Here is a 1153433-nt window from a genome sequence, read left to right as displayed (position 1 = left end):
CCACGCAGTGCTCATCAGCACAGGTAACCATGATGGAGTCCCAGGATCGCAATAGAGCTCCAGCGTGGACCGAACGGGAGGTACGGGATCTGCTCACCATATGGGGAGACAAATCAGTGCTAGCTGAACTCCGTAGCAGTAAACGAAATGGCAAAATATTAGAAAAAGTCTCAAAGGCCATGAAGGACAGAGGCCATAACAGGGACGCACAGCAGTGCCGCGTGAAAATTAAGGAGCTAAGGCAAGCCTACCACAAAGCCAGAGAGGCAAACGGAAGGTCTGGGGCAGAGTCACAAACCTTCCGCTTCTACCCGGAGCTGCATGCCATGCTAGGGGGTGCAGCCACCGCTACCCCAACCGTATGCTTTGACTCCATCAATGGAGAATCACGCAACAGGGAAGCGGGTTCGGGGTACGAGGAAGATGATGATGAAGACAATGAAGATAGCTCACAGCAAGGAAGCGGAGAAACCGGTTTCCCCAACAGCCAGGATATGTTTATCACCCTGGACCTGGAACCAGTAACCCCCGAACTCACCCAAGGCATGCTCCCAGACCCTGAGGTCACACAAGGGACCTCTGGTGAGTGTACCTTTGTAAATATTACACATGGTTTAAAAGCAAGCTTGTTTAATGATTAATGATTAATTTTTCCTGGCAATCGCGGCCAGTACAGCTACTGGAAAAGTCTGTTAATGTGTATGGGGATGGAGTGGAAATCCTCCAGGGACATCTCCAGAAAGCTCTCCTTCATGTACTTCCAAAGCCTTTGCAAAAGGTTTCTGGGGAGGGCTGCCTTATCCCGTCCGCCATGGTAGGACACTTTACCACGCCAGGCCAGTAGCACGTAGTCTGGAATCACTGCAAAACAAAGCATGGCAGCGTATGGTCCTGGTGTTTGCTGGCATACAGACAACATCCATTCCTTATCTCTCTTTGTTATCCTCAGGAGAGTGATATCATTCACGGTCACCTGGTTGAAATGGGGTGATTTTATTAAGGGGACATTCAGAGGTGCCCGTTCCTGCTCGGCTGAACAGAAATGTTCCCCGCTGTTAGCCACGCGGTGGGGGGGGAGGGGTGAAGTGATCATCCCAGAGAATTGGGTGTGTGTGGGGGGGGGGGGGAGTAGTTGGGTTTGTGCTGCATGTTAACCCGGAAACCCCAGCCCCTCCTTTTACATTGCAAACCCATTTTAAATGGCCAACCCAATGGGTGCTTGGTATGGGAAATGAGGGCGCTGCTGTTTGAAACCATTCCCACATGTTATGAAGGTTAAAAAAGCCAAAAGACTGTGGCTTACCATGGCTGCCTGCAAGCCGAATTCTGTTGCCTGGCACTGCGTGAGTGATCTCTCACACCAAACTGGCAGGCCCTCAATATAAGAGGAAAAATGCGACCTTGTAACGAAAGCACATGTGCTGTGTAATGTGAACAGCAAAATTTAACGTGAAAGAGTGTACCCATTGTTCTCTAAAATGTCTTTTTTAACCACCTCTCCCTTCTCCTCCACCAGCTGCAAATGTTTCTCCTTCGCAGAGGCTAGTGAAGATTAGAAGGAGAAAACGGCGGACTCGGGATGATATGTTCTCGGAGCTCCAGATGTCCTCCCACGCTGACAGAGCACAGCAGAATGCATGGAGGCAGTCAATGTCAGAGTGCAAAAAAGCACAATATGAACGAGAGGAGAGGTGGCGGGCTGCATCGCGGGCTGAAGAAAGTAAGTGGCGGGCTGAAGAGGATAGGTGGCGTCAGCCTGCTGACAGAAGGCAAGAGTCGATGCTCCGGCTGCTGGAGCATCAAACTGATATGCTCCAGCGTATGGTTGAGCTGCAGGAAAGGCAGCAGGAGCGGAGACCGCCGCTACAGCCCCTGTGTAACCAACAGCCCTCCTCCCCAAGTTTCATAGCCTCCTCACCCAGACGCCCAAGAACGCGGTGGGGGGGCCTCCGGCCAACCAGCCACTCCACCCCAGATGATTGCCCAAGCATCAGAAGGCTGGCCTTCAATAAGTTTTAAAGTTTTAAACTGCAGTGTGTCCTTTTCCTTCCCTCCTCCCCCACCCCTCCCGGGCTACCTTGGCAGTTATCCCCCTAGTTGTGTGATGAATTAATAAAGAATGCATGAATGTGAAGTAACAATGACTTTATTGCCTCTGCAAGCGGTGCTCGAAGGGGGGAGGGGAGGGTGGTTAGTTTACAGGGAAGTAGAGTGAACCTGCTGTACTCTTCTAACCGCCCTGGTGTCTGGCTGCACGTAATCAGCGGCCAGGCGATTTGCCTCAACCTCCCACCCCTCCACAAATGTCTCCCCCTTACGCTCTCAGATATTGTGGAGCGCACAGCAAGCAGCAATAACAATTGGAATATTGGCTTCACTGAGGTCTATCCGAGTCAGTAAACTGCGCCAGCACACTTTTAAACGTCCAAATGCACATTCTACCACCATTCGGCACTTGCTCAGCCTATAGTTGAACAGGTCCTGACTACTGTCCAGGCTGCCTGTGTATGGCTTCATGAGCCATGGCATTAAGGCGTAGGCTGGGTCCCCAAGGATAACGATAGGCATTTCAACATCCCCAGCGGTTATTTTCTGGTCCGGGAAGAAAGTCCCTTCCTCCAGCTTTTGAAACAGACCAGAGTTCCTGAAGACGCGAGCATCATATACCTTTACCAGCCATCCCACGTTGATGTTGGTGAAACGTCCCTTGTGATCCACCAGGGCTTGCAGCAGCATTGAAAAGTACCCCTTGCGGTTTATGTACTCGGTGGCTTGGTGCTCCGGTGCCAAGATAGGGATATGGGTTCCGTCTATGGCCCCACCACAGTTTGGGAATCCCATTGCAGCAAAGCCATCCACTATGACCTGCACGTTTCCCAGAGTCACTACCCTTGATATCAGCAGGTCTTTGATTGCGTGGCTACTTGGATCACAGCAGCCCCCACAGTAGATTTGCCCACTCCAAATTGATTCCTGACTGACTGGTAGCTGTCTGGCGTTGCAAGCTTCCACAGGGCTTTCGCCACTCGCTTCTCAACTGTGAGGGCTGCTCTCATCCTGGTAGTCTGGCGCTTCAGGGCAGGGGAAAGCAAGTCACAAAGTTCCATGAAAGTGCCCTTACGCATGCGAAAGTTTCGCAGCCACTGGGAATCGTCCCACACCTGCAACACGATGCGGTCCCACCAGTCTGTGCTTGTTTCCTGGGCCCAGAATTGGCGTTCCACGCCATGAACCTCCCCCAGTAACACCATGATTTGCACATTGCTGGGGCCTGTACTTTGTGAGAGGTCTATGTCCATGTCAATTTCCTCATCACTCTCGTCACCGCGCTGCAATCGCCTCCTTGCCTGGTTTTGCTTTGGTATGTTCTGGCTCTGCATATACTCCAGGACAATGCACGTGGTGTTCATAGTGCTCATAATTGCCGCGGTGATCTGAGCGGGCTCCGTGATCCCAGTGCTATGGCGTCTGGGCTGAAAAAAGGCGCGAAACTATTGTCTGACGGAGGGAGGGAGGGGTGAGTGACGACATGGCTTACAGGGAATTAAAATCAACAAAGGTGGCTGTGCATCAGGGAGAAACACAAACAACTGTCACACAGAATGGCCCCCCCAAAGATTGAACTCAAAACCCTGGGTTTAGCAGGCCGTTGATTTCACGGAGGGAGGGGGAAGCAAATGAATACAGAACAAAACTGGTCCATCTATCTTTTACATCTTAGGCTGGCAGCAGACGGTGCAGCATGAATGATAGCCATCATCATCTTCTGGGTGATTGGCAGAAGATGCTGTATTACGATTGCTAGCCATCATCGTCAAGACGGTTCAATAGGACTGCCGGCAGGACTGAGTCTCCAGGAGACAAAACATGTCTGCCCAGGTGCCTCTGACCAAACTCACTGAGGAATACGACGATGATGGATACCAAACGTAATACACCATCTACTGCCAAAAGGCAAGGAGCTGCTGCTGTATAGCAATGCAGCCCCACGTCTGCCAGCACCCAGATAGCCGATGATGGCTACCAGTCATACTGCACCATCTACTGCCAAAAGGCAATTAGCTGCTGCTGTGTAGCAATGCAGTACCATGTCTGCCGGCACCCAGATGACATATGGTGACGGTGAGCTGAGCTGAGCGGGCTCCATGCTTGCCGTGGTATGTCGTCTGCACAGGTAACCCAGGTAAAAAGTCGCAAATCGATTGTCTGCCGTTGCTCTGATGGAGGGGGAGGGGCCTGACGACATGTACTCAGAACCCCCCGCGACACTCTTTTTGCATCATCAGGCATTGGGATCTCAACCCAGAATTCCAATGGGCGGCGGAGACTGCGGGAACTGTGGGATAGCTACCCACAGTGCAACACTCCGGAAGTCGACGCTAGCCTCGGTACTGTGGACGCGGTCCGCCGACTTAATGCACTTAGATCATTTTATGTGGGGACACACACAATCGACTGTATAAAACCGATTTCTATAAAACCGGCTTCTATAAATTCAACCTCATTTCGTAGTGTAGACATATCCTTAGGGCCTGAAGTCTGAGGGTATGTCTACACAGCAAAGAAAAACTCACAGGTGGCCTGTGCCAGCTGGCTCGGTCTGCAGGGCTGTTTCATTGCTGCATAGACTTCCAGGCTTCAGGACCTTACACAGCAATGAAACAGCCCTGCAGCCTGAGTCCTGCAAGCCAGAGTCAGCTAGCATGGGATAGCTGCTGTTTTTTTCTTTGCTGTGTAGACATACCCTCAGACTTCAGGCCCTGGGGCTTACATGTAGTCAGTCCCACATTATCAGTGATAAAGGCACATTCTCACAATATCACAGAACTAGTTTATATTATTCAAGTGAGGCTGGCTATAAATTCCCATCCTAGCTAGGAGCAGAGAGAGAGGTAAGGAGAAGTGCTGCTGCCTCTTCCCCTTTGGCAGTGGGAGTGGCTGGAGCATGGCTGGCAAGGGCAGAGGGGACAGGATTTAGTCACTGTAAACTTATGTTCACAGTTTCGATCAATTAAAATAGCAATATATGTTGAACACATTCATCTCTATGGAATCTTGGGGTTTGGTTCTGCAGTTATGCAGTGGGTCCAAATACCACGTTTGAAGCTGGGGAAGGAAGTTTCCCCACTTGGTATATTACCTAGGCTAGGGTCTTCTGTCCCCCTTTCCCTCTGTCTGTTTTTGTTGGAGGTGAAGGCTGATGAAGGGATATAGCGGTAACCTCTTGGATTGGCTGAGGAGCTTTGTCCCAGACCTTGCTGGAAGAAAGACAAGATACCAGGAATTTGGCTTCTCACCAATTGGTAAAGTTTCTTGAAATTGTCTCAGCTTTGTTGGCATGGTCTTCAGCAGTGTTCAGAGTCTTAATTTGACGTAATGCTCCTGATTGACACCCAGATGAGATAGTGGGGGCAGAAGCCATAATTCCAGGAATTGCATCACAGTAGTGGGTAATAAGTGTTGGCCATTGCTACCGATCATTCCTGGAACTACTGCTTCTGGGAGCACAAGCAGAGTACCTGTGGCTCCCCTAAACTGATGGTGTCTAGTTTTTATGATGTCTGTTTAGAGTAGCCACAGGTACTCAGCTAGGTTCTGCCAATGTGCCTTCAGATCTGTTAGAGGGAGAGTAGAGAGGCCCAGCAGCCAGATTCCCGAAGAGTAATTCTGGATCACTCAGCCACAGTTCCTCTTGAGGGCACCTGGGAACACATGCTCCTGTGCTTGCTACACCACAACAGCATGTTCCTGCACCTTATTCATCTTGCCAGTGCTGGAATTGGGGTGGACTCATGGCCCTACCGCTCCCGTCCCCCTCAGACAGCTTGAGCTCAAGGGGATGCAAAGAGAGGCTATTCTCCCCATCCAGATTCTAGGCAGCATCCAAGTGGGGGCACAAGAGGAAATGATGCTCTTTGTACCCAGCTTGTGCCCACTGTAATGGGATACTTTAACAAATAACCACAGTTATCATAATGCTGCATCCATTGTTCACCTTTCATATAATCTTTGGAATTATTCAAATCTAGCCTTGTTTTGAATGTAGGCTTGTGGCTTTTATCCCTTTGTTTCAGTGGAAATCATAGCTCAAACTATAGTCATATTTAGTGTAATGTTTTATTAGTGTCATAAATTTTACAAACAGGAAAAAATGCTTCAAAGAGCAACTGCTAACAGCACAGAAATATAAAAAAAAAGAATATTGTGCATGCTCGCTGTGTGGCTTTGTTTGAACTGTACAATGGCAGAAGAGAACCCTCTGTGCGGAATCTGAAAAGGAACGAGCCCCCAAGAGAAATTGTATTTTTTTTTGTTCATCCACAGACAAAATGTTCAAAAAGTGACTTGTGAATGCACACAAAAATGTAAAACTTAGGCTTTTCAAAACAAACAAATATTCAGTGTGATGAAAGCATAAAGTGTATTTAAAAAGAGATCAGAAGAATAAATGTTCTCATACTTCATGAAAAATGAACTAGAGACACATCCTTTCACAAACGGTATATTCTGATCTAGCCTCAAGTTCTGTGCAATATGAAGGGTCTACCATTTTGTGCAGTCACACCTCAGGATGTTAACAACTGAAAGTCCTGGAATTAAGACACTAACTTCAAGGGCAATTCCAGATTATTTGTTCAGATAGCACTGGGTCTGGGGATCATATACGAACCTTGATAAGGAAAGGTAAAGAGAGAAAAGAATAAGAAATCCAGAATTAAAATTATGTGGCTGAGTGAAATGCAGGTTTAATTTTGAGCTTGTGTTTACAGAAGTTCTGCAGACTAGATCATGTTCTCAAGAGATCCCATATGAAAGATTTATAACACATAAATGGTTAGACCACCTTAGGCCATGTGAGCCTGATGCTTCATGTCACCAAGAAAGAGAATCATAATATAGGATTATAGCTCCTCTCTGTTAACACAAATGGAGATGTTTAACAGACTAATATGGGATGGGGCAGCATAGAAGAATTCAGCCTCTACCCACCCACCTTCCCTAAACCCATAGGTTCTCTATGGAGTTAAAGTTCTGCAGGGAGAGGGTGATCAAAGGTGGGCACAGGAAATGGCTGCTGTCCATGGCATCCATACCCCTTCACATTCCTGTGGGTCCTTTGTCAGTACATAATACCCACTTTCCCCTTCACACTGTAAAATGTGCTCCCCTTCCTCTCTCTGCCCTCACTGCAAGAGGGTTCCATAGAAGTGGCCATGTAGTGTACACGAGGGTTTATTTTGACACTTTCCATTATTTTTACCACAGAAACATACAAAATGGTTAAGGACTTCTCAAGCACTATATACTCTGTCTGGTAATGACAAAAATAGTAGTAAAGGGCTGTAGGACCTTCTCATTCAAAATACAGGTTCCCAATATCTGTAAAGCACCTAACTAGTTTAAATAAGGTAAGATTTATGATTGTGGGGTGGGGGGAAGAAAAAAAAGTATTCAAAATAAAACAGTCAAATTTCTGGTGACTAATTTGAAGACTCTGGAAAGCTTAGCTAGCCAGGCTGAATTTTATAGTTACAAACTATTGATTTAAGCAAAATTAAAAGTTCTATAGTCACAGCAACCGTCTTCAATGCTTTTGCCAACAATGTGTGGGGTTGGATCAGTTACACCATCCTTTTTTTCCAGTTCATTGTGTCCCCTTTGGCTTGTGTGAGTTTATGGATCAAAGTTCTTTTGTCTTGAGGTGTCAATAATCCTCATTAACAGTCCTCAGGCTTCTAACCAAACAGCCTTGTACAATTACCTCTGAGATAGGACTTCATCCCCATAATTACATTTCTCAGAGTACACAATCCCCCTTATATATTTACCAAATATATAATGTTGATCAGTATCCCTTGATACCTAGTCTTTCCAGTACCTTCTGTCTACTCGGTCATTTCAAGGGCTCTATAATTTGTGTATTAACAGCTGGGAGATCTTGAGCATTATCTTGGCAAGTCTCCTCAAGATTCTATTTTTGCATGTTAATTATTTTCTCACCCCACCTGGTCTCCTTGTTTCCTTGATTGCATTGTTGACCAGCCTGGGATCTTATGCTCATAGAATTAAAAAAATCCTTATCACAGTTATGGTAAATACAGTTCCAAATCAAAGGGCAATGAAGTCCTGGTGTAATTAAAGCCGAGCCTCTCCCACTAGGCTTCAGCCCAACCAAGTGCTAGTATATGTTACAGACCATGTGCCTTGTCTACATTAGACTTTTCAAACACTTTAGCTACCAGTGTTAGCTAATGCATGCTATGTCACACATTTTAAACCCCAGTCTAGACAAGGGCCTGGGAGCCAAAGCCCTGCCACTTGAGCAGAGGTAGGAAAGAAAATCCTGATCCCCCCACCCCCCTCCCCACCCTTTCCTGCCAAGGAAAAGATGCCTTAAAAACTCTGCAAGGACAAGTTTGATTTTTCTGCCCCCTACTTGGGAATAGCCCATGTAAGGGACCATATAGCCTATAGTTCACTTAAAAAAAAAATTGAGGCTGTGTTGCCTGCTGTTAACCTGATGCTAGTGGTAGTCAGGAGTTCTAAGTCTAATGAACACACTTATTTTGAATTCATGCAGATTGTACCAGGAATCAACGTTTCCTAATGCTAAAGCATTAAGTGAGGTAACAAGGGCAGTAACTGATTGGAATGTGTAGGAGAAGAAAAGTGCCGGAATGAACACATGGGAATCTGTAGGATCCCTGAGCTTGTTGGCTTTCTCAATTGCATTTGGGTTGTTTGGCAAACGTTTATTTTATTTTTTTTAAATCATGCAAAAAATATATTTTAACTAGCAGCTGACGGCTATTATTCACCTTTGGCAAGGAGAAGCTACTTTCTAACTTACCATTCAGTTAAACTATCAACCTTGAGATATGTAAAATAGTCATGCCAAAGACTTGACAGAATTGCTTTGGAAACACGTAAAACTTTTTTTTTTTAATTAAAAAGATAGTTTTAGTTCATGAGGTTTCAATTGTAGGGTTTCTTTTATTGTTTATCCAAGCAACTTGATATTTATGTGCTGAATAAACATATTTTGTGAGTATGTCTGAGCCAAAATCTTAACACATAATGACCTAAATCAGCCAAATCTTGTTCGTTTGTTTTTTTCACTTCAGATATTTCCAGTCCCCTGAAACTTGCCATATGTTCATTTGATTCAGCTTAATGACTGTGGCATCATGCCACAAATTATCCAAAAAAAAAAAAAAGTCCCAATTGATTGTCTCAATCAAAGTACCTGAAAAATGTGTGGCTTTTTGACAGGACTCAAACACTCCTAAAATTTCACTCACTGCATTGAATGCTGGTTTGCAATCAAGGAAGTACTTCATACCAGCTTGCAAGTTGTTTATTACTGAGATTTTAAACACGGGGGGGTGGGGGGGGGGAGAACCCTCAGCTCTACATTCCCTTTCTTACCAGCTGGATTGCCAGGCCTATGGAAAACAGGACTTATGGTAGCTTGATCTTTCTTATTGAAGTTTCTGTCTTAACTTGGTTCAAAGCACCTACTAGGTTTTTAATTTTCAATGTTTATCTTGTGCTATCGGGTACCTGAGTTATGAATTACATTTTGCAAAGGAAGGGGAGATGGAAATATTAAAATAAAACGGGTTTATTTTGACAGTTTTCAATTATTCTACCATAGAAATGTTTACAAAACTGGTTAATGACTTCTTAAGCATTATATATTCTGTCTGGTAATGATTAAAAAATAGTAAAGGACTGTAGTACCTTTTCATTCAAATACCACATTGCAAACCTCTAAAACATCTGATTTTTTTCAAAAAAGTACATGTGAGCTATACCTTGGAATGAATGTAAAATACAGGTGGCCACAGAACAATCCTTACACCATTACCCATATTTTTCACACAAAGAAGAAACCTTAAATTCTTTTCCAAACCCTGATGTGATCTTTTCACTCCTTCTCTATCACTCTTAAATTCCCCTTCTATACAGCTTTTGCTCCAAGAGTATAGTAGCATATCTAAAAGCATTAATTCCCCAAAGCTACTTTCTTAACCCATGTTTGTCCATTCACTGGAACGTCAATCTGAGGTCCTTGTGGATTTTGTCATAAAGGTTATCTTTGACAAACTGTTTTATTTAGACTTGGAATTTAAGGTCAGGGCACTATATTCCATTATTTCAATATATGCGAAGAACTGAAGCTGGCAAGTACAAGCAACTGTTCCTACAGTAGGATGAAATCACTGTTCCATGTAACATTTGAGCGTGCATGTTGTACAAAAACAACCCTTTGTGTGTGTAAAATCAGTGTTTAATGGATATTCTGGATATGACTATAGCATATTTTAGCAATTTCATAGAAGCATAATAACATCCAAAATATTGGTAATAGAAGTAAGATTTATATATATATATATTTTAAAATATTGATCTACTACTTAAACATTTCTAAGCACTGTATGTTCCACATAGTGGTGATATATAGAAACTGCCAACAAGTTCATAAAATCAGGGAGAATAACCCTATATTTTTGCAATAAATCTTGTTACATTTTTTCAAGCTGAAAAGGTAAAGTTGTGGATTCTTTTTCAGCACTGAAGTAGTCATATGATACAGTTGCTACAAAAGCAAGAACAAGGGCAGAAATAAGATGTTGCATTATTTTCTTATTTACTAAGGGTTGATGGACATCCTTTCTTAAAAAGAATACTACCCTTTTTCTCTTACTGCTTTGGAGTTGTGAAAACAACACCATCAATTATGTTTTTAAATGTTAATAGTAAGGTTAATATACACAATAGGAATATAGGCATCATGGATGATGCAGCAAACAGCATTGTTTTTGATGTACTAAAAATGAGTTTTCAGATTGGGAAACAACTAGCTTGATAACTACAAACTCATGGTGCTGTGTGAAAAAGGAGATATACTTATTGTCCTGGCTTATACTGAAATATGGAATAAATGTTTCATGTTAAATTTTTCACCGTCCTTCTGAAGAAATGCAGAAACTCTGTGGTCCCTTTATTCTTCTCTATTATTCTTCTGCAATATAAAGATCACTTAAGTTACCTGTTCAGTCTCTTTGTTCAAGACCAACATGATGAAAACGTTGTATCTTTAACCTCCACTTCAGCACCTATTTGTCCATTCCTCAGCTATGAGGTAGAACTTCCAGGTAACTTTTCTATTGCAATATAGTAAACTGAATACATTTATAATATCAACAAAGGATGTGAAGATACTACAGAACAGAACTTCAAAATGATCTTTGCACAGAAGATAGACAGTAGTATCAGGAGGAGACCAAAGTGTGCAAACTTAACCAAGCAGAAAGCCCTAAGGAAGTGACACAAAAACCAGAGTTTTGAATGGCAAATAGAATAACACAGAAAAGGATTACCTAGACTTGAACCAAACATTTTTTTTCTACTTAGTTGTGAGGTGCTGATTGCCTCCTAAAATGTGCTGAGTGTCCTCAGCTCCCACTGAAGTTAATGGGTGCTGAGGAAACTTAAAAATACCTTCTAATGGTAGGCCCATTGTGAGAAGCATGAGGGTAGAGGTGTCAGAGCTGCTTCCCCCTGTAAGGTTTTTTTTATTTTATTTTTATTCATGTCCCATCTTTTTTCATGTTCTCATGGATCTCTTATTTGTCATTGGTCCTCTCACTTTATATATAAACATGAAATCAAATTACTTGTCTCAGTCCTAAAAGCTGTTTTGTTCTAGCTTTGAAAAACAATGCTGTTCATCTTCTCTTTTCTGTTTCACTACTGAATGTTCAGGTAAGCTCGCACACCCAGGAAACCCGCTCTTGCATTTTGCTCACACACAGAGAGAGAGAGAGAGAGAGAGAGAGAAATGGAAACCATCAAAGATTTCCTATGGAATTCACAGTCCAATCTAACCAATACTTCAGAAAGCTGAGTCACTTCCAGAGAAACTCTATAAACTTTAGTGAAGAAAAATACAGAACAGTTGCCAAGCTCAGAAGTTAAGTTTTCCAATTGTTTTTATTGTAATAGTATTAAAGTGTAGCCAAGTTGCACTAATTAGTAAAGCATTCTGCAAGGTCTATTTTCTAATTTTTTTTAAGTTTCTTGCAAAGAACTCCAAGCACATGGAGCCAAATTCTCTGTTGCTGTGAATGAACAGAGGTCTATTGAAGTAAATGAAGTTGTGCCAGTTTGCACCAGCAGAGAAGTAAGCCTATTTTTTCATCTGACTGAACAATGTATTGTACATACAACAGTCAGTATGAAATAGTACCTCATGGTGGTGAAAGACTGCAGTCATTTCCTATTGTAAGGAAACGGAAAATTTGTAGTATATAGTGAGAGATGCTGGGCTTGATACACTGATGTAGAAGTAGTATGAATTGAGTAACTCCATAACTTCAAGAAAGGTACTCAAGACATACAAGGGTGACTTTCAGTAGTGACTGCTGTATGCATCTATGTTATTCTCACTTCAGTGGAGATATGAAGCATAGATATTTAAGGTGAGTACTTATGAAGTCAGATAATCCATGTGTCTAATTCAATTATTTTTTCCTACAATTTATTTCCAGTGCCTTTTCTATTCTTACTTTACTTGTCTCATAAGATAGTGCTTCTCCAATTTCCTTTGAAAGATAATTCCCATCTATCATTGTCAGGTTTCAAACATTCATGTGAACTGACAAATACCCGTTTTGCATTAAAAAAATCAAGCATGCAGGATTTAAAACTCTGATTCTATTTTGTGTGGACTTAAGGGTCACATTTCTACCTTCTCTAGGAATGACTGTTTCAGGGAGAGGGAATTAAGGTGTGTTTTTTTTTTCAACAAAATTTGGTTTGGGGGATTATGAGTATGGGGGGAATCATGGCCCCTGGGTTTTACCATTGTTGTGACTATTGCTTCTCACTCCTGACTCTGATCAGTTCTACTAGTAGGTGTGAGGTGAGAGGAAATAAGACTATGATATCTTATTTCAGTGAGCGGTGACTTTTTAACAGTGACTTAGATCCCTACCCCATCCTCTAATGTAAAGCAGAACTTTGAGCCACATTTCCATCCATCCAAAAAAATAATAATTTTGAACAGTTGTGAAAGTTAATTACAGCTACCAAACTCTTCCTTGAGGTTTTACATACCAGCTACTCCGTGTGATTTGACCCACTGTACTGGGGAGGAGGGCAGAGATGGGGAAGAGAACCTCCAACCTTGTCTCTCATTTCAGGGGAAGAATCTGGCTAAACTAGTTAGTGATGTTGACAACAAAGAAACTTGACCTGTGCTTAGATTTTGTTATTTGTCTGCTATCCCCTGCTTCATCTTGGTGTAATATATTATTATTCCTCTTTGCCTGAAAATCAATATAATGTTAAAACATAGAAACAAACCCTCTTACACCACTTTGTCCACTCAGTTCAACTATATAACTTTTATTGCTTGAACACCCTCCACCCCTCTCCCTGCCCCTCCCCAAGCAGCACTTGGAGCACTGCACAAGCAACTAAATTACAAGGCACTGTAAAATGCTTCCATATATAGACTGTAGTTTTGTGGACAGATTTGTGGGTAGGAATAAATGGTTAGTTTTCAAAATAGGAGGAGCCCACTATCTACCTCTCTCAAGGATCTGAACTGGGGACCAGTTCTGTTCAACATTCATAAATGATCTGAAAAAAGGGGCGAACAGTGAGGTGTCAAAGTTTGCAGCTGGTACAAAATTACTCAAGATAGTTAAGTTCAAAAGACTCTGAAATTACAAAGGGATCTCACAACTGGGTGACCGGGCACCAAAATGGCAGATGAAAGTCAATGTTAATAAATGCAAAGTAATGTACACTGGAAAACATAATCCCAACTATGCATACAAAATGCTGGGGTCTAAATTAGCTGTTACCACTCAAGAAAGAGACCATGGAGTCATTGTGGATCGTTCTCTGAAAACATCCACTCAATGTGCAGCGGTGGTAAAAAAAAGCTGACAATGTTAGGAGCCATTAGGAAAGGAATAGATAATAAGACAGTAAAGATCATAATGCTACTATCATAATCCATGGTACACCCACACCTTGAATACTACATGCAGTTCTGGACACAACATCTCAAAAGATATTAGAATTGGAAAAAGTAAGAGAAGGGCAACAAAAATGATTAGAACAATATGGAACAATTTCCATCTGAGGAGAGATTAAAAAGATTGGGGTTGGTCAGCTTGGAAAAGAGACAACTAATGGGGAGCATATGACAGAAGGCTATAAAATCTTAAATGGAGTGGAGAAAGTGAATAAGGAAGTGTTATTCACCCCTTCACATAACACAATAAGCAGAGGTCACCATATTGTTACTGAAATATCAGGTTCACCTAGCTGAGAGCCAATAACAGCCAGACAGGGATAAGGAAGAGTTGCTTTATTCTGCAGAAGAAAGGAGAGCTTTGCACCTTGGTACAAAAACTCTGTCTTACACACATTTTACACATTTTTTATACACATTCAGACAAAGGCCCTTGCCGTGTTAACACTTGATTGGTGGTTGCCAGACCTGTGCTTCTGCTATCTGGTCAGTGAAAACCGGCTTGGGACTAGTTCCCTCTGCCTCAAGGCAGAGGAGAGAAGACAGTTCAAAAGTTCAGGCTACTGTGTAGCTGAGGTGTCTGCTTCCCCCTAATGGCCACTGGTTGACATAAAGGCTGCTAGCTATTAAGGGGTGGGGGTTGCTGCTGACTATCACAGTCCCCCCTTCGGGCCTGACAAACCCAAATTATCAGGCCCGTTGCGCAATTTGCGATTAAGCTGGAGGGAAAGATATTTAGAGCCAAGCGGTTCTGGAGAACCATTTGCCTTAGTTTTTTCTGTGCGGTTGCCAAGTCCACCAGGGCATCGGCGGTAGTTTAATTTTTTAGATGTTTTGGTGAATTACCCAATTTTACATGCATTTTTTTATGGACCTGGCGGGATTCGGTATGTGAGAGCCCATACCCCCCTAATTGGTCCATATGCTTGGAAGGAGCATTGAGAACGTTTGCATTTTTACCCAGAAAGTTTTTAAGTATGTTTTTATGGCCACAGATTAGATAGTACTTTTGATGTGTCTGTAAGGGCAGTGGGCCAAGCCTGAACATGCTAGATTTTACTGCAATGCCTTTTTAGCCTTAGTGATATTTAATATTATTTTTGTTAGCAACTTTTGGGTTATAGAACTAAGGGCGGAGATAACATGTAACTTACCAATTTTAGCCTGTACCTGGGTTAGCTGTGCCCCAGAGATAAGGCTAGTGGCCTTTTTTAATTGCCTTAATTTTTTATTATGTTTTTGGTTTTTAAAAATATTTTAAACTGCTGCTGCACTATTGGCCCCATCCCAAAGGGATCTGGTCAAGTCTCTCTTCTTTCTAGAGGAAATAACCCAAGCCCTTTGTTGTGCTAATTTAATGGCAGCTCCCTGTGAGCAATTTGGGTATGTAGAGGTGATCTGGAAACTGGATAAGGGTAATGAAAATTTAACAGTCCCTAGTGTAGTGTTAATCACAGTCCATTGATATTCTAATACTTTTTTTTTTTTGGTGTAGTACTATACCACATTCCCAAGCATGGGTTCCACAAGTTTCTTCCTGCCAGTGTATATTTTTTTGTTTTTTTACTAGGGTCAGTTTTTAATGTTTTTTGTAGGCAGGAATTCCTGGACTTTGGTGGTTTTAATGAAGCAAGTGTTTCTTTCTTTTTTTTTTTTTTTTTTTGAAACAGTTATGGTTCAGCATTATATAGGGGAGAGGTTACTTGCACATTACCCTGTAATGGTTTTGCGTCTTTTAAAAAAAAAAGTAAAGGCACAGTAGGTCTGTCAGTGGACAAGGGAGAGGTTACTAGCACTTCACCTTGTCTTTTTTTTTTTTTTTTTTTTTTTTGCTGTCCAGAAGGCACAGCACAGCTAGAAGGAGAAATAGGCTTATTAGTCGGAGAGTCCTCCCGAGGTGGAGGGGTCTTTTTACAGTGAGAAGCATGGGTCCAGGTAGGCAGTCCTTGGCACTTCACAGTGGTGTTGGTGGTTAACAGATGGTTAACAGGTTAAAGGGCCTTTCCAGCATGAGGCCAAAGCAGTCTTTTGTTGGTGGATTTTTACATAGACTTAGTCTTTTTGTTTTAATGAACGGCAGGTCTGCTAGGGTCTTTGGGTAGCACTTTTTTTAATCTGTGAGAAAAGAAACCTAACACATTTTATTAATGCCTGGCAGTGTTCTGCAGATCTCATAGTTGCTTGGGCACATTTAGGCCCCCCTTTTCTTGGCTGTCAGCCAAGTCTTAGCTGTGGGCAGTGTCCTTGGATGGGGCCAGCATTTTATTTTTGGACTGAGCTTGCTAGCTATTTTTTTTTTTAGTTAATTTGTTCTGTTCTTTTGGGGGGGGGGTTAACCTACAAAGGAAACTTTTATTTTTTACTTATATACTTTTTTTTAACAATGAACACATATACATTGCCATTATACAGTACATTAGTCTTATTACTTAATGTATGCCATGTACACCCTTCCAGTAAAATAACTTTATTACAGAGCTTTGGAGCAACAAACCAGGACAAGCACACACACTTTTGAGGAGTCCACTTGGTACAACCTCTGGTGTCCAATAGCTTTCCTCCCTTCCCAGCCCTCTGGCTAGAAATCTGAGGTAGCCAGAAGGATCCCATGGGCAATATGGGGAATGGGTTAACCTTCCATGTCCTTGCTTCCAAAGACTGTTGGTATGCAAATTTTAACAACAATTTTGGCCATAGAACACAAAAATAATTCCTATTGTGCCAGTAAATGCATGGTACGTTGAATGCTATTCAGCTGGTATCCATTTTTTCTGATGATCTGAAAGACAAAAGAACAGAGGTCTACCCCTTCTGGGCAGTCAGTCATTGCTTAAAATATTTTCTTTATATACACATACTTTTGTTGATTTTAGGCAAAACAGAGGAATTACCCCATATTTTTTTGTATTTGTTTTATAGGCAGCCCAGGTTTCAGTGGCTTCTGCCTTATTAGTTAGAAAATTGCATTAATACAGATGCTTTCTGGCTTGCTTCCAGATCCAAAGCTATCCACAGCTTAAAGATTTTTACTTAAAAAGGGACACAATTAACTTTTTCAGACTTTTGATTGCCTTTTACTTTTAACTTCTGCTTTTAAACACACAGTGATCTGAAAAAGACAACACAACCTATATTGGTAGGTTTGCATTTTTTTTAACCTTTACTAAAATATACACTGCATATGTTCTGGGGAAAATGCACATTCTTTCCACAATTTAATTTCCACAACACTAGCCACATTAATTTTTACACAAGGTGTAACTATTTTTTTTTTTTGAACACTGGGTAAAGGCCATTTACTTAACATATAATTCAAAGGGCTATCCTTAGAGGGTTTTACCAGAGACCCACCCATCTGCCTGCTGACACTCTAACAGAGAATTACACAGAGAACAGAGGGAATTATGGCCTAATAGGATTCTATTACAGGAATTTTTACTAATACTGACCGCTACAGGGGACGGGACAGAAGGATCCCAATTCGACCTCAGAACTTCATCACACGCGATGGCTTCCACTCTGAGGAATTACGAATGAGAGGCTCAGTTCCGTCCACACACCTAACACCCAAATGTATAAGACAGAAATTCATTAACAGGTTAACCAGAACAGAACCAGACCAGAACCAGAACCAGATAGTGTCTCCTTATCCTATTAGGACTCACCTTATCGGAACACGAACCCCAGGGGCCGCGGTGAAGCAGAGAAAAGGGGCGAAACACCCCATTGGCACCATTCCCTGTTCGCCGCAGCCATCCGGAGTCCAATGTCCGAGCTAGGAGAGTCCCATCTGGGTCGCCAGAAACTGTCACCGAAATATCGGGTCCACCTAGCTGAGAGCTAATAACAGCCAGACAGGGATAAGGAAGAGTTGCTTTATTCTGCAGAAGAAAGGAGAGCTTTGCACCTTGGTACAAAAACTCTGTCTTACACACATTTTACACATTTTTAATACACATTCAGACAAAGGCCCTTGCCGTGTTAACACTTGATTGGTGGTTGCCAGACCCGTGCTTCTGCTATCTGGTCAGTAAAAACCGGCTTGGGGCTAGTTCCCTCTGCCTCAAGGCAGAGGAGAGAAGACAGTTCAGAAGTTCAGGCTACTGTGTAGTTGAGGTGTCTGCTTCCCCCTAATAGCCACTGGTTAACATAAAGGCTGCTAGCTGTTAAGGGGTGGGGGTTGCTGCTGACTATCACAATATGAAATTGACAGGCAAAAGGTTTCAAACAAACAACACACAGTCAACCTGTGGAACTTGTTGCCAGAGGATGTTGTGAAAGCCAATATATAACTGGGTTTAAAAAAAAGAATAGGTTCACCAATGGCTTTTAGCCAAGATGGTCAAGGATGCAACCCCATGCTCTGTGTGTCCCTAAGCCTCTGACTGCCAGATGGCGGGACCTGCTGACAGGGAATGGATCACTCAATAATTGCCCTGTTCTGTTCATTCCCTCTGAAGCATCTGACCACTATCACCATTGGCCACTGTCAGAAGACAGGGTACTGGGCTAGATGGACTACTGGTCTGACCCGGTATGGCCAGTCTTATGTTTATGTTCCTTAATGGTGTTAAATTTGGGGCTTTATTTTCAGAGGATGCTTAGTGTTACTTGCAGAGGCACTTGTTTTTCTATCCAGACATCAAATATCTTGTGTTTGTATGTTTTTCCCATGGCAGCTGAGCTGTAAAGGGGTTCACCCAAGCATGTGTGCACTGACACTCTTTTTGGGAGACCTGCCAGTGAAGGGCAGCTTTGGTGCAGACACATCAGCTGTGGGAACCTTGCACAGCTACTGCCATCACCCTTCTCCAACCAACTCTTCCCAATCTGGCGGTAGCATTGGCTGGCTGCAAGGCCCCCAGCAGAGCATGTGCTGCAGGAGCCTTGCACTGCCAAAACCTACTTCAAGGCTAACTTGATACTGTCAGGGTTCCTGCATTACCTCAATGGAAATTGGTATAGCCTAGAGTAAATATAGCCCTTTGAATATCTTTGTATGGAGAGAGGGGATGTTAATACTGTACAATTTAAATATTTTAATCCTACCTTCAGTCTTAGCTAACACACAAACAAATTTGCATTGGGAATGCAGTAGATGTTTTAGTGTTATCCTGAAATAATACCGAACTGTGAATTTGGCCTAGAGGATTTATCCTCATGAATACAGCATGTTTATTTACTAATAAATGTTTCATCAAAGCCAGGCGTGAGACTAACAGAAGTACAGTGGCTAGATTTCCACTGGAACACTGATGAGCTGGAAGGGGAGCCTGGAGCCGCATTGTTAACAGAGCCTGCTTTTCAGTCCAGGAAAGCTTTCAGTATAATAATATGGGTCCAGTTCATCAGTGCCCATGGCTACCTTTGACAAGACATAAAGCTGTCAGACAGCTCCCTTGTGGAATTTCCCTGATGTAGGTAGAGCATCTGGCAGCCATGGTATAGTAGATGTTACCACACACTGACCATGATCACCTCAGCACAGAGGGCATGTGGATACGTTCCTGAAGGGAAGGGGACACGGCCATGGTGTTTTGAAACCCTGGCTATTTCCAGACCTGTCGTTGTCTCATATAGCTAACTGGCTCAGCTCAAGTGCAGGCATGAATTAACTTTTCACTTACTCCTTTGCAAAGTCAGCCTGGAAAACATATATCCATGCTAACCATTTGCTAAAACTGAAAGGTATATGCAGTGGGTTCCTCTTCTCCAGCTAGGGGGTTTTACAGGTTTCCCAACATATATCTGTTGTGGAAATGAGTCAGTTAAGTACATGGGGTGAATATTTCTCCAGATCCTTGGGCTGGCCTTGTGTGGAAATTATGGACAGACATTAATGGTATATGGTGGAGAGGAGGTGTTGGTGGCAAAAAATTGTTTCATGACTGTCCCAAACTGCTTGCTAAACTGATCTGCTTGCTAAAGCATGCTGCGCTATCTGAGTGAGTGTCAGTTTCTGTATCAGTGGCAAGAGGAACTCCTCTTGGGACATGCACCACATGATCCCCACAACCTGTACCCTAAAACTGACCCCTTCCAGCAGCACACAAGAAGGAAGAAAGGAGAGAAGAAGCTACTATGCTGAGTTGAAGTCCTGTAGCCTGCCTGTCTTAGTGCCAGTGCCTGTTTGCTCAGCCCAGTGTCCAAAGACCTGTTCCCTCTCTCCCTTCCCACACTCTCTTACCCATCCCAGCTAGGGGAGACCTCCAACATTTGGAAGAGACATACCCCCTCAAGAGGTGAAGGAGACCCATTTCCCAGCTGAGAATACAAGGTGATCCACAATCTAGCTGATCAACCATCCCAAAGCCAGAATCCATAGGACAAGTCTGCTGCTGACATCACTGTTGTCATTATGAACTGATTGCAGGGTGGGGAGCCACGTAGAAAATCCTCAGTGAAGTACTGAGGACTGGGACATATGGTAAATTAAGAACTACATGACTAGGGGAAAGATTAATGGATTTGGTATGGGAAAGTATGGAATTGTTGGATGTTGGGTAGGGCTACCATAAGTCCGGATTTCCCCGGACATGTCCGGCTTTTCGGTCTATAAATAGCCGTCCGGGGGGGATTTTAAAAAATGTCCGGGATTTCCCCCCGGTCGGCTATTTATAGATAGAAAAGCGGCGGCCAAGCGCCGCTGGGCACCCAAAGCCCCTTCCCGGCTCCCCCCATCCCCTGCAGCCTTACCATGCTGTCCGGCCCGCAGCTGTCTTCCCCCTCCTCCCCTCCCCTGAACGCTCCGCCCCCCTGCTCCTCCCCCTCCCCTGCTTCCCGCGAATCAGAACTTCGCGGGAAGTGTGAAAAGAAGCAGGGGCAAGCGGGAGGCAGCAGCAGGTAAGCTGGGGTGGAGGAGCGCAAGGAGGCGAGCTCCGGGGAGGCGTGGCCCTGGCCGAGAGGCTCCCTCCGGCCCGAGCGGCGCCCGGCTGCCCCAGCGGCTCCGGCCCAGCTCGGGCCCCAGCACCCCCAGCCCGGACCCGGCCCGGCTCGGGCCCCAGCAGCGCCGGTCCGGCTCGGGCCCCAGCACCCCCAGCCCGGACCCGGCCCGGCTCGGGCCCCAGCAGCGCCGGCCCGGCTCGGGCCCCAGCACCCCCGGCCCGGACCCAGCCCGGCTCGGGCCCCAGCACCCCCAGCCCGGACCCGGCCCAGCTCGGGTCCCAGCACCCCCGGCCCGGACCCGGCCCGGCTCGGGCCCCAGCACCCCCGGCCCGGACCCGGCCCGGCTCGGGCCCCAGCAGCGCCGGCCGAGCACCTCCGGCCCGGCCCCAAGCCCCGCAACCCCGGCCGGAGCGCAGCCCGATTCCTGGGCTCTTTAAAGCCGGCCCTGGTCAGGGGACAGGGAGGGGGGGTTGGATGGGTCGGGAGTTTGGGGGGGGCTGTCAGGGGGGCAAGGGTGTGGAGAGGGGTTGGGACAGTCAGGGACAGGGAGCGGGGGGGTTAGATGGGTCTGGGGTTCTGGGGGGGCTGTCAGGGGGCAGGGGTGTGGAGAGGGGTCGAGGCAGGCAGGTAGCAGAGGGGGTTGGATGGGTCAGGAGTTCTGGGGGTCCTGTCGGGGGCGGGGAGCAGTTGGATAGGGCATGGGAGTCCCCGGGGGTCTGTCTGGGGGCGGGGGTGTGAATATGGGGTGGGGGTGTGGATAAGGGTCGGGGCAGTCAGGGGACAGGTAGGGTCGTAGGGCGTTCTCAGGAGGGGGCAGTCAGGGGACAAGAAGCAGGGCGGCTTAGATAAGCGGTGGGGTCCTAGGGGGCAGTTAGTGGCAGGGGTCCCAGGAGGGGGCAGTCAGGGGACAAGGAGCGGGGGGGGTTGGGAGTTCTGAGGGGGGCAATCGGGGTGGGAAGTGGGAGGAAGTGGATGGGGGTGGGTCAGGGGCAGGGCTAGAGCGGGGCTCCTCCCCCCCCCCCAGTGTCCTCTTTTTTGCTTGTGGAAATATGGTAACCCTAATGTTGGGAGACAGAAAAAGTTGAGAGTTGAATGATTTTTTTTTTTTTTTTTTTGGTGTGTGTGTAAGTGAAGAATGGTTTATTAGATGGAGATGTTAGAATTGTCAATAATAATGACAAAAAGGCAGAAGTGTTCAATAAACATTTCTGATCTGTATTTGGGGAAAAACAGATGTGGTCATATCTGATGAGGATAACCCTTTTGCTTTCCAATAGTAATGTGGGCAGCTATCAAACAGCAGCTACTGAAGTTAGATATTTTTAAATCAGTGGGTCTGGATAACTTAAGTCCCAGAGTTTTAGAAGAGCTCACTGAGGATACCATTGGATCATTAATGTTCTGTTTTGTTTTGTTTTCTTGTTTTCCCCCTAAAGTTTTGGAATGCTACATCTTCCAGAAGAGTGGTAAAAAGCTAACATCATGCCACTATTTAAAAAGGTTAAATGGGATGACCCGGGTATTCATAGGCCTGTCGGTCTGACATCGATCCTGAGCAACATAAAGGAGCAGCTGATACAGGAATAGATTGGGGCTGTCAAGCGATTAAAAAATTTATCACGATTAATCGCACTGTTAAACAATAATAGAATACCATTTAGTTAAGTATTTTTGGATGTTTTATACATTTTCAAATATATTGATTTCAATTACAACCCAGAATACAATGGGTACAGTGCTCACTTTATATTTATTTTTTATTACAAATATCTGCACTGTAAAAAAAAAAAAGAAATAGTATTTTTCAATTCACCTAATACAAGTACTGTAGTTCAATTTCTTTATCATGAAAGTTGAACTTACAAACATAGAATTATATAAAAAAACTGCATTCAAAAACAAAACAATGTAAAACTTAGAGCCTACAGGTCCAATCAGGCCTACTTCTTGTTCAGCCAATCACTGAAACAAGTTTGTTTACATTTGCAGCAGATAATGCTTCCCTCTTCCTGTTTACAATGTCACCTGCAAGTGAGAACAGGTGTTCGCATGGCACTGTTGTAGCCAGTGTCACAAGATATTTACATGCCAGACGCGCTAAATATTCATATGTCCGTTCATGCTTCTATTACCATTCCAGAGGACATATATCCATGCTGATGACAGGTTCTGCTTGATAATGATCCAAAACAGTGCGGACTGACGCATGTTCATTTTCATCATTTGAGTCAGATGCCATCTGCAGAAGGCTGATTTTCTTTTTTTATGGTTCAGGTTCTGTAGTTTCCGCATGAGCGTGTTACTCTTTTAAGACTTTTGAAAGCATGCTCCACTCCTCGTCCCTCTAAAATTTTGGAAGGCACTTGAGATTCTTACACCTTGGTTCGAGTGCTGTAGTTATCTTTAGAAATCTCACATTGATACCTTCTTTGTGTTTTGTCAAATCTGCAATGAAAGTATTCTTAAAACGAACAACGTGTGCTGGGTCATCATCTGAGACTGCTATAACATGAAATATATGGTAGAATGCGGGTAAAACAGAGCAGGAGACATACAATTCTCCCTCAAGGAGTTCAGTCACTAAGTAATTAGTGCATAATTTTTTAACGAGGATCGTCAGCATGGAAGCATGTCCTCTGGAATGGTGGCCAAAGCATGAAGGGGCATATGAATGTTTAGCATATCTGGAACGTAAGTACTTTGCAATATTGGCTACAAAAGTGCCATATGAATGCCTGTTCTCACTTTCAGGTGACATTGTAAATAAGAAGCAGGCAGCTTATCTCCTGTAAATGTAAACAAATTTGTTTCTCTTAGTGATTGGCTGAACAAGAAGTAGGGCTGAGTGGACTTGTAGGCTCTAAAGTTTTACATTGTTTTGTTTTTGAGTTCAGTTATGTAACAAAAAAAATCTACATTTGTAAGATGCACTTTCACGATAAAGAGATTGCACTACAGTACTTGTATAAGGTGAATTGAAAAATATCATTTCTTTTAACATTTTTACAGTGCAAATATTTGTAATAAAAATAATAATGTACAGTGAGCACTGTACACTTTGTATTCTGTGTTGTAATTGAAATGTAGAAAAACATCCAAAATATTTAATAGATTTCAATTGGTATTCTACTGTTTAACAGTGCGATTAAAACTGTGATTGATCGTGATTAATTTTTTGAGTTAATCGTGTGAGTTAACTGCAATTAATTGACAACCCTAGAATAGATTAATAAAGAATTAGAGGGTAATACAACTGATGCCAGTCAACGTGGATTTATGGGAAATAGATCCTGTCAAACTAGCCTGATATTTGTTGGTGAGATTACAAGTTTGATAAAGATATTAGTGTTGATGTAACATAATTTAGACTTATGTAAGGCTTTTGACTTGGTACCACATGCTATTTTTATTAAAAAACTAGAATACAAAATTACTATGGCACACATTAAATAGATAAAAACTGGATAACTGATATGTCTATTTAACATGTTTTATCAAAGACTTGCAAGAGAATATGAAATCAGTGATAAAGTTTGTGGATGTCACATACATTGGGGGAGTGATAAATAATGAAGAGGACAGGTCATTGATACAGAGCAAACAGGATCACTGGGTAAGATGGGGTGCAAGCAAACAATGTTTTAATGCAACTAAATATATACATCCTAGGAACAAAGAATGTAGACCACACTTTAAAAATGGAGGACTACTCTGCAAAGCAGTGATTCTGAAAATGATTTGGGGGGTCATGGTGGATAATCAGCTGAACATGAGCTCCCAGTGTGACACTGTGGCCAAAAGGGCTAATGTGAACCTGGGATGCACAAACAAGGCAATCTCAAATAGGAGCTTTTACCTCTACATTCGACATTGGAATTCTGTGTCCAGTTCTGGTGTCTACAATTCAAGAAGGATGTTGATAAATTGGAGAGGATTCAGAGAAGAGTGATTAAAGGATAGACTCAAGAGTCCATCTATTTTGCTTAACAAAGAGAAGGGTAAGGGGTGACTTGATCATAGTCCTTAAGTATCTACCTCGGGAACAAATATTTGATAATGGGCTCTTCAGGCTAGTAGAGAAAGGTCTAACATGATCCAATGGCTGGAAGCTGATGATCGACAAATTCAGGCTGGGAATAAAGCGTACCTTTTTAACAGTAAGAGTAATTAACCATTGAAACAACTTACCAAGAGTTTGGAGGGCTTCGGCAACACCAGCAATTTCTAAATCAAGACTGGATTTTTTTTAAAGATGTGCTCTGTTTGAGAAGGAATTAGTTTGGAGAAGTTATGTGGCCTGTGTTATACTGGAGGTCAAACTAGATGATCACAGTGGTCCCTTCTGCCCTTGGAATCTATGAATTTATTATTCTTTAGTTATGTAAACCCAAGCCACATTGTCTGACAGGTGGAATGTTTTTAGGTAGATTCTTATTTCAATGTTGCCTGCATCAGGAAGGCTGTATTATCTTTCTCTGGGGGTTTTGTTTTTACATGTGCCTGTTCTCAACTTTACCAGATGAGTCATTGTTTACATCCATGTGTCTGTCAGTATTCAAAACTACAATACATTTACACTGGGACAGCCTATGCAAATCAGGGGGGAGGGAGTGGAAACAGTGGTAAGGAAAAAAGACAAAACGTGACTTCACTTGCAGAAGATAAAAAACAACACAAAATTGGGCAGCATATTTTGGAATCTGGCAGACAATTTTTCTTCAGATACTCATCATCTGAGACCATATGCTAATTGCCCAATTAAGCAAAATCATTTTGAAAGAGGCCAGCATCAGCCAATAGACATCCCTGACACTAAAGGGCAATAAAGCAACTAATCATAGTTTGAGAAATTACTGTAATTACTAATTCATGTAAAAATTAATTCAGGTCAAATAATATGACACTCTAAAGAATAAGGATGAGTGAGGTGTTGTGGTGACAGCTTGATTTTACTGCATAAAACATAAAATCCAGATTGTGGGCTTTGTGTGTGTGTATGTGTGTGTGGATTATTTCTTTTTTTGTTTTTTAAATTTGAGCATGCCGTTCTGCATGTTAGTGGGGTTTCCATCGAGGTACTTCTGCCAACTATGATCAGTCATTCAGCAATGTTAAACTAAGGGCCTAGTTTTCAGTGGTGTAAGCAAAACACCAATTAAAGCCAATGGGAGCAGTTTGTGGTCAGCTCCTTTGAAAACATGCCCTAAAGCTCTTTTGAATCTACCATGTGTCTTTGTGCCCACTGCTCAGTTTCCAGTCTCGAGAGGCTGTCATGTCTTTCTCTCCTGGACATAGCGTACATTGTCATAACTGTAACAAGCATTTCATGATAAATAAATAAAGGTTGACTGGATTGTTAAGGTTGAATCCACTTATCCGACAGATATGTCACCAAAAGCAGAATATAATAGTTTCCCCATCCTGACTGTGAATTTTACATTCACAAAATACATCGCAGCCCCCAGAAGACAATTGCTTTTGAGATTGCGGAAGTCTATTAAGGCTTTGTTCTTCAAATTCTTATGTGGTGTGCAGTACAGACTCAATCGGTGTGGAAGGGCATGGGTAGGTGAGTACTAATGCTAGGTGTAGTAGTCTTACCATAAAGAAGTGGCCACACAAGGAACTTGGGACTCACTAATGTTCACTGCAATAAACCACAGCTAGTGTTCCTACACCTAGTGAGTCTTTCATTCCTATATTGTTAATCAGCTTGGTGCTTTTCTCTTTAAAACGGGTTAGATGCGTAGGCTATCATCCATGGAAACTAAACACCTCTGAATGAGACAAAGCAAAGTACAAGAAGAAAGGTATGAAAAACTGGGAGGGAGGGGAGGAGCAGCGGGGGAGGGATATACCGTAGGTTTCTACTCAGTCTTTTCCACCTTATGCCTGATTAGAGGTGGGCATGAGTATGAATCCAGGACAGGAATACCACCAAAACTTAGAGGGGAAGGGGATATTTCAAAATCCAAATTCAGAGCTAGATTCAAAATTGGCAAATGGCCCATAACGTTATAATTAGGCTTGGAAGGATTAGATTTTTATTGGTAAATGGTGGTAAATGTTGATTTCACTGTACACATACAAACCAACAAAAATATTTCCATCTATAATTGAAATTTACAGATAGGCAAAGTAAGAAAAATGCTGCATGAGAGCTTTTGATTTAAAGTAGTGCTGTCGATTAATCACAGTTAACTCATGCAATTAACTCAAAAAATTAATCATGATAAAAAAATTAATCACGATTAATCACACTGTTATACACTAGAATACCAATAGAAATACATTCAATATTTCTTGGATGTTTTTTCTACATTTTTAAATATATCAATTTCAATTACAACACAGAATACAAAGTGTACAGTGATCACTTTATATTATATTTGAATAAAAATATCTGCACTGTAAAAATGATAAAAACAAGAAATAGTATTTTTCAGTTCACCTCATACAAATACACTAGTGCAGTCTCTATATCCTGAAAGTGCAACTTACATATGTAGTTTTTTTTTGTTACATAACCACACTCAAAAACAAAACAATGTAAAACTTTAGAGCCTACAAGTCCACTCAGTCCTACTTCTTGTTCAGCCAGTCACTAAGAAAAACAAGTTTGTTTACATTTATGGGAGATAATGCTGCCCACTTCTTAATTACAATCTCACCTGAAAGTGATAACAGGCGTTCACATGTCACTGCTGTAGCTGGTGTCATAAGATATTTACGTGCCAGATGCGCTAAAGATTCATATACCTTTTTATGCTTCAGCCATTATTCCAGAGGACATACTTCCATGCTGATGACGCTTCTTAAAAAATTAATGTGTTAATTAAATTTGTGACTGAATTCCATGGGGGGAGAATTGTATGTCTCCAGCCCTGTTTTACCCACATTTTGCCATATATTTCATGTTATAGCAGTCTCGGATGATAATCTAGCACATGCTGTTCATTTTAAGAACACTTTCACTGCAGATTTGACAAAACGCAAAGAAGATACCAATGTGAGATTTCTAAAGATAGCTACATCACTCAACCCATGTCAAGGCTGTATCCCCACTTTGAACTTTAGGGTACAAGTGTGGGGGCCTGCATGAGGACTTCTAAGCTTAATTACCAGCTTAGTTCTGGTCCGCTGCCACCATTCCCTTCCCTGGGAAGCTTTGAATCATAGAATCATAGAATCATAGAATCATAGAATATCAGGGTTGGAAGGGACCTCAAGAGGTCATCTAGTCCAACCCCCTGCTCAAAGCAGGACCAATTCCCAACTAAATCATCCCAGCCAGGGCTTTGTCAAGCCGGGCCTTAAAAACCTCCAAGGAAGGAGACTCCACCACCTCCCTAGGTAACGCATTCCAGTGCTTCACCACCCTCCTAGTGAAATAGTGTTTCCTAATATCCAACCTGGACCTCCCCCACTGCAACTTGAGACCATTGCTCCTTGTTCTGTCATCTGCCACCACTGAGAACAGCCGAACTCCATCCTCTTTGGAACCTCCCTTCAGGTAGTTGAAGGCTGCTATCAAATCCCCCCTCATTCTTCTCTTCTGGAGACTAAACAATCCCAGTTCCCTCAGCCTCTCCTCATAAGTCATGTGCTCCAGACCCCTAATCATTTTTGTTGCCCTCCGCTGGACTCTTTCCAATTTTTCCACATCCTTCTTGTAGTGTGGGGCCCAAAATTGGACACAGTATTCCAGATGAGGCCTCACCAATGTCGAATAAAGGGGAACGATCACGTTCCTCGATCTGCTGGCAATGCCCCTACTTATACAGCCCAAAATGCCGTTAGCCTTCTTGGCAACAAGAGCACACTGTTGACTCATATCCAGCTTCTCGTCCACTGTGACCCCTAGGTCCTTTTCTGCAGAACTGCTACCTAGCCATTCGGTCCCTAGTCTGTAGCAGTGCATGGGATTCTTCCGTCCTAAGTGCAGGACTCTGCACTTATCCTTGTTGAACCTCATCAGGTTTTTTTTGGCCCAATCCTCTAATTTGTCTAGGTCCCTCTGTGTCCGATCCCTACCCTCTAGTGTATCTACCACGCCTCCTAGTTTAGTGTCATCTGCAAACTTGCTGAGAGTGCACTCCACACCATCCTCCAGATCATTAATAAAGATATTAAACAAAACCGGCCCCAGGACCGACCCTTGGGGCACTCCGCTTGAAACCGGCTGCCAACTAGACATGGAGCCATTGATCACTACCCGTTGAGCCCGACGATCTAGCCAGCTTTCTATCCACCTTACAGTCCATTCATCCAGCCCATATTTCTTTAACTTGGTGGCAAGAATACTGTGGGAGACTGTGTCAAAAGCTTTGCTAAAGTCAAGGAATAACACATCCACTGCTTTCCCCTCATCCACAGAGCCAGTTATCTCATCATAGAAGGCAATTAGGTTAGTCAGGCACGACTTCCCTTTGGTGAATCCATGCTGACTGTTCCTGATCACTTTCCTCTCCTCTAAGTGTTTCATAATTGATTCCTTGAGGACCTGTTCCATGATTTTTCCAGGGACTGAGGTGAGGCTGACTGGCCTGTAGTTCCCCGGATCCTCCTTCTTCCCTTTTTTAAAGATGGGCACTACATTAGCCTTTTTCCAGTCATCCGGGACCTCCCCCGATCGCCATGAGTTTTCAAAAATAATGGCTAATGGCTCTGCAATCTCATCCGCCAACTCCTTTAGCACCCTCGGATGCAGCGCATCCGGCCCCATGGACTTGTGCACATCCAGTTTTTCTAAATAGTCCCGAACCACTTCTTTCTCCACATAGGGCTGGTCACCTTCTCCCCATATTGTGCTGCCCAGTGCAGCAGTCTGGGAGCTGACCTTGTTTGTGAAGACAGAGGCAAAAAAATCATTGAGTACATTAGCTTTTTCCACATCCTCGGTCACTAGGTTGCCTCCCACATTCAGTAAGGGGCCCACACTTTCCTTGACTTTCTTCTTGTTGCTAACATACCTGAAGAAACCTTTCTTGTTACTCTTAACATCTCTTGCTAGCTGCAACTCCAAGTGTGATTTGGCCTTCCTGATTTCATTCCTGCATGCCTGAGCAATAGTTTTATACTCCTCCCTGGTCATTTGTCCAATCTTCCACTTCTTGTAAGCTTCTTTTTTGCGTTTAAGTTCAGCAAGGATTTCACTGTTTAGCCAAGCTGGTCGCCTGCCATATTTACTATTCTTTCTACACATCGGGATGTTTTTTTCCTGCAACCGCAATAAGGATTCTTTAAAATACAGCCAGCTCTCCTGGACCCCTTTGCCCTTCATGTTATTCTCCCAGGGGATCCTGCCCATCTGTTCCCTGAGGGAGTCAAAGTCTGCTTTTCTGAAGTCCAGGGTCCGTATTCTGCTGCTCTCCTTTCTTCCTTGTGTCAGGATCCTGAACTCGACCATCTCATGGTCACTGCCTCCCAGGTTCCCATCCACTTTTGCTTCCCCTACTAATTCTTCCCTGTTTGTGAGCAGCAGGTCAAGAAAAGCTCTGCCCCTAGTTGGTTCCTCCAGGACTTGCACCAGGAAATTGTCCCCTACACTTTCCAAAAACTTCCTGGATTGTCTGTGCACCGCTGTATTGCTCTCCCAGCAGATATCAGGGTGATTAAAGTCTCCCATGAGAACCAGGGCCTGCGATCTAGCAACTTCTGCTAGTTGCCAGAAGAAAGCCTCATCCACCTCATCCCCCTGGTCTGGTGGTCTATAGCAGACTCCAACCACGACATCACCCTTGTTGCTCACACTTCTCAACTTTATCCAGAGACTCTCAGGTTTTTCTGCAGTTTCATATCGGAGCTCTGAGCAGTCATACTCCTCTCTTACATACAACGCAACTCCCCCACCTTTTCTGCCCTGCCTGTCCTTCCTGAACAGTTTATATCCATCCATGACAGTACTCCAGTCATGTGAGTTATCCCACCAAGTCTCTGTTATTCCAATCGCATCATAGTTCCCTGATTGTGCCAGGACTTCCAGTTCTCCCTGCTTGTTTCCCAGGCTTCTTGCATTTGTGTATAGGCACTTAAGATAACTCATCGATCGTCCCTCTTTCTCAGCATGAGACAGGAGTCCTCCCCTCTTGCGCTCTCCTGCTTGTGCTTCCTCCCAGGATCCCATTTCCCCACTTACCTCAGGGCTTTGGTCTCCTTCCCCCGGTGAACCTAGTTTAAAGCCCTCCTCACTAGGTTAGCCAGCCTGCTGGCGAAGATGCTCTTCCCTCTCTTCGTTAGGTGGAGCCCGTCTCTGCCCAGCACTCCTCCTTCTTGGAACACCATCCCATGGTCGAAGAATCCAAAGCCTTCTCTCCGACACCACCTGCGTAGCCATTCATTGACTTCCACGATTCGACGGTCTCTACCCAGGCCTTTTCCTTGCACAGGGAGGATGGACGAGAACACCACTTGCGCCTCAAACTCCTTTATCCTTCTTCCCAGAGCCACGTAGTCTGCAGTGATCCGCTCAAGGTCATTCTTGGCAGTATCATTGGTGCCCACATGGAGAAGCAGGAAGGGGTAGCGATCCGAGGGCTTGATGAGTCTCGGCAGTCTCTCTGTCACATCGTGTATCCTAGCTCCTGGCAAGCAGCAGACCTCTCGGTTTTCCCGGTCGGGGCGGCAGATAGATGACTCAGTCCCCCTGAGGAGGGAGTCCCCGACCACCACCACCCTCCTCCTCCTCTTGGGAGTGGTGGTCGTGGAACCCCCATCCCTAGGACAGTGCATCTTTTGCCTTCCAATCGGTGGAGTCTCCTTCTGCTCCCTTCCCTCAGATGGGTCATCTAGTCCACTCTCCGCATTAGTACCTGTGGAGAGAACATGGAAACGATTGCTCACCTGTATCTCCATTGCTGGTGCATGGACGCTCCTCTTTCTCCTTCTGGAAGTCACATGCTGCCAAACCTCTTCACAATCCTTCTGTCCCTGCTGTGCCTGCTCTGAATCTTCAGAACATTGTGGCCGTAGAAGCATCTCCTGACGTCTGTCCAGGAAATCTTCATTTTCCCTTATGCAACGCAGTGTTGATACTCGTTTCTCCAGCCCTCGAACCTTCTCTTCCAATATGGAGACCAGCTTGCACTTTGTACAGACAAAGTCGCTTCTGTCCTGTGGAAGAAAGACAAACATGGCACAACCTGTGCAGGTTACAACAGCTGATCGCTCACCTTCCATATCCCTGTCCGCTTAAGAGCTTCCTCAGCTGTTGCAGGAACTACTCAGAGAAACCTGCAGATGAAAGCCTCAGTGAGCTCTCTCCAGGCGAACTCCCAGGCAAACTCCCTCTGTTAGCCTCTGCTGTTCGCCGCTCAGCTGGTTCGCTGCTGACTGCCCTTATATACCAGTCAGGCCCACTCAAGGCCCACCTGGAACAAAGCACTCCCAATTCACACTTTTCAAACAAACAAGCAAGCAATCAAGCACACGGTCAAACTGACCAACTGTCCCAGCAGCAGACACTCAGATACTCACCAACACAGCCCCCCTAATGCAGCACTTAGCGTACCTCCTCTCGGACAGCTCCCAGGCAAACTCCCTCTGTTAGCCTCTGCTGTTCGCCGCTCGCTTGAGAAACTTTTCACCAATTCCCTGGTGAATACAGATCCAAACTCCTTGGATCTTAAAACAAGGAGAAATTGACCCTTCCCCCCTCCTTCCTTTCACCAACTCCTGGTGAATACAGATCCAAACTCCTTGGATCTAAAAACAAGGAAAAATCAATCAGGTTCTTAAAAAGAAGGCTTTTAATTAAAGAAAAAGGTAAAAATCATCTCTGTAAAATCAGTATGGAAAATAACTTTACAAGATAATCAAACTTAAAGAGCTCAGAGGACCCCCCTCTGTCTTAGGTTCAAAGTACAGCAAACAAAGATAAACACTCTAGTAAAAGGTACATTTACAAGTTGAGAAAACAAAGTAAAACTAAGACGCCTTGCCTGGCTGTTTACTTACAAGTTTGAAATATGAGAGACTTGTTTAGAAAGATGGGGAGAACCTGGATTGATGTCCGGTCCCTCTCAGTCCCAAGAGCGAACAACCCCTTAAACAAAGAGCACAAAACAAAAGCCTTTCCCCCCCCCAAGATTTGAAAGTATCTTTTCCCCTTATTGGTCCTTTGGGTCAGGTGTCAGCCAGGTTACCCGAGCTTCTTAACCCTTTACAGGTAAAAGGATTTTGGAGTCTCTGGCCAGGAGGGATTTTATAGTACTGTACACAGGAGAGCTGTTACCCTTCCCTTTATAATTATGACAGTGAGATTTCTAAAGATAGCTACATCACTCAACCCAAGATTTAAGAATCTGAAGTGCCTTCCAAAATCTGAGAGGGATGAAGAGTGGAGCATGCTTTCAGAAGTCTTAAAAGAGCAGCACTCTGATGCGGAAACTACAGAACCCAAAACACCAAAAAAGAAAATCAACCTTCTGCTGGTGGCATCTGACTCAGATGATGAAAATGAACATGCATCAGTCTGCACTGCTTTGGATTGTTATTGAGCAGAACCCATCATCAGCATGGACGCATGTTCTCTGGAATGGTGGTTGAAGCATCAAGGCACATATGAATCTTTAGCACATCTGGTATGTAAATATCTTGCGATGCTGGCTACAACAGTGCAATGCAAATGCCTGTTCTCACTTTCAAATGACATTGTAAACAAGAAGCAGGCAGCATTATCTTCTGCAAATGTAAACAAACTTGTTTATCTGAGCGATTGGCTGAACAAGAAGTAGGACTAATTGGACTTGTAGGCGCTAAAGTTTTACATTGTTTTATTTTTGAATGCAGGTGGGTATTTTTACATCATTTTACATTTGTAAGTTCATCTTTCATGATAGAGACTGCACTACAGCACTTGTATTAGGTGAATTGAAAAATACTATTTCTTTTGTTTTTTACAGTGCAAATATTTGTAACCAAAAATAAATATAAAGTGAGTGCTGTATGCTTTGTATTCTGTGTTGTAATTGAAATCAATATATTTGAAAATGTAGAAAACATCAAAAAATATTTAAATAAATGGTATTCTATTATTGTTTAACATCACGATTAATCACAATTAAATTTTTAATTGTGCGATTAATCATAATTAACTTTTTTAATCGTGTGACAGCCCTAATTTAAAGATTCATGTTTTTTGACTTGTGGTGATGACAATTTTTGTTTTAATTGTTATAAAACTAACTTTTTAAATCTGATTGTCTATTGTCATTAAATAACTATTGATTCCCTTCCCCCACTGTTTAATCCCCCACCACCACCACTTTCCTGCAAGTGTGAAAATTTAAATGCAGAAAAATTGAAAAAGTGCTTAACAGTTACTATCCATTGAAGTTATAAAAATACAAATCAGAGTCTGCCAAGCCTATTTATAATGGATGTAACCAAACCTAAATCTAAATGCTCCGAAATGTAAAGATGTTTTAAATCCAGATCCAAATCTGATGGCTTAATAATTAGGTGTAGCTGGGATCAAATAGGAGCTATTGATCAGTGCTACATTGTCAACCACGCTGCATGAAAAAGGCCAGATAATAAATATCTCTATGCTATTTTATTTTCAATCCATAAAAACAAATGAGCTTTATAACATAAATATTTCACTAGGAGGGTGGTTATATTTCCTAAATATAGCATAATATTTCACTGGGAGTGTGGTGAAGCACTGGAATGGGTTCCCTAGAGAGGTGTTGGAATATCCATCCTTAGCGGTTTTTAAGGCCCAGCTCGACAAAGCCCTGGCTGGGATGATTTAGTTGGGGTTGGTCCTGCTTTGAGCAGGGGGTTGGACTAGATGACCTCCTGAGGTCTCTTCGAACCCTAATCTTCTATGATTCTATGATAAATGAAAATTAATTACACAAATTACCTTTCTCTCAGGTTGGTCACAGAAACCCCTAATACTCTGCTCATGCATTCACTAGAGCTCATCTGTTTCAAAGCCAAGTATGATCAACAAAAAAGAGATATAGAGAAAACTCTTGTCTTCCCTTTAAAGTTCTAGTCCTCTTAAAATATCTCACCAGATTCCCTCATTGCTAGGCTGTCTCAGTCATCCTAAATATTCTGCAACAAGGATAGAGGTAAATTGTGCCAGATGACACAGACAATACCTGACCTAGACGTGTTGTCTAGTTATCTCAGCACAGAACTGGGATCCAGGAGCTCCTAAAGTCTAATCCTGGCTATGATCACTTCTTTGATCTTGGGAAGGTCACTTAATCTCTCAGTCTAAGTTTCCCTATCTGTAAAACAGAATTAATAATATTTACTTACCTACTACATCACCGGGTTGTTGTGAGGAATAAGTCATGCCCTGAGCCAGCAAATCATACTTGTAAATATATGACTTCAGGGGACCTGAAAGTCATGCATATGCTGTAGTGTTTTGCCAAACTGAAACTTCAGTGTTTGTAAAATAATAATATAAATGACAAGTATTAGTAGTAGTACCTTGGGGGAGGGGAAGGCAAAGGCCCTTCCCTTACTCCAGAGAGGGATTTTACACTACTGACCATTATGTGGCCTTCATCAGACCTACATGATGCTGTAAATGTTTGTCAGGTGCATGAGGTACAGAAGCATTTCTTTTGCTGATTGGGAAAAAAATCAGTGTCATACAACTTTTCAAGGATGTTTGTTTATTTATGATGCTGTAGCTCTGAAGCACCCCTCTCCCGCCCAATCACCAATCTCTAACTATTAGAGATCAGGCTAAAATACTCTGGGGGTGGGGGTGGGGGAACAATTCCACATCTGCCTACTGTGCGGTCCTTACACCTTCCTCTGAAGCATCTTGCTGTTGGCCTCACTGGACTAGATGAATGCTGGGTCAGATCCAGTATGGAATTTCCAATGTTCTATCACTATGTCCAATTCCTTCTGTTTATAGAAACACTCAAATCGTTTTAGGGTTTGGTTGCAACTAGTATAACTCACCTCTTCTCCGTAGAAGAGCTATTTTTGCTGACTCACTACATCTCTATGGGGTGCCAGCATGGTAAGACTACAAAAGAGCCCTATGTTCTTATGTAAGGTCCTGGAAGTTGACACCCTGTTACAAATGTCCTCAACCCCAATAACTTAACCAGTATCTTGTGAATGCAGCTAATAATCAGACTTAAGGTGACATTCAGCATATAAGGCCTGATCCAAAGCCCATTGAAGTCAATAGCTAAAATCCCATTAATTTCAATGAGAGCAAACCCAGGTCTGTAGTAATTACTTAAAGAGACTTAATATTATAGTATCAGAGGGGAAGCCATGTTAGTCTGTATCCACAAAAACAACAAGGAGTCCAGTGGCACCTTAAAGACTAACAGATTTATTTGGGCATAAGCTTTCATGGGTAAAATGCATGCATCTGAAGAAATGGTTTTTTTTATCCACAAAAGCTTATGCCCAAATAAATCTGTTAGTCTTTAAGGTGCCACCAGACTCCTCATTGTTTTAATATTATAGAATTCAGGTTCTATAATGCCATCTGTGTTGCAGCTGGCCACTTGCTTCAATGTGCTATATAGCTTGAATCATTTTGTAGCTACTGGGGAGCAGCAAAAAGAGCTGAAAGGGGTTAAATAGATCACTTTGTATGCCCTATTATGTTGCTCTTAAAGTACCCCTTTATCCTGATATACTGTAAATTCCAAGAACAAAATGCCCTAGCATTTGGATCAGATTGGTGTCCAAAGATATTTTTTGGTTTAATGCCCTGGGATCTGGATCAAAGTGGTTCCTTTAAGACCTTGTAGTCCAATGCCTTAGGATATATTTTACTCTTATTTCCTCCTGGCTCCTAGGAAGTGTTAATTCCCTTGGGCCTGGACCAGATTGATGCCCTGATAGCCTTATGTAATTTACACACATGAATTTTTAATTCACATGCTCTTGGGAGAGGGGTCGGGGTTTCTAAAAAGAGAGAGGCTTTTAGATACTATTTGACTGTGGAACTCATTACCATTGTGGTACCTGAGGTAACAAAGACTTCTTTTCATACACTGAAGTCATTTTAATGGAGAAAGTTCTTTGGATACACTGTGTAGTATCTTCTATGGTTCCTTGGAGAACCATTTGAGTTTTATTTACCTGAAGGCAGACTCCAACTTCTGCAACTTTTCCTTCTTCACTTAACAGTGTTTCCCTGTTTCCAAGTTGCAGTAATGAAAAGCATGTGGATAGCATAAACAATAGACCCCGTGCCCAGACTGAGCACTGACCTGAAGTGAACAAATTTTTATCAAAGGTCACTGATAGACTATTTAAGAACTAGCGAGACACTTTTCAGTTGATCTTAATTTACCTTTCACAACACAGACACTATTTCTGATAACACTGTTTACATCCCCTATGAAAAACAGAATTCTGCAGGAACAATACAAAACACTGTAACTCATAGTAGCAACACTGCAGGAATTTGGCTAATTACTGCAGAATATTACATTTAAAAAAAAAAAGGAATTAACAATGTTTAGAAGAAAGTGATAGCAAATAAATTTAGACAGTAAAATGTCAGTAAATTGTTGGTGAATGCATTCAATTTCGATTGTTTTACAGTCCATAAATATGCATCTATCAATTTCTGATGCATGAATAAAAGCAAAAAAAGGAATCACAGAGATTAACTGTGATTTTCAAAGCTGCCTATGAAATTTGGATGCCTACTTTCCATTAAAATTATGGGGATTTGGGCAGCCAAATTCATTAGACAGCTTTACAATCTCAGCCAATATGAATAGGCACATTGTCATCTGATAATAATGAACATGATTACTGTGCTCATTATTGCAACAGAAAACACTCAAATCCTACCACCTAAGAACAATCCCTCACAAAATTCCGGAGTAAACACACAACTTGCTATGAAAGTCAATTAATTCAGGCTCGTTCAGACCAAAGCAAATTCCAAAATTGAGGGCCCCCCACTGAGCGCATATTGCCTGATCCACAGTCATACCTATAAAGGGACTATTAACTTAAGAATCTCAACTGACCTGAATTACCACGTGACATCACAAAAAAGAAATGGGTCCTGATTCTGATCTTATGACCATTTATCTCAACTGATTTCAATGGAGTTACTCTTGCTGCAGTTTGGTGTAAATTCAGAATCAGGCTTTATTATGTCTGAGACCTAAACTTGCCATTCCTACTTAGGCAGAGTAACATCTTGCAATACTCTTAATAAGGTTCTACTCAGTGTGAACAAGGACTTGTCTACACGGTGTGGCAATGAGCACCAGAGGGACGCAAATTGTAGAGTGTACCAAAATGTTGTGCTCTAACTGCTCTGTGTAGACCCTGCTGACACTTACTAGAAGGTTCCTAGGATGTGTTAACTTAGTACTGTTTGAAACGGGGCTACAGCATCGTATACTAGGTACCTTTTGGAGCACACCAGCAGGGTCTACATGGGACAGTTAGGGCACAATGCTTTGGAGTACTCTACAACTTACACCCCTGTGGTGCACATTGCCACACCATGTAAACAAGCTCTAAGACTGACAGAGCTTAGAGTCCTTATAGGACTTAACACATTTAAAAAAAAAAACACCTTGTACTGCACCCAGAAGCCAGATATTAGCCAGTACAGTATACAAGCTTTGAGGATAGAAGTACTCTGAGATCCTTGGATAAGACTTGTTATAGAAGTGCAAATTATTAACAAACTTTTATTTATATTTTGCAGCCTTCCAGGAGATACAATGTCAAATCATTGCTACATTTCAGATTACAGTATAGTACTGACAATTTTTTGAGTAAGAGTTGATACAATCTCAGAGTTTAATCTGTCGGTTTTATAAATTTCATATATTACTGGTAGAGAGGTTAAAGACTGTAAATGCTTGACACTAAAACAAATTTTCTATATTTATCACATCTATTTGCTTTTTGTTTTATTTTTTCACGTTCTATAAGTGGTATCCTGATCTTTAAGAGGCAGTATCCTATCCCCTATGTCTCATGTCATCCAGGAGTTTATCCTTTACTTTACTAAACCATGACCTATTTGCAAGAGGCACTCCAAAATCCTGCAAGAGCACATGTTGATGATAACAGGAAGTGTAAGAGTAATTTTTTATTAGAGACTGATTAGCTTTTTATACTGAGGACACATACAAGCATGGCCAATTAATCCACTGGTAATTTCACTTTTGTTATATCAGTTATGAAGTTTACAGCCATTAACCTATATTACCATGCTATGGGACTTTCCCTCTACATATGGATACCTTTAGTTCCACACACTATTCAGCAATGATCCAACACATCTTTGTGGATTTTATTGAAATAAAAGGATGCTAAGTACCTCTGTAGCAGGAAACTGAATTGATCTGTGTATTCTTTGGTCTCTGACATACCAACATGCTCAGATACTTGGCTATGTGATTAAACAATAGCCACTCTGCACCAAACAATAGCACAAGGACATTTATTGTGGAAGTGCTTTTGAGGAGAGGACAGCATTTTTTTCTGTGAAACCAACATTTAGATACTTAGAAAAAGTCATAACTCCAGCACTTGGTCATTAAAAAGTTATCACCAAAATGATACCTGAGATACTGCAGCTATTTCATGACTTCTCAATGATGACGGTTGTAACTTACAATAAGACAACTGTTGTTCAAAAGGGCCCCCATGCAACCAGATCTGTAAGCAAATGTCTAATGTTAAGCACTTGAATAGTCCCCTTGGAGTCACTAGGGCTACTCACATGCTTAACGTTAGGCACATGCTTGCTGAATCAATATCAAGGAAAAGATTTCCCTCATATACAAAAGGAAAATATGGACTTTATTGTATTAAAGTCAAGAATAATAAAATATCATTTCTGTCCCATTTTTAAAACTTGAAATACAAAGAGTAGCTCAACTTTGTGTCTGCATGCATTGCAGCATGTGTTCTGCATAGTATGGAATAAGGATCAGCACCTTTTTGTACTCCTCTCACAGAGATGCCTTTCATTCTTAAACCAGCTGGCCATTCTATCTAAAGTCAGAGCACTACATGTTCTGTTACACTGAAAGCACAAAACAAGCATCCAATCCACAGTGAATTCTGCAATCTAACTTTAAAAATGCTCCATTTACATTATATAAAGCTGGTTTTCAGGATCCAGACAGTGATTTAATATCAGCCAATAATACACTGTTAAGTCAGGATTTTAATGGTTGTAAGAAGGAACAAGTTATAGACTTAATTATGGATCCCCAAACCCTGAATCACAGTAGAAAGAGGCATAGAGCCTGATTCTCAGATGTGCTGAACACACACATCTCCAGCTGAAGTCCATGAGAGCTGCAGGTGCTCAGGAACTCTGAAAGTCAGGGCATAATGCCTCTTGGGGGATGTAGGGAGAAGTACTATATCTTAGAGAACGTGTCACCAGCACTCCACCCAGCACAGTCAGCCCATAAAAGGCTGGGTTGGCGGTTTTGTTTTGCACTGCCATGTGGGAGATTGAAATTGATTCCTCTTTCAGGTCTCTCACTCCCCAGGCTACAAGGAGTTGTTCTATGAATCCCTTGAAAAAAGTCCTGAAACATGACCAAGAAAACCCAGTGGAAAGAAAGGGAAAAAGAAAGAATGTATTATTTTGGGTCTCCAAGAGATGAAAGAAAATAAGCTGAATAGTCCTGATTTCTTTTAAACAAAAGAAAAACAAATATTTGTTTGTTTACTGTGGTACAGAACTCTAAATGAAACATCATAACCTCAAAACTCCATAGATAATGTATGTGTGTGTACATGCACATACATAAATAGGTAATATGTTTACTTTTTTTCTCTTCTTGCATCAAGTTAGTTAAGAGCTAAGCAACTCAGTTGTTAAGATTCCCCATGAAATAGACTTTAGTGATACCAAAATCTTTATCACAGAAAGAGAACATTTGCTCCTGAGGGAGGCACCTTCATACTACAGAACAAATTGACTGCTTGGTTACTTGTATTCCTGGAAATTATAAAGTCAGACTAGAAATTGACACAGATGCAGATATAACAGCTGATCCAGAAACAATATATTAGAAAACTAAGGTTAACTCTCTGAAGAATTCAAGCAGGATAATTTGAAGGTTTTTGCAGAATGCATTTGAGATGTGTGTGCTGTTCATAGATGCTTTTAAAATGGAGATTTTTAATAAAATAGGAAACGTATGCTGTATAAAAACCATGCCAAGCTTTATCGGTGCATTCTGGCATTGAATAAGGAGCCTGTGTCTCAAGGGTGAAAGTGACTGGCTCACAAGATCAATTATTTTTTTCCAAAAATTCTTCAAGAATTTATGGATAAGAGATGGGGGAATACAATGTTTAAACAGATACCAGATGCCAACCCATATGCCAGATTCACTCCTTGAAAGATTCCAAAGCACTTCTCCACAAAATGAGTAAAGTAGAATTTCTCTAGAAGATGTAAAACTGATTTTCTTAAGGAAAAATAAATGAAAGGATGGTCTTAAGTGATGTTTCTAATATCAATTAACAGTGAGAAATAACAGCATCCATCCATGATGTCTCATTCATACCATTTCTTTTCCAAATGGGATCCTACTTAAGTGTGCTGTCTACAGAATCCATTTATTGATGACTTTCACTGCTCATTATGTCACCTTCCAATTTAAATACCATACCTGTTTAGGAGACCATGAACCAGAAATCAGTGACAAAGTTCAGCATCACAACTGTATTAGGAAGCCTCAAGAACAAAGTACAATCCATCTAGAGACTTGTTCTGTTCCCACTGACTGTGAAAGTTTGAATGGTAACAGAATCCATTCCTGATTTTTAGCATATCAGAATGTCTTAGGGCCAAATATGATATACCAAGGTTGTTTTTACTTTCTAGCAGTAAATATTTGAACAGTATCATGTTATTGACTTGTACATTTGTAACCATATACTGCACCAGCTGAATCCTTACTTAGACAGAATTCACATTGACTTCAAATGTTTTGTTTGTGGCGATGAGCCACGGATGTCAGTGGGAGTTTTATTTGAAAAGGACTAAGGGATTAATTCCTGTATTAATAGCATATAGAGAGAGGCTTGTATAAACATTTATAATCTGCCCAGGTATTCTGGTTGCAAACCGAATATTTTCATGCCAATTGGAGTATAGCACACTGAATGACATTTGGGGCATGCAAAATTCCACAGAACGTTTAGAATGGGTTTTTCAAAACTGCCTAAGTGACTTAGGAGCACAAATCTATAGAAAGTCAATGAGACTTGTGCTTCTATACAATTTAATAGCTTTTGAAAATTCCACCCTTAATGTTAACTCAGGGTGTACTGTAAGATCTCATCTGCACTGTATACGAGGACCTTCAAGCCAAGGTTTCAAAAGTGACTAGTGATTTTAGATGCCTCCATTTTTGGGTGCCCAACCTGAGACACTTTAAAGGGGCCTGATTTTCAGCACATGCTAAGACCCAAACATCTGAAAATCAGGGCCCTTTAAGGTATGTCTAGTTGGACTACCAAAATCACTTTCAAAAACATTGGCTTCTTTTTTAGTTCTTTCACTAGCAATACAGAAGATGCCTGTGCACTGCTCATGAGAGGTTAAATTTGTAACATTTTCTGAATATACAGAGATATTACTAAAGCTATTTGCTTTGCATTGGCAAGGGCAGAACTGATACTCTGAAATACTACACTCCCCAATGTGTCCTCATTTACATGCCACCTACTGTGGCTTTGACTGCTGCTTTTCCTATCTGCTATGACAACCCTTAACTTGCTTTACCTAGCACATTTATTTTTATTGCAAGTCTTCAACAGACTATGAAGTACTGGGGGATAGTGTCTGTGAGCATAGGCAAAGAAAAATTTAACAGTGCGAAATTTTTGCCATTTTCACAATACTGGCTTTTTGGTGTTGTGCCTAATATAATAATAGCTGATGAGGAAGACTGATTGTGATAAATGAAGGGGGGGCGTAGCTCTCTTTTATGGACACCCAGCCAGCCAGTAGCTATAAAATCCCTCTTAGTAGCTGTTCTCTAATTGCTCTACCTGTAAAGGGTTAAAAAGTCTCACTGCTATGAATAGGTAAAAGGAAGTGAGTGGGCACCTGGCCAAAAGAGCCAATGGGAAGGCTACAACTTTTTAAAATTGAAACAAAACTCCCCTTTTGTCTGTCTGTGGTTGTTCTCCCGGAGAGGAGACACAGAGCAGCAATGCTGTAAGAAGCTTGGGCCAGGTATGAAAACCCATCAGTATCATACCTAAAAACTACTCATTTGAAATCCCAGATATGTAAGTAGATCAGGAAATGTCTAGAAAGACGCAATTAGGTTTATCTCTTTTTATTTCTTTATGACTTGTGGACTCCTCTGTGGTAACCCCAGGTGCTTTTTGTTTTGGGACCTCAAGAAAGCTATACTTGATGCTTAATCCTTGTAGTTGTTGTTGTTTTTAATCTAGCCAATGCCTAATGTCCCAGATGTATTTTCTTCTTTTTTATTAATAAAATTTACCTTTTTAAGAACAGAATTGGATTTTTGTGTCTTAAGAGGTTTGTGCGCATGTTGTTTAATTAGCTGGTGGCAACAGCTGATTTCTTTTTTCTTCTTCTTCAGCTCTTCCCCAGAGGCGGGGCGGGCTGAAAGGGCTTGAGGGTACCCCTCAGGAAGGAATTATCAAGTGTGCCTTCCTGGGTTCTCAAAGGGGTTCTGCACTTGGGTGGTGGCAGCATCTACCCATCCAAGGTCAGAGAGAAGCTGTAACCTTGGGAGTTTAATACAAGCCTGGAGTGGCAAGTTTTAATTTTTAGAATCCTTGGGGGCCCCCACCTTCTGCACTCCAACTGCCAGAGTGAGGAATCAGCCTTGACACTGATATTAATAGAAATTATTTTTGATTAAAATTTCTGCATTCTTTGGATGGAGTATGTACTAAAGGTATGTTACTTCCTTTCTCTCCTATTTGGGCTTCTTCACATGCTTTGAGACAGATTATGATCTCAGTTCTATTACTGTAGTTACTCCAAATTTACACTGATGGAAATGAAAACACAATTCAGCCCCTTACCCAGTGCCTTCCATGCTTCACATGACTCTGAGGTACCTCTAGAATCAGATCTCTGTCACTGTTACTTTCCTTAGGTACGTCTACACCTCACACTCCTTTTGGCAGCATGTAGAGTACATACACTGCAAGCCCCCCAGTACAGTAGTAAATAGCAGTGTAAACAGTGAGGCACTGCTAAGGCAAATAGAGCAAAGACACGCCTGAACGCTGGCGGTATGTACCCAGGTATATACCCTATGTAGCTCTCTGTTTGCCCAAGCAGTGCCTCCCCATCTACATGGCTGTTTTTAGCAGTGTAGTGTCCCACTTCCTCTCACTGCTGGAGTTTTTCCACACCACATAGGCTCCAGCAGCTCCCTGCAGCAGGGAATCACTCCTGCCAGAATCTTTCCCTGCTGCAGGGAAAGACTCCCAAAGGCTCTAGCAGGGGGCAAAGGCTCTGGCTGCTGAGCCTTTCCCCGCCGCTTCCCTCTGCCAGAGCTGTCTACTGACATGTGCAGCTGCCCATCACAGTATGGACGCAGCCTGCTTTGCTCTGTGGCTGGTAGCCATACATACCCTACGTACTGCTGCAAGTGGTGTGCAGTGCAGACATACCCATTGTTTCCCTTTGTCTGGCTATACCGAAAGAAGGACAGGAGACATTTGATATGGGTTTAATCAGGACTTTATTATTAGATGTCTGGGACTACCCAGCAGATAAGTGTACATGTAGGAAACCCCACGTTTATTCTATAATTGCTCGGGGGACTTCCACCAGCTCCCCCTTTCTTTCCATCCAGATCCCTCAGCCAATCCATTGCTGGGACCTTACCATCCATCCCCACCTCCCCGTAGGAGGGTTAAGGTGGGCTATCAGAAATGGGGGTTGGCTCCCTGCCGTACCAATGATAGGAGTCCTCAACCCTCCCCCTCCTGCCCATTCATTCCTTTAACGAACACTTTCTTTTTAAGTCCTTTTCCAAGCCATTTAAACGGTCACTGTATACCTTCCCAATGGAGTCCCTGCACTGGACATCTGCCCTACACTTACATAATGAGTTGTGACATACAGCCTACTGCCCTTCATGACACAAATGAACAAAGCCCTACCTGAACCTGCTGTGAGAAAGGCAAAAAAAACCCAACTGCACCCAAGCCAATATGGTGGTAAGGAAAATATTCCTTCCCAGCCCCCCTAAAAAGGGGGCAGCCAGCGCAATGCCCACAGCAGGTCTTGACCAAACCTGGTATTTTACCACCTACAGGGGAGGGATGGTGGGTGCTGCTTCAGCCTGCTCCATGTAAAAGGGGGCTTCAGGCACAGGGCTGCCACTTTTAAGACCTTCATTCCCAAGGGATGGGTCAGCAAGCACATTCCTTTTGCAGCAGTTTTTCTTCTCCCCTTCCACCCAGCCATCAAGCACTGTTCCCTTCATTCGGCCAGTCAGCCAAATTCACCCTGCTTAAAGGTGCGGTGTAGTCATTTTCAGAGTTTATGCTACACAAACATATGGTGTAGAAACAATTTAGAGCTTAGTCCAAAACTCAGATATTCTGAGGGGTCTGGTTACTTGTTCCACTAAAATATCTTTGGAAATACACATGTGAATGAACAAACAGAACTATACGCAAATGTTCACTTTATAATCTACTTGAACATGCAAACACATTTTTGTCCAGTCTGAATTAGAGCAAAATTCACATTAATTTTCCTCCTGTTACTGTGAAGTTTTCATTGATTAAATAAAATTTCAAAGTTTTCCCCAAATAAAGTTCTGTTGCAAACATTTTCCCGAATGACAGCAGGTTTCTGCTCTGCCAAAATTGAAAACACAGTATTCCCTAAGGCAAAAGACAGTTTTCTCCTGCACTCTGGTTTAGTCAAGTACATAGGTAACACTGTCACTATGCTGTTCTTCAAGATGAGTTCTTTTGATAGATGGTACCCCAATGAGACTGGACAGATTACACAGTAGTTGCACAGGCATGTCTAACTCAGGTTTGGTTGATGAACCAGAGGAATCTGCAGAGACTACAAAAAAGGGGTGGATGAAGGATAATGGCTGTGGCCAACTTTATTTTGTGATTTACTATTTTTCATTATATTTCATATTTCTGAAAGACTAAACATATTGTAAACTTGCATTTTATGGCTTTGAGAACTGGAGATGAGATTTTGCTTGGCTTTAGAATTCATGCAAACAGCCACTCACACAGACAAAAAATTGAAAGGGCACAGTAAAAAGGCAGGATTAGCTTAGTTTTAGAGACACGTATTGTAGCTTGTGATTTAGTAAAATATATGCAAAGCCAGAAGTATATATTAGATCTAAATATATAACTTTCTGCGCTTGTGGTATTACACTGAAATGAAATCTATGCCCAGTAGTACTAGAGGGGGAAGAGCTATGTTGTTAATATAAATGCCCTTTTGAAATCTGGAAAGGGAAATATGTACACACAGTCGGTGAAATCCTAGCTTCATTGAAGGCAGTAGCAAAACTCCCATTGTCTTCAATGGAACTGGGATTTCACTCTGTGTGTGTGTGTATATGTGCACACATAGAAATTGCTATATTGCATCGGAGCAGTGGTCCAGCTAGTACAGTATCCTTCCCTAATTGTGCCAGAACCAAATGCTTCATAGTCAACCATTATGAAATAACCCACCCATAAGAGAAGTTTCTTTCTAGCACCTTTCAGTCAGGGCTCTGAAATTTGAGGGATTATAATCCCTCACTTTAAAATGTATATCCTGTGTAATGTAGCTATGGATGTTGTCACTGTCCATGTCAGTATGTAATCCTGTTTCAATCTTACTCAGCTTTCTGCCTCAGTGAGGCTTTGGTTATGAACGCCAGACTTAATTATGTGTTGTACAAGAAAAGTTTCTTTGCACCAGCTTTAAATGTGTTGACTTTTGATTTCATTGACTGTCCCCTTGTTCCTATATTATGAGCAGGAGTTAGTAGAAGCACCTTTCCTATACTACTCATATTTTATGTAACTAGATCAAGTCCCTTCTTATTCATCTTTCTAAACTAAAATGTCACAGCCTTTTCAGCTACTCTTCATATGGAAGACTTTCCACATCTTTAAGTCATTTTGTCCCCTGTCTCCAACTGAATTGTGTGGGAGTCTCCCTTTCAGCTGTAGTGGAAGTGGACTGATGTGGACATAGCAGCAAAATGAGGACAGACACATGCATGAAATTAAGTGGCAGACCACAAGTTTTATTAACCTTTAATACAAAGGAGGGGCTCTACCTACCCATCACCCACACCCTCCTATATCAGGCATTTAATTGGTTCCAGTGTGGGGGTTACCGGGCTCCTTACCACATCACCTATAACTAGTGCCAGAGTTGCAGGACTCCTTACCATATAATCCATAATGTGGGGTAAACTTTCTTCAACCTACACGCCAGGACTCATCTCTCTCCGTGTCCAAGCACCCTCCCCCCACAAAGGGAATGGGGGTGCAGCAGGGTGGGGACCTCAGCCACCAAGGGCTGCAAGGTCTCTCCTATCTCTTGAACCCAAGGCCCATCACCAAAATCCCAGGTCTTTTACCTCCGGGAGCCATTCTTTTTATTCTCTTAACTGTATTGGAAACCAAGTTGCAACAAATAAACAACTCAATCCTAATTCTTCACTTTGGTACTAAGTGTGTTTGTACTCAACCCACTGTGGCTTGAAGTTGCTGTGAGGAAGGCAAAAAACTCCCTGGTCCTCTGCCAATTGTCCCATGGGAGAAAAGATTCCTTCCTGACCCCTTAAACAGGTGATCAGCAAGATCTGCAACATCTCTCTTTCCAGGTTCCTATTCCTAGTTCAGATGGGTTGGCTGGGGCTGCTGGAACAGAACCAAAAGAGGGTCCACGTGGCCTCTATGCTGGGCTAAATCCTGGGAGTTGGGGAATGCTGGCCAATCAGCACTCCTCTCCACAAGATGGCCAATGGCTGCCAGACGCTCCTAGGGGGAGGAGTGACCTGTTGTCCCTTGTTGAGTTTCCCCCTCCTTTGCCACTGGGACTGTCCCCCTTTCACTGCCGGACACATCAATTGCCCCAACCGATTTATATGGATAGGTGGCATTCTGAGTGGGAGTTGGATCAGGTCCTGAATTTCTTCTTAACCATCCCAATTCTCAATTATTTTACCTGCTTCTTCCCATTGGCTTCACTGAGGTTGGATTTTTATTTTCTTAAGGATACCTTCAAATTAACTCGTGAACTTTGCTATTTATCATGGTTGGCGTTTCTTGATTTCCAGACTCACTTTATCTGTAGGGTTGTGTATGTTTTCAGTGACTGCATTATGGCAATTAGCTTCCATTTTTATTTCCTCACTTTTTTTTTTATTTTAGGATATTTTTGACCAGTTTCCTCAGGGTTTTTTTTAAACTCTACCCCTTTCTAAAACCTTCATCCATTATTGTTGGCCAAAGTTCCCAAACAGCAAATATATTTGTCTCCAAAATATGCATGTAATCTTTGTTTCCATTTTGGATTAAAGGATCAATACACCACAAACTGTAAGTCACTCAGATACTATGGTAATGGGGGCCGTGTATGATAATGGGGGCCATATATCTACTTTTGAGCTGGGAAGAAGGATTCCCAGTTCTCATAGACATACCTGACCTTGATCTGCTTATGCTAGTGCCTAAAAATAGCAGTGTGTCCACCGCAGCATGGGTGGAGGGTCAGGTTAGCCACCCAAGTCCATACCCAGCGCTTTCGGCAAGATTGTAGTTGGGTGGCTAGCCTGAGCGGCTGCCCATGCTGACATAGACACACTGCTATTTTTAGGTGCTAGCACAGCTACATGCATGTTGAGCTGGGAATCACACCTCCCAGTTCAATTGTAGCTATACCCTTAGATCGATATCTGTCCTGATCGATATCTGCCTACTATGCAATTATAGCAAGTATACCAGGTGCCATGGAAATGCCATTCAAGCCTTGAAACTTCTTCCTGGAGGCCCTTTTTCCCCAGCAATTCCCACTGCCTCCCATCCAAAGGCGGCACTCTGGCAGCCTGTTGCAAGAAACTTCCTGCTTCTTGCAACTCCCTGGCTCAGACTCATCAGGTCTCATTCCCCTTTAGGCCCAGGTGCCCTCTTTTAAACTTAATTGGAGTCAGCTGACCAGTCATAGGTGCATTGGCTCTGCTCCCTCTTAAATGAGCCAATCACCTAGAGACACATCTTTTTAAAGAAAAGATAGATAGATATAGTTAGATTAGATATACAAAATAAGAAGAAAGAAATTCTACTTTTGGTTGATTTGAAATACAGTTTGGCAGGCCCAAAATACAGGATTGTTTTATGCAGCCCTTACCAATGTGATTATTTCCAAATGTTTAATGTTTGAAATATGTTAAAAAGCTGAAGGGGAAAAGCCACAGGGATTCCTGCAACAGCCATTCACTGCCGAAGGATTTACTCAGGTCACCTCTAACAAATAGAGGTATGCTGACATAAATGCTGATTTTGGGGAGACCGATCTAGAAGTACCATCTTCCATATATTTACCCCTTGGCTATAATGTGTTGTTAAGTAATTGTGATGGTTGGGGTAATCTATGTATAACTTCTGAATTATGATTCATTTTATTAATTCTGTGTATAACTCTAACCCTCAATGTGTATTGAATCAGCCATTTGTTGACAGGGACCACATCATGTATCACACATACTTTCTGGAAACAAGCTGCTGGACAAATGAAAAAGTCATTAACATAGAATGACTCTGTGCTGGTCGAACAATTAATCTGCTAAATAAATTGGCCAAACTAAAGGTGACTGGTTTCTCCGCCAGGTTGTCTGCAGGGAGTGGGGTTGGAACAATGGAAATTCCCAGCAGAAAAAGGAGTAAAGAAAGAGGGATTCCAGGTGCTGTTAAAAAGACACATGCTTTCTGAGCTATCAGGAACCTGTTGGCTGCTGGACTTGAAAAAGATAACAAGAGATTGTTCCAGAGAGAGAGAACCGGAAGGCTGAGCAGGATGAGAGAAGGGTCTTGAGACCCGGAAACAACTTGCAAAAACCCAAAGGGCTCTCAGAGTGGTGAAGACACAGGAGGGAGGGATTTTGTTGCAGGTTTTGTTGCTTTTGCTTGAATCTGAAAGTTTCTAGGCTTTCTTTAAGGAGAAAGTGTGTGTGTGTTTAAGAAGTAACTTTGCAGAGCCTTGAGTACTTTGCTGTAACTGTCATATTCCCCTAGGAGCTAAACTGTTAACTAGAGTAGTCATGAGGATGGAGCTCTGGGAAAGGGTATGCTTAAGCTACTGTACTCAGGAGACTTGGGGCCCAGGGCAGCTGGACTACAGAGTCACACTTCTGAGAAGGAGTCTGAACCTGGAATGCAAGTGACAGAGACAGCAACTGGACACTGCTCAAACTCAGTGGGCGTAGATGCATGAGGGATCCAGTGTTTGGATCCAAACGGAGGACACTGATGAGTGACTAGTTCTGTGACCGTAATAATAGGTATTTTGATTCTAGTTTCAATTAGGAACATAAATAGAGCTTTTCTGAGAGGAAATAAAGTACTCTATTCTTATCATCGAAGGTTTGACCTGTTGCAGTCTCAAATTTAGGAAAAACCTAGTTAACTTGCCAAAAACTGCTTGATCTCTTGACCTCGAAGAAGGTTGGAGCCTTCTTTAGTTATTTAAATAAGTCAGAAAAATATTATGTTACTAATATTTAAATGTATTACAGGGCTCAACCAGAGAACATGCCTAAATGGGACAACTGAGACCCTTATTATTATTAATTTCCTATCTGGGTCCTAGAGCCATGATTAAAGACGCATTTTGGACTCCTACCTCAGACAGACTTCTCTTTGAAGTCAGTGGGAGTTTTGCCTGAGAACACTGCGTAAAACAAGCAGGGCTGTTTATAATGCTGCATTCTTGGCCTGGCTGTGATAAATGTAACAGAAGCAATGACTTTTGGGATTGAAAGTTATGATTTTGTTATCTGCACTTTAAGCTAGCTGCCCTGGGAGTGATCTAGATAGATGGACTAGGAATGGGCTAGAGGAATGAGCCTGTGCTTTTAAGAAGCAAATCTTTCTACCCAGAAGAAACTTAGCTGGGATTCATTCCTCCTCTGTCCATAGGAATTCCTGTGTGTGTCTATAGTGGTAACTTTTATGGTCTGTCTGGCACAGTGGGCGTGCGGGACTCAAAATAAAGAGTACAGTGCTCAGTTGTCTGTGTGAGAAGATCATTATATGGAAATGTAGAGCTGTTTTTCTTTACCCACCAGGCCAAACTTCCTCTGGAATAATTTGGCCTGCTGTGCAGTCAAAATACATGGCTTTGTGGAGCATGTACACCCCAGAAGGCCACTTGCCTTTTCTGCTAGAATTGGCTCTAAAGTGGAAAAGAAGCAATTTTCCTTCAGCATGTATTTGTCATGGTAATAGAAAATAGACTGCACTAGGTCAGGGAAGATCTGCCTATAGATGGTATTTCTGAGAGTAACATAAAAACATGAAACATGATAGTCCCCTGATATCCAAAGTACCATAGATAGTTCATCTGCTTAAAGGGCCACTGACAGTCTTAGGTTTTCAGTGTATATCCCTCTCTAATGGTGAGCTGCCATTTCTTTTAATAATGCATGTTTTAGTCTAATTTCTACAAGGCATATTCATGGGGAAAGAAACTGAATGGACCATTCTATAAAAGAGGTGGAACACATAGACATAAAGCAAAAATGTTAAACCTAGATAAAAAAAAGATGAAAAACTCCTATATCTATATTCTAAAAAAAGTTAGTATCATAAGGTTTTCTTCCTGTAGCACTGTTATTGCCACCAGATTAGAATATTTCTTAAGATCTTATTAATCAAAACACAAGGAGACTGTGGATGGCTTTAACCCTAATCCATCTTTCTGACAGCATTTAACACATCTGCCAATCAAATATATTCTCCAAAAGTCAGAACACAATGTTGTAGAAGAAAAAGATATAGCAACATAGCAATTATCATGATACAGGGGGCATTTGCCTCAGCTAACCAGTTTTCATTCATAGTGTATTTTTTATAATAAGGAATTTCTATTACTTTTTTTTAATCTTTGTGGTAATTCATTTCATATTTCTTTGTATCAGAATTTTTTTTGAAAACAGTCTTACCTATCTCTTTGCATGTTTTGCCTGAGCTCCCATTGTTATTCATAGTCACCATGTATTATATCACTACAGTACAAAGTGGTATAGTACAAAGGATAAGGGTGTAAATGCTTATGGCTCTCTAAATTCAAATAGAAGTCCTAGCTAGCAAATGCCTAGAAAGTTATCAAATGCCTACAATTTATTTAACTAACAGATCTAAATCAGTATAATCTAACTCAATGAAAGACACCTTATCTTCCATGCACATGAGAGAGGTGGAATTAATAGAGTCTTCTCATCAGCTCAAAGTCTGTACTGAGATCATCTACACAGTGTAAGAGTCAGGGACTGATTATTGCTCATAGAATAAAGACATCTATAATCACAATCCTGGAAAAGGAAAGAGATATGCTGGTTGCCTTTTTGATACAACCTTGGTATATTACTATAGACCTTGTATTGTGTACAGGTATTTGTAAAGTAAGATACTTTGTTGCACCTTGTGACAAAAATAAAAATTGCTATTTTAGTACTGTTTTGAGTGAACAGATGGGAAAGGATTATTGGTTCTGTAGTAACATAGCATCTATTTGAGTCCTTAGATACTGTTTATCTTCACTCTCTCTTTTGTTATGCTATCACCATATAAAGAGTTAATATAAAATCCAGTAAGTGTTCCAACATACATTCTATTTATTTGTTTTAATATAAATTTCAAACACCGTCACCATGAATTTTCTTGTGAAAGCTTTATCTTCAATATGCTGATGATGCCCACACCAATTATTTCTGTCTGATCTGATCTAAGTGATATAGTTGAAAATCTCACCCAGTGGCTAGGTGAATTGGAAGCTTGGTTGAGGTTTAGTCAGCTGAATCTTAATCTTGATCATTCAGAAATGATGCTGGTGGTTGGGAGAAGGCACTGGAAGATGTGTTCCTTTGATAGTAGGTGTATGCCTGACTCCTGTTGTTTCGGTTCACAGTCTGAGGGTCTGTTAGACATTCAGTTAGCATCAATAGCCAGGATGACATTTTTTCCATATACAGCCGTCTCCAAGGTTGTGACTGTTTCTTCTCAGATGCACATCTTGCAACAGTCATCCATACCTTTTTAACATCCACATTAGACTTTACAACGTGCTATATATGGGGCTACCCCACAGATCCACTGAGAATGAAGTTAGTGCAGAAGGTGGTAGTCCGCTCATTTAAGCAGCGTTTGCCACTATGAGCAGATTACACCATTGTGCTGGGTTCTGCATTTGTTGCTTGGTTTTCAAATGGGGAGTGTAAGGTGTCCTACATGGCATGGCACACGACTATTTAAGAGACCACTTTTGCTCCCCCTATGATATTGCTGCATGTGCAATCAATGGTGGCTTTCCAGCCAGAGGCCCTCAGTTTAAAAACGAGGGGGTTGCCAGAAATGTAGTCTCCATGAAGGTTCCTTGACTTTGAAATTCACTCCCCCTCACCTTTGGGTCCAAACAGTTGACTTTCAGGGCATTGGGGAAAACCCATCTATTTCACCACATCTTGGGGAGGGGGTTGCTGAAGGACAGTACAATATTGCTGATAAGGGTGGCCCACTTTTATCCTTAAATGTTTGTTACCTGATTGGTAATTTCCAGTTTTGGGGGCAAGGATGTGCAATTGGTTTTGCTATTTTTATGATTGTGCTCCATCTATTTATCCAAGGCAGGGGTTCTCAAACTTCATTGTACCGCGACCCCCTTCTGACAACAAAAATTACTACATGACCCCAGGCCAGAGGGACAAAGCCAAAGTCTGAGCCCCTCTGTCCCAGGCAGGGGGGACAAAGCCGAAGCCCCAGGGCTTCAGCCCCAGGCAGGGGCCTATAACCTGAGCCCCGCCACCCAGGGCTGAAGCCCTGGGGCTTTGGATTTGGCCCTGGGTGGTGGGGCTCGGGCTTCGGCCCCGGACCCCATCAAGTCTAATGCCAGCTCTGGTGACCCCACTAAAAAACGGCTCATGACCCACTTTGGGGTCCCGACCCACAGTTTGAGAACCGCTGGACTCTAAGGTTCCTAGAGATATTTTTAAATTGTGGTTAGGTGTTTACCTGAATCAAAAGAAATATCTTAATTCCATTTATATTGTTTTTCCTTATTTGAGGGAAGAATCTTGTCAATGCAGAATGTAACGAGAGCCCACCACCACCACCACTTCCTCCTCCTGCTCCTTGCTTTTTCCTAAGAAAGGGATGACCTGGCTTAGGCACCTAACTCCAGGAGAGAGTTCACAGCCATGAATCCCAGTATAACTCCTTTTGAAGGGCAAGTCTTAGATCACACTCTTCTTAGCATTTCCTACTGGCCAGCTTGGCTAGCTTAGTGTGCTGGCTTCTGTGAACATATTTTAAGGCACCTATCTCTCCCCCTGCATTCTATAGGGAGCCTGGTTGCCTTATTCATGGTTCCACAAATTCTATTAGACAGCAGGACACCTAAAAGTTAGGCATTAGAATCAGAGCCTAAGTCCCCCTTGTGAATCTAGTCCTTTTTGGTCTCACTTCTGAGTGGGGGGGGCGGGGGGGAGAGGATGTTTAGATTGGAGTTCTGGTGGGATATATACAAAAAAAGGTGGTCTTGAATCTAACAGAATTATTTTTGCACTCAGACTTGAAATACATGCTGGTATTGTGACTATAATATCATTAAGATTCATTATAAAATTACCATGACAATTAAAGTTAGCAGTGAAACACCAGTTCAGGAGTACCTCTTCTTATTTCCAAATAATATCATTAGTACTTGTCATGCAGAGAAATGTAATTAATGTAAATTTCATTTGCATATTCTATGCTTCACTTCTTTTCCTTTCTTTAATTCTGTAATCACTGCAAGTTATTTTTCAAAAAAGGTGACCTTGTTAAATGATTAACATTTTTGTTAAACACAAGATAACAAGTGTCAGTTTATTTGTATTGTTCTCATTGTAAACAAACAAAGGTTGTGCACTAATAAGAGATATTTTGGGAAGTAGAAAACCTGAAGATAATAGTAAAATGTGTATTCTACCCATTGGCAAATCAGGAGATAAAGACCAAGACATGTATAAATATATTATATAAAATATTCATCTAACTAAAACCATCCACATTAGTGACATTAAATACTCATCGTTTGCCAACGCTTACCACTCCATGGTATCTGAGACACTACAGTTTCTCTATCCTTAGAACAGGGATTAACTAGTACTGAATGAATAATTTTCAACAAATAATTACATTGTTTATTTCACCTCCATTCTTCTTTGTCTGCAAACAGACTTTGATTTTCTCCTAATATATTCATTATTCCCAGAATAATTTCTGTAAATAATTCTTGGTGTCACTTGTTTACAAGAGGTTCATTGTATCAAGTATTTGATATTCAACATTTAAATAACCTAAGTCTGTCATTATTTACATGGGTGCAGAGCAATCCCTTAGAAGTTAATGGAAGTTGTACCCATGTCAACCAGGGCAAAATTGGGCCAAAGCTGTTTTGATTAGACACACAGGAAACATAGTACGTTTCTGTTCCCTGACTGAATGAGCATAGAATCAGATTTATGGTGTGAATTTTTGAGTTTCTGAATTCAATATTCATTTTCCATTAATATTCTGATAGCCTCTTAAGATTGGCAAGTTTGGCAAATATTCCAATCAATTTGGTCATTTGCTAGAATGGTCACCAAAAATGAACACAGAAGTGATGTGAATACAGGCTAAGATAATCCATTTAAAAGAAACGATTCATAGAAAATTGTTTGTCCAGCTCTAGAAGTAACAGTTGTAACTGTGCTGTATCCAGTAGGAAACATTGCACATGGGAGATTTGACATGAGGCCTTCATATTCTTTCAGCTCCATGTGATACACATTTTTGATTGCCAAGCTAAAAGGGAAATCCAGCACTTTAGATTCAGTTCTGCTCTCAGATACACAATGGTGAAACTATAAGTGAAGTAAAATATGAGAATAATTGAGCCCTTGTGAGTAAATTTTGAGTTTACTCCTCCTTGGGTCATATGACATCCAGCCCCACTCCAGTCACCAACTCCTACTCTGTGTGATGTTCCAGTTGTATCCTATCACTGTGTTGAGTAATGGCTTGCTATCATCAAGTTAGCTCAAACTTAATAATTGTTCATCACAATGATTCACAAGCCTGGTAGAGGCCTGGAGTTATATACAAATCGTCAACGTGTATCCCTAATTCACATGGATTATAAAGTACTCACCAAAGTTTTATAGATGTAGTGATGTTATGTCAAACTTCTTCCAGCTCAGTCAAATTGGATTCATTAAGAATGATCTGTCCTGCAACAATAATAGTCTCGTTTTTAACATAATCAACTTATTCAGAGACAAGACCGACCCAATAGCAATAATATCTGTAAATGCAGGGAAAGCCTTTGAGTGGATTGGTTGAAAATATTTTATGCTAGAATCATGTGTAATTGCCTCTGCATCATGGAGAAGTTCAAATGTAAATGTATTTGTAGCTCAAGCCAACAGATTTCAATAAGTTATATCAGTTCCAGTAATATAATGTATATTAGGAAGCAACTGAGTGCGTGCTTTTAGCTTTCACACATGAAAACCTGATTTCATAATCATGTCATGTTATCTTATTATGGCACTGTCTCCAGTACATGTTGGTCCACTTGAAACTGTGAAATAGTTTAGTAAAGCCAGTACAATCAGTGGACTCTTCTCAGGAGAAGACAAGTACTGGAATAATGGGACTGAGGTGCACAGTGGCCTTGTCCACACTAATGGTGGCATGCAGGGTACGTGTAACTACACATCACAGTGAAAGGCAGCCATGTACACACTTGTAACTGGAGTGTAGCTACCAAAAAAGCAGTGAAAGCCTCTGGGGGGGTGGGGGGTTGCGGGGGATGTGTCAGGGAAAGGCTCTGGCAATGGGGAAGCAGTGGGAGGCACTACTTAGGTGTGTAGAGAGACATAAAGGGATATGTCCTAGTGTTCAGGCAAGTAGAGCACTCCTCTCTTTTCACCCAAGATGTGCCTCACCTTCTACAGTGCTATTTATACCCCTCTGTACCCTCCATGCTGCTGTAAGTGTAGACGTACCTTGAGTTACACCAGAATTTTATATGATTGCTGACCCAATATGCCCATGCGGTCCAGTGTGGAGTGTTATCAGTGTTTCACTTTCATTCATAAGAAATTTTACCAAATTAATCCTAAAACTAAAAAGGGGTAAAAGTTCAATTGCTGGTACCCAATGTGAAATGTGTGACTTCCCACTGGGACAAATTTAGCAGAGTTCTTAGGACTCGTGTCCTGCAGGCATGAGCATCTCCATCACTTGAAGTCTTTAAATCAAAACTCAATGTCTTTGTAAAAGATATGCTATCGCTCAAATAGAAATTACGTGCTTGATGTAGAAATTATTGATTGAGGTTCTATGGTCTGCATTATTCATAGATTCATAGATTCATAGATTCTAGGACTGGAAGGGACCTCGAGAGGTCATTGAGTCCAGTCCCCTGCCCGCATGGCAGGACCAAATACTGTCTAGACCATCCCTGATAGACATTTATCCAAGGCCGGCTCTAGGTTTTTTGCCGCCGCAAGCAAAAAATTTTTTGGCTGCCCTCCCCCCCCCGTCCCAGCCCTGGGCTCCTCGCCGCACCCCCCTGCTGCCCCAGCCCTGGGCTCTCCCCCCCCACCCACACCCCCTGCTGCCCCAGCTCTGGGCTCCCTCATTCCTCCCCACCATTGCCCACACACACACACCTCCTGCCTCCCCAGCCCTGGGCTCTCTCCCCCCCCCCCACCTACACCCTCCTTCCGCCCCAGCCCTGGGTCACTGGTAACTCGCTCCCAGGGCGGGTCATTCAGCAGGAATTTTAGATGTGCACAGAACACAGACAGGATTGGTTCCCATATGGTTACAGAACTGCAGTAAAGTGGAACAATTTTCAGCTTGTGTGATTGGAGGATATCTGGATGCATATTATAAGACTGTCCTACATAAATGAGGAAAAGTTGAGGTGTCTTTATTATTCTTTTGTTCCACTCTTTCTTTCCATGGGGAATTTGCCAATGCAATATCACTGTCTTCCTTTTAAACAAACAAACAAACAAAAAAAAGGCAATGGCTGTTGAAAATAGCAATTCCAGTCCTAATAACCACTGGGAAGCATTTCTTGCTCAATTTTATCCTACTTTTTCTACAGCAAGTTACAGTGGATCAGTATATTTGATTTGGGAGAAATGAGGTAACAGCTGCCCAAACTGAGCTTGAGCACTCCTGAATTTTGAGGTGTTCAAATCTGGAAGGCAGGTGCTGGGGGGGGAAGGGGGCTGTGGCTCTGCGGGCGAGCACGGCAGCATGTACGCAGCAGTGTGTCTGGCACTGCGCGGAGCCAGACACGCTGGTCTGAGTGGCACGGTAAGGGGGCTGGGGGGTTGGATGGGGCGGAAGTTCGGGGGGGGCAGTCAGGGGCAGGGAGAAGGGGGGGTTAGATGGGTCAGGGGTTTGGGGGGGCAGTCAGGGGACAGGCAGCAGTTGGATAGGCATGGGAGTCCCGGGGGTTTGTCAGGGGACAGGTAGGGGGTGGGGTCCTAGGGCGGAAGTTGGGGGGGTCTCAGGAGGGGGCAGTTGGGGACAAGGAGAAGGGAGGCTTAGATGGGGTCCCAAGGGGCAGTTAGGGGCAGGGGTCCCAGGAGGGGGCAATCAGGGGACAAGGAGCAGCGGCGCTTAGGGGGTGGGGTCCTGGGGGGCAGTTAGGGGCAGGGGTCCCGGGAGGGGGTGATCAGGGGACAGGGAGCAGGGGGGTTGGATGGGTTGGGGTTTCTGTGGGGGGCAGTCGGAGGGAGTGGATGGTGGCAGGGTGGGGCTACCCTCCCTCCCTGTGGAGTGTCCTATTTTTTTAATGTTAAAATATGGTATTCCTACTCACAGTGCAGCTCCCCATTCACAGCAGGCTGCAGCATGAGGTCTCAGCTACCTCACTCCCTCCCCCTCTTTCCTGTTGGTAGTGGCCAAGGGAATGCTGGGAAATGTAGTTCTTTCCCTGCTCCAGGGCTGGCTCTATAGGCAGGGAGCTAACCAAGAAACTACAGCTCCCAGGGCCCCCTGTTGGTTCTCAGCTCCCATGCTGGATCCCTGCCGCCCCTGCAAATGGGCTGCCCCAAACACGTGCTTGCTTTGCTGGTGCCTAGAACCGCCCCTGCATTTATCTAACCTACTCTTAAATATCTCCAGAGATGGAGATTCCACAACCTCCCTAGGCAATTTATTCCAGTGTTTAACTACCCTGACAGTTAGGAACTTTTTCCTAATGTCCAACCTAAACCTCCCTTGCTGCAGTTTAAGCCCATTGCTTCTTGTTCTATCCTTAGAGGCTAAGGTGAACAAGTTTTCTCCCTCCTCCTTATGCACGAGGTTAATCTTTGGATGATAATAATGGTCCTTTCTGTCCTTCAAATCTATTAATCTGAACTTCTTTTATGATGCTGAAATGTCCTGGGTTTCCAGTTAAGCAATTATTTTTTTTACAATTCCAAATTATTTGTTCAAGATTCATTGCTATCCTAGTTTCTAGTGTTCTGTGCACCCCTGTTCAATTCTCTACATGTAGTGAACATGTTTTCTGTCAACCATTTTCTAAGGCCAAAGTTTGCCATAAATAGTCAGACGACAACATTTGTAATAGGAATTGATACCACAACATAGTCAGTGCCTGACCCTGGTGTGGGGGGTTGGAGGAGGAAAAGGCTGGGTGCCCAGTCATCCATCTTTTCTTGCTTTCCTGCTATCTCTGGTCATTCAGAACAATAGAGAGGAGGGAAGTGAGGGTAAAAAGAGTGCAGGGGCAAGAGGCAGAACTAAACCTTTCTTCAATCTGTGCTTTTGCTTCAAGAAGAGCTTTTCTGACCCAGATGCAAAAGATAAAAGAAAACTCTGGAAGCCATGAGCATTTCACAACCATAAAAGACATTGCCAAAACAGTGTTTTTTATTTTTGCAAATATGGCTACCTTCATATAAGGAGCAAGCTCAGCCATCACATAGGGAGGAGACATAGCTAAATTGGATGTCAGTTCTGAGTTATTAGAAATAAAATTTCTGGTAACAATATTGTCAGACAGTGTAGATCACCAAAAGAGAGGTGAGTCATACTAACCAAAGTGAGTGTTAGAGAGCTATTACATTAATGCAGGCTCATTATTTAACACTTTGGGTGCAGCAATGCTAGTGTTGTTGACTACTATGGAAATGAAATTTCCCTTAAAATTGGAATAGCTGCAACATGCTGTTCTCTCAAATGAATTAAGTGTAAGAAACTGTCAGTGGTTTCTCCTGGGGAGGAGGGCGAGAAAGCACACACAATTTCTAGCTAAGAATCCTGTGAAATTTGCAATTTCTTAGTGTGATGCCATGCTGCGGACTCAGGCTTTAAAGTTCTGCTGTCATATTATTCTCTTTTATTATTCCTCCCGTGTTACATGATTTCACCGGCTAGCACATATCCTGAAGATAGAGCCAGTTAGAAATCGTTCAGTCATAGCTTGGGAAGTAAGCAAGGTCAATACAAAACTGTTCCTAGCTTAGATAAATGATGACTACCACTTTACACACACTACTGTTGCCTTCTCTGAACTGCTGCATGAATATAAATTAAACTGTCAGTTTTTAGCTAACAGTAAAAGCAGCCCCTTGGATTTTTTTTTCTATTACATGATAGTTGCAGTAAAATCATCTTGAACAATTAACTAACAATTATTAAATAACCTCACTACTTGGCTTTTGCCTTCAAAAAATAGTTGTCTTTTGAAGTCCATAATCCTGTCTACTGAAATATATCCAAAAGAAATACCTCTAATTAGACTAACAGGCAAAAACTACTTTCTTTTGATTTATATTAGTATGTAACAGGTTAAAGGTTAACTCTTAATTACAATGTAAGCATTAAAACACGTATATTGTGACCATTTCAGATCGTGATTATTTACTTTTGTTTTTAGTAACATTATGTTCCTAAAAGGTCATGCTTCAGCTGTCTACCAGCAAGAGTCAGGAAGGCATCCTTTCCCTCTCTCCCTCCCTCCTACCCCCATCCCCCAGCATGTATTCTGTGATTTGTTTGCTTGTTCAGGGTTGTGTTTATGGTTTGTTTTTCTTCTTGTCTCCATCCTCTGAAACATCAGGGATGTCCATGACAGGAGATCGGACATTGGGCAGGAAGCACCAGGGCTCTGTGGTGACACCAAGCATTTGTTATCTCAGGTGCTTGGCTGGCTGGCTCTTGCTTACATGCTCAGGGTCTAACTGCTCACCATAGGCGAGGTCAGGAAGGAATTTTCCCCTAGGTCAGATTGGCAGAGACCTTAGGGTTTTCGTTGTTTTTTTTTTTTTTTTTTTTTTGGCTTCTTCTGCAGCATGTGGGAGAGGGTCACTTGCCTGGATTATCTGGGTATTTTTAATCATTGCTGTGCCATTTTAGGGGCCTCGGGCAATGGTGTGCCTCAGTCCCTCCTATTCTTTGCCTATAGCACACAATAGTCTAATTTCCTGTGGGCTGTAATACTTTGGTCTCATTTTGGTTGCTGGATTTAGTGTGTTGGTGCTGGGTGGTAATGGTGGCCTATAATGTAGAAGAGGTCAGACTAGATGCTCTGGTGGTGTCTTATGGCCTTGGACTCAATGTTCTTAATATTTTCCAATTACCTATAGTACAGGCAAGTTTTTGTACATTTTGTATTATAATTAGTTTCATAGGGTCATAGTTCCTTTAATTAGTAGTGAGCACATATTTTATGTATTGATCCTGACATATCCTCACTGATGCACCAGTTATCTGACCACAATTTGGCATAATTCCCAGAAGTCCTGCTACTGAAAAACTGGAGGACTTGGTGGTGAGAGGGACAAGTGAGGATGTTAAATTATCAATGAATCCCTGATTACATTCCTGTGCTTGCAGTACTGTTTTGATGCGCATATTCATTTTCTTTTCTTTTTTACTTAAAACACTCTAGGAGCCTGTAACACAGACACACATACACACTACCATAAAATAAGTGGCTCCCAACAAACAATATCAAATCAAGCTGTAATCCAAATCCGAACACAAGTCCTTGAACCAGGGTTCTCAAGGTTTGGATAATTTTCTTTTTTCAATCTTATCTGTCACTGCACTTCTCGGTTCTGTCTGGCAGCAGAAGAAAAAGTGTCAAAATACAGTGACAAAGGAAGTTCCTATGATATTGATAGCTCAGTTTTGCAGCTCCAAGAAGTCTGAATAGGTGTTTGAACTTTTGGATTCTCATCTGATCCTTTTGATTCTCATCCATCACTAACAGTGAGGGGAATAGCTGGTAACTGTCTTTGTCCCTTTCTTTTCCGTACAACAATAGCTTTCTATTGTCATATTGCAGATGTAGGCATAAGTGTTTGCCTGCTGGATACGGCATATGCAGTAGTGTGTCACTTTTGTGCTGATCCATTCTCTGTGAGCAGGATCATGACTCTGTGTGGGGAAGATTTTTCCAAGGGGCTCAGATACCTTGCTGATGAACACCATATAGGAACCTAGATAAAATGATAAATCTACAAATTCCATATCAGGAAATCTTTTATCATCTTCCTGCTCTTATATGGTATCTTCTTCTTGCATATCTGTTTCTCTGTGATCATGTTGCTGAATTCTAATGGCACAACAATATTTGTTTGCATTTCAGGCAGTTATTTTCAGGTGATTAATTTGGGTGCCAAACACTCTACCTGCAGTTTTTCAGATAATGTGTGGATCAAGTTAACTGCATCATTATCCCCAGGTAGCGGGTATTTTGAATGCAGCCCATTGCTCAGTCTAGGTAATTAAGTTGTCATTCCTTTAAGCAATTTATTATACTATAATACACAATTTTTTATCATACATGGATGCCTGTAATAGGCAAGTTCCCATCAGTAGCTTGCAACCTTATTACATAGAAGACTGTCAGAAGGGTAGAATAAATACCTGTTACTGGGGAAAACAAGAAAAAGAAAAAGTTTGAATATAGAAATGATTTGTAGCATTTCAAGCTAATTTCAGGGATTTCTCAGAATTTCAGCATCTTCAGCCAATCCATCTTCCAGCATGCCCATGACTGTATAATTGTGGCTGATAATTAAACACTAAAAAATGAACTACAACCATCTGTGCTGAGGCCATGAGAACTCCTGCCTTCCAGCTGCAGACTTATGAGAAGGGAAAGAACTGCTTCTACTACAGCCCCCACTGAAAGAAGACTTTAGATTTAAAGAATGAGATATTGCTTGCTGAGGGTAAAAGGCCTCAGATCAGCTCTGCCCCGGGGAGGTGAGGACCTGAGGTCAGGAGCAAAGTATCTCAGTTACTGCCAGAGGGTCCTGTAAATGTCCCACCCCTCCAGAGGTGACATTAAAAGGAAGTGGATCTGAGTCTTATTGTGCTCAACTGCAACTGGTATTTTTAGAGCCTATGGGAGATTGTTTTATCCATTCCTGGGGGCAGGTTATCTCATAGCTGCCTGCTGCAGGGTTTCTTCCTCTGAAGCAGCTGCTACTGGACACTATTGGGTCAGAAGACTTAATGAAATGACTGACTAGTCTGATCCAGTACAGCCATTCCAGTGTTCTGAGTAGAGCTCTGACAATAACTGGTTTTATTTATTTATTTATTTATTTTGGTTTACTGGCTGTTCTAAAAATTGTTTTTACTTTTGAATCGATCTGAAATTTTTTTTTTTTTTTGAAAATTTTGACAAACCAAAAAGTTCCAAAATTACCCATTGTTTTGGGTTGGCAAAACATTTCTTTCAACCGAAAATGGAAATTTTCTCTGCATTTTCAACCTTCCTTCAACATTTTTTTAAATAAAATTGAAATGAATTTTAAACCAAAAAGACCGTTAGACTTTAAATTTGGTGGGAAATTAATAGGATTATTCTCTCACTGAGTGTTATAGCGAAGTTATGGATTCATGACCTGTGTGACTCTCCAAATCGGTGCCACTTCACATGTTTTATAGTGTTTCTTTCCTGGGATGTGATCAAATAGCAAGGAACAAAGCAGTTAAACTACAGAAATGACTTGCAAACCACTTCATTTGAAGCAGCAGCATATATACAATATAACTAAGAATTAGAGCTATTTGGAAAACTGATTTTCCATCCCGCATGAAATTCTGAAATTTGATGTCATCCTAAAACAGCAAAAAAAAGTCAAAATATCCACCCCCCACCCCCCCCAAAAAAAAGTATGAAACAAAAATTCTGAAATATTTTGATTTGGAAAGGCCTAAACAAAAAATGTCAATTTCATTTTAAAATGTTGACATTTTTAAATGTCAATTTGAAACATTTCCTTTCTAATTTCCCAATAAAATCAGAAAAAATACCAAAATTCTAATTTTTCATCGCAATTTTTTTATGAAACCCCATATTTCACAGGGAATATATTCTGTTACAATATTTCAACCAGCTCTGCTAAGCATGACCTAATAAGCAGAGTCATTCTAAAGGACCATCTAAACAAGAAAATAAGTAGTATGTAAAGGATGGACTCCAGACAGATGAATTTGGAAAATGTTGTTTGCAGCATTCCTGTAGCTGTGTTGGTGCCAGAATATTATAGAGACAAGGTGGGTGAGGTAATATCTTTTATTGGACCAATTTCTGTTGGTGAAAGAGATGAGATTTCAAGCTAGACAGAGCTCAGCAGACCTGAAGAAGAGCTCCCTGTAGCGCAAAAACTTGTATCTTTCAGCTTGTCTCTCTAATTTGGAAAAATGGCACCCAGTGAACATGTATAGTCTTAATTATTTAACAGGATATATGATACCCTTCCAGGTGGAACACATGCCTCTCTTTCCTTTTCTGTGTTTTCATGATCTCTTAATATTGAAAGTAGCTTTTCCAGAAGTAGCCAATAGAGATGAGGCCAAAAGCTAACTCCATAGTCCATGATAGGAATGGATTTTGAACAGTCTATTGATCATAAGTTGCAGTAATTGCACCCCTCTTCTGTTTCTTTAAAACTGCCTCTGATTCTAGAGCAGAGGTAATAGTTTAAGCAAAGAAAAATCTTCTGTCTCCTATCCACAGTTTGCCCCAGAGATAATTTTTTTACTAGATATTTATTAACATAATCCAGATTCTGGAAATAGCATTAGCAGTGTTCAGGCAGGTTTAAGGGAGATAAATGGTTATCTGTTTTTCCCTTTAAGACAAAGATCTGCCATGATGTTGTCCACCTGAGAGTCTTTCAGCATGTACTGTATGGATCTTATTGTTCTCTTTGAGTACACCCAGAAGATTTGGGCATATTGGAAATTGTGATTTCTTCCTAGTTAGAGTCCCCCTGGTTATTAGTCATGGAGTGAACCTCATGAGTAGTCCCCATTTTTTATCCTTCATCAGGATTAGGCTGTAGTAAAGGCCTTGGGGGAGGCTAAGCTTTCAAGCATCATGAGATTTCTGCAGCCAAAACAAAGGCAGTGAAAGAAAACCCCAAAAGGTAAATGTTTGAAGGCGTTATTACTCCTGTATTTTAATTTCAGAGATAATACAATATTGCTGACCAGTTTGCTCATATTTCCACAAAAAAAAGGAAGAGAAGTAACATTCCTAAAATAAAAAGTTTTGAACCACCTGGAAGCATGAATACAATTTGCACACTCCTTAAAAGATTAAATTTAGGTTTTGTATAAACAAGTAATCAGTAAACTTTAGAGACCTTTCAAGTCCCTTAGGGTGAGTTTCACACTGTTTCTCATTGGTCTATAGTGTTGCTGGTATCTCAGTTTTTTATTTTCACAGAGCCTGTGTAAGAGACACCATAAGGAGAACAGGCTGGGATTAGACTATATTATATCTCGTTTTAATTCTTTTTTATTAGCCTATAATTTTATACTGTTCTTTGTACAAATAATCTCCTAATGAACATACTATTTCAAAAATACTTAAAATTTTTCATGGCCAAGTACATCATGTTCATTAGACTTTCAGTAACACATGCATATTTGCAAGGATATTAACTATATTAAAACTCATTTACTTAAGAGAATCTGTAATAAGAATTATTACTGTTAAACTCTGAGTAGTATTTGTATAACTATTTTTGTATTTTGTATAACTCTTTCATTCCTATATTATTTAATTTATAGATTTAAGAGTTTATTTTGATTAACAAAAGACATTCCTGCACATTGAGAAAGCAGTTCATTAAAACAATCCTTCGCAGTTTCCTCTCTCACTGTCTTCTTTTCGGGAGGGTCAATTGGTAACCATGTCTATCTACTATCCATACACCCACCGGAGCAGATTGTGATCTCATTTATACTGAGCAAAGCCTCAGTCATTTACCTGAAATCAACAGAGTCAACTCCAGTTTTACACCACTGTAACTGAGATCAGAATCTGGCCACTTAACATGGTTTGCCATCGAAAGACTCAAATATCAAGCTGTGTAATATAGCTTTCCAAAAAGTGACATCTGGCCTCTTGGCAGTCTCCACAGGCAGCTGTGCTGGTGGCTCAGAAATTGCTGATGGGTCTACCATATGCAATGCCTGCAGTTTGGCGGCTTCAGGCTTGTTCAGATTCTTTGCCCTGCTGAATACAATTTGCTTTGAATTATCTTCTATCTGAAGGCACTGGCATATTATCATCTGTCCACATTTTTCATCAGTGTTCTGGTAAGAAAAAAAGGATGGTTCTAAGTTATATTACATTACTCCTGAGGGAATTCTGCACCCAAAAATTGTGCACCAACAAAATAAAAATTCTGTGCATAATATTTTAAAATTCTGTAAAATTCTGCATATTTTATTTGTCAATACATAAATTTGGAGGCTCCAGCATGGTAGTAGGGAGTACAGGCCACTGGCTACATGGAGATGGGGGAATCACCCGGCAGTTCCGCCCTCCTCCCCGGGGACACAGACTTGGTGTTGAGGCTGTACCTGACCCTGACACAATGCAAGGGATGGCCCTGCCCCAGAAACACCCTGTGGTCCTGCCCCTCAGTGCCAGGTGCACCAAGATAGCAAGTGAGAGGTTCAGTGTCTTGCATGTACGCCCAGCCCTGGCTCCCGATCCAGGTGTGGGGCAGGCAGGCTCAGCCAGGCAGGATCCAAGTGTGTGTGTGTGTGGGGGGGGGGGGTTAGTGTGTGTGGGGATCCACATGTGGAGTGAGAGAGTTCCATGTAGAGCAATCTGGGTGTGAATGTCTTGGTGAGGGGTCTGGGTGTGGGGGGATATGGATGCACAGGGGCTCATTGGAGAGGGGGAATGGGAATGGGATGGGGGGAATAGGGGGAATGGGAATGTGCAGATGGTCAGGTGAAGGTGGTTGGGGAACAACAGGGGGGACTGGGTGTGGGAGGATGGGGCTTGGTGGGGGGTCTGGGTGCAGGGGGCTCTGACAATGGTTCTGAAACTAGGGGTGCTTGTTCAAGCCCCCTGGCTTGAAGTAGTAATAAAAAACACCAAATACATGGTTTCCAGCATCAGCACCGCATATAAAAATTGTTCCAGCACCGCTGCTTAGCAGTGGGGTTTGGATACAGGGAAGTGTGGCTTGGTGAGGTGGCAGTCCAGATGCAGCTGGTTGGGGCTCAGTGGGTTGGGGATCCAAGTGCAGGGGGCTCATCAGCTGGTCCAAGTATGGGGGGAGGGGCTCATTGGGTGGGGTTGAGTGTGGTGCACTTAGAGGGGAGTGGTCTGCATGCAGGGGCGAGGCTCGGTGGGGATCCGGATGCAGGGGGTGAGGATTGGCAGAGTGGGGGTTTAGGTGCAGGGGGTTTGGTAGGGGAGAATCTGGGGGTGAGAGGGTGAGGCTTGACAGGGGAGTCTGGGTATGGGGGGTCCAGATAAATGGAGGTTGTGCAGATAGGGGAGCAGATCTCAGCAGAATGACCCCTCTCCCCATGTCTCAGGAGCGATAGGGACAGAAATCAGGTGTGTGTGTGTGTGTGTGTGTGTGGTTTCTGAGGGTAGGTCTGACCCAGCCCTGGCTACTTCTTGCAGGGCAAAAGCAAGTCCTGTCCTCACCCCCGCAGCCCAGCCCAGCCGACCATCACTAGCAGCGGAGCCCAGCCCAGGGTCGGAGCCACAAGCCAGGGCATCTCCAGCCCCACCCCCACCCCGGCCCCACTCCTCGCCATCATTTACCACTTTGCCAGCTACTCCAAGCGCCTGAAACAACGCACCCACACTGCCAGGGAGGGGTGTGAGACTAGTCTTGCAGCTTCCCTTTGCTTCCCCATCAGAAGTCATTTTTCTGTGGGGAAACAAATCTGTGGGGGACATTAGTTCTGAATGCACACAGTGGCATAGAATTCCCCCAAGAGTACTACATATGCTAAGCTAAAAAAGACAATTTTATAGTCCAAGACTGCTGAGTTCTTCTTGCTACATCAGCAGGTCTGTATAACTCATAGCTCACCTGCCAGTTGTTGATGATCCATGGTAATTTTTATCTCTGTACTTGTGACAGAGAAGGGTTTATACAGAATAGTTTTGTCGTATGACAACATCCATCCTACATCTCATGTGCAGAAGTCTATGCAGCATAACATGATGGACTGAGTTTATTTTCCTAAATCAGCTGTTCCATCATTTGTTGAAACCTTGAAAATGATGAAATGTTAATATTCCTGCAAGAATTTACAAGCATGCGTAACACTCATTGTAGCTCAAATCAATGTTCTAATGTACTGTTTTATGAATTAATCTTGCCTACAGAGAAATCTCCCACTGGTTGGTATGTTACTCAGATGAAAAATAGGACAAAAGTTTCAAAGGCTAGGTCTACACTACAGCGGGGGTCCGACCTAAGATACGCAACTTCAGCTACGTGAATACCGTAGCTGAAGTTGCGTATTTTAGGTCGGCTTACCTAGCGGTGAGGACGCGGGAAAGTCGACCGCTGCCGCGCTGCCGCCGACTCCGCTGCCGCCTCCTGCCGAGGTGGATTTCCGGAGTCGACGGCAGAGCGATCAGGGATCGATTTTACCGCGTCTTCACTAGACGCGGTAAGCCGATCCCCGATAAACCGATTGCTACCCGCCGGATCGGCGGGTAGTGAAGACAAAGCCAAAGACTTCTAGACACGAGTCCTCAGGCAGAAGAGTTTTGTGTTCTGTGTCAGGATAACACACCCAACCATCTTTTCTTCTTTTTTCTAGACAATTAGAAACAAGAACATTATTTATTATTTAACATTAGTATTGTGATATTACCTTGAGGTCACAGTCAGTGATAAGGGACCCATTGTGCTGTACCCATCTAATTGAATAATACCAGCAAACCCAAAAATTTGACTGGTGTTGAGTTCTCTCTTTTCTCAGTAAGGAAATTTTGTCCTATAACTAGATTGGCACAACAAACTTGTAGAAATTAATTTAAACCTGATTTTTAAATATTTTTGAATATTCCAACATACGCTTTGAAGAAAAGGTTTTGAAAAGCATTTTTATTCACATATAATTGCTACAAAGTTCTTTACTTTACAAATATTTAATTGCTGTGGCATATCTGATACTAAATATTTTATACACATAAAAAGCATGTGAGTGAGACTTTTAAAAATCCTTTAAAACCCATGTATGTAAAGATATACACTTTCTATAAATATTCCAACAGAAAATGGAGTAAGAGATTGTTAATATGGAGCAGTTAAGCACACAGAAGTTAGGAAATAACAAAATTAAGATGGCATTTAAAACATTAGCTCTTTCCCCTTTGTGTATGGATTTATTGGGGTCCAATCAATTATTTAGGCCCTACTAATTAAGTACCAAAATGCAACAAGTAAAATTACTGACAATTATAATGATTAATGATTCACAAGGCTGACGGCATGATGCTAAGCTTTGAGAAAAAGTTCCCTGAAAACCCATGTTTGAAAAAAGTAAAAACATTAAGGATGCAGAAATGACCATTGACCCTGCCAGCAGGTAGGGGATCTTGGGGGACAACTACTGCACTGGTGGGGTGCAAAATAAACTTTATTAAGAAAATGCAAAAAAAGGGAAAATTCAATAGTGAGGGGTATGGGGTTTGTTAGGGTAGACAATTGGGGAGGGGTTTCTTTTAGTAAATAGGATAGGGGGTTTCAATGGTGGGGTACAATACAGTGGGGTACAATACAGTTGGTAACCAATTAACACTGAAGTATAAATGTAACAGGTAGCTAACAATTTCTATGTAAAGAGTGTGTCACAGCAGCATATAACCAACTAACAGTATGGGTAAAATGTGTTAACTAACCAACAACTTTAGGTAAAAAAATGTGTCACAGTGGTGTAAATGTAAAATGTGAGGTGTGTTAGAGAAAAAAAGGGGTAACCAATGGGGTTTTATGCTAGACTTCAGTAATACAATTGAGGTTTGGCAGCAATAGGAGCGGGGTGAGCACGTGGGGGAAGGGATTAAAAGAGAGAGAGAGAGAGAGAGAGAGAGAGAGGAAGAAAATGGTAGAAGAATGAGGTTGGGGGATGGGGAAGAGGAGCACGTGGTGGAGCAGAGAGCAGACAGGCTGCAAGTTTAAACAGCAGAGAGACAATTATACAGAACACAGAAAAATCTTATCTATGATTTAACTTAACCAAGACTACACAAATTAGCAAGTAACAAAACACAATGCAACAATTCTTTAAGCCTAATTTACAGAGTACAATGCAAGCAATTTTCTAAACCTAACTTAACCACAGCTATGCAAAATGTAATTACAATTTATCTAGACTAAAGGCTAAACCTAACCTAATGGGTGCACCTTATACTAGGGGTAGTTCCAGAGGGCAGAGTGGTGTGTGCCCAGGATACAGCTCCAAGGGGGGGGTGGTTAACTAGTGGTGGCTGCAAGCAGGCTTATTTCTAGCAGCAAAGGCGCTGCGGAGCTAGAAGCAGATTACAGATACAGACCAAGGAGTTAGCTTGGGTCTGCCTGCTGGGGAAAGAAAGCCAGCAGCTAGAACAAGGGGAGTGTGCAAGAGGTTTTTCCTTACCAATCCCCAAAGCAGCAACAGGAACAGCAGTTTCAGCATCAGAGGGCGCAGAGAGGACTCGATTCGCTTACAATAATCAGGAGATCTCCAGGCACAAATTCGTTGTTCATGGGAGGGGAGTTTAAAAACGGGGGTACGCTCAAAGACAAACGAGAGCGGGGAGAGGGCTCCCCAAAGACCCCTAGCTGATCAGACCAGGTGGCAAAGCAAGGACCTTCTCCGGGAGTCTGATCAGAAAATGTCTGGTTTTAAAGGCAAACTCAGGCAGTTTCCTGCCAGTAACTCTGATTGGTTCCCCTTAATCCAGGGGAGGAGAGAAGGCAGAGAAAACTGCAGGTAGGCACAGGACATGTCTGGGCAAGTTCTGAGTCACAGGTATGACTCATATGCTCAGCTATGTGGCCACTTTAGGTCTTGCATACCTGGGCAGAGCACCCTAAACCGAGCCGGGTCCGAAGAAAGAAGCTAGACAAAGGAGCGAAAAGCCCCCCTCTCCCTGAGCAGAGCAATGGCTCCAGTCAGTCTGCACAAGCCATTTCCATGAGCAGGTCCAGGCTGTGACTTTGGTCAGTTCCATGGCCTGGGGGCGGCCACTCAGCACAAACAGAAAGGATGGGGGGGGGGGGAAGGAATCCAGCAGGGGGACAGCTGTAACAGACAACCATAACTTTTTTATTTATATAAAACATAAAGGTTATATTAAGGATGAATCTGGGATTATTTATGTATACACATATACTAAAATATGGGGGAAATTGCTGAATGGTAGAAAATAAGAACTGTGTGTTAGTTTAATGTTGATGTTATGTTAATGATTTCTAAGAACTTAGAATGGAGAGTGAAAAACAAATTATGAAAGTTTGGTATATGGATAATTGGGTTCATGTAATGTTAAATAACATTGATTGGAGGAAAATTAATCAATATTATTATCAATAATAATATTCAAAGGTATAAAATCTAGTAAATAAAGGGGCCCAAGTCAGAGAAATACCATATAAGAAACTGAAGGTCTGATACTGAAGGACCAGACCAGAGACCAAGATGACCATCATAAAGTGGAGAAAAGCTTCCTATTACCCTAGAATTCAGTAACTTGGGCCCCTACCTGTTCCATCTTTTCTGTTTATTGTCTGACATACTTATATGTTCAGAAAAAATGTGACAGTTATTCTGTCTGAAAATGTATAAATAATGATGAAAATTGATACACCTAAATTGATTGGGCTTGTGACTCTTTTTCATCTTACACTCCTGACAGATTGTACAGTCTATAATCACAAGATCACTTTCTATTTCTAAAATAATATAACTTACAACTATTTCTCTACATCCTTACACACATACAGCATCTTGTAATATTTTTCATTCTTGTAGACTTACACTATTTTTGTTGTCATAATTATCCAGTATATTTGTCTTACTTGTCACATATTGTCTAAATCCCTCTAAGTTACATATTTTAACGTTTTTGTAAGTACCTATGTATTATGCATTTTCTTTTCAACTGGTAATACAGCCTTCCTTAGGTACAGGAGATGAAGAGACTGACTACAAAGTGACCTGATGCGTGCAGTGCACATATTTGTGCAACACATCCTTTCTTAGATGCAATCTAGAAGACGAAGCAGTTACTTGTGAGGCTTGTTGCTCTGCACACACATCCAGTAGTGCAGTATTCCTTAGGTACACCATCACAGGACGAGGCAACTACAAATGTAACTTATCTGAAAAGTTATGTGATACCTCAATTTTGTTCTATGTATGTATATTTAATACACAGCAATGTGTAACTATGGTTACTGTGTACCTTTCATATAACAGATTTCCCTGTATTGTGTTTGGTGTCATAAAGTAGTACATAATATTTGAAGATGCCACACATGTATCTAAGACTGTAGAAAGAAATGAATAATACAATATTGCATTATTTAGAAATAATAATGATCATGTAATTCAACACCATATCTTAATGTGTATACACACAAAGGTAGAATTTTATGTCTAACATATTTTTCTTTTGTGTTTAATTGACACCTTCCCTGACTAGGAAATTAAATTTGGGTTTTTGTAGGTGCACTAGTGTCTGTATTTTGTGCCTGGTTTTTTTAATGGAGATCCTAGAACTGGAAGGGACCTTGAAAGGTCATTGAGTCCAGCCCCCCGCCTTCACTAGCAGAATCAAGTACTGATTTTGCCCTAGATCCCTAAGTGGCCCCCTCAAGGATTGAACTCACAACCCTGGGTTTAACAGGCTAGTGCTCAAACCACTGAGCTATCCCTTGTGAGCAACATCTTAGCAACAAAAATGTTAGACATTGGAAAGTCAAGTAGCCACTCTGAACCTGGTGTCTCATTATTTTGAAACCACGCTAGCAGTATCATACAGAGAAGTTTCCATTAAAGCAACCTCTTAGAACAGGAATGAAAAAACAAAATTTCAAGATGGATAAACTTGTTCTTCCTAGGAAAAAATAAAAACATGAGAAGAATGAAAAATACACCATGTTGCCCAATCGTTCAGCTAAATGTAATCTTCAAAGATTAGCGAATACCTTTGTCTGCTTAACTTAGTTTCATTGCATTTGTGACAGAATGGGCCAGATCCTCGGCTGGTATAAACTGGAAGCCAATGAAGCTATGTTTATTTACACCAGCTGAGGATCTGGCCCAATGTTTTTAAGTGCCGGATGCCTCTATGGCACATCTCTATTGGCTTTGCTCCCTCCACCCCAGCACCCTACATCATTTGTTTAGCTTTCGATAACTGGTTGAAAAACATTCCAGCACTTCATAAAGCTCCTCACATGAGATGTCTGAAGTGGTGATGAAGTTAATCCTTTTCTCTTGTTCTGGTCTAAGCAGTCTGTGTTCACATACCTGCTATTTATCTGAATGGGGAGTTATTTATAGGTATAGGTATGTGAGGTACCTGAATCCCATTGTAATCCAATGGGAGTTGGACATCTGAACCCCATAGTCTCCTTTTACTATCCAAGCTGTATTGCTTGCCATTCCTGTCCATGATCAGTACCTCCCCACTTAGTGGAATTTATTACCATTGCTTTTATATTTCCTTCCCAGACCTTAAATTATTCACTATTTTTCATTTTTTTCTTCTAAAGAGGATAATATATATATAACTTACAACTATTTCACTACATATAAATAACATCCTTAACTCGGCACTCATGAAAAGCATGGAGTTATCAAACCAGGTGATGCTTATCTAATGATAATACTGGGCTAGGTCCTTACCTGGTGTGAATCTGCATAGTTGTATTAAACTCAATGGAGCTACACAACTGAGAGCCTGTCTCTTTGTTTTCTCAAAACATGCCACATAAAGATTAACATAAATGTATGAATTACAATGTATTTAACTTGAAATGTAAAACTATCCCATCAGAAGTCACTGGATATGTTAATGTTTCAGACTATAACTTGTTTCTCCACTTGTGGAGGCAAAAAAAATTTAAAATGGAAAAAGAGAGCATTTTCTATTATGTTTGTGGCTTAGAAAGATTGTATACATTGGGGAAATATTCAAAACATTTCCTAAAAATGTGTGTGGGGATTACTTAGTAAATGCTTCCTACTTTATTCTACTTTGAATTGCAGTAAAGCTAGAATGTAAATATTTTACATAGAAACATTGTAACGTAACTAACTTGATGTCTGTCTTTGAAGAAAGTTGTCATTTGTTGTAATTTTAAAATAAAATTGAAGTGTAATGATTTTTTTATACATGAGACCCAGTATTTGGGAACCCTTTCAACAACTAAATATATAGAAATCATCAAACTTTTTACAAAGCAGACAAGAAGACTGCATATTATATCCCATGACCTGCTCCTACTGAAAATAAGAGTTCAGGGTCAATCATAGTTTTGAACAGACAGACTAGTATTTATTATTATAACACATAGGAATGACAACAAGGATCAGGGACTGTGCTAGATACTGTAACAAAACAAAACAAAAACAAAAAAAGAAGAAGAAGAAGAAGAAGACAGTCCCTGCCCCAGAGAGTTTATAATTTAGGTACCAGACAGGACACAATAGATGGATGGAAAATGTTGACATAACAGAAAAATAAGGGTGAAGCTGGGCTTATCAGAATGAGATCACAATAAAACTAATATGAAAGCAGAAGCCCCGGGTGTCTTTTACTGTTCCTTGAAGACACTTAAATGTAATTCTGGCACTCCCAACAATTTCAACAGGTTTAAGAAGTATGCCCTGTTCACAGAGAATATCTACTCGGGGTCCTGCAGCGTTCTGCTCCTAGAATGGATGGCAAGTATTACCCAGGAGCTTGGAGAGCTGAGCCCCATGCCATTCTGGTATTATACTGTACATCATAACCAATAGTTTGTGTTTTTATGTGCAAAGGTGATTGTAAGTAAACTACACAGTATAGCGCTGAGGTTTGAAAGGCCTGGAATGCTCTGGTTTAGTGCAAAAAAGACATTACATGATACCACTGAAACCTGAGAATTCAGGTGCAGCAATGGATTTAGCATGACCCTGAGACTGTAAGCTGTGTAAAGTAGCTGAGAGAGTATAAATACATGTACCTTCAGTGAAAAGTACAATTATAGCCCAACCCGTTCCTCTAGATATTTTCCCATGCTTATCAATATCACATCACTTATTCAGAGTAAGTGTAAGTCAGTTTGTGCCTGACTATCTAGACACCTATATGTCTCTTGTCAATGTCCTAGTGTCTGAGTGCCCTATCTCTGCCAGATTCTGAGAAAAGAATGAGATACAATATCTAGATTTGGTAAAAAGGAGATGTGAATCTGTGTCATCAGAAAACTGCTGACACGGCTGGTCAAAATACCTTGACATCTCTTACAGCCAATGTACATAAACATTGGCGGTGAAGGGATAAAGAGACTAATTTCTTCATATAACTACAAAGAAGAGCAATTTACTAAAACCATTTACATTTCTTAAATACAGTTTGAACAAATTAACATAAAATAAGCATTCATACTGATTATACAAAGTAGTGTTAGGCAAAGCAAAGATACGACTTCTGCATGCCAGAGAAAGCGAAGGCTTTCAAAAATATTATGTGGTCCCTTTATTTAAAAAAATGAAATAAGAGCACTTTACGTAGGTGGAAAATTTTGTCCTTAAAAGAAAATTTGTAATTAAAGTTGTAGGATGTTTTCTACTTCAATAGCTTTGAAGATAGTAAAACAGTGACAGATAATATTAAAAATTGTTTTGAAAAATTAATTATAGAGATGAAGTAGGAATTTCTTAGGTTGTTTTTCATAATTCAATATTAACTCATTAATATTAGCTCAATTTGCACTCCCCCACAACTTTTCCAAAAAGGCACCACTCCACCAAAACTTTCTCCTATAAGTTCCCTATACATGCAAGAATTTTGAGGGAAATGTGTGGTTAATAAGAAAAGGTTGTTTTGGTTTTTTTACTACATAGAACAGGAGGTATTTTTCAAAACCAGTGTGGTCTCACAAACTTAAAGCAAGAGCTAGAACACAGGGTTTTCTAACAAATAAATTTCAGCTGCTCAATCTGGAGTAATTTACTACAGGCATCTGAAATTCCGATGAGCAGCACAGGAGTAGGCACTAGTCTGCTTAAAAGGCAATTGGAAAAGCTCTAGTGTCAGCCAATCTGTTGAATGAAATACAATGAATGAAAAATAAAATGACTACAATCAATTATTACTATTTATTATTTAGATTGCAGTAATATCCAAAATATGCAAGGACTTTCCAAACACAATTATTAGATACAATACTTTTCGCTAGCGAGTGACCAGTAGAAGACACAAATGGGGTTTCTTCACAGGGCTGTATAATGATTGACAATGGTATGTTAATATTTCAAAAGCACTTTAAAATTCTGGGTTTATACTGGGTCTCTTCTGTATTATCTTAGTCTTTGAGTCCATGGATTTCTGGCAGGTGAAAGACAGGTACAGAATATAATTCCAGCTGATGAAAAAAATATTTGCTTCATTTTAGTGATTTTTCTAAGGTTTTTAACATTCAGTATAAGTGCTAAGGTGAGCAAATGACCTATCCAAAAATAAATTGGTGGAAGTGCATACAAACTGGATTTCAGATCCATAAATATAGTACTTTACTGACAGACAGTCAAGGCCTAGGTACTGTTTAGATAACTCAGCCAGTTAGACAAGAATATTATCCTTGTTGAACTTAATTAAGGCATAGCATGACTCATTCTGAGTTCGGTTCACACTACAGCAAGAAATGTGTCTTCTGCGAAAACCCCCTGAGTGACTGGAATAGCTTTTCTGACCTCATCTGCATGTCTCATAAAAAACAATGTTGCATGTTAAACAAGACAAAATCAGTTAAGTATAAAAGATTCTAAAGAACCATACAGCTGAGATGAGATGGCAGAATGACCCACCACCAAGTTTCAGACACAACATCAATAGCCTGAGGAAACAGTTAAATAATAGATACTATTGCACAACACCTGCCTAGCTGGTTGTGTTCACTACCTGTGCTCTTCTTGGCATCTGTAAAGAAAGATTTATTTTATATATATGCTCATACCTTTAAAACAAAAAGTACAGACTGAAATGGAGTGTTATAAATTTGTTACAGAAACTGTGGTTCCCTGACCATTTTGACAAGATACACATTTGTTAAAGGATGTCCAGATCCTACTCTTGCCAAAAGTAAACAAGAAAGATTACCCGCAGGCTTGGTTGACATTGAAAATGACCAAATAGAGTGACTAAGTGCTTGTCTATATAGTCAGTTAGTGTGCAGCAAGCTGGAGTTAAAATTTACATACCAACTGGCCCTATGAACCCTGCTACTCTGCACCAACAGTTCCATAGTGTGCTTTAATCTACTCCACTTTGAAACCAGTCAGGCAGGTCTTGTGCTCTGAAATGGGAGTAGATCAAAGTGCACTATGCAGCTTTTAGTAGGATCCATATGGCCAGTTAGTGCACAGCAGGCTAGGGAGCTATAGATTTACACCCAGTTTACTGTGCACTAACTGACCATGGAGACAAGCATTAAAATGGGGGAATATTCTCTAAAAGTTCTGGAAGAAGCTACCCTATTTTAAAGCCACTAGATTTTTCCCAGGGCATCCCCATTCTGTTCTATTAGAATAGAATAGAATAGAATAGAATAGAATAGAATAGAATAGAATAGGAAGTGATATAACAATTGATGCACATGATATAAGAATTTGAATGCAATAGGATGCAATAAGAATTAGACTGTATATAAAAAGAGAAATTATCAAAGAAATATAATATCTAAATAAAACATATTGTACCAAATCCTGAAGGCTTTACTCCAGCAAATTCCCACCGAAGAAAAACTAAATCTCACTGAAGTCAATGAGAGTTTTATCTGAGTAGGACTGAATAAGTGTCTTAGGATTCAGCCCGTTGAGACAAACTTTTTGAAACAGTAAGTAGTATTAAAAACTTTTCATAATAGTTTTCTCTAAGGGATAGATCTGGTCTGTAAAAACTGAACCCCCTTTAAATTCAAGCTTTCTTTAGTAAGTAGTTCTTGGGGGTGGGGGAGGGAGATAGCTTTATAGTTCACAACCACATCAGTGCTTTTCTAGCATACTAATGGCTATGAGTTTACGAAGTATCATTCTGCTACTGTTACATTGTAAATACAGACTGTGTAGTTACATATTTTTGCATGAAGATCTTTGTCTTGTTATTTGACCCTGATATGTCACATTTTGTTGAAAATGTGAACCTTCTCTTGAAAAGAGTGAGTGGGATCTCGTAGCACGTCAGTCAGACCTATACAGTTAAGAAAGTTCAGCAAATGGCAAGGTTCTAATGAGATCTTTGAAAATCTTGGTCAAGTGAAATACAAGGTCTCTACTTCTCATTTGAGTAAAACAAGCAAACCAAACAGCACAGATCTGCCACGTTAGCTAGCTTGCGGAATAAAGCTTAAGGAAAATAAAATAAATTTGCTCATGTTGCACATGGAGATGGGGTATGGGGCTAGGACATCTCAATGCCAATTTGAGCACCTCAATGCAGGATTGAGCCGCCCCATTTTAGGAACCCGAATCTGAGTATTAGTCCTACAGTGTGTTAATAATTCTGCTGAAAGAACAACAAATTCTCTTTTGTGCTTATAGTACCGCAGACCCATTAAAACATTCTCTGGGATTACTGAGAGCAGAACTATACTTTATCATCATGTGGTTCTTAGACCAGTCACTAAGTTAGAAAAATGAATTTGCTTAAGGATTCAGTTTTGTGTATATTATCATAACAACAATACCTCTACTTCCAGGATATTGCCATTTTGGCTGGATGGTTGAATGGCTCAGCTGGTTCTGAATACTTAACTGAATGAATATTTTATACAATTCCCTATAATACAATAATTTCCCCTGATAGCTACCAAATCTCAAAAAGCAAGTGTTCTTGATTTTTATAGACTTGCAGATCAGACATGAAATACCGTTGACATGTTTTTAAAAGTATTTACCTAATGGATCTAATGGATTTTCTTAATTGTTTTTCATATAAAATGCTTTTAAATAATCTAGTTAGATTTTTAATTTTCTTTATTGGCCTGCTGATTAATTTTCTATTAAAACACCTTTTTCCATGTAGGAACTTTGCTTTAGAATAATTAAAACTTGAAAAATATTGGAATAGTTTACAACATCAATCCATTAAATTACTCATACTTATTATATTAATGGCTTTTTTTAATGGAAGTGTATATTAGAGCACAATTTGGCCCATATATAGGTTACATTGGTAAAGTGTGTTCAGATAAGCTTCACGTCTATCAAAAGTTGAAGAATGATGCATATTCTTTCACATAACTCAAACCCTTTGTTGGACTATCATTGTTTATAACCAGCAACTATTAAACATTGTGGGCATGTGTGCTCAGCATTCTTCCTTTATTCCACATTGTATTTCTAAATCTTATTTAATGTTGTCTGCACAACTTCCTATCTGTCCATCTATCTGTATACATGTGCATTTGTCTACCTCTCTGTGTGTGTGGTGAGTAGGGGATGGGGATGTATTGAAACCTACCAGTTTATGAAGAAAAACTTTACTAGGTTAAAAACAAATAAAATCTCATCAATGTACCAAGCAGCACCATTTCAAACTAATCACTCTGTTAAGTCATACACCACAATTCAGCTTTGTGATTTCAGTTATTTTGGCACCAGTAGGTGGTGCAATCATTACCATTCATGGCTATCACTGGTATGTTCACATTTACATTAACATGGAGCCAAAATGATTCAGATTCATTTACGGCACACACAGCTTTCAATGTTCAATGTATTCAAAAATGTTTTTCAATTGGTTATAATGTTCCCAAAAGCTCAAAAGATGGGTTATGAAGCTATATCAAAGGGTATGTACTGTAATTAAGATACAATATATGTACTGTTTTCATTCTTTCTTCTCAATACAGTAATTGACAGGCGCTATGCAGAATTTGTATAGGAAAATTCTAGCTCTTGAGGCTGACATAGAAATCAAATGATTTGAACATGAAACACTCCTCTAGCATATATAGTGAAGCAAAAGAAAACAGTTGATTGATATAGGGAATTCGTTCTTGAAAGACAAAGAGGAAGCAGCACTTTCACTTCCTTTGCTTTTCCTTTTTTTTCCCTTTGAATCTTTTGCATGCTGAGTGACAACTACATTTTTCATCAACATTTTCTTCATGAGGTCCTCTGTCCACCAGAAAAGAAATCATGTGTTTGGGATTTAAACAAATCTGTGCTCCAAAATTACAAAAGAGACGCGCTAGCACAATTCCTCTTTCCATGTGTTTTGCATGTTGATGAACCCTTAACAACAAAATAAAGCAAACAGGTACACACAGAGGTTAGCATCGGTGCTGTAGCTGTTTCCCCCCCCCCCCCCCCCATCCTATGTTGTTAGAAAGCACGGGAGAGAGGGAGGAGCTAGGCAGAGTGTGTATATCTATCTATGCATGCAAATCAGAGAGGCAAGGAACATTCATATCAGTGTTTGAATTCATTTGAACTTAGCCTGAGTTCAAAGGGCATTATCTGTTTGAGCACTTTTCTGCCATTTGAGTGTCCTTACATGCTTTTAGGACATTCTTCAGATGCATCTGAAGAAGTGAGGTTTTTTTACCCACAAAAGCTTATGCCCAAATATATCTGTTAGTCTTTAAGGTGCCACCGGGCTCCTTGTTGTTTTTCTTAGTATATATGAGTCATCCAATTGGGAGAAATGAAAGTCATTGGAGGTCACCATTTCTATATATCAGATTTTAGCTTAAATTGTCGAAGGAAAGTGAGTAGGCTGCAGTGGCTAATGTTAAAAGCAGTATCTACTCAAAGGATGGACTGCTCTCAGTTAGTGTCTGCCTGTGAAATTGCTTGGTAAGAAACAGAACATAAGTGAGGTACAAGCAGATGAACTTAGGGGAAGAACTTGTTCCACTCAAGATGATAAATGGAGCAAAAGCAGGAATGGAGATAGGTAAATCAAGGGCCACAAAGCTCTATACAGAAAGAAGAAACAGCTTGTTATGAATAGCAGCACATCAGTAGCTGATGTGTAATTAGAAGTTCCCCAGAGTACCAGCTTCCTACCACTGTAAAGTCAGCATTTTGCATATTGCTCAATTATTATATCATTCCTGAAACAGGGTGACTTGCTGCATGGGCTGGAGATGCTGGGGCTAAGACAATCCTGACTACAGGATGAACTTTACCTGAGAGGTATCAGGCTATTCCAGTATAAAAGGATCAGGAAATTTCTCTTGCAGTGAAAGGGGGGAAGTTCAGGAAACTGGTGTTATCGTTGTAAGCGCTGTAGGGATTGGACTCAATAAACTGAGCTCCAGGAGGAAATAGTTTGAACTACCTTTGAACTCTAAGGGCCCTGAAGATGGGGAAACAGAGGCAAACTGCCTATAGTGTGACCCTAAACCAGGCAGGAGTGCATGGGAGGTGGCCGATCCTGTTACAATTCCATGTTTATGTTTTCAGTCTTGCCATATTTTACATCCATGGCTGGTGATGTAGAGAGTACAGTGAGATAGACACATTCGAAATACCAAATGGGTGGTTAAATGATGAGTTGAGACTGCCCATGCTGTCATCACCATAAGGGATTAGTGAGGAACAGATTGGATTGAACTTGGAATCTGCTTCCTCTCTAATTAGCCAATTCCCTCACTAGTCCATATATTGGAACATTCCACCCCTACAAAAGATGTAGTATAGTCAAGGTCAAATCCCTGTGAGAGTAGGCTTCCTTCCTTCCTCACTTTGTATGTTCTCAGGACATTATCAGCCCATGACCCTTGGTGTATCAAATTTTGATTCTGTACAATCTATAGTAACAAATACACATGGTGAATCAAAATTCATCAACCTTCCACTAACCACTACATATGAAGTTCTACATTGATTTAATTCAAAAGCAACCTACTTATAGATTAATGCAGAAATCCTTCTTCAGGCCCTCTGGAGGTACACTGTATAAAGAATCCATTTGAAAGGTTTCTCCTCTGTGGAGATGATCCAGCCCTTGCATGATGGTACAAAGGCGTGAGTCTTGTTCCTTCACTATTATATTCATTTTGATGGAATCTATGGGCCCAAAGAGTCAAAGGTGTTAACATGACCTGTCACTGTCAAACGTTAAATCGTGTTACACAAGGTTCAGGGTTTGGTATACAGAGACCTTTGCCTGCTTAGTATCATGGCAAACACACCATTAATAAAAAATGAGAAAATGCAACTTCTCTCTCTGGTGCTGACTTTCACTTGCAACTTCACTGCTGGAAAAACACAGGCATGGCATAAGGTATTATTAGCCGCTATAAGACTTGGAAAGTTTGTACCAGCATTGGACTGTTTAGGGATTTGCTTTTAACTGCCACTTTGATATCAGACTTATAGAAGTGTTGCAAAATATACAGTCTTGGTCATCCCAGCCAGACTATTATCAGACAGAAGGCAAAAGGAGTAGAATAGAAAAGAGGAGAAATAAGGTGAGGAAGGAAAAGGATACATGGTGGGAGGTGACAAAATCTCATCCCAGATGGGGTTTGAGATGTAGCTGAAGCTGGTGGAAGTGGCACTGTAATCTGTGTCCCTCCCTCTGGCCCAGTCTGCTCAGGACATCTTTCACAATCAGAATGATGATGGTTCAACAGTGTTACAGTAGATCTTGGATTTTAAGGAGACAGTGGCGGTGGCAACCATGATAGTGAAGCTTGCAACAGACAAACAACTTCTTCTAATTTTCCCCTAAAGGTATTTTGTTTTTAAGAACCCCCTGTAACAGGGTTCAAAAAAGAACTAGATAAGTTCATGGAGGATAGGTCCATCAATGGCTGTTAGCCAGGATGGACAGGGATGGTGTCCCTAGGCTCTGTTTGCCAGAAGCTGGGAATGGGCGACAGGGGATGGATCACTTGATGATTACCTGTTCTGTTAAGTCCCTCTGGGGCACCTGGCACTGGCCACTATCAGAAGACAGGATACTGGGCTTGATGGACCTTTGGTCTGACCTACTATGGCTGTTTTTATGTTCTTATGTTCAAAGGGAGCAATGGCCAGAATAGCCCATATCCTTGTTATTTTGTCTACCAGTTAGGTCTAATTTCCAGCCCCCAACTTTTCTTGGTAACCTGGCATGATCTTAGTACAGTCCTTGAGTTATATCAGTAGGCCTTTTAGTTGTGCACTAATTAAGGCCTGGTCTACACTACGAGTTTAGGTCGACGTTAGCAGCGTTAAGTCGAATTAAGCCTGGATACGTTCACACGACGAAGCCCTTTCTTTCGACTTAAAGGGCCCTTTAAACCGGTTTCTTTACTCCACCTCCGACGAGGGGATTAGCGATAAAATCGGCCTTAGCGGGTCGGAATTGGGGTAGTGAGGACGGAATTCGATGTTATTGGCCTCCGGGAGCTATCCCACAGTGCTTCATTGTGACCGCTCTGGACAGCACACTCAACTCAGATGCACTGGCCAGGTAGACAGGAAAAGGCCCGTGAACGTTTGAATTTCATTTCCTGTTTGCTCAGCTTGGAGAGCACAGGTGACCACGCAAAGCTCATCAGCACAGGTAACCGTGATGGAGTCCCAGGATTGCAAAAGAGCTCCAGCATGGACAGAACGGGAGGTACGGGATCTGCTTGCTATATGGGGAGATGAATCAGTGCTAGCTGAACTCCGAAGCAGTAAACGAAATGGCAAAATATTAGAAAAGGTCTCCTAGGCCATGAAGGATAGAGGCCATAACAGGGAAGCACAGCAGTGCCGCGTGAAAATTAAGGAGCTACGGCAAGCCTACCACAAAGCCAGAGAAGCAAACGGAAGGTCCGGGGCAGAGCCGCAAACATGCCGCTTCTACGCGGAGCTGCATGCCATTCTAGGGGGTGCAGCCACCACTACCCCAACCGTGTGCTATGACTCCCTCATTGGAGAAACACACAGGGAAGCGGGTTCGGGGTATGAGGAAGATGAGGATGGAGATAATGTAGATAGCTCACAGCAGCAAGGTAGCGGAGAAACCGGTTTCCCCAACAGCCAGGATATGTTTATCACCCTGGACCTGGAACCAGCAACCCCCGAACTCACCCAAGGCGTGCTCCCAGACCCTGAGGGCACACAGGGGACCTCTGGTGAGTGTACCTTTGTAAATATTATACATGGTTTAAAAGCAAGCATGTTTAATGATTAATGATTAATTTGCCCTGGCAATCGCGGCCAGTACAGCTACTGGAAAAGTCTGTTAATGTGTATGGGGATGGAGCGGAAATCCTCCAGGGACATCTCCAGAAAGCTCTCCTTCATGTACTCCCAAAGCCTTTGCAAAAGGTTTCTGGGGAGGGCTGCCTTATCCCATCCGCCATGGTAGGACACTTTACCATGCCAGGCCAGTAGCACGTAGTCTGGAATCATTGCATAACAAAGCATGGCAGCGTATGGTCCCGGTGTTTGCTGGCATGCAGACAACATCCATTCCTTATCACTCTTTGTTATCCTCAGGAGAGTGATATCATTCACGGTCACCTGGTTGAAATGGGACGATTTTATTAAGGGGACATTCAGAGGTGCCCGTTCCTGCTCTGCTGAACAGAAATGTTCCCCGCTGTTAGCCACGCGGTGGGGGGAGGGGTGAAGTGATCATACCAGAGAATTGGGTGTGTGGGGGAAGGGGGGGTTAGTTGGGTTTGTGCTGCATGTTAACCCGGAAACCGCAGCCCCTCCTTTTACATTGCAAACCCATTTTAAATGGCCAACCCAATGGGTGCTTGATATGGGAAATGAGGGCGCTGCTGTTTGAAACCATTCCCACATGTTAAGAAGGTTAAAAAAGCCAAAAGACTGTGGCTTACCATGGCTGCCTGCAAGCCAAAATCTATTGCCTGGCACTGCGTGAGTGATCTCTCACACCAAACCGGCAGGCCCTCAATATAAGAGGAAAAATGTGACCTTGTAACGAAAGCACATGTGCTGTGTAATGTGAACAGCAAAATTTAACGTGAAAGAGTGTACCCATTGTTCTCTAAAATGTGTCTTTTTTAACCACCTCTCCCTTCTCCTCCACCAGCTGCAAATGTTTCTCCTTCACAGAGGCTAGTGAAGATTAGAAAGAGAAAACAGAGGATGCGGGACGATATGTTCATGGAGCTCCAGATGTCCTCCCACGCTGACAGAGCACAGCAGAATGCGTGGAGGCAGTCAATGTCAGACTACAGAAAAGCACAATATGAACGAGAGGAGAGGTGGCGGGCTGAATCGCAGGATGAACAGAGCAAGTTGTGGGCTGAAGATGATAGGTGGCGTCAGCTTGCAGACAGAAGGCAAGAGTCGATGCTCCGGCTGCTGGAGCATCAAACTGATATGCTCCAGCGTATGGTTGAGCTGCAGGAAAGGCAGCAGGAGCAGAGACCGCCGCTACAGCCCCTGTGTAACCAACAGCCCTCCTCCCCAAGTTCCATAGCCTCCTCACCCAGACGCCCAAGAACACGGTGGGGGGACCTCCGGCCACCCAGTCACTCCACCCCAGATGATTGCCCGAGCATCAGAAGGCTGGCCTTCAATAAGAGTTAAAGTTTTAAACTGCAGTGTGTCCTTTTCCTTCCCTCCTCCCCCACCCATCCCGGGCTACCTTGGCAATTAAACCCCTAGTTGTGTGATGAATTAATAAAGAATGCATGAATGTGAAGTAACAATGACTTTATTGCCTCTGCAAGCCGTGCTCGAAGGGGGGAGGGGAGGGTGGGGTGGTTGATTTACAGGGAAGTAGAGTGAACCGGGTGTGGGGGGGAGGGTTCATCAAGGAGAAACAAACAGAAGTTTCACACCATAGCCTGGCCAGTCACAAAACTCGTTTTCAAAGCTTCTCTGATGCGCACCACGCCCTGCTGTGCTCCTCTAACCGCCCTGGTGTCTGGCTGCGCGTAATCAGCGGCCAGGCGATTTGCCTCAACCTCCCACCCCGCCATAAATGTCTCCCCCTTACTCTCACAGATATTGTGGAGCGCACAGCAAGCAGCAATAACAATGGGGATATTCTTTTCGCTGAGGTCTGAGCGAGTCAGTAAGCTGCGCCAGCGTGCTTTTAAACGTCCAAATGCACATTCCACCACCATTCGGCACTTGCTCAGCCTGTAGTTGAACAGGTCCTGACTCCTGTCCAGGCTGCCTGTGTACGGCTTCATGAGCCATGGCATTAAGGGGTAGGCTGGGTCCCCAAGGATCACGATAGGCATTTCAACATCCCCAACGGTTACTTTCTGGTCCGGGAAGAAAGTCCCTTCCTCCAGCTTTCGAAACAGAGCACAGTGCCTGAAGACGTGAGCATCATGTACCTTTCCCAGCCATCCCACGTTGATGTTGGTGAAACGTCCCTTGTGATCCACCAGGGCTTGCAGCAGCATTGAAAAGTACCCCTTGCGGTTTATGTACTCGGTGGCTTGGTGCTCCGGTGCCAAGATAGGGATATGGGTTCCGTCTATGGCCCCACCACAGTTTGGGAATCCCATTGCAGCAAAGCCATCCACTATGGCCTGCACGTTTCCCAGAGTCACTACCCTTGATATCACCAGGTCTTTCATTGCCCTGGCAACTTGGATCACAGCAGCCCCCACAGTAGATTTGCCCACTCCAAATTGATTCCCGACTGACCGGTAGCTGTCTGGCGTTGCAAGCTTCTACAGGGCTATCGCCACTCGCTTCTCAACTGTGAGGGCTGCTCTCATCGTGGTATTCTGGCGCTTCAGGGCAGGGGAAAGCAAGTCACAAAGTTCCATGAAAGTGCCCTTACGCACGCGAAAGTTTCGCAGCCACTGGGAATCGTCCCACATCTGCAGCACGATGCGGTCCCACCAGTCTGTGCTTGTTTCCCGGGCCCAGAATCGGCGTTCCACGGCATGAACCTGCCCCAGTAACACCATGATTTCCACATTGCTGGGGCCTGTGCCTTGTGAGAAGTCTATGTCCATGTCAATTTCCTCATCACTCTCGTCGCCGTGCTGCAATCGCCTCCTCGGCTGGTCCTGGTTTTGCTTTGGCATGTCCTGGCTCTGCATATACTCCAGGACAATGCGCGTGGTGTTCATAGTGCTCATAATTGCCGCGGTGATCTGAGCGGGCTCCATGATCCCAGTGCTAGCTATGGCGCCTGGTCTGAAAAAAGGCGCGAAACTAGTATCTGACGGACCAGGGGAAGGAGGGAGGGAGGGAGGGGCGAGTGACAACATGGCGTACAGGTACAGGGAATTAAAATCAACAAAGGTGGCTGTGCATCAGGGAGAAACACAAACAACTGTCACACAGAATGGCCCCCCCCCTCAAAGATTGAACTCAAAACCCTGGGTTTAGCAGGCCGTTGATTTCACGGGGGAAGCTAATGAATACAGAACAAATCTATTTTTTACATCTTAAGCTGTCAGCCGACGGTGCAGCATGACTGATAGCCACTGCAGTACGCTGACGATGGATACCAGTCTTAATATACCATCTTCTACCAAAAGGCAAGGGGCTGCTGCTGTGTAGCAATGCAGCCCCACGTCTGCCAGCCCCACGTCTGCCAGCACCCAGATCACCCTCGGCCTCTTCTGGGTGCTTAGCAGAAAATACTGGGCGCTTGGCAGAAAATAGCATACTATGACTGATAGCCATCATCGTCAAGACAGTTCAATAGGACTGAGCATGTCTGCCCAGGTGCCTCTGATCGAACCGCAATATGACGACGATGGATACCAGTCGTAATATACCATCTACTGCCAAAAGGCAAAAGGCAAGGGGCTGGTGCAATGCAGCCCTATGGCTGCCAGCCCCACGGCTACCAGTCATGCTGCACCGTCTACCGCCAAAAGGCAGTTAGCTGCTGCTGCTGTGTAGCAATGCAGTACCACGTCTGCCGGCACCCAGATGACATATGGTGACGGTGAGCTGAGCTGAGCGGGCTCCATGCTTGCCGTGGTATGTTGTCTGCACAGGTAACCCAGGTAAAAAGTCGCAAATCTATTGTCTGCCGTTGCTCTGACGGAGGGGGAGGGGCCTGATGACATGTACCCAGAACCCCCCGCGACACTGTTTTGCATCATTCAGGCATTGGGATCTCAACCCATAATTCCAATGGGCGGCGGAGACTGCAGGAACTGTGGGATAGCTACCCATAGTGCAATGCTCCGGAAGTCGACGCTAGCCTCGGTACTGTGGACGCGGTCCGCCGACTAGAATACTTAGAGCATTTTATGTGGGGACACACACAATCGGCTGTATACAACCGATATCTATAAAACCGGCTTCTATAAATTCGACCTAATTTCGTAGTGTAGACATACCCTAAGTCTTTCTGTCTGCCTTTTGCACCTTTTCCTTTCAACATTTATTGTTATGAGTTATGATGACATTTTATGAACTTTCACCCCCTTCCTACAGCTGATATTACAATTAGGATAAGTGTATAGGCCCAGTTATTACAACAGCACAGAAGCCAGCAATCTCAGTATGTACACTCACCTCAGTGTAGGTACTGTACCGAGTTAGCACCCTATTGGGGCACTAGCCATTCCAAAGGGACTTAAGGTGACACCATATAGCATTGTGGATAAAAACCACAGTAGAGCCCTCTGTAGAAGGTTTCTAGTACAGAAATGTGTTATACTCACAAATCTAAATCTCGCTACGTGTTCTCAAAAATTGACCCTAATATATGATCACTTCTCAGGATATGCCAATGTTTTAATGCAATGTATTTTTATAGCCTTATGGCATAAGCCGGGAACAGAGAAGAGTTTCTCTAATAGAGATTTATCTGGTTTCTCTAATACCTTAATCTTTGCTTCCATGATTTCCCCTCTATCTCATCCTCTCGTTACACACCTGCCAACCTATTTCATTCATTTTATACTCACATTCCTTATCATTTGCTATGATCCTATGTAGCTTTAATAAACTAGATGTATGGGAGTAAGATCCCTCTTTAACTAGGGTGGAAGAGAGCTTTCATCATGCAGAAGGTTATTTCTGTCTGTCCTTTTTTCTGTATACACTGGTTACAAATTTATCCCCACCATTTTCTGCTAATATGTCCAAGTAATGTATCTGCTTTGAACTAAATGATGCAGTAAATTTGATCAATCTGTGTACATGATTCAAATATTCTAGGAAACTTTCCAATTCCACCTGATTCCCTTTCCATCATAAATACTGATGTATCAAATTCAAGGTCTTGTGAGCCACAGACATATAGTGAGCCAAAAAAATCTCAGGCTATATTACAACCTATTCTGTCCCCTATATGTGATGATCTCTGTAATAAAATGTATAATTATTTTTGTTCAGTACTGGTTCTGCCCATAATGGAATACAGTGGTGTGTGTGTGTGTGTGTGTGAAAATCTGTCTTATTCAGAATTATTTGAGAAGTGTCTGCTTGCTCACAGACCTATATGGGCATTTGTCAGTTAATGTTGGAGAGAATGAGTGGGTGTGAGGAGTTGGCATTTTGAATACTGAATTTACACCAGCCAAACTGATAATTTGGTCCTGGACACCTGGGGCTCATTCAGAGTATCATTAATCTGATTGAGCAAAAATTGCACCCATCTTTACTGAAAAACAGTGTCGAGTATAGAGGCAAATGTGATCAGAGCAATGTGGAAACCTAGGGAGGTGCACTGGGAAATATCAGCTTTGGAAAAGGAATGATGGGGTTAACTCTTTGGGGCAATGACCATTTGTTTATGTGTTTATACAGTGCCTAACGCCATGGGGGCCTGATTCAGGAATAGGACTTTACGTGCTACTCCAATACTAATACTAATAATTACTACTGTTGTTGTTGCTAGGAGAAAGACATTTGATTCCTCTCACTCCAGCTGCACCCTCAGCAAGGCCAGCCATAGAAATATAATGTAAAGCTACCCAAGACTGCTCTCAAGTAAGCTTTCAACTGTGCACTCAAATATTTGCAGGCTCAGAAGATAAAGCCACAACTACACTGAGCTAAAGTTAGAACAAATGAATAGTAATGAAAATAGCTGCTATTTAGCAATGCCTGTGAGCATCACAGAAGAACCAGTATGCTGTGGTCACGTCATACGACACTTTAACTTAATTACCAGGGGTACCACTTAAGCATTTCCATAATGCATTTTCCTAATGGCTTAATTTTTGCTACCAATGAATGCCACCTATAGTTGGTCCAGGAATGACCGATGTGGCACATTTGACCTATGTAGTGCATAGAGGGTGGACACTGAGGTGACCTGGCTGCCTTCACCCTTACATTGTATGGATCATTCTTGCCCGAATGCACATTCTTATTTTGGGTGCCTCGATTCTCACAATCCTCCCCTGATGGAGAGTCTCTCCATTAACACACTTTTACATGACATCTGCGTTTTCTTGCCTTTCAGTGCTCCTACCTTTTCCTTAATTGAAATCCCAAATCCCCAAATTTTATGGATGTCAGATATGAATTTTCCAACTGTCAACCTCAAAACTGTAGAGGAAAAGATGGATCTCAAAAAACTCAATCTTTTATTTCCCCCTTGCAATGCTGTCCTCCCTTGTACACTGTTTGGGTACACAGTGCACTTTTGACCATGGCACTCTGTGACTGCAAATAATACTGCTGGTATTTTTGCAAAGGTAGTAATATAGCTTCAGGATTTTTAAATATAAATCTCCATTGCAAGCTGAGATAACTATACCTGATAAGCTCTGTTTTTTTTATAAGCTCTCGATTACCTAAGAATAAAAATGCTAGTGCCAGCTATCACACAAGATTATAAATTACAACTCTTCTGTGCATCCCTTGTTCCAAGATAATGACTCTGCTTTTACTGTGTCTTTCAGTTGTTCAAATAGTTTCTATCTTTCCTTTTTGTCAGATGTATCCGTTGTTGTTTTCATGACAAATATGTGACTCTGCAATAGGTATCTCCCTTGTTGCCCGCACATTCAACCAACCCCCCAAAACAACAGAAAATAACTGGTTGCAAAAAGATGTGTTTCTTGGCTATTTTTTTCTCATTCTAATATTCAGATACAGTGGAATCACATGAATCTATGAATTGTCTTCCCTCATTTCAGTATTTTTCAGCTATAATTCTTCTTCAGCTAAATCCTTTTCTATGCATTAAGTACATACACATCTCTAATTTTTAACAAAGGAACTCAATAAAGACCTGGATTTCAATAAAATAAATAAATTAACGATAAGGTGGGTACTTGCTAACTCAGCAGAGCAAAATTCAATCATAGATAAGACGCCACACTTTATCCTAACTGTAGCAGTGGCATGCTACATAACTGTTTGTTATAAGGATTATTTATTTATTTAACAAATAGGTAAAGAAATAGGCTTGCTGAACTGTGTTGCTGAAGTCATTACAAGGTAATATATGCCGCAGAAAGATAGTGCCGTTATCTCACTGTCTTCTAAACTCCAGCTTTTTTTAGTAAATCCAGTATTGTAAATGCAGACTTTGCTTCAAACCAGCAACTCATAGCTTTTGTATGGCAATGCAAACCACTAACATCGAAAATAAGCTGATGAAAACAATTTAATAATTACATTTACTCTGAATATTGTAAGTGCGTTGTTAGAACAGTACTGGAGTTTAAATCCAGCTGTCTGTCATGAGCAAAACCTAGCACATTAAAGGAGTCTCTTTTTTATTTTTGTTGCATATTTACAGACATTGTTCTAAACTGCAGAGCATTCAAGTCACTGCTTTAGTTGTACCTATGTCTTACAAGTTTCATAGTAGATTAGTTAGAAACAACACTTCCTACTACAAGAATGGTATCACAGGTGTGAATACTTGCTTTCTCCAATCCGTTTTAAATAGCTGCAATTCAGGAGAATCTGAAACATCAAATTCTTTTACCTATACTTCCTTTTCAGTTTGAATACTTTTCTATCCACAATTTTTCTGAAATCCACAAGATGAAATTCAGTAAAGACAAGTACAAAGTACTACACTTAGAAAGGAAAAATCAAATGCACAAATACAAAATGAGGAATAACTGGCTAGACAGCAGTACTGCTGAAAAGGATCAGGGGATTATAGTGGTTCATAAACTGAATATTGAGTAAACAATGTGATGCAGTTGTGAAAAAGGTAAATATCATTCTGAGGTATATTAACAGAAGTCTTATATGTAAGACATGGGAGGAAATTGTTCCACTCTACTCAGCACTGGTGTGGCCTCAGCTGCATTATTGTCTCTTAAGAACATAAGAACGACCATACTGGGTCAGACCAATGGTCCATCTAGCCTAGTATCCTGTCTTCCAACAATAGCTAATGCCAGGTGTCCCGGAGGGAATGAACAGAACAGATAATCACCAAGTGATCCAACCCCTGTTACCCATTCCCAGCTTCTGGCAAACAGAACTTATATCCAATTTTAGGCTCCATGATTTAAGAAGTATGTGGAAAAATTGGAGAGAATCCAGAGGAGAGAAACAAAAATGATAAAAGTTTTAGAAAACCTGACCTATGAGGACAGACTAAAAAAACTGGGCATGTTTAGTGATGAGAAAAGAAGACTACCTGATAACAGTTTTCAAATATTTTAAAGGCTATAGAGGATAGTGATTAACTGTTCTCCCCATCCACTGAAGGTCAGACAAGAAGTAGTCCATTACTTAGGATAGTTAGGTACTGGAATAGATTACCGAGGGAGTTTGGAATCTCTTTCATTAGATATTTTATAGAACAGGTTAGACAAACATCTGTCTAGGTATACTTTGTCCCTTCCAGCCCTACATGTCTGTGGTCTTATGATTAACATTATCACAAAATAATTCAAAATAGACCCTGAAGTTGAGAGCTTTGGTCAGATTATGCTGGTAGCATCTTACACTTCTGAATTTGTGGAGAAAGGGTTTATTCAACATGAGTAACTGGGCCTTAATTAGTTAGGCCCTGATTGGGCCACCCGTGCTCCCAGAGTAAACTGCTACACAGCATGAGTGACTGTGGCAGAATCAGGTCCGTAAGCCTTGTAAAGCTCTTTGAAGATAAACAACTAAAGCTTTTTCCTTTTGTCAGACCTGTGTAATCCCACTGATGACAATAGGTGTGCTAAAATGCAGCCAAAACCAATGATATCTCTGTGATATTTATTATTTTGTCACTCTGTAGAGTTGTGTTTTCTAAACAAATACTATAGATTATATTTTCATAAAACATTTCTTTGTATTGAAGGATCTTTTAAGTTTGAACTTCTCTCTGTTGATCTGTGACTTTCTCCCTATCACCCTTCCCGAAGTCTCAGATACTTTAATGTACTTTAATTTGGCTATTCGTTGCCTGCCCTGTTTGACTCATCTCTTTAAATAGAGGCACATCTGTGACTTCTTTGACTGATGGCTAGGTCAAGATAGCCACACCCTTTCTTTCTTTCTTTCTGAAGATGTTTATAAACAGTTTTACAGGCATGCAACATATGCACTGGGTGCCTGCCCACACACTGAACTACACAATACAAAATACAGCCTAAAACATGACTATCCCAACTTGCCAAATAAATAAATAAACGTCCCTTTGTAGGCATATACAGACATGCTATACTGAGGTATTTATTAAAGAGAGACCTCTTTTCACTAAGAGTATGTCTACACCGCAGCTGGTAGTGTGCTTCCCTAGCTCAGATAGATAAACAACACTCAAGCTAGCATACTGAAAATAGCAGCATAGCCAGAGGGAAGCTTGGACTCAGCCCCTGGGTGTATCCTCTGGCAGCTACCCTGAGCCTCTGGTTATGCTATCCCTGGCTAAACTGCTATTTTTAACCCGCTGACTCAAGCAGAGTTAGCAGTATTCTCCCCGCTGCAATGTAGACATACCCTTATATAAACACTTCTGCCTTTCACCCTTACCACAGGCCTATCTCAGTGGCTAGAACAAAGATTTAGATTTCTCTTTTAATCTATATGGTGTTTATAATTTTTGCCATTTAAGGCCTGACTCCAAACCTATTAAAGTGAGTGGAAAGGCTCCCATTGACGTCAATGGGCTTTGGCTCAGGCACATAATAAATAACACAAGATTGAAGAAAAATTGGATGTCCATATAATGAGGAGCCATGAAACCTTTTAACTATACAAGACCTATGTTTAAGGCACATCTATTAATCCATAAATCCAATCTTAAGTGGAAATGAACTTTATTTTCCTTTGCTCGCTTTTAGTTGGTTTTGGAGACTGTAAAAGAGTAATGTCCTTAGACCCCAAATACCTTAATCTGCATGTCCATTCCACTATTTCTTGTTTATTAACCATATGGCAGCGATGACTAAAGTAACTGCTCCATTCTTGTTCTATTGCATTAAGAGTAGACATATCTCACTACCGCATATCACTTAATATTAAACCAAAGCCCTCAAACAATATGTAACCACAAATCTCATCCAGATGAGATTGTGAGTGTTGTTAACTGAGCCCTGAGCTTGGGGTAATCATGACAGAAGCAAATGCCCAGCATTTGTGGATGATTAAAATTTGAAATAAAGCTGAAACATTTGATAAGTGCAAAAGCTATTTATATATTTTAGCCCTATAAACATCAATCCTTTTTATTATACAATATAAAAAATAAAAGCACAACATAAAATGCAAAAATAATGCTTTTTATGGCCTCACACGTGTTTAAAAGTTCTCTGTGTGCTTTCTTGGGCTTCTATTTCTATCACTTTAAGGTGAGATAAGATAATTATTCTGGAGAAGGTGAATAATTGTTTCAGGGCAGTGATAAAAGGTGACTAATAAGCTATTATTTTTTAGTGGTTAGTGAGGCGGGACTAAAAGTCTGGCTTCCTGACTTCTGTTCCTGGCCCTGTCACTGATTTTCTATGAGATCTTGTTCTCTTTGCCTCAGCTTATCTAACTGAAAAGCTGTATAATAATACTTTGCCAGAGCATAGGACCTTGAAGAAGTGTTGTGAGGATTAATGAATTGACATGTGTATAATAGTTTACAATCCTTGGATGAAGGCAGGACTACTGCAATATTCTCGATCTAGGACTGATCGTGAAAGACATTCAGAAACTACAATATGATCCAACAGACCAGTGAGAATGCATCACAGTGGTTTTCTGCACACTTAAATGGCTCCCCATTCAGCATTGGATCCAAGTCCAGGGCCTAGTCCCTACTTCAAAGCTCTCACTGGAAAAGAAATCAATTACCTGAAGGACCATTTCTCTGTTGTGATCATTGGACTTGTAAAGGTACACTAGTTGTGAGCTCAACTGTACAATATGATTGAAAGTTTATAAAAGGTCACAATAACCTATTATAACAAATGTTGCTAGGAAAATGTGTGAAAGGAAAACAGAGACTGAATTAGTGCAAACAAAAAGGCCTACTGATATATTTTAACATCATGCCTGGTAAACAAGAACAGCGTGAGACCAAAAATCAGTGAACCAAAATTGGGATATTGGAAATTAGGCCTAACTGGCAGGCAAAATAATGAGAGGCTATTCCACCCATCACTCCCCTTTGTAGTCCTTAAAGAATGAGACTTTGGGGGGAAATTGTTACTGGAGTGAGCTTCATCATCATAGCTGCAACCCCCACCATCTCCTGGGATCCTGGGCCTTTGTCAGCCTGATCCTGAGAGATCTCCTGACCTGACCAGACCAGGCCAGAGAAAGAGACCTGGATGACATGAGCACCTCCATCAGCTCTGGTTGAAACACATAGACCACCAGGAATGTGAGACATTATCTTTTTCCTCTCTCTCTCATGTGTTCTTTTCCTTCCTCATCTTATTTCTTCGCTTCCTATTTCTCTCCTTTTTTCCTTCTGTCTAATAAGAATCCAGCTTAGCCAACCAAGCCTATATAATTTGTAACCCTGCTGTAAGCCTGTGACCCTGAAGAGGCAACTAATAGCAATGCCCTAAGCAGCCCAAGGCTGGTACAAATTTGTCAGGTCTCTGAGTGGCTGATAAGCCTGTATGCCGTGCTTGTATTTCTCCAGCAATGAGGTTGCAAGTGCAAGTCAACACCAGAGACAGAAGCGGCATTTTCTATCTTTGCTGTTCTTTTCTCTCCCCTTTTGTGTGTGTTTGTTTTAGAAACTGGACTGGACTTTAAAAACAACAGCAATACCAACTCCAGCCAATATCTACCAACTTCTTCCCCAACAGGACAGTTATTAACATTTTAAATACCATCTAAGAGACTGTGAAATAAGGGTTGTTTTTTTTCCTTTTAAAAATGCTCTCCAGCTAAAGGGAAAGGGAACAGGAAAAAGGATGCTGTTAAAATAAAAGCCTTATTTAATACTTTACATTCCAAATGCGTTAACGGTTTTTCTTTTGTTTCTGCATCTTTAATAAAAGGTTTAAAGTGTTAATAGTGTGTTTACCATCATACTAAGCAGGCTGATGTCTCCATGTACCAAACCTTGAATCTTGTTTAACACAGTTTAATGCTGGACAATGACTGTGTTATGTTAACACCTTTGGCCCATATATTCCACCTAAATTAATACAACACTCCCTTGGAACTACTTCAAGAATATTACAATAATCGTGGATAAGGCTAAGATTTTGTCATGGTTATTTTTAGTAAAAGTCATGGACAGGTCACGGGCAATAAACAAAAATTCATGGAAGCCGTGACCTGTCTGCATGGGGGGGCCCCCTCCGTCCATGGCGGCTGGGAGCTGCAGGGTGACCATATTTCCCAAAGAGAAAACACACCCCCAGTCGCTCGCCCAAGGCATCCCCTCCCCCCCCCCCCCCCCAAGGCTGTCGCCCATTGCTGGAACCCTTAGAAGGGCCCTTTCAGGAGTCTGTCACCTGTGGCTTGAACCTTGCAGAGGGCCCCCTGTCTCCTGTTGCTGCTGTCGACTGTCGCTGGAACCCTGCCAGGGCCCTGCTGGCTGCCAGCTCCAGAGTCCGGCAGCCTCTGGGCTGAAGCAGAGAATGTCACTGAGGTCTCTGGAAGTCACATATTCCATGACCTCCATGACCTCTGTGACATAAATGTAGCCTTAATCATGGACAATGCAATGAGTAGAACAACAGTCAAAGCCCATGGGAGCAGCAGACAAATTGTTCTTGGAGAGAGTGCTCAGCTATGGAACTCCCTCATCCATGTTTTGCCCCCTTTTCAAGATACATTTGTGAGTGGAGACTTTTAACCTATAAATACTCCTTTCAAGAACTAAAAAAGAAATACAGCACACTTAAGGCAAAGCAGAGAATATTGCCCTTCCAAGATAAAGTTGATATTTCAATTCTTGCATTTTGTGTCTAGTTATCATGTGCTTTGCACAGTAGGAATATGTAGATAGATCAGTGAAATTACGTAAATTATTATGCAAACTCACACTCATTGCAATTTTGTGCACGTACCTATGTCCGCTACCTTTTGAAAATGTAGCCAATACTATGATATAATGCCTATTAGTAACATACTACATAACTCAGCTTATGCTCCAATACATCTGTTAGTCTTAAAGGTGCCACAGGACTCTCTGTTGCATACTACATAACACTACTCAGTATGCACAGGCCTTTGAGTGCTAATTTTGCATTGTTATGCTAATTATTGACCTTTATTCTTATATCTAGCCAATTCAGTTTTCTATACTGGTGTTTTTTATTCATTAATCTCTTGTTTTACTTAAAATAGATGAATCAAAAGGAATCCTAAACTCCATTATTCATTTTTCTATATAATTAGAACTTTCCATATGCTAGTCAGGATTAGTATGTCCTGGGATTCTTGTCTTGGATTAATGGAATCCAATCACTTTCTTTTTCGAAAGTCTTGGTCTGTGGCCAAGGCAGTTATAGCATTTTTCAGAGGACCACAAAATCGCTGTTCAATGTTTTGCCTCCTCTTGTCCATGACAATCACACCAATAGGCACTGGGCTAGCCTAAGGATTTTGGGGAAGGTTAGAGAGATGATTCTTTAGTATGAACCTGACACATAACTGACTAATTTTAGGGCTTGTCTACACTTGCCACACAGCAGCAGTGAAGATGCATATATGCAGCTGTGCTACTGTAGTGCTTAGTGCAGATTCTACCTATGTGGATGAGAAAGTTTCTCCCGTTGGTGTAATCAGGGCCGGCTCCAGGCACCAGGCACCCAAGCACATGCTTGGGGCGGCACCTGGTAAGGGGCGGCAGGGGGAGCGCGGCGCGGCATTCCGCGGGGGGGGGCGCTCTGGCGGCGCGGCACTCGGCGGGGGGGGCGGCGCGGGCGCGGCGCTGGGGGCGGGGGGTTCCGTCGGCGCTCGGCGGGGGGGCGGGGGTGGGCTCCGGTGGCGCGGCGCTCGGCGGGGGGGCGGCGTGGGGCGGGGCGCGGTGCTCGGGGGTGGGTGTTCCGGCGGCGCTCGGCGGGGGGGGTGGCGCGGGGCGGGGCGCGGCGCTCGGGGGGGTGGCGCGGGGCGCGGGGCGTGGCGCTCGGCAGGGGGCGGCGCTTTTTTTTTGCTGCTTGGGGCAGCAAAAAAGTTAGAGCCGGCCCTGGGTGTAATTAATCTACCTCCCAGAGAGGTGGTAGCTATGCTGGCAGGAGAAGCCCTCCCATTGAGATAGTGCTGTCTACACCAACGATTAGGTCAGTATAACTTCGGCACTCAGGGGTGTGGATTTTCCACATCCCTGAACAACATAGATATACTGACAAAAGTTTGTAGTGTAGACCAAGCCTTATATTAAAGTAAGTGCACAGAAGTGGAAAAGTAAAGAAGTCACTTGTTCTTTTCAGCCAGGAAGCAGTTAATATTGGTTTATATTTTCTAGGCTACTGTATCTTTGGGGGAAATGGCTAGAAACTTTCTTTTCTTTGTAAAGGAAACTTAAGTTTCCCCTTTATATTTCTAGTTTCTCCAGATCAGTGGGGCAGGCCTGTGAGAAGTGGAGTTACATACAGGCTGCAGCTCTTTTACATACAGAATTCCTAATAACTGTAAGGGGGCTTAGTATGCAGGGAACGTTTGTAGGAGCAGAGCCTGGCAGCTTTCCACTGGTAAATGCACAAACTAGCATCAGGATTTGTTCTGGAAGAAATCATTCGTCCATGTTCTCTGACATAACAATGTTTCAGGAAGGTTGGGTTTAAAAAGTTAAAGTAAAAAAGAAAAGAAAAAGATCTGGCTTCAGGGCCTGATTGAATGTCTATAAGAATCAATAGAAAGCTTCTCATTGACTTCACTGACCTTTGGATCAGGCCCCATAAAAGAATAAAGGAAGATTAACGAGAAACAGGTCTCAATAACAATGTACAAGTTAGTAAACTAAAAATCCTGTGCTTTTCTCTATAACAAGACTACTGCCTCTTATATTCAGATTTTATCAGTAAAATTGGTATGAAACATAATTAAAACAGGGCTTTGATATGTAAAGGAAAACATAATAATTAGCTTACCACTTATTTAACTGCTTACTAAAAATATCAAAGAGAAGGGTTTTAGACAATTCATCATTAGAAAATTGGCTGTCAGTGAATACAATAATCTCTTTCAGCAGAACAATGTACTTATTAAAGAGTATAAATTGCTGCTACATCACACAATTTTATCCATGTTGATTTGGAAATGCTAATCTTTCGTGGGTGCTTTTCTAACCATTACAAAATTAACTGTACATTATATACTCAGGACTGCAAACACCTTTTCTATTAAAGGGTAACACGATGCAATTGTTTTTAGTTGAAAAACAAAGACTTTACTTTTAGAGAACAGTATTTCAGGAAAGTAGCAACACTTCACAAAGTCCGGTAAGATTTCCTTTTTTTTTATGATATCTAACTTCTAAACTCCAAGAAATGTATAACCTTATTTAACCATTATTATTTTATGATCTTAACTTCTAGATTAAAATACAAAACTTTATCCTACATAATGTAGAAATCCCTTCTCCAGTAAAATGGCTCTCAACAGAAAAACAAGGTTTAATTTTAAAAGGTAGTAGTATACAAAGAAATAAAAACTCCCCAGCACCCTTTACACCAGCCATATGTGGTGGGAGAAACAAAGCAGGGTCTCATGGGGTGAAGCCAGTCCTAAGAAGCAAGAGGAAATGCCTAGCAATAGCTGTGACTAGCAACAGCCATATGGAAAAAACAGAGGCCCAGACAGGGTTCTCTGCTCCACAATGTCAAGAGAAAACAGCAGACTGCCTTTTGCAATTGGAACTTTGTATGTTATTTGCTTTCTGCTGATTGCTTGTTTGCTCCACTCCTATCCCAACCCTTTTTCTCACAATCCCTTTTCTGCCAGCCCTCCTCTCCCTTGAGATGGGTACTTGGTATTATCTTCTATAAAATGAAATAGATACATAATTATTGATCTATGCGTCATTCAAAATATATTGTGTTACTTATCTAAGGGCACATCTAGTCAAACAGTTATTGTGCAGCTCACTGGGGTGTGCAGTTACAGCACTCCACCATGGACTACCTGTCCCTGTGGTCCCTGATGCTGCACTCTAAAAGATCCCTAATAGTAGGTCAGAGAGCACCAGGGAACTTTTAGTGCACAGTAACAGGGTCCACATGGACAGTTAGTGGGCAGCACACTAGAGCACTGTAGATTTACACCCCAGCTTCCCATGCACAAACTGTTTGTTTAGACAAGCCCTTAGAGATCACAAGACTATTTCTGAGTTGAGTATAAGATTCTTCACTACTAATGATTTAAGCTCCCTGGCCCCACTTTTGTCTTTAATGTACAGGCCAAGTCTGTGCTTGGGCTGTGTAGAGCCACATGGCTCCATGGACAGGCAAAATCCTAGGGGAGGTATGGCATCTCACTGAGTCGCCTGCTGTATAGGGAGAAAATAAGCTGTACCATCATCCATGGTTCACTATGTTGTATTACTGTTTCTTTAAGTTGTTTAGTATCCCAGACGGGAAGTCTGGGGGGAGGGGTGCTGCAGAAGCCCATGTTCCGTTGGGCTTCTGCAGAGGCAGTTAGAGAACTACACTGAATACAGATGATCGCTTTTAAGAACCTTGTGACTATAGTGATCACTGAACACCACGTGGGACCAGGAGTAAATAGAAATTTAAAGAAAATAACCTGAGCGGAAGAATGGAGCAGCTAAAAGCTCCACCAGAGCTGAACGTCTCCAGAAATATGGAAGATAACTGAAGAGTTTTAAACAGCATTTCACTCACTCTCTGTAAGCAATGGGTGCCAGGAAAAAGGAAGATAGCCTTATTTCTGACAATAGCAGGTTTTGATGCACCTGACATGTTTAACAGCTTTCAGTTAACTCAGGCACCGGAAGATAACTATAAAACTATATGATAGAAATTTGAGTATTGCATCCCATGTAAAAATGAAACACATTCGAAAAATTATTTTAACCTGAAGCTCCAAAAAGAAAGTGAAACCGTAGAAAAGTTTGTGATTAATCTAAGGACATAGAGCCAGTTTCTCAATTATGGGAGCTTAAGAGTCCCTGATAAAAGATCAGGATGTGACTGCAGTCTAGAACAAAAAATTCTGAGAGACTACTGGAAGATCCAGAATTAACCCTTGATAAAGCAAATAGAATTTGCCAAGCAACGGAAATCACCCAGTCCAGTAGGAAGCTTATGGAGGGTGGACATTGTAGACACAATTGAGAATCTATCCATAATACCACAAGAAATGAAATCTGAGGCAGAAAGGGACACAGGACTCAAGCTGTACAAGTGCAGCACAAGCCTGGTGAATTCCTAGAATATGGGAAAAGAGGCAAGAAATGGAATGGATTACATCATTTTGCAAGAGTTTGCAGGCACCAGCAGTGTGCACAGCATGGTCAAAGAGAACAATAACAGAACCAATAGCTCAGAAGAATTCTTTGTAAAAGCAATGGATATGATTGGAGCAGAAGATAAATGGACTGTCAACCTGAAAGCGAATGGGACATTTATTAATTTTAAGCTGTGCATAGGGACACAAACCAAAGTGTTGCCAGAAATACTGTTGTTAACACTAAAAGAAAAACCCTAGGCAGTGAAAGGTAAACAGGTAAAACACAGGGCTTACAGGGGTGAGTTTATCCCCACTAAAGGAGGAACAAATTAAATGTATGAGTAAATAACACATTTTGTAGTTGTACCAGAGAAAAGAGCACTCATTATTGGATTAAAAGTGTGTCATGTCCTTGGTCTCCTCAAGAAGGTGCGCTGGAGGGGCAAGGGACCAAAACAATTGAGAGGTTTGAGGACATCTTCCAAGGGAGAGGTTTACTCTCAACAGAGTGCAGAACAAAGATGACAGAGCCCAATTGCCCCATGATTCACACACCCTAGAAAAGTTCCCCGAAGAGTTGGGTTGGCTTATTGCTCTGGGAATCATAGAGTAAGTAAAAGAACCAACAGAATAGGTACCCTCATTGGTCACGGTAGAAAAAAATGACAGAACCCTTCACTTATCTATAGACCACCTCTTCTCCAAAAATTAAATAAATATGTAAAAAGGGAACACTTCCCACTTCTAACAAGGGAGAAATTTTGGGGGAGATGACAGATTCCAAACATTTTTCTACACTGGATGCACCAGCAGGGTTGTGGCAGGTGCCATTAGAAAAATGGTGTGCACTTCTGTTCCAAGACATAAATCCAGAAAAAAATGGATTTACCACCTGATCATGGTAATATTGATATTTCAAGGGAAACCCACAAGTCCAAGCAACAGTGCAAGGTACCTCAGGGAGTAATTTAACATTGTTAGTAAATGTAGTGAGTAGTCTAGTTATACGCACTTACAATAAATGTTTGTTACATGTTGTTATTAAATTTTGGCAGGGAAAGGAAGATGTGGTATTGGGACCCATGCGTTTAATTTGTTTAGCTTCCCAGACAGGAAGTCCAGGGAAGGGCAGTGCAAAATCCCACATTCTGATATGCAGACACAGTTGGGGAACTACATCACTGAATACAATCGATCTCTTTCAAGCATTTTGGGCCTACAGTGATGACTGAACACCATGCACTGGGCCTGCTCTATTGGTCAGTGTGCTAGATGTTTCCAGGGAGAGTGCAGTCCCTATGGGTGGTGACTGTTACAGGCCCTTGCATGTGTTTCTGAAAGAAGGAAGGCTCCTGGCACCCTCCCAAATGCCGTCACACCAGTCAGAATCTGCTTGTCACTGTTCTCTCATGCTTCCCCCGGCTGTTTCTATATCCACCTGTTAGCTTCTTTCATAGTTAGAACAGAAGTATTTTGGGGGTAAGGACAGTCTTTCTGGTGTGTGTGTGTGTGCGCGCGCGCACAGTGCCTAGCTTAATAGGGTGTGGCTTCTACCACAACACAAATACTGAATAATAATAACAGGACTATTCTGCATTCCTACACAGCAAACTTTACGTTATTTATGTTTAGATTTCAATGTGAGTTGGGTGTCCAACTCCCTTAGGCTCCTTTGAATATCCTAGCCTTAAAGTATTTCTGTGCTTAGGAATTAAAGGAACATTTCTTGCAAGCAGCTAGGTGCATAGTCCGAGCAGGCCTTTGATAAGAAGCTGGTAATTAAACAGTACAGGTAAACAAAATGATTATGTGAAGCAGTTAGTGGTTCACTAGACATTCAATGGTTTTAGCTTTAAGTTCCCAGCTCATTTCACCCTAGAAATCTGCCCTCTTTTCTGTTAAGTTAATGAAAAAATGTGTCAAAAAAGGAAGGAGTTTGACATGGCTTTACAGGCTAGTTTTGCAGAGGGACTGAGCAGAGAGCAGGTTATATTGCTACTTCTTTAGAATTACTAAGTAACTTTTCCATTTTGCAAAGTATTTTTGCATGATGTCTGAGTTAATGCAATAATTTTAATGAAAAGGAAACTTAAACCTTTCAGCACTTGTGTTGGCAGCTTCCCAGCAGTTCTTATCAAACACTGTTATAAGAATTCCTTGATTACATTGAAAGCTGTATCCTCCAGTGACTTGGCAGTCTTAGCCTTAGTTATTGTCCTGCTATAAATAAGAGAGCGAATCTATTTCACTGTTTGGGCTATAAAAAGGAAAGAATACTGCCCACTAGTGATGAACTATATGGGGCTCATGTCAGCCCCTGTGAACACGGTCAGCCTCTGGGTCCTATGATGAACACACCTTCTCTTTCATTTTCTTTTAGAGAAAGTAAGTCTGCAGTCCCTTCCCTTGTGAATATAGTCTTGAAAATGAAAACTTATGTAAATCATCCTCTAGGATTAAGTGGAATGAGCAGACAGGCTCTATTTCTGCAGCAAGAGTATGAAGAGAGTGACCAAAAGGTCCCCTCACACACACTTTTGATGTAAATGAGCCAGTTGAGTTTGGAGTGGAACCCAAAGGATCATTTTGCTAATTCTTCCCAAATCCCTGTCCAAAGCTGTGTGAACATGGAAGGTGAGATTTGATAATGCTTTAGAGACTGGGAGTGGGCAACAAAACAAATTGGTGGATAGAAAGCTGGCTAGATTGTCGAACTCAACAGGTAGTGATCAACGGCTCGATGTCTAGTTGGCAGCCAGTATCAAGCCGAGTGCCCCAGGGGACAGTCCTGGGGCCGATTTTGTTCAACATATTTATTAATGATCTGGATGATGGGATTAATTGCACCCTCAGCAAGTTCACAGATGAGACTAAGCTGGGGAGAGAGGTAGATACACTGGAGGGTAGGGATAGGGTCCAGAGTGACCTAGACAAATTGGAGGATTGGGCCAAAAGAAATCTGATGAGGTTCAACGAGGACAAGTGCAGAGTCCTGCACTTAGGAAGGAAGAATCCCATGTACCGCTACAGGCTGGGGACCGACTGGCTAACTGGCAGTTCTGCGGAAAAGGACCTGGGGATTACAGTGGACGAGAAGCTGGATATGAGTCAGCAGTGTGCCCTCGTTGCCAAGAAGGCCAACGGCATATTGGGCTGTATTAGTAGGAACATTGCCAGCAGATCGAGGGAAGTGATTATTCCCCTCTATTCAGTGAGGCCACACCTGGAGTATTACATCCAGTTTTGGTCCCCCCACTACAGAGGGATGTGGACAAATTGGAGAGAGTCCAGCAGAGGGCAACAAAAATGATTAGGGGGCTGGGGCACGTGACTTATGAGGAGAGGCTGAGGGAACTGGTTTGTTTAGTCTGCAAAAGAGAAGGGGGGGGGTGTTGATAGGAGCCTTCAACTACCTGAAGGGGGGTGGGGATTCCAAAAAGGATGGAGCTAGGCTGTTCTCAGTGGTGGCAGATGATAGAACAAGAAGCAATGGTCTCAAGTTGCAGTGGGGGAGGTCTAGGTTGGATATTAAGAAACACTATTGTACTAGGAGGGTGGTGAAGCACTGGAATGGGTTACCTAGGGAGGTGGTGGAATCTCCATCCTTAGAGGTTTTTAAGGCCTGGCTTGACAAAGCCCTGGCTGGGATGATTTAGTTGGGGTTGGTCCTGCTTTGAGCAGGGGATTGGACTAGATGACCTCCTGAGGTCTCTTCCAACCCCAATATTCTATGATTCTATTAAATTCTCAAGGCTCTCCCCAAAATGCAAAAATATGTGGCTCTTGTTACAAAGGTCAGTTGTCTAGGAGGATGGGACTGAGCCAGCTCCTACTCACTCAGGCTGCAGTGCTGTGGATGCATCCACTATTGCAGGGGCTCCACCACCAAAGGAGACCCATTCCCCACTCAGCCACCCATCATATAACCAGAGGCCACTGGATGACTTACCTGCTGTCATTCCAGGACACCAATCTGTCCCATCACTGCTTCTGGGAGGAACAGGTGTCCTGCTAAGTAGTGGGAGACACATAGAAGAGCTTTTGTGCTGTATTCTGAAGGAGAAGGCATGCTGGCCAAGATACACTGGGTCATGGGCTAATGGTAGAAGCATTGTTGGAGAGTAGATCAGGCAGAGTATGGAACTGATGGAATTTTTGAAAGGAGAAGAGCATTTAATGCTGGTTATATATCACATGGATCACCAAATGAAGAACATTTTTGAGGGATATTCTTGTTAAATATTGGCAGCACAAAGTTGTCAGTACATAAGCAATAGCCATTACTTATCAGAGACAGCAGCAGCTCAGCTGACTAATCATTTTGCAGTAGACAAGGAAAAGCAAAAACCCTTCCAAAGTGACTTTTATGAAAGCATTTAATGTTGTTTTAAATAAAATGAGGAAAAAATGGAGTTCTGCTAGCAAATCAGCCAAGAATTTCAAATTGGAAGCCTGTGCAAACAAGAAAGTCTCTTCTGAGTTCTAAAAATCACTGGACAAGCAAATATTCCTATCAGATAACAAGGAAGAGTTTTAGCTTTTCACTGGATAAATAGACAGAGGAGAGATCCAGATTCCCCACAGAACTAAAGAAGGGTGAGGCAGGTCATAAAGTGTATGGCCCTCAGCAGGGTAACAGAGGTCCAGACTGTGGAGAGCTCTATAGGTCCATATTAACTGCTTAGAAATAAGTCATGTGGCTCCTATTTATGGGGTATTGGGACAAAAACACACAAGCACAGATTTTCTGCAAGATCAGAGTGAAAACAAAATGGGACAGATTTTGCTGTGCTCCACAATGTTGAATCTGGAATAACTTCATTGTCTTCAATAGATGCACACCTTTAGGATTTACACCTGCGCGGGCTTTTCTATGGTGGAAAGTTACATCATGTCAGAACATGTGGTAATTAGCATGATGTTAAACATGACTTAGTTCCCAGTATAGAAATCGATTGCTGAATGTAACATTGTGTCAATTGGTCCTATTTGATATGAAGGTCCACCATAGGGTTAACCGCAACCAACCTTTGACATGATGTTAAAGACAACAGTCCCTGTATACTCTGAGTTGCAGATCTTCAGCTGTAAATTAGTTTAACGCTATTGACTTCAGTGGAAATATGCCAATTAACACCAGGTGAGGAGCTAGCCCAAGTGTTTAAGTCATGTTAGTTAAACACTATATGTAATATACTCAATGTAATTTTCCAGTGTAGACAAGTTCTTTAACTGAGAGCAGAATATAGCCTTGTATGTTTATACAAAATATAATTTTATCTACCCAAGTACTGCAGCAAGCTGCATGTGAGTATTCTTGAGAGATCAACAGCCTTGAAAACTGCTCTCATCTGAATGTTCAAGGAATTTCTTAGATTAATTGTTGGGGATAATTGAACTGCTTAAAAAAAGACTATGCTGAACCAGATTGATCCCCCATTTCCTGGATGTTCAAAAGTATTTAGTTTAGTTTTTTATGGGTATTTTTTAGATTTCCAGACTTGTTTTGCATAGGCACAAGGTAGTAGCCTCTAAGAAGTCAACATATGCCTATGTGTGTGTCTACTTCTGTGTCTTGTAGGCCCCTTAGAGTTTTCCATTTTACAATGAAGATTCTTTGTTGTAGCACATCCTTGTGGACATCACTGGATGTGATTCTTATTTATAGTAAGGCCCCTTGACACAGTTTCAGCAAGTACTAAGTTAATGCACACTAGGGAACTGATCTTGCTGCCATTGAAGTGGTAAAATTATTGTTTTCAATGATGTAAATCAGATCCTTTCATTTTTATGGTGTTTCAGTCTGAAATTCAAACAAACTCAGAGGGTGCAAACTCTCAAACTAAAACAGATATAAATATTTTCAGAGATCAGCAGGGTAACAGAGGCCTGGACTGAGGAGTTCCACATAGTAAACAGATACCAGCAAGGTTTGCAGCTTTAGTCATTGCCCTAAGCCCAAGCCTGATGATTTTCTCATTTTGTTTGGTAGACATAGACATTGGGATAATCTGCCAATCAAAACTAAAAGGCATCTGACTTCCCTAAGACTCAGGTTGTGAGAGAAACACATTTACAGAATGCACCAAAGAATGAGAAGGCTATGGGCTCAAAACACCTTTAATCTTCAACCTTCAGGGGCTCTTTACCCTACGATATGCATCTATTGAAACTTTGAAACAAATCTTTGATTTTTTATTTTTTAAAAGTAAGTTCTTGCAGAATTTTTATTTCTGAACAGAAAAGGGATGAGTAAAGTAGTTTAAAATGCATATTAAATATCATATGTAAGGCTTTTTAGAATAAGAGTGGGGAAGAGGGAATTAAAGGGCAATCCCTGACATACACTGCAATGAAAACAAAACGTACAGCCTTTTTCAAGCTTCAATTTCTCTAACAAGGCACCATAATTAAGTCCTTCAAGACTTCCAGGACTGCAGTCTATTGGGTGTTGCCATCTGCCACTTGCTGAAATATTTCAATAGAAATACTATGAGAAAGCCCTTTCTCTCAGTGTTTCATTAATTTGCAACATGATGGTACCAGGAGATATTCCTCTGGGCAGAACTTTTTAATTTATAAAGATTTAAAATCAGTTGCATACATAACAATTTTCTGTGATGCCTTTAATTTGAGACCGCATCATTGTGGGTTTTCATGCTTGTAAAATCCCTCACTAAGTCTGGGCCAGAGTAAGATTTATTTCCCCCCAAAAACCCAACTATTGAAACATGAACTGTGATTTTCAACATCTCACAGGAACTTTAGACCCAATGACCAGGTCCCACTCTGGCTTTTATCTCCCACCATACAAAGTTCCCTGCTGTTTCTTAGCTCTGCCTTTCCTTTGGGCACTGTTCCCATCTCCCCTTATAGCACTGTCCCCCCTGCTTTAGTGAGCTCGGCCCCAGATCTCCTTCCTGACTGCCCGTAGGCCCTAATGGTCCTTGTCCCTGTGGACAGTGGCATTCCTTCCCCTTGGGCTCTGGACTGCCTCCCCTCCTGTCTTTATGTACACTGGGCTCTCTGCTCTACCCCTGCAGTGTAGAGGTGGGGTGGGTGTGACATAGACCTCTGGGAAGATTTCTCTTATCCACTCCTAATCCCATTATGGATTATTCATGCAGTTTGTTCACCAGGGTGGGGATGGGGGTGGATTGAAGCTATCTCTGCTGCCCCTAGTCCAGCTCCTATTCATCTTTTTACCCAGGCCAGCAACTGTTCCCCCCCACTCCCCCCTGTGGCTCTGCATACTCAAGGCAGAGAACACAGAGATGCTGAAGGAGGACACTAGTTTCGGAAGCGAAAGTAAAGCCCAGCAGCAACGCTTTAGGCTACCACAGCAGTCTCTGGTGGCTATGGTAGGCCAGAATTTGAGTTGAGAGCAGCTTTCTTCATACGTCAAGAAGAGGAGAGAAAGAGAATTGGGCTCTAGGAGTGCAAAGTGGAAAGAAGCTCTGTGGAGACATCAAACTCATTCCTCACAGGGGCCCGCACCATATTAAGACTGGATGCAGCAAACTAATATTGTATTATATTTCTCCTTCCATTCAGAATTGCATAACATCCCCAGTGCAACTACAGCATTTGCTTATATGGGAAAGCAATATTAGGACAGTCCTTATGTATTTTTATGTACTACCCTGCACATATAGTTTTGCTACCTTGTCCCTTTTTCCTTCTCATTCCTTGAACATACTTTTGTCATTTAGTTCCTTTCTCTCCTGCTCCCTTTGACATGCTGCCCAACTGTCTCATTCTTTCTTCCCATAGATATTCCTCTATAGGCTTCTCCTGGTGGCTTGGAGGTTCAGTCCCACAGGTGGCTCCAGACACTGAGAATAGCTCCATTCCCTTCCTTTGTCTATCTAGCAGTCACACATAACATAAGTACTGCAATACTGGGTAAGACCAATGGTCCATCTAGCCCAGTATCCAACAGTGGCCAGTCCCAGGTGCTTCAGAGGGAATGAAGAGAATAGGGTAATTGTTAAGTGATCCATTCCTTGTCATTCACTCCCAGCATCTAGCCGGCAGAGGTGACCAAATTTACTGGCCCTCTGAGCCATATATGACAATCTTCAGAAGTTCAAGAGCTGGGACACACCTGCCTGGAGCTGGGGGTTGGGCCCCGAGCTCTGGCAGGTGCGCCCTACAGGGCTGAAGCCCCAAGACCCCCCACCCCACTTGGCAGAAACCCCTACTGCACCACCCAACTGCAAGGCAGAAGTCCTGAGCTTCCCCCCCGACCCCAGTCTGGGTAGGTGGAGAATAGGGATGTGTAGGTGGCTCCACGAGCTGCACTTCAATGGTAAAAGAGCTGCATGTGGCTCACGAGCCACAGTTTGGCCACCCCTGGGGTAGTCCTTCTTGTTCTGGCTGCTTTTACAAGGCTCTTGTTTTCTGTGAATAGCTTAGAGTCCTGTAGAAAGAGCAGAAACAAGGAGGAGCCAGCATCATATGACCAGTCAACCCTACACAGACCATCATTAGTCCATGGACCAGTGTATGCTAATCTCTGTTCAAAACCCAGAACACTTACACATAGAATAAGTTACCATAATTTTCTTATCAAGTCAACCCCTACTCCAAAGAAAAGCCCCACTACAATGCAGTAGACTATCTTCCAGAAACAAATGGATTATTCAAAATCAAACCAGTCAAAAATAAATTAATTAACATGTATTATATACAGATGGATGCAGCAAGCTAATGTCATATTATATTGCTTCGGCTGTCAGAGGCAATCCAAAAGCCAACATCTAGTATTAAAATAAATCCTCCTTTGCAAACTTGGTTGTGCCTTTATGCTGTGAACATTTAAGCAGGCTTCTAATTCTGCCAATTAAGTGGAAAAAGAGAAATGAAAGCAGTAATTCATTGATTTAAGAGTTGCTTTTTATGTAAACATACTTCTGTGTGCCTTCACAAAAACATGCACACATATAGATATAATAATATAGCATCCAGGTAAGCTACACAAAGAAAGCTGATACCGTTATTATCTATCTGCATCTGAAAAGCATTTCCATTAATTTCTGGAAACCCACCTGATGCTGACAACTACAGTACAGCCCTGCTAACAATCTTCTAATTGTTTCTAAACATTGTGCTCAATAAGACCCATTTACTGTACTTGATTCACAGACATTCTCATCTCTGTAAATGTCATCAATATACAGCCCCTGTGAAACTTAAAAGAGGTGAAGCTGTGTATTGGTTAAAGTAATATTACTTATGCTTCTGTATAAACTTCATCTGTGACCATTGCCTTGCATGTGTCCGGTAGATTTTGAGAGTTTTGTTTTATTGTTGTTTTTTAATCTTCAGTGGCGTTAGGAGGCTTAATGAAGACTTTAGGAACATATTTTTAAAATTCTAATGAATGTCATAGAAGCTTCTTGATATTCATCACTTTGTACATTTCAGACAAACAAGTGTAGCTGGACAAAAAAGAAATTGTAAGCTGAAGTTAGAAGAATCATTTTAAAGATAATGTTATAACACATCAAAGCAATTTGCAACGGTGAGGCAGAATGGAAGACGGGAAGCATCTCAGAATTTGGAACAGAGCTAGACAAGTAGTGCACAAATATTATCTGTGAATATTAATTTAATTTTAAAAGTCAGTTAAATTTTGAAGCAAAGTCACATGTTTTCATATCTTTGTCATATGCACTTCCCAAGCAAGGAAGTTCACTTCACAGTCTCTTCATATGAATATGACTCCAATTCAAGGTCTGAATAATAAACACTACTGGGAGGTTACTAGCCTGTTTACCTCAAATTTATTAGCATATACGTCAATTATTTACCATGTCTCTCTTGTGGTCAGACATCTGCTGATGTTCCTAACTTAAAATATCCCAAACTGGTATAAACTAGCATCTTGTGGTTATCTGTCACCAGTTCAGTCATTACAGCGTTCTATCTTGTGATGTCTTATGATCTAGGGTTATTCCTGGTTAGCTGCTAAAGCTAAGGCTTTTTGGCACCTTGTGCCTTGATTAGTTTAGCTAAGCTATTCTTTTATGGGCTTTTCATTCAATTTCATTGCATTACTCCCTTGTCTTATATCTATGCCCTACCTAGCAAATATCTATACCTATAGGCTACAGGAGGAATGTTCACTGAATGAGTGACATTGAAGTTTGTATGGTACTTGTAGCCATTTTGGTCCCATGACATTAGAAAGACAAGGAGGATGAGATAGTATCTTTTATTGGACCAACTTCTGCTGGTGAAAGAGGCAAGCTTTCAAGCTTCTGAAGAGTTCTGTGTAAGCTTGAAAACTTGTCTCATTCACCAACAGAAAGTGGTGCAAAAAAAAATTACATCTCCACCTTGTCTCTCTGAATTTTAAGTGGCTATTACAGAATTTGAATTCTGAATTTGTAATTGCGAGTATTCACAGTGGAAATCCGAATCGAAGAGTTATTGTCATCTAATTAAAGTACCATATGACCTATATGGCCAATCAAACAGTAGCCAATTGTCAATATTGAATAGCTAAAGCATGCGTCTGACGAAGTGGGTATTCACCCACGAAAGCTTATACTCCAATACGTCTGTTAGTCTATAAGGTGCCACAGGACTCTTTGTCGCTTTTTACAGATCCAGACTAACACGGCTACCCCTCTGATACCCAAAGCAGTATTGTTCAGTAAACAATTCAGGAAATGATTAATCTACAAGCTGAAATTTTTTTTAGCTATGGGCCCAATCCCACAGTCCTTACACAAACAAACCACTAAATGAACTGCAGAGAACTATTTCGGGAGTGATCAAAGCAGGTGAGAAAAATGTGTGAGGAGATCTTCACACTCCGCTGTGAGAGATGCCTTTTTTGGTGTCACAAGCAGGTGGCATGTAGGAGATCATCACCTTTTCTCTAGTCAAGAAACAGCCAAGTCAAAGAAACCTAGCAGGGCCCAGTAGAGCATCTCAGTGGCATTAAGGCGCAGCCATGCCAAAGAGACATGCAAGGCACCTGACCCCTACAGAAAGGGAGCCAAGCCTAGGTTGTGCAGTGGACCCTAGAACACATGATCATATTATGAAGATATGCATAATCTACTATATATGGTATAGCATTATATGCTTTGAGAGTAAGGATGATCTAGTGGTTAGGGTGTCATCCTAGAACTCAGGAGATCTAAGTTCAGTTCCCTATTCTGCCACAGACCTGGGGGATGTCACTTAATGCCAGATTTTTAAAGGATTTCAGGTTTTGCTCAGTTAATAATGCATAACCCATAGGCAATCTGTTATATAGTAGAATTTTCAGTCCAGAGTTAGTTGTCTCCATGCCACAGTGGCTCCCTGTACAGTGCCTGGGGATAGTTAATCACCTAAGAAATGGATTTTCAGATGCTTATCAGCTGAGCGGAGAGCCAACTAAGCTAGCCAAGAGTGAAATGCCAAGGACAGCGGTGAGGAGAGAGGAGAGGTCTAAATGGCTGACCTGAGGTGCCAGGCTTACAGGTCAGAGATAGGTTCCTCCCTCCATTCAGGATGCTCTTCTGGAGTTAGGCACCTAAGCAGCTAGTCTGTAGGTAATCCATGCAGCTGAAACTCTCTGTCTCTCCGTTTCCTGCTCAGACTCGATACCTGTCTCACACTGACCCCAGCTGTCTTTTGTGTAAATGCAGTGCTGCCCTCCTGCCCTCCCACATAGTGGTGGCCTGCATCCAGTCCTCCCTTGTGAGGTCTGGCAGGTATTCTTGAGCACACCTACAGGATCAGCCCCTGCCAGTGAGGTAGGCATTCCCCTGCCTAATTTGAAAATTCTGCTTTGAGGGCTCTGAGCAGCTTGTTGACTGGGGGCTGTTTCAGGGCTTAGGTGGGTTTGAAATGACAACTGATGGAAATGTATGCACCTAAGGGACTTAGGCACCATGGGCAGCGGGACGGGCTTAGGCAGCACCTGAACTGCTGCTTTGAAAATGTCAATGGCACCTACATAGTGGACTTAGGCACCTGTTTCTCTGTGTAGGTGCCTAAATCCCTTTAAAAATCTGGTCCTTTATCTCTCTGTGCCTCAGTGCCCCATCTGTAAGATGAGATAATAGCACTTCCGTACTTCATGTGATTGTTATGAGGATAAATACATTAAAGATTGTGAGGTGCTCAGATACCATAGTAACAGGGGCCATATAAGTATATAAGCTACAAAGGCAGAGGTTTGATTGTGGAAGGAAGGAAGCATCAGGCAATATGCTGATATGTCTGTCTGTTTCTGAAAATAAAGTGAAAGACCCTTTCAGTCCTCAGCATACCTTGTATGTGCTCCTAAAGGAGGACACAAGTAAATCTTCTAATACAGTATTTTTTTATTTTCCTAAAAGTTCAACTTGTTAAAAGCACTCAGTTACTTTTTAGTAATGCTATTTGGTAAAGTAATTGCATTATTGGTAATGCATTATTGATATAAATGACACATTTATAATATATAACAAGTAAATGTGTCAGTCTTTTTTAGAGCTTCCTATTCTCTCATATGTGACAAGATTCAATAATAACTTTGCATTTAAACTACACAAGTAATTTATTTATACCAATTCTGAATATTCCCTACTTTATCTTCAAAGTTCTTCTACAATAATGCACACAACACTACTGTGAAGCAGGTAATGAAGTGGTGTTAATCCCATTTGTAAAATGGGGAAATAGAGACAGAAAGACTAAGGCCCAGATTTTGAAAGGTATTTAGGTGCCTAATTCCCATTGAAATCAATGGGAGTTAGATATCTAAATACCTTTCAAAATCTGACCCTGGGTGAGTTGCCCAAAGTTGCAAAGTGACCACTCTGCCTTATGAATTGCGAAGCCCTCAGCCAGATCTTTTCAGTGACAGTACCTGTTGCACTTCTTGAAATGTACCATTGATCGTATACTCTGCTTTACATTTTGGTAACATTTTGCTATTAAGTAGAGTGACATGAACTCATTGTGCTTGATTTCCTACGCACTAGGCAAGCTGGGAAAAAAGTGAGACTAGATTTCCATCTGTGGAGCCCAACCCTGCAGGTAGGGTTGGTAGGGATGGGGAGGTAGGAAGAGAAAAGACTCCCAATACAAGGCAGACAGAACAGGATCCACGACTGGAGCCCAATCCCCTGTCCAGAGGCTTGGGGAGAAAGAAGAGAACCCTAGGAACAGGAAAAGAAGAGACTTCCACCAAAGGAAGTCAGCTCCCAGGCAGATGGGAGAACAAGGGGTGATGAGATCCATGTTCATATAGGAGTCCAATCCCCAGGCAAAAAGAAATAGTACATCCAATCCCAAAGACTCTGGCTTCTTCTCACCCTCAAAATCCCAGCAGCCATTTTAGGCATCTGGTTATTCTCCAAAAAAGGGCCATATTTTTTGGAGTTTAATATACCTAACCTACACACACCCACATCATATATAATTTGAAAGCTTATTTTATGTACGTTTAAGTGTGGTACGGTGTGGAGCAGTCAAGTGGTGCTGTGAGCTGGTAGATGAAGTGAAACAATGGTACCCAAAATGGCACCCCAAAATCAGAAAGTGTCATTTTTGAATGGTTCCAGAAACACTGCAACATGACTATGACTACGGTTTTTACTGTTTAAGTTCATTTCCACACTTAATGTGGTGTTTATTGATCAGAGCTAGAAAATGACAATGTCTTAAAAGATTTGTATTGGTTTTGCATACGGGAGGTTTTTTTCAGAAATGATTAAGCTTTTAGCATGTGGCAAAAATGGTGATAAACTAACATGGCAATATGCTAGCATGAAATATTTTCACTCTGCACATTCTTAATTGTCAAAGTGTCTCGCAGTGATATAATAGTTTTCTATATTTTCAATTGAAATTTGTTGACCAGCTCAGTCTCACACTGAAGGTTGTACAAATAGCTGCAGACTGTGTGCACATACTGCACAGTGGGTTGATATAAATGTATGTAAATTCCTAATGTAATGCTTTTCTATTTGTAAGCTTTTATACGTAGAGTGTAGCATCTAGACTGCCTGATAGAAGGTTTTAATTTGTAATTGCCTGTGCATGTAGTATTTGTTTGAAATATTCTGGAAGATAGCTTTTTAATTCAGTGACACTTATGCACAGGTCAGTATTAGTGTTAGAGATAACAATACACAGCTTCTTATTATGAATATGCAAAAGCCATGGGACAGAGAAGTAGTCTAACAATATGTAAATAGCTGTTACAGCTCTTACAAAACATGTCATCAACAACACGACAAGTCCATTTTGACCCTTAATCATATCGAGAGGTGCTTATAAACATATCAGTTGGATTGCATGTAGCATCAGCTGTACGAGAGTCTCTACTGAAAATAGCAGATGTTGATGAAGAACAAATAGAGAAATTTATGACTGGTGAATTTGATTCTGATGGGACATTTAGCTTCTTCAGCCCAGTCAAGAAATCTGGCATCTAAACATTTGCTGACATGGCCAAGAAGTCCAAATTTAAGTCTGGCAAGGAAGGGACAATCACAGCAGATATATTTAGTTGGGGATTGGTCCTGCTTTGAGCAGGGGGTTGGAATAGATGACCTCCTGAGGTCCCTTCCAATCCTGATATTCTATGATTCTATGATATCAGTCCAGAAACTGTCTTGCACAGAGCCCTATTCTTAGCAAGATGCAGAGATGATGTTTCAGTGGCAATTGTTCTTAGTCACCCACATAGGGCCTATGCCTATGTCTGTGTCTGTCTTCCATGCTGATGGAACAATTAAAGGAATTAGGGCATAATCTGAAAAGTCAAGCTGAAAGAATCCATGAGCTAAGAGCATGCAACAAGGAAACCACCGTATGCATCAGAGATGCCATGGCTGTCATACAAACGATGGCTGGAAACAAATGCCACACATTCAATAAATTGGCTGCTGAGTACTTGAGGCAGGTCCTTTGACAAAGCTAATTCTATAATCAAAGTCTTTTTGGCAGATATGACAACAGTAATTCTGTGAAACTGCAGGAAAATACAACACTGGACAGAATCTAAGTTTAGATGCAAGGCATACCAGGTGATTGGTAGATGCCCTGTGCCTCCATGGAAAAAATAAAGGTGGCATCCAACAAGCAATCACTTGCAAAATTCCTCTGTGACTATATGGTTCAAAATGCACCTGAGTGTAGGAGCACACCCAGTGCAAACACTCCTTGCTACAGGCTTTTCCAATGGTGAAATAGCAAAATCCATTGCCAGTAGAAGTGATGAAGAAGCCCAAAACTTGTACAGTACTCAAGAGGAAGCAGACATAAGGATGCTTCTGCATGCTGTAAGTGTCAGTGTGGCTTTTAGGTCTCAATATCAACGTAACCATAGTAATTAGGTCACCTGAAACAGATGTTTTGGTCCTTGCTGTTCACTACTTTCTTAAAATGGAACACACAGATAACATGTGGATTGACGCAGGCACCATTACCAGTGCAATTGACAATTGTCGCTTCATACCTGTGCATGCAATTGGTGATGCATGTAGTCCTGACTTCTGCAACTTACTTAATGCTGTACAGGCATTAACAGGATGTTATTCTGTGTCATCCCTATTTGGTATTGGGAAAAATCTGTATTTAATGTTGTCCAAACAAAGGGAGCTTACCTTTTCAGAGATCTTGTCAAATTGCGAGAGAGCGATGGACAAGAAAATTGCATGCATCAAGAATATTGGTCGTAGTGCTGTATGACTAGAGCAAGAAAGAAAAGGAGGTGCACAGAGACCTGAATTGCTTAATCTAGCCATCAAAAAGGACAAGTTACTGGCCAAACTCCTACTGTGTGAGGACTGTTTTGAAGAACATGTCAAAAAAGCATCTTGGCAAACAAAGATTAGGATGTCTTCTCACGTAGGTAAAACAGATATTGGATCACCATTGTAACACGAATGGAAAAATGTGGACAATGAACTACCACCTGTATTCTTCAACAGCCCAATAGCATCTGAGCTTCTACAAGACCTTATTTGTGCCTGTACCACTGCACAATCAGCTGTATTAGTAGTCAGAACAATCTTCCGTGGACAGAACTGTGTATATGTCAAGGCAATGAAATCTGTGGTAACCCCACACACTCTCAACAGAGATCATAATGATGAACAAGATGATGATAATGCAGCTGACTAGAAATATCACTAGTGCTATTATATTTCAATGATACCATACAAATGTATTGTTAGATTTTGTTTTACCTATTAGATTGTTGTTGTGAAGCTTTGAGGTCACAAAGCAATCCAGTTTTATGCCATGAAATACTACATAGTCATTAAACCAACAGAAACTAATGCAAATGTTTCAAAAGGGTAATTTTAATGTGTTGATGTTGTCATTGTTTATCTCTGTTTCTATGGTAATAGCACCACTTGAAAACTCCATATCATATCTCATCTTAAAGTAGACAAAATATGCTTTCAAATTATGTATGATGTACATGTGTGCAGAGAGAGTGTACATTAAGTTGACCATATAAACGGTGTATGATGCTCACCAACTTGCAACCAAAACCTCCAAAGGCCCTGGCTTCCTGAAACATAATACCCCCTCTCCCAAGGTCCCAGCTCATCCCTATAGGTCTTAATATAACACCTTTTGGTTGTGTGTTATTCTGCACCAAATGTTACAGCTATTTGTGTAAATATACTACATTACAGACATCAAACACATTGGCCTTTCTGTGTTTTGAAGTATTTTCCTCTTCTGTGGTGCTTGGAGAATCAAGTGTATAAATATTTTTCATGTGTTTCCAAGAGGTTTCCTGGTCCTGACAGGGATAATGGAATGGCCTTACAGGTCAACCTCATTCTCACCCATAGTTTAGAATCCCTGAAGGCCCAAGATAATAAGAAAAAGAAAAATAGAACTCTTTAATCCTCCAGTATCATAAAGAAATCACAGTCTCATGTTCAGACATAACTAGGTCATTTTCTTCCAAAAGAAAGATAGGTTGACATACTGTACCTTCCAAAATAAGACCACAGCTTTATTCACTAGTAACTGCCCTTTGCCTTGTTATTTCCAAGCACTAGGCCAAACGGTGACAAAAACAGCAGAGCAATTATGTGTTCAGGGGAGTTAAGGAATCAACCAAAAAGGCCCGATAGCCATTTTATCTATTTCAAATGCAAATAGTCTATTTTGAGGTAATGTTAAAGTTGTAACATAACTTCCCCAATTCAAGAAAATTAAAATTAGGTCTGCAAATTCTGTCTTTAATGTACCAATACCATATACCAAGACAACAGGGCAAATTCTGCCCTAAATCATACCCATGCAATCTCCCTGAAGTCAGGACCAAGGCCAGCCATAGGGATGGCTTGGTTATGCTAAGAAGCCGAAGGCCCTTTGAAAATTTTGTAGAATCCATGCTGAGATCTAGCAGGTCTTTAATCTGATGTGGGAAAAGCAGGCGTATCAACCATTGGCAGAGACTACTTCCCTGCATCTTCTATACAGAGCTATATAAGTGTGTATCTAACTTAAATCTGTCAAGGCAAGGGCATTCCAGGAAAAATAGCTCTGTCTTTGGTAAATTCCATTGTGTATGCTATACATTTTTGTATACTACAGTGAACATTGTGAAGATGCAAGATTATTTACATACCTATATGAAACAGAAAATTGTTATAAGTATATACAAATAGAGGGAGGGAAAATATTGTAACACTATCTAAAAATACACTTGTGTTTCTCCTATGTCACATGCCAAGCCAATCAAACTATTAGTAATTAAGAAACACTGGGTCCAAACCTCAGTTAGTGTTAACTAGTGCCATTGCCAACAGCTGAAGTTCTGGTCCACTGAATAATAAATATTGCTAATAAATCCCCATACACTAATCTGAAAATATGGTGTAATGCAAAGGGGCCATTAAAAGCTTACTGAAACTAAAGAGTCATATCAAAAGGAGTGAAATAGATAGCGAGCAATGGTATGAACAGTGTGAATTGAAGCTTATTGTCACAGAAGAGGCAGCACGGTATGAGCTACTTCTATGTCTACAGCAAACAAAATTCAATTACTGTTTGGATATGATCAATTATTGCCAAACCGCCTGCCAAGTCTGTTTGCTCTGCTGGCACAAATATTGCAGTTTCTTCAGAAAGGATCGCATGTGTTTCTGGGGCGAAGAGAGAAGAAAAAAAGCAAACAAACCATTGAGAAATGCTATTGAAACATGATACGTTCATTTTGATCCAGAGAAGCCCATAATTTTGCAATGTAAAGCCTCTAAGTGTGGCAAGGGAAGTACTGTCACAAAGAATCCCAGATGGAACTGAAAAGCTGATCAGCTGTGCTTCACAGACACTTAACATCACCAGCTGAAAAAATGACTTGCAGCTGGTCAGTGGAAAAATCTCACCAATATTGCCATCGCTATTGCTGCAATTTACATAGACAACAAACTTCATCTGAGTCTTTTCAACTAAACCAAAGGATATATGCCAACTGCCTGTAGAAAAAAGGCAATGATGTGTACTGATGCTTGTAGAGTCTGAATAGAGAAGCAGGACAGGGCTGCAAACCTACTTGCTTATGCAAATATCTTTAATCATTTACTGTTAATTGACATAAAGTAACAGCTATCTGGTAGGGAAACAGTATAAAAGAATCATTTAGAAATATTTCAGTGACTGATTGTCAACTAACTATTGGATAGTGGAAGATTAATTATCGCTGCATAATGATGACCTTGTTAAGGGAAAAATAGACTAAGGAAATATAAGCCATTATAAAGCCAAAATAAGGATGGTCAAATAAAGGTTCTCAGTCAATGTATGTTACTGATATAATGCAAAGTAACTTTATTAATACAGCATATGGTTACAGGAACTTCAGCTGTCACTGTAGAAAAATGAGCTTGATTTCCAAGATGTTATTTTTAAAATGATAGTTATTATTAGTTATTGTTAGTCATAGTAGCAGTACTACAAAATATCTACAGTAGTACCCAAAATGTGCTGGGCACTGCATTACCACAAAAGAAGGCATGATCTTGGTCCCAAAGAGCTCACATTCTGAAAACCAAACCAGATAAGAAGTATGGCAAGAGACCACCCTAGCTTAAACAAGAGGTCTTAAATTAGCTAAAGCTCAAAAAAGAGTCCTACAAAACGTGGAAACTAGGTCAAATTACAAAGGATGAATATAAACAAATAAAACAAGTATGTAAGGAAAAAATAGAAAGGCAAAGGCACAAAACAAAATTAAACTAGCTAGAGACATAAAGGGTAACAAGAAAACATTCTATGAATACATTAGAAGCAAAAGGAAGACTAAGGATGGGGTAGGCCTGTTACTCAGTGGGGGGGAGACCAATAACATAAAATGTGGAAAAGGCAGAAGTGTTAAATAACTTTTTTTATTTCAGTTTTCACCTAAAAGGTAAGTAGTGATTGGACATCTAACATAGTGAATGCCAGTGAAAATGAGGTAGGATCAGAGGCTAAAATAGGGAAAAAACAAGTTAAAAATTGCTTAGACAAGTTAGATGTCTTCAATTCACCAGGGTCTGATGAAATACTTCCCAGAGTACTCAAGGAGTTGACTGAAGAGATATCTGAGCCATTAGCGATTATCATTGAAAAGTCATGGAAGATGAGTGAGAGTCCAGAGGACTGGAAAAGGGCAAATATAGTGCCAACCCATAAAAAAGGGAATGAGGACAACCCAGGGAATTACAGACCAGTCAGCTTAACTTCAGTACCCGGAAACATAATGGAGCAAATACTTAAGCAATCAATTTGCAAACACCTAGAAAATAATAAGGTGGTAAGTACCCATCAGCATGGATTTGTCAAGAACAAATCATGTCAAACCAGCCTAATAGCTTTTTCTTTCGTGGATTGGGGGGAAGCAGTAGATGCGGTATATCTTGACTTTAGTAAGGCTTTTGATACTGTCTCGCATGACTCATAAACAAACTACGGAAATACAACCTAGCTACTATAAGATGGATGCATAACTGGTTGGAAAACCATTCTCAGAGAGTAGTTTTAAGTGATTCAAAGTCAAGCTGGAAGGGCATATCAAGTGGGGTCCTGCAGGGATCAGTTGTGGATCCGGTTCTGTTCAATATCTTCATCAATGATTTAGATAATGGCATAGAGAGTACACTTATAAAGTTTGCAGCTGATACTAACCTGGGAGATATTGCAAGTGCTTTGGAGGATGAGATTAAAATTCAAAATGATCTAGACAAACTGGAGAAATGGTCTGAAGTAAATAGGATGAAATTTAATAAGGACAAATGCAAACTACTGCACTTTGCAAGGAACAATCAGTTTCATGCATACAAAATGGAAAATGACTGCCTAATAAGGAGTACCGCAGAAAGGTTTCTGGGGGTCATAGTGGATCACAAGCTAAATATGAGTCAACAATGGAACACTGTTGCAAAAAAAGCAAACATCATTCTGTGATGTATTAGCAGGAATGTTGTAAGCAAAACACAATAAGTAATTCTTCCACTCTACTCTGCACTGATTAGGCCTCAACTAGAATATTGTGTCTAGTTTGCACTACATTTCAGGAAAGATGTGGACAGACTGGAGAAATTCCAGAGAAGAGCAACAAAAATGATTGAAAGTCTAGAAAACATGACCTATGAGGGAAGATTGAAAAAATTGGGTTTGTTTAGTCTGGGGAAGAGAAGACTGAGAGGGGACATGATAACAGTTTTAAAGTACATAAAAGTTTGTTAGAAGGAGGAGAGAGAAAAATTGTTCTTCTTAACCTCAGAGGATAGGACAAGAAACAATGGACTTAAATTGAAGCATGGGCAGTTTAGGTTGGACATTAGGAAAATCTTCCTAACTCTCAGGGTGGTTAAGCACTGGAATAAATTGTCTAGGGAGGTTGTACAATCTGCATCATTGGAGATTTTTAAGAGCATGTTAGACAAACGCCTGTCAGGGATGGTCTAAATCAGTGGTGGGCAACTTGTGCCCCGTGGGCCGCACACGGCCCATCAGGGTAATCTGCTGGAAGGCCGCCAGGCAGTTTGTTTACATTGGCCGTCTGCAGGCATGGCCGCTCGCAGCTCCCAGTGGCTGCGGTTTGCCATTCCCAGCCAATGGGAGCTGTGGGAAGGAGCAGCCAGCATGTCCCTGAGGCCCGCGCCACTTCCCGCAGCTCTCATTGTCTGGGAAAGACAAACTGCGGCCACTGGGAGCTGCAGGCAGCCATGCCTGCAGATGGTTAATGTAAACAAACTGCCTGGCGGCGGATTACCCCGACGGGTTGCGTGCGACCTGCGGGCCGCAGGTTGTTCACCACTGGTCTAGATAATACTTAGTTCTACCATGAGTGCAGGGGAATGGAGTAGATGACCTCTAAAAGTCCCTTCCAGTCCTATGATTTTATTAAATAAACAGAGACATGAAGGGAATAGGAAAGAGATACAACAAGTGAGTAAGGTGGCCAGATGATGACTGGACATATCATGAAAATACAAAGTTCTTGTATTTTGACATAGTTCAATATATATATTTGTCCTTTTGGGAGAAAAGAGAAACAGTTAGTTGAGATGGGCTGGAGCTTCTGTTGTTAAAATATGATTCTGCTTCCTCGAAGGCAAAACAAGACGAACACCAGAGGGGAGAGAAAAGAACAGCAAAGATACAAAATGAAGCTTTTGCCTCTGGTGCTGACTCTCATTTTCAACCTCGCTGCTGGAGAGACACGGGCACAGCAACATGGTCTTACCAGCCACTCCAACACCTGGCAAACTTGAGCCACCCCTCAGGATCTTTAAGGCATTGTTTTTAGCTGCCTCTCTAGTTACAGGCTTCCAGCCGTGCCACAAAAGGTGGAATTGACCTGGCCAGCTAAGCCAGATTGTTATTAAACAGAAGGCAAAAGGAGAAATATAGGAAAGAAAAGAAATAAAGTGAAGATGGAAAAGGACACTTGAGAGGATGGGGAGCAACAGGAATGCTACATGTGTGTCAAGAACTCCAGAAAAGGAGGCTGAAGTAATCAGGACAGGAGATGATGAGGGCCAAAATAAAAGTTTTAACAGTAAGGGTGTTGTGAAAAACATACACATGAAAAATGATTTTGAGGAAGAAGCAGCAAGGTTTGGCTATGGCTTATCTGTGCGGGACAAAGGAGTGAAGTAATCAAAGTTTACTCATAAGTAAGGCTACGTTTTAGTCACGGGTATTTTTAGTAAAAGTCATGGACAGGTCACAGGCCATAAACAAAAATTCACGGCCCCCTGACCTGTCCATGACTTTTACTAAAAATACCCGCCGTGAATAAAACTTGGGGGGGGGGGCGTGGGTGCTCGGGGGGGCAGTCTGGGGGTGCCACGGGTCTGGGGGGCAAAAGGGGGGGTGGGAGGCCGGGCCTCAGCGCACGGCCTGGACCTCCGCTGGCGCTGGGGGGAGGGTTGGCGGGGCTGGCAGGGACTTCCTACCCTCCAACCCCCTGCCCCTAGCCCTGAGCCCCCTCCCACACACCCCAAACTGCTGCTGCTGGCTGGCTCGGGCAGCCCCTGAGCCAGCACCAGCTGCTGCAGAAGTCATGGAGGTTACGGAAAGTCATGGAATCTGTGACTTCCATGACCTCGGTGACAAACTTGCAGCCTTATTCATTAGATGTGGACCTGAGTGGTAGAAAAGATTTTGGTGATGTCAGTAGTGGCACAATGATGGGAGTGGAAAGTACAAAAGTTAATAGCATTAACCTGTGGCCTAATCCTGATTAAAGTTAGACTGCTAAATCCATAAGTGATCACCTAAATAACAGTGGTCTTGATAAGTTTCAGAGTAGCAGCCGTGTTAGTCTGTATCCGCAAAGTGGTCTTGATGAGCATCTGCCATTCCCATTGCTTTCAGTGGAATGTACAGATTTTCAGGACTTCTGAAAAATCAGGCCATTGGATTTAGGACACCTGGGTTTGAACATTTTGACCACTGAGTCTGATATTCAGCCACATTAGCTTACAGATAATTATCTGAGGTCTGATATGAAATCACATTACCTAGGAGTCAGCAGTTAGAATGGTCTTTGTTTACCACTGCCAATTTATTTTCAGGTAGCCCTATGTGTACAGTATCTTTATTTATGATGCCCATAACAGTGGTAATAACAGGTTCATCAACTATGTTGCCAGATGGGGAGTTAATGGTTCCAGCTGCAGCCTAGTTTGCACCACCAGGAGACGTACTTTAGAAATCCCTTGCACAGGCTAATGTAAAACATGTAACCAGCAGCACAAGAGGAGCTTATAAACCTACCATTTGTCATTAAAATGGTCTGTGTTATTGGGAGTGTATTCATAGGCAATCCTTGGTGGCTCAAGTTGTAGATAATCTGGGGGCTTTCTCCTTTAATATCAGTTTTTGAATCTGCTTGCTGTTAATTTTTATTTTGATTGAACAAATAAATGTATTACTTCCATCCCACCCATCAGCTCCAAAAGCCATCAAATGTGATTGGTTACAGTGGATGAATAAGTGTTTTTTCTGGGAAGGCTTTAGGACAGAAAGAGACAGAAGGGCATTGCATCTCATATGACAGCATTTTGCACAGCCATTTAATATACTCCTGATTTAACTTTAAAAAAAAATAGGTCAAATTAGGTGGCAGCCCAAGTCCAACACATTATGTAGGTTGCGTGACCATTCACATTTTTTCAAGGTAACTTTACCAGTGTGTGCTCTGCACATTACCAGTGGTTCTACTTTGCAACAAAGCTCAGAAATTGTGAGCCTTATATAACATGAAGACCTCTTCTTTTCTGACCCTTATTAAAGCTTGTGCTCTTGCTGTCGCTGGGTGAGAATAATTCATGTTGTACAAGGCCAACACAAGGGTCTTCACACCACTTAGGGTCTGCATTGGTTCTGCATGTGTGTGGGGGAACAGTAGGTGATGTGACTGCAGGGATTTTCCTGGGCACCCCGCCATGCCACAGAAATTGAACCTATACATACCCTGCAAAGGCTGATGCAAAGAGCAGCAGTGGGATGGATATGGGGACGGACTTCAGTATCCACATTTACAAGGATCCACTGGCCCATCATTGTGTGGAAATAGCATGGCAAATATAAACAGGAGAAGTGATCATAAGGGTTAGGTGGGTTTGCACTTGTTAAAAGGAAAGGATTCCAGTGGTCCATGGCCTTAAATAGCAGATTGATGTCATCTTCCCAACCGAGCCAAACTTCTCTCTCAAGGACCCCCATTATTCAGGTTTGATACAGGTGATATAGGTCTGGCTGTGGCAGAAGAGGCTAATAATTGTGTGGGCAGGGTAAAGAAAATGCAATTTAGTTTTGCGACACTGGTCTCTCCTTCATTATTGTGCTCTTATTTTATTTGTTGGCCATTTCATCGTTTGATAAATCTTCAGGCCAAATTTTCACTGAGACCTCAACCCAATCTCTATAATTATCCCTACAATCTTGTGCTGCCAATTTTTACACCTGCAAATCACTTTTGAATGCAAATAATAGAATCCAGGCATCTAATTACCTGATATTTAGGAGGAACAAGACCAAATCCTATTATTGGCACTCACAGTTGATTACACCTCAAAAACTACAAGTGTCAAATAATTGTAGGTGCAGTTTAGAGGCTGTTTGGAAAACATGTCCCACAGAGTTTACTTAGTGGGTATTGTGTGAATTTGCATTTTGAGAGTTGTAAGATGCACAGGAGGAATCTGTATTGTTCTCCCCATATGTGTGCCCATTCAGTGTAGACACTATTGCAATAGACACTGCAGACATACAGACAGGTTCTTTATTTCACTTAGACTCAATATCTCAACAAGGATTTTAGGGCTAGATTCACAAAGGGTCTCAGGCTTCCTATGCAATGAATGGAAGGAGAGAGGTGCCCAAGAATGGGATTCACAAAAGCCAGAAAAGTAGGCAGTTCCCTTAAGCTAACCAATGGGAGATGCTGAGGAGAGGAGTGTGTCCTAAGCCCCATGCCGCTGAGGGAGTTCAGCACCTAAGGCATTTCTTGCAAGAGGCCTTGGGGGCGGGAGCTCCCTTATAACCTATAACCAGTGGTTAGGGTATGCACCCAGGATGTGGGAAACCACCAGTTCAATTTCCCCCTCTGCCTGAGAGGGAAAAACGGGCTTTGAACAGGGATTTACTATATCTCTGGTAAGTGTCCTTGCCATTGGGCTATAGGATAGGCTGATGCAGGTGTACTTCAGTCTCTCCTGGTGACACTGTTCCACTCTGAATAAAGAATTAAAGAGCACTGGAGTCTTGGTGAATGCTCTGACCACAAGGCTATAGAGTCATTATCATGCTTATGTGTGTGCTGTCTCTCTCTCTCTTTCTCTCTGGCCCTATGGAACACTAAAATAGCTTCAACAGGCGGGGTTGAGGTACACCTGCAACAGAATATCCCATAGCTCAGTGGCTATAGCATGCACCTGAGAGATAGCAGAGCCCTGTTCAGCTCCCTTCTCCTCATCAGGCAGACAGGGACATAAATTGGTGGTTTCCCACATCTTGGGAGGATGTCCTGACTACTGGGGTAAAGGTGATAAGGGAGGTGGTCCTCCTCCTCACTTCCTTGCTCTTAGGTGTGCTCTGAACATGATCAAACCCCACAGACTAGTACAGTGGAGAAGCGCCAATCTTCCCCTGGGGTGTGGATTGCACTGGGGCTTAGGCAAGAAATAGGCATCTGGGCGCCTACAGTGGGGCAGGAATGGGTATGCTCAGAGGCAGGAACATAGACACCTAGGGATCTTTCACTGCAAAAACTTAGGTGCGAATGAGTTTAGGCATCTGGAGAGTTTGACAGGAGTTTTGCGAATACCACTACTGCCTAAATCTGGGACGTAGGTGCCTAAGTCCCTTTGTGAATCTCACCCCTACTGGGCCATTTGCTGTCTTTGTTAAGTATTTGTCTTTTTAAAAAATGCATCAGAACTTCATTGATTTGTAATGTTCTTATATAATAATTAAAAAGTATTCTGAGTATCACATAAAATTATGGGCAATTATATTATTATTATTATAGGCTGAGCTAGGAACCGGCCTATTATTAAAGTTGTCCAACAAATCCCATGATAAGATCTTGTTTTAAGTTGCATATAATTATGCCAAACTTTAACCATGTGGGCTGATATTTTACATGCCACGTGTTTGCCTCAGACTAAATGTTTCTGGAAAATTTCATCCAAAGTGGTTCAGCCATTTCCAAGAACAAGCTAGGGAAAATATGTTGTTTTGCAATGTTAAAAAAATTCTGGCAGCCTTTTCTTTGAAAAGCTCTCGGAGTGGTAGCCATGTTAGTCTGTATCAGTAAAAACAATGAGGAGTCCTTGTGGCACCTTAGAGACTAACAATTTTATTTGGACATAAGCTTTCGTGGGCTAGAACCCACTTCACGAAAGCTTATGCGCAAATAAATTTGTTAGTCTCTAAGGTGCCATAAGGACTCCTCCTTTTTTTTGAAAAGCTCTAGCACCCCCATGCTTTGGAACATGATTTGAAAATTTGGCAGGAGAGTGGCTTTTGCGTCAAGGGTGTGCTTTTTACCATCCCTGCAAGCATTGCCTCAAATTATGCCAAGTTATAAGCATTCGCAAAATCTCCATTCACATATTCTCAGGAGAGACTTAGAGTTTAGCAGCTAAAATCTCCCAAAATTCCATCCTGAGTATGCTCAAGCTTGTAAAGTGCCATCTCTTCACAGCTCCTACCAGTGAGAGGACTGCATATGTGTCATTCCCACAGAGTGACTGAGTCTGTGTCCTCCAGCCCAGGGCTAAAGGGGCAAAACCAGTTTTTCCCTGCAATAGCTGCTTTGGGCCAAGGTAGGACTAGGCACTAGAACTGAGAGATCCTATCCCTAAGATGCTCTCAATTTTTTACATGCTAGCACACTGGCCGCATGAAGGAGGAAGTTATCTGATTCAAATGCAGAGAGTTCAAGAGGTGGACATGGAGGGTACAGTGGAGAGGGCAGGGAGCTGGAAATTAGGCCTGGAAGAGAAATGGGGTGGGGGTGAGGAGATTGGAAGTCAGTATGTGTGGAGTGGGCATTAAGATAAGATGAGGAACCAGGTCGGAGACTGGAACTGACTGGACAAGGAGACTAGGATGGGGAAACAGTATGGCCAGGGAAATGTGGAAAAAATAGTATATGATTATATAAATAAAGACTGTATCATAATTCATATGCACAAGTGAGCCAAATTAAGGTTGCACAGGCAACTTTAATTCTGGCACTTCCTAGTTTGTTTGTTTTTTAAAAAGCAAACTGAAAAAAACCAAATGCCATCATGTTGAGACCCACAGGATGGGAACCTTTAGATCCAGAGACCTCTGCCACTTGAACTAACTGAGTAACTGATAGTAACAGTAGGTTGTCATCCCAGGTGGACCAGCACTAGGGGGGACGGGACATATGCTTTGCCAGTGGGTTTCACTGATGTTTGCTGACAGCAAAGGAATGGTGAGACTCAGGAATCTTGGGTTTCATTCCAGGCTCTGTGGGGTGTGCGCTCCAGTGGGCAAAGACTCTTCTGATCATTTCCCGCCCGCCCCCAATTTTGCCACTTCTTCCCTGTCGTCCCCCCCCAACCCTGAACAACCTGTCTCTATCTCCCCACTCCTGTCTATTCCCCATCCCTGGCACCTTGTCCCAGTCCCAATCTCTTTGCCTATCTAGTCCCAGTCTCTAGTCCTCGGGCTCCTCCTCCCAGTCTCAGTCTCCATCTCCTTGCCCAGCTAGTTCTAGTCTCCCTCTCTGGGCTCACTATACAAATCCCATTCTCTTTCCTCAGACCCCATCTCCTGACCAACCTAAGTCCTTCTTCCCAGTTTTCTTGCCCAGCCATTCTCAGCCTCCCCACCCACCCACAGCTCCTCATTCTGTCTGTCTCTCTCCTTCCCTCAACTAGCTCCCAGTCCTAGTCTCCCTCCCCAAACCCATGACCCCCTCTCAGTTGCCCTTGTTCTTAGTCCCAGTCTCTTTGTTCAGAAAGCTCCTTGTCTGATATGTCTCTCCTTTTCCTTCTATCCTTCTTCCTCCAACTGGTTATGAGTCCCAGTCTCCCCACCTCCAACTCCCAGTCACAGTTTCTCTCCTCCATTCCAGTCCTGTTCCAATCTATTTCTCCTTGTTCCAATCTATTTCTTTCCCTCTCCCTTTGTCCAGATTTTGCCCCCTATTCATTCAGATCAGATGGCTTTTCCCTCCACAGTGCTTAGGTGCTAGCAGTGGTGGAGGGTGGTGGCTGAGAGCACAGGAGAGACAGCTTCCCTATTTTCAGTTCCAGTGCCATGACCCACCCTTGCCTGGAGCAGCTGAGAGCAGCCATTCTAGGAAAAGTCCCTCTGAGCATTCACAGCCCTGGGCTGAAGCATGCTCAATCATTTTGAGGGGAAGTCATGTGAAGCCCAATCACATGTAGGAGCTGTGAGGCACATAGAACCATAGAAATGTAGGACTGGAGGGATCTTGAGAAGTCATCATGTCCAGCCCCCTGTGTTGCGGCAGGGCACATCTTAGTCTTTCTGTGGGGATGGCACATGCATAGTCTGGTCATATGTTCAAGATGTGAGGGGATGAAGCATGGTCAGTCAGTATGTGGATACAGTGCATGTCCCCTCTGATCAGTAAGGGTAGAATCTTCAGAGATTTTACTGGCTAAAATAGAAGAACTCTCTACTGAACATGTGCAAACTGTGATTTTTCAAATGTTTATAAATTGATCAAATTTGAGCAAATTTCATGTGGATGGCAAAAAGCACATCCTTGACACAAAGGCAAAAACACTGACAAATTTTAAATCCCTGCTCCAGAGCATCAGAGCACTAGAGCTTTTCAAAGAAAATGTCTCAAGAATTTTTTAATATCGTCAAAACAATATACTTTGCCCTTGTCCTGTTCTTGGAAACAGCTCAACCGTTTTGCCTGAGATTTTCAAAAACAGAGGCAGAGAAGGATATGTGAAAATATTGCCTCAATGGGTAAAGTTATAAGCAACTGAAAACAGAGTTTTATAATAGGAAGTGTTGTTATATTGTTATGGCAGGCGTCACCTGGTGGCACTGTTATATATAGTTTTCAAAGTTTTCTTAGCGTGTGAGCAAATACAGTAACATCTCACTTAACGTCCTCCCGCTTAACGTTGTTTTGAAGTTACGTCGCTGCTCCATTAGGGAACACAATCGTTTAAAGTTGTGCAATGCTCCCTTATAACGTCGTTTGGCTGACTTTACAAGGGAGCATTGCACAAGTTCCTCTTCTCCGCCTCCTCCCCCTCCCTTCCTCCCTCCCTCCCAGCGCTTCCCCGCCTTAGGACTTTCTGGGAGGGAAGAAGGGAGGGAGCGAGTGAGTGGGGAAACTGCCCCCTCCCCGCCTCCCAGCAGGCAGGGCCACCCGGAACGCAGGGGCTTTAGGGGCTGCAGGGCCCTGGGCTAAGGGGGCCCTGGGGCCCTGACCTGCAGCTCTAAAGCCCCTTTCGGAATGTGGCCCTGCGAGCACAGGCCAGAGGACTCAAAAGGAGCAGGGGCAGCCACGCAGCCGGAGAGAAGTGGCGCTTTCCCTTCAAAGCCATCCGGAGAGAAGCGGCGCTTTGAAGGGGAAAGCACTGCTTCCCTCCAGCTGCTGGCTGCGCGGCTGCCCCTGCTCCTCCTGAGTCCTCCGGCCCGTGCTCACAGGGCCGCATTCCGAAAGGGGCTTTAGAGCTGCAGCCCAGGGCCCCGGGGCCCCCTTAGCCCAGGGCCCTGCAGCCCCTAAAGCCCCTGCATTCCGGGTGGCCCTGCCTGCCGGGGAGGGGGCAGCTCCCAGAATCGCGGCTCCCAGAATCGCGGCCATGGGGGTGGTGCCGCGCCGTGCAGAGCCACCTGCACACCCCCTGCACCAAACAGGAGCTGCCCCAGGTAAGTGCTCTGCACCTCCTGCCTGCCCCAGCCCTGAGCCTCCTCCCGCACCCCCACCCTGAGCACCCTCCCGCACTTTAACTCCCTCCCAGTCCCTGTACCCCACCCTGAGCGCCCTCCCACACCCTAACTCCCTCCCAGACCCTGCACCCCCAGCCCTGAGCCCCAGGAGGAGAATGGAGAAAAAAAGAATGAAAAACAGTGGGGGGGGGGGATAAGAGAGAATGCTCCCCCCATGGGGAGCCCCAAAAATGAAGCTGAACACAGGGCCCCACTAACTCCAAATCCGCCACTGGTGGGAGGAGGAGGACAGGGGAAGCGCTGCGTCTCCGCTCCTCCCCCTCCCTCCTAGAAAGTCCTACGTGCTGCCAAACAGCTGTTTGGTGGCAGGGAAGCGCTGGGAGGAAGGGGGAGGAGCGGGGACGCGGTGTGCTCCGGGGAGGGGGTGGAGTGGGGGTCAGAAGAGGCGGGCCTGGAGTGGAGCGGGGACGGGAAGAGGCAGGCCTGGAGCATCCCCCGGCAAAGTCAGCACCTGTACTTCTGGGGGGAAACTGCTGCTGCGCAAAGTGCTTCCTAGCATCCTTGCCTGCCTCATTGTCTGCAGCGGGCTGTGCCTGTGTGGGGTAAGCCAGGGCACCTCCCCACCACAGTACAGTACAGTACTGTACAGTATATAATGTGTTTTATCTGCCCCGAAAAAATTTCCTTGAAACCTAACCCCCCGCATTTACATTAAATCTTATGGGAAAATTGGGTTCATTTGACATTGTTCCACTTAAAGTTGCATTTTTCAGGAACATAACTACGACGTTAAGTGAGGAGTTACTGTAATGACTTTTGGGAAGGCATGTTGTGGTGTAATTAGTTTCAGGTTATATAAGATTTTAGTGTGGAGGCACTTTCAAGAGAGAGGAGGCTGTGAGAGGAACAGGGGAGTTTGTTCTCTGTCTTGGGTTCTGATTAGTGTCAATTCTTGAGGCAGAGTTGGTTCCTGGGAACCAGGCACTGGTGACAGGCTGACATTCCTGGAAGACAGTTTTACCCTGCCCTGCCATGTTTGACCATCTCATTTCAGGACTGGTATGTATGAATAAAGTATATTATGCTCAAAGTATGCCCACACTCTAGATCACTGATTTCTTCTTCATTGGGAAATCAACCTCAAGGCCCCAGACACCTGCTACCCCTGGTCAAAGGGATGACAATGGTGTCAAAATGGTACACTGATGTCAGAGGAAGGGGCAACATTATTAATGATGATGATGATGATGATTGTGGTAGCACCTAGGTGTTCCAATCATAGACCAGAGCCCCACTATCGTAGGTGATGTACAGTCACTTTTAAAAAGAGCCTGTGCCAAGGAGTTTATAATCTAAGTGTAATACAAGAGCAAACAAATGAATACAACAGAGGGAACCACACAGTAACAATGAGACAAAGCTGTTCAGCAGAAAAAGCAGTGGCCACAGCACACCAGCTGCCTAGCCATTGTGAAGTTTTTTGTAGGCATAAATATTTATGTTTAGTTGGAAACACAGAATTTCCATTCTGTGGGTAATTCTGACGTTTTGAAATTTGTTTTCATTCTGAATTGGAACAGAAAGTTGAAATGTTGAAAATTTCCGTGAAATGCAAAGTCCAAAAAATGTTGATTTGGGAACATTGAAATGCTTTGGGTCAATAATACCAAATTCTTTTGTTTTGATAAAGTCAAAACATTATAAGATAATATATACATAAGTTGATATATAAATACATGTACATTTAATATATCAATATTAAATAATAACATTAATATTTAATATTACATGAAAACCTCAATAAAACTGCATTTTTCAATGGAAAACTATTCCATCTAAATGTTTTCTACCAGCTGTAATACATATGAAGTAATAAGAGTGTCCACATGGGTAGTTATACTGGTAGAACTATACCTGTATAAATATATTGGATAACTGATAAAACTTTCCTGAGAAGACAATGCCTTAGACATAGAGACTAACTGTGACTTCTTATTATAGAATCATAGGACTGGAAGGGACCTCGAGAGGTCATTTAGTCCAGTTATTATTATTCTTTCTAAGAAAATTAGATACTCTGATGTTAGGAAATTTATAAAGCAGATAAATATATATTGCATCAAAAAAGGTCCTTGCAATTTGCCTTAGCAGCTCCCCATGTCACATGCAAAACAGTTTTAGATATCAGTTCAATAACACTAGAACTTACATGGAGGTTGAATTGAGACAAAAAAATAATTAGTTTTATTATAAGTGCAGTTAAACTCTAGTGGGTAAATTTTCAAAGCAGTGTGTGTGGGGATTTAGCTAAACAACTCCCATAACTGCACTGAAAATTTATCCCTTGGTGTATAATCTAGTAGCTTTCAATAAATAACAACCTTGAGGTTTATAGGGTAGTGTATGCTATTTGTTGTCAACTCTGTATCCAGCTTTTTTCAGCTGATGGGAATTAATTTATAATGAAAACATTTCTTGCGCCCTGTAGAGTGCTTAGATGTTGAAAGAGTCTTTTTCTGTGGATTTCATTGCTTTTGTTTCTTTTTGTTTTTTAACATTTATTAAGTGTATTTTTGTTGGCAGAATAATAAGACTATGAAATACTGTAATCCGTGTGAGACACAGAAGGCAAGATCCTCACCATACTACAAGCCTGAGCAGAGGACTCTGTCCGTTGTATCCCCTGCAGCCATCACATCAGCAGAGCTATGATGGGGTGGAGTGGTGATGAGCCTCACAACAGAGTCCTCTGTTGGGTTGGCACTAAAAGAGGCACTAGGAGCAGAGCAGTAGGAGCAGAGTCTGTTCTGTTGTTAAGTGTTGGGTAGACAACTTCCTCCCTAGCTCCACAGGCTGCAGCTCCTCCCTCTGTGGTTGTCTGCCCATACCCTATAGGCACATCTATGACAGCTGGAGCTAAATTCTGTAGCAAGGTCCCTGAATTTTGTTCCCTGGAAGAAGCCCTTCTTCAGAGAAATTTAAATTAAATTTGAGGGTTTGAATTTAGTTATATATGAAAATAAAATCATGCATGAAAAAATATGAATAAAATCATCCACACAGCAGTCTCCATGGTATTTGTTTTGATAACAGATTCCATTCATTTTATGCTATTTCCCCACATTTTCAGCTTTCAACACACTACAGATTGTCATTTTTAATTTTCCAGATTAACAACCCACTGAGAAGCCTAAGGCTGTCTGCAGACTCAGGCAGACTGTACTTCATCAGTTTGCCTCAGTTCACATAATCAAGGTTTTCTTCACAGCGTAATTTTGTTTTTAAATGACAACTGAGATTGTGTTGTCATCGCATCACTCCAGGAACTAGGCCCTAAGCATGTTCTTATCATGCCAGTGCCATATATGGGCCCTGATTGCTTGCTCCCTGTCCCTACCTGCATTCTATAATCCCTCCTTAGGGCTCTAAAGATCTATTACTGTACCAAGCAGCATTAATTACTTAGATTGCAAGTTCTTTGGGGCAGGGACCATCTCTTTGTTCTGTGTTTGTACAGCACCTAGCACAATGGGGCCCTTATCTATAACTGGGGTTTCTAGATGCTACTACAATAAAAAATAAATAAACAATCCACTTTTGACAGGAGACAGTGTGTTTTTCCTGACTTCTGCCTCGTGGCCAACCCTCTCCACGTGGCCTGCCTGCTGCACAGAGTTTATGAGCAGGGCCAAGAGAAGAGGGGGGACTGTTTTGTGTAGCTGCCTTCCCCCTATGCTCACCCATTCCTTATTTCCACATGATTACATTGTTTTCTTCTCCACTCCGCACTAGGCACTGAAGGAGAACATACGGACTGCATCTTTAGTTATCTAACCAGCCATATGACTTAACTGCCAATTTCTTTGAGACTTGTGGCATTTTCTTTCCCCTGTCTCTGCTGTGACCTTTTGTCCACCTTTATGTACTGGAACAGTGAAAGTCTCATTTACATGCATGTTTCTCAGAAGCTCAATATAATGGTCATGTTTTCCCTAGCTTCAGGAACCCTAATATACACTTCCTTCAACACGAAAGGAATACAATCTACTTACATCTATCATACTTCAGGTAACTATATTTCTCATTTTATCCAAGTACATAATACTGTCTTTATTTCTCTAACTCATGCAAATAAATACTTAATTTGATGCCATTATATGATATTAGTTGTAATACATTTTCTTCAGTTATATTTAAGAAATACATTTTCCTTGTTTTAGTCAGTTATTTTACAATTTTTTACTTCTTTGTCTCAAAGTCAAGGCTCACCTAAGAGTTGAAACTTTAGTCTGTGTTATTATTTCTGACCATTTCATAATAAATGAAAAGCATATTACCGAATTCATCTTTCAGGACAGCTTCTCAGTTTTCCTTAAATCCTCTTCTATTCAGTCAAGTTAAAAAAAAATCAGAGTTTATGAAACGGCACACTATACCACAACACTTCATAATACCAATATTAATTTGACAATTATACTACTAAATATATCCGTATCCTAAGTAATTACACAGGAATGCTTAAAGTATTATTTTTCCAGACAACATAATTATTTTCAGGATTATTACATAGCAAAGTGGATTTGTCTTTGTCAAATACATTTTTGTTTGGCAGCCTTAAGCAGTCTCAGTAGATCCTCTTGCTACCATGCAGAAAGAAAAAAAAAGATAACTGAGTGAATTATTGTTTGACCCTAAGCTTGAAAATTCTGCAGGCAAAGCTATTCAAAGCACAGATAAAAATTAAAATGTAATTTTCTTCTTCCACATCAGAAATTAATGTCTCTGTTCTTTGTTTAAACCCTATTATTCCCACAATGGCAAGTTCTAGGTCACTGCATAGAGGCAGCTGATTTTTAGACACTGATCCTAGTGGTCTTAATTGGTTGTCTAGAGAAAAATGTCTGCTTCGTGACTACAGACAACCATACATTTCTGCTAATAAAACCTTGGTTTTCACCAGGACAGTTATTAAACACATTTCTCACAAAAATGGCGCTGATCACTTCAATTATTTCTCATTTTAATTTCACTTGGGGCTTAATCCACTTCTCATTAACGTCAATGGAAATGATGCCATGGACTTCAGTGGGAGCTGGATCAGTCCTTTGTTGCTTTTACTTCTAAAACTAACCTACCTTACTTGTTACAAAAAAAGTGCGCCAGACCTTCTGTGCAATTTGACCATTTTCAGATTCTGGCCATAAAGCTTCCCCCCAGAAGCATCTTCCCAGCTTAGGGGCATTCGCCAGTGGCATAAAGCCAGCATAGAAACTCCTAAGTTTTCACCTTTCCTGATACCAGTGTATGGAACATAGCTAGAAGAAAGAGTGCATGGCAAGGGTGTGCTTATACTGTGCTGATCCCCAGCTGTGATTTTGGCCCCTTGGATTCTTTAGGAGCTATCATAAGCTAAAGTAGCCTGATGTCTTCTCTAATTTACTTTGGGGACTGGCCCTGCTCATAGCAATTCTAGCATTGGATGATTGCAAAAATGAGCTTTACGCCACCCAGGCTCACTTCTCTGACCCCAGTTTGCAATATATGCTCCTCCACCAGAGCCAAAGTTCTGGCCCAATGTCTCAATGGAAATATTTACAAGCTGACAAGAGTCAAACTATGGGTTTTATGCTAGTTTGTCATTTTACTTTTTACCATTTACACTGAAGCTAGTACAACTATGGACATTGTACAGGGACTCTCTCATGAATCACCTTGCTCTTTGTACAGTAATGCCATAGTATGCAGTCTCCTGTGCAACAGTGGATGATGAACTGCATAAATGTGTATTATAGAACATACCAGATCAAACAATAAATAGGATACACCAGCTGATCATTAAACTGCAAGGAACAAACAAAAGCAACTCTTTTAGGGTGTTGATGGTGTTCTTTCATATGACTCTAAAGTAATTTAAAATGTGCGAATTGTTATCTAAAAATGTGCAGGTGTTATAATGAAGCACTTCTTTGCAAAGTATTATTACATTTACTTATTTTGTAGCCCAAACGCATCTGACTGAATAAAATAATAACAGAAAAAAATCACTGTTTTCCAGGCTGCCATCTTAGGGATCGTCAAGCATAAGACAGAAACAGGTTATTTAAAAATGGGCAATTGAACTGGCTTAGACGGATTTCAGACACATTATATGTATTATATGTATGTATTTCATGCACAGTACATGCTTAAGCATACAGACACAATAAACTCCTTTTTCAAAGCTTGATTTTAATGAGATCTACAATTCAGATGACTCTCTAGATTGCCTATGCAATACACTTCAGTTCCTTCTTTGTCTACAAATCTAACAATGGGAGGGGTTCAAAGATCCACACTGTATGTTCAGTGTCCCACCATTACTTCTTCTTAGCATATCCGCAATGTGCCTCAGGTGCCATGTGACCAGGATTCATCACTGATGAATTGGATTGGTCATTGGTCTGCAGGTTGGATCATTAGCTTCCCCAGGCCGGGTACTGAGGAGGAGTGGGAAGTGAATGCTGATCCACGTCCCCCCACCATTACTTAGTCCAAAGTTTGCCAGAAGCAAATCCTCTATAATAACCTGATATTTACCAGTTTAAAAGGGAATGAGCTAGCCTACTCCAAAATGTCCCGGTCAAATTCAAGACTACAGTATAACTGAAAAATTGCAAAAGACCCCAAGTTAAAACTAATATAATATAAGCTCCTGGACCAGTTTGAAAGCGTTGGTTTAGGAAATCTGTGTGTCATGTACCATCTAATCAGAAGTATATGTTTCAATATTGTTCATAGATAACATTATTTGGGGAACACTTATTTAGCAGAAATAGTCACATTATATTGTGTCTACCTTCCTGTCATAACAGACATTCCTTACAGTATAATGTCCTACATAATGCCCTTAGACTTCAGTTTTTCAGATGGCAAAAAATACGCCCCTGAGACACTGAAAAGTGAATGCAAAGCCAAGTGTGAAGGAATTTATTACATTTTTAAAGCTGAAATTGCCTCAGTGAAAATGGCAAGGATAAACTTCTGATCATTAGAAACAATTTCTTCCATATCTCAACAATGAACAGACATAGCTGGCCAGACCCTTGGGTACTGCCAAGAAGCAATCAGCACAAACCACATAGGCGGAGGTGCAAATGTAGTGCAATGCTTACCTTTACACTTCCTCCATTCTGAGGCAGCTCTGTGTCTGAGAGGTGTGCTAACTTATGTTGGCTGCTAACAGCCCCAAGGATCCAAACCCAAAGCCAGGGATGGGGTGGTATCCCTGCCTCCTTTCCTCCAACCATGCCCCCCTTTCACCAGCAGCAGAGGTGTGGGGATGGCATAAGAAGCTTTCCACTTGCCCAGCACTTGTTGAGGTTCCCCTTTATTTGGAGTGACCTTCTAAGGGCCAGATATACTTTGCAACTAGATTTCATCAGCAGTGCAGTGCAAAGCAGACACATCACGCCACAGGATCTGGCCCAGTAACTTCCTCCATCCTCACACTTTCCCTCCTGTTGGCTCCTTTAATTTATTTTTCATTCTTAGGAATAGTAAGGTGACTCATTCATATTCTCTACTAAAAACCTTAATCTTAGGCAAGCACATTTAGGCCTATAAAGTATATTGTTTGCATAGGTATGTTTTAATGCTTTTCTACCTGCTGTTGTAAGGCCAGATCAATCCCCTCTGTGGGTTACTCACTCCTACATAGAGCAGGGGCATGGAAACTGAGTATGGACTCTTAGTGTTTCTCTGGACTTCTTCCATGGGTGGGCGGGGAGGTGGGGTTGCCTCCTCAGCCCTATGGAGCTAGAGCTGAACGTGATCTGAATAGTAAAGATACCACAATTCACACCTCTCTCTTCACTAACCTCCTAAAGGTCCCATCGTCCCGTTGAACAGCAGGGGGAATGGACAAAAACTCTACAGGAGAAAGCCTTTGGAACAGAAAAGCAATTGCACAGTAGTACACTCTGGGATCTCTCCAAAATGAGGAATGGGAGCAATCAAGAGGAACTGGGGCAAATGTTGTTCTACAGTATGTGCATATTAGGTCATGCTGCTAGAGAAATAAAATAGAATAAGAGACGAAACAGCAAGAGGCAAGTACCTCTAGAAATAGCTAATGGATAGTGACTGTGGATGTGTGATTGTCTGAGCAGAAGTGAAAATTAAAACCTAGCTAAGTATTCCCCACTAGAGCAAATTTGCAGGTTTTTCCCTCCTATCATAAAACCCTAAGTCAAGCAACTTGTCATAGCATTTCTTTACTGAAGTTTTTCATTCCCCACAGGATAACCAGATTCAAACAAAGTAAAGTTTAGTGGCATGCTGAACTGGGTAACCGTGGAATAACTTCATTAATCACTAAGGAAACATTGTTTGATTAGGTGATTTTCCAAAGCATTCATTTAAGAGCATGTACTGAACCTGTAGATTGAAAGGTTGCCAAAAAGCAAGTGAGCTTCCCTGGAAGGTGACCTCCAATTTTTTTTTTTTAAATTGGTCTCGTGTCCTTTTTGGATTCTTTGGAATGTACAAAGGAGGCTTGAATTAAAAAAAAAACATTTTTATTTGATTTATTACCTTAGCTGTATCAGAATGTGAACTCTAGTCTTGCCTGGTTTTGATGGAGCACTAGTTGGGAGTCTGAATTGATGTATATTAGTTCCCACAATCACAGCTTAAGGTTTCTGATTGAAATTTTCCAGATTTTGTCTGAATCATTTGGCACTTCCATATATTTTCCTTAACCATATTGGTCCATGATTTGGCAGTGAGCAGGGATCTTTGCCATTAGTTTTCAATGGAAGGAGGCAGATGAACTATGGAAATGAATTCTGCAATCATTTGTTTAATCGGCTTAATTATTGCTACCATCTAGCTTTATCAGCTCATAGTTTGGGCTTTTATTTCACTACTTCCCCTTTGAATTCTCTGGTGCATTTAAATGTGCTTTGTAGTCCAGTGCATCAATATTTTAATTTCTTAAAGACTAAAATGAAGCTCAATTTCTATCCTGGAAGTCCTCAGAGCATGTAACCTCTTGATGAAATTATGGTAAAAGTAAAAGCAATAGCAATCTCTCTTGTGGGGAGCTGCCTCAAGAATGACATTTTGCTTATGCTCAGAGGAGACCAATATTATGAGTAGTTTTCTGAATTTAACAGCAAGGTTATATGAATAATCTTCACTAAAGGAAATATTTCGACCTTTTATGTTTAAAATTCTTTTCTATTTTCTGTCCCTCTGTTCACTATACGTAAACATCCAGCAACACAAAACACACATAGCATCACCTACTGTAAACCAAGACTGGCACCAGCAAATAAATACCAAACATAGATAATTATAGTCATGCTCTCCTACACACACATTTCACCCACATTTTCAAAAAAGCTCTACACCCACAATCGGGGCCAGATTTTTAAGAGAGCTCCGCTCCCATTTAGGCACCTAAATGATGTAACCTAATTTCAGCTTCCATTAAGAACAATTGGGTACTGAACAATTTTGACAATATAGTCCCTTACCAACTGACAAGCAATTGTGTGCTACTGCAATATCAGAAAGATTGCTATAAAAAACAAACATACACAGCTATTCAGCTTTACAAATGAACATATGTTTATAGTGCCACTGTTCATTTGAGTCTGCCCCTTTAAAAGTGACCAAAAATGATCTATTTTTAATAGTTTTGGACCCTTTTTTTGTTTCTTTATTTGCTTCTATGTAGGTTCTTGTACCATGCCTTTCACTATTGTATCCAATGTATAAAAGAGTCCTGAGGTCTTTTCCTTTTACAGTTTCCTTTTTCTGCTTGTTTTCACCTTAGAAATTTCAGGAATGTCAAGTCTGGTCTTCACTGATTTTGCAGGAATGACTGAGAATTTACTATGAGTTCTCATGCCTTAGCTTAAAATACAGTATTGTTGAAACTTTAACAAAGACATCAGTTCAACCAAGTGTGTATAGGCACTGGAGTTAAATAGATGTTAATCAAAATCAGAGCATTTGAATCATCTGACTAAATATATTTTCCTTTCTCAGAACTCTTGTCTCTTGTGATGTCATAAGTTTGCTAGTTCTCCAGTGGATATGACGTCTCCCAAGGTACAGAACACCTGGATTTCTAATATGAAAACAGGCAAGAAAATACACTGTACTTCAGCTAAAAAGTTTTAAAAGCCTTAAAAAAAATAAGAGCAAAGTCCAAATGCTGCTTCTTTTCAGGTCATGTATATTAAAGCTGAACCACAGAAAAACTAGATAATATTAAATGTGGGTGGAAGGATTCACTCCTAAATGAATTCTATTCAGTAGTTATAGAAATTACCACAACGGAACAGACAAATACAGCTAATCAGGCTACACTGTGACTCATCTTACCTCTATGGATCCTCTCCAGGTTTACTCAGAGAATACTCCTATTAGGCATAAGACTTAAGACTCTAGGAGGGCCTCTCAGCCTGCCAGGTGTAGCCTCTCTTATGTTTGAGAAATAGAAGGGCTTGTTTTCCAAGGAGAAAAAAATGACTATGGTAAACGTGAAAGACTTGATTTTGATCTCACTGAAAACCTGCTTTTCACAGTTCTACTGAGTTACACCTGATTTACACAGGTCTACATGGAATCAGAATCAGATACACACTGGGCTTCTCCATGAGTGTGCCTCATCTGTGCAAGGGGACCAGGTCTGGTTTTAAGGAGGGATTTAACTAAAGATAGGGCAGTTAATTAACCCAAAGAAGAGAAAAAATTTCCAGACATAAGCAGGTAGATGGAAGGAAGCACAAAGATAAAAGCCTGTGTTCACTTTTAAACTAATTTAATATATTAAAATGTGGAGATACCATCTATAATAAGGGCCATGGTGGATGTCAGTAAAAGAAGCAAAAGAAGTAAATTTTCAGACGGATTCTGAAGTTGCATGGTACTAAGACTCAGGGAAATTAAATCATGTTGAGAATGGGCTTAGAAAAATCTCTAAAAGGGAGCCCTACAGGAAGCAAAGATCTCTATCAACAATTCAAGCTTTACAGATTGCTATACAGAAATATTGCATCATGTCACCAATGCATAACAGTCCAAAGCTGATCAAGCCAACTACAAGAGGATCACCCCACTGTGGAGGGATCCCTAAGGAGTGCTTCTGTAACCCATGCCTGCTAGATATGGTGCTCTCTCCGCCTCTAGTGGCACCTAGACCACCTGATGATTAATGAGTCTTCTACAGCCTTAGCTAAGTGCCAATATGGCTTTTAGCTCATGTAGTAGAGCAGGGGCGGGCAAACTTTTTGGCCTGAGGGCCGCATCGGGTTTCGTAAATTGTATGGAGCGCTGGTTAGGGGAGGGGGTCGTGGCCCGGTCCCCACCTCCTCTCTGCCCCCCCCCCCCGGGACTCCTGCCCCATCCAACCCCCCTCCTTCCTGACGGCCCCTCTGGGACCCCTGCTCCATCCACACACCCCTACTCCCATGGGCCGGATGTGGCCCGCAGGCCGTAGTTTGCCCACCTCTGTAGTAGAGGCTCATACACTGAGGTCCCATGTTTGATCCTGCCCGCTGACGACTGGAGTCTGTTGACATTACACAGGCACAGTTTAATGCCCCTCACATCACCCCACCTTGCTGCAGCTGCTTGAGAAGGCATGGCTGGAGGAAAGAAGGCATGCCGAGGGCTTCCCTATACCTCAGTGATACCCAGCAGTCAACATACTTTAGAGCAGTCTGATGTCTGTTTTAGCGTATGTTAGTGGACTGACATGCCACGCAACTTGACCCAACTTTGCACCCTGCTCCCTCTTGAGTTTCACAGTCAGCTCCTTGGCTGCAGATGAGAAATTTTGTCCATGGGTTCTATCGATCTTCAAAGAGACAGATGAGATCTTTGGGACTGATTAATTTTTTAACGAGAAAAAATATATTGAATTCTGTTTGGCCAGTCCCCTATAAAGGAAAATCCTCCTAAAGTTCGGTGGGGCAAATTGCATATATTTCTATTGTTTCCAATGGTATTCTACAGGAAAGTTTTGTGAAGTAAAGAAGTTTATTGCCAAAGCCACGAGTAAAGATAAATATATGTTTAGCTTTTCTGCAAGTTACAATTCAGAAATTATTTCCCAGCAGGACGAAAATATCATTTACAAAGCAGAAAAAGGAGAAATAAGATAATTTCCAATCCACAAAATAATAAGGTTATAAAAATGCATAAAAGCATTTATGTTTGGGATGACATTTCAATATATAAAATTAACCCATTTTGGAAAATCTATAGACATGGACTTATATGAAACAGGAAAAAATTACACTGTCTTGAACATCAAATTTAACTTCCCATTAGCTTATGTTGATGATTAAATTATGCTGATCTGAGGGTTATTATGCCCTTGAGCCAAAGTTTAACAGTCCACTTACGGTCTTGGGATAGAGAGTTTTAAGAAAAGATATTCTGTCATATTGCAAGTGCTGTAATAGATATACTTGGTTGACTGATCACATACAAATATATTTAAATGAAATCTGTATCTCATCAATCAACACATTTAAGTTATTTTGGCTCTTTATATAGTTGATGTATGTCTAAATTATAAATATTGTAAAGATCAGCATTTAAATCAATATTAGCATAACAACATTTGAGATGGCTGAAGCATTTTCTGTTATCTCACAGTAACCTGGAACAGATCGGTCCATGTCATCTGAATTTCTGTACTCTACTTTAGGATTTTCACCGTGTTATGCTTTCTGAAACACTCTTAAAATACTATAAGCTCTAGAACACAAGGCTGTCTTTAGAAAGATGTGACATTACAGCAATGGTACGCCACTGTCTCCCAGCTCTCACACAACCCTTTCGTCTCCATGTATTTACAGGATGCAGTCTCTGGAAGGCCTTGAAGTAAATCACCATACATATTATAATGGTTTTTTTAAATAAATTAATGGAGATATCCTATCTCCTAGAACTGGAAGGGAGCTTGAAAGGTCATTGAGTCCAGCCCCCTGCTTTCACTAGCAGGACCAAGTACTGATTTTTCCCCAAATCCCTAAGTGGCCCCCTCAAGGATTGAACTCACAACCCTAGGTTTAGCAGGCCAATGCTCAAACCACTGAGCTATCCCTCTCCCCACACAATAGTAGTTATAAATTAATTAACCTTTTAGCACACTGACCTATGTCCCTGCAGTCCCTTCATTTAGGCCCCTATATCCCATCCATGCAGACACATAGTACTCCCAATGGCTTATTTCCCCAAAAGCCCATTATCTGGAAGAACTGAATGTGACCTGCCCTTCAAAGGGTATTCTCTAGCAAGGCTGTCCCCAGCAGTAAACAGTAATGTAGAAAATGCTTAGAATTGGCCCATTAATTTACAACAGCAGTAAACAGTCATGTAGTATAGGCCTAGAATAGGTCCATTAATTTACAGTTATGAGTAAAACAAACCTAACCCAGTTTCCAGGCCTCTGGGCAACGTCTAATACCACACAGCGATAGATGCCCCTGCATGAGAAAAAACATGAAATTCACAGAAGGCGGCAAGATGTCCCAGTGAGGGAATTCCTTTCTGACACTAAGGGTATCTCTACACTATGAAATTAGGTCAATTTTATACAAGTTGATCTTTAGAAATCAATTTTATACAGTTGACTGTGTATGTCCCCACTAAGCGCATTAAGTCAACAGAGTGCGTCCTCAGTCCCGTAGCTAGCATCGACTCACGGAGCGGTGCACTGTGGGCAGCTATCCCACAGTTCCCGCAATCTCCCCTGCCCATTGGAATTCTGGGTTAAGCTCCCAATACATGATGGGGCAAAAACATTGTCGCGGGTGGTTTTGGGTACATGTTGTCAGTCTCCCCTCCATTCCTCCCTCTCTCTCCCTCCGTCTGTGAAAGCAACTGCAGACAATCATTTCGCACCTTTTTTCCTGGGTTACCCATGCAGATGCCATAGCACAGCAAGCATGGAGCCCGCTCAGCTCACCGCTGCTGTTGTGAGCATTGTAAACACCTCACGCATTATACTGCAGTATGTGCAGAACCTGGCTAAGAGACAGCACGAGGACGATTGTGAGGAGGACATGGACACAGACGTTCCTGAAAGCATGGGATGTGGTAATTGGGATATCATGGCTGCAGTGGAACGCTGATTCTGGACCCGGCAAACAAGCACAGACTGGTGGGACCGCCTAGTGTTGCAGGTATCGGATGATTCCCAGTGGCTGCGAAACTTTCGCATGTGTAAGGCCACTTTCTTGGAACTCTGTGAGTTGCTTTCCCCTGCCCTGAAGCACAGGAATACCAAGATGAGAACTGCCCTGACAGTTGAGAAGCGAGTGGCGTTAGCCCTGTGAAGCTTGCAATGCCTGACTGCTACCGATCAGTCGGGAATCAATTTGGAGTGGGCAAATCTACTGTGAGGACTGCTGTGATTCAAGTAGCCAATGCAATCACTGACGTTCGGCTATCAAGGGTAGTGACTCTGGGAAATGTGCAGGTCATAGTGGATGGTTTTGCTGCAATGGGTTTCCCTAACTGTGGTGGGGCAATAGACGGAATGCATATCCCCATCTTGGCACCGGACCACCTTGCCAACCAGTACATAAACCGCAAGGGGTATTTCTCAATGGTGCTGCAAGCACTGCTGGATTACAAGGAACGTTTCATGGACATCAACGTGGGATGGCCGGGAAAGGTGCATGACGCTCACATCTTTAGGAACTCCGGGCTGTTTGAACAGCTGCAAGAAGGGACTTACTTCCCAGACCAGAAAATTACTGTAGACTCATAGACTCATAGACTTTAAGGTCAGAAGGGACCAATATGGTCATCTAGTCTGACCTCCCGCATGATGCAGGCCACAAAAGCTGACCCACCCACAACAGAATCTTCCAGCCTGCGACCCCTGCCCTATGCTGCGGAGGAAGGCGAAAAACCTCCAGGGCCTCTGCCAATCCACCCTGGAGGAAAATTCCTTCCCGACCCCAAATATGGCGATCAGCAGAACCCCGAGCATACAGGCAAGATTCTACAGCCGGACCCTCATTTTACCCGCGATGGCACGTTAATGCCTAATTGACTAAAATCACGTTATCCCATCAAACCATTCCCTCCATAAACTTATCAAGCCTAATCTTGAATCCAGAGAGGTCCTTCGCCCCCACCGTTTCCCTCGGAAGGCTGTTCCAAAATTTCACCCCTCTGACGGTTAGAAACCTTCGTCTAATTTCAAGCCTAAACTTCCCCACGGCCAGTTTATATCCATTCGTTCTCGTGTCCACATTACTACTAAGCTGAAATAATTCCTCTCCCTCCTTGGTATTAATCCCTTTGATATATTTAAAGAGAGCAATCATATCGCCCCTCAGCCTTCTTTTGGTTAGGCTAAACAAACCGAGCTCCTCGAGTCTCCTTTCATAGGAAAGGTTTTCCATTCCTCGGATCATCCTAGTGGCCCTTCTCTGTACCCGTTCCAGTTTGAGTTCATCCTTTTTAAACATAGGAGACCAGAACTGCACACAGTACTCCAAATGAGGTCTCACCAGCGCCTTGTATAACGGAAGCAGCACCTCCCTGTCCCTACTAGAAATCCCTCGCCTAACGCATCCCAAGATCGCATTAGCTTTTTTCACAGTCACGTCACATTGCCGACTCATAGTCATCCTGCGATCAACCAGGACTCCGAGGTCCTTCTCCTCCTCCGTCACTTCCAACCTATGCGTCCCTAACTTATAACTAAAACTCTTGTTAGTCATCCCTAAATGCATCACCTTACACTTCTCACTATTAAATCTCATCCTATTATTGTTACTCCAATTTACAAGGTCATCCAAGTCTCCCTGCAGAATATCCCGATCCTTCTCCGAATTGGCAATACCTCCCAACTTTGTGTCATCCGCAAACTTTATCAGCCCACTCCTACATTCGGTTCCGAGGTCAGTAACGAATAGATTAAATAAAATCGGACCCAAAACCGAACCTTGAGGAACCCCACTGGTGACCTCCCTCCAACCCGACAGTTCACCTTTCAGTACTACCCGCTGCAGTCTCCCCTTTAACCAGTTCTTTATCCACCTCTGGATTTTCATATCGATCCCCATCTTTTCTAATTTAACCAATAATTCCTCGTGCGGCACAGTATCAAACGCTTTACTAAAATCTAGGTAAATTAGATCCACCGCAATTCCTTTATCTAGAAGGTCTGTTACTTTCTCAAAGAAGGAGATCAAGTTGGTTTGGCACGATCTTCCTTTCGTAAACCCATGTTGTAATTTGTCCCAATTGCCATTCACCTCAAGGTCCTTAACTACTTTTTCCTTCAAAATTTTTTCGAAGACCTTGCATACTACAGAAGTTAAACTAACAGGCCTGTAGTTACCCGGGTCACTTTTTATCCCCTTCTTGAAAATAGGAACCACATTAGCTATTTTCCAGTGGGGGATGTTGAAATGCCAATAGTTATCCTTGGAGACCCAGCCTACCCCTTGCTCCCATGGCTCAAGAAGCCATACACAGGCAGCCTGGACAGTAGTAAGGAGCAGTTCAACTATAGGCTGAGCAAGTGCAGAATGGTGCTAGAATGTGCCTTTGGACTTTAAAAGCTCACTGGCGCTGTTTGCTGACTAGGTTAGACCTCAGCGCAACCAATATATTATTGCTGCTTGCTGTGTGCTCCATAATATCTGTGAGTGTAAGGGGGAGACATTTTGGCAGGGTGGGAGGTTGAGGCAAATCACCTGGCAGCCGATTTTGAGCAGCCAGATACCAGGGCGATTAGAAGAGCACAGCTAGACGCTCTGCCCATCAGAGAGGCTTTGAAAACCAGTTTCATGACTGGCCAGGCTACCATGTGAGAGTTGTGTGTGTTTCTCCTTGATGCAAACCCACCCCTTTTGTTGATTTTAATTCCCTGCAAGCCAACCACCCTCCCCCGTTCAATCACAGCTGGCAAAGGAAATAAAGTCACTATTATTTTGAAGCCATGCGTTCTTTCTTTATTAATTAAAAAAAGTGATATAACTGACAAGGTAGCCCAGGTGGGATGGGGTGGGGGAGGAGGGTAGGACAAGGCCATATTGCATATTGTAGCCACACTACAAATCAAAACTGTTTGAATGACAGCCTTCTGTTGTTTGGACCATCCTCTGGAGTGGAGTGGCTGGGTGCCTGGAGCCTCCCTCCCTGCTTTCTTGGGCATCTGGGTGAAGAGGATATGGAACTTGGGGAGGAGGGCAGGAAGTTATACAGTGGATGCAGCAGCGGTCTGTGCTCTTGTTGGTTTTCCTGCAGCTCCACCAGATGCTTGAGCATGTCTGTTTGCTCCCCCATTAGCCTCAGCATCGCATCCTGCCTCTTCTCATCGTGCTCATTTAATGCTTTCCTGGCCTCTGCCACTGAATGCCTCCATGCATTCAGCTGTGCCCTATCAGTGCGGGAGGACTGCATGAGCTCGGAAAACATGTCATCGCGAGTGCGGTTTTTTCGCCTTCTAATCTGCAATAACCTCAGGGACGGAGATGATAGGGGGAGCATAGAAACATTTGCACCTGTGAGGGGATAAAAAGAGTAAAATTTAAGATGATACATTTCTGAGAACAAAAGGGAGACTTTCACAGTGAATCAAGCAATTCACAGCAGACAGCACATGTGCTTTAGGTACAAGGTCGCATTTTACCTTTTATATTGAGCACCTGCCAGTATAATGACACATCACACACAGCTGGGCAACAGAATTCGGTTTCCAGGCAGCCATGGTAAGCCAAAGGGTACATGGGGTTGGCTTCTAACGCCTTCATAACATGTGGGAATGGTTTCAAACTGCAGCACCCTCCTTTCCCATAGCAAGCAATGCCAGTTGGGTTTGCCATTTAAAAGGAGGGGCTGCGGTTTTCGGATGGATGTGCAGTACACACCTTCCCACACTCCGCCGCGTGGCTATTCTCTGGGATGATCCCTTCATCCCTCCCCCCACCGCATGGCTATTCTCAGGGATGATCCCTTTTAGTCAAGTGCAAACAGCCCAGCATGACCAGGGTCCTTTTACTGTTCCCTTACAAAAATTCCCCTATTTCAACCAGGTGACTATGAATGATATCACTCTCCTAAGGCTAACACAGAAAGATATAGATCAAATGTTGCTTGAATCCAACCAAAATCCAGAACTATTCACTGCCATGCTTTGTGCTGCAATGATTCCAGACTACTTGCTACTGGCTTGGCATGGTAAAGTGTCCTACCGTGGAGGACGAAATAAGGCAGCCCTCCCCAGAAACCTTCTGCAAAGGCTTTCAGAGTACCTCCAGGAGAGCTTCATGGAGATGTCCCTGGAGGATTCCCGCTCCATCCCCAGACACGTTGTTATAGGTTTCACCCCCACTCTGAACTTTAGAGTACAGATGTGGGGACCTGCATGTGAACCCCTAAGATGAATTACAAGCTTAGATTTGGTCTGGCTGCCACCACCCAAATATTTGAGTCATTTGGGAAACTCTGTCTTCCCTCCCAAAACCTTTCCCTCCCTGGGTACCCTTGAGAGACTCCTCCACCTATTCCCTGGAGAACACGGATCCAAACCCCTTGGATCTTAAAACAAGGAAAAATCAATCAGGTTTTTAAAAAGAAAGCTTTTAATTAAAGCAAAGAAAGGTAAAAGAAAAACCTCTGGGAGATAGCATACAAGCTGATCTCACAGACAACAGATTTAAAACACAGGATGTTCCCCTGGGCAAAAACCTTAGTACACAAAAAATACCCAATTTGATTATCCCCCTAATGCCAAGACAAGTTACAAAAGAAAATAAACATAAACCTATCTATTCCCTTTTTAATAGTCACTACTCTGATAAGAGGCTGATTCCTTGATCTTTTCCACTCTGGCCAAAACTGAAACTGACCTAAGACAAAGGGAACTTCCCTCCTTCCTTTTGAAACATTTTGTTCCCCCATTGGTTCCTCTGGTCAGGTGTCAGCTAGGCTAGGTGAACTTCTTAACCCTTTACAGGTAAAGAGGCATTAACCCTTAACTATCTGTTTATGACACAGATAGTTAACAGTGAACAGACTTTTGCAGTAGCTGTACTGGCCGCGAATGCATCCCAAGTCTTCAGGGCAAATCAAACATTAAACGCTATTGCTTTTAAACCCTGTACTGTAGTTACAAATGTGCACTCATCAGAGGTGCCTTCTCCGCTTTCTGGGTCAGGGATCCCACCTTGGGAGGGTATTGGCTCCAGGATGATGAAAAAGTCCTGGCTGCTGGGAAGAACGGATTCACTGCTTGCCTGCTGCGCATCCTCCTCCTCCCTGTTGCGTGAGACTCCCCCCTTGCAGGTGTCCATGGACAGTGGTGGGGTAGTGGTAGGGTCCCCCCCTAGAATGCCATGCCGCTGATCATAGAAGTGGCATGTATGGGGCTTTGACCCGGAACGACCGTCTGCCTCCTTTGTCTTTTGGTAGGCTTGCCTGAGTTCCTTAACTTTCACGCGGCACTGCTGTGTGTCCCTGTTGTAGCCTCTGTCCATCATGCCCTGTGCAATTTTGGCATATATATTAGCATTTCTTCTTTTTGATCAGAGTTCTGCCTGCACAGATTCTTCTCCCCATATAGCAATCAGATCCAGTGTCTCCCGTTCGGTCCATGCTGGAGCTCATTTGCGATTCTGGGGGGACTGCATGGTCACCTGTGCTTTTGAGCTCGCCACGCTGACCAAACAGGAAATGAAATTCAAAATTTCCCCAGGCTTTTCCTGTGTACCTGGCTAGTGCATCAGAGTTGAAAGTGCTGTCCAGAGCGGTCACATTGGAGAACTCTGGGATAGCTCCCAGAGGCCAATAATGTCGAATTGCGTCTGCACTACCCCAAATTCGACCCAGCAAGGTCCATTTTAGCGCTACTCCCCTCGCCTGGGAGGAGTACAAAAGTCGATTTTAAGAGCCCTTTTGGTCGATGGAACTGGGTTGGTTGTGTAGACGCATTCATTATAAAATCAACCTAAAGAGGCTAAATTCGACCTAACCCCGTAGTGTAGACCTGGGCTAAGTATAGCATTCACTACTACCCTGTATAACATGGCAGTGAACAGAATCCAGGGTCAGACCTTGGGGCCTGGTCAAACTGCACACAGCACAGGTCAAAGTAGTGTAAATCTCACCTTCATGCTCCCCTAGTCCCATGGCCAATATGGTCATGGCCATTGTGTGCAGGGTCAGCACCCCTACACCAAGTTAAAACAGCCTTCTCTCTGTTTGAACTTACACCAATTGTATACAGTTCCAAAGGGCCAAAACAACCACACCCCCATGCTTGTAGCAGGTAAGGGGTGCACTGCACTTGTACGTAGCGGCCCTCTCTTGGATGGATATGCCAGCTCTGTGGCCAGAATCTGCCAGTTGTGTGACACTAAGCAGTTGCACTGTACTAGAGGACCTATCAGGTCAAGTGAATTCCGTTGACATACCAACTGTTAACGGAAGAAACCTTTCCATGGGCAACCAATGCATTGGCAAGGCAGGAAGATCCTCCTGATCAGTGAAGGCAGGTGGTGTCAAATCCTTCAATAAATGCCTGTCATTTATCTTTACTTAAGTACAAATCGGCAGAACAGGCCAATTAGATAGACTGCCTTACTGAGCCAAATTCAGTGCATGTTCCCAAGTATCACCAAGAGGAGGCCTATGTTCCTGGGCACATCAGGAGCCTACATTCCCTTTAGATAGCACAAACCTTCAGCTTTATTATAAAAGCTATTGTTGCTCAGTGTGGTTTAAATAGTTACAGGGACTTTCAAGCTACTAATCATTCCATACAGTTCTTCCATCCTGGTTTGGGATAATAGTTATTTCATTGCTCATCTGTTTGTCGCCAGCCTAAAGTAAAGTTTTGCCAATGTGTGAATGTGGGTGGGTGGGAGGTGAGAAGAGAGGATAAGAATAGCTCCTGTGTTATGGGCATGGATCATTCATGGACTCTGAGCCTCATTCAGTCTTTTTATTGGGAAAGCAAGACAGACATTAACAAATTCCTGTCAGAACTATATATTTACACTAAAATAATCCTTATTGGAAATGAGAACACGTTAGCCATGAAATAGGGCCTTTAAATATTGTTCTTTTCAGATCATGTAGGTTTTTATTTTACAAACATCTATATTTACAGGAGGAAGGTGGGAGGCTATTCTTTTTAACCACAGGTCTTGCTGCCCTGCACAGCTCTCTCTCTCTCTCTTCCAGCTTCCAAAGGTGCTTGGTTTCTTAGAGTAATGACTGCTGAAATGAGCACATTTCCTTTTTAAGATATATATTGTCTAGATTGCAATGCTAGAATGTACCCACACAGCCCTAAGTCCTCTGTTGGGGACCAAAAACCCAGCTGAGTTAAACTAAGAATAATACAGATTTTCCCCAGTGTCTGATAGAAGTAAAGCTTAGCATCTTTCATGAAATGTTGATGACATTTCTTACAAAATTAATTCAAACAATAATCCTTCCACTGATTGCTAGCCATCAATAGTAGTATAAAGAGGAGGAGATTTTGGAATTAGTATAAAGGATCAGTTGTATATCAACATCTTGCCAGGTAGATGGAGTGAAGTAAAATGGCATGGAAAATTGGCAAAAAACCATCCGCATTAACTGTGAAATTTAAAGCTTTATAGAATAGTCCTTAAAAGAGAAGTTATTTTTCTTCTTATGAAAATATTAATGACTATTTAAGCATTAGAATAATTGTGAATATAATGAATTAGCGTACAAAGTAAGCCCTCAGATTAAAAACATCTTAGCAGACAGCAGAGAGACATATAAACAGAGGCAATATAATTTACTGATATACTGAAGGATGGACATGCATTTTCCAATATTAAGAAAAATATATAATGATAAACGAACTTGATATATGTAGAACCACAAAGTCTACATACATCCTTCAAAATGGAGCGGACATTTGAGGATGTTCATATCCTGCTACTCTACTCATCCAAATTCAGCTGATTTCTGTCTAATTCATTACTAAAGGGAAAGGTAACAAACTTTACTTAAATCCACTGGACTAATCATTTGAAAAGGTGAAAATTCTGAAAATTAATTAGCTTATTATGCTTTCATTTCATATTTTATACTTTAATAATTAGTGAACCTATATTATTATTTATTCTTATTTAAAATAACTACAAATAGAGCAAATAACGCATCCAGGCCAGGGCCCCATTGTGCGGGGTGCTGTATAAAGATATGGCCAGTGAGAGTTACCTGAAGAGTGCAGTCTATAAAACAAGACAGAACAGGTGGCTGGCACAGCAAGTGGACAGAAAGAAGGTGGACAAGGAGGGCAGGGGCAGGAGGATGGAGGTAAGAAAAGTAATAAGAGGCTCTGAGGCATAGGTGGGTCATTTCTAAAGCACTACAAATAATGGGCATGCTTGTGTCTTGGAGGGAAACTCCCACATCCCCCATACAATCTACCCAACTCTTGGGTCAAGTTGCACAGGGCTGAGCAGGTGCTGCATTCCTGTTACTATGCTCCTATCCCCAAATGAGTGAGCAGTGCCTTGGCTCTATCCCCACACTCTGCCAGCCAGCACAGCTAAGCTGGTGCAAGGGAGGATAGAAGTGCATTCATGGTATGAGCCAGTAGCAAATTACCACTTCTCTGGTTCAAGGAAGGAAGCATGGAAAGAATGGAATCTGCCTAGGACACATTTCCATTCCTGCACTGCTCCTGGCCTGGGGTGGTACAGCTATGCCAGGCCTTTCACTCAGGGGAGAGAGCAACAATACTGAGTAGCTCAAAGCTAGGAATCTGCTTCCCTATCTAGCCTCATGTAACAGATATTTCATTCTCCTCCTCTCTGCAGCATTAAATGGTACAGAAGAAAATCCTGTACCTACTAGTTTAGAAATTGACGTCAGATTCATTTCATCCAAGTTCTGTGCACTTCCCAGCTTTGCAGCCCCAGTTTTGTCCCAGCACTCGGTCAGTGGTCACTCATATCCAGACCCTCTCTGCCCTTCCAGGTTGTACAGACATGGAGAACACTGCTAGAAAGGGAACAAGAACAAAGGGAGAAAATGAGATTTATACTAAATGTTCGGAGGAACTGATATTTGCCTGCAGCTGGTAGGAGGGTAAGATAGATGGTTTGATGTTATAAAGAAGTGAGTGACATTTTAATATTTTAATTAAATGAGGGTAGCAACAAGGAGAGCGTAGGTAGGCAAGAGCAGGGAGGACACGGGTAGAGAGGAAATAAAACAACAGCTGGCATGAAAATATGAATGAAAAGGTGACTTTTTAGATTCTTTATTGTTAAGTAGGGAATTATATCAAGATGAGATGGGAATTTGCAGCTAACAGGAAACAGGCAGGGATCTAGCATTATCTATAATAATGTTTAAAAGAATTTATGTCTTTTACCAGAGAGTCCAACACCACAGAGGAAAGTAATCTATCTATCAACACAACTATTTATAGAAGCCCATTCTAGGTGCTAATGCTACTTAATGTGCCTTACTAATGTACTGTATTTTATCATAAGTAATAACACTTTGGGCCAGATTCCATTCCATTCCACTTACACATGCTGAGTAGAACCTTACACATCACATAGTCCCATTGAGTTAAGTGAGACTACTTGCTGACTAAGGTGCTACTTCATATGACTAAGGGCCTGATCCAAACCCCTTAGTCCTTTCTTTGACTTCAATAGGCTTTGGATCAAGTGCTAAGGGTTGCAGAGTGTAGTCCTTAATAACTTATGCTTCACGACACTCCTAGGGGTATGTAAAGAGCATTTTATAGACAGGGAAACTGAAGCATAGAGAGGTTAAATGACTTGCCTAAGGTCACAGATACAGGCTGTGAGAGGGCCAAAAAGAGATTTCAGAAATGAAATCCTAGCCCCATTGCTGTCAATGGCAAAATTTCCCCTTGATTTCAATGGGATCAGGATTTCACACCAGATTTCCTGGTTCCCAGAATTATGCCTCACCACACAATTACCACGCCTTCTTTTATAAATAATTTATAATAGTATTGTTGGGGAAATTATGCAGAAAACACTTATCCATTCACGCTCCATCAGTATGAAACTAAAATATTTTCTCAATGGTAGTTAGTATCCCTCAGTGTTGTAGGACCATCTACAATAAATTGAAGACAGGGTGAGTTACAGGACATCAGATTTGTTTGTTTTGTAGATTTGAACGCCAATGCTATTTGAATTGCTTTTTACTTCCTTACACCACTGAATTACCACCTATGGGAGGCGGGATAGCTCAGTGGTTTGAGTGTTAGCCTACTAAACCCAGAGTTGTGAGTTCAATCCTTGAGGGGACCACTTAGGGATCTGGGGCAAAAATCAGTACTTGGCGCTGCCTAGTGAAGGCAGGGGGCTGTATGTGACCTTTCATGGTCCCTTCCAGTTCTATGAGATAGGTAGATCTCCATATTTTAATGGACTTTTTATAAAAGTAACACATTTTAAATATATTTTAAAGTTCCATATGCATAAAAGAATGGTATTTCAATAGACAAGCTTTCAGACCTGAAGATGAACTTTGTGTGGCTCGAAAGCTTGTCTCTTTCATCAACAGAAGTTGGTCCAATAAAAGACATTACCTCACCCACCCTGTCTCTCTAATATCCTGGGACCAACACGGCTACAACAACACTGCATATTACAACATTGTCTTTTTCACTTGTATTGACCTCATTTTGCTGCTCAGCAGATTGTAAAGTCATCCCCATGGTTTCACATTTGCATCACTTTGCTTGGCTTCCCTTCACAACAATCCCTTCTTCACAATGAGGTTTCCCCTGATCTGCCTCAGATGGAATGAAGCTCTAATAGCTTTCCCACCTACTGAGCTGCTTTGCAACGCACTTTGGAAATAAAAGCTGCAAAGTCATTCTCTCTTTGTAAAGGTACTTGTTCTAGTACCTTCTGCTGTGTCTTAAATGTGTACTTAAAACAAATGTAAATTAGATTGTACGCTTCTTGTGGCAGAGACTGTGTCTCCTATGTTCTGTATACTTGATAACAAGTAAATAACCATAATTCTTTGTAGGCTGTTTTTTTTAATTTTCTCCTTACAAAATGAATGCAGTTCAGATCAGTACTTGGGACATGGTATAACATACTAATTAGATCAGCAGCATAAACGAAGGTGTTACAAGAATTCTTCAATCTGTTCAAATGGGGGAATGTGTACTGTTTTACATCTCTATAGGGAGTATACCAAATGCTTTTAACGTAAGACTGCAGCAAGCTGTGTAGCAGCAATCTGAACTTTGGAAAACAATTAAGCTCCTGTAAACTCACCCGAATAAATTCATAACCTAAAGGGAGATCGAGAAAGTGAGAAGCAATTTTGAATCTTTTCTCCAGTTACACCTTCTAAATGCTCACCAACGCTATCTGTGATTAGCAAAATGGTGCACCTTACCCATGCTGTCTAATATTCTTCTTAACTTTTTCCCCTTTAGAGCTGGGAGATTAGAGAGGAAAATTATTTGTGAACATGTTTGCAAAATTTGAATTGCAATTTGATCTCACCATGTTTATACCCTTTGGTTGAAGATGATGACGGAAAAGTCCTATTACATAATCTAGTTTAACTGCTGGGATGCTCAAAAACGCCACAAAAGAACAATATGAGCTGTTCTTATTTACACAGGTTTTGCTCCAAATGCACACTGGGGAACTTGAGGGAAGATTCAACCCCAATGAGTCTTTCTTCTGTGATAAAGTTGGCTTCATATGTACCAATATATGGAAATGAAAGTTTCTGCATTATCAGAATAGCCAGAATGAAAATGACTTGAACCACTCAACTAACTTTTCTGTGCTTTCCAAAATGGTAGAATGATTCTGGTGCAACTATAATAGCAAAATCCTTAACTTTGTATTGATTTTACTTAGATTATCATCTATTATTAGATTTATTTATTCATATGCTACTAATATGATATTGCCAATTTTGTCATTAAAAGGAAACAATTAGTTTATTGTATGTGAAATATTTAAGATATCTAATTGCATGTTTTATAATTACTACAAATAATATTTTCAATTAGCCTTTATGAAGCTGATTAGCAATATGCCAAATAAGATTAATGGGTTTCAGTGTCATGCAGAGAGAATCAGATGTGACATTACTATATTCAGTAAATTTAGTTTAATACTTGAGACCATTTATACTAAGTTTATTGGGTTGTTGAACTTATCTGAGAAAAGGAATTACTTTAGTTTCTCAATGAATCAAACAGAATAAGTGTGTCTTTTAGCTGAATGCTTAATAAACGGTATGCTTACATTCTCCATCATTGCAAATTTTGGTAATAATGTGGCCAACAGGATCAAAACTAAGAGCTGCCACTATATTACCATAAAAAGAGGGATATTTTATAAATAATATTCTTGCTGAGGTCTCAGAATGGATGTAATGGTGAGTCTGGGAACCTGCCCATAATTCATATTTCTTGGCAAAAGAAAATACTGCCTAGGAGGTTTTAACAAGATGCCTGACTGAACCTATGTACAACCAGCCAATATGGTCTGTGAAAGGCAGTGAGCTAGGTGGGTAAGTCTTTTAAAAAATGGCTATTGATCATTATTAAAGGGTCTTTGTAAACTCAAGAGTCCATCTCATAGAGAGCAATAACTACAACCCTATTGAGCAGTGGTGGGCAACCTGCGGGCTGCACACGGCCCAACAGGGTAATCCGCTGGCAGGCAGTGAGACAGTTTGTTTACATTGACCGTCCGCAGGCACACCCGCCCGCAGCTCCCAGTGGCCGCGGTTCGCCATTCCCGGCCAATGGGAGCTGCAGGAAGCGGCAGCCAGCACGTCACCAGATGAGAATCTGGCACATTCAATCAACATTTTTTGCTACCAAGTTTATTTTACAATAGGTGGAAATTTCAGCATCTCAGATACTGTAGTGGAGCAATAAATGCTAAACTTTCAGTGGCGACTGCAATGCTTTGACATCAGGTAATGATTTTGTTTGCTTTGCAGGTGTATAATTTATATTGCAACAGCAGCTGTAACAAAGAAATGATCACTATCAATAAGATTTAGGCAGTAAACCACTTTTCTGGTGTCCACAGTTTCTAAAAAGAATTGTACCAAAACTAACCTGCAGCATTTCTCCACCTTCAAACGGTATGTCCACACTGCAAAGAAACAACCGCAGCACTGAGTCTCAGAGCCTGGGTCAAATGACTCAGGCTCATGGGGTTGGGCTGCAGGGCTAAAAATAGCAGTGAAAACATTCATGCTCAGGCCAGGTTTCAGAGCCTGGGCACCAGCCTGAGCCCACTGGTATTTTTAGAAATGCAGCCCAAGTCCTATGAGCCTGAGTCAGTTGACCCAGGCTCTGAGACTCAGTGCCACAGGTTATTCTATGCATTGTAGACATACCCTAAATGCCTACCGAGTCAACTACACAGAACTTAGACTCATAGACTTTAAGGTCAGAAGGGACCATTACGATCATCTAGTCTGACCTCCTGCACAACGCAGGCCACAGAATCTCACCCACCCACTCCTGTAACAAACCCCTAACCTATGTCTGAGTTATTGAAGTCCTCAAATCGTAGTTTAAAGACCTCAAGGTGCAGAGAATCCTCCAGCAAGTGACCCATGCCCCATGCTGCAGAGGAAGGCGAAAAACCTCCAGGGCCTCTGCCAATCTGCCCTGGAGGAAAATTCCTTCCCGACCCCAAATATGGCGATCAGTTAAACCCTGAGCATGTGGGCAAGACTCACCAGCCAGACACCCAGGAAAGAATTCTCTGTAGTAATTCAGATCCCACCCCATCTAACATCCCATCACAGGCCATTGGGCATATTTACCTGCTAATAATCAAAGATCAATTAATTGCCAAAATTAGGCTATCCCATCATACCATCCCCTCCATAAACTTATCAAGCTTAGTCTTGAAGCCAGATATGTCTTTCGCCCCCACTACTCCCCTTGGAAGGCTGTTCCAGAACTTCACTCCTCTAATGGTTAGAAACCTTCATCTAATTTCAAGTCTAAACTTCCTAATGTCCAGTTTATATCCATTTGTTCTTGTGTCCACATTGGTACTAAGCTTAAATAATTCCTCTCCCTCCCTGATATTTATCCCTCTGATATATTTATAAAGAGCAATCATATCTCCCCTCAGCCTTGTTTTGGTTAGGCTAAACAAGCCGAGCTCTTTGAGTCTCCTTTCATAAGACAGGTTTTCCATTCCTCGGATCATCCTAGTAGCCCTTCTCTGTACCTGTTCCAGTTTGAATTCATCCTTCTTAAACATGGGAGACCAGAACTGCACACAATAATCCAGATGAGGTCTCACCAGTGCCTTGTATAACAGTACTAACACCTCCGTATCTTTACTGGAAATACCTTGCCTGATGCATCCCAAGACCACATTAGCTTTTTTAACGGCCATATCACATTGGCAGCTCATAGTCATCATGTGATCAACCAATACTCCGAGGTCCTTCTCCTCCTCTGTTACTTCCAACTGATGTGTCCCCAATTTATAACCAAAATTCTTGTTATTAATCCCTAAATGCATGACCTTGCACTTTTCACTATTAAATTTCATCCTATTACTATTACTCCAGTTTACAAGGTCATTCAGATCTTCCTGTATGATATCCCGGTCCTTCTCTGTATTAGCAATACCTCCCAGCTTTGTGTCATCCGCAAACTTTATTAGCACAGTCCCACTTTTTGTGCCAAGGTCAGTAATAAAAAGATTAAATAAGATTGGTCCCAAAACCGATCCCTGAGGAACTCCACTAGTAACCTCCTTCCAGCTTGACAGTTCACCTTTCAATATGACCCGTTGTAGTCTCCCCTTTAACCAGTTCCTTATCCACCTTTCAATTTTCATATTGATCCCCATCTTTTCCAATTTAGCTAATAATTCCCCATGTGGAACCATATCAAATGCCTTACTGAAATCGAGGTAAATTAAATCCACTGTGTTTCCTTTGTCTAAAAAAAACTGTTACCTTCTCAAAGGAGGAGATCAGGTTGGTTTGGCACGATCTACCTTTTGTAAAACCATGTTGTATTTTGTCCCAATTACCATTGACCTCAATGTCCTTAACTACTTTCTCCTCCAAAATTTTTTCCAAGACCTTGCATACTACAGATGTCAAACTAACAGGCCTATAGTTACTTGGATCCCTTTTTCCCCCTTTCTTAAAAATAGGAACTATATTAGCAGTTCTCCAGTTGTACAGTACAACCCCTGAGTTTACTGATTCATTAAAAATTCTTGCTAATGGGCTTGCAATTTCATGTGCCAGTTCCTTTAATATTTTTGGATGAAGATTATCTGGGCCCCCCAATTTAGTCCCATTAAGCTGTTCGAGTTTGGCTTCTACCTCGGATGTGGTAATATCTACCTCCATATCCTCACTCCCATTTGTCATCCTACCATTATCCCTAAGCTCATCATTAGCCTCATTAAAGACTGAGGCAAAGTATTTGTTTAGATATTGGGCCATGCCTAGATTATCTTTAACCTCCACTTATCCTCAGAGTTTAGAGGTCCCACTTCTTCTTTCTTTGTTTTCTTCTTATTTATATGGCTATAGAACCTTTTACTATTGGTTTTAATTCCCTTTGCAAGGGCCAACTCTACATGGCTTTTGGCCTGTCTCACTTTATCTCTACATGTTCTGACCTCAATAAGGTAGCTTTCCTTGCTAATCCCTCCCATCTTCCACTCCTTGTAGGCTCTGCTTTTTCTTAATCACCTCTCTGAGATGCTTGCTCATCCAGCTTGGTCTACAACTCCTGCCTATCTGTAATAGCTCTATCTGACTTTCAATAACGTTACAGAATCAAAATTATTTTCATGCATCCCTTCTAGTAAAGCCTCAAGTATCTCAGTCTCAATTATCTGCAACTCCTGAAATGTATGCAAAATAGGGTCACTTCCTTCTACATTTAGATAATCAAGATTACATTGTATTATTTCCCATGTAATTCATTGTCTTAGTGTACAAATGTATCCAGATATCCTAATTCCCCGATTACTGCTGTAGTTCAAAACATCTTTTTGCACTGTAAGGATAATAGGGTTTTATTTTAAATAATTAAAATATAGGATTGGCTCAGGAATGATTTTTTAATAATTTCACCGTTTTCCTCTATATCAATTACTTTGGTTGAAGTTCTGAGAGAGAAATAAGTTCAGTGTATCTTTTTATAAATTTATTAAAAGATTAAACAAGCAGTTATAAAACAAATACGAGTTTAAGCAAAATACATCACTAGTTAATTTATAGTTTTCCTAATCTAATTTACAATGATACAATGCAATAGTTAAATCAAGCTTATAACTGAAATATAATCAATAAGTGAATGGTTCAATCTATCTGGTTACTACAATAAGTAATTAAATCAAGTTATAATGAAGAAGTTAAGGAAAACAATTCTCATGAGCTCTTACAGGAAGGTTAAAAGGAGAAGCTGTTCCCTTTGATTTAAGCTATTTAGCTATATTTCTAGTAAAGACAGAGGCTAGTCCTTGCCTTGTTTTTAAGGAAATACATCTCTTAAAATGATTTGCTGGTATCTTCCTCCTTTGGCTGCTCTCTTCCATTAAGCTTCACTCTTCACAGAAATCAAATCAAGCTTTTGTTTATCTAGTCTGTTCCCCTGCCCTCTTTATCACAATGCCTGCATCTTTCTGGTAGTCTTGTGCAGATACAAAATGATTTGTAGAATCCTGCACTTATAGCAGCTTTAAGCCAAAAGATCTTTTTCGTTTAGATAAGAGACTTAGGGGTTTAGTGTCTACTTTGGGGAGCAGTTAGTGACACATACACACAAACTAACAGACATTGGAACGATTCAGGTATCCTCAAAGTGCTCTACAGCAGGATTTTCCCACCTTCTTAAAGTTTTCTCTAGCTCATGTGATTGGTCTTAGGAACTAAGTTAATATTCACTGTTATGTCGACGGATGATGGGATGGATTTGAAGATTTTTGCATGCAGTGGGGGGAGTCTGGTCACTTCTTCCTCAGTTGTAAACTTTAGGCTTGACTTAGTGGATGGGTCAGAGTCTTTCATCTCTCCTTATTTGCATGACCAATTCTGGGAAGAGATCAGGATACAACAGGTGTTGTCATTGATGCAGGAGAGACTTCCTCCCTCTTTCTTCTGCATGACTAGGGTCTTTTGTAGGTATCAGTGTCTCCTTACTCTGCCTCAGGGGAAACCCAATAGCTTCAAAGGCCAGTTAGGTGTTACAGCCTGGAAGCTGTAACTTGATATGAGCCAATAGCCTGGCATCTTGATCTTGGAGTCAAATTGAAGATTCCTGGTTAGTGTGCATGTCGCTTGCAACAATTCATTAATAACCGTAAAGAGATGTATCTCGAAAACGGGATGCAACAAGGTGCCATGTAACAAGAAGCTGGTTGGCAAACTTCTGCATAAGCCCAATACATAAATGTCTTAGTTGTTTAAATATAAATTAATGACTCACCAGCATTCACACGTACACTCATTCCCACTCATCCTCATGCCAATGAGTTAATTATGGCACTGGGAAAGTCACTGTAAGGCTACATCTACACTACAAGTTAGGGGTGTGATTCTCCAGCTCGTGCACATACTCGTGCTAGCTCTCATTGAGCTAATAGGAGTCTAAATAGCAGTGCAGATGTGGCAGCAGAGCCTTGTCATGTACAAACCTTCCTGAAAGCAGCTCAGCCATGCCTCTGTTGCTGCGATAGTGCTATTTAGACTTGTGCGGGCTCAGTGAGAGCTAACATGGATACAGGTACTCGAGCAGGGGAATAGCACCCTAGCTTGTAATGTAGACCTAGCCTAAGAGATGGGGCAGAGCCTAGGGCATTACCTTTTGTCTACAGGGCGGAAAGCTGCTTTGATCCTCTTCTAGTAATGTTAACATTTGGCCAATCGAATTTTGCCTAAATCCAAACATGGCCCGTGTTTCCTACAGCTTAAGTCTCTTATCAAAATAATATTTATTTTTTGCTTCTGCTTTTGACATTCTCTGAAACATTGATTTTGGTGACAGGTCACAGTAACCCCAAAATGCTGAATACGTTTAAAGTATATGTCAAAGTTATATAGATTTTCTCTCAATAGGCTGAGTAATTATTAAACTGCCCCCCCATTATGTTTGCAACCATATAGAAGTCCATACCCCTAATTACTTCTCATTATTAACTGCACTTCTTGTTTTTACTTACAATATTGTAACTTTTATACCACACTTTCTGTCGGTCATTTATTTAAATGTACTCTATAGATTAGTTTTAAATTTTGTTCCCTAGATGCCCATGGTATGCATTCTCAAGTGAATCCCCTTTTCACCCACCTAGCATTGTGAATTTCTATAAGAGATAGGCTATTTAGTCACATAGACACATTATTTATATGCTCAACTTGCCTGGGAAGAGGAGGCACAAAGCAATTGTTTGTTTGTTGGGGTAAGGTTGAAGAGGCTAAACAAGTACATCATGTTTCATTGCCATGCAGAAGCCAGCTGTGGTTGTAAACGTGTATACATTAATGCTGGGACTACTTTTTTGAGAAATTCTGAGAACACTTGAACTTTATGAGTTGGAATTGAACCTAAAGGAATTGAACCTTCAAGTGTCTGAGTGATATCAAAAAGAGTTCCCTTGTAACTCTTCAGGAGTAGTCATTCAGTGCGCACAGAGAGGTTTGAGGTACAGAGCAAGAGAAGGGGAAGCCTATAAACAGAGTAATTTTGAGTTCTCAGACATTGATTTCAGGAGTTGTTGCAGAACTACACAGAGTAACTGTTTACACTGCTAACAAGATGGGTAGTGGAAGCCTATCAGACCAAAAACTTTCCTCCCCACACTGAAAAAATTCTTGAAATGCTGTTGCCTCACACGTCTTGAGTGACTGATTTATTGAGAACATGCTATACATAGGACTTCAAGAAATGTCAGGTAATAAATAGCTACACTGAAATTATAGGCAGTTATGTAACACTGCTTATTATTAAGGTTCCCTTCACTTCCCAGGATAAGACCCTGTTTTCAGTTGCTTTTCACTTTGACAAACTTTAACCATTTGGTTAAAAGTTTATGCCATGTTTCTGTCTCAGGGTGATTTATTTTATTTTATTTTCAGCCAAAATGTTTCGGCCATTTCTGAGACTAAGGCTAGGGGAAAATACTGTTTTGCCTAAGTTAAAAAATTTTGAGACCTTTTAAAAAAAAATTCTAGCATCCCCATGCTTTGAAGCACAACTTTTTATTACCTTGACACCGTCATATTTTATGAGAAATGAGCCACCATGCTAGTAGGTTGCTATCAGCCCTGATTATGATTGCACACTCTGAAATATCACTCGTTCGCTAAGCCTTACAATTGTGTGTGGGGGGGAAATTTGTAGCTGAAGGGCCCCAACTTCTATGTATAATCCTTCACCCCACTCCCCAGCTGGCAAGGAGTATCCCCCACAGGGAACCATAAACCAGCTATATGGACTTCAGAAAAACTGTTAATGAATCTTGCAGGTGAAAGCTGAATAAATTAAAACCTATGTTGGACAGGAGAGCAGCATCAGCATAGGATAAGCCAATTGTATTTTATACCCTTATATGTGAAGAAGTACTCCCCAGTCATTCATGGTGTCTGCCTTTTCTCATTATTAACTATCTTTCGAGAGCTACTGACATCATCAGGGTTGTTGGATCTCTGCTAAGCCTATTTGGATAAGAGCTCAAGGATGGTCCAAGGAAATACACCACTCCAGCTTCATCCATCCTTCTTATAACTGGCTGACCTTTAAGGGACTGAGTGAGAGAAAAAGGAGAGGATGATTCCCAACCATGAAATCAGTTTGGGATGGTGGTAGATGTACCACTGGTTGGCAGGAAAGTGTGGGAGAACCCCGCTTTGGGAGTCCAAAATCTTGCTGAGAGAAGAACTAGAGTTAGAACACTACTGAAAATAATTTCCCTAATAAGTTTATTATGGTCTACCATGACTCAGTTTCCATACACACACTCCTTTATTAATCCATAGGCCATTTGGAGTTGGCTAAATCCAAAATGTTGATATAAGTATATACCGCCTTATATTCTAAACCTTAGCAACAATACAGTTATAAGCATTGGTGAGTATTCACAATAAGATCAGGCCCAAGAGACACCTTCCTATCATGGCTTAGCTCCAGAGGAGTAAGGAAAAGCTCTAGCAAAGACCCCCTACAAACCCTTTCTTTTTTATACACTGACAAACAAGTGATATCATTAATGGTTATTCGACCTTAGCTAAAGTCAGCTGCAGTATTTTAGAGTTGCATTCTGTTCTCTTCACGTTTTTTTCCTTTATTTCACTTTGCCATATTTTTTCCCAACTAGTGGACTAATCATTTTTAACAAATTATTGCATGTGGTGCCCAATTCACCATATTTTCTTTATTTCCCAAACCTTAAATAAGAAACTTTTAATGACCTTCTTGAATACCAGCATTATAACACAAACACTCCTCCTTTCTCATTAGTTCATTCCTTTGGTCACATGCTTTGGGCCTATTGCTTATGCTAATATCCAAACTCAATTTAAAAATATAGTTCACTCAGGCCTAACATGGGCCTATGTTCCTAAAACACCACTCAGGCAAAGGGGAAGAGATTCCTAACAAGCCTTGGCCCCCACATATGCTTCAGCTTTCTTCCAATAGGCTCTGCTATGCCTTGGTTCTCTTTTCACAAAAGGATTCCCCTGCTTCACTTCCCCACCCCCTCCACCGGTCGCCCCAAACTTGATCTCTATCCCTTATTTACCTTCAAAGTCTTATGGGACGTAAGGGCAGTTTGACGGTGTTCAATTTGCCCATTCCACCTTGACGTCTTCTGGGGATGACTGGTTGGTGTGCTCTTCTGTCTTCATCTTCGGGGAGCTAACAGGAGGGCCCACTTACTGCTACCAGGAAGAAGAATCTTCAGCAAAAGTCAAGAGGACACAGCTTCCCCTCTTTTCCCTGTCTTTTCCTCTGCTCCATACATTTCCATAGCTTAGTCTTCTAATATCCCACTTTTTGCGATATACCCACTGTATAGTGAAGACAGCATAAGGCCACTATTTTATAACATGGAATGCATTTTTGGGGATGTACCTAATTCACATAATGTGCACTGAGATATAGAATATGCAAAATGCACATCTGGGGACAGATTTCTGCTTACACTAAGGGTCTGTTACACTGTTCCGGCAACACTAAGGAATCCTACAGTTAGCCTCCCTGGCAAGTGGAGGATTCTCCCTGTGTAGGAGAATATTCCACCAACAGCTCTATATCACCATTAACTCCTGGTTCCTGATCGAGGGCATATGGCCAGGTCACTGCTATATCAGGCTGGTTCCCAGCTGCCACAATAGCTTTTTGGAGCTATGGGCAGGCAAATTTAAAGTAGAGAAGACCTAAGGGGACCTAAAGTAGAGAAGACCTAAGTTTTATGATGGGGACACATCACTAGGCTGTCCAAGGACTGGGGTAGGGAAAGGTATAAAGGTATGTTAAAGCTACTTTTACCTACCATGACTCCTCCTTCCCAACAGTGAACTGTGTTAAGTGCAGCTCAGACCACCCAAAATCTGTCCCACAATATTTTTGATGCCCACTCCCCAATGCACTGTACCAATCATCCCACTCTCCAGTATCTGTTATCTACAGTTGTGTACCCATTAATAGACATACATCAGCAACAACTACAGTGAGGTTCTGTTTATTGTTTGGAATGTTTTATTTCCCTGTTCCTCTTATATTTCATCTTTTAATCTATCTGATGTATTTAACAGATATGCTACTGATGTTACTGCATACCACAATGATCAATAAAAAGATTATTAAGTAAAAAAGGGAGAGGTGGCAAACATATATTTAGATAGAAATATGATACAAAGAGGGAACTGAGGGTTTGGCAAGTTCAGAAAATCTAGTGGGCAAAATAAATAATATATTGAAAGAGTAAATTCTATGAGGCTGAGAAATATATTCCACACAAGAGCACTGTACATGAAGGATGTCATTATGGTGCAAGAAAAGTGACAATCGGTATAATGGGATTTGACTAGCCCAATAATACAAATATAGATCTGATCTAAGGTAAAATGAGAGATATTTATAAAAATAAAAGATCATAAGAGTTGTTTATCTAACTTAGTAAACATTTCTTGGTTCATCTCTTCTGCCATGTGTGACAAAGTTCCTCCTCTATCTTGGTGGGTCCTGCGCTTATTGGCAGATTTTCTTGCCTCAGAGATTCACCATGTGGGTTGGGGAACAGCCCAGAGACCTTCCCCTCTGGAAGAACCCACAGTCCAGGTCAATTGGGAGGTTTGGGGGGAACCCAGGCCCGCCCTCTACTCCAGGTTCCAGCCCAGGGCCCTGTGGACTGCAGCTGTCTATAGTGCCTCCTGTAACAGCTGCATGACAGCTACAACTCCGTGGGCTACTTCCCCATGGCCTCCTCCAAACATCTTCCTTATTCTCACCACAGGACCTTCCTCCTGGTGTCTGATAACGCTTGTGCTCCTCAGTCCTCCAGCAGCACTCCCTCTCACTCTCAGCTCCTTGCACCTTTTGCTCCCAGCTCCTCACACTCGCACCACAAACTGAAGTAAGCTCCTTTTTAAAACCCAGGTGCCCTGATTAGCCTGCCTTAATTGATTCTAGCAGCTTCTTCTTAATTGGCTCCAGGTGTCCTAATTAGCCTGCCTACCTTAGCTGGTTCTAGCAGGTTCCCGATTACTCTAGTGCAGCCCCTGCTCTGGTCACTCAGGGAACAGAAACCCTGCTTGACCTGGGACTAATAGATCTGTCCCATAGATCGCTCTCCTGTAGCCCTCTGGCTTGGAGGGAGGAAGGTAGGGGCCTGCTCCTCCTGCTACTAGGCCTTGGGCTCTCCCTACAACTGCAGCTACTGTTGCTGCTCCAGCTACTCCCTTGGCTGGGCCAGAACCCCCCCCCCTCCCCTTCTCTGCTACCTACTTGCTGGCTGGCTGCTAGACCCCCCGCACCCTTGATTGCTGCTGCTCCAGTTACAGCCCCTTGGGGGGGGGGCTGCTAGCCCACTCCCCAGAGGAGGGGAGGGAGAAACCCCAGCCATTGCTCCTGCTGCCGTGGACACCACCATCTCCATCTGAGAGGGGTCCTTCCTGCTGGCCACCGGACTGCTGCCTGGAGCTGCTGTGTTTGCTGCTGGGAGCTGCTGAAGCCCCGAGGAGGAGGAGGAGAAGAAGACCATCTACCAGTGGGGGAGCGCGTAGGAATTCCACAGATCACCGTAGAGGGGGCCCTTACGGACTGAGTAACTTTTGAACTGTGCTCTTGTGGTGGGGGTCTAGACTGTGTTTGTGGGGACACAGGGGGTGTGCCTCCTATAGTGCCTATAGGAGGCACTATAGACAGCTGCAGTCCACAGGGCCCTGCCCCCTGGTCCATCTGTGTCCCCCCCGACCACCACCACCACCATCATCGTTGCCCCCTCCACCACCCCCACCGGCTACTCACCATCTGCCTCGAACTCCTACCTCTGGGACTCAGCTGCTCACCTAGGCTTGCCACGCCCTGTTGCCACCATTGGGCCTGAAACAGCAGCCAACCTTAAAAGACTTTATTTTCATTGCAAGTGCACGTGGGTGCACGTGCCCCCCCCTTTTGGACTGACCCCCTCCCCCTTGCAGCAAGCCCCCAGCTTTGCCCCTGCTGCCTACGCATTTGCCCCTTGCTGCCTTTTACCCCTCCCCTTTGCCCCAGCTCCTCGCTAGCTCCAGCTTGTTTTGCCTGCCCCGCCCTTTCCCTCTGAAGCCTTTCTTTGTTTGACCCGCCCCAGCCTCTGAAGCTAGCCCCGTGGTTCCTCTGCCCCACTCCCAGCCTGATTGTTCCCCTTCCCCTGCGGTCCCCTTGCATTGATTAGCCCCTCCCCTCGTGCGCCCATGTCCCCTCCCTTGCGCTTGTGCCCCTTCCCGTTTTAGTTTGACCTTGTCTCACTGCACCCCCCAATGTTGTTATATTCCCCCTTCCTTGGTGCGACTAGAGGAGCCGGAAACCCTCCCCGAGTCAGTGACTGACCCCTAGCCCTTGATAATCCTGCTCCCATCCAGCCCACCCCTTTTTGGCGCCCTCCTCCCCTGCCTGCAGCCTAGCGGGGAGAAGTGGTCAACCTGCTTCCCCTCTCCCTGCCCTCTCCGGTGTTTGTTCTGCCCCCGTCCTCATTATGGCAGGGGATGAGGCGAGTGGGACCTCTCGGGCAGACCCTGCTGCCCCTCCTCCACCCGCCGCACCATCGTCCCCCCTAGCCTCTACCTCAACCGCCGCTGCCGTGCCACCTGCTAACGCCCCTGCTGGAGCGCCGGCAGCGGCAGATACCGAGGTGACCTCAGCTGCTGCCACGTCCCTCGCTCCCTCCGACTCTGGGGGAGCCCCCCCAGCCGTCAGGAAGGGCCAGGGCACAAAGAAAGGTAAAGGCCCCGCCAAGAAGGCCAGGCCCTCCATGGCGGGGGCTGCCCCCACTATCACGGCCCCGCCATCGGCCGCGGCATCCCTCCCCGCTGTTCCCTCCACCAGCTCTGTAGGTGTCCCTCCCCTGGCCCCCAGGGCATATGCCCAGGTAGCGGCGGCCCCCCCGCCTGCCGCTGCATCATCATCTCAATCAACCACCGCCTCTGCTACCATCTATAGTGGCCGGGGCCCCTTCCCCACCTTGACTAGGAAGCACGGCGTCCGTTGCCTCCTGGTACCCGCCTCACCCCATGTGGAAACCTACGTGCGGGCGTTGGCGAGGGTGGTGGGGCCCACGGCCATTGTGGCAGCCTCCAAGATGTACGGAAAGGTCGTCTTCTTCCTAGCATCGGAGGCTGCCGCCCAGGAGGCGGTGGAGAAGGGCCTGGCGGTAGGGGGCGTGTTCGTCCCCCTGGAGCCGCTAGAAGACCTGGGCGCCCGACTGGTCCTGACTTCTGTCCCTCCCTTCCTTCCTAATGCCGCCCTGTTACCTGCCCTCTCTACCCTGGGGAGGCCGATCTCCGTGGTCAGCCCTCTCCCGTTGGGCTGCAAAGACCCCGCCCACCGTCATGTCCTCTCGTTCCGCCGGCAGGTACAGTTACAACTGCCGCCGGTGGCACGTGACGGTGAGGCGCTTGAGGGGTCCTTCTTGGTCCCCTACCAGGGGGCCCACTACCGGGTGCATTATTCAATGGGGGAGGCCCGGTGCTACCTCTGCCGGGCGATGGGGCACGTCCGGAGGGACTGCCCCTGGGCCCGGCACGGAGGGGCATCCGGGACCCCCGAGCCCTGGCAGGGCGCCGGCCCCGTCATCGCCGGCGCCCCTGGCTGCCCGGCGCCCGAAGCCGCCCCTCCTCCTTTCCGGCCCAACAACGCTCCCGCTCGGGCCCAAGGGGTATCTCCCCTAGTGTGCCCAGACGAGCGGGAGGGCCCCGCCTCTGCCGCCTGCGATCTGGCAGGGCCTGTGGAGGAGGGTGAGGTAGGGATACCGCCGGGCATAGAAAAGAGCATGCCCCAGGGTGGCTCCTCCCTCCTACATGCTGCCCCACCATTGCCTCCCCGAGTCCCTGAGCCTTCGTCCTTGCTCCCTGACCCGACCCCTGTTAGCCAACCCCCGGATGATGCCATGGAGGGCTGGTCCTTAGTACAGGGGAAGCGGGGCAAGCGGAAGGCTCGAGCTCCGCTCCTCCCACCTGATGTGGTAGCCCCCCGGAAGACCAGGAAGGGGGGCACCGATGCCAAGCCTTCCGCTTTGCCCCCTGCTGATTCCAATTCAATGGTGCCGGCTGGGGATGCCGTGGCAGCACTGGAAGGTAATATCGCCCCTCCTCCGGAGTCCCTTCCTATGGAAGCCCCTGCTGGGGCCCCTCTCGCCCCCTTACAATCTGAAGCCCCTGCAAGCACCAAGGCGAGCGTCGCTTTGGGTGCTGGCAGGGAGAACCCTGGGGTGGTGGAAGGTGATCTCCCCTCCATTTATGAGGAGATCGAGGCCCTGGGTCTGACCCCGGTTACCCAGGGGGAGGACGACCCTCTGCCAGTGGGCCTCGATTTGAACGACCTCGCCTCGGCCCCCCTTTCCCCGTGTTCCGTCCCCTTATCCACTGCCTCCGTTCCCGCCTCCGAGGAGCCCCTGGACTCTTCCACCAACCAGGCCGCAGATGGCACCCCGCTAGCAGCCACCGAGCCTCTTGAGGCGACGGCCAGTGCCACGCAGCCGGGACCCGAGACACCAGGGGACTCTCTCGTGGCTGAGGGGCAGCCAACCTCCTACCCGGGTGGGGGCCCCATCGTTGATTTTCCACCTACAGATGCCGTGGCCTTACCATCTGCCTTGGAGCACGAGCCCGGCATCGCCGAGGGCCCACCTCCCTCCCCGCAAATCCCTGAGCCCATTTGCGGGGTGTTACCCCCCCCACCCAGTGGCCTGGCTGCTGGGACCCCCGAGCCCAATATCGCCCCTTCCCCTGTCCCTATTCCTGATTCCAGCCCTACCCCTGACACTGACCCTGTCCCTGTCCCCTCCACTTCCCGTGATGCTTTTGCCACCCCTGGGGCTGTCTCCTTCTATATCCCAGAGGATGACCCCCAAGGAGCGGCCTTTGTTTTTCCCTGTCCCGACCCACCAGGGGCTGCTATTTTCCCTCCGCCGCCCCCCATTGAGCCAGGATCTGAGGCGGGCCACGTGGCGTCGGCCCATTGGACGCCACGTTGAGGGTCTGCCCCCTGCTTGCCCGTCTCGGTGGACCACGGGGCTGTGACAGGGGCCCCACTGGGGGAAAGCCATAGATCGGTAACCCCACCCCCCCATACGCTGAGAGAGGAGCTACGGGAGTTCCTTGAGGACGTCCGTGGCTCCCGCAACAAGGTACAGCTTGCACTCCAGCGATGGGGGGATTTCCATCAGATCCTCCGGGCCGCGAGGGCCCTCATGGGGGAGGGTAAGAGGACTGGGAGGCAGGCCGCCGCGGCCTACCAACGGGTCCGCCTCTTCCGTGACTCCTTAATCACCCACGGGGTAGGTCACGGATTGTTGCACGGCCCGACGGAGGCCGTGAGCGTCTCTGCCGGCGAGGATCCCCCCCAGCCCTCCTTATGGCACCGATCATCTTTGCAACATTAAACACCCGGGGCTGTAGGATGGGTCTCCGCAGGACCCAGGTGCTCTCCTTCCTTCGGGAGGGGGGGTACTCTGTGATTTTCCTGCAGGAGACCCATACGGATCCGGCCGCTGAAGCTAGCTGGCGGCTGGAGTGGGGGGACAGGGTCTACTTTAGCCATCTCACAGTTCGTACGGCTGGAGTGGCGACCCTGTTCTCCCCCGACCTACGGCCCGAGGTGCTGGGGGTCGCCGAGGCTGTGCCGGGCTGCCTGCTGCACCTCCGGGTCCGCATGGAGGGGCTTGTGATTAATCTTGTCAACATTTACACCCCGACATCGGGCCCGGAGAGATTGCGTTTTTATCAGCAGGCGTCCGCCTTCCTCGGCACCTTGGATCCTCGCGAGTGCCTGGTCCTGGGCGGGGACTTTAACGCCACCCTCGAGGAACGGGACCGTTCGGGGACCGAGCAGCACCCGGCCGCCACGGACGTCCTCCGGGAGATCGTCGACCATCACTCCCTGGTGGACGTCTGGCGCGACCACCACCCAGATGACGTTTCGACGTTCACTTTTGACCGGGTGGAGGTCCATCGGTCGTACCACTCCCGGTTGGACCGCATCTATATGTCACGCTTCCATCTTTCATGGGCCCACTCCTCCAGCATTCGGCCGGCCCCTTTTTCAGATCACCATCTGGCCACCGTGACAGCCTCTCTCTGCGCGGAGAGGCCGGGGCCGGCCTATTGGCACTTTAATAATAGCTTGTTGGAGGATGTGGGCTTCGTGGCGTCCTTCTGGGAGTTCTGGCTGGCCTGGCGAGGACAGCGGCGTGCCTTTCCCTCGGCGCGGCGGTGGTGGGACCTGGGGAAGGTGCGCGCCCGGCTCTTCTGCCGTGACTACACCCGGGGCGCCAGCCGACAGAGGGATGCGGCGATAGGGCAGTTGGAACGGGAGGTCTTAGAGCTGGAGAGGCATCTGGCCGCCAGCCCCGGTGATCCATCCCTCTGCGGAGCGTGCCGGGAGAAGCGGGAAGAGCTCCGGACCCTCGAGGACCATCGGGCCCGAGGTGCCTTTGTTCGATCCCGCATCCGCCTCCTTCGGGAGATGGATCGCGGCTCCCGCTTCTTCTATGCCCTGGAGAAAAAGAGGCGGGCCAAGAAGCACGTCACCTGCCTTCTAGCAGAGGACGGCACCCCCCTCACGGATCCGGCGGAAATGTGCGGGAGGGCCAGGGCCTTCTACGCAGGCCTTTTCTCCCTGGATCCGACCGATCCTAACGCTTGCAGAATGCTCTGGGATGAACTCCCGACGGTCAGCGCGGGCGACCGAGACCGGCTGGAGCTACCTCTCACTCTGGCCGAGTTCTCGGAAGCCCTCCGCCGCATGCCCACCAATAAATCTCCGGGCATGGACGGGTTGACCGTGGAGTTCTACCGCGTGTTTTGGGACGTCCTCGGCCCGGACCTTGTCACCGTCTGGGCCGAGTCCTTGCAGGGCGGGGTCCTCCCTCTTTCGTGCAGGCGAGCCGTGCTCTCCTTATTGCCGAAGAAGGGGGACCTCCTCGATTTACGGAATTGGCGTCGCATCTCGCTCCTCAGCACGGACTATAAAATCGTAGCGAAGGCCATCTCGCTGCGGCTAGGGTCCGTGCTGGCGGACGTGATCCACCCAGACCAGACCTACACCGTCCCGGGCCGCACCATCTTCGACAACTTGTATCTGGTCCGGGACCTCTTGGAACTCGGGTGTAGGGATGGTCTGTTGTTCGTCCTCCTGTCCCTGGATCAGGAGAAGGTGTTCGACAGGGTGGACCACGGGTATCTCCTGGGCACTCTGCGAGCGTTTGGCTTCGGGCCCCAGTTTGTGGGTTTTCTCCAGGTGCTGTACGCCTCTGCAGAGTGTTTGGTCAGGCTCAACTGGACCCTGACCGAACCGGTCAGCTTCGGGCGAGGAGTACGTCAAGGGTGCCCCCTCTCGGGCCAGCTGTATGCTCTGGCGATCGAGCCCTTCCTCTGTCTCCTCTGTAGGAGGCTGGCAGGGTTGGTGCTGCGGGAGCCGGAGCTGCGGCTGGTCCTGTCGGCGTACGCCGACGACGTGCTCCTCGTGGTCCAGGACCCGGGCGACTTGGTGCGGGTGGAGGCTTGCCAGACCATCTATTCGGCGGCCTCCTCCGCCCGGGTCAATTGGGTCAAGAGCTCTGGCCTGGTGGTAGGGGACGGGTGGCGGGCGAGCTCCCTCCCACCCGCGCTTCAGGCCATCCGGTGGAGCGCGGGTCCGCTGCTCTATCTCGGCATTTACCTTTCTGCCACGCATCCGTCTCCGCCGGAGAACTGGCTAGGTTTAGAGGGCAGGGTGTCGGAGCGGCTCCGGAAATGGACAGGACTGCTCCCGTGTCTCTCCCTTCGAGGGAGAGCACTGGTGCTCAATCAACTAGTCCTATCCATGCTCTGGTACCGGCTCAACACCCTGGTCCCGGCCCCGGGCTTCCTGACCACCCTCCGGATTTTGATTCTGGAGTTCTTTTGGTCAGGACTGCACTGGGTCTCTGCGGGGGTTCTCCATCTACCCCTGGAGGAGGGAGGGCAGGGCCTGAAGTGTCTGCACGCTCAGGTCCACGTCTTCCGCCTCCAGGCCCTGCAGAGGCTCCTTTATGGTGCAGGTAGTCCGGCATGGAGTGTATTGGCGCACGCCTTCCTGCGCCGCTTCCGAGGGCTCCGATATGACCGGCAGCTCCTTTGTCTCCATCCGAGAGGTCTTCCGCGAGGCCTCTCCGAGCTGCCGGTCTTCTACCAAGACCTCCTCCGGACCTGGAAACTGTTTTCAGTGACCAGGTCCGTGGCGGCCACCGTGGGGGCAGATCTCCTCGCGGAGCCCCTGCTACACAACCCCCAGCTTCGTGTGCAGGTGGCGGAGTCCCCCATGGTGCGCCAGAGGTTGGTCCTCGCAGAAGTCACCAAAGTCGGAGACCTCCTGGACTATGACCGGGGAGACTGGCTGGATCCCCTGACGCTCGCTCAGCGCATGGGGCTCTCCAGACCTCGTACTCCCCAGCGCGTACTTCAGGAGGTGAGGGCCGCTTTGCCGCCCGCTGCTCGGGACTATCTCGACCAGGTCCTGCGAGAGGGCACGCCCCGCCCACCCTCCACTCCGAGCCCTCCAGACTTTTTCATCGGGCCCCTGCCCCGTGGACCCAACCAGCCCCCTCCCCGTCCATTCGCCATGAGCCGGCTGCACCATCTGCAGCCGGTTCTGTTCCGGACCGCGCCAAGGAAACATCTATACACGCTCGTGCTCCATATTCTTCATGTCCTCACCCTCGCGTCCCGCCCCGATACGAAGTGGCGGGACCTTCTGCCACCTCTGGAGGGTGAGGAGCCCCGGTGGGCCAGCCTTTATTCTGCTCTGATCCCGAAGCCCACCGGGGACATCAGTTGGCGACTCCTTCACGGAGCCGTGAGCACAGGCGTGTACTTGGCGCGGTTTACCCCTATCCCAGACACCTGCCCCTTTTGCGGCGTGAGGGAGACCCTGGCGCATGTTTACCTGCAGTGCGCCAGGCTGCAGCCCCTATTCCGGCTCCTCACGGATATTTTGTTAAGATTTTGGTTGCACTTTTCTCCTCACCTTTTTATTTATGCACTCCCTATCCATCGCCCCACAAAGTCGCGGGACCTCCTGGTCAACCTCCTTCTGGCCCTAGCGAAACTGGCCATCTATAAAACCAGAGTGAGGAGGTTGGCCGATGGAGTTTCCTGTGACTGTGGGGCGTATTTCAGGTCCTCCGTTCTTTCACGTATCCGGGCAGAGTTCCTCTGGGCGGCGTCCACTGGCTCCCTTGACGCCTTCGAGGAGCAGTGGGCGCTGTCCGGGGTTCTCTGCTCGGTGTCCCCATCTGGTTCGCTTCGTTTGACCCTTTGACCTCACTCCTGTCCCTGTTCTTTTATTAGTTGTCCCCCGTACTTTTTTGGTCTCCAGGTCCTGTGGACCCCCCCTTAGGCTGGGGGGGATCCTTAAGCAGTGGGCGGGCTTCGCCCGCCCACTTCCTGGATCCCAATAGGTCTGGTCACTCAGGGAACAGAAAACTGTTCAGCCAGTGGCGGGTGTGTTTGTCTTTGACCAGAGTCCTGTACCTCACTGGCCTGGAGGGAGGTAGGTAGGGGGCCGCTCCTCCTGCTACTAGGCCCTGGGTTCTCCGTGCAACTTCCCTCTGTTGCTGCTGTTCCAGCTACTCCCCTGGCTGGGCTAACCCCTCCCCCCCTATCTCTGCTATCTGTTTGCTGGCTGGCTGCTAGACCCACCCCCCACACACCCTTGGTTGCTCCTGCTCCAGCTACAGCCCCCTGAGGGGGGGGCCTGCTGGCCCACTCCCCAGAGGAGGGGAGGGAGGGAGGGACCCAGCCATTGCTCCTGCTGCTGAGGACACCACCACCATCGACACCTGAGAGGGGTCCTTCCTGCTGCTCACCAGACTGCCGCCTAAAGCTGCTGTGTTTGCTGCTGGGAGCTGCTGAAGCCCCGAGGAGGAGGAGAAGGAGAGGACCATCTGCCAGTAGGGGAGTGCGTAGGAATTCTACAGACCACCGTGGAGGGGGTTCTCACGGACTGAGTAACTTTTGAACTGTGCTCTAGTGGTGGGGGTCTAGACTGTGTTTGTGGGACACAGGGGGTGTGGTGTGGAGCCTGCCCCCTGGTCCATCTGAGTCCCCCCCGACCCCCACCACCACTATCATCGTTGCCCCCTCCACCACTCCCACCGGCTACTCACCATCTGCCTCGAGATCCTGCCTCTGGGACTTAGCTGCTCACCTTGGCTTGCCACGCCCTGTTACCACCATTGGGCCTGATACAGCAGCCAGCCTAAACTGCCTTTTCTTTTTGTTGCAAGCGCACGTGGGTGCACGTGCCCCCCCCACTTTGGACTGACCCTCTCCCCCCTGTAGCAAGCCCCCAGCTTTACCCCTGCTACCTACCCATTTGCCCCTTGCAGCCTTTTGCCCCTCTCCCTTGCCCTAGCCCCTCGCTAGCTCATTTGTTTGCCTGCCCCGCCCTTTCCCTCTGCAGCCTTTCTTTGTTTGACCCGCCCCAGCCTCTGAAGCTAGCCCCGCGGTTCCCCTGCCCCATTCCCAGCCTGGTTGTTCCCTTCTCCCTGCGTCCCCTTGCCCTGATTAGCCGCTCCCCTCATGTGCCCATGTCCCCTCCCATGCGCTTGTGCCCCTCCCCATTTTAGCTTGACCCTGTTTCACTGCACCCCCCAATGCTGTTATATCCCCCCTTCCTTGGTGCGACAAGAGGAGCCGGAAACCCTCTTCCGCGAGACCTCTCCGGGCTGCCGGTCTTCTACCAGGACCTCCTCTGGACCTGGAAACTGTTTTCAGTGACCAGGTCCGTGGTGGCCACCGTGGGGGCAGATCTCCTCGCGGAGCCCCTGCTACACAACCCCCAGCTCCGTGTGCAGGTGGCGGAGTCCCCCATGGTGCGCCAGAGGTTGGTCCTCGCAGAAGTCACCAAAGTCAGAGACCTCCTGGACTACGACAGGGGAGATTGGCTGGATCCCCTGACGCTCGCTCAGCGCATGGGGCTCTCCAGACCTCGTACTCCCCAGCGCGTACTTCAGGAGGTGAGGGCCGCTTTGCCGCCCGCTGCTTGGGACTATCTTGACCAGGTCCTGCGAGAGGGCACGCCCGGCCCACCCTCCACTCCGAGCCCTCCAGATTTTTTCATCGGGCTCCTGCCCCGTCCATTCGCCATGAGCTGGCTGCACGATCTACAGCCGGTTCTGTTCCGGACCGCGCCAAGGAAACATCTATACACGCTCGTGGTCCATGTACTTCATGTCCTCACCCTCGCGTCCCGCCCCGATACGAAGTGGCGGGACCTCCTGCCACCTCTGGAGGGTGAGGAGCCCCGGTGGGCCAGCCTTTATTCTACTCTGATCCCGAAGCCCACCGGGGACATCAGTTGGCAGCTCCTTTATGAAGCCGTGAGCATGGGCGTGTACTTGGCGCGGTTTACCCCATCCCAGACACCTGCCCCTTCTGCGGCGTGAGGGAGACCCTGGCGCATGTTTACCTGGAGTGCGCCAGGCTGCAGCCCCTATTCCGGCTCCTCAAGGATAGTTTGTTAAGATTTTGGTTGCACTTTTCCCCTCACCTTTTTATTTATGCACTCCCTATCCATCGCCCCACAAAGTCACGGGACCTCCTAGTCAACCTCCTCCTGGCCCTAGCGAAACTGGCCAGCTATAAAACCAGAGTGAGGAGGTTGGCCGATGGAGTCTCCTGTGACTGTGGGGCCTATTTCTGGTCCTCCGTTCGTTCACGTATCCGGGCAGAGTTCCTCTGGGCGGCGTCCACTGGCTCCCTTGACGCCTTTGAGGAGCAGTGGGCGCTGTCCGGGGATCTCTGCTCGGTGTCCCCGTCTGGTTCCCTTCTTTTGACCCTTTGACCTCACTCCTGTCCCTGTTCTTTTATTAGTTGTCCCCCATAATTTTTTGGTCTCCAGGTCCTGTGGACCCCCCCCCTTAGCCTGGGGGGGATCCTTTAGCGGTGGGCGGGCTTTGCTAAAGGCTTTGCCCGCCCACATCCTGGATCCCAATAGGACCAGACTCCTGTACCCCACTGGTCTGGGTCTGTCACACATGTTTATATTCTCTTACAGTGCTTTAGAAGGATTGGGAGACATATGAGGTCATGCTAATGCTATCTAGAGAACTGCTAAAACATTGATCATGGGGGATTTCAGTTATCATCCATGAGATTGACTGGGACACTAATTGTAGAATCATTAAGTGAGAAGGTTTGTTCCTAGAAGTACTAAAAGTCTGCTCTCTTCCCAGCTGATTGAGCAACTAACAAGACTGGGAGTCATGCCGAATGTAGTAATAAAAAGGTTTAAGAAAGGACTTGGTAGACAAAAGGAAAGGAATCAGGTAAATTTTAAAAGGGTAGAATCTGATGAACAGCTAGGTAGGAAATAGCAGTCACAATAACATCACATTTGAAAAGTCTCCTGAGAGACAGAATAAAAAAAGGTCTTAATAATGCATTAAGTACACAGAAAAAAATCTTTAAATTCATATAATTTAACATCTACCCAAGGTAATTCAAAGTAAATGTTGAGACATTCACATTTTTAAAAGACCTCTTTGAACAAAGACCTCTGGCTATAGTAGAAACACGTATTTTCTATTTAAAGTTGTGGCAGGAAACAGAGAAAGAATTGTGTTTCTTCATTTAGAATGTTATTCCCAGGAGGTTTGAAGCTTAAAGATAAATTGTTTGCTCTGGTGTCCTTGTTATATGTGCTCTACAAAAAATGCTACATATAGCACACTGCAGTATCATTAGTAGTGTGCCCATCTGCATTATACTATTTTGTTCCCAATAACTCTTTAATGTTTGAAAAGAAAAATAAATGTCTTGCAAGTCCCAGAATTTGAGATTTGGTTTACTTTGTGCCAGTGAATATTTTTGCTGAATTCGGGAGTACGCTCTTTTTTGTGACAATCAGCGATAAAATTCATTGTGGATGGCAACACATTAACGTTTTAATAACACTAGCGTGCTGCATGGACTGCTGCTAGGGAACTATCCTGAAAATATATTCTGAATGACCTTATTCAGAATTCATATAGTTACAGAGTCTACCATCAGTTTTTATCTGTGAAAGACAGGAGTTAAAAGATATTAAATTTTAAAAGGCACATTTTCAGAGAATAGGTAATGAGTTCAAGAAAGATGATTGCCATCAACTATTGTATAGAACAGGTGTAATGAAAAAAAATCAGGAGGTATTCCAGGAAGAGAGAAAATAAATAAAATCTATATTAATACTCATAAAATCTAAGGCCTGGTCTACACTAGGCGTTTATGTCGAATTTAGCACCGTTAAATCGAATTAACCCTGCACCCGTCCACACCACGAGGCTATTTAGTTCGACATAGAGGGCTCTTAAATTCGACTTCTGTACTCCTCCCCAACGAGGGGAGTAGCGCTAAATTCGACATGGCCATATCGAATTAGGCTTGGTGTGGATGGAAATCGACGGTAATAGCTCCGGGAGCTATCCCACAGTGCACCACTCTGTTGACGCTCTGGACAGCAGTCCGAGCTCGGATGCTCTGACCAGCCACACAGGAAAAGGCCCGGGAAAATTTGAATTCCTGTTCCTGTCTGGGCAATTTGAATCTCATTTCCTGTTTGGACAGTGTGGCGAGCTCAGCAGCAGTGGCAACGATGCAGAGCTCTCCAGCTGAGATGGCCGTGCAATCCCAGAATAGAAAGAGGGCCCCAGCATGGACTGATCGGGAAGTCTTGGATCTCATCGCTGTGTGGGGCGATGAGTCCGTGCTTTCCGAGCTGCGCTCCAAAAGACGGAACGCAAAGATCTATGAGAAGATCTCTAAAGCCATGGCAGAGAAAGGATACAGCCGGGATGCAACGCAGTGCCGCGTGAAAATCAAGGAGCTGAGACAAGGCTATCAGAAGACCAAACAGGCAAATGGACGCTCCGGATCCCAGCCCCACACATCCCGTTTCTACGAGGCACTGCATTCCATCCTTGGTGCGGCCGCCACCACTACCCCACCACTGACCGTGGACTCTGAGGATGGGATATTGTCCAGGGCCGGTTCCTCGGACATGTTAGCGGACGGGGAAGATGAGGAAGGAGATGAGGACGAGGCAGTCGGCAGCGCTTACCAAGCTGATTTCCCCGACAGCCAGGAGCTCTTCATCACCCTTACAGAGATCCCCTACCAACCCTCCCCAGTATGTAACCCGGACACAGATTCAGGGGAAGGATCAAGCGGTAAGTGCTTTAAACATATAAACCTTTATTTTTTTACAAAACTTGAATATTAATACTAATAACAATCTTTGATTCATGATTTCTTCCCCCTGGGCGCTTAAATAATCAGTAACAAGTATTTATAAAAAAATCAAACAGTGTCCGGTTCTGCATGATTGTGCTGCCCAAGCTGCTCCACTCTTTTGTCCCTGCTACTGCAGCTATATGAAAAGCCGGTCTATATGTCCGGGGATAGAGCAGTAGTCCTCCACAGACATCTCAACAAAGCTCTCCTGCAGGTAAAAGGATAGCCTGTTCATCAGGTTCCTGGGGAGAGCGGCTTTACTTGGTCCTCCAAAGTACGAGACGTTCCCGCGCCAGGAGACAAGCAGGTACTCTGGAATCAGCGCCTTGCATATCATGGCGGCATAGGGCCCCGGTCTCTGCAGGCTTTCTCGAAGCATCCTCTGGATCTCGGTGTCCGGGATCCTCATGAGGGTAATGTCGGTCATGACAACCTGCTTTGAATTAGGTAGGGGACTGTTAGTATTGGGACTGCTTGCAACAAGTTCCTTTACAGTCTGTGTCCCAGGTTTAAAACATTCCCGCGAAAACAGTAATAAAGACAACGGTGTTCATTAACAAAATAAAACTAAATTTATTTTTTTGGAAGGGGGTGGTGGGGGTCTGTAACTGGAGAGGATAGTCATCCTTAACTGGGTAAAGAAACGGGGGCAGGTTCAGCTTCTCTGAACAGAAACTTAAAAGTCACTGGTCACCCTGCTCAGTGTGGAACCAGGCTTTCAAAGCCTCCCGGATGCACAGCGCGTACCGCTGTGCTCTTCTAATCGCCCGGCTGTCTGGCTGGGCGTAATCAGATGCCAGGCTATTTGCCTCAACCTCCCACCCCGCCATAAAGGTCTCCCCCTTGCTCTCACACAGATTGTGGAGCACACAGCAAGCAGCTATAACAATGGGGATATTGGTTTCGCTGAGATCACAGCGAGTGAGTAAGCTTCTCCATCTCCCCTTGAGACGTCCAAAAGCACACTCCACCACCATTCTGCACTTGCTCAGCCGGTAGTTGAAGAGTTCTTTTTCACTGTCCAGTGCGCCAGTGTAGGGCTTCATGAGCCAGGGCATTAGCGGGTAGGCTGGGTCCCCAAGGATCACTGTAGGCATCTCCACATCCCCAAGAGTTATTTTGTGGTCCGGGAAGTAAATACCTTCCTGCAGCCGTCTAAACAGACCAGAGTTCCTGAAGACGCGAGCGTCATGAACCTTGCCCGGCCATCCAACATTGATGTTGGTAAAACGTCCCCTGTGGTCCACCAGTGCTTGCAGCACCATTGAAAAGTAGCCCTTTCGGTTGATGTACTGGCTGGCCTGGTGGTCCGGTCCCAGGATAGGGATGTGAGTTCCATCTATAGCCCCACCGCAGTTTGGGAATCCCATCGCGGCGAAGCCATCTATGATGACCTCCACGTTTCCCAGGGTCACTACCTTGGAGAGCAGTACCTTGACGATTGCGTTGGCTACTTGCATCACAACAACCCCCACGGTAGATTTGCCCACGCCAAACTGGTTCGCGACAGACCGGTAGCTGTCCGGCGTTGCAAGCTTCCAGAGGGCTATGGCCACTCGCTTCTGGACAGTCAGGGCTGCTCGCATCCGGGTGTCCTTGCGCTTCAGGGCAGGGGACAGCAACTCACAAAGTTCGAGGAAAGTCCCCTTCCGCATGCGAAAGTTTCGCAGCCACTGGGATTCGTCCCAGACCTGCAGCACTATGTGGTCCCACCAGTCAGTGCTTGTTTCCTGTGCCCAGAATCGCCGTTCCACAACATCCAGATGACCCATTGTCACCGTGATGTCCTCGGAGCTGGGTCCCGTGCTTTGTGAGAGGTCTGTGCCCCTCTCAGAGTTCAGGCCCTCACCGCGGTGCCGTAGCCTCCTCGCCTGGTTCATCTGCATCTGCCTCTGGGAAAGGTGGATGATAACCTGCGAGGCGTTCACAAGTGCCACAACTGCAGCGATGGTCGCAGCGGGATCCATGCTCGCAGTGCTGTGGCGTCCGCGCTGTCACTGACCCGAAAAGCGCGCGAACTGATTTCCCGCCGGCGCTTTCAGGGAGGGAGGGAGGGCGGTATTGACAGACGGATGACGACAATTACCCAAAAGCACCCTCGACCCTTTTTTTTTACCCAGAAGGCATTGGCGGCTCGACCCAGAATTCCAATGGGCAGCGGGGACTGCGGGAACTGTGGGATAGCTGCCCACAGTGCACCGCTTCCAATGTCGACGCTTTCCCCGTTAGTGTGGACTCACAAAGTCGAATTACTGTCCTTAGTGTGGACACACAAGTTCGACTTTGCAATATCGATTCCACATATTCGATTTAAGTGAAATCAAAATACCCTCATAGTGTAGACATACCCTAAGTGTCAGAAAGGACCATAGAAATAAATGTGATAACGCAAAAGTCAAAAGAGAGATGACAAGTACAGGTAGGCTTGGATAAATATAAAAATCGGGTATATTTTTATGAAAACCCAGAGAACAGTTGTCAATTGTAAGTTTTTTAAATATAGCGGAGAATAGAGTTGAATACATTTTTCCTACAACAAATTTGAACTCCCATTCCACACACAGAATGTCTGCAGGATAAGGGCCAAAGGGAACATATAGGAAAATTAAATAAACAAACATATTTACATATGAAAATATAACATTGTCATCTAAACTAAGGAGCAAATATCTAAGGATTCAAGATATTATATTCATATCTACTGTATTCTATTAAGATTGAATTATAGGGCCTGATACTCAGTTGATTAAAACTTCTTTTTCTTGTGTTCTTCCACCACAATCACAGGTTTTTCCAGTTCTGGGCATGTGATATGGCCCAGTCTGTAGCCATGCAAGATTTTCCATGATGCACGGTTCCTCTAGGAGTTGGCAGACCAACAGATGTCCCATGGTTTGTGTTTCACCACAGTCACCATGCGTTTGGGTCATTGGAATAGTCACACTTCCACACATTGACTTCTGACCTGCCTTGGAGGTGATTTAAACATCTTTAGGTCAACCAATCCTTTTCAATGCTTGCAAATCATGTTGGGGCCCACCAGATTAAAGACCCTGTAGAAGTGCAAAGCACTACTTCACCAGATACATAGCTTCAGGCAAGGGGGTCTCCTTAGAGACCACAAGAGGTCATTTTTAGCACACTCTGCCACTAAGTTGGATTCTGAAATACAGTGCATCTAGTTATTAAGGTGATTTCAGCTAATAATGGCACTGATACTGCAATGCTGACTCATGTAAGTCATATTTATAAGCAAATAGTCACATTAGCTCCCAAAAGAGAACACACATGAGTTAGCATTGCTCAAGACCTTAATCCAAAACCCTTTAAAAATAATGGAAAGACCCTCTCGCTTTGAATCAGGTCCTATATTAGCAAGGATTGCAGATCAGGCTCGCCATTCCCCATGCCTGCTTGTAAGTATAACTAATATTGTAAATTAGAGCCCAGATTTACTAGTATTCTCTGGCTACTTCATGCAACCCTGGCAACACAAAGTAGATATAAAATCAGATGAGATGGCAAAGCAACCATAAATCGGGTTTAACCACCCAGTTCTGGCAGGTTTGCAGCTGTTTTGCACTGCTAGAAAATACTGATGAATCTGGCCCAATATTTAAGTCATTCAACCAAGTCTAGGAGTTATCAAAGAACAAAGGTTGAACAGTTAATACATAACGAGGGCAAATAGAAGATTATGGTAATTGTCAGAAACATAACAACTTGAATTTGATGAAACAATCTGGTTTAAACAAGAAGTTTTTAGCAAAGTATGAAGAAACACACTGTTATCTTGTCCTCTGATGTGAGTACAAGGCTTCCCACCTTGTATCCATAGTATTATCACCACAAGCATTTGATTGTTTTCTGTTTCTTCAGAAGATGTGTAAACTAAATAATGGGGAAATGTGCCCTGTCAAAATAACAATGCACATTGATTCCTCTTATCTTGATGTCTTTGATGGGATGACTTATCTAAAACTTAAAAAAAGTTGTTCTATGTATCCGTGCTGCTTCGCTAATAAATGAAAATGCTATTCAATGGCAAGGCTGCTATGAAATTCTATTTTCTTCACAGTGGCTCTTTAAAGTAACATTTATAAGTATTGAAACAATAATGACTCAAAGAGATAGAGTTTTTGAATAAATTATCTGTATTATACCATGTTTTGGAAACAAATTATCTAGAAATACTTCCTCAGTGATGTTGTGTCTACCCTTTACAATGTGTTTTAACAGCTTGATTTTCAAAGGGACTTAATATTGGCCTCATTTTGATCCCGATTCTGATAATCTTATTCACACTGAGTAGCACCATATTCCACAAATAGCCCCATTGACTTTCAGTGGGACAATTTAGACCTTAAGTTGCTGCTCAATATAAGTAGGGGTATAACTGTCTTTTTTGCATGTGCAAATAGTCACACCTGTTTTTTTCAGTCACTAACATCTGTTCATGAAGCTGGTAGGTTCTAAAACTTGTGCACACAAACAGTTTTGTGTGTGTGTAAATGTAGTAAGTCCGAACGTGGGTGTTAGTGCTTCAAAAGTGTACACACAAGTCTTTGCATGTGCACAAAATCATAAACTGGAACCCACTACATTATATTTTACCCATAATGCTTGTATTATGGAAGCTCATTCTGTGACTTCATAGTTAAGGATAAATTCCCTTTTGCATTTAAAGCAGGGATGCAAGCTTTTTTGTTATGCATGTAAAATAAAGTAGATCTTCCTGAAACTTATAGCACTGATTCATTGAACACAAAATACATTTTCTGTAAATTTATAAATATGTACCATAATTCATTTATGAGTTAAAATTAATTAAAATTGCTCAAAATTCATTGACATCTTATGCTTAGGTTATATCTGAATACTTTAGTTTGTAATTAAACTTGTATATACTTGTTATGATTATACAGGCTACAGGCAGGGTTAGGTCTACAGTTAGGATAACTCTTATGTGAGGCCACTGTGACATTAGAGGTAACTCAGCCAATCATTCCACCTTCTTTTACAGTTAATTTGCAAGCAACAATTCTACATTTTTGTCTTGGGAGATATAGAGTAAGAAAATATATTTTCATGTATTATGTTATAACAGGTGGCAATTTTCATTCATCTGTCATCATCACTTTTTCCAATGTCAACATTGGGTATGGTCAAACATATTATGATTACTATTTATTAATGTATCATTTTATTAATATCACATTTTACATGTGATCTAAATTCAAATTGTTACTGAAAAGCCCCAGCTAAGACAAAATATGATAGTCTATATAATTTTTAATAACCGGAAATATTTTCTTTTTTGAAATTATACTATTTAATTATATCTTTAAATATTCATAGAATCATAGACGATTAGGGTTGGAGGAAATCTCAGGAGGTCATCTAGTCCAACCCCCTGCTTAAAGCAGGACCAACCCCAACTAAATCATCCCAGCCAGGGCTTTGTCAACCCAGGCCTTAAAAACCTCTAAGGACGGAGATTCCACCACCTCCCTAGGTAACCTATTCCAGTGCTTCATCACCCTCCTAGTGAAATAGTTTTTCCTAATATCCAACCTAGACCTCCCCCACTGCAACTTGAGACCATTGCTCCTTGTTCTGTCATTTGCCACCACTGAGAACAGCCTAGCTCCAGCCTCTTTGGAACCCTTCTCCACCCTTCAGGTAGTTGAACGCTGCTATCAAATCCCCCCTCGCTATTCTCTTCTGCAGACTAAATAAGCCCAGTTCCCTCAGCCTCTCCTCATAAATTATGTGCCCCAGCCCTCTAATAATTTCCGTTGCCCTCCACTGGATTCTCTCCAATTTGTCAACATCCTTTCTGTAGCATGGGGCCCAAAACTGGACACATTACTCCAGATGTGGCCTCACCAGTGCCGAATAGAGGGGAATAATCACTTCCATCAATCTGAAGGCAATGCTCCTACTAATGCAGCCCAATATGCCATTAGCCTTCTTGGCAACAAGGGCACACTCATGACTCATATCCTACTTCTCGTCCACTGTAATCCCCAGGTCCTTTGCTGCAGAAGTGCCACTTAGCCAGTTGGTCCCCAGCCTGTAGCAGTGCATAGGATTCTTCCATCCTAAGTGCAGGACACTGCACTTGTCCTTGTTGAACCTCATCAGATTTCTTTTGGCCCAATCCTTCAATTTGTCTAGGTCACTCTGGACCCTATCCCTACCCTCCAGCGTATCTACCTCTCCCCGCAGCTTAGTGTCATCCATGAACTTGCTGAGGGTGCAATCCATTCCATCATCCAGATCATTAATAAAGATGTTGAACAAAACCGGCCCCAGAACCGACCCCTGGGGCACCCTGCTTGATACCGGCTGCCAACTAAACATCGAGCCACTGATCACTACCCATTGAGCCCAATGATCTAGCCCGCTTTCTATCCACCTTATAGTCCATTCATCCAAACCATGCTTATTTAACTTGCTGGCAAGAATACTGTGGGAGACTGTATCTTAAGCTTTGCTAAAGACAAGGTATATCATGTCCACCACTTTCCCCGTATTCACAGGGCCAGTTATCTCATCATAGAAGGCAATCAGGTTGGTTAGGCATGACTTGCCCATTGTGAATCCATATTGACTGTTCCTGATCACCTTCCTCTCCTTCAAGTCCTTCAAAATGGATTCCTTGAGGACCTGCTCTATGATTTTTCTGGGGACGGAGGTGAGACTGACCCATCTATAGTTCCCCGGGTTCTCCTTCTTCCCTTTTTTAAAGATGGGCACTATATTTGCCTTTTTCCAATCCCCCAATCGCCACGAGTTTTCAAAGATAATGGCCAATGGCTCTGCAATTGCATCAGACAACTCCCTCAGCACCCTCAGATGCATTACATCCAGCCCTATGGACTTGTGCATGTCCGGCTTTTCTAAATAGTCCTTAACCTGTTCTTTCACCGCTGAGGGCTGATCATCTCCTCCCCATACTGTGCTGCCCAGTGCAGCAGTGTGGGAGCTGACCTTCTCTGTGAAGACTGAGGCAAAACAAGCATTGAGTACTTCAGCTTTTTCCCCATCATCTGTCACTAGGTTGCCTCCCCCATTCAGTAAGGGCCCCACACTTTCCCTGACCTTCTTCTTGTTGCTAACATACCTGTAGAAACCCTTCTTGTTACCCTTCACATCCCTTGCTAGCTGCAACTCCAACTGTGCTTTTGTCTTCCTGATTACACCGCAGCATGCTCGAGCAATATTTGTATACTCCTCCCTTGTCATCTGTCCAAGTTTTCACTTCTTGTAAGCTTCCTTTTTGTGTTTAAGGCCACCGAAGATTTCTCTGTTAAGCCAAGCTAGTCGCCTGCCATATTTGCTATTCTTTCTGTACATTGGGATGGTTTGTTCCTGCACCCTCAATAAGGCTTCTTTAAAATACAGCCAGCTCTTCTGGACTCCATTCCCCCTCATATTAGCCTCCTAAGGGATCCTGCCCATCAGTTCCCTGAGGGAGGCAAAGTCTGCTTTTCTGAAGTCCAGGGTCCGTATTCTTCTGCTCTCCTTTCTTCCTTTTGTCAGGATCCTGAACTCGACCATCTCATGGTCACTGCTGCCCAGGTTGCCACCCACTTCTACTTCCCCTTCTAATTCTTAGATCCCCTTCTAATTCTTAGATCTCCATCCACTGGTGTAAAGCCCTCCGCACTAGGTTAGCAAGCCTGCCTGTGAAGACGCTCTTCCCTCTCTTCATTAGGTGGAGTCCATCTCTTCCTAGCAATCCTTCTTCCTGAAACAACATCCCATGGTCAAAGAATCCAAAGCCCTTTCTCCGAAACCACCTGCACAACCTCGCATTTCAATGGTTCCTACCTGGGCCTTTTCCTTCAACATGGAGGGTGGACGAGAACATGACTTGTGCCTCAAACTCTTTTATCCTTCTTCCCAGAGCCACATAGTCTGCAGTGACCCACTCAAGGTCATTCTTGGCAGTATCATTGGTGCCCATGTGGAGAAGTAGGAAGGGGTAGCAGTCCGAGGGCTTGATTAGTCGCAGCAGACACTCCATCACATCCTGAATTCTAGCTCAAGGCAAGCAGAACACATCTTGAGTTTCCCAGTCTTGATGGCAGATAGATGACTCTTTCCCCCTTAGGAAGGAGTCCCCAACCACCACACCCGTCTCCTCCTCTTGGAAGTAGTGGTCATGGAACCCCCAACCCTAGGAAAATGCATCCCATGCCTTCCGGTCGATGGGCCTGATCCCTTCCCGCAGATGACTCTTCCAAACCATTCTCCACCGTAGTACCTGTGCAGAGAGCCTGAAAATAGTTTCTTACCTCCATCTGCATTGGGGGGTATATGAGTTCTCCTCTTTCTTCTTCTAGAGGTCACATGCTGCCAATTTTCTTTCCCGTTCTGCACTGCCCTCTCTGATTCTTCAGCATGCTGTGCCTGCAGTACCAAACGCTAACTTCTATCCAGAAAGTCTTCATTTTCTCTGATGCGATGCAGGGTTGATACTCTAGTCCTTTAACCTTCTCTTCCAATATGGAGACCAGCTTGCACTTCGTACAGATGAAATTGCTTCTATCCTCTGGGAGAAAGACAAACATGGCACATCCTGTGCAGGTCACAACAGCTGATCGCTCACTATCCATATTGTCTTCCTTCTAAGAGCCTCTTCAGATGTTGTATTTACTGCTCACAGATGCCTGAAAGGCAAAAAACTCTGTGGGAACTCCCCCCAGGCGATTGCCCAGGCAAACTCCCTCTGTTCTCTTCTCCTCTGTTCGCCACTATTGCAGTTTATGAAATAATTATCTGCAAATTAAAAGGCTGATGCTTACAGGGTTATTACTACTTAATAGTCCAGATGGTATTATTAATTATTATTATTATTATTAATCATTTATATAGCACCATAAATGTAAGTACATTGTACAAGCTGAAGAGCTTGTAATATAAGACAGACAAAAGAAACAAAGACAAGACACGGGACACATGGAAAAGCAGGTGTAGAATAGTGGTAACAAGAACAAGGTGGAAGGATTTCTGAGAAAAAGTGAGTTCTGAGAAAGGCTTTGCAGGAACAGAGAGAGGGTGTTTAGTCATTCATATAGATCTGAATGATGATATACTAAAAATGGAAAGTTGAAGGAGATGAAGAAGAGTAGTGTTGATCTGAATTTATGGGCTAGTTTATTTTGGCTTGCCACTGATCTGATCAGAAGATATTTTAGGTACTTGTCCCAATTCAGGCTACAGGGATAGAGAACACAGAGAGTTCAATATCGTCAGAGGACTCTCGGGGTGTATGACAAGGACATTTATACTGAGGATAACATCACCTTGTTAAGATCTTTATTAAAATAAATGAAAGAAGCATAAACGGTATAAAACACAGAGTCACAAAGAAGTAATACAATTCTATGACCCCTGGTGGTAACATTTCTGTTCTAAAAGACTACTTAAGCTAGCATACTCACACCCTTCCCTGAAGCCCTGGTAGTAGGAGACAGAGGACCAGCCTTGACTCTGGCATGCCCGAGGAACTGATGGTCCAGGCTTCCCAAGTTGGTAGGGGTTAGGTTCAAGTGTTGAGTAGCTAGGCTCTATTGTGAAGCTGAGCTGATAGCTTGATGGAAGATAGGAAAAAGCGACCCCTCCTGCATGGTTGTTTGCCCCCTTATAGGGTCCCGGTACTGCCCACTGCCAAAATCTAGGCCCAAACTACCATGCCCATATCTTATTTCCTCACCCACATAAATCTTCGGGTACACTTACTCTATAGGTTAACATATTATGACACATATTCATACATATTAATATTGATTATCTCATTCCCAAAACCATTACCCTTGGCCTAACTCATAACTTCCATGTTCTGTGGTGTGCACTGCAGTTACCGGTCTGCTCCAGACTTAAGGTAAACAGATTCAGTTCTTTGTTAGGTTCCCCATTCAGTTCTCCAAAGTTAAAGGGGGTGACCGATAGGCCATTTATCTATGCCAAAGATTACAAACACTTATACTAACTTGCTCTAGATAATCATACAGGATACAGGCCTGTAGGTTACTTGCATTACAGCTAACTATTATGAATAATCATGAATAACTCTTCTGAATACCATAAACTGGAATTCCACATAAACAAAACCCAAGAAAATACCCTAATTCACTAATAATATAATATGATAACAAAATAATATGAATCAAACCAAAAGAAAACATATAATGCAATATAGCAAACTAGCAAAATGGCCTTATGGGCTACAGTAGAGAACAAAAGGTAGAGGAGAAATAGAAGACAAGACAAAAGAAGATGATACATGTGCTTGAAGGTGAATACAAGTAGCTTGCATTTGAGGGATTTCAGTAAATACTAAACAGTAAAGGGGTAATAAGAGTTGGACGGCATGGTCTGAGTAGTAGAAGAGGAAAATGATTTTCATTTTAATAATGAAAGGTGTGGAGAAGCAGAGAAACTGGAGAGGTCCCACAATTAAGCTGAGAGAATGGCCATGATATGGCCAAGGACTTTAGCACTGGAGATGAAGGAGCTAGGCCAGATTTTGATTATAATATACAGGAAAAAACAATGAAAACTTGGATGTGGAGAGAAGGAGAGTTAAATGTTCTCCATGACAAACCAGGTTGATAGTAGAGCAACTGTGACACAGAGATGACAAAATGAAAGAGAATTAAGAGGAAAAATGGTAAATTCTGTTTTGGAGAGTTTGAATCTCAACTGTGATGTGACATCAAGGAAGAGATGTATGAGAGCACAGTTGAAGATGTGACATTGGACAGATGCAGCGAGTTCAGGAGCAGAGACAGAATAGGACTTCTTCACATGGAGAGAAAAACTAAAACTGTACATCAATATGGGATATGTCTAGTTAGGAACATAAGAATTGGCATCCTGGATCAGTGATCCATTGAGTCCGCTATCCTGTCTCTGACAGTGGTCAGTACCAGATGCTTCAGAGAAGATTAGAGAATCTCTGAAATGGGAAAATAAGGAAAATCAATGCATAAGGAAATGTCTTCCTACCTCTCAGTTAGAGGTTGTCTTGTGTCCTGATGCAGAATTTAATATATCCCTTCCAAACTGAATATTGTAAATGACATCTATCTATCTATCTATTTATATTGCCCCAACTCTGGAGTATCTGAGCCCCTCACAAACATTAATCAATTATGTTATCATGTCATTATGTTATAACATTATGTTATCCTCATAACATCCTTGTGAAGTAGGGAGGTATTTTCCCCCATTTGGTAGATATTGAGGCATACAGAGAGTGTGAGTTGCCCAAGGTCAATGGAGTTTCTTGAGTCCCAGTCCAGTGCCTTAATCACAAGTCCATGTATAAACCAGTTTGGATTATGTAAGAACTGAATCAAACCTTTTGCCTACAGTTAAAACTGAACTTGCCACTTTGAGATTTCAAAAGTGTCTGTTAAACATTTGCCTCTTCACTTTCTGGTTTCAGGCAGGGTTAAAAGAAGCATCTAATCCTGCAAGAACTACTACAGTTTTATTCATCATTTGGTTAAAAGAGCTCCTGGACATAGGTAAGTATATTGTATTCAGTGGTCTCTATTACAATTTCTTCAGTATGACTGAATTTAGGAGTCAAACTCTACCCTTAGATGTATCCATGGCTTACACTGAGCCATCCAAAGATTTTATATATATATTCTAGCCTCTTTGAGACCTGTACAGCTGGACTCTTGCTAATTAAGGGAGCCTGGTTTTACAAGGAAAGTGATATCAAAAATAGTCCTATATGTTTTAAAAAGAAAATCAGATCTTACTTTTATGAAAGGTTATTTCTATGAGATATTCAGTGTATGTTCTCACTATGCACCTCTCTCCCCATGTTGTACTGCCAAAGCTCAGGACAGTAGAATCTTTTAATCTAGACCATTCTTGATATAGAAGCCAGGGGGGACACTTGTCATGTGTTATCTCTGGGACTATCCACTTTGGTTCTTGCTTGCTTCCTTGGTCCAAGAGAGCTTGGGTTTTTTAACCTTCAGGATAGGATGCAAACCCCATTATTGCTCTTGGGCCTTTGGAGTGGGGGACGGTTGATGGGTTGGGCTATGATATGTCTTATAAATAGGCTTGTCAGAATTTGATTTATTTTCAATTGTGATGGATAATATTGATGTTTATTTTTAAACTTTTTTTAGATTTTTATCTATTCAAATTTTCAAAGTTGCACAAAATTATTGGGGGATCAGACAATAATTATTTAAAGAAGTAAATGTTGGGATTCAAAAAATTAAAGCTTTATAACCATAAAAACACAAATTGTCAACATCACATGGCAAAATGTACAAGTAAATATCCTTAAATCAAACTCCATTAAGTTCTCAAGCAGCATTTTTCTTATTTTCTGTATCTGTAAATTTCGATGCGTATCAGTGGAAATATTTTAGTTGGTTTGTGTTTGTACAGTGACATTGCCATTTATCGACATTTACCAATAAAATTCAAATCCTTCCAAACTCACTTATAATGGTTTATGGAGCGGGCTGTTTTTTGTTGTTGTTGTTGTTTGTTTTGCCCTGGCATTGGTAATCCATTGAGGATCAGCTCATGTCTGGCATTTTCACAGCTGTGCAGTGACATTCCTATATCTTGGGTGGCCCATGTAAGGATCAAAGCACAATTGTACTTCTTGTAATCAAGTAAATATAGGGTCTGTTCCCTCCATGCTTTTCTCAGGGCATATAGTGCCCCTAAGATATTAGGATGCATCTGGGGAAATGGTCCTCACTGTGCACAAGCCTGCTGTTATACAAACCAATCCACATGACTGCCAAGAATACCTTTATACCACACCATCATGTACTCTGACATAATTTTACAGAAAAAATATATAAAATTTTTAGAGCTTGTAAAAATGTCAGTGAACCTGCAATTCACCTGCCAGGGTGCAACAGTAGAGACACATCATAACTGATCCATTGAAAACACCTCCAGTAATGACCTCAGATAGCTTTCTAGATATAAAAATTTCACAATGTTTTATAATCTGGGGCCTGCCAGGGTTAAAAGCAAGTGTACTGTGTGTTCCATTGAAGTCTGAGAATAAAGGCCCTGTTTTACCACTTGTGACTAGTGTGGCCATCTCAAACGAGGGCCAATAAAATCTTTATACCACATCTTCTTCGATTTTCTCTGTGTAGATAGGCATAGAGTCATACAATTCCAGAACATGTGATCATATAAATGCACACTCAGGGACAGACAGGAAGTATGATAGCACTAACTAATTTTGCTTTTGCTACATGATAACTGATTTATTTTTTCATGGTGATAAAATGTGGTATCACCGGCTTGCAACCTCTCACCTATGCTTATGAGACTAACCAGTGTCATCATTGAAAAGTAATTTGACTTTTATGGAAAAAGTGGGGGATTAGAGTTGCATTTGCCTTTCTTTCTAAAAGTAAAATATACTGTTTATTCTTCTTCTCTTCAAACTGAAGAAAGAGGCTCGTGAATACCTTTCAGAGGTAGCTTTCTATTCCTTGTATTTTGAATTGGCCTTGCATTGTTTGATATCAAGTCAGTGCATTTCACCTATGTGTCTTTGGAGATAACCTCAACAGGAGAAGTCACATCAAGTAGATTTGTATTAGAATAAACTAACATCAATACCTTTTTGTAACTCAAGAACGAAGACACAGTCCATGAACTTCACAGTCTGGCAGGGTACTATATGATCATAATAAAAATGTAATTACATTTTCTAGGAATGGTGTGCAGTTATAAATTTCTTATACTTAGGATTTGGGAAACAAAATACTGAATCTATTATATAGTGTTATTTAGTATAAGAAAGGACACTCTCAACATTTACAATCATATTTTACCAAGGGTAGCTAAATCTGAAACAAAAAAAATATTTTCCACTAAGACTGGAACACAATGTTTTGCTCTGTTTACTTTATGCTTATCATCATTTTTCACTTAAGAGCTGCCTATTTTTAACTTGTTTCCTAGTATGATGTTATTTCATTTAGCATAAAACAGTGCTTTTCACATACTTGGTGTTTCACATCTTTAGAAGAGAAAGAAAACAAGCTAAGCTAGCAACACTGGATCTTGTTTTTTGCTTTTTAAATTTAGTCATAATGGACCAAATTATGTGTAATTGTCAATTTCCGGTAAGATTTTCAATATGGTAAATGTAAAACCTTCATCCAAAGCTACATTGCTTGTACCTACAAATCCTACTGAAATCAATGTATGCATGCCTGGATTCTTTGCATGCAAGTGTACGCACAGACTATCATGCATGTAATATGATACATGTAACTTTTTCAAAATGAATATAAGTATACACACTCATGTTTGACATACTCAAAAATGAATAGAGAATTAGTGGAACTATAAGTATCGTCACACAACAGTAATTTTCATTAAACTACTGTGTAGATAGCTTTCATTCTACCCAGAAAAAATTAAAATGAATGGAAACTTTGACTAAAAATATGCTTTTATTTGTATACATAGGGGCTATGAGATGCAAAGATACCAATTTAAAAAAATAAGGTTACGAGTAACGAAGTCTGTAATCATAGATGTCTTCAGTCATTCATTTTAAGTTCTAGGATTCTTTTTAGAATTTGGATTTAGAGCAGTAATTGCAAAGACCAGCAAAAAATATCCTTTGTGGGCAAGTGCACATATAAGCCAAAGTCTGAATGAGCTCTCCCCTGCCATATATTAATGAACTGGGGGAAAAGATCTCTGGAGAAGACTGCATTTCCATGGACACACCTATTTTACCTAGGTGCTCGCCAGACAGACCTGGCTTGCTAAAGTAATCAGTTTTGGCTGTTTTTTGGTTAAAATTCACTTAAATAATCAATGCTGGAGTAATGAAATGCTATTATCCTTACTATATTATTAAAGAACAGCAGAACTGTACTTAATATTCCCTCAGCGTAGCCTCATTCACTAAGTAGTATTAAGTGAAAGTCAGAAAGGGGGTAGGTGCGGACTGGTGTTCTGACTGGTGGTGTGGACTCTGTTTAAAGAGTCCTAGATATCGTTTGATTCCCCCACTTCGCACCCCCGGTGTTTAAAGCTGGAGCTGATCAAAGTCAATTTAGAATCCTTGTTTCTGCTCAGTGATCACTAGGGCTAGTGGGGAAGTTAGTGAGGAGCAAGTCTAGAGGACTGAACCTTAGACCTGGTGTGGGAACAATGTTGCAATGAAAGACAACACAGAGGATGCAGCAGTAGTGAGGTTCCACACTATCCAGGAAATAACTGAGAACTGAAATCACTAAGAACTGGGCTAAGTGGTGGAACCTCAGAACACAGCCTGGCAGCTAGAGGTAGGGACAGCAGCGAGTGCCAACCAGACTCAGAGACAACAGTGACAGCAATAAGCAGCAGCATCGGCATTGCTGGACCTCCACCCCCGTTCTGGGGTGAGAAGGGAACAGAATGAATCTCTGAATTCTGGGACTTTGCTGACTTTTGACAACTAACTGTGAGTGGGGTGCAGTGGAGGGAAAGGAGAGCGTCATGTTAAAGGGACATTTGTCCATCAGACTTTCACACTGCAGGGTGAAAAAACGAGGAAAAGGAATACTGCCCAAGATACTGCAGATTTACATATTACTTATGTTTACATATTTTTGAATCATTGATGTGGTGTTTTCTCCAATTAATTCTGACCTCCCTCTCCCTTTTAATAAAAGCTTTCTTTTGATATACACAGACTCAGTACTTGCGAATGGGAAAATATTGCCTTCTAGAGGTACACAGTAGTGGTGTTTAATTTTCTCAGATTTCTGGGTGGTGGCTCAAGCCAGTTCTGTTTTGTAATGTTAAGAGGAACCGCAAGATATTAAACTGGGCCCTTCTTGCTGTGGACAGCAGCTGGCAGAAGGGTTACAGATACATTCAGCAGGTATACTATAACATGTCTTTATAAATCTTATGACATACACAAGAGCTATGCTTTACCATAAAGGCAAAATATCATATATAAACTTTCTGGCAACAGACATGTTCAACACAGTATTAACTTAGAGTATATATTCTATTTTAGAGTTAACTTCTAATATTCTATTCTAGTAAGTCTATCACTTTACCCATCTAGGATATTTTCTTCTAAGCCTTGTAATCCAAATTCCTGAAAGAATAACAGAAAGTAAAATGAGTGATTAAAGGTATTTCTCCTGAAATATAAGCACTTTGTTATATATGTTTATAGTATTTTATCATAGGAAAAACAATTTCTTAACTTTAGTGGAGTTGAATTAGGAGTGATTTTGGCCCTATGTTGCTTTTCCTTTTGATTATAAACATAATTTCATTTCTTACAAATGGAATGAAAATTTGGCTTAAAATGTATTGCTTTGGACATATGAGTAGGATTTCTATAAACCAATTAACAAAAAGTATTAAAAGTTATGCTTCCAAAAGAGATATCACAGTATCATCCAATCTTGACTGGCACTGTGAAATCAGTCACAATGCAGTCATAGTAATGCTGTTAGAAAGATATACAGTAGAACCTCAGAGTTATGGACACCTTGGGAATGGAGGTTGTTTAGAACTCTGAAATGTTCATAACTCTGAACAAAACGTTATGTTGTTCTTTCACTAGTTTACAACTGAACATTGACTTAATACAGCTTTGAAACTTTATTATGCAGAAGAAAAATGTTGCTTTCCCTTTATTTTTTTTAGTCGTTTATGTCTCTAACACTGTATTTGCTTTTTTTTTTTTTTTTTTTTGTCTCTGTTGCTGACTGATTGTGTACTTCTGGTTCCAAATGAGGTGTGTGGTTGACTGGTCAGTTCGTATCTCTGGTGTTTGTAACTCTGAGGTTCTACTCTACTGCCTTGGCTAACACCTTTCATCTGTGAAAGTGGCCCATTTTTCAGGCATAAATATCTGTGCCTCCAATTCCATAAGTACAATATTGTCATGTGCACTTTAAATATTATAATATGTCTCCCTGCACAAATATGTCTCCAAAAAAAAACAGGGTTTAAATAATTACAGTACAAAAATATTATTTAAAATGTGACCATATTTAAAGTGTTTACAAACAAACACACTTATTTGTCTTCTTTTCCTACAAGCATCTTTGTGATTTCTCCACTGCTACCATTTGTGATTGGAAAGCCCTCCATATTCTGTTTAGCAAATCACTTCATTTGCCTCATTCAGATCCTTTCTGAAGATTCACTTCTGCCACCTTGAGAACTGAGAGGGGAGCATATAACAACTTATAAAGTTGAGATGAGTACATGCCTCACTGAACTGAATTTATCATTGCTCTTTTGTCCCTCTCTCTCTTCCCCATCTATCCTTTGGATGTTTATGATTCTCACTTGTTTCATATGTGAGGAAACCTTTGCTAAGATTCTCTCTTTCTTAGCCCCTTTCCACAGAATTCCCACTGAAGGGGATGTTCAAGCTTCTTGTTAAGCAAAGGGATGTTTTGTGGATATGTGGTACCCAATGAAATTTGATTACAGAGAGTCAATAATTACTAAGATCTGTTTAATAGTATATTTTTATCATCAATTGTTTATTTGTTGAGCACCAACAGTATGCTTGTCATTATGCAGAACACAAAGGAATTTATGATTCCCTTCCCTAGATGACCCTATCATCCAAAAAATTCATCCATGCTGGATATAATAGGATGTTTCACTGAAATTCCTATTATACTAAGAATAGAGTATTTATAGAGGGGTTTCTTGCCAAAATACCTGGTTTCATTGTAGAGCATGGATTTACAATGGGATTTTCAATAATCTCTATATTCTCTTTTGTCATCAGAAATGCTTTTGTTGTCTTAAGTGGCTCTAATCCAGGTGTAATCTGTGTGATTTTTTCATTCTCTTTCCCCTAAGACACTTCTCATTTTCTTCCTTTCTCCAGAATTTGCCCCTAAATTCTGATCTCTGTTATACTTGTCACATATTAAAGTAAATTCAGCAAATTTTACTCTAGATTTAAGCAGTGTAGCCAAAAGAAGACTTCTGCCCATTTTTCCCTCCCAAATTTATTTCCCCCAAGAATGCACTTTAATGTATAATTGATGTACGCAGGATTTTTATATTTAAAAATTCTTCACTCTCTGTGCACGTTGTCATGCTTTTCATTGACTCATCCTCTCCCCTGGGGAAGTTGTTAGTGATGGTGTAAATAGGTGAAAAATAATTTTATTTGTATAAAATGGAAATATGTCCTGCCGTAAATACATATGTAACTACTGCCATACCACAGCAGAGCAATTGTCCATCTTGTCTGGTATCTTCTCCAAGAGTGGCTGATGTTGGATATTTGAGAGGAAGATGTAGATCATGCATCTAGTTCTTGTGCAGCAATGCAGCAATTTCTACCCCTAGCTGTACCCATGAAATCCCATAGGTGTTAAAGGGGTTCAATGGCATAACTGAGGGCATTGTTTGTTGGGAAAGAAGGATGGTTAAGTCCAGTTCATTAAGCTCATCTGCTGCCTTCCAGAGCACACAAAAGCTATATCATTAGCATTCTGCACCTCTGAAAAGCAGCATTAAACAAGGGCCTGACACACATCCATTTGGCTTTCCTTCTCATAACCCTGCCTTGTGACAGCATCTCCTTCATGGGATGGGTCAGTGTGAGGAAATGGACCTGACAAAGAAGCACAGTTTGGTACAACAGTGGGGTTTCTTCTGTACTATATTTGAATGAATTTGATTCTAAAATTGCTGTCTTTTGCTTTGGGTTGCTTAAAAAAATATATGAGGCGTAAATTGCTGGTGTTTTACACTGATGTTTTCATTTAGTTCTTTGCTTCAGTGATCTAAACAGGTCAAATATTCTTAATTGATGTTTAAGAAATATCTTTGCTGGAGTTTGCTGTGTAGTGGTCTGTGGTGTTGATCTATCCAATAAAAGAATGTTTACAATACAATGTTTCAGGGCTTATCCTATTTTTTTTCTCTAGTTCGCATACAAGTGTCTGCACAAAATGTTTTGCAAACCCACTTGAAACTGGGTAATACCTCATCTAGTGAATTTTACAGATTTTTTTCCTAAGGAAAATCTGAAATTCCTTAGAAACAAACTGTGAACCATTATCCATAAAACAAACTCTTCAGACAAATGATCTTCCATAATCTGAGCAGCAAAAATGTTTCTCGTGCAATAGCGCTGCTGGCCACCTAGTCTGAGCACTAACCAGCAGTACATTGGCTCTTCCTTCTCCACAATACTTAATATCCCACTTCCATGAATCATGCAGTGCAGTCTGTGGCATGTTTTCATGACCTGCAGAGAGTTCATATTGGAATTTTTTCTTCAACATTTCTTCAGAAATTATATATTGTAGCATCAGAGGCATCTGAAGTAATGAGGCAAAACCACATTGTCTAAAAATGCAACAAACTTTGATGCAGCCAGAGCCCTCTAACAGCAACGCCTGCCTCTCCTAGTGCTGGTGACAGGCAACCTCACCCCATTTTCCATTCCCCCAAGCTTTCTCTCAAGCCACCCCCACCTGCCACCCAGCCGTGGGGGAAGGGGAAGTTCATAATACTATATTGCAGCCCTCTATCAGTTCTTTATATTGACATGATTTCTATTTATTTTCTGTAACAGGCTTTTGCATATTCTGGTAGCTGTTGTGAAGAAAAAATTACAACATTTTCTTGAATTAATTCCTGTTTAGCAATCTCTGACATGCTGCCTGTCCTTCTGTTTGTAAAGGTTTCCAAGAAAACAATTCCATCTTTGTCACCAGTGATTTTCTTGTTATGTCTTCAAATGCAATTAAGCTAATCATGCCTTTTTAATGAACGACAATTAATTTAACTTCCAACAATAACGTGGAGAAACAATTGAGCACAAGAATAAACAAAATAACTCAAAATTAATCAAGTTAGTGGATCATTATTTACAAGCTACAGCCAGCCCACTTTGTTCTTGGGTACCGTCTCCATCTTTAACTGACCTCACAGAATGTTATAGACCTTAAAAGAACTATAACAAAATATAGTCACCTCAGTTCTAAAAGCTCCATACACCAAACCAACTCATGGGTACATTTATTGCCCAGGCTAGAGTTGTGCAACTCTTATTAATGCTGTAGATTTATTAAGGCCACCGTGGGCTCGTCTACACTCTGATAAAAGACTTGCTGCATGGCTGCATCTGGCCGAGTCAGTTGACTGACGCTCGTGGGGCATGGGCTGTGGGGCTATAAAATTGCAATGTATATTCTTGGGCTTGGGCTGAAGCCTGAGCTCTGAGACCCTCTGAGGGAAAAGGGTCTCAGTGCCTAGTCTCCAGCCTAAGCCTGAACATCTACACTGCAATTTTTAGCCCTGCAGCCTGAGCCCCGTGAGCCCAAATCAGCCTACTGAGGTGCTGCTGTTTTTTTATTACAGTGTAGACATACCCTGACAGAGATAAAGCATTATATTATAATTGTGAACTTGGCAGTTCATCCTGTCCTTCACTTCTTGTCTCTGTTGGAGTCATTTGTGGCTTTATGTGTGTCCCTCTTCTCTATTCCCTCTACAGCCTATCCTTGGGTATCCTTCATCCTCTCATATAAAGTTCAACAATCACCTCTGCACTGATGACTCCCATGTATGCTTCTCTACACTGGACTTATCTCCTGACATTCTGACCCCATCACATGGCCCTAGAATCTGAGGCCCCAGCAGCTATCATGGTTTTTCTCAGGCATTACACTTTAATGTCTTAACTGCAATGTTCAGCTCAATGTGGTCTAAACTGAGCTCATAACTGTTATGTTCATGGCATGCACACAGAGAAGTTAGATAAAAGCATAAAATACTCTTTCTGTAATGTTGCAATTTAACACTATTTCTTGGAATCCAGAACCATAACAAACAAATACCAAAACCAGAGAGAGACAAAACAGGCTGCTTTCTAAGGAAAAGGGCCTAGCTCAATCCACCTTGATCTAGGCTGGCTCTTTGCAGACTGACTACAAAAGATCCAGATGGCATAGTTCCCTACAGATCCTCCTAGCCTTCAAGCAGGACTAGGAAACCCCTTACAAACCTGCAGTGGGAACTTGTAAATTTAAGAGTTTTCAATACACCACACTCCTCCCCTGTAAGTTCCTTAATTAACAAACACAATAAGTCATACATTTAGCTTTATGGGAAGTCTCTGATGTGGATGGTGGTGCTTATCAGGAAGAGAAAGTGACACCTGATTTTTGTCCTGCTCTTAATTGATATTGTTTGGATCACTCCCAGGAGGAGCACTCTTGCTTTCCTTGTCTCAGCTACCATTTTATGGTACCACTTCCTCCTCCTCTTCCAGCCCACAAAACCAGTAACCAATTTTACTAACTTCAGGGGCCTCATACTGAAACTCTACTGAGTTTTTATCAGGCAATAATTGATTAATGAGCCTCTTCATTATCTTGTCATTGTCTTCTCCTAACAAATATGTCACTGGTCCCAACATTTGCTTTACCACAGCTTTTCCCCACTTCATCCTTTCCCTGTAATTTTGTACTAGTACTTCCTACCATAGGCAGAAAAACCTGTAGGGCAATGTTATAAGTTGTTTAATGCATTACTGGAAAGCACTCCAATACTACAATGATGAAGGCAATATGAAAAGCAACGTAGAATAGAATAGAATTGAACTCACCTGCTTCCTGACTCTTTTGTTAGTAAGATCTCTCTCAAAACTCTGAGACTTCGGGAAATTTTTCTGAATGTGAACTTTTACTATTGAGCAGACATCTCTGCAGTTTGAGATGGCAGTCAGAAGGATGTAAATCTATAGGAAAATTGAAAAGTTCTCTGATACTGATGAAAATGATTCAGAGAAAGGAACTATACCAGAGGCAGCAAAGTGGAATTAATAAAAGGAAAATGTTCACCTTTAAAAGACAGGCAGTGATTTTTAAGTGCAGAAAGCTTGCATCTCTGAATAAGTCAAATGTTTCTATCATTGGGGCCACAGGCTGGAATGAATAAGATTCACTGATGAAACAACGAAGTGATGGCTTTTTATAAAACATGTTCTAATAGAATGTCCGGTTTACAGCTTGCCAAAACTCTGGCTTTTCAATTTGCAAGAAATTTTGAGATTTTGAAATTTGGTTTAATCCAAATCAGACAAAAAAAATTTTTAATTTCTCAAGAACTGGAAATCCCTAAAAAAAAATTTCAGAAACACAGACACATGGTATTTCTGAAATGAAATATGATCCCTGGGACTAGCAGCTGCTAACTGAGACTGACATTCACTGCAGCTAATGCTAATACAGTGGTGAAATTGAGGATCCCAAGATTTGTGGCTCTGAGGCAGCTCCGCCATGCCGTCTGCTCTAGGTCTGGGGACACCAGGATTTCCAGAATCACAGGCTAGCTAACTCCCAGGGCTGCCCAATTTATGGGACTGCTGGTTTACCAGTCTGCAGTAATTAGGCAGCTCAGGGAGTCAGTTGGCCCAGGAGTCTGGAAGCCCTGGGATCCCAAGTTCTAGGGTAGTCTGAATAGAGCTGGTACCCCGGAGCCACAGACCTTTGAAGCCCATCCCAGGACTTCCTGCCTCCTAGCTCCCTGGCAGGTAACCTAGAAGCCCTCAGAGCTCCAGCTTGAGCCAGAGTTCTCAGGTTTCAAAGCTTTCTTCTGCAGAGCTAGGAGTCGAGCCCCGACTAGGGCCACCTAGTGTCTCTGTCATGGAGGGAAACACAGTAAGTGTGGCGGGGCTGTCCCAGAGCAATGGACCCTAGACTCCTTAGGCTCTCTGTCCCAGACCAGTCTGCAATGCAGGGCTGCCCTGGAGCCACAGACCCTGGAAGCCCTGGCAGGGAACTAGCCAGGTTTCTATCAGAATCTGCCTGTGATTCAAAAAAAGTTTCTCAACCCTGACTTGCTTTCTGTGAACTAGCATTTTTCGATGAATCTCTGTTTCAACAGAAAATTTTAACCAGCACTAGTCTATAACCTAAAAATCAGTCTTACCTGATTTTAATCTTTATTGTAAGCATAGGCCATGAGTCTCTTCCCCTTAACCTGGTTTTATACAGGGGTAACTCCACAGAGCTTGACAGAATTACTCCTGATTTGGACAATGGGAGCTAATGGGAGTTCAACTCTTTTTGAAAACCTGCTACTTATTTAAAGACCTACATGTTTAACTTTAGGCACCCATTTTTGAAATTCTTCCCCTATAGGCTTTTAATGTAATATCTATAAAACCATATTGGTTTAACACATATTAAGTTCTAAAGGACCTTTCCATGAGTGTTATATAGAATTACCATCCTTGTCTGCTGTTCACATGTTTGCATAGATTTGCTGGGAAAAGAATGTGCAGATTATACTTTCCTCTGCTGAATAATTATGGAATCTTCTTTTTTTTTAATGTGCACTTTTTATTTCAAAAGGGATTATCAGGGGCCCAGGAGTATTCAGATTAAGGATTGGTTTGGGGAATATCTTTGTTCAGATTATATGGTAACTAAGGGAAGGGTGAGCAAGAGAATTAAACCGTGGTATTTCTGCTTAGGCAGGACAGCGCTAATGTGCCAGGCCATTAAGACACATTGTCAGGACTATGAAGCAAAACAATGCACCGATCAGGCTCTCCCAGTTCACACTGTCCATCTGCCTAGATCCCCAGAGTGTTGCCTTCAGCCCCAATCCTGAATAGAGAATTGCATACGATTTCTTTGCCTGCACAGAACCTGCCTGAAGTCAGAGGGGCTCAGGGGTCTGCCTACATGGTTCCCTATGCAAGATGAAGCCCTTAGAGTGCAGCAGCAGTGTGAGGCTGAGTGCACAACATAGTTCTCAGGGTTGATGCTGCAGATTGCCCATGTGACTAATTAGCTCTATATTTGGATGAAAATTGCTTAGGCTGCACTCTCTTTCCTCTCTTAACTCTGTGCCAGGGGGTGGATGATCTGGCTGTGGATGGTTGTACAAATGTCCCGCTTTGACAAAAACATGTCAGTAGTTTGGACATTTATGATTGCAGTTATGAACATTTACAACTGGAGACAATGCTCGAGTCCAAATGCTTCCAATATTCTTAAAATAATTGCCACATTCAGAATACTAGCGGTTCATAGAAGAGTTTTGCCTGCCTTAAACTTTATCCATTTCTAAACATTTATAGCACCCAATGGGTTTCTATTGTTTAACAACCCCAATTAAATACAGTTATATGCAGGGATCTCATAGATATTGCTCATAGTACTTACTTGCATGACTTTCATTGAAGACATTGCATTTAGAGTGGGAGGGAGAAGATGAAAAGACAGTTTGAGATGGTTTTCAAGTGGACAGTTCTTCCCAGCTTTCTTTGGGCTGGCTAATTGGAATTATTCTCCATAATCCAGAGGAGAGAGAAACTGAATTAACTTTCCACAGGTTTTACTTTTCTATGTTACAGTGCCTTTTTCAAGCATGGCTAGTGACTGATATAACATCTCAGGTCTCCCATAGAGCAAAGATGTAGTTGTATATAAAAAACTTTAGGACATTAGTATAGACTAGAGGAGAGTCCTGCACTAGTGCAGAGGATGTAACTAGGTGCCTTCTTTATCTGATGATTTCCAAGGCTGGATTCCAGCAATGGCATAATTTTTCAGATACTCATATCACATTTTCATTCTTTTTTTCTTAAGGCAGGTAATTCTGTTGATCCGAAGAACTAATAACACCACCTAGGGTCATTGTACAAGCTTATCTACAAATTTCTATCAGCAGCATCCAACAATGATTTGCAATAGCCTTTTTACTCCTGTCCTGAGCTTCTCTGAGCAGTGATGAATAAAACCCACTAACATGTGCCAGATGTTATGTTGTTGTTGGATTGTGGGCAGATGTCCACAAGAAACTAAGATGAGGCTTCTGATTTCATTTCCACAGAAGATAAATTTCATTTTCATTGTTTCCCCAGATGAATAGTGCACTATGATATATCACTGAAACAGTCCAATTTATAATCTTTCCTTACCTGTTTTATAAAACATAGGTCTAGACTGTGGTGCTTATATAGAGAAGTGTAAAATAAATCATCCAAGAATTGACAGAAAGAGTTTGGTCTGTGATACACATCAAGCATGTGCTAATCTGACAGAGCAGTGTATCACAGTGTTGTAAAAGTGAGCTCGCTTTTCCAAGTTTCCTTAAAGCATGTTAAAAAGAGACACCTTACCAAAGTTACAGCTGGCCTCTGAATGTATAACTTCCACAGATCTACGACGTGACATCATGTGCCTTGCTGAGCAGCAATGAAACAATGAAACTGAAATTTATCCTCTGTGGAAATGAAATGGAACCCCTTTCAAAGCTCTAGGGGGACCTTGCACAAGCCTTTCTGTTCCAGTATGCTAGAAGCAAGAGTATAAAAGCCCCCATGCTCCAACTATCCCCTAATATCTCTCTAACTCCTAAAGACCTGAAGAGTTGTTTGTACCTTGCTACAAGAAAGCTTTTTGAAGGCTCCCAAGTCCCCAAGGCTTCCTCCAGGAAACTGATTCCAGAGGGATATCTAGTCTAGGGTAGAAGTCATGAACCTTGACCTCTTTTATCACCTACCAAAGTGAAGGGAACCTAATGGTCAGACAAAGTCTAAACACAAAATCAAGGGGGGGAAAAACTAACTACAAATTTAGTATAGCCAAAGGGTCTGACCCTGCATCCGTTGGAGTCAATAGTAAAGCTCTCATTGATCACCCCAAATACTTTGAACTAAAGCAATAAACTATCCTAACACAAGCCTAGATGCAGGGACAGAGTTAGGGTTCTGCATCCACTTAGGCTGGCTGGAAGAAAAGGACTGAAAGCCAGTTAGCAATCACTCTTGGTTCCAGAATGAACGCACACAGTCACCTGGTGGCTAGCTGCTTTGAAATGGGTTTCATAGCATGGCAGGACACAAGAGGTTTATAAATTATGCAAGGAAACACAGATTTTTTTTCTACGGTGAATGACTCGGATAAAGCCACTGTCTGCTCTCAATCAGCTCACACAAGTCCCATTGATAAAAATGAGACTTTCCTGCATGAATCGAAGATGAAATATGGTCACCCGGGTTGCTCTTAACTCAATACAAGGAAACATAGAGGAAAAATGGTCTCTTTAGACAGTGGCAGTTCAAATTAAATAACAGTTGAATGGTGTCCAAGACCAGTCACCAGGAATGATTTCTCAACAGAAAAGTAGCAATCATATGCAAGCCCTCACAAATGTGTGTGTTCAAAGCCAACAGACAAAGGCAGCCTGTGTCTATGCATTGACAAGCACAAAAAGAATCAGTCACTCAGTATTTGGCGGAATCAGCTTAGAGCAGGGATCGGCAACCTTTGGCACACCTGTCAGGGAAAGCATTGGCCTGGGACGGCGAACCGAGGCCAGTGGGAGCTGTGATCGGCCGAACCTGCAGACGCTGCAGATAAACAAATTGTCCCAGCCCACCAGTGGCTTTCACTGACGGGCCGCGTGACAAAGGTTGCCAATCTTTGGCTTACGGTAACCGTCAAGCAATGAATTATCGATCATTCAGAATTAATACCTCCTCCCCCCTCCCCCCCACGCACCTACTTACTTGTTAGATGAAAAAAAGCTATAACAGAGTAAAAGAAAAGGGCCCATGAAATTTCTAGTACTGCCCTTGGCTCAACCAAATATGTTTTTTAAAATTGCTCTTGCCTCTTAAGTAGTTTTATTAATTCTAACATCTATATCTTTCTATCTCCTTTCTTTCCCTGGTTCTAGGAAGTGTACATGCTGTTTTTCTCCAAGGACACCCATATCATAGTTTCCATGGCACTGTTTGTTCAAATGGATTTGGCACCACTTCAAGCAGCATTTCATGCATTTCATTTTGCAACCATTCAAACAAATGAAGTGTATGAGATCTAGTAATGAGGAGGAAGCTTCTGTATATCACTTATTCAGGTGAAAATAGAAAGGGTGAAATCAAGTGTAGCTTAGTTAGGGCATACTGCAATGTGAAGATGTAGTCAAGCTGAGAAAATATCACACATCAAAATGCTTTCTGGGTCTTTTAGAGCCCTGATGACAGTCCACTTGAAGACACCACCAAAAAATAAAATATAAAATTTGACCAGTTTTGACAGATCTGCAATAGCTAAAGATTAGAAATCAATTTTGCATTATCCGCTCTTTTCTTTCTATTTCAATACATTTTGTTCCCCTGCTTCTGCCATTTAATGTGGGCTTTGTGCCAAAAATCGTCTTAGAAAGTCTGTTATGCCAGATGTCACCCTTTTGCCCTTTTGCTCTATCTGCAGCTTTTCTTTTAACAACAGCTGACGCCAAAGATAGTGAACATGCATTTTTCAGTAAAAGAGGCATTATGAATAACACCTTTTGTGTTTCTCAATAACACCCACAAAGTGCAGAACACTTTATACATCAGCTACATCTTTAAAAAGGATTATTCTTAACTCTGTTAGTTATATAAAGTGTATGATATGGTGTTATTCCCTTAGGTACTTATAACAACTATGAGAGAGGATAATGAGTAGGGTTAGTAAATGAGTCCAGAGATTGATTTTTCCACATTCACCTGACCTTTGCAGGTTAAGATGGAGATCTACTTTATTTTACATACTATTTCAAAGATATGCATGAGTATAAAAGGGAGAAAGGTCTCTCTCCTATCAGTCCTAAGGGGGTAGGAGGATGGGAAAAGGAAAATTCCCTGATTAAACTCCCTGTATATGAGTGGGAGAAGAATCCCTAAGATCCTGATCCCTGAATCTGCTCTGTATTTGAGAGTTGCGGGTGCTCAGCAACTCCCAAGATTTGGTCATAAATAATCTTCATTTCAGTCAGCGTCAACAAGGAGGAGAGTAAAAGTGAATTCTACATAGGGCTGTACGAATGGTTTAGGACTGGTCCAAACTCACTTGGACCAGTCATTGCAAACAGCTGAATCACAATGTAGCCATGATTTTGCATCACTACATTTATGTCTCACACACACACGCACACACACACACGCACACACACGCACACACACACACACACACACACACACACACACACACACACACAAAGGCATTCCTGAAATAGCATCACAAGAAGCCCTTATCAACAGGAATGAGATTATAGCTTCTGCTAATCAGCTACCGTAAATGTTTTTACAATGAGAGAGGAAAGATAGGAAGTATAGGAAGAGGTCAATATGGCTGCATCAGGAGCTTTTTAATGATCTGAACACCAAAAAGGAATCCTACAAAAGTGGAAACATGAACAAATGGCTAAGGATGAGTATGAAAGAATAGCACAAGCATGTCAGGGCAAAATCAGAAAGACTAAGGCACAAAATGAGTTACACCTAGCAAGAGACATAAAAGGCAATAAGAAGATGTTCCATAAATACATTAGGCGCCAGATGAAGGAAAATGTAGGTCCACTACTTAACAGGGAAGGAGAGCTAATAATGGATGACATCAAGAAGGCTGATATGTTTAATGTCTATTTTGCTTCAGTCTTCTCTAAAAAAGTTAATTGTGACCAAATGCTTAACACACTTTATATTAAAAGTTAAACAAGACAGAATAGGGAAAGAAGCGGTTAAATAACATTTAGATAAGTTAAATGTATTCAGATTGGTGGGGCCTAATGCAATTCACCATAGGATACTTAAGGAACTAGCTGAAGTAATCTCGGAACCATTAGTGATTATCTTTTAGAGCTTATGGAGGACAGGTGAGGTACCAGAAGATAGGAGAAGGGCAAACTTAGTACCTATCTTTTAAAAGGGGAACCAAGAGGACCCAAGGATTATAAAGCAGTCAGCCTAACTTCAATACCTGGAAAGATACTGCAACAAATTATTAAAAAATCATTTTGTAAGTATCTAGAGGATAATTGTGCTATAAGGAATAAGCAGCATGGATTTCTCAAGAACGAATCATGCCAGACCAACTTAATTTCCTTCTTTGATAACATGACTGGCCTATTGGGTAGACAGGAAGCAGTAGACATGATTTATCTTCATTTTAGTAAAGCTTTTGACTCTGTCCTACATGACATTCTCATAAACAGACTAGGGAAATGTAGTCTAGATGAAATTACCATCAAGTGGGTACAAAACTGAAAGACCATACTCAAAGAATAGTTATCAATAGTTCAGTGTCATCTGGAAAGATGTATCTAGTAGGGTAACATGGAAGTCTGTCTTGAGTGAGGTACTATTCAATATTTTCATTAATGATTTGGATAATGGAATAGAGAGTATGCTCAAAAAATTTGCAAGGCTTCCAGAACTGAATAAAAACAACATGCTTCTCAACAAGTCTGGAGATACTGTGTTATGATTGGAACACATCTGATCCTGCTAGTGGCCACTGAACTGCACTTTTTGTCTAGTGAGTTCAGGTCATCTCCATTCAAAATAGAGATGATTTCCCAATTAACCTTTCCTCTTAAATCCCAAAACAAAACAATAAGTATCTCCTTGATTTTATGAACACTAATAGTCACTAACTTGAATAAAAATCTCTTATTCCCTTTTGGTACCAATAATTTAAATTTTTCTCTGATTTTATGGCATAGTAGATCTGCTTGTTATTTCACTTATTAAATAATTGCTTATCCTCACAACTCTCTCACACAACAGGAGATAAAGTGTCTCAGTAACAGGAGTGACAAATATAACTTTTGACTTTGTGGGAGTTGACACTGCATATCAGACACACTTCTTATAATTCTTGAACCTGGCTCAGAAATGTTTATCAAAATCTTTCTGAAGTTTTCTATCAATTCTGCTAGGAAACTGAATGTGGTAATTAGCCCCTGGACTTCATGTTTTGAAACTTGAAGGCCAGTTTAATAGAACACCAAGTACTCAAAAATATTTTATAGAAAGGTCAGGTCATATCTGTGTCTGCTTTTTCCTTTTTTTAACTGGATATTGTAAAAAATGAAAGACATTAGAACACTATTTACCTTGCCAAGAATAAATGTCAAAGTCATATCTAAAGGAAGAATACTGAACTTATTATTGAAGGCCAACTGCCAAAAAGCAAATTAACACCTACAGAGAAATATAGGACAAGACGAATATGAACTTAAAGGTTGATAAATGCTCATTAATATAATATAATGAATATAATATGGCAGCATACAGAACTTCCTCTTTGTGTGAAAGGATATTAAAATTGTAACTATTACACTTTTAGTTTGATTCATTATTTCGAGCACTTTGCTAGATTTAACTTCAGTACTCTGTTTTCTGGTGCCCCTTCCTCCTCCAAATATCTACTACATATTCCCTTTCTTCTTTGCTTCTGATTTTTGGTAACAACTAAGGGTTAAGACTGCATTTTTGCCTGCTCTTTAAATCTGGACTAAAATTCTATACAGATATTTTTACCAAGCCCCTTCCCTCAGCCCCTTCTCTCTCTGTGCTTGGTTATTAGAGAATGCATATTCTAAGGTCATGTGCCAGTAATTATATCTTAGCAGCGAATATTAGAACTACTGTATAGGACCCTGTATAGGTCCCGCAAGACACCTATACATAGATGTAACTCTGAACACATGACAATTCCCACTGATGCCAAGACGACTACTCATGTGTTCAGTTATACCCATGCTTAAGTACTTTATTGTATCAGGGCCTAGGTCTCCATTTGCATCCTATAAACTTGGTTCTCTCATCCACACATGGTTCACCCTACGGTTAACAAAGAACAACCACTCAAGAAAAGAGGCTGGAGTTTCTTCCTTCAAGATTTAATAATATAGGTGGTCTTGATGAGACAGTGGAATTAAGGAGATTGTAAAAACATATACAAATTTCTTTTCAGATGTGCCAAACACTCACTGCACCTATAGAAATCAGGCTGATAGATTTTTAAAGAAGTAAAGGATTTTCTCATTTTATGGCCATACACCAAAGAATTGAGAGCCCAGAAAAATTAGGCATTAGCTGTACAAAGCTGTATACCTTTTGGTTATGCCAAGTTGCCTTCTACTTGGCATAACCAAAGGAACTAAATCCTGGATCCAGTAGTCTTTGCTGAGAAATGAATTCGTATTTGACTGGACTCCATTACCAAGCTCTATGCTAAAAATATGAACGCTTTGGCCCTGTCATTTCCAAAGGGGGAAGTTTTACAAACTCCTTCTTGTCCTCTACAGTAACATGATTTGATTCCATTTTGGGTAATTTGCATATACTAACAGGAAAAGCAGATCATCTCTAAACCAATATATCAACATTGTACCTCCAATGTCTTATTTTTCTGGTGTACCCTTAATTACTCCTGAATGGAAGATAGTTCCCTTTGATAGTCAAATTTCTTAATTCTATAAAGTATTGCATTACCAGGAACCAAGTAAAAAGAAGAGCATAAAGCATAAAGATTCAGCTGTAGAGTAGCAGTGATTTAGCCACATGACTTTCATTTACATTTGTGGGGAATCATAAAGCTAAAGCCTTCTACATGCTACTGAATATGTGCCTCAAAATATGTCCAATGATTATTGCATAGGATTGCCTAATTGTTTTGGTATTTTGATTTTTTTTTAAATCACTGGGACGAAGTTGCAAGTCCTGACCCAGCTAACATTTCTTTTCTGCAGTAATAAAAAAAACTCAGCTAAAGCAGCTTTTATAAAAAGGTCATATCTTGTAAAATTTCCTTATCATTTTGAAGGCCACACAAAGATATTGAATAGATGCTATCATCCTAATGTGGATTATGTTCTTACATCTTTTAAGATAACTATCAGTGTGTGTGAACAATTCTGAATTAGGCATGCAAAGCACATTTACAGACTATCTATATCTCTCTTGTACAGAAAACAAAAGTCTCAAAATATGCAACACTTTCTCATGAATGCTTGCTATATTTTTAAAGTTCTTCATTACTATAATTATTCAGCAGCTTTAATGTTAAACTGTGCCTAATATTCAGTCCACTTACTTTACACTAGATTTACACCAGTGTAACTGAGAGCAGAATTTGGCTGACTTCAGCTCCTCCTCCAGGAAATATTTTTTTTATAATAACTATAGATAAGACAACATAGTTTATAGTAGTCTTTATTTCACATTGTGCTATCACCTTTTGTTATAGGATTAATAATTTTAGTACAAAAATAATGTTCCAGCTTTGCTAAACTGTAGCTAAAGTTTAATTAAGTTTTCTCCATGTGAGAAAACAACTTCATTTTTAGAGAAGGTTAAATAGATCCCTATGGCAGTTGTTCTCAAGGAGGTACATCAACTCATCTAGATTTTTGCTTATTTTTACAACAGGCTACATTAAAAACACTAGTGAAGCCAATCAAACTAAAATTTCATACAGACAGTGATTTGTTTATACTGCTCACTACACTACACACTGAAATGTAAGTGCAATATTTATATTCCAATTTATTTATTTTATAATTAAATGGGAAAAAATGAGAAAGTAAGCAATTTTTCAGTACTGTGACACTTCCGTATTTTTATGTCTAATTTTGTAAGCAAGTAGTTTTTAAGTGAAGTGAAACTTGGGGTACGCAAGACAAATCAGACTCCTGAAAGGGATACAGTGTAATGGCACATACCATAATGAGGGCCCCAATTCTGCAAAGACAGACACATACTTAACTTCACACACTGTGAGTAGTCCCATTCACTTCAAATGTGATTGTTGGAGGGAGTGTATGGTTAAACATATACATATGACTATTTTGAAAAACCAGTCTGTTATAGATATTTTCCTCTTTCTCCCCACAAATTGTAAAGTATCCCCTACAATTATATTGGCCCTGGCCCAGGCCCAGCCAGGCAGAGTTCAGCCTTGAACCTCATAACGGCTTTCGACATAAAGTTGTTATGGCTTTAAAAACCCAACTTTAGAAACCTTGGCAGGCTTGGAAATAGGGACTTTATACCACTGGAAAGGGAAGCTTCAAAGCTTTCCAGGGGTGTCCAGCTCCTGTTTCCAGGTCTCTGGGGCCAAGGTGATGGACATTAAATTAGTGACATTATAGGCAAGTTACTTAAGGTAATTTTAGCATTTGTTATTAGGCTATCTCTGAACGCTGTACAGTTGGTCTTGTGGTAACTAGGACAGCTGATTTTACAGACAGGGATACAAGAATCAGTCCAATACCTTTTCTAAACATTCCTAAAATGTTTTTTTCTGTATCAGATGTAGTGTATACAAAATGCATGATGTCATGGTGTAAAGACTTTATCAGCGCTCATTTGGGATGGACTGAGTAACACATGTAATGACTTCAGCACTAGTGACTAGCCCTCACAAACTCAAGCTGATAAAACTGTTATACCACATTAAAGTAGTCTGCATTCCCTACACACACGTGAACACGAACGCCCCTTTCCCAAACTTGATTTTGCAGGAGTGCGCGTTAGTAACAGTAGGTAGGAAAGGCTGGTCTGGTTGTGGTGATAAGGAAGGAAAGGAGTTTGGGGAAGAGGGTGCTAGAAGGAGGGCCTCTCTACTGGCTCAGCATTAAGGCTGTGATGGTTGTGCTCGTGGTGAGTGTCTATTGTGGTGACGGTGGACTAGTGGAAGGTGGAAGAGTGAAGGCTATGTACTACTGTTGAGTGCCTTAAATTTTCATTTCTTGGCTTTTGAGATTTGTATAAGGGTATCTTTTCTGTAGGCCAGTCTTAACTAACACAAAACATAGTGTCTTTGTGTATTTTTAGCTTTATAAAGTGTTGGAACTTTGTGTGTGTGTGTGTGTGTGTACATATACGTACACATACACACATATCGAAAAGCCAAAGATACCAGAGACAGCCCTGTCCAAATAAAAATAACAGCTGAAGTTCACAAAGCTACAGACAGTCTACTGTGTTGTTGTCAGTAGTATAGATGCAGTATTTAGAATAAAGCTTGTCAGTGTCCCATCCTCAATAGATTACTTTTTGGGAGCGTAATCCGTATAAGAGTATAGCAGATGCAATCTAAATTAGAACACAAGTTATCAGAACATTTTATGACTGGAAGTCTAAAACTACAGTAAACTTGCTCAGCATGAAATATTTTGAAACTTCAAAGACCTTAATGGAAAATTACAACTGTGATACAGAGTTGAAAATTGATTGTTTTTCCTTTGCTTTCAGGGAAGCAAGCTGTTGTGGCCTGTGTGGTTGTTTTCTTTTTTCCTTTTGCTTTTGTTTTTTTCCCTCTCTCTCTCTCGTTTTTCCTCTCTTCTTTTCTGTAGGCTCCAATAACATAGTGGCAAAATGCCAAGTTACAAACTGGGACGTAAATACTACTAGTTAGAAGATATGTATTATACAGTGAGTTTTAACTGCAATGCCAAACTTAGTGGTAAGCATATTTCCTAGTATTATCCCAGCTGGAATGACTTTTAAAATGCTAAAAGCAAGATGAATAATTTAACACCACACTGGGTATCTTTATTAATTAACTTAAGAACATCTACTAGAGGTGCTATTTCCAACCCACCCACCCCCAGAGTATATGCCTATTTGCATAAAACACTGAAAAGAAAAGAATCATGATCTTGAATAAAAACTTTGCATTTGTACAGAGCCTTCCATCTGAGGATTCCAAAGTGCCAATAAACATTAATGAATTAAGTCTCACAACAACCCTGTGAGCTAGGTATTAGCCCCATTTTATCACTGAAGAAATAAAAGCATCAAGAGCCTATGGGCAAAATCATGGCCATGCTGCAGTGTAGTACAGATCCATATTCTGAAGGGGGTTCCATGCCTGGGTCTCTGATGATTACAATGGGGAGCCCTGTTCAGATGCAGGGCTGAACCAACTATATGGAGGTGTGGGGCGGGGTACTTAAAAAGGACTTAAAAGCCTAAACAGTACTGCTGGATGAAAGCTAGGAAATAGAGCACTCAGCTGGTTTGAATGGCCATCATAGCTGAAGATCTCCTCCCAATCAGCCCACAATCAGCCCACCCAACCCTCTCTTAGAACCCCTCTGACAAAGTTCTTCCCCACATTCCTGCTCCTTTCTCTCTGCTCTGTGGCAGATCCATGGGTGTGGGGACGGTGATATTGCAACCCATGCAGGATGGTAGAGGCCAGACTAGATGATCACTGTGGTGCCTTCTGGTCTTATAATCTATGAATTTGTGTGGCCCACAAAGGAGTGGGGGGGGGGCAGTATCCACAAATAAAGTGTTCAGGCTGAGAGGGGAGGTAGGGAGCTCATTCATAGGAACTCCCCTCTGCAGTTCTCTGGGTCCTGGTCACAAAGCTGATGCAACATCTTCCACACATCATGTCAGGATAAAATCCGGTTGGTGTGGAGTTTCTATCTGTCCTGCTCTGACAAAGCCAGGAATAGAACCATATATGTATTGATTGATAAATCATCATCATCATGCTTTACAAAAGTAAAGGAGATTGAGAAAATAGACCAAATGAAAGCCAAAATTATGTTGGATTAAATTATGTCATAGGTGGACTAAGTGGTAGAGGCATAGAGAGTCCTGTCCCTCCAGCACAAAAGACATCCATTGCTAGGATGATATGAGCAGTAGGGGGAAGGCTGGCCAATACTATTTATAATGTTCCAGGCCTCAGAGGAGGGCATGGGACAGATTAGACATGTTGGCAGAGTAAAACTGGGATGTGCATGGGCTTAGATTAGAACAGAGTGAATAGTAAAAAAGAAACATGATGTTATCATTCCATCCCACACGGGCAACTGAAGTATAGACAGTGATTTGCTCATAGTCATGCAGGAATCTGCGGCAGAGCCAAGAACTGAATGAATATCTGCTGAGGCACAAGCTAAACCCTTAGCCACAAGACCATCCTTCCTCTCAAGGATGGCTTAGGGTCCATCCCAAACACATAGTCCATTGTGTCTGAGTTCTTATTTTTGATAAAGCAGAAGTAGTTAAAGGCCTGGTCTACACTAGGCGTTTATGTCGAATTTAGCGCCGTTACATCGAATGAACCCTGCACCCGTCCACACCACGAAGCTATTTAGTTCAACATAGAGGTCTCTTAAATTCGACTTCTGTACTCCTCCCCAACGAGGGGAGTAGCGCTAAATTCGACATGGCCACGTCGAATTAGGCTAGGTGTGGATGGAAATCGACGGTAATAGCTCCGGGAGCTATCCCACAGTGCACCACTCTGTTGACGCTCTGGACAGCAGTCCGAGCTCGGATGCTCTGACCAGCCACACAGGAAAAGCCCCGGGAAAATTTGAATTCCTTTTCCTGTCTGGGCAGTTTGAATCTCATTTCCTGTTTGGACATCGTGGCGAGCTCAGCAGCACTGGCAACGATGCAGAGCTCTCCAGCAGAGATGGCCGTGCAATCTCAGAATAGAAAGAGGGCCCCAGCATGAACTGATCGGGAAGTCTTGGATCTGATCGCTGTGTGGGGCGATGAGTCCGTGCTTTCCGAGCTGCGCTCCAAAAGACAGAATGCAAAGATCTATGAGAAGATCTCTAAAGCCATGGCAGAGAGAGGATACAGCCGGGATGCAACGCAGTGCCGCGTGAAAATCAAGGAGCTGAGACAAGGCTACCAGAAGACCAAAGAGGCAAACGGACGCTCCGGATCCCAGCCCCACACATCCTGTTTCTACGAGGCACTGCATTCCATCTTAGGTGCGGCCGCCACCACTACCCCACCACTGACCGTGGACTCTGAGGATGGGATATTGTCGAGGGCCGCTTCCTCAGAAATGTTAGCGGACGGGGAAGATGAGGAAGGAGATGAGGAGGACGAGGCAGTCGACAGCGCTTACAACGCTGATTTTCCCGACAGCCAGGATCTCTTCATCACCCTTACAGAGATCCCCTACCAACCGTCCCCAGCCGTTAACCCGGACACAGAATCAGGGGAAGGATCATCCAGTAAGTGTTTTAAACATCTAAACATTTATTTTTAACAGAACAGGAATGGAATATTAACAATGGGTTTCTCATGATTAGTTTGCCCTAGGCGCTTAACGTTTCAGTCCTGGCCAGTGCAACTATTCAAAAAAAATCTAACAATGTCCGGTTTAGCATGATTGTTCTGCCCAAGCCGCTCTACTGTTTAGTCCCTGCAAGTGCAGCTACAGTAAAATGCAGTCTATATGTCCGGGGATAGAGCTGAAATCCTCAATGGACATCTCCACGAAGCTCTCCTGGAGGTAACTGGAAAGCCTTTGCATCAGGTTCCTGGGGAGAGCGGCCTTATTGGGTCCTCCGTAGTAGCACACATTTCCGCGCCAGGAGACAAGCAAGTACTCCGGGATCATTGCCCTGCAGAGCATGGCGGCATACGGCCCTGGTCTTTGCAGGCTTTCCCGAAGCATTCTTTCTTTTTCCGTGTCTGAGATCCTCATTATTGTGATGTCGCTCATGGTGACCTGCTTTGAATTAGGTAGGGGAATGTTAGTATTGGGACTGCTTGCCCGTTCCTTTACAGAACTGTAACCGGCGGTTTACAGCCACGCGGTGGAGGCGGGAGAGGGGCAGCATACAGGGACCTTTCCCTGTGACAGCCGCGAGGGGGTGGGACAGGGGCAGAGTTCATGCTTGCCGGATTGCTGGCAGCAGGGACTGGCATTGCTTTCAATGTGAAAGGAGGCCAGTGCTACTATTAAAGTTTTAAGCAGCCACAAGTCTACGGCTTACCATGTCGGCCTGCTACACAAATTCCGGTGTCCTGCCCCGCTTCTCTGATGTGCACTGCAAGACCCCAGGCACTGAATGCGAAGGCCGAAAATTCGACCTTGTCCTGAGTGCGCATGTGATAGGTGCTGTGCATGGTCTTGTTCACAGAGAAAGACTATGTTCTTTGTTCACAACTAAATTTATCTTTCTGAGGAATTCACTCCCTTTTTCCCATTCCCACAGCTGTGACTGTCTCCCAACGTAGCCTGGCATCACACTCCCAGAGGCTAGCGCAGATTAGGCATAGGAAGAAGAGGACACGGGAGGACATGTTCTCGGAACTTATGGGCTGCTCCCGAGCCCAGGCAGCACAGCAGACCCAGTGGAGGGAGAACTTGTCCCAAATGCACCGATCACACATGGAACGGGAGGAGAGGTGGCGGCAGGAAGACCAGCAGGCGACTCAAACGCTGCTTGGACTAATGAGGGAGCAAACGGACACGCTCCGGCGCCTTGTGGATGTTCTGCAGGAACGGAGGCAGGAGGACAGAGCCCCGCTGCAGTCTATCTGTAACCGCCCTCCCCCGCCACCAAGTCCCATACCCCCCCCCACCCAAAGTCCAAAGAAGGAGGGGCGGCAGAGTCCGTGAAAACTCTCACTCCACCCCTGCAGACTGCTCTAGTACTAGAAGGCTCTCATTCCCCAAAATTTGACAAGTCCTTTCCTTCCCGCCCCACACAAGCCCCCGTCCAAGTTTCACCCCCCAGTTTCATGTGTAGTTGATAATAAAAAATACGTTTCTGTTAATTACTGTTTCCATCATGTTCTTTTGGAGGAGAGTCTGTCTGAAGGGGGGGAACGGGGTTGGTAATTGGACAGGACAGTCACCTTTAGCAGGGTACAGAGGCGGGGGCAGGTCCAGCAGCAGGGCACATACACAGTGCAGTCACTAGTTACCCTGCTCAGTCTGGGAGGTGGTTTTCATGATCTGGGGCGGGGGGGGGGGGTTGCTCTGTGACTTTGTGGCGGGGGAGGGAAGTTACAGATCTTATGCAGCGGTCCTTATCCTGGATCACAGAGCCACGCAGCAGGGGATCTGTAACCGCCCTCCCCCTGCCACAAAGTCACATAGCCCCCACATACACACAGTCCCGATCAGGAGGGGTGGCAGGCTCCATTGAAACAACCAGTCCACCACTGCGGAGCCTGTCATTCCTGGAGTTTAGAAGCGTCATTTGCATCACTACACTACACCCGCTCCCCACCACAGTCTGCGTCCCAGGTTTAAAACATTCCCGCGAAAACAGTAATAAAGAAAACGGTGTTCATTAACAAAATAGAAGTGATTTTATTTTTAAACGTGTGTTGGAAGGGGGTGAAGGGGGTATGTAACTGGAGAGGATAGTCAACATTAAGTGGGTAAAGAAATGGGGGCAGGTTCAGCTTCTCTGTACACAAACGTAAAAGTCACAGGTTACCCTGCTCACTCAGGAACCTAACTTTCAAAGCCTCCCGTATGCACAGCACGTCCCGCTGGGCTCTTCTAATCGCCCGGCTGTCTGGCAGGGTGTAATCAGAAGCCAGGCTATTTGCCTCAACCTCCCACCCCGCCATAAAGGTCTCCCCCTTGCTCTCACAGAGATTGTGGAGCACACATCAAGCTGCTATAACAATGGGGATATTGGTTTCGCTGAGATCACAGCGAGTCAGTAAGCTTCTCCATCTCCCCTTGAGACGGCCAAAAGCACACTCCACCACCATTCTGCACTTGCTCAGCCGGTAGTTGAAGAGTTCTTTTTCAGTGTCCAGGGCGCCAGTATAGGGCTTCATGAGCCAGGGCATTAGCGGGTAGGCTGGGTCCCCGAGGATGACTATAGGCATCTCCACATCCCCAAGAGTTATTTTGTGGTCCGGGAAGTAAATACCTTCCTGCAGCCATCTAAACAGACCAGAGTTCCTGAAAACGCGAGCGTCATGAACCTTGCCCGGCCATCCGACGTTGATGTTTGTAAAACGTCCCCTATGGTCCACCAGTGCTTGCAGCACCATTGAAACGTAGCCCTTTCGGTTGATGTACTGGCTGGCCTGGTGGTCCGGTCCCAGGATAGGGATGTGAGTTCCATCTATAGCCCCACCGCAGTTTGGGAATCCCATCGCGGCGAAGCTATCTATGATGGCCTGCGCGTTTCCCAGGGTCACTACCTTTGAGAGCAGTACCTCAACGATTGTGTTGGCTACTTGCATCACAACAATCCCCACGGTAGATTTGCCCACGCCAAAGTGGTTTGCGACTGACCGGTAGCTGTCTGGCGTTGCAAGCTTCCAGAGGGCTATGGCCACTCGCTTCTGGACAGTCAGGGCTGCTCGCATCCGGGTGTCATTGCGCTTCAGGGCAGGGGACAGCAACTCACAAAGTTCCATGAAAGTCCCCTTCCGCATGCGAAAGTTTCGCAGCCACTGGGATTCATCCCAGACCTGCAGCACTATGCGGTCCCACCAGTCCGTGCTTGTTTCCCGGGCCCAGAATCGCCGTTCCACAACATCAACATGACCCATTGCCACCGTGATGTCCTCGGCGCTGGGTCCCGTGCTTTCTGACAGGTCTGTGCTACTCTCAGACTTCAGGCCCTCACCGCGGTGCCGTAGCCTCCTCGCCTGATTTATCTGCATCTGCCTCTGGGAAAGGTGGATGATAAGCTGCGAGGCGTTGACAACGGCCACAACTGCAGCGATGGTCGCAGCGGGCTCCATGCTCGCAGTGCTGTGGTGTCCGCGCTGTCACTGACCAGAAAAGTGCGTGAACTGATTTCCCGCCGGCGCTTTCAGGGAGGGAGGGCAGTACTGACGGACGGATGACGACAGTTACCCAAAAGCACCCTCGACACATTTTTTTACCCAGAAGGCATTGGCGGCTCGACCCAGAATTCCAATGGGCAGCGGGGACTGCGGGAACTGTGGGATAGCTGCCCACAGTGCACCGCTTCCAATGTCGACGCTTTCCCCGTTAGTGTGGACTCACAAAGTCGAATTACTGTCCTTAGTGTGGACACACACGTTCGACTTTGCAATATCGATTCCACATATTCGATTTAAGTAAAATCGAACTACTCTCGTAGTGTAGACATACCCAAAGATTAAGAGTCTGTTTAAATGTTTAGTCTGAAATTCTACATTTCCTACCTCTTGTATGTCCAATTTAGATCTTCAGCATTACTTGCATATGATATGGGAGACTTAATAGTGGAGCAGTAGCATTCGTACATATCTGAAGTAAATATCAATGATAGTTCTGGGAGTTATTAACAGAAATTTTAAAAGAGATATCACAGTATGTTCTATTTGCAAGCTACTCAAAGAACTGCCTTTCTCTCAATATGTGAATTGGTAACTAGTGTCATGGGATATCTCCTTCTGTCTTCTGAAAAATGATGTGCCATTTTAATGTTGAGAATAAATATTTTTTTGGTTTTCACTTAATGTCAGAATGTATTAGAGTCAGAGTTCTAGTCTTTAGAGGTAAACTTTTTTCATAAGATATGGTATTAACTTGAAAAGCATTAAATACCACTCTTGTATGTTTACAGCATTACTTGTTTATAGTTTTAAAAAATAAAGCATTATTAAATACAAAATTATTTTGAGTTAAGTGTCAAGCCATTAAAAATAGTGTGTTTCTGGAACAAGAAAGTAGAACAGCTCTTCATGTCATCTTTTGCTGAGAAAAGGACTGAAAATTTGGAAGTACAGTGTATGGATTATGCAGTATATAGCTGTCTTTCTGTCATTAGCATTTTCCATCACCTACTAACCAGAACCATACCTAGTCATGCCCATCAACTGAATTCAAAATCATTGAACAAAAATTAATCGTCAAAAGAATAGAAGCGAGAATTAAGAACACAAGACTGTAAGGGTCTCCTCCTATGCACCAAGAGCAAAAAAAATGTGTAAGCTTATTCTGAGACGTTCACAAGTCTACCTCATTAAATTTCTGCTCTTTCTTTTCTCTGTTTTCCATTACACAATTATACCCACCATCAACTCATGTCTAAATTTAAGAAAATACTGAAAAAAATTACTAACATTTTATCTGATTTTTTTTTGTATATTTTGGTGAATATTCAAGAATTATTCACATGCCTCTAGAATCTTGAAGTAATCAATCAAGATTATTTTTTTAACAATTTCCAAACAGAAAAAAGAAGCCAAAATTCATTTGAATAATTATTTCTAATGAATTGGACATCTTGTGCACTTCTGGCGCACTACACCAGATGAAGAAGGGAAAAGCTCCAGGCAAAGATGGAATAACGTCAGAAATGATTTCCGCAGGAGGCGAAGAACTTTAAGATTAAGTCGATATCTCGAAGAAGGAAAAATACCATCAAACTGGAAGGAGTCGAATACCATCTTGCTGTACAAGAAGGGGGATCGAGAAAATCTTAAGAACTATCACCCTATATGCCTGCTCTCTCATATCTATAAACTCTTTATAATGGTGATAATGAACCGACTCTTGCAGAGTCTGGATGAACAACAGCCGCGAGAGCAGGCAGGGTTTCGAAGAAATTTCAGCATGATCGACCGTATATTTACCCTTAGCCAGCTCGTAGAAAGAGCGAGGGAATACAAACTCCTGCTGTGCGTTGCTTTCGTCGACCATGAAAAGGCCTTTGATAGCGTTGAGTTCAACGCAATATTAAAGGCGCTCACAGAGCAGGGCACTAAGACGCAGTACATAAGTTTGTTGAAAGATGCGAATACTGGATGTACAACAGACATTACTCTCCTCGAAACTCCCCTCCGCATCCCAATTGAGAAAGGCGTAAAGCAAGGAGATACGATTTCACTGAAACTATTTATCGCCTGCCTCAAAATGGTTATGAAGAAGATCAATTGGAGGAGTGGTGTTAACATAAATGGAGAACGGTTATCTCATCTCAGATTCGCAGACGACATCATACTAATTGCCGAAAGCACCAACCAACTGCAGAGCATGCTACGAAGACTCAACAAGAAAAGCAATCAGGTTGGTCTGAAAATGAACCGCTGCAAAACTAAATACATGCAATCAGACGTCTTACAAAAAGTCCGAATAACAGTAAGAGGAGAAGAAATTGAAGAAGTGGAACAGTACATATATTTGGGCCAAGAAGTTGTTACGTGCCAAGACATGAACGGAGAACTCCCATGAAGGATTCGGGCAGGATTGTGTGCGTTTAATTCCATCAAGGACGGCCTCAAAGAAAAAAAATCGACAAGACCGCACATACAAATATCTTCAATTCAACAGTGCTGCCAGCCTTGCTGTATGGCAGTGAAACGTGGGCACTGATGAAGAGAGAAGAACAGCGGCTGTCGGTAGCTGAAAGGGCAATGGAACGAGCTATGTTGGGAATTTCCCTTCTGGATAGGATCCCAAATGAAATGATTAGAGAATGCAGCGGTATGAAAGCTATTGTTGTGGAAAGCAGATATAATAAGATACGATAGGCGGGCGACATAGCACGGCTCACGGACAATAGGTGGACAGCAATCATTAGTGAGTGGTACCCACAAGAACAGAAAAGACCACATGGTCGGCCTCCAAGAAGATGGGAAGGTGACATTGTTAAACGTTTCGGACGAACGTGGAGAAGAAAGGCAAGAATGTGAGAAGAATGGCGGACGTGTTGTGATTGGCAGTCTTAATGACAGCTGAAGACCGATCGATCCAGGTGAATTGGACACCTTTCTATAACACTTACAGTAACATTTCATTTTTGGCAGGCATACAATGAAAAATATTAAGTAAAAAAAGAGTTTCTCATGATCTAAAAAGAAAAAAAATGTAGACTATGCAATGTTTGCCGGTGTAATGTCCAGTTATTTCCACAGCATGTGTTTTGGGCTATCTGTTTAGTTACTATATTAGCATAGTTACAGAAATAATGTAATCAATTATTTATTTATTTCTCACGTGTATAGTATAAAAATACAAATAAACAATGGCCCAAATCCTGAAATCTTTATTTAGGTCCTACAAACATTGTAGCACATGTAACTTTACTCATTTATATAGTCTCACTGAAGTAAATGGCACTACACATGAGTAAACTTCTGTGTGTTATTAGGTATTTGCAGGATCAAGGCCTTAGCTTATATTCAGTCCTCATTCAAGCAAAACTCCCATTTACTTAAAGTAAGTACTTCAGGATTTGGTTTAAAAAAAAAAAAAAGTGTGTAAGCAACCATGCTATACAAGGATATAATTCTATTGAAGCGTTCAGAAGATTAGAAGCCACAACATGGCTTATACACCAAGCCCTCCATGGTGGAGCTCAATGTATTACAATAACTTATTACATATTTGTTGGGTTTTTTTACTAAGAGAAATTTAAAATGTTTCAGTCTTGTTGGTTTCCATTCCACATTCAAAAGAGTCAGTGAGAGAAGTGTAGAGTACTGTCATTTGATCAGTATGTGAATCCTGTAGGACCATCCACCTTAGTGACGAAAATTACAGTAACAGCTCTTACAACATTAAAGGTTTTTTGCTTTAAAAAAAGTTGTCTTTTTTTTAGTATTGGGACATTTATAATAATAATTACCAAACAAACATGATGATTTGTGACAGTTAAGAATGCAGCAAGACATATCCCAGCCACCTAAAAGCCATACAAGCATGGGAAAAAGAAGTCAAGGAGGTATGCATTCCTTTCAACCTTTCTAATGCCTGCGATTCATAAGGTTTTCAGATCTAGCTCCAACAGATATCTAAAGGCAATACATACGCTAGTTTGCGCAAACTTGAACTCTATTGCGAAACCATAACTATATAGCTCAGCAAATAATTTATTTTTGGTTGGGTGGCAGAACTGAAAAATAAGTAATAAATTAATTGATTAGTTTCAAACCAACACTGATTTTTTGGTGTTGCTTTTTTTTTTTTTCACTGAAAAAAAATAAAAATTAATGTGGGTCAAACAAAATGATATTTTAAATGTCAATTTGAATCACGAATAGTTTTGGTTGCTCTGAAATTTCATTTTTTGGCAAATATACTATTACTATTCTTGCTTCCCCCCAAAAATTGCCCAGTTCTACTTAACAGTGACCTCCTATATTTTTATAGCAATAGATCAGCACATTTGACTGTCCCACATTCCATAAGTTTGGGAAATTATTCTGACTTAATAACTGAGGTTATTATTAAGTTTTTTATTAGAATCAAAGTCTGATGATGTTGGGGTCTCTAGCACCCTGCATAGAATGTAGAGGCAGGAGTACAGGTTATAGGAAGGAAGACTTTGGAGGAGACACCAGGAAGTCAGCCTGGGTGCACGTGACTAGAATGCTAAATGCAGATGCAGCATCTCTGTAAATGTACTCTTAATAAAAAGTCAGTTTAGTTTTAGAGACATGGAGTCCTCTCATGTTATTACCTAGCATGTGGTACATGAACTATGGTGGCAGCAGTCAGTCTAGTAAGACCCTGTGATGGTGCCCCCCATAAGGCTTTATAGAAATATGATTATGAATTTATATATGACATAACTAGAATATGTTTTATGCTACATATGCCATGTAACATATCTCTGTAAGGGTTATGATCTACTGAATCTATTCATCCTATTTGTATGCATGTATCATTTTTGTACTTGAAGTTATGAATATTGGCTGTGTACTTGCTTGATTTTTAAGTAGCCTTTGTAAAGCATTTGGTCAGCTTCTTGAGAAAGGAATGTGCAAATTAAGTGCCCAATCAAGAATCACTTAAGGGACAATGGATCTTGGAAGGCTCCAATCCACATAAGAAGTCTACATGAGGATGTTCAAAGTAGCATGTGAGCAATGGCTGCTGCCTGTAAAAACGGAGTCATGCATGGACATGTGACTTGCCCAGGTGACTCCAAACCTCCATCTTGGACCTGGACTTTGCATAGGAGAGAGGAGGGGGTCTCCACCCACAAGAGAAACTCTATTTAAGCCCATGAGAGACCCCTCCATTTTGTCTTCAGCTGGCTAAATGATACCTGAAAGAAACTGGAACAAAGGACAGTAACTACAGGGGGTGTGAATGATTGCTGGACCCAGACTAGTCTATAAAAGGAAGCTTACTGGAATTCCTCTAAGGGTGAGGTTTTTATCTGTACTCAGTTTTTTTACTGTATTAGACTCAGACTTGCGTGTTTTATTTGATTTTACTTGATAATTCAAATAGTAAGGACAGCTGAACTGTCTAAGGAAAGACTCAAAACTGTTGGGGGTAAAAGTTGGGAAAATGAGTCACAAGTCCACCCAATTTAGGCTTAACCATTTTCACCTTTATTTATACAATTTCTGACAGAATTATTGTCACTTATAGTGTCTGGACATACATTTACGCAAAACAAATAGTAACAGACAAGACAGAATTGATATATGGGCCCAAGTTACCACATTCCAGGCCACCAGGAAGTCCTTCCACCTTCCATGATAGTCATTGCCTTCTCTGATCCCTTGGTCTGGTCCTTCAGTCCTATCCTTCAGTTTCTTACCCATTGTTTTTCCAGTTTGAGCCCATGTTCACTTAGATCTTTTATACATTTCTACATTGCAGATTACTTAATCTTTATCCAATTGGCTTTTAACACATCAGCCCTTTGGGTTTTAGGTAACCCATACATTATGCATTTTCAAGCTTCAGTTACCCAACTTCAGCATTTTTCCTGCTTGTTTTGCAGTTTCCTGGGTCAAATTCTCCTGGGTCACCAAGCTAGGCAAGCAGCCTGCTACAACAAAGAAGCCAATGACCTAAGGCAGATATACACAGGTGGTCTGGTCTGGGTCTAACCATCAAATAATCACACAAAGCAATAACAAAAGATAACAGTCCAAGCTGCTGTGGGATACGAGTCATATGAGGTAGCTACAGACTCAGGACAGTGGTGGAAATGAAACTGAAAACAACTGCAGTAATAGTGGCAGACATCTGGCACACATGGACAGACGAGGCAAGGCCAGGACCAGGGAAGCTTAGAAACAGCCTCAGCCATCAGCTCGCCTGACATAGGAAAAACAGAAGAAACAAGGTTAATGAGCCACACAGAGGTCCAGCAGACACCACCCAACAAAATGAAGACAGCAACAGGGAGGAAGCAAGTCCCCCACCAACAAAAACAAACACAAGTGGCAGACTTGTTCAAAGATCAGCATATTTGAAGGACTATGAAGCCTAGCAGGCTGCAATGGGATGATCTCTATGATGGGCTATGTACTAGTAACCTCTTGCCTCAGCAACTCAGCAAATGCTGGCACAAAAACAAAACAAACATTTTTAAATGAAAGATGTAATAATCCGATGGGGGGAGAGGGAGGAGAATAGGTTGCCAGAGGGAAGAGATTGGAGGAGGTATTGGGAAGTCAGTCACATGGCTACAATGCTAGCTACAGTTGTAGCACCTTTGTAAACAGTTCTCTTAATAAAGAACCAGCTTCATTTTAGAAACATAGAGTCCTCTCATGTTATTGTCCAGAACATGATACAGGGTACAAACTCTTTGGGTATTTGTTGGAGATGAAAATGAAAGCCTTATTGAATATTGGAGTGTGTTAACAGCACTGTAGGCAATATGAAGGTGAACACAGCCTAAATGCATCCTTAATTACGGTAAAACTAACAGTGCACTATAATAATTATTATTTATATCACAAAGATGTCCAGTGGCCCCAATCACGATTCATTGTGCTAGGTGCTATACAAACATATAGAAACAGTCTCTTTCTGAAGGCCCTTATACAAGGGGGGAGAAGCATAATCCAAATATTGATACATTTTCATATATATTGTTAATAATGCGCCTGCCTCGGGTCCTTGGCTCCACTGTTGTAGCAGCCTGCCTGCCTAGTTTGGTATACTCTTAGCTATTTCTGTGTCCCATCCATTGCTCCTCCACGAGGCTGCAGCACAGAACCCCTCATGGGAAGCAGAATCCTGGTTCACTAAAGAGCACTCCAGCAATACTTCCCAAAACAATTTAGTGTTTCAAACTGTTAGGAGCAGTCTTGGGGGGAAATCGCTTCCCTCAGGAGTGTCTCTAATATAGTGATCACTGTGTGTTTCTGGTATCTCTCAGAACCCAGGATGATGAAGTCTCAAGGCACTCCCATATAATTTGAGGAAATTTGTATAAAATTACAATGACCTCAGTTATTTTTAGCATTTTCTTTTTAAGCAAGGTTCACTGGGGTCATTCAGACTGTGTAGAAGCAGCAGAAATTAGAAAATAAAAATTTGCAGTCTTGTTGCTTGGAAGAAACAATTCCTGCAATAGTGTGTCATGTCAAATAATCTACCAGCCATAAAACATCCTGCCTGGAATGGAAATTAATGAGGAATGTTGAAGCCAGGAACAATTAAACCTTTCAGCAAAACCTCAAGCTATGGACATGAAAGGGTACAATTCTGTCCAACACAAAGTAAATGTACTGTAGATCTTAATGTACTCCCTCCAGATAGATTTGGTCAATTAAACAGGAGAAATGACCAAGAAAATAAAGCTTTCACAAATTCAGCTGGTTCCCAGGTTTCAGTTTCTCCAGAAAGAAGTTCAAACATTTACTATTCTCTATCTGTACAATAGCTAAAAGAGTGCTGTAAAGCCATTGGGATTCTTCTTGCTTCTGTGGGTGGAGAACACACATCTGGCATAAGGGCCTGAGGGAACATGGTGAAGAAGATGACAGCACTGTTGGGATTACCTCCGAAACCACTTTCCATTCAGCTTCCCAAGAACTCAATTTGACTTCAGACTTGGTCACTCTGGTATTTTTATTTAGCATACAGCAGTGCTACACTGAGCTAATCATACTCCTATACAGAGGGATGGATGCAGGGTACATCACAGCTCCGAAGTCACACAGAAACATTCTCTGCTTATATAAATGTATGACAGGGTGGACTAGGTCCAGAGGCCCCCTGCTTGAGGCTTTGTGGGCCTGCCTCACCCCGCCCCAGAAAAGAGCAGAGGAAGAGTCCTCCAGGCAGCCTAAAGTGTCTGCAGGGCAAACAGCCAATCAGAGGAGCTGCTGGAGTGGCCAATCAGGGGCCAGGATGGCCATATAAAAGAAGCAGCAGAGCTGGAAAAGAGGATCAGGTTTCTGGTTGGATGGAAGAGCAGCAGGATCATGGACAGCTCAGTGCAGGCAGGGCTGAGCCCAGGGAGGGCTGCTGAAGACCAGGGGAGCTAAGAAGGAGCTCCTGGCTGGCTGCAGGGACCAAGTAAGGACTGAGCCTTACCTAGCCAGACCAAGTGAGGGTACCATGATAGACCCTGTTGGTCTGGTTAAAGACTGAGCCTGGGGGTGAGGGGGCTGCCGAAAAGGACACACCAACCAAGGGTATCGCAATGTGCCCTGTTGGCCTGTTAGAGGGCTGTGGCTCCAGGGAGGAAGCCTTGAAGGAAGATAACATCTGTATACCCTGGAAGGGGTTTGTTTGTTCTGTTCAACTTACAGACAGCGTGTGAGACTTGGCCGGAGGGCTGAGTCACTGAAGACCCGCAGAAGAAACCATAGATCATGTGGGGTGCTCTTGCAAGAGGCAGATGCCACCCTGTTACAACATGACACATCTCATTGCATTTAATATACATTGCATCACACATTTTTCCTTGGCTTGGTTACTTTCCAGGAACCAATCCCTATGCATTATACTCATTGTCCACATTCGACACACTCTTTACCTTATCTCTATATTCTTAATTTATCTTGTCCATTGTTATCTTGTTTTTAGTAAATGGTTCCCTGGGTGTTCTCCCTCTTATCTTAGCTGTCTCAGACATTCTGTCTTTTTAGCCTACTGACCTATTTAACTTATTTAGCACAAATGTTCTATTTTCAGTGTGATGATTTGTTTACCTCCCTAATCCTATCTTCCAGAAACAAGACCTCGCCCCATGTGTTTAATTACTCATGTCAGGCCAGCCCTACCTACAAACACCAGATATAATTTTAAACAGTTATGCTTTGGGGCACAAGTGAAAACACCAAGAGGATGATCAATATCCCATACAAGTCAATGGAAAGACTAACATTGTCTTTGGTGGGCTTTGGTTCCAGTCCTATACAGGTTAGAAAGAAACTTATTCTATGGGCAGGGTATTCCATAATTGCCCACTTCCTTCAGAAGTATCTGACATTAGCCACTGTTGGACACAGTACGTCAGGGCAAACGAGTGCTCCATCTAGTCCAGTTACCTAATTCCTATTTCACCCTTCCCCAGATTTTCCAGGACCCTATCCATGGGAATAACATGGAGTAGGGGCTCTGTGAGACTGCAGGGGCAGGTTGAGGGCAGGGAAATGAACTGCTTTCCATGGCTTTCTCCCCTACCTACAGAGTGGATGTTCCAAACCAAACTAATGCCTAAATTAAAGCAGTTTGAAACACCACTAGCTCTGATTCTGCACTTGCAGAAAAGGTTATTTTGCATGGGTATAGCAAGCAGTAATGGAGGCAGAAAAAGCAAAGAGGATCTGACCTTCCATGGGGCTGTTCCTTTCCCAGTGCAACCTGGGCTTATATACGGCTGAGAGGCTTCAGCATCCGCTTCCTCTCCTGCTTCCTCTGAGGGAAGAATTAGAAGAAAACTCCTGGCTGCGTCTCTACCCTCTCTCATGGGTATCTCTTGGGAAGGGTATAATTTGGTTCTTACTAACTACAGACAAGTGAACCAGTTTGTGCAATACAGGAACTGACACAAACCTTTACCAGTGCTTTGAACTGAAGCCAAACTGCCCCATTTTCAGAGTTTGGAAAGTTTTGTTTAAAACTCTCCCCTCCCCGCCGCCCGCCCCCCATTATGTTTTATTATCACACATCTGCTGGGAGTAGAAACTGGAGTGGCAGAGCACCAGGAGAAAGGCATAATGTATTTCTGATCTCGCCAGGGAAAGGAATCTGGCAAAATAACATAAAATAAAAGCCTATCCCAATGAGATTTCCAGCTCAGCTTTATAGTTAGCCATGCAATTCACGTTATCATGTCCCGTGATAGAGAAGATACAGAATTCAGATGAAATAAACACAAAAGGGTTTCCATATTTAGGATGCAGGATGTGCAAACATTTGTGGCTCTTCCTGCCTTGTGAGCTTCCAGACCGAGGAACACAGCCTGTGCTGCACAATAGCTGCCTTATATCTTCAACTAGATTAAGCAGTCATGGAACGGAGTCCTGACTATACTATGTGGGTTAGTTTAAATACATGTAAAGGAACCATGTCAGCCTTTGGCTGCCTGCTAGAACTTGCAACATAAGCTGAAGCCATTCAGACCTGGCCTTTTTGGGGTTGTGTTAAGATTAGGTGTGAGAAAAGGTTACTTAAGGTTCACACATTTTGGGGATGAACGTAAGACAGTTTATGGCAGTGGTCATCAATAGGCAGACAGCGGGCAAAATCCAGGCTGCCAAATGCTTTTGAGCAGACCCCAATTTTTTTTTATTTACTTATTATAATTCTTCTTCTTATTATTTTCTCTGGAGTCTGGAACTTGACTATAACTTGACCAAGAAATTTGGACCTTGACAAACAAAATAACTGACAACCCTGGTGTAGTGAAGCGAGAGCTATCTCTGGAGTGCTGCCTCTGCAATCCCAGTACCTGTTTTGGCCCTTTTAGCAAGGTCCGCAGCCTGGGGATTTACCAGGCTGGAGCTCCCCAGCTCCTCCTGCCTTTCTCCAGCCCTGCTCCATTCCCTGTACCCTGAGCTCCCAGGCAGCCCAGTCCTCCTCCCTCCAAGGCTGGAGAGAGTGCCTCAGCTCTTGGCTCACAGCCATTTTATAGGGCCAGCTGTGGCCTGATTGGGGCATGGCCCCAGCTGTGGCTGCTTCCCCAATCAGCCTACCCTATTGGCTCCCCGGGGCAGCCCCTTCGCAGGGCTGTTTTAACCCCTTCAGGGCCGGAGCAGGGTGACTGCCCCACTTCATCTGGGTTTATGGTTTTGAATCAAAATCCTTTGAAATTCATAGTTCAGCATAGATTATATGTGAAACATGACCATTCGGTCAGAGTTGAGCTTGAAATTTTGCTTCCAATTATATAAAAACATTCAGAGGATATGAAGCCATGCAGACTGCAACGGAAGAAAATGTAAACAAATCCCTGTGAGGCAGAACTGTTGACTTTCACACAGCTGTAGTGCTTAACCAGGCTGAACAGCTCCTCTGAAAATTTTGAGGTTAACACATTGCATTTGGTCAAATTTACATCATCCAAGATTCATTTTACTCTTTAAGAAATAGCATCAGTTGTGCAAGTTTCAGAAAGATTGTTTCCATTTGGCTGAACACAGTCAGTATGAAGCATGCCCGGAGAAGAGAATTTATGATAAAACTCAGGTGTACTAAAAGGCATTAAGTTATCAAACAGATCACAGATGGACGTTGTATGAGTAGTGATGAAAACAGCATGCAGAACTTGGCAAGATGAGCTTCGTACTACAGGATGGCTTGCACAACAGCTGCCTGTAAGAAACAGAGGAAAGAAATCTACTCTAGATGTCTTACTGAAAATAAACAAATAACTAGGTATATAAAAGTATGCAGGAGTCAGCTTTCTGAAGGCACTCGCAAAAGGAGGACATTATATAGTGTGATAGAGCTGAAGAAAAATAATGGTATTTAGGGAAATTAGCCTCAAATATTTTAATATAGTAACATTCATGGCTGGATAATCATCTTTAAAGAAAGCTATACTTAATCATGTGCCAGAATATCTTTTGAAGCAGGCCAGAAAGTTTCCACCAAAACAGAACTCCAATGAAAGTCAGGAAAAAGAATTCCTGAGAATCCCAAGGATAACATTTCCTAACTGGCTCTGATCTATTTAGTATAGTATAGAGTGGAATTTTAGCTTGTAGAGGACAATACTGGACATTTTGCTCTATGGAGTGGACCAGAATTTCACTGATCTTAAACTACTGATGTTAATTTAACTGTTTTAATTGTATATCTTTAAACATATTATAGTAATGTTCTTGCCAATTGGAAATATTACTGGTAACCTTGGATTACCTTAATTTCTCCAAACTGGAGGCCTCAACTCCACCACTAGTGGCTCACGGAAAAACTGAATATAATTTCTGTAAATTGTTGCCTGTAAGGTTCATGTGACAGCATTCAAACTGTGGATATCTGAAAAAATATTGCTTATGGAAAGGTTAAATTTTAAATTTGATATTTATTATTTCAACTCAGTAGATACACTCATTCATTAGTGTATGGAATTTAAAGGGGAACAAGCTCAACAAGAATAAGGAAAGTAGTTTTGCGAGTCAGTCACTTGTTATAAATGTCTGTATTATACAAATATAAGCATCACTTCCCTATACAGTTGACATTAAAGAAACCAGACAACTCAAAATGGGTGCATCAATCACAAGGATTATAGATAAACAGGTGACAAAGAAGGCCAATGTAATATAATGTTTCACAAAAAATTGTGCATCAGCTGCAAAAGTACCTTATAAACTTCTGATTGCACTTTAAATTGTAATTGTTATTATTTTGATGAGTTATTTCAATGGATTTTTGTGACTCACCCTACAATTGATGGCATTCATATATAATTTTTTTTAAAATTGCTCTTAAGCCATAGGGAGAAATGTAGTACAGAGGACATTTTGACAAGAACTTCAGGAGTTATTGCCTTTGGGAGGGAATAAAAGAACTTCCTGAAGATATTAACATTGCAATTGACAGCATCATTCAGTAATATGAAAGTTATTAAGAAATCTTTTGAAAGCTTAGATTTCCACTAGAAGCTGCATGAAAATCCCCAAACTAACCTAAGCAAAGAGCTGGCAGAGAGTGAAATCTAGCTTAAGTAGGAATATCTTAATGAAAGCTGAAAGAAATCAGTATGGATCATCCAAATGTTAATTCTGAAGGTTTATGTCACCTTGACTTTCAACAGAACCATGGCACAAACAACATCAGGGTAAAAGAACTCGTTATCTGTACCCAGGCTTGGAAGGATTCGATTTTTATTGGTAAATATCAGTGAACACCAATTTCACCAGACACAAACCATTGGGGAAAAAAATACTTCCATTGACACTAATTATAATGTACAAATAGGCAAATGCTGCTTGAGAACTTAGAGTTTAATTTAAAGATATTTACTTAGTATATTTTGACATGTGATGTTGACAGTTTATGTTTTATCCACTGTAAGGCTTTAACTTTTTGAATATAAACATCTCCTGTCATTACATAATTATTTTGTCAGAGTCCCCCCATAGTTTCCCACAACTGTGAAAATTTGAATCAACAAAAATATTTTAAAATGTTTTAAAATAAACATCAATATTATCCACTGAAATTGCAGACAAACAAAAATCAAATTCTGCCAAGCCTATTTATAATGTATTTCTCTGTCTCTGGATTTGCAACCTCTTTATATTACTGAACATGTGGATGGAAAAAAAACCTAGACCCATTTGGTTTTAAGCTTGGATTTGGCCACATTAACCAAATTTGAATGTAAGATATGCTTCTAGTGGACCAGTGACAAGAAAATGTATATTAAGCCCTGTCTAGAGGGTCTCATTTTGTCGAGATAACTGGTGTCAATCATCATAGCTCCATAGCAGGGATCCTATAGGCCATCTCCTGCCCAGGGCTACTCTGGTGTTCAGTAATTACTCTAGTCTCCAAGCCAAGGAATCTGACAGATGATTGTTTTCTTCAGTGTCTGAGTTCTAACTGGTCAGTATTGGGTAACATGAGCCTCTGCATAACATAACCACCACACAAGTCTTTCCAGAGCCTCTTAAAGGGACTGTTCCTCACATCTTCCAGCCCTAACGAAACATAACAATAACACCACCTAACAATCAACATTAACATAATATGCAATTTCAAATATGTATACCAAACTACTGATGGAACTAACAATGTTCAATTAGTCTGTGAGGTGCCCTGCACTGTTGCTTGGATGTCGGGCTCCCCTGGAACATCACCACTACTACTGTCAGAAGGTGACAAATTCACTTAGTCTGGTTATTCCATGTCCTTTCTTGACCTTCTGTGGTTGTTGCCTGTCAGGGACCCTCTCGTGCAAAACAGCATGCCCCTTAGCTCCCTCTTTTCTGGGATTTGTCGAAGGTGTTGGCAATTCTTCCATAGTGTTTGACCACAGGGGTCATGTTTAAAGCCAATAATTTTTGTGACCTGGCTCATGATTTTTGAACACTGGGAGTACTAATTTCTTCTCTTTTGCTAACTGTTTACAAACATGTACAACTGACCAGCAAATCCACTGTGTGCAAATGATAACAAAAGAGCTTTCAAAATGGCTGTCAGAGCACTTGAAATATTCTCTAGTATTTACAATGCTTTTCCTCTCTGAGAGCATACATGAGCCCACGCACTTACTCACTTGAATGACTCCAAATAAAAGTGATTGTGAACACCAGCAAAGCAAATCAATAACTTGTATTTACAAGAATAATCCTGATCACTCTCCTGCTCTACTTTCCCACCTCTACTCCATTTCCACCTAGAAAGGCATTGCACTTCTCACTCTTCCAACAGTAAGAAATTATTATAGACTATATACTATAGTGCAAGGCAGGAGAGACTGAGCAAAACTGTTGGCGATCAAAGCTTATCAAGGGGCAGCCTCTGGAATTGTGCCATTTACCTGTCTGCTTTTGAGGTCTGTAAACCTTTTCATTTGAGGGGAAAAAAGAAATCAGGGATTTAGTATCAGGGCTTACTCATATTTCAAAAAAAAAAAAGTCAGCAAAGTACATGCTGGTGCCTATACACAGTCTTTCTCTCTCTCACACACACACACACACACAGAATTTCTCTTTATTTTGTGCAACTACGATTATGACAGCTTTCAGCTGAAATTTTCCACAGTGTTTTTTCCAGCTCACAGCTTTTAAAGAAGAATTTGATTCTTGCAGTATGAAAACTGGAAGGAAACTACTCTCACTTGACATACACAGAATTTCAAGATCTTATTTCATCCGTTCTTAAGGTATTATTGTTGGAATAGTTAGAGGGCATTGAAATGAAAGATCCCAGCCTGTAAAGTGAGATAGGATGTCCTGGCTCTTTAGTTTATCATTGATCTCATCCTGTGTTTTCTTTTCAGAAATAAACAATTTTATTAAAAAAGGAAATAGATTTCTTAGCTGACTAGAATCCTTACAGTCAGTAATTTTAATGCACACCTTTATTCTAGGAGTGAGTTTCTTAAATAACATCTATTTGTTCTCTGAAAGCATGCTAACAGTCTCATACAGCACATTCCATTAGCATGGAAATGGATTTTTTGGTGTGTAATTTACTTTTCTGCCACTGTATTATATTATAGCTGCAGTTATCAAAAAGGGACAGGAAAATTCATGCTGTACTTTAAAGTGTATGAGTCCAACTGTTTTTAATTGTAATTCTAATGTGTCTACGGACTGGCAATCTATACTGGTGTGTGTGTGTGTGTGTGTGTGTGTGTGTGTGTGTGTGTGTGTGTGTGTGTGTGTGTGTATGCACATATATGCATACATACACACATCAGAATGCTATATATTTTAGCAAGATGTAAGCCACCAAAATGTAAAGATAGACTGCCTTGTGTGTGAATGTTTCAGAGATTAATTAGCATAATACTGTGAGGTGCTGAATTGGTATTCCAAAAGGACCAATGGAGTGAAAACAACATTCGGTGGGAATGAAGAGATTACTGTATTCACCTGGCGCTATCTATTGCTAATATAAAAGAGTCCTTAAAATACATACTCCAAAAGAAAGAATTGGCCTGATTGGGAACAAGTCAATGAAGACCTCTGTTTAATGTGCAGCTATGGTCAAAAAAACAAACAAGATGTTGTGATGCATAAGGAATGGGATGAAGAATAATATGTAAAATAATACCAAAATATTATAACGCCATTATATGGCCTCCCTTAGGCTACTGTGTGCAATACTGGTCACCCCAGAATTAGAGAGGGGTCTGTATGGGACATAGATAAGCTCTTATATCAGGGGTGGGCAAACTACGGGCCCGCAGGCCGAATTGCTTTAAGCTGGCCCGCGAGACACCCCACCTGGCTCAGTCCCACTCCAGTGCTCCAGCCGGGGCGCTGGGTCAGGGGCCACACAAGCGGCTCGGCCCTGCTCCGGCTGGGGCGCTGCGTTGGGGCCGCACCACGTGGCTCCCGGAAGCCACACCACATGGGTCCCGGAAGCCACAGCACGGCCCTGCTCTGGCTACTACATGCTCCAATGGTCCCCTCCAGTGTTCCAATGGGCGCTGCAGGGGCGATGCCTGTGGATGGGGCAGCGTGCAGAGCCACCTGACTGCACCTCTGCGTAGAAGCCGGAGAAGGGACATGCCACTGCTTCCGGGAGCTGCTTGAGGTAAGTGCCACTCGGAGCCTGCATCCCTGAGCCTCTCCCTCCACCTGCCCCAGCCCTGATCCCCCTCCCGCTCTCCAAACCTCTCATCCCAGCCTGGAGCACCCTTCTGCACCCAAAACCTCTCATCCCCAGCCCCACCCCAGATCCCGCACCTCCAGCCGGAACCTGCACCCCTCCCTGCACCCCAGCCCCCTAAAGAGAGCCCTCACCCCCTCCCGCACCCCAACCCCCAATTTTGTGAGCATTCATGGCCCGCCATACAATTTCTGTTCCCCGATGTTGCCCTTGGACCAAAAAGTTTGCCCACCCCTGTCTTATATGAAGAGAGATTGAATAGATTAGGATTGTTTACTTTAGGAAGTAGGTGAATAAGCAGGAACATAATAACAGAAAATAATGAATATCATAGAGAAGATAGAGCAGGAGCTTCTATTCTCCCAATCAAGTAAAAGGGGGCATTCAATAAAATTGAAACATGGCAAATTCAAAATTGAGCAAAGGAAATACTTTTTTTTTTGCCCAACACAATTAGGCTGTGGAACTCATTGCCACAGGACATTTTGAGATCATTAATGTAGCACAATTCAAATTGGGATTTGTTGTTGGCCATGTATATGGATAAAAAGCCTATCCCGTTGTAATTTAAAAGTATATAGACTTTTTAGCTGACTAGACTCCTCATAGTCAGTAATTTTAATGTACATCCAATTTCAGTAGTTAAGAAAATCTCTAAAGATTATGATGAGACCTTCATGGAATTAGATTATTCCACAGCTGCATACTGTGAGGTTTCTTGCACCTTCCTCTGAAGCATTTGTTGCTGCCCATTGTTGGAGACAGGATGCTGGACTACATGCCCCTTGGGTCAGATCCAGTCTGGCAATTCCTATTCTCCTGTGTTTGCTATCAGTCCATAAAGTACTGTTTTCATAGCACAACACTGCTGCATGCCCAAGTAACTCACTGCATCTCTCTGTATTAATTATCAAATGGGCCAGAATATAAACTTTTACTACCTGCTGGTACCAACAACTCATATTTAGGTAGGTCACTTAGGCCCAAATCCTCAGTGGTATTTAGGTGACTAATCCCTATTGAAATCAAGTTTCTTCACCTGTAAATTGGGGATAATAGGTCCCTACTTCACACGGGTATTGTGATGATAAATACACTACGGAGTGTGAGGCGTTCCAATACCATGAAATGGGAGACATAAAGTACCTAAGGCAGATCCTACTTCCACACACCTGGGCTAATACTATGAAAATAGTTTTATTATTGACTCTCTTGCCCCACACAAGGCCTTCTGGGATTTCCCCAGTTTTCACTCTCAGTGGGAACTGTACACTCCAAATATTCACTGAACATTTTACTAGTACTTAGCAAAAAAGAGTCAGCCTCCATCTTTGTGAAGTGCTCAGCAACTGGTGGGTAACGTTGTCTATGCTGACACTCCTGATTTTCCTATTTCTGTGACATAAGAAGTGGCTGCTTCCACATCATGTTCATGCCACAAGCACTCTTAGGAGATGGAGCCAGTGGTACACTCTGGGGCTTCACATGCCAAGATGAGGAAAATCAACTCAGTCCCCAAAACCTTGTTAGGCTGCCAATGTCAGTAAGACCTCAGGTTACGTGTGTTGCCGTAAGTGATGGTTGCATAAGTTAAATATGTTTGTTAGGGCAATGCATGTTTTTCACTTACTGTTCACAGATAGAGAGGTCTACATCAAAGCGTTGCTGCTATTGATTTATATTTTTATGTGCTATTTTTGCACACTTTCAGTCTATTCGCCTTGGAGCTTGTTCGCAACCACATGTAGGCAAATTAACAACGAAGAGATGCGAAAGGAAAAAATGTTGGTTGTTAGCTGGTGATGTTGCTGAACATGGTAAGGGAATATTGTACAAGTCTACTGCACTCAAGTTTTCAATTTAATTCACTTTGAACCAGCAGGAATGAGGATCATTAGTTTATTTCAATGTGTTTCGAAATTGAGATGCAAGACAATCTTTAGCTGCAAAGGAACTGATTCAGTTACAGATTCTGGCAGCATAAAGGGGCTGGAACTGTGTTGCAAAGGATCAACAGAGCATTCTTCTGACATAGGCACAGTGTACAACTAGTGTAAGAGGCCCTGCACTGCCCACCTCCCAAAGCCCCAGCACAAGGCATATGCCAAGAGTGGGAGCAGTTTCCATAGCATGCACCAGTATATATTGCCCTGAGCAGGCTGCAGTAATTAAATCATCCCCTAGGTTCCCTAATGCTAGGGGTTGTTATGATCCCCAAATAAGTCCAGAATCCTGAGGGTGCAACGATGGCATAAAGACACTTTTGTCCTACTGTCCCTTGGCTGTGCCTTCTCTGCTGTAATTTCCAGAGGCACAGCAAAGAATCACACACACACACAGAGTTTTGAGAGCGTTATTACCCCAAGTTGGATTTGTGTTTGCAAGACAGAGGTTCAGCAGGCACTGGTTTTGAGTGACCATGCAATGCTGTTGTGGAGTTCTGTATTAATGGTTGAAAGCACATGCAATTAAGCAGGCAGTGCTGGCCTTTCTGTGGAGAAACCTGAAATAGGTCTGTGGCCTCAGCAGAGTTTCAGTGGGATTTGGATGACTGGGTTGGGATATTAAGGAAGGAAAATACAGAGGAAAGAGAAAACTGAGTTGCAAGGTGAGGAAATTGGAAGGAAAGGAAGAAAATATTAGTGTAAGGAGGGTCTGAATGAATGCTTCCCTGACAGCTAGCTGGGGGGGGGGGGACTTTGGGTGTGTTTCTGTAAATACAGTTTGCTCCTGTCCTGCTTAGATATTCAGCAGATGAAGCAGTGTCAAAGTAATCAACTTTGGCTGGTGTTGGGTATAAATCACTTTAGTACTGAATGCAGGGGTAGTGAAATAGTTACCAATGTTGAAATTATTGTAGGAATACAGGAAAGCAGGACTTTGCTTAACCTGTCCCAACTAAGGGTGTCACCCTCAGTTGAACCTCATTAAGCCAGGGGCTCGAATGCCAGAGCCCTATGATTGTAAGAGGAGTGGGACTAGATGTCCCAGTCAGGAGACTGCAAACCCTTCCCAAGGGTCCTTCTTGTACTGGTTAAACCAGTTCCTCCCCACTGTTCAAAGAAAGAGCTAAATACGTTTCATTAGGAGTTTCTTTGTTATTTTAAATGTTCAATCAGAGCTGAAATCAGTTGTGATAGGGCAGTGTTTCTGCCCTGCCTACTAAGAGCTAAAAATCACTGAGAGCTTAAATCACTTGAGATAGGGGTAGTGTTTCTGCCCAGCCTGTAATTACTAGGAGACTGATGAGCAGAGGTCACAGCAGAGAGGCAGGTGGCAGCAGAAGGTGACTGACAGTTAGCTGGTGAATGGGTGGCAGGTGAGGCAGAGAAGTGCAGCATGCAGCCAGCAGGGCAGCTGGTGGAGAGGCACGGCATGAGGCCAGCAGGGCAGCTGGTGGAGAGGCACGGCATGAGGCCAGAAGGGCATTTGGTGGAGAGGGCCAGAGCAGAGCCCCACAGCGAGGGGCGGAGACTGAGTGCTTGGGCAGCAGAGTAAGGTGCCTCTTTACCTTCGCCTCCACCCAGGATGGGAGGTCAACTCTGCAGATGCACCTCTGAACTCTGCACTGACCAAGGACAGCAACGGTGAGTGGGGTGCAGAGAAGGGTCGGGCATGTGAAAGGGACTTTTGGGTTGCTGGACTTGAGGGGAAAAGGACACTGCCTAACTTATTTGGGGGGTGGGTCTTTTGCTCATGGTTTATGTTTATGAACCCTGTTTGTGGTGTTTTCCCAAACTAATGCCCAGTTACTTCCCTCCTTTTATTAAAAGTTTCTTTTCTACACTCAGACTCTGTGCTTGCGAGTGGGGAAGTATTGCCTCTCAGAGGCGCCCAGGGGTGGTGTGTAATTTTCCCAGGTTACTGGGTGGGAGCTCAAGCTGGTTTTGTGTTGTATTGATGAAAAGGAACCCCTAGATATTGAACCCAGCCCTGGTTGCTGCTGTCTCCACCTGGCAGAAGGATTACATTAGTAAGAGATGGTGCATTCCCTTGCTACGATTTTAAGGGCCAGGTCTTCAGCTGGTATAAATAAGCATAGTTCTATTGACTTCAGTGGAGCTATATGGATTTACACCAGCTAGCAATTTGTCTGATTTTACAATAATCAAAATGCTTAATAAATAAAATGGGCCATAACCTTGCCTTGAGGCAACTATACTGATTTACAACAGACAAGGATCACGCCCAATTGCACAAAAGGAGGAGCCTTCACTAAGATTGGAAAGACAAACTTATTCTCATTAAATGTATAAATAAACTGGTTCTGTCTGTGTGATTGCGGCCTCGGTGGAGGGGAATGTCAGAGCCAAAACTTAGGCTGTTTTTTACAGCCAGCTGATCAATGTGAAATTTGGGTTTGTCTGTCAAAGCTTGTAAGCTGCATCGGTTGGTCTGCTTGAAAAGGGTAGCAAAAGGCTATTTGCCAATGTTTCTAGGCTGAAATGTTCTTCCCTGCAACCTGATGTGAGCTTGAATGGTATTCACATAATCACATGCCTCCATCTTACTTTGCAGCTACATCTGCAGAGTTAGGATCGTCTCGGTAAACTTATGAAAAATGTTTTCTCCATCTTTAGGTATTATTTGAGGAAGTCATTCATGTATCGATTGCTGATGTTGCTGGTCTTAGCAAGATAAGACCTCTAAGCCATCCACTGACTGTTACTCTGCCAACGATTAAACAGCTTTGACGCCAAAAAAAGATTAGTGTGCTGATGGGTTTAGGAAGGTCTGTTTTCAGAAATAAGAGAAAAAGCAGCAATACATGCTTCTTTGTATGTGAATGCCAATTGCTGAAGCTTAAAGTCCACTTTTGTCCACAAGGGGCTGGGTCAGAAACATGGGAGCAGAGCAGCTCTAGCTATAAATCTGATTGTCCAGAAAGATGTTTACATTTTACCTTTGTGAGCTAGTGTTTTTAGCTCATATCACAAAGGTGCAGCTTTTTTCCATCAATTCTTTACCCTTCTTGTTCTGAGATGAGAAATTCCATGAAGATGAATAGGATTTTCTGTTAGTGATAACCAGCACATTGGGTGAGCCAAATTCTGCTCTCATTTACTCCTGGGTAAATCCAAAACAACTTGACTGATGGCAGGGGGTTTGTTCTGCACTGAAACCAGTGTAACTGAGAGTAGGATCTGGCTATATTACTTTTTCTGTGGGGGTGGGGAAAGGAAGGAGTGGGGTATCAGAGTGGACAAGCAGATCTCCCAGGAAAAGGAGAGAAAGCAGTGGCAGAAGAGAACCTCAAAAGGGTGCTTCAAGAGGGAAAGAAAGAAAGCACAGAGGGAGAAAGGCAGGACATGAGGAGAGTACCAGTATTTCAGTGAGGCAGCAGGTAAGATTTTAAGGTGCAAGAGGGAGAAGGGAATACAATGAGAGGCAGTGAGAATGAGGAGAGGAGGTTCATCAAGTCATCATTTGGGAAGCAGGCATGTTACTGGAACAGGAAGCATCACTACTGGATTTCTCCAAACAGTGCCAGCGGGAAGTAGCAAGTGGCAAGAAGTAGCAGGCCAAGGAGCCAACAATAAACAAGGTGAGCCACACTTGGTGACAGAGGTGGTGTGGGAGGTGGAAGGTTGCCATCCTTGGTGTATGTTGGCCCTAAGAAATTGGGTTAAAAATCTGAACTGATCCTGCACACTGAATTTCCACCAATTAGTATTTATCTTTGGTGTTCTTATGAGTATTTTACGTACCAAGACTTGCAAGTATTTTTGTTGTACTGATACTAATTTGGTGAAGGGAAATACTTTTTAGTAGTATAACTGAGGAATCCTTATGTATCTTCTGAAATATAAAATGGCAGCAGAAGTGACTTGTAGGAATTTTAGGACAACCACACTACAATTTATGGGCCAGATTTGTAAAGGGCTGTCTTTTTCTTAGTCCAACAATTAATTGTGGGTGCAGTTAATTGGAGGTACAACTTCTACCACACTGATATTTGTATATCTGATTTGCAATGGCAAAACTACAGGCACACAAAAAAGTAAGCTAGCACTGATAATCTGGCACTTAGTCATGATGTGTGAGTGTGACTGGCTGGTTGATTTGTTTGGCACAGAGAGCTAGATTTGAAACCAGTTGAAACCAGTGGAAAGACTCCTTTTAAGTTTGATGGGTTTTGCATCAGGTGCATAATGCAGCGTACCAATAACCTAGCAGGGCTTTCCAAATCATAAAGTAACATACTAGCAACTCCTTCAACTCCTTGCCTTGGCTTTCTTTGCTGACTCCTTTTGGCCTAGATCATTCATAATTTTGCATGTCAGGAAAGTCAGCCACTTTTTGACTGTGAACCTTTTCTTTTAACATAAAAATATCAGGAAAAAATTCTAACCCAAATCCAGAAATTATTGTGTTTTTTTCCTACTCACAGCGAGAAGACCAAACCAACATGTTGTCTCTTTCTAATTCCTCAGCACAATGTCTGAGCACCTCAGAATTATTAACAGACTTTAGTTTTGCAACATCTCTGTGAGGTAGGGATGTATTGTCTGCCCATTTAACAGATGGGATATTGAGGCAGAGGGTAGATTAGGCACAGGAGGTCTGTGGTTGAGCTGGGAAAGAATGCAAATCTCCTAAGTCCTAAGGCCAGAGTCTTATCCACTAAACCATCCTTCCTCCCCTAAACACCCCACGAACTTTTTTTGATGTGCATCCAGAACTGGTGCTGGATGCACATCAAATCTGAATATTTCCTGGATTTGGAAAAGTTCAGATCAGGACTCAGCTCAGATTCATCTCTACTTCCTAGGTCCAGTATACAGACCACATTAACTGTGGGGTGAGAGGATGTAAGTAGCAAAGAGAAATAATGATTTATTTTAAAAATAAATGTTCCATTTTCTGCAAACCCTTCTTAGTTTAAGAGAAAGACTGCTTAATATAATATGCAAGCAAAAGTATCTACGCTATTAAATGTTAATGTGTTAGAAATATTATATGTGAAGTCATTGCATTAATAGCATCACTTAACCAGAACATGTTTTATTCTACTACTTTAACCTTCATGTGGGTAGATATAATGTATGCAACTTTTTCAATTATCTATTATGTCCTGCGATAGGTTTCTTGTAGACACTGGGGAAACTGTTATGACCCCTTCAAGTCATGAGAAAATTTGCTTCACACCAGGATATGTTGAACAAATTAGTCTCCGTTTTAACATGAATAAGTCTAAGAATTTCAGTGGCCCTGTACTGAAATTATAGAGTGCTGCTTTTATAATTTAAACCACAATTATCTTTTCTTTAATATAAATTGAGATAAAAATTAAAGGAAAGGTGGGATCTTTATCTTTTGATTTTCTTCTTTTTTTCCCTTCCTCCCTCATTTTCTTCTTCTTTTCTTTTATTTAATTTATTTATTTACTTATTGGTGTTCCCATGCCTCAGGGAACACTTCAGAGTGCAATTATTTTGTAGGGCACTTGAACATTGCTATTGCTTGAAAGACTGTATTGCAGCATCTCATCTCTCTTGGCTAGTTAAAGCAATGCTGCAGTTTGCATTAATTAAAGCCTGCTGTAGTTATGCATTTTATAATTAGCCCTATTGTTGTTCATCGAGTTTAAATTTCCAGTTTTTGTTTGAATCCAAACGTTAAAAGCCCCTTAATAATGCAATGCGCTAGTAAATTCTGTTTGGATATTAGCACCCACTATTTAAGAATCACTTGTGTAAATTCTACTTTAGGGCCAAATCTTGTCCTCTGCTATATTGGTATGCAAGGCAAGGAAGAGCACATACAAGCACTCTATAACCTTTGCACAAGCAGCAGACAAACACTCCAGAGCATTTAAGGGCAAACCAGGAAATACTTCCTGCCTATACACCAGCCACTGCACACCCAAAGGAATATGATCTGGAGTCCAGGGGTATGTCTAGCCCCATTTGCGAACTAGAATCTATAAGATACTTATCAGCAAGCAGTAGCCAGAAGCAAGATGCCCTGAACTCCTGTGTGCTTAATGGTATATGATATCAGGCCCACCATAAGAAACACTGTGCATCAGGCAGCATCTCTGTTCCCCAAATGATCTTCTCTAAATTTCATTTTTGTATTAAATGAATCTGTGCCCAATTTCCCCTAACTTGAATGTTTATACACACAAAATTTTGCTCCCAATGTTTGCAAAAAAGAATAGAAAAGGGAAGGCAAATATAGTCAAAGTAATATTCTAGTTAGAAGTCACCTTTGCATAATACTCACTCCGTTTTCATGCTCAATTTCAGGTACATTTTTCTGATGGGACTCACTGCAGCTCTCCTGGTTCAGAGTGGAGCTGATGATCATTACTGTTCATTTACCTTCCAGTGATTTTCACAATGCTATGTACTTCCTCAGTATGGGCAAAATCAACTGATTCAGGGATAACGCGCTTCTGATATCCATAGTCTCTACCTGGACTCAGTCAATCAGATTGGCAGCATCCATCCCGGGAAAAAAGGTCAAATAATCAAGGTGAGGGTATCTCTTCATTCCTCCCAATCAAGACCAGTGCAGTCTTTAAACAAAATATCAGTACTGACTCCATTTTACAGCCCCTAATCCAATAGGTGGCTCAAGCCAATGTTTATGCAGGGGCTGGATCCTTCACTCAGAATAGTATTGACCTTACATGTTGCATCATCTGTTCTGTAAGGGGTGATGCCATCAATCCATGGTATTTTCACATGGTGCAAAATATGGATTCACATATGGATTTCAAAGAACTCAGAGATCAAGATGTTCAGATGCACTATAAAGAAAGGGACCATTTGCAAAAACTGTATGGAGGTCTGGGGTTTAAATAGTAGCTTTGAGGTGATGAGGTTAGCTAAGCACTAAACCTGCAGTATTATCTGACCAAGTGTGGAGCAGTCCATTCTACCAAATTCCTCAGCACAATATCTGAACACCTCACAGTCGTTAATAGACTTTAATTTGCAACATCCCTGTGAGGTAGAGATGTATTATCTGCCTATTAAACAGATGGGATATTGAGGCAGAGGATAGATTAGGCAATTTGTTCACAGTCAGACAGGAGGTTATAGACAATACATGACTCCCTGACCTCGTGCCAAGCATTGATTAACAGGACGTTGAAGTCCTGAGGTTTGTTTTCAGCTGTGGTAAGCTTTTGTGAAGTGTCTTTTGCAAACAAGAAGTGGACTTTGTATAGCAAGAAGATTGAGCTACCACCTTCAATTATGATCCATGCTGTAGTTTGCTAGTAAAAGAGAATCCAGAGCATTTGGGACCTCCTGCCAACTGAGATTGTCAACACTTCCTTTGATGTTGATGAAGGAAGTCTGCCCTCCCCCACAAAGCATGCTGGAATCCACTTAGTACTTAAGAAATTATCACTTGATACACCTGGCTTCCCGGATTGCCTCCAACTATTTACAAGTGATATCCTTGCCTCTCCCAATCAGGCTTCAGACTAGGACACTCAGGTTCATGACCAATTGGAATTCTTACTACTGTATTTATAGGTTACATTGGTAAGCATCTTGAACAAATTGAGATAGTTAATCTTATTGAATTTGTATTGAGTTAGAAAGTAACGTATAAAAGTCTTAAAATTAAAGGTTGATTAACCTGATCACCAGAGCTGTCTAAGACATCTCCTGTGGCCTCATTTGAAAAAACTTGTCAACTCAATGACATTCACTGATTAGGCTCAATATGACAGCTAAGTCGGAGCGCTGCAGAGAATCCCACGATTTAACTTTATCCTATAGAATTCAAGCACTGGAACTAATAGAACAATTGCCTGTACTACTGAAATAAGATAAAATAATGTTCAGTCTGAGAACAGTGTGTCTTAATCTCATTCTCAATTAGCTTTTCTTGCTGTGCATGAATGTCAGAGAGAGCACTGGCCTCAGAGTTTCTGGTACCCTGAGTGAAACTAGATTATATAGTTCTCTAGAATATGAAAAGGATTTTCTATTACCAAACAAAAAAACCCTTGAACATTTCATTTCAGAGTAGATATGTTAATAGAAGCCATCTCTTGTCTTCTTGGTCTCACTGGGAGGCAAAAATATTAATGTAATTAGTGTATGAACATGGAAAGTTGGAGGACCAGAATTCTGCCTCCAGAGGCAGTGCTACAGGGCAATGACTATTTTAAATTTCAGGGGACAGATGTAGTGATATTTTTGTGGAAGAAAAGTGAAGCCACAGCACATTTACTTGGCAAGTAAAATATATACATATTTATCATTTTAGTTTTATCTGACCGTTGATCAAGAAAGAGCTGGAGGGAAAGAGAGAGAAATCCAGTAAGCTAAAAACTACAGCTTAAGTGTTTCATTTTATTTTCTTAAAGACATGTTTGTTTAACTTTAGTTACACTTGACCTCGTCGCATATGAATTAATTGTAGAAGTCTATGTACAAATGTTGTCCTGGTGCTGAGCAGTAGCAGATGTCTAAGGCCTTGCAGGTGAGCTTCCCAGAGAAGGAATAATCTGTGATGCAGAGTCTGGGTATATTCTAATTGTGACATGTTTTATTTACACATCTATACCAGTCCTGGGTGGTCAGAAACAGCACTCAAGACAGCCCTTTTCTTTCACAAAACTCAACCAAGCACTATGCCTCATTCCCAGGGAGCAACTCTGCCTCAAGAATTGGCTCCAGTTAGAGAACAAGGCAGAGGGCAAACTCTCCTGCTGCTCAAACAGCTTCATCTACCCAGAACCTGGCATGGAAACACTAACTGCAACAATACAGCCTGGCTTTCCAAGACTAAGGGCAAGTCTACACTACAGTGCTACATCGGCACAACTGCACCGATGCAGCTGCACCGCTATAGCGCATCTGGTGAAGACACGCTATGCTGATGGGTGAGCACTCTCCCATTGGCATAATTACTCCACCTTGGCGAGAAGGAGAAGCTATGTCTGCGGGAGAGCATCTCCCTCTGACAGAGCTCTGGTGTGGATAGTGCAAAACTGGTGTTGCTCGGGGGGAGATGGCTTTTTCACACCCATGAGCAACATAAGTTATATTGACTTAGGCTGTAGTGTAGACCTACCCTTCAAATTTGCTTGCATGCTAAGGAAAAAAAGCTGGGAAGGCTATGTGTAACAGTGTCACCTGGTGACATCTACCATAAAACTACTCAACTATCCCTGCCAGGGGGAAAAGTCATTGATGAGACTTAAGATGGCTGAGGAGTCCAATCCATGCTCTGTAGGTTTTTCCATATATGTGAAGGTGGTTGCTTGGAGACAGCACAACTACTGGCCAGAATGCTGTACACTTTCCTTCCTCCTCTGCTGTTTCACAGCCTCTTGAGCAAGGCAATTCTTTTCAAAACGGGCTGAAGCTTGATGTATGATGCGATGCCATTGCAGTCTATTGCCAGCCAGCTCTTCCCAATTCATGGGGTCAGTGCCTTCCTTCTTAAGATATACTTTCAGGTGTCCTTGTAGCATTTCTTCTGTCCACCACAAGTTCTCTAACCATGACTAAGTTCAGAAAAGAGGACTTGCTTCGGAAGACTAGTATCAGCCATCCGCACACAATGGCCAGCCAAGTGAAGTTGATGTTTCATAATCTTCGCCTCAACATTGGTGATGTTAGTTGCAGAGAGAACTCTGTCATTGGTGGGATGAGCTTCCCATCTGATACGGAGAATTTTCCTAAGGCAGTGCTTTTGATACCACTCCAGACACTTAAGATGGCTTTGGTATGTCATCCATGTCTCTCACCCAGAAAGAAGAGTGGGGATGTCTACTGCATTGTAGACCAGGATATTTCTATCCTCGGATCTCTGTCAATAAAGACATGAGGAAGCAACTTTCCAAAGGATGCACTGGCACAATGCATGGACATGTGTACTGTCACTAGTGTGGACATACCTTCAAAAATCACATTAAGTCCAATTTCCCAAGGAGCTAAAGATGTGTCCTCATACTCATGCCAGAATGTTTCTGTTACTTTCTTTCACATACCCTGACAAAATTTGTGAGTCTGTACATTTGGCTGGTAACCAGAGGATGAATGCTAGAATAAAGGGATGCTTTGAGAGCTGCAGAGAGGTTGGTTATTTTTGCTTATCTGCTCTCTATATATGCTATTAGATTTCATTTAATTTGAATGGGTAAATAGGTGGCTCCTGTCAAGAATTATATGGATGTACAAGACTAAAGCCAGCATTGATTTATGTACTACTCTTCTAGATATGGCTAAATATAAGAACTCCTTTATTCACATTAATAAAATAGACATCTAGGGCAAAATATTCAGTTAACAGAGCTCCATTTGCACTGGGAAAATATGCATTCAATTGAGCACCTATATTTCTACATGCAATTACCCAGGTGACACATCCATTTGCATGTGTCATTAACTGTGCATGAATGCCTGGCTTCATTTATTCAAAATTTAGCCCACATGATCTCATACAGAAATCATTTCTGGAGTTGTCTTTGTAAGAAGTTGATATATAGGCCTTTTTATCACTAGTCTATTCATGCGTTTGGATGGATTATCTGTGTTAGGGCTGAGCGTCCATCAGGATGTTTTTCGTTTGGATGCCTGTTTTGGGGAGGTAGTTTGGCAGTTTATTTAATTAATTAATTTATTATTATTATTATTATTATTATTAACCCTTTTTCTCTCCTCTATTCCTTTTTTGCATTTTCTAGACTTCTGAGCCTTTTAAATAGCTATTCCATATGTGTGCAATACATTTATTATCAATTTCCATAGGTATACAAGTACATCAGGAATGAGTATGGCACTGTTGTACTTAGCAGATGTAAGCTCTCCATTCTCTGTGTATTAAATTGCATACATAAATTTGCATATTTACTCAGTTTGGTGATAAAGAATTTCACTATCTTTTTTTTATATATGTAGGGTGGCACTGCCCCCAACACATGGTAGAACCCTTAGTTATGAGCACTCAACGTTAAGGGATACATTTTTGAAAAAAACCTCCTAGTCATGGTGAATAATCCTCATCCTACCTACAGTATCTATATTTACTTTACAGGCAGTCATAACTCTATCAGTAGAACTGAGATCGATTAGAAACACAGAGTAGGAATATTTAAGACATGAGACCATATATTGTATCAAGTCCTGATCCTAATAGCTTGAGACTATTTTGTTTTACTTAATTTGTTTTCATCTAGAGCAAAATCATACCAATCCATATATAACCTCTGAAACCCAAGTTCTGGCTCTGCTCTCCAATTAACGCCTTCTCTAACAATTTATCCAGCTCCTTCTTTAGCTAATTCAAACTCTTGTTAGAGTTGAAGTCCTTGACATGTTCCATATTTCAGGATCATGTTTATAGACTCACTTATAGGTCAGTGTACTATTTAACTTCAATCCATGACCTTTTGGTTTTGACTTAGTTACTGTTTGAAAGACTGCTTAGCCATCAGTCCATTTTTTTACTCTCAGAATGTATAATACATTCCAGTAACTGTTTAGTTCTAATCACTAAAGGCAAAATCTGGCAAACCTTGTACAATACCTTAAACCAGACTAAACTCTGTTTCAGTTTGGTGACCCTGTTCTGTGTTCTTTGAATATCTGAGATATTTGTCTCTAAGACGAGGACCAAAACTAGTGCATTATTTAAAGACAAAAATTCTGAAACAGAAATAGCAGATGTGCCTTAAGACTTCTTCCTTAATTAAGATAATATCATTGATGGATTTAGTGTATTATCCATAATAAGCCTCTGGTCTTTCTTCTGGTATCTATATTGTGTTCCAATTACACTGTAAGCCCTCTGTTTATTTTGCTCCCTAGCTGCATTACCTGTAATTTTCCAGCATTTGACTGGATGATTCCTTAATAGTCACATAAGAGGCATCAGCCTAGGCCTGTTAGGTATCTAAGTGATTACACTTACTTCCAGGAAAAGTGTCAAATATTAAATAAATTAATGTATTAACATTCCAAAGGTAGAAACGCCATCAGGAAAAAAAAGGTAGGTATCTTATTGGTTTAGATTAGTTATTTTTTCTTTATGTCTGAAAAGTGGAGCAACATGAAAATCTCTTGTAAACCTCAAAAAAAAAAAAGCTTCTGAAGCAGTAACAAAAAAAGTCTAGAGAAAAAGAAACAGGATGGGTCTGGAATTAAATAACAGAGTGAAAAATTGAGAATGGCAGGAACTACAAAGTAAGAGTAAAAGGATTTTCATCAGCCCCACTCAGGAAAAAAGTTGATGATAATCAACCTAACCAGCAGTGCAAAAATAAAGTGGAATTATGGACAGCTACTAATGCACAAAGGCTATTGTCGAAGACACAGAAGTCTAAAGTAAAACATCAGAGCAATCTGAAGAGAGGTGAAATGAGCACAAAACAAGAAGCTGTTGGAACAACATTTGCAGACTGAACTATCTGGTTTTTTTGGTTTTTCAATGTATTGATTTAATTCTTCATACTGATTTCAAACAATCAAATCTATGCAATGTCACATGACATGAAGTTAGAAGACAAAGGGAAAGTACAGCACCTACTGAGAGTGCTATATCATAAGCCAGAAAATATGTCAAGACAGGAAGTGTGGCTTATCAAATATACAGGCACTGTGCTAGGTTGATGAGGTTACAACTGCATTAGAGCTGTGTGAACTGTTTGATTTAAACTATTAAAATACCCAAAACTGAGCTTTGATTCAGGCTGTGGTATGCTCAAAATTTCCTCCCATCTCTGAGCTTTGTATACATTTTTGTGAAAATCGGAGCAGCTCATTCCATTGACAACTCCTAGTAGAATGGGCCTTGATCCTGGCTGGGGCCTTTTGTTGCTACTGCAATATTAATAATGAATAAGAATCCATCTCTAAACTTTGGGTGTGATTTAATGTCTAGAGAAGACAATGATGGTTCTTTTATTGATTTCTACTGGTGTTGGATTGGGCTTTTTATCAGGCTGGTTTAAACCTAACACTGGTTAATTCAAATAGGTGATATAGCCAAAGTCACATAGGACTCTGACTGAGCATAATCTTGTGATCAGTATTGTTAGCCCAGTTTAACAAAAGCTATTTTCATTTGCTTTTTCAGAGAGAGCTAGTATTTTAGTTGAGTCCCCTGATCCACCAGAAACAGTCAGGGGGAAAACAGTTTCTCATAGCTAGTGCTGGTTGAAAATTTTCCCTCAAAACATTTTTTCAATGGAAAATTGGGTTTTCAACTAAATGAAAAAATTTGCAGCGAGGCTTTCTTTCCTCAAAAATGTTCAGTCTTTTGACAGAAAAACAAGAACTCACAAAACCTTAAAAGTCCTATTCTATTTTTCACTAAAATTTTGACAAAAAATCCTTTTTATTCATTTTGTCTACATTTTCTATGACAACACCAAATATTTTCCATTCAGCTGTCTTCTTATACCTTGAGTTTGTTTGCTTCTGGCAGGCAATGGACATGTGTGTTTTTACATTGTGAGGATCTCCTGGCTAATGGAAAGTGTCATACTATCTATAATTTGTCCCATATGATAGTTGTATCCTAGTTTTAGCAATGAGGATTTCCCTCAGATCAAAATTCTCTGGTCACCTCAGAAGTGAGGTGAAATTTCTGAATGGCAATTTGAAAATCTCACAGGGTCACTTTGCACCCAAGTCTCAAGGGGTTCTTCCCTGTGGTTATTAAGCATTTCCTGTGCTGCATTAGGATGCAGCCCTGCAAGTCATACTCTTTTAGGAGAGGATTCCTTTTCCACACGCTCTTGACCAAGCCTCCCAGTTGGGGTAGATCACAGACACCATTCCTTCACTACTTCTTTAGGAGCTGCAGGTTGCTTAATTTCCCCAGGGATGGGCACCTGAAATTTCACAAATCAGTATAAAACCTCTTAGAACCACATGGGTTGTAGTAAAACAAGATTAATTAAAAATATAGAAAAAATCAAATTAAAACAAAATAAAGGCATAGCATAACACAGCTAATTAATCTAGCTATCATTCCAGTCATTACAGGCAATAAGCAATACCTTAAATTTCTTCAAGCCATTCTCTCTACTGCTTCTATTTTTCCTAACCCATTGGCAGGACAACATATCAGAGACTTATTCTCTGGTATCAGACGTCTCATGTCACCTTCCTTCCCCCTCATTCCTGACATACATTTGAACTATACCTCCATTTTAGTCATTTATAGAGTAAAAAATGGCTATGTTATTGACCATTATAAATTGCTATGTCCATTGTTACTCCTTTCTACTCAGTACTGATGCAAGATTCCACTTTAGTATCCAATGCAAAGTCTCATCTCCAACTTTACCCTGGTACAGTCTCATGGATCATCCATTTTCTACAAACAGCTATTCATATAAAAAGAATACTTTGTCTCTTTTGAGCTTATCTGCCCAGGTACTCACCTTTGTCACGATCACAGAGCTTTCTCGGCCCCTTTGGAACACTCCGTGCACTCGCTCCTGAGATGTTGCACAATATAGCCAAATGAAATTGAGATACAGCACCTGGATAACATGTCTCCATAGCTCTTTGATTTCCCTTGCTGAAGTTTGGCATGTCTCCCTGTAAACTTCACAATGAGGGGATTTCAAAGTCCTTTTAGACAGAAGATATGTCTGTATCTTGAAGAGTGAAAGCCAAAGTAAGAACATGGAAATGACAACTTAATGAAACATTATGAAATTGACTCACCTTATTCACTTCTCATGAAATTAAAGAAAAGGACCCCTTCCTGGTATATTTTGTCTATCAATGAATATAAGTCTTCTATGGGCCATCATCAGATGCCATATAAAGGAACAATAAATGATAATGAGCACATTGTGTACTGAACACCTGAGCAGCAAGATTAGTGTCATTCAAGTTTTTTCCTCAGCCTTTCACTTTCAATTAAATATATATTTAAATGTAATTAAAATGTAATCATTCATTTTTCTAGTATAAAAAACTTTACCATCAGGCTTGAGAAAGGGTTAGCATGTGGCTAGGCTGTCCAATAAAGTGCCACCACATCTTATTAAAAGAGTGTTTTAAAACAACCTAAATGTAAACCTAACAATTACATGGATTTTTCTCAAAGTTTCTTTAGCACTTTGTTGATGGGTGTGATATAAGGAATAGAATAACACAGAGATGTGTATTTGTGCACATTATTCAGATAGGCCCTTATTTGCTCATCAAAACCTGCTGGTTTTAGATAACATGCACACCTGTAATGAAAGTTGATAGTTGATACCTGTCATGAAAACTGATAGCTGATATTCAGTCTACAAATATAAGAAACAACTCAGTTGAGAAATTTTCTATCAGAAATGGGAAACAACAGCTATCAAATGTTGACTAAATGTTACAGACTCATACATATGTGGTTAATGGGCTTTTGAGCTTTTCTTTCCCATTAGGCACCATGGAGATGATATTTCTTCTCCATGTCCCTAACTGGTATAAAACATCACAATCTATTCCAGCAGTCAAATTTAGAAGCATTAAACCCTGATTACATGTATTTATTAGGGTCATGAGACGAACATACTTATTCTACAGTTAAAAAGGTTGGGGTGGATCAAAACAAACAGCATTTATCCAATTAACAGAATCACTTTCTCAGTTGTACAATACACATACAGCTGATTTTTGGTATAAAATTTCAAGGGGCAGATGTTCATGCTTTTCTGCAGTTTAGTAGCACCTTACTCCACAAGTAGTTCCATTTACTTCAATCCAACGCCTCGTGGAGTATGTTACTTTTCAGTATGAGTAAGTAAATCTGGGCCAAATTAAATTGCAGATAAGAGCTTTTCACACTGTGACAACTGCTTCATTAAATACATATTTGAAGTAGTATGGGGGAACTCTGGGTCAGGTTATGACCCTATGCCATCCAGAGCAAATGTCTTTTTATATACAAATCTTGTTATGTTAGATTCCTGAACTCTATTCACTTTGGTAACTGCCAGCCTGTTTACATAATTGATCATGGGAGCTGCCCTTGGGATCCCAGTGACTGTCAATTATGGGTTTTTTTCTGAATGCTACAGCATGTAGATAGCTACAGGCAAAGACAGATGACATTGCTGCTTTAGGGTGACAGGATTTGAAAAGCATAAGAAATCCTTCTGGAAGCCAGAGCGGAATATACAGAAGTAAATCTCTCTTTACATCAGCAATATAATATTTAGCTCTCTGATAGCACTGTAAAGAAGTTTCCTCTTAGATGAAACAATCTGCTGCAGTTAACAATGTTCATTTAGCCTTTGGAAACTGACAGGTATTTTTCATGAAAAGCTTGCAAAGCTTTTTGTTTTTGAATGGCAAAACTAGCAAACAAAAATGATTCTCACAGTCACTTCAAATTAGTGGGCATTAATATTACCTATTTAATTATTTTCTTCTGCTGGTTTCTCTTGCATCATTTCATGTATGGAACAAGGGGAGCTGGACCGTGGAAAATATCACCATCCTCGTGATCTCACATCTCTCTTAATAGTTACTGCAATGATAACATGCCTCTTTTTCCACCCAGGGACTGTCATATTCAGATTTAAACTCATAGTGAGTGCAGATAGCAGCAACATTGTATATTCATATGTAAACCATAATTCAGCCGTGTTGCACGTGACTGGGATGATTATGTGACTTATCCTCTTCATCCACAGAATGCCACATTAAAATTTAAACCAAGATTTATCACTGACTGCAGGCTCTCCAGGCTCAGTGGAAATCAGCAGGTACACAGATTTGGGAGCAGAGGGTATTAGCAAAAGCTTAAGTTTTCAAAATAGCTGTTTAATACAAAAAGGAAAAGTTGGAGCAAGTGCATGCATAAAGCATGAAATATTAGCACTTCATCTCTAGTTTACAAGCAGTGATACAGTTAATTATTGCTGGCGGTATGCTTGAGCACAACTATAGATAGGTACAGTAAACGGAGGAGCTAATAAATGAAAAGCAATACATGGATAATAAAATAAAAAGAAATAAACAAAAAGAAAGAGATTGAACCTGAATTCTTTATATGGGCAAACATTCCACTGCTGTTAATGGCAATTTTGATCAATTTTGCTTAATACTTGTTTTATAATAAATGAAATAAATGTTCTATTCCTGTCATCATTTCATGTGTATAATGTGCTGTGCTGTTCTAATAAGCAAAGGTGGCCAAGGTATCAGGAACAACTTTCTAAGCTATGAAAAAAATAATACACTTAAAGGTATATGCCAACATTTTCACAATTAGAAGCCGAAAGTTAGGCTTCTAAATCAACCATTAGACACCTACACAACTGGCCTATGCTCAGAAGAGCTTTAATTCTCTAACTACCAATAGTAGTAGCTCCTCAATACAGATCATACAAGCTAACTTTTTGTTTTCTTTATTTTCTCTTAGATTATAGCATGTCAGTTCTTTTCTATCTCTTCAGATATGGTCCAATGCACAAAATCCTTTTATGGTTTTTTTGCAGGAAAAAAAAACTTATTGGAAAAAAAACCCTCTCAAAATGTGTCCCTTTTTGACAATGATGAAAATCCAGCTGCATTTATTTAAGTGTCTAAACATTTATTTTAGTGACCTAACTTTTGGCTTCTTGGTTTGAAAATGTGGATGAATAATAATGTTAATGTAGAAGGTGCTGTTTTCTCACCAGTGTATTGCCTATGAAATGCTTCCCCTTCCATAGCCTCAGAGGTGGTGAGGTTTGTTGGGCCGGCAGATGAAAGCAAACCCTTGGCTACTATACAGAATGTGCACACACACTCTTCTTGTGGGCATTCAGTCTCTTCATGGGCTTGAGGAGGGGGGGGTCTCTGTGGCTGATTGGTTGGACAGACGGGTACAGTATAAGTCTATTGGCTTTCAAGGACCCAAAGGGAGGGCTTATATAAGCCCATCCCCCTACCTCGGAGAAGGGGTGCCATTCTGCATTGGAAAGGAAAGTCTCCCCCTTTCCCCTTTGGGATCAGAGTAGGATTAGATTTGGGGGCCTTGTTGTAGGCATCACGCCCATTCCCTTTTTTGTGGTGGGAAAGAATTTTTCCTCGCTGCCAGATTTGCCTGAGTGGGTTGGGAGTTTTTCACCTTCCCCTTAGCAGCCCAGGCACCTGGGGGGAAGGTTACATTGTAAAATTCATTTTGTCACAACTTGGCAGGTGTACAATAAGTCCCTTCAATAAGGGATCCAGTTTCCTGATAAACTGGAACTGGAAGCAGATTAGGAGGATGCATCTCCTAAAAAAGTTGGGGAATGGGATTGGTATACTGACTGGTATAGTGAGGGGGTGGGGGACCTCTCCCCAAACCCCTTAACCCTCAACCACAGTGGGAGCCCAGTAATGATGCTGGGACTAGTTAATGGGGTGGGGTGTTGATGGGCACTGCCAGACAGAACGGATCACAAAGGAAAAGTGACCTGCACTGAATGAGTTATTACCAGATAGTTCCCAGCTGTGGCATAGTTAAATCACATTTCTGCTGTCTTTTTTTCCTGCAGGGTCCACTTCTGTGTATTAGAATGTGTAATTCTGAACATCTATAATTATTTGAATATACTAACCTATTTATTAATTCAAAAAAGAGTAATGTACTGGCATTATGCTCTCTTGATCCAAAACCCAATAAAGCCAATGGGCATCTTTCTATTGACTTCAGTTAGCTTTGGATAAGGCCCTAAGTCCTCACATTGAGGATGAAAGTCACTCATTAGAGAAGGGCATTAGAGAACCCCATTGCAGGGGCACATGTATGTCAGCCATGCAGGGGTGACTTGTGCACCATCTGCATGTTAGGGAAGTGGGCTCTCTGCCAGTATGGTGGGGAACACCATGGGCAGGACAATATCAGCAGGCTTGTGCAGATCCTGAAGCTTAGAATCCCCCATAGAGATGAGCAAGGACTGCTATTCTAAGCCAAGGGCAAGTCACAACATGCTACAAAGTGGTTGCACTGCAGACCTCAGGGCGTGGATTTCATCCCCACCAACCGGTACTTAGCGCCTGGCACAAAGTTCAAATACTCATACTGCATGCAGAAGTGATGTGAATTTCACCTACTGCGTACATAGCCATACATATACTTTTAGTAAACTAGAGCACCAGATTTCCAAGAAGATTGACATCAGACCCAGTGTGAGGAAAAAGAACTAGGTGGCCTTCTTTATGGCAGCCAAAGTAACACTGAAGGCCCAAATTCAGGCCCTCTGACAGAAGCTGACTATACAGACGGCCTTTACATAGAACAGTACAGGCCAGGGCCTGAACAAAACTAAGCTTCACAATTCCCTGCCAAATACGGACATGGGCTATGACCAGAGGAGGGAGGGGAAGGAAGCAATGCAATAGGCCTTAGCAACAGAATAACTGCTTGTTTATGAAACATAATAACCGCCTATATGAAGAAATTGCTTCTAGTAAAGGTCAACTTCCCCTATAGTTCCAGCTATCTGCCAACCAGCCAATCATATATCATCTTTGGGCATCCCGTAATAAACCCCTATGCCCTTAACCATAGAACCCCGGAAAAAATAGTATGTACCCTGACGAGAACAACACTCCAACTGGTGCCAAGTACCACCCATGTCGGAAACCACCAAGAACCCCCCCCCCCACCCAATAGGCACCCAATTCTCGTAAATAATGAGGGAGCTACCGGGAAAAAGGGACAGACCCCTACTCTTATTTTCGCATAAATGACGTATTATTTGTACTATGCTTGCGGTTTGATGGAATAAAGGCAGCCTGCGTGCTGTGCTAGGTGTGGTAGTTTTCGGACTGCTACCCCAACGCGTTGGTATGTTTTGCAATAAACTGGCCTCAGGCTTGAGTCTGTGAACTAAAATCATTGCGTGGGTGATTTTTTCCATGACACCAGTAAGTTATAGTATTCCACAGTATACTTTTAATTATTCTTCCTTTGAACATATTATCATCTGGGGGTACACGTGGCATCTTATTTAATAAATAAATAGCAAGTGCTTGGATTTTTTATTTTAATTAAATATCAAGTGACAGTCCAGTATTTGTAGCACTTATTACGATTTAATGGTGTTAAACCACAGCCAAATCCAAGGAAATTCTATCATTGGATAAGTCCTGAGAGGACAGAGGATCTTCTAAAGGAAACTCGGACGAAAAATAAGTATTTGAACATCAAAGACGTGTTATTTATTTTATATTCTAGGAGAGTGGAAAATTGACTTCTTAAGCATATATAATAGAATGACTTTCTTTTTATGATATTTATTCAGAATCTTCTTCTGCAACTGGAAATTGTACTAAGGTAAAAAGACATTTCTGTTTGGATATTATAAATGTCTATATTTTCTCTGTGCCAAAAAAAGAAAATCTCTCTCTTTTTCCATTGCAGCCTTTTCCTTTCTCAACAGAATACTAACTACCTACATTAATTAAGTGAATTATACAATTTCTGTTCAAGCATTGGCAAGTCTTGTAATATGCTAAACCTTCGATGAGGCCCATCAACTTTGATTGCTATGTAACAGTGTAGTTTTTCCCCTGGTAGCAAATTAGTTTTATTCACATAGTCACCTTTCATTCATGCAGCTAGAAATGAGTAAAACATGTATTTGAACCCATTCGAAGGCTGAAGGGCAGATAACTGGAAATAAACACTGTTCATCAGTTCAATATCTCCAATTTAGTTAATGGGCTGCTGTTTAAAGAGCTGGAGCAGCATCAGTGCTGAATGTGTGGGTTTTTTTAATTAATTGTCTGTAATTTTAAACCTTTCAGTCCATAATTAAAGAGTTTGCATCTATATGCTAATTTACAATGTATAGTTTAACATTTCTACCCAGTTAGAATTTGGTTGCATTTCACTTGTCATCTGAATAAACCACTGTAGCTATCGGACAATTGAAAACTAACAACAGAAAACTCCATGCTTAGTATTTTCAGTCAGCGTTCACTCTTGCAAGGTGCTGAGAACACCTTCAAAGTGATGAGCAACCTCATTGCCCAATGAAATCTTGCTCAATTCCTCACAAGGAAGTCACCCACATGAAGAGAGCCAGCATGACCTACTTTAAAGCCCTCTTAAAGACTTCAATGAGGCATTAGTCTTGAGCTGGTGCTCCAGGGGTGAATTTTATCCAAGAGTGCTCAGCACTGGGCAGGATTGAGCACAGAGAAAGGTCTTTTCATCTCTCTGAGTGTATGATTCAGTAAATGGTGTAGCTCATTTCAATTGATTTATTGATTTTTACAGTGATAGTGCAAAGGATACACAGCTATTAGAGCATTTCCTTTAAAGTTGTTGTTGCCTTTGCTGATCTGGGGGATTTGCAGAACCATTATTTGTGCAATCTTTGCAGCTGGTGACTGTGCCTGGGTGCCAGAGGAGCTGAGCTAACAATAAGCGGAGGACATTGTTGCTGCCCTTAGAAAGAGCCACAGACCTGCAGATAAGGCCAAACTAGAGCTGATTTTTCCAAGGCTGCTAGGAAAGAAAAGCAGCCCTAGAGGAGAGAAGGCTGGAGTAGCAGAGCAGGTCAGAAAAAACTGGGAGTGAGAATGAATCAGAGTCGATCTGAGGGGGGACTTTTTAAAAGGAAGTTGGGAAGGAAAAACAAGAGAGGATGACACGTTTGAAACTCTGGGGGAAAGACAGAGGGGAAAATATTCAGGATCCATTTTAAAAGTGTAGAGATTACGAAAACTCTGCAAAGAGAGATTTTAACTAAACACCACCATAGAGGACCAGATGTGTTGCTGGGATAAAACGTATGCTACTAAGACCAGAGTATCAAAGGGCAATAGTATCAGGATCCACCACCATGACTAAACGCCACCAAGGCCAAAAGCCAGGAGCAGCTATTTACTGTGTGCCTGTTAAAATGCAAGTCCAAGGTGGTTATTTCATTATAGCCATTATATCTGTATGTGAATAGAAAGTTAACTTCAGGACAGCCAGAGGAACTCAGTTATCCTGAAAGCTGATACATGGTCTTTCCTGTGAAATTAATGGGAGCTTCTTCTATATAGTAACAAATTTTCAGAAATACTGTATTTTGTGGACATTTCCTGTAATAGTTAATAAGCATTGGATGGTAGCAAAATAATGCAATTGTTTTACCTGTGTCGTGTATGGGAGTTGACTGCAGTGTAATTTTGATTAGAATACACTTTACCTCAAAGTGCAATAGCTTCACTCAGCCTCATCTCAGCCTCTAAAGCTGCAGGCGTACATTTTGCATGCCAATGTAAAGCATTCAAATTATAGATCCTGATCCTGCAACCAGATCCATGCAGAAGTCTGAGGCAGCCCCTGCGTACCCCCACTGATGTCAATAGGGTTTTGCAGGCGAACACGGGGCTGCCTGTATCAAACTGATGCATTATCAGGGTCATAGGTAGCACAACCTCTACCTTGTGTTTTGTGGGAGGGGTTTTAAATAGGGCCTTAATTTAGCCAGCTACTTAAGCTCAGGTCTAACTTCAAGCACACCAGTAGCCCTGTTGATTCAATGGGACTATTCACATGCTTAGGGTTAGCCGTGTGACTAAGTACCATTTTTGAATCAGGACGTACATTAGCTTTGTCTAGCCAACAGGTAGGCCATGTATCATCTGCCAGACATAGTTTGGCTGTGTAAACTGCCATGTAAGAAAAGCTCAAATTAAACAGACCAAAATGAAAAATGAACACTGCACCGCCGATCCACACTCGCTAGCAACTCTCAAAGAACAGTGCCTCTGTGAAACACAGTACTTGGGTGCTGATTCTTGTAATGTTGTCCACAGAAATTCCAGACAAATACAGGTGTGGACATCAAAAGGGCAACATTTACAACTTTGTGATTTCTAAAAGATACAGCATTAGTGGCATAATATTTTGCTAGACTAAGGAGAAAATTAAAATGTTAAAATTACAATGTATAAAATAAAGCAGAAATAACATGAGACCAAAAAAACCCTAATTAACGCAAGATGTTGTTATTGTGTGTGAATCTCATGCCTATCTTATTCCCATCCTTTGGCAGTTCTTCTCTCACCCTGTGACACTTCTGGAGAAATACAAGGGTGCGGGAAGATTGGGGTGTAAAATTAAGCCCTAATTCAGATCCTAGATAGGGGATGCAGTGCAGCCTGGCCTTCCCTCTCCTCCCCCCCCCCCCCCCTGACATTATGGCGTGGAATGGTATTCACAGCCTATGTACAGTTTATTATGGTAACTGAAGTTTATAAATATGACTCCTGTTGCCTTTCTTCACAACTACCCCTATGTGGGGTGATGCATGGACCTCATCTGCCATGCACAAAGGGCACAGGCTCCTCCTTGTAGCCCCCTTGCATAAGGCCCTCTACAACAAGGTGAATTCACCCTTTGACTGTAAACTCTTCCATGCATACTTCTAGTAATGGATTATCTGTGGTCAGGAGCATTGTAGGTTTAATATTGATAAGGAACACATTTGAGAGGAACAAGTTCAAAAATATTATAGTTGCATATCACATAACTATTTGGTGCAGCATCTCATCCAAGACGTGGGATTATTTGCTATAAAGGAAAGACTCTTTTCCCTCAAGCCCACTCAGCACAGGCAGGCAAGCCTTCTGTGATTTGAGAGATTTTAATAGCTTTATCTCTGCCCCTCGGACCAAGACACCTCTGCCCTCATGCATAAAGCAAGCTGGGAAACATTAACCTCTGCTCTGATATCTCAAGCAACAATAGATAAACACAGAATGCAAAATAAGAGAACCCTTGCTTAATACAGAGAGGTGAAAACTGATGAATATTTGCTGGGGGAGGGGAACCATAATTCAGGCTCACAAACAATAATTCCTCCACACATTATCCCACTTTTCCTTATTTTGTGTTACCTCAGCATCACCATGCCTAAGTTTTAGGTGCCTAGAAAATCACTGGAATTCACAAAGCCTGAGTTAGGTGCCCACACACCATATACAATGAATGGGGCACCTGACAATGGGAATCACGAAAACCAGCATGCTAGGCAGCTCCCCGCCTCAGCGAGCCAATGGGAGGGGTGTGTCCTAAGCCCCATCCATCTCAGGGAGTTAGGCAACTAAGCCTGAGCTGCAGGGAGGCTCCTCTCTGCGTGGGATTTTCTGTAGCAAACCCTCTCTTGGAAATAGGCACCTATGCTGTTTTTGTGAGGACAACAACCTCCCTCGTAAGTTTAGCCTAGTGATTAGGGAAATATCCTGGGATGTGGGGGGAAAAAAACAGTTCAGGTCCCCCATCTGCCTGAGAGGGAGAAGAGATTTGAACTGGGCTCTGCCACCTCTCAGGTAAGTGCCCAAGAGGCTAGGCCGCTCACCTGAGAGGTGGCCGATCCCTATTCAAATCCCTTCTTCCTCTTACACAGAGGTAGGGGACTTGGACTAGGGGTCTGCTATGTCCCAGATGAGTACCTTAAACACTGAGCTAAAAGTTATGAGGCGGGAGCTCCGCATGCCTGCTGTTTTGTGTGGGTTTGCCTACGGGAGCCAGATCCATTAGGTGAGCTCTGAGCTTGCTTAGTGGATCAGGCCCTGCAGGAGATAGGCGGAAGAATACCTCTCTTTCCCTGGATCATGCATCAGTCTGGGTTTAGCATCTGGATGCCTAGAGTGAGGCAGCAGTCTACATGCGCAGAGGCAGAGCCATAGGCACCTAGGGAATTTTTCCTGAAAAAATTTAGACACCTATAGGGTTCTGCGGCAGCTGAGTGGGGGTTTTGTGAATCCCAGTGAGGGCCTGATTCTAGGATTTATGTACCTAAAGTGGCACTTAGGCACCTAAGTTTTTTTATGAATCTACCCCTATGTGATCCTTAACATAGACTGGGGTTTTTGGTTCTTTGAACTCTTGCTCTTTCCTATATAGTATGTTCCTAAGATGCTTTTTCTCATCTCCACAATGTGATGTAATCTATCTGACGAACACATATGGTCCAGGGCAGAATTTAAACATTTATGTGAAAAGGAGAGATTAGTTTGGGGTGAAAAGAAAAACTGATTTTAAAATCAGTCTCTCCTTGGATACTCTCAGGAAGGGAAAAAACCTGTCACTTAAGTATGTAATTAATTCTTGCAGGAAAAACCTGAGAGAGCAAAACTCGTTTTCGAGACAGACACCTTAATTTGCCTGCTCTGATGGGTTCAAATGGAAGCTCAATGATTCCTCTGAGTAATATGAAAAGGTCCCAAGAATGAGCTGGCAGATGGTTGGGGGGGGGGGGGGGGAAGGGCTTACGTTTTTAATTCCTTAGACAGAGCTCTGAGTTATTTTTTGGTAACTTGCCTTGTAAAATTCCAGTCATATGAAAAGCTAGTATAGTCTCCAAGTATACTGTGGCGGGTTCAGATGAGAGTGATCTGACACTTCTAATTACAAAGTGTGGCTCTATAATATGTTTTTTAGTCTACTTTGTCTTACAAGGCAGAAGCAATTTAAATTACTACTATTTAAAGGACCAAATATTGTTAGTTTTCTTCATAGCTGAAAACATTCAAGGAGCATTTACATTCAAGGAGTGCTAATTAAGTGTCCACTTTTCTCTTGGGGAGTCAGTTCATATCCAATAAGGCTGATTTAAAAAAAGAAGAGATTTGAACTCTAGCCCAATTAGTCCTTCAAAGCCTCAGGTGTGAAATGGATTTTAAAAGTTATAACAGAATGGGAATGCAATTCCCCTTGCTTACACATTTTTCAGGAGAACTGTTTGTGAAGATCACTGCCTGGCCTTTAATGTATCTAGTGACCCTTTGGAGTTCTGGCAGCAGGAGGAAATCTTGATAATTGTTGAAATAAAGTTCAAGGAATGTCTAAAGGTTTAAAAGCAGAGCTTTCTATCATAGTCAGAATGCTGTCAGTCTTTGTGAGCGCTTTTATGTTAAGTTTTGCCTTTTTCTATTTTTATTTTTGATGGTTCTTTCCCTTTGGAGACTTAACAGCCTTCTTTGCACTGAGACTGAAACCCTCGGAAGAGCCATCCTAACTCCTGGGCTTCAGCATCTATGATGTTAGCATAGACCCTGCTGGACATTCCCAGGGAATAGTTTGCCATTGTAAAGTCATGTTTAGAGTCTTGTCAATAGTACCACGGTCACACATTAAAATAATGTCTTGTTCATTGGTAAATGACAAGAGATTTCATTTTCCGCAAAAACGTATACTCTGAAACAGGAGCTTGGTACTTATGTGTCTTTGCCTGGGCATCAGTACCATGCTTACTGCACCAAAGTGGTTCCGCATTCCAGGTGCAACGTCTGACTTTGCAGAAGCAACTTTTCTAACCATTACTAGTTCTACTCAACTGGCAAACAAGTTTTGTGTCAAAGCTTTATTTTCCAAAGAATCCTTACAGCAGTTAATAATTTCTTAATGAAAGATACTATACCTAGCGATTCCAGGATTGGCTACAAATGTCTGCTGAAAGACTAAGACATTGGTATAACAAAAGGCTAGGAATCTGACATGTGACCAGACTCTGCCCCAATCCCTTTGATCTCCATCAGCTGTATTCTTATGGTATAAGCGATCATGATTATAATTATATTAATAGTTTGCATTTATATAGCATTTTTCATCTACATGTCTCAAAGCACTTTACAATAATTCCTTACCTTTGTTTGAGATTAAAATTTATTCATGATTGTGAGGTGCACAGATACAATGGTTATGAGGGCTGGGTACATCTATCTAGCTCCATTTTACAAATTGGGGTAACTAAGTGGTTGAGACTAAAATTTTCAAACTCTAGTGAGCCGACCATCACTTGAAACATATCTGCTGACAGACTTTTCCTATACTGTGGTTGAAAGCAACCATTAGACACGAATATAGATAATGAGAACATCCGCATTTACATTAGAAAGGATCAAAAATAAATAAGGGAGTTAAACGTTCATGCTGCAAGGCATATGACTAACATTACCAGAGGTTGGGAAGAAACTTCCCCTATGGGCAAGTTATTCCATAGTTGTTCGTGATAGGGAACATCAGGTACTGACCACAATCTGAACCAGTGAGTTAATTCATTCCTATGTCACTTTCAGGAGCTAAATTCATAATGAAGGGCTGAATGAGAGAAAAAAGGAAATACATTTCTTTAATTATAGTCGCGTGAAAAGCAGGTTCAAGTAGTATATGCAGTTCTTAGATCTTTAGGCATCAAAGCACTCCAGAATGATTTGGTAATAATTTGTATGATGAGCTCCTGTAATAATCAACTGTGTAAGGCTATGGGGAATGTTAAAAACAAATTTCTGTCAATTGCTTCATTTATTAATTGAAGTATATTTAAGAAAGATCCTTTCTGAAGTATATTTAAGGTGATCTATAGCAGCCCCCAAAGGATGTACAATTCAATTTTAAAGTCAATTAGAAAAATATGGGGCAAAGTTAGATGTTTAAATAAAATGCTGAGCCATCTGTGACTGGGTTAAAGATGAGAATGCATAATGTGCAGTTGCAGCATGACTTCAACTAGTTAGCCGAAATTGAAATGTTTTCTCAGCCCTCAGGTTTTTTTCAACTGTATTATTAAAACAGCCTGATATTTGGAAGAGGGGGTTACTTACTGTAACTGGAGGTTCTTTGAGATGTGTAGTCCCTATCTGGATTCTAAATGTGGGTGCGCATGCGCACCATGCGCTGGAGCTGGAACTGTTCATGGTAGTATCCATTGACCCACACTTGCATCATGTGTTGACCACATGGTGCGTCCAAGGCTTTAAGAGGCTGTGCGGGTCGACGCCTCTCCAGTTCGGTCATACCAGGAAGTAAAAGAGTCCAGAGCAGAGGGGAAGGAGGCGGGATTAGAATCCAGATCGGGACCACATATCTCAAAGAACCTCCAGCTACAGTAAATAACCTCCTCTTCTTCTTCGAGTGATGGCCCCTATGTGGATTCCAAACATGGGAGAGTAGCAAGCAGTGTTCAGTGCAGAGGTAGGTGCAAGGGCTCTCAAGAAGACATACTCTGAAGGACCGCCTGACCAACTGCCGCATCCATCGCTGTGGCAGGGGTGATGGCATAGTGGGCGGAAAAGGTGGACAGAGGATCAAGTGGCTGCCCTAAAAATGTCTTGCCATGGAACAGCCGCAAGAAAGGCCGAAGTTGCAGCATATGCTCACATAGAGTAGGCTGCGACTCCCAGAGGGGGGGAACACGGGAGAGTGTATAGCAGTCCACGAAACAATGAGCGATCCACTTAGAGAGTCACTGAGAAGAGAGGGTGCGACCCCGGCAGCTCTCCGCGATGAAGACTCAGTGAAGGTAAAAGGCTAACACCCGGCAAACATTGAGAGTGTGAAATGTGTGCTCTTGGCTGGAGGTGTGCAGTTTTGGGTAGAAGATCGGGAGGTATTCACACTGGTTGAGGGGAAATGGGGAGGCCACCTTGGGGAGAAATTTGGGATGAAGACACAGGGAGACCTTGTCCTTGTGGAAGACAGTAAATGGTGGGTCCGCCATCGTGGCCGCCAGTTCGCTAACTCACCATGTTGAGGTGACAGCAACCAAAAAGATCACTTTCATGGAAAGGTGGATGAGGGGCAGGTTGCAAGTGGTTCAAATGGCAGTTTAGTGAGGGTAGAGAGGACAAGATTCAGGTCCCAAGAGGGAATAGGTTTCCTCATGGAAGGGAAGACATTGAGAAGACCACAAAGGAAGCTGGAGGTAGTCGGGTGGGTGAAGATGGAAAAGCCATCCCCAGGGGGAAGGAAGGCACTGAGAGCCACCAGGTGGATGTAGACAGAGGAATGGGTGAGGCCCAACTGGCAGAAGTGGAGGAGGTAGTCCAGAAGGACGGGAATGGAGATGGAGTCCACAGGTTGTTGGTGATGGAGTGCCCAAGTGATGAAGCGGCACCATTTAGCTTAGTAACATGCCCTAGTGGACAGACCTCTGCTATGGTAAGGATGTCGTGGACAGGGGCAGAGCATTCCCTGTCTACAAGTGAGCCCCATCCAAATACCAAGGTATGAGATGGAGAGGACTCAGGTTGCGCCTGTATGAGGAGATCTGGAAGCACTGGGAGGCGGATCGGAGGGCGAGCGAAGAGGTGAAGGAGATCTGTATACCAGTACTGGTGAGGCCAAGAGAGGGCTATGAGAATAATCATCATCCAGTCGCACCACACCTTGCACAGAACTCGGGGAAGCAGAGGGATGGACAGAAAGGCATAGTGGAGTTTGGTGGTCCAGGGACGGAGAAGAGCATTGCCTTGGGAACCTGGGCCCCCTAGAGCAAAAGAGAGGAAGTTTGTGGTTCTCTGGCATCGCAAAGAGGTCCTAACGCGGCATACCCCACAGGCAAAAAATGGACTGGAGAGTGGGGTCGTGGCACTTCCACTTGTGGTAGGCATGGAAGAAGTGGCTGAGCATGTCCGCCAGTGAGTTGCTGGTGCTTGGAAGATGGACAGTGTGTAGGGCGGCCCTGTGCCAGAGGAACCATTACAAAGGAGGACGGCATCTGTGCAAAGGGAGGGGGATCTGGCCCCGCCCTGCTTGTAGATATATATAACCACCGTCATGTTGTACGACACCAGTTAAATATGGCAGGATTAGGTGAAAAGCAGGAAGGTCCAGCAGGCAAGGTGGATGGCCTGTAGCTCCAAGATGTTGATGTGTATCCGCACTTCCCTGGGCGACCAGAGGCCCTGAGCTGTGTGGCCATCCAAATGACTGCCCCATCTGATGAGTAAGGCATCTGTTGTGATGGGGATTTTGGGGGCAATAAGGGAGGTGAGGACAGAGTGAGGAATCAAGATCGGTTTGTCTAGGTGGTCGGACTGGAGATCATAGACAGAGCAGAGACACAGCTGGAGACAATGCATATGAAGACGGACATATGGTGTGACAGAGATGCAGGCCGCCATATGGCCCAGGAGGGAAAGGAACCAATGGATGCACGTATGTGGATGACAGCAGAGCTGTACAATGAGAGTAGCGAGGTCGACGGAAGCTGTCCGAGGGAAGAAATGCGCGTGCCACAACAGAGTCCAGGTGAGCCTCCTAGGAAAGTTACTGTGCGGGTAGGAACGAGGACTGATTTCTCCACATTGATGCAGATCCCTAAGCTGTCGAGGAGGGCACAGAGGGTCTGTATTGTGTTAAGGAGGCAGGCACGGGATGGGGCCATAGGGAGCCAATCGTCCAGATAGGGAATAACAAAGTGACCCAGGCGCTGCATGTAGGATACCACAATGGCAAAAACCTTCATGAAGACATGTGGAGTGGTGGCAATTACACAGAAAAGGACCCGGAATTGATAGTGGAAATGTCCCACCGTGAAACAGAGGAACTTGTGATGGATGACTATATGGAAATACGTATCCTTCATAGCAAGAGCCACAAACTAAGCTCCATGGGGAAGAGATGGAATAATAAGGGGGAGCATACAGAAATGTGGATGGTTTAATTGTGGATGAATTTGTTCAACGACAAGCGATCCAGAATGGGGCAATGACCACCCATGAGTAAATAAGGGGAGTAGAAACCTTGGCCACGGTAGCATCACGGGACATGTTCTATGGCACATGTTCTATGGCACCCTTTCGGAGGAGGGCAGCCACTTCCTCCCATATGAGGTGGCATTAGGAAGGATCTGGAGGGCGCGCAGTAGGAGGGAAGGAGAGGAATTCAATGAGGTACCCATGGTGAACAATGTTGAGCATCCAGCTATTGGTGGTGATCTTGCCCCAGTGGTGGGCAAAGAGGGAGGACAAGATGACTCCCAAAGATGATCTGTAGTGTGACCGGAGGGATGGAAGAAGGTTTGAAGGTCTCAAGCAAAGAGTCAAAAAGACTGCTTAGACAGACATAGTGGAAAGGTGGAGTCAATGGAGGTAGTAGTAGAGGTGTAATGGGGGTGCTGAGAGTGTAGTTGGTGGCAGGACAATTCAGGTGGACGTTGAGGGTAGGGCTGGTAGGCAAATCGACCATTGCTGTCTGAGGGCAGGAGCTGGTATATAGATGCCTAGCAACTGGAAGGTGTCATGGGAGTCCTTGAAGGAGTGGAAGGATTTATCAGTCTCATCACTGAACAACTGATGGTTGTCAAGAGTACCTCCGTTGGAAGCCCGCTGGACTGAAGAGTGGTGGCAGAGCGCTACCCCAGATGTTAGGTGGGATGTAGTGTCAGCAGCATCAATAGAGCATAGAGAGCCATCTTGGCAACCAACTTGCCTTCGTGTAGGAGATCCTGTTGCTTCTCCGGAGGACGGAAGGCTTGGAAGTCTGCTACTTAGAGTAGGAAAGGAAGTCGTACTTGGCCAAGATGGCCTGATAGCTAGCAATGTGGAACTGCAGGCCTGCAGATAAATAGACTTTGTGTCCTAGAAGATCCAGCTTCTTTGCAGCCCAGTCAGGAGGTGTGGCTCGGAAATGTTGCTGGAGGGCACGCTCAGTGGCCACATTTACCACAAGGGAGTTAGGCAGCGGGTAGGTAAATAAAAAGTCCATACCATTGGATGGCATGAAATAGCAGTGTTCTACCTGCTTTGGGGTAGGGGTGCAGGAGGCCGGGGTGTGCCAGACAGTCTGAGCCAGCTGTAAGATGGCTTTGTGGATCGGCAGTGTGATAAAGGAGGGTCCCAGGGGTTGCAGAATTTCCAAGAATTGGTTCTGGGGGCCCTGGATGTCCTCCAAAGGATGTTTGAGAGCTGCACCCATGCGGCGAAGTAATCCCTGGTACTGGGCATGGTAGTTGGGTGGGGAAAGGGTGGGGATATAAGCGCATCATCCGGTGATGAGGAAGTGCCAGTGGCCAGTGGGGTCCATGGGTGCCACTGGTGCCGACGGAGTGGGGGCATCCTGAGGCTCCTCATAGATGGAAGGAGTGGCATGGATCAGAGATGGCCAGTGATGTGGGTATGGTTGTACTCCATGGTCATGGTAGTGGCCCCAAGCAGGCCAGTAGGACCAGGTGTAGGGATCACTGGGCATCGGCAGCATCTGCAGGTAGCAGAACCATGGGGCGACCGATGGGTAGGGACAATGCAGAAGGTCCAGGCTGCAGGATTGGGAAGGTGCAGGTGGGAAGGCTGGTCTGGCTTAGAGGACCACTCCAAGTCCGAAGACGGGTCTGGCAGAGGAGGGGCTGTCGGTGCCATCAGCAGAACAGGATGGTACAAGAGGAGAAGAGGTTCATCTGTTTTGGGTATTGGCAGAGAAGGTCAGAGAGGATGCTGGAGGACTAGGAGGGGCTCATCTGCCAGAGACAGAAGTTTCGAAGCAGGTGGAGGACTGGTGCATGGGGGAGAGCCAGCGTAAGCTCAGCTGTTGGCATAAAAGGGGACAAGCACCCCGGTGTATGTGGGCCTGGGCCTGAAAGACCGGATAGTCCCAGCAGTGTCGACAGTTACAGAGGAGAGGATGGCGGTCCGGGCCCTGGAGCTGAGGATGGCATATGTGGAGCGGCTTGTGCTCTGTATGAGACTTCTTTGCAGCAGGGGCATCTGCGTGGACGCATGACTTCTCACCCTACTTGGCAGGGCTTGGGGAGACAATGCTGCATTTGGAAGTGCTCCCCGATGGGAATCCACCCTTATGCCCGTGGTCAGGCTTTGACAATGTGCTGGTACTGTTGGTACTACATGGGAAAGGCCCAGGGAGACGCTCACTGATGGTGACATGTACGACTCCGGTGCTGGAGTTGACTGTGCACGTGGGTGCATAGCCTCCTCCATGACATACCTGAGGAGGAGAAGTTCTTGGGCTGCTCGAATTCTGGATGGGAACAATCGGCAGATGGAGCAACAGGTGATGATGTGGGCTTTGCCTAGGCAGTAAAGACAATGGTGGTGTTCGTCGCTCACAGAGAAGGCGCACAGACATGAAGCACAGTTTTTAAAACTGGCCTGTTGGGGCATAGTTCAGGGAATTGCCCCACAGAGGGGAAAGTCCAAGGTCTTATACGAATGGGCAACTAAATACAACTGAACTTAGAACTAAAATTATATTCAGAGATATCAAAGAGCAGGTCTCTTAGCAAGCTAAGAGTACTGAAGGTTCCAACTCTGGCCATGTGGCAGTAAGAGGGAACTGGAGCAGTGTTGACCCGCATGGCCTATTAAAGCCTCGAATGCGCCACACGGGTGATGCATGACGCACATGCGGGTCAACAGTCACTACTATGAATATTGCTGGCTCCGGTGCCTGATGTGCATGTGCACCCACTTTTGGAATCCACATAGGTACCATCACAAGATGAAGAAATAGCTGCTGCTTTTTAAAAAAAATAAAATAAAAATTTTAAAGTCCAGGTTTTGAGCTGTTAAAAGTTAGTAAAGTAGCCCACAAAAATATTACAAAGTCCAGCAAAAAACAACTTTGGACAGAAAAAATGCTTGCTTACTGGCAATACTCACCATGCAAATCTCTGCTCTACTAGCTTACAAGGTGACTCTTGAGTGACAGTGGTACTGATTTACCTTGTAAGATAGTAAATTTGCAAGCAAAACAAAATATAAAAACCTTCATTGTCTAACTGTTAAGGCTGAGCACCACTGCTCCAGGCAACACAATTTTTTTTAATTAAAAAAATTGACACTCACCAGGAAAGGTTAGATTTAAAAATTTGACACCAAATTTATTACAACATTCAGTAACAAAGTCCAGTATGTATGCCAATCTCAACTCTCCCCACCAGCATCGAGCCTCTTTTCTTACCTTGAAACTCAAGCTTTAAAGCACTTAAAGGTTTCGACCCAGGCTTCTTAGAGATGGTTGGCTGAGACTCCATATAGCAGGGGTGGGCAAACTTTTTGGCCCGAGGGCCACATCTGGGTGGGGAAATTGCATGCAGTGCCATGAATGTAGGGCTGGGGCCGGGGGCGGAGAGGGTGTGGGAGGGGGTGTGGTGTGCAGGAAGGGGCTCAGGTCAAGTGGTTACGGTGCAGGAGGTGTGTGGGGTGCTGCAGGGGGCTCAGGGCAGGGGGTTGGGGTGCAGGAGGGGTGCGGGGTGCAGCAGGGGGCTTGGGTGTGTGTGGGGGTGTGGTGTGCAGGAAGTGGCTTAGGGCAAGGGGTTGGGGTGCAGGAGGGGTGCGGCAGGGGGCTCAAGGCAGGGGATTAGAGGGCTCAGGGCAGGGGGTTGGGGTGTGGGAGGGGTTCGGGATGCGGGCTCTGGCCTGGCGCCACTTACCTTGAGTGGCTCCGGGGTGGCAGCGGCGCACAGTGAGGCTAAGGCATCCTCCCTGCCTGCCCTGACCCCGCGCCGCTCCGGGAAGCAGCTGGCACCACATCCCTGAGGCCTCTGGGGGGGGGGGGGAAGAGGGCTCTGCGCGCTGCCCTCGCCTGCGGGTACCTCCCCTGAAGCTCCCATTGGCCGCGGTTCCCCATTCCCAGCCAATGGGAGCTGCGGGGGCAGTGCCTGCAGGTGAGGGCAGCGTGCGGAGCCCTCTCCCCCCGACCCCCAGGGGCCGCAGGGAAATGGTGCCTGCCGCTTCCTGGAGTGGCACAGGGCCAGGGCAGGCAGGGATCCTGCCTTAGCCCCGCAGCGCCACGGGGGTGGCAATCCCGCAGGCCGGAGCCAAAGCTCTGACGGGCCAGATCTGGCCCGCAAGACATAGTTTGCCCACCGCTGCCATATAGTATAAGTTTGGTTATTTCTGGATGAAGGACTTTTCCTAAGTCCTTTACTCTGAGAGCAACTGCATTACATTTTTAAACAGTTGTATATTGTCATAGACTTTGAGGTCAGAAGGGACCATTGTGATCAACTAGTCTGACCTCCTGCACTTTGCGTGCCACCCACCCACTCCTGTAAGAGACCCTGACCCTCCAGCTGAGTTACTGAAGTCCTCAAATCATGGTTTAAAGACATCAAGTTACAGAGAATCCACCATTAGTTTAAACTAGTTTAAATCTGCAAGTGACCCGTGCTGCAGAGGAAGGTGAAAACGCCCCAGGGTGTGTGCCAATAGAAACCATACCACTGAAAAGCATCATCTCATTCCTTCAGCAAACTGGCATAAGGGGCTTGGGCAATCTGCAATAGTTACCTCCCCAGTGGGCTGAATAGTCTTGCAATTAAGACCGTGGTCGGAAATCTTGGCTTAATACCTAGCTCTGTCACAGCCATTCTCTGTGACCTTGTGCAAATAATTGAATAGGCCACACAAGGTGGAACGCTGGCTAGTGACAGGATGGATTAGTAATTTTTCTGTGGCTGAAATATTTGTTAAATATGCCAAACAGTATCATTGATACACTAGGTAAGGAGACACTCAGGGCTATAGCATAGGATCAAAGGGCTTGTGCCAGCAGTCTAGCCAACCAGTGGCTAGATTCTGACTCCATGCACTTACAGTACAGTATGTGAGCTCTGTGAGTTATTCCTTCCGTAGTTTGTTTCTGAAAAACACGGAGAGCAAGAATGCTCTTTGCACACAGCTTACATTCTTTATGAATTTTTCTGGGGGGGTGAAATCTGAAAAAAAAAATTCGTGAAAGAAAACTCAACGACAAATATTCAGCACGACAGTAACTGATTTTCCTGTTTAGTGCTAGCGTAGTTTGTATGTAGGTGCAGTGGTCGCTGCTGCCTGATAGGTGAGTGGTATTCCATTAGTGTTAATGCTTCAGGAACCAGGTAGCAGTAGAGTAAACCATTATTTATTAAAGTACCGTGTGTTGCTACTGGGCCCTATGTTGCCTCTTCTAGTGCTGCACTGACCTCTTACCACTGTGTGAATTCTTCCTGTATCCAGCACAGGCTTCACCCCCGAACACATGGTGCTTTGTGAAATGCTATTCTAAACTTTGTTGCTACATTTCTAGGTACGTTACAGGAAGAATGACTGTAAGAGGGAGCTTGCTCTGTCTGCTCTGACAGTTCAGGTCTCGCTGTTGCAGGGAAATCCTGAAAGACTAATTAAGAGCACCAATACAATACATTGCACCTGCTCTCCAGTTTCTTTATTGCTTCCTTTCAGTGTATTGGTGCATTGTGGCTGTATATAATTTCATTCTGTCAGCCTCAGATGTTGCTGCTCATGTTTGCCAGTAGTACCAATGCCTGGATAGCTTGGCTGGTATAGCCTGTCTTTCACTGTGGCTGAAATCCAGAACTCAGCACCAGGCCAGAGTAGCAATGCTGCATAATAGGGAGGTGCACAGAGGAGAAGGAATGCGTGGTTGAAGTAACCTATTGAGGGTACTTATGTGTCTCCCTGCACAGAAAGAAACTAAGTTCTACGTAAGTATTTTTCTTCTGCTGTTGTAATCTTATGGGTATTTCCCCAATAATTGAGGGTCTAGTCCTAATCTCATTTAAGTCAATGGCAAAACTCTTATGGACTACATGGTGGCTTGACTGGGCCCATAGGACAACCCCAGCCAGCCCCCTCCTCTGTGTAGTGGAACCAGTGCAAGTCTGCTGCACGAGAAAAGGCTGAGGCATGGCCAGGGTGAAGAAACCTACCATTTTTTATGTCTCTGTGCTGTTGTGGCTGCTGCTGTGTGTGACTTTGTCGAACCTTCACATTCAGTGATGTGAATTTAGTCATATTAAGTGGCCTCAGTTGTAGTTTTGTGTCATGCTGTGAATGATCTCTGGTCATCACTTGCATTAGGGCATAAGGGAATATGTTACCCACATTTATCTGTTGCCAAGATATAGCAGAGCATTTTTCTTTTGCAAGAACTAGTTTTGCAGACTTAGCAAGATCAATATACTGAAGACCAAATATTTTCAGCTCTTTCATTTGAATGTGAATGTTTCTTGTGTTGGTCCAAGAAGATGGTATTTGAGGCCCCAAAACCACAGTTGGGTCCATGCTTGCTGAGTCTTATACATGTGATGAGTCCCACTGAAGTGAATGCAACCCCATACAGGTGCAAGTGTCTGCCTGCCCAAACTCAGTTGTATACATTGGGGATTAAGTTAACTAAATACCAGGAGGTTTTGAAGCATATCACATCTGAGTCTATGGGACAGAATTTACTTTACCCTTTGCTAAATCCCCTAAAATCTCTCCCATCTCCATTCTCTGCCTTTCTGCCACTCTCTCCTACTCTTTTCTATACGAAGAATAAGGAACCTTATCAAATTTTCTTGCTGCTGTGCAACTGACTTGAATTGAAATGTTATAATTAAGATAATAAAGAAGCTTTTCATGAACTAAAAGGACTTTAGTACTGTTGACAACTTCCTGGCATTGCTGAAGAATGGATGTCAGTGAACCAAAAGGGCAAAGAGGACTCTGCCAGCCTGAAACATACATGAAAGCTGCTGCCCAGCTGATACCCAAGAGGCGAATAAAGATGGAGGGACTGAACTAGAGGATCAGAAAGAATGACAGACCTAGACTGACACCAGAGATGGCGTTCATGTAACATGTTCTAGTTTTGTTTATTTTTATTTGTTTGCCCCCTCCTCCGTCTTTTTTTTAATGTATGTTTGTATGTCCTTGTCTCTAAAATTAATTATAGCTGTGGCAAATTCTTTGAATCTGTTCTAGTTTTCTTGATTAATTTGTGAAGAATTACAAATCAATTCAAATCAAATCAAATCAATTCAAATCAAATCAATTTTCAGTCTCCCTAAATAAATCCAAATAATCAAAGACTGACTGTAATTAACAACCAAGCAAACCGCATTGGTTTTAATAAAGAGGGGGTCACACACTGGGGAGAGGCTTTGGCGGAAGGAAGGGGAGCCTGGTCCAGGTTTATGGTGTTCAAGTATACCAAAGTGCTGGGAGCCATAATAAGTAGATGGGGTAGATAGGTAGATTTAGCAGTGGCGGGAGTTACTGCGCAACCTATATAGAATAGAATAGCTAGCGTCAGTCTTCTCAGAAGTTCAGCTTAGCACGGAAACCAAACACCAGGCCTAGTTTCACCTTGTTTTGGAGTCTGATGAGAAAAGTTGCATAACTCTAGCGCAGAGGTGCCAGCTGTTGAATCCTTCTGAATATTATCCCCTCTGAAGTAAAATTCAGTATGTATGAAATGAAGTTGGCTCATACCAATCTGTGACTGAAAATGTGTCACTCGTCAATGGAAATCAGTCAAGGCCCCTTCACTGATAATGTGGCCTCTGGAAACTTTTTTGTGCATTAGTAGAGGAATGTGTTTATAATATTAAAGGAGCTTTTTACATATTTCCAAATAAATGTGGCAATCAATATTAACACTGAGTGATTGTACTTAAGAAACCAATAGAGTGTATTTTGTGTAGATGCTGTGGCGTAACGTGTATTATATTTTGTTTGGAACTCTGTCTCAACAAATGGATATAAAAGGAATATTTATATTAAACATTAATGAAAAATAAATTAAAATTATTATGTATTCAATTTAATAATAATAACAACACGCTGCATTAAATGAAAAAGAAAATAACTGGATTAAAGATTCATTTTTATTCTTTTTTGGACATATTGTACAATTAGCTTTTCATATACAGAAATGCTGCTTTTTCAATTTTAACAATTACAGTGCAATTCAAAATGTTATATTATGAATAAATGCTTCTACATATTCACACTTAACTGAAATGATGAAGTACTGGATTGACTTCACATTTTTAACAAAATATTAATTTTCAAGAATCTGTCAAGCTGTTAAAGAAACAAATCAAAAGGAAAAGATTAAAACGTTTTATAGACTGTTATAATAATGTCTTATCAACAGGAGCACTAGAACAGACAATGGCTCATATATTTTACTGTTTCTGGAAAATTGAACATTGGAATACTCCACAATCAGAGAATAATTACTCCAAGACAAAATAATGCACCATGTGATGTTACAGATTAAAGAAAAACTTTAGATTTAAAGTGACACCTTAACATAAGGGAATTTCTGCTGCAGCAGTATCTGTTATAGTACAATTGGCGTTCTTATTTGTTCTGTTACACCATCTACCCCTCTTGATGGTTAATCCTAGTATCAATATTTCATTTCTCCATCATGTACATGTAGGTCATTCTTGATCACTGTGAAGTGGTGTACGTTCTGGAGGCAGCATAGGTTGTAACTTCTGCCAGCGCCTTGGAGGCCACAGGATATGGGTAGCACGAGCATGTAAAAGTCCAAGAGAAACCTGCACCAACAACAGATGTTAATAAAATGCAACAAAATTATTTTTTGAAAAATATATAGTGAATGATTTTAGAAGAGAAATAAGGCCATACAAAGCAAGGAATTTAGAACTGTATTGACTTGTGCTACAGACATAATATATGGAGATATACCTATCTCATAGAACTGGAAGGGACCCCGAAAAGTCATTGAGTCCAGCCCCCTGCCTTCACTAGCAGGACCAAGTACTGATTTTGCCCCAGATCCCTAAGTGGCCCCCTCAAGGATTGAACTCACAACCCTGGGTTTAGCAGGCCAATGCTCAAACCACAAAATGGAAGAGAAAAGTAAATGCTATTTGCAAAATACCTAAAATGACTTATTTTACATTCTAATGATTTTGCAAACCCTGGAGTTTAACAGAGTTTTCCCACATTATGTTTAACAGTCATTCACTGAGTCATTTTTATTTTATGCCTGCAAACAAAAAGAGAAGCCATTATTATTGGTCTACTTAGAAAATACCAAAAATTATAAACAACACTACATTTGGACACCAAATATGGGAATTTTGGTTGACTATGTGCTGATTTAAGGGCTAAAATGAAAAATTTTGGCACCTAACTTAACCAGTGTCTGATAATTGGACACGCTCTGTATCCTTTAAGCTCTGAGTCTTGACTGTTACTCACAAATTTTAGTTTTCTTATAAAGCAAAAGCAGTTTTCCCAGACAAGATTTATATTTAATCAGAATACACTTTTGGTACCTCCTAGCCTCTTTACTATTAACCCAATACAACTATAGACACGTATCTTCAATTCTATCCTCACTTCTCACCACAAAATAATTCTTTGAATAAGTAGGTAGTTCCACATTTTATGCAAATAGGCACCAAACAGACCCCTACGAATATCTTCAGCTAATTTTCCTGATTTAATTTCATAGGATTAGATGTATATGCACCAATCTCTCTCTTCTACATAATCAAATCACTGAAGTTGAAGTGGCCGATATCTAATTCCATATTTTGTAGCTTGATTAAGCAGGTGCTGAATTACTTGAATATAATTTGGTTAGTTAACAATCCACAGTATCTAACAGAATCAAAGGCAGATCATTGAAATGACTGTGCGATATCTTATTTCACTTGCTGATTGCCTTGGAACACTGCAGTTTTTCTTTTACGTTAAGGGGGAGGCCAACTAAGTCCAAGCTTCTGGGTAAGCATTGTTTGGAAGCTTCTTTTTGATAGACTTGCTACATTTTGATTTCAGTATTGCTGTTGTTTTGGATAGCTGGTTGAGTGTTTTGAGCATACAGAATATTCTCTATTTTAACTATCCCACTAACTGGAGTTCAGATGCCATGGCAGCACACTATCATCACAGGGATTTGTACTCTTAGTTAATTGAATTATATTATACCTATTACAGCGCTGGCTACAAATAATAAAATGGATGCAATCACCAGTGCAGCATATAAGAAGCAAAAATGTACTACTGATGTGGAGGACTAAGTTCTCTTCTCACATCTATCCTGTATTCTCTCAGTGCATGGTCACCTGTTGATTTCAATTGGATTTCTGCATACACAGTGAGAACATAAATAATGGAGTCAAAATATATTTGAATCTGACTGTGAACATTCTGCTTCTGGCTGCGTGTCCCCTAGTGTTCAGGCAAGGGGGAGCCATGCCTTAGTTTCTCCTCAGCCAGGTACAGACAAGTCCAAACAGAGCTTCTGTGTATTAAAGAGCACCCCCTTTTGAGGGGCTCATTTATTGACAACAGAAATTTATATAAACATAAGCAAGGACTTACTCTGGTACTCCCCGCGACATTCATCATCCCAGCATCAGTACAACTCTCTTTGGAGAGCAAATTTCTGGTTCCTTCCTTCAGAACCGCTCTTCTCTTCCCCTGGAAAGTCTCTAGCTCCTTCTTTCAGGATAGTCCTACTCCCTTCACCGGGGGAACAGTCTCTCTCTCTGGATCCTTCCCAGTTTCTCCCTTTACGTTATTCCTGTTCTCTCTTGGGGTTGCATTCCCCTTATAAGCCCTTTCTCCTCAGAGCACCTTCCTCCTGAGCACACTCACTGACTGAGCTCAGGCAGCCTGTTTTCTAGGGTGCAGATGCTCCTCTACTAATTGAACATTAAACACCTACCTAGGGAAACCAATTACTCCCAGAAGGTTTTTAGAGGGCCGCCATGGGTAAGCTAGGCCTTGACTCTCCTTAAAGGGCCAATTGCCCCATGACACTGACAGAATGTCATGCCCTGAAAATTACTTCTACTGACCATCTTCTGACTTTTTTCAAGAAACAAAACCTCTTCCTAATAAAGCTGATTTACAGAGGAACATGACTAGTGGTTAAATAGGCATTTCTGGAAAAGTGCTGGATTGGAAGACTAAATTCAGCCCCATTCTGCTGCTCCTGCTTCCACCCCTCACTCAATATCGCATGCCTCCATTTTACTTCTACTGTGCATGCTCCCCCGTGACTTCCTTTGCCATCTTCTGCTCCTTTACTCCCTCAATCCCTGGATGCTGCCACTGGGTCTTTAACGGCAAAGACTAGGTTGAGACCCTGATTTCCGCACCAAAACATGAGGTGAGAAAGAACAGCACCAGGGAACACAGCTTAACTGAGACACTCCAATGAGGAACCAAGAGCATACCATCTGTCGTGGAAAAAGTCACCCACGCATTGATTTTAGTTCACAGACTCAAGCCTGAGGCCAGTTTATTGCAATACATACCAACGCGTTGGGGTAGCAGTCCGAAAACTACCACACCTAGCACAGCACGCAGGCTGCTTTTATTTGTACAAACCGCAAGCATAGTATAAATAATACGTCATTTGCAAGAAATAAGAGTTGGGGTCTGTCCCCTTTTCCCAATACCTTCCTAATCATTTTACGAGAATTGGGTGCATATTGGGTGGGGGGTTTCTTGGTGGTTTCCGCTTTGGGTGGTACTTGGCACCAGTTGGGATGTTTTTCTCGGTAAGATACATATTATTTTTCTGGGGTTTTACCTTTAAGGGCATAGGGGTTTATTACAGGACTCCCAAAGAAGATATATGATTGGCTAGTTTGGCAGTTAGCTGGAACTACAGGAGAAGTTGGCCTTTACTAGAAGCAATTTCTTCATGTAAGCGGTTATTATATTTCATAAACAAGCGGTTATTATGTTGCTGAGGCATTCCGCATTGCTCCCTCCCCCTCCCTCCTCTGGTCATAACCCTTGACCGAATTTGACAGGGAATTGTACAGCTTAGTCTTGTTCAGGCCCTGGCCTGTACTGCCTTTTGTAAGGGCAGTCAGTATATCGAGTCTCTGTCAGAGGGCCTGATTTGGGGCCTTCGGTGTTACTTTGGCTGGCATAAAAAAGGCCACCCAGTTCTTTTTCCCCACACATCCCTTTTTGACTTCTGACTACTTAAGTCTTAGGACCCTATTATAATTATACTAAAGATTCCAATAGAATGTAAGGGGAATCTTGGATTGTCCACTTTCTGTCAGAAGGTAGCAAACCACAAGCACAAAATCTAAAGCATAACACGAATTCCTCAGCGTTAGTTTAGCACATTGTTCCCTTACTGAGCTGTATTTGAAGAAGAAAAGTCTAATGAGAATGTACTTCTTCATGAGAAACACTAATTAAAAAGACTAAACTTCTTACAGGCTTAAAAGTGATAGAACAAGATCAGTCAGAGTTAGTCTTTTTAATTTGTTTTGTCTTTTAGTCTTGTTAATATGTATAAACTGTATGAAGCCTATAGAATGCCATTGGCAGAGAGGAACTCTAAACTCTTTAAAAACAAAACTGGAAAGAAATAATCCTAATGCCACAGGTTATATATCAACTCTTATAAAACAACATTGTAAAAGCATATGCCAACCTATGACTCTGTAGTGTCTCTCTTGCTTTAACCCCTCAATTTGAGTTATAATCTATCTATATGCTACAGGCATTCCAAGTGCTTCAAAACAATGATAAACAAAGCACAAATTCACCCAAGCTTGGAACAAATAAAACAATAAGATCAATAAAAGTTGTTGTTTCTAATTAGGGTTTCTTTCCCCTGAAGTAGTATATTCTCATTAAACACTTTTTTTTGCAAATAAGTTTAATAAAGGAGCAATGTGCAGGTCCAACTCTATGGAATTCTTGCTATATTTTAGATTTCCTGCTTGCAGTTTGTTACCTTGTGACAGACAGTGGACAATTTTGGATCTTTTTTGTTCTTTTAGATTTGTCTAACTATTTGGGGGTCCTATTCAGGCTAAACGTTGTTGCTGAATCCTGGACCCCACAAACGTCACTGCACAAAGTGGCCTTAAAACAGCCCTAAAAGGGCAAGGGAAAATTCCCCCAATATGGAGAAATCCTGGCTGGTGTAAAGTTGGCATATCTGGGCCCCTTTCTCCAATGGCATCTTGGGGGCATTTGGGCCCCAGAGGAGGTGTTTCAGAGTGGGGCTAGAGTGTTGTTATACATTTTGCTGACCTCCAGCCAGCAGGAAGGTCCATAAGAAACTATTCTAGCCATCATAAATTAGTTTTATCCAGTGTTGTTGTAGTTGTGTTGGTCCCATTAGAGAGACAAGGTGGGTGAGCTAATATCTTTTATTGGACCTTTTATTTAACACACTCAAAACCATCTTCACCGAGCAAGGACACTCCACTAGAGAAGTAGATCGCATCATAGAACAGGCCACCCAAATGCCCTGAACCTGACTCAATACAGAAATAAAATCCCCTCCAACTGCATACACCTAGCTGACCCCTACGTCCCCACACTGCAACCCATATGGGGTATCATCAAACAACTACAACCCCTATATGTATGCCACATGAAGTGGACACTGGTATGCAAAGGGACAAAAACATGAAAAATTTCAGCCCCAAAGGTGAATGCTTTGGAAAGTTATGGAGCAACTGAAAACAGGATCTTAGAAACACTTCAGCAACTAGCTAGTGTTCCAGGTATAATACTAACCAAAATATATTGTGCAGGATAGCTATGTGTCAAATTAGATTGTTTGTCTTTAAGAAAGGCTATTTTGATATTAGATTGTAGGGGTAAAACTGTCTCAGAGTATTTTCTCAGTAAATTAGCATCTTAAAAAATCCATAGATTTAATAGAAAGTAAACTACTATTACATTTCATTTTTTGTACATTGCTGAACTTTGAATCAACCTCTCCCAAGTACAGCAGCAGGAGAAAAGCTCAATACAAATAAAATCCTGTGGATTAAAGTAGTATCCCAGAGAAACCACTTCTTCCAGCTGAAGTACCTGTGGTAATGAACAAGAGTAGAAGAAGCAAAGGTTGCTCTTCTTTCATGCATGTAAGAAACACACTAAGGTGAGAACTAAGGAATTATTTTATTTAAAAAGCACATGGCACCTCAGATTGTTCATCTTAAATGATCCTGCTGGCTGTTACTACTGCAAGAAGCTACCTTGTTTATCAAAATAAAAATGCAGTAAGCTTGTTTCAACTATAAGAAGAAAGGCAACATACTGACAACTTCACTCATTCTCCCCAGCCTTACCCCACTCCTACAAGTCAAACCTAATGGAGCCATCAACTGATGAAGAAAAGCATGCAGGACACTAATTTTGTTACAGGTTGAACCTCTCTAGTCCGGCACTCTCGGGTCCAGCAACATCCGTGGTCCGGCATGATTTTATGTTTTTTTGCTTTCTCTACTTATTTCCTTGTGCCAATACTGTGGAATAACATTAAGACTTTGTTATGAAGAGAGCCAGTAAGCCTTGGCTAGGCGGCATTGCAAGCGTTGTTCCGTTTATTCGTCTCGGCGACATAAAAGTAAAAAGAGGCCCACTCGTTATATATTGACCTCCCGTGGTTCGTCAATTCTCTGGTTCGGCACCGGTCAGGTACTGAGGGTGCTGGACTAGAAAGGTTCAACCTGTACTCAGTGATTTGTTAGTATTATAGCTGGAGCACTAGCTCCAACAAAGATAAAGCATAACATAAGTGTTTCCATTCAAAGGCCCTGCTGTAGACTCAAACAAGGATTCAGCTGGAGTTCCCAATATTCTAATGGGATCATTTTAATTTCAAACAGATAGCTCAGTGGTTTGAGCATTGGCCTACTAAACCCAGGAATGTGAGTTTAATCCTTGAGGGGGCCATTTAGGGATCTGGGGCAAAATCAGTACTTGGTCCTGCTAGTGAAGGCAGGGGACTAGACTCAATGACCGTTCGGGGTCCCTTGCAGTTCTATGAGATAGGTATATCTCCATAAACAAAACACACACACAGGAATGGTGTAGTCATAATAATTATTATATGGATTTCAGACAGGTATTTTGTGACAAAATATAAAGGGTATTCATTCTGATAACCAGTTTTAACATTTTGCATATGCATAGAAATGGATAGATACACACACAAAATGCTGTATATGTACTGTATGAGTGTGTGTGTGTGTGTGTGTGTGCATGCATGCATCATCTATATCTATATCCATATAAGAGAGCTCAAAATCTAAATGCTAAGACCAATTCTCCGAATGAATAAAATTCACAGTATGGCACAGAATAGCTATTTGAAATTTGGAGAACAATTGTACCTACCCCATTCCAATGTGTCTTTGCAAATTAAGATGTTCATCTAAGAATAGGTGGGCACTCACTGAATTCTTAATAAGGTTCATATTCTTGACTGAATCAAAATAGGGTAGTGAATTAAGTAACAAAATAAGTGAGCTGTGTTCTCTTAGTCAATCAGAGCTGAATGGCTAGATTAGGCCTGAGTTATAAAAGGGGCAAAACAAAGAATTTTTTAGTTACCAAATTATAAATTTCACACATAGATGAAGCTATTACAGAGGAGAGAGAGAGGTTGGTTAACCTTCTATCATCACTTATATTCATAACAGTATCAAAATACTGTGGAATTAAGGAAATTAAGCATTATGCAGGATTTTTTCCCACTTTCATAAGGAAAGCAGCTACAAATGCCAATGACTGACTTAGATATATTAACAAAAAGGCCTGGTACATACATTCCTCTGACTGAATGAACTGAATTATTGGAATTGTCAAGCATATGTTATTGAGAGGTCAGCAATAACTAGTAATGTTCTTTTTCCATTTCTTCCTCTGTCTTTTCAAAAGTCCTTTTTTTCAACTGAGGTTAATTTACAATATTTTACTGGTAGTCTTTTATCTCCAATAAGTATAACTTTATTAGAAATTATTTGTGAGATTCTTCCTTGCTTATGATTAACAGAACTATTATTCTAGATAGGCCTACAGAAAGATTTATAAACCATTCTACTATTTATTTTAAAGATTTTTAGCCCAAAGAGTTGCAAAATTTAAGACAGAATTTGCTTTAGTGCACAGCATGATATGCATGCTTGCTGCATATACCAAAAAAATTATCATTTAATAGTTTAGAGCTGTTTAGTATTTCACTGACTGATACATCAAAACTCTAAGCCTAAATAGGGCTGTCACTATGTCATGTTACTCAACAGAAGAACTGAACTTCTTAATAGCCTTCATGAAACAGACTAAAAAATAGCCCAGATTAAAAAGCACTAGTATATATGCATTTCAATAATGTAAAGAACTGGCAATTTAAGTGGCAGGAAATTGTCATTACAACACATTTATTATCTTCAAATAGAATGTAGCAGATACATCCCAAGTCTGTATATATTAATTATTCAGAAATACATACAAATTTTGAAACTTCTGTGTGAATTCCAGTCAAGCATACTTTGCACCAGTACCTTCTGAGAGTCAGTATAAGTGACATTTTTCACCTGATTACATTGCTGCTGATTCTATAACATTGTCTATCTTGACTGAACACCACGGTTGGAAATACTGTACATTACACATGAAGTTGATATTTGTTCTGCTGCATGTCACTAATTTAGGGCTTAATTGTGTCACTAATAAGGGCCAGTGTGGAATCCTGCTGTCCCCAGAGAACACTGGAAAAACAGCTTTTAGAGCTCCTGGGCACCCAAAAGCTGCACATGCACCCATTGCATCACTCCTTTATAGGATGGGCCTATTCCCCCCTCCTGGCTGGTGCTTGGCACATGAGGCAGGCAGGATATAGGATCATAGCTTCACCTCCATTTGTAATGTTGGGTGCTCCCCAGGGAATATAGATAGAGTTGTTCCCATACTCCTTAGAGTCCATAAACTGTCATTCTGTCTGGCCCATATTCAAGAGTATACAATGTGGGAGCGGCTCCTTACATCCTCTGCTTCCACTATGAACTCACACAAGTGTCAGGCAGAGTTTGGCTCTTAGAAAACCAGTCTTTAGTGTGAGCGTTGCTAGCATTGCTGAGCTGAGTAAATTGGTTAAAATACAAATCAGGTTTTCATTGAGTTTTTAAAAAGTAGAGGGGGGAGTTCTATTTCAGGGTCACTATTCACTATTGAGAAAAGAGTTATTTTCCTGTCCAGGAACTCTCTGACAGAAAACTGAGGTCTGGATCTTATATACTCAGGCTCAGACCTTATGCCCTATTAATAATATTCTGCCCCCCCCACACACACACACACACATTAGTTAGTATGCATATTTTCCAGTTCCTGAGTGGCTAACAGGAGATGTCCTACAGCACCATTCCAGGAAGTTATTTTTAATATTGATGCCTATATTCTTTTTTATTTAAATTCAGAAGAGAAAAGTTTAAAGGGTGCCCATACTAGTCTCTAGGTGATCTTGTCAATATTTAAACACACTAGTCTTATGTTTTACAAGTCCAACACCTTCACCCACACCCAACAATGAGCAAGCAAAACAAAAAACAAACAAACAATGTATCCACCACTCATCACACTCAGAATTCCTTAACTTGATCAAAAGCTGAGGAGAATAAATAGGCTTTGCTACATGCCCTCAAGGTCAAGAGGTACTGGCTAGTTCAGGGGTCGGCAACCTTTCAGAAGTGGTGTGCCGAGTCCTCATTTATTCACTCTAATTTAAGGTTTTGCATGCCAGTAATACATTTTAATGTTTTTAGAAGGTCTCTTTCTATAAGTCTATAATATATAACGAACCTATTGTTGTATGTAAAGTAAATGAGGTTTATAAAATGTTTAAGAAGCTTCATTTAAAATTAAATTAAAATGCAGAGCCCCTGGACCGGTGGCCAGGACCCGGGCAATGTGAGTGCCACTGAAAATCAGCTCGCGTGCCGCCTGCGGCACTCGTGCCATAGGTTGCCTACCCCTGGGCTAGTTCATATCAAAGGGGGGAAACTCCAAAGAAAACAGATTCTCACAAAGAATGCCCCTCACTTGTTTAACTGAGGGTGGTATTGCTCAAGTGCCTTTGGTAATCAACATCCCTAACACAGGAAAACAGACAATCTTTTAGTTAGGCAATTCTCAAGCCATTTATGGTTTTACTTGGCAAACTTTACATCTTAAACTCCATCCAAAAGCAACCCGCAGACAGTGCAGATCATAGAGCACCCCTGTTAAAATGCTCCCACCAAGATACAAGCTGTAGAATTGCGCACTAGCTTTGCTTTCTGCATGAATACAAAATATAGCCCCCATATAGAGTGTACTTATTTATTTTTATTTTTAAAACAAGATGGGACTTATCAAAAGCTCAAAATTAAACAATAAAATAAAGCATCCCAGTAAGCATCATCCCTTAATCTTCACCCATAATTAAAAAACAAATCAGCAGCCCATTCCCTCTGTTCCCACTATCTGCCCCCCAAAGCCCAGGAAAGTAGATGGCCTTACAACATACCCTGAATGGCAACAAATTATGACTATTTAGGACCAAGGAGAGGAGTGGATTTCAATGTTAAGGAACCCTTAGTGGACAGCATCCTGCATGTAGCTTCCTCTGTTTTATACTCCGAGGTTCCAACTTGAATGTTTCCACTGATGATAACTGTGGTAGTATCTGGCACTGGGAGAGAGAAAGTCTCTAAGTAGATAGATCCCACGCCATTTAGCTTGTTTCACTACCTTACATTCTGCCTGGAAGTTAATGGACAACCACTGTAAATCATACTGTTCAGCAATCTAACCCTGAAGTGACAAAGACACAGATGATGCTAGCTAGGTTCACATCTGAAGAAACTTTCAACCTCCTAGATATATTTAAATGCAAAAATCTGTTCTGAGAATTACTATTCCCTGATTAGGCCCTCTGATCCTGACTGGGATTTCTAAGCACTAGTGCAATATAATAGTGTTACCAACTATACATATGACATCATGACCAATGACACCATAATTTGTTTCCTCTGGTATGAGAAGCTAGTTCAAGAAGACATGTGTTAATAAAAACTGGGTGTGATAATATACATTTTATCCATGTTAAAACAAGTTGGAAAAGCATGTTTAGGCTACTACAGCTTTTGCCGGGTAAGAAAGGAGATTTTGAAAAGGTAGGTGAATTGTTTTAAAATTTTCAAAAGAACACATTTGTAGGTTGCAGCAAACAGATCTGTAATCACACTCAGAGTTTTCCCAGTTCTTTCGTACTATGTAAGTTCATGTTTTTAGACTGACATGTATTATGCTCTCTGGGTATTTTTATCAGAATCATTTTGATTTTCTCGTACTCGGCAGGAAAAAAAAACCACTCAGTAGACCATTCCACTTAATTAAATCTTTCAAAAAGCCCTACTGTGAGGCTTGTTTATATTTTCTTATATAATGACATACAAAAGCAGTCTGCCTTACAGAAAAAAATGCTGTTGAAAAGCGATAGGGAGCAGATATTTGATGGGTAGCTAGGATATCAAATTATCATTAGATAGCTGCATGGTATGTTATTAAAATTGTAAAAGACTTTCTGATATAGCTCTCTGTGTGAAGATGCCCACAGCTCATTGAAAATGGTACATTCTATCAAAACCATTTGCAGTCTATATATACTCTCACTGAGCTGCAAGATTTACAGGGAGAAACATATAAATATGCTTAATAGATATTTGATTCCGCCCCCCCATAGCTAAAATAGACAGCCCAAAAGAGTGTTTAAATACCTTGAAGGATGATTAGGTGCAGGGTAGGGCGCAGAATAAATTAACTTTCTTGTGTCCTTTCCAGCTGTCATTCAGCAAGAAAGACCCTCCTCTCACACAGGGATCTAGTGGGAGGCAGGGGTGAAAGTAACTTAAAGGACTTACCGGTACGCCGGAGTCCTGAGCAGGGTGTGGCCTCAACCAGAAGAGGCATGGCCTCAACAGGAAGAGGCGGGGCCTTTAAAGATTTAAAGGCCCTGGGGCTCCGGCTGTGGCTGGAAAGGACACAAATCACCCTGGAACTACCAGCTGCAGAGGCAGCTGGGAACCCCAGGGCTCACTGGCGAATTAAAGGGCCCGGGGCTCCGGCTGCTGCGGGGAGCCCCGGGCCCTTTAAATCGCCACCGGAGCCCTGCCACTGCTACCTGGAGGCGATTTAAAGGGCCCGGGTCCAGAGACCTGGGCCCTTTAAATCACCGCCGGAGAAGCCGGTCCAGTCCGGCACGGCTGTACCAGCTTACTTTCACCTCTGGTGGTAGGTAGCAAAGGGACTGGTGAAGAGGCAATCTCCTCTCTCAGGATTTGAGCCCCACTGTATGAATGTAGTGTCCAGCCAGATTGAGGTGCTAAGGCAGCTTTCTATGCTTGTTGAGCATGGGAGTCACATTTGGCATACGAATAATTCAAGTATGTTCTTGACTAGAAATACAGGGGGCCAAATTCATCCCTGGCTCAACTCCAGACAGAGCCAGTGTTCAGGTACTACATTATCTGGAGAATTAGTATCACCTGATGGTGCCCTAACATTTTACATATCCACATATTCTATCAGTGAAGGCTGAGAAGGAAGGATATTGCATTCCCTTGATATTTTACTATGTAGTGTTTAAGGGCATAGACTATCATATTTATTCATTTCATATCCACATAAAATCTTAAACTTTATATAACCATCTTTTCTATTTCATCAGTCATGGCAGTAATAAAATATTTCCTATTATAAATGAGAAATATATGTATAGTGTCAGAGTTACAGTGTGAGTTTTAGACCCCTTTGCAGGCCCTCTCAAGTGCACCCCTGAGATGACATGCTCAGCTTCCTTCACCGCTCCAGGGTGGTACGCCATGGTCCAGCCACTCTTGGTTAGTTACAGACCCCTGTTTCTGAATCATGTAAACATGATAGGTCCAACTGTGTTTGGTACCTGCAAGGAAATTTCTCTCAGGCTGATTAAAGTGATTCAAAACAGTTTTATCAAAACAAACCTCTTGTTTATTCACTCAAAGGTAAATAATAGACAGTGAAGATGGATAAAACAACAAAAGCCTATATGCCTGTGTCTTATCTAAACCTTACCCACTGCTTGAAAGTTTTTGGTAAATCCCACTAAGCCCAGACACCTTACATCTGGGCTGGGAGAAAAACTGTGCTGTTGTATTCTGGCAGTGAGTCTCTGTCAGTCTCACCTCCAACAGCTGATGCTCTCTTCTGAAATAGGTAGGAGGGTTTAAATGGTTTAGTGTCCCTTTGATCTTAAGCTCTGACCTTGGGAAAATAAATGTGTTAACTTGGCTAGAGCTGGGTAAGTAAGCATTTCCTGATTAACAGTCCCCCATTGTTCTCTAAAAGACCCTTCCTATTCATTCTGGAGGTATCTTATCTCTGTCTATTTCATTTCCTGCTTGTTCTCCCTAACTACCTTCTTTGCTTTAATACTGTTGAGTCAGATGGAATAACACCAGGCAGGTAAACTGAGAGACATGCTCTACATAAATACGTAATATGGATATCTCCCTCCTTCTCCATACATTATAATTGCATTTAATCTACCAGCTTGTCCTAAAAAACTATGTTTTTCTCACTGAGATATTAAGTTCTGCTTTTAATCCACACACAGAGAGGTGTCTATCTTTTTTCAATGGAAGATTAATGAATTAGGTTATTTGCATCATTAATAAATATTTTATTGTAATCACACTTGTGCAATTAAGCCCCACTTCAGCAAAGCCTTCAGCATGTGCTTAACTTGAAGCACATGAGTAATCTCGTCTCTATTCAGCAAAGCACTTAAACACATTCTTACAGTTAAGCAAGATAAAATAAAACAATTTTACATTCTGGTTCTGAGCTAACTGGATCTTAATTTGTTAACCTCTTAAATCACTGAATTTCTCAGTATTTACACATATTTGAGAAATTGTGCTCTTGAGTTATTTACATGGGGAAAGGATTAGCACATTTGAAAGTTGAAAGACCCAAATATCAGTACTTCCTGATGCAGTTATACTGTAAATCATTACATAGACCTCTTCCACTTCTTGTCAAAATATCAACTAAATCCAACTGAATTTTAAATGTTTGACTTATTAAGTAACACAAACCTATTCAATATGCACTTGCCTCTGGCAGCTGTAAAACTCAGGAGTTATTCTGTATCTTAATATTTTGGGGCTTGAAATCACATTTTAGATCAACAACAGGCTGCTTATCCATCACTATTTCTCCAATGCCTGGAGTTCTACTAGCATCTGAGAAATTAGTGAGGAGAGAAATAATGAGATGCATAGATCACATGATAAGACAAATTTTCATTATTCTACTCTAGAAAAAACATCTAGGGCTCCTGTACATTCACTGTGAAGTTTTATTATGTTTCAGGGATCTTGAAAGTCTTACAAATAAAGTAGATGATCCACATATCAAAATCAAGATTTTCTGAGACCATCAATAATAGAACACAGATCTCCTAGTTTGCTCTTAAGAGTCATAGAATCATATCAGCTATTCTTAAGGTAAGGGGGGAAAGACTGCAGCTGAAACTACTACTTTACTAATGGAGGTGTGCAGAACTATTTCTAGGGGGCTCCTGTTCCTCAGCTACTAAACATCTTTGCTTAGGATATTTGGTCCTTGGTAAAAACTATACTGTCTTCTTTTCACAGTGATGTTTTGTGCTTTTTCTGTTGGGTTATTGTAGGAAGATCCCTGAAAAGGCAAACTAGCCACCAAAGCTTCTGTATAGCAAATAGCAGTAAGTGCCCTGTGCTTCAGGATAACAGCATTCTCCTGCTGTATTTTCAGTCTCCAATCTGTAAGAAATCAGTCAGCCAGAGGTGAATGAGAAGTAGCCTTCTCTTCAGAAGTCTCACACCAGATGATATTATACACCTGAAGAAAGAAGAAGAACTGGAGGCATACACACCCGATGTTTCCAGACTTGAGGATATAGTTTTAACCTTTGAGGAGGAACTACATGCTGTGAGTCAAAATCATGCCATTTTAAATAAAGAATTTGAAAAGGTTAAGCATGTATCTTTTGATAGAAGAAAATGTGTTTCTTACAAGAACTGCAGGAAAACCAGGCCAAGGGCAAGAATCTGAGGGGAGCTGGAATTAAGTAAGACGTAGATAGAATCAAAATTTTGGATGGGAGTTCAGAGTTGCTTGAACTTTTATTTTAACTTTGATGACTTTCTGAAGATGGAGAAAATCTATTGTCCCTGTTGCAGCTCCCAATACAGAATGGAAATTTGGCAGGTGCCAACTGCATTTGGACACACCTCTGACTAGTCCTAGGATTTCAGGTAGGGGGATCAAGCTCTGAAGAGGAGAGCACAGCACAAGAAGATCAAACTGAGCAATAACCACCCCTAAATTCTCTAATAACAATCCCTAAAAGTCCATTGCAACAACTGCCAAATTCTGCACCGACATTAATTTCTTCCACCACTATCAAATAGTTTCATTCCCATCCCTTCCAATCCCCACACAACTACTGCTCAATGACATATAGTTTGTCAAGAATCATTTTTGACAGTGATTATTTCTGAGCATAATTTTTGTCGCTATACTTCCCAGTCACCATAGCTCCACTCCCTGAACCACTGATCCTGTGATGTTGTCCTAGCAGCCCAGCTTAGAACCTCCTTCCCACAAGTGTGCCAGGAAAGAAGGCGACAGGTAGCTGTTGACCAGGACAAGCAGGCAAACTAATGACAGACGCATGGGATTGGTTTAAATGGCAGCAAACTTTATTAATTATACCTTGGGGAGGGGCACCACACTGTCCTCAGCCTGCTCTCACGTACCAGGCTTTTAATTTGTTCCATTGAGAGTTATAGGGCTTTAACCAGAAACTAAACAATAACTCAGGGTAGAACCTCCTTACAGACTCAGCTCTGTTGTTAAAACTTTTCCCTTTCTGCCCCTCAAATAAGGGGTGGGGTGGGGTGGGGTAGAGTGATAGGGGAATCTCAGTCTGCAAAGACTTCAGGCTACTTTCCTTCTGTGAGTACAAAGTCTAACTGTACTATCTCAAGTCTCATTTACCTCTGAGAGCTGGCCCTTTTAGCCTTTGCCCACACAGCACATGGGCCCCAAGTTGCAACAAGTCAGTAATTTTAACTGCATTATATGAACCTTGAATCATATCATTTCTACCCAACTGTGCCTCCAAGGGGCTGCGAGGAAGGTAAAAAAACCCACCAGATCACATACCAATTTAGCCTCAGGGGAAAAATTCCTTCCCTTTCCCTAAAAACAGGAGACTGTTCAGAAATGTAGCATCATAAGCAGTAGAGCTCCTAATCTACTTCTAAGGGGAGGGAGGGCAGGGCAGCTAAGCAGAGAGAGAGGCTTTTTGAAAAGCCATGGCTAGCTTAAATAGGCAAGGGGGCACTCAGAAGCCAATCAGCTGGCTCCACACACACCCCTTTGCTCAGCCAGTGGCTAAGTGGAAAACGGAAGGAAGGAGGGAATGGAAATGGGCAGCCCCCCCATCCCCCATCCTATTACACATGCATTTTGGATTTTTCTCATTCCCTGCAGTCCAGCTCCTCCTCTGCTAAAGGCAGCGAGAGAGTAGCCTCAGTGGCTCATCTTCCAGGCTTCCTAGGCCTTGGCTACTACATTGTTCCCTAGGCAGCACAGCTCACCAGCCTACACTTCTAGCTTTCCCCACTCCCTGGTAGAGCTGGACTCCAGCTCTGGCTCCCTGATCCTTGGCTGGCTGGCTCTATTGAACAGTGCAGGGAACATCCACTGTAAACCAATTAACTCCCCTTTGTGGGGAAAGCTGGAGAACAAGATGCCACTGCAGCTGGGTCCAGGTAGAGCAGTGAGTCAGAAAACAAAATGTCCAGTATCTGGTTGCAGTCAAATGGTGATCCTGTGGCATCCTGGAAAAATATTAAACTCTATGACCACAGAATTATAGAATATACAGGGCCTTGACTGAGATTAATATGGCAGGGCACATCTACAAAGCTACTGTTTCCAACTCTCTGTAGACCCAGGCAGGCATCTCACTCATCTGTTTATCGTCAGATCATATTTTCAGGTCGCCGGCCTCAGCTGTAAAGGATACTTTTTTTTAAGTTGAGATTCAGGAACACAAGCCGATGGCAAGGGTTGAATTCTGCAGCCACAGAATCAGGGAATACCGGGCCTTTATTATAGCAACAAGTATCCAGAGCAGAAAATTACACATTTTAGGCACAAGGAATATAGTTAACATATGTTGATCATTCTCACAAAAAAACCCAAAACCCTAACTCATTTTTTAAAAAGCTGACATTATAAAACATATTCAATTTCTGTTAAAAAAATCAATTTATCCTAGCTAGCTCTTTATGATAAAAGACACATAAGTGAGAAGCTCTGTGCAGCCTAAACTACAGAATTACAACCAACACCTTCATCGTCAGAAACTACTTATTAATGAAAAGCTTAAAGTAACTTGTTGAAACACATGAACCTATTAGATATAAGCAGAGCCCTTCTTTAAAAAAGTCAAGGTTTTCCTCAAAACTAGGATAAAAGTAAACAAACAAACAAACAAACAACTGGTTACAGGACTTATCCCCAATACTTTGTATCTCACGCAGTCATTTACATTAGTGCAATGTGCGTGTAAAATGCTACCACTCTGATTTGGCATAAGGATCTATTCAAGGTACAGAGCACCAGAGAATCAGACCCTATATCTGAAATCTACAGTACATCAAGCCTTGCCTTAGTTGTTCTACTGAATTTATGGCTGCTACACAATAAAAGTTCATTCAATATGATGAATATCATTTGTGATTTGTTACTTAGAGTCAAGGCAAAATTAACGCCCATATTTAGCAGCAACTCTTTAGGAGGCTTAAAAATATCAAAACAAGAAGACACTCAGAACTTTTTGTAAATAATCTAAAATGATATCTTATAAATAATTTATGACTGGATCCTAAAGCCATGTCAGAAATAGTTTTCAGACAACAACATGTCACATTATTTTATACTTGATATGTTGCTCAAGTTAGTAACCAAAAAGTGACTTGTATTACTTATTCACTTACAAAAAATATTTTGTTAAGATGGAGTTAAGGTTGCTGCCATCACAAATGCTCCCTTTAGCCTTCCAGAATATGAGACATAGACACCATAAACTCAAATGTTAGTCAGCCAGAAAATGCTCATTTTAGGTCCCATAACATATCCCTCGTTGGGTGTTAAAATATAAGAAAACCAGGAAGTGCAAAGTTAAGGTAGCACTTACCCTACAACACATTCATACACCCTTAATTCTGCCCCTCACTAGGATGCCAGCATCTGGAGACACAGTACAATGATACTTGGTGAACTGGGTGTCACTGCATCAATCAGGACATGCGAGTTTCTCATGACATTGGGACATTAAAAGATGTTAAGAGTTTGGATTCTGAAAACCCCCTCAGCCTTCAAAGTTTGGGGAAATTTTGGTTTGAGCACATCTCTAAAATATTTTCATTCAGAAATATAATGCACTTTATTCTTCATAACCAAGTTGCTTAGAATGAAAAAAAACTATAATATATTAATGCTAATAATAAGCATTAGAGTTACTTCTGTAAAAATGTATTTGAATTTTTGTTTAGTTTACAGACAATATACTTCATGCTTGTTAATAGTCTGTGAATATATTGAAATAAGAATAAATAAATCAAATCCTAAAATAAAAACAATGTTCTGATGGTTTAAACATACTAGCAGGAAAGAAAGTAAAATTTAAAAATGGAATTAAACACACACATCACACTAGGGTTTTTTCTCTTTTGTTGATTGTGATTATAATCCATAATGGTGACCGTTGTCTGCAGTTTAAAAAAATGGCAATATCTCCTGTGACTGCTGGTCTAAACTCTAACCCTCTCCTGATGAAAAAAACAAAACTATTTACAGCCAAAGTATACTCCTGTGTTCCTTTAGAACAATGGTATAACTGTACAGATGAAATGCCACCTCAAACTGAATTTCTAGCATTGAATCCCTAGTCTGATCAAAGCAAATGGAAAGACTCCCATTGACGTCAATGGGAGTTGGATCAGGCCCTTATATTAAGTATTCAAAGCTACACATCCATTGGGGAGGGAGAAGAGGAATGTTTGGCAACAGGACTATTATTATTGCTACCCATGGCTTATGCATTCTTTTGGCATTTTTTCTGATTCAGTTCTATGTGGTTCAAATTTGCCGGAACTTAGGGTGTGTAGTGTTAATATGCTTTCTTTAGACTAAATCAACTGGTTACGTCCATGAATTACCCTATCTGACACAAAAATCTGAGTGTTACTGACCTTTTCGAAGGCTAATAAATTATGTACAGTAAGATTCCTGATTGTCCAAACATATAATTCCAGCCATCTAGGGTGGTGGGGAAAAAAGTAGAACTAGTGAATGGATACATGAAAACTCTGGTCTGGAATTTAAGTACGTTTTGATTCCTAATATATAAACTGGGAAGTGAAGCTATCATTGGATCAAGGCATTATGATTATTTGGATAAAGCCAGAATACTTGGATCTGGATTAGGTTTAGGCTAGAGCTCAGGCTTCAGATTTGAGGCCAAATGAAGGCTAGTATTTGAGTTCTGATATTAGTACCATTCCTGAATGGTAGAAATCCTGAGTTCTGCTCTTCTAATGAGAACTTGATCCTAAACTGACAAATTTAATTTTCCCTATAACAAAAGCTATTTGGACAGAAGATATGAAATAGAGAAAAGACATCAGGCAGCGTAAAAAAATGGACAAGTTGGCCTCACTTCCCAAAGGACTTGATCCCAAACCTATTAAAGTCAATGGCAAAGCTCCATTGGACTTCATTGCTACAGGCTCCGTAAACAGTCTCTTGAGCTCGAGCCCAGGCTTTGAAACCTCATGGCATGTGTGTGTGTGTCTGTTTGTTTCTCAGACCCCGAGTTCGAGCCCAAGTGGGAATACCTACACTACTATTTTTAGCCCCGCAACCCAAGTCAATTGACCTAAGCTCTGAGATTCGGTGCTACATTACTATTTTTAGTCCTGCAGTCTGCGCCTCATGAGCCCAAGTCAATTGATTTGGGCTCTGAGACTCAGTGCTGGAGGATTTTCTTTGCAGTGTAGACATACACTAATACTACATTTCTCAGTCTCATTAATAATTGCTTTTTCCTCAGAAAAAGTATAACAAAAGTCCTCCTTTTTATTGTGCAAAGTTAAAAACGAATGACTTCCCTGCACCTTTAAGCAGGGGGGCTGAGGGTGTATTTGGCTGGCTGGCCAAATGAAGGGAACAGTGCTTTATGGCTGGGTGGGGAGATGAAAACTGTGGCAGAAGGGTCAGTGTGGTCACTGACTCATCCCCTAGGAATGCAGGGTTTAAAAGCCTCCCTTTTACATGGAGCAGGCTGAAGCAGCAACCACCCTCCCTCCCATTTAGGTGGTGAAATACCAGGTTTGGTCAAGACCTGCTGTGGGCATTGCACTGGCCGCCCTTTTTTTAGGGACTCTGGGAAGGAATTTTTCCCTTACCACCAGATTGGCTTGGGTGCAGTCGGGGGCTTTTTATCTTCCCCCCAGCAGGTTCAGGAATAGCTCTGTTCATGCCTGGTATGAAGGGCGGTAGGCCATATGTCACAACTCATTATTTATGTGTAGGGTGGGGGTCCAATGCAGGTACTCCATAGGAAAGTGATACAATGACTGGATAAATGGCTTGGAATGATCATTAAAAGAACGAACGGGGGGCAGTTGGGGACTCCTATGATTGGTACGTCAGGGAGCCAACCCCCCCCCCTTTCCTATAGCCCACCTTAACCCTCCTACAAGGGGGTTAGAATGGATGGTAAGATCCCGGTAGTGGATTTGCTGGAGGGACCTGGATGGAAAAAAGAGGGGGAGCTGGTAAAAGCCCCCTGGGGAATTACGGAATAAACATGGGGTTACCTGCACTGTACACTTTTATCTGCCAGGTACTACCAAACATCTAATAAAAAAGTTGCAGCCTGATTAAACCTATGTCAAATGTCTCCTGTCCTTCTTTCAGTATAGCTGGACAATAACAACACCTGCAGATGGATTATCAAGGCAAGGTTGGCGGGGGGAAAGGAGAGGGGGGTTTGAAATCTGAGTGCCTTTGACTAGAGAAAAAGGTTCTTAAATACAATTCATTAAATACCATTATACCAGATGACAGTTCTGGGAGTGAGGAAGTATGAGAATCGTAAAGCCAAAGTCCCTTGGGATAGTCACATAAAATGACTCAGAACCTGTCTAAATAACACATTTGTTATATCTAGTTGTTTGGCTTTAAAATCTTTGCTCAAGAAACAACACAGCTCAGTGGTAGAGCTACCCTCATCACAGCCAACACAAACACATTGCTGTATGCTGATCAGAATTGTCTGTCTACGTTCTTTGCCATGGCAACATACTAAAATTAAAAATAAAGCCGTCTGGTATAAGGCTTGAATCAAAGATATTCATTTCTACTGGTGTTGAGACAACTCCATTTAAAGAACAAAGGAATTATTGCCCATAATTAAATTCTAAAATATCTCTTAAAATTATTGGTTTAATCTTAATGTCTAGTGTTTCTTTTTTTTACATGTCATTGCCCGTGTAATAGATATTCCACTTTTTGTCTAAGGTCCCAATCCTGAACTCTCACTCAGTCATGCATACTACTTGCAAAATTGCCAGTTGGCCAAGTTTTACCTAAGTACTTCAAGACTGGGGCCTAAAAATGACACCAAGCAGTCCACAGCCACTGAAAGGCAAAAACATCAGAACCCCCTGGCTGTACTGCTGGGGCTGGGAGATAGAGAGGCAATTGCAGGGCAATGCCACAGATGGGTGTGCCCAGGGTGCTCCAACTCAACGAGAGTGCAGGTGACCAGCCTTAGGGGCAGAGGAGGATTCTGCCCATCCAGCTCCCACATGAAAAGTCTAGATAAATGGTATTAAAATAGCAAATATGAAATTCCATCAAGAACTGCTCCAAGGGAAGAAATGATTGATGCAGAATGAGCATAAGATGGTTAATATAAATAGTTTGCTGTTTCATTATCAGATACTTGACAGAGTTACTGTCAAAGGTCTGGAAGCCTGATTCCAATGTGACTATCTCTCCATCACAACATTGCACTGCAGAATAGTTTTGCCTTGGGTTAATGAAAATGTAACCTTTTGTAATGGTTTACGGTTATTATTTTTATAACATCTTATATAGTTATGTTAATCCTAATATGGTTTGAATTTTAGTTCTCTCTCACCCTATTTGTATAATTTAACTAGAGAGCATTTTCTGTACAGTTACAAACTGAGAGAAGGTTGAAGAGGTGGCTATATTTAAAATTTTATGTTGCAACTCTGTATTTATTGTTAGTGTACAAATATTTTATTCTGACCTAACAGGTCCCCGCTATAATTTTCATGTAATTTCTACAGGTCTGTACGAACCCACACAGACTGTTTACGCTAGTAAACTACATTCCTTAGAAGTAGAGAGCAGGGAGAAAGAAAGGAAGATGAATCATCCAATCAGGATTTAGCCTGGTCCTATGACCTGGTGGTTTGATGAAAGGCCCAAAGACTAACTGACTTTGAAAAATCAGTCACTCAGAAAGCCACATGAGCCTAAGTTAAACAAGGGATAGCATGACTTTGCTAGAGAGAAAGAGATGATCTGGACAAATAAAGGAGGCTCTTTTTCACCTAACTGGGACAAGAGACAAAGCTGAAAGTCAAAGACAGGCTTTTGCAGTCAGTATTATTCCATAATGGTAACTTCAAGGTGTGCTCACCTACCTTACATTTTGTTGTACTGTCTCCATTATCTCTCAGATAAACAGGTCTTTATTAATACCTAGTGAATTTGGATTCTAGTGCCTTACATTGGGGTTAATCCCTGTTGGATATGCCACAAAAGAAAGAAATGCCTCCATTTCAACATTAAGATAGTTGAGCAGAGATGATAGTTTGGGCTTTGGGTCAATAGGCACAGACATGTTTATAGCACTAAATAAAAAATAAAGGATTCTTCTTATGTTATGTGGTATTCTCTAAGTATCTTGTTATTTGCATTTCAGGGATATAAAATTACAGCTGTGTGATGCTAAAGGAGCAACAGATGCCAAGAAAGTCAAGAGTCTAGAAACACCAATACTCTATAGAGAACCACTTCAGACCCTGGTAGAGGGCCTCAAACCATGAAAACATCCACTTTGTGTACAGAGGTTGCAGAAATGCAGCTACAATGGCCCCTGCACCGGGAGGCTCTCACTCAGGTAACACCCCCTAAAAGAGGGCAGTATTGGGCAGCGAAGGGGCAAAGTTTGGGACAACTGGGGATATACTAATTCTATACTTCCACTAGATAATATTTGCTGGAGATCAAAGCTGCCCTTCCATGCTAGAAGCTTTGAGGGCAAGACAAAAGTCATTTCCACCACTTATCCTCCTATGAGTGAACTGCTTCTAGAGTTTGCAGCTCATTGCACAAATATGTTTGAAATTGGCCCAGAGAACAGAACTGCTGGCAATATTAACTTGTCAGCCAGGGAGATTTATGATCTCTGTACAAAAGGTTTCACAACAAAAATTTTCCTGATTTGCAACTTTGTAACTTTCACTATTTTTCTCTTTACTTTCAACCATTCTGCAATTTCATTGTAACCCTGAATTTCTGAACTCCAATTAACCAAACACTGGTGTGTCCCTTCCAGGGACACCACATGAAATTCCATAAGAGTGGAGATTCAGGCTTTAGTCTTGCAGTACTCAATGGTTGCACAGTGCTGAGTCTATGATGTTGCAGAACTCCAAAGTTCCACTGGAGTGGTGCTTCTAGCCACCTTTCTCTCCAATGTCCAAGCCCCACCAGGCACTCACTCATGTTTTGGAGTCTTTTGAAGGTGTGTGACTTCATTCCTAGATATAATGGGATGCAATAATCCATCTGAGAAGACACAAATGTATTGATCACCATATTCAGGACTCTGTCCAATAGACTAGGGTGCAGTCTTCTGGCCAGTCACAGAAAGGAGTGGGTGCCTTTTGCTGTCATGACTCCCCGGTGGGAGTGGGGGGGTGGAAGGGCACTCTCCTGCAGACCTCAGTGCTGACTCTAGAGTTTTTTGAAGTATTTAATTAATGGAACACTTGATTTTGCAAACAGTGTCCCTGAAAAGCTACATAAAATAATAATTTTACTATATTAAAGTTCAAGTTTATGGCCAGCCATTCTTTGTGGATATTTATTTTTATTAACAGAGAATAACTGCACCACCAGAAAAAAAACTAAATCAAGGAGAAATACATATTGAAGTTTCATTTTTTAAATCTTGTTTTAGTTGAGTCATTTAACTATGCATCCTTTTAAATTAATTTCAGAGTTTATGAATACATTTTGTAATGAAGTAATATTGCGGTACATTTGCTAAGTCCAGATTCAATACTTACTCAAGGGTAGGATATATAAGCATTATTTTTTCTTATAATAAACTCCACTAGAAACAAACATTTAGAATGCTACATCTCACATGAATTCATCTAGAGGCAAGAAACAGTGTGAATTAAACTGGATAACTGATAAAGTAGTGTGATATGCTTTTTATTATGTACTCTAGAAGGCATACATACTTTATTTGTAATTTTAAAGTGTTATGTAGAAGTTAATAAGGTTTTTCCCCCTAAACTGAAAGTGAAAAGTATTTCCCTTGTCAAAGCAATGATACCCCAAATGGCAATGTAATGTTGGAAACCTAATTCAGACAATGTTTGTTAATACATCTACAAATGATTGCTGTACTGGTGAAGTGAGGCTATGACAGGTATTCAGAGGGCACCTAACTACGACAGACCATCTTAAAACTAGTTCTTTAATACAGTTTTCATACTTCCCTCATTAGTAATATATTTATTTTTTTATTTGTATTAATAAATTTAAAAGTATCTATCCCAAATTATGATAATTTTAAATAAAATTCATAGCCAAGCTTAATCAACCAAAGGGTTAAAGTTTATACACACAGCGCTCTCCCTGAGAAATCCGGCAGCCATCTTTCCAGCCCTCTAAACCCTGACAAAATAGTTGGGCTTTGCTGTACTCCCTGAAGCACAGCGCATTCATGCTGTTTCAGACAACGGTGTGGAGTAAATTCCAACATCAAGGGCTCCTCACAGAAAGTGCCCTGCTAGCAGCCCCCTCCCTTTCCAACTAAGGGCGTTCTCTACCAGTAACCAGTAAATTTCTCTACCAGTAAAAATTTCAGCTTCATAACACAGGGAAAGAGGCAGTCAAGACCAACGTAGAATCGTAGAAGACCTCAGGAGGTCATCTACTCCAACCCCGTGCTCAAAGTAGGACCAACACTAACTAAACCATCCCAGCCAGGGCTTTGTCAAGCTGGGCCTTAAAAACCTCTAAGGATGGAGATTCCACCACCTCCCTAGGTAACCCATTCCAGTGCTTCACCACCCTCCTAGTGAAATAGTGTTTCCTAATATCCAACCTAGACCTCCCACACTGCAACTTGAGACCATTGCTCCTTGTTCAGTCATCTGCCACCACTGAGAACAGCCAAGCTCCATCCTCTTTGGAACCCCCCCTTCAGATAGTTGAAGGCTGCTATCAAATCCCCCTTTACTCTTCTCTTCTGCAGACTAAACAAACCCAGTTCCCTCAGCCTCTCCTCATAAGTCAGGTGCCCCAGCCCCCTGATAATTTTCGTGGCCCTCTGCTGGACTCCCTCCAATTTGTCCACATCCTTTCTGAAGTGGGGGGGGGGCCAAAACTGGACATAATACTCCAGATGTGGCCTCACCTGTGCCGAATAGAAGGGAATAATCACTTCCTTCAATCTGCTGACAATGCTCCTACTAATGCAGCCCAATATGCTGTTAGCCTTCTTGACAACAAGGGCACACTGCTGACTCATATCCAGCTTCTCGTCCACTGTAATCCCCAAGTCCTTTTCTGCAGAACTTCCGCTTAGCCAGTCAGTCCCCAGCCTGTAGCGGTGCATGGGATTATTCTGTCCTAAGTGCAGGACTCTGCACTTGTCCTTGTTGAACCTCATCAGATTTCTTTTGGCCCAATCCTCCAATTTGTCTAGGTCATTCTGGACCCTATCCCTACCCTCTAGCATATCTACCTCTCCCCCCAGCTTAGTGTCATCTGCGAACTTGCTGAGAGTGCAATCCATCCCATTATCCAGATCATTAATAAAGATGTTGAACAAAACCGGCCCCAGGACCGACCCCTGGAGTACTCCGTTTGATACAGGCTGCCAACTAGACATCGAGTCGTTGATCACTACCCGTTGAGCCCAACAATCTTGCCAGCTTTCTATCCACCTTAATAACTCCTTTTAACACCTTATAGTCCATTCATCCAATCCATACTTTTTTCACTTGCTGGCAAGAATACTGGGGAGACCATATCAAAAGCTTTGCTAACGTCACGATATATCATGTCCATTGCTTTCCCCATATCCACAGAGCCAAACTCTATTTGGAAATCAGCAAGAAGTCAAAGCAAATCATTTAGCAATGGCATGATGTGCTTCAGCCTTATTCAGTGAGAGGAGATGATATAAATTTTGCAAACCTGGCAGACCCTGATCAGTAGCTGTCAGGGGAGCCTCCACACAGATCCTTCCCATCCTGCATAGAATGGGGTTAATACACCACTACTGCAGTCTGTCTCTCTGTACTGACTGTTCAGGGCCCTCCATAGGCACAGAACACCTTCATCAAGGAGAGCACAAACTGAAGGTCAAGGGTATGCACATCTTCCTCCCCCAGGATCCCATATGGAATCTGGCAAAAAGTTAAGGTGTAGTATCACACTTCTCTGTCACCCCCACACACTGAGGAAATCTTCTGGAGGGCAGTCCCAAGACAGCAGGAGTCAGGGGAAACCCTGACAGTGTGGCCAGAGGAAAAAGGAGGAATAGGGAGTGATTGAGTTCTGTGGTATTTCTCATATGAGTGTGTGATCTGTCCCAAAGTGATTATTCAGCATTGTAGGAAAGGGTCTCTTGCTCCTATTCATATCAGGTAGTACATTACTACACGAATAATCCCATTGAAACACACAGGTTTGCTCACAAAGTAAGGTACTACTCAGTGTGCATAAGGATAGCAAAATTAGGCCCTTATTAAATATCCAGGCCTGACCCTCAGCTGGTATAAATCAGTATAACTTAATCAATACCAGTGGGGCTGTGCCAATTTACACCAGCTGAGTAACTCCCCACATCGGTAACTCCCAGAGGATTCTATACAATGCCCACTTGCGTGCCTTGAACACTGAAAGCAGTAAAGCACAGCAGCAAACAAGGAGAATAATGTGAAGAGAATACAGCAATATACCAAATGTAATTAATAACTCCTCAAGTAAAAGTACAAAAAAGCTCTTGCCCTTGACATCTCCAAATCATTTTAGCAGTATGTAATTTATGGCCTAGAGATGGCAAACTTCTTTCTTCATTCATTCATTTGTTTCATCCCCTGCAGGATGCAGAAAATAAAATTACCTACAAAAAGGCATGTTCCAGACAATATTGTTATAGCTGACACCCCTTGACAAAAACATCTTAGAATCCTTCTATTTAGAAAAAAATCCTACTAACATGCCCTATATTCTTCTCTTTTTCTCATTCTTTATTACTAATTGGTTACTGTGGAAATAACTGTGATGTTGTACAGGGAGACTTTGGCAAACCAGTAAAGTGCCTAAAACCACTATGGCTTATTGTTAAAAAGCAACCTAGTCAGCAAGCTGAAAATTGGCCAGTCAGCAAACTCAGCTTGACCAAGGCAAGAGGGGAGGGGTTTTTGGGGTGCCACGGAAGGGACAGCTTGACCCCGCGTCCTTCCTGATAAGAACTGTGTTGAAGTTGCTGATACATACATTTTAAAAGAGCAGGAATGTCTATTGGGGTCTCAGAGCTGCAGACTCTGGAAAAACCCACAGCTGGTTAATCAATAATCAGAAGGAGCCTCTTGCTTGAAACTGCTTACTTGACAAGTTTTCTTTAAGGGACATGTCATTCTATTACTAATGTATAAATAAGGGGGAAAAGCTTGAGATAGGCGGGACTCTTCGGGACTGGCCTCTCCCTCTGGACGCATCTTGTGTTCCCCAGCGGTAGACGGGCTGCCGCTGTGTCACTCAAAAGCCACACTCAGCTTTGGTAATTATCAAGGGTTGGGGGTGTTTTACTAACTTGTTGCGGACGTGTGTAAGTGCTTAAGACTAGTACAGTTTAGCTTTAAGTGAAAGCACTCTTGTGTTGTCCTGTTTGTGCCAGCCATCTATCGGTCCGACGGCCGTGTCTCCCCTGATTTATTTCCTGACACCTCCTCGCACAGAGTAAAGTTACCAAGAGCTTTGGGTTGAAAGAACCCCGGGTAACAATGTCAGAATTTTATGGTTGGTGGGGAATATTAAGGCTAGGTCTACACTGGGGGGGCGGGGATCGACCTAAGATATGCAACTTCAGCTACGCGAATAGCGTAGCTGAAGTTGGCGTATCTTAGGTCGATTTACCTGGCCATGAGGACGGCAGCCAGTCGACCGCTGCCGCTCCCCCGTCGACTCCGCTTCCGCCTCTCGCCGCGGTGGAGTTCCGGAGTCAACGGCAGAGCGATCGGGGATCGAGTTTATCGTGTCTACAATAGACACGATAAATCGATCCCCAATAGATTGATCACTACCCGCCAATCTGGTGGGTAGTGTAGACGTACCCTAAGAAATAAATGTAAGGAATGAAAAAGGTAGAACACATAACTTTTATATAAATGCTGAATCGTTTAAAAACTATTTGCTATGACACATTATCCATTTTTAATGACTCTGCTTAATCCCTTAAACATTAGGATATTTAGAATGAAGGATGATAAACCTGGGTGAGAACAATTTTTCCTGTTCTGTGAAAATTTGAGATTTAAAAAAAAAATCCCATTCCAAATTGGGACAAAAAGTCTATCACAAAAATTTTTATGAATTGAAAATCTGAAAAAAAAAAAGTAGATTTGGGTGAGCTGAAATATTTCATTTCAATTTTGACCATTTACTATAATTAGCTTAAATTTCAAAACAAAAAATAATTTCAATGTGAAAAACTGGAATTTTTATCAATTTGAAAAAGTCAAAACAAAACATTCAGAAACTTTTTCAAAAAATTTCAATTTGAGAAATTTATCAGATCAGACCCTTTCCTGCAAAAAGGTTCTGTTTTGGTTATTGGCACTTTGCAGCAAAAAAAATTTCAGTTTAAAAATTCCTAAGTAGCTCTAGAGCTTACCCTGCTACCTGCACAAAGGGATTTCAACCGATGGAATCACGTGGCTAATTCCAGGAAGGTGCTACATCCTTAACTTTGAATTTCCCTGTTTTTGAGCTTTAAAGCTAGATCATGAACATTACATTAACATAGTATGAGGGATGGGAGCAGACCTACATGGGAGAGGGGTGGTAGTGGAAAAAGGGTTTCTGATTATATTTGTAAAAAAGGGAAAGAAAATAGTAATGTAAAACATGCCAGTAATAAAGAGGTAGATATGCTCCAAAAGTGGGCCAAATCTGCAAGTTCACATACAAGTTCACATAATGCAACCTCAATTTACTCAGCATGTCAGGAAGGATAGTAGTCTGTGGTTGCTGGTGAGTATTTGCTTTAGGTTGGGGAGTTGTCTGTAAGCGAGGACAGGTCTGTCTCCCAAGATCTGTGAGACAGCAAATACTCACCAGCAAATACTCACCAGCAACCACAGATCACTGAACAAAAACAGTGACCCAGGAACCTATCCTTGTAACAAAGCCCGATGCCAACTCTGTCCACATATCTATTCAAGTGACATCATCATAGGGCCTAATCACATCAGCCATACCATCAGGGGCTCGTTCACCTGCACATCTACCAATGTGATATATGCCATCATGTGCCAGCAATGCCCCTCTGCCATGTACATTGGCCAAACCGGACAGTCTCTACGCAAAAGAATTAATGGACACAAATCTGACATCAGGAATCATAATACTCAAAAAACCAGTGGGAGAACACTTTAACCTGTCTGGCCATTCAATGACAGACCTGCGGGTGGCTATCTTACAACAGAAAAACTTCAAAAACAGACTCCAACGAGAGACTGCTGAGCTGGAATTGATATGCAAACTAGACACAATCAACTCAGGATTGAATAAGGACTGGGAATGGCTGAGCCATTACAAACATTGAATCTATCTCCCCTTGTAAGTATTCTCACACTTCTTATCAAACTGTCTGTACTGAGCTATCTTGATTATCACTTCAAAAGTTTTTTTCTCTTACTTAATTGGCCTCTCAGAGTTGGTAAGACAACTCCCACCTGTTCATGCTCTCTGTATGTGTGTATATATATCTCCTCAATATATGTTTCACTCTATATGCATCCGAAGAAGTGGGTAGTAGCCCACGAAAGCTTATGCTCTAATAAATTTGTTAGTCTCTAAGGTGCCACAAGTACTCCTGTTCGTTTTTACAGATACAGACTAACACGGCTGCTACTCTATGACTCTACTATATCCCATTGCCTACATGACAAATAGGCTTTGGGGAATGAGATCAAGAGAGACTATGCTTTTGCAGTCCCTTTTCTGATATACCATCAGGGTTCTTCCTTCCGACAGATCTAGGAAGGACTGAAAAAAATAAAAAAGCTGAATCCCGATTATCATTTCCCACCCCCCCTAAATAAAGGGGAAAGGCTGAAGTGGACAGGTCAAAATCTGATTGCCAGCTTAACACCAAACCTTGGGGGCTGCTTGGAAATAGATTGCCTTCAGTTGTCTGTCCCTTCCTGGAATATGCATGTATAGGCCTGATGTTAATAGCTCCTTGTACTTCACTGTGCATTCTATTATTGGAATATCTAGTTCCTATTGTATGCATTTACTTCTTTTGCATAAAATGTCATAAAAATTAAAACATGACTGCCTTAGTTAAATGTAGATAGTAAAGAAACCCAAGAAATGTATTAGATTTAGCACAAAAGACTGCAATACTATTCTAGAACCTTTTTTTAAATAATGATAGTTTTAAAGGTTGTCAGTCTACCCTGTAGCATATATGCCTCCTACATGTCACCTTATAGCAGTCACAGAACATATAACTTGCAGTTGTGATATGGTACACTCCAAAACTGGATGGATAAAACTGTGTATGACAACACTCAGAGCTCTTTTTGAGTTCTCTTGGTGAAGGAATAGAGAAATCAATCTAAAGCCACCAACTGCTACATCTAAAGCCTGGCAAAAAATATTAAATTTTTGTTGTAAAATAAATTGTTGACAGGATACGATTATCTGCCACTTTTTTTAGCTCAGATACATGTAGAAGTTCCATCACTTCACAAATAAAGAGTTTTGAGTAAGTTTGGCTGGTTTTAATTACAGTGGCAAAAATATGCCACTGAAATAAAAGTTTCCAGTATCCAAACGTTGCAGGGATTGCTTTATTTAGGATTCTGAGGGTGAGGCCAAAACTGAAGTGACAATGATGATTTCTTTTGGCATATTTCCTTCTCTATATACACTTTTCACGCTTTCTAAAAAATGAAAGCACAGTTACAGCTCCTGTCTACTGATGTGCCTTGAGCAGCACATCAACACATTCTGCATATCGGAAGCAGTTGCAAGAGCGTATTTGTCAATGCAAAGCTACTTCACAGCAGTAGAGGACTGTCTTGCTAGTCAGTTTAGTTCACTAGCACTTCTGTAGTAGCATAGGAGGCTTGTTTTAAGCAGGATTGTACAAACAAAAAACAAACATCACAGCCAGTGAAACAACAAACCAGAAAACTTTGGGGGCAAAATTCTGGTTTGAACTGCACATATGCAAATGAAAACAAGGTATTGTCTGTCAGGTGACAGCGGGGTAGAAATTATACGCTGAGATATTGGCTCACCTCCAAACTACAGGACTTCTATCTCTGAAACTACAAACAAATGGCATTCCAGCATAGTATTTATAATAAAATAACAGTAATAATACCTAGCTCATATAGCAAAAAGTATCATGATCCCAATTTTACAGTTGGGAAAACCGAGGCACAGAGCAGAAAAGTGACTTACTCATGGTCTTCCAACTGGTCATTGTCAGAGCCTGGAAAAGAACCCAGGTCTCCTGAGACCCAATCCAGTGTTTTATCCTGTAGATAACATTGACTCTCATTTAGGCATCTCATTCACCCCAACTTAGTCCCACACAAAACTCCACTTTAGCTGATAATTTTCAGCATCGGGTCTTCCATAGGGTTAAGACCTGCCAGAAACAGGCTCATGCTAATGATATGCCCCTTTTGTGGAAATTATGAAGCTTTCATGTCTGAACACAAATTCCAGCGGGGGGTGGGGGGGGGACTGTGCTTGCCAGAGGGAAAGACAAATTTTCATCAATTCATTTGAAAATGTCATAGTTTGCATGTGAACACTGGCAAATCAATAAATCAGTAGTTTCACAAAGTTTTAGTATGCAATGTTAAAATAACATACACCATATCTGGAGCCTGCATAAGGAGAGTAACAAAGATTTATGGGAAAGATGCCTTACCTTACATGCTCTTTCAAATATATATTTTCAGCCTTCTGTTAACTCTGCTTTGTTTTTCTTTAGTCTAGACATTCCAACTTCTTTCCTCAAGCCTTTTACAGACAAATTTTAAAGAAATTCAGCAGCCAAGCAAGATTAAGAAGCTTCAAGGAAATGAGATGAAACATCCAGAAGAAACAAAAATATGAGTATTGAAGAAAATAGAAACTAGGATAACACAAATATTATTCATAGCTCAATGCTCAAGAAATTCTTTTTTGTACACCAAGAGAACACACACAATATATTACAATGGGTTAACAAATAGATCTAGATTGGCACCTGAAAGCAAGTTAATGACAGAAACCTTCTGATTTAAGATTGTTTTAATAAAAGATTGAAGGACCAAACACTAGTTCTGCTGACATCAGTGGCAGAAATCTCATTAGTTTCTATGGGGCCAGACGAATGGCTGATAGTTCAAGGGGAGGCTAATCATTTAGAGCTAGTTTGGGACATGTGACATACAGGCAGAGCAGCAGCACACCATGGAGAGCCAGTTGCATGGGGTGTAAAGCAATCCATAAAACCCTTTTAAGTGGTGCAGTGTATCATGATCAGTGGAACTGGAGTCAGAGGACCCATGTGCCCTGAAGGGATTGTTAGTGGGGGGACACCATGAAAACAGGGAATGTGGGGAGTTGGGCTAGAAGCAGTGCAGCCACATGGACAGAGCAGTGCACAGGGTTTAATAAAGTTCCACTTGTTCAACTTAACCTGTGTTCAGCTTCACGTTTTGCTAATGAAACATGGTGACAGCGTCTGAGCTGTGAGTTCTCTGCAGTGCAGCAGCTGGCAGCACGAGCTATGGAACTCTGAAGCCCTCCTGGATTTTGCAGACACAAACCTAGCCCAGTGATGGACCCGGTGGAAGGAGGAATTTGAGCTGTACGCAGAGCTGGCCATGCAAGAGGATGACAACAGCAGGAAAGTCAAACTGTTATTTTAACTTGTTGGGGAACAAGCAAGAGAGGTCTGCACCACTCTGAAGCTCACCACTGCCTCAAGCCTCACAACAGTCCTAGGAGCTTTGGGGAACTATTTGTCTCTGTGATGGTGCACCTGCCCCACTCTGGCCTCTCAGGGGCTAACAGAGCCCTAGGGAGGCTGTGCAGGAGGCAGCCAATCAGAAAAGGGCTGTGAGGAGCGGCCAATCAGGGCCGGGCTGGCCCATACAAGAAGGGCTGCAGAGCAGAGCAGCTTCTGTCACTCCCTGGAGCTTGAGGAGGGAGGAGGATTGGCTGCCTTGCAAGCTGAAGGCAGCAAGCACCCTGGACAGAGCAGTGTTGCAGGCAGAGACATGGGGAGCTAAAGACAGCTCCTGGAGGGCTGCAGGGATCTGCAGGATGAGGCCCTAAGGCAAGGGCAAAGAGGGTGCTGTGGCCCAGGGAGATCTACAGAGTAGTCGGAGGGGACACAGCAAGTGGCAGCCATCTACAGGATCCCTCACCACTAAGGATGTGGCTAGATGTCAGGCAGCAGTTGCCACTGAGGGAAGTGGCTGGATTGTCAGACTGCAGTACATCCGCCCCCGGAAGGTGGGAGCACAGAGTGCGGCACAGCTGGAGGGCTGTGTCTTGAAGAGGATGCCGAGTCTTTCGAGTGATATGGGTCCCAGAGCAGAAGTGATGGCGGCGAGACACCACCAGAAGAGGGTGCACTGGTGAACATCTGGCAGCGGGTGCCGCAGTGGTGAGTGAGCCCCGTCAGTCTCCAAAGTAGAACAAAACTGCGGAGTGACACAGGTTTTTCAGTAAAGACCAATCCAAAGGGGAAGGGTATAGATTCCTTTCTTATTGTCTTACTGGCTACTACAGTAGAGGGGGGGTACTTGACAGACTCCCTAATTCAAAACAGGGCTAGTCTGTGGCACTTGGGATCACAACCTGTAGGAACAGCTGCTCCAGGAAGGTGATCTCACATTAGACAGATGCTTAGAAATGGGGCATGCAGCGGAGGCCTCAAGAGAAAGGATGAAAGCCCTATGAGGCACAGTACCCCCAGAAGTACATGTCATGAGACAACAGCAAAGGAGAGCAGGTGACAAGGGTTCCATACCACAGTAAGATGCATTTACAGTGGGAGACAGCATGAACAGGTAAAGAAGTGCCCTGCACTAGAACACCATTACAAGGAAGTGGCAATTTGAGCCATTTTAGCTGTGTGTGCAAGAGCAGAAGCAGCTCTCAGAAAGAAAGATTCAGTCAGTCTTGTACATGAGGGGGATTGCACATAAGACAGTGGTCATGATATCATGACTCTACCCTTGAGTCTGAGAGCACATCAAGTTCAGGCTGTCAGGATAGGAAAGCAACAAAGAACAGTGCCAAACTCTGTGCATGTAACAATGGTAACAGGGAAACGCCCTGTGTGATTTCAGCTGGATAGTGAAGTTTGCTGCAATGCGATTCCTTGGAGTAAATTGGACTTGAACACATGCATTACAAAGAGAAGGCACAGTCTAACGTACAACAAGAGCATAATGCAGCTCATAGGAAAACTGTGACCTCATAGTAACTAACCCAAAAAAGAAGAGAGAGCACCAACTACAGTTTGCAGTGGTGGATGGTAAGCACCCCAGGCCCCTCTTGGGGAATACAGCTATACAGGCCATGGATCTGATTTTATAGCAGTAGTGCAAGAATCAAAAGGAGTCCCATACACAATGGAAACAATTTAAAAGCATATAGGAATGTTCTCAAATGTGATGGGCACCTCAAAAGAAAGCTGAAACTGGAAGTAGACCTCACAGTGGAACCTGTGTGCTTACCACAAAGGAAAATTCCAGTGGCACTGTGTAATCCAGTACATAAGGAGCTTGAAAGTGTGCAGAGCAGGGTACAATAGTGCCTGCAGAGGCCAGTATATGTTGGGTAAGCAGCATGATGATAAAGATGCCATCGGGGGGGCTGGACTTGATGACCTTTCGGGGTCCCTTCCAGTTCTATGAGATAGGTATATCTCCATTTATTATTATTATTATTATTTTTACTCATCTGCATATTTGCCCAAAGTCACTGAAATGGACATAAGATGCCACTATCCACTGCCCACAACGGATGACATCTTGCCAGAATTCTCCAAAGTCAGAATCTTTATAGTCTGTGATGTCAGGAATGGCTTTTGTCACACAAGCTTGGATAAAGATTCCAGAATACTGACAGCCTTTGCAACACTATTTGGTCACTACAGACATCTATGCATGCCAATAAGCATAAGCCCAGCTCCAGAGGTGTTCCAAAGAAGACTCACCCAAGCTCTTGCAGGATTGCTTGGTGTGAAAATAATTGCAGATAATATCCTCATTGCAGGTGAGGTGATATCCTCATTGTATCATGATCAGTGGAACTGGAGTCAGGGGGCCCTTGTTCCCAGGAGGGACCATTATTGAGGAGACACCAGGAAAACAGGAAATGTGAGGTGTTGGGCTGGAAGCAATGCAACCCCATGGACAGAGCAGTGCACAGGATTTACTAAAGTTCCACTTAACTTGCATTCAGCTTCACTCTTTGCTAATGAAACAGTTTGTGTGTGGGGAAAGTTATGGTGCCACATACTTGGCCCTTGCCCCCAGTTAGGTTTACCACCTTTCAAATACAAAAAAACTGGCACCCCCACCTCCCCCACAAGGCAAGCCCACCGAAACCCCAACCTCCAATCACAAGGCAACTGTGCAACTCCCCCCCCCCCCCACACCCTCAACAGCCACTTACGGTATCTAAAGAGATAACATATATAGACTGATAACATAGCACATCTCCTCACTCTCCCATGACGCACACCCTATCTCACACATGCATGGTGCTCTTGAAAGTTAGTGGGAAGACAGCTGCTGTATTTTCAACCATTTTGATCTGTTATTTAAACTGTGGAAGTGGGAACACTGCAGCATCTTTAGCTGGATACAGAAACTTTTAATATTAGATATCCCAGTGTATTGTGATAATAATGCAAATCTTTAGACCCACGTAAAAAATACTGGCAGATTAAATTATTTTTCTGGCAACTGGCAAATCCATAAAAAACCTGCCTGGCCAGTCAAATACCAGCCATGTGGTAACCCTATCCCCTATCAACCTAATTGTTCCTTGTGGAGAAGCATCTCAATAAAAGCAGCTCAGTACTCCACTGAGAACATGATCTGCAGTTCTCGTAGGCCTTTACATGAGCTGCATAAGGGGCTGGGAGAAAAGGCTCCTTACCCCATCCCACCACAGCTTGGCCATGAAAGGGCTGGCCAAAACCTTGCACTTCGCAAGGAATGGGAGAGATCTGAGGTAGAATGGCAAGCAATCATTTGATGCTTTGTTAACAATCTTACACTCTTTGTGTACTCTAAACTCCTGCTGAATAGTTGAAAAGTCATTGCAAGTTTTGAGTATTCAAGGAACGCAGAATCAGGCCTTCTGGCATTGTATTTATCCTACAATATGCACGCATAATTTCCAGTAACATCAATGGGAAGTTATGCCTTTGTACTAAGAGAACAGAGCAATGAAAATTTCATAGTGAATAAAACATTTTCCTGTATATTTACTACATTCATATAGTGTACTATTAATTGCATTATTTCAATTTTCAGCTTGACAAACCAAACTAAATGAATAATGTATCATTTTTTACAAAGACTATGAGACAATGTGTGATTTTGAAGGTTTCTGCAACACATTTTGAATAGCACTTGTTTAATGTATCATCTAATTTTCTTGCACTCTTTACCTGGAAAAAGCTACTGCATTTTTATTTTAAAGGTATGATGGCTTCCTCTTAAGGAAACAATCAACTGGGAATTTTGTAAAATGGACTAATATTTTTTTAATACAGTTTCTGATAAAGCACCTTTAAATAGCATGTACTGGATTTCCTTTGTTGTTTTCCGCTCTCATACTTAGGTGCAAAAAAGGGGATTTTCAGCAAAGGGGAAACTCACAAAGGCCTTGATCCTGAAATTCACTGTATGGGGGTGAACAGCTGCATCTGCACAGATCTTCATTGACTTTATTGGAGCACCATGTGGGCCCAGTAGTCCACCTGTATGCAACATACTGCAGGATCAGGGCCTAAATATATGGCTTTACTGAATATATACAAAGTGCTATGAGATACACAAAGTAAACACTGTAAAAAACGTGGAGAAAATTTGCCAACTCCTAGTAATCTTAGGTCTTATTTATAGCTAGAATGAGAATAGCACTTTCAGACAGAAGTGTGATTTTCAGGTTGAAAGTATCCTTTAACAATTGACACTCACTTTTCCATAGTGATTTAAGGCAGCTTTTGTCCTATAGATCTTATAGTGCAATACGGACAGCAAATGTCTGGTAGCAACAGATGAGTCTATGAGTTCTGTGCCAAGCTAAGGCTATCCTCATAATTAGGAATTTCACATTCCTTGGAAGTACAAAACTCTCAGTGAATGAGCAGCTGTGGGGTGCCTCTGTAGTTGCTGCACCCTGCTTCTCCCAGAAGAGGTCCCCATGGTGTGGAAATGATTTCCAACAGTGTTACAGAAAGGACTGCAAAACAGATTTAAATATATATATATATACATATATATATATTTCTAGCCTTAATTCTAAAACAAATACATTTATTAAGAGTGCAATTATAAACTGATTCCACTATCCCATAAACTCCAATCCCTTTCTCTTTGATCTCTGCTTAGAAGCATTATGTGCAGCCTAAACTTAAGAACAAGTAGTTGAAAAGCTTAAAATATTTCACAAAAAGCATAAAATAATTGCCTGATTTATGATGGAAAAACATGTACTGTACAGTTTTAAGTATATATATATATATATATATATATATATATATATATATATATATATATATTGTGAAAAGATATCTCTGAGCATAGAAATAGCATTATAGCTAAGTGAAGGATTTCAGACAATAACAGACACATCCCTTTACCCTACCAACACACCATGACCAAATCAAACAATGACTCACTCACAAACCAAACCAAAGTTCTTACAGGTGCCAAACATACTAAATTTCTGGCTCCCTGAAGTCCAGAGAGACAAGCATGGCTTTTGGTAAAAGGCTCGTCCTTCTATACTCTACAATATTTACATCTCCCTGTCACCTTACCTAACTCCCACTCAGCCAAACCTGGTAACAAAATGCTCAACATTGAGACAATCTGGAGATTTTCTCTTGCTCGTCACAAAGTTTGTAGCATTTAAAGTGCAAAGCATTCTTCTCGAACATTCAGGAAAGTCATCTACCCTCTGCCCACTAGGGTCTATCTCCTTATACACAAATTTCTATTTCTAGCATTGAAATGTAAGTACATTTGCAAGATAACAAGAGCATCATGCAGAGTCTGCCACTACATTGCCCTCTTCACAATCCTGCCAGCTTGGATTTTACATAAAGATGGTGATGCTGTGAATATGATCCATAGTATCATTTCAGGTCTCTTCTGTTGGATATTTTGAGGCTAGCACACTTTGGGGCACTGTACAAATAAACTAATAAATAATAAGACAACAAACTAGTAGTTTAAAGATAGTAATGTGATTATTTTACTTCCCAAGTTCTCTCTCCAATTTATACATAATTAACTGATTATCTCTATTACAGGTAGTTTCATTTTATATTGAACTTACAACTGTACAATTTACCTCTAAGCACGCGGCAATCAGTTAAAAACTGGTACAAAGGAAGAATTCTAAGCTACTGTGTCCTCAATAACCGAAACCGCGGGACTGGCGGACCTCCCGCAAGCATGCTACCGAAGGCAGCCTGACCGCCGCCCTCATGGCGACCGGCAGGCCGCCCCCCGCGGCTTGCCACCCCAAGCACGCACTTGCTGCGCTGGTGCCTGGAGCTGCCCCTGCACCTATCACAGAGTTAGAGAAGCAGGAGAATTCTGGGCTCCCTTTTGTACTTATTGGTATTCTTGCCAGCATATTAGTTTTTACACACCCACACGCTTGCATACCCACACGCTTGTGTGTGCACACACACACTCACAGTATTGATATGATACACTGGCAGATTTGGATTCTCTGTACTGCTTGCAGTGGTTGTGGGTCCAGTTTGCAGAATGTATGCCTTCACAAACTAGGTTACCTCTGAGGAATAAATGAAGGACATTCCATTTATCTACTACCATCATTTCTGTATTCTTCTGTACTCCCAGGTCTCATGAGAGTCACCAAAACCACAATATTCATCACAACAAAGTAAAAGTTGGAGAAGTTCTGAGAAAATTAAATACAATAAAATGTTTCTGTTGGACAAATGGAAGATCCAAGTAACAACACATTTGCTTTAACATTCAATATTCTATTACAGATTCACTTTTTAATGAAGGGAAAGACACATATTCATCATCATTCTAGCAGCTTTATTGTATTTAATTTTGGTTTTGTTATCACACTAGAAAAGGAATCAAAATTAAAGCATACTGAACATCCATTAGGCCATATGGTGAGGCCCATTCTTGTATCATTCTGTTCCAGCAAGAAGGGCACCACAATTCTATCCAATTTTATGTAGGCAATAACCCGAAAGATCTTGTGTTAGAAGTTAGAGGAAACCCTGCAGTTTTCTGTCACAGCACATGCAAAGTTATCTAGCTGTCAACCAATTTTGATACTATACTGATTAAAGAAGTTTTGGCTATAATTTCCACAATATTTGCCTAATCTAGACCCAAGATGGTTCAAAATGATTGAAATATATTCAAAAATGTATTGAAATGATTAGTGAAAGCATCATACAGCTAATACATGATACACAGGTGAAAATATATTTAAAATGCTCAAAAAACATTTATTTTATCTTTGAATTATGTATGAAATTGTTTATGAAGGCCAGAAATCTATTCCATCTAGTGCATATTATACACCAACATTTTTCTCACTGATCATGCAAAACAGAAAATGTGCAATAACCAGCCATATCTCTATTTTGGTACAATTTCTGGGGCAAAACATTACCCCTCATCCCCAATTTTTCTATCATCAGTAATACTCACGGTTCAGTATAGATATTAATGTGTTCCATTTTAACTCCAGGCAAAGTAGTTGGATGATAAATGCATGATACTTTAAATTAATTTCTTCCTAAAGATTCATAGTTGCATGTCTTTTCATGACAAACAGCATATTTTCCTTAGTGTCAGCATTGTAGAAAAATAGCACACAAGGTCTTTATAACTATATACAGGGAGGTTTTGATGTCTCAGATGATGATAAATGTAATTTCAAACAAAAAAAGATAGAGTAGGAAAACAGTAAAAGGTGCTTGCACCACCACATTTTCCTAACAATTAATATTTATGTGATATTGCAAGCACAACAATGTACATTGTTAACCATGCAGATTTTCAGGAAGCGACTTCACTGTTGTCTCCTAGACTTTGTTTGTTTGCTTGCTTTTTACTTTTCAGCATTGAGTGTGAAAATATTGGAAAGTTAACCCAGTACTGACCTTGCCACCTGGGTCACATAAAAAGTAATAGTAAATCTTGGAGGCTTTAGATTGGACTAGTTAACACATGTATTTATGCAAAACCAATATGGCCACTCCAAGGGCATTGGAACCTTTGCAGACGTTGGGGGGCCAGAAGTGATGCATGGGGGGAATTTAGGGTCATGTGCCCCCCCAGATTTCCTACTTGGCTTGTACTGAGCATGCTGAGATGGACTAAGCATGCTCAGTAACATCTGCTGAAGCTGCTGCCCTCACTGCCCCTCCTCCACTACAGGCAGATACGGGTAGCCTCTGGGGGAGGGGGCGGGAAATTCATGTTTCCTTTATTAAAAACTGGGGGGACAAAGGCCCTAGGGGCCTCCCCCCCCCCAGTCCCAGACCCAGTGGTGGAGGGTCCGGAGTTTCGCTTAAAAGCACTAACTCCTCTTGCGCCTTTATCTAGTTCCCAGTCTCGCTTTTTCAGTCTCAGCGGTGGCTCCCCGTCAGTGTCGGATGTCATGCTCTAGGGAGGGGCTCTAGAGTGCTTTGGAGAGGGGTGCACATCCCATTAATAATGACCAAGGAGCCTGAACAGGAGAAAGAAACGCGGACAGCATCCCATTAGCGAACAGCCCTCAGATCGGAGTTAACCTTTTGTGGGGGAACAATCTTTTATCTCTGCAGATTCTCACAACAAAGAGAGGTTAACTCTGTGTGACAGACACATTTTTATACAAAATATAACAGCAGGGACAAGGAAAGAGCGCTGAGTTATGCGGCTAACCCCAGTAATGAATGGCTTAATAAAAACTAAAGTAGTGAGTCTCAGTGGCAGGTACAATACAGCTGCTTGAAGGGAGCTAGAGAATTAGTAACTTTTCAAAGCACCTTAGAAAATAGATATAGAGAGATAGTGATGGATTGATGTCTGGAGAAAGAGATACTGATCCGTTTCTCAGGCAAAGCTCTACATGCTAAGGATCTCAGCTTTTGAAGCATAAGCTTTTATAAAGTACACCCCAAAAAAATGCACAGGAAAACACAGGCCAATATGTCTCAATATGCCTCAACAGTGCAGAGAAGCCAACAATTGTAAGATGCAAGAGCGCTAACAATAACCAGTTCCAGCGGCTTGGAGCACTCCAGCTGCTGCAGCAGGTCATCCTGGAGGTGGCCGTGGCACAGCGGTGTGAACAAGGGGCAAGCGCATGGGACTCAAGCTCCAGGCTCCTCTAGCAGCTGCGGTTATTCATTTGCAGGAGAGCTTTGCCTACCCACTCCTGAGTCCAACACAGTCATGGCTGCAAGCTGGCTCTGAGGCCCCTTCTCCTGGCACTTGTGCCTTGCTAAGGCCAGTGGCCGCCAGCTTCCAATGCTGTCTTCTTCCACTCATTCCCAAGAAGCCAGGGCTTTGTCCAGCCCAGCTTATGGCTAGGTGAATAACTCAGACACCCCATGCCCAGTTAGCATGGACACCCAGTAAGCAACCAGCCCCTGTTCTGATGGGGCTTCTGGCTTGGTCGCCAGCATCTCAGAGTTTCTATTCTGCCTGGAAATGCTTGTGCCAGAGCAACTGTTTGGGCTCTGCTGCGCTGGCTGGAGCACTTATTTCCAAGCCTAGGGCTCACAGCTGGCCAAGGCATTAATGAGGGAGCTGTGACCCAGGAATTGCCAGATGGACAGGGTTTGGGAAAAAGTGGGAGAGACATGGCCCCCTGCCCACCCACCACCCCTCCCCAGTTCCGGTGCTGTTGGGCTACACTCAAGGATAATGACGAAGACCAGGAAATCCTTTCTCAGTCATCTAAGATTAACAAGAAATCCAGTTTTATAACCAGTTTGCATTGTTAGATACATCTAGTCTCAGTCAAGGAGTCTGTTGTAACCATTTACACGTCAGGTGGGATAAATACCATGAATGTGCTCAAGCATTGGTTGGACTTGCATGGGGATAATTGATATATTGCTGAATCATTTTAACAGCACCTGTCAAAAGAATTTGATGACATCACCAGTGACACAGGACTCTACCCCACCTGCTATAGCCGTTTTATAGGCAAAAAGTTCATAGAGAGTGCAAGAAAATGCTGTGCTCAGCTGTCAATATTACAGGGAAACAGGATGATGGAAACTTCCAGCCCCAGTTTCACACCTTTGCCCAGACCCAGGATGACATTTTGGTCAAGATCTAGCCTCCCTGTTCATGCATCTGGATCAGTCCTTCCTGCCATCTACATCTTCCTACATCTACTTAATCTAGGCAGGTACCATAGATTCATGAAAGGTAAAAAGATCTGCAGAGTTGAAAGAGGACCAGAGCATTGCCATTCACATACAAGGACAAGATTGTATGGCAACTGAAGTCTGGTACTATATAATATGTTACAGAGACTACCCAAGATTTTTGACAAGGCAGTAGATCAGGATAAGCCTACTTGTGCTGAGCACATGTACAGCGAAGCCTACAAGATTTCCTGTGCCTCTATCGTCCACCAAAGGTTCAATGTAGACCAGGAGGTGTTGTGGTTGACAATACATACCCACATTTTCATTTTAATAAAGCATGAAGGTCTTGATTCGTCACATTACAAGTAAGTAATTGTATAGGCAGATCGTTTCATAATCTTTTGGGCAAAAATCATGGTAGAAACAAATGGAAATTTAAACATCACATCATTTTTCTAACCTTTAAGTTAGTAGTAAATCTTTAAAACAATAGTAAAATATACATTTAAAACACAGTAGCAAGACTTATGCCTCACAACTACAATCAATGTCCCTGTGGAGCATCCTGTTTTTAGAAATCATGCATGTTTTTGTATTACAGAGCTGACAGATTGAAATATTGTCTGAAACATGACTTCCCTCAGCTCACCTTCCATTAACCACACCATAAGAATGTTAGTAAGATGTTGTCCATTGACACACCATCAACAACTACACCTACTATTAGCCTTTCTTATCAATCTGAGGCAGGAGCAGCTACAATGACAATTCTGAGTGAAAAGGAGCAAATTCATTCTCAGCCACAAGCTGAGTTACCATCACATAGATCAACAGCGAGTACACTAGTTCCTGATATGCAGTCAACTAGGACTCTGTACAATCCCGCACTGATCATAAAGAAAACACTGGATGAAAGTTCTAGAATGAGTTGTCCCTGACCACCAACATCAATTGATTTAACTGTTGATCCTGCAAAGTCTGTCATGCCAGTTGAATTTTACAGTTTGGTTGCCTGGATTACTGGAGCAGCACAGGCACCAACTCTGGCTGGTTATGTTGATCTTCCAGATGATCTGGATCTTAAACTTATATCACTTTGCCAAGATATTATTTACCTCACATCTAAGGGATCAAAAACAGACACCTAAATCGCTTTGCCTTGTATTGACAATTAGACACTTGATGGGATCATCTCAAGTGGTTTCCATACTAAACAAACTGTGACATTGTGCTTCTTGGAATACAGTAATTAGTCATGACACAAGCCTTGCTCACCTCTGGTGCTCTGGCCCTTGTCATCGGGCCCTTGCCCCGCGAGCGCCCCCCCCCCTTCCCTGCATGACCCAAGCCAGCTGCATAATCTCCAAACCACATCTAGGAAATAGCTGTACGCGCTCATGCTCCACACCTTTCATTTCCTCACCCCTGTGTCCCGCCCTGACACCAAGTGGTGGGACCTCCTACTATCTGTGGAGGATGAGAAGCCCCAATGGGCCTATCTGTCCACCCTGGTCCCATGGCCCACCAGGGGTATTGGTTGGTGGCTCCTTCACAGAGTTGTGAGCATGGGCGTGTACTTGGCACAGTTCACCCCCTTCCTAACATCTGTACCTTTTGCGGCGTGAGGGGGATTTATGCACACCCCATTCATGGCCCCACAAAGTCACAAAACCTCCTTGTCAACCTCCTCCTGGTGCTGGCCAAGGTGGCCATCCATCATACTAGGAGGAGAAGGATGCTGAACGTGAGGGAGCTGCTATAATGAGATAGTGTGAAGTGATGGCAGGCAAGACTGCAGAGGTATGCAAACAGAAAAATCGCGACACCACAGGAATTCAGAATGACGAGACAGCCATAATGAGCGTTTTGTGCACTACTGAATGCATGATCAATCATTTGATGTACCTTAATATGCACTAGTGCGTTTAAATTCAGGTGTTTTTGCCACCAGTGAGATTACAAGTGATTTGTTTGCTCTCAAGAGAAAGGTGAATTTGCACTGATGGATTTCGTGAACCAATGATTGCTTTCTGCTACTTGGGACATTTTTTCTCCCATTAAAAGCCAGAAATTGAAAACATTTCAGTAATCAAGTCAAACAAACAAATAAACAAACAAAAGTAGCTGGCAAAGATGTGAGTCTTCATAATAACAAGAAGCTCTGCCAGACTTCTTGTATTAGGTCAACATAGGAAAACTGATCTCAGGGAAATCTTGTCCTAATATTTGGGAACAGTTTCCTACCCTCTTGCTAGTGCTGATGGTAATCTGGCAAAAACAACAAATGAGCTTTGCTCAATGTTCTTCTGTCCGAAGGTGGAGACTGTCTTATTGCCCATGTTTCAGAGAATGATGTAATAATTTTTGATGGAATGGCTGTCATCTAAGCACTATGGGATGTTCCTTCAACTTTTGGTGAGCTTGCAGATGCCATTGTAGCGTAGATGATTAAGCTTTCAAGAAAGTACAAGTGTATTCATTTGGATTTTGTTATAGATCAGTATCCCAATGTGAGCACCAAAAATGTGGAACTGTCACACCGAGCAGTTTGTGGCTCCCAAACCCTACAAATCTATGGGAGGGGCCAGAAAACCCCAGTCAGTGGAGGAAGTTTCTACCTGATGGCAACAATAAGGAAACAATTCAGAAATTCTTGTATTCCATGTGGAGGGATGCAAATTTGCAAGCAGTAGGCAAGGACTCATAGCCCATGGAGAGGATGGTCACTGCCTGGTTGTACAGAAGGGTTCAGTGACAGTCACAGCTGTTGATGAATTAAATTGTGACCATGAAGAATGTGACACACGTAAATTTCTTCATTTGAAACATCCTGCCAAGGACTATAAGAATGTGATAATTAGGAGCCCAGATATAGATGTTACTGTCATACGCATCAGTCTTAAGTCACAGCTGCCAGTCAATTTGCATTTCTTCTCTGGTGTTGGCAATCAAAGCCACATTACTGATTTGGAGAAAATCATCTCAGCTCTAGGCCCGAAGGTCTGTACCTCTCTTATTGGACTCCACACATTCACAAGTGCCCTCTATGGGAAGGGAAAGAGAAAGGCATTTGCTGTGGCCTCAGAGTGAAGAGTTCCCTTATGCTTTCACAGACCTTGGGAAAAAACTTCACAATTCAAGGTGCAACATTCCTTGTGGTTGAGAAATGTGTGTGCAAGTTGTATGGCCAAACTTCGCCACAGGATTCAATGATGCCAGATACAAGATGTTCTGTCTAGCTTCACCTTCACTGACTGGAGACAGCATGCCACCAGCATGTGATGCTCTACATCGACATAGCAACCAGGCAAATTAGCAGGCTTCTATAAAGAGGCCCTCTCTTGTTAACAGGATGAATGTTCCTTCATCTGCTGGCCATGGATGGCATTTAGAAAACAAAGAGCTTGCCATCACTGGGATGACAAGTCATCCAACACCAGCTAGTATGCTGCAGGCAGTCCATTGTGCCTGCTAGCATGTGAAATGTCAAACAGGGAGGTGTTCCTGTCTTGCTGCTAGGCTTTCCTGCACAGACTTGTATAAGTGTCAGAAGTGCGAGAACATTGTCAAAAAAGCTGCTGATCCTGTCATCCACAATGATGATGTGTCTGACGAGAGTGACTTTGATGAGTAGGATGCCTTGATTGTCAGACTGTGAAATAAAAATGTATTTTACTCCGGAAATAAGCACTACAATGCCAACAGCAAGGCACATAATTCAAAATGAACACTGCATTTGAATAAGAAAATAAAATTTTGATTTATATCAATTACGCCAATTCATACCAATCCAGAAAAACTGTCGTTTATAAATATTTTAGAAATAAATGTCATATAACAAGGGGATACCAGCAAAAACGTTTGTGTTTTACTTTTTTCAGTGCTGTTGCTGAGGAAAATATGCTGGTTGTCAAAGAAAATAGCAATATAGTAATATTTTAGGTATTGACATAGAAAAATGCACCAGATGTATTAAATTTATCATTTCACGTAGTTACAAGTGTAGTGGTGCACAAACACTTCTCCTGAGGGTACATGGTAACAGAGTCCAGCCTACAGTGAATATATGTGAAAAGTGAGTATTGCCAAGCTAAACAAATTATGAGGATGGGGTACTATATTGATCGATACTTACTACCAAAAGGTAGCCATCGTAATTTATTGCACATTATCTGTTAGACTGATGATTAAAGAAAATACTGATGCATAAAACACCACAGAAGGCCAAGGATTTTTAGTTCTTTATCATATTTTACATAAGAACGGCCATACTGGGTCAGACAAAAGGTTCATCTAGCCCAGTATTTTGTCTTCCAACAGTGGCCAATGCCAGGTGCCACAGAGGGAATGAACAGAACAGGTAATCATCAAGTGATCCATCCCCTGTCGCCCATTCCCAGTATCTGGCAAACAGAGTCTAGGGACACCATCCCTGCCCATCCTGGCTAATAGCCAATAATGGACCTATCCTCCAGGAACTTATCTAGTTCTTTTTTTAACCCTGTTATAGTCTTGGTCTTCACAACATCCTCTGGCAAGGAGTTCCATGGGTTGACTGTGCATTGTGTGAAAAAAACCTTCCTTTTGTTTGTTTTAAACCTGCTACCTATTAATTTCATTTGGTGACCCCTAGTTCTTGTGTTATGAGAAGGAGTAAATAAAACTTCCTTATTTACTTTCTCCACACCAGTCATGATTTTACAGACTTCTACCATATCCCCATGTAGTCATCTATTTTCCAAGCTGAAAACTCCCTGTCTTATTAATCTGTCCTCATATGGAAGCTATTCCATACCCCTAATCATTTTTGTTGCCCTTTTCTGAACCTTTTCCAATTCCAATATATCTTTTTTAAGATGGGGCGACCACATCTGCACACAGTATTCAAGATGTGGGCATACCATGGATTTATATAGAGGCAATAGAATATTTTCTGTCTTATTATCTATCCCTTTCTTAATGATTCCCAACATTCTGTTTGCTTTTTTGACTGCCGCTGCACGTTGGGTGGATGTTTTCAGAGAACTATCCACAATGACTCCAAGATCTCTTTCTTGAGTGGTAACAGCTAATTTAGACTCCATCATTTTATATGTATAGTTGGGATTATGTTTTCCAATGTGCATTACTTTGCATTTATCAACATTGAATTTCATCTGCCATTTTGTTTCCCAGTTGTGAGATCCTTTTGTAGCTCTTTGCAGTCTGCTTGGGATGTAACTATCTTGAGTAGTTTTGTATCATCTGCAAATTTTGCCACCTCACTGTTTACCCATTTCCAGATCATTTATGAATATGTTGAATAGGACTAGTCCCAGTACAGACCCTGGGAGACACCACTGTTTACCTCTCTCCATTTTGAAAACTGACCATTTATTCCTACCCTTTGTTTCCTATCTTTTAACCAGTTGCCAATCCATGAGAGGACCTTGCCTCTTATCCCATGACAGCTTACTTTGCTTAAGAACTTATGGTGAAGGACCTTGTCAAAGGCTTCCTGAAAATCTAAGTACACTATATCCACTGGATCCTCCTTATCTACATGCTTGTTGACTCCCCGTCAAAGAATTCTAGTAGATTGGTGAGGCATTATTGCCCTTCACAAAAACCATATTGACTCTTCCCCAACTGATATTTTCATTTATGTGTCTGACAATTCTTTTCTTTACTATAGTTTCAAACAGTTTACCCGGTACTGAAGTCAGGCTTACTGGCCTGTAATTGCCAGGAATCACCTCTGGGGCCTTTTTTAAAAATTGGCATCACATTAGCTATCCTCCAGTCATTTGGTACAGAATCTGATGTAAATGATAGGTTACAAACTATAGTTAGTAGTTCTGCAATTTCACATTTGAGTTCCTTCAGAACTCTTGGGTGAATACTAAAAAAATAAAAGGATTTTCATCCAGATTGGCTATTTGCAATGTATTGTCTTTTGTCTGACTTTTTAGTTCCTCATTCCATTCAGTCTTACCTTCTACATATTTCCATATACATTTCAATCATTTTCAGCCAATTTGGGTCTTACAAGGCAAATATGAATGAAGTTATGAACAAGAACCCTTTGTCGGCATAGTATCAAAATAGGTAACTTTAGATGTGCTGTGAGAGAAAACTGCAGGGTTTCTTCCAGAGAACTGTTAACACAAGGTCTCTCAAGTTATTGGCTATATAAATCTGCAGAGATTAAATAGTGCCCCTGTTGCCCAAACAAAACTCATTTTCTAAGCACACTAATGGGCCTCACCATAGAGCAGTGTTTCTCAAACTCGGGTCGCCGCTTGTGTAGGGAAAGCGGGCTGAGGGACGTACTGGCCGCCGCTTCCAGCAGCTCCCATTGGCCCGGAGCAGCAAACCGCGGCCACTGGGAGCTGCGATCGGCCGGACCTGCGGATGGGGCAGGTAAACAAACCAGCCCAGCTCGCCAGGGGCTTTCCCTACACAATCAGCGACCCCAGTTTGAGAAACACTGCCATAGAGCCTACATGGGGAAAGGGTCAAACATTATCACCAAGTATTTCACTTAAGGCTTCATAAGTCAGACACTACATAGTCATGGTAGGAGATGCTACATATTAATAGCTTTGTAAACTAAGTCTCCCAGGCATTAATTTCTGAAGTGCAGCAGAACAGCCGGGTTCATCCCAGTAATAAACTTATATTCCTGATTTACACCTACAATATAACAAAGCCAAAATATCTAAATTAATTTAATGTGCAAGTTCTAATCTACACCCATGAAAGCCATGAGGATCAGAGATGAGGTTCAAATGGCATCCTACCTTTGCTCTTTTGCATAAATTCATTATGATGTATATATATTTAAATCTCATGTCCTACTTTGCATCTTTTACTTCATAAATAATGACAGCCCCATTGTCCTCTTTTTTCTTCTCTCATGGACACTTTCGTACCTTCCTTCACACTGCCCAACTGGCAGGGAACCACCTCCCAGTTTTAGTGTTCCAAGTACCCGTCAAACTCACAGCCCACAAACATTAATGCATCATTGTTCAAATGCCTTCTGCACCCCAACATTATATAAAAGACAAAACAAGGAAGAGTAAAATAATAATAAAAATATTCAATACTAACATCTCCTCCAAATCTCCTAACTTGTCTCGTCTGAGTCTTTGTTTTGTACTGAAATATAGTCAGTATAGGGAATATCTTCATGACTCTTATCATCAAGATACTGAACACATCAGTAGTTCCACTGTAGTAAAGCTGTGCATGCACTCAAGAACCTTGCTGAATCACAGACTTGTACAGAGCTGAGCATGTTACTGGAGTTTCAAAAAATAATCAGTTTTAAAATGATAGCATATAGGGCTTCATATTATATAATACTGTGATCCAGGAACCTCTGGATGCCAATTGGCAGAAGGCATGCAGTATATAGGGGTACAGGGATCCACTGGGTTCACCAAAAGAATGTCACGTAAGAGCTCTACTGAAAGCCTGTGTCACACTGGTCATCATAACCACTGTGAGATGTTTGTACAGAAAATATGTGAGCAGTTATGTATATATACACACAAAAAATTACGTTTTCTAAGTCTGTAGTTAAAAGCAGGTCACTTAAAGGTAGCACATCTGGAGAAAAACTTCTCCAGAAATGGGGTGGGAAACACTTATCTCTTTGGCAGAATATTGTGTATTGCATGTCATACAATAAGAATCTATTAGCATTCTAAGTCAAACACTAATGGAGAGCTGGCAGAGACCTGAGAAGGAAATTAACAGGAAGAGGTTAACAGTCGGGGGGAACCCCTATTTTCAGGTAACATCACTGGTCTGTTCTGGTATATTTGGGGTGCTCAGAGACACTCTCGCATTCTTCACTGAGGAAGTAAACTGGCAGTGGGTTTGCTTCATGAAAAAGGGATCTAAGATAGTCTTGACTGAAAATGCTAGGAAGAACTTTGGGTGAGATAAACTTCTTTGGATAGAGGATAACCAGTTAGTTAAGTTTAGGCTCTAGAAAGTGTTATGATTTTGTTTTATATGTAACCATTTGTTTCCAATATTCTCACTCTTTTTCACTTGAATGTCTGTTCAATGATAATAATATTATTCTTGTTTTCACTACATATGTAAAGTGCTGTGTGTTAAGTAAAGTGGTGATCCTGAGTCAAGTCAAATCAGCTGGTGTGTACCATTCCTTTGGGAATAGCATATCTAATAATCCTGTGAGTGTTCAGTGGACCAGGGGCTAAGCATTACAGGCGGCTGCTCAGATGACGTGGGGGTAGCGTGCGCCTACCGCTAATGTGTGCAAAGAGAGCGAGGCCTCCAGGGGCCTGGAAGGCAGTGCTTGTGTGGCTAGCGGCTGGTGCTTTCAGGGAGCTGATCCACAGCAAGACTTCCTCAATCTAAATGCAGGAGGTGCCTCACAATGCTGAGCACGTCAGGGAAGCATCACATATACACCGCATTGGGAACAGGTGTATATTATAGGAGAAATATAGATTTTAGAAAATGGGTTAATGTAGCAGCAAAGAAATATTCCATCTTGTCCAGGACAGTCACCATACAGGTAAACTGACACATTGTAAAACCAAACTACTTTTGAGTTGCCAATGTTAAATTCTGAAATGCTTTTGATCAAAAATTTATAAAATGTCCAAAATATATTTTTGTTTTACATTTTTATAATTAAAACTGGGCTGAAGTGGGGAAGGGAGACAGTGGAAAGTGTTTTCTCTCAGATTTGGTGAAAAAAATTCACTTTCAGGCTGACACTTTTCAGATCCAATTTAACGCCATAGGGAATATTTATCATGGAGTTCTATAATGGAAATACTAACACAACTTAATTATAGCATAGCTGTCAAGCTACCATTCCTTGTCCTAATACTGTTTAGTTAGCCACCTAAATTAAGAATGTTTAAAACAAAAGAAACACCACAAATAATATACTTAATGCAAACACAAGGAAATCTAGAGCAGAAAATGTAAACAAATATATGATCAAGGTAATCGCTAAACATTTAAACCATATCTACTTCATTTCTTCCATTATTTCTTTTTTTTATTATGACTTATAATGAGATTTGTGCACCCATTTTAATCAACATTCTTATCCTGTTTGATTGTATGCAATGAAAGTACCACCCTGTGTGTATGGTAATATCTCCATGGTAACAGATTATAAAACATAAGCACAGGGATGTAATTTCAATGCATGATCCCTGTTTAGAAAGAAGGATGGTTGAAAGTAAAGGAAGTTGAACATCCAATGCCTTTCATTTTCTTGGGATATCAACAAAGAAATATAATATGCATTTCCAATCCCAAGAATATAAATAAAATACAAAAACAGCCAATCAAATTGAAAACAAACAGATGTCTTGATTTTTTTGTGCTCTGTCTTCTGATTTTTAGAGGTAAGAATACCCTCCCTCTCATTTCATTGTGGTCCCAATCCTGCAAAAATTCATTCATGTGTGTAATTTTAAGCATTCAAATATTCCCTTTGAAGTCAACTGACTCATGGCACCGATGCACTTAAAGCTAAGCACATACATATGTCTTTGCAGGATTGAGGTCCTTGGGAGCATTACCTATTGAATTTTCAACCTAAATTCGAGCACACACAAAGAAGTCAAACATCTCTCATTACTATCCCATTAGGCTGCTTGGAGGTGGGGGTGGAGGGTGAGGCAGCGTATTTTTCTTTTTATATCAAATGCATAGGAAACATGTCCACTTACACTGGTCTACAATTTTTGAGAAGTCGTCTGCTTCAGAGATAAAATGTGCTATTTATTATGTATTTTGATGTGCTGAATTCAAATATGACAATTAAAACAACTGATTGGCTACTGTTTCTAAGATATTTAAGTTTTTACATTTTATGTCTATGTATATTGTGTAGATAGTAGAGTTTTAATCATAAATTGTAAACCTAGGTCTTTTCATGTGTTTATGGTTGCTTTACATGATAATATTTCACCTGTCCTGTTTATGTAACACTTTAAAAATCAGCAAAAGGGTTATATAAATAAAATTTATTATGAAACAAAAGGCAAAAAACTATTATGTACATAGTTTAGTCCTATTCAGTGTCTACTCGGCGCTTCTTGGCTTGTCTCTTGTATTCATTAAATGGAGCATCTCTTGTCACTGTCCAGCAATAGTCTGCAAGCATTGATGGGCTCCATTTGCCCTGATAGCGTTTCTCCATTGTTGCAATGTCCTGGTGAAATCGCTCGCCATGCTCATCGCTCACTGCTCCGCAGTTCGGTGGAAAAAAATCTAGATGAGAGTGCAAAAAATGTATCTTTAGTGACATGTTGCAACCAAGGCCATTGTATGCCTTGAGGAGGTTTTCCACCAACAACCTGTAGTTGTCTGCCTTGTTGTTTCCGAGAAAATTTATTGCCACTAACTGGAAGGCTTTCCATGCCGTCTTTTCCTTGCCACGCAGTGCATGGTCAAATGCATCATCTCGAAGAAGTTCACGAATCTGAGGACCAACAAAGACACCTTCCTTTATCTTAGCTTAACCTTGGAAATTTTCCACGGAGGTACTTGAAAGCTGCTTGTGTTTTGTCAATGGCCTTGACAAAGTTCTTCATCAGACCCAGCTTGATGTGTAAGGGTGGTAACAAAATCTTCCTTGATTCAACAAGTGGTGGATGCTGAACACTTTTCCTCCCAGGCTCCAATGACTGTCGGAGTGGCCAGTCTTTTTTGATGTAGTGGGAATCTCTTGCACGACTATCCCATTCGCAGAGAAAACAGCAGTACTTTGTGTATTCAGTCTGCAGACCAAGCAAGAGAGCAACAACCTTCAAATCGCCACAAACCTGCAACTGATGTTGGTCGTAGTTTATGCACCTCAAAAGTTGTTTCATGTTGTCATAGGTTTCCTTCATATGGATTGCATGACCAACTGGAATTGATGGCAAAACATTGCCATTATGCAGTAAAACAGCTTTAAGACTCGTCTTCGATGAATCAATGAACAGTCTCCACTCATCTGGATCGTGAACGATGTTGAAGGCTGCCATCACACCATCGATGTTGTTGCAGGCTACAAGATCACCTTCCATGAAGAAGAATGGGACAAGATCCTTTTGACGGTCACGGAACATGGAAACCCTAACATCACCTGCCAGCAGATTCCACTGCTGTAGTCTGGAGCCCAACAGCTCTGCCTTACTCTTGGGTAGTTCCAAATCCCTGACAAGGTCATTCAGTTCACCTTGTGTTATGAGGTGTGGTTCAGAGGAGAAAATGTGGGTCCTGTGACATTGATGGTTCAGGACCAGAAGTTTCATCCTCTTCCTCTTCCTCGTCTGACTCAAGTGAGAATGATTCTGGTGCATCAGGAACCGGCAGTCCTTCTTCGTGGGGTACTGGGCGTATAGCTGATGGAATGTTTGGATAATGCACAGTCCACTTTTTCTTCTTTGACACACCTTTCCCAACTGGAGGCACCATGCAGAAGTAACAATTGCTGGTATGATCTGTTGGCTCTCTCCAAATCATTGGCACTGCAAAAGGCATAGATTTCCTTTTCCTGTTCAACCACTGGCGAAGATTTGTTGCACAAGTGTTGCAGCGTATGTGTGGGGCACACCTCTTGTCCTGATCTCCAATTTTGCAGCCAAAATAAAGGTGATAGGCTTTCTTAAGCATAGTGGTTATACTGCACTTTTGTGATGCAAAAGTCACTTCACCACAAACATAGCAGAAGTTATCTGCACTGTTCACACAAGCACGAGGCATCTCTGCTCACTTTGGCTAAACAGAAATGTGTCCCTTTGCAAAATCAAACACTGACAAATAAGAGAGCACGACACTGTATGATTTCTAGAGCTGATATAGGGCAATTTGTTCAGCAGAGTGATGTAAGCTTCGTTATGATTGCATCATCCATGACTTCTAGGAATAACATGATGCAATTCATATCATGTATGACGCAATACCAGCTTCAGATTGCATCATTCATTGTTTTGCCTAAAAAGCAAGTACTGTCCAAACCCAGTCATAGATTTATTCATAGATCCAGTCAAAGATGTATTTTAGTCATTTCTGGTTTAAATTGAGATCCCTTCCCTTTATAACTCACTTATCCTCCGCCATTCCCAAGTCAAGGGTCGTATATACTGACCCAATAGCATATCTTGAAAACTAGAGCCAATCAACAATTTTCAGCATCATTTTCGTTCTCAGTGACCCAGAATTAGTAAAGTTTGACTACATTTATTTTAGAAGCATTTTGGCTGTAGAGCAGTGGCTCCTCCCACAGGAGAAGGAGCTACCAGCTTCACAGCAAACTCTGGATCTGGAGGAACCTCCATGTGTTGGATCAGCATTGCCCACTCTACTTCAATGTGTAGGGTGAGGAACACACCACGGAGGGAGTGGAATTGTTCCAGTATGTCCAGAAGTTATAACTAAGATTTGTATATAGGAGGAACCTAAGCAAAATCCATTTTTAGCTGATTATCTAGAAAAATAACACTATGTAGACATATTAGACTATGAGATAGCTTCTCAATGACAACTCCATTGTTTGAGCTATTTGAAAGGAGATTAGACAAATCTAAAAAGCCTGCCCTAGGGAACAAACCTGCTTTGGCAGTGCATGGACGAAATGAGGTCTGTGTCTTTTCCAGCCTCGCCAATATTACACTTTTCTACCATGAGCATGCATGAACTGTGAACAGTATGAAAGTTGCCCAAGTTCACATGGTAGTTTACTTGCATTACTCATGGGAGTCCTCCAGCTAAATTCCTTCTTAGTGAGCTGAAGATGCCCACATGAGTGTGTCTGTGGCACTTAAGTTTACTGAGATGAATAGTTACAGTAACACAGTGAGAGTCTCCTTTTCTTGATATGACCAGACCGTCATCTTAACTTCTTCTGAGCTCTTGTACTTCTGGTCAGTGTCAAAATATTAAGCCTCCTATTACCTTGTTTCACACAGTGAAGTGGCATCTTTCCACTGCCTTTCAAATGTTTAGTTTATTTTTTTTAACTTACAGTCTTCTAATGAGATTTCTTAAAAAGTTATACATATATTTCCAACCTTTAGCCCTAGCATAAGGAATGTTTGTGCCTGGGAATATATGCATGGTGGGCATATATACAGCAAACACTCTTCCACCAGAAGCATTGTCACAGACTGATCTGGCAGTTGTCACATAATGTACTATGTACAGTCATCACACAGTTAAACTTTCCTTTTTCTAACCTGATAGTTGTGATTTTTGAGATGATTGGTTATGGATTTCAAGGAGAAAGCTCAATGCAGGAGCTAGTGGGTGAAAAATCGATGGCCTGTGTTACACAGGAGGCCAATCTTGAAGATCTAAAGGTTCCTTCTCGCCTTAAAATCTATGAATCTACGAAGAAATGCTGTGGCCATGTGGTGATGATTGTCAGGGCACTTATACAGTATTTTTCATAGATTTTTAAAGCCAGAAGGGAAAGCCATAACTTCTATTTGAGCTATAGCATATCGTTTAAAAAGATCTTGATTTAAAGAATTCAAGTGATATAGAATCTACCACAGTCCTAGACAGTGGTGCAAGTATGGTGGTACAGTACGGTATTCTATAGCAGTAAGATATTTATAGCCAGTATGGTGTACCGGAAAGACACTGGAGGAGCCAGTCCCCAGCCCTTCCAAGCAGCTGTGTCGCCTGAGTTCTCCTGCCTGTGGTTTGTATAGCAGGCCCACCAGAGGACAGGGCTGGGGGCAGGGCTGGGGGCGGTACAGCTGCTGCCCTGGAGGAGCTGCTGGTGTGGGGCTGCCCGGCAGCCCCACGTTCTGCTCCTTTCGCGGCTGCGGTTCCCGGGAGATCAGGGTTCTCTGGAACCACAGCGGGGAAAGGAGCAGAATGTGGGGCTGCCAGGCACCCCCACGCCAGCAGCTCCTCCAGGGTGGCTGCTGTACCGCCCGCAGCCCCACCCCCAGCCCTGTCCTCTGGCGGGGCTGCTGTACAGATCCCAGGCAGGAGGACTCAGGAGATGCAGCTGCGTGGAAGGGCTGGGGGCCGTACAGCAGCCATGCCAGAGGAACTGTTGGCATGGGGCCACCCAGTCGCCCCATGTTTTTCTGCTCTTTTCACCACTATGGTTCCAGAAAGCCCATATCTCCCAGGAACCTCAGCGGTGAAAGGAGCAGAACGTGGGGCCGCCAGGCGGCCCCATGCTGGCATCTCCTCTGGCACAGCTGTACCGCCCCCAGCCTGGCCCCCAGCTCTTCCACGCAGCTGTATCGCCTGAGTCTTCCTGCATGCAGTGTGTACAGCAGAATTCTCCAATGCAGTGGGAGGAGAACAGAGCAACCCCCCCACAGTTAACATGGGATGGAGTCACAGGGGGGGTCATGTGGGGAGGTCACGTGCCTCCTCTTTGTGTCCCTCCCATGAGTGCAGCATACCAGCAAGAAATGATTTCTACTTGCACCACTGGTCCTAGATAAATTGTTCCTATACTTAAATATCTTCATTTAAAAAAAATTGCAGCTTTATCCTGAATTTGTTTAGCTTCGGTTTCCAACCTTTGGATCTTGTTATGCCTTTGTCTGCCACATAAAATAACTTCTTACTATCAAAAATTTTCTCCCCATGTAATCACTTACATAATATGATCAAGTCACCTGTTAACTTTCTATGGAATACACTGAATAGATTGCGCTTCTTTAATCTCTCACTGTAAGGCAGGTTTTCCATACCTCAAATAATTCTTGCAGCTCTTTTCTAAATCCCATCCAATTTATCAACATTCTTTTTGTACAGTGTGGTTACCAGAACTGGAGGCTGTACTCCAATAAAGGTCTCACTAATGTCAGCGTAATATATAGCAGTAATTCCAACCCCCTTATTTCTACTCAAATTACCCCTGCTTACACATCCAAGGTTCACATTTGTTCTCTTAGCCACTACATCACTCTCAGAAGTTCAGCTTAGTTGGTTCTCCACCATGATGCCTAAGCTCCTTTCAGAGTCATTGCTTTTCAAGACATAATTCCCCCATCCTATTAAGTACAAGATACATTCTTTGCTCCTAGATGTATGACCTTACATTTTAGCTGTATTAAAATATGTTGTTCAAGTGAACTTACTTTACCATGCAATCCAGATTGCTGTGTAGAATTGATTGTATATCATTATAAAATTTTTGTATCAGGATTACTTACTAAACAGTCCTCCAAATTGATGCTTAACTTCTTCACCTCCTTTCATCCTATTATGCTGCCTTATCCTATGTGCACCACTTCTGGTCAACATAATACTACACAACTTTATAACACAGCAGGATTATATAAGGGCTCATAGTTTTGAATTTGAGTAGTTACTATCCTTGTGTGTTCAGTAGCATATATAATTTCTTTTCCATCAGGATCTTACGCTGTAGACACCTCAGTGAGATCATTTCCAATATGATCTCTAACCTTCATAAGCAGAGGTGGTCAAATCTGGTTAATCTTTTCTCATGACTCACACCTTGAATCAGTTTAGTTGTCCTCTTCGGTTCTGAGAGGTTTTGAATTCTAGCACAAAGGCCCTTTTATTTGATAAAGAACCCCAGCTTGATCTGTTAAAATTGGTGTTTTGCCATTCTGTTCACCAAATAGCTCCTTCAGGTTCAATGTTCATAATTGTTCCTTTACTCTGGGTTGGTGAGGACTCTGTGTTTGATCAGTATAAACAAACATCAGACAATTTGAAAAAAGCAATGGAAAAGTTTAAATCTGAAATATTCTGTAACATTGAGCTCTAGACAGGGATGGGATAGGACTATGAATCTCAAACAAAAATGAGGAGTGAGATGGGAAGCTACATATGGAGATATGAGAGATGTCATGAGAAGTCTTGTCTTTTTTGACCATACTGTATTATCCCCTTCAGTACTGCACATAATATACTTTCAAGGAGCATGTGGGTTCAACAAGACCCCATTCATTTGAACAGAATGCATTGGCATATGTTAAACAAGTGGTCATAGTGATTCCATTTTGCACAGTGTAATGCCTCCAGCCCAGTGAACTATATAATCCTTTCCACAGTTAGACTAAAACTATCCAGCAGATTGTAAGTGTGCAGAGCTGAGTACACATGGTAGCATTTTTTTCCTGTGGGCTGTTGGTAAAGTTTTAAATTTCAGAACCTCTATTTTTGTCCTTTATCACCCACAATTGCCAGATATTCTATTTGTTTGACATATGTCAATAAGCACCCAAGTGGTGGGTTATGACTCAGAAGTGGAATGAACGTTACAACTGTGCAACTGGAAATGTCACCAAATCACTGTTAAGGTAGAACCCAAATCAACTGTCTCTTTAACAAGTTTTAAAACCAAAATTGACATGCAGTACCAGGACATGTCACATTTTCTAATAGAGAAACTGCTTTTTACTTCACTTCTTCCTCTCTTTTTCCACTTGTCTTTCTAGCAACTACTTTCCACTTTGCACATTGCAACCCAGAGTTGCACATGCCCAGGAAAGCTGATTTCAGTCCAGTTCCTCTGCCTTCAAGATTAGTAATGTCTTCTACAAAGTTTCAGGGTTGTTTTTTGTTGTTGTTTTTTTCAAATAGCAAATACATTGAAGTTGAGGATTTCAAAGTTGTGTGATATACTATGCTTTGTAAAATACATTTTACAATCTACTTTTGAAGAGTCCACTGCACTCTGCAAGCTCCTTATATGTTGTGGATGACATCACTAACAAATCTCATTGAACTGTGACCATCCGCTGGCATGCAGGAACTAGATTCATGCATCTGGACTGCCACAGAAAACTGAAGAGGGAAACATATTGTAGAGAAAATGTTTTGATAAAAGATAGACTTCTTACTTTCAGGGAAGTGGGACTCTTTGCTAGATGTACTTATTTTTAAAGGTGCAGATACCTGAAGTGGGGATAGGGGCATCACTTCAAACTAACTCTAGCAATACAAAGTTCCTTTTATCTTTTTCAACTTAAAAAATAAAAGCTAGCCCTATTGCCTCTGTCCCAGTGTTAGCGGGTATGGCTGTCCCTTTGCATTGGCCTCTGAGGAAGGTCATGCCTCCTTAGGCCTGGTCTACACTACGAGTTTAGGTCGACTTTAGCTGCGTTAAGTCGACTTAAACCTGGACACGTTTACACGACGAAGCCCTTTCTTTCGACTTAAAGGGCCCTTTAAACCGGTTTCTTTACACCACCTCGACGAGGGGATTAGCGATAAAATTGGCCTTATGGGGGTCGGAATTGGGTAGTGAGGACGGAATTCGACATTAGTGGCCTCCGGGAGCTATCCCACAGTGCTTCATTGTGACCGCTCTGGACAGCACTCTCATCTCAGATGCACTGACCAGGTAGACAGGAAAAGCCCCGCGAACGTTTGAATTTCATTTCCTGTTTGCTCAGCGTGGAGAGCACAGGTGACCACGCAGAGCTCATCAGCACAGGTAACCGTGATGGAGTCCCAGTCCCAGTCCCAGGATCGCAAAAGAGCTCCAGCCTGGACCGAACGGGAGGTACGGGATCTGATCGCCATCTGGGGAGATGAAGCAGTGCTGGCCGAACTCCGAAACAGTAAAAGAAATGGCAAAACATTAGAAAAGATCTCCAAGGCCATGAAGGACAGAGGCCATAACAGGGACGCACAGCAGTGCCGCGTGAAAATTAAGGAGCTAAGGCAAGCCTACCACAAAGCCAGAGACGCAAACGGAAGGTCCGGGGCTGAGCCGCAAACATGCCGCTACTACGAGGAGCTGCATGCCATTCTAGGGGGTGCAGCCACCAGTAGCCCAAGCGTGTGCTATCAGTCCCTCTCTGGAGACAGGGAAGCGGGTTCGGCGGACGAGGAAGATGAGGATGGAGAGAACATCATAGATAGCTCACAGCAGCAAGGAAGCGGAGAAACCAGTTTCCCCAACAGCCAGGATATGTTTGTCACCCTGGACCTGGAACCAGTAAACCCCGAACTCACCCAAGACCCTGTGGGCACACAGGGGACCTCTGGTGAGTGTACCTTTGTAAATATTACACATGGTTTAAAAACAAGCGTGTTTAATGATTAATGATTAATTTGCCCTGGCAATCGTGGCCAGTACAGCTACTGGAAAAGTCTGTTAACGTGTATGGGGATGGAGCGGAAATCCTCCAGGGACATCTCCAGAAAGCTCTCCTTCATGTACTCCCAAAGCCTTTGCAAAAGGTTTCTGGGGAGGGCTGCCTTATCCCGTCCGCCATGGTAGGACACTTTACCACGCCAGGCCAGTAGCACGTAGTCTGGAATCATTGCATAACAAAGCATGGCAGCGTATGGTCCCGGTGTTTGCTGGCATGCAGACAACATCCATTCCTTATCGCTCTTTGTTATCCTCAGGAGAGTGATATCATTCACGGTCACCTGGTTGAAATGGGGCGATTTTATTAAGGGGACATTCAGAGGTGCCCCTTCCTGCTCTGCTGAACAGAAATATTCCCCGCTGCTAACCACGCGGTGGGGGGGAGGGGTGAAGTGACCATCCCAGAGAATTGGGTGTGTGGGGGAGGGGAGTTAGTTGGGTTTGTGCTGCATGTTAAACCTGAAACCGCAGCCCCTCCTTTTACATTGCAAACCCATTTTAAATGGCCAACCCAACGGGTGCTTGGTATGGTTAATGAGAGCAGTACTGTTTTAAACCATCCCCACTTGTTAACAAGGTTAAAAAAGCCAAAAGACTGTGTCTTACCATGGCTGCCTGCAAGCTGAAATCTGTGGCCTGGAACTGCGTGAGTGATCTCTCAACAGGCAGGCCCTCAATATAAGAGGAAAAATGCGACCTTGTAACGAAAGCACATGTGCTGTGTGATGCACGGCAAAATCTAAAGTGAAAGAGTGTACCCATTGTTCTCAAAAATGTATCTTTTTTAAACAACTCTCCCTTCTCCTCCACCAGCTGCAAATGTTTCACCTTCACAGAGGCTAGTGAATATTCGAAGAAGGAAGCAAAGGACGCGTGACGAAATGTTCACTGAACTACAGACTGCCTCCCACGCTGACAGAGCACAGCAGAATGCGTGGAGGCAGTCAATGACTGATTTTAGAAAAGTCCAATATGAGCGAGAGGAGAGGTGGCGAGCTGAATCGCTGGCTGAAGAGCAGAGGGTGCGTGCTGAAACGCGGGCTGAAGAGGAGAAGTGGCGTCAGCTTGTACTCAGAAAGCAAGAGTCGATGCTCCGGCTGCTGGAGCATCAAACTGATACGCTCCTGCGTATGGTTGAGCTGCAGGAAAGGCAGCAGGAGCAGAGACCGCCGCTGCAGCCCCTCTGTAACCAACAGCAGGAGCAGAGACCGCCGCTACAGCCCCTCTGTAACCAACAGCAGGAGCAGAGACCGCCGCTACAGCCCCTCTGTAACCAACAGCAGGAGCAGAGACCGCCGCTACAGCCCTTCTGTAACCACCAGCCCTCCTCCCCAAGTCCCATTGCCTCCTCACCCAGACGCCCAAGAACACGGTGGGGGGGCCTCCGGCCACCCAATCACTCCACCCTAGATGATTTCCACAGCAATAAGTTTTAAAGTTTTAAAGTGCAGTGTGTCCTTTTCCTTCCCTCCTCCCCCACCCATCCCGGGCTACCTTTGCAATTATCCCCCTAGTTGTGGGCTGCTTCCCTCCTCCCCCACCCATCCCGGGCTACCTTTGCAATTATCCCCCTAGTTGTGTGCTGCTTCCCTCCTCCCCCACCCATCCCGGGCTACCTTTGCAATTATCCCCCTAGTTGTGTGCTCAATTAATAACGAATGCATGAATGTGAAGTAACAATGACTTTATTGCCTCTGCAAGTGGTGCTTGAAGAGGGGAGGGTAGGGGAGGTTGGGGTGCTTGGTTTACAGGGTAGTAGAGTTAACCGGGTGCGTGGGGGGGGGGCTGCGATTTCATCAAGGAGAAACAAACAGAAGTTTCACACCATATCCTGCCCAGTCACAAAACTAGTTTTCAAAGCCTCTCTGATGCGCACCGCGCCCTGCTGTGCTGCTCTAACCGACCTGGTGTCTGGCTGCGCGTAATCAGCGGCCAGGCGATTTGCCTCTACCTCCCACCCCGCCATAAATGTCTCCCCCTTACTCTCACAGATATTGTGGAGCGCACAGCAAGTAGCAATAACAATGGGGATATTCTTTTCGCTGAGGTCACAGCGAGTCAGTAAGCTGCGCCAGCGCGCTTTTAAACGCCCAAATGCACATTCCACCACCATTCGGCACTTGCTCAGCCTGTAGTTGAACAGGTCCTGACTCCTGTCCAGGCTGCCTGTGTATGGCTTCATGAGCCATGGCATTAAGGGGTAGGCTGGGTCCCCAAGGATCACGATAGGCATTTCAACATCCCCAATGGTTATTTTCTGGTCCGGGAAGAAAGTCCCTTCCTCCAGCTTTCGAAACAGAAGAGAGTGCCTGAAGACGTGAGCATCATTTACCCTTCCCGGCCAGCCCACGTTGATGTCGGTGAAACGTCCCTTGTGATCCACCAGGGCTTGCAGCAGCATTGAAAAGTACCCCTTGCGGTTTATGTACTCGGTGGCTTGGTGCGCCGGTGCCAAGATAGGGATATGGGTTCCGTCTATCGCCCCACCACAGTTAGGGAATCCCATTGCAGCAAAGCCATCCACTATGTCCTGCACGTTTCCGAGAGTCACTACCCTTGATATCACCAGGTCTCTCATTGCCCTGGCAACTTGGATCACAGCAGCCCCCACAGTAGATTTGCCCACTCCAAATTGATCCCCGACTGACCGGTAGCTGTCTGGCGTTGCAAGCTTCCACAGGGCTATCGCCACTCGCTTCTCAACTGTGAGGGCTGCTCTCATCCTGGTATTCTGGCGCTTCAGGGCAGGGGAAAGCAAGTCACAAAGTTCCATGAAAGTGCCCTTTCGCATGCGAAAGTTTCGCAGCCACTGGGAATCGTCCCAGACCTGCAACACGATGCGGTCCCACCAGTCTGTGCTTGTTTCCCAGGCCCAGAATCGGCGTTCCATGGCATGAACCTGCCCCAGTAACACCATGATTTCCACATTGCTGGGGCCTGTGCCTTGTGAGAGGTCCATGTCAATTTCCTCATCACTATCGTCGCCGCGCTGCAATCGCCTCCTCCTCCTCAGCTGGTCCTCCTGGTTTTGCTTTGGCATGTCCAGGATCTGCATATACTCCAGGACAATGCGCGTGGTGTTCATAGTGCTCATAATTGCCGCGGTGATCTGAGCGGGCTCCATGATCCCAGTGCTAGCTATGGCGTCTGGTCTGAAAAAAGGTACGAAACTAGTATCTAAAGACCAGGGGAAGAAGGGAGGGAGGGAGGGAGGGGCGGGCGACTGACGACATGGCGTACAGGTACAGGGAATTAAAATCAAGAAAGGTGGCTGTGCATCAGGGAGAAATACAAACAACTGTCACACAGAATGCCCCCCCCTCAGAGATTGAACTCCTAAGCCTGGGTTTAGCGGGCCGTTGATTTGACGGAGGGAGGGGGGAAGGAAATGAATACAGAACAAATCTATTTTTTACATCTTAAGACGACAGTGCAGCATGACTGATAGCCCTTGGCATTTTCTGGGTGCTTGGCAGCAAATACTTGACAGCAAATAGTATACTACGACTGGTAACCATCATTGTCCAACGAGGACGGTTAAAGGCAAGTATTGTCTGCCAGCACCCAGATCGCCCTCGGCCTTTTCTGGGTGCTTAGCAGACAATACTTGGCAGCAAATAGTATACGACTGGTAACCATCATTGTCCAACGAGGACATCTATGAGCATTTCAGGCAACCTGTAAATTTACTTGCTTTCAGACCTGAGGAAAGCTCTTCTTGCAGATCTGCTGAGCACCCAGATCGCCCTCGGCCTCTTCTGGATGCTCAGCAGACAATACTGACAGGACGGTTACCAGTCGTAATAAACCATCTACTGCCAAAAGGCAAGGGGCTGGTGCAATGCAGCCCTAAAGCTGCCAGCCCCACAGCTACTAGCATCCCGAGCGCCGATGAAGGCTACTACTCATGCTGCACCGTCTACCGCCAAAAGGCAGTAAGCTGCTGCTGCTGTTTAGCAATGCAGTCCCACGTTTGCTGGCACCCGGAAGACATATGGTGACGGTGAGCTGAGCTGAGCGGGCTCCATGCTTGGCATGGTATGTTGTCTGCACAGGTAACCCAGGTAAAAAGGCGCGAATCTATTGTCTGCCGTTGCTGTGACGGCGGGGGAGGGGCGTGACGCAATGTACCCAGAACCCCCCGCGGCACTGCTTTGCATCATTCGGGCATTGCGATCTCAACCCATAATTCCAATGGGCGCCGGAGACTCCGGGAACTGTGGGATAGGTACCCATAGGCACCCATAGTGCAATGCGCCGGAAGTCGACGCTAGCCTCGGTACTGTGGACGCGGTCCGCCGACTTCATGCACTTAGAGCATTTTATGTGGGGACACACACAGTCGGCTGCATAAAACCGGTTTCTATAAAACCGGCTTCTATAAATCCGACCTAATTTTGTAGTGTAGACAAGCCCTTACAGTCTGAATGGCAGGGATAGCCTCAAAAGAAAAAGAGGGTTACTGGTAGGCTATAAACCTAGCCCTTAAGCAGGGTGGGTCAGCAAAGAGTTAGGGCTCTGGCCTGCGACCATGGCAGAGCTGTAACAGTCTATAAGCCCAGGCAGGGGTAAGCACCAAAGCAGTCCAGGGGTTCAGGCAAGGGTGAGCACCAAAGCAGTCTGTTGTCATGGCTCTGGTGAGTGACAGACAAACGCAGGCCTCTTGGAGGAGGGGAAGTGCTGCCACTCCAGGGGTGGGGTGGCAGGTGTAGGGGGATACGGGCCCACCCAACTCCACAACATCCCAGCCCCAAGCCCTAACAGTGGCAGAGTGATCTGCCACTAGGTCAGCGGGGAATCCAGCCGCAACACACTGACTGTGTTTTGGGCAGCACTACAGCCACACAGTCATCTGGCTCCCCTGGGCTACTTCCTTCTCTCCCCCTGTGGGGTACCTTGGTGTGGTCGGTGTCCGGTGTCTCCCCAGGGTAGATGGTCAGTGGCAGCTCCAGCAGCTTTTCGGCATTGTGGTCAACCAGCAGCTCCCACCACTCGGGTGTGTCCTCAGAACAGCTGGGGTTGGCTTCAGACTCGAGCAGCCAGTGGAATACATCTGTCTCCTTCAGCAGCTCCCTCCCAATTGAGCTGCAGGGTCTGGGTTGTATACTTCACCTTCCTGTCCTGCCTCTCTGCTTCCAGTGGGGTTGGGAGGGCAAGGGCTACCTTGTTCCACCCACCAGGTTGCATGCTTGGACGTCCCTCTGTGTCTGCCTCTGAGGGAGGCCACACCTCCTCGCTACACCCTGCCTCAGCATTCTGGCCACCCAAAGGCACCTTGGGCAAGAAACAAAATAAAACTTGCAACTGTACATAAGAACACAGGAATTGTGTATTGGTTCACATCCAAGGTCCATATAGTTCAGAGTCCTGTCTGTGACAGTGGCCAGCACCAAATGCTTCAGAGGAAGATGTAAGAACCCTGCCTAGTAGGCAGATGTGTACTGATGTGTAACTGTACTGTTTGCATATCTCTCAGATTTGCTCTGGTGGAATAAAAATCTGTATCTAATACTTTTATTTAGTGCTCTTTGTTATATATATATCCTTATTATCAAGTAAAAACATTAAACAAACTGCTTGGCAGTCATGCCCAAGGTGGCAAATCAGGACATATTGCTCATTTCCTTCAACAACTCCTATGTATACTTTAAACAATTCAAATATCTTTATAATAATATACACATACAGACTATAGCTTGACTTTCAGTCAGAGTTGTGTTCCTAAGTCATGTGGGCACTTTTGAAAATTCCACCCAATACCTGAGGCTTCATTTATCTTATACATAGACATTCCTCCATATGCAATGTGCCCCTCAGTATGCTGGCACTCATTCTCATATATGTGTATATGTTTACACATATACTAATGTTAATGTGGTTAAGGATAATTAGCCTTTGTTTGTAATTAGAGGGCACTAGTGCTGAAATATTTCTGTTCAATGACTTGCACAGATGAATTACGGTAATAATTTTTAAAAAACTATTTGTGTACTAAAATGTTACAGTGTTGCACTACATCACATGCATTACCAAATTTACATGCAAAAATAGCATGTGAAACAGAGAATACTTCTCAATACACAGACCTGTCTAAAGTTTTATTTTGTAATATATAGGATTGCTAATTCTATGAAGAACTAATGCTATCGGTAAATCACCAAAGATTTGCCATTTAAGTTTAGATAATCCAGAAATTCCAGTTTTTATCCCATCTATCTGAACCTTCTGAGTCTGTAAAACTGAGTTGGAAATTATTATTATTATTTTTTGTAAAATCAAAAGGCCAAAATTCTCTAACTTGGGTGCATAACTTGAGACATCTAATTCCATATTTAGTTACGTATATAAAAGGTGCCCTGATTTTCATAAGTGCTGAATTAATCTTAAAACAATTCATTTTTTCAGTCTAATAAACTATGTCTCACAAAATGTACTTGTGAAACTTGCTAACTGTATGTGTGTGTGTGTTAGTTCAGAGTGTATTTGGCTAGTGGTGTCCTTATATGGTTAAAAAGCCTCAGTAGTCATTTGTTCTAGCCCAGTGTTCAGACACCTTGGGCAGTAATTTCATCATTAGCTAAAGAGATTTGACCTAGCAACTAAATTAATGGAGATCTACAAGGAAACCCAGGTGCAGAAAGAAGTAGTGATGAGGATTCAGGGAGTGGCAATCTGGAATAATCCCACATAATAATGTTACGGTGCACTGTATAAGAGGAATTGCTTCTTTTGGCTAAATTGTAAAGCCATAGTCCTGACTAAAAGATCGCATTGCATTTTTTGCAAGGTTTTGACTATTAATTTTACTGTTCTGAGCAGACTATAACTTGTGTAATCATCTTTACTTAATCTATAATTTCCTTCTATAGTTTCAGGTGGAAAATTATTCTCTGCATCCCCTCAAACAAACAAAACAGTTTTCCAGTATTGCTGGTGCAGAATGGCTGCATGTCCATCGGTAGGAGAGATGAAGTCATCCTATTTGAAATCAACAGTGGCATTCAGGCTAGAATGCCCTTGCTATATATGGGAAGGAGCTCCTGACAGTTTGTTCTTCATGAAAGTTCTTTGACTATGCAATCTGTTTGCTCTAGTCCAGATTTATTAACCTTTTGGATATGCTACTTCAACCATGTTTTCTAGGAGGCATTTGAGTGGGAGGTTGACTGAGAGGATGAGAAGTTATCATGTGTGTTGTTGGAGGTTATGAATTTATGATATAATTAACAGATTGTTTGTCAGTTTTTATATTAGTAAAAGAACATAAATTGTAACTGCTGTAAAAGGTGCCCAAAGCAAGGAATGGGTGCTTATTAAGTGATTCATATCTTCATAAATCAAAACTGGGATCCTTCTGGATTGTCAACACTACTAGGTATTCTTCCAGTGGATCTTTCTATCACAGGATACCTACGTTGTTTGGATCACTAAGACTTTGCAGAACTGGGCATCACAGATTTGCAGACTTCAAGGTCTTCAGTAGATAATACATGTGTGATTACCCAGGGAGCTGGGACACCTTGGCCATCACAGTCAATTAAGGAAAGGAAAGAGCTAGAGGGAAGTCAGGAAGGGAGAAGGCAGGGTGGGGAAATCAGCCAGTTGAATCTTTTTGCCCCACATTCATTAGACAAAGTTTTACACACTGAAGCCTATAAGAGTACAGTGTCTTCAATATGTACAGCTCCCCACTGCCACCCTCTGTCCTGCCCCCACTAAGCTTCTCACCAGTTTTGCTGGCCACCTTTGCACGTTTGCCAGTATCTAGGAATCCCTTTCTGAAACCCCAGTATCTAAAACAGAGGCCCCATTTAGGGTGATAGGGAGTTCCAGTACAATGAGGATCCGATGCGGTAGCACTGAACTGTTATCTAGAACTATTCCAAAATATCTTCTCCCTTATTGTAAACCTGCTATTTTTACTTATGCTCACCACTCACCACTTATGCCACCAAATGTTTCAAGAGAAATTAGGGTGCATGCAGTTACTTATACTGCTCCTGGTATTGGAATAAACTCAATAGGATGCACTTATATAACTATGTTATTGAACTTTGTCAATGTTTTTAATCTCAATGGATATGTAAACTTTTTCTTTTTTGTTTACATTGGTAACTTCCGTGGAATTCAGTTATTCTATGCTATTTGTGACTGTCTGAAGGGCCCGCAAATGAAAAAATGTTGAAAACCACTGGCTTAGAGAGATACAATACTTTAGAGTATGAGTAATGTTGCTGCTGAACTGACACATCTTGCATGACATTAGCTATACCCTTCAAATTGTTTTGACAGTAGTGTAACTATACATTTTTGCTACCTTTATTTGGACTATAATCACTATATAATATAGTGGAAACCAAGATACTTAAAAATCTATACGGACATTTACATTAGAAAGCTCACTCTCTCTCTTTCTCCACCTCCTCCAATGCATGTCCGAAATGAGATTACATTTGATACTCTTGTGCTCAGCTATTTAAAACGGATTTATCCTTGTTTTGAATCTGGGAAATAAGATGTGCTTTTTCCCCCTAGTTTCAGATACTTTTGATTTTTACTTGAAGGTAATCAGTATTTGTTTTATTATCCCTTTGGGTATGTATAAGCAATTTAAAGCATTACATTGAGCACCAAAGAATGAGGCCTACTGAGTTAGGCGGAGGGTACTTCCAGGAAGCATGTGAAATATTATTAATAAAATACAAAACTATTCAGCATTTAAAGTTTTTCTGATTTATCTTTTTTGGACCCCGAATGTGACAATCTCAGTTTGCTCTTGTTATTTTCGCAGCATGATCCAGGGGATAGGACACTGGACTAGTTTTAGGAGATCGGGGTTCCAGCCCCAACTGTGTCTCTGACCTGCTACATGAGTTTGGGCAAGTCACTTTACCTCTACATCCTATAGCAGGGGTCGGCAACCTTTCAGAAGTGGTGTGCCGAGTCTTCATTTATTCACTCTAATTTAAGGTTTCGCGTGCCAGTAATACATGTTAAAGTTTTTAGAAGATCTCTTTCTATAAGTCTAGAATATATAACTAAACTATTGTTGTATGTAAAGTAAATAAGATTTTTTAAATGTTTAAGAAACTTCATTTAAAATTAAATTAAAATGCAGAACCCCCCCAGACTGGTGGCCAGGACCCGGGCAGTGTGAGTGCCACTGAAAATCAGCTCGTGTGCTGCCTTTGGCACGCATGCCATAGGTTGCCTACCCCTGTACTATAGTTTCCCCATTTGAAGCATAGGGATAACAACATTCATTTCCTTTGCAAAGCACTTGAGATCCATGGATGAAAACACTATGTGAAACCAAAATATTCAGTTTCATAGACTTTAAAACCAGAAATGATAATTTAATCTGATCTCCGGCATAACGCAGGCCATAGGTCTTCTGTGAATTTATTTCTGCTTCAATTCCAATATCTACATTTGAAATATAGCATAGCCAATCTTGATTTAAAAATTTCTAGTGATAATCCACCATAATCCTGGGTAAATTGTTCTAGTGGCGAATTATCCTCACAAAAAAATTGTGCCTTATTTCATCTGCATTTGTCTAGCTACCATGTACACTGATTCAAACTTGTTATGCCTTTGTTTGCTAGACTGAAGAGCCCTCTGTTATCAAATCTATGTTCCCTATGTAAGTATTTGTGACAGGGTGTGGCCCTCTGCTCCTGTCTTCTCACACAAATGGTTCTAACATCTCTGGTTTGTAAACCCCAACATGTAGTTTGTCTCATCTCAGCCACCAGCAATTTACATCCCAGGCACGCAATCTAGGATGACTGTTTTAGCCATGCCATAGTCCTGCACCTCTCTGAGCTTCCCCTGCCAAACAGCGGGCTAACTGTAGGGCCCAAGTTCCCTTGTCCCAACCTGCACCCATAGCTACTCTTTCAAAAGTGACCAAGAATATGTCGGAGTCATCCAGAGATCCCATCTTACAAAGGCCCATCATCTGTGCCTGGCTGCCATTACCATACCTTGGATTAGCCGACACTGCACAGGAGCTTGCTCTCAAATACAGTGTTGTAGGTTTTTCTGTTGCTCAGCCTGCCAGGCAAGCAAGGACTATCTCTCCAGGGTTTTTAAGGCCTGGCTTGACAAAGCCCTGGCTGGGATGATTTAGTTGGGGATTGGTCCTGCTTTGAGCAGGGGGTTGGACTAGATGACCTCCTGAGGTCCCTTCCAACCCTGATATTCTATGATTCTATGAGTCGGTCTGCTGGAAGACCTGCAGGGTCTTCTGCATCTCCTGCTGTTCTTCAAGCCATTGCTATGTCTCCTCCATTGCCTAGCCTGCCAAACCTTTGCACCGACTTCCCTATCAGGTCCTCCATCAGCATGGATAAAGGAAAGATTCCAGACAAACCAACCCCCCACCCCCTTGTGAGAGGGCACAGCCCTCCACTCCTGTCTTCTTGCACAAATGGCTTTAACACCTCCAGTTTGTAAACACCAACATATTGTTTTTATTATCTCAACCACTGCCCCCACTTTACAGTCTCAAGCAGCAATCCTCTTTACAGTGACACACAACCATCATCCTCTTTTGCCAGAGAGAAGAGAGGGAAGAGCTCTCTCCACACAGAGATCTTCCTTTACACTGGTCCTGCGAGCCTCTCCCTCTTTCTCTCTCTCATTCCCCATTTTGCTATTTCAGTTAATAGGTTAACTAGCTCATTAGCTCTTCCAGCTCAGACTGATCTAGTAATTAGCCCCAGCTTTCCTCAATCAGGCCTTTCTCTGGGGAAACTAATTGGATTGACAGCAACCAGAGTGCTGAATCAAACCTTCTCTTTGATAAATTAAAATGATTGAGCTGCTTGGTTCTCTTGCTATAAGGCATGTTTTCCAATTCTTTAACCATTCTTGTGGCTCTTCTAATCCTTTCCAATTTTTCAATATTCTTCTTGATGTGTGGACACCGGAACTGGACATAGTAGTCCAAAAGCGGCCACACCAGAGCCAAGTACAGAGGTAATATAACCGCCCTTCTCCTACTCGAGATTCCCCTGTTTACACATTCAAGGATTGCGTTAGTTCTTTTAGCCACAGCATCACACTATGAGCTTATGAACCATGACCCTTAAGTCTTTTTAAGACTCAGTGATTCCCAAGATAGCATTCCCCCATCCTGTTAGTACAACTTATACTTTTTGTTCCCAGATATATGACTTTAACTTTGGCCAAATTGTTTGACTGCACCCAGCTGAACAAGTGAGGCAGATGGCTCTCTATCAGTGACCAGCCCATTTCACTATTTACCACTCCACCAATCTTTGTGTCATCTGCAAACTATCAGAAATAATTTTATATTTTCTTCCAGGTCATTGATAAAAATATTAAATGGCATAGTGCCAAAAGTCAAATTCTGAGAGACCCCATTAGATGCACTCCTTCTCAATGACAATTCCCCATTTACAATTACATTTTGAGGTCTATCAGTTAGCCAGTTTTTAATCAATTTAATATGGCTATGTTCATTTTGTATTTTGTTAGTTTCTTAATCAACATATTGTGTGATACCGAGTCAAACGCCTTACTGTAGTCTAAATATATTACATCAGTACTATTACCGTTATCAACCAAACTTGTAAACTCATCAAAACAAAACTGGTTTGACAAGATCTATTTTCCATAAATCCATGTTGATTGGCATTAATTATATTAATCTGTTTTAATTTTTGATTAATCATGTCTCATATCAGTCATTCCACTATTTTTCCCAGGATCAAAGTCAGGCTGACAGGCCTATTACTCATAATATTACTTTTTTGAGCAAAACCAAGTCCATTTTCCACTGAGTGTGAAAACGAATACCGGTACTTTAAAAGGAAAAATAATCATTTCCATAAAATTGCACATAAAGTAAAATTCAGAGGCTGAAGGATATGCAACAAAATCACAAACTTTTTGTGCAAAATTTTGTGAAATGACAATTGTGAATTTGGAAACTCTCCAATATCTAACCTGTAGACTTTATCAAACCCAATGTAAAACCATGATTTGGATTTAAGAGTTGCACTAAAGATTCAGCCAACTCTTATTTTCACCAAACTCGTATAACCATCCCTGTTTATAATTGCCGATCTTACACATAGTGCCATCTGTACCAATAATGTTGTTCACACTGCAGTATCTGAATGCAATTCTCTATTGTTCTCAGCTTTGCATGATCTCCTCATGGACCACAAAAAACATTTTTACTTACATATACTGTGTGTGTGACATTAATAAGAAACCACCTGAAAAGGCTGTGATTTTTCAAGAGAAATTTATTCCCTATTATATTCCTAAAGCATCCAAGGAATAAATTTATTAACTTGACAGATGAAGAAAGAATAGCACATCATCTTTTTAAATAGCATAGAACATCTATATTCATTTGGAGTATTACTGTGGGTAAAAATTCTCAGCACATATCTATCAATATATATTCCTTCAATGTTTAAATATTATTAAATTGTAAATGTAAAATATGTACATTATTAGGTTTTTTCAAATAATATAAAAGCTTATTAAGTCTTTGCCTAGTCTGACTGCAGAATTCTGAATATCCTTTTCCTGCATTCCACCTTTGAAATTTTTTCAAAAATAGTGATATGAAAAGCAAAATAAATGTAGCTGCTACTAGTGTTTGGGGGTAGTCATCAGTAATGTGACAATTCTCAAGACAATTCTTTGTAAAAATTATATTTCTATTGTGAAATATTTTGTCTTTCCAATCCAAAACTGAAAAATTCCACTGGCAGAGTAGATTATGTAATTGATTTCTTATCTTTTGAAATCTGGGTTCAAATACCACTTAGGCTATATATACCATTATTTTTTTCTTAATAGCCTGAGTTTAAAATAAGCACTTGGCACAGTCAAAGGCAGAAGATGAAGAAGTTACTCACCTGGAGCAGTAACGATGGTTATTCGAGATGTGTCTCCCTCTGGGTGCTCCACTGTAAGTATGCTTGGGTCCCTGCGCTGCTATCGGAGAACTTTGGTAGCAGTATCTGTTAGGCCCACACATGCATTGTCTCTCCTCGTGCCCCACCAGCACGCACTGGCTAGCCCCCCCTCAGTTCCTTTTCTACCGCAGAGTCATTGACAAGAACTCTGAAGTAGAGGGGAGGAAGGTGGGTTGTGGAGCACCCACAGGAACACGCATCTCAAAGAACCATCATTACTGCACAAAGTGAGTAACTTCTTCCTCCCCCTAAAATGCTGGCCAGTGCAGGTCAGCTAGTGCATGCAGTGTCATAATTTGCTGCTGGTGTAGACCTGATAATTTGGGGCTGGCATAGCGGCGAATTACTATTCCATCCTGGAAAAAGAGGGAAAAAGGAAGGGGAACTGTGCTTCAGAGGGGTGTCCTAGACACAATGCCTTCTAGAGTAATCCTGGGGTGTGCAGTTTACACACCTGCCCTCATCTAGCCCTAAATCTAAAATGTATGCTTTAAAAGTTTACTGCCCTGGTATCTCACATTAGGCTGTTAAAACCCACAGCAATCTCATCAAGTGAATAATAAACGGGGGGGGGGAGGGGGATAAATTTTGTTGGTTTCCATCAAGAAAGAGGGAACTTTGCGTATACTGACATCTCCAAAATTAAACTATCATCAAAATTATTCATATCAAGCCAGCCAAATCAGCCTCAGCTGAAAAGAATTATTCATTACATTTTAAGTTACAGGAAATTTGTTCTGTCTATAATATGAAATGTTTTCTAACATAGTCACTTTGAGAGATACTTTAGAGTAACATCACAATGGCTGATGTAAAGTACTGCAGTTTCATATATTTATTTCTAAGACTTATACGCCCTTTTTAAAAGGTTTAATTATCATTTGCAGTCATTGTGGCCTGATCTTGGATAGGGTTAGTGACAGCATCTTTAAACTACAGTATAACAAATAAGAAAGTTTATTGTTTCAGTTGGAAAAGTTAATGCTTCCTCTCCTTAAAAAAATGAAATTATTTTATGGTATAGATGATGTAGAATGGCTACTACATCCCACCCTAGAGACAGGTGCATTTTACTGGTAAGTGAGTGATTTCTGCATATTCAAGGTTCAATTCACTCTTCCGTTTCTGCCAGCAGAATCTGCAATACAGGCACTTGATGATGGAAACAGAAGTGCAACCAATAGTTGGATATGGGGTAAGGCACAAGAGTGAGAATGCATCATTCCTACAATGCCATTGCTAGGGGGCACTGCAACAGATCAAGGCATCTGCCATCACTTCTCTGTTGGAAGGCCTGGAGCTAGGCAATGTAATCCCCCCAAAATAGGAGGTCCTGGCCAGGGAGAGTTTATAACAAGGGCACCTCCCAAGGAAGCTTTGCCAATAAGTCTCCTATGGAGCCCTAAAACTGCCTTTCCTTGATGGGCCACCACAACACACCGGGGTGCCTCTCCCTGAAGCACAGCTGCCCCTGCAGTGTAAGAGGTGCAGATTACACCCCTTGCACCAATGGAGGAGGATGAAGTCCAGGGCCTGTGAAGCACTTTGTGATCTTCAGAATGAAAGGCATCCTCTGTAAACACAAGTGACTGATTATTTCAACTACATGAAAGAGTCTCCTTTCAAAGCAACATCATTTCAGCTTTGCTAGCATGCTAAGTAGAAGTGAGTAAATTATCATGTCAGTGTAAGGCCTGTGGCCTGAAGCCTATGAGAGGTGACGGAGTGAGCTCTCTGCTGGCTGGAGAGCAAGGGGAGTCAACTGAGTGAGGCAGTAGCTTATTTACATATGAACTGTGAATAGTTTGGGGACATTCGAGTGTAATTTGACTAAGTTTTGTATTTGGGCCTGACCCAGCATCGCAGCTGAATGTCACTACTGTGGGTCAGGTAGTAGAGCCCAGAGCTGCTTCGGCAGTTGGGACCCAGATTTGTCCTGACCAACTAACTGCAAGTGGGGAGCTGTGGAGGTGACAATGCTGCATCAGCCACTCATGGCTCATTATGAGGATGGACATAGGTTGGGACTGTGACTCATGCACTTGGATTAATAGTGATAGAAACTGTTAAGTTGTAATGTTTAAACAGGTTTATCCAGTCATTTCCCTTCCCTCTTCTGTTTAAAACCCTTTGGTCACTGTGCTTGCCAATCTATGGCTCCCAGTGTGATAGGTAGATTCCAAGGTTACTGGATGGGGGTTCAAGCCAGAGTTATTAAAATTTCAGAAAAAATACTAGAAAAATAATTGCTAGTAAGGACCTGGCCATTAATTACTGCCACCATCACTGGCAGGAGAGTTACATCAGCAATAGCCGTTAACTTGCTGAGAACCCATTGTGTGGCATTGAGATTGAAGATATGTGGTGAAGGACAAAACACCAAACAATGGAAGAGGAAGCTTTAAATGACATGGGATTTATTCGTAAGTTCTGTCTGAATCTCTTTTTTCAAGATTTGGTATTTTTATGTCATTAATTAACCAAAAAATAAAAAATAAAGAGCAGGTTTGTGTTGAGACACAGGTAAATTTGGGTTTAAAAATGAGTGGCCGTATAGTGAGATGTGGCAGTAAGATATATCTCATTGAGGTCTGCTCCAAAGTTCACTGAAGTCAGTGGGAATTTTTTCATTGACTTCAATGGGCTTTGGATCAGACTCCTATACCATTCCTATTTACGAGAAGTGTCAAATTATACCTTCGTCCTACTATCAAATGAGTTCCAGTGTGGTGACTGAAATGAATCAGTAAGGAGGGAAATTGGCACCAGTGGCTGCTCTCTCCAGATTTTCCATGATCACTTTGAAAAGAAATTTACTAGGAGAGAATTAGTATTCTCAAACTATAAAAAACAGGCAGATGCTTACATATAGGTAAGTAGAAACTAAACTCTACAACCTAAATTAGCAATGAACTGCAAAGTGCCAGCATTAATTACAAGATATTAGTATTCCTAGATAGTGGAAACACTACCAGTGTAATCTTTCTGCATTATAGAACAAAAGAAGTTTGCTGCAGAAAATACAATAAAGCCAGTATTGCCAACTCCCATGATTTTTTCACAAGTCCCTGGGGTTGGGAGCCTGTCCGGCCTGCCTTCATGCGGATTTCAACTCTCCTGGGAGAAAAAGCCCACCGTCTGGCTTCCCCAATTTCCTGCCACCTGGTAAAGAGCAGCCCATCAGGGTTACTGCAGGAGGCAGGCAACTCTCTCTTCTCCTTCACTTCAGGAGCTAACACCATTCTTTCAGCAAGGGAGCAGCGAGCAGAAACAGCCCAGCACCTCAGGGCTGCCCTCTCCTTCTTCCCCACTCCCCTCCTATGAGCAACTGGACAGCTGTTCTCTGCTGCTTCTCACTGCCCCCCTGCCACACCCAGCGATGCAAGAGGTAGGAGGATTGGATGAAGAATGATTGGAGTTGTCCCCTCCCCTGCCTAGGGTGGGAAGGGGACCCCTTGCAGCCCCCCAGGTCTAGGAGAGGGGGATGAAGTTCCCCAGGAGATGCAGGAGGCGTACAGGTGAGGCTGGGGGGACAGAACTGATGTGGGGGCTGGGGTGAAAGGATTGATTTGTGGGTCAAGGGGATGGGCCGATGTAGGGGGCCTGCAGCAGGGGCCTTCCTCTATGCATTTGGGCAGCACTAATTGTCACACACATGGGGGGGGGGGCAGGAGGAATTTAATAAACCCAAAGACAAACCAATGTTTTGTTTAAAAATCTCATGATTTTGGGAGTCTGACTCTTGATTTTTGAAACGTTGGGGTTTGCAATACTATGAAGCTTACTCAATTGCAACCCAAAATTCCTCCACACCCATCTTGGGGCAGAGGAGATGTTTGACTGCTCTAGCAGGAGAAAACAACTGCTAGAGTCCTGCGAGGAGTGGGGAAGGGAGGGACAAGCTTCTGTCCAAAATACATGAGGAGATCATCCCTGGACAGAGAGGAGGGCTGTGCAGAAGGAGAGAATTCTCTGTCTCTAGCTGCTGCCATTGGCTAGGCTGTGGCAGATGGGGGAAAGAGTTGATTGTCTCTCATGCTCCTCCCCTTCCTGGATGTGAAACCCTCAGGCCATGCAGCATCCATTCTGCTGCAGTAGCAGCCCGGCCTTATGATAGCAGTATAATCTGAACTGCACTGCCCAGAGCCTGTAGCTCTGATCAATCAACAGTTTTTGCAATCCACATGGAATTTTTCCATTCGGGCAAGACTGACAAGGTGTCCAGTGGGTTTTAATTTTCCTTGAAGCATCCTGGAGGCCCATTTTCAGGTTAATAAGGAGTAAAGACAGGAATTTAAAAGCTGTGCGTGAGTTTGTCATTTCATTATGACTTGCTCCCAGTGTCCAATGCAGGTGAAAGGGTCAAAGGAGCCATGTCTCAAAGGTAAACATGAGACCTGGGAGATGACTGGTGGACCATATTAACCTGGAGGAAGAAAGGGAGACCTTAAGTCTTCACACCCCTGCATGTGTACACTCATTTCCCCTTGTGGAGAAAGGGCAAGAGGATTCAGAGATGGGCTGAATCCCGGGGGTTAGGCTGAAGAGTGTCAATCCTGAATATTATTATTTGGCATGGTAATTGTGACAGACACTTCCCCACACTGGGGAGCAGTGTGGAGGTGCACCACCCTAGAGGAAGCTCTGGAAGGCACTGGGCTGGAAGCAGACAGAATGACTTATGGAGTTTTGGGAAGCACAACAAAAACACAATAATAAAATCAGAGAAAAATAGGACTGGAAGGGATCTCAAGAGGTCATCTAGTCCAGGCCCCTGCCCAGAGGCAGGACTACGTATTATTTTGACCATCCTTGGCAGATGTTTGTTTAACCTGTTCATAAAATCTCCAATGACAGATTCCACAAACCCCCTTAGGTAATTTGTTCTAGTGCTTAACTATTTTACAGTTAAGCAGTTTTTTCCTAGTGCCTAACCTAAATCTCTCTTACTGCAATTTAAGCCCATTACTTCTTGTCCTATCTTCAGTGGATAAGAACAACAATTTATCACACTGCTCTTTATAACAACTTTTTAAGTACTTAAAGCCTGTTATCATATTCCCCCCCATAGTCTTCTCTTCTCCAGTCTAAACAAACACAATTTTTTCAATCATTTCTCCTAAGTCATGTTTTCTAGACTTTTAATCATTTCTGTTGCTCTCCTCTGGACTTTCTCCAGCTTGTCCACATCTTTCCCAAAGTGTGGTGCCCAGGACTGGACCCAATAGTCCAGCTGAGGCCTTAGTACTGAATAGAGTGGAAGAATTACTTCTTGTGTCTTGCTCATAAGACTCCTGCTAATATATTCCAGAATGCTGTTTGCATTTTTTGCAACAGTATTACATTGTTGATTCATATTTAGTTTGTGATCCACTCGAGCCCCCAGATTGTTTTCTGCAGTACATCTTCCTAGGCAGTCTTTTCCCATTTTGTATTTGTGCCATTGATTATTCCTTTCTAAGTGTTGTACTTTGCATTTGTCCTTCTTGAATTTCATCCTATTTATTTCAGACCTTTTCTCCAGTTTGTCAAATAATTTTGAATTCTAATCCTGCCCGCCAAAATGCTTCAACTCCTCCCAGCTTGGTATCATCCACAAATTGTGTGTGCGCTCTCTATGCCATTATCCAAATCATTTATGAAGATATTGAACAGAACTGGACCCAGGACAGATCCCTGCAAGACCCTACTGGATATGCCCTTCTAGCTTGACTGTGAACTCTATCGTCTTCCAACTGGTTGTTCACCACCTTATAGGAGGTTTGTCTAGGCTATATTTCCCTAGTTTGCTTATGAAAGGGTCATGAAAGAGAGTATCAGAAGCCATACTAAGTCAAGATATATCACATCTACTGCTTCTACCTATCCACAAGGCTTGTTACCCTGTCAAAAAAGAATATTTGGTTGGTTTGACAGGATTTTATCTTCTAAGTGCTTACAAATTGATTGTTTTATTACTTGCTCCATTATCTTTCTCGGTACCAAAGTTAAGCTGACGGTCTATAATTCCCTGGGTTGTCCTAATTCCCCTTTTTATAGATCATCATCATGTTCCCATTACGCCTCTGGCGTTTAGGGAAGCAACGAAGCTCCTCCACTCCTGTCTGTGTTTCTGGCAAGTCTTTCAATGGTTCCCCAGCTGTGCCCCAGGTTTTTCAGCTCGGCTTCCACAGCTCTTCGCCATGTTGTTTTTGGGCAGCCTCGTTTTCACTTGCATTCAGGTGTCCATCTTATTGCTACTCTGGTGATGGAATCAGTTTCAATACGAAGCACATGGCCAATCCATCTCCAACACCTCCTGGCAATGATGGTGCTCATATCCTCTTGGCTGCACTGTGTCAATAGATCTTGGACTAATATGAAGCTTAGGAAAATTGTCTTTGCTGGAGGGTAGAGCAATGAGGAGCTGGAAATTATGGACAAGATCAAAGACCGGAGGGGAAGCCTGGTCTGCAGGAAGGATGAAGAGAGTGAGTGGGTGTGTGTACTCAGTACACCAAGGCATGAGGGCCAAGATATCTTCTGTCTTCCAAGGTGAAGTGGGGGCATTTACTGCTCCCATCGCGGAAAGGGCTGGATTTTCACCACCCTAAATTAAGAGAGGGTAGTAATTCATTCTTGCCCCACCACCATCTCAATGTGATGCCAATATTGTAGTGCCAATATCCTGACACCTCCCCCTTCAAAGCAAAAGATTTTCTCTTCCCTTCCCTCCAAATCAGCAGAGCAGACTGAAGATGTAGGGGGGAAGTGAGAGCTGGTCACTGAGTGCAGCTAAAAGACTGAGTAAGCCAGCTGCGAAGAGAAGAGAGGCTTAGTCCAGACTCAGCTGAGAAGAGCTGAGCTGGCTGGAAAGGAGGATCAGAGGAGTGACCCAGCTCAAAGTGAAGGCCAAGGGACTAGCTTTGAGTAATGGTTGTAGAACTCCAGGACTAATATAACTCTATGTTTACATTAATGGATGGGATGCCAGTCAACATTGGCCATCTTGGCTTCCCTTGTACGTAAAAGGTGTAAACACTGAGGACAGAGAAGAAATGTTTAGTGTAGTAAAAGCAGTTGCAAGTAAGAGGGAAACTGGCAGAGTGATCAGTTTGAATCTGAAACAGTGTTCCAAGAGCAGATCAGGCAAGGTAATTCCAGTAGAAATAGAGATATATTAATACCATTGTACAAGGTACTGATAAGATCTGATAGCAGCCTTCAACTACCTGAAGGGGGGTTCCAAAGAGGATGGAGCTAGGCTGTTCTCAGTGGTGGCAGATGCCAGAACAAGGAGCAATGGGCTCAAGTTGCAGTGGGGGAAGTCTAGGTTGGATATTAGGAAAAACTATTTCACTAGGAGGGTGGTGAAGCACTGGAATGGGTTACCTAGGGAGGTGGTGGAATCTCCATCCTTAGAGGTTTTTAAGGCCCAGCTTGACAAAGCCCTGGCTGGGATGATTAGTTGGGATTGGTCCTGCTTTGAGCAGAGGGTTGGACTAGATGACCTCCTGAGGTCTCTTCCAACCCTAATTTTCTATGATTCTATGATCTCACCTGGAATACTGTGTACAACTCTGGTCACCCATATTCAAGAAAGATGAAATCAAACTGGAACAGGTACACAGAAGGGCTACGAGGAAGGTCGGGGGAAAGGAGAACTATAAATACAATGGGAGGGGGGCACCAGGGAGGGAGAAGAGCTAATTAAACCAAAGGACAATGTTGGCATAAGAACAAATGGGTATAAACTGACCATGACTAAATGTTGGCTGGAAATTAGAAGGTTTCTAACCATCAGAGGAGCGAGGTTCTGGAACAGCCTCCCAATAGTAGTGGTAGCAGGAAACCTAACTACTTTTAAGATGGAGATTGATAAATTTATTAATGAAATTATATGGTGGGTTTGCCGGCGACAGCAGGGAACTGGACTTCAAGACCCAGGAAGTCCCTTCCAGTCCTGTATTGGCTGACTTTGAAACGGACACATTTTACCAATTCTCTGTTTACAAATAAATTAGCCAATCCCCATTTAAAGGATTTAGCATCAAACCCCACACAAAGTGAGTGGGAAGTTGTGGCCTCCATTTTCACATGTAACTAGTGATTTTAGGTGCCTCAGTATTGGGGTGCCCAATTTGAGACACCTTAAAGGGGTTGAATCTGAAAAGGGCTGAGCACTCAACCTCTGAAAAATCAAGCCCCTTTAAGGTGTCTCATCTTGGGTGCACAATAACTGACGCACCCAAAATTTCTAGTCATTTTTGGAAAGGTAGGTTTGAGGTGACTAATATCTGTGCAATTTTGAAAATTGAGGGTTAATGTCTTACTTTGCATGCATGGACTTTTTCTTGTTAAAATGTTTTGCATTGTTAGTAGTGTATATTAGCGTAACTATCCTAAGTGAGATATTTGAATAAAACACGTCATAAAAGTTTTAAAAACTTTGTTGGGTTCTTCATTGTACTTAACACTAAACACAATGAGTAATAATGAAGCTAGTAGGCTGTCTTTGAGTCCAACATTAATTGTCTAGTATGTAACTTGTAAGTTAAATTAGATTCTGGCATTGGATGATAATGGAAAAAACGGATCATAATAATAACAGCAAAGTCATTATGATAACATTAATTATTACAGTCGTGTGTATCAGCATTAAAATCATGCCAATATATTAAAGTGCCACTTTAGAAAGATCAGCTATTTTCTTCTGGTACTGAATCTTTTTAATATGAAATTTAGACAGGTGGAAACAAGATTCTAGTAAAAGAGCAGGATTCAAGCACAATAGATGATTTTCAGGCAACAGATATGTGGAGATAAACAAGTCAGACAAATGACATTGTCATTTGTCTGCAAAAATCACATTAGAGCAGAAAAACAAAAAACAACAAAAAAGACTTTTTTGATTTTCCACAACATAACACCATTAATCCAGTCCTACAGCCCTTAAACATGCATAGCTCCCACTAAAGTCAGAGGGAGTTTTGCATGTAAATATAACAATTTGTAATAATGCAATACCATGTAAAACAGCTAGATAGTATAGAAATGGGAATGTACACTTTTATGTTGCAGAGATGCTAATATAGCATGCTCAGAATGGGTTATTCAACAATATCAAGAATCAGCAGTCTGAAGCTGTCTCCTTTGAGTGGCAACTTTAAGAAATGTAATATATTGCTTCCTTATTTTAATAAATAGATATAGGAAATAGATTAATACTCAAAGCACTACTAAAGAACTTGTTTTTCTTCAGTGGCTCTGGTCTTTTATTGCTTTTAGCTAAATTCAACAATAAATACAATTCAAATACATGATACCTCATTGTACTTGCATTACAGCCTGCACATATAAATAAAATGATCACAAATTGGTGAACAATTAATGAGATTCATTGCTGAGACATTTCATCACTGAATGCTGTTTTCCTGCCAACTTAGATATGATGTACTTAATTCTAAATGACACCACCTGCTCCCACCTCTAAGTGAAATGAAAAAGCTGCCAAGGGGCATGTTGGGAATTAACTTGCAGGCTTTCTTTTAATCAAGCATTCCTCCATGATGCTGAAAGCCAACAATATTACTGAGGGGAAAATACAATTGTTGTATACATCTGCAGTTCAATTTAGAGCTCTCATTGTAATGGTTAACTGAAGCCTAATGCATTTTTTCTTGCCAGGTGATGTTGGTCACCAGCTATTTGAAGCCAAACCACCAAATGAATGTCAAAGCTACCATCTGACTGGCACAGGATAGTATAAAAAACATTTAAAAGTGAGATGCAATTTTTTTCTTTTTTTGATCAGCTGCACAGAATTTTTATATATAGGTGCTTAGACTTCCCCTTTTTGCAGCATCAAACTAAGGTATCAAGGCCCTCTGGGGAAGGGAAAGACAAAAGCCTTGAAGAGTTAAAAATTCACACAGTTTGAAAGAGTGTGGCAAATAAAAATGACTATTCTCTTCCATATAGACATGCAGTTTCTGAGTACAACCTAACTGGGGGTGGGGAGACGTTGATAACTTTGTGCTCGCTCCCCTGCCCTCCAAAACTTCTAATAAAGAGTCAAAATGCAGTATCTTGTCAAACACATATAGGTGCATGTCGTGCTACGTCCTTAATGTCACATTTGCTCTTTAGTAACAAGGACCAAGTTACACCACCACCACATGGGTTACTCTTTGAAAAAGATGTAATCATCCAAGTATTTTGTATGGTAGAAAAAAGCAAGTAAACAACCTCTCCAACTTATAACTACTAGCAAGGAAGGCAATGCTGAGGTTTTGCAATGAGTCTTCAAAAACAGTATCTGGTTTACCTTGCAGAAATAGCTGTGAATACTTTAGTTTTTATGAGCTACAACAAGATCATTTCATCCAAATGACCCCCAAATGATTGGTGTGCTTCACATGTTAAATGCACTCCATTTAAGCAGTACATGTTTCAGGCTTTTTTCCCCAGCATTTGTTCATGTTGACAGCATGTTGGTTGTTTTTTGTTTTTTTGTTTTTTATAAACCCACACACCTTCATGTAGTGACCATCACACTTGTCTGCATTGAAAGCAGAAAAGGGAGGAGGGACAGAAGATATACAAGAATTTAGAAGACTGGGAACACAGGCTTTCTCTGGCCCTGAAATACAGTAGAGTCCTTGGAGAGAGTTGGTTCCTCTCGCCACATCTGGGTTTCCTTTTCCCTTCTCCTCCTCCTGCTTTCAGAGGTCTGATCTGCTAGCTCTGCCTGGACCTGATCCAAAGCTCATCAAAGTCAATGGAAATCTTTCCATTGATTTCAAATGAGCATTAGGATTGGGCTCTATCAGAGGGCCTAAGGTACGGCTAGCTAACACCAAAGCCAGCTCACCCTCACTTGCCTCTGGGCTCACATACATCCCTACCATGGTGAGAGACACTGATCAATCACTTTCACAGTGCTGAATATTTCCTTTGGTCATTCACAGTTTAAAAAAAATAAAAAGAAAGGTGAAAAGTTTGAACTTCACATTTTGCAAAGATTTTCCCAGCCATTGCATAATTTCACGTTTTCTGTAAAATCCAAGCTTATCAAAATATTACAGCCTTAGTCATAAGTTTCAGGACTAGAGAGGACTGAAATATTTAAAATTTTGAAAATTTCTATCAAAAATGGGGTGTGAAGGACAAATAGTGAAAATGTTCACAATTTTTTCCCCATTTTTTCACCATCTCTACTCAGTATTCGTTCAGTGTATGTTCATGTCTTTCCAGTTAGAGCAGCCATGAACAATCTTGAGGAAAATAAGGTAATGTATATACACCAAAATGCAAAGAGGTAGGGTTGTGCTTTCTAATTTCACTAATAGAAACTCATGAAGCAATGCCATACTTCTTGTGGCAGAACCACCTTGAGTTGCAGCTTTGGGATTGAAAATCAGTGAGATCGTCTAGGCAGAATGACCCAACTACAGAAAGCTATTACAAATGGGGAAAAGTTGGTAAAAGGATCAAAGAGAATAATTCTGACAAGTAAAGAGGGTGAAAGTGAGTTCGTTTACCAAATTGCTGACTAAAAGTAACAATGAACCAAAAAGAAAACTTTTTAATGTAATTAATTTATTTATAGGATTGTTTTTACAGTGCTTCTCATTTTAGTATCTACATTTCGTATTCAATAGTGGATTTCTCATTGCACCATCCCAGTCAGCTGAAAAAGGATGACTATGCCCATGTAATAGATAAGGAAGTGAGGCACAGAGTGATTAGGTTACGTCTACACTGGAATTAAAAATCCACAGTCTGTGCCAGCTGACTCAGGCTTACGGGGACCAGGCTAAGGGGCTGTTTAATTGAGATGTATATATTCTGGATCAGGCTGGAGCCCAAGTTCTAAGACCCTGCAAGGTGGGAGCGTCCCAGAGCTTGGGCTGCAGCCCAAGCACGAACATCTACACCGCAATTAAACAGCCCCTTAGCCAGAGCCCCGCGAGCTCGAGTCAGCTGGCATGGGTCAGCTGTGGGTGTCTAATTGCAATGTAGACATACCCTAAGTGATTTGCCCAAAGTCACATAGAAACTCTGTGACAGAACCAGGAACAAAGCCCAGATCTCGCTAAGTCTCAGTACCTTATTCTTATTCTAAGCTTATGCTATATCATATGACAGAAAATAGTCCAAAAAACTAACTGTAGAAAAAAAATATTTTTATTAAGGAGAATGCCTAGAAAATAACTTCAGGGAAGACTTCATAGACAACATCGTGGTATGCAAGTTATAAGTATCTATATGAAAGGCAAGCTACTGTAGTATGCAGGTTGTCAAGGGGAACTAGAACTGTGAATGCTGCCATATACAACTGACTTATATGGCTTGGACTCTAATTCTAGTGTTCAAAGACTAACTTGTAGGACATCTGGGGTCAGGAATGAATCAAGGATTTGTGGCAGTAAAGACTAATATTATCAATATATTGGGGTTACATGGTGTCTTGAAGGAACAAGTTAACTGGCCGTACTTCTCACTTAACCACTGACAGTCAGCTCCAGCATTGGCATATCAGCCGTAGATCGATTGCTGTAGCAATACCCATAAACAAAAGCAGACATGTTAGGTACTGAAAGGAGGGAACAACAGCACTAAGTCTGTAGAGGTGGAAGAGCTGTCATTGATAACCACAACTCAGGGTTAGACACTTCTGATTTTTAAACCAAGACCTGAGATTCTACTTTATGTCAAGCAAAAGATGGATCATCTCTTCCAGGGGTACCTAAAAATGTTTACTGTTCTCATCATTTTGCCACAGTTAATACTCACACAGCACATAAATATATTACTTAGCAGTCTAGATTTATTGCTTTGCAGCAATTTTGTAGTGCTTACTTCAAAGGAAAACATGACACATGACACACAATGGATGAGTGATGATAATGACAAATAAAAAGATATATTAGAAACTTTGTGAATAAAATACATGCTTATTCTGTAACAGCAAACTGTGTTCTACTTTCTTGGTCCAACACTGTTCAGTGATATGATTCCAAGCTCTCTTTAGCCATTTCTCTTTCTTTCTTTATTTCTTTCTTTGTCTATCTCACTTTCTTTCTTACTTTTTACCATGCAATATTTTATACATGCAATTTACCCTTTCCTTAGAGCATTTTTTAAAAGAAACAATTATGTCAAACAACCACAGCCAACTCAACAACTTTACTAATGCAAACACTGAAATCGCTCTTTCAATGGCCTCACATTCCATATATCAATTGGTGCCTGCAATATTAAAAACTAACTCAGTTTAAAAAAGCTAAACTACTTTAAGTATAGCAAAAAACCATTCCAACTGCAGTGTCGCACCTAATCTGAATCTTCATCAACATCATATGGCTTGCCTTGTGCAAAACAACAGAGCTTGGAAAGAAATTAATGTTGCTGTTAAGAGAAGAAAGGCAATTAATCATCCCCTGTATTAAATGTTCTGTAGTAACTGTCATATACAATTTTATCAGCTGCACTGAAGTCATGGCACAGTCTAAATTTTACACTTCAGGGCAGGACATAGAGATGCTACATGGCTGTCTGGGTTAAGCTGAGCTGTGTTTTGATTCCTTGGTTTCCATTAAGGGCGTTTGAGGTAATACATTTCAGATAATTGGAGGAAGAACTGATGACGACTTCTGCAAGTTTTCTTCAGTTTCAATTACAGGCATGTTGTCAAAATGTTGGAGAACCCACACAGGAGGCACTTGCCTGCTGGTGTTTGTAGTCATTGCACCAATGCTGGTGGTTTAGTTTATCTTTACGCTGAAAGAGGTTTAGAAATGTAAAATGATTAACACCTTGTCTAAACGTAACAGCACATGAGAGCTGCACCAGGGCAGCTGCGCTGCTGTAGCGCTTAGTGAAGACACTACCTACGCTGGCGGGAGAGCTTCTTCTGTCAGCATAGGTGCTTCACCTCCCCAAGAGGTGGTAGCTATGTTGACAGGATAAGTCCTCCCATCGACACAGTGCTGTCTACACTGGGGGTTACGTTGGTATAACTCAGGGATAGGCAACCTATGGCACGCGTGCCGAAGGCAGCACGCGAGCTGATTTTCAGTGGCACTCACACTGCCCAGGTCCTGGCCACCAGTCCGGGGGCCTCTGCATTTTAATTTAATTTTAAATGAAGTTTCTTAAACATTTTAAAAATCTTATTTACTTTACATACAACAATAGTTTAGTTCTATATTATAGACTTATAGAACGAGACCTTCTAAAAACGTTAAAATGTATGACTGGCACGCGAAACCTTAAATTAGAGTGAATAAATGAAGACTCGGCACACCACTTCTGAAAGGTTGCTGACCCCTGGTATAACTACATCACTCAGAGGTGTGGATTTTCCACATCCCTGAGTGACGTAGTTATACTGATGTAAGTTTGTAGTGTAGACCAGGGGGTTAAGATATAATAAGCTGCATCCTTACACAAGAGAAAGTCAATCCATTATAAGATAAAGAATAGGTCATGAAATAGCACAGTCCTGCTAATCAACAGGTCTGGTCACTGTTGCCACTTATATATCTGCTCTATTATATCTGTTATACAGTAGGCACAAATAACATCTGGAGAAAGCAAAAAGCATGGCTACTAGCGTACCTGAAATTGATGATTATGCTTAACATACACGCAACAGGCATAAAACAGACATAAACCAGGCATGCTACAGCACTGAATAGGGTTTCTCTGTTCCTGTTCACGTGTTTTTTTAAATAAAATAAGTAATTTCAAACTATAAACTCTCTTCTTTTCTGGAAACATACATACAGAACTAAGAACTACAGTCCTTCTAAGTACTTAAAAGGCCCCACATCACTATAGTTAGTGCCTACTTCTCTAGAGGATGCACTGAATTCAAGTAGTGAATTCATCACAGATAAACCAGAGTAGAAAGGTTGTACTTGAAATCTGTCTTTTGGAAATACAGTAACAAAGATGTATATGTGTGTTTATCTGTTGTCTCAGAGCTAAAGGACTTAGAACACAGCCAAACACGGGGTTAGATCCTCACTTCTGTTCCAGCACCTTTATGCCAAGTAAAAGGGTCAGAATGGTGTAAAAGGGAACTCAGAGCCACATATCCAGCCAGGGAAGGGATCCCCTGACACAGACTCTGGAGAAGACAACCATACAGCTGCATCCTGACGACCCATTTTACAAGCTCCACTGTGGAGGTTAGGCTGTGATTGGAGCTGAAAGTGAAGAAGCATGATAGGAGTAAGGCACCGCACACTGTGCTGTTGAGATTTTGGCTAGTGCTGAAGCCTATATGGCAACCATGGGAGGCTGATGCAATGGAGACAGGTCCCCAGGACTCTTTAAGTTACACATGGGGTCCCAAAGCTACCCAGCATTGGCAGAGCACAAAGATGGCTTAAAACCTCTCAGCTACCCCTTCCTCTGAGAGTTCTGTGTTTCATCTTTTAGTTTCTGTGCTGCATCTGTGCTGCGTCTTCTAATCTCATCTTTGCTGTTTTTGCACAGGGCATCTTCTTGGATTTGAGCAAATAAATCCTGCCCCCCAAGGCCACGCATTGAGGGTGATGTGCAAGGAAACAAACCAGCTGTGGGCCCTCAGGCTATGTCTACACTGCAGCCTGGGTAAACAAGATTGTGTTAGTGAGGCTCAAACTAGCTCACTAAAAATATCAATGTGGATGTTCTGGCTTGGGCTGGAGCTTGGGCTCAGAAGCCTAAGGGATCGGGTGTGTGTGACAGTCTGAGCTTCCATCTGAGCCAGACATCCCCATTGCTATTTTTAGTGTGCTAGCTCGAGCCCCACTAGCGTGAGTCTGTCTACCCATGCTGGGAGACTCACTCCCAGCTGCTGTGTTGACATACCATCAGAGCCCAGGATGAGTTGGCAGGGCTGTTACCTAGAAATGTACTGTAAACTGAGCACATGTGATCTGGAAATCATTTACAGGCAATAAACATGAAGCCACACAATTCTATTTTTACAGAACCACATTTCAGAGTAGAGCTGCATTTTGAATCAAACCAACTTTTCCCCTCAATAAAAACTGGTTTCATTCCATTATAAACTACTTAATATCCAGGTGTCGGGCCTTGCTAGCCTCCATCCTAAGAAAACACAAGGGGTGGAAATAACCATGCTATCAATGGTTTGTTCCTACCTTGTGCCAGAGGTTCTCATATCCCCGCTGGGCTACTGGCCTTTGGCACAGAATCCTTCTGCCTTCTCACATGTTTTGCTTAGAACAGAAACAACACTACAGGTCCCGGTAGCCACCATTTTCAGTTATTAAGACCACAGAGGAAATTGCATTTGGAAAGATCTGGAAAGTGCTGCTGACTTCCAGAAAGTAGTCAGTGATAGGCAAGGATTACATCCCCTAGAATAAGCTTTCTAGGCCTGCAGGTTCATTTTGTAGTGCCAGTTAAACTGAAGAATATCATTCAGTGGTAAACCTTCCATATTTATTATGTCAAAGCTGCTGAGGATGAAAAATCGCTCATAGCGTTAGTAAAACCACAAGCCAGTTGTGTGAAATGGGGTTTGTCAGAAAAAATTTCAGTAAAACAGTAATGTGTCACCTTCATAATGCCTTCAAAAACTTTTACACATTCTTGTTTCCCATATGACTTGCTACATTGTTGTTCTTATTTTGAAGCTTTGTATATGCTAAACAAATTACTAATTGTATTATAGATGTGGTGAATATATATTTTATGGCTTTGAATCATTTTTATCAGATCTTTATCATCGATAGTACATGTAGGAATTGTCACAAAGGAGCATTATTTTCTTGGAGTAGCTTACTTCTTCGTACTGAAGCATTCCATTTGGGGTAATCTCTTTTTATTTGTGTCTCAGGAAAAACTTTGGTAAAATCCACAGTATGTGGCCTAATATTCAAATCTGCTACATATTGAGATCCACACTGAATTTACACTGTGTAATATGACAAGTGATGCTTTCAGCTTAATAGGACTGGTTTAAAAAACATGCTAAAGGTTTAAAAAACAGGAGGTAAATACCCTATATATTTATTTAAAATATCATTATATTTAAGCCAATGTCATTATTTTCTAGTCTGACACATGATTTTTGAACATTTAGGATTGATAATTACTGTCATATCCATACTATGCTGGGTACTATCTGTCTTCCACTTTCACAGATGGTTTTCATAGTCTCATAAAAATTGCTTTTTGCATTAAATGCAAGTTGGGAAATACCAGACTAGAAAGTGAATTTATTTTTAGTCTTTCTACAAAATTCACAAAAATATCTATATAAGCAGTTTCACTACTTGAAATTGATCTACAGACTGTAGTGGAAATTAATGTGATTTGACAGATACGATGTAACCCACAAGCTGTGAATTGTATTTAGGTAAGTGCAAACCAGTTTGGAGACAATAAGAACTGATTTGAAACTTTGCCCATAACTCAAAATAAGACTGCAGCAAACCTTTAGTGTGGTTTAGACAAGTTCAGATACTTTTATTCCCTTTATTTTTAATTTTTGCTTCCTGGGAAGTTCTTGGTTTTAGCTAGAAGCAAAAGTGCCAAATCCTACATGAGAGGCTTTTTTTGCAGCCTTTATGGCTGTACTGCAAGCAGGGAGCTCAAGTCATCTCATAAAACAATCTATTCTCATAAAATTTCCAACCCAGTTTTGCAGATTCCAGAGATTCAGATAAGCACTGAACTTCTGATTATACCTGAGCTAAACCAGGTCTCTGAACTTGGAAGTTTGACCATCTCTAATTGTGGTAACATTTGCAAGCTATTACTACGTAACTGGAGTCCATATTCTTGTTCTCAGTTACATATGCACAATCCCTCTGAACACAATGGGGCAGATTGTCTGCTATGACCAGCTTCTACTGAACACAGCACGCAGGCAGGGCTGGACAAAGCTCCTTGTGGTTCCCTGATTCTCTGCCCCAGCCTCAACACTGGCACTGGTTAGACCCTTACAGACTACAATATAGCCAGCTGTGAATTGCCAGAGCCCACTGTGCTCTAGTCACTCTCTCTCTCTCTCTCCTGCTGCAGACATGCTCCTCCATGCACCCTATGGGAGAGAAATTTAACAGAAAATTCAATTGGCTGTAATTGTTGGGACTCCCTTACACCAGGGGAATCGCAGACAGGAATTTTGAATTGATTTCTGTTTCCTTTGCACCACCTGAATGATGGAGAGGGAGCAGATCAGGGCAAAAAAATTGCATTGTGTCTGCATGCATGTACATGAGAGCAGAATCTGGCCCTAAATGTTTGATATAGAATTTAACATGTCACTGCTTTTGTTTCTGACAATGCATTCTGCATGGTAAAGTCTTACAGGTATATTCTGGGGGTTTGTACCTTTATGTTCATGTGGTTTGTGGTGCTTCAGTAACAGTCATTGTAAAAGATAAATGGAAAAGCCAGTTTTAAATATGTACAAGCTAGTTACATAGAACAGTGTGAAGCATTCAAATGCCTTCCTAATAGAAGGTTTGTCTGCACAGAGCATCTGTGAAAAAGAAATTAAATTTTGAAAAACTGATTTACAATGGCACTAGCTGAAAAGTGTGTCAAAACTTGAGAAAACTGCATGTTGCACAGTGCGCACTACAGGTATTTTGTAGTTCTACAGAAACGCTGAACATCTCCACCGAATCCTAAATTGATTCACATCTAGCAGTAGTGAGACAGTTGTTGATCATGAGACTGGGTACATTAGAAACAATGTTGCAACATGGTAAGCACTGTGCAGAACTCTGACAGGAAAATATAAGCGAAAGGAAACAAAACAACTGTCAATCAACTCTGTCAGTAGAGTATGTAAAGAGAGTGTCAGAGACAGATAGATTTTGGAATGTGGTCACTCTCAGAGACACAGAAGAAGAAGCAGAAGAGAAGCACCAGAGGGAGGTGAGAAGCAGAAACCTGAGAGGAAACCAGAGAAAGATGGGACATGACCTAAAGAACATCTTAGAACTATTACCAGCAGCTGTCATCAACCTGTGGAAGACTGGCCATCTGAAGTGGGGCACAGCCACTTAGGATCATCTTAACTGTATGTTGTGGTTCAGGTACTTTTTAGCTTGTGTTTAGAGATTTGTGTTTGGACCAATAACGGGTGCTTCGTTTTGCAAAAGATACTACTTGTGTCAATCATTTATCAGAAGGCTGTATCTGTATCCTCTGGGGGTAATAGGTGAGCTGTTCTGGGGAGTTTCCGAAACAGGGAACCCCTGGCAAGCCCAAGATTCCTTGACCACCCTGGAGACCCATCCCTGATGAGAACAGATTGGTTATAACAGGTGGGCTGTTTTACAGGGGAAACTCGTGGGGAATATTTGAATTCTGTTTTTGAGGTAACAACTAATGTGCTCTATGCTCCCTCTTTAATATCATTAATAAAGATGAAGATAAGGCAAGTGCTAAAATCAATCCCTGTAGTAAACCACTTGTCAAGTACCACAACCTAATATATTGCTATTTAGCATTACTCTGAAAATTGGCTAAATAACCATAAACAGAGCACATGAGGGCACTCCTATCAAAGTCAATTTGAATTAATTTTTCAATTACTATTTAGTGGGACAATGTTTCAGATGCTTTACAAAAAGTCAAATATATTGCATCTACTACATTCCGTTTGTTTACTACTTTTGCAATTCTATCAAAAAAGCAGTGAAGTTTGTCTGACAATTATTTTTCATAATCCCACTCTGCCTAATTGCTCAGAATTCTTTTATACTTTAGGAGTCCAACCCTGCTCCCATATAAATCAGCAAGAACTTTACCACTATCTAGAGTGAGAACAAGATCAAACCCTAGATGTTCAGTGATTTTTTCCTTAATAAAAATTCCATTATTTTGTTTAGAAGAGAAGGCAGATATATAGAATAGTAATTGCCAGGATCACTAATATTTCTTTATCTGAAAATAGCCTCTGTATTTGCTTGATTTCACTTTACCAACACTTAATCTTTTGTCCATGATTTTTCATAAATAACTTTTGGTGGTTCAGTAGGTTTGAACAATTTCCTTAATATCCTGACTATTCTGAATGGCTGCTTTGTACATATGCACATTTTCCATTGCCTGTTTGTTGCTTTATAAGATTTCCATTATTTTCTGATCATCAAATTTTTCATTTTTTGTTAGAGATTTTTAAAAGTTCAGTATCTCAGCCATTTTTAATCATTATTAATTTTATCCTCTTCATGTATTAATTGACCTACTATTTCTACATAGTCAAGTCAATAGATGTCTTTCTCCACAGTGAAAATCAATAGTTACATACATGGGCACAAAATTGAAGTTACACAGCAGTGAATCAGACTCCTCCATATATCTATATCCATACACCTGTATGTTCTATATTATGTGCAGGTAAGGAATGTTCACAAAACTTCCTTTTAACTTTTAATTTTCCAAGTCACTCTTCAAGTTCCACTAAGTGTTTCTATGTGGGCTATGCACAGTATGCTGGCTGCCTAATAAGCAGCATTTGAATGAGTCCTTTTTATATATGCTATAACTATGGGCTATTTTCAGTTTGAAATTGCAACACTTTCTCAGGATGTGGCTATTATTATATCCAAATACAATATCATCAGGGACCATTTCAAAGGTCAACTCCTCCTGTCTGGGGAAACAAGCTTAACAAAAATTTTTAATTAATTAATGGGGTATGAGCTTGCTGTTAAAACCAGCAGTTACATTATGAATTCTTTTTGACAGCACTTAAATGTGAACATTGTTTCATTAAAACTTTATGCTGATCTTTCTTTCTCTCCTCGTGCCTCTCTATTCCATGTGGGACACAGGGTCTCCACCACTGCCTTCCATCTTTGCTGGTCTCCTGCTGCAGTCTTATCTTGCAATTCTGCTTCTATTGTGCATTTCCATGTGCAACCCTTCTGCCAGGTGGAGTCAGCAGCAACAAGGACCAGGTTCAATATCCAGTGGTCCCTCTTAACAATACAACACAGAACCAGCTCAAATCCCCACCTAGTAATCTGGGAAAATGAAACACCACCCCAGGCACCTCTAAGAGGCAATACTTCCCCACTTGCCAGCAGCGAATTTGTGTACAGCAGAGAAAACTTTTATTAAAAGGTGAAAGGAACCTGGCATTAATTTGGGAAAATATCACAACCATGATTCGAACACATATGACCATGAACAAAACTCCCACCATACATTAGGCAGTGTCCTTTGCCTGTGTTTCTCACCTCGGGTCCAACAAATGTCCCTTTAACATGCCATTCCCCTTCCCCTCTCCCTTCACCACATCACACTCACAGCTGCTGTCCTTGGTCAGCGAAGACCCAGAGTTCAGAGTTGCATTCATGAGAGTTCACTTCCCACCCAGGGCGGGGGAGGGGAAGAAACATCAACTAATGCTTTGCCTGTTGCTGCTGCCACCACAATTGCCTCACAGTTGCCACCATCCACTCTGTGTCGCTGTCTGCTGCCACCACACCGTCATTCACTCCGCTGCTGTTGTTCGTCATGCCACCATTCACTCGACCACATCATCATCTGCTCTGCTGCCAATGGCCCCGTGTCATAACCTTCTGCTGCCACCTGCCTCTCTACTATGACCTCTGTGTCTCTTGAGGTTCCACCTCTGATATCCAAACCCCCTGCTTAGCAAGTTCATTTTAGTTGAGAGTGAACCCCTCAATCAGGACAGACTACGTACACCCAGCTCTCAGTGATTTCAGCAGCTAGCAGGGGAACCTCACTACTAGCACACGTCTTCTGTAGAAATGCTGTCCCACGGCAGGTCATTAGATTGTCAGTGATTTCAGCTTTGGAGCCTTATCAGCTCTGTCTTTAAACAGTGCAGAGGGGCAGGACAAATGGTGACTCTTAGGTAGAGCCCACACCACCGGGCAGAAACACCTATCCCTACCCTCTCTCTCTTCCACTGGTATCTGGCATCCAAGCCCCCTGCTTAGTAAGTTCAGTTTAGTTGAGGATGAACCCCCCAATCAGGAAACACTACATACAGTCCTGCTGCCCTTTACTCATACAATAAGGAAAACAACATTTCATTACCTATGCATTCAATACTAAGGTGATTTGTAACCCAACACCAGTCAATACTGATCACTTGGGCAACACAGCTGTCTGCTGGATACCCTAGGCAGAGAACGTTTGTTCATGTAAATACAGCCTGGCCCTGCAGTCTCTCCCCCACCCTGCTCATCACTAGATGTCAGGGGACAGCTCATTCATTTGCTTACAAATGTCATTCTTGGCCTTTTGCCCTGCGGGTTCCATTCCAACGCCTGTCTTGTTAGGTTATTTGGGTCTTTCCTCCATGTATCTCCTAGCCCTCTCCATTTTTGTTCCATAATTTCCAGTCTTATCGGTTTCTGTTTTGTCCTCGCCTGATTTCTCTCTTTTGATTTTGTCTGTCCATCTTATATTGAGGATTTGTCTAACGCAGCTGTTTATGATAAACTGGAGTTTAGATAGTAAGGTTTTAAGTCTCCAAGTTTCAGCACCATATAGTAAGTCTGATTTTACAATGAGGATACATGGTGGAAATAGAAGAATTAAACTGAAACTAAATCAAACAAGAACACAGACACTGACTCCAGGAGGAATATGCCATAAAGAACAAAGTGGCCAAAAAGAGTGCTAGGAAGACTTTATAGACAAAATGGCAACACATGCACAGACTGCTGCACACAAAGTGACATGGAGACTCTGTACCACACCATAAGACAGTTAGATTTAGAAAAAAAAATACCAACAGACCAGGTCAAGACAATGAGGGCAACATAATAATGAAGACATCCGAACAATTAAATATAAAAAGGCATCAACTACTGAATGGTGAGGCAGTGGCCAATCCCCCTATAGAGGGCGAAGAAGAGCTGGATGTCAGCCTAGGACCTATCAATGTCGATCTTTGCTAATTTTTTAACCTTTTTTTAACCTTTATTCATTTAATTCAGCATCTTCTCTCATCTAAGTTCTTGTCTACATGGTGAGTTAGTGCACAGAAATCCAGGTGAAAATCTACAATGCACCGTATGCTAAGCTTCATTCCAGGACTTTCAATGCACTGTAGCAGGGTCCAAACAGTGAGTTGGTGCTCAGCAAGCTACTGAACTGTAGAGTCACAACTGGCTTGAGCTTGTCACACACTGTTCAAAGCCCACATTGCTGAGGCAGAGCCATCCCTTGGGTACGGCGAATCGGGGCGACTGCCCTGAACCCTGTGCTTTGGGGGCCCCCCGTGGGCTGGTATGATTGGCCGGTGCAGTTGGTCCTGCAAGTGACGGGTTGGTCCCGGAAGTAACGGATTCATCACTTCCTCCCCAGGCCCCGTACCCCACTAGGGACAGCCCTGTGCTGAGGACTCTGAAAAACTGGGATAGAGGGTGGCTTGCTGTATCCACACAGATTACAACATCTGAAAGAACCACAGGTAGTGTAGAATAACTAACCATTCTTTTTTCTTCTAGTACCTGTCAGTGTGAATCCCACTGTAGGTGGGGGGCAAACTGCACCATCCCTAGATGGTGGTAGTGAGGAGTTTCATCTGTACTAGTCAAACAGTGATTGTGGTACTGTTCTCCAAAATGAGCATAATGTTTAACAAAATTCAGTAGGTTGCTCCGCATTGCAGATCTCAGAAATTGCCAAGTTCATAAATCAGGCCGAAGATGCTGTCTGTGCCCTGGTGAAATGTACCTTTATGTTTAAAGGGAGAAGTTTAACAGTAATCTGAAAGCCGGTGGAAATGCACTGAGTGATCCACTTAGATTATGTGTAATGAAATGGCTTGGCCTTTTGAGGGGCCAGTTATAACAACAAAGTGGCAGGGAGACTGCTGGAATGGCTTGGTTCTGTCAAAATAACAAAGAAAAGCTCTGAACATGTCCAAAGTATGCAATTTCTTTTCCCCTGGCATCAAGGTAATTGATTGGTTCCGGTGGAATTCTCAGACCACATTAGTGATGAACTTGAGTTGTCGTTTCAGCACCACCTTGTCAACATAGAAGGATGTATAAAGCGGTCGAGACATGAGGGCTCGGAGCTCACTGATTCACCATCTTTAGGTGATGACCATGAGAAAGACAGTCTTGTTGGTAAGGTGGTGTACTGAGCACTCTAACAGTAGTTCAAAAGGAGGCTGCATGAATTTTAGGACAACACTAAAAGGTCCCACGTGAAAGTCACGTCTCTAACCAGAGGGCAAGTATGAAAGAGGATTTATCTAAATTTTGATACTGTTGATGTGAGATTGAATTTAACAGTACTGGCATGTTGGTGCCAGAAGAACTGTGAGAGAATTAAATGCTAGCCCTGTATCCCTCACAAGCAGCACGTAGTCAAAGACCTTCAGTGTGAAACTTAGGCACTTCTTGCAGCTGGAGGGATAGCTCTAAAGAAGTATACACCCTGCAAGTTGAGAGCCACAAACCAATCTTGAGCTCAGAAAGATGGAATGATCTGTAGAAATTTAGCTATTGTGGGATCCACACTGACACATCCTCGAAGTAGTAGTAAAATTTCTGTGATTCCACTGATACAGGGACCAAGTTTATAACAGACCAGACTCTGCCACCTTTGCTCAAGTAATCATAATGATTTCAATGGGACTTTTTGTGGGGTAAAGTGCTACTCAACAAGTGTTCAGGTGGCAGAATCTGGCCACAGTAATTATAATACAATAAGCCTTGGAAAACAGACCTTTTAGATTTGAGAACAAAAGACACAGAAACATAACTGTTTGTTTATTTCACTGTTAATCCTTTTAATGGGAACATCCACCCACTTGCTTATCCCACAATCCTAAACTGCCTCCCACATCTTGCCAGCTGCTAAACATGCCCATTGTCCTCTACCCACCTACCAAAACCTGTAGCTCTCCCCCTTAAAATTTACACAAATCAGCTTTGCATTTGTAGTATAAAGATTTACAGTGCCTTGAAGATTAAAAATGTAGGGCATTGTAACAAACTAAATTTAAGGCTGAACTGAATAACACAAGGAATACTGTAGTGATTGAATTACTTCTATGTTATTCCATAGAGCCCTTTAATTTATCTCAGTCTGCAATCCATTGCAGCACAGTGCTGCAGAAACCAAGGGCCTTTCGGAATTTAGGTCAAGCTGGGCAAGAAGTACACACAGCATGGGGGAATCTTGCACTATATATGGACCTTTCTCAAGAGAGTTAATTAGTTGCAATGTTTACTACACAATTCAGGAGTCAGGTTTCTCACAAGAGAAGGCAGAGAACTTTCATTAACTTAAGGAGTATGCAGATCAGACTGAACCTGTTCAGGCTTCTGGAAACAACTAGTTTACACTGGGCATGCTCAGAGGTTTAAGGACTATTAGCATAGTTACTCCCATTCTAGTGACGTGTTATCTATTCTTACTATAGTCTCTCATTTCCTTGAGCAATAAATACACACAACGTTGCGTTAGAAAAAGGTGTATAGTCTCGTAACAACCTCTTTCAAAGTCACCTTGTTAGAATAATTATAAAGAGAAAGAAATGTAGATGTTGGAACAAATTAAGCCCTGGGAGTTAAGTCTGCTTATTCCAAAACTGACTTGGCCTTGACTGTAAAGGTCACAGTCACCTGTTTTCTTTATGTTTATATAGATACTTCCAAAACAGTCATTTATGTAATGCTGAAAATTCAATAAATAAGAATTTTGACCTTTTGTGCCCCTTAAACATGAGGCAAAACATATCTATCAAATAGGCACCTAAGTTCTACCCCCAAAGGGGAATTTAAGAGCTATCAGATATACCAGATCTCAGGTATCTCATAGTTCAAAATACAATCCCAAGAACAGAGAACAGTGCAGAAGTTCCTAGTGAGATTTTATTTACTGTGTGCACAGTGAGACACGCTGAGGACCGTAAATGGAAAATACAGATATGAGGGGAATAACAGTTGAAAAATGGCAACAAAACACAAAATGCAACAAATACAACTAGGCTTTCAGTGTAAGTTTATAACATACATGCATCATCAACCTCAGCATCCTTAACCCATCCTGGCTTAGAGGCAGAGGAAGCCTACATAACCCCTTTGGCTTGTTCATCTCCTCCTCTGAGAGAATGATTGACTCCCCTTTCGCACAACAAATCAAGTAACACCAGTTCCTATTCCCTGGACAGCAGCAAGATCTCGTTTACTTTCTGGTCCAAATGCATTGAGAGGAACAAACTCTAGAGTGTGGAAGGAATCCATTAAAATATCTTCAAGGTTCCCATCAACGTCAATTTTTGATTCCCATCAATTTCAGTAGGACTCTCAAAATAAAATAGTACTGCTATTATTGGCCACGATTGCTTTTCTGCAATTTGCTGTGCATACATTGTCCAGAGCCCTCAGTAAAGTTCAGGGTGTTGCAGGGAAAATTAGTTTCAGTTTTCACATATTTGTAATAACATATTAAGATGACTTCATCTTCTTATTCCCCTCCACTTCAAGTCCTATTCTGCTAATTTGTTGCCTCCTGATTTCCTGGTGGGGTGTCCCAGGATACCCTCTTAGCCTGTTGTAGTACATGGCAATTCCAGCAGCCACCAGTTCAGCAAACAGCCTCAATGAATTCTGTATGAATCAGAATTTATGCATGGAAGAATTAACATTCAGATTATGTCCCTAGGTTTTAACTTCACAAAGAGACACTGAAATTTGTAAAACAGTGGACTTTTCCTCTAATAATTATATTTCACTGCATATCTCCAATTCTTTTTTTAAATGAAATGATAAGGAGACAAGAAAGGTTATAAACAAAATCTGATTCACAACAAAAGAAGCCTGTAAACATCAAATTCCAAACACTGGAATGCCAGCTGCCAATTGTTTTAATTTTCTTTTAAATCTCCTTTAAACAACTATTTCATTTTCTTCTGAAATATTATGTGCAAGCTCACTGTTAAAAGTTTAAACTCAGAGGCCTCATCAAGAGGAGACCACTGGACCTACACTTGGGAGAAATTTGACCTGAATAGCTTTCTTTGTTTAACTATGATTAAACTAATGTTTAACCAATTATAAAATATTTTGCCACAAAACTAGCATGTCTTTGCATCCACCCTGAACACTAAGTAGAGGTTCAATCCTTGTAAGAAAAGTACACCATAGTTGATTTTGTGTATAGCAGTTTCCTTTTAAATAAATTAGATACAGCACACTTCTTCCCTCAGTGTTTTGACTGGATAACATAAAGTGCTTCTTTCAACTGAAAAATCTTAACTAACAGCCCACTGAAGTTAATGGAACTACTTATGTAAAGGATTTTGAAGATCTGTTCCTAATTCAGAGATCTCAAACCTACCTCTTTTTCCACAGTTCCAGATTCATCTGCTACAGTTTACCTATAATTCTCCAAGAACATAGCACTGGAATAGCAAGTTAGATGAGCCAGGTACAATCATAACTATCTTGGGCTAATAAGCATTTTTCTGATATGTAAGAGTCCCTTCAAATCATTAGCTAGGATGCATACAAGAAGGCAGAAAATGAAGACTCTACAGGTTATTCTCTTGAAGTGCTTCACATAAGTAAAGTGCTAGTTTTACCACCTCTCATCTCTTAACATTCATTAAACCCTTACCTTTATCATAATCCTAAGGAGAAAAACAGAGCAAATGTCCAGAGATATGTTCAGGTTACATTTGGTTTCCTACTAAAAAGCAAAAGTGAAGGTAATCCCTCTGTAGCTGCAGTGCAGATAATTTTCTTTATACCATTTCACTGACTACTAAACAGAAATTGGAAAAGTTTGAAAACATAAAAACAAACAGCTGAGCATGAGCTTAAAAGCTCTTTTCATTTATCAAATAGATGCATTCAGAATCTCTGTATGCTTACCAAACAGTTCAAGAGGGGCAGCCATTATAATTATATGTCTACAGTCTCCTCTATCTTCGTAAAAAAATAGATTAAAATTATCGAGGAAGAAAAATTGAGGGACCCCGACTATTGGTGTCGCATATAAGTCTCAACACCAGCAAAAATTGACAGTTTAGGAAGTGCTGAGCAAAAATGAGCAGAGATCTTATATTTAAAAAATGTGCAAACTCACATTTTATTTATTAAGTAGATCAAATCGAAAAAGCTCACACTGGAATGAACAGATTTAATATCTGTGAATACTAAAGATGAGGCAGGACTGAAATATCTGACTCATTAAGTGACTGTGATATTGCCAAAATAGTAGGTAATTAGGTAATTTAATTGATCTGTCGCCCAGAGAACTGTAGGGCAGATTGCTATTCAATTCTATATATTTAATATATATATATATATATATATATATATATATATATATATTTGATTATCTTGCATAAAACAACCTTGGCATCCTTCTCATTGCACATTCATTTGACCACTCAGGACCTTTTAAAGTCTTTAAGTACAATGCCTCAAGACTCATGTCTACACGAAAGCCTGATCCAAAACCCATTTAACTCAGTGAGGGTTGTTGAATTCACACAATGGGCTTTGGATAGGGCCCTACATAGGCAGGTGAAAATGTGATTATTAAATCATGGGTTATTCACTGATAGTTTGTTGATTTGAACAGGTGGAAGTGATGGAAAGTCATCAACTGATGGCTTTTCAGGAGGCCTGTGTAATGAGATACAGTCTCAATTTCATTCCTGCCAGACATGCATCTATATCACAAAAATCACCACAATTTGGCATTCTTGAATAAAAGGAAGGCCTGAATGGGATTAAAGACTAAAATAATCTCACAACCCTAGATATATAGTAGCAGAACAGTATGGTGATGCTTGTGATGCTACTGTTTATGCTATACATGTTGTGAGAATAAGCTCAAAGTTGAAGCACTACTGACCACTACAGTCACCACAAAATGTTATAGACCAAAAAATGCCATTGCAAATGATGCAATGAGAGCTCTGTCCCCATAATACTTGCACCTTGAGACTGAAATTGCAGTTTTCTCATAGAGAAGCAGACAACCATCCCTTTTTTAGCTTGATTCAGAGTGGACATGAGTGCTTGCCACTCCCACTGAACTTAATGCGAACTTCAGTATCCAGCTCCTCTCACTGTCAAAGCCAACATTTGTGTTGCTCTGGATATCTGGAGGCAGCTAGGGAATCAAAATTTCAGGGCTAATTGTGGAAATTAAAGTGATTTGAATTTGATCCCATTATATCCTATTTTGAGCCCCTCAGAACAGTGGAAGAAGAGGGAAGGCAAACATCTAGAGAGCAGACCAATTAAAGTATAAGTCATCCACCTCCCAAGTGTAAGATTCTGGCATTATGCGCAGAACAAAAGTAGTTGGTGGTTGAGATGGCAAGCAATAAGATCCATATAGTGCAGGTCACATTTAGAATGGCTTGTTAGCTATTTCTGTACTAGTCACAGGAAGGAGGAAAGGATAGGGACAATCATATTAAGATCTGCACAATCTACTGTGAGTATCATACCATTTTGATTATTCCCTTTTGCATGTCAGGTGGCTGGAGTTAGGTCTGGGAGTGCACCTTCTTATACCAGTTACCCACCCCCATTTCAGTCCTTAGCATGATGAAAACCCAATCTGTTACACTCTGGTTTTGGGTTCAACCCTTACTCAGGGGGAGGATGAGGTAAATCAGAAGGGGTCCATATACCTGGGGCAGATTATTTCTACAGCTGGTCAAAACTCAGAATTTCCATTCCACAGATAATTTTAATATTTTGACATTTGTTTTTGTTTACATGTGGAACAAAAACATATTTTCTAAATTTCCTGGGAAACAGTAATTCTGAACAAAATCATTTTGAAAAATTTAGTTTAAAAAAATTTCCTCTCGAAAATTTTTTTGTTTCAAATTTCATTTTATGGGGTTTTGTTTTTATATTATTTTTATATTAATTCATGACGTCTGTAGTAGTAGTGTATAATATGACATCATGACATCACATGACATGTCCTAATACAAGTTACTACTACTGACATATCATGAAGTAATGCAAAAACAATATGTAAATGAAAACCCATAAAATATATAAATAATCAATGGTTAGAGAATCTGAAAGACTATTATTTTCATATTTCATATTATTTTCAGTTAGACTGGATCTGATTCTGAGAAATATGCTGTAGAGAACAATCCTCTACTCTACTGGAAAGCGAATGGACTAGATACTCTCATGTGTCTTTTCTGTCTCTAAATTATTCTGACCTGTCATCAAGGCCTGTAAGCTGCTTTTTATTAACAGTAATTCTATACATTTCCTCTACACAGTAACATTCAGAAACCGCTTTTCTTCTCATGAATATAGAGCATTTTAACATATCTGCAAGTAGCAATACAGAAAAATATGCTCCTTGTTATGAGATAACAAAAATCATTCACAGCAGAAATATAAATTACAGAGTCTTTCTAAAAGACACAGAAAAATACCATTTTTTTTTTTTACGGAATGTAATGACTACAGTAAGGTTTTGTAAATACCAACTGTTGTTTTGTCACCAGTGGCATGGTCTTAATGCCTAAGAATAAAGGTGTCACAGAAAAGTCTAGAAATTGAATCTACTCACCATTAATGCAAAGAATTATTCTTGTGAGAAATGTGATAAAGGGTAATATATTCATAAATTAAATTAAGAGATAGCAATTTATTATAAACAGCTATTGTGATTTTTCATCACAACCCAGACAAGCGTGAAGGGCTTTAGATGAACACCACTTCAACACAGAGGTACAACAGGAAGTAACTGTGATAAGTATAAAATATCTATTGGCCAATGTTGAATATTTGAGATTGATCACTGTACTTGTGTATCCATGCATATGTTTACATTTCTTGTAGAAGCAAGTGACTCCAGAATTTTGAAAGTTTGGGCCTATAGGATGTGCTGTTATATAAGGATATGAACAACATGAAAAATATCTAGCCGCTAAAACTTTACTCAGGATATTTACGTATTTTATACTGATTTTATAAATAGAAACCACTGAAACTAGAAAACTTCACCTAAAGAGTTTGTTTTTTAGGATGCTCTAGGACCTTATGTAAAAGCTTTAAAATAAATTAATTATAAATCTTCACAAGGACCCAATATAAAAGTTAGTATGTTGCATCCTTTCTAAATATTAAGGGCTGCATCGTAACATAAGAAAATCAGCATATTGTGTATAACAAAAACATACTGGAGTTGAATAGCTGTTAACCAGGATTATTATATTCTTCCTTTCTGTGCCTCAAAACACAAGCAAATGCAACCTACTATACTGTACGTATCCTATGAGTTTTTCAAAGTACACACACACAAATGTCACTTCAAAGTACTATTGAATTTTTCTCTACCTAATTAGCTTACTAAATCCCTTTCCAGCCTGAGGCAGAGCAAGGAAACTTTGTAGAAGATTTTGAGAAATAAATTATTTCAGTGTTTCTTCCTATATTTCAGACCATCTCTTGTGTCTTCAGCGACAACTGCACTGCAATAGAACTGTCATAAAAGCAGACCATTTGGACTGAGACAGGCTCATGAAGAAGGCTAACCAGCTTATATAAACTTGAGCCCTTGATAATTACCATTCACTTTCAATTTACATCTACATCAATAACTAATTAAAATTTGGAAGAATGTTCTTTGTTGTGGACTTCTTCTAAGTGACAATGAAAGGTCTGGTTAAAGTACAGGACTAGATGTCATAACACTGGAGTTGTATCCTTAACTCTGTCAAAGATTTCCTGTATCTCCTGAGACAAGGTACAATGCCTCTGAGACACAATGTCATAATCTGTAAAATGAGGATAACAGCATTTGCCTACTTTAAAGTAACATTCTGGGGCTAAATTAGTGTTTGGAAAGTAACACTGGTCTACAATTTTTGAGAAGTCGTCTGCTTCAGAGATAAAATGTGCTATTTATTATGTATTTTGATATGCTGAATTCAAATATGACAATTAAAACAACTGATTGGCTACTGTTTCTAAGATACTTAAGTTTTTACATTTTATGTCTATGTATATTGAGTAGATAGTAGAGTTTTAATCATAAATTGTAAACCTAGGTCTTTTCATGTGTTTATGGTTGCTTTACATGATAATATTTCACCTGTCCTGTTTATGTAACACTTTAAAAATCAGCAAAAGGGTTATATAAATAAAATTTATTATGAAACAAAAGGCAAAAAGCTATTATGTACATAGTTTAGTCCTATTCAGTGTCTACTCGGCGCTTCTTGGCTTGTCTCTTGTATTCATTAAATGGAGCATCTCTTGTCACTGTCCAGCAATAGTCTGCAAGCATTGATGGGCTCCATTTGCCCTGATAGCATTTCTCCATTGTTGCAATGTCCTGGTGAAATCGCTCGCTGTGCTCGTCGCTCACTGCTCCGTAGTTCGGTGGAAAAAAATCTAGAGGAGAGTGCAAAAAATGTATCTTTAGTGACATGTTGCAACCAAGGCTTTTCTATGCCTTGAGGAGGTTTTCCACCAACAACCTGTAGTTGTCTGCCTTGTTGTTTCCAAGAAAATTTATTGCCACTAACTGGAAGGCTTTCCATGCCGTCTTTTCCTTGCCACGCAGTGCATGGTCAAATGCATCATCTCGAAGAAGTTCACGAATCTGAGGACCAACAAAGACACCTTCCTTTATCTTAGCTTCACTTAACCTTGGAAATATGCCACGGAGGTACTTGAAAGCTGCTTGTGTTTTGTCAATGGCCTTGACAAAGTTCTTCATCAGACCCAGCTTGATGTGTAAAGGTGGTAACAAAATCTTCCTTGATTCAACAAGTGGTGGATGTTGAACACTTTTCCTCCCAGGCACCAATGACTGTCGGAGTGGCCAATCTTTCTTGATGTAGTGGGAATCTCTTGCACGACTATCCCATTCGCAGAGAAAACAGCAGTACTTTGTGTATCCAGTCTGCAGACCAAGCAAGAGAGCAACAACCTTCAAATCGCCACAAAGCTGCCACTGATGTTGGTCATAGTTTATGCACCTCAAAAGTTGTTTCATGTTGTCATAGGTTTCCTTCATATGGACTGCATGACCAACTGGAATTGATGGCAAAACATTGCCATTATGCAGTAAAACAGCTTTAAGTCTCGTCTTCGATGAATCAATGAACAGTCTCCACTCATCTGGATCGTGAACGATGTTGAGGGCTGCCATCACACCATCGATGTTGTTGCAGGCTACAAGATCACCTTCCATGAAGAAGAATGGGACAAGATACTTTTGACAGTCACGGAACATGGAAACCCTAACTTCACCTGCCAGGAGATTCCACTGCTGTAGTCTGGAGCCCAACATCTCTGCCTTACTCTTGGGTAGTTCCAAATCCCTGACAAGGTCATTCAGTTCACCTTGTGTTATGAGGTGTGGTTCAGAGGAGGAGGATGGGAGAAAATGTGGGTCCTGTGACATTGATGGTTCAGGACCAGAAGTTTCATCCTCTTCCTCTTCCTTGTCTGACTCACGTGAGAATGATTCTGGTGCATCAGGAACCGGCAGTCCTTCTCTGTGGGGTACTGGGCGTATAGCTGATGGAATGTTTGGATAATGCACAGTCCACTTTTTCTTCTTTGACACACCTTTCCCAACTGGAGGCACCATGCAGAAGTAACAATTGCTGGTATGATCTGTTGGCTGTCTCCAAATCATTGGCACTGCAAAAGGCATAGATTTCCTTTTCCTGTTCAACCACTGGCGAAGATTTGTTGCACAAGTGTTGCAGCATATGTGTGGGGCCCACCTCTTGTCCTGATCTCCAATTTTGCAGCCAAAATAAAGGTGATAGGCTTTCTTAACCATAGTGGTTATACTGCGCTTTTGTGATGCAAAAGTCACTTCACCACAAACATAGCAGAAGTTATCTGCACTGTTCACACAAGTACGAGGCATCTCTGCTCACTTTGGCTAAACAGAAATGTGTCCCTTTGCAAAATCAAACACTGACAAATAAGAGAGCACAACACTGTATGATTTCTAGAGCTGATATAGGGCAATTTGTTCAGCAGAGTGATGTAAGCGTCGTTATGATTGCATCATCCATGACTTCTAGGAATAACATGATGCAATTCATATCATGTATGACGCAATACCAGCTTCAGATTGCATCATTCATTGTTTTGCCTAAAAAGCAAGTACTGTCCAAACCCAGTCATAGATTTATTCATAGATCCAGTCAAAGATGTATTTTAGTCATTTCTGGTTTAAATTGAGATCCCTTCTCTTTATAACTCACTTATCCTCCGCCATTCCCAAGTCAAGGGTCGTATATACTGACCCAATAGCATATCTTGAAAACTAGAGCCAATCAACAATTTTAAGCATCATTTTCGTTCTCAGTGACCCAGAATTAGTAAAGTTTGACTACATTTATTTCAGAAGCATTTTGGCTTTAGAGCAGTGTTATCTATCCCTTTGCTAACAGTTCCTAACATTGTTAGCTTTTTTGACTCCTGCTGCACATTGACCAGATGTTTTCAGGGATGACTCCAAGATCGCTTATCCACGATGACTCCAAGATTGCTTTCTTGGTAACAGCTAATTTAGACCCCATCATTTTGTATACAGAGTTGGGATTTTTTTTCCAATGTGCATTACTTTGCATTTATTAACATTGAATTTTATCTGCCATTTTCTCACCCAGTCATCCAGTTTAGTGAGATCCCTTTGTAACTCTTCACAATCATCTCTGGACTTAACTATCTTGAGTAATTTTGTATTGTGTGCAAATTTTGTCACCTCATTGTTCACCCCTTTTTTCCAGATCATTCGTTTGTTATAACTTTCATCCTCTTATTCCCCCATTGTTTGTTGCACTTAACATGGTGTTATGCCTAAGATCAGAGCATTGCCCTTTTCTACAATGATGGTCTTTTTTGTCTGTGAAGTGCCTACCACACCCATTGGTATAATGATACTTTTTGTGTGGCAGTTTACAAAGATTTAAAAGACATGGTCCCTGCCTTGAAAAGCATACAGACTAAATCAGAGAAAAACAGAAAGTGAAGATGAGATGAAGGTGAAGTTATGGGAGGGAGGAGGATTAAACAAAAAGCATATTATGAGTTATGTTACTGTGCAAAGGAAGATTATAAATGATGGTATTTTGACACTGACTGAAGGGATGAGTAGATAGCACAGATTTGGTACTCTGCAATGGAAAGCAAAGGGAAAGCAGTGGGCTTTGAAGGAGAAGAGTGAGGACTCTTAGCTGATTGTTTATGAATAAGGCTTCTAAAGTTGAAAGGGGATTTTCCACATTAACAACCGCCCACTGGATGAGTTTTTTCTTCCTATCAGTTTGATTGGCCTTGGTCTAGATAAAAGCTCTATTCATTAAAAAAACAAACAAAACAAAAACAAAAAACACCACACTTTGCACACACAAACCAACAAAAAACAAACTATGAATAATTCAAAGTACTAAATGGCATGGAATGATGAATATTTTAATGTATGTTATGTTTGTTTTTTAACAAGATGCAACTTGGAATATAATAAATTCTGTTTAAAGAACCAAAGATATCTGCATCCTATATTTTCCATCTTTATTTAAGTATTTATTTTAACCCCTTTTTAAAGACTGGAATGTTTATGATCATATGCCTGTGGCATGATAAAATGCAGAGAAATATACTGAGACTGTACCCAGCATTCTCTGCTTGCAATCTGAAATCTAAAACAAAGGTATCTGCTTTCTGTTACCTTCTTGTAAACATTTGCGCCACAACTTTCTATAATTCTATTGATAGATCCATAAAAAGAGCACTCTACAGTACTTAGCAGAAACAAATGTGAAGAAATATTTTCTGAGGCTGGGCTGCAGGCTACTGAAATATTGCAATCCAGCCAGTGGAATGCTTCTGGGAATGTTCAAGAGGCTAGATTTCGGCAGGAAGGAGTGATTCACTCACCTGTTTCTGTGACACAATTAAATTTATTTTGAGGAACTCATTAATAATAAAGTGCAGACATACCGTATCTCATAGTATAAAAACAAAAATTGAAAATGCTACTGGCCAACAAACATACTGCGCTTTGAATCAAGTTGGACACACAACTAGAATCTCAAGCAAACTAACACGGACACAGTAAGCTCTCTGAGCCTGATTCTCATTTACACAGAAGCCCTTTACCCCACACTGGCAGTAAAATCGGGCCTGAAGTGGGTATAATTTACATTTAAGGTCCCATTACACTGTCAGACTGGTGCAAAGAGGCAATAGCGTAATGAGAATCTGGCCATTCTTTGTCACTGTTGATAACACCACCATCCTCGTTGTAACACAAATCTGTAACTTGGGGATCATCTTTGACAATCCCTCTCCTTTGCCCCATACATCAATCATGCCTCTTCTTTCTCCATAATATTTTAAAAATCTGACCATTTCTTTCTGTCATGTCGCCAAAATTCGTATCTAGGTCCTCACAGTCCCTTGTCTTGCTTAACATAATCTCCTCTTCATTGCCCCCTGTAACATTCATATCAATCATCTGCAATTCATACAGTACTAGCTGTACAAATGATCTTCCTTTGCACATTGCTCTGACCATGTCACCCTCCACTACGAACTCCTTGTTGGCTTCATATTTTAATTACATATAGTTCAAGTTTCTTATACTCACCTTCATAATCCTTCACAACACTATCCCTCCTTACTTATTCAGTCACCTATTATTGTGCTGACCCTGCCTCTTCCTTCCACCAATGATGCCAACCTCATCCCTTATTTGCCCACTTCTCCCACAGTCATCTTAGGGCTTTCTTCCACACTGCCTCATACATCTCAAATGTCCTCCCTGTATTAGTCCATTGACCCACTACATTCTCCTGTTTTAAATCCCTTCCTAAGACCCACTTGTGTGTGTGTCACTAGGGCTGAAAGGAAGTAGCAAACCAACAACAGCTAGGTCTAGGCCCAATTGGGATATAACATTTATTTTGTAATAAAAGCAGGTTATATTTCTCATCCCTCTCCTCCACCTTTTGTTTCTCACTTATCTTCTCCCATTAGGGAGTCTCACCACTGTATATGTATGGGCAGCACTTAGCACATTGTGGCCACTGTTGTAATTCAAATACTGCCTGGTCATAGAATTCAGAATCAGGAAGAGTTCAGAACTTGCTGAACAAAAGCAATCCAGAGATAAAGTGGGCTTGTTTAATTTCATTTTGAGTTTTCATTATATCCAAGATGTGAAAATCCATTACCATGAGAGGGGATGTAAGATTGGGACATGAATGCAACTAAGTCTTTTAAAAGAATAGTTTTAAAATTGAGAGTCAGTGTTTAAAGATGTTTAAAGTAGGGTTGAGTGAACTTGTCCAGTTAAAATAAAGCTTACACCAAATTTTCAACCATCCTTTCAATTGAGGTGCACACAAACCTTTTAGAGTATTAGGGAAGTTCAATTACTTCACCTCTCACCCACAGGATCTGGGCTGGATGCACATTTCCCTTCTAGATAAGTCTCAGAAGACAGAACAAATGAGAATCCTCCAATATCACAAAATCTGAGGTGTGCCCAAGTACTTTGATCTAAGCAACTCTATTGGTGCAAAATTCAAAAGTATCAACAACAGACCCAGGACCACTTCCTGAGGGTACCGAGACAAGGGCTGAATGGGCTTCCCACTGAAGATCACTGAAGGTGCTTTTTCCACCCCAGGAAGAGTCCCTTGAACCCTGCTGACATCCCAAAGATTACCCTATTTCTTCCTCTTTTGAGTTGCAATTTCCAAATTTCCCTATGTTGAGGTGCTCCAGAAGGACTGGATATTGTTCGCTCTGGAGCCTTTCAACACTAATCCTTGCAACAGCCAGAGGCGATTACTAAACAGCAATATAGAGCAATCCCTGCCCGTGCTGACTCTACAGTGTCTATACTGTAGATTTATCAGCACAGAGGTTTGTGACTGATCACACTATCACTAGATCATGAACCAAGCCTAGGATTCTGCTTTCCTCAGCCACTGTTTTGTTAATTCTGTTCTACATATATTAATTTCTGTTTCATTAAAATATATATTCCCAAACTATTGCAAGTAGAAGCATCTTGAATTAAAGATCATTGGTGAAGAATTCACTTCTAATTTTATCTAAAAGTTATTATTAGTTGTTCTTGCAACAAAAGCCCCTTTAAGTTCCCAACATTTCTAATTTATCTTAACATAGCAACAGCAGACTGGTCTAGACACCATCTGGAAACTGTAAGGAAAGGAGAAAAACCTTAAGAACACACAAAAATTCTGGGTTGGTTTGTTGTGGTTCTTTTGCTGTACAGTGTTCAAATATTGCTTTAAGGTAACCCCTGAAGGTTGACATTCTGAGAAACTGGAATGTTGGAATATGATAAAACGTGCCAAGGGGTAAGTGGGAGCCAATTTGGTTTCAGAGTATTACACTTATTTGTGTTAGTTCTGTCGTGTATTTTTTCTGATCCACCCATGCTTTCAACTGTTACTCCACAGATATGGCATAAATGGTGGGAAGACAAAGGTAAGAGGGATAAAGCTCCATTCTCTTCTTTTAAGTGCCAGTGTTCTGGATGCCTGTTTGGTCTCCAGGTATACAATCTTGGATAGCTTCAGGAGATGTAGCAGCATCTGCTACTGGAATTCAACTGGCCCCATTTCTCTAGAGGATTCTAGGATTTGCCCTCTAAAGCCAGAGCCTTCTCCTGCTAGGTTTCTCTCAGGCTGGCTTCATTTGTCTTATTTCTTCAGCAGTTCAGGTCAAAGCTGAAATCTGGTCTTCAACTTCTGCTATTGGAACAGTAAGACCTTGCTGTATTGACTGGACTATGCTCATGGTGGAGTTAATGCTGGCTATGTCCTCTGACATAGCTTTTAATGGCAAGTATGTTTCTTCTTGGCCCTCCTGTTTCATGGTCAGACCACATGAATGAGATTCCATTTTCAGGGCTGGATTCTTTAGTCTGCTGTGGCCACTTTGTACCACTGACAGTTTTGCTCTGCCTACCCTCCACTGTAAGGTCATTTAGAGACATTACACCAGTGGCTTAAATTAGAGCAGTTCCTGAGCTGCTCTAACTTACACCAAAGCTAGGCAGTGCAGGATCAGGCAGCTGCAACAAGCTCATACAACCCTCCTTTCCCCCTACATCAAGTGAAGCTCAACCATCTCTCAGGGTATATTTGGTATATGAGTGTCAGACACATTGTTGAGGGCTATAGAGGGGCTTTGAGGTGAGAATCAATTTGGTAAAAATCTATTTTAGAGGAAGACTGGTCAGAAGAGTCATCATCAGTCAGAATCAGCCAGTCATCATCCTTCTCCAGTGTCTGAGAGCAAGTCTACACTAGAAGTGCTACATCGGCTCAGCTCTATCAATGCAGCTGCGCCACTGTAGTGCATCTGGTGAAGACGCTCTATGTCAAAGGAAGAGTGCTCTCCCATCTGCATAATTACTCCATCTCTGCGAGATGTGGAAGCTATACTGGTGGGAGAATGTTTCTTGACAACATAGCGCCGGTGTGGACAGCGCTTAGGTCACTGTAACTTGCATCGCTCAAGGGGGTGGCTTTTTCACAACCCTGAGCAACATAATTTAGATCAACTTAAGCAGTAGTGTAGACGTGCCCTGACTCCCAATTACCTTTGCTATACTGATTTATCAGGGTCTTTTTCAAATAATTTCAATAGCTATTTAATCATAGTTGTTTTGGTACTCATCTCAAAAAGTTTCTGAACACATTTAAAATAGAAATACAACCTACAGTTGGCATGCACAACTTTTCCTCCCAGGCGTAATCAAATGGGGGGACTTATTTGAGTAAAGAATTGTGAGGAGGAAGAGGATTTACAGTGGGTTATGTTAAATTGATACATTTAGTATGTGTGTTTAAACTACCTCGTCATCACCTATGGATAGGCTTCCTCTTTTGGGCATTTTTGTAAATTGAAATAAATAAAAATAAAATGACTAACAACAACATATTTGACATGCAGATCTAGTGTTCATAGTTACAGTTCAATCATAGCTCACAACACAAAGAACCCATACTGTATATCTTGTACCCACATTTATCAGAGATCTCTCTTGCACATGCTGCATTCTAGCCAGGAATAAGGGCTTCTATGGATGTCATGGGATCTTTTCATGAAAACTGAGTGTAGAATATCAAGAGAGAAGCAATTCATGAATTCAAAGGCAGAAAACTGCCCCAAGGGTAATAATGAATACTTGTGCTTTTAAATCAGAATTTACTTATCATCAACAATCAGAAACTTGTCAAAAACAAGATGTTTAAATGTAAATTTTTAAAAAATGACCACAAACCTAAATTTTGCTTACTGGTACAAAACTTTCTTCAAATATATTTTCTAACAGAGCATTTCATCCTGCTGCAGTTCCGTTTGGGAAGGAGGCAAAGTGAACATTTATAGAACAAATGAGCATTCTTTGCAAAAATAACAAGCACATAATGTTGCCTGGGAGCGCTGAAATTCACAGCCAAGAGTGAAATGTTATCACTGTACAACCTGTATTAAAGCACTTAGTGTGAAAGCGACTGTCCTCTGTAAATGAAGCATACATAAGATATTATGTGCGCTTGTCTGTCTACAACTCCAAAAGGACTGTAATTCAGAACATATGAAGGAATCAGTTATGCTAGATGTGCTAACTAGACTTTCAAATATATAGAACAAAACAGACAATATGCATAAAGAGCAGTTTGAGAAATATTGGAACCAGATGAATAGGGACTTTCTGGAGAAAACATTTCCACAATTAATTTCTTGTTTGTTTGGCTATTATAGCATGTCATGAAACACTCACTGAACATAATTAGCTCCTTCACACTCCTAATTCAAAACTCTTTGGATGCAGACACTGGCTGGCCAGATGGTGAGCTGCAGCATGATGTCTCACCAACTGGGAAATATGAGTTCAGGTTCACAAGCCACAGGACAGCAGAGGCTGTATACGTGATGGAGGTGATATATGAAACCCATAGGGGCAGGAAGGGTCTGCCAGTTATATGCCTTTTGCCAGACAAGACACAAAGTGCTGTTCTCTCACAATAAGGAGTGTGATAACACATGGCACACTGTTGGGGGAACGGATGTGAAAGCAGGAAGTAAAAAGGGAAGGCAAAACTGTCAACGGACAAATTAAAAATCACCACATGCAGAAACTGCATCTAAATTTATGAAACCAGGGCCAAATTCCCTGCTAGATTCCCTGGCACAGCTCCATGGAAGTCACAGAATTTGTCCACAATTGTTGTTCCCCACTCTTCCCAAATCATGCATGACTCTTGTGGGGGGGTTTTAAACTTTTTTTTTTTTTTTTGGCCTCCTAATGAGAATGGCTGGTAATCATGCAGCCTCATGCCTGAGCCTGACAGTGCTTAATGGAAAACCACTTTAACTGCAAGAAAGCTTGGGCTGAAAATCATTAGATTTGTCTTGAAAACTAAAACTTATGGGAAAAGCAGGACATTGAGCTCAAAATAGGATAGCTGAAGATGCCTTAAATTAGATTCAGAAACCAGAGTTTAGAATAGCCAAATTAGCTGAATTGGGTCAGATCAAAAATTTTCTCTAGGAAAAAAAAAATACACCAATATTATTAGTTCTCTTTTTCCTAAGTAGCTCATTATTTCTAAAGACATGTAGACGCATAAAAAGCAGACACAAGAGCCATATATGTTGTCTCATTTACACATAACTTCGATTTCAAATGGAACAGGAAATAACATGGTCACTGTGACGGGGCGGACTGGCCCCGCACTGGGACTGAGAGAGTTAACCCTTCCCTGCTGGCAGAGAAAGCCACGCCCCTGAGGCTCTGCTGGGCATGCTCCAACCGGAGTCAAGCATAAAAGCCTGCAGAACTGCTCAGTCAGGGCTGGCAGCTGGGGAAGGAGGATGCCCAGCAGAACCTCCAGCCCAGGAGCAGCTGCGGCCCTTACGGGAGGGAGCTGAGGAGCCAGGAAGCGGGCCCAGAGACTGGCAGCTGTTGGAACCCCAGGGAGCGCCGGGTGCTGAGGAACCTGAAGACCCTGATGCCACGGGGACTGCTACGTTTGGAGAACTGGTAGGAAGTGATCCAGGGAAGGGAGTGGTATCTACCACCACTCTGAGGGCAGCGTGCTGCAGTAGGATTCCCTGCTGACCCGTGGCGGATCACGCCGTCACTGACAGGGCCCTGGATCGGAGCCCGGTGAAGGTGGGTGGGCCCTGGGCTCCCCTACTGGGGGTCTCTAAACCCCCCCCCCTCTTTCTGATGACATAGTTCACTGACCCCTCTCTCACCCCAAAGGAGATAGATGGACTCTGGCCGCTGGGCCGCGCTATCCCGCCAGGGGAAGAAAGTGTAGAGAGACTCTGACCATTGGGCCCCGCTGCTTTAGGAGCGCACTATAGGGACTCTGGCCACTACGCTGTGTTATCCTATCAGGGGAAGCAGATTTAGAGGGACTCTGGCCAGTGGGTCATACAGTCCTGACTACCAGGGAGGTAGTAAGACCGATGTAGATGCAGGGAGGCGGGGTTAACCTCGCCCCCTCCCCCCCGAATGAAAGGGGTTGATGAGGTACAAATCCTGCCACAGTCACAAACAGTCTTTGAGAGTCCCCTATGACATCCCCAGAAAGTGCTCTCAAGAAAGTTTCTTTTCTCTGATATTTTCCTTAAAAAAATAAAGTCAGGCAAATACACACAGTGCAATCAGCACCCAAACCTGCAGAACTAAAAGGCAACTTGGCCCAGGCTGTAGGCTGACTTAAGAGCAGTTAGGACTTGATCCTAACATGTGCTCCATATAGGGAGACCACTGAATCAGCCCATAGCCCCACTGATTTCAACAGGGGTTCATGAAATTTCTTGTAGGATTGGGGCCTTAGCTTGTAAACTCATTTAGGCAGAGAGAGTCCTATGCCATCTGTGAAATGTCTAGCACTCCCCTGGGTGCCATAAAAATAATAAGTAATAATAAATGTTCTGCACAGTGCTAGCCTGACTCTAATCTACCATAAACCCCAAAACTCTTCAAATTATTAGACATTTTGCCAATAGAACGTAGAATTTCTTTTATTTCAAAATATCAGCTTGACAATTAGTCTACTATTATGTCCAACCCTTTATCTTTTTCCAGTGTTTTGTTTTATATAGTCAAGGACCTGTGTACTCCATGGTAACATGGCCCCTCTGTAGCAGGGCTTTCTGCACCAGAGTCTGGAAATTCTGAAGCAGCAACAGACAAATTAAAACATGGAGAGTTTTATGAACTAAATATGAAAATGCTTAATACAATCCATGTAGTACCTGTGTGTTGTTTAATTCTGATGTTAAATTCATTCCTCTCGTTTGTTTTCAGTGGACTGTGTATTTTTGTTCTGGCAACATGGAAGCTCACTGTAGTAGTTGTGTGGGGGCCGGGAGCAGGCAGCTCGAGGTTTGGTTAGCTGTGTATAGGGCACTTTGTCAGGCGCCAAAAGCCCAGTCAAGGTCCACACACCCCAAGAAGAGAACAGAAGGTTTGAACCACAAAAGAATAAGCAATCAAATGAACTGATTATGTACAATGTTCCTGTACTATAAAAGTATACGCAGTAAGCGTGTAGTGTCTGAATTTGATGGTGATGAGATATGTATACAGAGAATGTATTTGTGTATATATAAAACTGTGCTCAATTTGTGCTGCAACATTCAGCTCCAACTCACAGCAGGCTGGTGGGCAGTCAGGCTGGGAGGGACTGCATCTGTGATCAGATAGAACTAGCCAGGACTAGCTCCAAGCACCTAGCATGGTGCAAACTAGGAAAGGACAAAAATGATGGGCCATTGTGGTTTTGGGATGTCACTGGCATCCCAGCTAGAATTTCCCTAATCTGAATAACCATAAGTGACCATACTCAGAGAGAAGGAAAAAGGAGAAACCCTTTTATAAAGGACGAGGTTTGAACTGATGACCATCCAGAAACTGAGGAACAGGCACTTGGTGAGTGTTCTCCATGAAAACACTGGATCCTCACTATGGCAGGGGCAGGCTGGGAAACTATTCAAAGGCAATAGATAACTTGTATTCGAAAACTGATTTTATCTAACTTTAAAGTGTAAAGTCTGAGGTTGTATCTATTTTCTGAGTAACTTGGATAGATTTGCTTTCTTGCTATTTCCTCTTTTAATCTGTTGGTTTTTCTATTGAATAAACTTTGTTTGTTTTTATCCTAAATAGGTCTCTGGTATGCAAACTGTGTGGAGTGGTGTGCCAAAAGCAAGTTCATATCTGGGGGGCTGGATTCACGTGGGGGAGCTGACACACCATAGGGGAAAAGTCAGAGTGTTTGGTAATCAAGAACTCTGAGTGGACAGATTTGGGGAGACTTGGGACTGGAAGGGCTGTTGGTGTCACCTTGCAAGGGGGAACTAGGCTGGAGAAAGTCAGGGTGAGACCTTGTGCTTGTGAGCAGGTTACTGGTGTCAGGGATCAAAGCGACATAGCAGTGAGGCACCCCAAGGTTATAGGGCAGGTAGTGACGAACCCCTTACTGCTCTGGGTGATTCCCAAAATGTCACACCAAGTACAGGACATTGTTTGTCATTGTGGGATACATACACTGGCTGAATATTTCTGTTAAATTGATCAGCAGTGAAATAATCGATAACACTAGCTGTAATCACTAGATTACAAAACAAACATCCTACTGAAAAGAATGGAGTGGTTCAAACCTTTCCAAGCTATTATTGCAGGCTAACTGCAGACTAAAATAGACATCAGTAAACTGGCTCAATTTAATTCACATTTTGAAATCTTTCTTTGTTCACCGCTAATGGCTTCAAGGGACAGTTCCAAGACCAGTGAGCAGCAGGTATAGCAACCCTCTACCTCATGCTCCTTGTTCTCCCAGCCACATTCTATAAGCCCAACAAAGATGGTATAAAAGTCACTATGGCAGTCCTACAGCATCTGAGGCTTCTCCCACGTGGAGGGAATCCTCAGGCAATTGGATCTGTTGGCTATATGTCTATTTTGTTGCACCAGATTAAAACAAAGCAGCCATAGCTGAGGACAGGATGTAACTTTGTGTGTTTGTGGGGGGGAGGATGGTGGGGGGGAGAGGGGAAATGGGATTCTGTGATAAATCCTTTGGTTTTAAAGTCATGGAATACAGATGATCCTGTGTACTGAAACTACTTTTAAAGTTATGACATTTATCCAAATCACATTCTGAACAACAAATCCAAACAAACAAAAGAAAAATTGCATTTTTGCAAATATTTTCTCTTAAAATATCTTACAAATAGTTGAACAAATATTTGTTCTCTTCCACCACATACTTCTAAAAGAATAGAGTACAAGATACATAGAAGCAATGCATCCGAAGAAGTGGGTTGTAGCCCACGAAAGCATATTCTCTAATAAATTTGTTAGTCTCTAAGGTGCCACAAGTACTCCTGTTCTTTTTACGGATACAGACTAACACGGCTGCTACTCTGAAACCTGTCAAAATAATATTTTATTTCTATTTTTTCCAAAAACATGTCGTTTCTGATATTTGCATATTCTCTATATATTTTTTGTAATTATGCATTTATATTTCCCACAGAAATATTATTTATAAAATATGGAAGAAATCCCATTTCCAGTAACAATTACCACTACACCTTTACTTTTGAGTTAGGTAAGGGGCAGGAACCTACCATAAAGTTATTCCTTCAAAACTGAGAGGTTACTATTCTTAAACTGATTTAAAAGGACTTGTAAGCATGATAAAAGCTTTACCAGCAGGAAATAGTCAGGCACAGAAATGTGGAATAAGTATCCTCACTCTGGGGGTAGATGTTAAAGAATAGTTGGCCATGGGTTACAATTTTTTTCAACATACAGTACATACAGGGACATGAGTTCTTTAAAAACAATCAGAACTCTCTTTGTTTTGTAATAATATATATAAAATGTTTGAAAAAGCACTTTTCAGAGCAATGCACTAATAGGTTGAGATCTTTTGGAATTTGTCTAAAGTGATATGAAGCTTTGGATAAATATATCCAATGAAGATGTGATACAGAAGTATAATCCTTTACACAGACTTAAATTGAAAGTTTGTTGGAGCAAGAACTTGACTTCCTTCATTTCTGTGTAACACCAAGTACCCTAACATATAATAATCTGTATTGTTTAACAGAAATACAAAATTAGTGGATGAAGGGAATGTGGTACATGTAGAATTTTAGTAAAACATTTAATACACTATTTCTCAAACTTAAATTGGCTTGAATATAAATTCTCATACTGATTGCGAATTCGCTGAAGAATTATAAACAAAGGGTACTACCTAAATGGCAACATGTCACGATCGGGAATGTGTCTAGCGGGGCTGTGCAGGAACTAGTAGGCCAACTGGGGTATCCATTAACTTCAACAAAGCTACTCTGATTTATATCGGCTGAGAACTGGCCCAGTGTCTTTATTCATTTTAAAGAATCCCAAAAGTGTGCTTACTGCTTGCAAAAGATGGAAGATGACACAGTCCCTGCCCCAAGGACATACAATCAAAATTATACATCAGTAATGTAGTTCAAACATAATATTGAACATACATCACATCCATAAAGTACATGCAATAAATAGGTCCTGGAGAAGATGAAATCTTCATCCATCTGATTTTTTTTCTTTGTTTTTCCCTCAAATGCCTGGAGGGTTAATATTGAAAGGCCAAGCAGAAGACACATTCTTTCAGTAGGTATTTGAATGTGCAGAGGGAAAATGTTTGACAAATAAGGATTGGAAAGGAGTTCCAAAGCATGGAAAAGAGCATAACAATGTAAGTGAGAGAACAGAAGAAACTGGACTGTCAGGCAGGAGGGAAATAGCAGGAAATTAAAGCAGAGACAGAGGCAGGGAGTTGTGTGAAGAGCCTTGAAGGGAAGGATAAGGAATTTGGTCTCACTTTGGAAGGCCAGCAAAATGATATGGACAATGAGAGAGGAATATGCTCCTGTATTAGACTCCCACCTCTATAAGTTATTATTTTCCAGTATTTGTCAAACATCAACTGTGTGTTCTTCTTGGTAACAGACAAGAGAAGCTATTGTTCCTGCCTCGTGACGCTTACAATCTAAATAGACCATTAATGATCTCAAAGAGAGTAAACTGTCATTCATTAATTTGCAGATGTGTTAGCTGGAACTTGTTGCGAACAACAGGATGCACAAATGGACAGTACGAAGGGACTCTGATGAGCTAGGAATGTGGGCAGAATATTTTAACAAAATGTGATTCCAATTTGTGAAAATATAACATACTGCATCTGGGGAAAATTTTATGAAACCTATTTTATGAAAGGGAGAACCCAGGAATGTGTAATGTGGAAAAAAGATCTATAAGTGATAGTTGGTAGCAAATTGGACTAGGATTTTCCATGTGACATAGCAGCAAAATATGCCAGTGCAATTTTAGACTGTATATATAGACCCTATGCAGTCCCAGGCAGGGATGGCCCTATCCATAAGGCTTTAGTATGAAGGCTAGAAAATTGCATTCAGCCATGGGTACCTCTTTAATAGAAAGACACTGACAGAGCGAATGTATAGAAGAACCCCAAACATGATTAGATGACTAGAGGATTTGATTTATTGTTAAATATTCAAATACCACTGTAACTATTCCCAACAATGTGCAACTCATAAAATAAGCCATGGTTTTTGTATTGAAGTTCTTACATTGTAATGAGTGTAATCATAATCCTTACAAGGAAAGATGACAAAAACTGAAAATGTATAGGTCGATCAAGTAACTTAAGAGGGAATTTCACAGCTGTCTACAAATATTTGAAGGATGCAAATCCCAAGGCTGGAGAGGAGTTATATAGTGTCAAACATGAGATAAAATTAAAGGAGAAATTCACGATTAACATCAGAATGAGCTTCCTACAAGTGAAATCCTTTAGGTAATGCAAAAGACTCAGAAAAGTAGAAGATCCATCTCCTTGGATATTTTAGAGTGGACAAAATGGAAATAAACGAAACTGTAAGGAAAAATCCTGCAGTGGCGGGTGATAGATTACAGGACCTAATAATAGAGCTGTGCACAATATTTCATTCAAAAACAAAATGAATTGAAATTTGCCTTGGTTTGAGTTAACTGTGTGTGCAAACTTTAAACTATTCTTTTAAACATTTTGGCAAATGATCTGGAAGTTGTTCATAGAGAGGACAACCTATTGACCCTCTCTTTCTCCCAAGCCAGCCTCCTTCTGTATCAGAGGTGGTTGGGAATCTTTTGTTGAAAAATATTGATTCATCAAAAATGAAAAGCTTTTCACTGGAACTTAGCAGTTTCATTGACATTTTCATCAAAAAAGGTGTCTCAGGTCTGGTATGGAATTTCAGGTAAAACAAAAAACAAAAAAACAAAAACAAAAAAGAGGGAGATTCCAGAACAGCCAATAGCCCCGTGATTAGAACACACAGTGGAAATGTGGGAAACCCAGATTGAAGTCTCCACGGTGCCTGATTCAGATCAGAGTTGAACCTGAGTCTCTCACTTCCCAGGTGAGTGCCCTAATGATTGGGTATTGACTAGTCTGGTGGGGGAGGGGGTTTCATAAAACAATGTACATATATTATTTATTACTAACGCATATTTCTTCTTACCCTTGCAAAAGAAAACAAAAGCAAAAATGACTAGAAAGTCCAGATGTCAGTACAATAGTCACCATTTTACTGGAATCTTAGTCCTTCTACATTTCACTAGATGATAGTATCTTTGTAGAGGCGAGCCCGTAATATTTCTATCAAGCTACGTTGTGTCTTACATTTTGATTCTGCTAAGAAACTTTGCTTTCTATTTACAGCAATAAGCTGACTGTCAATAGGAAACAGTTTTGTGTGTATGAAAATATGCTAAATTCCACTGTAGTAGATTGTATGGAAACTGAAGCAGTGGCAACATAAACCTTTTCTATTGAACAATGCTAACAGACAAGCCCATAGAGAAGGAGTGTGTGGTCTTCCCTACTGTAAAAGACTGGAGAGTATTAAATTTCTGCATTAAGATTCAATTTGTCAAGATGCTAAGTGCACACTCTTAAACCTTTATCTTGGTTGAGAGTGAACATGAATCACACACACTTCAAACATTACTGAGAACATATTACTGAGCACTAAGCTCTGCCATGACAAATAACATTTATCTGACAAAAAGTAACAGAAGTGACAAGGGTTTTATACATTAATGGCACAATAATTTTGAAAAAATATTAATATTTATGGAGTGTCAAAGGTGTATACAGGTTTTAGCAGACACATGAAACATGTGGTCCCTGCCCTGAAGATATTACTGTCTAATTCAGACAGGAAAATACAGTAATTGGGAAGGCAATTCAGACAGCAGCTGGCAAAAGGAAAATCACTGATGCAAAGGTCAGCATTGGAGGGCAAAACAAAAGTTGTGAGTTTTCTTGAGGTATTGGGTGGAAGAACGGGAGGTTATTCAGAAAACAGCTACAAACAATATCTGAAGGTCAGTCTCAGCAGCATTTTATAAAAACTTCTACCTGCCAAAAATAAGATTAAAGGGATTATACTAATGTGTTGGTAAAGGAGACCTGGCAAAAGAAAATGCCTTTGGATTTTGTTAGTGATACCATTAACAGAGTGCCTAATACTGCAATTGTTCCAGTAGAAGGCAGCAGGATGAGACCCAGAAATATTAAGATTTGGTGGTAATCTCTATTCTTTCTGCTGTGCACGTGCTTTCTCTAACAGAAGTAATGTGAGGCCTTGTCTACACTACGAGAGTACTTCGATTTTAGTTAATTCGACTATGTGGAATCGATATTACTAAGTCGAACGTGTGTGTCCACACTAAGGACAGTAATTCGACTTTGTGAGACTTTGTGAGTCCACACTAACGGGGCAAGCGTCGACATTGGAAGCGGTGCACTGTGGGCAGCTATCCCACAGTTCCCGCAGTCCCCGCTGCCCATTGGAATTCTGGGTCGAGCCCCAAATGCCTTCTGGGTAAAAAAATGTGTCGAGGGTGCTTTTGGGCGCCTGTCGTCATCCGTCCGTCACTCACGCCCTCCCTCCCTCCCTCCCTGAAAGCGCCGGTGGGAAATCAGTTCGCGCGCTTTTCTGATTACTGACAGCGCGGACGCCACAGCAGTGCGAGCATGGATCCCGCTGCGACCATCGCTGCAGTTGTGGCAGTTCTCAACGCCTCGCAGCTTCTCCTCCACCTGTACCAGAGGCAGCTGCAGATCAATCATGAGAGGAGGCTACGGCACCACCGTGACGGCATGAAGTCGGACACTAGCTCCGACCTCTCTGAGAACATGAGACCCAGCGCCCAGGACATCTCGCTGTCACTGGGTCTTGTTGATACTGTTGAACGGCGATTCTGGGCCCGTGAAACAAGCACAGAATGGTGGGACCACATAGTGCTGCAGGTCTGGGATGAATCCCAGTGGCTGCGCAACTTTCGCATGCGGAAGGGGACTTTCCTCGAACTGTGTGAGTTGCTGTCCCCTGCCCTGAAGCGAAAGGACACCCGGATGCGGGCAGCCCTGACTGTCCAGAAGCGAGTGGCCATAGCCCTCTGGAAGCTCGCAACGCCAGACAGCTACCGGTCCGTCGCTAACCACTTTGGTGTGGGCAAGTCTACCGTGGGGGTTGCTGTTATGCAAGTAGCCAGGGCAATCGTCAAGCTACTGCTATCTAAGGTAGTGACCCTGGGAAACGTGGAGCTCATCAGAGATGGCTTTGCCGAGATGGGATTCCCAAACTGCGGTGGGGCTATAGATGGGACTCACATCCCTATCCTGGCACCGGACCAACAGGCCAGCCAGTACATCAACAGAAAGGGGTACTTTTCCATGGTGCTGCAAGCACTGGTGGACCATCGGGGACGTTTTACCAATATCTACGTTGGATGGCCTGGCAAGGTTCATGACGCTAGGGTGTTCAGGAACTCTGGTCTGTATAGACGGCTGCAGGAAGGTCTTTACTTCCCGGACCACAAAGTAACTGTTGGGGATGTGGAGATGCCTACAGTCATCCTCGGGGACCCTGCATACCCGCTAATGCCCTGGCTCATGAAGCCCTACACTGGCGCACTGGACTCAGGGAAAGAACTATTCAACTACCGGCTCAGCAAGTGCAGAATGGTGGTGGAGTGTGCTTTTGGCCGTCTCAAGGGGAGATGGAGAAGCCTACTCACTCGCTGTGATCTCAGCGAGACCAATATCCCCATTGTGATAGCTGCTTGCTGTGTGCTCCACAATTTGTGTGAGAGCAAGGGGGAGACCTTTATGGCGGGGTGGGAGCTTGAGGCAAATAGCCTGGCTTCTGATTACGTCCAGCCAGACAGCCGGGCGATTAGAAGATCCCAGCGGGACGCGCTGTGCATCAGGGAGGCTTTGAAAGCCAGGTTCCTGACTGAGCAGGGTCTCCAGTGACTGTTCACTTTGTGGACACAGATACTGAACCTGCCCCCGTTTCTTTACCCAGTTACTGTTGACTATCCTTCCAAGTTACATACCCCCTTCCCCACCTTCCCAACAAATAAAATCTGTTCCGTTTTGTTACTGAACAAGGTTCTCTTTCTTACTGTTTTCGCGGGAATGTTTTAAACCGGGGACGCAGACTGTGGCGGGGGGCTGGTTTATTGTTTTGATGCAAATGATGCTTCTAAACTCCGGGAATGACAGGCTCCGCAGTGCTGCATTGGTTGTTTCAACGCAGCCTGCCAGCAGTCCTGGGCGGGACTGCATGTATGTGTCGGCCAAGTGACTTTCTGGCAGGGGGCGGAGGGTAACAGATCCCCTGCTGCGTGGCTCTGTGATCCAGGATAAGGACCGCGGCAGAAGATCTGTAACTGCCCTCCCCCGCCACAAAGTCACAGATCAACCCCCTCGCACCCCAGAACATGAAAACCGCCTCCCAGACTGACCAGGGTAACTGGTGACTGTACTGTGTATTTGTCCTGATGCTGGACCTGCCCCCGCCTCTGTAGCCTGCTACAGGTGACTGTCCTGTCCAAGTAACAAACCCCTTCCCCCCCTTCAGACAGAATCCCCTCTAAAAGACACTCTCGGAAACAGTACTTAACAGAAACAGATGTTTTATTATGAACCGCACATGAAAAGGGGGGGAGGAAACTTGGACGTGGGCTATTGTGAGATGGGTAGGAAAGGGCTTTTCAAACTTTGGAACGAGAGCCTTCCATTGCTGCAGCAGTGTGCAGGGGCCGACTGAAAGTTTTAACGGCCCTTGCCGCCCCTCCTTCTTTGGACTTTTGGTGAGGGGGGTGTGGGACTTGGTGGCGGGGGAGGGCGGTTAGAGATAGACAGCAGCAGGGCTCTGTCCTCCTGCCTCCGGTCTTGCAGAACATCCACTAGGCGCCGGAGCGTCTCCGTTTGCTCCCTCATTAGTCCAAGCAGGGTTCGAGTAGCCTGCTGGTCCTCCTGGCGCCACCTCTCCTCCCGTTCCATGACTGCTCTGTGCATTTGTGACAAGTTCTCCCTCCACTGTGTCGTCTGGGCTGCCTGCTCTCGTGAGCACTCCATAAGTTCATAAAACATGTCTTCACGCGTCTTTCTCTTCCTTCTCCTAATCTGCGCTAGCCTCTGGGAGTGTGATGCCAGGCTGGGTTGGGAGACAGTCGCAGATGTGTCTGTGGGAATGGGAAAAAGGGAGTAAATTCCTGAGACAGATAAATGAAGTTGCTAACAAAGAACATAGTCTTTCTCTGTGAACAACACCATGCACTGGACCTTTCACATGCGCACACAGGACAAGGTCGAATTTTCGGCCCTCGCCTTCAGTGCCTGGGGTCTTGCAGTTGCGATCAGAGAAGCGTGGCAGGACACCTCTACTTTTGTTGCAGGAAAACATGGTAAGCCGTAGACTTGTGGCAGCTTAAAAATGTAATAGTAGCACTGGGCTCCTTTCGCACTGAATGCAAGGCCACTCTCTGCTGGCAGCAATCAGGGAAGCATGAGCTCTGCCCCTGTCCCACCACCTCGCGGCTGTCCCCGGGAAAGATCACTGTATGCTGCCCCTCTGCCGCCTCCACCGCGTGGCTGTAAAGCAGTCCCAATACTAACATTCCCCTCCCTAATTTAAAGCAGGGCGTCATGTGCGATATAACTCTAATGAGGATCTCGGAGAGCGAGAGGGGAAGAATGGTTCGGGAGACCATGCAGAGGCCAGGGCCGTATGCCGCCATGCTGTGCCGTGCCATGATCCCAGACTACTTACTGGACTCATGGCGTGGGAACGTGTGTTACCACGGTGGACCAGTTATGTTAAAATTACATGTTTAGATGTTTAAAGCACTCACTGCTTGATCCTTCCCCTGATTCGGTGTCCGGGGTAACGGCTGTGGATGGTTGGTAGGGGATCTCGGTAAGGGTGATGAAGAGCTCCTGGCTGTCGGGGAAATCAGTGGTGCAAGCGCTGTCGACTGCCTCGTCCTCCTCATCTCCTTCCTCATCTTCCCCGTCCGCTAACATTTCCGACGAGGAACCGGCCGTGGACAGTATCCCATCCTCTGAGTCCACGGTCACTGGTGGGGTAGTGGTGGCGGCCGCACCTAGGATGGAATGCAGTGCCTCGTAGAAACGTGATGTGTGGGGCTGGGATCCGGAGCGTCGGTTTGCCTCTTTGGTTTTTTGGTAGCCTTGTCTCAGCTCCTTGATTTTCACGCGGCACTGCGTTGCATCCCGGCTGTATCCTCTCTCTGCCATGGCTTTAGAGATCTTCTTGTAGATCTTTGCATTCCTTCTTTTGGAGCGCAGCTCTGAAAGCACGGACTCATCGCCCCACACAGCGATGAGATCCAAGACTTCCCGATCAGTCCATGCTGGGGCCCTCTTTCTATTAGATTGCACGGCCATCTCTGCTGGAGAGCTCTGCATCGTTGCCAGTGCTGCTGAGCTCTCCACGCTGTCCAAACAGAAAATGAGATTCAAACTGCCCAGACAGGAAAAGGAATTCAAATTTTCCCGGGGCTTTTCCTGTGTGGCTGGTCAGAGCATCCGAGCTCGAAGTGCTGTCCAGAGCGTCAACAGAGTGGTGCACTGTGGGATAGCTCCCGGAGCTATTACCGTCGATTTCCATCCACACCTAGCCTAATTCGATATTGCCATTTCGAATTTAGCGCTACTCCTCTCGTTTTCGAGGAGTACAGAAGTCGAATTTAAGACAGCTCTATGTCGAATTAAATAGCTTCGTGGTGTGGACGGGTGCGGGGTTAATTCGATGTAACGGCGCTAAATTCGATATAAACTCCTAGTGTAGACCAGGCCTGAGAAAATACATTAAAATATTTATCTACTTCAGCTTCCTGGGGGGAAAAAAAAGTCCAGATGCTCAGAAAACTTCAAATAAAAAAAGTTAAAGCCTGGAATTTCATAAACGAGGACCTAAAGTTGGACTTTTAAGTTCATAGTTAGGTACCTTATTAAGATGCCTGATTTTTCTTAGTGCTAACCACTCAGCATCTCTTAATGAAGTCAATAGAAAGAGCTGGATGCTCAACAGTTTTGAAAATCAGGCAATTTTTAGGTTATATATATATATATATATATAAATGGAGATATCCCATCTCCTAGAACTGGAAGGGACCTTGACAGGTCATCGAGTCCAGCCCCCTGCCTTCACTAGCAGGACCAAGTACTGATTTTGCCCCAGATCCCCAAGTGGCCCCCTCAAGGATTGAACTCACAACCCTGGGTTTAGCAGGCCAATGCTCAAACCACTGAGCTATCCCTCCCCCCTAAAATCCATAGATAGGTTCCCTATCTATGGATTTAACAACCTAACTTTAGACCGCGCCGATTGTGAAAATCCTAGTCTATATATTTTCTTTGAAGAGTCAGGTTTAGCTTGACTGAAGCTTTGGGTAAACATTCCTGTCAGTCCTGACATTATCAATCTCCTCTGTCCATCCCTCCTACAAAAAAATAGTAGGAATTCATTTCAGATGGACCATTGGCTGGGACATTGTCACAGGACAACCTATTCGCCCAGTAGGGACTTTGACGTGAATAATAAGGACTCTAGCAAATAGGCAGCTTGCCAACTAAAGAAAGTTGTGGGGTTAACTTGTTTTTTAAACTTAATGTGAGTTTATTGTTCAGGAAAGGTGACATCCTTTGAGAGACAACTCCACAGAATAGATACTGTACAGGTATCAACAATACAAGCTTCCACATGCCAATCCTCTAGCACACCTCAATCAAGCTTAGAGAGATCACCACAGCTAGGGGTGAAAAGTAAGTTCAATTTTCATACTCATTCAGTTCTCAACTTCCCTGATGAGACTGCCAAGAGTGCCAATTAGTGCCAGTATAGTGGTGGTTTTTGTGATCTTGGCATGTACTCTAGAAACCAGGCTGAGAGTGGAGAGGTATTTTACAGAAGAGAATGTCTCCGGTATGAAGTATGAGTTTAATACAGTCTTTTGCCCTGTAGCGTTTTCTGCCTGTGAAAGACTGTTTTACAAATGGGAAAAGTGCTGAAAAATATGCCATCCATTTCAAATATTAATGTATTTTTCCCAGGAGGTGTTCTTCTCCTGATGTTCTTATTGTCTTAGCCATGGTCATTTTCAATATACTTTCTCTCAATTAAACTATTTCTAATTTGTAAATCTGTTTATGTGCTATTACTGAGAACAATGTCTCATGGCAGATGCAACTGCCTACTCATACACACTACAACTATGATTGAACTCAACTGGGATTTTTAAAAGCATTTTAAATACCTTGAAGTATAGAAGACACCATATAAAAGCAAATTATTTTCTGTTCCATCTATATAAACAGAAATCTATAGTCCCTTTTCCTGTGAACTAACAATGGCTGCTGTGTCTGAGAGATGAAATGCCTTTCCAAAGGCTTATCACGTGAGACAGCCCTTTCAAATGCATCTAGACTTCCTCAGATGCTGAAAGAAAAGGAACCATGAATATCCACAGTTTACTTTAAAGCAAGAGATTTTGTGTAAATCAGACTCCAAATAAGATTAGATTGCATGGAGGATACATTTGTAATTTATACCAGCCTTTACCATAATGGATAGGATTTGGGTTTGAATATTCACAGATGAAAATTCAATACCAAGTTGCACGTAATTTATATTCAATTATTTAATGACAAACAAGTTTTGGAACTAATAAAAACTCTCAAGCCTGAAAGATTGTCTGACAGTATTATAATCTTGGCACAGGCATTACGGAAGAGAGCCATAAGGACGTCTTCTGAAAGCTGCCCTTGCAAGTCAGAGGGGGCAGGTTGGGGCCAGAGCTAAGAATGGGAGATGTGTGTCAGGGAAAGGGACACAGCACAGAGGAGATTCTGAGCAGCACTGCATCCTATAAGGCAGTCTTAGGAGGCTGCTGTAACAGACAGGCTCCTCAAGACTGTCTAAATCACACAGGGGCCTTTCCAATTGCCATAGCAGCGCCAGATTGCAAAGGTCCAAAAGTGCCTTAAAATCACTCCTCCCCATGATCTGCAACTTCTCTGCTGTATCTCCTGGAGTCTCAGCCAAGTCTTTGAGGAAAGATTAGGGTGAAATCCTGGCCTCCATGAAGTTAATGGTGAAACTCCTATGGACTACAACAGGGACAGCTAATGAAACTACTTCAAATACTTCAGACAACCAGAAGTCTCCCTTCCCTCCACCCTGATTCTACACTACCCTGAAAAAGTTAATTTTGAACTTTGTTTACACTTTTAATATTTGACTTATTTCAAACGTTTTCTAGAGCAATAGAAATGAACCTTTGTAGCAAACAAACAGATTCCTCTTACATCTCCTTTATGGAGTTTGGTAGCTCCCAAAGAGTTTGTTCAATGTCACTAGTACACTAGTACATAGTCATCATCACTCCCATAACCGCATTGGTCATTGGGGCACCATCACTGATGAGCAATCAACCAATTGTCTCCACCCCTGACGATTGTGTGTCAGTGCTTGAGTCTCTGCGAAGTCCATTCCTGTCCACTCTTTTATGTTGTCAGTCCTTTATGTGGTCAATCTCTTCTTCTGTCTACTTCTTCTTCTCTTCCCCTGTACTGTCCCTTGGAGGATGATCTTGGATAGGCCAGATGATCTTGTTACATGGCCGTACCACTTCTGCTTGTGCTTCTTCACAGTCGTCAGGAGGTCTTCATATGACCCAGTGCATTGGGTGATGATGTTGTGGACCTCTTCACTAGAGATGTGGTTGAAGTAGGAGATGCCCAGGGTATTACGGAAGCATCTCATCTCTACTGCCTGTATTTTCTGTTCAAGTTCTGCCATAAGGGTTCATGTCTCGCACGCACACAGAAAAATGGAGATGACCAACGCATGCAGCAGTTTCAGTTTGGATTCCAGGGAGATGTTCTTATTCCTCCAAATTGGCTTTGCCTTTGCCACTGCTGACATTGTTTGCGCAGTTCTTGCCCAAATTTCTGCCTTGGATCCTTCATCAGTTATGATTGCCCCCAAATACTTGAACTGTTTCACTGTCTCCAGCTCTTGTCCCCTGACAGTGATGTGTGAGCTGATCCCATTACGTTTGTTTGTCATCAGCTTGGTTTTCTCTGCACTGATTTCCATGCCATATTTTGCGGAGGTTTCATCCTATTAATTCACAAGGTTGGCAAGTTCATCTTCGCTGCCTGCCAGGCCATCAATGTAATCAGCAAACCGAAGATTTGAGATTGTTCGCCCCCCCCCCCAATGCTGACTATGCATAAGTAGATGTTGAACAGTGTGGGCGAAAGAAGGCAGCCTTGCTGGACTCCAACAGTCAGACTTCGCACCACTGCTGGAGTCCGGCAAGTACATTACAGTAGTTATTTGTAAATCCTCTTAATAGCAAAGCTGATGGTACTCCAATTAGCAAACATTTCTGAAATTTCAAAATGATGAGCACATAATTGCTTGAAAAATACGAGTCTTCTCTCTTCTGTTCCAATCTTAATGTCAAAAGACTTCATGGAAATGAAGATTCAGGGTAAGACATGAAAAGTAAAACTGTCATTAATGCTATGTAATATTGTTATTCTGTGAACCATTTAAATTAGTCCCCAGAAAGCTGGCACTGTTCCATTTTAAAGGCATAATTCAAGTTTTTATTTCAGAAACTATAAGAAGCAACTCTGTATTTTTTCAATGAAAATTTGATCATTTTAGTTCCCCGTGTCTCATTTTAAAATACATGCATTCAAATGTAGATTGAGACCTTCTCTAGAGGGCTAAGTAGAAAGCCTTGTAAAGTGAAATTCTGAAAGAAGAGTAAACTTTTTGATATTATTCCCAGGATTAATTTATCTTTCCTGGTTAGCTTTGGATCTTCAATTACCTCAACTTGCAGACAACACTAATTTCTCTTGGATTAAATAGTTTTCTTTCAAAAAAGAGATTGCCCATTATGACACATAAAACATCCATGGATAATAATGAAAAACTTTGTCAACTAAATTTGATACCTTTGGACACAATTTCACCCTAAATAGAGTCAAGCTATGGTTAATTTTGCATGACTGCTATTTCTCACTGAGGCAAGAGATTTTCTAGAACACAAGATGGCACTAAGCAAAGAAGAAACCATCACATAGTATAGGAGACTAGCGAACAATAGTTGCAATAGCATTTAAATGCTACAAAATAGTTGCTAAACGAAACTCAGTGCAATTACATACAAATTTAACCTCCAGCGCTGATGTCTACGCAGACTGATGACTCAACTTGGGGCTCAGATATCAGCCACTGATGTGGAAGGATTTGTTCAAAAACTTTTCAGCTGATGGGCTGTTTTTACTAGCTCTTTCTTATACACAATAGAGTCATAGCATAATTAGATTCAGGAGAGGAATCATCTGCTATAAATGGTTTTGGGGGCCACACATGTGCTGTGGAAATGAGATGTGATAATTTGTCTTTTGCGATCTTACATGCCTTTGACAATAGGGATGGGAAATGTGATTAATGTGCACAGCACAGGTGAAGCTAGTAGTTTGTAAACAATAATAGCTTTGCATGTCGCTGTGCTTGTCTTCAGTATAATTTGTCATTCAGTTTATAATAAAAATCAGTAAAAGTTTATAAGTTGTTAAATAAGTTGATAGGTAGGTTAAAATTAGTAAAATATAGTTAATTAATGTATCAGTATTGCATATGAATTTGTGTTGGTTGGGGATGGTTACAGTACACGTGAAGTTGCTAGGCAATAAGTAATGGTAGCATTACGTGTGCTTGTGACTGTCTTCAGTATAACTTGCTTTTTATGTATGTACTTATAGTAGTAAATACTTAATGCATAATATTACATGTACTTGTGCTTGTCTCCAGTATAACTTGCCATTTGTATTAATCCTCACTCAGTGATGGTCTTTAATTCTGTTTTTCTTATTCTGTCTTTGTTGCCTTTATAGTCGTAAGTCATTAAAAACCTTTCTTGAGGAATAATTAGTTGTTTAGTTTCTCTTTTGCAGACACTACTCAACCTCATTACATCTGTGTTGGGTGGTGGGAAATAGCGATCACCCAGAGCCCCATTAGGGCCCTGACGTGTGCCTCCTCCTTCCATTAATCTCCACATGGTGTAGTCGGCAGGATTTCTGGGATATTCCAGGAATTCCAATAACTTTGGGGAAATATTTGGGATAAGTCAGATGCTTAATTCGTCTGCACTGAGACCCATAAGCCTCTAAATACTCTGCGGTATAGTTTTTGGGATGAGGGGCCTCAGTCAGACACTTGTCTGCCGAACTGCAGTAAAAGCAGTAAAAGACTCGGGTGATACACACTACTTAATAAAGAGATGTGCAATACACAAAGTTAGAATAGTTGAAAATTTGAAGGGACTTAAAAAACTCTGACGCATAGTTACACCTGCCAGTATTCCTTTTTGTTGTCCAATTACTGGTTTGGGATTCTCGGGTCACTGTTAGTGAACCTTTTGTGAATCTGCCTCCCGCTTTCTACCTAACGGTACCTTCTTGCTGCTATAATCTTACGAAGGATCCTATTCCCTTAGTGTCATAAGCCATCGTGTTGTCCCTTTGATTCGCAGTGAGAGTGTCAGCGTCAGCATAAGTTAAGAAGATTGTCTTGTGCTGGGACTGATCTACCGCTGTGAATTTATATTTTCCTCAGTGTAAATAAGTCAAAAAATTGTGAAGTTCTGTGGCTGGTCCACGGTTGTAAGGTTTTATTCCCCAGTGGTATTTGATGATTAGCTAAATAAGTTTATGGTCTGATTAAAATATTGCAAACTATAACCATGGCTGCTAAATGGTTAAGACAACATGCCACAAAATGGGCGGGGCAAGTATCAATAACAAGGAAGGAGTTAAAAAAACCAAAAGAATCCACACAGCCCTGGAATGCTCCCACCCCCCTTGAAGGGTGGCAAGCAGCCCAGAGACAGCCAGCACAGGAACAGAATAAAACATTGGAAACAGCTGCAAGGAACCTACAAAAAATACTTATGCTGTCCCCTGTTATAGATATTTTTGGTAAACAGCAGGCTTCAGGTAGCTACCCTGTGCCTGAAGAATGGGGACAGAAATGGAAAAAGGTGACCCTAGCAAAATTAAAAGATGAAACTGGGTCCACTGCATTGCAACCATCACTTTATAATAAAAGCCACATTCAGGTTAAATTTAAACTGAGACCTAGACTGGTGCCTGTCAGAACGGGACAAGTAAGTGCACAAATGAAAAAAGTAGCACACAATACTTTCACTGAACTGGTAAATCAAATGAAGGAAAAAATGGAACAGTTCACAGAGCATATTAGGAGACAGGAGCTGCGACTCAATCGGAGGGGAGTAAATAAAAAAGAATTTCAAAGTAAAAAACCAAAATTAAGCATTAAAACATGGAGTTGCCCCAAAACAGTTAACTACAGCAAAAAAGATCACTCCCACCATCCATTTGGCATGCACATAAAAGCAACAGACACTGGGGGAACAAATTCAGGTTTTACAAGAGCAGGTAACTACCCCCACTCTCCTCTCAAAGACAGGATAAAAACTAGGGGTGCAGTTCCCAACTGTGCAGGTTCCCAACTGCTTTGACCCACAAAACCACACTCCATGCTCATATCTAAAAATATAACCTTATTTCTCAAATATTTTTACATACCGGTTAAGTTTTGTCCTTTATATGTTTTCTCAGTTTGCTAAACTCGCTGCTGCTGCCTGTACTTTCATCTCGCTACCTTCCTAGGTTGCTCTTCACCCTCCCCGCTGGCCCCCATTTCCCCTGCCTCTCCTCACTTCAGCTCTCTCTCTTTGTTTTAAAAGTTAAAAGTTATAGTTTTTACAGAAATCTGTAAAGGATAAAGCAATTGAAAACAGGACAAAACAACAAACAAAGAGAAAACAAGGTAAAAACTTTATTTTATATAAATCCAGAAAATTAATTATTTTAACCCTTCAGGAATGCAACAGCTGGAATTATTCCTAACTTTCTTGAAGATATGGTTGTCAAGCAACAAAAATGCACACTCTGCTTTTAATCCTAACTACAAACTAATATTTAAAACATACTTTTTTTCCATATAGCAAAGTTTTAAAATAATGTTAAATATGAAGTAATAAAAAATGTCTTAAGTTACTAAATTAATACAACAAATTTTAATTTTGTATTTTGTTTGCCTTATTTTGTATAGTTATAAATAGAATTTTGGCGCCATTTGTTTTTAATTGTAAGTTGTCCTGTATGTCAAGTGTGTTGTATGTTGTGTGTGTCACGTGACTATTTTTTATTATTTTTATTTTGTTGCAACAAAAGTCAAGTTTATACCTCTTTAAAAATATTTGTATATGTGGTACCACACTATTTTAAGATCATGGTTGGGGTATAATCATAGTATTATTAGTACCAATTTTTTGTGCAAAGTTCAAAAAGGTTTCAGTTACAAATATATGCACATATATTTCTGCCTCAACAAATAATGCAGTTGCAAACAAAAGAATTCTCTTTTATCAATCACAGTTTTGTTTTGTTTTTTAAGTTTTTTTATTTGTTGTTCAAAGAAAAAATGTAAGGGGAAACCTCAACATTAAGGTAAAGATAATATTAACAAAATGTCAATTTCTTGTGTGGGCTTTTTATAAACTTGTTTGCACTTTTAAATATAGTTATAAGAATGTGATAGCAAAAATGTTTAAAAATAACAATTTATGCATAAAGCTAACCAAATAATTTCAACAGGTTTCCACGTTTTCAACAGGTTTCCACCTTTGGCTCCCAAACATAACAAAGCATCATGAAAGTTTAACACCCTCAAAGTATTTGCATGGATCTGTATTTAAAATTTGTTTTGGTTTAATTTTATAGTTGGTTTAATTTTATACACTTTTCTTTTGTTATGTTAATGGGAAGCAATGATTGTTAAAGTTTGTGCTTCTAAACAGTTAACAAGAGTGAAGTTGGTATCAAAAAGAAAATTAACTCTAAGAGGCTTGTTAAAATTATGCTACGGACTCTTTTGCTGAAACAAAGTGTTCAGCAAGGGAAAGCAATACACCTTCTCATGGAAGATTGTGAGCATTTATTTTAGCCGTTAAGCACTACATTTAATATAAAATATTAGTAATGCACCTCAAATGAAAATGAATGTCTATACAACAATTGCAAAAAGTATAGCTTGGGTTATAAAAAACTTGGTCCCTATCACATTGTAAACACGCTAAATTAAACTGTGTATTAATTTGGGTTACTAAAAACAAGAAAAATGTAAAAAACAAAAAACCTTTATTATGTTAACTAAATAGATGTTTAAGTTGCATCCCACAGACTAAAGACATCAGAAGATATCACACCACAAAAATACCAGATGATATCAGTATCAGTAATCATGTGATTAATGTGCATAAGTCTTGTCAAGCAGTGTCAGGCCTCAACCTTCCAGAAGTTGTAAAAAGCGAGCACAGTAAAATCCTGCAAGCATAAACAAAATCTAGCTAGGATGCTTTACAGACTAAACAGGAAGTTTTGTAAAAGGAGATACGGGCTTGTGGTTACTATGCACTACAACCAGATACTTCTTTAGGCTGACTCAAGCGTTTTTGAGTCTAGCAAATTGACCACAATTAGAACAACAGGCCGCATAAAGAGAAGATGAGCTGAGCACAGGTGCACAGTTCATAAGATCAAGACAACTGCAAATACCACACTAGAACATTTGGCCACTGTAATTGATTGACCTGTTTTGAAACACGGCCAACAAATACTGTATAAATAAGGTGCAAAGGCGCAAGTGTGGGTGTGTGTGTTGACCTAAAAGAGATCACTCTTTGTCAGGCTCACATACACCCCCTGAACCGAAGAGACTTGCGCTTCACCGACTATCTGTGAATGGCCAGTGCGGAAAGTGGTCGACTGAAGGTAACGTATCTTTGGAAAAATACAGGGTAAGGTTTCGGAGTGAAGAAGTCTGCTTGTGCTCGAGCTGGTTAATCTTAAGTCTGTATTAATACCTTAGCTTAATTATATTAGTAAATTGTTTAAGTTACTTAGAGATAGTAGTAGTCAATAGTTAATGAATATGTAATAACTGTATATGTTCTTGTGCCTTGCTGGGAATGGGCACAGCGCTGGTGAAGCTAGTAGTTTGTAAACAATAATAGCTTTGCATGTCGCTGTGCTTGTCTTCAGTATAATTTGTCATTCAGTTTATAATAAAAATCAGTAAAAGTTTATAAGTTGTTAAATAAGTTGATAGGTAGGTTAAAATTAGTAAAATATAGTTAATTAATGTATCAGTATTGCATATGAATTTGTGTTGGTTGGGGATGGTTACAGCACACGTGAAGTTGCTAGGCAATAAGTAATGGTAGCGTTACGTGTGCTTGTGACTGTCTTCAGTATAACTTGCTTTTTATATATGTACTTATAGTAGTAAATACTTAATACATAATATTACATGTACTTGTCTCCAGTATAACTTGCCATTTGTATTAATCCTCACTCAGTGCTGGTCTTTAATTCTGTTTTTCTTATTCTGTCTTTGTTGCCTTTATAGTCGTAAGTCATTAAAAGCCTTTCTTGAGGAATAAATAGTTGTTTAGTTTCTCTTTTGCGGACACTACTAAACCTCATTACATCTGTGTTGGGTGGTGAGAAGTAGTGATCACCCAGAGCCCCATTAGGACCCTGACATGTGCCTCCTCCTTCCATTAATCTCCACAGGAAAATCCAGAGAAGTTGAAATTTGCAGAAGCTAAAGTATAGAGATTTTTATTTTTCCTCTCATTTTCCCTTTCTAAACTGTAAGCTGCCATCAGATTCTCAACCTTCTCTGCAAACTGACAAGATACTTTATTATAATTTGACATATGCAGACCTCGTAATACTCAATATCTCAGTTTAACAGCTGCGGGTTCTTTACTCTTTATCATCTGTACAACATAACTTGATTGTTTTCTCAGTTTATCAAATAGTAGAGAAGAAAGGGAAACACTGGGTGTCAGGATAGATTTTTCTATTATTTTTAGAAACTTTCATCTTGATTGTATGTTCTTAATTCTTTTGAGTTTTCAAAACTTTCAAAACTAGGTGAACAAAGTGGTTCTGTGCTGCTGTTTTATAAACATTATTTATAAACATTGTTAAATTTCTCAGGAGAATTAGGAAGGTGAGCCCTCAATAGACATGGGGGCGATGCAACTAGGAGAAGAGCTTGTAGCAGTGGGCAAAATGTGTGTGGTATGCAATGTGTGTGTCAGGCTGAAAGGAATAACGCACTGTTCTTCAGAGCAATTGTTTTGAAGAACAAAACCCTAATAAATTGATACATAACAACATGCTCATGTCATTCAGATGGTGTTAATGTTCACTAAGAATTTGCAGAGCCTGTGAGAATGGGAACTATGTTTGGGCGATAGACTTCACTTGACACTATTTTTTTCCTTTTTTGTTATGTGAAATGTGATATTTCTGTGACTTTTAAAACTTTGTTCATATCTAGTAACCCACAGCAATGGGCTGAAGAGTGGAGATTTCACACACACAGTCAGCCAAAGAGTGAGAAATTGAAATGACATGGCTCCATTGCTACTTTGTTGTTGAGGAAACCCAAGTAGCTTTTCAGTTTGTGATCCTGTCAAATGAATTTTTGTATGATGTACCAGGACAAAACTCTCAAAACCTTCAAACAAATAGAATTTCTGTTATGTTGTATTTTTTAATTTAATTTAATAATTTAATTTTTTATCTTTTATGTAGGTGCACCTTGTAACAGTGTAGTGAAATAAGGATTGCCATGAATACCCAACTATAAATGCATATATTAAATGATCAAGTGATTTTTTTTATATCTCTTATTTCTTTAAAGAGGCAGCTTAAAGATGAAGCAATCTATTCTGCATTTCTTTATCACTTAAGAAATAAGAATTCCATCTAGGTTACTAATGCAAATGCAATACATTACTGCAGCAGAATGGTTGCCTCAGTTATTTACTATATTGGTATAGTACCTCTTTAACTGAAAGTTATTTTGTTAAATGTACTTCCTGCTAATGTACCTTATTATTATACCAGATAGTTCTGCATCTCATAGGTATTGTGACAGTGGTTTAAGAGGAAGGTGGAAGAAAGCCCATAATGGACTACTATGCACTATCCTGTAAATAAGGGGAAATTCTTTCTAACCTATATAGGTCAGTGATTAGCTTATACCATGAAGCATGATGATTTTATTACTCCTAAAAATTGTTTTATCCTTTCTAATGTACCAGTAATTGTGGATGTTCTCATTATCCATCTAAAATATCTACTCTGTTTTTGAATCCTACTAAGCTTCTGGCCTCAATCTCTAAATACAATGGATATTTTGAAAGTCAATGTAAAACTGAAAAATGGCAATCACAGAACATACACTTTTTTGCAAAAAATCTCAACGGCAATACATGAATTTAGGGAAAACAGACATCTTCTCAATAATTACTCCACCAATTAAGTATAATTTATTTTTTCTGCACTTGTTTGATTAAGTAACTTTTACGGATCTACTGAGATAATCCAAGTAGAATGGACAGTAGTCAGCAAAGAACAATGAAACCATGTAACAGTTCACCACTGCCTACATGTAGTGCCCTGCAAATCCATCGATATCTGCTTTATATCCACGGATATTCGCAGACTATTTTTGCAGATTGGATTGGATACAAATTTTGTATCCACGCAGGGCTCTACCTACGTATTGTTAGGCCACAAGTGTATTTGGAAACAAATTTTGAGTATGGGAAAGGAACTTCCAATTTGAGCTTTTATTATATCAAAGAGCAAAGTACAGCTAAATAGAAACAGTACAATGTATTTAGCAACTGGGAGCTTTTATCCGTCACTGTGCAGTATGAACATAGTGATCCTCACAGTATAATTGATCGCCATCTAGAAGCTGAAGTTGACATTTGTGCCTATATTCCAAATGTGCATGGCAATTCTGGTGCATTTCAGTTTGAAAGTGGCACCTGTGCAAGGATATAAATTCTGGCTTTAAGCTGTATGTGGAGATCTAGGTTTGGAATTGAATGGGTATTGGGAAACACGACTGTATCAGAGTAAGTACATGGATGTGCGTGAAAGGAATGAGAGCAGTGCTATGAGAGCGAAGACGAGTACAGTTGGAAATCTACATGAACTAAAGGAGGTATTGGGTCAAGGGCAAGCCTGGACTGAAAGATCATTAGTGGATAGAAAGGTAAGTTAGTGGCAGTGAGAGAAGCACAGCTCTGCTACATTTATTTTTTTAAAAGAACAGTGCTCTGATTTTCTATCTCTGCATTATTTCCTTCAACAAAGAGGTTGTATTGTTTTCAGGTCAGCTGAAAGTGTCCTCGTACCTTCAGGTCCTAGAATCCTTTGTACAAGTTACCAGGTTGCCCTGTATTAGCCATCACAAAACGCCTTAGAGTATAATGGAACTAAAAGACCAGGCTTCACATTACTTAGATGTAAAGAGCAAAGTCCCTTTAGAAGACACTTTTAACTGATCTGAATGTAAGCAACAAAGTTCTTAATACAATATACGAAGACTTAAAAAAAAAAAAAAAGTGTATGTGAAATTGAAAGATACAGGGAAAGAAAGCAGGAAAAGTTTTATTCTTTGGCACTAAAAATATATTTACATTGCATCAATGTTATAAATTTTTAGAGTTTGGGGAGGAGAATCACACACACACACACACACACACACACACACACGCCTATCTTAAAGTACTAAAGTATACTTTCATGCTCCCCTTCAGTTTGAGTACTCTTCTCACTTCCTTCCTATCCCCAACAAGTGGGAACCCTGGCTTCCAATCAGCTGTTATTCTCTCCTTTCTACTTCCAGCAGGCTCTCTTCCACCTCCCAGCCTGCCTCCCAGTTCTCTCAGCCAACTGTCAGAACACTTCACCCCCTCCTCCAGTGGCTTTGCTATAAAAGTGAAAATTAGACAGGTCAGAACCTTCCCCCATGATGTACACAAGTGGCCACCCAGCAGACTTGAAATTATCCAGTTGACACCCAACCAGGGACTAGCTAGTTTCCAAAGGGTTGTATTTGGAGTTCAAAACTTCCAGTAATTTATCTTCTTCCCATGGCATCTATTTTCCTCCTCCTCCCGCTTTTCCATTCATTGTGAGCTACTGTGTCAGTGACTTACCAGAGCTGTTTGTGAGGGCTTTATGGACCACCATAGACACATATAGCCTGCAATTTGCCCCTATCCAGGAATTAGTTTTTAAATTTTTATTTCAATGGGTGAACCTAGACCAGCTGCATTTCAAAAATCATCAATACATCACTGGCATGAAGTGCTTGGAATCAGGTAGCTTTTATAGAGGGCGAACAATTTATGAGTTTGCCCTGCATAAGCTTTATGCAGGATAAAACGGATTTATCTGGGTTTAGACCCCATTGGGAGTTGGGCATCTGAGTGCTAAAGACAAGCACACTCCTGTGAGCTGGTTTTCAGGTAAACTTGCAGCTTTGGGACAAGTGATTCAGACCCTGGGTCTGTGTTGAAGTGGACTGGAGTGTCTAATTCAGCGAGACAGGGTGCTGGAGTCCTGAGCTGGCAGGGAAAACAGAAGCAGGAGTAGTCTTGGTACATTGGGTGGCAGCTCCCAAGGGGGTTTCTGTGATCCAACCCGTCACAGTGGGGTCTGAATCGCCCTCTGCCTAAATCCATCCTGCTCATACTGATGCTCCTCCTACTGAATTCCCAAAGACCTAAATCCTGCTGCATTCATAGCCTCTGCAGCTATCATCTCTTTGGTGAGATCAAGAAGCATGCTCTTCATTTTCACATGCCAAGAAAAGAAAAATCTGTTTTGTTCGCCAAAAAGGCTACAGTGAACACTACTTTTTTGTCAGTTAAAATCCAAAAGGCAGATAAAATCAACCTGAGAGTTTGGAACAAGATTCTGAACCGCATCAACCTAGCAAATTGTGAAAAACAGTTCTTCCTCATGTAAAAACTGTTCCACAAAGATGCCTGTCAGTGAGATTTGAAGTTAGCTATCACAGAAATGCAAGCCATACAGGTCAAACTTTCCAAGCAACAGTTTTAGGAAATTTTGTAGACAGTTACTTTTTTCTGATTCCACTCTTCTTTCAGTGTACTACATCTTGTTTTTATCTTATGCTTCCTGTCTTATATTAGATATAGCACGTACATGACCAAAAATCAATGTTAGATACTAGTTTCAAATCTGCTATAGAGCAGACCAGCAGTCTATCACTTTGGCACCTAAATTATACAAATCCCAATCTCAGAAAAATGCAGTTATCTTAAGTTTTAAGCTATATAACTAACCCTTGGTATTAAAACAAAATATATCAATCTTACCTGGCACAACACAAAACTGAATGCTCTAAACTGCTAGCATTGTATTTGATGAGCTTTCAGTTCTACTTCAAAATTTTCAACTAGCTTAACTACAGTGGAACCTGAGTGTGCTAGCAACATTGTGGAAACCCATAGCTCTTCAACCTTTTGACTTGGCTATATGCCAATCAAAAAGCTATATTCTACAAAGAACATGTCTGGAATCCATACACTAAAGTGTTTAATAAATTTCAAAAAGGTGCAATATGGCAGAAGTACCACTTAGCATACTCTACTCCAAAGGGTGGAAAGCAATGATTATAGGGATCATTTACTCTACTATTAAGAAATGCAATGGAGTGTCTCCTTAAGGAAATACTAGATAAATCACTTTTACCGTTATATGAATTTGAAGGATCCCTTTTTTTGTTTTGATTGCAATGAACAAACGTATTTTCACTATTAATATAACTGGGCATGCCACTTCCACCAATTTATATTATCTGTCATGACAGGTGATAGCAAAATGTCTTTTTTTCCCATTCCAATTACTAGTCCAGCAGCAGTACTGGCCCTAGCATATTTGTAGTAGCCTCCGCAGGGATTCTAGCCCAGTAGGCTGAGGAATATTAAACCTTAAAATCACATGATTTTTATATCATCTTGGTTCTCCCCTTTCCCCCCATTTCAATCTGATGGGACTTCAGCAGCTGATATCTCACATACCCACAAGGATAACCAGCTCCTGCTTCATACCACGTGTAAGGTGGATCTCCTGCTTCCAGAGGGTATAAAGCTACAGCTCTCATACATAGTTCTACTACTAGTGGTTTGCAAGACGGTGCTCACTAAAATCACATTGAAACTGAAGTGGATGAAGGAAGAAAGAAAGTTAGTAATTAGAGCAATGCAATTTTATATTTCAAAATCCTACAATGTGCCAAGCTCAGAAATAAATGCTATATACCTGTGGTTATCAAACAGTTGTAGAGAGTATATGTTAGTGATCTGTAGAGAGGTTCTCTTCTAGGAGTCCAAATGCTAAATTGCATTAAAAGGCAGCTAAACATACATTAAATACTTCCATGTAAGGAAATGCTGTTGTCACAGAGTGGTATGTGACCATAAATTGGAGGGGAGGAGTACGCTTCTAAAATGTGGTCCACAATATGAACAAGTTTAATCCCACAAGAACCTCGATAAAATAAGATTCCTAGTTTTATGATTGAACACAGCACTCATTGGTAGCCCTCAAGGGTCACAATATGTCAGAGTTTAAAACCTCTTGCTGTTCCCCTGATCGGACAGTGAGAATTTTTGGCACTGGTCCATGACTGAATGAGATGATCCCCTCACTGAAAATTAAATTTCTTTGAAATCTCTGACAAAGATTAATTTAAGCACTGAAAGTCCTGAGGCCAAATGAACAAAAATAACTATAAACAATGTTAGCAACACAAGGTGGGTGAGGTAATGTCTTTTATTGGACCAAACTTGGTTGGTGAAAGAAACAAGCTTTCAAGCACACACAGAGCTCTTCTTCAAGACTGGGAAAGATATTCAGAGTGTAACAGCTAAATACAAGGTGGAACAGATTGTTTAGCATAAGGAGTTAGCACATGTCGCAACAGATCATTCAAGGTGAAGTGGACAGCTAACACCTCTACAGCTGTAGGACAAAGGAGGGTTAATAGGTTACAGATTATTGTGATGAGCCATAAAACCAGTGTCTTTATTAAGTCCATAATGTTCAGTGCCTAGCAAAGTTATGACTAATTCCCAGACTCGTCTTTTGAAGGTATTGTGCAGGTTTCCTTTGAAGATGAGGATTAAGAGGTCAGATTTGGAGTGATCTCTTTGTGAAAAGTGCTCACCCACAGGATATAGGGTGCTTTTGTCTTTTTCCATTTTTCTGTGCGAATTCATTCCAGAGCATAGTGATTGTCTCGTTTCAAACGCTGGGGGAGAGCTGCATGGCCAGAGAGCGGTGGCTGCTGGCCAGGAGCCCAGCATTGAAGGCATCGCCACCACCACCAGCAGCAGCACAGAAGAAAGGATGGCATGGTATGGTTACGGGACCCCTGGGATCCCAGTCCCACTGAAAGGCTCTACCCCCACCTTTTTTTCCCCCCGTCCACCCCATTTTTCTGCACGTCCTCTCCCCACCGGCTTTGCACCCTGGGCGGCTGCCCCGCTCACCCCACCTTGGTTATATCTCTGGTAAAATATGTGGTTGTAAGCATCTAAATACAAATATGTACAGTAAGCTACTCTTTCAAATAAACTTGTTATGACTGAATGTGTTGTTAATTACAATAACTGCCACACATTCAAAGTCATAACAAGTTTAAAATTTAAAATTAAATCATTGCTTGAGCCCTGGCACCTCTTTCATTACCAATTAAGCACTGGCTGTGACATTTTTTCCTTGGAGTCCCCTGGGCAATGAATTAATTGAACAGTATGATCAGTTTAATAACCTTTTCCAACACAAAAGCTGTTTTTTCACAACACAAAATAAGTATCTTTGTATGTCAGAGGAATGTTTATTATTCATTGTTACTTATCTGTCCTGCAACATAGTTGCATGTGATACTTTATAAACAAGAAAGAACATGAGGTACCTCTTTCAAAGATCTTATAAAGTAATTAACACTTAACTAAAACAGGCCCGTGAAACCTCAGAACTAAGTAATCTGGGCATAAAGCATCAATACACTGAATACAACCCATCTGGTATGTTTGGATATATGTGAACACAGTAACGTCAACAGCACTTCAGATAGATTTTACAAGAAGCAACATTGTTTACAAATTCTTTCAGTTTTTCAAATTTAAACCTGTTCCTGCTGTTTCCTAGAAAATACTGTACATGTAAAACCTTAAACCTTTTATCAGGAGTGAATGAATTCATCTCTGAACTACTGTGGTTTGTGCAGCTTTCCAAATGGTTTGGTCATGGCTCCTCAAACTGGAAATTTTGTCAGCAAGCATGAAGGATCAGTCAAATTCTTCCTTCCCTCTTTTCTTCCAAACTTGCTCACACTTAATAGCAATTTTTTTTTATCATCAAGTATCACAGTCAAACATATTACGTTTCTTTTGTCCATTTTCAGGAATGTTACCCACTCTACCTTAAATGGCTCCTACAATCATAGTGTGAGAGTGCCTCACAACAAAGATTAATGCATTTATCCTCACAACATCCCTGTGATGTACAGAAGAGGTTCCAGCAATTTTCTCCCAATAGAACCTATCAGAATGGAAGAAATATTGAGGGCAACCACTATATATCATAATTTTAAATCACACAAACCATTACAGAAAGAACTTTGCAAGACTGTTTGCATCAATATTCTTGCTCAGAAAAAAAGTTGAAAGGACTGAACTTACATGACCATTTTCAATCAGTGAAAGTATTGTATTATTACCAACTCTCCCTACATTAAGCCAATTTGTTTATATGTGGGAACATTTTTATCTCATTCATTTAAAAGGAACACAATTTATACAACTATTAACATTGCTAATTCTATATTAACAGAGGACCACATATTTCACTAATGTTTTGCTTTTAACCCACTGCCATTAAATATACATTTCTGACAACGTGACGTAGGGTAATGACCCATCCCTTACTTCAAGGAACTGCTTTTTATTTTATTGATTTGTCTCTTAGGGTGACCACCTGTCCCTTATTTTAAGGGATATCCCTAGACTCCCTTATTTCATTGTAAGTCACATAAGTAAGTGAAGGCTGAATCAAATCTTTACAGAGCAGCACTAAGCAATGTAGTGTAGAATTCAGACTGAAGAAATCAATCTTTTAACAAAAACTAACCACAAAGCTTTAAAAAAAGATTTTCCTTTTGCATTGTCCTAAGACTGCATTGAATTGCACACCTGAAATAAAAATCATGGATGTTGCTTCTTGTTTGAGACTTTGTTAAAACATGATATTACATATTCAAAAATTTCTCCACTCCAGTCCTGTGTTTTTGTACTTGTAACATAGGTAAGGAAATGCTAAGAAGAAATCAGAAAACTTCTGGAAAGGGAATGGTTCTTTAGTGGCTAAATAAACAGTACATGCTTGCCACATAAGGGCACTAGTATGTTTTATCCCAAAAAAGGCTCAGTGAATACTGTGTGCAGGAGAAGGAGTGGGCTTTGAAAAATGATAGCCAGCTCCTTCTCCTAATTTCTTAAAACTTGAGGAATTTATGCTGTCCATTCTTTCCTCAAATGCAGCCGAGGAAACAATATTTTTCTTGTGTAAACATACCTGGACAGATTGCAGAAACCTGCTAAATATTGATTTTGTTAAGGCTGAGCTTGAAATTAAAGTTAATTTCAAATTGTAGATGTAAGGAGTTTTATGAATTGATTTAAAAAAAAATCAAAGATATTATGAGTTTTAATACATTCCAGTATAAGTACTATTTTAAACATTACATTGAAGCTTATGATGATTGCAATGTATACTTGAGGGTAGTAAAAAAGCACACGCAAGAAAAAAATATACATGGTATGCTATGGGAAATAGTGTTTCCTTTAAATGTCCCTTAAAATAAAGTGTCATCCCTTATTTTTCATGTGTTTTTTTCCTTATTTTTGTCCCTCAAAGATGGTCACTCTACATGACTACTAGTGATTTGCACAAGGCATTGAGATCAAATGGACTCAATGTCTGCCTTAAGACTGAGAAACCCACAACATGGTAACATTTCTCCTATCTGAAAATAAAATCTGGTCAAAAATAATTCTTTATAGGGCTGCAATCACCAAAACTGAGAACTGCATTTGAGATAGTAGTGATGGAGCTATAGATACTCTCCATGCCCAGAAAAGGAAAATAATCCCCAAAATGAAGGTTCAATGAGTTTCTAAATTAAGTTCAAGTCTATCTTGCTAGGAACATCAGCATGGTCAAAATACCACAGTGTGAAGCCATAGAAAACTTCTATTTCTACTCAAACAGGATCACTTTAGGAGCCATGTAGAAGAGGATATAATGGTGTAGATTCTGGAGAATGATTTATCAAATTAAAGAGCATATCAAACTATATCCTGAGTACTGAGAAATATAGATAAGCAAAGAAAACTGATACAGAACTGTGTGGTATACATAGGTTACAGGTATCTTCCAAATTTGGAGGTAGAGCTGGTCAAACTATTTCATTACAGATACAAGGTCTACCTTTCACTGGTTTTACACCAATGGAGATCCAGTGATTTAACAGAATCCTGATTTACAATGTCACAGCTCAGGTAAAGCTCCCCCTCCTAGAGATTCACCAGGCTGCTGTGTTTAAGAACATAATGGCCATACTGGGTCAGACCAATGGTGCATCTAGCCCAGTATCCTGTCTTCCAACAGTGGTCAATGACAAGTGCTTCAGAGGGAATGAACAGAATAGGGCAATCATCAAGTGAGCCATTCCTTGTCATCCACTTCCAGCTTCTTGCAGTCAGAGGCTAGGGAGACCCAGAGCAATGACTTGCATCCTTGACCATGTTGGCTAATAGCAATTGATGGACCTATCCTCCATGACCTCATCTAATTTTTTGAACACCGTTATAGTTTTGGCCTTCACAACACCAACTGGCAAGGAGTTCTACAGGTTGACTGTGTGTTGTGTGAAGAAATACTTCCTTTTGTTTGTTTTAAACCTGCTGCCTATTAATTTCATTAGGTGACCCCCTAGTTTTAGGGTTATGTGAAGGAGTAAACAACACTTCCTTATTCACTTTCTCCATAATTCATAATTTTATATACCTCTATCATATTTTTTTTAGTCACCTCTTTTCCCAGCTAAAAAGTATCAAACCTTCTAATCCCTCCTCATATGGAAGCTGTTCCATACCTTTAATCATTTTTGTTGCCCTTTTCTGTACCTTTTCCAATTCTAATATATCATTTTTGAGATGGGGCGAGCAGAACTGCATGTAATATTCAAGGTATAGCCATATCATGGATTTATATAGTGGCATTATGATATTTTTGTCTTATTATTTACCTCTTTCCTAATGGTTCCTAACATTCTGTTAGATTTTTGACTGCTAATGCACATTGAGTGGATGTTTTCAGAGAACTATCCATAATGACTCCAAGATCCCCTTCTTGAGTGGTAACAGCTAATTTAGATCCAATCATTTTGTATATATAGCTGGGATCATGTTTTCCAGTGTGCATTACTTTGCATTTAAAAACATTGAATTTCATCTGCCATTTTGTCACCCGATTTTGTGAGAGCCCTTTGTAACTTCAATCTGCTTTGGACTTAACTTGAAAACATCTGCTCTATTCTCTGTACTGCAAGTTTAGTTAGCCATGATAATTTTAATGGACAATGAGGCCACAGAACCTTACCATCAAGGGATCCCCTCCAGCAGCTCCTGCAATTACTTGTCACTCTTAATAGACAACTCTCAATCCCACTTTGAATCTCTCATGTAATATTTTCTAAACAGGGACAAGCATATGTATCCTTCCAGGCATATTTAGCTTCAGTCATAATACATAATGTACTGTACACTTTATCTATCACAGACTTTTACAATAAATTTCAGGCTGTGCACACATGCCACAGTCTCTATTGTCACCTCACCCTTCATACACAAAATTCTTTTTCTGATAGAGAATTTTGCTTCTGCATCTTCATCCAAGGGCCAATATAAACGTAATGGGAAATCACTGGCAGTATATTTATGCTACGCATTCTGTTCAAAATTTCTTTCATAGTATATCAGAGACACTGACTAATGTTACAGTGAACTAATTTCTGGAACCACCTTCTAACTTCAGTTCTAGGAGCTGCAGAAAGAGGTGTAGGAGACACACTTTTTCCTAAGGGTTCAATTGTGCTCTGTAGGCACAGTCCTAAATTGGGAGTAGCATGCATGAGCACAAATCCAGAAGAAGCACAAAGACTGTGTATCTGCTGCTATACCCATGTAACATATTATTCCTTGCTACACAGTATGGGGGACCAGATGACCCCAATCCCTCCTCATCCACTTTGGGGCACCATCCACTTGAAATGTCTGGCAAAATTCCATTTGGAGATATTACATTCTGCCTGCATACATTCCCTTTGCAATTCCATCTGAACTCAGTGCACTTCACTGTTTGTGTAGTGCTGCTTGTGCTGTTAAACAATTGCCATTTTTACCGTACAAACAGCTGCATTTCAGGGCTGATGAAGTGATCTTTACACCAGTATATAGCTTCTAAATGGTTCTGCAGTTCTTCCAATTAAAGAAGATATATTTGGCAACACCATAATCAAGATCATTTTACACTTTTGTTTTAGCAAACATGGGGTTGTGCTTTTGCTAAGACATAAGCAGTAAGAACAACAGTAGTACTTTCCCTCAGTTTTCCCTGGGGTTGCTTGAACCTTCCTAGAAGAGGTTAGAGCATCCCTAGGAAGGTCATCCTCACAGTCTGAAAACCTCTGGGCTAGAATATTTCCTTTACCAGAGAGCATGAATTGCTCCTCTGTCTCTATCAGGTTTCAGATTTTATCATTACTTGGTGTCTTTCCTGTTCCCCCTTTCTTCCTCTGGTTACTCTGTATGGGTAATTCACCCTCATTATTTACAGGAGTAAATATTTTGAGTCAATTAACTAAGCAAATTATATATGGCCAGATTCTGTCACCTTTATTCATGCTGTGTAACTCCTCACTTGTTGAGTAAGGTACTAAATCAACACGAATCTGGCCAGAGAGGATTAACAGTTAAGTCTTCTCTCCATCATATGGCCCAAAGAGTTGATGACTTTCCTTTGAAATGAAAATCCAAATAATTAAGTTTAGCATATTCAATCATTTTGAATCATCTCTTTCTAAAAATCTTTATTGTGTTTTTTAATCCACAGATGGATGCAGTTGAAAGAAGAAGGAACAGGAAGTAGGACAAGAAAGTGCATTTCAGACAGGTTCCCATATGAACTTGCATCACAGCATTGTTTACTTGGACAATCACTGGTGAGATGTTGGTCTTTACAGTTGTCCTAATCTACTCATTTGCAGTTTACAAATTTAAAATCTATGGTAAATAAAAATATACTGAGGTCAGATCCCAGTCCAACTGGGTTAGGTTTTAGAAAGTAGGCACATTAGAGGAATAGTAGTGTCATGTTAAAAATATGACTGGGGGGTATGTCTTCACTGCAGTTAACCCAGGCTTTTACCTGGGGTTTAGCTCAACCTCCAACCACCCCACTGTCCACAAACAGGAGCATTTTACCTGGATTTGAAGGTGTTTTAAGGCTGAGTTAGTTTACTCAGCTAGGACGTGGGTTAGAACCTGGACTCCAGTTTAACTCAGTTTGGAACCCGCCTACTTTGCAGTGAGATTGCTGGCTAATTCATTCAATTGCTCATAGCTGTCCCATTCCTTCACACAATTCTCCCCAAAGAGCACACAATTGACTGGGGAAATAATCAGAGGATCTCAACAGAAAGTACCATGGGATATGTCCTCAGACACACACACACAGGCATGTACAGAAATATAGAAGACAATAATGCAGGTAGAGCTTTGCAATGGTGATGCTCACACCTGAGCTAGGCTAATTTGGATGCTCAGACCTGGATCCTGATCATCTACACTATCTCTGCAGTGAATATATACCCTTGGAGTCAGAAGACCGGGAGCTGTTCTTGTCTGTGTCAGACTCTTGCTGTGTGACCTGGGACAAGTTACTTAAGGACCTTGTGCTTCAGTTTCCCCACCAACATAATGGAGATAATGCTGTTTCATTACCTTACATTAGATTGTGAAGCTTGATTTCTAAAGTCAATAGAAAGTCTCCCATTGGGCTTATGTATAGAATCATAGGACTGGAAGGGACCTCGAGAGATCATCTAGTCCAATCCCCTGCACTCATGGCAGGATTAAGTATTATCTAGACCATTCCTGACAGGTGTTTGTCTAACCTGCTCTTAAAAATCCCCAATGATGGAGATTCCACAACCTCCCCTTATTCCAGTGCTTAACCATCCTGACAGTTAGGAAGTTTTTCCTAATGTCCAACCTAAACTTCCCTTGTTGCAATTTAAATCCATTGCTTCTTGTCCTATCCTCAGAGGTTAAGAAGAACAATTTTTCTCCCTCCTCCTTGTAACAACCTTTTATGTATCTAAAAACTGTTATGTCCCCTCTCAGTCTTCTCTTCTCCATACTAAACAAACCCATTTTTTTCAATCTTCCCTCATAGGTCATGTTTTCTAGAACTTTAATCATTTTTGTTGTTCTTCTCTAGACTTTCTCCAATTTGTCCACATCTTTCCTGAAATGTGGCACCTAGAATTGAACACAATACTCCAGTTGAGGCCTAATCAGTGTGGAGTAGAGCGGAAGAATTACTTCTCATGTCTTGCTTACAACACTCCTGCTAATACATCCCAAAAGGATGTTCACTTTTTTTGAAACAATGTTACACTGTTGACTCATATTTAGCTTAAGGTCCACTATGACCCCCAAATCCCTTTCCGCATTACTCCTTCCTAGGCAGTCATTTCCCATTTTGTATGTGTACAATTGATTGTTCCTTCCTAAGTGGAGTACTTTGCATTTGTCCTTATTGAATTTCATCCTATTTACTTCACACCGTTTCTCCAGTTTGTCAGATCATTTTGAATTTTAATCCTATCCTCCAAAGCACTTGCCACACCACCGAGCTTGATATTCCACACACTTTATAAGTGTACTTTCTATACCATTATCTAAATGATTGATGGCAATATTGAATAGAACCGGACCCAGAATCTCTGTGGGACCCCACATGTTATGCCCTTCCAGCATGACTGTGAGCCACTGATAACTACTCTCTGGGAACAGTTTTCCAACCAGTTTTGCACCCATCTTATAGTAGCTCCATCTAGGTTGTATTTCCCTAGTTTGTTTATGAGAAGGTCATGTGAGACAGTATCAAAAGCTTTACTTTTAAAGTCATGATATATTACATCTACCATTTCCTCCCTATCCACAAGGCTTGCTACCCTGTCAAAGAAAGCTATCAGGTTGGTTTGACATGATTTGTTCTTGACAAATCCATGCTGACTGTTACTTATCACCTTATTATCTTCTAGATGTTTGCAGTTTGATTGCTTAATTATTTGCTCCATTATCTTTCCGGGTACAGAAGTTAAGCTGACTGGTCTGTAATTCCCCAGGTTGTCCTTATTTCCCTTTTTATAGATTGGCACTATATTTGCTCTTTTCCAGTCTTCTGGAATCTCTCCCGTCTTCCATGACTTTTCAAGGATAATCGCTAATGGCTCAGATATCTCCTCAGTCAGCTCCTTGAGTATTCTAGGATGCATTTCATCAGACCCTGGTGACTTGAAGTAACTTGTCTAAGTAATTTTTAACTTCTTCTTTTACTATTTTAGCCTCCAATCCTACCTCATTTTCACTGACATTCACTATGTTAGACATCCAATCACCACCAACCTCCTTTGTGAAAACCAAAACAAAGAAATCATTAAGCACCTCTGCCATTTCCACATTTTCTGCTATTATTCTCCCCTCCCCCCCCCCCCCCCATTGAGTAACGGACCTACCCTAGGTAGGTCTTCCTCTTGCTTCTAATGTATTTGTAGAATGTTTTCTTGTTAACCTTTATGTCTCTAGCTAGTTTGATCTTGTTTTGTGCCTTGGCCTTTCAAATTTTGTTCCTACATCCTTGGGTTATTTGTTTATATTCATCCTTTGTAATTTGACCTAGTTTCTACTTTTTGTAGGACTTTTTTTTAATTTTTAGATCATTGAAGATCTCCTGGTTAAGCCAGGGTGGTCTCTTGCCATACTTCCTATCTTTCCTACGCAGTGGGATAGTTTGCTCTTGGGCCCTTAATAACGTCTCTTTGAAAAACTACCAACTGTCTTTAATTGTTTTTCCCCTTAGACTGCTTCCCATGGGAACTTATCTACCAACTCCCTGAGTTTGCTAAAGTCTGCCTTCTTGAAATCCACTGTCTTTATTTTGCTGTTCTACCTCCTACCATTCCTTAGAATCATCAACTCTATAATTTCATGATCACTTTCACCCAAGCTGCCTTCCACTTTCAAATTCTCAACCAGTTCCTCCCTATTTGTCAAAATCAAATCTAGAACAGTCTCTTCCCGAATAGCTTCCTCCACCTTCCGAAATAAAAATTTTTCTCCAATATATTCGAAGAACTTGTTGGATAATCTGTGCCGTGCTATTTTCCCCAACAGATGTCTGAGTAGTTGAAGTCCACCATTACCACCACGTCCTGTGCTTTGGATGATTTTGTTAGTTGTTTAAAAAAAAGCCTCATCCATCTCTTCTTCCTGGTTAGGTGGTCTGTAGTAGACCCTTACCATGACATGCCCTTGTTTTTTTATCTCTTTTATCCTTTCCCAGAGACTTTCAACAAGTCTGTCTCCTATTTCCATCTCATCCTCAGTCCAAGTGTATACATTTTTAATATACAAGGCAACACTTCCTTCCTTTTTCCCCTGCCTGTCCTTCCTGAGCAAGCTGTACCCTTCTACACCAATATTCTAGTCATGCGTATTATCACACCAAGTCTCTGTGATGCCAACTATGTGTAGGCTCATTATGAAAGTCAATTGAATAAGTACCATTAACTTCAATGGGCATTCTATCAGGCATTAATTGTGTAAAGCACTTTCAGATCCTAAGCTGGGAAACATTCTGAAAAGTAAAGTAGTAGCTATAGAAGTAGTACATTTACAAAATGAATCCTGGTATCCTCAAGGTCTTTATTTAATTTGAAAGAATTTGTTATTACTACTGTGTACTACTACTGCCACAATTCTTTCCCAAGAAACATTTCTTAGATGAACTCTCAACTAAATAGGAGCATTCCTGGAATTAAAAACATAAAGCAGTCTCTTAAAAGCAAAACCATATATCATCCAACACTGCATTATTATGTCTCTGTAATATTCCAATTAAACCAGAATAAGGTGATATAATAAATGTTTGGCTTTACCCTAATAAAAGCTTGAACTGGTTCATTGAAGTGATATCACTAACCCAGTCCAGCTAATTGAACTAAAATCATTCTATGTGTAATTTTTTTCATCCCTTAAATTAAAAAACAAAGCAAAGGAGGCAAGGATCACTGAGTTCTTTTCATGGTTATTGCCTGACATTTAAAATAGCTGTTTTCAGCCATTATAAATGGCAGACATGACTTGCAAAACTTAAGCCCCACAGTTCAGACTGTGGAGTTGTGAATAGCGGTGCATACCAAAGTGCTATGCTGTAATTCCCCTGTGTGGATTGCAGGCACAAACTAAAAGGTTCCTAGTTCACATTAATATAATCCTCCACAAACAAGAACTCTTAGTTCACACCTTCAGTGTCTATGTGGAGTGTTACAGCTGAGCACTTCGGTGCGCACTGCTATTCATACTCCTGTAGTCCAAACTGTGGGGCAGTGTAGATAAGACCTCAGATTGAACCAGGCAGTATCAAAGTAACAACAATGCAGTACCTTTGTCTATGCTGCACAAAGCAGTTCTTTAAATAACAAAATTCAATAACCGCATTACTTAAATAACTTCCCTGCATGCTGGATTAAATTAACATTTAAATCAGTAGTTGGCCAGCTATACTATACAATGTTACTAATTCAGCACAGTTTATAGATGTGGTGGCGTTTGAATTAAATTAATGCTTACATTGAAGTCAGAAAAAGAACCTACTAGACAGAAAGGAACTATAAAGCCATTTTGAAGGCCCCTGGACTTTTTCTGCAATATATATTTATTACAGTTAAAAAAAAAGTATTTTAATGTATAAACTTGAGAAAATTATCTATATATGCCTTGAGATTCTGATCTTGGTCCTACTAAAATCAGATAGATACAAAAAGACCAAAGGATATAATGGATAAAATATTTTAGAAACTATATAATGATCATCATCTGTCAAAGGTCATTCACATTTTAGGATTCATAACCCCGAAAGATGACATATAAATAAGACCTTGAATGATCCCAGTATTTTTGTCTTATCACCTAGTCCATTAAGCCATTACACATTATTCTCCATTTGAAAAAAAATGATTTCTAACATCTGTTCTCAATCTGTTATTCCATAAATGCCCCATGTAATTCATTATGCTCATCCACAAAACATAACTATGTCTGACTTTATCTATAGTATATAAGCTTTTTTTTATTGTAATTAAAGGAATAGCATCAAAGTCAATAGCCCTAAAATGTAATCTACCTTAAAGATAATTTTTTGTACTGGGCCCTTTTGACCCAGGAAAATGCATTGGTTCCTCCAAATTAGAGTGTGACACAGATAACATTCAAACTACTCTCTGGAGTGACCTCTATTACAACAAAACAAGGACATTGGGTTCCTTTCTTGCCATTGTGCAGTCTTTTCATTCTGACTGACTGTTCTATTCTTATGAGAGAAAAGATATTAAAATGAAGAAGAATATGCCTCTGAATGTCTTGAGAGTACAATCCTAATATATTCAGTATCCTGCAAGAATTGGTCAGGCAGAGGAATGGACATTGTGATATGCCAATCTGTTCATAACATATGTAAGTCTGCCTCCACAAACCAAAACACATGTAGGCGAAACATTAGTAAATAGGAGCTACAGCATCCCTAAGTCTGCTTTTCATCTTTTTCTGCAGATGTATATATTTATGATTTTTAGTCAATCCTCATAGCTAATTTTCTCCCACAAGAGCACGCTTGTCACCTTTTCCTTTATATTTTCAACTGCTGCTATAATTTAAATCTGAAGAAAAATTTCTGTTTACATGTGATACTTACTCAAAATTTAGCTCAACCAATACAAACCTTTTAAATGGTTCTATACGTATATCCCAAGGTCATCTTTGTGGAATGCTAGAAAGCTTGCATTGTCAAAAGTTATCACAGTAGTTCTCTGACGGTGCCTATTCACTCAGAAAAGAGGTGGGAACTTAACTTATTGTAACAAACATGAGGTAAATCCCAGAGAAAAGGCAGCTTATTGTTTTCACATGCATTAACAGGTGTAGTTAAACACAATGGGGGAGCCTAGGGTGTACCTTGACCTACTAACTCATGTGAAAACTACTAACTGTCTTGTCTTCACTAGGATTTTACCACATGTTGTTTAACATGTGTTAGTAATACAAGTTAAGAACACACCTTTTTTCCTAGTGAACACAAGGCCTAAACATTTCAGAGTAGTTTTACAATGGTGAGGCTACCATGACAAAATACTAGAAGTAAGAGGAAAACGGTGAGGATGGGATTGTGGGTAGCCTGGGTGCACAGAGAGAGACTGTGGATAAAAAGACACCCGGTAACAATACAGAAAGGGAGAGACATGCATGGGGTCAAGTGAAAAAAAAATCTAATGGCACAAAAAGAGGAACTCTAAAATTAAACTCAAAAAAATGACAGAGCAGAAAGGGAGAATAAAAAAATCATAAGTGATGTGGCCCTTGAAGCAGATAGTGAGACAAACTATAAGGAAGGTGAAAGATTAGGGCAATAGCAACACGCTGGTCCAGCCAGGTAGGGGGTCTTTGAATCTTAGATACTCTTATGTTTTCCTCTTCAGGTCACGTTATTGGAGGTAGATTATCTGGGGCCAAACTCTGCCACCCTCACTTAAATTGAGCAGTATCTACTCCATGATTAGTCTAATTAAATTCAGTGGCCCTACTTCGGATGTAAAGTGCTAACAGAACTTGAGTAAGGGTAGCAGAATCTGGCATGAATTTCCCATGACAACCAGTCATTATATCATTTTAGAACAGAATCGTCTCTAAGTAAATAGGTAAACAAAACTGCATGTATTACATGAGAAAAATGATTAATATCTCCAGGGCAGAATGCAGAGACGATGAGCCTAAATTTCTGTATGTCAGACAAAGTGAGCAATTAAAAAAAAAAGCCAAAAAACTGAAACCCTGAAAAGGATATCCTGTCTTTCCACAGAGACCAGGTGTATACTTTTACCAGTCTAAATCGGAGTTTTTAGCTTTTGTTTTGTAAATACTTGTATGCAACTGGAGACACTTACCATTTAGGGTGAGTTTTTTTCCTCTTACATTGAGAGCTGATTAGACAGACAAAGTGTCCATTACTTCATACTTTCTTCAACATATTGATTTATCAATTAACATTTGCTGTGTATCGTTACAGCCCACAGATTCTGTTGAAGCACTGGCTCCAAAGTAGGAGAGAACCGCTGGGAGGGAGGCACTCGAAGTTGCATCAGCTGGCAACAGATCCTAAGGGACCATCTGTCAGCTGCCCCTATCCCTCAAAACTGCCCCCCCCCCAAAAAAAATTCTTCCCTCTGCTTCTTCCAGGGGAGTTAAAGACAATCTCTGTTATTTGTGCCACTTAGGTAGTGCAAAGAGAATGGAGCAAGATCTGTCCCTCCATCTTGATTAGAAGAAACATTTCAAGGTGCATGGATTCTCTCTAAAATCATTACTGCTAATACAGGAAATGAATACTCGCTGTATTATCTGAGTAACCCATCAGATACGATTTGCTCTCCAACTGCAAACAAAGTGATACATAGTGAATGTGACTTACCGGGCCAAAAGCATTACTGTCAAAGCTGTGTCCGTGGTGATCACCTTCCACCCATATATGGCCATGCGTAACTTTCACATACTTGTTTTTGTACCCTATGGTTCTAAAAGACAGATGCAAAACAATTAACAGTGTAAAAATATATATATATATACACACACACACACGAGTCAAAAAATTAAATAAATATAAAACATTTTTGTTAAGAAAATCCTGTTATTTATTACCTTGGGGCCTGATCCTGCAAACAGCTAAAAGCATGCAGAATTTTACCACTTTTGAGTAGTGTGGAAGCAGAAAAAGAACTGACAGGAAGGGGATTGCAGTGCATGACAGTTTGTTAGCAAGAGTCAGGCTAACTGTAACCCTAATAACGCGAGATTTGTAGAAGCGAGGAATGTGTGAGGCGAGTGGGAAAGAACTGTGTGAGAAGTTGTTGCGACCTTGTGTAGATAATGTGTAGATAATATGGAATGTAGACTAAGAGTCTACATTAGTGAGCAAAACAAGATATCAGAATGACCTATGTATAAACAAAATGCAGCTGTTGCTCATTATTGTCTGTAACAAAAGGTTTATATGCTTGCTGTAATTGTTTACCTGTGGAGAGACCTGTTTAGCTCTCTCCCTCTATGCAATTGATAGAGAGAAAATAAAGTATCTGACTTGCTGTACCCAAACAAAAAGTGAGAACTCTGTTATTCTCCGACAATTTGGGGGCTCGTCCGGGATGGCAACGCCCGCAGAGGCACTGGCAGCTGCTACGGATCGTTCCCCTTCGAACCCCATGGCGCCACAATAGAGGTAGGAGACCTTTTGACCTGTTATTCTCCGACAGTAGTACCACTGACTACAGTATGCCAACTACATGAGAAGAATTAAACACATGTGCTAGTGTTTCCAGTATTAGGTCCTTCTTTATTAAACATGTTTTCTTTTTGCAAATACTCTAACACCGCAAGAAACAAAAGACATGTACAGTAATGTATGACTTGGCATGTAATTGACTTTTTTCCATAATCATTACTGTGAACTCTTTGAAGCATCACATTTTCACTCCAGTAAAATTCAGGTGATCATATGTTGTACTTAAATATGAAGATATTTTAAGGCAAATTTCCTATGTGCAATGCAATGTTTGCACCACCTCATTTAGCAAAAATAGCCAGACAGCTCTGCGCTGGCCGCAGATTTAGCATTTAGACTCCTGCAGTCATATGACCTTGGGTTATGATCTCAAATTTCATAAGCTAAACAGGATTGAGTTGGGCAGTCCTTTAGGGGAAGCCCAAATGCTGCAGGAAGTGATTCATGTGGTTCAAGAGGGGTCACTCTTTGCTGAAAGCAGTACTGAACCAGTGCCCCAGAATCAGACTAGGAAGTACCATGTTACTAGATGGTTACTCTTTTGTTACTACCATGTTACTCTTGGATGAGAACATAAACCCAAGATCCTGAATACAAAAAATTGTTACATTTTATTCATGGAATTTAACATAAATTTTCAACATCTTTCACAATTCCAACCTGCCCCAGTACCACACATAGGGTTGCCAACTTTCTAATTGCACAAAACCAAACACCCTAGCCCTACCCCTTCCCTAAGATCCTGCCCCCACCACCCACTACATTCCCCCTCCCTCGCTGGCTCGCTCTCCCCCCACCCTCACTCACTTTCACTGGGCTGGGATAGGGGGATGGGGTGAGGGCTCCAGCTGGGGGTGCAGGCTCTGGAGTAGGGCTGGGGATGAGGGATTTGGGGTGCAGGAGGGAGCAGCCATTCAGCATCAAGTGTAAGGGAGAGGGTCCGTCCTGTCTCCTTTTTTGTTTATGCTAGTCATCGACTATGGATTAAAACAATACAACAGTGATAAATATTGCCTAAAATGGAACAATTCCAGGCTATTTGATCTAGACTTTGCTGACGACATCGCTCGTATCAGTGAAGATGCAAACAGACTACAAAAATGTACAAACCAAGTAAAAGAAGTAATGGATAAGATACATTTGAGATACAATGCAAAGAATGTAAAGTCATGTTAATGGGGACTATAAGAATTGAAGAAGAGAAACTGGAGAAGGTAGACAATTTTATGTATCTTGGAAGTACCATCAGCCAAGATAGTACTAGTTCTGAGGAAATAAGAAGAAGAATCAGGAAGGCAAACGCTGCATTTGGAAGACTCAAAACCATCTGGCAACTCAAAAACATCTCCCTTAAGACAAAACTGAACGTGTACAAAGCAATTGTTACCGCCAACATATAGCAGTGAGACATAGCAACTTACCAAGAAACATATGCAAAAGCTAGATGCATTTCATCACAGATATTTGAGAAGAATATTGGGAATGACATATAGAGATAGGAAGACAAATGAAGTCAGAAAAATTACTGGACACGGCACCCTCTCACAAATAATCTACAAAAAAAGACATCAGTGGCTGGGACATGTGCTGAGAATGGAAAAAGAACATTTACCAAATATTGCCCTAGAATGGAAACCAGAAAATGCAAGAAGAAAGAGGAAGACCGCGAATAACATGGAAATGAAAAGTTCAGAACTACATCAAGCACCTCAACATGAAATGGGAAGATTTGGAGAGAAGGGCAGTTGACAGGCAAGGATGGCAAATGTGGGGTAGCCCAATGTGCAACAAACCATGGGATGGACTAAGGTCTAAGGTAAGGGAGCGCCAGGCTGGGAGGTGGGGCTGAGGGATTTGGAGTGTGGGTAGGGGCTGCGGGTTGAGGCAGGGGGTTGGGTACAGGATGGGGTACAGGCTCTGGGCTGGCGATGTGGGCCCTGGGGTGGAGCTGGGGATTAGGAGTTCAGGGTGTGGGAGGGGGCTCTGGGTTTGGGGGGGCTCAGGGCTGAGGCAGGGGGTTGGGGCATGAGCTTACCCTGGGTGGCTCCCAGTCAGTGGCGCAGCAGGGCTAAGGGAGGCTCCCTGCCTGTCCTGGCTCCATGCTGCGCCCTGGAAGCACCCAGCAGGTCTGGCTCCTAGGTGTGGGGGGCAGGAGGCTCCGCGTGCTGCTCTTGCCTGCAGGCACCGCCCCCAGCTCCCATTGGCCGTGGTTCCCGGCCATAAGCATTTAGGACAAAAATCACAAAGGCACAAAATGAGTTACATGTAGCAAGGGACATAAAAAGCAACAACAAAAGCAACATTAGGAGCAAGAGAAAGACAAAGGAAAGAGTAGACCCTCTACTTAGCAGGGAAGGAGAACTAATAGCAGATGATGTCAAGAAGGCTGACGTGTTTAATGGCTATATTGTCTCAGTCTTCACTAAAACAGTGAAATTGTGGCCATAGACTAAACACAATTAATGTTAACAACAATGAAGAAGGAACAAAAGCCAAAATAGGGAAAGAATATTAAAGAGTAGTTAGATAAGTTAAATATATTCAAGTTGGCAGCACCTGATGAAGTTCACCCTACAGTACTTAAGGACCTAGCTGAAGCAATCTCTGTTAGCAATTATCTTCAAGAACTAATGGAGGATAGGTGAGGTCCCAGAGGACTGGAGAAGGGCAATCTTTAAAAAGGGGAACAAAAAGGATCCAGGCAATTATAGACCAATCAACCTAACTTCAGTAACTGGAAAGACACCAGAACAAGTTATTAAACGATCAATTTGTAAGCATCTAGAGAATAATAGGGTAATCAAGAATAGCCAACATGGATTTGTCAAGAAATAAATCATGCCAAACCAACTTAATTTCTTTATTTGACACAGTTACTGGCCTAGTAGATAAGGGGAAGCTGTAGACATGAGATATATTGATTTTAGTAAGGCTTTGACACAGTCCCACATGATTTGGGCCATTACCAAAAACACTGCTTTTTTTTTTTTTGACAGCTGCAGTGAGCTGCTTTTGCAGTGTTCATTTGCTCTTGTTCATATTATAAGTTCACTGGATATTTATAGAAAAATGGGGTATTGTCCAAACCAGCTTGACCACTTGGTATGGAATTGGGTAATGCACTGTTTCAATTGTTTACAGCAATGAGTTCCACAGATCCATTTGTGAACTAAAGTCCCAATGGCAGCATGTAATTGTGCCCCCTAGTATTGTGAACATTTTTAGCAAACACCTCATATATATTACCCCCATGGCTCCCATTTACAACAGGCCATTAATTTTGCTTCTTTATGGCCACTGAGGAGGGACACATCCAAATATATTTTTGGACAATTACTTAACTGAATTATTGCTTAATTTACATTATTATTATTATTATTATTTTTACTGTTTAGTGGTTTTTATTGAGTTCCTCCCTATCTCATTATTCCCATAGGGCTTATGGGGGCCACCTTAGTAGCGGTCCCATTTTAAGATACCACGGTAACTATTACACAGGTGCTAACCCTCTAGTTGAGCATTTTGTATTCCCATACACACCTTCCCCCAGGTTAGCCTTCTGAAGCCATTCCCCACCCACATCATGAGGTTCCCTGTCCATTGAATTAGCCACAGGTTTACCTTTGCTGCCCTTTTCCATCCTGTTGCGATTGAAGACAGTTGCTATGCCAATACTTATTGATTTGCTGCTGAAGTTTTACATTTTGGCTTATTAATTACCCAACTGTCCCCCAGATTTTATATACCCAACCCTGTGTTTCTACCGCCCACAGATCCTTTCCAGCAACGATTCCATGTATGTCCCCTTACACACCAATTAAATAGTTGCTTTAGCCCTTTTATGCATGCACTGCAGTTGGGGTGTACCATTCTTTGGGGTGTACCACCCATCCATGTAATGGACTGGAAAGACACGTTAAAACGTGCTGGTTGCACCCGCTCCCACAATGGCTTCCACATATTTGCCCGTCAGGAAGTATTTTGGCTCCAGGCTGCAACCAGCTTAAATCAACAAGCCTATATGCTAACATTTACCTGTTCTGTTTATTCCCTATGGGACACCTGGCATTGCCCACTGTCAGAAGACAGGATACTGGGTTAGATGGATCTTTGGTCTGACCGTTCTTATGTTCTTAGGTAGGAGTACTGCTGAAAGGGATCTGGGTCTTATAGAAGATCACAAATTGAATATGAGTAAACATGATGCAGTTGCAAAAAAGGGTCATATCGTCCTGGGGTACATTAATAGGAGAGCCAGGTGAAAGGCATGGGAGATAGTTGTCCCACACTTACTTGGCACTGGTGAGACCTGAGCTGGAGTAGTGTGTCCAGTTTTGGGCATCACACTTTGCCAAAGAAAAACTGCAAAGAGTCTAGAGAAGAGCAATCAAAATGATAAAAAGTTTAGAAAACCTGACCGATGAGGAAAGGTTTAAAAAACTGAGCATGTTTAGTATTGAGAAAAGAAAATGGATTTTTTTGGGGGGTGGGGGAGAGAACTTTCTAACTATAGTACAACCCAGTTTATCTGAGCCTCCATTATCTGACTCTCCATATTAAACAAATTGGGCAGTGGGGCTCGGGCTGTCAGCCCCAGATGGCCTGAGCCCCAACCAGGCCTGAAAGCTGGAGATAGAAAGCTCTTTCCCCAGTCTCCTGATTATCTGAATTTTCCATGATCTGATCTGGCCCTGGTCCCAAGTAGATTAGATAAACGGGGTTCTACTGTATAAGGGCAGTTCACCACAGGAATAGGCTTTGAGAGGAGGTTGTGGAATCCCGGTAACTGAAGGTTTTTAAATACATGTTGGACAAACACCTGTCAGGGATGGTCTAGGTAGCTTTAAATGGCCTCAGCCCTGGAAGCTGGACTAGATGATCTCTCACGGTCTCTTCCAGCCCTATATCTCTATGTTCTATGAAATTATCTGCACTCCTCAGGCTTCTGGCAAGTTGTCCTGTGTGCAAAAGTTGGGCACAAATGACCTGTCATTTTTCAGGTTTACATGTAGCTGGTTTAAAACTAACCTAACATTTTCAGACCCTATCAGACATGTATGCTATACATTTCAATATAACATTAATGCTATTAGAGGTGTAATAGAGCATGATGGTACAGACTGTATTCATGCTTACTTCTGGTCTTAGGTCGATACTTTTATTTTGGGGAGAAAGGTTATTTTTTCTAGTCAATGCACTGGATCTGGTTAAGGCTAAAGAGATCTAAAGATTATTCCTGGCTTTTGCACAGACTTTCCTCTGCAACCTTGGACAAGTAACTTAATCTCTTTTGTGACCTCAGTTTCCCATAGGTAAAATGGAGGCAATCATACATCTCTATTTTACAAGGCTGTTATGATCACAATTACTGTCTGTGATGTTCTGAGATACTACAGTGTTCTGGAAAAAAGTCTATAAATATATAAATTCAAGGTTCTTTCATGCTCAGATTCTGTCACTTGACCAAAAAAGTGAATTGGGCAATTAACTTCAATTTGCATTTCAATAACTATTGATTCATCAAGCCACATTGCATTTTTCATCTAATTTTAATCCACATTTCCAGCTACCTACAATGTGACAAGAGATACATTGAAAATGGCTACATAACTCTAGGCAGGATTTAGATTGCAAGTAAGCAAGTAGGAAGTAACGATAAGCATTAATTATTTATTTTACAAATTGCAAACCCAAAACAATCCCATTTTAAAATAGTTTTGTGGGCAGCTAAAAAAGTGATTCCAGGAGAACTATTTTCAGTGGAACAGGGCCGGTGCTTCCACTAGGCGACCCTAGGCGGTCGCCTAGGGCGGCAGGATTTGGGGGGCGGCATTTTGCCGCCCTCGACAGAAATTCAGCGGCGGGGGGGGGTCCTTCCGCTCCAGGTCTTCGGTGGAAATTCGGCGGCGGGTCCTTCACTCGCTCCGGGACCCGCTGATGAAGTGCTCCAAAGACGCGGAGCGGAAGGACCCCTGTCGCCGAATGCTCAGAGGAGGAGCGCTGCTGCATAGAGCGGCAAAAACCCTGGCGCCGGTCCTGCAGTGGAAGCTCCTTCTGCAGTACTTCTAATGTTGACAGGATAAGAACCCACTTCTTTGAAAATGGACTCAGACATACATAATCAGAGACTGGCCTGATTAAAGATTAGTTTCCAAAATTCAGTTAATGAATCATATAATTTAACAGATCCAAAAAATGTCTTGAGCTGGTAAATATATATACACCTTTTAAGCCCCAAATTCTGCAATATGTATACACGGTGGCATTTTGCAATTCTACCCATGATTTATTCTGCTTTATAAATGTGACACAGCTAAACTTCCTCAAAGCTATAAGGTTGTACTTATCAAAACGTATTTGAGACAACAACAGAGATGTTTTCATGCTATTAAGAATTCTCTTAGGAAATAAGTTAAATGCCTTGAGCAGCTCCCCTGCTCTGTTTCAATAATACATTTATAAAATACTACACAAGAACATGTTTTAATGCATAATTTCAAAATGTAAGCCCAGAGAAGTTGTCCACTTGTCAAAATTATTTAACATCTATTTTCTATTCCACAGACTTAGGAGATCACTTAAGTCCTACTTAAATTCTGTTTTGAAGTAGACTAAAGTATTCTATAGATTTTGGGCTGGCCCTCTGCACATGAGTGATTTTTACCTGGAGAGCTTAGGGACTTGATAAAGCCTGTAGTAATATTTTAACTCTACTCTCTTGTCTGTATGCAGTGCAATATGGTCATTAATTATATAATCACATATTATGATTGCCACACACTCTGCTTCATTCAATATGTAGGCCGGTGAGTATGTAGTGAATGAGGTACCGAAAGTAATGAACAAGGCAAAGATACTATTATTCTTGATGTCATTGTAGCCCAAATTCTGGGCCAGATCATACTAACTCCTATATGAATTTTTTTCCTAATAAAATGTGATCATTCATACATTCATAGAAAGAACACAAAAGAGCATGAAGCAACAAATCATACTGTTCAATATTTTCCCAGCTCCAGTCAGAGCAACATCCTCTAATCAAGGACATCTTCCAGTGCAGCTCACTTTTACAGAAGTGCTCCTCTTTATTTCCTTCCTATTCTTCCTCCTATATTTCCCCAAATTATCTTCATGAGAGAGAGGGAGTGTCACCAGAATGGAAGGAAAACTTCACGCAAATACTTGGGGGGGGGGGAGTGGCAAATGGCACTCAGAGACTTGATTCGTAGTTCATAGATTCCAGGTCAGAAGGGGCCATTGTGGATACTCTCTCAGTTAAAAATTTACACTATTTAGAATCATAGAATATCAGGGTTGGAAGGGACCTCAGGAGGTCATCTAGTCCAACCCCCTGCTCAAAGCAGGACCAATTCCCAACTAAATCATCCCAGCCAGGGCATTGTCAAGCCTGACCTTAAAAACCTCTAAGGAAGGAGATTCCACCACCTCCCTAGATAACCCATATTTCCAGTCTCAATTTGTCTAGCTTCAACTTCCAGCTATTGGATCATAGTATACTTTTTTCTGCTACATTGAAGAGCCCATTATTAAATATTTGTTCCCCATGTAGTTACTTACAGACTATAATCAAGTCAGCCCTTAACCTCTTTGTTAAACTTAACAGATTGAGCTCCTTCAGTCTATTGCTATAAGGCATGTTTTATAATCCTTTAATCATCCTCGGGCTCTTCTCTTTCTGAATTATGGGCACCAGAACTGGATACAGTATTTCAGTAGTGGTCATACCAGTGCCAAATACAAAGGTAAAATAACCTCTCTACTCCTCAAGATTCCCATTTATGCATCCAAGGATCACATTAGGCGTTTTGGCTCCTGTATCACACTGGAAGCTCACGTTCAGCTGATTATCCACCACAACCCCCAAATCTTTTTCAAATTCACTGCTTTCCAGCATAGAGTCTTTCATCCTTAAGTATAACCTACATTCTTTGTTCCTAAGATTATACATTTTGCCATATTAAAACACATATTGTTTGCTTGTGCCCAGTTTACCAAGTGATTCAGGTCTCTCTGAATGAGTGACCTGCCCTCTTCATTATTTACCACTCCCCCAATTTGGGTGTCATCTGCAAACTTTATGTTTTTTATGATTTTATGTTAAATAGCATCCTCGCTCTTCCCCCCTCCTGCACACCGCAAAACAGCTGATTGTGGTGGACAGGAAGCGCAGGGAGGGAGGGGGAAGTGCTGATGGGGGACAGCCAGTGGGTGCTCAGCACCCACCATATTTTCCCCATGGGTGATCCAGCCCCAGAGCACCCACGGAGTTGGCACCTAAGGAAGCTGTTAAAGATTATAGGAGTTATAGTTGGTCTTTCTTTTTACTTCCAACAATATTCAGTGCATAAGTATTTCTGCTCCTAAAATAAGCCAGAAAAAAAAATCTTTGCTACTGTATGTAAGAGGATTATGGATATTGTAGTCATTAAAAGGAAATAATCTGCAAAATTCTCACATTGAGAAGCAAAAAACAAAAAAATAAATGAGGATAATGATGTCACGGTTCTTGGGGTACCCAGGACTGAGGTCCCCTTGTTACTCCCTGCCTCCAGCATGAGGGAATCTTGCCTGTGCCTGGCTGGGTGTCAACTCCCTAACATCACCAGCCTTTCAGCCACTTAAGCACTCTCCTCTGGACTATTCCAGCCCTATCTTTGCCTGGAAGGTTAACAATAGGCGTACCCCAGTCTTAAATCATTCCTCCGTGATATCCAGTTCCTGACATTGGCTACTCACAGAACTCCCAAATCCTCTGCCCCCAAAGGAGCAGTGTACCTCAGTTTACTAGTTTTACCTTAAACCACCACTCCTGTATAACACACAGCACTTGTGAGCACTTATCATAAAACAAAAAGTTGGTTTAAGAAAGAATACAGAATTAACTAGAAACAAGAGTGCGGTGGAAGCAAATGTTTACAATACTAAATAAAATAATAAAATGTGAACCTGAGTCTACACTTAATAGTTACTTTCCTATCTAATAAGGTAGGTTACCTCCAACCCTGCTGCCAAAGTTTCAGTCTGCTGCCAAGCTAGCTGACTTCACAGGAAACAGGATCCAATTTTTCATGGATCACCTCGCTCCTGAAGATGCTGCCTTAGTGAAAGGATTCAAAAGGACTTCTCCCTCCCCAATGTTTACTGAAACAGTCTTCTGTTTCTATTGATAGACAGGGCAAACCTCGGTCTTGTTGTAATGTTCCTTTTTTAACCTCCCAAGTGGTTTTGACTGTTTGCAAAACCAAAATTTGGAATAAAGTTTATTTGTACCTTTCATTATGTGCATTAATAGAAAGTTATAACAGTAAACTCATGCTAGTGTAAACTGTATCATCTATTACTTAATGCTGTTTTTAATTTTCAATATAATTTCATTGTTGAATTACTGTGCAACAAATCAATAAATCATTCCTGCAAGCAAGCTGGGCTACAGAGTTCAGAAAGCCACATTTAGTTAATGACAGCTGTCAGTTTTTAATTACTTTTTTGAAGAAGGATTTCAGATTTATTAAGAAGAGCAAAAACGAATTGTAGGCATATTTTCCCCTCTCTCCCCTGCATCACCACCACCATCTCCTTAAGTCTAGCACATTTCCCACAATTAAAATTAGTCAATTCATTGTTGACTGTGCTGCTTTCTCATCTGAACTTCATGGAAATTAAATACCCCTTTGGTATTAAGTAACAGTGAGGAGATCACTTGTATTAGATTGTTGATGAGGCTCTCTCTCCAAGTACATCAAAACATCATTCATACATTTCACTAGCTAAGCATTTTGGGCAGATATAGTGAAAGAAAACAATTCCCCATTTGTCTTTTCATATAATCACCCTAGGCAGAGTCACTAACTTACAACAGCATTTACAAGCAGAAAAAGAGGGTGCAGAGTCAAGCACATTTTTCCAGCAAACTTCTGCAGGAAAGTGCAATGCAGTTTCTACATTCAATGCCATACAAATAAAAAGTGGATAATTATGATAGTAACTGACTCTAAAAAATGGAAGGCTGTATAGCAATAGCTCTGTCTCTCAAAAAAAAAAAAAAAAAACCTCAAGTAATTAAGATATAAAGCACTTGAGGACTATTATATTTAGTAGTAATTTTTTTTTTGTCCTCTCTCTCTGACTTGTATTACAAAAGGTCCATTGAATGAGCTTTCATTCTGACTTCTTAACTAAGGAAGAGGACCAGACACTTACATTATTTGCAGAATTAATATTGCTACAATTGTCCACATTTCCCTGAAATCTTCACCGCTTTGTGAGCGCTCAGATACAAAGCATTTAACTGAAAGTTTATATTATGTCTCAGTGAATTCTTAGGAATACAACTAGCTTAAATAATTACTAACTCAATATTTGTTAACTTAGTAATTAAGTCATTCTTGGGGTTACAATTAGACTTATTGTAAGAACATCACTCTTTACAAACAATACCCTTAATTTCTGAAACCTTACATCTTGAAATAGGAGTAAAGAAAGAATTTATTTTTCCAACATCTCAGTCCATCTCAGAGACACAACATGGGAATAACATAGAATGCAGATACTACTGTGCTCAGATGCTAAGATGGAGGTACTTAGAGATGTAATGGGAGCCATATAAGGCCATGTCTATACTTCAAATGCTATAGCAGCAGGGCTGCAGCTGCGTCACCATAGTGCAGTGGTTTTCAACCTATTTACCACTGTGGGCTGCATATGCGGCTCTCTCTATGTTATGTGGGCTGCACCTACACAATATATATACTACCTGTATGGCCCTGAAGATGTCACATGGGCCACAGCTGTGTGCTGATTGGGCCACAAGTGTCCTGGGGTTGAGAACCACTGCTGCAGTGCTTCAGCATAGACTCTCACTACAGGAACAGGAGGGATTCTCCCGTTGCTGTAGTTAATCCACCTCTCTGCGACATGGTAGCTAGGTCAATAAAATAATTTCTTCCATTGACTTAGTGCTGTCTACAGCAGGGGTTAGGTTGGTATAGCTATGTCTCAAGGGTATAGGACATAGGTACGGTGATGTAAGTTTTTAGTGCAGGAATAGATGAGATAAGGGAGAGATTCAGATCTCTGGCAGATCTATAGTGGAAACATATGCTACTACTGCCCACATATCAAACCTCTCACAATTACAGTTTTCAAGATTTTAGCCTCACCTTTTCTAAGACATGTAAATATAAAAATATATATATAACTTGTTATGTTGAAGACACTAATCCTATTTAGGATCAGTGGATCTACAGAAGTCTTGGTAATTTTTAGCATCACAGAATATTTTTGAAATTAATTTGTTTAAGAAATTATTATGGAATCACTGCAAATCAAGGATACATTTCTAATCCAGCATAATGTTTTCCCCTCTCTCAGATGATTTAATAGTTAACAGATGCTCTTATACCTATCCCTTGGCTGAGAAGTAATTTCAATCTTGACAGTCAAAAATGAGCTCTGTATGGTATTCTAACCACCTGCCCACAAAGCAAGAGGAATCTGCTTTTTTAGGGCTAGCTGTGAGTGCCAGAGAAAGAGACTTGGCTGAGATAAATTAGATGCGGAATGATTACCTTCAGTTTGATGTGACCTTGAGAAATCAGAAAGCCTTCACAGTCTCTGTACCTTTGGGTGTCATCAGGGGACAGACACTGCATGAATAAGTCCCTCTGTATACGCAGTAGATAAGTGGTTCTCAACCAGGGGTACATGTACCCCTAGGAATACACAGAGGTCTTCCAAGGGGTACATCAGCTCATCTAGAATTACTGTGCAACAAATCAATAAATCATTCCTGAACAGGCTACATCAAAAGCACTAGCAAAGTCAATGCAAATTTAAATTTCTTACGGACAGTGACTTGTGTATACTGCTCTATATACTAGACACTGAAATGGAAGTACAATATTTATATTCCAATGGATTTAGTTTATAATTATATGGTAAAAATAAGAAATTAAGCCATTTTTCAGTAATAGCGTGCTGTGACACTTTTGTATTTTTATGTCCGATTTTGTAAGCAAGTAGTTTAAGAGAGGTGAAAATTGGGAGTGTGCAAGACAAACCAGACTTCTGAAAGGGGCACAGTAATTTGGAAAGGTTGAGAGCCACTGCAGTCGATAATGAACAGATGCAAACCCCTCTGTAACAAAGGCAATCTATAATGTATTTTCAGGGCAAATCCTCCTGTGGTCAGGTAAGGGAAGTACTTGGGTGGCGCAGAGCTGCTATGGTCAGTCATACACCTTCTTCCCTACATTAGGTGCGGAGCATAGCTACAGAAAAGCAAGCATAGCCAGAGTGCCCCAGCAATCTCTGGTCACTGTAACAGCTTGTTGGGGCCACAGGCTGCTGGTGCAAATCAAACCAGCCTCACTGTATTCTCCAATCAATAACTTCCCCCATTGTTTCCCCAAGAACCCTTGACATTCTCTGTGATAGTTCCTTTTTCTTTGCCATTGTTTCATTTCCTGCTGATTCACCCCGAGGCCTTGTCTACACTACAAAGTTTTATTGGCAAAAGTTGTCTTTTGCCAACAAAACAGGGGAGGCATACATACTACAAAGCTACTTTTGGCAGCAAAACTCTGCTGTTTTGCTGACAAAATAAAACCACCTCAACGAGCGGCATAAAGCTTTTTGCGGCAAAGTTAAAGCGACAGCGCAACAGTGTAGACGCTGCTGTTTGTTTTGTCGACATAGCTGGCTTCCACCAGTATCCCACAATGCCTGCAATGACCACTCTGCTCACCTTTTGATCTCTGCTGTCTTGCAGGCATGCACCCCTCCCCTTTCAAAGCTCAGGGACCTGTCTGGTGTCTGACAGCTCAGCCTGCTGCTCCCTTTGGGGAACAAAGAGCAAATCATTAACGTGGAATGCTCCTGTTCTGCCTGCACTAGGAACACTGGGGGTGGGGACAGGATACTGCTGTGCTACCTTGATGTTCCTCAGCAGGGAGAGCTCACGGAGCTGCTCAGGATGCTGCTCCTGGCAGCTAAGGAGGCTGTGGGAGAACTCGGAGGGAATCACTGACCCACAGGCAGGCAGGTAGAGCGGACTGCTTCAGGAGAGACTGCTGTGCTGAGCAGAGCCGGGGGCTGATGTGGGGGAGGGGGGTCCCCTGTCCTCCTCCTGCTGCCTCAGGATAGGTCAGTCAGCCTGCTGTCTCCCCTGCCCCAGACACACCACCCTCCTCTCCCTCCCGTCACACACTTCAGTTGAAAAAGCGGCTGACAATCTACTAGGATGGCCCTGGAATGATGAGGTTGAGAAACCTGCATCATGTGATGCTGTACCTGCCCCTGAGGCATTGCAAACCCTTCCCAAAGCACCCTGCGGCCAGTTTCACAGTGGGATAGCTGCCACAGTGCACTGCTCTCTGTGTCGATGCAAGAGCTGTTAGTGTGGATGCACTCAGTCTACTGAGAATAAAGTTGGATAGTAAAGAGAAATTTTAAATAACTTCACGTTTATGCTAACTTAATTAAGCACTTGAGAATTAAGCGCAAGAGAAAACATGCAATCTCTAAGGATGAGGTGGGCTTGAAAGATCAAACATCTGGCTTTGGGCTCTAGAGTGTTGCTGCCCGTGCCCTTAAAGCGTTACATAAACTATTCCCGAGTCAATAATATGCACCTATTCCACCGACAGAATGCAACTGAGACTTTGGGGTTTCCATTCCCAAGACTGCAAAAGCCCCTCCTCTAAGCTCTTGTAACCAAGATCTAGCAAATCTCTGCAAATTCAGTCAGGGTTTTAGTCACCATCAATTAAATAAAAAATAAAATTAGTTCACATGAATCGAGCAAGGTACTGTATTAAATCTGCCACACTCTATAGACTGATGGTTAGAGCACTGGTTTGGGATGTAAGAGACCTATGCTCACATCCCTGGTCCACCTGAATCAGAGTGATCTTGGATGAAAAAAAAACTGTGCTCTGAATCAGGCAGGGCAAGGACTTGAACCTGGATGTCCCATATCCCAGGCCAGTCCCACATGCACATAACTCCCTTTCCAAACAGAAAAGCTCAGGTTTTGGTCCAAAAAACAGACATTCTACCATTGGAATGTTTTTGTTTCATAGTGGAATGAAATAAACCAAAGTCTGAACCTTCAAAAGTTGCTGCGAGTTTGGAATGGTTACCTCTGGTCAGCTCTATCAATAATCAAGAATAGCTCTGAGTAAAGGAAATGCAGTTGTCTGGACCATGATTTCACCTTCCACAGCTGATTGATCAACCCACCAGCTTACAATGCTAAAAACTGTAAGCTAAGCAAAATCTCATCTTAGAAACAGTGGGTGAAATCCTGGCAGCATAGAAATCAAAGCCAAGGGGTGTTTTGTCATTATGGTGCCAGGATTTAATCCAACATATGTTTAAGCAATTTATACGAAAGCATAACATACATAAGCTGTTCATTGTTAAATGGTTAGAAAAGAATTGAAGGACATAAGCACATATAAACACAAAATGAAAACAGGCCTATTCAATCATGTCACATTCGTTTCTGAGTGTTGTAGCTGTGTATGGTGGTGACTAAAGCACTGCTCTGTCACTTTTAGACATTTGTCTTAACATCCTGAAGATACTAAAATGAAAATGAGTTTAGGTGATCTCATCTGCTTCCTCGTAAATAGTTACCTATGTCACTGAACCACCATAGAGTTACTCCAGAACAAACAGAATAAATTTATTATTTTCCTGAAGACAAGTTAGCTGGAAAAAATATTCAACTTAAAGCTGAATCAGAAGTCAAACAGAGCAATAGATTGTAACATGCATTATGTTTTATTGTTTATTATGTCAATTTTACTAATAAAAGCCAGTCTCTACAGTTAAAAGTCCATAGTCTCATGGACTACAACTAATATGTTTTGTTTTAATTCCAGTTATATTGTATTGTTGTCATAACATTAAGATGAAAGCATTGCCTCTAGAGTAAGTGGAAATACAGGATTTCCAGCCAACTCCCAACCATATTTAAAATTTTATTGTTCCCATTCTCCATAAAAAACATTTTGCCAACAAAATGATTTCTGAGAAGTTTTTTTCTTCCAAAAATAATATTTTTTCCTTCTAAATATCAAGTGGACTAATGCACTCCAGAATGTTAAACACCTTTCTACGAAAGCTCTTTTGCATATGCTATTGATCTAATGCGTTAAGATTACATGAGACTATTTGCCACTTTCATTAATAATGGCAAAATGATGTAAAACATGAAGAATGTCAGGTATCCTGCCTAAAGAGATTGCACATAGCTCAGATTCACAGTTGCTCAGTGCTCCTGTATTCACTTCTTTATATTAACAGAGAAGGAGATGGCAAAGAAAAAAAAGTCAGAGGAGCAAGGGGAGGATAATATGGTCTACAATTAAGGACAACGATAGAAAAAGTGATCACTGCTATGGGGAGGGACCAGAATTGATCTGGGCTTCCTCATCACCTCAGTGTCTCCAACAAATTATGCTGTCCACCTATCCTGTCTACCGACAGTGGTCAATGCCAGGTGCCCCAGAGGGAGTGAACCTAACAGGTAATGATCAAGTGATCTCTCTCCTGCCATCCATCTCCACCTTCTGACAAACAGAGTCTAGGGACACCATTCCTTACCCACTGTGGCTAATAGCCATTAATGGACTTAACCTCCATGAATTTATCCAGTTCTCTTTTAAACGCTGTTATAGTCCTAGCCTTCACAACCTCCTCAGGTAAGGAGTTCCACAAGTTGACTGTGCGCTGTGTGAAGAAGAACTTCCTTTTATTTGTTTTAAACCTGCTGCCTATTAATTTCATTTGGTGACCCCTAGTTCTTGTATTATGGGAATAAATAAATAACTTTTCCTTATCTACTTTCTCTACATCACTCATAATCTCTATCATATCCCCCCTTAGTCTCCTCTTTTCCAAGCTGAAAAGTCCTAGCCTCTTTAATCTCTCCTCATATGGGACCCTCTCCAAACCCCTAATCATTTTAGTTGCCCTTCTCTGGACCTTTTCTAGTGCCAGTATAAAAATATATGGAGATATACCTATCTTATAGAACTGGAAGGGACCCTGAAAGGTCATTGAGTCCAGCCCCCTGCCTTCACTAGCAGGACCAAGTACTGATTCCCCCTAAGTAACCCCCTAAGGATTGAACTCACAACCCTAGGTTTAGCAGACCAATGCTCAAACCACTGAGCTATCCCTCCCCCCACTATACATTACTGAGCAAAATTCAGACAAACATTTTAACATTTCACAAAAACATTCAACTGAGGGGGTGGGGGCAATAAGCCTTTGCTGTCTGTCTGTCTCTGTGCAAATCCCATCAAATGACTAAAATAAGGTATTCCTCATGTTAAAAGAATAATTCATATTCTGCTAATATGCAGCGAGAGGGATCTCCTGCAGAAACAGCTATCCACTTATCGATAAAATTAGGTAAACTTAGTATCCTCAACCTTTCTCCATGCTTACAATGAAGCTCTATAGCTGCCCTTATAAAATAGTAAAAAGTTTCAACGATCCTTCCTATAACAGTTGACTGTTAATGGATTATTTAACCTTTCCTAGAATCAATTGGACCAATGTATTTTTGGCCTACACAGTTGCAAGTCCATTGACTTACTGGAATTTCTTCATCTTATGCCAATATAATATTGGCCCAACATGATATTTTTCCATAAAAACCGTGTCACCATTTTGATTGCTCTTTTGTCTCTCTCTACACAATTTCAGATTTTCCTGCATCTTTTGTCTTCTGGTCTTGTAAGTCTTGTGTCAAGACCCATCAAACTCTGAATAGTCTATTATGTATAAGACAATATTTTGGTGCTTTTGGACAGAATGCAGTTCCAATTAAAGTCAAAGGAAAGACTAACATTTAAGTGTTTGTTGAACAATTTCACTTTTCATGTAAAAGCATACCTAAAATTACACCATACCATTTGTTTCTGAAATCTGAAGAAATGTATTTTGTGTTTCATTAACTCATTTTTATAGGGCAATCTCAGTGGCTAACAAATTGTTTTATTGCCAACATTGTATTAATACTAAAAGGAATTCAGTGCTATTGGATTTACATTACAAAACATTTTTTTTTTTTTGTAACTGAAAGAGTGGATTTGGTGGGGTTGGGAGGTCTAGTGTTTTACTAGAGATCCATTATCATCACCTACTATTTCATGCACAACTGCACATGTATAGTGTAATTATATTACTCAATATTCAAAATCATCAGTTATGTTTAACTTTTTTCCGATTTTATTTTTTATTCTAATAAGGATATAAAATCTTTGCTCTGTCTCATGATTCTTTCTACATTCAAAGATCAGTCACTATCTTCAGATCACTCTCAGACTGCTACTAATCAGTCATGTGAACATTTTTTGGTAATGCCCATAAATGGACCTTTTGTACAAAGATTCCAACTTTAATATCTTCAAGGCTTTAATATCTATCACTTCAGGCTTTCTTCTGGTAGCTCTATGTTCATTTTGCCAGTATTTTTAGGAATAACTTTCTCTACTCTAAATTATCTTTTCTTCTATCCTAAGATCTCAGTCTCTCTGACATCTCCTTGTAGATGTCAAGCTCAACAGGGCTCTGAATCTTCCTCCTAATCTCACCCCACTACCTTCTCTCTCAGCCAGAGTAGACATCACGACCATATTGCCTGTCATTCAGGCCCATAACCTGGGTATCATCTTCAACTCCAACCTGTCTCTAGGTCCTCATATCCAGGCTATGTCTAAGTCTTTTAAAACATATCAAAATACGGCTTTTCCTATCCATCCATACAGCTAGACCTCTTGTCCAAACTCTTATAATCTCAAGTCTTACAAATGCAATCTTGCTCTGCTCAGATCCATTCAGAATGCTGTTGCAAAGATCATTCTCCTAGCCCATCACTTTGACCATGTCACTCCTTCTCTTTGCATCCCTCCACTGGCTCATCTTGTCTATTGTATTAAACATGACCTACTTGCCTTCATGGTCTATCCCCATCCTACCTATCATGTCTCATTCATTATTGAATGGTCAACTCCCACCTCTGATTGGCCCCACAAAGCCTGCTTGTTAAATTTTCAAACAAGGACTTACGAGCTTTCTCCCATGTTGTCCCTCATGCTTTGGAGGGGCTCAGCAGAAACATCTGCAAGACGAACTCATTATCCTCCTTTGATGCCTGCAAAACTTGACAACAAATTAGGCCATTGGTGTGCTGAGATCAAAGCCTTAGATCCATAGGTTGGATGGCCTGACCGAAGTAGAACAGAGCAATCTCCTTGGGCACAAGAGGGCTAGAGTAGTCAAAAGGGTATTAAAAAAAAAACAAAAAAGGGGGAGAGTAAAAACAAAAGTTTTGAGCACTCATTAGCACAAAATCAAGATGTTGAGAACAAAACCACCATACATTTCCTTAATTGGCTGTGGAACTGTAAACTGGGTCCCCTAGTTCTCAGCCACGCACTCTACAATTTATCTAACGACTAGCTGTAGAAGCTAAAGCCACTACTGGTTATTTTATAATTACTGGAATCAGATGAGTTACAGCAACCAACAGAGCCAGGAGGAGCTGTATTTTAAAGAATTGACTTCTCTCCATCTTTATTCATCTTTCAGTTACTTTCCATGACACCTTCCTCCCTTCTTTCTGACTCCTTCAATTGCATTCCAGCTGAAACCACTTTCAAGTCAGTTGGCCTGTCATATACAGCACACTCAATGCACAGGGAATCTCACTTTTCCCCCACAGCTCTGCTTGCATGAACAGGGGGAATGTAGCAGGCCTATGCTCTCAGTACTCTTCTTCCGGGAAGTAGAGCTTCTTCTGCTCTGTTGGCCCAAGAGTTCAACTGCTAGCATTAGAAATTTGGTCACTGTTGAAGCCCCCAGAACCAGCCCGCCCCTTCCAATGCCACCACTCCTCCAACACTGTCATTCTTGCCTCTCCTACACCATCCCTTTTATACTGTTTCCCCACTTCTTAGAACTACCTCCTTTTCACTGTATGTCTTTCTATCCTTCCCAACACAGATATCCTTCTCACTGTATGAGTCTCCTCCACTCTAATACTCCCTCAACCCTTTGTTAGAAAAAAGCAAAATTGGTTACTACATGCAAATGGTACAGGAGAAGCTCTGCTGATTTGGATTTACAATGGCACAGTTGAAGGCAGAATTTGACCCTTTATTTCCAGATTCGTTAGACTGATGCTACGAGACCAATACTAATGGGGTATTGTTGTGAAAGTTACTAGTGACCCCCCCCCCCTTAACAGAGCAGCCTTTATGTCAACCAGCGGCCATTAGGGGGAAGCAGACACTTCAAGTACACAGTAGCCTGAACTTTTCAACTGTTTTCCCTTCAAGGCCTTAAGGTAGTTGGAGCTGGTCCCAAGCTGGTTTTCACTGACCAGATAGCAAAAGCACGGGTCTGACAACCACCAATCAAGTGTTAACACTGCAAGGACCTTGGTCTGAATGTGTATAAAGAATCTGTAAAATGTGTGTAAGACAGAGTCTTTGTACCAAGGTGCAAGGCTCTCCTTTCTTCTGCAGAATAAAGCAACTCCTCCTTATCCCTGTCTGGCTGTTATTGGCTCTCAGCTAGGTGGACCTGATATTTCGGTAACATTGTGGAATGCTTATGTCAGACCCATATTCCTTTCAATGCAGAGTAATTGTTACATGTATCTAACACTACTGCATGCTTCCATTTAAAATGGGTGTAAGACCATATTAAAGCTGCTGTTTATATATAATGTGCAATATGTTAATATTGAATGATATGCACTATATTATGCAATCTAAAGATGTGAATGGAGTATGTTAAAACAAGTATTTCTACACATATTTATACATGAATCTGTCACTGCTATTTGAGATATTGAAGTTATCGTATTCTACTGACGTGCACATTCCCTACTCAAAAGAACTATAATTCTCTATAATTTAAAAATATCGTTTTTAAAGACAGTAATTTTCTGTAGAAAAATAGCAGCAATTCACCTTTAAAATCAGCTAATTTAAATGGCTAATGTGCCTGCAGATTCAGCAAAAGAAAAATAGAACACAATATAAGTCATCTCTCTACTATGCTTATTCTTTCACTTGCAAATCTTTATTACTTCATTGACAATGCCATACCCATCTTTCCAGTTATGATTATGAAAATCATTCTTCTTGCTATTTATTGATGAAAAGCACCACTGATCATACTAGTTCAGTACCGATTCACATTAGGAATGAACATGCTAGATTTATTATTTTCAGTTTAGCACTACAGTACAATATTGCGAATGGTTAGCTACCACAGTTGCCATCTGGTGAATTCATTATCACTATCCAGATAATTTTACCAGCATAAAAATATTTACTAGATATTATGGGGTTACTAAAGAAAAATAGTAAATCCTAATGGTGTTACTCGATTGGAGATTTTGCAAATGTACAACAAAAGGATAAATAGGAACAAAAAACAAAAACCGACACTACTGCTAACTGTATTAGTCAAGAGTTTAAATATCCATATTCAGTTTTTACATTTGATCTACTCTTAAAATCAAAATATATTGGGCAAAATTCTACTCATGTACACTGGTATAAAGTCTGAAGGAACTCCACTGAAGTCATCTGAGCTGAAGTAAATAGTCCAGATATACACCAGAATAAGTGAAAGCAGTATTTGACCCAACAACCTCCTGCAGAAATGCTTTCCAATAGTTGATTACAGAATCCTCCTATTCCTCTTTATTATAGTAATGGTTCAGATTCTGCTGTTATTTACACTCATGCAATCCAATTACCTAAGAGCAGAGTTGGCCCAGAATCTGTTTAATATTACAACTTTATAGATTTTAAATTCTCCCAACCATTCAAATTTATTCTGCAGAATTTGCAAGTCTTATATGATGCCCTAGGCTATTCCTCTTAGTACTAATGTTTTGTTTATATTCATCTAGGCTTTTTTCTTGACAATGCTGCCTGGACACTTTTCTGCCCTCTCACCTAGCATGTTCAGAAATTATTGTAAAAGCTCTTGACCCTGCTAAGTTATTTTGACAGTACATTCAAAAGTATAGAGGAGTTCTGGTTTTTATACTGAATGAATTTTGATATGACAAACAGATTGAACTAACAGAAGAGAGGGCCCCCATCATCTCCTATGCAGGAGAATCAAAACTCAATTTTCTTCTAATTCTTCCATTTGGAGGATGAAGTTTCTTCCCCACCACATGCAGATGGTTCAGTCCCTCAACTCGGCCAATATGGAGGAAAAGAAAGGTCAGCCTCAGACAGCAACCTGGCCTTTGCATTGCTGCTCGGCCCCCTTGCATTGCTGCTCGGCCCCCTTGCCAGAGCTGCCCTCTGCAGCCCACAATGTCTATATCCACAGAAGCCTCCATGATTTAAGGGGGCCTAAAGAGAGACAGAGAGAAGAAAATTGCAGGGAGTTTTTTTGTAAGGGGAGTTTCTAGCACATTCCTTTGTGAAAAGAGCTTTCAGTGTAACAGACAGAAACAGATTCTTTGCATTCAAAGTTAGTGTGATGTTATTGACATGAACTGATTGATATACATCATTGTTGCAACCCAGGGCCTGTAGTGGCGCCAAATCTTTTATAAAGGGGGTCAAATAAGGTGTCTAAGACAAGGTTATGGCTTGCTGGTTGTGTATCACTGCTATCTGTATGTGTGTATCACTTTTGTAGTTGAAGTTATGAATATTGGCTCTATACTGTCTGTATTTCAAACTTGTGCTATGCTGCTGGGTGACACCCCAGACAATTTGGCATCATCACTGCCTAGCCTGCTTGATGGCCCATTAAGGACCATCAGCTATACAATTGACTCATCGAGAGAACCTTTTTTCTTTTAGTGGTCTATTGGTTTTCATAACCATTTGTCCCCATAATGAGTGGCACTTGTGGTGATACTGGGAAACTGGAGTGTCTAGGGGAATTGCTTGTATGACTTATGGTTAGCCAGTGCGGTAAAACCGAAGTCTTCTCTGTTTGGCTAGTTTGGTTTGCCTTGGTGTGCATAGAAACCCCAGCCTTGGGCGGTAACTGCCCTGCTTTAAGCAATTTGTCCTGAATGGGCACTCTCAGTTGGGTCCCACCAGAACCAGCATTGTTACAGTTAGTCACAGATTTTTAATAAAGATCACATATTCATGATCCCCGTTACAGTGCTCAGTGTTAGTGTTTGGAATCTGTGAAAATGATGGCCACAGATCTTGATTTTTCAGAAGGAACCCAAGTCAATTCACAGCTTGGTGGAAAGCTCTACCTGGCTTCTGCTGATGGCACTTGGGCCACCACTAGGCACCACACAGATGAATGCCAGAAACAGAGATGGCTACACTGCTGAGCAGTCAATGTGACTTCTGGTTGCACATTTTGAGGAGAGGGACAAGACAGCTCAGTAACAGGAGAGGCACTATGGTCAAGTGCACTAAACAAATGGCTGAAACTGTGAGACTTAGGCATACTAATTAAACTCTGACACCAACTTTCTCTGTGGCCTTGTCATGTCTGTCTGACTTCATTCCCCATGTCTGTAATAAGGATACTTGTTAGGGTGACCAGACAGCAAATGTGAAAAATCGGGACGGGGGTGGAAGCCTATGTAATAGGAGCCTATGTATGAAAAAAAAAACCAAAATCGGGACTGTCCCTATAAAATCGGGACATCTGGTCACCCTAATACTTGTACTTACCTATCTCATGATGAGTAAGTGGTTAAAGAGCTATGAATGTACTAAAATTCACCAAAATGCAGACTGAATCTTATAATAGCTGAGATAATAGCAGTGCACAGACCCTCAGCTTATTTGGGTAAATTACCCTTACAAAAGTATTTTTAAAATGTTGACCACTATGCACAGACCTCAGAACAAACAGCTCTGCTACACTACTGCCGCAAGAGTAAGGGGAAGAAACCTACACCAGAGTTATTCTTTTTAGGTGACAAATTGAGGAACTTTCCCAGATTGAGGTGTCAATAGAGGAAGTTTTGGAACAAATTTATAAATTAAACAGTAGTAATTCCCAAAGACCAGATGGTATTCACTCAAGAGCTCTGACAGAACTCAAATATGAAATTGTAGAACTGCGGTATGTAACCTATCACTTACATCAGCTTCTGTACCAGATGACTGGAGGATCGCTAATGCTACACCAATTATTTGAAGAGGCTCCAGGGGCAATCCTGGCAATTATAGGCCAGTAATCTTAACTTCATTACCAAGCAAATTGGTTGAACTATAGTAAGAATTATCAGATACACAGATTAACATGATTGCCCTGTTCTGTTCTGGCATTGTCGGAAGACAGAACACTGGGTTAGATGGACCATTGGTCTGACCCATTTAGGCCATTCTTATGTTCAAGTTTTCCCCTCTGTTATCTCTTGTCTATAATTAGATCGTAACTCCCTTGGAATAAGGAACATCTTTTTGTTCTGTGTTTGTACAGTGCTTAGCACAATGGGGTCCTGGTCCATGACTGGGGCTCCTAAGTGCTATGGTAACACAAAATAAAATCACCACCATGGGAAAGTTTAGTCTGGGGCATATGTTAATGAATCATCTCACTAACCTTACCTCCAAATCCTTGATCCAGCTCTTTACACATGGGATGTGCAGGAATCTGATGTGTGGGATGCAGTGAACAATTTTTTCCCCCCACTGGCCTTACCAACAATGCTGAGGTCAGCTATGTCACTGGCTCCCTATAGCTTCTGAAGACACAGTGCTGCTAGGTGCTGAAAGAGGTGTTTCTAAAGCATGCACGCCTCTTGGGGATAATTCAGAAGCTAACAACTGAAAGCAGCATAGAATATACCTTATACAGTCTGCCCCCATGGTTTTGGATGGATTTTTCACCACTGATGTGCAGATCTGAAATGCCCTCCCCCTTCCTGTGGAGTTTGAATCCACTTAGAAGGGTTTTGGCATTGCAGGTGAGAAGAGGGGAGCATAATATGGAAGCCATACATCCCTCTTCACACCAGGATCCATGGATGGAGACTCCTCTCCACTTATAAAAGAATTAGAAAGGCTTATATGTTAATAAAAAAACCCACAAAGCTGAACACATCTTAGATTCACCAAATATTAACATGAAGTCTTATCATATCAAATAGCACAATGTCTCTTTTTAAAAAAAAAAACCTTGTAAGAGTTCAAAATGGTGAATAGCTGTTCCATTTACAATCAGATTCTAGTGGATCAGGTGTCTGTTAAAAGTAAGTAACTGAAAGTATGTATGCATAGTTCCAAATGCAAGAGAGAATTCTCTACATACACATCTATTTGATACCACTCCTGACATGGAAGCTACTTGTTATACCTTCTTTATAACTTAACATTAATTTTTAAAGTCTCAAACTCAGTCTGCTTTAAGCAATGTATAGAAAAATGTAGAACATTAAGAACATTAAGAAATATAATAAGTACTTTCAAGAGTACTTTTATTAATGAGAGGGGGAAAGTGGGTACCCTTTCTACATTAACAGCCCTAACGTATTTTGTATTCTTCCTTCTCTCTCAAATTGAATTGTAGAAACAAAAAGGACAGAAGATGTCTTACTTCTGCTTGAAAGCTCTCTTTTCATATTTAAGATACAGAACTTTCAAAATAAGTAATTTAGAAACTGTTATGAAAAATATTTGCATGACTTTCTGCATAATTACATGAATTAAAATGCTTCTTTACTGATGTAGGCCTTAACTGAGGGGTTTTTTTTTAAACTCATAAATATCTGAATTTCTTTATCTCAAATCACATGAGAACTATAACAACGATTTAACTCTCGATGACTGGACTGGTCAACTACCACTTTCAATTGAGAAAGAAGATTTTGAATAATTGGTGGAAAGTTAAAAGAAGAGAGCATTTTAGGGTGTGGACATCTTGGTATGAGCGTGAAACTGATAAAAGTCTGGCAAATGTGAACAAAACGAGGACCAATATGAAGCTTTGCACTAAGCTTTCCTGAGATGTTTTACTGAACTTGTTCACAAATAAATTGACACTTTTTAGTTGGTTTTGACTCTCCTCAGAACAGCCCGGGCCTCAGAACACTTGGGCCTGGGACCAGAAATGGAAGTGCAGAAGTACAATGACAAAGGATGTTCATATGGTATTTCTGACCTTAAAGGAAATACTAGGAATCTTAGAGAAAACCTTGTTTTTTGTCCAAAGGAATAAGGTCTGTGTGCACAGATCACACTGCAGAATAAGTCTAGCTTTACAGATTCAAACAAGTGGTTCAAATAACCATTCAAACCATCAGGTGCTAATCCCATGTAAGCCTGTGAATACTCGGAAGTCTGATTATCTCTAGTACAGATTAAATTTAACTCAATATCAATTTTACATATCATCATTCTTTCAAAAGGAAAGTTAAGGATATATTCTGGATACTTTCACTTCAATGAATTAAAGATTGACACTTTACTGGTACTTAAGGCCTTTTGGCAGCATTTTCATGTGAAAGTATCAGGGAGGTTTTCAAAAGCGGCTAAAGGACTTCTGTGTACAAATCATATTGTGAGGCAATGAGACTTGTGCTCCTAATTCCTTTTTGGTATTTTTTTAAAATTGCTAAGCTTTACATCTGCAGCCACATAATCAATAAACTATATTTACAAAAGTAACTTTGAAATTACTCATACAGTGCCTTCAAATTAGCATACACTCAGCCACCATTTTTGCTGAAGTAAAAAGGCTGTAAGCTTCACTTAAGTCAATGGAGCTTGGTGGCTTGAAAGAGGATAGTGCATAGCAGCAGATGTACTCCCCTACTGCTCCTATCCACTGGAGCCCTTGAGAGCATTATAAGAGAGATATGGCTGTTAGGTGTCAAATTCCCATTTATGCCTCAGAAAATCTCCCTCTCCAACGAAGGGTAGCACCTACAGGTCACAAATCAGCCATTAGTAATGAATAATCACTCTATACAGTTATATTCTGTCAGAAGAGGTCATAGTCTAGTTTCAAAAGAAGGATATCTTTCTGTCTCAGGACAGAAGGACATTAGATGAATAGGCTCCAGTAGCATTCAGGAAAATAAAGGTTAATTTTTATGCTCATGTACAGTTGCCCCCAAAACTCTGCAGACTTTAAATATCAGATAAAAACAATACTGTGGTATTTTATAATTATTGGTATTATGGACTTGTACAAAGCGTGATGTACTAAATCAACATCAATTAATTGGCAGTTTAACTGGAATTGTAAAGTGATCACCGAGACTCGACCTTTGTCACCATAGAAATATACAGGCAAACTCTGAGAAGAGGGTGGGAAGGAAGAGAATTACAACTTAAATAGAATCTAGGCCAAGGTATCTAAGCTCCTGGAGCAGTTAAGAGCAAATAGGAGTCAGATCTAATATAGGCTGGCTGTAGAATGCAGTTTGCAAACTTTAAGGAATTGAGCCTCACAAAACCCTGTGAAGAAGGTACTGTTGATATGAGCAGAGATAAAGAATGAGTTTGAATGGAAAAGAAGGCACTGTGATCAAAGTTTGCTTCATGACAACTTGTGAAAGTAAAATATTTGGAAACAAAAGCTTATAATCTGGAGAAACACAAATGAGCAAGGTCTATTCAAACAGAATATTTAGAATATGGTGAAGGAAAGAAGTCCTAAAAAAACTGTGAATGACTGTTACGATTAAGCATAATAGAATTGTGTAGTAGTTCAGCGTTGAGTCTCTGGTCTAAGGGTGGTGATGAGCTGTTCATTGATTGCCACTAGCATCAAAAATCATCCATTGGGGTGGAAGTTTGGGAATAACTTTTTTTAAAAGAGGGAACATTAAGGCACATACAAATATGCTTGAACAAACAAACAAACAATAAGGCCTGGTCTACACTAGGAGCTTATATCGAATTTAGCGCCGTTACATCGAATTAACCCTGCACCCGTCCACACCAGGAAGCTACTTAGTTCGAAATAGAGCTCTTTTAAATTCGACTTCTGTAATCCTCGAAAACGAGAGGAGTAGCGCTAAATTCGAAATGGCAATATCGAATTAGGCTAGGTGTGGATGGAAATCGACGGTAATAGCTCCGGGAGCTATCCCACAGTGCACCACTCTGTTGACGCTCTTGACAGCACTTAGAGCTCGGATGCTCTGACCAGCCACACAGGAAAAGCCCCGGGAAAATTTGAATTCCTTTTCCTGTCTGGCCAGTTTGAATCTCATTTTCTGTTTGGACAGCGTGGAGAGCTCAACAGCACTAGCAACGATGCAGAGCTCTCCAGCAGAGTTGGCCGTGCAATCTAATAGAAAGAGGGCCCCAGCATGGACTGATCGGGAGGTCTTGGATCTCATCGCTGTGTGGGGCGATGAGTCCGTGCTTTCAGAGCTGCGCTCCAAAAGAAGGAATGCAAAGATCTATGAGAAGATCTCTAAAGCCATGGCAGAGAGAGGATACAGCCGGGATGCAACGCAGTGCCGCGTGAAAATCAAGGAGCTGAGACAAGGCTACCAAAAAACCAAAGAGGCAAACCGACGCTCCGGATCCCAGCCCCACACATCACGTTTCTACGAGGCACTGCATTCCATCCTAGGTGCGGCCGCCACCACTACCCCACCAGTGACCGTGGACTCCGAGGATGGGATATTGTCCACGGCCGGTTCCTCCTCGGAAATGTTAGGTGACGGGGAAGATGAGGAAGGAGATGAGGAGGACGAGGCAGTCGACAGCGCTTGCACCGCTGATTTCAACGACAGCCAGGAGCTCTTCATCACCCTTACCGAGATCCCCTACCAACCGTCCACAGCCCTTACCCCGGACACCGAATCAGGGGAAGGATCAAGCAGTGAGTGCTTTAAACATCTAAACATTTCATTTTAACATAAGTGGAATATTTATATTGTTAAGAATGGGCTTTTCAGTCACTCAGTTAAACATAGAAACTTTTATTTATAACAAAACAGGAATAATAACTATATCAGTAATTTGTTGTTCATGATTTAGTTGGCTTAGTAAACTTTTTACTACTAACTATGTATAGAAAATCAAGTACTGTCCGGATATTCATGATTAGTCCACAACACGGCCCCTCCACTCTGTAGTCCGTTATGCTCAACTTAAAGGAAAAGGCGGTCAATGTGCCCGGGAATGGACAGACAGTCCTCCTGGGATAGCTCCGCATAGCTCTCCTGGAGGTACCGCTCCAGCATGCGCACGAGGTTCAACGGCAGGGCAATCTTGTTTGGTCCCCCGTGGTAGCACACGTTCCCACGCCATGAGTCCATGAGGTAGTCGGGGATCAGTGCGCGGCACAGCATGGCGGCATATGGCCCAGGCCTCTGCATGCATTCACGCAGCATCCTTCCCCTCTCGGTCTCCGAGATCCTCATGAGGGTTATGTCACACATGACGCCCTGCTTTAAATTAGGGAGGGGAATGTTAGTATTTGGACTGCTTTACAGCCACGCGGTGGAGGCGGCAGAGGGGCAGCATACAGGGATCTTTCCCGGGGACAGCCGCGAGGTGGTGGGACAGGGGCAGAGCTCATGCTTCCCTGATTGCTGCCAGCAGAGAGTGGCCTTGCATTCAGTGCGAAAGGAGCCCAGTGCTACTATTACATGTTTAAGCTGCCACAAGTCTACGGCTTACCATGTTTTCCCGCAGCAGAAGTAGAGGTGTCCTGCAACGCTTCTCTGATCGCAACTGCAGGACCCCAGACACATAAGGCGAGGGCCGAAAATTCGACCTTGTCCTGAGTGCGCATGTGAAAGGTGCAGTGCATGGTGTTGTTCACAGAGAAAGACTATGCTCTTTGTTAGCAACTTCATTTATCTGTCTCAGGAATTTACTCCCTTTTTCCCATTCCCACAGACACATCTGCGACTGTCTCCCAACCCAGCCTGGCATCACACTCCCAGAGGCTAGCGCAGATTAGAAGAAGGAAGAGAAAAACTCGTGAAGACATGTTTTATGAACTTATGGAGTGCTCACGAGAGCAGGCAGCCCAGACGACACAGTGGAGGGAGAACTTGTCACAAATGCACAGAGCAGTCATGGAACGGGAGGAGAGGTGGCGCCAGGAGGACCAGCAGGCTACTCAAACCCTGCTTGGACTAATGAGGGAGCAAACGGAGACGCTCCGGCGCCTAGTGGATGTTCTGCAAGACCGGAGGCAGGAGGACAGAGCACTGCTGCTGTCTATCTCTAACCGCCCTCCCCCGCCACCAAGTCCCACACCCCCCTCACCAAAAGTACAAAGAAGGAGGGGCGGCAAGGGCCGTTAAAACTGTCAGTCGGCCACTGCACACTGCTGCAGCAATGGAAGGCTCTCGTTCCAAACTTTGAAAAGTCCTTTCCTACCCATCTCACACTAGCCCATGTCCAAGTTTCCTTCCCCCCCCCCCTTTTCATGTGCGGTTCGTAATAAAACATCTGTTTCTGTTAAGTACTGTTTCCGAGAGTGTCTTTTGGAGGGGATTCTGTCTGAAGGGGGGGAAGGGGTTTGTTACTTGGACAGGACAGTCACCTGTAGCAGGCTACAGAGGCGGGGGCAGGTCCAGCATCAGGACACATACACAGCACAGTCACCAGTTACCCTGGTCAGTCTGGGAGGCGGTTTTCTTGTTCTGGGGTGCGAGGGGGTTGATCTGTGACTTTGTGTCGGGGGAGGGCAGTTAGAGATCCTATGCCGCGGTCCTTATCCTGGATCACAGAGCCACGCAGCAGGGGATCTGTTACCCTCCGCCCCCTGCCAGAAAGTCACTTGGCCGACACATACATCCAGTCCCGCCCAGGACTGCTGGCAGGCTGCGTTGAAACAACCAATGCAGCACTGCGGAGCCTGTCATTCCCGGACTTTAGAAGCATCATTTGCATCAAAACAGTAAGCCCGCCCCCCGCCACAGTCTGCGTCCCCGGTTTAAAACATTCCCGCGAAAACAGTAAAAAAGAGAACCTTGTTCATTAACAGAACAGAACAGATTTTATTTGTTGGGAAGGTGGGGAAGGGGGTATGTAACTTGGAAGGATAGTCAACAGTAACTGGGTAAAGAAACGGGGGCAGGTTCAGCATCTGTGTCCACAAAGTAAAAAGTCACTGGAGACCCTGTTCAGTCAGGAACCTGGCTTTCAAAGCCTCCCTGATGCACAGTGCGTCCCGCTGTGATCTTCTAATCGCCCTGCTGTCTGGCTGGACGTAATCAGAAGCCAGGCTATTTGCCTCAACCTCCCACCCTGACATATAGGTCTCCCCCTTGCTCTCACACAAATTGTGGAGCACACAGCAAGCAGCTATCACAATGGGGATATTGGTCTCGCTGAGATCACAGCGAGTGAGTAGGCTTCTCCATCTGCCCTTGAGACGGCCAAAAGCACACTCCACCACCATTCTGCACTTGCTGAGCCGGTAGTTGAATAGTTCTTTCCCTGAGTCCAGTGCGCCAGTGTAGGGCTTCATGAGCCAGGGCATTAGCGGGTATGCAGGGTCCCCGAGGATGACTGTAGGCATCTCCACATCCCCAACAGTTACTTTGTGGTCCGGGAAGTAAAGACCTTCCTGCAGCCGTCTACACAGACCAGAGTTCCTGAACACCCTAGCGTCATGAACCTTGCCAGGCCATCCAACGTAGATATTGGTAAAACGTCCCCGATGGTCCACCAGTGCTTGCAGCACCATGGAAAAGTATCCCTTTCTGTTTATGTACTGGCTGGCCTGGTGGTCCGGTCCCAGGATAGGGATGTGAGTCCCATCTATAGCCCCACCGCAGTTTGGGAATCCCATCTCGGCAAAGCCATCTCTGATGAGCTCAACGTTTCCCAGGGTCACTACCTTAGATAGCAGTAGCTTGACGATTGCCCTGGCTACTTGCATAACAGCAACCCCCACGGTAGACTTGCCCACGCCAAACTGGTTAGCGACGGACCGGTAGCTGTCTGGCGTTGCGAGCTTCCAGAGGGCTATGGCCACTCGCTTCTGGACAGTCAGGGCTGCCCGCATCCGGGTGTCCTTTCGCTTCAGGGCAGGGGACAGCAACTCACACAGTTCGAGGAAAGTCCCCTTCCGCATGCGAAAGTTGCGCAGCCACTGGGATTCATCCCAGACCTGCAGCACTATGCGGTCCCACCATTCCGTGCTGGTTTCACGGGCCCAGAATCGCCGTTCAACAGTATCAACAAGACCCAGTGACAGCGAGATGTCCTGGGCGCTGGGTCTCATGTTCTCAGAGAGGTCGGAGCTAGTGTCCGACTTCATGCTGTCACGGTAGTGCCGTAGCCTCCTCTCATGATTGATCTGCAGCTGCCTCTGGTACAGGTGGAGGAGAAGCTGCGAGGCGTTGAGAACTGCCACAACTGCAGCGATGGTCGCAGCGGGATCCATGCTCGCACTGCTGTGGCGTCCGCGCTGTCAGTAATCAGAAAAGCGCGCGAAATTATTTCCCGCCGGCGCTTTCAGGGAGGGAGGGAGGGAGGGAGGGCTTGAGTGACGGACGGATGACGACAGGCGCCCAAAAGCACCCTCGACACATTTTTTTACCCAGAAGGCATTTGGGGCTCGACCCAGAATTCCAATGGGCAGGGGGGACTGCGGGAACTGTGGGATAGCTGCCCACAGTGCACCGCTTCCAATGTCGACGCTTGCCCCGTTAGTGTGGACTCACAAAGTCTCACAAAGTCGAATTACTGTCCTTAGTGTGGACACACACGTTCGACTTAGTAATATCGATTCCACATAGTCGAATTAACTAAAATCGAAGTACTCTCGTAGTGTAGACAAGGCCTAAGTGTTTAGTGACTTAGACACCTTCTGTGACTACAACACAAAGAAATTGGAGGGCATTTTAAAGAAAGCAATTCTTAATAAAACCTATAACAAAGAACACTTGAAACAGCAAAAAGAGTTCTCCTGTTCGCTAGAAATATAGGGAACTTCTGCCATGGCCATGCCATTGGGGGTGTTGGATCATATTGAAAAGCTGAGCAAAATTTTAGATAATAATTATGGATGAAATTTGGCTAATTCTGATACTCACATTATTCAGTCTAGTTGTATAGTGTGTATTAATGGCTCCACTGAAGATAGATTATTAAAATCTATCCAAAATTTGGATATGCCTGAAGATCAAGCAAGTCAAATTTGGACAAGAGAAAAAGATGTGAAACTAAACATTTAGGCCTTCTCTTCACTACACAGTTTTGTCGACAAAAGTCAGGTTTCGTCGGCAAAACAGTGGAGGTGTACACACTGAAACACTCCTCCCGCCAATGTAAATCCCCTGCTATGCTGACAGGAGATGTAGGGCTTATGTCAGTGTAGTTAGGGTGATCTAGTGTCTGTGTAGACTCTGATTTCCTTCCATGGCTGTTGGCTGTTATATTTGTCAATTTCACAGCTCCAGTGGGCAGCTGGGCTTCCAGTGGGGAGCTCCACGGAGCTGACAGCCCAGACCCCCACACTGCCCCTCTTCAGTCGGTGGAAGCACTCCTAGTGAGGACGTGCACCACAGGCAGAAGGAGAGTAGTGTGAACATCAGACACCTCAGTAAGTAATATGGTGGTTGTAAATCGACCTAACATATGTTGACTTAAGATTGTAGTCTAGACATAGCCTTAGCAATTTTGTCTGAAGTGAGAATCTGCCACAGTGTACTGGAACAATTTTTATAGTGGGGGTGCTGATGATGGAAACTATGTATTTGGTGTTTGTTATTACTAGGTCAAGCCAGCGGGTGCAGCAGCACCCCAGTTCCAGCAAAACTGGTATGCCACGTTGCTCAAGTCTAATATACAGTGTTGCAAAGAGACCTCGGTAATGATTTCTAATAGATGACACACAAAATTACTGAATGGAAAGACTAAAAAAATCCCAATAAAGTTATTTTTACATTTCAGGAAGAGGAGTCTAAACATTTTTGGACAACTGAAGTCACAGGTGTCTAATTCCATGATTTCTTTACAATACTAATTAAACTCATTAATTAAATGATGTTGGTATCTTCATGCCTGACACTTAGTACAAGCAAAAAACAGAGAAAACATAGTACACAACAGCTGGTTTTAATTTCCAGCCAACTGTCTAAACATTTGGAGCAACATTTTCAAGTTCTTCTCCTCCCCCCCACCACCTACCACTCATTCTATAATCCAGATTGAAATGAACAGGAAGAAAGCCTCTCTCTGTTTCTATATTTCAAAGTACCATAAACTTAAATTTGTGTGTCTTGGTTTATTTGTTATGGTTCCCCCCACCAGGGAAGACAGTAAAATTCAAGTCTCCCACTTTTATAGCATCTGTCTATAAAAGCAATCTCAGGACAAGTAAGGGCACTCAGGACAACTGGTGATCTATGTCTCCTATAGCTCCTGTATTAAAAAAAAAAAAAGGTACAATAGATTACAATGAAAGGTGTATCTTAAGTGAGTTATCCTTTAATGTATTTTAAATGATTGAATCTAGATTATTTTCCAGAAGGTTTCACTATTTAAATGTACTTTTATCATTTAAGGTAAATGTTATTAGTATCAAACAAGCCCTTTCCCTGGAAGGGTAAACTAAGATATCCATTAGTGTTTCAATTTAAGGGCAAATATGGGTATCTACAGAATATCTGATGGAAAATAACTCATCTTGAATCCCATTTGATTATTTTCCATCAACCAAGCCTATAGCAGCAGGAACTGCAGGTATTCCTGAGTATTTTGTTTGAAATTTATCCTGTCAAACACAGACCAATCTTTACTGTTTGCATGTTGTAGCAGCCATGTTGGTCATAGGATACTAGAGACAAGAAGGGTAAGATAATATCTTTTATTGGACCAACTGCTGTTGGTGAAATAGACAAGCTTTCGAGCTACATGGAGCTACTTCAGACCCAAAGAAGAGCTCTGTGTAGCTCAAAAGCTTGTCGCTTTCACCAACAGTAGTTGTCCCAATACAAGATATTACATCACCTTCCTTGTCTCTGGATAGCTCAGTGGTTTGAGCATTGGCCTGCTAAACCCAGGGTTGTGAGTTCAATCCTTGAGGGGGCCATTTAGGGAACTGGGGTAAAAATCTGTCTGGGGATTGGTCCTGCTTTGAGCAGGGGGTTGGACTAGATGACCTCCTGAGGTCCCTTCCAACCCTGATATTCTATGATTCTATGATTTGCTGAACATTGTTATAGTTGTACAGTTTTGACCTTAGAACCTACAGCAATGTGGGGGCACTTCATAAGTGGAAAAAATTTACCTAGGGCTATCCTGATACTTCGCAGAGTAGAATACTGTTTGTCATTTGATTCCATCTTTAAACATTTTCCTGAATGAGTTCACCTGTGGGCAATCCAGTGTTGGACAATAATAAAGAGTGCTTTGTTGAGCCTAAAAAAACTCTTTAAAAAGCAGATCTGTATTCTTAGGGTCAGGCATTAATGGAGGTTTTCTTTTTTCCAGAACTCAATACTGGGATTCCATATTGCTTTGGTAACTGCAAAACCCTGAAAAGTAGTGAAAACTTCAAACTGGAGATCCTCAAAGAAGTCATCTAAAATCAACTATAAAAGGAAAGGGCATTATCCTCAAAAATATTGCCTCTGCGTCCAGTAACCTCACAGTATTGAGTGAGCTGATCTCTCATTACGCTAGCCTATTTCCCTCTCTCAGTGTGGTTTTTCTGGTTTAATGTTACTAAACCAAGCAAGTGTTCATTCAATATGGAATTTTCAGACTACTTTGAACATCTTTACTTTAATACCAACAGAACACCCAATCCTGTGTCCATTGAGATCAATGGCACAACTCCCATTGACTTGAATGGGAACAGGAGCATGCCCCTATTGAGCTTTTTATTTGGTGCTTATTCTTCTGAGAAAATTCTGTAGAACAAAGGGGATGGAAGAATTCTTACATTTCCTCTTTTGGAACTATAAAGTGTTTCAATGGACGTATTTCTGATTTGGTTTGGTGTAATCTTGCCTAGAGTCTTGTACATTGATCTTGAACTCTTGCTATAATTATCAACAAAAGCAGAAAAGAATCAAGACAGAACAGAGAAACATATCACAAAAATGATACAATCAGCTTAAAATGGTTTCATACTGGATCCTTTACCCCAGTATGAATATTTTCACAAAGACACAGTTGCAGCTGTTCTAGTTATATTAAAATAGAAAAGTAATTTGAGAGACCTTTATATATGAGCTGAGACATCCAGCATGTGGTCTTTCTGGAATGAAGTGGCTATACTGCTATTAGCATGATCAGAAGAAGCAATACAACAAGATACCATGATGACAGGCAAGCTAGAGTAAAAAAGAGCCTTAATTCTAATAGACAGAGAAACAGACATGTTTCCTATTTATCAGCCACAGAAAAAAAATCTATTTCACCCCAAATTGAAATCATAAGTCTAGCTAGGAGATTAAAAAATATAATTTAGTGGGGAAAACCCCACTAACTGGTTATGACCCTGAACTTATTGAAAACTATGATCTTTAAATCACTTCTCTCCCCTCTCCTGTGCAGGGCAGTGGAGGCTGAAAGCTACTCATGCAAACCTGAGGCTGGGGAGCATGTAGAGAAAAAAGATGCAGCATAATCCCTGACACGTAACCTCAGACCTTTCATGACAACAGCACATTTAAAAATACAGGTTATATGTATATGCCAGACAGAAGAGAGTGAATTAGGGATGAGTTACTCTCACTTGTAATAAAGTGGCTTTATTAGTCCTCAGAGGAAGAGCCCAGCTGTGCCAAAAGCATCCCATCCCAAGGTGGTCACTGAAAAGGAAATATGTTAGTTATGTATCTACTGAAGGGAGATAGCTGGGACCAGTAGGGGTTAAATAGATATGCTGGGTATTCTGGAATATTTGTTTCTTTTGGGCTTTACTTGCTGTAAATTTAATGAATGAGAAACATATACCTGGACATTAGGTAGAGAAGGGCCCAGGAGTGCCTTCTGTATTCCCCTCCCCTGTTATTAAGAGGCTAAAACAAACACAGCACTGCGGGGGGGGGGGGGGGGGGGGGCTTTATTACTCAGTGTCTTGTATGGCAGAGGAGCCCAGGGTCACTACAGCAGCATGTTTTATAACAACATTCCATAAATTACACAGCAGATTGCACTGTCAATTGATGCTGCACCTTCCATTAACTTCACCTCCATTGCTCCAGCCACACTGAAAAAGCAAATAATGAACAACCGCAGCAAGGGAACCAAAAGAAGCATGACACAAGGCAGCCACACTGCCAGTTCCAAAAGGATCAGAGGGCAATTGGATGACCTGAGACCCAAAGGATTGAAGACATCCTTTCCCACAGATCCTTGTGCAGTAGCTGCCAGGGAAAAAAGTTTGCAGCAGCATCGAGAAGGAAATTCCAACTTCCCGCAACCCTCATAGGGAACTCTGGCACAAGACCTGTATACTAGGCCTTTGCATACAGTGGGACGATTTAGCCCTTAGTGATGTGCACACAGTAAGTTTTGTATTTGCAGCCCCACTTTCCCATTGGAACTTCGATGCTGTATTTATGGTTTTGATGATGTCACGTCTTCAACTCTGATCTTCTCAGTCACCACTTATTGCAATAAACACAATAGCAAATATTTTATTATTAATAATTATTTTACAGAACTACCTAGCGTCACTAAAAAAAATCAGGGCTTCATGGTGCTAGATGCTCTATTCAGCATATACATACCAAGGGAGGGTCCCTGCCCAGAAGAGTTTACAGTCCAAACAGACAAAACACACAAGAGAATGGGAATAAGGAACCACTATTATCCCCATTTTACAATCACGTAGATAGATCTGGGAATTTAACTCAGATGTCTTGAGTGCTAATCCAGTACCTTAACCACAAGACTACCCTTTCCCTATTTTAGTGCTTATGCGGCATCCTTTTATAGTGACAGCTTTAAACATGCATTTCCTCGCTTTTTATAGCAATAACGATTACCTTAATAGATCAAAAGAAACCAATTTTTACACCTTGTTCTAATAATCTACAACTGTATCACCAATCCCACCTGTTCACATTTGTACTTTGGAGTTCAAAAAAGTGTTTCAACAGTTTTGCCATGAGCAGTTCCTGTGAAGGAAAAAAAAAAAAAAAAAAAAACCACCTTATTTCTATGGGCCCAATTTGGCAAGTCCTTATTCATATGAGTAACGCGTGTAAGACTGGGTTTTAAGAGTAATATGTGCATCACAGTGCAAGAAGAGGTGCAAGTCAAGATTAAAATGCAGCTTTTTGCACCACATGTTCTGAATCTAAACTAGAGATGAGCTCAATCCAAATCTCGCCTTGGACTGCTTCCAAACTGGTTGTTTAGACTCCGATCTGCACTTAGTGGTGTGGACCCATTCGTAACCACAATGTTACTCACACAGGGTTTGTGGCATGTAGACGTATTCCTGCATTAGGGAGAATGCAGAGTGGCCCTACTCAGGGGCGGCTCTATGTTTTTTGCCTCCCCAAGCATGGCAGTCAGGCAGCCTTCGGCGGCACGGATTCGGCAGCATTTCTGCGGGAGGTCTGCCGGGCCCGCGCCTTCGGCGGACCTGCCGCTGAATTGCCGCCGAAGCTGCGGGACCGGCGGACCTCCCACAGGCATGCCGCCAAAGGCTGCCTGACTGCTGCCCTCACGGCGACCGGCACGCCGCCCCCTGCACACGCTTGTGCCTGGAGCCGCCCCTGGCCCTACTTCACGGGGAGCAGTTAGCGCTCCCTAGTTGGGCTATGAGGGGGACCATTACAAATGTATAACACTGACAGACCCCAGTTGTTGGCAGGTGGGATCAAACCTCGGAAGCTCAGTGCATGAGGCTCTACTGCATGAGCTAAAAGCCACATGGCTCTTAGCTAAGGCTGTAGCAGACTCCTTAATCTCTAAGTGGTCTCAGTGCAACAAGAGAGGAACAGGAGGTGTGTGGGCAGGGGCAGTGACTTATATGGGCCCATGGTGCCCGTGCTCCAGCAATATTCAGGGCACGGGGGCCCAGCTCCATCAATGTTCGAGGCCGGGTCTCTCCCCCAGCCTCGCCTGCTGCTCTGCACACCTCCCCGGAGTGTCCCTGCCTGTACCCTAGGTAACGGGTGGCTACCCTGCCGCTCTGCGCTGCAATCCCTCGGCGGCCGCTGGTGGCTACAAAAGGGAGCAGCTGAGGCGTTTGGGTGGAGGTTCAGAGGAGTGAGTGAGTGACCGCAGCAGCTCAGGGAGCCCCAGGTAGCTGCTCAGCCTGCTTTGGGCTTTTTCTTTCCCTTCCTCTCCTCTGCTTTTCTTTTGCTGGTTTCCCTTCATTGTGGCTGTAGCCAGGGCACTCTGAGCCTCCCCCCTCCAATGCTTCCTCCTCCCCATCTCCACTTTGGGGGGAGAAACTCGGGCTGTTTTCCTATCTCTTCGCCACAAACAACTTCACCGCTTCTCCTCCTCCCTCCTCTCACTGAGCCAGCTTCTTTCCCCTCTGTCTCTCTTGGTGCAATGTAGCCTCCAGCTGCCCCATGGCCAGCAGGACTTCTCGCTGCACCTCCTGCAAGTGAGCAGCTCCTTTCAGGGCTTCTCCCGGGGTGCAGCGTGAAGTCTCTCTCCCCCATAATCTCTCTCCAGAGTTGAGGGGGGGGGGAAAGTTTGTTGATAGTTGGTCCCTCTTGTTTTTGAATGAGGATTTCTTGCTCCGGAGAAGTGTAACCCCCTGAACCTGAGAGGGGCCCTAGGATCATGTGCAGTGACAGCGGTGCAGGATGAGTGTGCTGCTGGGGGGGGGGGGGGAGTCCTCTCTGGCCCCAGCCCCAGGGCAGCCTGCCTGCACCCCAAACTCCTCAGCCCCGGCCCCACTCCAGAGCCCGCACCCCCAGCCAGAGTCCTCACCCCCGCCCCGCATACCAACCCTCTGCCCCAACCCTGAGCCCCTCCTGAACCCCTCATCCCACAGCCCTCACCTCCGTACCCCAACCCTTTGGCCTACCCCTGAGCCCCCTCCCACACCGCAAACCCCTCATCCCCAACCCCACCCCAGTGCCCTCACCCCCCCACACACCTACCCTCTGCCCCAGCCCTGAGCCCCCTCCTGCACCATGAACCCCTCATCCCCAACCACACCCCAGAGCCCTCACCCCCAGCCAGAGCCCTTATCCCCCCACACCCCAACCCTCTGCCCCAGCCCAGAGCCCCCACCTGAACCCCTCATCCCCGTCCCCATCCCGCAGCCCTCACCCCCACATCCCAACCCTCTGTTCTAGCCCTGAGCCCCCTCCCACACCGCAAACCCCTCATCCCCAGCCCCTCCCCAGAGCCCTCATCCCCAGCCAGAGCCCTCCTCCCCCCACATTGTGCAATATAGGGAAACTATTAAATGCTTACTGTTTCCTGTCCATTTTTACATTTAAAAAAAAAATCAGCTTACAAGTCAGGTGTGTGGGGGGGTCGGACTTGGACCCGTTCTGGGCACCACCAAAAATTATACAAACCTGCCGCCCCTGTGTGTGGGTTACAGGTGCACAGAGTTTAAGGCCAGAAGGGACCACTAGACCATCTAGTCTGCCAGCCTGCATATTGCAGGCCATTAATTTCCCCCAGTTAACCCTGTATTGAGCCTAATAACGTGGATTAGAATAAAGCATTTCAGCCCTCAGGAGATTAAACTGTGTGTGCTACAGGCCAAGAACAGCAGAGAGGTGCTATTAATGCCCAAGGGCCCTGAAACAGCAGGAAATTGATTAGGTAAAAGATGCCCAGATGATCCCAGCAGGTGATCCATGCCCCATGCTGCAGAAGAAAGTGAAACAATCCCAAGAAATCTTGCCAGTCTAACTTGGGAGAAAACTCCTTCCTGATTCAATCTGGTTATCAGTTTGACCCCTAGGATGTGAGCAACACACACCAGCCAAGCATCTAAGAAAGAGGAATCTCTGTACTGCCTCAGAACACTGAGCAACCCCATGTTCAGTTTTGACCAGTCACTGCCTTCAGAGAAAGGCACGCTCCCCTGCCCCCAGAATACATTTGGACATCTTAAAACCCTTTTTTGGAGGTGCAGCATATTTCCCTACTCCCCTTGCACAGCTTACCAGTTCTGCTGACCAGCATGTGGCAGAGGGAGACATAGCTCCAACCCTCCTTTAAGCTGAGTTGCTCCAGGACAGAAGCATCTCAGCAGTAGTCCTTGCATTCCCTGAGCCCCAGGACTGCAATCCTGCCCCTGCTGCTCAGCTACTTAAGGGAGGGAAAACAATCTAGCCCATAATCATTAGCGTTCCCTGTCATATTGGAGAATCTTTAGAAATCATGTTGTGTGAGTGTCAGAAGAACATTGTTTAGTGATTTCTTGAGAAAGTTTGCTCGAGAAGATTGCACATGTACAGTTCTTAAAACTCTTTGATGCAGGATCACTGAGTATGACAAATTATATATAAAAGTCATTCTGTTGTCTTATGGGAGAAAGCAGGTGGAAAACCGGATGGGAAATAAAACTAGATAGCAGAAAAGAAAGAAAAAAAAAATCAACCATCCCCACCCTCCCCCAAATTTGATGAATCAGTTACAGTGCATTTGAGGGAAGGATACTCATGCTATCATCTTTACAGAAGAAATTAAAATCTGATAGCAGCAGTTTATGATCTCCTGCCCCAGTACACATCCATTTCACTCTGCTATGCTTCTTCTAGGCTGATGAGTCAGTATGAACTACTGTATTAAAGCAGAGGCAGATTATGGTTTTGTGGGGCCCTGGTCAAGTAGCAGGCCCCTTCCTATCCCTTCTGCCTGCAGTCCCCCCCATCCCTCCAGGCACTCCTGCCGGGGGGCAGGGCAAAACTCCTGCCGGGGAGCAGGGTCGGGGTGTGGGGGTTTGCCCTGCCCCCCGGCAGGACCTCCAGCTGGGTGGGAAGAGCAGGGCAAGCCCCTGCGCCCCAACCCCGCTCCCCTGAAGGAGCAGGGGTGTGGGGGAGCCCAGCTTTCTGGGGGCTCCCAATTGGCCAGGGCCCCTGGGCACAGGCCCCGTTGGCCCAGTGGCTAATCTGCCACTGCATTAAAGAAAGACAACGAAAGGCAACAGTAGTGCCTAAAGTGAACATAATGTCACCACTGAAAAGACAAATTAGCTAAAGAGATATTTGCAGTAATGCTGTGGTAGTGACAGAACAAGTCACAAGCATCAATGAGAGTGGCTTATAGAGGAAGAGGAAGGAAGTGATGGCTCTGCCTATACCATTTGCACTGCCAACTCACAGTAACTTTTAAGTTAACCAATACTAGCAGTGATGTGCTGCTGGCGACCTGATAGCGAAACTTGAAGAATTCCACAACAACTGAACGGCCATTTCCCTGTGAGGCATTTGTGAAATGTTATGGCTCATTTTTCTCATGGTCCCATCTGTTTCCTGTTTGTTACCCTTCACATACCTTCCCTTTCTCCTTCCCATGTTATCAGACCTTTTATGCTTCCTCATCCACCAACTCATTGTCTATCTGTTCCATGCTAGCCTTTGTGTTTTGCAGCAGCACCTCCAAAAGACTTTCTGGAGGGAGGAAGCACCTCTTCCAATGAATTTTGATAGCCTCTTCAGTTTACTTTGTACAACACCATTGTAATCTTGGTATGGACATGCCATTTTAATGAAATATCAGGAACATCTTATAGATCAGCCCCTTGCATAGAGCATCTCTCCTCAACAAGGTCCATAGCTGAGCCCTTCTCTCTCTTCACAGGCTGGGTCTCATTCACCTTTAAACGTCCAGTAAAAGACTCCTCCATTCTTCACAGCTACAGCTACTCCCATATATTGGCCAGCACAGATGCACCTTCTAAAATACATATCCACTAGTCAGCCACTCCTCAAAGTCCCTTTGTCTACATGGCTCTCTGTTGTGCCTGCTACTCTCCTTGCAAACCTAGTAGATAATAATAAATAAATATTACTAATAAGGCCCTGATTAGTGGCACCTCAGTACACGTACCAGCAGCTGGAAGACAGAGAATTAGCAGGTGGATCTGTAATCCCCAACTCTCTGGGCATTTCTGTGGCCACAGAACACTAGGAAGCAATAGGGGCTCCTTGAGAGTTAAAGGAAGCAGTGTTTGTGAAGGTGGCAAAGTAAAAAAGACTGAGTACAAAATGATGGAAACCATGACAAAAAATGCATAAAGAAAACATATGCAAGCAGTTCCAGTGGGGATGAGAAGGAAGGGAAATGTGCACCATTGCTAAGCAGCTTGAAAAGAAAAAACAAAAAGATTATTGGTGTGGGGCAGACATGTAGGCAGGGCCGGCACTTCCATTTAGGCGACCTAGGCGGTCACCTAGGGCGCCAGGATTTGGGGGGGCGGCAATTCGGCGGCGGGGGTCCTTCCGCGCTCCGGGTCTTCGGCGGCAGTTCTGCGGCGGGTCCTTCACTCGCTCCGGGACCCGCCACCGAAGTGCCCCGAAGACCGGGAGCGCGGAAGGACCCCCCGCCGCAGAATTGCCGACGACGACCGGGAGCGCGGAAGGACCCTCGCCTAGGGCGCCAAAAACCCTGGCGCCGCTCCTGCATGTAGGGTTATTGTAATAACTGACCGGCTGAGGCCCGAATATACTCCCACACAATTGCTAAACAATGCATCTAATGATGATACTCTAAACAATTTCAGCTGAATGTCCCACACCAAAAATCTATTGTTTCAGGAAAACTTTCTGGGACTATAGCATAATTTTGATCATTAGCATTCAGCAACAGTACTGTAGCACAAAAGAAAAAGTACAGAAACAGGAGGAAGACAGATAAAAGAGATCAGCAAGGGGAAAAATACTGCAATGTGGACTTTCCAGCTTTAGATTAGCTATCGCTCCTGTCCTACACCTCCTTAGTAGCAAGTGACTGTGACACTTTGTAGATGGAGCATCAATAAGAATGGAAAAGTGCCACAACATCCAGATGTTGATAATATCCAGATAACTTGAGAACAAATATAATCCTATATCCTACCTGCCTTTAGTTTTCTTGTGGCTTTCCAAATATCCAGAAGCATGTCAGTCTCAGAGTACAGTTTAAAAGATTTAGTAGCAGTAATGGACAGGGCCAGTGCAAGGATATTTTGCACCCTACGCGAATCTTCCACCTTGCGCCCCTCCCTCCAATGTCCAGCCCCCACCTTCCTACGGCCAAGTTCCCCCCAGGGGCCCAGATGTTCACAAAATGTAGGGGGCACGGGGGGGGGGCTGCAAAGAGCGGGGTTGTATGGGGGCTCTTCCAGGGGGTGAAGGTGGCAGAGAGGGGGGTGCATGGGATTGTTGCAGGGGGTGGGGCTGGCCAAGAGGTGTAGGGGGCGGGGGTGTAGTGGCAGGGAAGAGATTGCACAGAGGCAAAAGGGGCTCGTTGCAGGTGGTGCAGTGGCAGGGAGGGAGTGGCACAAGGGAGAAGTGGGCAGGAGGGGGTTGTTGCAAGAGGCTGGCAGGCGGGGGGGGGGGTCTGTGCCCAGGGTTGTTGCAGGGGGGTGAAGATGGCACGGAGGGGTTTGCACAAGGGAGGAGTGGGCAGAAGGGAGATGGTAAGTGGGGGGGGGAGTCCCAAGGTTGATGCAGGGGTGAAGGTGACCGTGGCTGGGGTGGGGGAGGGTTGCTGGGTGGAGGTTACCCAGAGGCAAAAGTGGCAGGACAGGGTGGGTTGTTGGGGTGGGGGGTGCACAGGGGAGAAGGTAGCTGGTCGGTGGGTGTTGGAGGGGGTGGCGCTGGCTGTGGGAGGGGTGCCTGGGTTGCTCCCACATACACCATTCCCCAGGCCAGGGACTGGACCTACCCACCCCCCGGTGCTCCGCGGGCCTGTGTGGCTCCCTGCGGCCCGGCTAGGTACCTTGCAGGTGCAGTAGACACCCAGCTTCTCCGCCCAAAGAGCAGAGCGCAGCTGCGCCTTCTTCCCTGCGCCGCAAGCCGAGCCGGGCTCTCCGCTGCCCCCGGGGGCTTTCAGCGGCGGCACAGGCAGCCAGCCCCCCCGTGCCCGAGCCTGCTGCCGCTGAGAGCCCAGGGGGTGGCGGAGAGCCCGGCTCGATCCGCGGCGCAGGGAAGAAGGCGCAGCTGCTAGCGCTAGACCCTTCCCTTCCCTTCCCCGCTCTGCCACCAGCTGCTTCCCTGGGGGGAGGGACTGGCCGCGTCGCGGGCAGCCCCTCTGGAGCCGGGAGGCGGGGAGCAGCGGCAGCGTGGTGCTCCGCTGTTTAAAAAAAATATTTGGGGCACCGCTTTTTGGCGCCCCCAACCACTTGGCACCCTAGACGGCCGCCTAGTCCGCCTAGTGGTTGCACCGGCCCTGGTAATGGAACCCAGGAGGCAGCTGAGTTTGGCTGCCACAGGAATGGGGGGGGGGAGTGGAAAGAGGAGGTTGTGGACATACAAGTCACCCATCCCACTTAAGAAACAGACCAGATGGATTTGGGGAGCTGATTTCCCTAGGACCAACAGCTACCTTCAGAATAGCAAGTAAAAGTGACAGAGGTAGCTAGTATTTAGTCATGACTCTAAAAAAAGGAAGGCGAGTTCTCATGCCACACTCCAGGCATAAGTTTAAAAGGGGAGGGATTCTGTGGGAAGATAAGGCCAGCATGGGGAGTCATTATATAGACCATTTTGTTGCCGCAGCTACTTCATACAATCAATACCTCTTGGATTCAGGGAGCCTAAAGTCAGTGGAAATTTTTCCTCTCACTCCAAGTGCCTGTCAGAGAGGAGTTTTTCTTTTCCATTCCCCTCACCAGCCAGAGACGGAAGCCATTAGGCAGTCTCAGTTTCCCCTCCCCTCTACCCCTTCTCCAGTTTCAGGCTAGAAGTGGGGAGAGTACCCAGCCAGCAGCAGCTTGTCTGTTGACTGATCCGGGAGGGGAAGAGCCTGACCAGGATTTCTTTTTGATTACTCTCATGTCCTGCATGCCGACAGCAGCTCACAAAGGAATCAGCAGCAAAACATTTGGATACTAATCATGCTAACACGTAGTACAACAGAAAATCTGAAGATAGGACAAATTTTCAAACTTGGCTGCCTAATATTAGGCACCTGTATGATGCACCCAAATTCTTCTAGAATTTTAGTAGAGAAATTATGAAAGGAAGTAAAAATGGAGAGACGCCAACAAGATCATGAGGTCAGAGAGACACGTTCCAATGGATATTATTATTCCTTATTTCCAGTAGTGCCCTAAGTGTGTTAAGCACTGTAGAAACATAAAATGAAGACAATGTCTATGTCCCAAAGAGCTTACATCTGGAAACAGTAAAATAACTTTAAGGCTGGGTGGCTCAGAGGATAGCTAATGATACATGAAAGCATTCACCTCTAAATGAGTCGTTCAGATCCACTCCAGATCAATGGGAAGTTTGTTACCATTTGAGCACAGTTTGCTGAAAATAGTTGGTGGTCTGAGTCTAGCTGCTGGTGGACAGTTTGTCCACACCACAAAACAGGGTATTTCCCAAACACCAGATAGCTTCTTTCACTTTTATCCATGTCCCAAAGGCCATCATAAAAAACATTAAAGTTAAGAATTTAAAAGTAGGGATATCAAGAAATTCAAAATTATGGATCCCATGGATACTACAGCTCCTTTCCTTGCACATTACACTACATGCTGCTAAAACCTGATGCTCTAATAGAAACATGTAATGTGATACAGTTATGGTTGCTATGGGAACTATAACATTACATGTCCTGATTTGTGTGCATAAATTCTCAGATATGATCCATTAATGTTTCTCCCCCCAATACATCTCTCTTATACACCAAAGTCCCCTGGACCATCTCTACACAAGAGGTAGATTACTCTCCAGGGGTGAAATCCCACCCTGGTTGAAGTCAATGGGAGTTTTGCTATTGACTTCAGTGGGGCCAGGATTTCACCCCATGTTTCTGTGCCAAGTGCAGTCACTTAGATAAATCCACCAATTGCTGAGTCTGCTCTCACTTACACCTGTTTTACACCGAGTAACAAACAGAAAAGAAAACCTTCTGTGGCATTTCAGATTTATTGACAAGAGCTTTTTATTCTGAGGCAACAAAATTGCCCAAACCACCAATCTTTGGCCACTTTCCCTTCATTCAGTTTAACGATCTGTAATCCCCTAACAATACAAAACCAAACAAAATGTTATAATCAGGGCAGCTGGTGTGTCTCCAGAGCTTTTCAAATTGAGGGTGAATTTTCAAATGTTGGCATTTTCCCCAGCAAAAGTGTTTCATGATGGGGCTTCCATTGGCAGCGCAAACTACATGAGCCCTGGGCATGAAGAAAAGTAAGGGATCCTCAGCAGTTGCGGGGTGGCACTGTGCTATTCTTCCCTGAGTCCCATCTTGCCTTTCTGGATAAAGGCACCCACATTTTTTCTGGATTACACGCACAATATTTTTACAGCTGGCGGTTGGTTTAGGAAACCATCAACTCCCAGAATGGTCCTGTGGTTAGGACACTAGCCTGGGGTTTGATTCCCTGCTCTTTCAAAGACTTCCTATATGGGCTAGTCTACATTATATGCTACATCAGCACAGCTGCACCAATGCAGCTGTGCTGCTGTAGCTCGTCTGGTAAAGACGGGCTATGCTGACAGGAGAGCGCTCTCCCGTCGACATAATTATTCCACCTCAATGAGAGGCAGAATCTATATCCGCGGGAGAGCATCTCCCAATGACATAGCACGGTGCAGACACAGCTTTAAGAACATAAGAACATAAGAAAGGCCGTACTGGGTCAGACCAAAGGTCCATCTAGCCCAGTATCTGTCTACCGACAGTGGCCAATGCCAGGTGCCCCAGAGGGAGTGAACCTAACAGGCAATGATCAAGTGATCTCTCTCCTGCCATCCATCTCCATCCTCTGACGAACAGAGGCTAGGGACACCATTCTTACCCATCCTGGCTAATAGCCATTTATGGACTTAGCCACCATGAATTTATCCAGTCCCCTTTTAAACATTGTTATAGTCCTAGCCTTCACAACCTCCTCAGGTAAGGAGTTCCACAAGTTGACTGTGCGCTGCGTGAAGAAGAACTTCCTTTTATTTGTTTTAAACCTGCTGCCTATTAATTTCATTTGGTGACCCCTAGTTCTTGTATTATGGGAATAAGTAAATAACTTTTCCTTATCCACTTTCTCAACATCACTCATGATTTTATATACCTCTATCATGTCCCCCCTTAGTCTTCTCTTTTCCAAACTGAAGAGTCCTAGCCTCTTTAATCTTTCCTCATATGGGACCCTCTCTAAACCCTTAATCGTTTTAGTTGCTCTTTTCTGAACCTTTTCTAGTGCTAGAATATCTTTTTTGAGGTGAGGAGACCACATCTGTACACAGTATTCGAGATGTGGGCGTACCATGGATTTATATAAGGGCAATAATATATTCTCAGTCTTATTCTCTATCCCCTTTTTAATGATTCCTAACATCCTGTTTGCTTTTTTGACCGCCTCTGCACACTGCGTGGACATCTTTAGAGAACTATCCACGATGACGCCAAGATCTTTTTCCTGACTCGTTGTAGCTAAATTAGCCCCCATCATGTTGTATGTACAGTTGGGGTTATTTTTTCCAATGTGCATTACTTTACATTTATCCACATTAAATTTCATTTGCCATTTTGCTGCCCAATCACTTAGTTTTGTGAGATCTTTTTGAAGTTCTTCACAATCTGCTTTGGTCTTAACTATCTTGAGTAGTTTAGTATCATCTGCAAACTTTGCCACCTCACTGTTTACCCCTTTCTCCAGATCATTTATGAATAAATTGAATAGGATTGGTCCTAGGACTGACCCTTGGGGAACACCACTAGTTACCCCTCTCCATTCTGAGAATTTACCATTAATTCCTACCCTTTGTTCCCTGTCCTTTTACCAGTTCTCAATCCATGAAAGGACCTTCCCTTTTATCCTATGACAGCTTAATTTACGTAAGAGCCTTTGGTGAGGGACCTTGTCAAAGGCTTTCTGGAAATCTAAGTACACTATGTCCACCGGATCCCCCTTGTCCACATGTTTGCTGACCCCTTCAAAGAACTCTAATAGATTAGTAAGACACGATTTCCCTTTACAGAAACCATGTTGACTATTGCTCAAGAGTTTATGTTTTTCTATGTGTCTGACAATTTTGTTCTTTACTATTGTTTCAACTAATTTGCCCGGTACCGACGTTAGACTTACCGGTCTGTAATTGCCGGGATCACCCCTAGAGCCCTTTTTAAATATTGGCGTTACATTAGCTAACTTCCAGTCATTGGGTACCGAAGCCGATTTAAAGGACAGGTTACAAACCTTAGTTAATAGTTCCGCAACTTCACATTTGAGTTCTTTCAGAACTCTTGGGTGAATGCCATCTGGTCCCGGTGACTTGTTAATGTTGAGTTTATCAATTAATTCCAAAACCTCCTCTAGTGATACTTCAATCTGTGACAGTTCCTCAGATTTGTCACCTACAAAAGCCAGCTCAGGTTTGGGAATCTCCCTAACATCCTCAGCCGTGAAGACTGAAGCAAAGTAGATGTAACTTATGTCACTCGGAGGGGTGGGTTTTTCACACCCCTGAACAATGTAATTTACATCGACTTAAGCGGTAGTAAGAACAGGAGTACTTGTGGCACCTTAGAGACTAACAAATTTATTAGAGCATAAGCTTTCGTGGGCTACAACCCACTTCTTCGGATGCATATAGAGTGAAACATATATTGAGGAGATATATATATCTTGTCTTACGACAAGTCGTAAGACAACTCCCACCTGTTCATGCTCTCTGTATGGGTGTGTATATATATCTCCTCAATATATGTTTCACTCTATATGCATCCGAAGAAGTGGGTTGTAGCCCACGAAAGCTTATGCTCTAATAAATTTGTTAGTCTCTAAGGTGCCACAAGTACTCCTGTTCTTTTTGCGGATACAGACTAACACGGCTGCTACTCTGAAACCTGTCATTAAGCGGTAGTGTAGACAAGCCTTACTTACCTTGGGCAAGTAACTTCCCTAACTCCAAGAGTGTTATGAGGATAAATTCAGATTGTGAGGGACTCAGACATTTACATCAATATGATTTTTTTTTAAGATACTTAATTACTGGGGTAGATTTTACATGCCTATGAATGAGATCTTCTTTAAAATTAAGTACTATGTACCTGATTTCCAGAAGAGTCAGCCACCAACAACTCAGCACCTTTGCAAATTAAGGACTATAGCAGTATGGCTACACTGAAGTTGGGGGCGATTCTCCCAGCCTGGGCTTGAGTTGGCATGCTACAAATAGCAATGTAGACATTCTGACTCAGGGAGAAGCTCAGGCTCTCAAGCCCATCCAATCCCCTTCGGTTAAGAGCCCAAACCGGAATGTCCATATTGCTATTTTAGCATGCTAGCTTGAGCCCTGCTATCAGAAGTCTGTCTACCCAGGCTGGGAGACTTACTCCCAGCTGCAGTGTAGACAAACTGTATGGCTAAGTCTACACTGCATACCTCTTGTGGTGGCATGTAGGGGACGTGTAGCTACATGTCACAGTGAAAAGCGGACTGAATTCACACTGTGGTGTGTAGCTACACGTGTCAGTGAAAGAATCTGGCAGGGGGGAGGCAGTGGGGAAAGGCTCAGCTGTGGAGAGAAACCAAACCTTGCCCTACTGCCTCCCCCAGCTAGAGCTTTTCCCTATTGCTGGAGTCTTTCTGTGTGGCAGGGAAAGGCTCCAGTAGCTCCGTGCAGCAGAAATCTTTTCCTGCTGCTGGAGTCTTTCCCTGTGGCAGGGGAAGACTCCAGTAATGGAGAGACAGAAGGACACTACACTGCTAGAAATAGTGTATGCAGGGTAGCAGTGCTGGGGCGAGGAGAAAACCCTGTAAAGTACATACTCACAGGGTTCAAGAGTATCTTTACTCCACTCTCCCACTCATTATACTCATGATAATGTGTGCAGTGCATGTACTCTACACCCCGCTGAAAGGAGTGTACAGGGCAGCTGTACTCTTAGTGTCATATACTACATATGCCATAATATCATGGTCAGAGAAAATGGGTGTAAAAATAGTGCATTTCTGGGCTTTTTAAAATTTCCAGAACGTATATGGCAAACAAGGAAGAACAGTCTTGGAATTAAGGTAATAGACTGGACTGTTTGAATGCTAGGTTCAATTCCTGGCTCTCCCACACTCTTCGTGTGTAACATGGAACAAGTCACGTCATCTTTCTGTGCCTCATTTTCCCATATGTAAACTAAGGATCATAAAAATTCTGTTCTCCTACCAATCATCTGTCTTGTCTCTTTAGGTTTCAATCCTGCAATGACCACATGCGACAAATTGCAGGAATGGGAGCTTGGAGTGCAGGGCAAGGGCTATCTTTTACAGCACTACTATAAGGCAATAGTAAATAAACCAGAATAACTTTTAAACAACCCCTAATGATTTTTCAGAAAAAAACACTAGCTTAACCAGGGACTGTCATTTTCATGTAGTACAATGTTTTTGGTATAATCAATCCTTTTGAAACAGTGAAAGGCTTGTAATTAACTGAGGCATAAATTCCACACTAATAGCTAATTTTTGTGCAACCTGTGCAAACTTTGTGCAACCTGATAGTTAGGGTTGCCAACCCCCCCAGATTGGCCTGGAGTCTCTGGGAATCGGTCTCAATCTCTCAGTGGCTATTGAAAGCAATCCAGCAGATTTTAATAGGGTGCTAAAAGTCCGGTCGGAGACACAGCAGGGCTAAGGCAGGCTCTCTACCTGCCCTGGCTCTGCGCGGGTCCCAGAAGTGACTAGCACGTCCCTCTGGGGGGGGGGGGCAGTACCTGCAGGCAGGGGCAGCACCCAGAACCGACTGGATGCCCCTGAGCCTAGGAGCCGGACATGCCGGTTGCTTCTGGGAGCCGCCCAAGATAAGCGCCACCCAGCCAGAGCCCGCACCCCTCACCCCCTCCTGCACCCCAACCCTCTACCCCAGCCCTGAGCCTGCTCCTGCACCCAAACTCCCTCCCAGAGACCACACCCCGAGCTCCCCCATATCCTAACCCCTGCCCCAGCCCTGAGCCCCCTCCCACACTCCGAACTCCTCGGACCCACCCCCCAGCCCAGAGCTTGCACCCTTGGGTATTGTAGTTTTAAGAACTCTTGATAGAGATCCTGTAGGTGTTTGTCTACAGCCAAGCCCTAAGATAAACTGTATTTGCTCCAATTCCTCAGACAGAGACAAACACCTACAGGATCTCTATCAAGCATTCTTAAAACTACAATACCCACCTGGGGAAGTGAAGAAACAGATTGACAGAGCTAGAAGGGTACCCAGAAGTCACCTACTACAGGACAGGCCCAACAAAGAAAGTAACAGAATGCCACTAGCCATCACCTACAGCCCCCAACTAAAACCTCTCCAGCGCATCATCAAGGATCTACAACCTATCCTGAAGGACAATCCCTCACTCTCACAGACCTTGGGAGACTGGCCAGTCCTCACTTACAGACAGCCCCCCAACCTGAAGCAAATACTCACCAGCAATTACACACCACACAACAGAAACACTAACCCAGGAACCAATCCCTGCAACAAACCCCATTGCCAACTCTGTCTGCATATCTATTCAAGGGACACCATCATTGGACCTAACCATATCAGCCACACCATCAGGGGCTCATTCAGCTGCACACCTACCAATGTGATATATGCCATCATGTCCCAGTAATGCCCCTCTCCACGTACATTAGCCGAACTGGACAGTCTCTACGCAAAAGAATAAATGGACACAAATATGACATCAAGAATTGTAACATTCAAAAACCACTAGGAGAGCACTTCAATCTCCCTGGACACTCAATAACAGACTTAAAAGTGGCCATTCTTCAAAAAAAAAAAAAAAAAACTTCAAAAACAGACTTCAATGAGAAATTGCAGAGCTGGAATTAGTTTACAAACTTGACACCATCAAATTACTCCTGAATAAAGACTGGGAGTGGCTGGGTCACTATAAACAGTAATTTTCCCTCTGTTGATACTCACACCTTCTTGTCAATTGTTGGGAATGGGCCACCCTAATTGAATTGGTCTCGTTAGCATTGACCCCCCACTTGGTAAGGCAACTCTCATCTTTTCATGAGCTGTATATTTATATTTATATGAGCTCACTGTATTTTTCACTCCATGCATCTGCTGAAGTGGGTTTTAGCCCACGAAAGCTTATGCCCAAATAAATGTGTTAGTCTCTAAGGTGCCACCAGGACTCCTCATTGTTTTTTGCTGATACAGACTAGCATGGCTACCCCTTTGAAACCTGTCCACATACAAAGTGTTTATTCCCACACTGGGGACGAAAGACTCCTTCAACTGCCTGAACTTTCGTGCATGTCACTTTTTGTGACAACTGTCTGAAATGAAAGGTCCACATGATAGTAGTTCTTCTGATTACATGCAAGTGTTGTATAAAACATTTCAAGGCCAGCACACTAAGGAATAAATAAGGACTTACTCTACTATATGAGATTTTTTTAATATGAGAATATTTAAACAAAATACTGCTTACCTTCACCAGGTTTTACTATTCTGACACAGTAGAATGAATATACATACAATTGAGTGTCACAGTTCATCTGCACAGACATGATTATTTTTAAGGGTCCAAGATATGGCTTTCACTAGATATATAATTATATGCATGCTGTGTCTGAAATAGGAAAACAGACTGGAAGGGAAAATGCAGGTCCTAATATCTGGATCTTCAGTTTCTAATGGGGCTATGCTTTTCTGGGGTCACCACTGTAAATTATATCAGCAGAACACTGAGATTATTTTGTTAGGTAGTTGTCTAGCAATTATTGTACAGTTTTTCCAAGTCTATCATCATGATAGCACTCTGTTTTTGACTGTGACTGAAAGGACATTAAAGGGAAAGTTTAATTATGCCCTTTGCCATATGGACACAGAAGCTAGCAATACTGGCGTGATTTGGCATTTTACTATTGTAAAAAAAAAAAAAGTATATACTCAAAAGTACCATACTTTAAAAATAGGTACCAAAAGCATGTCCATTTATTCATGTCTATGTATGGTATGGACTAGAGTCTGAAAATATAACTATTGCATAAACATATGTACACTTGCCATGTTATGTTTTCCATTCATTTCATCCAAACATATGGCGCACACTGATTAATTGTTTCTATTTCCAAACAGTGGCAACGGGTGAATTTGTCTTTTATATCTAGTAGAGACACTGCAGCTACTTCAAACTGGTACCTACTGCACATCACTAAAGGTTGCTGTAATATTGGAAACATCTGTCTCAGTCCAAGGTTTATCAAACTAATGACCTGTTCTACATTTGTATTTTGTCTGAGAAAGTTGGGAGATAACTAGTGCTGCTCAGCTGCAGATGAATCTTTCAACTCATGCAATTTATGGCGTTTCAATCCACTTCATCTTGTCACATTGCACAAACATCCCTGGTTTGTACAGTACATGATTAGCTCTCTCAGATATCATCACACTGGATCTGCCAGAAGGTTTTGTTACATCTGACTGAGAGGTTAATAATATATGTTTGAGAGGTCTGAAATATATGTTGGAATATTCACATTTGATGTTGGGATATTCACATTTTATTACAGTGCGGTCCTTGATTATTTAATCAAAATTTGAAATCAGAATTTGTGTGTGGATTAGGTCAGTATTTGCTGAGATTCATTTCCTTCTTTACCTTGTTAATATGCCTAGTAGCACTAGTTAAGGACTGGGAAGACTGATCCTGACTGAATCTTTTCTTGTTGCTGAACATTTGATTCAGACCATCGTTATCTAACTCAATTTTTTAAATCTTTGTAGAGCTTCAAGTAAACAATCGCCCTAAAATATTACATAGAACGCCTTTATTACTGTTAAAGTTAACTAGTAATAACATCTTACTTGAAGAGACATCAGCCTCAGCCCGATTAGATTCCATTATGATTAGTTTAACCTTTTTATACTATGAGAGAGCAGTCCTATCTCAAAGAGCTTACAATCCATAAGGAAGACAGACAAGGGACACAAGGGGGAAAACAGATGCATAGAGAAATGAAGTGCTTTGCTCACTATCACATAGCAAGTCAATGGCAAAACTATGCACAGAAGCCTGACTCCTAATCCAATGGTACCCTATTCATCAGGCCACATTGCCTTGATGCTACAGAACATCCATTATCAAGGGGTTGGGGTGCCATAGCAGTAGGTAAGACAAAATAAAAGTCTCAATTAGTAACTTCATTCAGTTTAAATTAATAAACTGTAGGATCTGCCAAAATAATCATGTAAAGGCCTGATTACACAGACATTCCTTATATTATGCCCTATCCTTATAAAAAGACTAGTCTATGCCGGACAGAACTGAAGATCATACAGATAACTGTTTTGACACTTTTTCTTGTTTAAAACTGTTAGGGCGTGTGCGAGAGAGAGAGAGACTGGAGTATTTAATAGGGGCAAACACCTGAGCCTCCGTGAATGTACATCAACATCACTTGTGAGGGAAAGGAAAAGAGCAAGGGGCAGAGTGGTGGGGGCTATTGATTGCTACAAGCCTTCAAAGCAAAATCTGTCATGTTCAGTGGAGCTTAAGAGATAGGGAGCCTGTGCTACCTGTATAGCATCTGTTCTGTGTAAGTTTAGTACAACTTTATTCTCCAAGGCTGCCAGGCCAGCACTTTTCAGTAGTCAATAACTCCAGATAACATGAAACCGTGAAACGCAGCAGTACTTTCTATCATTAGTCACACCTGCACATTTAATGAGAAGATAAATCAAAAAACTTTTTCATTTTAATTTACTTCAGTTCAACAAGATGCTTAGTGTTAAAAAAAAAGTATTTTATGCTGAAGTGAGACAAGAGGGAATGTGAGGGTTGTAAAGTAGAGGGATCCTTCTCTTTTCTGAGTGGGAAATTATAGGAGGAAGTTGCTATCATCTTATTGTTACCAGAGGGAATGGAAGAGTGGTCCACTAACTGCATCTCATTTTATCTTGCCTTCTCTAGAGGCAGTGGGATGGGAGAACAGACTGGTGGCTTTCTCTGAAGACCTGCACTGTAGCACAGACTAGTGACATGACACCAGGACTTGTTAAGTTACTGCACTATTTTCCAAAATTAAACTGGGAGATTTTGCTTAAATAATAGAAGGCAAGAAAAAAAAATTATATAATTGACTTCTACAGAGATTAATTCAGCTCCTTACAATCAATGGATCATTTTCAAAGCTTCCAAATCAGTAATTTAGAAGTGGAAGTCAGAGAGAGTCAAAAAACACACAAAGATAATTGAGCAGATTAGCTTGAACACCAGTAAAATCTAGAACAGGTTTAGTAACCTCCAAACAGAAGCTACCTAATGAATACTAAGCTGGTCAACCATGAGAGATGCATTGATAAAGCCAAAATAAATGTGGGTCCTTTAGAGGACAACCCATGACAGTATAATGACTTTCACTTCACAAAATGCATTTACCTTTTCTAGCAAAGGTTGAAATGGATAATTGAAAAGGTGGGTGTCAAGCAGAAAATTTTATGAATGAAAATACTAAAAATCACCTATCAACAGGGCCAACTTTAAGTAAGTGAGGGGAGAGGAAGGAGGCAAATGTTTGCTGAGTGTAAAACTCCCCAAAGTTTCTAAAATATAGGAAAATATAATTGGATGAAGTCTTAATTTGGGGGCAAGAGAGAATTAACTAACAATTAAAGTATAGTGGATCGCATTTCCCAAAAAATGTAAACTATCACAAATATTAAAAAATACATTATAGTCTTCATCCAAACAGTTCAGGTAGTGCAGCAAAAGAGATTGAATGTGTTTTCTGTATTGGAATACAAAGTAAATAACAGCAGCGTTTTGTAGTATAGAATTTACATATTTGTATATATGTGAGCAAAATTGTTCTTGATTTTAGGACTGATTTTTCTCTTCCTGGCATCCACTAACACATTTTTAACTACTCTGGAGCATCTCCCTGACTAATAGAACATGGTTTTCGGTGCCTAATAAGGATATTCAAAAATAACAGGAGTACTTGTGGCACCTTAGAGACTAACAAATTTATTAGAGCATAAGCTTTCGTGGGCTACAACCCACTTCTTCGGATGCATCCGAAGAAGTGGGTTGTAGCCCACGAAAGCTTATGCTCTAATAAATTTGTTAGTCTCTAAGGTGCCACAAGTACTCCTGTTATTTTTGAGGATACAGACTAACACGGCTGCTACTCTGAAATAAGGATATTGTGATATGCCATGTTCCAGAGGTGTTAATCAATTTTAGCAGACCACAGTGGATGTAAGAAATTGGATTTAAGTGTCTTTTTCATACAAGGCAGCTATTTGGAGTTTCGGAAGTTTCACAATGTACAGCCAATGAAGAACTGGTTTATAGGGTGAAGTTTTAAAAAATTGGAATACTTGGCTAAATACAGTTCTATAGAATAGAGAATTCCTTTTATTGTATCCTCTTTGGTGCCATTCCTGAAATAAGATGATCTATGTACTCAACTGTATGCATGTTTCAAACTCATATCAACAAAAATTTGTTTTAAGAGAAAAAAATATATTGCTATAACAGTACCCACCCTGTTCTCTTAGGGAGGAAGAGGATTGATTCAGTTATGCCTTTGGTTGTTCTCCCTTCTCTCCTATCATTTTTTCAGGCTGACAATGTTTGCAGCTTTCACCACATATTTACATCCACTTAGTAATGTGACTCCTACATCTTGAAATAACAAACAGGCTTGACAACCCAAAGCAGGCCACAAGGAAAAAACTATTTTGACACATCTCAAAACTGAATGTAGAAATCACTCTAGCGCAAGAGAGACAATCTGTTGAAAGATGACAATGAAGTGCTAAAACAAGAAAGGGTCATGCAGATTCTCTACTTCTCTTTAGCCTCTACAGATGCAATTTTATTTAGGAATGCTAATCTACTGTATTTTCTAAGCACCTAATCAGTTTTCAGGCTGATTTGTCATTGTGTAGACAGTAGCATATTCCCTAATAAGTTAAGTTTTAAACTTAGTAAAGGTATTTTAATATGGATCACTTTATTTGATGGAGTTCACATTTTTATTTTATGGAATATAGGTATGAAATAGTCAATGAATAAACTAAATGAAAAATTATCATAACAGTCCTGCACTGGTAGGGGGATAAGCTAGATGACTAATGTTATGCATCTCTAGTTTTGGGTGGTGGGAGAGGGTGAAGATTGGGACCAGTGTTCTCTACAGTAATTTCCTTATGTGATCCACAAATATTTGAACAAGTGCAGTATCTGATCAAGAGTTAACGTTGCTGTTCCAAGCCACCTAGCCACCTCTACACTTCACGTAGAATAGTGTTGTTAGTGGGAGAAGGACCCACAAGAAATGCACAGAGAGGCTATCCCTCTACACCAGAGAACTGGAGCTTCCATGACCTGTGGATCCTTAGAACCGGTGGGTTTAGCAAGCCCTGTTCTCTGCAAATTTGTTCCTACCCATTCCATCTGATGGGAAGGTTCCCTGAAAACTCCAGAAAGACAAACTCAGAATTTCCTGGCTCATTCCTGTGGGTTTCTCTGGACATAATCCAGCTCTATGATTCTATGACTAAGGCCTAGTCTACAGTACAAGTGTAGGTTGACGGAAGCTGCCTTACATCGACCTAATAATGCCTGCATCTACACTACCAGGTCCCTTCCGTCAATGTTTTGAGAATGAAATACTCTTTATATATTCCAATCATGGGGAGGGTGGTGGGGTTTGAGGGAAACTGATGCAATGGAGGGGATGGTACGGGAAGGCACAACACAGATAAGTGGTGCACATTGCTGTGGCTCATTACTGAACAGGTTTTCAAAGCCTCCCGGAGACGCAGAGCTCCTTGCTGGGCTCTTCCTATTGACCTGGTATCTGGCTGATCAAAATTAGCTGCCAACCTATCTGCCTCCACACCCCGCCCTGCAGAAACTTCTCTCCCTTTGCCTCACAGATATTATGGAGCACACAGCATGCAGTGATAATAATGGGGATATTGCTTTCACTGAGTAAGTAAACTGCATCAGCAACCCTTTAAACATCCAAAGGCCCATTCCACCATCATTCTGCACTTCCTCAGCCTATTGTTGAACCGCTCCTTACTGCTGTCCACTGTGCGGCTTCATGAGCCATGGGAGCAAGGGGTAGATGGGGTCTCCTAAGATCACTATTGGCATTTCAACATAATCAATGGTTATTTTGCGATCTGGGAAGAAAGTCTCCAATTGCAGCTTTCTGAACAGACCTGTGTTCCTAATGATGCACACATTATACACCTTTCCTGACCATCCCATGTTGATCAGTGAAACGCCCCCTATGATCCACTAGCGCTTGCAACACCATTGAAAATTATCCCTTACAGTTTATGTACTCTTTGGCTAGGTGGTCTGGTGCCAAGATAGGGATATGCACGTCATTTATTGCCCCACCACAGTTAGAGAACCCCATCATGGCAAAATCATCCACTATATCCTGCACATTACCCAGAGTCACTACCCTTCTTAGCAGAAAACAATTCATGGCCCTGCACCCTCGGATCACAACAGCTCCAACTTCGAATTGATTCCCCACTGACTAGTACTCAGTCTGACAGTGAAGAAGTAGGTCTCATTTTAGTGTTGCTGAGTTTCAGTGCAGGGGAAAGCTCCGCACAAAGTTCCTGGAAAGTGGCCTTTCGCATTTGAAAGTTCTGCAGCCACTGCTCGTCATCCCATAGCTGCATAACGATGTGATCCCACCAGTCGGTGCTTGTTTCCCGAGACTAAAAACAGCAATTCAACATGTTCAGCTGCTGCATGACTGCCAGCAGCAACTGAGAATTGTTTTGTTCTCTGGCTTGCAGCAGGGCTGCTTGCAGGACATCGCAATGTTCTGTATGGCGGCTCCTGTCTCTACTCTGGAAATGCTGCAGGATAAGGTGCGAGATGCTTGTAATGCTCACAACAAGAGTGCACAGCTGAGCAGAGTCATGCTTCTCGAGCTATGGCGTATGCGTGGCTAAACCAGGCTTTCGAGGAAAGGCGCGAGAAAGTATGGGCTGTTTGCCCTTGATATCAAGGGTAGGGATGGAGGAAACTGCATCATGGGAGGCCAAAGCCATGTTCCCATGCCCCCCAGCAACAAAATGTTTTGGTCCCATGAGGCGTTGCAAGCCCTTCCCAAAACCGCCTGTGGCTAGTTGCACTGTGGGATAGCTACCCACGGTGCACTGCTCTGTGCATTGATGCAAGTGCTGCTAGTGAGGACGCACTCCACCGACACAATGAGCACGGTGTGAACACACACAACTGACTTAATTACTGTGGTGGCTGGATGTCGACTTACCTTAAGTCAACTTAATTTTGTAGTGTACACATGCCCTAAGACCCAAACAGTGATTGTTTCAAAATACTCTTTAAAAAAAAATAAAAAAATCTGCACATGCAAAAAAGAGAACTTGATACCAAAAGGCCTTCAAATAAGGAACAATGACATAAACCACAGCACAGAAATTCAGTTAGCCTCACATGTCATCCCTAGTGTCTTACTTGGGTGGAGTTTTGGATAGAGGAAGTGATATAAAACCAGCAATAAATCCAGCATCTCGGAGTGGTTCAAAGCCTCATTAGATACTGTTTTCAAAAGAATAACACTCTGAATTGTTGTTAAGATTCAACCAATTTAATTTGTGAAGTTAATTTCCTCATGTTGTCAAGTATCAAAGGGGTAGCCGTGTTAGTCTGGACCTGTAAAAGCAGCAAAGAGTCCTGTGGCACCTTATAGATTAACAGACGTATAGGAGCATGAGCTTTCGTGGGTGCATCTGAAGAAGTGGGTATTCACCCACGAAAAGCTCATGCTCCTATACATCTGTTAGTCTATAAGGTGCCACAGGACTCTTTGCTGCTTTTCCTCATGTTGTACATTAGCAAATGAAAGAACTATATTCGATGGTCCAGGTCCTGCAAAGACATATGCAGTACAGGCATTTTAAGGCTCCAGGACTGTATTTCAAAGCAACTGAAATAATTAATATAGAGTAAAGAAAAGTTACATATTAGTTGCATTTTAATACAAGCAAAAAGACAGCAATTGGTTTTAACCAACATGTGTGCATGCTATGCTAATCCCCTTTATTGCTTTCAAATTTTAATGTATTTTGATGTTATATTTTACTAACTAATACATTTAAAAAAAAAATTCAGAAAGCACCTGCAACTAGGTAACCTATTCAGTGAAATTTCTGGGTCACATATATAGTACTATATGTCATATCTAATAAAGTTTTAGCTATTCCAGGATTATATATGAGCAGAGAAAGACAAAGTTATATTTTAAAAATACCCATGTGCTTATTTATATAGAAGATATTAGTATCTCATGTTTCATAATTCTCCAAATTTATAGTAAAAATACTGCCCTCGGATTCATGTACACCAATCCTGTTAACGCCAATGAGGTTCACGAGGGAACTTACAGAAAGTCCACAATGTTCAGTGAAATCTCTCTGCTTTTTAAAATAAGCGAAGAATCTTCTAGTCTGTAAAAATAATTTTAGGTGTATATTTACGCATTTTAATAAAAATCGTTTCTCAAAATAGCCACTAAAATTTTAAGTAATGGGTTGGCTCCCAGCAGCCCCCTTTTATGTGGAAGAAAGCAAGGTGATATTAATCTGTGTTTGGAAGCCAGTCAAAGGATTAGCTATCTAATTAGTACTTATTATTTTGAATCACATTTACCAGGACTTTAGTAAACAAGCATTCTACATCAAACTTTGCCTTAACAAGTTCTTCAATCTAGCACAGGTGTCAGCTGTTCCAACAACAGAGTGCAGTTTGCCACCGAGCTTCTACTCTACCATCACCAGAAGATCAGTCCACCACAGGGGGACAAATCAGCAAATAACTTGCCGATGCCATCTCTCCAGTGGGTGATGTCATGATCAGTATTCGTGGAGAAATATAGGTCTTCACTTATGGGAGAGAAGTATAAACGGGATTTTTAAAAATTGAACAAGTTTATGAAATAGTAGTTCAGGAAAAGATTGGGATTTGTAGAATGGAAGGGTAGGGCAGCAGCTGATCCCCTTTTACTGGAAAATGACATTTGCTGGATCTTAAAACAGGGGCTAGGGTTGAAAGTCTAAAGTTTACAATGAGGAGAGGTACAAGGATTACTTTTGAGGGCATTCTGTGCCAAAAAATTAAAAATTCTGCAAAATTCTGCAAATTGTATTTGTCAAATAAATGTGGAGGCTCCAGCCTGGCATTGGGGAGCACAGGCCACTGGCTGCACAGAGGTGGGAGATCACTGTGCAGCTTCCCCTCCACCCCAGGACACAGACTCAGTGGTGAGGCTGCATCCAACTCTGACACAGCGCAAGGACCGGGCCTGCCCCAGGAACACCCCAGAGCCCTGCCCTCCATGCCAGGTGCACCAGGTGTGGGCAGGCAGGCTCAGCAAGGCAGGATCTGTGTGTGGAGGGGCTTAGTGTGGGGGGATCCAGGTGTGGGTTAAGAGTTCTGTGGGGGGGAGGGATCTGGATGCACAGGGGCTTGTTGGGGGGTTCTGGGTGCAATGGTAATGGGAGTCTGCAGGGGGGTCCAGGTAAATGTGGTTGGTGCTCAGCGGGGGAGGGGGGCTGAGTGTGGGGGGGATAGAGCTCATCAGGGGGGTGTGGGGGAGTCCAGATGCTGGGTGAGTGGGATTTAGTGGGGTTGGGATCCAGGTGCAGCTGGTTGGGGCTCCGTAGGGTGGGGATCCAGTTGCTGATGGCTCCTCAGGGTGGTCCAGGAGTGGGGGGGGGCCTTTGGGTGTGGGGGAGGGTGAGGCACAGTGGGAGGGTCTGCGTATGAGGGGGTCTGGATGCATGCAAGTTGGACAGATAGGGCAGCAGCGATCCCTTCCCCTGCAGCTGAGGAGCGACGGGTGCAGGAAGCACTGAAGGGAGGGGGAAGTTTGCAGAGTTTCCTATAGCCGGGGGAGAAATCTGGGGGTGGGTATGACCTGGCCACGGATGCCGTGAAGGAGAAGAGGAAGTCCCATCCTCCCCAGCCCAGCCAGGAGTAGCAGCTGAGCCCAGCAAAGGGTAGGAGCCACCAGCTGTGTCTTCCCCAGTCCCGCTCCACTCCACAGTGATTTGCCTCTTGGCTGGTTGTCCTGGGCACCCGAAACATACTTCTGGGGTGGGTCGCATGATGGCTTTTGTGGCTTCCCTTTGCTTCCCCATCAGAAAGTCATTTTTTTGTGGGGAAACAAAGAAATCTGCGGGGGACACAAATTTGTGCATGTGCAGTGGCACAGAATTCCCCCAGGAATAAAGTCATTTTTAGAAGTGCTGTACTAATACTGCACAGAAGTGGGGATGAATGTATTTGATGGGCTGCCTGAACAGGTGGCACCTAATAGCAAAGAAATGATTGCATACTTAAACAACAAACTAGAAAGAACTGGATGGATCAGAGGTACAGGCATCTGTTTAAGCATGCAATGCCATTTTCAACATAATTAGTTATCTAATTGCAAACCCAAACTTAGTCAATGTATTTGCACATGTAATTAATTACAATTTATTTAAAAGCACTGTGTTTGTAGTGCTTTGTTCTCCATTTCCCACACATCACATTACCAAAGGATAGATTGGATTTTTGAAACTCAGAGACAAATGAGAGAAAAAAAAAAAGCCAGCAGCAAAACAACATATTAAATAAAAAGTTACTGCAGGGTAAAGTGTCATTCTAATAATGATATTCTACCATGGTGATAACCCTGGAATGAAGATTAGTAAAACAGATGGGAAAAAAATTAAATGGAGAATTCATGCAACAAGTTATTTTTTCTCTTCATATGCTTCAGAGGCTAACATTACATAATTATTATGTCTAAAGGAAAAATTTCATATTTTATTTTAATTAATTTTCATTGTCCAGCATTAGGAAAGCAATTATTTTTTTAAAAATATAGGTATTTTCCTTGCTACTTGTTTTTTGTTTTAAAGGCTATTGTTTATATGAAAGAAGGGGTGAGATTTGTGGGAAGCACAGAACTATCAGAAGCCATTAACATAGCACAAAAGAGAGAGGTTACTGAACAAAGGGACAGGATGGAACTGCATGTTCAGTTAGGCATTCAGTTCAACGTGCAGAGTGTCTTTTTCCTATATACACTGCTATGTATTATTGTGATTATCATCAAGCAGAGCTTTCCCTCCTCCCCTCTTCAACAGAGTCCAGGGCAATATGAGCAGATTTTTCCAGTGGCTCCATCTAAATGAAGCCCAGTGCTACAGTCTGAGCATGCAGCTCCCTTCAGTCTGTTCCCAGGAACTCTACCTTCTTCCCTCTGACATTCATTGTTTCATGTGTAAGTATTATTATTAGGTAATAACACAAAAATGTATAGGCCTTGTACTGGTCCTCTGCATGGGGCGAAATACCTCTGAGCAGTCAATATTTGGACTTTACTATTTCAACTGTGTGACTGGTCATCTAAAAATCACATGGCTTGGTTTCCACAATTAACCTATGGAGTTCATTGCCATAAGATGTTTTGATGGCCAAAAATATAACTGGGTTCAAAAAAGACTTCGGTAATTTCATGGAGGATAGGTCCATTAATGGCTATTAGCCAAGTTGATCAGGAATGTAACCCCATGCTCTAGGCAACCCTAAACTTGACTGCCAGAACCCAGGAAGGGAAGATGGGTGAATCTCTCCAAATTGCCCTGTTTTGTACACTTCCCCATGAAGCTCTGGTACTGGCCACCATCAGAGACTGGGGTAGATGGTCCATTGGTCTGAGCTAGTATGGCCGTTCTTATGTTATGGTCCCTGATTGGATGACCTAATATTTATAAAACAGGGACGGGGCCTGACAAAATAACTGGTTTATTGCATCTCTAAGGAGAGAGGCAGAGCAAGAGATAAGTAGGCCTAGGAAATGTTCAAACACTTTACATTTTGTCTTTTATGCTCATGCATAAAGAAGACATGCTTATGTTCATGGACTGAAGATTTTAGAACAGCTGGGATCCTTCCTCCTGAAGAAAGAGAGGCCAAATGTATTGGCTGTATAATAGATTTTATATTCCATTCTCTTTTGTCCCATCGACTACAGTAACTGCTGTGGGTGTTGCTGAGCAGCCTCTCTGTGACTAGCAATACTGCTTGCTGGCCTCTTCCAACCATTTTTCCCTGGTGATGGTGGCAAAGTCGATGCCTCTTCTCAGACTTAGAGCTAGCAGGTGACCACATGACCATGGGATTGTCTACGTAACCTTGTACTGTATAGAGAATCATGGTTGTTCCCAGGCACTGATTTCCATTCTGACCCACACCTAAAGGTACAACCACACTGCAGGCACCTTGGCTCTGTATTCTAACGCTGGAACAAGCATCTGAAGGCCAGAAACCTTTCTGATTCTGCTGCCCTATTTCTTCCTCCCTGCTCTTCTGACTGAGTGATCGCTCAGAAGATTGTTTTAGCATCATAGGCACACTGCTCTGCTCTAACACAAGGCCAATATATATAAGATGGCTAAGAAAGATCTTCGAGTGATCACACCCGTTCACAAGCAAATCAGGAACATGATGATCTGTGCATGAATGATTTTATCCATAAATCTCTGCCCCAAACATTCATGAGAACAAACTATTCCAAAAAATGTGATCATGGTTGGGTTGAATCATGATTCTACTGGGCACAGGTGAACATAAGAACAGCCATACTGGGTCAGACCAAAGGTCCATCCAGCCCAGTACAGTATCCTGTCATCTGACAGTGGCCAATGCTAGGTGCTTGGGCTTCTAACAGTAGCTGCACGCTGCCACATATGTATTGTGGGGGGAGGAGGGGGTTGAGCTAAGTACTGTTGGAATAGATAAGAAGTTTGAATCAGTGGACTGCAGCTGAGGTCTGTATGAGAGCTCTCCCCATAGCTGCCAGCATCAGAATTGCCAACCCCAAGCATTCAAAAATCATGAGATAATCATGACATTAATTTATATATAAATTAGAATTTTCCTACTAGGATTTGAGCCTTGAGTTCAAGTTTGGCTTGTAGCCCTCAGATTTATGCCCTACAGTCTCCATTTTGTACAGAAAATCATGTATTGGCTTTTTCAGAACCACTAGTCCATTAGACCGAGTCCATTATAGACTCCAAGAAGACCCTTTTATAGCCATTAAATCAAAGTCAACTAAGCCTATTATACATCAAGGTTGCATTTTTAATCTGACATTGCTTAATTCATCCAACTGCTCATCTTATGAAGCCTAAGGGATCTCATAGCTTATTAAGCCTAGTAAAACCACTGATGGGGAGGAGTGGGACAAGCTTTTGAATTAATTTATCCTCAGGAGTAAGTCACATTCTCTGCTCTGTGTTTTTAAATGATAAAAAAGTGGAACAAAATGTGCCCTTTATAGGGAGGAACACAGAGTGGCCGGATCACAAGTTTTTGCCTATTGAAAACAATTTAAAATGTCATTGTAAGGATAGGCATCCATTTGCTAATATAATGCTACTAGTATAGGAGACTATAGGACAGATTTCTACAGGTGTTTAAGCACCTACTCTGATTGTATTTAGACATCTTTAGGTGTCTAAATACCTTCAAACATCTAGCCCTCTATAAATGTGTTAAGCATCTGAGCATGCCAATATGAAGTAGATATTTCCAGGACATAGAGCAAACTCAAACTGAGCTGAACACTCATGCAATTAATTAAAGTTCTGTGTCTTGTCTTCAACCAGCATGCCCTTAAGTGCTTATTCACTACTGCAGACAACACTGACAACTTATTACACTTTTTACTACAGGTTGATCAGAACTTTATGGGGAATTGGTCATGGTACAGGAAAATAATTTTTTTTAAAGGACTAAAGCACATTGTCCTTGTTCATTCATTTTTTTCAGTTGTACAGGTATATATTAGAAATCTCAGTGCACCTAAGTCACTTAGGCACTTTTGAAAAAATTGAGCTCTACATGGCCTTTTCATGTTTCATGACAATGAAATGCACATAAGTACCACAGAGAGAAGTCCGGGGCTTTAATCCTTCTGTTGCTACATACTGTAGATTGAATATTTGTAAACCAGATGACTATATGCCAACCCAAAATGTTGGAATAAAACATTTGTCAAAACCAAACTACAAATGCCCAATTTTGCTTAAGTAAGTCTCATTCTCAACAGAAACTAGTTCAAATTAATTCTTAATGTCGTCATCATGTAACAGTTGAACAGAAAATGTTTCTAGTGATCACACTCTTGCCTATTCCTCCCAAACTTGACCCCTTCTGCCACATCCTCCGCAAACTGACCCCTTTACAGTCCTGTTTCTTCCCACCCCAGCTTGTTGTCTCAGTTCCATTTTCCTTGCCTACTCAGTTCCAGTCTCCATTCCTCAGGCTTCTGATCCCAGTCCAAGCCTTTTACTCACCCCATTCAGACTCCCAGTCTCTCCTTCTCCCCCCCGCAACTAGTCCTAGTCTCTTTACCCAATTAGAGTTTCCCCCCAGTAACAGCATGGCACCCACCTCTCACAAGCACCCCATTCTGGTTGGATGGGTCTGTACTTCTCTCCGTTTATGGTGACCCCTTCTAGCAGTTTCTCGCTGTCCAATTGTGAGATAATTCCCCAGTGGCATATCAGGGAAAGGGAGGACCCAGGCCTGCCCGATACTCCAGGTCCCAGCCCAGGCACTCTAAAAATAGCAGCCACATGATGCCATGCCCCTTTAACTAAACTGCTTTCAGTTCCCTGGGCCACTTCCCCATAGCCCCAGCCTTCACCAATGCTTCATCCTTACTTCAGGGCTCTTCTATTTTCAGACCCAGTAGCCAGCTAGGAGCCCTTTCTTGCTCCCCCAAGCCCTACCAGCACTGAGCTGTCCGTGGTGCTGCAGTTCCCTTTGGCCAGCCAGGAATACCAGCTTCACTCCCCTGGCTCCAGCAAGGAACTGACTCTGGTCTACACTGCAGCTCCTTTTATACTAGCCTGCAACCCTCTGAGTGGCTGCTTTCCTGAACAGTCGCTCTAGGCCACTTGGAGGACTTGGCTCCATTGCTGCTTTCCTGGGATAGGTGTGGCAAGACCCTGAGGCCTCTAGTAGGGGGCCTATGGGCCTAGTCCACCCAATCACATCACCTCTTGACTCTTTGTCCAATGTCTCTCTCCCGCTGCCACTGGCTCCTAGTCCCAGTCTCCCTCCTTGGGCTCCTCATCCAATCTCAGTCTCACCAGTTCTTGTCCAAGTTTCCTGCATCCCTGTGTCCTTGTCCCAGTCTCTTTGCCCAGACAGCCCTAGTTCTTGCTGTATACTTCAGTTACATCTCAGACCCCTCCCGTCCCATCCCCCCACACTCTAGCTCTCCTCAATTGTTCTTAGTGCCTTGTACAGCCAATCCCAGTCTCCTTCCCTCCTCCCAGGTCCTCATCCAATCTCAGTGTTTCCCCTCCCCAGACAACTGACTCCCAGTCCCATACCGGCCAATGGAAATCTTAAAAAAAAGAAGTGACATGAAAAATAAAGATATCCACATCACTCAGTAAACTCAACAATGTATGGGAATCAAAGATATACAGCACCACAATAGAACATAATTTTCAAGTCAAATGTAATTTCAGTGCTTACATATAGCTGGAGATCTATTAAGCCTTTGAAAGTAAGTGCCTGGGCATTTGTTGGAAAGACTATCACCAAGTAACAGATCAGAGAACTCACTAACCAGCCTCTTGTCTCCACTAGAATTAGAAGGAAGTGTTGGGGCACGTACTCTACATGCCAACACACAGACTCCCACATGAAGCTGTCAAGTGGAAACCAACTGGCATGAAAAAAAAAAAAGGATGCCCAAAAGAAACTTTATGAAGAACTTTTAGCAGGGAAGGCGGGACAGTCAATCTTAACATCACAAAGCAGATAGAAGCAGCAAGTGACAGAGAGGGATGGAAGAGATTAGTTTCCACCTGCATAAGAAGGGTGTAATAATAAATAATAACAAAAATGTGTACATTAGAAAAAATAATATGACAAAATTAAGTGAAAATTTAGGCTGAATAGAATACACAGATTATAAAGCCAAAAGGGACCACTGGGATCATCTAGTCAGATCTCGAAAAAGCTTCCCGATGGGAAGATTTATTACATTATGCAATTCTTCCTAGGGAAGTGATGGAAGCCCCATCACTAAGGACTAGAAAACTCAACTAGACAAATCAGTAGAAAATGTATCTTAGGTAACATTTCTGCATTGGAGGTGGATGGCCTAAATGACCTAGTTTCATCTCTAACACTCTGATTCCCAGTATCGTCCATTGCTCTGCTTGTTTTAGCAGAGTTGTGGGTGCAGACTTGCCTTGAAGTGGGATTTTCATAACCAGATATATGGCAAACAGGGTCAATATTTTACCCATAATCATAGCACAACCAAATATAGGTATCCATGCATTTTGTTTTATTCACCAGAAGTGTCATACTGTCTGTTTAATCCAGAACCAACTCCTTAGCCATTTCTTTTCAGGGCACAGCATACAATAGACAAGATTAGTAAGTAACTGCTTTCATCTTTATTTGAAAATAGTAATTTTTTGCCAAAAACTACAGGCGTCCCAACATATGCATGTCAAAAAAGTAAGATCTATGTAATCTCTGTCCCCATTTCCCATGTCTTATTTGTTATAAGCACATGTATACCCCAAAACAGTGGCGGCTCCAGGCACCAGCGCTCCAAGCGCGTGCCTGGGGCGGCAAGCCGCGGGGAGCGGCCTGCTGGTCCCTGCAAGGGCGGCAGTCAGGCTGCCTTCGGCGGCATGCCTGCGGGAGGTCCGCTGGTACCACAGCTTTGGCGGCAGTTCGGCAGGGGGTACGCCGAAGCCGCGGGACCGGGGACCTCCTGCAGACATGCTGCCGAAGGCAGCCTGCCTGCCGTGCTTGGGGCGGCAAAAAAGCTAGAGCCACCCCTGCCCCCAAAAAACATATATAGCATACGACCAATATACAGTATATTGTAATATTTTGCACTTAAGTTTGCAACATTTTATGACATATGTCCTGTTTCTCAATTAAATAAGCAGAACATCACAAACTGGCTTATTAGCTGTGATATGTCACCCAAGCTGCAGCATAGATCAATAAAGTGAAAGACATGTCACGCTGAGTTTTTGGTTTTGTTTTGTTTTAAATGGAAAGGCCTGCTGCACGCCATAATATGCTCTTACTTTTTTAATATTATCACTTTCCTTTGCACTGTATTCTCTCATACCTGGTGTCCTAAATACATTCTTTTTAAAACCATGTATTAACTCATTTGTGTTATGCTGCACTTAGCTTACGTATTACATAAAAAGAGCATCCATTATTTAAATGCCATGGAAGGAGGAAAATGTCAATGTAATCCATTCGTCAGTTTATTGACAAAAACTCTGCCAGCATGTGTGTCAAATCCATTTGATATTACTGAGTGCATGATTTTGTATCTTGACCTTTGATTTAGTTAAACAATATGTAGAATAACAGGCAGGGCAGGCAGCTCCCTTTGACCCCACATCTGAGGAAGCTCATTTACATTGATTATTCTGACACTATGTATGCAACATACCACATCCATCTAGTGAGATCTTGATAAGCTAGTTGTGGACAAGACATATGGATAACAGATGTATGGGACGAAAATCTTTCAGGTCAAATATTGCCCCACTGATTACCACAGACTAAGGCGCTTTAGACATTCATATCTGACCTAACACTTCCAGGAAAACTATGGTGTCCTGATGGAGCAGCAGTTTCAGGCAGATGCTATTACTAGCCCCTGAAATACAAAGAGTATTTCATCTTTCAGTGCAACACAATGTGGATCCCAGCAGAATAAAGTACTAAATGATGATGATTAAACATAAATTAAGTTACTCAATATAAACTTCCTCCAGGCTAAAACCTCTAAAGCCCTGCAGTTTAATTTATTATAGTGAAGTTCCATAGTAATAAAATAAGGAAAAATGTAAAACCTACTGTACTTGAATATTACACCAATGATGAGCTGCTAATGCAGTCACATACTTGCTATAGGGTTTTCAAGATTAGCGCTCTGCGCTTTCTTGAAGCAAGTGACCACAGCAAAGAGAAGGTGTGAAGACTAGCTAAGGATTATTTACAACTACATTAATTATATCTTGTACAGTGATGCATTCAGCACATAGATCAAAATCTTGAAAATACTATTTTAGAATATCTATATAAATCACAGTATGCCATCAAGACTCGAGAGAAAAACATATTTGTTATTGCGTCTGCTACTGACATATTGCCCATCAGACGTAATACTGTGGAGTGGAGATGACCCATATTGTGACAAATCTCCAGAGGCCCTTCCAAAATAGAGCTCAGAAATGATATCTGCATCCTTTATTTGAGTAGGCTGTAGAAATATATGTCAGGTTTTCCAATCATATACACAGATAGAACAGGCGCAGCAGATTTATTTCCACAGATACTGAATAGTGTATACTTGTTCATTTATATAATATAACCTATTTTCAGTAGTACAAGCCCCAAAACACAAAAGGTAAAATCCTGACTCCATTGAAGTCAGTGGCAAAACTCCCATAGACATCAACAGGGGCAGGATTTCACCCTGTGTTTTCTGAGATAATCTCTGTAGGGGGGTGGCCAGTCAGAGTGGAATGGGGAGAGAGCCAACCAATTGCCCTAGTAGGTTGTGAGCATGAAAAGGGGGGATAGCAAGCCACATTGTTTCATAGGGGTCTTGGATCAGTCTCTAAGTGAGAAGGAATTCCACATATAGGGATTGGATACAGGAAGGCTCCAATTAAAAGTTCCGGTGAGGAATAAGCAACAGGAACAGACACATTTTAAAAATGAAGATCTTTATCTTCTCTTTATCTGGTGCCTTACCATTAAAATGAGGAGGAAAAAACTCTCAAACATATCATTTGTTTAGAAGTATCTTTCAATGGAGCTCTGCCAATGTACACTAGCTAAGGATCTAAGCCAATATCTTTTATTCTCTTTTAAAAAATGAATTGAAATGAAGCTAAGTTAGAAAAACAGCTTTGGAGAACTGCAGTTAGCACTGCCTCCGTTTCAATGCAACTAAACTGAAATGAACATGGTTTTCTGATCATTTAGAATAAAATGACTGCTCTCAAAATTTTTTTAACAGAATCGGAATAAAGTATATTCTCCCCCTATGAAAGTAATCTTGATTTTTTTAAGTATTCCAGTAGGAGAACTTCAAAATATAACAACCCTAAGGAGGAAATAAACAATGCACAATAAGGGATATGAATTCAGACTACCAGGAATAGAAAAAGCATATTCCAGAATTATGTTCCCTAGTTGAGAGTACAACAGTAACCATGAGAAGAGACTGGCTTGAAGTTGGAGATATTTGCATTTTTGGTTCAAATAAATATTTTATTCACATTTCTCCTGCAATGGGGAGTGAAATCACAACTTTCACCTCCAGAGTCCCAGCTAGAGTCTGGGTACAGTGTTACAGGGGTTCTCTCAGTCATGTGCCTCTTTTACGGGAACTCAGGTCCACCCTCTCCTCTGGGTTCCAGCCCATGGACCCTGTTCAAGTGGCTAAGTACAATTCCTTCAATCCCTTTGTCACTTTCCCTGGACTACGCCTACCTTATCTTGCTCACTAGCATCTTCACCAGATCTGCAGATTCTGCTGCCCCCACCTTGATGTTATGGCTTCTCACAGCTTCTGGGTCAGCTACAGAGGTATTTCCTAAAAGCCAGTCTCACAGCTGGATTGTACAGCTAGTAGTTTTCTCTACCCCTTGCCTTAAGACAGTCAGTATCTCTCACCTTTAAAAAGAAGTTCCCCCTGAGCCTTCTCTCTAGGACAGGAGCTATACCGCAGACAGCGTCTCTGCCTTAGAGTAGTCAATATTACCCTCCTTCAAGCAGGAGTTCTCCCTCAGTTCTCTTTTGGGAGCTAGGGTTATATCTCTTGTCTTAGGTTAGTCAGCTGCAAGGCCTTTGCCAGCTCTCCTCAGCTGAATACCCTTCACAATTAGCCTTCCAATCTAGAGGGTTCAGCAGGCCAGGCTTCTCCTTTTGGTGTTAGTCCTGCTATGATGGAGGAGGCAGCCTTTATGCTGTTCCCCTTCTCCCAATTCCTTCCCAATTGGTTGGGTGAGAGGGAAGCCTTGCTCCAACCTCTCTCCAAGGCTCCTGGCCCTAGGCCCTTAAGGTACAATAACAAGATTCCCTCTCCAAGCACGATTAGTTCCCTGGTCTGCTTGTTCCCTATCCCTATTCCCCTTAGATTTCTATTTAGCTTTCTACTGGACCTTTCAAACCCTTTAAAGGCCATGCCAGGTGGTGGCGTAGGCTGACCACTAGGCATTACTGCCTCTGATGGTGGACTACCCCATCACAGGGAGAAAGCAGTTTCAGTACAGCTATGAATCAAAAGTTACACTGCTTATAAGAAAATTTTGTAAAAATAGAATAAAATAGTTCTTTAAAACAAAACACAAACCCCTAAAATAATTTGTTTGTGCAAAAGTGCTCAGCTCTAATGTCTTAGTATAAATGAGACTCGGGCAGAAATGCATTAGAAAGAGTAAAAAGATTTGCTGATCTAATAAGGTTTTTAATGCTTCTTGTCAGTTTTCATCAAGACACTAAAAAACACTTCAATCACCTCCCCCAAAGCACAAGCACACATTTTGTAGTAGTGGAAGATTTTGAACTTGTCCCAACTTTTCAGTGGACTTTCAAAATCTAAAAGTGATGTGAGAAGAGGAGGAGCCATATGACAAAATCAACAAAAACTTTTACACTTCATTTAAAAGGAAGTGGCCCCTCCTAGCAAATCCTTTGAGCATACCAACAATCTACATTCTCAAATGGTCATCTCAACTATTTGATACTTAGTCCTGATTATTGAGAATAAATAATCCAAGCAACCAGGAACAGTAGAAGCATCTTTTACATCTCATTTTGTGACACCAGTGATGTCGGGAATTTTTTTTATTCCAGTAATTGGATTTAAGCATCATTCAAATCTAGATTGCAAATATTGACATTTCAACACCACCATCACACTGGCCTTTTCTGGTAGATTAAAATTGGCATATTACTCCCTATGAAAATATGGCTGCTTTTTGGTACTCCATTGGTGCACAGCAACCCTGAAGCTAAAGGGTCCAACCACACAAGAGGATTCTCCCTGCCTAGGAGCATCTCTGTGTTGTCTTAGCACTTCCTAAACTAACTTCCTTCCTGATCCTTGCTGTCTGAGGCATGACCAAGGAAAAGGGACATGGCTGAGGCTTCTTAATGGCCCTATGATCTGGGAGTGCTGGAATGGCCCTGCTGAGTTGCTTGCTCGCTATGACCCCTAAATCCTTCTCAGAGTCACTGCTTCCCAGGATTCAGTCCCCCATTCTGCAGGTTTGGCCTACATTCCTTGTTCCTAGATGTATAACTTTGTCTTTGGCTATATTAAAGCACAGTTTGTTTGAATAGATCAAGTGAGCCAGACTGCTCTGTAGTCATTATTTACCTCGCCACCATTTGTGTCATCTGCAAATTTTATCAACCGTGATTTTATAATAATTTCCAGATCATTGATGAAAATGTTCAATAGTGCTGCGCCTACCCCCAACCTCTGCAGGACCCCACTAGAAACACCCTCCGCCAATGATGATTCCTCACTGATGACTACTTTTTGAGATATGTCAGTTAGTTAGCTCTGAATACATTTCACATGCGCTTTATTGATATTCATAGTGCTCATTTTTTAATCAGAATGTCATGAGGTACTGAGTCAAATACTTTACAAAAGTCTATTATCTATTCTTTTACCAACCATAATACCACGCTGACTGGCATTAATTATATTCCCATCCTTAAATTGAATCTCATACCAATTTATCCAATATTTTGCCTGAGATTGAGGTTAGGCTAACTGACCTATCATTACCTGGGTCATCCTGTTTGCTCTTTCTAGATACTGGCACAACATTAGCACTCTTCCTGTATGCCCCACATTATCCCCATTATTCCAAGATGCATTATGATCAGCAGGACAGAGATCTCCTCACCCAGCTCTTTAAGGCCTCTTAGGTGCAAGTTATCCAGCCTGCTGATTTTAAAATATCTATCCATAGTAGATGTTGTTTACCATCATCTTTGTTCACTAATGGACGGGACGGTACATCATCATCATCCTCATGTGATACAAGCACATCATCCTGTTTCTTTCCAAATACAGAACAGAAAGGTGTATTGAACACCTCTGCCTTTTTCTGCATCATTGTTAACAATTTTAACCGCCTCCATTTAGTAATGGGCCTATACTGTTGCTAGGATGGCATAGACTCATAGACTATAAGGTCCGAAGGGACCATCATGATCATCTAGTTTGACCTCCTTCACATTGCAGGCCATAGAACCTCGCCCACCCATTCCTACAATAGACCCATAACCTCTGAGTTACTGAAGTCCTCAAATCATGATTTAAAAACTTCAAGTTATAGGGAATCTACCATTTACACTAGGGTCTCTGCCAATCTGACCTAGGGGAAAATTCTTTCCCAATCCCAAATATGGTGATCAGTTAGATCTTGAGCATGTGGGCAAGACCCACCAGCCAGATACCTGGGAAAGAATTCACTATAGTAATTCGGAGCCCTCCCCATTTAGTGTTCCATCACCAGCCATTGGAGATATTTGCTGCTAGCAGTCTCAGATCAGCTACATGCCATTGTAGGTAGTTTCATCATACCATCCCCTGCATAAACTTATCAAGCTCAGTCTTGAAGTTAGTTAAGTTTTTTGCCCCCACTGCTCCCTTTAGTTGGCTGTTCCAGAACTTCACTCCTCTTATGATTAGAAACCTTTGTCTAATTTCAAACCTAAACGTGTTGATGGCCAATTTATATCCATTTGCTCTTGTGTCCACATTGGCGCTTAACTTAAATAACTCCTTAATATCAAATAAGAAATCTAAACATAAAATGTCAAAAACATTGATGAAGCGGGTGAGGTAATATCTTTTATTGGACCAACTTTTGGTGACAGAAACAAGCTTTCGAGCTCACATGGAGATCTTCTTGTCTGATATCCTGGGACTGATACTGCATACAAAAACATTGACATAATTTTTAATTGCAACAGAAAATGTTTGGATATAGTTTATATGAATGATTTTGTGTTGTGGAATTGATGCTGCAGAAGACAACATATTATATTCTCACTTGTCATTGGCAAGTCATCATTTCAGCACAGAAAGCAATCTTGCCCACTTGTTTACACAATTACTTTCTACTTATGTAAATATGTATTGTGTCGCTATTAGTTTCCTTGGATTTGAAATAAATCATTTTTTTAAAATGAAACAGTATTGTACCACACTGAAGAAAATGGAAACTCCAGTAATTCAATCAACATAAGAACGGCCATACTGGGTCAGACCAAAGGTCTCTCTTGCCTAGTATCCTGTCTTCCGACAGTGGCCAATGACAGGTGCCCCAGAGGGAATGAACAGAACAGGTAATCATCAAGTGATCCATGCCCTGTCGCCCATTCCCAACTTCTGGCAAACAGAGGCTAGGGACACCATCCATGCCCATCCTGGCTAATAGCCATTGAATCAAATCCTAGATACTTTGAAACTTATTCTGACATCTAGGCTAAAGTTTCAAATAGAGGCAACTGAATTACACAGAAGATAAATTTAGCTAATAGTGCAAATTAGAAGGAAGAGGCTCTGTGTATGTCAATGAGGAAATAGGCAATCTGGAGACTAGAAAGGTATCTTTGAATGTTCAGAAAATGAGTGTAGAAGTGTAACATCTGTTTGGGAATGTATTCATTTTGCACATGTAATTTACTGCTCAGTTATGGTCCCACATAAAGTGGAATCTAGGCCCAGTGTTGTTAGCCCATAACTTCCTAAAATTCTTTCAGAGCTAAAATTGTCTATGTTTGGTGTCAGCCCTGTTTCTACCCAAAAGGAGAATTGGTCAAGGACTTCCCCTAGTAGCAGTCTGTTTTACTAGATATACGTCTCTCGATTTTTTAAATAGTTTGAGCATCAATGGCAAAACTGATGTAAAATGTACGCTTTGCTTGTTACCAGTCCATCATGAACTCTGATTTACTGGATTTTCAATTTCAAGAAAACTTTTATTTTAACAAAGCTTTGCCTGTAGGGTGTTGCTGTTTAATGAACAGTTTTGAAAGATTTAAGTTTCTTTGGAATGGGCTTTAGTAAAGAAATCTAGTCTGATCTGAGTAACTCATAATGTAGACAACTTTTTATCTGCATGCAGTAATAATTCATATGATTGCCAGCATATGATGGCCTTATTTTGGTCATTAATAGTCAGATTACGGCCTTTATCTGTTGAGACATTGGAAAGCCCTTCTCAAATATTAACTTTCGTAGGGATTTAAACTGATTTTGGGATGGTGAATTTGGACTCCCTAGGGAAAAAGTTTTACAGCTGCAAAACTTCAGAGGTGATCGGAAAGCAAAGGGCGTCACCCTGTGACACTAGCAATTGCTCTTGAAACATCTTCGTTTTGTATGGAGGGTGGTGGCTCCTGCTAGGGCTCTTTGTTCTTAGTTGGTCTCTGTAATGGCAAGCATGTGATTCCTTCATCACTTCATCAAAGTGTCTCAAAGTAATACACGATGATTTACTGGGTTAGGAGAAATTCCTAAATAAATAAGGGATTTTATTATGGAGCTCAGAGTGGGGTTCACACTCACAGATATAATCTGACACAGATGGCAATTTGGGTGTTGATATATTTTTACAAGGATCATGGTATTGTGTGTGCTGGCCTTCTTGGATGGAAGCAGCCACAGTAAGAGACATGTTCCTAGATATTTTTCAAATCTTTGGTGCAATGGCTATAGAGGGGTGGATGAGAGGGAATCAATGAACAGATGCATTTCATTCTAGCCTGGTAATTTGTCTGTCTTCTATATAATACACAATCAATCATCTAAGTCTCCCTTGCTAATTAAATTATTAGGGAATTTGTTTTGCATTGTATGGGACTCAATATATTTTTCACTCTAAGGAACATTCCAGGTATTAACAATGGCATTGCTGCTGTGTCCTCCCATTTCCAGGATGACAAGATGCAAGGACTGGCATGGGGCGTTGAGAAGGAAATGTCAGTGATAACTAAATTCCTGTATTTCTGAAATGATTGAGAGAGTTATAGCTAACTGGCCTATAATTTTTTGTGCAGGAATGTCAGATTTCCGATGTTATGCTGAGATATCTTGGCTTGATGCCACGTGGAAGTTCTGGCCACGACTATGGTAATCCACAATGATATGCCTCAACCCATCTCTTAGAACCTCTTGAGCTTGCTGTTGTGTAAGGACCTGATCCAAAGCTCACTGAAGTCAATGGAAAAATTCCCATTGACTTAATTGGTTTGGAGCATCCCTGGATAATATTTGCATGAATGGGTGTGAGATCTTTTTTTTTTTTTTAAGAAATATCTTGTCATTGGCCTTCTTTCGTGCCCTGAATGTAAGCAAACTGACTCCTACTTCTGCAGGGGATTCTTTGCAGCACACTATCATGGCACAGGATTTAGATAGTTAGAAAAAGTTAGACGTTAGCAGAGTAAAAACTGACCAAAAAGGTACAGGGTCAGTTATTTCTCTGCTGAAGTGCATGGGGAAACTCTGTCCTGCACAATACTAGGCAGCTTATTTTCCTTCATAACCTTGCAGTTTAGAGTGCTTGTTACTGTAGCGGAGAGGAGAGCCCTTATTAAATTTAAAAAAAAAAGGGGGGGGAGTAAATGAAAAAAAATAACGTGAAAATCAGCGTGGTTGTGTCAAAAACTGAAGTTGGGGTATTCTCACAAAACAGAGCTCTTTGATCATTAAGTCTTATTGGTTCCCATAGGCTATTTGGTCTTTTATCAGGATTTCTCATACACTTTATGGCAAATTAGATGGCGCAACATAGCTGTAGTTTACAGTAGTTGTGTTTATACCTATTTGTGTTTTCTTTAATTTTTAGGTGCACAATTCCCCTTCTTGCCCTTGAAAGCCTGATGGGCTGTGGTTGTAGGCATGGTTCAGAGCTGGGCATTGGCAAAATGTTGGTCAATGTGTTTTGACATGGTGTGCTTTGGATGTGTTGGAATTAACCTGAACTGACATTCAATTTGCTGTGACAAGTCATGAGGTACTAACACATTTTGATATTACATCTTGAAGAGACTGATCTGGCAACTCATCTGAGGCTGACTTAATTTTAAAGATAAAAAGGAAACATTGTTGCATTAAAAACCCCCTCTTCAATAGTGGTCTGGTCAGAAACTGGGGTTGGCATTTTTATTTTAGACATCCAGAACTAGATCAGGCCATTTTTGGTATGCCAGCAGGTTGTGGCTGTGAGAGATTGGAAACATGCCTGTGTCAGATTGTGAACTCCATCTGCTTTTGTGAATGCCATTTCTTTTCAGATGCTCCACTCTGTGCTGTAACATTCATTTTGGAGTATGACCTTCATGGTGTATGCCAGTGGCTCTCAACCTTTCCAGATTACTGTACCCCTTTCAAGAGTCTGATCTGTCTTGTGTACCCCAAGTTTTCACTTCAGTTAAAAACTTACAAAATCAGACATAAAAATACAAAAGTGTCACAGCGCACTATTACCAAAAAATGAATTACTTTCTCACTTTTACCATATAATTATAAAATAAATCAATTGGAATATAAATATGGTACTTACATTTCAGTGTATAGTATACAGAGTAGTAAAGACAAATCACTGTCTATGAAATTTTAGTTTGTACTGACTTCGCTAGCGCTTTTTACGTAGACTGTTGTAAAACTAGGGAAATATCTAGATGAGTTGATGTACCTCCTGGAAGACCTTTGAGTACCCCCAGGGGTACATGTACCCCTGGTTGAGAACCACTGGTGTATGCAGCCTCCATTGTGGATAAGAGCATCAATTTTGTAGTAGAAGCATAACATGTAATTGAATGGCTATGCAGATTGTAAGCTCTTCAAGTCAAGTCTGCTACTTTGTGTTTGTATAATACCTAGTACAATGGGACCCCACTTTTGACTGGTCCTTAAGCACTATCATAACAACATGTTAAATAAATAAATTAATATATCTGAGCAGCTGGCATAGAGAAATCTAGACTGTCTCTCAGCTACTGGCCCATCCACAAGAGCAGTGAACTCTCTACACAGAAGCCTGTCTGGAGAAAGGGACAGGAGTTTCTCACCCTGGACACCTGGAAGAGGTCAGAGACATTATTTAAAGGAGGGGTGCTCTTTGCAAAGGGAGACTATTCACTGCCACATAAGGAAACCTGGCCCAAGAGAGAGAAGATAAGAAGGGCTGCCTAGCCTATTGGTAGTGAACAAACTCAGGGCTCACAGGAGGGGTGAGATCAGACTATTGGGGGAAAGTTCAGGACTCTTATTTTTCAAAGATCTGTAATTCTCTAGTGCTGTTTAAGATTAAAGTGCTGTGGTTAAAAAAGTCCTTTGCTAAGCCTCTCTTCCTTGCTTGCCTACCACATTATCCCTAAAGGCATTAACTGAAAAGCTAAGGGCACCCCATGGTGAGGTGGAACTCTGAGGGAACCTTTCTAAGCAATTAGGAGCTCTGGAGGGATGGGGACTGGTTTGGGATGCTAGGTGGCTGGATTGCAGGGTCCCACTGCCCAAGAAGGGTGTCAGACACAGTATCTGCACCAGTCAGTATGACTGACAGACCTAGAGCTAGCAACTGTGATCTGTCACTACTCGAGCCGCACAAACAATGCATTTGGGGGGGGAGCGGGGGTCTTCTGGCAATTCTGAAATCATTTCGGGTCAAACAAAGATTTTGTTTACATTTTGAGTACTTAACTGTTTTTAATTAAATAAAATTGTAGGAAATTTCAAAATAAAATATAAATTCAACCAAAAAAATCAAAACTTGTAATATTTTAACACAGCTCTAGTCACTATCCAGACCCAGGGACTTAGAACCATGTGGGATCCAGTGGTTGGGTCCACTAACAACAACTGGTGTCCATCCAGAATGTAAGATTGGGACAGGCTGTTACATATGGCAAGGAACATTCAGTCTGGCTACTGAAGAGGTAGCCCATGTGTTTGAGTTATTAGTGAAGTCTCTAAAGAAAGTCAATTTTGAAGTCTGCATGTAGTGCGGAGATTGATGATTGGTAAATATGAAGTTGTCATCCTGTAAACTGGGTGGGCCATAAGTCAAAGTATGACTGGCAGATTAGGGAAATGACTGCTTTGTTCTCCCTGTGGAGAAGGGCAGAACTGTCACATTACATATGTGATCTTTCATGTATTGGAGCTGTGTAAATGTTCTCATTTGCAAGTATATTATATTCCGCAAATCTCTACTAAGCTATTTATTATTGCCTGCTAATTAGTGCGTTAATTCTGATTAAATCTTATTGGCTAGAAAATGTGTTCAGGCTTGTCATTTCTTGGAGGCAAAGCATAAACAGCTAGCCCAAACCGAGATCAATGGAAATATGTCAATTTGTACTAGCTGAGGATATGGCCCTTTATTTTAATAGTGTTAGAAATGCAATAAAAATGATAAAGATAACCTCAAAGATAAAGTCAAAATATTTATCATAATAAGGAAGCAAAAACTATACCATTGCCAAGATTTATTCAGTATGGCAGAAGAAATAACTACCATAGTGAGTAACACTAATATTTATCAGTGATAATACTTTAAATTGAAATCAAAACCAAAAATAGAGTAACTATGTTAAATTTATCTGAATTTCAGGGACAATTGCTGGAGGAGTCTCATCTTCAGTATCAGTGGAACATTCTGTTCTTTCCAGGAACCCACTGGGACACAAATCCCATTTTCAGCGATGTCCTGTTGATGATAGTATCGTAGTAGCATAATAGAATAATTCAAGAACAACAAGACTACACACAAAACAATTTAAGTTGTTCAATGTAATTTGTTTTCAAATGTGCATTTATTGCTAGCCACTGAGACCGTCAGATGGGGAACAACAAGTACTCCAGAACATCTTCTTAGCAATTTTTGGTTGTTTTGAAAGACATGAAGTCTATTACTCCAATCTGCTTTGTTTAATCTAAACAGAATATCAGAATTTGTCTTCAATGAGCAATGGATATTTTGAAGTCCTTGTAATTAGAAGCAATGCATTTAAGCATATATTATATGCTTAATTTATGCTTTATAAATATACTTGGGCAGAAAGCTTCTGTTCACTGCAAAGTAAGAAACAAGGTGGATTTTAAAAGGTGAATAATTGAAATGAATCAAGATTCAGTTATACATATCACTTTTGTTGCATGCAGGCCTAACTTACAAAAGTTTTAAAGAGTGAAAGTGTAAGTTTTTCTTGCATATATACATTTTCACACTGTTTGGATGATTCCATAATCTTTCATTGTTCTCCATTTCTTAGGACCAAGTACAATATTTCAACATGGTGCAAAGGGAAAGAAATGTATAGGGAAACTACAAGCATGACAATAACTTAATGCACCTATGTATCTCCTATGCCATGTGACTGACAAGGGACAATTTATATGAAGAAATAAATAAAACTAAATTAGCAGAAATATAAGCCTTTTCTCCCGCTGTAGATGATTATAGATTACCACATCAGCAATTCTATCCAATCTCTTCTCCAGAGCAGAGTGACTGTCCTCAGAGAGGAAACCATGCCTGCCGATAGTGGGGGTGCACAGTGAGGGCAGCAGCTTCAGCAGACTGAGCATGTTCAGTCCATGTGAGCATGCTCAGTAGAAGCCAAGCAGCAAATGGGAGGGCACAGAGGTCACATGTCCCCCATGTGTAGCCTCTGACTGTCCTTATTCAGCCCAACTGCAACATATAGCGATCAAAGGTTTGGTGAAAACAGGATGAAATGCCCTGAGAACAGCCCATAAGTCTTTTCCCATCATTACTAGCATGACCATTCTTGATGCCCTAGCCATGGAGGATTCTCAGGATAAGTATGGAAGGCTTTCATCAGATACAGTATGATTTCCACCCACTGCTGTAAAATAGCTCTAAGCATACCTTGACAAGCCATTTTTATATGTTAACATCTTCCAGTATGTAACACTAGAACTCTAGAAGCAGTAGAAGCAAACATATTACCTATATGCATCACCCTTATGATGATGCCACAAATAGAGATGTCAGAACACCAAGTAAGATTTTTAAAGGGTCATTGATTCAAAAATGTAAGCACATAAGGATCTTTGGTGGGTTTTTCTTTCTTTTCCCCTTCCAGCACTCTAGTAGGATAAAACAAAAACAAAACAAAACTGATGCTCACTGCAATATGAACTCTCCCATTCTCCATCAATGAGTTACAACCCAAGCCTATAACAGTCACTGCAGTCATAAGGGTGTTAACAAAGAAAATGTAAGAAAGCAAGAGCCTTCTACTTCATCAATCCACTTCTAAAGGCTGGTTACTTCTATTTGATGGCCTTCTTCACGCCAGCTGTATAAACTAGCTAAGCATGGAGGTTATGTTTTGTGGCTTACTGAGCCCTATGCAGTCTTCAAAAACACAGTAGCCACAGATTTGTATGGTTATTTATTTATGTTGATTAATGTAGATCTACCTATCCTGAGCTCTAGGTGCACATGTAATTTAATTATTTCATTCAGAAACATACTGACTGTCAAAATAAACCAAGATTTTCAAGTTTTCAAAATCTTCTGTGCAACACCATAAAGAGGACTCTATAAAGTGTCTCAGAATATGGGCACCCAAAATCTCCAGTCATTTTTGACCATCTTGAGACCCCCCCCTAGATTCAGGAAAGCCTTGCAATGTGCTCTGAATTTCAACAGGCCCAGCTTCCATAGCAGCAAGGAAGCAAACTAAATGCCAAATTTGATAACCCTTCAATGAGAACATTTTGCCTCAACACTAACATGTCCAGGGACTTTAAACTCAAGTTGATCTCAAACACAGGGGTATAACATGAAAGAGTTGGTAACTAAGATACAGAGGATCAAAATTTTAAAGGGCTTTATCACTCAAAATATATCTTGAATTGCCCCTCCAAGTGAAATAAAAGCCAATTCAGTCTTGCGAGAAGCCCTGCTGTTTAAATGATCCACTACAGTCTGCACCAGCTAATGTATCTGAATGGGCTTCACCTGTAGCCTCAGGCAGAATGATGATGGAAGTAGTAAAAGTAAGGGTCAGAAAGTTGCAAACTCCTGGCCACGCAATGATGAAGCATAAACTCTGGCCACTGCTAATGCTGCGTCTGGACTATTGAAGCAGTTAAGGATCTAGTAAGACCCCTAAACTATGAACCTGAGAACCAATTGTAGGAAAACTTTCTGCATAAAAAAGCAGATTTTATCTCTACCAGTTGTTTCTCCCAGTTTACAAACAGTACATCTATCTTAACCAGGTTCTACTTTAATCAGGCAGCTTTCAGACAAGCTCCAACTTCACCTAAATGCTGGAAAGCCCTATCAATTTCACTATCCAGGTCTGATAAAACAGAGATGTTGTGCTGGGTGTAATGGCCATATAGAAGGAAATGCAGTCCTTCACTAACTCCCTTAACTGTCTTACATACATGTTGAAAAGTGTAGCCCTATAGTATCCCACATGACACAGCTCTTAGGATAGAGGAGCAAATGCCCCATACTAACCTCTGGCTCCTCTCAAAGAGAAAAGAATTAGTTTTTGCTGAATCCAGTTTATTGGAATGAAAAATAGTCTGGTACCTAGATACATTTCCATGTGCTGAAATAAATATTAGCATAGTGCCTAATAATATAATTTTCTTACCTGGCTAAGAAACCTTGGCAGCAAAGATGCTAAACTTAAACTGTAGGATAGCTTCTTAGGAAATATGCAGCAGCTGTAGCAAGATTTACTACAAATATGCTAGAAAGTGCTTTTAAAAATTAATACTATGCCACTATGCTTGGCTTAATTAGCTTTCTTCTTCATTTACAAAGCATATCTGTCTGGTTTATGAACTTAGTGTCTATTCCCCTTTCTTGCAAACCTGTATGATTAAACTTTTAACTACATAAGCTTTAGAAACAGAATGATTTTTATTGCTAGAACCCCTAAATCTTCCTTTTAAACATGATCACACCCTATGTATATTATATTGGAAACATGACAAGAAATGGTTTGTAATACCATAGACTGCACACAGCATTGCTACTTCTAATTATAAGTTCAAGTCCATCTCCATCATGTTCTATCTAGGCAGTTTTATTTTTATTTGCCCAGAAAGTTGCATTGGCATTGGAGCTCTGATTAATTTGTTCAATCCCCAAGGCTATCCCGTAAAGTCCATTCAAGGTCACCTTTCTTTTTAGTATATACCTATTTCTAAATTGTTCATTGATTTCCTCATCCATTATTATATTCCATTCCCTTTATAGACTTATCACTTGTTAGACTTCTATCTCTAATAGTAGGTCACTAGGCTTTGATTTTCAATTATAGTAAATCCTATTAAAATCTATTTCAGCATATATCACTTGCTTCTCTTCATGATAAAGGATTAAACAGGTGGGTGTGTGTGTGTGTGTGTGTGTGTGTGTGTGTGTGTGTGTGTGTGTGTGTGTGTGTGTGTGTGTGTGTAAAATTGAAACCTATTCCCTAGAAATGCTACCTTGGAGATACCTGAAGTTCCAGAAATATTGTACACAGAATTTATCATCATAAATTTCAGGTTGCATATTTAAAAGCTTGTAGCATAGTGCTCGTGAGCACAAATTATTTGTGCAATCAGTACCAACTGAGTATACCAAAGCAGAAAATATTTTTGGCTCCTTAATATACAGATTTAGAAGACCCAACTTCAAGGCTTGCTACCCGACATACCCCAAATATTCTGCAGTTTCATCACACAATTTACTTCACTGAAACTGTCAACAATAGTCAGTTCCATAATAATGAAAAAAGATAACAGTCATTTTCACTCCTATTCTCATTTGAATCTCATAACCAGTAGGGTGATCAATTTCAAAACCTTATTAGTTCTGCTAGTGAGAACCATTCAGACCTCATTTCAATATCACTTTGCTGTGCAAAACTATAGAGGCAGTTTTTGTAATGAACAATTTACAATTAATATTTCTCCCAACATATATTTGCCAGTTTTACATAACAGCAAACACAATCACTTCAAAGTTTAAAAATTAAAACATGGGTAATTATTGTTTACATATCACAAACAATGCTGTAATGTATGCGCCTGTACTAAATAGGCTTGACAAAGTGTAATTTTAATGAGACAAAAACAACAAATAGGGAATTTCAATACCTTTCCACTGTATTTAAAAAAAAAAGGTAGCAAAACCACTGTCAGTCTGTATATAATTTTATATTCCCCCTTTTCAAGTATTTACATAATGGAAAAATTTTTTAAATATAACTGAATAAAATCTTTAAAGCAGTTGACTTTTTGTGGTGTACCATAGGCAACATCCTACTTTCCCAAGGAAAATCTTGCAAGAGGATAAAAACTCAGCATAACAGTATTGGAATAAATTGGCAAAACTCTGGTGTCATAAACTATGTTGGTTTATACCAGCTGAGAATGTGACCCTTTGAGTTTGAACTTGTGGAATTTTTGCTTAATTTTCCCATCATGGAAAACAGAGGGACTCAGAGAGTCAAAAGAGGTTGTGGATTGCAAATCCAAAGCAGAGGACAATGAGAAGGTTATTCACCCGGTGCAGTAACTGAGGTTCTTTGAGATGTTTGTCCCTGTGGGTGCTCCACTTTAGGTGACTGCACGCCCCTCCACTTGTAATAGTAGCATTGCCTGGTTGAGTTGCATGTGCGCTGTCCCCGTCTCGAGCCACCTCAGGCAGTTACATAGTGCCGTGCAACCAACCCTTCCCCGCACCCCGTGGTTCCTTCTCTACCACAAAGTATCTAGTGTGAAAACTCCGAAGTAGAGGGGAGGAGGGAGGATAGTGGAGCACTCACAGGGACAACCATCTCGAAGAACTTCAGTTACTGCACAGGGTGAGTAACCTTCTCTTCTTCTTCGAGGAGTGTCCCTGTGGGTGCTCCACTTTAGGCAACTGTAGAGCAGTACCTCTCAGTGGAAGGGAGGGGCTTCAGAGTTGCAGTCGTGATGGATGATAAAACTGTAAGCCTGAATAAAGCATCTGATGATGAATGCTGCTCTATGGCATAATGTTGTGTGAATGTATGAGTTGACGCCCAGATTGCTGCTTTGCAGATGTACAAAATGGGGACATTGTTAAAGAAGGCTATCGAAGCAGATAGTGATCCAGTGGAGTGTGTGCGGGTCCCTGGTGGGGTTGTAACTATTGTTGGTGATAACAAAAGTGAATGAAGCCAGAGATCCATTAAAACAGCCTCTGTTTAGATATGGCATCTTCTTTGATCGTTCCATGATCAAAAGGAATAATTTTGGTGACTTTCTGAAAGTCTTTGTTCTCTCGATGTAAAAGACTAACGCCCTTCGGACATCTAGGGTGTGGAGTGCTGCTTCTCGTTTATTCCATTGGGAATCTGAAAGAACAATGGGAGATGAATGGGCTGATTCAGATGGAATGAGGAGGCAACTTTAGGTAAGAAATTGGGATGTGGTCTTAAGGTAACTTTGTTTTTGAAGCATGTTGTGTATGGGGGGTTGTGCAATGAGGGCTCCCAGTTCTCACACCCAGTGGATGTGCTGGTGATGAGTAAGGCCACCTTCATCAAAAGGTGGAGTAGTGAACACATCGCTAATGGTTCAAATGAGGGTTCAATAAGACCTTGTAACACCAGATTGAGGTCCCATGATGGAGTAGAGGCTCATATTTTGGGGTTAATGTTACAAAGGTCCCTGAGAAAACACTTGGTGATTGTGTGATCGAATATTGAGAACTCATCCACCTTGTGATGGAATGCTGTGATAGCAGTGAGGTATATACTGACCGAGCTCCTGGAGAGGCCCGATTTCTTAAGTTCCAATATAGAGTCCAGTAACAATGGTAGAGGAGAGGAAACCACCATGATTTGTCTATTTTTGCACCATGTATTGAATCACCTCCATTTGTGCAGGTATGTATGTTGCATAGATGGTCTGCAACTGTTTAAAAGAATGCCCCTTACTTCCTCTGTATAGGTCATTTTGATTTCTCAGAGCCACGGAGTAGCCACTCCTTGAGGTGGAGTCTTGTCAGGTTTGAGTGGTGGACCTGGCCCACATCCTGAGAGAGGAGATGAGGTAGAAGAGGAAGAGTGCTTGGTGGGCACATGGGGATCTTTAGGAGGTAAGGAAACCACATTTGCCAGGGCCACATGGTGGCTATCAAAATGACTCTGGAGTTGTCTGTTCTGATCTTGTAAAAGCAGCAAAGAGTCCTGTGGCACCTTATAGACTAACAGATGTACTGAAGCATGAGCTTTCGTGGGTGAATACCCACTTCATCGGATGATCTTGTGTATGACCCACGATAGAAGAGGGGTCGAAAGGAAGGCGTACATTAGGGGTCCATCCCATTTGATGAGAAAAGCATCGCCCAGGGAACGGTGTCCCGATCTCGCTATGGAGCAGAAGTGTGGGCACTTGGTGTTTTGGGTCATTGCAAAAAGGTCTATAGTTGGGAAACCCCACTGTTTGAATATGCTCTATAGTACTTCGGTGTTTATTTTCCATTCATGGTCTTGGGAAATTTTTCTGCTTAGTGCATCTGCAGCGGTGTTTTGGCCTCCTGGTAGGTTGAAGGCTGAGATATCGATGTTGTGACTGATGCACCAATTCAATAGTAGCATGACTTTCATACATAGGGAGTGTGACCATGCCCTACCCCCTTGCTGGTTTATATAAAACATGCAAGTGACATTGTCTGAGCAAATATTTATAGTTCTGTCCTTGATCATAGTTAGTTCCCTCTCCTGGTATTGACACCTCCTCATCAATTATTGGGAGTGGACTACATCCACCCTGATTGAATTGGCCGTCAGCACTGGTTCTCCACTTGTAAGGTAACTCCCTTATCTTCATGTGTCAGTATAATAATGCCTGCATCTGTAATTTTCACTCCATGCATCTGAAGTGGGTTTTTTAGTCACCTAAAGTGGCGCACCCACAGAGACACTCCTTGAAGAAGAACCTGTAGTTTCCAGAATAAGCTGTTGCAGAATCTGCCCTTCTGTGCTGCTCTCCTGGCCCATCATCCACCTGGCAGTAGGACCCCTTTAGGAGCTATGCTGCCATTAGAGCTTCAGATGCCTACACTCTATAAAGCGTCAAGTGAGAAAAAGTGCAGAAGGAGCATTATTGCTGTCCAAAAAGGAGTAACAAGCAGGAGGATTTACTTATGTATAGTGCTCATTTTGTTCCCTTTGATTTGTAAAAATACCAAAGGCCTGAACCTGCACCATTCGAGTTAATGGGAGTTTTGCCTTGGATACATTGGGAGCAGGAGCAGGCCTTAAACACAACTAAATCCCAGAATTTCAAGCTTGTCTCCAATCAGGTACAGACAGTACCCTAAAACTTGCATTTATCAACTTTAAGGAGAATGAATGGTTTTGTGATTAATGCACTGGGATAAGGAAGCAAGAGATCTGGGTTCAACTAATAGCTGTGCCACAGACTTTCTGTATGACCTCAGGCAAGTGACATAATCTCTCTGTACTTGAGCTCTCCATCTGTCAAACTACTTCTATTTCCTTTCTCCTATGCTTTGTCTTTCTTTTCTATTTAGATGCTGCAATTAAATTCATGCAGGTAAACCTTCTGTGCTCACATAGAGCCCCATTGACTTCAATGGGACTGTTCATGTGCTTAAAGTTAAGCATATGTCTGAGTGTTCACAGGTTTGAGTCTTTAGACTCTAAGCTTTTCAGGGCCGTGGCTTACTCTGTACCTATACAGTGCACGGCACAACGGAACCCTGATCTTGGCTGAGGGGTCTAAGCACTACTGTAATAATAATAAATGGTGACAACTTTGACCATTAATACAGTCACTGCAATATTTGTGATAATCCCCCCACCCCATTTCAATTGGCAATTCTTAGATAAAGGAAACACCCAGAACTTCCAAAAAACCAGGCCATCTTTTATTTAGGTGCCTAAATAAGGCTATTGAAGTCTAGCTTTAGGCACCTAGGCTTGAAAATGTTTGTCTGTTGCAGAGATTATAATAAATGAAATAATATAAGTTGTGAAATGAAAACAAGTAGATTAATATGGTTATTAATGATTAAATAACTAGTTTTCAAATGTTCATGCATTTTACTGACTTGCTACTTATCTTTTTTGTATCTTTTTTTTTTTTACTTATCTTTTTTTTTTCCATAAAGACAAGCTTTTTGAGCCTCCCACTGAGATTATTAGTCTCATGTGTTGTTTCTAAACCCTGACATCTTGGCACTACATCAACTTTCATTGAAAATTAAAGATGTTTTTTGGAAAGCAAAAGCTCTACAAATGATTGCATGCCCAGGTTTTCTCAAAGAGATCATGACAAAACTTCTTTACCTGTCTGACCCTCTAACAAAGAAAGCACTACACCAAAAATGGTTAATGTGTCTGAAAACCAACACCAGACCAGGTGCAACTGGTATTTCCCTCCCCCCCCAACTTCCCAACAAGAAATCAATTATATGCTTTTTGGCACAGATTCTGGTCCCTGCCCTGCCACACCACACCAGAAAAGAGAACCACAGTGCCCTGTGATACAGCTATTCTGTTCCGCACGGCAACCCATGAGTAGCTGTAGGGAAACTGCTGTAAGTTGTATGCCCCAGGGCGGCTGTAATTTACAGCAGGGATTGCACTAGCCCCTAGTACAGCCAGAGTCGGGGTGGCCAAAGCCACTTTTTTGCCCCCTCGCCTCCTGAATCACACTTTGTGGTGTTCTTGTCCTTTGGTAGTTTCTGACAGGGAAATATGAGCTTATGGATTTTTTTAAAATTAACTGCAATATCTTTCTCCAGATTCCATGCAATATTTACTAACACATTGGCAGTGTGGTACTATACACCATTATTGCTAACAATATTTTATTGAATATTTGAGAAAAATGTTTGAAGAGAAAGAATTATGTCATTACTGCATCCACATATTGGTGTATACTGTGCAAAGAACTGTGCAGTGCTTTAGCCATATGATTTCCATATAAAGGAATGCTACGCCTAAAAGACTACATATCTTTTAAAAAGTTTTCTCCCCCATCATCATTAATGACAATAGTAGATTAGAATTATTTTTGTAGACCACAGTTCATAACTTTGTAATCTTAAAAGAGATGCTGTCATTGAGTTCAGTGAACTGCTTCTTTAAATGTAAACGTCTCTCTCTCTCCTTGTTGCAGGATCAACTGTGAGGCAGATGCCATTTGAGTTTCAGTGCTGATACAGAATGCTACCGAGTCAGTCACTTTGTGTTCTCTCTTTCATAGAAACTTTATATTTGTTCTTTGTTTGCGCTCCTAGTTCTACTCTGAATAGCAACTCTGTAAAAATAGTGTTGTTGGGGTTTCATGTTTATTGTCTCTCAGTGGTTTCTATCTCAAACATTCTCATTTCACAAACAAGAGGATGTTTTACTAGAAGCCAAGCCTACACATTCCATATGAGGAGAGGTTTACAAAAATCAAATGCAAAGCAATCACATTGTGACGTTGCACCCCATAAGGCTTTATGGAAATATGCTTATGAATGTATATATGACATAACTAGAATATGTTTTATGCTACATATGCCATGTAACATATCTATGTAAAGGTTATGATCTACTGAATCTATTCATCCTATTTGTATGCATGTGTCATTTTTGTGTTCGAAGTTATGAATATTGGCTGTGTACTTGCTTGATTTCTGAGTAGCCTTAGTAAAGCATTTGGTCAGCTTCTTGAGATATGCAAATTAAGTGCCCAATCAACCAGTGGGTTTCACAGATATTTGCTGATAGAAGGAAAGGTGAGACTCAGCATTCTTGGGTTTTATTCTAGGCTCTAGAGGGGAGTGTGTTCTAGTGGACTCAGACTATTCTGTCCCATAGCCTCCATCCTCTCTTTGTCCCAGTCCTATCTCTTCCTCGTTCCTGATTCCTTGTCCCAGTCTCATTCTTCTCACCTAGCCGTCCCAGTCTCACCTAGTGGCTCTTCTTCCAGTCTCAGTCCCCCTCATATCCTTCCCTAGCTCCCAGTCCCCCTTGCACACCCAGTCCCAGTCTCCCCCCACCATAACTCCCAGCTTCCCTCTTTCCTCCACCAACCTCCAGTCACAGTCTCACTCTCACCACAAGCTTTGTCCCAATCTACTTCCCCACCCCCTCCAGTAGGTCCACATCTTGTCACCTCTGAATTCAAATCAGGGAGCTTCCTCCTCTATGATGCCTGATGCCAGTAGGGAGGTCACTGAGAGCACAGGAGAGACAATCTTTGTACTCTTCAGGTGCCTGGACCCAGCTCAGCCCATAGCAGCACAGTTCTGCAATTGAAGGGAAAATCCAGCCCTGAGTATGCAGATACCCAGCATGTAAAATTTCAGCACATATGGCTTATAATAGGAGGTGTCAAGCAACCTTAATAGGTGGTACTACCATCTGCCTCTCCCACCCCATAATTAGTGCTAGAGATACAATCTCTAAGAGACGCAGTCACTTCTCATACAACCACCCAAAGCTTCTCTTATTTGCACTTAGTTTGAAGATAGATAGATAAAGGGAGAAGCAACAGCAAGAAACACTTGAAAAATGCATTGATCTCAGGTTGAAATATTCATGATTCTGAAACTTGACCTCTAATAATCTAATGATAACCCTGGACACAAGTTTGTTTGTTTTTAATATAGCATTCCTGGGGTGGGGGTGGGGGCAGAGGGTCCATTTCCAGTCTATCACTAGAGCTAAATATCAAACTATGGTCTAAGACAAGTAGACTCATAACATCAGATTATGGCAATGGCCATAAAAAAGCAGTACAGTAGGTTATTAAATAGCCATCGTTTTAAGTTTTACTAGTAAAAACCCAATTTTGGTACAGTTTTTCTTCTCATAAAACTTCATTATTTCTGGGACTGTACATAGCATGACTCAACCATCTGTGATAGATTATTATAGATTTTTGTATCTTCAATAGCACATGTAAGATAAATTGGTTTTAAAATGTTTAATTTCTAGTGATTCAATGTGTTTTCTAATACCAGCACTTATTTTTAATAAATTAGATAATATCGACTTTTTGTAACGTAGCCCCTCTCTTGGAAGAATTATCATTTAAATAGTCTACAGTGGTATTTTTTTTTTTTAATGATTTCCTTCCTACAGAGTGAATTCATGGAAGACAAATAAAGTCTCGTCTACGGGATGTGTGCTGTGTGAGATTTTCACACTGTCCAGCAATGCTATTAGTGTTGACCTATAACATCTCTCTAGGGCTGAAAGGTGATTTTCTGCCTGTTCTTTGAAATCTCCCAACGAAGAATTGCTGCTAACTGCTGAAAGTCAAATTGTCTGTGACGGGCTGGTGATGTGGACTACAGTATGCTGGGAATTTAAAAGACACCACCTAACTCACTTCATTGGGACTGCCAGCTAGACTGGAACCAAGGTCTCAGAAGTGAAATGCCAGGATTTTTTATTCACTGAGTTCGCAGTATTTTCAGTCCCTAACAGCAGGTTTTAAAGAATGAAAAAATGTGTAGTCTATTATTTTTGACTACAAAATGGAAAATCTACAAAACAAAGTCCCAGTGGTCCCAGTGCTGGTCTTTCCTCTGTTGTGGTCTGCCAAAATTACAACTGAACCCTGTATATTTTAAAGAGTGTGAATTTATTATTTTATATTTACTCTTTGCTTTTACACATGAAGAAAGCAAAACTAGCCTTTTTATGTAGCAGAGGTCATAACAAATTAATATAAAAAAAACTGTAAAGAAACCTTTTCTATAGAAGTAATGGCTTTGTCTAAATATTACTTTCATTGTCTGCAGTACTCAAGACAAGACATAATAAAAAGCTAGCTACACTTGTTTTGGTTAATGGCATGAAATACACAGCATTTATGACAACATATTCTGAAAGATAGGTCAACATACTTTTGTATAATCTATTCAGAACAAGCTAGATACAAATACGTTGCTGTTCCATGACAGTTATTTTAAAGGCTGATAGCTTTTTAGATAATATCATATTTAAAAGAAGCAGGATGCTGTATTTCTTTACACTGGTAACATAATCCAGTATTTATGTCAATTTGTATTACCGTATGTTGTATTTGTTGTATCTGATAACAGTGTGATTTAAGACCTCAGCTAAGCATTTTTCATCATTTCTGTTGTGTGTGTAACATTTCTCACAGCATTATTCTGAGTTTGCTATTTCCCTTTCCCATGTTAACACTAAAACGACATTAAATCTTGCACTCCCCATTATTACAATATGCAGCAGTGATACCCTTCATTAAGGGTAAGTTGGGATTAGAGCAGTGCATATAATTGATTTTTTTCAATTTGCAGGCAATCGGGAAAAATTGTATTGAATTTTTTTTTTTGGTGAATTTAAAAAAAACATTTTGTGTTGAACAAAATATTTCAATTCACCCAAACTAAATGTTTTGTTTCAATTCTGAGCTTTTAAATCATTAAAAAAAATTTAAAAGTCAAATTGAAGAAAACTTTAAAACAAAGTTATTTTGAATCAAATTCTTGAAATTTTTTGTTTTTAAAAAGTGTAAACAAAAGTTTAGATTTTTTCAATAGCTATTTTTAAGGGTCCTTTTCAACTGAAACAATTCAGTGAATTCAACATGAATTCACAAAATGTTTTGGTTGACCTGAATCTACATTTTTCTCCAAAAAATGTTCTGGTAGAAAAATTTTGCTCACCTCTAATTGGGACCGCTATTTGTTCAGTTCCAGAGATTATTACACGATGGGAAATTTAGGCAGGGGGTCTGATACTTATAAAAAGAGGAAAAAAGCTGGGCGGGACTTAACAGTAGCTGTTCTTCCTTGAAAATCACTCTGCACCTTCACATTCGTGGGATATGGCGGCTTTGTTGTCAAGCTGCGGAACGGCTTTGAAAAGTCGTGTCTGCTGGGGAGTGCACAAGGGTGAAATAATTGCCTTACTCTCTGTGAGAAAGTCCACCTCCCAACCATCTCAGTTCCTTCTCTGAAATCACAGGGTCCTGGGAAGGTGAGTGAGTAGCGTGAACAGTTACTGGTAAATAACCTCTTTCTTCTTACAGGGCCTTCCCACTTGTGGGAAATTGATTAAAGTGAACTTCCAATCGTGATTATGTCTGCTAGAAGGGTGCATGAGCTTAGTACTTCAAGGTAACTCTATTCTGTCTGTGGTCCAAAAGGACAAGTCACCATCTCAGCTTCATGCCTACTGTGGTCTTAGATTTCCACCTATCTCAATGCAGAGCTCTCACTCTCACCAAAGGAAGCATGTCATCAATACCCTAGATGCAAATAAAGTGCTCTGTTTTTCCACAGAATAGACCAAGTCCTTTAGAAAATCTAACAGGTTATTCAGAGCATATGAGGAGAGATTCCCATTACCAAACAGACTTTCATACTGGATTAGGAGATGTATAGAACATTGTTACATCTTAGCTAGGAAACCAGTACTTCCTGGTTTAAAATCCATGCCGTGAGAGCCACTGCAACATCAGTGTCCTGCCTTAGGCATGTTCCCTTGGTGAAAGTGTCCAAAGTAGCAGCGTGGAATTCAGTGCACACTTTCACCAGGCATTACTCTTTGGACTTAGCATCATGCTCAGTTTGGGAGAGCGGTGCTACAGTCCATATTTTGCTAAGAACTCCTTGCCCATCATCCACCTGGTGAAGCACTGATTGCTAATCTCCCACTAGTTCCAATCCCTGACAAAGCCTCTCTTATCACTGCCATTACTGAAATAACAAACCAATTGATTCAGTCATCCAACACCAATTTTTTTCTGACACTTCCTACAATACAAACCATTTAATTCTGTCTCCCAACATTATTTCTGCCCTCACCAATAAGCAATTGATGCAGACAAGATCCCCACACCATGCAGTTCCTCACTACAACTGATACTGGCCACATGCAGAACCAGACACACACTCACACATACCTGTTACAAAACTGCTCACGTTTGACAGACTGCACACACACTACAGACCCTCCTCATACCCAAAGCTCCACATAAATCCACACACACGCCCTCACACAGACTTCCAGCCACAATCAATATACAAGTATCAGAGGGGTAGCCGTGTTAGTCTGAATCTGTAAAAAGCAACAGAGGGTCCTGTGGCACCTTTGAGACTAACAGAAGTATTGGGAGCATAAGCTTTCGTGGGTAAGAACCTCACTTCTTCAGATGCAAGACCCACGAAAGCTTATGCTCCCAATACTTCTGTTAGTCTCAAAGGTGCCACAGGACCCTCTGTTAATCAATATACACACTCACACAAGCCTCCTCAACTGATATTACAACACCACACACAATTAATACAAACACAGCCTCCTCCCCCACATCCCACAATTGACTTACCGCCCAAAGACCCCTCAACAATTGATATACCACACACAGGTCTCCTCACAACTGATATGTACATGCACCCTAAGGCCTGGGGGATCTCCACCCCTCAGGCTGAGTGAGGAGTGGAGAAGGCAGGAGCTGCCATTCTGTAGCATACTCTTTGCTGGCACAACTCCAGTGCTGTGATTTCAAGAAGAAAAGGAGAGGGAGCACTGGGTAGTTCCATGTGTTGAGGGAACAACTGTCCTTCAGCACATGGATCAGCACTGATTAATCAGTGAAGTGACAGGAGTGGGAAACAATGAAAGTGCCAGTGTGGCATCTGGGCACAAACCATCTGTTTCCAAGCCCTGGAATTAGGAGTGGAGCAGCTTGCACACTAGACCTCTAGGACAATAACAAGTTTTGTCCCTACCAAAAGAGTGTATGACCAATTAATTTTCAAAAGCAAGTTTTCTAAGCAACTGTGGACAGCACCTCTACCATACCTCCTATAAACTACTTTAAAAGATGGTTCAAAGTACAGGTAAATCTGAAGAGCAGCAAAATTCTTCCTAGGTACAGTAGGGGTAATTTTTCTGTTACCTGAAGTGCTTGAGACTTCCAAACATTTTCATTGCAATTATTCAACGAACTAAGCAGAGGATGAATTTAGTTCTCATGAATATATTTTGTGCATATTCCAATTTATGTTTAGTTTAACTCATAATATCATTTCATGCTGGCCAGATAATTTGATACAACATATTAATGAATATATAAACATAGTATATTGGGTTGATACAATACTAACTTTATTTTGCTTCTGAAAAATACTTGTCTTCAAATTCATCAACTGGAAAGGAAAATGTCTGATTGTGTTTTTGTCACATATCTTAGGTTACCAAATTTGCTGAGAATTGCTGTTGGTTTACCTGTTTTAGTCACATATCTCCTTTTAATACCATAACAGAAAATAATCAATAAAAGAACTCAAATTTTAGGGGGAAAATTGTCACTTATATAAACCTGTATTTATATTCTGTATGTATTTCTAGTCTCAACAGTTAAAGGGAAAATGTTGTAAATTTTTCAAAGTTCTGTTCCAATGGTACAAAATGTGTATAGGTAAGTTATAAAATGTAAGTATTTTTCTGAGGATGGTTCTAACCAGAAATTAACCAAAATAGTTCAAGAACCATTCAATATTGGAAGGCACTTGAGGTTTGTATATATTTATCATCATGGGAATTGGATGACTAATTTCCTTAGATGTTTTTGAAACTCTCTCCTCCCCCGCCCCCCCCAAATGTACTCTAGAACCCCATTGTAAAATGTTAATATTATAAAATAATAAGTAGGATCATTTGGAATTGATTTATTTTCCTATCCATTTTCAACTACATTCCTATGGAAATGAATGAGGGACCACTAAACTGGTTGTTAATCTTTCCCTTTTAGCTTCAACACTTAGGCAAATATATTGCCAAATGGCACAGAAAGAAGCCATTGTGTGAAGACAGATTTCTATAGAAGATGTCACTCAGTGCTGCTGTTTCACATAGCCTTCCAAGTATTATAGGTTTTGGGCATGTAAGCAAACGTTCAGATTTGGGAAGACATATTATGTTGTTGTTAATTTTGTAACTTTTTGTTATGCAAGGTTTGAGTATAGGCAATGGTCCCCCGGAGAGTGAGCTATATGAGCAGCATCAGGCTTTGCTGTCTACCTTGGTCTCAAAGTAGAATCAATTCTTGAAGCAAGTTGTTCCCTGGGAACTGGACATTGGTTTTGGGCTGACAGTCTAGATTTCTCCTCCAATGAGAAGCCAGTTTGCAAGTCCTCATGCATCTGTGAATGCTTTGCATAGGGGCAAAGCTGGTGCCAGAAGGAGTAACAACATTGTACATGCTAATCAAGAAGACAGAGGTACGAATACTTAGATTTGTGTCAATAACTGCATCTATACAAAGGGGTGTTGGGCTTCAGCCCTTTGGAAATTTACCCTTTATTATCTATTATATATTTAGAAGACCAGTACACTGAGCTAACTGTAGCAATAATAAAAATAACTATCAGTGTACTTAAGGGTCTCTCTGAAATTCTAAATATATTGAACAAAGTTCTCTGCTGGCATTAACTTCACTGAAGTTAATGGAATTAATGCCAGCACAGAATTTGTCCGGTTGCAAATGCATACATTTACCATACCCATAGATCTGTTGCGAGTCATTGCGGCCCTTGTGACAAAGTGGGTGCGTCAATGGCCAAGTGGGCTTAAGGTTCAAATAAATAAGAACATACGAACGGCCATACTGGGTCAGACCAAAAGTCCATCTAGCCCAGTATCCTGTCTTCTGACAGTAGCCAATGCCAAGTGCTTCAGAGGGAATGAACAGAACAGGCAATCATCAAGTGAACCATCCCCTCTTGCCCATTTCCAGCTTCTGGCAATCAGAGGCTAGGGACACCATCCCTGTCCATCCTGGCCAATAGCCACTTGATGGACCTATCTTCAAGAATTAATTTAATTCTTTTTTAAACCGTGATATAGTCTTTGCCTTCACAACATCTTCTAGCAAAGAGTTTCATAGGTTGACTGTGTGTTGTGTGAAGAAATACTTCCTTTTGTTTGTTTTAAACCTGCTGCCTATTAATTTCATTTGGTGACTTCTAGTTCTTGTGTTATGAGAAGGAGTAAGCAACACTTCCCTATTTACTTTCTCCATTTAGGTCTATGAAATCATGACCGGTCTGAAATCAAACCTGTTGATAGCCAGTCTCCTCCAGAGCCATATTAAACAATAGGCCCACCAGATTTAAGAATAAGTAACAGGATTTTGTGAGTGCCTTTGTTGTTTTATTTTTTAAATTTTTGCTTGGTTTGGTTTTTGTTGGGGGGGGGGAGTGGAAAGACAGGTGAGTGTGTTGAATGGGCAACAACAGCAGTAAGAGATACAGGTGAAGAGGAAACAGAAGAACAGCTGATTAACCAGCATGCACTTAGCAGTTTCAGCTGTGCTGGCCACTCTAGAGGTAGAACTCCAAATGCCAATTGCAGCACACAGTAGAAGAGTGACCTTTTGGCTGGGGTAGGGGAGCCATACAGCCAGGTAAGGAGAGCCAACTCTATGCAAAAGAAGTGCTTGTAACGGACTGAGAACACTACAGCCTTTGATCTCTGAGCAAAGCAGGGACAATACTGACTTCCTCTGCAAAGCACTTGGAGAACTACTGATGAAAAGTGTTACATAAGAGCAGAGCATTATCATTATTGAGGGTTTAAAAATGTGTGGGAAATGCACACACTTTTAGGCATCATCTCATAAGCTTGATCTTTAATTTTTCTTAGTCCTAGAAAGGCCTAGTTCCCAGGACACCCAAAACCTAGAAACAGAGCTCTATTCTTATATAAACCCTCCTGATACAGTGTTTTCTTCTCCTGATTCTTCTATGAGCTCTTCAGAGCTCAATTCTTCTATAAACCCTCCTGATACAGTGTTTTGCTGTAAGAGTGCTGTATATTCCCCCAAAAACCTTGCAATGAGGATAGATACCTGTGTGAACTATTATATTCAGTGTGTGAACTTTATACCTGCCAACTACTGTATAAATATTATCAGACCTACCAGAAAGACTGTGCTCATGTATAAAAATTCCTTTGCAATTGCCTGGCATAAATTTGCAATGGGGGAATCAAATACTGTAGACGGTGAGCCGGATTTGCACCTGCATAATCTTCATAAGGTTACCTTTGTGTAACATTTCTTATCTCATTAAAAAAGATTGACACTGACATCCCTGTTAAGAATATATAGCAAAAAAATATTAGAAAGTTGCCATCTAAGATACTCATTCAAAATTTACTGAAAAGCCACAGTGTTCCTATAAGAAGTCAGATTAAGGCTCAAAATACTTACTTGACAATGTCTCCTTCAAGAGCAATCACTCGTTTAATGATCTTCTGTTCAGGGTTTTTAGGAGACCTGGGAAAGGGATAAGGTTACACAGTCAGTAATGTGCCTGTTGTTTTAAGAAAATGAAAAGAAATTCAACAAAGAAATAGGCACTATTAAAGTCATTATGGGATTCCATGTTCTCCCTGATATGGCATCAATCATGACGTTCCAGCTAACGTGAAGCCACAGCTACCATTCTTATTTCAAACTATCATGAAAAACTGGGGCTAAAATATCAGCTGAATGCAAAGTCTAAGATAATCAACACTCTTTTTATAGCAGAAGAAATGGGGAAGACACTTGACACTGATGAAATTAGAATGTCCCATTATTGATGATGTGGGAACCTTTGCAAATAAATTCATACATTTAAACCTGAATTTTCCATCAAACTTTAATAGTATAGTGTATTTAAATATTCATGTCATTCATTCATTTTGAAAAAACTCAAAATGAGATTAATATTTATCATACTAATTGAGGCAAATCTTGCATAGGCAAACAAAGAAGGAGTTTAGAAAAACAGGTAGAATTTTCTAAAAGTTTCAGCTTTATACAAAGTGTCCTAATGTACCAAGTGTTAGCTGAAAATTTTTTCTCATACAACACTATGTTGAGTGTGATACAGTTGCACACTTAAGCATTCAATAATCAGATAAGCCTGCATCTACAACCTGAATTCTACACCCTTCTGCATATACATTAAGATATACAATCATACTACTACTTAAATATGCAGTATAATATTAAAAACATTTCTATAACCTCACATGTGCGCATCATGTATCTTTTTGTGATATACTCAGACTTCCCCAGTTTTTGACTTGGAAATACTTAACTGCACAAACAATATTATTTTTCCATGTTCTCTTAATATAGGTTTTCATTTGTTTGCTTTAAAGAAAGGCCATCAGGTAGCCCATGCTTTTGATTTTCTCCTGGCACTGACTGAGATTCTGTACTTTAGACTCCTAGCTTAGCCAGCTTGTTAGAAATGTCATTACAGAGCTTTGCATCACAGTTCCTGCTCCTGACATCCCCTAGGCCCTGCTAGCCTCACTCCAGAAATCCACCAGTGTCTTGGTGTCAGCCTCTGGCCAGCTGGCAGCATGCTGCAATTATGTCTTCTTCTTAGGGCACATTCTTCAAAGGCAAAGCTAAGATGAGTTTGGATGGGAAACTCACCAGAGATGAGCTCAGTCACATATACTGGATGCCACATGAAACTAGGGGGACAGAACACTAAGGAGGCTTATTTGCAGTGGTAGATGACTTACGATTAAGGTTACATCTCTACCCCGATATAATGCGACCCGATATAACACGAATTCAGATATAACGCGGTAAAGCAGTGCTCCGGGGAGGCAGGGCTGCACACTCCGGCAGATCAAAGCAAGTTCGATATAATGCGGTTTCACCTATAACACAGTAAGATTTTTTGGCTCCCGAGGACAGCATTATATCGAGGTAGAGGTGTATTTTTATGTCACGGAGGTCATGGAAGTCACGGAATCTGTGACTTTCGGAGACCTCCGTGACATTCTCTGCTTCAGCCCCAGGGGCTGCAGGACTCTGGAACTGTCAGCCAGCTGGGCCCTGTAGGGTTCCAGTGACAGGTGATAGCAGCGACAAGCAACAGGGGCCCCTTGCAAGGTTCTAGCAACAGGTGACAGACTCCTGAGGGGGCCCTCCTCAGGGTTCCAGCAATGAGCGACAGCCTTGGGTGGAGAGGTGGGGAGGGGGGCACCTCGGGTGAGTGGCTGGGGGTGTCCCATTTTCTCTTTGGGAAATATGTTCACCCTGCAGCTCCCAGCCACCGTGGGTGGAGGGGGGGCCCCCTGCAGCTTCCAGCTGCCACGGGCAAAGGGGGAACCCCACAGCTCCCAGCCATCATGGTGGCAGGGGAAACTATTGAGTCGCAGCAGCAAAAGTCACAGACAGATCACGGCTTCTGTGAATTTTTGTTTATTGCCCGAACATGTCGTGACTTTTACTAAAAATAACCATGACAAAATCTTAGCCTTACTTATGGTTAGGAAACAGGCAAGAAAGGGCTTGGATGATTATGGGAGACACTGGAGAACTGGTGCCCCAAGACTGTTGTGTTACAGTACTTATCTGCAACCCTACAAACCCAACAGGTCAAATTAGGTCTGCCCTATACCCTTGGTCGTGCTAACTCATGTTACTACTACCTCCATACACATGATGGAATTTTGTTTGGAGGCAGGGATCAAGTTAACAGGAACAATAATACTATACTTCATATAGTGAAGACAAGCCCAAGGAAGGAAATATCAGCTTAGGGACTGATGCAGATTCAAATCCACAGTCCCAGTCTGCATAAGAGAGACCAAATTGCTGAGGGGCCCAGTCCAGAGTCTCAGAAAGAAAGGGATCAAAGCAGAGAGACATCTGCGCAGCACAGATAAAGAATTTATAATCCCTATGTGGGAAGGATTCCTATGATCAAAGGATGTTTCTTCCAGAGCAATATGTGGCCATGGCAGTTCGAACCCGGTGAGGCCATAATTTCAAATGTGATAATTTAGTCATTATTAGTCATTTACTGTATTAAGTCATTTAATGTGACTCTTCTTTGAAGTACCCTTCCTTCAAGCTAACTCAACTTATCTCTTAAATTTATCTCTACCATTCTGAGAATAGAGATGGTTTTACTGACCCCTTTGCATGTCATTCTTGGGAGGAACCCACCAAGTTTTAGATGCCCATGTGGTTCTAGTAGTGGGTGCACCAACAGTACTTGTCACTGCTACCATCACTAGCATATCTCTATGTGCCACGGCTCACTTGGGATCAGGCCTAAGAGAAGAGCTCTTACTTTTATCCATTAGAGTTACTGTAAATTAAAGCAGTTCAGTAAAATTTCACAGGTAATTTATTTCATCTCTTATTCATTTAGGCTAAGTATGAACTTGTACTCCTGTAAAGTGTATTTTAACCAATGGGAAATAGTAATACATAATGTATATGCTAAAGTGTGTGTTTGCTAAAGACTGAATAAAAACAGCCATCAAATTTTAAGTCTGCCCTTTCAAAATTCTATCTCACACATTACTTTTAAAGGTTCTTTTGAATTCCCCTCACAAGCATTTCTGTTTGATTAGCATGTACATTTTGTAATGTAATTACTGACCTCTGTGTTAATTTGCACCCACTCAGCAATAATTGTAATGACCTTGAATAAACATCATTCTAAATCAGAGGTCAGAACATTCATTCTCAAAGTGGTCACTTTTCTGCCAGTAAGGACACATTAAAAAAACTGATTCATCAAAGAGGCTTTCAAGAAACCCTTATACATCACTATTATAAATCATGAATGTTTTGTAACATCTTAAACTAGAAAAGATATAGTAATATAAAATAAGTATTATATTCATATTTTGATTAGAATTCATTTAAATGGCAAAAACAAATGTAAGACAAATGAGAACTGGACTTAACAGGATGCAAAAAATATAGTTACTGCTAAACAAGGGATTTTCAGTTGGCTAAAGATAAAATATAATAGACCATAGATGAGAGAGAATATTCTAAGGTCACAGTTTTCCACTGAGGTTAGTGTAATTGCAAAGGTTCACCTGAAAGTTGCTCAATGAAGGATAGGAACCTTAACTGGCTATGGAAGACATATAAAGAGAAAATATGTAGGCAATTTCTGGTTTCAGAATCTTTCTTATTGAATGTTACTGAATATTTTAGCCAGTCTCTGGCTTCAGATCTGGTCAAAAAGTGAGAAAAAACATTGTTTACAAATAATTATTTAGTGCAAAAGTTTTGTAATTATTATTCACTCTTCTCTCTCTAGCTGTGAGATAGGCAACTCCTTCACACGTTTATTTAAATATATTCTGTTCAGCATGCCTGTGACCAACACCCTCCACCAACTCTCATCTCCTACTTGGTCCTTCAGTCTCTCCCTTTGTGTTCACCCACCACACCCTAATGGCAACACCACTCTCTGGGAAGGACAGCTTCATACAGACCCCGTACAGAGACTGACCAAGGGGAATAGGTTCCAGAAACTCTTTACCCTTTGGCACCTCTCCTTACAAGTTACAGAGTTTTCTTCCCTTTACGAATATCTGTGTGAAGTTGTCCATACAACAGTAATCTTAAAATGGGATTTATTAAAAAATGGATAAATGGATTAACAACAAAAGAAACTGTTTGCTTAACATAGCTAGATTTGCACTTCTCCTAAGTTACAGTAGACAAAGCCTTTTCAACTTAATTACAGAGAAAAAGGAAAGATCTTACATGTCTAAAGAGCAAGTCCCTGCTCTGACATCCTTGTGAGAGTCAGGCCCTGATACTGTTTTCAGAGAGAGAGATGAGCAAGTCCCTCGCTCACTCAACTGCCTTCTCATGCTCCCCTAATTCAGTGCCACAGCCTCCACTATCGAAACCAGTTTTCTCCAGTTACCTATATCCAAACCCAATGGTGTGTACACTGTTTTCTTTAGTAAATGGTGTACTGAAGAGATAAAGAACAATAATGAGGACTAGTAGCTGTCTCTCAAAGTCTTAACATTCAAATTCAGAGATTGCATTTCACAGACCAAGCTGAATGTCTCTGCTCCAGCCAGATTCAATAGTGTCCTTTCAAAAAGACAGATTGGCATTTTCCTCAACACACACACACACACACACACACACACACTCATTTCCCCTTGTTATGAAGTTGAGTGCCTATCAAACTGTACAGGAATATTACAAAAACATTTAAAGCAGAAGCAGTAGTAGGAAGCATATCAATGACCCATTAGAAAAACAAACCTCCTGAAAACCATTTTAACCTAGACCCAATTCCATTCCATCTCCCAATTCCTCTCCTGATGAAAACTGTAGGAAAATAGGTAAGCCATGCAGTGGACCCCAAAAGTCACCAAATCTGAGAATAACTTGCTGCTAACCAAATCCTCTTTAAATGAGGTACACCTCTACCTCGATATAACGCTGTCCTCGGGAGCCAAAAAATCTTACCGCGTTATAGGTGAAACCGCGTTATATCGAACTTGCTTTGATCCGCCGGAGTGCGCAGCCCCGCCCCCGCAGAGCACTGCTTTACCGCATTATATCCAAATTCGTGTTATATCAGGTCGCGTTATATCGGAGTAGAAGTGTACTCTGTCAGGACCACAATTCAGGGGCACAGGTCAAGACCAGGGATTCAAGAACATGGTCTAAGTCTAGAGGATCATAATTAGAAGGAAAAGTTCATTCCAGTATTCCACTGTAGGATCAGGTCAGAGTTGAGGTTGAAGAGCCATATTGGGTCAGAGCCACATGAGCCAGCCTAAGTAGGATTATTGGAACAAAAGCAGTGCAAAAAGTCAGGAGTGGAGCGGGGACTAAGAACAGAGCTAGGTATCAGGAGCAGGACTGGGGTCAGGAACCAGGAGCATAGCAAGGTATCTGCTCCCATGAGCCTTCTGAGAGGTCTGCCTCCTTTTCCACTACCTACCCACACCTGTCACTCACTAAAACACCCACAGAGATCCATAAATCCATTCACAAGATCAGTTCAGCAGCACTCTCACTCATTTCACCTTCACACATTGACACACCCTCCATCTGTCCCTCCATATACTCCCACCACACACCCACTATTCCATATGACACACACCACCAATTGCCGTACCGCTACTGTTTCTCTCTCAAGGCACTCTTATCACCTCTGCTTAGAAGTCCCTCACTTGCTGGGAAGCTCCTGCTTTCAGGGCCATTTCCCCTTGGTATGGGGTGTCTCACTTAACCTTTTGGCTCGGGAGCACTCAACATCATTGGCTCTGGAAGGGAAATGGGATATTTCTCCTCTTATCTCCTGGATGAGAGTGGATATTCTCAACACAGGGGAAGAAAAAGAGTGTCTTCTCCCCTTTCCTCCTTAATGGGGATATATCTCAGTCAGGTCACTCCAATGGAGGTCTTTATAAAAGCATAAGAACATATGAAAGGCCATACTGGGTCAGATCAAAGGTCCATCTAGCCCAGTAGCCTGTCTTCTGACAGTGGCCAATGCCAGGTACCCCAGAAGGAATGAACAAAACAGGTAATCATCATGTGATCCATTCCCTGTCGCCCATTCCCAGCTTCTGGCAAACAGAGGCTAGGGACACCATCCCTGTCCATCCTGGCTAATAGCCATTGATGGACCTATCCTCCATGAACTTATCTAGTTCTTTTTTTCACCCTGTTATAGCCGTGGCCTTCACAATGTCCTCTGGCAAGGTTGACTGTGCATTGTGTGAAAAAATACTTCCTTTTGTTTGTTTTAAATCTGTTGCCTATAGTTTCATTCGGTGACCCCTAGTTCTTGTGTTATGAGAAGGAGTAAATAACCCTTCCTTATTTACTTTCTCCACACAAGTCATGATTTTATAAACCTCTATCATATCCCCCCTTAGTCATCTCTTTTCCAAGCTGAAAAGTCCCAGTCTTATTAATCTCTCCTCATGTGGCAGCCGTTCCATACCCCAATCATTTTTGTTGACCTTTTCTGAACCTTTTCCAATTCCAGTATACACCTCTACCCCGATATAACGTGACCCGATATAACACGAATTCGGATATAATGCGGTAAAGCAGCGCTCCGGGGGGGGGGCGCAGAACTGCGCGCTCCAGCGGATCAAAGCAAGTTCGATATAAAGCAGTTTCCCCTATAACGCGGTACGATTTTTTGGCTCCCGAGGACAGCGTTATATCGGGATAGAGGTGTATCTTATTTGAGATGGAGCAACCAGATCTGCACACAGTATTCAAGATGTGGGCATACCATGGATTTATAGAAGCAATCTGATATTTTCTGTCTTATTAACTATCTCTTTCTTAATGATTCCCAACATTCTGTTCGCTTTTTTGACTGCCGCTGCACATTGAGTGGATGTTTTCAGAGAACTATCCACAATGACTCTAAGATCTCTTTCTTGTGTGGTAACAGTTAATTTAGACCCCATCATTTTATATGTACAATTGGGATTATGTTTTCCAATGTGCATTACTTTGCATTTATCAACATAGAATTTCATCTGCCATTTTGTTGCCCAGTCACCAGGTTTTGAGAGATACTTTTGTAGCTCTTCGCAGTCTGCCTGGGACTTAATTATCTTGAGTAGTTTTGTATCATCTGCAAATTTTGCCTCCTCACTGTTTACCCCTTTTTCCAGATGATTTATGAATATGTTGAATAGGACTGGGCCCAGTACAGACCACTATTTAACCACTATTTACCTCTCTCCATTCTGAAAACTGATCATTTATTCCTACCGTTTGTTTCCTATCTGTTACCAGTTACCAATCCATAAGAGGACCTTCCCTGTTATCACATGACAGCTTACTTTGCTTAAGATCCTTTGGTGAAGAACCTTGTTCAAAGGCTTTCTGAAAATCTAAGTACACTATATTCACTGGATCCCCCCTTGCCCATATGCTTGTTGACCCCCCCTCAAAGAATTCTAGTAGATTGGTGAGGCATGATTTCCCTTACAGACTCTTCTCCAACAAATTATGTTCATCAATGTGTCTGACAATTTTGTTCTTCACTATCGTTTCAACCAGTTTGCCTGGTACTGAAGTCAGGCTTACCGGCCTGTAATTGCTGGGATGACCTCTTGAGCCCTTTTTAAAAACTGGCATCACATTAGCTATCTTCCAGTCATTTAGTACAGAAGCTGATTTAAATGATAGGTTACAGACTAGTTAGTAGTTCTTCAATTTCACATTTGAGTTCCTTCAGAACTCTTGGGTGAACACCATCTGGTCCTGGTGACTTATTACTGTTTAGTTTATCAATTTGTTCCAAAACCTCCTTTAATGACACCTTATGGTCACTATTACCAAGCGGTCCAGCTATATTCACCTCTTGGACCAGATCTTGTGCTCCACTTGGGACTAAATCAAGAATTGCCTCTCCTCTTGAGGGTTCCAGGAGTAACTGCTCCAAGAAGCAGTCATTTAAGGTGTCAAGAAACTTTATCTCTGCATCCCATCCTGAGGTGACATGTACCCAGTCAATATGGAGATAGTTGAAATCCCCCATTATTATTGTGGTTTTTTTATTTTTATAGCCTCTCTAATCTCCCTGAGCATTTCACAGTCACTATCACCATCCTGGTCAGGTGGTCGGTACTATATCCTTACTGCTAGATTCTTATTATTAGAGCATGGAATTACTTTCCATAGAGATTCTATGGTACAGTTTGGGTCATTTGAAATTTTTACTTCCTTTGATTCTACGCTTTCTTTCACATATAGTGCCACTTCCCCTCCAGCACAACCTGTTCTGTCCTTCCGATATATTTTGTACCCTGGTATTACTATGTCCCATTGATTATCCCCATTCCACCAAGTTTCTATAATGCCTATTATATCAATATCCTCATTTAATACGAGGCACTCTAGTTCACCCATCTTATTATTTAGACTTCTATCATTCTTATATAAGCACTTTAAAACTTTGTCACTTTTTAGCTGTCTGCCATTACATTATGTAATTGAATGGGACTTTTTTTCATTTGACTGTTTCTCATCAGATCCTACCTGTATTTTATCATCCTCCATCCTTCCTCCTTACTAGGACATAGGAAGGGATGTCTCTGTCCAAACCACATGCTCCTCTGCACCTCTTGGCTTCCCCCCAGCCCTTAGTTTAAAAACTACTGTATGACTTTTTTAATTTTAAGTGCCAGCAATCTGGTTCCATTTTGGTTTAGGTGGAGCCCATCCTTCCTGTATAGGCTCCCCCTTTCCCAAAAGTTCCCCCAGATCCTAATAAATCTAAACCCATCCTCCTTACACCGTCTACTCCATGCATTGAGACCCTGCAGTTCTGCCTGTCTAACTGGCCCTGCGTGTGGAACTGGAAGCATTTCAGAGAATGCTACCACAGAGGACCTGGACTTCAATCTCTTACCTAGCAGTCTAAATTTGACTTCCAGGGCCTCTCTCTTATCCTTCCCTATGTCACTGGTACCTACATGTACCACGACCACCGGCTCCTCCCCAGCACTATACATAAGTCTATCTAGATGTCTCGAGAGATCCGCAACCTTCGCACCAGGCAGGCAAGTTACCACACGGTTCTCCTGGTCATCGCAAACCCAGCTATCTGTGTTTCTAATAATCAACATGGCCATTACTAGTACCTGTCTCTTCCTAATAACTGGAGTTCCCTCCCCACCCGGAGACGTATCCTCAGTGCGAGAGGATATCACAATATCATCTGGAAGGAGGATCCCAACTATGGGATCTTTTCCCTCTGCTCCAATTGGATGTTCTCCTTCCCTGAGACTTTCATCCTCCCCAACAGCACAGAGGCTGTCAGATCAGGGGTGGGACCATTCTACTGTGTCCTGGAAAGTCTCATCCATCTACCTCTCTGTCTCCCTTAGCTCCTCCAGTTCAGCCACTCTGGTCTCCAAAGCCCGTACATGGTCTCTGAGGGCCAGGAGCTCCTTGCACCGAATGCACACATAGGCCACCTGCCCATAAGGCAGGTAGTCATACACGCTGCATTGGGTGCAATAAACTGGGTAGCCCCCACTCGTTGCTGGACTTCTGCCTGCATTATCTTTTAACTCCTGAAGCTCATTCCTTTGCTGTTCTTTTGTTTTTATCAGGGGGTGTTTGTGGCTTTAAGTTTAAAGAAGTTTAAGGAATGTTAAGTGTATCTAGCCCCCTCACATTCCCCCTGTAAACTCCCTCGAAAAACTCCCCTATTAGCCGCTCCTGTTTGCTAGCTATTATCTTCCCTTACACCCCATGCTGGGACTCTCTTGAAGGAAAGAGGAAGGAAGTTCAGAGCAACAGCTGCGGAAGAATCCTCCCCAACCTACTACACCCATTTCAGAGCATGAGGAGCAAGCTAAGGAGCAGTAGTGCTTTATGTTCCCAGGCAGACAACCTCATCCTGCAGACAAGCTGAGAGGGGGTGAGTATGGGGAATGTGTTAGAGAAGCTATCTACAGGATGAGAATTGTAGAGGAGAAGGAAGAGACAGAAGAGGAGCTGAGCAGCTGCAGAACCCAGCTAGAATGTCTGCTCTCAGGCTGCAGGGTTCCTGAAGGCTCTAGGCCTTTGCTTATACTGTAGCAGGGGGTTGGGTTGGCAATTGCCTCATCCTCCCATCTAGACTATTTACACTGAATTCACTTAGCACAATTTCAAACAATGGATCTCATACATTCATTTACAATTATCATTAAACTTCCATGGCATTTTTGCTTATATTATTTCAGATTCTACTCTTCCCTTCATTCTTTGATTCATCTTAGTAACTTCTTCCCAATAGTTGTCTATAGTTGTATAAGAACATGGAACTAATGTTGCGACAAGCTTCTCCATAGACAGTGCTTATTACGGTCTATCCCAAGGTCCCAGCAGACTAAATGAAGGAAGGCAGTTGTTTAATTTTTCACTCTCTAAAGGAATATAGGAACACATATCTCCAAAACCATGCGAGATCATAGCCTGCTGAGTGTGCAGCCTTTTATAAGAATAAAAAGTAACCCACAGATCCTGGATAACGGTCATATAGAATGTTTAATGCTCAAAGGCAGTGGACAAGCCAAAAGCAATTATGTTTTTCAACATACATTAGTACTGTATCTGCTACTAAAAGAATAAAGAAATTAGTCATGAATGCCAGCAGAGCCCATTTAAATTACTGGTGCATCATAAACTACTTCAAAGAGCACCCAGGGTTTATAGGTGCATGTATGGAACAAAGAGAGGATAGTTTTACACTATTAACCCACCATCAAGAATCATGTAATGCAATTTAAATAGAACTAGACTGCATTTCATGATAACCAGTACTTGTTTAATATGTTACATTACCCTGGTAAGCTTTTTATTTGCGGGGATTATGCTTTCTTTTGATTGGTGATGTCAACTGATCATATATAGAATAGGTCCTAGAAGAGATATTTAAACTTCATGTTGAGAGGTACCTGAAGATCACAGATGCTGTGTGTCTGCATGTGTGATCTTCATATATCTTATATACTCTGAGAATGTTTAAACAGCACGGTTTATTTTCAGATTATACCAGATGGGATTTATGCCAGCCAGTGACTTAACTGACTATTATTTACACAAAGAAAATCAAAACAGACAGAACAGTTACATTAAAACCATCTTTCATAAAAGGACACTATGCTTTTAAGAATACTTTGAGCTTGATTTACCCCACTGTTCCTCTCCCAAGAAGTTTCCACTGCATCTTTAAATTCTAGTGGTGATGCCATAGGAGAGTGACCATTCTAATAGCATCATTGTACATTTATTGCCTATGGCCTGCCTGGTAATAAATCTATTATGATATTTGCTATGAGCCATGTGGTGCATGGAATACCTATTTAAGAGCTAAAAGAACTGCTACAGAATTGGACCCTATGTTATACTATGTATTTTCTAATATGTTCTTTTGAGAAATACCCCATTTGGTGTTGTCCTCTTTTCCTGGCCATCATTATAGGAAAAACACCTATTTTCTGAAGAAAATGTAACTTGTATCATGGTAAAAACTTGGATGTGAAATGAATAATCGTGTTACATGACGCAGATTTTAAAAAGTTGGGGAGCTAGGCAAAAGAGTGATTAATGCAACAAATTTTCTTACGTATCTATCTATCCCTGTGAAACAGGAAATGCCAAGAGAACCTAGTTCAAATCCTAGTGTCCTCATTAGTGGACACCACAAAAACAGTAAACAGTAGTTCCAGATCTGTTCATGGGAAGTGTGTGATCACATCACAAAGCTATCATCAGATCATCATTAGTTCCCATCTCGTTGGCACTCTCAGCAGAGGGGTCAAGAATTGAAAGATCATGTAAATGCACTGACTTCACACCCTTAAAAGTGATTTCTACAGCTCAGGACTGAGGCAGTGCCCATGCTACACCTGTTCTCTAGAATGACTAAAGTGAATCCATCCACTTCGCATTAGCACTAAATTCACAGTTAGAAAATTAACCTTAAAAAAACTAAAATACATCACACATCTTGCTCCCCCCCCCCCCCCCTCTCGTCGGCCCTGTTTAGCCGGTCCGCCCTTGCTGGGGGGCCTGAAAAAAATTTTTCACCGGGGCCCGAACCCGCTCTCGGCGGCCCTGGAGCAGGGGGAAGAGAGCATTTGCCTCAATTTCTGGCTTAACCAGTGCACCTTGTCTCTCACCCTTTCATAAGTGTGACATATATGCAAATTTTCCTAATAAAAAGTCTGCCAAGTAACCATCCATAATATTGGCAATATGAACAGAAAGTAAGAGTAACTCAAAACATTCTTCAATTGGTCTTGGATTCCTTGTAGGCTAAGCTTGAAGAAGCAGACTTCAGTTGTAATGAAAGCTGATTAAATGAACCATATGCTGAATATCCACTATTTTTCATCCATCTTGGAAACTTAGTCTCATTACACTTTAAGGCTGGAGTTGTGCCAGTTGGTTGAGTGTAAACTTCAGCAATGCTTGATTAGCACTGTATCTCCAGTGGAAAATATGTTTGCAGTAATCTAATTAATACTAGGAAAACTATATTTGTAATGGCATACAGTAATTATTGATTTTAATTCCATGACTCAATGTTCTGTTAGCATTTCATATTCAAACCTCTCTCTTGAAAAGCAAAATCTTGCAATAATGCTAGATCGCAAGCTAGCCCTCTGGGACAGGTACTGGGTATTTTGTTTTGTTTTTTTAATGTTTGTACAGCAACTAGAACAATGGGTCCCTATGACTGGAGATTCTAAGTGCTACTGTAATACAAATCATAATAAATAATAACCATCCAAATTAATTGCCTGTACAAAGCTCCACTGTAGGAGTCATGTGCCAAGCCAAATAGCCATGAAATCTTTTAAAGCAGCAATTGGCAGTTAAGAGGTGCATACAATTCCTCAAGACCTACAGACTTTTGATGTACATGCACTCTAACAGTCCCTTAGTTCCCCTCTCCTTCCAGAAGTCCTGTTTAGACTTGGGGATTGAAACAGAGTGGGAGGGAGGAGGTCAATATCTCTCTTTGGACATAATTAATTCAGAAAACAAGAATTGCTATTGATAAATAATCCCTTTTTCTCCTCCTTTGTGACAAATAGCACCCCCTCGGTAGGATACTAACTACAAGTGACTTCCTTGGTGAAATGGGATGAGGAATCAGCCCTGGTGTTTTTTAATATCTGCCAGGTGCAATGCAGAAAGGATCACTCTGCTCCAAATACTGTGAAGCGTTGACTGCTGAAGCTTCCAAAGAACATGAACAATTAAAGATTCTAAATATGTTCCCTAACCTAGACTGTAGAATTTTTATTTGGAAAATTTGCATATATAGGCCATGCTCATGAAAGTGTGAGAGATGAAGAGCACAGGTTAAGGCATCCATGTCTATCCTTATCTGAGGAATGGGCTCAGAGAAAGGCATCCCCTTCAGGACATTTTCTGGCAGTGTCCACCACCATAAAGAGTCTTTGTACTGCTGTGGGGAAATACTAACATGTACAATCTGTATGCAGATTTACCTGCATTAGCAAAGGTTGATCTATAGTCTTGTAAAGCAAGCAACAAAGGTGCTGGGCAACATTAGGCCTAATACTTGCAAATTAAATCTCATTGGGACTTCTAGTCTGAATTTTTCTAGGTCCAGTGCCTGGATGAGATCTCAGAACCCAATCTGGGGTCGGTAAACTAGGGCCCTTGTTTAATCAAGGATGCCTCCAGAAAGGTTAGAAAAACCTGAGAGCTGGACCAATGTGTATATTTTTGTTTATTATCAGACCAAGCAATTTGAAGAGGGAGCGAGTATCCTGCCGGGGTGAGCTACTCCCCCTTAAGAATGAATTCTTTTGAACCAGTCATCCAGATACAGATTATGGATTTTGATTTTACAACTGCCAAATACTTGGTTAATACCCCAAAACCATCAGGATACTGTCTTGAACTTGCCAATAATGAACCTGAAGTATTTCCTGTGCTTTTGCCTTAATGAGACATGGAAATAAGCTTTTCAAAAGAGGAAGGCCCAAAACCAGTCCTGAAGGTTGAGAATGCAGAATAAGCTCCACAGGAAAAACCCTGTGAAGTTTGATTTTGTTCAATTAGTGGAGGTCCAGAATAGAATGCAAGCAACTATTCATTTTGGGCATAAAAGCCTTTCTCTGAGGTAAACTCTACCACTGTCTATATGACTCCCATTTTCAACAGAGCCAAGACCTTTTCTTGCAAAGAGGAAGGATGGTCCAGGAGTTAGGGTGTAATTCCCTGCTCCATTACACACTGCCTACATGATCTTGGGCAAGTCACTAATCTCTGTGCCTGAATTTCCCATTTGTAATATGAGCTGTTGGGAGAATAAATACACTAAAGATTGTGAGGAGCTCAAATACTGCAGTAATGGGGCCACGTAAGTACCTTAGACAGATAGATGCAGCAGTTTCCTGCGAGAGGGATTTCTGAAACTGAAGAGAGTGCCTCAATATGATTATTCCCAAGTCTCAGCAGTCTGAAGGAATGGTTTGCCATGTGTTAACAAATCTGGGACAAATGGTTCCCAAAGTGTGGAATAGAAAAGGAAGAATGAGAGGATCTGGGTACTCTACGACTGATTCAGATATCTTTGGCATATCCTTGACTTGTTACATAGATGCAGTCTCACCAGTAGCTGAGATGGCACAGATGGAAGATTTTTGTCACCTCTGACTGGTGGTGGAAGGTCTTTCCAGATTATTTGTGTCTCTACCAGTAGCCAACTCCACAAAAGGAGTGCAGCAACTATCTTGTATGGAAACAAAATGGGTATTTTCTATCATGAATCGAGCAAAGCCATCTTGGTATTTCCCCCCCCCCTTTTTTTTTAAAGTGGACCTAGCAATCAAAATTGTGTATCCTATATGTAGTTCTGAAAATCTGAAAGGCAAAGTCAAACACAGGCTCAATTGAAGATGAGCTCTCATTTTCAGATTTCAGCCAACTGGCTCAAGTGCAGTAGTAAGAAAAACAAAAAAAGAAAATTGAAGGCTCTAATTAAAATGCTTCAGTGCAATAAAATTAATGGGTAGACTGCAAAACAATGTGACTAGTCAATCTGAAAACCTGGAAGTACTATATTAACTTGCAAATATAACTACTCTTCTGAATTAAAATCTCATTTTAATTAGTTCCCAGCCCTCCAGTCTAATCACTCTGAAATTAAATGACTCAGCTGTTTAGAATGCAAACTAAGTAACTGCTGTGGTTATGTGTACTTGACCTCCTCCCTGTTAACAAAGAGACTCAATTAATTATTTGCTGTTTTACCCTTGCCATTTCACCTCACTTCCACCTTTTCCTAAAGAGTTGAAACATTTCATCACCTCTACCTTTGCTTTGGAGAGTGCACTTAGAATTACTTATCTGCTGAATTCTAAGCCAAACTAATATTAAGCAAGCTAATCGGAGACCAGGGCATCTGGACTTCTTATGCTTGTTATGCTAAAGTAAACTATTGACTGACTGTCACATTATCCCGTTGCTTAGGCTTTTATGTGTGAACTAAACTAGTTTTAATATAGCTCCCAAAACACTTTATGCTATAACATAAACACAGTGACTTCGTTCTGTTACAAAAGGTTGCAGAGTACACAATCAAAGCCTCTGGAAAGGAACAGTAATAAAATACTCATGGAAAGTTTCTAAGTTGTAATATGAGTTTTCTATGTAATAATTGTAAGCTAGCTATACTTATTTTTAAAGTATTTTATACACTGAAAATGTACATTTCTGTGTTTTCATGCTTCTAGAGCATGGGTTCAGCTAGGATTCAAAGTGTCCCGCTTCCTATAGAAAGGTGTGACCTAAACTATCCATAGTGGTTTAGTACAACCACCATGAATAGTTTCCAAACATCCGTTCTTTTCGACAAGGTTTCAAGAAGGTTCTCTGTCTAAACATCCCCACAAATTATTGAACAAATAATTGGTAGCAAATCTGTGTATATGATAGATTTTTCAGAAATGTCTAAGTGATTTAGGAGCCTAAGTCCGATTTTCAAAAAGGAGTTGAGCACTAATGAGTCTATGCGGCCTGGCAGTCTGGACTATGGGGGTGTGAACTGCAGTGTGCACTAATATGTTGCATTGTAATTCCCCTGTATAGTTCACATTAACTTAGCCCTGTTAAAGAGTACTACATTAAGGCAAACTATCTTTTAGTTTACACCCACAGCATCCAGAGAGGGGACTTACTCCAAGTGTAACTATCCCTAGGCGAGAGAATCCAAGGAAGACAACAACAAGCAAATAGAATTGCAATGGTGGAGTAAAGGAAAGACTAATATAAATGTGTGCTACTTGGTAAAATGAAGACTATAGGTCTGATCTTCTGAGGTATTCAGCATTCTAATCTTACTTCCACAGAAGAGAGGGGTCCTGCACCGCTCACAGGGTATTGCACTGAGCAGAATGCAGGATCAGACCCTGAAGAGGGACATGGAAGCCTTCTTTAAGTATTTGAAAAGGATACGCGCTAAGGAGCAAGATACATTTTACAATGGTGTAATTGGGTAACAAGCACAGTTTTGTAATCGCAAACTCCACTAGCTCATGGAATAGCCTCCCATGAAAGTGGGAGCCCCATTGTCCAAGACATATAAAACTAAACTGGACAAAATACTGAAGGCAAAATCCTCACCTCATTGAAGTCAATGACAAAACTCCTATTGACTTCCATGGGGCTAGGGTTTTAACCCGAAAGCATACTGTAGTGAATACTACTACATTGGCTGGGAGATGGAAAAGATAACCAGCTGCTCCTTTGCAACTCTCATTACTAGAATTCCAGGATGTCACACAAAATAAGATGCTCAGACTGCCAGAAAAAATAAAAAATAAATTGTTTTAAGAGTAGTGGCATTATGTCAATGTAAATCCACTGAAAAACTCATTAAGAACAGCTCTTTTGAGGTCAATAGGAGTTTTACCCTTGTTATGATGATTCTTATAAAAATAGTTTGGTGTACACAATAGATGCTTTTTCAGTGTTTATGTCTTAGGAAAATGAAAGCCAATTATTTTCCAGCTATCAAAAGGTAAAGACAAAAGTAATGGCAAATTGTATTTCTTAAAGTCAGCCTTTTTATTGCTATAGAAGAACAATCACGTATGAAGCCATCATAAAGAGCTATATATTTGGTTTATATGCAAAACACAAATAAACAAAACCGAAACCTGGTATTTCTGAAGTTGTATAATGTTCTATTCACTTAAACCTTGTACACAACGCTAAGGAGTTATAACAGTTCTAAAAGGAGCTGGAGATAATGGTACCATATTTATAGCTTTGACAACATGATATTGTAATAATAAAATAGAAAATGTAAATCCCCGCAAAGTGGCCAAACATTTTTAAAACAGTAATTGTGAAAGTTACTATACATTTATATCAATGGGCAAACTACCATGTGCAAAGCTTTGAAATATTCTAATAAGCAATACATAGACGGGGTGGAGATATTTAGTATTTAGCTGCCAGCATCTAAAAGCTGTTTCAATAAAAAGAAGCTAACCTAATTTTTTTTCTGTAAACAGCTTTTAGTCTAACTAGCAGCATTTGGGGAAAAGTATAAAATGAGCTTTGGCTGTCCATCCTGCAGATCAAGTGAGTCTGAACTAACCACATATTGGCTACTGTGAATGACATGACTCTAATAGTATGGACTATGACCTGTGTATGATTGCCCAGCAAAGAACACCAATGAGAAATACAGTAAGAAGTACTTTTTGATATGGTATTTTTAGCCAGAAACTGACCTTCTGTGTCAGAAGGTCATGCAGCCTTTGGCTCTATTTGATACTAATTGCAATATTCTTCACTTGTTTTGTGTCCAGAACTCTCACTGACATCAGTGGGAGCTCTGTATAAAAACTGCCCTAAAAGACTTTGGTCATTTGAGCAGATCCAAACAGATCTTTGAAGATTCTATAGAAATATCAGGATATCTTGTGCTGTTCTCTCTAGGTGCTTTATAGGACTCATATGTAAGCAAAAAATATTTTAGCCTACCTTCTCACATCTAGATAACTAGATTATTTTTCCCTACAAAAAACAGAAAAGAAGCTCAAGGAAACAGAAATACAGCAACTAATGGTACTAACAAGAAAAATAGATAAAATTACAGATACTTTTTCTCGGTTAATTAAATATAAATATTTGTGAGTGGATATTGCAGTCTGCCTGGTAGCACCCTCTGTTGCAGAGATGACTCAAGTGGTGATGGGATTCCTGTACTTTGTAATGCACTTTGGGATCATCTGGGAGAAGCTGTATAATAAACATCTAAGATAACAATTACTATGTTTTAGAGAACCACATGCATGCACCCCGGAGGTGCATAATTTTCTATGTGCACAAAATAATACATATTTCAAAGATCTATTGCACAGATAGTTTGACTGAAAAGTATATCATAAAAGAGTGCACCCAAAATGTTTCCAGCTACCTTTTTTGAAAATCCTGTGCCCATTTATCATCCACTAGAAACTCCAAAATATCACCCATGTGGCATTTGTCCACATGCACCATGTTTTATTTCCATGTGGAGAACACTAAGAATGACCTCACTTATTTATTGTCTACATTGAACATAGGAGCAGATGAAAGAATCATTTACAGCTGTAATGTAAAATGAAAACTCAAATCAAAGTTCCTCAAATTATATATCCATCATCTTCATATCCATATTGTTCTTCCCAGACTTAATGCCTGAACTTACAGCCAACTTCTACAATTTCACAAAATGGTAAACAGTTTATGCTCCTCTTAACTGTCACTTTTAACAAAATGACTGTGATAAAAAGTTTAATTCTTTTAGATTTTTTTAAAAAGCTCTTTGAACGAAAAACAGGTAATCTTATAGGCTATAAAAGACTGGCCAAGTGTTGGCAAAAAAAACCCCCAAAACAATCCTGAATGCTGAATGAACAAGTGATACTTAGAGACTCACTCAGAAGAATGCAAATCTATTTTTTTAAGCATGGGGAGAGTACTCTTATAGTTGAGCATTAGTGGAATAATATTTTAGGAATTGGAAATGGAGGGTATATTTTAGGATTAATGTGACTTTGGACAACTTATATTACATCTGCTACTGTATCTCTCAAATACATGTTATGTGTTATTCTTCATGCTTTGGACAGTACTGACAGAGACTTTGAAATGTGTTGACAGTCAATACATGCAATGAGATTTCCTAACACAGAGTATCAATAAGAAGCATGCTAAGAGTAACTCAGTTAAGGCATTCATGGCAACGTTGCCTTTGGGATTCTAGAATTAAAGATTTCATATTTTAATTAGAAGCACATATTCAAAAGGGATCTGAATTGCAAAACTACATAGAGTCAGGCCATGTCTACCCTACAAACTTTGGTCGACACAAGTTATGCTGGTGTATTGCCACCAACATTTGTATATTGCTTGGGTATGTGCGTACCTGGCTGTTTGCATCGTGTACTCATGAGGAGCGCTGGTGTTGATGCAAAATGTGATGCACCACAGGTAGGTATCCCACTGAGCCACATGCCATCATCTGGTGCAATGCCTTTTGGGAAATTTTGCAATGTATTGGGTGGCAGAAATGACTCACCCACAACACATTGCAAAATTTTCCGTATCTCTGAGAGGTAAGAGTCATGTTCCCAGCATGCATCTTTTTTCATCCAATAATGTCATCCACATCCCATAATTTTCATTCCTTTTTTTTAGATCCCACAAACCCACTGTAGTTACCCACACTCTCAGGCTCAGAGGTATACCACTCTGCCTTACTCTATCAGGCAGCAAACAACAGTCAATTAGCAGTCTATAGCTCTGGCCCTCTGGATGGGGCATGTATTGGAATTCAGGGATGGGCGGGCGCAAGCCCATCCACAGCTAAAGTCCCCTCCCCCCAGCCTAAGGGGAGGAGTTACCAGACCCAGAGCACATGCAATTCTGGGTGACAACTGATGATTAAACAGGGACAGGAGTGAGGGTTACAGGGTCAAAAGAAGGGAGCCAGAAAGGGACACCTAAGAAGAAGGTTCCGGAGGAGTTGGAAAAGGGACTGTAGCCTGGCGCACTCAAGATAGATGTGCGGCAGGGTCTCCCTTATGCCACAGAAGGGGCAAGTGTCAGGAAGGGGGGATGAAACACACCAAGTACATGCCTGTGCTCAAGCTCTGGGGGGGGAGGGGGCAAAGCAAGGAGCAGTCTTGAGCCCAAAGCCTCCTGGCTAGGGCAGACAGCAACCAACAGTCTGCAGGCCTGAAGGCCTAAGGTGAGCATGTGCCCAATCCCCAGCTGTGGGGTTGGTGGCGAAGTGGGTGGGGTAGGGGGACCTGGGCCCACCCTACTCCACCAGGAGTGGGAAAACCGAACTCCACTGCCTCACTTCACAGCAGCAGAACCTGACCGAAGTCTAGTACCTCTGAGCTACTTCCTACCGCACTCTGTTGGCGTGGCTCCATTGGGAGCAAGTCCTCAATCACTGCTATGTAGATGGCTGATGGTAGCTCCAGCTCCTCATTACACCCACACAGAACTTTTCTGCCATCTCGGATAGAAGCATGGAACTCACAGTATTCTGCATTCTTCTCATGAATGTTGCAAATACAGGATGCACAATTCTCCTGTATTTGCAGACCTACCGAATGTATCAGAACAACCAAGGAGAAGAAAATGTCTTCGATGACAGTTTGCTGAGAGACATTGCAAAAAACAATTCAAGAGAGAAGAAAGTCCAACCCCTAGGAGTACGAAGGAGATTTTGGTGAGGGTGAAAAATCAAGGGGAAGATGGTGGCAAAGCGTACAAATCTTTCTGACTTTGGTTCCTATTGCACAATGAATTTAAGAAGTAGTTTGGAAAGCTCTAACATTTTCACCTGAGCTTGCTCAATAGCACTCTTCTTTCCATTCTGAATATGTACTTGTGATTTTTGTGCACAGAGATTATAAAATGTATACAGCAGTGTTTTCAAACAGCATGCAGCAGTTTTGAAATAATGACTACACTCTTCTGGTTCAATGGTACTCTTCTGGCTCTGAGACCCTCCCCTCTCACTGGGCTTCAGAGTTCGGATTCCATCCTGAGTGGGAACATCTACACTGCTATTTTGAGCCCTGTCACAGAAACCCAAGTTAGCTGACAGTTGTATCAACCAGGCAAGGTACTAACAAGCTTCACCAGGACTTTATTTTTACAGTGGAAACCTCTTTACCAAGCTGCAGCTGCACCCTCTGTAACTCTCACTCAGCCTCCTCAACTCCTCCCCCCCTCCTTCCTGTCCTTTCAGACTCCCAACAGCCAGTGTTCCCAGTTCTAATAATACAAGCAGCATCTAAACACCACACTGACCTGGGCTATGAGACTTGCTGCCACGGGGCTTATTTTGCAGTGTAGACATATTCTAAGTTGGCACCGTAGAAGCCATTAACACGTAAGAAGTTGCTCCTTGCTGTCTCCCACCCTGTGTTGCTGTGTACACATATCACTGGCAGCAGCTTATTAGAGGGCCATATGCTACTTTGGTTATGTAGCCTGAGCAGGGCCCCTCACTCCTTCTACCGACCTCTATGGGACTCCTATCCTTGCTTCAGCCAGGCTTCCCCGAGCATGCTTCAGGACCACCCAGTCCACCCCTCTTCCAAACTGGTCTGCTCCCACCTCTCTCTCTCTCTCTCTCTCTCACACACACACACACACACACACACACACACAGGGGGGATGTTTATGTAGGCTTAGAAGGATTTGATTTATATCAGTTAATGTTGATGATAATTGATTTCACTGTACACACACACACACACAAACATTTCCATCTATAATAATGGAAATTTACAGCTAGGCAAAGTAAGAAAAATGCTGCTTGAGAACTTATTGGAGTTTGATGTAAGGCTATTTAATTTGTATATTTTGACATGATGTTGACAATTTGTGTTTTAACAGTTACCGAGCTTGCACATTTTGAAGCTCACTTCTACTGTAATTACTGTCTGACACCCCCCCCATAATTTCCTGCAATTGTAAACATTTAAATAGATTTTAAAAAATTAAAAAATGCTTAAAACCCATAATGTTGTGCAACTGTGAAAATGTAAATCAATAAAAAATGTAAATAAATGCTTACCAATAAACACTGAGATTATCAAAATTATAAAAAAATAAAAATTGAATTCTTCCAAGCTATGTATATCATTACTATTCATTTCAGGAATACAGATGTTTAAACGTACATTACCTTCATTTCCCCCCACCCAAGATCTCACCTTGCCGGGAATGGGGCTCAGAGACCCAAAAGGAGCAAGGTCCCCAAGAGTCCTAAACACACACTAGGCAGGGATATTTGCATAAACACAGGTAGGGGTAGGGCTCCCCTAGATCCCAGCAGACACCCAGGAGGGGAGAATTCAGGGCTGACATATCCCCACACCCCTTGCCTTGCAACTTCTTCTGCTATCCCTCATATTCTAAAACTCCTCCCATCTTCTCCTCCCATGCTCACTAATCCCTATCCCTTCCTCTGACCTCAGCCCCCAACCCTTCTTCCTTCCCCTACCGCCCATTCCCATTTATATCCCCATAATGCCTCCATCCCTCACTGCAGGCCCAAACCCCTCTTCCATTATTTCTTACTCTTTCACCTCAATCACCCCTCCCTTCCCAGTGAACATTTGCATGTGTAATTTTTTTGTCAAAAAAAGTTTCAGTGCCTTCTGAATATTCCAATATATGCAGATTACATTTTCAAAAAGCCACCCTGAAAGTGGCAGATTTTCCCCAAATTTTCACAGCTCATTTTCAGATTTCTGCCCAGGCTGGGTTTCAAACTTCAAAGTTGCAGGCCCAGAGAGGTGTTAAGCAGCCCATTCATCTCAATGAGATATTCTCAGCTGAAAGCCAATACCCCCAGGGAGATTAATACAGATGAAAATGGCTCAGTGTAATGCTTTTAGCACCTCTGTTAGTAGGGGAGGCTTGAGATGCGCTAAACTAGAGAAACTTTTTAAAGTACAGTTTTTATTTTATTTTCCCCAAAGGACTGGTGGGTGCCATGCACTCTGCTGGGGTAACCCTTGAGTGTTGGACACCCTGGTGTGATGATCTGAGTGCTGGTTTGAGCTCTATATGTCAGTGTTTCCCAAACTTGGGACGTCGCTTGTGTAGGGAAAGCCCCTGGCGGGCCAAGCCAGTTTGTTTACCTGCCGCGTCCCAGGTCCGGCCGATCACGGCTACCACTGGCTGTGGATCGCTACTCCAGGCCAAAGGGAGCTGCTGGAAGCAGCGTGGGCTGAGGGACGTGCTGGCCGCTGCTTCCAGCAGCTCCCATTGGCCTGGAGCAGCGAACTGCAGCCAGTGGGAGCCGCAGTCGGCCGGACCTGGGACGCAGCAGGTAAACAAACCAGCCCGGCCCGCCAGGGGCTTTCCCTACACAAGCAGCGTCCCAAGTTTGGGAAACACTGCTATATGTGATGAAACAAAGGTTGTCAAGTATCAGAGGGGTAGCCGTGTTAGTCTGGATCTGTAAAAAGCAACAGAGAGTCCTGTGGCACCTTAAGACTAACAGATGTATTGGAGCATAAGCAAAGGTTGTCAGAATCTCTCAACTTTAAAAAATGTTGGGGGAGAGGGGCTTTGGGGGCTGCATGTTAGAAACCCCTAGGTCAAATGGTCCAAAATTTAGACCACTAAAGAAAACACCATTCCTCCACAAGGCACAGCAAATTTGAAGGCAATCGGAGAACCCCTTTAGACTTTAGAGGATTTAAAAAAGTAGAGGTTTAAACAAAAACCTGACCTTAACCTTAACCATGGCAGAGCTCTTGCTCTGCTATGAGCCAAAAGTAACCCAAGAAAATCTCCCGCCTGCAACCCAGAGCCTGGGAAGAGAATGAGTGCTACAAAGCATTCTCCTCATTCTTTTTCTCTCCAAAAGCCCTTCCTGAACTCCAAACCTTCCCCATAGCACCTTCCCTGCTAAGGGAAACTGGAGTTAATCCACTGCATTCCAGAAAGCAGCGAATGCCCCTGCACCCGATCACACAAAGAAATGTTCCAAGTCACTCCTATCAAGTGTGACACTGACATACATCTCTCCCAACTTTCCTTCTCTCCATCCCTTGGAGATAAGCATTACAGAAGGCCAACACCTGCTATCTCCGAGTTTGGTTAGTTGAGACAAATACATTCACTCTCTGGAATAATAAAATGTTTTCTTTTAACTTTTATACTTGTCTTTCACGGAATAGGTACGAGGAATTGCACATAAAGAGAATAGTTAAAAGACCTCATTATAGAACATTATAAATTGTCTCCAATTAAGGGGGGAAATACAAGATATTTTTCAAAGATTTTTTAAACTCCAGTGAGGATTAGTTTACACTTTAATTGTGCAAGCATTGGAACACCTACAACTGATTTAAGTCTCTGTTTCAAAACCTTGGCTCTTTTGTGTTTTATGCAATTCCTATGTTTTACAGAGCTAATACTGCATCATTTAAGCAAAAGTCTTCTTCATTGTGGTCGCTACCATAAAATAATGGGTTTCCATATCTGTTTGAATCTCAAGCTGAAGACAAGGATGCAAAATGGAATAAAGGTCAACCGTTTCAAAGAACAGCCTGCACCAGATAGGACCACTGTAATCAGAGCATGCTATTCAGGTCACTGGTTTGAATCCAGTCCAAGATGGAGTGACTAAAAGCTGTTGCCATCTGATGGCTGTTCTGTGGCCCAGCAAAATGAGTAGATGGCTTCAGCCTAGCTCTTAGTGGATAGGTATCCACATTATAAAAATAAATAAATGCATAACACTATTTGGCACCCATGCTGACAGTTTTAGAAGAGTCCAAGAACTAAATGAACATTGTGAATGAACTTCCATCTTTTCACACCTTTTTGACATGAGAGGCTAGTCTAATTTTGGGGCCCTGTGCATGCTGGGAGTAGAAATTGGGGGTAGTCCAGTATTTCTTTGATACAGTTTTGTTTGTTTGCAAAGAATGTCCTGTGTCTTGGAATGCAAAGGAATCAAATAGCAGGATGTAGCTTCTTTTGCTCACAGCACCAAGAGTACTCTTTTCAGCCTGTACCCCAACCCAAAAAAACTCTTCCCAGGTTTCTTCCAGAGTCAGCCACCGTTATTTCAGCTGCCCCTTCTATCTGTCTCTCTTTCCCTCAGTCTTTTTCAGGCTTGTTTTTTTGTTGTTGTTATCTTTCTGCCTCCCCCACCACACACCTCCCCAAAACAATACTCAGCAAAAGCTCCTGGGAGGGTTCACATACTCCTTTTGTCTTCAGTGGACCCTAATCCTTACAGTTATGTTAATTGAAGGGCGAGTTCACACCTATCAATCTCAATGGTATTTTAACTCAACCTATAGCAAGGTTTCCACCCAGCTGATAACCTCAGTTTTGCCCATCACCTCGATGAGGCGTAAAAGGGTGACACCCAATCCCCCATCCCAAACTGAAATAAAACAATATTTTTTGTTTGTTTAATTATTTAAACAACATATGTATAATGTCGGGGTGGATATGAGGTTTGTTATTGTTTCTTTTTTTCCTACAAAAATGAAACTGAAGCTACATAAAATCAAATAAAAATGTATAAAGGCGTATATAACATGACAAGCCACCCCTCTGACAGAGGGTAGGCAGAACCTTCCTCTCTGTCCAGGTTATTATACACTTGTTGATTATGGAATTTCTTTCACATTCCTTTAAAGCAGTGTTTCTCAACTTTTTCAGGTTGTCAACCTGTTATTCAAGGTCAAATATTTTGTGACCCCCCTTACATTTACCATAAAAGTAAGATTTAAAAAAATACGTCAGTGAAAACTATTTAAATTTCCATAATAGTGTATGCAAGACAGTCAAGAGGTTAACAGAGAACACCTGACCTGCAAGAGTAAAGGTGTGAGGAGAGTTGGGGGACAAGAGAGCAGGAGACGGTTTCCTGCATGGATATAAAAAAAGCAGAGCTGCTGCTAATACAGTAGAACCTCAGAGTTACGAACACCTCGGGAATGGAGGTTGTTCATAACTCTGAAATGTTCGTAACTGTGAACAAAACGTTATGGTTGTTCTTCCAAAAGTTTACAAATAAACATTGACTTAATACAGCTTTGAAACTTTACTATGCAGAAGAAAAATGCTGATTTCCCTTTATTTACTTAGTAGTTTATGTTTAACACACTACTGTACAGTATTTGCTTTTTTTTTTTTGTCTCTTCTGCTGCCTGATTGCATACTTCCTGTTCCAAATGAGATGTGTGGTTGACTGGTCACTTCGAACTCTGGTAATCGTTACTCTGAGGTTCTACTATACTACTGAAACTACAACTACTACATTTGACTTCACAAACCTTGAAAGGTTTTGGTCACCTTGAAGTTATTTGGGAAATTTTATTTTCTTTGCTTTTTTTACTGTATTTTAGTACAGTAACTCCTCACTTAAAGTTGTCCCGGTTAACATTGTTTCGTTGTTAAGTTGCTGATCAATTAGGGAACATGCTCGTTTAAAGTTGTGCAATGCTCCCTTCTAACATCGTTTGGCAGCTGCCTGCTTTGTCCATTGCTTGCAGGAAGAGCAGCCTGTTGCAGCTAGCTGGTGGGGGCTTGGAACCAGGGTGGACCCGCAGCCCCCCTATCAATCAGCTCCCCGCTCCCCTAAGTTCCCTGTGCTGCAGCCGCCCAGCAGGCTATCCATTGCCGGCAGTTCAGCTGTCCCTCTCCCCACTGCCATGTGCAGCTCCTGCCCTCTGCCTTGGAGCTGCTTACCCCTTTCTCTATATAGAGCAGGGAGGGGACATGGACGGAGAGAGACATAGAGAGCTTGGGGCCACAGCTGCTGTCTCAAGTTCCTGATCCACTTAAAAAGACAATGCACTTAAGAGTGGGTCAGCTTACTTAAAGGGGCAGTGAGCATCTCTTTCTCTCTCTCTCTCTCCCACACACAAGGTGTGTGTCTGTCTCTCTCTGCTATGCTGTATCCCCTCCCTCCTGTTCGTACTGCCTTGTGTGAGAGGCTATATTAACAACAATGTGTTAATCCTTCAGGGCTCAGCCGAGTGCTAGTTCATCATTTAGCAGTAAGGCATTCCCTGGGAAATATCCCACCCTCTTCCATCCTCTAACTTCACCACCTCAACCAAGCTTCACAATCATCATAGCTGTGAACAGTATTAAATTGTTTGTTTAAAACGTATACTGTATGTATATCTATATAATATATAGTTTTTTGTCTGGTGAAAAAAATTTCCCTGGAACCTAACCCCCCCCTATTTACATTAATTCTTATGGGGAAATTGTATTCGCTTAACATCGTTTCGCTTAAAGTCGCATTTTTCAAGAACAATACTACAACGTTAAGTGAGGAGTTATTGTATTATAGTAAATTCTCAAAATCTCATGACCTCCTGATTGCCTTCCATAAACCCCCCTTGAGGGTCACAAACCACTAGCTGAGAAACATTGCCTTGAAAGGCATCTAGTACTGGATGCTTTCAGAGTCCAGTCTACAGATATGGGATGGTAATTCCTGGGTTCTTACTAAGGTCAAACTGTATTATCATTTGTAAATTTGTTTAAATTATAATTTAAAGTGCCCCAATACCAGGAAATTAAAGTTATTATAAAAGAAATACGTTTTCACCATGCTGAAGACAATGTGGCCACTTGAAGGAGGGACCAGAATAATATTTTGATGTTTAGCATGTTACACACATTTAATTTATTTCTCAGTGTGCAGTTACTGAACAAAACACACTGAGTAAAGAAAGCACCGCCTTTCCTAAACAAACTGTTAACCAATTCCTACAGACATAGGTTTGTATATAGGCTGATGGTCTCCTTATAACTTGACTATTGGCAGCAGAATCAGTTGATAGCAGAATTAGACTTCACCGGCCTTGCTTTCATATAATTCTCATGCCTTTTAAATACACATCACTTTCCTTCCTCTCTCTTTACTTAAACAGAATTAGCCTCATCCCTTCCTGAGCACTGACATCACTTTCCCATTTTCCCCTCAGATGGTTCAGAAAAGAGACTCATTCAAACAAGAAAGGGTAGCAGAGCTTCAGCTTTCTACTTGCTGGATGGAATGCTATTTTCTGCAACAAGAACCCATCCATCCTATCAATTTATTTTTATTGTGCAGATGTCTCCATACCTCTGCAAGCCACAATAAACTACTCTAAATGCAATGTGCTAGCAAACAAAAGAAACTCCATTGGTGACAACTGTTACTATCCGCATTATCATGTTGTGAAATGATTGTATTGTGCAAGGCCGATTACATAAAGTGTCTGTTTCAGTTGTCATTAGTTTGCTTTTTATTATTAGGGTTTGACGTGACATGTCATACCAAAAGAACCCCACACATGTGTTAGCAGTAAACCAATAAGGCCAGGCCAAAGGCCAAATAGCATGCTCTGAGAGAACAAATTTGATATCCTAATGCAACACAGTTACCAGAAATATGCAACTGACTATTCATATCAAATCATAGCTGTATCTTAATTGGTTGGAGAATTCTGGGGTAAGAATAAAAAGTAGATATTTACAAAAAAGAGAAAGATTTCCCAGTGGTTTTACAGCTCTTTAACTGGCTTAATCACAAAGTAAAATGAGACTATTTAAACTTTATAGACTTAAAAGAGGGTTCATCTTCCGAGCAGAGATGAGCCACAAAAAGTATGTCTACACTTGGAGCTGCAGATGTAACTTCCAGGTTGAGGAGACATACCTGCACAAGCTCTGATTGAGCTAGTATGCTAAAAGTAAAAGTGTACCTGCAGTGGTAAGAGCAGTGGCAGAGTCTAGCTGCCCAGAGACATGCCTAGAATCTCAGACAAAATTGCACTTGGTGCGGCTAGTTCTTCACACCAAAGTGACTATACTACTTACAGCACGCTAGCTCAATCACAGCTAGTGCAGGTATGTTGCCTCGAGCTGGGAATTACACCTCCAGCTCTAAGTGTAGATATACCCCAAGTCTGCATCTGGATTTGGATTCAGAAAACTTTGGATTCAGATCTGGATCTGAGCTTCCCCAAAGTTCAAGGGTGTTCGGACTCAGGACTTAGGTTCAGGCTTTTCTCACTTGTTAACTTTCTAACAGCTAGAAGCCTTGTTGCTCACTAACCCAGAATATAGGTTTGTGATTGTGATTGTGATTCTGGTAGATCAGATATCAGCTCTTGCCAAGTCGATAGGCATCATTGAGCTCCGATAAATTCATAGCTGGAAACCAGGCCAGCTCAGATTGCTGTATGTATAAACTAGAGTTTACTTCATTGCCTTTCTCCAGTGCCTAAAAAACCCAACTCCCATAGAAAAGCACCTGGAGACCCAGAATTCAGTCACTGGATTTTCAGCAAGGATTGCACAGGGTCAACCTCCCCACAATCAAATCCAAAAGAACAAAAGAAATTAACTTAATTCTTAAGTACCAACATTATAAAATCTTATGATAAAGAAACATAAAAATTACTCAGCTAGTCAGCTAACCAATTAACGAACCACTCAGTTAATTATATATATATTTAAAAAAAATGTTACAAGAAAACACAAAATTGAGAATAGGAAAATAAATGACTCTTTCCCCATTATCACATTTCAGTAAAAAAAAAAGTTGGTGAATAGTTGAGACAATTTAAAACAGTTTGGCTAAAATCAAACAACATTCAGAGTATAGAATTAAAATAAAAAATATATTTTTCCATTCTAATTTCCCCTTTCTATAATTAACTGTCAGGGCTTCCTTATTGGAGGATTAACAATATCACTAACTTGCTGCAAAATGCTTCAGAATTAGAGAAAACAGCCTGGTTTTCTGCTCTTAGGGCTCAGCTTCTCCCAGGCCACACGTGCAGAACTTTGGCAAAGCAGCTGCCCTCATGTAGTCTGAGTCCAGCAACAGGGAACCTAATGACCATGCACAAAACTACCACACCAAATTCCAGAAATTTCTGAATGTGGACAGCTAATTGTGCATCTGCCTAGCAACAATGATCCAGACATAATTTATTCCTACCCAGCACCCAATAGATCTCTTAAAGAGATATCTTCCTATTAGGCACATGGGTTACACATGCATTAATCTTACTGTTAATGTCTGTATCCCATGCTCTAAGGCCAAAATCTTGAGGGTTGTGCCCCCCCTCACCCTACCCCTCAGCAAGGGCTGGGAGCAGGGATGCAGCTCAGGAGGGGATGCAGATAGGGGCAAAGGGGCTGAGGCTGGGCCGAAGCTGGGGGTGGTTCTGGGGCCGGGAGCAGGGACAGAACCACGGCCAGGGGGCGAGGCTGGGGACAGGAGTGGAACCGCAGTTGGGCTGCAGTGGGGGCTGGCAGCCGGGCCCGCAGCCAGATGTGGCTCTGCTCCCGGTCCCACCCCCACCCCTAGCCTCGGCCCCAGGCTGTGAGCAAAGCCGAGGCTGGGGACGGGGCCAGGCTTGGGGCTGGGAGCCGGGGACGTGGCTGCAAGCAGGACCAGAGCAGAGCTGGAGGCAGGGAGGCTGGGTGCTCCCTCCCCAACCCCCATGGGAGCTGGTCTGGGCCCCACTGTGCTCCCCCAAAGGTTCCTCTGTGCCCCACTAGGGGGGCACACCTCACAGTTTGGGGACCTCTGCTCTACCGTAACAGGTAAGTTTTGCTTTATAACTGTAAAAATGCTTGCTCTGAACTTGTGAACCCAGGCAGGAGTAGTTCTCCTGCCCCACAAGATGGACTATCAAAACTAAATGGGCCAGTGTGGAACATCACAATACAAAGACTGAGTTAATGGCCCTCACACACCCATGAGGGTGCTACATTCAAGAAAGGTCCTCCCATCAGCTTGAATTCTGAAAGAAGGAAATAATAGCTGACTTGAAAATTTTTCAACTCTTTGCTGTTTGGACTCTACAAGACATCCAGTGCTGACAGATTACTGCTACTCAATCACCTTTTGTAACCACAGACTGTACATAACTCATTTGTGTATATATGTTGCCTGCTTTAATCTGTAAATAACTCTCTCATTTCTTTTCCTAATTAATAAATCCTTAGTTTAGTTTACTGTAGGATTGGCTACAAGCATTGTTTTTGGTGGGAGCTCTGAGGCACAAATTGACTTGGGGTAAGTGATTGGTCTCTTGGGACTGGACGCAACCTGAATCTTTTGTGATCGTTGGTGTACCAACTATCTCTCAGCTATAAATCAATTACATTAAACAAATGCAATCTCCTAATGTAGATATACTTAAACCAGTTTAATACTATTTAGCGTTCATAAATTGCCAAAGCAAGTTAAACTGATTTAAGCAGGGATGAAACCAGTTTAAGTAGATCACTTTAAAATCAATGGAGCTAAAACAGGGCAACTTTTTTAGTGTAGACAAGGAAAAATAAGGATCACATTGTAGATCAAAGTATTCATATGATCATGTATTTATTTTTTAGTAGTAGGGCACAGTAACAATGATAAGTAACAGCAAGGGAAAGAAAATGGTCCTTGCTCCCCACTAGCTCAATGCCTCTTTGCTCACCACAGTCAGTGTAGACCTTAAATGAAGGACAACCATCTGCCCCAGAATACCAACCCAACTATCTACCCAACTACTTTTCAGCTACTTTGCTTCATTAACTTAAAGGTAATCTCATTAGGGACCAAGGTGGGAGTGCCCTTTTTTGCTTCTCTATAATACATATAAAGAAACCCTTAGAGACTCTTACTTTTTCCCAGTAAGAGTTTATTTCTGCTTGCCTTTTACTGCACAGATATCAGGAATGTCAAATCTTGTTTTCCTTAACTTGATAGAGATGTGGGCTCAGGGCTTTCTCTTCCCTTAATTGCAGAAGTGTGTAATCTTTAATAAAAAAACTCATTTTTCATTTTTCATTTTTCATTTTTCATGCTGTTTATTGTGGCATTTGAGTTAAGAATATTCTAAACAAACCCAAGTTAGCCAAGTTTTTTGGCTAACAAACCCACGTTTTTTGTTTGTTAAAATATTATAGACAAACAATATTCTAAACAAACAAAAAAAAAGAGTATTAAACAGTGTGGAGGGATGAGTCTATTTGAATTCCAGTCTCTCTACTGGGACAGCAGGAAGCTCCACCCTGGTGGTGAAGGTTCATCAGAAGAAGAATTGAATGCAGTATGAAGGACAGTGTACTCCATCTCATATTTTTTTCACTCCTCTCAAGCTCTGCCACCTGAGTTACATGACCATCCACTTGGCCAACCCCATAAAGCTGACATATCTCACTACTGTATCAAAAGATGTTTATGCTTCAAAACTGTACAGTTCTTGTACAGATGGAGGCTCCCCTCACCTTTCTCACATGACTACAAAATACCTGGGAGCCCTTTTTCATGAACACTGAGGTAATACTTCTCACCTTGACTATTGAGAATGAGCATGCACCAGATGAAATTGTTAAACACGTTAAATTCAGTATGTTTGTTTTGAGGACATACAGGAAGAACTGCATACATTTTTAACAGTCACTTTAATAAAAGCATTGTTCTCCCCTGGTAACAGAGGAAGAGGAGAAGTGTACTATTATTATAATTACTAACCTGACTTGCCAGTAAAAATGAACTGACAAAGGATTTTCAAGCCCAATGACAACAGCAAAATGGGAAAACAATAAACATCAAGATGTAGGTCAAGCCGATGAAGACTTAAGACTCTGGCAATGTTCCTCTTTAATGTTCCTATACTATTTTGGCCTTGCGGGACAGTGAAACGACTAAACATCTCAAAGAGAGACAAAGTGAGTGCAAATTGCCATTGTGGCAACTTTACATGATTTAAATAAGCTACAGAATACTGTCTGCAAGGCACCCAGACAGCACTAAGTGGATTTTCACAAGTAAAATTTTACTTGCTATTAGTCCATTCTTGTAGAAGAAAAGGATAAACAGATTTGACATGTATTCACAATGTACAATATTTTACTGTACAAACACATTCTGCATTTTACAACAAGCAGTTGAAAGACCATACTGCTCTTGAGTTTCTATAAAATAAAGGATATTATTCTATACTTTCATAACAGAATCCTTGAAGACCCAATTATCCATGCAATTAAAACAGTGAAATTTAATTTTAGAATTAAAAATAATACAAGTAATTAAGATAGAAGGTTTCATCCAAATGGGGAATTATTGAGACCTATTCAATTCCCCATTATTTGTATATTATGTTATTTACCTGTCACAATGATGATGTATGTACTATTCACACACATTTTACAATTTGTGCTGTAGTCTGCAAGGTGCTGTGAACTCCAGCTCTGATCCAGCAAAGCATTTAAGGATGTACTTGACTTCATCCATGTTAGTAGGTTCACTGATCTGCAGGATTGGGGAGAGCTCTTTCTATATGTATACAGGTCAGATTCTCTGCCCTGCTCTGTCCCTGTTGCACAGATTTGGCAGCACAGAATCTACCTTCATTTCCTCTGCTAGGAATCTCCTTGCGTTAGTGGGTCCTCAGCAGGCACAGAACTAGAGATTAGCCAGAACTCCTATGCCATCCCCCCCACTGCCCCAGTACAGGAGGCATGTCAACCAATGTTGGGGAGGGAGAGCAGAATGCTCCAAGTATCCTCAGCTGACAGACCATCCCTTGGAGAATGCTGTCACCTAGTGCAAGTTACAGCAACCCTGAGGGTGGAGCTGGGCAGAAAATCAAGGGGCCACAAGCAGCTCCCTTACAGCCCCCTCTCTGCTGCATCGAGCAAAAACTCAGGGAGGCAGAGAATCTGGCCCATAATTTCTAATTAACATTCTTTGTAAAATAAATACATGCAAAGCAGGGGAAAAGTTTCTCTCTACTTTCATTAACTTCTGACAAAAAAAATGTTATCTAAGGCTGCTTTTGTCTATGCTACTAGACCTACTAAACATTATTACCTCTCAACCATGTCATCCAGTCATGATTTCCCCCAGATGCCACTTACTACTACTATTTCTTGCACCATTTCTTTTGGGATCCCAAACTACAACAATGTGATTAACTGTTTGGCTAAGAAGAGATATCAACTGTCATGCAAGAGTTACCCAAACTTAATTGTAACTGGAGTTAGGCATAAGGGACTATTTCTTATTTAAATATAAATAGGTTACATTAAAAAGGCATTTATAATATAAAAATATTAAACTCTATAACAACAAATCATCTTAAAAGTGAGAGTGTGGAATGTTATCTAAAGGAAAATGGTGGAACCCATGTTGCTTGAATCAGTCCATTTAGAGGACAATGTTGAAAATATCTCTGTTGCCATGCTCATTTTTTCCTCCATCAACTACATAATTGAATGATCCTGTTATTAACACAGAATGCCTAGCTTTCAAATAATGGTAATTGTCATTTTAATATCCCTTTTCTTGGAAACTACCTCGTACATATACTGATGTCAAAAATCAACCTTTTTCCAATTTTGAAGTATAATGAGATTCTATAGGGCAGATAGAGGACCACAAAGACACTAGACACTTGACAAAATGTTCAAAATGGAGCCTTTTTTAGGTATCAGATAGACTACAAAATGTATTTAAAATCTCCAGAAAATGTTCTACTTGTCAATGATGCAAAATTAAAAATATGAATGCATAAAGATTTTTTTAATTACAAGGGGATCAAAATAAGCCTGATAGTGGGCATGTAGTAGCAACCTTAACTATGGAGAGACTATTACCTTTCTAATCAATGCATAGCTACAGAAGCTAGGCTGGAACTGTGGCTCGTTGGCTCCAAACAAATAGGATTGTACCATTTGAGCCAAAAAACAAGATCTTTGTTCACTGTCTTTTATAGAAAACCTCACCCAGTCAATAAAGACAACATGCTCCAACACACACACACACACCCCTGCTGAAATAAATAGTAGGAAAATTTCCACTGACACAAACTGCAACAAGATTGGGCCTATAATTCCCACTTGAAATACATGGGACTGGGATTAGGCTCAAACTATCTACAACACAAAATTGTGAACAGCTTCACTTAACTATAAACCATTTTCTTAAATGTAGCTAGTTCATGAGCTTTTGTGGAGATTTAACCATCTGGGTAAGTTGGAAGTCACAAGATATTTTTCATGTTAGAACATTTGCCTTTGTCTTCAGAGATTTTAAAGCAATTTTCAAGACAAACCTAGTATAAAACAAAAGGTATAAGAGTGCTGAAATAGAGCTCTTTAAAGAGAAATGAAGACAACCTTAACCATGCAGAAACTACTGCCTCTTCAGTAGACAGGAAAGGTTTTTGAACTCTCAGGGATCTATTTTAACACTCCACAGGTGAGTGAATATAGATTCCAAGGCAACAAAATGAGAATATACCTATATGCTATGGGATACCTGGTTTTAACATTCTTCTACACCACAGAACTGTTATTAGTAATGTGCATGAGAATTATTATTCATTCACTATCCCTTTTAAGAATGCCAAAGACTAGATATTTAATTATCATCCAACAAAATGTCACAATGAAACAGCAATGCCGTTAAGAATGTAATCTAAACAACACAAATATTTTTCTTCTATGAAAGTAACTTCCACTGTTACACCTTTATCTTAGTTAACTGTATTCCCAAATATCTTGGCAAGAATTTCATAGTGTACAGCAGTTTCATTAGGCAGCTTTAATAAGATCACTCAAGCATTTGTTCAGATGAATAGTTCATCCAAACGTAACCAAATTCTCAGCCAATATCAAGACAGTTATGATTAAGAATATATTCAGGCATAATACTACTTTTAATATTTATTCAGATTGCCAACTTCACAGTGAATATATTAGTGTTGTCCTTGTATGTCACTTGTATTCAGTCCCCGGAGTCAAAGTAATTTGGCTAACATCCAGCTACAAATCACTCCGTTAAAATTATCATTCCCTTGGTGAATATTCATTACATCACAAAGGAAATATAGTATGAAAGATGATTATAAGAAACTTGTAGCTACTTGAGCTTTAACCTAACCTTGGATAGTTATTTTACATTCATGTAAAGGACTCTGTGTACTATTATTAATTAATATACAAAATGCACTGCATCAAACCCAATTATGCTATACTTGGCAAACCACACCCCTTAATAAATAGTTTGTATACTGTGGATTTTCAATACAAGTAAAAAAAAAAAATCATTGAACAACTGCATAGTGAGGACAAAGAGTTATTTCCTTAAGTCACAAGGCAAAAACTAGTTCACTGTCTAAATAATTATGCGATTAAATTGATATGAGCAAAAAGCCACCACTGAAATAACAATAGTAAAGCAGTTAATTCTGCTAACCTACTCTCACCGTGAATAATTCAAATGTGCAGGTATTTCAATAACTGCATTTGTTTAATCACATCCTGGGTTTTACTGAAAAGCTCACCTGTTCTTAGTAAAATTACAGTAGGACATACACCCTTTGGATGCCCCCTGAGAAAGTACAAGTTGTATAGGTGATGCGCAAGTCCTCGGAACAGAAAAGTGTAAAATACATTGTTACTTTCCAGTAGGACTGCACCTTTCGCCATCTATGCGGATGGAAGAAAAAGCATCACAATTGTCAGAGCCAGTCTCTCGCATTCTTTTATTTTTTGTGACTCGTTAAGTTTGGCGATCCACTGAGCTCGGACTCAAACTTAAGTTTAAAAACAGTCACTAGAATTTCTTGTTTTAAAGTTAACTGTTTTTATTAAAACTTTGGTAATTCTACCAAAATTAGAGGGGGAAAAGGTCAGAAATGGTTTGTAATCTTGAACAAAATTGTTGTATTTCTAAATGCATGGAACAGCACCTATTATATTGATGGGCACCTATGGAATATATATAACAATAAATAAAATAATATTAAGCAATAACAAAAAATAAAACTAGGGTTTCTCCATGTTTCCTCTCAACCACCAATGGCCTGTGTGCAATTGACCATGCTCCTCCCCTGATTTGCCAGTGGAGGCTCTGGTCACAAGAGCAGGCCTCGGGAAATGACTGTATGAATGACTTAGCTGTAGGCTACTGGCACATAAAGGGGCAGGGAAAGATTGCACCAGGTTCTCCCCTTCATGGCAGTCCCAAGTTGAAAAGGTGGAGAAAGTGTAAGGGCTTGGCTTCACTGACCAAAAAAAAAAGGGGAGATGTGTTTTTACTGTGGGATAACTAACGTGAGCTATCCCTCTGTAAATCCCTAGCAGAGATGAGGCACTGTAGTTTTTATATAAAATAAACTAGGCAAGATCAACTCCAGGCAGGGGGGCAAACTGCTGGCCTTGCCTAACTACCTCATGGTAAACACAACAAGCACCAAGACACTTGTAAAAGGATTTTGCAGAGAGATAACTACTGTGCATTTATTTTCTCTCTGTAAAAACCACCCAGTGTAGCCCTGAAGACCAAGCTGAAGAGTGAACCGAAATAAGGGGAGAGAAAGGAGGCTGGACTTCAAAGGGGCAGAGGGAGAGGATGAACAATGGATGTTCAACAGGAATTTAATGGGGACTGTGATAAATAGGAGAGAGACAAAAAGAGATGGATGAGATGATCACTGAGAGACAATACAGGGGAAAACAAGGGGTCAGAGCACATATTCCTGGTAGGTGCTCAGCTCCATCAGCTCTCATGACCATCATAAACCCATCAATTGATGTGAGCACTAAACCCTTTGAAGAATTAGATATAGATAAGCACAGTATAAATACCCTGACAGACAGACAGAGAGGAAGGGAAAAGAGACAATATAATACAGGAGGGAACACAGAGCGGACAACAGAGAATGCGGGCAAATACCAAAGAGATAAAGAATGACATGAAATGAAACAGTGTTTATCAAACTAAGACAGACCAGGAAAAAAAGGGAGAATAATAAAACCAGGGAATCTATTAGTCAAAAAACAAGTGAGAGAATTGCATGAGCCTGGACAGAATGAGTCCAAGATTGGAGAAGAGAAAAGGAAAGAAAAGTCAGACTCACAACTTTTAGCTTGATATATTTTCCTGAATTTATTCCCACTGCTAACAATTGTCAATAAGTCAGTTACACGCAAGACACCCCCCAATATTCTCCAAAATTCCAGCCCTGACAAATGTTGTCAGCAATAGGAAGAAGTTAGTAAAACATGGGACAAAGCAATTCGCGTGAAAATGAAGACAGATCCTTAGCCACAGCAGGATGCTCTGTGGGATGCAGGTGGGCTAAGGAGAAATAGGAAGCCTGTATTTACAAAAGATGGAACTTTCTGGCCCTTGCAGTATCTGGTTAGTACATAGATTAAATCTCAAGGTTTTGAACTCTTCTGGCCCTTGTTGTGAGTCATTATTGGACCCAGATATTGCGGAAAGCACATCCTTTAGTGAGCGATCAATACATCTTTGTAAGTGGGGGCTTTATATATATTGAAAAGCTTCTATCAAATATTAGCATTTGTCATTTAAAAAAACACAAAACGATTAAGTAGAAAAATCAGACAATTCATCCCTGTAACACTGAGCTGTTCAAAGTAACAAAGGACATTTTGTTTAATATAACAACATGTGCTTTGAAAAGGATATTTAACAATAGAATCAGTGGAAACGGGAGACCTTCGTTTTTTTGTGATGTGTCACTGTGTTCTTTTTTTCAAAAAAACCTTGCTTTCCTACATGCCATTCATTTCTTCCAGTCATGCTTACTTGGTAAACTATTTTCATGGTTAATAAAGCTCTTAAATGTTAGATACTATTGTCTGTTGTGTGTAATAGTCATTATCTTAAGCAATAAATCACATTATTTCAGCAATGCCCTATTTACGTATTTTGATTCTGGTATGGGATTGGAGATTTAATGATTTTAGGATCATGGAACTACTGGGTACCCAGTACTTGAAATACACATAGCTCACAAATTACAGATCTTGCTCCCTTAGCCACAGTACTCTTTGGAAGCATTCCTTTGATAAGGACAGTTTAAATGTGTAAAATATAATTATTTATAATGGCTTTTTGTTTCTAAACTTTACTGAATAACATGTTGACTGCTACATGGAGCAGATTGCAGGATTAAATAGATTTCTGTTAATTCATTTGGTTATTGATTCAATAAATGGGTTTTGTGACTGTCTACAATGGCTCCTTGGCATTTTATTTTCATTCCTTTCCGTTACCATGTCTACAGTCTGACCATTTATTTTATCTTAATCATATTTAATCCCTATGTCCAAATTCACCTTATTTAAATTGGGTAGACCAGTTCATCTGCTCCACTTCAAGGGGCTCAGATATGTCAGATCTACAGTGGAGTAAATAGGGCCAGACAACGCTTTTCCCGCCCTTTTTGCCCACTCCATTTAATCCCCTCTGCATCACTTACCTCATCCGTTGCATTTCAGAGCTTGACAATTTTAGTGTTATTTGCATCACTGTAAATGCAGAATTCCACATTATTTCACATTCACAGATATGTCAACCTTGCTCTGAGATTTTAGGGATGTTTTTGACAAAAAATAGGGATGTTGCTTAGACGGCTCTCTTTCCCTGGATCTTCCCAGGGGCTTCTCCCACCTCCGCTCCCCTTCCTGTCTATTTCCAAGGGGACCTGGACCCCCTGGGTTACCCCATTACACCCCTCACCCCCAGACAGGGAGAAAGGGAGGATCAGTCCCATCAAACCTGCCCTCCTATACCTCTTAGGGCCCTTAACTATCTTGGCCAGCCCCAGGCCTGGACCTTCCCAGGATGATCCTCCTCCTCTTCTCCCTCTTCTATCCAGCTTCTCCTCCCACGCAGACTGTGTAGTGAGGTTTCTGATAGGAGGCAAGCTGCAGTGATTGTCAGTGGGGCTTGGGGCACTGTTGGATTCACTGCCCACGCCGTAGGCTGTGTGTTGTGCTTGTGCTCTAATGCCCTGGGTGGACCCTGTTGGCACAGCTCTGTTAATGTAGCCCACCAGAGTCCACACAAGGCAGTAGAACTCAACATGCAGCTTGTTGCTTGTGCGGTAAATCTAGCAGTGCCCCAACCTATTCAAAATTGCTGCAGCTTGCTTCCTATCACACCTTCACTGAGCAGTCTGCAGGAGTTTGGGGGAGGAGAAGCCAGATCACATGTCTGTGCACATGCCCATAGGGGTAGTGGTGGTGAACACCCCCGACCATGGCAAAGCCATTTGCTGTGTTCAATGGTCCCAAGTGGTAGTGATTCTCTCTCTCTCTCTCTCTCTCTCTCTCTCTCTCACACACACACACACACACAAAATTAGTAGCTTTAAGCCTGAATTTCATAATTACATGTAAAAATTGGGAAGATTACAGAAAATTTGGGAGAGTTGGCATCTCTGCATTCATGAATGCGGTCAATGCTACAGTAAAGTTAATTTTACTAAACTGTAACTGTCAAGTTTTTAAAAGGTAGCCACTGGCAGATCAAATTAAAGCTCTCCTCTTCTGGAATCTGAGGTTTCTTTGCAGGCTTTCAGAGCGGATGATCAATCGTCTGCCAAAGCCATTCCATTATGGGGGCTCAACAGGAGGGAGAAGGAAACAGTGCAAAAAGCACAGAGCATTTATGTAGATGGCCTGTACTTTCAAGAGATCTCAGGAGAGCCACAGGCTTTTGAATCCTATTTACAGTCCACTGTTGGGGGAAAGGCAATCCCCCCACCTGGAGGGAACAATCCCTGAGTCAAAACCCACAGCCGTTTCCAGCTCTCTACATGGGTAAAATCCAAGACAATCTGAGCCTTTTAAAAATTATTGTTTAGTATCGTTTATATAAAGCCATTGGTGTTCATAAGTCTTAGAATGTTATGACTTGCAAATCTTTGCTTTGTCTTATAATTTATTTATATAATTCAATGGAAGTAGCATCATTTCATACCTATGGCTGAATTCTGATGTTCTACATTGAGTTAAACAGTTCTGTTTAGATTTCCAACAAAGATTATGAGGGAGGAGATATCTTCCCCACCATGCACTGTTTACAACATATTTTTCATTATGTGCACTAAAAACAGATGGATGGGCCTCTTATAGCAACTTGAGAATATGGCATCATTCTCAAATATTTTGACATAAAAATTTGTTAGTCTTCTACATTTAGGGCCTGATCCAGAGCCCACTGAAGTCAATAGAAATACTCCCATGGATTCCAATGTGCTTTGGACCAGGCCCTTACAAATGTATTGAGAAAGAGTATAAAAAAAGAAGAAACACAACTGACACTGGTACTTAAGAGCATCCAACCAGAAAAATAACTATTAGGCTTGCCTTAGGGTATGTCTACACTTAAAATGTTACAGTGGCACCGCTGCAACTGTGCTGCTATAGCGCTTCGGTGTAGACACTACTGCAATGAAAGGGTTTGTCCTGTTGCTATAGTTAACCCACCTCCCTGAGAGGCAGTAGCTAGATTGACTGAAGAATTCTTATGTCAGCCTAGCACAGTCTACATGGGGGGCGGGGGAAGGGAGGGGTTAGGTTGGCATAACTACATCTTGCAGGGGTGTGGATTTTTGAAACACACCTGAGAGCCATAATTATGTCAATGTTTTCAATGTAGACAAGCCCTTAGATTAAGTCCACAAATTTAAATGCAGAACAGATCATCAAAAAGGATTCAACAGTATAATGAATTTGCCCAGACATGGTAAGCATTTGATTCAAAATAACAAGTTATCTTTAGCAACAACATCTTATTTCCATAGCTCACAATAAACCAAATGTTTAAATGCATTTCCAGTGTCTTTGTGGGGCAGTGGAACGGCTTGATATAATTAAAACCTATCAATGCATAACTCTCAATTTACATGTTTTTCATACCTCATGTTATTATGTTCAATCACGTACGGCAATATGAAATATCACTGCTTCCTGGAAACTACTAAACATCTACAGTTTTCTTGGTAAATAACAGACAACACACCCAGTTACAAATGGCTCTCACCACACCCCTTTTCTGGATCATAGCATCCATCCTTCCCCCTTCCTTTCCCCACTGGCTCCATATTCCCTAACCGGGTACATTCACAACTCTGGAGTTCCCAGAACCTCTGCCTACTCCTGTTCCTCCTCTTCTCCAACACAAATCGAGGTTCCATATCCATATCCTCCTCTTTGCTTCTGATGACATCTGCCCCAGCCTGGCCCTCGCTACTCTAACACCTGCTCCTACCACTACTCTGCCCCTCTAAAGCCTCCATTCCAAACCTCCCTCCTTCCATCCTCTTCTTCTCTTGCTGTCTCTGGGACACCCGCTCCATCTCTAAAAAGGTTACAGCCATCCATAAGCTCTTCATCTCTCTCTCCCTCTGCAGCTCCTGGCTCTTACAGAGAGTGGATCCCTTCATCTGACACTGCCTTTACAGTGTCAGATGAAGGGATCAACTCCCTTTTCTTACACTCAGACCATGTTGGGGAGAGGGGAGGGGTGATGGGCTTCTGCTCTCACACTCCTAGTACTTCCAAACCATCCCTTCTCCCTCTTCCCACTCTTTCCCCTCTTTTGAGCAGTTCTGCATCTGACTTCTGTCTTCTCCCACTCTACATTACTGTCATCTACCATCCACCCAACTCCTTCTCATCAGCCTTCCTCTCTGATTTTGGAGCCTGGTTCTCCCTTTCTCTTCTCATAATCTCCCACTCTCATCGTCAGTGACTTCAACTCCCATGTTGATGATCCATCCAACCTGTTAACTGTTCCTTTCCTCACCTCTTCATTCAATCTGCAGCAGTAGTTTAACTCTCCAATTCAGTGTCCATTCACTTGACTTGGTCTTCACAAGCACTGCTCTCTTTGATCTCTCTGTTACTCAGTTCCTGCTCTCTGACCATCAGTCACATGGTCTCTGGTAGCGCTGTCCATCAATCCCCTCTCTCATGCCCTGTCACTTGTCCTTTCCATGACTTCCCCTCCATAAGCACTTTCCTTCCTGCCCTATCTTCCTTTTCCTCCATTGATAAGGTGGTTGATTTTCTCCATGCTTCATTCTCTTCCACCTTAACTTTTTTGCTCCTATATCCATTGCCATGTCCATCCTGCCAATTCCTATCCCTGTTCACCCCCACCATCTGCTTCCTCCGCTCCTGCTCTCATGCTGCGGAGCATCTCGGGAGGAAATCCAACGATCAGGCTGACTTCTACTACTACAAATTCATTGTCTCCTCATACAGTTCTACCAACTTCCTAACTAAACTCTACTTCTCCACCTTAACTGAATCTCATGCCCCCACAATCCCAGCAGCGTTTTCATCACCTTTGACTCACTCTTCAAACCCTCTCATTTTCCTGCCTCCACTTACTTCTATCTGCAGAGGGTCTCAACAATTTCTTTCAATAGAAAACTGACAGAACATCACTGACATTCCCCTTTTCTTTAGCTTACTTTGCCTTCCCCTTTCCCCTCCCTACAACTCTTTCTTCACAGATGCAGAAGTTTCTTACCTGCTCTCCTTCTCCACCCTCTTCATTTGCCAGAGTGACCCCATCCCAGCTCATCTTCTGAGGTCCCTTTTGCCCACTGTCATCCTCTTTCTTACTCTGCTTCTTAAACTCTTGCTGTCCTCTGGCTCTTTCACCTCACAATACAAATGTGTTTGAGTCTCTCTCATCTTAAAAAATAACCCTGACTCCACATGCCTCTCCAGCTACACTACCCCAGCTCCTTTCTCCTTTTCATCTCTAAAACTCATTGAACATGCTGTCTGCAATCAATATCTGGAGCGCTCCTCCTCGAATTCCATTTTAGATCCTCACTAATCCAGCTTCCTCCCCTTGCACTCCACTTAAACTGCTCTTGCCAACGTGTCTGGCTAGGAAGAGATCATTAAAGCTCAGAACCAGCACTCCATCCTCATCCTTCTTGACCTGTCAGATGCCTTTGACATAGTCGACCATGATCTTCTTGAAATTTTGATCTCCTTTGGCTTCCATGACTCTGTCCTCTCCTAGTTCTCCTACTTTTCTAATCTCTCCTTCAGCACATCCTTCAAGGGAGCCTTCTCACCCCCTCTCCAATTTTCTGTGGAGGTTCCACAGGGCTCTGCCCTTGATCCTCTCCTCTTCCCCCTCCACACCTTATCTCTGGGTAATCTCATCAGCAAACACAAATTCAACTATCATCTCTATGTGGAAAAGTAAAGTCTCAGCATGTCTCTCTGAATTTCCTTTTAGATGTCAAACCATCAACTCAAGCTTAACATGCAAAAAAACTGAACTCTGTCTTTCCTCCCAAGCCCTCCCCTCACCTTGTCTTGGTCACTGTGTACAACATTACCAGCCTTTCACATCCAGGCCTGTAACCTGGATGTCATCTTCCACTTGGACCTTTCTCTAGATCCTCACATCCAGGCTATCTTACAGATTCTTTCTCCATAACATCTCTAAGATACAGCCTTTCCTATCCATCCACACAGCTAAAAATCTCCTCCAGGCTCTCAGCATCTCACAGCTCAGTTACAGCAATATCTTTTTCTCTGGCCTTGACAAATGCAACCTTGCCCCACTGATATTCAATCAGAATGCTACAGCAAAGATTATTTTCCTAGCCCGTCGCTTTTACCATGTCATCCCTCTCTTTGCATCTTGACTGGCTCCCCCTTCTCTTTTACCTCAAACATAAGCTACATGTCTTCACTTTCAAGGCCCTTCACAGCCAATCCCCATTCTACCTATCATCACTCGTTCACCATCAAGATGTTGACTTCCATTTCTGATCGGCTCATGATGCCAGCCTCCATCACCCAATTGTTAAATTTTCTAACAAGCAGTTTCATGCTTTATCCCAGGTTGTCTCTCAGACATGGGAGAATCTCTCCACAAACTGTTGTCCTTCAAATTCCTCTCTTGCTGTGAAGTCTACAAAACACTTGACAATGGCTAGGCTGCTGGTGTCCTGAGACCACTGCCTATCAGGCTGGCCAATATTATCTCATTGTTTTCTTGTCACTCCCCTGTCTGTCTGTCTCCATCTGCTGTCTTTTGTCTTATACTTAGATGCAAGCTTTTTGGGATAGGGACCATCTTTTTGTTTTGTGTTTGTACAGAGCCTAGCCCTGTCCATGATGCCCTGGTCCATGCGTAGAGCTCCCTAGGCACTATGGTAATACAAATAAATAATAAAAAAGCAGCAATCACTTTAAAGGCCTAGAAAGTCAGATAACAAAAAGAACACCACAAACTCAAAGAATGTCTTCATGAATTCTATATGCATTCCAGGCAATTCCTTCTTATATGCTTTACATCTACAAGACTATGTAAACTATAATTAGGAACAATCGGTGTAACTAATGAACAGCTGACAAGCTTGGTAAAATAATATGATGCTTTGAGGGAGGGATAGCTCAGTGGTTTGAGCATTGGCCTGCTAAACCCAGGGTTGTGAGTTCAATCCTTGAGGGGGCCACTTAGGGATCTGAGGCAAAAATCAGTACTTGGTCCTGCTAGTGAAGGCAGGGGGCTGGACTCGATGACCTTTCAAGGTCCCTTCCAGTTCTAGGAGATAGGATATCTCCATTAATTTAATTTACATTTATTTGTCAGTATTTATAAAGCATTGAGCACAAGAATTACTGGATGTCAAATTCAAATGGAATGTTGGTCTAATAATTATTAATTATTTAAAGCTGAGAAATTGCTAAGCCTGAAGTCAAGGGTCTGTGCCTTGTCCCCCTTCCCACATTGTCCAAAAGCCCTCCCTCTTCCTGTCTATTCAGCTGTTTTTCTACTACCCTCAACACCACAGTATCTGAGTACCCTCTATGAGGCGCAGTATTACAGAATGTGTCCATCCTCACTGGGCAATCACAGAGTGATACATCTGAGAGAGAGCACCAGTTGGCTCCGTTTCTTACACAGTCCTGCCTAATGTAGTGTCACTGCATTGAAAAGTCTTCCTTCCAGCCCTGACAGGGTGCCTGCTCCAAAGCCCAGTGAATTAAAAAGTAATTTAAAATATATAAAAACAAAAATATCTTTTTTGTTTGTTTGCTTCTTGAAAAGGGAAAACCCTTTTTTGTAAAAACCCAGGAAACTTCTCTGGAAAAACAATTCCAGTGGGAGGAGGAGTTGATTGACACAAAGAATCATAGAATCATAGAACTGGAAGGAAACTCAAGAGGCCATCTAATCCAGTCCCCTGCACTCAAGGCAGGACATAGTATTATCTAGACCAGTGATTCTGAAACTTTTGTACTGGTGACCCCTTTCACATAACAAGTCTCTGAGTGCAACCCCCTTATAAAAACACTTTTTTATATATTTAACACCATTATAAATGCTGGATGCAAAGCAGGGTTTGGAGTGGAGGCTGACAGCTTGCGACCTCCCATGAAATAACCGTGCAACCCCCTGAGGGGTCCCGACCCCCAGTTTGAGAATCCCTGATCTAGACCATTCCTGACAGCTGTTTGTCTAACCTGCTCTTAAAAATCTCCAACCTTCCTAGGCAATTTATTCCAGTGCTTAACCACCCTGACAATTAGGAAGTTTTTCCTAATGTCCAACCTAAACCTCCCTTGCTGCAATTTAAGACCATTGCTTCTTGTCCTATCCTCAAAGGTTAAGAAAAACAATTTTTCTCCCTCCTCCTTGTAACAACCTCATACATACTTGAAAACTGTTATCATGTCCCCTCTCAGTCTTCTCTTTTCCAGACTAAACAAACCCAATTTTTTAAATCTTCCCTCATAGGTCATGTTTTCTAGACCATTAATCATTTCTGTCGCTCTTCTCTGGACTCTCTCCAATTTGTCCACATTCTTCCTGAAATGTGGCGCCCAGAACTGGACACAATACTCCAGTTGAGGCCTAATCAGCGTGGAGTAGAACTGAAGAATTACTTCTCATGTCTTGCTTACAACGCTCCTGCTAATACATCCCAGAATGATGTTCACTTTTTTTGCAACAGTGTTACACTGTTGACTCATATTTAGCTTGTGGTCCACCATGACCCCCAGTTCCCTTTCCGCAGTACTCCTTCCTAGGTAGTCATTTCCCATTTTGTATGTGTGCAACTGACTGTTCCTTCCTAAATGTAGTACTTTTCATTTGTCCTTATTGAATTTCATTCTATTTACTTCACACCATTTCTCCTGTTTGTCCAGATCATTTTGAATTTTAATCCTATCCTCCGAAGCACTTGCAACCCCTCCCAGCTTGGTATCGTCCGCAAACTTTATAAGTGTACTCTCTATGCCATTATCTAAATCATTGATGAAGATATTGAAAAGAACTGGACCCAGAACTCATCCCTGCGGGACCACACTCATTATGTCCTTCCAGCATGACAGTGAACCACTGATCACTACTCTCTGAGAATGGTTTTGCAACTAGTTATGCACCCACCTTACAGTAGCTCCATCTAGGTTGCAATTCCCTAGTTTGTTTATGAGAAGGTCATGTGAGACAGCATCAAAAGCTTTACTAAAGTCAAGATATACCACGTCTACCACTTCCCCTCATCCACGAGGCTTGTTACCCTGTCAAAGAAAACTATCAGGTTGGTTTGGCATGATCTGTTCTTAACAAATCCATACTGACGGTTACTTATCACCTTATTATCTTCTAGATGTTTACAAATTGATTGCTTAACGTATCAGACTGGATCTCTAATGATCCAACTGCATCCAACTGGTCAAAATTTTCCTTGGGGGTAATTGTGCCCAGAGGGCCTCTTTAATTGAATGGTCACATGCCCCTCCCCGAACACCTGGAGGGGAAACATTCCAGAGGGGGCAGGGAAGGAAGCTGTCCCTGTCCTGTCCCACCCACCCCGTTACAGGTGTGCTCAGGTACGTACCTGGACAAGAGTAGCCTGCCTGAGCTCGCTGGAGTCGCTGTGCCTGCCGCTGCCTGCCGGGTGAGCAAAGAAGGGGAGCTTCTTTCTTGCAGTGATGGGGCAAAATGGGAGGGCTCAGTGGAGGGAGGAAGTGGTGGCTGCCGGGGACACTGGGGATGATCACGGGGCTCATGGGGGGGACAGAGAGGCAGAATAGGCAAGGGCTGGGAGTCTGGGAGGGGGGGACAAGGAAGGAGCCATGTGGCCGGCCTGGATGGATGTCGGAATGGGGAAGCAGCAGGGCCAGGGGCTAGCGATGGGGATGGGCTGTTTGGTGGAGGCAAAACCCATGAGGGATGGGGGATTTCTGTGGGAGAGAGAAGTTTCTTGGTCTGGGTTCCTCTGGCCACACAATAAGCTAGAGGGAAATCCCTGATGTGCTTTTAGCAATGCACAGGATTCTTTTAGGAAACAGGTATTTTACTTTAAATAAGGTCCTGCCTGAGTTCCAAATATTGCATGAGTGCAGAATCAGATTCATATTTCATGAAAGGAAACTTCTCATATGATCTGGGCCAGCCTACTAGTAGCTGGTGGGCTTCAACCTCCTCTTGTATCTGTTCTCTGACCCAAAGCTGTACAAGGACACAAAAGTGAAGTGATAGTAAATATTTGTTTTACTGACTCTGATCTTGGATCTGCTTCATGTATCAGTATTATTCCATCTTTGGCATAAAATAAATAAATAATAAATCTAGCCCTACCAAAATAAATAAATAAGATAATGATAGTATTATTCCACATTATTCAAATTTTGAATGGGGAAACATTTATTTTATAGACTTTTCTTGTTAGTCATTTCAAATACTCTGATAAGTGTGATTTTACCTGAAATATACTCAGCATAAAGCTTATAGTGGGGAGGGGGAGAGAGATTAGTCTTCTAGAGTACATTAAGGCTAGGCAAAGACTAGGAGGTCTGTCATTTAAAAAATACTTGCTGTCTTCAAAGGGGCCACCCACCATTAGCCTACCTAGAGGAATTGGAAACAGGCAAATGAAAGCCTTCACCTGTACAATTTTAATGCTTCCAAAGGGGAAGGAGAGAATTGATTCTGCAAATGGACTTCAACTCCCAATCCTACTGCTTCTGGAAACAGAGATGTAGGACAATTACTGGTTTTTCTACATTATCCTAATGTCATGCTATGGTGGGGATTCCAGAACCGCAAAATCCTAGAATTCTATTATATACCATTTAATTCTAATACTGGGCTTCATTTCTAGCAGCTATGTAATCTTCCATTGTTTAGGCTCCCAGCAGTGGAAGATTTGCCCTGGGAGGTGGCTGTGGCTGAAATCTTCCTTCTACTAAAGGACATGCCTTCTACTAGAGAACATGGCCAATGTAGCTATACGATGCACATCCCTCAACAATCTGTACTCAAGGAGCTTCTAAGAAACCCACAGTGCAGATGCCCAGCCTGGTGGAAACCCCAAGAGAATATAGATGATCACCACACCATCTGCCCTTCATTTAGGTTAATTCCCCACTTGTGCAAAGGAAACCATGCTACTACAGGGGGATGTAAATTATACCTTCCTGTACCAGCCAGCTTCAATGACTCTGGCCCCCATTGTGTTTTAGGAGCCTAATACAGATGTGTCAAACTGCATGGAAAGAAAAATACTAATAATTAAATCTATATTTAGTAAATTTAAGATAACATTATAAATAGTACATCAAGAAAAAACATGTCTCCATAAATAAATCTACTATGGAAAATATGTTTGGAGTAAATAAAGCATCTTGAGTGCAAGTTAAAAATCCTATGGTTTTGATAGCAATATAACTAGCATTGAGGGGGGGAGGGATAGCTCAGTGGTTTGAGCATTGGCCTGCTAAACCCAGGGTTGTGAGTTCAATCCTTGAGAAGGCCACTTAGGAATCTGGGGTAAAAATCTGTCTGGGGATTGGTCCTGCTTTGAGCAGCGGGTTGGACTAGATGACCTCCTGAGGTCCCTTCCAACCCTGATATTCTATGAATAGACATTAAATAGAATCCCTGAACCTTGTTTGTGCTCTGCTTCAAGGCAATATTTTTATTTTTAAATAATATTCCCTCACTTGCATAGGAAATTAAGAAGTGAAATCTCAGTGTCAGTATCCCTACTATTATACCTACCTAGCCACTGGCTGATTTGAAATTGGGCAGTAATTGGACAGCTATGGTTTTAACTGTATCAGCATGTGTACAGTTTCTTCAGATAAATATTCAGAACATTTCCCATATACGTCAGTGGCAAAAGAAAGAGTAAAGATATCCTTAAAGAAGGCTAGATTCACTATAGCACAAACATTTCATTATGTATGGCCTTTTTTGATTGTGGCTTAAATCATTTTTTCATTTCTATTCTTTCACTTATTTTTAACAGAGTCTACAAACGAAGAGCAAAATGCAGCAGGTCTGTTCTTTAATACAAAGATATTTCCTTAGAAAAACTATAATGATAGTGAAAATGTTCCTAGTAATAGTATGCAGATTACAAACATTACTTGTTTTGAAGTATAAGTTGTAATCATCAATTCAATTGCACTTTAAAAAAATTGCATATAATCATTTTAAGGAGTATCTGCGAAGTACACATTTTCACTGTCTTCTTCCAGAAGCATTAGAGTAGTACAAAGATCAAATCTCCAAAACTATATGGGATATATATGTGGAGAGATAATGTCATTCTGCTGCCTGAGAGATACCATAATACTACTGATTAGCATGCTTTTTTGGTTGTGCCAGGATACACAAATTCTCATCACAGCTTTTGATGCTCAGATACCATACTGATAAGCACAACATAAATGCCTAGGTAAACAGACACATTTAAATTGGAGTCTGGAAAGCAAGAGTTCAGATTATTTTATCCCCCAACAGTGGCTCATCTGCTAGATTCTCAGATCAGTAGGTTAAAATGTGATGATATGACCCCATGCTAAGAAATGGAAGTATATTGCTGGCACCATAATCTAGTAGAAAATTAATGTATGATCAAGAAGTGACAGTCTCATATAATTTACCCCCTTAGATAGTACTATAACAGGATACCCTTAGAATTCCATTGATTAAGCTACTGCATAAACCAATAATATTCTAGATACCAGAGCGAGCTGTAGTACCTTACAATAATCTATTAAGATAATACAGTATGCAACACTTATTAATGTTGGTGAGTGCTTACTCACTCAAGTCAACCAGTAAAATCAGGGAGAATATTCATGAGACTAAGCATTTACCAACATGGTACGCATTGCACAAATGACCCCTAAATTACTAATTATAATTTGTTTGTGGAGGAAACACTAATTTAATGTAACTCAGTAACCATTTTTCTTGAGCTATTCATGTTATTTCTCCCTTGACTTTTTTTCATTAACATGGAATTAAGAAATATGAAAAACACAACACATCTGAGAGTAGCTGTGATCTCCTGTGCTGCATTTTGAACTTTACTTGATAAAAATAGTATCTAAAACCAAATAACTTGGGACCAGATTGCCAACCCCTTTATTTCCATTGCTGAGCTGTGACAGACTGACAATATTCTGCAATGCCCTGAACAAACCTTATGAAATTAAGATTAAATTAATTCAATAAAGTTTATGAAATTAGGGTTAATACATTTGTGGTCCATTGTATTAAAAATACATTTGTGTATGTGCAACTGAAACATTGTACGTACCTTCTCTAGCATGGAGGGGGAAGAATAATGTACTTCCTCCATTATCAGCCCTTTGAAGCCACTCCCCTGGAGAGGTTCACATAAACTAGTCCAAAGTGGATTCTCCAGGGACCAACAGACAAAGAGAGGTTTTTTTAGATAAATAGCCAGGTTTTAAATTGACTCAGGGCTTTCTTCCTCATCCAGGAAACGGACAGGGCCCCTGATTCACGGAGGGCCCCAATCCCTATAGTAGGGTTGGAAGAACTGGAACTACTGAGGTCCCCATAAGTCTGGATGCTTGTTCTGAGCTGAAGTTTTGATGAACTCTAACCACCAGGAATCCCCTTGCATGAGGGAGTGAAGGACTTAGCCGGCCAGAATCCCTGTTAGGGTTGAGGTAACTTTGGTAAGCTTATTAGCATTGTGTAGGTTCTTTTATTGTTTTTAATATATTTCTCTGCAATTCTTTTTACGTTCAGGATAAAGTAGCTGTGTGGTAACATAATTGTGTCAATTACACCTGTTAAGTCTCTGAAGAGAAAACAAGCAGACATCCTCGGGCAGCCTGTCATGCCCAGAATAACACAGTAGGCAGGGAACTGTGCAACCTGGACATACCGCAGTCAGAAGGGAAGGAGACATGTGTCTCCACCCAGAAAGGCAATGGCTGGGAAGATAGAAACCTGAGAGTGGGTGACCTTGCTGGACCACTGAGGGGAAATACAGGTGCAGTGGCCCTGAACTGTGACAACTTTGAGGTCAACGGGAGTACTAGTGTAAGTAACCTGTCACCACAGTAATAAAGGTTTCACAATCTGCCACTTGGCAAGTAAATATTTTGGAATTATTTGTGACTTTATTGAAATCTAACTACCAAAATCACCACAAATATGGGTTTATAGGAGCCAAAAATGGCCACAGTGTTAGCTGTCCATTGCTAGTGTTAAGAATAACTTGTGTGAGTGCTGAAGTTGCAGTATAGTTTTTGCAGTTTTCTTTTGACTTACATATTTGATCATCTTGCCATGGTTTCAATATAAATGAAAATGTACATGAACTACACAGATGAAAGAGACATGCCTCCATTCAGTGGTATGCAGGGAAATCAATCTGGCAACTCAGGAATTTATTTTCAGTGATCCCATCTGATCTGAGGTGCCTCAAAGTTACTTGGCTTCCTTGCATTAAGCCAAAGACCCAACCATACTAATAACTTATAATTATCTCTTTGCCAGGAAGTCAGTATCCAGTATTCTCCAAAGTTCTCCCATAATTTTGTGGCTTCTTGAATGGCTGATAAGGAAGTATGGTTTTTTTTTTTAAGTGCAACAAAATTCTATTATTCAGTGAGAAGTGAGTTCTCACCTTTAAAAAATAGGGAAATTTAAAAACATACAGAGGGATTGAGTATTCACTTTGGTAGAGAAACCAGAATAAGGAACAGAAAATTAAGATGAATACCAGAGAGTTTCCAAATAAAAGTCCTCTCAAGATGGGATGGGGAGAGAAGTAGAGAGATCAGGAAGGAGAGTAATCATGTGAACTAAAGAAACAGCAAAATAATTTGTGTACAATTTGGTGAAAGAAACATTGCACATTTTAGACAGTTCTAGGTATAGAGGGTGAAATCCTGGCCCCACTGAAGTCAACAATAAAATTGCCATTGACTTTAGCAGGACCAGGATTTCACCCAGAGCCTCTAGATTAGAGATGCTAAGGGATCCCCAATAGAATTCAGCTTATATCATCAGTGTGTCACACACGAAAGTGCCAGTCACTTCATTTCCTCACCACAATTACACAACACAAATCAGGGTTACAAAAGGTTATATCCCAATATGGCGGGGTTCAGAATCCACTGACTCCAAGGGCTATTATTACAAGTACAACAGTGTCCAATGGTTGTTACTATCTAAAGGTTGTTTGATAGCACATATGAACTGAGTTGGTGGACCTGAATGCAGTCCTTGCCAGCAAATGCCCGCATCTCTAAAATCACCACTGTTGTTGGCACTTTTTGTTGTATCACTGACAGGCTAGCAGGTCAATGCTCATGGAAACTGAATTATCCTCCGTACTTAAAGGTGAACCTCCAGGTCGAGGTTGGGGCAGAGTGGAAGGCAGCATGTGCAATCCTGCACTGCTATTGCCCATGCAGTAACTGTTGTGCAAATAGAGGACTTCAATGTCAAGAGCTCTTAATCTTGTACCTTTCACAAGTACTAAATTCACACACAGAAAAGTTTTAAAAAGAAAATTATGTATTGACGTTTAAGGTATGAACTCTTTGATGTTACCCATTCAGCTGGAGTAATTATAAAACAAATTGAAAGGATAAGGCAATCTCAGTATATTAAAGTGACAATTATTACAAGACCAGTTTTCATCAGAGTATGAATTAATGGACAACTGTTTCCAGTGAAGGATTTAATTTGTTTTTATGCTTGTCACATCTATGTTTGATCAAACTATGCTGAAAACAGACTAGTAAGTCTCTGGTCCATTGAACAGTTATTGAAATGTCAACCTATTTCACTTGTTTAGCTCTACAAATCATAGTCACAACAAAGTAATGATGAACACAGAGCTCTTCTCTTAGGGTAATTCTTGACATATTTTTTAAGTGTGCGACTCAGTAAGATTAAATAAATCACCTCAAAGCCACTTAAACATATTTTCCAAAGTGATCAAGAGAGGACAACAGAATTAATTGAAAATGTAACACAGACACACATTTATAACCTCTCTCAAAGCTTCAGAAGACAGGGATAAAACTTGCTTATTCTGCTGCAGCATTGTGATAGCATTAATAAAGAATTTTTAAAGGCCCAAACACTTCAAAATCAATTAACATTGCACTCCAGAAGTGGCTGCATTTCAGTGGTGTCCAAGATGGTTTTAGCATTCCTATATATTTTGTAGAAAGAGTTGCTAGTTCTCAAGATGAAACACATTGGGCTCAATCCCTAGCTGTACCGAGAGTGCTGGCTCTAAACCATATTTCCTCCTCCCCCAAACATGGAGGAGCCATGGACCAAACCAGCCTCTGGTGTAACAGCAACCTACTCTGATTTTTAATGGGACTTTAGACCCCAGATGATGCAAGAGCAGTGTGCCCTCAGCTCCTAATTCACCCACTATGCTGGGAGAGAAGTGGGTGACAGAGAGCCAGATATGCAGGTTTGAGCCACCCTACAATTCCTCTACAACAGAAAAATCTTAAGTTGCCCCTTCAGCGTAGATTTCCAGTTGCTTTGTGCTGCCTTACAAAGGCAGAGCAAAGAAAAGTGAAACCAAAGAGATGGACCCTTATTACTCATTTTATTTTTTCAGTAACAGCATATATCCCATTGTGACACTTCCCAGTGTACCCTGGGTTGTAAGGCACCTCACTTTAGTGTTAGGTAGTCTTGTCTGTGCCTGTTGTGAATCAGCTCTCTGAAAATAACCCAGCCTCTGGCAACACAAGCACTGCCTTCCCGGCCTCCGCAGACCTCACTCTCTCTGTACAGGGTAGCTGTAGGCACACTCCAACCTCCGAGTCCTCTGAGTGTCCCTTGGGAGTGCTCAGCCCTTGTTCCACTGAATGCCCACAGAACTCTTAGATCCGCTATTCCCAAAGGACTAGTACCCACCAGCTTGTAATATTCAATTCTGTATCACCACTTTGCTTAACACACAGCACACACACACAGTGCGCACACGCACACACATCATAGAATCATAGAATATTAGGGTTGGAAGAGACCTCAGGAGGTCATCTAGTCCAATCCCCTGCTCAAAGCAGGACCAACACCAACTAAATCATCCCAGCCAAGGCTTTGTCAAGCCAGGCCTTAAAAACCTCTAAGGATACAGAGTCAACCACCTCCCTAGGTAACCCATTCCAATGCTTCACCACCCTCCTAGTGAAATAGTGTTTCCTAATATCCAGTCTAGACCACCCCTCATTGCAAATGACACAATACTTAATTTACATATGACCAGCCAGTGAGATAAGTGACTCTCCCCCCTGCCTGCCAGGAGTATGTGGATTACCTTTTAGTGACCTCTTAACTCACAGACCTAGATTACCTGATAGTAACCTCAACTCACAGACCTAGAGAACATATTTTTTGGTATGTATACTGTAGCCGGGTGGTCACCCGCTTCTGCCCTGAAGGGCTTAAAACAGCCCTGGGAGAGGGCTGTGGCAGGGAAAACAGCTAATAGGCTGATTGGGGAGGCAGCTGCACCTGGGCCACGCCCAAATCGGGCCTCAGCTGGCCCTATATAGAAGGCTGGGAGCCAGGAGTCTCTCTCTAGCGGTAGAGGGAGACAGACCTGGCTGCAGGGACCTGAGCAGAGTACCTGAGTGGAGCAGGGCTGGGGAAAGGCAGAGGAGCTGGGGAGGCTCCAGCCTGGAAAGCCCCAGGCTGCGGCCTAGCAGAGGGCCCTTGGGTACTGGGGGTTCCAGAGAGCAGGCCAGGGGTAGGCAAAGGCAGCAGGTCCAAACCCAACCTGGCCTATGATGAGTGGCTGACACTGCAGTCTGCCCCAGGGGCAGGGGCTAGTTGGTGACTGGCAGTAGCCCACGACTGAGGCAAGGTGGGGATAGAGGGTTGGGGGTTCTCCTGGGTAGGGAGACCCAGAGAACAGGGCACTGGGGTCCTGGGAGGGACACGGGGGCCAGCAATAAGGCGGATCACCGGCCTGAAGAGGGCACTCTGACGACTGGTGAGCTAATTCCCGAGACAACCAGCAGGAGGCCCCACAGTGGTGATTCCCGCTGTGCTACAATACATAACTTTTCACATATTTTCTAGACATACATCTTGCAATGACTATGCTGACCAGTATGATGCAGGCTTTCATTAGAAACCTTTCATGACATTCTGTTGGTGAATTCAGAGGACCCTTGTATCCTATGTGCCCTGGTTCCTTCTGTCAGTTGGCATCAAGAGGTCCTTAGGTCACACCCATATATTGTACATAGTTTTTAAAGATACATAAATAAACCGCTCTTTTTGTATGAATATTGCTATAGTATATGATCTTTTTCTTTTTAAAAATAAATCCCTTCCAAGTACCCCTAACCTCTTGTACAAAATAATAAAGTTATTTAATAGTGAGTTTCCCAGAAGTTGAATAGACGTTGTTATGGAATACTGTGTTAGCATGTCCTGGACTATAATTGTATGACAAAATTTAGTGTAAAGAAAGAAATCTCTGCAGCTATATGACTAGAGAAGAACTGAAACCAATAACTGACATAATACTTTTGTTAAAATCCTGGGCTCTGACTTAAAGCCCAGCTGAATGCTTCCAAACCTGATTTGCATGTATTTTTATTTTTTTCATTTAAATGTTGGTTGGCAAGTGGCAGTGCTTCACCATGATTCATCGTCTGAAAGGACATTTGAAAGAAGGTCATTTAATCTAGTGAATGTTCAGGAACATCTCTGGTGGAAAAAAACAACAACCCCACACAGCCTTCTAGGGCGTGAAAGCCTTATAGGCCGCATACATTGGCTGTGCAGCAAGCTGTCTTATCCAAAGAAAAGATCTTTTCACTGAACAAGGCCAAAACAAAATAAAAATGAAAAGCAAATCCCTGTCTCCAACTCCCTATTTTCTGAGAGTCATAGTTCCCAGACATCATACTATCAACCCTAAAGCTGAAATAACCCTGTTAATTAGTCAAGGCTTGTACCTGCTTGAAGAATTAAAATGGTTATTAATTTGCAGACTACTGACAATGTGCTTGACACAAAATGGGGACTGTTCCTGACTGGAAGAGCTCATAATCACGACACTTAGCAGTGTTGTGTAGCGCACATACACTACGTGACCCCCTAGCATAGGTATAAATAGCAGTATAGGTGGTGAGGCACTACTTTGGCAAGAAAAGACAGACCCATCGGGTATATACCCTACAGAGATCTCTACATGCCCACAGAGTACCTCCCCTACCTACACTGCTATTTTTAGAAGTGTAGTGTCCTGCTACCAGAGCCTTTCCCCCTTGCCTTTCACCTCCATGTGTTGATACCCATACACACCTCAGTGAGCGTGGCCATAGCCTGCTTTTCACTGTGGCATGTAGCGACACATACCCTACACATCACCACCAGTGTAGACAAGGTGTAAGAGGAAGATTTAATGTTAAGACTTTTCCCACCCCCCCACTTTTTGTGGGCACTGTGAAAGACACGAGTATTAAAAGCCAAGTATCGGCCTTGAATGGCGCACTCCCAGCAGGAAGGATACAGACTTTACAGTTTTTAAATTATTGTGCGCAAAGTTTGTGCTTAAAATGTTGGTTCCTTTTCCCTCCAATAAGTGGGGGCAGGCTGATGGGATCTTTGGGCAGATAGGTCCCCTCTCTTCTCCTTGACATCAGTAACATTTTGATCCTGGTCGATTATTAGACAGGCAGGCAGGCACTTGCTCCCTTTAACATGTTTGGCATGCTCAGTATGCACCCAGATTGTCAAGAAAGAGGTTGGGTAGACTCTGTGATTCTACCTCTGGGAATCACACTGATTTGGAAAGAGTACTATCCCCTTGGAAAGCTGTGACTATGTAGAAAAGAGGCTGAGGAGTCTCCTTTAGATCAGCTCCATAGATGATTCAGTTCTTGACATGGGGCATGATTATAGCTTAAAGTCTGAATTCTGACGTGAGACAAAAATTTTGACATGTGAAGGAGACATCAATATTTCACTATGAAGCAGGGAAAGGAAATGTATGAGTACAATCAAGTCATTAAAGCTGCTTCTGTGTTTATAATTGCAATATAATCTTCAAAGCCATTGAATACGTATATTTCTGTGCACTAAAAGAGCAATCTCATATTATTACTGTATTGTAGTAAAGTTAAATGCATATCCTCCTCTTTTTGTAGCATTTCTGATAATATATAGAAGTATGTTCTCAATGCATGGAAAACAGTAATGAGGCAGCTAATCAAAATAAAACATATGTCAGTTCCACAGTCTGTTTACATATAAATACGATTGCATTCCTTCTGCTATACTATTAGAAGCTCCTCTCCCTGGCAATTACAGAAGGAGCTCAAGTGTTGCAATGGGTACATGTGCCATAAAAACTAAAAGAAAATTAAAGTAAAAGCAGGATGTACTTTTAATAAATACACATAAACCTTGTTCTCCCTATATAACTAATTAGATGCCTAATCATCAACAATATGCTTCAAATTCCAGTGAAAGCACCTCAAAAGGCCCTGGAACAAAGACAAACAATTATGAATAGTGAATTGAAGTTATTTCAGATATTATGAGCAATCACAGATCTCTCCCGCCAACAAAAAGCGACTACACTGGCAACCCTTTAGCGGCACGGCTGTAGCGGCACAGCTGTGTCGCTAAAAGGGGCGTAGTGTAGACATCGCCTGAGAGGTAAGTGCATATACATTTAGAGTGACTCAACAGAAATACCTCTATCTCTATGTATGCTTCTAGCATCTGGGAACAGTGTAGCTCATCTGAAGACCCCTGTATTCTTATAATGGGTCCTAGAAGCTTCTACGCTGTTACGCTGACCTCTTCTCTGCCCACACAGTTAAAAGCATCATTCAGTTCAGGCCCTTATCACCCAATGTTTTTCTTAGCTGTAAGTGAGCCATTATGGGTCCAGATTTAGGCACATGATTAAATATGGGTACATAAGAACTCTATAGGTATGTCCCACAATTTGCTAATTGACTGCATTTTAAGCTAAATAGACATAAACCAGTTGTTACTGAATTTAAGTTTGTACACAGAAGGGTTTGCCATTGGAATAACAAAATATATTTAAAAACTGATTTTAGTTAAATCAGTGCAACTTGTGTGTAGGCAAGGTCATAGATATCATCTTCTTTATAGTCAGAGTAGGCTACCTTTAATGTAAACATTTTTATCCGCAAAATAAGTACATGGAAATCTTCTATCTGGACTGGATCCAAAGTCCATTGAAGACAGGGGAAAGTTTCCCATTGGTTTCAGTAGGCATTGAATCAGGCTCTCAATGAAAGATGTGTTATCAATCTGTCTGATGTAAGGTATGCTACACCTTGACTCTCAACTTGATTAAATCCCAATTTTCAACCATTTCCTATTCCCCTCTCTCTGTCTGAAACAAACAATTCAAATATTTTTTCTTAGCATTTAGAAGCTAATAGTACCTTTTTCTCCCTATTCAGTTGTTGTGTCATGTCTAACATTGTACAGTACTGAAAAATAGCTACATTTAATCCTTAAAACAAAGTTTCCTTCTTTTTCTATTATTGCCCAGAAAAGTAATGTTGACTGTTTGCCGCCAAATGCCATTATGAATGGATAACAAAGAAAAAATGCGCAACTTAGATTACATTACTGGGTTGCTAGCAGGGCTATTCTAGTACCAATTACAGAAGACTTGCCTATTTACATATAAATAGCTAGGAAATTCCAGCACTGAATGTACCTGAAAACACTGAATCAGTAGTTCAGTAAAACAAGAATTAGGCGTTGTTCAATTTGAAGCTGATTACCACAACCATGCATCTAACAACAGAAAGAAAAAGAATCATTATAAAGTCTTTATTAGAAGAAAAAAAAATATTAAATATACTCCCACACCAACATGAAACTTAACATTACCAGTTCCCATTTCCCTGTCCTTTTATTTACAGTTAAAAAAATAATTCAACCATTTTGGGGCAGATTTGGTTTTAATCTGTCAATATCTCATACTTAGAGAGACAAAGTGGGTGAGATAATATCTTTTATTGGACCAACTTCTGTTGGTGAGCGTGACAAGCTTTCAAGTCACACAGAGCTCTTCTTCTTGGGACCAACATGGCTACAATTACACTGCAATAACTCATACTTGACAGAGTAGAAACACAGGTAAGAGGAAACAACTAAAAATAGAAATACTGATGCTTTAAAGACAGTATTTGAACACCTCCAGCCAGAAATAATTCACCTGCAAACCAGGATTCAGTCACCTTGATTCCTTTGGGCTAATTTAAGCCTGGTCACCACTTAAAAGTTTTGCTGGCATAGCTACATACCTCTAACCAACATGGCTATGCCAGCAAAAGCCCTAGTGTAGACACCGTTATACGTGCAAAAGAGTCCTTTTGCTGATATAGTTTATTTTGTTTGATATAAGGAATATATGCAAAATAACTCCCTCCCAGTGGAGGCCAAGCGTATATCAGTAAAGGAGTTATTTATTATATAGCTATACTGGCAAACCCTTTCTAAGCATAGACAAGGCCCAAACGGTATGCAAGATCAAATTGGTATTTGAAAGACTTACATGCAGGGGAAAAGAGGAGATGTTAGATGGTATAGGAGACAATAACCATTTTATGGAGAACAGTGAGTTAGACCTTATTCTCCCCTCTCCGCTGCGTCCCCGTCACCCCGCATGGTACACTTAAAAAACATATTTTAAAGGCTGATTTGATAATGATCCTTTAACATCAAAAAATATCAGACTATAAAGGACTGGAATGTGAGGGAGACAGGGGATATTTAAGACACCTGAAACCAGAGACTGCCCCTCTAAGACACTGCTTGGCCATGACACTCAGAAGGGAGAAAGGACTTTCTATAAATTTAAAATTTTTAGCAACTATAATTAAATCCAAAGGAGACCTATCTAGATGAGCTTTGCCGAGTGTCAGACTAGATACGACATGCAGAACATTTATTTTCTTCTAATCTTGAACAGCTTCTCTGTTCTTAATACATTTTTATTTTAATTGGACCACTTGAATCTTAGATTTGGATATGGAGAATTTAATGGACCGTCCCAAGGAAATTAAACCTTCAATCTCTAAGAGGAAGTAATGAATGAATGGTTGTCTGGACTCTACCTCTTTGGAGATTCTCAGATTTATTAAAAAAAAAAAAAAAAAAGGACTATGGAGCCCTCATATAAAGGTGCATCACTTGTTGGGCTGTGGTCATAAGATGCATGGGAAACTGACCACAGACAGAGGACAAGAACCCAGTTTAAAGAGAACAATGACAACATGCCTTTATAGTAAACTTCAAATAGTGTGAAATGTAGAATGTTCACCTCTTTTTTTTCTTTTCTCCTAATTTTAAATACACAGAGCAAAACAAGTAGTTCAATACAGATATTTAGAGTTAAGTGGCAAAGTCCCAAAATATGAAAACACGATTTCAGAGACTAGAATTAAGTGTTGGAATTTTCTAAAGTGACTAGTGATTTTGATGGCCTCAATTTTTTCTGTGTATAACTTGAGACACATTGAAGTGGCTTGATTTTCAGGAAGTGCTGAGCATTCACCTCTTGGTTTAGATCAGGGGTACGCAACCTATGGCACTTGTGCCAAAGGCGGCACACGAGCTGATTTTCAGTGGCACTCACACTGCCCGGGGTCCTGGCCACCGGTCTGGGAGGCTCTGCATTTTAATTTAATTTTAAATGAAGCTTCTTAAACATTTTAAAAACCATATTTACTTTACATATATAACTAAACTATTTGTTGTATTATAGACTTATAGAAAGAGACCTTCTAAAAACATTAAAATGTATTACTGGCACGCGAAACCTTAAATTAGAGTGAATGAATGAAGACTTGGCACACCACTTCTGAAAGGTTGCCGACCCCTGGTTTAGATTGATGATAGACCCAACGTCCTAGTAATGGAGCCATGACAAACAGCATCCTTTGAAAGTTAAAATTAATACTGTCATCCTGTAAAGACAGTACAATGGGTAAGTGCCCACCCCTTCAATAAAGAAAGGACCTGTGTGTTTAGTAGCTAAAGAGCTTTAAAAATCTTTCTTTATTTAAATATAATGGGTCAAAAATTATGATAAAATGTATAAGTAGCATTTTGCAGGAATTCTTTTGTACTGCTGTGCAATCTTCTCTAATCTTCTTTCCTGCACAAGCATACAAGGACACCCCAAGGGAAAAGAACGAATCTTTATTAATGTTTGCAAATAAATCACTGAATATGACTTTCCAAGTGTGGCACGTAAAACATTAAAGAATACTTTGCCAGCTGTAATGAATTGTTATTTCTACTACTACAATAGTTACTTTCTAGTCACTCCCTGCTTTGCTAATTTTTCTAATACACCAGACACTGACAGCAAGTTATGTAACTGCAAACTAATTATTAGTTTTTTTCTAAGTTCCTGCAAATTATACAATTTGATATTGCAATCACCATAGAGGAGTTAGAGCTGCTATCACTATTGTATCTGCTTAATAATCATCCTCTTACAGAAACAAAATAAATATATAAACCAACACCAATGGCTAATCATAATATCTCTGTGCAATGTGTACGCCTTTCTGCATAGCTTCTTATAAATTCACTACTGAATAAAGGTTCCTCTAGGTGAGCACCCCCCCAAAAAAACCCTATCATCATTATTCTCATTATCTCTGAGGGAGCATTCCTCCCCCCCCCCATCTTTATCTAGGTAAAGGTATTGTATTTCACTAATAAACTTCTATCTTTTTTTTTTAACCCTGTGAATTTTCCCTTCCTTCTCGTTTCCTTCTCTCCTCCCCTGATATCTAAGTATGTTGCCATGGAAAAGACTAAAGTGAAAAGGAATAAAAGACATGTCTGCAATCTAAAGCAAGGCAGGGACTAAAACAGGAAAACTCTACAATAACTCTGTGAAAAATGAGTTTGAGAGAAAAACAAAACAAAACAAAAAAAATCTCACAAATATTATTCTTACAACAATTACTCTACATGTATTTTTCTCCTGAGCTGAAAATGAGCAACTGAGATAGATGCAATAGGCTTCGCTAAGCCTAAGGAATATGCTCATAAAAGCCCAAAGCGCAACTTGTAGCAGCAATTTGTTCAAAAGAAGGGAGGGAAATTCCTCTTCTCTCCCACTTCATCCAACTGATGTGGTCCCTCACTCTTGTTCAATAGCTTCTTAGAAAAGGAAGAATGTTCTCAATTCTCATTTTTCTGTGGTCTGTTTCACCATTTCCTAAATATTTTATGATCTGCTCTGTACACCTAAGGTCCCAGCTATAGATCAAGAAATGACTAAGTATGAACTGAGCACCATTATTGTGTCATCGATTTTTGAGCAAATTTCATCCTTGTGTCAGTGGGGGATCCACTTTAAAAATAGACTTTAAAAAATCATGGTACATTATTGTCCTAAATTAGAGAATCTGGCCCAATATTTCTTCATTCAATAAATACATAACAGTTATGTTTGATGAGCATTAAGTGTATTCCATAAACATATTCTTACACATAATAATTAACTTCAATATTCAAACAATGCCACCAGTCACTTCCACTCAGGCAGCACACTTCTCTTTACACAGTGGTATTCAGGCTCTTAGGAGCCACAAAAAGAGCTTTGAAACTCAGAGGTAATATGTTTTGTTTGAATTCATACCATTCCCATAAATACGCAGCATCATTCCACATAAAAAGGAAGAAAACTAAATTATCTTTATTTCTACCCCATGTTTGTTTTTGTTTTGGGGGCTTTTTGGTTGCTTGTGATATTGTTAATATTTGCCACATTTGTCTGACTTTTGATACCACAGAACTTAACAGAGTATTACCACACTAGACTTACATTACAGTAACTGAGCTACTGAATGATCATTTTCTTTGTAGTCCAGAACCATTTAATGTTTCTATTTAAAAATTACTATACCTATCATTTTAAATGCATCTTAAATTGTTTTTATAATGTTGGTTATGATTGTTTCTCATTTGTTTTGGAAGCTATTTGTAAATAATAATTATATTATTATAAAACTAGATAACACGAAGGATGAGGGTGAGGAAGAGGAACCACAGAGTACCAAGGGGAAGAAGATTAGTCTCTCTCATGGAAGATTGCAGCAAATTGCTTAATTTGTAGTGATGGGACTAATGTCTTAAAGTGCAATACTGAGTTGGACTGTATAGCTCAGGGGAAGGGTAATGGGCTACTAAGCACTTTACTTCTAGGTCACTGCTTGGAATCCAGCCCAGGTTAGGGTTGCCAATTTTGGTTGGACATATTCCTGGAGGTTTCATCACAACATAATATTTAAGTAAAGATTAATCTTTAAGTCCTGGAGACTCCAGGACAATCCTGGAGGGTTGGCAACCCAAGCCCAGGTCAGTAGTACAGTATGCAATGATTCTCTGCTGCATATGTATACAGACACCCTCGTCATGGGTTAAATGCAGAAGTAGGATGTGGAAAATAGAATCCACAGCATCCTTCTCTTGGAGATTTGATAATAGCACTCAGTACAAGCAAAATGGCCTCTATCATGTTTGAAGGCCAACCACTACAGAATGAGACACGTACAAACTATAAACATTTGAGCAGGTATGGTTCTATCCAGGAGAGAACACTGATGTACATTCACCCAGGACAGCATCAGAGAGTGATACATGTTCATTGGCCTATGTGAAGGGAGTCATTGATGCTCTTAGTGTCAGTTCCCAGGGGAAAGCTATCCACATTACAAAGGAAAAAAATACTTATGGAAACTGGAAGCTGTGTTGGCAGTTTCAGCAGGGAAGCCAAGGCCTGAATGAGTATGGCAACTGAACTACCCTTTTGGGATAGGTTGGGTTAAACCTCATTGAAGCTGATGGGTGTAATGCCACTCTTCATTTAAGATAGTAGGAACAGTTAAAATCCCTTATGAAATAAAAACAGGCTCCTCCCAAAACAAGGGCACACCCTTCTAGGCCACTTAGGAATTTAAACTATGTGGGCAGATGTCTTCACTGTGTATTGTTTGAATACGGGAGGGGGGGGAGAAGGAGGAAGACAGTGAAAGACAAGCAAAGAAGCATGCAGTGTAGCTATGTCGGTTGCAAGATATTAGAGCCTCATCCACCCTATCTCTCTAAGCAAAGAAACAGAAGCAAATGCCAGGCAGCCTGAACAAGCAAAGCCTGTGGGTCTGAAAGAAGGCTTTTGGGTCTGGCGCTGATTAAAAGATGTTAGTTTTCTTTTGCACAGAGCCAATCTCCTGTTTGATTCCGCTTATGTTCAGTACATGATTTTGTACATTGTTTATAAATAAACAGGACTGTATCAAAAGTACCTGACCCCATCATCAGTTTCTCCTCCTAGCTGGAACAATCTGCAAGACCCTTAACTTTTGGCTAGCCACACAAGTCACAACATTATCATGCCAATAGGATATCAAAGTGGAGACATGGTAAAGTACATAAGAGAAAATGCACTGTCACTGCCTGTGCTGGAACACTTCAATCGAGAAATGGAGGATTTCAGGGGAAGATCCTCAGCTGGTAGAAACTGTCATAGTCCCATTGAAGCCAATGGAACTCTGACAATTTACTTCAGCTAAAGATCTGCCCCTCAGTTTCAGTGCTGTCATTCTTTCAAAAGCTACAGTCACTCAAACTAAAGAATAAAAATATAACCTTGATTGCAACTACAATATAGGCACAGAGAATATTCGTAAGAGTTCCCACTGATTTCAACACTAAGTCTGATCTTGTAAGGTACTAGAAATACAACAACAAATATCCCGACGATAATGGAGAGCAGAGGGGCAGGGATGTTGCCGGATAGTGAGGCCTCTTATAGAACTTGGAGAAGGTAGACTGGACACTTGAAGGATCAGATATTATTGTCACCATCTCCTCCAGATATTTTCCCACCAGCATCATCTACAGTGTTTTCAGGACTGAGCTTCAGTCAGCTAGCTTTCATACAAGCACCAATTTTGGTCAGATATGGTAAAAGCCACATTGTCTGGGTCAACTGAAATGGATATATAGAGCGGAATAACATCTATAAATGACATTGCATCTCTATCTACTCAGCAGTGCCACATGCCACAAATAACTAAGAGGAGGAGTGATAGAATGGAACCTTGCAGCACTTCACATGACAGCTCCACAGGGCAATCCTTTACTACTACTTCTGGGGTTTTTTCTGAAAGAAAATAATGAAGCCACTAATCCAAAATGACGTCTATCCCTGCCTCATTCTTCAGATGTGTCAACACCAACACATGATCAATAGTATCAGAGGCAGCTGGCAGCATAAATCTAAAAGAATCAATATGGACATGTGATGTTTCAAGATCAACAAAAGGAGACTACTGACCATGAGATCAGATCAGTCTTTGTGCCCATACCCAAGCCTGAATCCAACTGACAGAGTTCAAGGTTCTCTAAGCATGGTGCTAGAGCTGTCTCAACAATCTTCTTAATAATTTAACCTTTAAAGAAACAATGATTAGAGATAGGATGATAATCATTGAGTTTGTGAGTGTCAAAAGATGGTTATTTGAGCATGAGCCTAATAATCACTTGTTTGGGAGAGGTGAGGAAGGCACGCACAATCTCTACCAAACAGATACATGTGCTACCGCAAGTGTTTATCAAAAAAAAGAAGTATGGATCCAGTATACTGATCACAGCCAGACGGTCCGGAGCTCCTCTATAACCTCACTAAGAAGCATTTGTCCCCACCTTTCCATAACATCTGCTGTCACAGAGGTTGTCAATCGAAACTGAATCAGAGTGACCTAATCCATGAAACAGATTAAAACCTGATGCTGTATTGAAGCAGAGACAATTCAGTTTCCGTTTCTTCAGCTTTTAGCAGATAATATATAATGGAGAGAGAGAATCTTTTCCTTGTCTTCATTAAATCCACAGGCTAAGATAAAGAACAATCATTCAGATTCAGAATGCAGTTTCTACCATCGGTTCTCTAGCCTCCTTCCTTCTTGAATCCTCTGTTAATCATCCATATACTACATGAGGTTATCCTATAAGGATCGAACAATGGGAGAAGGTGTTTCATCATACTGATATAGTCAATGACAGCAGAAAATCATAATTTTAAGTTAACCTTTGACTGAGAGGTCCACTGGCTGAATCCTATTTCTTAACAGGGGTCTGAAACCCAAATGCTCCATCATTCTCCAAGAGCAGACTAATAAAACAGATCCTCCACCTTAATTGGAGAAAACCTAAGAAAGAAAGATAAATTGCAGAGGTGAACCCACTGGACAATAACTGGGTCGATGCCAGTGCTGAAATTACACAGGGCAATAAAGCTTGATGACCCTAACCTCAGAACAGATTAGGCTCAGTCAGGAAACATGAATTGCAACCAGGCACTGTGCACAACAGGAGAATTTCCATTATAATCCAAACCCAGACATATACATTAAGTGGACCCACTACAAGGAATTCAGTTTTGGGGTAGGAGATATATATTACATATAGTCATCATTTTTATTAACTTTGCACACGGTGCTAAATTAGAGGGCATCTCTGTTTATCAATTTAACAGAAACATGTCTATATACCAGCACCATGGATAATTTGTAATGGAATGCACACACTAGAAAGTTTTAAGGGGATGCGTAAGAGATTATTTAATTGCCTTCAAAGGCAATTGCCTACTCCTGCTCAAGAAGTATTTTGTAAGTCTATTTGACCGCAAACGAGAGTAGCTACAATGTTACCACAATCAGTCCCAGAATCATGATGAGATTCCTCACACTTTTTTTCCTGGGTAGAAAATGATCTAGATGTGGGTTAATGGAATGATACTATTAATATTGTAAAGCAGCCTCATTTTTTAAAAAGGAACATTTTTGGCACACACTTCCACAAGTTTGATAAGCTGTGCAATAAAGATCAAAGAAGAAACTGGTGACTAATTTTGAATGTGAATAAATCCAAATGAGCGCTTAGTTGTGTACATTACTCCGCAACAAAATACACCATGTGGTTATTGCAATTAAAAAGGAACACTTATTTATAAATATTCTTTAAGTGATACAGTGTTTTGCAACAAAATAAATGTTCTTGTAAACTAAATGTCAAGGATCAATAATGAGCAGATATCTAGCTTACAGCTAATAACACTCTGTTGTCTAGGCTCAGTCAGACTGAAAATGAAAATTTTTTACAAGGAAAAATTTAATTAACATTTTGCAGTCATTATGCTGCTCTGCTGTTAGCTGATTTTCTTGATCAAGCTATTAGCTGCTTTAATATTTAAAAAGCTGAGCTGTCCTTTAACTACTTACACATGGCAAAGAACATTAATTATAAGACTTATGTTTTCAAATGTGGGCAGGTGTGCTTTGTTTTGTAAATATACAATACCTCTCATGTATGTATTTCTCTTAGATTTGAAGCAAGACCAAAAGGATACATAAAATCAGAGGAGAAAGAAAAAGGGGAGAAAATTCTACTATTGGGGGATTATAAGATGTAATTGAGGCCAAAAGCAGAAGTCATTAATTTCATGAGAGTGCCTTGGATGGTTTTAAAACCCACTTCAGATGCATTAGTTGGATATCATTTTCCGTTTCAGTAGGAGTAAGATCAAATCAAGGCGGCTTCATAGCAAATGAATCCTACAGTTATATTTCATGAAGAAGGGTCATTTTAATTTCAGGGTCTTTTATTACACAGCAAGGTAACTGATTGAACTGTGAAATAACATTTACAGCATAAATAAACTCTGATGTGCTCTCTTCAATGCATTTAGAAACCATTCAAGTATTTTTCTTTTCTGATACTTAAGAATTATTATGATTCCTCAATTATTTTTGTCTATGTAATATTTATCTGAAAGAGTGAGTTTATAAATTATATACCATTGCTAAATGTTTAGTACCACACACTACTTGACCAATCCAGTTATTAAAAGGGAGGTGACTGTTTAATGTTTAGACCTGACAGGGTGTTTGGAGCTCTTGCACAAGCATGAAGCTGTTTGTTACAAACCCATTACCCTATTTCCTACCTTTTGAAGTATTTTCTTAGTGCAGCAGATTTTTGTAGACAATTAAGAGCAATACATTGCAAAATAATAGACATTTCTATTATAGTAAAATTGCTCAAAATATAAAACTATGATTTCCAAAACTTCAGAAGATCTACTGTCCACAGAAAGACTAAAAAGGAACAATAGCTATTATAGCTATTTTAATATCTATAAACAATGAGGAGTCCAGAAGACTCCAAAGTAATAGACTGACCTGACTTTTTGAGGGCATACTCCCTAAATGGCAGAAGGTGCTATGAATGAATGAAATATTTCACTCTTCCTGTCAGCATTAAGTTAGGCTAAAAATGTGACGCTACGCAAAGCGGTGAGTGGGGGGGGGGGGGGGAGGAGAACAACCAAGAAAGCTATTAAGTATATATCTATTCATAGCAGCTATCAACAGTTTGGACTTGTGTATTTCCACATGCTGGTCAGTCAGATAATCCAAAGTCTATGCTGCAGAATTTAAAAGAATGCGCTTTTAGCATATCTGCCCTTCCATCATTTTCCTAAAGAAGCTACCAGCTAAACTGTTCAGTGCTTCAGTAGATAAGATTTGCTGCTGTATATTAGTGGTGAAACAGACAGCTTATTCCCAACTGTGAGACTGAGTTTGTGACCACTGAGACATTCTCCATCTCTAATCTAAAGCAAAGTCACAACTATTTCCTGTGCTACTTCTGAACTATTCCTCCAGGCCAGCAGCTCTTCTCTTTAAAACTATGAATCCGAGCAGTTTGAAGCAAATTTTGTCAATTTCTGTTTGTAGCCTTCTTAACTTTTTTTTGTTTGTTTGAATATATGCATTATGTGCTGAGACTCAGAGACCAATCATTTTGACCAGCAGTAAGGCTGGTAGTTACAATAAGGGCTGTCATGCACTTTGTCATGTTGTTTCTTTAAATAAATAAATAAATAAACAAACAAAAACACCCACTACTGCGCCTACCTAATATGGTCTCGCAGAAGTCTATTAATCCTTATGCTGCACAAACAAAATGATTTATTTCCAGGAGGGATTGGGGCAAGAACATCAGTTTTACTTAGCAAGGCATTTTCAGATCTATTTTTGTTAATGATTAATAAATCACACCCAGGAGGCAACAGGATCAGATCTGGCAGATTTTCCCTCATGTAAATGTTTCAGTAAAATTCAAAGATCTGACCATTGCAAACTGCTAATTACTTGCTGTCCCTAAAGGGGACTTGAGTTGATGACCAGCAATCACATGACAGTAAGGGCTAGGGTACAGTACAAATTTAGGTCGGCTTAACTACATCGCTCAGGGTTGCAGAGGGCTACATATGCCATAAGATGTAGTTTCTGCTCCTGCACTCACTGAAGTCAATGGCAAAATCCCATTGCCTTCAGTGAGAGGAATACTGGGTGTATGGGTATTAAAATATCTTTCAACTGAACCAAGACCTAGATTTTAACAATATTTTCTAGTTAGAAATGTGTGATTCTTTTAAAAACAATAGGCAAGATCCTCAGCTGATGGAGTTCCATTGGTGGAGCTATGCTGATTTACACCAGATGAAGATTTGCCCTATTCTTAATACAATTTTAAGTAGCTGTACAAAATGTTAACAATATTGGTATAACTTTAAATTATCGCACAGTGCCACTCTAAACCAACATTCATTAAATGAAAATCTAAAGTGTGTGCCAATGATACTCTCATTCTGGCTGAATTGTGTATCACATCCTGTCTCTTTATATGAAATCTTCAGAAAGATGAGACTGCATAAGGATTTATTAGCAGCTAGGGCAGATATTTATAAACCCCCCAAGGATAAGGAAATTGAATCATTGTTATCCTGGGGCTCATAAGTTCTTGCCTGTAAATATATCAGTCATTTGTGGCCAACAGAAGAGTTTTGTTTGTAAAGAAACACTCCAAAGTTTGTCTAATAAAAAAAATAGTGTGAAAGGAAATGTGATGATTTCAGAATAATTTCTGAATAATTTTGTTATTATACTGCAGTAAGATAGTAAGCCCAAACATTTGTAGTGTGTATCTTATTTCTTTGTTAGAAAGACTTGTTAAAGCTTCCCTGAATGGAACATACTGTATTGTGTTTATTTTACAGTTTTTAGCCAGCGATGTGGAATATAACCCACAGAAGTGTCTGGGCTGAGGTACTATGCTGGGTGTCACCAGTTCAACATCAATTCCAAAGTCACTTAGCAAGAAAGATTGTGACAGCTTTATTAATGTGCTACCAAAAATACCTAAAAGTTAAATGAAATGCAAATTTGGCATCTGTTAATTCAAACCTATCCCCATTGCAATTGTGTGTCACACAAGCTGGCTGATCTGCAGATTTTGAATCTGACTAAAGTTTTCCTTAGCTGTAGATTCATTCACACCTTCATTCTTGCTGCCAAACCACCACCAGATAAGAGACAGATTTAGGCTACCAAAGGAAGAGCATGTTGTGGAAATGAGATTTGATACTTGATGTAATGTCATGAATACCTATACCAAAGGAACAAACTGTACCAGTTGAAAGGGTAGAATAGGTCACCATCTTTTGAAAAAGGAAAGTATCTGGACTGCAGCAGTCTGCTGGGAAAATGTTTTCTATTTAGATGAAATAATAATTCAAATTCAGTGAGTTAATCAGCTAACTGGAATTCTATTTTAAATTTTCTATGGTAGTAATTGGACCATTTTAAATGGTTAAACAATTTAAAGACAAAACAATGTTCTTTTCCTTCAACAATGAAGAACTATTGCAAACCTGGTACCTTCATTTTGAGCATCTCTGATTAAGTTCCATGTTACTTTAGTTATCATTAATACTTGAGGGTCAGATCCTCTGTTTACTGTGACCATTTTGGAACACACCATGAATGAAATCTGGCCCTCAAACCTCAGATATTTATGAAAAATTGACAAACTTTCAAATCCTGATTTTCATTACCTGTACTAACTACCCGACAACTCTTTTTCTTTTTCTCTTTATATACCTGCAGTTATGCTCATACTCTTATTTGAAAACACTTACATTATATTTTAATGCCAGCCTAAAAGTCTTTTAATTCAATATTTTTAATTCTCAAGTCTCACATATTTCACTGCCTCATGTGGATTAACAATACCTTTGTGGTGGTTTAAGTGTTGATATTTTAAAATGGAACTTTTTCTCTGGTCCATTTCTAATTTATAAGTAAACTTCCTTGCTTCATCCACAAATCATTAGTAACTGAACTAAAATAAAAGTGAATATTACCAGTTATCTATCTGTAAGAATTCAGCCGTTATCTTAAAAAATCCTGCTCTTAGAAATCACTGAGTTCTTCCATTCTTTGTTATCTTGCCTTAAGGACTACCAATTAATGTTTGGATACTACCATGTGATCTGGTTTATTTTCCAGAATGCTGAAATTCATTCCATTGTGCTACAGTTACAGGAAGAGAAAGTAGTTTTGAATCATGACAAAGCTTTTTTCTATCTCTTGTTTGAGCCCAGTGGAATTCCAATGGTGACAATAGCAAAAGTAGTAAGCTACATTAAAGATGAAGTTGTTTCCAGTGTAGGAGCCATTCTCTACCATGGATTGTGAGTGAAGATAACAAAATACAGTAACTAATTGTTGTAGGTATAATCCTCAACTTCCTAAGTCCTAAGGCCCAAGTGTGTTACCCAAAGTCTATGGCAGATTCATAAGGAGCACGTAGTTGAGTCCAGTAAGACATCTGACACTCAATGTTTGCAGTGTGGTTGTAGCTGTGTTGGTCCCAGGAGATCAGTGAGTCCCACTTTGTCTCTCTCACTCTCCTTAATGATAGTGTCTCCCCTGCTGTTTTATTTATAGAACAGAAGAAAAGATAAGGCACAGTGACTATGTTTCAGCACCCAGGTAAGGTGCTTTTTCTTTAATCATTAAACTCTAGTAAGGGAAGAAAAGGAAACAAACCCAAATCACAGATATTTGTGTTTTGTAGGTTTTCTACGATCACTCAGCAGATCCTTCTCAAGATCCATTATATGCTTCCTGCTGGGTTAATTGACTGGTTAACTCGGACCACCTGCCAAGCAAACTCAATTTTTTAATACCTTCTACTCCAGGATGAAATCTTCAGTAGATACACATTCCTTTGTGGGGGCCAGTTTAGGGTAGGGTGTCCTCAGCTCAGAATGGTTCTCCCCTGAACTTTTAAGCACTAGTACACACAGTTATTGAAAGCTACACCAAAAATAGAGAAGAATTAAGAGTGAATTAATGTAAGGGAACTCTTTTAGTATACAGAACTTCTAAAGCTTCAGTTTCAAGATTTAGTATTGCTCAAGGCAATAAACTATGGTAATAAACAATGGTATAACAATAGATTTGTGCAGGAGGGAAATTTAGATATATGAGTGATATAACTCATAGAAAGATGGATGCCTTTGGGTAATGGCAAAGGCCACAAAGTTCAAGATTGATTGATTACATTTAAGCTCCTGAATAAGAGTGGTCTGATAGTTCAGCAGTACTAATCACACACAGTTCCCAGGGAAGTCACCAGGAGGTGTGCTTACTTGGAACCTCTGACAAATGAGGCTTTAGTTAACCTAAGTTTGGGCACCCAACTTCAAACATTGCATATAGTGAACCAGAAATATACAGCTTCAAATAGAATGAACTGAAATTCCAGAAAGAGTAAAAGAAAAATAAAGGAAAGGACTGAGATTGCAATACATTAAAAGAGAGAGAATAAGGAAAATAGAGAAAAGGAGGCTTTACCACAGAAAATGTTGAACAAAAGATTTTACCTCACATTGCATGCTTATGAAAGAGCTTTTTTCCAGTTTGCAGAAGTGTTTCTCTGTCTTCAGTTTTATAGGACAGTTAATCAAGGATTGTCCCTTTTAAGATCATTCTTTATGCATTGTAATATGCAATCAAATGACCAGACCAAAGTAGTTTGCAGATATATAGTGTACTGTACTTGTGTTGGCCCTGCTGTCACTCCGATTTCAGTCCTATTGACCTCTTATACCTATAACATAAGAGATAGTGAAGTCAGGAACCTACCAAAGAAACAAATAAAGGCCAAGGTTGAATTGACTTATCTGGGCAAATGGATCAAAGCAGCCAACTATGAATGCTGTAGATAATTAAGAAGATGGTCTTCTGAAATAGAAAAATAGATGCAACGTGTAAACACATTTCTGCATCTTCTCCACAAGTAAAAGGGCAAAAATTCATAATGTTGGACAAATGTTCTACTATAGTTCTCCTGTGACCTTAGCTATGGCCAGTTTCCAAGGTACTCAAGCACAAGACTAACTTCAAGTACGTGTGTAGTTCTATTGAAGTCAATGGACTCTTGGAGTCAACTACTCTTCCAGACCATCTTTTCAAAAAGGGGCATAAGGCTGGGATGTAGGAACTATAGAAGTATTGTGCTCTTGTTAGTCTTGGGAAAGTCTTCACATCTCTGTTAATGTCTCAAATCAATGATACAATTCATGGCAAAGGGAAGGCCCAAATAATCAGTGTGGCTTTAGACCTGGTTGTTCCATTGTCAACCAGATCTTTACTTTGAGACAGATTTTTGAGAAGATGACTGAATTTAATAAGTCATGCAAAGCACTTTTTATAGACTTCTGTGCATCAAGCAATTTTGTGGGATCTGATGAGGTGACTTGGCATCCCTGAGAGGAGTGTCATTATAGAGTTCTATAATGAAACCTAAAGCTGTGTTCAACGTGGTGGCAGACACATAGCTTGGTTTCCTATCTCTGTGGGAGTTCAGCAAGGCTGCATTCTGCTACCATCATTGCTGAATATCAGCATTGATTGATAGATTGGTTGGTGGATAAGCTTGAGGAGGCAGCTGTGGGTGGCATTGAACTGATTACCATTCTGCTTCAAGAACTCAAACACCCAGCGACATTGTCTTATTGGCTCAGTTTGGTGATTGACTCCAGCTGATGGCCAATCTGATCAGACAAGAAGCAGAGAACAGTGGTTTTGTTATTAATCTGGATAAAAGTAAGTCCCTGGCCATTACCATCAAGCAGCCTCTAGACCCAGATTAAAAATAGCTCAGTATTAACCTTTCCTGACAGGACATCAAGCAGAAAGAACGTTAATAACTTGTGCACTGTCATAGATAGTGCTGGAGGATGCTCAAAGGATATGGATGTTCATACAGCAACAGTTGCTGCCACCATGTTTCAAGCCTTTCAGCAATCTCTGTGTAGATGTCATGGCATCAAGCTTGCCATAAAAATGGTTTAGTTCCCTTCTCATAACTGTTGTTCTTTGAACTGTGTTCCATATGTCCCTTACACTGTACATATGAAAATGGGGGGGAGGGTTAGCTTAGTGGTTTGAGCATTGGCCTGCTAAACCCAGGGTTGTGAGTTCAATCCTTGAGGGGGCCAATTAGGGATTTGGGACAAAAAAATTGGAAGATTTAGTTGGGGATTGGTCCTGCTTTGAGCAGGGGGTTGGACTAGATGACCTCCTGAGGTCCCTTCCAACCCTGATATTCTATGCATTAGCACCAGAGAGTTTTCCCTAATGGTACCTGTAGGAACAGCCCTGACCACAATCAAGTTTCTTATGCTGTGTGCAAGAGTATAAAGGGCAGAGATGTCCCTACCCTCCTCCGGTTACTTTGCAGTAGAAACTTACAGCAGACTCTGATGTGTTGGGAAGGACGATGGGCTGTGTAACAGATATATGCAACACATCTCAAAGAACAACAGTGTCAAGGAAGGTAAGTAACCATTTTTTCTTCAAGTGCTTGCATATGTCCATTAAATGGTAGGTGACTCCCAAGCTGTTACCCCAGTAGGTGGGGCTCAGCATTTCATCAGAACACCTTGACTACATTTGCATCTTACCTTGAGGCAGCAGACATTGCATAAAGTCTGATGAAAGTATGGATCGAGGACCACATTACTGCTCTACAAATAGGGACATGTACCAGAAATGCAACCAATGATGAATGTCCGCTGGTTGAATGTGCCAGGAGTATATCAGGAGGCGTTAATCCCTTAGTAATATAAACTATTGCTATGCAGCCAGAGATCCATTTGGAGAGTCATTGAGGTGTTATTATATGACCTCTCAGATATTCTGCATATGAGAGGAAGAGGCCTAAAAGGGCTTCATCCTACCCACGTAAAAATCCAATGTGTGACATCAAGGGCTGTGGTGTCTCCTCTATTCCATGGGCACATGGAGCTTCAGAAAGAAAACTGGTGGGTAAATTGACTTCCACGTGAACCAGAGACCACCTTGGAGAAGAATTTAGTGTGCAATCTAAGATGAACCTTATCCTTGTAGAAAACTCTATACTGTGGATCCATGACTAATGCATTTAGCTAACCTACTCTCATGGCCAAGGTGGTGGCCACTAAAAATACTACCTTTTGGCAATATGTGCATAAAAGAGCACAATGGCAAGGTTCTAAAGGAGGGTCCATAAGTCCAGAAAACACCAAATTCCAGTTCCAGATGTCACATATTTGGTACAAACAACAAGCTGAATGGCAGTACTGTGAATTTGTAGTGGTCATGACCTACTATGAAACTCAGTAACTTCCTCTGGCCAGGGTGGATTACCATGTGGAAGCAGACATCCTGTAAATCAAGTGCAGCATACCAGTCTCCCAGATCTAGGGAAGGGATAATCATGGCCAGGGAAAACATCCTGAACTTTGTCTTCTTGATGTATCTGTTCAGATTCCAAAGGTCTAATATGGGTCTGAGACATCCTCTGGCTTTGGGAATTAGAAAGTATCAGGATTAGAATTCCCTACCCCAATGAAGAGGGGGCACTACTTCTTTAGCTCCCAAAGAACATAGAGTAGGCACTTCTTGTCTTAGCACAGACTCGAGAGAGGGGTCCCTGAAGATAGATGGTGGAATGGGATGCGAAGGGGTGACAGTGAGGAAGTGCAGGGTATATGTGGACTCTACCAAGCTTAGAATCCATTGGTTCAAGGTGATGGACTGCCAGATATGTAGGAAGTGGAACAATCTGTCCTGAAAAGGCAAGAAAGGGTCACATAGATCCAAGTCCAATGGTGTGCAGTCATTGATATAGAAGTCAAATCTGCCATTTCGAGGCCTGGGAATGCCTCAGACCTGAGGAAGTGAAAAGCATCTGCCTCCTCCTCTTAGGTTGATCAGATTGATGGAAGGGGTAATATAGCTGTCTAGGCTGATATGGAGAACAATATTTTGTCCTTTTTGTCATCAGGATGTAGAGATCCAAGAAATGCAGAACTGCTCTCAAGTCCTTTTGGATGTGTAGAGCCCCATCAGTTTTGGAAAACAAAAAGCCACACCCTTCAAAGGGAAGGTCCTCAATCATTTGTTACACCTCCATAGGAATTCTCAAGGATAGCAACCAGGAGGAATAGCACATCATTACAGTTGTTTCCATGGCCCTGGCAACAGTCCGGTGCATCCAGGAAAGGCTGCAGTGCTGAATGAGCAATAAGGCAACCCTCTGCCATGAGCAATTGGAACTGCTCCACTGAAACTTTAGGCAACTTGGTGACAAAATGTGATATGGCTTCCCAGTTGGAAAAAGCATACTACAACAATAAGGTGTGATCGTTGGCTTGCTGTGGAATACATTTTTCTGCCAAAAAGATCAAGCTTTTTTGTCTTTGTTTTTGAGGGTAGTACTGATGACTTCTCTCATTCACCATGGCCATGACTAATGAGCAAGGAATAGGATGTAGACAGACCTGTTCAAACCCTGGGACAGACTCTGGTATCTCTGTTCCATTTTTTTTGGTCACCAGAGGAATGGAGGAAGGATTCTGCCAGATCATTTTGGCTGTCTGTGTGATAAATTTGTTTATAGGCAGGCCACCTTCCCTGCCACAATGGGATGGAGAATGTCAGTGAACTTGTGAGTGTGAGTGTATTCTCCTCTACAAGTTCCATTTGAATGCATGGACAAGCTGCCATTCTTCTGAGTAACTCCTGGTATGCTTTAATGTCATCTGGTACCAGGGATGCCGCCACCGGTATCAGGGCCTCATTCAGAGAGGAGGAAAAGACACTTGAAATGGAGGCAAAAGAGATGGTTCTCTGTGTTGGTCTTGCAATCCCCGAACAGGCTATGGTACCGGTCACTGTTTCAGAGCCAGCAATGTTAAGTCAAGGGTACAGGAATCAATTCAGTATTGACTGCCACTTAGAGACTCCTGGGGGATCCCTCCTGGCGCATCTACTCATACAATACAATGTGATTTAGCTCTGAATGCTGGAGGCATTCCCAAGGCAACCAGTAGGGCCACTGAGGTCAGACAGTGGGGGACTGCTACAGTACCTGGCCCCAGCCTTTCCTAGCCCAAGTGTCCCATTCCCTGGATGGACCTTTCTCCAAGCCCCGGCGATTAGAACAATGATGAGAGTGAACTCTAGGCTTTTGGTTCCAGGAAATTTCAATTTCAAAGTCCAAAGACAACTCAGAGTTCCTGGCAAACCAGGGTTGTGTGGTCCTATGAGGGGTCTTTGGTTACCTTGATTGGGATCTATTCCTGGAGCACGGTACTGTAGGCAGTACAGACAGCATGCTAGCTGTCAGTAATACTTGGTACAGGGGATCTTGAGTTGGCCCCATGGAAGGTGATACAAGCCTGAGGCAGGTGGTGCCATGGACAAGCAGTCCAGTGCCAACAATCTAGAAGGATGTGTCAGTGCCAAGCAAGAGTCTTCACCCTGAAGCAAAGGCAACAGTGGTACTGACAGGCATAATAAGCTTCTAGCCATGGCATTAATCTCTGGCATAGCTTGAACCAGGCTCCTGACCTGCAGCGATCAGGAAAGACTATTCTGTTGCCATTGGAGAGGTAGCCAGTCTCGAGAGTCTGTGAGAGGGCATTGGAGTCAATGGCTCAGTCTTTCTGATTGAGACAGTACCAGGGCATGGCGGACCAAAGGGCATGCTCAACCTTCAGTACCCAAAAGACTCTCCATTGAAGATCCCCACACCAGGACCCAATTGCGGTCTACTGCTTGTGTTTCTGCGACTGGGACTCCAATTCCCTGGGCCTAAAAGAGGATAGTTTCAGAGACCTTCTGCAGTCTCTTTCAGGTGACACAGCCGGGGGACCACTTCAGGAAGGAGTCATCAAAGAGCTTCCCTTAAGGGGCCTCTGACACCAGTCTAGGGGCAGCCTCCATGAAGATATGTTGAAGGCACTCCTCCCTTATCTTCTTCATCTCAGGCCATGGTTACACTCAAAGCTTTGCGAACAGGGGCTAGGCTTTGTGAACAGGGGCTGCTAACAGGGAGTTTCACAAGGGAGTTCTCCAGGTGAAGGAGGAGTAAATACAACACCCTTGGGGTAAGTGACTGTCTGTAGTGTGTGTTTGGGGGTCACTAACTGTGTGCTGAGCTTGTGTTTGTTTGTTTGTTTGTTTGTTTGTTTGAAGGACTGTGTGCTGTGAGCTTCAAAGGAAGGTTTGAAAGCTAGAAGCCTCTGTTAATTGGCTGAGCCTTAGTCAGTGGGCGGGGCTATCAAGCAGGCCAGAGCTTTATAAAGCAGTGTGCAAGCGACCAGGGGCTGCTAACAGGGAGTTTCGCAAGGGAGTTTGGAAGGAGAGCGGGAAGGGGGCAAGGGCCCCTTGCTGTTGTTTTTGCTTTAAAACCTATAAACTAAACTACAGTCAAAACTTCTTGCTTTAAACAACCCCTTCATTAACTAGGAGACAATGCAGGCAGAAGCCCAGCAGCAGAGTAGGGGCTATCCAGTTTATTGCGCTGAGTGCAGCATGTATGATTACCTGCCCTGTGGGCAGGTGGCGTATGTGTGCAAGCGGTGCAAGGGCTCCTGGCCCTCAGAGACTGCGTATGGGCTTTAGAGGCCAGGGTGGCGGAATTGGAGGAGCTAAGGGAGGCAGAGAGGTATGTTGATGAGGCTTTCTGGGACACTATAGAATTGTCCCACCTCCGGTCAGACAGCCCCTGCGCTGTTGAGGAGGATGAAAGGCCCAGGGAAGCAGAGCAGTCTACGGGAGCAGAGGGAAACCTTCCCATAGTTGGGACCCTCCTTCCAGATGGTGTTGGGGTATCCTCTCGCACTGAGGTTACCTCTCCGGGGGAGGGAACTCCAGTTACTAGGAAAAGGCAGATGTTAGTAATGGGAGATTCGATCATTAGAAACATAGATAGCTGGGTTTGTGATGACCGGGAGAACCGTATGGTGACAGGCAGAACAGGTCGTGCGGGGGGGGAGTGGCACTATATGTGAAAGAAAATGTAGAATCAAATGAAGTAAAAATCCTAAGTGAATCCACATGTTCCATAGAATCTCTATGGATAGTAATTTCATGCTCTAATAAGAATATAACAATAGGGATCTATTATTGACCACCTGACTAGGACAGTGATAGTGATGATGAAATGTTAAGGGAAATTAGAGAAGCTATCAAAATTAAGAACTCAATAATAGTGGGGGATTTCAATTATCCTCATATTGACTGGGAACATGTCACCTCAGGACGAAATGCAGAGACAAAATTTCTTGATACTTTAAATGACTGCTTCTTGGAGCAGCTGGTACGGGAACCCACAAGGGAAGAGGCAACTCTAGATTTAGTCCTGAGTGGAGCGCAGGAGCTGGTCCAAGGGGTAATAATAACAGGACCGCTTGGAAATAGTGACCATAATATAATAACATTTAACATCCCTGTCGTGGGAAGAACATCTCAACAGCCCAACACTGTGGCATTTAATTTCAAAAGGGGGAACTATGCAAAAATGAGGGGGTTAGTTAAACAGAAATTAAAATGTACAGTGACTAAAGTGAAATCCTTGCAAGCTGCATGGGTGCTTTTTAAAGACACCATAATAGAGGCCCAACTTAAGTGTATACCCCAAATTAAGAAACACGGTAAAAAAAAACTAAAAAAGAGCCACCGTGGCTTAACAACCATGTAAAAGAAGCAGTAAGAGATAAAAAGACTTCCTTTAAAAAGTGGAAGTCAAATCCTAGCAAGGTAAATAGAAAGGAGCATAAACACTGCCAAATTAAGTGTAAAAATGTAATAAGAAAAGCCAAAGAGGAGTTTGAAGAACGGCTAGCCAAAAACTCCAAAGGTAATAACAAAATGTTTTTTAACTACATCAGAAGCAGGAAGCCTGCTAAACAACCAGCGGAGCCCCTCGATGATAGAGATAGAAAAGGAGCGCTTAAAGACGATAAAGTCATTGCGGAGAAACTAAACAAATTATTTACCTCAGTCTTCACGGCTGAGGATGTTAGGGAGATTCCCAAACCTGAGCCAGCTTTTGTAGATGACAAATTTGAGAACTGTCACAGATTGAAGTGTCACAAGAGGAGGTTTTGGAATTAATTGATAAACTTAACATTAACAAGTCACCGGGACCAGATGGCATTCACCCAAGAGTTCTGAAAGAACTCAAATGTGAAATTGCGGAACTATTAACTAGGGTTTGTAACCTGTCCTTTAAATTGGCTTCTGTACCCAATGACTGGAAGATAGCTAATTTAACGCCAATATTTAAAAAGGGCTCTAGAGGTGATCCCGGCAATTACAGACCGGTAAGTCAAACGTCGGTACCGGGCAAATTAGTCGAAACAATAGTAAAGAATAAAATTTTCAGACACATAGAAGAACATAAATTGTTGGGCAAAAGTCAACATGGTTTCTGTAAAGGGAAATTGTGTCTTACTAATCTATTAGAGTTCTTTGAAGGGGTCAACAAGGGGGATCCAGTGGACATAGTGTACTTAGATTTCCAGAAAGCCTTTGACAAGGTCCCTCACCAAAGGCACTTATGTAAATTAAGTTGTCATGGGATAAAAGGGAAGGTCCTTTCATGGATTGAGAACTGGTTAAAAGACAGGGAACAAAGGGTAGGAATTAATGGTAAATTCTCAGAATGGAGAGGGGTAACTAGTGGTGTTCCCCAAGGGTCAGTCCTAGGACCAATCCTATACAACTTATTCATAAATGATCTGGAGAAAGGGGTAAAAAGTGAGGTGGCAAAGTTTGCAGATGATACTAAACTGCTCAAGATAGTTAAGACCAAAGCAGACTGTGAAGAACTTCAAAAAGTTCTCCCAAAACTAAAAGAAGCAAAGACTCCTGTGACACCTTATAGACTAACAGACGTATTGGAGCATGAGCTTTCGTGGGTGAATACCCACTTTGTCGGATGCATGTAGTGGAAATTTCCAGAGGCAGGTATAAATATGCAAGCAAGAGTCAGTCAGGCTAGAGATAACGAGGTTAGTTCAATCAGGGGGGATGAGGCCCTCTTCTAGCAGTTGAGGTGTGAACACCAAGGGAGGAGAAACTGCTTTTGTAGTTGGCTAGCCATTCACAGGCTTTGTTTAATCCTGAGCTGATGGTGTCAAATTTGCAGATGAACTGAAACTCAGCAGTTTCTCTTTGAAGTCTGGTCCTGAAGTTTTTTTGCTGCAGGATGGCTACCTTTAAATCTGCTATTGTGTGTCCAGGGAGATTGAAGTTCTTCTTCACACAGTGCACAGTCAACTTGTGGAACTCCTTACCTGAGGAGGTTGTGAAGGCTAGGACTATAACAGTGTTTAAAAGAGAACTGGATAAATTCATGGAGGTTAAGTCCATTAATGGCTATTAGCCACGATGGGTAAGGAATGGTGTCCCTAGACTCTGTTTGTCAGAGGGTGGAAATGGATGGCAGGAGAGAGATCACTTGATCATTGGGGGGGAGGGATAGCTCAGTGGTTTGAGCATTGGCCTGCTAAACCCAGGGTTGTGAGTTCAATCCTTGAGGGGGCCACTTGGGGATCTGGGCAAAATCAGTACTTGCTCCTGCTAGTGAAGGCAGGGGGCTGGACTCGATGACCTTTCAAGGTCCCTTCCAGTTCTAGGAGATGGGATATCTCCATTAAAAAAAAAAAAAAAAAATCATTACCTGTTAGGTTCACTCCCTCTGGGGCACCTGGCATTGGCCACTGTCGGTAGACAGGATACTGGGCTAGATGGACTTTTGGTCTGACCCAGTACGGCCGTTCTTATGTTCTTATGTAAAACTTCAAAGTGCTGCCACGGGAGCGCTCCTGCGGCAGCACTTTGAAGTGCGAGTGTGGTCACGCGCCAGCGCTGGGAGACAGTTCTCCCAGCGCTGCAGGTACTCCACCTCCAGGAGGGGATTAATTTACAGCATGGCTCCCAGCGCTGGGGCACGGCTCCCAGCGCTGGGGCACGGCTCACACTGGCGCTTTACAGCGCTGTAACTTGCTGCGCTCGGGGGGGGGTGTTTTTTCACACCACTGAGCGAGAAAGTTGCAGCGCTGTAAAGCGCCAGTGTAGCCAAGCCCTTAGTCTTGAAGCCACGACACATACAGCACCTTATATCTGATGTGGACCTCACCCAAACACTTTGGGCAGAGTGAGTGAGGGCCACTAGCAGGCATAGACTTCCTGCAACCTGCACAAGATTTGAACCTCAGGGACCTTGGCATAGACTCCCCTGTACAGGTGGGAATCAGAGACCCGCCAGACTGGAAAACCCCAAATGATGGGCTAAATCAAATGAAATCAACTTAAAATTATTATTTTTAAACCCTAAAAGAAAAGCAAAAGTTAATAGACTTTTTGAGTATCACTAGGTAAATTCAGTAGTTAGTTGTTCTCAGGGAACACCAATGCTTCAACCACCGGCAATGAGAAGGAACTGGAGGAGGGGCAAGGCTTCTCCACCACTTATGTCATCGATCGCAGCATGAGGAGGTCAGCAGTGGGTGCACCTACTGGTACTGCTAGGGTAAACTGTCTGGCACCAGTACACAAAGCGCACACACCTACAGTGTTATGAATGTATGTAAGCAGTCAACAAAGAAGCTGTGGATCTACAGAACTACAGTTATACCAACTCTATTGTACACAACTGAAACATGGGTGCTGAACAAGGCTAAGGACATGATGTTTTCAAGTCTCCTAGTCTTTGTCAGCTGCTCCATATTAAAATGGCAGGACAAGATCAAAAATGAGGATATTCAAAGTCGAACCCAGCAACTGCCTGCATCAGCACTGGTTTGGTCTTGGTGGTTTTCTTAGTACGGACATATTATTTGAATGAAAGACCAATGAATTCTGAAGCATGTTTACCAAGGAATGCCACTACACAGCCAGTGATCTTGTGGGAACCAAAATTTTGATGGCACAATAAGATTGCCAGTGATGATCTGAATATCCAGTGAGACTACCTTACGGACCTAGCTGATACCAGAGAAATTCCCCATACTCCATTTTGTATTCTTGACCTCCATTTTGAATAAGCAAGAGTCACTCCACCATCAGAAGCTGCAGGTTACATACGATTAGAAGATGAAGGGAACATGATAATTCTAAGCAGCCAGTTGATCATAACTTTGAAGTAAACAGTGAGTATGAATGAATGTGTAGTATAGCAGATTATGAATGAATGTGTAAAGTAAGCCTAAAGTTCAGCAGATTGAAAGTTCAGCAAGTCAAAAGTTCAGCTGGAGAAAATATATATATATTGGCAGACAGCCAAACAGGGACAGCACAACTCTGTGGTAAACGACTAAGTGATAAGCATGCACAGTAAGGGCTAATAGCTAACAGAACCGTATAAAAGTAGATGATTGGAGAAGAGAAAGTCAGTCAGGAGACGAGTTGACAAGGAGGTGAGAAGCTGCCAAAGAAGGAAAAAACGAAGAAGTGGAACCAGGCAGAGCTGAGCCTGATAGCTGACTGAAGCTGACGGTGGCGAAGCAGCAGCCACAAACAATGCAGAGTAGTCCACAGATAAAAACCGAGAAAGCTTCTTCTATTATAGTTTAATATAGGATTAGAGTTAGTATTTGTGTGCTTGAAATGTATGTGTGTTAATTGTATTTTTCTATTTTTCCTATATAAAAATTAAAGTACATTTTAAGAACTACTGTCAGCGATCTGTAATGGACTGGCCATCTGTTACAGAGTGCACTGCTTAGAATCATTTAAACTGTATGGTAATGTGGTTTAGATGCTCTTTAACTTGCAATAAGGGATTTGCTTCTGGTTTTCAATATAGACTAAACTGTAGTAGGGATTATTAGTTACATTAATAAAAAGATAATTTATATAAGGAAAATAATACTGCCCGTGTCAATCATTTTATCAGAAGGTTATCTTTAAGTGTTTCCTTAACTACCCCAAAAACCCTTACCTCAGGAAGAACAGATTAAGGGGGCGATAGGCAGGTTATTCTAGGTATGCTCCAAAATCCATTTTTCAGGGTAACAGCCAGAGATTGATCCAGGTGGAGCTCAGTTTGCAAGGAGACTACTTCCCTTTGGAGTTTACCATAATGAGGATAAAATTAGGCCAGTCCATTTGCCTGCTAATGCAGGATTGTTCTCTATGGTACATTTTCTAGTATTTTGTCAGTGAAGTTTTGAATGTGATGTACAATGGGATCTTTTGCCAATTGTTTCAGGAGATCATTTCACTGTTTGATACATCTAATTCTGAGGAAGCTTTTCCCAGTACTCGGCTTAAATTTTCCCTGTCTTAACTTCATTCAATTACACCACAGGCACCAGCTTCCTCCTGGCCCCAGAAGTGTTCAAACCCAGGCCCCGACCGGACCCCTTCTCCCAAGCCCCTGCCCCACCTCACCTCGTCCTGCCCCCGCTACACCCCCGTCCTGCCTCTTCCCACCCTGTTCTGTAGGCCTGAGACATGGTCAACACCCTCCCTGCTCCATCCCATATTAAACCAGCCTTGGGTGAAACTCAGGGAGTTCACCACTACATTTGAAAAAAAGAATGTTCCTCTACTGATAAAGCACCCCCACCTCAGGAATGCCCCTAATGAGAGTTATAACCACCAAGGTTGTAAAGACGCTGGGAAAGTAGGGAGGATACAGAAAGAGATTCAACAAATGGTAAAATAAGCTCTGACCAGCGTTTTATGCTGACCCTCTGCACAAATAGAGAAGGTCACAATTAAGTTATAATTTGGGCATGAAAGATAAAATGTAAAGAACTTGGGCAGAAAGGAGGACACATAGGTGCCAGTGCATAATTGGTTAAAATTTTTGTCATTTAGGAGTGTGGGATAATGTGATAGGTTTAGTAAATTTGAAGGAGGGAGCTAGTTTTACCTATATAATGTAAATGAAAAACAATGCTGTTTGGGAACCATTTCTGGACTGCAGCTCAACATCAAGCTGCTGGAAGTCTGACCCTTCTCCATGACCATGACGTGCAGAGGCATTACCAGGAACCCCCAGATGAATGAATCCTGACTGGCCATCGGGTGAAATTTGTCTGTATATTGGGAGTGGGGAGCATAAGAGATTTGCTTGGTATGTGTGTGCTAATAAATAGATGTTTAGAGCACAACTGTGTAAGGCTCTTTCACTGGGAAAAGGTTCCACAGACCCGTATAGAGCCCTGTGCCCCAAGGAAAAGGGTGGGTACTTAACTTGACCAGGTTTCTTCCTGAGCCCCATGGGAAAGGATAGGTGTCTTATACACTGAGCCCTTGGAAGGGAAAGGGTGGGGGTACCTAAATTGATTGGGTCACACCTTGAGCCCTCAGCAGGGTATATAGGCAGGGTGCCCTAAATTGATTGGGTCACGCCTTGAGCCCTCAGTAGGGTATAGGTGGGGTGCCCTAAATTGACCAGGTCACGCCTTGAGCCCTCAGTAGGGTATAGGTGGGGTGCCCTAAATTGAGCGGGTAACAGTTCTGCCCCCTCCCCGAGCATGCCTCCTCCCCCTCCCTCCCAGAGCCTCCTGCACACCACAAAACAGCTGATTCCGGCAGGCAGGAGGCACTGGGAGGGAGGGGGAAGCTGGGCTGCCAGTGGATGCAAAGCACCCACTAATTTTTTTCCGTGGCACCTATGAATTATACCTAATTACTGCTACCCTGTTAACATCTTAAATAATTCCTCTCCATCTTTGGTGTTTATATCCACCTCCTATTTCTTGATTTATCTTCCTCAGTCCTCTACCCAATTAGCAATCTTTTAGCCAAATTATAAACATATCTTTTGAGGAGTGCAGTGGCCAGACCTGAAAACAATAACCCAAGTGAGGTTACACTAGAATGACGTGGAGAGGAATTATTACCTTCCTGTTTAATGATGTAATGCCTTTACACATACAGCCTGTGACAGGATGCTGGGCAAAGGATTGCTGATTCAGCCCTCTGTCATGCCAGCTCCCATTTAGGGAGATAAATTAGAGCTGGCTGGAGATAACCTGGCCCTAATTGCAGAAGCAGAGACAGCTGTTGCCTAATTAGCCAGCAGCTGTATAAAAGCCTCAGGGGAAGGAAGCCAGAGGGAGCAGAAAGAAAGGGGGGGAAAGAGCAGGGAGTGGAAGCGGAGAGACAGCTCTTCCCTCCCGCCTGCAGACCACGAAGGACCAACTGTATATGGTAAAATGATGGTGGGAAAAAGCCTGTGAATAAACTGCACCAGTGGTGACTAACCCCAGGGTCTCAGAGTGACTTTGTTAACCTAGCAGAGGCAGGAGCCAGGGGGTCCTGCCACGCTTTGCTACACAGCTCAAAATTACATTAGCTAATTTTGAAGCCATATAACATTGCAAACTTGCATCTAATATATCTGCATAATAATATATGTTAAAAAGAAAAGAGTTTAAGAGGCATCCAGAATATTAAAATATAAGCGTTCTTTACAGTACTAAGTACACTTTCAAGAGCCTAGACTCTTAAGTGTTTACCATGTTTTGCCTCCAAAGGCAATTTCTATTACACTAATGGAAGAAGTTTCATCCTTGATCTGAAATATTAACAGAAGTATGGGAAAGTGTTATGACTTCTTCACACTTGATTAGCCAACTGCAACTGTAGGAATTAGTTTGAAACCTTGAAAGAGTTGATGATTCAGTTTGGATAGATATCAAACTATGTATACTTATCTAAATTCTATCTAGTCTCCTGTGATAGGGAAACAAGGATGAACATTTCACAAGAATAGATACTTGAGAGATTTCCAGGATTTCATGGTAACACTTGTTTTGGAAACATCATAAAAACAGTCTCTATTGTGTGTGGTTTCTTGGTAACTCCTATTCCCAACTGAAATCTGAAAGTGCAGAAGCCTACAAAAATAAATAAATAACCTTAGAAAATGGAAAAAAAAAAAAAAAAAACTTCTTCTGACCCAAGAGAGTAATATCCAGTTCAGTTTGGCCAGGATTGAAATATTTTTATTTTTACTATCCTCCACCTTAGTCAAAATCTCAAAAAGTTGTCATTTCACAGTGCTGCTTTGGCCCAGAGTTAGAAAGGGACTCAGAGGGATGCCTAAACTCACTAGATGTAAAAATTCTCACTGTAAAAGTCCCCATGGCACCTAAGTTTCTGCCCCTGGGCATTTACACTGCTGCCTCAAGCAAGCATCTGAATGCCTAACTCCCACATAGGCCTCATATGATCCTCAGATCAGGTAGAGGTAGGCATTCCCCTGCATATCTTACCTAGGGGTCCCAATCCCGTAGGCATATTCAGAGCCTGCCTAATTCCACAAAAAATAGGAGGGAGTCTCCCTTTAGGCCAGCAATTAAGGCACTAAACTAGGATGCAGGAGATTGGTTCAATTCCTCCTCCCTCATGATTTGGAGAAGCCATTTGAACAGGGTGTTTTCTAACCTCTCAGGTCAATGCCCTAGCCACTGGACAATAGGATATTCTGATGTTGGTCTCTCTCAATCTCTCCTGTTGAAGCTGTTCCACTTTTCATAAATAATAAATATGCATTGGGCCACTGAGTAAGAATGACTCTATAGGCCAGTTGTTGGGGCACCCACCTGTGAGGTGGGAAACCCCTGTTCAAAACCCTTGTTCTCCTCTCAGCTTTGGGAACACTGATCGAATGCACCCCTGTAGCCATATCCTATAGTAATAATCTTTGTATAAAATATGCCTTGTGAGGTATCATTTGAAAAAATTAATAACTCACTGGTCAATAATATACCAAAATGTGTGTAGCAACATTATATGTAAAGTTTGAATCATAGAATCATAGAATATCAGGGTTGAAAGGGACCTCAGGAGGTCATCTAGTCCAACCCCCTGCTCAAAGCAGGACCAATTCCCAACTAAATCATCCCAGCCAGGGCTTTGTCAAGCCGGGCCTTAAAAACCTCCAAGGAAGGAGACTCCACCACCTCCCTAGGTAACGCATTCCAGTGCTTCACCACCCTCCTAGTGAAATAGTGTTTCCTAATATCCAACCTAGACCGCCCCCACTGCAACTTGAGACCATTGCTCCTTGTTCTGTCATCTGCCACCATTGAGAACAGCCGAGTTCCATCCTCTTTGGAACCCCCCTTCAGGTAGTTGAAGGCTGCTATCAAATCCCCCCTCATTCTTCTCTTCTGGAGACTAAACAATCCCAGTTCCCTCAGCCTCTCTTCATAAGTCATGCGCTCCAGACCCCTAATCATTTTTGTTGCCCTCCGCTGGACTCTTTCCAATTTTTCCACATCCTTCTTGTAGTGTGGGGCCCAAAACTGGACACAGTACTCCAGATGAGGCCTCACCAATGTCGAATAAAGGGGAACGATCACGTCCCTCGATCTGCTGGCAATGCCCCTACTTATACAGCCCAAAATGCCGTTAGCCTTCTTGGCAACAAGAGCACACTGTTGACTCATATCCAGCTTCTCGTCCACTGTGACCCCTAGGTCCTTTTCTGCAGAACTGCTACCTAGCCATTCGGTCCCTAGTCTGTAACTGTGCATGGGATTCTTCCGTCCTAAGTGCAGGACTCTGCACTTGTCCTTGTTGAACCTCATCAGGTTTCTTTTGGCCCAATCCTCTAATTTGTCTAGGTCCCTCTGTATCCGATCCCTACCCTCTAGTGTATCTACCACGCCTCCTAGTTTAGTGTCAACAGCAAACTTGCTGAGAGTGCAGTCCACACCATCCTCCAGATCATTAATAAAGATATTAAACAAAACCGGCCCCAGGACCGACCCTTGGGGCACTCCGCTTGAAACCGGCTGCCAACTAGACATGGAGCCATTGATCACTACCCGTTGAGCCCGACGATCTAGCCAGCTTTCTATCCACCTTACAGTCCATTCATCCAGCCCATAAGTGGAAATCATGACTGAAGTGTGTTTACCAAACTAGTCCGGGGAGTGGGTAAACCTGTTTCTCAAAGACAACAGACAAGCAGACACCACTAGCAGGTGTCATCAAAGCTGATGGGCCATCACCTATCAAGTGGCCATTCTTTGGCAAGAAAGTGGGGGGGGGGGCAAGAACAAAGATTTGCATCTTAAACAACAGCATGGAAACTCTTTCACCACCAGACTCTTTGTCTCCATACTCACAGCTGGAAGGAACTTTATCTAGCAGTAACCCTCAGGAGAATGCATTTCAAAGGGTAACTGAACTATGAAAGTGAAGGACAAAAGCACTCCAGGTATTCTCCTTATCAGTCTCTCTCCCTTTCACCCAAAAAGACAAAAGAAACAGCCTTTGGACTTGGGGAACAGATCCTGGCCTGAGAATTTGGTCAGCAATGTTACTGGGAACCTTTGGTAAGGGACTTGACCTTGAACTAAGTCTAGTTTATTAAGTTTTACCTTTATTTCTCTTGTAACCATTTCTGACTTTAATGCTGTGATGGAGTGCACTCACCTCTCATGAGCACCCAATTGGCTGGGTGAAATAATTCACTCTTTCCTTTCTCTGCTCCTGGTGCCCCCCGTTGGCTGTTGCCCTAGTCAGGTGAGTCTTTAGTGGCTCAGTCCTTCCAGGGTAACAAAGGTCCAACAAGGCCTATCACCGTGTCCTTGTTATTATCTGAAGTCCTCTCTCTGGTCTCAGTTCTCACCCCCTTCTGGGCCAGCTTTTAAGTCTGTCTCTGCACTGTTTTAAAGCACTGCTCCCACAGCTTTGTCTCTGGAGACTCTTTGTCCTCAGCGGTTCTCTGGTGTCCCTTTAGGTCCTCTCCTTCACTTGGGGTTCTAAGCAAGCCTTATCCCCTCCTTAAGGCTCAGGCCACTTCCCCAGTGATGGGACCCCAGCCTGCCCACTACTCCGGGTCCCAACACAGGGGCCCTATAAGCAGCAGCTACACTGCTTCCCTTTAATAGTTGTTGCTGCCTTCCCCAGGCTGCTTCCCACTTGGTCACATCACCTTCTTGGGTTCCCTGTCTTTTTGCTGCTTGAGCAAGGTGTCTCCCAGGCCTCCTTGCCTGGAGAGTTTCTCTATCATCCAGTCCTTCTTTCCCCTTCTGGTCCCAGCCAGCAACTGACCTGCTTAGGCCCTGTAGCGCCCTTTAACTGAGCCTGCTGCATTCGGATTGGCTACTTCCCTGCAGCCTTTCTAAGCAGGCCTAGAGGACCCACCTTCACTGCTCCTTTCCAGGGTATGGTAGGACATTGAGGTCTCCAGCTGGAGGCCTCAAAGGGCCTGGTACACCCCATCACAAATGCCTTATAATTGTACTCACTTAAAACCTGTAGTTAAATAAACTTGTTTTATCCTTTAATCCTTTAATCAAAACTAATTCAGTGTTGTGAACTGTGTGAGTAAATCCATTTAGGGTAGCACACAGTCATATATTGATCCCCTTAGACGGGCGAAGGACCTACTATGTCTGAACTGTCCAATGCAGGGCAGTGCAGAACACACAATTTTGAGGGGAAAATTGGGACTGGGAGTGGGCTGGGGTCATCCAGCATGTAGTAACCAAGGCTGCTGAAAGCCAGAGTGTGGCTGGTGTTTACTCACTTATTGATGGAGTCTTGAAACCTTAGAAGTTAAACAAATTAACTTTACATTTAGCATCTTTTTTAAAAAAAATTAGTTAAGGTCTTTACAGCTTCGGAGGGAAAGTGACCCAGAAAAGGCATCTCATTTTTAAAGTGAAATTAGATGGATCTATAGTATCAGGAACAATCAGTGAAGTGCTAATTTTCAGTAATAGGCAAAAGCTAAAATGGCACAACTGGGAAAGAAGCAGCTCTGTGGACTAAAATCTTTCAAGTCCTTTACACTCAGCACAGCCATCTTTATTCCAGCCAAGCACATACTAAGCCAAGCTCTCTCACTCTGTTAATGTTTCAACATGTAATAAAGTTAACGTTCCTCCACATATTGATTTTTCACTTCATAAAAACACAAGCTCTCTGGAAGAGAGATTCTTCTCATTATGTTTTATTATTTTATTTATTTATTTTATTGGTTTTAGCCTACTTCAATTGGCAGCCGATGTTCCCCAGTCCAAATGCTGTCTCCTGGTTGCCCTGGTAGAATGATAGCTCCCTCTGTCCAGTTAAAGTAACACATTGCAAGTGTCAAGTTACTGGTATATGTAAAATCCCTGGGAAATATTTTGTTCTCAGTGACATGCAGTCAGTAGCAATGCACATGTCTATGCAATACCTTAATTAGTCTACATGAAAGCACTTTTAAATGAGGGATTCTCCACTTTCTGGGCTTGATTATACTCTCACACCAGGTTTACTTTGAAACACTATTCATTGAAATAGAATTGATACTAATTTACACTATATGAGAGGTAAATCACATCACCTTTCTGTCCATTGCCAACTACTATAATTAATATATATATATTTGAGAATTTTTGAATGACAAATGTTGCAAAAAGGTCACAAAACAGAGTATTTTGACCTGCACATCTGTAAATGCCTGCATGTAGTACGTAGGATATCAAACATCTACACCGATGATATTCAAGTAAAACATGCTGCGTTGAGATGAATGACATGGCATCAAGCTGAGAAGAGTTTCTACAACTACAATCTCAGTCTTAGAAGAGATGCATTACGGGGATGGTACTTCTGGGAACAACATAAAATATGTTGGCCTCAACCACTGTTTCTAAGGCCTGGTCCACACTAACCCCCCACTTCGAACTAAGGTACGCAAATTCAGCTACGTTATTAACGTAGCTGAATTCGAAGTACCTTAGTTCGAACTTACCGCGGGTCCAGATGCGGCAGGCAGGCTCCCCCGTCAATGCCGCGTACTCCTCGCGCCGAGCTGGAGTACCGACGTCGACGGCAAGCATTTCCGGGATCGATCCGGGATCGATTTATCACGACTAGACAAGACGCGATAAATCGATCCCAGAAGATCGATTGCTTACGGCCGGACCAGGAAGTAAGTGTAGACCTGCCCTAAGAGATATGGGAAACAATTTATTGATCCCATTCCAGGGCCTTCAAACATAGCCAAATTCAGAGGAACTGAATGTCGTTTAACAGGTCTGATCTTTCTCAAGTTTATATTCACTGCACAAAGTATAGAGAGGATTTTATTAATACATTAGTTTAGTTCATCAGTGATATTCTGTATCACTTGGTCCTGAACTTCATTGCCTCTTCAAGCCTCCTTTAAATTTCTCAGCTACGTACCGTGTAGTGACAGGTAAATCTCAGTGGATTTCATTTGGCTGAGCATCATGCTTTTTGAGTCAGATACAAATGACTCTATGTCTAATCTATATCTATAATCTAGTAATCTATATCTAATCCTGTAAAGTGACTCTAAGGATACCTTTGTGCATCACTTTTCCTACATACTTTCAAATTCCACTCTCAATGACCAAACACAACGAAGTACTTCCCATCTAGAGAAAAGACAAAATAATAACAAGCCTGATGAACTCTTCACTAAATGTAATAAAATACAATTTTGAAAGAAAAGAAAGAAAGAAAGAAAGAAATTCAATGTATGAGCATCACAGGCCATGCCTGTTGTGCTACAGATTATAAAGGAAAGGTCCAGTTAAGTAGCTTCCCTTCATTAGAACAAGAATAGTATCTTACACACACACGGACAATCTGTCTTACTGCAACATCTTAGAAATTCAGCCTTGGTGTAAGCAGGCACAACTTCATTGACTTCAAGACAGTTGTGCCCTTTTACACTTGGGATCAAATGGCCCCTCTATGTTCAGAGTTTTGTATAGAATTACATTTCTCTTTGGTGATACAACTGAGGATTTCTAACCTAATAAATACATCATAGGATGTGCCTACACTAGCCATTTTTTTCTGAAAAACCTCCCACCGTTGCTGACACACTAACAGCTCCATCAGTGAAAAAAACAACAGGCGCACCAGTGCAGTCAGGGCACCAGGCACCTGGTGGTATTTTAGCAGAAAGTGACCTAAACCTGCTCAAAAAAGATGTGTACAATATGGTAGAAAAAAGGCCAGTAGCTGTCCATGCCTTGTCTACAGCACTTCCACCATTCTACCACTGATGGAGGTCTATCCAAGGGTTAAAATAGGTTGAAAAAGGAGGAGGAGCTCTCACTGCACCAACCAGGGAGAAGAGCTTCTCTTATACTGTTAGCAGCTACACACAATGAGAAGGGGGAGCTTTTCCTCTGGGTCCAGGAAGGGAATGGAAGCTGTGCTTCTCACCCGTTCCGTTCTACTTGCCAGTGTTATCAACCATGAGAAAATTTTCAGAAAAGAACTTAGTGTAGACAAGGCTTTCATGTTTTATTGTCATGGTAATGCAGCATAGCGTTTTGCAGTTCAATTACTCATCAGCATTTGAAGTAATATCCTTCATTCTGCAGTCAGTGTGAAATCAGTTTGTCAGACGATTTTACTCCTCAGTCTTTTGTCTCTTTGCTTTGTCTCTGAAATCTGGAGGGTTCATATTTCTTGAAACTGTTTATTTTGGTAGGCCCCAAATTATTACAACAGGCATGAACAAGACTACCATAATTTCTTTCCCTGGAAAAGCAGAACTGACTGTGGCTTAACACTGTCATCTGTAGAATTTACATAAACACATTAATTAGCTTTCCTTTGTTTCTCTCCAAAGCCATATTAAAATAACACACTGCTGTCTCAATGAGAAATTAAAGCCATGTCCTTTCTAATTCATGGTGTCACCCCAGTCAAAGGCAATTTCCAGTCATCTTGGTTTCAAAAGAAAGACAACTAATGAAAACATTACTATAAATTTTACACATACAAGTTTTACAGACATTCTACAAAAACATTAATATCCATTTGAGAGTTTTTTCTCATACTACCATGTAAAGATATGTCGGCCAGCATGCCTGAAGCTAATTCAAATTTCAGTTCTAATAGAACGGGCTGCTAGTATGAAAGAGAAAGCTAAAAGCTTTGGCCATTTTTTTTTCCCCACTAGGACATTAGATTCTTCCATTCATTTGATATATAAACTTAATTGACATGGACCATGATTTAAAGATGAGACTAATCTACTATTTTTGGATTGTCCAACTATACCGAAAGGAGGACAGGAAACATTTGACATGGGTTTAATCAGGCCGCAACTTTATTTTTAGATGTTTGGGACTAACTGGCAGATAAAAGTGTACAGTGCAGGTAACCCCCTGTTTATTCCATAATTACCCAGGGGGCTTCCACCAGCTCCCCTTCTTTTTCCATCCAGGTCCCCGCAGACAACCCATTGCTGGGACCTTACCATCCACCCTGCCCCCTTGTAGGAGGATTAAGGTGAGCTATAAGAAAGAGGGGTTGGCTCCCTACCACACCAATCACAGGAGCCCTCCCTTCCCCATTCCCTTCCTTTAATGAACACCTCCTTTTTAAGTCCATTTCCAAACCATTTCTCCGGTCACTGTATACCTTCCCTATGGAGTCCCTGCACTGGACATCCGCCACATGCTTATATAATGAGTTGTGACATTATGTCTACCATCCTTCCTGCCATGCATGAACAAAGCCCTTCCTGAATCTACTATGAGGAAGGTGAAAAAAACCCCGACTTCACCTCAGCCAATCTGGTGGTAAGGGGAAAATTCCTTCCCCACCCCCATAAAAGCGAGTGGCTAGTGCAATGCCCACAGCAGGTCTTGACCAAACCTGGTATTTTACCACCTAAAGGGGAGGGAGGGTGGGTCCTGCCTCAGCCTACTCCGTGTAAAAGGGGGGCTTCAGACACAGGGCTGCTCCTTTTAAACCCTTCATTCCCAAGAGATGAGTCAGCGACCATGCTGACCCATTCTTTTTGCAGCAGTTTTCCTCTTCCCCAGCCATAACACATTGTTCCCTTCATTCGGCCAGGCAGACAAAGTCCACATGCCCTTCCCCTCAAAGGTGTGGTCATTCTTCTGAATACCAGATAATGACCACTGATATTGGCTGAACAGTTAATATAAATACAAACCTTCATCATGGAAGGAGATGGGGTAGCAAGAGGTAACTGGTCAGTCTGAGGAGAAGGGGATCACTGGTTCTGTTATTCTCATCATTCATAATTTACAAAGCACTCAAAAGTATGCTAGCTGCCCTACAGATCAAAGGCAAAGGAATGGTCCTTGACCTGAAGAGTTTACACGGTGACTTTAGAGCTGTCATCATGAATGAGACAAACAGGAAAGAGGAGACTTATATGAGGATGGACAAGGATCACAGTAATAAGATCACGTGATTTCTAATTATGATGTGCATGTGCATGCCCTAGAGAAGAAGTGGAGTGAGAAAAAGTTCTGGGCAGTGAGAGGGCTGCTTCTCTGGAGCTGGGGACAGGATTAACAAATTGCGCTAGTGAGGAGGGGTACGCAGCAGCAGCAAGTGGGACCAGCAGACTAATCATAGCTTGTCTAAAATGTGCTATGATAAACATATGTGATGCCAGTCATCTTACCTATTCAAGACTTGGGTTGTTGGTATTTGATAAATATAGACTAACTCGGTTCTCATATGACTCTCAACAGCATAATGTCTGAGAACCCATAATCATTAAAGCATGTATCCTCACAACGCTGTGAATTAGCGGTATCTCAATTTTACAGATGGGGAACTGAGGTGCAGGGTACATTTCCCAAAGTCACACAGGAAGCCTATGAATGAACCAGTGACTGAAGCCAAATCTCTTGAGTCCCAATTAAGTGCCCTATCTGCTAGCCAATCCTTCCTATTTTGAATGTGATTGATCCCTTCCCTAATGTAATTTAATCATAGTGACCATAATACTTCCTGTGAGAATTAAGTACTCCTGAAGGAATTCTGCATCAAAAAAATAAACATTCTGCACACAAAATTTTAAAATTCTGCAAGTTTTATTTGTCAATAAATAAATGTGGAGGCTCCAACATGGCAGTGGGGAACACAGGCCACTGGCTGCACAGGGGTGGAAGATCACCCTGCAGCCCCTACCCACAGGACATGGACTCAGCGGTGAGGCTGCACCTGACCCTGACATAGTGCAAGGGCTTGGCCTGCCACAGAAACATCCCATGGCTCTGCTCCTCTGTGCTAGGTGTGGGCAGGCAGGCTCAACAAGGCAAAATCCAAGTTTGTAGGGGGTCAGTGTAGGGGGATGCAGGTGTGGGGTGAGAGGGTTCCCCGTGGGACAATCTGGGTGCAGGTAGCTCAGTGGAGGGTCCAAGTGTGGGGGGGATCTGGATGCACACAGGCTTGTTGTGGGGGTTCCCAGTGCAGGGGCAATGGGACTCTGCAGGGGGTTCCAGATGAAGGGGGGTGGGGCTCAGTAGGGGGGGTCTGGGTGTGGGGGACTCAAAGGGGGGGTCTGGGTGCTGGGGGAGTGGGGCTTGATGTGGTGGGGTCTGGGTGCAGCTAGTTGGGTCTCAGTGGGGTAGTGGGATGGAGATCGGGGGGGGGGGATCATCAGGGTGGTCCAGATGCAGGAGGGTGGGGCTCATCAGGGTGGGGATTCTTGTGCAGGGGGCTCAGTGGGGTGAGGTCTGGGTGCAGGGGTGGGGGTCCAGAAGCAGGGGTCTGGGTACAGAGGGGCTCTTGATGCAGGGGTTGAGGTTCAGCAGGGTGGATTTTGGGTGTGGAGGGTTGTGTGTGGGGGGGGGGTTCTGGGTCTATGGGGTGAGGCTTGGAGGGGGGTTCTGGGATGTCCAGATACACAGGGTTGGGTGGACATGGGAGCAGCTTCCCTACAGTGACCCCTCCCCCTGCAGCTGAGGAGCAATGGGGGCAGGAAGCAGGGGAGGATGCTGAACTTCCTGCAGCCGGGGGAAGTTTCTGGGGGTGGGTCTGACCCAGCCCCAGCCGCTCCTTGCAGGGGAAGAGAAAGTCCCATCCTTCCCTGCCTCCAGCCCAGCCAGGACTAGCAGGTGATCCCAGCACAGGGTAGGAGCCACCCGCTGGGTCATCCCCAGCCCTGCGATTATTTACCTCTCCGCCTGCTGCTCTGGGTGCCCAAAATGATGTACCTGCACTGCTAGGGAAAGGTGTGTGACTACTCTTTCAGCTTCCCTTTGCTTCCCTGTCAGAAAGTCATTTTTCTGAGTAGAAGCAAAGAACTCTGTGGAGGACGTGAATTCTGCAGTGGCGCAGAATTTGCCCAGGAGTAAACTAAGGCAGAAGAACAGAAAGAGCTCAAAGACAATATACTTTGTCCACGGTTCCAGTTAGAGAATTTATGGAACAAACCATCTAGTTTGGTGAGGCTTGCAGACCTCACCTGCTCCCCTACCTAGCCTATGGAAAAGAAAACATTTTAAAGAGACACAAACATCAGGATACTCACAAGACAAAGACAATATTAAAATGAGTTATAACTAATAAATACTAATTACTTTGCAATTCTTTAATGCAATACATTTCTTGCCTTTCATCCAGCCATGTAAAACACTTTACAATCAATAATGAAGGGGCCAGATCCTGAAAGCACTTACTAAGGCATTTACCTAAGCACTAAGTAATATGAACTCAGCCCATAATGAGTGTTTGTAAGATTGGGTCTTAAATCTCTGTCCATAGAGAGTCATGGTTGCACTTTAAATCTTCAAAATGCGTATTCCAAGGGCATTTTGCTGTACATAAAATTCTAGTCAACATTATCTCTCATCTTTACTATGGAATTGTGAATTAGTCCTCTCTTTCGGAATGTATCCTACACCTCTCTCTCTAATCTCCAGAGACACAATATTGGCAGGCTTTGATGTTTAATTAAACAATCACCTCGGAGGGTTGGAATACTAATCATAAACTAGTGCTAAGTAACTTTACTGTATAGCCCAAAATACATATTAAGTACAAAAAGGCAGTGTTAATGCAATGTTAAGTTTAGACATTTAAATGCAGAAAAGCCAGGAATTGAAAAAAATAAGATTCTCATGGTCACAATAGCGGAGCCACACACACACTTCTGGGCTAGACTAACCAGTTACAGATTTAATCACAAAGGAGAATTTTCAGAAAATTATGAGCATTGGAAAACTAAGGATTATAATGGAAGCATGAACACTAATCTCTCCACTGGCCAAAGCCATAGTTACCAGTTTAAGCTTTATTTTCTATTCCTGTACCTTATTGTAGTTGAGATTTCAACACCATATACTTTTTAAATAGCTTACTTCAGTACACACAGTCTCACTATAAAGCAGGGGTAGGCAACCTATGGAGTTTTTGTATATGCAACTTATGGTACCTACATGCAGACTAAACACGTAATTGTGGTGAAGGATTATTCTTGCCAAAATCTAAATTCTGTACAAGTGGCCAACATCGCCTCATTATTTAAGCTATTGGAAAAGGTGCCAACATCTCTTTCACCAATGAAAAAACAAAGTCTATTACATGCCACACTTGCTGATTTATTTTTTGTATACAGAGAAGTAATAAACTTCAACCAGGCCAACAAATCAAAGGCTGTTTAAGATAAATATGCACTTCTTTCCAAGATGAATATAACCCAAACCTATTACTGACAATTCAAATTGTTTGGTTATCTGTCTCGTGTATATAGGTGCTGCAAGTTACAGAGCACGCTAAATTTTTCAAGCTTCTGTATATTTACTGTATAAAATGTGATCTTTGCAAACAGCTGTAAGTATATATAGGTTTGAAAAAATAACTCCTATATATACAGTGAAACAGATAAGCATGAGAGATTACCATGACTTCATGCAGCAAAAAGATCAGACTAAAAGACTATATGTAGTATGTGGTATAATATATATAAAAATATAACTTTCCATCTCAATTAATTTCTTGATACCTGTGATGTCATAAACCTTGTTTATGTAGTTCTTTAGCTGTCTCTAGAAAGAGTAGATCAGTCCTGTATTTCTAATTATAAAAACAAACAAATATTTCTTTGTTTGGAAGAAAAAAAAATTACTCTGCCCACCCATGGCTGGAGCCACCATCTGATCAGTCTTTCCTCATCAGAGCAGAAAAGTAAGGTGGAAGCCTTACTTCTACATGCTCTTCCATACAACCAAGTATGGGCTAGGGACAATCAAGCCTTAATACATCAATCTATATTTCTATGACTCCCCCCACCTAATGAATCCTCCAGCAAAACTGGGAAAGACAAGGCTTGACATTCCTGATCAGCCATAAAGCCATAAGCTAGAAAATAAATGTTTCCCCCCAGAAATAGTTCAGACCTTTTTTGTGCCAAAGAAAAGCACAAATCAAGGCAAACCCCCTTTTTGTTTTCTTGTATAGGCCATCTTTAATATTATTATCCTTTGGTTTGAGTGGTTAGTCAATATTCAGGACCTTGCTGAGTTGTTTCCATTTGGAGGAGAAATTGCTGATAGTCAGGTATTTCTTTAGTGCAATCCTGTTTATTTGCAAAGAATGTACACAAAATCCTGTTTCCTTGAACAGAGTAGGAACAAACAGAAGGAGGCAGCCTTTCTTATTCAGAAATCCAAGCCTGCTTTCCAGTCAGTACTTTGCCCATAAGGAGCTCTCTCTCTGCTTCCTCTGAGGGCCACATTCACATGGCTTCTCTGAGTTCTGACCTTGTCTGATTCTGACACACCCAGCTACACTGGCAATGGGCTTTAGTGAAGATGCTCCTATGCTTCTCCCATTGGCATAGTTAATCCACCTTTCTGAGAGGCAGTTATGTCAGTATAACTACGCTGCTCAGGGATGTAGTGTAGACCTGGCCTTATTATCTGTCAGTTAGTTCTTGCTCCCACCTTACCATGTGGTACAGTGCCTTGGCAATGGCTTCTGTAGTTTCAACTATCTCTAATCAAAAGGGCTTTACATTGCTCTGTCATTTAGCCTGAAGGATAGGTGGCTAGCACACCTATTAGCTTAAGCAAGGTGAAGATGGTTGTCCATAGTAAAGACATGTTTGCTGGCAGCCATCAACACCCTCCACATGACACTATTGTTGCTTACCTGATTTATCAATACCACCTTAGAAATACTGTAGTTTGAGCCTACACTATTTGAAAAGCAGAGTATGGTAAGATTTGTACACTGAAAATTGCTAATTTAAGGATGATTTCCCCTTTCCCCATTTTTTGTTTCATTGTTATGGCAAGTTATATACTGGGTTAAAGTTGCATAGTAAATAAAAATGTGTTCATTTCATTTGCTGCGATACTGGAACTACCTACATTTTATATTTTACTCTACTGCAATGCAGTTCTCTTTATTTTGTATTTCTTTTCCTTTCACACTTCCTTTTTTATCATTAAAGGTTTTAGCACTTGGTAATAGCAAAATAATTAGTAAAGTATTCGGTGATTGTATTTGAATTGCCGACTATAAACCAAAGAAAATACTATGCAGTGTTAAATGCAGTATTGTGGTTTAGAATTTCAGTGTTTGAAATACATTTACCAAGAAGGAAATTCACAAGTTAAGCATTAAGGAAATTCAAAAGTTTACTTCACCCACATTGCATGATGTGGATAGTGTGGCATTTTGGGTTACTAGTAAAAGTACTTAAAAATATGCCATAAAACATGGGAGCACAACCCCCAGGGAGGCTACAAACAGGTCATGAGGAGTCTTTATCACTCTCTCTTTCTTTATGACTAGATGGGAAGTGGGTTCCAGAACTAGGGGAGAAAAATCTAGAACGTTTTTCTGTTGTAATATAGGGTTAATGGTTGAGAATCACTGCCTTAAAGCATAGAGTGCACACCGTGCTGCTGACACGACTGCAGAGTTTTGTGCAGCATTATGTGGGATAGCTTATACAAATTATTTATGAGCTAATTTACATATTTGCATAGAAACAAACTTCAGCTTAAAATTTGTCCAACATTAGCAATGGTAAAAGGCGTCAGAATGATAACCCTGGTGAATGACGTCCTATGTTTATCAATAACAAGGGTTCTCAAACTTCATTGCACCTTGACAACGAAAATTACTTCACCACCCTCAGGACAATGGAGTGGAGTGAAGCCTGAGCCCACCCGAGCCCCACCGCTCTGGGCAGGGGGGCCAAAGCTGAAGCTGAAAGGCTTCACCCCCCAGGCAGGGGGCCAGTAACCTGAGCCCCGCTGCCCAGGGCGGAAGCCCTCAGGCTTTAGCTTCGGCCCTGACCAGTGGAGGTCGGGCTTCGGCCCCAGGACCCAGCAAGTCTAAGGCAGCCCTGGCAACCCCGATCAAAGGGGCTCGTGACCCACTTTAGGGTCCTGACCCACAGTTTGAGAACTGCAGATCTATAGGGTATCAGCAGGAAAAGCTTTTTCACACCTACTACACAGCTATGAGATGGAGAAAGTGGGTGACAACTCCACTCCACAGGCACACTTTTTCACACCTACTACACAGCTTTTTCACACCTACTACACAGCTATGAGATGGAGAAAGTGGTTGACAACTCCACTCCAGACAGGTAAAGCTCATCTGTGCAAGAGACAGAACTTTCTTGGGGGCTGGTCTGAGACTACAGAATGAACTCCCACAGGCACCAAGGACCTTCACAAGTCTCACCACCATCCGCTCAAAGTGTAAGGCACACTTCTTCAACCTTGCCATTTATAACACAAACACATAGCAGCGGGTACTTTTTTTTTTTTTAAATGACCTACAAAAACAAAACACGACCCTGCACACACCATTCTCCCCCTGGGGAGATGATGAGAGAAAGAACACACCTACTACACAGCTATGAGATGGAGAAAGTGGGTGACAACTCCACTCCACAGGCACACTTTTTCACACCTACTACACAGCTTTTTCACACCTACTACACAGCTATGAGATGGAGAAAGTGGTTGACAACTCCACTCCAGACAGGTAAAGCTCATCTGTGCAAGAGACAGAACTTTCTTGGGGGCTGGTCTGAGACTACAGAATGAACTCCCACAGGCACCAAGGACCTTCACAAGTCTCACCACCATCCGCTCAAAGTGTAAGGCACACTTCTTCAACCTTGCCATTTATAACACAAACACATAGCAGCGGGTACTTTTTTTTTTTTTAAATGACCTACAAAAACAAAACACGACCCTGCACACACCATTCTCCCCCTGGGGAGATGATGAGAGAAAGAACAAACCACAGATGCCAAATCTTAATGCTGACTGGAAGGCACTCAGATACCATGGTGATGAGGGCCATATAACATCTTATTTATAATAAATGAACAGAAATACCCTGCCAGCATGGCTCAACCCTGATCTGACCGTTCCATACAGAGACCCACCAAATCCCTCTTATATAAAGACCATCATATATCCCTTAGATTAGAACAGTATTTTTCTTACTGATTTAACAACACCATTCTATATTTGTGAAATATACAATAGAATGCATTGGCATAGATTGTTGTGTAAGTTCAGTCAGTAAAGAAACTTGTGTTTTTCCTGGACAATTTAACAAATTGGTTATTGTGTCAATTTGAATTTACAAAATAAATGTTATTTCAACTCAGATGTAAGTTACATTGCAAAGTTGTTTTCATCTCATGCCCACCTCATTTAAAAACAGGGGAATCAACAAAACAAGAAAACTCATATTGGGGAGGAGACAAAACAGGCAAAGTTTCAGATCAAATTTTGAGAAAGTAACAACTACCTGAAAACAGTAGCCAATCATGAATCATCGTACCCAGCACCATCAACACACTTTAAAGTTCTGAGTTCATACTATTTTATGTGCTACTGAATGGCACATTCCAAACTTTTACTTTCCCTATCCCACCATTTGCTTTATTTATTCTCAGCAGTGTCATCCTTCTTGCTGGATTACCTGCCTACATTTCAGTCATGAACCATTATCAGGCTCTGAAAAAAGAAAAATGTCCTACCCATTTTTTCATCAATTATTCTTGCTAGGAAAATCAGCATAAGTGTGTTATCTACTGTAAAGTTATTTTCTTATATATAATACAGCAAAAACAAAATAATTCTCTAGCACTGAGAATGTTCCTTGTTTTGACTGTGGGCACAGAAGATTTATTTTGTATTGATATACTTTATTAGTTTTAGGGGTTTTATCCAAGCAGCTATCTGTCATAATGCACTTCAATCTTCAACTTCATTTTAACAGAGATTTTGCAGGTCACATGGTAAGAATGATGACATGAACAACACTGGTAGTAAGTAATCTTGTAGTTTTTGATTGGCTTTTCCATGTTTTTTTGTAAATAAATAAACCTATTTCATAACCCGATTCACGTAAGATCCTGTCACCATCTATTATTTAAATTTAAGTTAAACCACTCTATAAAGCCAATTGTTAATGAAGCCTTGAACAATGTAGCAGGAAAAGTAAGTTCATTTCAGTCTTCTACTGTAGCGCCTACGCTTTCACATTCCACTAATGTTACCATCATTGAAAACAAAGGAATTTCATGATTTAAATATCTGGTATGTTCAACAAATAGTCAGGGGGGGTTCATAAAAAAGTATGAAGGTGAAATAATAAAGTGACATGAATGACAAAACCAGAAATAGCAGAACAAAGGCTGTGACAAAGAATATGCGCTACCTTATAAAAATATTGTACTACAGTATTCTCCAGTTATGGTCCAAATCATTATAATTTACAATAGTGCTACTGCAGTATTATAGAAAATATTACAAAATATTCCTTTTCTCATTTATAAGAATCTATTTATCAATCTTATGATTTTGTATAGTACCCATTACTAGAGGATCTAAGCTCTTCATAATGAGAATGAACTACATAAATTTCTTCAGAATATCTCTGGAAGCTAGAGTACCCATGTACAGACAGAGCAAGTAAGTAAGTTTAGCAAAAAATAATAATTTTATTTTCTGTGCAATGTTTTGTAATGATTAGAAAAAATAAGTTTATTGTTATGTTTTATGTATAGAACAACAACAAAAATTCTCACTGGAAAGGAGCATCCACAGAGAAATAAAGAGCCTAAGATACAAGCCAGGGATAATATAGTATCAAACTTCATCAGAAAGAAGGTGAACTGTAAGAAGAAACATATAAGAACAGTTCCATATAAAATATTAGTGGCTCCATTAGTCAAGGTAGATTCTTTGATTATACTAAAATCAATAGTTTTAGAGAGATCTAACTGCAAGACTGGCAGAATATTTCCAGAAATCACTCACTCTGAATAGACCATTCCACACTTAAAGAACAGCCTCATCCCCGCACTGAGTGGAGCATCTCATACTTTGACAGGGGAGAAAAGTTAGCAATGGAATGATAGCTAGAACATATAGCCACCAAAACTGAAAACTTTCTAAAGAATTGTGTTTATTTTGAAAGAAAATCCATAAATCCAAAGGGGGAAAGCTATAGTTGCTTGAAGAGGTCGACTAAGAATAACATGAAAGAGTAAATAAACTGCATGTAAATGAAACAAGCTAAATTGAAATTTTAAAAAAATATTTTCCAAAAACAGATATAAAACTCATTTATCATTGTTAGCTAACAATATAAGTAAATAACGAGGATGGCTTAATCCTCTAGCCCAATGTCATGTATTTATGAGGCAACTTTTTAAAAATGGAAAAGTTCAAAAATTCAAGAGAATTAACTGTACATTATGAAAAATAATGCTGCTTCCCTTTTTTATCCTTTGCACACTCCCTGACACAACTACTTGTGCCCTTCTAGAGGCCTTGGGTAGGCCTATGCTTCTGAATTTTTGAACTACAGAGGTAGTGATTTTTGAACTACAGATAGGGTGACCAGACATCCCGATAAAATCGGGACCGTCCTGATATTTCGGTGTCTGTCCCGCGTCCCGACTGATCTTAGGTTGGGATGCATTTTGTCCCGATATCCACCGGCAGCACTGTGTTGTTTTTTTTGCTCAGCCGGGGCTCGGCTTTTTTTTTTTTTTTGCTCTGCCGGCGGGCACCCCCCCCCCATGTGTCCCGATATTTTCTTCCCCTCGTCTGGTCACCCTAACTACAGAGGTGGTCAGCAGAATAAAACTTTTGGTTGTTTTATTCAAAGGGGAGGTAGGTCCATGCAACTTCAGTGCTTTAATTCCAAGGAGGCATGTACCTTAGAAATATTTAAACTAATGGTATGACTAGATGTACTTAGATAGATAGGAAGATCTAAATACTTTGTTGAATGATAAAGTTCCAGAATAACTGGAGAAAGTATGATACAGAAACAAAGCATACAATTGGAGAGGCAGAGATAAAGCAAAACTCTCACTCACAGACTTAAAGAGCCAAATTTTCAAAGTGGGCTAAAACCAGAGAGTGAAATCCTGGTCCCTCTCAAGTCAATAACAAAATTACCTTTGACTTCAATGAAGCCAAGACTTCAAAGGCTTTCAATTTGATTCAGAGGTATCACACATACAAAACTCATAATTGTGTATCTCTTAGGTGAAAAATTAGATGATCCCAACCAGCAAATATTTCTGTGTGCTCTGGCAAATTTATTGGAAACACAATACAAAAAAAAAAAAAAAAAAAGCAGCATGCCAGAGGCGAATGTAAGCTGTGAAATCAAAATCTCCCCACGTACAGACAGAGCAAATAAACCCATGGGCAGTCTGTCTTCCTCTTTCAGGATCCCTCAGGAAATGGACTTCAAACTTCCTTAGATTGTCACAATACTACTTATGCCAAAATTACAGGTGAAATTCTGACCACATTGAAATCTATGGCAAAACTTCCATTGACTTCAATTGAGCTAGGGTTTTACTCATAGTTTACATTTATCTGTGTTTCTCACTATTATTTATTATATCACATAGTAAGTTTGTTTTCCAAATGCATAAAAATAACAAGGGCCCTGCCTCACAGAGTTTACAATCTGATTTGGGAATTGGCAGTATGACACAAGGAGAAACAACCTAAACACAAGCCACCATTTCTCTGTCTTCATGATGTCATTGGACCTCATCCTTAAGTCCTCACTCAGGCAAAAGCAGATTATTACTGATTAACTCCATGTATGAACACTTTTATTCCAGAATGAAAGTGCTTTATTTCTTTGTTTTTTTTTCTGGGAGGGAGGAGAGACAGAGGGGATTAAGCTAATTTGAAATAGAGCACTTTTATTGTGGAATAAAAGCATCCACACATGGAGTTAATCAACAATAGTTAATCAAGCATAGCTATTCCAGAATAACTTCCAATGCAGTCAAGCCCTAAGGAATGCCATATTGCTGCTATTGCTTCCCACAAGGAAACTAAATGCTTATTTTCCATAAGACCACGCTTTAGCAAAGCCAAAGCCTAATTCCACTGAGCTCCCAGTGTGACAGTGGCCAAAAGAACTAATGCGATCCTAGGATGCATAAACTGGGGAATCTCAGATAGGAGTAGAGAGGTTATTTTACCTCTGTATTTGGCACTGCTGTGACTGCTGTGGGAATACTGTGTCCACTTCTGGTGCCCACAGTTCAAGAAGGATGCTGATAAACTGGAGAGTTCAGAGAAAAACCACAAGAATGATTAAAGGATTAGAAAACATGCCATATAGTAGTAGATTCAAAGAGCTCAATCTTTTGATCTTAACAAAGAGAAGGTTAGGGGGCATCTTGATTGCAATCTATAAATATCTACATGGGGAACAAATAATTAATAATGGTCTTTTCAATCTAGCAGACAAAGGTATAACAATCCAATGGCCGGAAGTTGAAGCTAGACAAATTCAGGCTGGAAATCTGGTGTACGTTGTTAATGGTGAGAGTAATTAGCCACTGGAATAATTTACCAAGGGACATGGTGGATTCTCTCTCACTGACAATTTTTAAATCAAGTATAGATGTTCTTCTAAAAGATATGTTCTAGGCATTATTTTGGGGAAGTTCTATGGCCCGTGTCAGGAGATCAGAGTAGATAATCATAGTGGTCCTTTCTGGCCTTGGAATCTACGAATCAAGCCACTGAGCCTTGGTCTACATTACAGAGTTAGGTCAATGCAAGGCAGCTTACATCAACCTAACTATGTAAGTGTCTACACTAAAATTTCGCTCCTGCTAATGTAAATGCCTTGTTATGCCGACTTAATAACTCCGCCTCCACAGAGTTAGTGTCGATGTAGATAGGCCGACGCAGTGTCAGTGTAGACACTGCACTGCTTACATCGACTGTTACTGGCTTTCAGAAGCCATACAACAATGCCCAACACTCATAATACAATTGACACAAGTGCTCCTGGTGAGGACACGCTCCACTGACACAAGGAGCAAAGTGTACACACACACAGACACACACACAAGCGATGTAATTACTGCAGCGGCTGTATGCTGACAAAAGTTAGGTTGACTTAATTTTGCAGTGTAAACATCTGAGACAGATGTTGTGCAGCATTTAAAAGCAAGGCATCTGCATATCCATCATAGAGAACGTCTTCAGACAATTACAAACTATAACTTTCTATTGCCAAAAAAATCTTTCTATTTCTCAAAACTCTTGATAAAGCTTATGAAGATTTTAATAATGACAGGATTCAGATGATTCTAAAATAAGAGAGGTTTGGTGGTTTTAACAAAAAGCCTTGCTAAGTATTACAGAGCTTTCTTACCCTAGATCTCTTTTCAAAGGATTTATTAATCATATTGTTTAATGATCATGACACTTTTACACTCAGCTAACACAAGAAGAGTTAGTAATTCACAGTTACTAATAGGTGTAAGAAATTGCATCCTTGATAGGATACTTGATTTTAATACCTTGACCTTTTTTGCACCGTGTCCAGTTGCTTTGTGTTGAGGCAGGTTGATTACTGCACTTAACTCTTTGGTGATTTGTGTTTTGAGGACAAAGGTTTAATTTGTTGTCGGAGTACTTTCAGTATTGAAAAAAAAAACACATTTGTTACTTAGGATGGCTTGGGAAAGCAATAAAAACTACTAAGAATAACGGATAACACTTGTGCCTTGCCTTAGCCAAGATCATAAAATTTTGAAGTCAGTTTAACAGAAGCCTTCTACAGAGCATGTTTTTAAACATGAAAATAAGAATGGAAAGTAAGTAAGTAAATATACTGAGGTTCTCCATATAATTTATAAAGTATTGATGACAACATTTTGGAGTACTTATTGAACACTTTGTAGAATCATAATTTATTCAAGGCACTGAACAGTTCAAAACTTATACAGACATAGGGCATTTAGATTGTCGGTATCATCAACACTTCAGAATCATGAGACATAGACCCACTGGAACTGGTGAAGAAAGAAAATATAACAATAGTAGGCAGGCAGGATGACAAGTAATAACTTCCTCGACCAGTTAACTGGGACATCACAAGAATATAGTGTGAGCAGCAAGATTGGCCTTAGCATTATTTTGCTATTCCTGAAAAACATTTTACCACCACTGAGGCACACCCCTGTCCTGGCCCCCCTTACACCTCCAAAAAATCCTTCACTCCAAACTTAGGTGGCCAGTCACAATTTAACCTGTCCATGTTTATCTGATCTCCAGACAGACTGTGTCTCTTTATAAGTTACCAAGAAACCTGCCTCCTAAACTCAAGGACTCAGCTATCTACTGTTAACAGCCTCTCAAGTTCACAGCACCTATCACCAAATAATATTGGGCTAGCTGTATCTGAAGTGGCTGTTAATCTTTCCAAAGGTTTCCATCTCAGATAGTTTAAGTTATTAGTTTCATCTCCTTTGCCACAATACTGATGGAAGTCATGGACTAAGTCCCTATGCATTGTCTTGGAAATGCAGGAATTAGCTTGTAATGGCAATTATCAATGTTACCATACACTCAGGCCTGGTCTACACTTAAAAAAATCAGATTGACCTGGCTATGTCACTCATGGGTGTGAATAATTTTCCGACCTGAGCACCGTAGTTAGGTAAACCTTAACTCTTTGTATAGACACTCCTAGATTGACAGAAGGATTCTTCCATCAACCTAGTTATCTCCTCCCAAAGTGTGGATAACCTCCTTCAATGGAAAAATCCCCTCCATCAATGCAGGAAGTGTCCACACTACAGCAGCACCGCTGCAGCGCCATTGTTGTGCTTCTGTAGTGGCTATAGAATGGGAGTATCCTGAGGAGTACCCTTAGAATAGGAGTGCCCTTATTTCTTGCTGCAAGCAGAAATATAATGATAATAAATATCAGTGTTTTTAGTGTCCGATGAGACGTTGTGAATCCACACAATAAGAAAACAGAAAACAAACATAACCAGTCTAGGAGTAAAACAACAAATACTCTCTAGAATAGTAAAAATTGATATTTCTTAGCAGACACAATACAGCTCTGTGTCATTTAAAGTCATCTACTCTATATCACCCAGAAGTATTCAACTGAGTCAGGCCAAGGACATTTTATCTTCACCACAGCTATCATTCTTCCTCTCTTCCACAAGTCAGGGAGTTAAAAGAAAATCTATATGGGACCATTTGCTTATTAATTGTGGGAAAAGAAAAGCCAGCTACTCCATATATACTAGCTTCAGAACAATTCTCTTGTCAGCAACAATGTCACCTGAACTACTAAATATACACTTAGGGTATGTCTACACTATGAGGGTAGTTCGATTTCTCTTAAATCGAATTTGTGGAATCGATATTGCAAAGTCGAACGTGTGTGTCCACACTAAGGACAGTAATTCGACTTTGTGAGTCCACACTAACGGGGAAAGCGTCGACATTGGAAGCGGTGCACTGTGGGCAGCTATCCCACAGTTCCCGCAGTCCCCGCTGCCCATTGGAATTCTGGGTCGAGCCGCCAATGCCTTCTGGGTAAAAAAAAAAGGGTCGAGGGTGCTTTTGGGTAATTGTTGTCATCCGTCCGTCACTACCGCCCTCCCTCCCTCCCTGAAAGCGCCGGCGGGAAATCAGTTCGCGCACTTTTCCGGTCAGTGACAGCGCGGACGCCACAGCACTGCGAGCATGGATCCCGCTGCGACCATCGCTGCAGTTGTGGCCGTTGTCAACGCCTCGCAGCTTATCATCCACCTTTCCCAGAGGCAGATGCAGATAAACCAGGCGAGGAGGCTACGGCACCGCGGTGAGGGCCTGAAGTCTGAGAGTGGCACAGACCTGTCACAAAGCACGGGACCCAGCGCCGAGGACATCACGGTGACAATGGGTCATGTGGATGTTGTGGAACGGCGATTCTGGGCACGGGAAACAAGCACGGACTGGTGGGACCGCATAGTGCTGCAGGTCTGGGATGAATCCCAGTGGCTGCGAAACTTTCGCATGCGGAAGGGGACTTTCATGGAACTTTGTGAGTTGCTGTCCCCTGCCCTGAAGCGCAAGGACACCCGGATGCGAGCAGCCCTGACTGTCCAGAAGCGAGTGGCCATAGCCCTCTGGAAGCTTGCAACGCCGGACAGCTACCGGTCTGTCGCGAACCAGTTTGGCGTGGGCAAATCTACCGTGGGGGTTGTTGTGATGCAAGTAGCCAACGCAATCGTTAAGGTACTGCTCTCAAAGGTAGTGACCCTGGGAAACGTGGAGGTCATCATAGATGGCTTCGCCGCGATGGGATTCCCAAACTGCGGTGGGGCTATAGATGGAACTCACATCCCTATCCTGGGACCGGACCACCAGGCCAGCCACTACATTAACAGAAAGGGATACTTTTCAACGGTGCTGCAAGCACTGGTGGACCATCGGGGACGTTTTACAAACATCAACGTCGGATGGCCGGGCAAGGTTCATGACGCTCGCGTCTTCAGGAACTCTGGTCTGTTTAGACGGCTGCAGGAAGGTATTTACTTCCCGGACCACAAAATAACTCTTGGGGATGTGGAGATGCCTACAGTGATCCTTGGGGACCCAGCCTACCCGCTAATGTCCTGGCTCATGAAGCCCTACACTGGAGCCATAGACACTGAAAAAGAACTGTTCAACTACCGGCTGAGCAAGTGCAGAATGGTGGTGGAGTGTGCTTTTGGCCGTCTCAAGGGGAGATGGAGAAGCTTACTGACTCGCTGTGATCTCAGCGAAACCAATATCCCCATTATTATAGCAGCTTTCTGTGTGCTCCACAATCTGTGTGAGAGCAAGGGGGAGACCTTTATGGCGGGGTGGGAGGTTGAGGCAAATAGCCTGGCATCTGATTACGCCCAGCCAGGCAGCCGGGCAATTAGAAGAGCCCAGCGGGACGCGCTGTGCATCCGGGAGGCTTTGAAAGCTAGGTTCCACAGTGAGCAGGGTAACCAGTGACTTTTAAGTTTCTGTACAGAGAAGCTGAACCTGCGACCGTTTCTTTACCCAGTTAATGTTGACTATCCTCTCCAGTTACAGACCCCCTCCACCCCCTTCCAAAAAAATAAAATCAGTTTTATTTTGTTAATGAACACCGTTGTCTTTAGTACTGTTTTCGCGGGAATGTTTGAAACCTGGGACGCAGACTGTGGTGGGGAGCGGGTGTAGTGTACTGATGCAAATGATCCTTCTAAACTCCAGGAATGACAGGATTCGCAGTGGCGGACTGGTTGTTTCAACGGAGCCTGCCAGCCCTCCTGAGCGGAACTGCGTGTATGTGGGGGCTATGTGAGTTTATGGCAGGGGGAGGAGGGTTACAGATCCCCTGCTGCGTGGCTCTGTGATCCAGGACAAGGACCGCTGCATAAGATTTGTAACTGCCCTCCCCCGCAACAAACTCACAGTGCAACACCCACCCCCCCCACGCACAGAACATGAAAACCACCTCCCAGACTGACCAGGGTAACTAGTCACTGCACTGTGTATGTGCCCTGCTGCTGGACCTGCCCCCGCCTCTGTACCCTGCTAAAGGTGACTGTCCTGTCCAATTACCAAGCCCCTTCCCCCCCTTCAGACAGATTCTCCCTCAAAAGAACATGACTGAAACAGTAATGAACAGAAACGTATTTTTTATTAACAACCACACATGAAACTGGGGGGTGAAACTTGGACGGGGGCTTGGGTGAGGCGGGCAGGAAAGAACTTTTCAAATTTTGGGGAATGACAGCCTTCTGGTGCTTGAGCAGTCTGCAGGGGTGGAGTGAGAGTTTTCACGGACTCTGCCGCCCCTCCTTCTTTGGACTTTGGGCGAGGGGGGTATGGGACTTGGTGGCGGGGGAGTGCGGTTACTGATAGACTGCAGCGGGGCTCTGTCCTCCTGCCTCCGTTCCTGCAGAACATCAACAAGGCACCGGAGCGTGTCCGTTTGCTCCCTCAGAAGTCCAAGCAGCGTTTGAGTCGCCTGCTGGTCTTCCTGCCGCCACCTCTCCTCACGTTCCATGTGTGTCCGGTGCATTTGGGACAAATTCTCCCTCCAATGGTTCTACTGTGCTGCCTGGGCTCGGGTGCAGCCCATTAGTTCTGAGAACATGTCCTCTCGCGTCTTCTTCTTCCTCCGCCTAATGTGCGCTAGCCTCTGGGAGTGTGATGCCAGGCTGGGTTGGGAGACAGTCGCAGATGTGGCTGTGGGAATGAGAAAAAGGTAGTGAATTCCTCCGAAAGATAAATGTAGTTGTGAACAAAGAACATAGTCTTTCTCTGTGAACAAGACCATGCACCGCACCTATCACATGCGCACTCAGGACAAGGTCGAATTTTCAGACCTCGCCTTCAGTGCCTGGGGTTTTGCACTGCAGATCTGGGAAGCGTGGCAGGACACCGTAATCTCTGTAGCAGGCAAAGATGGTAAGCCGTAGACTTGTGGCTGCTTAAAACTTTAGTAGTACCACTGGCCTCCTTTCACATTGAAAGCAATGCCAGTCTCTGCTGCCAGCAATCAGCCAAGCATGAACTCTGGCCCTGTCCCACCCCCTCGCGGATGTCCCAGGGAAAGATCCCTGTATGCTGCCCCTCTCCCGCATCCACCGCGTGGCTGCAAACCAGCGGTTACAGTTCTGTAAAGGAACTTGCAAGCAGTCCCAATACTAACAGTCCCCTACCTAATTCAAAGCAGGTCATCATGAGCGACATAACTATCATGAGGATCTCGGACACCGAGAAGGAAAGGATGCTTCGAGAAAGCCTGCAAAGACCAGGGCCCTATGCCGCCATGCTGTGCAAGGCAATGATACCGGAGTACTTGCTCGTCTCCTGGCGCGGGAATGTCTCCTACTTCGGAGGACCCAATAAGGCCACTCTCCCCAGGAACCTGATGAACAGACTTTCCCATTACCTGCAGGAGAGCTTCGTTGAGATGTCAGTGGAGGATTATTGCTCTATCCCCGGACATATAGACCGGATTTTCATATAGCTGCAGTTGCAGGGACTATAGAGTGGAGCAGCTTGGGCAGCAGAATCATGCACAACCGGACACTGTTTGATTTTTTTTAAATAGTTGGAACTGATTACTTAAGCGCCCAGGGTAAAGAAATCATGAAGAACACATTGTTCTTATTCTTAATATTCCAGTTTTGTAAAAAATAAATGTTTAGATGTTTAAAGCACTTACCGCTTGATCCTTCCCCTGAATCTGTGTCCGGGTTACATGCTGGGGAGGGTTGGTAGGGGATCTCTGTAAGGGTGATGAAGAGCTCCTGGCTGTCGGGGAAATCAGCTTGGTAAGCGCTGTCGACTGCCTCGTCCTCCTCATCTCCTTCCTCATCTTCCCCGTCCGCTAACATGTCCGAGGAACCGGCCGTGGACAATATCCCATCCTCAGAGTCCACGGTCAGTGGTGGGGTAGTGGTGGCGGCCGCACCAAGGATGGAATGCAGTGCCTCGTAGAAACGGGATGTCTGGGGCTGGGATCCGGAGCGTCCGTTTGCCTCTTTGGTCTTCTGGTAGCCTTGTCTCAGCTCCTTGATTTTCACGCGGCACTGCGTTGCATCCCGGCTGTATCCTCTCTCTGCCATGGCTTTAGAGATCTTCTCATAGATCTTTGCGTTCCCTCTTTTGGAGCGCAGCTCGGAAAGCACGGACTCATCGCCCCACACAGCGATGAGATCCAAGACTTCCCGATCAGTCCATGCTGGGGCCCTCTTTCTATTCTGGGATTGCACGGCCATCTCGGCTGGAGAGCTCTGCATCGTTGCCAGTGCTGCTGAGCTCGCCACGCTGTCCAAACAGGAAATGAGATTCAAACTGCCCAAACAGGAAAAGGAATTCAAATTTTCCCGGGGCTTTTCCTGTGTGGCTGGTCAGAGCATCCGAGCTCGGACTGCTGTCCAGAGCGTCAACAGAGTGGTGCACTGTGGGATAGCTCCCGGAGCTATTAGCGTTGATTTCCATCCACACCAAGCCTAATTCGATATGGCCATGTCGAATTTAGCGTTACTCCCCTCGTTGGGGAGGAGTACAGAAGTCGAATTTAAGAGACCTCTATGTCGAACTAAATAGCCTCGTGGTGTGGACGGGTGCAGGGTTAATTCGATGTAACGGCGCTAAATTCGACATAAACGCCTAGTGTAGACCAGGCCTTAGAGTAAACACTCTGTGGACACATCAGACCCCACAAACAGCTGGCAGCTTTAGGCTCCCGATTTCAAAATGAATTGAACAGTCATCACCTCCACCAGAAAAAAAATTAGCATTAGCAGAGCATGTTTGTACTTTCAGAGGAAATCAGCTGTCTGTAGACAAACCTAGCACCATCTTTGATGTTATATGATTCCATGGAGTCATGTAGAAGTCCGAGGACAATACTGAAGGATTTAAGTAATGTAATATATTTTTCAGTCTATATCTTCAGTCTTATGTAGTGTTTGCTAAGCTAATTCAGGCACTGACTTTGGAAAAGCTGAATAAGAACATTTATTTGTCAAGATGCACATGCATCTTGCACATTTCCCCATTACTCACCTCATGTAGGGAAGGGGAAAAGAAGGAAGTAAACCTGTTTGCAATATTCTTTGATTACATGCTTCCTACTAAGAGAACGAGGAGTACTTGTGGCACCTTAAGAGACTAACAAATTTATTTAAGCATAAGCTTTCGTAGGCATCTGATGAAGTAGGTTTTAGACCACGAAAGCTTATGCTTAAATAAATTTGTTAGTCTCTAAGGTGTCACAAGTACTCCTCGTTCTTTTTGCTGATACAGACTAACACGGCTACCATTCTGAAACCATGCTTCCTACTTTAGTTCATGAACACTCATGATCTTTGAGTGTACACAGCAGAACATGTCTTAACAGTCAATGCCTTCAGATTCAAATACCTACATTTGAGCATATTAACTGAGCACTATGCAGTTAATAATAGGGTGACATTTGAATTCAATTTTAAGATGGGGTTTGATTCAGAGTTGTTGGCCAACATTTCTGTGACCTGGATGAACATTTTGGGCAGCTGGAAGCTTGGCTTACCCTTACGAAATGTAAATGTATTTATGTGTGTATTTGCAGTTACCCTTAACAATGGATTGGGCACTGTTGCCAAAAACATTCCAAGGGAATGTTTGATCAACTGTGGAATCCATAGACAGCATGATCACCACAATTTTGCCCTTGTTATTACAGCAGTGCCTTCTTTTATTTCAAACTAGTATCACATTTTGTTTCAGAGAGTAAGAGTATGTCTACACTGCAGCTAGCAGCTTGCCTCCCAACCCAGGTAGACAGACATGCACTAGCGCTGCTCTAGCTAGATCATTAAATGTAGTAGTGTGGACTTTGCAGCACGGGTGATAGCATGGCTAACTACCTGAGCAAGGATCAAGGGAGTTGGACAGGCTTGTTCCTGGGTAGCTAGTCCATGCTGCCACCTGTGCTGCAACCATCCACACTGCTATTTTTTGCATGCAAGCTCACAGCATGTGTCTGTCCACTCGGGCTGGAAGACATGATACCAGCTGGAGTGCAGTCATACCCCAAATCATTCATGGTCCTTCTTTGGAGCTACAAAAGTTGCATGCTGAATTTCTCAACAGTGTCATAACAAGGGAGAAAAGGAGTATAGGTCAGAAAATCTGCTTTCCCTATTTTGTTTACTAACACATGGTCAGGAAAAGCCTTTTGATTTTTAAAGGATCTGTGAAATATTGTGTATATACACACACACACACACACACACACACACACACACACACCCTACCTCTTGCACAATATTGTTAGATTGAATTCGTTAAAGTTGTGGTATTTTAAGCCTCTTTTGTTTTCCCCATTTCTTTCTCAGTGCCATAATGCAATCCTCATGGTTTGAGCACCAGACTTCAAATGAGAGATCTATTCAAAGCATGTACAGACAAAATAAGTGGTTTCCTTAGTAATGGGAACTACGTGAAAGCCTTTGAAACAGCCCTCTCCCAGTAAGTCCCTCCCCCGCCCAGTTTATTAGTGCACAGATAGGCTCACAAAAAACATCATGCAGCTTGTGAGAATCCCTAAAGTCTGCGATGGCAAAATTATAGCGAGTGGGGGAATATTTATTGCATTGCTAATTAAATATATTTCCTTCTTCAAAATGCAAATGTAATATGTTTGTGTCCTTTTTAAAAATCATTTTCTAGATCTGTGGATTGAAAACCCAAAATTATATACCATAATTACTAGTCAATTCATTTCAACATTCATTACATTTATATATATATTAAACTGTACTTGATCTAAACTAGTATTCTGAGCTAACCATACTCTCAACGTGCTGCACATATCCTGCCTGTTCCTTGTTGTTCCTAGTCCGTGCCATAACAATTATCCATGAAGTAAGTTTGAGTTTATGCTATTGATAAGGGAAAATCATTATTTTACTTTTTTTGAGCTCAGAAGTAAATAAAATCATAAGGATATCATCCCTACAGTATCTAGAATGTGGTCCTGTTTATACAGGTTTCCAAGGCAGCAATATAGCTCCCATAAAGACTGCTGAAAATTGTAAATAATCTAGAATCGCTATTATCTTCAGTCCTCAGTCCCATCCCGACATAACATTGCAGCTAGAATACTACAATAAAATAGTTAATCTGATTTTAGCTAAAAAAGCTAGGAAAATCACATCTGAAATTCTGTCCTTAGGAGTGACAACCAACGCAGACAGGTACACATAACGAATACGCTTAATATTGCGGGGGGAAATGTCCCATAAAAACTAATCAATACTCCAAAGAAAAGACTGTGACAGAGTTAAATGACATCTACATTCCTGGATTACCTACCAACAAAAAAACAAGTGTACACCCTTTGTTTATTATTGAGGTGAGAATATCTAGCATGTCACCTGTTTGCATTCCTGATCTATTCAGAAATGTAACTACATTGCTAAAGTCTGGAAAAAATGTGAACCCTCACAACTACACCCAGAAAATCATCTTCTCCTATTTCATCCAGAACTCAGTGCACGCTCTCATTCCTCTCCTCTACATCAGTAAAAGATCTGTAGCAGATTCCCTTGATGGGTTTCTGCTGGTTCCACTAATCTCCTCCTTCAAAGCTGGTGTACATTGCATTTTAGAGCACATCAAAACTGAATGTGTAGATGCTAAAACGCAGAAAAGACATAGGTGAATTTTGCAAAATATCATTCAACTTTGTGTCATGCATAAGTGGGCTTCAGGGGGATGAGAGGAGGAGAATTGAGGTCCCTCTGGTTTCTCCTTAACCAAACTATCATTTAGGCGAATAGGTTTGAGTCAGTTCTTCTGGTGACCCATCCTTACTTCTGAGGTTATTCAACTAAAATAACTTTACATCCTCCAATTAATTCAGCTCATTAATGGTGTGGGGAAAGCAATGGGAAGATACAAGTTACCATCAATAAGATGACCTTCTGATAAATGCCACCTCCTCAAATGGCATAAGTCCTCAAAGAGCATAGTTTCATAATGAACTTGAAGAAAAACTTCCTAATCCCCGCTCAAGCCATAGTTCACATCAGAGCATACCTCAAAATGCCACTGGGGGTTGTAATTAACCCTGCAGAGAAATTCTTGACAATAAGACTCCACCTTATTTTCTGGTTGCTGCAGGTTTTATCCTTTTGGTGTTTTCACCTGAATCCCCAATGATGTACCACAACAGCATCAGGCTGAATCTCAAAGACTTGAGGTTCCTGTCTCTTTTAAAGGCCTCTAAACCTGTCATCACATCCTCATACATTAAAGGGTAGTTGAACTGTCAAACATACTGGCTGAGCCACTGAGAACTGTTCTCTGGGGAACAGTGGTTTCTCTCAGAAGTATTATTTGTGGCTAAGATCAACAGAAACATTCCAACTTCCTGCTCCCAACACAGGCACCAAAAGGCCAAGAAGATGGAGGCTTTCTCCTTTCCTTGATCAGACCTTCCCTCCACTTTTACTGCTCTGAGGCTACATCTACACTACAGGGGGGGGGTCGATTTAAGATACGCAAATTCAGCTACGCGAATAGCGTAGCTGAATTCGACGTATCGCAGCCGACTTACCCCGCTGTGAGGACGGCAGCAAAATCGACCTCCGCGGCTTCCCGTCGACGGCTCTTACTCTCACCTTTGCTGGTGGAGTAAGAGCGTCGATTCGGGGATCGATTGTCGCGTCCTGACGGGACGCGATAAATCGATCCCCGAGAGGTCGATTTCTACCTGCCGATTCCGGCGGGTAGTGTAGACCAGGCCTGACACAGTTCATGAGCATGAAAGATATGCAGCACTGCAGTCAGGAGTGTACCAAAACTGAAGGAGGCGGGTTGATCATCAGCTTGTGAATACCCCAAGGATAGATGATAGGTAAAATGGCACAGCCACAAATTGATATGGCCTATCTGTGATGAAGAACTCCAGGATAATGAGAGGGATGAATGGGGCAATGGAGATATGCCTTTTTCAGAAGGATGGCGCATATGATAATTTACGCTACCTGACAATCTGCCCCTAAGAATCTTGACTAGAACCAGAAGGCCCTCTCTGGAGGAGAAACCTGGAAAATGGTCTCTATGTCTAGTACATTTCAGCTCTATAATCACTATTATATACTTTGTCAGACTGACAGGTAAATTGATGAAAAGTGAGTGAGTGAGTGTGTGTGTGTAAGAAAAGTCAATTTTGGAGATGGAAGAGAACTTGCTGGCCTTGTTCTATTGAACCTAATACAGTTTGACTGAGGCTGTTGAGAGAACCTTTATATTCTGGATGGGTCCTATTCCAAATCCAATCATTTTGTCTGAGGAAAAAGCATTCTTGTGTTTCATTTTCAACTGAACTGTCTTTGTCTTGAGAGAACTAAAATCCTTCAGTGTCCAGTGCTTATAAATCAGACATTCATTAATATTATTAATATATGATGAGTCAAACATCTCAGTTATATCCCTCTGAAGTGGTTGAGGAGATGTCTCTGTCTTCAGACAAAGATCTAATGTCAAACACAGCTGAGGCAAAATCAGTTTTAAAGTGAAATAAGGAGTACACTGTGCTTGAAAACATATGAACCACTGGTTCTTAAGTTCCTCTATGTTCTGGCTGCTTTGCACCACTGTAGCTCCCTCAGGATTCCCCTTCAATAAGGGAATTCCCAGGTGACAGAGAGAAGCGGTGCAGTCTCGATTCCACTCCCTCTCAGCCCCCAATGAAGGGACATGTTCTAAGGCAAGGGAATATGGACGGCTCCCTGGCTGTCAGAATCCACACTTAGGGCCAGGGGCAGTTGGCCATAAATTAAAGTAGTTCTGGTATTTTTCCAAGCTGCAGCAGGAACCAGACCAGTTCCAGTGCAGAACACATTCAGACAGATGTCTTCATGTCAACCTTGCAGACAACTTGCCCTCCCTGCGCTCTGTTGACTGCAGTTCTGGTATAACCCAGGAGTTTGCTCTGTCTTTATTTTGAATTCCAACATATGAAGCACAGTTGCCATTTAATTAAGAACTTGAGCACACCTGGAAACATGCAAAACTCCCATGGTTATCAAGTTAAGCAACAGATTATTAACTAAGTCCATATTCAACCTCACTTAAGTCACCTACAGATTTTAAACATATCTTATATGAAATTTAAACATATAAGAAATTTGCCCTTATTGTGCTGCTCACTAAGGCCCAGATCTTGCAAAGACACATATTTGGGTGGGCTCTTACACCCATAATGAGTCTTTACTTGGATGTAAGGGTAAGTCCATAGGGATCCCTTTTACAGGACTGTGGACTACATTTCTTGTGTCCTTCTGCTTAATCACCACCCTTTTAGTATCAGTAACACTCAGTACTTGCCAAAGGAGGAGTTGGAGGCAACACCCATATTTAGGTTGCCTAACTCTTTCCATATAAAAGATTCTTGCAAGAAGCTCTAATACCAGCAACACTTTGAAATCCAGAAAAAGCTCTGGGGCTAGAAACATGCTCCCCCCCCCCCCGCACTTAAAAATCTGTTCATGTTTGACTGAAATATAAACTATTAAAAATCATCATTCCCCTTCCCTTGCTTGTGGTCCTCAGGAAAATTTTGTCAAAGTGCCACAGTAATATGTGAACATTAACATTCTAAGGCTGGGCCCATGCCACCACACAAACAGCAGCACACATGCTGTACTGGAAACTCCTGTGAGCTGTTGGATCAACTATAGAGAAAGGTTGAGGAGTGAGCCAGGCAAAGCCGCCATTATTCCTCACCACAACCCTCCCTGAATACAGTACTTGGCCCCAGTGGCCACCCTCCCATCTGGGACACCCCTATGACAGGAGCTCCCTCAACTCTTGGGGGAGGATGGAGACAGAGAGAGCTGGGCATAGTTTCCCCAACCAGACTCAGCACATAGCCCCACTGGCCCATTTCCCTCTTCCCCACCAAAGATAACAGGCTTCTCCTATGGTCAGCTACAGTTAGTTCTGTAGATCAAGCTGTACTGAAGATTCAGGTTTCAAACCCTGCTGGCGATGCATACAGTTGTAAAAAATAGAATTTATTTCTATCTTTTTCCTTTAAACAACCAAACACCTAGAAAATTACATATATAACCTACATTAAGAGAATGTTGCTTAGATTGCAAAAGCACTCGAAAGTTAGGAAATGTCAGATTTACAGTTGCCCATGCAAACTCAGTTCAGCCCCCTTGTGTGTATACATTATTTTGCATTACTTACACAATCACAAACTATGTTTTCCACAGAACCGCTGTCTCATGCAGTTCACGTTGGATGCAAAAGGAGGCAGAATCAAGGTTGCATGGAAACCTTAAATCTGGCATTTCCTAACTTTCAAGTGTTTGACTTTGCAACCTAAAAAACATTCTTTTAACATATTTTTTTAGTATGTAATTTTCATTAAGCTTTCTAAGCACTTCTGCTTATCTCTTCAACACAGTTCTGTGTGCATTCAGAGAGCTAATTTCCAAATAATGCCAGTAATAAAAGTTCTATCACCATCAACTCTCTTAACAACTATAAACATACAACACATTAATAGTCTAGTAAAGTGGTTCTCAACCTTTTCCATACTATGACCATATGTTACAACAAGAAAACAAATTTCAGCCTCCCTCCCTCTAGAGAAGAGTGGTCACAACTCCCAGATTGATTACCCTTCCTCTACTGCATCAAAGTACCTCTCCATTTCAACCAATAATTATTGGGTTTGTTCTGATGTCTCACTCACCTAGTATGTAAAACCCACTGAAAACAAACTCCATTTTAGTGTTTGCACACCTTATTTTCTCCCTCACTCTGCCCCTCACCTCACAGTCTGATGAAAAAAAATTGCAGAGTGAAAGCTAATAAACTATATATAAATCTGGTGAAATAAATTATGTTGCTATTTTAAAACTACCAAACATGTTGGTGAAATCAGCAGGAAAAGAGCTTCTAATGAACCTTAATCATCATAATTGTATCAGTTACAAAAAGTATTTTACGTTGCAAGCATTTTGAAAACATCTTTAAAAAAATGTTTGGTATTACCTGAAATGAAAATTAAATTATTTCTCTTCTTTGATATAATTAAAGTATATTCTTATATAACTATCAGTTAAATTGTAGTTTCATATACATGTCAATCAAGGAGGTATTTTAATTACATATCAAAACTTACTTTCCTTATGCAAGTGCACTCTAATTGATTTAATTATTTAGCCCTCCAATTATATAGTTCATATCAATCAACCAAAATGAAGCACTTATGTAGTAAAAATATAATCTGAATTTCATATATCATATCATTGCATCCATTTTTGCATGATTCTCAGACACTATATGTTACTTAGAAAACTGAAGTGTACAGCTCTTAGTATTCTTGAATGATTCATTGAAATTGTGTGCATGCGCATGTGCATGTATATAAAAATAAGAGACCTGCACATACCTTTAAACAACATGTAAAAGATGTTCTCATCATTAAGAATAAATTCAGCATTAATATATTTTTGAAAAATCAAGATGTGTGTTTCATTATAGCTACTACTAATGTAAGTATCAGCAAGGAATGTGTGGGTTTTGCTCTTAACATGTTACTCCAAAGTGACTTTTATTCCAAGTATTTAGCAGTATTTTTAAATCACATGTTATAAAATAAGCAACTTTATAAAGCATAAAACCAATTCCTCAGGGAATTAATAAAGCCTATAATCTAAGATTCAATGTGATGCTTAGTGCTCACAAAACAATAACTATTATTTTAATAGTACTGTGGCATTTTGTTGCTGTTTCATTTAGGAAACAGATATTGATCCCTCATGCAATTAGACGTGACTGTCAATCTTTCTTCAAACAAAACTGAAGAAAATGAAATTAAAACCACATTTCATTTTATTCCACTAGAGGGTGGTCTGTATCAGTCAGGGTGATAGTAGGAAATTTATGTAAGACAAATCCTTTCTAGTTTTGACCTGTTGATAAACAGGTCTTTATAGTCCACTATTCTTTGTCCCCTGTTACAAAGTCATTTCTTTACATGATAGGGTATTCGCAATGAGGAGTTTTTTTCTAAACAAGATCCACCTAATTGTTGTTGTTCGGGAAGTAAAGTGGTAATAAATTTTCAGAAAACAAACATTTTCTGAACTGTTCTGTAACCTCAGAAGCCTGCACAGATGCAGAGTCTAGTTTGCCTGCCTTTTATTTACAGAGATAAGGACAAACACAGTGTCAGTGCCTCTGCAATAGTCCCCAAAGTACTAAAGAAAATATTATAAGGAGGGGAAAAAAGAAAATTCTGTGCATTCAATTGCTTCACTTTACTAAATGGCCATACAATAACCAGTCAACTGGACAGGAGGGGGAAAAAACAACCATTTTTTAAAAAACAAATCTGGTCTTCATTTTATTACTACTACATTTTACATTTGTAAAATTGATTTTTAGCCAATCAATGCACATAAAAAACTTTAATATTCTGTCTTTAAAAAGGGGGGAAAGAAAGAGATTGGTAAATCAGCTATACTGGCCAAAATTAAAAAATACAGCAAAAGATACAGGAAAAAGAAAATGCTTTACCAAATGACTTCAATCTGTATGTGGCGTCTTTTGAACTAAAGCAACCTGGTTAAAGTTTAGTGATCTCTGATCAGTTGCTTTGAGCATAGATACCCTCCTTCTATCTCTTAAAGATTAATTTAAATATCCTACATTGTCTCACAAAAATATGAAAGCACTGCTCCATACCCTCCCCGAATCAGAAGAGATACCCAGAAACATATAAAGACTTGTTCCCTTTATTCGTATCCTAAGCAGCAATGTCATATAACAGACAGGATTTTTCAGCCAACCAGACTGGAGCAGCTGCGAGTGCTACATCTTGGCACTCTGAAGCTATTGGCTCCTCTCTGGGGAGTGGAGGATGTTCAGTTATTAATGACCGTTGAGCAGGCAGCACCATGTCAGTGTGACAACTGATCGGGTGAACGATGCAGCTCTAACCACCATGGAAACAAGGAGAAATAAGAAGAGCTAGCAGGCATCTTTCTCTTCACTGGATTGTGAGCCTCAGCCAGCCGGCAACAGAGATCTGACAAACATAAGGGATCTCAGCTGGCAGCACAGAGATTCTCTCATTTTGTAGGATATCTATAGATAAATGTATCATATACTATATATACATGCAACTCTTCACACCCTGCATTAACACAAGTATGTGGTTACCTGCACTAAGGAATCCAAATATACAGATGCAGAAGTCCTCCAGCACTGAAACTACTCTTGCAGGGTAAGTTTGTTTATATATATAATGTGATGTGTTCTACTGTTTATATTTTCATTTACACAATCCCCCCTTTCTTGTTTCCTTCAACTTATTCTATTAGACTCTTTCCAAATTTTACTTTACGTTCAGAATACAAATGCAACCACCTTTTGGCTCACAGATAATCTAAATGTGTTTGCAGGTCTCTTAGATGTGTGCATTTGCTAGCTTGAAAGAACATCAAAGGATTTTTTTTTAAAAAGAACATTTCCCCCAGTCTTTGCAATGCAAAATCAAATTACACAGTTGCTTCGTGTTTTGAAACCAATAAAACAAGATACAGGATAGCTATTTTTTCCTCTCTCTCTCCAATGGTTGGATTAAGGCAAATGCCATTGTATGTCAGGACCTAAAGCCACTGAGCACCGAAGCTGAATGAGCATATCACAAACAGTTATTGAATTTCTGCCAGGCTACATCCTAGGGATTGTGGCAAATGACTTCCCCTAAAAAAAATCCCTTTAACAGTCAGAAGGGCCAGTGTGAAGCTCTGATTGCTACTGTAGCTGGAACTGACACATGCTAGGTAAAAAGGATAACATTAAGCAAAAGAGTTCTAATCTTCTTTGGTAATTAACAAGACCACAGCAGGATGGCTCTAAAGTACATTTTTCATTTGAGAAGATCGTTGTTCAAATCAATTGCTATATTTCCCCTAGCCTGTTTTTCTACAGAAAGGCTTTTCAATTTATTTGTAAGAAAATGTCTTTGTTTTCATATGTCTAGTTTTTGCCCAGTGTTGCTGATCAGATTGAGAAGAGCCTCCCAAAGGGGATGTGTGGGGGGGGGGAAGGGGGCAGGAAGAGGAACAGAGGGGAGAATAAGAGCTAAACATTCTCCATATAATCAATATGAAATATCATGCTTGCTTTAATGTTGCTTAGTATGTGTACTTGTGTGTCATATCTTTCACCCAATATAAGCAAAGGCTTTAATATAACTCCCTTAAGATGAAAACATGTTCAGCAAAGTCCATCAGCATACATGGCTCAGTGACTTAGGCAGCAGTGAAAGCTAGAGATTTTACTTCATATCCATGCAAAGGGGAGGTTGGCTGTCTAATGTGTGCTTCCAAAGCTTTCTACAGAGCTTTTCTGTTTTATGGAGTAACACGTAGGTGTTAAAGCAGTTACCCCTGTTCACCCTACAAAAACACCAACAGGAATCTGCTCCTCTGTAGCAACGTAATTATTGGCTTGTACAATTGCAACTTCAGAGTTATTGTTTGTTTCTCAAATTACAGTGAAGACAAACATGAAAAGACAGTCAACTGCTGCATACCTGTCACCTTCTCATAAATATATCAGCAAAGGGGTGGTGTAACAATATGTAAGGGAAGATGTCAATTAATTCAGATGACCTTTGTAAATGATGACAGTAAAGCAGCTCTGACAATATGCCACAGCATTTTATTTTCCCACTGGAAAATAAACAAGTTTAATAAGAGATTTCTTTTCAGAGTGCAAAATGAAAGGTACTGAAGCATGGCTCCCGTTATTAGCAAACTTGCTTTATGAATGGAAGTCTGTTTAAAACATACAGGTTTATCATACAATATGAAACATAACTTCTGCTTTTATTACTTAAATCTACCTTTTCAGTCATACTGCATGGGTTTTTTTTAGTTGTTTAAAGGAGAACTGCAACCCTCTGGTTTATACTGGTACAATATGTGGCACTGCAATGAGGAAAGAACTCGTATTGTTTCTTCTTGTTATATGCAGAGCACTACTTGCATGAAAACTTTTTCTGCATTATATGTCACAGCCCAGAGTTCTGAATCTTTACTTTCACTCATATTTTACATAATCAATACCATTAAAAGTTAACCTTGCTAACTTTAAACCTAAGATCCACTGTTCTTTTTTGCCACGTATACTATTTCACATACTGTTACACTATTTACAAAGATATTCCAGCTTTTGAAACATGCAGTCATTCCAATCACTCATGAATACAAAGGAAACATAGATGTCCTGATAAATAGCTAAGACTTCTTAACCATTAACCCAGCTAAACTGTATGATGACCCTATATTATGGTTAATACTCCCTCAAGCCCCCTGGTATAATATCACAGTGTCAGAGACAATGACTGGCTAATATTGTTATGGCAACCCTCGAAGTACCGCCTTTCAGAGATGGTAGATTTGGGAATTACATCACAATTCCTGTTTGGAGTACCCAGGAGCATGTGGGTATTTTTGTTTTGTACTAGATTAGACCAGACCATCTGTAACATGCGGCCACCTGCAATGCATATAATAAAATATCATGCATAATCCTTATTAATAGAATAAATAACAGGAGTACTTGTGGCACCTTAGAGACTAACAAATTTATTAGAGCATAAGCTTTCGTGGGCTACAACCCACTTCTTCTTATGCTAAACCTTATTAATAGGTTTAGCATAAGAAGCTTTATGAAAATATTAATATACTGCAACCTACTTGTGATTAACAAGGGACACAGGGGGACAAAACTCAGACTTTGTGTAAGTCAGAGTAATTCAAATTAATGCAGTTGCACCTGCTTTCTCTGAATTTGACCCCTACTCTTAATGATGTTAATACGGATTCCAAGAACAAACATAATTCTGTTTTATTGGTCAAAAAGAACTACTATCACTTTAAATAGTTGGCAGTTAAAGAGCTCAATCAATAGCTAACTTTTTGTAGAAGCTCATGTAATAGAATAAGATAAGCAGTAAAAAACAAACAGCCTGGTGTAAGATAAGCACTATCTTGCTTCAATAAGGAAAGCCTCCAGATAGAGGCAATTAAACATAATTTGATTTCTTGCATTGTATTAAGACATTTTTAGCAAGTTATGGGGAATCAGAAATATATTCAATGACTCCAGTAACTCATGTATCCCTCTTCCACCCAATAACATATTAAGGTGAAGAAAAGCATAAAAATCAGAAGGCATAGTTAATATCTCTAGAGCATGATCAGAGACATGTTGTAAACTCTTCTACCTTATACTCTGAAAATACTACTAAAGACAAACTACAAAATGGGATAATGGAAAACTGATTTGACATAAATCACTCATAAAATTGGTTTTTGTTTTTTGTATTTTTGAAGGAAAAGATTTCTCCAAAAAAGGTCCATTTTCAAATATACCTATACAGTTCTTTCTGTATAATACACTCCAGGCAAACTGTTATTTAAAAAAATAAAAATAAAAATAAAACTTTTAAATTTCCTTTTAATAAGAGGGTTGTGGTTACATTCATAGATCTGGGAAGAAATTTCAGTAAGCAATTAAAATGTTTTACTGAGTGGAAATGCCATTGGAACATGAGAAGAAACAGTGCAGCAAATGCCATTAAAAAGGTCATTAGGAGTATCAGTATTAGCAAGAAATCAATATTGTTCATTGTAAGTCTTTGTAAGTGGGAAAATGCAGTACATGCAATTTATTTATTCAACCGAGCAGTTTGTAAACAGCTGAATGCTATTATTGTAAGTCATCTATAGGTCACAATGAGCATTCATCAATGTTTTTGGTATCAAAAACACTTTTTAGACATCCACAGTCTAGATCAGTGGTTCTCAACCCACGGCCCACATGTGGCCCAATTAGCACACAGTTGTGGCCTATCTGTGTGCTAAAAAAAATTCTAAATTTGCACTCTGATCTGGCCGGGGGCAGGGCTGGTTGAGGGGAGACAGCATCTGGCAGCCTGCTGGAACACTCCTGCCAGCAGGGAGCTGGTGAGTGCTGCAGTGGGGCAGGGTGCAGGAGAGTGAGGCTCTGGGCAGGTTGGGGGGGCACTCTGGACAGTGAGGGGGTGGGGGCGCTGGAAACAAGGGATTTGCGGGGATGCTTCAGCACCCCCAGGTTTTAGGTTGGCCTTTGCTCCTGACTCCGCTCTGTGGAGGTGTCTCTGGGCGGTGGGCGCTGAGTATAGGGGTCGGGGGCGGGGTTTGGGAGGGGTGCTGTGCTTCTCAACCTGCAGCCCACGTAACACGTTGTGGGCCGCATATGCAGCCCACAATGATAAATAGGTTGAGAACCACTGGTCTAGATGAACTGTAAGGTTACAAAGACACAATTATTTGAAAGTAATAGACATACTTGATATCACTGATATCAACCTCCCTAATATAGGGCCATTTCCTCCAGTGGGATAAAATGGCACACATTCAGCGAAGTGAATGGAGCAATATCGATTTGTATCAGTTGAGGATCCGTCCTGGATCTCAATAGGGTTATTCCCACCTTAGGCTTTAGGTAAAGTAGCTGGGGTCCTAACTGTTGAGGAAGAATAATATGGTGAGAGTGAAATGCACAGTAACTGCAGATTTTTTCAAAAGGCTTGTTAACTTTAACCTCTCCGGATAGGACTCCTGTTTGTACTAGTTTGTACTAGTTGAGAGCTATGTTGAAAGATTCAAGAAGTGAAATAATAATAAAATTTTATTCACATACACATAAAATGTGGCAGTATATAGTAAACCACCTAAAATCCAATATAAAGTGAACAACAAAGAAAGAAACCATAGACTCCAGTTACTGGCTGTTGGAGGAGCAGTCCTTTTCCATTATTCAAAGACATTTTCAAAGGCATCACTTGATAAACATGATTACATTTATCAGGTCGGTTTTCCTTCAACTATATGCTTAGTCTTAAATTATGAAACATTTGGAAATTGGCTTATTCTTGCATCTCTCTCCTTCTTCCCACTCCCAGTTCTACTTATCGGTTTGCCTTGAAAGCAATTCACACTTATAAATACATTCAAATGATCCAATTTTGAATGGAAATATAAGTAAAAGCACACAATTTGTACATTAAACAATTAAACTTTGGTACAGTGCAATATGGAGACATTTCTTCTTGATCTAACATTTTTCTCTATTAACATATTTTCTTTTAGACAGCACATTTTCTGTAGCTGCTATGCCATGGGACATAAAGCTATGATCTAATGTAAACTGGACCAAAACCAAGTGCTGTGGGCTTCACATTATTTTTGTTATTATTATTTATGGAATTAAATACAAACTTTGGGCCAGATTCTCTGGTGGTGTAACTCCAATGACTTCAGAGTTATGCCAGAAGAGAATCTGCCCCCTTCTACTTAAACCAAGCTGAGAAATAGCTTTCCACAACATTAGTATAAAATAAACACTTAACAATTTCTCTTACTGCTTAAGCTTCTATCTTTGGAGGTAAAGTCTGCAAATCTGAGTAAAAAAGCTGGCAAAAAAAAAATCTTTCAAATGCCTACCGTTTATTAGCATTATCCCTGGAGTCTTTTACTGGAGGCTTCTTCTCATGTGAATAACAACTACTCTGCCAGGAAAAACATTGAAGTCTCTAAAGAAGTCTTCCAAGAAAAAGGTTGAAATATCAGTTTTAAGTTTAACTATATCAAGAATCCCCTGGACATCCAGCTACCTGCATTAAGAAAAAAAATGACTGTTTATACAATTCTCTTATCTATGAGGCTGCCAATTTCTGCAAAGGCTTGCTGAATAAATTAGAGACTAACAACAACATGCACCATAATAGATATATAGAAAGAGATAGAAAGACAGATACACACAAACTCCAGCAAAATCATCTACTGGGACTTACTTTACTGAGCCTTTTAGGATTGAAAACCACATGGGAGTGGACAGTGTCATTGAAAAGAAAACAGGAATCTCCTTGTGGGAAACTCCTCATGCAGGGAATGTGTTGCTATTAACACCAAGTTCAGCAAATTAGTGGGCTGTTAGCGTGATTTTGTACAATTAGAGGAAATTGCAAATGACAATAAGGTTGGTTAGCTTCATCACTATGGCCATAATACAGGAAAGCACCCAAGCATTCTCTTGAATAAGCATGACTTAAGCATATGCATGTGCTTAAGTGTGTTCCTAAATCAAGACCTATAGTTCGGTTTCACAGCAGTGACATAACTTTGCTGTGAATAGAACAAAATATTGCATTGTACATTAGGTCTGAGTTTCCCTTTCCTTCATATGCCATGTAAATTTGCATTGTGCTTAAAATCAGTGTGAAATTTGTCATCTGCATAAGATTTTTTTAAAACGTAAAGATAAGTTTTCTCAATCCTTGCAAAAGTATAAGGTTAGTTCTAAATTTAAAGGATTTTATATATATTTTCCTTTCCCTTGTCCCATTCCTGTTCCCTTATTTCCAAATGAGGTACTTCTCTACCTTCCCTGGCCTTCCCATCAACCCCTGAAAGGGGCTTCCTCCAGAGTAGGCATCATTAACCCTAGCTGTGCTGACACTGTGCTGACACTGGCCTAATACCACACATTGCCAGCAGTGTGCTGAATCCTCTTCACCATCAGCCTGATGGCCCAATGCAAACGCTCTCCTCCTTTATGGTTCTGTCCTGGTGGAGAGGTCAGGAACAGGCAGTGCAGGGAAGTGGAGCATGTCAGGAAGGAAGAGGGACCAGTCAGGACCTGTTCTAGACAAGAATCCCAACTTGGCCCAGACTCCCAGAAACCTTCCCTCTACCCAAAACAGCAAACTCTAGCTGCTCCCATAACCCTCACAAAACAGCTGTCTTTTAGGTGTTCATCATGGAAAATAGCCAGACTCCTAAAAGTTGTTCCCCCCACTCCCAATTTTAAAGCTTAGAAAACAATTAAATGGGTCAAATTTTCATTTATTTTTCTTGCAAAGCTCTAAACAAAAATATCTTAATATGAAAAACAAAATATTGCAGACAGGCAGAGTTCCATTTCCAGCATTGTGGGAGTCAGATTAGATTCATAACTCCCATTAACGCCAGTTAACAATAAATAGGAGCGGTGTGACTAATTTTCTATGCCTGGTGCTGAGAGTTTATCCCAGATACTTTTACTGGACTAAGCCCTTTAGAGTATATTTTCCCCACATGGCCAGGTATTAAGTTGAAAAACAACTGCCGAGCTTGTACAATAGTTATTTTTATGACACGTCCGCAATAAGGTGATTTCATTATTCACTCTAATTCCCTTTAATAGAATTTGCTAGCATGGTTATTATTTGATAAAGTATAGAGAGACCACACTGCCTTGAGAAAGGCAAAATGATGAATGATAGTAATACTAGTTTATGGGGGCAATGCTGAGATGTGAGGAAAGACAAAAAGGACGTCACTGTAAATATAGAGCTAAGCAGATTCACCTGGCACACACTGCTCAGATTATGCATCCTCCTGACTCTTCCTTTGGTGTAGTTTATTCAGACACTATTTTTTATATATATGGCATCATATATATCTGAAGTGTCAGAAGGGTATGTATACATACACACACACACAAACACCAGCTTCTGACACTTCAGTTGCTTGTCACATGTATTACAATAATGGAAACATTTTGTACTTACCATATAGCCCAAGTAAAGGCTGTGCACTGCAGATATTCACGGGAAAAAGGATCCTGCCCCTAAGAGTGTCAGCAAAGTCACAGTATCCCACACCCATGGGGAGGCAGAGAGAATAGTTAGCAGATCCATGTAATTACAGATCCATTGGCCATACTTCCTCCCTTCCAAAGACCCAACAATTCTCTGAATGCTTGGACCTGGAGATCCCTACCCAATTCCCTAAGCCCAATCCCTTCTGTGCAGCTACACTGTAACATTGGGCACTAACAGGATTTGATCCTAAGTGAATAAGGCAATTAAGGCACTGTGTGAACTCTCTTCAACTTTTCTATAAAATATTAATCTTCACGCCTTACCATGCATTTCATTTTAAGGGTTACATTTTCAGAATGTGTCCTATCTTTTCCAGGCAAAATGTGTGCCAACATTTTGTCACCCCTCACCATCCCTTCCAATTCAATAGCAAGTTCAAATCTAGTAGGAAGAAGAGCAAATAAGTCACATTTGTATCCACTTTGTAGCTGGTACTAACATACAGACACAACATGCCCCCACCAGTGAGGAAGTTGGGCTTCCACCCACTGGAAACATACCCTTAAATATGATGATCACATTCTGTAACATGTACATTTTTCTTTCTACAATACAAATTACATTATGTAAAACACACAAAATGGAAAGATATGAAAAGGGAGTAATAAAACAGTGCTAGTATGGGGTATAAGCCAAGGAAATTTTGCTTAACAACTCATGTGATGTTCGTAATTCTTCCTCATTAGCAACAGATACTACAGCACAAATAGCCCTCTATCATGTTGTCTCTAAAGTGGGCAATTTCATATACTCCGGGTGATTTTTGTTTATGTTCAAGTATCCCAGTACAACTGAGCTGAATAAAAAACATTGTGGGAAGCCTTAACTGAAATTGTTCTCTTTTATTCATACTTGTTTTTCGCTAATTGTGTTGGTTTCTGTTTCCCCTTAGCAACATTTCAACTGAGTTCTGTGTAAAGCTAATTATAAGAGAATGTTATGCTAAAAACCAACAAAATGAAACTATGAACATTAAAATGTCTATAACAAGCAGAGCAATTTAAAATCCTTTCACAGATGGTCCTAAGAATTGCCACCACTGGGCCCAATCCTACTTCCATTGTAATAAATGACAAAAGTCCGAATGATGTCAACAGAAGCAAGAGTGGGGCATTAAGAATCTTTTCTTTTCACCTGTTGGTGTTTTTATCATTTTTCCATCTAGGAAAGCAGAACTCATCATGCTGCTTCATTTGAACTCATACAGCAAGGTAGCAGACACAAAAGAATAACTCAAAGAGGTCTCTTTTTTCATTGTTTGTCATTTCACACATTTTAGTGCAATCCTATTTCTCTGAAGGTCTAGAGGACATCCAAAGCCTTCAGATAAACAGGATTTCAGATTGGGGGGGGGGGGGTTCAAGCCAGCCAGCTTTAAAAGGCCTGCCTTCAGGATCTCCATCTCCAGAATCCAGAGAAAAGTCCACCATCTGGTTTTTAAGATGCTGTGCTCTGAGAGATCCTGGGAACATCACCAGCCTTCAGTTAATCAGTTTTTGGTTAATTGGAGTTTGATTAATTTGCGTTGCCTGTTGTGCATTTTACTTCACATGTGTGAGGGAAACAGTTGTGCAGGAAGCCAGCCAATAGAACATCCGACTGTTACTAAAGTATTACATTCTCAGTGAGGAAGACCAAACCTCCTCAATATTTAATACGTGTCTAGCCTTGAAAAAATAATTCATGAGGAATGAAACCCATATTTCAAAAAAGAGCATATATGAGTCCAGTACTGTAACGTCACTATCAGTACAGCTTTCACACTTTAGCATTACAATAAAGGAGCACTTTTCTTTCATTTTATAGTGCATATTTCACTGCACTGTAGTTAAACATATTTCAGTGAAGCACTTCATTATTTCCACAGCCAACAGAATATCTGGGTGAGGAGGGGAGGAGCAGTCATGGATTTTTCAGTTTTTAAAAGCTACAATAATTCACCGTAAAAGGGGAAAACCAATTTTTACGTCCCATTTGTGTGGCCAATTGCCTAATATGAGACAAAGTTTTGTGCTCCAGCAGTATTTTGAAATGTGGTTATAGAAAACATACAAAGGATTTACCCATATACTCCCATTTGTAGTAATGAGAGTTATAAACTTGGTTCTGCTGAATACTGAAAGCAGGGTTATGCCAAATGCCACCAATGAAACTTCATCTCTATTTACTCCACACTCAGGTTTACCAGACAGGTTGGCTCAGGACTCTGAATCTTTTGGCAAACCTGGCCTGAACCAAGCCCACTCATCTCCCCATCAGCCTGATTTCTCCTCTCTGGTAACAGTTTGTCCTTTGGAGAGGGGAAGGAGAGATTGCAGTAGCGCACAAACCCCTTCAGCTCTTCATGTATCAAATCACAAACCCATTCTCCTTGGTCTATCAAAAAGATGTTATTACAATACTGAAACAAATACTACACAAAGGACTTAATTCTGCTATCATTCACTCTTGTTTATGTCAGCCATAATTCCACTGGAGTTATACTAGTGTAAAACTGATATTAGTAACCTGAGAATCAGGCCCAAACTCTATCAAGAAACAATTCTCATAAGACCCGATTCTGCTACTTTTACTTACATTGTGTGGTAATTTACTCCACAAGTAAGACACCACCTAGCATGAGTAAAGGTGACTGAAGTGAGCTCAGATGCTTAGTAAATGTGACAAGAACACTGTATAGTAGATTATATCTAAGACATATGCAAACTCTAGGGTATATTTTTACAGGATATTTGCAGAGGCGATCAGAGTAACATCAGATTGCTTATCCTTGATCTTTGTGCCATTGCTGATACCATGTCTATTATTACCTATTCCGAGACAGCATTAGGTTCTGTACTTCATGCTGATTTCATCGTCTAGTCTAAACTGGACACCTACATAAATCCATAATGTGCACATATGTAATACCAGGTATCTTTTCGCAACTAGATTCCTATTACTATTGCCTCCTGAAAGCAGTTGTAAGATGCTTTAAAAAGAATAGAAAGGCTTCAATTATGCACCAGTAAAAACATGAGTTTATTGCAAAACTTGACAAATAGAATAACTTTATTTTACAGTAATTTTCTTAAAATTATGTATTTTCTACAAGCCAAATTTTTCAGACCTGGATGCCTAAATTTAGGTTCCTCAATTCATATTTAGGCATCTAAATAAAAGAGATTTGCATTTTAAAGGTGCTGAGCATCTGAAGTTTCAACTGATTCCAGTGGGATTTTTGGTGCTCACTCCTTCTGAAAATTAGATCATTTTTATTTAGGCATATAACTTTGGATTTAGGAGTGTAACAGCAACCAGTTTTGAAAATGTTGGCCTTAATGAGTAGCATTCAGTAGTAAGCCATTTTATACAAAGCACTGTAATAAACATGGGTGTACTTTTTAAAAATTACTGGTTGAAATATAAAATTATCCATATGTTTTCCAAACTTTCAAGTGCTTCTAGGGCTCTGGCCCAGATCCTCCACTGAATTCAATGAAGCTATACCAATTTCCAAGGATCTGGCCCTCTGCTTCTAAATAAAAGTTCTTTTACTATTGCATTGATTGGAGAAATCACAATGTTACTGGGGGAGTGTTCTTTATATTTCAGTTCTTGGTTTTTAAGAGCTCTTCTGCATCATTACTCTGACACTCTCTAGGCCTGATCCATAGGCCAATGAAGTCAATGGGAATCTTTACACGGACTTCCATGGGATTTGGATCAGGCCCTAAGAATCTTATTTTTGGTATAATTTGCTTTTTATTGGTTTTTCCAAACAACAAAATCTTAGTAATTATTTCACCCCAATAATGTTAAATAAGGCATATGACATTACAGTTAAGAAAAAAAATCAACAGATATTATATATAAACAAAAAACATAAATATTCAACACAAATATGACAGGGAAATGTTTATAATTGGGTCAGGATATAAGACTACTTGTGAAGAGCTAGGAAATCATAAGTGTACAAGAATAAGCCTTAGACACCATTTTTAACCTCTCTTACAGAGGCTAATCATAAACTTTCAAAAGGGCTGACCAAATTTCATAGATGGATATGAACAGGATTTCATCAACCCTGTCACTGCGCTGAAATGTATTTCTTTCAGGAGCAGCAATATGCCACTGACCAATATTCATGATTGAGGAAAATGTTAACTCCTATAAAATCAGTCTTATTTGCAGAAATACTGCTCATAAAACAAAGTTTTTGATATACAGATAATATACTTTATTGCACCCATATGACCCAAAACGAACAGGGGATCTTCTGAGAATCCCAGTATTAAGGATCAGATCAAGTCAGTTTAGCATTTCATAAGCAAAGGCCTTGGAATTATAGTAATTCTATAATGTATGTGCTGGTATGCCTCCGATGGAGTACATAAATCCTACACAGCAGAACCCCAAAGCTAAAGTCCTTTCCTTCCATGGGGTAAGTGAAGAGTATTTGTTTCATCCCCAAAATCTGATTCAGCTATCAGGCAGCAGAGACTGATTGGGTATCCCAGCACGGCAGGAATCCGATGGGAGACATCATATACTTGGAACAGGTGAAAGCAATGTTTCTGATCCTTCTCCTTGGGGCTTGCTACATACTTCAGGTCTCAGATTCAAAGAGGCAGGGCTGAATAATCTGAGAACAGAGACAATTTTCCCCAAACCCACAAAGGCACTTAGGCATTGCAAAAGGGCTCTCACCAGGGAGGAGAGAAAGTCAAGTTCAAATCCCTTCTCTTCTGGCAGCAGGTGGAATTGAATCAGGGTCCCCCACATCCCGGGTGAAGGCTAAAAAGTCTATGCCTCTTCCTCCGCCCTCCTCTACACACCCCCCCCCCCCCCGTCCCACTGGCCATTTTGTATGGATCTAGGCAGGCTCTGAGCATGCCTACTGGCTCAGGCTTCACAGGCAAGATAGTCAGGAATACAACTAGTTACCTCTGGCTTAAGGATCCTGTTGCAGCTTAAGTGTGAAATAGGGGCTGGGCACAGAGACTGAGGCAATAGTGCACATGCCCAGAGGCAGAAACTTGGGTGCCTCTGGGACTTTAACAATGGAACTTTAGTTGTCGAGGGGTTTTAGCCACCTCTAGGGTTAGGCAGCAGCCAAGTAGCGCTTTGAGGATCTCAGTGAAGCCTAAACTTTAGACATAGGCACCTAAGCCCTGTGGCTCTGGGTTTCTGCTACTATGTTTGCGATAAAATTAACACCTTTTTGTTCACAAGAAGAGAATTTTTTGTATTTCCCATTCCAGAGAGGGGTAACCTGTCACTGTAAACTTCTTCTCCACCTCCCACAATGTTGTACAATAACTTGTCTGAATGCCTTTCTACACTGACATTTTTAAAAGCCTGGACATGAATGTACAGTTTTTATTCAGAGACCAGGCACTGACCATTTTCTGAAACAGTCTGACTGCTGGCTGGCCAACCATTCCCCAGAATGTGACATTGCCTTTAGTAACAATCTTCCCCATTCTACTACGTGTTCAGTGTGTTCCAATAATTTTTGGCTGGATCAACTTCTGTTTTACACATAAGGCTGAGATTTTGGCATTAGCATAAGTATAAATCCATACTGTTGGACTGATATTCATATTAAGGTCTAATCTCCATGCCAGCCTGTGGTTTTCTGTTCCTACATTCGTGTTTTAACTAATCCAGTCAATAGATCGAAGCTGCTTTACACTTTACATGACCCAAGGCTGCAGTGAGCTGTTTGTTGGGTGTGTCAGATAAAAAATCTTGCCAACATAGACTTATTTTTAGTGCCAACTGGGTTTCTCAATTGGAGTCGTCTCCAATATCGCAATTTATCCAGTATATACTTCTACTACGGTTATTTAAAAGATATGAATAATATAATTAGAGTTACCTACATTTTAGAGTATCCTTATGTAGCCAACCAATATCTTTTTATTCCCAATGTTAAAAAAAAAAGGGATAAGATTTTACCTTACGCAAAGGATTTCAAATTATGATCTGATTTATAGAACACTACTTGTAACCCCACTGACGCCATATGGAGTGTAAATCAGGGGAGAATTTAGTCCCAAACATTAAATTCCAGAATTCTCAATAATGGTATTCATACTGTAAAACAAGTTTCATTTCCATTTGAAGGTATATTTCATTGCACTAATTTTAGCACTAATTTTAGGGGGAAGAGTCTTGAAGTAATCTTCTGTTAGTAACTACTTTGCGAGTAGGGGATAGAGAGGGGGCTTTTCATGCTATTCTTTTGTTAATGTTTTAAAGAAAATTAATTATTTCCCCAATAATTTTATTTGATTGTTTATATTTCTACATTAAGCAAGCCTGTAGTCAGTATTACTAAAATAAGGGCACGGTGTGCACCATGAGAGGTAATTGTGAGTACAAGCCATCTAGAAGTTTCAGAAGCAGCAACAACTTTGTTTTACAAAAATCATAGTGATAAATAACAATAGCATATTTCTCAGCCTATCCCAGCACATTTGTCCTGACAAAGTCGGCCCGATTGCCATTCACACTAGGGAAACATTTTAGATTTGGTTTGCAAAAAATATTGATTATTCCCTGTTAATTATAACGCATGTAAAGAGTTCCTGTTATACAATCTGATCCAGCAGTCCTTACTCAGACAGATCTTCCCAAGACAATCAGCAAGAGTTTTGCCTCAGTAAGAATACCCTGCTTAGGCCCTAATTCAGCCTTTAAAATACTTTTCTAAATATTTCTTTTTCATTTTCTCTCAAAAGCACATCCATTCCTTCTCACTTACTAATGCCGCTGCTTTGTATCATACGATGACTATAAATGCTTAATCAAATCTGAATAGTTATAAGCAACCATTTCTTTCTTTAGCCTCCTCAGAAGTATTTAAAAGGTTCATTACTACCAATATTGCCAGCAATCATACACAGAGTACTAAAATCACTTACTGCTGATGCTTTTGGCTAAATAAATCACATCAGCAGTTCTTGAGTCTGAAGTTCTGATTTATTTAGGGCTAGACAGACTCTTTAGGCTCAGCACCAAGTATGGGATGGTGCACATCTGGCCACACCAAGAAGAGGGAAGAAAGGCTCCCTTTTTCTTTTGGGTGGGGCAATATCTTGCATCAACCCTTTACACCATGCTGCACGTTGCCTTCCTCACATCTAGCTAGTGCTGCTAGCCAGCATGCAAGAGTACATGGAGCCATGGCTCCTCCTACTCCACGCACCTCTCTGCTTTGGTCTCATAGAGGTGATAGTAGAAGCACAACCTCCTGATCTCATCTCTGTACCCAGACCTATGATCTGGTTAGGTCCTGTGTAGTTGTGTAGGGGACTTTACTCCCCCTTACTGATCAGCACAAGGGCACAAACTAGCCCTTAATGGTTTGGTCCCTAATCACAAACAAACAAAATGTTCTATAGAATAGCTTTCTGAAAATGTCTTTCCTGAAAGCAATTATTCAGCTAATAATCTTTACATGTACTCGGGGCTTAGATACCAAGGTGAGAGAGGGCATGGAAATACCTGAAGATAAAATTATTTAAACATTTTAACCACTGAGCATTAAAAAGATCTCCCCAATTATGCAACATAGAAATGGGTGGTGCAAAAAAAGGGCAGAATATGCGGAAGAGCAATCGTTTGCATATCAAAATGTATATACTATATAGATATATTAATAGAAAACAAATTGACAAAACAAGAGTACATATGTTACTGTTTTCCAGAACAGCAGTAGCTCATTGTCAATTTACATGTTTTACTCTTGGACTTACTCTGTGAATCACAAAAATTGGTTACCCTAGCAACTGCCACGAGTTACTCAGCTTGTCTATGAGATACAGAGCAGTGTCTGAAAGAAAAATACTGCCATGTACTTTTATCAGAATCTCTCTATGCTACAAAGATATGGGGATTAAGTGACACAACATGTACACATATTTCCCCAGAGTTTTAATGATAAGCATGTTCAAGAAAGGCTAGTTTTATATCAATGCTTTGTATTTCAAAACGTTTCAAAATTTTATTATGTCTAATAATGTATATGACACTCAGAGAAAATAAGAAAAGATCCAGAGTGTTGAATGGGGAGGGACAGTGTATTTGTCCAATCTCATAGTTGTTTTCTGCATTCCCTTTTTGTTACTGCTCTATTATAATGTTACATTAGTACCAGACATTGATGTGTTAAAATTTTCAAAAACACCTAAGTGGCTTCAGAGCTTTTGAAAGTTTTCCCTATACACTCAAACCTATCTGAAAATAAAGGGGATATTTACCAAAAATGGTCATATTGGTAAAATCATGATTTAGGAGCTTAAGGAGTAGGTTTTCAAAGGCCCAAATTGCAGTTGGGTGCCTGCTATTGACTTTCAAGGAATTAGGTGCCAAACTGCTATTTAGGCCTTTGAAAATCTACTCCTACATCTCATTGTCAAAAGTGACATAGGCAGTTGTACTCCTAAATCCCACTGACTTGCAGTGAGACTCAGGCTCCTAAGAGACTACATTATTTTGAAAATGAGACTTGGATGCTTTTGAAAATTTGACCCACCATGACCAATTACTGAAAGGCAAATGTTTTTATTAATTTCCCAAAGTCTTTATGCAAAGACCATGCATACACATATTTTGTTGAACCTTGGTCTACACCAGGGATTGGCAACCTATGGCATGCAGCCCGTCAGGGAAATCCGCTGCAGGCTGGGACAGTTTGTTTACCTGCAGCGTCTGCAGGTTCAGCCGATCACTGGCCATGGTTCACTGTTCCAGGCCAATGGGGACTGCGGGAGGTGGCGCGGGCCAAGGGATGTGCTGGCTGCCGCTTCCCACAGTCCCCATTGGCCTGGAATGGCGAAATGCGGCCAGTGGGAGCCGCGATTGGACGCACCTGTGGACGCTGCAGGTAAAGAAAGTGTCCCGGCCCACCAGCGGATTTCCCTGATATGCCGCCAGCCAAAGGTTGCCGATCCCTGGTCTACACCATACTGTGGAAGATATATTTTGGTTTTGTGATTTTCAGGCTCATGAAAGATGCCAGATTGCTAGTCATTTGAGAGTGAAGTCTTTTTAGCCAGAGAAGAGATACAAGAAAGGAAGCCTAACTGCCAACATGTAAACATTTCCCCATAATACTCCAAATAAACTGGGGTCTCAGAACTATCAGGTCCCCAGACACCAGAAGGTTGTGTGTCCACACACGTGATTTTTAGGTGATTTTAAATAAATTTATACATTGTATTTTAAATATATACTTTAAACCTTTAAGACCAGGATGTAACAGCTGTGGGTTTAGATAAACATCTAGAAGTAAAGGATACTTATCTGAACCTTTGAAACCTCTCAGAAGATGTGTCTGCTCAAGGGCACCTCAGATTGGGGCGGGGCATGCGCTTGCTGAGGAAGATGCGTATGCTCGCTCTTCCCCTACTTATATACACGGACTTCAACATCTTTAAAAGGAGGACAGAAGTCATGTTCTCTCCTCTAGCATCTTCAGGAAATATCTTCCCGTTTCTCTTTTTTTGGGAGATGGGGAGGCATGTGGCTTTCTCACACACTCCCTCTCTCTTTCAGTACAGGAAGCCTCAGGTCTTCTCTCCTCTTTAAAGGAGAGGGGCAGTGCTTCTCCTCTCAGCTTCCCCATAGAGGAAGTAGTTTCAGGCTTCTTTCATCTCTGTCTTCCAAACTAGCACCTCACTATATCCCTTTTCTATCCCCATTTTGTTCCCCCATCCATCTCCCATATATGTTTACTGCCTATCTCTCTATAATCCCTTTGCTTTCATCTGTGCCCTTTTCATGCTGAAATGAGAAGGGGAAAAAATAATCAGTCCCCCCTGAATCTTCCCCATTCTCCATATTCTGCAGCATTAATGGGCAAGAAGATGAGCAAATACAGCTGTTCTGGCTACTTTCCTTGCCTCTCCTGATTTCTGCTATGTCCTCAGAAACTCTAGAAATGAGTCTAGGGGCTGAGGCATGTAGATGGGAGAGCAAAGTCCAGAAACAGGTCTTCTGCATTTATCCATAGCAACCCACCAGGAGAGAAAGGACTTTTAAAAAAACGTAGCCAACTAACTGGAATTTGCATAAAACACAAACACTCTAGACTGAATTTAAAAAACCACAACACATATGGCACTCCTGGCAAGAATACAAACATACTTCTTTAAGCTGCTCTGCCAATATGCCTCAACCATGTCCTGGAAGGCCCACCTCTCGGAGCGAGAGGATAGTCTTCTCCATGCCTGTTCCACACCTGGTCTCTTTCAAGAAAATTTGCCAATTAGCACAAAACTGTAGTGATGGTGTATTTGATGTGGACATCTGTCCAGGATCTGGACTAAGTCCAAGTTCATTTCATAAGGATCACAAATACCCATCTGATGATGGCAGCATGCAGTGGCTACTACACTTGCTGGATTCACACTCATGGTCTAAAGGTGAAAGGTACATGCCTTTATTTCCACACAAACAGAATATGTAAGTCTATGCTGCAGACAAATAAGAAATAAATATAATTACGAAATGCAGATTCAATGTCTTAGAATGTGCCTGTCTAGAAAACAGAGAACCATAAAAAGTCATTAGACTCTTGAAAAACATACTAATTCACCTTCAGAAGTGTATAATGAAATGAAATTCTTCTGATGTTTAATTTAATCAAACTAAAGAAATAGAATAGTAAAATACATACAAATGGACTTTTTGCATTCCCTTGGGCCACAATATAGAACAATCAATTGTAAAATAATTGGGGAAAATTTGTGTTTTGTTTAGAAGAGTGGTAAAGCATTCATTCATTCAGCAATTCCATGTAGAATCATTTGCTTAATGGCATTTCTAATATGCTATGCATTTATTCAGCCTACTTCTCTATATATTAAGATGCAAAACAATTACTAATGGTTATAAATTCTAGTAAAATATAATCAAAGTTTCTACTGAAAAGAGTGAAACCAAAGTCAAACTACTATATCATTTGCAATTTCTACCAAATAGTACATACAGTACTTGTTTGAGCAAAACATATCACTCATCAGTTAAATGAGGTTTTAAGGCCTAATTCAAAATTTAGACACATATATAGAATAGACATATAAAGCCAAACATACACCCATATCAACTTTGTGTGTGTTTTAACACTGCAAAAGTACTGTTAATGTAGATCCATGTTCAGGCCATCCTGTGAGTACCAAAAAAACCCTACACAACTTCCCATGGAGATCACATATAATCATGAGCATGATTAATCTCAGTAGAAGAATGGAGTTGGGGATACCGAATGAATTAGGACCTAACACTCTCCACGGTTCCCAGAGGACTTGCAGAGTGCAAACTATATGGATTTTGGGTAAAAAAATTGCATCTTTTGGGTCCCAGCATGCTTTTTAGGTACATTCTAAGCTTGAATCTGGCCCATAGACTAGAGCTATCTATATGTAATCATTCAAGAACAGTAACCCTATGCATAACCAGTGCTAGGTCTGTAGCACATTCTTTCTTCTAGTCCTTATATCATGCCACTTCAGTAGGACTATCAGCTCTCCTTAAACTTCAGTAGAAAGTTAATCTTAATTCCTTTTAAAATTGTGTAATGTTATAGCTGTCCAGTCTCTGGCATTTGCTTCCTTTGTTACTCACACAAAATTCTGAAAAGTGCCTTGTACTTATGATAAAATATTGTTATATTGTATTTTACAATTAAAGTGACCAAATAAGTATATCCAAGAGAAATCACTAGCATATGAGGTGATAAGTGGGAAGTCTGTGCAAAAACAAGCATTTTGCATTTTTCTGGCTTTCAAGAAAAAAAAATTACATTAATTGATAAGTTACTGAAATAATAATCCTGAATATGAGATTCAATAAATGCCATTCTTGCTCTGATTAAATGTCAAGGCCATAGACTTGTTATTTCAAAGCTAGTGAGCAATAATTTGGTAGGTATAATGAACCCTCTCAGGGATTTATCTCTGGAATCCTATTCCATCCATATCAAGGAGCATTCATGGCCCACAGTTTTACACATTATATATTATTCTTTCTGCTGCTATGTTTGTGCTTAGTGTAATTAGGCTTTATTTCACAATGGTAGCAAGCAAGAACAAGTCTATAGTGATTTAAGGCCAGATTGTGCCTGGCCCTTATGTGTCTGCACATAAAGAAATCAAGGGTTGTAGCATTGGCTTCTGTGCACATGGGGGCTCCAGAAGGCATTCTATATCCGTATCCTCAACCTGAAGTAGTGAAGTTCAGCACCACCCCTCACTGTGGGCAATACAATCGAGCCCTTTGATATTGGTGTACTATTCTGCACTGTGTGAAGACCATCTCTCAAGGCAGAAAAATCACTGTGCAATTGTCTATTCTGTTATGGTTTATTTCATGACAAAATTCTAGGAATAATTTCCAAATGTTTCTAGATACACTGGTGTAGGACAGGAGATCAGAGCTGGGTGAATAGTTGGGACAAAGTATTTGCAAACATTTTTAAGAATCTCCTGAATCACAGGGAAATTCAGAAGCTTTTACCCCCTTATCTGCATTTCACAATTGTTTGTATGATCAAAGTTTTGTTCACACGAAAGGTTAAATGGGGCTGTAGCTGAAATTGTTAAATCAAGAAAGAAAATTAGTTTTGTATGGGAAGTAGTTTATGAAGAATGGGTCCTTCATTTAGATAATAACTGAAATAGAAATTATTGTTACACAGCATACATAGTAAATTATGAACATATAAAAATCAAATGAATAATTGCTATGAATTGCTCACATAATCCAGAAAGAAATTAGTTCCTGCTTATAGTTGCTGCTGCCTATAGTGTTCTGGAGCAGCAAAGTTTAATTTACCAATATTTCATCAGTTTTATGCTGCAGTGCTCACAATTCTATAGTCAACAATAATGAAATGCACTCATACTCATCCCTTATAACACTACTGCTTTTCTAGAAAGCCAAGCAGCAGCTGAGATGCGGGCATCATCCACTATCACAGCAGACCAAATTTAAAAACAAACAAAACTCTTCTTTACGGTCCAGCTCACAATGGACAAAAAGTATGGACTCCCCACCCAGGAATATGAAGTGCTGCGGGGCAGGGGGAGGACAGATTTTCTGTTTTTGCTTTTGGCTAATAGATTGTTCAGTAAAATTTCAAAAGCTGGAATCAAATTAGGTCACTCTTAACCTTGTCTGGATTCAAGTGCCCTAAAGGACTCCATCTGAATCCTCTTTACCTATTGCCCGAGCCATCCAGTCTCCCCAAATTTTATTTTTAATCCTGCTGACAAAGTTTATTTTAAGAGACAGCTGTGACATTACTGTAAGAGTCAGTGTCCCTATTAGTTCCATCACAGCAGACAGAAGTCACTGAAATCCAAAGGTAGTGATTTTGTGCACAACAACCCATATTTAATAAAGACTTATTATAATAATTATTATTGTGAAAGGATGTTCTCAAGGTTGATAGATCCAAATAATTATCTACTTTTTTAAATATAGCTATTTGCAAAATCCATCTAATCCTGCAATACTCTATGACAAAGGAGGCCAGAAGCCCAGCACTCTTACAAAAATAAACCAGTATGGAGTGCCAGTGGAGTAAAAGGATTTTTTTTAATGAAACCATTTTCAGTTTCATGATTCCAAGTTATTATTATTAAAAAGAGAGATAACGCAATTAAAAGTAATTATGAAAAATACGTGGACAGTGAATTTTCTACTGAAAGTATGATTGGTGCAGTAGCGGTAAGCTAGCAATGGGGCTGTTGCAAATCTATGCATCTAAACTAATTACCAAATTAATTAATGTTAGTAATGTCAAACCTTAATAACAGTCTGAAAAAAGCAGCTATTTTGTAGATTAAGCTGTGTTAGAGAAAGATAGATTTTTCATTAGAATGTGCACACATTCCTACTTTAATTGGATTATAAGGATTATGTTTATACATCATCTACTATTGGACCCATCGAGGCCAAAAAACAACTGCAAGACTGATGGGCCAGTGAGGTTCTGGGGCTTTGTGTGTTCCATAGCTGTATTCAGAGAGGAGAAACATCCCTGCTCCTCGCATGCGCAATGCCACACCTCTCCTTCACAATTCCAGAGTCTGGTTTTGCACTTGGCAAGTTCTTGGGGCCAGCACTGGGAGACGCCAATGAGCATACTCACAGGGACACCTGCTGTTTTGACACAGGCAGGGCTGGTTACAGGGTTTTTGCCACCCCAAGCGGCAAAAAAAAAAAAAAAAAAAAGCCGCGATCGCGATCTGCGGCAGCAAGCGGGAGTGAGGGACCATCCGCCGAATTGCCGCCGAATAGCTGGACGTGCCGCCCCTCTCCAGAGTGGCCGCCCCAAGCACCTGCTTGGCAAGCTGGTGCCTGGAGCCAGCCCTGGACACAGGATCAATGTCTTTCCTGCCTGACAACCAAGAGAAAAGCTTCAAGCACTGCCTGAAGGAATTAAGTTCTCCCTGTCTAAGGGCTCTATTTAAAGAGGCCATCCAGGAAGATTAAGAAAGGGAATATAGGAGAAGCAAATCCACTGCCCCTCATCCATATAAAGCTATGTCTACACTACAAGCTAGGAGTGTGATTCTCCTGCTCATGTACATATACTTGTTTTAGCTCTCATTGGTCTAGCATAGGTATAAATAGCAATGTAGCCAAAGTGGGTACTCAGCATAGCTAAGCCATGCCTCCACTACCATTACTAGTGCTAGTGGCTACACTGCTATTTATACTTGTGCTAGCTCAATGAGAGCTAGGACAAGTATATGTACACAAGGAGAGGAAATCACCTTTCACAAGCTCTGTTACTCCACAGCAGCTTCATAACATAAGAAAGGGGTTTCTGAGGCAGACCAGCCTATCCTCTGAATAGCTCAGCCTGCTGTGAAGCCAGTGTTTGCAACCTTCCAGGGCTTGCACAGATCATAATGCTGCCAATATTTTCAACTGGAGATCCAGCCTTATTGCAACCTTATCAGGATGTAGAAATAATCTTCTGGTTTGATTTCTTACAAGTAAGCATGGGATTTATGTAACTGAAAAAATGTCAGTAATAAATTTTGAGACCTTAGTTAAAAAACTTGTTTAACAACAATTAGTAATGACCTCTTGTGTGATGTAACAGGGTACTCTTAACTAAGGCAGAACATAAAAAAATTATCTGTTTTAAACACTGACCTTTATAAGAAGTAACAGAACTAACAAAGCAAGGATTCACCCTTAGATGGGCAACTAGAATCTTTACAGTGCAGAGTGGATGGCACCACATTCTATCAGCTCATTCTCTGCTGAAACCCTTTTTTACTATGAATCCAGCATTCTGAACAGGCCACACAGACATTTATCTTCTTTTTCACAAAATATTCCATGTTTGAGATCTGCAACGCAAACAGACTGCAGCAGAAATATTCATAGAAAGGATAAGATATTTTAAATTTATTTTGCACATGCTAGACAGTAGAAAATGTGGAAGACAAATATTAATAAAATGATACTGATACCGATACTGCTACTGCATATGACAAGTTATTTGTATAACTAAGGCCGCAAATAGGATTGCCAATATTGGTTGGATGTATTCCTGGAGATTTCATCACATGACATAATCTTTAATTAAAGATTAATCTTTAATTCCTGGAGATTCAGGCCAATTCTGGAGGATTGGCAACATTAGCACAAAGAGGTCCCCACTCAGATCCAATGCACTTAATGGACTATGCAAAGAATCTTCTATGACTTTAGGAGATAAAATACATAAAAGTAGTGGGAGTTTGAAAATTCAAGTGCAGATGGACCAAAATGGTAAACTAATTAATTTTAAAAGGTCCACTGTAAGGATAAGGCCGATCTTGATCTTTAAAATTCCTTTTTTTTTTACCCTATATCATTGTTTGCTAATTCTCTCCCCTATCGTCCTAGGAACCAAGGGAAGCCCTGCCTCTTCACTGTGACACCACAGATAATCCTCAGGCTCTTTTCCCCCTCAGCAGTAACTAAGTGTCTGATGCTCACTAATATGAAAAAGTAGTTCTGAGGGATCAGAAAGACCCTTCTGCCTCCAAGAACATCTTGCTCACCCCAGAGTAGATTGGGTCATGGGTAGGATAAAGAGAAGCAGCACCACGAGCAGACAGTCTAATTTCAGGTCAAGGTGGTGTAGGTGAGACTGGAAAGTTCCCAAATATTTCCACAATCCTGCCAGCATTATATCAGCTGCACAGTAATTCACACACTGGGTGACTACAAGGAACTGACAGATTCCCTCCCACCACCAGACAACTTCCAGCACTACCAGTAGGGCAAGCTGCAATCTGTAACCCTATGCAAGGGTGAGAAAGAGCTGCTGCTGACTTCCCAATTTCCCCATAAAAGACCTGCTGCTGGTTAGCTATCACACTTCAGGGAGATGAGAAAAAGGGAAGAAGGAACAAGCTGGCCTCCATCACAATTCTGCACCGACAGAAGTACAGCTAATACTCTGAAAGCCCTATTGGGGCTGGATAAAAACACTACAAATGCAGATAGTTCATAATCCTTAACTACAACTGCTTAATATCTGGGGTGTTTCTTTGATAATATTCAATTTTAGACTAAACTTTATTGATGATATTCAGAGTATTTTTCATATTGTTAACACCACATTTATTAACAGTGATTTAATTGATCAAGTCAATAACCCTGTAAAGCTGTAATCTGGAATGCTGAAGGCCCTGATTGTTATAGGCCTTACCCACATGGCTTTTTATCCCTGAGCACTATCTTCAGATTTATAATGTCTGAAATGGGCAAGTAGATCATTTCTTGTTCTACTGACAGCTGACATAACTTTCAAGCTCTACTTGATATTTCTTTTGCTCTTTCTCTATCTCCTGTTCTCTCTCATGAAGGAAGGGAGTCTGAAAAGCAGAAGATCCTATCACTTTTAAGAAATGAGTTAACATACTTTCCATGTTCCCAGTCACTCAGCTGTAGAATTTCACCCAATTGACTGCTGCTGAATGATCCAGGAATACCGTGTCAAACAAATGGGCTGTGCTTCTGAATGTACTGCATCAGCAACACTCTGCCATTTCACTGATTGCAATGGAGTCTTGATGAGCAAGGCCAAAGCAGAAGGGTCAGTGAAGGAGGATCAAAGAGGTTAATTGTCACTGTTTCCCATGACACAGGGAAAATTTCATCTGATCTGTCACAGCATGAAAACATACACAGTAGGAAGCTTAAGCAGCTCTGCACATTAAGTTATGTTCCACATTATCAATTCTAACTATGGACATACTTTCAAAACTTGCTTTTTCTAGGAGATCTAGTATACCAGGATAGGGAAAGTCTGAAATATAATGGTAAGAGATTAATAACAGACATGTTTAATGCAGCTTCAGCAACAGCTGTTGGTCATTTAACCCAAGAGGACTTTCATTCTCCATCTCTTTGCACTCTACCTTAAAAACATCAATCCACTTTAAGAGACATTTTCATCTGTAAACAGAGGATATTGAAAGTCATCTGCAGGGAAAAAGGCAGACAGCGTGTATCTTCCACCACTGTAACAATGTGATTGAACTGTCTGACAAGGGCTGTTGCCTGAAGTAGGAATGACTATATTAGAAGGGAACTTAGGCTGCATATCCATTTCAACACCTGTAAACTCTGGTAGAAAGATCATACAGAAAAGCTAAATGTACCAGTTTACTTGCTTCAACTGTAGTTAGCCACATTAAGCTTCGAGAATTACTGTATATTTGCTGGCATTGCTAGGCTAGCTACTGTATTTAATACCTAGCTTTCCATCAAGTAATGCTATTTTTAAACATTCATAATTCACATAGCCTTACTATTTTAGGCGCTATTCCCCATTATTGCAGGGGACTGCACCCACTTAGGCTCCATGTGCAGAGGAATCATCTCTCCAAATGGATCTCCCCTTCCTGGATGAAAGAGTGGGCGGGAGGAAGTGAGGGATCAGCCACCTCTGAGACACTATTCTCCTGCTCCCCAGAACTGATGTGAAGGAGGAGGAAGGCCTAAGAGGGCTGAGCATTGTCACTCCCCAAATTTCACAGGTAGTGCACTAGAAAGTTATGGTACTTCATTGGCTTGGCTCCTTGCTGTGGTGCAGACACTCTTCCCTTATGTAAAGGGTGGAAAGTCCACGGCAATATTGCTCATTGGAGCCAGGCTGAGTGAGAGCAAAAGCTGGCGCACAAGACAGAGGGCCTTATGCCTTTAAAAGATCTTGGGAGTATGTGGTATTTGGGATCCAAACCACGGCTTGTTCCACAGGGAATAATAGAGGCAAACACCAACACCCCAAGGAAATTAGGGGACGTCTCTGTGAAGGGAAGCTCGTGGAAATTTCCTGCTCCCTGGACCCAGTCCCAAAGGAGTGATTCATCTAGCCTATTATGTGTAACTAAAATGTTTCTTCCATTTTGGATATACATTACATCTCTGAACACCTGTGCAGAAGCTTCCTTATGGCCTTCAAAGCAGCAATGATTTTTTATTCTGCAAAAGTGAGCAATTTAATCAGCAATACAAATTTGATGACAATCCCTTTACTGCTACCTTCAATATAGTATATATTTCCGCTATGTATGCCTCCCCCTTGAGGATGGTACAGCATATACTTGGGGCACCTAATAAAAGAACTTATGAGACTTTTCACTATATTTGCCAGGCAAGTTCTTCCTTACAACAGCCTTATACATTCTGGAGAATATTGCTTGTGAATTCGAAGAAGAGCAAGAACAACATCCCAAGATCTATTAAATATAGATATTTTTAAGAGAGAACTGGAATAGCATTTCTGTAATTAATTGTTTATGAGCCCTTTTTTAGGGTAGATATTTCCATAGTATTATCATTTGGTCACAGAGAGAGGAACAGTTTTTGAGTTTTTCAAAAGATGGGCCCTCTATTCACCTGCCTTTACAAGTAATATATTAGGGCACATTATATTTTGTACCAACAATAATGAAACCTAGTTCTCATATAGCACTTGTCATCCACAGATGGCAAAGTGGTTTACAAAAGAACATATTGCTATTCTCTGTAAGCTGAGGGGAGGTAAGAGTGGAAATTTCAAATATTTGCTGAGTTCAGCTCTGTCTGTGAACTTTTATTGTCACTTTTCACAAATATTAATGGTTTTCATTCTCAGGAATATTTGTGGAATGGCTGTTCTTAAAACTATCCATATCCGGATAGTCAACATGCAAAACATCAGTATTCCCTATTCATTCTCCTCTTGTTAATGAAGTTTTAGTCAATCACTTAGGTAACAGAAACAATACAACATGGTTTGGGGGACCAAGTTTAGAACTGCAGGATTGTCATGGTAGTAAAAATGTCATGGATATTAGGATTTTTCTGTTTGTGTGGGATTTTTCTTCATGCCCAGGATTTCATAGGCTGCACAACCAGTAGGCCCACATGGGACATGGCCCAATCACTTTTGCCACCAGAGCCCAGGTCAGAACAGGCAATCCAGTGGTGCCAGGGCCAGGAGGATGTGGGGATACAGTGAGGCATTGCCCAGGGGCTGGCCCCACCTGCACACTGTGGCAAGAGGAATGGGCTGGAGTACAGAACCTGACCGAACCGGTGTGACAGGAGTTGCTGCTGCGGAATAAGTGTGGAGCAGGCTCCACTCTGCAAATCCCAGTCCCTCATGGCCTCCGACCCCCCCAGTGGGCTGGACTTGACATGCACCATGTGGCCCCCTCACTTTAAATGGTACCCCATGACTTTGCACACCATTTTTGCTCTAAATTCCATGACTTTTACTAAATTTACCATAACTGGTCTGTGATTTTTGATAAAAAATGCTGGGACAAATCTGCAGCCCTACCAATAGTACATATCATGAAAAATGAATTGTAAATCAATCAATCACAGAGTTGAAGCAGACAGCTTGTGAACAATGTATTGGCTGAAGTATGTTTGCATAAACCATTTGGACAAATGCAAATATGAGTAAAAAGCATAACATGGTTACAAATAGTTTGCAAACTGAAAAAAAGAGCTAATTTTGTTGGATAATTTCTTCACGGTGAATTTAGAGTAGCTCAACCTCTGAAAGACATAGTAACTTGAAACAAGAAGGTCAAAGAAAATAGCTGAATAAGATCAATCATAAATAGCTGAACAAGATCACTCATACCTAAAGTCAAACCTAACTCAGTTTACTCAGACAAGTTGTTCTGCTGATGGGCAGGAGAATTTGACCAATTATGTAGAAACAGAAAATAAAAATGGAGAAATGAGGCTTGGCACAATGCTTTGAAATAATCCATGCTCCTTGACATTTCTATAAGAAGTGGTCCTTTGACATGAACAAATAGTCATTACTGGTGTCCCAACATTCTATTTAGGTCCACTACCTGGCTTCACCTGTACAAGCACAAACAGAAGGAATAATCTGAATGGCTAATCTCTCTCACGTCACCCACAACAATCAACAAGATCGTTCACTTTAACATCCCCACTCCCACTACTAAACATATGAGGTAATTTCATACAACACCAGACTCAGCATCCTTAGTAGACTTCCTTGCTATTGATTTGTAGTAAGGGCCATATTTTCAAACTTAGGTACATGTAACTACACACATACATTTGTGCATGTCTGATATATGCATGGGTATGCAATACCCAGTTGGCTATGCACATGCACAAAAAACTTATTTGTGTGCCTAGGTATTTGCATCTGTGGTGGGGCGGCTGCCCCACGCCCGGAGAGGGTGGGCTGCGGCAGGCCTGGGCGCCTGCGTGGACGCGCAGCCAATCTGAGGAGGGCTTACTGGGAGCCAATCAGAGGACAGATTGGGGCCAGCCAATCAGGGCCCAGCTCAGCCATATAAAAGACTGCTCAGAGCAAGAGCAGTCAGTCTGTCCCAGGCCTTCAGAGGGGAAGGTCTGTCTCCAGAGCTGGGAGGCCAGCACCACGGACAGCGCAGTGCAGGCCAGCTTTAGAGGGTAGGAGAAGGCCCTACTCCGTAGCCTGCCAGGCGGCAGGTCGGGAAGGAGAAGGCCTAGCACGGAGAAGGGCCGTTGGGGAAGTGGTCCAGAGGAGTAGTCAGAGGAGGAAGGAGAAGGAGGACAGCAAGACTGTCGCCAGAGGGCCTCTGGACCGGGACTCAGAGTAGTGGGCGGGCCTGAGTCGTCCCCCCCCTTCCCCTTTATTGTTCTATTGGGCCATACCCTCAGCCATAGGCCGCAGGGAGCGGCCGGCCGAAACTACACCAGATCCTTGACCGAGGGGATCGGACTTGAAGGTGTAAGACTGTGGGCCATCCAACCTCCCCCGGAAGGGGATGTGAATGAACAAGGGGACACTGTCGGAGGACAGTGTTCCAGAAGAGGACGGGGTGCGTTGGGAGCAACGCGAGTCCGGGCGCCAACTGAAGGCGAGACGACAGGTGGGACGTCACCAGAAGGGGGCGCTCTACCGGATCGAACCAATTCCCCGAGACGACCGGTAGGAGGCGCCACAGTGGTGAGCTCCAATCATGTCACAGCATCATATGTTAAGATGACATGAATGTGTAAGTGCACTTATGTGCACAAATTTGGAGAATCTATCCCTAAATCTTGAACACACAAACTGATAACACAATGGGTCACGGGTAACTTATTAACAGTAAAATACTGTACAAAGCTATGTAAGAACATGCACATTAGGCCCAACATTAAAATTTATACTACAGATCACGCTCAGACATTGTGTACAAAATGCAGAAAGACTGAGTAAAAATGATAAATGCTGGAACAGCTGAGAATCAAATACAAATTTATTATATGGATATGTCCTCGGCCTTTCAGGGAACAAATTAAATTAAAGTGATCTTAGCCAGTGACATTGCTAGTGAGCCAAATCATCTAATATTAAGGGATTTGAGTGATCCTGTCAATTTAAACAAAGCACAGAAAAAAATCCTTTTAAGAGCAAGTACTAAAAGGATTATACTTAAAAAAAAAAATTGGCTGTAAGTCTGAACATCACAGAGAGGTACAATGGGTTAAGTGAGTTAGCAAACTTGGACTCAAATTACTTTTAGTTTAAAAGGAAAGCAAGAAGACTTTAAGGAGATTCAGTCAATGGTTCTGGAAGTGTATGATTAATTCACCTTCAATACAAAATCTAGAAAAGTAATATTGAATTTGGTTATATGTGCAATATAGTATATTTATCCTTCCCCTTTTGCTCTTTTTTTTTTTTTTTTAAATAAAAAGGATTTGCATTCTAATGTATCTGTTCCTGGGACAATACGAGAGGAACCATAATAATCCTACATTGTGGATTAGAGCTGACAAAGAGTTTGAGTATATTCATATAGGCATGAAATGACAGTAACTTCAGATTTGGAAACATCATTTGTTTTGCTAATCATGTACAAAAATCAACTTAACATGTAATATTATTAATGAAGTGCTCAGTTGAGCAAAAACTATAATTAAAAATAAATACAAATCAAAATTCTTTCTGGAATTAGAAATGACAGTATCTCTACCAGCTGGTAATTTATGAGCATGCATAAATCACTCCAACTAATATAAAACACTGCAGAGACCAGAACTTACATTTCCCATTCTTTGCAAAGAATATTCTAATGAGTAATTTCTGCTTTCAAATTATCACTTGTCAATTTTAGCATCCCTTAACTGTCTTTTCATCAATCCACTTCTTCACAGTGCCTAAAGTGAAGTTAAAAATATCTATTTATGTTTAACAGCCCATTATCCTGTGGCTCAGGATAAAATTAATCACCCCAAATTATAAAGTAAAAGAAATTGGACCTAAATTACAGGGGGGGAAATAAATTGTCCTATAAAACATTATCTTTCATCCACTATTTTTTTAACACATCAAAATGAATTTAATAGTGCTATTTGGTGGACATTTCCACTTATCATTAGGCCAAAAGATATAAATTCTTCAATTTACATTCCTTACACTGTGAAGAATATTGAGACAAAACATTAAGAGATGTTGATTCTGTTGATACAAATTATAGTCACAATGCCTTTTTAGGACTTTAAGGGTTTTCCAATTTAAAGCAACACAGTGTGCACTGGAGATGATTTCTCTCTTTAAAGAAAAAGATATTTAACACTCATATGCCTCTCTCTAAAAATGACTCAAACTGGCAGTACATCCATTATTGAAAGGGAAAATAACTATACATCTAGGGCCGGAAAGCCATTCCAGACATTAAAAACATTGACAATATAAAATAAATTAAATGAACATGAAACAAACAGTCAAATAATAAATACATCTTTAGCCATCTTTTAAACCTAAACCCTAGTCTTTGAAAAAATATACAAGTGAAGTTATAAACAAAATAAAGTCAGATTTTGCTACGGTGGCTACTTTATTATAGTGCCTAAGGATCTGTGTTTGGCTGAGTGATAAATCAAAATTCAGAAGTGAATATATTCAGGGGGAAATGTGATGTGATAAACACAAATCAAATAACCAAATTAAATGACTCTTTTTTCCCTCTGTTTATAATGCAGCTACCTGAGGGCATCCAATTCTAGATGTTAGGTGCATGTTTATCATTCATGTTTTAGGAGCCATAAAGAGGAAAACATCAAATATACTTTTTGTCAGCCACTGTTTGAAACTGACTGGACTATTTTAACAGCCAGAAGCACTTCATTTCTCCTGTATGGATTTGGTGCCTTTATATAATCATGTCCAAAGTGGCTCTCTTATCTTTAGTGCTGGCCATCTGCTTGAAGCATCTGGTAACTGGGTACAGTCACCCACACCCAGAACTAGACTGTTTCCCTGCCGATTACTTGCTTGGTAACTACCGATAAATGCTTTCCAATACCGACATAATGACTGGCAAAGGAAGGTTGAACCTCTATGGATGCATCTAAGTTAAAATAAACCATAATTGTCTCAATCTACAGTTGTTTGCAGTGTAATTGTAGCCATGTTGGTCCCGGACCTGAAAAAGAGCTCTGTGTAAGCTCAAAAGCTTGTTTCTTTCACCAACAGAAATTGGTCCAATAACAGATCCACACAAGCCACAGTGGTACTATATCTGGCATAATTGTTCTGTAGCCTTTACTGACTACATAGAGAAGTCAGTTGGATGGTAAAACGTTCATACAGCACACCATTGTTAACGTAACCTAACATAACATGCTTAGAGAAGAAAACCGAAGTTACAAGTATTTGGAAAAATTCTCCTTCCAAAGTGTTTCTTGAACATTCTGACTATTTTTCTTTGAACTTCTGAGAAAATATGTTTTTATACAACACTGTACATGCCTCACTTTCATGCTTAGGTAAAGGTATATATGAAAAAATATTAACATTTTTATTGTAAGAAACTAAAATCCTTTAGGAATCAATATAAGTAATGCATTACTGACAAAAATTATACATAACAGTATCATGCATTCACCATATGATATTTAAATCAGGAATCACATAAGCTAATCACATTTCAAATTCATTTTAAAGTTTCCTTTATAATTAGTCCAAAATGATGCAATTCACTAAACAGAGTCTAATCACTACAGACTGTAAGTAAACTGCAGAGAATGAGCATAAATGAAAAAATTGCATCTCTTGTCCACAATTTATTTCTAATTTAATTAAAGCCTATGATTTTTAACATGATCCTATCATTTTACATTTTATCTCCATTCATTTAAATACCTCACCCGCCAGATTGTTTTGTACATTTTACACTGGGATCGTTAAAGAAATGTAGCTGATCAAAATTCACTAAAGGAGGTGGTTTTGTAGTGTTGAAGTAAAGATTTCCCTCTAGAAAATATCCTTTAAGGAATTCTTCCCCTTTCCCCCCTTATTTTGCTAACCATTCAGACAAATGGTCAGAAATGCCCAATGGATAGAAAATATCCAATTAAATCCGAAAAGCATATAAAACAGACATCTACACAGAGGAAATCTGAAATGTTGGAAAAACTAATCCAGGATCCTCCTGGCAACGAACTCACATAGTAGTTTACTACTGTAGTAGTTTGCTATGGTAAAATCAAATACTGTAGCTAGCAGGACACCTTACCCTACCTGCTTCCTGCAGGCAAGTGCCCACATGGCTAATTGCCACTTACCTGGTCCAGCTTTTACCAGCCACTGGCAACCTACTTCAAAATAAGTGAGGTAGAGGAAGTTCCATATTAAAGCTCCTCAACTACTTAAGAAAGGTCTTTTATCAACTGCTTATCCAAGTCTTTTGGAATGTTTTTCCAACAGAACACATGCAATCAATTCTCTGAGATATGTAAACGTTCATGTACACTGCATGTCACTCTGCTTCATTTCTAATACAGGATACGAATATCATGTTATTTCTACTACTTGAGTTACTTTATTTTCCACTGCTATACATTTTATTTACTATAATACTTTTCAAAACACTACAAGAAATCCTAAGTGAATGGACATAATTTCTGATATAGGTTCCTGATATACCATTGCCTTATTCTAGTTCTATGCCTGTCCACAGATATCGGTTGATTTAGTCCAGCATACAGTGAAGGTCAACACATTCGTGAATCGGATCCAACTAACAGAAAAGAAACTGTAGGCCTCTTTAAAACTGTAAATTCCTATACATCTGTTTTCCAGAAACTATCTTTATTTTTAGATTAAAGGAAATCTAAAGTGCATGAGATGCCTACAGCCATAAAAAGAAGCAGGATTCTACACAAACTATTCCCACGTCCAACCCTGGAGAAGGAAAGAAAGCAATACAATGTAGTTAGGTTGAAATCAAGGCCTATTAAAAAATATCTGTTTGAATAAAATGTCTTTTGCTGGTTTACCCTGAAACTGCATCACTTATCTTAGCGCATCACAAAAATCCCTGTTCCACTTTGTATGTTAAAATCACATTCTTGCACCACATATAATTCTTCAAATGTATCAAATAAATAGGGATTTTAGTTGAAAATAAAAAGGTTAACAATACTTCTCTAGTCTTAATTTTTCTTATAATATTAATAACAAGAAATATACCTAAAGAAAGTGTGTATTGTGTGTTCAAAAGGAAAAATAAGGAAGAAGCACATATTCTCAGCAATTGAACATGTGCAAAATTCCATCTATCACAGCTCAGACATGCATAACTTTTCCACTTTTTATTAGAAAAATTAAACTTTGCGTAGTGCTATAATTATAATAAAGCAAGGTACAAAATCTTCCATTCCCTTGTTTCTGGTTTAGTGACACGTTCAGAATTGTTGTCCAGTGAAACAACTGAAAATGTTTGTAATGGCAGGAATTGAGAAATGCCTCTTTCAATGGACATATCTGAAAGGTAGCTTTGTATAAACAGCTGTGTTTTGAAAATGCTTGCCACCTCGAAATTGGTCCTTGTGAATTGAAATGTTTGCCTTATTGCCAACAGGGCATATTAGTGTAACTGCTGCATTTTTACTTTTTATCACTGTCTCTCTAACTGCTGAAGTGGAAAAGAAAGATTGCCAAAGCCTGACGTGCTTCTTTTCCTTTCTGTCCACTCTGACTTGGTTCTGAGCTGTCCGTTGCTCCAGTGATGAGAAACGATTTTCAGTTTATCTATTCCCTGAATGTCTTTCCCAGCTCAATCAATGGTAACGCCCCCTTGTGAATCAATGACTGAAAGGGAAACAAACCTAATTAAGGCATAGCAATCATTGCCCACAGGACAGATAATTAGTCTGAAAAGGGTCACACCATTTCAAAGAGTACTGAATGTATTCTTATGTTCTTATGTATATCAATCTGCTGAATACAAAGGGTTTTGCTGTCTGCTTTGCACCCCACAACTTAAGTAAATACTGAGCACTGCAAACTCTAGTTTCACAAATGAACCATTTGAAGTCAGAACCTGGAATTTACCAACTTTTAAAAAAAACCAACAATGTTCTTATGTTCTTATTTGTTTCAAAAACAACAGACATCACTATAATATATAATAGAGGAGTCTGGGTGGATTTCAACGAGTGGTAAAGGACTTCCAAAAAGGATAAGAAACCTGCCCATAAAGATTTGGAACAGGTTCAAGTTAGATTCCTAAGTAAATAAAGACAGTATTAAAATTATCAGTAATACTTAGAGGTTTAGGCAAATAGCAGCAGACATCATGGAGGCCTCTGTTTTGGATTCTTATATGTCTGTACTGAATTAGATGAGAAAATGTTGTATACACACTAAAGGAACAGTTACTGATTACTCTATTCACTTGCATTAAGCATTCTTTATAACATAAAAGACATGAGAGATCTTCACTAGCTCATAAACAAAAAGCTATCACGACAAAATTCCTACTTAATAGAACTGTGTAATTTTTCATTTAAATTAAATGTTGATGAAGCAGCACTACTTGAATGAGTGTGTTTTTAAGAAATTTAGCAAATGCCATATACATTGTTCAAGGGAATAGGACAAATTCTCCTAGCCCTTTGGTTTCTCTTTGTATTTCTTATTACTACTTTTAAAATTGCAAATTTAAAATTTATCAATTTCTATTAGGGACAAATCCAAAAGCCTTTGCTCAGTTTTTATTCAGTCCTTATTCAGGAAAAACTCCTGTTGAAATGGCAGTTTTGTGTGACTATGGCTTGAATAAAACTAAGCGAGGCCTTGTGGATAATTCCCACAAAAACTCCAGATTGGGCTGCACAAAGATCTAATTTATCAAAGTATTTCAGCTTCAAAAAAACCAGAAGTAATTAATACCAAAAAATGATAATTTTAAGTAGGAAAATTTTGGTTTGGAATTTTTATTGGAATTGGAGTGGGGGGGAGTACCCTTTGTTTACTATTATTGGCAATGTTTAATGGAGACAGGGAATACCGGTCAAGGTGTTCAGGAGACTGTTACCTTAGAATAAAATCATCTACATATCTAATAAATTTGTATTAAGCAGGAAGCATCTAACTGCACTACAGCAAGAAAATGACAAACCTGATAATTCCTCAGTATATGAGTTTTAGTTGACAGATAGTAGTACTGGATAATCTCTTTGCCAGAGGCATATTAGCTTTCACAAGAAATCTCCCAGTATACCTGGGTATCTATTTTCATAGTTCATCCAATACTGCATATGCAATATAAACCTTGAGTAGGTACATGAAGCATAAATAATCTCTCTCTCTCACACACACACACACACACACACACACAGAGTAATATTTTGCATACAACATTAAAGAGGCTGCATATTTTTTTATCATTAAAAATGAAGCCTTACAGAGTATTTACTTTCCAATATAAACACATAATGCAGTAAGCCGTCATTTTTTAAAGGAAAATGAAATTTGCACACTCTAATGTTGAATGCAAAATATCAATTTATATGCAGGTTAATTTTTTAAACAGCAAATTGCAGGTGACTTCTGACTTTGAAGTGCCTTGTATACCTCTGTTCATGGTTAGAAAATAATCACACCCAACCCCCCAATCCCAAAAAATCAATACAACCAGTTGACATAAGGAAAGTTCACAGTGGCCAGAGTAAGAAACATTTAAACTTTTACATATAATTTTATACATAATGCATGAATGCTGTACAACTTGATTCTGTGGTTTGGTTTCATGGTATGGCACCAAAAAATCTACATTAGGAATCCAGGGATTTGCTGCTCTCCCATTTAGTATGGTATGCTGAAGTCATACATAAAAATGTAATTATATTTAAAAAAAACCCACTAATCTGACACACACTTTACCACCCAAACGCCCCTGAAGTCTTGTTTTGTACATTATCTATTTCCTTCCCCCTCCCATGTTATCACCTCAGCATCTTCTCTTCTCATGGTTAATCAAGGCTCAATCCTGCAAAAGTGTATACACAGGCTTAACTTGACGCATGCAAATAATCCTTCTAAAATCAAGCTGACTACTCATGTATTAAAAGCAAAGCATGAATGTAAATCGTTGCAGAAGCTAGATGTCAGTCAGTAGGCTCTTTGGGGCAGTGACCATGTCCTAGACATTATGATTCTGATTGTGCAAACCCTGAAGTTAATGGAGCTGCTCATGTGCATAAAGTTAAATATGTGCACAAGGGTTTCCAGGATGGCCACTAAGTAAAACACCCTGCACACGCATAGTGCTAGATAAAATATTTAATATGATATTAGTAATAAATAATAACTCAATTTCAGATACAGAAATTGCCCAGGAACATTTTCAAAGCTGTCGAAATTGTAACATTATTCAAAACCAAAACCTCATGCCTTTTAAAATGAAACATGGTATCTGCTAAGGATGAGTTTTGTGGTTAAGACTCAGGGCTGAAAGTCAAGTGTTTTAGGTACTTTCCTTGACTCTGCCACAGGTGTCCTGTTGGACTTTGGTTAGAGAACAATCTTTCTGTGCCTCAATGTCCTCTACTGTACAAAAGGAATAACACCACTTATCCTAAGTGAGTCTGAACTGATGTCTGCAAAGAGAGTGGTGATCCTCAGGCGAAAGATTTACCTACTCTAAATGAAAAGTATTCATATTTATAATAAAACACAAAGAGGTTTTTGGTTCCCCCTTCCAGATATGGCTGGGTTTTTCATAAAAGTCTAAGTGAGTTAGACCCCCAACTCCCACTGAATTCCAATGGGAGTTGGGCGCCTAACTCACTTTGGCTGGGAGTTTCAAAGGAGTCTGAGTGGTCTAGGTGCCCAACCCATTAAATCTCAGTGAAAGCTGGGTGCCATACTCACTTAGGCTCCTTTGACATCCTCAATCACGGTATTCATACCATTGCCTTTTTAACCCCAGTATAGAGCAATTAACTATCTAGTGTAAAAAGTTCAAATAAGCTATCGACAAAAAGATTGTTTTACTGAGTGCTTGCTTGGCCTGAGTATAGGGATGAGTGTATATTTTAAAAGCAACTGTAAGTGTTACTAAAGGAAACAAACATTTTTAAGACTTTCTCAGACAGACCAAAGGAAAGTGGTACTTGAATTTGTACTCTTCACTGAATCACAACAAAGAAACTAGTCCTTGGCTTACCTCCCACACAGGTTTTTAGAAATCAATCAGTTGTGTCAGACTCTAGTGGAACAATGTCAATTAGATTTCCTGCAATTCATATACAAGTGATAGAGCTGTTTGTAACAACACGTGGAACAAACAAACAAATGCTAAAACACAATAGTTGCTTTCAAATGACAAGTTAAAGAATTAGCCATACAAAAGATAAGAGTAAAATCTAGTCCCCCTAGTTTGTATCTTGTTTTTTAATTTTATCACCTACACTAACGGTAGGAGTATAATTACCTTTGGCGGAAATGAATGAACTTTGGCTTGACTCAATGATTATCAACAGCACTGATTTGGCCCAGTTCTGAGGTCACTTAGGGCAGGTCTACACTACTGCTTATGGCAATATAACTTACGTTGCTCAGGGGTGTGAAAAAGCCACCCCCACAAGTGACACAAGTGACACCAACCTAAGCGCTGGTGTGGACAGCACTATGTCATTGGGAGATGCTCTCTCACCGACATAGCTACTACCTCTCGCAGAGGTGAAGTAATTATGCCGACGGGAGAGCTCTCTCCCGTCAGCATAGAGCATCTTCACCAGATGCGCTGCAGTGGTGCAGCTGCACTGATGTAGCACTGCTAGTGTATTCCACAGAAATTATTGTAATAAAATACCCTAAGTAGAATACCAGAAATCAATGGGAAGTTTGCCCAAGCAGGGACTTTAGGATTGGCCCCATCATTTTAACCTTGCTTTTAACATAGGGAGTTGTGTCTGTGCATAGTTTGGTTATAAGGATGTGGCACTGCAAACTGATCCCTGCAGATGGACCATTAGTAAATGGGGCAGCACACAGAAACAGGGGTTTGCATGCAAGGATCAGCGTGCAGGATTGGGACCTAACAGTCTGGGAGTAGGTATAATGCCATGGGCAAGTTAATGAGAGAAAGGTAAGGGAGGTGTCATTTGATTTGTAAAAATCAACAGAATCATAATTTCAATGGTGTTACCCTCTGCAGCATGATGGGGGGAACTCGCTCCCTCCCACTCCCGGCTCCCAACTCCTCTGGTTGATAGAAATTTTGATAATATAATGTCAATTGAAATGAGTCAAGTTGGGCTTCATTCAAAAGCTCTTTCCTCCCACAAACACAATAGTGCTAAACATGACAAACCTAGAACAATTATGTAAATATATCTTTGAGAAAATGTTTTAAAGTATAATTTTTAAAAAGTTGATTTTTAACACAAGCATGTCAAACATGCAGCCCTTGCAAAGTTAAATTGTGGCCCTCAATTGACAGTGTGTTATCAGCTAATACTTAGAATATAGTACTTTATTAATTTTTTTAATGTTACAGATAAATGGAAGGAGTGCTTCAAGTTGGTTTGCCATCATTGGCAAAAAAAAAAAAAAAAAAAGAAGAAGCAGTTCAGTGGTACTGATTATCAGCTTTATTTATAATAACAAAAGAGTTGTAATGAGGCACTGGTTAAGATGTCAGCATCCAGCCAGAAATTACTGGAATCCATCTGCAAACAGTATGCACAGAATTACATTACATACATTACCAAACAATGAATTACAATCCCAAAGTAATTTGTTACAAAGTCCTTATTTTTACTTTGATCTTAGTCATTTTTAGGCATCAATGGGGACACAAAGAGTATTGACTAGTAATTGGATCTTTGGAGAATACTAGAGCAGAGAACCTGGTTTTAGACAATGATTAGTAGCACCTTACCGTACGTTGGCAGATGTTTTCCAAGAAGCAGACAAACAGAGAAAAACTGCCATTGACAAGGGGTGCATTTACCAATGGCAATTTATCAAGCAATGTAGTGGCTACAAGCTATAAGATATATACCTATAAAATGAATTTGGCAAGGTTGGAGAGGAATTACATCAAGCATCAGGAAAATGTTGAAGATGCCAGGACACGTGCCAGCTGGAAGAATTCTTTTGCTTTGAAAATAATTTTTAGCTTTAGATTTAACCAATTATTCTGTGATGATTGGCTAGTAACTCACTGAAATAAAAGTCTGACTCTTTCCTTTTGAAAAGGAAAATGGGTTGTCAAAAGGTTGCCAGTTCCCTTCTGTGCTCTTCATTCATACAAATCCCTAGAATATGAGAACAGAGCAATGAAAGTCATTGGGGGGAAGGGGGGGTTGAAGGCCATTACACAGCTTCCAAATACTCTCTCCCGACTTTTCCTGACAACCCCAGAACACTAATTTCAAACAAAACATTAAGTATGGCTGGGATGACTTCCCCAGAAGTAATCAAGCACCATCTAGACTCACTATGTTTATTAAATGCCAAAAAGAGGCAATTTTAAAGCTAGAGGATGAGCTTACTTGCACTGACAACCCATTCATGTATGATGGACTGGAGCTCATGAATATCATGACGAAAGCAGTCTTCAGTGACGAGCTAGCTAAAATTGTCAGTCAAATGGCTACTTTGGGTCATGACTTATATGAAGCCTTCAAAACTCAAAGAATTATACAAAGCTCCATCAATCTATGGGCTCCAATCAAAAAGAATATACTAAAGTTGTGCTCAAGTGCAAAGAAGAATGTCAGAGTGAAGGTAGCAGGAACAATTACAGAGCTAACCACAGACTGGTCATTGTTTGTTCTTCTCCTGGTCAGGTTGAGATCTCAGCATGATGTTGCTCTACGTGAGACTTTGAGAAAGTACAAGTTATCCATGGAAACAATTGATATTCCAATGCAATGGAACAATGCCTATGTTCCAGGCCAAAAGAAAACTAATTCACATGCATACTTTTGTTAATCCAGCACCTGATGCATGAGGGTAACTTATGCCAGCAGAGGCCTTTCAGTGTAGCAATCATAAATGGTACACTTGAGGTACGAGCTCTTGAGAAACCAGAAAATGTTAATACCTGCCAAGACTTGGCTGAACACTTCATTATGAGGCTACAGAGAAAATACGGGACCAATGACAAAGTCTACCTTGTGTTTGACATGTATGCAGAGGAATCAATTAAAAATGTTACCAAAAAGAAGAGATTCCATGGTATTGCACCTGTCCTGTACAAAATCATTGACTCCATGAACATCTCCAGTGTCACAATTAAGAAGTCACTGTCTGATACTCCAATGTAGGACTAGTTAATTGCATACATTGAAGGAAAAAGCTCCAACGTGAGAAAAATTGCTCACGGAATTTCATTGTTGCATGGCATAATGAAGCTGCTACCTCTCACTGGTAAGTGGAGTTTCTTCATAATTCCCAAGAGGAGCTGACACTAAAATTATCTTGCATGCCATCATTGCCACAAAGAAAGGTGCTACTAAACTCTAGATCTTTTCACAAGACATAGATGTTCCAGTGCTAGACACTACCCAAGACTTCATTAATATTCTGTTGTAGTGCCTGCTGCTGGGGAACTGAATCATTTTATATTCCTCAGAGATGTGTTCCTATCACTTGGACCATTCAAAGCACTACCAGGTTTCCATGCCCTGTCAAGATGTGACACTAATGGAAGGAAGTTATCTTACTGGAAGGCCTTTGATTCAGCCTCCGAAGATTCTCTCCTTGTTCTGAAGGTGCTTGGAATAGCTGAGACAGACACTGATGAGGTAATAAATGCACTGGAGGCATTCATATGCCAAGTTTACCATTTGAAGACCAATATTATGACACTTGTAGAGCTACTTTGGTGGATGTTTTCCAAGAAGTATCTGGAGAAAAACTGCCACTGGTAAAGGGTGCATTTATACCTGCTATCAGGAGGGCAAATTATCAAGCAATATAGTGTCTCCAGATGATCAAGCACATCCAAAACTACTCCCCCTGTCCCTAGGGTATGGAAGGGTCTTGCAGGATGGATTGATCATAGCTATTATGTGTGAAATACCATCACTCCTTAAACAATCCTTCAGTTAATAAAATGCTCTTGTGCAAAAACCTGATGCTTACCACTCTACAAATATTTGGCCAGCAGCCCGCCTTGCATGAAGATGTGCAAGTGTGGCATGGATGAGGATCAGTGTGACAACATGTCTAGCAGTGGTGCCCTAGCTGGAAACAACACTGATGATGACTTTGATGAATAAATGTTTTCAATCCTACGAGGTTAGGTGTCTTCTTGAAGATTTCCAAAGATCAATGTCTTTTTTTTTTAAGTGGGCAATGCATCCCTATGTTAAAGTATAATTAAAAGTGTTCATTTTTAAACATTTTCTCTAATATATATCTACGTACTTGTTTTAGGTTTGTCATGTTTTATACCATGGTGCTCGTGGGAGAACTGTGTCATTCAAAAGCCCTAACTCAACACATTTCCGACAACATTGTATTATCAAAATTTCCACCAACCAGAAGAGCTGGAGCTGGAGAGGGAGTGGGCAGTGCCACCCCCTATCATGCCACAGAGGGTCACACCATTGAAATTATGATTCTGTAGATTTTTATGAATCAAATGATATCTCCTTTACCTTTCTGTCACTAACTTGCCCAAAGAATGAGATTTTATTCCATTATGCTTCCAGACTATAAATTAGTAATGTGAGGATTTGCCTAGGCAGTGCGCAGTAGCAGGGTCCACATGGAGACTTCGTTTGTGGCATGCTGGTGTACTGTATATTTAACTACCCAGCTTTTCGCACGCTAACTCTCCATCTAGATAAGCCCATAGTTACAAGAACTAACTGACCAGCCATATGTTTATTTCTTTGTAAATCTAACGTTTACCTCATTTCAAGAAATGAAGGAACAGATTATATTTTGATTATTTTATTTTGTACCTGTGTTTCTTTGCATTTCAGGATGATCTGAACCATTGCCGTAAAATGTAGTATAAAACTGCAAAACAGCAGACTGTTTTCTATATGTTTAGCTCACACATTTTCTGTTCATTTTATTAATATAGTTATATTGTAAAGTTAAGTGATGAAAAAACTTTACATGTATTAAAAGAGCAGACCTCAAAAACTTGGCAAATGTCTTAGATAATTAATTATTTGCACTTATTTAACCATGGTATTTACAGTAATCAAGGTATTTGCTGGAGTAAGTGTGAGGAAGTTGAAGAGGATGCTGAAGATACTAAAGCAACCTTATCTATTTATCTTAAATAAAACTGACAACTTTTTAAGAGACACCATTGTACCACAAAAAAACCAAATCACATATATTTGTTAATGCAAGCAACTAAAATTATATACAGTATTGAATGGATAAGATGCAAATAAGAAACAGAAGGCAAATATTTTAAAACAAGGATAATATAGGTATTAACTTAGAACTTAAGTAAGTGGATTGGACACAAGATCAATAGGCATTCCTTCTAAAGCAGAAAAAGGAAAGGATGGAGAAACCGCAATATGCCTCTCTTGCTTACTTCAGCAATTTTAATTTGAGATAGCTTTTATCACTAGCAGAACACATACTAGTTATCTGTAATGTGTAAGTCAGTTTTATAGATAAGGACTTAGTGCCAACAAATAGCGGGAAAACAGCCAAATCAGATGCTAGTTCAGATTTTATATGCTTTACATCTCTGAAGACAGGAACCTTTTGCCAAGTGTGTAGTGTTTCCATCTGTCCATACCAGTGACATTTCAAAATGCATTTATCAATATCAATGAAGCATTGACCTTACCTTAATGTTTGTAAACTATGCCACTGTGAATTTTAATACTAGAAGTAAAAGGCAAAGTGAGAAATAAATGTATAAAGTATGGTTGATTCCACAGACACACACTGTATGGTGAGCTTTGGTACACAGTCTGCTATTTTAAAATAAATGCAGTAGTGTGTCCCATTTCATGCATAAAGACATCAAAACTTTCTCACAATATAGTTTTGAATGTGCTCAAAGCAGTTTCTTTAAGAGGGAAAGAGCTACCATACATCTGCTGACAGGATATATTTTAAAATATGATTCTACAAGATGATTAGCACATCTCAGAAGGCAGTGAGAGCCCTCAGTACCCACTGAAGTCAGTGAGGACTGTGGAGACTCGGCACCTTAATGGAGGAGCTCAGACTCTGAGTTGAAAGCATTATCAGCTAAGTGTGCCTTTTTTTTCCTGACTGCAATAAAGGCGCTTTCCCTTTGTTATCCTAATGCAATGTAAGATTTTTCAAGTAAAAATAAGACAGGCAGTAATTAGAATTTCCCAATATGACAAACAATTTATTACAAGGTACACTTTCCCCTCCAATGACATCTTTAAAAATTCAAGCTTGCTCCCAGAATAGCAGCTATAAAAGGAATTAGGAAAAGATAAAACCTGGGGATTATCAATTTTGTATATTACTGTATAAATATCTCATGGGCAGGTCTCAGGATTCACTCATTTTGGGTGTATATTAATGCAACTGTTCCTTTTTCCTTGATTACATATACATTATGTTCTTTATATTTATAAACTCTGTGTTCAAAGAGTAAAAATTCATACTCTGCAAAAATTAGCTCAGTGGTTAGGTTTTCAAAGCCAATATAGCAGAATGTGCTTTTAGTGATAGCAGGAAAGAAAAATATTCTAAAGTAGCCTGAAATATGTGGAAAAACCTTAGTGATATATTTTGTTTATTATTCTTTGGATCTTCAGCTTGCTATATTACTATATTAACTTTATTTATGCTGAACAGATGCCACTGCAATACTCCAGAAACCACAGCCATTTTCTTTTCTTACATGCAATAATTAATATTATAGAGAGATGGCTAAATTATTTTATAGCCTTATAGTTTTTTCATACTAATTATTTCCTCTTCTTATATTTTAGGTCATCCTGTCATTTCTGCCAACACTAATCAATCATGGGATCTGAAGTTAATACTAGTAAATAAATGAATTGCTTAATTGTCTACGACCATCTATACATGCTTCATCATCACAAATCTTATCAGTTTTATGGCATCAAGGAGACAGTGACCTTCATGTCCACAACATGCCTGTTATCATTGGACAAGGTGGTTACGAAGTTATCACTTATTTTCAGGAAGAAAGTCTTTGTGCTTCTTTGGCATTCATCATTTGACAAATGCAAGTATTTGTTTTATCAAGTGACCAGCTCTTACTGAAGTTAAAAACTGCATCTGTGGTATCCTGAAGGGCCCATTACTTTTCTGAAGACTTGAGCTAAAATGAAGGACATGCCACTCAAAATTCATTTTCTACTTGGCCTAGCTATCACTGCATTTGTACAAGCTGTAGATAAAAAGGTAGACTGCCCTCAGTCATGTACCTGTGAGATCAGACCTTGGTTTACCCCAAGATCCATATACATGGAAGCTCCAACAGTGGACTGTAATGATTTAGGCCTTGTTAATTTCCCAACGAGACTGCCTGCTGACACACAGGTTCTACTTCTACAGACAAACAACATTGCAAAAATTGAACACTCAGTAGACTTCCCAGTGAACCTTACTGGTCTTGATTTATCTCAAAACAATTTATCCTCAGTGATCAGTATTAACCTTAGAAAGATGCCACAGCTTCTTTCGGTGTACCTTGAGGAAAACAAACTTACTGAGCTGCCTGAAGAATGTCTGTCTGGACTGAACAATTTACAAGAACTCTACATTAATCACAACTTGCTTTCCACAATTGCATCAGGAGCTTTTATAGGCCTTAATAATCTTCTCAGACTTCATCTCAATTCAAATAGCCTACAGATGATCAACAGTAAGTGGTTTGAAGCTATTCCTAACCTTGAGATTCTCATGATTGGAGAAAATCCGATCATCAAAATTGAAGAAATGAACTTTAAGCCTCTTATCAATCTGCGCAGCCTGGTTTTAGCAGGCATAAATCTCACTCAAATACCTGATAATGCTTTGGTTGGCCTTGACAATTTAGAAAGCATCTCATTTTATGACAATAGATTTGTTAAAGTGCCCCATGTTGCTCTTCAAAAGGTTACAAATCTCAAATTTTTGGATCTAAATAAGAATCCTATTAACAGAATACGAAGAGGAGATTTTAGCAATATGCTGCACCTAAAAGAATTGGGAATTAATAACATGCCTGAACTAATTTCTATAGATAGTCTTGCTGTTGACAACTTGCCAGATTTAAGAAAAATAGAAGCTACCAATAACCCCAGATTATCATACATCCATCCAAATGCTTTCCATAAACTTCCCAAGCTAGAATCACTCATGCTCAATAGTAATGCACTTAGTGCCCTGTACCGTAATACAATAGACTCTTTACCTAACCTCAAGGAAGTCAGTATACACAGCAATCCAATCAGATGTGACTGTGTCATCCGCTGGATTAACATGAATAAAACCAACATTCGATTCATGGAGCCAGATTCATTATTTTGTGTGGATCCTCCAGAATTTCAAGGCCAGAACGTGAGGCAGGTACACTTTAGGGAAATGATGGAAATCTGCCTCCCACTGATAGCGCCTGAAAGTTTTCCCTCAACTCTGGATTTAGAAACTGGCAGCTATGTTTCCTTACACTGCAGAGCAACAGCAGAACCAGAACCTGAAATATACTGGATAACACCATCAGGTCACAAACTTTTGCCTAATACGGTTATTGATAAATACTTTGTCCATTCTGAAGGAACATTAGACATAAGTGATGTTACACAAAAAGAAAGTGGACTATATACATGCATAGCAACTAACCTAGTTGGAGCAGATTTAAAATCAGTTATGATTAAAGTGGATGGTTCCTTCCCCCAAGACAGCAATGGATCTTTGAATATTAAAATAAAAGAAGTGCAATCTAATTCGATTCTGGTGTCTTGGAAAGCAAGATCTAAAATTCTGAAATCCAGCATTAGATGGACTGCATTTCAGAAGACCGAAAACTCTCAGGCTGCACAGAGTGTTCGAATTCCATCTGATATAAAGGTATATAATCTTACTCATCTAAATCCGTCAACTGAATATGAAATTTGTATAGACATTCCCACCATCTACCAGCAGAATAAAAAACAATGTGTCAATGTCACCACAAAAGGATTGGACCTTGCAGTGAAAGATTATGAAAAGACCAACATAATAGAATTCCTTGCCTGCCTTGGAGTTCTCTTGGGAGTCATCTGTGTGATATATCTCTACAGTTGCATCTCACAAGAAATTAACTGCGATGCAGGACACAGCTATTTAAGGAATTACCTGAAGAAACAATCCTTTTCACTCAATGAGCTTTATCCTCCTCTTATCAGTCTTTGGGACACCGGCAAAGAGAAAAGCACATCACTGGAAGTAAAAGCAACTGTGATAGGAGTACCAACGAATATGTCATGAAACACCAGTGTAAACACCAATGTTGGAAAAGCACAAGACTGCAGTTGTGCTAAATAAAAAGGCAAAAAAAAGTATTACTCTTTAGAAATCAGAAGTCTGGGCATTGCTGCTGGTGTTGACAAATGGGAATATGTACTGATTCCGCATAAAAAGGATTTTTAACTAACTGGCTTCTAAGGGTATTGGTCCAACCAAATACAATTACTCCATTTTTTAGAACTTCCATGTGACTTTTCAGTCTGGAATACAGTGCAAGTAGCCAAGAACATTTTCTGTATTTTTTTTTAATTAAGTAATAGTAGAACTGAGCAATACCTCCTCCTGTGCTGTATTACACACACTAGCAGCGTGTTTTTGCAATGACCAGATAAACTAGAATTGACACGTGGTGTAATGAAATGGACAAATTCTGTAGAGTAGACACAGTGAGTATGTGAAACATTTTTTATGAGGAAAAATACATTTTTGATTAAAATCAAAAGAGTTTTTGCCTTGTTTGTTTCTTAAAAAAAGAGAATCCGTCTGGGGGCTCCTCTTTGACAATAAACAAATTCATTTTAATGTCTTATAAAATCTCTCTCTATAAATCTCTTTATATATTTTCCAGTTGAAATGCAGGTTTGACTGCATAGGCAATTTTTGCTGGGTTTTAGGCTGTATAACTGAAATAAACAACACAATAAATACTAATATAAAGTAGTTATCCATACGGCTAAGAAGTAATAACTATATATATTTACCTGTTGGTCATTAAAATACACACAGACACACACACACACACACACCCCTCTTCATCTTCAAGGAGAAACAAACAGGGACCTACTGCTGTCAGCGAATTAGATTTATTTTTTTACTTGGTGTCTGAAGATTGGATTTAATTATTAGACTCAAATAATGTAAATCCAATACTTTGGCTGCAATAAAAAGGCCAATTTAATGATTAACAGTGTCTAATGTTTATGTTGCTTGGTACACAGACTCGCACAATTTTTAACAGAACTGTCGACATTTAGGATCTCTCTGTGGGATCAGAATTCTGTTCTGATACAACAGCAACCATCGCCAATAAAGGGTTTATTAATCTCTCCAGCTTTGAAGATGTGACATGCAAATAACTGAATGATGTTCTGAAATAAAATGAATGCTTGATCCCACTCACAATGACCTTCACGGCAAAATTCCCCTTGTATTCATTGGGAGTAAGGCTGGGCCTTGAAACAGCAAATGGACACTGTTGCTGACTCTAAATTTAAATCCTAATTCTGTTGGAGTAAATCTGACTATTCCTGGATTCAGTGGAAAAAGTAGTCCAAAACTGAAGTATGACATGCTAAAGGAGTGTTGACATCCAGGTGGTAGAAGACAGATGAAGAAGCTATCAGCAAAATTGCTACCTTACTCCAGTTAGTGGTTGTGTATACAAATACAGAGAACTAAGTCAGAAGGAAAAATGGAGTTTCCATTTAGGGAATGAAAAGTGTACATTTAGAGAATTAAAAATTATTAAAATAACATGTAAGTATTTTGCATATGAAACAAAAAATAGGACAAAAAGCATTTTGGTTTTTACTATGCTTTAATATTTTAAAGTATTGTAATCAAATACTTTAATAGATTTTATCTTTCCTAACTCATCTGAAATAAACATTTCTCTGGAATTATTGGCAGCATTTGTGTAGGTCAGAACCCTAACTTTGAAATTCTCCAGTGCTTTCATGTTCATTTTTGTGTGTGTCCACTTGCAAACAGACATTTAACATTTCCACTTATTCATGGCCTGCTGCATAATGCCATTGGCCTGTAAGCATTCCTAATACAGAAAATCATCTCATTTGATATATTACTAATGAATAACTTGCTTTCAAGTTAAAGTTGACACTTTCTGATTAAATCCTAGTTGTTTCTGACCATGTGCAAGCTATTTTCAGAAAGTTGTTTAAAACTAGAAAGGAGAACATGCCAGTACTAATTTTAAAATATCCCAAATTTGGATCTTTATAAATTCAATGTTTTGCTGAACACAAATTTTACAAACCTGATGAATCACTATCACGCACAGGCTGGCATCAGAATTTATCAGCTAGACATGCTCATACATCATAAGAGATTTCAGAACCTTGGACAGAGCTTTTAGAGCCAAGCTATTTATCAAAAACACAGGAGCTGAAATATGACCTATTACAATGCAAGTACTGTATAGGTCAGCAAGAGCTTGCTCATGTATCTTGTATGTTAATCTTTGGAATCTAGCTACATTTAGAACCTGTTACTGATATAGCTCAGAGGTGAGAATCTCATTTGTTTCAAACAACAGTAAGTCAGCACAATGGTATGAAATAGCACACTAAATGAAGACTTAATGGTAAGCACTGAAATGAAAAAAATATTTTTGTTTCAGCTGAATAAATACAGCTGTTCATACCAAATCATCATGCTATTTATTTAAAAATCTAGTCTTGACTTTCTATTAGTGAAGAAAATATGTTTGTTTGGCAAACTAGGAGGGCATTCATTCTCTCCTATAACCCTGATACCTGACGTATATAATACCTAAATGTTGGTCAAAAGCACACCAATCATTTAATATGAAAATATACTTAAACATTTAAATTAGAGATTGATAACTCTATTGCTAGCTGTTCAGATGGAAAATATTCCATGTCTCTTGTGAGAAGGAGAAATTCATTACAATAAAGTGGCTCTGCCAGTCACCTCCCATGTGACCCTAAGCAAGTCACTTCACCACTCCACATCTCATTTTTCCCAGTTCTAATGAACTTTACCTTCCACTGAAAAGCACTTTGATGTCTACCAACAAAAAGTGCTATGTGATAGTTTAGTGTTATTTTTAAATAGGGCAAGGCACTATCCTTAAATAAGCATATATCCATGGACCACAAGAGACCTGGGGAATTCTTTGTGGTGATCTGTAGAACTAAATGTTTTGAGAACCAAGCAAGAGAAAGGGGGGGTTGGGAGCAGGGATGTCCCATGAAAGATCTCTCTCTTGTGATTTGATCTGCAGAATGAAAAGTTTAAAAAAACCCAGCTTTTGATTGTAACTTTTAGGGTTTACTAGTAGGAAACAAATGAGACTGGTTGATTTAGACACTAAAGATAATAACTATATTCCTTTACACAGGTATCATAAATTTCAATATCATTATAGTTTTGTAGGATTCCATCAGAGTGCAAATTTGCTTTAGTCTGAGATTTTCCTGAAACTGACAGGAAAGTGAGTAAGTAGAGTCATATTTTCTTTGATGAAATTCTGTTTACCATAGACATTAAATGGAAAAATCTTTTGGAGATGGGATCATTTAAAAACTTTTATCTGATCTTAATGTTTATATTTACTCACTGGAAGTTTGTTTCAAGGATTTTATTACATAGGCTACATTTTTTCTCAGATCATATTTCTTTGATTAGTTTTGTGTTAAGATGGTGACAGAGCTATATGTATTAACTACTCAACAGCAATGAAACGAAAAAAGGCTGGGCTCAGAATGAGAATGTTATAACCCCATAACTAAGGATGTGCAAAAACCACATTGTCACGTAACTGCACAGTACAGGCACACAGCAGTGCACAGTAACTGCACAGTACAGGCACACACAGCCGTGCACAGTAACTGCACAGTACAGGCACACAGCTGTGCATATAAGCACAAGATGAAGCATGAGGAGCATAACAGGGATCTAAGGCAATCCACACCTGCATTAAAGAGAGCACTGCTGCACAGCCATCAAGTTACTTCTACTCAGAAACAGAAGTCAGACCAAACAGGTGGGGCATGTTGATAAGCGTCTCATTTTGATGTGAAGGATTGCACTTAAACCCATATCTCCTCAGATGCACCCATTCTCACATCCCAAGATCGCCACTGACTTCAATAGATCAGGATTTCACTCCAGCAGATGCACTCCCCATACTTTAAAAAGTTTCCAGTTCAGTGCATAGGTATGTAGTACATAGAAGGTGCCCAGTGAGCCCGTAACCACATTATAAACAATAGTACATTCTCCACTAACAATTTTGACAAAATGGTATTGTGGTATATATCTGTGCTTTAAGCGTAAATTCATTAGCTTTCCTGAATGTCTGAATTAAAAAAGAAAAATTAGTAAGCAAGGAAATTAAAAATTACATTTACACTTCTCAGACAAGGTATGGACTCTCACCCAAAGAGCAACCACAACTTTCCTCTATTCCAGCAGTCACAATGCAAGTGAGCTGAGCTGCCAAAGCTAACACAATACAAATGCACAAGTTAACACCACTAAAGCAAAAAGGCATAATATCTGGAGGTCTCATTTATTCTTCCATCAATTTCCAAACCATGATGAGCGAGTGCGTGCATGCCCACACACACAAGTATAAATTAGCCAAGAAATTATTTACACCACACTTGCAGTTAACTCCTTTAAGAACTAAATTAACAAACAATCTTGAAAAGGCATTCATTAAGGAGATTCCTATGGTGCCATTATAAATCATATAGTCATTGGCCTCCATACATTGCCTTATCTCCTCAAACTTTCACTTACATATGGTTGCATTGGACATATTTTTATAAGATTAACTTTAAAAACTCCTATATAACATTTTCCTCTTTAGGCTACTACTACGTTGCTCTAAGTCCAATGGTGCAGTTAAAGTTGTGGCTGGTTGAGTGAGAGTCATCTTGTTTAAGTAGTGAAAGCTTTATTTTTAAATTCCTAGTTTCTATCACTATTAATATGATTAATTATTTGTATTACCAGAGTGCCTAGAAATCCTAGTCATGAACCAGGACTCCATTGTGCTAGGAGCTGTACAAACACACAACAAATGGTTGTTTTTAACTCAAATGCTCATGAGATAGTATATGCTTAAAATCACCTGAAACTTCAACTCAAAAGCAAAAGTTTTTGGCTGGCTGTTTTCTAATTTTTTAAAAATATTTCTAACCTAGGACTGAGGGGAACAGGAAATGTTATTCGGAGGTGGGAGCAGGCTATTTAACGAATGCCTCCTTCATAAGATTTGCAGGCACAAAGGTCTATTCTTGCATGATACGCAGGAGTGAAGCTTCTCTCCTGCAGATTTTAGAGGGTGCACACTTTGTAGTAGCCTTATATGGCCTACAGAATGGGGAGAGCAAGAGGATTATGGGGAACAGCCAATCAGGGTGTTGCTCATGCCCCTCCTGTGACTCTCCTCTTTCTCCACATTCAGTCCCCTAATAGGATGTGCACAGAAATACAGCTCCATGTGAGTAAGTGTACGAGCCACAGAATATCCTGAAGGGGCTCATTGTGCCCCCATTACCAACCCTTCAACCTGGCTGGCATTAGGAAGCTTGTCAAGACCCCCAAACAAACTGGAGTGGCTGGTGGAAGTCTTGTGCTGTCCTGCATGGAAATTGATGGGGGTCCCTCCCCAGACCCACATGCCTGGGATTTCCAGTGCTCAACCAAACCCTCCTGTCTCCCTGAAAGTCTTAGGAAGCTTCTAAGCTCCCAAAATAAAATGACATCACTGGCCAGCCGATGAACATAAGTAGAATAGGCTGTCTCCCGATGATCCTGTTTAGGCTTGTCAGGGATCTGATGACACTATTTAAGTTTGTCAGGATCTGCCATGCCTAATAAGGGTCTGAATCATTAAAGGTAGTTGTTGTTGCTAAACCTAATGAGGCTTGGTTCAATAACCACACTGAGGCTCACAGCAGGGCAGTGGGGTGCTGCAGAACTTTCCAAGGTCATAGGCATTCACCAAAGGACCTGCAAAAGGGGAGCATTACCCCACTCTACCACCACCCTATGCTCCTCTTTTCCATTATATCCACATGCTCCCATTCCCATTACTGCTGCTCTCCCTCCTCCACCACTTTCCCCACCCAACTGGACTCACCTATAGCCACCTTCACCAATGTCCTTCCCTTCCAAGCTCCATGATTTTCCATCGCCTAACACACTTCCTACAGTCTACCTAAGTTGCATAGGAAGTGAGCACACTAGAAGGTCCTGAGGTTCTTGGGGCTAGTGGGGGGACTCAAAAAGGGAGTAAGGAACCTCAAAGCAGAGAAAGGAGGCAGTGTAAAAGGCAATCACACTAGCTACTTAAATTTCAGCTTCTCAAGGATAGAGAATAGAATTGCTTTACACACACCTTTGCTTCTAAAAAAAATTTAGAGTTTAGAATGCAATATCATAAAATCAGTCTTACCTGACTTTTCACTTACGTGAAATGGTCCCTGTCAAATGGATGAATTCAATAAAATTAATTTTAAATGTCTTCTACTTTCTGTTCTGAAACTAAAATCTGCCAAAAAAGTATTAGAAAAAACTTTCTATTAAATTACACTTTTTGAGTGTCTTAATTTTTAGAGAGATTAACTGATTAACTTCAATTTACATTTTAAGGATTTTTGCTATCTGGCTAAGGCCTACATTTCCCCCCTGCCTTTTATTAAATGAAAGCTTAGATGTTCAGCGCAACTTTGTGCTATTTTAAACTCATCCAAAATTACAATCCAGTCTGATGTTACTATTTAAAATCTTACTAATAAATCCTTATCTGTATTGTGTAGCCCTTAAAGTTTAGTCAATTCTAATCTTTGGTCATATCTATTAGATCTTGATGAAGTGAATCCAGTACATTAGATTTATCTACTTCCATCTATCTACCTTCTTGTCCGTCTCCGCCCACTTCCTCCCGGCTTCTTCTGTAAGGTGGCAAATAAAATTTGAGAATGTTTTGTACTCTGGTGTACACCTCTATTTAAGGTGTCTTATTTCAAGAGCCTCCGGCTTAATTTAGCTTCTGATATAATCCACCAATTTTCAGGCCAGTATTTCTTTGTTTGTGGATTTTAGGTGAAGGGGGGCACAATCAGTTTTACTGTGGAAATTCAGTGGCAATCTTAACTCTACAGTGGTTGTTGTTACATCATGATGAATGCCTTACTTCATATTTACCCAAGGATTTTGTGTAATATGCTCTAAACGGTTCCAGTTCATGACTTTTTTCAGTTTCATGAAATTATATTCCTGAGTTCCTCAGTGCACAGAGAGTGACTCAGATAGTACTTGGGAATGCACAGCTTCCAAATTGCCACAGCAAAAGAAAAGGCAGAATAAGTGACATGGACCAGCAAACTACTGAGTAAATTGTGTCTTCAGTATAGGTCTACATTATGTGACCAGAAACTGCATAATTAATGACATAAATTCAGAACTTTCCCGAGAATTATCTACATTTTAATACTACATTATGGTTTTAACGCTTCAGAGTTTTCTTATCTTATTTTCTACCTAATCTTGCTCTAACTAGCATATTTATTCTGTACACTGTAAGCACAAACCACTAAATAGTTATATTTCATTTTTTCAAAGATGGGAAATGGTATTATGTTACACAATTTTGCTTCTTTTTTGAAATAGTTATCATTCAGGAATCCAATGCATTAAAGCCACTGTTTATTGTAGTTTCAAACTAGTAAATACAGAAGCTGAGTAGGATTTGAAATTGATTTTCCTTATCTTCCTATTTAAGTATCTTCAGTACCAGTAGAGTAAACCTCACTTTGGAATGTGGTACCAACTACAGAAGATGTTAAGGTAGTAGCTGGTTTTAAGATATCAGAAATGGCATTATCAAAGACATAAGACTGAAAAGTCTTGTTGATGCAGTTTTTCAATAGAACACCAATAATACCTGACTTCTTTCTGTTGGGCTGATATTACTATGTTGATGAATACTGTGTTCTGTTGATATAAGGTTTAAACTCTACTTCCTGGTAGCTGCATTTCACATCAGAACTCTGGCATACATTTGGGCAAACACTGCTTAAATACTAGTAAACATCTCACATATATTTTAGTTTAGGTAACTGCCAAATGCAGCCAGAATATAACTCCAGTTATTACACAAAAGCCTTGGATTAGATAAAAATACACCCAACAGACTGATGAAAAGGGCACCTAAATATATGTTTAAGTCATTCTTAACAACATATTTTTCCATTACTCACAAATTGTAAATGATCTTTATTAATAAAAGAATGAGTCAGTAGATGGGAAAACACACTTCTGTTTCCCAAGACATGATTTTCTGGTCTCTCAGATGACTCCGACTAAGAATAGGGTTTTTAACATTTTTACATTTTAAAAAGTAGATAACTATTAATTTGATAAGCCAGAGTGGGCCAACAGTTAGCTAAGGACTAGAGTGTGACAATATAATCTGATCTGTTCTACTGCCCCTAAAGCAGCCTGGGAGCAAGACTGAGAATCTTAATCTCCCTCCCAGTTTCCCTGCTGTTCCAGGGAGGGAGTAAACTGTGCTGGGTATTCACTGGCTGGTGTGTTAGGAGGATGGGTGAAAGGGGGCGGAAGTGGGGGTGGAGCCAAAGCTCTGATCGTGATCAGGAGCAGCGCCAGGGTTTTTGCCGCCCTAGGCGGCAGCGCTCCTCCACAGTAATCAGCGGCAGCTCCTCCTCTGAAGCTGCGTTCTCGGCAGCGGGGGTCCTTCCGCTCCGGGTCTTCGGGGCACTTCGGCGGCGGGTCCCAGAGCGAGTGAAGGACCCGCCGCCGAATTGCCGCCGAAGACCCAGAGCGGAAGAAGCCCCTTGCCGCCGAAATTCTGCAGAGGGCAGTGAAATGCGACCCCCCACACATCCTGCCGCCCTAGGCAACCGCCTAGGGTCGCCTAGTGGAAGTGCCAGCCCTGGTCATGATCTGCAAAGACCATTGTCCCATCCCATCGCTTTGACGATGTCACGTCTCTCGTTGCATCCCTCCACTGCCTCCTTCTTCTTTGCCATATTCTAAGCTACTTGTCTTCACTGTCAAGGTCTGACCCTACCTAACATCTCTCATTCAGTATTGAAAGGTTGACTCCCACCTCCAATCAGCCAATGATGCCAGCCTGCATTGCCCACTTGTTAAGTTTTCAAACAAGCACCTTTGTGTTCTTCCATGCTGCCTCTTATGAATGGGAGGCTTTCCCCATAAACACCTGCAAAACTAATGGATTATCCTCCTTCAAATCCCTGCTTAAAACTTTCCTTTCCCATTATGCCAACAAAAAAAAACAAAAACTTGACAATGGCTAGTATAAAGATGTGCTGAGATCACAGCCTATCATGTTGATATAGTCTCATTGCTTCCTTGTAACTCCCTGTTGGTTTATATCCATCTGTTGTCTCTTGTCTTATACTTAGAGTATAATCTCTTTGGGGCAAAGGTTGTCATTTTGTTCTGTGTTTGTACAGCACCTAGCACAATGAGGTCCTGACCAAAACTAGGGCTCCTAAGCACTATGGTAATACAAATAATAATAATAATAAACAACATTCCCTGCTCCTTCCTCCCAATTGCTTCCCCTCCCCTTTCCCCACACTGCACAGCCTGCTTTCCCTTTAAGAAGGGGTTTTAAAAGTTTGGCTTTTTAATGTTGTTCGGTGCCCTGTTACAGTATGACTGAAACTGTTCTAGTTAAAATAAAATTGCTTTATAGAATAATACAATATATATGAATATATGCCCAATTTCAAAGCCCTAGTTCCCCTCTGGGAACCTATCCTTTACTCACCATGTGCAAATATTATTAGTATCATCAATGAAATATTTCATTATATCCTCTAGTATGCAAAACATATTGCTCTGCTGCAAATGTTGTAAAGAAAGCATCTTTGACAACCAGCCTGCATCCTGAGAGAGGATGAAACTGGAGGTAAGACACAGGATTGATAGTAGGGAAACCTATGTTTACCCATCAGTAAAATGGGGCATTATTATATGACAATTATACTTTCCTACCACACAGGGATGCTGTGAACCTTAGTCTACTAATATTTGTGAGACACTCAGCTGCAGTGGCAATGGTTTCAATAAAATAGTTTAACAGCAGCCATCATAACTAAAGATTGAAATGTAATTTTTTGGAAGCAATACAAAGAAATCTCTCTAAAACACAGTCACTTCTATTTACTCAAGAGAAGTCTGAATGCATTATTTGATGCTGTCATTCATAATTATTACTTATAGTGCTATAGGTGTTCATGGCAATTTATTGACAAACAAAATAAGGCTACTCCTGCAATGAGGAACATTAAGTATAAATTAATCTAGTTTAATGCTCAATATTTCTGTTGCTCTTATGCTTTCTGCAGAAGGATATAGGAAATGGATTTTGCCATATCAAGCCCAGTGGCCTTCCTCTGGCATTGGTTCAATGCCTCAGAGGAAGACAAAAATCCCACAATGCATCTGACCAACTGATTCCTGCAACCAGATGGTGCCCTGAAGCAATACATTTGATTACTCTTATCTTAGCTTACATGTCTACAAAGTTATTTTTATTTTAAAATTACCCAGTTGCAACATCTGACACTAAAATCTTGTGCATATTCCACAGACTGACTAAATGCTGTGTGAAGAAGTGTTTTTATATGGTTGAAATTTTTCTGGCATTAACTTCATTGAGTGACTTCTTATTCTCTAACTCTATAAAACAGTGTGAAAAGAGTAAATAAAATGTATGTGATTAAATTCTATTCATGAGTAAAAGTCCACTAGAATTCTCATGCTATCACCAGGAAATGCATAATATCATTAGATCAAAGACAAAGCAGATTCAAAAATGCATATCTATATGGCAAAAAGTAGTAGTGGGACTTGCCAGTGATTAAAGGAAACTGACCTTACAGTGGCTGATTGACCATACAGTAGTACACCGAGTACAAGAAGCCTCATTGCTATAAAACTGTATTTCATTGCTAAAACCACGACATTTTCTGAAAACAAAAATGGGCTTCTACCTGGTTAAGGCAATGTCTTTCAAAAGCCACTTTTGCAAATGAAGAGGAAAAACTGCAAACAAAAGTAATGCAATTCCATCTACTTGATTGCAACACTATCACAGAGGGATACAAAACTGCAATTGTTATAGCAAAAAGCTTTCCAATCTCCAGAAGAAAGAAATGGATTGATCTGAAGAAAGGAAAACTACAGAGATGGCTCCCAAATGATCAGAAATCTGGACTGTGTTTTTAGAATAATGGAAAGCACTCGCAAACTTCTGCTATGAAAATGCCTGCAGTGATACAGCTTTTGCCCACTGCCTCCCATGTAATTATTATGAGCATTTTCAGAGCAATCAGAACCCGAGCAAAACCGAAAAATGGTGACAATGGACTTTCCTTTTACTCCTAGTTACACAAAAATATATTTAACAAGCTCAAAGTCTTGCTTCCATGGAAAATAGAAAATGAAAAAGCCTGTCTCACTAAAGAAAATCCAGCAAAGCACTTACACATGGTCATAATGCTAAGCACATGGATAGTCTCACTTACATCTGTGGGACTACTCACATGCTTAACACTGCACACATGCTTAAGTACTTTATTGGGAAGGAATCTACATGCTGTCTCTAATCTTCAAATTCATAGCTGTTGACAACTATGGGAGTTCTACCATAGACTGAGACATCTACAGACTTACTATTGCAAGTGTATGTATAAAGCTACACAAGCCCTTATTCCACATCATATAGTTGGGAGGTTGGGGGGGGGGGGCGGGTTTGGTAATATAAGAGCATAATTTTCTCAGTAAATCTTTAAAGCAATCATCCAGTAGTTTTTAGGCAGTCACAACACATAACTGTGTGTTTAATGTGAAGTAATAAAATCCTTGTGGAAATATTTTATTATTTAAGGTAGAGTTAAAACACACCATATAGTCTGCCATATTGTGTTCCCTTACTTATGCTACAGAAAAATGTGTCTACAATAAACTACTATCACTACTATTTTCCACAGCCAATGAAAAAATACTTTAAGCACATTTATAGTAGCAGAACAGATTTTTTTCTCCAAATTTATTTTTTATGCCATATTTCTTCCCAATCTCAGACAATGCAAATGCAATCATGGTTAACAGAGTCATGAAACTGAAAATAACAGAAAACTATGCTGGGCTCTAGAGAGAGATTAAATTACAATCTCATTTTTCTGAGTGATGAAGGTGCAGTGTCAAAAGCAGTTTTATTTCTATCCTCCTTGACCCTCACTAACTTTTCAACATGTCTAAATCTATCTTGAGTTGATTGGAAATGGGTGTGGATTGTTTTGAGAGCTGCAATAATATAGTCAAACAATCTGAGCTGCTTCAAATTCCCAGAAGCTGGGAATGGGTGACAGGGGATAGATCACTTGATGATTCCCTGTTCTGTTCATTCCCTCTGGGGCACCTGGCATTTGCCACTGTCCGAAGACAGGATACTGGGCTAGATGGACCTTTGGTCTGACCCAGTATGGCCATTCTTATGTTCTTATGAGAATCAGCAAAGTTTAGCTTGAATTGTCACACCTCCAAGATTTTTTAAAAGCATTTTGGAGATATTTCTCTTGTGTTTGTTTACATGTGTTGATATCATAAACACATATTATAATCCAGTATACAAACATTAATTCTTCCTGAATGAACAGATTCCTTTCACTAAATGTTTCTCTCCTTTAGTCTATTGTGCACATGCATAAGAGGGTGACGGTTTAATAAACAAACAAAAAACAAAAGGCTCTGAATTTCTTTCAACATATTGCCTTCTATCTAGTACACACCCTGCCTCTGCCTGCTGTAATTCATACAGAAGATAGTTTAATACAAAGGGCTGCCTGCCTTTATTGCACAAAGGAAATACTACATCATTCATTCTTTCAATATCTAGAAATAACGTGTGCTTTCATGCATCAGAAAATGCTTCCAATTTTGTGACTCTCTCTCTCTATGTAAGAAAAATAAGAAAAAGCAAATTTAACTATCAAAAATAATCCTGAAGATATAATTTAATTTACCTATAATAAATGAATAATGCACTTAATCTACCAAATACTTAAACTAACTTTAAAGGTCTGATTTATACCTTCAGAACCAAGGGTATTACTTAAGACTATAGTCTCCCCTTCTGCAGAGAAATCACTGGAAGGGAATATTCTTTAAAAAAAATCTAGAGTTTAAATAGATCTCAGTTCTCCACTCAACAGGGAAGGTGTATGAAGCCCCACCAAGAAAGTAAGCCTGCTAATTACATTGGGCCTGAGGATCTATGGATAAACCCTGCTGACCTTAAGTACCTTATGCAATGTGCATGCGTTCTCCATGATGCTGCCTGGCCTCCTCTTCCTTCCTTTCATCATGTATTCTCTAACAGCTGCACATTTTTTTAATAATATATTTGTAAGGTCTGATCCTGCAAACACTTACATACATACTTAACTATATGTGTGCCAATAGTCACAATGAAGTCAGTTTTATTATTCCTATGCATAAAGTGAAGCATGTGTGTAACTTAAGCATGTGGTTCTGGCGGATCAAGGCTTTAGTGATTTTTTTACATGAAATCTAACAAACAAACAAACATTAAGCCTTAAAATTAACTTGCACAAATAAACAGAACTAATGTCAAACTGTGGTACCTTAGAATCATAGAAGATAAGAGTTGGAAGAGACCTCATGAGGTCATCTAGTCCAAACCCCTGCTTAGAGCAAGACCAACACCAACTAAATCATCCCAGCCAGGGCTTTGTCAAGATGGGTCTTAAAAATCTTTAAGGATGGAGATTCCACCACCTCCCTAGGTAACCCATTCCAGTGCTTCACCACCCTCCTAGTGAAATAATGTTTCCTAATATCCAACCTAGACCTCCCGCACTGCAACTTGAGACCATTGCTCCTTGTTCAGTCATCTGCCACCACTGAGAACAGCCAAGCTCCATCCTCTTTGGAACCCCCCTTCAGGTAGCTGAAGGCTGCTATCAAATTCCCCCTCACTCTTCTCTTCTGCAGACTAAACAAGCCCAGTTCCTTCGCCTATTCTCATAAGTCATGTGCCGCAACCCCCTGATCATTTTTGTTGCCCTCCACTGGACTCTCTCCAATTTATCCACATTCTTTCTGAAGTGTGGGGCCCAAAATTGGACGCAATACTCCAGATGTGGCTTCACCAGTGCCAAATAGAGGGGAATAATCACTTCCCTCAATCTGCTGGCAATGCTCCTACTAATGCAGCCCAATATACGGTTAGCCTTCTTGGCAACAAGGGCACACTGCTGACTCATATTCAGCTTCTCATCCGCTGTAATCTCCAGGTCCTTTTCTGCAGAACTGCTGATTAGCCAGTTGGTCCCCAGCCTGCAGCGGTGCATGGGATTCTTCTGTACTAAGTGCAGGACTCTGAAATTGTCCTTGGTGAACCTCATCAGATTTCTTTTGGCCCAATCCTCCAATTTGTCTAGGTCACTCTGGACCCTATCCCTACCCTCCAGCGTATCTACCTCTCTCCACATCTTAGTGTCATCTGCGAACTTGCTGAGGGTGCAATCCATCCTATCCTCCAGATCATTAATGAATACATTGAACAAAACCGACCCTAGGACCAATGCTTGGGGCACTCCGCTTGATACTGGCTGCCAACTAGACATGGAGCTATTGATTACTACCCATTGAGCCCGATGATCTAGCCAGCTTTCTATCCACCTTATAGTTCATTCATCCAGCCCATATTTCTTTAACTTGCTGGCAAGAATACTGTGGGAGACCATGTCAAAAGCTTTGCTAAAGTCAAGGAATAACATGTCCACTGCTTTCCCCTCATCCACAGAGCCAGTTATCTCCTCGCAGAAGGCAATTAGGTTAGTCAGGCATGACTTGCCCTTGGTGAATCCATGCTGACTGTTCCTGATCACTTTCCTCTCCTCTAAGCACTTCAAAATTGATTCCTTGAGGACCTGCTCCATGATTTTTCCAAGGACTGAGGTGAGGCTGACTGGCCTGTAGTTCCCCGGATCCTCCTTCTTCCCTTTTTTAAAGATGGGCACTACATTTGCCTTTTTCCAGTCATCCGGGACCTCCCCCGATCGCCATGAGTTTTCAAAGATAATGGCCAATGGCTCTGCAATCACATCCGCCAACTCCTTTAGCACCCTCGGATGCAGTGCATCCGGCTCCATGGACTTGTGCTCATCCAACTTTTCTAAATAGTCCTGAACCACTTCTTTCTCCACAGAGGGCTGGTCACCTCCTCCCCATGCTGTGCTGCCCAGTGCAGCAGTCTGCGAGCTGACCTTGTTTGTGAAGACAGAGGCAAAAAAAGCATTGAGTACATTAGCTTTTTCCACATCCTCTGTCACTAGGTCGCCTCCTCCATTCAGTAAGGGGTCCACACTTTCCTTACCCTTCTTGTTACTCTTAACATCCTTTGCTAGCTGCAACTCCAAGTGTATGCCTGAGCAATATTTTTATACTCCTTCATGGTCATTTGTCCAATCTTCCATTTCTTGTAAGCTTCTTTTATACTAATAATCTTGTTCATTAGAGCTAATCAAAACTTGGAATTTCTGTTCCTTTCCAACATTATGAGAAATATTTTCATTCCAAAACAGAATGAAAAGTCAATATTTCAAAGTTTCCCATGAATCAAAATTTCCAAAAATGAACAAATCAAAAATTCATTTCAGGTCAATCGAAGCATTTTGTTTCAATGTCAACTTTGTTTAATTTAATTGTATATATTTATTAATTTAGAGTTTAATAATTATTTTAATTTATACATTAATAAAAATAAAATAAATTGTTATTGAATTGGTAATTGGAATTCTAACTGGTAATCGATATAATCTAAATCATAACACAAATTTAAAATAATACAAAAATACATTACAAAATATAAACATTAAATTAAACATAATCTGGTGGAGGATTTTCCCCAGTGTTGAGAGAGAATGTGTGTGAAAGTGAAAGAAAGAGAGTAAGTATATATTTATATTCGTTACCCACTTGGTTTGAATGTTTTGTCAACTGCTCCCTTATTTATGATCAGTGAAGATTGTTTCTGTAACTAGGGGATGTTGCTGCAGTGTTGGCTCAGTGTTGGGAGGGTACTAAACACAAGGGGTTAATTTTCCTTAGTGGATGACAGATTAGGCAGGTGAATAACTATAGATGACATTAATATGAACACTGAAGAACATCTATAGAGCCACTGAACCTAATCCACGAATCACAGTAATGGCTGAAGTGAAGGAAATCAGAAAACCAAAATGAAACAAAAAGGCTTTGAGACACTGGAGTTAAAATCTGAAGAGTCTTTATGGCCAAAAGATTCAGTATATCACTGCCACTGTATGGGGAAGGGATAGCTCAGTGGTTTGAGCATTGGCCTGCTAAACCCAGGGCTGTGAGTTCAGCCTTTGAGGGGGCCACCTAGGGATTTGGGGCAAAATCAGTACTTGGTCCTGCTAGTGAAGGCAGGGGGCTGGACTTGATGACCTTTTGGGGTCCCTTCCAGTTCTATGAGATAAGTTTATCTCCATATATATATATATTCCAATTGTTAATGGACAAGTTGGTATTAAAATATTAAACCAAAAAGTATCATAGGATGAAATTAAGAAAGAACAGCCATTACAAAGACAGAAAAATTTGCTTTATGAGAACTGATTTTTTTTAAATGTTATTTTACATTCAATGGAACTCAGGCCTGGTAGCCATGAATTTGTATGCTGCTTATTGTCTGACGCTAGTTGGGATGAAAATTTAGTCCCCAGATTTCCCCAAGTTGATTGTTGTGGCACTTTAATTTTGGTTTTCTTGTTATTGATCAAACTTCTTTTGCACTAAGCAGAATGGCAAGGAGAGTCTACTTCTGGGTGAAGCCCAGTTTGATATTGGAGAATATACAGTGTGACAAAGTTCCTCCTCTATCTTGGTGGAAGTGAGCTCCTTTTTAAAGCCCAGGTCCCCTGATTAGCCTGCCTTAATTGATTCTAGCAGTTTCTTCTTAATTGGCTCCAGGTCTCCTAATTAGCCTGCCTGCCTTAACTGGTTCTAGCAGGTTCCTGATTACTCTAGTGCAGCCCCTGCTCTGATCACTCAGGGAACAGAAAACTACTCATCCAGTGACCAGTATATTTGCCCTCTACCAGACTCCTGTACCCCACTGGTCTGGGTCTGTCACAACAGGCAAGTAGTTCCAAGATAAATGGAACTTCAAATTTGCCATGTGACAACGGGATTCCTTTAGACATTAGAAACAAATATCTTCCATCTTCACTTGTCATGTTATTTTGCAGTTTTTGTTTTGCTACAATGTAGGCACATGAATTAATATAATATCAAAACAAAAAGTTGTCTTGAAACAAAAAAAATTGAAATATTTCATTCTGATAAGGTTCATTTTGATTTATTTTTCAAAACAAAAATTTGTTGATGAGAACAGGTTCCTCTGAAACAACAGTTTTTGATGGAAAAATGTCCTACTGGAAAAGTTTGAACTGCTCTAATGTTCATTTTAATAATGTGGTCTATGGAAACAACCCCATAGTTGGGACCCTCCTTCCAGATGGGGAAGGGGACCCCAGTTATTAGGCTACAAAACCTTAACAAGATAAATAGAAATTGAAACCCCACAAATCTGCTGAATTAGTTGTTGGATCCCTCCAAGATCCTCTTGCGTCTTGACTTGTAACTGAACAGTACTCATTTCTTGCTAATAAGCACTTTTGCAAATTTCTTATTCTCACTTGTTCAGGCCTTCTCTCTCCCAGTTCTTATTATTTCACAGTCCTCTACTTGCAGACAGTATTGCCTTGATGCAGCTGCTCAATTGCTCTACCTTCCAACATCCCTTCTGCTCCCTAGCTTATCTCCCAGTAGCATTATTGCCAGCACTGACACATCATCCCCCACGCTGCCAGTTAGGACAGATGCTAGTCTGACTCAGTAAATAAATTATCACTCACATTCCATATTCCCCTTCCCCGTCCCGCCTCCCGCCCCCCCCCAAAACCAAACAAAAAAACAAAGACATTTTATTTGAATAGCAAAAGTGTAAACCTCTTAATGAGTTCTGCAATTCTTAAAAGAAACACTTGGATGAAATGTTAAAATCAGTGACTGAGAAAAAGCACCATATAAGGAAGCAAAGCATAAAATATAACACAATGACATTCAGACAAAAATAGTGACAGTAATGTGGGAGTAAGGTAAAGCTGAAAAGGTCAGGCAGTTTAGGTCAGATGGACTTTACCAGATCTTAAAATATCTTATGTTCTTTCCAACATTACAGTTTATGAGAGTGGAAAACAACTCCATCTGCCTTACCCTAAAGTAGTTATTGTTCCTCATTCATGTTGATAATTTCATGCTGTGCTCCAAACAGCCTTTATGCTTCTGGGAATCAGAAAGACACATACCCTACCTCAGCTGTGAAAGGAAGTTTGGCATTGATGTCCAAAAGATAGGCATTACTTCCCATAACAATTGTAGCTCTGCCTTGTTGGCATGCAAATTCAGAAGCTCTTAGCAAGCAGTGTCCACACACTCTCTCCCTTCAAGTTGAGGGTATAGATGGGAATATTACCCCAACTGCCATTTAGAACCTTCCATTAATTCAGGAATCCCTCAAAGAAGACACAAAAAAAGTAATGAAAAGGCTAACAGAGAACATGGATCCATATGGACAATTATCTTGAAGAACCATAGTTACTCTGGTAAGTAATTGTGTTTTCCCCTTCAAGAATTGCCCAGCTGTGAGATTAACAAGACATTATTGTCCACTCTAGCAATATAAGATGTGGGTCTGAATATTATTTAAAAGTTCCCTTGACTGTTTTCGTGAACTGTGCATCAGATCTGGAACCTAAATTAAGAGAGAAATGCTATGTAAAATTGTACTTACACAACGCTAAGAGGCAGCCTTGTATATTCATTTATGAAGTCATAGCAAAAGCAAGCTGTGATGGCTGCCTGAGATCTGGCTGAACATTCCCTAATATCAGTGGGTGGTCTAACTCCTGCCAAGCAGTTGCAGTTAAATTTACAATCTGATCCTTCTGCACAATTTCTGAGCTGAACCTGACTGACCCCTTGTCTTTACCTCCAAATTCCAGAAAAGGTGTGCTTCAGTCACTGCAATTCAGCCTCTTAGCATAGCTGGCAAGAATTGGCTCTTTCTTGGAATTTAGTGCAATACTTCACCATGTGGTTGTCTGCCAATAATTGGACAGCTCTGAATCTAATCTTAAGAAAGTGTTGCAAGTTCCAGATAACTAGCTCTCAGCTTCACACAGATATGGAACCAAACCTAAAGAGCATTCTAATCATTATAGGCATCCCAGCATATGACAATTACTGCAGATTGAGATAAGAGGTATGCTGCTGGATGAGCACATATCTCTTTTGCCCACAAAGCAGCTCTTATCATAGAATATCAGGGTTGGAAGGGACCTCAGGAAGTCATCTAGTCCAACCCCCTGCTCAAAGGAGGACTAATTCCCAGACAGATTTTTGCTCTAGATCCCTAAATGGCCCCCTCAAGGATTGAACTCACAACCATGGGTTTAGCAGGCCAATGCTCAAACCACTGAGCTCCCTCCCCCCCAAGCGCTAAGGTTCTTGAGAGTGAATCATTCACCATCAAATCACTGCCAGAACTCTTCACCTAGCAAAGAAGGAACAAGCTGGGTGCAGGAGGTCTGTCCAAGGAGACTCCTTGAGCCAAAATTATGTCAAAGAAACAGGGTTCCCCGATGCAGAGTCCTAATCTCTGCAAAGAATGGCACTAGTACTGACATTTAAAGAGTGGGAAGAAGGAGAAGGATCCTTGCTGGGATTGACCAAACTGGAAAGAATCAATGGAAGCATAACTGGAAAAAGTTCCTCTCACCACCTAGAAAATGTTTTTTGGGATCTATACCAAAGCCTTCACAGATTTCAGTAAAGGGGACAATAGCAAAGGATCCAATGCCAAGGCATCATCTGTACCAATCTCCATTAATACTTAAGAAGTGTTGGAAGAAGATTAGGTCTCAATGCAAATGTAAATGTAAATATCTCTTGTCTTCCTTGGCACTGTGTGGGAGCAGAGGAATCTGTCAGCATTGTGTCTCCCTCTTCTCTTTCCAGATGGAAGAAAATGTGTCCTGATGGTAAAATCTCAAAGAAATGTTGAGTTGGATTCTTGAGCTTCTGCACAGAGCTTATACAAAATAAAATCATGTCCCTACCTAATTCAATAAGGAAGAAGCCAGGCACCACAACTCTGCTTTTTCCAGCCCCAAAGTAGCCACTTGCAGAGATCAGAATCTTTGGGGTGAAAGCATCTTTCAACATTAGTGGACCTGGATGCTCAATACCAGAACTGGTTGACTGAGCAACAAGAGCCTTCTCCATTAACAAAACATAGAGGCAATCCTCCCAAACTTTTAGATTCTAATGAAGACAAAGCAGACAGAAAATCTGTCCAGGGTGTGGCCATCTCCTAGGCACCAAAAACAATGAATATAGTTGCCAGTGATCACACAGCACAGCTACATAGATTCCAAAGTCAGAAGGGACCACTGTGATCATCTAATCTGACATCCTGTAATAACATAGGCCAGGCGTGGCCAAATTTACTGACCCTCCAAGTCGCATACAACAATCTTCAGAAGTTTGAGAGCCAAGGTGCGCCTGCCAGGACTCGGGGCTTCAGCCCCGTGGGAAGTGCTTGCCGGGACTGAGGACTTCAGCCCCGATCTTCAGCCCTGAAGCCCCGAACTCTGGCAGGTGCATCTCGCTGGGCAGAAGCCCTGAGACCACCCACATCCCACCACCCTGCTGCACGAGCCTCCCCCAGTCTGGTAGGTGGAGAACGGGGGCAAGGGGAGAGATGTGCGGGGCCCTGTGAGCCGCACTTTAGTGGTAAAAGAGGTGCATGTGGCTCACGAACCACAGTTTGGCCACCCCTGACAAGAGCATATCATTTAGAAAAACATCAAATCTTGATTTAAAAACCCACCATGACCCTCGGTAAATTGTTCCGATGCTTAATTACTCTTATTGTTAACATTTTACACATTATTTCCAGTCTGAATTTGTCTAGTTTCAATTTCCAGCCATGAAATCATGTTATATCTTTCTCTGCTAGTGAAGAGATCATTATTAAATATTTGTTCTCCAAGTATGTACTTATTGACAGTTATCAAGTCACCTCTTACCCTTCTCTTTGTTAAGCTAAATATTTTCTAATCCTTTAGCCATTCTCATGTCTCTTCTCTGAACCTTCTCCAATTTGTCAGCATCCTTCTTGAATTGCAGACACCAGAAATGGACACAGTATTCCACAGTCGCATCGGTGCCAAACACAGAGGTAAAATAACTTCTCTACTCCTACTTGAGATTCCCCTATTTACGCAAGCAAGGATTGCATTAGCCGTTTTGGCCACAGTGTCACAATAGGAACTCATGGTCAACTCATTATTCACCACAACCCCCAATTGCTTCCAAGGATAGAGTCCCTCATTGTGTAAGTATGGCCTACATTCTTTGTTCTTAGGTGTATACATTTATTTTTTCCTTGAGCTCAGTTTACCAAGCAATCCAGATCACTCTGTATAAGTGATCTGTCCTCTTCATTATTTATCAGATTTTTTACATAAGAACATAAGAATGGCCGTACCAGGTAAGACCAAAGGTCCATCTAGCCCAGTATCCTGTCTTAGTGGCTAATGCCAGGTGCCCCAGAGGGAGCGGACCAACAGGCAATGATCAAGTGATCTCTCTCCTGCCATCCATCTCCATCCTCTGACAAACAGAGGCTAGGGACACCATTCCTTACACATCCTGGCTAATAGCCATTAATGGACTTAACCACCATGAATTTATCCAGTTCTCTTTTAAACGCTGTTATAGTCCTAGCCTTCACAACCTCCTCAGGTAAGGAGTTCCACAAGTTGACTGTGCACTGCGTGAAGAAGAACTTCCTTGCGTCATCTGCAAATTTTATCAGTGATAATTTTATGTTTTATTCCAGGTCATTAGTATAAATAGTATATAGCATAGAGCCAAGAACCAATCCCTGAGATACCCTACTAGAAACACACCCATTCAGTGATAATTCACCATTTATAATTACATTTTTATACCTAGCAGTTATCCAACATTGAATCCATTTAATATGTGCCATGTTAATTTACTATCTTTCTAGTTTTTAATCAAAATGTCATGATACACAAAGTCAAATGCCTTAAAGAAGTCTAAGCATATTACATCAACACTATTTTCTTATCAACCAAATTTGTACTCTTATCAAAAAAGGTATCAAATTTAATTTGACAGGATCTATTTTCCATAAACCCATGTTGATTGGCATTAATTATATTACCTTTGTTTAATTCTCATATCTCAGTTCCATATAAGCCACTCCATTATTTTGCCTGGGAGTGTAAGGTGGGAAACTGAGTCACAAGTCCACCCAATTTAGGCTTAAACAATTTTTGCCTTTATTTATACAATTTCAGACATAATTATGATCACTTACAATATTTTGAACATACATTTATCGCAGACAAATAACAAACAAGATGGGTAAATGGGCCCAAATTACCTCATTATGGGGCAACAAGAAGTTCTTGCACCTTCCATGATAATCATGGCCTCCTGGTCTGGTCCTTCAGTTTCTGGACCAGTGTTTCTCCAGTTCTAGGCCCACATTCATTGGAAAATTATACATTTTCACATTGGAGGAAAACCGAGCAATGGCCAATCAGCATTTAACATGTTACCCACATTACATAGCCTGTACATTATGCAGGTGCAAGCTTGAGTTCCCTAACTTCTACATTTTTACTGCTGGATTTGCATTTTTCTGGGTTGAGTCATCCTGTGTCACCCTGTTCCTGAGCCTTCTCACAAAAGGTTTTTTTTATTTATCATTTCATGTTTGTATACCTCCTACTTACATCTTCCAACATGACACACTACTTATTTTGCCATCAATAACATCATCTTAAACAAATCAGCTATTTATATAAAAGAAGAAGAACTGGCAAAAACCACACTCATGGCAGGCCATGGCTTGGCTAAAGTGTGTACTTATCTATACTCATTCACTATCCATTATTACACCTTATTAAAAATATAGCTACCAATGTTTTTAATTTTAACATTAAACAATCCTTCAGATTTATTTCAATACATACATGTTACCCAGCTCTACCCTTTAATCTGTTAGAAAAAAGAGGGTTTTGGAGAGCACACTATGATTCTTTAATGGTCAACATTTCTTTATCTTCTGCAAACATCGATTTATCAGGGAATTTTATTAGAACAAAATCCAAAACCTTGTACTTGTATATTGACCAAATCTTGTCTGTTTTTTCCCTCTGGATACACATTTTGAGGCGATTTGGTTTTTGGGCTTTGGTATTTAGTAATTGTACCCCAACACTGAGATTGATGTCAGACTGAGAGGCCTATAATTACACAAATAATCCCATTTACCCTTTCTACATATTGGCACAATATTAGCTTTCTATCAGTCTTCTGGAACTTTCCCAGTATTCCAAGACTTATTGAAAATCACCATTAACAGACCAGCGAGTTCCTCAGCCAACTCTTTTAAAACTCTTGGATGCAAGTTATCCAGACCTGTTGATTTAAAAAAATCTAATTTTAATATCTGATGTTTAAAATCCTCCTGTGATACTAGTGGTATGGAAAGAGTGTTGTTATATGATATGACCACATAACCTATTTTCCCCCAAATACGGATCAGCTTCTAATTTATATTTATTACTATCAAATTCCCCTTTCTTCTACTTATTATATAGTACTTTTTTATAGCTGTCTTCATTTCCCCTCTAAACCAGGTCAGTTTTTAACCAATATGGTCTTCTTCCTTCATTGTAGGATTGTGGCTGTTGGGATATCTAGTAAAGTGTTCTTAAAGACTTATCATTCACATTTTTCTCATTAAATTCTATCTCCCAGCTGTTTTGGCTCATTATTGTTTTTAGCTTTGTGAAATTGGCACTTTTAAAGCACCATGTATATATATACTACTGTTCTGGACTTCCTTTTGTTTGCATTGCAGGACCTGTGCTTGTCCTTTCCATCACTTCCTGCAATTATGGAAAATCCACAAATTTGAAAGTATTGTCATCATTTTAATTTTTTTAATATTTATAATATAAAAGAAATTTCAAAACAAAAAGTAGTTTTGAAACAAAAATTAAAACATTCTATTCAGAAAATGTCAAACTGGAATGAGTCAACATCAGAAAGTTTTGTGCCTGGTTTTTTTTTTCTTTTCTTTTTTTCCCCAAAATTGAAAATTCATAAAATTAAAAACACCCACAAAATGTTTTGCTCTCAATAAATTCATCAGAAAATTCCTGACCAGCTGTAATGGGTATGCATGTGACCCCAAAATAATATCGATGCCTATAAGTTTCTGAGTTTCATGCTAGGGATGTATGATCCACATGGATAAACCTAGAAGGAAAACATTTAGTATGAAAGGTCCATTTTTGAAACAGCAGTGACATACAATCATTGTTTGTCTGTATTCATCTCCCCCATTCTACCGTAGATTCCATATAGCAAGCATTATAGCATGGGATTATTTCATTTTGTAGATCAAGGGCCCAATTTTGTTCTCTGTGCATGCACATTTCAACAGGTGTTGTGCTTATATATTTGAGTGCAAAATTTTGCCCTATATTCTTATTAGTAGGGCTGTTAATTAATCGCAGTTAACTCATGTAATTAACTAAAAAAATAATCGCGATTAATCACACTTGTAATGACACTGTTAAACAATAGAATACCAACTGAAATTTATTAAATATTTTAGATGTTTTTTCTACATTTTCAAATATATTGATTTCAATTACAACACAGAATACAAGGTGTAAAGTGCTCACTTTATATTATTTTTATTACAAATAGTTTCACTGTAAAAATGATAAAAGCAATAGTATTTTTCAATTCACCTCATATAAGTACTGTAGTGCAATCTCTTTATCATGAAAGAGCATCTTACAAAGGTAGATTTTTTTTTTTGTTACATAACTGCACACAAAAACAAAACAATGTAAAGCTGTAGAGCCTACAAGTCCACTCATTCCTACTTCTGGTTCAGCCAATCGCTCAGACAAACAAGTTTGTTTACATTTATGGGAGATAAAGTGAGAACAGGCATTCACATGGCACTTTTGTAGCCGGCATTGCAAGGTATTTATGTGCCAGATATGCTAAACATTCAGCTGCCCTTTCATGCTTCGGCCACCATTCCAGAGGACATGCTTCATGCTGATGATGCTCGTTAAAATGCATCTGAAGAAGTGGGTTTTTTACCCACGAAAGCTTATGCCAAATAAATCTGTTAGTCTTTAAGGTGCCACCAGACTCCTCGTTGTTTTTGTTAAAAAAATAATGTGTTAATTAAATTTGTGACTGAACTCCTAGGGGGACAATTGCATGTCTCCTGCTTGGTTTTACCCACATTCTGCCATACATTTTGTGTTATAACAGTCTCGGATGATGACCCGCACATGTTGTTCATTTTAAGAACACTTTCACTGCAGATTTGACAAAACACAAAGAAGGTCACAAAACACAAACACAATGTGAGATTTCTAAAGATAACTACAGCACTCGAGCCGAGGTTTAAGCATCTGAAGTGCCTTCAAAAATCTGAGAGGGAAGAGGTATGGAACATGCTTTCAGAAGAGTTAAAAGATGTGGAAACTACAAAACCGAACCACCAAAATGGAAAGTCAACCTTCTCCTGGTGGCATCTGACTCAGATAATGAAAATGAACATGCGTTGATCTGCACTGCTTTGGATTGCTATCGAGCAGAACCTATCAACATGGATGCATATCCTCTGGAATGATGGTTGAAGCATGAAGGGACATATGAATCTTAAGTGCATCTGGCACGTAAATATCTTGTGATGCTGGCTACAACAGTTCTTCTCCTTCTCCTGAGATGCCTGTTCTTACTTTCAGGTGACATAGTAAACAAGAAGCAGGCAGCATTATCTCCTGCAAATTGTAACCAACCTTGTTTGTCTGAGCGATTGGCTGACCAAGAAGTAGGACTGAGTGGACTTGTAGGCTCTAAAGTTTTACATTGTTTTATTTTTGAATGCAGATTTTTTTGTACATAATTCTACATTTGTAAGTTAAACTTTCATGATAAAGAGATTGTGCTACAGTACTTGACTATAATCAAAAATAAATATAAAGTGAGCACTGTACACTTTATATTCTGTGTTGTAATTGAAATCAATATATTTGAAAATGTAGAATATATCCAAAAATATTTAAATAAATGGTATTCTATTATTGTTTAACAGTGCGATTATTTTTTTAATCGCTCAATTAATCATGATTAATTTTTTTAATCGCTTGACAGCCCTCCTTATTTCCTACTTATTTCCTATTTTAACTGTGAAGTGATGTTCAAGATAATTAACATTTACTTTATGTTTTTCTCTCTGTCTCTAGTTTGAATTTTAGCTAAACTTAAATATATTTAGCTTATATACATTCTATCAGCAAGGAAACTGAGCTGTTGTTTGGAGGTCACCAAAGACAGAAGGAAAGAAAATGGTTTGTTGAAGTTATGGTAATGACAGAATGACTTCATATTTATACAGAACTACAAGAGAAAATCACGTAGTGCTATCATACATCACATTTAAATATATTACATACAATAAGCAGAGTTGGCTGAAATATCATTTTTAAATTATATGCAAGGTATCCAATAAATTTGCAAAATAAAAATAGCCATTTAGAAGTTGCTTTCTGTAAAATAAGGAAACCATCCTCATTAAACTACTATTACGGAAACATTATGTTCTAGTCTAGTTTATCTATTAAGTAATAAAAGGATTAAGTGAAATTAGACTGATTCACAGCAGCAGTCGGTTTTGTTAATTTAATTCTGCCCTAATATTTCTTTAAAAAAAAGCAATAGATAAATATGTTTGTTAGGTGGCTATTTACCTTCTTGTCTTCTTAGATTATTTTATCAACAAAAATACTGTGACAGCTGGTGCCAAAAATAAAATTATATAAATTGATTATTGATATTAATCTCTGCTTTGTTGGACTAAAAATGGGTCTATAAGCTGTATCAGTTCTGTATTTTTTTGTGTAGTTTGAAAATCAAAGTGGTTACTAACCTTAACATTTAAAATTCTACACATTTTAATTCCATAAATACTGTGAAGTTTTTAAACCAATAAATGTTAAGTATTAACAAATTATGTGACAATATGTTTGCATACATACAAGGGCACAAATTCAACCACACTAACAATACATAAGACAATGTAAAACTTAACAATTTCTCTCTTCCGATTTTCTAATTCCTGCAGATCTGCCTATTACCACCTCTATAACATAGCACATTCACATCACTGCCTCAACTCAAGCTCTCCTATAATCCTCATCCACTTGCATGACTTTATCTCCTCATACCTTGATTAATGCAGCTATCTCTTCTATAGCTATGGCCCAGACCTGCAGAATGTTGCTGCCTACTCACTCACACATACATAGAAATATGATCACATTAACTCCGCCTTCAGTTTTCTCTGTTGGCTCCCCAGTCACTAACGAATCCACTTCAAAATTGCCTCCTTCTTTCTAAAATCTTCAAAACTGATCTCCATTACCCTCCTCACTCCCTCCACTTATTTAGCATTGGTCTTCTGTCTGCCCTTCCACACAATCTCACCACTGGTGGCATGACATTCTTCTCTACAGCTACATTCTGTCTCATTAATTCCTTGTTTTTTTCAATTCTCTTATGAAACATCTCTTTTCTTCCTTGCCTACAGTCTCTCTATTAATTTATCTCTCCCTGTGCTATTCTTTATTGTTTAATTCTGCACAATGGTATGAACAACATGAAACAAAAGGGTTGTGTTGTATTATGGATTCGCGTGCAGATTTCAAGCATAATCACAAGCGGACTGCTTCTTTGATAATATAAGAAAGATGATACACAATAGTAGACTTTGCAAGCTACTCCTCATTATGAATAGTCCTACCTGTTCAGAGCCAGCCAGACACTGTGAAGAGTTTTATGCTCCCTGGCAAGATTTACACACAATAACTCTGGCAGCAGTGAAATAACAATAACTCTGGCAGCACTCTGCATTCCAGTTCCACTGTCCATAGCTTATTTAAGTAATTAGCCTCTGTTAACCAAAGTTTCTTGTAAACCAAAGCTCACTTTATGTCTCTGAGCTTTCACAAACTGGCTGCAACATAATACTTTCACCATGCTCAGAGTGATTTTATATACATTAAGCTTGTATGATGTCTGTATGAGGATGGTAGAGATCTTATTATCCAACCAGCTTGGCTAAAATAAATTATTTGTAAAAATAAAAAGCACTGGGTAAACATACTGTGGATCCACTGAAAACCTGAAAGCCAGGCAGACTGTACCAGAGTAACAGTTCCTAGGAGCCTGCATACAAAAGCAGCACTGATCTGTTAAGCTGTTTAGAGGCTTGCTTAAAGCTGCAGAAGTATTTTTGGTTCACTAGTCCAAGGTTAGATCAGGAGTGTCCAATTAGTTCCTAGTAAGGAGTGGAAGATAGGATGAAGTGGCTCTCTGAAATAGTAGAGGTTTTGCAGGGAAGCCCTACGAACAGCCAAGATTTAGGAAGAAAGCAAAACATAAACTTTATGTTAAGTTATTTGAGTGACTTCCCCATATTGCCAAACCCTAGTCACATTGAAGGTCTGGAAGTGTGTGGGATCACTACCAACTTAAAGAGGTGTTGGTGAAAGATACACAAATGGATAAAGAACTGAATACTTTTTTCTCTCAAGACACTTACTTTAAGTAAACTAGAATAAGACTTTGGACAATCTTCCTCTGCAATGATTAGGATTTTGCATCAAAAGATCAGACTTTTTTAGTTGCATCTGTCCCAAATTGTCATTATTACTGAGAACACAATAAACTTGTACCTGCTCAAAAGGGCAGGGAAAGAGTAAATGCATCCTCTCTCTCCAATTTTAATAGCTTCCATTGCCTCTTAAGTGCTAATAAAACATAACTGACACCCACTCCTTCCAAGGTGCCAAAAACCATAGCTGTCCCCTAACAAAGCTATCAAAATCGCCAGCTATCTTCCAAAAATTTCTATCATGCAACCATACATTTTCCACTGAAATTTGTGGGACAGCATAACAAATTGAATTTAATAGCAAAATAAATTCATAAAGGATATTGGGCTAATTTTACTGGACTAGACTGGCTGGGGGAAATTAAGGGCTGAGGACTTGGGGATACAACAGTTCATAATGTAGGTAACTTTGTATAATTGAGATTTAATGAGTCTCATCAGACTGTCCCATAAGGGCAGTTACCAACCCTCTTCAATCAGAAGTTGCCTTGTACCCTGAAGCATAAGATTTTATTTCCATTCCATTTTTATTCTACATAATGTAACCATGGATGCATTTATTCTATTAGTTGTTTAATCATCTCTTGCGGACTTCATTTCTTCAGGTCATCCTCTTCTGAGCCTCTGTGTTTTAAAACTGTATTCATAAGGCATAAAGAAAATACCTTTCAAATATTCTTCCATATATAAGATAAATACTTTGAACCACTAATGTCTAATATTCAAGAGGACATTGAATATTAGAATTTTTTCTGTTCTTTGTTTTCCAGCTACGCCATGAGCACAATTAGACCTTTCTATCCCTCATTTCTCCGGATGATAAAACACATATAGTAAAGCCATTAACATACAAGAAAACAAACAGGTTCAAATACTTGCTTCCTCCCAAATACAAGAATGAAACTTTAATAATCCAGTTTTACATTGTGAGGTGAAAATCTTTCATCCTGTACTAGCACTGGTCATTTAAAAATATAATTCCTTAGTTTTGTTTTACACTTAAAGAGTGTGACCATAATATGCTAAACATTTTCCTTTTCTTTCAGGCTTGCAATTTCAGGCTGAATTCATGTTTATCTTTGTGTGCAATGGAGGGGAGTCAACAATTTAGGAAACAAAAATCTGCTGCTTTACCGCTATGACAACAGAATCACTAAAATTTCAGAACTGGGGAAAGCACAGGAATATTGTGCAAAATAGAAATGCTTTGAAAATGATCCAGAGAAAATCTCCAACCAGGACAAAGCCTGGATCTTTGGCTGGCACTCTTGCAAAGGAATTTTCACCAAATAGTTAAAATATTCCCAGGATAGAAAGGGCAGCTAGAAGTAGTAGATGGAGAAGGAAGGACAACAGAAAGAGAATCCACTTGTCACTTCAGGAAGATTACAGTTAATGTATGTGATCATGACAACAGCCGACAGAGGATGTATCAGTTGGAAGTGACACTGGAGAAGAAAGACCTGGGTGTCTCAGTTGATCACAGGATGACTATGAGCCGCCAATGTGATGCGGCTGTGAAAAAGGCTACTGCAATCCTAGGATGTATCAGGTGAGGTATTTCCAGCAGAGACAGGGAAATATTAGCACTATTATACAAGACACTCATCTGCAATACTGTGTGCAATTCTGGTCTCTCATGTTTAAGAAAGATTAATTCAAACAGGAAGAGGTGCAGAGAAGGGCTGCTAGAATGAACCGAGGAATGGAAAACCTACCTTATGAGAGGAGACTCAAAGAGTTTGGCTTATTTAGCTTAACCAAAAGAAGGCTGAGGGGAGACATGATTGCTCTCTATAAAAACAGCAGAGGGATAAATATCAGGGAGGGAGAGGAGCTAATTAAGTTAAGTGCCAATGTTGGCACAAGAACAAATAGATACAAATTTTAGGCTTGAAAGGTTTCTAACCATCAGATGAGTAAAGTTCTGGAACAGCCTTCCAAGGGGAGCACGGAGGCAAAAAATCTAACTGGCTTCAAGACTGAGCTCGACAAATTTATGGAGGGAACGGTATGATGAGACTGCCTGCAATGGCATGTAGCCAATCTGTGACTGCTAGTAGCAAATATATCCAATGGCCATGATGGGACACTAGATGTAGAGGGCTCTGAGCTACTACAAAGAATTCTTTCCCAGATGTCTGGTTGGTGGGTCTTCCCACATGCTCAAGGTCTGATTGCCATATTTGGGGTCAGGAAGGAATTTCCCGCTGGGTTGGATGGGCCCTATTACAGGAGTGGGTGGGTGAGATTATGTGGCCTGCAATATGCAGGTCAGACTAGAGAGATCATGATGGTGGTCTGATCTTAAAGTCTATGAGCTAGAAGGGAGAACAAATGGCCAAGGCAAACTGTTGGGAAGAAGAAAATAGGGAGAGTGGCTAGGTAAGAATATGATTAGCAGATAGTGAAAAGCGAAATGCTAGAAAAGAAAAATTAAGATGTCTCTGATAAATTTAGAAAAGTTTTGTTTAAGGATGCCTTGGAGGGATTATCTTAACCAATGCTTCTCAATTGGTGGGTCATGACCCCAGAGACATAACTAAAGAAAACAGGGGGTTGTGAGAAATTGAAAACTTTATAATAATCTAAAGCAAAACATAAAAAAAAAAATTCACATGCCCACTCCCCACTTGTCCTTCAAGATCAAGTATTTTCTGTCAACCTCTCGAAACAAACACATAAACACACAAATAGATTATGTTGGCTCATCATTATCACTGATATATATTTTACTCCTACTTTTATGGTAAATGTAAGAAGAGGTATGTCATGAAACACTAATCAAAACCATATATATATCTATATTATGAATTTCTAATGAACAAATCATCATAGAATACAGGTGCCACAAACTCTTCTAAAGCCACTCAATCAATAAAAATATCACAGGCAAAAGTATTTGAGATTAAGCATGAAACATATACTCTCTTAAGGTTTAATTTCTGTCACTATATATAAAGTATAAATAATAAGAGATCTGTACGTTCCAAGTTCCAAATATTTCAATCATTCATTTCATGATTTTGCTAAATTATTTTTCACTTTCTCAGTCATATGTATAACACATAATGCACTCTCACTGCAACATCATCACCAGAGGTGATCAAGATTGATCAGTTTTAGGATCCTTGTTTCTGATGCCTGCTGACAAGTCATTTTGCCTATTTTCCTGAGAGACTTCAAAAAACAGAGTGCAGCTCAAATAATTTTTCTTTTCTCCACACGCAAATGAAGTCCCTGCCACCAAAGAGAACAACCTGTACGACTACCTTTGAGGTCTTGTAACTAACCATTCGACATGATGGCACAAACTTGGGCCAAAATGCCAATTGTATTCTGAGGAGCATGTTTAATGGAGCAATGTTTTAACCGGTTTTCCACCTTGCCACCTTTTCCAAAATTTAAAAAGGCATCCAACAAAAAGTACGCAGAGTTCATTTTATCTTCTGACATTACTCTAATTAATCATTTTAATCACATAATAAACTATACTAATTTAGAGTTTGCTACCTTGTGCCCACCAAAAAAACAGACACAGCCTTTGCTTGTTTGAATCTTGTGTCTTCCTGGCCTCAGTGCTGCCACTGATCTTGACATTAGCTCTTGGTCACCTGGCACATTTGGAGTCTTCAGGAATCTAGTTCTCCTCATCCCAACGTCAACCACTCCTTTTTGAGACTGGCAATGAATATTCCTTTCCTTTACGGAGTATTCAACAGTTAAATCCATAATTAGCTCCATATTCTCTATTTATCTAATCTCTATAGATCCCTCTTATCTCATTTAACTTCCAGATGTTGGTAAACAAAAAACATTTCTATGGTTAGAGAAGGAACAAATTTCACATTTAAATTATCATCTAATAAAATAGACACTAATGTGAACTTCATATTTTCTTTATGGTACACAGTATAATAAATGCACACATTTCCAACAAGTTACCAAGTCTAAGATACTGTAAAATCAATTGTTCCCTGAATGACTGCTCATATCCACTCAGCATGAATTATTGCCTTATTAAGTACCAGGGATTTTCTTCCTAAATGCACACCGCATTATACAGAATCTGGTTAGATGAAGCAGAAACAAATTCACATTTCCAAATGCTTATTCAAATTCTTTAGACTAGAAATCACATTTTCTGATAGTCTGGAGACATTCCATTGAGTAATTTTCCCAGTCAAATTCTTACTAACAAGTCTCTCATGTACCATTGCTTTTTTGCTTTTATTTTAAAAAAGGATCCCCAGTAATTTCACAGTACAATGAGACAATCATTACTTAATCTCTATTCTTCTCCATATTCCATATTAAAAATTACAGAAGTATATGCCCTGTAGGGTTACATTACTGTTTTCAACCATTTACTTGTAATAAAAAAACAGCAACTACTATAGTTTTTTAAAAAACAAAATAATGTTAATGTTCTGTCTTAAATCAACAAAAGCAATAGCATTCGAGTTAAGATTTATACACTATAATCAGTTCATCTCTGATAAGAATATATTCATGGTTCTTCAGAATAAAGCATGGCCTTGACTTTGGGGCTACTCACTTGAGTAAAATTTAGCATTTGCTTAAGTGGCTACAGGATCAAGACCTATGATCCTCACACACAACATATGCTGCAATACCAAGACAAAGACCAAGACACTGTGTCAATTTTAACCGTGAGGTGAAATCTTGGGCCCACTGCAGACAATGGGAGTTTGGCTTTCCTACCATTGGTTAAAACCAGTGGTTCTCGAACTGTGGATTGGGACTCCAAAGTGGGTCGCAATGCCATTTTAAAGGGGTCGCCAGAGCTGGCTTAGACTTGCTGGGGCCAGGGACGAAGCCAAAGCCCAAGGACTTCAGCTGAAGCCCTTGGGCTTGGACTTTGGCCCCCAACCCTGTCCAAGGCAGTGGGGCTTTGGCTTTTTCTCCCTCCCGCCCTCCCCCCTCCATCTAGGGCAGCAGGGCTTGGGCAGGCTCAGGCTTCAGTCCCCCCTCCTGGGGTTGTGAGGTAATTTTTGTTGTCAGAAGAGGGTCGCAGAGTTTGAGAACACCTGGTTTAAACTGATCCTTATTAGTATTTAAAAATGTTCTTGCATTTTAGCCGTTTTATTAAATTAGTAAATAAACCGTGAAACACTTATGTATTGGTAGCTCTGAACATCACAAGTATCCATAGTTTTAATAAAGAATTTGGGAAAAAGAACTGCAGCGCAGTAAAAAACGACTTATCGTACCATGAAATTACAGAGTATTTATTTTTTAAAAGAAAGGACAACCGATAGCCCCAAAAGACATGGAATCTAATAGCGGGGGAAAGCCATACTGTACATCTTTCTCGCTCCTGAAAATCAAGAAAGAACAAATAAATGAACAAATGTTCTAGTTAACTCAAGTTCATATACACTTATGAACTAGATGTGAACGGGAAAAGCATTCTGGATATTCATATGCAAATATTCATTCCAAATGTATCACTTTGCTTCTAGCATTACCATTTTAAGAAATAATGGCTATTTTAATGGGAATCAGATCAGCAGCTGTGGAACGCACTTCTTTTGACATCTAATAGGAAGAAAAGTGTTCCACGGTTGCTGAGCTGACACCCATTAAACAAGCTATTATTTCTTAAAATGGTAGTGCTAGAAACAGAATGATAAATAGCAAAGCAACTAATCTAGTACAAGTAAAGGACAAAAAGTAGGGATGGGAAAAAAATCTTGATGTAAGAAACTTATTAAAATTTGACTCATGTATCATGCATTGAAGTCTCTACACAATCAAAATTTCAAAAATGCAATTTCTAGATCAAAGAATTTGAAAATGTAACCAACTGGATCAGTGGTGGGCAACCTGTGGCTCGTCAGGGTAATCCGCTGGCAGGCCGCGAGACAGAGTTTATATTGACCGTCCGCAGGCATGGCTGCCTGCAGCTTCCAGTGGCTGCGGTTTGCCGTTCCCGGCAGCTGTGGGAAACAGCGCCCAGCATGTCCCTGCGATCCACACCACTTCCTGCAGCTCCCATTGGCTGGGAACGGTGAACTGCAGCCACTGGGAGCTGTGGGTGGCTGTGCCTGTGGACGGTCAATGTAAACACTGTCTCGAGGCCCGCCAGCGGATTACCCTGACGGGCCGCATGTGGCCCATGGGCCGCAGGTTGCCCACCACTGAAATAGATCCTATGATAATAACTGCTAAATTGTCCAAAGTGGAGCGATTCAAAATGTCTTTTATTGTGATGGTGTAAAGGGGTCGGCACCCAACTCTCGCAAGCACCCCCTCTGGCTGGGTGTGTCTGTGTTCTTTCAGTTCTGGTGACCCCTTTCGGTGGTTCTCAGGAGTTTTTTTTTTTTTTAGCAACTCAGCTCTCCAGCTGAGTCACACACACTGTCTGCATATGAGCCAGAACAGATCTCTTCTGGGGTATACAGTACACCAAGGCCTATCTCAGTAACTTTCTGTTGGTGTCTCTCTAACCCAACCTGGGCTCAGTCTTTAAGTCGTCCCAGCCCTGGTATGGAGCCATATCCCCAGGGTTTCCTCCCTGGAGACATTATCTTCTTGCGGCCCTCCCCGGACTCAGTCCCTACTCAGTCCCCACAGCCAGGCGGAGCTCATTCATTGCTCCCCCAGTCCCTGCTAGAACACAGTCTTTGGCTCAGTCCTAGCAGCCAGCTGGGAGCCCCTCTTTGGTCCTGCTGCTCTTCAAGCCAGCCAGGCATGCAGTCCTTTCTTCTCCCGCTCCAAGCAACAGCCAATTTGTGCTCTGTACTGCAGGTCCTTTTTATATGGCTCTCCTGGACCCTGATTGGCCATTCCAGCAGCCCCTCTGATTGGTTGCCTCCTCACAACCACTCTAGGTCACTTGGAGGACCTCTCCACTGCTCCTTTCCTGGGATGGGTGTGGCAGAACCCTGAAACCTCCAGTAGGGGGCCTTTGGGCCTAGTCCACCCCACCACAGATGGCACCAAAGAAGATGTGACAAAAGGTGAGCATGACTCTAGTTTCATTCTGATTATTACTATACAGCCATAAGAAGAAAAACAAAAACAAAAACACCAAAACCCACAATGCCCACACACACAAAACCAGTTGGTGTGCCTGACAGTCTCTTTTCAGGAAAGACTCAAAATCCATGCTTTGGCAGGTCAGTGTAAAGGTACAACTGTGGAAAACAACTTTCACAGTTTCCATCCCCAATGATTATCTCTGGCAAATGAGTATGTCTTTGGTGGCCATAGTTCACACACAAAATTGTTGTTCTAAAAAGTCCCCTAAAATGAAAACCAAACTACAGCAGTTTGGCTTCTTGAATAACTGCTTAAATGTCAATTTAAAAATCCTTTGTGACCCTTCCTTGCCAATAATTGTGAACTCCAGGGAAATTTCAGTAACTGGCTATTGCTTAATGGGATTGTTCACTTACTTTTTTTTTTTAAAGTATAGACAGAGAAATATATATACAGTGAGAGAAGAGACAGAAAAAATATAACAAAGGGAAAACAAATTTTCACTAAAAATTAAATGTAAACTTCACAGTGGGATACTTCTGGAAATATGTAGTAGTAGTAATAGTAATGTCCAGCTATATAATACCCTGGGATGAAAGTGTATTTTACTAATATTAAGTAAGCGTCAAAAGTTATTAAAGTGATTCTACCTTTTCCTTGAATTTTCTACACAAAGATACTGTCAGATTAACCCTAATATCACAAATACATTGGCTGGTTTCAATTATGAGTGAGTTGGTTACTTATTAATACCAAACACTTTCTTCACAGCAGAAGAATCTGTTTACAGAGGAATAGACATTAGCAATAACATACACCAGCATGAATGCACAGTATCTGCCATTCACTGAATACTATAATGCAAAGGAATCGTGTTAGACAAAAGACATGCCTAAATGATAGATATATTTTATAGTTATAAATATTTGAAACCAATACTGCTACCAATATGAACGCAAGAAAAGATCAGTATATTTGTGAGTGAGTACCTTTACAAGACATTACTATCATCACTATTTGTTAGAATCCTTATAGTATTCAGGCTTTTTAATGCTTTCTTGATTCTCTCTTTAGAAAATGAATATTTTATTGCAGCTTTGCTATTCAGACACAGAAAGTGCTCCAGTATAGAATCAGAAAATTATGAAATAAGATTACTACTTTTTTGTATGGCAAAGACAAATAATGTGATTTTTTCCAACTGGTCAAATCAGTATATGTAGATTGCATTATATATAATTTAAAAACTGTAAAAGAAAATATACAAAACAAATTTCAGGGGTTATATATTAATATTGTATAATGCAATCTATTATGCTACCGCATTTTTGAAATACTGTCACAAAAATTTAACAGCCAGCATAAATTCTATTCCCTTGCCCTTTATCATGATGACAGATACTAATCATAAAACAAATATACTTTTACCTAACAAACAACAACAACAACAAAAGTAGAATTTTGCAAGGCAGTGCTACAGTACTTCTAATTTTAAAAAACACCTAACAGTTTCTTTATACCAGATCAGATCAATCATCTTTCTAACCCAGTTTCTTCTCTGACAGTGGCCAGTACCAGATGTTTCAGAGGAAGGAGCAAAAAACCGTGTAGTGGACAATTCTGAAATAACCTGCCCAAGGGGATATTTCTTCTTACGCCCTGCCAATTAGTGGTTGTCTTATGACCTATATTTTTTTTGTATCCCAACTACTTTAACAAGATATCCTCATTATCCATAAAAATATCTAATGCTTTTTTGAACTCAACAATTTTTCTTGTCCTTATGGCAATGAATTCCACAAGTTAATTATGCTTTGTGTAAAAAAAATACCATTTGAATCAGTTTTAAATTTATTGCTGTTCAGTTTTATTGGATGTATCTTTTTTCTTGGTAAAAGGTAAACAAGAATGCTCAATTTACTTTCATTATGCTGTTCATTATTTTGCATACCTCTTTCATGAATTGTATTATTCATCCACTCTCCAAATGAAACAGTTCCAATGTTTCTGATCTCCCTTCATACAGAAGTCTCTCCATGCCTCTAATTACTTTCATTGCTCGTCTCTGGACTAAGTGGTTAAAGTTCATTTAATTTGGCAATATATACGGCTCCACTGCTCATTTATAAACACTGAAATTCAGCTGGTGCCTCCTTCCCAAACAACAGACGCCTTAGTGGGCAAATTGGGTCCTCATCCGACTGTTAATATTTTGCTGTGTTGAAAATTGACCATTTATTCCTACTCTTTCAATTCTTTTCTACTTCTTTTTTTCTATCTGTTTTATGCTGCCACAGATCACCATTGTATCTGAGTGCCAATCATGTAAAAGCAATAGCAAAGTCCTTATTAGACTTCATGGAGTCTCTGGCACTTCTCCCTTTACATGATCAGAATTCTGCTTGGGGTAGGTTGTTTGCGGAGGTTGTTGTTTTGGGAATTTTTTAGTTGGGAGGGATTGAGAGGAGTTTAGGAATTAAAATTGTTCAAATTGTGAGTATTACTTATGGTAAAAAGCCTTTCTTAAAGAGGAAGTTTTTGCAACATAGTTCCCAAACATGGTCAGACTCTGGATTCATCTGATCTCCACTGGAAGACCGTTCTATTGCTGGATCCCCTCAACAGAGTGCTTTGTCTCCAGCTCTGATCTGCTTCATCGTAGGCTTTGTAATCTGCACTGTCCCAGAAGAGCTCAGCTGTCACAGTGGGTCATAGACGGAAATTCAGTTTTTGATGGAGTTGGGGCTTGATCCATTAACTGCACCCATTGATATGCCAAATTTAATTTTTCTAACCACAGCAGTTTCAACACTGGAGTGGTTTTAAAAAAAGTTAGATGTATTTTTTTGTTTTTTTGTTTTTTCAATAAGGGGGAAAGTGTATTTTATACCACTCTCCTTTTTCTCAAAAATGGCTCAACAATTTTTGCTCAAACTTTTCAAATAAATTCATGACCATTCAGGCAATGTCAAATCATGGGAAATTTAAGGGTAAAAGATGATGATCAGAATGTTAATCAAGAAAAAAAAAGTTATAATGGAAACTGTTCTGCAACCCTAAGTGTCTTGCAACCAGCAGCGCAGATTTAAAAAAAATCAAAACAAAACAAAAAACTCATCTGCTGTTTTTTTGCATGGTGATTTGCAATGCAAAGTAAGACACAGTTGTGTTAAGTATCGGTATCATGACTAAAGTGATACAGTTTAGAACTGCAAATGACATACACATATCCTTTATCACATGAAACAGATGAGAAATAGCATCAGATGAAGAAAATAAATCATGTGAGAAATCCTCATGAGAAAACAATCCACTTGCTTCCATAATATCTGTTATTACCAACAGCCTCACCAATTACAAGAACAAATGATGACCCCAGTTTACAGCTGCCATATTTTGATTAGGCCAAAATAGGAATACACATTTTCATTTACAAGTGTTCTTAAACCTCATCTAAATGAGCTACTTGCAAGTTTGCTACTTTGAAAGCGCTTTTTGAAACAGCCACCTTTGTTACAGGCTTTTAAAATGGCCACATTCATCTCCAGTGTAATGAATTTGCCAGTGGCGGATTTAGAGTTAGTGGGGCCTTGTGCTCAGCTTCATTCCCCCCCCCCCCCCAAGGACCCAGCCAAGAAAAAGAACATTCTCTCTTATCTCCCCCAACCCCCATTTTTCATTCTTTTTTTCTTCATCCCCCTCCTATATTATAAGCAATAAGAAGTAAATGAAAATAAAGTGAGGTACCTTGATTGGTTTTGTAGTCTAACTTTTTTTTCCACAGACCACTTGAAAAGTGCTGAGGGTCTCGGCGGACCACTTAATGATCATTCCAAATACTGTTTGTACTGTTAGCTAACTATTGTAAAGTGCTTTGGATAAGAGCACTTTATAAAAAAAAACAATGACCTTTCCTTGATCCACCTGAATGGAGTTCTCGGACCACAGTTTGAGAACTTCTGATCTAGATGAAAGCTTGAATTTGCATTACACTAACGTGAAAAATGTGTAAAAATAAAAAGTATAGATGATGCATGAATGGAAAAATAAAAGTTAACTTCCACTGCGGAAACTTATTCAATTTGAAAAAAAAATATTTATTCAGATTGCTTTTCTACACTTTTTCTTTACAAAATCATCAATTAAGTCATCATAAGTAATATTTTGTAAAGAGGCACTTTCAAGTGTCAACATTGCTGAACTTGTCAAATGTTCCTGATTCATCGTATTTTGCAAATAATTTTTAACTCGTTTCAATACAGAAAAAGAAGGTTCACCAGAAGCATTTGTGACAGGTATTGTTAAAAATATTTTCAGAATGGTTTCTACATTTGGAAAGGTTGCCTACAAACCATCACATACAAGTCTATACAAATCAACTGGTGATCTCAAAGCACAGACCTCATCATTTTCGATGAAATGAATGAAATGTTTCACTTCATCTTCAAAAAGATGTATGTCTATGTCCTCTCAGTAGAATTCACTTAATTTCTTACTGTAGTGGCTTTTAGCATTTTCATCCATACTTCTGTCAAAAAACACGCAAAATACATCAACAGTTTTCTTTAGAGATTCACTTCTAATCTGCAGTTGCACTATTACTGTGTCACAAATAACATTGACTGTCTCAACGATGATCTTCTCTTTCCCTTTTAAACTGATTTCATTGTCTCTAGTTTCATTGAAAAATAACTTCCTATTTTTTTACGCTTCCCATCAGACATATCAGAGAAACCTATATTTTCCGTTAATGTTAGTGCCTCTGCTTTCACCGAGTATAGTCATTTCGAAATTCCATGACAAAACTTGTAACCGAGGCTAACAATTGTGCAGCATTCAATAAATTTGTATCAACCTTTTGCAGCAATTTGCTGACAGCATTAATTCTTTGAAGTAAATGGTTCCACAAAAGACTAAAAACAGCAACATCGTACTTTTCAAACTTTTCTGCTAAGGATTTTCCTTCAGTTTTTGCACATGGTTTTTCAGAATTTGATGTGGCCCCATGCTGGCTGGCCCAGAGAAGCAGGCAGAAACCAGCGTGGGCTGAACACCCACCTGAAGGTGGGAGGGGGCACGGTTCCATCGGCGGCCATCTGAGCGCCCTGCTGCCTCCGCGCATTCATCTCTGCTCGCCTCTCCCGACCGGCGCCCCCGCCTGCGGGCTGTGCGCCGGCTCCTACAGCCAGACCCATTCCCTGGCCGGCCCCCTCTGCCCGCAGGCTCTGTGCCGGTTCTGGGGGCCAGCCCCATCCCCCGACCCCTGCCCCATGGGCTGTGCCCAGCTGCCGCTCACCAGGCAGCGGCGCGCGGCGCGAATGCAGGCCGGAGGACTCAGGAGGAGCAGGGGGCAGCCACACAGCCAGCGGCTGGAGAGAAGCGGTGGTTTCCCCTTCAAAGCGCCGCTTCTCTCCGGCTGCCCGAGTGCCGGTCGTTGGGGGGCCCCATGACAGGGCACAGTATGTTTCGCAGTAAATCCATCACTGGAATTTGGCCTGGTTTTTGCTTTTTTACTTTTAATCCTACAGCTCAAGTGGATGTGACTTTAGCAGAGTTACACCAGGTTTGAATTTCACCCATTTATCTAAACATGATGGATCTGTATTTCCTACATGTATAATTCTCCTTTTCAGCATTCCTCACTCACTCCTTTAAAATTCCTAGTTGGACAGTGTCTTGTACCTTCAGATCATATGAGTTACCTGCATCAATCTAGCACTCATCAGTGGCGGACTAGCGACTGGGCCAACAGGGCCCATGCCCGGGGCCCCGGCCAAATGAGGGGCCCCGTAAAAATGGGCATCCCCGCTCCCCAGCAGGAGTGCTGGGCAGTGGGGTGGGGCAAGACCCCATGCTCCAACCCTATTTCCCTGGCAGAAGCACGGGGTAGGGGGGAAGTAGGGGCTCCCACTTGCTCTGGCCCAGGGCCCCACAAAACCTTAATCCACCTCTGCCACCCATTTGCCTTTCTGTGGCACTGCTCTGGAGAAAGACTGCCTCCATGCTCCTGACCTTTAATCTATTTCTGTCTCCCTACACAGGGCAGAGAGCTTTGTTTCCTTTGTAAGTGCCAGGGAGTAACATTCACAACCCAGTTCAGCTTAGATTTTTAAAAAGGCAATATTTATGGGTAATTTACTACTAAAGGATATATGCCTCATGCAGAGACTATGAAAAAACTTCCAGAACCCAGTCTAATCTTTCAAATTACAACTGCATATTTTATTTTGATTATCAAAAACTGAACAGCCAAACACCAATTTAGCTGCAGAGTTACATCCCTGATAGATCCCTCCAAAAATCCTTCACATTTGCTACCCTAAGTCCAGCTCCAGTAGGTAGCAGGTTTTTTTATTACTGTGCAGTCTAACCCTTCCTAGAGTGACATAGCAGCTAAAACACTAGTATTGTCTGTGCTCCAACTTTTGCTATCATGAGTGAAATCGACCCAATAGTAGCAATGATGGGAATTGTTACGGAAACAATAATACTGCATTGCACCCTCATTCATGCTACTGATGCTCAGGCAGATCACATTTCAAAGGATTCCTTCCTCTCCCCACTAAGGGCAGCTTGAACATTGATACATTTCTGAGACCTGAGTTCTGCTCAATCACTGTCAGCAGAGCCCAATCACAGGAGTGTATCTTTGATCAAGCAAAAGGAATTGGGATTGCATTGAGGCAGCAGCAGGAAAGGAAGTTTATCAAAACATGTTTTGTATTTAAAACTAACTGATTTATTAAATAAAAGAAGTATTATCTATAGTTAGCAACTAGGACTGGTAACCACATCCTTAAAGATTTTAGAATTAGTAGATTTCATCCTATCACACCTCATTTTTATTCATAGATTGGAAGAAGAAAACAAGCTTTCCTGCTTTTTCAGCTCCTAATTAGTTTCTCAACTTTGAATGAACTAGTCATTGAACAAAACTAGTTGAATAAATTGAAATGAGAAAAATATTCTCTCTGCACCCGCAGAAGAGACCACTACTGCTGAAAGCTGGATTAGCACTTCAACAAACTCTATTTCCATGTGCATAGCAAGCGACTTCCACCAGTTGAGTGGTCTGACTTTCTTTAAAACTTCCACAGCAAACAGGTACTGTTTGAGTTTTATTTTATTTAAATTATTTTAATATTTTAGTAAATTTAGGGCTTAATGTAGGTTGTCATAGAAAGGGCAGAAAGGGAGAGGCTGGAGGGCTAGCCTCCCCCAAGGGTCAGTTCCATTGTTGCCCATGAATCCAGTCTTGATATAAAATACTTCAATGATGGAAAATCTACCAAAGTTCAAGAATAACAAATAGTTTAGGTCCAAACTGCTGCTAAAAATGTAGGATCCATGTTGTAGGCTTAGTCTATTGGTAATTTTTTTTTTATTCAATAAGTGCTGAAAGCAAACTAACCTCCAACCAATATCTCTCTTGTTATCTGTGACTTGAAACTTGGCAAAAGCTCTTTTGTTAAATACATTTGAAAAAGTAAGATAGCATCTTGTGAGGAGAACAACTTGAGATTTGTATATAGAAAGGGAGACTTAGAGAAAAAGGAATGATCAAAAACTTAATCCAGATTTCAACAAGTTTGAATTATTTTTTTTTTTTAAGTATTACCGCCCTCAGGTATAAAGAACAGATTTTTTTATTTTTATAATGTGTTGATTTATGTCACAGACACTGATCTTTTCCTGTGCTTTGCAGACACTACTTAATTTAGTGGACAAGCTCACAGCCTACCATTACTAAATAGAAATTTACTTGAAAAACTGGCTAACAGAATCAAGGACATTCATTATCAGGTGAGATTCACTTGTTTATTTCTACCAGAAAAATTTTGCTGTCTCTTGACATTGCAGAAGCAACACATTCATTTTACTTTCAAATGCTGTTTTTATCCAAGACAATTCTGTTAAAAGAAAACTTGCACTTGGCAAAAAACATTTACACTTCTAAGGTACTAAAATCATCAGAACTTTATTTTGATATGTACAACAAACCTATATTTTAGGGTGTGTCTCTCTCTCTCTTTTTTCCCTTCACCTGAATCCTTGCTCCTCCTCTTAAGCATTCTAAACTCATTTAGCTGGAAGTCCAAATTCCTAGTCATCCCATTATGTATGTTGCTAAGTAAAGACTACAGCAGCAACTATAAACAGGAGGCTTGGATGGAAGCCAGTTTTGTAAGCTGAGAGTAGGTCAGTACCTTTTAAACCCTCACATCATTAGAAAAGAAAGTAGCCTTGCCAAGTGCAGCAAAGCCAGCTTGGTTTTCTTTCATGTGTTTCTCTGCAAAGAGAGAGAGTTATTGATATCCACTAAAATTCTATCACTAGTATTTCTACATTAACAGAGTCAGTACAGAATTTTCTCCATATTCAATCACTCTTTCTTTCCCTAGTTACCAAAAACTTTAGTACACCTCTACCCCGATATAACGCGACCCGATATAACATGAATTTGGATATAATGCGGTAAAGCAGCGCTCTACGGGGGCGGGGCTGCGCACTCCGGCGGATCAAAGCAAGTTCGATATAACGCGGTTTCACCTATAACGCGGTAAGATTTTTTGGCTCCCGAGGACAGCTTTACATCGGGGTAGAGGTGTATTATTTACAGAAGAATCAAACAAAACAAGTCACACAAATTTGGAAATGCATTCGCAAAATTTACTATATAATGATTTTTTATTATTACCTTGGTTCCTGAGTACCTTGAAAAGAATGTGGAACACAAAAACAGTTTATTCATAGTTAAATGTTCTTGTATTTATTTCATGTTTTCAAAAGTTTTTTTAATCACTAAATCTAATCAGATTTCTAAATCTAATCAGATTTTTGAAAAATAGCCAGTAAATCCATTAGTGCCCTAAAACTGAACTTTATTTCATGAATACTGGTATTAACTTTACTATATTGGTGTTTTTGTTACCTCCCTTTCATTCTCTTGCTATTATGTTGAAAGACTCTGCAGCCTGATCCTCATACTAATTCAAAGCCAGAACAATGTGAACTACATTACATAAACTGAATGGTAGAACCATGATGATGTAGCCATGCCACCATGTTGCACTGCCCTGTAGAAGAGACTCACCTTAGATGAATGAGCTCTGAGGTAAAAAGAGAAACGGTCTCTGGTAATGTAGACCCATAAACCTTTATTATCCATGGTTTAGCACTGATCACATGGAGAACTTATTATCTGCTCTGTTCCCTGGAGAACCAGAGTAGGTGTTAAGGGGCACGGTCCTATCGGACAAGAAAACTGAGATTTCCTGCACTCTCTACCTTGATGTATATACCTATTACAACCAGAAAAAACAATGCCAACAGCAGCAAATTCAGTGGAAAAATTCAGCATCAAGGTATATTTGTTTCTGGAAACATGACAACTAACAAGTTTGTTACTGGAAACAAAACACTGAAAGTACCAACTACTGTATATCAGCTGGTTTGATTGCTTGTTTGCTCATTGCCAAAAACATTCTAACTTTTCACAATGATGCAGTAGCACCATTCTGCAGCCTTTACACTTACATATAAGAAAAAGGATCTTGGAAACAAGAAGTAGACTTGCAACAATCAGGAGATCACTACTATTTAAAAAAAAAGGCTCAAGTGACGATGATAATACTGGTGGTTTCTCTCTACTGTCAAGTGGAGGAAAATTACTGACAAGTGATTTTCCCAACCAACTGATGGCCAATTCTATTGATACCATACGCTCTCAGTCATAGTGTGTTTTTTCTATCACAACTCAGCACTGCTGATATGATATTTGTTTCTTCATATCTGCAAGAGTCCAGTGAACAAAAACACAGACATAGTCGCAACTGACTTGATAAAAAATGTTGAAATGGTCAGCTCTTCCTGGAGGCTCCTTGAAAAATTATATCCTCAGATAAAATGATCTATATTATCAAAAAACTCTGGTGAATGCATAGGTGAGCCTGTACAGGAAAAACAATGTGACCCTTCTGGTATTATAAGTTATTTGGACTTTTCTTTAAAGTAAAGTTAGAGCAGTGTTTCTCAAACTGGGGTCGCCGCTTGTGAAGGGAAAGCTCCTGGCGGCCAGGCCGGTTTGTTTACCTGCCCCGTCCGCAGGTCCGGCCAATCGCGGCTCCCACTGGCCGCGGTTCGCCACTGCAGGCCAATGGGAGCTGCTGGAAGCGGCGGCCAGTATGTCCCTTGGCCCGCGCCGCTTCCAGAAGCCCCCATTGGCCCGGAGCAGCGAACCGCGGCCAGTGGGAGCCGCGATCGGACGGACCTGGGACACGGCAGGTAAACAAACCGGCCCAGCCCGCCAGGGGCTTTCCCTACACAAGCGGTGACCCCAGTTTGAGAAACACTGGGTTAGACAAAGCAACTCATGACCTATCAGTGAAACTAAAGTTTAGAACCCACCCAGGCAAATTTTTTAATCCATCTCATTTAAGTGCATCAACAGAGATGTCAGAAGCACTTATTAAAGGAAAAGCCCTTTGTGAATAACTGTGTGCTCAAAGAAAGACCTGTCAATAATGACATCCTGTTTTGCAGATGCTCTTGTAAACTTTGGCATTAAAATTTGCATTTCATAGATTGAGGTTATGTACCAACCAGCACCAAACAAAAACATATTGTGTGTTGAAACAGACCTAAGCATTATTAGCACAGTGTTAAACAAAGTGACAAAGCTTACCTACCTTGCATTTGTCATAATTGTGATAACTTTTTGCAAAAAGGTTGCCCTGCCTTTGTCGAGTTGCACATTCATGGGTGGAAGCAACATGGCTTTTGTCCTTGCACATACACACACAGCAACATAACCATCAGAATAGAAAATTTTTCCATAATGTTACCGTATATTGTATGACCCAGAGATATAGACTTACCACTAATTGAATCTCAAAGTATCAGAACACTTTCATGAGAAACGTTTTTGGTCCCTCTTGGGTATGTAATGACAAGATGAGCCGCACTATACTGAAGTATGTTGGTCTCAGTGCCAAGTAGGCAACACTCATAAATATGAACACTGGTCCAGAACACTAAGCCAGATTTAGACAGATACGGACCTACTGGGATTTACAAATGTATCTAAATTGGTTAGATGTCTAACTTCCATTGAGTTCAGTGAGTTGGGAGGTAGATGCCACAATTGCTTAGGCGTTTTCATAAATCCTAATAGGTCTCTATCTGTATCTTTAGGCACCTAAATAGCTTTGTAAATCTGGTCCATCCTTAATTTGTACTCTAGTCGATTTTAAAACATGAGTTAAAAGTAGTTTTGGATACTATATTTGCTTGAGTCCTCCAGCCAGTAATCTTTTAAATGCTTCCTCTACTGTTCCTGTGAGAGAGACTCAGAGATGGCGTAGTCCACCATAGAGGGTAACAGCGTCTAGTATTCAGCCCATCCTGCCCCACCTGGCTTGGCCCTTTCTGGGTTCAGAAGAGTCCAAAACATACATGTAGAGACCTAAGAGTCCTGAGAATGAACGGTGCTCGGGGAAGGAATCAGGAAATTGGCCTGAAACATTGCAGAGAGGACAGGGCAAGGCTCCTGTCAGGGTTTTCTCCCTACTCTAAACTCTAGGGTACAGATGTGGGGACCCGCATGAAAAAACCCCTAAGCTTATTTTTACCAGCTTAGGTTTAAAACTTCCCCAAGACACAAATTCCTTCCTTGCCCTTGGTATTGCTGCCACCACCAAGCCCTACCTCCCCCAAAATATCCCCCCAAGCCCCTACACCCCCTTTCCTGGAGAGGCTTGAGAATAATATCTTAACCAATTTGTTAAAAGTGAGCACAGACCTCTGGGTCTTTAGGACACTGAAAAACAATCAGGTTCTTAAAAGAAATGTATTTTAAAAAAAAAGATAAAAGAATCACCTCTGTAAAATCAGGATGGAAGATAACTTTACAGGGTAACAAAAAGATTTAAAACACAGAGGATTTCCCCTCCAGGCAAAAATTTAAAGTTACAAAAACAGGGATAAACCTCCCTCTTAGCACAGGGAAATTTTACAAGCTAAAACAAAAGATAATCTAATGCATTTTTTTGCTATTACTTACTATTTCTGTAATATTAGATGCTTAGTTCAGATATGGCTTAGGGAGATGTATTTTCCCTGCCCTGGTTCCTCGCTGACCCGGAGAGAACAAAGGAACACAAAACAAAAACCTTCTCCCACAGATTTGAAAGTATCTTCTCCCCTTATTGGTCCTTTTGGTTAGGTGCCAACCAGGTTATCTGAGCTTCTTAACCCTTTACAGGTAAAGGAGGGATTAACCCTTTACAGGTAAAGAAGGGATTTTATGCTACCCTTAGCTGTATGTTTATGACAGCTCCCCTCTCACCCAACCAATGAGAAGGGGCTAGGAGAAGGGGAGCAGCATAAAGGCTGCCTCCTCCGTCACAGCAGAGAGATGTTGATAGCAAAAGACTGGCCTGCTGAACCACCAGATTGGAAGATTATTAAGGAAGAGTGCTCAGCAAAGGGCAGCTGCCTTGCAACTGACTTAATGTAAGACAGGAGGCCTGAGGCACACCCCCAGCTCCAGGGACAGGGGGATCTGCTGTTGGGAGGAGAGTAAAATAGATTACTCTAAGGCAAAGAGGACAGAGGCAACCCCAATCCCAGAGAGGAAACCCCTGTTCAAAGGAGAGGAATACAGATTATTCTAAGGCAAAAAAGCCTAAAATACAATCCCAGAGAGAGAGGGCTGAAGGGGAACCTGTATTCAAAGGACAGAGCTAATAACTGTCTTAAGGCTAAAAGCAAAGAACTGCTAGTAGTACAATCTGTGTAAGTTCCAGTGGGTCTAGAACCTGAGCCCAGTAGGCAGTGCTGATAGGTAAAAGACACCTCCACACTGCCACAGCTGTAACCACCTTGTGCTCCATTGCCCACAACCTTGTTTGGACACAGACCATGGGAAATCCGTCCCATGGTCTCTGATTGGCGCCCCGCCCTAAGGGGTGTCCTAGGAAGTATCCAGATAACAGTATGGCTCTCCTGTAGCTGTCAGGACCATTCCTGCTCCTGAACCTCTGGCTTTGACCTTGGTTTAATTTGGATTTTGCCTCTTAATCTGGACCCTGAAATCAGACTCAGACTCTGACCCTTGGTATTGACCCTGGCCTGGAACCTGACTATGAATTCCTCTGCTACTACCAGCCTCACGTTTGACCTTGCTCTGACCCTCGGTCGTATCTGTCTTAGTCAGGATCCTGATAGTCAGCTACAGAGAGGAACGGAGACTGGTTTGTAGGTGATGCCTCTGAGCTAGTCCCAGGAGAAGCTGTGAAAAATCACAGTGTCAAGGTGGGGGCAACAGAGCCTGCTGATCTTATGACAATGCTGATGAGTGAAGTAAAGGTAGGAACAGCCCAGAGAAAAAGGTGGAGAGATTGGAGGAACCTAAGTAGGGTTCCTGGGCTGGAACCCAGGGGAGAGGGTGGTCCTGGGTTCCCTCTTCTCTAGACCAAGACGGGAAGCATGAGTGACAAAGATAAAAGAAGCCAAGAACAGCCAGAGGCCATGAGATGGGCTTCGAAGCCATTAGGCTTTGAGTTTCCTGTTTTGGGGATTTTTCTATTAACCCCGAAAAGGGAAAGAACTGAATAGTGACCTGGCTGGAGGGCTAGGTCATATACAATGACAGACTGTTGTGAACCCTAGAACAACAAAAGGGGGTGCTAGACTTGGACAATCCCTGCAATACCACACCTGGACACTAGGAGACTCTCTGGAAGTGAAAGACTTGATGACAGAGCCACACAAACAAAAAGACGGAAACTCACTAACTGAAACAGTGAAAATTACTATATAAAAAGTGTTGTCAAATGTACACTTGTAAAAGATATTTTCTCTAATCTTTTTCAATTAAAATAATGGTGTTACTTGTAGTTATATGTAACAAATGTTCCGATAGTATGTGAATTTTATATTGACAGTGTCCCTTCTACTGAAGCTTAAAAACAAACAAACCTATATTAAGGTTACAAAGTTAAGACACTCAAAGTCAGAAAATATAAGCATTTAGCCTGAAGCAAAATTTTTCAGAAGTGACCAGTGATTTTGCCCAAACTGATTTTTTCAGAAAGCGCTGAGCACCCAGTCTCTGAAAGTCATGATTTTTAAGGCATCTCAAGTTGGGCACTCAAGAACTGATGCATACAAAATCACTAGTCTCTCTTGAAAATCTTGGCCTGAATGTGCAAGTTTTATTCTGGCCCCATGAGTATGTATAGGGGGGAGGGACAGCTCAGTGGTTTGAGCATTGGCCTACTAAACCCCAGGTTGCGAGTTCAATCCTTGAGGGGGCCGTTTAGGGATCTGGGGCAAAAATCTGTCTGGGGATTAGTCCTGCTTTGGGCAGGGGGTTGGACTAGATGACCTCCTGAGGTCCCTTCCAACCCTGATATTCTATGATTCTATGTGACCAAAAAACTTCTTCTCGGATAATGCAATACAAAACTGTGCAGCATTTTTCCAAAACCAGTCTGGTCTGTCAGGGTCAAGGTTTTAGATATACCTGTGAAACAGCTTGTAGGATTTCTGAAAACATTTGCAATGTTGTCTGGGTTGGTTCGGAGCCATTCACTGAGCAAGCTGGAATAATACCTAATGCTTTTTCATCTCTTCAAAAGCCTGGCTGTACACTTTGAGTAGGACCTCATCTTTCCAAATCCACAAATGGTTTTGAATTTAAGCAACTGAAAATGTTACACTTTCCAGCAAGGGGTTCTGCAGGAGCTTGCAGGGAAATGAGGAGGCAAAACTAAAACTGCAGGCTCTCAGCACCAGGGTCACTGCCATGCAGCCCAGAGCTGCTTGTTCTAGTTCTATCCAGGGCCGGTGCAAGGATATTTCGCGCCCTAGGCGAAACTTCCACCTTGCGCCCCCCATCCAGCCTAGGGAGCCAGGGCCGTCCCGAGCTATTTTGGTGCCCTACGCAGCCCCCCCATGGGGCGCTGCGTGGGGCCCCAGGCCTCCATGGAGGGGAGGGGGTGACCCAGGCCTCCACGGAGGGGCTGTGTGGGGCCCCGCCCCAGACCTCCATAGGAGGGAGGGAGGAACCGCCCCCCATCACTCGCCGGCTGTGAGCCAGGGGAGTGGACCAGGCTGGAGCCAGGTCGCTCCACTTACCATATGATGACTGCAGGGTCGGGCCTGGCTGCAGTCTTCAGAGGAGTGGGGGCAGGGCTGGGGCGGAGCAGGGGTGGGAAGAGGTGGGGTTGGGGCGGAGCAGGGGTGGGGGCTATGCGGAAGAGCCGGGGAACCCCCCTGTGGCAGCTCCCCGCCCCCCCATCCACCCGGGGAGCCCCCCCGTGGCAGCTCCCAGCCCTGCGGCAGCTCCCCCCCTCCGCCCTGCGGCACCCCCCTGCGGCAGCTCCCCGCCCCCCCCTCCGCCCGGACAGCCCCCCCTGTGGCAGCTCCCCACCCCAGCTCACCTACACTCCGCCTTCTCCCCTGAGCACGCCGGCGCCGCTCCACTTCTCCCGCCTCCCAGGCTTGCGGCCCCAATCAGCTGTTTGGCGCCGCAAGCCTGGGAGGGGAGGAGAATTAGAGCGGGGGTGGCATGCTCAGGGGAGAAGGCGGAGCGGAGGTGAGCTGGGGCGGGGAGCGGTTCCCCTGCACGCCCCCCACCCCATTACTTTCTGCAGGCAGCCCTCCCCGTGCCTCCCCTTGCCCCAGCTCATCTCCACTCCACCGCCTCCCCTGAGTGTGCTTTTTGGCGCCCCCAACCACTTGGCGCCCTAGGCGGCTGCCTAGTTCGCCTAGTGGTTGCACCGGCCCTGGTTCTATCCCTCTGCTGTAAGTAGGCTGAATGCCCACTGAATTACCCTTCTTGCATAGAAGAATCTGTTTTAAATATGTATATAAATATATACTCTTCCTTGACCACCCCACAACACCTCCAGGGCAATCAAATTCTCAGCACCTTTGTTATCTCAACTAGAAAATATGAATAATGATGATGCCTTTCATTTACCAGATGCTTTGTAATCTGTAGATCACTAAACACTTTACAAGCATGTGTAACTCTTATTTTTTAAAACATCTGTAAAATGGAGATAATTCTTTGTGAAACTGCAAGAGGTGGCATTAGCAGCATAAGTCCTCATCAATAGGGATAACAAAGTGCAAAGAATTATTTAAACCAGTCAGGAAAGAGGGGCAATAGAATGCAGGACCTCCTGTCACCCAGATCTGTGCAGAGTTCCCTAAACCATTATTCTAGTACTTGTAAGAGAAGGCTCCATTTGCCAGAACTTGGGCTTCCCAAGATATACACAAAATTTGTCTTGGTTGGGATCATTCTAATAAATTAGGAGTTAAGTACTTCACTTGCATGTGCTGTCCACCCTTTCTTGCGTGCCCACTTAATATGCATAACCAAAAACTCTGTACCATATGTATGAGGTAGGTAATTTTCAAATGCTCATATCTCAGTCAAATCAAAACTGATTTCCTCCAGAGTAAGGCTGATTTGACTCACCCTCGCAGTAGTGGTAGTGTTTAGGCACTGACTATAGTGATCACTTATTAGTAATGGATAAGAAACATTAAAAAAGCAATAGTGAACTGATTAATGGAGAAAGGGTATAAAATGGACAATATTTTTAATAGGCATACTCAAAAACACCTACCCATATAGATTGACCCAGAGCACTTTACAACTACCGGTTCTGACCAAACCTTTCAGCAATGAAAAAAAGATGCTGGCTTGATGATAACTGTTGGCATGCTTGTACAACATGACATCTGATATGACTGCAATGGCAACCTCATTCAGTATATCCATCTTGGCCAGCAACAATAGCACACCTGCTCTACCCATGGCAGAACGTGAAATCACAAAAGCTTACATTCTTAACTGGACTCGTAAGTGATACAACCAACATTCTTTAATTGTGAAGTGGCAACTTCATTGTCTGAAAATGGAAAGACTACAGTGTCATGGTGCAATGTATAAAAGAAAGTGAACAGTTTACAGTTCTTCATTTTTAACTTGGGTGATAAATACTGTATATAAAAGTTAGCCATTAACATAAAGGACAAAATTAAGAGTGAAATAATGAACCAGAATTGCTACATAAAAAAGAAACCTAGTTCAAACGGTTATGATGGAGATTAGGAAAAACGTCATTGAAGCTGATGAGCATGATAGCTACCCTTCAATCAGGATAAATGTTAGAAGCAGTTAAGCTCTTTTCTGGAGTAAAACAGCTGAAGCAATAGGAGCCACCACCCAAAAAACCCAGGTCGCATGCAAGGTTGGTCAGAAACTGACCTATGTGGGCAGAGCGATTCACTGGGTATTCTTTGATGGAGCTGTATGTGTCGGTAAGCAGAAGCACCAAGAAGCAGCTAAAAAGTCAAGCAGATAGCTAAAGTAGGACTAGTAAGGTGGCCCTGAGAGAAAGGGAAGAGAGGGAGCATTTTTGATTAAGTGCTGGCTGAAAGAAGCTTGGAGATGTAAGCAAAGAAATGGCCTTCTGTCTGTTCCTACTGTGTTCTGGGAAACAGGACTTTGTCTTCATTCTTTGTAAAGAAACAAGATTGCATCAAAGAAATATCTGCCTCTATCATCAATTTTTCCTCCTAAAAAACAACCCACAAAACCCTGAATATTGGCTAATGGCTCAGGTCAGTAAGGGTAACAATATTAATACATTTTAATAGGTATAGCACAGTGTAGAATAATTAAAGTCAATTTGCACACGGGGTGACATGAACATAGAGTGAAACATCTAAAGATCTAAAATTTCACTTTGGTTTGCTGAGAATAAATACAGCTGTTGTTGTGGTAGAAAGGAAAATGTAATCTGCCAAGGTACTGTTATTACACCACGTGCCATACACAAATACAAAGAATCAATAAGGATGTCAGTGTACTCCACTGAAGAAAAGACAGTTACTTTTTCCATAACTGGTGTTCTTCGAGATGTGTTGCTCATGTCTATTCCACAATAGGTGTCTGTGTTCGCCACATGCACCGGTACCAGAAGTTTTTCCCCTAGCAGTACCCGTAGGGGAGCACCCTAGCGACCCCTGGAGTGGCGCCTCCATGGCGCGGTATAAGGGGCACTGCACGCTCCCCCCACCCTCAGTTCCTTCTTGCCAGACAACTCCGATAGAGGGGAAGGAGGGCGGGAATGGCCCTGCTGAACCCGGCGTTTTCCCTGGTCTGAGAGACGTGTGAACTGAAGACCACGTAGCAGTCCTACAAATGTCCTGGATGGGGACATGGGCCAAAAAAGGCAGCCGACAAGGCCTGAGCTCGAGTCGAGTGCGCCTTCACAATTGGTGGTGGAGGGATTCCCACCAGGCCATAACAAGTACGGACGCACGAGGTGATCCAGTTGGAGAGCCGCTGAGTGGAGATCGGCTGACCTTTCATACGCTCGGCCAAGGCAATGAACAGTTGTGAAGACTTTCTGAATGGCTTAGTCCGCTCCAGGTAAAAAGCCAGAGCCCGTCGCACATCCAGCGTGTGGAGGCAGCGCTCCTCACTGGACGCATGGAGTTTGGGGCAGAGGACCGGCAGAAAAATGTCCTGACCCATGTGATAGGCAGAGACCACCTTCGGGAGGAACGAAGGGTGTGGGCAGAGCTGGACCTTATCTTTATGAAACACCGTGTACAGGGGCTCGGAGGTCAGGGCCCTGAGTTCCTAGACCCGCATAGCCGATGCAGGGCCGGCTCCAGGGCTTTGGCCACCCCAAGCAGCCAAAAAAAAAAAAAAAAAAAAAAAGCCACGATCGCGATCTGCGGCAGCAATTTGGTGGAAGGTCCTTCGCTCCGAGCAGGAGTGAGGGACCGTCCGCCGAATTGCCGCCGAATAGCTGGACCTGCCGCCCCTCTCCGGAGTGGCCGCCCCAAGCACCTGCTTGCCAAGCTGGTGCCTGGAGCTGGCCCTGGCCGATGTGATCACAACCAGGAAGACCAGCTTCCACGAGAGGTGTGACCAGGAGCACGTGGTTAGTGGCTCAAACGGAGGCCCCATGAGACAGGCCAACACCAGTTTTAGGTCCCTCTGCGGGACTGGGGGCCTAACATATGGAACCCCTTAAGGAATCAGCCAGTCGTAGCATGGGAGAATACCGTGTGGACCTGCACTGGCAGATGGAAGGCTGATATGGCCACCAGGTGCACTCTGACTGATGAGGGCACCAGGTCCTGGGCTCTAAGGTGAAGGAGGTAGTCCAGAATAAGCTGGATCGGGGCGGACACTGGGGAAACGCCCCACTCGTCCGCTATCTGGAACACCGAGACCACTTTGCCAAGTAGGCTCGGCGCGTGGGGGGCAGCCTGCTTTCTAGGAGGACGCGCTGAACCCCTTCCGAGCACATCCTTTCCTCCGTGGGGTGGAGGAGGTGGCCCTGGTCCTGGGAGAGCAGGTCCAGGTGGGATGGCAACGGCCACGGTGGGGTGACTGCCAGGCCCGTCAGGGTCCCATACCAATGCTGCTTGGGCCAGGCCGGGACAATCAGAAGGACCCGGGCCTTGTCCGTCTTTATCTTTTCCAGAACCTTGCCGATCAGTGGGAACGGGGGAAAGGCATAGAGAAACTGGCTTGACCAGGACAGGAGGAAGGCATAGGAGATAGCGCCCCATCCCAGCCCCGCCCAGAGCAGAACCGGAGACAGCGATGGTTCTGCCGAGTCGCAAACAGGTCCACCTGGGGAGTTCCCCACACTTGGAAAAGTCTGTGCACCACCTCTGGGTGGAGAGACCACTCGTGCTCAAGTGATCCGCCCGTGCATTCCGGGCGCCCGGCAGATGGAAGGCCTGTAGGCAGATGTCGTGGGCTATATGAAAGTCCCACAGCCTGAGAGCTTCGTGGCAGAGGATCAGGCCCCGCCTTGCCTGTTGATGTAGAACATCGAGGCCATGTTTTCCGTGAGGACCCTGACCACCCGGCCCTCCAGGTGCAAGTGGAAGGCCATGCACGTTAGCCATACTGCCCTGAGCTCCTTGAGGTTTATGTGTAGGGTCAGATCCTTAGCTGACCACAGACCTTGGGTCTGAACGTTCCCCACATGGGCCCCCCCCTCCCAGGTCCGACGTGTGTGACACCAGTTCCTGAGACAGGGCCCTGCCCCTGAACGGGACCCTTTGAAGCATGTTTCTCGGGGAGGACCACCACCCTAGGGAGGTGATCACTGGCTCGGGCACCGTGAGGACTTTGTCCATCCTGTCCCTGGCCTGGGAGAACTCCGAGGCCAACCAGAGCTGGAGGGGCCTCATCCTGAGTCTGGCATGATGGACCACATACGTGCACACCAACATGTGACCCAAGAGCTGGAGGCACACTCTGGCTGTTGTCACCAGAAACCGAAGAAGTGAGGTTTTTACCCACGAAAGCTTATGCCCAAATAAATCTGTCTTTAAGGTGCCACCAGACTCCTTGTTGTTTTTGTAGATACAGACTAACACGGCTACCCCCGATACTTGACACCAGAAACCTTGTGACCGTGTCGATGAGCCCCTTCAGGGTCTCGAACCTGTCCGGTGGGAGGGAGGCTCTGGCAGACGAGGCATCCAGGACCACCCCGATAAACTCTATGCATTGTACCGGGACTAACGTGGACTTGGTGCTGTTTACCAACAGGCCCACTGTGGTGCACATGGACAGAAGGAGCGCCACATGATCCCGCACCTGCGACCAGGAGCTGCCCCTGACCAACCAGTCATCCAGGTAGGGAAAGATCTGGACCCCCCCGGCGCCTGAGGTAAGCTGCCACCATGGACATACATTTCGTGAATAACCTGGGGGCAGTGGACAGGCCAAACGGGAGCAGAGCAGTTCTGAAGCACCTTCACTGGCGGCAAGAAGGAACTGAGGGTCGGGAGAGCGCGCAGTGCTCCTTATACCACGCCATAGAGGCGCCACTCCAGGGGTACTGCTAGGGGAAAAACTTCCGGCACCGGTGCACGTGGCGAGCACAGACACCTATTGTGGAATACACATGAGCAATCACTCGAAGAAGAACAACTGTTAGGTAATAAAAAGTCTCTGGACACACTCATCTAAGTACAGTCTCTCCCTCAGCTCTGACTTTGTTTATCCAAGGGCTGTGATGCAATTAGATTTTTAATAAAAAAAATTCTTTACAAAATTAAACTTCTAATTAAAATTGTACTCCCTAATGACCTTATTTTTACTAGGTTCCAGACAGCAAGTACATGTATTAAAAAACGCACCTTCTATTTTCATCTTCAACAAAACACTGACTCTAAGAAAATGATCAAAAGGAATGCATATGCTCCGAAATCATTTTCCACAGCAGTACTCAAATAGAGCAGTCCATGTAAATTGAAAATACATATAACAAGTCTAAAGGTTAATAAAAAGAACCATTATAACATGATATTGAAATAGTAGAAAATAATAGCAAAATCAAGCACCTCATCCAGAGGCCATAAAAATGTATAATGAAGAAAATGTGATCTCAGATTACTAACTTTGCTTCCAGTTGTTTTTGTGCCAGACTTTTCTGGGGTAGTTTAATTTTGTTTTGAAGGAGCTAATGGTGGTGAGATTTGATGGTAATTACCAGAGCCAGGCATAGTGAAGGAAAACTGTACCACTTCTTCCAAATGTTCCAACTCTGGACCTTAGTTTTGGGCCCCAATTCTGTGAACACTTATGCCCATTATTACTGTGAATAGCCCCATGAAATCAGTGGGGTTGCTCATGGTAAGAAAGTGAAGCACTACACAAGTGTTTTCAGGCTCTGGGTCTTAGTGTGCAACACAACTGTTTATCTGTCCAGAGCTTCTTCTGAACAGAGATTTAAAATCATACCAACACATGTAGCAGCTTTTGACAGGGATGAATGTTCACCTGAGACTACACTGAGATCAAACTCATTTTACCTGTGACTTAATCCCCTTTGGAACCCAGGTCTCCAGAAGTATACTACCTGTACATTATATCTACGATGGCATCTCGCTCACTCATTAACTCTTTTTTCTTCCCTTTCATTTCCTTGCATCTCCCTGACCAAAAATATAAACTTAATAACTCAAAACAATTTCTTAGAGCAAAGGCCCTCTGGAAATTATACAGTATTGACCAAGCTAAAACTATCATTTGTTCTCTGGACAGATGATAAGGCCGGTGAGAAGTGAAACCCTTCTTCAGACAGCATAACAGATGATTTGCACGTAGCCACTGAATGGCACAACAGTCAGTAAGATTCATTGCCACTGTCTAGTTCATGCCACTTGACTTGACAGAATTTAGGTGACACAGGAGTTTCCTAATAGCAAATAGTTAAACACACTCACCTAATCAATAACTTGAGTAATGACCTTCCTTAGAAACATGAGGTACGTGTTAAAGTGGAGTTTAAGGTTATTTACAATCATTACAACTTTAAATGACAGCCCAGTATTCTCAATTTATTTTAGTTAATAAACAGAAAGATGTAAGATGCACTAAAAACACAAAATAACTATAATTCATTCAACTAACTATGTTTGGTCACAAAGCAGATCAATTCAATATTAATCAGTAATTTAGGCAGCCCTGGTCTTAAAAAGGTGGTACCGTATGAAGCTCCTACATAACATTTGGGATTGTAAAGAAACTGAGCTAAAACAGAGACACTTTGTATTGAATATTTATATCTATAGTCATGTTTCCCTCCAGGTTCCAAAGAATAAAACAGGCTCTGTTTGTAAAGTGCATTGCACATTTTGGGCGCTAATATCTAAAGATTTTCTGTAGCCTACATCATTGCTATTTAAATGCTGAATGTATGTAAAAAACAAGAATAAAGACCAATTTGCTCATGACTCCTGCTTGCCAAAAGGCAGTGCACATTGCTATATACTGTTGATTGAGAAATCAGCCATGCAATTGAACATACTGGCATGTATGCACAATAGCTGATTTTATCAAATACACAGCAATTGCTGATGCATTCTAGAGGGCATGTTTGAACCTCAAGAGGAGCTAATAGCACTTCTAGAAATATGCAGCAGATGGAGGGAAATCTGGTTTGAGGAAGAGAGGTAGAGTCTCAGAATGCAATATTTTTTCATCTAAATAATGGGCTTTGAGGGGGGGATGTGATAGGGTGTACAAACCCCACACTGGAGAACAAAGGTAAAGAGCAACTCTGGGTCCAGGTGGCCCTGCCCAGCCACCCTAGAACAAGCTGGAGGTAGACCTTAAAAGGGAAGCAGAGCAGCTCAGAAGAAGGCAAGCTGTGGAAGGGAACAGACCTCTGCTCTGAGCTTTAAGGAAATAACAGCCCAGGGTCTCGTCTTGCCTAAGACCTGACCACACCAACATGAGTACACCTGCAAAATGAGGAGGGGGGGGACTCAGGTAAGAAGTGATCCAGGGAGGCAGCTATTTAGCTCTCCAATGTGCAGAACTTAGCGGCCCACCATTGGCCCTGGATCAGAGCCCAGTGGAGAGGGTGGGCCCAGGCTCCCCTACTAACCCCTGAAGGTGGGACAACAATAGGAATCTACCTATTGGTGGGGAATCTAGCTGGAGAAGATCCTGACTACACAAGGGTCCAGACCCCAGGTCCCAGAGTTAAGGAGAAAGTCCCAAAGTCCTTGCAGGCACTAAAATACTTCTGTGTTATTGAACTTTTTCTGTGTATATCATAAAAAAGGTGGACTACAGTGTTTCTCAAATGCAGCCACCAAGGCCTTTTCTTGCGGCCATTGCCTCCGGGGATGGGGGGGGGGACCCAAAGCAGTGGCCCCTCTCCCAAGGCCGCCAGCAGCGGTTGGGCCCTGCCCCCCTCCAGAGACACAAATGCTGGAGGTGCAGGCAGCTGGTGAATTCCCCACTTTCCCTGGGGTAGGGGAGGCAGGCTTTGGCCACAGGGCTGCGGGCTCCGTCCATGTGGTGGCAGGCTCTGGTTTCAGGCTCTGGCCCCAGCAAACTACCCCCGCCATCGTCCCTGGGCCCCCCTGCCTCCCTGCCCACCTCCCATCAAGGGTTTAATTTGTCTCAGGGCTTGCCAGGGCTGAGTTAGTCTGCTGTGAAAAGTGATATTAACAAACATACAAATATCACTTTACACAGCAGAAGACTTAACAGCTAGCAAGTCTTAGAAGAAAAAAGGCACAACCAAAAAAGCAAAAGAAGCAACAACAACAACAAAAAGACAAGAACATGCAAAGCGCCTTATTTGTGTTTCTATTCTGTTTAGGTCCAGTAAAGAATAGAGACAACTGTAAATTATTTTTATTACTGAGTCTGAAAAAACCCTACATAAATAAATTACAATGATTTGGACATGTATATGTGCATATTTATTGTTTTTTCCTAAAGTTAATTAAGTATTTTAGGAAAAATTGTCAGCGCGGCCACTCTAAGGCCACCAAAAAATGTGTTGTGAGAACCGCTGGACTAGAATGTGTGACCTGTCTGGAGGGCTGAGCCGCAAAAGAAGGATTCGACACCATAGGACGGAAGTGTAGAAGTTAGGGGGACCACCAGCCACATCCCTGCTTGACCACGAGCCAGCACTGCCAGTGAGAGTCACCTTTCACAGGGAAAAAACATTTTGCATCCAGATAATTATTTGGAAAAAATATTTCATATTTTGAAAACCATTTAAGGTGTTATAGACCAAAACCAAGATCAAAAATCTGCAAGTGACCTTTACAACAGTCCAAAATAAAACACTAATCTTCCAAACACTTAGAGGTGCTTAACTTTAAGGAATGTGAGTAGTCTCACTGAAGTGAGTAAGGAACTAGTCACATGCTTAATATTATGCATGTGCGTGAATATTTACAAGTTTTAGGCCTACAGCTCCAGCTCTGAAAACTGCCAAAAGTTGAAAGAGTTCAAAACCCAAGTCAGCATCCACATTTTGTAACTTGAGTCTTTACTAGGAATGTGATTTTAAAAAGACTTTCAACGCCACCCAAAGTGATGATTTAGGCGAAATTATTTTTAATTTGTGGAAATTTAGAAAAAATGCATTTTACTTATAAATTACATATTCTGTCTATCCAAAACACAGCAAATGTACATTTATTTGTAAAGCTTTGGGGTTGGTCTGACTTTGCCAGTTGCAAGAGAAACTTTATCCAAGCAAAAGCTAAAGTGCTTTTAAATGTAAAATGTGCTTGCTTCCACATGAGTAAGCAGCCTGCAGCTAAAAATCCAAGCCGTGGAATGGAAAGATAATTGTGGGATTTCAAGCTCTCTCTTCAGAAGGCTCTATTCCTAGCAAAACTTCTTATGCAGAAGTACTCTAAAAGTCACACATGACCTGATAAGTTGCCATCTTATTTTCCTCTGCACACCTGTTTTTCTGTTTTTAAAAGGAGCCATTTCCTCTTGCAGCAGGTACTATGAGGGTGAATTGCAGATGCTATAATTAGAAAATGCATAAAAATAAGGATACTCCATCTCCTAATTCATTTTTTTTTAGTCCCAAAACACCACATCCTAAAGCAGGACCATTCTATTGTCCCTCTGAATGAGTCTGGCTGGGAATGAGGATTTCTAGGGCGGAAGAATACTACCACACAGAATGTGAACTAACCCATATAAGACAAGATTGTGAATGGAAGAGGGTCAATGAGAATGGAGTTAAGAATTACAATCTTCTGACCAATTTTACACAACTGTATTAAACCTTTAACTTAAACAAGATCTTCTAAAGGAAACCTGTCCTTGTAGCCTTGAAAGGAGGCAGAGGGGGGAGACCACAGCCACCACCTGCACTTACAAGAACTTCCCTGCTTTTGCTGCTCGAGTCCTGAGCACTGTCAAATATCTCATATCCTATGTCAATCAAAGATTTATCAAGGCCTGTAGTCTTGTAAATGTAATTTATGCCCCCTATAAAACCCCTTTACACCACCAGAGCAGCGTAAAGGGACCTCGATATAAATGAGAAAAAGGGTCACAAGGATTTCTTTTTTAAACTGCAGTGTTCCCTGATATACAAATCTATTAGCAACCATAACAAAAATATAATCTGTGTGTCTTAAGGCACTCAGCACTGTTATATAAGCACTGTGACTCTTTTTGTGTGTTAATACACTTACTAATACACACATAGAGTTGGGTAAATAACACAGAAAGTGATTCATAAATATTTTCCCATATAAATAAAGTTCAGTGTTCTGCTATTTTTGCATCCGATGAAGTGGGCTGTAGCCCATGAAAGCTTATGCTCAAATAAATTTGTTAGTCTCTAAGGTGCCACAAGTACTCCTGTTCTTTCTGCTATTTTTGATGTCATGTTATTTCTTATTCATATATATTCAGACAGCCACCAGCTACTTGTGAAGATATAACCAGAGGGTCGCACCCTCCTTCGCTCATGTATATTGAGCTGTGTAGCCAGTTGAACCCTATACCCCCACTGCAACCGGCCCTCCCAACAGCCAGACCCCTTCCCCCCATTCCAGCCAATCCGGTCTCTACCAACCAGGCTCCTAGCCAGGCTTCCATTTGCACTTAGAAAGTTAGATAACAGAGCTCGGCCTACATGAGCAACAAAGTGTGTAACCTTCCAGTAAGCTGTAGCCTGATATGTGTAGACACTAAGAGATGGTGCCAAAGAGCACTCTGTGGTCCCCATTTTAGCTTTTGCAGTTTTCTGTTTTTTGCCAAAATCAATAGAGTTTTGCCCATTGGTATCTAGAACATACCCTGAAATTTTGGAGTTGATTGTATACAATTTTTGAAACTTCTCACATAACAGACAGACAGATAAATGCCACTGAGTTGAGTGTAGGGTGACCAGACAGCAAGCGTGAAAAATAGGGACAGGGGGTGGGGAGTAATAGGAGCCTATATAAGAAAAAGACCCAAAAATCGGGACTGTCCCTATAAAATCGGGACATCTGGTCACCCTAGTTGAGTGTAGGACTTTGATTTCCTCAGTTATCTAGCTTTTCCTGTGGTTACACTTAGCATAGGCTTCCACCCCATTTGTTTTGTAATGAGTGTCAGATTCAGAAACTTGAAAGCAGATAAAACTCTCTCAAGACTTTGGGCTGAAAATCACTTCCTGTTTAAAACCATGTACACCACATGTGGCTTTGATGATCAAAGTTTGATCAGAAATATACATTTGCTCAGTTTTGCTTAAAATTGAACCCAGGTTAATCCAACAGCAGATATGAGTTCAAGTCACAAAATTCAGCTCAGTATCAAAATTTCAATCAACCTATACTTTGTAGATGTTTTACTCCATAGCTTTCAGTTGCCCCATTTTCAAGATAGTGGCCATTGGGGAAATTTAGATATGGGTGTGGCTTCTGAACACCCAAAAGTTTGGCTATGTTTAGGTCTCAAAAGAAACTCAAAAGATTTACTTGATTTTGAGAGTTTCATTGTAAATATTTCACAAACCTCTACAAACATTTGCTACAATACATGATTTCTGGCAAAAGATGCCGAACAAACATTGTGGCATGCCCTCTCTATTTTGTTACAAAATAAGAGTTACAGTCAGAAATAACAGTGATAATACAATTGTGTACACTTGGGACTATAATAAACCTAAAGAGAGAATATGGAGAATGGTAGAGAATATACAGTGGATAAGAATCAGCTTCCAAAAAACTCTCCTCTAAATAACGTTAATATAGTGAAGAGGTGCAGCAATAGCAAAGAAGAATGAATCATAAGACTAGCAGAACACGTGAACATCCTCATACAAACAACTACTGTACAAGTTGCAGGATAATACAGAAAAAATATCAAGCAATATGCAAATTGTTTTTGGATAATATAAAAATAAACAGATGAAACAAATAACACATGACAACAGACAGAACAACTTCTCTTACGCTTTTCTACCCCTATTGTCTATCCTTCAAATATTTTCCTTTTCTTTACTGATTAAACCAATGCATGTTCAAATAATAATTATAGGTTTGTAATGATAAATAAAAAAGATTGGTTGGAAGGGAACTATGTAACCAAAGCATGTTCACACTATTGATATATAAACATTGCCAATTTATAGTTAGTTATAGAATATATTTAAAACTATTAAATTAGTTTCTAACAGCAAAAAAAATATGATTTTCCATTAAATATCTCCATTACAATGGAAGTTTTATCAGCAAACATTTTAAAAATCTGGTTGATCTGATGACATCTGTCCTGTATCTACAGTCTTACTGTAAGAGCTGTGAGAACAGAAGTAACAACAATATAAAGTTAATAAGGAGTTATGATGGAGAAAAGATTCTCTGCTAACTTAAACATCTGTCTAGTTTAGATATCTGATTGTGTATATACCAATAGTATTTTTTTAGTACATAGCTAGTATATATTTATTTTATAAAGAGATTTTGAGTCATATTGATCCTATGATCAGATAGATGTGTAGGAGAAGAAACAGTTTCCAGATTGTTTAGCTATAGCCAGTGGCTATGGCTTTGATTAATAAAGAATTAAAGGAGGGTAATATAATTAATGCCAATCAACATGGGTTTATGGAAAACAGATATCTTGTTTTAATAAGATTACAAATTTGGTTGATAAAGTTAATGCAATATACTTAGATTTTGTAAGGCATTTAAGTTGGTAAAGCACAACTTTTTGATTACGAACTAGAATGATAGAAAATCAACAAAGGACACATTAAAATGATTAAAAACTCTAGACGGGGAACCATCAAGAATGGTGTTGATAAACTGGGGTTCAGAGAAGAGACACGAGAATGACTAAAGGACTATAAAGCATGCCTTATAGTGATAGACTCAAGGAGCTCAATCTATTTAGTTTAACAAAGTGACCGTTAAGAGGTGACTTGATCACAGAGCCGAAGTGATATTCTTAACAAATACACTAGTCTGTCATATGGTTAATATTAACGTCTTTCTATTCAAACATGCTAAAAACTGAATAGAACAGTTAACATATAACAGTCAGACTAAACTCCCTTCCTATGGATCTATTGGCTGTGTGGACTGACAAGCAGTAGCAGGACTCCTTGAACCATTCTCACTGACCCAAATGGAAAGCCTCTGGGTCCTTGGAGGAGTGTTATTCCAGAACAGGAGCTGCAATACCCTATAAAAGTGTGCAATATGCAATTCCCTGGCTATCAGGGGATGGGCACGAGAGATAAGGCCCTGTCCTTGTGCTACACCTCCCAATGTCCTTTGAGGAGCCTAGCCCCAAGTCCATGAACTTTGGGCATACATGGATTGGGATTGTGCGTTGCCCCTCTGAATGGGGAGAAGGGGAGAGGAGTGCCACCCACTATCTATCCCAGGGGTATTTTCCAAAGAGAGTTTTCATAGGCTGTTTTTAATTGCTTGCATAATTTCAATAGAGGAAATACGTTTATGAAATAGACTGAGCATTAAATGCAGAGACAATGAGGGGGTCAAATCTGGCCCCAAATTTAAGTTTTTAAAACAAGCTTTAGAAAAACCCAAGTGAGAAAAGCTATGGTTCCATTATTGTTTCTCCTTATGTTTCAGTGGAGACAATTTTTAAAACAAATGACCATTCCCCTGCAGTGTTTGTAATCCAAGGATTGCATTGTTATGCTGTCGTGTATCCACAAGATCAGTGTTACAACCCCAACATGGAACAGTCTCTTGGAGAAACCCCTTTTGATGTGACAGACACCCAGGGGATCTTACTCTTCCTTCAGGGTAGGCCAAACAGACTCACTACCTCTTGACACCGAACCTCTGGGACTTCAGCACTCCTGCTTTACACCGTGAGCTCTGCTCAGTGAGCTCAACTGAGATAGACTCCTGGTAGAGTCTGTTTGTACACTCATCACGGTTTAATGTTCCTCACCAAGTATTTACAGTGACAGAAACAGCATTTTCAAAACAGTAGGGGTTAGTAGTAAACTGCAACACAGCATAGGAAGTCCTTAGATTAGCATAGCGAAATTAAGGTTAAAACATAAGCCATTCTGGTTAGTCCAGAGCAAACCACCAGCCAAGCTGCTGTGAACTGCATTTTCAGGCTGTTTGTCTCCCTCACTGACTTCCTTCCTTACTCAGTTCCCAGGTCAGAGAGCCCCCAGTGTCTTCCAGAAGCCAGATCTTACTTTCACACTTCTCAGTCCTTTATTTTCAGGCTAGGGCCTCTGCTCCACTTCCCTGCTAAAAAGGTGGGGAAATCCTCCTCCATCTGTATTTTTCACTCCATGCATCTGATGAAGTGGGTTTTAGCCCATGAAAGCTTATGCCCAAATAAATGTGTTAGTCTCTAAGGTGCCACAAGGACTCCTCGTTGTTTTTGCTGATACAGACTAATACAGCTACCACTCTGAAACCTGCCTCCATCTGGGTTGTTGATTGCAAGATGTCAATATCCTGTTGATTGGACTTTCCATTGACTTCTCAGATTTTCCATTGATATGGGTTGGCCGTGGCTAATGATCCATTCAGTTCACTCAGACAGCTAGGTGACACATACATACCTATGTCTCTTAGCCTCCACTGGGAACAAACAATCCTTTTCCCCTTACTAGGTAGCAATACAAAATATAGGGGGAAACTGAGGCACACACAGGATTTTTAAAAATATTACAAAAAATTCCCTCTTTCTCATATATGCTACCACATGAGAGACAGAAAGTACCATGGAGTAGAAACTTAGTATAAATAAAAGTAAAACTGGTAGATTATTTTCATTTTCCAATCTGAACCCCCCCCCCCCAGCATAAATCATAAAATGAAGATTTTATTTTAAATATTTTTATTTCTAATATTTCAATATTTTATTTTAAATATGTTTTATTTCTAATATTTCAAAGTGTTCTTTTAAACTCAGGCACAATATAAGACACCATAAAAACACTGTGTGATGTACTGTGAACAGAGAGAATTTACTACATATGTAGTATGTCTATACATTTTAATTCTGGAGAGCGTATTGCATATCAAGGATGATTTTTGACATTTTGCCTAAGAGCAAAACAGTCTGCCTATGAACACATTTTCCATCCTTATAATTATCTATGGCCAATGAAGGCAATCTCATGAAAGTATATTCAAATTATAATATTAAGAACTCCTAGCCACTGTGTTGTTCTACACCAGAAAGTATTGCATGTGATTAAATAACAGCCTATCTGGGCAGGGATAATTTATTCAGATGTCCGGTTTATAAATGAATACACAGAACACTGTTCATGATCCTCATCAAGAACAAACTCAAAAAAACTGAAATCCAGCCCAGCCTCTATTGCCACAGGAGCTACCTACGCAGCTGAAGTTGAGCAGTTCAGCTGCCTGGGGGTGGGGGAGGACCTTCAGTCTGCTTAGTGACCCCTGTTGTTGTTCAGTCCCAGCATGGAGTTTGCTAAGTCTCTACCCTTTCCAAGTTTCCCCAAGGGGGGCCTGGAAGAACAGGTTTTCGTGCCCTCCATAACAAGGTAGTTGGTAGGGGAGCCTAGGCCCTCCCTCTCCACTGGGCTCCATTCCCAGGCCCTGTGAGAAACAATGATGGCCAACACCCAGGAGTGACTTATGGCTGCCTCCCTGGGCCACTTTCTACCAGTCACTACCCCACCAGTCTAAAGGCTCAAAAACCAGGAGGCAAATAAAAATAACCCACATTTATTATTTTTAATCACAATTTTTAAGCCGATCTCATGGTTTTCAGGGATATTCTTCATGATTGCTGAATGTTTGGGATTGGCAATACTGCTTTGAGCCTGCAGGAAGATCATAAAAAGCTCAGCCAGACTTTGCATGGGGGCATGGATTTATGGCTGCTTATCGCTGTTTACAAGAAGTATCACAAACATTTTCACTTATTACTGTAAAGATACTTAGTCTGCACATCTTTAAAGTAAGGTGGAAAAGATTAAATACAAAACTGTAGAAAAACTAGAAATAAACACACAGTGGTAGAGTATGTCAAAAAGGAGAAAACAAAAAGCATGTTTTATTCACAAATATAATTTTACAAACTAACCTGAGAAGAAAGCATTGAGGGTTTTTTATCATTGCCTCCATATTATTGATTACTTCTTACACCTGTCCAATATCTGTAGAATTTCCAGCTGACCTATGCACATGATTCAGACTCACTACATAGCAACTGTTGAAGAAGAGACATCACCAAAGAGGTTTCAAGGACATATAAACCAGTAAGGCTGATATAAACATTTCATCTCACCAATATCTCTTATTTATACTAAAATATGTGTAAGGGGACTGTTGCCCCCTTACTAACATTCAGTGGGGGTGTTTTGGTTGACTAGCTCCCAGCACTAAAAGGCGAAGGATCGATGGCAAATCAGGAGCCTGAGACTGACAGTCCCCAGGAACAATGGGGAGAGGCCAATGCTCCAGATCAGCCTGATTGACAGGGCGGGCAGGCTAATCAGAGAATCAGGAGGCGAGGGGGGTCCCGTCCTCTGTGTGAACTGGAATTGCCTGGGTCAGACAGAGTGGGGCCGAGCTAAGGAGAGAACAGGGGCCCGAGCTAAGTTGCTGGGAGCAGAGCTGCAGCCCCAAAGCCAGAGCACAGCCCAGAGAGAGCAGACCTGCCCTGGGAGGAGAGCTGCAGCAACCAGAGCCAGAGGGGCCAGACAAGCAGCCAGGAAGCAGGTCAAAGCTGGGAGCAGAGTCACAGAAGCAGCAGGCAGAGCAGACCTGTCCTGGGGGCAGAGCTGTAGCAACCAGAGCCAGAGAGTCCAGAGAAGCAGCCCAGGGAGCTGAAGGCAGAGCAGCAGCAGCAGCCGTGCTGAGGCAGAGTGGAGCTGGGGCTGAAGCAGGGGCTGGAGCAGTCCGGAGCTGGGTGCGGTGAGCAGCTGGGGAGAGTGAGGGGGACCCTGGGCAGTGGGCCCAGCACAGGGAGACGCCTCAGCCAAGAGGCCTTGCAGGCCAGACTTGGAGGGGGATCGTAACCCCGACAGGGCGGGGGCGACGCTGGGAAGAAGGGTCCTGCCACCTAGAGCCTGAGAGCGTGTGGCCACCGCCAGAGCAAGTGTCCAACCCGCAGCGTCTCTGCGGCACAGCCAGGGCCTGAGAAGGAGGCCTGGGACCTACAAGGAACAGACTGTGACCTGCCCTGACATTCCAGAGACACTGTTTGTGATGTTCCCTGCCACAGAGCGGGGTGATGGGTTTTCCTTTAACCTTTCCCATTTTTCCTTATTCTTTTTTAAAAGTAATTGTTAATTAAACAACTTGTATTTGCTTTAAATTGTATGAAATGATCAGTGGGTCAGGGAGGTGCCCAGTGCAGAGAGAGTACCCCGGATTGGGGACACCCTAGCCCCTGTCCTAGGTGACCACAGCAGGGTTGGGGGTCAAGCCCCCCAGGAATCCTGGGCCCAGCCTTGTCGGGGTTTACGAGGACTCTGCCAGACAGGAGAGTGGAAGGGGGTCCTCAAGGGCAGGGAGGCCTCTGGGTAAAGGAAGTGGGAGCGAGGACTCGGATCCTTTCGCTAGCCCACTTCACCGGGGTAGTGCAGAAGCCAGGAAAGTTCCCCACAATAGCGGGACCATTCCCCCGCTTACATATGCAAACTGTTTCATAAAAAGAATAAAAGGAAACAGCCTAGTTACCAACTAAAAACCTTTTTAAAGAACAGACAGTTCAGAGAGGTAATCCCTTTCCCATCACTGTCTCCAAGGCATTTTCTTTCACCATCCACTGGGAGACTCATCACATCTGGCAACCTCTAATTAGAGAAGTAAAAAAAAGCCAGGAATGAATGAGTCAAGAAATAGATCTAGCAAGGTTGGTAGAAGGGAAGGAGAGAGGGTGAAGCATGAGACTGCAAAAGGTTGAAAAATGTTTAAATGAATATTCAGCTTCCTGGGTGCCTATTCAAACTGAAACTCCAAACTGTTTGCAGTTTGCTGATCACCATTAATTTTTGCTATACATATTTCACTAGTACAAAATGATAGGTGATGGATATTATATATATATATATATATATATATATATATATATATATATACACACACACAATGTACATCTTCTCACCTAAAATCTAACAATATACTCTCTGATTTTTTATGTAAATATATATTTATATTTAATAGCTTAGATGGATGCCTAAAATATTGGATTTGCATATGCATCTAAGCCATAAATGGCAGGAAAGTAATTACAATCTCTTTAACCCCATAATTCCTATAGATGGATAACATGATATTCTTTGGTAACAAATAAGCAAATAAAACACAGGATTATGAATCTATAAAATCTATATTAAAATTACACAAATAAAGCATCCTTGTGCAGTGAGTGAAATAAACCATTTTGATTTGCACTAGTGTCGGCATTTACTATGAATATTAGTCATATATTCAATCTTAGCTCTGATTACAAAACTAATATATGCTCATAATTCCATAAATATCAAACTAGGTAAGGTGGTTAATTGCCTTAGACTAATTATGAAAATTGGCAGACTCAGTAAATGCATTGAACATAAGAGTTTACATTTTAGAACATGGCTTCCTACTCTTCATTTTACCTCAAGGTGTCTTCGTGCTTTATGCACTTCCTAATTTCACATCTGATATTGTAGGAGAGGGGATGTAAACTGCAGTCATTGCTTTATGCACTCCAAGGTAAATTGGAAAGTAGTACTAGTCATTAAAATGTAAGAATATACCATATACTTTCTGAAGGAAATGAAAGTTTCCTCCAGGATCATTTTCAGTTTCAAAGCACAGAAGTAGCTCTCTCCAGAAGCAACTGATGCTACTCTGAACATTTGACACTAGTGAAAATCCCATGGGGGGAAAGAGGTCACATGTCTCCCAGAGTCCCTTCTCTTTTTAGGAGCTTGGAACCTGATTTTTTAACGTCTGTATGGCAGCACACTGCACTGGCCACTAGACTGCCCAACGTTTAGGGCTAGAATGTGGCTAGCTCTGCATCAGTAAACACAGGAGGAAGGGAAGTTCTGAGAGCCCTTCCAAGGGCATGGGTGTATGACAAAAGGAAGCCATGATTTTGGGTCTTTGTGTTCTCATTCACAAGGACTAAGGGCTTAAGTGCTGACAGCTGCACTAATCATCCCAAAGGGGGCAAGGCCAAGGACCCATCACTACCCACACTTTTGCACTAGTTTGCAGAGTAGGACTGACATGTGGCAAGCACAAGCTACAACCTTTCAAAAAGTGCTGCCACTCTCACTCTGCTGTGCCCTCCCCTCTTATTTCTTGAAACATTCAGGATGAATCATCCAGAATACCTAGGAAAACTACTGCGGGGATTAAATACCTCCTCCTATACACCCCAACACAACATTAAAGACAGAGTTCAGTCTTTAGGTTTTTCAAACATCTGCTTAAAATAGGAACTTTCCCCTTTCATTGTCCATCTAAAACTGATTTTGAACAGAGCTGGGCAAAAGAAACAAGTCGTGTAAGAGAATTTTAAATTAGCAAATGCAATTATTAACACAGAAAGTGCAAATTCAGTCAGTCAGTCAGGGAACAGGAACAATATCATGTCACTTATCTGATCAATCACACCTTAACCATACAACTCAACTGTCAAATATTGAATATCAAATACCCACAGCAAAATATTCAAAAACAGTGCATAGAGTATGGTATCTTGTTTATTTTATTGATTATGTTCTGACATATGAATTTAAAAAATTAACAATCCACTTATAGATAAACCACAAGCAGAAAAAGAAGAGTCATTTTCCAGATAAATTATTTGTTCTAAATTATTCAATCAGCCACAAATAGAAAGTAACACAGTGAAAGACAATTCGAGATAAGACAAATTTACATTTATGTTAATTATCTCAGATATTCTACATACTGAAACACCTCAATGGTATATAGTTACACACTTTTTGCCCTGATTTTTAAAAATGGTTAGCTATTTTGAGTGCTCAACCTGATAAACCTCAAATAGGCCTGATTTTCAGAAAGTACTGAGCATCCAACCTCTGAAAACCAAGCATCTGTACACTGGTGGGCTGGGAAAGGAAGTTAATGCCAGACCTAGTCCTTGCCTCATGGCAAGATTTATTGTTTATTTTCGAACAATAAGTATTTTAGCCTTTTATTTCCAAGTGACCACTTGATACTTTACAGTTTCTTAATATAGCCTAAAAAAATTTGTAATCAATCAGGAAACTACTAGAATTTGAAGGATCATAACAAAGGAGTACATTAGACATTGGGTCCAGGTCTGCAAATGTATTTTTTTTAAAAACACACACACAACATTTTAAGAGCATAAAATCCAAATAACTCTCAGTCCTATATTTATTTTATTTCCCCTAAATAGACAGTTGTCTCAAACTACTAAAGATGAGTGCCCATACAATAGGTACTTTTCCACAGTAGGGTCAAATAAAAGATATTCCTTACCGGCAGCAGCTAGCCTCGATGTTGATAATCAAACCAAACAATAGTGACATTTCCCTGTATCATGCTGTCCAATGTTTTCATGAGCCTATGTTAAAAGATTTGGCTGGCTTACTGACATGACAGCCGCCTGCTCAGTTGCCAACCGGGAGTTATTAATTTATAAGTAGATTTGGAAACTGTTGGGTATGGACCAAAATAGACGAAGACCGTCAGAATAATAGGTGTCTATAAGTATTGCAACTCCAGTGCCGACTCTTTCACAGGGTTACAGAGTGATCCGTTCTAGAGCAAGCAGCTCCTTTGCTCTTGCAGCTAAAGACCAGGCACTGCAATAGTAGGGTTACCATATTCAAACATTTAAAAAAGAGGACACTCCACGGGGCCCCGGTCCCGCCCCCGGCCCTGCCCCAACTCCGCCCCTTCCCCGCCCCCAGCCCCACCCCTTCTCCGCCCCCATTCCAACCCCTTCCCCAAAGTCCCTGCCCCAACTCTGCCCCCTCCTCTGAGCACCCCGCATTCCCCCTCCTCCCTCCCGCTCTGATCTTGGTTGGGGGTTGCTAAGTGCTTCCCTGCTACCCACTCGCCCCGCAGCCCCTGCAGCCTCTATGCCCTTGCCTGCCCTGCTCCTCCTCACCCTGCAGCCTCTGCACCCCTCCCGCCCCTGCAGCCTCTGTGCCCCCTGCTCCCCACTCGCCCTGCAGCCTCTGCACCCCCCGCCTGCCCTGCCCCTGCAGCCTCTATGCCCCTGCCTGCCCTGCCCCTGCAGCCTCTACACACACACACCCCCTGCAGCCTCTGCTCACCCGGCCGAGGGAGAGCTGCGGGCTCCACGTGGAATCAAACACTGCCGCGCTGCTCTGAGGGGGAGGAGGAAGCGGGGGAGGGGGAGGGACTCTGGCTGCTAGAGGCCCTAGTGGCTGCGAGCGGCTTTCAATCAGGCCAGGCGTCCAATCAGCCGCGCCGCACTCCGCATGAGGGGAAGGGGGAAATCCCGGACATTTCTACTTGATTAGAAATCTCCCCCCGGACGGCCATTTAACACTGAAAAAGCCGGACATGTCCGGGGAAACCCGGACGGATGGTAACCCTATGCAATAGCAATGTGGAAAGATCCAGAAACTACACTATGCTGTTGACAATGTAAAGCTTTGACTAAAAGGACTTAAGTTATCCACATTTTATTGTTGTGTACTACTGTGCCTTCTACTGAATGCATACTGTACCATCACATTAGTGAAATATAAACTATCTCCTGGCTTTTATTTGGGGGAGGGAAAGTGAAGAGCTAATTGTCAGTGTGAGAAGTATGGACCTCATTGTTCCAAAAGGATTCGCTCGTTAAAAATAAAGTTACTTCACAGCCCATGATAATTACACTCATGTTACCTTGCAGCATTTAATTTTGGTTTTGTTAGTGACTAGCCAGATAGAAATTTGCCCAACATTAATACGTAAAACTGCACTATCACTTGATGAGGACATGCATATGTCATGCTATAACTTCCAAAAGTTATTTCCTCCCCCATTGAAAAAATGCTCTTTAATCCTGCAATACAACATATAAAATCATCAGAACAACAAATATTCTCAAGTGTAAATACTGCAATAAGCTAGTTTATCACTGATCTTTATTCTGCTGACATGTCAAATACCAACCCAGAACAGAAATATTTAAAAGAATGGAACCAAAGTGATTAACCTGTCTCACAAGATAATAATATTGCAATAAACCAATAACTATATTTGCAGCCTATGTTCCATTTCTTTTCCATATGACATCCCATTTGTCTTAAAGAGTCTGCAATAATGCCCTGTAAGTCACTAATACAAAACACAGAAGCATAAAAAAATAAAGTCAGCACAGTACTCATGTTTTCCAGAGCTCTGTAGGATAGTTGCAGGAATTTTCCATGCTGTGAGTGTTAATGAGACTCTCCATGGGCACCAATAATATATAAAAGTAGTCACTTACAGAACTCACCTTTCTAAATCTGTCCTTCATGTATTTAGTAACAGAAAACATAATAAAGAGTAGGGACTAAATACCAGCTTCAATTACTCCTATGCAACTCCATTAAAGGCACAGACAAGAGATAAATAAGGGCAAGTTCTATCCTTTGAATATACAAACATTCCAATAGCATAAGCAATAAAGTCTGAGAGGATTTGGGAAACAGGTAGAATTTTTAAGACTCTAATACAACACTCCTAAGGATTTTTTTTTCTGATATGGTCAAGTCCTTTTATTGGAATTACCGGTTAAATAAAATGTTTAAGTCTGTTTGGATCCCAGCTCTCTTATTACTTTGGATTGTATGTGGCAAGGCACAAGATTTTGACAGTGGAGATCAGCACAAAGAAGGTCATAAAGGTGAATTCAATTTCTCTCCAAAATGTGTTTACCTTTTGGCTTACTTTCTTCTTTATTTAAATAAATGTAGCCAAATTCATTGAAAGCCCAACAACCTGCCTTGTTTCTACTTTCAGACTGCAGTGTCCCCAATAGGGAGTCACATGCTAAAACTTGGCATGCTCACTTAGTAGTCCCCAAAAAATCTTTGCTCTTCCCTTCCTCTGCATCCCATCAAATAATTACAAAAAAATAGATTTCACCACTGTTCTGGTTTCCGTATAGCAGCCACTGAATTACAGGTCTTAGGCAGAAGGCTTTATACACCATCCTTGTGCTGTGTTAAGCCACTACATCAATTACTACTACAAAAAGATTACACAGTCTCTTACATATAAGCTCCTTCTTTTTTAATGAAAAAGTGAAATGCTTTCCAGAGTGGCCAGATAGAAATTTGCCCAACATTAATAAGTAAAACTGCACTATCACTTAATAAAGGGAGCAGAGAGATATTTTTATAGAGCTTTTCTTAATGCTTTCATGTTCTACTGCATAGATACTTCAATGCTAGCTTCAAGATCGCTGATAAAGAGTGCCAAAATGGCCTGATCCATAGTCCACTGAAGTCAATGGAAAATCTCCCAGAAAGTTTAGGTTTACATATAAGCATATATGTAACCCAAATCAAAATGACTTTGAGATGCTGTTAATGGTGCTTACTTGTCCAGATGCTCTTCCATGACTTGATTCATATAAGTCAGGGGTGTCAAATGTACAGCATTTCATCCAGCCCACAGACTTCCCATGAATCTTTGGACTTGTCTACATGACCCTGGAGACCACACAATGAGGGTGTGATTTGTAGACCACACAAATGTGTTGTGCTCTAACTCCCCCATGTAGACCCTAGTAGTGTGCACTAATGTAGTATTGTTTCAAACAGATTGGGGGATTGTATGTTTATGCTATCTTTTATTTAATACCCCAGATATTGTCAGACCTAAGATGTTGGTGTTCTTGAACTGTCCTAAAAGATACTTGTTATGAAGACTTATCCTCTGAAATTAAAGGTTGTCTTCCCCTATCCAAATGCTTGCGCACACATAAACTGCTATCATAGACTAGCCTCAATATGTCAAGATCTATACATGTATCATTAGGTTTTATTTACAGGACATTCCTAAATGTCAGCTTTTGGTGGTGTGTATACTGACGAGATAATTTTTTCTATTATTATCAGCTGAAATTACTTAAAGTGGTTGGTTGTCAGTGTGTCAAAACAAACTATGATACTGGATTTATGTTCTAAACCACAGTTTCACACCATTTTTTACGCTAAATTAAATGTCTGGCCAGCAGCTAAGAACACTGAACACTGAGCTACTTGGTGTTAGCTATATCATTTCCTTATTTTTCAGGGTAGCTTGCTGGGAATTGTCTTTTTTCAGTGAGTTTTCCAAGTGTGGGATCTATTTTTCAGACTCTAATATGATGACAACAAAATACTTTTTCTCTGCCTCCACTAACAAGAATGTATATATTTAAAGCTTCAACCAAACATCATTTTATCATTTAATTATGGCTTCCAACGCTTCCTCTGTTATATCTTATTTCATTGTAAATTTTATTATTTTTTATGTTTAGAAAGATTAGTCTCGTATGAGTGAGGGGCGAAACTTGACACTTGACTTTTCCCTAGCTATACCTGCCAGAGTGATTCTGTAATACAATGTCTTTCTATGCAGACATCCCACTAGTATCAATTAAAAATAAACAAAAGCATACACATCCAAAATTTTATCCTATTAAAATGAGGAATTATATAAACCATAAAAAATAAATTGTTTAAATAGAGAAATATCAATCAGATAAATAGAAAGTAACACCAATTGTGTTGGACCTAAAAGCTGGGATCAAACTATACAGCATTCTGTATACTCTATCTGGAAAATGGGTAGTAGACATACATGCGCCAAAAGAGATAAACTGAATACACTAGGCAGAATGAGCTAGATATTCAAAATCTGTGTCCACTGAATGACTAAAAAAACAACATTTAGGTGTGCAAATCAATTTTCCAGCTCTCAAGCAAGAATTTGGACATGAAAGGCATATTCAAAGTGAATACAAAACTACCAGGGCAACATCATGGAAAATGGGCTGAACAGGTAGAGTTATGTATCTAGAGGCACTAAAGAAATCTTAAAAGAAAATATATGTAAATTCCAGACTCAAACTCATGTCTGAGGGCATGTCTACACTTACACACTGGGGGTCGATTTAGTGGGTATAGTGAAGACCCGCTAAATCGACTTCAGATCACTCTCCCATCGACTCCAGTACTTCACTGGAATGAGAAGCGAAAGGTAAGCCTATGGGGGAGTCTCCCCCATCGACCCAGTGCAGTGTAGACACCGCAGTAAGTTGACGAAAGCTACGTCGACTCCAGCTACATTATTCACGTAACTGGAGTTGCATAACTTAGGTTGAATTACCCTGGTAGTGTAGACAAGGCCTAAGAATCATTAGACTTAAAAAAAAGTGAATAAAATACAGTTGGAATGAGTGAAGACTCTGGTATTTACTCTGAAACCAACACTGGACAAAGCACTAAAAAATAAACTTTATTAGAAAATAATTTTGCACGGCTAGGAGGATGGACAAGATAATCTAATAGGTCTTTTCCATCTATAATTTCTCTGAGTCTAAGATAATAAGTTTCTAAAATGGGGAAAGTAATATTTATCTTCCACACAGGAGTCTGTTCACAAATGCTCACAAAGTGCTTTGAAGATGAAAACTGCTACATAAATGCTAATACAATTACTAATAAAATACCTCTAATTGTTTAAAAAAGCAAAAGGCTTTTGAAGGCCCAATTTCATAGGACACTCCCAGTGTCCAATCAATTTTGTTGTGGGCTTTGGTACAAGTTTCTGTACAATCAGCCCATTTGCTATCTATCCTAACTCTAATCTTGGCACTCCTCTCTCTTTCCCTTTCATCTCTTTAACTTGTCTCTGTCTTGGTAGTGTTTGCTCAATAACTCCCCAAGCAAATGTTTTTTTGCCAGTGTGTCAAGTATCGTATGTAGTTGTAGGTGAGATGATGTTAAAAGCTAGACATACTTATCTGGCTACTATCTGTTGGGACCTCATTCCAATTCTCCATCTGGGCTCCACTAGAGCTAGTCAGGAAATCACATTTCCATTCCACTGAAAATTCTGATTTTTCAAAATTTGTTTTTGTTTCAAAATTCATTCCACAGTTGAAATGAAAGGTCAGAATTTCTCATGGAATGGAAATTCTAAAAAATGTTGATTCAGAAACATCAAAATATTTCATTTTGGTAATGTTACATCATTTTGTTTTGATAATGTCACAATGTTTCATTTTGATAAGGTAATACAATAGAATATAAAATATAATATTAAAAATTAAATGTAATATTTAAATTATTATAATACAATAAAGTTGAAACAAAATTAAACGACAGGGTAAGCTGAATTTTTTATCTTATCAAAATGAAATGTGTCAACATCAAAACAGAAAATCAGAATGACCAGAAGTCAAAATGATTCTTTCTCGCACATCAATAACATTGTCAAAGTTAACATGTTCTTGCAAAACATTTTGATTTCAAAGAAACTCCATTTTCTAATGGAAAATTGTTCTCTCAAAATTTTTTCACCATCTCTAGACTTTAATTAACTCATATTTTGTAAAGTACAATACGTGTTGCCTTCATTACATTCCTGGCAATTTGTGTCTCAAATGATCACTTAGTGAACAATGATTAGCTGAGAGCAGCAAGGCTGGTGAGATCTGAAAGTGACAGATCAAACTAGAGAGACAAGCTGGCTGAGGTAATCTCTTTTATTGGACCAACTTCTGTTGGTGAGACAGACAAGCTTTTGAGTCAACGAAGCTCTTCTTCGGGTCTTGGAAAGGTACTACCGGTGTCACAACAAAATGCAAGGTGGAACAGATTGTTTAGCGTAAGTAGTTAGCACAATCCTAATGGACCATTCAAGGTAGAGTGGCCTGTTAACACCTCTGTAGTGATGGGACAAAAAAGAGGGGGTTAGTGGGTTAGATTAATGCGCTCTTGGGGGAGGCTATCCCCCAGCCCCTCCCCCTGTGCTGGAAGCCCCGCCTTTTCTGCTCCCCCACCGGAGCCTGGAGCACACCGCCTCCTCGGGCGCTGGCCTCCCCACGTGACCCCAGCCACAGTGCTGGATGGGTGGACAGCGTGGTTGGAGCAACCTCGGCCACAATCCCAGGCAGGCAAGTGACATGGCCAGAGCCACAGAAGGGAGCAGCAGGTAGGAAAGGGCCTGGTAGAGTGTGGGCAGGGCCACGCCAGGCTGTTTGGAGAGGCACAGCCTCCCCCGGCCTATGATACCCGCCGCCTATGGTTAGATTGTTGTAAATCCAGTGTCTCTGGTAACTGTCTAACAGAGTAATGCATTTAAACTCCCAGGCTCATCTTTTGTGCAGGTTTCTTTGCATTTTGCTGTGATGCTGGGAGTACCTTTCCCAGACCTGAAGAAGAACTCTGTGTGGTTTGCAACAAAGAGTCCTGTGGCACCTTATAGACAAACAGATAGAGCATAAGCTTTTGTGGGTGAATACCCACTTCGTCAGACACATGCTTCTGGAAATTTCCATTACATGTGTCTGACGAAGTGGGCATTCACCCACGAAAGCTTATGCTCCAATACATCTGTTAGTCTATAAGGTGCCACAGGACTCTTTGTTGCTTTTTACAGATCCAGACTAACATGGCTACTCCTCTGATATCTGTGTGGTTCGAAAGCTTGTCTTTCTCACCAACAGAGGTTGGTCTAATAAAATATATTACCTCATCCACCTTGTCTCTCTAATACTCTGTGACCGACACTGTATACAGACAAAACTGATCTAAAAACTCCTCTGAGTCCACTTTTAGCAACAGGCTCTATTTGTCTTAGAACAGGACGAGACTGGAACAGTAACATTCCCTCCGGTTTACTCTGTGTGTGTACAGTCAGGACACAGCTTAGGCTAATATGCAGCGGTATGGCAAACTGGCACCTCTCTGAAGCTGCCCTCCTATTCTCCAGAATCTCAATTCTATTTCTCTCTCTCTCCCTCTGTCTCTCTTTTTTTTTTTTTTAAGAAAGTCTATCTGATATGGTTGTGAAGAAAACCTCAGGGCTGGTGTACACTGAACACTTACATCAGGAGAGCTACATCTATCTCAGGGATGTGAAAAATCCACCCCCCTGAGAGACATAGCTACGTTGACCTAACCTATGGTATAGACAGCGCTAGGTTGAAAGTAGAATTCTTCCATCAATCTAGCTACTGCCTCTCAGGGAGGTGGTAGTAGCTGTGCTGCTGTAACGTTTTAAGTGTAGACATAATCTCAGAAATGTGCGCCAAGTGTAAGGGATACAGAGACATCTATTTGAGTCTGCAGAGATCCTGGAACCATAGCTCTGAGAGGTATAAACTGCCCCGTTCACCTCAAGTGTTAACTTGGATGTCCAGTTGAGTGCCCTAGGGGAAACCCATTGGAGCCCAAGGAACAGGCATGATCATATTCTGAACATTCATATCAGGGATGGGCAACTTTAAGCTACTAGAGGGCCATAAAAACCACTAACTTCCTTTGGCAGGCCAGGGGGTCTGATTCTCGGAGCAGTATCATCACCTTTTGCTTCCCAATTCAGCCCTATGTATAAGGTATTTCTGCCACGACAGTTATCACCTTTGATTTTTGTTGTTGCTGTTAAATAGTATATCTGAGATAATGGTTGTTTTTTTGTTTTTTTTTTTACCAGTGATGCTGTGGATTTGATTTAGACAATGTACAAAAGGGAAAGTAATCAGTGGCATACTGGAGCAGGAACTTCAGCATCATTCTTTAATTCTTATTTCAACAATCTGATTGTGGAAAAATCTGCTACAAGAATGTAATGTAGATAACTGAAAAGTCATTCTTCTAAAGGTAGTGACAGACATGCTTGAGCCAATAAAATACTTATACTCTGTGCCTTCTAGCGATAGGGATAAAGTTGATTAATGGGAAATCAGGGATCTGAAGCAATGTTAGAAGTGGTGCAAATAATAATAAAGGTCTCTGAAGGGACTGCAGACTCTTGCGCTCAAAGCTGGCCCTAGGGTTTTTGGGAGGCTTAAAGCCTCCCACTCACTCTTTCAGGGACACTCCTCACTTAAATGACTCTGATAAAAATGAAAGAGGTCTGATAAAAATTTTCAAGACTCCAGCAACCTCCTCTCAAATTATTTAACTACAGAATCCAGAGTAGCCAGAAGTATTAGTATAAATGCAGAGAATAGCCATGAATTCCTTTCTCCCCAAGCTTGTAGAGACAGAGGGTGTATGTCAGGGAACCACATTCAAAAAAGAAACTGTAATAAAGTAAGTAAAATTTACTAACCCGAGAATTATCTTTTCTTACTTTGTTCCTGATTTCACATCTTTCTTCTCTCTTTCTTACTCTCACTCTATCCATCTTCATACCATTTTCTCTATTTCTCACTTCTATCAATCATTTCCTCTGTATTACTCTCTATGGAGGAACTGTCCCATTAGAGAGGACTAGTATTTTGTCTAGTCCAATATCATATTTCTGATAGTGGCCCATACCTCAATCTTAAAAGTTATGGAATATTCCTGCCCGTAAATGAAATGTTCCCACCCACCTGCACTATCTTGTGTCCAGTTCCTCCATCCCCTACCATTCCCACCCTCCCCTATGCCCTCTGCCTATAAGCACTATTCCCTGACACCTCGTGTAGACCTTCCAAAGCTACAGGTTTTCCTTGTAGAGAAGGTTTTTCCAACCTTCCTAGAGGTGCATAGGGAAAACCCCTAGTCTAACAGAAATCCCTTTTATTTGCCACTCTTTTCCATTTCCCCTGTCTCCTGGGCCATAGCTTGGAGCCTTAGCACATGGAACAGCTAATGCTCTCTCCCCTTCCCTTGCTTCAGGGCTAGGAATACTTCTGTATGCTACAACCGGCTAGGGACCTGCTGCTGCTTCTAACTGCAGCTTGTGCTTTTACTTCCAGCAGTGACCCTCCCTCCAACCCCATGCCTGGGAGGCAGGAGGAGAGGCCCCATTGCTGCCCCTCTCCCAAGCCAGTGGGGAAGGGATAGAAAAAGAAGAGGTTTCCATTATTAACAGAGAATTGGGGGAGGGAGGAGATAGGCTCCAGGAACTACCCCCCTCAGGCTTTTAATGTCGAGAAGAGGAGATTCAAATTAAATGCTTGGAGGGTGAGGTTTAAAATGAAATGGCCTAGGGAGACGCTTAATGGTTAGCTTCATCAAATGCTGTGAGAAGGCATTAAATTGAAATTCCTGAGGAAGAGAGTGTGATGGGAAGTAAAATGAAATGCAGAGGGGGATACATTGAAAATCCTGGTAGATGTTTCAGACCTTTTTGAAGACTTCTTTTTTATGGGATTGGGAGTCTGAGGACAAATACGGATCTGAAGGATCATTCATGTCTAAGATAGTGGTCTTCTCCCCTGGGGCCTCAGGAGGAGGTTGGCTGGGCAGCAGAGCTGGAACTAGTAGGTTCCCAAGAACAAAACACAACTCTCCAAAGAAGCTGTCCAGTGAGTGTTATATGACCACACCAACAGCATCACATTCTGGAAAATGGGGGGTTCCAGATGGACTAGCTCCCCCGGAGGGGACAGCCCTAACGGGTCAGCAGTATGCATGGCAGGAATTGGGTTTGCCCATATTGAAGGAAAGGATGGAGGGTTTGATGGCCTATCCATCTCTCGGGTGCAGGACACATGCCCTTTGGCTAGAATTGTCTGCATGTCACATAGGCCCTACTTTTGTCCATATCTAGTGCTGACACTGGTTCTGCTGGACAGTGCTCTACTCTCTCCTGTAACCCAAGTGGTTGCTCAACCCCAATGACAGCAGCAGCAGCACATTGTGAGGAGCCAGCTTCAGTCTATCTGCTCATGTACAATGAGGGGCCCTCTCTGATCAAGGCCCACTGAGGATGATGCTAGTCTCCCATAGGATACAACCCTTCTCCTTTGGGCACAAATATTAGCCACACCACTAACCCTGCAGTCAAAATTTGGGGCCAGACTGCTGGAAGGAGTGGGAGAAGAGAAGGAGAGCAGAGGAAAGGATGCCTGTTACCAAAATACAAGGGTCTGTGATCTAAATCTACCCATACAGAGCAGAGCTGCTTGCTGTGGCACAGAAGCAACAGATTGTGAGGGTGATGCAGTTCCAGAGTCTTTCCCCCTCCCTCCATCTGTGCCTCTCTCCTCAGGTCCAAGTAGTTTTATTTAAAATGCATAAAAACCTGCATTCTTCAGGCTTTAGCTGTGAGGATGGCTACAGATATGTTAGTCTTGTCTGCAAGTGCCACTAATAATGTGCTTGGGCAGAGGGAGTGTTTTGTGATGCTAAAAGAGGACGTAGGGTTGGATACTTAACTGGTCCCTCCCACCATACTGCCAAAAAAAACCAAACCCTTCTTCTGCTCAGCCGACCACTGTGCCCTACCTCCCCCAATGGGTATGTCTTTACTGAAGAACTAGCCCAGGCGTCACCCTAACCTCCCTTCCGTCCACACAGAAAAATCTCTAAAGCAGGTTTGAGGGTGGTTTAAGGTTAACTGGCACAGCTAAGAATACAGGCTTGAGCTTGGATTTTTACTTCAGCCTAAGTTGGCACACCAAGAGAATGCAGGCTGATCTAGCATGGGTGCTGTTAGTCCTCCTGTCCTATCCCACAACTCTACCTGGGTTGTATTCTCTTGTCTAACTTCTCCCTTCTTCTGAAATGTGTTTTAGCTCCACATTTGCCTGCTCCATTTCTGCTGCACTTCCACAGCATTTGAACAGAGATACCATGCAGGAAATCCCTCTCCCATGCTGCCAGTTGGCCAGAAGATTACACCAACCTTCTGGTAAAGCTGTGGTATGATATCCGTAAAACCTATAACGGCACTTCCACATAGAAGCCATGGAAGGACAGTCAAGTTTTCCACAATACACTGCAAATTAATTCAGAGAGTGGCCTACTTTAATGCACCTCATGACATCCTGCTAGAATCACGTGACATCCTCCTAGAAATCCAGCCCAGCAAATGGGCGGATGCAGCCGCACGGGGCTGACATGTGGGGATGCCCGTGCTAAGCTAACCTGAGCTAACTACTCTGCATGGCCAGTGAGGCGCACAAGTTGCAGGATGTTGTTGAGGGAGGGGGAAACAGTACACATTAGGAAAACTGCAGGTAGTGAAAGACAATTGGCAAAGGATCCTAAGGTACTTTCAGGGAGTAAAGGCAGGACCCGCAGCAGGTATAAGGCAGGCAGAATGTGAGCCTCTCTTGTCCTTTTGCAATGCAGTGTTGTATTGTAATGATGTTCTCTAGCATTTGCAAAGGTAGCTAGGAAATGGTTCATATGGTATCAGAGAAAGGAGCTGGGAGAGAAGGATATGCTTCCAAAACTCAGGACAAAGAGAGAGACATCTAGTCAGGTACTAGGTGTTATGGAAGGTATCACCATTTTGATATAGACTTAATTCATTCTGTTGCACATGCTCACTGGCTTTTCTAATTCCCAACTGTACCCAACCACTCTCCTGCATACAGTAATTTATTTCAGCTATATGTATTCTGCCTAGTCCTCCCATTATTTTCATTGTAGTCTACCACTCATCAATTAATTCTTGGTCTCCTAGCCCAAATCTCACAATAGCCTTCTAAAACTTCATTGATTGCCTTAACTCTCCTGCTTCACTGCATGTTAATCTATTTCTAAGACGTAGATCTCTAGAGGACAAATCAAGTAACAGGTCACAGTTCTATATACTGTCTTATTAAACAGTAGTCTGCTGTACACTTAATATTACCTGGCTGTGTCTGAATGACTGACTGTCCTTCCTATTTTGCCAGCTCATATGCTAAGACAATGATTTTCAAAAGTGACTTGTGATTTGGAGTGCCTAAATATTAGCGCACCCAATCTGACACACCTTAAAGATGCCTTATTTTTGGAAAGCGCTGAACTTCTACCTTTTAACGTGTCTCAAGTTGGGAACGCAAAAACGAAGACACCTAAAATCACTATTCTCTTTGAGAATCTTTCCCCAAATCCCTAGTTTCATAAATGGTGTGTGTGTGTGTGTCTGTGTCTGTGTGTGTTATACCAAAAGGTATTCTGTTAGTTAATTCAGTATACAGAGAATGCCAATTTGGTGGTACGGAAGCACAGAGCAACCAGGGAAAGGTAAGGAGCCATCTAGCATTTCTCAACATCTTTAAACTGACAACACTACATGAAAAAGTTACCGTTCTCATTCTCTTCAATTTCCTTTTTCTTTTCCCTACGATAATCGTAAGTATGATAATGTATAAAGTCTTGTAACAACATGCATGCTAATTATGAATATTAACATTTTTATTTTTGTTTTTAATATTTAATTGTTTTAAAAAATATAGTTCCAGGCCATAGTGTCACATTCCGTCCAATTTGTCCAATTTGCTAAGCAAATTTAAGCAGGAATGACAAACCTGTGTGGTACAGAAAGAGGGGAATCTGGTTGAGTATCTTTTTTTAAACTGAGTCTCAGCTAAATAGTAGAGAACCTTCCATAATAAAATTGGTAAATTTAAACATTGCTTTTATGTTGAAACATCATTTAGGAGCTAATAAACCAAGCTTGGAAAGGAAATCTTAGTGGACACTTTAGATTCAAATGTTTAGAAGTCTAGCATCCGTAAATGCAGAATACATACAAAACAAAAGGTCTACTTCCTTTTTTTCCATAATGGAAGATGAGTTAAAAATCTCATGCATCAAAGTGGTACATGCATAAGTCTCCTTTTATTATAATGTGGTTATTTTTCCTGCATCCAGTTGGTTAAAGAAAATGAAACAAAACAGAACAATATTTAATGTGTGTGAAATGTCAGAAATGGTTTAAATTTCCCTGGGGCAGTAACTCAAAGTTTTCATTTTTGCACTTATTCTGATGTACGCTTAGAAGTCTCTCTTGAAATCTGTCTACTTGAGGTTATTCACCACTGTTTTAAGTGATAAAGATAGTGGAAATTGAAATCTCATTAATACCTATGGAATATCAGATGCACTGTAGGGAATGGATTTTGGAATTTTGTCTGTTCTATTTCACCTGATGGCTGCTACTGTACATCTGGTACAAATTGGACTGATAGAAAAATGGGTGACTCTAAAACACCAATTTCATAACAACGTCAAGTTCCACTGAATGCACAAAGACATATTAGAACAGTTTTCAAAAGTTGCTATTCATAGAACAAGGGCAATATGCTCATTAATTATAAAAGATTCAATAATTTTTAGCTGCAGATTTTCAATCAAAATCTTTTTGTCAACTACTACACAAGAGTAGATTTTTGCCTTGCAACCCAAACTTTACATTATTTAATCGGTTACCATTTTGAACAATTATAGTTCCATGTTTTCTGTTTGCTTGACTTTTACATCATGCTGAGTTGTTTAAAAATAATTTTAATCAGAAAAGATTAGATTCAGTAAAATATAACCCCTCAACTTCCCCACCAACTCTCAAAATTAGATATTTTGGGACTAACAGAGGCTCAACAGTATGGAATTATGAGCAACATATTAATAGAGTTGATCCTAACAGTGTCAGACTTACGCATCTAAAAGCAATTATCTTTTTGAATTTGATAAACTCAAAGGTCACACTGCAATATTTCAGTGAAAATATACTTTAATAGACAGCATGCATTTTAGCCCCATCTCACACACAGAACTAACAAGAAATTTAAAGTAAATGTAGGAGAGATATAATTAAAAGTACATAAGCAACCTTGGATAAGATCCTTGAGTCCTTTGTTGTATTAACAGTCAAATCTACAACAGTCCCTAATTTTAACACTATTAAACTCAGTCACTATTTGCATTCAATAAAACATTGGTCAGATAGGCAGCATACCAAAATTTAGGCAGAAAGTATTGAAAGACATTGCATGTGACAAAACAATTAATAAATGTATTTTAAATTATTCCAAATTAGCAGGCAGTGTATTTAGGGACATAATTTAAAGAGTTTATTTAATACACTGACAATTTCTTCTAGCTTTACAAGAAAAGGAGGATCCACTGTACTGAACCTTTTGTGCCACAAAAATGGCAGGCTAAGATGCACCCCAGATACACTCACTGAATAAAATACTTTAGCATTTACTGTTCACATAAAAGAACCATGATGAAACAGTGGTTCCACAAAAATTTGTGAAGTTTGCTTATGTACCCTTTTTCAATGTCATCATGTACACACCAAAAACAAAAAAAAATTAAGCAGTCAGAATTTTCAATGGCATTTCTTGGTTGCATTCAGAGGAGGATTATGGGCTACTTTAAACAGTGGCTGTTCAATCAGTGTCATGGAACAACATGGATTCCTAGTTTTGGTCGAGATACACGTGGGGTCAATTGTTCTATGTTATCATAGCAAGTGGGTGGTCATCCACTCACCAGTAAGAGTGAAAATGAGAAACTCATGTATTAAGCCTTTAAATAGGAGTCTTTTATGACCTAGCTGTAAGTCTGACTGCATATGATCCAGGTAGTAAGGACCACATAGCGTAAGTATCTGGAACCAGAAGGAACGGTAAAACCAATCAGCTCTCATAGTGTAGGGTAACTAAAGGCCTTTACCTCCTCGGCCAGACAGCCTCCCCGCTACAGAAAGGGAGAAGGAAAAAAGGAGTACATTACAGGAAAGAGGTGGGGGAAAGAAAACTATTCACATGTCTGAGTTTGTTCCCATTTTACAAGTTTTTCCCAGTTCCAGGCCCCTTCACTGTATTTGCTATCCTATCCCACACAATACCTGCTCCATTTCTGTGTTTATCTCTGTTCAGAGTCCTACCTTATTCCTCATGCCTCCATACTCGGCTTCCTGCCACAATGGGATTTCTATTCTGAATTTTCTATGCATGTCTTTGGTTTCTTTTTCTTACTTTGTCCTCAGCACCTCATTCTTCTCTCTTTCCCAGCAGCTTAGTGCTATGCAGATGGGCTGACTCTTCCTTCCTTTATCATCTCTCCTGCAAAAAATCACTCTCCTCTTCCTCCCCCCACCATTTTCTCTCTTCTCCTCTTTCTTACATTCCCCCATAGCCAAGGTACTTGGACGCGTGGAAAATTAGACCTCTTCTAAAGGCTGGTCTAGGTGGCCAGCCTGATGATAAGAGACATTCCTGTTGAACAGAACTACTTCTCAGTCATAGGGATGCCATCACTTCCACTTCTCTCACCCTTTGTTGAACTTGGGCATGCTAATGTCTGAGCAGATTTCACTGATGCCAGATGTGATTTGATTTGACACAATATTTCACATGCTTTGATTTGATGCCAGAATTGATTTGACTTGACATGTTTCAGTTACACGAGTATAAAAATGGTACCAATAAAAAGAAATTTGGAGAAGCAGTCCACATATAAAACTTCTAATAATTAAAATCTATGGAAATAGACACTTCAGGAAGGAAATTAAAAAAAATGACCCTCCAGCATGAGTTAGTCCATGTCATGTTAATTGTCAAGAGATCAATATGCTATAAACATCACATAGTCCACAAATCAATTGAAAGTGGTATTATCCGAGAGAGTCAAGCAATACTGCAACCTAGTATGGATTATATTATATATATGACCTATCATAAGTTCTAGGAATCTAGCAAACAATATTGCTAACATACCAGTTATGTTAAGCATACACTTTCCCTCTAATCAATCAAGAAATGAAAAGTAACTCAGGGTCTGCAGTCAGGAGCCTGTTATAATCAGAAACGGAGTATTCTATGCTGGGAGTTGTAATCTTATGATGTAAAGGGCTGTCCATTAGGAGATCATGTTAAAGCCACCAATCTCATTTCACTGGACATCATCTGAGACATAAACCACATTACTAGACATAAGATGTCACTGGTTTGTCCCCTAAGTAATTCAGATCCATCAGGAATAGGGGGTAGTAGTTTTAATAAAATGGGACTCGTACATTTTTATTACATTTATAATGAATGCTTTTCAGTTTTATTGGCTCTTGGAAGGAGCACTTTAGCATCTCTATTAAAACATTACTTTATATCCTTCACAACTTGCAGGCTTCAATTTTATGTTTCTAATATTATAAATATAAATGCAGATATTGAGATTTTAATAAAGGTATAACATTCTTTTCACTGATATATACAGTATGAGAGTTTAGAACATTACAGGAAAAGGAACAGAAGATTAAAATCTCTTCTCTAGTCTGATTCATTCAACATCGTTTTTGCAACGCCCATATTCTCAAAATGGTTATCTGTGGTCATATCAAGTTATGTAATACATTTAGATATTAATAAACCTGAACTTATGCTGTTCAATTTTCACAGTAGAAAGCACAATAATATCTTTCAAAGTCCTTAGTAATACGTTGGAGTAAAAGGTCCTTTTATTTAAGCACGTGAACCTTTTCTTGGTTTGTTTAATCTACTTGGGCCAACCTTATAAAATCTTCAACCAACTCAGTTTTATTTGCACTGAATTATAGATTGAATCAGTGCCTCTGTGCAAGTGGTAACAAAACAGAAGACCCAAAGACACCTCCCTATATTAGTGTATGTCAATCTGCCTTTACACACACACATATTAGTAAACCCTTACCACAGGTTTCATTTCTATTAAAACATATTTTTACAATTACAATGAATAATTTCAGTGTTTCTTCTTTTGCCAAAGACAGTCTTCTCCAAATTAGACCTCCAAATCCTTTTATCTGAACAGCAACTATGTAACATACTCTAAAATAATTATTTCCTCATGTGCAAAAAAACTATTTCAGAAGGGAAGCCTTATTTTGTATCCACCTACTTCATATCCCACTACTACTATCTTTAAATCAAGTTCTTGCATAATCCCTTCAGTAAATTTGTTTAAAGTTCTAATGTTTACAGCATTATTTTCACAGACTTATATGTGGAACATAAATAATGCATTAAGAAAACAGAATAATGAGACTCAATGGAGAATTTCTCTTCTCTCTATTCATTGAGGTAAAAGTACAACTGATATAAAACACATTCTAAAATATGCAAAACTGGCCCCAGTCCTAATTAAAGAGTAGCGATGCTACATGATGCAGACAAGCATATACTGAAGGGAAAAGAAAGAGCCTGGCAGCCTTCTAACGGGACTAATATGGATTGCTTACTTCTAAATTCAAGAACTGTTTTTGAGGATTTGATCAACATCTCATGAAGTAAGTTATCTAGGATAGAATGTGGACAAGGACCACAACATGGTTTCACACGAGAAGAGCAGTGGCAGCATGGAGCAGGGGGAAAACAGTGGCAGGAAAAGTTTTACACACCAAAGTTAAAACTTGGAAGTTTCTTCTGCATTAGCATGTTAGCAAGAAAAATGGTTCCTTGCACCAGAAATATCAAATTTTAAATGTGACAGTGCTGTTGCTGAATATTTTCCAATCCAGAAGGTTGATACTGAAATTCAATACTCTAGCACTGAAAACTTTCAGTCCTAGCCAAAAGATAGACATCAATGACAATCAGGATTCTTCTGATACTTTCCCCAACCTGATAAAAAATTTCCTTTCTGAACAAAAGACATTGAAAAAATTCAGTTAAAGACTTGAAAATACGCCACAAAGATATTCTGAAATGAAACACAAAACCACACCCAATGTAATTCATTCCATATACATATTTATTCCAAGAAAAAACTTGCAATTCTGTGACCAAAACACAAGAATACAAAAAATCATTTCCCCAGTCTACTAAATTAAACCTGCCACTTTTTGTGTATGTCTTTAGCTACACTTTTGCTAAATTATTTGATTTTCACCACAAAGGCTATTACTAGGGTTGCCAACTGTCTAATCGCACACGCCCAAACACCCTTGCCCTGCCTCTGCTCTGCCCCCTCTGAGGCCCCACTCCCACTAACTCCATCCCCCCTCCCTCCGTCACTCACTCTCCCCCACCCTCATTCACTTTCACTGGGCTGGGGCAAGGGCTTAGGGTGTGGAAGGGAGTGCGTGCTCTGGGCTGGAAGGTGGGGACGAGGGGGTTGGTGTGCGGAAGGGGGCTCTGGGCTGGGGCAGGGGTGTGGGAGAGGGGGCAGGGGTGTGGGAGAGGGTGCAGGCTCTGGGAGGGAGTTTGGGTGTGGGAGCTGGCTCAGCGCTGGCGCGGGGGTTGGGGTGCGGGCTCTGGGAGGGAGTTTGGGTGCAGGAGGATGCTCCGGACTGGAGCAGGGGGTTGGGGTGCAGGAGGGGATGAGGGGTGCAGGCTTTGGCCGGGCAGTGCTTACCTCAGGCAGCTCCCGGAAGCGACCAGCATGTCCAGCTCCTAGGCTCAAGGGTGGTCAGGCGGCTCTGTGCGCTGCCACTGCCTGCAGGCACCACCCCTGCAGTTCCCACTGGCCATGGTTCCCGGCCAATGGGAGTTGCGGAGTCGACGCTTGGGGCGGGGGCAGCGTGCAGAGACCCCCTGGCTGCCCCTGCGCCTGGGAGCCCGAGGAATTTGCCAGTCGCTTCCGGGAGCCCCGCGGAGCCAGGGCAGGTAGGGTGCTGCGCCACCAACTGGACTTTTAGCAGCTTATTAAAATCTCCCGTATTGGTTTCAATAGCCACCGGGAGATCAGTTCTGATTCCAAGAGACTCCTGGCCAATCCAGGAAGGTTGGCAACCCTAGCTATTACCAAAATTCACCTGAGGTAATCTGAATGTGGTAATAATAAGCTTGACTTATAGGATCAGGTTGGACAAAATCCTGACATCAATTGTGCTGTCTTTGGTGATTTTGCTTCCACCATTTCCCACCATTATAAAGCAACAAAGTGTGACACAATCTCTTTCACAATTATAGATCTGGAGAAGAAACTTGGAACTTAAATTTTAAATGCTAGAAAAGGAAGGAAGGAAGAACACAGGATCATGTCCCACTGCCCACGTTTCACGCTGTTCTTTGCTCAGTCTACAGCCCTTGCTTTTGGTATCAGTCATGTTTGCTAAATAATGGAATAATGTGATAGCTTCTCTAAATCATTTTTCAATTTTGTCTTTGTATTTTTCCAGGTTTTTTTAATTACTTCAAGCCATATTTCCACTGAAACTGCAACAGTAGTGTCATCAGCCTGTAATCTGTCAAATCCTTTGAAACCCCCTTCAATCTTTTAAAACATTTAGTGCCTCTCAGTAGATAGAGCATAAAGTGAGTGCTATATATTGATCGTTCGCCTCATGCTCACTACAAATTCCAACATATTTATAGTAGATAGATGCAAATGTAGAGATGCAAGGTGAAATCCTGGTTCCTATTGAAGTTAATGGGTGTTTTGCCATTGATTTCAATGTGGCCAGGATTTCACCCACCATCTTCCTCAGAGGTGGACTTTTTAACTTAGCCAACCATCAGACTGAGAGTGGCTACAGGAAAAAAAACCCGAGCTTCTATACTGTGCTTTAGGACTTTGTTAGAAATTGCTTCTTTTTCAAGAAGGTTAAAAAAGTTTGCTAAATATCCATACATCAGAAGTTTACAATGATTGCTCCTGAGAAGTTCTTTTCTCTGTTCCAGTTTTCTGGATATCACAAGACTTGATTTTAAAATGTTACTCTGAAAGCGTTTACTTTGTCCTTTTCCATTTATATTTATATTTGCAGAAGATTAACTTTCCAGCTGATTTTATACTTGTACAGTCTGATTTCAATATGGTGACAGTTTCTTAGTGATTGGTACAATTTTGACATCATGGATGACTGTTAAACAAACAGCTGACTACATGTCATTAACTACATGGCTACTATGATTAAATTACATAAGACGAAGACATCACAGCTGTGAAGCATAACCTTATAATTACATTATATCCATGAAATCTGAGTTTTCTTGCTTTTTCCTTTATGTCCAATATGAGTGTTCCCACTGAAGAGATCAGGGAAGGGTGGAGAAATGTTTTCAAATGGCCTCAACTTTATTGTTGGAAAAAAATAGAAAGCTTTAAAAACAAAACAAAAACCATGAACAGTTTATTTTTTATGTTGATGCTACAGCTGAGGAACATATGGTGGAAGTTAATTTTCAGAGATATCATAAATTTCACCATTGTACCTTCAGAGTCCTGGTCTGGTTATGTGCTCGTTGGTCCACAGGCATAAACTAGAGCAGTCTTTATAGATACACAAGCTATTAATGGTCAAAATGGCAGCCATGAGTATAGTGTTGGTGCCTCTAAGACTCACCACTGATACCAGCAGCAGAGAGGGGTGGCATAGGAGCCTCTACACTAATTCTTGGTCACTAAAAACAATGCAGTGTAATGGGGAGCCATGAAATCATCTCCCAGGGCTGGATATGCTGGCTTTAGGACCAAAATCCTCTGATGTTCGCATACCACATCAGAGAATCTGACCATAAAGGTACATGAGCCTCCCAGGTGGATGTACAGGATTATAGGGAGTAGAAGTACTTTAGAAACATAAATATGGAAGAGTATTAAATGAAAGTGTAGTAAAGCTGCCACCCTTTAGGACCTTATGGGGAAATCCTGATTACCATATTTGCTTATTTTAATTATTTTTTTTAACCATGGTTGGCAGTAACTGAAGTTTCACAGTTGCTAATATGTTATCATTACTCAAATAATTAGGCTTGGGAGCAATAGATTTTTTTTAATTAGCTATCTCAAAGCAAGTACCATTATAATCATCTAATTATCCTTTGAGGCAGCTTTATGCATAAATGCTTTAAACATTTATTGCCTTACTGCTGGGGCCCTGCCTCAGTGTATATAGCTTAAATCAAAAACAAAGCTGGTGTTATGCATTGACACACATTTATTAACAGAAAATGTCAGAAACTGAAAGACTGATTTTAAAACTCTTAAATATTCAAAAAGTGACAATATAGAATTCTTTTTAGGGTCACCAAAAAGCACCGCTATGTAAACTAAAAATAAAATAGGTCAGATAAGGGTTTGCTGTCATTTAAACTCTCTGTACCTCAGTTTCCCCTCTTCTAAAGCTGGGGTAATGCCACTTATCAAATGATTGTACTAATGAAATACTAAGTAATTTTAAATAAGCAAAGTTTTAGGTTTCCATGCACACTTATTAAATTTAAATATCTTAAAACAATGATTACCAAATGTATATAGCAATATATAAAAACTAAAAGGACAAATGTAAATCAGAGTTTTTGCATGGTATGAAGGGACAATATGTTCGGTCCATGGTATTTAGTAGTATTTCAAATCCTTAATTCTGAATAAATATTATGGTAGTAATCAATTTGTATATATTTAATGTACAGATATAGGAATATCTGATTCAATCTATAGAGTTTGATTTATCTTAATATCTTTAGTATGTTAAACATCAAATAATTAATTAGATTTAATAACCTGAAATTTGTAATAGATAGTAATAAGTTTGCAATCCTCGGTTATTTTTCTTTCTTGCTTCCTTATGCATTATTAAGACAGCCATCACTGAGGAATCTAGGCACCAATATATGTTTTTTAAACAGCAAGTTCTTAATTTTTAATATTAATAATTATTTAAATCCACTGTCACCTTTTTCCATAAAATATCTGATCTAAATTAAAGCTTTTAGCTATGGTCTACAACATAACTTCCCACTACTGAACATTAATATGAACAAAGTCTTTCTAGGTCAAAGATACATTCTAGCTTATGTTTTCTTGTTCTAGCTCACTCTCCTTAACTGAGACTTTAACTCTGCTCACAAGTTAAAGTCTCTTTTTTCATTCACATCTTGCCTGAGAGTCTTCTTTCACCACTCCTGGAACCTGGCCAGAACTCATTCATACTACAACCTTGCTCCGGCTGGAATCCATATTCTTGCCTAAAATAATTTACCTTCTTAATGGAATTTACTATAATTTCCACTTTTACTCTCTTCTCTCTGAAGTTGACAATATGGATTTAGAACCTAAAATGCTCTGGCCAAAAATGTATTTAGGAAAATGGACCAAATCACTCTTATCTTCCATCACTCTCTATACTTGCTCGCTATCTATGAATCTACTTCAAAACTGGCTTCCTGGTTTTCATCTTACCCTTCTGATCTGACATTATATGTTCATTCTCCTTTTCTTCCCTCTCCTGCTCTCCTCACCATCCCAGCTCATTTTTAGCTGGAGGTTGTTCTTTCACTTGCAATTCCTTTCTCTCCTCCCAAGAGTGAGCATTACTTTTATTTTGAAATCTTGCCTTAAATCTTTCAGGCATAAGTTTAGGAGTGTCTTTCTTTAAGTCTTTATCCTATTTTTGTAAGGCTTTGCATGATGGTGCTACATAGAAATAAACTATTATACAGTTACAAATGGCCAGTGGGAATCAAAGCCAGACAGCTCCTTGCCTTACTCCCAATTTACCATATTTAATACCCTGCTGAACAAAAATGTCTAGCTAAATAGATACCTTATGAAAAACCTTGTTAAAATGTCCCCATTCTCAGGTTTGGCAGATCACAAGTAGGAATGAATTTCAGAAATGGGGTCCCTCCATCTCTGCTGGAAGCCTCCTGTTGTTTAACTCTAGGGACAGAAAGATAATCCTGGCCTAATTAATTACTACAAAATGGCGCTAGTGATAAAAGGAAAGAGTCATTATTTATGAACCAAACAGCTCATAATACAGCTGATAAGAAAATGCATTAAAATATATCTGTTCACTATAAATGCCGGTCCTGCCTAGTGATTTCCGATTTCAGTATATATTCTACATAAAAGAAGATGAATAGTTTAGGTATTTTATTCAAGGAACAATTCAAATCTCAATAGTAAGTATATCAGTAGAAAATCATTCAGAAAAGAGGTCCTTCGACTTCAAAATGCTTAGTTTTAATAGCTGATATCCAGTCAATCAAATAAGCATTTTGAAATTGCCTCTTAAGATCACCAAGTAATGAGGGACTTTTTGTATATAGAGAACAGAATAGTTAATTTAATGGAGTATGATGCTTTGTACTATTGTTTATATCAAGGTTTGCTAGTATCTGTACACAGGTGTGCACTAATTGCATCCGAGAGGCAATTAAACCAATTGCAAACTCTTAGAGAAACTCATTCAATGTGATCCTTGCAAGATAATTATGTAGTTTCCATGTTACTTTAGAGAAAGAATATAGAACAAAGGTGCTCGACATTTTCAGAATACTAGATCAAAGAGCTTTTTCCATAAATCTACTGTATTGTACCCAGACAAACTAATCTGCACCTATTCTGAGGATATGCAAGTCTTCCCTTGACAGTAATTCAGTATTGTAAATTATAAGCAACATGAATACAATGGCAAAATGATGCTGATGCTCTCTATCAGTATATTTCCCACAAAAGATAATAACAGAATCAATAATCAGCTACACTGTAGTCATGGATTTGTATCTTTGATTATTATATATGACTAATCAAAATAGCTACTCCCTTCTTGTGAAAGGATATGTGTACTAGTCATCCCTGGCAGCAAACTACCAATTTCAGGACAATGTTGCTAGAAAAAAAGAAGAAATAGTTCTAGAGAAGTAATTCATATACTATAAACAAGAAGATTTGTTACAAATGAAATTGACTAGAAGTCTGCACTGCTGTACAGAGCTCATTATTTTTGTGTATATAAATTACCTATATTTTTTCATATTTATGTGGCATCTACTTTAGATATGTAAGAGTAACAGGTCTTTAATAATGGTTTTTTACTGTTCATTTTTTCTCTTCTTAGGAAAAAACTATTCAAAGGCAACAATATTTTCTGTGTTCTCTTTTACTTCTCTATTTAATAAATAACAAAGAATACCATTGGGCTGCCATGCTGTGCCTTAATTATCTAGCACAAAGATGGAAGTTGTACAATCATAGCGATTTAAACTTCAGAATCCACATCAGTATCACAACTCTTTATGAAAATAAATGTCTTAGTCATGAGAGAACTGCAAAGCTATGGAAGAGGTACCTGTAGGTTTTATGTACTCATTATTATATAATTAATAAAAGTTAAGACATATTTGGGGGATATTTTCACTGAAATTTATGGGGATTTAGGCATGTGTCAGCAATATTCTTGTTTATTTTGGTGTAACCTGGGATATTCCTGAAACTTGCATGTTTTACTCAGAGACAGATAGCATATAAGGATATGACAAATGTTTTATAGGTTCCTATATCTTTAAAAGTCACTGTGAGTATAGATAATAAAAGGAAGCATTTCTAGAAGAGAGAATATTTTGAAGGCTAATCATATAATATGCATGCAATGATTGGTAAGATGATAGCTTATTTTGTTTGGTGAAAGTCAGTTACAGGTGCTTGAGTAACAATCAGTGACAGCTCAAAACTTATTTATCCTGGGTGTCCTTGAATTTAGGAGTTTGTGACAAGGATCTGGGTCTTTTTATAGCTGCAGTGCTGTTAACTTGGACCCTAGACTTAAAGGCGAAATCCTGGCCCCATTAAAATCAATGGGAGTTTTGCCACTTCACAGACCTGTGAAATAAAATGTCTACAACTTATGCCGGATACCTGGAGGAAACCCCCCCTTTGATTGGTTGCTTTCCCCACTTGCCCACCTCCTGGGGAAGAGCAGTCAATCAGAACTGCTGCTGGAAGTAGACAGAGCTTTCTCCCGCTCCCTCAGGAGTTAAAGACATTCTCAAAGGAGGACGGGGGAAGGGATCAGCTGGGGCCAGCTCTGGCTCCCTTTTCCCCCACCCCTCCTCTGAGCAACAAAGACAGCTCCTCTGCTCCTCCTCCTTCTCCGGGTGACACCTAGCCTGGGAAGCAGGAGAGGGGACTTTGCTGCAGCCCCCCAGGCCTGGTGTGAAGAACCACAGTAAGCCTGATATGGGGCAAAATAGATGGAGGACAGGGGCAGGACAGACGTGGGGGCTACAGAGAGAGAGCAGATGGGGACAAGCAGATGTATTAGAACTTTCATTTCTGTAGAAAATTATAGACTCCCACTTTGTTCAGACCACTTTAAACACTGTACTTAGCATACGCATTGACTGCAGTGCAATGCCTCACATGCTTAAATTTACTCATGTGCTTAAATGCTGTGCTGGATTAGAGCCTTAACTGGCTATAGGCGATGTTGGAGGTAGCACAAGAATAAGACAGAACTCTCGTTTCAATAGTGAGCTTTCGACTGCCAGCTTTCCCAAGAAATGATTTAACAGATAAGTTGATAAACTGCATACCGGTAGGTAAGATTCCCTTTGGTATTTGTATTTTATCAATTTTCTTCTTCTAATCTTTATGAGGTACTTTTATAAAAATACTTTTTATAAAAAGTTTCCTTAGTTCTTCAATGATATGTTATATTTTCATTAAACCATATGAATTATCCAGTTATTCAAATCATTATTATTATGCCAAAGTGGTCTCTTACCTAATTCATAGCTTTCTCTTCCAGACTGCAAAAACTTCTAAAAACTCCCCACCAATCTCACAAAGACTATCTGTGTGCTGTGGCTATTTGTATCACCAGCACATGACATGTTAACAATGACAACCATCATTAATGCTTTCCTGATGGATTGTACTATCATTTGGGCCTCCTTGAGAGGGCCAAGGGCAAGCTGACAGATAAAAATCAGCAGCAATTGATTCCCAGCAGAAATCTTGGAAATTAGAGACATACATCTCACTTGTCTCTTCAGATATAGAAATTACACTTTTCCTTCTAAGTATGTAATGCAACAGAAAATACCCATGAAGAACTGATGGATCCATTCAACACTTTTAAAGTACCATAAAACTGCTGTATCTTGGAAATGATCGTATATTGTGTTATCAAGCAGTTTTCAAGCCAGCAACATGTACCCCAGAACTATGGTAGCTGCTCTCTGAAAGTGACCTCTCAATTCAACCTTGGAGGATGAAAATATAAAGATGAAAATGTAAAGACACCTAATGTTAGATAAGCAGCACAGTCATGTCTATTGACAGGCCACTGTGTTCACTTAGAGCCAGACTCTATTTGGCACTTACATGAGTGTACAGTGGGGATGGGGAAGCACAAAAACCCCACATAATGGCCAAGCAGAGTTGCACTCCCCTGTACATAGGAACTGCTACATCCATATCCTTCCCGTGCCTTAAAGGGAAAAGGAGGAGGTAGAGCTGTGGTTATACCTCCCCATGGACAGACCAACAGCATGGGCAGAGGATGTTAGCTGCACCTCATAAAAGAATGCAGAAGTAGGCATGCATCTCTATGAGACAGAATACCTCCTGGTGCTGCCTGTCACCACTTTGGGGCTTTGTTTAAATGGCACAATTGTGAATTATATAACTCATTAATATCAGACAACTGCTGATAGACAGAATAGGTTGCAGACGTAGAAACTGCAAAATGTACAGCCCTGCCTATGCATTTGTTTTCTCTCTAAAACCAATAATCCAAGTCATTTATTTAGCTTTTCCCACCTTAACTATAGTAATCTAACTGCAGAAGTTTAAAGCAATCAGTGTTTTTCTGGCATCAAAATAGCTCCCATAACAACTGTCCAGGCTGCTAAAATAAAAATGATGTCACCCACCTATCAGAGAAGACCTGCCCTGCTTGTGGATGAAATGTAAGAGTAAAAAGAAAAGAGTCACCTCCTATACTTCAAAAATAAAAAAGCTAAAAGCAATACTAATGTAGATGGGAAATTGTTCTCTTCTTTTTTTGTCTTAACATATATGTTCTAATTTCATGGCATGCAAAGTACAAAAAGTAAAGAAATACATTTATCAAAGAAGAGAAACAAATGCCTACATATTTATAAGATAAGAATTTGGCTGGAAACTGAGACTCCATAAGATGTTAATGTGAAAAAGCTTTGAACTCCCAAAATCACTAGTCACACAGAGAAAAATCATGCCCCCTCTTGTAGGTGCAGAGGGCCTTTTTACAGCATAACTCACCCAGTTGTGCAAAAAGAAAATGCAGCACAGGGGAGGAACAATCAAATTTGAGGAGGTCTCATAGAACGTGCACCTCCCCTATATAGCATGATGCTTCAGTTCAGAGGCAAATCTCTGTATTGTGCAGGAGGGCTAGAGGATCTGCTTCATCCAGCTTCTCTGGTGATCCCTTATCACCTACTAGAGTCAAGCAGGCTACTTCAGTCATTAGCAGTACCGGATTTACCGTGGTGCTACTGGCGCCGTGGTGCCGGGCCCAGAGTCCAAAGAGGACCCGGCCGGCCAACTCTTCTCTGCCCCCAGCTTTCTCCTGCGGGGGCAGAAGCTTGGTGCTGCCAGCTCCTGGGGTTCTGTCCTGCTGCAGCAGGGCAGGCTCTGCCGGCAGCCAAGCTCCCCCTTCCCCCACCTCTTACCCCAGTGTGCTGCGTTCCACCCCTCCCCCTCTCCCTGCCACCAATCAGCTGTTTGCCGGCAGGAGGGAGGGGGAAGAGCAGAGCCTCAGCACGCTTGCACCCGGGGAAGAGAAGAGGGTGGGGCGGGGCCTTGGGGAAGGGGCTGGAATCGGGGCATACCCCCTCCTGCCCCCTGCCGTGAGCATCCCCACGACCCCAGCCCACACATCCAGCCCTGTGCCCTGACCCCTGCACCCCCTCACACAGCCCAGCCCCCTGCACCCCCTCACATCTCCCCAGCCCCCTGCCCTGACTCCTGCACCCTCACACATACCCAGCCCCCCCACACCCCATGCCCTGACTCCTGCACCCCCCTCACACACCCCGAGCCCCCTGCCCTGATCCCTGCAGCCCTCTCACACCTCCCCAGCCCCCTGCCCTGACTCCTGCACCCCCACATACCCCTCAAACCCGTGCACCGCCTCACACCCCCAGCCCTGATCCCTGCACCCCCACTCATATCCAGCCCCCCCACACCCCATGCCCTGACTCCTGCACCCCCCAACAGTCCCACCCCTCGCACCAAACTGGAGCTCCTGCACCCCCCCCCATTCCCACTTGCACCCCTCGCACCAAACAGGAGCTTCCCCAGGTAAGCACTCCACACCCCAACCTCCTGCCCCAACCCTGAGAACCCCTCCCTCACCCTAGCTCCTGGCCAGATCCCACACCCCAACGTTTTTTTAAAAAAAAATTATAAAGCGCTCTTATCCAAAGTGCTTTACAATAGTTAGCTAATGATACAAACAATATTTGGAAAGATCATTAAGTGGTCCGTCGAGACCCTCCGCGATTTTCAAGTGGTCTGTGGAAAAATAAGTTAGACTCAAGAACAATCAAGGTACCAAACTTTATTTTAATTTACTTGCTATTACTTATAGGAGGAGGATGAAGAAAAAAAGAATGAAAAACAGGGGTGGTGAGGATAAGAAAGAATGTTCTTTTTCTTGGCTGGGTCTCAAGGAGGGACCTCAAAAATGAAGCTGAGCACAGGGCCGGGGGGGCCCACTAACTCTAAATCCACCACTGGCTGTCATGTCAGCTGGGCTGGGGACACTGTGTTGACTGATTCCCACAGTCTCCAACCTACCTGGGCAGTACAGCAGACCTGGCCATGCCCACTAGCTCCTCTCCACTCCCTAGCCCACCCACCACTTGCTTCCCCTCCTCCCCCCGCTTAAGGCTTAGCCCTCTCACTTTTAAAAATGATTGCTTGCCCCTCCCCCCCTCAGGCTTTTCTGGCAGCCCTGTTTTAGACTGGAAACTCCAGTAGAAAACGGAACCTGAGTCCGGTTAGCAGTACTGACTGGAAACTAAAAGTCCGGTTATAGGAGTAACCACATTAGCCTCTGCTCCTCCCACTCCCAACAGCCACCCCAGAGAGCTGGAAGAGAACCTGTCCTGCTGCTGCAGGAGGAGGGGAAGCTCAGTGCAGAGAGAGATGAAGAGAATGGGCTAGAACCAGGTAGGTACCCACTCTGTGTGGGCACAGGTGGGGGTGATCCTGTTTACCCCCTCCCCAGCCCTGCTGCGCTTGCAGTTTACCCCTGGCCCCTCCCTTGCTCCAGGGACCAACCCTAGCTCCCACCCCACTGGGCTTTTGCCCCCGGCCCCTTTTACAATCATTCCCCAGGGGGTCCCACAAATATGTTTGGTGCCGGGCCCACAAAAAGTTAATCCGGCCCTGACCATTAGACACATATCATTCGTCCCTAAAGATCCCCACAGCCATGGCAAAATAATTCAGGCAGAGTGCTGGAGAGGAGCTTTTCACCAGAAAGAGATGAACCCTCAGGAACAAAATCTGTTGTAGAAATTCACTGACGTTAGTTATATTTTTTTAGGAATTAGTCTGGCTCATAATATTTCTTCTATGTGTATTGTACAGAATACTTGACTTTAAGAGAAGCTTTTAAATATGAAGTGCCCCCTAGGATACATCTCCCACACTAGTAGCATACAGAGTGATCCCTAAAAGAAACTATACATTGGTTGCCAGATTGGAACTTTAGACCAGAATAAGTATATTTGCAACAGTTTCCACAGATATTTCAGACTAAATTCATTGCTGGTGGAAGCAGGTACCATTCCACTGAAATCAATGGAGTTGTACTCACTTATGCAAACAGAGACTTATGTCCTTTACACAACTATTGGCAAGAAGACAAAAATTGACTTTCAAAAAAATTAAAGCTCTACTTCACAAAACTAATATATATGGTTAGATCCATCCTGTAGAGTAGGAAATAGCCCTTTGCTTTTTCCGCTGACTAAAAAAAGAAAGATGATACTTAATAAAAATAATGTTTAAAAGACTTCCCCAGAACATGGGAGTAGTGCATGACTTGGTTCCATTTGTCTCCTGAGTTCAGCCACAGAAATCCTCTCAGCAGTCCACTGGAAATCAAATCACACAAAGAACACATTAGGCTGTGATTTAAACTCACAAAATTCAGAGTTAAGGCTGAAACTCTACCTTCTACAACCAAGTCCACTCACTGTTTGAGCCATGTTATTTCAGGAATGTCTTCACAGTAGAGATTCAGTTAGATCTGAGTGATACAGCTTTTTGGTTTTCAGTTGGTTGTCAGTTCAAAGTACACCTCTACCCAGATATAAAATGACCCGATATAACACAAATTCGGATATAACACGGTAAAGCAGTGCTCCGGGGGAGCGGGGCTGCGCACTCTGGTGGATCAAAGCAAGTTCAATATAACACGGTTTCACCTATAATGTGGTAAGATTTTTTGGCTCCCGAGGACAGCGTTATATCGAGGTAGAAGTGTATGAAGTCCAGTTTCCTCAAGAGTTCAAAACCAATGTAAGATAAATAATATATATTCTCCTACAATGACGATGCATGAGAAATTCTTTACTGCTAATGGATATTATACACATGGAGCGAGAAGAGAACCTGCCTTCTCAATATAAGCAAATATTTGTTTTTAAAATGTTAGTATAAATTAAATTTGTTACTTATTTGGAATCAAACTATTAACATCTATTCATATAAGTACAATTTTAAAACTTTGCAGCTCTACTTGAAAACTGTCTTCTTCTGTGAAAGCTTGAATTTCTTTTCATTAAACCATTAATCTCTGTGTTCATATAAATATGATTGTTAAGCCTTTTCCCCTTTGAAACTCATCAGTTTTTTTAGTTCTGAGGTGACCCTCACTTCTTTCCTATGTCTTATTCATTTTTATGATGTTATGTGAAACATAAGCTAGCATGCCAAAGCCTCAGTCCTACAAAGTTTTATACACATAGTTAACTTTTCACACTATAAGTAGCCCCACTTACTTCAGTATTTGCGGTACATTGAATCTTTGTAGGATCAGGGCCTATATACACATTTTTTACCATAAAATTATATATGTTCTTTATAGCCCACCTTAAATTTGTATAGTATTTTCTATATTCTAGGATCTACAACTTCATTTTTTTTCCGCAACAGGCCTTCTAGCCTAACTATTACCCTAAAAATATCTTCTGTGCATTTTACTCCACTCTTATTACTACAATGAAATCAATGGGTCTGCTCTTAGAAGATGTGGTTTTAGGAGTACACAAATGCATATCATGCAAACATATTCAATAGCCTTTGTTGTTGTTGTATAAACATTTTCAGAGAAAAGTTCAATATTATTTCATCATTACCATCAAATCTTCTACTCCATACATTTCAAACCAGTTTATAATTTTAGATTTATTAATAGTACATTTTATTGACCATTTATGTTCAGTTACCTAGCAGACCTATTTTAAAAATCATTTAGAATGTTATTTGCTGATATTTCTACTGCTGTTTAAATAAGTTATCTAGTGAGCAAGATTTTACCACTGGATTTGTATCACTTGTATAAAATATATTAATATTCAGTTTCAACTATAAATAATGTTTACTATGCAAATTATCTATTCTAAGAGAGTTTGTGGTCCAGAGGGTAGAGCAGAAGGCCAATTCAGAATTATTTGGTTCTATTGCCTTCTCTTCTCTGCCACTGACTTGCTGAGTGATCCTGCACAAGTCACTCACCAAACTTTTCTGTGCTTCATTTTCTCCATAATCTAACTCAGCTCCTTCTAATGCTCTGACAGTTTGCCACTCCCAGGCCTACACAAATCTGATCCAAAGCAAATTTATGTAATAGGATATTGTCTTTAATTCTTTAAACCTTGCCCTCCATCATTAGAATATAGGTCTCAAATCAAACTTACTGAAAAATTACATCATTCCTTTACTTTTTCTCCATTTATATATTGCTCCATAAAACTCAGTAAAATGAGTTCCGAGTTCCTTGAGATGTAGTTTTTCTTTTAATCTTCATATCTGATTACATACTTCTTTTATAATAATGATTTCATTATGTTGTGTGCTTATGTCAGCTTAAATCATAAAGTTCAACCAAAAGAAAATTTAAAAATGATTTCAGTATTACTGACACAGTCATAAAAAAGAATGTATAAAAATAGTTTAGTACATTCAGATATGGCCTTTTATCACTTTCTAAATGACTGTTTTGTAGCTAATGACATTGAAAAATTACGTTTAAATAATTGTGCAATACATGACATATTAACATGGCATAATACACTTTCCTTAGACTGGAATTAGCACACCACACCCGGTGACAACTGCTCTAGATGCCCAAATTGAGCCAAATTCATCCCTGATGTAGCTCCATCCTGCAGAGCAGGAAACTGACCAAGGGAGCAGAAGATGAGCCACATATGGAGCAGGCTCTGAGTGGTAGAGTTAAAGCAGGATACAGGTCTCTGCAGACCTTGTGGGACACAGCAGAGGCTGAGCAGGAGTCCTGCATCCAGAGGACTGAGTACAGAGAGTCCTGAAGGGAACTCTCATGACACAGTGCCAGCAGCCAGCCCAGACTCTTAAAGGGATGGGACCATTAGGAACACTATGGCAGCCAAATGCCCCAGACACTGGGCATTAGTTGGACCCAGTAAAGTCTGTGTGCTCTGACTGTGTGACCCAAGAGAAAGGGGGGCACAGTTCTTGCAAAAGGAAAGTATATACAATCAGGAGCTGCGGAGAAGCCTTGTAGCCTAATTGTCCCCAGAGTGTTAGCAGACTAGCAGGAGCTATACAGGAAGGACTGCCACAAAAGTAGGGAGACAACTAGGGTGGCCAGGTGGCCAGTTTTCAACCAAAAAGTCTGGTCGCAAAGGGGACTTGACAGTGTCCAGTCAGATCCACTGACTGGACACCCAAAGTACAGTTACTGCAGGCAGGGGACGTATCAGGTCATCACCCATGCCAGCCTCTACTCAGCTGGCACCGCCTCCTACCTATGTTGGGCAGCTGCAACTCCCAGCCCCAGTTTTGCAGGTGAGTCCCTCCCAACCCAGACAGAGGGGAAGCGTGGGGAGAGGGGAAAAGCAGCGAACGATGTGGGGGGAGGGAAGAGGAGAAAATGGGGGAGGGGCCTCGGGAAAAGAGGCAGGGAAGGGGCGGGGCCTCGGGGGAAGAGGTGGGGTGAGGGAGGTTCCAGCACTCCTGCTGGAGTGTCTGGTTTTTAAATATTACAAAGCTAGCAACCCTAGAGACAACCCAAAGGGGCCCTCAACAATATGACACAGACCATGGACTGATCCTGGCCTTGAAACTCACAGATCCTTAATTAGAGGCAATTAGGTAACAGACTGGAAAGGGCACCCCAGGAACTAGACCTGTGGAGCCGTATCCCTCTACAGGACTACCCCCAGGAACCAAGCTAGGAACCATTATGTTTTATCTTGAAGTGTAACTGGTTAAGTCACTGTACCTATGGTATTTACAACCTCTGTCTTACCTTGAAACCCTAGAAAAATATCTCTTCACTTTAGTCAAGTGTCTGAGTGATTACTGGAACTCACCAGAGCTAGCGCCTACAAGGGCTTGCAGCTGAACTGCCTTGAGCACTTACCTCCAAGTCATGGAGGTGAACCCTTGTGCTATTGAATACCTTAAATGTTTGGTGTACCACAGCACTGTACAGCCATAATAATTACAGCTTCTCAAAAAGTACGGTTGGGTTCTAAGCACTTTTGAAAGCCCAGTCACTACATTTAGGAGGCTAAATGGGAGAAGAGCTCTTTTCTAAATCTGGCCCCCATTGTGGGTGCTGAACAATTCTGAAAATCTGAGCCCATATTCATATTGTATTATAGGACACAGGATCACTGCATGTAAGAAAATTATCTACACAACATAAAAGTGCCAGTATAATTGAGCATTACGTTCATAGCACAAGAATGACTTTACAGCACTAAATACATCTATAAATACTCTTAATGTCAATTCAAGCTCATTCACTTACAAATATTCATTTGAGATACCAACAAAATTATTGCTGCCAATCCTTCAATTTTTAAAAAATCAACTGCATTCAGACATAAAGTCTATTCTTACACTTCCTACAACATTATGTTGTTATAAAGTCACACAGCTTTGCTCTCCAGTTTTTTTTTAAAAAGCCTTAGAATTTTATTGACTTTTCATAATAATTACATCCATACATACACTGAAGAAAATTGCATACTGAAAGATGACATCCATTAAGTTCATCATCATATTAACACCTGATATATTAGAGTCTATAAAAGAAGAAAGAAAATCAAGGAGGGAGAGAAGACAAAGGATTTTTTTTAATCAATCAGTTTGTTGCTGTTCACCACTAATTCCCAACACAAATAGATCGCATAAGCATGTGTGCTAAGCAAGAGAAAAGGTGGCCATCCCAGATGACCGTTACTCACTATACAACATATTATTGTCACAAGTTGCAATGTCTGTAATGATGATTCTATACATTATTGCATAAATTTATAACAGTAGGATAATTTTTCAGACAATTTGAAAATGAAATATATTCTCAGGAAACATATCTATTTAATTAATGTAAGTATAGGCATTTCTCTGATGCCCATCATCACAGTAGATTCTGATACACAGTATTTGCACACAGATGTGCTGCACATACAAAAGTCAAGAGGGAAGTAAGATATCTGGCAGTGGTAATGGTAAATAGCAACTGTAAAATTTGCACTAAACAATCAGTTTTCACTCCTGTTCAGGTAGCTCATTTAAACCCTAAAGATTGTAAAATAAAAATAAATACATCATCTATTATTTGTTAGCAGTAAATGAATACTCACACTCTTTCTACAAGCAAGAAAATAATTGCCAGAAATGGGTCAGGATACTGGTACCATATTTTGTAATAAAAGGAATCACAGTTAGCTTGTGATGGGGTGTCCATCCCACACAGGACTGGAAGGGGTTAAGATGGCCAGGTGGTCCAATTAACTCCACAGGCTGCACCTGGAGAGGAGCCAGGGAGCAGGGAATTGATTGGAAGCAGGCTCAGCTGGGCAGGAACAGGTGGGACCTATATAAACCAGGAAGCTGGCAACAGAGGAGACTAGTGTCACTCCCTGGGAGAAGGGAGGTACATTTGAGGCTAAAGACTAGTCCACAATTATTCTTTGAGAGGAGTGAGTTGGGAGGCTGGTGAACCCAGGGGACCCAGGAAGGTAGGAAACAGCTCAGGGGGAATGCAGCAAGGTAGGACAGTGCAGGCCTTGGCTACTGACTAGAGGCTGAGCTGGAAACCTGGAGCAGAGGGCAGGCCTGGGTTCCCCTACCAGCCACTGGGGGTGAGGCACAGGCCAAGCAGAGCACAGCAGACTGCCTGGGAAAATTTGTCCTGGAAAGACTTCATTACACACCCCCAGAAGAGGAACACATATGGTGACCTGGCTGGAGGGCCAAGTCACAAAGAGGAGGCTGCAGTTCCTGGAGCGAGAGAGGTCTGCAGGATGAGAGGTGATGGGATAGATACCACCAGAGTAGGATACAATGCCTGGCCAGACCTAATTCTCAGGATAGCCAGGAGGCGGTACCACTAGCGGTGAGTGTATCCTGTGACATAGCTAAATAGCTGCATACCCTCTGTAAGATTTTACCTTTCCTGTCCATCCATACAGCTAAATCTCTTGTCCAGGCCTTATCATCTCACATCGTGACTACTAAAACGTCCTTCTCTCTGACCTTTTATCTATTCAAAATACTGCATGCAAATACCATTTTCTGGCTCATTGCTTTATTCATTGTATATATGCCATCCCTCCACTGGCTCCCTCTCTAGTGCATCAAACACAAACTACTTGTCTTCACTTTGCAAATGCCGTTACAACCTGTTCTCCAACCAACCAACTTCTTTTATACAATACACTTTTACTCCACAAATGATGCCAGTCTCGATTGCCCATTTTAAATTTTTTCCAATAGCACTTTCTTCCATGCTGCACCTTAAGCACAACGAAGACAACTCCGTACACATCCACAAAACCGCCTCATTGTCATCCTTCAAATCTGTACTTAAAAATCTTCTCTTTTGTGATGTCTACAAAAAAACAAGAAATGATTAGTCAGCTGCTTTGCTGTGACCACTTTTTTCATGCTGACCAGTATCGCTTCGTTGTGCTCCTCTATCTATTATTGACTTGTTTTCTATAGTCTAAGACAACAAGCTCTTTGTTACATTTTTGTACAGAGCATAGTGTAACGATCTTGGGGTTAATTAAATAACAAACAGTGCATGAGACAGGAATAAAACTTTAATAAAACAAACTTGAGAGCGTCTTTGGTGAACTGCTGCACACAGCCATGCAGTGTTCCCAACCTCCACCTCCAGGGTACATCTCCAAATTCCCACATTCACAGCACTGTCCCTTATGAGGGAGCGTCTCCAAATCAGAATCTTTCATAATATATCTCCACATAGCACAATGGAGGCCTTGCCTTTAGGTGCTACCATAACACAAATAATAGATGCTCAGGGTACTGGTAACTAGATACAAAGAACCTTTCACTTCTAACTCACCAATCTGAATCAGGACCAGTAAGAACCAGTAAGTAGGAACCAAACCTTCCTTCCAGCTGTTGGTGGCCTACATGAATGAGTTGGTGATCTGTCTGCTTCCTACTTGACAAGTGTCCATATTACAAGAATACCACCACAACGATCACCCAAATTGGCAATTTTAGTAGAAAAGACAGAAAATGAATATCCATGGAGGCTGAATTATTCTCGCTCCAAGAGGTGAGCAGGCATTCCAGATTAGGCTTGAGGCAGATTATTTTGGAAAAGCTCATACTACCATTACCTGTTTTATTCCTGGTGGAATTACACAAGACATTAATCTCCAAGACTATTATTTCAACACTTTTCATGCACACTAAATTCACATAAAAATAGTTAAAACAAGATGAATTCTAGAAATGCCAAAGGTGTGAGGTCTTTTTAATTATACTGGAAAGTCACAATTAGTGGAAAAGTCCTATATACTTTAAGGGATCTGAAAATATGGTTCTACAGAAATTATTCTAACTACCTACAGAATTCCAGAGAGAGTGATCTGCTTTCTATAGGTTTTTTTTCCCCTGAAACATTCTATATGATTCTAGAACTCTGCGTTTTAGAGGATAGCTACCAAACCCTAGGAAGTTTTTCCTTTATATTAAATTCTATAGGACATTTCTAAAAGGTAAAACACCATAAATATTGCTGAAAAAAACCACATAAATCCATTGATAATGCGTGTCGCTACTTTCTGTTTTGGGGTAGTAGGTCATTAATCTTGTAACAGTCGTGTTCAAGGAGTTAACTACATAAGATAAAAGTGAAGAATCTCACTTGTTGTGGGGGGAAAGGATTCAAAAGATCACTGGCTGCTCAAGCACACAGCAATCACTAAGGCGCAGAATGAGATATATATTACATTCTAAAATAGTGCAGATTATACACAAAGAATCACACACAACTTGACATGAAGTGGGGACACAAAGGAAATGACTTAACATGACATACACAGTTCTTCATATGCTAACATTTATACTTATTATTATGTCATGTGATAGTGTTAAGAATTCCAGAGGGTCCTTTCTTCTAACAAAGAATAAATTTGATTACAATAAGGAAGACACCATTATCCCTAAAGCTTCTCACTGTTTTTCTCTGCTGCTTAGAACTGATTCAAACCAATAGTATACATCCTCACAATGAGAACATGAGGAACAGCAATGAGAGAAAATTTCTGATCCCTGATTTGAACACTGAGTAATATATCTGACACTTTCACTCATATAGCAGTCATCTTGTCTTAATCATTAGGCAACTAGCACAGAAAGGTATAATACCATTCTCCATCATTCTGAAAATAATTAGGGCATTTCTGCTGCTGCTAGCTACTATCAGAGAAGGATACAGGATCTATCATTTCATGGTCAATATCCAAATGTCCTGATGTACAATGTACATGCATCCAATTTCCAGTACGCTTCAAAATGGAAAGTAGAAGAAAAAGTTCTTTGCATTTCAAGATGTCTCTTATTAAAGACAGAATTTCACAGTGGAAATATGTGAATGCATATGCCTCACTCATATACTGTATGATTTGTCCTGCCTCTTAATAGGTATTAACGTTATTTGTATTTCATAGAAATCATAGAAATGTAGGACTGGAAGGAACCTTGATAGGTCATCTAATCCAGGCAGGACTAAGTATTATCTAGCTCATCCCTACCGGGTTGTGCCCTGTGGTGGTGCTAATCTGCTAACTTTTAGCTCAGTGGTTAGAGAATTCACCTTAAAGATTTGATGGGCCAGAGAAAAAGCAGGAATGACTCTCTTATCCTGTGGTTAGGGCACCCATGTTTGTCTAACTAGGTCTTAAAAACCTCCAACAACAGAGTGTCCATAGCCTCCCTGGATAATTTGTTCCAGCACTTAACTACCCTTAGAGATAGGAAGTTTTTCCTAATGTCTAACAAAAATCTCTTTTGCTGCAATAAAGCCCATTACTACTTGTCCTGTCCTCAGTGGTTAAGAACAATTTATCACCCTCTTCTTATACCAACCTTCTATACGTGAAGACTGTCATGTCCCTCCTCAGTCTTCTCTTCTCCAGATTAAACAAACCCAACTTTTTCAATCTTTCCTCGTACATCATGTTTTCTAGACTTTCAATAATTTTTGTTGCTTTCCTCTGGACTTTCTTCAATCTGTCCACATCCTTCCCAAAGTGTGGTTTTCATAACTGGACACAATACTCCAGTTGAAGCCTTATCAATACTAAGTAGTGTATTTAGACTGGGGAGAGGAATCTGTGTTCACAGTTGGAACTAGATCATATTTAGGCTAGACTTCAAGGCTAAAAGTATAGGAGCACATTTGGCTCCCTCCAAATTACAAAGTTTATTTGAGGTTCCACATTTAGCCCTTCTCTAGTTTAAACAAGAGCTGTAAACAGCCTCTCTCTTCTCATCCAACCTCTCCTCTTGAATCCTGTCATGAAAACATACATTGAGTTTGTGACAAAATGTTTGCTACCATAGAATCGGAAAAAGTAAGGTTTTTAAATATATATCTGAAATAATTGTAACTGCTACTAACTATTGTAACACTAGCAGGCCAGGTGCCAGCTCATGCCAAGGTCCCCATGTAACACTGAACACAGAGGTATATTGTTGGAATTAGTGTAGCTCATTTGTGGGTTAATATCAATTAAAATAAGTAGTAGAATTATAAGAAAGTGTTTAGTATTTAGACTATAAATGATTGTAAATTGATACATGTATTAATTTTACTTGTACTATTTGTGTTCCATATTTTAATGTAATATTCGAGTGGTTGTTTTGTGAGCTTCAGACTGTATGAATCTCCATACAGGAGAAGGATATTAGCATGAAGACATGAAGGACATTCTGCTCTTCTACAGAAATTGTTACACACCTCCTGAATGAGGAGACCCATTGATACCAGATGGGCTAGGGTTGAATCTTACAACTGGAAACTCCCTACATCTGGATTGAGACCTAAAGACTCTTATTGTTCTCCACTCCTCCTTGTGAAGATGAATCATTCAAGTGGACTCCTCCTATCAGCTGAGTTTGCAGCTCAGAGTACATGGCAGGTCTGGAGTGCGGGGAGGAGTGTCATGATCATTAATGAGAGCTGTAAGCACCACAGTCTAGGTGGAGAAAATATAAATGTCCAAATGTTTTCTTACCAGTTTATTTTTAATGCAGAGAATGAGTAATTCTTATTATACATAATATGCAAGATAGCAATAATATTTAAGCTGAAGTAATGTCTGTAGTGTGTAATTCTGAATGGAAAAAAATCTCATCTCATCTCTTTGTACCAGATGAATAAGACATCTGTCCTTTTTAAGGAATGACAGAGGTACACCAGTGTTGTTTTATGAGCTGTCTTGTAGACTCTTCATCCTAAGAAAATGTTTTCTATTTAATGCAAGATATCTTTCTAAAGTACTTGTTAATATCCAGCAAGTATTAGTGTAGGCTTACACACTAGATAATGCATTACAGAAGCTCGCCTTAAAACTGCATTCTGGCTGCTGTGTTTTCCATACAAATACAATGTCATACTATGCCAGAATGAAAGGCTGTTTACTAGTTCTACTTAAGCACTCTGACTGGAACCCATTATTACTTTAAGTCTATTCTTCTTGGAAGGATAATAACTTGACATTTTATGTGGGTTTGCAATTTGTCAGACATGTAATCAAAAATGTTTAAAAAAGAATTTTTCTTCTAATAGGAAAAAGGCTGTTTTATTAAAGTTAGATGTTTTTGACATGACCACTGAAAAAGCTGAAACATAGAAATTGCACTGAGGTAAGAAACAAATTCACACCTGTTGCCTGTCATGCTTCAAACTCCTAGGCATGAACTTTAGTCAAGCAAAAATGAGTGAAAAAAATGATTTTGTTCTGACATGATAATTACGAAGAAAGACTTATCCCTGCTCTTTTAACTTTGCACTCTGCCTCTGAATAAGCTCCTTCATCAGATAGTTTCAACTACCATCTCTCTTTGCTGATGACTCACATCTATCTGTCTCCCCCACATCCTGCCCTGCGACCTATCTACTATCGCATTCCATATCACAACCTATGCCTCTAACACCGCCTCTTGGATGTCTCCTTGTCATCTTAAACTGAATGCCCAAAAATTAACTTATTAAAATTATTAACCTTCCAAACCCTCTCTGCTTCCCCATTTTTCTGTTACTATCAACACTAGCATCCATATGTTGTTGGTGGGTTTTTTTTTTAAACTTCTTCCTCTTCCTTGCCCCGTATTCACCTACATCCAAATCCTATTACTTCCTCCTCCACAGCATCTCTAGGATCTGTCCTGTTCTAAGCACTCTTATTCACCTCATCATTTTCCATCTCAATCATTGGTACATCCTCCTCTGGCATCCCTGCCACTCACAATGACCTACCCCCACCATTCCTGGCATGTTGTTGCTGACGTCACTTTCCTTGCTACTTTTTTGATTGTAGCAGGTTTTGAATCTCTCCATTTACTCCCCCCCTTTGTACTTCATCAATGTCAAGCTTATCGTCACAGCCTTCAAAGTCCTCCATGAGTCTGCCCTAGGTCTATTTTCCATTGCCCAATTTCCTGCTGATCCTCCAGCTATGCCAGTCTTCTTGGCTTCTTGCATATATATCTCTGAGTCTTCTTTCAGAGCTCCTGCTATGCGTGGAACAAACTTCCTGAGCTCCTCCACCAAGTCACTACTTTCCTTCCATTTAAGTCCATCTCAAGACCCACTTTCTTCCACTCTGCCTACAGGGAATCCAGACAGGTAGAAAAGTGTGTGTGTGTGTGTGTGTGTATGTGTGTGTGTACATACATACACACATACATATTTAATTATTTATACATTTATGTAGCCTGGAAGAGTTGGCTAGGTGGGAACCAGGGGCAGCTGGTAGGGCAAAAGTACAGTGACAGTGGCAACATGATGCTATTCTTGCTCAGAGGAAGTGCATTCACAAGGTGGTGTGAAAACATATGCACTGTTGCATCCATGTGTGTGCACGCACGGTGCTTTACAGGCATGCTAGAGAGTTTCAGTGGTACTGGTAATACCAAAATGTATGGTTACTTGCCCTACAGTAACTGTATTTTGAGATGTGTTGTCCGCCCAAATTCCACTGTTGGTGTGAATTTGGGTGGACAACACATCTCAGAATACAGGATTCTTGTTTGAACAGCAGCATCTGTTAGGGCCACACCTGCACCCTGGGAGCTCTTGCAACCACCATAGCTGAAAATATAACGGGGGGAAGGGGTGTTGGCCTCAATTGCCTCTGAGTTTGCCAATAACTGCCAAGTATCTTAATAGCTCCTAATAGCGAGGACAGAGAGCAGGCCATGGAATATGTCAACACATCTTGAAAAACTACGATTACTGTATGGTAAGTAACCATACTTTCTTATTCGAGTGATAGCAAGCACTATCCTGTTCTTGGAGGTAAGAGGCATCCTACTGGAATATTGACTTGAGGACCACTCTGCCAGAGCTTGCATCTGACCTAGAGACAAGTGCAACAAGGTATAGAGAGTGGTGAACATGTGGACTGAACTCCACACAGATGATCTACAAATCTCAGTTGAAGGTATAGTTCAAAGAGGAGGTCACATAAGCTTGAGTCAAATCGGATTTATTGTGTTCAGATGGCTCTATATTCGAAAGAATATAGCAGGTACATATACAGTCCAAAACACACTTAGATAGTCTCTGTGAGGATATCAGCTGTCCTCTTATCCATTCGGCAAATGCCACAAATAGTCTTGGTCAGGTTCCAATTTATCTGGTCCTATCCATGTAAAAAGACAACAACTTAACCACATTGAATGTGTGAAGTTTGGGTGAAGCCATTGAAGAATGGGGTTTAGGAAAGAAGACCAGGAAATGAACAGATTGTTTTGGATTTTCAAGTTAGGCAGGAACTTAGGGTATAGTCTTAAAGTAACCTTGTTCTTGTAGAAAACAGTATAGGGAGGATCTGCCATAAGGGGCTGGATTTCCCCTATTCTCCTGGCCGATGTTATGGTTACCAGGAAGACTGTCTTCATCAAAAGTTGATTGACAAAGGAGAAGTCTGGTCTGATGCGTGACATAAGTACACGCCAGCATGTGTCCCAGAAGCTTCAGAGCGGTTTTCACTTGCGTTACCGATTGTGCGTGAAGCTGCCATACAATGCCTGTCATTGTGGGGAATCTTTGTTGCAGTTAGGTATGCCTTTTCTAACCTAGCAACCCAACACTGCTCCTATGAATTTGATGCTTTGTCTCTCAGCCAGTGTGGATTTGTCTTTGTTGACCTTGAGGCTGGGGTGGATGTAGCCTCCCGATTCAATGGGTGCCCTATCCTAAACTCTAGTGTAATTGTGATGTTTAAAAATAAATAAATAAATAAATAAATACTAAGAGAGCATGGAACAATGAGTGTTTGGGAATGAGTGTCTGGTGAGGGGCCCAGGCAAGGGCACAATCTAAGTGCAGGACCTGCTATGCATGCTGGCCCCAGGGCTGATTCTTGTTACTTACAGTGATGAAAGAGACCATGCCAAGGATACAGAGTGGAAGGCAGCTCCACTCAGCATCCAGACCCGGCTGCTCAATGTGGGGAGAGGTTTCGCCATGATCCCAGTGCCGTGTCTGCACCTTCCTGCTGCCTGGAGATTGGGGTGGGTGGGCCAGCTACACCTGAATTAGTGGTGTTGGGATCTGGCCTGTGGAGTTGCAGCCTCTCTCAGTTTTGACCCAGCCACCCCTCCGTCATGACTGAGGCTGTTGGTGGCAGTGGTGGTGTTACACCTAGGAGCTGGACCATCAAATGGAAGGTCACTCTCACATCTTTCACAGAATGTAGCACCTTATCTGGTTCATGATTAAAGAAGTTGTCTCCCTGAAGTGGCAAGTCCTCCATGGTCAGGGATGCCCAACATTTGCAGCCAGTGGGACCATCTCATTGTCACCACTACTGCCATGGTCCAACATGTCCAGTGCCTTCAGGAGCACAGTTCCAGCACTGAGCTGCCCTTTGGATCTTAGCTCCTCCTGATATCCATCAGGGAATTTGTCTGCTAATGAGGAGAGTTGATCTCATAGCAGAAAGTTGTACTTTGCAAGATGCACCTGATAGGTAGTGACTCTGAGTTGAACACCCTGAGGAATACACCTTCCATCTGAAAAGGTCCAGTTTCTTAGGATTCTTTTCTCTGGAGATTGACCTAGTCTGTTATTTTGACCTCTCCTGTGCAGCTTGGATGATCAAATATCCCAGTGGGGCACTGGTAAAAAGTACTCAAATCGCTTTCCTGGCATCTGTCTCATCAGCACATTTTGATGTGGCAGGATTCAATGCAAGAGTGTGCCAGAGAGCTGGTTTTATCAACCACTCATCGATGAGTAGGACCATTGTACCCAATTGAGAGGATTGGAGAGAATCATAGAATATTAGGGTTGGAAGAGACCTCAGGAGGTTATCTAGTCCAATCCCCTGCTCAAAGCAGGACCAACACCAACTAAATCATCCCAGCCAAGGCTTTGTCAAGCTGGGCCTTAAAAACCTCTAAGGATGGTTCCACCACCTCCCTAGGTAACCCATTCCAATGCTTCACCACCCTCCTTGTGAAATAGTGTTTCCTAATATCCAACCTAGACTTCCCACACTGCAAATTGAGACCATTGCTTCTTGTTCTGTCATATGCCACCATTGAGAACAGCCTAGCTCCATCCTCTTTGGAACCTCCCTTCAAGCAGTTGAAGGCTGCTATCAAATCCCCCCTCACTCTTCTCTTCTGTAGACTAAATAACCCCAGATCCCTCAGCCTCCCCTCGTAAGTCATGTGCCCCAGCCTCCTAATCATTTCTGCTGCACTCCGCTGGACTCTCTCCAATTTGTCCACATCCCTTTTGTAGTGGGGGGATCAAAACTGGACACAGTACTTCAAGTGTGGCCTCATCAGTGTTGAATAATCACTTCCCTCAATCTGCTGACAATGCTACTATTAATACAGCCCAATATGCCGTTGGCCTTCTTGGCAACAAGGGCATACTGCTGACTCATATCCACCTTCTTGTCCACTGTAATCCCCAGGTCCTTTTCTGCAGAACTGCTGCTTAGCCAACCAGTCCCCAGCCTGTAGCAGTGCATGGGATTCTTCCTTCCTAAGTGTAGGACTCTGCACTTGTCCTTGTTGAACCTCATCAGATTTCTTTTGGCCCAATCCTCCAATTTGTCTAGGTCCCTCTAGACCCTATCCCTACCCTTCAGTGTATCTACCTCTCCCCCCAGCTTAGTGTCACCTGCGAACTTGCTGAGGGTGCAATTAATCCCATCATCAAGATCATTAATAAAAATGTTGAACAAAACCGGCCCCAGGACCGACCCCTGGGGCACTCCACTTGATACTGGCTGCCAACTAGACATCGAGCTGTTGATCACTACCCGTTGAGCCCGACAATCTAGCCAGCTTTCTATCCACCTTATAGTCCATTCATCCAATCCATACTTTAACTTGCTGGCAAGAATACTGTGGAAGACTGCATCAAAAGCTTTGCTAAAGTCAAGATATATCACATCCACCGCTTTCCCCGTATCCACAGAGCCAGTTATCTCATCACAGAAGGCAGTCAGGTTGGTCAGGCATGACTTGCCCTTGGTGAATCCAGATTGACTGTTCCTGATCATCTTCCTCTCCTCCAAGTGCTTCAAAATGGATTCCTTGAGTACCTGTTCCATGATTTTGCCGGGGACTGAAGTGAGGCTGACCGGTCTGTAGTTCCCCGGGTTCTCTTTCTTCCCTTTTTTAAATATGGGCACTATATTTGCCTTTTTCCAATCATTCGGGACCTCCCCCGATCGCCACGAGTTTTCAAAGATAATGTCCAACAAGTTGTGCGGCTTTTCTTGTATGATCTTGAACAGAATGTCAAGAATATCTCCTAGCCTTCTCCTCAAGTCCTAAATGATTTTCCACTTGTCTCAAGAGGGTATGGATAGAGGGTTGGTTGCTTTGTGCCAGGAGAAGGAGATGGCCACTGGCTGTTAGTGTTTAGGGAAGAGATCATCCACACTCAATTCTTGTTCTTCCTCTACTATGGGTTGTTGAAGAGTTGGCATCAAGGCCAGTTTCAGCAGGTGTTTGGGCAAGGATGTTCTTGGCTTGGAGTTCATTGAGGCAGCTGATATATGGATTCACTCCCGAAGAGGCCCAATATGGCCAGGGTTAATATGGGTACTGGGCTAAGGGAGGGGCAAGGAGGGTACATAGGTGGAGACCAGCTCAGTGTTTGTTTAATGAAATCTGCTGACATGTGAATGCATCTTGTGAATTCCTCTCTAGATTGTTTGTTCAAGACCCACTGGGTCACAGTCTGATGATGATGGTCTGCTGCAATTGTCTGAAGACATTGAGAAAGCAAAATCATCCTCCAATGGTGGGGAGCAGCTATGGCCCATACCAGTAAGTCATAGGATGGACCTGGCCTGTTGATTGTCTCTCTGTGTCTCTCTATGATCAGGGAATCCAGCACCAGTGCCATCGCTAAGTCTTCTCATGTCAAGAAACATTATGATGCTGATGAAGCCATCAATACCAGTAAAAATGCTCTAGGATGCAGATTCCTTTGGCTCCATGGTGTTTGGTGCCAATGAGCTCAGTGTTGGGTTCCTCGGTGTTGGTGTGGTTGGTACAGGGTCAGCTAGTTGGGCAGTACGGGGGGCAGCATGGTAATTACTCTAGGAAGCAACGGTCAGTGCTGGTTTTGCTTTAGAGCTTAGACAAAGCTTTGTCTTAAAGCTATGGTAAGTGAAAACCTTAGGAGAGGACTTCTGCCTCCTAGCTGGAGGGGGCTGGTGGTATGGCTCACAGGTCACCAGAGGAGTGGCTGGGAGGAAGGTCTCACCTGGCTTACCTGGATCTGAAGCTCTTTGAATAGAGGTCTCCAGGACATCTAATGTCAGTCTTCTCTCACTGGCTTTCAGGGTGTGCTTTCAGAATGTCTTGCACACCAGCCAGCACTCAGGCACGTGCCCTTGCCTAAGCATAGACAACACCTTGCGTGACCATCACTGATGGGCACTGCTGTGTCACAGGAGGGGAAGATCTTGAATCCTGGAGATTTGCCTTTGGCCTGGGGCATGGCCCCAATTAGTACACAGGCCCACCCAAAGTTCATCTACTCCTGCCCCATGCTCCCTGCCTCCTGCCCACCACCCTGTTCAATATATCTGTTGCCAGAAAAAGGAGGAGGCACCACGCCTGGTCCCTTTCCTCTCCATAGCCAGAGCTGGGCCACTAGGGCTCCTGACCCATCCCAGCACTAGACTCTTCCCTTAGCCAGGCTCAGTGTGACTCCAGAATGCAGCTGGTCGTGAAGATTCAGAGCAAGGGGAGAAAAGAGTCTGTCCAACTCCAAGGACTTGGACTGATCCTACACTCAGGTGAGTCCTGACCACAGGCACTCGGGAGAAGGTGCAGTATCCCTTAGGGGCAAAGTTTGGAGCACAGCCCAGCCAGGGTTTCAGTCTCCAACCTCCCAGAGTTGCCCCAGGGACAAGGCAGGGATTCACCATGGGGCAGGTGCTTTTCTGCCACCTCCCAACACAGCAATACAGCCAGGAGCCTTCCCTTCCCCATCCCCTCTCTCCCCCGACCAATTATTCCTTCCCAGGCCTACTTGTGGCTATGCCCCAAGATAAACACAAAGACCCACTTCCCCATTCAACTGTAGGTAAGTTCAGCCTCCAACCCCCTGGATTGTCCCAGGGACAGGTCATTATTCATCTCTTATAAGTTGGGGCCCACCCATATTTCCACTTCTAGTTATGTCATTACTTCAGCCATCTTGGTCTCGTATATAAGGCAGTCTAGCCCTGTACAGGAGGGTGGGAAAGTGCATATAAACCCTATCCACAGGAACTTCTATCAAAACTTTTCTCTTTTAAATTAATGGATCTACGACCTACCTAGCTAGCTAACTACTAGGAATTAGAATAACAAAGCCAAAAAAATCTCTTGCTGGGTGAAGAGGTGCAGACACCACAGAGTTCCATCTCTCAGCAACCGGTGGTAGGAAGGAATTGAGAGGCCAGTGAGGCAGCCCTGCTCCTTTTCAATTCTCATATGCATCTGGCACATACACACTGAGAATGGAATCTGTGTGGACAATCAATTGAAGAATACCATATTTTAGTGCAGACAACGCTGATGTACTGTGTTTGTGACAGTTACATTATTTTATGTTGGAAACAGTTCCACATCCTTTCAACAACTTCACACTGCCATCCTGCCTTTTATATTTGGCACCTACACGTAGCCTATCAATTTGATTCATATTCATGGTTTGTTCAATTATGTTTTCTTAAATTCTCCTCTGCAGTAAACAGATCTGATATTGTCAAGACAATTAAAAACCCACACTGAAGACTCTGCAGCAGTACACTGTACATCAACATCACATTATTTATCTGATCAGATTTACTGGTATGTCTCAGAGAGACAAACAGAGAAGCTGTGCTTTGTTAGTTTTCCAAGTGCGATCTATGCAATGCTTAAAGAGAGCACATACTATAAATCAGCTAACTCAACAGTAAGAAAAGCCACTCTCCTATTGTTTTATTATTTTACATTTTAATTAGGCATTATCACTCCTCCACTTCCTTGTAAAATTGTTTTTTTGGAAGATGCCAAAAAGCAATAAAATGTAAACTAATTTGATCAACAAACACATGAGTTTAACACATCCCAGATTTGCTACTCATATATACACAGTACAAACTTGCTTTTTTGTGGGAATTATTAGCTAAATGATTACAAGTGTGCTCTTTTACCTTGTGATACTATTTTAGGCTCAGCTAAATTAAATGTGTACTTTCCCCTATGACAGGCTATATCAGCAAACCACAAAATATAATATAATATTAATTAGCATGATTATCTTTTTTCAAAAATAGCTCAGATTAGAAGTACTGTATTTTGGAAGGTAACTTGCCCAACCAACACAAGATTAGAGGTAGCTGGCTTAGAAGTGCAAGAATTTACATTGTCGCTCTCACTACCACACCACCTCAGGATGAAAATAAGATATCATTTAGCAGTCCTAAAGATCTCTGGGCATGGTGTGTTTCTGTGTTTTTTTAACAAGCATTTTTACACACCCAAATAAACAAGTACAAACATTTAGAATGGAAAATGTAAAGGCAGCAGGATTTCCAGCAGCTGGTAAAGACATGCTGTTAAATTTCGAAGTGGCCTAATGCTGAATGTGAAATATGGTTACCAGCTGACCTGACCGTGGAAAATGCCCTTAACTAATCTATGAAATGGCTTTCCTTTCCATATAATGAAGAATTATGCACTGAAGGGGCTGTGCATCATGGAGCTGAATAAGAAAAAGTTGAGATAAGCAATAAAAAAAATCCTAGAAAACAGAGATTCTTTTTACCATAAACTTTTGCTGAATATGCTTTAGGGAAATAGAGATGATAATAACATGGCAGAACAAGGACAAGTGTATGTTGTTCAGTGATCATTCAACTGAGCAATAACTCAGTCCCTTTTAGATGCTGTGAGTTTAATCTACAGCTGAAGTACAGCAGCAAGGAGAGAAATCCAATCTCTTCCAAGATTATTTATCACAAAGTGCATCTAAATGAGGTCCAATTTGTTTGTGGAATTGCAGTAATTCCATTTCAACTAAACAATAACTGAATCTACCTTTCATAGGACTAGTTCAGGGTATAAACGAAAATAAGCAGGAGAACAGATACAACGCTTCATTTATACACCAATCTAGAGGCTCAGTTAGAGGAATGATTGGATAAAGCAGTCCTTTGGAAGTACAGAAATATCTGATGTATTAGAAACAGAAATTCTTCAAACCACATCTACCATATTCCTTTTATATTAGTCATGCTTTATTTAGTGAGCATATCATATTATAAAATATCCCTTGTCTTAAAACCCTAATTTTGCTTCACTATATAATAGTTGTCAATTTTAGTCTACAACACAGAGTTTTCTAGTTTAATCAGACAACCAAAATTAGTCAATAATTTACATAAATTGTAAGAGAAATATACCTCTATTCGATTAAAAGAAGAAAAGAAGGTTTTCCTGTTTTCTAAGAAGATAGAAAATTAAATTTTCAACTTTAAACCTGTATTTTTAAACTCCAAACCTGCATGGATTTATGCTTGTAAATAGTCCCACTTTTCGTGTGCATAAAGTTAAGAGAAAAGTCATTGCAGGATCCAGATCAAAATCTTTTACTTACTACGGCTATCTGTTTTTCCCTTAAATACTCTGCTTAGCCTGTTATGTACATTAATTTTCTTCTAATTAATTATTCTTTCATTAAGTTTACTTGATCTTAACTTCATTTTTATTTTTCAGAACTAGCAAAGTATAGCATTGGTGTATCTTATCATTAAAAAAATCAAACCCCATCCATTTTACCAGATCCGACCAGAGCACCATCCAGTTTGATAGCCTATCTTGTATAGTGACAAGAACCAGATATTTTGGAGGACAGTACCAGTATAACTGCATCAGAACCAGAATTATTACTGGCATACCTATGTCAGTAAAAAGAAATCATACCCTTGACTGACATCACTATGCTGGCAAAACTTTTACCTATAGATCAGACCTAACTCTATTCCATCTTTTCAGGTACCCTTAGATGTGAATCAGGACCTGAATATGAAATTATATTATTTGCTGATCTTTTCTGTTACACAGAAATAGTATAGAATTAGGAAATCTCTCAGATATTCCTGTTGTGAATAAGAATTAGGCTATGTAGGCTAATTACAGAGATCAGGCAAATGAAGACTATCCAAGGTCACTTCTCTACTACTGATGTTAACTGGGCCACAAAAGGATGCCCAAGGGGAGACTACCACAAAGAGAAGAGAGCGTCAGGGTCACTTTTCCATTGCATTGGGAGTTGGAGATCATATTAAGCAAATGCTGCCTCCCAACAGCTCTAGTCCAGCCTTAAATGGACTATTGTGGGAGTGGGAAGCCAACTATGACTGTTCCTACTGACAATGGGTAGAAGTGATTATCCAGTGGAACCTCCATAACCACCAAAGCATTAGACCAGTGAAGGCTGCCCCATAGTTATTGTGAGTTAGGAGAACAGAACACCCCTGAAGATTTTTTTCTTAACTATGGCAGGTTATTTGGTGGGTGGGCAAAAGGGGGAGAGCAGCAGGGGGAGAACAGATTTTATTCTTTTTCTGCTCCTTTTCTAGTAAGCTGAATTAGAATGAACTGAGCACTTGTCTTATTGGTTAAGCTATGGCAATATTTTATTAAAGCTTAAATTTGTCATCTCAGTTTTGAATTTCAGAGTAGAAACAAACTTGGACACAGTTTGGGATCTTTTTGCCAATTCTAGATCAAAACATGATGGATATTTAAAAATAAAATTCTGCTGGCAGCATGTGCTTAAACTGTACTAGTTCCATTTGGCAATTTGGAAAATATAAACCAATAAGGCAATTCAGTTTGACAAACAGCTGGTGACCATATGTAGCAATGCTTCATATTTTTTTTTGGTCATGATGCTATTGACAACATCATAATTAAATTACAATGCCATTACAATGCAAGATTGCAATACAAAATAACTTCAAAATACAGTAACTCTGAAGAACCTATTACATTTTCACGGTGATAGCAAAATAATTCCAATGCCTGCCCATAGAAACTCAGTTTAAAACAAAGTTATGATCTGAGATTACAATAGTAAAGCAATTTCAGTGCAGGTCCATATAGATTTCATTATGATTATATCATTACAGTGTTGGATTACGCTGGAAAAATGATTTCTATACAAGCCAGGGTAGTCCCCATTACCGTGATGCCTTTACAGTATTGTATGAGATTACTTTGGAAAAACAATTTCAGTACAAATCTGAAAACTATCAGGCAAGCAAAAAACAAGCTAAATGCTAAGTATACAACCATTTGGGGGGAAAAGAGTAAATTTGGTACCAAAAATACCAAAGAGGAAGACTCTTCTGCCATTCTTTTGCCCAGTTTACACTGCAGATCTAACCATGTCAGAAGATCTGGTTACAACACAATTCTCTTTTGTAGCACAGAAGGGTCTTAACAGTGTTTTGTAACTTGCTATAGCTATCATGAGCAAGACATAAGCTTGGCTACAAGATACCATTAAGGTCCTGTCTACACTTCAACCATATTTTTATATATATATATATATATATATATATATATACACACACACACACACACACACACAGAAAGGTTTCTAAGTGTACAGTATCCTAGCTCCCCACTCCTGTGATCCTTAAGAAGTCTGCAGGGCTGGTTTTACACCTTATGCGCCGCTAGGCACAGCATCTTCAGCGCCCCTCCCCACCTACAGCTGACCTTCATGTTGCACACAGTTTTAGAGAGGTAAGGCGCCCCTAGACACGTGCCTACTGCGCCTAATTGGAAATCCGGCTCTGGAAGTCTGTAATGGAATTGCTCATCTGGTCTAGCATTGAGTATGGATGTGTCTCAGTTTCCCTTCAGTAGTTAGGTAGTTAATGTTGTTTAGCCTTCTAAATGATAAAATTCTCCCATTCAATCTGAGGTAATGAAAATTCCAAACAAGAAAACAGTCTTTTGATATTCCTCAAGCTAAACAGTCCAAGGTGTGCCTTAGACTTCTACCTTTTACATGGGAGTGAAGGGGCTTCCTGCCATCTTCTCTTGGACCCCTGGGCCTGCACTCCTAAATAAGAGAAGTTGCACATACTAGCCTATAAGCACATAACATTGCTCATTGCAATCCATTTTTTTCTCGTGCTTTCACCATACCCCAAAGCATAAATTATCCCTCAGTGCAGTGCTCTCAAGCAGTCTTTTACTCCACTGAACTATTTACTCTGAGCCCAGGTTCCTTCTTTCCCTCCTAAGCCTATTCCAAAAGGACAGTCACTCCAAATCTTGTCTTTTCTTTGATCTCCGATGACTGGGCAAAGAGCTTTCCTTCTATAATTCTATCCCACCTCCCAGCAGGCTTCATTTCCAACTGTAGTCACAGAGGGCCCGTTCCTGCTCAAATTTAAGTTAATGGCAAAAATCTAGGGTAGCCAATTTTGGTTGGATGTATCCTTAGAGATTTCATCACATGACATAATCTTAAATTAAAGTTTAATCTTCACGTAGACTCCTGGACAATCCTGGAGGGTTGGCAGCCCTACAAAAATCCCTCTGGCTCCAATGGTGCATAACCATGCCTACAGGCCCTAGACTGCAAGTCTCAGAATTCTGTTTGTTCTTGAATAAACAGAGATCCCCATTAAAAGGGCAAGTACAACCTGTTACAAAGTCCAAAGGAAATTCCCAGACATAAACATTAAGTAACAATTAGCATTAAAGACTTACAAGAATGTAGTTTTGTTTAAAAAAAAAAAAAAAAAAAAAGGTGCAGCAGCATTGTCTCAGATTTTCAGCTGTTCACAGCACAGTAATAATAGAGAAGATTTAAAGTAATTTGCATGGCTGTTATTGTGAATATTCTTGCTTTTGAATTTTTATTTTTGAAGGTTAAATTTAAATTATAATCTCTTGTCTCTATTTTTTTTTTAAACAAAAGAACAAGCCTCCTTGTGCAGTTGGTAATATTCAAGTAAATGACAGGTATTTTCAACTTTAAATGCAATTTAACAAAGTTTTTTGTCTTGGCATTTCAAAATATGTGATGGATTCTATTTATTCTGTTCTCTTTAGTTTCTTACACCATACCCATCACCATGAGATCCAAATGCCTGCTCAGATGAAATGTACTGCAGCTAAGTATTAGACAGAATACTGTTGAATAAGTCTGTCACTGGACCTTTGAGATAAGCTGTTTCTAATGTCTTTGCAGGTTACATTAGTTATGACATTTAACTATGTGCTATAAGGTTTATTCTATTAGGGAGGCCACAACTTAAAACATAGCTAAAAATATCTTTAGTCATTTGATTTTCTTCTTAATGCACAGTAACATTTATCTAATCTCATGGCTTGTCTCATCTGTGTAGTTTGGGGGAAAAGGCTAGAAAAATACACAAGAAAGCTATTTCGCAGATGACGAAATCCTTTGAGGCAACAGTTAGAGAAACAACTTTTTGTAGTCAAGGTAAAATAAATCTATCTCCACGGCAGATTGTCAGAATACACAGTATTTTACTGATTAGATAATCGATGGGTCTGGTGTATTGGAATTCTGTAGAAGCAATTCAAATTGGTTACTAGTGCTCATATAGAAACTGAAAAGTTTTCATCTCTTCTTGTGTCTCCTAAAATTTTATATGGATTCTTCAAACAGGAAAATACATCAAATGCAGAGGTAAAAATAATCTAAGTGGCATCTTTTCAATACAAGTTTTTAGAACAGAAATAATCTCCCACATACATACAAACACAAGTTTTCAGTGACAAAACTTATCAGTCTATCTGTCTTCCATTTAGACATATATTTTGAAAAGACTACTCCGACCCTTTGAGACACTACCCATGTTGCATAGGAGGTCTGACAAAAATAACAAATATTGTTTTATATCAGCTCTGGTACACTATAACCAAATGGTTCTAGTTCGGCTGAGCTGTATAAATGCAGGAATTCCATTAACTCTCTCCTTTTCAGCACTCCTGGTACAGGAGACAGCATAATGCTATTGCCCAGTGTTTCTCAAACTTTCTGTGCGGGTGACCCCATTTGGACTTAAAAAAAAATCATGATCACCCTACTAGAAAAAATTGCGAACCCCGCCATTTTCAGCCCTGAGGTGCTTGGGGCTTCAGCCCCACTGGGCACAGAGAACAGCGTCAGCCCCCTGCCACCTGTGGAGCTCCTGCCTGTGGCTTTCTGCGCTGGTGATCCCCCATCAAAACAGAATTGTGACCCACTCATGAGAACCATTGCCGGGTATTGCCAATGCTCCAGGAATAGCATACAATTAACTCCCTTGGCATACCCCAGGGTGGAGCAATTTCCTGGGCAAGGGGAAGTACAGATGGCCCCAAACCTATTAACCACCAGCTGATCAGCACTGCTGCTTCTGTTGTACAAGCGTAAGAAGTGTCACTAGCCAGTGTATTCCAAACAGACATCCAGAAAACATTATGCCTTTAGATAGGCATACTACTTCCCTTATTAGTGCTCAGGTACTAAATGCACTCTGCATTCCCACACCCAACCTCATATGCTTCCTTTGCAGTCAAGGGGAAAATTTGGCCCACAGTGGTTAGCACCTAGCATAGGATCTACAATTACAACAAAAGATGGTCACACACACCTACATTAAATGTCCATTCTGATAACTATTAAAGCCATAAACTTCACATTTTTTAAAACTATCAAAATGTTATTGCCTTGGCATATTAAACCCAATGAGAACATCAAGCTGGCTGATAGAAAATATCTAGGATCAGCCATTTGTTGAATAGGCATTAAGTATATCTGGATAAACAATAAAAAGTAAAATAAGAATGGCCACCATCATCATCATATTATTCAGAACACAATGCCAAAACCCATCTCTTCAACTTAGCTTTCCCTCATTAACCCTCTCAAATACATCAGCATCCCCACACCTTAAATAGATATAAAACAAATAAAATAAAATAAAACCCCCAAATAGCTTTAAGCTTGTTCCCGCCAGCAAGGCTGGAGGATAGCTATTCCTGTGTTTTCTTGTAGAAGGCACTCAGATATCATGTTGATGAGCAAACATACAAAACCCTAGATAAACCAAAAACAATTAGTGGATTCTATATAACAAAAAAGTTGATTTAAAAACCTACATAATAGAAAAGTTAATGTAATATGGAGTATACAGCATACTTTTTCAAGTAAATATACACAGAAATATATAATACAAATTAAGCATTCTTGAAATAAAAAATAGACAACAAATTTTTAAACTGAAAACCTCCCTAATACCTTGTAAAGGTTTACTTGAGGAGGAAAAAAAAAGATCTAGAAGAACTTCAAAGTTCAAATCCTCAATCAGAAAGAAAGAAAAACCTCCAAATCATAAAACATTTTCAACTTTGGACATAGGTTTATTGGAAGTTAATATTGCCTCTTCCCCACTTGGATCTAGGATGCAGTTTATTTTTTGTAGTCAAAGATAAAGTGGCATATAAGTGTAAGCTATTCTTATTAAGGAGCTCCCACCATAATCCTTCAGACCTGGGAACTTCAGCATTCTGAGTCCAAGTATCAAGAGCAATGCATTGACTCCAAAGATATTGTTTTCTCAGCATCGTATCCAAATAATAAAGGGTCAAAATCAGGAAGGGATATATAGAGTTCAGTGAAAGTAGAAGGGTATCAAAGATGAGACAGAAAAAAGGGAGACCATGAAACACTGAAATTTGAGAGATTTCCTAGTAGAGAGATCTATCCTCAGAAAGGTCAGGCAGAGTGTCAAGCGCAGGTCACAAAAATAAGTGTTTGACAAAGTAGGAGCAAAAGAAGGAGAACAAAGTGACTGAGATACCAGAAAATTGTGTCATGAATCAAGAAGGATGTCATGACTGAGTGTGTCAAATGTAGTACTGCGTTTATAAGTATGAAGAGAGGGAGCAAAGGTCAGACAATAGGTTAAAAAAGGGGAGTTTCACTATTATGAAAGTGGTGGGAGCCAGACGGAGTGATCTAGATGGTTAGGTAGGTTATATTATTACTGTTTCCAATTCTAAATTAATACATGTACTTTACAGTTGACAAATGTATAGTTATAGATATGTCAGCATTCCTTATCAGTTTGAAATGAAAAGTTATTATAGTTATTAACAAGCACTATCCAAAGAGATGAAACTCATTTTTTATTTTCTGTATATCTGCAGTCTTTCTAGGTCACTTTATATAATTTGTCTGGCCTCCCTAGTATTTGCAACTTGTCCCACTTGAGCATCATCTGTGAATTTAATTTACTAGCTATTTGGTCTCCTACCAGATAATTAATGAAGATATTTAATAAGACAGGACCTATCCCTTATCACTCCTAAACTTGCATTGAAATTTCTGTTCTATACAAAGATTTAAAAAAAAAAATCTATTCCTGATAGCAATAAAACTTACTGGGATCAAACAAAAGCTCTTTGATATGTTCTGTTCTTTCATTAAGGATAAACACAATAAAGTAATCCTATTATTTGTTTATAGTAGTAGCTATTAAGTTATTTCTTTTAAAGTGAAAATTAATACAAAAACATATTATGCGGCAGGAAGGACTGATTCAGGTCACCCGTCACAAAATTACACATTTCCCACTTTCACTGCATTTCATTAAACATGCTAATGCAAGTTTAAATAACTCCATGCATTCATTTGAACACTCACCCATTTTGTTATTGTTTACAGCAATCTAATTTGGCACATAATAATTCAGGCACCATTGGTTTCAAATTACACGGAAGTATTAATTTTTAATATATTTGCATTCTTTTGTCCAACAAAAGCTTGTTCCACTGGGGTTTTTATTCAAGTGATTCTTAAGTTATTCCACAAGGCAAATTCTTCCAAGTTTTGCATCTTCTCTTTGCCCCACTGATTCCTTTCTCTCTAAATTAAAAACTCATTATGTGTTTGTTTATACCAGCTTATTTACTTACACAATACACTGAATGATTGCAGTGGTGGGTACAAAATGCATCATCTTTTCATTGAAAAAAAAAAGAATATTTTAATTGGTAGCCGGAACAACAAAATTCCCCCCCCACACACACACCCTTTTAGGAACTCAAAAAAAATAATAAACTGTATTCTGCTTCAATTACTGTAAGGAATTGTTTGCTTCTACCAACATTTTCAGTGAACACTAAATCATTTTACTTAGGCCTATGACCCACAATGTACTGTTCCACAATTATGTAGCACATTGTCAGACATAGTTTACAGACTATTATTAATGTCATAGGAAGTGGTATTTTTCAAATGCTTACATATTTGGGACTAGCCTGCACGGTTTCAGCAGGTGCACACTCAGCTCTTCTAATAATTCTTTTCAGAACCTACGAAAATGACACATCAGACTTTTAAAGTAATGTCCCACTAAATGGCTTGATTTAACTGCAAACTGCCTTAAATCCAAACTTTACTTTAACTGAGCATATTGCATCATTAAATAAACCCTCTGAACGACAGAAGCTACTATTTAAGTGTTCTTCCCAACAATTTGTAGACAAGATACTGTATTTTTAACAACAAAATAATGGTAAAGGAGTACTACACTTGTTAACTTTTCATTCATCCAATGGTGAGGTTCTCCATGAAAAACTGTTCATAAGCTTGAAAAGAAAATGCAGATTGAAAACAGTTAAAACAAAAGAAACCCAATTATGTTTCCAATGAATTTTCAAGGGTACTGTTAATTTTTTTCCAGACAGCAATTGGATTTGAAGGTCTGTGGGGACCAAACCAAGCTGGATTTAGCCTAAATACTGCTATGATCCACCAAAATGTGAGGCCCAGCTCCAGAGATGCTTTAACCTTGCTCAATCATTCCTAAATCCTCCAGACAGATTCTACCCCCTATATCCCCAGCAGGACCTTATCTTCTTTCTGAGTGACACAACCCATCCCATCCTAACTGGCTGTAATCAGGTAGGCACTGTACTGCAACCTGCTACTCTACCCCTAGCTCACTGCCCCATTCACTCCCCCTATGACCACAGAACCCTGGGGATCTCACTTCATGAAGCCACATTTTCCCACTCTAAGTTTCCATTTTTGTGTACTTGTGTAGCAACATCACTAATATGGAGATAAAAGTAGATCTACAAATTCACTCTCGTGAATTTTCTTTTGTCAGTCACAAAGTAAACTTGAGAAATGGGTATGGAGATTGTATGGTGGGCCATGAATGATCATGAAATTGGGGGTTGGGGTGTGGGAGGGGGTGAGGGCTCTGGCTGGGGGTGCAGGCTCTGGGGTGGGGCCAGAAATGAGGAGTTCAGGGTGCGGGAGGGGGCTCTGGGCTGGGGCAGGGGTGTGGGTAGGGGGGTGAGGGGGCTCTGGGGTGCAGGAGGGTGGGACCGAGGGGTTCGGAGGCGGATCAGGGCTGGGGCAAGGAGTTGGGGTGCGGAGGGGGTCAGGGGTGCAGGCTCCAGGCGGTGCTTACCTCAAGCAGCTCCCAGAAGCAGCAGCATGTCCCTCTGCGCGCTGCCCCATCTGCAGGTGCTGCCCCTGAAGCTCCCATTGGCCCCGTTTGCTGGCCAATGGGAGCTGCGGGAGCAGCGTGCGGAGCCCCCTGGCTGCCCGTAGGCATAGAAGCCAGGGGGGGACCTGCTGCCTCTTCCGGGAGCAGCGCAGAGCAAGTCCCCAACCCCGCACCCCGGCAGGAGCTCGAGGGCCGGATTAAAACGTCTGAAGGGCCGGATGCGGCCCCTGGGCCATCGTTTGCCCACCCCTGCAGTAGAGGATGGACACACCATAGCTCTCAACATCTCTCTTTCTCACCTCTGCTCTGGAGAAATTTTAAATAATAAATTACATACAATGCAAGTACAAATTTTCTCCGTACCAGGCAACAAATATATTACTACCTATACACGTAATTTGTTCAAGTCTGAGCAATAATTTATTCTCCTTTAGACCAGAGTAGAAATCCAGTCTAAATCTAAATAAAAAATTATATGCCACTGCTTAACAATTGTTCATAAAAGATTTTAAAGTGTTTATAAAAATAAACAGCTATGTTTCAGTTTAACCAGGATATTCCTAGTGAACAAGTTCTTTATTTAAGGTGTATTTTAAAAATAGGTTCAGCTTCTACCACAAACTCAACACTAAGAAATTCCTACATGGTAAGTAAAAACAATATAACCAATCCATAGAACGAAGAAAAAATCATGGGTATAAAGGTGTTTTAAATTATTAGCACTTTATTTCATGAACTCCGAAAGGTTTTATTACTGCTAATTTGGGTTGATGAGTGTAGTTAATAACCAAAAGCAGAATCTTTCTGCTTTTTTCCCAAATCCCTACCCTCTTTTGTTTTTTGGACAAGCTGCTGTTGGACTCATTTACACCAAAATAATAATCAAGCTCCCAAAGTAGCATTCGCTAATCCCCAAGCAGGACAGAGAAGGTTATCTACTGTCGCTCAGAGGGCTGTTGGGCTGTTACTAACAAGCATTCCAAATTAAAATAGCTGTTATATTCTAATTAACAAACAGAAATAAATCACCAATATAGTTAAATCCCAGAAACCAGAGAAGAGGATGTTTGAGTATACTGCTGCGCTTGTTTTCTGAACTACTGTTTTGCAACCCTCAATTCAATAACCAATCTTTAAGCAAATAGACATCTCTCCCAAGAGAGCAGAACAAAGATAGAAAAACCCTTTTTTGCCTGATTCCCCACAGAAAGCATAAAGGTATAATGATTTAAAGTATTAACACTGTGCAAACAATAAAGACACCAACATTTCCCCATCAGTATGTAAAAAACACTCACACTCTATCATTTACAGCTTTGTCTGCTTGACATCTCCCAGCCTCAGACCCCAAACCAGCAACACCAAGGCACAACATTGCCTTCCCATTTGCATTGACATTCTAATCTTGAGATGTGTCAGAATTAAATCTGGCTTTCTTCCACCCCATTTGAATCTGATCACATTTGGAGAAATGTGCTTGTTCTGTGACCATTCATACTAATCTAGAACAATCTACCCAAGGGAATCCCTGCAGTAACTACGGCCATTATGTAAGGTCAATAAAATATTGCTGACCACTTACAAAAATGTTGTGAGGAGACTTACAAACAAATACATTATTTTAATGTTACACCTCTACCCCGATATAACGTGATCCAATATAGCATTAATTTGGATATAACGCGGTAAAGCAAAAATGGTTTTCTGTCTGCTGATGCGGTTGTAGGGTTAGAGATTGGTCTTAAGTGGCTAGAAAGCCAGGATGTGGATAGACTGCAAATACTGGAGTTAAAATCCATAATTGACCTGGCGAAGAAGAAGGCTCGCAGTAGCATGAAGCAACAAACTATAACAAAATTTTTTAAAAATTTAAAAAAATTTAAGGGGTGCATCTTAATAAGAAAGCATCTTGTACACCAAAAAAAGGTATTTACCATTTTATCAATGTCTCTAAAACTTGATTACTTTACCTTTTTTAGCTTCATTTTAACCTTTTCTAGAAGTAAAAACTTCCATCTCCAAAATGTTTTCAAACTACAGTATTTAATAGTTAACAGTTCATATTACTTAACAATCTACGTATAACATAGCTGGCTAAGTGACGAAGTGGCCCATGCTCCTATTTGCTAAAATACCAAAATCCTTTTTTACAATAATTTGTAAGGATGTGTAATTAAAAGCGTTTTCTGATATTTTATGTGAATTTTGCATTTTCCTAAGCATTACACGCAGATCAAATGATTGATGTATGATGAAACCTAGCTCACATGGTTGCATTTAGCAGTGTTTAGTACCTGTGTTGTTAATACACTGTATCTTTTAAGTAAGCTTATAAAATAATTGTTGTAATGAAAGAAAGGAGATACAATTTAACCATTGTAGAACAGATTTATTTACTGCATACACGTTAGTTCTAACAAAAATGATTTGCTGACTATTAAAAATGGAAATGCTCGAGGCCAAAGCAAGTTCGATATAACGCGGTTTCACCTATAACGCGGTAAGATTTTTTGGCTCCTGAGGACTGCGTTATATCGGGGTAGAGGTGTATATTAGTTCTGTTTAAACAAATATCAGAGAAGCTGATTACACTACCTGTGCCATAGGATTTCTCCCATCTCACCACACTATTTTTAAACTAGATGTTAATTTTGTATTTGTGAAAGTATAGGGAGAGTAGGTGATCTACACATTTCTTCCCACATCTTTGCCAATTCATTTCAATCCTGACCTGAAACAACTATGTTAATTCCACTCCTAGGCCTTTCTTGAGCATAGTCTGCCAAGAACAGTAAGTAATGGTCTGACGAATACAGCGGCAGAGAAAGTAGTGAAGTTCCCATCATGGAGTTTCCTGAAAATATTCCCTGGAAGGGATGATAGTTGTGGAAAGCAAATGTCACTGCAGTGAGACCCTCTCAAATTGCAAATACGGCGATCCCCAAGGAAAGGAACCTGGTCCATTCAAGCCAGAGTAAACTGTGATGACTGTGCCAACCTATTCCTGATAGTATGGTTCAAGCAGCATTAGCTCCCACTATCATAGAATTATAAAACCATAGCGTTAGAAGGGACCACAAGGGTCATCTAGTCTAACCCACTGCCAAGATGTAGGATTTGTTGTGTCTAAACCTTCCAAGACAGATGGCTATCCAGCCTCTTTTTGAAAACCTCTAGTGAAAGAGATTCCATGACTGCCCTCGGCAGTTTGTTCCATTGTCCTAGTGTTCTTATAGTTAGGATGTTTTTCCTGAGATTTAATCTAAATCTGCTATGCTGTAGTTTGAACCCATTGCCTCTTGTCCTGCCCTCTGTGTCAAGAGAAAACAATTTCTCTCCATCTTTTTTATAGCAGCCTTTCAAGTATTCATGTCCCCCGCTTAATCTACTTTTTCCAAACTAAACATACCCCATTCCTTCAGACTTTGCTCATATGGCTTACATTCCATCCCTTTGATCATCTTTGTTGCTCACCTTTCCAGTTTCTCTACATCCTTTCTATACAGTAGTGACCAAAATTGGACATAGTACTCCAGCAGAGGCCTAACCAGCACCAAGTAGAGCAGTACTATCACCTCCCATGACTTGCATACTATGCTTCTGTTAATACAACCAAAAATTATATTTGCTTTTTTTGCAACAGCATCGCATTGTTGACTCATTTTGAGGTTGTGATCCACCACAATCCCCAGATCCTTCTTAGCAGTGCTGCTGCCAAGCCATTTATCCCCCATTCTGTATTTGTGCATTTGGTTTTCCTTCTCTAAGTGTTGCACCTTACATTTGTCCTTGTTGAATTTCATTTTGTTGTCTATAGCCGAGTTCTCCAATTTATCAAGTCCCTTTGAATTTTAGTTCTATCCTCCACAGTGTTTGCAACTCCCCTCCAGCTTTGTGTCATCTGCAAATTTGATCAGTATGCTCTCTATTCCTACATCTAGGAAAACAGATGTTAAATAAAGATGTTAAATAACACCAGACCCAGAACAGATCCCTGTGGAACCCCACTTGAGACCTCCTTTCAATCTGACATCATTCCATTAATAGTTACTCTTTGTTTGTGGTTGTTTAACCAATTATGTATCCACTTAATCGTAGTTCTATTGAGTCCACATTTTTCCAGCTTATGAGAATGTCATGTGGGACTGTGTCAAAAAACTTGCTAAAGTCCAGATATATTATGTTCACTGCATTCCCCTTATCCACCGAACCAGTTACCTTGTCAAAGAAGGAAATCAAGCTGGTTTGGCATGATTTATTCTTAGTACATCCATGCTGGCTGCTAGTTAATCACCACTTCATCCTCCGGGTATTTGCAAATGGAATGTTTTATACATTACTCTAGTAGCTTGCCAGCTATCAAAGTCAGGCTGACAGGTCTCTAGTTCCCCGGCTCCTCCTTTTTAAAGATGGGCACTACGTTAGCCGTTCTCCAGTCTTCCAGGTCCTCTCCTGTCATCCATGACTTTGCAAATATTATTGCTATTAGCTCTGAGTTTTCTTCAGCTAATTCCTTTAGCCCCGTGGGGTAAATAGCATCTGGCTCTGCTGACTTGAATTCATTCAAATTAGTCAGAAGATCTCTGACGTATTCTTTACTTATCATGATCTGCATCCCTTCTCCTTTATTGTCTATAATAACTTTGGTAGTCCGGTCACATTTCATTTTTTGTGTGTAGACTGATGTCATCCATCTCCATCCTGGCCCTGTACACAAAAATCTTTGGTGCTCTTTCCAAGTGAAGGATGAGCAGAGGGGCATTTGTGGGGTCCCATCAAAACTGAGACAGTGCCACTAAGTTTGCTTCCTCTTTCACATATTACACCTCTACCCCGATATAACACGACCCGATATAACACGAATTCGGATATAACGCGGTAAAGCAGCGCTCCGGGGGGGAGGGAGGGGCTGCGCGCTCCAGCAGATCAAAGCAAGTTCGATATAACGCGGTTTCACCTATAACGTGGTAAGATTTTTTGGCTCCCGAGGACTGCGTTATATCGGGGTAGAGGTGTACTTTGAAACAAGAGAAGAAGGATGGTCTTGTGATTAAGGCACCTGACTGGGAATCAAGTTCCATATCTACCACAGATTTCCTTGTGACCATGGGCAAGCCATCAAGTTTTTCAGTGCCTCAGCTACCCTTTGTAAAAGTGTATAATACTTCACTGCCTCAGAGAGATGTGAGAATAAATTCACTAATATTAGTGAGGAACTCAGATACTATGTTGATGTTGGCCATATACATTCTTAGAAAGTAGTTCAGGATGGCAGCATCTAAAAAACTGTATGCCCAGGGAAAGGTGCCAGAGAATATGCTTAGATAGCTTTGACTGCCTTCAAAACAAACAGGATTTTTGGCCATAACCATTTGCTGAAACATACAACATCAGCCAGAAACTTCAGAACTACAAACTGCAAGGCAAAAGTAGGATTCTCACTGACCTCAGAAGCTGCAGCTCCCCACCTGGACCTTGGCAAAGTTCTGAACCAAAACCACATACCCAGCGCTTCCCATGGTTACCTCATAGCCTCACACCATCAACTGGACTCCTCAGGGACCCTGCTCCCTCTCCAGAGCTGATGGAGACTTCAGGAGGACCAGTTCAATACTAGCGTCCCACTATCCAATTCCTGGAGACCTTTCAGACACCCACCAGCAGTCCACTGCCCAACTATGGCTTACTTCTTCCCCTAGAGCTACTAGTTCCTCCAGAGCCACTGGCAGGTGTTTCACTGTACAGAGCTACTAAATATCTTCAGAAGATGGCCCAGCCATCTCCCTTGACACTAGAAGAACAGAAGTGTTTGGGATAACAGCAAACATCACAGCTGACTCACATTTATGTGAAGAAACAGCTATTCAGTGAGAAAAATATTTATGCGGCTGTTACGTTATGTTTTGGCTGCCCAATAATATGTCTTCTTTTCCTTTTTAGTGGCATGAAACCACACAAAATAAATGTTTTTAAAGTTATATTAACTTAGGGCCTATCAACCTTAACAGTGTCTGATGATCTATTATTCAGGCTGGTTATCATGTGTAAGATGTGCATCCCTGGCATGGCTCCTTTATTCATTCCTTTGAGGACATAAGTCATCCTTCCCATGTGTCTTGCCATTCTTCAGCTGAATTTCTTCATATCAAGTGACAAAATTATCAAGAGATTATACTGTGGAAAATTCCACAAGCTGGAAAAATGTCACATATTATTTCAGGGCTATAGTGTAATGCAACCTATATGATGATGAGATTTCCGTTTCCCAAAAACTACTGTATTTCGTACTGGAAAGTTCTTGCAAATGTATAATTATGTCTGTGCTCTGCTAGAACATAGGTTTGCCTAATCAGAATCATTAGTCATGTTGGCAGAGTGCATTCTCTGTCAACAGAATCAAATATAACAAAGCAAAATATGCTACCAGGTTTCTATTGAGATATATATATATATAGTCAGTCTATTGAGATATATATATATAGTCAGTTTACAGCTCACAGCTATGACATTCTTGCATATTACTTGCTTTTGTTCAGCTAATAAATAGCTGAAGAGACTAATGAAGCGACTAGGATGTACTTGTACCTCTGTCTTCTACTGGATGGAATCAAAACCACTTAACTATCCTAAGAGGCTCACAGCTAAGAATGTTTCTCCTCTACTTCAAGTGGTATCAGCATTGGCCTTGGTTTTAGAGAAGGATGATGTAAATTCTATCAATGTGAAGTTCTTAATAGCCAAAGTATCAAACAAAGTAACAAGTGTGTAAGTGCTAGGTGGCCATGGACATGTTGCAAATTCCTTATCTTGGGTCATAAATCATGCTACTGTTTTCCAACAAATGTTTTCCAACATGGCTGTAGCTAGTATAGGTTTGGTGTTCAGTGTGCCTTTGGATTGTTTAACAGAAGTATGCTAACAAGAATCATATTACCCATCTTACCAAGTCTATAATATGTAGTGAAAATGATTGGAACAAGTAATTTTCACTAGCTGGCAGTAGTACCCAATAAATTATTTGCCAGGGTACAGTTGAAGCCCCCAACATTCCCTCTTTAACCCCCATCATATACATCCCTGTGCCAATGGCTGCAGGAAGGTTGTCGTAGGAACTGGCAAGATAGTTATGGTGAGTCGCCACTCCCTTTACAATGCCTGAGTGGCAAAAAAGGAGCAAAGCAGGGGCTGAGAATCTGCCCCAAATACTCTTTCCTATCAGAATATATTTCAAAGACCCTATTCCTGCTAGCATTTGAACTGCTTGCCACCATTTTCAAACACATTTATGGCCAAAAAAAATTATATTGTGCTTGGCATCCACAAATAACACTGTGACTGAATCTGCAAACATGCACACACGGAACTTTACTGGTACCAGAAATCAACAACTTTCCTCTGAGATACTGCTGGATCAACACTAATCCTTACAGATAGAATTTACTACATGGCAGAGCTAAAAAAGGTAAAGAACCTGTGATTTTATCACTGGATTACTTTTTAGCACTTTTAGGATTTTGTACCCTGATGTATAGGTTTTTTGCTTTGTTGGGTTTGTTAGTTCTGAACTGAATGGTTTCATTCTTTTTTTGTATCTCCCTTTTGTAAGGGCAGCATGAAATCATTATTTCGTTCACTTAATTCTCTTTGAATCAGACATTTAAACTCACATCTAAACTACTTACCAAAGTGTACTATGTAGGAAATCAAATCAAATTCTATTATTTATTGTATTCTTGACCTGTATCAGAAAAAAAAAAACTACTTCCATAATAATTCAATCAGTTGGGTATCTTTGTGGCCCTTTAATGAACCCTCTACAATTATCCAACAGGTTCAGATATGATTACTAACTCAAATACAGTTTAACTGATGCACAACAAAGAAATACGTATCCTCTTTCCAAGGATGTGCAGTGGTTTATGCCTACACTACAAGTGCTACAGCAGCACAGCTGCATCTATGCCACTCTAGCACTTTAGCGTAGACAGTTACTACGGTGACAGAAGGAGTTTTTCTATCACTGTAGTAAATCCACCTCTCCTAAAGGGGGTAGCTAGGTCAATGGAAGAATTCTTTCACTGACATAGCTGCATCTACAGTGGGGCTTAGGTCAACCTAACTATGTCACATAAGGCATGAAATTTTTCACAGCCCTTAGAAATGTAGGTAGGTCAACCTACGTTTTAGGTGTAGACCACGCCTTAGGTACTTACTTCTGAAGTGCCTATCACTGTGCTATCTAAGTGCTGTTACTAGTTACATAACTTTCAAAAGCAAACACCAAAAAGTATTACGTCTGTTAGATGAGAGCACTGTTTCAAATAAATTGATCCTAGGAATAAATTTACTCTCCAAAAAATTCTGTTTCTGCTCAGTCACATTCCTGAATATTCGTTCTGATGCTCATGCATTTAGAATATGATCAAAATAACAAAATACAGGTAAGATGTGATTTGTTTTCCAAAACAAATGTGATGTTTAACAAATCAAATATTGTTACATAGATTTTACTGAAGGGCAGTCCTACGAAAATAGTAAGTTAATTATTTAAAAATATTAATTTTGCTCTATAAGCCATATGATAATTAATGCAAGATTTAGAAGGATGAAATGCATAGTTACGATTATTAGTTAAATAATTGAGCTGTAAAACACCAATCCTTCAAGTTGCTCTGTGTAGGTGAACCCCTCCACTGGCATTGAACAAGTAGCAAGTTTAGGAACCAAGTATGCTAGGTGCTTTACAGACAAATAGGGAGACAAGTTCCCTTCACAAAATTGCTTATGAGTCTGATTTAGATGCCACTGGGCTTATTTTGCCATTAGCAAATGAATATGATTTAGATATTTCATTTTGCCCTTCATCAAACCTTTCTTAATTTAAACTACATATTTTGGGGAATGTAAAAACTTGTTTCCAATCGGCTTTTGAGGGAATATATAGCATAAAAGAAAAAAAAAGAAAAAACTCAAAAAATTATTGGGGAAATTGTCTTGATTTTAAACAAAATAATTTATCTGGAAGTTTGAAACAATTCAAAACAATTCAAGGACAGTGTGGCCTTGATGAGACTCCTGTGCCAATGAATTCACTGGGACTGCACAAGAAGGACAATGGTCCATACTTAGGGGTCTACTTAAATTGTGGAGAAATCACACATTTTTCGTGGGTTGTTCATGACATAAATGGGAAATTTTGAGGATGGGTTACATCCACGAAATTTCCCATTTATGTTGTGAGCAACCCATGAAAAATGTGTGATTTCTCCAGTGTTTCTCAAACTGGGGGCCCAGACCCAAAAGGAGGTTGCAAGCCTATTGTATGGGGGGTCACGGTATTGCCACCTTTACTTCTGTGCTGCTGTTGGCAGCAGCGCTTCCTTCAGAGCTGGGTGCCCAGCCAGCAGCTGCTGCTCTCCACTCTGCCTTCAGAACTGGGTGGTCAGAGACCAGATTTCACAGGGGAGACCAGATTTTGTGATGCAATTTTCACGGCCGCGAATGTGTAGACCCTATCCATACTACTGTTTCTTAATGCACGATCCAGGCCTTACATTATAAATTCTTCAGAACAATCCCCATTCAAGGTGACTGAGAGGACTAGTTCAGAGAATGCATTCATTTGGAATTGGGATTAGCATAAAATTACAAGAAGCATTTTTATTTTCTAACATTGTTTTTTGTAATCATCAATTTACAAAGGAGACTACTTAATGTTCTCCTTAAAACAGCAAACACGCTTAGTACCAAGAGGATATGAATACTTCCAAAATTGATATTCAACTAATCCAACACCATAGATATATCAAATATAAATGTTTTACTTTCACACTCAATTTGCTCAGTCTGTCTTTCTGTGCAAGGATTATGCCAGACATTTGTAAGAACTGCATAAATGTTTTGCATTAATGAATAGACAATTCAATCAATGAGATGATAGCTAATATTTTAGCCTATGAAATCATTATGTAAATTAAGCTAGTTTCCACTGCAGTCATTTGACTTCAAACAGCTGTTCAAAACAAGATTTTTTTCTTTTATTAATGAAGTTCCAAAATCTACATACCATTGCATTTTCTGTCAGAGTTATACAGCACTAGTTTTGTCCTTTTCCTGAATAAGACCTTCAAGCCATGGTTCATATTTTAGGTGCTGCTGTGATGTTCACCTTACCATCTGTTCACATAAATCTGAAGAACAAATCTGCTAAAAATGCTGCAATACACTGACAGTTTTACAATAAAATAATCTTCATAATTAGGAGTGGAAGCAAGTATTTGATAATTAAAATAGAGGCAGAGTTCTATACATAAAATATGTATCTAAAGTCAGTCACTTTTAAGCCCATATTAGCATAAACTGAAAGAGTCTTTGTTCTTTTGATACTAAAACTAAGGTCACAGAGAAAGAAATGACTGGTGAAGTCATTAAATGGTAAATGGTTATCTGGCCCATGTAGGAGTATAAAGTGCAATAAGCGTTTTCTTCATTCATTTCTACAAGAACTACTTCTAAAATTAATACTTAAAGTGATTTTAAGAAGGAAGAGGAAAATACACTTTAAAAGATTTAGGCTTTGATTTTTTTTAAATAAAGAAATGTCCAGTAAAATATATATTTAGATAGCTATTTATATACTTAACTCATTCTATTAATTTTAAAATAAGATTATAGGACTGCTGAAAACATATACAAACACACCTATTTGAAAGTCAGGAAATTTGAAGTTAAGGTTGAAAAACAAATAATTTGAAAGAAATTAGGATAACAGAATGATGTCCTGGTAATTCATAAAATTTAAGAGGCAGAAAATTTGGAAACATTCAGTTAAGGTTCCAGTATCAAGTTTAACTCTCCCCAGGTCCTCCAACTAATTTTCACATAAGTGCTACAGATCCCCACCATTTCAGAAAAATTGTGAACACTCTTATTAATTATAAGCTAGAGATCAGCCCTCCCCACTAGTCATGGGGTATAGACAACATATTACCCTCCACATATGGTCCACACTGGTACCTGATTCCTCGCTTTATCCCATTTCCTCTCCCAATATCCTCCAATCACAAACTAGATGTCAAATTTCTCCATGTCTCCTTTAAGATATAGATCACAGGCCTCAATAACCTATGCACCTTTGCAAGGGGGGCTTCAGATACATTGGTAATCATACAGACTAGAATGGTAGGTGCAAGCTATATTATCATTCAACAAGAGATCATGCCATTATAATTTGTATGCACAAGAAGGAAAGCTTAAGTTGAAATTTTAGAACCTAGTAAAGGGTTACACTTAGGGGCTAGAAGATCTGCAAAATAATGACAGCAGTATCCACTTTTTTACAGAGTCTTTGTGGCTTGCCTCTGCCCTCTTGGTGGCTGCTAACTTCCCTCCTCCTCTCTCCCCCACCCCTGTTCTCCCAAATGACATTATGCACTGATTCATCACCCTTCCCCTGGAGGCTCCCCATCTGACTTAGTGGAACTGTTCAGCATCTTTTGCTCTTTTTTTTTTCTTGGAGGGTTCTGCCTAACAGGAGAATGTGCTTACAAGGCCCTATTGGGAAACGGTAGCAGCAGGCTCTTACTAAGTCCACCAGTGGCAAAAGCAGCAGCAGGACTAGCAAATTACAAGGTAATACATATTAATAAACTTTTCCCTGTAGGTTCAAACACCAGCTTCTCTCACTCCACATCTTGGTTGAAAGGTTTCCCTGTCACTGTCAGCTTCTCTCCCCGTTGTCACCTACCTCCAGCTGCTAGGGAGCCTTCCAGCACTCTCTCCTTTCCTTTGACTTTGCTACCTTACCTATTCTAAATTTCAACAGGTCCTATTTATGTAAAGTGACTAATTCCTGTTTATCATATGATGCCATAGTATCCACTTAATTTCTTGTGGGACACCTGAAATGTCCTGGTTTTTCATTTCATGAATCAAAACATCTATTTGTTTTTTATAATTACAAAATGTTGTTTAAGGCATATTGCTATAGTAAACACAATTTGCCCAGTGCTGATAGGGTACAAACGATTCAGGGGATCAAACAGTTCAGTGGAACAAGCATCTAATATGATAAAAAGTGTTTAGGTGGAAGAGAAAACCCAAATAAGTTTAGATGGTAACTAAACTGGTCTTTTGCTCAAAGAGAATGTTAATGACAATTAAAGATAGACTAATTCAGACCACGAAGTTACTAGAAAAAATCTTCCACCCTGAGAAATATACCTGTATTGGCTTGAATCAAAAGATGATGGTAGTGACCCCAGCACATATGAGGGGTGAAATATACTTTTGTCTTTTGTATGACTAATTTGCAACCCTAAAACATGTCTCCACAAAAGTGCTCCAGTTTTGGATTTTGAAACTATGGTCAACTTACATTTACACAGAAAGTGGGAGGAGGCAGACCAGATGCTCACACTCCATAGAAGATATCAGATAAGGTAGGTAAGTATGGCCTGCTTTAACTTCTCCAAGAAGACATGAGATGGGATCAGGCCTGCTGCCACCACCTGAAAGTTCAGAAGAGAGAAAGGGGGCAGAGCCTTCTATGGAAAGGTGTCTTCAGTGGGAAGATGAGTTTCAGTCCACTGGGCCCCACCAGAATTTACAACACATATAAGTGGGAAGATAGGGTCTGTTGTGGGACATCCTAACACCTCTTAGTGAGAGATTTAACACAAACATATTTGAAAGGTTTGTTTTAGTAACAAAGCTGAGCTTTGCCTGATGTCAGGTTTTGTTATAAAAGTTTCTCACAGCCCTATTTAGTAAACATGGGTAAAGATGAAACATGCATGACTTAAATATTTTCTTACTAAGAACAATTCAATTAAACTGCTCACAAGTCTTCATGCAAATGGCTCCCCTAAACTGTGGGTTCAGTTTCTAGCTTAGGAGTGCAAATGCCAACCAGCTCTACCTTCCTGGGCCTCTGCAAAGTGCAGCTCTCTCTGGTGCTGGTGCCTATGAATAGAGAATATGCTGGTGCATAGAGACATGCAGCTAACCAGCCATACTAGAGGAAGACATGCTCGACAGCAACTGTAAGGGGCCACAGTGGGCCTTGCACAGAGGACAGAGTTCTTATTCCCTGCAAGGTGGAAGATCCAGGATGTGGTGAATGTACAAAAGAGACCACAAAAGAGGGCAGAAGAAAAAATAAATGGGGAGGGAAGAGGATGTGGAGCTAACATATATGAACAGTTATTCTGAGAGAGAGAGAGAGAGAGAGAGAGAGATGAGGGATAGAACAGAAGGAGCAAAATATCCCAGATAGGGAACAACACAGAGAACATAACACTGTTTGTTGTACAGCCTCATGGTAGATAAGATAGCAAACACTGGTCCTCTTATGAGTACAGGTTTATTTGTTTGTGTTTTTTCTATCTCCCTCACTCTCTATCACCAGGCTTTCTGGTTGCAAGCTGCATAAAGATTGAGAGACCACAAGAGAGTACTCATACAAAATACGAGGCACACTTCCAATACTTCCTTTCACTAAGAGAAGTACCAAAAATATTGCAATCCCTTCAGTAAAATACTGCAATAAATAGTCAAGCGTGATACGCTGCTTACTTTTGGACTATATGTATTTTGTGACTGTAGCAACCATGTTTAGAGTACAAATAGGATTGCCAGGGGTCTGGTTTTCGACTGGAAAGCTTGGTCGAAAAGGGACCCTGTCAGCGCCTGTCAGCATAGACCGGGCCATTAAAAGTCTGGTTGGGGGTGCTGCGGGTCTAAGGCAGGCTAGTCCCTACCTGACCTGGCATCGCACTGCACCCAGGAAGTGGCCAGCAGGTTCAGCTCCTAGATGGAGGGGCCACGGGGCTCCGCACGCTGCCCCCACCCCGAGCACCAGCTCTGCACTCCCATTGGCCGGGAACCGTGGCCAACGGGAACTGGGTGGGGGCAGTGCCTGCGGGACAGAGCAGTGCGCAGAGCCTCCTGGCCCCCCCACCTAGGAGCCGGACCTGCTGGCCGCTTCCAGGGCGCAGCACGGAGTCAGGACAGGCAGGGAGCCTGCCTTAGATCTGCTGCACTGCTGACTGGGAGCCACCCAAGGTAAGCCCGTGCCCCAACCCCCTGCCCCAGCTCTGAGCCCTCCCCCAACCGGAGCGCCTTCCTGCACCCCAAGCCCCTCATCACTGGCCCCAGCCCAGAGCCTGCACCCCCAGCCGGAGCCCTCACTGCCCCACTCCCCAACCCCCTGCCCCAGCTCAGAGCCCCCTCCAACACCCTGAACCCCTCATTTCTGGCCCCACCCTGGAGCCTGCAGCCCCAGTTAGAGCCCTCACCCCCTCCCGCACCCCAAACCAATGCCTCAACCCAGTGAAAGTGAGTGAGGGTGGGAAGAGCAAGCCACCGAGGGAGGGGGGATGTAGTGAGCAGGGGCGGGGCCTCAGGGAAAAGACGGGGCTAGGGTGTTTGGTTTTGTGCAATTAGAAAGTTGGCAACCCTAGGTACAAAAACTGGGAGCAACATATAAATTCTTAGTCATACATAAATCGAATGGTAAGTCAGAACCCACAGTTTCAGTAAAAGATGATTTATTCCTCATATATTGCCAATCAAAGTCATTGTGTTATGTTATGTGTGTAAAAGAAATCCCATTTGGAACTGAAGCCAGAGCAAGACATATGGTAGGCACAAGAATGACTAAGAAGAGCCCTATATCTGGGCATATGGGTAAACATTGACTATGTTTGGCAGAAGTGTAGATCTGGGAATCCCACCCACATCCAGATCTACAAAAAGAAAATCAGTGAAAACTGAAGAGCAGATCGATTTGAGGCTGCTATCATATGCAGTGATCCTACAAATAGGCATGTTGGGTGCATGGATCTTCAGAAGAACAGAACTTAATCCTAAATATTTGTACATTTCTATTATTCATATTTAAAAAGAATAAACGGAATGACCCAGATACTTACAGGCCTGTCAGTCTGACATTGATCCCGGACAAGAGGGGCTGATATGGGACAAGAATAATAAAGAATTAAAGAAGAGTAATATAATTAATGCCAATCAACATGGATTTATGGAAAATGGAGCCTGTCAAACTAACGTGATAACTTTTTTTTTTATGAGGTTACAAGCTTAGTTGATAAAGGTAATAGTGATGATGTAATACTGTTAGACTTCTGTAAGGCATTTGACTTGGTACCCCATAACATTTTGATTAAGAAAATAGAATGATACAAAATTATATGGCACACATTAAAAGGACTAGAAGCTGCTGATAGTTCTCAAAATGTAATTGCAAACAGGGAATCATCATTGAATGGCTGTGTTTCCAGTGGGGTCCTGCAGAGATCATTTTTTAGCCATACACTATATGACATTTTTATTAATGACCTGGAAGAAAACATAATATAATCACTAATAAAGTTTGCAGATGTCACAAAAACTGGGGGAGTGGTAAATAATGAAGAGCTCTGATGCAGAGCGATTTGGATTGCTTCATAAGCGAGGCTCAAGCCAAGATTATGCGTTTTAAGATGGCTAAAGGTAAATGTATACATTTAGAAATAAAGAACTTATATCATACTAATAGGATGGGGGACTCTATCCTGGGAAGCAGTGACTGTGAAAAGATTTAGGGGTCATGTGGATAATCAGCTGAGCATGAGCTTCCAGTCTGATCCTGTGGCCAAAACAGGGGAATCTTGAGTAGTAGTAGAGAGGCTATTTTACTTCTGTATTTGGCACTGTGTGACTGCTACTGGAATATTGTGTCCAGATCTGGTGCCTACAATTCAAGGATGATGTTGTTAAATTGGAGAAGGTTCAGAGAGGAACCACGAGAATGATTAAAGCGTTAGAAAACATGTCTTATAGACTCAAAGAGCTCCATCTATTTAGCTTAGCAAAGAGAAGGTTAGGGGGTGACTTGATTACAGTCTGTAAGTAACTATGCGGTGAACAAATATTTAATAATGGACTCTTCAGTCTAGCAGACAAAGGTATATCATGAGCCAATGGCTGGAAGTTGAAGCTAGACAAAGTCAGACTGGAAATAAAGTGTACATTTTTAACAGAGAAATTAACCTTTGGAACAGCTTACCAAGAGTCATGACGGATTCTCCATCATTGACAATTTTTAAATCAAGATTGGGTGTTCTTCTACAAGATATGCTCTAAGAATTATTTTGAGGCAGTTCTATGGCCTGTGTTATGCAGGATGCCAGATTAGATTATCACAATGGTCCCTTCTGGTCTTGGAATCTATGGAATCTAGGTTTTCTGCAGAGCCCACAACATTTCGTGAGCAACCAAGGGGGGGCGGGGGGTGGGTAAAGGGAGAAACCACAACCAACTGTTGAAAGTGCACATCCCTGAAAGAAAATCATAAATGTTATGGAGAACAAGATACATAAATTGGTCCTCTTGAATCTTACTGTTGGTTCTGGAGAAAAAAAACCTGAATATGCAGGAAAAGCATAATGCAACATGAAGACTAAGGATTCTGATATACTGTTAGAGATTCATGTACTACAACAAATGACTCAAAAATTAAGATTGGTTTTTGGTAAACACTGCTGCTAAAACTGATCTAATAGTCAGAGTCTGTCTGGATTATTATCATGAATTAAAGTAATAATATGATGCAGATTTTTTTAACAGAATTAGAAGCTTTCTTTAAATGCTAAATATTTGTCGCAGGGTAAGAAATCAATGCTCAATGTTAAAAGAACTTTCATTGAAATAAAAAGGGCAACTACAACTTTTCAAAATGGCAAATCCCCTGATATACATTACATTATTTTAAAAAATCCAGTGTTAAACTTCTTCATTATGAGTACTTATCTTCAGTACTAGTTTTTGAAATTCTATTGCTGATATATCATATCACCATGTTTGGTTTTATACGTAATGCAAGTACATTTCTTTATGGGATTTTAAAATTGGATTTTATTGCTTATGTAAAGTGACAGATTGACAGCACTGGAAATCAAAACTGTTTATCTACAGAACAAGCACAGCACTGGCAGGAGAAATGAAAGTTTCCGCTCCCCCCACTGGCATGCTGGTATGCTTCAACCCAGTCCTGAAGGGGCCACAGCCAGGTGCAAGAAGATAGTTCACACTCCAGGCCCTGTTAATCATTGGCTTCTCTGCTGATTTCCTCCCAAGGTTGTGTATTTATGCCAAAGTTGTTGATACTTTTTGTGATGTCAATATTTGTCTCCTAGGAGTTGAACTGAGATAACCAACTCATCTCACAGACACCACTGACCAGCTGGTTACTGTTGAGTTGTCCAATTTTGAACCACTGTCGAGGGCCCATGTACTATGCAGGGCATTAGACGCAAGTTATTCAGCAGGGACCCTGAATAACTTGGCAGGAACCCGTGCAGTTGAGCCCTGCCCTCTTCCCATCACTCTTCACCCAGAATACAGTGCAATCTTTCTTATTCTGTTTACTTTCAGGTTAAATTTAGTTTCCTCTACATTCCCCCAAATTTTGGAAGTCCTGCAGATTTTTCTATTGACAGTGCATACCAGAAATTTATCCAGGAAAGCTGAAGGGTATGAACAATGGGTAGGGGGCTGTTAGGGCTATTTGCACCCAATTGGTTTTTGATTTTTCACAATCAGAAGGACACTGAAACCTTTGATAATGGTGAGGGGATAATGATTATTTATTTGTACTGCAGTAGCCAACAGGCACGAATCAAGACATGAAGTAAAAAGACAGACCCTGATTCAAATAGCTCACAAACCAGGCAATGACAAGATACAGTACGTGGATGAGACAAACACACAGAGGACGATGAAGCAACAGTGAATCAAGCAAATCATTTACAGTAAAAAGAGGCTTATGTCACTGATTCTCTTAAGAGAATATGTATAAACAGAAGTCTTGCATTGTGCTCTGAATTCGCAAACAGAATTTCATTCTGATGTCCTGTGGCAGAAAGTTACACAGATCAGTGATCTTCATCTCCTCTTTCCCTCCCATTCTCAGGAAGGCGCAATGGTGAGGTTGAAATTAGGGAAAGTGACAGAATTTCTCATTCTCAACTCCAGTAAATCTTGAGATCATCTCACTGTCCCACTGCATCCCCCAACAATATCTGCCACTACATCCACTGAGGATGGAGAAGCATGTTAATGTGATGTTTCTGCTAAAATGTTCAGCATTGAAATAGTTAACAATGTTGACATCATTAGACTTCACAAATAACACCCCATTAAGTGGAATGAGGGAGCTCACAGATCTCAGGGCTATTGCCTCAAGCTATCCAAAAACTCAGGCCAACATAATTGCATTGGTTTACACTCCGTTCATATTCTCAAGGTATATGGGCCAGAATATCTGGCCCACTCAGCCCAAAACCAGTAGTGCACAGGAACCACAAACAGGCTGTATTTCACAAGCTGAAAATCACCCAGCCTAGGGAAGTCCTCATCTGATTTAACAAGCTTCTACATCATTACCAGTCCTAACCTTTGCATAGGGAACATACCAGGAGAGATGGCAGGAGCGCTACAGTGTTCTCAGCTGACAGATTGCCCTTGAGGGGCCATTACCAGCTGGCATGGTTTAAACTGCATCAGGGCCAGAAGACAGCAGCTCTGAGAATTAGGTAAGCACCATCAGTTACTTTTTTGTCCAGCCATTTCTCCTTCCACACTAAGCCCAGCAGACACTATGGGACTATCTGGATAATCATCAGGACTAGAGACTTTATTTTTAAAAACCAATGAAAGCTTGGATTCCACAGCACATTGAACAGCAAAATCAAAAAGAACAATTATTATGCTGCAATCTTTGGAGCCACACAATCACATTACGCAGAGAGCCCTAATCATAGTCCCAGAGGTGAAAGGCTCCATACCCTATTACCATTCTGGACAAGCAACAATTTATGGGACCTCAAACAAGTAGAAAACAGGCCCACAAGAAAACTGCTTCTGCATCGTTAATCTTTAGACATTTTCTCCACAAATTTGAATACAACCTGACTATGACCCTAAATGTTTTACTTAGAAAAATACCCCTTCCACATAATTAGAGAATGTAAGCTACATATGAAAATAAAGGGAAAACACTAATGATTGTTACATCCAATTTAAAAAGTTATCATTTGATAAAAGGACCTAAAACAGACCTGATTTATTTGTAATGGGATTTCTCATATCAGAATGAATTAACAGGAAAGGGATAATTAATTATAATTAGTAGTTGCAAGCTCCAGACAGGGACATTGTGCTAGGCATTGTACAAACATATAATGAAAAGACAGTCCTTACTCAGAGGGTTTACAATGATAAATAGTATTGAGTCTTTTTTAGGTTTTTTTCCTAATAAAATAACTGTAGGAAAAGGAGAAAGGGATTTTAGGGAAATTAGTGACAGGTGTATTTGGCTTAAGTTCCTTTAAACACCCTATGATAGTATCATGAAACATAGTATCATGAAGCATTAAGATCAAATTGATGCAATGTAGTACCTGTCAGTGAACATATTTCACTCCTATATGGAACAATAGAAGACTCCAACAATTCAGATGGATATTTGTTTGAATTGTGTCCAAAACTATGTCCACATGTAGATGTGGTTGACAGCCGTTAGTCTTCAGTTCCAGCAAGCAGCATATAAACTATCGACCAAAGTTCAGAGGGGTAGCCGTGTTAGTCTGAATCTGTAAAAAGCAACAGAGGGTCCTGTGGCACCTTTAAGACTAACAGAAGTATTGGGAGCATAAGCTTTCGTGGGTAAGAACCTCACTTCTTGCATCTGAAGAAGTGAGGTTCTTACCCACGAAAGCTTATGCTCCCAATACTTCTGTTAGTCTTAAAGGTGCCACAGGACCCTCTGTTCCTTCGACCAAAGTTATTAATCTAGATTTGTCTCTGTATTCTTTAACTGTTATTTTCCACACCAATGAGAGAAGTCATCTGAAACGCCACTGCTGTAGAATTTGCTGCTGCTCAGAAAGACTATAATTAGCTTGTAACTTCTCTATATTATAAGTATAAAACACAGGATAATTTTAAATATTTCTTCATTTCTTTCATAGCTAAAGTACTCTTTTCAATACTTTCCATTATAAGACCCTATTTTCAGTTGCTTATAACTTTACCAAACCTAACCGTTTGGACTCAAATTTTCCGTGACAGGTTGCTGCTTCAGGTTGATTTTATTTATTTTTAAAGTTTCAGCTAAAATGGCTCAGCTGTTTCTGACAATGAGGTAAGGGAAAAATACATTATTTTGCCAATATTAGAAGATTCTTACAACCATTTCACTGAGAATCTTGAAGGCCTCTGTGCTTTGGAGCAGGAACTTGAAATCTGGCAGGGTGTCCCCCTTGTGTCAGGCTGTACCTTTTGATGTTCCTGTGAAAATCCACCCAAATCTGGACAAGTTATAAACCTCTGAAAATCACAGTTTGAACATGCTCAGTAGAGGCTTGATAGAGACTGTAGCAGGGGTACTGGATGGACTGCAAAAGTGTGGGGAGGGGGAAGTGGGAGCAATGCCATTCACTCAAATTTGGCCCAGCCTCTGTCCTACCAGCAGGGAAGGGACTCCAGCCATTGCACCACCCAGCTCTGCTCAGGGGCCAAGGGCCATCTCTGGCACCCATGGTCTGCAGTATTATTCTCTGACAAGTTCATCTATACAGAGCATGCTCCATCCCCTCACACCTCCTAGGTGTTGACAGTACTGAGGACACAATTGCTACCAACCAGATCAACACCTCAAACTGAACGAGGGACCTCAGAGCTAAAAGCATGAGTCTCTACAGCTTGAGATAACGAGCCAGGCTCTCTAGCTCAGAGCTGTAACAGACAACATCTTCTGTGGATCAAGCACAGAGGGAGACACATAACCAGGGATTCTAGTTTTCTGTGATAAAAAACAAAAATTCTCCAATAAAAAACATAAAAATCCACGTTTTTCTGCACTTAAAATGAAATGCTGAACATTAGTTTCCCTAGCCACAATGTACAGTGGAACCCCGTTTATCCAATCGAATTGGGATGGGGCCACATCAAATAAGCAAAAATTCAGATAATCCAGAGAATGGGGATTCAGCCCCGGGCAGGGCTCCTGCTGTCACCCCTCAGCAGCAGGGCTCCAGCTGTCAGCCCCAGGCGGCAGGGATTCTGCCTGGGGCTGACAGCCCGAGGTCTGCTGCCTGGGGCCGAAGTGCCTTGCCCATTCTCCAGATTATCCAAATTTTTGTTTATCTGATCTGGTCCCGGTCCCAATTAGATCAGATAAATGGGTTCCATTGTAGTTAATATATGTTTTTATTTTTTCACAAAATGTAAAAACTAAATTCTGCATTTTTCCATGGCAAATGGATTTCTAAGATCCCTACACATAGCACACTGACTAGGGGGTTACACAAGCTCCATCCAAGCCACAGAGTATGTAGAAGCTCAGCAACACTTTTCTACCAATTACTCCTCTGCATGCCAGGGGTCCATTCTGGGCTGGGCCTGAGAACTAAGAACATGGAGACTGTCTCTCCTGTACTCTCAATGTCACCAGACTCCCCACTGCTAGCTGGCGTCCAGGGAGCCTGAAGTAAGAGGAAGTACTTGGACTTGCTTGAATGGAAGTGCAAGAGAGGAGGACAGGCCAGGCTGGGACAGACATCTGCACCACCTAGTCTGCCTCTGTGTGGGGGGTGGGGAAAGCAGACGGGGACAAACAGACCGTGGGGAGAAAGGAACAGATGGAGACAAACTGGGAGAGGAGCAGCAAAAGGGTCTATATACACTAGCGCAGTCACTCCCCTCCAGAACCTGAAATTGAATCCGGGATTCCAGAGTTTCAACATTACTCTACTGTATTTGCTGCATTTCCCAGCAAATACCTGGAAAATCCATTGTCAAAGTAGATGCCCATTCCCCTATACTGGCTGGCTGATACAGAGCCTAACAGAAACTGCTACTACTAATTACTTCATTAGATCAGCTGAGAGAGAGGTCTGTGCTATGGATCTAAATGTTTCAACTTTCCACTTGGCATTTCTTAACTTTCAAGTGTTTGACTTTGCAAACATACTGTTCTTTTAATACAAATTAAAAAAAAATACAGAGATTGGTGTTTGCTTTTATCTTCTATTTTCCCATTAGCCCTTAGTATGCAATATGCTGTTAGTAGGAAAAATAGTAGTTTCATTTCAATGGTTGTTCTGCTCTCCTCATTCTTCATATGTGGTTGATAAAATAAAATATGTTTAAATGAAAAAGTATCACTAAATGTTTCATTATTACAAATAGACCCCAATATAGTTTGTTTAGCTCTTAGATGATTATGCAATTAAAATAATTCAATAAACCGATGCAACTTTTAACTTTTTTTTCTTAACGAAGAAACATACTGTGAGCTTCTCCTTCTTACTTCTACCCAGGCTCCTGTTGGTTTTGTGGCCTCTTCAACCACTGGGGCATCTACTGCCTTGGACCAGCCTGCAGATTACACTGTCTTTGAACCCCTTTTATTTCTGCATTTTGGAAATGTGTTGGGTAGAATTGAAAAGAATGACAGATGCAATGCTATGAAACAACAGAATATTCAGAGACTACTGTATTAACTTCATAAATGTTATACGTATCTTTATGGGCTTGTTAGTGATTGTATTCCTAACTAAATGGTAAGATAAAGAATGCCTCATACAGAAACTAAACACAATGGCGTCACTTTCATAGAACATACAGAACTCACAGAGTCACTTGTGAGAACTGACAGGCATGAGACTGGGATCAACAGAAATAGGCCTGCCTATGGAAGGACCTAAAGTATAAACCTATCAGAGTCTCCGTGTGGAAGATGGTTGACCACCTGGTCAACCAGGCATGCATATAAGTTACGAGACTTTTTGTATCACAGATTTCTCTGTTTCTAGAGTCTATTGAATACTCATGAGATGTTCTTGAAACAAAGTCATATAGCACCAGTACCAGTGCTGACACCACTTCATCAGGTGACCAAAATTACAGGTCCTGAGGTGGTGAAGTGGGACATTGTTGTTGGTCTGCCCCCAGGTCACATTCCTCTGGGTATTCTTCCCTGTCTGGTGCTGCTGGTCTGGCCAGGGATGCCATCAGGGAATGGGATCTCCTTCTCTTCCTCAAATGCAGTGCAGATCAGCTCCCAGAAGCATCTGAAGACAGACTCCAGTAATACCAATAAGACTACAACAGCATGCAATATGGTTATTGGCCAGTCCAGTGCCTTTCCTGGTGTGATGGTGGCTGAGTCCTGTGGTAGAGGCAGCTGACCTTTCTGCTCTGGATCTGCTTGGGGAAGGTGAGAACACGTGCAGAGAGCAACAGGAATATGGGTCTCTTCTAAATAGAAGAGACACCTACTGTGCCCATCTTTCAACAGAATTAATCTGTCACAGGCTGGGCAGGCTTGAAGCCCACAGGTTTAGAATCCAGCATGTTAAGATGGCCTGTACAGGGAGCATTGACCATCAATATTCAGTCCAGGAGAGGTCAAGTTCCTTCATGGCAGTTTTCTATCATTGGATCAAGACCCCTGTAGATTTTGAAGAATTTGAGAAGATGTGGCCAGAGCTAAAGACTAGCAAGTCAGACACTTCCCAGGTTCATCTCACTGATGTGGATGGTAAAAGGGAACTGAGGGAGGCTCACATCTGCCCCACCCTTTATGGTCTCCCATGAGAGCACAAGCAGGCCCTGATGGACACTGATATTTAAAGTACTCCGATCTCACATGCATGAGACACACGCCCACCCACAGTGAGATTCACACTGACACATACTTGAAGAACAAAACATTTTTATAAAGCAGAAACAAAATTTTTTGGAATATATTTCATTTCACGAAAAATAATTTTTATGTTTTGTCCCAATTCAAGACAAAATGCAATTTTAAAATCTTAGCATTTTCCACGGGACAGGAATTCTGGTTTTCCACTAGCTCTAATGAACAGGTGACCTTAGGGGATTCATTATGGATACCAGACCTAAGATACAGATACCCATTTCAAGGACCTGTGTCTTCTGACACCGAAGGTGTGATGGAGTGACTTACCAACAGTCTAATGGAGATAACCACACAACCTTATTGAGGTTTCATTCTCCTTCACCCCCAGGTACTACCTACTGTTTTGTTAAATACTTTTCCACTTTTGTTACATCATGTCTTAAAGCAGTGTTTCTCAAACTGGGGTCGCCGCTTGCGTAGGGAAAGCCCCTGACGGGCCGGGCTGGTTTGTTTACTTGCCCCGTCCGCAGGTCCGGCCGATCATGGCTCCCACTGGCCGTGGTTCGCTGCTGCAGGCCAATGGGAGCTGCTGGAAGCAGCGACCAGTACATCCCTCAGCCCGCGCCACTTCCAGCAGCTCCCATTGGCCCAGAGCAGCAAACCGCGGCCAGTGGGAGCCGCGATCGGCCGGACCTGCGGACGGGGCAGGTAAACAAACCGGCCCGGGGCTTTCTCTACGCAAGCAGCGACCCCAGTTTGAGAAACACTGTCTTAAAGGGACTATGTCCTCTTATTTTCATTGTGACGTACCTAGCACACTTTTGTACATTGCAAAATAATAAATAAACAGCAGTTATTACTTCCTGCCCCTTTCTTTATAGTACATTCAAATATTTTGTTTGTTTTTTTGACAATCACTAAACATTGTTCAGATGGTTTCATTGAGTGAACCACAGTGGCAGCCAGATCTTTTTTCTTGAGTAGTTACAGTTAGAACGCATTAATGTTTACAAATAGTTCAGATTATTTGTTATGTTGGCATCTGTCAACCTTGAAGTTAAATTGGAAAAAAATTAATGTACTAGGCAACATTTAAAGGTAGCAATGCATTCTGGTATTGATTTGCTTGGAATAGCCATAAAAAGACACTGATTATTATTATCATCATCATAATCCCCTTTCCTCAAAAACAAGACTAACAACAAAAGTTCTAGTGCTCACTGTATTTCTACAAATGTAAATATGGTTTGTCAGTTTGAAAATGGAAAAAATGTAAAGAGCTGAAGTCCTTGAGATTCAGAATAACTTAAGAACGGTATGTACTTGCACATTTTTAACAATGCCAAACACGGCTGTACAAGAGTGAAAACAGGATGTTGTTGTAAATTAAGTTTTCCCCTTAGAAAGAGAGTAGCATTCTTAAGGGGTACCATACCTGCGTAATACCATTCATTGTCCCAAGGATCTCACAGTGTAAAGACAGACAAGTGGATAGCAGGAAGGGGGAGGGGAAGAAGAAGTGCACGGTTATGCTTAATATCAATAAATAGGGCATGTAACTTATGCTCATGAGTGACAATTTAGCAAGTTTCTTATAGGCATCATGAGAGATGGGAGGGATTTTAATGTGAAGAGGGCAGCGGTCTTGCAAATGGGCTGAATAAAGTATTTTCATACAGATGGAGCAAAAGAAGACACAGAAGAGTAAGACTAATAAATTATGGCCTAGAACTGAATGGAACTCTGTAAAACTGATGCCCCCTGTCTTGTTAATGTGGCAAAGGATAAATAAAGGAAGCAATGACTCCGATTATAAAATTTACATAAAGTTACAACACTGAAGTATGTTCTCAAGGGTACAAGGCAAAATAAAACAGCTGAAAGCTACTGAAGCCAATCTGACTGCTTTCAAACAAGTTGATTAATTATATATTTTACCTTTAAATATAATTGAATCTTACAAGTGCTGCCATAGGCAAAGGTCATTCTCAACAACCTCTGTTTAATTAGTTTGTGATTTAATATATCAGCACTTGTGCTTTTTCATTACTACAGGAAGTTTAAAAAACCTGTATAAAAGCATTGTATTATTAGCAGATATCTGTGCTCCTCGAATAATGTAATTACAATTCGGAAAAAAATAAATTAAAGGGTTTTCTTACCTCAATCTCATTTGAAGCTGCAATAAGCTAAGCATCTAGATTCTAAACTAATAACTTAATCTTTAAGGTCAATTTTGAGTAGCTTCTTCCAATGTCAGGCTATGATCTTAGCTTGTCAAATCTCACAGGCTAAGCAAAGCTAGGGTACATTAGTACTTGGAAGAGATTGCCACAGTGAAATCTCCAGGTTTTATTGGAACTGGGGACTTATTCAGTAGGTGGGGTTCTTCCCACAGACAGTCCTAGTACGGTATTAGCAGCTGCTGTCCTGTTGGAGATGTCTTCTTATGGATGACAGGCAAAATTGAGGTTCCTCCAAATTCCTTGTAACCCACTGTTTAGATTATACTACATGTCCATATCTATGCCTAATCCACAGAGGATATGGATCTGTTACAGAGCCTGGCCGTTTAGCTCAAGCTGCGGAGACTCGTGCTTTCAGATATGGAGATCAGTCCTCAGTTACTCAGAATGGTGGCTGTCACACTTTGGCACTTTTTTCAAAAGTAGCAGTAGCAGCACTAGTGCCCTCAAAAGTACAAATCTTGTAATTACCTTCTTCCTACCTAGAATTTCATTATAATTTCAATTAGATACATTCTTCCTCACTTCTTTGGCCTAAATTACTGTGAAATGTTGCAGTGAGTAATAAAAGAATGATTGTTTTCAAATCTATAGTTAGCTAGATTTCAGTGTGGAGGGGAAAAAGGAAGTAAAAAAAATATTTATTTTATGTCAACCTTGTAAAATTCTCTTGGAACTTTACCAGTCTAGGCACAACCCCTACTTCTCCACCCGTATGAAGTTGACAATGATAATGAAAAAATCAATGATATTTTATTCACTTGTCAGAAATATTACTCCCCATGGGAAAGTGGATGAGTGAAACTTAGCAAAGCTGTCTTACATTTTGTTATTTATGTAGTGCTGTAAGTGGTCATGGCCCTTTACAATATGCATAGTAAGAATGGATTCTGAAGACATACAAAAACACAGACACACTGTAACGGGGCGGGACTCACCACAGCGGCACCTGCTGCTGGCTGTCCTGGGAATTAGCTCGCATTTCACTGTAGCGCCCTCATCTAGTGGTGACTCGCCCATCGTCACTCTTGCCTCCACCTCTAGGACCCACGTCACTCCCCGAACCCCGGCGTCCTCTTCTGGACACAGCCCTCCAGCTGTGCCCATTCAGTTCTCTCCCTAATTCCGGGGGACCCGACAGTCCTCAGTCCAGCCACTTGCTTCAGTGGCAAACTGCAGTCCATGCACTGACCACTCCCCTTGGTGGCAAGTGGGGGAGCAAAGGAGGGGACCTGGGCCCACACGCTACTCTGGGTCCCAGCCCAGGGACCCTATAGCTGGCAGCCACGTACTGCCCCTCCTCCTACTCCACTGTCTGTTTCCCCGGGCCACTCCCCGGCAGCCCTAGCACCTTCTCTGCCTTTGTATCAGGGCCTCAGGCTGGAGCTCCCTCTTGCTCCCCTGACCCTGCCCAGTATTGCTCTTTCCGTGGCGCTGTCTCTCTCAACCCTCCTACAGGGCAGCCAGTCCTCCTCCTTGGCCTCCAGGGAGAGACTGCCTCTGTTCTGCTCAGCAGCCCTTCTTATTTAGGCCAGCCTGGCCCTGATTGGCTGCTCCACTAAGCCTTCTCCCTATTGGCTGGCTCAATAAGCCCTCTTCTAATTGGCTGGGATCTGCGCAGTCTCCCCAAGGCTGCATTAACCCTTCTTCTGCCTGTGACAGACCTAACCACAGACACAAATTCTTATTTTGTTAGGCTGGTGTAATCCCATCACAATGCACTGATGTCAATACAGTTATCTAGATTTGTAAAGTGTTTTGGGATCCTTCTGTATTAAAGGGCATTATAGAAATGCAAAATTTAATTAAATTAACCTAAAGAGGTAGACTACAATGCACTTAGCATGATCAATATTTACAGAAAGGTTATAAGATTAAAAAAGGAAAATCAATTCTTTGTCACAGTCTCGCTCTCTTATATGAAAGCAAACATCTCTGTATGGCTTGTAAATTCAGCCACAACCACTGCAAGCTCAAGTACAGTGGTTATTTTTATAAGATACGAATCAACAACATCCACCTGCTTGAGCAGCATGGATCTTTTATTGGAGTCACATTCTTCCAGGTTGTCTTCAAAAGCTAAAATACAATTTTTTGATAAATAAAATTTTAACTACAAATGTTAACTAAACAGTCATGGGATAAGAGGGAAGGTTCTCTCATGGATTGGTAACTGGTTAAAAGATAGGAAACAAAGGGTAGGAATAAATGGTCAGTTTTCAGACTGGAGCAAGGTAAATAGTGGTGTCCCCCAGGGGTCTGTACTGGGCCCAGTCCTATTCAACATATTTATAAATGATCTGGAAAAAGGAGTAAACAGTGAGGTGGCAAAATTTGAAGATGATACAAAACTACTCAAGATACTTAAGTCCCAAGTAGACTGCAAAGAGCTACAAAAAGATCTCTCAAAATTGGGTGACTGGGCAACAAAATGGCAGATGAAATTCAATATTGATAAATGCAAAGTAATGCACATTGGAAAACATAATCCCAACTATACGTATAAAATGATGGGGTCTAACTTAGCTGTTACCACTCAAGAAAGAGATCTTGGAGTCACTGTGGATAGTTCTCTGAAAACATCCACTCAATGTGCAGCAGCAGTCAAAAAAGCATGTTGGGAAGCATTAAGAAAGGAATAGATAATAAGACAGAAAATATCATATTGCCTCTATATAAATCCATGGTACGCCCATATCTTGAATACTGCGTGCAGCTGTGGTTGCCCCATCTCAAAAAAGATATATTGGAATTGGAAAAGGTTCAGAAAAGAGCAACAAAAATGCTTAGTGGTATGGAACGGCTGCCGTATGAGGAGAGATTAATAAGACTGGGACTTTTCAGCTTGGAAAAGAGACAACTACGGGGGGGATATGATAGACATCTATAAAATCATGACTGCTGTGGAGAAAATAAATAAGGAAGTGTTATTTACTCCTTCTCATAACACAAGAACTAGGGGCCACCAAATAAAATTAATAGATAGCAGGTTTAAAACAAACAAAAGGAAGTATTTTTTCACACAACGCACAGTCAACATGTGGAACTCCTTGCCAGAGGATGTTGTGAAGGCCAATACTATAACAGGGTTCAAAAAAGAACTAGATAAATCATGGAGGATAGGTCCATCAATAGCTATTAGCCAGGATGGGCGGGTATGGTGTCCCTAGCCTCTGTTTGCCAGAACCTGGGAATGGACGACAGGGCATGGATCACTTGATGATTACCTGTTCTGTTCATTCCCTCTGGGGCACATGGCACTGGCCACTGTCGTAAGACAGGATAGTTGGCTAGATGGACCTTTGGTCTGACCCAGTATGGCCATTCTTATGTTCTTAAATACTATTTTATATCATCAGTAAATATTACACATCAATTTTTTACAGAATACATTATGTCCAATCAGATATAGATTGTCACCATCATTTGAAAAAATACCCTACACCTACTAGTTTGAGGATTAAATCTGCGAACCCGGGTGAAACACCTGTATAGTAATCCCAACCTGCCAGCCTCCCCGGAGACATGACCGCTGCAACTTAATTTAATAAAGTCGTGCAATGTCTGTCATACACCATACTTAGTTGTAACATACTGTCAATTAGCTTCCAATTTAGTAATTTTTAAAGGAATTATGTCTCTTCCTTTTGTTATATAGTCTTTTCCCTCCTGACTTCACTCCATTTTTTAAAAAAATTTTTTCCCATGATCGATTACAGTACAAACTATATCATAGCATCTCTATGGATAGAAATTCTGTGCTTGAATAAGAAGAATATAACAGCAGGAATATATTATTAACCACCTGATCAGGATGGTGACAGTGACTGCGAAATTCTCAGTGAGATTAGAGAGGATACAAAAAACAGAATACCCTATAATAATGGGGGGGTTTCAACTATCCCCATACTAACTGAGTACATCATCTCACAATGGGATGCAGAAATAAAATTTCTAGACACCATTAATGACTGCTTCTTGGAGCAGTTAGTCTTGGAACGCAAAAGGGGAGAGGCAATTCTTGATTAAGTCCTAACTGGCATACAGGATCTGGTCCAAGAGGTGAATAGAGCTGAACTGCTCAGTAATAGTGACAATAATATAATTAAATTTAACATCCCTGTAGGGGGAAAATACTAAACAAACCCACCACAGTAGCATTTAACTACAAAAAGGGGAACTATACAAAAATCAGGGAGCAGTTAAATGAAAATGAAAAGAAACAGTCACAAGAGTGAAATGCAAGAGTTTCCTGCAAGCTGCATGGAAACTTTTAAAAAAACAACATAATAGAGGCTCAAATTAAATGTATACCCCAAATTAAAAAAAAAAAAAAAACGCAGCAAGAGGACCAAAAATATTCCCGCATGGCTAAACAACAGAGCAAAAGAGGCAGTTAGAAGCAAAAAGCCATCCTTTAAAAAATGGATGTCAAATCCAGCTGAGGACAATAGAAAGGAGCACAAACTCTGGCTATGTCTACACTAGAAATTTCAAAGCTCCCACGGCAGCACTTTGAAGTGTGAGTGTGGTCATGCGCGAGTGCTGGGAGAGAGCACTCCTGGTAATCTACCTTCATGAGGGGAATAGCTCTGAGCGCCAGGAGCATGGCTCCCAGCGCTCGGAGCCTGTCCACACTAACACTTTAAAGTGCTCAAACTTGGTGCACTCAGGGGGGTGATTTTTCACCCCCCTGAGCCAGCAAGTTAAAGAGCTAGAAAATGTAAATGTAGACAAGCCCTCTGACAAGTCAAGTGTAAAACAGTAATTATGCAGGACAAAAAAGAATCTGAAGAACAACTAGCAAAAGACACAAAAACTAACAGCACAAAAAATGTAAGTACTTCAGAAGCAGAGAGGCTGCCAAACAATCAGTGGAGCCACTGGATGAACAAGGTGCTAAAAGGTTCACTCACGAAAGGGAGAAAGGTTCGACGGGGACAGGTGAGCAAAGCCCGCAGGTAAGTGGGGAACATGGAGACCTGGGAGATGGGTCGGAAACGAGAGGGAGTGTGGGCTATATTGGCAGAGAGAAAGGAGGGTCAGGACAAAACTGGGAGGAAAGATCAAACCAGTATCTTAGATGCCTATATACAAATGCGAGAAGTATGGGTAATAAGCAGGAAGAACTGGAAGTGCTAATAAATAAATACAACTATGACATTGTTGGCATCACTGAAACTTGGTGGGATAATACACATGATTGGAATGTTGGTGTGGATGGATACAGCTTGCTCAGGAAGGATAGACAGGGGGAAAAGGGAGGAGGTGTTGCCTTATATATTAAAAATGTACACACTTGGACTGAGGTAGAGATGGACATAGGAGATGGAAGTGTTGAGAGTCTCTGGGTTAGGCTAAAAGGGGTAAAAAACAAGGGTGATGTCATGCTAGGAGTCTACTACAGGCCACCTAACAGGTGGATGAGGCTTTTTTCAAACAACTAACAAAATCATCCAAAGCCGAAGATTTGGTGGTGATGGGGGACTTCAACTATCCGGATATATGTTGGGAAAATAACACAGCAGGGCACAGACTATCCAACAAATTCTTGGACTGCATTGCAGACAACTTTTTATTTCAGAATGTTGAAAAAGCTACTGGGGGGAAGCTGTTCTAGACTTGATTTTAACTTGAGCACTTAGACTTGAGGAACTCATTGAGAATTTGAAAGTAGAAGGCAGCTTGGGTGAAAGTGATCATGAAATCATAGAGTTTGCAATTCTAAGGAAGGGTAGAAGGGAGAACAGCAAAACAGAGACAATGGATTTCAGGAAGGCAGATTTTGGTAAGCTCAGAGAGCTGATAGGTAAGGTCCCATGGGAATCAAGACTGAGGGGAAAAACAACTGAGGAGAGTTGGCAGTTTTTCAAAGGGACACTATTAAGGGCCCAAAAGCAAGCTATTCCGCTGGTTAGGAAAGATAGAAAATGTGGCAAAAGACCACCTTGGCTTAACCACGAGATCTTGCATGATCTAAAAAATAAAAAGGAGTCATATAAAAAATGGAAACTAGGACAGATTACAAAGGATGAATATAGACAAACAACACAGGAATGCAGGGGCAAGATTAGAAAGGCAAAGGCACAAAATGAGCTCAAACTAGCTACGGGAATAAAGGGAAACAAGAAGACTTTTTATCAATACATTAGAAGCAAGAGGAAGACCAAAGACAGGGTAGGCCCACTGCTTAGTGAAGAGGGAGAAACAGTAACAGGAAACTTGGAAATGGCAGAGATGCTTAATGACTTCTTTGTTTCGGTCTTCACCGAGAAGTCTGAAGGAATGCCTAACATAGTGAATGCTAATGGGAAGGGGGTAGGTTTAGCAGATAAAATAAAAAAAGAACAAGTTAAAAATCACTTAGAAAAGTTAGATGCCTGCAAGTCACCAGGGCCTGATGAAATGCATCCTAGAATACTCAAGGAGCTAATAGAGGAGGTATCTGAGCCTCTAGCTATTATCTTTGGAAAATCATGGGAGACGGGAGAGATTCCAGAAGACTGGAAAAGGGCAAATATAGTGCCCATCTATAAAAAGGGAAATAAAAACAACCCAGGAAACTACAGACCAGTTAGTTTAACTTCTGTGCCAGGGAAGATAATGGAGCAAGTAATTAAGGAAATCATCTGCAAACACTTGGAAGGTGGTAAGGTGATAGGGAACAGCCAGCATGGATTTGTAAAGAACAAATCATGTCAAACCAATCTGATAGCTTTCTTCGATAGGATAACGAGTCTTGTGGATAAGGGAGAAGCTGTGGATGTGGTATACCTAGACTTGAGTAAGGCATTTGATACGGTCTCGCATGATATTCTTATCGATAAACTAGGCAAATACAATTTAGATGGGGCTACTATAAGGTGGGTGCATAACTGGCTGGATAACCGTACTCAGAGAGTTGTTATTAATGGTTCCCAATCCTGCTGGAAAGGCATAACGAGTGGGGTTCCGCAGGGGTCTGTTTTGGGACCGGCTCTGTTCAATATCTTCATTAACGACTTAGATATTGGCATAGAAAGTACGCTTATTAAGTTTGCGGATGATACCAAACTGGGAGGGATTGCAACTGCTTTGGAGGACAGGGTCATAATTCAAAATGATCTGGACAAATTGGAGAAATGGTCTGAGGTAAACAGGATGAAGTTTAACAAAGACAAATGCAAAGTGCTCCACTTAGGAAGAAAAAATCAGTTTCACACATACAGAATTGGAAGAGACTGTCTAGGAAGGAGTACGGCAGAAAGGGATCTAGGGGTTATAGTGGACCACAAGCTAAATATGAGTCAACAGTGTGATGCTGTTGCAAAAAAAGCAAACATGATTCTGGGATGTATTAACAGGTGTGTTGTAAGCAAGACACGAGAAGTCATTCTTCCGCTCTACTCTGCTCTGGTTAGGCCTCAGCTGGAGTATTGCGTCCAGTTCTGGGCACCGCATTTCAAGAAAGATGTGGAGAAATTGGAAAGGGTCCAGAGAAGAGCAACAAGAATGATTAAAGGTCTTGAGAACATGACCTATGAAGGAAGGCTGAAAGAATTGGGTTTGTTTAGTTTGGAAAAGAGAAGACTGAGAGGGGACATGATAGCAGTTTTCAGGTATCTAAAAGGGTGTCATAAGGAGGAGGGAGAAAACTTGTTCACCTTAGCCTCTAAGGATAGAACAAGAAGCAATGGGCTTAAACTGCAGCAAGGGAGGTCTAGGTTGGACATTAGGAAAAAGTTCCTAACTGTCAGGGTGGTTAAACACTGGAATAAATTGCCTAGGGAGGTTGTGGAATCTCCATCTCTGGAGATATTTAAGAGTAGGTTAGATAAATGTCTATCAGGGATGGTCTAGACAGTATTTGGTCCTGCCATGCGGGCAGGGGACTGGACTCAATGACCTCTCGAGGTCCCTTCCAGTCCTAGAATCTATGAATCTATGAAAGACAAGGCAATTGCAGAGAAGCTAAATGAATTCTTTGCCTGGGTCTTCATTGCAGAGGAAATGAGGGAGATTCCAACACCTGAGCCATTCATTTTAAGAGACAAATCTGAGATACTGTCCTAGACTGAGGTGTCAAAAGAGAAGGTTTTGGAACAAATTGATAAATTAAAGAGTAAAAAAGTCACCAGGACCAGATGATATTCACCTAAGAGTTCTGAAGCAACTCAAATATGAAATTGCAGAACTTCTGATTGCAGTATGTAACCTATTGCTTAAATCAGGGATCGGCAACCTTTGGCATGCGGCTCGCCAGGGTAAGCCCCCTGGTGGGCCAGGCCGGGTTGTTTACCTGCTATGTCTGCAGGTTTGGCTGATTGCAGCTCCCACTGGCCACAGTTCGCCGCTCCAGGCCAATGGGGGCGGCGGGAAGCAGCAGCCAGCACAACCGTTGGCCCGCGCCACTTCCCGCAGCCCCCATTGGCCTGGGACGGCGAACCGCGGCCAGTGAGAGCCGCGATCATCCGAACCTGCGGACACAGCAGGTAAACAAACTGGCCCAGCCCGCCAGGGGGCTTACCCTGGTGAGCCGCGTGCCAAAGGTTGATGATCCCTGGCTTAAATCAACCTCTGTACCAGATGACTGGAGGACACCTAATGTACACTTACTTTTTAAAAGGGCTCCAGATGTGATCCTGGCAATTACAGACACGTAAGTCTAACTTCAGTACCAGACAAATTGGTTGAAACTATACTAAAGAAAAGAATTATCAGACACACAGATGAATGCAATATGTTGGAGAAGAGTCAACACGGCTTTTGTAAAGGAATATCATGCCTCTCCAATCTATTAGAATTCTTTCAGGGTGACAAACAGCATGTAGACAAGGGTGATCCAGGGGATATAGTAGACTTGGACTTTCAGAAAGCCTTTTACAAGGTCCCACACCAACAGCTCTTAAGCAAACTAAGCAGTCACAGCATAAAAGGGAAGGTCCTCTCTTGGATCAGAAACTGGTTAAAAGATAGGAAACAAAGGGGAGCAATAAATAGTCAGTTTTCATAGTGGAGAGAGGTAAATAGTAGGGTCTTTCAAGGATCTGTACTGCGACCAATGCTGTTCAACATATTCATAAATTATATGGAAAAAGGGATAAATGGTGAGGTGGCAAAGTTTGCAGATGATACAAAATTACTTAAAATAGTTAAGTCCAAAGCAGAGGCAAGAATATGGCAAATGAAATTCAGTGTTGATAAATGCAAAGTAATACACATTGGAAAAAATAATCAGTTCTTTACATACAAAATGACAGGGGTCCAAATGGCTGCTACCACTCAAGAAAGAGATCTTGGAGTCATTGTGCATAGTTCCCTGAAAACATCTGCTCGGTGTGCAGCAGCAGTCAAAAAAGCCAACAGAATGTTAGGGCCCACTAGGAAAGGGATAGAAAATAAGACAGAAAATATCATAATGCCACTGTATAAATCCATAGGATGCCTACCCCTTGAATACAGTGTGCAATTCTGGTTATCCTATCTCAAAATAGATACATTAGAATTGGAAAAAGTACAAAGAAGGGCAATACAAGTGATTAGGGGTTTGCAACAGCTTTCATATTAGGAGAGATTAAAAATACTGGGACTGTTCAGTTTAGAAGAGACAACTGGCAGGGAATACGAGAGAGGTTATAGACGTCATAAATGGTGTGAAGAAGGCAAATAGGGAAGTGTTATTTACCCTTTCACATAACACAAGAATTAGGGGTCACCCAATGAAATAAGTAGACAGCAAGTTTAAAACAAACATAAGGAAGTACCTCTTCACACAATCCATAGTCAACCTGTGGAACTCGTCGCCAGGGACATTGTGAAGGCCAAAAGTATAATTGTGTTCCAAAAAGAATTAGATAACTTCACAGAGGATAGGTCCATCAGTGGCTATTAGCCAAGATGGTCAGGGATACAATCCTATGTTCTGGGTATCCCTAAGGCCCTGACTGCCAGACACTGAGACAGGGTGACAGATAATTACCCTATTCTGTTCATTCCCTCTGAAGCACCTGGCACCAGCCACTGTCAAAAAACAGGCTACTGGACTGTTGGAACATAAAGGTTGGGATTGGTCCAAAGTTCAATGGTGTTCACATCTGAGGAGAAATCATGGCCCCACTGAAGTCAAAACTCTCCTTGGCTTCAGTGGGGCCAAGATTTAACCCTTGGAGCTTTCTATGGTCCTGTCTGTAGTTGCAGTATATTAGAATTTCATAAGAGAAAAGTTTAGGATGCATTTGCATATCTCAGAACTGGCTTTACTGTGAAGTATTTAAAATCTAAAAGATCAAAAGGAGCAGAAATCTTTGTTGACTCTGGGGATAGAAAGATTAGAGATCCTGGGGTCTGGGCAAGAGAAGCAAAAAAAGCAGATAACTTGCTGCAGATGCTTTGTAATCATAGTAAATTTCCTTTTATTGGGTAAAGAAATATGGCAAATGAAATATTTTCTAGTTAGGATTGCTGTTTGGACAAACAAAACAAAATGTCCAAAATACAGAACTCTGTACAGTAAGTATTTTATAGAAAGAATTTTGCTTTATTACAATATAAATAGGTAACAGGGATTTTACATGTCCAAATATTTCATCATATATTTCCTTATGGAAATGTCTATAGTCTTTATATTCTGAGTAAACATTTAAAGAAATATTTTAATATGCATTTTCATGCATGTTTCACAATGGCTGAAAATGTATATTAATACTATATGATTCCTGTAAAGTGCATGTCAATAATCTAGGAATCAGCATACATTTATGTACAGGTAGAGCATTTTGTAACTTTTATAGAGCATTTTGTAACTGAAATTATGTATACAAAGTTGAACCCACTGTGGGATGGCCTCAGCAATGCCATGGCAGAATAATTTCCCTAATGCATGGAATGTAAGATATTCATATGTGCTGATTTGTTGATATAATTGATATGAGATCACTGTTCATAAATTGATATGAGGTCACTGTTAAAGTTTTACATTAGATTGCAAGGTTGAAGAAGTTGGGTATGTATTACTTTTGGTTATCTGCTGAAGATGGAAATGAAAGCCCTTTATGGTACTGGAGTTTTTTATTGATAGCGATTCAGGCAATATGAAAGTGGAAATGAATGCACAAGTCTTTCCCCTCCACTTCCTATTTTTATTCTTTATCTTTTTGGGGAGGTGTCCTGCTACAACAGTTGTTTGCCAACTGTTTTAAGATTCTGCCCTTCTCTCTCATTGTGTTCATTTTTCCTCTTTCAGCATTGTGGACCCTCCCATTGACTTTTCTCTCCCATTTCTCCCCTCGACAATCTCTCTCTTTAACCCATCCAATCCCTCATACACACAGTTTAAAAAATGTACAAGACAGCTAGTAGTCAGTGGAACAAATTATGACAAAAGTCCCCACTGCCTAGGGGCAATACCTAGGTGAGAAGGTCCCTTCCCATTCTAGCTCCAGTGAAAGCGGAAGGTTCTGCAGTTCCTACCAGGGTGGTATCCATTCTTTCCTCTCTACCTTCTGTATACTTCCCACCTTAGAGCTTCCTGGCTGCTGCAAGATAATGGTGCAAGGGTCTCTGATAATCCAGCTCTACCTCAACCTCCATTTTTGAATATTCTTCCCCCATGAATAGCTCCTGTGTCTACCTCCACTGTTCTCATATCTTCTCAAACTGCAGTATAGTGACATTGATCTGATTCTTATCTAGTTTCACTGACACCCACAGAGTTCTGCAGACAGAGGATGATGACACTGCACTGGTTTACATGTAGAAGGTTTTTTTTGTGTGCAAATATAAGAGGTAGAAACATTTATTTTAAATAAAATCTTAAATTCTAAAATTGATGGCACATGCCCAGGAAAGATTCTTGCTCACCAACAAGTGGGCAAGTGGATTTCTCAATCCCTGATTACAAATAAAGTAACTTAGTTTTATCACTGTGCACCTGCTATACTATGTAATTATTCATGATGTTATTTGGGGAAAAAATTGGGGTCTTTCAGATGCAATTCCATTATTATAATTGTTAGCTCCCCCAAAAACGAGCAAATCAAAGAAGCAGATCTGTTGTGCTATGCCAGAAATCTGACAGGCCATCTCTGAAAATGTGACTTTGCTCCATTTTAAGCGTATGTGACTTTGCTCCATTCTCACTTCATCTTCATAAGTGAGAAAAATAATGAGTCACAAGATTAATACAGCATTTATCTTTTCATGACATCGGACAAGAAAATACATTTTCTGTGTTCGCAGTTTCTGTGAATTAGCCTTAAATAAACAATAGTAAATATGAACAAAAAATGCAAATTGTGTCACAAATACCCACCATTACATGTTTTGAAACATAAAAAGAGTAGTAAATGAAAAATAAACAGATAACTGTACCATTCTGTCCTTATTTTCATTGACCTGAAAATACTGAGCTAACAGAATGGGATGAAGCTAGTCTGGCTTTTTTACCGGTTACAGTCACTATAGTTTTTACACTTTCTTTGTAAAGTAAGTGATGTTTTAGAAACAGACAGTAGAATCAAAATGTCATGTTGTTATCTAAATACATGGGGATTAAAAATGTAAACACATGGAAAGAGACAGTTCAGCCTATTTAGTTTTGCTGCTCATTATAATACATGAAATAATTAAGTCATATTCTGCATACAGTAAGAATGTGTATTACAGTTCACCAGACAGAGTGAAGAACAAAGGCTGCCCATCACCCTGAGGCATTATCATACCTGCATTGCTCTGTTCTGCTCTGCCAACTTCAATGAATTTGGGCTGCAGCTGCTGTATGTTACACACTTCTATATTCCTCTTATCCAAACCACTACAAAGAAACATGAGAAGTGAAGGCTTTGACTGCTTAAGATGGTTTCCTTTGCAGGGGCATCTCTCACTTTGATAGTTATGTGATTAGGATGATCATTTCTGTGTCTCACGATCTCTGTGAAACATACTGCTGCATAGCAAGAAACATTTTAAAATATTTGAGGACAATAATGTCTCATATTTTTAGCCTGAATTTCTTCTGATGAATATTTCCTAAGTAATGAACATTACATTTTTGACACAATATTCACATAGCTTTAGAAATAGACACACACAGTGGACACACTTTCTCAGAGCAACTAAATTACACCTATATTTTACAGAGGTCACTGAATAGACTGGGACTTGCCTACCTTTGAGGCCACCTTACCTTCCCCAAAATATCTACACTCCACGGGAAAATACAGCTGGAAAAAACCAGACTCAGCTCTCAGGAAGGATCCTGGATGAGAAACCTTTTGCTAAGGGAGATCAGACTGAGCCAAGTTTGACAGTGTTCAGTTCTAGGCATATGTCACAGTTTTTCAATTAAAAGTGTTCCACACGAATAAAAGCAAACATTCTGTGTTGGTTCACATTCCTTTTTAAATCTATTAAATAAAAATTGTTTTTAAAAAAAACTGTATAAAATAAAAAGCAACAGAGGGTCCTGTGGCACCTTTAAGACTAACAGAAGTATTGGGAGCATAAGCTTTCGTGGGTAAGAACCTCACTTCTATGCTCAAAGTTGGCAATACCCTGGTGCAGAGGCAGGGCCACGTGACCCAGTGCTGAGGGAGACAGGACGTTAAAGAGGAAATCGGACAGACCCTCCATCTCCTTGGCCTGCAGTTGCAGGCTGGAAGCCACCCGCTTTAGCAGGTCCTGGTGCGCCTTGAAGTCCTCCTGTGGGACCAAAGCCGGAGGCGCCGCTATGGCGTCGTCCAGTACCGGGGAGATGGCCCGTACGGAGCCGGGCACCTCGGTCGGTGCCGGGGCGTCGATACCGAGGTCAGAGTCTCGGCGCGTGTCTGCCGACTCGTGGCCCGCCGACTTATCTCGTGGGCGGCCGGAGGAAGCCGATGGAGCCCGGGATGCTCCGGCGACCGAACGGGCCTCCACTTGGGCTGGCACCGATGGCCACGGTGCCCACCACTGTCCTTGACACGGAGTCCCTTGCCATTGGTTAGGCTGAGCATGGGATGGCAACACGTGCTCCAGCGGGACGGCACGTGCCAAAGGTGGGTGGACTCATGCCGAGGCCGAGGTCGCCGAAGAATGCTCGGTGCCGTGGGAATGGTAGGAGCGGCGTCTGTGGCGTCGTCTCCCTCGGGACCGGGATCTTGACGACGACGAACGGTACCCACTTGACGAACTGCTTCGGTATGCGTGGCGGCATCGCAAAGCCCGGTGCCGTGATGCTGAGGTACCCCGAGGGGAGCCTCCAGCGTGGCGCCTCGGCGAGCGGGAGCTGGAACGGGAGCGGCAACGTCTGTCCCATTGAGAGCGGCTCCGGCACCCACGTCTAGCAGGTGAGCGTTCCCGGTGCCTCCCTCGGTGCCTCTGCTCGCTAGCAGGGGACATGGAGGGACCCCGCGACTCCCGTTCCGACGGCTGCCCTGCTGGTCTGACCAGCGTCGAGGGTGGCCTGAAGCAGTCCGAAGAGCGCCCGCTGCACACCGAGCGGTGTGGATCGATCTTCAGAGCGGGAACTGCAGCTGCTCGGAGAGGTCTGGTGGGCACCCAAAGGGGGCTTGCCCCGCGAACTAGGGCCCGTACCCGATTGCGAGCTTGGGACGGGCAGGGACATAATGTCCTTCACAGCCTGCACCGCCTCCGGCGTCGATGGCATCCGTACCGGTGGGGATGCCTGGGTCGACAGTACCGGGGTGCTCCGCTCCACGCGAGTCGGAGCCTTAGAGCCGGGGGGGGATCGAGGGCTGCCCAGCGCGGGACCAGCCTCCTCCTTGTCCTTATTGCGGCGGCATTGCGAGGCCGAGCCCTTCCCTTGCTTTTTGGAGGGAGAACGGCACTGACTGGTCGAAGGGACCTCGCTACGTACCGACGACGCGGTGGCCGGTGCCGAGTCTGATCTGCGCACCGGCGTCGGAGTCAGTGCCGACTCCACCAGGAGAGCTCGAAGTCTGAAGTCTCTCTCCTTCTTGGTTTGAACGACCTACAGATCTTTCAACGGTCGCTTATGTGAGTCTCACCCAGGCACCGAAGACAGTCAGCGTGAGGGTCGCTCCTGGGCATACAGCGGCGACAGGAGTCGCACAACTTGAAGCCTGGGGCACGGGGCATGCCCCGAGCCCACTCTAACAACTGAAAAACAATGTACAACGGTACCACTAAGGTCGAGAAGAGCTGGAGCACAAAAGTTCTGTGGCGGCAAGAAGGAACTGAGGGTGGGGGGAGCCCATAGCTCCCCTTATAGCGCGATATACAGGCCCCACTCCAGGGGTCACCGCGGTGCTCCCCCAGTATGGGTACTGCTAAGGGGAAAACTTCCGGCACCGGTGCACGTGGCGAGCATGCACACCTACTGTGGAATACACAGGAGCAATCACTCGAAGAAGAATCTCCATCCTTAGAGGCTTTTAAGGCCCGGCTTGACAAAGCCTTGGCTGGGATGATTTAGTAGGGTTTGGTCCTGCTTTGAGCATGGGGTTGGACTAGATGACCTCTTGAGGTCTCTTCAAATCCTAATCTTCTATGATTCTATTACATGAAAAATCCCTATTGCCTATTTATACTGTAATAAAGCAAAACAAATTCTATAAAGTACTTACTATACAGAGTTCTGTATTTTGGACATTTTATTTTGCTTGTCCAAACAGCAATCCTAACTAGAAAATATTTCATTCGCCATATTTCTTTACCCAATAAAAAGAAATTTACTATGATTATAAAGGATCTACAGCAAGTTATTTGCTTTTTCTGCTTCTCTTGCCCAGACCCCAGGATCTCTAATCTTTCTAGTCCCCCGAGTCAACAAAGATTTCTGCTCCTTTTGGTCTTCTTTTCGATTTTTAGTACTTCACAGTAAAGCCAGTTCTAAGATATGCAAATGCATTCTAAACTTTTCTCTTATGAAATTCTAATATACTGCAACTAAAGACAGGACCATAGAAAGCTCCAAGGATTAAATCTTGGCCCCACTGAAGCCAAGGAGAGTTTTGACTTCAGTGGTGCCATGATTTCTCCTCAGATGTGAACACCATTGAACTTTGGACCAATCCCAACCTTTATGGTCCAAGTCCATATCTAGAAATAATTAGGGTGACCATATTTCCCTATGCTGAATACAGGACACCTGGTAAAATTACTCATATTCAAGTGAGGTCAACCGCACTCAATTAGAACTATGCAGTACAAACATTCAAATTAACATCGAGTTGACTGAAGTTGACTAAGCCGCTGTTAAAAAGAAATACTGAGTAGTTGGATTCTTTATATTTACCTTCTTATCTTTAAGGCTTTTGGGTTCACACAGGAAGAGGTCACACACACACATACACACACCTGTCACGCAGGGGCAAGGCGGGTGTCACCAACCAACCTGACCCTTCCTGCCTGGCGCTCTCCGCCCTCCATGCCTGGCTGGGCCCCCAGGACGGACCCACGTCTCCTGATACCTGGCGCTGCGTCTTCCCGAGGAAACACGTGACGCCTGGCGCCGCGTCTTCCCCCACCTCCCCTCCCAGATTTCTGCCAGGGTTCACACCAAAATGTGGCCAGCAGCAGGCTTTCGACATTGTGTGGGAGGGAAGGGATGGGAGCTGCTTCCAGCCGCAGGGGAGGAGGTGTTGGGAAGGGATAACCTGGCCCGTGTCTTTGCAGCATTCATCTCTTCCACCCCTCCCCCCGCGCTCCTGTGGCTGGAAGCAGCTTGTCCCTTCCTGCGCACAGTGTCGAAAAGCAGCTAACACCTCCAGGATGCTACTATAACCCAGCCACCTCCTGTCCCCTGGCTACAGTGCAGACAGGAAGGGGTTAAGCCCTAAGGATGCATTGTGCACCAGGGCCCAGGGAACTTGACTGCAGGGGTTTCAGCAAACCCGGCCAGAGAGGTGGCTCAGCAGGGGAGGGTGCCTAGTGGACAGAGCAGTCACACGCTCCCTGGGGGCAGGACCCAGGGCGGGGGCGAGGGGTTCAAGAGGGCACTAAGCCTCTGCCCGGGGGCCTGCTGTGGAGTCTGCAGGTTCGGGGGGGAATAGGCTGGAAATCACTTCTCTCCTCCCCGTCACTCCAGAGCTTAGCTGAGGGGTGGAGAGGCTTCCCTGTGCCAGTGCTGTGCAGGACTTTGGCACATGCAGGGCTTGGCTCCTCCTGGCCAGTGCCCCGGGCCGGAGGGTCTTGGGCTTTCCCAGGACGGTGGCCCAGCCTTTCGGTGGACTTGGACTTTTTGAAAGTCTAAGTCCACTGTATTCTCTGGATCACCCTTTTCCAAGTAGAGTGAAAAATGTTGCAAATATTTGCTGAAGGGGTGTTAAATTATTGATGGTTTGATGGGACATCAGAGTTTCCCCTACCTTTTCATTCATCCATATGTGGCAAATGAAAAGTAAAATAACAAAAAAATCATTTACAATTCGCTTTTTTTTTCAGCTACATATTTACTATTTGATTAATTCATGCACTGAAAGAAAGTCTCAATGGGCCATCAAATAATGATATTTGTCACTTCCTCTCTTAACTTTAAAGCTTATATTTTCATCATGCAAGCCTTACACTCTATTTCATTTTTCCAAATGAAGCAAGAGATTTGTCCTGGGTTTAATAGCTTCAAATCAAGATGTAAAACATGCTGCTTCTTTGCGCCTTGTTAACACTGAGATGGCACATTCCTCTAGCCCTGGGTTAACTTGGCATACTTGGTGCCCTGGCTTAGGCCAGGTCTACACTACCGCGGTAGTTCGACGGCTGGCAATCGAAGTTCCAGGTTCGATTTATCGCGTCTGGTCTGGACGCGATAAATCGATCCCGGAAGCGCTCGCCGTCGACTGCGGTACTCCAGCTCGGCGAGAGGAGTACCGCGGAGTCGACGGGGAGCCTGCCTGCCGCGTGTGGACCGCGTCTGAACCGCGGTAAGTTCGAACTAAGGTATGTCGACTTCAGCTACGTTATTCACGTAGCTGAAGTTGCGTACCTTAGTTCGAATTTGGGGGTTAGTGTAGACCAGGCCTTAGTTCCTGTTTCTACTTCACAAAGCAGCAACTTTACGTTTTTACCCATCAGTGTTAAATCTAACACTAAACATTATTCTTCTGAGCTTTCTTAAAGTTTTCCAAATCCTCCCTTATATCTCTCCCTACAACCTTAAAGCAAGTTGTGTCATATAACAAACTTTAGGTCTACCAGTCCTTGACTTTGCAAAAAAGAAAGGGCCAAGCCAAGAAAGTTATGCTGGCTGTCCTGTTCTTCTATACCAGCTCTGGACTCATCACAATGCTTGATTATACACACCAGATGTGTCTGTCATAAGATCCTTTAATATTCTGTCAGATATGGCTGAGGTTTATGTAAATGAGGTATTTTAAACACCGTGCCACCTAGTGGCTGAATAGTATAATATAGTTTGCCATTCCATTACACTCGGGAAATCAATTCATTTCAAAAGATTAACTCTATTCTGGGGAAGGTTATTCGGGTCTAGGAAGTCACCAGAGAAGGTGCTCCTCAAAAAAGGATTGCCATGATGCTGTGCCTACATTACTACCACCACATGTATGCAGGAATAAGCAAAATTTATTCTACTGCTAAAATGTATCTTTGTCTTTAAATGGACTACATAAACCCATGAGGCCAAACACAACAAAGATATTGTAAGAATGTTAATAATAGTTAAAAGAGTATGAGAGGGGAAAGGAAATACTGTAACTGTGTATAACAATGAATGAAAGAGTTGATAAAGGAGAAAATAATCCTTCTCCAAACCAAATACACAGTTTAGAACATTCATTTAATAAAATATGTCCATTTATTGAAGTCTTTGGATGTCTGCACAATATATAATAAAAGTACTTTTAAACCAAAAAAGCTATACATAAACAAAGCCTTTTCCAGTCTCTCTCTCTCACAGTCACCACTCACTTAGGTTAGTGCCTGTGAAATGAATTATTAATATATTAAATTATCTAAATCTGTAAGTTGTTATAAGGTCAAATTCAAGCCTTGCACCAATTTTCCTGAGTGCAGGAGTACAATTAATACTGCAAAAGCAATGTCATTATGAGCCCATATCTCAGCTGCCCATGGCAGGAACAATCTGTGTAAAATGTGAAGCAGCTACCAAGCTAGTTCCAGAATAGATAGTGAAGAAAACACATCACCATCCCCAGGACTCATGCAAACTACATCCTCTGATACTGTGTCCATAGTAGATTTCTAGAGTGCAAACTCTCTAGGTTTTAAGGAGCCAAGTGTGTGACTTAACATTTGGATACTACACTCCTAGTTGCCTCTTTTTACTCTTACATGTAGCAGAATGGACTGACTGAATTTGGCCAGTAAAATATGCAAATACTGTACATGCCAAAATTCCTTGAAATCCATAGTGAGCCACTGTCTTTTATGCAACTTACCAGCAATTTTGTACTTCAAATTTTATTTCTTGTTGCAAAATGCAATTTTCTGGAATCTCACGAAATCTTTGGTAAAAACATCCCCCAGAGCTTTACATTAAGCACTGAGATTCTAACATCAAAAGTGCTGGCATAGTTGCTACAAAGGAGATGCAAGAAATAGTTTAGGTGGGAAAGACAAGAAAGGAACCCAAAACAGCTCTCCATGTTCCTCTTTCACAGCCAATATTCTATTAGCTCATTTGGAATGGACAAAAGTGGGGACCGACTGGCTAAGCAGCAGTTCTGCAGAAAAGGACCTGGGGATTACAGTGGATGAGAAGCTGGATAGGAGTCAGCAGTGTGTCCTTGTTGCCAAGAAGGCTAACGGCATATTAGGCTGCATTAGTAGGAGTATTGCCAGCAGATCAAGGGAAGTGATTATTCCCCTCTATTCAGCACTGGTAAGGCCACATCTGGAGTATTGCATCCAGTTTTGGGCCCCCCACTACAGAAAGGATGTGGACAAATTGGAGAGAGTCCAGCGGAGGGCAACGAAAATGATCAGGGGGCTGGGTCATATGACTTACGAGGACAGGCTGAGGGAACTGGGCTTGTTTAGTCTGAAGAAGAGAAGCGTGAGGGAGAATTTGATAGCAGCCTTCAACTACCTGAAGGGAGGTTCCAAAGAGGATGGAGCTTGGCTGTTCTCAGTGGTGGCAGATGACAAAACAAGGAGGAATGGGGGAGGTCTAGGTTGGATATTAGGAAACACTATTTCACTAGGGAGGGTGGTGAAGCACAGGAATGGGTTACCTAGGGAGGTGGTGGAATCTCTATCCTTAGAGGTTTTTAAGGCCCGGCTTGACAAAGCCCTGGCTAGGATGATTTAGTAGGTGTAGGTCCTGCTTTGAGCAGGGGGTTGGACTAGATGACCTCCTGAGGTCTCTTCCAATCCTAATCCTCTAAGATTCTCTGATTCTAAAAGTGAAAGGCCATATTAACCCAAATAAGAAGCGACCAAAAGTCTACTTTTATAGAAAATCATTGTTGACGTGTCCAAAGCTATTTCTTCTAATTATTCCTAACATTTTTCTCAGGAGGTTCTCAGTGTCTTTAAAAAAACAAAAGAGCTATCATAAACTAAATTGGTTAGTTGGAGATAGTTTGTGGTATAAAATACTAACTGTCTGGAAAATAAAACATGAAGGAATTACAACTTTTACATCTTTAGAAATAACCTTCCCTCCCTAACAGCAGGGAAATTTAACAAGCATAATATAAAATCTATTAAATCCCAGAAGCAGGAAATCTGCAAAGTAATGTTAAACTTCAAAAACTACTGTCAAGGATTTGTGAAAGAAATTAAGATATCACTTTCTCTACAATTTTCTCTCTCTCTCAATCTTTATAAGTGGAGACAAAGATTGAGAGAGAAAAAAATTGGCTGGACAGAAATAGATATTATGAACTTAATGATATGGAGAATGAACTGCTGTGATTTTAATACACCTGATTTCTTCCAGCCAATCTTACTATAATAATATCATCATACGAAAGACAGAAAATTACTTAGAACTCATGAGAAAAAGTACATCTGTCATAAATTTTGAAACATTATATCATAAGGAAAGCTTCACAGGGGAACTTTATGGAGCCAAAATAGATTCTCCAATAATCATTTATGTTAGTCTGAAATCTTAAAAAATATAGACTTAATTTCTACAAATTGCATCCCAGGTACTGCGAGCATCATTCCTTTGTGTAGTGCTGTGTTAAGCAACCAGATTGTCTGAGGACTGCACAAGCTCAGATGAATAAAGAAGAATGCCAAAGTACCACCATACTTAAGTAGTTATTATCTAGATGAAACTAACATTTGAAAAGCAAGGCAACATTCCACACTTGGAGTCGTTATGCTTAATTTTGCTGACGATAAACTGGTGCATAATTAATTTAACTACTGATTAATCAAATAAAGCTTCGAATCTCACCTGCAAATAATCCAATAAAGATAATAATTTGTCACATCCTTGTAAGACTTTTGTCAATTTAACGTTGAAAGATTAAACAGAAAAGGCACTAATAATTTCCTATTTGTTACTGGTTATATTATGACTGCTTTTAATAAGCCGTTATGTACTCAAATAGACTGTAAGGACATGATACATAATTTACAACTATTAAAAATGTAATGTAAAATATAATTAGTAAACTAAAATGTAAAACTAGAACCTCAAAGGAAAAAACAGACTCATAATATATTTTCTTTGTTTCTGTTTAAGTTTTGTATTCTATAGCTGAAGGTAATATATATTATTTATTATTAAATAAATTATTTTAAATGCAAAGGGACCCATATAAATTTCACACGTTGACTCATACTGGGGACAGGGGAGAAGGTTCCACACATACACAGTGGAACCTGGAGACACATACACAGTGGAACCTGGAGACATTATGCCTATTCAGATATAGCCTCTGATCCAGTGCTCATTAAAGCAAACACTCCAATCAACTTCAGTGGGGCACAGGATCAGGCTCAAAATGCCTCCAGATATTCTGGTGAGACTATGTTTACTAAAAGCCTTTGCTCTACTTTTAGGAAAGGCACAGAATGTGTGCCATTTGGCACAGCTCTGCAAGAAAAGGGGGCACCAGAAAATCTTTGGCCAACTTGGAACTTGCTAACAGAGATGAGCCGCAGCAAAAACTTAAGGAGCTTTAAAAAAAAAATTTGAGAAGGAAATCAAAGGATCACAGACTGCCACCTGTATGGAGAATTGGGCCATTCAGAGAACTTGGCAAGACAGGACGTTTACAATGCTTCTACCTCCTTTGTAACCCACAGAGACCTGAAGGGAGAAGGTCAGATTGTCCCAGCTCAGGTAATATAAATATGTTTCAGGGGAAAACTCCCCAGGAGGCTTACTTATTTGAGTTCAACATCATAGCCCAAATGTATAGCTGGAGTGATGAACAGAGTGAACAATTTCTAGCAGCCAACTTGAATTGCCCAGATCTGATGGTGCTGCAGAATTTACAGGCAGAAAAAAGACTGAATTAGCCAGATAAGATACACTCTCTTGATATGCAGTTTGGATCAAGCAAGCAATCTGAGCTCGCCAGAACACAGCAAAGAGCTAGAAGGAGAAGAAAAGAAAAAACACCTGAACTGAAGAGGACCTAAGGAGACCTGTGTTCCTGGCATATCCAGATATCCATGAGGACTTCCAGGATTATTAGCAATGAATCAATTTATAAATGCTTAACTGGACTTGGACTTACAGATCAAGATCAGTGAAAGGAGATCAAGGATACTCCGAAAGGGTGTGGAAATTTGTCACAAAACCTGAATTGTTCCTTGCAGCAACCCAAGAGTAAAGGAAGTAGCTGCTAGTGAGGAACAGAGAAGTTGATTGCCATAAGCCCTGAAAGTACAGCTCTATATTTAATATGTATGATTGAAGAGGGGATTCTGTGTGGTTCATGACACCTTTGAACAATTAGAAAAAATCATACATTTGATTTGTAAATCAGGGGATAGTGGCAAAGATGCAATAATTAAGAGAAGTAGTTCAGTTAAATGCTGGTACTGCAAAAAAAAAAAAAAAAATCTGCTCCAAAAAGAAGGAATTTTATAAATTATAGGCAGGCCAATCTCCGCTATGGTTCTTTAGATTTAGCAATCATCAGGGGCAATTCACCAGGTGGCTGGAAAAACTGAAATGATATGATTTCCCAGTCACACACAGAGCTGAGCACAGGCATGGTAATACCGATGCCTTATCCAGACAGCCTTGTTAGGAGGAGAATTGAAAACACTCCCATAAGCAGGATAGCAAGGAATTGGTTGCTCTGAGGGAATGAGTGTACTCAGGAAGAGATTGCTGTCTCCTCTCTGCCCATAATTTGCAGAACTACAAATGTTCCTGGTTCATCCACTAGAACACTAGATGTTGGACTGCAAGAGTGGACTGCAGAGTAGCCAAAAGCTTCCCAAACAATGACCTGAAATTTACCCAATAAGAAACCACGGGGCTGTGATAGTAGTGAAGGTACTAGTGAATGAATGTTTCACCAGATCTGAGGTCCTGGGTGAGTTACACACAAATCAAGAGAGAAATTTTGAATCTAATGTGTGATATTCTAAGGATCCGTAAAACTCTGACCATCCCAACACACCCATGATTTGATGAGAGAGTGGAAAGATTCAGTAAGACTCTGGAGGTTCAGCTAGCAACATTTGTAGAATACCACCAAAGGGACTGGGACCAGCTTATCCAGATCCTTTTGATGGCTTATAGAACAGAAGTCAATGATAGTACAAAGTGTAACCCAGCACTCCTCATATTTGTGCATGAGCTAAGAACCCTAGAAAACCTCTTGTATGGAGTCCCTGAAGAGTAAGAAAGGAATTTGAACCATTTGGACTCTGTAGAAACCCCACAATCCAAAACTGAAAAAGTTCACATCTTTGGTAGAGAAAAAAAGGAGGATATCCTCTGATAAAATGAGAAGGTCATAGCAGGAAACTTTTAAAAGAGGGCACCTGGTCTGGGAGCCACTGTCCTAGGAGAAAGAGTAGGAACACTAAGATGGATAAAAAGTCTGGAGGGACCAGATACAGTATTGACCTGAATAAATGAAGTGGTGTACAGAATACAGTTAGGTCCTGGGACTAAACCCACAAGAATGATCTGAAAAGGTATCAGGACAGAATCTCAGCTTGGCTGCCCCCAGACAGTGAGAATGTAGGTGTGGATGCTGAGGATGGAAGAGTTGTGACAGAGATTAGAAAAAAATTGACATTTATTTCGGCTAGAAGACCCCACAGAAACATAAATACTGATCAGGGGACCACTGAAAGAGACATCTCCCAGTTAGCTGAAAGGAAATCAGGCAGGAAGAGAAAAGCTCCAAGGATAGTTGGATGGGAGTAAAATTGGTAGGGTTAGTGATGTGAAAGTATTCTGACAAACAACACTAGGTAAATCTATAAATAGCTATGAATCATATAACTTTTAATTTGTTAAATAATTGGTAGTTACTTATAGATTTACCTCGTGTTGTTCTGTCAGGATATTTTGACATCACTAACACGAATTTTAATTTGTTAAATGATTTATTTTCTTCCTGTCTGGAATAGGTCATTAAGGGTATCACCATTTTAAACTCCATGGAGACGATGAGTGAGCTAAAATGCAGGAATATATTAATGGCTCCTAGCAAGCATGTCTTTGATCTATAGTCAATCACAGACCTCATTAAAGCTGATAAGCCTGCTAGCCACCCTTCATTCAGGCTAAAAAGAAGAAGCAATTAAGCTCTTTTATGGATTACAATTCCTGAAACAAGAGAAATCACCACCCAAGGCTCTGGGCTGCCTGGGAAGACTTGATCAAGAACTAACTCAGAGACAAAAAGAGGTGTTTCCCTGAGACTGATTACAAATGCAGGGGCTGGTGAATTGAATTGTTGCATCTATGTTTGTGTGTCTGGCAAAGAGTAACCAGAAAGACAGGAGAAGGCCAACAGAAAACCAGAGAAGCAGACAGGACTTTGACTCCGAGAGGGAGCAGAGCCTGAGCTCCTTGGGGCACAACACTGGCTAGAAAGCAGTCCTGGATTTCTGAACAAGGTAACTGGCTACTGTAGTTTGTTCCTACTGTGTTCAAGAAGACAGGACTTTGTGTACACTCTTTATAAATAAAAGGATTACACCAAACCGATATCTGGCTCCATCATCCATTTCTCCCCATAAGGGAAATAACCTGGTAAGGTCCAAAATAATGTCTAACAGTTCGAGCCAAGGGGGCAATAATACATTTAAACCACTTAAAGCCTAGAAAGATTGCAACATGTCCCATGAGCTTTTGAATAAGCTTTCAAAGCCACAAATACTTTTTAATGAATGACCCTTCTGGTTGGATTTAGTTGGATAGCATTTATGGAAGCACTAATTATTGCCGCAATCCTCACATCTCCATCAGTTCTTGTAAACTGTACATATGTTCTTTAATTAAAAAGTGCCAAATGACAAAGTAAAGTGCAAGTCAATTTATCATCCTTCTTTAACCTTTTGCAAAATAAGTCAGTTTTTACATGGAACAGTTGTAAATAAAATAAAAACACTTCAAATGGAATCCCACTACAATATGATGTCTTCTTGAATTTAATGCTAATATATTAACTTCATCAAATGAGATCAATAAAACATATATTTAGGCCTGTTCCACACAGTTTCAGTTAGGTATGTTTTTTAAATTAAATAAAAAATGGTTATATTGCTTTATTATAGCTACTGTTTCAAAATAGCAGTATTCCCCTTCCTGTATAAGTATGGCTGCATCAGCATAAAGCATCTTTATGCCAATAGAACCACATCCACATTAACGGGTTTGTACCATTTTCACTTTACTGGTATAGTTAAGTGGTACAACTTGTATGTGTAGGCAAGCCCTTACAAATGTTTTTGATGACATTCTGAAATACCTATCCTAAAGCAGCTTAGTGGTTAGTGAAAATAGGGCTAAGCTATGCTTATGTTAAAGTTCAAATTCTGACATGTGTTGCTCAAGATTTTTTGAGGAATTGGGATATAGGGAACCTCTTGGTTCAGACTAACTAAATTTGTACCAGTCAACACAAAGTTAGACAAATTAAGAGGACACACTTGTCCAGTACTTAATTTTTACTGGACTGGGAATTGCTGAATTTCCACAGAATAAACCAGGAAGTCAAGTGAAACCATCTGGATTTTAATCCCTCATGGCATCAGTATGAAAGACAACCCATAAACAAGGATGGTGTGTGGTGAACTAAGAGACACAGCTAATCACTAAAATCTACAAACAGTAAAGGTATATGACTGTCTATATGTTTAGATTGCATAATTGTACTCATGCCTGCTTCTGTCCTTCACCAAAAATATTATGAGTTCCAGGACACATACTATAGGTCACACAAGGCCAATTCCAAAGCAAATATGGATTCTTTTTTCAGAAGTCTCTAGAGGCTCATGCCTTTGCACACCCTTAGCTCCTACCTGAGGGGTCAAGAGTGGTGTACCACTGCATCTTCTTCTAGCTTCTTATCTACTCAAGAATGCAAAAGTAAGATTTTAATAGCTGAAATGCATGTATAGAAGACAGATAGTTGTTCAGACTATAATGTACCAAAACTATCTTGCAAGTATACCAATGGAAAGATTCTGCTGGATACTCCTCTAGTCGACCAGGAAATCTAAAGTAAATAAGAAACTTGGAATGGATGTGATGATCTGAGCTGAATTTAAAGAATAAAGCCAGATCTGACATCTGTTCTAATTTCTTTTTTTTTTTTTAAAGGCAAACTATCATTGTCCCTATAAGAAGTGCAAGTATGCAGAACACAGTGATATAAGATGCACTATCAAAACCCTGGCAAAGGAATTTGATTGGCTTTTGAAAAAACTAAATCCTAACACTCTAAATGAAAGAGGGCTGTAATGCAGATGTATGCATAGCTAAATAAAAATGCATAGGGGAAAATGTAGTGCGCATGTGGACTGAATAAACCTGAGTGCCAAATACAGTGAATGTGCTCTCTCATACAAAGGACAGCAGGGAAAATTTTAAAACTTCAAAAAATCTCTTAACCAGCTTAATTCTTAATACCTCTCTCCCAAAAATGCTTCCTTCCACAGTCCATTGAAAGAATGGAAACACTGTTTATATTCTTCAGGTACTCCCCCATTTTGAAAAGGTTAGATGATTCAATAAGCAAACAGAAACAATTGCTTGTGACTTAGTTCAACCACCAGGTAAAAATAGCAAATCACAAATAACAAATGCTTGCCTCAAAATTGTTAGTCAGTCTCCAGTCAGAAAATTATTAACATAGAAGACTTGCTAAACATTTATGAATAGTAAACAAATGTGTAAAAATTAATTACCTATTCATGGATAATTCATGAACAGAAGGAGGTAAATTCACAGAATAAATTATTCATTGTGAATTGTCTGCCAAACTGCATAGCCATCTGTAATTGTTAAAAGTAGGTTCTTCTTCGAGTGGTTGCAGATGTATATTCCACTCAGGTGTGCACACACCCAGCGTACCGCAGCTGGGGTGCATGTGTTCTGCATCTCCTTGTGGCCTCTCTTGAAGCTATGTAAGAGCTGCACCACCCTGACTTCCCTAAGGTCCTTCTCACTGCCCCTGGCTTGAGTTAGAGCTCCCCGGGAGGTTTACCTCACAGTTATTGCATCCGCAAGTTTTCTCCTTGTCTTTCTTATGAATAGTTAGTTAGTACCCAGTAGTTAGTTTTAGGTAGTTTAATGCGAAGCCTGGTGGTACTCCCTCACCAGGCTTTAACATGTCTGTCACATGGGGTAGCTATCACAAATATTGACCCACACACACACACACACACACTCATTGCCCTTTGTGTCTCAGCAAGGGACACATTAAAAAGAGGTACAGCATCTGCTGTTCTTTCAAGAAAAAAATGCTGATAAGAGTTCTGAATCTCAAACAGCACCTCATGTAGCAGACGATGAGGTCTGCTTCAGCCACATGAAGTCTGCTTCATCTGATCGCCCAGCCTCTCAGGCAGCTCTAGAGGCTGTGGTAGTTTCTGACAGGCCTCTGGACTCAGATTCTTCTCCTTGGAGAAAGAGAGGCCAAACTTCCTCCATGCAGCCTCCATGATAGAAGACCCATAAAACAAATTGGATCCATTCCTCATCCAGGAGAAACTTCCTCCTCCTCGAAGAAGGGCTCGCAACATCACTGGGAATCCTGAGGTACCCAGGTTACAGCCAGGACCTCAACCTATGTCTCCCTGGTAACATGACAAGAACATATCAGTATCATATCATTGACTCCAGTACCATATGCGGAATGGCTATTGAGCCTGGAATCAATGCACATGACTGCAGCACCGATATCGTCAGTAGCAACAACTCCAAAAGGCTAATCAGGAAGCAATTGATTTGCTTTGCCTCTCCATCCCAGACTCTCAACACAAGTGTCTGGTTCTGGACTCCGATTCCTCTTTCCCTATTCCAGAGGAGTTTAAGCCCTATCATCCTTCCTAAGAGGGTAGGGGGTGGCTGCAGTGCTGGGCATTCAGGCAGAGTTCATCCAAAAGAACACACACGTTTTTGGACATTCTTCAGTTATCAGCCTGCTGAAGGGTTGCCCTGCCTATAAATGAGGCTTTCTTGGAGCCAGCAAAGACCTTTGTGACACACAGCAGTTTCCTTAGCTCCAGTGGCTCAGCACATGAAGAAATCTACATTTCCATGGAAAGCTTTGAATGTTTTTATTCCCACTTCTGCTCTGAAAAAAAAATCATGAAACTTTACACTCATATAAGGACTCCTGTACTATGCTCTGTTAGTTAGTGTGACACTCTACACCCCAGGGGAGCACCCTATAACCCCCATATTCATCATTTGTATGTAATTGTGATATTGCATATAAAATATGCCATGTGAGGTATCATGGGAAAGGTTATGATCTGCTGAAACCCACTGTTCCATCTACATATTTTTATCATTAATGCATATGAAGTTATGAGAATGTGTTGTATGGTTGTCCCTAAAATATGTTGTGAGTTGGGCAATCACCCAGATATTAGATCCCCAGAGACAAGGACAAGGGAGCTAACCAATGCTCAGGCGGGTGCCGAAAAAACATCACTAGCCACTGTCCAGCAGAGGAGTTACAATTCAATGACTCACTCACAGGAGACAAACAGGGGATATTGCTTCACCTTGTGACTCAGCAATGCCCATCAGACATGCCTGGACCTATGTTTTCCAAGCACATGGGCAAAGGGTATAAAAAGGAACACAGTGGCCTCATGTTTCCCCTTTTCTCCTTCCCCCACCTATTCTGCAAGCAACAATGATGCTGAGAAGGCAGAAGATTTCAACAGAGGAGACTGGCCCAGGTTTAAGGGACATACTGTATATTAAGGACTGTAAGATCCAGTGGGCTGAGAACATTGCTTGATCTAAATACTGTCTAGTGCAAAAAGTGTTAAGATTTAGACTGAGTGCTTTTATTTTATTTTATTTTTGCAACCACTCTGACTTTTTGCCTATATATAATCTTATATATTTATAATCACTTAAAATCTATCCTTTAATCAATAAACTTATTTTACTGTTGATCTTTACCAGTGAGTTTGCCTTAAGTGCTTGATAAATCTGCTCAGGTTTACAAAGGCTGGTGTATATCCACCTTCCATTGATGAAGTGGTGAACCAATTAATAAACTTCAATTGCTCAAGAAAGGGTCTTGAGTAGTGCAAGACAATATATTCCTGAGATACAAGGCTGGGAGCCGGGGGGGATGTGGCTGGTGCCTTTCTCTGTGCGATTCATGACTGATTCTGGGCGCATTCATGTAATCTAGCTGGGTGCGGGGCTCCACATGCTGTTGTGCTGAATGATAACAGCACCTGGAGGGGTTTGCTGCTTATCACTAGCAAATCATTGTGAGAGACAGCCCAGGCTGGAGAGTTAAGTGGGCACAGCAGTCCCACAGTCCCAGGCTGCACCCCGTGGATCCCGTCTCAGTTAGAATATATACTCCAGACATGAAAAGATGGCAGTACAAGGCCTGGTAATCACAGCAGTATCAACAATGCTCCCAGGAGTATTACAGGCTACATACTTATACTTCTAGACAACATGATTTTTCCAAGAGGAGGCATAAGCTGCAGAGGAAGAGACCCTTTGGCTCCAAATCCAGCCAGCCAACTAGTCCTCAATCATTTTTTGAGACGCAACCCTTTTGACTTCCACCTCAAGGATAGCAATCCACTTAGGAGTGATCTTCCTGTCATTTCCCTCCTGTTTGGGCCTGACTGTCCCGCTTCCTCATCGTTTGGGAAGCCATAACCACAGTCAAGTGAGACTTAAGCACTTTTCAACTGGGACACTGTATCCAATTCCTCCCCATTTCCCTGCCCCACCCACCTACCCTGTCCCCGCTCAGCAGGGGTGAAAGTAGCATAGAAGACTTACCGGTACGGGGGCCTGACTCTGGGCCCCCAGAAGGGGCAGGGCCTTAGATGGAAGGGGCGGGGCTGGGGTCAGCCTCCCCCAGCCAGCCCATCCGGGTTACCTGGCCCATGCCGCCTGGGGCTCCGGCGGCAATTTAAAAGGGCCCAGGGCTCCGGCCACTGCTGTGGTAGTGGCGACAGCGGCCGGGAGCCCCGGGCCCTTTTAAATCGCCAGGCCCCCGGGCAGCTGTCCCTTCTTTATCCCCCCTCCCGCCCCCATCGATGGCCTATTTTCACCCCTGCCTCTCAGGGAAATATCTCATGAGTCACCACTTCTATAAATTCAGACTCTACTCACTTCAGGTGCCATAGAAGAAAGGAGCAAGGGATTTTATTCATGGTATTTTCTGATCCCCAAGTCCAATGGGGGTTTGAGACCCATACTCAACCTTGGAATCTCAGCAAATACATAAAACATGAGATTTTGCATGGTCACCATAGAAAAAAAATCCTTCCCTCATTAAATCACAATGACTGGTTCACTATCCTCCGTTTTCACAATGCTTACTTCCCTGTGGCAATAGTCCCCTTCAGCCTATCTTCCGCTCTGTATGTATTCACCAAAAGCATGGCAGTGGTGGCAGCTTATTTGAGGAGGGAGGGGATTCAAGTCTTCCCCTACTTCGACAATTGGATAGCGCAAGGCAGATCCGAAGGCCAGATTCTCTGCCACATCCAGTTCATACTATGTCTATTCTATCATCTGGGTCTTGTACTGAACAAGGGAAAGTCCACATTAGTTCCAACGCAGAAAATCGAGTTCATTGGGGTCCTACTCAATTCTACTAATTCAATGGCTTTTCTCCCACAAGACTGGTTTTATGCAATTCACCAGTTTTTCCTGTCTCTCAAGTCTCACTCCATCACAAAGTCTATGTTTAAGGGATCTGGGCTATGTGGCCTCATGTACTTCCATAATTCACTATACAAGGCTGCATCTCTGCACTCTTCAGGGGTGGTTGATGTTAGTCTGTCACCCAAAATCATCATCCTCTGGACAAGTTGGTCCAGGGTCCTCCTGCAGTCCTAGAGTCCCTAGCATGGTAGACAGATCAGAGCAATGTATGTGGAGGTATGCCTTTTTCACATCCTTCCTTGGCCAAAACAATAGTTACAGATAGTTCAGTGATATGCTGGGGTGCACTCTTAGCAACTTTGTGAACCCAAGCATTATGGACAGAGCAAGAGGCACTGCTACATAAACTCCTCAAGCACTGAGTGATTTACAATGCCTGCCAGTCTTTCCTCACTCACATCAGCGACTTGCTGGTTCAGATACTTACTGACGGTATGACTGCAATGTAATACATAAACAGACAAGGTGGGGCCTGATCCAATCAGTTCTGTCAGGAAGCAATGAAGTGCTAGCATTTTTGCATCAAAGATGACATTGTCCCCTCTGTCACTCATTTACCTGGCTCACAGAATCAGTTGGCTGACTATTTAAGCAGGAATTTTTCCTTGAATCACAAATGGTCCCTAAATAATAGTGTGCTGAGGACCATCTTCAGTGTCTGGGGAATTCAGTCTGGGGACTTATTCACAACACAGGACAAAGTTCGTTCTCAGAAATGTCACAATCCAGGTTCGCTTTCCAATGATTTTCTGCTGAGTTTGGGACAGAGGCTAAATATATGCCTTTCCCCCAATCCCTCAGATCATCCTCAAGTTGCGCCGAAGTAATACTCATTACACCAGCGTGGTCAAGAGAGTGCTGGTTCTCTGATCTTCATAGTCTCTCAACCCAATCTGCATGCCCTCTTCCACTTCAGTCACAAGACCATGGTCAAATATGGTATCCAGACCCGAGCAGCTTGTGCCTCACAGCATGGATGTTGAATGGTTAAATCAAGCAGAAAAGGGCCATTCAGAAGTGGTTCAGCAGATCCTGCTTAATAGTAGAAAGTGGAGGGGGGAGGGATGGCTTAGTGATTTGAGCATTGGCCTGCTAAACCCAGGGTTGTGAGTTCAATCCTTGAGGGGGCCACTTAGGGATCTGGGGCAAAATCAGTACTTGATCCTGCTAGTGAAGGCAGGGGGCTGGACTCAATGACCTTTCAGGGTCCCTTCCAGTTCTATGAAATAGGTATATCTCCATATATTTAGTCCACTAGGTCAGCTTACTTGGCTACATGGAAGTGTTTTTTGATCTGGTCTGCATTTCAGGGAGTTTAGCCATCGATGCCAAAATTCAGGACATTTTAGACTGAGAATCTGTTACACCTCTAACAGTTCCCTGAGGGTCCACTTTAGCGACAATCTCAGCAAGCCATTCTCCAATTCAAGGAAAGTCAGTGTTCTGTAACCCCATAGTTGTTAGATTCCTAAAAGGTGTTTGTCTCTTCCCTCTGGTAAAGGACACTTCCTCTTTGGTACCTTAACAAAGTATTAGCAGCACCGTTGGATCCACCATTTGACTATATATTTATCCATATTATTTCCAAAGCCACACTCAAATAGATATCAACAGTGCCTTCATACAGTAGGTGTGAAACAAGCACTGGTGTTCTATTTAGACAGAACTAAGTATCTGTTGAGTATCTCCTAAACTATTTCTTTCTTATGCTGAAACAATTTCCAGGCAGATTACTTCCTGGATTAGGCGTATGGAATAGCAGACACTCCTCCTCTACAAAGACTATTGGCTCACTCGACAAGAGCTCAAGCTACTTCCATAGCTTTTTTCAGGGATTGTCCCATATTAGATAAATGTAGAGCTGCTACTTGGTCCTCTGTGCATACCTTCACCCAGGACTACACCATCACAATTGCTTAAACATCTGAAGCAAACTTTGGGAAGGAAGTCCTACTGTTGCTATTTAAATAGACTCCAAACGCCACCACCTGAAAGAACTGCTTGTATGAGGCACCTGAATGGAATACACATCTGCAACCAGTTGAAGAAGAAAAAATGGTTATTTACCTTCCTTATAACTGGTGTTCTTCAGGAAGTGGGTACAGATGTGTATTCCCTTCAGCATCAAAATCTTCCAATGCAAAGAAGCCGGGGGGGGGGGGGGGAGCAAGGTAGTGCTGCCTTTATATAGTCTTGGGAGGGGCCATGAGGAGGCACATGCACTACCCCAATGAATATTGCAACAGAAAGCTCTCCAGCTCCAGCATGCTCGGCATGCAAACATCTGAGTGGAATCTATCTCTGCACCCACATCTCAAAGCACTGTTACAATATGTTTTTTGTTTGTTTTTATTTATTTGCTCCTTTTTGAAGAGTTCTTTTTAAAACTTAAGGAAAATCTGCATCTAAGAAAAAAAAAATAAAAGTGGAGGATGACAGCCACACTGGTCAGATGGTAATAATCTTAACTTGACAAGTTTCCCAATAACTTTATAAATTTGGTAGGCTGCTAATTATCTGATAAGTATTAACTAGCCCTCAAAATGGCTTCACAAATAAAGATCATCCTCAAAACCAACAACAACAAAAACCTACATCCGATCTGTGAATCCTAGAACTCACACAGTTTTGCCACCAGGCAAAATGGGCTGTTTATAGGCAAGCTGTTTGAGGAATAAGTATGCTAAGAAAATTAATCACATGCTTGCTTACTTCTTGAAATTTCAAAAAAAATTATTGTAATACCAGAAAACAGAGGAGAATTAAAGAATTGTTTTTAAATTATATCTCTTTGCAAGCTGCAAGATGAAATGTTTGTTTGACCTTATGTACAAATATTTACCACCCATTTTCAGCAAAAGTGAACTCTAATCATAGCCCTCTAAAGCTAAAGATGTTCACATTTGTTATTCATCCAGTTATGGGTGCAGGAAATACATTTTTACCATTACATAGTAATTCAGAAGATATTCTGAAGAGAGGTTTCCCGGAATCAAAAATTACAAGTCATCTAACAATTTTCTCTCTCATCGGAATGCATGCTTCTATTATAATAGTGTAGAGTTTATTATTGAATATTGATTTACTATAACAGGCAATTGTCTGGGCAATACTCACATTGGGTAAAAAAACTACTAGAGCCTCCCCTGGGATAGTGCTTGGGGTGTGCTATAGACCGCCGGGATCTACCCTGGATATGGACAGAGAACTCTTTAATGTTTTTAGGGAAGTAAATACTAATAGGAACTGTGTAATCATGGGAGACTTTAACTTCCCGGATATAGATTGGGGAACAAATGCTAGTAACAATAATAGGGCTCAGATTTTCCTAGACGTACTAGCTGATGAATTCCTTCATCAAGTAGTTGCTGAACCGACGAGGGGGGATTTGGTTTTGGTGAGTAGTGAAGACCTCGTTGAGGAAATGGTTGTAGGGGACAATCTTGGCTCGAGTGATCATGAGCTAATTCGGTTTAAACTAAATGGAAGGATTAACAGAATTAAATCTGAGACTAGGGTTTACGATTTCAAAAGGGCTAACTTTAATAAATTAAGGCGACTAGTTAGGGAAGTGGACTGGACTAACATATTTATGGATCTAAAGGCGGATGGCGCCTGGGATTATTTCAAGTTAAAGTTACAGGAGCTGTCAGAGGCCTGTATCCCGAGAAAGGGAAAACGGTTCATAGGCACGAGATTTAGACCGAGCTGGATGAGCGAGCGTCTCAGAGGGGTGATTAAGAAAAAACAGAAAGCGTACAAAGAGTGGAAGAGGGGAGGGATCGACAAAGAAACCTACCTTATTGAGGTCAGAGCATGTAGAGATGGAGTGAGAAAGGCCAAAAGCCGTGTAGAGCTGGACCTTGCGAGGGGAATTAAAACCAATAGCAAGAGGTTTTATAGCCATATAAATAGGAAGAAAACAAAGAAAGAAGAAGTGGGACCGCTGAAGACTGTAGATGGAGTGGAGATTAAGGATAATCTAGGCATGGCACAATATCTAAACGAATATTTTGCATCGGTCTTTAATGAGGCTAATGAAGGGCTTAGGAATAGAGGCAGCGTGACAGAGGGGAATAAAGGAGGGGGGGTTGACATTACCATATCCGAGGTAGAAGCCAAACTCGAACAGCTTAACGGGACTAAATCGGGTGGACCGGATGATCTTCATCCGAGAATATTAAAGGAACTGGCGTGAGAAATTGCAAGCCCGTTAGCGATAATTTTTAATGAATCTGTAAACTCGGGGGTGGTACCGTTGGACTGGAGAATAGCTAATGTGGTTCCTATTTTCAAGAAGGGGAAAAAAAGTGACCCGGGTAACTACAGGCCTGTTAATTTAACATCTGTAATATGCAAAGTCTTGGAAAAAACTTTGAAGGAGAAAGTAGTTAAGGACCTTGAGGTCAATGGCAATTGGGACAAATTACAACATGGCTTTTCAAAAGGCAGATCGTGCCAAACCAACCTGATCTCCTTCTTTGAGAAAGTAACAGATTTTTTAGATAAAGGAAATGCGGTGGATCTAATATACCTCGATTTCAGTAAAGCGTTTGATACGGTACCGCATGAGGAATTATTGGTTAAATTGAAAAAGATGGGGATCGATATGAAAATCCAGAGGTGGATAAAGAACTGGTTAAAGGGGAGACTGCAGCAGGTCGTACTAAAAGGTGAACTGTCAGGTTGGAGGGAGGTGACCAGTGGAGTTCCTCAAGGTTCGGTTTTGGGTCCGATTTTATTTAATCTATTTATTACTGACCTCGGAACCGAATGTAGAAGTGGGCTGATAAAGTTTGCGGATGACACAAAGTTGGGAGGTATTGCCAATTCTGAGAAAGATCGGGATATCCTGCAGGGAGACTTGGATGACCTTGTAAACTGGAGTAATAGTAATAGGATGAAATTTAATAGTGAAAAGTGTAAGGTGATGCATTTAGGGATGACTAACAAGAATTTTAGTTATAAGCTGGGGACGCATCGGTTAGAAGTAACGGAGGAGGAGGAGGAGAAGGACCTCGGAGTCCTGGTTGATCGCAGGATGACTATGAGTCGGCAATGTGACGTGGCCGTGAAAAAAGCTAATGCGGTCTTGGGATGCATTAGGCGAGGTATTTCTAGTAGGGATAAGGAGGTGCTGCTTCCGTTATACAAGGCGCTGGTGAGACCTCATTTGGAGTACTGTGTGCAGTTCTGGTCTCCCATGTTTAAAAAGGATGAACTCAAACTGGAACGGGTGCAGAGAAGGGCCACTAGGATGATCCGAGGAATGGAAAACCTGTCGTATGAAAGGAGACTCGAGGAGCTTGGTTTGTTTACCCTAACCAAAAGAATTCTATGGGGAGATATGATTGCTTTCTTTAAATATATCAGAGGGATAAATACCAGGGAGGGAGAGGAATTATTTCAGCTCAGTACTAATGTGGACACGAGAACGAATGGATATAAACTGGCCGTCGGGAAGTTTAGGCTTGAAATTAGACGATGGTTTCTAACCGTCAGAGGGGTGAAGTTCTGGAACAGCCTTCCGAGGGAAACGGTGCGGGCGAAAGATCTCTCTGGCTTTAAGATTAAGCTTCATAAGTTTATGGAGGGGATGGTTTGATGGGATAACGTGATTTTAGTCAATAGGTCAATAACGTGCCATCGCAGGTAATTAGTATCAATGGTCAATGCGGGTCTGGCTGGAGAATCTTGCCCGCATGCTCGGGGTTCTGCTGATCGCCATATTTGGGGTCGGGAAGGAATTTTCTTCCAGGGTAGATTGGCAAAGGCCCTGGAGGTTTTTCGCCTTCCTCCGCAGCATGGGGCAGGGGTCACTGGCTGGAGGATTCTCTGCGACTTGAAGTCTTCAAATCATGATTTGGGGACTTCAACATCTGAGTCAAGGGAGAGAATTATTCCAGGAGTGGGTGGGTCAGCTTTTGTGGCCTGCATCATGCAGGAGGTCAGACTAGATGATCATATTGGTCCCTTCTGACCTTAAAGTCTATGAGTCTATGAGTAAGGCCTACATTAATTCAAATGTTGTTTCCAAATAATTTCCATCTTAAGAGCATCAGGTCCCTCACCATATTATGTATCTAACTAATACTGAAAAAGAGCACCTTCACAGGAAGAAAACATTTGTAAGTTTGATAACACAAAAGCATGTTCGTTTTCTCTTTTTGTTTTTATTGTCACTACTCTTGAGCGTTTTATTGTTCTGGAAAGGTGGGTCTTTAAAACAAATCTGTAGGACACTCTGCTATAATAAAAATTTTATTTAGATATACTAAAGGACTGTGAGTACAACAGGACATGACAAAATGTAATTAGCCTGATCTGTGACTCCCTACTGCAAAAAAACCAACCTGCCTCTCCCCTCCAAACTTAAGGTGACCATTATGGAGACAACCATTTGACTATTATGATTCTGTGCTGTACTGTATAGAAAGCAACAATATGAAACCTACATATAGATATGTACCTTTCATATGATATTCACAGTTAAGGATATGTACCATTTTCCCCCACCAAATTAGAAATCTGTAGAAAATTGTACTGTCCTCATAGCCATCATCAACAAAATCATCATCATAATTGGTAATTATTTGGCTTACTCTTTTCCTAAGCTCTATCTTGTAATAATAGAAAAAGCATTCTTTAGCCTCTGCAATTTCATCCATTATCTCTGCAAAGACTAGACCTGATATCCATCTGCTCAGCCTAATGGCATTTGAAAGCTTACCGCCTAATGAACTATCAGTGATGATGTTTTATAGGCACATGGAAGCTGCTTATAAAACCTGGATATTTAACATTCTCAGACATCTGGCTCTTTTACAGGATGTATCCAATAAAGCCCACCTTTGGTTGGAAAATGGTTAGTGCAGGAAAACATGCTATATGGAATAAATCACAAAAGAAAAATACACAAATTAATATGCATATTATGCTGACAAAGCCCTACAAGGAGATAAAGAAGCCAACTGACTTTTACATTCAGTCTACACAGGAAGAAAATAATGTTTAAAAGCTGGAAATATTTAGTTTTCACATTAGTCTAATTTACATCTTTCTGTTCACATTGCACTGAACTGTGTTTTTATCCAGTAGAGAAACTGTTACTCACTGATCTCACAAACATCAAGAAGGATAGGCAATTATGAATAGTTAATGAAAGTTGCAAGGGTAAACTAATAACTGTATTACTCTGAAACATTATAGGCAACTAAGTGAAATTGAGATCAAGCCTTCTTGGCAACCAGGAATGCCTTTTATTTGTAAATAATTTGAATATGTGGGAGATGGATTACACATAAGGTATTAGTTTCTAAAATTCACTCTGATGCACTGTGCATAATAGCTCAGTAAAATATGGTTGTCAGTCTCTATACTGTGGAATTATAAAATTTTCAGCCAGAAGTTTGCCTAGTTCCCGAGTTTACCTAATATGTATTTCAAATGCAATTAAGCTTTTCTATTCTTTTTACATCCACCCAATATATAAAAAATAGAGCTGTCAAGTGATTAAAAAACTTAATCGCAATTAATCACACTCTTAAACAATAATAGAATACTATTTATATAAATATTTTGGATGTTTTCCACATTTTAAAAAATATTTTGATTTCAATTACAACACAGAATACAAAGTGTACAGTGCTCACTTTATATTTATTTTTATTATAAATATTTGCACTGTAAAAATAAAATAGTATTTTTCAATTCACTTAATACAAGTACTGTAGTGTAATCTCTTCATCATGAAAGCTGAACTTACAAATGTAGAATTATGTACAAAAAATAACTGCATTCAAAAACAAAACAATGTAAAACTTTAGAGCAGTGGTTCTTAACCTTTACTGCATCCTGCACCCCTTTCGGTCTCAAAATATGTTCTCGCATCCCTTAAACCTAAAAAATATGTTCTCGCACCCCTTAAACCTAGATATATTTTTTGTTTGTATATTACAGTAATCGTTAAAAAATGTATAATGTTAATACATAGGTTTGATGAAACAAAGTAGTTGTACTTACATGCCTGTGCTTAATTTGTGTTTTCAATAATTTACTTTCTAAAAAAATCTGGCATGTCTCGCACCCCCAGAAAGGGCAGCTCGCACCCCCAGGGGGTGCATGCACCCCAGGTTAAGAACCACTGCTTTAGAGCCTACAAGTCCACTCAGTCCTACTTCTTGTTCAGCCAATCATTCAGACAAACAAGTTTGTTTACATTTGCAGGAGATAATGCTGCCCGCTTCTTATGTACAATGTCACCTGAAAGTGTGAAAAGGCATTCTAATGGCACTGTTATAGCTGGCGTTGCAAGATATTTACGTGCCAGATGTGCTAAAGATTCATATGTCCCTTCAGGCTTCAACCACCATCCCAAAGGACATGCATCAAAGCTGATGATGGATTCTATTCGATAACAATCCAAAGCAGTTCAGAACAATGTATGTTCTGAGTCAGATGCCACCATCTTTTTTGGTGTTTCGGGTTCTGTAGTTCTGCATCAGAGTGTTGCTCTTTTAAGACTTCTGAAAGCATGCTCCACACCTGTCCCTGGCTGAACAAGAAGTAGGACTGAGTGGACTTGTAGGCTCTAAAGCAGGGGTGGGCAAACTTTTTGGCCCGAGGGCCACATCGGGTTTGCGAAACGGTATGCAGGGCCGGGTAGGGAAGGCTGTGCCTCCCCAAACAGCCTGCCCCCCGCCCCCTCCCACTTCCCACCCCATGATTGCCCCTCTCAGAACTCCCGTCCCATCCAACCCCCCTGCTCCTTGTCCCCTGACCGCCCCCTCCCGGGATCCCTGCCTCAACCGCCCCCTGGAACCCCACCCCCTATCCAACCTCCCCTCCCTGTCCCCTGACCGCCCCCCTGGGACCCCACCCCGACCCAAGCCCCTTTTGGAATGTGGCCCTGCGAACATGGGCGGAGGACTCAGGAGGATCAGGGGCAGCTGCACAGCCGGAGAGAAACGGTGGTTTCCCCTTCAAAGCGCCGCTTCTCTACGCCAGCTGTGCGACCGCCCGGTGCTCCTCCTGAGACCTCCGGCCACATTCCCCGCACTCCCGCCACCCGCACTGCCCACCTGCCACCGCAGTGCAGCCCCTTCCGCCCCGGGGGGGTGCGCCGGTGCTGAGCAGCCCAAGTGCCCGGCCCTGGGGCCCCCTGTTGTTGGGGCCCGTGCCAGGGCCACCTGTGTTCCCTTGTAAATCTGCCCCTGAGCCAGGGCCGGCTCTAACTTTTTTGCTGCCCCAAGCAGCAAAAAAAAAGCGCCGCCCCCCGAGCCTCCCCCGCCGAGCGCCGCGCCACCCCCCCCCGAGTGCCGCGCCCCGTGCCGCCCCCCCCGCCGAGCGCCGCGCCGCCGGAGCCCGCCCCCCCCCCCCCGCAGAGCGCCGCCGGAACCCCCCCCCAGCGCCACGCCCGCGCCGCCCCCCCACCGAAGCGCCCCCCCCCGCGGAATGCCACGCCACGCTCCCCCCGCCGCCCCTTAGCAGGTGCCGCCCCAAGCATGTGCTTGGGTGCCTGGTGCCGGCCCTGCCCTGAGCCACGCTGCCCGGCCGGAGCCAGCCACGCCGCCGTGCTGCTGGCACGGTGAGCTGAGGCTGCAGGGGAGCGGGGACAGCAGGGGAGGGGCCGTAGCCGGCCGGGAGCTCAGGGGCCAGGCAGGACGACCCTACAGGCCATAGTTTGCCCTCCTCTGCTCTAAAGTTTTACTTTTTTTTTTGTTTTGTTACATAACTGCACTCAAAAACAAATCTACATTTGTAAGTTGTGCTTTCACGATAAAGAGATTGCACTATGGTATTTGTATGAGGTGAATTGAAAAACACTTTCTTTTATCATTTTTACAGTGCAAATATTTTTAATAAAAATAATATAAAGTGAGCATTATACATGTTGTATTCTGTGTTGTAATTGAAATAAATATATTTGAAAATGTAGAAAAGCATCCAAAATATTTAATACATTTCAATTGGGATTCTATTGTTTAACAGTGAGTTTAAAGCTGCGATTAATCACGATTAATTTTTTTATTAATTGTGTGAGTTAACTGTGATTAATTTGACTGCCCTAATAAAATGTATTAAGTATTTTCTGTTTGAAATTCAAAAGTCACAGCCTCATAATAAAAATGTGTTATAAAATGACAAATAGTAAAAAGAGATTAGATATAAAATCTTTTGAGCTGAAGGGCAAAAAAAGTCTATTAATGATTCGATACCAGAAAAACAAAAGCCAACAGAACATTTCATGGACAAAATGGATTTACAGACCCATATTGCATCTTCTTCCCAATCTCTCAAAATACCTTTCACCATGTGTCATATGAACAAATGCCAAACATTTGTTTATACCACCTCTAATTGCTCTTTTCAGTGTGGGGCATTTTATGAAATGTCCTTCTCCTAATAGGGTCACATCAGCAGAGAAGCAAGGTATTTCATTACTAGGATCTTTTTCAGATTCCCAGTGTCTTTGTGCGACCCCCCTGAAGTGCAGATCTAAATAAAATATATATATATATAGTGCTGCACATCTAGAGGATGGCTATTACATGTCAGTAAGTGCTTGAATGTTCATGTAATGCTGAGACTTTCATTAAGTAAACATTTACTTGACATTTATCTCACAGTATTTACTTTTATTTTTTAATCATAGATATTTTAAAGCTTTAGCAATTTCAGATTATCTAGAGATTTTTTATGCAGCCCGACCTATTGTTTCACAAGTACTTTTCCCATACAACTTAACCTATTCTATACCGCCACTCAGTTGGAGAAATGCCTAGAAAATAAGCAGTACTGTACAAGAAAATTCATTTGACAAGAGACCTGACTTCTGTAGGAGGTTACTAGAAATGAGCTGAGGTAAGCTATCTTCTGAAGAAAACACCTAGCTAGCACATTCCACTCTGGCACCACATCATTCTTTCCCCACATTTGTAGGACCCAACAAACTTCCAAAGTCAGGGGTAAAACAAACACTTTGGTATTGAATGGAAGTATATGATAACCAATGAAAATTACATTTCCATTCTGCATCCTAAAATAAGTACATCTTTTGCCCACTCACATATAACTGCTTAGCATTAGTGTCCATCTCTACACGTCTTGCTTTATTTTCTATTTTATTAGGTTTGTCAGAATATGAAAAATAAATGTAATTTGTTACGAAAGCAGCCAATATGCAAAATTAAGACATATTCTGCTTCAGGGCATAAAATATAAAACAATTGTCAGACACTAATAATGTAGACAAAGCATTTTCAGGGAAAAATAAGGATCTGATGGAACAGAAGATAAATCATACCCAACTGCTCACTGTTTGTTGTTTCACAATCTGTTGTATTTTATCAAATATGACTAGTACAAGTCTGTTACATCCCTAAAAAAACATTAGCGGAAATTAATATGTAAATTACTATGGTGCTTGTGTGGGAAGCCATTTCATTAATTTGAATTCACTGACTTAACTGTGTACTCTACATTTATGAGTTTTTCAAATGCCATTCCAGGGAGATTACAGCATTTATTGAATTTTGCTTTAGAAGCATTATATGCATCAAATAATTTTGGCACAGCAATAATGTACATTAATGGTTTGGGATTTAATCCATATTATATAATAAATATTTTGTCTTTGAGTACATGTATATATCCTGAAATATTCTAGATGTCTTGTAGTTATTGCAATTTCAATTAAATTTAAACAGAAATGGAAACCAAATTAGAAAAATTCAGTTATTCTGCTTTCAGTAAACTAGATACTGTTCATTATTCAATTGCTGAAATCAATGCATTGCAAAATTTCTGGGGCTACACAACTGTCCGTCTGGAAAAACGATGGGGTAAGTGCCAAAGCAGTTCACTTACTATGCTGCACCTTTCAAGTGGCTAGAAAGCCCAATTCCCAGTGACAGTTCTTGCCACAAATAGTGCAGGCATTAAATACAGGGCCAGATGATGACGCCATCACACTACTAGTGCTTAAGGCTTACCGCATTTTCCTCTTTACTCTCTTCGCTTTCCTTTCTCTCAACCACCTCTCTTCAGCCTCAGAATCCCTGGTGTAGCACAGCTCTCCAGCATAGCCTGTTGCTAGCGGCATCTTCCCAGCTTGCGGTGTCAATGTTAAAAGTTTTCAAGTACCTCTTGCAAACGTCCTTAAACCTGAGACCGAGTCATCTCAGTGGCCTTAGGGCATCTGAAGTTCTCTGTACAGGAGATCTTTTGGAATGTGTCCATCTGGTGCAGATGACCAAGACAATGGAGACATCTGTGTTTGAGAATAGTGATTAGACTCCGCAATTTTGTTTTCTCAAGTGCTTCAGTGTCAGGAACTTTGATTTCCCACTTGACATTTAGAATATGAAGACGACACTGGGTGTGGAAGGTGTTTAGCTTTCTCTCGACTCTGCTGTATGCAGTCCAGGTCTCGCCCCCACACAGCAGCATGTTCAGAACATGTCTTGTAGACCTATATCTTGGTGTTCAATGTTCACTTCCTGTTATCCCACACAGATTTGGTCAGTTAGCTAAATGTGGCAGCTGCCTGCCCACGTGAGAACTAAGCTTGTCATAAAGAAATGTTATCTGATACAGTTGATCCTAGATAGAAGAACTTGTGCATAACTTCTGGTGTGGCGTTAGCTATTGAAACTTCTGGTGTAGTCAACACACCTTGTGCCATAATTGGCGTCCTTTTAGACTGATGGATAGTCCAAATTCATCACAATCTAGTGCAAAGCAATTGCAAAGTTGCTGGAGCTCCTATTTACTGTGTGCAACGAGCATTGTGTCATCGTTAAAAAGAAGTTCTCCTATCACCAAGTGTTTGATGTGCTTTTTGTTCTTAGACAGGCAATGTTGAAGTTTTCTCCATCTGATCTTGTATGGATATGTACACGTTCAGTGCTAGGTGATAAAGCATGACAAAGCAGCAGAGAGAAGAATATACTGAAGAGTGTTGGTGCCAAAACACATGAGTGTTTGACACCATTGCAGATTTCAAAGCTGTCAAGCTGATCATCATATTGGACTGTAGCCTTCATACCATCATGAAAGAATCAAATTAGACTGGGGAGGACTGGGGGGCAATCAATTCTCTCTAGCACTTGGAAAACACCCTTTCTGATGAGCAGGTTAAAACCTTTGTGAGATCTATGAAGGCCAGGATGTCAGTTATAAGACATGATGCATCTCTGGCCTTCCAATTAGCACAAGCATATCTTTACTGGCTTTGTGTAGCAGGTTGACCTATGAAGGTAATGATCAGCCTGCCTCTTGGAAACAAAGAGCCTAACAAAATTGCGTCTCCACTAGAAAGAGTTGCAGAACTGAGTACAGAAAAGAAAAGAGATTTATGCAAATAACCCCACAGTTTGCAACTACTGGGATCATCCATCTCAGCATTCAGGCCAATGCCATCTTTAGGAGTTCCAAGCCTTTTTAGTGCTGGTGCTCATGAGACAGACAGCTCTGAGCCAGCCCTTGGATTTAAAAGGGGTAGGGGGAGGCGGGTGGTGGCAAAAAAAAGCACCTGAAATTTGGACGGGATTTTTTTTCATTTTGCTCACCAGAGAGGAGAGAGAAAAAACTCCTGTTTTAACTGTCATTGTGTCATGAGAGTTCCCAGCCAGGGAGAATCTGGTAAATTCCTATCAATGTTCTTCCTGAACCAAGTACCATTTAGACACTCAAAATTAGTGGCCATCTTTGACAATTTTTGCTTTAATAGCTGTGCCTCAGTTCCCCATCTGTAATATGGGGACAATAGTACTTCTCTACGTCACAGGGAGGTTGTGAAGATAAATCCATTAATTGTTTGTGAAGCACTCAGTGCTACAATGAGAGCACACAGTAAAGCCCATGAGAACATTAATAATTCTGTATTCAGTGCAGAGTTTGGATGGCGTGTAGTAAATGAGGCGTGTGGTCACACACTGAATGATGAGCCTAAAAAGAAATAAATAATTGCCCATTCAGTCAGCACCATCTGTCTTATGCAATGGATAAGGCAGGGGTCCCATGGAAAAAATAGTAATTAATCATGTAATTAGAGACTATATCTTAAAGCATACACACAAGAGGGCTGAATTAAGGTTTCCTGGGCAACGTGAGTGAATATTGATTAATTCATCATCTGTTATACCCCTGGGGTAGCTTAGTTGACGATGGAATAGACCGAGCTTTGTGGGCTATTCCTCTATTGATGAGGCCGTGTGGTAGTTAGGTCTTGTGGTCCAGGGGAAATGATGTCTGAGTGTGATATCAAGTCTGCTTTTCGACTGCTGCCAGTGCATCCGTTGGACTTGAATTTTTTGGATTTCTCTTTCTAGGAACAATTTTATTTTGATAAAGCTATGCCCATGGAATGTGCAATATCCTGGTCTGCATTTCAAAAATTTAGTACATTGCTACACTGGGCAGTAATGTGGGAATCTGGATTATGGCAAGTAGTGTATTATTTAGATGATTTTTTGTTCACGGGTAGGGTAAAGTTGGATGAGTGTGTTAACCTGTTAGACACCTTTCAGACCCTTGCTAAAAAATTGGGGGTAACCCTAGTGGAGGAAAAAACATAGGGACCTTCCACTACACTAACCTACCTGTGGATTAAGCTAGACACAAGGGCTGGCATATCGCAACTCCCTAAAGATAAGCTTCAGGAGCTTTTGGGAGAGGTATCGGGACCAAGCGAATTACACTTTGTGAGCTGCAATCTATTATTGGGCACTTTAACTTTGTCTGCCGGGTGGTAGCCTCAGGGCAGGCATTCAGTGCCTGGCTTGCAGCGGCTACCACAGGCATAGAATGAACTCACCATTTTATAAGAGTTACTGGAGAGATGAAGAAAGATTTGGAGGTGTGTCTTTATGAAGAGAGGAATGGTTACTAGAGACTGATTTAAAAATCCACTTGGATGTTTTGGGAGTGATGGATTTTGAGGTATTGTATCAAGGCAGGTGGTGCATTCAGCAATAGCCCTCCACCTGGACGCAAAAAAGAATAGTGTGGAGCATGACATTTCTGGAATTTTTTCCCCATTTTGGTTACAGTGGCCATTTGGGGAACGGAGTTTGCTAATAAAAGCATGTGTTTTGGGTGCAACATGGTGGTGATACGTTATCAATTGCCAGATCACAGAGGGTCATGAGGTTGCTAAGGGCCTTTGTGCTACAATGTTTAAGCCTTAACATCTGCTCCTCTTCCAAGCATGTGCCCAGGGTTCATAACAGCATAGCAGATGCATTGTCTCATTGTCAGATGGACAGATTTCAGGAGCTGGCACCAGAAGCCAGCAAGGAACCCAAGTGGATACTTCTAGCACTATGGAACCTTGGCATGGTTGTCAGTGTAGCGCAGAGATCGCTGGCTCAGTGTACGTTGTGGAGCTATGAAAAAAGTGCTAATGATTTTGTGCAATTTCAGGATCTGGAACTCCAGTCACCCATATGGCACAGAGGAATGTGTGCTGCAGTACATGATGTCATTAGCAATCTGACAACTGCCGTCTTGTTCTCAACTATCTCCAATTGCTTCTCGGCCCTTACATTTGTCAGCAGGTTGAACAGTTACTCAGATCCCTACAGCAGTGTCTTAGTTTGAAGGTTTCTAGCAGGGTGGTCACAAAGCACTGGCCCCAGGGAGGATACACATCGGCCCATCACAGTTAATAAGCTTATAGGTTCTCCAAGATCTGCACAAGATCACTGTTGTTGTGGACAGGAGGTGACCTTGTTCAGGACAGCATTTTTTGGAACTTTTAGGATCAATGAGTTAGTACCTGGTCCTATAGGGATTCATCTGGAAGGGCTTTGGAACTGCAGGATACACACTCGGAGGGGCAAGTGGTTATATTAAACTTGTGTAAGTCAAAGATGGATCAAGGAGGCTGTGATGAATCCATCATCTTACTGGAGGGTGGAGAGACTGGGGTTTGCCCTGTAGAGGCTTTAAGGGCTTATATGGTGGTAAGATAAGGGAAGATATGCAACCCTCTTTGTGCACGGTGACAGGAGTCCCTTCATAACTTATCAGTTTGTTACAGTGTTGAGATGGAGACTGCTGAGGCTGGGGCTTCCTATTCATGAATTTGGTTCCCACTCAGTCAGGACTGGGGTGGCAACATCCAGGATGGGGGCTAGGGCAATTCAGGCAATTGGGCATTGGCATTCTGAAGCACACAGAACGTTTGAGACACCTCAGGTGGGGAAATTAGTGTTAATTTTTCATTGTGTTTTCCTTCCAGGTGAGGGAAGATGGGCCAGTCAGATGGTGGTCTGGATCTGCAGGCACAGTATTGTTTCCTATATGTGCAGTCAGGCTTCCAGGTTGTCTGAGGGTTTGCAGCTGGAGGTTGATGAGGAATCAGTCCTGAGCTGGCACAGAAGGAGGGGCACATTCTGAGACAAGCTCATGCCCCTTCTGTATGCTGTGGGGGCCTGTGAAATATAATTGTGTGCCCCTTGGGGGTGATCATTTGGGAATGTGTAAAGGGCAGCATTAATGCTTAGAGCTAAGAGGGACTTGGAACTTTTCCCAGGAGTAAAAGTTGTATGATTGGACATACTGTGACACAGCGTGTGGTGGGGAGCTGTGAAGCCCCCGTGGGTCGACAAGGCTAGGATGTATGTGAATAGAGAGGTGGCCAAATTCATGGGGGTCATAGGGAGGTTGGTAATTTCAACACCTGACATATCATATAGGGCACCAGAATTATTCAGGGAGGATGAGGTTCACCTATCAGACTTGGGGGCTCACACATTTTTGACCAATATTAAAGGGCACATTAGTAGATGTCTGGGAACTCAGCTGGGTATGTGAGGGAGGCAGCCAAACTAATTGCTGGCACCTCCTAGTGGCAGATGCCCAGTGCAGGTACTCCACAGGGAAGGAATACAGTGATCAGATAAATGGTTTGGTAAAGGATTTTAAGGAGCTGTTTGTTAAAGGAGCAGAAATAGGGGGGATTCGGGGCTCTTATGACTAGCACAGCAGGGAACCAATCCCCCCCATTATAATCCATCTTTACCCTCATGGGGGGGGGGATGGTAAAATCCCAGCAGCAGATTGGCTGGGGATCAGGATGGAAAGGATGGGAGGCTGACAGAAGCCCCCTGGGTAGATATTGAAAAGATCCTGGGGTTACCTGCACTGTACACTTTTACCTACCGTGTACTCCCAGACACTTAATAATAAAGTTGCAGCCTAATTAAACCACATCCAGTGTCTCCTGTCCTTCTTCCAGTATAGATGGACAATGTTAGGTTAAAAATGGTTTATACCATCAGGGAAATTTTTTTAAATTACTGTATTATAAAATGAACTTTTTCCATTATGATATATCTAAAGTGTATGTATATATTGTATTTAACCAACAGGGCATCCCATGAGGTTGGTTATTATGAGGTATTTACAATTTTGTATGTAAATATATGGAACAAGATAGATTGTTTCATTATCCTACCACAACCATGTAGATATCTTACTGTTTTTAAAAGCAGAAGCTATTCTGTGTTGTAAGGAAACTGGCAGAACTTCGAACGTTAGACAAAAGCTTCAGATGAGCTAATGATACACATAGTGCTAGAATGCTGAAAAAAACAATAGGAAGCCTTTGTTATTTCAAATAGCTTTTTCTCAGTTCTAATTTCCCCATTTTTAGATTTACATACTTTGGCCATAACAATAATCTCCAGGCTATGCTTGTTATTTTGTACAAATCTTAGTCCCGGAGAAATATAGCAAAAAATAAATAAATAAAAGCATTTTTTGTTGTTGGTTTCCACTCATTCAATTTAAAAACCAGCAAAACAGACATTGCTGGTTTCAAAGACTTTCTTATGCCTCTTATAAATTTTCACAACCCATTAGGCCATAATGTGGATTAGTGCCTTTGAGTATTAAAACCAAACAATTAAAAGCAAACTTACTATCTCGTTTAAAAGTGTGGAACTCATACTAATTTTGTTTAATGAAAATTTCATAAGGATTTTAGGTATGTGGATTTAATATTTGTGCAGTAGCCAGATTAATTTGATAATCTAACATCTTTTTCTGAGCTGTTACATGCTAGCAGGTTAATAATACCATGAGCTAAAACAGAATGATCCAGTGAATTATAACCACACAAGCTGTTAAAATTAAATTGGGGAACAAAAAATATATATCTTTTAATTTTTCTACACATATAAACAGACAATGACAACGTGTATTTTTACAAAGCAAAGGTACTAAAATACATATTATTTACCTTATAAATCAGGGTTACTCTACTAAGTAAAATTCAACAATCTAATTAAAATGCTTGAAAATCTTTAACTCTATTTTTAAGTACAAATTTAGAATCCCAGATAATCCCTACATGCAAATTTTGGCCCCAGTCTTGCAAGCTATACTACGCAAGTGCAGAATCCCACTCAAAACAGAACACCGTGAAGGGTCAGAGCTTCAGATTCTCCTAAATAGTTATTTACACAAACCTAAGCATTGTGCATGCTTATCCAAGAGACATGGACAGTCAATCTGTATAATTCCTTTTTCTGGTTTTATCAATTTATTTTTGTATCTTATTGCATGTGATAAACTTGTGATAAGCATAAGGCTCTCCCCATCCAGCCATTTTCAAGTAGGAAATAAAAAAAAAGAATGAGAATCTGTCTCCCCCCCCCTTTTTTTTTTTTTACTATTTAAAAATTTACTTAATCCTGTTAATGATTTCTAATTGATAATGATAAAGACAGAGATACAAACTCAACAAAAATCAGGCAGGGAGGTATATGCTGTAAATTACACCTTCTGTGAGCATCAAAGCCCCTTGTACTGCAGGAGAGAGTCACACCTGCAGAGGGAATGTAGGGGTCTGTCCCTGTCCTCCATGGGTTGTCTACTGAGGCAAAGGAAGACAACTTTAATCACTGCAGAGTTAGTAGTGCCACTGGCAGGAGATTCTCCACAAACTCTCACCGTCTGGTCACATTCTCTACCTAGCCAGCAGCCAATGTTCCCTCTAATTTTTCCCACGCATGTGTGGAATAAATTTTGTTATATGCCCCGTCTGTCACACATGGTGGGGGTGGGGCTGAAGGGTTCAGAGTGTGGGAGGAGGGCTCAGGGCTGGGGCAGAGGATTGGTGTGTGGTGGGGCAGGGATGAGGGGCTCAGGGCTGGGGCAGAGGCTTGGGGTATGTGGGTAGGGAAGGGCTCTGGCTGGGAGTGCAGGCTCTGGGGTGGGGCTGGGGATGACGGGTTTGGGGTGCAGGCTGCCAGGGGCTACGGCAGGAAGAGAGGACTCCCTCTAGCTCCTCTCCCCACAGCAGCACCTAGGCTGGGGGCGGGGGAGAGGCGCCTCTCCCCCGTCTGCAGCAAGTTCGTGCCAGGTCCATGCTGGAGCTGGTAGGTGCCTCTCCCCGCCGTTGCAGGTCCGTGCTGGGGAAGAGGCATCTCTCCCCGCCATAGCCCTGAGCCCCTGCGCCGGGCTTAATAGGCAGCTGCATGGCTGCGCAGCTTAGAGGGAACTTTAGGCCAGCACCATCAGCTTTTTGGCTCTTTATGCATTGGGCCCATAACTAAAATTGCAGTCATTTTGCACATGACAACAAGGATCTAGTACCAGGGACCTTCACTAGGTTCATAATGACATAGACCCTAGAATTCCAACTGATAATGTAAGTCCACACAACATATAAATTTGCATCTACAGTATGAAATTCCACCCTTCTCAGTTACAGCAACTCTTAATATTCAAACTCAGCAGCATTTTGTTGATAGTCACATTACATTAACCAACAGCAACAAATATAATGCGGCTCTTCAAATACTAATATTCTAAGACTGAAAAAGAGAAAGTTAATTTTCCCAGAAGAGTTTCTGTACAATTTTCTCTTTTATATATTATTTAGTGAAGACTATTTAATCTCATGCAGAATACTTGAACCTCACTGTGTGTATTTTAAGGAATGATGATAAATAAATAATATGACCGGAGAGAGTACAATTTAATGCTCTTTTTATCGTGGTCTATAAATTAAAAACAAAAAAAACAAAAACAAAAATTGCAATGGACTTTACTTGTCATCTAAAGCACTATCGTATTAACAGGCATTGTGCCTCCCAAAAAAAGTCTATACTAATCCTTAAGCAGAGGCGACACATCTTTGAATGTAGGCAGTAAAAATGATCTCCTTTCTGTAAATATAAATATTTCAACACAACTGTTGTAAATTGAATTGTTTTTTCCACTGATAATAGTATAAGCATGGCCATAAATCATTCTACAAGGTGTTTCCTCCATCATTTTTAGAATTTAGAAACTGAATTGAGGGCAGATGTTTTCAAATATTAATCTATACCAGTGAGATACATATTGCTTGTATTCCCCACCTCTCAATCTTTTCCTTTATTCATATTAAGTATATTGAAATATCTTCTGAACAGCTAGCTATTAAATATATTCCTTCTATAGTCATTTGTTTGTCTCGCTTTTATAGTTCAAATATAGAATAACTAAATCATCAGCTATTTCTTCAACGTATTATATTCACTTATCAACAGCCTCTTATCTATAGCAGATATAGGCAGCAGAGTCAAACTTTCCCAAAATTCAGGGTTTTGGTTCAGCCCTATTTGTAACTAATACTATAGTATTTATCATGCTACACCTCTTTCACAATTCTGTCTTAATAAGAGCAAGTCAAAAGGAAAAAGGAAAAAAATATAAATAATTAATATTTGCAAACACTTAAGACAATACCAAGCCTTCCTGAGTAGGGCCGGATTTCCAATTTGGCACAGTAGGCATGTGCCTTGGGGTGCCGGCGTTCTAGGGGTGCCTTACCTCTCTAAAACACAAAGGTCAGCTGTAGGCGGGGGAGAGGGGGTGCTGAAGATGGTGTGCTTAGGGGCTCATTAGGTGTAAATCCGGCCCTGCGTGAGTAGAGAGGACCGAGGATCTTTTTTATCTTCTCCATCATTAATTCCAATGCCCTAAGAATCCAATGCTACTAATAATGTTCATAACAAGACATTATAGCTGAATAATTTACAATCCCTGTGGACAGAGTTAGTGGGAGACAGCCTTTCTAAACAATAGCAGTTGAAACCACTGAAGAGATAATAATGAAGAAAAATGGTGACTCACTGGGCACTTCCTAGAGCATGTCTAATTTCTTGGCCATAGAATGAAGCAAAGCAAGGTGTGATCAGTATTTCTTGGTGCAATCCATGAGATGATCATTAAAAAGAAAAGATACTCCAGTGCTATGTAAGCTAACTTGTAAAATATAACATTGTTTCTCATATATGGGCATCTACAGGTCTAGACACTGCTGATGGCTTAGGTCTGCTTGTTCTACCATTATTGAGGCAGTTTAGGGTTTTTCCACTGCAGCACTCCATCTGACCCCAGTTTACCTCCATCTGAGAGCAGCCTTAGGCTTACTCTTCTCCACTATAGAGAACTTTACAACATAAGAACTTCCTCTTCTAATGATTTGTATTTTCAGTAATCAGAACCGGTTGACTTTCCTTTTTGGGCAGCTTGTGTGATGCATTCCCTTCCTCCAGGTTCCCACAGAATGCATGTGAAAAGCAGCCTAGTCTAGCCCAGCATTTTACCAAATCTACCACTGCTTTTACTCAACTACTAGCAAAGCAGCCTAGCTGATGTTGCCAGTCTCTGTGCCAGCAGACCATGCAAATACCTGGAATCTGCAGAAAAAGCCTGAATTGCTCTTCCAGGTTTTCTCTGTGTGCACAAAAGCAGCCTAGCCTAGCCTAGCCGTGCAGCAGAGAGATGTAGTAGCTCATACCACCAATCTGATACTGTCAGTGGACAATCTAAATGGTTGTATGCAGTGTTGGTCCTAGCATATTAGCGAGACAAGATATGTGAGGTAATATCTTTTATTGAACCAACTTCTGTTGGGGAGAAAGACAAGCTTATGAGCTTACACAGAGCTCTTCCCCAGATCTGAAGAAGAGCTGTGTGTAAGTTTGGAAGCTTGTCTCCTTCACCAGCAGAAGTTGGTCCAGTAAAAGTTATTACCTTACCCACTTTGTCTCTCTAATCTAAATAGTTTGCATTCTATTGTTAAAAGGTCAGTATTAAGGCAGAAAAGTGCCCCAAAGATGGCACAACTGTAAAGTTGCAGCTTACTGAACACGTGTCCACTATAGGGTTGTACCATTACTCTCTCCATGCTGCTCCGACTTTGGCCCTATCAACATAGATGATGATGACCTTTAAAAACTTGCCAGACTTTCCTAAGATAAGCACCACATTTACCTCTCATATTTCCTATAAGAAATATTTTAAATGAAGCAAATACTGAGGTTATTTAACTCCAAATACTTATTTAGACAAATAAGTAATTAGTATGTTTTTAAGGCCTATCACTGTATATGTACTTATTCAGGAATAAATTACATTTTTTTCTGCAAACTACATGAACTACAAACCATTTATTTAACCCGAGTGACATGTTCTATTAGTCTAAACCTCTAATCCAAACAGCTTGTACTCAAAAATCATTTAAAAAAAATATAAGATAAAGCCAAACACACAGAGTATAGCATAGAGTATATGACAGCAGAGATTTTTATTTTCATCCATTAGGTATTGTGACAGGGTCGGGCCAGATGGCTACAGGAGAGTGATCCTATCGGGATCCAGGAAGTGGGTGGGCGAAGCCCGCCCACTGCTAAAGGATCCCCCCCAGCCTAAGGGGGGGGTCCACAGGACCTGGAGACCAAAAAATTACCGGGGACAACTAATAAAAGAACAGGGACAGGAGTGAGGTCAAAGGGTCAAACGAAGCGAACCAGACGGGGACACCGAGCAGAGAACCTCGGACAGCACCCACTGCTCCTCGAAGGCATCAAGGGAGCCAGCGGACGCCGCCCAGAGGAACTCTGCCCGGATACGTGAACGAACGGAGGACCTGAAATAGGCCCCACAGTCACAGGAGACTCCATCGGCCAACCTCCTCACTCTGGTTTTATAGATGGCCAGTTTCGCTAGGGCCAGGAGGAGGTTGACCAGGAGGTCCCGTGACTTTGTGGGGCGACGGATAGGGAGTGCATAAATAAAAAGGTGAGGAGAAAAGTGCAACCAAAATCTTAACAAAATATCCGTGAGGAGCCGGAATAGGGGCTGCAGCCTGGCGCACTCCAGGTAAACATGCGCCAGGGTATCCCTCATGCCGCAAAAGGGGCAGGTGTCTGGGATGGGGTAAACCGCGCCAAGTACACGCCCGTGCTCACGGCTCCGTGAAGGAGCCGCCAACTGATGTCCCCGGTGGGCTTCGGGATCAGAGCAGAAGAAAGGCTGGCCCACCGGGGCTCCTCACCCTCCAGAGGTGGCAGAAGGTCCCACCACTTCGTATCGGGGCGGGACGCGAGGGTGAGGACATGAAGAACATGGAGCACGAGCATGTATAGATGTTTCCTTGGCGCGGTCCGGAACAGAACCGGCTGCAGATCGTGCAGCCGGCTCATGGCGAAGGGACGGGGAGGGGGCCGGTTGGGTCCACGGGGCAGGGGCCCGATGAAAAAGTCTGCAGGGCTCGGAGTGGAGGGTGGGCGGGGCGTGCCATCTCGCAGGACCCGGTCAAGATAGTCCCGAGCAGCGGGCGGCAAAGCGGCCCTCACCTCCTGAAGTACGCGCCGGGGAGTACGAGGTCTGGAGAGCCCCATGCACTGAGCGAGCGTCAGGGGATCCAGCCAATCTCCCCGGTCGTAGTCCAGGAGGTCTCCGACTTTGGTGACTTCTGCCAGGACCAACCTCTGGCGCACCATGGGGGACTCCGCCACCTGCACACGGAGCTGGGGGTTGTGTAGCAGGGGCTCCGCGAGGCGATCTGCCCCCACGGTGGCCGCCACGGACCTGGTCACTGAGAACAGTTTCCAGGTCCGGAGGAGGTCCTGGTAGAAGACCGGCAGCCCGGAGAGGTCTCGCGGAAGACCTCTCGGATGGAGACAAAGGAGCTGCCGGTCATATCGGAGCCCTCGGAAGCGGCGCAGGAAGGCGTGCGCCAATACGCTCCACGCCGGACTACCTGCACCATAAAGGAGCCTCTGCAGGGCCTGGAGGCGGAAGACGTGGACCTGAGCGTGCAGACACTTCAGGCCCTGCCCTCCCTCTTCCAGGGGTAGATGAAGAACCCCCGCAGAGACCCAGTGCAGTCCTGACCAAAAGAACTCCAGAATCAACGTCCGGAGGTTGGCCAGGAAACCGGGGGCCGGGACCAGGGTGTTGAGCCGGTACCAGATCATGGACAGGACTAGTTGATTGAGCACCAGTGCTCTCCCTCGAAGGGAGAGACACCGGAGCAGTCCTGTCCATTTCCGGAGCCGCTCCGACACCGTGCCCTCTAAACCTAGCCAGTTCTCCAGCGGAGACGGATGCGTGGCAGAAAGGTAAACGCCGAGATAGAGCAGCAGACCCGCGCTCCACCAGATGGCCTGAAGCGTGGGTGGGAGGGAGCTCGCCTGCCACCCATCCCCTACCACCAGGCCAGAGCTCTTGACCCAGTTGACCCGGGCGGAGGAGGCTGCCGAATAGATGGTCTGGCAAGCCTCCACCCGCACCAAGTCGCCCGGGTCCTGGACCACGAGGAGCACGTCGTCGGCGTACGCCGACAGGACCACAGGAGAGTGATAGAAGGAAGATATATTAGCCCCAGGTTAAGCAGGTCCCTTTTCCCTGGGTAAGGAAACAGGGGCAGTTCCAGAACAATCAGGAACTTGCTGGAACAAATTAAGGCAGACAGGCTAATTAGGACACCTGGAACCAAGTAAGAAGCTGCTAGAATCAATTAAGACAGGCAGGCTAATCAGGGCACCTGGTTTAAAAAGGACCTGACTTCAATCAGTGAGGGGCATGTGTGAGGAGCTGGGAGTAAGAGGTGCAAGAAGCTGAGAGTGAGTAGACGTACTGCTGGAGGACTGCAAAGTACAAGCGTTACCAGACATCAGGAAGAAGGTCCTGTGGTGAGGATAAAGAAGGTGTTGGGAGGAGGCCATGGGGAAGTAGCCCAGGGAGTTGTAGCTGTCACGCATCTGTTACAGGAGACACTATAGACAGCTGCAATCCACAGGGCCCTGGGCTGGAACCCGGAGTAGAGGGCGGGCCCGGGTTCCCCGCATCCCCTCAACTCCCTATATGATATAAGAGGAGTTGATCTGGACTGTGGGTCCCACCAGAGGGGAAGGTCTCTGGCCTGTCCCCTGACCCATTAGGTGGGCCAGCAGAGACTGCAGGGATTGTTCTCCTCCTTTTCCCAATGCTGGCCAGTGATGAGGTTAGCCAAGTGAATGGCAGGTTTGTGCCACTAACAAAAGGAGCCAATCTGAGGACTGCCGTGAACCTCTGAGGTGAGCAAATCCGCCAGAAAGCGCAGAACCCACCAAGGCAGAGGAGGAACTTTATCACAGTATGTACACTTTGTCTTACTCTGCCACTCATGAAGTGTTCAGATCTCAATAGTATATGAATATAGAAAGTATATTGCAATGCCCATTCTCTTTTCTAAAACCCTAACATTTGATATGTATAACACTACCTTTCTCTCACTGAAGCCTATAACAAAACTCTTCTAGACCTCAATGGGAGAAGAACTGGACCCAGGATCTTATTATTAAACTACTGAATATGTATAACCAAAGAATTATGAATGAATGACATAATATACATATTGTGCAAAAAACAAACAAACAAAGTATTTTAGGGCCCCTTCCCTCAATTGCATGAATATACAATACAATTAAAAAAAGACAACTAATATTTAAACATATGCAGTAGAAGGCATCCAATTATTAAATTAAAACAGAAAATATTATCCAAGGAGAACGCTGTCTGTACTGACCCGCAACACGCAGTACTCCTACATACTATAATTTTTATACATGTATAGTATGCCATTTTAACCTCAACAATTATTAAATCAATATGACCAATGAAATTGACCTACTAAAATCAATATTTCCAAACTTTTGGATACACATACAGCTTATCTTATCTATTGCTTTATGACTCCAAGTGTAATGAGAAAAACAACATACAACAAAATCAAACAGAAGAGAAAAAGCCACACACTCACAGGCCTACTTTGTCTATCTATTTCATCAGAAGTTGGACAAGAGGAGGACATAGCAGCTTGGAAGACTACATTTAGCAGCATCTTCAAAACACTCAGTAAATCAGATCCTCAGGTTTAATAAATCCGTATAGCTCTGTTAATTTCAGCGGAGGTATGCCAATTCACATGCACTCAGGACTTGGCCTAATATCTACTGGGAGTCTGAAAGACTTCAATATTAGAAATATAACTAACTCTCAGCATACCTGTCATATAAGCTAGCTCAGATATAAAATTTGTAAAGAGATATTTAAATAAAAGGGACATGATCAAATTGAAAAAAACCCTACATTTTTGCCTAAAAATTATGTACTACTACTGTTACTTGTAAAATATAAGATTACTAAAACTGAAATAATTTACCAAGAAGCATTTCTCTCTTTTTTCAGGTTGTTTAACTTTTGCATTTGACAGCACTTGGTATATAGTCAATTTCATATTTCCTTATATAGTTAACCTGCTCCCTGTCAGGAATTAGGGCCTGCAGCAGAACCAGTCTCCAGGCAACCTAATGAGTGCAGCTTACCTGTTGTAGGTTGCCTGATTGGCTGCCCTATTTGACTGGTGGGAAAAGTCGGCAGACCAACACTTAAGCCCAGCAGCAGTTTGGTGACTTCTCAAAGCATTTGCTCCATGGCTGCAATAGCGCCTGTGCCTGCTTGTTCTCAGCCTTGCTCCCACCTTGGCCTCAGCCCTGATCCTGCCCCAGCCTTGCCCATGTGTTGCCTCACTCCAGGTATCCCAGCCCTGACCCTTGGTTCCGACATCTGGCCTCTGGTTCTGTCTCTGGGCTCCTAGTCCTGGCCACTGACTCCTCCTCTAACCAGTAGGCCTGACTCCTGCCCCAACCAGATCTCTGGCAGTTTGAGCAGCCCAAAAAAACAAACAATATGGGAATTAGAGCATATACGGCGAGAATGGATGCTACACAGGCCAATATCTCTCTGATGGAGATAGTGGGAGCCCTACAGACCTTGCAGGCCCAAGTTGTCATCTTGCAAGTGCAGAATATGCTCTGGCCCTTCCTCTCCAACATAGAGAAGAATCAATGCTGGGCATCAGATCTACGCCTATACTGCGGGGAACCAGGACACTTTGCATCTGATCTGCGCTCTGGTCAGGGAATACCAAGCTGCAGCCCCAATATGGGTATGCTGGTTGGGATGGTGCCCTTCTCCTTTCACCAGCAGTCTGCACCAATACAGGGGGGAGGGATAGCTCAGTGGTTTGAGCATTGGCCTGCTAAACTCAGGGTTGTGAGTTCAATCCTTGAGGGGGCCACTTAGGGATCTGGGGCAAAAAATCAGTACTTGGTCCTGCTAGTGAAGGCAGGGGGCTGGACTCGATGACCTTTCAAGGTCCCTTCCAGTTCTAGGAGATGGGATATCTCCATTAATTATTTATTTTATTTATTACACTGGTACCCTGGTGATGACTAATCAGTGTCTAGTACATGTCTAACTCCCTCTCCAACTCCCGCACCCTGCAATGCCTGACACCAATATGGAGGTGCTGATGGACTTGAATGCCTCAAGCAATTTCATAGACTGGAGTTTGTCCAAGCACACAAGATCCCCAACCATTGCAAGGACTATCCTGAATTAGTGGATTTCATAGGTGGGTCCTTTGGTCAGGTCCAGTCATCCACCGGACGGCTCCCTTCGAGGCCATTGAGAAGTCCTCCAGTTTGGGCTAATTCAAGCACCACATTCATCAGTTATCCTTCGCATCCTTGGCATCCCCTGGCTCATTGCCCATGGCCCGCACATCCACTTGCAGTCAGGCACAGTATGCTTTGACTCCCCATTTTGGCCAAAATCCTGTTTCCTAAGAGTTGACCCAGGACCAGCAACCTTTCTGGTTTACTCAATCCTCCAAAGAATTCTGGATGTGCAGAAAGGATCCAAAGACAACCACAGCAACTGCCATGATCTCCGTCCCTCTCATCCAATCCCAGTGGCTGCAGGGATTCCTGTTAAATATCAACACTGTGCTGACGTGTTTGACAAAAAGAAAGCCAATACCCTACTGCCCCATCATAGCTACAACTTCTCCATCCACCTCCAACTGGGAGCACAGGTTCCATTCATGTGTATTTACTCCCCTAACCCAAATTAGGGGCACTCTGAAGCTATCTTGAGGAAAACCTGCAGAAGGGTTTCATTTGCCTCTCTATGTCCCCAGTGGGGGTCCCGAGCTTCATGGTGAAGGAAGATAGTCGTTCAAAGGACTTCACTCAGCCAAAGTATTCACAAACTTGGACTTCCACAGAGCTTATACTCTGGTGAACATGTGGAAAAGACAAATGGAAGACCACTGTCCATACCAGGTCTGGCCACTTCAACTATTTGATCATTCTGTTTGGGTTGTGCAGCAACCCTATGACCCTCCAGCTTTTCATAAATGACATCTTTGGGAACATGCTGGACCAATTTGTCATCATTTATCTGGACAACATCCTCATTTTCTCAAAGTCAGGACTTCCACAATCATCATCTGTACACTGTCATGGAGACTCTCCACCAAAAACACCTCTTCGTGAAGCTAGAGAAATGCAAGTTTGATAAGGACACAGTGAAATTCGTGGGATATATCATCTCACCTGAGAGACTCACCATCGACCTACATAAGGGGGCAGCAATATCTGACTGGGCTGCACCCAAGGATGCATGCATGGTGCAGTGATTCCTGGGGATTGCCAATTTTTACAGACAATTTATTAAAGGATTCTTTTATCCTGGATGCACCCATAACAGCATTCCTGCAAAAGCCGTAACTTTCAGGCCCAATGACTGCTTGAACAATTCCTGCAAAAGTGGTCCAGCATGTTCCCAAAGATGTCATTTATGAAAAGCTGGAGGGTCATAGGGTTGCTGCACAACTTTCAGAATGGCCCAACCCAGTCATTGGGCCTGAAAGTTACTCAAACTCTCAGGGCAAGACAAAGCATCCCCCAAAGCAAAAAACAAAACTATAATCTCTCACATGTAACAGTCAGTTGTGTCTTGAGTCAAGCTATATAAATTAGAAGTATGTTGCTTCTTGGAGTAGGTAACAGCTGGATGCTGCACAGAGTAAATGTGTGTGTCAACAAGTAGGTGGTACATAATGGTGAAAGGCAAGAAAGAGATGTATAGCTTGGGAAGTGATGTAGATAATTACTTGTCATTAAACAGTTGAGTAATTGTTGCACAAATTCCCATGTAACTGTTCCACATGCAATTTCAGTGTGCCCTCAGATTTACTCTACACACACATTTATCTAAGTATCAGAAAACACTAGAAAACTGGTGCAAAAAAAAGCATAAATATTTGAATTCTTGCTGCCGGACTCAGAAATTACATAAATAGTTGTGTACATTACACACCAATAAGTGAGGGCAAGCAAGTTTAAACTGGCCATATTAATCAATTTTGCAAACCAAGGTACACCAGCGATGAATTTGTTCCACAGTGTCTATGGGAACCTAAGTTGGTGTAACTTAAAAGCCAAGACAGCAGAAAAAGAGGTAAATTAAATAGAGTGGGTGTTACTTTAACACACTCTTCTGTCAGTTGCTTTTTCAAATTCCATCCCTCTCTTCTGCTACCTGAGCATATTAGTTATACTAGTTTAGATTATTTTAAATTCACATACACCTATGTACTGACCTGATATAGCCTGACACAATCTTACATAGCACCTGTGAATTTAATATTTGGATTTTATAAGGCTTCATTTTGTCCAGCAATCCCAATCCAGTCAAGGCTGTGTGTCAGGAAGTATTTTAAATAGATTTAGAAAAAGGATTTAGAACCATGGGCACAAATTGACCTTCACAATTGTTTCATGTAGAAGCCCGAGAAAGATTTTATTTATGATTTTTTATCTTATTTTTCCCGTCATTTCAATTTCTTTAGATCTATAGAACAGTGAAGGCAATACCTTGTTAAAGGACTAATGAACTTTCTGGGATGCATGAAATCATTCAGCCTCATACCTCACAAAGGTATGCAGTAATCCTTTAGAAAAATCAGCAATCAATTATCCCTCCTCATTGTCAAGGACAGTGAAGCACCAAGGTGATGTGAGAGGGGAAAACAGGGCTAGATTCACAAGAGGGACCCTTTAGACATCCTGCCACCTAGTAGACTTCATAGCCCCAAGTTAGGTGCCCAGGCACTCCAGGCAGTGTATGGGGGAAGTTACGTGCTTTAAAATGGTTTTGCAGAAACTAGCATGGTGAGTGGGGAGCTGCCTAAGCTAAAAGTAGGAAATGCCTAAGCCCCACTACTCAAAGGGAGTTAGGTTCCTAAGTGCAGGCCTGAATCCTCAGGTGTGATTCCTCTCCTGAAGTAAGGCACCTAAACCAGGTCACCCCTTTCCCATGAAAAACTGAGGAAGTGGTGGTGCCCCCTTACAACCAATAGCCAGTGGTTAGAGCATCACATCCCAGCATGTGAGAGACCCAGGTTTGAATCCCCACGCTGCCTAATTCAAAGAAGGGACTTGAACCCTCAAACCCAGGTCTCCTAACTCCCCCAAGACTGCCCCAATCACATAACTGTAGTACACAGGTCTTACTCTCTCTGGCCCAATGATTAAGTATTTCATAAAAAATGAAATGGCTTCAACAGGAGAGACTGAGAAAGACCCACTCCAGAATAACGAACAGACCGGTGCTTAGGGCATTCACCTGGGTGGTGGGAGAGCTGTATTAAAGTCCCTAGTCTGAATCAGGCAGAATGGGGATTTGACCCTAGGTTTCCTGTATCCTGGATTAGTATTCTACCCACTGGAGTAGTGGGAAAGCATATCCTCCATCTTTTGTGCAGGTTAAACAGGCTCTGAGAATGCCTACTGGATTGGGTCCCACTGGCAAGAAAAGCGAGGCGAATGCCTCGTTTGTGAATCCCAAGAGGGCTTAGATGTGATATAGGCCCCAGGCAGATTGGTGGTGTCAAGACTTAGGGCTTGTCTACACTGGCAATTTACAGTGCTGCAACTGTCTCACTCAGGGGTGTGAAAAAACACACCCCTGAGCGCGGCAAGTTTCAGTGCTGGTTTTGCCATTCCCGGACAATGGGAGCTGCGGGAAGCGGCGTGAGCCGGGCCACTGGGAGCTGCGAGCGGCCATACCTGTGGACGCTCAAGTAAACAAAGTGTCTCATGGCCCGCTAGGGGCTTACCCTGAACAAGCCGCGAACCAAGTTTGGAAACCCCTGATCTAGTGTATACTGTGTTGCCAAGAGTAATAGCAAACAAGCCTTTTTCAGTCTGGGGTTCTCATGTTGGGTCTCCTATTTCTTTCTTTCTGCACATTGTTTGAGAAGCTGTCAGGAATGAGTAAAAGTGTGGGCTGCATTGAGGCTATCTTTAACAAAGCCTATGTGAAATCTTCATGTAACATCCTTAAGCGTGGAAGTCTTTCTTTAAGAAACATTTAGGTGGCATTCAAACAGCATACGTGGGCCAGTACAGTGAATATCCCAAGATTAGTGTTAGCTGATAACTTTGAATGATCCTAACTTTAAAATTGGAGGCATAATATTAGTTGATTATCTGAAACTTTCTGAAACAACTCATACAAAAAGCTTAAGGCTAGAGTCTTCCTCAAATGTCTCAGATTTAAAAGATTGACTCCTTGACCTTAAGAAGACATAGAAATCATGATACGATCCTATGATGTCTACATGCTAATGTTACAATTTCTATAATCATAAAGATGTCTAGAACCTTTTGTGTGGGTTGTGTTTTTGTACATTTAAACCAATAAAATCTTTTTACAAAGTTATTTTGTAAATTCTGTAATTTGATTTACTAATTGCAATCTAGAAAAATGTATTTTTCCACTAGAGGGTTTTGAAAGTTTCCTACCTGGCTCCAGTTCTGTTTCTGAAAACACAGTGCATTTAGTGTCCTGAGTACCAGTGTCCTGCAAATTAAGCCTCCGGACAGTCAATGGCTCTTGACTTTATAAAGCATTGATTGGCAAAATTTGTCTCAAAAGAGCACATGGCATAGGTGTGAGCTTAGCAGCTACTGCCCTTAAAAAGGAGAGGTAGTGGACAGAGATGCATGGAAACTTCTTATCACCCACACACTGTAAGGAATTGTTGTTTACCTGTGTTTTCCTTCAGATCATACTGTCAAGCATTTTGTTTGATGTTACTTGTCTTTTCTTCTTATGGATTATTGTATATGACATTGTGCGGGTATCAAAGTATTATTTCTATCATCTGCAAGTGGGTGACTCTAGCAGCAGGGATTAGAATTGCTTCCTTTCCCATTCTCTTGATTGGGGAAACAGCCCCACTCTGAGAGAAACCCAACATTGATGGTGGGGTGATCATCCTCCCAACCACCTCCTTATGGAAGGGAGCTGAAGAGTGTGTGCTTTCCTTGGACTGTTCATCAACACAATGTGGGGCTGATGGCAACTGCATCTATGGAAGTAAGTACGGAGTCTTTCTATACAACATCTGGCAATATCTCAGAGCAGTGCAGTGACTCACACAAGATTGCATGCCTCTTCATGCCTTTGGATTAGAAAAATCTGTTTAGGCTTTCAGACCTTTCAATTGCTGTCAGAGCTCCCTGCACTTGAGATTAATTTAATTAGTTTTTTTCATATCAACAGGTGGAAGCCTTTTGTCAGTCAGCCATTCTTTAACTTCAGTATCTGCCTGTCCTCATCTGGTGCATGTCCTCATCAATGAACACACTCATCATCTGGGAAGCAAATTTCCAAATTAGGAGGAAAAAAATCTACGTAATAATTTTCATAATTATTCATAGACTTATAAACATGATTAACTTCAAAGCATGCCAGCGATAATTTTATAATAAAAACCTGACTCAGAAAAAAGTGTTAAAATGTTCTACTTATTACAAGAAATAAATTTACTTTTAGAACTTGAATAAACTCCTTTTAATAAAAAAAGGATGATGACCCATGCCACATCCATAATGACAGGCAGTTGTTTGCCACATTGTAGCAAAGTATTTGTAGCCCACTTTGATTTTATTTTTCTGACAAAACTATTACAAATACTCTTTCTAAAAAGAAAAAGTTACTAGGTCTTGGAGCATAATTTTAAAACAGTCCATTAAGTTAATAGCTATATGTTGTTTATCTTCAGCTTTATAATATGTGCCTTTGATATTATGTACTGCTTCAGCTTCAGCACCAGCTAGTGATTGTGCACTTTTAGTAATATATAAGACAGACCTATGCATTTTTCATTAGTGAGATGTTTTTAAAATAGTTTCACCTCTTCTAAAGCAAAAAGGTAAGTTTGGCTCAACCCTTTCCCAATACACCATCCACCTACCACCAATTTACTGAGGTCTGTAGGAGATAAATCTCAATGGATCTATCAGGGCAGGGCTCCTCTTCTCTGTGCAGTGTAATCTAATTAAAACTTTGATTACTCATTCACAATCCGAGAAATCCATAAACAAGTAGTTTAAAAAAGTGTTATGGTTGAAAGTGTATTTCAAAGGAGCTAAAAAAAATTACACTGTTACAAATATTTCACACTTTAAAATTAAGTGTGGAAATGAACTACTTGGGATACTGTCAGTTCTCCACCATTACTTCATCCAGCTTACACCAACATTAATTTTATTTCTTTATCTGCAAACAATATATGACACTACCAAAATAAGTTATGAGATTGTAAAATTCCACTTCCTATTCAAGGTATCCATTTCCAATATACTTCAGGATTAACAGATAGTGTAATTAGTTGCTACAACGTATAATTAGTAATTGAAAAATACAAACGTAAAAAGTCCATAACACCATAGAGGACTATTTTATAGTATCCAAAAAATGGATCAGTCTAATGTTATTCTTAAAAGTATTCATCTATTTTACCAACACAAATGATGAGTAAATGTATATCACTCTGAAATTACTTAATATACACTGTATACTTAATATACTGTATTCCTTTTGAAATCCTTTCTTCATATTTAACAAACAATACAGAAAATCAATGACACACAGCCAACAGGTGTATTAATTACCATTAGTTAACTGTACACAGCTTAAAGGGAGCCATAAAATCCTCTACAAATGTACTAAAATAAATTCTCTTTAAGTTTTGATTTTTAAGTCCTATGTCTCAAGATCTTTTATTCCTAGGAGCAACTGCTGCATTCAATTAGAAAGTGCAATCTCTTCCTTTCCCACTGGCATAAAGCTCTTATTTTTAACCCTGTGGGACTACAAGATATTGGACCTTTAAACTGTGACACTTATGCACAGAACATGTCATTCATCCAGGACTGAACCTTGCCCATCCTATCATTCTTCAAGCATGATGCATAGGATTTACAATCCCTCAAGTACAGTAAGGCATCAAAATGTATCTAAGTATCTTTTGGTGTTCTATAGTTAAGGGTGAGTTGAGTTTTGCCCTTAACAGAGGGATCCAACCACTTTGCTATGTATAAAGAATAATCCCTATCCAAAATTATAGCATTATAGTCTTTTAAATAATCATTTTTTCCTTTTTGTATTTATAAGTGAAAGTTTCTCCTTCAGTATGGGCTTATGTGTGTGTTCCACTACAGAGAAATCCACATAGACCTTTCCTCTTTCAAAGTGGCTACAATTTCCTATTGTTCTCAATGGGACTGAGGTAACACTTGCTCTTAATAAAGATGACTGCTGATTTCACTCTCGCTGGAAATAACGGAAGACAGTGGCCTTTTTGAATAAGGGCATCTTATATGAGGGCATCAACCTCTGCTGACATAAACTTTCAGTTATGGAAAATGACCAAAAATATAATTGATCCCAAATATTTCATTTATATAGCCGTCTTACCAGACCTATTCAATAGAAGAGGTATGAGGGAAGATACTGGTATATGCACAGGAGAATGTGGGGTAAAAAACAGATGGAGAATCTAGATGGTGAGTAGGATACAGAACATAGGTGCGGGGGAGCAGGACAGAGGAGGAAACAACTGTGTGCAGAAGGGAATGTGGAGGCAGGAGATTGGAGGATAATGGGGAATACATTCCAGCTGCTTTGGGCAGCACTAGTAATGAAAAAACAGTCTGCAAACCAAGCTTAGCTGGCCAGTTTGCTCTTGCTGCTCCACAGTAGCATGCAGCATCCTGACCATACCAGTGAATACAGCCATAAAGTTAAAAAATGTAAGATCAATGCTCCATATTTATATCATTAAATATATCACATGGTAACAATCTCTTTGGATTTTTTGTTTACTATTCATGTATGATGTTATTACATAAAAAGCCAAGGAAATTCCCAGACAAAAGTTACATTCAGACTGAGACTGAATAAATTAGGGTAAAGTACATTACCGAGATGCAGCAATTATCTCAAAATGACCCATAATAAAAACAGGGTTAATCTTAAAAAAAAATCTATTTATTTTTATAATGTATTGAAAATATTATGATTAGTTCCCATTCATTCCCAAGTTTATTTAATGTAATTTATCTTATGTAAAATTAAATTGGTAATAAAATGTAAAATGACAATCCATTAATCAATTCTATAGGTAGTAAATGCGAACAGAATACAATTCTAAGATTGATTTTAACGCTAACCTAAGATCACTACTACATAAATTTATAGCTAATTAATTTTAAATCATGGGAAACTGTTATCCTCTTTGGACTTAGCTTGTACATGGAATCCTTTCTTCAAACCAAACTATTATTATTTAAACAACACTTACCACAGAGGTACTGCTAACAATTCAGTACTCACCTCAGTACGAGATAATTCTATTGGTTTCAAGAAACAAAGCAAACCCTTAATTAAGTGACATAGTTTAAGGGATCAAAAGAAATCAACTATATGTCCTTTCACAGGAGATTTGTGAAGCTTGACTCATTAAAAATTCCCACTCCAAGAGTGCCAGTGCAGAGACTCCACAAACAGCTGTGACTCAGCATCAATCCATGCAGCCTAATCACGATGCACAAACTCAACATTTAAGGCAGCTCCATTAGTACGGAGCTCGGTCTCTGGCCTTTGTCTGTCCACTTCTTCTTTCTTCCACTTATGTGACATTTCTTTCCCCTACCCTTTGACCTTACTTGAAAGGACAGTTCAAATATCACTAGCTAGGTGCCTCTGAAAAGGTTAAGGAAGTCTACTATTGAAAGTTTATGATCCAAAACCTTGCCCTGGTTCACTCATGGCATGGAACGTGTCTGGGTTCACCGATATAGGATACAATTTAGCTCCTGAGTTGGTGAATCATAGAAACATAGGATTGGAAGAGACCTCAGGAGGTCACAGCTAGTCTATTCCTCCTCTGCTGAGGCAGGACCAAATATACCTAGACCATCCCTGACACGTTCTTGCCTAACCAGTTCTTAAAAACCACCAAGGATGGGAATTCCACAACCTCCTTAGGTAACATGTTGCAGCGCTTAACTATCTTTACAGTTAGAAAGTTTTTCCTAATATCTAACAAATTTGCCTTGCTGCAAACTAAGCCAATTATTTCTTGTGCACACTGGTGCACAGTCCACTGCAACTGAGTACACTGAGGCTGATGTTCATAGCACTGGGGCAGTTGATCCCCAAATTGTTCCCATAACTTTTGAATAATGTGGACACAAAAGTATTTGCTTTAGAAGCTACTTTCTTGAGATGGTCATGAAAGGTCATGGTTCAATCAAGAATGACACCGAGATATGTTGGCTTTGGATCATAATGCACAGTTCCACCACAAAACTCCACAGACTATTTTGTGTGATTCTATTGTAAGGTGGAAAGTAGAGACTGCTGATTTGCCTGGATTTGGTCTCAGGTGCCACTTTTGGAAGTACTCCTCCATGGTCTTAAGATCAGAGGTAACGGTCACTTCAAGTTCTTTAAAGCTATGGTCCTGAGTTGCGGTTGCCAAATCATCAGCATACGCACATTTCTGTACTACTGTTTCAGACATGCAACAGAGGGTCCTGTGGCACCATTAAGACTAACAGAAGTATTGGGAGCATAAGCTTTCGTGGGTAAGAACCTCACTTCTTCAGATGCAAGTCTTGACTTACCCAAGAAAGCTTATGCTCCCAATACTTCTGTTATTCTTAAAGGTGCCACAGGACCCTCTGTTGCTTTTTACAGATTCAGACTAACACGGCTACCCCTCTGATACTTGTTTCAGACATATCATTCATGTATACATTCAAGCGAATTGGAGCAAGTATAGAGCCTTGCGGTAGCCCATTATTCAAAGTGTGTGGCTTGCTGGTTTGACCTCCAAGATATATGCACATCCTTCAGCCACTAAGCATGGTGTTCAGCAGCCTTCGAATCCACACACAGAGAATCGGTTTGGCCAGTTTCAGCAACAAACCATCCTTCCAGACTGTGTCAATGACAGAGCAAGGAAAGCAGTACCGATCCTGAGGTTTTTTTGGAATCCAGCTTCAATGATTGTAGTGAGGGCCAGGACCTGATTGCAGCAATTTCTGTGCACCTGAATATCAGCTTGCTGCTTGGTAGGCTGGCGTCCACAGTTGGCCCAGTTTGGTTTAGAATCATATGCTCATCACGTTGTGGGAGGGAGACTGGCCTATAACTAGAAGGGTGGTCTGCAGGTTCTCCAGGCTTTAAGAGTGCAATGACCTTGACCTCTCTCCACATGTGAGGGATTTGACTGGACTCTAAGATGTTGGTGAAAAGCTGTATCATCCATTTCCATGCCAGCAGAGGAACTTGGGATAGATACCATCTTTTCCCACTGCATTTCCCAATTTCACGGCTGCATCGATCTCCTTATTTGTGAAGAGTCCAAACCAGTGGGATGATAAAGCACATTTTGGCACACAGGTGCCAACTTTCCAAAGTGATGGGGAGTGCTCAACCCCCGGCTCTGCCCCAGCCCCCACCCCTACTCCACCCCCTCCCCACCTCTTCCCACCCAGTTCTGACCCCTCCCCTGAGCGCCATGTCCTCTCTCCTCCCCCAGCCTCCTGCATGCCGCAAAACAGCTGATTGTGGCAGGTGCAGGGAGGGAGGGAGAGGCACTGATCGCTGGAGCCCAATGGCAGGCAGGAGGCACTGGGTGGGAGGGGAGCGCTGCTGGGGGCTGCTGGTGGGTGCTCCAGTCCTGGAGCACCCACGGAGTCGGCACCTATGTTTGGACATCACCTGCTGGAGTTGATGCTGGACTTGTCTGAGATACTGTATGCCCACTGGCTGTTTGGGTGATCATAAACGTTTAGCAGAGATGGGATTGACTTTCACCTGCAGTCTAGTGGCATATGTGGAATTTGCATTCCCCTGGTGTCTCAGTAAGTTCCAGGCACATCTGCTCAAGTGTGAAATTTAGACCTTTACACATTCAAGCCACCATTTCTGCCTTGCTGCATCCAGTGATGCCAGAAGAGCTTTTCCAATTTCTGGGTCTCTTCACTGGTATTATTTGTGGAGGAGCTCTTGGCTCTCTGCCGTCCAGCAAGGAGTGTATGATGGCCTGTGTCCCTGGAGGATGTTCTTTTTTTCAGTGGCTATTAGGAGCGCAGTAAAAGGGTCAAAAATCTTCACAATTGGGGGGATGCAGGAGATTATATTGCCCACAGTCATAGTGAATGTGGCCCAGTCTGCTTTTTTGAAGATCCAATGTAGTGCCAGTTTTGAGTAGAGAACTAGAATTTGCATGCCAATATGGGTCAGTACTGGTCTGTACTGGCTGTTCGGGAAGTCATCAAGGATAACAGTTTTCAAGTACATAAAAGATTGTTACAAGGAGGAGAGAGAAAAATTATTCGTCTTAACCTCTGAGGATAGGACAAGAATCGCGGTGGTGTCTGCCCTGTTATAAGAAAGTAGGAAGCATATATTCTAGTCCCCTTCTCCCAGCTGATCCCCAACTGGTTGGATGAGAGGGGAGCCTTGTTCCTCCCACTCTGAAAAGCTCCTGGTCCTGGGCCCTGAAAGAAATAGTAACTGACTTTCTCCACAACACTACTTATTCCCAGGGACTTCTTCCTCTCTATCAATACTCCTTATTTCCTAGGTGTTTGCATATCAAAAACTCCTAAAATGTTTAAAGGCCATGCCAGGTGATAGGGGCTAAGCTGATACCTAGGCACCACTACCCTTAAGGGGGCAGATTACCACCTCTCTCTCTCTCTCTCTCTCTCTCATACAGACACACAAGCAACCTATATCGAAAAGACGGGCTCAACCAAAATTAACACCAGCCCATGATCTCCGGCAGGGCGGCGGAGTCGGGGGGTACTTCCTGCCTGGTTGCTGCAAGAAAGTCCATTAATTTCTTAGTAATGTTCTTATCTTCTTCACAAAAATATGAGGAAACTAAGCTTTATTTTTTCTTCTTCTCTTATTACAAGCACTCATCTGGTGAACTGTACTCCTTAGCACATTATAATTCACAATATTCGGGGTCTTCAGACCATGTCCCTATAGCCAGTTCTAATGTATACAGCAAAATTGGGACTTCATCCTGCTTAAACTTTGTAAAGGCTACCTCCTGATCTTTTGGAGAAGGGCCCCCCATTATGCACACACACTCATACCCCTCTCAATTAAGGATGTTATCTATGTTCAAGCTCCTTTCAGAGTCTGCCTCGGACTAAAAATTGTGCTGTTTTCTCTACAGCCCTTAGTAGCACACTCAGCAAAGCCCATTGTTGTTCCTTTTGTATGCACAGTAGTCTGTGATATGTTTGGTACAAATGGGGACACTCTCATCTTCCTTTTTCTTTGGGACAGATCCTTTCATTTCCATCATACTCTGATTGGGACTGACAATATCTTCCAACTCTCAGTAAGGGCTTTTTTGTTACCTTCTCTCTTCCACATTCTAACTCTTCGTGACCCAGTTTTTTCTGCCCAACTCACCCTGCCAGGCTTCTGGTCCCAGGCCCTTAAAGAAACAGGAAGTGACTGTCTCCAAAACATGTCTTATGCCCAGAAACATTTCCTCTCAACCAATACCTCTTATTTCCTTTGCATATCAAAACCTCTCAAACATTTAAAGGGCCATGCCAAGTGAGTGTGGGGGGGTGGGGGAGGGGTGAATGACCATTAGACTGAGTGGAGGGGAGGGGGAGCTGACCCTTATCCCATCACAGTAACTTACCCCACATTGAAAACAGTTCATAACTCTTTTACAATGAAGAGATCCATGAGATCTGATCCACTTATTTAAATGTATTTTAGGTAGCCATTACAGGTACAAATAGGGACTATAGTGATTTTGCAGTCTAGCAGGACTCATTTTTTATACATATGACAAAAATCTATCTGGAAACCCATGTCCCTGCTGTTCGAATCTATACTATTTTTCAGGTCATGAGAGTTTTTCCCTGGAAAAATATGTAGGCATTAGACTCTGCATACTGGAATTTAAAGACCAGGGGCCAGACATACTACTGCAGTGTTGCTACTTTGCATTGCACCCCTCGCAGATTACATCTATATACCTGACATATCTGGCCCAGGATGAACACTCCAATCTGATGACATAAAGATTCCTATGGAGGCCACCTCCCTGCTGCCAGTGTAGGGGGGCAGGATGAGACAGCTCTATGCTACAGTGATTCCCAGTTCTGGTTTCAGCATGTTGGGGCCATTACCAGCCAGAGTAAGTTGGAGTAGTCTTCCGAATGCTCTTACCTATACAGTGGGACCAGCCCTGCACATTCATATCAGGAGAATGTAAAAGTGAGCTTTACGACATCATTGTACCTTTTTAATCATCCACCCAAGCCCCAAGATTTGGCCCATAATATTGTAAGATATAAGGTAGTTTTGTAAAGTATTTGAAACCACTGTAACCCAACACTCATAAAAATAACACAGGTATCTCCCACTTTCTTCACAGAGGGACCAAAAACTTGTAAATCATTCTAATTAATTTTACTCCAAAACAGTGGAAATGTCAGAAGATTTCATCTTAATTCAAACTGGAACCAGAAAATAAGTTCTTTACAGTTATGATTATACACTTGAACAAAAATTATAAAGGGCAAGAAGGTTCAGATTCAAAACTGAACTATTCTTTCATTCCACCCCTAAATTTGAAATACTTCGGCATTTTAGATTGGAGGTTGTGGTTTTGGCTTCTTTTAGCTTAACATATATATTTTCTTTTTATTCTGAAGGTGAATTATTTAAAGTTTTCAATAACTATAATCCTTTCTTCTATAGTTTACCAATGTTTGCCAGTTTACTTTAAGATAAAAGGACAGGAGTAGTTTAGGAGTTGCTCACGGATGCGTAAATCATGGTGGAAAATGTACATAATTATGTTAAGAAAAACAAAAAAGAAACCCTTCTCCTCCCATAACCCCCTTGAAAATATGCAGCAGAAGAATATTTAATACAGCTGACATTTCCGACTTCCTGTAGTCATGGTTACTAAACAGCAATTGATGCTGGAGTTGTAGATTAATGAAAGATCTTCGCAACTAGGATCACACATTAAAAGATGCTAGGAATACCAATAAAGTTAAACTATCATTACGTTTCATTGGGGAGTTCTTAAAACATTAAAAATAGCTGAAAATGTTAATAGTGATTTCTGTTTTCAGATATAATCTAATTCTATACAGAACAAGCAGAATACAACTCTCCTTTCCCTGCAGTGACCTACAGGCTTCTGATTAAGTAAAGCCTATAAAATGTTTGGTTTTCTCCAGCAAGAGAAATGTCTATGTTTCGCTTTGTTGTTAATGTGATTATGTCATAGGACTGTATCAAGTCAATTAGGTGGCTAATTTAGTTTATGAAAGATATATTTTTCCTTTACTAATTAGTTTGTGCAGTTGGGAGAAGGTCACAAAACTTGGTTTGGAAGCTTGGATGTTTAAATTCTGAGGTTGCTTTCTCTTAGTTATGTTTCTTGTTTTTCTCAGAATGATACAGGTAAATAAATTTCAGCAATTGATTTTATTCATAGAATCAGACAAAAGTTATAGAAGGAAGAGACCTAACTGGTCCCCTATTCTGTTGTCTACCTGTGCAAAATCTTTCCTTACAGTGCATTTTTTAGATCTTTTTTCCATTGCAGTTTTTAAACAAAGCAAAGCAGAAGTGATACATACTCAACAGATTTAAGGTACAAAAAAAAGTTAAGAATAAAAGAATGAGTATTAGCTTATACCACATTCTTTATCTATAGAGCTCAACTCTCTTTACAAAGAAAGTATTACAGCTAGTTAAATATTTTCCAACAGAACAGATTTCCATCAGAAAATGCTGATTCAATAGAAGTCGGGAAGGCCAGCCTGTTTGCTTCCTTCTTTGGTTTCCTGCCAGCTCTCCCACCAGCCAGTCCCCCAGCTGCCAGGCTGCATTGGCTCTCAGTCTGCCCACCTGGCTAGCAGGATCCCAGGCTTCCTAGTTTCCTGGGTTACTCAGCTCCCTGGCCAGCTTTTGATCTCCACTCAACATTTTTTGAAAATTCTGTTTCTGTTCTCCTGAAATGGAAGTTTTTCTAAAATTTCCATTTCACTGAAAATTTTGCATTCCAAGCTTTTCATTCCTATTCAGAATTTTTTAAAAAAATCAGAAATTTTAAATGTTATATAGATCGTAAATTCTAGTCCCTACACAACTCTACTAAGTATTATTATCACCATATGAGAGGTAAGGAAACTTAGGCACAAAGAGCTGAAGCAACTTGATCAAGACCACACAGCAGTTGAGTGGTAGAGCTGTGAACAGAACCTAGATCTCTTGACTCCAAGTCCAAAAGACTAGTTGTATAAGGAGGGAATAAATGCAACAAGATCCAATTAGAAATTGGATACCACTAAGTCCATGATCCTGTTATATCACGTTAGTCCCCCAACATGGTTAAAACTCTTTTATCTTACAGTGGAGTCAGAACAAAACCTTATTTTAACTGTGTCACTGAACTGTATTAAAGCCTTAGACTATTTTCAAATAAACAAAAACAGAAGGGAAAAATATTTTCTTCTAAACACCATACAGCCTATATTAAAGCAATAAGATAATGTAATTTGGTATTTCAATATCCTAATGCCTCACCACACTGCAGTTTATCCTTGCTTCCAGAATTTGGAATATTATCTTTGGTTAAAATCAACCAAGCTGAAAATCCTTATAGCGGTAGAAGAGATATTTATTGAATATTTTCACAGCACTTGGTTGTTCACTTTTCAGACTGTTTGTGCCTTCTCTGCAGCAATTCTTACATAATGCAAGATCTTTTTCATTTGCCAGTATCACGTGCTTTACTCAACATTAGCTTGTTCGAAAATTAACAATTACCAACTAAAAGCACAGAAATTGAGACAATTACATTTTTCAATAGGTGATCACAATAAGAATGTGAATTAATGATCAAACTGGGATTTAATTATTTCCTTTGCATGGCTGACACTATCACGTCCACAAAATAATTAATTTCAGGCATATAAAAAAAAGTGCTGATGAGACCCACCATTATAGCAAAATGTTTTGGTTGTGCTTCATTTAGAATCAAGCATAGACTGAAGTGTATTTTCAACTTGCACAGGATCATTTTATGTCTGGACACCAGAGGCATATTCTGTGGTCCACTGCTCTCCAATAAACAGCTGTTTGAATATGCCCTGTGTTACAGATAACATTAGATTTGCCTTCTGGAATTTACAGGACATTAGTTCCTAATGACCAAATCTAACACTTTGGCAAAATATGGAATACATAAAGATTTTATTTTATATATAAAGTATGTGGGACTTTGTTTGTAAAGCTTTAACTTCATTGAACGCTTCTGAAATGTCACAAAACATGCCAAAAGAAGACAGATCTATGAGGGTTTCTTTGTTGTTTCAAATATTAATCGTTTGTTAGTGAATTTCATTTTTCATCCAAGATACTGAAAAAATGGCTTTGGAGACACTCTGGCAGTGCAAGGGGACTTAAAATGGGCTTAAATTACATTTATACTAGCTTTGAGGCCTTTTTGTGTAAATAAAGATCAGGCCCAGAAGTCTCCTATTTAACCAAAACAACACAGGACAGACAAAGCTTACTTATGCTACCTCACAAATGTGCTTTAATCCCAACTTGAAGGAATTCATGCCAAGGTTCAGAAAATAGTGCATTTTCCATGTCCATTCAAGTCAGAGTTGAGATCAAGTCATTTTACACAGGTAAGTTCCCACTACTACTGACCTGAGCTGGATTTGAACCAGAGCTAAAGGCTCCATATACCCCAGTCTCCTGAGCTATCCGGTTCCCTAAAGCTGAGTTCTCGCTTTATTATCTGTGCTACCAGATGCTACAGCTATGCACAGTGGGATAGGTAAGGGACTAAGAGTTAGCCTCAACTCTCAGTTTAATGAATCCTGGACTTTTAAGATGCATTATTTCAATATTAGATTTTGATATTTAATGATACACAATATATAAAGAAAAAGTGATTAAGCGCGAATCATATATAAAGAAAAAATAATGGATATTCTACTTTACCGAGAATAATTATTTTGAGTTATTCATTCTGGGTGAAATTAAATGCAGGAAGGGTGATTTGGAGGTGAAAGCTGAGCCTCTAAAATGGGACAAGGATGCGGAGCTGCAACACTGTATACCCTGAGACAATACTCCAGCCTACGATGTTCACATCCCATCTGTGTCACTTGCAGGGGATATTAGAGCTATTGGATCTGCATAAGCACAAATTACCTGGCCCATCCCATCAACACTCTATTAAGTACTCAGGCAAACCACTTCCTTTTTCTTTCTGCAGCATGCAGCACCTCTGCCATGTGCCATGGTGGCTCACCCTTGTCCCATGCACTCAAGCTGCATCAAGAGCCTTGTGTGGCACATCCACACCAGTGTGAATGTCAGCTTTAAATTACCATTCCATTGATCTAAAATAAAACTAAAAAAGTAATTAAGTCATGTAAATTAATTGATTAAGCTTCTGTAAACATTTTTAAGACAAGTAATTAAACATACAATTTAAGAAAATGGTTGATATTATTCTAGACTGTATCCCATCAAGTAAATGTCAATGAAGGAAATATATTCCCCTCCCCGCCATTCAATGTACTGCAGTATACTCCTGATATACACACACACACACACACACACACACAAAGAGCATCCACATTCATTGGGATAATGTTCTCCACTTCTACCATGCTTCCAGATAAAACGTACGCCGTCATGACACTTGTACATTTTGAGTTTTTAAATAGGTTCTTCAACTCCACACCTTAAGGTGAATGACTGCTAGTCACCTATGATAGATGTGTAGTAAAGCCTACTAAATAGGTGCATCAGCAATGCGTTATCTTTCAGTAAGTCCTTCAATATTGTGTTAAACTTTCAGCTACATATTTTAAGTGGATGAAGAGTGACAAGTCCATCTCAGTTTTATCAGTGTTGTATCACACATCCATTACACATCACTTCATACTTCAAAGGCTTATGTATTGCAAGACAGCTATTACATTGCCCCTCAATATATCCCATTTGATTTATTAATATAAAACAGAATATGATTAGACTGCCACATCTCAGTGAAATGATGTTCAACTACTTTAACATCAGTTTTATTTCAACAGAATGACACCTGACATGACAACTTTCCTAATACTCTCCCCCAAAAAAGTATTTCATATCAGACCACACTGCTGTCTTATTCTCCTGCCCACTACATCTATACACTATCTAATTATTCCACCTTAAACTGAGCTCAAATCTTTGCAAGTATGATTTATTTGATGCATCACATCTGCAAAAGTGATAGCATCTGTGAAATGGGGACAATGATACTGATCGCCTTGTAAAGTGCTTTAGGATCTAACAATGAAATGTTTTTTATAAGAGTTAGGTATTATTATTATGTTGTAACATTATGTCATAATGGCAGCACTGAACCAATATGATAATGTTGCGATGCTAGCTCAGAGTGTGTTTCAGGATTCCAAGAATTAAGTTCAGGTTCACCAAGTTTTGTAGGTGGAACTCAACCTAGGTAATACCTGGACACTTCAGGAGCACCATGAGAAATCTAAGACTACCATAAGATAATATCCTACAACCTGAGCATGTTTCTTTATAGGGGTGTTTTTAAGTGATATACGAGTGTGTTGGGGTCCACTAGGCATAGCTACCAGGTAACTCGGGAGAGTGGAAGGCCAAAGAGCCGATGAAACTCTTTTGCTCTGGGCCTATCTGAACCCCCAAACTCCATCTTGTGAACTCTCACCTACTTCTGTGCTAACTGCTTACATGCTCTGAAGCAGAAATGTATTGGTCAGCGTTTCTAGCAGATGGCTGCAGTTTCACTCACACTAGCAGAAATAATAGAGATAAGGAGGAGAGGAAGGAGGGGTAGTTAGTTTGCAGGCGTCTAACCCAAGGTCGCAGAGACTGGGAAAGTTTTCTCACAAGCTTATGTAGAGTTTATTGTAACAGTTGTCTGGAAGGGAGGGGTAGGGGAAACAGACAGACAAAGAGATGTATGTAAACAGTTTGGAGTATAAAAGGTAAAATTTGTTTGTATTTGTTGCACTGGATTTGAGACATGCTGGTCTCCTAGTGCCATTTCAGAGCTCTGAAATAAACTTGGCTTGCTTTCTCCCCTCGGTGTCTTTATTGGTGCCAAGCACACCGGGCCACGGACCATTGTTGTCCCCTCGAGCCCCTTGGGCGGGCAACAAGTGCATGTGGACTTCAATGGGAGCTACAATTGGTCAGCATCCCTGAAAATCAGGTCTCTTATTTATGTGCCTCTGTTTCACACAAGTTTGAATATCTGGGATCAAGTTGTGCTGCCATACTTATTTTTTTAACTTATTCAGACAAGTCTAATTAGCCAATCTTGTTCCAAGCCTGAGTTAATTCACTGTTCATTACTTCTTGAGAGTGAGAAACAAAATGATAAGCAAGGCTCTTTTAAATTTTAGAATCAGAGCACAGTCCGCTGGGTTTGTTTCTAGTTGGGTTTGTTTCTAGTCTATTTAGTTACACATTGCTCCTGGCATAGAGCCAAGTGAATACTGTCATCTGAACTCAGTCCTTCTTACTGTCTAAAACAGAAGATGAAAGGTTTACGGCTGTGTGATGCAGTGGTTAAAGCCAAAGGAGTATGTTCAAAGCCTTGCTGAATACAGAACTATATGAACTAGTCACTTGACTTGGCAGAATTAATTCAACAGGAAAACTCATCATAAAACAGACTAAAGATACTTCATTTGAGATTACTAGAGTGAATATATTAAAAAATTCTCAAGTCTATTTGATTCCAACTGTACAATAAACAGAAAAGAGACTGAATATACAATGAAATAAAATTATCTAGTATTTTTTTAAATTTGCTTGTTTTGGCATGTTCACTATATGTAGATGACAACTAACACTCTATCTCAGCTCTCTCCTGATTCAGTTGTTGCAGCTGAGCAGCTTACCTAGGTGCTGATAGAGCTTGGAGCCTGGATGAGAGCTCACTGGCTGAGATTCAGTCCAAATAAGCCTAAAGGAATGTGCATATATTGGGGTAAGCAAATGGAACAAATGGCAGAAAGAACAGCACAGAGGTGGCATGCCTGCCATTTGTTACTCCAGTTCGCATCTATAGGTTATGCTGAATTCCTGTCTGCTCCTTGATGCCCAGACAGCAGGAGTGGCCAAGACTGCTTTTATCATTTTTATGTGACAAGAAGGTTTAGATTTTTTATGTTGGATTTGGACCTTCCCACAGTTATCTACGTCTTGGCCACCACAGGGTTGGATTATTCTACAACTTAAAACCATTGAGAAACTGCAGATAACTCAGTAAGATGTTGCCCTTCATAGGTAGTATACATAATACCTGTGCTCTGGTGGAGTACACATAATACCTGTGCTCTGATTTGCACAGGCTACCTGTTGATGAAGTCTAAGGTGTTGGTTTTAAGCTATACAGCTACCATCTTTGCCCCTTCAATCTAGTTTTTCTTAGTCTCTTATGCTTTCCATGCCTTGGTATGACCGCAGTCAGAGTGCCGAGATTGCCTTCCAGATTGGGACTCTCTAATCCATGTTTTTGACCAAGAATCAAAACTGAGTTAAGGCTCTGACTTTTCGCAACCTCTCCTCAGTTGTCAAAAAATGTTAAGAGCTAGTAGTAATCATTGCAAAATGCTCAGTAGCTTCATTTAGCTTAAATAAAACAAAATTCGATCCATCATGAAAAAAGAGAGACTCAATCAAGAAAGAAGTAAATTGCAAGTCTTTATACTGATGTGTAAGGTTATTTCAGACATCTTTGGATTGGAAGAAGGGAACAATTTAAATAGAAAATGTTTTACCTTGGGTTCAACCTGCCCTTCCTTTTCCTTTTGGGTAACCTACAACTTTTGACTATGCCAGCTCTGAGACTTCCAATAGTTTCTCATTTCTCTGTGAGGAAAATATATTGCACAATAGCTTTCAAATGCAGTGGTAATTTAACTTTTGAGCAGGGTATAGCAACCCCCTTAAATCCTTTCTGGTGGGTGACTCTTATCACTCTCCTAACTCCCAACATGTCTGGATCATGAGTCACATCCCCTTAGCTTCTCTCTTCCTTGCAACTGGCCTTTTCTCCCTTAATCTTAGTGACAAGGAATTAGTTCCCTTGACCTAGTAGTTTATTCAGATCAAGAACCCAATACCTGTCTATGGCCTGAGTTATGCAGGACATGAGACTAGATAATCACAACAGCCCCTTCTGGCTTTGTAATCTATCAATCTGTCACACAGCCAAGGTAGAACATAAGAATAAAAGTACACCAGAAGCTCAGGTCTAAATACAAAATCACCCTCCTGTGGTAGGATTTTACTCTCTGGGTTCTCGGTTGACTCAAGTTCGACAAAGGTTTCTAGCTGCATTGTTTCTGCAAAATTTTACAAGCAGTAAATTCAAAATACAAAAAGCCAAAGCCATACAAAATAGCTTTTATGCTTCCCCAGAGCTCTCTACTCTTGGTCAGCACAGCTCCTTGGTCTCTCTCTCCTCAGAGAAAAATCCCTTCTTTTAAATTTGAAATAAACCCAGCTCCCCTTAATTAGCTCTCAAGTGGCAGGGCTTCCTAGAGTGGCCTCTGAATCATGTCTAGGAATTAACCCACTAAACACCAGGCTGTTGGCTTGCTTGGCAAAGCCTCCTACTAGGGAAAGAATACAGAAGGGTTTCAGTATCCCCTACAGAAGTTACCTATAGCCCTCCTCCTTCCATCTTCACCACATCTATTACAGGGTCTGTACAAAAAAAAGTTGTATTAGCTGTTTGACCTCTAAGTATTAAAAAGCATTAGAAACAACAAACTTGTAATTCATCCCATTATGCTTTACTCTATCACAACAGGATTTTGTTTCGTTGTATGATGCCTCTCTTCATGGAATGTCCCAAGCTGTTGTGATCAACTGAGGCACTTGTTTTGAGTCAATTATGGATCCAGCTCTAAATGGGAGGGGTCTGGAAGCATGGTGCTCTCTGTGAAGGATCTTCAACTTTGGAAGTAACTTCTCCATGGTCCTACACAGCCAAGATTTGATGACCTTCAGGGCACAGTGAAGGATCAAGTATTTTCCTTGGCATTGAGTTGTCACAGAGGGTTAACTAGGGTTTTGGAATTAACAGAAAAGGAGAAAAATTATTCTGGTGGAGAGGAAGGTTTTTATGAACTGAGTTCTGGATGCATTAATGACTATACAGTACCTAGAATTCTGTATAGGCACCTTTTATGAATTTAAATATACAAATGCATCTAGCCACAAATATTTCTCCATTAAAATTATATATAGTGTGAGATACCACACCTAGAAAATATTATGGATTGCAAAATTACAAAAGTATGACAAATGTAGATAATGTGAAATTAGAAAACTTATTTCACTGAACTCAAAAGCTTTGCACGCAGTAGGTTTTTGATTTAATACAATTTATAAAAATATACTAATTTATTTAAAAGATTATACATTCTACCTACTCCTTAACACTGTTTTGTAAACACTTTTGGGGAAACAAACACTGTATTTTGTCTATACTATGTTAAAAAAGAAAATCCAAAATCTTCCATGTACCTATGGAAAAACTGACTCAGCATGAAGCCCGATTTCCTGGTAAGCAACAATAAGGCAAAATTAACTACACCTCTACCTCGATATAACACTGTCCTCAGGAGCCAAAAAATCTTACCGTGTTATAGGTGAAACCGAGTTATATCGAACTTGCATTGATCCACCGGACTGCACAGCCCACCCCCCCACCCCCCCGGAGCACTGCTTTACCGCATTATAGCCGAAGTCGTGTTATATCGGGTCACGTTATATCAAAGTAGAGGTGTATGAAATTAAGTCATCCATACCAGATTAAGATGACCTTAAATGGTGTTAAAAAAACATGCTAATTTGTGTAGCCTTTAACTATCTGTAATTGCCACACTAACAACCCTAAATGCATTCATTTCAGATATTACTTTGCGCTTTTAGAACTCTGAACAATATCAACTGAATTAACCCATTTTATCTAGATGTTGTGTTCCTGCCCCATCCCTCCCTTATCTACAGACTACTAAAATTCTCTGGTGCCAGACATTTTATCTTTATTTTTTTATTACTCAAATTAAATCAATTAAGGTAACTAAGTGTATCAAAGTGCTGTCCACCAAGATGAACAATGCCATTTTCTTTTAAGTTTGCCCCTAAGCTACAAATACCATTGTGATGAATCTACAGTAAACTAAACTAAGAAGTGATTGTTATAATGGTATATTGCAGTGTTGTTGTAGCTGCATTGGTCCCGAGATATGAGAGAGACAAGGTGTATGAGGTAATATCTTTTATTGGATCAACTTCTATTGGTGTTAGAGACAAGCTTTCAAGCTTCACAGAGCTTTTCTTCAGGTCTGGGAAAGATACCTGAGTATCACAGCTAGATCCCAAGTAGGACAGATCACTAAGCATAAGGGGCTAACACTTGTTGAAAGAAACTACTTAAAATGAAGTGAGCAAACTAACACCTTGGCAGTCATAGGACAAAGAAGGGCTAGTAAGTTACAAATTGTTGTAATGAGCCATAAAACCAGTGGAATTGTTGAGACCATGATTTTTAGTGTCTAGCAGAGATATGAATTTAAGTTCCTAGGTTCATCTTTTGAAGGTGTTGTGCTGGATTCCTTTGAGGATGCAGACTGAGAGGTCAGATGTAGAGTGATTTGTTCAGAAAAGTGTTCATCCACAGGTGATAGGGTGTTTTTGTCTTTTATCATTTTTCTGTGTGAGTTCATTCAAGAGTATAGTGGTTGTCTGTTTCCACCCACATAGTTGTTGTTGGGGCATTTGATGCACTCAAAGAGGTACACCACAAATGTTGTGATAGGCATGTGTAGGACTCATGGATCTTGAAAGGTGTGTTGTTGAGGGTGTTGACCACTGTAGCAATGGAGATAGGTGTGTATGTTTTGCATCTGTTGTTCTAGCAGGGTCTGGTGCTGCTTTGAATTGGGTATCCTAGTCTGTGGGGAGCTTGCTTCTGATGATGAGCTTCACATGGTAGGGGTGGGGGTTGTTTAAGGGTCAGAAAAGGGGATTCAGGAAAGATTTCTTTCAGGATGGGGTCTGGGGTGGTTACTTGATCTGTGATAGTAAGTGTGGTGATCCATGGGTTTTTTGTATATAGTTGTCTGTGAGGTTTCATTGTTGAAGCTGATCATGGCTTTCAGGAAGATGATACTGATGGGGGAGTGTTTAGAGAGAATTTGATGCATGGGGGGTGGTTGTTGAAGTTGTGGTGGAAATCTATGAGGGTGTTAAGGTCATCGGTCCAAGGGATGAAAATATCACTGATGTATCTCAAGTATATCATTAGTTTTGTAGTGCAGAAATTCTTCCCTGAGGTGGCATGGCATATTGGGGATCCATCCTAGTACCCATGGCTGTTGATATGGTTTGGACAACGTATTTATTGTTAAATGTGAAGTTGTTGTGGGTGAGAATGAAATCCTTTGCACCTCCCAAACCAGTTGTTTACACAAAACCAGCTTCAAGTAACTATCCATTGTCCAGCCCAGGAAAAGATAATGGTGACCATTAGAGTTAATGGAAAGACATCCCAGTTCCCCAACATCAAGTCAGGAACACTTTCCCCACTCTAACTAACCAAGCGTAACCATACACAGAGAGAAGGAAAAAAAGCAAAAAGACTTTAAATGTCAGGCTTGAGACTGAGGTTTTTAACCAGAACCTGGGGGACTGTCTCCAGGAGGGAGGCTTTCCAGGAATGCTGAACTCCTCCTATAGCTAAGGAGTGCACTGAAAAACTGTTTTAAGGTAATAAGTAACTAAGATTAGAAAAGGAATTGTATCTAATATGACTGTGTAAAGCCTGAAGTTGCATCTTTTTATTTCCTGTGTAACTTGTATATGTTTGCTTTCCCTTACTATTTCATTTTTGAATCTGTTTTTTTTCTATTAAATAAACTTTTTGTTTATTTTCATCCACAGCAGGTCTCTGGTGTGCAAACTGTGTGGAGTTAATATGCCAAATTAAGCTGGTATCTTGTGGGGGGGCTGCTTTCACATTTTTACGGGTGATCAACCAAAGGGGAAAAGTCTGAATGTGTGATAGTTAAGAACTCAGGAACTGGGCTGGTGACAGCCAGGGTAGGACCTTATGCTTGTTGTCTGCCTACTGGTGTCATGGATCAAAACCATAGGTGCACAGAACAGAGGCCCCCAAGGTTAAAGAGTAGGAGGTGACAGATTGCCTTATTGGAGTGGAGAGTCCCCAAAACGTCACAACAATTTATCCAAGTTTAACATCACACCTCACAGGGCCGGTGCAAGGATATTTTGTGCCCTAGCCGAAACTTCCACCCCCCCATTCCCCCCGCACATCGGTTCACTGAGGGGCAAATCCCAACGAGCCTTTATAGCTCTAACTGCACCTGCTACCTCTTGATTATTAAAAAGATATTTCTTAATTATCAGTAATGAATACAACCATACAATACAAGGGCAGAGGGGATATTTTATTATTGGGTTGTAAATTTTTTTCTCTTACAATATAAATCATACATGCTACTAAGAAGGAAGGTCTTGTGTGTGAGTCACATGCCTGGGAGTGAGCAGATCCATGTTCCATTCCCAGCTTTTCCTCAGAATTCCTGCAACACACAAATTCTTCTCCCTTGCAAGGCAACTCAGAGGAACATCTAGAAGAGCTAGCTCTTACATAGACATATCCTTGGGCCAACATGACACCCATATGCCTCATTTTCAGTTGAATAGGCACATTGCCTCCCAAGAACTCCAGAGAGCAGGGATAGGGAGTGTGCATGGTACACCATCCCTAGAGGACATACTACCATATTTGCAACCAATGTGGAGAAAGGTGTAAGGGGAACATGACCAAGTCTGCAGCCCAGCACCTTTTGAGGGAATTTGTGGACCAAGGGTACCCAGAGTGAGTCCCTTAAGCAGGACTACTTGTAACCATGTACTATGTGTCCTAGGGTGCAGGACAACACTAATCTGTCAGTTTATGGTTAAAGAGCACTTCAAATGCCATTGCATCTACTAACTGATGATTAGACAATACAGCACTGAAGCACTTGCATAACTTCAACCATGTGAGTAGTCCTGCTATGTTTAAAGTTACTCACATGCTTCAGTGCATGTAGCATGGGGGCTGGAGAAATGCTGCTACTCTGGATGGAGTTATGTATTACAATTCCTATAGCACTGTGTTTAAAAAATATTAATATTAAAGATTTATATTGCCAGAGGCGTCAACCAAGTTGGGGCCCCATTGTGCTAGGAACTAAATTGATACATAATAAATGATAGTCCCCAGGTGTTTATGGTCTAAAGCAGGGGTTGGCAACCTTTCAGAAGTGGTGTGCCAAGTCTTCATTTATTCACTTTAATTTAAGTTTTCACGTGCCGGTAATACATTTTGATGTTTTTTAGAAGGTCTCTCTCTATAAGTCTATATATTATATAACTAAACTATTGTATTGTAAAATAAACAAGGTTTTCAAAATGTTTAAGAAGCTTCATTTAAAATTAAATTAAAATGTTGATCTTACGCCGCTGGCCCGCTCAGCCCGCTGCTGGTCTGGGGTTCTGTTCACCTAGGCCAGCAGCGGCCTCAGCGGGGCCTGCGGCCGGGACCCCAGCTGGCAAGGGGCCGGCAGCCAGAACCCAAGACCGGCAGCGGGCTGTGCAGGGCCGGCGGCCGGAACCCCAGACCAGCAGTGGGCTGAGTGGCTCAGCCGGCTGCCGCTCAGGGGTTCCATCCGCCGGCTCCTGTCAGCCGGGATCCCGGCTGCCAGACCCACTCAGGCCGCTGCCGGTCTGGGGTCCCGGGCCTGCCCACATACAGTGGGTACCTACCTTCTCCTTGGTTCTGGCCCATTCTCTTCCTCTCTCTCTGCACTGAGCTGAGGGTGGGAGTGCACTGAGAACAGGGCTGGGGGTGAAGGAGCAGGCTGGGGGTAGAGGTGTAGGGTCTGGCCAGGAGCTAGAATGAGGGAGGGGGCTCAGGGTTGGGGAAGGAGGTTTGGGTGTGGAGCGCTTACCTGGGCAGCTCCCATTTGGTGCGAGGGGTGCAGGTGGGAATGTGGGGGGAGGGGTGCAGGAGCTCCCGTTTGGTGCTCAGGGTGGGGGTGGGGATGTGGGGGGTGCAAAAGTCAGGATATGGGGGGTGCATAGGGTGTGGGGGGGGTGAGGGGTGCAAGAGTCAGGGCACAGGGCTGGGGGCATGTGAGGGGGGTGCAGGTGTCGGGGCATGGGGTGTCGGGGGCCTGGGTATGTGTGGGGGTGCCAGAGTCAGGGCTGGGGTCATGGGGGGGGTAAAGGAGTCAAACAGAGGGCTGGGTGTGTGTGAGGGGGGTACAGGGCTCAGGGCACAGGCCTGGGGGGTGTGCGGGGCTGCAGGGATCAGGGCAGAGGGCTGGATGTGTGTGAGGGAGGTACAGGGCTCAGGGCACGGGCCTGGGGTGTGTGCGGGGCTGCAGGGCTCAGGGCAGAGGGATGGGTGTGTGTGTCGGGGGGGGTCAGGACAGAGGACTGGGTGTGTGTGGGGGGGGTCAGGGCAGAGGGCTGGGGGTGTGGGCTGGGGTCGTGGGGTGCTCACAGCAGGGGGCTGGAAGGGATATGCCCCTATTCCACCACCCCCCTTCCCCAAGATCCTGCCCCCGCTTCTTCTCTGCCTCCGCTAGGAGCAGCAAGCACGCTGATTCCACTCCTCCCCAACCCCCTCCCTCGCAAGGGCCATCAGCTGATCGGCCGGCAGGGAAGGAGGGACGGAGAGGAGGAGGAGGGGCAGGAACACAGCACACTGCGGGAAGAGGCAGGGGAGCCGGCAGGACCAAGCTTCTGCCCCCTGCCCCTTGCCCCCGCAGGAGGGGGCGAGGGCGGAGAAGAGCGGGCCGGGCCGGGCCGGGCAGGATTTTTAATGGCATGCTGCTGCCTGCCGGGACTCCGGCAGGCAGCAGCGTGCCATTAAAAATCGGCTCGCGTGCCGTCTTCGGCACGCGTGCCATAGGTTGCCGACCCCTGGTCTAAAGACATGATATAACAGGTGCACAGACAAACAACTGGACAGGTTATCAGTGGTGCGTATGGCTGTGGGATGTTTCGTTTAGAATGAAATCCAAATTAGTAAATAAAGTCACTTGGCATAGCCTACCAAGAATCAACTTTGCAGTTGACAAATCCCACTAAGTTAATTGCTCATCTAACTTTCAGCAACTTTCATGAAAATCTAAGCTCTTTATCTCTTAGATAAAAAATGTATTTCTCTCTCCCCATCCTCTGGAAACCTAACTACTTGGTGGCTTAGGTGATATGAGTTCATTGTTTTTCATTTGACTTTCAAAATATGCTGTGCAAATATTTGAGTAACAGTACCTCAAAAGGCAGAAAAGGGCAAAAAAAATAATGGTTGCTTTTCCATACTCAACTTTCAAAATCATTTTCTTTCTTTGTGAATTTTTAACAATATTAAAGTTAGTAAAACAAGACTTTTTTTAAGATGTGATGGTCCAAGTATAAACAAACTCACTTTGTATAAACACATTAAAATACTTTATATTTACTTCTCAACCATTAAATTGGTCTTTTTTTATCTGAAATCTGAAGAATATTCCCATCTTGCATGATAAGATATAATCTAGGGCTTCTTCTGAAGATCTGTACCATTGTTCTGGAATATAACCAAGATTTTCAATGGTGAACACAGCATCTGCTTTTCAAACACAAAAGGCCAAAAATGCAATGTGATGGGATATCAAGTTATTGAAGAACCCTAAATATAGAGGCTGAGCTCTTCTTTTGACTCACAGTGGCAGCCAAACTAAATCAGTCTTATAAGTGCGCAGGGGGCAGCAGCCCTGCAAAGGCGGTGGCGCCACTAGCGGGGAGCAGCCATGCCCGCCGCCCTTCCTGCCCACACTGCGGCCCGGCGCTGCCCCCTCCCCCCCCCGGGGCTCCTGCAGCGGATGCATGCGGACGGCGGCCCCCGTGCACCCCCCCCGACTCCCCCCACACCGCGCTCAGGCTCTGCAGCTCCCGGAAGTGTGAGTCGTCGCTGCCCCTCCCAGAGCAGGCTCAGGACCCCGCGCCCCAACAGCAGCTCACATGCCCGGGAGCCGCAGAGCCCGAGCGCGGCGAGGGGGGAGCTGGGGGGTACACATACACCGGCACCCACATGCATCTGCCACGGCGCCGGGCCGCAGCTCGGGCAGGAGGGGCGGGGGGCACTGCTGCTCCCCCCTGCGCCATGCCGGCTCCTCCATGGCTGGGGCTTGCCGCCCCCGCAAGCCAATGCTCTGGCTCTCCGGTGCCTCTGGAAGGCAGCTCCTCTCTGCCGAGCCAGGGCACTGCTTTTTGGTGCCCCCAACCACTTGGCGCCCTAGGCGACCGCCTAGCTCGCCTAGTGGTTGCACCTGCCCTGACACCTCGAATGAATTATTGGAAATATGAACCAAGATGGAGACTTTCAGCGGCTGACTTACGTGGACCATCTCTAAATAGTACAGCAGAATTTACTCCCTAGAAGAGAAACTGAAATATCAAGCTCTTGATTTCAATGCAAGTTCTTCAGGTGAAGAAAAATTAAAGTGACACCAGCTATACAAGCGGAAGATTTGAGGAATTTGATTTAACTGGTATCACCAAATACTAGCAGACACACCCAGGCTATACAGGCAGTCCTCGACTTTATGACAAATGGTACTTACGTTTGTGAATTGACACTCTGATTCGACTTGTGAAAATTGGTTGCGACTTTACAATGCTTGGTCCTGCAATGGAGTTACAATGTTTTGACTTATGATACAATTTTCAGGAACCAATTGTGTCGTAAGTCCGAGGACTGCCTGTACTGCCCAACTGGACTGAGTCTTGAAAAGGAAGACCGTGAATGGAAGTTAAGGGCACTTGACTGGGCTACTGAACTTACTAAAAAAATAAAATAATTTCACTACAGCAAGGAGGCAAACAGCTGCTTCTGGAGAAAGCAGAAACAATGTCCTCTGAATTTTTTAAGTATGAATCTATGTGTAATGGTCATTATGAAGACAGGGATTTTAATTGGATGAATAACATTTTAGAGAGGTTTGAAATGTTTAAGAGAGTTATGGAAAGGATTAAAATTAGGCCAGCAGGGAAACTAGTTCCAGTGGTACTGTGAAAAATTGTCTATTTATAAAAACACTTATAGTATTGTGACAAAGTTCCTCCTCTATCTTGGTGGGTCCTGCGCTTATTGGCGGATTTTCTTGCCTCAGAGATTCACCATGTGGGTTGGGGAACAGCCCAGAGACCTTCCCCTCTCGAAGAACCCACAGTCCAGGTCAATTGGGAGGTTTGGGGGGAACCCGGGCCCGCCCTCTACTCCGGATTCCAGCCCAGGGCCCTGTGGACTGCAGCTGTCTATAGTGCCTCCTGTAACAGCTGCATGACAGCTACAACTCCCTGGGCTACTTCCCCATGGCCTCCTCCAAACACCTTCCTTATTCTCACCACAGGACCTTCCTCCTGGTGTCTGATAACGCTTGTGCTCCTCAGTCCTCCAGCAGCACACCCTCACCCTCTCACTCTCAGCTCCTTGCGCCTCTTGCTCCCAGCTCCTCACACTCGCACCACAAACTGAAGTGAGCTCCTTTTTAAAATCCAGGTGCCCTGATTAGCCTGCCTTAATTGATTCTAGAAGCTTCTTCTTAATTGGCTCCAAGTGTCCTAATTAGCCTGCCTGCCTTAACTGGTTCTAGCAGGTTCCTGATTACTCTAGTGCAGCCCCTGCTCTGGTCACTCAGGGAACAGAAAACTACTCATCCAGTGACCAGTATATTTGCCCTCTACCAGACTCCTGTACCCCACTGGTCTGGGTCTGTCACAGTATCCAATCCAGTTCAAGTAATGAACGTGAAACTATAAGAGTATTTGCATTCTAGATTTGTCTTCACTACTCTATTAAGCTAACAAAATAAAATCCTTGTGAAAAAGGTAGCTTGTAGTTTCGTCTTTAATGAAATTTTAATTAAAAAACTAGAATGATATAAAATTAACATGGCATACATTAAATGGATTAAAAATTAGCTAACTGACAGGTCTCACAATGTACTTGTAAATAGGGAATCAACATCAAGCAGGTGTGTTTCCAGTGGGGTCCCACAGGGATCGGTTCTTGGCCATACCCTATTTAACATTTTTATCAATATCCTGGAAAAAACAAAATAATCATTGATAAAGTTTGCAGGTGATACAAAAATTGGGTGAGTGGTACATAATGAAGAGGACAGGTCACTGATACACTCATAGACTTTAAGGCCAGAAGGGACCATCATGATCATGTAGTAGTCTGACCTCCTGCACACTGCAGGTCACAGAACCTAACCCACCCACTGCTGTAATAGACCCATAATCTCTGTCTGAGTTACTGAAGTCCTCAAATCATGATTTAAGGCCAGAAGGGACCATCATGATCATGTAGTAGTCTGACCTCCTGCACACTGCAGGTCACAGAACCTAACCCACCCACTGCTGTAATAGACCCATAATCTCTGTCTGAGTTACTGAAGTCCTCAAATCATGATTTAAAGACTTCAAGTTATAGAGAATCCACCAGAACAATCTGGATCACTTGGTAAACTGACAGCAAGCACACAATATGTGTTTTAACATAGTTAAATGTAAATGTATACATCTTAGGAACAAAGAATGCAGGCAATACTCACGGACTCTAAAAAAGATTTGGGGGTTGGGGTGGAGAATCAGCTGAATGCAAGTTCCCAATGTGACACTGTGGTCAAAACAGTTAGTGTGATCCTGGAATGCATAAATGTGGGAATCTTAAGTAAGAGTAGAGAGGTTATTTTGCCTCTGTATTTGGCACTGGTGCGATTGCAGCGGGAATACTGTGTCCAGTTCTGGCACCCACAACTCAAGAAGGATGTGGAGAAATTGAAGAAGGTTCAGAAAAGAGCCACAAGAATAAACGCATGGAGCTCAATCTATTCAGCTTAACAAATAAAAGGTAACAATCTACAAGTATCTGCATGGGGAAAACAAATATTTAATAATGGGCTCTTCAATCTAACAGAGAAAGCTATAACACAATCCAATAGCCAGAGGTTGAAGCTAGCCAAATTCAGACTGGAAATAAGGCATAAAATTTTGACAGTGAGGGCAATTAACCGTTGGAAAAAATTATCTAGGGTTGTGGTGGATTCTCTATCACTGACAATTTTTAAATCAAGATTGGATGTTTTTCTACACTCTATGCTCTAGAAATTATTTGGGGGAAATTCTATGGCCTGTGTTATACAGGACATCAGATTAGATCAGTGGTTTTCAACCTTTTGTCATTTACGGACCCCTAAACATTTTGAATGGAGGTGCAGACCCCTTTGGAAATCTTAGACATAGTCTGCGGACCCACAAGGCTCCATGGATCACCGGTTGAAAACCACTGTTTTATGGTAATGATAACCTTTCGCCGACCCTTACGTATAGGGATCTGTAGACACAGGTTGAAAAACACTGGACTAAATGATCATAATGGTCCCTTCTGGCCTTGGAATCTATGAAAATCTATTAACTTCACTTGCTAACTCATGGGAAACTACAAGTTTACAAACTTCCCTTGGATTTTATCTCAAGTTAGCTAACTTCTGTTAAGAGCACACACTTTTTTTTTTTTAGTGAAGACAAAGTGTCTGTTAGCTTTCCATGTTTCACATTCAGTGTGTGTCTACCCCACCATTGAAGGTGTGACTGCAGCACATGTAGACATACCAGAGCTAACTTTAAATGAGCAAGTTTATGTACCGATAGCAGTGAAGCCATGGCAGCACGCTATACATTCTGCAGTCACAAACCCTGACTGCAGTGTAGATTGATACACCTTCAGATCCCAGCGACCCAATTCTTAAACCTATTTTCCCATTTTGGCAATAGTTCTCAGTCAATTTCCATTTGAAACCAACCAGGCTGCTAAATTTTGGCACCTCTATTCCCCAGCATTTTAGCAGGTCCAGTTTCATAGCTGTTACACTTGAAACAGTGTTCCAATTCCTGTGCATTTTATGTTCGAAACCAAATTCATTGCTGTTTAACTCACCAGATTTAAATTAAAATTGTGGGGTTAACTAAGTGATGACAGATTTTGCCCCTTCAACCTGGTGCCAGCCTATTATGGACTATAACTGCACCAGAGAAGCAATTCTGCAAATTCAATCCAGACAATTTCCCTTGAAATAAGGCAGGTGGTAAAAATGTTTGTAAGTGACTAATCTGCAAAGAGCGAGTTGTTCCACTCCCAAAACAAAACAATAAATTCAACTAATATATCTAAGTAACTTTCCAGCAAAGGAAAGATGAAGGCTGGTACAGACCTGTTTTGGAAAATTATTCAGATAGTATTTTAGCTATTATAATCAGATTAGATCTAAAACAAGCAAGTGTTTCAATTAGGTTGCTAAAGGTTTCTGACAGAGAACAGATTCTAAAGAAAGGTATGACGATGGAACTATGGTAAACTGTGAACTAGGATATTTAGTACAACCTGGCACAAATTATATCTATAGGAGAGAAGGGGGTGAAGGCTTGTTCCCAGAGGTTATATTGGATGCTTATATTTAAATGACAAGCAGAATAAATATTTGGGGGGGGGGGAGTTCTACTGAACAATGAAGATTCATTCACACAATCAAACAAAGAACCAAATTACACAGTGCACGTGCAATAGAAGGCCAACACTGGCGAAGGGTGTGAACATGTCTCAATTTATTATAAAGGAGCCCTTACAGCTGCCAATACAAAAGAGTAACAGGCTTTATACACCATTAACAAAATGTATCAGGAAGGCCATTTGATGAGTCATTGAGTTTTTCCGATAATTTTGGTTATGCAAAAGGCAACACCAGATTTGGGGTGTATTATAGTATAGAAAATGAAAGAAAGATACGTAAAAAGGATTCCTGTCCTTTGCCATATTTTATAATGATAACACTGCTCTACAGCCAAAATGCTTCTGAAATAAATGTAGTCAAACTTTACTAATTCTGGGTCACTGAGAACGAAAATGATGCTTAAAATTGTTGATTGGCTCTAGTTTTCAAGATATGCTATTGGGTCAGTATATACGACCCTTGACTTGGGAATGGCGGTGGATAAGTGAGTTATAAAGGGAAGGGATCTCAGTTTAAACCAGAAATGACTAAAATACATCTTTGACTGGATCTATGAATAAATCTATGACTGGGTTTGGACAGTACTTGCTTTTTAGGCAAAACAATGAATGATGCAATCTGAAGCTGGTATTGCTTCATACATGATATGAATTGCATCATGTTATTCCTAGAAGTCATGGATGATGCAATCATAACGAAGCTTACATCACTCTGCTGAACAAATTGCCCTGTATCAGCTCTAGAAATCATACAGTGTCGTGCTCTCTTATTTGTCAGTGTTTGATTTTGCAAAGGGACACATTTCTGTTTAGCCAAAGTGAGCAGAGATGCCTCGTACTTGTGTGAACAGTGCAGATAACTTCTGCTATGTTTGTGGTGAAGTGACTTTTGCATCACAAAAGCGCAGTATAACCACTATGGTTAAGAAAGCCTATCACCTTTATTTTGGCTGCAAAATTGGAGATCAGGACAAGAGGTGGGCCCCACACATATGCTGCAACACTTGTGCAACAAATCTTCGCCAGTGGTTGAACAGGAAAAGGAAATCTATGCCTTTTGCAGTGCCAATGATTTGGAGAGAGCCAACAGATCATACCAGCAATTGTTACTTCTGCATGGTGCCTCCAGTTGGGAAAGGTGTGTCAAAGAAGAAAAAGTGGACTGTGCATTATCCAAACATTCCATCAGCTATACGCCCAGTACCCCACGGAGAAGGACTGCCAGTTCCTGATGCACCAGAATCATTCTCACTTGAGTCAGACGAGGAAGAGGAAGAGGATGAAACTTCTGGTCCTGAACCATCAATGCCACAGGACCCACATTTTCTCCCATCCTCCTCCTCTGAACCACACCTCATAACACAAGATGAACTGAATGACCTTGTCAGGGATTTGGAACTACCCAAGAGTAAGGCAGAGCTGTTGGGCTCCAGACTACAGCAGTGGAATCTCCTGGCAGGTGATGTTAGGGTTTCCATGTTCCGTGACCGTCAAAAGGATCTTGTCCCATTCTTCTTCATGGAAGGTGATCTTGTAGCCTGCAACAACATCGATGGTGTGATGGCAGCCCTCAACATCGTTCACGATCCAGATGAGTGGAGACTGTTCATTGATTCATCGAAGACGAGTCTTAAAGCTGTTTTACTGCATAATGGCAATGTTTTGCCATCAATTCCAGTTGGTCATGCAGTCCATATGAAGGAAACCTATGACAACATGAAACAACTTTTGAGGTGCATAAACTATGACCAACATCAGTGGCAGCTTTGTGGCGATTTGAAGGTTGTTGCTCTCTTGGTTGCAACATGTCACTAAAGATACATTTTTTGCACTCTCATCTAGATTTTTTTCCACTGAACTGCGGAGCAGTGAGCAACGAGCACGGCGAGTGATTTTGTAGGGATATTAAAGAAGGTACTAACAGTGATTCCCCCAAGAGACAGTGACCCCCTCATAATTTGGCCCCCACACTTTAAAATCCAACAGTTTCACCAAGTACAAAAATCTCTTGGGTCTTCTGTTAAAACTTGTAAGTTACTGTCTGTAGAAACCATTGATTATATCTATCCTGTGAAAGATACTTTACTACTATGTAAAACTTACAAACAAGTTAACTGACTTTGTTCTTGAAGTAATTGATACAATGTAAACAAACACTATAAGCTGTTAAGTGACTTTCATTCAACGGCTCCTAGGACAGACCCCCCACCCTCTGTGATTAAAGGGCCGGGAGTCTCAAATGAATTAGCACACACCCCGAAAGTGGTGGAGACAGTAAATTAAAATATGGTTAAGGTATGGAATGTATGCTGATGAATGCTTGATATACATGGATGGTTAGGGAGGTGCCAGCCTAGAAAGGAAGTATCCATCCGCCGAAGAATGTGTCAAGTGGATGACCAGAAAACCCCCGGAGGGTAAACTGGGATCCACCCCATCACCTGGAAGGATGAGAAACACAAACTTTGGACAGTGTGGAGCCACCAGGAATGTGCCACTTTGGACAGGAATGTGTGCCATCTGCTGATTGAGTCAGCAACAGCAGGATGAAACAGCTCCCATAGACTAACATAGGAATTAAAATCCTATAAGAATGGACTCTCAAGACTGAGGACTTGGAGTCTCTGGTTCTGCTGCCAACATGGAAGGGCATCGGTGCATGCCCAACAGAGACCCAGCTCGTCCTTGTACCCGGCTTTCCTGGCCAGTTAGCCGCTACGAACCCAAGCTGCAAACTCAAGCCACAGACTCAAGCAGGACTGGTAACTATGCAGCAGCTGCAAAACATCTGATGGATGTGTGTGAATGTGTGTGTGTGTGTATAGGTATTAGGTATAATGTGTGTGTATAAGGATTAAGGTATTACTTATTGGTCATAAATCAAATTATCATCACAATAAATGTGGCATCTTTGCCTTATCCCTCTTAATAAGATCCTGCTGGTTTTTATTCTATTGGTATAACAATTTCACCAGGACATTGCAACAATGGAGAAACGCTATCAGGGCAAATGAGGCCATCAATGCTTGCAGACTATTGCTGGACAGTGACAAGAGATGCTCCATTTAATGAATACAAGAGACAAGCCAAGAAGCGCCGAGTAGACACTGACTAGGACTAAACTATGTACATAATAGTTTTTTGCCTTTTGTTTCATAATAAATTTTATTTATAGAACCCTTTTGCTGATTTTTAAAGTGTTACATAAACAGGACAGGTGAAATATTATCATGTAAAGCAACCATAAACACATGAAAAGACCTAGGTTTACCATTTATGATTAAAACTCTACTATCTACACAATATACATAGACATAAAATGTAAAAACTTAAATATCTTAGAAACAGTAGCCAATCAGTTGTTTTAATTGTCATATTTGAATTCAGCACATCAAAATACATAATAAATAGCACATTTTATCTCTGAAGCAGACGACTTCTCAAAAATTGTAGACCAGTGTAATTAGTTGGATGATGGAGCTTGAAACAATTTGTTTTTCACACTAGATCTTAAAGATGGTTTATGCAGGTTGAAGAAGATCCCAGAGACCAAGAAAAGACTGCTTTTATAGCAGGAGATGGGCTATAACAATTTAGTATAATTCCCTCCATATTATGATATGCAACTGGCAACCTTTAAAAGAGGCATGATGAGGATACTGATGGTATGCCTCTCTCAGCCTGTTTGTTATAGCTGGGTGACTTGCTGGTATGTACAACATTTTTTTTACTAGGAACTGATGCATGCACAAATAATCTGTGATAAGGTTAAGTATAGTATTTGAAACAGAAGATAATGAGATGTGAGCTGTTTAAAAATAAAGATAATTTATCTTTGTCATTTGGTTACTGAGAAAAAAATTCTATTGACAAAAGAAACACTTGGTAAACTCTTCAAATGCCCACAAATTTAGAGATTTTTAGTGTTTTGCTCTTATTACAGAAGGTTCATTTCTAAATTTGTCATAATAATAAAGCATTGCTAGTTTAATATGGAAGGATTTTAAGCTACTCTATTTTGTTTCTTAAGCACAGCACTGAAAACATTCCTTTGCTACCATTAACTGAAAATAGGGGAAGAATTGAAATAAAATTCACTAAATTGGTAAGAAATGGGGTGGCAGAGGTTGGCCGTAACATTGAGGTGCATAAGTTAACAATTAAGCATATACTAGAGACATAAAGTGATGATTTATAGTTTAAAAGCTTGGTAATTTAAGTGTGCCTACAATGTTGGCACACATCCAAGAACAGTGAATTGGCAGTTTCAAGCAATTTGTCCTATGGCTAGTGTGTTGGTAGGCAGATATGTACTGAGGTCAGGTAAAGGTCATTCCAGTGAGGGGTCAGTCAGGCATGCTCAGTACAAAACAAGGTGAGGGTCATCATCCCATAATCGTAAACATCCAATAATACTAAAACTTGTGTAACAGCTTTGATTGATAGCCAGATTTCCCAGTTGTGATTGTCTATAAGTATGGACCAATGAGAAAGGGTTTAAAGGTGATTGGAGGATAGGTATGCTAAGACTAGGATTGAAAAATAAACCAATCAGAACAGGCCAAAAATTGTATAAAAGACAGAACAGACAGGCAGAAGTCAAGTCAAGTTAGGCTCAGGAAAAGGCGGAGAACCAGAAAAAGATCAGAAGAAACCTAAAAGAGCAAGAAGTAAAAGCAACTGCAGGGTGACAGCAGCAGCAGTGGGGGCTGCTGGGATAGAGGAGAAAAAGATCCTTAGACTGAGCAGAGGGAAAGACGACTATGGAACATAAGCATGCTAGCTATAATGTAGGATATAGAATAGAAATAGGGTTAATGAATGTGTATGCTTGGGATAATAAAGATGAGTGTCTGTGGTATGTATGTTTATGTTACTATAAAGTTTGGAGTTTATTAAGATTGCCGTCACTGTCCTGCATATGACTGATCACCATGTGAAGGACATAATCACTTAAGCCATTCCAACTGTATAACATTACAGTATTGGGTACTTTAGCTTGTATACTTGTGCGCTAAAGGATTTATGTTTATGTTTTAATTTAGGTTTAGATTAATTTTATTAGGAAAGGTTGGTTACACTAAATAAAGAAAAACACTGTTTTGGAAAAATACTGCCTGGGTGTCAATCCTTTGAACTGAGGGCTATATCAATGTCCTCCCAGGGTAAACAAATCTAGTCTGTTCTGGGGAGTTTCCTGAAGGGCATAGGGAAATCCTTTGTAAAACTTAGCAATTCTACTAGGGCAGGCCCCCTCCTTTCACTGTGCAGGAAGCGGTTAATATAGGTCAACATCTTGGGAACCAGGAAGTAAGGAATAGGAGGGCTACTCTGGGATCTCCGATCTGTTCTTGGGGGTAACAAGTTATGTGAGAAATTTACTTAACTATCCATAATTTATCCATCTCTGAAATGGGTATGTGGTGCTCTGTGATCAGTTACAACTGGGTTATTCCTCCACATATTCCAAGCATGAGGCTCCTTTTATAAAAAAACCTCTCTCTCTCTAACTGTACTGTGCCTACAAGTGCAGCTGTTCAGACAACGGACTGCCTCTCTAACTCCTCAACCAACTGCCCAGGTTGAGAAGACAAACTATAAATTCTGATTAATAAACAGTACAAAAGATTAGCTTTCTCCAGGCAGGATACTTTATCTACTTATTCATTCAGTATACAAAAAATGGAAATGAAACTCACATCTGATTATGAGGGAATCCCAAGATTTCCCCACCTTTCTGTAGGAATGCTCCATAAGGAAAAATGAAGGATTGAGATAATTTCCCTCCAACTGGAATTTAATGCAAAATTTGGAGTCATTCTGGATAGATTCTCATAGAGCAACAAGTGCCCTTTTCAGAGAAAGAAAAATTAAAAATGTGTTAAGTAAACTTTACCATTCTCCTTTATGGGCACCTGGCACTCCATGATCCAATAAATGTGAAGTAGACAGCAGTAAAATCAATCTCCACAAATTGGAGGGAAACTTAAAACATCAAGAAAACTGAACCAAGCGGAAAAAAACAGCTCTTATTTGAGGCGTTCTGTTTGATTTTTTATTTTCTTCATTTTCCTTCCAACACCATATGAAGAGTTTTAATGAAGGAAAACCAAGAGAGATGGCAAAACTCTCTGTTCAAAAGTCATATCAGACAAAGACAACATATCTATGTTGAAGTGACGGATAAGAGAATACTCTGAAGACTAGGTAGCCATACAGCAACATTACTTAAATGGAGCACTGTGCTGTTCTGCCACAGGAATGGTTACGTGTCTGATTAATTGAGCCCCAACAGCAGGAGGGTGATCTTTTATGAACAATGTGTAGGCCTGACAAATTACTGAATTTATCCATCTGAAATCAGTGGATATGGATGCTCTTCACCTTTTTTCTTAGGTCAACAACATCATCCTGAAATTGCATTTAATTTTTGTCAAGGATTAGTTTTGCATATACAGAATTTGAATGACCTGACTACATTTAAAGTGTGCAACTGATTCTGCTAGTTGTGGAAGGGCTTGGCACACAAGGAACACAAATAAATAGTGTGGCTCGCGTGAAAAACTTCATGGGGACAGAAAATTCTGGTGCAGCCCTAAGAATCATCTCATGTGGGGAAAAGTTGCACATAAGGATTTCAGATAAATAAGCCCCCAAACTTACTAACTCTCCAAATACAGGGAAGTTGAATGGGGGTTTTAGGTTTGTTTTTGAAAACAGTGTTTCCTGCTTCAGAGCCTGGGGGAATCAGAGCTGCCCTCAGACAGAGCGGGGCAGACAGAACCAGTGAAGGGCAGGCATTCAAGATACCAACCACTGCCAGGACTGGCTTGAAACCCTGACAAACAACTAGCGCAAAATACCTGGTTATTATGTCAGTTTTTGATGATTGGGGGTGGGGTCCTGAATCACAGGTTTTGCATGCACCTATGCCTTATAAACCCCTTGGAGACATTCCTGGACACCATGTTTCACCTCTGCCAAAACAGCAAAAACACCCAAGGATCTCTGGATTGTTGTTTCCAAAATGCCATGCCTTGCTGCTGAAAGCAGCTTAAGCTTGACTGCTACAGTGCTGCTTTTGGAGTCAGCCCTTGCTGCCATCATTCACCTTGGCCTGGAGCATTGAATAGCCATGGCCAGCTGGCTTGGAGGTACTACAAAGCCAGCTCCTGCTGCTGATTTCTGCCCCACACAGTTTAGGGCTTGCCTGCCACATTGCTGGACGAGGGAATGTATTATCATGCAGCAGGGCTGCATGCAAGATCACCTTTGATCTTAGCTGGGCCTGCTACAACTGCTGTGTGTTCTTCTCAAATATTGGTTTCTTGCAGAGTCCTGTTCTCCAAATATCCTCTCCCTGTTAGAAAGGCAACAAAGAGAGGATGTAAAAACAAAAATCATAATGGAAAAAGCTCCTGCCTAGAAACAGAGAGAGGAGAGGCCTAGAGGAACCACCTGCTTCTTTGAGTGGAGGGAAGACATGGGACTATGGATACATCTACACTATGAGCTAGGGGTGCGATTCCCCTGCTCTTTTACACATCATTGCGCTAGCTCTCACCGAGCTAGCACAAATATAAATAGCAGCGTAGCCGCGGAAGCATGGATAGTGGCAGCAGAGACACAGCTGAGCAGTGCCAAGTACATACCCACAAGTTTCAAGTGGCTGCACTGCTATTTATACTCACACTAGCTCAATGAGCATACAACAACCCAACCTCTCCAAGCTCAACGACAGAAGCAAGCTCACCACAGGCCAGGACACACCAACTCAAAGTGGTACCAGACCCTGCCAGAAAAACAGATGCAAAACCTGCAAAGACATCTCTCCTCTGCTACAGTTATCAATACTCCAGCAATACCCTTTTCAAGATCTATGGATCTCACACATACTTATTGCAACATTTGGTATAGTGCAACATCCAGTGCACTAAATAACCCAATAATAACTATGTGGGTGAAACCAGGCAATCACTACGCTTTCAAATTAATTCACACAGGAAAATGATAAAAGACAAAACACCCAGTCACCTGTGGGTGAACACTTTTCACAAAGCAAACACTCTGTATCTAACCTATGTGCGGTCCTCATCCTCAAAGGAAAGCTGCACAACACTTTCAAAAGATGAGCCTGAGAGATTAAATTCTTAACTTTGTTAGTCACTAAAAATCATGGACTGAATAGAGACACTGAATTTATGGCTTATTACAATAATCTGTAACCCACTCCTTCCTTATGACTGGCCATTTCACCTTGAAATGTGTGTTAACTACTTATGCTAAACTTTGTATTTAGCTGTGACACTCTGAGTACATTTCCCAGACCTGAAAAGAGCTCTGGGTAAGCTCCAAAGATTGTCTTTCTCACCAACAGAAGTTGGTCCAGTAAAAGATATTACCTCGCCCACCTCGTCTCTCTAATATCCTAGAGCTGACAGTGCTACAACACTGCATACATCAACTGTACCTAGGAATAAATTATTTACAGTATTACTTTGAATATTATATTAAAATTTAAAATGACATCTTAAAACTTCATAACTTTTTTTAAAATTCTGTATTCAATGCATAAACAGAAGTTGTATTATCATAGGTGCAATACAAAAACATTCCAACCTAATAATTAATATTTAAATAACTGTAGGTTCTCCATAGTGTTAGAAAACAATTTGTTTTGAAATAATATAAAATCCCTTAACCAATAACATTTATTTGGAATGGTAATTTGTTCACTTTGCTGCAGCTAATCTTTTAAAATTAAATTCAGTATGGAACTAATAGAATGCAATGATCTTTGAATAATTCTGAACTGTAGTTTGCTCTACTTGAACTACGTAGGGGAAAGAGGTGTTTATTTGAAACTGTTTAAGTTCTGAAACACTGTCTGTTATCATGAATATAATGAATATTTTATGTACTGAAAACATTTTTATTTATGCTTATCATTTTCAGCAAGCCACATCATAATGCTTTATTTCACCTGTTTGTGAAAGATAGCATTACTTTCCCCATAAAGCTGCTCATTTCACACCACACTAAAGCTGCATTTCCTGCCACTTAACAGCCAATCCTACTACTCAAACAAGAAATACTAAGAGGAGAATATAAAGGATTACAGATGCAAAAATCAAACAGCACTGGATTAGCATACCATATTCTAAATTAAACCATTTGGTGTCCATATATCAATCTCCTGGATAACCCTTATAACCCCTGATTACAGATAAGTGAGCAAATAGATAATAAAACATCAACCATCTGAAATCAATGTATTAACAATAATGCATAAAAGTCCTCTCTGTTCACTCATCTATCATATAACTCAGATTTTTCCACTAAATATTAGTGATTTTGGTGGCTGGTATGTATCTGACATGGAAAGTGTAAGAAAACTGTATTTTGTCTTTTCAATTCATTGATATTATGATGGAAGCATTTTAAAAATCTAAAAATAAACAACCAAATAAAAGCCTCAGAGCTGGGCTGGCATTCAAAGGGGAGGCACATATTCCAGAAGGTATGGGAAATAGATGAAAATGAGCAACCTCAATGTATTCTCTCCTTAAAAAAAACAATCAGAACTGCTTCATATTGATGTCAATAAATACTTGTAAATGTGCCAGTATTTCCATTATGAATCACTACTTTCAAAATTTCTCATTCAACAAAAGGCAAAACATGTTCCAGACCAAATGGCTTATTATGCTGAGATGTGGAAGGCACTGGAAGGATTTTCACCAAAATTCTGCTTTTTTTTCTTCCTGAAAGGTAGCTACAGATGATCTTTTGTTCTGTTCAAGCAAAAGAAAATATGAGTTTTAAAAAAATTGGATTCTAATATAGAGAGGTTGCCCTTAATATGGATTCTATTCCATTCACACTAGTTATTGGAATAATTACTGACCCAGTAGACTAACATAGCAGGCTGACATATATACTTCTACTGAGATATAATATATTCACTGAGATTTTTATCTAAGATTTATCTCCTTCCTGATACATTAGCAGAATTCTCTTCACAACTAAAAAACAGCAAGAGGACCACACACAAAAAAGTCACCATGGCTAAGCAGCAGAGTAAAAGCAGCAGTTAGATGCAAAAAGGTATCCTTTCAAAATTGGAAGTCAAATCCTACTCAGGAAAATAGAAAGAAGCATCAACCCTGGCAAGTCAAGTGTAAAAGTATAATTAGGCAGCCCAAAACAGAATCTAAAGAACTAGCAAAAAAGACACAAAAACTAACAGCATTTGGAAGCGTGCCAAACAATCAACAGGGCCTCTGGATGATCAAGGTGCTGAAGAAGCACTCAAGGGGCATGTCTACACTTTCCTCTGGAGCGATCGATCCAGTGGGGGTCTATTTATCGCAACGCGATAAATCGACCACTGAGCGCTCTCCCATCAACTCCGGTACTCCACCGGAGTGAGAAGCGTAGGTGGAGTCGACCAAGGAGCGTCAGCAGTCAACCTACCGCAGTGAAGTCACCGCGGTAAGTAGCTCTAAGTACGTCAACTTACGTCGACTTCAGCTACGCTATTTTCGTAGCTGAAGTTGCGTAACTTAGACTGACTTAGCTCGTCCCCCCCAGTGTAGACCAGGCCAAGGATACAAGACTGTTGCAGAGAACCTAAAGAATTCTTTGCATTCATTTTCACTGCAGAGGATGTGAGGGAGATTCCAACACCCGAGCCATTCTTTTTAGGTGACAAATCTGAGGAACTGTTCCAGATTGAGGGGTCAATAGAGGTGGGTAGGAATAAATGGTCAGATTCCACAATGGAAAGAGAGAAATAGAAGGGTACCCCAAGGATATGTATTGGAACCTGGGCTGTTCATATATATTCATATATTCATAAACAATCGGGAAAAGTGGGTAAACAGTAAGGTGACAAAATTTGCAGACGATACAAATTGACTCAAGTGCAAGTTAAGTCCAAAACCAACTGCGAAGAGTTACAAAGGGATCTCACAAAACTGGGTGACTGGGCAAAAATATAGCAGATGAAATTCAATGTTGATAAACGCAAAGTAATGCACATTGGAAAAAATAATTTCAACTATACATACAAAATGATGGGGTCTAAAATTAGATGCTACCACTTAATAAAAAGATCTTGGAATCATCATGATAGTTCTTTGAAACATCTCTTTAATGTGCAGCAGTAGTCAAAAAAGCTAACAGAACCATTAGAAAAGGAATAGAAAATAAAACAGAAAATATCATAATGCCACCATATAAATTCATGGTACACTCACACCTTGAATACTGTATGCAGTTCTGGTCACCCCATCTCAAAAAAGACATACTATAATTTGAAAAAGGTACAGAGAAAAGCAATCAAAGTGATTAGGGGTAGGGAACTGCTTCCATACAAGGAGAGATTAAAAGGACTTGGACTGTTCAGCTCAGAAAAGAGACGACTAAATGGGGATACGATAGAGGTTTATAAAATCATGAATGGTGTGGAGAAAGTGAATAAGGAAATATTATTTACCCCTTCACATAACCCAAGAACCAGGGGGGTCACCCAATGACATTAATAGGCAGCAGGTTTAAAACAAACAAAAGGAATTACTTCTTCACACAACACACAATCACCCTGTGAAATTCATTGCCACGGGATGTTGTGAAGGCCAAAAGTACAAATGGGTTAAAAAAAGAATGAGATACATTCATGGACGATAGGTCCATCAATTAGCCAAACTGGTCAGGGACACAACCCTATCCTCCAGATGTCCCCAAACCTCTGATTGCCAGAAGCTGAGACTGTATGACAGGGGATGGATCACTCAATAATTGTTCTGTTCATTCCGTCTGAAGCATCTGCCATTGGCCACTGTTGAAAGACGGGATACTGGGTTAGACAGACCATTGGCCTGACCTGGTATGGCCACTCGTATGTCAAACAGTAACTACTAAAGCTTAACATTTTTAAACCAGCAGGAATGGAAAAGCAGCATCCAAGAGTTTTAAAAGATTCTGGACAAGGACCTCTGTGGTCAATTAATGCAGTTTTTAATAAGCCTTGGAACAATGGGGAAATTTCAGAGGACTGGAAGAAAGCTAATATATTGTCAATATTTTAAAGGGGTAATTAGGATGACCAGAGTAATTACAGGGCTGAGTAATTAATCCCAGGCAAAATAATATAATGGCAAATACCAGACTTGATTGATAAACAATTAAAGGAGGCTAATATAATTAATCTCAAACAATCTGGGTTCATGGAAAATAGATCATTTCAAATTAACCTGATCCCTTTTTTGATAAGATTACAAGTTTGGTTGATAAAGTTAATAACGTTGATGTAATATCCTCTGATTTCTGTTAGGCATGTGATGTAGACTGTGCTACCCAGCATTATCCACCACTTTATCCATTTGGGAAACCTCTGGTATCTATACAAGAACTAATCAAATGCTACACAACCACTCTCTTTTTTGTGCAATTAAATTATCTCATTCACTGTTTATTATTTCAGTAGAAATATGTTATTATTGCAACCTTCAGATGAGTCATCCTGTTTTTCATTAAAATGACCCAAACACAATTGAAGTACCAGTGTAAAGGCTAAAAGGGAAAAAGCCTTCTATAACTGTGGCTTTTAAAACATACAGAAAAGAACCCCCTGTAGCCACAAGCAATTCCCAAAACCTTGCAATGAAAGTTAGTTACAGTGTGAGAATATGCACTATATGGCTTTTAAACTTTCTCACTTCTCATACAGTACCACACAACAGTCTGATTAAAAAAATTGAACAGTTCAGTATCAATAAAACACAGATTAAATAGATTAAGAACTGGCTAATTTACAGCTCTCAAGAAGTAAACAGTTGTCATCAAATGGTAGTGTTTCTAGTGGGGTTCTGTAGAGACTGGCAATATACCTGACACTAGTCATCTTTTTCATCAATAATCTAGAAGTAAATATGAAAACACATGGTAAGCTGGGACCACATAAGAACAAAAAATTAAGCCCATACCCACAGAATGAGGGTCTGTATCCTGGAAAGCTGTGATCCTGAAAAAGATTTAGGGATCATAGTGGATAAACAACTCAACAGGAGTTCCCAGTATGACAGTGAAGCAAAAAGGGCTATTATGATCTTTGCATGTATAAATGGGAGTAGTGCATAGGAGTAGGTAGGTGATTTTATTATTTTACCTCTGTATATGCCATTGGTGAGACCAATGCTTGAATATTGCTGGTATCATTTCTGGTGTCCACACTTTAAAAAGGACATTTACAAATTGGAAAGGGTTCAGAAAACAGCCATGAAAATGGTTCAAGGGCAGGAGAAACTACTGTATGGTGAAAGACTTAAAGAGCTCAATCAGTTATCTTATTAAAAAAAGGGGGGGGGGAGAGATTGAGAGGTGCTTTGATTAGTAAATACTTACCTTCACAGGGAGAAAATACTGTGTGCTACAGGACTCTTTAATGTAGGGGAGAAAGACATAACAAGAACTAATGGCAGGAAGCTGAAGTCATACAAATTCAAATTAGAAAAAAAGCATACATTCTTAACAGGGAACGTGATCAACCATTGGAAGAAGCCACCAAGACAAGTGATAGATTCTCCATCTTTTGATGTCTTCAAATCAAGACTGGATGCCTTTCTGGAAGGTATGCTTTAGTGAAACACAAGTTATTGGCCTCAATACAGGGGTAAACTCGGTGAAATTTAATGGCCTGTGATATGCAGGAGGTCAGACAAGATGATCTAATGGTCCCTTCTGGCCTTTAAGTCTTATGAATCTACTAAATTAGTCTATTAGAGTTCAACAAAAGTGTGTATTTTTCTAGCAATATGAAAACTAACTAAACACCAAAAAAATGTTGGTTACAGTACCAAAGTGTGCAAATTAATTCATTTCCTTCTCTCTATATATATCCATATTATATTGTTTTCCCCTGTTGTCCCCCATATATAGATACATAGGAAAAACCTATAAATTCTTTACTTCTTTTGTAGCCCTTGTCTGAATTGGCAAACGCCAAGCCTTAGGTTAATGAGATTTAGTTCGAAGCAAGAAATTTGTCTCAACTCTTATTCTTCAGTAAGATTAAGCAAGTACAAACCTCCTTATATTTTTACTGCATGTTCAACACTCACAAAATGTTACAGAAAAACAGTATTATATTTTTAAATCTCACAAAATAAATCTAAAGAGACAAGGTGGGTGAGGTAATATCTTTTATTGAACCATCTTCTGTTGGTGAAAGAGACAAGCTTCCAAGCTACACAGAGCTCTTCTTCTTCAGGTCTTGGAAAGGTACTCCCAGACTCACAGCAAAATGCAAGGAGGAACAGATTGTTTTGCATAAGTAGTTAACACATATTGTAAGAGACCATTCAAGGTAGCATGGTCCGTTGACATCTCTGCAGTCATAGGACAAAAAGAGGATGTTAGTGGATTACAGATTGTTGTAATAAACCATAAATCCAGTGTGCCCTGATGTGCTCCGCACTAGGGATCTTTTAGTGTGCAGCAGCAGGGTCCACACACAGTTAATCTGTGGTGCGCACACTGAAGCACTATAGGTTTACACTCTATCTTGCCTCACACTAAGTGTTTATGTAGACATGGGCATCAATATGATTGGTGAACTTACTGTATTATGTATTCATAACACTTTTACAGAAACTTTCCCCCCCCGAGAGAGCGTAAAATAGCCAGTGCCAAAGACAGCCAAAATTCATTGCTGTATGGTAATAACCATGGATTTGTGAGTACCTGACAACTTGAAACTTTTCACCTAGAGGTCAGAGCACTGGCTTAGAAATACACTTTTCTAGACCGCAGGAATATATAGCTACTATAAGAAGGTGGTCAAATGACTTATGTAAAATTAAAAATAAAAATAATTTTAAAAGCACAATGAATCTAAGAGAAACCCCCCCACAAAATGATCTGCCTAATCTGTTGAATTTCTGATCTATCATGGGTCACATATAGTCATACATTATTGCAGTATCTGCATTATACATCTAAACAATATATTTCTCTTTTAAATGTGTCCTTACATGTACAAGTCAAATATCTGAAATTTCACACAAACTGATTTTTTAATAAAGCTGCCTACTGACAGAACTGTTGTATTTCACATAATATATATTTAATGTCCAAGACACTAAATTAAATATGCATCATACACTGAATTTGTAAATGATTTTCTTGACCAAAATAAGTCTTTTCAAAATAACCCATTGGTAGCTCTCAATATTTTTAAGGTACAACTTTAGTCATTCAATGTGTAGTTTCATAGACCTCACTTTTTATCCAGGTCATGCTGGACATGTTTAATAGGTGACAGATTTGAAGAACAGGGAAACCAGTCAATCCTGCTCTTTTATTCCTAACGGTTTAATAGAATCTGGAAGAGTATTTAGGATCAGTCATACTGTGTGACTGATTAACAAAATCCAGACAGAAAAGCAAGCCTGTGCTTAACACTTTGAAAACCCTTTTTTAATAGATCTATGATGTGGCATGCCTGTTGTATGCCTGCAGCCATACTACTGTACCTCAGGATGTGAGCTCAATTTTTATGAACTAAGCATGTGGGGTATGCTCAATATTTGAATGGGAGACTTCCATGGAAAATTCAGGTGTTTCAGGAAGTGGTAAGAGTAATTTATTAAGAAGCACCCTTCATTCTGAGTCAGTACTGAACCATGCCCTGGCATGGTGTTAGAGGACATTTTTCTTCTGATGCTGCAGCCTTTCAATGAGATATAAAACTGAGACCCTGACCATGTTTCTTGTAATTACAGATACCATGGCACTTGTTGCACTAGGGTGAAAATATAAACACTGGTGCCTTGGCTAGATTCCAACTTGAGAAATTACTTTATGCTTACCTAAATTCCCCCAATTTTTTTTTGTGTGTGTGTGGATATGGTATTCTTTTTCAATCTCTCACCTAAACTGTTGTGTAACAGCCTGTGCACTAATGAACAGTTGCACTGTTTCACATCAGAAGTGGTTGCAAATAAGTGACATATGAAGTGATTCCTCTGTAATGGATACGGTCCTGCTCCCAATAATGGAGTTACCCAAATAATTCACAAATTATTTTTGATTAAAAAATAAAACAAATTTATTTAACTACAAGGACATAGGTTTTAAGTGAGTACAAGTATAAGGCATTAAAGTCAGAAATGGTTAAAAGAGAAATAAAGATAAAGCACTTCATAGTACTAAAACTTAACTCGACTTGGTTCAAGGTGAATCCAGGGCTGGATTTAGGGTCAAGCAACCAAGCCGACCGCTTGGGGGGTGCCGGGCTCAAGAGGTGCCAGGCTCGAGGGGCACCAGGCTTGGGGGGCTCTTTTTGTTGTTAGCAACAAAAGGAAAAATAGAATGTTTCAAGTAAAATGCTTCAGATATTCTGTATGTGGATTCATTTTTCACAAACCTCCTAGAATGTTCTGAGTCTTGTATAATCTCGTGGAAACTTCCAGACTTTTCTTAGAACTACATTATCCTTGAATCTCCTAGAATGTTGTCAGCCACACCCTCGCAGGTATAACAAGAGGTGGGGCATTGCCAGTCAGTCAGTGAGATAAAAGAATTAAGTGAAGTGATGCACAGCTGCAATATTTTGAAGCTTCTTTTATCGTGTAATTGTGAAAGTATACTTATGTTTTAAGACTTGAAGAGTATAAGTAGCAACTAATAAAAGACATATTTAATGAGATGCCAGAGATATCTATTGAACCCCTATCTATGCAACAATATAAAAGAAACACTGTTACTTATTTTGCCATGCTTTATGCATAATATTTGATGCGTAATGTCGAAGACTGGAGAACACAGTCCCTAATACTGTCTGTTTTACCTCCAAATGTACGGTGGTCGAGTCCAGCTCAAGCTGAATAAATGCACAGATGCAGAAAACAAGTGCATTATTAATGCAGAAACCCATCTGATCTCAATTACTCTCTTCCTTGCTTTCCAGTAATTTGGCTTTCTAGTACTTGTCAGATAAGTTGTTCATAACGGTAATTTCCTTGGTTTGATAGAGCTCCTTGGGAAATACAACGATGTCATGTGTGAGCACCTATGTCGAGTAGTTTGTAAAAAAGCTATGGACAATTACTGGAGCAAAACAATCTAAAACAAATTGATTGACCTTATGGCAAGGAAGGTGCTTGATGACATATTGATGCAGCTCAGCAAAGCAAAGTACTATGCTGTAATAATGGACTACACTCCCGACATTAGTCACAGTGAAAAGATGTCATTTAAAGTAATATTTGTTGACGCCGAGGATGGCGGTAGCCAAGTAAAGGAACACTTTATCTGTTTCCAGTCTATGGATGTCTCTACTGGAAAAGGCCTAACATAATTGTTTATAAATACTTTGAATGAGAATAAAATAAAGTTTCAGGACTGCCGTGGCCAAGGCTACAACTATGGCGTGAACACAAAGAGAAGAAACAGTGGTGTTCAGGCAAGGATCTTTGCGCTGAATCCAAGAGCTTTCTTCATGCCCTGTGGCTGTCATTCCCTCAACCTGTATCAGATGCAGTGTCATCTTCTTTAGATTCAATATCTAATACAATCTGACCATAAAGTTGCTAAGTGACACTCGCTGGGAGAGCTGCATTGACAGCATAAGGCCAGTGAGGTACCAAGTTACTGAGGTTTACGATGCCCTGATGGAACTGGCACAGTCGAGTAAAGCCAAGGACGGAATCTAACACGAGGCACAAAGCCTGGCAAACCAGATCACTGACTTCAAATTTCTGGTCTCAATTGTAGTTTGACACAAGTAAACGTTCCAAACAAACGTTGTAAGGAAGGCACTACACAAACTTAGTCAATGGACATCGCAACCACTACTACTTTGATGAGAAGCTGCCTTGATTTTGTTGTGGCCTACAGAGACAACAGATTTGAAGATGCCATCACTGCTGCCAAAGAAAAAACTTAAAACTTAGGAGTTGAGTCTATCTTCAAGGAAACTCAAATTCATCAGAAGAAGAGACCATTTAGTTATGAGGGCAGAGATGAGGTGATGGGAAGCTCGGAAGAAAAATTCAAGAGGGAGATTTTTTGCTCGCTTAGACACTGCCTGAGTGTCCATCGAAGAAAGGTTTGGACAAATGAAGCACCACGAAAAGACCTGGGGTGGTTTGTATGACCATAGTAAGCTGCCAGTGGACAGGAAAACACTCTTGAACAATTGTACAGACCTTAGGCGGATGCTGACACATGGGGAATGTTTGGACATCAACGATAAAAACCTCTATGTAAAATTGGACAACATCCGTCAAATTCTGCAACACAGGAAGCACTCTCCACTCCAAGCTCTCCAATTCAATCATAATGCAGAGCTGAAGGACACTTTTCCTAATGTGTGAATAGCTTTGAGGACTCTGCTCACACTGCCGGGCACAGTCATGAGTGGTGAGCGCAGCTTTTCAAAGCTCAGGCCCATTAAAACATTTTCGATCAACAATGGCCAACAAGAGACTGACATTGCTTGCTTTTCTATCGCTTCAAAATGCCATTGGCCAGTCTTTGGATCTCTCTGACACTGTGCTTCAGTTCGCAATGGCAAAGGCGCGAAAAGTGACCTTTTGAACTAAAGGACTAGCGTTAACATTCTAAGGTTGTCACCTACTGCAACACTATTTAATACTAGTCCTCTCAATGTTGGTGCCCGGTTAAATTTCTTGATATTAGTACATTTCAGTTATTCTTAAAATTAAAAAGTTTCTATAAGCTTATTTGCTTATATATGGCAAAAATAAATACAGATTTACATATCCTAGAGTGCAAATTTATTGTCTCATATGACAGGGCTAAATTACGCATGCAAATTGTGCATCAAAGTTGTGAAATGGGCTACAAATACAATAAAAAATAAGGTATTCAAAAGTTTAAAAAATGGATGGGGGCGCCAAAGATGCTCCTCGCCTGGGGTGCCATTTGGTCTAAGACCAGCACTGCATGTTCCAGTAACATTGCTGACCAAATTCTCAGCCTAGGATCTGCTCCCAAAGTTCAAATGCTATTTCTTTTGTCTTCTTAGGTGAAAGAAAGAGAGATGGACAGGGAGAGAGAACTTGAGGTGGTTTGCCCTTTTATAGTTCAGACATCATTTGAAACATGGGCAGCTGGTGAACCAGCTGTTGGGGGAAGCTAGCCCCCGTCTTCTCCTCTTCTGTCTGAGATCCCACCCCTCCCCACCGCGGCCACCCGAGCGCCCCCAGCCCTGGAGCACCGGGTTGGCGGGTGGTGCAGTCCCAGCACCCCGAGTGCCAGGCAGGTAGACAGCATGGCCCTGGCCCCAGCATCAGCTGCCTGGAGTCCTGGCAACAGGTCGCCAGCCCCAGCCCCAACCAGCCTGGGCCACGGAAGTGCGGGTACTGCAGGAGGGAGCCTGGGGCCGAAGCATGGGCAGGGCCACGGCAGCCTCCTCTGGCCTATGATACCCACTGCCCATGCATTGAAATGCATTTTCCTGAGGGTTAGCCCTATTAAGTTCATTCCCACTATGAGACTGGAGTCATGGAATCTCATGGTGAAAGAGGTTTCACGCTGTTGTTCACCAAGATGCAATCTGTTTGCTCCTGTCCCCCTTCCTTGTCAAAGAATGGCCATTTGATAGGTGACTGCCTATCAACTTTGATTACACCTGGGTAGAGTCCTTTGTCTTTGAGAAACTGACTTGTCTGGTAACCACACTTCAGACCCAGTTTCAGTTTATGTTACTACACACATTTCATCATGATATTATTGACCAGCGAGTTATTAGTTTTCAAATGATGCCTTACAAGGCATATTTTGTACAAAGATTATTATATAGTGTGTGGGGTGTGAATACAAGGGTGCATTCAGTCACACTCATACAGGATACTGGACTAGATGGACCATGGATATGATCCAGGACAGCAATTCCTAGGTTATATGTTGTAACATCAGGAATATGTGAAAGAATGAGGCGAGACCACATGATCTAAAAATCCAACAAACTTTAATGCAGCCAGCGCCCTCACACAGTAGTGTCTGCCTCCTCTAGAGCATACAAAGGTGGCACCATCCCCAACAAAAACACTTTGCTTCAATTCCTAACTACCCCAGCCTCTCTCTCAAATCACACAAATCTCACCTACCACCCAACCAGTGAGGACAGGAAAGCCCATTATGCGCACACGCCACATTCCATCAGTCTCATGGTCCATCTAGTCCAATGTCCTGTCACCAACAGTAGCCAACACCAGATACTTCAGAGGAAAGTGCAAGAAACCCCACTGCAAGGCAGATGTGGGGTAAGCTGCTCCCCAGAACAGTCTCATCCTTATTCTTTGGAGTTAGAGACTGGTTTAAAACATCCTTATTTCATCTTTTTTCTTTCAATACTCCTTTGTTAATCATTAAAGATTATAACCCTGGATAGTTATGTTATTCATATAAACATCCACATCCTCTTTGAATCTTACTAAGTTTCTGTCCTCAGTGATATCTTGGAGCAATGAATCCCACAGTCTAATTATGCTGTATGTGAAAAAGTATTTCCTTTTATTAGTTTTGAATTTGCCACCTTTTAGTTTAGTTACATGTACTCTTGTTCTGGTGTTTAAGTCAGTGAGAACAGGAGTTCCCAATCTACCTTTTCTATTTATTGTTTTATAGATATTTTATCATGCCCCTCCATTCCTCTCCTTTCTAAAGTAAACAATCCCAGTCATTTCAATCTCTCTTCATATGAGAGTTTTCATTGCCCCTAATTCTGCAATATCCATTTTTAAGACAGAGTAACCAGTACTGCACAGAGTATTCCAGATAAGGCTGTACCAATTATAAAATATTTTCCACATTATTCTTCATTCCATTTTTATGCAGTCTAACATCTCTTTTGACCATAGCTTCACATTGAGCAGATATCTTGACAGCTCCTTTTCTTGATTCAATACAGTTAATTTATAACCCTATAAGACATAAGAGTAACTCATTTTTTCCCTCTAATGTGCATTACTTTGTATTTATCAACAATTAACTTCAAATCCCTCTGAAGTTTCTCACAGACTTCTCTGTGCTTGATTAACCTAAATAATTTTGTGTCATCTGCAAATTTTGCTACCTCGCTACAGGTGACCCCTTTTTTGAAGTGGTTAATACAATATTTTATATAAAAACTTACCCATTACAACCATATTCATCCAAACCATTTTGGCATGCAGATAAACAGGGGTTCAAATAACTGGATAAAGACTTGGTGGTTTACCCTGGTGACATAACTGAGACTTGGATGAAACAAGGCAGAATGAACAGGCGACAGACATTGATTCCAATACTTTAAACTTACAATTCAGTATGGTTAATGAGGTATAATGTACAAACACTGATTATTGCTGCTTATTCTGTGCATCTTCTGTTTTTGTTTTGTTTCTGTTTTCTTTAAAAAAAAAAAAAAAGCAGCACAGTTATCAATAGACATGGAGATGCATTCACCAGAAAATTATACTGAAATAGACACTACCAAGTGCTGGAGTTCAATAATTTTCAGAATTAAAATAGAAATAATTGCCCATTGATCTGGATTGGCAGCAAATGTGTAAGAACTTAAGACTTTGCTTTCTGAGGCCAGCCCTCTAATCATGCAGCTGAGACAAGAAAAACAACTTTTAAAGATGGATTATTTTTTCTTACCGTGCCATGTGCCAATGTTGTCTTTGATCAAATATACCCCAAAGTATCATGCACATCTAACGAAAGCCACATTAAAAGACCTTTATGGTTACAAGAGAAAATATCAAAAAGCAAGAATAGGAAAATTTACAATTAAAGGTTCTTCCAGCCAGACACACACAGTGCACAAAAATAGCAGCGAAAGGATGCCCTGTTGTGCTTCAGGGGACTCAGTCAATTATTTTGCTTTTGTTGCCATCTCAACTATTATGAACAGGAGAGTCCCTTGATAAGCCCGTTAAGACAAATACAAACTAGTAGAGCAGCATTAGCTGTTCCACAGTTCAGGTTACAACTAACTTTTCAATATAAAAAAAATAAATAAATAAAGAAAGAAAGAAATGTTGGCCTCAAAACTGGCAAATGGATTTTAAAAATTAAGGAACAAATTAAAATACATATGAAATAACAGTCTAGTTCTGAATAAAAACACAACTAGGACTATTAAAATGTAGCCACAAACTAAAATACACAGATTAGCATGTTACATACTGAGATAGTATTGTATAGTAACAAGTGTCAACAAACAGCGAATTTGTATTTTAGTGTTATGTTGCCCTTAGGGTTAAAACTGACTAGTTGACACCATGTAAAACACTCCAGTCCTTGTCTATACTGCTGAGTGTTTAACACCATGTTAGATGCTACAACTCCTCCATGTTATGTTGTAATACAATGTAATTTTCTGGCGTAAACATTTTTTAAGGAGTTGAAAATAGGACATGATTTGGAAGAGATTACCATATTATATATTTATAGTGGTATTCTGAAACTTCAGTATGTCCTCCTCACCCTTTTGGGTTTTTGTTTTTTGTTTTTGGCCACAGTAGATAATGCAACTCCTATAAAGTTCAAGGTGTCATCTATAATTTGCAATGTCAGAATATAGTTTGTTCTTTTATTAGAAAAAGTGTAAGTTTAAATTGCTTAGCTTGGCTAATTCCCCAACTTTTAAGCAAATTCCTCTGCCAACCATAGGACGAGTACTCTCTTTAGATAACTCCAAAGGTTTCCTATGCCTGTGATTTCCAGAATGGCAATATATACCTATAGATGTTCTATTAATTGCATGCCAGAACTGTTTTGCACACTACAACATGTAAATTATGCATGTATTTAAAATATGCAGGAAAATATTTTTAGAATGAATTAATAACCTGTTTGGATTTTTTTTAAACCAGGCCTGAAGGGCAAGTCCTTTACAACTAAGAATTCCAGTACTAAACAGCTACAGATTTAAAATTGTATATTGAGAACTTCGATTTTTCTAAGAAGTGAAAATGAAGATTTAGAGGTTTATTGTTTCAGTATATGGGGTATTATGCAGTAACTCTTATTAGTACTAATGGAAGTTCTGAACATACATGCCCCACACATTAATGGGAGAACAAACCCTTAGGGTCCTATTTACCAGCCACTCTAATATACACTAGATTTACAAAAAAATTTGGATCCAATGAATAAGCCGTTAAAGTATTTGTCTCAAAATTAAGTGATACCAAAGCTCCCTGGTGAGTTCACAGTGGAATGTGTCAAGATATGAAAAACATTTTAATGAGGGTGCTGTCAAGACATAAATATATTCTGCGTGTTCAATATTTTAAGCTAATTAAAAGTGGTATAGAATTGGCTAAGAGAAGCACTTGGCTTTTGCTTTTCTTTCTTTCTTTTTTAATATAACATATTCAGTTTCTCTCCAGGATTGTTCTTTTACACTGTAACAAAACTGTGTATGTCCAACCACATATAATAGCAACCACGTATCCTACAGTAGTGTTTCTCAACAACCAATCCATGGACCGGAGCCAGTCCCTGAGATCTCCCTGACACAATTTAGAAGGCAGTAAGCCAGTCCCTGGTATCAAAAAGGTTGAAACAGTCCTACAGTATTGATTTGTTATTTTCTACCATTGCTTCAGGCAAACAGGTTTGTGTGAGCATCAAGCACTGGAAGAATATACATTTTTAAATGATTTTTAAAATCAAAGAGAGGCAAAGGATTTAAGAGGTCATTTGCCACACATTTGCTATAGTTAAAATTAATTTTGACCTCTAAATTTGACAATAAAAACTAACCCTGACCCATTCGATATATTGTGCAAAAGTGAGAAAATATCAATCAGCAACCAGGTCTTATATATTTTAAATAATTAAGCGTAATGGAACAGCATGGACTGTCTTTTCTGAGGGGATGACCAGTTTGGTTTTAGTCTTTTACCAAAGATGTAAATCACTTTTTAAGACTTTTAGTTGTGACATGTAATTTGGAAGCATGCTGAGTTTTTATTCATCTTCCATCCTCTTAACTACTTCTAATTCTCATGGTAGGGACCAATACATGACAACCATTCCAATAGTTCTATGACTATCCTGAGTTTTACATACCCATTACAAGCTCTATTTCCTGCTTCTACCTGACATACAAAGAGTAATGCCACCTTCCAACATACCGAATGGTCAAGATATGGATGGATACTCAGTTATTATCAACCCCAAGAGTTCAATCATCATAAGTCAAACTGACAAAATCATGAGATGGACTTAAAAACCATAATATTAAAAAAAAAAAATACATCATGCTTTCCACCTGTCTTCTGATTTTTTTTTTTTCATCTTTAGGGAAAGCTCCCAGCATCTCAGGTTCTATATTCCATCTTAAATACACAAACAAAAATGCAGGCTTACCCACCACTCACACACTCCTATCCCTAGGGTATGGGGAGCTTCCTTTCTAGCACTGCAGCGCTCTTCATACCTAGACAAGATACTTATATTTTCCTTCCATGCTCTCTCACATTCTCCTGTCCCCTACGTAAATCTAATCATCACTTGCCTCCTGTATCTCCCTCACAGGGTGTGTCTAAACTGCAAAGAAAAACCCTCAGCACTGAGTCTCAGAGACCGGATCAATTGACTCAGGCTGTTGGCTATAAATAGCAGTGTAGACATTCCCACTCCAGCTCAAGTCCCGGCTCTGAAACCTGGCAGTGGGGGAGGGTCTCAGATACTCATTCTAAGCAGAAACATGTGCTGCTAGTTTTACCCCATAGCATGAGCCTTGCAAGCGAGAGTCACTTGGTTTAGGCTCTGAGAGTCACTGCCGCTTTTTTTTTTTCCAGCATAGATATACCCTCAGTCTCCTACCCACCACATTCTCCTTTTGTGCCATGTGTAAGGAAACATAAGCCGTATTTGGATTTAGGTCTGAGTATCTTTAGTTGGCCAAATGTTTAATGAAAGTTAGCATTACTGGGAGAAGTTTGAAGCAGCTTTCTGGCTTGTAAGCAAAAGGTTATGAAGGTAAATTCATTCACTTGCTCTGGACTTCGCCCCCTCCTCTTACATTTACTTTCCCAGTACCATTGGAAATGAGTGGACATGCGAATTCTGCAAATCATTAATCAATTAAAGACACAACGTATCACATAGCTCCCTCTTGCATCCTACTTTTGAGAAACATCGGTTTGCTGTTATCAACTAACTGTTGCCAGACACGTACACACTGAGCTGGAATCTTTCATGTGACTCCAAGATCAAGATGTCAGGCCACTGGCTGACATCAAATTACAGCTAACTGGCCTTTGAAGATTTTAGAGTGTCCTCTGCAACAGAGTAAAGGGACTCTGTTCCCTACAAAAGATCCTAACCACATGGAAGAAAGGGGGAGGCACAACATAAAAAGTTGTATCCTGCTCTCCTCCTTGAACCGGCTATCCAGAGAAAGAGAAGTGAAAGACTGTGACCATCAGCTAAACCAAGCCCAAAAGACACAACACAAAGGGAGAAGAGACCAACTGATCCCCCCACCCCTTACACGAAAAGCTTCAGGTTCATCCCATCATCCATAGACACAACAGTAATTATTAATTTAGTTCCAAAACCAATCACATGTGCTAAAGGCTCTGAGAAGCAGGTGTGAAAATCCTTCTGCAGAGCAATTTGAGGGCACTCAAATCACTCCAAGCCCATTAGAGTCAGTGGGGGTGCATGTGTCTCTTTTTGCATCACCGTGGTGGGGCACCTGCCCCACACTAGGCTCTAAGGGGTTAACAGAACCTTAGGGAGGCTGCGCAGGAGGCAGCCAATCAGGACCAAGCAGGCCCATACTCACTCTGGCTGGTGCAGTGAGTGGCACAGTGCACAAACACTTGTTTAAAACTTTTGGGGAGCACGGGAAGAAAGTTCTGAATCTTAACTTTCACTTTCTGTTGTGACTATATTGACAATGGTACCTATGTGTGTTTTATCTACGCTGCTACCATTACAACCTTCCAAACCCATGGAACATCAGAGCCAAATAAAGAGGAGGAAAAAAAGAGGACATGGGATGACATCTTCAATGAGATCCTAAAAGCCAGTGCTGCATCAGACCAAGAGCAAAGGGTCTAGAGCAGTGGTTCCCAAACTTTAACAGCCCACGAACCCCATTCTCTAAATTGTGAAATCTCGTGAACCCCCTTCTAAAAATGAATATTTCCAGGATTTTAAATTTAAATTTCCTCAGTGTGATGGATGCGCTTGCTTTGCTCTGCATAGCTCTTTGAAGTCCGGAACCTTTGGAGAAAGATAAAGTCTCAGGTCTGGTTCGGCATCAAGTCTGTTTCTGTATTTCGTTTTCAGATGTGCATACGAGGAAAACGCTTTCTCGCATAAGTATGTTGTTGAAAATGGTAACAAAACTGCAGCAGCTTTTTCTGCCAGAAGGGGGTACTCGTTTCTTAAACTCAGCCAAAAGTTGATCAATGACAGATTTCTGAAACTCCTTCTCAGTTCGTAATCACAGGAGATCTCAATCAATTTCTCTTTTTCCTCAGTGTTCAATATCTGTGTTGAGAAAGTGGTATCATCAAAAGGGTTGCAAATCCAGTCATTATCGCCTGATATAGCTGGAAACTAATCCCTGAATGTTGTGCAAAGTCCTTTAGGTGTGCAGTTATATTGGTTTTAGTGCACTGATCCAACTGAAGTTTATGTTCTGCCAGGAAGTCATGAAGATTACTGAAACACTCAGTTTGATTGTTTTCCAAACAACTTTCCCAGAACTGCAACTTCTTTATCATGGATTCAACTTGGTCTTGCACATTGAAAACTGTTATATTGAGACCTTGAAGAGATAAATTTAGGTCATTAATTCTTGAGAAAATATCTGCTAAATAAGCTAGGCTCTGGAGCCAGACATTATTTTCCATACAGCTGGCAAGGTGGAAAGGGTGGCTGTTGAAAAAAACTAGGATTTCCGTTCTAAGCTCAAACAAGCGCACCAGGATTTTGCCCCGTGAGAGCCATCTAACTTCAGTATGGGTCAACAGACAATCGTGTATACTACCCATTTCTTCACAAAGTATGTGAAATATTCTGGAATTTGTTGGCCGTGATTTTATGAAATTCACCATTTTCACTGCATTGTCCAGCACTTCCTTCAGTCCCTCAGGCATGTGTTTTGTTGCGAGGGCTTGTCTATGGATGCTGCAATGAGTCCAAGAGACTTTTGATGCAACCTTTTTTGTTCGAGCTACAAATCCAGTATACTTCCCCATCATTGATGTGGCCCCATCAGTGCAAATGCCTAGGCAACGGGACCAATCTATTTCCTTTTCTTGAAAATATGCATTAGTCAGATTGAAGATATCTTCTCCAGTTGTACGTTCTTCCAGTGGTCGGCAAAACAACAAGTCTTCTTCAACCAGACCTTCATTCACATAACGTACAAACAGTAGCAAAATAGCTAGATTAGCTACATCAGTTGATTCATCCAACTGTATAGCATAATATGGACTATTTTTCACTCTCTGTACAATTGTGGTCTCTACGTTATTTGACATGTCATTAATTCTTCGTGACAACGTATTATTGGACAAAGGTACCATGTCAATCCTTTTTGCAGCCTTTTCTCCGAGCATGCAATGAACTACGTCTTTTATACATGGACCAATCAAGCTCTCTGCTATGGTATGGGCTTCTGATGCTTTAGCTACTCGGTAGCTCACGCGGTATGATGCTTCAAGTGCATTTTCATTATCAGTACTTGCTTTGGATATAAAACTGGTAATGTCACTTTTCCTCTCAGCTAATTTTCGCTTGAAAAAATCAACAGGCTTGTCGAGTTGTGCAGGATGCCTAGTTTCTAAATGGCGCCGAAGTAGAGAAGGTTTGAAGCTGCTGTTTGCTAGAACATCACCACAAATCACACACAGTGGTTTTGGACATTCTTGATCACCAATGCATGTAAAGCCATATTTTATATAATCATCATCATATTTTCTTTTCTTTGTAACTGACTTTCCAGGACCATCATGATCATTAGACGTAGATTTTCCACAGTGTGGACTTGAGGAAACACTAGCTGATTCTTGCGTCTTTACACTTTCCTTTTTCAGCCACTTATCCATTGAACTTGTGTACAAAAGTTCTAATAAAAACAACACAGAGAGTCTGCTAACAACCAACAAATTAGAAAATGAGAAGATTCACTCAAGTCTCACTGAAGCAAAACAGCACTCCAGAGAGAATGACAATTACAGAGGCACCTTAACACTGCTACACTGGCTACAACGTGCTTCCGGCTGGTTTGGCTCCCAAACAGCTTTTCTTCCGCCACGAGGTTTCTCCCTAGGAGGGTGTCCTGCGAGGGACAAATTAGCTTGGACCACCCCCCACGTACAGCATTGCTCCTGCTAACTCTGCCCTCCATGCCAACTTCCCCTGTCTGACAAAGACAGGAGTCCGAGCTGCCACCTGCAGGTCTGGGGGTCTCAGCTGCCAACCTGCCCACCACAGGGCTCAGGCTACTGGCCCCGCACCAGGGCCTGGGCTGCTGGATCCACACTCCCTGGGGCTCCTGCTGCTGGACCCCATTGACCGCCCCGTCAACTGAGCTCCACTGACCTTGTGCTGCAGGTCCCGCTTACCGCTGGGGCTCGGGCTGCAGGCCCCAACTGCCCGGCCCCGCTCTCCCTGAGGCTCGGGGCTCCCAGCTCCGCCTGAGCGCTGGGGCTCAGGGCTGCCGGCTCCCCAGCTGACGGGGGCAGGGCTCGGGCTGCCGGCCCCAACTGCCCGGCCCCGCTTTCCCGGGGGCTCGGGCTGCCGGCTCCCCCGCTGACGGGGGCAGGGCTCGGGCTGCCGGCCCCAAGTGCCCGGCCCCGCTCTCCCTGGGGCTAGGGGCTGCCAGCCCCGCCGGAGCGCTGGGGCTCGGGGCTGCCGGCTCCCCCGCTAACGGGGGCAGGGCTCGGGCTGCCGGCCCCAACTGCCCGGCCCCGATCTCAAGGGGCTCGGGGCTGCCGGCTCCCCCGCTGACGGGGACAGGGCTCGGGCTGCTGGCCCCAAGTGCCCAGCCCCGCTCTCCCTGGGGCTCGGGGTTGCCAGCCCCGCCGGAGCGCTGGGGCTCGGGGCTGCCGGCTCCCCCGCTGACAGGGGCAGGGCTCGGGCTGCCGGCCCCAACTTCCCGGCCCCGCTCTCCCTGGGGCTCGGGGCTGCCAGCCCTGCCGGAGCACTGGGGCTCGGGCTGCCAGCTCCCCCGCTGACGGGGGCAGGGCTTGGGCTTCCGGCCCCAACTGCCCGGCCCCGCTCTCCCTGGGGCTCGGGCTGCCAGCTCCCCCGCTGACGGGGGCAGGGCTTGGGCTTCCGGCCCCAACTGCCCGGCCCCGCTCTCCCTGGGGCTCGGGCTGCCAGCTCCCCCGCTGACGGGGGCAGGGCTTGGGCTGCCAGCCCCAACTGCACGGCCCTGCTCTCCCTGGGCTCTGGTTGTCTGCCCTGCAACCAGGTCCCACCTGCTGCCTCCAATGCCGGGGTCCTCTGGCCGCCATTAATGAATTTTTTCTTGCGAACCCCCTGAAACGTCCTGCGAACCCCCAGGGGTTCGCGAACCCCACTTTGGGAACCACTGGTCTAGAGGGTGAACACTACAGACAGCCTGGAGAAGGGAAGAGCAGACAGGAGAAAGGCTCTGGAGTCTCAGCAGGAAAAGAAGAGGGAGATGTATTAGGACGTAATGGGACTTATCTGACAGCAAACACAGATGCTGCAGACTCTTGTGGACCTACATGTTCAACAATCATGAGCTTGCCTTCCTTTGCAATCCAGAGAGGACGCTATTACAGCACCTCCCTACACACACCACCTTAACATTCCACATGGCATCAGGGCCACATCCCTACCCCTACCACTCCCCTGGGGGACATTAAGGCCAACCAAGGTTCCCATACACTGACCTGTGAACATGGTTACTGTATGTGAAGTTAAAAATGGACATGAATGTTCTTTTCCCTTGTTAAGTTCTGTGCCAATGATATATTACATTTTTAGTGTACACCTCTACCCTGATATAACGCAGTCCTCGGGAGCCAAAAATATCTCACCGCCTTATAGGTGAGACCGCATTATATCGGTTCGGGCTGGTACGCCGTGCCGGAGTGGACCAGCTTCCCCAGCGGTGATTTAAAGGGCCCGGTGCTCCAGCCACTGCGGGGAGCCCTGGGCCCTTTAAATCACCGCCGGCGCTCTGGCAGCTGGGCTCGGGCGGGGATTTAAAGGGCCCGGGGCTCCCCGCAGCGGCTGGAGCCTCTAGCCCTTTAAATCACCACCCAAGCCCGGCTGCCAGACCACCGGTGGGGATTTAAAGGGCCCGGTGCTCCAGCTGCTGTGGGGAGCCCCAGTCCCTTTAAATCACCGCCGGAGCTCTGGCAGTGGGGCTCAGGCGGGGATTTAAAGGGCCCGGGGCTCCACACTAATTCGGATATAACATGGTAAAGCAGCGGGGCTCGGGTGACGCTTTAAAGGGCCTGGGGCTCCCCGCTGCTTTACTGCTTTATATTCGAATTTGTGTTATATCGGGTCGCGTTCTATCGGGGTAGAGGTGTATTTGCTTTTAAATTACACAGAGTTTTCTTTGCACTGAATTAAATTCTATTATTTGTAAAATAATTCCTCTCTACTTGTTCGCATTATATACTGCAGAGCACCTAGCAGTTCTGAAAACTTACTTGTTGCTGTACAGTATGACACCACATATAGGATCAGTAACAAACACAGTGTAATAATCATAAATGTACAGCAAGCACTGAAAAATTAATAGGTGCACTGATAGTGCTATATTTATAGATGTACACCAAGCACCACACAATTCCTAACAGGCCCCAAAACAGCAGGGCCAGGTAAAGCACAGTTCACAACAAATTACTGTGGCTCACTGCTCTTTCAAAACCTCCCTGAGCCGTACAGCTCCACCTAGAGTTCTCATAATAGCTCTTGTGTATGGCTGTTCACACTCAATAGATAGTCACTCCATCTCCACTGTGGTAGCAACTTTTCCCCCCTTTGCTTCACAAGTTATTATGCAGGAACAGCAGGCAGCTATAACCATTGGGATGTTTTTTCACTGCAATCCAATCTTGTAAATAAACACTACCGGTCTCTCAGTCTACCAAAAGCACATTCAAATGTCATTCTGCACTTGCTAACCCAATAGTTCAATCTTTCCTTGGAGCCGTTGAGGTGGCTAGAGTATGACTTCATGAGCCAGGGGAGCAAGGTGTAGGCGGGGTCCCCAAGGATTACTATTGGCTTTTCAACATTGCCAATGGTAATCCGTTGGTCAGGAAAGAAAGTCCCTGCTTGTATCTTTCTGAACAGTCCTGTGTTCTTAAAGATGCAAGCATCATGCACCTTCCCTCGCCAGCCAACATTTTGGTGAAGCATCCCTGGTGATCCACCAGTGCTTGCATAACCACAGAAAAGTAGCTCTTTCTGTTGATGTACTCTGTGGCAAGATGATCAGGTGCCAAAATATGGATATGCATGTGATCTATTGTCCCACCACAGCTTGGGAACCTCATTGCTACAATTCCATCCACTATGTCCTGCACATTGCAAGATTCCCCTCTCACTCAACCAACTGAGAATGAGCTGGAAGATGGAGATTAGCAATTTGTAGTCTTGGGATCAGACTGTGCCCCTCAGATGAGATCCACACTTGAAAAGGTTCCCCTCTTCCCTCATACAGAACTGGCTCCTTTCTGGGATATCATAAAGGGCTGTATGTGCCTGGGCACCCAGGCATGAGGAAGGCCAAGCACACATTGATTCCCTGACACCCAGCAGCAATGCTAACACTTAATACAGCCAGACTGCAGAACCCTTTCTGCTCATGGGGATCCAACAGAGCTGCATTGCCTGTCAAATTGGTGCAGAGGCCAGGAGGGCTCAGAATCAGCAGGAATGTCCCTGTACCTCAGGAAGAGCTCAAAAGATCCAAAGATTTGCAGGCTGTAACCTAATGAAACAATTCAGAAGGGACTGTACATATGTTCCCTACCCCTACTTGGATATTTCTGTGTTGGGCACACTGACCAATGATTTCTTATCACTACAGATCAGACAGGAACAAAGTATATAATGATGGCAAGATCTTTTAAAGATTAGACAACTGTACAAACCACTTTTAGTTGGAATGTGTCAGTGTTAATTCAGTGAAATACTATTTTAAAATATATTACCTATTAAATACAAATATACTTAAAATTCTAACATTTCAGTTGAACCCAATCACAATGCTGGCCAATTAACACCTACAAGTAATCTCATCAATACTTGCACTGTCAACATCTTTACCTGTGTTAGATTCCAGAAAAACAACACTCTATTGTTGCAAGAATCTTCTGCATAAGTCATCTTTACTGCTTGTAGCCTTTATTATAACACTGACAGTATATTTATTTGCTCCTACAAATTGTAATGGTTACCTTGTCCCACACTTTATTACTCTTCCACCAACAAATATAAAGCCACTCAATTTCACAACACAGTACAAAAATCAGTTTTTATCAGTTCACAACAGCCTAGTAAATTAAAGCCTTGCAAAAGAAAAAACAAGTATGACACAAATCTTTCTGTTTGTATGAGCAGGTACTGACTCTTTTGAGTAACTGCTGTGTAAGTTCCCAACCTACTTTGGCTGCTGGTATAATTTAACAATTAGACACGGCCACAAAACTACAGATTAAGGCAATGAGTGCACTTAGACATATTTAATATACTTACAAAAATTCTATTTTCCCTTATCTGTGTTCTTTGTGTGAAGTGTGACGTTGCCCTCTGGTGTTATTTGGACTGGTGATCTGCTAGGTCACTCCAATCCTCGACTCTGGGAGCCAGGCTTACCCTGCTCTGCTGTGAGAACCCCTACTCCTGGGCTGTTCACGCACGGCCTCTGGCATATAAGCTGCTCCTTGGATTGTGCAACCGAATGACACTAGCCAATATCTCCGGTCCCAGACACCTCCGTCTTGCACTGTCCAGTTATGCCCGCTGGACACGGCAAGCTTATATGAATTCATCAATTTAACAAAGAAATTGATATGCACCAGGCTTGTTATCCCAAGGGGAGTCTCTGACATGCTTTAAACCAAATGCACTGCTTCCAGTAGAATAAACAGATTTATTAACTACAAAGATAGATTTTAAGTGATTATAAGTGAAAGCATAACAAGTCGGATTTGGTCAAATGAAATAAAAGCAAAACACATTCTAAGCTGATCTTAACACTTTCAATGCCCTTACAAACTTAGATGCTTAGATTGCCCTTCAGCCAGTTTTTGGGAAAAATAACATTGCACAAGTCAAAAGTCCAGTGGCGATCAGCGAGTAGCGATGGGAACAGGACAATGAAATCTGGAAGTTCCTACTTACAGTCCGACACACAGGCAGTGGGTGTGTGATACAGTCGTCTTGCTCGCGGATTGAGGTGAGCATCTCGGCAGCTGCACCCACATCTGAGCAATCCTTTTAAGGATCCACTCTGCTCACCCCACATGAGGAGGGGGTTAGAAAAGGTACCCTAAAAATAGTCTTGCCTCTGTTTTTCCTGGCTGGATAGCCGCATCCAGCAGGATCACCACCTCAGCGGTCAAAAATGTAAGAAACTCTTCAACTTTGGAACTTGGAATGTACGTAACCTGATGGACAACTCAAACAGTGACCGACCAGAGCGACGTACAGCCATTATTGCTCGTGAATTGAGTCGGTTTAACATCGATATTGCTGCTTTGTCCGAAACTAGAAGAGCTGATGAAGGACAGGAGAGGGAGGAGAAAGGAGGATACACCTATTTCTGGAAGGGAAAAGCTATAGATGAACCCCGATTGCATAGAGTGTGCTTTACTATAAAGAACAAGCTCATAAGGTGCCTCTCCGAGGTACCAGTTGGCATCAATGAGCCGTTTATGACACTCCGATTGAGGCTCACCAAAAATCAACAGGCAACTATTGTGAGCGCCTATGCACCAACACTGGATGCCAATGTGAATGTAAAGGAAGATTTTTATTCTCAGTTGGAAACCATTTTATCGGAGACTCCTACAGAAGACAAGTTCATCCTTTTGGGGGATTTCAATGCACATGTGGGACGAGACTCAGACCTGTGGAAGGGAACAATCGGGAAAGAAGGAGTTGGCAAAAGCAATTCAAATGGAATTCTGCTCCTGACCAAGTCTGCTGAACATGAATTTATTATTACGAACACTCTCTTCTGACAAAAGGAAAAGTTCAAAACATCTTGGAGACACCCCCGGTCAAAGCACTGGCATCTCCTCGACTACATTATAGTTCGTGCCAGAGATCGTAGTGATGTACTTCTCACAAGAGCAATGACAAGTGCTGATGACTGCTGGACTGATTATCGCCTTATTCGATCCACAATGAAAATTAAGATTTCTCCCAAATGGAGGCTGCAAAAGAAGCAGATCAGGCACAAGTTGAAGATTCAAGATTTGAAGGACCCTATTAAGTGTAACCACTTCCAAGCAGTCTTAGAAGAAAAGCTCCCATCAGAGTTTCCGGAAGAAACTGAGGAACACTAGAGCCAGTTGAAAGCATTAATCATCAATGCCTGTGAGGAAACCATAGGCTATCAAACCAGAAAACATCAGGACTGGTTTGATGAGAATGATGCTGAAATTGAGCAACTCATTAATGAGAAGAGAATGGCATTTCATGCTTGGCAGAATGACATAAATTGTAATATAAAGAGAGAAGCCCATGCCAAGGCAACGGCGGAAGTCCAATATAAACCCAGAGAACTCAAGAACAAATGGTGGACTGAGAAAGCGCAAGAACTCCAACATCTCACGGACATCCACAATACATGTGGTTTCTTTAGAGCCAGCAAGGCTTTTTATGGGCCAATTTGCCATGGTATGAATCCTCTTCGCTCTAAGGATGGAACCACACTTCTGAAGGACAACGAAGCCATCAATTCTGGCTGGAAAGAACATTTTGAAGATCTCCTTAACCGTAATTCTATGGTTGCAGATGAAGTCCTTGAGCAAATCTCTCAACGACCATTTAGGGATGAACTTGGAGACCCTCCTAATTTGTATGAGGTACACAATGCCACCAAGCAGATGAAGAACAACAAGGCAGCAGGTCTAGATGGGATAACTGCTGAAATCTTTAAAGACGGTGGACCAGAGCTAATTCGGCAGCTTTACCTGCTTATCCTTAAAATCTGGATAAAGGAGGAGATACCCAGTGAAATGAGGGATGCCCTGATTGTCACCCTCTTCAAGAAAGGGGATAAAGCGGATTGTGGAAATTATTGTGGTATCTCCCTCCTAGCCATTGTAGGCAAAGTTCTGGCGCGGATCCTTGCAACTCGCCTTCTGCCCCGTCAGAAGAAATTTTACTAGAGTCACAGAGTGGTTTCCGACCATGTTGTGGAATTGCAGATATGATCTTCACAGTATGGCAGCTGCAAGAAAAGTGTCAGGAGCAAAACCAACCACTGTACATGGCTTTTACTGATTTAACTAAAGCCTTTGATTCAGTGAATCGCCATGCCCTCTGGACTGTACTCTCTAAGATTGGATGTCCTGATAAATACATCAATGTCCTAAAATTGCTTCATGATAACATGAAAGCGACTGTTCTGAGCAGCACTGGCTCCCAGAGCAAACCTTTCAAAGTACAAACAGGAGTAAAACAGGGCCGTATCATCGCTCCAACCATGTTTGCGGTTTTTATCGCCGTCATTCTTTACCTAGTTGCTGGGAAGTTTACAGCTGGTGTTGAAATTATTTATAGAATGGACAGAAACCCGTTCAGGCTTAGCAAGCTGAAAGCCAAGAGTAAGATCTCAACAACATCTATTGTGGAACTTCAGTATGCTGATGATAACGCAATCTTTGCCCACTCTGAGAAAGATCTTCAAACTATCTTGAATGTGTTTGCCTATGCTTACGCATGTCTTGGTCTCACTCTTAATATCAAGAAGACTAAAATACTCTATCAGCCCTCTCCAAATGAGGTATTACATGCTCCATCTATCAAAATCAATGGAGTGGCATTGGAGAATGTCGATCATTACCTCTACCTTGGAAGTCATCTTTCATCCAAGGCAGATATTGATGCAGAAATTCAACATCGCCTGAGCTGTGCCAGCGTAGCTTTTTCTCATTTACAGCACAGGGTTTTTGAAGATGACGACATTCAAACAGACACCAAGCTTCTTGTTTATCAAGCCATTATTCTCCCAACATTGTTGTATGGGTCCGAAACATGGACAACCTATAGACACCACTTTAAAGGCACCATCAACGCTGCCTTCGTAAGATTCTGAAGATCAAATGGGAAGACAGGCGCACCAATATTAGTGTCCTGGAAGAGGCAAAGACCACCAGTATTGAGGCAATGATCATCCATCAGCAATTCCGCTGGACTGGTCACATTGTCCAGATGCCAGACCATTGCCTCCCAAAACAGGTCCTGTTCTCTCAGCTGAAAGAAGGGTATCGTAACATGGGTGGACAACAGAAGCAATATAAGGACGTACTGAAGGACAACCTAAAAAAGTGTAATACTGACATTGACACTTGGGGGACACTTGCCAAGGGTCGCTTAAAATGGAGTGAAGTCCTATGTGATGGTCCCCTGCATTTTGAACTTGCTCGCCGACAAACTGAAGGGGACAAGAGGCGCAGAAGGAAGGAGATACTGGCTTCCAGTCATGGTCAACAGCCTCCTGCTGAGCCTGAAAACATCTGCCCTCACCGCAATAGAACTTGTGGTTCAAGGTCTGGCCTTATTAGCCACCTGAGGACCCATACTCCCATGGAAGATAATCATACTCGGCAACGAGTGATCGCCCATCATCAGTTACTGACTATCTCGAAGGCAGTTAGTGTTATAGTTCTTTTGGCATCCAGTCATTAAGGCCATGAGGCAGTGTGCCTCAGTTTCCCCATTCACACACAGCACACCAGGTTTTTTATGGTTTCTCTGCTGTGATAAGCTTTAAACCTGTTTAGAGGTATTAATTGAAAAGTAGCATTATCATAAGGTTTAACATCCATGTCAAAATTCTTATCACCAAAACTTAACATTAATACCTAAATTTTTATCTTAGATGTGCATTTACAAGTATCTTTATGAATCCATGCCCTCTGTTCAGATATTCTAGTTTGAGGTTAGTTTGTTCATTACCCATGGTGTCTTTGACTCTCTCCCATGTAATCAGTCACTGGCTTTTCCTTCCCTTCAATGTTCCCCTCTGTGTGGGCTCTTAATTTAATGTTTCTGGAATTTTGGAGCCTCACGGTCTGGCAAGATCGGTGTTCAGGCGGATCCTGCACATTGGCCAGCCCTTTGGGGAGCGGTGTCCCAACCCCAGGATTGTACATATGCAGAAAATCCAGCTCCCCTTTTGGTGTTACCCTGTGTTTCCTCCTCCCAGCACTGAGCCCTTCCCCACCCCCTACAGGGCTGTGATCTGTGCTCTCTGGGCTAGGTGAGTTTACCCTTCGATCAGATTAACCTTTTCCCAGCAGCTTTCCTATAACTGCTTTCTGTGTCTCACCAGCCAGGGGGAGAACACCCCCTTCTCTGTCAGTTGGGTCATTTGTATTCTGGCAAACTACCACCTGGCAGCTTCCTGGTCCCAACTCCTTTGATATCACAGGCATTGGAGCTGCATCTTGATTTAAAGAGACACAATTACTTTCCAAAAATTTATCAGAAATAGCATCCTGAAAAATTGGGAACTGGATTGGAGTACCCTCCGCCACCCCTTTCTCTGTCCTGAGAAGTCAACTGTGTGACTCCTCCTCTCCAGGAGGTCAGCTACACAGTTCCTTCTCAAAACCTGGGGCCACAGGCTGAGTGCCTAGCTGCACAGATGCTGACACAGCCATCCTCCTAGCATCCTTGGCATCCTGCCCAAAGTGACTAGTGAGGAGACATTCTTGTACCCCCACTATTCTTTCCCTCGTTTCCTCCTCTGGGCCCGCTCCTAAGACACATTTCTCTGCGCTCCCTATGAAGGGTTCTGTCTCTTGTTCATCTCCAAAACTCTGCCAGCTAACAACTGGGACAGTTTCCTTAATCACTGACAACACCTCTTGCCCCTGTGCCTGAGGGCATGTTGCCTTCTGCTGTAAAGGAGCTAGTCTCAGGCCCTCCCATACTTGGAAGCACCCTGCTTCCCTGTGTTACAGAGTCACAGGAATCCTCACCCACCTCAGTGGTTTCTGAGATCCCCTGCCCCTTCTCTGGACTCTCCTCAGGGAAACATTTCTCTATGCTCCTTAGATCCGGGTTTATTTCTGGTTCAGCTGCGACCTGTTGGCAGTTCTTTCCCTGGCAGGCATTACACTCCCATCCCTCCCTGGTGTGGTGTTGCCTCCAGCTGCAGTGCAGCAGTTGGTCTCAACCACCCTCCCACCTGGAAGCATGTGGCTTCCCCTTGCTACAGAAGAATCAAGGAGACTCCCATTCTCTCAGCAGTTCCTGAGGCCTTACCCTTTCCCTCGGGGGTCCCAGCATAAAACTCCCTCCTGATGCAGGCAAATACTTTAACCTGAGCTACACGCAAAAAATCATTACCAAAAAGCAGGTCTATTAGGAGGTGTTCTATTACCCCCACAGTCAAAACACATTCCAAACCACATGGATTTTAGCTAGTGGTACAAGGAATCTGCTTTCGCCCACCCCCACAATCTCTGCCATTTGGCCAGGTAGCATACTGGCCTTTGGGATCCCACTCTGCTTAACCCTGTATCCCTCTGCCCCAAGTACTCCCTGCCATTAATTTGGACATTAATTTTGGGTGGAATGGGAGAAAAAAGAATATTCCAAACCCTTAGACAGAACATAATACTTTTTGTCATTCCTCTTGCACATGGGCAGGATGGTAGCAGTGTCTACCACACTGTATTGGCTGGTGAGAGTAACGCTTCATTAAGGACAAAACAGTCTTGCTCTGTCAGGAGGTATGCAGAATATTCACCAAGGAGTGTTGCAGTTCTTGTATTTCCTCCAAGGGGATCCGTAGAGATTCTACTACTCTTTTTTTAATCAAGTCTTGAAAAGCCCTGAACTCATCTGTATAGGATGGTGGCGGGGGCATAACTGCCTTGTCAGGTGAGGAGGAGGAAGATTTGTGGAACTGCGATGTCTCCTCCGCAACCACTAATTCATGCACTTCTGGACAGGTTCCTCCAGTACTGGTGGCCTGTTGGCTTTTGCACCAGGGCACCCTATAATACTTGTCAGCATAAGGAGCCAAAAGCCCATTGTGATGGAGCACTGGGAGAAGGGAATATTAGTGCCAGGGTTGACATGGAGGATAACAGTTCATTTCTGGGGTCTACTCCTCTGGAAACACCTGTAAGGAGGAGGGCTGGAATGGGTGCATGATGGAGTCCTGGACTGAAATATCTGAATCGAAGAAGACGTCATCTCCTATATCCAATGGAGGAGTTACTGAGATAGGTACTGGGGGCTGTGTCAGTACTGGTGGCCAACGTGTGATTGGCAACCGACTTGGTACTGAAGGTCAAGTCTTTAGGGGGTGCACTGACAGATACTCCAGCTTCAGTATTGGTGAGTGTTCTCTCTTGGTATCCCTTAGAAGAGGAAACTGTTTCCCCCCCCCCCCTTTTGGAGTCTCTCTCAGGAGAATGGAGTCTTTTTCTTTTAGAATGCTTCTAATGCTTCAAAGTGTCCAAAGGTGGCCATGGTCTCTGCTTACTGAGGCCTCATAAGTCAGTGTGGCTGATGTATTGGGATGGGGATAATCGGATCCCACAGGTTTCAGCGAGCGCTCCATGAGGAGGTGCTTCAGTCTGTCTTCCCTCAGACCTTGCACTTCAGTGGGACATGGGACTCTCCAAGACAGCTGGAATGCCCATCGCTGAGGGGACACGACGTGTGGAAGGTATGACAAGGTTTGAAACCAGGGGTCTTTGGCATAACCTGATCAGGAAAAGGCTGCAAACAAACCAAAGGTGAAGGAGACCCTGATCACAAGTAATAAAATTAAATAAAAGAAATACTACAAAAGGAGAAAAATAGAATAAAGCTGTAGAGCTAACCAGCAGACACCCAATGCTCCGTCTGGAGCTGAAGATGGCTGAGAAGGAACTGGAGCAGCAGCAGCACCTCCTCCCCACCCATATATCTTTGCACCACAGCACAAGAATCTATAGGTTGCCGGCACAGACCCACAGACACTGCTGGCTAAAAATCTCAGATCAAGAGTGCATGTGTGCACGCACATTCTCAGGTGGAGCACCCATAGGGATAATAACTCAAAGAATGAAATTTTATTGCACCACCTCTCATCAAGACAATATTGTTTTTCCTAGGCATGGTTGCTGCTGATCTTAACCAGTTATTTGCTCATATGGGAAGTCAGCTGTAGTGGCTTTACTACTTTAGTACTTAGCTACTACTGTACCAACAAGCTTTATAGTATTTTGTTTGTTAGATTATATCATTTACAGCCAAGTTATAAGACGACTAATAATCTCAGAGTGACCTAAAATTTTAGAGAGAAATCAGATTGTGAATCTCTTGACTTTTCATGCATGTTTGCAGTTAAATAATGATCATATCAGATTGTGACACATTTATTATGAACTCTTGCAGAATGACAAAATTATACATCAAAGAAGTAGAATAAGAATTCCTGTAACAAAATGAAAATACTCAACAGATCCATTGTTCAGGTGGGGTTTTCCTCCCTTTAAATTTGAGTACACTGAAATATAACTTCCTGAATCATTACTCTGCTACACAGCTGACTTACATTAACAGCAGACTAGTAATCAATACATATACTAACAGCTATTCCCATGACTCTTAAAAATAAGCACCAAAGTTACGTGGAATGGAAAATACCCAATCGAGTTTTCCTGGCCAATTTAGCTTGTTGAACTATTGAATATTTTGACAGACTCACTAGTAAATTTGTGACAGAAAAAATAGTCTTTTAATTAGCAGTAAACTAGTCCAAAAATCAGGCATCTGGTTTGCCCCTCGTATATTATGAAAATGCATTATGTCATCAGAAATTTAAAAAAAACAGGAAATAAAGTACTGCCCGAGAGGGCAAAACTAACTTGCTAAACCAGTTTTACAAAAAAATATCAGGTCTTCATGTCTTCTTCCCTAATAACAAAACATAGCCTTATTTGCATAAGTATTTGAACCAGTTTCCTAATATATTGGAATGGTGGCAGTGGTGTTGCATTATGTACTGCCAAAGACTATTTGTGAGGTGCCAAAGGGAAAAGAAGACATCAAAGTGTTAGGTAACAGCAGTCCTTGTAAAAGATTATGTATGCATAGTTATGGCTGAAATGCAACTTCCATCATACCCCATCTTTTTCAGTTGCTTATAACTTTCCCAAACAATTCCTTTTGGACTGAAATTTTCCATGTTTGGTCTCTGCCTTGAGGCAAGCTTATTTTTTTAAAGGATCAACAGAATCAGATTATCCAATTTTTTTCATTCCATTGTTGGATGGGGAGGGAGAGAAAACAGAAAAAAAACCAGATAATCGAACAGCTGATCAGAGTTTGTCCACATGCCATTGCTTCGTATATCTGAATGAGATCCAGCAAACAAGCCAAGTTTAAAGAAAACTCATTCAGTATTTTTGAAGTTCTGAATGTTAAGATGAGGATGTTGAAATTTTTAATTTTGTTTACTAGAGCAGATTAAATCCAGGGTGGTTAAGAACACTGTGAGGGCTGTAACGTGCTTTAGTGAACTGATCCTATTTGTAGATGCCGCATATCAGAATTCAGGACACCTCAATGTCAGAATCAAAGGAGAGGAAGGTTGGTCTTGTAGCTAAGGCATGGGCCCATTAGCTGGGAGACACACAGATTTTACTTTCTGACACACTGATAACCTGCGGTTTCTATTGAAATATGGAAGATGCAGGTGCTCAGCATTGTTGAAAAGCAGACCCATATATTCTAATCTCTGCGACAGACTTCCAAGTGTGACCATGGTCGAGATACTTAACAACTCTACGCCTCCATTTTGCCATCTGTACAATGGTGTTCCACAATGGTGTTGTGAGACTTAATTCATTATTATTTGTAAAGCATTCACAAATGTTCAATTTCCAGCAACTGGAAACTAAATATATAATTTTAGACTGAGTCATAGCTAAAGTAGTTTAGAATGTTGGGTCATCTCAATATTGATACTCAAGGCTGTCTTAGGGCTATTTCATATGGAGGACCATTTTAAGTCAGAGATCATCTAAAAACTGAACATCTCAAACTGTTGTGGCCCTTTTAAACAGTGCTGATTTTGTTCAACATTGGCTTCTTCTGGAGACCTCAGTGAGAAAAAAAAAATCAGGATACAGTCAAGGTGGTGGGATTTTAGACCCAAGGGCACATAAAAATGTCCTTTCACATTCTTTTCTGTAAGATTATGTTGCGGGGGGGGAGGGGGGCAGAAAGAATAAGAAAAACATTTACACGTTAGTGCTATTGTCTTTTACAAGCAGGTTAATGACATTGGAAGTGGAAGTGTGTGGGCTGGTAGAGGGTGAAATGTTAGGTAGATTTCTCTGGTGCCTGGGAAGAGAGTTGCTGGAATATTATTACCCAATTTTAAAGTGTTTTATTGGTGCCCTGTCCTTGGCTCCATATCATCCAAGGTTCTTAATTTTCAAACAAACTGAGTCAAATGTACAAGAAATGTCAACAAATATTAATTGTATATTAAAGCACTTTGGAGAACTTTGTATCTCATGTTTTTATTTTTTAAATATTTATCGAACTGATCAAAACCAAACTTTTAAAAAGCAAGTAAAATTATCCATAGAAACCAAATTTTAAAATCTAATATGGTAGTATTCAGGCTAAACAAGCTTGTGTGCTCATCCAATCAGAAAAAAGGAAACGGTACCATATGATATAACTGGCTGATCACAATTAAGCAAAACAATTTTTAATACTTTTGGGGCGCAATCCCAACAGTATAAAATTAAAAAGATGTCAAATTTCAACAATGAATAAATTCAAGTGAGTCACAATCTGTTTGCAAATGTTGCACAAACAGAAAGAGGCTAAATTTGTCAAATAAATTATTCACTGTGAGATATTAGCTCAGCTCGAATCCTCAGGGTGCATGTTCTGTTGAAGCAAAGACATGTATAATAAGGGCAGCTAGAATTATTAGGGTTGTCAACCTATGAATGGCTATCCATAGATGTTAATCATATGATTTCTATTAACCTGAGCTAAGCAGCAGCTGAAAAGGAGGAAGGGGAGGAGTGGGTAGGAAGGATAAGAGAAGAAAATATGGGTTAGAGGAGAATACAATACAGAAAAAACTGCATGTAATTACTGAGTTTTAACAGAATTTATTTGACCGGCTCTGATTTACATGGCAATTACTGCAAAAAACTAGGACCTGGTTGTAGCATGTTTTAATTTCCCAGATTTTGTAGATTTATGTTACAACAATTAAGTCATTTAAAAAGAATAAACAATTCAATACTAAAGGCTACTGTACATGTAATACTGAAAGAAGAGAAGGAAATGCAGAATTTGTACTTCGTGGTTGTGAACTGTCAGAATAAGGTAATGTTTCCACATATAATGAGGTTCCTACAGATAACATTTACCCACAGGATTTGAGAGCCTGTGTCCTAACATGGAAAGTACTTTGAGGATGGCTACAGATGCAATAGCACAGAAAAGGCTTTTAACTTTGGGTATGTCTACACTACGGGATTAATCCGAATTTATAGAATTCGAATTTTGGAAACAGATTGTATAAAGTCGAATGTATGCGGCCACACTAAGCACATTAATTCGGCGGTGTGCGTCCATGTACCGGGGCTAGCGTCGATTTTCGGAGCATTGCACTGTGGGTAGCTATCCCATAGTTCCCGCAGTCTCCTCCGCCCATTGGAATTCTGGGTTGAGATCCCAATGCCTGATGGGGCCAAAAACATTGTCGCGGGTGGTTCTGGGTACATCCTCCCCCCTCTCCAGGCAAGCAACGGCAGACAACCGTTTCGCGCCTTTTTCCTGGGTGAACAGTGCAGACGCCATACCACGGCAAGCATGGAGCCCCCTCAGCTCAAGACAGCAGTCATGAACATTGTAAACACCTCGCGCGTTATCGTGCAGTTTATGCTGAACCAGAACCTGCAAAACCAGGTGGCAAGGAGTAGGCTATGGCAGCGCGGCGGCGAGAGTGATGAGGACATGGAATTCTATCAAACCGCGGGCCCCGGTGCTTTGGAGATCATGCTATTAATGGGGCAGGTTATAGCCGTGGAACGCCGATTCTGGGCCCGGGAAACAAGCACAGACTGGTGGGACCGCATAGTGTTGCAAGTGTGGGACGATTCCCAGTGGCTGCGAAACTTTCGCATGTGTAAGGGCACTATCATGGAACTTTGTGACTTGTTTTCCCCTGCCTGAAGCACCAGAATACCAAGATGAAAGCAGCCCTCACAGTTGAGAAGCGAGTGGCGATAGCCCTGTGGAAGCTTGCAATGCCAGACAGCTACCGGTCAGTCGGGAATCAATTTGGAGTGGGCAAATCTACTGTGGGGGCTGCTGTGATGCAAGTAGCCAAAGCAATCACTGAGCTGCTGCTACGAAAGGTAGTGACTCTGGGAAATGTGCAGGTCATAGTGGATGGCTTTGCTGCAATGGGATTCCCTAACTGTGGTGGGGCGATAGATGGAACCCATATCCCTATCTTGGCACCGGAGCACCAGGGTACCCAGTACATAAACCGCAAGGGATACTTTTCAATGGTGCTGCAAGCACTTGTGGATCACAAGGGACATTTCACCAACATCAACATGGGCTGGCCGGGAAGGGTTCATGACGCTCGCGTCTTCAGGAACACTACTCTGTTTAAACGGCTGCAGCAAGGGACTTACTTCCCGGACCAGAAAATAACAGTTGGGGATGTTGAAATGCCAATAGTTATCCTTGGGGGACCCAGCCTACCCCCTAATGCCATGGCTCATGAAGCCATACACAGGCAGCCTGGACAGGAGTCAGGAGCTGTTCAACTACAGGCTGAGCAAGTGCAGAATGGTGGTAGAATGTGCATTTGGACGTTTAAAAGGTCGCTGGCGCTCGTTACTGACTCGGTCAGACCTCAGCCAAACCAGTATCCCCATTGTTATTGCTGCTTGCTGTGTGCTCCACAATCTCTGTGAGAGTAAGGGGGAGACCTTTATGGCGGGGTGGGAGGCTGAGGCAAATCGCCTGGCTGCTGATTATGCGCAGCCAGACACCAGGGCGATTAGAAGATCACACCAGGAAGCGCTGCGCATCAGAGAAGCTTTGAAAAACAGTTTCATGACTGGCCAGGCTACGGTGTGCAAGTCCTGTTTGTTGAAAACCCGCCCCCTTGATTGACTCATTCCCTGTAAGCAAACCACCCTCCCCCCCTTAAATCACAGTTTGCTTTTAAAGGAAATAAAGTCACTATCATTTAAAAATCATGTATTCTTTATTAATTGATTATAAACATAGGGAGAGAACCGACAAGGTAGCCCGGGTGGGGTTTGGGAGGAGGACAGGAGGGAAGTAAAAGGCCACTGAAAAAATTAAATATAATGACAGCCTTTTGGTTGGGCTGTCCACTGGGGTGGACTGGGAGGGTGCACGGAGCCTCCCCCCCATGTTCTTACACGTCTGGGTAAGGAGGCTATGGAACATGCGGAGGGGGGAGGGAGATAATACAGCAGCTGCAGCGGCACTCTGTTATCCTGCTGCCGTTCCTGAAGCTCCACCAGACGCCGGAGCACGTCCGTTTGATCACGCAGCAGCCCCAGCGTTGCAGCCTGCCACCTCTCATCTCGAGCGTCCCTCATGACCTCACGTTCACTGGCATCTTTCCTGTACTTAGATACCGTGTCCTTCCACTCATTCAAATGTGCTCTTTCATTTCAGGTGCATTCCATTATTTCCGAGAACATCTCGTCTCGCGTCCTCTTTCTCCGCCGCGTTATCTGAGATAGCCTTCGGGACGGAGGAGGGAGGCTTGAAAAATTTGCAGCTGTTGGAGGGATGGAAACAAGGAGAGAAGTTTTTAAAAAGATACATTTTACAGAACAATGCTTATACTCTTTCACGGTGAACAACACTATTCACATTACATAGCACATGTGATTTCAGTACAAGGTCGCATTTTCCATCTTAATATTGAGTGCCTGTGGCTTTGGTGTTAGAGATCACAGACGCAGGTCCGCGCAACAGAATTCGGCGTGCATGCGGCCATGGTAAGCCATTGTCTTTCGGCTTCTGCACCCTCCTTTCCCACATACCAAGCAAAGCCTGTTGACTGCTGCGGTTTTCCTGTTAACCTTCAGCAGCAGAAAACAAACTAACCCCCCCCCCCTCCAATTCTCTGGGATAATTGCTTTATCCCTCCCCCCACCACGTGGCTGGTATCAGGGAAGATCCCTGCAGAAACCAAACTAACCCCCGCCCACCATGAATTATCTGGGATGAGCGCTGTACCCCTCCCCCCACCGCGTGGCTGGTATCAGGGAAGATCCCTGCTAGCCAAAGGCGAAAAGCTCAGCACCAATTCCCTCCCCCACCGCCCCCCGGCACTTGGCTAACTGCAGGGAAGGATTTCTTTTCAGCCACAGGCAAACAGCCCAGTAGGAATGGCCACCTCTGTCCCCTTAATTAAATTCCCGTATTTCAACCAGGTTACCATGAACGATATCACTCTCCTGAGGATTACACAGCGAGATAAAGAACGGATGTTGCTTGAATGCCAGCAAACACCGGGACCATACGCTGCCAGGCTTTGTCATGCAATGATACCAGATTACTTGCTACTAGCATGGCGTGGTCAAGTGTCCTACCATGGAGGACAGAATAAGGCTGCACTGCCCAGAAACCTTCTGCAAAGGCTTTTGGAGTACCTCCAGGAGAGCTTCATGGAGATGTCCCTGGAGGATTTCCACTCCATCCCCAGACACGTTAACAGACTTTTCCAGTAGCTGTACTGGCCGCGAATGCATCCCAAGTCCTCAGGGCAAATTAATCATTAAAAAACGCTTGCTTTTAAATCATGTCTTATATTTTAAAAGGTAAACTCACCTGAGGTCCCTTCCATGGGGTCATGGTCTTGGGTACTGGCTTGGGAGGCTTGGGAAGGTACTTCAGTCAGGCTGAGAAAAAGATCCTGGCTGTTGGGGAGAACGGAGTGCTGTGTGCTCTCCGCAAGCTCATCCTCCTCCTCCTCCTCTTCCCCGTCCGCAGAATCCTCAAGTGTGGCTGATGAGATTACCCCCGCCTCGGAATCCACGGTCAGAGGTGGGGTAGTGGTGGCGGCTCACCCTAGAATTGCATGCAGCTCAGCATAGAAGCGGCATGTCTGCGGCTCTGACCCGGAGCGACCGTTTGCCTCCTTTGTTTTCTGATAGGCTTGTCTGAGCTCCTTGACTTTCAGGCGGCACTGCTCTGAGTCCCTATGGTGGCCTCTCTCCATCATGCCCTTGGAGATTTTTTCAAAAGTTTTGGCATTTCGTCTTTTCGAATGAAGTTCTGCTAGCACTGAATCCTCTCCCCATATAGCGATCAGATCCAGTACCTCCCGTACGGTCCATGCTGGTGCTCTTTTTCGATTATCGGCCTGCATGGTTACCTGTGCTGATGAGCTCTCTGTGGTCACTTGTGCTCTTCTGTGCTGGGCAAACAGGAAATTAAATTCAAATGTTCGCGGGGCTTTTCCTGTCTACCTGGCCACTGCATCCGAGTTCAGATTGCTGTCCAGAGCGGTCACAATGGTGCACTGTGGGATAGCTCCCGCAGGCCAATACCATCGAATTGCGGCCACACTAACCCTAATTCGAAATGACAATATCGATTTCGGCGCTACTCCGCTCGTCGGGGAGGAGTTCTTAAATCGATTTTAAGAGCCCTTTATTTCGAAATAAATGGCTTCATTGTGTGGACGGGTGCAGGGTTAATTCGATTTAACGCTGCTAAATTCGAATTAAACTCATAGTGTAGACCAGGCCTTTGGCTCGGTTCCTCTGACCATATCTGCCTATGTCCTAAATTATAATCTCTCAAGGGGGCAACTTTTCACACTTCAAGTCATCTTCAAAGTAAGTGCATCTTGTTTCTTCACAATAAAAAAAGGACTAAATTATAGGACACTTTGTGTCTGATTGGCTGCATTGCTACATGCTGATAAGTATGCCTCTTTAAAAAGCTGCTTTCACCTAACAACTGTGTTTTGTTTGGCTGGTTAAATTTTTATCAAAATATAAATGATCAAATGTGTTTTAACAATGCACAGTTTTATCTGAAATTACTTTTCAGTTCAGATATAAAAAGCACATATAACCTTATTTTTGTGCCTGGGTGTGAAAAAGCTAACACTACAGCGGAGTAAATTTGAGGTTCCTCAAAATTATCCCAGATTTTTAAAGACAGAAGAGCTGAATACAGTCTATTAGATTAACTACTCTACAGATCTGTTTCTCATGGATTTAGATATATATAAAAAATAAAAGCCTCTAGGTTTCCAAGATGGATAACTAATGTAAATACAGTATATTATCACATCATAGAAAATGGTGAGCATTTCTAAACTTGCATACACAATGCATGTTTTACACAAAGGGGAAAAGATTTTTATAATATGGTTTCATTCTGAGGCCTTGGGATTTTGCCACACTAAATTAGTGTTGTAGCAATTAAGTCTTTACACTCTCTTCTTTTTGGGTATGTCCACAGTTATAAAAGGTGAGATTTTACAATGTGATATTAACATGTAAAATCCTAGTGTAAACAGGGTAAACTGTAGTTTTATCTTGATTTAGCTGGTCAAGGAAAACCCCAGGTGGCAGTTTAGGGTTCATCTCAATGAGCTAAACAGAGATTAAACTATATTTTTCCCTGTGTACACTACGATTTTACAATGTATTATGTTTTACAGCTTTTTCTTAGTCTAGTGTTCAGGATCTCTTCCAGAAAGGTGGCAGGAAACAGAAGGGAAAACACAACTAATAATTCAGAGTATGCAATCTCCTATAGTAATTCCATTCAAAGTCACCCTACCCCAAATATGCTTTCTAAAGTGAGTTTTTCATGTGACCGACAGAAACAGTTTAATAAACTTGCCCAAGGTTATATAGGGATTCAAGTGTTCCACATATATTAAAAAGAGCCAGGATCTTTCTGGCTCACAGAGCTTTGCTTTTAAGTATTAGACCATGCTTCTGCCTACAAATTATAGCAACTAATGAAACTATTCTAAATCAGACTATCATACTGCACAATGGTTAGCGGTCTTTGAAAATGTCTCTAATCAATCACCATTTCTTTCTAAATAAGCACATCTTCAATTTTGCAAAAGACACACCCCAGCTGTTGTTTTTATATAGTTTTATACAGCTGTATAATATACAATATTGCTTTTAAAAATATTTTCATAGGAAACATCCCATGAAAACTGGCAGAGAATTATGTTGAAAATACTACAACTAAAATGTTATGAAATATTCTCAAGACAAAACAATATAGTTACTCATTATCAGATCTTATTGAGTTTAAATTACTGCTACATCACTTAGCCATCTCTGCAGGAGAACTGTTTTAACTACACAACGTTAGGACCACAAAATATATTCAATTATTGCACTACACCATTGAGCATTTACATTACAATGCTATCTAAAATAGCTACAAATCTTTCTAAACAAGAAAAAGATCATGCAACCCAGTAATGTACAGTTTGCCAGAGTTCTCATGAGCAGTAATATTTCTTTATTTTATAGCTAAATGCATTCAGTTCTCTTTAATAGTAATTCAACTGTAATCTTCAGTGGAATTTCTTTTTTGTCGAGTATAGAATACACTGGGGACTGTAATAATGAGCCTACTTCTTTAACATTTTCAAACAGCTACAATTTAGCCACTAGTAGGAATCTGGCTAGCAGCATGAAAAAGGTTACTATTCAGCTTTATTTGAAGATCATCTGCTTCTGCTATTTTATCAGCTTCTTGGAGGACAAAGAGGCACATATGTCTTATATTAAATGCTGCTAACGCTGAACTATTATCAGCCTTTTCTTTCCTTTTATGATGAAAAGATTCTAGACCATGCCTTTATACTGTCCCAAATAGATTATCGTAATTCTTTTTCTTGGCATCCAACTCATTTGATTAGTAGGCAACATTAATAAGCAACATTTGATTACTACAGCAGCTAGAATTCTGACTACAGTTAAAAGGTTTAATCATGTAATCCCTGTATTGGTCCAGCTGCACAGTTTGTTAGTCAAGTTTTGTATTAGTAATAAGGTTATGCTGATTTACAAACCTTTCATAGAAACAAGGTCTAATCACCTCTGAGTTAATGGACATCTTACTTTCCTGGTTATCAACTAAAGTCAGGTTATTAATGTCTTTTTACATCACCATTCATAAAATGTATCATTTTTAGATTTCTTATGTGTTGGCTATGCAGAATTCTATTTCCTATTGATCTCCACAACCCAGGGAAGAGGACTGTCAGGGAGCCGATTATTCTCTACCTGATTTTCTGCCACAACTCCATCTCCTGCACAAGTTACAGCCGCTTTGCAGGGGCAGTGGGGGTGGTTGCTTTTAACTTTCGCCAGCTGAATATGATTCCCTAGAAACCATATGGCAGCTGAGGACTACTGGTCTTCATCATATGCTGGCCTCTCCTCCTCCCCACTTAAGTTTACCCCTTGCCACCCCCTGTGCCAGGGCCCAAAAGGAAAAGAGTCAACCTAGGAGCCAGTTCTAACACCATCTCTGTATATGTTGGGGGCTCCTCCATGCTGGGGGTATCCTCGACAGGGAATTAAAGGAGGTTTCTATCACCACTGCGCTGCCTGCGCAGCAGAGAGAGAGCAAATATTTATTTAACCGACTTTAGGCCAATTTTAAATAATTATTAATTATGCTGAATGAAACACCTGTTAAATGCTAACATAAAAATGGTCTGAAATGCCTTGGCATGCAAAGATGCTATAAAAGTTTAAGTAGCAGTAGCTGTTAAATGTGCTGCAATCAAAACCTAAAATAAAAAACTTTTTAAATTGAGTAATCTCAGTTAAAAAGCAGACTATAAAATGAAAATGCAATGCCCATTATTAATAGTGCCCTTCCTTTTTGCTGAATGTGCCAACAAGAATGTTAACTATTCAAGGACAGAATCATACAAATTAGAGATGGGAACTGGAATTGGAGAAGACCTGCTACATCATCCAGTCCTTCTCCCTGGCACTGTAGATCTGTTCTCTGTTGTCCATTACCTAATGTTTTAGCCTGGCTAGTTTTAAAAAGTGAAGAAATAGTGTAAGAAAACTATTTCTTTTGGATAAGACAAGGGTTCTCAAACAGGCACCAGGGGCTTGCGACCACCCCACCCTTCCTATTTTGCTAAATGAAAGTGGCGACATGGCTAGAGAAGAGGGGATTCTCAGAGGTACCTGGCAAGAAAAAGAAATCCTGGTATGGGAAAGGTTGAGGACTACTAGGATAAGGCATACAATGTAAAGCCACATCATTTGTTTATTAAAGATCCCATAGCATTTTTCACAAGATGAGATGTGTTAACCCTGGAGTCCTAGCCAAGTTCTAGTTTTCAACTGGATACAGTTTGCGTTGTCCCTTTCTGTTCCAAATTGCTGTGCAGTGTTGAACAGCTGCCATAGTCCTCCCTCTCTCTCTCTCTCTCCCACATGCACACAAGATTAACATTACACCAGCAATACACTGGATTAACAGCATGGTGAATCATGCCCATGACTTCTAATTTAAAAGCACAACATTTACTAAGAGGTTGGGGGTTTTTTGATGGGGGATGATAGGCTAAAGCAGGTAAGTACAGGCAAGAAGGGAAAGTGCATTTAGGCTGGCAAGTTAAACATCAATCCTCAAAATTTTACAATTAAAAACAGCCATTTTTTAAGCTTCAGAAAATGGAGGTTTATAATAGAATTGCTGACAGACCTTTAACAGTGTTACTGGGCAGTGCTCTAATAAAGTCAAAAGCAAATTTTATTACTTAACTGTCATCTCTCATCTAGCAAGCACTATATTTGACTATCTGTCAGAAATTAAATGCGTGCAAGATGTCAGCAGGATATAATGAATACCAATAGTATCCACAGCTTTTCCAATCAAAAGCCACTCTTTTACACAAATAGCTCTGGATAGCTTGTCTTTTGCTATTTCTCTTCATGCATTTAGTTCCCCAATTTTCATTTTGAACTAAGCAGCTGTGGTCATTATGGGTACTTCAGCTTCCACTTTTGTTTATGCAAAATACAAGGATCAAGTGAAGCTTTGTGCCAGAGGTAAGGAAAGTGATCCCAAATTTCTAATGAATGCTAGATAGGCAGTGACAGTGGAAAACTCCAGTAAGTCTGCTATTTCTATTTAGTAGTATTTAAAAGCTGGAAAGGCATCACCTGATTCATGTTAAGCTGCTTCTGTAGTACAAATGAGATCCCTTCTAAAACAATGAATTTCCACATTTGTACTAGACCATAATATGAACTGCAACTTATAATTCCCTAAAGGAATTATGTCAATTGGCATTTTAAAAATGAATTCAGTGACCTACAATAATATGAGTTTCTTATGCACAGTATTTGTCAGTAGGCAACATGGGAAGTTCAGAATTCATTTAGAAAGCCTACGCTTTATAAAACCAAACAAAAGAATACTTAAACCACTTCCTCTAACTTGATAAGTCTCTTACACTGAATGGCTGCCTGCAATATAAGAATGATGAAAAACTGATAACAGGAAATGGAGCTGCACTCAGCACAGTTAAAATTCAAGAACAAGAGGGGAAAATAACCCTCCACATAATATATGCCCAATCAGCGGCCTCACTGACCTGATGAGAAATTTAGAGCTTGTGGAAATTTCACAGCTTTTTGGCAACTATGGTTTAGTGGGTCTCATGTGTGCTTGCACAGCTTATTTTCAGTCACCAAGTAGAAAATTTGCAACTTTAAGTATTCTTTTATTCACCTTAAGTAGGCCTTCAGGGATAGAAATGCCCATCTTGAAAGGGCTTAACATTCAATTATCCCACTGCTCCCTCCCTCTGGACTTACATTCCACCGAGTATAACTCTGCTCCTTGAAATGTCAGATATAGCACTTAGCAGAATAGACTGTGTAAAGGGTACAGGCACTATGTCCAAACAAAGAGACAGCTAGCATTTCCAGGTTGTGCTGTAATAAAAAGCACAGTGGCTTTCAGAGGACTACATCGCTGTTAATACTCTGAGTGACCCCTTCAGACTCCTACTAAAAAGAATTCTCACAATTTCATGAAGTACATTATTATACTGGGTACATTTTAAGGCAGGACTGATGTGTATTGATATAGCCGAGGATTGGCCAAGGTGCCAGGACTAGAAAAGGTGCTCCAAATCAGGATTTAGGTGCACTAGCAAAGCTGTATGAAAGTCCCCAAAACTGAAATAACAGAGGTGTTATAAATAACGATTAAATAGTAGTGTTACGTTTGGACCAAGTACTGGAATACTCAATGTATTCAACATATGATGATGCCAAAAGTACACTACTTGTTTTCATAGTGAAGGGTGGGATTTTCAAAAGCACTCATCAGCATTGGCCTAAATGCTCCAATTTAAGTTAAAGGGAGTTTTACCGTTGACTTCACTGGAAGCATAGCTGGGCCAATGCTGAATGCTTTTAAAAACTTTAAAATCCTGATTGTAATATGCTTCTCAAACTTTTCATCATATATACAAGCTGCAATATTAAAAAACAAGATATATTAAATATTTTAAAATTATAATAATTTCTTGTTTTTGTATTATTACAGCCTGGTATACTTCATGAATCAGGATTTTAAACTCTTAGGGTCCTAAAACTAAACATACACTATACTAACCATTGTTTCCTCTTATAAGAAACCTTAGGATAATATCAAGAACTCTATGACAACACATTACAGGTATAAATAGCTAGATATACGGGACCAGTAGATCTTCCCCCAGTGAAAACATGCCATTTGCAGGTTTAATTTCCTCAAGTGGCTTAAGAGCATTAAGTATAACTTTATAATTCAACCTTAGGTTACAATTTAAATGCCCTACCAATAGTCATCTTCTATTGAATACCTTAGATGCTGAAGCACACTTGAAAATGGTCAAGTAATCATCATATTACACCAGAGACACAGCACTCTTTATAGAAATTGTTCAAGATTTTGCTGAAATTTTGAATTTTTTTGTATAAACTATTGCCAACTCTTGCAATTTTTTCATGAGTCTCAGAATATCTGGTGCTTTTTTTTTTTTTTTTTTTTTAGAGTCTTAGCTGCTGAAATCAAGTTATTAGTTAAAAAGCTCAGTTTTCATTAAAAAAAAAAAAAAAAAAAAGTTTTTAGCCCTCATGGAAACAGAGAAAAGCTTGAAAACATGAACTCTAAATGTTCCAATACCAAAAGGCAACAAAATATAACATACCACTTATTATTTGTTAAGTATCATGAATTTTAAGCCAATCTCATGATTTGATATGAGTCATGATTTTTGAATGCTTGAGGTTGGCAATACTGTGTATATATTCCTATAATTGTTTTTGACAACAGAGATATAAGTGGCACTCTCCAAATGCTTTAAACAGTAGGCCAGAAACTTACAATTTTCTTCTCTTTACTTGAAGTCAAGGGTGAAATAAATCAGAATAATACAAGTAAGAGATAGAAAAGACCTATTTATCACCCAGTATGTCCTCGTAAATTCCAGTTCATCTCTATTCATAAATAATACAGTCTTCACATTTTGCGTGCATAATACATTCAGTGCAAATTAAAAAAAAAAAAAGCAGAAGCTTGATCTTCATATTCTTTCCTGTGATCAAAGCTATATTCCAGATTTTTTCCCTTCTTTTCCTTCAGATGTGTGTGAAAGGGCTGTGGGCAGCAATGCTGACTGGATATAGATGATAGGGTTTGGGCTGGGGGAAAGTCTCTTTCCAGGATTTATATTTGTTGAATAAAAATAAATTTATTACCTGTCTGGAGTTACTAACCCATACTCTATTTTACACAGCTATAAAATAATTAAAATAACTTAAAGAAAAATAGTTTGAACAGAAGTAAACCAATGTATTTCTGAAGTTCCTTTCACAGAGATGCAGTTCTCTAAGATGGCCCTCCTGCACACCCTCTTTTCTGAAAAGCAAACCTCTTATATAGTTAGCTTCAAGGATTGTTTTTAGATAACAAAGTCTACTGCTCTGACTAGCTGAGTATTGCAACCATATCTGCCTTTCCTCTATTTCAGATTAGGGTTGCCAGGCGTCTGGTTTTCAACTGGAATGCCCGGTCGAAAAGGTACCCCTGGCAGCTCCGGTCAACACCGAGGACCGGGCCGTTAAAACTCCAGTTGACAGCGCAGCGAGGCTAAGGCAGGCTCCCTGCCTGCCCTGGCTGCATGCAGCTCCCAGAAGTAGCTGCCATTTTCCTGCCTCCACCCCGAGTGCCAGCTCCGCAGCTCCAGGAACCGCGGCCAATGGGAGCTGCGGGGGCAGTGCCTGCGGGCAGAGGCAGCGCGCACCATGCAGAGCAACTGGCCGTGCCTCCACCTAGGGACCGGACATGTTGGCTTCTTCCGGGATCAGCGTGGCACCAGGGCAGGCAAGGAACCTGCCTTAGCCTCGCTGTGCCACTGACCGGGAGCCCCTGAGATAAGCGCCACCCGGCCAGAGCTCGCACTCTGGGGCCCCAACCCCAGGTCTGAACCCCCCACCTGCACCCCAACCCCCTGTCCCAGGTCAGACCCCACACCCAAATTCCCTCCCAGAGCCTGTACCCCCCTTCCTCACCCCTTCCCCAGCCCTGAGCCCCCTCCCACACCCAAACTCTCTCCCAGAGTCCGTACCCTGCACCCCCTTCCGCAGCCATGAGCCCCCTCCCACACCCAAACTCCCTCCTGGAACCCACACCCCTAACACCCTCCCATACCCCAACCTCCTGCCTCAGCCCAGAGCTCCCTCTTGCACCCAAACCCCTCATCCCCGGCCCCATCGCAGAACCCACACGCCCAGCCAGAGCCCGCACCCCCTCCCGCACCTAACACCCTGCACCAGCCTGGACCCCCTCCTGCACTCTGAACCCCTCAATTCTGGCCCCACCCTAAAGCCCGCACCCCCAGATGGACCCCTCACCCCCACCCGCACTCCAATCCCCTGCCCTAGCCCAGTGAAAGTGAGTGAGGGTGGGGGACAGCGAGCGATGGAGGGAGGGGGGCTGGAGGGAGTGGTGGGCAGGGCCTCAGAGAAGAGGTGGGGCAAAATAATTTGTTAAAGGCAGGTGAAACTTGTTTTATTATTATTATTAATAAAGAGACAATTTATAATCAGGTAAAGTAAGCAATCTTAACTAAATTCTATGAAATAAAAGAAAAGAAATCAGTTACTTAGAAGAAACCATATAAGGAGTTGTCTTGGAGACAGGCCAATTATGAATTTTAATAATCTTAAATTCAGTTAAATCCCCTTATCTCTCGGTTTACCAATATTTAGTCCTTGTCTTATCTCCAGGAATACATGGTCGAACTATTTGGTGATTAATAGGAGAAACTGTTAAAATTTTGAGTTATAACAACATTTCCATATCCCAATAAAGTCATGGCAAAAGTTTTAAATCTAATACCATGGCAGCATTTTAGGTAACTTTCTTTTACAAATCCATGTTTAAGGCTTGGGGAGGTTTTCCTTGGGCTGGTTTCTTCTTGAGTCTTCTCTGTTTTTGTTAGCTGTTGTGGCTAGGGTGACCAGACAGCAAATGTGAAAAATCAGGACACGGAGTGGGGGGTAATAGGAGCCTATATAAGAAAAAGTCCCAAAAACCAGGACTGTCCCTATAAAATTGGGACATCTGGTCACCCTAGTTGTGGCAGCTTGCTTGTACTGGTGGGCAGGATAGGTTGATGAGTACTGTTTAAGCAGGATAGCAAAGGGTTGGGTCTGTATGAGGGGTGCTCACTTCAAATATTTTTTTTTAATACTTCTTCTCTTTCCTGTTTCCAGGAAAGTATAGGAAAACACACCTCTTTCAGGCTTGTTTAGATTCAGGTTGGGTGCTATCACTTTTTCATTGACTTCACACTTTAGTGGTTTGCTTAGGTAACACATTCAGTCTGCCTAATGAGTATGATACCTTCTTCTACTTGCCTTTATTCATTTTGTGGCAGAAAAGCATTAAAATCACTTTTAAAGTTTGTTTTATCTTCCTTTTCATTCAGCCCATTCTCTGAGATATTCCTTCAATTTTACTAGTTTGACAAGAATGAAATTGTTTTGAGAAAAGCCAAAATACTACAGTTCTTTATATAGACGTTTTTTAGTTTTTAAAACTATATTTTAAAATTAAATAATTCTTAAAGAGAGTCTTTAGATTAAATAGTTATTAAATAAGTTGTTGATTCTACATGATAATTTTTGGAAAGATGATTCTTCTTGTCTTCCTGAGATGGGTGAAGGAGTTGCTTGAGCAATGCCAGTAATTAATTTTCTATACTTAAATGGCTATTAGTTTAGCAAGGTTATTAGATTCCAGGTAGATACCTGATTATTTTACCATTTACATAGCAATGGTATTAGGAAATTATATTTGAAGCTTTGCATTAGCTAACATATTTGTAAGAATGAATTTCACAACAGTGTTTTGCCATTTCAACGTTTAAGAAATAAGCAAAAGCTTCAAAACATTTCCAACTTCATGTTTTCCCTAGAGACTTTTCTGAATGAAGATTTTAGAGTAAGTATACAATTCACTTCAACAACAACATTTCTATAATTTTTTGTAGGGGGTTACTTAAAAAATTTTCTTATGAAGATGACAAAGCCCACTTTACACCTACACATATTGTTCACATATAGAATGATCACTTTGTGAAAAGGGTTTGCCCATGTGTGATAGTGTGTTTTTCTCTTTAATTATTATTCTGTGAGAGTTCATTCAAGAGCATAGTGATGGTCTGGTTTCACCCACATAGTTTTTGGGGCATATGATGCACTGGATGAGGTACAGCACATGTTGAGATAGGTATGTGTATAACCCATGGATCTTGAAAGTTTTTTTGTGAGGGGTATTGATCATCATAGCAGTGCACATATGTCTGTAGGTTTTGAATCTGTTGTTCTAGCAGGGTCTGGGTGCAACTTTGAGTTCAGGTCTCCTGGTCTATCAGGAGGTTCTTTCTGATGATGAACTTGGAGAGGTGGGAGGTTAATTGAAGCCCAGAAGAGATTTCTTTCAGGATATGGTCCCCCATCAAGTCTGGGTTGTAATTTGTTGATGATGGGTTCTGGTGTAGGGTGGCAGGTGATAACTAGGATTTTGCAGTTACGGGGGGTTCCACCTCCTATATTGAAGCAGATTCTCCTGGGGTATTTGCATGGCCCATTCAATTATGCAATCTTCTTCTCTGGTGGGGCATCTTTGTTTAGTGAAGGCAGTTTTAAGTGTTTTTAGTGTTTCCCAGACTCTCTCGTTGGAGCACATTTTGGGGTATCTGAGTGTCTGACTGTAGATAACAGATTTCTTGGTATCTGGGGTTGGTGTCATCGAATCTGCATTTTTTACCAAAACACAGTTTTGGTCAAAAACATTTCCCCAACTCTGTTTAAAACCTACACTTAGGTTCCTGTTTTGTTTTAAATCTTAACCCGTGGCTTTTTTCCAGTCTGAGGAAAGAGAGAGTCCACCACATTCACAACAGAGGTCATTGTGACCATCCCCCACCAGTTGTGCTTCCTCCAAAATTTCCTTAATTTTCAAGATAATCTGCAATAAAAACCATTCTTCCAGCTAAGTATGGGAAAAAATACTTTTTCTGCTCTTAAATCGCACTCACTGATTAGCTAAAGTAATTGCCACTGGGTAAAGCATCACATTCTTTCTCCTCTAGGAGCTGAGCTTGCTGCCTCCTCAGACAAACATCAGTTTATTTTTTTTAAACATCATCCACTTAATCCACTTAAATGAAGGAGCCATGGTTGTTATAGGCCACGTCTCTGACTGACACTTGAGTTTTCACATGGTCCATCAGTTAAAAGTTAATTTTGACTGATTTTTTTAAACAAAATCACAAGAGTGTTTAACAATATTTGAAATTAATACAGTAGTTCAGAAAATTTCAACAATACAGCAAATGGACACTCACAAAGAATGTAGAAGAAACAAAACAGAAAAAATGGTAGCAAGTTATCCTTAGATAGTATCCGGAATACATGGTTTAAAGGGACCAGAGAGTTTCAAAGGGAATTGACCGGCTATGCTGGAAAAAGACACTGGATATGGTTTAATTAGGCCACAATTTTATTCTTGTGTCTGGGAGTACCTGGCCGATAAAAGTGTACAGTGTAGGTAATTCCATAATCATTTCAATATATACCTGGGGTGCTTCCATCAGCCCCTCGCCTTACCCAACCTGGTCCTCCTTACCCACTGCTGGGACATCACCATCCCCCCACCTCAAATGAGGATTAAGGGGGGAAGCTGGCTCCCTCTCATACCAGCCATAGGAGCTCCAAACGCCCCCATTTCAGCTCCTTTAAAGAATAGTTCCTTTAAGTCTTTTACCAATCCATTTTATGTGATCACTCTATCCCTTCCCCACAGAATACCTGCACTGGACATCCGCCCTACATTTACATAATGAGTTGTGACATCATAGCCTAACTCCTATCTCATGTTTGCCCCAACTAAGCCCCCCAAACCTGCTGTGGGGAAGGCAAATAAAACCCACTTCACCTTGTCTAATCTGACATTGAGGGGAAAAGTCCTTCCCAGGCCTCCAAGAAAGGTGCAACTAGCACAATGCCCACAGTGGATCCTGAGAAAACCTAATATTTCATCACATCCATGGGTGGGAGGGTGGGTGCTGCTCCACCTGGTCCAGGAAAGAGAGGCCTTTCCTGCATCAACATGGACCTATATAGTATCCTCCACTTTCCGGTCATCTGGCAAGGGATGGGTCAGCATCCCCACATTGACCTGTTCTGCAGCTGCAACAGAAAGCCATTCCGGCTCTCTAGTGCATAAAAGGGCACACACCTTATGGCAACAAGCCAGACAATGGCCCCCACTGCTTAATGTGTTGTGAGGTCATTATTACAGTTAACAGCAAAGAAAGCTCAGAATATTCATACCAACAGTACCACTTTGAAAGGCATACAAATAAGGTTTGACTAAGGCTATACTGTCCAACAACAATCAAGAAGAGTACTATCTGGAGTACAAGAAAGGATGCATGTAAAACTGACAATGATTTTGGCTCCATATTCTCCTATGAAAGTTGGCCATCAATTCAAAAATATCAAAGTAATAGAATACGAGTTAGACTAAGAAATGTCAAATCGGGAATCTAGAATCTGACAACTTGTGCTCTGTAAAGAGCACATTTTCTATCTACCTTAAATACTCCCCTGTGGTTTCAGTTGAATTACATTTCACTTTCTGCCACATATAGTCATTTACAATGCAGCCATTGCCCAAGTATTTTGGAATCAAACACAAATTTAAGAATTGTGTTGATTTGTCTGCAAAGGACTCAGTTCTCCATCCTTCCTTGATTCAGCCAACTTAAGAAGAAGAGAGGTTTTTCATTTTTCTTTCTCCTTTGCTATTCATATGAAATTATGCTGCATCATTCTTCAGTCATTGTTATTTAGTGCCAGATGAAAGCAATATATACATTTAAGTCATTATTAAGCCATAAACTTAAGACAGCTTTGGAACATTTTAAATAAATCTTGTTACAAAATTTACCATACAGGTTCCAAAGTATATAGCTTAAAATACAGCATAAAGCTTTATATTTATAGTATATATAACTTTAAAGCTCACTCAGTTACCAACATACATATAGGTCACTCACCGATGAATCCAACCGAGATGAAACATTGTCAGTCAGCATGTAAATGAAAAGTGGGCACACACTGTGGACTTGCAAGTCCAACTTTCTTCTTCTCTTCTAAAATTACCTTGGACTCCTCCAGGGACTAAAAACAATACCATTATCTCCAAATTCTAGACAGTTTAGTAGGGTATAGGTCCAAGAAACAGTAGTCCATTTCAGTTATGATGAATTTTTACTTCTATAAAGGTTTCTTTCTTTTCACTAGTCCAATCATATAGTCTCAATGACTTCAACTTCTTCTACTAAAAACTGGACTGGCTCAGCTTTCCGGGCCTCTTTGAGAATGAGGTTCGGCATACAGTCTCAACGTAGTTGCAGGCATTTATGATCCAGCAGTCTTGATTCCAAACTACTACTTGAGGCCACTGAAGTAGTGACAAAAACAGAACTCCTTATGGCTAATAATAATCTTAGCATATTGAGTCCCAATCTGAGCAACATTTTTTTCTTTACCTTACTAAACATCACCCAACACCAAAAAGACTAAAAAAGAGCAGATTCAAGTGACTTGAAACATAAAGGGAAAATTAATGAAGGGATTTTAATTTACATATAATTCCTTGATGGTTATGAAAAGTATCATTTTCAGCCAGATGAAAAATTGCATCATCTTATTTTTCAAATAGTCTAAAATCCACAGAGGTGTTTCCAAAAAAAGTAATTTGGATGCCCCAGTTTTAGTAAAAGATAAATTTGAAAATGATCCAGAATCTGACACTCTATTTTTATATAATTCAGTAATTCTGATTCTGGATTTTTTTAACCAAAGAAAGGAAAATAAATCGTGAGTGAACAGAGCTACTACAGAAGGTGTTTGTTAACACAGACCCCTGTGCTTGCAACAGCCTCCCACCCCACCATAATTACATTTGATGATGTACATCAGGGTTGGCAACCTTTCAGAAGTGGTGTGCCGAGTCTTCATTTGTTCACTCTAATTTAAGGTTTCGCGTGCCAGTAATACATTTTAACATTTTTAGAAGGTCTCTTTCTATAAGTCTATAATATATAACTAAACTATTGCTGTTTGTAAAGTCTCCTTGTTATTGGGGCAGGAGTAATAAAGGGTTGTTATCCTTGTTGTGTGAACCGAGGGCAGTAGAACTATACCTGGCATACCCTGATGGAGGAACTCACCCTCAACTGAACGGCACTTGCTAGGCAGTGGACATGGGTTCCAAAGCCCAATGAGTTGAGAGAGAAGGGGGATAGGTACTTACACTTGGTTGTGTGGGCCCTGTTTAAGTGTTCTACACACCCTTTGACCTTTCCTCTTTCCACTGTATAATAAAAGAGTTAGACTCAATTGAGAGTCTTGTTACATGCTGCAAAACTGAAATCACTGATACCTAGGTCTAAGTATTAGACCTACTTTGGGACAGAGTCTCTATTGCAAGAGACTGCCCAGTGTGTACCAGCAGTGAGACTCCCCCACTGACAGCTGAAATCACTGAGACCTGTGTTAAGTGAGAGGCCCTTAAGACATTGTGGCCAGCCGGGTGGCTAGTGGAGAGGCGCGGTCAGCAGGGTGGCTGGTGGAGAGGGCCAGGGCCAAAGCAGAGCCCCGCAGAGAGGCGTGGCAAGCGGCCGTTGGGGCGACGAGTGAGCGCCGGAGCAGTGGAACATGTAAGGTGCCTCCTTGGCCCCCACCCAGGGTGGGAGGTGAATTCTGCGGATGAACCTCTAAACTCTGGGGCTGCACTGGCCAAGGACAGCAACTGTGAGTGCGGTGCAGTGGTGAGTGGGACACGTTAAAGGGACTTTTGGGTTGCTGGACTTAAGGACTGCCCAGCTGACTTGGGAGTGGGTCTTTTGCTCATGGTTTATGTTTATGAACCCTAGTTGTGGAGTCTTCCCAAATTAATACTGTTACTTCCCTCCTTTTATTAAAAGTTTTTGCTACACTCAGACTCTGTGCTTGTGAGAGGGGAAGTATTGCCTCTTAGAGGCGGCCAGGAAGTGGTGTGTAATTGTCTCTGGGTGGAAGCTCGAGCCGGTTTTGTGTTGTATTGTTGAAAAGGAACCCCTAGATACTGAACCTGGCCCTTGTTGCTGCTGGCTCCACCTGGCAGAAGGGTTACACTTAGGAAACAGTGATTGCCAAGACATTGAAGCTGTTGTGCCTCCGTCTCATAGACTGTTGTGCCTCCCTCTTTCAATGCCCTTTCCTCTGTGCTTTTGACTGGTATGGGTCTGATAAATTTTCAAGCCCTAATCTTTTTAACACTTGCCTTTTTTTCTTTGTAGTCAGGTTGTACAAAGGACTAAAGCAATATTCATCTTCAGTACTTTAGCTAGAGACAAGCTAAAATAGCAGCCTTGGCACATTCTGCCTATATGATATGTTAACACAATACTGAAATAGCTGCTGTATTGAAATATGTCATTCATTACTGAGCAGAAATGTTAATAAACGCTGACAACTTTCTATCATTTGAAATGTATCAGATGACAATATATATACTATTTTTATTCAGAAAGCTTTCTTCAGTGTTTCCATGTGTAAACTTATAATCAACCAGTGATAGAAACCTCATGATGAAAAAGCCTTTCCTTTTGCATATGTAATATTTATAACACCTATCTGCTTGCATATACGGTATCTAGTAGCCATTTATTGTGTTTTAAACTAAAATGAGTCTTATTCTAAAGCAGGAAATCAATGTCTTGCCCCCATTTCTATCAGAATGAGAGTAGTCTGCCTAGAAGGCAATATATCAACAGCAAATTTATGGCTCAATATGGATATCAGCCACAGCTAAAAATTTGCAGATCTATATAACCAAGCACATTAAACAGTCCTCTTGGGTAACATATAAGCAAAAGTAACTCTCATAATGCAGCACACACTATGGGTAGTGCTATTACAACAGCGTCTGTTCACCTTTTTTTGGTCCATTATCAAAAGAATCTGTGCATATTGTCAACATAATGAATGAAATCACAAGTCTCCCCATAAATTTTAAATGGCTTAAAGGATTTCCTCATCTTCATGTGAAAATTTGAGTACTGTATGCTTAAACTAAAGTGGTTTTTCAAAAATTAAAAATGATGCATTTTAATGAAACTGCCCTTTTATCAACGTTCTGTAAAATCCCTGGAACAGAAAATAATTCAGCAATGTTATAGCTTTGTTTACTTAAGTTAACGGGATTCAATTTACTGTATATCTCCTATAACGAAAATATTTAGTCATTCTAATGCAGTTCTAATGTGGGTGGTGGGGGCCCTGGAGTTCCGAGCCCCTGTGGGTGGTGGGGGCTCCAGAGCTCTGAGCCACCATAGCTACACCTCAGCACAGCTAGGTTCTAAGAGAAAAAAGATGATCTCTTAATACAATTTCCAGCAATCAACTGTCCATGTCACTGAAACAACAATAAGAGAGCCCAAAGACAGAAAAGACATGGAGGCCATTCTCTTTCAGGTCAAGAGGGGAGAGAGGGCAGGAGAAGGATGTTTCAATGCTGTAGCATACATTGTACATGATTTGTGGGTTTTTAGAGGGCATATTATACCTATAAAGATCAGCTTTTAACTCTCTATGTTAGAGACTTTATTTGCCACTCAGACTTCATTAGCCATAATACACTTTTATAGGTTTATCAATACCAGGAAAGTTGTTTGAGTGATTTTCTTAGTGATAGAAGAACTGATATTCTAATGGACTACTAAGAAAGCATTGGTGTGATGTTTTGGGAATCACCCAGACCAGTAAGGGGTTTTGTCACTGCCTGCCCTATAAACTTGGGGGGCCTTACCGCTCTGCTGCTATGGCTCAGAGCCCTCCCCCAGTAGCCTGCCCAAAAGCACAAGGTCTAACCCTGGCTTCCACCAGCCTAGTTACTCCTTGCAGAGTGAAACCAACAGCCCTTCCAGTCCTGATTCTCCCCAAATCCACCCTTCCCAAGTTCTTAACTACCACACATTCAGACTTTTCTCCTCTGGTTCATCACCCAAAAAGGTGTGAAACCTGACGCCCCAGATACCAGCTTACTTTGGCCGCCCCAGATACCAGCTTACTTACAATTTGCACAACAGAGGCCTGCTTGGGGTAAAAATAAACAAAGGGTTTATTTAATAGAAAAACTACAGATTCAAAGATGAAATAGTACGGAAGAGCAAACATATACACATTACTCAGTAAATAAACATAAAGACGCAACCTCAGGCTTTACATTCCATATTAGATAAAATCACTTTTCTAATCTGAAGAAGTGGGCTTTTTACCCACGAAAGCTTATGCCCAAATAAATCAGTTAGTCTTTAAGGTGCCACCGGACTCCTCATTGTTTTTGTAGATACAGACTAACACGGCTAAGCTCTGATACTTTTCTAATACAAGTTATCTATTGTCTTTGAACACTTTCCCAGCATTCCCCCTAGCTAGAAGGAAGATCTCATGGTTCATAGAAGATTAGGATTGGAAGAGACCTCAGGAGGTCATCTAGTCCAAGCCCCTGCTCAAAGCAGGACCAACCCCAACTAAATCATCCCAGCCAGGGCTTTGTCAAGCCTGGTCTTAAAATACGCTAAGGATGGAGATTCCACTGCGTCCCTAGATAACCCATTCCTGTGCTTCACCACCCTCCGAGTGAAATAGTTCTTCGTAATATCCAACCTAGACCTCCCCCACCGCAATTTGAGACCATTGCTCCTTGTTCATCTGCCACCATTGAGAACAGCCTAGCTCCATCCTCTATGGAACCCCCTGTGACAGTGTACCCCATAAGGCTTTATGGGGGGGGGTGCTCATATATGTATGTATGATATAACTGGAATAGGGTTTTGCTACATATGCCATGTAACGTATCTATGTAAAGGTTATGATCTACTGATTATGTTCATCCTAGTTGTATGCAGGCACCATTTGTGTGTTCAGAGTTATGAACATTGGCTGTATAATTGCTTGATTTCTAAGTAGCCTTAGTTAGAACATTTGGTCACTTCTTGGGAAAGGAATGTGCAAATTAAATGCTTCCTGATTGAGCACTTAACAGACAAAAGAGTTTGGAAGACTCCAATCCACATAAGAAGTTTACCTGAGGACGTTCAAGGTAGCATGTGGGTAATGGCTGATACCTGAAAGTCCTGAGTCATGCATGGGCATATGACTTGCCCATGTGATTCCGAATCTCCATTTTGTGACTGGATTCTACACAGGGTGAGGAGGGGGTCTCCACCCACAAGAGAAAGTCTATTTAAACCCCTGGGAGACCTCAGCCTCTCCTCATAAGTGTATTTTTATAGCATAACAACATTGTACATAGGCTTGGAAAAGAGAAGACTAAGGGGGATATGATAGAGGTATATACAATTATGACTGGTGTGGAGAAAGTAAATATGGAAGTGTTATTTATTCTCTCTCATAACACAAGAACTCGGGGTCACAAAATCAAATTAATAGGCAGCAAGTTTAAAACAAACAAAAGGAAATATTTTTTCACACAATGCACAGTCAACCTGTGGAACTCCTTGTTGTGAAGGCCAAGACTATAACAGGGTTCAAAAAAGAATTAGATAAGTTCATGGAGGATAGGTGCATCAATGGCTATTAGCGAGGATGGGCAGGCATGGTGTCCCTAGCCTCCATTTGCCAGAAGCTGGGAATGGGCGACAGGGGATGGGTCACCTTATAGGCAATTGATTCAACTGCTTATTCTTTGCGATTCAAACCCCCATTCTCTCCTTGGGATGTCTGGACCCTGATCGTCCTAACAGGATAATCAACTTTTAACTCTGCTTGGCCTGGTTTAATAAAAATGACTGGGGGTGTCCCAGCATTTGTGAATTAATCGAGTTGTTAATTTAAACTGCAGTACATTACACATGTTGATTGAGCAACATGCAATGCCTATCTAGTATCTGTCAACAAATGATTATGCAAATAAAAATCAATAACTGTAAAGAGGGACTCGCTAACTATCCTACTACAATACATATTGAAACCTTATTTGGGCATACAATGAATGAAGTTTGCAAAGTATTGTGGAAAGAAAAAGATAAAAACAATGGTCTTTCATATTAGCAGCTCATAAACAGACTATGCTAAATGCAGTCCATGTGTGCTTTATTTTCTGAATTAAATGTTTGGGTGTCTGTCAGATGCCGATGTCAAAGTGACACAGTGACTTGACTATAATTCTTAAAATATGGTAAAGACCAAAGACCCTTTGGGTTAGCAAACTAAGGACTCATTAAATTTCAAGCACATTATTCTAGTATTCAGTTTTTCCCTCATTCTTCTGCAACACTTATTCTATTATCTGGGAAGAAACTGATATTTCTTTGGGCAAACAAGTAGTAGTATTATTTCTAAACACCGAAATGGAATCACTTTCCTAATGAACAATTCTTGATCTGTGAAATAAGCAACACTCTGTCAGTAGAATTCAGTTCAGCTCTCCCATACCTTTCACATAAACTCACAGCTCAGGGATGGCTGGGTTAGGTTCTTCACCCCTCCCACCAATCACAGAATAGCTTTGTATCGAACCTTATCATAGGTCATTCCTTAGGCTTTAAGGAACCCTATAATTGTCTGGGAGGGAGGGAACTGCATTTCCCTTTACATTCTGCTTGACATGCTGCAAAGAACCATTCAAGCTCTCCTGCTTGCAGCAGGGTTCTCATTCCCACCCACCCACACATGCGGTGCAAGGTTTTGCGCAAGCTCTTGGTCCATCTCCCTAAGAGATTTTGTGCATTTCCCTGTGGAATGCATGTTATTTTACTTTGCATTTTCTTTTCTTTTAATGTCAAGCCAGAATTACATTCAGATACCCACTGTTCAGCATGTTAAGTCTTTTCAACTTTGGGGGACTATACAGTCTTTGCAGTGGGTTAAATTTATTATTCCGTTTGGGCAGAGATGGTTGAACGGGATATGTAGGATTTTGTGTGTTATTGGGACAGACACACTCCTCGGTGGAGACTGCTTAAATTTAACACACCAGTGGCCCTATCCCACCCTGACTTGTGGGGGGAAGAAAGGGAGAAATGTGGGGCTGTGAGTCCAAGCCTTGTGTCCAACCTGAGTGGACCAGGCAACTTATCTATTTGGGTAGCTATTTTGACCTTAGTGTTTGCCAGTTAGGAGAAAGTGTGGCTTACAGTTGGGGCAAGAAGCTACAGTCATCCTTTGCTTCACAGGCTATGGGCTAGATTCACAAAATTACTTAAGGTTCGTCTGCACTTGAAACACTACAGCAGCACAGCTGATGCACTTCAGTGTAGACACTCACCACAGCAAAGGGAGGGGTTCTCCCATCGGCATAGTTAAGCCAGTTCCCTGAGAACTGGTCAACAAAGAAGAATTCTTCCATTGAACTAGCACAGTCTACACCAGAGGTGAGGCTGGCTTAACTACAGGGTGTGGATTTTGGGGCATGCATCCATATTTGTGTCACCAGAATGCCCAGTGGTAAGGGCACTCATCTGGGACGCAATAGACCCACGTTCAAGTCTTTACTCCAAATCATGCAAAGCAGGGATTTGAAACTGGGTCACTCGCCTCCCAAGAGAGTACCCTAGCCACCAAGCTATTCGGTATTGTGGGGACACACGCACACCTGCCCAAGCCCAAAGAATTCCCAACCTGCTCACCTTGGCTGTCTTTTGTACAGAAAGAAAGAGAGATTGACTCAATAGCCTGCTGACTAGGGCCCTCCTAGGGAGATAAGCTTAGCTTGCTGGCTTCTGAAAATCCCTTTCATAGGCACTTCACTTCTACCATGCATTATGTGGAGGTGGGGGGGAGGGGATCTAGCTTCTGGCTGAAAATTCCATTAGACACCAGGGTGCATAGGAGTTAGGCACCTAAGTACCTTTGTGAATCTAGCCCTGTGTTCATCCTCCTTGATATAAAAAGCAAGCACTGATGGTTTAGTAAAGTTGATGCCTCTTATGCCATCAATTATCCATAATTTGTAAATTGTCTTTTTTGGGAGCCTATGAGAAAAAAGGTCATCCCACCAGAATATTTACATTCATTAAACTTATTCAGATAGTAATTTCAAGCTTGACATTGTCATTTCTCATTGTTTTTGTTAATAAAATAGTTTTACAACTTGAAAGCAATGTATAAAACAACAAATTAATTGGCACAAACCCTCAGCGAGGTAGGTATGTTGTTATTTTCCCCCATTTTACCAATGAAGATGTCAATTTTTTTCATTGTTTTAGCATTGTTATGGAAATCACTCTAACGATGTAATAAACTATGTTTGGCTTCAAGACCCTGTTAAGAATATAGGTCATTTTCAATTTAACTGATTCCAAATATTGCTGTGGAGTATAACAATGCAACGCCACTGCTCATGTTTTGCAGAAGTATTCTTACACAGTACCTTTCTTTAAAAGGAAATTGAGAGAAGCATTTAAAGAAGCTTCATATATGATAGTAGAAAGATTACTTTCTCTACAGTGGTTTTTCATAAGGCTATGAATCCACTCCCTGTGGTCAAAAGTAGTATATTAGATGATAGTGGCCCACAAGAAAGAAGAGGTCTGGGGAAAACAAGTAATTCATATGGGGCTAATTAAGGTTACCAGAGAGAGGTGTCTGACCACAGGACTGGAGGTCAGTAGCTCCTGTACTCTAATTAGAGTTGGACAAATACCAGATTTTTCATTTGCCTGGTAGTTCTTGGGGGCAGAAAAAATGGTTTGATCTGAACTGAAATTTTTCAGAATTTTCAGCAAATCAAAAAAGCCCACAAAAATTCATTTCAGGTTGAATGAAACGTTTAATTTAACCCAAAATGAAACATTTAGTTTCCAGATACTTTCAAGTTCTTTTTAAGAAAGCAAAGGAAAGGAAGGACTAGATCAACAAAACAGTTGGTGGTGGTGCAATGCCCCCATCCTACTTAATAGCCTAGTGGTTAGGGCACTCCCCTGGGATGCCCAATGACTACTGAGGTATTTTATAAAAAGTGGAACAGCATCCACAAGAAAGATTAAGAAATCCCCACCCCATAACAGCAAATAGCTCAGTGGTTAAGGGACTCACCTAGGAGGGGGGAAACCTGATTCCCTGCTACAGAAGCAGAGATTCAAACCTGGGTCTCCCATATGAATGCCATAAGCACAAGGATATTGGTTATGGGGTGGAACTACCTGCTTCTCCTATGGCATATAGGTACCCTTGTGAATCTAGCTCAAATATTTTTCTACAAAACTATTCCACAAATTTGTGTCAAATCTGCAAATAGTGTCAGGTGATCCACAACTGCATTTCTTGGCAAATAAACTATTTGCCCAATAAATTTTTCTCAGCTCTAGTTATAATTCCACCTCCGCATCTGAGGTGAGAGTTCAGTGATTTTCAAAACACTAGTAGGTACCTAAATACCTTTAAAAATCTGGCCCTGGCTCTTTCTATGTCCTCAGGCAATGTAACATAGGAAAACACTGCTTACTTAGTTCACGGAGATATGAGCTGCATGAGTTTTCACGTACAGAACATCAAAATGGGAGGGACACAAGGTTAATCTGTGTATTTCTATATAATTTTCCAGTGTTAGCTTTTATTTTAGTAATTTTTTTTGGAGTTTGACTAAAAATCACTGATAGAAAGGAATGTTACATTGCTTTCAGTATTCTACAGTGTATTAAGAGATCCCCACCCCATAACAGCTAATTGCCTGGTGATTAAGGGACTCACCTTATAAATCCATGGTACACCCTCACCTTAAATATTGTGTGCAGTTCAGGTCCCCCTCTCCCTCCCCCCATCTCAAAAAAGATATATTAGAATTGGAAAAGGGCAACAAAAATATTTAAGGGTATGGAACACATGAGAAGAGATTTAGAGGTTTGGGACTTCTCAGATTGGAAAAGAAATGACTAAGAGGGGATATGATAGAGATCTAATAAAATCGTGACTGATGGGGAGAATAAGAAGTGCTATTTACTCCTTCACATAACCCAAGAACCAGGGGTCACCTGATGAAATTAATAGGCAGCAGGTTTAAAACAAACAAAAGGAAGTATATTTTCACACAACGCACAGTGAACTTGCTGAACTCGTTGCCAGGGGATGTTGTGAAGGCCAAAACTATAACAGGTTAAAAAATGAATTAGATAAGTTCATGGAGGATAGGTCCACCAACGGCTATTAGCCAAGATGGTCAGGGATGCAACCACTTGCTCTGGGTGTCCCTAGTCTCTGATTGCCAGAAGCTGGGAGTGGACAACAGGGGCTGAATCACTCAATGATTGCCTGTTCTGTTTATTCCCTCTGAAGCATCTGGCACTGGCCACTGTCAGAAGACAGGATACAGGGCTAGATGGACCATTCGTCTGACCCAGTATTGCAGTGGATAACACAGCTTCAGATACATGCCTTCAAAACAGCTAAGAGAACAATAGAACCATTAGTGGGAGATGCTACTTCCTAACACCAGGAAAGTTAATAGGTTTTATTTTGCCAAGCCTGGGCAATCAATTGGAAGTGGGGAGAGTAAGTGGCCCTGGATGTATTAGTGAAAAAGGATGTTTCATTAAGAGACAAAGGGAGAAGGCTGCAAGCAGTATAGGCCAGTGGTTTTCAAACTGTGGGTCGCGACCCAGTACTGGGTCATGGAATGTAAGGCACTGGGTCGCGGCGGCTCTGGTCAGCACTGCCGACTGGGCTATTAAAAGTCCTGTCGGCGGTGCTGCCCGGCTAAGGCAGGCTAGTCCCTACCTGTTCCGACGCTGTGCCCCGGAAGTGGCCAGCAGCCGGTCCAGCTCCTAGGCTGGGGGGTCACGGGGTTCCGTGCGCTGCCCCCACCCCGAGTACCAGCTCCACACTCCCATTGGCTGGGAACCTGCCACTGGCTGCTTCTGGGACACAGCGCAGTCCGCAGTATCAGGACAGGCGGGAAGCCTGCCTCTGCACCCCGGCTGCGCCGCTGACCGGGAGCTTAAGGGAAGCTAAGCTGAAAATGTCATTCACAAAATAAGGATGAAAAAGAACAGCCAATACAGTTAGAATCCCTAGCAAGATAAAATGTAGTAAGATTTTAAATTTCGATTGATTATGTCACTTTTATTCATATCTTCTACTGTATGCACAGTGATACATGATCTCTGAAATACAAGCACTATGGGAAAATGTGCAGGAGTATATAGCGCCATCTCACATAATATAATGTCCCAGTGAAATTCCTTCAAATTCTTGAACAGAAGTATGGAACAAAGAAGAGTCTGATCACAGTGACTTCTTCCCAGGTTTTACTCTGAGCTCTGTTTCAGGACACTGAGGCCTACATTTCCTAAGAGCACACGCACTTTTGCATGCATTCAACCCCAACCTTACACACACATTTGGAGTGTGCAAAACTGAGCAAATGTATTTTTGCAAAATTAGACTTGAGAGTCTAATCAGTATTCTGTAGATAATCAAGTACTGCAGACAAGTTCCATAGATCAGTTTAGTCTCAGGGCTCATGATACACAATAAATACATTTATTTTGCATAAATTTCAGTTAGCACAAGATGGCTCTCTGCATTACAGATGTGAATACAGGAGATGTTAGCCATGGGGTCTGGGTCTATACTCTACTGCTTGCATAACTCCCACTGACATCCACAAGAATTGGGCAAACAGATGGAAAGGGGATGGGGCCACATTATGCTTCATTCTGATAATATAGGCATAGCTTTGTAAAGATTAACGCAGGAAGGCCCATGACTTACAAAGAAGCATTGTCAAAGCTGTTTTAAGTTACTTCACATTAAAAAGTGTACTTTTTTCTACTACACAATTGCCTTGGCTACTGCTTTTAAAAATAAATTGTTCATATACCCTTTGTACTACCCGATGATCAACTATAGCATAATATTTGGGTAGAGTATTTTATCATTTTAATTGTTTTAACTTCATGTTCATCATTGCCTTTATAGTTATATCTCAAGCCTGTTCCTTGCATTATATGAAAATACAACTGCCTCAGGCAGAAGGCAAGAATGCTGTGCAGTTATTGACCCATAATTGTATACTAATTTCTCAATTATACAATTTCTTGCACTCTGACTGGCTGAAGAGAACTGATTTACTTAATGGCTGCATGGTTATTTCTCAGTGACCACACAATGAAACCTCTTCACTTTGTCAATAGTTCACAGAACTTCACATCTACATACAAAACATGGCCACATCAACTTCTGACACCTTCTCCCCCACTGTCAATGTTCTTTACTTGTTTAGTAAAATTTGATTTAAAGGTTAATTATGGTTAATATGAGGATCACTTTTTGCAATAGGCAAAAAGAAGTGAGGTTGGAATGAAAAGAATGAGCACATTTCAGTATAATAATGCCAAATCTACAAGCCTCTTTGTTGATCCAGCAAATAACCATATTCTGATTTAATAAACATGAAGGGTGAAATCCTGCCCCTATTGAAGTCAACAGAAAATTCCCACTGACTTCAGTGAGGTCAGACTTCACCCTAAAGGTCTATTTATTTACCAGAAAATAGGAAGAACTCTGACATCGTCATTTAAGTAAATCTTCATCTATGTAAACTACAGTAGATGTGACATGATCCAAAACATTTTCAAACACAGTACTTCACACTTTAGATAGTTTACCTGTCTAGAAAACAAGCACAATACAAAACAAATTCCCAGCTCTCATTTTTCTCCACTACTTCCACCACGTTGGATGACTATTCAGTTTAAACCTTCCAGGTTTACAAGTATAAAATTGTTCTGTTTAACGGTATTACGTATTTTGATTTTCATTCTGTAGTCTCAGTATAGCAGAATAAAATAAAGTGTGCACTTTTCTTTACAGAATGACTGGGATTTTTCACTGACAATGCTGTTATGCCAAGCAAAATCTCTGTCAAGCCATTTTAAGTTTCATATAATGCAATGCCATTAAAAGCAATTGCCAGACTTAATGGTACACTAGCCTTGTGTAACTCTGGCATCCCCTTAAATTTATTCCATTAGTCATTTCATGAAGTCTTTTTAACTTTCCTTCATCAGTTGTCCTCTGGTTTTCAATTTATCAATTCTTATGCTTGCTTCACAGGACCATATTTCACTTTCCAATAACATTCTTCATTTAAATGTTCAAAAGCTTTAGCTCTGTAAATCTGTAGTTGATTGTTACGTTTTTGCCAGCCTTCTGCAGGTAGTACTTAGGACACACAGAAAGGTTAGCACTAAATCCTTGCCCCAGTTTACACAGTAATAAGGTTCTCAGTAGCCCTACATGTAAACCAGCAGTGCACCAGACTGACTAATACTGATGACAGGTGGGCTGGGGCGCAGTATATGAAAGGGAAATAGAAGGATCCTGATCCATTGACAGAAGATTTAGAGCCGACCAAAGATCATTCTGGTAAACTCACCCACCTCTTAAAACAGCTCCAGGCCAATCCAAGTCTCATTTTTTCTCCACTCAAGTCGAGTGTTGAGACTTACTACAGATCTAGAATAATGTCCAGGGACCAGTCCCTATGTGGAGGTTATTGGGTGATACCACATCTCAGATCATCAAATGAATTAATCTTCACCTTGACAGTCCTTATCTCCACCCCCTGGCTGACAGCTCCATGTCAAAGCTGTCAACCAACGGTACCGTTTTAGGCAGTTACCCCACATTCCAATCTGCAGAGCCCTACGTGGATACAAAATTTGTATCTGCATCCGATCCTCAAACATGGGCCGTGGATATCCACAAATTTGCAGGGTTCTAGATATAAAATTTAGATCCACATCCATCCACAATCAGCAAATGTGGTCCGGGATATCTGCAGATTTGCAGGGCTCTGCCAATCTGTGGCTGAGATGATGGGAGAATATTATAAAATCACCCCTACCGGAAATTACTCTAATTGACATTTATAGCAGCTTATGGTGACCAGTCCCTTTCAGGAGACACTCCTTTTTCTCATTGGTCCACATATATTATCATCACTTTAATACTTTCCTGAGCTCCAACAATATTTTTGAAATTAATCTGCTTTATAAACAACCACTTCTGATACCATTCACTGAGCGCACATTTCCCCAGAGATCCCAAGCACCACCCCACACCGGTACATGTACAAGGTCAAGAGAAAAATATTGTACATGAAGTCCTCAACTCTAAGATCAAATGGCAAATTACGGTACGTGATAGATTGGGAAGGTTATGGTCCACAGGAATGCATGTGGGAGCCATAGGAAAATGTTCATGCTCCTGCCCTGATTTGAGCCTTCCAGAGAAACCTGGACCCACATTACCCAGAGGGGTCTCCTGGGAATGGGGGTTGATGTCATCACTCACAGGTCTCGAACCTGGGTCTGCCATGCTCCAACTCTCCATCTGACAGCCTGCTGATGATTGCTTACCTGGGACTCATGAAGCCCAGTCCCAATTTGAGGCTCCACCCTTGCATGCCTATTGGCGGAGTCTGGTAGCAGCTGATTGTCCTGCTGGCCCTACTTATGCCAGCAACAAGCATAGGAAGCTGTCTGAACAACTGGGCTCCACCCTGTTCTAGACTGTGCCTTGTGCTACCTGTTCCTTCTCCCGCTCCCCCAGCTTGATTTCCTGGCATCCTGACCTGGTGTGACTCCTGGCATCTGATTTGTGATTCTGACCTCCAGTTTGTCTCCTGACATCCTGACCCAGCCTGACTCGTCTTGTACCGCAGACTCTGGCTCTGACTAATAGGTCTGGCCACCCATGACCTGGCTATGACGAGGGCCTGCTCAGCCCCCAGTAAATTAGCCTATACACTGATTAAATATTAAATATCAAAGCATTTAACACATGCACTTTTAAATGAAATGTTTCTCTCTATTCATCTTGATACAAAAACTCGAGTTTTCCTTTAAAACGCCCATACAAAAATACTGTTCCAAATCCCTCTTAGATCAGTGAGAAACTAATTAAATCAAGTTACTGAACTGTATCAATAAACAGTGGCTTTAATTCTGTCAACTTAATACCATTAATGCCAACCATAAATTGTCATGTTTACAATGAAACCATGAAAAAGTCACAGCTTAGCTACATAATAAGTTATGCTCTCTTGTGTGACTTTAATGGGTTCGGTTAGCGTGATAACAGCAGCTTACCAATTTAAAATGTTCAGACTTCATTTTGCCAGCATCTGTGATCCAAGGGATCATTCATGAAGTATGACCTTTTTCCCCCATGTGGTTTATCAACTTAACAATTTAAAAAACAAAAAATACAAACAAACAAGACGACCCACCTAAATCTGAGCATGGAAACAGTATGAAAGACAGCCAACACTACCCATTTAGTGTACTACTAGAACTAATTAAACAGATGATTTATCATGGCAGGAAGAAAAACATATGGTACCGTTAAAGACTCCTGCTGGTATACTCTCTTTTTCATTTTATTTTTATATCACTTTTTTAAATAGACTACTCAGTGATTGTCACTTTAAGGAAAATCTTCTATCACAATAGGAGGGCCCAGAATTGTGTAGGGAGAGGAAAGAAAGAAATATTTTACAGACCATAGGATGGAGAGAGACACTACCTGTCAAATGTTATTAATAACAGAAGTGGGTAAATTATCCTGCCAGGAATACTTATTTGAACTTTTCCCACTAAATTCATGTTTAAATTTCAACAATAAAAGGCCCTATTATGGCATTCCTAAATATAACACTCCTAGGACATCTCATTTTGGGAGAGAAATTCAGAGATAAATTTTAATGAATCTTGGGTATTTAAGTTGGTGTTACTTACACCTTCTTCTGGACCTTGAGGATATGTCTACACTGTGATTAAAAACCCACAGCAGGCCTGTGCCAGCTGACTTGGGCTCGCAGGGCTCAGGCTAAGAGGTTGTTTACTTGCGGTGCAGATGTTTGGGCTTGGGCTGGAGCCCAGACTCTAGGACCCTGCAAGGTGGAAGGGTCCTAGAACTTGGGCTGCAACTCAAGCCTGAACATCTCCACCGCAGTTAAACAGCCCCTTAGTCCTAGTGCCTATGTGACTTAAAAGCCTAAATTCTATTTTCAAAAGATGTAGGTAATTAAAAGCCTACGTTTGTGGACTTTCAATGAGATAGTCATTATGTGCCTATGTCACTTTTGAAAATGGGATTTAGGAACTTGTGAACAATTTACCCCCAAGCTCTAAAGGAAACCCCGCATTTCTCAGACCATGCTCCCTTACATTCTCCACTACTTCACCAGGCCACATAGAGGACTATGCATGGTTGAAGACCCTATTTCCCCTGACTTCCTAATGGCTCATAAGCTTACTTTTAGAGCTCTGCAGCCTCAAGAGAATTCCCCATATAACTGGAACCCTACAAACAACTGTACCAGTGCCCCTAGCAATGTCTGTATCTGGGGCTATGCAGAGTTCAGAATTCCATGAGATCCCACAGATACTTAGAAACCACTTTTAATTACTAAATAATTCCTTCCATCCACCTCAAACTTCACAGGCATAACTGAAGGCACCAGTCCCCATAGAGACCAAAAGATTAAAACATATTTGGAGACTGTAGCCCAAGCTGTTTTTGAGTTATAATTTACCAAAAACAAACATTTTGGGGAAATATTCATGATACTATCACATCTGTGCCTGTTTTGTTTTAGGGTTTATCTGTAATAACACTTAGCTCGGCGCAAGTTGGGGTATAAATCTACCCTGCACCAAGTGTCTATGTGCACCCTACTGCTGCACACTAGAAGTTCAGTAATGAGTTTGGTCTACGCCACTTTGAAATGGGAGTAGAATAGCATGCACTAGGGAACTCAGTGTATGGCAGTAGAGTCCACACAGACACTTAGTGCACAGCAGGCTAGTACAGTGTAGATTTATACCCCAGCTTGCCACAAATTAAGTGTTCATATAGACAAGGCCTTAGACTCTCCAGAAAAATCTAAGACCAGGCCAGTAAAATTTCAATGGATCAGGTTAAGTTTGGCAAATTTACATAAGAGTACGTGTAGATCAGTTTAATAAAGGACTGAATAAAGGTATAGGGCTGGTTTTCCTCTCACTCACACCAGGAATAGGTCAGGAATAATTCCAGGAAATCAAATTAATAAAGTCTAGATATTTTAATAATCTAGTGTGAGGTGGAGGAAGAGGAAAAAAATACCAGAATACATAGAATTTGACTGCCAAAATTCTCAGAAAACTCACTTTGATCTCAAGTGTCCAGAATTCAACTATTAGACATTTGGTAAGTCAAGGACTGAAAACACACAAAATTGCTATTCACAGTGAGGTAAAAGTGAGAAGCATCTGCCTATTTAAATACAAACTCTGAAAAAAACAGAACTCAAATAAGAGTTTTAAAGTGTCATGCAGCTTTATCAATCTTTATGTCTACTTTTTTTAAAATTATCTATTCAGTGCTGCAGATGGACAATACAATTTTTTAATTCTACCAGCACTAGCTATACATTACTGCCTAAGCAGAAAGTTCAGATGCTTTCTAATTCTAATACAGAAATAAAATGTCATTGAAATAAAGTCCTACAGCTCTGTGTAAAAGAGACTCAATGAATTGATACAAAATACAATTCTCAGCTCTAACCAGCACAAAGTCTCTACCATTGTTACAGTTGCACAGTCCCAGGTAGGTCACAGATACTGGGCCCGCAGCAAACTCATCTACAAAGTGGAACAAAGTGAACTACCTTTACTGATCACATGAAAAAGCGGTGAGCAAGTGGTATGTCTATAGCTCAGAAATCATAAGCTTAAATGGTTTCTTTATAACTCTTTTGTAATTATTTTCTGAGTAGGTGCTTATTTTGCAACTTTTTATTTTCATAACATTCAGAGACCGAAAACAAAAATCAGCTATACTGAGGGATCTTCCACCTTATGGTTTCTTGCTGCTATAAGTTATGCAATTTACTAGAGAAAATTGTATGTTCACATAAATATAGCAAATGTGCACAGTTCTGTTCTAGCACAGTTACAACTACCACTCAAATAAGCATACTCATGCTAATCCCTGCCTCTGCTTTGCCAATAATGTCAGTTTGGATTGCCCATTTACATTTGCCCCTTTACACTTTATCCCACGGCTCTCTTTTATGCATAGGATGAGCGCCCATAAAAATCCACAGGGCATCACATTGTTCTCCTTCAGATCACCCCTTAAAATTAATCTCTGACATGATGCCTAAAAAAAGACTGATAAAAGGTTACACTACTAATCATCTTGTTGTTCTGATGTCTCACTGTTACCCAGTGCTCCCCACATCTATTTGTAGTAGCCACCTGATGTCTATAATCATATATTGTACTTAGACTGGGCTCTTGGGTCTGAGACAATCTTCCTGTTAAATGTTTGTAAGCTGACTAACACAAAGGGGCTAGAAGCTCTAGGCGCCACTGCAATACAAATAGGTAATAATAGTTATAAACTCAGACCCCATACAAATATGGTAGCTTCTGCTTAGAGAACTGAATTTCTCAGGCCAATGTAGAAAAGATGACTTGAGGAATAAGTGAACAATATCACACATTTTTCCATTTTGTTTTTAACTAATCATTTCTGAAGCAGAACAAGAACTCAGGTTTAGGTCCTTGCTTTTTCAAAGTCTGCTCCTCAAACTATGAGTACCATGCCATATTTGATTAGCTAAGATACTGGGCTAAGAGCCCTCTGCTTTACACAGAAGGGATGATAATGCTGAAGAGGCCTCAACTCTGAAATGCACTTCCTCCCCCACCAGAATACAGATTTAGTAAGCTTCAGGTTTAGCTGTAAAATGTATCTGTTCTCCCATGTTTTTTTCTTGTAGGGTGGGATGGAGGGTTGACTGTTGGGTAGAGTCTGGGGTAACGTGTTTAGATTTGGACATTAGTCCATTTTGCACTTTGAATAGAGTAGTTTTACTAATATTTTATCCAAGAATCTATATGTTTAGATGGATACACCTTAAATAAATTGAAATGAAGTTTAAGTAAATATATTTTTATTATTATACTATCAAGATGCAGATGTCCACACACTGCTCTGCCAGTGATACCAGCCTTCATTACCCACTTGCAATGGATTGCCATGAAGGGGTCCAAGGACTGAAGCTCTGTAAAACTGTGTACAGAAGAGGAGTCTATGAGTCTATAAGTATGTTGCCCTAGTGATTAGAACTGGGCGAAATTTTCCAACTGAAATTTTTCAGTGAAAAATGCAGATTTGGAAACACAAAGATTTTGTGGATTAATGTCAATTTCACCAAATCATTTGGCAAAATAAGACCAAAAAATACCCCAATGAGAATTCCAAATAAATTGACACATTTTCTTCGATTTTTTTAACCTTATTGATTTTTTGATTCAAAATGACTTTTTTCAAAATGTCCTTAATTTTTCTAATTTAAAAACATTAAATGTTTGACATCAACCCAAAACAATTTTTTTTTAATTTATAATTCACCAAGAACTTATAAAAAAAAATCTTTTCTGGTTCAACACAAAACATTTTCCCTTCCCACCTCCCATTTTTTTGGAATTATCCTCAAACTAAGAAATCTGTTATTTGCCCACCTCTGTCAGTGACATCTTTTCCTTGGAGTCTGGGCCCGACCTGGGCCAAGATGCAATTGGAACATTAAGAGCCAAGAGCTGGAGGCAGTTAGTTCCTTTACACTCTCCAGATCACTTCTGTTGCTGTGAGCTCTCTTCAGATTATTAATATATACCTGAATGCAATACTCCAGGGACAGTCACTACAGAATTGAATAGAGAAGCTCTCTTACCTTACGTTATGCCTGTGAATGTACAGTCCAAAACTATATTGGCCTCTTTTACTGCCACCCTGCATTGCAAATTCATTGCTAATTTTCTGTTCATTATTAGGAAACTGAATAATTCCAAATTAGATTTACACCGAGAGGCAAATTCTCTGGTAGCATACCTTTATTCTGCATTTAAAGTCAAGGAGGTCCAGCAAATTATCATTGCCTTTGATTATCATTTCACTAATATACCATTCTTTGTCATTAGCACAGTTATTCACAAAAAGGGCAACATATATTTATCTTTGAAATAATTAAAAAACCTTTCCCCTATGAATTTTACAACTCAAAGCCCTGATGATCAATATAAAAGCCCCTTTTACTCTTGATCTTACACATCAATGAGGTGAGCTCATTTTCAAGTGCTTTGGCTCAAAATAATTTAAACACTATATGTCTCGTCACGGAAGACCAGCTGTTATTTTAGAACAGTGTTTAGGCATTTTGTTTTTCAAATCTGATTGGCAGAAAATTTTTAAACATGCTTTTAAAATGGTTGTGTCTAGCTTACCTTGGTCAACTAAATAGCTTTTGAACTCTGTTAGCCTGAACCATTTTAAAACTGTTTAAAGGCAGGGCAAACCTCTGTACTGTACAAATGGACACTGACTTCGGAAAATAATATATGACCTACACAGTCAAATGGCAATTATAAACTGATTTGAAAACTAAATTCCATGGTTCATATTGTATCTTATTATTTATATTGAATGAGTAAGAAATCTTACAAGTAGGAATCCAAAAATACAAAAGGCACACAACACTGAAAAATAACTGAGGGTGAATTAACTCAATATTTCACAAACTTTGTTCATTTCAGGTTCAGTCCTAAAACTATCATGAATTCAAATGACATTCTTATTTTTTCTGAATCAGTTTGTACTCCCTTAATAATTATGCTGAAAATTACTGATAACATTTAAAAGTGTTTAGCTTCTGAATAAGAACATGTAGCCTTTATTTTAAATTGAATGATGGATAGTTCTGTGTTAAATCACAGTGAGTCCACCTCCTGTGTGACTACAGTGTTAAGATTGATAGGGTGGAAAAAACCTGTTACCTACCTTTTCGTAACTGTTGTTCTTCGAGATGTGTTGCTCATGTCCATTCCATTTTAGGTGTGCACATGCCCACGTGCACAGTTGTTGGAGATTTCTGCCTTAGCGTTATCAGTAGGGCCGCCTGTGGCGCCATCTGGAGTGGCACTCCCATAATAGAATGGATATGAGCAACATATCTCAAAGAACAAAGTTATGAAAAGGTAGGTAACCGTTTTTTCTTCTTCGAGTGCTTGCTCATGTCACTTCCATTTTAGATGACTCACAAGCAATATCCAGGGAGGTGGGCTTGGAGTTCACAGCTTAGCGGCTTGCAGTACTGCCCTACCGAAGCCAGCATCGTTCCACTATGCATCGACCCAGCAGGCCTGGGACGTAAAGCTATGGACAGATGACCAGATGGCCACTTTACAGATGTCCTGGATAGGCACATGGGCCAGAAAGGCTGCCAAAGAGGCCTGCGCCCAGGTAGAGTGGGCGGTGATGATCACCGAGGGTGGCACCTTCGCTCGGTCATAGCAGAAGCAAATGCAGGCAATGATCCAAGAAGAAATTCTTTGAGTGAATACAGGGCACCCTTTCATCCTGTCAGCCACACCAATGAATAATTGCATCAACTTACGGAATGGCTTGGTTCTGTCAATGTAGAAGGCCAGAGCCCTCGTGACGTCCAGGGCACGTAGCCTATGCTCCTCCTCCGACTTATGTACCTTTGGAAAGAAGACCGGTATGTAAATGTCCTGTCTCGAATGAAACTGAGATACTACCTTGGGAAGAAAAACCAGGTGCAGTCTTAGCTGGACCTTGTCCTTGTATAAGACCATGTTCGGCAGTTCTGAAGTGAGTGCCCAAATTCTGGATACTAGGCGGGTCAACATCACTGCGACCAGGAATGCGACCTTCCAGGAAAGGAGAAAGAGAGAGCTGGAAGCCAGAGGCTCAAAGGCAGGATCCATAAGCTGCGACAGCACCAGATTCAAGTCCCATGGCGGGACGGGGTCCCTGACTTGCGGGAAGAGGCCCTCTAGGCCTTAAGGAATCTGACCGTGATATCCTGAGCACAAACCGATCTGGCTCGAATGGCGGATGGAAGGCTGAGATAGCCACTAGATGGACCTTGATCAATGAGAGGGACAAGCCCTGGAGCTTGAGATGCAGAATAAGCTGCAGCGAAGCCCGCTCAGGACGAACACCTTTGTCCACAATCCAGCAGGTGAACTGTTTCCACTTGGCCAGGTAGGTCGCTCTGGTGGAGGGCTTCTTACTTCCCAACAGGATGCACTGAACCTCGGCTGAACACTGCTGCTCCTGCGTGTTTAGCCACGCAGCAGCCAAGTCATCAGATGTAACACTGCCAGGTTGGGTTGCAAAAGACTTCCGTGGTTCTGAGACAACAGGTCCGACCTGAGCGGGAGCTGGAATAGGGTTGCCACTGAGAGGTCCATCAGAGTGCTGAATCAGTGTTGGTGCAGCCATGCCGGCACTATGAGGATGACTCTCGTCCTTTCCTGTTTGATCTTTGTGAGGACCCTGGGTAGCAATGACACCAGAAGGAAGTCATGCATCAAAGCCCCTGACCACGGAATCATAAAGATGTCCGACAGGAATCCTCTGTCCATGCCCCCAGTTGAGCAGAAGATGTGTCATTTTCTGTTCTGCCTGGACGCAAACAGGTCCACCCGGGGAGTTCCCCACCTGCGGAAGAGGGAACTGAACACCTCTGGATGAAGGGACCTCTCGTGGCGAGACGAGAACTTCCTGCTGAAGCAATCTGTCAAAGCGTTCTTGGTCCCTGGAAGGTGAGCGGCTACGAGATGGATGTTGTGCTGCAGACAGAAGTCCTAGAGCCAGAGGGATTCCTGGCAGAGGGCAAACGACCTGGCTCCACACTGCCTGTTGATACAGAAGACCGTAGCCATGTTGTCCGTCAGGACCTGAACCACCCTGTCTTGAATCTGAGGTAGAAAGGTTTGGCAGGCTAGTCGAATTGCCCTGAGTTCCCTGACATTGATATGCAGGGAACAATCGCGACTGGACCAACCTTGAGTGCTGAGAGCGCCCAGGTAGGCTCCCCATCCCCAGTCCGAGGCATCGGAGACAAGGATCACCGATGAGGCTGGGGCCATGAAGGGAACTCCTTCCAGCATCGACATGGGATCCTACCACCAGAGGAGGGACCACAGTACATTGTCCAGAATCCTGACCACCCAGTCCATGCTGTGCCAGTTTGGGACATAGACCGACACCAGCCACGACTGAAGGGGTCTGAGGCCGAGTCGTGCATGCCGGACCACAGAAGTACATGCTGCCATGTGGCCCAACAGTCTCGGACACATGTGGGCGGTGGTGAGCGGGGGGGCCCACAGGCCCGTGATGAGAACTGAGTCTCGGGGAGGAAGGCCTTGGTCTGAATGGAGTCAAGGACTGCTCCGATGAATTCTATGCGTTGTAATGTATGTCTCATTCATTATCAACCCCAGGTTGCGACAGGTGGAACATACCAAATTGAGATGCCTCCATACCTGATCTGGGGACGGCCCCCTTATCAACAAGTCATTGAGGTACGGGTATATTTGGACTCCCTGACGTCTCAGGTAAGTGGCCACACGCGCTATACGCTTTGTGAACACACTCGGGGCCAACGAGAAACCAAAGGGCATTACCGTGAACTGGATATGGCATTGGCCCAACATGAAGCAGAGGAAGCGCCGGTGCCCCGGGAAGATGGAAATATGGAAGTATTTAAGTTGAGGGTGGCGTATCAATCTCCTGGATCCAGGGAGGGAATGATGGAGGTCAGGAAGACCATGCGAAACATCAATTTCTTGAGAGACTTGTTGAGGCGATGCAGGTCTAAGATGGGTCTGAGGCCCCACCTTTGCCTTTTAGAATTAGGAAGTAGCGGGAGTAAAAGCCTCTTTCTTCCATGTTCCGAGAAACCTTTTCCACTGCCCCAGGCGCAGGAGGTTTTCGACCTCCTGAACGAGGAGTTGCTCGTGAGAAGAGTCCCTGAAGAGGGACGGGGAATGGGAGTGGAAGGGATGGTCGGCTATAAACTGCAGGGTATAGGCCGACGAAACTGTATCAAGCACCCAGCGGTCCGACTGCTTCTGGCCTCCCTGACTTCTGGGAGGGTAAGGTTGGGCAGCCAGGCGGGAAGAGGACAGGTAGCGTCTCTTAGGCCTCTTATCCTTGTTCTTCCTCCTGTAGGAGCCAGACCTGGGAGCCCCCCAGGACCTAGACTGCGATGGAGGAGGAGGAGGAGGCAGAGGTTGGAACGGTTTCCTGGACTGGGGACGGGTGTGCGAGCCCAGGGAGCGGAGGATGGCTAAGGAGTCCTTGAGTCCATGGAGCCTAGAGTCAGTCAGCTCAGAAAAGAGCACCAAATCCTCAAATGGGAGGTATTGGATCACGGTCTGCATGTCTTGGACAGCCCAGAAGCCTGCAACCAGGAGCTGTGTCTCATGGCCAACACCAATGCGACCACCCTGGCAGCCGAGTAAGATACGCAAAGCCCTTTGCAGGGACATAGTATTTCTTTTCCACTTTCTTTGATGTTCGCGGAATAGAGGAGGGTGTTTGCCATACCAATTTAGCTATTTTGAACACCCCTAGGTGGACTGGCAACGCAATCTTAGCTGGTGTGGTGGCCGAGATGACATTAAAGAGGTCATTTGTCTCCTCAGCGACCTCCTCAATCTGCAGGCCAAGGCTCTTTGCCACCCATTTAAGGAGGGCCCAGTGCTCCTGAAAATCGTTTGAGGGGGCTGCTAGGATGAGCTGGCTACCACCTCAGCCAGGGACGATGATGATGACAATTGCACCACCTGCAGGAGTGTATTGTTCATTTCCTTGTCGCCGTCAGTGCCGGGGTGCAGTGCGCCGCCACAGCCTCCACCTCAGTACTGTGCTCGGACTGCAATGCCGGTGGTGCCACGGCTGGCTTGTCTGATGCGGCCAAGGAGGATTGGACCAGCACCACTGGAACCCCCCACGGGTTCCAGTACTGCCACTGGGGCAGTACTGCCACTGTCCCTGCTGTATCGGCACCAGCCCTATCTCCCGTGTTGGTGGAGAGTCGCCCCTTGTCAGTGACGGGCTGAAGTCGTGGTCTGACCCCGACCACTGCCCCTCCAGCGACCACGACGGGGCCATTGAGGCCTGAGTCTGTCTGCTGACCCTGGTGGGCAATCAGCAGGATGACCGTGAGTAGCACTGCCTGCCCAAGGAACGGTACCAGGACAAACAAGACCAGTGCTGAGATCCCGAACGACCCCTCCAGGACGGCGACCGACATCGAGGAGACTGCCTGAGAGAGGGTGACCAGAACCTCGGCGACCTGTGGCTGGCCGTTTGCTGGTGCCAGCGCTACAGGGAATGGCACCTCAAGTCCGGAGCCCATGAATAGTAGGCAGGGATTTCATCGGAGACTTAGGCCTTCTGGCCGGAGAGCTGGGGTGCAGTAGCTGGGTCTGAGGTGGCAGCGAAGGATACCTATGCTACTGCACACCGGTGGGATTGCTCTTCGGTGCAGGGGACGGAGCCGCTTCTGTCACCTGGTGTGGCACCTGTGAAGCCAGTCGGCTTTGCTCGTTAGCCACCGGGACAACTTCAGGCACTGAAGACCCCACTATAGGCTGGGAGCCTCTGCCGTTGCTTTGGGTAGGGGACAGATCCCAGGCCGGGTTGGGAGGTCCGACTGCAGTGGTATCCTTGTGAAGCCCTGAAGCGGGTGCCTGGCCTCACACAGGTCCTTTGCCCAGACCCCTCTGTCCTTCAGTGCCGAGGGACTCCGCTTCTGCTGCTTCCTTAGCATCAGCGAGGGGGAGCGGTGCTGGGCAGAGTCCGGTGCACTGACCACCAAAGCCAATGTACTCGGCATGAGATCCGCAGTGGAGGGCTCTGACACGGGGAGAAGAGCAGCCTTCATTAGGAGGGCCCTCAAGCGGATATCCCGCTCCTTCTGGGTCCAACGGCGAAAGTTCTTGCAAATATGACACTTGTCCTTTCTATGGCTTTCTCCCAGACAATTGAGACAATTGTCATGGGGATCACTCAGCCTGCTGCATGCCGAACACGACTTGAAGCCAGGAGAGGGGGGATGCCCCGCCTGGGGCAAAGTCCCAACTGGGACTCTACTATCTAACTTAACACTATGACTACTATGAACTATATACAACAACCTACAGAAAAAATCTATGAGGAAAACCGCTACTGCTCTTGCAATGCAAGACAAGGCGCTCCAACCAACCATGATGGGCAGTAAGAATGAACTGAGAGGGCACAAGGCTGGCGGCGCCTGATATACTGCCGCATGGGAGCGCCACTCCAGAGGACGCCAGAGCCGGCCCTACGGATACTGTTAGGGCAGAAATCTCCAACAACTGTGCATGTGGGCATGCGCACACCTAAAATGGAATTGATATGAGCAAGCACTCGAAGAAGAATCATCCTTAGATTTTGAGGCTCTAGGAACATACAAAGAATAAAGACAGTGACTACACACACAGTCACAAGTAAAAAATCTTTTCTGTATTATAAATTTGACTAAGCAGATGATTATGGTTAAAATCACAAACAAATATATAAAACCTAAGAGAGCCCACGCACTAACTAATGCTGTATTCCTACTCACATACCCTAAAATATTATAGAGCAGGGGTGGGCAAACTTTTTGGCCCAAGGGCCACATCTGAGAGGGGAAATTGCATGCAGGGCCATGAATGTAGGGCTGGGGCAGGGGGTTGGGGTGCGGGTGCGGTGTGCAGGAAGGGGGTCAGGACAAGGAGTTGGAGCACAGGAGGGGTGCGGGGTGTACGAGGGAGCTCAGGGGTTGAGGTACAGGAGGGGGTGCGGAGTGCGGGAGGGTGCTCAGGGCAGTGGTGCGGAGTGCGGGAGGGGGCTCGGCATGGGGTTGGGGTGCAGGAGGGGTGCAAGGTGCAGCAGGGGGCTCAGGGCAGAGAGCTGGGGTGCAGGGTGCGGCAGGGGCTTAGGGCAGAGGGTTGGGGTGCAGGAGGGGTGCGAGGTGCAGCAGGGGGTTGAGGTGCAGGCAGGGGGCTCAGGGCAGGGAGTTGGGGTGTGGGGTGCAGGAGGGGTTCGGGGTACGGGCTCCGGCCCAGCGCCGCTTACCTGGAGTGGCTCCGGAGTGGCAGTGGCGTGCACCGGGGCCAGGGCAGGCTCCCTGCCTGCCTGCCCTGGCCCTGCGCCGCTCCGGGAAGCAGCCAGCAGCACATCCCTGCGTCCCCTGGAGGAGGGGGGGACAGAGGACTCCACGTGCTGCCCTTGCCTGTGGGTACCTCCCCTGAAGTTCCCATTGGCTGCGGTTCCACGTTCCCGGCCAATGGGAGCTTCGGGGGAGGTACCCGAAGGCAAGGGCAGCACGCGGAGCCCTCTGTCCTCCCTTCCCCAGGGGCCGCAGGGACGTGGTGCCAGCCACTTCCCGGAGCGGCAGGGTCCGCAGCGCCATGAGGGTAGCAATCCTGCGGGCCAGATCCAAAGCCCCGAGGGGCCGGATCCAGCCTGCGGGCCGTAGTTTGCCCACCCCTGTTATAGAGTCTGGTGGATCTCTCAATAGGTAGTCAACGATAGAGTGGTGGTTCTTGTTGGGGTCGTCCCATGTTAGCCTAACCAGAAAACCTCTTTTATCTTGCTGTTCTGACCATGCCTAAAATCTTATGCATATCTGTGAGGGTTCCAGCCTCCTTTTCCTTATCTGCAATTCCACACCCCATAAATTTTGTGGTACCCCACTTTTCATAGGCTGTTCTCTTATTTCCCCTTTTTTCTTATTAGTATCTTATTAAAATGTATGTCAGCCTATTTCCTGGGTAACCTGCGGTTAGAACAGAACTTTCCATGATGTCACAATCAGATACCCTGCAGTCTAGATGGATACATTGGAGTCTGTTTTTCCGTAACATCACCTATTGACACATCCTTTACAGTAAAATTGTGGTTTTATTGGCATATGGTCAGTCTTAGGTCACCCACTCATGTTATGTCTTCTTAAGGCCTAGTGTGGCTACAATGAAATCTTACAGGCCATAGCCTGTAGGCCTTGCATTACAGTCCTGCTTTACTGATATACCTCCTTGTCACTCCTAAATACTTGTCCAATTTATACTCCTATAGTCCTATCCTACATATATCTATTCATTACACATTGATTATATATGAAATAACATAAATTCATCGTGACAGTAACACAATTCAATGATAAAATGAACTAACTGGCTACAAAAGGAGTGGTTGGGAGAAACAATCAGATGGCGGAAGTAGTAGCTACTCCTTGGACTGAGATGGCATGCTCAGTCTCATGTTAGTGAAGTTCACAGCTTGGGTACCCTATTAGAGCCTCAGTTGCTCCTTGATTCCCAGTTAACAGGAGTAGTTAAAAGTGCTTTTTTTCCATATTACGTGGCAAGGAGATTGGAATGTTTCCCTTCCTGTGTGACCCTCACCACACAGCTATCCATGGCTGTGTCACCTCCAGATTGGATTACTGTAATCCACTCTATCTGGGGACACCTTCAAAGGCCATTCAAACTTCATGTGGTACATTCCTTTGTGATGATTCATACATGAAGAATATTACTCCTCTGCATCACAGCCTTCATTCAGTTTCTAGGTGCAACAGAAATAGAGACGCATCTAACGTGAAAAGTCCAAAGTTCTCAACATTGGGGTTAAGAGAAATGTGGTACCCTGAAGCCTATTTCTGTAGCCTTGAACAAAATGCAGGGAAATAGCTGTTTTATTGCTGACGCTGTAGAAATTTGGAAGGAACCGAGTGAGATCTTAAAAAGAGAAATATGCAATGACAGAGTTAAATTACAAGCATTAAGAAAACGAATGGGACAAGCACTATCTCCAGCTCATTTTCTTGTAAATATTCTCAATACTCGGTACCAGAGTTAAACCTTAACTGCTGAAGAAGAGTAGTTCGCTATGACATGGACATCCAGCAATCATCCCTCCATAATGCCAACTATAATAAACTTCAGACCTAAGGGTGAACCATTCAAGAAATATATGCTTGCTGATGATGTTTTAAAGAAAGTCACACCAGTGAACTGGTGGAAATCACTTAAGCACTTGGATTCAGAGACTGTTGAAGTGATAATCTCACTTTTAACAGCAGTAGCTTCTTCTACCAGTGTAGAAAGAATATTTTCTTCCTTTGGACTAATTCATTCCAAATTGAGAAATCGTTTGGGACCTGAAAAAGCAGGAAAGCTTGTTTTTCTTTTCCAGATTATGAACAGCAAAATGAAGACGACTGAGTTAGCTGAGAAGCCAATATTTTAAGTTTCTCATGTTGACCTGGCTGACACAGTCGATTTAAATTTTTTTTTTTATTAAATTCATTTGACTATTTTAGTTAAAATCAATTTTAACAAAAACAAACCTGATTTTAAAAAAACTTGAATGTTTAACTAAATTCAAAAATTCATATGCTTGTTTTGTTAAAATATGTATATGTTTGCCGTTGAAGAAAAAATTCCGGAATACAAAACGTTGTTGTTTTAATTAAATAAAACAATTTAAATGTCTGTGTCTGGTGATGTTCTCCTCCTAATACAGAATGGCAAGAAAATCCTCCAAATATTAATGATTAACCTGTTGAATTGGAGATAGTTCACCTCCTAATGACTTCATAAATATCTGCTTCAATTACCTTTGGTAAATGAAATAACCAATCATTCATTTTCTGATATAGCTATAAAACTAATCTGAAAAGTTTTCAAAATAAATCACTTAAAAAATGTATAGTGTATACCTTCTAAAAATGAAACCTACATCTATCTCTGAGTTGTGAAGAATATGTATTAAGGTTATAACAACCAACAAAAATGCACTTTTATGTAGAAATCCATGATTAAATCGAGTCACCCTGGATTTTGATACATTTGATAAACTGCAAAACAAATACAAATAAATTGACTTAACATTTCTGCTTTAACTGTTTAAAATGTTTTGATTATGAACTATGCTAAAACTATACTCGATTTAGCCCTAAGAGAAAGGAATACTAAAAAGTTTCTCCTAGCTTATAGGGGGGAAAAAACAAATTATCTGTCTTGTCACAAAGCAAGATGACCTTTGTAGACAACAATAAATATCAACCTTATAAAATCCAAAGCATTTCACACCTGGGAGTCCCACACTTAGATGGTATGACTTACAGGCAAAGGAAGGTTACTCCTATGAAATACTGGAAATATGTAGTGAATGACTTTATAATGTGTACATATACAAGTCCTTACATGATGGACAACAGTGACATTTTGGAGCCATTCTGATACTGCATGACAAGTAAATGCTTCAGGATATGAATTGCATGTGTATAAAAATTGAATATTTACCTAATAAGCTATTGTATTGTTTGTTATATGTATATAACAAATTCAGTCTACCCTTTCATTTTTAAGCAGTAATACCCTATTACTGTTTCAGAATGAAAGGCTAAACTGCATTTGCTATATACCTATAATAAGCATTATCCAAATTAGTATGCATACTAAAGGACCTTGTATTTGTCAGCAGATATCACAATCCTAACAATACTGAAACATAGCATTTTGTATGATCATATTTTGATCGAGCATCTACCCAGTTTTGGTTGATTATATTCTTAATCACTGAAAAGACTTTTGTGTTCATGTTTTATGTTGTAACAGAATACTGTTTGAGATTTAACGTGTTTTTATGAACAATGAAGCTACAGTGAGTTGACTGGAGGATTTAGGCATAGGAAGCAGGGGTGCACTGTAGCACCCCCAGGTTTTATGCAGGGCTCCGCTCCCGGCCCCATATGCAGGGTCCTGGCCCCCAGACCTCCACCCGGGGTCCCGGCTGCCACCTGGTGCCCAAGGCTCTGCTGATGGCCCCGCGCCTAGGGTCCAGACTTCTGCCCTGCACCCAGGGCTCCGCCCCGGGCCCCATACCTGCCCCCAACTATGTCCCCAGCCTCGGCTCCTTTACCCCCGTCCGGGTCCCCCACTCCCAGAGACACAGCCCTGCTCCCAGCCCCAGCTTGAAGAGGAGAGGGGGTAGTCAGGAGTAAGGGGTCTGGCTTTCAGCACCCCCACTATTAAAAATGTTCCGGTGCCACTGGACTTAGGGACAGACAGTCAAGCTGGTGGAAATCAATATTTCTCCACTGATTTCAACAGAACCTCACCAATTTACACCAGCTGAGCATCTGACCCATAATGTTGAAATATAAGTTCCCAACGTAGTTGATCAACATAAGAATCATTTTGCATCGTTGTAGTGCTCATACCACAGAGATGTCACATTTTTGCCCCCATTGGGCACATGATCAAAATCTTGAAGTCACTTTCAAACTCAGGTGTCTCATGTGTTGACAAAGTAACTAGCTATCATGCCAGTTACAGAGTACATAACTTGTTTTCACAGCTTTTTAAAGGGGAGGAAAAGAGTTAAGCTATCCACATTAAAATATTCCAAAAATAGACTACACTAGTCTTATCTTCCTGAAGATACAGCTTACTACAAAAAATTAATGGCACGTTATTCATTTGTATTTGTTTATTTTAAGCTGTTCTATACTGTCAATTGCAGCCATGTGATTCGTCAAGACTGGAAAACAAAGCTTAATACTTTTACTAAACCTGTGACACAGTAACAGTTGCAATGGCATGAAGATATCACACAAAGCAGGACTAAAACTAATAGATTAAGGATACCCAGATGGCATGTTTCTAGCCTGAAGTAATACTTTGTACTAATCAGAAGACTAAATGCTCACTGTATGTTTTATGAATGCCGATGGCTGTCACATATGATTGCTAACAGTGGCACAAGTACCTAGAGAATATATTTGTTGGTGCAACGTACTACCTCAAGGGCTCTAGCAAACAGTACACAGTTGAATATAGTAACACTCAAGCAATGCATTATGAGTAAATATGGTTACTGGCAGAAATTTCTAGAACAATGCCCCAAGAGAGCTTTTAGAAATCATGAGATGAAGAGTCCCTTCAACTTTAAATTTCCCTTGTCATTTAACTGTTGCTGTATTAGCAAATTCTGTGAACTGAAAAACCCTGCTGAGTTGTCTTGCATATATCTACAACCCCTATTTAAATCCTTAGTACAACAACAAAAAAGAGCCTTTACAAGAGAAAAACATTTTCAAATAAATTTAACTTCATTCATACGTTTTACAGATTTTATTTTGTTTTGCGCCTGATCTTCAACCACACTAGAAAACCAACTAGAAAAAGGCTATAACCATACCAATCAACAAATAATATTCATTTCTCAAATAATAACTAAGGAACAATGACTATTTTGAATCAGAACTTCCTGGATTTTCATGAGGGCAACCAGCTTTTGAGGGAGAAAACTGAGACAATCTCTATAGCTATACAGTGGGTGGGGGCTGCGGGAAAGAGGGATTTAACAGAAATAAGGGTCAATAGCTACTGTGCTGAGAACAGACTGGGTGAAAGTGGCAAGTGTGGTATAGAAATGTAAAGTGACTGTTTTTAAAGTCACTGTTATTAATCCTAAAGGGAATCTAGATGAGATTAGCAGAGATTCAGAATTTCTGTTATGCAAGCAGGGTTTTTTTTGTTTTTCTCTGACCTTCTCTTCTATTCTTACTCATTCTTGTTTTAAATTAAACCACTTGAGTCTATGGGCTTGTCCACAATTGAGAATTACATCATGTCAGAACTCAGTATTGACACATGGTAGCTGACTCAAATTTAAACATAACTTATCACTCAATATAGGTAGAAATGGTCATGCTTAAATTCATTCATTAACATGACTCATTATGGCTGCGTTCTAACATGACGTCATAGAGTTTAAGGCCAGAAGGGACCACCAGGTCATCTACACTGACCTACTGTCTATCACAGGCCACCAACACCTGCACATTAAACCTAACAACCAAAATTAGACCGAAGTATTACAGTCCAAAGGAGATTACACTATTATAATGGGTCACAGGGAGAGAACAAGGCATGCCAATGCCCAAGGCTCCTGTAATGGCAGGGCAATGATTAAGTGAGATATACCCAGATAACACTGGCAAGTGACTTGCCCTACACATGCTTCTCCCCTCATTTCCTAGTTTAAAGCCCTTCTTATCAATCATTCCAATCACTCCAGTGGAGTCCACCAGTCAAGAGGAGTCTTCTTTCCGTGAATGAATCCCAACGGTCAATCATCCCCAAAACAGCCCCATAGCACCAATTCTTGAGGTACCTGTTGATTTTTTTTATTATTATTTTTTACACCTTCACCCTCCTTCTCTAGGTACCAGAAGTATTCACTTCTTTAAGCATCTTACACAGCCAAGTGTAGTCATCCTTGATACATTCCAGTGGGAATATAGCGGTGTCATTCATCCCAACAGGCAGCACAAATAGTTAATTTTTCCCCACTTCCATCGGGATCCTTTTCAGCATCATGTCCACACCTCATAAATCATTCATAATCATCTAGTCTAACTTCCTGCACATTGCAAGCCACAGACCATTGGCCCACCCACTTCTGTAATAGACCCAATGACCTCTAGCTGAGTTATTGAAGTCCTCAAATCATGATTTAAAGATGTCAAGTTACAGAGTCCACCATTTACACTAGTTTAAACCTGCAAGTGACTCGTCCCCCATGCTGCAAAGGAAGGCGAAAAACCACTGGGTTGCCTGCCAGTCTGAGCTGGGAGGAAATTCCTTCCTGACCCCCAAAGATGGAAATCACTTGGACCCTGAGCATATGGGCAAGACCCACCAACCAGATAGCTGGGAAAGGATTCTCTGTAGTAACTCAGAGCTTTCCCCATCTAGTGTCCCATCACCAGCCATTGGAGATATTTGCTGCTAGCAGTCCCAGATCAGCTACATGTCATTTTAGGCAGTCCCATCATACCATCCCTGCCATAAACTTATCAAGCTCAGTCTTGAAGCCCGTTAGGATTTTGTCCCCACTGCTCCCCTTGGAAGGCTGTTCCATAACTTCACTCCTCTGATGTTTAGAAACCTTCATCTAATTTCAAACCTAAACTTGTTGATGGCTAGTTTATATCCATTTGTTCTTGTGTTCACATTGGCGCTTAACTTAAATAACTCCTCTCCGTCTGATGGTTTTATAGAGAGCAATCATATCTCCCCTCAGTCTTTTTTTGGTTAGGCTAAACTCTTTGAGTCTCCTCTCATGAAGTAGGTTTTCCATTCCTCGGATCATCATTCTCTGCTCCTGTTCTAGTTTGAATTCATCTTTCTTCAACATGGGAGACCAGAACTGCACACAGTATTCCAGATGAGGACACGCCAGTGCCTTGTATAACAGTACTAATATTTCCCTCTCTCTACTGGAAATACCTTGCCTGAGACATCATAGGAATGCATTAGCCTTTTTCATGGCTGCATCATATTGGCAGCTCATAGTCATCCTATGATCAACGAATATATTCAGGACTTTCTCTTCCTCTGTCACTTCCAACTGATAAGTCCCCAGTTTATAGCAAAAATTTTTGTTGTTAGTTTGTAAGTGCATAACCTTGCACTTTGTACTATTACATTTCATCCCATTTCTATTACTCCAGTTTTCAAGGTCATCCATATCTTCTTGTATGATATTCCAGTCCTCCTCTGTATTGGCAATATCTCCCCATTTTGTGTCATCTGCAAATTTTATTAGCATCCTCCCACGTTTTGTGCCAAGGTCATTAATAAAAATATTAAATAAGATTGGCCCCAAGACCGATCCCTGAGGAACTCCACCAGTAACCTCACTCCAGCCTGACCGTTCACCTTTCAGGTTGACCCGCTGTAGTCTTCCCTTTAACCAGTTCCTTATCCACATTTCCATTCTCATATTAACCCCTGTCTTCTCCAATGTAACTAATAATTTCCCATGTGGAACTGTATCAAATGCCTTACTGAAATCCAGTTAGATTAGATCTACTGCATTTCCTTTGTCTAAAAAATCAGTTAGCTTCTTAAAGACAGAGATCAGGATAAAATCATGTTGTATTTTATCCCAATTATCATTTACCTCTATGTCCTTAACTACTTTCTCTTTCAAAGTTTGTTCCAAGACCTTGCATACAATTGAGGTCAAACTAACAGGTCTGTAGTTTCCCGGATCACTTTTTTCCCTTTCTTAAAAATAAGTACTATATTAGCAATTCTCCAGTCTTAGTGTATGACCCCTGAGTTTACAGATTCATTAAAAATCCTTGCTATTGGACTTGCAATTTCATGTGCCAGTTTCTTTAATATTGTTGGATAGAGATTATCCAGGCCCCCTGATTTAGTTCCATTAAGCTGTATGAGTTCGACTTCCACTTTGGATGTGGTCATTTCTATTTCCATATCCTCATTACCATTAGCTACCCTACCATTACCCCTAAGCTCTTCATTACCCTTATTAAAAACTGAGACAAAGTATTTGTTTAGGTGTTGAGCCATGCCTAGATTATCTCCACCCCATCCTCAGTACTTAGTGGTCCTGCTTCTTTCCTTGTTTTCTTTTTATTTATATGGCTATAGAACCTTTCACTATTGGTTTTAATTTCCTTTGCAAGGTCCAACTCTGCTTGGGTTTTGGCAGTCCTGACTTTATCCCTACACTTTCTGATCTCCAAGAGGTAGCTTTCCTTGCTGATCCCTTCCATCCCTTGTAGGCTTTCTGCTTTCTCTTAATCACCTGTTTGAGATGCTTGCTCATCCAGCTTGGTCTGCAACCCTTCCCTATGAATTTTTTCCCCTTCTTGGGATGCAGGCTTCAGATAGTTTCTGCAACTTTGACTTAAAGTAATTCCAAGCCTCCTCCAGATTCAGATTTTGAGTTCTTCAGTCCAGTCCACTTCCCAAATTCCCTTATTTTTTAAAAAATTTATCCTTTTGAAATCAATGACCCTAGTTGCAGATCTATTTTTGTTTATCCTTCTATTTAGTTTAATCTGAAATAGCTCATGATCATTTGAACCAAGGTTGTGCCCAACAACCAGTTCTTCTATGAGGTCCTTACTACTCACCATTACCAAATCTAAAGTGGCATCACCACTTATTGGTTCATCCCTACATCTGGCAAACAGCCCACTCTTCTGTTCTCTGGATCTGGTCCTGTGACTGTCCTATCAATTCTTCTGAGCATGGAGTCCCCAACCACATAGATCTGTCTCTTCCTGGTGTTGGTATGAATCTGTGTTATGTTCTCTCTCACAGTCCCCTGTTCAGTCCCCTCATTTTTCCTTAGCCTCTGGTCTCTGGCTACCGCCATCACCTCTTCTTCTCTTCTGCAGGGACTGGTGTGCCTATTTTTCTTCCTCACCACCTCATCTTCTGCCTGTATTGCCTCCTCATTCCCCACTGCAGCAAACATGTTACTGAACTCGATTTCACCACCACTAGCTAGTCTCTTCTTCTGCCTTGTCCTTGTGGTCACGTTCGTCCATGGATCACCCTCCTCTTCTGGCAGTCTGGTCCTTTTTCCCCTGGGAAGTGTCCACAAATTTTGAGTTGTCTGTATCACCTCCTCTCGCCTCACCTGCATTATACCTACCTGAATTATACCTGTCTGAATTCCATCATCATCTCGAGCTGTACTGCTAATCCTTGAATCTTCTCTACCATGAGTGCTATCGGGCCACATTTCATGCATAGGTAGCTTCTATCAGATACCCACTCAAGGATGATGTACATCTAGGGTCAGCAAACCTCCAGGATTGTACTGGAGTCTCCAGGAATTAAAGATTAATCTTTAATTAAAGATGTCATGTGATGAAATCTCCAGGAATTCGTCCAACCAAAGTTGTCAACCCTGTACATCTCACAGCTCCTGTATCCTACCATATTCTTTGTCTCCTCTGCTCCTTGGGTCACTTCTAGTGCTGCCTAAGTAGCCATCATTGTTTTCCCAGACCCTACTTCTGGAAGAAAGAAGAGAGAAGGAAAAAAATTCCTCTACCCCCTCCCCTTCCCTTAGCAAATCTCCCACTTACAAACTTCCAAAGAAACCCCACAGTTAGCTGCTAGCTATTCACAGCTCTCATGTTTGCTAGTGGCTGGGTTTTAAACCTAGACAAACTAGGTCAGTACTTCCCTCTTGTTAAGGGATACCAGCAAGCACTGAAGCAAGCCACACACCTGGAACGAATCACTGCACCGTCAGAACACAAAATCACCACTCTCTTTGCAGATCAAATTCCCACAGAAACTCTGCTTCAGCTGCTAGCTGATTGTTGATGTAACACCTTGTAGACAAACCCATAGATTGTTATTTGTAGAATTTCATACAGACTGTATGGGCTGTTTCACAAGCACTGTAATAGCTAAAGCCTTATCTACACTGGTAACTTACTATGTTAAAAATGTATTAACCAACATGTACTAAGTAATGGCAATGTTAAACATGTAATACCATTGAACTAGACAAGGACAAGTTGTGTTCCGCTAGGATTGACCACAACCAGTTAACACTTTTTAAAACACGATTTCTCCTAAGTCATATTTAACACTATATTAGTTGAAACATGTTCATTAACACATTTTCTAACATGATGTATTTTCCTCAATGTAGACATACCCTAAGAAAAGTTAGAGAAGGAAACAGTGTCTAGAACCCACCCCACTTGGGAGATTCATTAAAAAGCATATGGACTAAGGCTACCATCCAACTGATACACAGAAAACACCAACAGACCATGGACAAGAATGAGATTTAAGGTGGTAGAATCAATTTATTAAAAATGCTGGCACACATTTAATCAATATATCAAATATCACACAATAATATAGAGTATACTTCAAAGCCCTTGCATCATCATAGAAGGCCACAGGAAGGCCATAAAAGATTATTGCTCTTATAATTTTCTAGCTTTACAGGATATTTATTTTTACTTGTTACAGTAAATACACAAACTATACCCAAGAGCCCTTAAGTCCTCTCTTTCTCAAGAGTCTGCTTGTGAAGTGATAGTTTTCTAGACTTAAAATAATCTACATTCTTCACAAATATTACAAAGAAATCATATCACTAGTAAGGATCAACATAAAAATATAGCTTCAACAAATTAAATGATTTGATATTGTGATTATACGTAGATCTTCCTATTTTTAATCAGAAATCTTGGGACTGTCTGACCATCAAACTGTTAAAAAGATGAAACTATGATTCAACCAAGGCTTCAACCAAAATATTACTTGATTAAGGATATGGAACAATTTTTAATTAAAGTTTTCACATTTAATGTTAAGCAGATAAGTATTTTAACTCAGGAAAAGTGCACACTAATACAAATCTGCTGTTGGGGGAAAAAAAACTTAGTTGTCAGCATCCTATAGCACTGAAGAACACAGCATGCACAATCATGCATTTAAATATGTTCCAACAGCATTTCTTTACTAAGGTCATACCCAGCACCAATTTAAAAATAGACTGTTTTGAGGGTAAAGGGGATCATAAGCAGACACAAATATCACAGCAGGCCTTCTGGGCATACAAGATGCTATTATCATTTGCTTGCTGACAACATACTTTCTGATTGTATGGCAGTACCACACTTCTCTCATTACAGTTGCCCTAGTTCTAGCAACATCAAAGTTATTGTTCTGTCTCAAAATGCCACTAATTTGTCCCTTAAAGCAAAACATATAAAACACTATGTGACACAAGAAATATGCTCACAAAGTGTCGCTTTTATTTGCTTTAAGATATGCATTGTTAACCACTGAAGCCCCAAAGGGCACTAAGCTACATATCTCTGTTGTAAGTGAGGTACAATTTAAGTATTTATTCTCTACCATCTTCAAATCCAGATTCTTTTTCACAGTAGCTCCCCCGCCATTCAACAAATGTCAGATTTATACAACTAACGTTATCATGAAATAATGAGAAATGGCCATACAGATAAACAAGGACATGCTAGAACTATAAGGTAAACTTTTTAGTTGCATGTGAAACAAATCTAATACAATACTCATAATATTAATATAAACTGCACAGGAAGGAACCCTTAATGAAAGGTGGAGTCTGGATTCTCTGTTACTTGAAATTTTTAACTCAATGTTGGATAACTTTCTGAAAGATATGCTCTAACTCAGCAGTTCCCAAAGTCCCTTAGATCTCCACCTACTACTCACATAAAACCAATCCTTCAATCAGACCACTCTCTTAATGCTGTCTCTAGAGACAACAACTATAAAATCTTAAGAAATGTTGGGCTGGAAGGGACCTCGAGAAGTCATCTAGTCCAGCCCCCTGAACCAAGTAAATCTAGACTAGCCCTAACAGATATGTGTCTAAAAAAACGTATCCAATAACAGGGATTCCATAGCCTTCCTTGGAAGCCTATTCCAGAGCTTCATTACCCTTATAGTTAGAAAGATTTTCCTAATATATAACCTAAATCTCCCTTGCTGCAGATTAAGCAAATTACTTCTTGTCCTATCTTTAGTGGACATGGTGAACTATTGATCACTATTCTCTTTATAAACAGCCCTTAACATACTTGAAGACTTTTGTTATCAGGTTCCCCATCCCTTCCCCCACCCCCCACCCCCGCCCACACACAGTATTTTTTTCCTCAAGACTAAACAAAGCCAGTTTTTTTTAACCTTTCCTCATAGGTTAGATTTTCTAAATCTTATTATTTTTGTTGATCTTCTCTGGACTCTCCCTAATTTATGCACATCTTCCTTAAAGTGTGGCACCTGGAACGGGACACACGTAGTACTCCAGCTGAGACCTCAGCAGTGGGGATTAAAGGGGATAATTATCTCCTGTGGATTACATACAACACTGTTAATATAGCCCAGAATATTAGCCTTTTTGCAACGGCATTACCTAGGTGACTTATATTCAATTAGTGATCCATTATAAGCCCCAGATCCTTTTCAGCAGTATTACTGCATAGCCAGTTATTCCCCATTTTGTAGTTGTACATTTGATTTTTCTATCCTAAGTTCAGTACTTTGCATTTTCTTTATTGAATCTCATCTTGATGATTTCAGACCAATTTCTCAATTTGTCCAGGTTGTTTTGAATTTTAATCCTATCCTTCAAAGTGCTTTCAACCCCTCCCAACTTGGTGTCATCATCAAATTTTATAAGCATTCTCTCCACTCTACTATCCAAGTCATTAATGAAAATGTTGACTCATACTGGACCCAGAACTGACCACTCTAGGACTCCTTTAGTATACCCTCCCAGTTTGACAGCAAACCATTGATATCTACTCTTTAAGTATGGTCTTTCAACCAGTTATGCACCCACCTTACATAATTTCCTATTTCCCTAGTTTGCTTATGAGAATGTCATGTGGAACTGTATCAAAAGCCTTACTAAAAATCAAGATATATCACATCTACAGATTCCCCTTTATCCACTAGGCCAGTATCCCTGTCGAAGAAGCAACTTAAGTTGGTTTGGCATGATTTGCTCTTGACAAATCCATGCTGGCTACTCCTTATAACCCTGTTATCCTCTAGGTGTTTACATCATGTCTTAATTGCTATATACAGTATATTTTCTCACCATTCGCCATTTTCTCCTCATTCACCACTCCAAAACAGACCAGAGACTCCACTGTACCCTGTGCATTTTATATAGGCAACATACTATTCCAGGCCATATTCATATTCTCCAATCTTACATTTGGAATATAAGTTTCTCATACAGGCCACACATCTATTTATAGCCACCAAACCTTTGCCACAGAACAGTGCGTTAGAATCCAAGCTGTCACTTATAACTTGAATGAAGCTTCTTGTCATTCATGGTTGTGAAAAAAGTCTTCCAATGTTGTTTACTCAGTTGGAGTGCAGCGATTTCTGACTGGGTCTGCAGACAGCTTGAAACAATAGGGCCTCATCCACAGCCCACTGAAGTCAATAGGAGCCTTTCCATTGACATATGCAGTCTCTGGATCAGAGCCTAATGGTCCAATCCAGTTCCCACTGAAATTCGCTAGAGGTGTGTACTTGATTTCATATGGAGCAGAACTAGGGTGAGAGAATGGTTTCACTTGAATAGGGTGCTAACTTTGAAGCTTAGTGATAATTATGCAAATATCAACATTTTTATATTATTTTACTGATGATGACCTCTCGAGGTCCCTTCCAGTCCTAGAATCTATGAATCTATGAATCATTTCAAAAACATCCAGATAATCTTCTTATTTTACAATCCCAAGCAGACTCCTACACGTCCCCAGGTGTCAGAACGTCTCCAGCTTCCCAAGACAGTTCCTACAATGCAGTCATGTATTTTCAATACAAAATTCTACAGCACTTTAAAAATTTAGAGGCAGTGTAAAACTACTTAAGTTGAATATCAAAAATAAAGATACAAGGAGTACAGCATTGACTGAATAAGGTATCCTCATATTAAATTCAATAGAAACATCATGGTCTAATGGAGTTCGTGGGGTGCAGCATTCCCAGACTGCCACACCAGAATACTGCTAAATCCAGAACATAGATCATGCATGCTGTGACATACAAGAGTCCTTCCTTATACCCCATCCACCCTACAAACTGAACAAAGAGAGGCCTCACAACAGTTATAGTCGATACTAATAACCAAAATTAAAAGTGCTTTCAGTGAAGTACTGCACCCAAGAGTGCAGAGATTTCATGTGGTCAGAGCCTCAGGGCTCATTCTCCAAAGCAGTTAGAACAATGGTGGGGGTAAGTCAGGAATTTCTGTGACCTTTGGGTGGCTCTGCAATATAATCAATACTAAGGCCATGTCTACACTACAGAGTTAAGTCAACTTAAGTTATGTCAATGATCATAACATCGGTTGTGCACATCCACACAATGCTCCTTGTGTCCGCAGTGCACGTCCACAGTCTTTGCCTTTTCATCGACAGAGAGAGCACTGCATCGTGGGTAGCTATCCCACTGTGCAACTTGGCACCCTCTGTCATCCTCTGCTCCTGGGAGCTCTTGGAATAGATTTCGGTACATCATGGGGACATGCATGCCAACCCGTGATGGAGGTCTTTCCGTCCCATCATTCCATGATCTTCCTACTTTGTTTCGCATCATTTTTTAACTGTCCTTGTAAACTGTGTGCCCACCACCTCTGCCTGACAGCGTGGATTCTGAGCTGCGGAGCAGTCTGTTGATGAGCGTTATGAACACAATGCGCCTGGGCCTGCAGTATTTCATGAGCTGCAAAACAGAGTGTGAATCAGTGAAGTGCAGTTTGCACAGTTTCCTGTCAAAACCACGAGCAGCAAAAAATCCCCATTAATGTTATATGCCTGCTTAAAGCTATATTACCACTTGTATTCATACTTATGAATATGTAACCAATTAGTGCAAGGAATGAATCAGATAGTGTGAGTGTAAGAAACCAAGCGCAAGACTTAAACCGAAATATTACCGTGTAAGGATAATCAAGGAGTATATGAGGCTGTATATAAACCTACGGCAGTAGCAGCCAGAGAGAGATGTAACCCACGACAGCAAGAACTCAGGACTGTACCAGAAGCAGTAGAGCCCTCCCGCAGATCCGAAGGGACTTTGGGGACTCTCGTTGCCTAGCAGGCCAATCTCTGGGCAGTTCTGGAACCTGGCCAGTCTCAGCCACCCGAAATCAAAACCAACATCCAAGTGCCTGCAGTCTGCCAGCAGTATGAATGGGATGTGCCTGAGAATATAATTGCGCAAATAAGGGAAGCAAGTAATAAATCAATCCTCAGTACTGCTCTACTTCGACCTTTGTGGTTATTTCTTGGCCTGATTCCCAGAGAACGGGCAACAATATCCAAATTTTGGCCCCCTCCCATCTTGCGACGGAGTACATCAACCGGAAGGGCTACTTCTCCATGGTCTTGCAGTGCAGTTTCACTGACATCAATGCAGGGTGGTCAGGGAAGGTGCATGATGCATGCAGCTTTCAGAATACTGGACTGTATAGAAAGCTGCACGCTGAGACCTTCTTTCCAGACCAGCCAATTCAAATGGGGGATGTGCAAATGCCCATAGTGATCCTTGCATACCCTGCCTATTCCTTGCTCCTGTGGCTCATGACGCCTTACACCGCAAACCTCGACAGCAGCAATGAGCGCTTCAACAACAGGTGCCGAATGACCACTGAAAGTTCCTTTGGACGATTAAAAGGTCGCTGGTACTGTCTTTTTGGCTGGTTAGACCTCAGTGAGGAAAATATTCCATTGATCATTGTGGCTTGCTGTGCTCTGCATAATATTTGCAAAGCAAAGGGGGAAAAGTTTCCCCAGGGTGGATGGCTGGCTGCTGATTTTGAGCAGCCAAATACAAGGGCAACTAGAGGGGCGCAGCAGGAGGCTATTCAAAACATGGAGGCTTTAAAGGAGAATTTTGACAATGATTCCCTGTAATGTGTCTTTATGTTATGCATTCAGCCAGACAATGATTACTTGCAGCGTTGAATTACCCCGTAGTGCTTGCTTCTTGAGCGTTAATTGTAGTGAGCAAATAATCCTACTTATAGCCACTGTGTTTCAATGATAATACTTACTGATGTATGTATGTCACAAAGAAATACTCATTTTCTTTCGAAGACTCAAGTTTAATAACAGGACAAAACACAAAATTTTGGCGAAACAGGAGACATGACAATAAGGAACAGTCTCATGGTTGGGGCTGTCACAGCTGTGTGTAACTCCAGCTTTCGTTGGGAAACCAGTTCCTAACCATTGAATGCACAGAGTACTGTGAGAGACAGGGAACACATGAGGACTGTAGTGGAAGAGTTTGAGGAGGGTATGGATAGGAGTTCTGTAGTTGCCATAGGGGAAGTCATTCATGAATGTACTTAGATTGCAGAGTAATGAGGAACTTCATCATCTCTGTCTGATCTTCCAGGAGCTTTATAATCCACTCCTGCCCCCAAGTCCTTTCCAGGCTATCCAGCCTCAGTCTTTCATTAATTGTCTCCCTCCATGCTTTTGTTTCGCTATGTGATGCATCTGATGACTGCAGCACTTTGCAAAACATATCCTCTTTACTCCTCCTGGTTCGCCACCTTATCTGACAAAGGCGCTCCACCAGTGTGGAGGAGTGAGTCCTCAAAGGCACATCTACAGAAGCCAAAGAAATAATGAACAGAGAGTATTGTGAGTGCACTCACAGCCATGAATCACAAAAGTTACACACAGCTTTCTCGCTGACCCTGAGCTAGCACACAAGTTGGTGAGAGTCCCAAATATGGTGAGTTCAGGGAAGGAGGCGGTGGCAAGAGGGAATGGGCAAGAAGGGACAAAGGATGGTTTGTGAAGGGGGTTACTACAAGCGGCTAGGGAGACTATTCTGAATATTGGTACCCTTTTCCACAGGCTAAGGTAATTGAACCAGATATCTCACTCCTACAGGTAACTCAGGATGCAAGAGTACATCTCCTGCCTGTGTATGGTTTCAGACTAGCTCTGTATGCTGCTTTCCTCTGTGCCGCTCTGGTCCCTGCAGAAATAATTGCCAGGTGGCGCTGAAAAGTTTCCTACAGTGGGAGGAAAAACAAGGCAGCTCTGCCAAGGAACCTTTGGAAGAGAATTGCAGAAAACCTACAGGAAAGCTTCCTAGAGATCACAATGGAGAATTCCAGGGATGTAGCCATGTACATTAACAAATTTTCCGCCATGGCCCCACTACATAGATGGACAGGCTCTGTTACTTTCCGTCCCTTATCCCTCCTCTACCATATAACAAAGTACATGAGAGCGCAATCTCCTCTCACCATGCAGTATCAAAGCAAAATGAGCAATTTACCGGAGCTCCCCTCTCCTGCATACTGCATGCCAGAGCCAAAGTCCTGGAACTGGCTAGACCTCTCTGGAGTAGAAAAGAGATCCTGACTCGCCGCACAACCGAAAAACTCTGTCGTGTGCTCCACATCATCCTCCAGCTCCACTTCCTCGTCCACCACTTTGTCCTCAGGGTTGAATGCACCGGCCGGTGCCTCCAGCCCCACAAAGTATAAACGGAGCTCTTGGTGATGGAGATGGGGTCGCCGCTGAGGATGGCATGCAGCTTGTTATAGAAACAGCATGTTTTTGCCACCACACCAGAGCAATGGTTGGCCTGTCTTGCCTTCTGGTATGCCTGCATCAGCTCCTTGATCTTAGCCTGGCACTCCTGCATATCCCTCTCATGCCCCTTCTCCTGCATGTCACTAGCAATATGCTCATAGGTAGCAAAAGTTCCTACAGCTGGAGCGAAGCTGGGACTGCACAGCCTCTTTTCCCCATACACTCAGCAGATCCAACAGCTCCGGTATGCTCCATGTGGGAAAGTGTTTGCTGCAGAAAGTCAGCATGGTCAGCTGGGAAGATGCTGTCTGAACTGTGCATGCCGAGCAAACAAAGAGGAATTTCAAAAATTCCCAGGCCTTTAAACGGGGTAAAGGTGCATATCTGTGTACCTTCAGGGCAGCAGATTTCAAACTGCTGACCAGAGCGATCAGGATGGGCATTGTGGGACATCTCCTGGTGGCCAATCAGGGTGAGATAAGCAAGTGCAGTATCTACACTGATGCTGCGTCACTCTAACTACATTGCAAAAAGCTCTATGCCACTCATCGAGGTGATTTTATTCTGTCGTTGTAGGGGAGTTACATCGGTGAGAGGAGCATCACAACGTGTACACCACCGTTTTGTCAACAAAAGCTAACTTTTGTTGACAAAACTGTGTAGTGCAGACAAGGCCTAAGAAACAACAACAGGAGAGAGAGAATCTGTTCCATTGATATGTGGAATGCTAATGGAATCTGAGGTACATAGGCAAGGGTCAGACCGTCATAGAAAGAGTTAAGTTGTAGTTTGAACCTTAGCTACAAATTTCCAAATGTTAAATAACTTTCAGAAAGATTTTTGCCTATTAAGTGTAATATATATTTTACAGGAATAAGTCATACAGCAAGTATGTGAACGCATTGTTTAAATCACTGTCTGGAGATCCTGTCCTCCAATTCTATTCTAGGCCCGCTCCTACACAGCTTCTGCCCCTTGCACTCCACTGAAACTCCCAAAGTCTTTAATTACCTCCTCCTAGCCAAAACTCAGAACCAGTACTCCATCCTCATTTTCCTTAACCTGTTGGACACTTTCAAAACTGTTGACCTGCTCTTATTGAAATCTTGTCATGTCTCAGTTTCCATTATGGTGTCCTCTCCTGGTTCTCCTCCTACTTCTCTAATCACTCCTTCAGAGTGACCTGTGGAGGATCATCCTCATCTCTCCTCCAACTTTCTGTTGAAGTTCCACAAGGCTGAATCCTTGGTCCCCTTCTCTTCTCCCGCTACACGTTATCTCTGCGTAATCTCATCCACAAACCCAAATTCAACTTTGTGCTGACACACAGAGTAACACAAATTGCTGGGGAAGAGTCTCTTTTGTAAAGGGAAATCATGCCTCATCAATCTATTGGAATTCTTTGAGGGGGTCAACAAACGTGAACCAGGATGATCCAGTGGATATAGTATACCTGGACTTTCAGAAAGCCTTTTACAAGGTCCCTCACCAAAGGCTCTTAAGCACATTAAGCAATCATGGGATAAGAGGGAATGTCCTTTCATGGATCACTAACTGATTAAAAGACAGAAAACAAAGGGTAGGAATAAATTATCAGTTTTCAGAATGGAGAGAGCTAAATAGCGGTGTTCCCCAAGGGATCTGTATTGGGACCAATGCTATTCAACATATTTATAAATGGTCTGAAAAAAGGGGTAAAGAGTGAGGTGGCAACATTTGCAGATGATTCAAAATTACTCAAGATATTTAAGTCCGAAGATGACTGCAAAGAGTTACAAAGGGATCTCACAAAACTGAGTGACTGGGCAAGAAAATGGAAGATAAATTAAATCTTGATAAATACAAAGTAATGGACATTAGAAAACATAATCCCATCTATACATATAAAATGATGGGGTTTAAATTAGCTGTTACCACTCAAGAAAGAGATCTTGGAGATACTGTAGGTAGTTCACTGAAAACATCTGCTCAATGTGCAGTGGCAGTCAAAAAAATGAATAGAATATTAGGAACCATTAGGAAAGGGATAGATAAGAAGACAGTAAATATCATTATGCCACTATATAAATCCATGGCACACCCACCCCTTGAATACTGTGTGCAGTTCTGGTTGCCCCATCTCAAAGAAGATACATTAGAAATGGAAAAGGTACTGAGAAAGGCAACAAAAATGATTAAGGGTATAGAACAGCTTCCATATGTGAAGAGATTAAAAAGACTGGGACTTTTCTGCTTGGAAAAGAGGTGACTAAGGGGGAACAGGAGGTCTATAAAATCATGAATGGCATGGAAAACTGAATAGGGAAGTGTTATTTACTCCTTTATATAACACAAGAACCAGGGGTCACCCAATAAAATTAATAGGCAGCTGGTTTAAAACAAACAAAAGGAAGTACTCCTTCACACAACACAGTCAACCTGTGGAACTCATTGCCAGGGGATGTTATGCAGGCCAAAAGTATAACTGGGTTCAAAAAAGAATTAGATAAATCCATGGAGGATAGGTCCATCAATGGCTACTAGCCAACATGGTCAAGGATGCAATCTCGGTGTCTCTAAGCCTCTGACTACCATATGTTGGGACTGGACATAGGGGGAATGGATCACTTGATAACTGCCCTGTTCTTTTCATTCCCTTTGAAGCATCTGGCATTGGCCACTGTCCAAAGACAGGATACTGGGCTAGATGGACCATTTGTTTGACCCCCAATGGCCATTCTTATGTTCTTATGACAACTCACAGATCTACCTCTGTACTCCAGAGCAGTCTTCTGTCCAAACTAAAACCTCAGTCTGTTTCTTGGATGTCTCCTCATGGATGTCTAGCCATCAGCTCAAGCGTAACATGGTTAAAACATCAGAGGGGTAGCCATGTTAGTCTGGATCTGTAAAAAGCAACAAAGAGTCCTGTGGCACCTTATAGACTAACAGACGTATTGGAGCATAAGCTTTCGTGGGTGAATACCCACTTCGTAAGATGCATGTGGTAGAAATTTCCAGAGGCAGGTATAAATATGCAGGCAAGGATCAGTCTGGAGATAACAAGGGCATTTCAATCAGGGAGGATGAGGCCTCTTCTAGCAGCTGAGGTGTGAAAACCAAGGGAGGAGAAACTGCTAATGGTTAAAACAGAGCTCCTAATCACTCTTCCTCTCAAGCCCTCTCCAATGCCTCCGTTCATGATCAATATCTCCATCCTGCATGTCACTCTGGCCCATAAAAGACCTCTCTCTTTGTCCTCAAATCCAGGCTCTCTCTAAATACTGCTCAATTCTTTCTGCATAATCTCTCTGAGATACAGCCTCTCTCATCCATCCACAAAGCTAAACTGCCACCCACATTATCATCTCAGACTCAATTAGTGAAACATCCTTTTCTCTGGCCTTGGGAAATTCAAATTTTACAAATTCTTTCCCCACGCATATCCATTCAGAATGCTGCTGCTGCATACCTCCACTGGTTCCCCCTTTTCTATTGCATCAAACATAAGCTGGATGCCTTCACTTACGAGGCCCTTCATGGTCTATACACACACCTTACCGATCATCTCTCATTCACTATTGAGATGTGAGCTCCTGCCTACAAAGGGCCAATGATGCCAGCCTCCACACTCCATTTGTTAAATTTTCAAAAAAGCTACTTGATGCTTTATCCCACATACTTGGGAGGAGCTCCCCATAAACATCCACAAAGCTACCTCATTATACTCCTTTATAAACCCCCCTGAAATCTCGCCTTTGCTGTGATGCCTACAAAAAACTTTACAGTTAGGCTGCTAGTGCACTGAGACCTCTGCGTATCATTCTGGTCAGTAATATCTCATTATTTCCTTAATACTCTTCCATCTATGTCTCTATCCATCTGTTGTCTCTCATCTTAGATTGTAAGTTCTCTGGGGCAGGCACCATCTTTTTGTTCTGTGTTTGTACAGCATCTACCACAACAGGGTCCTGATCTATTCCTGGGGCATCTAGGCACCACAGTAATACAAATAAATGTGAGTGGAACAGAACCTAGAAGTCATCACTCCCATAATGAGATAACATGCTTTCCCTAAAAGAACTAATTAAAGCAAGGGTTCTCAAACTGGGGGTTGAGACCCCTCAGGGGGTCACGAGGTTATTATGTGGAGGGTCGTGCGCTGTCAGCCTCCACCCCAAAACCCCGCTTCACCTCCAGCGTTTATAATAGTGTTAAATATTTAAAAAAAGTTTGAGAACCACTGAATTAAAGTCAGCATAAAGTATAAGTTATATCAGACATTGGACACTAACTGATATTATAAAAAAGACAACACAGTTATGTCTCATTCATCTCTTTAAAAAAGTCATTGCTAAAATCTGTTCAATCTACAAATCATGCTATAAAAAAAAATATAGCTTTTGCTGAGGTTTGCATCAGCTGATTTTTTCATTTGGTTTTTACCAGTTCCATTTGTTACCACTATTTCTTTATGCACAATGCATGTATTTCGGTAGAGAAGGTTTCCAGTACTAACTATTTGCATTAAAAACAACAAGAAGATGAATTTTCCATTCATGTCTAGAGGCTATCATCACTTGCCTAGAAAATATAGCAACGATCATAATTACCATTTTAAACCTGATTTTTGCCACTGTCTTGTGTTTGTTTTTTGAGAAGGGGACAGCATAATACAAATAAGGCCCAGGCTCACTTATTACATTTAAAAATATTCATACTGACAATTTATTCAGCACTGTTCCTGACCCAGGGTTTTCTTTTATCTTCAGTTAGATTTTAAATAAATGCTTTTGATGTGTAAGCAGAATTCACTTTCCCAGCATATATGCAACTTGTTGAATGGTTCCTAGAAGTAACATCCGGCAATTAATATTTATGACTAGCCATAATATGACTAAGATGGCCTAAGGGAATCTTGTTCCTCAACTAAAAGATATGAGGTCAGCTGCAACAGACTTTGAAGATATTTAAACTATTAAGTCATTTCTGGAATAATGTATTGTGTGAAGAAATATCACGTATAGCGACATAACAGATCAGTATTTCTATGATTGTATGGAAAGAAAACCAACAAACCATATAAGCATGGCTAGAACATTATTAGGATCCTTTTTTTTTTAACCTACAAACTGTAGAAGCAATTCCATTCTTATAGCAGCATTATCTCAAGGGAACTATTGTTTTCCTGTTAAAGTCACCTGAGTATTTTGTTTAAAAGTTCATGCTTCGTTGCTTAAGTGAGATTACTTCATGTTAGCTTCCGGGTGTAGTGAACCAAATTATAAACCCTCTACATGCATTTCTTCATTAACCCTTTGGTGCCATTGCAGCCATCCTTTCCAGAATATTTTAATATATTTTGTGTAGCAATTTAGCAATGGAAAATGCAAACCCTGATAACAAGGGACTGACATGCTTCAGAGGAGAGTAAATTCACAGAAACGAGAATGAATAAGGTGATCTCAAAAGGGTTATCATCACTAGGAAAAGATGTTCCGTTTTTCCCATCCTTTTTCGGGGGGGAATCTTCAGACTGGATTGTTCTAGTGGTACTTACATATAGACAGATTTTTTTATTTTAAATTTAATTCTTAAATTATTTAAAATAAATGAAAAGGAGGAACTGGACCACAATCCAGAAAGCCGCTCTTTGTGAGCAGACCTCTGCACTTGGAGATTCATTGGCACCACTGAAACTTAAATGCTTTGATGAGGCAGTGTCTCAGATTATGCTTAAGAGGAACATTAAGATCACAAGCACAGGGTATAGAACTTGAGATATACAACTGAGCTTTTCAATTATGAAATTGGATGGTAAGATAGAAGTTGAGTAGCTCAGAATTTAATTTTAGATACTTTTTTGGCAATTTTTATATATATCTATAAAGAGGTCTGCTTGCCACAGGTACCACCTAGTGGTTGGGCAAGGACATGACATTCGCGCTTCTGGCTTTGCAGCCCCTGTTGATAGCTGCTCCCGTCCTGTGGTGATCTGTCCCTTTGTGCGACTTAGCACTCCGTCTGGCACACAAGTTGCTTCCCACCATTTTCAGGGCATGTAAAGAGTTCAACAAATGCTAGTTCCACTGCTCAGTAAGGAGCTTCAGTCTTCACCCAGCCAAAGCCCCGGAGTCATGACTCTCTGGGATATGGGATCTTCCTAGTCCTGAGCCCCTAGCTTTTTGCCTCCAGCCTCATCAGAGAGTGAGTAGGGGTTCTGATCCAGTGCCCAAAGGTAGGCAGCTGAGTCCTGCAACCTGTAGTGCTATGTGACTGCCTCCCGAGATCACTTTCTACCAGCCTTCACATGCAATAGCCCCCCGCCCTCCCGTGGCTGCCTGCCCCCCACCCGCCCCAGCACCTTCAGCCCTGGAGCGCCACGGTCCCAGTGCCCCCAGATTCCCGAGAGCACAGGGCAGGCAGCCCCAGCGCCTCCAGCTCCCCTGAGCACTGGGCGCCACGGCCCCAGCACTGAGCGGCCCCAGCCGCCCTAGCCCCATCCCTAGCATGCTTCCGAGAAAGGGAGCAGCCTGCCTGGGCTGGGGCCAAGAGGGATATAGCAAGCAGGAGGGAGCCTTGGGGCAGAACGTGGTCGGGGCCACACGGGGCTGTTTGGGGAAGCCTAGCCTCCCCCAGCCTACGATACGCGCTGCCCATGGTAATCATCAAGTGATCCATCTCCTATCGCCCATTCTGGCAAACAGAAGCCTTGTCTCTTAATATCATGGACCTGATACAGCTACTACACTGCACAGAAACGACATGGCAGTTCATGTATATGTGGGACGGTTATTAGCACCCTGGAATAATCAGTGAAGGACAAAGCCCAGCTCCTGACCCTTAGATACCTGCACAAAGGAGACCCTCCAACCACATATCTCACCTCCTCTCCACATGGAAGGGTGCTATGCCACCGAAGGCTGTATAATGTTTTCTGCAGAGGGCAGCTGGAGCTAGGGGTTGACCTCAGTAACACGGTTCACCACAATGCAGAGGGTGGGACTGTCAGAGGCGCACAGAGCCAACACTGAAGCACAGATCACTATTGAGGTAGCTGTGGAGCTCAGCAAGGTTTAGGGGCCACAAAGAGGAGAGACTTCCCTCCCTCTCACCCAAAAGTACACAGAGTTAGTTTCCTCCCATGGATGTAGTGAAGGAGGGAATGATCTTGGCCCAAGCTCCTTCTGTAACAAGCTAAAAGGAATATTTAAAATAAGAAAACTACAGGAATTTTATTATAAGAAAGAGGCAAATTTATAGCTTTTCTATAGTTTAAGTAACCCTCTAGGACCAGATTCTCTGCCCCACTTCAGGCCCCTTTGCACCTCTTGCACGAGCTCAGTGCAGGACTGAATCTGGCCCTTAACGTATGTCTACAAAGGTGTAGGGAAAAAAGTCAATGTTCCCCTTATTATTCTAATAGAAAAAGCTACTATTTATTGTGGGCTTTTTATCTGGGCACCTAAACTGACCACCACATACTCCTATGGGCACTGAAATCCGCAATTTGTTGCTGAAGTACGCATTTTAGCTGCCAGTCTGAGTGCAGACCAGGTGCCAGCTCACGCCAAGGTCTCTGGGTCTCAACTGAGCACTGACAACCACATAGCTGGAACCAGTCTGGTTCACCTATGTGTTACCATTATTAAAACAGATGCTAAATTTATAAGAATGTGTTTAGACTTTATGAAACACTTTTAGGATGCTGCATGTATGAATCTCACTTATAATATCTGTACGCCATGTTATAAGGTGATAATAAGTGCTTGCATTGTAATCCTCTGTAATTGTGTAAATCAAACAGAAAAGAAGCTTTAATTAATGTAAAATGCTGGCTTCCTACAGCAGGTGTTAGGTCCTGCCCACCAAGAAGGCCCACTGAAACCAAATGAGCCATTGTGAAATATCAAAGAACAAAGACTTTACTAATTGCAATCTTCCCCCACCCCTCCAAGAAGAGCATGAACTCATCCCATCAGTCTGAACTCTGTGGGGAAGCAAATAAAAATTCCCCAACAAGAAGAACCTGTATCTCTATGCTGCTTGGATTTTGGGAGGGAAAGATTTCTAAGCATAAGAAAAGAAACCCCCCCCCCCCCCCAGCTATTTAGCTTAGGTCAGCCCTAAAGGACATATACAGCTTGCATATTACAGGAGCTTCTATCACCTTTTGAAACATAAAACTAATTCATTATGTGTGTTTATCTGCTTTAACCTTGTAAACAACTCTCATTTGTTTTTCTTAATCTTTAATAAATCTTTAGTAAATCTTTAGTTAGTTTATCATAGGATTGGCTACAAGCATTTTCTTTGGTGTAAGGTCTAAATTGCAATTAACTGGGGTAAGTGACTGGTCCTTTGTAATTGGGAGTTGTCAGGGTTTCTTCCCCACTCTGAACTCTGGGGTACAGATGTGGGGACCTGCATGAAAGACCCCCTAAGCTTTTTTTTACCAGTTTAGGTTAAAAACTTTTCCAAGGCACAAATTTTACCTTGCCTTGAACAGTATGCTGCCACCACCAAGTGATTTAGACAAAGAATCAGGGAAAGGACCACTTGGAGTCCTATTCCCCCCAAAATATTCCCCCAAGCCCTGCACTCCCCTTTCCTGGGGAAAGCCTGAGAATAATATCCTCACCAATTGGTACAGGTGAACACAGACCCAAACCCTTGGATCTTAAGAACAATAAAAAAATCAATCGGGTTCTTAAAAGAAGAATTTTAATTAAAGAAAAGGTAAAAGAATCACCTCTGTAAAATCAGGATGGTAAGTACTTTACAGAATAACAAAAGACTCAAAAACACAGAGGATTTTCCCTCTAGGCAAAACTTTAAAGTTACAAAAACAGGGATAAACCTCCCTCTTAGCACAGGGGAAATTTACAAGCTAAAACAAAAGGTAATCTAATGCATTTCTTTGCTATTACTTACTATTTTTGCAAGACTCGATGCTTAGCTCAGATATGGCTTAGGGAGATGTATTTTCCCTGCCCTGTTTCCTTGTTGACTCCGGGGGAGACAGACAAAAAACCTTCCCCCAGAGATTTGAAAGTATCTTCTCCCCTTATTGGTCCTTTTGGTCAGGTGCCACCCAGGTTATCTGAACTTCTTAACCCTTTACAGGTAAAAGAGGAATTAACCCTTTACAGGGTAAAGAGGGATTTTATGCTACCCTTAGCTGTATGTTTATGACAGGAGTAATCTGAATAATTGTGATTTTTGGTGTGAGGGACCATCTATCACAAAGGCAAGCTTGCCTGGGTGACAAGATAGATCAGAATACCCAGGGCAACTGACTGCAACTCCATGGTTAGCCTGTTATAGTGCCTGAGGAGTTGACACTTGATACTTGGTTGGAAAAATCTAAGTATAGAACTCACAACCAGTTTGGAGTTTGTGTCCGGCTTCTTAACAGTCTGCCCTGAGTTTGGTACTCATGCTCTTGACCCACTCCAGACAGCTTGGCAGTGTGCTCTATCCATTATACTGAAGTGAACAACTTTTAACAGGGTACCTGCATACCAGTGCCCCAGTGTAAATAATCTACACACACTTGCCTGCAGCAAAGAATTTTATTGGCTTATCTGATTTTAAAAATTCTGCTACCAAATTACCCACATTCTTTACATGGATAAAAAATGTCTAAGATGTGTACTCTGTTACCTTACTGTACATACATCACAGCAGGCATTTATATACCATTAGGCTCCTCTGAAATCAAAGCAAGTTCCTAGGATCTAAATTATAAATATTTCAAAAAGTAAAAATGACATTTCTAAATCAGGACAGCTTTTAAGCTCCCTTTGCACAACATGACTTCTAAAGAGTAGTCAGCCATCATGCTGTAAGTCAGCCACAGCAACAGGATCACAGATGGCTTTCCAGCCAATCAAATCATAGGTGTAATTTCTGCAATATTTCAAACAGCTGGCTGCCCATTTAGACCCACTATCTTCAAAATACTATGATTGCTAGTCATCAAGAACAACAGAGAAAATCCCATTCTATATTGCTTACTATTCCACTGAATAGCAGAAAGAATAGTAAAAGTTACATCATTTGTAGATTTATTTGGATTCCTCCTTCTCCCCCCCACCACACACATATACTGACAAAAAATTAAAGGAGACCAAAAGAATAAGAATCTGATTTCATTTCACAAGTTAGATTTAGAAAATTACTGGTCTTCCCGATATATTTACATTGCTCCCATCACCATGGTACCTGATCACCTTATAAAATGTATATGAACTCATACAAATGGTGACATATAGACCTAATTTTTTTCTCTCTTCTATCCCACTTCCTAGAATCAATTACATTTCTGGTGGGAACTTAATATAACCATTATCCTTTTATTTTTCATTCACAACTTAATACTGCCATGGAAGACAACTGCATAACTCCCATTTATTTCAGTGTGAGCAGAGTCGGGTCAGAAGCAAAATCTTTGCAATGGCAAGTGTGCATTTGCACACATGAGGTTATAAAAACCTTAGGTGAAATCCTGATCCTGTTAGTCAATGGGAATTTTTCCAAAGGTTATGACTGAATCAGTATACAGGTGTCAGTCTGTGTAGAAATACCAAGTGAAATAATTGTATTATGTCTAGTATACCTGTTTACAACTTGATTTTTTACAAGGTCCCCACTGCTACCTTTTAAAGAGAGAATAAAAGCTACACACACACGCAACAATAGCAATAACTAAACATACTGTAATAATAAATGATAGTTTTTCCAGCACACTTCAGCATTAGCAGTACTTTAGTTGGATGAGGATTGCAGCCTGCCATCTCCCAGTAAAGAAGTAAGTTAGTTTACACTGCACTGGGTCGATGGGGGAGTTTCTCCCATCGACTTACCTTATGCTTCTTGTTCTGGTGGAGTACCGGAGTTGAAGGGAGAGCGATCTGTGGTCAATTTAGCAGGTCTTCACTATTGACCACAGCGTCGATCCACGGTAAGTGTAGACATACCCTTATTTAAGGGATGTCATTAGAATAAGGCTCATAAAGGTAAACATTTCCTGTTGCTTCAGTGCCTCAAAATTTATTTTTGAAGTAGAGGATATTGATCCTTTTACAAAGTTCTGTTCTCAGTTATATTACACCTATTATACTAAATGACTGTTGTAATCATTTTATCTAATAGATGTTGCTGCAGTAGAGAGACAGTTGCTTCTTTTATCAATATTGATTGGTATGTTCTGGTCAGCTTCAACAACAGGCAAAGTGCTTGCTTCAGCCAGTCAGATGAGCTTAACCATGAAAGTGAAGGTTGTTTATTTATCAACCTGTAATGTGTGCTAACAAATAAGATAACAAAAATTGCAACCAGTGATAATTTACTGTTTAACTTTTCTCAGTAAGTGGCAGTCAGGTACAAGAACTGAAATTAAATAGAACACAATATGGTGGTCTCACTGGCTGGCATACATTACATTTATCATGCTGTGAAAGTGGATCTTTCCACAATGATTCCATTACAGTCATTCCTTTCATGAGGTTTTCTAAATCTACAATTGATTTCCACACCCATTAACCTAACAGGAAGCAGACTACTTCCTTTTCAGTTCTAAGGATTAATTGTGAGCTTTAAAAAAATCCTTAACACAGCATGTCCATACATATGGTACTTTTTGGCTCAAGGAATCCAGCCTGCCACTGAGAAGGAAAGATTCTTGCAATCAAGCCAAGTTATAGTCCTGGTAAAGCCTGCTAACTTTATTTGGCCGGGGGGGGGGGGGGAGTTATAGGAAGGAAAGGAGGAGGAGGGAGGACTAATTGGGGCAGCTTTCCCCCTCTGTAATTTCAATTTCCACAGTACAACAAAAATTGCCAGTCTAGAGCACTCCTGACCACTTCCAACATTTTTTTAATGAAACCCAGGATTGTGTACAGTACTTGAAAACAATATTTAGGAAACAGAATTTACCCACTTTACAAATACAAGGTACAATAGGTTTGTCTTTCTACAACTCTATAAAACCTGTAATATACAGTATAATATCTAAGCTAAGAAAATACCATAAAGTAGCTCAGATAATAAAAGTAGAATTACACACATGATTTTTATCGGGAAAAGACATAATGAAAATTCTGTCTCTAGCCAAAGAAAGAGAAGAAAAGAGGAGAATCTTTTGAGGTCACCAAGGCCCAAAAAGTAAAGTGATTATTTAACTTCTATGTCAGCACAGCTTCTTCATGCAGTGTCCAGCATCCCAGAAGACTGATGACTATGTATTGAGCCCTAAATACAAACAATAATAGAACAGAAATAGGCAGACTCCAGAAGGTCAAGCAGAGGTATTCTAGTTCAGTATCTGAGACAGGAAAAAAGTTTCGGAAATTTTAAGAAATGCCAAGTTTACATTTATATATGTTTTAAGAAATGCTAAGTTTACACTTATATAGGTTCTTTAGCCTCCCAGTCTTGGGAGTTGTGGTGACAGGGCTCATGGTAGCACGCTAAAAATAAAATATGAATGACTGTCCAGAGTAGCAATGGTTGATCAAAATTCAGTGTAGCTTTCAATAAATACATTTGTACAGATTATCTTTTTTTACTTCTTAGGCACAGACTCATTAATGAAATAACTGTAAAATATGTAGCCTTTTATGAACATTAGAGGTGGTTGAAACTGACGACAAGGAAGGAAACTTTTGTTAATTCATTTTGTATGATTTGAACACTGAAAATGTTGGTTTCCATGAAATTTACAAGGCCCAACATATTTCTCAGTTTGGATCATGAATTTCAACTTTATTTCAAAATTTTTGGAATTTAATAATTGTGACCATTTTTCTGACCACAGCAACTACCTTTAGCAATTCTGACCTGTGGAAAGAAGTCAGAGAGAGAGAGAACAACAGAGATAGTCACAAACACATCTGTAACAAATATATACAAATTGATACAAGTATATTGGGTATGTGTATAACTGCATCCAGAAGCGAGCCTCCCAGCTCAGGTCCACAGACTTGCATTAGCATGGTTCACCTTAGCGTGCTAAAAGCAATAGTGTAGACATTGCAGCTTGGGCTGGAGCTTGGACTCTCAAGCCCATGCCACTCCCACTCTTAGGCTTGACAGCCTGAGCTACAATGTCTACCTATTTTATTTTTAGCATGCTACCATGAGCCCTGTCACCACAACTCTGTGGAGCTGGACTGGGAGGCTCACTCCCAGATGCAGTGTAGACATACCCATAGAGACATAGCAGATCAAGCAGGGACAGAATGGCCAGGGTTCCATGCACTCTGACTATCTCCAGAAGTAGCATGTGTATCTGTACTGGATACTGCAAATGCCAGTCAAAGAAATACATAATTTTAAATGAGAATTCTGGACAGCCAGACTGAGGTAAGTGAGTTGGAGGCAGGTGATGAAAAGGCTTTTGCTGTTGCTGAGAGCGATGAAGGTTCCCAGGTGCTCATTTTCGGTGAACTTTTACAACGACAGAGTGAAGTTCAAGAAAACTTTGAATCTCAAATACAAGGTTCATTTCAAGGGTGATTTAGGTTCAACGTGAGCATTTTGCTCAGTTCTGTTATTAGGCCCTTTTATCCATCCATCTCACAATACATGTACATTGTTCCCTACAATATATTTTTCTTTTTGTACCAAAGGTGTTAGTATCACACTAAGCTTCCTTTCTACGGTGTTTTACAGAGTGTGTTGAGATATTTGACAAGCAAAATAACCATAAAAAACACATCAATACAACTGTATATTATGATGATTTCACAAGAGACTCGGCATCTTTACATTCAGCATCTTTGTGCCTTCAAATGGTTCCCAAATACTATATTTTTAAAATCACAAAATTAATGTTGAGTTGATTCTGGTGTATGGGCAAGACTCTCAAAGTCATGGAAGTCACAATCGAATTATACCTAGGCCATGCTGAGGTAATTATCTATCTGAATTTACTGTATAGAGCTCCTAGATTTGACAGAATTTCATCATGTTGTATAATATCCGTCATATCTCAAAAGGAAAAATAAACACAGACTTAATCTCATAGGTTTAGTTATATGTGAATTGACATTGTGTTCAGTGAACCTATGACTCAGAAGGTTATAAATGATGAGATTTTTCTATTACAGGCAGTACAACTCTTGTGTGTTTGACTAGTAAAATATTCTTACTTTTATTAAACATGGTCTTTTTTCATATTTTATCTTTTTCTCGGCAAGTCCATGATCATGTTAACAAGGAAATAGTTATTTTCTTAATTACGAATTTGCTCCCATGTACGAAGTTAAGCTAAATTAGCCACAGGGCACTGGTTTGGCTTCTGCATACCTAAAATTCCATCTATAGCTTGAATTCTACAAGATTCTTCATTTCCTCACCTAATTAGTCATGCAAATTTGATGTACACTGTTAAATAGTTGCTGCAATTTATCTGCAATGATCTGATGGTTGTATTTAAACAGTGACTAAAGTTATTCTTTAAGGAGAAATCAAAGTGTACATTTGAACAGGAGCCGAAAGTGCTTGATAAACTGATATACAAAATGGAATCACAGGCAGTAGAGTGGTTTAGTGGATTAAGCATGGGACTGGGAGTTTGTAGACTAGTAGACTTTGAAACTGATGCTACATGAGCCAGAAACAAGAAAAATCTCTCTGCCTCAGTTTCCCTGTCTGTAAAATGAATATAGTATTAGAATACTCAGTATTTCAAATATGCTATCAACATAGTTTTATCACAGAGGTTTTGTTAGAATTCATTAGGAAATGTCTATAAACTCTTTTGACTACAGCCAGAGACAGTGTGGCATAGTGGACAGTGCACTGGACTGGGACTAAGGAGACCTGGTTTGAATTTCAAGCTCAGCCACTGGCCTGCTGAGTGACATTGAGCAAGTTGCTACACCTCTCTGCCTCAGTTTCCCCATCTGTAAAGCACAGATAATGGTACTGCCCTCCTTTGTAAAGCATTTCAAGAGCTACAAATAAAAAGTTCAATATAAGAGGTAGGTATTTTTATAATTTATTTTAATAATTATTACCCTCCTCAATACTTTACCGAGTATTGAAATGCAGTTAACAGTATGCAGGAAATAGCGCACATCAATATTTCACAGTAGTTCAGGACATGAAGTACATAATGTTGACTATTTGGGAAAGTTTCCAGATAAAAGGTGTTATATAAATATTTTCATTAATTTATTTCCTAAGCCTTGTAAAGGTCACATAATTATATAAATTACACATGAACAAGATCTGTTAGATCATTTATTTCAGTATTTCCAGGGTTGTCCCTTACAATATATATTTTAGTGTTCTGTCCACTTTAATTTCAGTCCTTTAGAAGGTTTAATTTCAAACCTTTAGAAAAGGGGTCAGCAACCTTTCAAAAGTGGTGTGCCGAGTCTTCATTTATTCACTCTAATTTAAAGTTTCGCGTGCCAGTAATATATTTTAATGTTTTTAGAAGGGCTCTTTCTATAAGTCTATAATATATAACTAAACTATTGTTGTATGTAAAGTAAATACGGTTTTTAAAATGTTTAAGAAGCTTCATTTAAAAACTAATCTGCTTCATTAGTTGTAAGTCACTGTAAAATGAGCAATTTTTAGGTATGTAAATTATGCACAACATTTTGAATGTTAATTTAGTTTCTACATTCAGCATTTGGAATCAGAGCAATACTATTTCCACTACTACACTGAGTCAAACTGTCCCTTGGTCATTCATTAGTGAACTGAATGGAGTAGTACAAGAAGCTGTGACAGCGCTATATTAAAATATGTTATATGTCTGCTGTTTTAAAAGTTTGAATTTAAAAAGTGTACTGTCAAGTTTACTCATCCCAAAATTTGACCTACCTTTTTTTTCTTGCCATGCCCGTATAAAACTAATTCTAAGTGCGTGCACTGGAGAAGGCTCCAAAGCAAATGTTCCAACCATATTTTTCCAAAATAAATTAATACCAGTAACTCTGGAAGAGAGAGGAGAGGGAATTTCATTGCCAGACACCAGAGATTTTCAACAAACACATGTAAAGTAAATGTTAGCATTATAAATCATTGTTTGGCAATGTCTTTTTAAATAAAAAGATTACACAAGATATCCCCAAACCTACACTAGGCACCATGGCAAAATAGGCTCCAATTCTGTAATATACTATGTGTGAGTGGAGCCTATCAAGTTCATTGGTGCTCAACACAGGTTCAGAGTTCTATCCGCACAGAGGTCACTACAGGATCTCAACTTATTTCACCACGATATCTATTGCAGTATCAGGGACTATTTTAACATTAATGCAACCTCTTTTTTTTAATTATGAGCACATCAATGAAGTTCTCAGATTCTAACCAATGAAGTTCTCAGATTCTAACCACTGAAGATAACCCACATGCATTTAAAAAAAAAAGAAAAAGCTTTATATTTTTAGATACAGGCTACCCTACATAAATATGCAAGGAAAGCACCATGACAGAAATGCACATGTATCACACACAGTGAATTTACTTCATATTCATACTTCAGAGTCATTTAATTACCAGAAAAAAATCTGTCATTAGACCTTATTCATTTTAAATTACAGCCTAGTAATTCAGTAATGTCCAAGTTAAGGGCCAAATTTTAGTGATGGTTAAATTCATTTTTACTAAATTTGAACTGACTCAAACATTGTGGTTTTGAAAATTTGGCTCAACTTGTGTAGGATTTATGCTCTGCTTAGATGAGATTGAGGGGGGGGGAAAGGCATTTTTTATGTTTTAACATATGCACTGTATCAAAAGATCTTTGCCTCTGGCTGTCTGAATTACCTCAAACACACCTTTAATAAAAACTTGCAGAAAAATCTCAGAAAGAGTTTAAAAATCGGAAAAAGTTATAATTCTCTTAGTTGGACAATTATGGAGTGGTGATTGAATCAGGACCCTCTGGAATGTTAAAACAGTAATTAGTTTTTAAATTAAAGCTTTAATTAAATATAAGTTAATAATAGTTTCAATTTAGAAAATCCAAAATGGCCGACCAAAATTTCAGAAATGGGGATGATGTAGTGGAGGATTCCATTTCTAGAGACACAGGGAGGCATTACCTATGATGTAATAATTTCACTTCCTGTGACGCAATGGTAAATTCCACTTCCTGGGGGGAGGGGGGGAATGACTCAGCAAAATCCCATAGGAGTACATAGAAGCCCCATAGGAATGTATAGGGATGGTGCAATAGGGGAACAGTGTTGCATCATTTTCGGATCAGAGGGACACAAAGGGAAGGAGTGTAAGTCTAATCTTCCTTTTTATTCCTAGAATGTGCCAGATTTTGTCTGTAAATAAAGCTAGGTGTTTGTGGTCTGAGTGAGATCTTCCCCTACCCATCTAGTAACCACCCAGCCAGTTCTTACTGGATGATTAGTGTTAAGTGTTTCACTGTTAATTGTCTAATGTTTAATTATTAAAGGTTAAATATTGAATATATGTTTAATGATAAATGTTAAGTGATTATTGTTATACAGGAACTCCTCGCTTAACATTATAGTTATGTTCCTTAAAAATGTGACTTTAAGAGAAACGATGTTAAGTGAATCCAATTTCCCCATAAGAATTAATGTAAATGGGGGGTTAGGCTCCAGGGAAATTTTTTTCACCAGACAAAAGACTATACATATATATATACACATACACACACACACACACAGAGTATAAGTTTTAAACAAACAATTTAATACTATACACAGCAATGATGATTGTGAAGCTTGATTGAGGTGGTGAAGTCAGAGGGTGGGATATTTCCCAGGGAATGCCTTACTGCTAAATGATGAATTAGTACTCGGCTGAGCCCTCAAGGGTTAACACGTTGTTAATGTAGCCTCACACTCTACAAGACAGCACGAATGGAGGGAGGGGAGACAGCATGGCAGACAGAGACACACAGTGTGTGTGTGTGTGTGTGTGTGTGTGTGTGTGTGTGTGTGTGTGTGTGTGTGTGTGTGTGTGTGTGTGTGTGTGTGTGTGAGAGAGAGAGAGAGAGAGAGAGAGAGAGAGAGATGGGCATTGTCCCTTTAAGTACACTGACCCCACTCTAAGTATATTGCCTTTTTAAGTAGATCAGCAAGTTGAGACTGCCTCTGTCCTGAGCCCTGTCGTTTCTCCCCACTGCTCTATGGAGATGGGGTAAGCGGGGTGTAGGAGCAGGGGGGAGGGGGACACCCTGACATTAGCCCCTATCTTCCTCCCCTCTCTCCCACCGCACAGCAAGCAGGAGGCTCCCGGGAGCAGCTCCAAGGCAGAGGCAGGAGCAGCACACGGCAGTGGGAGGCGGGACAGCTGAACTGCCCAGCAATTGATAGCCTGCTGGGTGGCTGCCGCACAGGGAACTTAGGGGAGCAGGGAGCTGACAGGGGGGCTGCCGGTCCACCCAGGTTCCAAGCCCACACCAGCTAACTGCAAAGGACTGCTCTTTCTGCAAGCAGTGGACAAAGCAGGCGGCTGCCAAACAACGTTATAAGGGAGCATTGCGCATCGACCATGTTCCCTAATTGATCAGCAATGTAACAATGAAACAACGTTAACTGGGACGACTTTAAGTGAGGAATTACTGTATGTTATAGAATGTTAAGTATATTGTTATATTACAGGGGTTCTCCAACTTCATTACACCAATAAAAAATTACTACACGACCCCAGGAGAGGGGACCGAAGCCTGAGCCCGCCCGATCCAAGCCACCCTGGTTGCGGGGGCCAAAGCCCCACTGTCCCGGGAAGGTGGGGGAGGGGAGGACACAAAGCCAAAGCCCAAGGGCTTCAGCCCCAGACAGGGGGCCTGTAATCTCAGCCCCACTGCCCAAGGCTGAAGCCCTCAGGCTTCGGGCCGAGAGAGTGGGACTTGGGCTTTGGCTTCAGCTTCAGCCCCTTGCCCCAGGAAGTCTAAGCCAGCCCGGTGACCCCATTAAAATGGGGTCGCGACCCACTTTGGCGTCCTGACCCACAGTTTGAGAACCGCTGTTATATTGTTATATAGTATTGAGTCTGTGTCTGATCTGCCACACCGCTTCATTCTTGTAACTGTGACCCTTATTATATCAATCTCTATTCTTTTATTGTAACCGCTCACTTCTAAATAAACATTATTTCTCTTTTCAAGGAATTGCTGCTTGTGTGCCTATTCTTGTTCGGAGGGCTGTATCCGTGTCCTTTCAACGATTAGCAAGACTAGCTTGCTCTCAGGAGCGCCCCCACAGAAGATACTGGGTGCCCACTTTTCTTAGCAAAGCTTTAAGGGTTCATATATATATTAGGGCTGTCGATAAATCACAGTTAATTCATGCGATTAACTCACAAAAATTAATCGCAATTAAAAAAATTAATCGCGATTAATTGCAGTTTTAATCGCACTATTAAACAATAGAATGCCAATTGAAATGTATTCAATATTTTGGATGTTTTTCTACATTTTCAAATATATTGTAGTCTGTGTTGCAATTGAAATCAAAGTGGATATTATTTTTGATTACAAATATTTGCACCGTTAAAATGATAAACAAAAGAAATAGTATTTTTCAACTCATACAAGTACTGTAGTACAAACTCTATGTCGTGAAAGTGCAACTTACAAATTCAGTTTTTTTTGTTACATAACTGCACTCAAAAATAAAAAAATGTAAAACTTCAGAGCCTACAAGTCCACTCAGTCCTACTTCTTGTTCAGCCAATCACTAAGACAAACAAGTTTGCTTACATTTATAGGAGATAATGCTGCCCTCTTCTTAATTACAATGTCACCAGAAAGTGAGAACAGGCATTTGCATGGCACTTTTGTAGTCAGCACTGCAAGGTATTTACATGCCAGAAACGCTAAACATTCATATGCCCCTTCATGCTTCGGCCACCATTCCAGAGGACACGCTTCCATGTTGATGACGCGCGTTAAAAAATAATATGTTAATTAAATTTGTGACTGAACTCCTTGGGGGAGAGTTGTATGTCCCCTGCTCTGTTTTAGCCAGAAATTCTACCATATATTTCATGTTATGCAGTCTCGAATGATGACCCAGCACATGTTCATTTTAAGAACACTTTCACTGCAAATTTGACAAAACGCAAAGAAGGTACCAATGTGAGATTTCTACAGCATTCGACCTAAGGTTTAAAAATCTGAAGTGCCTTCCAAAATCTGAGAGGGACAAGGGGTGGAGCATTTTTAAGACTTTCAGAAGTCTTAAAAGAGCAACACTCCGATGCGGAAACTATAGAACCTGAACCACCAAAAGAAAATCAACCTTCTGCTGGTGGCATCCGACTCAGATAATGAAAATGAACATGCATCGGTCCACCCTGCTTTGGACTGTTATCAAGCAGAACCTGTCTTCAGCATGGACGCATGTCCCCTGGAATGATGGTTGAAGCATAAAGGGACAAATGAATCTTTAGCGCATCGGCAGGTAAGTATCTTGCGACGCCGGCTACCACAGTGCCATGAGAACACCTGTTTTCTCTTTCAGGTGACATTGTAAACAAGAAGCGGGCAGCATTATCTCCTGCAAATGTAAACAAACTTGTTTGTCTGAGCAATTGGCTGACCAAGAAGTAAGACTAAGTTTTTTTGTATATAATTCTACATTTGTAAGTTCAACTTTCATGATAAAGAGACTGCACTACAGTACACCTCTACCCCGACATAACGCTGTCCTCGGGAGCCAAAATATCTTACTGCGTTATAGGTGAAACCGCGTTATATCAAACTTGCTTTGATCCGCCAGAGTGCACAGCCCCGCCCCCGTGGAGTGCTGCTTTACCGCATTATATCTGAATTCATGTTATATCGGGCCGCGTTATATCGGGGTAGAGGTGTACTTGTATTAGGTGATTTGAAATATTTTTTTTTTTTTTTACAGTGCAAATACTTGTACTAAAAATAAATATAAAGTGAGCACTGTACACTTTGTATTCTGTATTGTTATTGAAATCAATACATTTGAAAATGTAGAAAACATCCAAAAATATTTAAATAAATGATATTCTATTATTGTTTAACAGTGCGATTAATCGTGCGATTAATGTTTTTAATCACTTGACAGCCCTAATATATATCTAACACAGGATGAGTAAAAGACCTGAGAAACTGCTGATGTGCTGACATGGCATTAGGGGACAAAGGCATAAGAAGGCAGTATTTCTTTGTTTAATACATAAGTTGCCATATTTTTCCCTTCCCTGTTTCTTGTAAGAATTGATAAGGCCTGCAGCTGCATGAGAAATGTAATTATCGAATAAATGCCCTTTGTGTGAAGGAAGGGAAAAGAAATGTTATCTCCCCCTCCCTTCCTTTCCTAGCTAGCCCCTTCCTCCCTCCCCTGAGAACTGATGATGAGGGAAATTTGTAGCAACAGATTGTTACAAAGAAATGTATTTTCAAGGCAAAAATGCCTGTATGACATGCGTAATGCTGTGAGCAATAGATAGGGATGGGTATACTAGCAGTATGGGTGTTTTTATCACTTAATAAGGGTTTTTGGGGTGTTGTAACGGATGTAGGAGTTTACATACTAACTTAGACGAAAAGAGTGTGCTGTAACTAATCCAATGCTTACTTGACAATTGGGTCGAAGAGAACAAGTATCGCAATAAAGAAGCCCGTACTCAAATCTGCCTCTGGGTCAACCTGCTCCTTCTAACAAAAACTAAAAAGGAAACAATGAAATCACACTAGGTTTTACAAGCCTCAAACTACACAAACTTCACCTCTACTATCAAATTCTTCCATCAGTTACTCACATTGAAGCCAGAAGAGCAACACCCAGAGGCCGAATCTGGCCCTGTATGTCAATTTATATTTTTAAGTATTGATGCCACAGTATAATGCTTCTCATCTACAACCAGCGACTGTGTATCATGTGGGTGTACATGCAGTTGCTGATTTTGTAAGATGTGTAGCAACGCATACTTGTAATCTCGGAGTCCAACTGAGTCCTCTAACAAGCAGTATAGTGATGCCCATATCAAACACTCGATGCAAGAATAAGCTAGTAAAATTACACACAAACAACATATGTACTGACCACTGAATCCCATAAACCATAGGTGGGGAATCAAGATGAGTAGGATAAAGAAATTAATCCATTTACTCAATAAAAGACTCATGTACCAGAAGTTAAGTCTCTTGAATGAATAAACATGTGCCTGCACAATTTTTTTTCACGTGGATACTACATCATACAAGGCTCACCACATCATATTGTTATATTCAGACTTTAAAATGTATAATGATATATTGGCCTAAGACACAAAATTTAGATCGAAATTTCTCCAAAGTTTGGAAGTAGGGAAAGGCCAGTGTACTAGTTTAACTCAATTTCTAATGAACCCACATAATAAGATTCTCTAAATTAAGTAATGACACATGACGTATCCTTTAATATTTCTACATAAAAAAAACTATACTGAATCTTCTTAAATTTCATCTCTTTGTTTTCCTTTGTGCTCATAGTGACGTTTGAACATACTATTCTGTGCTTTCCGTACACTTCCCAAGAGAATAAGGAAAAAATTCAGTACAGCTGCATGGCTATTATGTGACCTCTTCCACATGGGTGGATAATCTTTCCACCACCAACTAACTGAGGGAACAACCCTGTCAACAGAAGACAAAAGAGTAATGAGGACACAACTGTATAACCCAGCATGTAAAAGGCTGGTAACAAGAAGGTTTCAAAAACAGGCCATCTGTGTGACAATATGAAAGTAATCCATACAGATGGATCAGACAATAGCAGGGAACCTCTGAAAGCATAATGACTATGTAACCATGTTATTCCAGTTGTGCCTGGTTAAACTCGCTGACTTTCTATTCAGTCCAATAATTACTAACCAGATATACTACCGTATTTAAAGTAACCTCTAGGATATGACTTGGGCAGAAGTATGTACACACATGTAGAAACTGCTTCTATGCATTCAGTCAATAAGCTGGCCTGAATTTGGAGGCCCTCCACAAAGTGTAAGGTGTCTCAAATATGAATAATATACTACTTTAGTCAAAGCATTTAGAAAAATCTGTCAGAAAACGCAGTAGCCCATTCAAGAACCAGAAAAATAAATCCAAAAATTCCTACAAAAGAACAGCAGTAGATTTTTTATATTTGCTTAAATAATTGTAAAATTTATATATTAATTGCCACCTCAGTAGACAGGTAGCCATAACAACGTGGTCCATTAAAACAGATGTAAAATGCATAGGGAACCTAAGGAAATTAGCTTTAGAAGACAAGTTCAGTTGCAGTCTATATACTGTGCATTTTACTTATAAAACTAAAAACCTTAAGCTTAAACCATCCAAGCATATACTATGAGAATGTATTATATCATGTCAGTTATACACACTTTGACATTCCATTTCTATATTACATTAAGATTGAAATGGAGTTTTTGTCCTCTAATGGTCCTGAATATTTTCAACAGAGAAACAGTGCCACCTTTTGGCTTGATACATAGGCCTCCATGTTCTAATTCATAAGCCTTTTTTTTTTATATATAAAGTTGTACTTTAAAGAGAAGTCTGATTTTTGTGATCTTACTTAAACTTAAATGTGGTAAATAGACTTTTCCAGATAAAAGTTACTATGATATGTTAAACATTAAGAAAATAGAGGGTTTTCCTCCTGAATTAAATATATCCATAAAGCAACATGACCTAAAAAAATAGTCTCTTCATATGCTACATTAATCCATGTGTTTTTTTACCTACTGTATTCCAGATCTATAATTATCATTGAACTGATCACTATACTTGATTAGAAATCTCAAATACCTTACTGCGCATGTCTTTTTTTCTTGGCAGTTCTTGTAACCATCTATATAACAGTACTTGACATTTTTCTCCTTTCAAGCAAATCCATGATACTGAACCCTTTGAAGATTTCTTGTATGTTGAAAATTTACAATAATAACGCATTTGTTGCTCATACGATCAATTTTCTGTATAGCTTCATTGCCAGCATGCAAAAATACACTGTGGCATTACAGATGAAACCTATTACAATGCTGACGGTTCAAGATGTGCATAAATATGTATTGAAATGTATTTGAAATTACTTACACTAATGACACAATGTCTCCACGTTGCACTTCATAATTCCTAATACTCCAATGGTTTAAAAGCACTACATCAGACACCTGTCTTTCCCCTGGATTCAAGGAAGGCTAAGGAAAGAGGAAAACAGTTTTATGTTAAAAGTAAGAAATTCAACATTTTTCCTAAAACTCCTCTCCAGCTCCTCTCCCATTTCCTGGGAGGTCCCAATCCTGATCCCATTAAAGCTAATGGCCATTGGTTTTATGGGACCAGGATCGGAATCACTGGTGAGAAGAGTATGTTCAGTGGAACCTACTTATATTAGGTGCTGATATAGTTAAATGCCATATATTTATAGTAAAGTACAATGTACATCTTGCAATACACTACAATATGCAATGTACATCTTGCAATACACTACAATATGCAAATTGTAATTCAACTGCAATTCCATATTCTTCTTAGGATACAAAAGGAATCAAGAATGCTTTCCACTACTACTTCTCATGAAGAGTGGCACCATTTTTAGAAGAGCCATTCCACCATAGTCTGTATCAAGTATCACTCATGTTGTCCCTGAAATATGTAATGGAGGTCATCTGCTAGCACGCCCCTTTGCTTGACAGATTTAGAGTTCGGGAATGTACTCAGTCAGGTTGGCATCAGTCCAATCAAATACCTGCCTCTTGAGAGAGTTCTGAGACTGCTAACCCCTTCTTTGAGGCTATAATAGACAGTTGCCAACAGAGCTGGTCGAAAAATGGCATTTCCATCATGTGGAAAATTTTGAAAAAAAATATTTATCCTGAATCAGGACGAAAGGTTAAAAAAAAAAAAGTCACAGGACAACCAAAATGGAATTTTTCAGCTTCCTCCCAGCTGCCCTGGGAAGCAGGGAGCGCCCAGGCTGGCAGGCAACAAGGCTAGTTGGCCTACCTTGTTTCCACTGAAAGTTTTGACAGAATCATTATGCTACAGCAGAATGTTTTGATTCTATCAAATCAGCATTTTCCAATGGAAGTATTCCATCAGAAAATATTCAACCAGCTCCAGCTGTCATGTTGTTATTCCAGTGCTAACTGACATGTATCTTGATTAATGGCAGAAAAGACTTCAGATTCCACCTTTCAGTTCTCTGTTCTTTGACATTTATGTGGAGCATTCCACCAACCATGAGCTAATTAGCTTCTGGGGCTCTCCAGCTCATATTGGATATATCTGTGATGATCACAACAAACAGGCACAATGCATTGAAATGAAGTCCTCCCAACACATTGTCTTAGAGCTCTCATCAACCTGTCATCACTCAGTGTAGGCCTCAGTTTACTTATATTCACAATAATTATTTACAAATTATGTTGCTAGTCTAAAGAAGACTACCTAGAATTTCTGACAAAGAATTCAGCTTCACTAAAGTAATTGTAATGATTCATATTTTCTCATCCGCCTACTCATTGACTCTGTTTTCTATTTATAAAGCTGCTTAAAAATTGAACGCCATTTCTCTTCATTATAAACAGTTTCTTCATTCCTCTTTTGTTTCCTACCCAGACAGAGGCTGACAAAGATTTATTTAAAATAGGACTTGTGTGATATTAGCTTATGGACATAAGACAAAAATGGATCCACCAAGGTTTTAGGCAGGTATAAGTCATGTTAACAAGAATGAAGCTCATGCATAGACATCAGTATCAGAACAAGGTATAAAACATTTATTTACGATACATTATTTTAGTCAGGTACTAACTACTAAAGATAGTTTCCTTTTTATCTGCAGGTTTAAACTCACAGAGTCAAATTTCCACTGGTGTAAATTGGCAAAACTCCAATGCAGGTCAATGGAATTTGGCCCATAATACTTAGAAATGGCAGGTATAATCATAGTTATTTAACAAACTATATGTACAGCAAGCACTAGTTAAGGGAAATCATCTTATTACAACTATATTTCAGTGGACATCAGAATTTTTTAAATGTTATTTCCTACTTATATTATACTTTCTATTTATGCAGCATCTTTCATCAGAGGATAATTTATACATTTGCATAGCACTTTACTTTGCAAATGAGTCACAAACTATATTCAGGCCACTGAAATGCAACCACCTCTGGACTGGAGGGTAGCAACCAATGGGTACGTAGCATCCTGCATGACAGTGAGGATAGAGGAGCAATGACAAAAACACAAACCCCTAATGTAATTGAAAGTGTCATAGAATCTCTGATGTCTATGTAGAATGCACAGACCCTATTTTTTATGTATAGGCCCCTTTTATTAGAGGGGCCTCTGAACTTTATTGCGACTGTTCTAGTTGGGAAGATCCTGTGTGCAGGATTACAACTCTCATGATGCCTTTGGGAAAGAGTGAGAGACTCTCTTCCAGAGAGTGCAGGCAGTGGGCTCCATTGGGCGGGGGGGGGGGGAAGGAAAGGAGCCAGACTGCCGGTGTGGCGCTCTGTCCATACCAGGAGCTGCTGCTAGGAAGATAGAAGCTGCTGCAGAAAGCCTGCTGGGGCTTTGATCGAGCAAGGAGCTTCAGAGATGGTTTGTGGCTTCACTGGAGCCAGGGGAGAGACTATTGCTGTGCCTGGAGCTGACTGAGATGAGCCTGCCATGAAGGCACGGTGAGCAACCCTACTCTTATTTGGGAAAGTACTTGCAAGGGAAGGGGCACAGCAGAGAGATTGAGTCTCAGGAGAGGCAGAGTAATCTTCCCATCGAACCAGAATCCAGAGCTGCTGACATTTGGTGGGGCCAACTCCCATCTTCAGACGGGTTGTGCAGCTTGTTATCTTGGCTGGGCTGATACACAGAACCAACAGAGTGCCATCTCCCACCTATCCAACATCACCACTGGGACTCAGGATCTCCTTTAATGTCAACAACATCAGGTGCCCAGGCACACAGGTGAGTGTTGCCTGTTCCCGAGTAACCCAGGGAGGAAAGTGGCGGGGAGAGCTACATAAAGTTTCATCTAAAAGATTCCCACAAGTGCACTGCCTGGTACTCAACTTATCTACCTATGGGCTTGTCTATATGGAGACTTAGTGCACAGAAAGCCAGGGTGTAAATCTACAGCACACTAGCCTAATGTGCACTAACTCACTGCGTGGACCCTACTGCCATGCACTAAAAGTTCCATAGTGCACTTTGACATACCGCTGTTTGAAACATTCACACCCTAGCTTGCTGCACACTAAGGCTATGTCTAAACTAGAGAGCTTACAGTTGCCAGAAGCTGGGAATGGGCGACGGGATTGATCACTTGATGATTACCTGTTCTGTTCATTCCCTGTGTGGTACCTGGCATTGGCCACTGTCGGAAGACAGGATACTGGACTAGATAGACCTTTGGTCTGACATCCTGTATGGCTGTTCTTATATTCTTAAGCTGCAAAATAGATGGCTTGAAATCATGCTAATACTTATTTTGGTCTGACCCAGTATGGCTGTTCTTATGGCACAGCTGTACTGATGCAGCTGCGCCGCTGTAAGAACTCTCGTGTAACCGTTCTATGCCGATGGAAGGGAGCTCTCCCGTCAACAAAATTAAACCACCCCCAACGAGCAGCGGTAGTTACGTCGGTGGGAGACACGTAACTTATGTCACTCAGGGGGTGTTTTTTCACACCCCTGAGTGTTACAAGTTTTGCCAACATAAATGGTCGGCATGTAGACACGGCCTATATCTTTGTGCGGAGAAACCCAGTAAGGCTGGAGGGTGGGTTTGACGCAGTTGGAATTTGAACCTCTGGCTCCAAAAGTAGATGCATTTCACACCTTATGCTTACACAGCTTTCAAAATACTATGTCAGCATTCATCAAAACTCACAACACCTTGTCCCTGTGCGATAAGTGAGTATTATCTTCATTTTAAAGATGGGGGTTTTAAGGCATGGAAAAGTAAGCTGATCTGCCCAAGGACAAACAGCAAGTCAGTGACACAGTTACAACCTAGCAGTTGCCTCCCAGTCTTCTGTTCTAATGATTAGTGACGTTAAACACTCTCTTATAATTTAAATATATGCTGATATATTAATATCATTGTATTCCACAGCATTCTAAACCTTATGCCAAGTTTGTGAAAATTATACTGTTATTAAAATTGTATTACTGACATGGTTTGTTTGGAGGTAGAGGCTTGGTACCCAATTCATTAATAGCTATGTTTTAACATTACATCCAAGGGACACACTGAAATTTAGGATAACTTGCTTTGCTTCTTTCCCACAGCATCTTGATATAATGAAATGACATCTTATTGAGACATATAGAAACAGTTCTTTAGGAGCAGAAGGCATGAAGAAGGGAGAACCTGAAGGAGATGACCTTCATTTTACATTAACAATTACAGTCCCCCGCAAACAATAATAAATCTTCTAGCAAACAGTATAAATTGTGATGTCTTTCCTGAACACTAACACCATATATAAAACTGTGTTTACAGGTAACTTACACTCCATGCTTTTTTATTAGCAGTAAAATCCCAAGTTTAAAAAAAAATCCACAAACACACCTAATGCTACTTCTGAAAGAGGGTTAACAAATGGACCCATAAATGCTGTTATTTTTAAGGAAACAAAATACAAAAATGTTGCATACATATCTCTAGTCTGAAACCTCTCTAGTTTGTTCAAGGTCCTGGCTTAATAGTTCAGTGCAAATGGGACACATGGGTCTAAATTTAGAACAAGGGTGCAGAAGTCACACAGCACTTTGACTCTCCAATTACTAACGAATCTAATGCTAAAAGCATGTAAATTGAGGTCCCGGTCATATGATGGGAGCCTCACGGGACACAAGGTTCTATAAGTAAGAGGGAAGTAATACACCCTTTAACAATAAATAATGATTAACTTGATACTTGTTATGCTGCTGGTGGACACAAGAAGGTCAAGGCTTATTTTCTTATAGCTTGAAGAAGAGGAGAAATATTCAAAGCAGCATGCAGGCATAGGTATAGTCACGGTAATCATAATATTACAATAATAATGTAAGGAGAAATTGCCATAGAATAAGTAATTACTACAGGTACACTGCATAATGGATTATAATAGTCAAAAATATTTGCTTCTGTAGTGTTTACTTTGTACTTTGTCAGAGGTTATTGATCATCAGACTAAATTCTTAGTATAACACACTCAATTGTTTGTTGCTGAACTTGGAAATAAAATTGCAAGCTCATTTTGTAATCTAACATTTCAAAGCAGCTAATTTGGATATATGAATCCTTACATTCATTAACCATCAGGGGGTTCCTTTTTTCACATCATTAGGAAAAAACACATGATCAATCCACTGAAATATAAACAAACTTTAATGTATCAGACAAACAGAAAATTGTAACTCAACAGGAGAAGCCATGAACAGATATAGACTGAAAATGAAGGTGCATTTATATAGGACTGTAACCCTATAAAATAAGCGTATAGTCAACATTACAGGAAAAATTGCAAGATCCATAACAGTAAATTACTAAATTATCACACCAGCTGTTTCTGTGTCACATATATTCAATGCTGTAAATCAACACGAATCCATTTGAAGTCCACTATTGCTAACAAGATGTTAGAGGAGCACACCACAAGGGGAGGGATAGTTCAGTGGTTTGAGTATTGGCCTGCTAAACCCAGAGTTGCAAGTTCAATCCTTGAGGGGGCCACTTAGGGATCTGGGGCAAAATCAGTACTTGGTCCCGCTAGTGAAGGCAGGGGGCTGGACTTGATGACCTTTTAGGGCCCCTTCCAGTTCTATGAGATAGGTATATCTCCATAAAACTCTGACGGTCTAAGAAACAAGGCCTCCACTAGAGATTTAAAGAAAAGGACATTTAAAAAGAAAAAAAAGTTAGATGATGAAGCAGTAAAGTGTGGTAACACTGAATGGTGCATTACTTTACAGATTAGTGATGAATACCCACAAAGAGGTGACTGAGCAGAAGAAAGGTTCCACCAGGTGGTTCTCAATACTGTGAAAATGCGAAATCAACATGAAACAATTAAATTCGTGAAGTCTGCCATAATGATTGAGGATAAATTGCAAAATATCTGTTTTCTTGAGGACCTCCGTGCAGTATATTTGCCAGAGTATCAAAAGAGTTACAATCTTTAGTGATTATGGAGCAACATTACACACGTTCTGGGTTCAAAATAAAAACAAAAGGCAAAAAATCTGAAAAGAAAAAAAGCCCTATTCCTTGCTTCTTGACATAACTTTTAATTTCAAACTCAGCAGGAATCAGAATAATGAGTGCAAAAAGCCAGCTAGGCGACTAAGCGGTCTAGTACAAATCAAATCTTGGAGATCATACAGTGAGAGCTTGAAGTCAACACAATCATATACCCAATACAAGCATGCTATTGATGAATAAGACTACATGCTGACTGAACTTCACTTTCCCTCCTATCCTATAGCTTTCAAATGCATTCAACATAAATCACTTTCTGGAGTGCAAGATAAAAAAATGGCATTCTAAAGCAGTGACTTGTAGTTTTCCTTTCTCAAGCTCTGCAGTATGAGAGAGAGATACATTTCTTTAAAATAACATGCGTGCTAAAAGATTGGTCTCGTTTGGATCCAATAAACCTTCACATAAAAATAACTGAATATTTTATTACAAATGTTTAAAATGAGTTAAGGTTTGTAGTGTTCTGAAAAATGTCATGACATAAGAATGTGAGATATGTTATATAGCATAGAAGTATAACTGTTTTTAACTTTGTTTTTTGTGTTATTCAAACTTATCTTATACAAAAGATCATGTGGATTGGGTTGTAACACTCATCCCTCCAAATCAGCACTAAACCAATATTCCAGCATGGTTCTAGAACGTATTGTATTGTATTGTTGGAGATGCTGCTGTAGTAAGAGGAGGCCCTGAGACATAAACCCTTGTATCAGAGGCCTGGTATGAGGCCTAAGGCCTGAACTAAAGTAATGGTCAAGACTTTGCTAACATAAAGCAAAGTTAAGCTGTGAGCCAGAGGCAGGTCCTGCTCACAGAAGCTGGCAAGGAAAGGGCTGATGCTGCAAAAAGATACATACCTAAAAGGTACTGGACACTAGATATCAGAACATTCGGATACTTGCACATTCCACACAGATAACAAGGAACAGGTCGACCCATCCCAATGACAGGGGCAAAAGGGTAAAATGATGGATAGAGTTGTTCCACAGTCTTGTTTCTGGGGCCTGCGTGCTAGTTCAAGCACATTCTCCCTCATTCAGGAGTCCCACAGCCCTACTTCTGGGACCTATGTGCTAATTTCAGGCCCCTTGCAGCCTTAGCCAGCTTCTCCCAGATGGCCCATTTGTAACTCAGTCCTTTTCCTCCTGAGCTGGCCCAAGTCAGCAGGCTGTCCCCTGCTAGTATCTCTCGTTATGATAGAAGAGGAAGAATATATAATGCTCTCTTTTCCAGAGCTTATCCTGTTGGCTGGGAGAGAGGGAAGGCCTGGCCCCACACTACACTACAAGGCTCCTGGTCCTGTAGTGTAGAAGAAACAGTAGCCTGGGTTTTCCCCAAGACCACTTCCTCTCTCCCAACACCTGCCTCTGCTTTTCCCGAGATCTTCAGCTACTCCAGAAGTCCAGGAACTTTAAAGAGCCATGACATGGAACAGAAGTTGATTCACCCCTAGTCCCTATTATCCTTAAAGAAGACAGAGAAGACAATCCCCTTGCTACACTAAGGTAATTTTCACTGGGGGACGGGCGATTGCACTGTTAGAAGAAGATAGATACTACAGCTACACATGTTGGAATATGGTCATCAGAATGCAATGAAGCAACGGGCAAACAGAATCACTCTGACAGAATTGCAAAATTGAAACAGCATCCATTTGAAAAATCCCAATAACACAGTAAGGGGAAGCAGTGGTGGTTTTCAGTAGCAAGAATCTTTTGTTTCCTTTTAAATGTCCCTTTAAACTGCAAAAAATATCACAATATTCATGTGCTTTAGTACACCAGTTTATATCGCAAGCATACACTATAACCTCATTAGAATATCACTTTCCGAATAAACAAAATAAGCATTAGCACGATTTCAAGCCATCTATTTTCCAGCTTAAGAATATAAGAATAGCCATATAGGATGTCAGATCAATGGTTCATCTACCCCAGTATTCTGTCTTCCGACAGTGGCCAATACCAGGAGCTTCAGAGGGAATGAACAGAACAGACAATAATCAAGTGTTCCATCACCTGCTGTCCATTACCAGCTTCTGGTGATCAGAGGCTAGGGACACCCAGGGCATGGTGTTGCATCACTGACCATGTTGGCAATGCTGACCATTGATTGACCTATCCTCCATGAATTTATCTAATTCTTTTTTTAACCCAATTGTAGTTTTGGCCTTAACAACATCCCCTGGCAACGAGTTCCACAGGTTCCTTATTGAAATGATACCTGTACACAAGTCATGAATAATAATAAGCCTGGTAATAGTTGTTTTTTCTTTTAAAATTAAAATGCATAGTGTTTTAAATAGAACATTTCATACTGAAATTTTTACTCCTGTAAAATGAGTATATCTGGATTTGCCAAAATTTTAGCAAGATCTTTTGTTGAAAGAATACCTCTTTGCTTTCCTTGGCATTATAGTATTCTGTGAAGTTTTACTCCCAAGAGCCTTTTCTTGCCATACTACAGAATACCCGTGTGACATATTAGAAAGCAGACCACTCCATGAGGTAAGGCCCTGTCCATACATTTCATTTTACTACACAATATCCCACCTGCACCCTCCACCTTTAAAACTGGGTTATCAGTTATTTAAAATTGAGAGACAGGCCTTGCTAAACACATGGATTTAATTTAACAGTAAATAAAGCTTTGTTACCTGCATTGATGCTCCTTCCACTCTTGCTACACAGGCCACTCTATCTAGAAAAGTGACTGTCACAGGAACAGCAACAAAGAAGCCTTTAAAAAAGGCTTTAATGTATCTCCTCCCAAAGCCTTGAGCCTGTGCCATAATCTGAAAAGATGAAGGAAGAAAATGGAAACGCTGTAAAAACAAGTCTTAAATAGTAGCAGGGTTTTTCATCGTAATCAAGCAATGAACACTTATTGATAAATGAACTATAATTTGTCAGAGCTCCTCAGCATCTGCTATGAAAAGATGAATGCATACAACAGAAGGAAAAGTTAGAAACCTGCAGTGATTAAAACAATAGTTATGTATCTGCTGATATAGACAAATGGAGTTTGATGTCTGGCATTCTCTCACTCACTTTTTATCTATTTTAACCATTTTATGTGGACTTTACTTTTAGAAGTACCGGTAAGTTTGATATACTGTAATGAGTAATAGTCAAGCCACTTGTTTAGTGAAACTGTTAACAGCAATACAGCCAGATAAAACCCAGTTATGTATCTGTAGCAAAAACTTATCAACTATAAGGAAACAAATTGGAGCATAATGAATCAGAGTATAATGTCAGTGTTTCCAAATATTTTTTCCCTGCCACTGGAGATTATGAAATCTATGGCTAAGAAGAGAAACAGTTATATTATGCATATGAAAGATGACATTCATTTTGTAACATAGGACATAAAAGTTCTTCTATCACATCTCCACTTTCACAACGTAACACACACAACAAAGTGTGTAGCAAACATCACTGCAATTGTTTCAGACACCAGCCAAATGTAATTAGTCATATAAGTCATGTGGACATGCAGTACTGCTGTAACTCCTTGATTTATTGCCATAACGTTAATAAGTTAAAAGCAGCGTGGCAGACTGGACAACTCAGTAGGTTGGTGATGAAATATAGACTGTTTCAACTCTAAAGTCACCACTTCATATCCAAGTCTCCTGTCTTGATTCCTGAAACTTTATCCTCTCTCATCCTCGTAACATCCCATTACCTACTACTCCACACAAAACACAGCTGCTAAGTGCCTCTTCCTTGTCTGGTACCATAACCACATCACCTTACTCTTTGAATCCATACACTGACTACACTTTTCCACCATATTAAATTCAGGCTTCCTGCCTTAAACTGTCACAGTGCGAAAGACCCTGCTTGTGCAAACTACAAAAAAGTCAGAACTTGATTTTATAAACTTATTTTTCCAGAAAGCAAGCCTTGTTCTAGAAGGTACGTCATTAGCCCTTAATGGGGACTGGCTACCTCAGGGCATTGCTAAAAGCAACATAGCTTTTCCCTTGTCAATCATCCAGTTTGAACTGCTGTTCCCATCTAAAGGATGGTTGGTAGCTCCTATAGGAGAGGAATTTGGTGAGTTCCAGTTCCCACTCCCATATCACAAACTCACCACCATGCTTTGCAGTACCAGTAAGCTCTTCAGGAGAGGGACTGTCTCTTATTGTATGTTTGTACGGTGCCCAGCACAATGGGGTCCCAGTCTCCATTTGGTTCTGAAGTAAGAGCTTCTGCACTTAAATCCAAAATCATTTTATTTATTATAAATTTTTAAGAGTTAGCAACACTGTAATTTTCACACACACAGGAGGTGGATGGGGGAGTTCAAAAATCAGGAAACAGACCAAAAACATAATTTAATTTTTTTTAAAATCTCAAACTTTGAGTCACTTATAATTTTGAGGAGGCTTGATTCATGATTTTGGGGTTGGGAATAATACATTTGTGTCATGTACAAAACCAAACAATTTGTCAGCACTTACAGAAGAGCAATTTATATAGTAAATACAACTGATGGCCTCGGTCCAGTTGCTAATATACATGTGTCCATATCTCACATACACAGATCACCAGCACAATCAGCATCTTTTTTTGATGCTCTCACAGATGAGAAACAAATGACTGGATGAATACAATGACTGAAATACCCTTTCATCCCTAAAAGTGTTCCTTGAAACCGAGTGTTGAAGCACACTGGGGGAGCAGAGTGAGGATATTTATACCCGTGTTTTACCCATTTCTCTGGTTAAATAAAGTTCTATCTTCAGCGCTTTCAATATAGCATATTTCTAGAGCACTAAAATTTACTTTTTAAGAAGCATTTTAACTTACTGAACTCTCAAAACATAAGATTTATTCTCCTTGACATGTGTGCAACTCTGCTGACTTTAATAGGAGTTATTTGTGCATAGTTAGGAGAATAGACTGGGCTCTCCCCTCTGAAGTCTAGAGTCATCCAGTATGACTATGCAGAATGAACAGAGAGTATTTTTGGAGGAAAATATTGTAGTTCTTTAAGTAATTTGGTTCAATCTTCTTAACTACAGAATTTTTAAAGTTACATATTATAATTTCTTATTGTTCACTCCTTGTCAGAAACACAGTTGTGCTACACAGACTATTCGCATTGTAAGATATTCCAAGCATATTTAATGAAATAATATTGCAAACTGCATTTCTGTTCCAGACATGGAAGCGTAGCTTCATAAAGTATTAAACTTATGTGACAAGAGTCAGCTCTGCAAAATAAATGATAAGCACATTTTTCACTTGCATGGGCACCAGGTTTGTATAATTTTTGGTGGTGCCTAGAACGGGTCCAAGTCCCACCCCCCGACACACACACCTGCCTTGTAAGCCGATACATATTTTTTAAAATAATGTAAAAATGGACTGGAAACAGTAAGCATTTAACAGTTTCCCTATATTGCACAATGTGGGGGGGATGAGGGCTCGGGCTGGAGATGAGGGCTCTGGGGTGGGGTTGGGGGTGAGGGGTTTGGGGTGTGGGAGGGGGCTCAGAGCTAGGGCAGAGGGTGGGGTGTGAGGGTGAGGCCAGGGATGAGGGGTTCAGGATGCAGGAGGGGGCTCAGGGCTGGCGCAGAGGGTTGGGGTGCAGGGAGGTGAGCGCTCTGGCTGGGGCTCGGGCTGAGGATGAGGAGTTTGGGGTGCAGGCAGGCTGCCTCGGGGCTGGGGCAGGACTCCCCCCAGCCCTCTCCCCACTGGCATCAGCGAACTCTGGGGGAGGGCCCCCCCGCCCCCCCCTCTTCCCGCCAGCCAGGCCTGGCAACAAGGGGCGGGGGATAAAGGGGGCAATTGCCTAGGGGCTTAGGCGATTTAAAAAGTCCTGGGGCCCCAGCTGTTGCCGCAGTAGCTCTGCCTGCTCTAGGGAAAAGCATCTCTTGATTCAGACAGTTTTTGCGGAGTAGCAAACACCACTGCCTCAGCTGCCCAGGAACCTGCATGGGGCATATCAAAATTGTCTTTGAATCAAGAGATACTGCAGCTTTTCCCCACAGCAGGTTCGGTCGGCGCAGCTGCAGCTGCGCTGGGGCTCCTCCGGACACAGGTGTGGGACGGGGCTGCAGCTGGCACAGGGCTCCTCTGGTGGGGGGGGAGGCCTCAGAGCTTCTCCGGGCAGGGGGGCTTGTGGCCCCGGACGAGGGTAGGGACAAGGGCCCCATTGATTGATCTGCCCTGAGGTTCGGAATTGCTGTCGGTGGGCCTGCCGCCGGCAGCACACTCATCCTGCACCACACTGCATGTACTCCTAGGGCCCCTCTCCGCCGGCCCCCCACGGTGCTATGTGCGCACTGCCCAGCGCCGGGGAGGGGAGGAGGGGAAGAGTAGGAGGATGCGCCCCATCACCTAGTGGCCTGACTGGTGAAGGGTCAGGGCCCGGGGGGAGGGCTACCATCATGTCACGTGTGCCTCCTCCCTATGCAGACCACAGCAGCAGCAGCCAGCTCAACCCACTCCACGCCCTTTTAGCTGGAGCAGTGGGCACAGCGTGAAAGGAGCCAGCCAGCAGCCGGCAAGGGAGCACAGCGCAGGAAGCAACAGCCAGCTGCTGCCCAGGGATGCTCCGCGGAGTGTGCGGGGGCGGCGGGCGGAGCCGGGGGAGAGGCCCGGCCCCAAACGTTGGTGGAGCACAGGCACCACGGACCCATGTAATTCACCGCCTATGTTCACTTGAATTCTTTACAGATTTCAATATTTTATCAATGATAAGATCTTTCACCCAAAAGACTGAAATATCTTTTCTATCATTCTTGACGTTAGCCTTCATGAGATTTAAAACTCTTCTTCAAACGATTTTCCTCATGTGGATCTTTATTATAATCTAGGATACTTGATAAGAGAGGCATAACTGATATACAGATTTAATATGTCTACCTCTACGATTCAGTGACTTTTCTCCCTGTACATTAGATTTCATTAACTCATTTTCTCTAAAATCATTCTCAATTTGCATCATTTGCCTTTGCAAAGTATCTGAAACAGGTTGTGAAGCACAAAGTTAAAACTTACTGATCCTAAACAAATTTAACAAATACTGTATTTCCATCTTATTGTTTTAGAACAAACCATTGGCTGAACCAGCTGAAATTCACTCCTAGAACTACTCCATACAAAATACAGCCTCTGAAATCACCTTCCTTGCCCATCAAACCAACCATGTCATACCAACCTCTTTTATCAGTCTCCTCACTGGCTCCCCCTTCTCCGCGGCATCACTTGCAAGCTTCCTGCCTTCACTTTCTAGACCCTGCATAATTCTACACCTCCCTGTATCCAGTCTTGGCTCTTATGTCCCTTCCCACCCACACCACTCCTCCTCCTCAGCCCTAATACCCTGTTTGTGCACTTCCCCCACAACCAGCTCCGCCAACTCCTATGCACGGATGACCCTTTGTAAGCCGCTCTGCCAGACTACTACCCTCTCCTTGTTTAAATCCGTCTAGAAGAGACACTTCTGTGATACCGGCAAGAAACTATCCAAATACATTTAAAAAAAAATTTTCTTTAACCCATCAACATATGCACCAGCCTTCACCAACTACATAATATTATTGGTGTTTCCCCTGTACTTCCTACACAAGCCCACCCTAACGTCTTGTTACCCACTTGTTGCTTCATGCCTATTACTAGTCTGTAAGCTTTTTGGGGCTATGATCATGTCTTATTTGTGTTTTAAGGCACCCCACACACTCTTACTTATGTGAGATAATTAATAACTAGCATGACTAAAGGACTTAAGAGCAGAACTAAACATTGTTAAGACAAAATATTCCATTCCCAATATATATCCCAGTCACTATCTAGTTACTTTGGGGCTGGGAGGAATTAATATTTTTGTCTGTCACTGACTAAGCTTCAGGGATTTGATGTGAGACTTAAGTGCTTTAAGAATATACTGTATGTTACCATGCGTACATGTGACTCATGGAAAAACAGCAGCCACCACCAGCAGTTGAGATCAATACAAGTAACTGGATTCCAAAGTCCCCTGGCTCCAGTGACAGCTGTTGTGCTGCAAAGTCTCCAGCACTTTCCTTCCTTCCCTACCGAGCTTAAGATGCCTGCAGCACTCAAAAGCCTCAGGTTTCTCCTCGCTCTGGTAGAGCATGCAACCCTCCTGGCTCCCTACTTAGCTTCCTTGAAACACCTGCCTCCTGCCCCCAGTACAAGATACGCTCCCCTTTGTTGCATTTGTTTTGTTTAACATTATCAGGAGCTGAAGTGGACCTAAATAGAATATACATCAGATCCATGATTCCTGCTGACATAGTAACGCTCACAGTGGATCCCATTGGCATTTAGAAGTTTTGCAGGGAGACAAAGCTGGGAAAGGAAGCAGGAGTCAAGGTTCAGAACTTAAGGAGCACAGAGAGGCCAGGAAATTGGGTTATCTAATTCACGAAAGCAAAGGAGCCTGGGGAAACATGGAGATAGTCAAGACAAATTCCTAGTTTAGAATTTAAAGATGTATTGGGGAACAAATGCTAGTAACAATAATAGGGCTCAGATGTTCCTAGACGTGCTAGCAGATGAATTCCTTCATCAAGTAGTAGCTGAACCGACGAGGGGGGATGCCATTTTAGATTTGGTGCTGGCGAGTAGTGAGGACCTCGTTGAGGAAATGGTTGTAGGGAACACCCTTGGCTCGAGTGACCATGAGCTAATTCGGTTTAAACTAAATGGAAGGATTAACACAAATAAAACTCTGACTAAGGTTTACGATTTCAAAAAGGCCAACTTTAATAAATTAAGGCGACTACTTAGGGAAGTGGATTGGGCTAACATACTGAGAGAGCTAAAGGTAGATGAGGCCTGGGATTATTTCAAGCTGAAGTTGCACGAGCTGTCCGAGGCCTGTATCCCGAGAAAGGGGAAACGGTTAGTAGGCAGGAGAATTAGACCTAGCTGGATGAGCGGGCGTCTCAAAGGGGCGATTAAGAAAAAACAGAAAGCGTACAAAGAATGGAAGAGGGGAGAGATCGGCAAGGAAACCTACCTTATTGAGGTCAGAGCATGTAGGGATGGGGTGAGAAAGGCCAAAAGCCGTGTAGAGTTGGACCTCGCGAGGGGAATTAAATCCAATAGTAAGAGGTTTTATAGCCATATAAATAGGAAGAAAACAAAGAAAGAGGAAGTGGGACCGCTGAAGCATGTAGATGGAGTGGAGATTAAGGATAATCTAGGCATGGCACAATATCTAAATGAATATTTTGCGTCGGTCTTTAATAAGGCTAATGAAGGGCTTAGGAATAGAGGGAGCAGGACAGAGGGGAATAAAGGAGGGGCGATTGACATTACAGTATCAGAGGTGGAAGCCAAACTTGACCAGCTAAATGGGACTAAATCGGGCGGACCAGATGATCTTCATCCTAGAATATTGAAGGAGCTGCCGCGAGAAATTGCAAGCCCCTTAGCGATAATTTTTAATGAATCTGTAAACTCGGGGGTGGTACCGTTGGACTGGAAAATAGCTAATGTGGTTCCTATTTTCAAGAAGGGGATAAAAAGTGACCCGGGTAACTACAGGCCTGTTAGTTTAACTTCTGTAGTATGCAAGGTCTTGGAAAAAATTTTGAAGGAAAAAGTAGTTAAGGACCTTGAGGTGAATGGCAATTGGGACAAATTACAACATGGGTTTACGAAAGGCAGATCGTGCCAAACCAACTTGATCTCCTTCTTTGAGAAAGTAACAGACCTTCTAGATAAAGGAAATGCGGTGGATCTAATTTACCTCGATTTTAGTAAAGCGTTTGATACTGTGCCGCACGAGGAATTATTGGTTAAATTAGAAAAGATGGGGATCGATATGAAAATCCAGAGGTGGATAAAGAACTGGTTAAAGGGGAGACTGCAGCGGGTAGTACTGAAAGGTGAACTGTCGGGTTGGAGGGAGGTCACCAGTGGGGTTCCTCAAGGTTCGGTTTTGGGTCCTATTTTATTTAACCTATTCATTACTGACCTCGGAACCGAATGTAGGAGTGGGCTGATAAAGTTTGCGGATGACACAAAGTTGGGAGGTATTGCCAATTCGGAGAAGGATCGGGATATTCTGCAGGGAGACTTGGATGACCTTGTAAATTGGAGTAACAATAATAGGATGAGATTTAATAGTGAGAAGTGTAAGGTGATGCATTTAGGGATGACTAACAAGAATTTTAGTTATAAGTTAGGGACGCATAGGTTGGAAGTGACGGAGGAGGAGAAGGACCTCGGAGTCCTGGTTGATCGCAGGATGACTATGAGTCGGCAATGTGACGTGGCTGTGAAAAAAGCTAATGCGATCTTGGGATGCGTTAGGCGAGGTATTTCTAGTAGGGACAGGGAGGTGCTGCTTCCGTTATACAAGGCGCTGGTGAGACCTCATTTGGAGTACTGTGTGCAGTTCTGGTCTCCTATGTTTAAAAAGGATGAACTCAAACTGGAATGGGTACAGAGGAGGGCCACTAGGATGATCCGAGGAATGGAAAACCTTTCCTATGAAAGGAGACTCGAGGAGCTCGGTTTGTTTAGCCTAACCAAAAGAAGGCTGAGGGGGGATATGATTGCTCTCTTTAAATATATCAAAGGGATTAATACCAAGGAGGGAGAGGAATTATTTCAGCTCAGTAGTAATGTGGACACGGGAACGAATGGATATAAACTGGCCGTGGGGAAGTTTAGGCTTGAAATTAGACGAAGGTTTCTAACCGTCAGAGGGGTGAAATTTTGGAACAGCCTTCCGAGGGAAACGGTGGGGGCGAAAGACCTCTCTGGCTTCAAGATTAGGCTTGATAAGTTTATGGAGGGAATGGTTTGATGGGATAACGTGATTTTAGTCAATTAGGCATTAACGTGCCATCGCGGGTAAAATGAGGGTCCGGCTGTAGAATCTTGCCTGTATGCTCGGGGTTCTACTGATCGCCATATTTGGGGTCGGGAAGGAATTTTCCTCCAGGGTAGATTGGCAGAGGCCCTGGAGGTTTTTCGCCTTCCTCCGCAGCATAGGGCAGGGGTCACAGGCTGGAGGATTCTGTTGTGGGTGGGTCAGCTTTTGTGGCCTGCATCATGCGGGAGGTCAGACTAGATGACCATATTGGTCCCTTCTGACCTTAAAGTCTATGAGTCTATGAGTCTGTCATAACTATAAAGGGAAGGGTGACAGCTCTCCTGTGTACAGTGCTGAGATCCCTCCTGGCCAGAGACTCCAAATCCTTTTACCTGTAAAGGGTTAAGAAGCTCAGGTAACCTGGCTGACACCTGACCCCAGGGACCAATAAGGGGACAGGATACTTTCAAATCTTGGGGGGGGAAAGGCTTTTGTGTGTGTCCTTTGTTTGAGGGGTTGTTCGCTCTTGGGACTGAGAGGGACCAGACATCAATCCAGGTTCTCCCCATCTTTCTAAACAAGTCTCTCTTATTTCAAAATTGTAAGTAAAAGCCAGGCAAGGCGTCTTAGATTTACTTTGTTTTCTCAACTTGTAAATGTACCTTTTACTAAAGTGCTTATCTTGTTTGCTATACTTTGAACCCAAGACAGAGGGGATTCCTCTGAGCTCTTTAAGTTTGATTACCCTGTAAAGTTATTTTCCATACTGATTTTGCAGAGATGATTTTTACCTTTTGCTTTAATTAAAAGCCTTCTTTTTAAAAACCTGATTGATTTCTCCTTGTTTTAAGATCCAAAGGGGGTTTGGATCTGTATTCACCAGGAGTTGGTGAAAGGAAGGAGGGGGGAAGGGTCAATTTCTCCTTGTTTAAAATCCAAGGAGTTTGGATCTGTATTCACCAGGGAATTGGTGAAAGGTTTCTCAAGGCTTCCCAGGGAGGGAATTCTTAAGATGGTGGCAGCGGACCAAAGCTAAGCTGGTAGATAAGCTTAGAAGTTTTCATGCAGGCCCCTACATTTGTACCCTAAAGTTCAAAGTAGGGATACAGCCTTGACAGAGTCTATGTTAGAAGGCTGTTACTAGCACGTTATCACATTTTAAAACTCTAATGTGGATAAGGCAGTGCAGACTTTAACACACACTAAATTTGTTGAGTTGAAGACTATGCTCCCACTAGCATTTATCTTGTCCAACTAATACATTAAAATACAACTTACTAGCATATTAAAATGTGGATACATCTTTCATCCCAATTTAGAAAAGCCCATTGTCTCTAGACATACCCCTAAACGGTTCCTTGCTCCCTAAATTCCACCATAAAGCATAATTTCCCCACCACAATAGTGCCTTACAAGCTTAGGAGTCCTGCAGGGCAATCTGCTCACTTCCTCCCAATACATGCCAAACATACTGTGACTCAAGAACCTTAATGCTAATTAGAAAGAGGATGCAGATGGGTTACAGCAGTGGTGGGCAACCTGCGGCCCGTCGGGGTAATCCACTGGCGGGTCGCGGTTCGCCGTTATGGGAGCTGCAGGCGACCATGCCTGCAGACGGTCAATATAAACAAACGGTCTCGCGGACCGCCAGCAGATTACCCTGATGGGCCACGTGCAGCCCATGGGCCGCAGGTTGCCCACCACTGGGTTACAGGAATGTCCTGAGTCTGGTAAGTACATTCTAGACCACAAAATGAATGTCATCTGAGTTCTTAAATGAAAACTGGTGTCACACTGGTCATCAATATAATTGAGAAACACATATATGGATGCTGCATAAGGAGTTATGCATAGACACTGAAAATATGTTCTTAAAGTTTGTGTCTGGGGGTTGGAACAGATTTTCTGTCAGACAAGAAATGTGTATCCATCTATCTGTTTACATGTAAATTGAGTCATCTTGTTCACAATGGGTCTCTATCACTTGTCTGAACTGAATGAAAACAAGAAGACTGTAAGAACTTCAGAAAGAAAGTAACAGGAAAAGAAAAATGGTGGAAGGAGAGAACCTTATCTTGAGGTGCACATTAAAGGTTTGCTCTTCTATATTTGGAAGACAAAGACAACATCCCAGTATCCCTCACCCAGGAAGTAAATGGACAGCAAATTTTCTTCATGAAAGTGGGATCTCAACCAGGCTTCATTGGAAATGCTGATACTCCTAGAGGAATTCTGCACCAAAAAAATTAAAATTCTGCGCACAATATTTCAAAATTCTACATATTTTGTCAAAATAACACAATATAACCACATCAGTTTCAATTATTTGAGTAATTTATTTCAATATATCTGTGAGCAAGTATGTCCATAACAATACAGACAACAAAAAAAGATTCCCCTAAGACCACAGGGATAAAGAAACCCCTACGACAACCCAGTTCCTGTTTCTCTATTATGCTTTTGTTGGGCACCTCAGTCTGGGTGTGTCACTTGTCAGCTGGGCACACTTTGGAGGAAATCTCTACCCCTCCAGACTCAGACAACCCAACACCCCTCTCTCCCGCCCCCTGCCCCCAGCCCAGCCACAGGGCACCCCCATCAGCCCACACACCCACACCCCTGCTCTCAGAACCCCCCAGTACAAACACCCACACCTCTTATCCTCAGAGCCCAGCTGCAGGGTGACCCCCCCCAGCCCAGACACCCACACCCCCTAGGCCCCAGAGCCCAGCCATTGGGCACCACCCCTGCCCAGACAATAACACCCCCTACCCCTCAGAGCCCAGGGATCCAGAGAGAGAAAAAGCCCGATGCTGGGTCCCGGGCTTGTACAGAGTTTGCTGCATGCCGCCTCCTTCCTTCAGGATGTGCTGGGAACTGCAGCTGCCCAAAACCCTCCAGCTCCCCCTCTGACTCCCCTTTCGCAGTGTCCTGTATTTGCGAACTGGAGACTCGGGCTCTGCTGGCTCCAGTGGCCCCCTAGTGGCATCCAGCGGCTCTGCAGCACCCATTCTACAGGGGAAAATGAAATTCTACGTAGAACATTAATTCTGTGCAAATTCAGCATTGTGCAGTGGCGCAGAATTCCCCCGGGAGTAATGCTGGAGAGAACTTTGGGTGAGATAAACTTCTTTAGACCGGAGGTTAACCGGTTAGTCAAGTTTAGTCTCTAAAAAGCATGTTATGGATTATGTTTTATATGTAACTGGAAGTTACTTACCTGTAATTGGAAGTTTTTCAAGATGTTTGGTCCCTAGCTGTATTCCACACATGAGCATCATGCTCCTGAATCTAAAATTTTCTTGCAAGCAGCGTCTGTTGGTCCGCATATGTGCCATAGCTCTCCTCATGCTCCAAACTGAGGGTAGAAAGGACAGTGTGGACTGATGACTTTCCAATTCCTACTCTTAGTACAAATCCAGATAATCCAGAGAAAGAGGATGGAGCGCAGGTAGTGGAGTACAGATACAGATCACACATCTCAAAGAACCTCCAGTTACAAATAAGTAACCTCCATTCCTTCTACAAGTGATGGTCTCTATGTGTATTCCACACATGGGAGATTAACAAGCAGTAGTCAAACAGGAGGTGGGTACAATAATACAGAAGTGATAGCTGAGTATAGTACTGCTGTTCCCACAGCTGTATCTGCAGTAGAAGACTTAACCAAAGCATAATGTCTCATGAAGGTGTGCAAGGAGCTCCAGGTAGTTGCCCTACATATCTCTAGTAGCAATATGTCTCTCAGAGATAAAGCAGAGATTGTTTGTGCTCTTGTGGAATAAGCACTCACCCCCTGCAGGGGAGAGATGTGAGCTAGTTGGTAGCAGAGGATAATACAACCAGACATACATTTCGAAAGTCTCTGCACAGAGATAGAGAGATCAAGAGGTCAGGCTGTTACAGAAACAAACAGTTTAGGTGCCTTTCTAATAATTCCATGTTCTTCATAGATAAAAAGCCAATGCCCTTCAGATGTCCAGAGAATAACACCTCCTCTCTTCATCAGAGGCATGCAGTTTAGGAAAAAATATTGGCAAGTGGATGGTTTGATTCATCATATGAAACTCAAACTACTTTATGGATACACTTTTGGGGGGTGCCATAGCAAGACCTTCTCTTTATGGAAGGTAGTATATGGCGGGTCCACTATGAGTGCCCCCAACTCACTGACTTTTCTGGCTGATGTTATGACAATGAGAAAGGCCATAAAGTATATGGCTAGAGCTTTGAAAGGAGATTTAGTGAGAAACAAAAGAATTAAATTGAGGTCCCATTGGGGCATGAGCTTTACTAATGCTGGAGAGGAGCTACGAAGCCCCTTTAAAAATGTAGTTGTACCAGGGTGAGCGGAGATCATGCAGTTATCCACTGGAGAATGAAAAGCACTGATTGCTGCTAAGTGAACCTGAAGAGAACTAAAGAGAGACTCAAAGACTTAAGAGTAAGTAAACATTCCAGAACAGCAGGGATCCCAGCAGGATTTTAAAGATGGGCTCAGCAATGCAAGTTAAGAGGAAACACCTCTATTTTGCTGAATAACGTCTCCTAGTAGAGTTTCTTCCTTTGATTGAGGATGGATTGCACCATTCTGGAACACGAGCACTCTGTGTCCAACGCTCATCCAAATACCAGGCTTTGAGCTGCAGTTTCAGACTGGGATGCTCAAAAGTATCCTTGTTTTGTGTTAGGTCTGGAAATGGGCGGATGTTTATGAGTGTCCAAGCTGAGAGCTTCAGCAGATCCATAAACCAGAACTGTCTCAGCCAGTTGGGAGCAATAAGGATGATTCGAGTTCTGTCCCGACAGATTTTCTGTGGGCCCTGTGACCTTAATGGAATGGGAGAAATGGTAGCAGCAGGGCGTCTCACATCAAGCCCTTGCCCAGAGCTGGCTCAGGAGCAGTATAGGGGAAGTTTCTTGTTCACCTGAGGCAAAAAAGGTCGCAGGACAGTGCTCCCCATTGAATGAACACCTCACAGTGAACAAAATTGTGAATCTCCTATTCGTAGTTTGCAGAAAAATGTCTACTGAAACTGTCTGCTATGGAACTGTGCACCCCATGGTAAGTATACTGCTGAAAGGGTTATGCGAGGACTGATGCACCAGTTCCAGAAGTTGACTAACTGCATACAAAGAGAGAGGGGATCTCAGCCCCTCCCCTCACCCACTTGTTTACACAGAATACAGTTTGCATATTGTCTGAAATTATTTGGACGTGTCAGAATCGGATGAGCGGGAAGAAGGCATTGCAGGCTCAATGCACCCTAAGTTCTAGTAAATTGATAAGCATTCTGGACTCCAGAGGGTTCCAGATGCCTTGTGCTGTATGATATCCCATATGAGCTGCCCAACCTAAGAAAGAGGCATCTGTAACAATGGTTGCTTCTGGAGTCAGTGTGAGGAAAGAGATCCCCATCCGAACGTATTCTGGCTTTGTCCACCAGGCAAGAGAGTGCAAAACCCTGGACGAAATTATCACCTTGTTGATGTTCCCCTCTCTGGTGAGTACATGGACAGAGCAAGGTTTTTAGGCAACAAAGATGGAGCCTGACAAATAGCATCATGTGTGCGCATGAGGCCATATGGCCGAGTAGGGAAAGGGAAGTTCTGAGTGAAATCCAGGTTATGAAAGTGACCTGGTGCTTGAAAGTGCCAACAGCCTGGAACCTCCTGAAAGGTAGATAAGCTCTTGCTGTGAGCAAGTCCAGCATCACCCTATGAAATTTATGGATCTCGTGGATTTCTTGTGATTGACACAAACACGAACGGAGGCAGCAGGCTGAGCAAGAGCCAATCAGAAGCCAATCACTGAGGTATTGTGACAAAGGATTTTTGCCCTTTGAAGTAGGGAAAAGGTAGGTGATAACAACAAGCAATAACAAAAGGTAAGTTAAATGTGTAGTTATGAGTAATTGATATATTGTTAGTAGAGTTTTGTTTTAATCCTATGACCATAGTAAACACTGTTTAGACTGATCTAGAGGAACTGGATAATCCTATGGTCATAGGGGCCTGACATTGGGAAAGCAATAGAAAGCCTCAGAAGTTAGGCTATAGTGTGATTTTGAGTGCTCAAAGCAACACAGCTATGCTTTAGAAGGTCATCTTGAGTGCTCAAGGGAACACAGCTACACTCTGATGACTGATTTATTAAAACTGAGCACCCGTGGCCAAGGGAAGACAGGTTCTAGGGTTGGTCTCTTGCGAGAACGCAGAGGCACCCTAAACATTCGTCTCTTGCGAGAAGGTAGCGGCATCCTAAACAGAGATTTGTAGCCGGCAAAAGATAGAATTGGCATGTTAAAAAGGGATCCATAAACAGAGTAATTGTTGTATTGAAGTTTTGATTGAAAACACCTAGGTAAATAGGCCAGGAGGAGAATACAGAAAACAGAACTAGGCACCTATGGTCTAGGGAAGGCAGGTTCTGGGGTCGGGCACCAAGGAGGAAGCACAAGGCCTTGGAAGGCAGACCTTATCCCTTGAACTCAGAAAACAGAGTCGGGCACCTAGGAGGAAACCGAAGGGCTAGGGAGGCAGACTTTGAGGTTGGGCACCTACAGCAAGAGGCTGTAGAGAAACAGGCTTTATTCTGAGGATTTGTAGGTTTTGAGAGAGATAGAGATTCAAGAATAGAGTTGTCTGCTCCTGGAGCAATCACTGAGAGGGCTCAAGGTAGCCCTGATTAAAAAGGAGACAGTGCACCTGCAGCAAGGGGCTGTAGGGATGTAGGCATAGTTAAGGTTTTGAAGGAGGATTTTGGTGGGTTGCAGAGAGAAGAAAGAATTGCTTGCTCCCAGAGGATGGGAGGCATAGCACCTGTGGAAAGAAGCTGCAGTCTGGCTGGTTGGGCGGAAAGGAGAAGGTTGGTGGCTGGTTGCATAAGAGAAGGTTAGTAAGCTTAGTTCAAAAGGGTCTGACATCCGTGCACAGGTTTCAAGCGAGTAGGACCTATCATTCAGGAATGGCAAAGGTTGAGCTTTGCATACGCAGAGTATACATGGGTGAGAATCACTGCCTGGTCAGATATAAGGATTGCACCTATACAAATACACAGACACACTTGCACATCTGGCAGCCGTGTATGTATCCGAAGCAAGTAGGGCCCATAGCTTGGGTGTGACCAGGGTTGTAATTATACCTGGGTTATTTTCATTACCCGGCCAGATTTTATATGCCCGCACGCACATCTAGCGACCTTTCTAGGTGGCGGCTGGATTCAACAATAAACATCTCCACACACAAAACACACACACACACATAACAAAACACAATTCTTTTATTTTATTTTTTTTGTAAATTTACAAGGTTTAGGAACCCAAGTGCCTAGAGCAAACACAATCTCCGCTTATGCTTAGGTTTGCTGCCGACATCACTGAGAGAGAGTCAGTGGTATAAGAGGTAGCAGAACCTATCATAGGTGCAGCTTGTATAGGGGCTGGTGCATAAGAAGCAGGGCGGTCCTGCCGACGTATCAGTATCCCTATTACAAAGTGACAGTAGCTAATAAGAAGGGTAACATCTGGAAATCAGTATTCCAAAAATGACTGCTAAAGGGAAACTGAGGCACGAGGGAGTTTCAGAGATAATGCTAGGGAACAGCCTAGAGGATTTAATTAGAAAAGTAGGACATGGTCCATGGAAGGAGAATGTGTTTATTGGACTGGATGCTTATCAGCAACTATGCAAGCAATGGGAACAGTGGGTCAAAACTAAGAAAAAAGGAATTTTCTTGGGGGAACCTAGTAAAAGGGAGAAAAAGCAAGCTGATTTACAAGGTTTGCAAATGGTAGCTGAAGTTTTATGTAAGGAAGTAAATAGTTTAAAGTTAAGCAAACAGGAGTTAGAAGAAAAGGAATTAGTAAACAATCTCAGAGTAATGATATAAACAAATGGAAAATGAAAGCAGAGGAGTTAGCTGAGGAAAAAGAGAGGCTACAGGGAGAACTGGCTAATTCAAAGGTTAAGGTTGAAGTTTTAAGGGCCACTATGATGGTGTACAATTCTCAGATGGCTGCCTCACAGGAGGAATTGGTCAACATGAAAACAGAAGTTGAAAGACTGAAAGCCATTGTGTTACCTCAACAAAAAGAAACGGTTGAGGCACAGATAAAACAAGATAAATTACGGCAGGAGGTAGCAGAGTGGAAACAAAAAGCATTAGATGGGCAAGCTGCAGTAAAAGTTTTACTTACAGAAATAAGGGAGGAAGAAATTGACCTTTGGGGTGAAGATTCCTCTGGTTTGTATAGAGGAAAGAACAATTCAGAGGAACTTTCTCAGAAACCTTACACCAATTGGAAAGTCGATAGGATCCTTAAATAGGGATACAACCGCAAGAACAGGCTGAGATGTCTGGTGTACTTGAAACAGTAGGAACAGATGTCTCAGCTATGATTGTGAAAGAACTAGATAACCCTTGTGTGTTTGAGACAGATAAATCTGAAAGGTTAAAAGATTCCTCAGACTGGGGTCAGTTGCTTCAGCAGCAACTAAAGTTTGGTTGTGAGGAGAGGGCTCAGCTTGATGCTGAAAACTCCATATTTCAGAAGAGAAGTTTGAACGAGGAATTGCAGATAGAAAAACTACAGTATACTTGTGATAAGCAATGGTTTAAAAGGTTAGGGAAGCAAGATTGTTATTTAAAGGAAAGATATATAACTACACAAGCAGTGGTAAATGTGGTTCCAAGGTCACAAAATCAGCAGACTATAATTGACCATGCATATGGCCAGTATAAAGTAACTTGCCTGCAGAAAAAACGGCAAGATATGCAGGCAGTCAGCAACACAGTTCAAGAAAGCAGAACTATGGTAAATAAAGAAGTTAAATTAGAAGGATTAAAAGAGAAGAACCAGGTTAGTTCTAGTGCAAGTTCAGGAACTTTCTATGACTTCTCCTTTGAAGGTGATACTAATAGCTGGAATAGAAAAGAAGGTAAATCTCGCTTTCCAGGAGGGGATTCCAGTTTTCTAAGGAGTTTTCCTGAAAAGCAACAATGGAAAAGGGAAACCCCAAAATTCTGTAGTACCTGGGGGCCAAGGCATAAACAGGAAAACACTACAATGTGTAATGTATTACAGTCTGAAGAAGCAGTAGTTTCACAGTTTGGAATAATAATAAAAACAACAGTAGTGTGTAGGTTTCAGAGTAGCAGCCATGTTAGTCTGTATCCGCAAAAAGAACAGGAGTACTTGTGGCACCTTAGAGACTAACAAATTTATTAGAGCATAAGCTTCCGTGGGCTACAGCCCACTTCTTCGGATGCATATAGAATGGAACATATATTGAGGAGATATATATACACACATACAGAGAGCATGAACAGGTGGGAGTTGTCCTACCAACTCTGAGAGGCCAATGGGGAAAAAAAAACTTTTGAAGTGATAATCAAGATAGCCCTGTACCGACAGTTTGATAAGAAGTGTGAGAATACTTACAAGGGGAGACAGATTCAATGTTTGTAATGGCTCAGCCATTCCCAGTCCTTATTCAATCCTAAATTGATTGTATCTAGTTTGCATATCAATTCCAGCTCAGCAGTCTCTCGTTGGAGTCTGTTTTTGAAGTTTTTCTGTTGTAAAATAGCCACCCGCAGGTCTGTCATTGAATGACCAGACAGGTTAAAGTGTTCTCCCACTGGTTTTTGAGTATTGATTCCTGATGTCAGATTTGTGTCCATTAATTCTTTTGCGTAGAGACTGTCCGGTTTGGCCAATGTACATGGCAGAGGGGCATTGCTGGCACATGAGGGCATATATCACATTGGTAGATGTGCAGGTGAACGAGCCCCTGATGGTATGGCTGATGTGATTAGGTCCTATGATGATGTCACTTGAATAGATATGTGGACTGAGTTGGCATCGGGCTTTGTTACAAGGATAGGTTCCTGGGTCAGTGTTTTTGTTCAGTGATGTGTGGTTGCTGGTGAGTATTTGCTTTAACTTGGGGGGTTGTCTGTAAGCGAGGACAGGTCTGTCTCCCAAGATCTGTGAGAGTAAAGGATCATCTTTCAGGATAGGTTGTAGATCTCTGATGATGCGCTGGAGAGGTTTTAGTGTGTAGTTATTCAGATATTGCTTTAAACAATGCAGAAAAAGTAAAAGGTAAAATACAGAAAGGGTGGCCACCCCCAAGAGAAAAATCTAAAGGGGCATCAGTAATAATGATCCAAAAGGTCAAAGAAACCAACAAAGTAGGCAAAATCGAGGGGAAAATAAAAATAGAAGAATGGTTCCCTTTTAAACAAAGGAGAAGTAATCCAGGAAGAAATTGGCTATCGGGAGAATTGCTGTACTATGAACCTAGAGAACAAATTCATGGGCTTCCTACAGAAGAACTGCTTTGAAGACTGGCAAATCATCGAAGGAGCACGCTTACGGCTCCATCTTACCCTCCAAATTGAGCATAAGGAGGCCAAGTGCCCCCTATCGGCCCAATATTAGAAAAAGAAAATCATGCTGATTGAGTGACACATTCACAAACTGATGACTAGGAGAGACCCACTGTGTATGTAAAATTTAATAAGGAAGCATTTGGATAAATAATTATATCGATTAAATTAATATTAATAAATAAGACAATAAGATTAGTAAATAGATATGTAATAAGTTAGGTAGTAAAAAAGTGCTAAGTATGGTACCAAAAGAATAAAAGCATTAAAATGGTTCTATTCATTTCAGTGAAAGAAATGGGAGGGAGAGATAGAATAGTAATAAAATCTCTTCCTTAAAATAGGAAAGAAATAACAGACAAAACAATGCAGAAGGAAGAAAGTGAGATATGGGATGAACCTTCAGGACTGGAGTTACCAGAATGGGTGGAACAGGACATTGATGAACTATTAGAAAGTTTGACTGTTATAGATGTATTGATCAAAATCCATCATCCCAGACTCCGGTTTTGGATGATGTAGTAATGAAACAATCCTGGCATGTAATAGATCAGAGAATGCAAAAGGAAGGGACACAGGACGACATCTGGGATGAATCTACGTGGCTGGAGTTACCAGAATTCACAGAACAGGATATGGATAAATTGTTAGAAAGTCTGCCTACTGTAGATATAATTAGTCAAACTCAACCATCTCAGACTCCAGTTTCAGGTGATTTAGTAATGGGACGATCTTGCCATGTTATTACTCCTCTATGGAAGGACCAGTATGGTCGACCAGTAATAGACTTAAATATAGAATATGGAAGATTTCATCATGATCTGCGTGGTCGGTATTAAATAGCATATATGATTCAGGAAATCTTATCCCACCGATGTTCTTAGAAACATCAGAGGTGCAAGGAGTATCTAAAATAATACAAGATATACCACTAACAATCCCACTGGCAGCAGGTATAGGGAATAAAGAGATACTAGGGATTCAGTTTGGAATCATGGAGCTAGATACAAATGGGATAGGAATGGTAGGAATGGATATTCTTCAATGGTTACATTGTGTCATAGATTTAGAGAGAAATGTTTTATGGGCAATAGAATAAGATAGGTTAAGAATTGGTAAGAAATTAGGTAAAATAAATAAGTTAAGAAAAGAGTTAAAGTAAGTAAGTTAAAATTCATGGAATATTAATTAGATATTTCTCCATAAAACATAGAGAAAGGAAGTCAGATGGCAGGAGGAGGAGATATCCTGAATCTACCTGAGGATGAACTCAGATATTTTAGATCAAATTACAGATAGCGATAGGGATAGTGTATATAGCTCAGTCGAAGATGATGGAGAAGGAATACTAGAAAAAATACCTGATTTAGTAATTGCTCAACTGTTTATGGATAATAACCAAAGACCATTGTGTCTGTTATATTGAACTTGCCTGGTATCCAAATAGGGGTATTATGTCACCTAGATACCAGATCATCATTTTCAATACTTAATACTAGTATTGGGAGAATTAATTGGATACCTCTTGCCACCGCTGATCAATACATAATTCACACTGGATATGGAGAGCAACTAAGAGTATATGTGAGCCGACAGATAACTTTCACAGTGGGAGTACAAACAGTACTGAATGTTAGCTTCAGACTTGTGAGTCGGGTGAAAATGAATATAGAGTTTTAGGAACAGGCGCTATAAGAGAACTAAAAAGGGTGGATAAAAATCAATGGTTTTTTTTTTAATTAAAAAAATCAATCAGATTTTTTTGATAAAATGCTTTTTGAGGAAAAAACCTATCTAAATATAGTTTTAATTAAGATACATTATCGCTCAAAGATCTCTCATCATGGAATAGGGATTATAAATTCTAATTCTATAGTATGAGACAATATATTCATGGAATGTTTAAGAAAAGTTTTGTAAATGAGTTCCAATAGTTCATGGATTAGGGACACAATCTTATGGAGTTACAGGGGCTTCTCTATAGATTATTTAGGTTAATCTTTCTATCTAACTTCATACTTCATACTATTTTACTTCATACTTCTTTCTTAAGGACTGCCTGTCTTCCTTCTGGACTATTCTTGAATTCCCATTTTTGAGCAAAAAGTATAGTTGTTAATCTATGGTACTATCATTTTAGATGCAGTTGTGTAGGGATATTAAAGAAGGTACTAACAGTGATTCCCCCAAATGACAGTGACCCCCCATAATTTGTCCCCCACACTTTAAAATCCAACAGTTTCACCAAGTACAAAAATCTCTTGGGTCTTCTGTTAAAACTTGTAAGCTACTGTCTGTAGAAACCATTGATTGTATCTGTCCTGTAAAAGATACTTTATCACTATGTAAAACTTACAAACAAGTTAATTGACTTTGTTCTTGAAGTAATTGACACAATGTAAACAAACGCTATAAGCCGCTAAGTGACTTTCACTTCATTGTAACAGCAATGGCTCCTAGGAACAGACCCCCACCCTCTGTGATTAAAGGGCCGAGACTCTCAAATGAATTAGCACACACCCCGAAAGTGGTGGAGACAGTAAATTAAAATATGGTTAAGATATGGAATGTATGTTGATGAATGCTTGATGTACATGAATGGTTAGGGAGGTGCCAGCCTAGAAAGGGAGTATCCATCGGCCGAAGAATGTGTCAAGTACGACCACCAGACAACCCCCTGAGGGTAAACTGGGATCCACCCCGTCACCTGGAAGGATGAGAAACACAAACTTTGGACAGTGTGGAGCCACCAGAAATGTGCCACTTTGGACAGGAATGTGTCATCTGCTGATTGAGTCAGCAACAGCAGGATGAAACAGCTCCCATAGACTAACATAGGAATTAATTCCTATAAGAATAATGACTGAGTCTCTGGTTCTGCTGCCAACCTCCAGGAGCATCAGGTGCATCTGACACAGACTCGGCTCCATCCTCATGAGCAAGATACCTGTCCAGTAACTTGGCATGAGCAACTTTTAGGCTGGTAACTATAACACCTATACAGAACTTGAATGAATGATTGTGTGAATGAAAATATATATGTGTGTGTGTGTGTGTGTGTGTGTGTGTGTGTGTGTGTGTGTGTGTGTGTGTAAGGAATAAGTAGTGATAGGAATAAGTAGTCAAACAACGTTGTTTACTTTTATCTTTTGCTTTATCATTATATTTACAATAAATGTGGCATCTTTGCCTTATCCCTCTTAATAAGATCCTGCTGGTTTTTATTCTATTGGTATAACATTTGTGGTAAGAAATAAATAGCTGAAATAGGCAGATCTTTCTTTTATAATTTCACCTTTAAAGTAGTACTGAGTGTCAGTGAATGCAATGAGTAATACTAAATGAGCAATATGGTAATCATAATTAAATAACTGCATTGACTTATTTTGTTTAGGAGAATCCATCCTCAACATACAGGATTCTGAAGAGTATCCACCTTCAAGATCACCATCATTTTCTATAGTTTTAGGCCTTGTCTACACCCAGCCGCTAGTTCGGCGGCTGGGAATCGAAGTTCCGGGTTCGATTTATCGCGTCTGGTCTGGACGCGATAAATCGATCCCGGAAGCGCTCGCCGTCGACTGCGGTACTCCAGCTCGGCGAGAGGAGTACCGCGGAGTCGACGGGGAGCCTGCCTGCCGCGTGTGGACCGCGTCTGAACCGCGGTAAGTTCGAACTAAGGTATGTCGACTTCAGCTACGTTATTCACGTAGCTGAAGTTGCGTACCTTAGTTCGAAGTTGGGGGTTAGTGTAGACCAGGCCTCAGAGTTATCTGTCAATGGTAGTGCTTCAGTCACATCATGTATGTCATATAGCCACAGTATATCTCACCTGTAGCAAAAAGGAAAAAAAATCTCTATCATCCAGGAACAACCATAGATAAATTTGTGATAAGAACCAGCAGATTACAAATAATTGCCCGGTTCGTTTATGCAACAAACTCTCCTTTCCATATGATTGAGAACCCACACTTTATTAACATGGTTCAGTCATTAACACCAGGATACGGTCCACCCAACAGAGCAGATGTCGCAGGCAAATTGCTGGATAAAGTGTATGAAAGAGAAATTGAGCAGTGTGCAAAAGGTCTAGAGGGTAAAACTGTTAACCTGAGTCTTGATGTGTGGAGCAATGTCCACATTGAACCCTGTTGTATGTGCTTCCGTGACAACAGAAGAAGAGAATGTCTTCCTTACAGAAATGATACATAAGGAAATGCACACACAGCAGAATACTTACAAGAAGTAGCAGTAAAAGCTATAACAAACTGTAAAAAAAATTCAAATGTCTAGTACGCAGCTTGGTCACAGACAATGCTGCAACTGTATCCAAGATGAGAAGAAATTATTTAGAAGAGAGTCCCAAGCTAATAACATACGGTTGCAGTGCTCATTTGATGCACCTCCTAGCCAAAGACTTCAGTGTTCCAGAAATAAAGGCTAATGTTTTTGAAATTGCAAAAAAAATTCCCTAACAACCACTTTGCAGCGGCTCCTCTGAAAAAAGTGAGAGGAACCAAGCTAACTCTCCCACAAGATGCACGATGGAACTCAGTAGTGGACTGTTTTGAGCACTATACCAAGAACTGGCCTAATCTGATGACAGTTTGTGAACAAAATCATGAAAAAATAGATGGCACCGTCACAGCCAAAGTTCTCAACATTGGGGTTAAGAGAAATGTGGTACCCTGAAGCCTATTTCTGTAGCCTTGAACAAAATGCAGGGAAATAGCTGTTTTATTGCTGACGCTGTAGAAATTTGGAAGGAACTGAGTGAGATCTTAAAAAGAGAAATATGCAATGACAGAGTTAAATTACAAGCATTAAGAAAACGAATGGGACAAGCACTATCTCCAGCTCATTTTCTTGTAAATATTCTCAATACTCGGTTCCAGAGTTAAACCTTAACTGCTGAAGAAGAGTAGTTCGCTATGACATGGACATCCAGCAATCATCCCTCCATAATGCCAACTATAATAAACTTCAGACCTAAGGGTGAACCATTCAAGAAATATATGCTTGCTGATGATGTTTTAAAGAAAGTCACACCAGTGAACTGGTGGAAGTCACTTAAGCACTTGGATTCAGAGACTGTTGAAGTGATAATCTCACTTTTAACAGCAGTAGCTTCTTCTACCAGTGTAGAAAGAATATTTTCTTCCTTTGGACTAATTCATTCCAAATTGAGAAATCATTTGGGACCTGAAAAAGCAGGAAAGCTTGTTTTTCTTTTCCAGATTATGAACAAACAGGAAAATGAAGGTGAAGACAACTGAGTTAGCTGCAAAAGCCAATGTTTTAAGTTTCTCATGTTGACTTGGCTGACACAGTCAATTTAATTTTTTTTTTTTAATATTTCGTTTAGCTATTTTAGTTAAAAACAATTTTAACTAAAACAAACCTGATTTTAAAATACTTGAATGATTAACTAAATTTGAAAATTCATATGCTTGTTTTGTTAAAATATTATATGTTTGCCGTTGAAGAAAAAAACCCAGAATACATAATGCTGTTGTTTTAGTTAAATAAAATAATTAAATGTCTGTCTGGTGATGTTCTCCTCCTAATACAGCATGGCAAGAAAATCCTCCAAATATTAATGATTAACCTGTTGAATTGGAGATATTTATGAAGTCACTGGTAGGTGAACTATCTGCTGCAATTACCTTTGGTAAATGAAATAACCAATCATTCATTTTCTGATAGAGGTGTAAAACTAATCTGAAAAGTTTTCAAAATAAATCACGTTAAAAATGTATAGTGTGTACATTCTACAAATGAAACCTACAACTATCTGAGTTGTAAAGAATATGTATTAAGGTTATAACAACCAACAAGAATGCACTTTTATGTAGAAATCCATGATTAAATCGAGTTCCTGACTAGTGATTTAAATCATGATTTAAATCAAATCCACCCTGTATATGAATCTAAAAAAATTACTCAAAACTAAATGTTTCAATGGTCCCAAACTGACAATTTTCAGAATTATTTCATGAGAAATTTTGACTTTTCATTCTAATTTGGAACTTTAAAAAAAAATGGAATTTCCCACAGAATGGAATTTCAAGGTCCCAACCAATTCTAATCATAACTATCTGGACACTATTTGCATAGCTCATAGAGTATAAAGCCTAGTAAATTTCTAAGAGCAACGAAACAAATATTTGCAAGTCTGATGCACAAAACACAACTTCTTAACTAAAAATTCAACAACAAAAGATAGCATATCAAAAATACGTATAGAAAGAATAGATTAATGATGTTTCCCAAAATAAATCATTAAGTGATAATGGGTTTGGAGCGGGTTTGGTTTTTATTAAATTTTACAGAAAAAAAATCTGCAGGACAATAAGAAAATACATTTCGGTAAAAATACCTCCATGTAAATAGTCACAAGAAGTGATTAATATTAGTGAGTAAAACAAAAGTTTTAGAAAAGTTTAAAATCTAACAGCCTTCTGAGATACTTGGATTTCAAAATTTCATACTGGAAAGTTCTTCTGCTTCCTGAAGTACCATAAAGAAAAGACCATGTAGCTCCTAAGGCACACAAATAATTGTAGATTTTATGCCAGCGGGGAACTAGCCTAAATGAGGCTAGCATTAGTGTGTCAATGGAGCAGGCTAGGTATTTAGCCCTCCAAAGAGTCATTCCTTGGGGGCGGGGGGGAGGGAATAAAGTAAATAAATTAGAGAGGACTTCAAACAATTCAACCAACACAGCACATATTCTGGATCGATAACCAGCCAGTAGCACCTTGTATACATTAACAAGTCATAGCACATGAAAATGCTTGCTATTCAATTATTGAATAGCAAGGGTAGACAGAAATAACCTGGAAATGTGTGCCCTTTTCACAGGGTTTACAATTAGTGCGGTACTTAGCTTTTTGTTTGTTTGTTTGTTTTTAAATGTTAAAACAAGTAAAGGTAACTGATCACCATAAAACAGCAACCTTGCTAACTCGAGATTTAGTACAGAAAGCTTGTTTAAAATAACAACACAGCACAGAATAGCAAGGATCAAGTGTTAGTACATAACAGGTCAAAGTACTAAGAAGTTCACATTGTGCAACTCAGACATTAGGGCAGATGGAGCACAGCATTATCTGGACTCAAGTGTTTGGTGCACAAAAGGTCCAAGGATTATAATGAGCCTCTAGTGGGTACTACAACATATGGAACATAGATGCTATTTAGATTGCGCTCTACATATAAATGTTATTTTGATTTCCTACGCTTGCCTGCACATTAGAAGACACTGTTTATCAAGCAGCCTGCAGAATCCCATCAAGTAATATGCGGAAAGCCCCAAGTTACAATATATTTGCAAATCTAAGCACTTAAAAATTACTCACAGAAGTGCAATGGGAAGTATAGCAGTAAAAACACAGTGTTAGCAGTCATCCACAAAGGAAAGAAAATGACCCCTGATGTTCTTTTACAAGAAAACATCTGGGGGAGAAGAGGCAAGCAATCACAGCCTACACATGAAACAACTACAAAACCAAAAATTGTATCAGTTTATTTTAAACAATCTGTTTCCTCCTCTCTTCTCCACTTAAATAACTTGTTTAGGTCAAAAACGAGTGACTATATTTACATTAGTTTGTAGCTTTTTATTTTATTTAAAGTTAATTTTGTAATATGGTATTACACCACCGTGGGTTCGGCTCTGGGGGCTACAGTTTCAAGCTTACCAGAGTGAAAGTCATCTCTGCTACTTGCTTTAAATTTAGGCTATGTCTACACTTGCCAGTTTTAGCACAAAAAGTCAGGGTTTTGCGCAAAAACTATGCTAGCATCTTCACTGGAAATCCATATTTTCAGCGCAAAAATAAAACCACCCCAACGAGAGTCTTTTTGTGCTGATGTGCCAGTGAAGACTCTTGATTGCTTTTACCGGTCTAATTGCCCTCCGGAGCTGTCCCACAATGCAGGGCGGGAGCGGCTGCTCTTTGAAACTCAGCAGTCCTACCTGTGCCCCTCCCCTTTAGCTCCTTTCTGACAGCCGGTGCTGTCACTGCTCCGGTACACAAAATAAATTATTATTGTGGAATGCTCCTCCCACAATACAAACAGAGGCAGGCAGACAGAATGTGCTGTGCAGAGTCAGGGAGGGAGGCGGGGGCTGAGGTCTGGGTCTCCCCCTCCCCCTGCCTCAGGACTGGTTGCTTCCGGCGGCTGTCACACACATACATCCACCCCTGCCACAATAATGATTTGCTTTATATCCCGAAGCAGTGCTTAGTGGGATAGCTACCACAGTGCGCTCCTCTCATCTGCTATGCAAGTGCTGCATATGTAAACATGCTTTGACGCCTGTGGAAAACAATGTGAACACAAACCAGCACTTTTCTTTTAGCACTTTTCTGTCACCGACAAAACTGTCAGCGAAAAAATTCTGCAAGTGTAGACATAGCCTTAGAGTCTCTAGGACCACAAAGACCAAGGGTAGTGACCACACATACATTCACAAGTACAAGGTTTAGTCTCTTTTACAAGTTTTATTAAAGTTACAATTAAAGTTATGAATATCCAAGTACATAGAAATTCTATACAGACCTATGCACAAGTTACAAATATAAATATACTCACATCCTTAACAGTAGTGTTAGGGTCTGATGGGTCTCTCATGGTTTGATCATCAGCAGACAGACGGTTCCTGCTGGAGTTTCCTATAGGGAGCTCAATTTTCCCACTCTGGGCACCCTTTTTTATAATGTAATTCTGACTACACCTGATTAGCATTTCTGCACTTGGTGCACTCTGCAGTTAGGGTATGTGTTAGAAAAATGTGATTACCGGGTATCTTGTAATTACTTTTACTGTTAATTTTTCGCAGTATCACCCATTGGTACATCTCTTCCCGTAATCTTAGGGCATTGGGTTTTTCTTTGGTCACTTACTTATGTCAAGCATTTCTTAGCTCCAAGGCCTAGTATGGCTAAGCTAAAATCTTTCAGGCCTCAGCCTGTAGGCCTTGCATTTCACTTAATTAGAAGGAATAATCATGTATTAGATATCTAACTACTGATCAATTTTATACTTCTAAAATACTACCATTTAACTCTGTGTAACATACTATTATATATGACATTGAATGTTAGTTAATCATAATCACATAATAAATGAACAATAAACTAAAATCATTGGCTACAATCTTATCTCCACAAACCAATTAAATGTCCGGTTTTTGGTCAGTTTATCAGAAGAAAAATAATTTTTTGTGTGTCAATGTCACGGTGGAAGCATCCACATCCATGTGGTTTGCAAGGAAAACAGGGAAAGGTTTCATAATACAAAGTACAAAAGAAAAGAAAGTGAGTTTGGTTTTGCTACATGGGTGAAATATAAAATCAAGTGAAAAATTGAAGTTTTATAAATAAAATAAATAAGCAGTTTTAAGCATGACTGGTCCAACTTGCAAAACTAGTTAATTGCTATTCTAGTAGTTGTAATGAATGAGATAAAGCTCATTGTTAACCAGTTACCTTAAATGAAAAATGCTGTGTCCTCTTTACAGCCTTGTGCCTTTTTTGTCATCTTTCATAAGCGCTTTAAGGCCACAAGGAACAACTATGATCATGTAGTCTGACCACCCGCATAACACAGGCATGTTCCATATTTTGCACTGTGTAGGTCAGTGGTGGGCAACCTGCGGCCCGTCATGATAATCCACTGGTGGGCCGCCAGACAGTTTGTTTACATTTGCCCAGCCTCCCACAGCTCCCAGTGGCCCGTGCCGCTTCCCACAGCTCCCATTGGCTGGGAATGGCGAACCGCAGCCACTCGGAGCTGCAGGCAGCCAGGCAAATGTAAACAAACTGTCTGGCGGCCCGCCAAGGGATTACCTGACAGGCCACTTGAGGCCCAGGGGCTTCAGGTCGCCCACCACTGGTGTAGGTGCATGCATACAGATTTAACAATTATTGTCTCATTTATGAGAGGGTGCATATCTGAGTCACACAGAACCATGGTGATAGGTGCCATATAAGAACCTAGACAGGACAGGTTAGATGGTTCTACGTAAGTTTTCATATGGGAGTGTTTTCTAGTTCCAAAAGGAGGCCTATTAATCTTTTTCTCCTATAGTTTTCCCCCCTACTATTCTTCTACCACATCAATTTATCTAAGCGGCAAGTGTGCGGGACATGATGCTGATACAGAATAATTCAAGAATACTGTCTGTATTAATGTATGAGTACTGTATGTGACTGGCTTATGGGAATGTTTGCTGTATAATAATACGGGGTTATTTTACTGCGTGCACGTGTTAGTTTAGTTTAATAACAGAGCTATTAGGAAACAAGCAGGAAGACAACACTATGGGTTCAGATAAAACACCTCCTAGTAAATGGGTCAGGAGGTTAAGAAACAATCCCTGGGCTTCCAGCTGTGAAAATACTACTTTTTGGTTCCAGCCCGAAGTTACACAGCTGTTTTGCCAATGCTGGGAGTGGACAGATCAAAAAGGACTTGAAACTGTCAAAAAGTAAGTTGATGGGGCAAAGGGACAAGAGCAGCTGTCAATGAGCTCACAAGGGGCAGACTAACACATACAGGCCCTGCGGAGTAGGTCTGAAGCAGCTGGGCCTTCCTAAGCTTTCAGGGGATGGTAAACCTTAGGTAAGATAGTCATGAGCATAGACTGTTTAGTTGTTTTAAAATCCTTTTTCTCTAATGCTTTGCTGTGTTCTTACTGCTAAGAGTGAACAACACTTTTTTTAAGAAAGCTTGCCTGGTCACTCTATTAACCCCGGGTCACAGCTCCCAGAGGGAGGTCTTGCAGGTGCCCAGCCCAGCTGGTTCTGCTGGGAAATCACAGTTGGTAAACAGGGTGCTGTAGCATGAGACCAAGTCTCTTATAGGTGGAATCCCATGATTCTCCCAAAGATAAGTTAAGGCAATAGGCCTAACACCTAACAAGGGGTGCATTCAGAGGCATCAGAGAGGAGTTCAAGGTGCAGCTAGCCCTGCAACTGTTTCCGCAGAATTCTTAAAGTCCATTTATGTAACGTTATAAAAATTCACTGGTGCAGCAAACTGAAGTCACCAGCCACCTTAAGGACTCAACATGGTCTAATCTCACAAAGACAAAGGCAAAACTTTGACCTTTCAAATGGGTCTAACAACATTATGCTGTAGCTATAGCATTTTACCAACCAGCCTCACTCAGTACACATGATGGACAGTGCTCAATGAATGAGGCAGCTGCTCACTATTAGCCATAACAGACAGTTATCCTCAGTGGACCAGCTACTATAGGAAAAGTTCTGATTTACAAATAGATTTGACAGGTCTTGAACTCAGCTCCACAAGGTTCATGGGAGCAGCCATGTTCCAACCCTCACCTAGCAGCCTGCTGGCAATAGCTAACCTGGGACCCATGAAACTCAGCTCCAGTGTGAGGCTCTGCCCTGAGGTCCAATTGTGCCAGCGCAGCTGATTGGGCCACTGGCCCTGCTTAAGCCAGCAGCAGAAACAGGAAGCTGTCCAAACAACTGGGCTCCACCCTGCTCTTAACTGTGTGTGCCTTGGGCTTCCTGCTCCTGCTTCCCCAGCTTGATTTCTTGGCATCCTGACTTGACTCTTGGCATTTGACTTGCAGTTCCAAACCTCCAGTTTGTCTCCTGCCTCTGACCCCCCAATATCCTGACCCATCCTGATTCTGATTCCTGCCTTGTGGTTCTGACTTCCCAATATCCTGACCCAGCCAATTCTTGACTCCTGTCTCATGACTGCAGACTCTGGCTCTGACCACTAGGTCTGGCTGCCCACAATCTGGCTGTAACAGTGTGCCTAAATTGATGAGACTTAAACATACACTTATAGGGAAAGCCTACACTGCAATTAAAATCCCACAGATGGCCAACACTAGCTGACTCGGGCTTGTGGGATTCGGGCTAAGGCAGTGATTCCCAAACTTGTTCCGCCACTTGTGCAGGGAAAGCCCCTGGCGGGCCGGGCCGGTTTGTTTACCTGCCGCGTCCGCAGGTTCGGCCGATTGCGGCTCCCAGTGGCCGCGGTCCACTGCTCCAGGCCAATCAGAGCTGCTGGAAGCAGCGGCCAGTACATCCCTTGGCCCGCGCCGCTTCCAGCAGCTCTCATTGGCCTGGAGCAGCAAACCGCCGCCACTGGGAGCCGCGATCGGCCGAACCTACGAACACGGCAGGTAAACAAAGCGGCCCGGCCCACCAGGGCCTTTCCTTGCACAAGTGGCGGAATAAGTTTGGGAACCACTGGGCTAAGGGGTTGTTTAATTGCAATATAGATATTCAGGCTTGGGCTGGAGCCCGGGCTCTAGGACCCTGTGAGGTGGGAGGGTCCCAGAGCTCAGGCTGCAGTCTAAGGCCCAACATCAACACCACAATTAAACAGCCCCTTAAACAGAGTCAGTTGGCATGGGTCAGTTGCAGGTGTCTAATTGCAGTGTAGACATATCCATAGAGAACTGAGCTCTTAGCCTACTTCTGCTAGAAAGGATCTTGTGCAACCACTCAGTTATGCCGTCTGTAAAAGGAGATGAAGCTGATACTTGCCTCCCTCCTAGGGGAAGAGCATGAAGCCCTGTTCAATAATAAGGGCTATAATACTTCTGTGCACTTTAACACCAGTCAGCAGAAGAGATTAATCTAAAACTCATGGGGTGAAATCTTGGTCCTATTACCAAAACTCCTACTGACTACAATGGAGCCTGATTACACTCATAATTTGACTCCCAGCCAGTGCACTTTCTCCTGGGCCATTTTGATAAGAAGATGAGCAGAGACCACAGCAACCAACCAGACAAAAGGTTCTGTTTGGCTGCTTCAGAACAATGCAGAAGGCTCAGTGGATCATGATGGTATGTTCCATGCAATTGAAATGTTCACAAAATGAAGACATAAGCCTTTGTATGTTCTACTGTACATGTGCAAATAGTGATCTTCATAGTTAGGAACAACCAAATCTGGACATAGACTTTCCTGAGAACAGCAAAAAGCATCTCTCTCTGACCACAGGCATATTTCCCTGACAAATGACAAGTTCCTGCTCCAAACCAAAGAAGTACTAAAGCTGTTCAAAAGCCATCAGAACTTCTTTTAATATTAGCAAATCTGTCTATTTTTAAAGATACTCTTTCTTCAGAGTGGTTGAACCATCTTTTGTTCAAACTTTCCATAACAATTCAGTCTCAGGTCAAGACCAAGCATAAAAATACAACCCAAAAGGTTAAAGTCTGATAAAGTTATAAGCAATTGAAAACAGGTGGTTATAATGGAAAGTGTTAGTTAGCCTTAATATTGGCATTGCTACTGTTACACCCGTTTTAAATCACAAAAGTTAGCTGAATATTAAAAATTAACTGTTGAACAAGTGAAAATCTCCAAATCAAAATTGTAAGCATGTTTTTCAATAAAGTAAACAGATACTCTATATTGCATCACTTTTCATATGAAGTGGAACAATGAGATAAGAAACCCTACAAAATATAAGGGAAGTAGACATCCCTAGTTTTTCCCATATTAACATTATTTTAATCTAAATGTAAAACTAAACATCAAAAGATTTTTGTTCTAGTCTATACTTTACTGGAATCTGCTCTCACACTGCATAATTTGTATTACTACAAGTCAACCAGCCTTCCATAACAGGCAGATTAATTTCCCATCATTATGAACTAAGGACAAGTCTTCCCAGTACAATCATGATACAGGAAAATCAACAGGAAAACCTTTAAAGTTATAACCTTGTCAAAGGAACAAGAACCCAAACTGGAGTTCTGGAAAAGCAAACAGATGAACATTATGATCTTTGAGACACCAGGCCAACTCTACAAAAAATATCACATTTCAGATCAAATCAACACAATGAACATTAGGCCTTGCCTGTCACTGATTCATTACTGAAAATACATTCACTAAAGGATCAATTCTTCTGCTAAAGTAACATCACTGTATCCCATCCATGCAAAGACTGTCTGTCAGACCCACACATTCAGAAAGTAAATGGATTGGGTTGTGACTACAGACTGGGAGGAATTCATTGCCTATTGCAAGCAACAAAGTAAGTTTGTATGTCCAGGACATGAATTTTACCCTGCTAGACAATCATCCATTTCTAAACAACAGGGTTTATCTTTGTGAGGGGGAAAACACAAGGAGAGAAAAAACAGAATTCCATGTGAAGGTTACTCTCAGACTAGTTACCCTTTTTCTATTCTGAACTGAGGTACTCAGATGTTTTAAGCACAGCAAACCATTCCCAAGCACACATACATGCCAGGAAGAAAAGGTATAGCAAATCAACTAATTTTCTGCAACCACTGAGCCATGAAAAATGAGCTATGTATAGTAACAGGATATTTTTATATATTATCTCTTTTTAAAAAAATAATCCATTTCAGCTTTCCATGCAAGTCAGAAAATTAATATCTTGTGCATGCACACTTACTGGTCAAGCAAAGTTCAGCTTTCTCAGGCTACAGGTTAGAATATTTTGGGCTAAGCTGAGATCTATTTCCAAAATATAGAAAAATGTATAGCTTTAAAGACAGAGTAAGATAAATCTCTGTGTAGTTAATGAATGCATTCATAGACATCACTTTAAGTTACTTCAATTTTAGAACAGGTTTAGATGAACAGCATGGCAGGTATGTCCTATCGCACATAATTTGATTGTTTTCATGTCATCCTTTAAGTTGATTCAAAACATACAAAATAGGTTAACAATTGGGCAAATGAATGTGAAGTGCCCACTGTAAATGCCAGCAGCTGCTGTGTTTTGGCTTCAGATAGACATTGTAAATGAGATGTTGCATCTCAACACATTAACTTTTTAAAATATATTTACATTAATGTATATAACAAACCTTTGATTTTTATCCACTCTTTACATGAATCTACTTCCCCTGTAAAACCACTTCTCCTGCCCCCACCTCTAAGTAGACTCCAAAAATTCAGCACTGTCACACAATTCACCATTACTCAAATTTAGGCAAATCCAAAACAAAACAAAAGCCAAATAGTGAATACTTCCCATTTACCTTTGCTTAAATAAAAATAAGTAAATATTCATGAAGCATAAATAATCCTTGTTAAAGAGAAAATGAAAGACTGCCATCTCAAAACATGAAAATCTCCAAATCAGACTTTTCCAGCACATTTTGCAACAAGGAACAAATCTTAGCATAACATGAGATAATATAACATGAGAGAGATGGGAAGTTTCTCAATTCTCCTGGGTTTATGGACAATTAATATTTGAGAAGATTAAAGCAAGCCTCTCTCCTGTGCAAGTGGCCTACAGGGATCAATGTTTATGATAATTTAATAACTTAGTAAATGTTGTTACATTTATTTTAAAAATTGTACCAAAGGAAGAAAACAATGAATGATGCTTAAGTTGGATGGCACTTTCCATTTTCAGAGCAGTTTACAAAAATTAACTAGTCCTCCCAGAACCTCTGTAATGAAGGAGTTGGGGTTTTTTAAATAATTTTTATCAACATTTTACAATGGGATAAACTTGAGGAATATACAAGACCAAAGACAGAATCAGAATAAACTCACTAAAACATATTTTTCATGCACCACGCAACAAGATATCAAGGTACAAATTATTACTATACATTATTTGTTAATGATGCCAAATTGGCTATCATACTATGGAACTCTGTGTTTCTGCAGATTAGTTTCTTAAGTCATAAGATTGTATCAAATTTTGATTTTTTTTTTTTAATATTTCCTTTACTGTGACTCATTAAATTTTACCCTTGAACATTAGAGGGCACTGTGAGACTGCAATAGCAACCGCAGTGCATTCTGCACAGCGGTATTTGCTGCCATATTGATTTTGAATCGGATATTCATGGCAAGATGCATGCTTTGCCAGTTGCCATAACCATTTCTTGACATTGAAGGATAAATGTACCTTGCTCAAGTCTAATAATTAGTAGTAAATATTCTTTGGGAAATGTATGATACTAACTTTGCAGAAAAACATATAAGAGAATTAAAGAGTCCAGAAGTTATTTTTCATTTGTAAATTGTAAATATGTTAGATGGACAGCAAGCATAACTTTCACAAAGCAAGATACATTATCCTACTTCATAACATGGGAGATGTCGTATTCTCCTTCATATCAAATAATCAGCATAACAGATCAGTGAGATGCCAGTTAAGAGTATTTGATCTTCTTGATGCAGATGGCAGAATTTTGTGCATTTTTTGTGGAAACATATATAACTGTTAGACCTACACAATTTTCCACATATTTTAGCTCCTCTAATGTGTATGCTAATTTATTCAAATCGACTGTATTTTCCTCAACTGATGGCACAGAATCTTTTTTAAAAATAAACCAATTGTAAAACAAAGAAATACATGTCTGTACATCCAAGAATATTTACTCTGCAATGACTGAAATGAAGCTGTTTGATAACTAATTAACAGGAAAGTTTCATTGTTCAATTTATCTAATCATTATAATTCCTAGTATGTATTCTGTGTAAATATATATTATCAATTAATTTAGTTCTTGTAGCATTTAGAAAATTGACTTTCAAATTTGATAAATTTATCCTCAATACAAAGGAAGCAATTGCTTAGAAACTAAAGACTCAGCCTGCCAAGTTTTCAAAAAGGGGGAGGGGGGAAGGGGAGAATCCAAACAGCCTCTATAAACAACATCAGTTAGTAGGGAAATGTAGTTTTCAGACACTAATTAGAACTGTCACTATGCTTAATAGGTCCTGAAGGATCTTATAATGCAATGATGTCCATTTGACATATTGAATTATCTTTTTAAGATGAAAACCCACTGTTGAACCAAAGACAAACTAGAAGATATGGATATTTCAGAAACCATTTGAAGCCTCTTGCACATTAACTCCAGGGTCCTTACCAAACATCCCAAATCAAAATTCCAATTTTGCTCAGAACAAAGGAGCTAGCTACTAGTTTTATCATTAAAAGACAATTTGAATATGAAGAGTTTAATTTTTTTTCTCATAACTATTTATACCACTATTTCTCAAACTTTTGTACTGGTGACCCCTTTCACATAGCAAGCCTCTCAATGCGACCCCCCCTTATAAATTAAAAACACCTTTTTATATATTTAACACCATTATAAATGCTGGATGCAAAGGCTGACAGCTCGTGACCCCCCATGTAATAACCTCGCGACCCCTTGAGGGGTCCCAATCCCCAGTTTGAGAACCCCTGGTTTATATACTATACAATGCTTAACATAGAGCTGGATATTTCTCACTTCTGCATACAATATATAGTAATTTCTCCAACAGAATATTGTAAATTTCTGTAAATAGCCACATAAAAATTATGCAAAATGATTTAACATTTAAAAATTGAGTAAAATAACTTAAAAGATTGAAAATCTGACAATAATGGTAGTAGGTATGTTGTTTAGTTTTAAAGAATTACAGATGCTGGATGCAGGCTGGAGCAGCAAAGCTAATTCCAAAGCCTCTCAGATCAATCATTCTGCTATTTTATTCTGAAAATCCCTGTGAGGTTTCTTCTTTTCTTATTTTGCAAGCCTCTTTTATTCAAAGTCTAATTGCTATTTTTCTTTTCACATTCTAACTGTACAATGTTACGTTTGTAAAATTTACTGCAGAGGAAACGAAAAATTACGAATAATTTATGCCACCACTACACCGAGGGACTGGCCCTCAACTCATGTAAACTGTCATAGGCCTATTACAATATATAGAGCAGCTGAGGATCTGCCCCCTTGTGTGCTTTGTTATTGCAGTAGCAAGAGAAGTATGCTTTGAAACTTTGTCACAGGCAACAATAAAAGGACTGAAGAATGTCATTACATGCACCTACATGGATCCTCCAGAAACAAAGGGTCTAAGGTTGAGTGAAACTCTCAAGGAAATAATAATAAGATGGGTGAACTAGAGTGCCTCGTATTAAATGAAGATATTGATATAATAGGCATCTCAGAAACTTGGTGGAATGAGGATAATCAATGGGACGTAATAATACAGGGTACAAAATATATCGGAAGGACAGAACAGGTCGTGCTGGTGGGGGAGTGGCACTATATTTGAAAGAAAGCATAGAATCAAATGAAGTAAAAATCTTAAATGAATCAAATTGTACCATAGAATCCCTATGGATAGTAATTCCATACTGGAATAATAAAAATATAGCAGTAGGGATATATTACTGACCACCTGACCAGGATGGTGATAGTGACTGTGAAAAGCTCAAAGAAATTAGAGAGACTATTAAAATAAAAAAATCAATAAAATGGAAAATACCATAGCAGCCCAACTCTGTAGCATTTAGTTTCAGAAAGGAGAACTACACAAAAAGACGAGGTTAGTTAAACAGAAATTAAAAGGTACAGCACAAAAAGTGATATCCCTGCAAGCTGCATGGAAACTTTTTAAAGACACCATAACAGAGGCTCAACTTAAATGTATACCCTAAATTAAAAAACATAATAAGAGAACCAAAAAAGTTCCACCATGGCTAAACAACAAAGTAAAAGCAGTGAGAGGCAAAAAGGAATCCTTTCAAAGGTGGAAGTTAAATCCTAGTGAGTAAAGTAGAAAGAAGCATAAACTCTAGCAAATTAGGTCTAAAAATATAATTAGGAAGGCAAAAAAAGGATTTGAAGAACTGCTAGCCAAAGACTCAAAAAGTAATAGCAAAAAAAAATTTTTAAGTACATCAGAAGCAGGAAGCCTGCTAAACATCCAGTGGGGTCACTGGATGATCGAGATGCTAAAGGAGCACTCAAGGATGATAAGGCCATTGCGGAGAATCTAAATGAATTCTTTGCGTCGGTCTTCACAGCTGAGGATGTGAGGGAGATTCCCAAATCTGAGCCATTCTTTTTAGGTGACAAATCTGAGGAACTGTCCCAGATTGAGGTGTCCGTAGAGGAGGTTTTGGAACAAATTGATAAACTAAACAGTAATAAATCACCAGGACCAGATGGTGTTCACCAAGAGTTCTGAAGGAATTCAAATGTGAAACTGCAGAACTACTAACTGTAGTCTGTAACCTATCATTTAAATCAGCTTCTGCACCAAATGACTGAAGGATAGCTAATTTGACATCAATTTTTAAAAATGGCTCCAGAGGTTATCCCAGCAATTGCAGGTCGGTAAGCCTGACTTCAGTACCGGGCAAACTGAAGAACAAAATTGTCAGACACATAGATGAACATAATTTGTTGGGGAATAGTCACAGGAGCCCCTTGTTAAAACATCCCCATCATGAAGGCCATTTTCCAATTAAAATAATGCTATTTCTGTATTGTTCCTCTAATGGTGGGTATTCTTAATGCTGCCTCCTCTACAGGTGGCAACTGTTCTGTCAGACTCCACTGCTCTAATCAATGTGTCTCACTGAACCATAGCAAACAGAAGGATACCTCAACATGACAGCATCTGGTCTCTTGCTTGCTCTTTCTTCCTTTCCCCTCCAACTCTGGCTTTAAACACTTACTGGATTTTTTTTTTGAGAGAGAGAGAGAGAGAAGTCAAACACAAAGAAGGAATCCTAACAGGGTAAGTGGCAGAGAAACTCAAAGGATGGGAGGGGTCCTGCTGTGACATAACAGCTACTAGAGACTTGCTCCTGTCAGCAAGGAGGGGGAGTCAGATTAGTGGCCGGGTTGTTTTTAAATATATAGAACAATTCTGAAGTTCTCCCAGGGTTTTGTACCCTTTGGGATGTATTCTTAAAAATCCCACTTACGGGACTTGCTATGAATTGGCTGTATACTCCAACAGGCTGCAACAACACCACAACATGCTGGCAAGAAAGGAGGGGACCAGCACAAAAATGACCTCTCAAACAGGAGCAGTTTATCAGGGGTTCTCAAAGTGGGGGTCACAAGGTTATGTGGGGGGGTCGCAAGCTGTCAGCGTCCACTCTAAACCCTGCTTTGCCTCCAGCATTTATAATGGTGTTAAACATATTTAAAAGTGTTTTTAATTTATAAAGGGGTTCGCACTCAGAGGCTTGCTATGTGAAAGGGGTCACCAGTACAAAATTTGAGGACCACTGCAGTATATCGAAGATCACAGGCAACATGCCACTCCGACCGCTACTGTTTGATACACTGTAGCACCTGTGTTTCTGCCAGTGATTAGGATGAGCTGAGTCTCACCACCTGTAGTCGGATACTTTGAAGACTCGCCTCCTCGTGAAGGTGTCTCCAGACCAGACAGGCCGCGCTCTCCCAACGTTCGCGGCAGACTAAACTTTCTGATAGGCTGTACAGGAGAAGAGGCCAATTTTGCTCTGGTTGGACTCGGTCCTTAAGAAATTCTCCCGTGGCGTGTAGGTGGGAAATCACATAATAAAACTATTTGTCAAGACAATTTATTTCCAGGTCACCTTCTAAGCAGCGCTCTCGGTTCGTTACCCTCCCCCGCTGCCAGTAACGTGTAAGCGTGACGCTGGGGTTGTTATTTCAAGGCGCTTGCTAGTACCTAGGAGCGAGGGTGGGGGCCGTTGGGCTACAGCCGCTCCCGGGTTTCCGCCACGGGACAACGCCGACCCCCGCCGCGGCGAGCGCTCGAACGGAGCGAGCACCGCGCCTAGCCAAGGCGCTGTGAGCGCAGCTGAGGAGAGGGAGCAGCTTTCCCCGGTTATTACTATAGCCGCAGCGCCACGCACCTCGCGGCCTCCTCCCCCTTGGGGCCCTTCCCCCACCGAATGTTCCCACCCGAAAGCCCCCTCGGGAACTCCGCTCCTTCCCCGCCTGTCTAAAGGAACAAACAGCTCCCTCCGTGGCCGGCTTCCTGACTCCATCCCCCCCCCACTATGCGCGCCGCTGGCGGCCCAGAGTGTTCTGATCTCTCCCGGCTGCCGTCGCTTTCTTCGCCCGCCCGCCGCGCGGCGCTACTTACCGCAAGTTTTCAGCGCTCCCAGTTTGAACGAGCCACTGACGCGAGCTGCGGGGACGCGCTCGTTACGTGCGCGTGACACGTGTCCTCCAGAGGGGTGGGGCCGCAGGGTTGGTGAACCGGCTATCCTCACTCACGTGACCAGCACTGCGGTGCAGGTGCTGTATCGCGCAGTAGCTGGAGAGGAGCGAGGTGTAGAAGCCCCTCAGCACAGGATGGGGACAGAGGGCAGTCCCCACCTTCAGCCTGGACAACAGGCCCCAGCTAACTCTGCAACCTGGGGCCTGCCAGCCCCACAGTTCCCCCTCCCCCCCGCAACAGGAAACCTGCTGCAGCCAGCAGGCTCCTGGCCAGCGCAGCCAGGAAAATGCATGGCAGTGTAAGCAGAGGCTTGTTTATCCTGCCACACGCTTTGGCTCATGCTGTAGCAAACAGGACAGGCCCTTGCACTGCAGCATACACCTGTGAAAAATATTTGGCTACAGGGGCTTTCGCTGACCTTGTCATTCAATTCCCATAACAGAGTGTTCATATAGAATGCTCTCCTCATGTGCCTGTCCCCCACACCTGACAATGCCGTAGCGTGGCCAGCTGGCCAAACAGTTCAGACTTACTATGAAGCAGAATTCGGGGTGGGTGGGTGTGGCAAGGGACCCAGCATGCAGCCAGAGCTTTCTATGTGTGCATGTTACTGAGCTATTAGTGGTGGAGCGAATCACCACTGGCACTGCTCCTTTCCACATTTCAAAGGTATTAACCTTTTTGCAGGTGGCTCAGATCAAATTGTAAGTCTTGGCCTCTTACCAGTAGTAGTGTATGACACCTTTGTTATAAGTTGTCACCAATTTTTTTAATATAGTAAATAGTGCTTTTCTTCAGTAAACCTCCAAACACTTTGCAAAGGAGTTAAGTATCATCCACATTTTACAGTTGTGGAAGGGAATGAACAGATAAATGGGTTGCTGGGAATAAAACCCAGGCACTAGAGGCGTGTGCAAGGGGGGACAAGCAATGGCATAGCCCCCCCCCCCAATCAGTGGGGGTACAGAACTCCACCAGGATGAGGAGCGTGAGCTCCAGACAGACTGGGGTGGGAGATGACAGCTCCTCCAGCCCTGAGGATGGGGGGGCCACAGGGGAAGAGAGACAGCTCCTCTGGCTGAGGGACACAGAAAGTTTCCCTCCAAAAGCAGCCAAATTTTTATTCCTGTGTACACCCCTGCCAGGTAGTGGCAGTACTTGGAATAAAACCCAGGTCTCCAGCGTCCTCATCTAGTGTTCCTAGGGTTACCACATGGCTAGTATTTGACCTGCCTGGGTTTTTTTTTATTGATTTGCCAGTTGCCTGAGAAATAATCTGCCAGGATATTTTTATGTGGGTCTAAAGATTTGCATTACTATCACAACACACTGGGATATCTAATATTAAAAGTTTCTATGTCCATCTAAAGGTGCTGCAGTGTTCCTTCCCACTGCTGCAATTTAAGCAATAACAGATCAAAACTGTTGAAAATACAGCAGCTGTCTGCCCACCAACACGCAAGTGCACCACGTGTGTGTGCGCGCGCAACAGGATTCTGAGTCACAGGAGAGTGAGGAGACTTGTGATGTTAATGTTAGCAATCTTATCTATATGTGTTATCTCTCTAGATACTACAAGTGGCGGTTAAAGCTGGGGGTTGGTGGGTTTCCAGAGTTGCCTTGTGGTTGGGGCTGCAGCAGGCTTGCCTTGGGGGGGGGTGCCTTTTTTTTTTTTTTTTTTTTGCATTTCAAAGGTGGTAACCCTACATGTTACATCCAGTAGGTCAGCAACTCTCAACTAGGGGTCAGCATCCCTCCGGGGTGCCATGAGCAGGTTTCAGACAATCCGCCAAAATAAACCAGAGAGCAGGGCCAGCATTAGACTCACTAGGGCCCAAGGCAGAAAGCCAAAGCCTGAGCCCCACTGCCTGGGACTGGAGCTGAAGCCAAAGCCTGAGCCTGAGCCCTACCCAAGTAACTCTGCTTTGTGGGGTCCCTTGTGGCGTGGGGTCCCGGGCAATTGCCCTGCTTGCTACCCCCCAATGCCTGCCCTGGATTTTAATCTACTGGATATGCAGAAAAACAATTGTTGGGGCACAGGTGGGCCATGAAGTTTTTATAGCATGTTGGGGGGGCCTCAGAACCAAAAAGGTTGAGAGCCTCTGCAGTAGGCTACACTGCCTCCCCTATTTCAACATTGTTTCTATTAAATAGCTGATTCAGTACCGTGAACTGCCTGAATTGTCAGAGAATGAGGAAGACCTAAGCAACATACATTATACCTAAATATGGATAGATATAGATATATATGCTAAAAATGAAGTGTGAGCACAGTTACTGCAGAAGGTACTGATCCTCCCCCCACTTCCACAGCAGGAGAGCTGTCCATTAAAGAACCGCTGGAAGCTTTAAAATATAAAATGCAAGCCTCTCTGGAAAGCAAATTTTAAATTCTTGATAATAAAGTGAAACCTTTTGTTTCATTTACCGTGTGCTGGATAACATATTTCTAAAACTAAACCGGTTCTTTATTAAGAGAACTAGTTATAGCAGGGATCGGCAGCCTTTGGCACACAACCTGTTAGGGAAATCCGCTGGCAGGTTGGGACGGTTTGTTTACCTGCAGCGTCCGCAGGTTCGACCGATCGCAGCCCCCACTAGCTGCGTTCGCCGTTCCAGGCCAATGGGGGCTGTGGGAAGCAACGCGGGCTGAGAGATGTGCTGGACGCTGCTTCCCGCAGCCCCTATTGGCCTGAAATGGTGAACCGCAGCCAGTGGGAGCTGCGATCGGCCAAACCTGCGGACGCTGCAGGTAAACAAACGTCCTGGCCTGCCAGAAGATTTCCCTGATGGGTCGCGTGCCAAAGGTTGCCGATCCGTGAGTTATAGAGATGCTACAACTGCAGTTAGCATTCAAGCCAGGCGCACAGAGACAAGCTCCCTGGTGCATCCTCCAAACTCTTCCCTCTTACAGTCTGCCCTGCTCCCTCCCATTTCCATGCTGGTTGCTATATCTTTCCTTTCAACAATTACTGTGTTTTTTATGCAAACATTTGGTGACATGCCCACTGTAGGGACATGACTTTATTGCCAGCCCCTTGCTGTCTGCTAGGTCTCAGAGTCTTTCAAATATGCTGGTCTTTGAAGCAGTCTCTTACTTCTTGTTTGTGTTATGACTACTGGTGGGGAAGTTGCATCCACCCTATTGCTGTCTTCATTCTGTTAGATGGTGTCCTGTTGGTTCTCTTTATTGCTCTTGAGCCACATTTTTTCTGACTCTCCTACATCAGGCCAAATGATGGCTGAGGCTTTTTCTAAGTCCTCCTAGCCTTGGCCTTGTCTGAGTATATCAGCTGTCTGCCAGTAGTACACCATTGTCCTCAGTTTCCTCTCCGGAGACTGTAGCTTAGCTGTCCGGAGACTGTAGCTTAGCTACCTCATATGACCTGTGTCCAACTTTAGTTTGGACTGTTGCCTTTTGCCATTTCTTTGTGTGGCTATTTGATGGTTGGACCCAGACCTGTTCATCTGTGCATAGAAGCCTCAGATCCTTGGCTCCTTTATTGTAGCGGGCTGCCTGCCTAGCTTGGCATTATCTTAACTGTTTCTGTACCCTGTCCATTGTCAGGTAGGGATCCTTTCCTCTGTCTGTTTTCCTTTGTCATCAGTCTCTTGCCTGTCTTTACTGCTGACTCTGCCTTCTCAGTGCTTGTGGGTACCCAAGGGAAGATATCTTGTGTTCAAGTTTCCATTTAGTACTGAACCATTTTAATTCTGCTGTGATGTACTGTGGCCTATTATCTGCACATAGCATGTCAGTTATGGCTAAGGCTACCTTTTAGTCACGGGTATTTTTAGTAAAAGTCATGGACAGGTCACGGGCAGTAAACAAAAATTCACAGCCTGTGCCCAGTCCATGACTTGTGCTATATACCCCTAAGTAAATCTTGGGGGGGGGGCAGCCCGGGGGTGCCGCAGGTGCTCAGGGGGGCAGCCCAGAGGCATCGTGGGTACTGGAGGGAGACCTGGGGGGCACTGCGGGTTCGGGGGTGCAGCGGCACGCAGCCTGGGACCCCTGCTGGTGCTGGGGCAGGGGGGAGGGTTGGCAGGGCTGATAGGCTCCCTACCTGGCTCCGTACCTCCCCGGAAGCTGCAACATCCCCTCCCTCAGCTCCTAGGAAGCAGTTGGGTGCCCAGACAGCAAATGTGAAAAATCTGGACAGAGGTGGGGGATAATAGGAGCCTATATAAGAAAAAGACCCAAAAATCGGGACTGTCCCTATAAAACCAGAACATCTGGTCACCCTAGGCAGAGGCGTGGCCAGGCAGCTCTGCCTCTGGTTGCAGGCACCACCCCTGCAGCTTCCATTGGCCGCGGTTCCTAACCAATGGGAGCTGCAGAGCCAGCACTCAGGGCGGAGGCAGCACACAGAGCTGCCTGGCCACGCCTCCACCTAGGAGCTGAGGGAGGGGGATGTTGCCACTTCTGGTGATCCCCCCAATCAGTGTTCCCTCTAATTTTTCCCACCTATGTGCAGAATGAATTTTGTTATGTGCACCAATATGGAGGATGTTTTGGAATTAATTGATAAACTTAACAGTAACAAGTCACCAAGACCAGAGGGCATTCACCCAAGAGTTCTGAAAAAACTCAAATGTGAAATTGTGGAACTATTAACTATGGTTTGTAACCTGTCCTTTAAATCCGCTTCTGTATTCAATGACTGGAAGATAGCTAATGTAATGCCAATATTTAAAAAGGGCTCTAGAGGTGATCCCGGTAATTACAGACCGGTAAGTCTAACGTCAGTACCGGGCAAATTAGTTTAAACAATAGTAAAAAATAAAATTGTCAGACATATAGAAGAACATAAATTGGGCAAAAGTCAACATGGTTTCTGTAAAGGGAAATCATGTCTTACTAATCTATTAGAGTTCTTTGAAGGGATCAACAAATGTGTGGTCAAGGGGGATCCAGTGGACATAATGTACTTAGATTTCCAGAAAGCCTTTGACAAGGTCCCTCACCAAAGGCTCTTACGTAAATTAAGTTGTCATGGTGTTGAGTCTGAACTTTTGATGAGCTTAAACTTAACCCAGACTTGATGTCTCTGTCTGAACTTTTAATCAAAGCTCTGACCTGCGAACTACTCATGACACCCCCTTCCCCTTAAGTAGCCATCTCCCCTTTTGTCTTTTTGAATCTACATTTTAACCTGTTTTATCCTGTAGAATCTTGATTGATTATGCATGACCATTATGATCTGTTAATCACTTTGTTTACTTCTGTGTATAAATATTGATGCTCACCCCTAATAAACTTGCCACATTACTCTGAAGCCTTTTAAGCTAAGGATAGTGTGAGCCCGTTGATCAACGAATTGGTGTCTGGTCTCTGACAGATTGTGAGCCCATACCAACTCCGCACGAACTCGGGTGCTGGAGAGGTGAGTAAGGACTTGCTTTTTACCTAACAATTTGGGGGCTCGTCCGGGATTTCCTTCTGGTGCGGTGCCTCTGTCCAGTGGTCAGACCACTCATATACGAATTGGCAGGCGCCACAGGAGATTTCTCCCAGCCAATTCAATATTGAGGGGTCGTGTACTGGACAGCAGGATAAACGCCAGTTGGAGGGCTCCTGTCAGACACCATGGGTCAAGGGACTAGCGTGCCTCTTGAGAGTCCGTTGGGGATTGTAAATAAGTTATGGAACGAAGGGAAACTCCCAGTACAGACAGGAATGTCTAGGAGGAAGTTGTACACACTGTGTGTAAGGAATTGGACTGGGTATACCGCGGTATTGGCCGACCCGGAGATGAGGTGGCCTTCGTATGGCTCTTTCGAACAGGCTGCCTTAAGAGGAGTAAGGAGCCAGATCGAAAAAGACCATCCGGGACAGTTATGTTACTGGTTTTGTTGGGACACAGCAGCAGAGCTGTGGAAATCTTTAAAAATTATGGCAGTCAGGTACTCTCCCGAGAGTGAACCCCCTCCATGTTATTTCAATGAAGGGTGTAAACCACGGCGTGTTTTGACTCGTCAGTTGGTCCCCACTGCACCTGCCCCTATTCCTCCGCAGGGGGACTCTCTCCAGGGCGCAGAGGGGAATCTGCAGGACTCCAGATCGGAATCTCTGCAGAGGGATAAGGGGGAAATGAAAGGGCACACCTCGGGAGGAGTAATTACTAGGCAAAAGATCAAGCAGATGCAGCAGGTTGCATACCCCTCCCCTGAGGATAGCCCAGAGGCTGCCTCCGCCAAACCTTTTGTGAGTAATAAAGGTGTAAGTAGAGAAATGCCTTTACAGGTGCACGACCAACCTTTTGTGGACAATAATGGCCAGTTACAACATACTAATATTGTGGAATATAAAGGATGGCTAGAATGGGACTTGAAAGAGTGGGGACGGTTGTCAGGGTCCTTTGGGGAAAATCCCCGAAAGATCACAGAACTTTTAGAAAGATTGTTTTCAAGTCATAATCCTACTTATACGGATGTAGATCAGTTGTTAAGTAGAGTTTTGACCGAAGAGGAACGTAGTAGATTGTGGATGGCAGAAAGAACATGGGGGGATAGCGATGCGATTAATACTACTTGGATGGATAGGCGGGATCAAGCCGCTGGCTGGAATCCCCTAGACTGGAGTCAGCCAAGGCTGACTCAGTTGCGAACAGATCGAGAGCAATTGTTAGAAAGACTCAAAGAAATGGCTCGCCGCTCGCCTAATCAGGCTAAGTTCATGCAGATTCGGCAGGAATCTGATGAGCCACCCAGAAAGTTCTGGTCGAGGCTATTGAAGGGGGCCCGAATGTTCACTCAGATGGATCCTGAGAAAAAAGCAGACCACCCTACTCTTATTTCATTTTTTGTGAATCAGTCAGTGCCCCCTGTAAGGAATTATTTCTTAAAGTTTCGCCCTGGTTGGGGAGGTGAGTCAGTCACTTCAGTGTTGGACGTAGCTGATTTTGCATGGGAGAAAGAAAGGGAAAGTAGTAAAAAGAAAGAGAAAAAGGAAGAATATAAGTTGATGGCTTTAGCTTTTCGCGGCGGTGTTCGAGGCAGAGGCCGTGGCCGTGGCAGGGGATTTCAGGGTGCTCGGGGAAGAGGGTCCTGGCAACCCCAGCCACCAGGAAATTGTTTTCAGTGCGGACAGCCCGGTCACTTTAAACGTGAATGCCCCTGGGGACACCCAGAGGGTCCGGTCGCATCCGCAGATACTTACACCAGGAACGAATACACCCCTGCACCACCAGCTCAGCCCGTTCCCCAGGCCTGGATCAACTACGGGCAACAGCAGCAGCTGCAGCAAACTCAGCCTCCTCAATGACGGTACCCCGGGGGCGAAGGCAAACAATGTGATGGTCTTATTTCCTTAATGTCTTTAGCCGGCTCCTTCCTCACTTTCTCCCCTCCCAGCAAAGAGCCTCGTCTAACCCTTTCAGTCCAAGGACTGCCTGTCTCCTTCCTCATTAATACTGGAGCTACTTTCTCTCTTTTAAATCATGCCCCCTCTCCCTGGCTATCCTCTGAGGTTAAAACTGCAACTGGGGTGGAGGGCAACCCACAGTCTCTGGGACTCACTTTGCCTCTAAATGTTATTTATGCTGATAAATGTTTTTCTCACCGTTTTCTTTTTTCCCCAGCTTGTCCGATCCCTTTGATGGGCCGGGATTTACTCTGTAAGCTTGAGGCTACTTTAACCTGCACTCCTGAAGGGGTAGGATTATTGATGACAGTGTTAGGAGATTCGGCCCCAACTCAGGGTAATTGGAAACCCCCCCCCCCCTCTCTCTCCCCTGACCTCACTGACTTGCCTTTAACCCTCTGGGGAATTTCTGACACTGATGTTGGCCTGCTCCTTTCAGCAGAGCCAGTAAGGATTCAAGTAAAGCCCTCCTTAACCCCCCCGTCAGTCCCTCAATACCCCCTGTCGCTGAAAGCCCGGGAGGGCATCCGCCCCATTATCGAGGGCTTCATTGCACAAAAGCTAGTCCGCCCTCAGCGCACTCCCTGTAACACCCCTATACTGCCTGTTAAAAAGCCTCCTAAAAAGGATGGAGACCCTATTCGTTGGCGCTTTGTACAGGATCTACGGGTTGTTAATCAGTATGTGGTCCCTCTTCATGCAGTAGTTCCTGATCCAGCTACTATCATCAGCCAAATCCCCTGGGATGCTGAGTGGTTCACTGTTATTGACTTAAAATCAGCCTTTTTCAGCATTCCTGTGCACCCAGACTCTCAGTATCTCTTTGGTTTCACCTGGAAGGGACAAAGTTATGTCTGGCAACGACTTCCTCAAGGATATAGAGACAGCCCCACGATTTTCAGCCAATGCCTCCGCCACAACTTGGAAGGCTTCACCAGTCCGCAGGGATCCACGTTAGTCCTATACGTAAATGACATCCTATTAGGTAACCGCGAAGAAGCTGCCCTCCGCATCGATGGTAAGGCACTTTTATTATACCTACACACCAGAGGCCACAGGGTAGACCCTAACAAGATTCAGTGGGTCTCACAGAAGGTCCGATATCTGGGCTTCCTGTTAACCCCAGAGGGGAAACAAATGGACCCAGTCCGCATAAAGACTATCCAAAACTGCCCTCTGCCAAACACCAAGAAACAACTTCGAGGTTTCTTAGGATTAATTGGCTTCTGTCGCCCCTGGTTGCCGTCCTGCGGGGAGTTAAGCAAACCGCTCCACCGACTCACTGCTAACCTTGCTCCTGACCCTTTGCAGTGGTCCCCAGACACGATCCAAGCCTTTCAGTTACTCAAGAACAGTGTGGCCTCCTCCATGTCTCTCCGCCCCCCCCAATTACAGCAAACCCTTTCACTTTTTTTGTCCACGAGAGGGGCGGAATTGCTAGTGGCGTCCTTACCCAGCTGAGCGGGCCCCACCATTTCCCGCTTGCTTTTTACTCTCAGCAGATCGACCCTGTCGCTCAGGGAACCCCATCCTGCACCCGGACTCTGGCAGCAGCTGCCCTGCTGATCACAAAGGCAAAAAGCCTGACCCTGGGTCATTTTACCATGGTTTGGACCTCTCATGCCTTGTCAGCCCTTCTGCGTAGGGGCACAACCCAAGTCTTTTCGGCCCATCGTCAGCAACAGCTAGAGGCCGAACTCTTAGAAGACACTAACCTAATTTTTGAAAGGTGTGGGCCCCTTAATCCAGCTACCTTGCTTCCTGACCTGCCAGTCCTCCAGGATCAGCACGACTGTGTGGAAGTAGTTTATAGCATCTTACAGATAAGGGACAACCTGTTTGACGTGCCACTGAACAACCCTGATTGCATCCTCTTCTTGGACGGAAGCTCCTTCTATGTTAATGGCAAGCGTTTCACCGGTTATGCAGTCACCTCTGAATGGGACATTCAAGAGGCCGCCTCACTGCCAGGCAACTGGGGAGCCCAAGCCGCCAAACTCTATGCCCTGGCCCGAGCTTGCCAGTTGGCCGCTGGTAAGACCGTTACCATTTTTACTGATAGCAAGTATGCTTTTGGAGTTGTGCATTGTCACATCCACCTCTGGAAGTTTCGAGGTTTCCAGACAGCTGCCGGAAAACCCATTCAGCACCTCCCCCTCATCCACAAGCTTTTGAATGCCCTCCAAGAACCCTCGGTCCTGGCTGTAGTTCACTGCTGGGCCCATACTAAAAATAATAGCCCCGTCACCCGTGGGAATGCCTTGGCTGACGCCTCCGCCAAGACGGCTGCCGTCTTACCCTTAGCCATGCCCACGTTGGCTATTGCAGCCTCCTCCTTTACTCCACCGCACCCCGTACCAGTACCCGCTGCTGAACTACAGTCGTGGGAGAGCCTTGGAGCCACTCTGGTCAAAGGGACCTGGCTTATGCCGGATGGCCGAGCCTGCCTCCCTCGCTCCACATACCCCGTGGCAGTTCGCTGGCACCATGATAAGGGGGGTCACTACGGCACGCACGCCCTTGTGGACACCATCGCTCGCTTTTGGTATGCTCCAGGCATTCAACCCTACTGCCTGTCAATAGTGAAAGCATGCAGCACATGTCAGCGTAATGGACCTGCTCCGCCTCTTAACAAAATTAAGGGTGGAAGACCTCCGCCTGCTGCTCCATTTCAACATCTTCAAATTGACTTTGCAGATATGCCAAAGGCTTTTGGAAAAAAGCACCTCCTTGTTTTGGTTTGCCCTCTGACTTCATGGGTCGAAGCTTTTCCTACTGCTAATTGTACTGCTGCCACAGTGGCGAAGATTCTCCTTAGAAACATTGTACCCCGTTTTGGCATCCCTCTCGTGCTTGACTCAGATCACGGACCCCACTTTACTGGTCATGTCCTTGGCCGTTTAGAACAAGGACTGGGCATTTCACACTCCTTTCATACACCCTACCACCCCCAGTCTAGCGGAAAAGTTAAGCGTATGAATAGAAAGCTTAAGTTTACATTGGCTAAATACTGTCAGGAAACAGGGTTAAAGTGGCCTCAGGTACTTCCCTTGGTCCTGTTTCACCTTCGTACTCGCCCAACCCGTGTATTGGAATTATCCCCCTTTGAACTGCTCTATGGACACCCCCCTTTCAAAGGCGGGGCGCTACCACGTGCTGATGTTTCACTATTGGGAGGGGATCATATAACCGCGTGCCAGTTTCTCTCCCTACAGGCTCGCCTCCGTACCCTTTGGAAAGCCTCGCAGTTTTCCCAGACCGTGCCGCTGAAAGAACAGATCCACCCGTTCCAACCAGGGGACTTCGTCTGGGCCAAAAAGTTCGTTCGTGGCGACACCCTCCAGCCAAGGTTTACTGGACCCCACCAGGTTCTTTTAACAACCCAGACTGCAGTGTTCCTGGAAGGACGCAAATCCTGGATCCACCACTCCCACGTCAAGCCAGCCGTAGTGGACCACAGTGACGGACCAGCAGCTCTTGCCACCACTGAGGACACTGCCTCCGACCAGTGGACCAGCTTACCTCTTTCAGACATCAGACTTAAATTGACTCGGCAAAAATGAGAGGACCTTTTATTCTGACAACTGTATGTTTTTTATTATGCCTTTTTAGTTTATTTTCTGCTTATAAAAATAATGCTTTTATTAGATATTCCCACGAGGTTAAAACTCGTATTTTAGGAAATAAAAGTAATTGCTGGGTATGTACTCAATTTCCAGTAAATGCAGAACAGGGACTCCCCTTCACACCCATTCCCCTGACCACTGCTAATATGACTTGGATGCCACCGGCTAGAGAAAAAAATCCAGTCCAACACAATCTTACATGGGACAAAACAGGAGTGCCAATTAACAGATATCTCAGGGTAACCAATCAGACAGGATCACTGTGTTTTGTTAAAGAAAAGGGGTCAACTTTTGTGGAAACAAGTAAATGCAACATGTATTTTAATGGCACCGCCTTTAGTAAAAATCTTGGCTTCAAGCCTTGCGCATCCCACTTATCCCATATGTGGATCCCTCACCCCGATCCAACTTTTTCATGGGTGGGCAAGCCTTCAGAGTCAGCTTTTAAGAAGCCCTGCTCAGATCACAAGGGTGTCCAACTAATTGCTAAGGGATATACGATTGCCTTCTACAACTGCTCAAGCAGTACTACACTGCCCTTTGAAAACACCACTACCAAATTGTGCCTCTGCAGTTCGCACAACGACCCCTCTGCATTACCAGGGGAACAGTGGTCCAACGGGTGGTGGGTTACCTCCTACTTTGAGCAATGGAATACCCAAAACGCATTGTATGGAACATACTGGGTGTGCGGGCCCAAAGCTTATTACTTTCTCTCCCCTGATTGGGCAGGGTCATGTTATTTAGCGTGGCTAACACTGCCTTCTCGCATCTCCCTCACTCCCCCTCATTTTCCCCACGTTCGTAACATCCGTGAAACCTTCAGAGATATTAATATCCGTGATGGTTTGTCGTGGCAGCGGTGGGCTGGTCTCATTAGCTTAAGGGGTGGTGTCATCCGTCTACAGGGACTACTAGAATCTTTAACCAATGAAACTGCGACCCTATTTAAGAATCAGGCTGGGGAAATGTCCCAGCTGCGCCAGTTAGCTTTGCAAAACCGAATGGCTTTAGACATAATGTTAGCAGCCCAGGGAGGAACTTGCGCCCTCATAAATGAAGAATGCTGTGTTTTTGTAAGTAACACCTACTCTGACACTTTTCAACGTACCAAACATCTAAGGAAAATGGCTAAGAACTACTCCTCTGGCCAGCCACCTTATAATTGGTGGGGAGCCTTATGGAATTGGCTGCCTGGATTTGGGTGGGTTAAAAAACTCTTTGTGGGTATTGTTGGGGCCATAGTAATCCTTATAATACTGTGTTGCTGTATTCAGTGTGTCCCCTCCCTCATAGACTCATGTTGGTCAGTTTATTCTTTTCCTACTTCAGCCAAGGGCCTTACTCTCTTCGAGTTGGCCCAGGCTGAAATTGCCAAGCGGCCCTTGGCTCCTTAAAATGGGGTGTAGCTTTTGGTAAATAGTTATCCCAAAGCTACAAATGGAGGAATGTTGAGTCTGAACTTTTGATGAGCTTAAACTTAACCCAGACTTGATGTCTCTGTCTGAACTTTTAATCAAAGCTCTGACCTGCGAACTACTCATGACACCCCCTTCCCCTTAAGTAGCCATCTCCCCTTTTGTCTTTTTGAATCTACATTTTAACCTGTTTTATCCTGTAGAATCTTGATTGATTATGCATGACCATTATGATCTGTTAATCACTTTGTTTACTTCTGTGTATAAATATTGATGCTCACCCCTAATAAACTTGCCACATTACTCTGAAGCCTTTTAAGCTAAGGATAGTGTGAGCCCGTTGATCAACGAATTGGTGTCTGGTCTCTGACAGATTGTGAGCCCATACCAACTCCGCACGAACTCGGGTGCTGGAGAGGTGAGTAAGGACTTGCTTTTTACCTAACAATGGGATAAGAGGGGAGATCCTTTCATGGATTGAGAACTGGTTAAAAGACAGGGAACAAAGGGTAGGAATAAATGGTAAATTTTCAGAATGGAGAGGGGTAACTAGTGGTGTTCCCCAAGGGTCAGTCCTAGGACCAATCCTATTCAACTTATTCATAAATGATATGGAGAAAGGGGTAAACAGTGAGGTGGCAAAGTTTGCAGATGATACTATACTGCTCAAGATAGTTAAGACCAAGACTCTGAAGAACTTCAAAAAGATCTCACAAAACTAAGAGATTGGGCAACAAAATGGCAAATGAAATTTAATGTGGATAAATGTAAAGTAATGCACACTGGAAAAAATAACCCCAACTATACATACAATATGATGGGGGCTAATTTAGCTACAACTAATCAGGAAAGAGATGTTGGAGTCAGAGTGGATAGTTCTCTGAAGACATCCACTCAGTGTTCAGTGGCAGCCAAAAAAGCAAACAGGATGTTAGGAATCATTAAAACGGGGATAGAGAATAAGACGGAGAATATCTTATTGTCCTTATATAAATCCATGGTATGCCCACATCTTGAATACTGCGTACAGATGTGGTCTACTCATCTCAAAAAAGATATACTGGCATTAGAAAAGGTTCAGAGAAGGCAACTAAAATGATTAGGGGTGTGGAACGGGTCCCATATGAGGAGGGATTAAAGAGCTTGGAAAAGAGGAGACTAAGGGGGGATATGATAGAGGTATATAAAATCATGAGTGCTGTGAAGAAAGTGAATAAGGAAAAGTTATTTACTTGTTCCCATCATATAAAAACTAGGGGCCACCAAATGAAATTAATGGGCAGCAGGTTTAAAACAAATAAAAGGAAGTTCTTTACACAGCGCACAGTCAACCTGTGGAACTCCTTGCCTGAGGAGGTTGTGAAGGCTAGGACTATAACAGGGTTTAAAAGAGAGCTGGATAAATTCATGGAGGTTAAGTCCATTAATGGCTATTAGCCAGGATGGGTAAGGAATGGTGTCCCTAGTCTCTGTTTGTCAGAGGGTGGAGATGGATGGCAGGAGAGAGATCACTTGATCATTACTTGTTAGGTTCACTCCCTCTGGGACACCTGGCATTGGTCACTGTCGGTAGACAGGATACTGGGTTGGATGGACCTTTGGGCTGACCCAGTATGGCCAGTCTTATGTTCTTATGGAGGTGATGTGTGACATTACCTCCATATTGGTGCACATAACAAAATTCATGGGGGGGGGGGCTGAGGGGTTTGGATTGTGGGAGGGGGCTCAGGGCTGGGGCAGAGGGTTGGGTTGCGCGGGGTGAGGGTTCTGGTTGGGGGTGCAGGCTTTGGGTTGGGGCTGGAGATGAGGGGTTTGGGATGCAGGGTGCCCCAGGGCTACAGTGGGGAGAGAGGACTCCCCCCAGTTCTCTCTCCCCGCAGCAGCACCTGAGCCCCCGAGGTAAGTGCCGCCGAGAGCCGTCACCCCATCCCGTGCCCCAACCCCCTCCAACACCCAAACTCCTGCTGCTGCTGAGGGAGGGGGACATGGTGGCCTGATACTGCCCCAGCAGCAGCCTGTGTGACTGGCCCAGCAGCTGCCTGAGCTGCTCAGGTGGGCCCCTGGCCGGGCGCACCGGTTGCTGCAGAAGTCACAGAGGTCATGGAATGTCATGGAATTCATGACTTCTGTGACCTCCATGACAAATGCGCAGCCTTAGTTATAGCGTACCTTGCAAAATGTGCCTACAGTTTTCTGTTCATAGTTCTTGCCTGAATGTCTGGTAGATAGACTACTCCAGTCTCTGGGAGGTGCTAATCTACTGTGACCAGGTAGTTCCTGTCAGGTAAACAGGTCTGTTCCAACCTTTTTCCAGACTCACGTTGAGATTCCATTTGGATGTAGAGTCTCCTGTTATTAATCACTATGCCCTTTTCACACCTCATACTGAGCCATGTATGCTGTCACATTCATGCTGGCCAGGAGATACAATTCAGGGAGCCAGGGAGTGTTTTATTGCCTTTAGCAACTGTGACAGAATATATCCCTGTGTCCACTATTGTAATAATCTTTACAACGTATGCCTTGTGAGGTATCATTTGAAAACTCATAATTTGCTAATTATTGTCCTGGTAAAATATGTGTGGAAACATTGTATGTAAAGTTATAAAATTCCACTGTATGGTGTTACTAACACATGTTCCAACTCTGGGGAGTGACCAAACCAGTTCCTCATAGACAAAGGGTAAGCTGACCCCTCAGCCAGGTGTAAACAAGGCCAAC

The 1153433-nt window shown here is 41.6% G+C and overlaps 2 protein-coding genes across 4 annotated transcripts; one reads left to right on the top strand and one right to left on the bottom strand.

Annotated features, from left to right (window-relative positions):
- Positions 1-280186: 280186 nt before the first annotated feature.
- Positions 280187-1138266, bottom strand: IMMP2L (inner mitochondrial membrane peptidase subunit 2). 3 transcript variants are annotated; one of them, XM_065423633.1, is made up of 6 exons: positions 1138225-1138266; positions 1098776-1098913; positions 1089956-1090059; positions 538586-538651; positions 438305-438407; positions 280187-280306 (listed from the first exon to the last, which is right to left on the bottom strand). In XM_065423633.1, the coding sequence occupies exons 2-6, from the start codon at positions 1098908-1098910 to the stop codon at positions 280187-280189; spliced, it is 528 nt and encodes a 175-aa protein (XP_065279705.1). In that variant the 5' UTR covers positions 1098911-1098913; positions 1138225-1138266. The 3 variants fall into 3 exon arrangements, with proteins under 3 accessions (XP_065279705.1, XP_065279706.1, XP_065279707.1); XM_065423634.1 differs by lacking the exons at positions 280187-280306; positions 438305-438407; positions 538586-538651 and adding an exon at positions 1068696-1068791; XM_065423635.1 differs by lacking the exons at positions 280187-280306; positions 438305-438407; positions 538586-538651 and adding an exon at positions 1087456-1087541.
- LRRN3 (leucine rich repeat neuronal 3) lies at positions 708552-710678 on the top strand. The gene has a single exon (XM_065423244.1). The coding sequence runs from the start codon at positions 708552-708554 to the stop codon at positions 710676-710678; it is 2127 nt and encodes a 708-aa protein (XP_065279316.1).
- Positions 1138267-1153433: the final 15167 nt, after the last annotated feature.

Source organism: Emys orbicularis, chromosome 1, assembly GCF_028017835.1.
Source record: "Emys orbicularis isolate rEmyOrb1 chromosome 1, rEmyOrb1.hap1, whole genome shotgun sequence".
NCBI lineage: Eukaryota > Metazoa > Chordata > Testudines > Emydidae > Emys > Emys orbicularis.
The sequence above is the reverse complement of the archived record's forward strand: the minus strand, read 5'-3'. Positions and strand labels throughout refer to the sequence as shown.

Coding starts and splice junctions, on each gene's coding strand:
- LRRN3 (XM_065423244.1), top strand. CDS start 708,552: ATGAAGGACATGCCACTCAAAATTCATTTTCTACTTGGCCTAGCTATC.
- IMMP2L (XM_065423633.1), bottom strand. CDS start 1,098,910: ATGGCACAGGCTCAAGGCTTTGGGAGGAGATACATTAAAGCCTTTTTT. Junction 1,090,060..1,098,775: donor TGGAAGGAGCATCAATGCAG/GTAACAAAGCTT, acceptor CTCTTTCCTTAG/CCTTCCTTGAATCCAGGGGA. Junction 538,652..1,089,955: donor GGAGACATTGTGTCATTAGT/GTAAGTAATTTC, acceptor TCCCTTTCCCAG/GTCTCCTAAAAACCCTGAAC.